The following is a 1153433-nucleotide window of genomic DNA, read 5'->3' on the forward strand; positions in this document are numbered from 1 at the left end:
GCCAACTTGTAGGAGCCCCCAGACAAGGCAATTTAGGATTCACTCTAAAAACATTCAAATCTTGAACTTAGAGATTATCTTCCCAGACATGACCGCTGAAGGCAGAAGATGTGAGTGTTCTATGAAGTAATGAAATGTCTTAAGTGACAGTGATGACCCTGGTAGCAGAATTTTGTAATAGGTTTTCCTCATTTTTATTCATTCATTCAGATTTTCTTGAACATCTGCACTGTCTGGCTCAGGGAAAAGTGCTGGGGACTAGTTTTTCTGGATTTTTATTTTTTCTTTTCTGGTTGTTTTGTTTTCTCATATTCAGTTTCCTAATCCTTACTTTACCAAAACAGAAGAGCTTCTTATCATCAGCTATTTCAGACAGAATCTAATTGGCCTGGACCAGAGTTTCTCCTCAGGTGCTCAGGGGGCCCTCGCCCTATAGGAAGCAGCTCCCAGCATCCACTTACTGAGGCCACTGCACACCCAGAGGCCCTGGGGCAGAGGCACTGCAGAACCCAGAGGCCTTGCTGTAGTCTTTGGGGTAGAGATAGGACGCCTGGGTGGCAAGTGTGGATGATTTTTCCCAAGACGGAGAGCACACGGGGAGCAGATAAGTCTGGGGAAGCAGCCTGTTGACTCAGCCAAGCAAGCTCATAAGGTGATCTACTTACAAAGAAATGTTAAACCACTAACATGATTATTTTAAACCCCGGGACGTACTCAGTTTTCCCATTCCACTCCTGCCAATCTTTGCCTTGTTTCCCTCACACTCCTCTTTCAGGAAATATCTAAATATTTCAGTTGTGCAGTGTCAAAGAGTTTTTCCATAGCTTCAGAAAAGAGGGTAACAAACGTGGAGACTTAAGCTTAAAATAAGCCAATTTACCTAGAGACAGATCCCAGAGTGCCACTGTGTTAAAACACAAGCCATACACTACAGTTCCCCCAGAGCAAAACCCTTCCTACAAAGCCAAACATCACATCTTTCTCCCATCTGCTAAGAACATCTTTAGTATCAGAGTAAGCACATTATAGATTCTATCAAAGGCAGATTCTAAAATGACTTACTAATAAGCAGTTTTCAACCAATAAAGCAGACAACAGAAACAGTGCTTCATCCCTTTGTGTTCAGTTAAAACACCCATGCAAAAACTAGAAGCATCTAGGCAGTACCTCTGAGCACAGGAGCTAAAACCTTATTTAGAAAGTACAGGATAGATGTCCATGGGAAAAAAAAAAAAATCAATGTTTTGAGCAACATAGGATAAGTAAAAATGGCCATAGGAGTTCTCGCTGTAGTGCAGCAGGGTAAGGATCCAGTGTTGACTCTAGCGGTCGGGTGGCTGCTGAGGCGTGGGTTTGATCCTCAGCCTGGCTCCTGGGTTAAGGATATGGTGTTGTCACAGCTGTGGCTCAGATTCAATCCCTATCCAGGGAACTTCCATATGCTTTGGGTGCAGCCAAAAAAAAAAAAAAAAAAATTCCAATTCCCACACTGGAGTGGCAAAAATCTGAGAATGAAAAATGAAGTTGTATATGCCTCCAAATTCCTCATTAACATTTTCTTCATGTGTCTACGAAGTGGTACATGAGTCCAGACTCAATATTTTCTTCATGTAGCTCTTCTCAAATTGTACAACTTTGGGATCTTGTTTTGAGTTGCTCAAAAAAATTTTGTAAAGCAAAATGCTAAATTCCCTCTTTCCCTAACCCTCAATGGGAGCTTTAGATTCAGAACCTTAGGGGCTGAGAGGGAATCTGGAATGTTGTTACTAACCATCCTGTTAGTCTTTCCCAGCTCACTAATCCATGCTTTCATTAATTTTTAAACATAAGAGATGGTGAGGTGGAGGGGAGGAAAATCCTCTATTATGTAGAGATATTCCTTTTACAAATAATTTGACTTGGTAGAAATAAACTTGCCTTCCTGCTCTTAAGAAAAGCCAGATTTGTAAGCAAATGTAGAGGCCACGGTGCCCAGAGTCATGCTTAAGATGACTGTAAATGTTTTCTTCTAACCCAAAGCACAGCAGTTTTTATATTTAGACTGTAGGACACTTTGGAGGCTTATCCCCTGCTAGTCTAATTGCTTTTCTTCAGCTGCAAGTGGAAGACCAGCTCCAACAGAAGTGAACGTATTTGTCATAATTCTTCCTCAGATGCCAGGCCTTTCACACTTGTGATGCACAGAAAATGTACATATTTTAAGGGAATTCGCCATTTGGGGCTTTAATGTCAAAGAGATGGGTTCCGCAAGGTTCATCTGATTCCTCATAACAAGTATATTTTATAACCTTATGGTTCTAAATCCCATCCCAGCTCTAGGTTCTGAGCATCACATCAAAATCAAAGATAAAGGGGAACTTGGTTATTTCAAATTCATGACCAAAGTGCCCAAAGACCTGAAACTCCCTTTCACTTGAACATTTCACTGCATGAAGTGTCAGGTACCCAACCATCCTGTGACATAATCAGACTCTCAACATGGACCAATGGCCAGAAGCACACTTTTCATGGGCCCTTTTTGTTTGTCAGTTTCCTTCATAAAGCATTGTGATTTCACACTAAAACAGCTTTACTAGTCAGGTGTGCATAGACTTTAGGTTGAATTTATAGTAAATATTTTAAATCAGATGGTCTACTTAAGCAACATGAGTATAGCAGGATTTGGTGGCCGTGTAAATTCTCATGACTCCAAGTGATGGTTTTTGTGTTTCTCCTGCTGTGGTCTAGTGAGTGGAACTCTCTGAAGTCATAGCCATACAGCCACATAAGGTTAGAAAAAGCCAGATAAATGCAGGAGAATAAAATCAAGTTGTCAAAGTCCCAAGAACAGCTTTGACTTTTCAGGGACTCAAGCCAAATGAAAGCAAAGACAAAATGTCCCCATGGAGCCTGGGCCATTTGACTGTGGGCGGCGCAAAGGCCTCAGGCACTGCCACTCTCTTGGCATAGGCCCACAGCGAGTGGTTGCAGAAATGTGATTTTTCTGGGTTACTTCCACTTCCCATTGTTAGAAGAGTGTGGGAGGATGGGGTGGGCATGGGGTCTGCCCTCAGCACCTCCAGGTACGGATGTTCCATCTGCAAGCCTCATCTTGAGCAAAACACTCCTGTGGTTTACAGTTTCCTTTGGGTGCCAATGTTGTTGGGTTAAAGCACCTTTAATCTTCTGTTGTTATTTTAAAATAATGTATTTGTGAAGTGGATAAAAGAAACACTGGAAATAGGGTGCTTCTTATAAAAAGCTCAAGTATCAAACACACCAGCAAGGCCTGTGGTGAGTTTTTCTGGCTTTGTAAACAAGTCTGACAATGAATGAGAGCTAAATATATATAAGCAGTTAGTTGTCTATCTTTTATCATTTTTAACTCGGATCTGTATTTAACACTTATTTATTTGTTAGTTTTACATTAAGAAGAAATACACTTTGAACTTGGGCTAACATTGTAGGATATTTTTAAATTGTTTTCTACTTTTTTAAAACATGATTTCAACATTTTTGTAAACATAGACCATTTTTGAATAGCCTTTTTTTCTTTTCCAATAGACCACTTACCACTCATAGGTCTGTGGGCCTCTTTTTTTTTTTTTTTTTTACTGTATTCTTATAATAATAAATGTAAAATATTTGTAACAAACTGTGCCGTCTTGTTTAATCTTTCCATCGTGTTTATGCTTCTCTTCCTTTTCCATATAAATATTCTCTAAGCACAAGAAAAGGAAGGAGAGATTTCCATGGTAACTGGTCTCCTAGGGATGTAATGGTGCATAAAAAATTATTAGCTTTCAGTTTCTCTGTAATTAAGCTTATGAGTTCTGATGATAATGGGTGTGTATTGCTTATAGCCAATCACTGCTCCCTCTGTTTAGAAATCAAAACTGAAATGTAGTTCAAGTCCCATTTCTCTGTGTGGACTGGATATTTGCCAGGGTTTCTGCTGTTGTTGTTTCATAACAGGATTTGTTTAGACGGAACAAAAGGACTTAAGGGAGAAAGGTGGCTGAGAGGGATGTCTGGAAAGAGAAGCTGGAAGCTGCTACCACACGGCAGTTGCAAGCGTGCCTCTTTGCCTGGCTCATGGGTAGGGCCGAGCTGGTAATAGAGCCAAGATGCTGGATTTCTGTTGACCTTTGAGTCAGCAAATCCATAGCCTTTCTAAACAGCATGTCATTATTTACAGGTTCCCCTGTTTTAAACCAAGCCCTCTCCCCATCCCTGATCTTGGATTAGAAGAGTCAACTGCTCCCATCTCAAAAATGTATGTTTCCTGTCTGTAGGGCAGCTTCTTGGGACAGGCAAAGTGAATCCATACAACCCTCTTCCACCTTCCTGCCTCTGCAGCCCTCTCACTGACCAGAGCTGGATGTTTCTGTCCCATGGTGAATCCAATCACCATAGCTCTTAACCGCCTGAGATCGCCTCTACATCTCAGGCAGCCTTGATTTCCGACACAGCATCCCCAGGCAACCTGTGCTTCTACTGACTTCAGTTGACTTGGACCAGACACGTCCATTACCAAGGAAGGCTGGCTATTAGATTAAAGCCCCACTCCCCAGGATGGATGAACAGCATCTCTGAAATTCTCTCATGATATTTAAAGTCCTCTACTTCATTCTACATCCCCCCCCCCCACCGCCCCAGCTAGTGGTTTCTTCAGGTAGGGTAGTGATGTTGCTTGAAGAAAAAAAAAAAAAAACAGATGTAGGAAATAGTTCCTATTAACCAAAATCATTAATGATTGTCCTTCATTAAAAGCTGAGTCTAAATGAAGTGGATTTTTAACTCCCCAAATCTGCTGCGACTGGAATGACCAGCATACTTAGACCAAACTCATGACTGCAACTGAGTCAGGTGCTACTTCCAAAGGCATCTGCTCTCAAGATGAGCACCAAGCTTGGAGCTAGGAAACCCACATTCTCACCCCTGGTTGGACTCTCACTAGTTTGTAAACTTGAAAAAGCCACAGTGTTATCGAGGGCACCATAGTTTCCTCACCTATAAAACAGGCTGGAGAAAATAATTGCCTAGTTAAACATTTTTTTTTCTTCACATCAGTCATCCCTCCTTCCTAAAAGCATCCTGATTCCCTCCTCAGTATTTGGTGTGGTCCTGGTAGTGCCTTCCCACTATGGAAGCCAAAGGATTGATCCACCATCTTTCTGGTTTTACCCAGTTGGATCCTTTCTCCCAGGACTGAGTCTTGAAGGACAAGAAGGGACAGTGGGAGGGCACTGCTTCTAAGAAAATACTGCTGTTCCATTGCTCCGGCCCCTAGTGCACCCTCGGTTTCCTTCCATTCCCAAGCTTCATTCTCCTCTGGCCACCTCTTGACCTGAAGCCTCTTGATGACCTTCCAGCTAATCCCTTTTACACAGATATCTATTGAGCAATTCTGTTAGCTGCAGCCTAGGATCTCAGCTGATACGATGATCTCTAAGGTAAGGCCCCTTCTGGCTTTGAGATTCTGTGACCTCCCAAGTCTTCTTGGGGTCATTTGAGAATCCCTGAACACCAGTGCTTAGTAGGATGGGCTCTGTGCTTTTGATTTTACAGAACAGCTGTCAGAATTCAAGAGTGATGAGAAAAAGGAAAACTCCCTAAAAGTTCAGTCATCTAATGGGCTGATTATCCAAACTAAGCCTTTTAATGTCTCCCCAGCTCTGGACCTAGGTAATTCAAAATTATAAATGTTTCTTTTGCAGTCTCCCTGTGGTGATAGTGGCACCATAGGATAGTTAAATGATAAGGTCAATGGACTAGAACATTGTGAGAGGCTAATTGATCTATCACAGCAATATAAATGCCAAGATTTAATAGAAAAATAAATGTCACAGGAAGCTGAGGTATTGACAACCTTAGAAGCTATTCTCTTCTGGCCTCCTCCCATCTTTCATTAGGGCTTGGTCTTATTCCATATTCAGGAGAGTTGTTCCTTTTTTTGCAGACACACCTGACCAAATATTTCCTTCCGGATCTGGGTAAGTGCCAATGAATAATTTAAGCCTGTTGGGTTTTTATCCCAAGTTGCTTTTCCAAGTAGTCCCTAGAAGCCTTCCCTCTGCCCACAATCCTCTTGTCCCTGTGCCAAATGCCAAGGAATCAGTATGATGGATATGACATGGTAATAAAACATAGCAGGGCTGATGTTCCCATTGTGGCTCAGTGGAAATGAATCTGATTAGCATCCACAAGGACACAGGTTCCATCCCTGGCCTCGCTCAGTGGGTTAAGGATCTGGCATTGCCGTGATTTGGTTTTGCAGATGTGGCTGGAATCTGCTGTTGCTGTGGCTGTGGCATAGTCAGTGGCTACAGCTCCAATTGGACCCCTAGCCGGGGAACCCCCATATGCCATGGGTGCGGCCCTTAAAAAAAAAAAAAAAAGTGCATACCGGGATTGGAAGAAACATATATGTGCTCGGTGAAAATGAGTGCGGAAGTGGGAGGAATCCTTCAATGAAGCTCCTGCTGCAGCAGCCAAATATCCAGAACCAGGCCTTTTTTCTTCCACCTGTACACTTCACTAGTCTTCCAGTGACTATACACACAGAGACAAGACCATCTCAGCTATGGCTGAACCATTACTGTTAAATCCCAATCAAGTTAAGGGACAGGCAGCCATCTGCCCCTGCCAAGTGAACTCCTTAATTTCCTTTTGTATCAAACTAAATCCAGCCTCTCTTCTATGTCCCTCTGATGCATTTAGAAACCTAGAAGTGGGGAACCAGCAGGTTCACAAGACTATCTGGAGGTTCGCTCACTCTTCTCTCCCAAACCTTTTGGTTTGAAATCAGTCCTTTATCAGGATACCCTCCCAGTTTCTTACACCAAAGCAGATGTTCCCTGAAATTAATTATTAGTGTATATTAAAGTATATTCCTCAAGTACTAATTAGGGAAGAAAAGAAAAGCTATCTACAAAGTTAAACATAAAGTAAAAGAGAAAAATTATGAATAGAATCAAAATCTATTTATAAACAGCAGAGAAAGAGAGGAAACCAAATATCTAAACTTCACAAAACAGCTCATGGCAATGCCAGCTCCTTAACCTACTGAGCGAGGCCAGGGGTGTCCTCATGGATTCAGGTTCATTACTAGTCAGGTTCATTACTGCTGAGACACAATGGGAACACCTAGAATTTTATGTTTCTAAGATCGAACATAAAAGTCATGGCAGCAGTTTTCAGCTGAAAGCAATTTTGTTCCTAAGGGATATTTAACAGAGTCTGCAGATGTTTTTGGTTTGTCACAACTTTGTTACTGGCATCTAGTAGGTAGAGGCCAAGGTGCTGCTAACCATCGTGCAGTGCACAGGACAGACCTTCATGCTAAAGAACTCTCTGCCCCAATATGTGTTAATAGTGCCACAGGTATGACACCCTGAGTTATGAGGCTTCTGTGAATTTCCATTCAGGGGAAGTGGAAGACTTTCTCTAAGGGGACAAATTTTAAAGGAACAATGGAAGACAAAAAACGAAAAAATTCTTTTTAATTTCTTTCCCTAAATTGGCACGTTTGACATACTGCTTTATATAGAAAAATAAAGCCAAGAGTTGGTTTTTAATGAGATTCACCATTAAGAAATATAAGAATAATTATCTTAGAAATGAAAAAAATTGATTAAATAGCTACAAAACAGCAGCGATTAAAAAGGTAGTAAATGAATATTATGAACTCTTTGATAATAAACTTGAAAACAAAATTAAACTAAACATTAATTAATTTATTTATATATTTAGAAACAATAAAACTTGCCAAAACTTACTCAAGAAAAAAAAAAAGGCATTCAGATAGTTTTATAACCACTAAAGAATTGAAGTCAGTAGTTTAAAATCTGCTCACAGAATTTTAACCCAGAGAACCAAGAGGCTTATTTCATGCATAAACTTTTCCATACATGTTCATAGTAGCTTTTTTTGTTTGTTTTGGTTTGTTTTTTGTTAGTTTGGGGTTTTTTAATTATTATTTTACTATTTTAAGTGAGGCTGGAGGAAATTAATAATGATAGCTTTTAATTTGGTTCAGTTCACCAGAGGCTGTTAGAAAGTCAGAGATGAAGTTCCTAGGCTTAGGAAAGAGAAGTTAGAAGTATGTTAGCAAGATATGCTATTACATCTTTAAAACCATGTACTTTAAACCTTGCAAAATCAGAGAAGCATTTCAAATAATTTTAGGAGTTCCTGCTGTGGCTCAGCAGGTTAAAAACCTGACATAGTGTCTGTGAGGATGCAGGACTGATCCCCAGCCTGGCTCAGTGGGTTAAGGATCCAGCATTGCCACAAAGCTGCCACACAGATTGCAGATGCAGCTCAGATCCAGTGTTGCTGTGGCTGTGGCATAGGCCTCAGCAGCAGTTCCGGTTCAACTTCTAACCCAGGAACTTCCATATGCCACAGATGCCGCCATATAAATAAAAATAAAATAACTTTTAACCATGTGCAGTTAATTTGATAGCAGCTTTTTTCAAAACAGCCCCAAACTGGAAACTACCCAAATGTTCTTCAATAGAAAAATGTGTGGTATATCCACACTGCGAACTACTACTCAGCAATAAAAAAGGATTGAACTACTGACATACTCAACTTGAATGAACCTCAAGAAAATTATGCTGAGTGAAAAAAGTCAGTCTTCAAAGGATACACCCTGAATGATTTCATTTGTGTAGCATTCATTACATAACGTCACAGAGATGGAGAACAGATTAGTGACTGCCAGGAGCTAGAGGTAGAGAGAGAGGATGGGCATGGCTATAAAGGGAAAACATAAGGCAGCCTTGTGTTGATAGCAAAGTTCACTATTATAATTACAGTGGTGGTTACACAAGGCTACACGCTTGATAAAGTTGCACAGAGCTGCATGAACATGGGTATAGATGACTGGTGAAATCTGATAACTATGGACTTCACCAATGTTGAAATCATGGGGAAGGCTGGGGAAACATATTCATGATTTCCCTGTACATTTCCTGGTAACCTCTTGTAAATTTATAGTTATTTCAAAGTTAAAAAAATATATATATAAAAAATAAAAATCTTCTCAGAAAGACAATACCAAGCCTAGACATATAGGGTTTAGAGGGAATCCACCAAGCTTTCAAGGAACAGATAATTCCTTCTTAGAAACTCTTCCAGAGAGATAAATAAAAAAGAAAAGAGACTCTCCAATCCATTTAATGAACTACTATAACTTTGAAGACAAAGAGCAAAAAAAATACAAGAAAATAAAATTACAAGCTGATTTTCACCCTGAATATGGATGAACCTCTTCCAAAGTAAAGGCAAAAGCAGTGAATAAAATATTTAAAATATCGATTTTAAATTATATTTAAGAATTAAATAATGGTTTAATTTAATTAAAAATTTTTTTCATTCAAATTATCACATTAACAGAAAAAAGGAAAACGAACACATAAAATTTTACCAGTCAAAACCCCAGTAAGCTGGGGAGAAAAATGTACCTTCCTTAAAATTATAAAGGAACCTACAAAAGACTGATGAAATGTTAGAAACATTCCCTTTACAATCAGGGATAAAACAAGGGAACATCTATCACCATTTCAGTTCAGTCTTATACTGGATGTCCCAGCTAGTGCAGAAAGTCAAGAAAAAGAATACATAATGTCATAATTAGAAAGAAAAAATAAAATTGCTATTCATAGATGATATGATTGTTTACAGCATAAACCCAAAGTCTTATAATAAGAGAAGACAGCTAAATTCCTAGATATAAGATCAACATGAAAACAATCAACTACATTTCTTCACCAAAGAATGCATAAGAATGATGTTTTTAAAATGCTATTGCAATAGCAACAAAAACTGTAGAACAACAAGGAGTAAACTAATGAGAGATGTACAAGTCCTTTATGAAGAAAGTTTTCGTCAAAGAAGAACATTAAATAAATGGAGGGCTATGTCTTTGAATGGTAAGGAATACTCAGTATTGTAAAAATAAATAACTTTCTAAGTTGTCTACTACAATAAAGTGAAATTCATATTTAATATTCACTAGAGATCCTTATAGAAATTAGCAAGGTAATTCTAAATTTTTCTGAAAAAGTAAAGGGCCAAGAACAGTAAAGTTATTCCTAATGAAAAATCAAAGATTACAATAAAGGTGATTATATTCATTATATGGTGCAGGGAGGTTAGGTTATCCACTGGGGAAAAAATTATATGAAATCCCTACCTCATACTTTATGAACAAACTTTTTTTAATTTAAAAACTATCATTTGATCAAAAACTTACATGTAAAAAGAAAAACATTAAAAATTTTACAAGAAAGTATTGGAGATTATTTTTATAACTTTGGAGCAGGAAAATCCTCCTCAAATAAGATAAAAAATAAAATGCAAAAGGAAAAAAATTACTAAATTCACTTATATTAAGGTGAAACATGGAAGTTCCCATTGTGGCTCAGTGGTTAATGAATCTGACTAGGAACCATGAGGTTGTGGGTTCGATTCCTGGCTTCACTCAGTGGGTTAAGAATCCAGTGTTGCCATGAGCTGTGGTATAGGCTGCAGATACAGCTCGGATCCCGCATTGCTGTGACTCTGGCATAGGCCAGTGGCTACAGCTCTGATTAGACCCCTAGCCTGGGAACCTCCATATGCCACAGGTGTGGCCCTCGAAAAGGAAAAAAAATTAAAAAATAAAAAAATAAAGTGAACCATTTTAGTTCACCAAAGAACATCGTGAAAAGATAAAAAGACAAATTGTAAACTGTAAGACAATATTTATACTACATGTAGCTGACAAAGTAATAATGAACGTATATATATAAAAGATCCTATAGATCATAAAGGACAAAAACCTCCATGAAACTGGAACCCATTTCACAAGAGGAAAGATGAATGACTCATAAACATATGAAAAAGAAACTTGTCAGTAATCAGGGAAATGTAAAATGAAACTATAATTAATATAACTTTATACCTACAAGGTTGGCAAATTTTTAAAATGTAAGTAATCCCAAGCACAGGTCAGGTGAAGTTGTGGCGGATGGGGAATTACTTCTATAGTTACAGCATGTACCCAATGACTCGGCAATTCCTTTCCTAGGTACATGACTGAGAGAAATGCTTGTGCAGTTGTAGCAGGAGACATTTTAAAACAACATTTGTAATAGTATTGCTTGTAATAGGAAAAAAAAAAAAACACCTGAAATATTTCCTTCAAGAGGAAAACAGAAAATGAATTGTGATATATTCTAATAGTGACATACTATGCATCACCCAAAATTAACGAGCTGGGTCATTAGCATAAATATGAATGAATATCAAAAATAGAATTTTGGACATTTCTACAGAAGCCTAAGAGGCTTAGGATGTAGAAACCCAGGAAAATGTTACTCCCATCCTAAACAATGAGAAAAAAATTGAATCATCTACAAAATCTTAAATCTTTTAGACTATAAGAGAGCTGATGCCACAAGATAACCAAGTAAAGTAAATTTTGAGGAATCTTGATTTTATTAGGTAGGCACATTACTAATGATATTACTCAGACAAATATTACTTGAACAATATTACTCCATATTACTCAGACCAATATTACCTGAACAGTATTACTCAGAAACATACATATTACTCAGACCAATATTACTCAGACACATAGATACAAAATCTCTTCAACTATTAGGAAATCAAATACGCCAATATGTAGAAAGAAAAATAAAGCATGAGCAAAGATTGGTTCAACAATCAAAACAATAACCCTAATAAAAATGAACCATGTCAACAAACTAATAGAAAAATCCATATGATCATCTCATTGGATGTAGAAAAACATTTGACAAAATTTAATTGCTTCTGATTATATAAATTATTAAACACTAGGAATAGAAGGGAATTTCCTCAACTAAAAAAGGGCATCAATGAAAAATCTATAGCTATCATATTTAATGATTTTAAAATGAACACTTTTTCCCCTAAAATTCAGAACAAAGCCAAGATATCCTCTCCATTTTTATTCATCATTGCACTGGAGGTCCTAACAAGTATAATAATGGAAGGAAAAAAAGTACTAAAATCATTTTTATCTGCAACAACATGACCCTTCATGTAAAATATTCCAAGGAATTAAAAAAAAAAAACTACTAGAACACAATAAGTGAGTTTAGCAAGGTCACAGGATAAAGGTTCAACATACAAAATCAGTCTGAATTTATACACTGGCAACAAACAATTGAAAAATGAAATTTCACAAAACCATTTACAAAAGCATCAAAAAACATGCAATATTAAGGATACATTTAATAAAATATATGTAAGAACTGTACACTAAAAAGTTACTGCTGACAGAAATTAGTAGAGAGAGACATCCTACACATGGATTGAAAGACTCAGTTATTAAGATCTCAATTCTCCCCAGATGATCTGTAGATTTGATAAAATCCCAATCAAAATTTCAACAGACCACCTTCAGATATTGCTGAGTTGATTCTATAATTTATGTGTAAAGGTCAAATATTTTGAAAAAAAAAAAAGAGAAAGAATACTTACACCACCTAGTTTGCTACAGTAATCAAACAACATGGTATGTGCATAAAAGAGACATATAGATTGATGAAACCAAATTGTAATTCCAAAATAGATCTACATATAATTAACTGATTTCCCAACAGAGTGCAAGACTATTAAATACTTCTCTACCAAAAATGAACATTTACCATTAACTCTCACTATATAAAAATTAGCTCTAAGAGGATCACAAATCTAAATATAAAGGTAAAATTTTTAAAGTTCTAAAAGAAAACAGTGTAAAATCTTTGAGAATTTGAGTTATGCCATTTAAAAATTATTTGCCTAAAAAATCACAAACCATAAGGAGGAGAGATGAAGACGGTGGAGTAGGAGGGTATGGAATTCACCTCTTTCCACAAAGGAATCAGGAATACATCTACAAATGGAATAATCCTCACAGGACATCTACTGAACACTGGTAGAAGAACTCAAACACTTGAAAGGACTAGAAGGATCTCCACGTATCCAGGTAAGACAAAGAAGGGGAAAAAAAAAAAGAGGCAGAAGTGAGTCAGGACCTGCACCCCAGGAAGGGAGATGAAGGAAAGGAGAGGTTGCCTGCATTGGGGGGAGTCCCCTCACCAGCAAAGGAACCAGCTGAGACAGGAAAAGAGCTTCAGATGCTTAGAGAAAAGCACAACAGCCAGTCTGTAGCAGGCAGGACAGAATGAGACAAACAGAGATGATCTGTGCAACTGCCCTGCACACCCTAGTCTGAGATGTGCTTCACATGATATGGGCAGGGGCTGAGTGCTGGAGTGAGGCTTGGAGAACAGACCTGGGGATAGGATAGCTGTTGGCTCTATGAGACAGCCTGGAGGAGTGGGAGGGCAGAGCCCCTCACCAGGGAATAATCAGGAAGGAGGTCAGGCTGCCATGGAAGCTAAGCACCATTGTTAGATGGTGTGAGAGGGCCTTGGCCACCACTGCAGCCTCCTTCTCCATTCAGGCCCTGCCTCTGCAAGCTCTGGGGGAGGCTCCTGCCTCAGATGGACTGTGCCATCTTGTCACAGCCACACCCTCCTGCCCAAAGTAGGCCTTCAGGTACCTTGATTGCTTCTCCACTCCTCTCTCATTGGAAACTGCCTGCACTTGCCAGTGATCATGACCTGCTCCACCTCCCCCCACAAAATGATTGCCACTCTGTCACCCTGTGCACCTGCTACCTCAGTAGCAGTCACTGATGCGTTGCTCACACATGGGGGGGTTGCTGACGCACAGTAGAGGTGGGACTGTCACCACAGCTGAGCCCCAGTGGCACTGCACCTATGGAGGAAGAGCTGAAACCCCTCATCCTGGCTATGCAAATTGGGGATTTACTCCTCCACTGCCAGCCTTATAAGTTCAGCACTGACAGAATATACCAACAGATGAGTGCTTCTGCAGATTAAAGGTGTCTGGCTTTAGCAGCTGTGAGCTTTATGGGTGCAAACATGCAGGGGTTGGACAAGGCCAGAGTCTGAGTTGTCTCCATAGCTCCCGAAGTGGGCCCAGGTACACAAATACTGCAGCCCTGGGTCCTGACCTCAGTGTATCTTCTCTGATGGCCATATGAAAACAATGCCTGAGAGACACCACGGGCAATTACTAACATATCCATGGTTAAGGGGAGGCCAAGAGCAGTGCAAACAACAGTGAACTTTGTGAGGCCACACAATGAGTGAAAGGTGACATGACATAGCACTTTCGCAGGTGAACAGCTCCAGTGGTAAATACCCAGTGACTCCTCTCCCTGTGAGAGTGTTGTGATTCCTCCTACCTTGTGCCACAGACCAGAAACACAGCTCAGAAACAGATCTGGGGGTTTCTATTTCAACAACTAGATACTTCCCCTTACAGAGCTATGACAGCCACAGAGCAAATAAGAGGCCCCACTCAATATCTAATGCAGACTCTGGCCACCACAATATCAGTCACATCTCCTATCAAGGGGATAACAGCCAGCATACACCGAGGAAAGAAATGGCAGGCATCCAAGCTAAAAACAGCCCTCACACCAAAAAATTATTAAACCCAGTCAGGCTGCCTAAAGTCGTACTGAACTCATAGCCATCTCTAAACACAACCCTTGACACGACCTTGCCCCATGAAAGGGACACAACCCAGCTCCACCAATCAGGAGGCAGACATCAAAAGCAAGAGGAAACCTGCCGGGAAAACCCTGAAGCCTGCAGAAAAGAGACCATAAACATAGAAAGTCAGACAAAATGGGATGACAGAGAAATATAATTCAGACAAAGGAACAGGATAAAACACACACACACAAAAAAAACAACTAAATAAAGAAGAGATAGGCAATCTATCTGAAAAAGAATTCAGAGTAATGACAGTAAAGATGATCCAAGATCTCAGAAAAAGAATGGAAGTATAGATTGAGAAATTACAAGAAATGTTTAACAAAGAGCTAGAAGATTTAAAGAACAAAGATGAATAACACAATATTTGAAATGAAAAATAAACTAGAAGGAATCAATAGTAAGATATTTGAGGCAGAAGAGAGAATAAGTGAGGTGGCAGACTGGTGGAAATCATTGCCACAGAAAGGAATAAAGAAAAAAGAATGAAATGAATTGAGGACCATCTAGGAGACCTCAGGGACAACATTAAACGCATTGACATTTGCATCATAGGGGTCCCAGAAGGAGAAACGAGACAGAGCCAGAGAAAATATCTGAAGACATTATAGCCAAAACCATACTATCGGAAAGGAAACACTTGCTCAAGTTGAAGAAGTACAAATAATCTCATATAGAATAAACCAAAGGAGGAACACGCTAAGACACATACTAATCAAACTGACAATAATTAAAGACAAAGAAAAAATATTAAAAGCAACAAGGGAGAAGCAATAAATAATAAACAAGGGAACACCCATAAGGTTATCAGCTGATTTTTCAGCAGAAACTCTGCCACCCAGAAGTCAGTGGCAAAATACATTTAAAGTGATGAAGGTGTGGAACCTAGAACCAAGAATACTTTACCTGGCAAGGCTCTCATCCACATATGATGAGGAAAACAGAAGCTTTACATACAAGCAAAAGCTAAACAAATCAGCATCACAAAATCAACAAATGCTGTAGGAGTTTCTCTAGGTTGAAACAAGAAGGCCACAACTAAAAACAATAAAATTACAAATGAGAAAGCTCACCAGTAAAGGCAAACATATAGTAAAAGTAGGAAATCATCTACACACAAATATGGTATAAAAGCCAGCAATTGTGAGAAGAGGAAAATACAAATGCATGATACTCAAAATGTACTTGAAATTAAGAGGCCAGCAACTTAAAACAATTTTGCATATATACATTATGAAATATCAAAACCTCTCGGAAAACACATATCAAAAATGTACAACAGACACACGCATTAAAAAAAGAAAGAGCAGTGCAAACACACTAAAGATAGGCATCAAATGAAAAGAGACAAAAATAAAAGAGGAAGGGAAGGAAAAAGTCCAACAATAACAAATCCAAAACATTTAAGAAAATGTCAGTAAGTACATACATGTCAGTAATTACCTTGAATGTAAATGGATTATATTTTTCAACTGAAAGACATAGACTGGCTGAATGTATACAAAAATAAGACCCATATGTGTCCTGTCTACAAGAGAACCACTTCAAATCTAGGGACACATGCAGACTGAAATTGAGGGGATGGAAGAAAATATTCCATGTAAATAGAAATCAAAAGAAAGATGGGGAAGCAATACACATATCAGACAAAATAGACTTAAAAATAAAGAATGTTACAAGAAACAAAGAAGAACACTATCTAAAGATCAAGGGATCAATCCAAGAAGAAGATATAACAATTGTAAATAAAAATGCACCCAACAGAGGAGCATGAGGCAATTGCTAAAAACCATAGAAGAAGAAATCAACAAAAACACAGTAAGAGTGGAGGAATTTAACACCCCAAAATCAATGGATAGATCATCCAAACAGAAAATCAATAATGAAACACAGGCCTTAAATGACACATTAGACCAGATAGACTTAGTTGATATATATAGAACATTCCATCTGAAGGTAGCAGAATACACCTTCTTCTCAAGTGCACATGGAGCATTATCCAGGATAGATCACATTTTGGGCCAAAAATCAAGCCGTGGTAAATTTAAGAAAATTGAAATCATATCAAGCATTTTTTCAGACCATGATGCTGTGAGATTAGAAATCAGTTACGGGAGTTCCCGTCGTGGCGCAGTGGTTAACGAATCCGACTAGGAACCATGAGGTTGAGGGTTCTGTCCCTGCCCTTGCTCAGTGGGTTGACAATCCGGAGTTGCCGTGAGCTGTGGTGTAGGTTGCAGACGCGGCTCGGATCCTGCGTTGCTGTGGCTCTGGCATAGGCCGGTGGCTACAGCTCCGATTCGACCCCTAGCCTGGGAACCTCCACATGCCGTGGAAGCGGCCCAAAGAAATAGCAAAAAGACAAAAAAAAAAAAAAAGAAATCAGTTACAAGGAAAAAGTGCAAAAAACACAAACACATGGAGGCTAAACAATAACCTATGAAACAACAAATGGATCACTGAAGAAATCAAAGAGGAAATTTAAAAAAATAAGGGACAAATGAAAATGAAAATACAACAATTCAAAACCTATGGGACATAGCAAAAGCAGTGTCTAAGAGGAGTTTATAGCAATATAATTTCACCTCAGGAAACAAGAAAAATCCCCAATAAACAAACAGTATAACTTTACACCTAAAGCAACTAGAGAAAGAACAAAACCCAAAGTTAATAGAAGGAAAGAAATCCTAAAGATCAGAGCAGAAATAAATGAGATAGAGACAAAGAAAACAATAGAAAAGATCAATAAAACTAAAAACTATTCCTTTGAAAATATCAATAAAATTGATATAGCTTTAGCCAGACTCATCAAGAAAAAAAGGGAGAGTGCTCAGGTCAATAAAATTTGAAATGAAAAAGGAGAAATTACAACTGACACCACAGAAATACAAAGGATCATAAGAAACTACTATAAGCAACTATATGCCAATAAAATAGACAACCTAGAGGAAATGGACAGATTTTCGGAAAGGTACAATCTTCCAAGACTGAATCAGGAAGAAATAGAAAAGATGTTATATAATATAAAGATGTCATGTAATAGATCAATCACAAGTACTAAAATTGAAAATGTGGTTAAAAAAATTCCAACAAATAAAAGTCCATGACCTGATGGCTTCAGAGCTGAATTCTATCAAACATTTAAAGAAGAGTTAAAAACTATCCTTCTGAAACTCTTCCAAAAACTTGCAGAGGAAAGTATACTCCCAAGCTCATTCTGTGAGGCCACCATCACCCTGATACCAAAATCAGACAAAGAACCACAAAAAGAAAATTACAGGCAAATATCACTGATAAACATAGATGTAAAATCTTCAACAAAATATTAGCAAACCCAATCCAACTATAAAAAGGATCATACACAATGATCAAGTAGGATTTATCCCAGGGATGCAAGGATTCTTCAGTATTCACAAAGTAATCACTGTAATACACCAGATCAACAAATTGAAAAGATGCAAACTATTGCCTTTGGAATGGATAAGCAATGAAATCCTGTTGTATAGCACTGGGAACTGTATCTAGTCACTTATGATGGAGCATGATAGAGCATAATGTGAGAAAAAGAATGTGTATGTGTACGTGTGACTGGGTCACCTTGCTATATAGTAGAAAAGTGACACAACACTGTAAACCAGCTACAATGGAAAAAAAATCATTAAAAAAAAAAAAACAGAAGCCACTGATTATAAAAGGAAAAAATGAATTTGGTTATCAACAAAAATTTTAAACTTTTGTTCATTAAGATCTATTATTAAGAAAATATACAAGCAAGGAATTCCCATTGTGGTTCAGCAGGTTAGGAACCCTACTAGAATCCATGAGGATGTGGATTCAATCCCTGGCCTCACTCAGTGGGTGAAGGATCTGGCATTGCCATGAGCTATGGTGTAGGTCACAGACAGGGCTCAGTTCTGGCATTGCAATGGCTATGGCATAGGCCAGCAGCTAAAGCTCAGACTCCACACCAGCCCAGGAACATAAATTTGACAAATGAATTTGTGTATGAATTTGATAAATCTAATTGAATTTTACACCTACAATCTCTGAATTTGACTGTATATAAATTATAACTCAATAAAAAATTATGGAAGAAAAAAATAGAAGAAAAAAAGCCATATGATCATCTCAATAGATGCAGAAAAAGCCTTTGACAAAATTCAACCATTTATGATAAAAAACTCTCCAGAAAGTAGTCATAGAGGGAACCTATCTCAACATAATAAAGGCCATATATGACAAACCCACAGCTAACATCATTTTCAATGGCGAAAAGCTGAAAGGATTTCTGCTAAGATCAGGAACAAGACAAGAATGCCCACTCTCACCAATTTTATTCAACATAGATTTGGAAGTCCTAGCTATGGCAGTCAGAGAAGAAAAGGAAATAAAAGGAATCCAAATTGGAAAAGAAGAAGTAAAACTGTTACTGATGGAGATGACATGATTTATATATTGAAAACCCTACAGATGCTACCAGAAAAGTACCTGAGATCATTAATGAATTAGGTGAAGTTTCATATTACAAAATTAATACACATAATTCTCTTGCATTTCTATATACTAACAATGGAAGATCAGAAAGAGATCCCATTTACCATTGCATCATATAAAACAAAATACCTAGGAATAAATCTACCCAAATAGGCAAATCACCTTACTCTGAAAACTATAAGACAATGATGATAGCAATAAAAATGACACAAACAGATGAAAATACATACAATGTTCTTGGATTGGAAGAATCAGTCTTGTCAAAATGACTATACTACCACAAGCAATGTGCAAATTCAGTACAATCCCTATAAAATTACCAATGGTATTTTTCACAGAACTAGAAAACAAAATTTTTATTTTGTATGGAAACACAAAAGACCAGAATAGCTAAAGCAATTTTGAGAAAGAAAAACAGAGTTGAAGGAACGAGGTTCCTGGGCTTAAGACTATACTACAAAGCTACAGTCATCAAAACAGTTTGGGAGTTCCCACTGTGGCACAGTGGAAACGAATCCGACAAGGAACCATGAGGTTGAGGGTTTTATACCTGGCCTTTCTCAGTGGGTTAAGGATCTGGCATTGCTGTGGCCCTGGCATAGGCTGGCAGCTACAGCTCAATTAGACCCCTATCCTGGGAACCTCCATATGCCATGGGTGCAGCCCTAAAAGGACAAAAGAAAAAAAAAACAGTATGGTTTGGCATAAAACAGAAATATAGATCAATGGAACAGTATAGAAAGCCCAGAAATAAATCCTGCACCTCTGGTCAACTAATCTATGACAAAGGAGACAAGAATATACAATGGAGAAAAGAAAAAGACAGTCTCTTCAATTAGTGGTACTGGGAAATCTGGACAGCTACAAGTAAATAGTTAAACTAGAACATTCTCTAACACCATACACAAAAATAAACCCCAAATGGATTAACAGCATAAACACAAAACTGGATTATAAAACTCTTAGATATATGCAGAATACTCTTTGATATAAGTCACGGCAATATCCTTTTGGATCCACCTCCTAGAGTAATGAAAATAAAACCAAAAATAAACAAATGAGACCAATTTAAACTTAAAAGTTTTTGCACAGAAAAGGAAACCATAAACAAATGAAAAGACAACCCACAGAACGGGAGAAAAATCTTTGCAAACAAAGCAACTGACAAGGGATTAATCTCTAAATTATACAAACAATTTACAGAACTTTGTACTACAAAACCAAACAACCCAATTAAAAAATGCTCAGAAGATCTAACCAGACATTTCTCCAAAGAAGACAGACAGATGGCCAAAAGGCCAAAAGCTCATCAAAAGATATTAAATGTCATTAATTATAAAATAAATGCAAATTAAAGGTAAAATGAGGTATCACCACACACCAGTCTGAATGGCCATTATCAAAAAAGATTCAGAAACATGAATTCCTGCTGTGGTGCAATGTGATTGGCACATCTCTGCAGCACCAGGATGCAGGTTCAATCTCCTGCCTGGAGCAGTGGGTTAAGGGTTAAGCCAAATACCTGGCTGCAAAAGTCTTTATGCTAAATGAAAAAAATAAAGCACAACAGAAAAGGTTTCATGGTGAAGGACTGACATCACCAAGATAGTAACACAAGTTGTTCCTGATTTTCTCCCAACTCCTCCACCAAGAACCACTAACAACTGTTCATGGACCAAACATTATTGAGAAAATCTTAGAACACAGGGGTGAGGCTGAAGCACCCTCTGCACTACAGCAACCAAGACAGTGAATTTTGAAAATGGCATTTCTCCTCCCCAAGGCCAGTGCAGCACCAGGCTGAGGTTTCCCCTGAGCCTATGGGTTCCAGAGTGGGAAAAGAGAGACTTCCAGGGACACCTACCTCTCAGAGCATTGTGGGTTACTTCTAGGGAGCCCCCATTCCAGTCTTGCCCCATGGAACATGCAGGGGCATCTGCAAGGCTTGACTACTGAGAAGTTGATTTCAGAGGAGAAGGGGGAGGGCTTACAACAATCAGCACTATAAATGCTGCCAATAAAGTTCCTACCTGCAGTGTCCAAGTAGTAGTCCCAACCAGCTGCTTTGCTCATCAGCAGAGTCAAGATGGTGGCACAGTTTGACCAGAGAACTCAGTGGAGTACACGTCTGCCTGATTCGGGTCCTCACGTGAAAAGCCTTCCTGGCCCCTGAAACCTGTTCTTCCTCCACCAAGGCAGGAAGGCTGAGTGATAGCCCAGCTATTTATTGATGAGTAGAGCTCCCTGCCCCACCTGGCTAGAAGACTTGGAAGCTGCATATTCCAACAACACTCAGGCACAGAGTATGGCAGGCAGAGCTAATCTTTTGCAGAGTAAAACCAGTGGCTCTGTTTGGCTAGGAAACTTGGAAAACAGGTCAGCTTAAGTCAAGACCAAAAAGAACTTTACTGAAGAGTCTTATTAGAGAGCTTTTCTAGAGAATTCCCTTGCTTCACACAGGCCAGTGGGCTAATTTATAGCCTCACCCACTACTGAGTGTAGCTCCTGGCCCCTCCTGGCCAGAAAGCCTGATTGGGAATACCTGCAACACTTCTCAGAACAGGTCTTCCTGATCTTCCCAAGAAAGAGCTCTAATTCATGGCTCGGCCCACTGTTGAGTGTTGTTCCTGGCTCCTTCCAGCCAGAATGCCTGATTAGGAACACCTGGAAGGGGCATAGCTCAGCAACACTCAGGCACAGAGTATGGCAGACAGGGCTGGTCATCCACAGCACAAAACCAGTGGTACTGTTCAGCCAGGGAACTTGGGCATGGGTGAAGTTGAGTCAAGACTATAAACATAGAGCCTTTCCAGCCCTAGAGCTTGTTCTCTCACTGCACCCTGGCAGGAAAACTAATTCATAGCTTTGCCCATTGTTGAACATAGCCTTTGGTCCACTGGTCCAGGGAATCCAACCAGAGAACACAGGAAGATGCATAGCCCATCCAACAGCCTTCTGTACAGTGGCACTTGAACAGAGTGTAGCCCGTGACTTTGTCCTTCTGAAGACAAAACCAGTGGCTCCATGTGTGCAGGGAATTCATTGCATGGTCTTGCCTGTTATGGTCCTGAAATAATGAACCATGCACGTCTTAGGGCCTATCCTTCTGTCCTGGAAGGGCAGGAAAGCTTTCATAGTCTCACCTACTGCTGAATATAGTACCCAGTCTCAGGCATATGATAAGACTGACCAGAGAACTCAGGCACTGTGGAGCTCAGTTACAGCCTTGCTTGGGCAGAGTAACCAGGCCAGTAGTCCTATCAAACCATTCTAGGCTAGTTCACCCCACCCCACCTGACTCAACCTAGAAACTCAGGCAATGGCCTCTCCCCAAAATAGACCCTGATAGCAAGCCCCACCTTCCCAAGGACATTACCAGAAGATAGGTCTGGAAAACCAAACTGAGATGGTTGTGAAGAACTATTTCTGCTAGGGTGAACTTGGAGGTCTAGAAGAATAGATTGCTAATTCAAATGTGTAGCTCAATGTAAGGAATTATGTATACATGACACCAATAAATGAAACTAACAAAGCTCCAATAACTGACCCTAAAGAAATAGAGATCTCTGAACTGTTAGACAAAGTATTCAAAAAAAAATCCTCTTAAAGGAGTTTAGCCACTAGAGAAAACCGTGGAAACAAATTAACAGAAAAAGTTCAACAGAAAAATAGAAACCATAAAAACCTTCAGATATCCTAGAGCTCAAATATTCAATGACAGAATTAAAAAAAAACAAGGGTAAAAATAATCAACTCTTTTATAAATGAAGTAGGAGACATTACAATTAATACCACAGAAATACAAAGGAATGTAAGAGCCTACTATGAACAACTATATATGTCAATAACCTGGATAATCTAGAAGAAATGGAAAAATTCTTAGAAACATACAACCTAGCAAGAGAGAATCAAAAAGAAAAAATTTGGACAGACCAATTACTAGTAAGGAGACTGAATCGATTAAAAAAACTCTCAATGGAGAAAAGCCCAGGACTAGATGGCTCCCAGGTAAATTTTACTAAACACTTAAAGAATAATTAATGCCATTCCTTTTCAAACTCTTCCAAAAAATTAAAAATGACAGAATACTCCTAAACTTATAAGATCAGCATTACTTGAAACCAAAGCAAGAAAATGACACTACCAGAAAAGAAACCCACAGATCAATATTCCTGATGAATATAGATGCAACAATTGTCAAAAAAATCCTAGCAAACTGAATTCAGCAGCATATTAAAAGTATCATTCACCATGATCAGGTGGAATTTACCCCTAAAATTCAAGGATGTTTCAAAATATACAAATAAATCAATGTGATACCTTACATTAATAGAATGAAAGAAAAAAAATCATATGATCATATCAAAAGATGATGAAAAATTCATCTGACCAAATTCAGCATTTATTTATGATAAAGTCTGAAGTCAGGTGTAGAAGGAACATACATTAACATAATAGGCCATATATTTCAAGCCTACAGCTAACATCATACTCAATGGTGAAAGTTTAAAAGAATTTCCTTTAAGATGAGGAAAAAGACAAGGATGACCACTTTCACCACTCCTGTCATATACTAGAAGTCCTAGCCAGAACAACCAGACATGAAAAAAAGGTATCAGAATTGGAAAGTCAAACTGTCTCTATTTGCAGATGACACAATTTTATTTATAGGAAACCCCAAAGATTCCACCAAAAACTGTTAGATCTAATCAATAAATTCAGTCAATTTACAGGATACAAAATTAACATACAAGAATCAGTAATGTTTCTATATGCAAACAATGAATTATCTGAAAATGGATAGGAATCAATTTAACCAAAGAGGTGAAAGACTGCTACACTGAAAATTCTAGGACATTAATTTTAAAAAATAGAAAAAGAGGCAAATAAATGGAAAGTTATCCTATGTTCATGGATTGGAAGAATTAATGTTGTTAAAACGTCCATAATATCCAATGCCATTTATAGATTCAATGCAATCCCTATCAAAATTCCAATAGCAATTTCTAGGGGAGTAGAAAAAAATCTTAAAATGTATATGGGGTCACTTCTATACAGAAGAAATTGACAAAACAATGTAAATAAACTATAATAGAAAAATAAAAACTTAATAAAAATGTGTATGGAAACACAAAAGACCCCAAATAGCCAAAGCAAAATTGAAAAAGAAGAACAAACCAGGAGGCATTATATTTTCCGGTTTCAAACTATATTATAAAGCTTTACTAATAAAACGGTATGGTACTGGCATTAAAACAGACACACAGATCAATAGGACAGAATTGAAAGTCCAGAAACAAGTAAATGTATGTACAGTCAACTAGTACTGCCAATGGGGCAGCATTGCTCAACAGAGAAAAGAAAGTCTCTTCAATAAATGGTGCTGGGAAATTGAATATTCACATGTAAAATAATGAAACTACATCCCTATATTTCACCTCTCAAAAATTAACTTGAAATGGATTAAAGACTTAAATGTAAGACCATAAACCATGAAACTCCTGGAAGAAAACACAGGAACAAATGTATATAGGTCTTAGGAATAGGTCTTAGGAATGTTTTTTTGGATATGAGATATGACTGCTAAATTACAGGCAAGAAAATAAAAAATGAACAAGTTATTATACATCAAACTAAAAAGTTTCTGTACAACAAAAGAAATGATCAACAATATTAAAAGACAACCTATGGAATGCAAAAAGTAACTGCAAACCATATATCTGATAAGGGGGTTAATACTTAATTTATATGAAGAATGCATAAAACTCAATAGCAAAGTCACATCCTGAATAATCCAGTTTAAAAAATGGAGAAAGGGAGTTTCTGTCACAGCACAGCGGAAACGAATCTGACTAGGAACAATGAGGTTGTGGGTTCAATCCCTGGCCTCTCTCATTGGGTTAAGGATCTGGTGCTGATATGAGCTGTGGGGTAGGTCACAGACATGGTTTGGATCTGGTGTTGCTGTGGCTGTGGCATTAGCAGCTGCAGCTCTGATTAGACCCGCAACCTGGGAACTTCCATATGCCATGGGTGCAGCCCTAAAAAGACAAAAATTAAATAAAATAAAATATATTTAAAAAACAAAAATGGGGAAAGTACCAAACTGATTTTAAAAAAAAAGATATCAGACTTGTGGTTATCAGAGGTGGGAATTTGGGGGAGGTGATATTTGATGAATGTGGTCAAAAGTACAAATTTCCAGTTATAAGTACTAGGAATGTAATACACAACAGGATGACTAGAGCTAACACTGCTGTACATTATATATGAACATTGTTAAGAGACTAAATCCTAAGAGTTCTCATTAAAAGGAAAAAAACTTTTTATATCTATATGAGATTATGGATGTTAATTAAACTTATTACAGTAATTACTTCATTATATACATGAGTCAAATCATTATGTGGTATACCTTAAACTTATACAATCCTGTATATCAATTACATCTGAATAAAACAGGAAATTTTCTATGTGTACCCTAAACACACAATCACACACATTCCTCCAACACTCACACTCTCACAGTCACACACTCATTCACATAGGAGTGTGCATGAATAACACATCTCCATTGTGCCTGTGGACACCTCCAACCACACCTCCCCACACACCCCAGTTTCTTTCCCCCACTAGTCTCCTCTCCTCAAGGCAAGGTTTTTAAGTCAGGAACACAGGATTGAAATGGTGGGGAAGATAAAAATCCAAGAAACAGCCACCCCACACCATCTCATCCAGTTTCTCATGCAAGTGTCTTCCCTAAGAGGTGCTGCTGTGAAATGCTTTGCTCGGATATGTGACTGAGCTGAAGTGACAACATGACCCTTGGGAAGGGAATCACCAGCTCATAACCAGTCTTTCTAAGGCTCAATAACCTAAAATTGACACACAGTTCAGCTGAGTCCTGCCATGAATTCTCACTCCCTCTCCTTCAAAAGCATGCACCTAGTCCAGCAGCTGCCCCAAAACTTCCAGAGAAGACAGAACACCTGCCATCAGGTCACTGAACTCAGGGCAACCACCTCTGTGCAGGTAGCCTTACATGCAGGACCCCTGGTCTCCTAGATGCCTGTAGCAAGTCAGTGAACCAGAGGGGTAAAGAATTTATGAGAAGACAGACTATTTGGAGAGATGAAGAGAAAGCATTTTTCTCAGGTAGGTAGAAGGCTTGTTAAGGCTGATTACTCTAGGGAAAGACCAGGGAAGGGCAAATACGTTGACCTCACAGCTAAAAATTAGAGCTATGAACAGCAGCCGAGAAAACCCAACTGATTATGCTGCCTCTAAAGAAGAACCATCAAAGGAGAGATTAAATTAGAGCAGTGAATTTTAAATCATGGATGGGCTGTCTGTCTTTATCAGCTCACATCGCTAATGAAATCTGAATCTCCGTGGAAAGCAGGGAAGATAATACAGAAATAGAAAGAACATCAAGAGGAGACTGACTTGAGAAACGAGTGTCCAGGGAGAGCTGAGATGTTTAAAATTAATCAGTGAGCCTGCGGGAACTACCCCTGATCTTCTTTCTCCTCTTCCTGGAGCTGAGCCTGGCTGGCTGTGGGAGAGCCTGAGCCCTGAGGGGTAAATCTGGGGAAGAGGGATCACTGGAAGGAAAGAAAGGAATTAAAGAATGCGAAGAAAAATAACAGGGGCTGCTCTGGAGATTATTTTACACACAAGGGGGGTGGCCTCAGGCACAGTGGACAAGCCACTCAGTATAATGCCCTGGGTGCACATTGGGGGTCCATACACCCCATAGGGTCCCGGCGTTTAGGTGCTCTGGCTGTCAGCCTGGGTTTTGCCTGTGGAGGGTACACAATCATAACCTAGGTGGGGCTGTCTAGGCCCTGACTCTCAAGCAGGCTGGGCCAAGTCTCAGTGGGCTTCCCCTCCCTGCACATTAGAGAGTCAGAAGTGATCCCATTTGTACTGCAATAGAAGACACATCTGTCCTTGCCTCTGCAAGGAAAAGAGTGCTCAGTGGGGCTCAGCAAAGGTATAGCCCCAGAGAGTGGTTATTTATCCAGTTCCTGGGCATGAGCACAGCCATAGTCTCTCTCTAGAACTGGCTACAAGGGCCTTCTTGACATAACAGGAAAAAAAATCACACAAAGGAACAGAAGAGACTGGAAGAACTCCACCTGCCTTGCTCTGCTAAGCCATCTTTTCCACCTCCCAAGTAGGCCAGCTCTGGGCAAAATTGCTATGGGGAGGCGAGTGGGGTGGAGTGACAGGGTGCTCAGCCTTTCACTTTCTTGAACCCTTCCCCTGAGCTCTAGGAACCTGGTGCTCTGATTCTTTCTCCATCTTGGCAATGTCTTCTATTAGGGGAAGTTCTGCTATCATTTACTTCCATCTCAACATAAAAGGGAGCGTACACCATTCTCTGCCTCTCATTTCATCTTAAATCCTGCTCTATGACCATTACAGCCAGGGTATCGGTGTGATATTGGCCTTTGTGGAAGGGTGATAATTCTCCTTCAACATATGTTATGGGCTGAATTCTGTCCCTCCAAAATTCTTAAGTTGAAGTACAAACCCCCAGACCCTCCAAATGTGACTGTATGTGGATAAAATATTTTGAAAGAGACAATTACAATGAGATTATTATGTTGAACCCTAATCTAGTAAGACTGGTATCCTTATAGGAAGAGGAAATTTGAACAGAGATATGCATAAAGGGAGAATGCCACATGAACATGAAGAGGACTCAGAAGAAACCAACCTTGCCAATACTTTGGATCTCAGACTTTTAGCTTCCAGAACTCTGAGAAAATAAATTTCTGTTGTTCAAACATTTTGTCATGACTTAGCCCTAGCAGACTAATACAATATCAATTTTCCCCTTCTTCATTTTAGAAATAGACCTCCTTTAGTTTTAGCTGAACATTTGAGATACTACATTTCTCAACCTTCCCTGCAGCAAGGCTGAGCCATGTGACTAAGTTTTAAGCCTTGGGATGTGAGCAGAAGTGATATGGCAACATCTAGGTCCCGATGTTAGGGTGAAGGCTGCTTGCACCCCACTACCATTTATTTGACTGCTTCTTACTGGCAGGGAGATGACTACAAACAGAGCTGTTTCCTTCCTCAAAGAGATGGAAGACACAGCTAACTCTCCTCCAACACACTGACCACCCTCATCTATACCCAGGATTTGATAGAGAAATACACTGGTATCTATCCCTCTAGGGTATTTTGGGCCTTTTCTGTCTTGGCAGCTTAGCCTGCCTTTGGGCTAATATGGCTGTTCTCTCTCCAATACCAAGATCCTCCAGTTCCCAGGTTCCCTAGAAACACCTGCCTGTGAGAAGAACAGAGGCCACTAGTGCTGTGCTCAAAGTGGGGACTCTCAGAGATCAGCTGGATGGAGGCCCAGAGTCCCAGGATCTTAAAGGAACTGCAGTTGCTCTGGCTTCCCTTCCCACCTAAGGCAGGCACAGAAATCTCCTCATCTCTGTGGTCAGCCTCACAGTTCTCATCCAGTCTCTGTTAGAATGACTTCCTCAACAAAGACTGCACACCCCAGGAGGCCACCTTTAACATAGGTGTGGTCCGAGTGGGTGTGGGATCACACCAGTAGATGGATAGTCCATCCTTGATCTGAAATTAGCTTCCTATAAGCATGTCCTCTGCTCCTAGTCCTGGTCTCGAGATGAAATGGAATTAGCCTTTCAAGTACTAGAAGATTGGAGTGCTGACCACAGGGGTACACAAATGTCTCAATTCTCAGGGTCCTCAGTGTCATAGTAACTTAATCTATAGCATCAGTGACAAAAGAAATACCAGGAATTTCCATTTAATAGGTAATTACTCCCTACCACTTTATTAATTTATTTAAGTATATCCTGACAACTTAGTAGCTTGAAATAATATACATAAATTGAAAGAAAAAAGTCTTGATTTTGTTCTTAAATAACCACAATTACTTACTAATAGGATGTGCACCTGTTGGCCTCTATACAGCTTCTCAGACCTTGGAATCATAGCAGACTTAGCCACCTCTCATTTCCTGTTCCACAGTGATTTTTATTTAATATTTGCTTTTTATTGTAGCAACCACTCAAAATCCAGCTTCACAAAGACATATCATCAAATAGATTGTAATACGATCTAACATTGAAAATATAAGCTACATGGAGCTAGCAGTTCACATGATAGTTAACAGATGCTTCCCTCAAATTTTTAAAATGCCCTGTGGGATGCCTGTGAATTTCTGAGGTATCTTGGGGTGCCTCAGCACATTGTTTGGGAATCATAGGCCTCGTCATAAGTATACAGTTATTGAAAGTCTACCTGGGTTCAAATCTTGACTGTTTCCATGTCTATAAAATTTGTAAAATTATAGTGCCTCCCTCATACGAGTCCTGTGAAAATGAAATGAGATTATACATTTTTCAATGTCTGGCACAGGATCTAACAGAGGAGGTCTTTGCATTAGGTTTCTATTGTTACATAACAAAATACCTAACTTAGAGACTTTAAACAATACATGTTTATCATTTCACAATTTCCATCAGGAGACATGGCTTAGCTGGGTCCTTTGTACCAGGGGCATACCAGGCTACAATGCAGGTGTTGGCCAGGGCCACAGTGTCATCAGAGATTCAAATGGGGAAATAATCACTTCCAAGCTCCCTCAGGCTGGTGGCAGAATTCATGTTCTTGAAATCTGAGTCCCTGTTTTATTTATTTATTTATTTATTTATTTATTTATTTATTTATTTATTTATTTAATTTTATGTCTTTTTAGGGCTGCACCCATGGCATATGGAGGTTCCCAGGCTAGGGGTCAAATCGAAGCTACAGCTGCCAGCCTACAGCACAGCCACAGCAATGTCAGAACCAAGCCATGTCTGCGACATACACCACAGCTCACGGCAATGCCAGATCCTTAACCTGCTGAGCGAGGCCAGGGATGGAACTTGCCTTCTTGTGGATGCGAGTCAAATTTGTTTCCACTGAGCAGAAGTCCTGAAGTCCCTGTTTTATTACTGGCTATTGTCCAGGGGCTGCTTTCAGCTCTCTGTGGCTATCCATAGCTTCCTGTCATGTGACCCCCTTTACAGGTAGTTTATGTGACAACAGCTTGCTTCTTCAAGGCCAGTGGAAGAATTTATCTTTTCAGTATTTGAAGATGGAGTCTCACAATGAAACATAATCATGGGAGTGGCATTTTCCATGTGAAATAATCTCATCAAGAGAGTGACATGCCATAATTTTTGCATCACGAGATCTGCTCCACAGAAGAAAGCTACAGGTTCCACTCACAATCCCAGAAAGTGACTATAAAAGGGCATGACTCACTGAGGGTCACTTGAGGTTAGGTGTGCCACAGCTTTGAAAATAGTGTCATACCCCTTTCTCTTCTCCAGGCTAATTATTCCCAGGTGCATCAGCTGTAGCCTGTGTGGCTCTACCTTCTATAGTGACATCAAAAGATATTTGCCTTGGGAGGAAAAGTGGGGGGTAAGGGGAGGGGCTCAATGCTGCTCCGTTGTATAGGGGAGCTGGGTCCCATAAGACTGGAAAGTGGAGATACTTTCCATTTCCACTTAATTTTTCTCACCCTTCCACTCATTTACTCAACCATTTTTTTAATTGCATCATTTCTATGACTCAGATCATGGTCTGGTCCTGAAGGCAGACAAGGATTAAGGAAAATCCTCCTGGTCCAAGTACACAGGGTCCCATCCACCCACACTGGACACAGACCATCTCCCAGCACATTTCCCAGCCTGTGACTCTTTGAGGTCAGGGAATTGCCATGGAAAGAGCTGTGGTCATCCGTTTAATACATATGTGGTCAAGAGCAATTGACCCTGGGGAGAAAGAGAGAGAAGTGACAGAGGTGGGGGACCCAGAGGAAAGAGAACATGACTAGATCATGTAACTTGAGTGTTAGGGCTCCCTCCATGTGTGTTCCTGGAGTTCTCCAGAGCTGTTTCTTTATCTTAAGAGTATAGGGGTGGTCTGAGTCAGTGACTACTAAACTTTCCACCATTAAAAACCCCTTTTTTGTTATCCCGCCAACACACATATTTTGAAAAATAATGTCTATCCAAATCAGCTGCGCATATTTAAAAAATAGTCAGTTGGGGAGTTCCCGTTGTGGTACAGCAGAAATGAATCTGACGAGTATCCTTGAGGATATGGGTTCAATCCCTGGCCTTACTCAGTGGGTGGAGGATCTGCACTGCCATGAGCTGTGGTGTAGGTCGCAGATGCGGCTCAGATCCCATGTGGCTGTGGCTGTGACAGCTGTAACTCAGATTCGACCTCTAGCCTGGGAACTTCCATATGCTACAGGTGGCTCTAAAAAGCAAAAATAAATAGTCAATTGGTTTTCTCATGAAATCAGCAGTATTGTACCTGACTTTATATCATTCCAAACACTAAGAAACTAACGTTTTTGGCAGACCCGGACAGCCTGGGAGTATGCAAATGAGTGCAAGACCTTAGAAACTGAAAAATGTTCCTGGCACCGAATACTACTGCTGTGGCCCTCTGTGCATCCAGGTGCCCAGCCTACCCAATATCTCTTCAAAGTGATGTGTGAGCTACTAGATTATTGTGGAGATGATTTAGGTGGTACATCATGTTTATAGGTACATATTTATTTTAATATGCAATAATAAAAATTATAACTAGTACATCCAACCAGTGTGATACTATCTATTTAAAATAAATTAAATGAAAAGAATCACACAGAATATATAAGTACCAATCCAGGTGGTACATGGCTATGGTAACACTGAAGACCATATGCAAATGACTATCATTTGGGAAATCTTGGCTTCCCTCACCTCCAAAAACTAGTCATTCCACATTCTTTGATGCTGTATGAGTGCATTTCCTTTCCCAGTCCAACCCCCATATACCATCCCAGTTCCTCTTGGTTTCTACAAGAAAGGGGCTCTTAGATACACTCGGAAAATAGTTTTCAGAATAACTAAACTAACCAGCTCTTTGATTTCTATATTTTGAATTGCGGATTAGCTGTTTAATGAGAGCCCTAGATTTTTCATCCCTATAATTTGCTGTCAAACATCAGACTGCAAGGCACAACATGACAATGGTCAGAGTTGTCTTGTCTTGAGATTTTAAAAAATAATGATATTGTTCTCACTAAAGATCAGATGCAGAAGCATATCAGGAACTGTGTTGCTTGCTGCTTCCCCTGACCCTCCTCCGAGTGATACATTAGGATGCCTGCTTTAAAACTCTGTTTCTTTTTTCTTTTTATTTCCTAGCATTTTTCCTGGCAAGAAGTTGACAGTGAAAAATTGCAAACTAAGCCTAAAGCCTTGACACTGGAAATTACCAGGAAACTAAATGAGACTTCTGTCTGTCTATCTCAGGCATGGCCACAGAACCCCTCACCAGCTCAGCACTGTGGACAGAGCCATGGCACCCTTCCTTGATTTATTTGTGCTCACTATATTCCTTGGAAGCACATTTTTCAAAGGGAGGAAACTGGTATTTTTGTATCCATTATGGATGGGATACTTTCTCCCTATCTATAATAGTTTGGAAATGCTTTTAAGAAACCCAGATGGTGAGGTATGGAATAAATCATCCTTCTGGCCTTGGAGCTCCTGGAGAGAGGAAGAACGAACGAAGGCCTCACAGCAAGATCAGCAGAGCAACAGCAATATCTCATGAGTCTAGAAGGATAGTGCCACTCCACTGTCCTACTTGCCCCCATGAGGCAGGAGAGGGAAAGAGGGGCTGCCTAAGTCTCGTCATCTCAAACTCAGTTTCAGTGTGGGGAGTAACAACAGAAGGGAGATTGCCTTGTACAAAGGCAAATGCACTGAGAATGGCTTATAGGATGATCACAATTGACATCTGCTTATTACAAAGAAAATGTGTCCCTAGCTTGAGGAAAATAGAATGGTGGCAGGAAAGCAATCTGGCTTAGTTCTCTGAAAGATTTTGAAAAACTTATGGCTACAAGAGGACAGGTTGTAGGGAGAGGTGGGGATGGACTGGGATTTTGGGATTGGCATATGATCACTGAGGTATATGCAATGATTGACCAACGGGAGACCTGCTATACAACATAGAGAACTCTCCCTAATATCCTGTGATAATCTCTGTGGGAAAGAATCTGAAAGAAAATAGATATGTGTATATGTATAACTGAATCACTTAGTTGTACAGTAGAAATTATTATACCCTTGTAAATCAACTATATTTCAATAACATTTTTAAAAATGGGGGGAAAAAATCCCTTAGTCTTAGAATTGGTGACTGTACCTCTCAGCTTGCTCCAAATGGTCCTGTGGTTCTGGCTTAGTTATGAAGGACACTCCCCTTCACTGTCAAAATAATCCCATAAATTTTTATGACTCCCTTCCTTTCACCCTTCCAACCCTCCTTTGCTATCGGTGGGCCAGTGATCTAAAGGCATTGCTTCACTTTGTGGGCATGAAGGTAGGGTGATTCTTTGGATTTCTGTTAGTCAACACCATTGCCTTGTGGGTGCTTAAACAAGTCAGATTTTTGGGAGTATCCTGAGCTAGAACTGCTTTGGGGATGAATGAGGCAATGGACAGGATAGGTCCTTGAAATTTAACTCAAGTTGTACTTTTGTGAGATAGCCCAGTGGCTCTTATTATTTTAACTGGCATAAAAGAGCTTTAAATATATTCATAAGGTGAGTATATTTCCTAAAATTCCAACAGCATTACAAATTACCAGAATCCCAAGAAAAAAAAAGTGTTATCAACTATTTTTCTTCCACTTCCTCTATCTTCCCTCCTCCTAACTCTTACAGAATATTCCCACTAGGAGCTGTGGTGCTCTCATTAGTTTTTCAAAGTCTGTGAGTCTGTTTCTCTTCTGCGAATGAGTTCACTTGTATCCTTTTTTAGATTCCACATATAAGTGATATACGATGTTTGTCTTTCACTAACTTCTTAGTGAAAGATAATGATAATTTCTAAGTTCCTCCATGTTGCTGCAAATGGCATTATTTATTTTTTATTTTTTAATTTTTTTAATTTCAATTTTAATTTTTAATTGTTATTTCCCCAGCACAAATGGCATTATTTCTTTCATTTTGTGGATAAGTAACATTCCATTATATATATGTACCACATCTCCTCTATCCATTCCCCTGCCCATGGACATTTACGTTGCTTCCATGTCTTAGCTATAGTAAATAGTGTTGCATGTGTCTTTTCAAGTTATGATTTTCTCCAGATAAATGCCCAGGCATGGGATTGCTGGATCATATGGTAGTTCTATTTTTAGTTTTTTGAGGAAGCTCCATACTCTTTTTTGGTGCAATATAGTGGTTGCACCAAGTTATATTCTCGCCAATGGTATAAGAGGGTACCCATTTCTCCTCGTCCTCTCCAGCACTTATTTTGTAGACATTTTTGATGACAGCCATTCTGGCTGGAGTATGGTGGTACCTCATAGTAGTTCTGACTTGCATTTCTCTAGTAATTTTTGATGTTGAGCATCTTTTCATTTGTTTTTTGGCCATCTGTTTATCTTCTTTGGAGAAATGTCTATTTATATCTTCTGCCCATTTGTTGATTAGGTTGTTTTGTTTTTTGGATATTGAATTGCAGGAGGTATTTGTATTTTTTGGAGATGAGTCCCTTGTCATTTGCTTCATTTGCAAGTATTTTCTCCCTTTCTGTGGGTTGTCTTCTTAAAGACTAAGGGATTTTGCTCAACATTGCCTCCATAGCTATCACATTCAGAGCCCCTTTTTCACAACATATTAACTTTCTGATGTTGAACTTGTGCAAATTGAGATTTATTTAGGATGCATGCAATGCACTGGGGATGAGGGGGGCAGACTTATAGAAAGTACATCTTAAACACAATATAGGGAAAAGAAGAAAAAGAGCTATTGTTCACTGGAATTGAACTATATAGAAAGGTTTTGGCAATGTAATTCACAGCAGAAATGTGACTCTGCACAAATACTGAAATATTTCACTATAAAGTGCTTCCCTTCCTATATCATCAGTCCAAGTTCAGTCATCTTGGGCTACTTTTTCCAGTTGATTACAAAGGCAGTGGGCTACTCATAGGACTTGGTGAAGCTGGCTGGTGGGAATTGTAGAAGAGCAAAGCAGGCAAAGAGACTGGGATGGCACACGAGAAAAAAAGCTTTTCCAGCTGTGGGGCCATAAGTAAGCAATGACATTCCTCCAAATTTTAGTTATCTAATCTGTTTGTGGCAGGGAGCACAGCTCAAGCCTAAAACACACTCCCTGCAGGATTCAGGCATCAGCTCCAGTTGAAATTGTGTTTCTGGAGGATTCAGGCCCACCTGGGGATAATTAGAGGACTGGTGAGTCAATTTTCTAGGGGCTGTAGTTAGATAAATGATTCAGGAATCATGGTCAGTATGGGAGAATGGAGAGATTTCAGGCACACAGAGTCTATCAGATGATTCCCCAACTAACATAGTCCATCCAGAGGGGCCAGTTTACATGCCTTTGACTCTTTTTAAGAATACCAACACCAAGGCCAGTGTTATCAACCCCTGATACCAGACTAGGACACCGCAAGAAAGAAAATTACAGCCCAATATCCAAAATCTTCAGCAAAATATTGGCAAAACAAATTCAGCAATACTTTAAAAGAATTACTCGTCATGATCAAATGGATTTATTCCAAGGGATATAAGGATGGTTCAAAGCCACAAATGCATCAATGAGATTCACTATATTAACAAAATGAAATATAAAAATCATATGATGATCACAAGAGATTCAGAAAAAGCATTTGACCAAATTGCCCATTTATGATAAAGACTCTCAACAGAGTGGGTATAGAGGAAATGTACCTTAACATAATAAAAGCTAAATACAATAAACCCCTAGCTAACTACATACTTGAAGGTCAGAAGCTGAAAGCTTTTCCTTTAAGATCAAGAACAAGACAAGGAGGCCTACTCTTACCACTTTTACTCAGTGAAGTACTGAAATTCCTGGTCAGAAAAATTAGTCAAGAAAAATTTAAAAAAGGCATTCAAATCAGAACTGAAAAAATAAAACATCAGTATTTGTAGACAACACGATGTTATGTAGAGAGACATGTTATATATAGAAAACCCTAAAAACTTCACCAAAAAAAACTGTCAGAACTAATCGAAGAATTCAGTGAAGTTGTAGTATATAAAATAAATATACCAAAAAAAACCCTGTTGCATTCTTTTTTTTTTGGTCTTTTGACATTTCTTGGCCTGCTCCTGTGGCATATGAAGGTTCCCAGGCTAGGAGTTGAATCTACACCAGAGACACAGCAATATGGGATCCAAGCCACATCTGCAAACTACACCACAGCTCATGGCAATGCCGGATCCTTAACCCACTGAGCAAGGCCAGGGATCGAACCCACAACCTCATGGTTCCTAGTCAGTCAGATTTGTTAACCACGACAGGAACTCCAATCTGTTGCATTCGAACCCACAACCTCATGGTTCCTAGTCAGTCAGATTTGTTAACCACGACAGGAACTCCAATCTGTTGCATTCTTACACACTAATAACACACTATATGAAAGAGAAATGAAGAAAACAATTCCACTTATAACCACATCAAAAAGAATAAAATACCTGGAAATAAATTTAACCAAGGAGATGAAATACCTGTATGCCAAAAACCATAAAGCACTGATAAAAAAAATTGAAGAAGATATGAATAAATGGAAAGATTAACATACTCATGGATTATAAAAATTAATATATGAAAATTTCATACCAACCAAAGAAATCTAGAGATTCAATCCAGTCCTTATCAAAATCCTAGGCATTTTTCACAGAAACTCAACAAACAAACCTAAAATTTGTATGGAACCACAAAAGATTCTGAGTATCCAAAGCATCTTGAGAAAGAAGAACAAAGCTGAAGGTATCATGATCTCAGATTTCAAGTTACACTACAAAACTATAGTAATCAAAATGGTGTGGTATTGGGAAGTACAAGTTGCTGTACCAGAAAAAGGAGGAATGAGGCCCAGGCTGACAACAAGATAGTGTCCATTCCAGAAGGCTCAGGGATTTCTGCTTTTTCGAGGAGATGGATTAAGACTTCCTGGAGGTGAGGCAAGGTAGGGAGCACAAACCATGGCAGCCATTGCCATGTCTTCCTGTCAGTGGCTGCAGTGGTGCAGGAGGAGGCTTAAGGACAAGATGGCTGAGTAAAAGGACCTTGATCTCCCCTCTTCTCATGAGCACAGCAAAATCACAACTAAATACTGAACAACTATTGATTTAGAAAGATGGAAGCTACAAAAAAAAAAAAAAAAGGATATTCCACATCCAAAAGCCAAGAAGAAACCATGAGATGGTAGGTGGGGTGCACTCTTTATATAACCAAATCCCATATCACCAAATCCACAAACTGGAGAATAAGTATACTGAAGAGTTTCTCCCACAGGGGTGAGAGCTTTGAGCCCCATATCAGGCTGCCCAGCCTAGGGGGTCTGGCATCGGGAGAAGAAGCCCCAGAGCATTTGGCATTGAAGGCCAGCAGGGTTTGATTGTAGGTGCTCCAGAGGACTGAGAGAAACAGAATCTCCACTCTTAGAGAGCACACAAAAGGTCTCACATGGATTGGGACTCAAGGCAAAAGCAGTGACCCCCATAGAAGCCTGGGCCAGACCTACCTGCCAGTTCAGGAGGGTCTTCTGGGAAGGTGGGAGGGGGTGGCTGTAGCCCTCTCTGTTGTTATAAAAGCTTGTGGCAGACAGTGGGGACTTAGTTGAACCCTGGCTGGAGGCAGACATTTTTGGTCTTTGACGCTGAAACATGGCCCCACCCAACAGCCTGTAAACTGTAGTGCTGGAATGTCTCAGGCCAAACAACAAAAAGGGTAGGAACATAGCCCCACTCATCGGCAGACAGGCTGCCTAAAGACTTCCTGAGCCCACAGCCACCTCTAGACATGCCCCTTGACACAGCTCTGCCCACCAGAGGACCAAGAACAGCTCCACCCACCAATGGGCAGGCGTTAGCTCCTCCCACCAGGAAGCCTGCACAAGCCTCTAGACAAGCCTCACCCATCAGGGGACAGACACCAGAAGTAAGAAAACTATCATCCTGCAGTCTGAAGAAGAGTCTGAAAACGCAGGTCAGAACATACCCTGGGACTAGCTGGTAAATTAAAAAAAATCAATTATCAGTAAATTTAAGAAAATTGAAGCCATATCAAGCATCATTTCTGACCACAACATTATGAGATTAGAAATCAACTACAAGAAAAAAAATGCAAAAAAACACAAAAACATGGAAACTAAACAATATGTTACTAAACAACTGACAGATCACTGAAGAAATCAGAGGAAATAAAAAAATACCTAGAGACAAATGGCAATGAAAATGCAATGATCCAAAACCTGTAAGATGCATCAAAAACAGTTCTAAGAGGGAAGTTTATAGAAATACAGTCTCACCTCAGGAAACAAGAAAAATCCCATACAAACAACTTAACTTTATACTTAGAGCACCTAGAGAAAGAGGAACAAAACAATCCAAAGTTAACAGAAGTAAAGAAATTATAAAGATCAGAGCAGAAATAAATGAAACAGAGATGAGGAAAATAACAGAAAAGGTCAAGAAAACTAAAAGCTGTTCTTTGAAAAGATCAACAAAATTGATAAACCTGTATCCAGATTCATCAAGAAAAAAAGTAAGAAGGCCCAAATCAACAAAATTATAGATGAAAAATAAGTTATAATTGACACCACAGAAATACAAAGTACCATAAGAAACTATATGCCAATAAGATAGAGAACCTAGAAGAAATGGACAAATTCTAAGAATGCACACTCTTCCAAGACTGAATCAGAAAGAGATAGAAAATATGAACAGAGTAATTACAAGTACAGAAATTCAAACTGTGAATTAAAAAATCCCAATAAACAGAAATTCAGGACCAGATGGCTTCACAGCTGAATTCTATCAAACGTTTACAGAAAAGTTAACACCTATCCTTCTGAAACTCTTCCATAGAATTGAAGAGGAAGGAACACTTCCAAAATCACTCCATGAGGCCACTATCACTCTTATACCAAAAAAGGACAAGTATACTACAAATAAAAAGGAAATTACAGCCAATATCAATAATGAACATAGATACAAAAATCCTCAACAAAATATTAGTGAACTGAATCCAGCAATGTATTAAAAGGATCACACATTATGATCAAGTGGGATTTATCTCAAGGATGCAAGAATTTTTCAATAACTGCAAATCAATCAGAGTGATACACCACGTTAACAAATTAAAGAATAAAAACCATATGAGCATCTCAATAAATGCAAAAAAAAAGCTTTTAATAAAATTTAACACCCATTTTATTATAAAAAAACTCTCCAGAAAGTAGGCATAGAGGGAATCTATCTCAACATAATAAACCACCAATGGATATGGTCATATATGACATACTCACAGCTAACATCATTCTCAATGGTGAAAAGATGAAAGCATTTTTGCTAAGATCAGGAACAAGACAAGAATGTCCACTCTCACCCCCTTTACTCAATATAGTTTTGGAAATCCTAGCCATAGCCATCAGAAAATGAAAAGAAATAAAAGCAATCCAAAGTGGAAAAGAAGAAGTAAAACTGAAAACTGTTTGCAGATAATATGGTACTATATAGAGAGCATTCTAAAGATGATACCAGAAACCTATTAGAGCTCATCAATGAATTCAGGAAAATTGCAGGATATGAAATTAATACACAGAAATATGGTTCTAGATTATTTAAATCGTCACTTATATACACTAACAACAAAAGAACAGAAAGAGAAATTAAGGAAACAGTCTCATTTACTATCACATCAAAGAGAATAAAATACTGAGGAATAAACCCATCTAAAGAGGCAAAAGACCTGTACTCTGAAAACTATAAGATGTTGATGAAATAAATTGAAGATAACACGGATGGAAAGATAAAATGTTCTTGGATTGGAAGAATCAATATTGTCAAAATGACTATACTTCACAAGGCAATTTACGGATACAGTGCAATTTCTATGAAATTACCAATGACATTTTTCATAGAACTAGAACAAAAAATGTTTAAATTTGAATGGAAATATGAAAGACAAATGCTAGAGAGGGTGTGGAGAAAAAGGAACCCTCCTATACTGTTTGTGTGAATGTAAATTGACAAGCCACTATGGAAAAGAGTATGGAGGTTCCTTAAAAAATTAAAACTAGAACTACCATATAACCCAGCAATCCTACTCCTGAACATCTATCTGGAGAAAACCATAATTTGAAAAGATACATGTACCCCAATGTTCATTACAGCACTATTTACAATAGCCAGGACATGGAAGCAACCTAAGTGTCCTTTGACAGAAGAATAAAAAACATGTGGTATACATACACAATGGAATATTACTAAGCCATAAAAAATGAAGTAAGGCCATTGGCAGCAACATGATGGACCTAGAGATTATCATACTAAGCAAAGTTAAGTCAAACAGAGAAAAACTAATATCATGATATCATTTACATATGGAATCTATAAAAAAGATACAAATAAACTTATTTCCAAAGCAGAAAGAGACTTGCAAACATAAAAAACAAACTTATGTTTACCAAAGGAGAAAGTGGGATAGGAATAAATTAGGAGTTTGGGCCTAGCATATACACACTTCTATATATAAAATCGACAAACAACAAGGACCTACTGCATAGCACAGGACACCTATAAGGGAAGAGAATCTGAATTGCTGTGCTTTACATCTGATTTATAGTTGATATTGTAAATCAACTATACTTCAATAAAAATTAACTTAAATTTTAAAAACTCAGAAAAACAGCATGGTATTCTCATAAAAACAGACACACAGATCAATGGGACATAACAGAGAGCTTAGAAATAAACCTATGCATATATGGCCAATTAATTTATGATAAAGGAGCAAAGAATATATAATGAATAAAGAATGGTCTCTTCAATAATTGTTAACAGGGGAGTTCCCACTACGACACAGCGGGTTTGGTCCAACTACAGCAGCTTTGGTCCCTGTGGATGCCTGAGTTCAATCCCTAGCCCAGTGAAATGGGTTAAAGAATCTGATGTTGCTGCAGGTGCAACATAGGAAGCAGCTGCAGCTCAAATTCAGTCCCTGGCCTGGGAACTGCCATATGCCATGGGTGTTGCCATAAAAAATAAAAAATAAAATGTGAATAGGAGCCCGGGAGAGCCACATGCAAAAGAATAAAATTGAGATGCTATCTTATACCATACACAAAAATTAACTCAAAATGGATTAATGACTTGTATGAAGACCTGAAGCTATAAAGCTCCTAGAAGAAAACATAGGTGATAACCTCCCTGATATCAGTCTTGGTGATGATTTTTTAGATTTGACACCAAAGCAAAGGTAACAAAAGCCAAAATAAACAAGTGGAGATATATAAAACTAAAAAGCTTCTGTGAAGCAAAGGGAAACCATCGACAAAATAAAAAGGCAACCTACTGAACAGGATAAAATATTTGCAAATCATATTCTTGATAAAGGGTTAATATCCAAAATATATAAATAATTCATGCAACTGAAGAGCAAAAATAAAATAATAATTCAAATAAAAATGGGCAGATAATCTAAATAGGCATTTCTCCAAAGACAATATATAGAGGGCCAACAGGTACATGGAAAAGGGCTCAACATCACTAATCATCAATGAAATGCAAATAAAAACCATAGTGAGATACCACCTTACATCTGTCATATTGGCTATTAGCGAAAAGATAAGAAGTAACCAATGTTGGCAAGGATAGGAGAAAGGAAATTCTTGTGCACTCTTGGTAGGAATGTGAATTGCTGCAGCCACTATGGGGACAGCATGGATATTTCTCAAAAAATTAAAAATAGAACTTGTAGCAATTCCATTTTGGGGGTATTTATCCAAGGAATACAAAAACACTAACTCAAAAAGATGTATGCATCCCCATGTTCACTGCAGTATTACAATAGCCAAGAGATGGAAGTAACCTGTGTCCAAACAGTAGATCAATGAATAAAGAAAACGTGATATTTATAAATACTGGAGTGTTTGTCACCCATAAAAAAGAATGAAATATTGTCATTTGTGAGAATGTGGGTAGAAACTGACGGCATTATTCTAAGTGAAATATTTCGTATAGAGAAAGATAAATACCTGTGTAATCTTACATGCGGAAAGAGAGAGAGAGAGGGAAGGAAGGAAAGAGAAAGAAAAAAAAGAAAGAAAGAAAAGAAAGGACACACACAAAAAATGAGCTCATAGAGAACAGAAAGAAAAAAGAACCAAAACAATGAGCTCATAGAGAAAAGATTGGTGGTTGTCAGATGTGGGGGTGAGGGATAGGGTCTTGGTGAAACAGGTGAAGGAGGTCAAAAGATACAAACTTCCTGTGATGAAATTAAAAAGTCATGGGGATGTAACGTACAGCATAGAGACAATGGTTAGTAATACTTCGGACATATTTGAAAGTTGCTGAGAGTAAATCTTAAAAGCTCTCATCTCAATAAAAAAAAAAGTGGGGAGTTCCTTTTGTGGCTTATCGGGTTAAGAACCCAACACTGTGTCAGTGAGGATGTGGGTTCCATCCTTGACCATACTCAGAGGGTTAAGTTTCCAGCATTGCTGCAAGCTGCAGCATACGTCACAGAGGCAAGCTTGGATCCTGCGTTGCTGCGGCTGTGGTGTAGGCTGCCAGCTGCAGCTCCGATTTGTCCCCTAGCCTGGGAACCTCCATATGTCACTGGTGCGACTCTAAAAAAAAAAAAAAAATTGTCGCTATATATGGTGTCTGTCACATGTTAACTAGACTTGTTGTGGTGATCATTTTGCAATATATACTAATAGCAAATCATGTTGTACACCTGAAACTAATAAAAGTTATATGTCAATTATAGCTCAACAATAAAAACCAAAAACCTGTTTATTACTCACAGTAATAGTAGTCGGCACAGTAACATCTTGAACCTTTTCTCCAAACTCCGATTTCTACCGAGTGATAAGATTAGGTCAAGTGTTGCCTGCACATGCAGTGGTGTGCATTATAGGAATGGAGCCCTGAGATTAGCAAGCTTCATTCTCACTTAAGTGTTTCTGGAAAACCTGCCTATCCTCTTTTCCATAGAGAGGTTACCCTGGAATGTAAGCAAATCTGCTTCGAGGAGGGGAGGTGGATGCCTCCATCTTTATTAATCTGCAAAGTAAGAGACTTTGCTACCTTTCCAAGGCTGCTTGCTTACACAAATATCCTTTTTTTTTTTTTTTTTTGTCTTTTTGCTATTTCTTTGGGCCGCTCCCGCGGCATATGGAGGTTCCCAGGCTAGGGGTCAAATCGGAGCTGTAGCCACCGGCCTATGCCAGAGCCACAGCAACGCAGGATCCGAGCCGCGTCTGTAACCTACACCACAGCTCACGGCAACACCAGATCGTTAACCCACTGAGCAAGGGCAGGGACCGAACCCGCAACCTCATGGTTCCTAGTCGGATTCATTAACCACTGCGCCACGACGGGAACTCCCACAAATATTCTTGAAAACACATTTTAGATCAAACTGGCTGCTCTGCCTAGACATCTAGAAACTTGGGAAATTCGTGGATAATCATATCCTGATTGGTAAGATTATTGGCCAGGAAGAAAGAGTGCTATGGTGGAGGAGGAGATTTTCAAAAGGCAACTGAGATTGGAAAAGCACCTGAAGAAAGTGGAGAGGTAGCTGCCTTAGACCCAGAGAAGCCTTTTCCAGCATCAAGAGGCCAGCCAGCAGTCTTTTCAATAAGTGGTGCTGGGAAAACTGGACAGCTATGTAAAAGAATGATATTAGAACATTCTCTAACACCATACACAAAAACAAACTCAAAACAGATTAAAGACCTAAACATAAGCCTGGATACTATAAAACTCTTAGAGAAAAACATAGGCAGAACATCCTTTGAGAGAAACTGCAGCAATTTTTTTTTGATCCACCTCATAGAGTAATGAAAATAAAAACAAAAACAAATGGGATCTAATTAAACTTAAAAGCTTTTGCACAGCAAAGGAAACCATTAACAAAACAAAAAGACAACCCAAAAAAATGGGGAAAAAAATCTTTGCGAGTGAAGCAACTGACAAGGGATTAATATCCAAAATGTACAAACATCTCATACACTTTATATCCAAAAAAGCAAACATCTCAATTAAAAAACGGTCAGGGAGTTCCTGTCATGGAGCAGTAAGTTAAGAATCCAACGGCAGCGTCTTGAGTTACTGCAAAAGCATGGGTTTGATCCCCAGCTCAGCTCAGTGGGTCAAAGGATCAGGCATTGCCGCAGCTGTGGCCTAGGCTGCAGCTGCAGCTTCAGTTCAATCCCTGGCCCAAGAACTTTCCTATGCAGTGGATGTGGCCACAAAAATAAAATGGTCCGAAGATCTAAATAGACATTTTTCCAAAGAAGATAAAGAGCCAAAAAGCACATGAAAAGAAGTTCAACATCATTAATTATGAGAAAAAAATGAAAATCAAAACTACAATGAAGTATCACCTCATACCAGTCAGAATGGACATTACCAAAAACTCTACAAACAATAAGGACTAGAGACTGTGTGGAGAAAAAGGGACCCTCCTATACCCTTGGTGGGTAAGTAAGCTGGTGCAACTGCTATAGAGGTTCCTTAAAAGTAAGTATAGGACTTCTATATGATTCCGCAATCCCTCTCCTGGGCATATACCTGGAGAAAACCATACATGCATCCCAATGTTCATGGCAGCACTAATTACAATAACCAAGACATGGAAGTAACCTAAATGCCCACTGACAGAGGAAGGGCTACAGAAAATATGGTACATATATATACAATGGAATATTACTCAGCCATAAGAAAGAGTGAAATAATGCCATTTGCAGCAACATGGATGGACCTAGAAATTATACTAAGTGAAGTAAGTCATAGAGAGTAAGACAGCTATCATATGAAATCACATGATGTGGAATCTAATAAAAATTATACACTAGAACTCATAAAACAGAAACAGACTCAAAGATTTTGAAACCAAACTTATGGTTACCAGAGGGGAAATGGGGGGGGGGGGTAAATGAGGAATTAGGAGATTGGGATTGACATACACACACTTCTAGATATAAAAAAATAGGTAACAAGTTCCTACTATACAGCACAGGGAAATCTACTCAGTACTTTGTAATAGCCTATGTGGCAAAAGAATCTGAAAAGGAATGGATATATGTCTAACTTATTTACTTTGCCTGAAATTAACACAACTTTCTAAGTTAACTATATTCCAATAATTTTTTTTTCTTTATATGGCCACACCTGTGGTTTATGGAAGTTCCCAGGTCAAATCAAAGCTGCAGCTGTCAGCTGACACCACAGTCACAGCAAAACTGGATCTGAGTCGCATCTGCGACCTACACTGCAGCTTGTTGCAATGCCAGATCCTTAACCCACTGAGTGAGGGCAGGGATTGAGCCCCCATTTTCATGGAGACAGTGTCAGGTTCTTAACCAGCTGAATGACAATGGGAATGCTGAAAATGTTCTAAAGAATAAAAAATAAAATAAAAAGCAAAACGAACAAAAAAAATGGGAGTTTCTATTGTGGCTCAATGGTAACGAACCTGACTAGTATCCATGAGGATGAAGATTCAATCCCTGGCCTTGCTCAGTCGGTTAAGGATCCAGCGTTGCCATGAGTTGTGGTGTAGGTCACAGACATGGCTCAGATCTGGTGTTGCTATGGCTGTGGTCTAGGCTGGCAGCTACAGCTCGGATTAGACCCCTAGCCTGGGAACTTCCATATGCCACAGGTGTGGCCCTAAGAAGCATAAATAAGCAAATAAGTAAATAAAATAAAAAGAGCCCAGCCAAGGTTGCTGATCACGAATATGGTGCACTGAACTGTGCTCAGTGTGGGGCAGGAGCAGCGACCTCAGTCTGGAAGATGTAAAGCTGTGGGAGATGGCAGGGCAAGCACAATGGAAGCCAAGAGAGTTTGCAGCAAAAGCTAGAGGGATTGATGTGAAGGACCATGAGATCTAGACGATGTTTCCTAACTCTTCGTACCTATGGCACACGAGGGCAATAGTAACTGCCTGCACTTGGATGAAACTGACCAGGGGCTCTGGCTCCAGGAGGCTGAGGAGACTGGTGTTGCTACACACCTGTTGCTGCATCAGGACATGCTGGAAGAAAGCTCAGCACTAGAGAAGGAAACAAAGTCAGAGGGAGTTAATACACAGGGGAGATAGCGGAGGTTAACAGAAGGCTGAAGAGTCTGTATTAGAGGTGAGGGAGGGAGACAGCTAGCTGGAAGGACTCAAGGCTATAGTCAGAGAATCAGTACCTTAATAACACTGAGTCTTCTGGACCATATACAGAATATTTCTCCATTCACAAAGGATTCCCCATCGGGATACACATGGTGTTCCTCATTCTGTCTGCAAAGATGCCTGCTGGCCTGGTGATGCTCTGAACTATGCTTCTGTGTCCCTCTTAGTCTGCTCTCCCACACATCCTGGCTGGTCCACTCAGCCACACAAGACCACTAATGCAGCTCTGGGGGTAAGGGGCCCTGAGTTTCCAAATGTCTCTGGGTGACGTGGGTGTCCACCCTGGTGGATCTTGGAGTGGGGACACAGCAGGGCTCCCACCTGCTCCCACCAGCATCTACCTACTAATCATGCTCCTTTTTGGCTCCCATTCTCCATACAAGTTTGGAGTTGTAAAGCATTGTCCTTGCATTTCACACATTAAAAAAAAAAAAAAATTCTTGGTTACCTGTAGGGTCCAGGTCTTTGAAAGGTAAAAGTTTCTTTTTCTGCATTTCTGCAGTAATAACTCTTCTCTGAGGGAAAGACTCCCAGGTGGTCCAGCTAACTGTCTGAATGGGGGTAATAAATTAATTTATCTGAAGATTATTATCCAAAGATTGCCCCATATTCAGCAAATCGTCCAACTTGGCCTTTAAGCCCAGAATGGTTTCCTAGCTTATGAAATAACCAGGAGCCCAAGAAGCAGCATTGAGCCAAGAAGTGGAGTAAGAGGGTAGCCAAAGCCTGAACATTTACCTCCACATAAGAAAGCATATGATGTCACCATAAGACACAGATGTGGTAAATTAGAACGAAGAGAGTCAGAGGTTTATATACAACCTTACAGTTTTTAAAGGCCTTTCTCACATGGCATGCATTTGTATTATGGGATTACACTGGCATTACTTCAAGAGTTTCGATGTTCTGGAAAGAGTGCTGAGCCTGGGTTCTGCTCTTAGCTATGCCATTGATTAGTTACTAACAAGCAGAGAGTGGGGGTCCTGATCCTGACCCTAACCGTGGCAATGAACCATCCCTCTGCCAGGGGGCTGGCATGAAGGAGAGGTGAGTAGGAGTTGGGTCATGATCACCAGTGGCCTTGCAGTCTATTGAGATGTCCTTCAAGCTTCTTTAATCTGTGGATGTGACCAATTGGCCACAGCCTAGGCCTTTTCCAAGGCCTAAGTGTGAGGACCAGGAGCCTGATGAGTGAGATCCCCTAACTTCCTGCCCTCAGGGGACCATGTGATGGTGGTGTTCCCTGTCACCCACCACCCTGCTTGCCCTGGCCACATGCTGTGGTGAGAAGTGGAGGGATGGGGGAAGGAAGCAGGATTCTCTCCAACAGCCACAGGAAGAGTTCACCCAACATGAGTGCATTCAGATCTCACCCTCATGCTTCAGCTTTGGAAAGCGCCCATCCTGCCAGCCAACCGGCACATTCCAGGAACACAAGGGGGCCTGACATGGATGCGCTCAAAGGCTCTGAGCCCATAGAAAGACACACCGCCTGTCAGGCTGGGGAGCTGTCATCACGACCTGCTCCTGCAAGGGGGAGCAGAGCACGCCCCAGTGTCCAGCAGTGTCGTGGGAATCTCTTTGGGGCCACCTTCTCCAGGGCAGCTTTCGGGAATGCTGGCTAGAACCCTGGGCCCCAAAACAATGGTGTAAATAGAGGCTCTCTTGGGGGGGGACCTCACCACACCAATCAACAAATGCAGATTTGGGAAGACAACACAGGGGTCGCGGCAGCTCAGGGGCACACCTGGATGCGTGACCAGGCAGCCCCATTCCTTCAGGCCTTGCGCGGTCCCCAGAACCCCCGAATGTCAGCACTCCGGAGGCACGCTGCTGTCCAGTGTCAGCCAGGAAGGAGAGAGGAGTCTGTTCAACCCAGAGCAAAGAAACAGCTCAGCTCGCCCTGGCCATTGTCTTTCTTATTTTTAAAAACCTTTCCCCTACCTCTCAGAAGTCCCCAGGGATGCAGAAAAGCAAGTGTTGACTGCAGCTGTTCTTACTTGCCCCTTTTCAGTTTATTGGCTTTGAGTTAGATGCTTCTGCCTCCCCTTAGACACACATTTTAAAAGACTGTTGGATTTCTCTTTGTTGATTATATGGCTCTAAGGTGCTTTACCTACCTGAGAAGAATATATTCACATATGGATTTCCGGATAGGATTTGTCCTCTAACAGCACGGGGCCAGGATTTGGAGTGCCTCACCTTACTCTGCCTTCAAGGATATTCTTGCCCTCACTGATGGCCTGGGCTGGACAGCTACTGTAGAGGACTCCTTTGGAATTGCTGAGCTGTTTTAACTGGGTCTTCTTGCCCAAGGCGATCGTGACAACATTTAAGGAAGTTTGTTCTCCTCCTGATCCTTTGGTAAATGGTAATATAATCTCAGCCCAGAAAGGATTCAGGAGACTGGTGTGGCTATGAAATGCTACCTCGCCCAAGCAGCCAGAAGTTTGTAGCCTTTCTTTTCCAAAGTCAAGGTGCGCTGCCAGGAGAGGGAGACTCACCTGCATCCCTTGACAGGGGTGTGAAAGTTATGAGAACAGCTAGAAGGGGTTGATGGGCAGAGCTGTAAACAAGCCTTACTTTAAGGGGGAGATTGGAGGCTAAAGTTGCCCCCAAGACCCTGGGAGTCCTCCTGAGACCCTATCTCCAAAGTCCACAGGGATGGACATTGAAGATCTGCTCTCCAGCCCCCAAGAGGCCTGGTCTGAGATGGTGAACTCATCATCAGCCAGGAAGAAATAAGCAGCCAGTGGGGAGAGGGTTTTCACTTCTCACGAGCCAAACAGGGTTCAGGAAACACACAAGTCATCCAAAGCTCTCACCTGAACCAAGGACTTCCAGTGCTTCTACCTCAGGTTTTATAAACATTGCAGAAGAGGGAAGGACAGAGACTATGAAGAGTCAGAGCACTGAGGATACCAGGTTTTGGTAATTCATTTAGGGGAGATTAGGACTCAGGGAATTGGTCCTCAAAATGCTTGCAAAAGGTTCTGACTGCTTGAGCAATGAGATTGTATATGAATCTTCAGAGACTGAAGGAGATAAAAATTGGGGCCTGCAGAACAGCCTGCCTTCTTTGTACACCTGCCAGCACTGAACCTCAGGGGACTGCACTGATTTAGTTCTGGCCCCAAGTCTCCTCCAACAGCTTGATGGAAGGAGACTATACCACAGGTATGCTGTTAAGTTTCTGTGAGTGAGCACTTCTTGGAAAATATGGCAGCTGGCCAGGCCCCCAGCATTTTGCTGGGGTTAAGGGTCCCACTTTTGGTTTAGTTTCCCTTTGTGCCTCCTTTTCTTCCTCTCTCCACCTCCTTTTCCCTTGCAGTGTTGCTGTAGATGTGTAAGACTCAGCGGGTAGGGTCGGTTTGCAAGCAGCCTTCAGCAAGCTCATTTCTACACACAGACTCCAGGTGCTATCTCAGTGGCTCTGAGAAGGCCGCACAGCCACCAAGCAAGTGGCAGGTAGAGGTAACCCTTTGTGCTTTCCCAAACTCAAATAAAAATTAAAATTACTTACATAACCGAACATAACCTTAATAAATAATGCCTGTCACCTAACAAGTACTATCATCTTTCCCCAGATGTCCTGGGTTCCTTTAACCCACTGGATTCACCTAGAAGCAGACAGAAGGGTACAGAACATGCTTTGTAGCCTTTTTTCTTCCCCAGCAGCCTTTTTCCTTTCATTAGCTTTGAAGACCCAGCGACCTCAGTCCACACTGACTTTTCAGGGAAAATAAGGGGCCTCAGGGCATAGTACTGCTTAATTTTACTCATTGCATTGTCCTTAGGTTTCCATAAAGCATTTGCATGTGAAATAAATTGAATTAGCCATCTTCAGACCCCACTAGAATTTGTTGTCTTTCAGTTGCTTGCTATCCCCTCTTCCAGACTTGGGTCAGCCTAACTCTTTGGAGGATTGGAGATAACAAGAAACAAAACAAATTGGTGCTTTTTATTTGATGACTGGATATTATAGCCATTACTAATTCTAGCACTATTTTTTCCCCCTAGGACTAAACAAGGTCTGATCACCTTTATTTAGTAGCATAATTTATGGAGCCTTTATAATCAGTAGCATTATTTGTAAAGGTGGCATTTTCTAAGGAAATTGTTTGCATAATTTTGACTCATTCTGAGCCTGCAGTAGTCTGACAAGAGAACCTGAGAATTCCTGGAGAGTGGAAAGCACTGGTGGAGATGGCTTGCACCCAAATTTGGGACCAAGAGTTACAGGAATGATGTGTTTTTGCATGAGGTCCCAAGTGCAAAATGCACGCTGACCTCTGCACACTCTCATGCACTCTTCAGATCCCTGCCAGGGGTGGAGGCCACCCCAGAGACCAGGGCCATTTCTCTTCTCTGTAGTCCTGAGTCTATGTGGTTTTTGTTGTTATTGTTGTTGATGTTGGGGTTTTGTTTTCACTTTGTTGTTGTTGTTGTTGTTTTTACAAAATCACTTTTTTTTAATTAAAAATTTTTTTCATTAAAAAAATTTTTTTTTCCCACTGTACAGCAAGGGGGTCAGGTTATCCTTACATGTATACATTACAATTACATTTTTCCCCCAGCCTTTCTTCTGTTGCAACATGAGTATCTAGACAAAGTTCTCAATGCTATTCAGCAGGATCTCCTTGTAAATCTATTCTAAGTTGTGTCCGCTAAGCCCAAGCTCCCGATCCCTCCCACTCCCTCCCCCTCCCATCAGGCAGCCACAAGTCTCTTCTCCAAGTCCATGATTTTCTTTTCTAAGAAGATGTTCATTTGTGCTGGATATTAGATTCCAGTTATAAGTGATATCATATGGTATTTGTCTTTGTCTTTCTGGCTCATTTCACTCAGTATGGGAGTCTCTAGCTCCATCCATGTTTTCACTTTTTAATGCAATTTTCTGATTGTGTCAGGGTAAGAAGTACCTGATACAGGGATCATGATCACGAAGCATTACTCTTAACCCCACATTGCCACCTTCCTTGTACCTTTAAGATGTGTTTTCAAAAGCCCCAAGTGTGGTGGCTTAAACAGGACAGAAGCTCATTCTTCTCCCACAACTGTGTCCAGAATTAGGTGGATAAGAACTTGCATGAGGCCTTTAGTGAGAAAGTGGGGGGCCAGCTCAATCTACCTCATGCTTAGCCACTTGGAACTCCCGTTCCCTAGACTACCTCGTGGCTAAGGTGTCTGCCCCAGCTCCGGCTATCACGTGCACATTCCAGTCAGTCAGAAGGAAGGAAAGTGAGGATAAAGGCATGCTCTCCTCCTGTAAAGATGCTTTTCAGAAGTGCCAAACATCATTTCTGCTTCCGTCTTGTTGACTAGAACTTCGTCATATTTCCAGCACCCCTGGAAGCTTTGAGAGGTGGAAAATACAGTCTTTTTTTTTTTTTCCCCCCCTGGGAAATCCTATGCCTGGCTACAAAATGGAGTTTCTGTTATTACACAAGAAGGAGGAATGGATGCTTTTGAAAACAGCCAGCAGTGTCTGACACACAGCCCCTGTTCCATTTCTGTCAAGGCACATATTTTTATGTTACACATTAAATGATCTTTAATCTTATTTTGTGCTCAAATCCATCCTAGAGCTTGCCAACAGACTCCAAAACTTCAGACTACTTTGGATCAAAATCACCTGAAACTTTCTCCAGGAGCAACTTAGCATTTCCTACTAAAAAACTCACTGGCCTTTCTTAATCATGCAATTGCACTAGCATCCTAGTTCTTAACTCCTTGACACACACACACGGGATTCCAAATTCTTATTTTTCACTTCATCCAGAGAGAACTTTTAACCACAGATCTTGTCGATAGAACCCCTGTGGCTTTCTTCTGCAAACAGAAGGTGGTAATTTTCCAATATCTGGTTAAAGAAGAGACTGAGGGTCCTCCTCCAAAGAGGAGTCACTAGACCTGTGTGCCTTGGCGTCGTCCAGCTATCTAAAAACATCACCTTCCTACTTTTTAAGAGAAATCTCTTTTTAATCATGAAAGAAACATTATAGATAGAACATGGTGAAATGGGTGAAAGAAAAAATATGTGTTATACATCATTCATCTCACATAGGCACCATAGCCACTGGGGAAATTTCCTTCCAGCCTTTTTTCAAATGGACATAATTTTATAAAATATATACAAAACCTTTTTTTTTTTGGTCTTTTTTTGTGGGGGGGATGTGCTCGCATCCTATGGAAGTTCCCAGCCTAGGGGTCTAATCAGAGCGGCAGCTGCCAGCCTACACCACAGCCACAGAAATGCCAGATCTGAGTTTCGCCTGCCACCTACACCACAGCTCACGGGACTGCCGGGTCCTTAACCCACTGAGCGAGGCCAGGGATCAAACCCACATCCTCAAGGATACTAGTTGGGTTTGTTAAAGCTGAGGACTCCCTATATACATCTTTTTTTAATATATATACATCTTTATTTGACATTATTTCCTAACATTTTTCATATCCCTACCTTAGTTTTCAATATGCCCATTGTTTTCATAACTACACAGTGGAGGAGACATAGCATAACTTATATAACTGTTTCCTGTTGTGAGCCTGAGGGCAGCGCCCAGCTCTTCCTTTCCCTGAGATAATAAACAATAACAACTCTTATAAGGATTCATTTCATACTCAGAATCACAAGGATTCAGAATTTTATTTTTTAAATAGATATTTTTAACTAGTGTGTTTTTATTACACAAATAATACATTTGCATGTTTTTAAGAAAAGCTGACCTGAGAGCAGGGCATTAAACAATCCCTCTGCATGCCTGGCACTCACCCATCCACCAGTGCTATGCTTCTGTTGTTATTCTTCTGGTGACCTTCCAACATAATTTTAAACAGTATCTATGTGGCTTTAAATATTTACATCTAGGAGCTGGTAACTCCTGAATTTATATTGTCCTCTTGAGTGAGAATGCTACGTGCATCAAGGCCTAATGGATTCATTGTTATTTACTTTCTCCAGCTTTTTTCACATCCTCTGGCTCATACTCAACTCTGTCTCATTTCTGACGCCATTAATCTTCCGGATTCCTTACTTGTGTTTTTTGGAATACGGCCTCAAATAATTTTTTCAAATGAATGTATGGGGTCTGTTAAACGTTACAAGTGCTTCCAGGTTAAAAATGCACCCCCAACACCACGTGTGTGTGTGTGTGTGTGTGTGTGTGTGTGTGTGCGCGCGCGCGCGTGCGCGCATGATTGGTAATTCAGCTGGGCATAGATATCTAGGACTAAATTCCTTTTGTTTTGTTTTGTTTTTTGCTTTTTTCAGGCCCACACCCTTGGCATATGGGGTTCCCAGGCTAGGGGTTGAATTGGAGCTGTAGCTGCCAGCCTACACCACAGCTACAGCAATGCAGGATCCGAGCTACGTCTGTGACCTACACCACAGCTTACAGCAATGCTAGATCTTTAATCCACTGAGCGAAGCCAGGGATTGAACCCAAATTTTCATGGTTCCTAGTCAGATTCATTCCTACTGAGCTACTATGGGAACTCCAATTCCTTTTAAATTCCTTTTTCTTCAGGACTCTGAAGACAGGCTTTTAAAGATAGATCTCCCATTGGTTCTGAAAACTGTAATATGGCAACAGTCTGATTCTTTTTCCTGGAGATCCTGGGCACTCGCTCTATAGCAGGGTTTCTCAGCCTCAGCACTATTAACACGTTGGGCCTAGTAATTCCGAGTTGTGGGGTCTGTCCTGTACATTGTGGAGTGTTTAACAGCATCCTTGCCTTCAACCAACTGATGCAGTTATGGTCTAATAACTGTGACAACAGAAGTGGTTACAGAAGTGTTAGAGCACAGATGAGGGTTTAATCCGTGGTGACCATGGATGGAGAGGCAGGAGTTGTCAGGTGATATTTCAGCTGGGTCTGAAAGTTGATGAGGGAGTGAGTCAAGCAGAGGCAGGGGAGACCATGATCCTGGCAGGGTGGAGAGCAGCACAAATGCATGCTGGCCTGAAATTAAACATCACATCCAGGAGACTTGAACTGGAGTTGTGTGGTGGGGGCCTGAGGATGAGGAGGCAACACGATGAGGAGAAGAAGGCAGAGAGGGCAACTGCCCAGGAGGGTGTCACCTTCTAGGATAAAGAAATGTTCACTGGGACCTCTGATTGCAGATGACAGCAAAACCATCACTCCCTCTCCTCTTTCTCCCTACCCTATTTCCTTCCCTCCCTCCATCTCTCTTTTTTTTTTTTTTTGTCTTTTTGCTATTTCTTTGGGCTGCTCCCACGGCATATGGAGGTTCCCAGGCTAGGGGTCAAATTGGAGCTGTAGCCACCAGCCTATGCCAGAGCCATAGCAACGAGGGATCTGAGCCGTGTCTGTGACCTACACCACAGCTCATGGCAACGCCGGATCGTTAACCCACTGAGCAAGGGCAGGGACCGAACCCACAACCTCATGGTTCCTAGGTGGATTCATTAACCACTGCGCCACGACAGGAACTCCTCTCTCCATCTCTTGGCTCAGATTTCCTTGAAATTGTTGGTCCTCTAGTGATAGATCATTGGGGATTCATGATTTTATTTTTTTATTTTTTTGTCTTTCTGTCTTTTCTAGGGCCGCACCCGTGGCATGTGGAGGTTCCCAGGCTAGGGGTCTAATTAGAGCTATAGCCACCGGCCTACACCACAGCCATAGCAACACCAGATCTGAGCCACATCTGTGACCTATACCACAGCTCATGGCAATGCTGGATCCTTGACCCACTGAGTGAGGCCAGGGATCGAACCCGCAACCTCATGCTTCCTAGTTGGATTTGTTTGCACTGCGCCACGGTGGGAACTCCAGGATTCATGATTTTAGAATGAAACGGATGCCATTTTCCTCATAGCTCCAGCAAAATCTCAGGGAAGGGGGTGGAGGCAGGGTCTGGATGAGCCCTGCTGGGGTTGGCAGGGTCTCTGTGACCCAGTCAGCAGGGACAGGTAGCCTGGGGCAGACCTGAGTCACGTGCCTGCCCCATGAGCTGGGATGGGCATAGGAGATGTCAACAGCAAAAAGCACATTTCCTCTAGAGGAAACTCCTGAAGAGACTTTAGAGTAATGGTTGCTGGCAACAGTGTGGAGAGTGGCTGGAAGGGAGGGAAGAACAGCTAGAAAGATGGGTTGCAAAATCTTGCAAAGTCTGGGAACCAGCAGATAAGGGCCGTGGGCTAGTGGAGAAATGTCACACTGAAGAGGTGCTTAGGAAGAAGAGCAAGCCCAAGATGAGGGTTGCCTGAGTATGGGTGTGAAGACTGGAACCTTGAGGCTGACAGGATAACTTCTTTCTTTCCTTCTTTCTTTTTTCTTTCTTTCTTTCTTTTTTTTTTTTTTTGGTCTATTTTGCAGCATATTGAAGTTCCCAGACTAGGGATTGAATTGGAGCTACAGTTGCTGGCCTGAACCATAGCCATAGCAATGCGGGATCTGAGCCTCATCCGTGACCTACACCACAGCTCAGGAAAAAGCCAAATCCTTAACCCACTGAATGAGGCAGGGATCGAACCCACATCCTCAGGGATACCGGTCAGATTCATTTCTGCTATGCCACGAGCGGAACTCTGGCAGGTCAATTTCTGGTTTGGGAGAGCATGTCCCCTTGCAAAGTCCCAGCCGACAGACCTTTTCTTGTGCCCTGGAGAATTTGAGAGTTGAGAAGCTTCAGGGGCTGGGAGAAAACATGCCATAATACAAAGAGAAAAGGGTCTCAAAAGTGCTGGAGTATTTTCATTCCCCTTCTCACATTCCCTGCTTGACTAATATAAATGTAAATTTTTTTAGCAAGAGAAAGAGGGCAGGATGGGGGGTAGGGCTCTGACTAATTGAATCAGTGTGTATTAATTATGCCTTAGTGAAGATAATTCCACAATTCATTGCAGGCCTCACAATCAGTCTCCAAGCAGAAGGCAAGTGTAGAATATAATTTTTCATGATAATAATAATATCGATTAAAAAAGAAGAGTCCTCGGCACCACTCTTGCTAGAAATCTCATCGGGAGTAAAGTACTTGACAAACTCTCTGGTAGGGGTTGACAAACAGGCAGCCTCTGTGGTCAAACAGCACAGCCGTGCAGAGGCTGGCTCCAGGCCGGGCTAAGGGAAGTCCTTTAGTGCTCTAGGGCTGTCATAACTAAATACCGCAAACTGGGTGGCTTAAGCAACTAAATGTACTTTCTCACTGTTTTGGAGGCTAGAGGTGGAAGATTAAGGTGCTGGGCCATTTGGTTTCTGGTGAGAGCTGTCCTCCTGGCCTGTAGATGGCCATGTCCTTGCTGTGTCCTCACAGGGCCTTTCAGTGGTGAGCCTGTGGGGAAGGACAGCTCTGGGGTCTCTTCCTCTTATAGACACCAGTTCTTTTGGGTTTAATCTCCACCATTTGGCCTGATTTCACCTTTATTATCTCCTTACATCGTCAAGTACAGTAGTGTTGGGAGTTAGGCCTCCAACATATGAATTTTGCTGGGGACACAATTCAGTCTAGAACAGGAAGGCTCACATGGTACAAGAAATTTTCACTGGAGAGGCTACCTCATTTCTAGAATTTCTGAAAGAATTCTGAGCTGAAGAGAAGGAGATGGCTAGAAGTGGCTATAGCTAATATGGTACCTAGTGCTTTGCCATCCTGTTTCAAGGCTCCCTTGCTATTCCTTGTCCAGCCTCAGGGACTCAGAGAGCAGAGGTGGCCAGCATTTCCTTTAAGGCTCCCTATCACAACCAAAACCCAGGTCCAAAGCCTTGCACATTTATAATATAGTGAGGTGGAAACAGGGCCACAGAGAGCCAGACAACAACTTCATGGCAGCCAAGGCCTGCGGAATTGAGAAACGGAGGTTTTTCTAGGAACACATTCTTCAGTCTCTCTGGAGCTCAGGCTTCTCATCTATAAACTGAAGCTCATGATGCCAGTTTCACAGGGTGGTCAATACATTAGGTAAGATGGTGCATGTAAATAGCTGGCCTTTGCTAAGTCATGCTTTGGGTTGTCTGTTTTGGCATAATGGGGGCTATTCCAAGGTACTCTACCCTCCTTGACTAAAAAAATAAGCCTTGCTGCACAGGACAGACAGCCAATGTAGAGACTCTGTTAGTAGCTAATTTCACCTTTTCTAATTACACTCTCAAGTATCTGGGAAGTAGGATGGAACCATGAGACACATTGTGTGGTGGACATGGACCAAAATAGGAGCTTGTACCAAAACACCATTTCCATCTGATTTCATATCCTGACTGGTAAACCACAGTGGCATTTTAAGAGTCAAGACCAATAATTCCCTAAATGGCTGGACATGTTCCTCCCCCAGTGCAGCTACTATGGTGGCTGCCTGCAGGCCCCTGAGAGAAGGCTAAGAGGCAGATAGAAGATATTTTTGTGGTTTTATCATCAGGTCCTTCCTCAAGGTCACATCACACTCCTCCACTCATGGAGCATCAGATCTGCAAACCATCTCAGGCTTGGTTATTAGCTGAGGGGCCTTGACCTTCTGTGATAATTCAATCTCACTTCTCTTCTGAGATAGAGGTTTTTCTAGCTACACAGTTTCAGGAGTATCTTAGTGAGCTGCCCATCCATCTTAGTTCTAGGGACTCTGTGACCAGTCGGTCAACAACAGAGGTCCTTGAGGGTCAAACCATTCTGATAGACCATCTGGCCATTTGCCCTTGATGGAAACCAGGCCAACCTTGCTTCTGGCAAGTAACTGCTATTCCTTGGCCTCCCCATCCCAGGAGTCTAAATATCCGCAGTGGAACCAAGGAGGCTATTTCAACAGCACCATCTCCCACCTTCATTCCAGCCCTCTGAGGATAGCCACCTCTATATTTTTTGGTGTGAGTGGTCATAGCTCAGGTTATCTAGAAGCAGAATTGGCCAGGGTTTACTTGTGAAAATAATTTACTGGTTAGTGTTCTCAGGAAAAGGGAAGTGAAAGAATCAGTATAGAGCACAAGAAGAAAGCTAAGCAAGGAGGTCTTGGCTGGGCACTAATGTTAGCCTGGTTCCTAGTACTGAAGCCTTGCACAGATCTACCTGCACTTTGAAACAAAGGGAGCTGCCTTAGATACCCTGTGTCAGACAGTCTCTGGCCTCTGGCTGTTTAGGAGAGCAATGGGAGTGATGTAATGCCTAAGATGAATGGCTTCTGTTAGGTGGGAAGGAATTCCATGGAGAAGGCTATAGCCACCACTCAGAGCAGCTGGGTGATAGATGTTTCAGCCTCATGAAGTGGATCTGGCACCAGCGTTATCCACCATGCCTACCTTCCCTTTACCCATGCAGCGTGCAACACTGCGGTGAAGGACACCTCTGGATCCTTTAGAGCACATAGGGGAAAGTGAGCGAGTAGCACATGATAAAGTTACTCCAACATCTCTTCCTACATCCCTTCAAAGAGGTCTTTAAAATCCTTCTTCTACATTATCCCAAGGAATTTCTGGCATCTCACTTTTGCTTACTGCACTAAATGAAGGGAAGAGGAGGGAGTGTTCCAAACAGCAGAAACAATGACCGTACAAAGACTCAGACTCAGGGTAGAATATGGCAAGTTCAAGGACATGGAAGTTCAGTATGACCAGTTTCAAAAGAATGAGGGTGGGATGACCAGAGGCAAACTAGGAACATAAATGGAGGCCATGTGATATGGCGGCTGGAGGTAGAATAAAGGAGCTGCCTTTCATACGGCAGAAACAGAGGTGCATTCAAGGGTGCTGACTGTGGAAAGAGCATGATCACACTTGAGAAAATTTTACTCTGGCTATGTTTTAAGGCTAGCAGTGGACGGAAGGAGAGCAAGAATGATCAAGGAGCAAACACTTTGGAGGCTATTGCAGTCATCCACATGGCAGGTGATGGGATACTGGACTTAGGAGATAGCGGTGGTGATGGAGAGAGGGATTAGCTCCAAGAGATGGTTAGGATGGTGTTTTTCAAACTATGGGTGTTAACATAAACATACTGAGTGAGTCGTGACTAGGATTAAGCGAACTAGAACCAAATTACAAACTACCAGAGGAGGGAGTTCCCATTGTATCTCCACGGGTTACAAACCCAACTAGTATCCATGAGGATGCATGTTTGATCTCTGGCCTTGCTCAGTGTGGTAAGGATTTGGGTTTGCTGTGAGCTGTGGTGTAGGACCCAGAGGCAGCTGAGATCCTAAGTTGCTGTGGTGTAGGGAGGCAGCTACAGCTCTGATTTGATCCCTAGCCTAGGAGTTTCCATATTCTGTGGTACAGCCCCAAAACAAACAAACAAACAAACAAACAAACAACAAAACAAAAACAACCAACCAAACAAAAACTTTACCAGAGGAGTGTTTTACTTAGTTTTCCTGGGTATCTCCCATGTATACAGGAGGTATAAAAGTTATATAATCTTCTGGTTGTTTTCCCCCTGTAAAAATAAATAAACAAACAAACTACCAGAGGACTTTGCATCTAGGAAGGGTAAGTATTGCTTCACAAAAGGGTAGTTTCAGGTGTATGTGTGTGAAATTGTGTTGTATGGTATGCTGACCTGCCATAGAAAATGTATTTTTTCTTGCAGGTCATAAGAAAGGTTTGAGACAAATGTAGGAGCAAGACCTATTGAATTTGAGTCACCCCAACCCTCCCAAAGGAGGGTAGAAATCACTGCAGCCGGGATGGACGCTATTGGTGGAAGAGATGAGATAACCAATGTTTCTTTATCACATTAGGTGGACTAACAGAGGTTACAAACCCTTTGGGATGGAGGGTCGTTGGGATGCACAGCGCTCCCGAAAAGTGAGCCGGCTCCTCTGTGGCATTTCCTGCCCTTTGGAAAAGACATCAGCAGCCGCTGGCTATGAGCCAGCCTTCGAATCCAGGCCTGGACCCTGGTTCCCTCCCAGGAGCACCCCCTACTGTGATGCAGACCCTCCCACATGTCCGTCTCCGACTCTTCTAGGGAGGCGGTTGGTGGAGTCAGTGCTTCGACTTTGGCTTCATAACTCACAGCCTGTTCTTAGGGTGATAGATGGCCTCTGCGCGGCTGGCCATTGATCCGGGTCCTTGCAAAAGAGTCAAACAACGCTGGCCGCAACATTTACATCGCGCGCCGACGCGTGTCTGCCATGCTGCGCCAAGGCCCAAGGGACAGTGCCGGGCGACATCTGCGAGGCAACACACGGCTCAATTCCTCCTCTCTCGCCCCTTTGTAAATTGCCTTTGTCAGCTTCTCCTAGCAGAAGCTCCTCTCTTCATCAATCAGAACCAATGGCCTGTTGGAATGAAAAATTCTCCTTCCCAGCCCGCTGAAGAAAAGCGTTTCAGGCTGGGCACTCCTCTGGCCTCTCAGGCAGCCACCAATGTGCTGTTGCACTCAGGCTGGGCTGTCGAGACACACACACAAACACACACTCCACACACACACACACACACACACACACACACCCTACCTGCAGCTAACTACAGCCAGGCACTCATCTCCCATCTGATGGTTTTGATGCCTGAGAAAATTCAAATTCGGTCCCTTAATTGTAGGAGTCAGAACTGCCCGATTTCTAGTCGTAATAAAGACAATATCTGCTGATATGTGTTTAGCACATCAGGTATCCCTTAAGTCTTTTCATTAAATCTTCCTTTATGAAACACATGCTCAATACTTGCGCTCTGGAGGCAAGAGATTTCCAAGACAGTTTCACAGGGAATCTCTTGGAAAAGTTAGAGCATAAGGTTAGGAGAGGAGGTCCTGAGGCCAGTCCATCCAGGATTCAGTTCTGCTTGGCTGATACTACTTGCTAGCTGTATGGTGCGGGGCAAGCAAGTCACTTAGCCTGTTGTTTTTGTAAAAGGGGGATTCTATGGGTACCTTCCTCACAGGAGTGCTTTGAGGACTCAAAGAACTATACGACATCTTACAACACTGCCTGGAACATGATAAGTTCTATGTAAGGGACATCTAATACTTATTGTCATTATCATCACCACCACCACCGTCATCGTGAGGTTCATATCAATATTTCCCTAATTCTGTGAGAGAAGAAGATTAAGCATTATGGTGCCCAATTTTCAGACAGAGAAACTGAGCCTCAAAAACGTAAACGTGTTAAGTGACTAACTCACAGCCCTGCCATCAGCAAGGTGGTCCCAACTCCAAGCCTCATCTTTCCATCTCAGTTAGATAGGTCTATAGACTTAAGAAGCTCTTTTACTGGTTTTATGACAATACTAAGAAAGCATCCAGAGCTGATCGCTCCTCAAATGAGTTGACCAGCTTCCTCTGTGTACCATCTCCTCCTTGTGGCCAGGATCGAGCACCCACCACCCAAATGGGAACTCCCTGGGGGGTGTCGCCAAGGACATTGCTTCCAAAGGCTGCTGCCATCACTCACAGGGGAAAGGTGGGGGTCGGGGTAGGGTGGGGGGTGGTGTGGAAAGGCAGGGTCGCCATCCTGAGGACCACCACCATCATTCCGAGAGGCTTTCCTGGGCCACCTGGGAACAAGTGCGCCCTGGAAAAAGTAGTCATCCAGTAAGCTGTAAATCATTCTCCAAGTTGCTGGTGATTCACAAAGCTATAGGCATTTAACATCGGTCCTTGTCTTTCAGTGGCTGGCCAGCTGCCAGCACCACCTGAGTGTACAGCTCCAAATCAGGACATGCCACTCCACAGTTAGGGAGAGAAGTGGCCTGGATTCTGCCTTCTGTTCTGCTGGAGGTGGGAGCACAGCATGGAAGCAGGCAGGTCACTGATAGGGGGACTGCTGAATAAGGTCCATGCTGACACGAGGCTTCAGGCCTCCTCCTTCCCATGAGGGATTTGCTTCCAGCCCCCAAAGGTCACCTTGTCTGGACAGACAGCCCAGTCTTCCCATAGCACCCTCACCAAAGCCCCTCTTTCCACTTCCTTTCCTCTCTATACTCTCTCTGGCATAGTTCCATGCCTCCAACAGCCAGACTCAGCTTCCCAAGGGCTCTTTCGGGTTCTGGTGCTGACGTGATGGTGCCCCTCCCGATCCCATCCCCGGGCCCAGTGGGCTTCCTTCCTCCTCTAGGAAGTGGGAGACTTTCTTCCAGGGTGGTCCTGCCTCGGTGCACTGAACACTGATGGCCCACAGAGTTGGTTTCTGCTTGTGGTTTCTTATCTCTGCCGCTATTAGCCATCCATTTCCTTTCATGCCTGTCTCCTGAGTGACACAGCAAATCCATCTCCACTAGCCCACATCGGAGGCATTAGTGCCATTGATGGCCTACCCACAACAGCTGGAGGAAATACACGAGCCTCTTGTTAAGAGGTGGGGGATATTTATGTAAATAGAGAAGCTCAAAATTTTAACCTAGCAGAGGAGCGGATGCCAGTATTAGGAGTTGGAATGAAAACCCTTGTCTGTACTAACGACATGAATCTTTCTGCCTTTTATAAATTTTCTTCCTGAGAAATTCTGTACCATCTCATACTGCTAGAACCTTGAAGGTGCCAAAAGCAAAAGATCAGCAACCCCAATAAGAAAAAGGCATTTGCTGCAACTTACACTCACCGCTGGGACAGCCTTATTAAATCTGCTTGTTGTCCTGTGTGTGAAGGCTAAACCCAAAGAGGGCAGAGCATCCCTCATGAAACACTAATAACACTGAGACAAGGCTCAGGAGCTCATGTCTGAGCTCCTCAAGGTTAATGGAGGTGCCCCAAGATCCTCTGCTTGTTGTTGAAGACAAGGAGGTTGGGGTGCGTTGGGAAGACAGCGCTGTTTGTAATGTGAGCGCTTAGCTCTGCTGCATCTGCCTTCCTCTGCAGCTTTGCAGGTGGATTTGGTGGTGGCCGTAGTGAGCAGAGGCAGGGGCAGGTGAGAAATGTGCCCATGAGCACAGCTGTGCATTCATATACTCTGTAGAAGCTGCAAATGTGGCAAATGCCTGGGGATGTCTCCCTCAGCGCTGCAAAATCACCTCAGTCCTGGGGTCAGTAAAGACTGGATAAGCAGTGGCCTGTGGACTTGTACAGACTCAGAACTCTTGGGTCTAGGAATCTGAGAGCCCCTCTCCCGGATGCATTCAAATAACTGGTGCCTTGTGGAGCTAACGGCTAAACTTGCAGTATGTTTTATTGTCGTTGGCAGTAAACCCACAAAGGAACAACCCAGTTAAATTCTCCCAGGTTTACCTGTTTATTTTTGCCATCTTCACCACAATTCTCCTATTGGAATAAAATGTTCGTGCTTTAGATTTTATCACCCTTGGAGCTATCTCTGTTCTCTGGACCAAACCAAGCTGATTCTGGTTTTCTTGCAATGAGACAGAAGCCACAGGACACGGCGAGAAAGATATTGTCAGTGTGCTTTTCACACTCTTCATTCCCTGTTGGAGGCCCTATGATGTTCAGATAGAGTATCCACACTGCCCCCAGCTTCCCGCTCACAGTGGGATTCTTTACCTGTCTGATCAGGGACCCCAGGACTGGTGCTGCTTCTCCTGCTGTGCATGAACAGTGGGAGGGAGAGACCCTAGGGGTTGCCCACATCTTCAGCCAGCTCACTGCAGATCTGAGGCCACTCTGTTCTAAGGCAGGAGGTGGAAGGATATACCTTTGCTTGGCATCCTCAGGTCTCAATTATGGACCCAGGTCCATAAGCAGTGTCAGCTCTCTGAGCTCTGGGACAACTAAAGGCAGGTTTTCCCTTGTTCTTTAAGGGCAACATAAAAAGTAAGTACTTGTGATTTCTCTCCCAGAGGCACGGGGTAGGGGGTATTTATAAATGTTACCCGCTATCTACCCATGCTGTGCTGATCTCCCTCTTCTCAGGGAAGAAGGTGCACGTGACTCGGGGGAGAATTCCCAGAATATCATTCCCACCTGCTTCCCAGACGCAGCATCTTGGGTGTCAGATCCCTAGTTTCCCAGGTTTCGGGGATTGTCCTGAGAGCCCCATGGGACGTGACATAGTTGAGGGAGAGGTTTCTTGATACAACCAAGGCTTCTCAGGAGTTCCCATTTTGGCACAATGGAAACAAATCCGACTAGTATCCATGAGGATGCTCAATGGGTTAAGGATCCAGTGTTGCTGTGAGCTGTGAGGTAGATCACAGATGCGGCTCGGATCCTGCATTGCTGTGGCGGTGGTGTAGGCCAGCAGCTGTAGCTCTGATTCAACCCCTAGCCTGGGAGCTTCCACCTGCCACAGGTGCGGCCCTAAAAAAAGAAGAAAAAACAAAAAGGCTTCTCTTTCATCACACATCTGCCTCTAGAGGAAAGCCTTTCAGAGCCATACATGGAGCCACAAATCCAACTCTGTAGCTTCAGTATAAAACTGTGTTGAATTCTGCTATATGATGTTCAAGAGGTAGAGTCACTTTCTGCCTGAGACAGAAATGCTGCCCCTTTCTCATCCCCAGGTTTCTCCAAACAACAGCCTAAGCTCCTGATTTATAAACACGTTCACGTTCTCCATAGACCTTCCCTGGGTTATTTTTGGCCACTTGCTGAGGAACAGAAGCAAAATTACATTTTCAAACCAACTATTCGTTTATCAAGGCCGAGAAGATTTGTTAATCAGGTCAGACTTTTTCCCTTCTTGCTCAATACAGATCTGGCTTGTCCTGCTAATAGACAGTTACCCAATTAGCTGCTCTCTAATTGCAGCCTCCACATCCTTGAAAAATCCGACTTGTTGCATTGATCAGGTAACAGCTAAATTGGCATCCAGTCTCTTGCAGAACAGATTTCATCTGGCCTGCATTTGATTAAATGGCTTCACCAAAACCAGTGCCAGATGTAATTTTATCACTTTTCATAGCACCCTTAGGAGTTATCACAGTCCAACATGTAACAAGGGCCTAGCATGGGAAATTAAAGCTATTTGTCCACCCACCAGTCCTTGGAGACACCCAAATGTCAGATGGGGACAAATGTGTTCTAGAAACACCCCATTCTCCTGGTCCTTGCCTCCTTCAGAGAAGTTTCTAGAAGGGCAATTCTCAAGTCAAAAGGGCAGTTCCTTTACACATTTAATGATTTGTGGGTTGTAGAACAAAACAACAAAAAATTAGAATCTAAATATCAACAAAATATAACTATGGGAAAATACAGTGTTCCCTTTGTCAATTGATTTAATAAAAGGTAAATTTCATGAGAATTGGTGTGAGACAGTAATAATTTTATAGAAAACTTTAAGACAATTCTTATGTCCTCAAGTATTTATGTTGCTAAAATTTATTTAACAAATCTCTCATATTGTGAAAAAAATCTTAATTAAAATGAAACTATAGACTGTAATTCATTCATTCAGAGTAATCACTTACCCTGTCCTTAGGGATTACATAATGAAGCTAAGCTTTCTAATTACCAAGGGGGGAGGGGGGAAATCTGTTATCTGTGTCATTAGTTTTCACCTCAGCCTTGCAAAAGGAGAAAATGCAATTAATTCATTTGCAATAAGAATCCTGCAATTATAAGTAGAAAACCAAAATATATCCAATAATTTATAATGTAGAAGTGATGTGTGATGTAAATATAAATTATTTATAAGTGGATTACATGTTTTGCAACAGAGGAACAATGAATTCCTTGTCCAGTAAAATGCAAATAAGAAACCAGGTAACTCAGTGTCAGATGCCTTAGAAGCAGTGGGGGAAAGTGAGTATCAGGATTCCTGCCTTAACTCCACATGAACTCTCTAGGCAGCTATTATACAAATGGAGCTCAAACTCAAAACCCAAAATATGTGCTCAAATTTGTTGAACTATAAAATATCTTTTTTTTTGTCTTTTTGCCTTTTCTAGGGCTGCTCCCTCGGCATTTGGAGGTTCCCAGGCTAGGGGTCTAATCGGAGCCGTAGCCACCGGCCTACGCCAGAGCCACAGCAACACAGGATCCAAGTCACATCTGCGACCTACACCACAGCTCACAGCAATGCTGGATCCTTAACCCACCGAGCAAGGCCAGGGATCAAACCCGCAACCTCATGGTTCCTAGTCGGATTCACTAACCACTGCGCCAAAATGGGAACTCCTAAAATATCTTTTAAAGTATAAAAATTTTTGAAAATCTCCTTTCTCACCTGAGAGGAGAGAATAAAGTCTGTTAGGAAACAATGCTTTCCACTATCATTTAAATGGTATTAGAGTTGGATTCAGACAAAATTCCTTCACTTCCTTATCTGAAACCAGAAATAAGAACACACCCTTAATAAAGGGTTATTTACCAAAAAATTAGGTGATAATTTCCTTTCTATAAAGTCAGTACTATACAACATAGTGGAGGCAAATATAAGGGCAAGAAATAAAAGAAAACCTGCAAACGATAAATCGTGATCTTTCTAGATCTTCACCTTTCTAAATCAGTCATACTGCTCTGAAAATCACTGCCTTAAAACAATGGACATTGGTACCTAGAGCTTCACAGAACAGGAACCAAAGTGGAAAATGTTCAGACTGCTGGGGGCCAGTTTTCTGGCCATTTCCCAAAAACCAGAAACCTACCCTGTCTTGCTGGGTTAAGCAAGATCCAGCTTGTCATTTCCTAGGACACGGTGTGAAATACATTCTTGGGTAGAACTGTCTTTAATAAAATGCTCTAGGCGTTCCCAATAGACTCTGCTGGTCCTTCCTTTCCAGGCCCTTCATTCGCTATTGCCTTAACCCTCGTCCTGTCTTTCCTGTGACAAGGGGACCTGACTGAAGGTTGAGATCACTACAGCCAAACACCTCAGCTTTTTTCAAAAGACAAATTTGCAGGTTGACTTTTTAGCTACTGCTTTCTGAGAACAGAAGAGATCAGAATCCTTTTTGTCTGTGGAAACGGAAATCCCATCTCCGTTTTGCGTACTAGGTGGTGCTCTCTTTTGAGGGAGGAAGTTCTTGCCGAACTGTCCCCGGATGCCCAGATTGGCATATAACCTGGCAGCCCTGAAATGGAAACAACACTTTTTGTGCAGATGACACTGAGAAACAGTAATGGTGATTATTCGAGTGTTTCCTGCTAATCAAAAATCGGAGCCAGCTTTCCCTGGCTTTGTTCACAGCATGGAGTACATGTAGTAGGTGCCTAGGCCTCGCACATAGTAGGTGTTCAAAGAGTGTTATGTGAATAAGTCTACCATGTAGGCGAGTTGGGCTTTCATTTCCACTTCTGACAAGGGTCCCTCCGTGTCAGACCAGGGTACCTAGGAGCCAGGGGGGGGTTATGGACCCAGGCTAGTCTCCTCAAGAACATCTGGAAGAATCTATTCACTACAAGGTTCCAGTGTCCAGTGGGACTAAGGAATTTTGCTGTTTACATTCTTCCTCCTATGCCGGGACCTCTTCTTTTTTCTATCTGTGCTTCGCTCCAGTTTGCTTCCCCTCCCAGTCTCGGCTTGCTTAGTCTCCTTTCCTTTTAATGCAGCCAAAAATCATAGATGTCCAGAAAAGAAAGATTCATGATGTTTGTGTCACCCATACTTTTATTTTATCCATGCAGAAATCAAGGATCAGATAAATTACATGATTTGCTTGAAGCCACAGAGCTGGTAAGTAATATTTATGAACACTTGAGTATTTAGCATATGCCAGACACTGATGTAGAGCTATCTCTTTGGCTTTACAACAACCTGTGATGTAGGTACTTGTGGTGTGTCAGCCTGACGAGGCTACAATCAGCCATTATACAATCAAATGCTAATCTATGTTGCTATGAAGATTTAATTAAAGTCTATAATCATAGATTTAATTAAAGTCTATAATCAATTGGTTTTAAGTAAAGGGGATTGTCCTGGATAATCTGGGTGGGTTTAAAAGCAAAGACTTTCATGATCTGAGGAGGGTGAGGGTTGTTGGGGGAGGGGAAGAAATTTCACTGCTTTGGCTTGTGTCCTATGAATTCTGGAATTGCTTAGCAAGCCCCACAATTGTGTAAGGCCAATTTCATGTAAAAAATATATATATCTTACTGGTTTTGTGTCTCTGGTTGAACCTTGACTGCTACATCATTGTTATAATGTCCATTTTAAAGATGGGGAAATTGAGGAAGGAGAGAGTGCTTAACTTGCCCAAGGTCACACAGCTAAATAGCAGAGGCAGAATTCAAAGCTAAGTAAGCATCTTGATTCCAAATCCTGGGTCTTATTCACTGCTTCCTCTCCAGGCTACAAAGTAACACAGATATATTTTCTTGATCCTAACCCAGCAATCTTTCTCTACAAAATGTAGTTTATTAGTTGCATATTAGCAACAGTAAATTGCTGATGATTTTGAGCTGTTTTGTTAACTTTTCCCGATATAAACATAAGCCACTTTGTCTTCACCCACTGACTAGTTCATATTTGTGAGTTCTAACAGCCCATAAACAATTACTCACTAGCAGAAAGATCATTGGGTTGTCTTACATTCAATTTATTTTGAAACAAGAATAATTCTTGTAGTCATAAAGTTTATGATTATTACAAACTTGGTAGTTTCACCAAACATGCATAAAAATTCTAAAAATCAAATATTAGAGCATAGAAGTATTATCCATACCTGGAAAGAAAATTCACACAATTGTGAATTAGGGTTTCTTTTTTTCCTTTCTTCCTTCTTTCTTTCCTTCCCTCCTTCTTTCCTTCTTTTTTTGCCAATGTAAATCATTTGTTAAAATGAGATAATATATAAACATAAATAATAAATAGCTTTTGCTTTAGCCTTCTAGATAGATTATTTAAATTTTACAATTTTAGGTTAAAATAAGGACCCAAGACCAGCCAACTCTTTCAAGGAACTGGGTCCAAAATACAAAAAAAAAAGAAAAAGAAAAAAAATTAGGCTGTCTTAAAAAAGTAGAAATGATATGAATGTAGCTGGCTGTCATTTCCCTGAGGTATGCTCATTGTTTTTTTCCTTGTGACGATTTCAAATTTTTTTTCAAAGCATAGAGAAAGTAAGAGTTTAGATGATCATACAAATATGAACTGGTCAGTGGGTGAAAGCCCTCGCTCCCTTTGATGGTATAAAAGGGTGAGAAGTGAAGCACGTTGTAGGAGGATAGATCTGAAGGAAGCTTCTGAGTCCCAGCTCCACCCCAGAAGCCAAGGATAGTGGCTGCTTCGCCCTTCTTGTTCTACCGAAGGCAAGGGAGCTGGGCTTTCATCAGAGAGGGTAACACTTTGCCCCTGCAGTTTGAGGGGTTGGGGATCGAAGAGCACTGGCATCTGACTCCGGCTATTAAATTTAAAGGGCAAAATACAGCTGCTCTGCTAGTGGAAGGAGGGGTGAGGGGCAGCTAGAGAGGAAAAGCCTAACCCCAACCCCACAGCAGCTATCAGGGCTGAGGGGCCAGGCTGACCAAGGACCAACTGTGAGTTATGGGCAGAGGCAACTTTCTGCCCTGTTCAAGAGGGCCACCCAGAAGTGCAAAGTTCCCTTGGGATAAAGAAGCTGCAGGTGAACCACGGAGGTTTAAATCCTTAGAGTAAATCACCCAAGTCAAGGAGACTTCAAGGGACAGTGCGAGGCAAAGGGGTCGAGAAGGGAGGGTCTCTAGCCCCCATGAGAGAGGCGGCAATAACAGATGCAAAACCATGTGTCAGAGGGTGACACGCATAACAGTGCTGCACAGGTAAGACCTTTCCCTACCTGAGAGGAGGGTGGATAGAAAAGCCCTTTGAGCAAACAGAGAAGCTAGCCATGGCCCGATTCTGCATTCTCCTTGGAGCTGTTGGCCCAAGCCTGGTGTGGGGAAATGCCTCAATTTTAAATCAGATTCGTAGTTTTGATTACAGGGACTGGGCTTATAATTTCTATATTAAGACTGCACTGAAATTTAGAATACCTGGAGGATTTGAATAACATGAGAGTGAACAGGTAACTCATGTGATGCCTAGGTCCAGGGAAGGAGTTGGCCCTTGCATATCAATTGAAATGGAAACCAAAATTTAAAAAATTTAAATACAATGAGCCATTTCTATGAGACAAGTCTGTTCCATGTACCATTTACATGAGTTGTGATGTTTTCCTAAAGTTTGGCATCCTCAGTGCCCTAGAATTGGATGCCTCCTTCTCCAGTGAACATATCACTGTTTTATCTTCTTTGAGGGTTCTTTGCAGTCCTAGGTGTTGGAGCTGATTAACTGTTTCTTTCTTTGAAGCTACTCATTATCTTCTGAGTGACTCTGTTGACTGTCAACATGAAAAGAGAAAAATGCAAGCAAACAACTTATTTTCATCTATCCTTCGACTTCTGACAAATCCTTAGTCCACCCTAATTCCTCAGCTGTCATGCTTCTCTACCATTGCTACATTTTAAGCCTCTTAATTCCAAATATTATATTTGGTCACCAGTTCTGAAATCAGAGCTTCTCTGCTCTGCAGGAACTGGTACCACAGTGGATCTTAATGTATATATATATATTTTTTACTCTGTTCCATGAGGGGGTAAGAGTGTGGGAGACTTTTTTTTTTTTAATTGACACACATGTACCCACACATAGAGAGGGAGATTTTTATGGATTGGTATTTAAGCATAGAAGACTATAAAGGAAGAATGCTACTCCCTAAAGCTGTAACTCTAAATTAAATTTACGGTGGAAGTGCCTCAGACATCTGGATCTCATCTCCCTCAAAACGTGTTCTTCCATCTCCTTCCTTCTTTCTCACTCTTCCTTTTCTTCTCCCTCTAAAGCAGACCTCTGCCATCGTATGAGAGTTATGTGTCGTTCCCTTTCTTCTGTGGCAGGAACCCTTCTGCCCATCTCTTGTAATGATGCACTTCATTCACTAGGAAACTTCCACAGGATCACTTGCTGAGAAGGATGTGCTCCCTCTTTCTAACCCATGAAGGGAGATAATCGTCAAACGCGTGAACACAGGGAAACCTGCAGAGTGGCTGCTAAACTGGCAATGTTGGATCTTCAGTGCGTACTGTTTGAAACACCTTGTCTCCCTCACCCTCATGAAAGAATGAAAAAAAGGTAAAGCAAAACAAACCCCCAAGCCTAGAGAGAGCAAAATAGTTTTTTATTAACTCAAGCAGCAAAAGAAAGCCATTGTTTAGAGTTATATATTTGGGAAAGCCTCTCTGTATTTGTCCTGTGCCATCTACAAATATAACCAGCAGGATGGAATTTAGGTTAAATGGATAAGATGCAGCATCTAACGGAAGGGCTACAACATGTATGAAAAACGTGGATCCATTAGGAGATTACAGTTCTATTCTCTGCTTGTTTCGAGGAGATAACACAAAGGTGCAGATAAGAAACGCAGTGCCCCAAGCCATACACAGGTTTATACCCAATCATCCTTTCGGAATTCCACTCAATTCTCCCAAATTGCCTTCTTTCTAAGAAACATCGAGTCGCTGTTTACACAAGCTCCTTTCTCCTCTTGACATTTCCCTGTTGGCAATCACGGTCACAGAATATTACGTTTTCCTCCCTCTATTCTAGTCCAGGTCAGAGGCAGGATGGAAATCAGTGACAGGGTCATTCAGGGCAGAAATGTCTGACTGAGTTTCCTGTCTGACAGCAACCTGACAATACCTGTGACCCTAAAAACTGACTGTGGACTCTTGACCAGAGACCCTCATGTCCATTCATTTTGACTTTTCCCAGGTTTTTCAGTCTATGACCTGGATGACCATGAGGAGGTGCAAATCACTGCAAAGAAACCAAAACGAGCTGATTTTCATGTTGTCCATAGCCAGTCTGGAATCACCATAAAGATGGCATCTAGTATGAGAATTGAGCTTGTTACTATGAGGACACAGGCTCTACAAGTAAAGGGATGAAAGAGACTGGCAATGTCATGGGCAAGGCTGGAGCCAGAACCCAGATCACCAGAGCTTCCCACGCCTCTCTGGTGTAGCTCAGTGTGCCAGCTGGAGGTTTTGTGGACATACCACAGTCTCAAGAATCTCATGAGCAGGTGGTACCCTCATCCTATCTCTGGTAAGGTGGGAAATTGTCTAAAAAGAGACAATTGTGAGAGGAGGACGGCTTTGAGGATCCCAGCCTAAAAATTGGGGAGGGGGGTCTTCCTTTATCTTCCCTTAGGCTCCCCTGATGAGGGAACCAACCCAGCAATTCCCCTGTCAAGGTATGGCTGTCCACCCCACCCCCAAATACTCATTTTCTCTTAAGGTAAGTTTATTGAGGTAGAATTGCATATAGTAAAGTTCACTTCCACTCCCAGCCTGGCTGATTCTGATCTGGTCTTGTGTTCCTATAATTTTTGCCTTTTTCAGAACATCATTTTGTAGCTGACTCTTTTCACTTAACAGAATGCTTGTAAGATTCATCCATGCTATTGCATGGACCAGTATTTCATCCCTTCTTATTGCTGAGTGGTTTTCACTGAATGGCTGTCCCACAATTTGTTTATCCATTTACAACCGATGAACACTTTGGTTCTTTCCAGTGTGGGGAGATTATGATGAAAGCTGCCATGCAGGTCTTTTTGCTTTTTTTTTTTTTAATTTTCTTTTTGCTTTTTAGGTCTATGGAGGTTCCCAGGCTGGGGGTCAAATCAGAGCTATAGCCACTGGCCTATACCACAGCACGTGGGATCCAAGCTTCGTCTGCGACCTACACCAAAGCGCACACCACCACCAGATCCCCAACTCATTGAGTGAGGCTAGGGATCAAACCCACAACTTCAGAGATACAAGTCGGATCCGTTTCCACTGTGCCACAATGGGAACTCATCATGCAGGTCTTTCTGTGGACATGTATCTTTAGTTCTTTCTCTTGGGTAACAACTTAGGGGTAGAGTTGGTGAATCATATGGTAAGTGTATGTTAACTTTTTTTTTTTGGTCTTTTTGCCATTTCTTGGGCCACTCCCATGGCATATGGAGGTTCCCAGGCTAGGGGTTGAATCGGAGCTGTAGCCACTGGCCTACGCCACAGCCACAGCCACAGCAATGCGGGATCCGAGCCGCATCTGTGGCCTACACCACAGCTCATGGCAACACCAGATCCTTAACCCACTGAGCCAGGGATCGAACCCATAACCTTATGGTTCCTAGTCGGATTTGTTAACCACCGAGCCATGACGGGAACTCCAAGTGTATGTTAATTTTATCAGAACTTGCTAACAGGTTTCTGAAGTAGCTGTACCATTTTCATGCTCATCAGCAATGTAAGAGAGATCTGGTTATTTCAAAACTTTGTCAGAATATGACGTTGTCCTTTTAAGAATTTTTAAACATATTGATGGGTGGATAGTGGTTTCTCATCATTATGTGTATTTCCTTCTTGCTGATGGTGTTGAGCACATTTTCATGTGGTTTTGTTTTGTTTTGTTTTTTTGTTTTTGTTTTTGTTTTTTTTTTTGCCATCTATCCATATACCTCCTTTTGTGAAGTATCTGTTTAAATCTGTTGTGCCCTTTTTAGTAGGTTATTAATTTTGCTGTTGAAGTGTCACAGTTTTTTGGTTTTTTTTTTTTTTTGGAATCATTTAGAGATTCAGCTCCTGACAGAGAAGGCTGAAAAATGGTGTGAGGCAGGAGGAAGAGTGTGAAACAACTGGTTTCTGAGAGTCATAAGCCTACAGTTCTCGATGCTTCTGACACATCTTGGCCTTGGGGACCTTGGCCCTGGGGCTGAGCTTCCCCCTTGAGCCTCTGTCCTCAGAGCAGGGGTTCTGATACCTGCAGCCAGACATGCCCAATAGTGATCCTCTGGCCACTGGATCCTGGTGCTAAGGGGCCTGGGAAGCTTTTACATGTCCTTACCCTTCTATCAGATATGGGCTAGTGAGCTTTCCTTGGGGTTTTAACTTTTATTTGTGAATGCTGCCCACCTTGTGTATCATCCCGTCGTCCCAGGGAGCCAGCACTTGTGTTCTGAACATCACACATGTCAACAAGACCAAAGGATGTGCGTGTAACACTGAAAGTTGTCTGGAAGCCGAGACTCCACTATTTCACTGGTTTCACTGCATGTCTCTTTCAGTGTTTAATCCTCTAAAAAGTCAACTTTTTTTTTTTATATCTTTCTACAGTACTCACCCCCCAATGATACCCCTACCTCTCTTCTGAGGTAGAAGAAGAACAAATGACCTCCCTCCATCACCCAACCCATCCCAAAGACCCTTGCTGTCTCCCCCTCTCTCCTGATCATCTGCAATCTTTAGAAAGCGCTAATTATTTCTTAACATCCACCACTAACTCAAGTAATTAGAGGACTTTGAACGTCTTTTACCTCTTGGGCACGTTGAGAAGTTTGGGGTTTTTTTTTTTTTATGTTTTGTCTCACCTGTTTAAGGGCAAACTCCTTAAACGAAGAAGGAAGATGATGGTATATTACTCATTACTATAACCACCACACAGTGCCTTGCATATAATAAGCGCTCAATAATTGCTTGTTTACATTTATGCTTATTTTGTCTAGTCAAATTCTATGTTTAAAGATTCTTTTCCCCTTTTTTTGTGGTGGGGCATGGAGAATTCACCAGCAGGTGTGTGAGTGTGTGTGTGTGTGAGCTGGGGGGGAACAGGGGAATAAGAAGGAGGAGGATGACTAGGAGGTGGAGCATCATCTCTGCAGGGTTTTTTTTTGTTTGTTTGTTTTTTTGCCGCACCCTCAGCATATGGAGGTTCCCAGGTTAGGGGTCATATCGGAGCTACAGCTGCTGCCTATGTCACAGCCACAGCAACTCAGGATCCAAGCCACATCTGCAACCTACAACACAGCTGATGGCAACACCGGATCCTTAACCCACTGAGCGAGGCCAGGGATCGAACCTGCAACCTCATGGTTTCTAGTCGGATTCATTTCTGCCGCACTGCAATGGGAGCTCCCCATCACGACAGCTTTTTCCAGTTGAGGCAGTTTCCCTGGGGTGGATTCACTATTGTGCCCTCCCACAACTCATATGTTGAAGTCTTAATGCCACCCTGAGGGTATTAGGAGGTGGTACTGAGAGGCAGAGTCCTCATGAATGGGATGAGTGCTCTTATAAGAGACGCCACAGAGCTCCCTAGCCCCTCCCACCCGGTAAAGACACAGCAAGGAGTCAGCAGTCTGCAACCTGCACTGCAGAACCCCAGCCCCCTCACCATGCTGGTGCCACAATCCTGGACTCCCAGTTGTAAGCCACCCAGTTTGTAGTCATCGTTACATCAGCCTGAACAGACTGAAATAGGATCTTTTCTCTCCACTCAGGGACCTGGCTCCCACTCTGGTGGCCATGATGCAGATGTAGTCTTTGTCCATGGCACCCAGCATCACTTTTGCACACCAAGGCTGCTTGACTGCCAGGACCTGCCACTCTTGGCCTGAGCACTTTCTTTTCCTTTTGCTGCAGGCGCCTGAGCACCAGGAAGCAGCCCTCAACCAATGAAAGAAGGGGAGTTGATGGATCACTATCTAGCATCCTTGCTGCATTTGTCCCAAGGTGCAATGACTGACATGTGTTCTACACTGTCCCCCAGATCCCAGGCAAGGTTTCCCCACAGTGGCGATAAGCCTGATATTAGTGTCACACTTTATCAGCGTCTTTCCTCTCTCTGTCTCACTTTCTCACTTCCTACCTAGGCTCATAGTGTCAGCCATCAAATAACCCACTTGCATTTAAATTTATCTTGGGGTCAGCTTTTGGAAAAACCCACATCAAGACAATTTGCTCTGCATTCTTTTGGACATCTTCCCCTATATGTCTAAAAGACAAACAACATCCTTTTTAGAGAAAGCCCTGGCTGATACCAAGGGAACAGAAGAATGGATTCTGGCAGTTTGGTACCAGGCTCTTCTGAGTGGTCCACTCAGAGCCCTCTGGGCTGCCTCTCACTCAACAAGCTGCTGGTAGGTCTGGTTGTTTCTAAAATTCAGAGCTGAATAGAGTCACACTGAGGAGAATTCACTGGGTCTGGCATGACATGCTTCACACCAAGCCAGGCAGCTTCTGGTTCTCTGACATAAGTGGGTGTGAACAGATCACATCTAAATCAAATCAGCAATGACCTTCACCAAAGTGCAAACCACAGCAACAGTTTGCATACGCAAAATTCACCCAAGTACTTTCCTAAACCAAAGAGTCAGGAATATTTTATCTAACAAACTGGCAGGATGCTTTAAGAAAATTAGAAAAAGAGTCTTGCAGTAAGAGTCAGTCTAGGATCAGATCAAAGCTAGTCTGAAGAATCCACTTTATGAGCTCAGGCCACTTTTAATACAATGAAACTGACTCCTTTACTGGCCTATATCATGTTTGGATTCATAAAGCACCATGACCCTGCTTTGACATTATTTGTAGGTATAAAAACACGATGTTCTAAAAAGAATTATAAATGCTTCACTGAGCTTTAGGAGGACAGTCTTCTCTTAAAAATGGAAATCAATGTCTAGTGTAACATGTAGCACTCTTTGAAATAAACAGATTCTATAAAAGTGACAGAAGCTTGCCGGAAACAACAAGCTTGAGTGCACTCACTCCAGCCATTTCTATTATTCCTGACAATAGCTGACGCAGACTCTTAACAGGAGGGGTGAGAATGCTGGATCCACAGCACACTGAGAACCACATATGACACACTGCCACGTCGGGGTCAACAACTGTCCCCATCATTTGGCAGGGTTTCCTGTCAATGTCCAAAGTGCTGTCACTAAAGAATTATTGAGACTTTCTGGCCCACTGCGGCAAAGAACTTCCACCTCTCCTGGCCTGGTCTGGTCGAGTCTGAGAGTCTCTCAAAGTTGTCAAGTTCTACTAGTGTTCATCTCTGTGCCACGGATGTTTTTATTATCTTCTTTATTACCAGACTCTTCACTAATTTTCATAAAATTCTTAGCTTCTGAATATGGCATTGTTCAAGGCTCACTTGAGTACAGAATCTTTTTTACTTGATTTCTGAGTATATTCTACTCTCCACAACTGTGCTTGGCAATGCTGGCCACCAGTGACTCACAACCTGGATGGGCATCTCGCCACTGCACTGGGGGCAGGGCTCTGAGTCTGAGGGTCCTCCTGTCGCCGTCATGGGAGGGTCACTGATTACACATGCTTACTTTTAGGTGGCAGGTAAGGAGTATCCAGAGCTCATAAGACTTAAACAATGTACAGGAATATGAATTCCAGGACTAATTACAGTCCCAATTTGGATGGTTCAGAGAGATTCTTGGCCCCCCTGCATTTTCTGTGGGATTCTCTTTTAAAATGAAACTGTGAACATTGATATAAACAGCAGTGCTGACCAGTATATCTCTTCAGCTCAGGGCTTTGTTGGTCAGAGCTGAGTTCTCTTGAAAGGACACAGAGCTGTGCATTTGCGTTAAATTATTTTATGTCTCTGCTAACGTTTGGCTGGACGATGACGTTTGTTTTTCAAACAATTAAAGGTAGAGCAGAGGCAACAGATCTTGAGAGGAAAACAAAAAAGTTCCTAGGATAATGAAAATCAATTGAATAATGTTAATGTGGAAATGGCTTTCAGAAATGGTTAGAGCAGTTCATCATAATATGAGTCACAGATCTCCGAGGACATTAAGAAAATGTTACACATGTATTAGAGCACAGGGAGTCTTTTCTTGATCTTCTAATTTTAGATGCAGACGGCCTGTCATTTCTCTGAGATTTGTTTAAGGGCTCCTGTGCTCAAGATCCTGCTTAATGGTGAGGCTTAAGCTTCTTGAATGTGAGGAGCAGCCAGAAACCTTTCCCTGTGCTTGTTTGCTAGATTTCAGCAACAGGCCAAAGACCAGGCCAGAACCGTTTATCGTCTGGTATGAAAATCCCAGCCCGGTTCAGGGCTCCTGCTATCGATCGCCTCCTTCCTCTCCTGTATCAGCCACCCGTTCCTTGCAGCTGTCCTTTCCATTAACATTTACGATGCAGACACACTCCATGTGCTCCTTTCTTAAAATGTAAACGCCACCTTTCACCCCCCCCCCCTTTTTTTTTCACATTTGGATTTCTCACCCTTCCTGCCTTCAGCTCCTCCTTACCTCTGTTCGTCCCTCAACCCAAATGCAACTGGATGCGCGCTCCATGAACAACTGCTCTTACTCGGATCACAAATGCCCTTCTTGTTCTTGAATCCGATGAGCACCATTCGGTCTAAATCTCCCTTGAACCCTATCAACTTTTCAGGCTGTCGACCTCCTGGGGCTTTCACTAGGATGGGGTAGAAGTGATGGACAAGGAGGCAGCTCCCTGTGATGCTGAGAGGGACTATAAGCGGTGGCGTGTTAAGGAAGCGAGACCTAGGAGAGGATAGGGATACAGAGTCATGAGACACACATCACCCCCTTCACAATTCTGCCCACATGGATGCTAGAAATGTGATCCAGCACCCTGTGCTATTTGTTGCAGGAAGGAAGAGCCAGGACTGGCTTTGCAGCACTTTGTTTTTCCTCTTCAAGATTCACTCATTTGAGTAAGGATGACAGTTTCCAAGCAACATGCAAAAATAAGGGCATCATCCTTTTCTCTGCATTACTGGTTTGTTTATAATATGCTAAATGATAAGCAAACATTGTTTTCTGAATTTTAACTGTTGGAACTAGGCCGGTTAGCTGTCTTCCATGCATTGCTCTCCTCTTACCGTCAGTCACATGTCCTTCCTCTATATCACCCCACTGCCACTTCATGAGTTTCTATAAATAGCCATAGCTGCTTGATTTACAAACTACGCCTTCTCTCTTGTTAATGTATTTGTCTCCACCATGGTTCCGTATCTGGTTCTATCCAGGGAGCTTTCTGTAGTGTCAGGAAGGACGGTCATGAATTTGCATTCTTTACAGTTTGCTTTATTTCCTAGTCAGAGCTCTGGCACATAGACACACGAGGCCATAAACGCTGGTCTTCATGACCCCTTCTCCTTTCCGCCTAAGCTTTAGCTCACCACTTTGTGATTATGTCTTTTTCTGGGCAAAACCTCTTGATGAACAGCTCTCTCTGCTCAAAGGCCCTTTTTGCACACTGCAGTGCTTAATAAATATTTTGCTAGAATTGCAAAGCTCTCCCCACCTCTAGTAACTTTCACGCTTCTTTCTCGGGTCTGTCTTCTGAGGGTCCCTGAGCTCACCTGCGCGCGGGGCTGGAGCACAGCCTGCTGTGGACTGATGGTTCTACATGACCCTCTGTCACAGTGAGTGAAGACCCGTGTCCTATCTTCATCTAGGGCAGACATCTCAAGGCACTGCCTCTTTTCTATTATGGTAAAGGAAAATGGTTTTTACTCTGAGAAGAATGAAACATCCCAACATCTTTACACTGGTGTGTGAGGCCGTACTTCTGCCATCATCCTGCAAGCCTCCAACTCTTCTCGCCACTCTCCGCTCTCCAGCCATGGCTCCTGCTGTTCCTTAAACACTCCAGGTACATCGTCACGTTCACCAAGTCTGTGCCAACGTGACCCAAGACTCCACGACAAGTACACTTTGTGGCAGAGTTCCCGATGCCCTGAATTCTTGCATCACAGGAAATGATGTAATTTACTTATCTACTAAGTTCATTGCTCCCTGTCTGTCTCCCTCTCCCTCGCCATGAAGGCAGGGGTGTCTGCTTCTTCACGTCTCTTCACCCCAGGACTGAGAAAATGCCAGGCACCTGGTAGGTGCTCAAATTCTTCATTATTGTTAGCATAAATTAATGAAAGGGACCTTATAAAAAAAAGGGAAAATGTATTATAAATTATAAGCAAATTTCATATGCTTGTCTTTTCCTCATAAAATGTCATCAGCCCAATCTACCATCTTCATGCTTTTTCACAGCTCAGTGGCAAAGTGGCCCTTAGAAAAGGGATAAAAGAGGTTCAATTGCCAGAAACCATGATTTTGACAAAGATCATGGGGTGGGGTGGCTTTGGAAAGGAGGAGCTGGTGGTGCCCTGGATGAAAAATGGAGTGGGAGGGTACAATTTCAGGAGATGGTGATGAAAGAGGAAAGTACTGGCCTCACACCAGAGCTATGGAATGGCTGGATGGCGGGGAGGGACCAATTCAAAATAACCTCTGGGTTTCTCACTAGAAAGGATCCCAACAGAGAAGACTGCTGTTGCTACTACATTTCATTTGCACTGCGTTACTGTAATCATGCTCATACAGCCAGAGCAAGAAGCCAGGAGACCTTGTAAACTGCCTTGGTCTAGAGAACCACCAACCTCCAGGAAGAGGAGCTTTTCTTAAGAAAATCACAAATCAATGGTCTGTGAGTGTATCAAGGGCATGTGGCTGGTGACACTGTGATGCCTCCTGGAGATGACTATTAACGGTATTGACACGCACGCATCCTAGAGCTGTCCTCACCCCTTAGTGCTCTCCAGACTAGAACTTGCTCTTAACTTTCCAGAACCAGGAACAGGAACTTCATTGAGCCAATTCATCTGAAGCAGCTTGTGTGTGCCAGGCTGTGCTGGGTTGTGAAAGACATGGGAGGACAACAGACGCAGCAATGCCCTCAAGATGTTTCTCAGTGAGAAGACAGGTGTGCAACAGATAACCAATACAATTGCCATGAAAGACATTAATAAAAGGTCTTTGATATCACTTACACGTGATCTAATAAAGATGATACAGGAGTTCCCGTTGTGGCGCAGCAGAAAGGAATCCGACTAGGAGCCATGAGGTTGCAGGTTCAATCCCTGGCCTTGCTCAGTGGGTTAAGGATCTGGCGTCGTCGTGAGCTGTGGTGTAGGTTGCAGATGTGGCTTGGATCTGGTGTTGCTGTGGCTGTGATGTAGGCCAGCAGCTACAGCTCCGATTAGACCCCTAGCCTGGGAACCTCCATATGCTGCAGGTGGGGCCCTAATAAGACAAAAAGACAAAAAAAAAAAAAAAAAGATACAAAAGAACTTATTTATAAAAAGAAAAAGACACAGATTTCCAAACTTTATATTTTTGTTTGTTTGTTTTTTGGCTCTTTAGGGCCATGTCTGCAGCGTATGGAAGTTTCCAGGCCAGGGGTTGGATCCGAGTCATACTGCCACAGCCATAGCAACACAAGATCCGAGCCGCATGCGTGACCTACACCACAGCCCTCGGCAATGCTGGATCCCCAACCCACTGAGCAAGGCCAGGGATGAACCTGCATCCTCATGGATACTCGTGGGATTTGTTTCTGCTGCGCCACAGTGGGCACTCCTCAAAACCAATCTTAACAGTTACCATAGGTGAAACCAATGGGGGAGGGAAGAAGTGGGAGGGTGGGAATAACATATGCACACTACTGTATAAAATAGATGATTAACAAGAACCTACTGTACAGCACCGGAAATCTACTCAATGGTTTGTAATAACCTCTATGGGAAAAAAATGGACGTTATATATATGCCTGATTCACTTTGCAGTACACCTGAAATTAATACAACATTTTAAGTCAACTATACTCAATAAAATTAAATTAAAAAACTTTTAGGAATTTCCGTTGTGGCTCAGTGGTTAATGAATCCAACGAGGAACCATGAGGATGTGGGTTCGATCCCTGGCCTTGCTCAGTGGGTTAAGGATCTGGCATTGCCATGAGCTGTGGTGTAGGTCGCAGATGCGGCTCAGATCCCACGTTGCTGTGGCTGTGGTGTAGGCCGGCAGCTACAGCTCCAAATGGACCCCTACTTGGAACTTCCATATGCTGTTGTTGCAGTCCTAAAAAAAAAAAAAAAAAAATTTAAATGTCCTGTGGTGTGAGAATTGAGAGGTTGTTTCTATTTGGAAGAATCAAGGAAGCTTTTATAGAGGAGATGGAGGCTAAGCAGAAATGGGAGAACAGACAGGATTGCCAGGGGGCACCAAGAGTCCTTTCCTGGTGGAGGAGTCTGTATAGGAAGAGACACGGAGAAGCTGGGAAGGGAAATAATGGCAGGTTTTCCATTCAGTAGAATACACGGCACCCTTCTGGAGCCGTACAGGGAAATAAGGACAGAAATGAAAGTCATGGTCAAACTGGGGAGGACACTGACGTTTAGACTCAGGGATGAGCTTTGTTATAGCAGCAGTGACAAGTCACTGGATGTTTCTGAGCAGGCATTTAAGTGGATCAGAGGTAGTTTTCCCTTAAATGTGGAGAAAGGAAGACTAAAAGGAATCCACTGGGAAGGAGGCTTTGCAGTTCTGAACCATTCTTGGGGTCCAGCTACCGTGACAGAAGGCAAATGGACTCTTACAGAAGCCCAGGAGGCTGTTCCTCTGCTCCGGGCTCTGGGTCACAAGGTCCAGGCCCCTCTCGGGACTCCCCGAAAGCAGGTGGCCACAGAGATGAAGAAAGCCTGTCCAGGCCCTGGAGAAATCGCAGTCACGTATCAGAAATACACGGTTCTTAAATAGATTCTCTACCTCAAATTGTTTCTGCCAGCTTGCCAATTTCTTTTTCTGGTTCTACATTAAGTCAATTTTTTAAAAAAATACAACCTTTAAAAGGAAACATAATAGACATACTGAGTGAAAAATAAGCAGAAGGGAGCTATAAATCATATTTCTAAAAGTAGTAAGATGGAATAATCACATCCATTTGAAAATCTTGGTCACAAAGGCATCATCTAATGTCTGATTAGATAGTCCTCTTCAAGAAATAAATATAGATGATGACAATTTTGTTGCTCTTCTGTGTATGTCATCATAGGCCTGACTTCTTCAGAGGTTACAGGGCATGAACAGAAAAATTGCTCTAAAAATAATCCTCTGTCATTTTTCGATTTCCAAATAAAATTGGTTACTTGGCTCAGAAAGTACTGCACAAGAGATAAGTCATTTTTAAGAAACACTGAACTGCTACTAAATTTTTTCTTCATGTAGTAGACATTCTCACTTTAAAAATAAATATATATTTTACAAATTAAAGTATAGCAGGAGCATTTGTTCTACCCAAATTGACAAGAAAACATGTTTAAAGGAGCATGCCATCTGTTTCCCTGCCTTGTGTTGATATGCCCCGTTCCTTGGTATGTACCTACATGCCTTGATGTGCATCACTTATTAATAACAGACAGTGTGACAGATGCTCCCATTTCTGCTGCTTTTGAAAAAATTTAACAGATTGTATTTAGCTATTCTGTGATTATATTGTCTCATGTTGAACAACCAGAGTAGACTTATGCTGTTCCGTAAGTAGCCAAAGCTAAGCACCAGCTGTGTCTTTTACATCCCCCAGGGCACTGGCTATGGTGCCATATATATATATATATATATATATATATATATATATATATATATATTTGTCTTTTTGCCTTTTCTAGGGCTGCTCCCAAGGCATATGGAGGTTCCCAGGCGAGGGGTCTAATCTACACCAGAGCCACAGCAACGCGGGATCCAAGCTGTGTCTGCAACCTACACCACAGCTCACGGCAGTGTCAGATCCTTAACCCACTGAGCAAGGCCAGGGATCAAACCTGCAACCTCATGGTTCCTAGTCAGATTCGCTAATCACTGAGCCACGACGGGAACTCCGAGGTGCTATATTTTAAAACCAGGAAGGTTGTCTTAGTCAGTTTGAGCTGCTCTAACAGAATGCCATAGAGGAGGGCCTACAAACAAGAGAAATTTACTTCTCACAGTTCTGAGGCTAGAAAGTCTGAGATCAGGGCGCTGGAAGATTCAGTGTATGGTGAGAGCCAGTTTCCTGGTTCATAAACAGCCTCTTCCCACTGTGTCCTCACAGGGTGGAAGGGGGAAGAGAGTTCTGTGGGGTCCCTTTTATGAGGGCGCTCATCCACTCCTAAGAGCTCCAACCTCCCAACCTCAGCACCTCCCAAAACCCTTACCTCCATGTACCATCACAGTGGGATTAGCTTCAACATACAAATTTGGGGGAGATACAGCCATTCGATCTATAGGAAAGGGATAGCAGCTCTGTCTCTTCAACTTCTTTGTTCTCTCTTCTGTATCAGGCAAGACTTGCCTTAAAAAGCATCTTTATTTTTTAAATTCCCTATATACTTGATTAGGTAACACGTGTACAGAAGTACTACATTCTTTTTTTTTTGTCTTTTGTCTTTTTTAGGGCCACACCCATGGCATATGGAGGTTCCCAGGCTAGGGGTCAAATCAGAGCTGTAGCTGCTGGCCTACACCACAGCCACAGCAATTCAGGATCTGAGTCACATCTGCGACTTACACCGCAGCTCAGGGCAATGCCAGATCCTTAACCCACTGGGGTGAGGCCAGGAATGAACCTGCATCCTCATGGATCCTAGTTGGGTTTGTTAACCACTGAGCCATGACAGGAACTCCTAGAAATACTTCGTTCTTAATTAAAAATAAAACATTGTGTACATATGTGCATGTGTGCATACTCACACAGACACACACAGATACACCAGGATGCTGAGATTACAATTTCCCTTTAAAATGTTTAACTAAAATTCCCAGAACCATCCCAGTACTTGAGGTAAAATCCACTCTGAGTGTGCCTTTAAGCTGTCTCCACGGTTGTCTCAGTAACTCCACTCAATTCCACTCACAGACACCTTTGTCTTTTCATTGTACATCTTTTGAGGGTTTTCAATTTTTTGAAAAGCAATGCTAAAGAGCTCTATTGTTTGAATACAGTTACCAGGTAGAAGCACAGGATGTGTCTGTTGGGGAAAATTTATAGACCTGGTTTGACAACTCTGCCTCTTCACAACGTGTAGGAGGTATTTTATGTGTTGCTGGATTCAGGCTTATCATGCAGCTTTAATGCCTTTATTAGCTTACATCATGGGTTCTCTGTTTACAGGCAATCATAGTTTTATTTCCCTTTTACTATAAACACCGCTGATGAACATAATGCATCTTGCAGTTAAGTGTGACATGTCCCTGCTTCTCTCCCACCTTGTCTGACCTTTTATGCCATCACCGAATACCCTTCTGCTGTAGGACCTGGACAGCCCTTCCCATGGCATAAAAAATCTGATCAAAAGTGTCCTGGAGAAGATGGAAATATTGATGTTTAAGGAGAGGAAAAGAAGGAATAAAGAAGCACAGGCCATTCTGAAGTGTGGGTATTATTAGGAATATTATCTAAGAAACAATCGCAACCCAACAGACATGCCTCGAGACGACCGCACGACAAATGCTATTTACCGTTCTGGGCAGTGTCAGGAAGAGTCCAGAAACCCTGGCATGTGAAGGAAACAGAAGCTGCTGAGGAACCTTCCCTCCCTCCATCCAGGTGCAAAAAGAAATGGCTAAGGGAAAAGGAGGGAGAAAACTGGGTCTGCCCTGTGTCGTTCCTGGGAACAGAGATAGGGATTAGAGTGGGGAGCAAGAGATAGGATTAGAGTGAAGAGCAAGAGACTAATTTTAACCTTGTGATGTTAGGATGTAATTGGTACCTAAATTTGTCCTCTGGAGAAATGAACAGCCTTGGGAACTCCGTGGCACTGATATTTCTGTGGGGAACCACAGATGCTATTCTCTACTAAAGGATGAAGTTAGCCCAGTTCACTGGTTCTTGGAGCTGCCTGTACTTTAGAATCATTTGAAGAACCTTTTTAAACTGAAGATTCCTGACCTGACCCAGTTTACTAATCAGAATATCCAAGGAGACATCCTAAGTACATGTCTGTTATAAACTCCCCAGATGATCAGATGTGCAAGCAGCATTGGGACCTACGTGTAACAAATAACTTGAAGATGCCATTCCAAATCAAACTCCTACTCAAATATCCACAACAATACGATAGAGGTAACAATAATAAAACCTGTGTCATCAGATATCTGCTTTGCTTTCCTTGGTCCTGGATCAGCCGGGATCTCTCCAAAGGGTGCTAAACTGACAACTTGCACATATTCCCTTCCAAGCAACACTTATTTACACAAATATTCTATTTTTAATAATATGGATAGAGGCATACAATGAAACAGGAAGAAATTTTTAAGGAATTATGGGCTGTTAATCTATAGCTATATGAAAATTTATTTTCTTAAGGTGAGCATCTGGTCTCAATTCTCCCTGAGAATAGTGCAAGACAAAATGAGTTTGGTTTAGACACAAAGACAAGCACCTTTTCACTGAAAGCCATCACACCTGGAATATGTTACTGAAGGTACATGCATTCTTTCCAAGAACTTCTGAAAACTACGTGGGTTCCTATGGGCCCAAGAGGACTGAGTTCTGTCTGCAGGTCAGAGGCTCTTGCAGCCCTAAATTCTGTATTCATTTTTGGGCCCCCAATGCATCTGCAATTTCCACTGCTTTCTCAGGGGTGGCTTCAGTGGAGGAAGGTGTGTCTGCCTCTGGTGTCAGGGCTTGTTTGGTGGTGTGGTCCAGGGCTTGGCTTTACTTTTTACAAGAAACTTTATTTTCATTGTTTCTCTTTGAAACCATGGCACAGGAAAGGTGATAGGAGTTTTGTATTATTTTCTTTATTCTTTATTATCTAACTCCCCTTTCCTTCATGACAGAATTAAAATTTGATTGGCTCCAGGATGTATCCCTAATGCCTAGAACTTCTTTTGAATGAATAAATCAGAAAAATAATTTGACTGAAAGCTGAGAAATCAGCAGCTAACTTATGGGTGCCTTTTATTTTCTTTGCACCGATTTTACATGCTCTTGGTCCACCTGACCAAACACAAGTTCCCTTCTCCTCTGGGGAGGGATACCCTGGCCAGGGTACTCTCAGAGTGAGTTTGTGGTCTGCAAGCTGTACACGTTAGGGGGTGGTCACACGATGGATATCATTAGCCTCAACAAACTAAGTCACAGACCACAGAATATATCCTGCAGGAAGCTGGGGAGGGGTAGGGAAGCGTGGGTGGTGTCACAGTGTGGAAGGGCTATTCACTACCCAGAATATCTGGGTGCTCCAAGGGCGTGTCAAGGAGTCTCTGTGTCATGAAATCAGGGAACAGAAGATAGATGTATACTGAGCTGGTGACAATGCCAAGCGATTTCCCAGGTCAACCAATCAGAAGTCTTTTTATCTCCTTTTGTTTTCTCATTTACCTTTGTCAGTAACATTCTCTTTTTGGACACATCAATGTTGCAAATGAAAAATATTTTACTGCTTTTTCCTAAAGAAATTCCAATTCACTGAAGCTACCTTGGCCATTTCTAAGATTAGATCTGATAGAAAAGACCCTGTCTTGGAGTTCCTGTTGTGGCCCAGCAGTTAACAAACCCGAGTAACTTCCATGAATATACAGGTTTGATCCATGGCCTTGCACAGTAGGCTAAGGATCCAGCATTGCCGTGAGCTGTGGTGAAGGTCACAGATGTGGCTTGGATCCTACATTGCTGTGGCTCTGGTATAGGCTGACGGCTACAGCTCTGATTGGACCCTAGCCTGGGAACCTCCATATGCCACGGGTATGGCCAGAAAGGAAAAGAAAAGGAAAGGAAAGAAAAGACCCTGTCTCTTGTGAGAATCAGTGCAAGAGTGATCAAGGTGGTAGCCTGAGAACCAGGAGGGGGATGGTTTGGAGCTGCTATTTCACATGTAACCTGTTCTCCCTGGGATCTGCCAGCTGGCCTTGACTGTGCCAGATCATATTATTTTAGGATCCAACATTCTACAATTCACACTTAAGCAAGAGACAATGGAGTGAATGTCTTGTATTTTTTTTTTTTTAACCTAGCATTTCTTTTGCCACCCACCATCTGAACATGACAGACCAAATCTTCTGAAAAGTTTTCAACACCCACAGCCTGGCAACTCAGAATAGGGAAAAAAGCTCATGCACAATATACACTTTAAAAGTATTTTTAGTTTCTTCCATGAAGCGACATTTTATCTTACTCTTCTGAAAAACATTTAACTGTCAGCAATGGCTAATGTCTGCTTAGTTCTGCAATTTCTGCGAACAACGTGCTTAGTTCTTCAAGACAATGGACAGCTTCATCATAACTTGTTTGCCCAAGTTATAGCAGGCTCAGAGCAACTTGCTCTAGTTGTGAAACAATGGAAATTTACCAAGGGAAGTGGTAGAATCTGTTCTCCCAGAACAAAAAAAGAGTCTAAGTCCCAACTTGCAATAAGATACATTTCTATCTACCTGACATGATATATATGAGATACATCAGTGTTCTTGGGGGAAAAAATGGCAGATCTAAAGCAGGTAATTTGGGAGAATTTTTTTAAATGGATGGCTTGCAATGGTGTGGGCAGGGTATTGGCAATTGGTAAGGAAAAATTCCCAGGTCTAGCAGAGGTGCTGAGATGGAGACCGAAGGCTTCAGGACGATTCTGTAACCCCTACCCCTCAAATGCCTTAGATGGATGGAGAAGTAATAGAACCCTAGGAAGAGTAGCTGTATAAAAAGACCTTCCTAGTCCAGACCTTACTCTGCCCACCCTCTAATGTCAGAAGCCAGATGACAAAGGAGCCTGTTGATTTAGCCTCCTGGGGCACAGAGTAGGATGGAGAAGGGTAGACAATGGATTCCAGAGCAGATGGAAGATATGCAGTCAATGCGGATTTAGAGAGATAGAGGTGACCAACCAAATGCTCCCTAATTCATCTCTTTGTTGGTTCTTTCATTCATCAAACATGTATTTATTAAGCACCTTCTATTGGCTGCTAATCATCTTGGAAAACACAAGTGAAGAACGATAAACAGTTTCTTCTCTCAAAGGGCTCTTACTTGAACAGGGGGAAAAACACATAACCACATGGAATGTCATAAAACAAAAGCTCAGGGGAGAGTAGTCTATGGGCAGAGAGTCAGAGGAGGGGCAGTTACCCCTCTAAAGTGCCCTGGTTTAGATAAGTTATATGGTCACCCTACCAACAGCCCTACTCATTGGTAATCAGCCTTAGACATACTGGGGCAAAAACTATGGTGACGTTGAACAGCTAAGTAAGGAGGCAAAATGCCTAAATATGAGTCTAAATTTTACTTTGTTAAGTCCCAACAGAAATTGATCACCTGTTCAAATTAACAGTAATTCCACCCTACTGGATAAACCTGAACAATCTAATTATGAGGGTTAGTTTTATAATTCATTCTTAGATTACCAAACAGAGTAAAAATATCTTGGAGGGTGTTTTATTTTGCAGAATCATTACTGATTAAAATGTTTGGGGGCAGAAACATGCATAGTTACAAATTATTCAAACCACATAGGACTTTATAAAATTCTATCCATGAGAGGCATTCAATAAATAACCCAGAATTCATCTATTTCATGTCCATGCCCTTTGGTTTCAATGACATTCTCATTTTTCAAAACAATATTGAGTTACTCTGTATATGGAGTTTCAGAAAAGTTCTTCCCAGTTAATCAAAATTTACTCAATTTGTTGCACAATAGTTTTATTCCCTAGAGTCATCACTGACACTCCATATCTATGAACCTGACCAAAAAAATCCTTGAGGGAGAGTTTCAAAATGACAGTCCTCAACTTTGTGGTTTTTAACCAGAAGGATGTAAAGATCAACACATAAAAGAATCTTCTGCTTCTTGAAGTTAAATGAAATATAGGACATGTTCATTATCTAAGGATAATGGATATGAGAAATAAAAGAATGATTTAAAGCAAACTCACTTAAAATAGGGGCCAACATTTCATAGTAAATGATGAAAACAAAAATGTCTCCATAGGATTCAATCAAGTTAAAAGCTGTACAGATTTTGGTGTAATTTTCCAACAAAATTGTACTTTAGTAAATACCGCAATTAATTTGTGATGCATGCTTCACAGGATTGCTTAACAAAAAACATGTGAGGACCTCCTTAGTCTTCCCAGAGGATTCCCTAAACCCTTTCATGTCCCAATATTCACTTGGGTGCTTAGCTAATCGACCTGCAAGTCCTTTACCCTCTCAGTTGTCAACCAGTCTGATTCTGCCCAGGCTTCATTTATCAAAGTCTCAGAGTGTGCGACGTTGAGCAATTCTCTAACATTACTTCTATCAACCTCATAAATCCTGCATCTTTCACAAGATTTGCATGTTCACTTTGCAATCAATGTGCATTGCATTAAGAAGAGTACATTGTTAGATATTCCCAAAAGCCAATAATCCTGGCGTCCAAATAACAAAGACATTGATGTGATTGGTAGGAATGAACGCTAAATGAAGGAGAATGTTTGAATGGGGAATAACTTTATGACTGTTTGGCCCATTAGATAATATTTTTCTTTCAAGCCTCCCATGCCAATTGTGTAGCAGTAGGGCCTTAGATAATGAACTAAGGCCAGGACTCCCTGATATTTCAGCTTTGAGTCCTAACTCCATCTGCTTGTTCAATGGTCTTGAGCAAGTCACCTTATTTCAATGTCCTTCCAAGCCCAAGAATCTCAGATTCATTTTCTGGGATCCAAGAAGTTCAGCAGAAATGTTTTCATGTGCATGTTCTTAGGGATTTTGCTCAGATGTTTCCTCAGATTCTCAAGGGAATTCAAATCATCAATTGTGAAGCATCTCACATGATCGCTAAAGTTGCTTTCAGCACTCACATTCTCTGATTTCTGGTCTTCCCTGTATCAAATTATGTTTAGTGAATAAAAGCAGAGGATTGGATAAGGTCAGGTGAAAAAAAAAATCTGTGAACTCTTATCCATAATCAGTGCTGAAATGTATGTAGGAAATCCATTGTTTTAACTATCTACTTCCCGGCATCCTCATGAAACTTGTTTTGAGAAACTAAATGTAAGATTTTCAAGTTTGTTGTTTTCGAAGAGACAGAATGCTATGTAGAAGATTTAATGATGCATGTGCAAATTGTTAGATAAGAAATACTGGGCACTCAGAGGAGTCTATTTCTAAGGATTTGAAACATCACTAATAAATACCATCCTATATTAGCAATTAATTATGACCAGAATCATTGCAAACATCAGAACTAGAAAGAGAGAAAATGACACAGGATATCTGATATGAGCAGGGCAAATAGGTTTTCTGAAGTGGTCTTTAATATAGCTATTCCAAACCTTGACATCATCATAGCTATAACTTTATTAAATATTAAACGCTAAATTTACATTCAAAACTCTCAAGATGATCTCAATATGATATTCCTGCAACAGCAAATACAAGGGGGAGAAAGGAAACTGCTTTGATGATGTCCGTTCCACTTTTAAAGCTCTTTAGAATCTCCTTTATTGGACTCAAAAGATCTGAGTCTCTTTATTTATCTATTCATCTGGAATGGAGAAGCAATGAGATCCTGCTGTATAGCACTGGGAACTATATCTAGTCACTTGTGATGGAGCTTGATGGAAGATAATGTGAGAAAAAGAATGTATATGAGTATGTGTGACTGGGTTACTTTGTAGAAAACTGACGGAACACTGTAAATGAACTGTAAGGGAAAAATAAAATCTTAAAAAAAAAAAAAAGAAATGGAAGGAACTCAGGATGGGCACATTTGGTCTGAGGCTATTGCTCTAATATAAGCTTGAACTCATGAAATCTTAAATGACAATATTCAATAGTGGATGGGATAAGGCCCAGGAAAAAAGCTTATACATTTTTAGCAAATAGGGCCTATCCTTTTGTAGGTGGGTTGAGAAATTTATGGAAAAACTTCAAACAGGTTATAGGGACTGAATTAATTCAAATGTAATGAGAGACTGGAGCACAGAAATTGTTAAAGCTGTTTACTGATCTACTTTCTCCACCATGGAAAATTTTCGACTTTTAAAGGGCTCTAAGAGACCAGATATGTACGATTCCTTACAGATATGGAAAAGACGTATAAACAAAATGATTAAAACCTGTATAGGGAAACAAAAAAAGCTTACTAATTCAAGCGTATGCAAGAATTTAGATTCAAAGTGGATAGAAAGGAGTTCCCATTGGGGCTCAGTGATTAACAAACCCGACTAGCATCCATGAAGATGCGGGTTCAATCCCCGGCCTCCCTCAGGGTAAGTATCTGGCATTGCTGTCAGCTGTGGTGTGGTTCACAGATGTGGCTTGGATCTGGTGTTGTGGCTATGGTGTAGGCTGGTGGCTACAGCTCCAACTGGATCCCTAGCCTGGGAACCTCTATATGCCAATGGGTGCGGCCCTAAAGAAAAAGACAAAAAAGATCCCCCCTATCCCCCCAAAAAAAACCAAAGTGGATAGAAATATTGGATAACTGACAAAAAATTATGTTTTATTTCCAAACTTCCATTAGCTTATTCAAACTTCCATTAGCTTATTCAAATCGCAGATTTTCAAAAACTGCACCATGGTGAAAGTATATTAATACTTTCAGAAGAGATTTTCAGAAGAGATCTATACTGTTGGATTGTACGTTAGTGCAACAACTATGGAAAACAGTGTGGATGTTCCTAAAAAAACTAAAAATAGAATTACCATATGATCCGTCAATCCTACCCCTAGGCATATATCTGGACAAAACAATGATTCAAAGTGATACATGTACCCCTATGTGAACAGCAGCACTGTTCGCAATAGTCAAGACTGGGATACAACCTAAATGTCCATTGACAGATGAATGGGTTAAGAAAATCTACATATAGATAGATGGATCTATATATCTCATATGTGTATGTGTACACACACACACACACACACACAATGGAATAATACTCAGCCATAGAAAATGATGAATGCCATTTATAGCAACATGGATGCAACTAGAGATTCTCACACTAAGTGAATTAAGTCAGAAAGAGAAAGACAAATACCATATGATATCACTTATATGTGGAATCTAAAATACGGCACAAATGAACCTATCTACAGAAGAGAAACATACAGACATAGAAAATAGACGTGGTTGCCAAGGGGGAGGGGTTGGAGGAGGGATGGACTGCGAGTTTGCGGTTAGGAGACCCAAACTACTACATTTAGAATGGTAAACAAGAGGGTCCTACTGTATAGTACAGGGAACTATATTCAATCTCCAAAGATAAAGTGTAACGGAAAGGAATATTAAAAAAATGTGTAAATGTGTATAACTAAGTTGTTCTGCTGTACGGTATAAATTAGCACAACATTATAAGCCATCTATACTTTACTTTTAAAAAATTTTTAAAAAGAAATTTTTAGATTTTTAGGGCTACATAGTAGGGGACATTTTGGACATTTGTGGATATTTACTGTCCTAGCATTTATCTTCCTTTCTTTCTTATGGTTGCCCCTGTTTTTCATTGGACTACACCCCTTTCCCACTATGAGTCCACAGGTCTATGCAGTTTCATCCAAGGCTCCAGGGGTAGCCTTGTGGTCAAACACGTGACTTAGGTCTGATCAAATTAAACATTACTTCCTTCGGGTCACAGTGATGGGGAGAGTAATGGGTATGACCAAAGTGGTTGCAGTAATATTAAATCTCTGGGCTGCTGGGGAGGGTAAAGAAGGGTCTCAATCTAGACTCAAAAACAGGAGGGTGTGAGGATGCAGCTGCTGTAGTGACTTTGTCAAGCTCACCTTGAGGAGACTGAGGATGACACACTGCTGCCGTCTAAGCCCCAGATCTCACTCTGGTTTAGGCACAAAGTCCAGTTTGAATCATGAATTGCCTCTAATGATCATGTCTCTGAGGTCCCCTTTAGTCTCAAACAGTTTCTCAGTTTTCCTCTGACATTCCTGACCTTGAAACTGTTGAAGATGATAGAAGAGTTGTCTTTGGAGGAATTTCTCCATGTGGGTTTTTCTGGTGTTTCTTCATAGTTAGATTCAGGTTATGCATCTTTAGCAGGAATATCACAAAAGCTCTGAAGGCCTCCTACCAGGTGGCAAAGGATCTCAATTTGTGTAATTACTGATGATGTTTGTTCACCTTGACAACTTGGATAAGGTGGTATCTGTCAGATGTTTCCACTGCAGAGTTGTTTTGTTTTGTTTTTAATTTTTCCCATCTGCAATAAGTGTTTTATGGAGAAGCACTTTGAAATTTTGTGATCATACTATTTTTTTTGTCTTTTTGTCTTTTTTTTAGGGCCGCACCTGCAGCACATGGTGGTTCCCAGGCTAGGGGTCCAATTGGAGCTGTAGCCTCCAGCCTATGCCACAGCCACAGCAACGCCAGATCCGAGCTTCGTCTGCCACCTACACCATAGCTCATGGCAACACCGGATCCTTAACCCACTGAGCAAGGCCAGGGATCAAACCCACATCCTCACGGATGCTAGTCGGGTTGGCTAACTGCTGACCCATGACAGGAACTCCCGTACTATTTTTTTAAAATCAAACTTTCACTTATTTGTTTATTACTAGAATGGCTTCATAGTTCCCTATTTTGTTTAATGGATTATAGCCTTTCATGATCTTTATTTATTTTGATGCACAAACGGTCCCCAATTTGGGCAGTGGGAACCACTTCTAGCCAATTTTTGAGTCTTTGTGACTTGTCTCCATCATTCTCTGATCTCTTTCTTTTCTGACTTAAGGTATTTAAGGCTCATCTTGCCCTTTTCCTAGCTTTGTCCTGGAATCAGCCATTTCTCCAATAAGCCCTGGTTCCTTTTAGTAGAAGATGGTTTTTAGAGACCAAGATCTGGGTATGAGGATCACCACTACTCCTGGCATCACAGTGGACAGAGGTACACTGAAAGCCATGAATTCACACTGACATACCCAATTCCAGTCAACACCAAAGGCTTCACTCTGCTTTTCTCCCTTCTACACTGGTGACTCTAATGATAGCAAAAAGTCTGAATTCCATATCATTAGGCTACTTATTTGACAGTCACCACAGATGTAACCCATCTACCATCTCTGCCACCACCATGTACACCCCGCCCTCACCTCCCTGGGTCTGGCTCTCTACATGGGGCTGCCCCTGCACAGATGCCACCCTCACACAGAGTGGCTTTGCCTGTCTCTGGCAGCCACTCCACCACTGTTTGGGATCTGATTACCCTGCTGGGCTATTCTCTGTTGTTCATGAAGGGAAGAAAAGGTAAGCTTTAGGGTTTTTTCTTAAGTAATTTTTTTGTGATTAAAAAAAATAGCTTTGGTACTGGAAAATGAACCCTTCTTTTTGGTTGAGAAGAAGGAAAAAGAAGGACGTTTTAAGGATTTCCAGCCATGGTATGGTCCTCCTTTAAGCTTTTTATTGAGGATAATGGATGAAGGGATTATAAATGTCTTTAAAGAAGCAGGTCTCAGCAGAGTGAAAGTGCTTTTCTCCTTATTGGGTAAGAGAGACAAAAGGCCTGGGAAATGACTACCATTGGCCTAGCCTTGGGGTGCCCTGGCTTGGTTCATCAACTCCAGTTGCACCCCACAGTGGATAACTGTATGCAGACCTCAGAGGGCCTCCTGGCCCAAAGGTCTGGCCTCCTTGGCTATTCTGGCAACTTGACTCTCAAATATACCTTTTCTTTTGCTACAGAAAAGATCATTTCCTGGGAAGCTTCATAATTTATCTTCAAAGCTTTGAAAAAAAATGGGCCTTGTGTTCAGCACACTGCTTAATGGAACCCCCACTGTTTAGGAGAGGGGATTATTAGTGGATTTGAATATTATTCATGAATTCTGTGAAAATCTGGATGATCATTTTATCCTGGACTGTAATTATAGATAAACGAATGCACGAGTTTTTTTAATAACTCAGTGTGCTTATTTACACACACAGGAGGTGATGGAAGTTTGTATGCCTGTGCTGGGAGCTGTATCTTGGCAGAACTTAGCAAGATGAGCACGAGACCTCCTGACAACGCCACCTAGCAACTCATGGCTGGACCCCAGCCTGTGCGCCTGGCTCTTCACAGTGAGCAGAGCAGGTGAGGCCCATGGGCCTGCCCAGGAAGTAGCAATGACGGAGGAGGAGTTCATGCTCGGGCCATGGATATCCAGGAAAAACCCTCCTTTGAGAAAACATGCTTGCTTACTTTTTATGTTTCTGGAAAAGATTAGGGAAATTGTTGCTCCTGTGAAAGGTATCCTACCATTCTTTTTATTTTTTATTTTTTAATTTTTTTAATAATTTTTTGATTTTCCCACTGTACAGCAAGGGGGTCAGGTTATCCTTACATGTATACATTACAATTACATTTTTTCCCCCACCCTTTGTTCTGTTGCAACATGAGTATCTAGACAAAGTTCTCAATGCTATTCAGCAGGATCTCCTTGTAAATCTATTCTAAGTTGTGTCTGATAAGCCCAAGCTCCCGATCCCTCCCACTCCCTCCCCCTCCCATCAGGCAGCCACAAGTCTCTTCTCCAAGTCCATGATTTTCTTTTCTGAGGAGATGTTCATTTGTGCTGGATATTAGATTTCTGTTATAAGTGATATCATATGGTATTTGTCTTTGTCTTTCTGGCTGAGATTCTCTAGCTCCATCCATGTTGCTGCAAATGGCATTATGTCATTCTTTTTTATGGCTGAGTAGTATTCCATTGTGTATGTAGACCACATCTTCCGAATCCAGTCCTCTGTCGATGGACATTTGGGTTGTTTCCATGTCATGGCTATTGTGAATAGTGCTGCAATGAACATGCAGGTGCACCTGTCTCTTTTCAGTAGAGTTTTGTCCAGATAGATGCCCAAGAGTGGGATTGCGGGGTCATATGGAAGTTCTATGGATAGATTTCTAAGGTATCTCCAAACTGTTCTCCATAGTGGCTGTACCAGTTTACATTCCCACCAACAGTGTAGGAGGGTTCCCTTTTCTCCACACCCCCTCCAGCACTTGTTATTTGTGGATTTATTAATGATGGCCATTCTGACTGGTGTGAGGTGATATCTCATGGTAGTTTTGATTTGCATTTCTCTTATAACCAGCGATTGTTGAGCATTTTTTCATGTGTTTGTTGGCCATCTGTATATCTTCTTTGGAGAAATGTCTATTCAGGTCTTTTGCCCATTTTTCCATTGATTGATTAGCTTTTATGCTGTTGGGTTGTGTAAGTTGTTTATATATTCTAGAGATTAAGCCCTTGTCGGTTTTATCATTTGAAACTGTTTTCTCCCATTCTGTAAGTTGTCTTTTTTGTTTTCTTTTGGGTTTCCTTTGCTGTGCAAAAGCTTGTCAGTTTGATGAGGTCCCATGGGTCTATTTTTGCTCTAATTTCTATTGCTTTGGGAGACTGACCTGAGAAAATATTCATGAGGTTGATGTCAGAGAGTGTTTTGCCTATGTTTTCTTCTAGGAGTTTGATGGTGTCCTGTCGTATATGTAAGTCTTTGAGCCATTTGGAGTTTATTTGTGTGCATGGTGTGAGGGTGTGTTCTCGTTTCATTGCTTTGCATGCAGCTGTCCAGGTTTCCCAGCAATGCTTGCTGAATAGACTTTCTTTTTCCCATTTGATGTCCTTGCCTCCCTTGTCAAAGATGAATTGACCATAGGTGTCAGGCTTTATTTCTGGGTTTTCTATTCTGTTCCATTGGTCTGTCTGTCTGTTTTGATACCAGTACCACACTGTTTTGATGACTGTGGCTTTGTAGTATTTCTTGAAGTCTGGGAGAGTTCTGCCTCCTGCTTGGTTTTTGTTTCTGAGGATTGCTTGGGCGATTCTGGGTCTTTTGTGGTTCCATAGAAATGTTTGGATTGTTTGTTCTAGTTCTGTGAAAAATGTCATGGGTAATTTGATAGGGATTGCATTGAATCTGTAGATTGCTTTGGGTTCTACCATTCTTAAAAAGGTGAAATATGACTGTGATTGGATGAAACCATGGGATCTCCATTTCTGCCTTGAGTGAAATTCATTTTTTGAGTGAATTCTCTAAAGCATGGGAACATGTCGCACTTCATAAGGGTTTCCTCCCCGTAGTGCAGCAGAAGCTCCAAGGTGACAGGACAGGACTGCTCCTTGCAGTGCCTCTGGGCCCGAGGTCTAGGATGCTAAGGACAGTGGATGATTCCACCCGTAGTTTGAGGGCATTGGGATCATGACTGGGTATTTCTTGGCACTATAATAATAGAGAATTAAGGAAAATTGAAACCCTTTGGCCAGTCTTAGGACTCCAGAGAGGTAGAGAGTGTGTTGTATCATGATCAAGAACCAAAGTAAAAAGTGTCCTGAATAGCTGGTTAGTCAGTCCTAACAATGGCAGGCCCCCAAAGTGGAGGAAAAGAAAATAGCAATCTTATGATAGGACAGTGTGCATATAGGATAATATTCTAAACAAAAATTATTAACAAATTGTAAATAAAAATCTCTACACAAAAGACTTTGAGGATAAATAACGCTATGTTTACTGAATCTTTCACTTAAAGCACACACACACAGAGCATAATTCCAGGGTACTAATTTTGCTTTAGGAAATAATGTAGATCATACAAATACCTATGTGCTTTTCCTTTAGTTATAACCACAAGACATACATTTATAAAATTGTGTCACTTCCTTTCTTCCTTATTTTAGTTCACGGAAGTTTTACTCCATGTCTCTACCTGGCCTCCGTAACATAATAGCAAAGTGCTTCATATCGGTTTATTGACTGGCTCACCAATCCTGTACTTTATCATGTCCTGCACTTAGTAAACATTTCGCTTGCTTCCAATTTTGTTATGTTGAATACCTTCACTTCTATAACCCTTTGATCTTTTGGTTTAAATGCTTAAGGTAGATACTCTTCTTTCTGGGCGTCTTATTTTCTTAACCCACGAATGCAACTTTCTTGTCATCATCCCCTCAAGTCAAGGGCCACCTACTGTCCATGGGGCTTAAGAGCAATGTACTTGAGGGGTAGGAAGCAAAGAACTTCCATTCAGTCCAAACTACTGAAGGATATTAAGAAGGAAGGGGATTCTTTCTGAGCTAGGTATTGTCCAGGTCTCCAGAATGATCACAAAAACAAACAAACAAGACAACAAAACAACCCAGGAATCTTGCAGGGCTTAGGGAAGAGCTTATAAGCTTTGGGGAATGGAAGGAAAGGAAACACATGAAAAGTACAATGCATCCTGAGGAGGTGGTGCAAGATGGCCATATAGGAAGATCTGGAACTCACCTCCTCCATGCATATACCAAATCTATGACTGAAAAAGATCTGAAAATTACCACAGCAAATGAGAAAAAGGCCACAGGAATGGGTCAGAGAGGCCAAGACACAATCTCACTATGAACACCACCCCTGGCACAGTGACCACACTAGGGAGGGAATCACAAACCTGGAGCCTCTCTCTGAGAAGAAAAAGGTTCATAACTCACATCAGAAACATCAAATTTTGCACCTGACAGATGAGCCCCTAAAATATCTGACCATCAGTTCACATGTCCATGAAAACCAAAGGGCTGTGGCAAACTGAGGAATGCTTCTTAAAGCACTCATGCACAGCCTCACCCACCCCAGGGCCCAGGGCAGAAACAGTCATTTGAAAAATGACCAGACTTTATGTGAAAGAGATGTATTTGGTAATCTTTAAGTGTTAGGCAGAGGAGCAAGGGCCTATTGGGATAGTCTCTGGGGATGGAGGAGCTGGAAGGTACCAATTTGCACTCTCTCTCTGCCTTGCTAAAGGAAGCAGACACTATTTATTTTACCCTAGATCTTTACTTTTTTCTCAGCATGTTCCATCTTTATCTTCTGACCAACAGTCATAATCTTTGCATTCTCCTTTTGCATCTCCCAAAGAAGGGCTTTTACACCTGTTTGGTACCCCAGTTCTTACATCTGCTTCCCCAGTTTTGATGCTGCAGCCCAGGAGATGCCCCTTCATCACCAGGCTCTGGAGGTCAAGAGGTCATGCATTCCTGGGTCCAAGAGGACTGTAACGATCAGAAAGAGAGTTTTGGGAAGACTACCACCTCCAGGGTGCTACACAGGGTACTGCTTACTGAAACATACCTACAGCCTTTCTAGGAAAGAAGCCTATTTACTTGTCTTGGAACTTCAGCCTGAGGGGCAGGCTTCAGGTTTGGCACACATCCAGCGGCTGAGGGAAGAGCTCTCAGTGCCTCACTACAGCATGCAAGGACTTCTCAAAAAGGATCTTATGGATCACCTAAAGCCTTGATTTCTGTGACTGTCATCCAAGGGACACTCCATATCACCTGCTTTGGTGGCCAGCAGGGCTCATACTTGTGGTCTTACAGGACTGTGTATTTGCATACTTTTTTTTTCTTTTTATGGCCACACCTGTGACATATGGAAGTTCCCAGGCTAGGGGTCAAAATGGAGCTGCAACTGTGGTCTACTCCGCAGGATGGCATCATCAGATCCCAACCACATCTGCAACCTATATCACAGCTTATAGTAACACCAGATCTTTAACCCACTGGGCAAGGCCAGGGATCAAGCCCACATCCTCATGGATACCATGTCAAGTTCTTAACCCACTGAGCCACAATGGGAACTCTCTCTTTGCATACTTTAAAGTTGCTACCTGAGGGTCTGGCTTCCAATAACCCTGAATTTAGAGGATGAGATTCCTTCCACAACTTTTGGACACTGACAGGTCTTGGAATAAACCCTAAAAAATTGAGGCTATTAAAAAATAAAACAGGCTACTTAGACAAGCCCAAAGTTTCAAGGGACAACCAAGACCTAGGACAAGGTTGAACAATAAGGTTCATCTCCTATATGAGGACACTTCTTCAAGACTCGAAAAGGTGACTGTTTCATCTATTACATAGAAACAAACACATAGGGTCAAGCAAAATGAGAAAATAGTGGAATATTTTCCAATGAAAGAACACAATAAAAACCTCAGAAAAAATCTTGATGAAGGGAGATAAGTGATCTACCTTTCACAGTGAGAATTTTAACAAAAGACAGAAAATATATGAAAGTAACAAAGAGAAGTCACAGACCTGAAGAATAAAATAACTGAGCTGAAAAATACACTAGAGGGGTTCAATAAAAGACAAGATAAAACAAAATAAAGGATAAGTCAACTTGAAGGCAGGGCAATGAACTCACCCAATCAGAGCAACAAAAAATAAAAAGAATTTTAAAAAGTGAAGGTAGTTTAAGGCACTTATGGATCAATATCGAGCAGGTTGATATTCATATTACAGGGCTCCCAGAAGAAGAAAGGGATGGAAAACTTATCTGAAGAAATAATAGCTGAAAAGTTCCCTAACCTCAGGAAGGAAACTGATATCCAGATCCAGAAAGCCATAGAGTTCCAAATAAGATGAACCCAAAGAAATACAAGATATATTATAACTAAAATTTCAATAGAGATCTTAAAAGCTGCAAGAGGAAAGCAACTTGTTACATGCAGAGAGACCCAAACATTTAATACCAATCCTTCTCAAACACTTCCAAGAAAAGAAAGGAAGTATTTCCAAATGTATTTAATGAAGTCTGCATCATCCTTTTATCAAAAGCAGAAAAGGACACTACAAGAAAATTATAGACCAATATCCCTGATGAAGATAGAAACAAAAATTCTCAACAAAATATTAGTAAACCAAATTCAATAGTACATTTAAATAATCATACATTGTGATCAAGTGAGATTTATTCCAGGGATACAAGGAAGATTCAACATTCATAAATTAATCAACATGATACATCACATTAGCAAAATGAAGAATTAAAACCCACATAATTTTCTCAACAGATGCAAAAAAAAAGCATTTGACAAAACTTAATATCAATTTATGATAAAAACTCTCAACAAACTGGATAGAGAGGGAGTGTATCTAAGCATAATAAAGGCCATATATAACAAGCCCATGGGTACCATTATACTCAATGGTAAAAATCTGTAAGCTTTTTCTCTTGGAAGCAAGACAAGGATGCCCACTATCACCACTTTTATTCACCATAGTACTCAAAGTTCTAGTCAGAACAATTAGGCAGGAAAAGAAAATAAAAGGCATCCAAATGAGAAAGGAAAGAGTAAAATCATTATTTGCATATTACATGATAATATATAGAGAGAAAACCTCCAAGACGTCACCAAAAACACCCACAAAAAACAAAAAACAAAACCTGTTAGAACTAATTAATGAATACAGTAAGTTGCAGGACATAAAATTATGAAATTTGTTGTGTTTCTATACTATAATAACAAACTATCAGAAAGAGAAATTAAGACCATAATCTCATCTAGAATTGCAATTAAAAGAATAAAATACCTAGGAATAAACTTAACCAGGAAAGTGAAAGATCCTTACACTAAAAACTATGACAATGATGAAAATAACTGAATAAGACACAAATAAATGAAAAGTCATCCATGCTCATGAACAGTAAGAATTAATGTTTATTAAAATGTACCTACTACTCAAAGAAATGTAGAGATTCAATGCAATCCTTGTCAAAATTCCAGCGGCATTTTTTCATAGAAATAGAACAAGCCTAAAATATGTATAGAAACACAAAATACCCTGATAGCTAAAGCAAACTTAAGAAAGACGAGCAAAGGAGGCAGCATAATTCTTTCTAATCTCCAACTATATTACAAAGCTATGGTAATTTAAACTATATTGTACTGCCATTAAAAACTCAGAGATAGATCAATGGAACAGAAGAGATAAAGGAGCCATGAATACCCAATTGGGAAAGGACAGTCTTGTCAATAAAAGTTACTGGAACACTAGACAGCCATGTGCAAAACAATGAAACTAGACCATTACCCTGCACTATACACAAAAATCAAAATGGATTAAAGACTTCAGTGTAAGAACTGAAACCATGACACTCCTGGAATAAATTGTCAAGAATAAGCTCCTTGACTCAGTCTCGGCAATAATTTTTTTTTTTTTGATTTGACTCCAAAAGCAAAAATAAGCAAGTGGGACTGTATCAAACCAAAAATGCTCTGCACAGCAAAGGAAATTTTCAACAAAATAAAAAGAGAGCACACTGAATGGGGGAAAATATTTGCAAACCTTAGGAATCCCTATTACAAGGAAAAAAAAATTTTAAGTATGTATATGATGATGGATGTTAACTAGACTTATTGTGGTGATCATTTTTGCAATATATACAAATACTAAATCATTACATTGTGTAGCTGAAACTACACAACATGTAATTATACATATAACATACACATAATGTTATACGTCAATTATACCTCAATGTATTAAAAAATGTAACCCAAATGCTTAAAACATGATGATAACTTTGATGCTTACTATTAGAAACTTGGAGAAATTTTGAATAAATAGCACCCCACTTACCTTTCCCAAATTCAAAACAAATTGAGGAGTAAGACAAAAGAGTGGCAGACAGTGGCCAAAATAGCACCTCTGTTACTGATAGAGGTAAGATGGGAGGAGAGGAGGCTTATTTCTATGAGCAAATGCTTTTCTCCAGGGAAACCCCTAGGGTGTACGTTACTCTGAAAATATTTTTGCTGGGCCCTCGTTTATATAAATAATTATATGGAAAACATATTATACAACTCATGGACCCATGTGAGGTATTGTGATTTATCCACCAAGATTTAGAACCAATAATGAGAAAAGAAGATGTACGTACCTATTTGTTTATGATCCTATCAGGGCATTTGAAGATTTTTCGTACTATGGAGGCACCATTTCTTTCTGTCCAGGTTCGGGAACCACTTATTCATGTTCTTTACTGTCATACACAACATTCCTGGCTAATTTCATATCTCCTGCAGGGAGGAAGTGATAGCAATAGCGTTATTACTCATGGTGCCATGGCTTTCAGAACCTCTTTGTAGTGAAACGATAGAGGTCTTCTTGCCTCTGCCAAGTTCAGACTTCCATTTATTTGATGCTGTTACATTATTACTCTTGCTGCTGCTGTATCATTCAAAGTGTGGTCTGTGAATAGCAGCTTCCAGTGACTTCATTGAAGGTTGTTATCGTGCTTCACTGATCATGACGATATATTCAAGTCTTATCCAGAATAGGCAGGAAAATGTGAACAATAATTCATTTTCCAGATATGTTAAATGTACTCTGCTTTATTTCATGGCATAAATAGAACAATGTATCTTCCAGCTATATCCTCTCTTGAACTCCTTAGGCTGGAATGTGATCTCTCCATATGGACCACACCCGTGTCTTCCACATACCATCAGAGAGTAGTTTCTTTTACACAAGAAACCTGATTCCCTCATCCAGCAGTTTAAGACCATCCTGTGAGAGCATGATGTCACCAGAACTGAAGTCAGGAAAGGACACAGATGGGAAGGGCCCACTGGTGTAGCCAGACAATGGTCTCAGGTGTCCTCAGAAGAGATGGCACAGCCACCCTGGAGACCACCTGCTGGGGTGGGTGACTGCCCTAGGAGCCAGTGGTGGGCACAGAACAGGGTAAAGGACACCTGCTGGCCCCACCTTGAGTGTCACTGTGCCCACACTTCAGTAACACAGGCCCACACATGCAGCTTAAGCCAAGACTTGGACCTGCTCTGTTTGAGATGGGAGTGAGAAGTACTCCCAGTTGGCATGATTACAGGGGCCTAATCTTGCCCACTCATACAAAAGAAATACTCTGCCAGTTAGGGGGAAAGAGATCCTGGCCATTCCATCCGCCTGGAACAAGAACCAGGCCATGGGACCCCAGAAGGACCCCACAGACAAGAGCCTTGGAACCCCTGGGGCATCTCCTTGTATCCACTTGCATGGGAGACCGTGTGGGAGCACCCTGAGGGCAGACGCCGGGTCTGAGACCCACGCTGATCCCTGTCCAGGCAATCCTGGGCTCTGGAGGGGGACTTGGAACACCTTGAGGAAGGAATTCCATAGCGCAGGACTCCTGCTTGCTGCTAAGGACAGTGCCACCCTTCTCAACAGTCAATCTGGAATTAGCCTGATTGTGCTGCCATTACAACAGTGGGGTCAGAGTCAGTCTCAAACAAGGGCTTCCCTTGGAAAAGCAGAGGCAACCACTTACTTCCAAGAGAGGAAAAGAGCCTGAGGCCAGCAGGCCAGTTCATTCACTCTAATTCTAATCAGATTAAGCCAATATCCAGCAAGTGAGAGGGAGGGAGACTGGGAGTGTCTCAGCAGCATAGTTTCCACCCCATGGAAGGAAACACAGGGAGTAGGGAAGAAGTGTTCCCACCTGAGGCTTACTACACGCCTGACAGAACTCTTAAGTTTCCACGAGCTGACTCACTCAATCATCATAAAAAAAAAAAAAAAAAAAAAAAAACCAAACAGGAGTTCCCGTCGTGGCGCAGTGGTTAACGAATCCGACTAGGAACCATGAGGTTGTGGGTTCGGTTCCTGCCCTTGCTCAGTGGGTTAACGATCCGGCGTTGCCGTGAGCTGTGGTGTAGGTTGCAGAGGCGGCTCGGATCCCGCGTTGCTGTGGCTCTGGCGTAGGCCGGTGGCTACAGCTCCGATTCAACCCCTAGCCTGGGAACCTCCATATGCCGCAGAAGCGGCCCAAAGAAATAGCAAAACAAACAAACAAAAAAACAAAACTCAGGAAGGAAACACCACCAGTCTCTGTTGTACAGATGAGGCAAAAGACATATGGAGGTCAACTAAGCTGCTCCAGATTTCACAGCTGATACAGCTGTGGTTTTAGGATTTAAACTCAGCCAGTCTGCCTGATGAAGGAAAAAAGAAGTAAAGGAAGGAGAGGAGGGATGGAGGGAAGACGAAGGGAAGAAAAGAGTAAGAAAGGCTAATGTCTGTTACCTCTGGAGCAACTAGCAGGATGGAGGGTTTTCTCTTCTAACTTGGAGTGTATAAATATTGCCTCAGTTTCCCTCTTTCCAAGTTCAACAAAGTGCACATAACAACCCTAAATTTGTATTTCCATTTGAAAAGAAAAAAATCTTCTCCTTGGGTGCATCGATGCTTATCCTCATTTTTGCAGACATCTCTTATTTTAACAGGTCACCAGAGAATGCTGTTACTCAATGTACAAAACAAAACATTCTCTTCAACGTGATTTTTTTTTGTCTTTTGTCTTTTGTTGTTGTTGTTGCTATTTCTTGGGCCGCTCCCGCGGCATATGGAGGTTCCCAGGCTAGGGGTTGAATCGGAGCTGTAGCCACCGGCCTACGCCAGAGCCACAGCAACGCGGGATCCGAGCCGCCTCTGCAACCTACACCACAGCTCACGGCAACGCCGGATCGTTAACCCACTGAGCAAGGGCAGGGACCGAACCCGCAACCTCATGGTTCCTAGTCAGATTCGTTAACTACTGCGCCACGACGGGAACTCCGATTTTTTTTTTTTTTTTTAACCCAGCAGGGTCCCTACCTTGGGACCACGAAGCAATCACCGGCTCCAAGGGATGATTAATCAGTGTTATCACTAAAAAGCTCAAAATTTCATCCTGTACTTTCGTGATAATAAAGGGCCTGCTGCAAAACAAGCTGTCTGAAAAGCAAAGGCAGGCTTGCTCCTCCAGTCTAGAAGAAATGAAATGACCTTACCTCCATGCTCAGAACTGAAGAAAGATTGCTTCCCATGGGGACTTCTGCACACTTTCCAGGGAGGAACTACATGGAAATCAGGCCAGTGGTTAGAGGTAGAATTTTCTGCAGAGGGAGTCCAACCAGAAAAAGACAACTCATTTTTTTAAGGCACGAATTATGGGGGTCTCCCAGAATGTAGTGCAGCTCAACGTTTTTAGTGATGCGAACACAGCATTACAATGATGCAGTCTCTTACAGCCGCAGGGAGGGAAGCTTTTCTTGCTGCTGGACTGAACACTGGCACGTCCCACAGTGCACAGAGAGCCGATATAGTGAGGTGGAGCTGTGAGGAGGGACAGTTCTCAGTTTCCCCAACTCCCTCTCCTGCGCCGCACTCTCTCTGTGCCTGGATTCAAGGGTGAATCTTCCGGCCAGCTGATCAGAGTTGACAAGTTAGGCAAAACCTATTTACGATCCTTGACTCTGGCAGACCCATAGGATTTTAGGAGGGCCTCTAAAAACGAGTCAGGTAGTGGAGGTTGAAATCAAAATAATTTTCCTGGGGCCATGGCCCTTTTTTGAGGAAAAGGAACTGTATATACATATGAGCCTTTTTTGGGGTCAATATGGTAAAATGTTAATAGTTCTTAAATTATCAAATCCACTGCAGATAAATGCTGAGTATATAGTGTTCTGCTATATGTTCTAATTTCTCAGGTATTTTTGAAATGTTATTAAAATTTCTTAAACTCTTGACATTTGAATTTCAAAATTCCTAGAAGTTTGACATGTGCTCTGCATGTGTGTCAAACACCTACCGGAAAATTCCTCTGGTGGCTGGAAGCCTAAGAACCACTGACTTTGCTTATTTTCTGTCTCATTCTAGTTTCCTGCTCTGCCACTCTGTTCTCTTTCTCTTTCCACCTCACCCCAAGCCTTTTATAACTTAAAAATGACCTCAAATGGAAGCATCAAAACAGGAATTTACAAGCAAGTCTTGATCTGCTTACTCGTCATTATTTTCCCACTTTGTTCACTGGCATCTGAGATCTAAGCACAAAGCAGGTTTGGAGGTAAATACGTATTTCTGATCTAACCGTAGCTGCTGCCCTGACTCGCCAGAGGAAGAAGATTAAACTGGGCAAGAAAGCAGAAGCATAGTTTTTAGCATAGTCAAAAGACCTCATTCAAGTACCAGCTCCAACATTTTCTGGTTGTACAATTATGGGCAAGCCACTGCCTCCTAGGTCAGGTAACAAACTGGTTGTTAATTTTTCATTGATTCTAAGTACAAAGCAATCTATGAATAGAAAAGCACCTTCTGTCAGGTGGCTTGGATGAGGCTCTCCCAGCCTCCTGTGGGATCAGTTACCGGAGATGATGAGGCCATGGGTATTCATTAACCAAAAAGGCGTAGCTATCTGGGACAGAGACTAATTAGGACAGAACAAGAGCATGTAGAGTGGATTTAGGGTGAGGAACAGTAGGGATTTGACTTTTATCCCCATTCAATCACAATCTACTTTTTACCCAGGCCTTACCAGTGTGAAAAGCAGCAGGCTTCCTTTGACCACATTATTGTTCTTGCTTATTTAGAGACAGGGATAATGGCCACTGGAACTGTGCATACTATAGGGACTGATGGGAGAAAAATGGCGGAGGTAGATTTCTCTCTGAGGTGGATTGGAAAGTAACAAACTTCTGCACCTGCTGAGATCATTTTTTTGGTTTCAGGTAGGAGAATAAGTCAATTTAATATGTTGATACTCCTCACCTTAGCCTCTTTGGGCTTATTCTCTTTGATCATTAACAAGATAATTACCAACTTCTGAGTATTTTTCGGTCCAAATGTTTAGTGTTTTTATCTCCACTAAAAGAGTGTTATAAAGGCTACTGAACTTGCAGTTTAGCCTGCAAGGACTATTGGTACAGTAGATGAAATTGCATTTATACTTACCTTGAGTGTTGACTCACCTACGCAGGAAGCAATAGAACAAAGCAGGTAAGAGCACTGGATTAGAATCCTGACTCCCCTGCTTACTAGCTACATGATCCTTGGCAGCTACTTAACATTTGATGCCTTTTAGAGATTAAGTCTAAACTGCACAACATTGTAAATCAACTATACTTCAATTTTTTAAAAAGTCTACACCTAGGAGTTCCCCACTGTGGGGCAGCGGAAATGAATCCAATTAGGAACCATGAGGTTGCAGGTTTGATCCCTAGCCTCACTCAGTGGGTTAAGGATACGGCGTTACTGTAAGCTGTGGTGTAGGTTGCAGATGCAGCTCGAATCGGTCATTGCTGTGGCTGTGGCCGGCAGCTGTAGCTCCCATTAGATCCCTAGTCTGAGAACCTCCATATGCCACGGGTGCGGCCCTAAAAAGAAAAGAAAAGAAAAAAAAAAGTCTACGCCTAAAAATGGTTACGATTAACACAAACTCATCATGTGTGTGCGTGTGTGTAATGCATATAAAACCATGTATTAAATTCCTGGTCAATAGTATGCACCTGATAAATGTTAGCCTGTTTACTGTCCGAAAACATCTTTCTGCATCTCTTCTGTTCTTTATAATCTGTTTTGTTTTTGTTTTTTTTTTTAACTAAAAAACTCACTCAAATTCTCTGCAGTAATGGCTTGTGTGTTACTATAAAGAATGCCCATTTTGGTGGGAGGAGCAGATAGTGATGGAAAGTAAGGAGCTGTGTCTGCTTCCACTTTCTAGGGTTCCACCAGTCATGAGGCTCAGCTTCCTTCCCTCCACTGCCGCTGGCTTCCTCCGCAATCCACTCTCGCATATCTTCTCCCACTCGGTTTCTAGTTGCTCTCACTTTCTGCTTCCCTGTCACTTCAGCAAGATCGTCGCTACTTACAACTTTAATATCACCCCTTACACAAGCTTTTTGCCGCAGCTCCCATTTCCTACTGGCAATTCCCTCCTTCCCAAAATGTTAAGTGAGCAAACCTGGTTGTCCTGCCTTACCTTTAGCACCTGGCCACTGATCAGCCTCTGAATGGATGGGCCTTGGGCCCGGTGCCCCCATGAGTCAAATCAGCTACGGCTGGGCCACATGGGATTTTTTGACCTGCAGTATCCCATTCCTTTACCAGGGGCAACAGGTGGTGGGAGAGAATTCATGGGTTTCTTGCGTTTCTCATGTCTTCTGATCAAGAGGGATTGACAGTTTTGTTCTGTACTGCCTTTTCAGAGTCTATATAGAAAAATCATATAAGACAGATACATTACCCTTCCATCCTGCCCCCCAGATCAAGGACAAATTTGTTTCTTAACCAAGATAACATTTAATGTCTTTCTCTGGGGCAAAGGTTAAGCAGGCTTGCCATCAGCCCCTTTACAAGACTGGTGTTTCCTAAGCTCGAAGTTTCTCATCTGTGACACAAACTCATCGTGTGTGTGTGACACAAACTCACTTGTCCACCTGGGCCAAGCTCTGCACTCTCCACGAGGGACGTGAGGGCAAAGGGAATTGAGGTGATTATGCAGCTCATGCTACCCATTGTACTGTGAGAAATAAAACTCTTTGTCTCTAAGGGGTCTCATATATTCTCCCAGAATATATGAAATGTGGTAGCTTATAAGCACGGTAAAATTTCAGACTCCTTGCAGTTCTGGACAATGAGAAGGGATGTTTCAAGTAGAACAGCCATGGCAGGGACCATCTAATGCAGCCTTCTATTCTGCTTCCTCTTTATAAAGTTTCACCTACATAAGGATTAAATAAGCTCTAGGCGCTTCTCCAGGGCCTTATGCTGGGAAGAAAATGGCACTATACAGAAATGGGGGGGGGGATAAGAAGACAAAGGATTGTGCAGCATTTCTGCCTTCCCTGAGTGAGCCTTGGCATGCCCAGATTTGGCACCTCCATATGCTATGGCACTACTGCCAAGTCAGGCACAGGTGGTCCTGACACTACGATGCATCAGCAGAGCACGTGGTGTACTTGCTGCCCAGTGTGCTTTCACACTTGGGTCATTTGGCTTCTGTGAGAGTCCCAACATAGAAAATTTGACAGTGGTGCTTATTCCTTGTCCAGCCCTCAGTAAGACAGTTTTCAGGGTATGCTAGCTATCAAAACGTATGCGATGTTTTGTACCAGAGGTTGCTTAGCCAGCAGGAAAGCAATGACTCAGAATTGCCTGCTTCATGTTCCACTGTCTGGGTAAAATCACAATGGATGCTTATGTGTAAATGCCTTAGAGCACAGGGAGTAAGAGGGACAGGTAATAATATAGCTCAGGAAATAAGGTGAAATACTTTTAAGTTTTGCTTCTCTTCACCATGCCCAGCCCCATCTCAGCAAAGTTCCTTCCAACTTCCCTGGCTGGGAAACATCCTATCTAGGCAGTGGGGGTGGGGGCGGGGTGTGTGTGTGTGTCATAGGGCATATAGCCTCCTAGGAGATCATCAACCTATAAATACAGCCATGTAGCTAGAGATCATGTGGGCATGAGGGTGGTTGCTGGTAGCTAGTCACCCTGGGGGCCTGACACTTGTTATCCTTTCTCTCTGCTCTGGTTGTTTCTAGCTTGGATAACCACAGAAAAGCCCTTGGAGCCAGGCATTCCCCAGGCCAAGATAAACCCTTTCCCACTGAGTGAATCAAGCTGCTTCAGGAAAAACGTGTAAGAGTCTCTGCACTCGAGGGGACACTCCAGGAGGTCAGGCAGTTTGGTGGATTTACAGCTGTGCTAGAGGGGGCACTTGATAAACACTGGTTAAACAGCAGCTCAGGACATGCTGTTAATTTGATGCAAGTGTTGTTTCAGCAGATTCAGGCAGAATGCCAGGCCGAGGTGTCTAACATATTGTTTTTGTAAGATCACTGGTTTTTATTTAAAAAATTTCAACATCTTCTTTCAGATGCTATTTTCTCATTTAGATGTGGGCCATGACCACAGTGCTCACTTGTGATTCCTCATCCCATCTAGGCTAGAGCTTGCTTTCCAGACAATGTTGATTCAGTAAGCCCCCCTTCTTATCCTTATCTGCCTTAAATGTGAATTTAAACTAAAACAAAAACTGATATTCTGCAGCGGCACCAAACCTAGTTTACTGCAACCCTAAGGCTGAAGGACCCTTGGTCCAGATCAAGAGGAGGAATCATTTGTGGAGGCCAAAGGCCAATCAGCAGGATGGTATGTAGTGAAGTCCCTTATAATAGTTGTAACACGTGGGAGTCTTTTAACAAGAAAATGGGAATAAAACCGACAAACAGAACTAGGGTACAGCTTAAATACCTGAAAAGAACTTGATGAAACAGCTTGGGGACAAGTTTTCCACCCTGGAATGACTGCAATTACGAGGGCAAATGTCTATGGCGTCTGAAGGAAGAAATCCAGAGACTTTGGAAAAGGGCAGGGCTGGTTGCTTTTATAGACAGGTGCCTGCATTAGCGAGGTCTGAGTGGGTGAATAGACAAGAGGATGCCACACACTTCTCAGACCAGATATAATTTAAGACTCTCAAATGATCAGGGAAAGGTAGGAAGCAGTCATCAGATCATAAAGGTGACTAAGAAACTCCACTAAGTAGGAAATTAGAACTTTGGTCAGCAATATACCACTGTAGGCAAAAATGTCTCTCCATAACAACTTAGCAAAATAATACAAGGAAAAACTTCTTGAGAATTTTAAAATACCCCTCTTTGCCCCATTTTTAAAACTCAGACTGCATTTCAAACAACTTAACTATTAACGTTGATCAGATAGGTTGTTCCTACCCAGGAAGGTGGCATGAACTACACAGAACCCTCAGGCTCACAGAACTATAGGACTCAATTTTGTCATTCATTATGAAGATTAGCTAAAAAAGTCCAACACAATGTCTAATGTTTAGCCCTTCATAAATGGTAATTATTCTTATAATGTAAAAATGCATTTTTCTCAGTGAATCTTATTAAGAATTGCTATTTCATAATCAAGAGAGTTCATGGTGGTCTGCAGCATTTCTTCCTGATAGTAATGGCTAAGAGGTAGTATCTTTCAAAACAACAAAACAAGATAAAGACCTACCTTATCTAATATTCACTAAAAAAAACTGCATGTTGACTATAAACTAAGAATACAGAATAGATGGAATTCCCTTTGTTGCTCAGCACTAATGAACCTAACTAGTATCCATGAAGATGCAGGTTCGATGACCGGCTTTGCTCAGTGGGTTAAGGACTCAACATTGCCGTGAGCTGTGGTTTAGGTTGCAGACTTGCCTTGGATCCCGCGTTGCTGTGGCTGTGGTGTAAGCCTAGCAGCTACAGCTCTGATTCACCCCTAGCCTGGTAACTTCCATATGCCAAGGGTGAGGCCCTAAAAAGATACACACAAAAAAAGAATACAGAATAAATTGCCACACCCAGGCATGTAGCCTTTTAGTAAAACTGACATTAATTAAATTTTAATGATTTTGATTTAATAAAGTTCCCAGGTCAAATTCTTTCCTCAGAGGTGATTAAGATACTTTTAACATTTTTATCTGAAACGTTCATCAATCCTAAAAGGCATTGATAGCATCAAACAATGATAGAAAGCAACCATATTTGACTATGATTTGCACATCAACAAAGAACATTTTTTTTTTCAAACTTTTACCTATGCACAAATGGTAGTTCTGAACCTTTAGATTCGTGGCTTTCTAGAGGAAGCAGAGGGATTAAGTGATTTGTCAAGGTCATGTTACTTCAAATATAATTTTTGAGAGGGGGGAAAAAGTAGACACCAAGAAATTACAAAAATAAGGTTGACAGTGATCATCAAATTCTAGGTAAGATTAACAAATGGCATATGAGCAGTTAGAAAAGGGGGTAGTATGGTTTCACTAAGAAGCATTTTCAGCTAACTTCATTTGCTTTCTTGATTTAATATACCAGCAGATTAGGCTACTTCCTCAGTAAAATCTACTTGTCAGCTAAACAGGACAAAATTTTTACAGTGTCCTTTTAGTAAACACGAAGAAACATATATAAGTGATCGGTAGTTGCTTCAACAACTGCACCCAAAGTACTGACTGAAAGTCAGGGTCACCTAAAGGGCAGTCTGCAGTGGCATTCTGAAAAGGGTCACATTTTATCTTATTGTATTCAGTATTTATCAGCAACTTGGACAAAGCCACTAAATATCAAAGGCATGCTTCATTAAAATTGGGACTGACATAGGCTGAGGAAGGATCAGAATTCATATGGACCCTTATAAGTTAAATTTAGGAAGGATGAATGCAGTCCTTCAATTAGGTTAAGAAGAAATTGTATAATTACTGGGAATGGATCTGGCTTACCAGCAAGTTTAGCAAGAACAATGTGATATGCTTACCTAATAATGATGGTAGTAAGAATAATAAAATCAACATATACTAGTCATAACAGTCATATGAGAATCACTTTGATGTTGAGAATAATGCCTCTGGACCCTGCTCTAGTGAGACCACAGAAGAACTGTGTTTAGTTCTAACATATTTTAAGTGAGGGATTAAAAGTAGCCAATTCCAGGCTGATCTCGAATAGATAGCATGCAAGATCTGAGAAAAGCGTGAAGCCTGAGGGAAGATATGAAGAAGTGGCCGTACAGAAGAGACAGAACCTTTCTGTCTAGCTTCACATATGTCCTATTTATAGGAACATCTGGGTGATACTCTTCTAACAAGGAAATCTTACCCATGCAGGAATGCTGAGTGGCTCTAACTCTGGAAGTCCATCAACCACTTCTGTATAACTGGGGTCTCTTCTAAAGTCCTCCTGCTTAGATCACAGTTAAAGGGCTGTATAATCATGTGTTCAGGAGCCTATCCCAGATTTCCTTAATAGCTGTGTTCTTTGCTATTAACATTAAATCCTCCGGGGGGGGTATATTTATAGAAGTGATACGACTACACAATTAAATATTAGAAATGACCACTGAGTACATCCTGTTTATTGTTTATGATTTACACAAAAAAAGATGAATTGCGGTTGTAGAACAATAAACCAATCATTACATTTAGACCCGGGCTTTTTCAAAAACTTGCATTCCATTTTAACAGTTTACATATATTTAACAGCTTATATATATAAATTCAGATCACAAATAATCTTAAGAGTTAGTCCACGTAGAGATAAACAATTAAGAAACACAAAAGAAAACCACATAGATCTATCTTTAAATATCAGCATTCATATTACAAGAGAGAAAATGTTTAAAAAAATAAAATAATTAGGTCAAGTCACTTAACATATAATAGAGAAATAAGAGAAATAATATTTGTATTAATATTTATACTACTAATTTACCTTCATATATTCTTTACTTTTTTGAAAGGATCCAAGATGTGATCAAACAATATTCTGGTCTCTTAACTTGTCAGCCTCAGCTTGCATTAGTTTGTTACAATGAAAATTCTAAAACTTCAATTTTTCTTTTAAAAGATTTTTTAAGCCAACTCTTATTCAACTTTTCTCCTTCATAGCAGCTGTTTATAGATAGTAGGGAGCTGAGAATGAAGGACAGAAACAGATGGAAAGCAAAAAGTACAACAGCTATCTTAAGTTCAGCTCTCAACACTGCTGGTTGAATTTGGAACCAAAACTTAACAACTGGCAGATAACAGCTAAATCTTAACAGGCAAAGAAGAAATATTTTCTTTGGGACAGCTGCTATCTAGGAGAACAAAACCAATGTCCCTTTATACTGCCTAAATATAATGTGTGGCTTATTACAGAGAAATGTGTAGCACTGTCAGTTTAACCAGTAAAGTGTCACAACTGATCAATAGTACTTAAAGGAAACAAACAACAACAAAAATCACACGAGTCACATTTTTCCACAATATACACATGAAAATTAATTGTAATCTGATTTGACTCCTTGACACTAACTGATCATCAATGAAATACAGTATGGAAAGATCACAAAGTAGAAAACAAGCAAAGATTAGTTTATACAACAGTGACTATATACATCAGAAGGAAAACATGCTACCTAATGCAACATTAAGGCCTGAATGTAAGCATTTCTAAAGTCACAGAAGCCCCAAAGAACCCCAAAATTACAAAGTCACCACATAACATGCATGCAATGTTCAATTCTGCTTTACCCATAAAAGGATACACAGTATTTTGCTGTAAATACCAGACACATTTACAATATATGCAAAAATTAGAATGCAAGTGTTATGTTCCTTATATTTAAGACTCAAATGTGCCAACAGTGAAAATCCACTTTTAAGAAAGGAGAAAAGAGATGGAATATAAATACTCAGAGAAATTACACAAATAAAAAGTTATTTTGCACTTGGGAAGCCATATAAATATTCCTTTTCTGTGTCCAAGCTAAATGATGCACATACTACTTGGATGGATGTTCACTCACTATGTGCTTTACTTTTTACTTGCTCAAATGTGGCACTCTAACACCCATCATTCTCTGGTGCTGACTGATACCCAATAACACCTGCAAGTTAAATATTATGTTCATGTAGACACACACTTGCCTATGGGGTGTGATCACCTAAATGGAAAGCTGTTAAGTTTTAGTTTGGTGATATAATTACAAAGATGATCCTATGGGTCAAATTTCCCATGTTAAAAAAAAAAAAGGAAGCTGATTTTCTCACTTTTGTAAAAGCTTGTGAACACAACTCTTTCAGAGGGTAAATCTGAGGTCAACATCTTCTTTTCTCTTTTACAGAAAATAAGGAAGGAACTGTTATATATTCAGTTCTGTTCACAAAGTCACTAGGCAATTATACAATCTACTTTTTCACCCATGGCTTAATTTCAAAATACTTATTTTTTACTTTAGTTCCATAGTGAATAATTTTACCAAAATATATGAGTGTAAAGAAACAAATGCTGATAAAATAATGTGAATAATCCTTGTTCAGCAATACTTTAAAATAAAAAACTGTAACACAGATTTAGATGTGTTGTAAAAAGGTGTGGCCAAATCTGTCTCATATCCCATCAATTTTATGCTTTACACAATTTAGTACGATTAATCTTCCAGTTTTTTAAGGTATCAGGTTTTACTTTGGGATACAACAGGAAGAGTGTTTTAAAACACTTTATGCTTGTTTTCAGACTTTCCAAAATACTTCAAAGTTACCTTTACCTATATCTAGTATTTATTATACAAATGTGCCATGAGTGTTTTGGACCTTCAAGTATAATTTTATCCAAGTAGAAAGGATTTCATAAGGCCATCTAATTCACCTCACTATACCAAGCACTGAGCACACGACATTGTTCATATGCTTTGTTAAACTTACTTTTAAGCACATCCACCAATTAAAATATAACAATTTATTTTACTACCTAACCGTTTCCTAGGGATTACATTTAAGGTTTTAAAATTTTATGATGCTCTAGCCGGAAGTTTTGTTTGGCATTCTAAAAAGCCCTAATTTCAAAGATGGAAGAGTAGATAGCTTCTTATAAAACCACTCAGTATTATGAACTAAGAGGTTTTGATGAAGCAAAAGCAAAGGGACCAATGAAAAAGCATGCTTTAGAATTCTTTTTTATTTCCAACAAAATCAAATTTGGCTACTGTTGTGATCACAGTCTTCACATTTGATGCAAATAGATAGGAAAGCTTACTTAGAATCACTTAGTGGCAGAACTTCAGAACAAAACAATGTGTGCCACACAGAGGATTATTTCTTCTGGAGAAAGTTAGTTGATAAGCTTGACTTTACAATTACTAACATATTAAACTAAAGAAAATGGATGCACTGCTCAACATTCAGCTTGAAAATGTTTAGTACTTTCTGCAAACCTAAATTTAGTTTAGAAAGGTTAATATTCTTTCTAAACTATGGCATAGACTATATATAGCATTTTTAATATATTTATATATAATTATTTGCACATCAGATTTAGAAGGAATTGGCAGATTTACTGATAGACTGATCTCATTCAAGTGTTAGGGTTTAGGGGGCTTCTGCAGTACTGTCATTTGAAGGTGGGGCATCATGATCAGGCTCAGAGGAAGCAGCTGCAGGTGTTTCAATCACAGCAGGTGGAAAATGACGGCGGCACACAGGGCACGTCCCTGACTAGAGGGAGAAAAAAACAAGGTCATAGCCAAAGGAAAAGTCTTAACTACTATAAAATATCTTAAGAAAGAAAAAACAGTATCATTATCCCACAAACAAGTCAAATAACTTAAAAAAAAAAAACCAAAAAACTTCTAACCCACACAATATAGAGAGGCAAAATTCTGATGCTATTTCCTCTTCATCCCAATCAGATTGTAATTTCTTTGAAGTAAACTGTGTCTCCTAATCATGTTTATGTCTTTCACGTTACTCATCTTTCATTTAGTGAGTATTAAATGAGAGTCTACTAAACTCTCCACTTGGTACTGGTGCTACGGGGGTGAGAGCATGGAGTCACAAGGCATGTCCTCCCTTGAGCTGAATTATTTTATGTAATCTACAATGCACAGGACTAGAGAAATCAGAGATCTAATTAATTCACACATTTATTACATCAAATCATGCCCCTAGATTCTTCCTCATTTAAGGCTCACTTTGGTTTAGCACAGATATGTCAAAGCAGGGGCACCATAGACCTTCTTTATAAGCTATATAATTCCTTTTCAAAAAGATATGGAGAGTTAGCTGCCTTCTAAATTATAAAATAAATTGCGGGAAGGTGGAACAGGGAAAGCAGTTAGACTGGGAGCACATTATTTTAGAACCAATGGAAAATTATTAGAAATATGTCATCTGGCAATGATACCCAGATATATACCCTCACAATCTGATATTTTCCCCAAAGAGATCTATCTGATAGAAAGCAGGTTAAAGAAATCAAGTTGTTGAAGGTGACAAAGATTTGTATCTTGGGAACCTTCTCCCCAGGAGAAAGGCTTCATAATACGCTGTTTCCTGAGGGGAGAGAGACTAAAGAGATTATTACCTTGGGTTAAAGCAAAAACAATGATAATTCAAGATTGTACAACATATATGATATCTACAATTCAAGAATTTAACTCAGCAAACACTTACTGTGCACTTGCCATAGAGATGAGGCTATAAAACTACATTTTAGAGTCAAATAGATGAGTGCTGTTTCAATCAACCACACAGTGGCTATATAACTTTAGATCAGTAACAATTATTCGAAAATGAGAGTAAGGATACCAATACGTCCCAGAATTACTGTTAGGATTAAATGGGAAAATACATATGAACCAACAACTGTTGCATGAAATAGAACAGACAAACAAAACACTAGCTCCTTTTTCAGGCTCTGATACTATTTTGTGAGTTTTAAAAAAGGGGATATTAAGAATAGAAAAGGTGGAATTTAAGTTGGACCTACCTAAACCACCTGCTATAACAATAAGGGAAAGACCACACCAGGCTAAGCAAACATGAGTGAATGTACAGAGGAGTAAGTCTGAAGATCGCAGACCATCTTGAAAACCTAGACAGAAACTTTAGATTTTATAAAGAAATGGTGAACAATGCTGCATTGGATTTTAGAGACAGTAACTAGAGTTCTGACAAAGATGAAGTATGAGTAGAAGGGGAGAAACAGAAAAGAAAGATAAAGGAAAGAAAAGAAGAGAGGAGGGAAGAAAGAACCACATCCGTAAGTAAATAAGCTGGCAAAGTGCTTTGTGAAATTCCACTGAACTGCATGTAAACATCCTTAATGCAAAAACAGAGTCTACAGAGATGATTTAAGTAAAACTTTTTCTTAAGTAATTCCAATATATTTAAAGATTATTGGGTAAACATTCAAAAACAGTATATAAAAATTTGTAATAGGAAGTATTGGACAGGTTATTAAGTATTTCTCATATACATTTTTAGATACCAATTCTTATTAGCAGAGTATCTATAATAATGTTATAGTCCTCTGAGTAGTCCCATAGGCTTCTTTACTTAAGGTATTTGAAATCATCAAATTTCAGAGCTAGTTAAAAGATCTAATTCACTTTATCCTAAAATCATTTGCCTATATTGTTTTATACACAATGTTAGTAAGGTAAAATAGTTTGATATTACCATTAATCTGTAGTCATTAAAAGATAACCAATTTTAAACAATGAGTTAAAAAGTACTACAAGTAAGTAGCTACATAAAATAGGCTTAAAAGACAATACTATCATCATCAACTTAAAGGAGAAGCTATTAAAATATTAATTTTTAAAAAGAAATCTGCAACTTACCTTCTGTAGCCAAATTGAGACACAAGGTTTGTGAAAGAAATGGTGACAAGGTAACTCTGTCGCTATATCGTCCTTAATATACTCGCTGCAACAGATTGGACAGCATTGCTCCTGACCAATAGCTGAAAACAAATAATGTGACTTATTAATCCTATAAAGTTCAAGTTTAACAAAACAGCAACATGGATGGAACTAGAGAATCGCATACTGAGTGAAATGAGCCAGAAAGGCAAATACCATATGATATCACTTATAACTGGAATCTAATATCAGCACAAATGAACATCTCCTCAGAAAAGAAAATCATGGACTTGGAGAAGAGACTTGTGGCTGCCTGATGGGAGGGGGAGGGAGTGGGAGGGATCGGGAGCTTGGGCTTATCAGACATAACTTAGATTTACAAGGAGATCCTGCTGAATAGCATTGAGAACTTTGTCTAGATACTCATGTTGCAACAGAAGAAAGGCTGGGGAAAAAAATGTAATTGTAATGTATACATGTAAGGATAACTCGATCCCCTTGCTTTACAGCGGGAAAATTAAAAAAAAAAATTATAAAAAAAAAATTGAAAATCAACATATTAACTCGTAGATGATAATTATGAAGGACAAAAGAACCACATTGATCAATTAATTGGCAAACATGTTAAGACATGACATGCTTAAGACATGACAACTTGAAATTTAACAAACATTGCTTTTGTAGAAAAGTTGACTGGAGAACATTTGTCCCAGCCTATCACTTGATAAATTAAAAAATTCTACCAGGTAAAAGTTTGTCAAAACTAGGCTTTGTAGAAAATCTAATGAAAGTTTCTGACAGCATTTTATCTTCTAGATGCACTGACAATATACTTGAATAAGCAATGTGTCATTCAACATCAGATATCAGCTTTGCCCTCACCAGTGTGATCTTCAAGAACAAGGGTCTCTGGGAGACCATCGATGCTCTCTTTACTGGCTGGTGGGTTGGCTACCTCAACATCCACTGCAAGAGACTCTAAATGTGCAAGGGCAGTCTGAAAAGGAAGTCACATTTCTTTGTTAGAAAACATGTTTTAAAGCAATAACAGAAAACTATTTTTAAAGGTAGCTTCCAAAATTACATCCACCATTATTCTCTTTCCCATTGGTTTCTTCTGCTTCAGTCCCTGTCTTTTTTGCCTCCTTTCAAAAGGAACCATCATCACCACTAACAAATCACAATAAAATAAAATATACCAAAAAAGTTCTATTTTTCCACAAGTACAACAAAAATCTATCTTGTTTCAATAACTATGTACTTTGCCCATTACACTTTTATTTTCAGAAGAATGGTTCTCTCTTCCAACTTACAAGTTTCTATGTGAGATAAATAATTTGAAAGAAAGTAAACAGTTCAGATAGGTTCGACTCATGAAAGATAAAATGTGGCCAAAGTTAGGAGATGCTCAAGGTAGGAAGGCAAATAATGAATTCCTGAGTGGCTGTATCTGCTCCCAGTACAGAGTGAGTACACCCACATTATTAGCTCCCTAGTACAGGCACACCTCGTTTTACTGTACTTTGTAGATACTGCTTTTTTTAAACAAACAAACAAACAAATTGAAGGTTTCTGGCAACCTTGTACTGAACAAATCTATCAATACCATTTTTTTTTCAAATAGCATTTGTTCACTTTGTTTCAGTAATTCTCACAATCATAACAAGAGGCAAAGAAGATATTTTATAATGATAATAAATTCATCAAGAAGCTATAACAGGAATTCCCGTTGTGGCGCAGTGGTTAACGAATCCGACTAGGAACCATGAGGTTGCAGGTTCGGTCCCTGCCCTTGCTCAGTGGGTTAACGATCCGGCGTTGCCATGAGCTGTGGTGTAGGTTGCAGATGCGGCTCGGATCCCGAGTTGCTGTGGCTCTGGCGTAGGCCGGTGGCTACAGCTCCGATTCAACCCCTAGCCTGGGAACCTCCATATGCCGCGGGAGCGGCCCAAGAAATAGCAACAACAACAACAACAGCAACGACAAAGACAAAAAAAAGACAAAAAAAAAAGAAGCTATAACAATCATAAATAAATATCTACCATCCACCCAATATCACAGCAGTTAAGTATAGTAAGCAAAAAAAAAACTGATCTAACGTGACATTAGACAACAATACTGTAATATAGTAGTGTGTTAACCACTTTACTAAGTATAAAGGTTAAAGAACAAGAGTATTAAAAATAACTATACTACAGGGGAGTTTAATATCTCACTTTCACTAACAGATCATCTAGGCAGAAAACAAAAAGGAAACAATAGATGTGAACTATACTTTAGGTAAAGTGGACCTAACAGACACATATAGAATATTCTGTACATAACATCAGCAGCATATACATTTCTTCCGGAATGCACATGGAACACTCTCTAGGTTAGATCATGTGATGTATCATAAAACAAGTCTTAGCACATTTGAGAAGACTCAAATCACATCAACTATCTTTTCTGACCAAAATGGCAAGAAATGAGAAGTCAACAACAGGAAGAAAACCAGAAAATTCACATATATGTGGAAATAAACAACACATTCCTGAACAACCAATGGGTCAAAGAAGAAATCAATAGATAACGTTGAAAGAAACAAAAATGGAAATACAACATGCCAAAACTTATAGGATGAAGCAAAAGATGTTTCAAGAGGGAAGTTTATAGCAAAAACCACCTACATTAAGGAAAAAGAAATATCTCAAACAACTTAACACCTCTAGGAACTAAAAAAGGGAACAAACTAAGCTGACAGTTATCAGAAGGAAGGAACAAAGATCAGAGCAGAAATAAATGTAGAGAACAGAAAATAAGAAAACAACAACTAGGAGCTATTTTTTTTTAAATGAAATTGACAAACTTTTAGTTAGACTAAGATAAAAGACTCAAAATCATAAGTGAAAGAGACATTACACAGAAGTACAAAGCATCATAGGAGACTATCATGAATAATTAGCTATACAACAACAAATATCAAAAGAAATGGGTAAATTCCTAGAAACACAAAACCTACCAAGAATTAATCATGAAGAAACAGAAAATCTGTGTAGACCAATAAAAGTAGGGAGAATGAATCAGTAATCAAAAATTTCCCAGAAAAGAAAAGTCCAGGATCAGATGGTTTCCCTGTGAAATTCTACCAAAGAACTGATCTCAATCCTTTCTCAAACTCTTTCAAAAAACTGTGGAGGAGGGAATATTCCCAAACTTGTTTTATGAGGACAGCATTACTCTGATACAAAAGCCAGTTCAGGACACAACAGGAATACATTGTTTTACTGAGTTTTACTTTATTGTGTTTCACAGGCAATATATTATCTACAAATTCAAGGTCTGTGGCAACCCTGTATTATCAGATGATGGTTAGATTTTTTAGCAATATAGGATTTAAAAATTAAATATTTTTTAGCAATATACAATTAAAAATTAAATATTTTTTTTAGCAATATAGCAATTAAAAATTAAATAAGTACACCATTTTTCTAGACATAATGCTATTGTCTACTTAATAGACTATAGTATAAACATAATTTTTATATGTACTAGGGAACAAAAAAATTGTTAACTTGCTTTATTGTGATATTTATTTTATTGCTGTGGTCTCGAGCCAAACCCACATTATCTCAGAGGTATGCCTGTATAAGAAAAGAAAACTATAGACCAACAAAATAGTAACAAACCACATTTAACAGCACAAAACAGGATCAATCATACACTGTGATCAAGTGAGATTTATCCCTGGGATGCAAGGATGGTTCAGCACACATGAGTTGATAAATGACACACCACATTTATAAAATGAAAAGATAGAAAGCATATGATCACCTCAATAGATGCAAAAATAAACCCAAGCTGCCTTTGACAAAATACAGCATACTTCCATGATAAAAAGAAAAAAAATCTTTTAACAAATTGGGTATAGGAGAAACACACCTCAAAATTATAAAGGCACATATATACCGCATGTTCAAAGATTAGAAGAATTAGTATATTAAAATGTCCATACTACCTAATCTATAGATTTAATGCAATCTCCATCAAACTTCCTATAGCGTATTTCACGGAAAGAGATAAAAACATCTTAAAATTTGTATGGAACCACTAAAGATCCTGATCCTGAATAGACAAAGCAAGGAACAAAGCTGAAGGCATCATATATCCTGATTTCAAACTATACCACAAAACTATAGTAATTTTAAAAATATGGTACTGGCATAAACACAGACACACATTCCAATGGAACAGAATCAAGAGCCCAGAAATAAGTCCTGGCAAACATGAACAACTAATATTTTGACAAAAGAGCCAGGAATACTCAATGAAGAAAGGATAACCTCTCCAATAAGTGGCACTGTGAAAACTGAATAATCAGATGCAGAAGGATAATCACATGCATCAAAGTGAAGCTCCTACCTTACATCACTCACAAAAATTAACTTGAAATGGAATAAAGACTTACACCTAAGACCTGAAACTATAAAACTCACAGAAGAAAATACTGAGCAAAAGTTCCTTGACACTGGTCTTGGCAATGATTTTCGGATATGACAACAAAAGCATAAGCAATGAAAGCAGAAGTAATTAAGTGGACTACATTAAATGCAAAAGCTTTTGCATAGGAAAAGAAAGAATCAACCTAAAAATGAAAAGCCAAGCTACAAAATGAAAGAAAATATTTACAAATCGTGTATCTGATAAGGGGTCAACATTCAAAATATATAAGGAACTTAATAGCTAAAAAACAAATACTAAAAAATGGGCAGAGTAACAAATAGACATTTGCCCAAAGAAGACATAGAAAAGGCCAAGAGACACATTAAAAGATGCTTGATAACACTAATCATCAGGGAAATCCAGATCAAATCACAATGAGATACCACCTCACACATGTTAGAATGTCTATGACAAAAAGGCGAGAAATAAAATTGTTGGCCAAGCTGCGTAGATAAGGGAGCTCTCATGCACTGTTAGTGGGAATGTAAATTGATGCAGCTACTACAGGAAACTATAGAAAATTGCCTCAAAATTAAAAACAGAAATACCATATGATCCAACAACTCCACTTCTTGGTAGTTACCTAAAGGAAATGAAATTAGGATCTTGAAGAGATATCTGAACTGCATTTTTACTGCAATATTATTTACAATAGCCAAAATATGGAAACAATCCACTAGTGAATGGATAATGAAGACGTCACACAAACACAAAGGAATATTACTCAGCCAGGAAATGAAGGAAATCCTGCCATGTGTGACAACATGGATGAACCTTGAGGGCATTATGCTAAGTGAAATAACTCAGAGAAACACAAATATCATATAATATAACTTATACTGTGGAATCTATAAAAGATGAACTTCGTCACATAAACAGAGAATAGAATGATGGTTGTCAGGGACTGAGGGCTGGGGAAAATGGGCAGTTACTTGTCAAAGGGCACAAACTTCCAGGTATAAGTCCTGGGGATCTAAGGTAGCATGCAATTATAGACAACAGTATTATATTATTTACTTGAAAGTTGCTAAAAAAAATCTTAAGTGTTCACACAAGAAAGAAATGGTAATGATGTGAGATGATGGAGGTAAACAATCCTACTGTGATAATCATGTCACAATACATAAGTGTATCAATCACTTAAACTTATATGATGCTACATGCCAATTATATTTCAATAAAGCTTGAAAAAACAGGGCATATAAACACAATGGAGTATTATTCAGCCTTGAAAAAGGAAATTCTGATACATGCTGCAACAAAGATGAACACTGAAGGCACTATGTTAAGTGAAATAAGCCAGATAAATACTGTATACCTTATATCAGGTACCTAAAGTAGTAAACTCATTAGAAAGTAGAAAGATGGTTGCCACAGGATAAGGAAAGAAGGGATTATAGTTTGTTTTTTTTTTATGATTCACTTAATGCCATCTGACTATATACTTAAAATGGTTAGAATGGTAAATTTTATATCATGTGTCTTTCACCACAATATGAAATAAACTAGGTTTCCTAGGTAGGAATAGGATTCTACCTGTTAATATCATGTTCTCTTAGACAGCAAACATAATCTTTTGCATGTTCCTCAAGATCTAGCCTAGATATTTTAGCAATAAATTGTGTTTCCAAGAAGGATTTGAGATGATCTACATTATAGGATAGGGCCAAGGTGAAAGCAAGGTCAGGACTGAAAAAAGAGTAATAAGCAAAAAAGGTTCATTAAAAGAGTTATAATAAACATAGTTAATAACACTGGGTACTAAATTGGACTTTGGATTTGGAGACAGATACTGCAACAAGAAAAAGTGTGCCAGTAATTGAATTATTATTACCTCTTAGCTCCAAAACTGCCCTTCATTTCTGTTTTGTGAAAATAGATCTGGGCCTTTTAAATATTTTTCCTTTGTCAGCTACCATGATCTTTGGCTTCACCAGTAGAAGGTGGTGGAGAGACATCACAGGAGGAAAGGACTTTGCTTCTTAGTTCTAGTGGACTTGCTGGGCAGGCCTCACCCCTGTGAAAGGGTTCTCTACTGTGGGCTTCTGTAACACAGATGACTTCTCCTGCACCAGGTTTTTCCAGTCTGGTTGGCTTATCCCCTCCCTGACAGATTTTGTAGCAGAAAAGCTATGGCAGCTAAAAAAGGTAGGATGACTGAGGACACAGACTCTAGAGAAATGCAGATCTGGGTTATATCACTAACTGAAGAATCCTAACCAGGTGAGATTTCTTGCTGAAGGCAGGGGAAATATGGAAGAAGGACACTCTCAATTACAGACTGTGACCAAATACAGAAACAAGGACTAGTAGCTTTGAATATTTTCTATTTGCTTGGTATATGTATTTGTTTATTTGTATCTATTAATCATTTTCTTTTTTTTTCTATCCTTCCCATTTTTATTTAGTACAGCAGTCAACTTTATAATTTAATTTTTAAATAAGAGAATATTCAGTATGACTGACTTAATTTGTAATTGTAATTAATATAGCCAGCAATGGATACAATGACTCTCAGGACTATTCATCCATTCATTCTGTGGAAAGGGTGAAAACTTCATTTTTAAGAATAGCTGCATCTTTTATGGGGGGGGGGGGTGTGTGTGTCATACCTGCTGCATGTTAAAGTTCCCCAGGCCAGGGATCAAACCCACGCCAGAGCAGTGAGAATGCCAGGTCCTTAACCTGGTATGCCACCAGGGAACTCCAAAAGTAGCTGCATTGTATTAGTTAGAAATATAGCCGTATTGTTAGATGCGAGTTCAAATCTGTGTAGAAAGGTGTACACAGAATCCAAGTAGTCAAAGATGACTGTTCCAATTATCAACTATTGTTCTTCAGATCTAAAGTGACTATTTTTGTAAGCTCTGTGAAAATGGATTTGGGCCATCTAAATATTTTCCCTTCTAAAAGCTGTCAAGTTATTCAGCTTTGTTCATCAAGGATGCTCAAGAGACAGTGCAGAAGGAAAAGGGCTTTGCTTCTGATCCTGGTGAGAAGGCCTGACAGGTTTCTTCAGCATGCTCTCTCCAGCACCAGACTCCAGCAACGTGTACAGCTTCTGCAGCTTCTAGATGCTGTACTCCATGTGGCCAGCAGCACCCAGTTACCACTAGCTTCCCCCAGCACCCACCTTAGACAGTTCGTTAGCAGAGGATTTCCAATTAGACATCTCCCTATGAATAGCTTTCCCCAGCACCCTACAGGGCTGATTTCCAGCAAGTTCTGCCAGCCCAGTACCACAATGACTTCTCTGCTATTAAGAGAGCCAAAGCCATCTCCATCAAGGTATGGATCCTAGAGTGGGGACTCTTCCTTAGGTGATCCTGGGTGATGGCTGTTCCTTAGATGTGTTTTTCTATATTCTTTAGAATAATCTTTGTTATTAAACAAGCCCTTTTTACTCTAATCCCATTACAGCTAATAATTTTTTATACTAAACTTTCCCACCAGGAGATAGGAAATGGAATGAAAGAGCCTGTAATTTGTTCCTTCTTTCTCATAAATAACTATATTTAGAATCTCCTCCAATTTTCTATGTACTTCTCAAGATGGACTCTGCAAGTACTTATCTGTGCTACATATAAACAAAAAAGAAGGTAAAACACTTTGCTGCACACCTGAAACTAACACAACATTGTAAATTAAGTATACCAAAAAAACCTAAAGTTACAAAAAAGAGAAGGGGTATGATTTATATAAGAAGTTCCATTTTAGGAGGTTATTCCAGGCTAACTATGCTTTAATACATGTTTGGGTCAATAGGTTCATTTTTCCTTTCTTATGATTATCTGCATATTTGCAGTACTACTGAAAACCTGAAATTTCAATATACGTAAAAATAATTTATTGCCTTGGTATTAACATATATTTAAGGTTGATCTGGCAACAGGTCCAAGCAACAAGAGCAAGAGAGACCATTTTATAGCCACTGCTCTGAAAATCTATAAAAATGTGTCCATACCTTAGTGCAATATATTCATCTTTTTTTTTTTTTTTTTTTTTTTTTGCTTGGGCCGCTCCCGCGGCATATGGAGGTTCCCAGGTTAGGGGTCTAATCGGAGCTGTAGCTGCCGGCCTACGCCAGAGCCACAGCAACGCAGGATCCAAGCCGCGTCTGCAGCCTACACCACAGCTCACGGCAACGCCAGATCCTTAACCCACCGAGCAAGGGCAGGAACCGAACCCGCAACCTCATGGTTCCTAGTCGGATTCGTTAACCACTGCGCCACGACGGGAACTCCTCTTTTTTTATCTTTTTTTTTTGGCTTTGTGCAATATAGTCAAATGTGAGTCCAAGTGTCAGAAAGACAACTAAATGGCCTAAAGAGCCCAAATGGAATACATCTAGGTTTAAACACAGACCTAGCATAAGCCTTTGTCAGTACAAAATTTAGTTTCTAAAGAATAAAACAGAATTGAGTTTCTAAGGACTGAAGACTTAAAACAAATGACTTAATAATGATTTTTTTTTTTTTTTCTTTTTAGAGTCATACCTGCAGCATATGGAGGTTCCCAGGCTAGGCGTCAAATTGGAACTACAGCTGCCATCCTACACCACAGCTTACAGCAACACTGGATACTTAACTCACTGAGCAAGGCCAGGGACTGAACCTGTGTCCTCATGGATGCTATGCAGATTTGTTAATCACTGAGCCCCACGATGGGAACTCCCTTAATAATGATTTTGAATGACCAATGAATCCAAACTTGCTACCTGATTAACACTTGGTTGACTGCTAATTTGAATGTATCTTTGAATACAGCCATTTACTGAAGGCTTACCATGGCACCAGGTTTTCTGCTGAGTGCTTTAATGCAATCTCACAATAACCCTTGAGGTAAATTTTGTTATTCCCATTCTATAGATGAGGACCTGAACCTTAAAGAAGGTTAAGTAAATTATCCAAAGTCACAGAGCCTAAAAGAATCAGTCTAACCCAAAAGTCCAGGAGCTTATTTTATGTACTACCTTCCTAAGGCCTACAGCCTAGTGTATATGAGGTACTCTGTAAATATGTTAACAGTTTCCCAGGGGTCAGGGGCATGGAGAGTCTTGAGAGTCTCAATTTCAATTAACTTTCTTATGTAATCTTTCCTCAAAGAAATCTGCCTGAGAACTCCCCTTCTGTCAAAGTATCATGCTGGCTCTCTGTTTCCACATTCCTTTTTACGCTAACCTTTTTCCACCTTTATAAATAAAAGCCTACTTCTCACCCATTCATACAGGGCAATCTGAAATACTGGGGTCAAAATGAACTATAACAACTGAATAACAATTCTTTGCAGATGGTTTCCAATTCTCTACTTTCAAAACAACAACAAAAAAAAACACCCCACCAAACTGCAGGAGGCTCTAAATAATTTGTTAAGTTTTTGTGATTTTTGGTAAATATCTCAGAAGAATTCAATGACAATGCTATGACAAACTCCTCCCATTCCTACCAATTTACTTATTTTGAGTAAGATTTTTCAAGCTTACATTCATAAAGGTGAAAACCAGAAATAAACTTGAGGCTGAACTGTATCTCATTAGAGGAATGAATCAAATGCACTCATAATGTAATTAGGGAAGGGAAAAACCCTCTATCTCATCAAGAGATGCATTTCCAGTAAAGCTTTAAATTATATTCAAATAATTATTTATCAAAATTTATAAGTTTGTTTTTGATGAAAAGACCCTACAAACAATTTTAACTCAATTTAAACCAATTTCATTACATTTAAATTCCTGAACATATTTCTACTGCAAAGAGGTAAATAATACTACTTATTACTTATTACAAAGAGTAAATAATATTTCTTAAGAATGCCAAAAAATGTAGATGTCAATGAGAAGATATGCAAAGGAGTACTTTTTTTTTCTTCCAAATTTCTTCAGGAGTAAGTAAAAAGTTTTAATATCACTTTTAAAACAGTTAAAGCTCTTAAATATTTTGTCCTGTTCCCACTCAAATCTGAGGCAAATGTTTGCTGTCAATATACTCACTAATATCCATTACCTGAAAAGAAAGATCAGCCTGGTATTGGAAAAATAATAGAAATGAAAACTATTGCCAAACAGAGATTGGACTGCTTGAGGAAAAAACATTTCAAAGCACTCAGTTTGTCCTACTGTGTTTGCTTCATGTAAAGAATGTTAGTGTTAAATTACTATTATTATTATTATTTGCTTTTTAGGGCCACACCCATGGAACATGGAGGTTCCCAGACTAGGAGTCTAATCGGAGCTACAGCTGCCAGCCTATGCCACAGCCACAGCAACGCCAGATCCGAGCCGTGTCTATGACCTACAAAACAGCTCACAGCAACACCAGATCCTTAACCCACTGAGCAAGGCCAGGGATCGAACTTGCAAAGTCATGGTTCCTAGTTGGATTTGTTTCCACTGTGCCAGGATGGGAACTCCCAAGAATGTTAGTGTTAAATTTAAAAGGAAAAATCCTAAATTATAACTTATTTTCCGCTTCATTTTTCAAAATGATTAAGTGCATGCTGGACCTAGAAAAAAATAAAGATTTCTAGAGTGATAGGAAGAACTATAGTGATTCTCTAGGAATGAAATAGGTCTCAATCAAATACAAATAAAATAAAGCTAAGCACTAAATCTGAGAAAGCTGTTATGCTGTGGGGAGGGGAGACACTTAACATCATTAATCTGAAAGAGAAGGACAGATGGGTAAGAACCACTGGGTTCCCTGAGGGCAGAAGCCAACAATGTGGGGACTCCAAGTTCCCTGACATACTATGCTCTTTCTCGCTTCTGGTTTTTGTCCACTCTTCTAGCTCCTTTACTTAGCACGACTTTTCATGACCAATCTCTCTGGCTCTTCTTTCACATTTCCCATTAGTAACAGATAATAAAACTTGAAACCAGACTCTAATATTGATGTATTCCATGTGGTCAGTTAAAATTTATATAACTCAAGGAAGTTAGTGATCCTTAATCTTCATATTTTCTACTTCTGATGCAGGTTATCATGCTGTGCCACTTGTTTCATGTGTCAGAATCTGGCAAGACAAATTATATGAACTGAGAAAAATCCTAATGCATTATCCTATCTCATGATGTTCTAACTTTTCTTCTACTACAAAGTATTTCTTTTTCACCCACTTCTGTCAATGAAATGTAACTGACATACAGCACTGTGTAAGTTTAAGGTATGTGGCATAATTTATACCATGAAATGATTACCCCAAAAAGTTTAGCGAGCACCCATCATTTCAATATAGGTACAAAAAAGAAATAGAAAAAAATTATTTCCTTGTGATGAGAATCCTTGGAGGTTATTCACTTAACAATTTTTATATATAAAATACATCAGTATAAATTTTATTTTATCATGTTATATAAGTTATATCCCCAGTACTTATTTATCTTATTACTGGAAGTCTATGCCTTTTCATTGCTTTCTTTTTTTTGTCTGTTTAGGGCTGCACCTGTGGCATGTGGAGGTTCCCAGGCTAGGGGTCCAATTGGAGCTACAGTTGCAGGCCTACGCCACAGCCACAGCAAATGCAGGATCTGAGCCATGTCTGCGACCCACACCATAGCACCCGGCAACACCAGACCCTTAACCCACTGAACGAGGGCAGGGATTGAACCTGCGTCCTCATGGATGCTAAACAGATTTATTTCCGCTGAGCCACGATGGGAACTCCCTGATTGCTTGCATCCAATTCTCCCTTCACCTCAATCCCACCTCCAGCAAACACAAATATGATCACTTTTCCCGAGTTTGTTTTTGAAGTATAATTGATCTACAATACTATATTAGCTCCTCTTACACTACGTAATGATTAGATATTTCTGTACATTTCAAAATGAATACCATGATACATAGTACTTCTGCTACGGTCATTTTGAGGAAAATGTACGCTATAATGCAAAACTGAGAGCAATCATTTCCATGGAAGATTACAAAGCAGAGCTAACTTGTTGTGTGTACATGTGCATGCGTGTGTATGTGTAGATATATAGGTATGTCCCCCTCAATTTACTTATTACCTTATTTATGAATCTAAACTGGACCTTCTAAACTCATAAAATGCCAAATCAATGTGCTATTATAGTGTTCCTGAAAGTTCTCTCACTTTTGTTTTCTCACTTTTGATTCACTCACAGTTTTATCATTGCTTGACTTTGGAAATCACTAGAAATAGTGATTTATATAAATAAAGATTTCTTATAACAAAATCCACCAGTGCACTGGAAGTTACCAAATGCGAAATGCTTGGGATTTTGACCATAGGCAAATACAATTATGAACAAGCTTTTGTGTCTTGGTCAAATAAAGCAAAGAAAGCAAGACAAACAGGCACTGAATGTGCCACATTTATTTACCGTGTATGTGTGTGGGAATGGGGGGGGGTAAATTTTCTAAATGCATCAAGAGAGATTTAGAAGCCATAAGAACCAAAAACGAAAAGTCATTTGTAGTGTATCTTTGGAGCTTTAATTTCATTTAACTAATATACTTGTACACGTGTGTGTAAAAAATATTCAATTTCATAGACCTGTATAATTCAAAATGTATTTTATAAATATAAGTAAAATAAACACTTTATATTCTGTAGTAAGAGCTGGAAATTTTTTTTTTTTTTTGTCGTTTTGTCTTTTTAGGGCCACACCCGTGGCATATGGAGGTTCCCAGGCTAGGGGTCTAATCAGAGCTGTAGCCACTGGCTTACACCACAGCCACAGCAACATGGGATCCGAGTCGCGTCTGCAACCTACACCACAGCTCACAGCAATGCCAGATCCTTAACCCACTGAGCGAGGCCAGGAATCGAACCCAAAACCTCACGGTTCCTAGTTGTATTTGTTTACCAGTGAGCCACATCGGGAACTCCTGGAAAATATTTTAAGTTTAGGCGAATTTATAGGATGTCAAGTATAATTTATATACATGCTGAATCACTACTCAGTAGATGTTATTAAATTGATAAGAAAGTTATTCACCTTTTCTTAAAAACAGTTAAAAAACCTTTGATTTTTAACACTTTGCATCCCACCAACTTATATATGGGTACCAGAGTCACTAACATACCTCCATAGCCTGTGCTAAGCGTTCTTCTAGTGCCATGTAAGTCAGGAACTGAGGATCCACATAAGAAATAGCTTCAGCAACTCCTAGTCCATCTGCAAAGCCGTCAAACAGGCTGGAAAAAAAATACAACCGTGATTTGGGAAAACTTTATAGTGAAGACATAATTAATTATACTAGCAAACTAACAAGGTAATAAACATACTACAAGCAGAGAACCTAGACTATTTTAATATAAATCTTATGGGGTGAGGGACAGGAAAAACCCAAGAGACAGGTTAAATGCAAAGCATAAAGAATTAAGACACTGGTCCCACTCCTAATAGGCTGCCACATTCGCTGCACAAAAGTTTGTAAGAAAACTCTCTACATTTCTAGTTCTAGCTCTGGGAACTGTTTATGGCTAGGATAAAGGTAGTACTTTCCTAATTCCTTCTCATGTCTTTCCTCTTTATTTCAGTTTCCAATTTAAATATAAGTGAGAACATCATAAAAAAAGAAAAGAATTATTGCATTTAATTCTATCACTGGTCAGAGACTCTTTTTCTTCTCTTACCTTGAATTACTTAATTACTTGGGGCTTAAAAATATTTTACTTTCCTCAAGTTTTTCTCATTAATCTTCCTTCCGTCCTTCTAAGAACTTAAACCTCCTCCCTTATTTTCAGGTTGAAAAAGATTTAGCTCCTACCTGCTCATTTTTATTACAATTTTTTTTTTCTCAAGGGCTGTAAGCCCCTTGAAGGAACACGTAATGTCTAAATCTGGTCCTCATCTCCTTCCTCCATTCCTACATATACACCGTTACTCCTTTTCCCTCTAGTCCTGGAAATACTGAGTATTTCAAAATTGGGAAGCCGTTTAAGTGCATCCTCAGTCGCCTTTTTTCTAAATCTTGTTCTCCTGGCAATTACATTCAAGTCCGTCCCTTCAATTATCCTTTCTGCAGATAATTCGTAAATGTCTACCTAATTCTAAATTACCTTCTGAGTTCTTGATCTACATTTTTAGTTTTCTGTGAGGCACTTTACTTCATGAATTCCTTCCACCTCAAATCCAAGTTCTCCAAAACTGAGCTTATTTTGTCTAAAGACTTCTGCTAACTTCCATAGTCCTGTCAGAAACTGTATACCATAGTCAGAAACATCTACAATTATACATGCTAGCTTAAAATAGTTTTTTCTTTTTTTTTTTGTCTTTTGTCTTTTTGTTGTTGTTGTTGTTGCTATTTCTTGGGCCGCTCCCGCGGCATATGGAGGTTCCCAGGCTAGGGGTTGAATCGGAGCTGTAGCCACCGGCCTACGCCAGAGCCACAGCAACGCGGCATCCAAGCCGTGTCTGTAACCTACACCACAGCTCACGGCAACGCCGGATCGTTAACCCACTGAGCAAGGCCAGGGACCGAACCTGCAACCTCATGGTTCCTAGTCGGATTCGTTAACCACTGCGCCACGACGGGAACTCCTTAAAATAGTTTTGATATCAACCTCTGTGCCACCATTAAGATTACAAATCTTTCGCCAAGAGATACAGAAGTATTTTTATGAATAATATATTAAGGCACAGTAATATCTAGAAATCAGCAGACATTACATGGTACAAAGGAAAAGACATTTTCAAACAATCGGATTTTAGAATTAGAATGAAAACTAACATTACTGAATCCAACCTCCCTTGCGACACCAGAACTCCTTCATCTAGCAGGGAGATGTGTGGGTAAAGAGGAAGAACCTTGGAGCCAGTCAAACAGGAATTTAACTCATAGTTAACAATGTGAAAAGTTTAACTGTTAGTCTGTTTCTTTATCTATACAACAAATTAAATGAGTAGACACACAGGTGCCTTGCCCAAAGATGGCACCAGAGAAGGCATTCAAGAAACAGTAGAACCATTTCCTCCATGTGGAAAATACACTGCTTTCCTGCTTTCTAAGCAGGTATGTATAGTATATAAGAACCCTATTAAAAGTTCAAAGCTTATGTGACGTGCTCTAGTTCTGCCTATTGAAGCAACACAAACCACGTCCACTTTCCCTTTGCAGAAAATGCCTTCAAATGATTAGAGTCAACTATCCCCCAATAAGTCTTCTCTTTTCTAGGCTAAACAAATCTAGACACCCAAAGCATGATATCTGGTTGTAATGTGGTAACTGCAGAATAATCAGCTAATATTAAAAACTCTAGTATCATTCATTTGGTGAACACCATGGTAATTATTTTTTCAGACATTAATCACCAAGAACACCAAAACTGGTGGATGGAACTGTGAGAGGAAAATGGTTATCTGCCCACTGAATGTTTATTAATAACAAAGGTAAAAAAATGGCAACCATACAGTGATGAAATCTGAAAGAAAATACCTTTACCAAGTGATAAGAATATCATCTGTAATGGCACCATTAGACACCGTGTGCTTTCTGAGATGAACTGAGAAAAATAAAACATTCCTGTTACAGTGTTTCTGCTCAAAATGTGTTAAATCTAAGTATGACATTGGACAAAACCAACCTAAGGGACTTTCTATGAAATAAACAGCCTGTACTTTTAAAAAATGTCAAAGTTATGAAAGACAAAAAAAGACTGAGGAAATGTTCCAGATTAAAAGAAACAGGTTAACTAAGTGCAATGAGTGTTCTTGGATTGGCCCAGAGAAAAATTTCTCTAATGACATTACTGAGACAATTATAGACATCTGAACAGGTCTAGATTAGATAACAGTACTGTATCAGTGTTAATTTCTTGATTTTGACAATTTTTTGTGTTATATAAAAAAATCTTTATTTTTATGAAATTCATTCGAGGCTATTTATGAGTAAAGAAGCATCATGGCTGCATTTACTAATCATAAATGCATCAGAAAAAATATCAAAAATATTAAAAAAGGAAAGAAGGAATGCTAACAGGAATGTGGTAAATGTTAACATTTAGGGGATCTGATTGAAAGATATATGAGAATTTCTTGTACTATTTTTGCCACTTTTCTGTAAGACTGAAATAATTTCCAAAGAGTTAAAAAATTCTATTATTAAACCATGGTTATATCCACAAAGACTTAATTTCTCAGTCTTATTAGGTTAATTGTTATAACCCCAACTTCTAACCAATAGAAAAGTTGTTTTCAAAGAAATGATGCACCTGGGATGGGTCTAAATCCAAAAACCCATGTTTTTTCATCAACTCCTATTACTTGAATCTATGAAATATTCTCTGGCTATTTTACATTTCTGCAACTTAATCAAAATAAACTTTTGCTAGAGGACTTTTTCCATTTTCTTTTAAGTTAAAATAAATAACAAAAAAACTTTAATTTTTTTCCTACCAGTGGCAGTATTTTTTTTAAATGTGTCAAAATTTGTGTTAGAGAATTTCTGCTCTTTGCCATGGCTTTTTCTTTTAGTTGTCAAAATGACATGCTATTTCAATATGAAAATCAAACCATATTTTTACCTTATCAACATTTAGCTACCACTACATAAAGTGAATAGAGGACCACATAAGCAAAGAATGAGGTGTTGCCATATGTAGACAAAATTCAGAATATTTTGTCTTAAAATCAATGCTAAATTGTTTTCCATATTAATGAAAAACTATTTTGAAGCTTCCCAAATTTACGGACAATCAACAATGTCTCAAAAATATTAATAAAAGAGCCATATCTTGAACTGATTAATAAATTCAGCAAAGTAGCAGGATATAAGATGAACATTCAGAAGTCAGTTGCATTTCTGTATACCAGCCATGAAATATTAGAAAAGGAATACAAAAATACGATACCTTTTAAAATTGCACCTCACAAAATCAAATACCTCGGAATACACCTGACCAAGGAGGTAAAGGACCTATATGCCGAGAACTATAAAACTTTCATCAAAGAAATCAAAGAAGAGGTAAAGAAATGGAAAGATAGTCCATGTTCCTGGATTGGAAAAATCAATATTGTAAAAATGGCCATCCTACCCAAAGCAATCTACAGATTCAATGCAATCCCTATCAAATTACCCATGACATTTTTCACAGAACTAGAACAAACAATCCAAACATTTCTATGGAACCACAAAAGACCCAGAATCGCCAAAGCAATCCTCAGAAACAAAAACCAAGCAGGAGGCAGAACTCTCCCAGACTTCAAGAAATACTACAAAGCCACAGTCATCAAAACAGTGTGGTACTGGTATCAAAACAGACAGACAGACCAATGGAACAGAATAGAGAACCCAGAAATAAAGCCTGACACCTATGGTCAATTCATCTTTGACAAGGGAGGCAAGAACATCAAATGGGAAAAAGAAAGTCTATTCAGCAAGCATTGCTGGGAAACCTGGACAGCGGCATGCAAAGCAATCAGACGAGAACACACCCTCACACCATGCACACAAATAAACTCCAAATGGCTGAAAGACTTACATATACGACAGGTCACCATCAAACTCCTAGAAGAAAACATAGGCAAAACACTCTCTGACATCAACCTCATGAATATTTTCTCAGGTCAGTCTCCCAAAGCAATAGAAATTAGAGCAAAAATAGACCCATGGGACCTCATCAAACTGACAAGCTTTTGCACAGCAAAGGAAACCCAAAAGAAAACAAAAAGACAACTTACAGAATGGGAGAAAACAGTTTCAAATGATGCAACGGACAAGGGCTTAATCTCTAGAATATATAAACAACTTATACAACCCAACAGCAAAAAAGCCAATCAACCAATGGAAAAATGGGCAAAAGACCTGAATAGACATTTCTCCAAAGAAGATATACAGATGGCCAACAAACACATGAAAAAATGCTCAACATCGCTGGTTATAAGAGAAATGCAAATCAAAACTACCATGAGATATCACCTCACACCAGTCAGAATGGCCATCATTAATAAATCCACAAATAACAAGTGCTGGAGGGGCTGTGGAGAAAAGGGAACCCTCCTACACTGTTGGTGGGAATGTGGACTGGTACAGCCACTATGGAGAACAGTTTGGAGATACCTTAGAAATCTATCCATAGAACTTCCATATGACCCCGCAATCCCACTCTTGGGCATCTATCCAGGACAAAACTCTACTGAAAAGAGACACGTGCACCCGCATGTTCATTGCAGCACTCTTCACAATAGCCAAGACATGGAAACAACCCAAATGTCCATCGACAGATGAGTGGATTCGGAAGAGGTGGTCTATATACACAATGGAATACTACTCAGCCATAAAAAAGAATGACATAATGCCATTTGCAGCAACATGGATGGAGCTAGAGAATCTCATCCTGAGTGAAATGAGCCAGAAAGACAAAGACAAATACCATATGATATCACTTATAACTGGAATCTAATATCCAGCACAAATGAACATCTCCTCAGAAAAGAAAATCATGGACTTGGAGAAGAGACTTGTGGCTGCCTGATGGGAGGGGGAGGGAGTGGGAGGGATCGGGAGCTTGGGCTTATCAGACACAACTTAGAATAGATTGACAAGGAGATCCTGCTGAATAGCATTGAGAACTTTGTCTAGATACTCATGTTGCAACAGAAGAAAGGGTGGGGGAAAAAATGTAATTGTAATGTATACATGTAAGGATAACCTGACCCCCTTGCTGTACAGTGGGAAAATAAAAAAAAAAAAAAAGAGCCATATCCAGAAAGATTATCAATGTATTAAAACCTAAAATAAAGGGTTTTTTTTTGTCTTTTTAGGGCCACGTCCACAGCCTATGGAAGTTCCCAGGCTAGGGGTTGAATCGGAGCTGCAGCTGCCAGCCTACACCACAGCCACAGCAATGCCAGATCTGAGTCACGTCTGGAACCTACACAACAGCTCAAGGCAACACCAGATCCTTAACCCACTGAGCAATACCAGGGATCGAAACCACATCCTCATGGATACTAGTCAGGTTTGTTATCAGCTGAGCCACGATGGGAACTCCTAAAATAAAAGTTTTAAAATTTAACTTAAAATTTATTCAATAAAGACCTCAATTTTTCCTTCAAATTTTTATGTGAAACTTTTGAAAGTTATTTAGAAATATATGTCAAAAATCTTTAAAAATATCATGTGCCTCAGTAATGTTATCTCTTATTAATTTGACCTAAAGAAATAACTTGAAGTACAGATCAAATCTTGGGGGATGGGAAGTTAACTGTATTATTTCAATGACAAAATAGTCAACTAAATTTTAGTGTGATAGTAGGATGGATCATCTATATAATGGAGCTATAATAATTATATTTATAAAATTTTGAAAATGTGCAAAAGAACAAAATTCCTCATATGAAACCATAATTGCCTCCCAAAATGCACAGATGATGCTAAACAGACAACTGTGTCATCTGCTGAGCACTGTGAGGAATGACTGCACAATGTCATCAGGGAAAACATCAGAAGTAACAGGGGTTCAGTAAGAAGGGAATGGGCAGACATAAGAACGGGAAGAAAAGAAGGGGGGTGTCAAGATAAAGACTAAGACTGGCTGAGTTTCTGTAATGTTTGGGAAGAAAGAAAATAGGTTTTAGAGAGTGAGAATGTTTAAGATGGAATTACTAATTGCTTGTGTGGCTGTGATGAAACCCCTTTTACTTCTACAATACGGTCAGTAAAAGTCTGCTCTGAACATACTGTTTTTTCCTCCCCTGGGGAGGAAGAATAGGAAATAGTAAGGAGGATTTTGTTTTTTCCTTCATGCTGCTGCACGTGAAGCATATGGAAGTTCCTGGACTAGGGGCTGACTAGGAAAGCAGCTGCTGGGCTACACCAGAGCCACAGCTATGCAGGATCTGAGCTGTATTTGCGACCTACACTGCATCTCGTAGCAATACTGGATCCTTAACCCACTGCACCAGGGATCAAAACCGCATCCTCAGAGACACTATGTTGGGGTTCTTAATCTGCTGAGCCACAGCAGGAACTCTATGTAAGGAGGATTTCATGGAGATGTTGAGTTTTTGTGTCTAGAACAATTTGGAGAAGTACAAAGAAGTAGCTCTCCAGACTCAGAAAAACTGAAGACACAAAGGAGGCATTAAAAACCTAAGTTCTAGAAACCTGCAGATTTATCAGGGGATATGAATGAGTTTTTCTTACCTTTATTTTTGCAAATTTTCTGTAATGGAATTTTTTTTTTTGTAATTGAATTTTAACTGGGAAAATAAGACAAATTCTTAAAAATATGTCTACGCAGAGATGGAAACAAGGATAGTAATAAGCCATATTTTTTCCCAGAAAAAGTTAACAAAAAGGAATCAGTTGGAACATTCTCTTTACATTTTAATAATCAACGGCTTCCAAAAAGTTATACTGCACACTTGGTTTATCTACATTTATAAACCAGAAGAGTTAAATCTTGATCATTATATCACAAACTATAACAATTCTATAATCTATTTAACTTATGTCACTCTTATTGGAAGATCACTATTCTTTGTCAGAGTAAAGTAAATTTAATACATCCAACATCTCTGGGAAGGTACAATTATATTTTCCATAAAGAGAAGGAAAACTATAGTCTTACGACTCTTCTCATTCAATCACGTTTTGAAAGTCTTTAATACTCAACTTTTTTTTTAATGGATCAGAGTAAGTGCTGCATTTAGCATAGAAAACTAAATTTTAAAGTCTGAAACCTCAAACATAAGTGTATAAACTAGGTGAGCAAGCTAACTAGGTCAAGCAAGCTAACAGTCAAAGAAGGAAGAACTCATTGACTAAAGTAAATAAGAAGTTCATGTAGGAAGTGACACCTGAAATGAACTGTGAAGGAAAGGAAGACTAACAGATGGGAAAATTGGAATACTTCTCAGCTATCAGAGATTGTTTTCTACATTTAGAATCATGAACAGAGTCTACTCAATGATTAAGTAAGCAAGGGTAACACTGTGCTACATACCTCCAGTCCACATCTAAGTCTTCACTCACACTGGAGTCATCCTCAAGGTTATTGTTACCATCCAACATGAAAGCTTCTGGCTGTGCAAATTCATTGGCAGGCTCATTTCCTTCATCACTGCTGCTTTCATTGACCTCATTGTACTGTAACCAAGGAATTTCTCCCTCTTCCAAGGATGTCTGTTCTCTAATACAAATATTTAATGGAAAGAAAAATATTATTTTAAAACATTGTAAGAACTTTCCTTAAAGAGTTATTTTTAGTGCAAATAGATTGTTCATCCTTTGAGTTCTAAATTCTTGGTACTTATATGATTCTAAAAAATGTTTCTTTAAATGTAAAATTATTTAAAAGGGAAGCAAATTTGTTACAGGGTCATATGTATATAGAAATAGCTCCTAATTACATGAGAATCTATTTATTTGATACACTTATTTATGGTTCTGTATTTTCTCCTTTTAAGGAGAAAAATAAGAAAAACTCATCCTAGACAATTAGAATTTATTTATTTTTTTATTTTAGGACTACACCCATGGCATATAGAAGTTCCCAGGCTAGGGGTCGAATTGGAACTGCAGCTGCTGGCCTACACCACAGCTATGGCAATGCCAGATATGAGCTATGTCTGTGACTTACACCACAGCTCATGGCAGTGCCAAATTGTTAACCCACTGAGTGAGCACAGGGATCAAACTTGTGTCCTCTTGGATACTAGTCGGGTTTGCTTCTGCTGAGCCACAACTGGAACTCAAATTTGAATTTTTAAGCCCTGATCTTGAGTAGTTTCCCTTCACAACTGAAATAAAATCCCAAGTTGCTCAATCAGGCCTACAAATCTACATGATACATGCTTTCTTCGGACCTCTTCTCCAAATGTTCCTATGTTCCTCCTCACTCTCCCCTCCATTTACTCCTACTATTCCTTCTACTCTTGGAGCACATGGAGATCTTTCCACTTTGGGGCTATTTCTTCTACCTGAAGTTACTTTCACTAGACTTTTGCATAGCCACTCCCTCCTTGGTTTTCAGGTCAGACTAAATGTCACTTCTTTCAGGGAAGCCTGTCTTGACCACCCATTTCAAATAACTCACTAGTCACTGGCTACCATAATTACTCAGCTTATTTTCATTACAAAATATTTTTAAATTATCATTTTCTTATTTGCCTTATTGTTAGTCATACTGTCACTAGAAAATAAGCTTACAGAATCAGGGACAGAGAAATCAATGGCACAGATAAAGAAAACAAGAAAGAGATGCAAGAAGCATTTCAAAACAATAGGGAAAAGGATCACGTAATAAATGATGTTGGGACAACTGGGTATCCACCTGGAGGGAGGGAAGGAGGTTAAATCTCTATCATTATTTATACTTAAATAAATCCCAAGTCTACTTTTCAAAAAAAATGCATGTGCACCTCCCAAAACCACTAAAACAAAAGTACTAAAAAATCATGAGAGAAAATTTTACAAATATCCCAGTGTCATTCTAAGCATGATGCAAAACCTTAAGGCCATAGGTAAATAAACTGTTAAATTTCACAACATACATATTAAAGAAAACACTCATGCAAAAGACACAACACCAAAAACTGGAAAACAAACACTAAAGAGAAAAATTTTAAATTATAATGTATAAGATCAAAAAGGTATTTCAAGGCTGCAATGACTGAATAAAAGGTACTTTTTGAATTTATATTAAGAAAACTATAATAGAAAACTACATCACTCCACGGGATTTTCTTACTCATTTTATTTAACAGAAAATATTTGTTAGTATATCAGAAGCAGGATAAAATTAGAGCATAGTCTTGGTGAAATTTAATGTTAGTTTGGATTTTAAGATGAGAAATAATGTTATATAACAATTTACAACTTTCAACTTGAACAGCTCTATTCATTCTAATAATGTACATTTAACTTCAGGAGTAAAAATGTTTATGAAAGAGATATAGACAATGCCCAAAATAAGAATCAACACATTTTACAAAAAAAAAAAAAAAAAAGGAGTTCCTATCATGGCGCAGTGGTTAACGAATCCGACTAGGAACCATGAGGTTGCGGGTTCGATCCCTGCCCTTTCTCAGTGGGTTAACGATCCGGCATTGCTGTGAGCTGTGGTGTAGGTTGCAGACTCGGCTTGGATCCTGCGTTGCTGTGGCTCTGGCGTAGGCTGGCAGCTACAGCTCCGATTCGACCCCTAGCCTGGGAACCTCCATATGCTGCGGGAGCGGCCCAAAGAAATAGCAAAAAGACAAAAAAAAAAAAAAAGAATTAAAAGAAAAAGATTTTAAAAATAAATAAATAAATAAATAAATAAAAAAGTAAGATAAGAAAACGTGCTTATTTTGTTCCATTTTTAATGTCTAATATGTAAAGATACTGGATGTTTTCCTTTTGTGCATAAAAATTAGGTCCATTGAAAAATTAAGCCCCAAATGGCTTTAAAAAACAAAATAAAAATAAAAGTTTCTTAGCAGCAGATCCCTCTTCACACCTTTATGAGAGTGTTACATTTCAAGTCCCCTTCAAGAAGACTGAACTCAAAGCCTCTGGACAAGATAAGAATTACCAGACCCTTATCACCACCCCACAGATCTCACTGTAGTGCCCCTTCCCCCACCCTGAGCTACTGGCTTATCCCTTCCTACTCCCTACTAGGAAAGGAATGTTGCCCCACTCTTCACCCAACCTCTACAGGGGCAATAAGAACATGGCAGGCACAACATCAGGGGACTCTCTGGGGAACTTCCCCCCATAACCTGTCCCTCACGCAAATAAGGTATCCTGCCTAAGCCCAATTAGGGAATCAAAATGCCCTACCTGCAGACCAATCAACGCCCTCATGCACACACAGTGGGCCAGGGCAAGAAGAATCAGTGGGCCTGGGGTGGGAGAAATCATGTCCCCACTCAGGTATGTAGTATGGGGATATAAGGGAAATCCAACTGTAAAGCAGGGCCAGTTCCTACTCACAGGGTGTCCGCACTCTCTGAGAATGTACTTTCACTTTAATAAACATGCTGTAACGTGCCTGCAGTTTCAATTCTTTGCTGTTGTGGGCAGGACCAGGGCAGGGACTGATGAAACAGCATAACCAGAACTTGTGGTGCTGTGCAGTAACCCTTGTGGTGACTCATTTTGTCTCCTCCTAGACTGGGAAACTGGGAAGGGCATATACAATGTTGTCTCTAATCACTGTAGCCTCATTCCCTATAGCAAGTTCTCGACACATAATAGGTGCTCTCTATGTGCTGCAAATGTAGTAATAAAACCTTGAAAAATAATCTTTTAAAAGTCAAGTAATTTAGACATTAAGTCTGGAACAGTCCTTGGAAATGTCTGTAATTCTAATATATGCCTACAAGAAGTACATTTTTTTCCTATTATATAGCTATCAAAATAACTGTTACTTCAGATACTTAATATAAAACAAATATACCAGTGAAAATGCTGTAGTATATGAAATAAAATTAATTTATCAGTTCTTTAATTCAAAAAAGAAGAAAACTAAAATAAATCATGCTGAAGCTAAATAGTTTATAACATCATTATAAACAATTCTTGGCTACATATTTTGCTTAAACATTTGATTCTGTCTTTCATGACTCACTATAACAGAAACAAAAAAATAAGGCTACATGGCACATGCTTTCAATATGTTACATAAAGTTTATTTACCATTTAACCCCAAATTTGTCAGGCTACAAGAGCGGCACTGTGCTTGGCCAGAGATTACTTTTGACAAAAGTAATCTTAATCTTAAAAAAAAAAGATTCATAATAGGATGAAAAATATCTTTCATTTTTGTGTAGCTAACAGGAGAAACAAATATTCCCATGGGAATGTAAGTATATAATGTTTTAATTTAAATGTTTAAAAAACTTTGAAAATCTTTCAGTAGTATCTTCTTTCTCCCTACACATGTACACATATGCACATACCACTCACACACACCATATGTAATACATTCACAAAAATTTACAGTGTCAATGCCCTTTCTTCATTTTGGTAATTCAAAAATTGACAAAATGCCATTACATCATTAAACAGTAATTTATGAGGCTTAAAATGTCATATTATCTAATCAAGTCTCCAAAGGGTCAATTCTAAAAAAAATATCTAGTAGATGGAAAATGTGGAAGCTCTACTACCACTACTACCAATGTCATAGGTATTTCACCTGGAAAGGGAAATTGCCTATCTGCCCTTTCCTTTTGAGCAATTTCAGCACAGTCTGGAGGAAATGAATGCTGCTGCTGTAACAGGAAGCCAAAAATGCCCCATCATCTATCCCCGCAGTCTACTTCCAATGGAAAATCTTGCAATACCACCAGCATCATATTTTCTTGATTACAGGCTATGCTGTTACTTCAAAGCCTCAGATAAAGAGACTGTTACTCTCTATATGGTCTATGCTTCATGATTAAAGATCTCTATTCCTCAATAACAGACACTAAATTTAATAATATTACTGGAAAAACAATATTAAATTTACCAAGACATATTAATAATCTAATACTGAATATTTTAAAGAAATTTTCATTAAAATTTTAAAATATGCTATTATATAATCATGCATCATAGAATTTCCTAAGACATAAAGAAAATGAAAGGCAGACAAATCAAATTAAATCCCTGAAAACACTAACTACTCTGATTTTACAAATCTGAGCTGCTTTCTTAATAAATCAGCAATTCAAGTATCTATTATTAACAGCACAGAATATTAAATCTTCAGGTTAACACCAATATTTTAAAGGGCTGATGCTTTCGTAAAATAATACAGCTATTTATTACAAGAAATTTATTTTATAAAATTTTGGAGAGCATTCCTAGTTAAATGGTTTTTTTTTTTTTTTGGTCTTTTTGTCTTTTTGCCTTTTCTAGGGCCACTCCCATGGCATATGGAGGTTCCCAGGCTAGAGGTCTAATCGCAACTATAGCTGGCACCCAATGCCAGAGCCACAGCAATGCGGGATCCGAGCCGCATCTGTGGCCTACACCACACCTCATGGCAATGCCAGATCCTCAACCCACTGAGCAAGGCCAGGGATTGAACCCACAACCTCATGGTTCGTCGGATTCGTTAGCCACTGAGCCATGATGGGAACTCCGTTAAATGGTATTTAAATCTATTTCCATTAACTGTTTTTACAAAATTACTATTTCTGACATTGCCAATTGTGTAACTAAGTCTCTGATAAAATGATATACAGTTCCATATGAGATCAGTGATCATAATAGTATAACTCTAGATATGAGAAAACGCAATAAGAGGGAATAATTTCTTGGACCATAACAGCCTAGTAAGACAGGTGGTTCAGAGACCTGTGGCTACTGTTAATAAGGCCTACTCCAGTAAGAGCATATTGAGTGGCCTGTCAACAAAATCTTCGCCAGACTTGGGAATAAGCATTCCTGGCACTGTGGGACAAAATGGACAAAAAATGCCTCCGAAAACGCAGTCAAATTTATGACCATGGGGGAGCCCTGTAAACTGGAGATTAACATTCTTAGTTAAATGGTATTTAACTGGTTTTCATTTTATAACTCAAGACACACATACATTTACGTAGATGCTAAGCTTTAGGTATAAATTCTTTTTTTTGGGGGGGGGGGGCTTTTAGGACCACACCTGCAGCATGTGGAAGTTCCCAGGCTAGGGGATGAAACAAAGCTGTAGCCTGCCAGCCTACACCACAGCCACAGCAACACCAGATCCAAGCCACGCCTGCGACCTATACCACAGCTCACGGCAATGCCAGATCCTTAACCCACTGAGTGAGGCAGGGATCAAACCTGCATCCTCAGGGATACTAGTCAGGTTTGTTAACTGCTAAGCCACAATGGGAACTCCATAAACTCATTTTTAATAATTCTAATTGTATAGCATATGCTTAACATTTCAAATCCCTATCTTGAAGAGGTAAAGTATGAAGGAAAGTAAATGAAATTTGAATCAAGAGTTGAAAAACAAAAAGGAATTACAGTTTACAAAATCAATAGTACCCTGTTCCATATCATGCAGTTGGAAAGATGGAATTCCAGCATGTAAGTTGAAGAATTGTTTTTTTATTCTAGTAAATTTAGTGTTGATTAGTGGAAAAAAATTATTAAATTTTCACTAAAAATTGAGTATTTACATAAAATGTTTATAAAGTCAATACAGCTGTAAAAGCCTACAGAAAAAAATACACAAGTGTGATGATGCTTAACTTGAAATTCCAAAAGACATCTCAAAAGTACACTAAATACTGTCCAGCAATTACTGTATACTCAGTATTGTCCAGCTCTCTGAAAGTCCATTTTCCACCTTTTTTTTTTTTTTTAACTTCTTATCCTCTCCATCTCTCAGCATCTAGTAACAACGAGAATACTCAAGTCACTGGAGAAACATCTACCTGTTATCTTCCCACTTGTTACAATGGAAGAGTCTCTGCCCCTACACACCCTCTCCCTGAGCTCTGATCCAAACCCTTCTCATCTTCTCAAGAGCTTCATTCTGTCCTATCAGTTATCATAGTTATCAGTTACTCTCTTCTTGAACATTCTATAAGCAAACATTCACGCTTCCAGTTTTTTAGGGGTTAGGACAACACTTTTCTTGGCCTCAAATCCACCTGTCTTTTCACTTTCAATTTTTCTGTATACTAATGCTTTAAGTGTGTCTTTTGCAAACAGCATTTAACTTAAAAAAAATCCAACTGATTTCAAGCTTTGCCTTTCACAAGCAAAGATTAAGCAATTTATATTTATTACAGGACTTGTTCCTATATCCTTCTATTTTCATTTTTATTTTTCCTCCCTTTTTATCTTTTCTTTTTTCCTTCCTTTCTTGTTATTTGGATTGACTTTAAATTATTTTTCCATATCTTAAATTCTTTTTTTATTCTTCTACAGGTTTGCAATACACATTTATTTATTCTTATAGTGACTATCCTTAAAATTTTACCATACGAATTTAACTTATGTCGAAAATTAACTTTCAGCTATCTCTGAAGCAACACATTTCAACTCTGATCTTTCCCTTGTCAACTTAAATACTACTGCTGTCCAATGTTTTAGTTTTGTCCCCCTCACCATTTGACTTTTACTATTTAACAATTTATCAGTTTTATTACTTCGAGGTATCAATGCAAGTAACTGGTGACCTTCAAAGCATGTAAGTTAAATATGCAATTGCCTCCTGCCATCCACAGTGCACGTCTAATGGACACTTAAAACTTCCAAAAGGTGTTCCTACTTCATAGTTCTCTTTCCAGACTTCTTCACCTTGGTCAATGACATTAACATATACCCAATGCTCAAACCAAAAACACCCAGTCACAATCGACTGATTTCTCCCTTCTCTCACATCCAATCCATCCTAATATTTATAACTCAAAAATATTCTCAAAGCTGTTTACTTTTTAAAATTCTCACTACGGTTCCTTCACAGTCTAACCTACTCTCCATCCTCTTTTTTACTTTAGTCGCTTTCCAATTCAATCTCCATAAAGTAGTAAGAGTGATTTTTAAAAAATGTGTGTCAAATCAGTTCATTCTTCACTTAAAATCTCACTGGTCTCTGAATAAATTCCAAATACTGTATGCCCTGCATAGTCTGGTTCCTGCCCACCTCATCTTATATTACTCTTCCTTTCACTCATCTGCTTCAGCCCAACTACCTTCATACATGCCAAGCCCTTTCCTCTTCAGTATCTCTGTTCTGGTCTTACCTTTTGCCTAGAAACTTCCTCTCCACTATTCATTCTCATCTTTTAGATCTTAGCTCAAAAGTCAATTCTTAAGAGGGGAAGTCCTCCTTGACCATTCTAATTAATGTAAGCCCCTATCAGTTACTTTATCACATTAGTGTTTTATTCCTTTCACAGTAATTATCACAGTTTGTAATTTACCATATTTGTTTCTTATTAATTATCTGCCTCTCTAGCCATAATGTAAACATCATGGGGGATTTTTACTTGTCTTATTCATTGATATAATCCCAGGATCCAGTACAATGCTTGGCACATTCTATATGCTCAGTAAATATCTGGTGCATGAATAGTTACTACCACAAATTACATACGAAAAATGTAGTAATAGTACATAGCACTAGTACTAGTACTAGTAATAGCACTAGTAATAGTAATTAAAGGTGATCAAATATAAAATTACGAAGAGAAAAAAAATGCCTCCTCCGCTTAACCACTGTCAAAAACAATTACATCTGTAAATTTTTTTCTTTACAGATTTCCTAAGATGTTTTATTCTCTGATTTTCTTATAGAAACTAATCTCAAGCTATAAATTTATACCTTTTGAAAAGTAAAAATTTTAATGGTAGTCCAAGCTGAAATAGTTTTTTCCCTAAGAAAACATATTCACCAAATTAGATCCCATGAGAGACTAAGCTAAAACTAACCATTTATCATAGGAAAAAAACCCTTAATTATTGAAGTAATACAACAAAACACCAAGCCTAGAAGGCTTCACAAGCAAATATAAACACCCTTTGAAGGAATAAATAGCTATTTAAACACCAAAGGATACAAAAAAAAAGTTCATTATCTTTTGGAAAAGCAAGTATCAAACTTATCAAGACAAAAAACCAAAATAAAGCCAAAATACAACTAGACACTACTAGAGACAATTCACATTTAGGTCTCAATATAAAAGTCCTATGCAAAATATAAGCAAACACAATCTAGCAGCTCATTAAAACAATAAACCATGACTACATGGGCGGGGAGCTGAGAAGATGCAGGGACTCAAAAAAAAAGGGCCTTGCCTGATAGCAAAAAAAACCTGAAGGCAGGTTCCTAACCAAGGAAGGGAGCTCACCTGAACGGTACAAGCCGAAGGTGGGCTTCTGGTCAGGATGAAAGCCTGCCAGCACGGTACAAGCCGAGGACAGGCCTTAGGTTACACAGCTCTCACTTTGATGTTGATGGTGAAGAATTGGGGCTTTCCTGGGAAAACAATTTCCATGTTTGCGCTGGAGAGCATGGACTATTTCTCGGGTGACCTAGTCTTTCCTGCTGTTTTATTTGTTATTCAGTTTTCCTCAGTCTTTCCTGATTATTTACTTATTATTCTTATTTTCCATTCTTATTTTCCTGTGATTTGTGACTTAGCAAAGTTACAACAATAACGTAACAAAAATTTCATCCTGAAGGACTTTTCCCCTATTTAAATCTAACTTAGTTAAACATAGTGTCTATCTATTAACTGGTTATATAGTAAATTTTAGAGTTAGGATCTTAATGAGGTTCATAAACGTTAGACATATATTATCCAAAAAACCTAGCTATGAGTTTTGTCCTTGATTTTAAAAGCTTTTAAGTGATAGCTAGTTTAGTTAAGTTGGTTTATATCTACTTACACTATCTCCCTGCCATAATGCTTTGAAGATAAGCACCAGTCTACAAACAAGGTTTGTAAATGTCAAATTCTTGTGTCTATGGCCTCTTCAAAGTACTAAGTTTAGTTAAGATAAAGATCTTAAAACAGGATGCATAGCTGCTATACCATGTAATAGTTAACCAATGTACTTTTAACACTGTAATGTAATCTGTAGTGAAAAACTGTCTATATAATCAACCACTGTTGCCAATAAAGTTTGAGCAGTCCAGCACCCTGAAAGAAGGGACAAAGAGGCTGTGTCCGTATGTACATTCACCGACGCCATGTCCCTCTCCAATCGGGAAAAAGTGTACACTCCCTGGCCGCCGGAGCTGGCCTCTGGCATACATGATCATGTTTTTTATTATTATTTTTTTAAAGGTTTTATTATAGTTGATTTACAATGTTCTCTCAATTTCTGCTATACAGCAAAGTGACCCAGTCATACATATATAAATATATATATACATTCTTTTTCTCACATTATCCTCCATCATGTTCCATCCCAAGTGACTAGATATATATAGTTCCCTGTGCTATACAGCAGGATCTCATTGCTTGTCCACTCCAAATGCAATAGTTTGCATCTACTAACCCCAAACTTCCAGTCCATTCCACTCCATCCCCTTTGACAAGCGCAAGTCTATTCTCCATGTCCATAAGTTTGTTTTTTTTTTCTGTAAATAGGTTCATATATTAGATTCCAGATATAAATGATATCATACAGTATTTGTCTTTCTCTTTCTGACTTACTTTACCTAGCATGAGAGTCTCTAGTTCCATCCATGTTGCTTCAAATGGCATTATTTTGAGTTTACTATAACAACTAAGGGTAGGTGAATATTAGGAAATCTAGTTAACAGAATAATTTCTCATGATCATAAGGCCAAAAGCAAAAAATTATGTCATTTCCATTGATGCTAACAAGACTTTAATAAAATTCAACAAACATTCTTGCTAGAAACCTATAAAATACAAACAGGGGAATATTTCCTTGGTGTGATTTAAAAAACTGTGTGTAGTGGGAGTTCCCATTGTGGCTTGGCAGCCTATGAACCCAACTAGCATTTGTGAGGATGCAGTTTCAATCCCTGGCCTCACTCAGTGGGTTAAGGATCCAGTACTGCCATGAAGTATGGTGTAGGCTGTGCTACAGCTCTGATTTGACCCCTAGTCTGGAATTTTCCATATGCTCCACCTGCGCTCTAAAAAGAAAAACAAAACTATATATATATATATATATATATATATATATATATATATTCAAGTGCTATGTATTGAAATAAACCTAAAAACTAGAAATCATTCTTACCAGGGAAATACTAGTGGAGAAAGGGTTGAAACTATGGCCAACAGGTTATTTCCAGCCTGCCACTTGTTTTTAATAAATAAATTCTGTTGGAAGAGAACTGCACCCACTTATTTACTTCTTGTCCATGGCTACTTTTACACTACGACAGAACTTAGTAGCTCCAAATGACACACAAAGACAAAGTCAAAAATATTCACTACCTGGCCCTTTGATAACCCCTGCACTAGAGTATTCCCATTAAAGCTAGAAAAGACAAAGATACTTTATCATCAACCACTAATTTCTGAAGCTGTCATCCAATGTAATTAGACAGAAATACTGAAACTTCAACTTTTGCAACTGCTCCCATTTCCATGAATAAATCACTGATTTCCCTCTGAGGGTATCCCTTCTCCCTTGCCATTATCTCCACTAAATAGAAATGGCAGTTATGATTATACCTAACTTATAACTCATACCTAACTCAACCAAAATTAACTTTTAAATGCCCAAGTTTTCTTTAATAAAGCAAAGTGGAAACACACTGTATCTCAATATAAGACACTATAACAAACACCCTTCTAAGACAATACAACACACCAAAAGCATAACCAATAAATCAGCAGGATCTACTTGTCCTACACAGGGCTTATAAATGCAATTAGTACCATATCCAACACATAAACATAGTGTGTAACACTCTTGTGCAATAAACGTAAAAATAACAAATCTTACTGCGGACATACCCTTCCTGAAGAGATAGTTCTTGGTTTTCTTCTTCAGGACCACTGCTATCACTTTGTAGTTCAGGTTCATTTTCATCTTTTCCTGGCAGAGTCTCCCAGCTTTCATCACTGGAGGACTGATCTTTTTCTGTACCAGAAAATCGATGAGGCAAAGAAGCAGACCATTCTCCATCACTGCATTCTGAACTGCAAATTTAGAACAGAAATAAACTGTCATGACATGTACATTTATCCCCTGGAGTTAATCAGGCATCATGGTAAAGAATGGACTATTAATACTCTACATGCTGTATCACATGCCAATTCAATTTTTAATATATTTTAAAAATACATAGATAACTTTTTCAAATGAATGCAGCATACGGCAAGTTATATAACAATTTATTATTTTCTTTATTAAAGTAACTAATTCCATGGTGGTTAGACATAGGTTCTTTGTATTACAGACATGTTTCTAAATAAAATTTAAGTAATTTATTTGGTAATCACAAATTAAACACTATATGGAATAAATAAGATTTATTATTCATCTGTCCTAATCAAAACAATCTTCTAATTACATATTGACAACTGGTAACATACTGTCTATAAATAAATTTTCACTATTACCATGATTAAAAAGTTAACTTTTTCCCTTCCTTTTACAAAAAGCACTTCACAATGGAGAGAGATTCAAATTTACAAAAAGCAGCACTGACAAATCTTTACTGAAATCTTTTAGTAAGACTGTGAATACAAAATAAATTTCAATTCAAGATCCTATTTAGATAAGGAACAAAAAAGCATGATAAAGGGGTTAAAAAAACCTCAGAGAAATTACTTTTAGTTATACACACTGAACTTTGGTTAATTTGGTTATATTGAACAACTCACAAAACATTAATCATCTTACATTACCAAAAACTAAAATATTACTTATCAATGTTGAAAATAAATCTTGAATATTCTTTCTAACCACATCAATCATTCTGGTGGTTAAGAATTCCCTTAAAGATTACCCTTTGTGGGAGTTCCCGCTGTGGCACAGTAGAAATGAACCTGACTAGAAACCAGGCTTCAATCCCTGGCCTCACTCAGTGGGGTAAGGATCCAGTGTTGCCGTGAGCTGTGGTGTATGTCACAGATACAGCTCGGATCTGGTGTTGCTGTGGCTGTGGCGTAAGTCAGCAGCTGTAGCTCCAATTGGACCCCTAGCCTGGGAATCTCCACATGTGTGGCCCTAAAAAGCAAAAAAAAGATTACCCTTTGTGCACTGACTTTTTAAGAAACCAAAAATTTACAAATTTTAATTTATGTTTTTGAAAGGAAGTGATAATTGGTAAGACATTATTTTTTCTTTATGATATTTTATTAATATCTAGACTAGTTAGTGAGTCCCTCCTTTATAGGCAAATGAACCCAAGAGATTCACATATAGTTAATAAAAAGCAGCACTAATCTCAGTTCTGAGAAGTTAGAAGAAGTAAAAAAATAAAATCAGCTTCCAATTTTCAGTAAATGATAGGCAACAGGGCCAAAATAACCTGGAGAAGGAAGAGAATACAGCCCTGGCCTAGCAAATAAAAGATGTTCCTTCACTGGGTATGAGTCAAAATTACTTACATTTTGTAAAATTTTCTGTGACACAAAGAATAATCTAAGAACAAGTAAATCATTTCCAGATTTCTATCAGTGTCAAAATCTAACACAGAAAATTGGAGATTACAGAGCTAAGTTTCCTTGACTATGAATTCTCAAATTCATTACTAAATTACCAACTCCAATTTTGATGTCTTTAACAAGTAGAGTATGATTTCTGTATTTGCAGCACTTTTAACATACTTAACCAAGAGCAAACTTTAGTTTTTAAACATTTCACTCACAGAGTATGATCCTATCCAGAGAGGTAACATATGAAACTTCTGAACCTTTCTAGACTGATGAAATAATTGGTGGAATATCTCCAAATTTCAACATACGAAGGATGTCTATAATCACAAGCCAATATATTTAAGAAGCTCATGTCAAGAACTGGCAAACTATAGCTTTTCAGACAAATCTGGTCCTGCTGCCTGTTTTTTTTATGGTATGTGAGCTAAAATGAATTTTTACATGCTTACCTCTGATTTTTGCTTCTTAGCAAAACTAAAATATTCATTATCTGGTCCTTTAAGAAAAAGTGTGCAGACCCCTGGCCTACATCATTATTATTCATTATACATAACATTTACCTCCACTTAGGTAACTTTTAAATATATATCCCCAGTCCTGACCACCATACTAGGTTCTCATAATCACTAACATCCCATTAAACATTTTAGGTTTTATCCCTCTTTTTCAAAAGTTATATATTTTATAACACAAATCATTTGCCTTATAAGTCCCTTTCCTGATTTTCTGTCTGCTAATGGTATATTACCCTGCCCTGAAGTTGGAAAGCATCTATCTTTGACTCTTCACAAACCCATCACATTTAAGTTCTTTCTTACTTTCCATTTTTTTCTGTAAAATGACTCTTGTATCTTACCTTCTTTTTTTCTCCATTTCCCCTAAAAAGCCTTGGTTCAAGTACTTCTCTCCAAACCTAGAACTAGACAGTCAATTCTTACTTGGTGTCCCTAAATTTAATGTCAACTTAACTCAAAAAACATATTCTGAATGTCATTATCACTTCAATTCATACCAAATAGTGCATTTATAATATTATTCCAAAGATCTTTAATAGTTCTTCTCCACTAAACAAGCCATTTGCCTAATGCCCTCATAATTTTGCTCCAGTTGTACATTAACACTGTGTTTTAAGGTACAGTAGTGGAGAACCACGGTTTTGGAGTCAGTTGGCCTGAATTTGAATCCACCAGTTATTAACTGTCAAAAAATTACTTAATCTCTCTATGCCTTTACTACCTCACATATCAGGTGAATATAATAGCATTTAATAGCTCATTGAGTTCATGTGAAAAGTAAACAATACATAGAAACCATTCTAACAGCACTTGGTAAATAATAAGCCATCAACAACTAAGAGCAAATTTTTTTTTTAAACAACATTTTTTTTTTTCGCTCAAATACACTCTAGTTTCTCTTAAGCAACATTCATAAAATTTCAAATTTGATATGCTAGGTCTATTTTTTTCTGATTTGCATTAAAATAATAATATAATGATAAAAATGAAAAACACTTGTCTGTGCCACTTTAAAAAATCTCGGCCTATAGGAAAAAAAGTATAAACATTGAATAGCACTTATGACTTACTACAACCTAATCCCAGTTACAAGTACATTCTTAATCCACTCTTCTCTTATGAAATGGTCTATTCCAAATACTTTTCCCTAATTATGAATTTTCATCACAACTATTCTTCCCACCATCAAGAATGTCTCCACAATCACTTCACCTTTTTTTTTTCCAAGACCAGATCAGTTATTCAAGATTTCCTTCTATAACGCTGCTTCTTTTTGTTTTTCAATTAATTCATGGCCTAGCCTTCTTATTTGTTTAAGCTAACTCACCAAAGTACAGCTCCTTCTTTAACACTGCATTTAAAGGTATTTTTCTTAAGTGAAAAATCACTTTGTTTGGCCAGAAAAGCATCCAAGGAAATGCACCTGAAATGTGAAGTATTTATAAGCTTTTGGAAGTTAACTAAGACTGTGATATCAACTGATTTAGATAGAAAACTTTTAGTGATATCAGTTTATTTAAAAGGGCCAACAATTAATTCTTTAAAGTATTATTCCTCAGAAATTAATACACATTTGTGATATGTGATAGAAAGTAATTTCCTATAATATTTTATTCTGAACATCACCATCCATGACAAATTTCAAACTTAATCTCTGTTACTAATTTGTAGCTCTAAAAGTCCAAACTGGCTCAGAGGACAAGTCAGAGGAAACTCTGTAACTGTAAGTGAGATTTTTTTTACTATGAAAAACAAAAAAAAACTTTTTTTTTTTTTTTAAACTGAAGAAACAAAGTTCTATATCTAACATCAGGCAAAAGCTTCATCTATGACATATGACAGCCTTTTTCACCCCGGTGGTGGAACACCATGGCAAGCTTTGACGTCTGACAGAGTTGGGTTAGAATTCGTTCTGTACTTACTAGCACAAGCCTGGGCAATGAACCTTCCTGAGCTCACTTTTCCTCATCTGTAAAATGAGGATATTAATATTTTACTTTTCAGGTCTACAATGATGTTTAAATGAATACCACAGATAAAATGTTTAGCATGATTTTTGGAAAATGGTAAACATTTAATAAAGGTAGTATTTATTTCTTTGACTATATAAGCTGTCTGCTTAGAAATTTCCATTAGATTTCCTACCAGCACACACCACCATTTCTCTCTTTTCTCTACCAAAGAAAATCTACTCAATGTCCTCTGGTTTGTCTTATAAAATAGCAATATTAGTCTCTTAGTCACCCAACTGCTTTATACCAGAGGTTAACAAACTATAGCCAGGCCCATGACCCAAATCTGGACTCTTGCCTATTTTTCAATGGCCTAGAAGAAAAGGATGTGTGTGTATAAATATATATATATAATTTTAAAATGGTATATAGATACCTACATAATATCCTAAAATTTGCCTCTTGGTCCACAAAGCTTATAATACTTACTATGAGGTCAACATTTTAAAAAAAAGTTTGCATACTTGAGAGAAGACAGGGCATAGAAGCAACCAATATAGGTCAAAGGAAGAGAAACCATGCAGCAGAAAAGGGGGAGCAAACAGCTTGATGGCAGCAGTGAAGCAAAGAAAATGGGTACTGAGAAAAAGTCAACTGGCTATGGAAGTCAGGAAGTCACTGTTTTTTTTGTTTTTTTGTTTGTAATTTTTTGTATTTTCTAGGCTGCAAATTTGGAAACAAGACACAAGGGTTTGCTAAAATATTAGAGCATGTGCTTAAAGATCTTTGTTTTGGCTGCTTATAGATATTTTATTTGTTGGGAGTCAGCGAAATCATAGGAGCGCTTTTCTGGTGGTTTTTAACTAATATAATAAAAGAGGAAAGGAGCTTAATTATATGTATATTTTGTCTTCCTAATAAGGCTGGTGAACACCAAGGTAACAGAGATCATTATTATTTGCATTTACAGAGTACCTGGAATAAAATTTGACCCTAGGGAGAATTTCAATGAATTCTTTTTGAATATATAAATTGAAATCAAACTAAATAACTAATAGTCCTTTTATTCTCCCAAAGTCATCAACAACAACAAAATTATCCTGACATACTTTTCTTAGGTGAGATTTCTTTTAACCTTTTAAGCAAGGTTAAGACCTGGGGACAGAAGAACTCTAAAAGAAAGCTCAGGTGCTAGAAAAAAATGTTCAGGAGATGGCACACCTCTCTTTAGAACAATTAGACCCAAGCTTAAAATGCGCTAGCATGGCTGAAACGTTCTTTTAAACTCACAATCTTGTCCTCAAACAGTTATTAAAGTTCTCAGGGTATATTTCAAAAGAGCAGAGCATTAACCTTCGCTCTTTGGTCTAATTCCAAGTCTGGTAATTATATGCTGCCTATTAAAATTCCCCTTGCAGTTCTAATTTAATAAGGTAGTGCACATCTCCTATCAAACAGCTCAGAGCAATGCTACCAGCTGCAATGCTTATCCCATAGAGTGTAAGGTTTCAGATGTGACTAAGTGATCATTTAGAATTTTTTAGGGAAGAAATGGGTCATGTAATCATTAAAATACTTTTCCACTTATAAAAGAATATATAAACTATACCTTTTTTAAAAAGTGGACCAAAATTCCTAGACCTAAAAATGTCATAGTAAATTTTACTTTATATTCTTGATAAGAACATTCTATTTGCAGATATTATAATACAAATATGTCAAGAAAGCTTTTCAAGTATATCATCTTTAAGTCTTATAAAGCAGAGACAATGCAAAAATAACCTCACAGACTCAAAGCAGAAGCTATTTAAACTTTCCCTCTCAAGGTACCAGTGGTACAGTCACTGTGTTTCCCAGCTTTCCAATCTGCAAATATCAGAACTGAGTAGGGCCGCAGCAAATCATTAGGAAGATGAACAAGTGACAAAATGAAACTAAATAGGAGTGTACAGCTACTAAATTTCACCCTTTATCTAGCACCATATTAAAAGGCATTCCTGGGAACTGGGATCCTCTGCAGAGAGTAAGCGTAAAGGAACTGGAAACAGGAGCACAGAAATACCATCACTCCTCAAGACTGTACAAACAAACTATTGAAATGAGGTCTTAAAACGTATCTGAAGGCTTATAGTTGCAAATGGAAGTGGAATCTTAGGTAGAATCAATATCCTTGAAAATTTACTCTGTGATAACAGCTTTAAAAAACAAACAATAAGTGTTTCTGGAATTTCAGTGTGTTTTAAAGAATATTCCAACACTAGCTCCATCGTTAAAGCACACCCAAACTACAGGTTCTATTAGTCAATCTATTTCTAAAAAGTTGAAAGAAAAAAAGCTCCTATTGATTTTAAGGGTTTTTCTCACCTGTATATTTTATTTATTTAAAAAAATCTGTCATTGTTCAGAATACTTACATCACTTGAGGAAAAAACTTATAAATAAATACACTAAGAAAATACTCTATAACCCCTGAAAATTCAGAACCATTCTAGGCAAAGAAAACACTTCAACTATTAACAACAACAAAATCAATTTAAAAACAAAGAACGGGGGCAGTTCCCATGGTGGCTCAGCGGAAATGAATCTGACTAGCATCCACGAAGATGCAGGCTTGAACCCTGGCCTCACTCAGTGGGTTAAGGATCCAGTGTTGCTGTGCACTGTGGTGTAGGTTGCAGACGTGGCTCGGATCTGACATTGCTGTGGCGTAGGCCAGTGGCTATAGCTCTTATTAGACCCCTAGCCTGGGAACGTCCATATGCCACGGGGGCAGCCCTAAAAAGCAAAAAAGTAAAAACCAAGAGCTGGAGTTCCCTTTGTGGCTCAGCATTAGTGAACCCAACTAGTATCTATGAGGACGTAGGTTCGATTCCTGGCCTTGCTCAGTGGGTTAAGGATCTGGGGTTGCTGTCAGTTGCAGTGTAGGTCACAGATGTGGCTCAGATCTGGCACTGCTGTGGCTGTGGTGTAGGCTGGCAGCCACAGCTCCAATTCAGCCCCTAGTCTGGGAACCTCCATATGCTATGGATGCAGCTCTAAGAAAAAAATAAAATTAAATAAATAAATAAATAAATAAATAAATAAATAAAACAAGAGCCAAGAAAACTACCTTTTTTCTTGAGATTGTCAAACAATGTAAAGATTTCATTAACTTCACTAGATGACATTATACCCGACTATAAAAAGCAAATGAAAGTTTTTAATTTTTTATCAATGTGTCTATAATGAGAGGGCAGAAACTAAATTTTCTTCAAAAACCAAAAACGTGGTAAAAAATGAAAAAAACTTTATACTTTCAAAAAGATATCTAAGACTATTAAGTTGTTTTTAATAGTAGTCTAGAGGTATAGTGTGGTTCACAATCTAATTCAAAAATCTTAGGGTTGAATATATTTTGGAACTTAGATTTATCCTTAAGATTTAGAAATACTACTTAACAATTCCCAGTAGGTCTAAGCCAGCACCCGGAAATCAAACACTTTCATATTTCTGCCACAAAATGTATGAATACTTGAAAAAAGGCCTCATTTTAGTTTAGCTCTAGATCTGCCATCAAGGAAGTTAATATTAGGTCAGGTTTTGCTATCAATTTCTGTTTTAAGAACTCTGTGGATTTTGGATAAAAGACTAGATCTAAACTGAAAAAGTAGAAATAAGCTAGAAAAAAGTTCTTAACTAACTTTACTCTTAGCTTAAACAAGAGCAGGTTACATAAACAGTCTGCTAACACTTGAAGTTTACAAACTTTGAAATAGCAGGAAAAATTATACTTCAATTGTTTCTAAAGTTACTTGTAACAAAAGCTTAGTTCATATGTCCAAATAAAAAGATTTTATTAATTTTATGATATGAAATAAAATATATAAAATGCACTGATATTCCAAAGGCTAAATGTCTTCCCCTGTAGTACCTTGTAGTTAAAAAAATAAAAATCATTTCTGTAAGTTAATAAAATCTTGAAAGTGCACTGTAATTGAGCAGGGCAAGGGTTACAACCAGCTTAAAAGGTTAGGTCAAAGTCTAGACTCTGGGGTAATGAAAATTCAAGCAATCGAAGAAATTCTCAATTTTTCTGTTCTTTCTGTTGTCTTAAAGTATGGGGGGAACGACAGGAATCCATATAAGAGAAATCAAAATGTTTAGTATAAAGAAAAAGCTGTATGTTCTCTTGAAAACAGTAAATTATAGTGGTGAAGAATGTAGAGCCTGGAGTTAGGCAGCAAGTAGATATTCAAATTCCCCCTTTACTTTTTTCTAGCTTTGTGACCTTAGGAAGTTGTAAATAATCTTGTGCCTCAGTTTCTTCATCTACAAATAGGGAAAATAATAGAATCTACTGCATAAAGTTGTTAGTAAAAATTAAATGCTAAATAAAAATAAGTAAAAAAAATAAACAGTGATAGGAAGAGCAACAGAAAGAATAGAGAAACAGGAGATATTAATAAATATTGGCAAAGTTAATGCAATACTATTGATCAAAATTTTCTATGACCTTAATCACTTTTTAAACCCAGACTGGCTTAATATAGGAATTAAAAAAAAAATGTTTACCTCACATACCATTAACTGAAATACCATGAACTGAAATAGTATCTCTACCCTTTTGTAATAATTGTTACCTGAACTTATAATTTCTATAAATTCCTGAAATACCTCAAAGTTTCTGTGCAAAACTAACCAGTAGTTTACATGTACAGTTGGCCCTCAGTAAATAAGACCATTTGATAAGCCAAAATATCTAATTTCTGACCATGTCAGAGAGTCCATCCATCAAACATCATAATTCTAGAAATAAATCACTTTGCTCACTACACAATCCCACAAAATACTACATAAAACCTTACCTATCTTCATCTTTGTCATATAGTTGGTAGTAATCTCCACAGCCATTCCAAAATGTGTTATCCACAACTTCTTGCCTTCCTGCTGAGGCTCCATTTTCTGGTGTTATTTGGTTATTTTCAGTTTCTCTCTGTGTAACTCTTGAGAAAGGCAGATCCAAGAACATACAGTCATGCTCTCCATCATAGTCATCACATTTTATTAAGAGGTCATCTGAGCCATTTTCCTCAACCTCCAAAGCCTCTCTCCACCTCTGGACACTTCTTTGTTTAGCCTCATGCCTACCAAAACCTGTTTCTTGGTCCACCTGGCTTGAACTTATAACTTTCCTAACTTTGGGCCTCACTACCTGTTCAGGAGAACTTCCCTGGTTTTTGTTCTTATCACTGGTATTTTGTTCACTGCAAATATGCCTGGGAGCACAGGCTGAACCTTCAGTTGAATTTTCTCTTTGTCTCTCCTGGCTAGTATTTTCTTGTTGTTTCTTTCTAACAACTTCATCTTCAGAAGAGGATCTCTGAAATTCCTGATTGTTCTGATCAACAAACTCGGTATCACCAGTAGAACTTTTCACTAAAGGTGGTGAATCTAACTCTTCAAACTCATTCTTTAATTCACAGTTAAAAGAGGGAAGTGGTGGTGAAACACCAGTGTATGCCTCTACCTCTCCATTTTCCAACTCAAATATTGAATTGCCCAGTGCTTCCTGATATCTATCACCTTCCATAACTTCTGCAGAAAGCTGAAGATGGTCATTATCCTCTCCATGTCTGCCATCTGGATCAAAAGAGTCAGTATGAACCAATGTAATTCCATTTTGGACACTTGAAGCATTACAAGCTCCTGGAGTATAATCTCCCTCAGCGTGATTGTGAAGATCTGTACTGCTTCCTAAGGTCTCCCTGCCTTCCTCGCTATGATGTACTGCAGCAAAGGACGGACTGCTCTCAATGTTTTGATTCAATGCTGTATCACAAATGGGAATATCTGCTTCACTTTTTTCAAATAAAGGGTCACTGGGCGAAGAAGAATGAACTTGATCCAATGGACTGGAACCTTCATAGAGAACAAAAGAAAACATATGTAGAGGAATTAATTTAGATAGATTTAATAACAATTCTTAAGAAGAAACTGTATCAATTATTACCTATTTGAGAATATGAGTAAATTTCTCTGACAGGTGCTTCTAGACTCCCTAATTTAACTGGGAGGGCAGAATGGTCATCCTATGAGTTCATTCATACAATTTAGTAGCCTCTTGACATACTGTCCCTCAGATGTCTTCTGTAGGTTTTTAACCATTCTAAAACCTAAAACAATCTCTAAAAGACATTTAAAAGGGAGGCTAATGAGACACTACACAGTGAGAGACCAAAGTGAAGTCAAAGAGTAACCTCCCAGTTGTTGGAGAGTACAATTCATACTTAAATTCTTTTACTACACACAGCTTTTTAAGGTGCTTATAACAGCTATAAGAACAGGTTACAGATCTAGCAGAAATAAGATTCTATTGAGTTTTATGTCATTTCAGAAAATTATCTCTGTATCTAGATACATAATATTAGATTTCTATGCACAAAATGAACTGCTGTAATATACCTATGAAAATGAGTTAATTTTAGCTACCTCACAACTATGACTGAAAAACAACAAAAAATACAATGGTGTTTCTGACACAGTTTGTCAGAATTCTGAGAGAAAAGTAAAATTGTATCTACTCTAAAAATTATTTTAAGCACGACTATCTTTACCATCACTAATGTAATAATTTCAAAAATGAAGACATTGAGAATAGCTGGAACAAAAATTTATGAATTATAAAAACTGAAGGGAAGTCTTGTCATATTGCAAAAGGCCTTCTTTAACATAATGACCTTGGCTAATAATTCAGATTCTTGTACATAAATGACAGTAAAAATAATCTAGAATTATCAACTTTGCTCAGGAAAGAGGAAGATTATATTCCAGTCCAAAAAACATGTAATTATAGCACATGGATATGTGCAACATACTTTTTTGAACCAATGAACAATTAAGAAATTTTAATTGAATAATTAAACGCTGCTTGACATCTGTATTTTATATGATTCTTAAAAAAAATCAAATCAACCAAGTTAAATTATTTAGTTACAAATAAAACAACAAAAAAGCCATTTAAATGTAATATGCAGGGGAAAATATACTCAGTTCACATTAACAATTTTTTTTGATTCAAAGATGAAGATTTCCTCTGGCTGAAGGATGTGACAATATAATCACTGCCATGCCTAAGTAGTTATAATGATTGGCCATATTCTATTTTCTTTAAGTTTATATACTATTAACATTAAATTCAATAAAAATTTAAAAACAGAACTTCTTAATAGGAAATGTATAGCATTTATACTCAGCTACATATAAAACTGACTCAGTATTTCAAATATTATATGACCAATTCTTAACATGCTTATTAAAAATAATTCGTGTTACATACCTGAGGAATTTTCTTTTGGAACATCATCTAGTTCCAACACTTCATAGTCATCACCAGCCCGACCTAAGCTCCTTTCATGCCTGGTCATACATGGTTTAAAACTGACATATGCATGTCTTCTGCCATATCTCCTGCCTGTGATTGTCTGATATCCTCCTGCTGATTTGGGCCAGGCAGCCTTGCTGGATTCTTGATCCATTGCTGGAAAACAGAGTTAAAAATAAAAGGGGCACAGCCTCTTTTATTCTGACCTTTTATTCTGATATTTGGGGTAATGTTTCAATGTGTATCTATTATTTGCCAAAGAATAAGCTACTGAACATCAAGTGCACCTTACTAGCACTACACAAACTTACTTGAAAAGTAAATATGAAATACATTAGGAGAATTATGTGACCTCTTTACCCCCCAAAAATATATCTTTTAAAGTTTGGTACCTTAAAGGTATTTCAGAATTTTTATAATGTAACCTACCAAAAATTTTTTTCACATGCCAAATTTCTATACTGTAAAAGCTCCTTAAGAATTGGAGAATGATCCTCCAAATTATCTAAGTACCTTACATATAAGAGCTCAATACAAATTCATTAAGTGAATTACTCACACAGGTATGTTGAACTAAATTACATTGAAAAGTAATTTCTTTAATGGTACCTATACTATCATAAAGAACCAAGTGGACCACAATTAAACAACCTGCCAAAATTAGGGCCAAGGAAAATTCTCTGAAAGAAAACAGTGATGAGCCAAGTCAAACACATGCTACCCCACTTCTCAAAACTACCAATGGTATACATAAGGTGAGAAAATCCATTAACAGCTGAACAACCTGAATACTAAGTACTGATTCTGAAGGGATATACAGTAGCGAACAGTAGCATCTTTAAGTAGCACATTGTCATATAATATATGTAGACCCAAGTGAATAAGCAAATGAATAGTATACATATATAATAATCATGTATATCCCATGTGTGTATGTATATCATATATGTATAGATCATATACATGATAATATATCATGTATATCACATGTGTATGTATTATTATACATGTATACTACACATTTGCTTATTCAATTGGGTCTACATATATATGAAGGAACCAAAAATATTTTCTCACAGAATATGGGACAGTCAATAAATGAACTAGTTATGTATTTTTTGTTTTGTGACATTGAAATAGGAAATCTAATTGTTTCTAAGCACAAAGAAAAACAAATATGTATTTATAATATATAATACCAAGTACTGCACTGTTACATGATTGATTCATAAACTTTATGAGGTGAATACTGCATTTTTTTAAATATCAAAAAATTAGGGTTAAAATTAATTAAGTAACTTGTCCAGTAACCTAAACACCAAAAGAATAGTTTCCAAAGTGGAAAGCAAAATAGATGCCAAGGGAGTGTGAAAAGAAAATATAAGAATTTCTATTTATACTCATTTTTGTATCAATATTAGAAATTAAGCTTTATAAATATTCAATATATGGATTAAAACTGGCCCTAAGTAATACCATGGTCATATATCACATATGGTACTCAAGAAATCTGGAGGAAAAAATAGGAAGTCCACAATGTTAGAGGAACTGACAGCAACATCATGCTTACCTGCCGGCTCTTTTTCAGTATACTGTGACATATATGGCAGTTTTTGTGTGCCCAGTTCAGTGGAATTATGGATGTGATTTACTTTTTACTCACACAATGGATAAGCTGCAAAAGATTCCTACAAAGAAACCATGGATTAGACAAAATATTAATAATACAAGGGCAAAACAAAAAAGGCAAAAGTAATACTTCTCTCTCCTAACCCGTAACATAGAAAAATACAACTGGATCTGACAAGTTCAGCTCTTTATTAACTCATTACACAGAAAAATACAACTGGATCTTACAAGTCAAACCAAAGAACCTTAAAACTATCAAGATGGCTGCTTGAAAACAGATTTATATCTCTTCTTGAAAAATCTTTCTTTAATACATTTTATCCTTAAGACCGACAATGATAACAACACACATATAATTTATAAGTAAAAAAGCAAATATATTGGGAAAAGTGTTAATTAGGGTAAGTGACCAAACTGTTTGGGGGTCTACCACATACTATGCCATCTTTTCTTCTCCACCAAAACACTTTAGCCTGGCATTGTTAAAAGAAGTTAACCCGGGAGTTCCCGTCGTCACTCAGTGGTTAACAAATCCCACCAGGAACCATGAGGTTGTGGGTTCGATTCCTGGCCTTGCTCAGTGGGTTGAGGATCCGACATTGCCATGGGCTGTGCTGTAGGTCGCAGATGTGGCTGGGATCCCGTGTTGCTATGGCTTTGGCATAGGCCGGCAGCTACAGTTCCGATTAGGCCCCTAGCCTGGGAACCTCCATATGCCGCAAGAGTGGCCCAAGAAAGGTCAAAAAAGACAAAAAAAAAAGGTTAACTCTAATAATATAAACTTCATTTAAAAAATAAATAATGGCTTATGATGATTAATAAATTAATGTGTGTAAAAATATTATACTTATTCTTTACAATAATCAATTGATCACTGAGATATCTTAATCTCAAAGAACCTACTCTAAATACGAAAAATTTACCACGTAAATATAAAAATATTTTCATCTGTTTTGAAATTAACCCATTTATTAACTATTTTATTTTATTTTGTTTTCTGTCTTTTTGTCATTTCTTGGGCTGTTCCCACGGCATATGGAGGTTCCCAGGCTAGGGGTCTAATCAGAGCCGTAGCCACCAGCCTATGCCAGAACCACAGCAATGCGGGATCCGGGCCGCGTCTGCAACCTACATTACAGCTCACAGCAACGCTGGATCCTTAACGCACTGAGCAAGGCCAGGGACCGAACCCGCAACCTCATGATTCCTAGTCAGATTCATTAACCACTGAGCCACGATGGGAACTTCCCTATTAACTATTTTAAAAGTTGTAACCTGTGCTTTTTTAAAGTTTGGCAAGGGCTTAGTTTTTTTATATAAATATTTTATTTACTTAAACACTTGAGCTATTGCTAGCTGCCTATTACCAATTCAAATTTGTTTGAAGATGATAGTTCTACAAATGAGTTTAACTGTATATTATTTATTCACCACATATAGCTACATATAGCTATATATAAACATATGTAAAAGTACACACACATTCTCCCACATAATTTATAAATTCAGCAATAGGTTATGATCTGCTAATATGTCTGAATCAGCACAGATTGTCAGCAATCGCTAAAGGATAAAGAAACATCAAAAAAATAATCTTAGCATACTGGCAAAAATAGAAGCTCTGATTAAAACTGTTTTAATAATGACAAAAATTATCTGCAGTAACTTGAATCCTCACAGATTCATAGTACAATACAAGGCAGACTTAAAGGATGACCATGGATTTAAGTTCACAAGTATTTTACCCAATGCCCTTTATTTGAAATAAGGCAATATTCCAGGCACTATTTTCAGTGCTGAAGATTTAACAATGAGCAAAATAAACAAATGCTCCTCCCCTCCTAAAACTGCAGTATGGGATACAGACACTAAAGAAAACAAGTAATAAATAAATGTTACACAATACATACTATGGAACAAAATAAAGCAGATAATAAATTGAGCCTGGGGGTATGCAGTTTAAAACAGTGTGGTTAGGGAAGGCCTCAATGAGGAGTTGTTTGAGCAAACACCTGTGTGAGAGGGCGCCACATGTAAACTTAGGGAACGAACATTCTAAGTAGAATAAACTGAAGATCTTGAAGTGAGAATTTCCAGCAGTTACCATAGCAAGAAGTGAGGGATGGAATGAGTAAGAGAGAGAAAGCAACAGAAAAGGTCAGAAAATTAATTAGGGAAGGGCGAATAGGGGGAACAGATCACAAGGGCCTTTTATAGGATAATATAAGAAATGTAGGTTTTATTTTGAGTAGATGGAAAACCATCAAATAGTTCTGAGAAGAGACATTATCTAACTTCTTATGAGAAAGTACATTCGACCAAGTTTTCTGATATAGGTTATGAAAGAAGGTAAAGACTTAAAGTTGACTCTAAATTTTACAGCCTGGGCAACTGGAGAAACAGAGTTGCCATTAACTGACGTACAAAAATTTGTGGAAGAAGCAGGTTTAGAGAAAGTTATCTTGAGTTTAGTTTTGGATATATTAAATCTGAGATATTGATTATATATTCAAGTAGAAATGTTAAACAGGAGGCTGGAGTTGACTGGAGAATTCTGAACTATCAGCATAATTTGGGAGCTATCAGAATATAGACAATGTTCAAAACCTGCAAAAGTTTAAGTGGAAGGAAAGTAGTTCAAGGGCTAAGCCCTGAGATGAGACAACATTAAGAGGCCAGAGGAAAAGCACCAGAAAAACTAACCAGTGAGAGAGAAGCTGGAGAGAGAAAAGAAAAATCCAGGAGGGTGGATGTCAAATGAAAGTGCTGTTAAGAGTATAGAAATGACGAAGACCACCCAGTTTCTTTCTTTCTTTTTTTTAAAAAACTTTTTCATTGAAAGATATTTTCAAACAGAAAATAAAGATTTTTTCAGAAAGAGTCTACGTAGTGGTCAGAAGGACAATGGAAGAGTGTGATCTGTGAAAAAAGAGATTTGCCAAGGGAATGGGTAACCCAGACTCTGTCCTCTTCATGGAAAACCTGCTTCCAGAGAATTCAGACCCAAACCTGCATGGAACGACCTTGCATGGAGTCTAGAAGACTCTGTGGTCCTCCCACAGCAATGCACAGACACCTGTGTTCTTTACAACTGTCAGGCTGCACGTACCTGTCAGAGGATGGAACAGGCAGTTCCTTGGCAGAAACCAAACCCAGGTCACCAATTCACCCTGTTTCTTAATCACACTTTTCTTTAATGTGCATTCACTTCCTTCTTAAAGATTCTTTTTGGAGCCCTCCAACACCCTGGTCTAAATTCAGTCTACTTATTTTCAAGACCCAAATACTTCTGTGCTATCTTTTGATGGATTGTACTTCTGCGTTAGGTACCCTGAGTTAAAATTCACACTTTCCTTTAGTTTGTTTATTCTATTGTTTTTTATTTATTTTTATTTTATTATTTTTAATTTATTTTATTCTACTTTATGTATTTATATGTACTGTTATATTTTATCTTTTTTTAGTTATTTATATTTATTTTATTGTCTTACTTATTTTTATTTAATGTTTTGTTTATTTATCACCGGGTATTTTTCTTTACTACAAGATCCTCAAGTAATTGTTTCTGGAATTTTACATAAGGAGGTAAACAGTGACTCCTTGCATGTCATACTATTTTCATTTTTCCTTCATACTCTGGATATAGTTCAAGATAAAATCATTTTTTTTCCAAACTCTAAAAGACACTGTTTTCTCAGCATTCCATGCTGCTGTTAAGAAACTGTCCTGCCAATTTCTCATTCTTTTGTAAGTAAACCAGTTTTTCTCCCTGGAATTCTTAGGATTTTTACTTAACAAATGGTATTTTGTAATTTTACAAGGACTTCCTTAGGCCATTTATAAAACTTCTACTGCAACAGCTCTAGCTGGACTGCTTTAATTTAAAGGCTCATTTCAGACTGTCTCAGAGATGTCCTTTTTTTTGTCTTTCCTATTTTCTCCGTGTTTGGCCCGCAAAGTTTAATCCTTTGTCTCAAAGTTTCTTTCTTATTTTCAATCTATGAAATGGCAGATTTCATCTACTTTTAGTTCCAGCCTTCCATTATTCTCTATAATAATCTTTTTAATTTCTTGCATTTTCTTGTTCCCTGAATCTTCTTCTATTACTAGTAATATTTTCAATAGTGGTTCTTGTCTTATGAATAAAATGTAGACTAGAATCTCTCTGTAGATACCAATGACCTCTACTTCATCGGAGTCCAGCTATAGTTAAGTATGTATGACAGTGTTACTCATTCCTATCTCTGAAGTATAAAAAAGAAACAAACCAGAACATGGAGGAGAAAGGATGAATAATAAAGATCATAGCTGCGTCTCAAGATTAAAATACATTAATTCATTAGTGCCAAATTCATATCTAAAATTTATTGGGAAAATTGGTTTCTGAGTTTTCCCTAAAGAAACACTTCCTTTGCTAAATTAGTCTCTTGCTCCTTATACTATTCATCTAATAAATAACCCATGATTCCTCTCTGTGACAATTATTCATTTCAAATGCTTTGGAGTTTTCACACACTTCTTCCTGATTGTAAAAAACGAAAACAACATTCCCCCCCTCCCCAAATTAAAGCAAACAAACAAACAAAAAACCTATACAAATGTGCTGCTTAGAATTAAAAGAATTAATCAGGGAAGTATCAATCCTAGATGTTCCAATTATTAACCTAGAAGTTATCATTTTATCATTTGAACTAGGCTGGTATGCCAGCATCTCTAGACAGACAATGGAAACCACCCAAAGAACTGGAAGACTGACTTAAAAGACAAAGACCTTGCTTGAAATGCATTGTATCTATCAAATGCACCTTGTCTATACATTGTCTAACATAATACACAAACAATTGTGAACAAAGGGATGAATGAATGACTGAATGAATGACAAATCTGTGCTCCCTTCTCTAATGGAAATACAGAAATATAATGAAAAGAGAGACTAAGCACTGGGAATACTTAGATTCAAACTACAGCTCTTATACTTAACCATATATTAAACGAAAGTTAGTGGTAAGAGAAGCAATTCAGAAAACTCAAAATCTGAATAGTAATACAGCAAAAGACTTAAGCAAACATAATAATGAATGTTCATATATCTAAATAAACATAATATACACTGAAGTTGGTACATACTAAGCCTATACCTTGAACTGTCTTCAGAATTATATTTCTCCAACACCACTGAGTAGTAGTCAACTCATAACCCAGAATGTATAATACTTTAAAATTACACAATTAATTATTATTTTTGCAATGTACCCTACTCACTTCAGTAACATCATCATACCTCTGTTAGAATAATGTGGTGGTTTTACAGTATTCCACAAATTCTTTGATACTTCACCCTTCAAAAAGCAGATCCCAATTTGTACCCTTTAAGTGTGGGCTATACTTAGTGACTTGTTTCTAATGAAGACAATGTGACAGAAATGACAGTGTGTGATGTACAAGATTCAGGCACAGAACACACTGTGGCTTCCACTTTACTCTCTCTTGGCTTACTCTCTCTAGAAGAAGCCAGCTGCTACACCGTACGATCTCTCAAGTAGTCCTAAGAAAAGGTCCACTTGATGAGGAACTGGAAGTTTCTGCCAAGACCCAGAAGGAACTGAGGTCTCTGGCAATAGCCTTGTGAATGAACCTCCTAGGAAGCAGATCCTTCAGCTCCAGTCAAAGCTTCAGATGACTATTCCCAGCCTACACATTGATTGCAAATCATGAGACCTTAAGCCAAAACCACACAGCCTGCATGCTCGAATTTCTGACCCACAGAAACTATGAGATAATAAATGTTCTGAGCTGCTGGTCTATTGCTGCATAACAATTATCCTGCACTAGGTAAAAAATACAAGCAATTCAAATTACATGTATTTGGATTCTGAATTTTCTTATACTTCCATCTATCATCAGAACAAAGACTTGCTATTATCATTTCCTGAAAGTACATTTCCTCCCTTTAAAAAATCTGCTTATTCTCAACATGGAAACTGCCATGTTGGAAATGACGGTATCAAAATGAATTACACTGGTCTTCTGCTTGATGATATCAGAGCTGGGCTTAGCACCTACACTCTACCTATCACCTAGAAGATAATCATTGAAATAGATACTTATTGAATAGCTACTGCATCAGGAAAACTTTTAAAATTTAATTCTAAGTTATTTAAGTGAAGTTTTAAGCAAAGGGAGAGAGAAATCATTTAAACTTTCAGAAAAAGAGTTGCAATTAAAAGCTTGGCTCTATACCCCTGTGACCCATTTGCTGGGATCCAAAAATAACTCATTTAAAAAATAAAAATAAAAACATAAATTATATAAAACATTATATTAGTTTCAGGTGTACAACATGATTCAATATTTATACATACTGCAAAATGATGACAATAAGTCTAGAAGGCATCTGTCACTACACATAATTATAAAATTTTTTCCTAGGAAAAAGAACTTTTAAAATCCACTCTCTTTCAAATATGGTGCTATTAACCATTGTCACGATGCTGCGCATTACATTCTCACGACTTATAACTGGAAGTGTGTACCTTTAAACTCCCTTAACCCATTTTGTCTGCTCCCAACCCCCTTACCTCCTCTGGCAACCACCAACTGGTTCTCCATACATATGAGCTTGTTTTTGTTTTGTTTTTTTAATATTTCACATTTAAGTGAGATTCCACGGCATTTGTCTTTCTCTGACTTATTTCACTTAGCATAATGCCCTCAAGGTCCACCCACATTGTCACAAAAGCAAGATTTTGTTCTTTTTCATGACTGAATAATAGTCCATTGTGTGGACTGGAATTTTTGTCCATTTATCCATTGATGGGCACTTCGGATGTTTCCCACAACTTGGCTGTTGTAAATAATGCTACAATGAATATGGGAGTGATTACATATTTTCAAAGTTAGTGTTTTCATTTTCTTCAAATACATATGTAGAAGTGGAATTTCTGAATCAGATGATAGTTTTTTTTTTTTTTGAGAAACCTCCATATTGTTTTCCATAGTGGTTGCACAAATTTACATTTCCACTAATAATGTACAAGGGTTCCTTATTCTCTACATCCTCACCAACTCTTGCTATTTCTTGTCTTTTTGATAACACCCATTCTCACAGAAATGAGTTGATAACTCACTGTGGTTTTGATTTGTATTTCCCTGACAATTGATGTTATCTGACATTTTTTTCATGTGTCTGTTGACCATCTGTGTGTCTTCTTTGGAAAAATATCTATTCATATCCTCGGTTCATTTTCTAATTGAACTGATTGGGTTTTCTTGCTACTGAGTTGTTTAAGTTATTTATATTTTGGATATTAACCCTTTCTCAGATATATGACTTAAAATATTTTCTCCCATTCAATAAAGTACCTAGAAATAACCTACTTTTAAAGTGTCTTTTATAGAAATAATTGAGGGGGGGTGAAAAATGTGTGAAGTATGTGGTGATCAATCTAACTAGTCTTCTGGTGATGATCACTTTGTCATGAACAAAGATGCTGAATCATAAAGTTGGACACCTGAAACTTAAATAATGATAAATCAAAAAACAAAATAAAAGTTCAGAAACAAATACAATTTGATCCAACTATTTGAAGGAAGTCTTGATTACTCTTCCAAGCACTCTGGAATATTTATTTTATAGTCTCTCATATTTAGCTTTACATATATGCACCAAAAATGTTTCTTCAAATTCCTCTTAAAATAAGATGTGGTATATATACACAATGGAATATTACTCAGCCATAAAAAGAACAAAATAATGCCATTTGCAGCAACATGGATGGAACTGGAGACTCATACCAAGTGAAGTAAGTCAGAAAAAGGAAGACAAATACCATACGATACCACTTACATCTGGCATCTAATATATGGAAAGAATCTAATATATGCAAAAAAGTATCTCATGGACTTGCAGAACAAATTTGTGGTTGCCAAGGAGGAGGGGGAAGGGAGTGGAATGGACTGGGAGTCTGGAGTTAACAGATGAAAACTACTGCATTTGGAGTGGTTAAGCAATGAGATCCTGCTGTATAGCACAGGGAATTATATCCAGTCACTTGTGATGGAACAGGATGGAAGATAATGTGAGGAAAAGAATGTATGTACATATGTATGACTGCATCACTTCGCTGTACAGCTGAAATTGACAGAACACTGTAAAACAACTATAATGGAAAAAATAAAAATTGTTAAAAAACAAAAACAAAATTCCTCTTAAACTTTTCTAATTATCTAGCCTACATTTCCCTTTAGTAAAGTAATTTAGTCACATGAAAACTTTTTAATGATTATCACATTTCAGCTAAGAAATTCAGAAATAAAAACGTCATGATAAAGTAAGTTTACATCTTGAAAAAACTATGTTTCCAAATTCTGTCCTGGTGAAACCTCTGTCTCACCAAGTGTTTATAAATTTCTCATTCTGTTTTTTAAAAAAGTTGAAAAATACTGTTTTTTTTTAGAAGACTATCAACAGAAATCTTTGAATAAAGAATTAAATGAGCATATACCTAATACCCAACACACTAGAACAATAAAATGTTCTGTGGTTAACTGATAGTATTACTGGCTAATGGGGGAAAATTAAAGAGGAGTCAAAGGAAAACTGAGATGAAAGAATAAAATATCCAATCCATTAAAAAAACATATGAAGAACATTCCTCAAGTTTACCTCTCTAGGAAGATCTCTAATTCAGATGTCACAAATAAGGACCCTGCTCAACCTAACTTCCTTTGAGATGGAAAAGTTAAATCAGCTCAGAATAAATAATAATAGTAACAATAATAATAATAATAATAAAGCTGCAGAGAACTACCATAACATTGTAAATCAACTATACTCCAATCTTTTAAAAAAGCTTCAAAGATTTACTTTAGTGTCAATGAGCCAGGTAAAGAAAAAACAAGGGTACAGGAAACAAGGAAAACAGAAAATTCAATGTTATGCATACCAAAAGGTAGCAAATTTCACCTGACGATTAAAAAAAAAATCATAAAATGTGCTGAGTTAATACCTGTGATACATACTTAGATGCGTGCTATTATCAAAAAAAAAAAAAAAAAAGGGAACATATGTGAATGGGGGTTGGGGAGATACAGAAACAAGCATGGCAAAATGTGGATGCAAGATGATATATACATGAGGGTTCCTTACAGTCTACAGAAATTTGTAAATTTTGGAGATAAAAACTTTAAAATTATTTTCTTTTCTACACTAATTTGTGGAAAAACTGTTTACATATAATAAAATATAAAACTTTTAGGCATACAAAATAATGCAATGAATTTTTACATATGTATATATCTGAATAAATACTCCCTAGGTCTGGAATTCCTGTTGTGGCTCAGCAGTTACCAACCCAACTAATATCCATGAGGATGCAAGTTCGATCCTTGGCCTTGCTCAGTAGGTTAAGGATCTGGCTTTGCTGCGAGCTGTGGTGTAAACTGCAGACACAGCTCAGATTCTGGACTGCTGTGGCATAAACCAGCAGCTGCTGTGTTAGAGCCCTAGCCTGGGAACTTCCCATATGCTGCAGGCACAACCTACAAAGCAAAAAAACAAAACAAAACAAAACAAAACCCTTCCTAGATCAAGATACAAAACCTGTACCATCTGTTCAAAGGGTTCTCTCTTGCTCCTTCCAAGTCAATGACTCCTCTCAAGCAAAACGCAGCCATTCTCTTGACCTCTATCATACCAGTTTAGTTTTTCCTATTTTAAACTCTATACCAGTGGAATCACACATCATAAACCCCTGTGTCTGTCTATTTTGCTCAACACAATATGTTTCCAGGATTCATTTATGTTGTCATAAACATCCTTGTACTTTTTAAAAAAATCTTTTGTGGACACATATGACCTGGAATTACTGAGTCAGAGTATAGAGCTGTATTTAGCTATAACAGATACCAACAGTTGTGTAAAGTGGCTGAAACAACTTACATTCCCACCAGCAATATATAAGAGTATCTGTTGTTTCATATCCTTGGCAACATTTGATAATGTTTCATATCCTTGGCAACATTTGATATTGTCAGTCTCTAATCTCAGCCATTCTGGGAGGGGTGTGATGGTGTCTCATTGTGACATTTCTCTGATGAGTAATAATGTAGAGCACCTTTACCTGTGGGCATTGGCCTTTTGGATATCTTCTTTTATGAAGAAACTGCTTACTTTTTTGCATACACTAAAAACTGTGTTGTTTGCCTTTTTCTTTTGAATTTTAAGAGATACTTATAGTTTCTGGATACAAGTCTTTCACCAGATTAACTTTATGTGAGTATATGTCTATAACTTGCTTTTTCTCTTGAATGATGTCTTCATGAATAGAAATTCATAATTTACTGTAGTGTAATGTAACAATTTTATGTTCTATTTGAGAAATTTTGTGATCTTAAGGCAATGAAGATATTCTCCTAGGTTTTCTTTTAGAAGCTTGATAATTCTAGCTTTTGCATTCGGATCTATGACCCAACTCAACTGAACTTTTGAATATAGTATCAGGTAAAAATCAAGTACCTCCTCTAGCCCAAGTATCTAATATCCAACTTAGTGAGCACAATTTACTAAAAATAAATGGTTTTTTTCTTACCTTCAGTAAAGCTTTTGTCATAAACTAAAAACTGTATTTGTGAAAGTCTATTTCTAGACATTTATATTCTTCGATTGGTCTTTCTGTATACCTCGTACTAATACAACATTGTTTTAATTACTGTAACTTTATAGCAAATCTTGAGACATTAACATCTTGATATGAATTTTGGAACCCATTTTATAAAAATTATAAAATACTGGGATTTAAAATGAAATTGTATTAAATCTATAGTTCAACTTAGGGGAAACTGATTTTTTTGGGGGGGAGTTTAGGCCACATCCACAGCATATGGAGGTTCCCAGGCTAGGGGTTGAATCGGAGCCACAGCTGCCAGTGGACGCCACAGCCACAGCAGCATCAGATCCAAGCTGCGTCTGTGACCTATACCACAGCTCACAGCAACCTGGATCCTTAACACACTGAGGGAGGACAGGGATCAAACCTGTGTCCTCATGGATGCTAGTCGGATTCCTTAACCACTGAGCCACAATGGGAACTCCGAAACTGACATTTTAACAATACCAAGTTTCCTACCATATAAGGATAGAATATTTCTCCACTTACTTAAGTAATTTAAAAATGTCTCTCAGCACAGTTTTATAATTTTCAGTGTAGAAGTTATACGTAAGCTTTTATTAGATTTCTTACTCAGGTATTTTACATATTTTGATTCTATTCTAAATGTACTTTTCTAATTTTATTTTAGTTTTTGGTTTCTAGTACACAACTTAAAATCTTTGCATTTTTTCCTTGTATCCAGTCATTTTGCAAAATTCACTTATTCTAAAACTTTGCTGGTAAACACATTTTTAAGACTTTTTTCTTTCCAATTTTTAATTTTTTTTTTAGACTTGAAGGCACTGGTTAGGATTCTGATACAACACTGAATAGAAAGAAGGATACTGGACATGACACAGGTTTTTCACTGAGAAATGATGTTAGCTATAGGATTTTTTGTTGGAATTCTTTAAAAAATTAAAGATGTTTCCTTCTATTCTCAGTCTGATGAGGATTTTTAACATAATAAATGTTGAATGTTGTCAAATGATTTGTCTATCTTCAGAGATGATCCTATGATTTTCACACATTGTTCTATAAAGTGATGGGTTACACTGATTAACTGTAAAACATTAAACTAAATTTGTATTCCTGGAGTAAATCTGTGATATCTTTTTTTACATTATCACTGGATTATTTCTGTTTCTGTATTTGTGCTCATGAGAAATACTGGCCTATATTTACACCTTCTTTGTCATGTTCTTGTCAGATTTTCCTACCAAGATTATGCTAAAACCATAAAATGTTCTGGGATATGTTTTCTTTTTAATTCTCAGAACAGTCTGGGTAAAATTAGCATTATATCTTACTTAAATGTTTGAGAAATATACCAGTGAAACCATTTGGGCCAGGAGTTTTCTTTGTGGAAGTTTTTGATAAACTGACTTTAACAGATACTGGACAATGTAGATTTTCCATTTCCTCACATGTCAGTTTTGATAAGCTGTATTTTTCAAGAATTATGACCTTTAATTCAAGTTATAAAATGTACTAACATAAAGTTGTTCTTAATTCCCCTTAATTAACAATTTAATATTTATCAAATTTATAGTTATGCCTCCCATTTTCATTCCTAATTTGGCAGTTTTGTGTTTTCCCTGTTTTTTTCCTTCATCAGTCATTATAGGTTTATTATTTTTAAAGAGTCCTCTCAACAAACTGACTATGAAATTTTTCTATGGAGTTCCCGTCGTGGCTCAGTGGTTAATGAATCCAACTAGGAACCATGAGGTTGCAGGTTCGATCCCTGACCTTGCTCAGTGGGTTAAGGATCCGGTGTTGCCGTGAGCTGTGGTGTAGGTTGCAGAAGCGGCTCGGATCCTGCATTGCTGTGGCTCTGGTCTAGGCCAGCGGCTATAGCTCAGATTAGACCCCTAATCTGGGAATCTCCATATGGGAGCAGCCTAAGAAATGGCAAAAAGACAAACAAAAACAAAAACAAAAAACAACAACAAAAAAAACTTTTCTATTTCAACGAATTCTACTTGATGTTTCTATTTCCTTCTTCCAACTCTCCTTGGATGTGATTTGTAGCTCCCTTCAGTTAGGAGCTTACACCACTGATTTTGAACTTTACTTCCTTACTGATATATGCATATAGGCATACCTTGGAGATACTGTGGATTCAGTTTTAAACTACCAGAATAAAGAAAATAATACAAAAAAAGTCACAAAAATTTTTATGGTTTCCCAGTGCATAGAAAAGTTATGTTTTTGCTATACTGTAGACTATTAAGCATGCAACAGCTTGTGTTTAAAAAAACATGGCCACAACTTAATTATAAAGTATTTTCAAAGGAGGCAAGAATATACAATGGAGAAAAGGCAAACCCTTCAATAAGCAGTGCTGGGAAAACTGAACAGCTAAAAATAATAAAATTAGAATACTTTCTAACACCACACACAAAAATAAACTCAAAATGGATTAAAGACCTAAATATAAGACTGGAGACTATAAAACTCTTACAGGAAAACATAGGCCAAACACTTTCTGACATAAAACCACAGCAATATCTTCTCAGAGCTACCTCCTAGAGTAATGACAATAAAAACAAAAATAAACAAATGGAACCTAATTAAATTTAAAAGCTTTTGTACAGCAAAGGAAATCCTAAACAAAATGAAAAGGCAACCCACAGATTAGGAGAAAATACTTGTAAATGAAGCAACTGACAAGGGATTAATCTCCAAAATATATAAACAAACACCTCCTGTAGCTCAATACTAAAAAAAAACCAAACAAACCCATCAAAAAATGGACAAAAGATCTAAATAAGACGATTCTCCAAAGAAGACATACAAATGGCCAAAAAAACACATGAAAGAATGTTTGACATCACTAATTATTAGAAAAATTCAAATCAAAACTACTGTGAGGTACCACCAAATACCAGCCAGAATGGCTCCCATCAAAAAGTCAACAATAAATGCCGGAGAGGTGTGGAAAAAAGGGAACCCTATTACCCTGTCAGTGGGAATGTAAATTGGTGCAACCACTGTGGAAAACAATACGGCAATTCCTCAAAAAACCAAAAATAGAACTACCATAACATCCAGCAATCCCACTCCTGGGTATCTATCCAGAGAAAACCATGACTTGAGAAGATACGTGTACTCCAACCTTCACTGCAGCACTATATGCAACAGCCAAGACATGGAAGCAACCTAAATGTCCACTGACAGAGGAGTGGATAAAGAAGATATGGTACATATACACAATGGACTATTACTCAACCATAAAAAGGAAATACTGGCATTTGTAGCAACATGGACTTGGAAATTATCATACCTAGTGAAGTTAGTCAGACAGTGAGACACCAACATCATATGCTATTACTTATATGTGGAATCTAAAAAAAGGATACAATGAACTTCTTTACAGAACAGATAATGACTCACAGACCTTGAAAACTTATAGTTTCCAAAGGAGACAGGGTGGGCTGGGGGAGGGATGGGCTGGAAGTATGGGATGGAAATGCTGTAAAACTGGGTTGTGACGACTGCTGTACAACTATAAATGTAATAAAATTCATTCAGTTAAAAAATATATTTTATTGCCAGAAAATACTATCAGTAAGCAAATGCTTTTGGACAAAAGGCACCAATAAACTTGCTCACTGCAAGGCTGCCACAAACTTCAATTTGGAGAGTTCCTATTGTGGCTCAGTGGAAACAAACCCATCTAATATCCATGAGGATGCGGGTTTGATCCCTGAACACACTCAGTGGGTTGAGGATTCCACATTGCTGTGGCTGTGGTGTAGGCCAGCAGCTGCAGCTCCAATTCAATCCTTTGCCAGGGAACTTCCATATGTCACAGGTACAGTCCTAAAAAAGGCAAAACAAGCAAACAAACAAAAACCCTTCAAATTATTTTTTTTAAAGCTGTATCTACAAAATCCAATAAAGCGAAGCACAACAAAAAAATGCAGTATGTCCATATAAAGCAATAAAGTTCTCTCAAAGCACTGCTTCAGTTGCACTTAATAAGCTCTGAGTTAATACTTCTATTGTTACTCAGATCAAAATATCTTCTGATTTACATTGTGACTTCACTTTGATTCATGGACTATTTACAAATATCCTGATTAACTTTGAAAACATTTGAAACCTTTCTAGTTGGTTTTTCTTTTTTTTCTTTTTTAATTGCTGCACCCACAGCATATGGAGGCTCCATGGCCATGAATTAAATTCTAACTGCAGCAACACCAGCTCCTTTAATCCACTGCACCCAGCCGGGGATCAAACCTGCACCCCACAGCAACCGAGGCTGCTGCAATTGGATTCCTAACCCACTGCACCACAGTGGGAACTCCTTTCTAGCTATTTTTCTGTTACTGAGTTGTAACTAATTCCACATTGGTCAGAAAACATGCACTGTATAATTTCAATCCTGTGAAACTTGCTACATCTTTAAAAATCAGAATATTTTGGCAAATGTTTCATGCGCACTTAAAAAAAAAGTACGGTCTTAAGTTTATATAAAATGTTCTACAAATATCAATCATATCAAGATGATTAATTGTGTCAAATTTTCTATTCCCTTACTGATATTTTTATATAATTGTTCTATCAATTATTTTAAATTTACACTTAAAATCTCCAGATATAAATTCATATCTATCTTTACTATGAGCTCATATATTCAGAAATGATATCACATAAAATACACTTAGCATTATTATGTCTTCTTGATGAACTGACATACTTATTATAATCTTTTCCTATTCATATTTTATAATACTTCTTGCATTAAGTCTACTTGGTACAATATTGATATGGGCATATCAGCTTTCTTTTGATGAGTGTTTGCAAATAATACTTAGTCTTCTTAGTTTCATATTATGTATGCCTATAAGGTGTTTTCTTTAAATAAATGCCTTTAAAAATTTTATCATGCAAACACTCATCAAAAGAAAGATAGAGAGGCAGTATTAATATCAGATAAAGTACAGTGCAAAAGAAGAAATACTTCCAGAGATAAAAAAGGGTATTACATAATGATAAAGGGGTCAATTCACCAAGAAGACATCACAATCCTAAACATTTATGCACCAAACAACAGAGTTCGAAATACATGAAGCAAAAATAAAACATAATCAATGATATCCCAATTAGGCTTAATTTTAAAAATTTTAAAATAATTATAACAAAAAGGAGAAACAGACAAATCCACAATTGTACTTGGAGACTTCAACTCTTCTCACAGTGACCAACAAAATAAGTAGACAAAAGCTCAGTGAGGAAATAGAAAACCTAACAAGCATCATCAATCAACTTGATGGGACAATTACAGAATTTTAATATAAATAATTTAGTATTTAATGTACAATATAGAAATTATAGAATATTCTACCCCTAAGCAGTATAATATACATTATTCTGAATTACACATGGAGCATTTGTCATAAAACTTCAAAAAATTCAAACAAAATTAGGTAAAAGTCTATTATCCATCTATAACAAAATTAAGTATGGAAACCAATTATAGAGATAGGCAAAAATCACAAAATATTTGGAAATTAAACAATACACTTCTAAACCCATGGATTAAAGTGAAAGTCATATTAAAAATTCAGAAAACATCAATATAATAAAACTTTTGAGACCATAAAAAGTAGTGCTAATAAGGCAAAGAAGATCTCAATAGCTTAAGCTTGCATCTTAAAAAATCATAATAGCAGATTTAAATCCAAAGCACACAAGAAGAAATAGTAGCAAAGAGCACAAACCAATAGAATTAAAAATATTTTTTTAAGTAATAAAGTAAAAAGGTGGGTCTTTGGAAAAAAATAACAAAATTGATAAACCTGGAAACATACAAAAGACAAAAGAGGGAACACATTGCCAGGATCAGGAATGAAAGGAAAGACATAACTACAGATGCTACAGACATTAAAAGGACAATAAAGAAACAACCTTATGGCAATCAATAGATCTAAGAGACAAATTCCTTGAAAGACACAAAACTACTAAGGCTCACATAGTAGGTTACTCATATAGTCAAAGACTGAAAGTTTCCGAGAAAAAAAAATTAGATGACCCTAATGATCTGATACCTATTAATTAAATTTAATAAATTTAAAATCTTTAATCAAAGAAAACCAGGCGCATCTATTGCATTTGGAGTGGATAAGCAATGAGATCCTATATAGCACAGGGAACTATATCTAGTCACTTATGATGGAACATGATGGAGGATAATGTGAGAAAAAGAATGTACGTGTGTGTGTGTGTGTGTGTGTGTGTGTGTGTGTGTGAGAGAGAGAGAGAGAGAGAGAGAGATTGGGTCACTTTGCTGTACAGTAGAAACTGACAGATCACTGTAAACCAACTATAATGGAAAAAATAAAAATCATCAAAAAAATAAAACTAGACACAGACGGGTTAGCGTGCAAACTCCGACAAATATTTATGAAATAAATACCAATCCCATTCAATTTTTTTTCAGAAAATATAAGAGGCACTTTAAACCTATGAGGCCAGCATTATCCTTATACAAAAAAAAAATTCCATATAACAAGGCATCCTTCATGGACACAGGTTTACACAAAAAACTACTCAACAAAATATTAGCACATCTAATTCACCAATTTATGAAAATGATAACATATCACAACCAAGGAGGTGCATCTACAGAATAAACAACTGATTCAACATCTAAAAATAAATTAATGTGATTCATCTTATTAACATGCCAAAGATAAACCATATGATCATCTTAATAAATACATTTAAAACATTTGACCACACTCAATGTCCACTCATGATAAAAAAAAAAACTCTCAGCAATCTAAGAACCAAACAGGGACATCTTTAACTTGATAAAGGGCTTTATACTTAATAATGAATGACTGAAAGCTTTCCTCTTAAGATCAGGAACTAGACAAGGATATCCATTCTCACCACTCTTATTCAACATCATACTGGAGGTCCTAACCAGTGCAATAAGGGAAAAAAGAGGTGGGAAGTGCTTACACACAAACTGAAAACAAAAGAAACAGAACTGTTCTACATTCACAATGACATAACTATCTACATGAGGAAACTCAAAATAATCTACAAAAAAAAGTTTTAGAAAAAGTGAATTTAGCAAGGTTTCCAGATTCAAGGTCAGTATACAAAAATCAACTGTATTTCTACAACTGTCAGTGAACACTTGGACACTGAAATTGAGGAAAATTATTTACAATAGTACAAGAAGTGATGAAATACTTAGACATAAACCTAATAAAATATGAGCAAAAACATCTGTATGTTCAAACTACATAAAGCTAATGAAAGAAAACAAAGAAGATCTTTGATTAAGAGCAAACAAATGGAGCTATCCTGTGTTCATTGATTGGAAGGCATAATATTAAGATAGCCATTCTTCCTAAATTGATCAATTCAGACAATATTATCTAAATTAACAACCACCCTCCAGTACTTTTTGTAGAAACCAACGAATCACTTCTAAAAAATTTTATGGAAAAGCAAAGGAACTAGAATAGCCAGAATGGTTTTGGAAAAGAATGAAGTTGAAGAGCTTATATTACCTGATTTTAAGACTTATTATTAAGCAACAACAGTCATGACAAATGTGGCACTGGCAAAATGACAGATACAAAGACCACGGTGATAATCCAGAAACTGACTGACATACCTGGTCAACTGATTTTTGACTAAGTTAATTCACTGGGGAAAAGGAAAATATTCCCCCAAAATGGTACTAGAACTGGGAAAATACACCTTGACTCTATCTCACACCATATACAAAAATTAACTCAATATGGATGAGTTAATATAAAACATAAAAGTTCAAAAACTATAAAATTTATAGAATATGAGGAAATACGCACAATTTTATACTGACCAACTTAGAACATAGAAACACAAATCATAAAAGGAAAAAATGATTAAATTTAATCAAAATTAAAAGTTCTTCCGTTTTAAAAAGTTAATAAAAGGTAAGCTTTAGACAGCACTGTGTGTATATGTATCTATGTGGGTCAAAGAACTTGTACAAAAAAATATATTAAGAATTCCTCCAGCTCAACAAGACAAACAACTCAATGTTTTAAAATGGGCAAAAGATTTGAACACATTCTTCACAAACGACTTCATAAACGACTCATAAACACATGAACGAATTCTCAGCATCATTAATCATCACATAAGTGCAAATGTAAAATACAGTGTAATATTACTACACATCCACTATAAGGGCTTCCCAAATGTCGATGAGGATGTATAGCAACTGGAACTGTAAAATGGGAAACAGACTGGCAGGTTCTTATAATTAAACACTCATTTATAATACAACTCAACAAATCTATTTCTAAGTATTTACCAAAAGAAATGAAAACATATATTTACACAAAAAATCATGAATGAATGTCCCTTCATAACAGCTTTATTAGTAACAATCCCAAACTGGAAACAATCCAAATATTCATCAATAGGTGAAATGGTGAATAACTGTGGTAAATCAATATCATAAAATACTACTCACTAATAAAAAGTCATGAATCAACTAAACACACAAACACATGGACTATCCTCAAAACACCGTACTGGAAGAATAAAACCTGGATACAAGAGAATACATACTACATAATTCCATTTATATAAAATATTAGAAAATGGAACTCATTAATAGTGAAAAAGAACAAACTTTCCCAGAGCTGAGGGTGAAAATGTGACTTACTGCTAAAGGGCAGAAGTGAAATTTGGGGGATGACAGAAACATTCTGTATCATGATTGTGGTGGTGATACATGGGCATATATACGTTTGTGAAAACAAACTGAGCTGTACATTTTAAATATACACACCTTATTGTAGGTAAATTATCCTCAAAAAAGTTGATTCTCTAAAAAAGCACTCTCGTGGGAAAATATTAACCAGAGAATGCTGGTGATGCCTTTATACACCCACTCGAAAAAATGTCAAAAACATCTTACAAAACTCAATGCCCATTTATGGTTTTTTAAAATATCATCAGAATTAAAAAACAACAATAAAATCATCTTGAAAAGCTAACAATACAAGAAAACAAATTTAACCTGCTATATTCTCCACTTATCAGAAAAGCTTTGGCAAATACCATAATTGATGTTAAAACACCAGAAGCAATCCCCTTAAAGTCAGGAACAACACAAAGCTTTTAGTCATCATTGCTATTATTTAACATTATATAGGATGTATCACAGCCAAAGCCATGAGGAGAGCACACAGTGATAAAATTTAAAGGAAAGCCACAAATGGGGAGTATGTTCAGATAATCAATTCAATAAAGTGATTAGATATATGATAAACAGAAAAAAATTGAAAAGCTTTCCTATAACGGGAAGGGGAAAAAAAGAAAAAAATGTTAAAGTTTCCATCTACCAGAGCAATCAAAACATAAAATAGCTAGGAATACTAAGAAGGAATGTCATACATATGAGGAAAAAAACTATAAAACTTTCCCTAAGCAAGATAGGAATACCATACATACATATATTTGAAGGAAGAGATGCAGTATCACAAAGATCAATTTGTTCCGTATTAATCTAAAATTTCAATATAACCTCATTCAAAATATCTAAAGATTTTTAAATTTAATTTACAAGTTGAGGCTAAAGTTCATTTGGAACAGAAATGCATAAGTGTCAAGAATAATTCTGAAAAGAATAATAAGGAGGGAGAAATGGTTATCAAAATTTAAGATATTTAAACTAGCAATTCCATTTCTGGGAATCTATGCTACAGAAATAATCACATAGAGGAAGTTTCCTGAACAGCTGACTCTTAGGATGAAGGAAAAACTAGAAGGGGAAGTGGGAATTGCACTTTTTACCTTACATTTTCCACAATGAAGTTTTAAAATTTAAGATTTAAAGCTTGTAATTAAAAACTAATCAATAAATGTAAAGGTTAGCTGCAAATAAAGCATTATTTTTGATAGGAAAAAGAAACTAATATAAATGTCTTCCAGTAAGGAAATGGTTAAATAAACCATGGCCCATTTAAACTACTGAAATATCATTTAACTTAAAGTATCAGGGAGACTTTTACATACAAGTGAAGATGTCCAAGATACATAATTTAGTGAAAAAACCAAGAGATATACTAATTTATTTGGTATACCCCCACCAACCCCAACCCCAACTTTCCATGAATGCATATGTGTTTAAAAGTGCACTCAGAAAAATATAAAGTAAATTGTTAGCTCTAGATACTGGAACGATACTAGGGATGAAAGGATATATTCATATTTTACCTAATACACCTTCCTCTGTATTGTTGAATTTTACATATAGTTTGCATGTATGTAATTAATTTTTTAAGGTTATTTCATATAAAATTATAAATTTCAGAAGACAAAAACTGGAAAAAAGTTAAAGCGTTTTATAAAAATCTTTTAAACGTTTATCTTCATGTTTATTTACGTACTCTGCAAATAATCTACAATCTTCAGCAGAGGTGACTGCCATTTTAAAGAAATTAAACATACCAAATAGTTCATGATAAAAAATATATTAAGCCTTTAAAAAAAATCATCAGCTTCCCAGAACCAGTAGGCTCAAAGCAATATCTATACGTTTGCTTTAAAAAAAAAAAAAAAAAAGACTGGAGAGCTAGGTCTCCTAAACAGATTCTTCCTCCCAGCAAAGACTACCTCCTCCTCTTTTCTTCAACTCGGTCTGAGGCTTTCAACTCACCATTTTGAATGTGCGCAAAATCATTAACGAATGATTAGGGAAGCCGAAAATGAAGGTGCATCTGCGAGAGGCGTGCTCTGATCTGACAGCACTAACGGGGAGAAGCACTAATAGAATGGAGCTAATATCGGGAGAAGAATGACTGCTACGGTCTGGACAGGGCGTCTGCGTGCCCGAGCCTCGGTGACAATCGAGAAAAATGCAAATACAGTCAACAGAGCGACGGCAACGGAAGGTTTTTCAGGGGAGAAAGGCTGCAGGCCTGTGGCGTAAGACGTATATCAGCTCTACACCGGGGTGATTGGAAATGGGCATAGGGGGAGGGGTAGAGGTGTAGGTAGGGGACACACTCTTCTTAAACGGTCTCCAGTGTGGGGAGAAAGGCAGCGGGGTCCTTGCCCGAGCCACCAAGGACAGCAGAAGAGGCAGCAAGAAAAAGCGGCCTGTGGAGACTCCGATACCATTCGATGCCATCGCTGGAGGCAGCAGGCGCGGAGGCCACCGACAAGAGCGTAGCCCCAGGTTCGGGCTGGACAGGACCCAGGAGGCGAAGAAGGCCTCTCACAGCCATCAACCCCACCCACCATGGCCGGCGCAGCGGACCAGGGACAGGCCCCGCTCCTGGAGAGCAGAAATTAAGAAATGGAGGAGGTGACGGCAGCAATTTCCTCGCCTTGACCCTCATATTCCCAATATCAGAACAAGCCACATTAAAAAAAAAAAAAAAAATCCCCTCACCGAACTGTGCAGCGGCTCCAGAGCGAGAACAGCGCTCGATCCTCCACCCGCCACCACCGCCTTCTTCTCCGCCTCCGACTCCTCCCCCGCAGAACGCGCAGCGGCTGGCGGCGGCGACAGCGGCGGCGGCGGCGGCGGCGGCGGCGGCGGAAGCAGAGGCAGCGGCGGCGCGCCCCGCCCCTTGCGCCGCGGAGGAGGCAAAGGAGGCGGCAACGCAAACCCCGCCCCCAGTCAGAGTCGACCAATAGGCTTAAAGGACCTCTTGGGGAACAATCCACATATCCAATCCGAACCTGAGGAGTGGGCTTACGTCAATGGTTGGGACGTGGCAGAAAAAGGGAGAAATATTTGGACTGTTTCTACACCCCGATCCCCAGTTCTCACTCGAGGGGACCTCACGGATTGGCCAGAGAGCGGAAGGACGGAGCTGCACTCCATCCCCCAAACCCTCGCCTAGCCCCGCCTCCTTTCCCTGCAGCACTGCGACGTTTAGGAGGGGGCGGGGCATCATGCTGGGGCTGGAACAGCACGGCCTTTTGTGGTTTGGGCTGGGAGAAAAAGGCGGGGTCTCAGGGAAAGGGAAGGGGATGTGGGGAATTGAAAAGACTGACGCAGCTAGACCTTCAGAAATTGCAATTGCAATAACCGAGATGGAGGCATTAAAGTCAATCCTAATTTGACTGGAAATCTAACAAGATTAGGGTTTCCTGTCATAAAGTTCAATCCATCGCATTTCAGATGTGGGTGGGTCAAGAAAAAAAAACGGCAGGTAGAACAAGGACAGGGCTTCCTCTCTGCCCATCTTGACTGCGCACTGGATAGAGCCTTGTCCACTCCCACCCCGCAGTCAGATCCTGGCCCCCTCATTTCTTATTTCTTGGGGCGGGATATAGAGGTCGTCTGCGTTTCCTTTTCATAGCCATGGCCTGACCAGAGACTTCAGTTTGCATCTTGGGGCTGGTGCGTAGTCAAGCGGGGAAGTAACAACTCCCATCACAAGCAACCAAAATAATACAACAGCTGAAGTCCCTGGACACCTTGCTTAATTTAAACGCGGATAACGGTTTAGTCAGTCATGTCACTGATGCTGGTTTCTTTGTTTTACACGTCTTCTTTTTTCATCCTGAACATGTCCCCTTTTCTGATTACAGTCCCTCTCTTCTCCCACCTTATTCCCCGACCCCCTTCACCCCCATCCCACACACTCGCCCAATGCCAGAGATGTATTTATCTCATCCCCTTGCCAAGGCTTAAGAGCCCCACTTCTTGTGCTGGCCCTAGCAACTGCAAAATCTCCTGCCAGTGAGTGGACACTAATTTTTTTGTTGTTGTTGTTGATGAAAACAAATTATCGAAAATTTACTTTTACTATAGAAACTTAGACTATGAGAATTTGCTAGACGTTATGTGGAACCAAATCTCTTAGCCCACTCCTGAGAGGTAAGGTACATTTCTTACCAAGAAACCATTTCCCACTTGATACTTCTCTAACATGTTGCTGTAGAAGTTGTGGCTCTTTCTCCATCCAGTTCTCCCCCTCTTTGAAAGAGAACTGATACTTCGATCATTTCCTTTTAGAATGTTGCATATTGATCCGGTTGTATACATTAAGGTGTTTGTTGGGGCAGGGGTTCCCAAATTAGTTTCTTTCATGCCATACCATACCTGTGCATAAGACTCGGAGGATTATTTTTTTTCTTTTTTCTTTTCTTCTTCTTTTTTTTATTTTTATTTTCCCAATGTACAGCAAGGGGGTCAGGTTATCCTTACATGTATACATTACAATTACATTTTCCCCCACCCTTTCTTCTGTTGCAACATGAGTATCTAGACAAAGTTCTCAATGCTATTCAGCAGGATCTCCTTGTAAATCTATTCTAAGTTGTGTCTGATAAGCCCAAGCTCCCGATCCCTCCCACTCCCTCCCCCTCCCATCAGGCAGCCACAAGTCTCTTCTCCAAGTCCATGATTTTCTTTTCTGAGGAGATGTTCATTTGTGCTGGATATTAGATTCCAGTTATGAGTGATATCATATGGTATTTGTCTTTGTCTTTCTGGCTCATTTCACTCAGTATGAGAGTCTCTAGCTCCATCCATGTTGCTGCAAATGGCATTATGTCATTCTTTTTTATGGCTAAGTAGTATTCCATTGTGTATGTAGACCACTTCTTCCAAATCCAATCATCTGTCAATGGACATTTGGGTTGTTTCCATGTCCTGGCTATTGTGAATAGTGCTGCAATGAACATGCAGGTGCACGTGTCTCTTTAAGGAGAGTTTTGTCCGGATAGATGCCCAAGAATGGGATTGCGGGGTCATATGGAAGTTCTATGGATAGATTTCTAAGGTATCTCCAAACTGTTCTCCATAGTGGCTGTACCAGTTTACATTCCCACCAACAGTGTAGGAGGGTTCCCTTTTCTCCACACCCCCTCCAGCACTTGTTATTTGTGGATTTATTAATGATGGCCATTCTGACTGGTGTGAGGTGATATCTCATGGTAGTTTTGATTTGCATTTCTCTTATAACCAGCGATGTTGAGCATTTTTTCATGTGTTTGTTGGCCATCTGTATATCTTCTTTGGAGAAATGTCTATTCAGGTCTTTTGCCCATTTTTCCATTGATTGATTGGCTTTTTTGCTGTTGGGTTGTATAAGTTGTTTATATATTCTAGAGATTAAGCCCTTGTCGGTTGCATCATTTGAAACTATTTTCTCCCATTCTGTAAGTTGTCTTTTTGTTTTCTTTTGGGTTTCCTTTGCTGTGCAAAAGCTCGTCAGTTTGATGAGGTCCCATGGGTCTATTTTTGCTCTAATTTCTATTGCTTTGGGAGACTGACCTGAGAAAATATTCATGAGGTTGATGTCAGAGAGTGTTTTGCCTATGTTTTCTTCTAGGAGTTTGATGGTGTCCTGTCGTATATTTAAGTCTTTCAGCCATTTGGAGTTTATTTGTGTGCATGGTGTGAGGGTGTGTTCTCGTCTGATTGCTTTGCATGCCGCTGTCCAGGTTTCCCAGCAATGCTTGCTGAATAGACTTTCTTTTTCCCATTTGATGTTCTTGCCTCCCTTGTCAAAGATGAATTGACCATAGGTGTCAGGCTTTATTTCTGGGTTCTCTATTCTGTTCCATTGGTCTGTCTGTCTGTTTTGATACCAGTACCACACTGTTTTGATGACTGTGGCTTTGTAGTATTTCTTGAAGTCTGGGAGAGTTCTGCCTCCTGCTTGGTTTTTGTTTCTGAGGATTGCTTTGGCGATTCTGGGTCTTTTGTGGTTCCATAGAAATGTTTGGATTGTTTGTTCTAGTTCTGTGAAAAATGTCATGGGTAATTTGATAGGGATTGCATTGAATCTGTAGATTGCTTTGGGTAGGATGGCCATTTTTACAATATTGATTTTTCCAATCCAGGAACTTGGACTATCTTTCCATTTCTTTACATCTTCTTTGATTTCTTTGATGAAAGTTTTATAGTTCTCGGCATATAGGTCCTTTACCTCCTTGGTCAGGTGTATTCCGAGGTATTTGATTTTGTGAGGTGCAATTTTAAAAGGTATCGTATTTTTGTATTCCTTTTCTAATATTTCATGGCTGGTATACAGAAATGCAACTGACTTCTGAATATTCATCTTATATCCTGCTACTTTGCTGAATTTATGAATCAGTTCAAGGAGTTTTGGGGTTGAGTCCTTAGGGTTTCCTATGTATAGTATCATGTCATCTGCATACAGTGACAGTTTGATCTCTTCTCTTCCTATATGGATGCCTTTTACTTCTTCTGTTTGTCTAATTGCTGTGGCTAGGACTTCCAAAACTATGTTGAAGAGCAGTGGTGAGAGTGGGCATCCCTGTCTTGTTCCAGATTGGAGTGAGAAGGCTTTCAGTTTTTCTCCATTGAGGATTATATTTGCTGTGGTTTCTCATAAATGGCTTTGATTATATTCAGGAATGTCCCCTCTATACCCACTTTGGCGAGGGTCTTGATCATGAATGGATGTTGGACTTTGTCCAATGCTTTTTCTGCATCTATTGAGATGATCATATGATTTTTGACTTTTTTTTTGTTAACGTGGGGTATGATGCTGATTGATTTGCGTATGTTGAACCATCCTTGTGAACCTGGGATGAACCCAACCTGGTCATGGTGTATAATTTTTTTGGTATGTTGTTGGATTTGGTTGGCTAAGATTTTGTTGAGAATGTTTGCATCTATATTCATCAATGATATTGGGCGATAGTTTTCTTTTTTGGTGGTATCTCTGTCTGGTTTTGGAATGAGGGTGATGGTGGCATCATAGAATGTCTTTGGGAGTATTCCTTCTTCTTCAACCTTTTGAAAGAGTTTCAGGAGGATGGGCACCAATTCCTCTTTCTATGTTTGATAGAATTCACCTGTGAAGCCATCTGGTCCTGGACTTTTTTTTTTTGGTCTCTTTTAGGGCCACACCCACGGCATATGGAAGTTCCCAGGCTGGGGTCGAATTGGAGCTGCAGGTGCATGCCTACACCACAGCCACATCAATGCTAGATCCGAGCCTCATCTGGGTCCTACATCACAGCTCACAGCAACGAGAGATCCTTAAACCACTGAGCAAGGCCAGGAATTGAATCTGCGTCCTCATGGATAATAGTCTGGTTCGTTACCACTGAGCCCTAATGGGAACTTCCCATTGTTTTCTTTAAATAAGTGCTTTTCTTTCAATTTCTTTAAAAGGAAAATTTTATAAGTTACTATGAATAGGAAACCTGTATCACCTCACCTAAGTTGAAAGAAACTGAAAGTAAACTTCAGTGAATATAAATCAATGTTTTTAAATTCTGGGGCTAGAGACTATATTTTCTGCTAAAGTCTCTGAGCCTAAAACCCACTCCCTATGAAAGGGAAGTTACCAAGCATTAGAAGCATATTTTAAAAGCAAGAAGGCAAATGGCATTTTTATCATGATGTAATCAAAGGAGAGATAAATAGAACCAAAATAGGAATCACTCACTCACTATGTGAGTCATTGTTTTTAATCCCAACTAGTCATCCAAGGCACAAGGAGTGATTTATGTTACTCTTTGAGAAACACTCTTGTGGAGGCTTATAACGTATATTCTAGAATCGAAATTATTTTTGTTGTTGTTGTTGCTATTTCTTGGGACGCTCCCGCGGCATATGGAGGTTCCCAGGGGTTGAATCGGAGCTGTAGCCACCCACCTACGCCAGAGCCACAGCAACGCGGGATCCGAGCCGCGTCTGCAACCTACACCACAGCTCACGGCAACGCCGGATCGTTAACCCACTGAGCAAGGGCAGGGACTGAACCCGCAACCTCATGGTTCCTAGTCGGATTCGTTAACCACTGCGCCACGACGGGAACTCCTAAAATCGAAATTCTATACTCTCAAACTAGCTCCTGCATTTATGCTGAGTACCTCCAAATAATCTCTATTTACCTCTCTGGCTTCACTTTCCAATTTAAATATGTGGAAGGTAATAACAGTTACTCACAAGCTGTTGTACTATAATCTAAATAACATAATAAATGTGAACCATATACCTAGCAAGTAGAAGTACTAAATACATTTGACTTATGTACTGTATTATTATATGTATATAGAGTTAAATAATATGTATTAATGACATATGCATTATTGTTGATTTTAGAGGAGGAAAGCACTCCCTAAGTCAATAAGTTGAAGGTATCACAGGATGAAAGGCAGTACTTCTGAAAGAGTAATTCCCGTACCAACAGCATCAGCATTACTTGGGAATTTTTTTTAAACACAAATTTTGGAGTTCCCCAGTGGCTTAACGGGTTAAGGGCCTGACATTACCACTGTTGTGACTCAGGTCGCTGCTGTGGGATGGTTTTGATACCTGGCCCTGGAACTTCCACATGCCACAGGCACAGACAAAAAAAAAAAAAAAAAAGCAAATTCTCAGGTAGGTCCAACCTCAGACCTGAATTGAAAAGCTCTAGATATGGAGCCCAGCAATCAGTATTTTAGCAAGACTTCAAGGTGATTCTGATGCATGCAAAGTTTAAGGACCACAGATGTAGCAGAAGGAAAACTGTTCCTTCTCAGGAGTGAGAGGACCTGAATTGAAATTATAGTCTTAGAGTGACAGCAGCAAAAATGGAGGTATAAACACCTCAGAAAATTCTTTTCTCCATAAAAGCCACAAGAAAATTGGCAAAATTGTCAAAGTCATCTTTTTCAGAACTCTGGAAATCAATGAAGGGCTTGCAGCAACCCAGGAAGCATTTATTCAAGAAAACAGTTGCATCTTAGTAATAGGAGCAAGTTTTGTGATGTTTTGACTTGCCCTAACCCAGTCCCCTCATCTCCAAATCTGCTGTAGCATGGAAAAACAACAGTCCACAATTATGGTGAAAAGAAACAACCTGGCAGATACTGGATGAGGCAGAATGAGGCTGGAACTCGTTTAAAGCCTGATTCCAAGAGAGTAGTCTTCTTTTGAGCTATCTGGTTGTTCCCTAGAAGACCTCATTTGTAAGGCTCTCTTGATTTGATTTGATTCAGAGGCAACTCAGTGCTTTCCTGGGGAAAAACTTTCCCACCAAAAGCATGTGTCAAAAACAATGAGAGGGAATTGATTAACTTTGCTGTGCCTTAGGCAGTGAAAACATCTTGAAACAGACAATAAGTTAACCAGAGAGCTTAAAAGGAAAAGCTGGAGAATGTCTGTAGGAACTCTGTAAATTTCCAACACATTAATGAGAATCCAGAAACCCACACACATGCCCAAGGCTGTGCTAAGCAGTATGTAAGCACAGGAAAGATCTGAGAAAGCTCTAAACATTCACCTAAAGCTGACCTTGAGTCTTTGCATAAGCAAGAAGTGAACACTAAGGGAGAATTGTCAACTGCCTGGTTTGGTGTTGAAGCGCTGCCCAACACACACACACACACACACACACACACACACACACACACACACGCATATATACTCTCAACAAAGTCTGGGAGACATAATGATTCCAGGCATTTAGGGAATATCTGTCGTATCATTAGCTGAGCACTAAGCTAACCAAACAGTCTTCAAATGGCTACTCATGATTGTTGATGAACAAATTAATCAGTTGATCTAAGAAAGAATTTTATTCAAGCCAAATTGAGGATTATGACCTGGGAACAGCATCTCAGGAAGCTCTGAGAACTGTTCTACCCATTAGAAGTCAAGGCATAGTTGTATAGGTTTTTGGAGACAGAAGGCTATACATTAAATGATGTATTATTGACAGTTTACACAATCTAGATCTAAGCTTCATCATGGCCCCTTACAAGATCAAGAAGCAATGTTATCTTTAAGGAGTTGTCTTTTTGATGCTAGGAGAATATTGCTGTTTATGATTTAGGAGGTGTTTTTGCTGATAGGGAAGTTTGGTTGATGTATAATGCAGATACACAACACACAGTAGAAGGGAAAGGGGAGGTAGAGAAAATGGTAGAGAAAATTTTTGTGTGGTTAAATTTTTCTTGTCTTGCCATAAAATATGAATTTTGTTTCATATCACAAAGAAAAGAGACTTTATGAAATAGTGCAGAAAAGTCACTGAACAAACAAAACAACAACAAATAGCAATAAACAAAAAACTGGGAAAGAGGAAGAATTTGATTCCCAGGGTTTCAACATGATATCCTCTTAACTCTCTCTCTCTCTCTCTTTTTATTTATTTATTTATTTTTTTTTTTTTTCTAGGGCTGCACCCGCAGCATATGGAGGTTCCCAGGCTAGGGGTCCAATCGGAGCTGTGGCCACTGGCCTACGCCACAGCTACAGCAACGCCAGATCCAAGTCGAGTCTGTGACCTACACCACAGCTCATGGCAACGCCGGATCCTTAGCCCACTGAGAGAGGCCAGGGATAGAACCCGAAACCTTATGGTTCCTAGTTGAATTCGTTAACCACTGAGCCACAGCAGGAATTCCCTCTTAATGCTCTTATTTTAAACAAAACCAAGCATTGGTTTCTTAAAAAGATCAACAAAGTTAACAAACCTTTAGCTAGACTGAACAAGATAAAGTGAGAGAAGACTCAAATCACTTAAATAGGAATTACTACAACTTTATAGAAATAAAACATTATTATAAAGGAGAACTGAGAACATTTATATGCTAACAGGTTAGAAAAACTAGAAAAAAATGGACAAATTTTTAGAAAGACGCAAAACACAAAAAATGACTCCAGATTCTAGAAATAGAAAATCTATCTTTAGCCTTGTCGTTTATGAACAGAATGACCTTAAGTTGGTCATTTAATTTCTTTGGGGCTTAGCTTCTTGAGCTGGAAAACAAAAATTATAAAATTATACCTATGTCATTGGACTTAAACGAGGTTATAAATACAGAGAGGTTATATTAGTTAAGGTAACTCTAGCCATTGTAATAAATAAACCCCTCAGGTCTCACTAGCACAACACAGATTAGAAGGACAAATAGGAATCTCTGCTTCAAATTCAGGGACCTGAGCTCTATCATCTTCAATATATGGCTTTCATTACAAGACTGAGCACCAATATCCAGTCAATAGAATGGAGAGATCCTGCAGGAAAAGAATGTGAAAGATTTATGAGGTTTTTATTGACTTCGCATGGACAGGGCTTAGTCATTAATGATCATATTCTGCCAGGAGAGCACCTTGAACCATGGAGATTTGGTTTTAGGCTATGTTGGAAGTAATCTATTTTGGTTTAATCCTTACTATTAGGATGTAGTCTTTATTCCTAGATTGTGGTTCTAATTCTTGGAGTATCACCCTACTGGGGTCTCAAATGAAAACCTGGGATATTTACCAAGATCCTAGATTCTGCTTAGCTCTTTATAATCTCATTTGTTATTTTCTGCTTTGTTTCTCAGAGTCTTGCTCTTTGCATATATCATTTATTTTTTATTTAAAGAAATTATTACGATTGATTAACAATGTTCTGTCCACTTCTGTTGTACAGCAAAGTGACCCAGTCATACAAATATATATATATATATATATATGTATATATATATATATATATATGTATATATATATATACACACATTCTTTTTCTCATATTATCCTCCATCATGTTCCATTACAAGTGATTAGACATATATCTTTTAAGAGCCAGCCAGCAACTTGAAGGGAATTTACTTGAAGTTTTGAGGTTTCTTCTTTGAAGTTCCTGCCTCTTGAAGAATTTTTACACTTGAGTCCAGCCATTTTGGCAACTTTATACTAAAGAATGCCACTTTCTGCTGTAACTTTAGTCCTTGGTGCCACAATTGGGTAAATGTTCTCAGGGAAAAATCCAGGATGAGTGAGAAACTTCCCATATGTTTCAGTTCTCTCAAGAATCATGGGTTCTCAAGTCCTACCTGCACTCCTTCCTCTTCAATGCCTTAAAACATTGTTTTATTTATTTATTTTTCACCATTTTTTTATAGTTACTTGCAGTGAGAGGTTTAGTATGATGGAAGTTTATTAATTGTGGTTAAAATCAAAAGACCACCAGATGGTTGTTTTAAAGTTTGAACAAGGAAATGCATTTTTAGTCTACAATCACGGTTCTTTATCAATAAAACTGCTTCTAAATCTTAAACTTCTGATATTTTTTCTTCCATATATTCTTAGAAGTCATTAACCATATCCAGAGTTCTTTCCTAGATTTCATCATCATCTTTTTTAATTCTTTGCTTTCTAAATTCCATGCCTCTTTTTTAATTTAAGAAAAATTTATTATAGTCATTTTACAATGTTTCTCCAATTTTTGCTGTACAGCAAAGTGACCCAGCCACCCATACACACCCATTCTTTTTTTTCCCTAACCCAAGAGACCAGACACAGTTCACTGTGCTGTACAGCAGAACCCCATTACCCATTTGATCTAAATGTAACATTTTGCACCTACAAACCTCCAAATCATCATTAGTGCCCCTCTTTCTCCCCTCCACCCATGGCAAACACAAGTCTGCCCTCCATGTCTGAAACCTGCTTCTGTTTGTAGATAGATCATTTGTGCCATATTTTAGATTCCACATATAACTGATATCATATGGTATTTGTCTTTCTCTTTCTGCCTTACTTCACTTACTATGACAGGCACTAGTTCCATCCATGTTGCTGCAAATGGCATTATTTTGTCCATTTTTATGGCTGAATAGTATTCCATTGTTTATATGTGCCACATCATCTTAATCCATTCATCCGTCGATGGACATATGGGTTGTTTCCATGTCTTGGCTATTGTCAATGGTGCTGCAATGAACTTAAGGGTGCATATATTTTTTGGACTGAAGTTTTGTCCAGATATATGCCTGGGAGTGGGATTGCTGGACCATATGGTAGTTCTATATCTAGTTTTCTGAGGTACCTCTCTACTGTTTTCCATAGTGGTTGTACCAATTTACATTCCCACCAACAATGATGGAGGGTTCCCTTTTCTCCATGTCTTCTCCAGCATTTGTTGTTGACTATTCTGACAGGTGTGAGGTGGTACCTCATAGTAGTTTTGATTTGCATTTTTCTGATAACTGGTGATGTTGAGAATTTTTCATGTGCCTGCTGGCCATCTGTGTGTCTTCTTTGGAGAAATGTCTATTTAGGTCTCTTTTGCCCATTTTTCGATTGGATGGTTTTTGTTGCTGTTGAGTTATATGAGTTGTTTGTATATTTTAGAGATTAAAGCCTTATTGGTTGAATCATTTGCAAAGATTTTCTCCCATTGTTTAGGTTGTCTTTTCTTTTTTTTTTTTTTTGAAGGTTTCCTTTGCTGTGCAGAAGCTTTTGAGTTTAATTAGGTCCCATTGGTTTATTTTTGTCTTTATTGTCATCATTCTAGGAGGTGGATCAACAAATGTTGCCATGATTTATGTCAAAAAACATTCTGCCTAAGTTTTCATCTAGGAGTTTTATAGCATATGGCCTTACATTTAAGTCTTTAATCCCTTTTTGTTCCCCCCAGGCTAGGGGGACAAATTGGAGCTGCAGCAACTGGCCTATACCACAGCCACAGCCACAGCCACAGGGGATCCAAGCCATGTCTGTGACCTATACCACATCTCAGAGCAATGCTGGATCCTTAACCCACTGAGGGAGGCCAGGGATTGAACCTGCAACCTCATGGTTACTAGTTGGATTCGTTTCCACTGCACCACAATGGGATAGAGAATGTTCTAATTTCATTCTTTACCTGCAGCTGTCCAGTTTTCCCAGTACCACATACTGAAGAGACTATCTTTCCTCTACTGTATGTTCTTGCCTCCTTTGTAATAGATTAGTTGATCATAGGTGCTTGGGTTTATTTCTAGGCTTTTTATCCTGTTCCATTGATCTATATTTTTGTTTTTGTGACAGTACCATAGTGTTTTGATGACTGTATCTTTGTAGTAGAGTCTGAAGTCAGGGAGCCTGATTGCTCCAGCTCCATTTTTCTTTTTAAGAATTGCTTTGGCTATTTGGGATCTTTTGTGTTTCCATATACATTTAAGGAATTTTTGTCCTCGTTCTGTGAAAAATGCCATTGGTAATTCTATAGGGATTGTGTCAAATCTATAGACTACATTGAGTTGTATGCTTATTTTGACAGTATTGATTCTTCCAGTCCAAGAGCATGGTATGTCTTTCCATCTGTTTGCATCAACTTTGATTTCTTTCATTAGAATCTTATAGTTATCAGAGTACAGGTCTTTTGTCTATTTAGGTAGGTTTATTCCTAGGTATTTTATTCTTTTTGATGTGATGGTAAAAGGGATTGTTTCCCTAATTTCTCTTTCTGATCTATCGTTGTTAGTATATAGAAATGCAATCAATTTCTGTGTATTAATTTTGTATCCTGCAACTTTATTAAATTCATCGATGAGCTCTAACAGTTTTTAGTAGTGCCTTTAGGATTTTCTAGGTATAGTATCGTCATCTACAGACATTGATAGTTTTACTTCTTTTCCAATATGGATTACTTTTATTTATTTTTCTTCTCTGATTGCCATGGCTAGGACTTCCAAAACTAGGCTGATGGAGTTCCCGTCGTGGCGCAGTGGTTAACGAATCCAACTAGGAACCATGAGGTTGCCGGTTCGATCCCTGCCCTTGCTCAGTGGGTTAACGATCCGGCATTGCTGTGAGCTGTGGTGTAGGTTGCAGACGCGGCTCGGATCCTGCGTTGCTGTGGCTCTGGCGTAGGCCGGTGGCTACAGCTCCGATTAGACCCCTAGCCTGGGAACCTCCATATGCCATGGGAGCGGCCCAAGAAATAGCAAAAAGACAAAAAAAAAAAAAAAAAAAACTAGGCCGAATAACATTAGTGAAAGTAGACATCCTTGTCCTGTTTCTGGTATTAGTGGAAATGCTTTCAGTTTTTCACTCTTGAGAATGATGTTAGCTCTGGGTTTTTCATAAATGCCTTTTATTATATTGAGGTAGCTCCTGTCTATGCCCACTCTCTGGAGAGTGTTTATCAGGAATGGTTATTGAATTTTTTCAAAAGCTTTTTCTGCATTTATTGAGATGATCATATGTTTTTTTCTTTTTCTTTTTCTTTTTTTTGGCTGCACCCATGGCATATGGAGATTCCCAGGCTAGGGGTCTAATTGAAGCTGTTGCCACTGGCCTATGCCAGAGCCACAGCAACAACAGATCTGAGCCACATCTGCGACCTACACCACACCTCATGGAAATGCCGGATCCTTAACCCACTGAGCAAGATCAGGGATCAAACCCGAAACATCATGGTTACTAGTCAGATTCGTTTCCGCTGTGCCACGACGGGAACTCCTGGTTTTTATTTTTCAGTTTATTAATGTGGTGCATCACATTGATAGATATGTGGATATTTAAGAATCCTTGAATCCCTGGGATATATCCTACTTGATCATGGCATATGATCTTTTTAATATAGATCTGGATGCAGTTTGCTAATATTTTGCTGGCGATTTTTGCATCTATGTTCATCAGTGACATTGGTTTGTAATTTCCTTTTTTTGTGTGGTATCTTTGTCTGATTTTGTTATCAGGGTGATGGTGCCTTCATAGAATGAGCTTGGTAGTGTTCCTTTCTCTGCAATTATTTGGAAGAGTTTCAAAAGAAGAGGTGTTAAATCTTCTCTGAATGTTTGACAGGATTCAGCTGTGAAGATATCAGGTTAGTTCCTGGACTTTTGTTTTTTGGAAATCTTTAAATCACATTTTCAATTTCAGTGCTTGTGATTGGTCTATCCATATTTTTAATTTCTTCCTGGTTCAGTTTTGGTATGTTGTGCCTTTGTAAGAATCTGTCCATTTCTTCTGGGTTGTTCATCATATTGGCATAGAGTTGCTCATAGTAGTCTCTAATGATCTTTTGTATTTCTATGGTGTCAGTTGTAACCTCTCCTATTTCATTTCTAATTTTATTGATTTGAACCCTCTCCTTTTTTTCTTGATGAGTCTGGCTAAAGTTTTATCAATTTTGTTGATCTTTTCAAAGAACAAACTTTTGGTTTCATTGTTCTTCTCTATTGTTTTCTTTTTTCTTTTTTTTTTTTTTTTTGGTCTTTTTGCCTTTTCTAGGGCCTCTCCCGAGGCATATGGAGGTTCCAAGGCTAGGGGTCGAATTGGAGCTGTAGCCACCGACCTACACCAGAGCCACAGCAACGCGGGATCTGAGCTGCATCTGCAACCTACACCACAGTTCATGGCAACACTGGATCCTTAACCCACTGTGCAAGGCCAGGGATCAAACCTGCAACCTCATGGTTCCTAGTTGGATTTGTTAACCACTACGCCACGATGGGAACTCCTGTTTTCTTTATTTCTATGTTATTAATTTCTGCTCTAATATTTATGATTTCTTTCCTTCTACTACTTTTGGGCTTTGTCTGTTCTTCCTTCTCTAGATGTTTATGGTGTAAGTTTAGGTTGTTCATTTGAGTTTTTCTTATTTCCTGAGATATGATTGTCTTGTTATAAACTTCCCTCTCAGAACTGATTTTGCCATGTCCCATAGGTTTTTGCATTGTTTTATCATCTTCATTTTTATTTGTCTCTAAGTGTCTTTTAATCTCCTCTTTAATTTCTTTAGTGATCCATTGGTTTGTTAACATATTGTTTAGCTTCCAGGAGTTTGTGTTTTTTGCTCTTTTATTCCTGTAGTTGATTCCTAGTCTCATAACATTGTGGTCAGAGAAAATGCTTGAAATAATTTCAATATTTAAAAATTTACCAAGGCTTGACCTGTGGCACAAGGTGGGATCTATCCAAGTGCACTTGAGAAGAAAGTATATACTGCTGCTTTGGGGAGAAAAGTTCTATAGATATCAGTTAAGTTTATTTGGTCTAGCGTGTCATTTAAGGCCTACGTTTCCTTGTGGATTTTCTGTCTGGATGATTTGTCCATTGCTGTAAGTCAGTCTCCCACTATTAATGCGTTACTATCAATTTCTCCTTTTATAGCTGTTAGTAGTTGCCTTATATAATATGGTGCTCTAATGTTGGGTGAATATATATTTACATTTATTATATCTTTGATTGATCCTTTGATCATTGTGTAATGTCCTTCCTTGTATCTTGTAACCTTCTTTATTTTAAAATCTACTTTGTCCAGGAGTTCCCATCGTGGCTCAGTGGTTAACAAATCCAACTAGGAACCATGAGGTTGCAGGTTTGATCCCTGGCCTTGCTCAGTGGGTTAAGGATCCAGTGTTGCCATGAACTGTGGTGTAGGTTGCAGATGCAGCTCAGATCCCGCGTTGCTGTGGCTCTGGTGTAGGTCGGTGGCTACAGCTCCGATTAGACCCCTAGCCTGTGAACCTACATATGCCATGGGATCGGCCCAAGGAATGGCAAAAAAAAAAAAAAGACAAAAAAAATAGAATCTATTTTGTCTGATATGAGTATTGCTAATTCTGCTTTTCTATAATATACATTTTTGTGTAATATTTTCTTCCATCCCCTCAGTTTAAGTCTGTAAGTGTCCCTAGATCTGAAGTGGGATCTCTTGTAAACAGCATATAATGGGTCTTATTTTTGTATCCATTCAGCTAATCTGTGTCTATTAGTTGGAGCATTTAATCCATTTACATTCAGTGTAATTATGGATAAGTATGAAATTATTGTCATTTTATAATTTGTTATCTTGGGTCTTTTTTTTCCCTTCCTCTTTTGTTTTCTTCTCTTGTGATTTGCTGAGCATCTTAATGTTATGTTTGGCTTGCTTTTTCTTTTTTATGTGTGTGTCCGTTATAGTTTTTTGATTTGTGGTTCCCATTATATTTTGATATAACCACCTATATATGTGCAGAATTGTTTCTGGCTTCTGGTCTCTTAATTTCAAATACATTTTAAACGCAAAGTGGATTAAAGAACTAGATATAAGACCAGATAATCTAAAACTCTAAGAGGAAAACATAGGCCAAACACTTTTCCAACATAAACAAGAGCAACATCTCAGATCTGCCTCTTAGAGTAATGACGGTAAAAACAAAAATAAACAAATGGGACCTAATCAAACTTCAAAGTTTCTGCACAGCAAAGGAAACCCTAAACAACACAAAAAGACAACCCACAGAATGGGAGAAAATCTTTGCAAGCGAATCAACTGACAAGGGATTAATCTTCAAAATTTATAAACACCTTCTGCAGCTCCATACCAAAAAAAAAATATATATATATATAATAAAAATATATATATATATATATATATATAAATGGGCAGAAGATCTAAACAGACAGTTCTCCAAAGAAGACATATGGATGGCCAAAAAACATATGAAAAGGTGTTCAACATCACTCATTATTATAGAAATGCAAATCAAAACCACTCTGAGGTACCACCTTACACCAGCCAGAATGGCCATCATCCAAAAGTCTACAAACAATACGTGCTGGAGAGGGTGTGGAGAAAAAGGAACCCTAGTACACTGTTGGTGGGGTTGTAAATTGGTGCAACCACTGTGGAAAGCAGTATGGAGAGTCCTCAGAAAACTAAACATAGAACTACCATTTGACCCAGCAATCCCACTCCTAGGCATCTATCCAGAGAAAACCATGACTCGCAAAGACACATGTACTCTAATGTTCATTGCAGCACTATTTACAATAGCCAAGACATGGAAACAACCTAAATGTCCATTGACAGAGGAGTGGATCCGGAAGATGTGGTACCTATACACAATGGAATATTACTCAGCCATTAAAAGGCATGAAATACCAGCATTTTAAACCAACGTGGATGGACCTAGAATTATCATGCTAAGTGAAGTCAGCCATACAATGAGACACCAACATCAAATGCTTTCACTGACATGTGCAATCTGAAAAAAAGACACAATGAACTTCTTTACGGAACAGATAATGACTCACAGACTTTGAAAAACTTACAGTTTCCAAAGAAGATAGTTTGGGGGTTGGGGGGATGTGCTGGGGTTGTGGGATGGAAATCCTATAAAATTGGATTGTGATGGTCATTGTACAACTATAAATGTAATAAATTCATTGAGCAATTAAAAAAAATAAAAAAAAATTCTGCATTTGCCCTCTCCTTTTCTCATGCTTGCTAGTTTTGATATCATATTTGTCAGTGAATGATTTCCTACTTTTATATTATCTTTGCCTTTAACACTGAGATTTTTCTTTTTAACATTCTTGTTTCTAATTGTGGCTTTTCCTTTTCTGCTTAGAGAAGTTCCTTTAGCAGCTGTAGAGCTGGTTTGGAGATGCTGAATTCTCTTAGGTTTTACTTGTCTGAGAGCTTTTGATCTCGTCATTGAATTTGAATGAGAGCTTTGCTGGGTAGAGAACTCTTGGTTCTAGATTCCTCCTCTTCAATCACCTCAAATATATCTTGCCACACCCTTCTGGCCTGTAGAATTTCTACTAAAAAATCACCTGTTATCCTTATGGGGGTTCCTTGTATGTGATTTGTTGCTTTTCCCTTGTGGCTTTTAATATTTTCTCTTTGTATTTAATTTTTGTCAGTTTAATTAGTATGTGTCTTGCTATGCTTCTCCTTAGGTTTATCCTGTATGGGATTCTCTGTGCTTCCTCAACTTGAGTGACTGTTTCCTTACCCATACAGGGAAATTTTTGACTATAATCTCTTCAAATACTTTCTCTGGCCCTTACTCTTTCTCTTCTCCTCCTGGAATCCTGAAGATGCAAATGTTGTTACATTTAAGGTTGTCCCACAGGCCTCTTAGACTCTCCTCAGTTCTTTTCATTCTTTTTCCTTTACTCTTTTCTGTGGCAGTGATTTCCATCATTCTGTCTTGCACCTCACTTACTTGTTTCTCTGCCTCTGTTAACCTGCTATTTGCTCATTCTAGTGTATTTTTCATTTCAGATATTGTGCTATTCATCTTGCTCTTTAAACCCTCTTGATCTTTGTTAAACATTTCTTTTAACATCTCAGTCTGTGTCTCCATTCTTTTTTCAAGATATAGATCATCTTTACTATCATCACTCTGGATTTTTTTTTTCAGGTAGATTGCCTATCTCCTCATCATTTAGTGGTTTCTGTGTGTTTTGTCTGTTCCTTTTTCTGAAAGCTATTTCTTTGTCATATCATAATGTCTACCTTTCTGTTTATTGTCCCCTTGAGAGTAGGTATGTAGATTGATCAGCAGGTGCCTAGTCCTGTAATTTCTCAGGGGTGGTAGCAGTTCACATGTACCCAGAGAATGTGTTGGGAGCAGCCGGGTGGCTGCTAGGGATGGGGTCTGTGAAGCAGGTGGCAGTGATTCACAGTTCACAGGTTTGCTTTTGTAGCATTTGGGGGCAGCAGTGGCTCCTGAGAGCTCTCCTACTACCAGATACCTTTCAGGACTATTTCCTATAGCTTGCAATGTCAGTTACTCCTGCAGCCCCTCTCCCCCCACCTTTGCTGGGAAAGCTCTAGGAACTGCTCTCTGTAGCTGCAGGGGCAGGTGTCCACATTCTGCAGTCATTTCCCTTGCTTTGGCTACTCTAGAGATCTGTCTCTGCCCCAAGGGCAGAGACTGCTCCCAAACTGTTGCTAAAAGGCTTTCTCTGTAGCTGCATAACATGTACTTCTGGCAGTCCCTCCGCCAGCCTGGATGCTGGTCAGAACGCTCTCTGTAGTGGCTGTGGATCTGAATGTGGACTAATGGGCCTCCCATAGCTCCCTTGGCATGGAACGTGTGCCACTGGTGTGGGCCCCGTAGCTTCTGCTTTTCTCTACCAGGGAGTGTGCACTGTGGCCCTCTCTTGGCTGTTTTTGGCATAGATTAAGTGCCGCTAGCAAGAGTCCCTGCAGAACAACTGGGTGGAGCCACAGAGCTTATGCTTTTCCAGGACAGGCAGTCTGTGGCTCCAGCAGGGGATGGGTATCAGCATCTCTTCTGGTGTGGGACAGTCACCACTAGCATGAGCTCCTGCCCAGCCACTGGGCAGAGCTTCAGAGCTTGTGCTTTTCCTAAATAGGCAGTTTGTGGCTCCAATGCCTCTCTTTTCCAATTTAATAGTGACTACCTTGAGGCTATCAGGTTTGAGTGGGAAGTCATACTCATAAACTGATTTTTTCCCATAAAGATTAGTTTTAATTGGCCTGCATTGATCAAAACTTCCCCCAGTCTTTTATCTCACAGTTTATGGTCTAGTAGAAGTCTACTATTCCAGTAATTTGTAGCTGTAGTCCCAAACTTCTGGAATTTCTCTGTTTCTATTTGCAAACAACCATTTCTTGCCTGAGCTCATCTCTTTCATCTTACACTTTAATAAGCCATCATTATGGACAATGCACACCCCTAGAATTCTGTTTTCAAAGCTTTATAGATTCCACAGGCACCATATCTGCCTCCCAAATTACCACAACCATATCTGATTTTTAACTAGATTCTTTGAGACCGCATAGCATGCGTCTTAATTTTTCTAGCATTTACTATCACTTATGTTACCATCCACTGACCATCTGATAAGCCAGTGCCATGTATTTACAATATTTTGTTATATCTTGTATTAAATAAGCAACACTGTATAATGTAACAGATTAAGCTAAAATTTCATGGAGTAACTCAATTGGTGGCTATTTTCTGAAGACCTAAGGTTCACCTAGCAGTGGGAGAGAAAGGGAATGGGGGAGAGTTACTTTATATTGTAATTTAATCCCTGATCCTGGCAGAATCTAAGCCATCTACAACCATATGTTCCAAATTTGTTTTGAGATTCCTCTTCAAGTAGTTTAAAAGAACTTTGACCAGCTGAGTCGTGGTTGAGGGAAAAGGAGCATAAAACAGGTAGTTAAAAAAAAGAGAGATTATAAACATCTACCAATTATAGTCTGTTACATAATTTATTCTATAGTTTATTCTATAGTTCATCAGCATCACCTAGGAACTTGTTAAAAATGCAAAATTTCAAACTGTATCCCAGACTTACTGAATCAGAAACATTGGGAATGGGGCTTAGCATTCTGTATTTAATGAGCCCTCAAGATAATTTGAATATAGGCTAGGATTTGAGAACCATCCCGTTTCAGAATATCAATATTAGTTTGAGAATTGGATACAATGACGTAAGACGGTTTCTCTTCTTTCCTAGAAAGACTAACTTAAGTTACATGGTAAGTACTTTTGTGTGAATATTTAAGCATCAGAAGAAGAGAGTGTGAGTTGGACTGTGACAGATAATATTGACTGGCTTCTTCAGCTTTTCTTACAACCTCCTAAGATATCTGGAAACTAGAAAGTTAAAAGCTCATCTTAGATTTTCTTGCTGTTAAAGTTCCAGATGTGATTGAGGGTTTGCCAATTAGATGCACTCATGTGAGATTTTGTCAGGTGAAAGGAAATACCATAAGGCAATTCTACCCTTCTACTCTTTGGGTTATTTCTTCTGCAAGCCCAGGTTGGAAGAATTGGAATTATCTCTAGCAGCTATGCCCGAGATCCTGGTGTCTGCTCTCAAGTTCTGTGGCAGTCCAGAATTAGATGAGACATCCACTTTGTTGGTGTGTATTGTGGTGGAGAGGATGCAATTTTGGAGCTGGGAACTGCAGGGATTCTTTCATTGAAATGCCAGCATATGATACTCTGTCTTTCTGTTCATGGCAAGTGCAGAAGTTCCTTTTGGTGGCTTCACTTTCGGTGTGATTTTGTGGCTAGTCCTTGGATGCCCAAATCAGAGCCTATTTCATCAATCCTTCTTTCCAGCCATTTTATATCATATATGAATTTTACTAGAGTAGATTAAGTTTTCTGAAACTGTTTCTAAATGATATAATAGGTGACCTGTATTTTTTTTCCTCTGGAAGCTTTTAACATACTTTCCTTATGTTTTGTGTTCTAAACTTTTACAAAAATTTGTTCTAAATTTTGGGTCTATTTTGATTCATGTGCTAGGCACAAGGTAAGCCTTTTATATATGAAGAGTTAATTCTGAGCACAGGGATTTTTTTATATTATTAACATTAATAATTTATTCCCCTCTCTTTTCTTTACTCTCTCTCTCTCTAGATATCTTTCATTCTTTGTTCTCATCCTTCCATTCCCTCAAATTTTCTCCAACTTTCTAAGAGTTTGTAAACAATAATTCCCTCTATTGAGTTAATTTTTCAGCCACATATTTTTTATTTCTATGAGTTCTTCCTTTTTTATGCCATACTGCTCTTAGTTTTTAGATGTGATCTTTTTTTTGAAACTTCCCAAATATTCATCCCCTACTGCCAACAGCTTTATTGAATTATGATTGACAAATAAAAGTTATATATTTAAGGTAAACAATCTGATGTTGTGCTATTCATATACATTGTGAAATAATTACAATTAAGCTAATTAAAATTTTAATCACATCATAGTTAATTTTGTGTGTGTATGTGTGTGTGAACACTTGAAATATGCTCTCTTAGCAAGTTTAAAGTATGCAGTACATTAACTATAGTCACCCATGCTGTATATCATGCCTCCTGAACTTGCTTATATTATAACCAAAAAGTTTGCACCTATGACCAAAGTGTTGTCCCACCCTAGTAGCCACCCACCATCCAATTTTGTTACTATGAGCTGACTTTTTGAAATCCAGAAGTAATTGAGGTCACACAGTATTTGTCTTTCTGTTTCTAGTTTAGTTCACTTAGAATAATGTCCTCCAGGTTAACATAGACAAATGGTAGAATTTCCATTTTTTAAAGGAATAATAAAAATATTCCACAGGTAGATATATCTATCTATTACATTTTTCATGGGAACTCATTCACTATGCTTTTACTTTCCCCTGTGGGAGAATTTGTTGGTTAAAGGAATCTTAGCATTGATCTGTGCTGCTTTGTGGGAGAGGTGTTATGGGTAAAGTGAAACCATTCTTAGCTTCTTCCATAATATATTCTCAGATTTTTTTTGTTCCAGTGGTGTGCTGAAGCATCCGGACTGGATTCCTGGACACCCACAGAGGTGCTCTTATCTCTGGGTGGTTATCAGAATCAATGTTCTGTGGGTGAATGATGATGATAGAAAACTATTCTGCCATCTTGCTTATCCTAAAGATTCTAACTAACATTTGTTTTTATCTTTTATTTTTTTTTATTTTTAATTTTTTTTTTTTGTCTTTTTGCTACTTCTTTGGGCCTCGCCCACAGCCTATGGAGGTTCCCAGGCTAGGGGTCGAATTGGAGCTGTAGCCACCGGCCTACGGCAGAGCCACAGCAACGCGGGATCCGAGCCGCATCTGCAACCTACACCACAGCTCACGGCAATGCCGGATCGTTAACCCACTGAGCAAGGGCAGGGACCGAACCCTCAACCTCATGGTTCCTAGTCGGGTTTGTTAACCACTGCGCCACGATGGGAACTCCAATATCTTTTATTTTTTAAAGTTTCCTTCTGTTATGTTTTCTTCAGTGTTATTTATAGGATTTTTTTTTTTCTTTTCAGTCTGCATCCATGGCATGTGGAAGTTCCCAGACTAGGGGTTGAATCAGACCTACAGCTGCCAGCCTACACCACAGACACAGCAAATCAAGATCCAAGCCACATCTGTGACCTACACCACAGCTCACAGCAATCCCTGATCCTTAAGCCACTGATCAAGGTCAGGGATCAAACTCGCATCCTCATGGATCCTAGTAAGGTTCATTAACTGCTGAGTCATGATGGGAATTCCTATTTATAGGATTTTTAAATCTCAATATTCCTCTTTCTTTTATTGCAAGCTTTCTTTACATATATAATAACCTTTTGTTTGTGTTCTGATTTGAAAATAATAACTTTGTAACTTTTGTGAATACTAGTTGGGGGGGCTTGTTGATAGTCTTTTTATTTGTCTTTAAGGGAAGGTAGCTTTTTTGCTGAGATAACTGTAAATACTAAATGCCAAAATTTTGCTCCAGAGCCATTCAGTTTCTTCAGGGGAATGAAAGCACATTTAACTTTTCTATCTTGAAGATAGGTAAGTTTTATTTTCCTGCATGGGATTTCATACAGAGCTACACTGTGCAATATAGTAGTCATTAGCCACATGTGGCTACTGAGCACATGACATGTAGCTAGTCTCAAGATGCCTATGTATATAAAATACTTACCAGATTGTAAAGAAGTGGTACAAAAAAAAACCATTAAAATGTTTATACTGATCACATGTTGAAATATTATTTCAGATACATTGGGTTAAATATATCAAAAATTATTTCACTTTTTTAACTTTTTAATTTGGCTACTATAATATTTTAAATTATATATGTAAAAATCAAAGTGTATTTCTATTTCTTAGCACTTATATAAAGTTTTCAATGATCTTTTTTCATTCTGTATCTTACTTCTGCTTTTAATAGTACTAATATCTAGCTTGCTGAATACCAAGTATCACTGAGGTTCTTTTTCAGTTTGCTAATTTCCAACATCAGCTATAACTCCTTCCATGTATTCTTAAGATTTATCTTTTTCTCTGCCTGGCTCCATCAGTAAACATTCTTCCATTTTATTTCTGTTTTCTAGGAAGTAATTGAAATCTTTCATGTCTTGATGTCCTTCTTTCTACTTTTATAATTTAGGGTTTCCACTTATAAATTTCTTTAATATTATTTTCCTGTAGATTCCAGAGGAAGACGACATAACATGCTGTTTTGAAAATACTCTTTGAAAAATAGATTATTCAATCTTAAAAGACATTCTTTGGATCATATATCCAGTTATATCTTCAGCATGGCCTGGGACAACACTAAAAACAGTAAGGGGTTTCTAATGAATCCATACCTGTCATAGAAAGAGACTATATATTTGAACGAAAAGTGATAAATTCTGTTTCCTTATGATGGAGACTGTATCCATTATAGTTTTAAGTAAACAAAAGTAGTTAATTAAAGGGGTAAAGTAAAGTATTGAAAAAGATACTGGGGTGCAAAACCATTCAAAATCTATGGGATGCTGCAAAAGCAGTGCGTATAGGGAAATGCATAGCAATACAACTCAAAAAAAAAAAAAAAGAATCTCAAATCAACAACTTAACCCACCACCTAAATGAATTAGAAAAATAAGAACAAACAAAACCTAAAGCCAGCAGAAGGAAGGAAATCATAAAGGTCAGAGAGAAAATCAATAAAATAGAGATTCAAAAAAACAATAGAAAAAAATCAATAAAACCAAGAGCTGTTTTTTTGAAAATGTAAACAAAATTGACAAACCTTTGGCCAGACTCATCAATAAGAGGAGAGAAAGAACCAAAATAAACCAAATAAGATGGGGGGCAAAGCAAGATGGTAGAGGAATAAGAGGTCATGCTCACCTTCTCCCACAAACGCATCAAAAAAACACATCTACATGTAAAACAACTTGCACAGAAAATCAACTGAATGCTGAGAGAAGAACTTAAACCTCCAAAAAGGGCAAGAAACTCTTGACAACACTGGGTAGAACATACGAAAAAAAGAGAGAGAGAAAAGGAATCAGGATGGGACTAGCATTCCTGAGAGGGAGCTGTGAAGGAGAAAAGGAACCCACATGCTGGGAAGCCACCTAACTGACAAAAAGATAAGCCAAGTTTGAGGGACCTCAAAGCAGCAGGACTGAGAACAACAAAGCAGAGTGAGAGCTGCACAGATCATCTGAACCATCAGCCTGGACACCACAGCTTGAGATGTTCAAGTAGGGGCTGGGTGATGAGACTCAGGCTCTGTAGGTCAGTCTCGGGGAGAGGACTGGAGTTGGTGGTGTAGGGACAGCCAAGGGGCTTAGGAGCAGTGCGCCACAGGTGGGGGAGTGGTGTACCACTGGCTGAGGGGAATGCCATGGCAGAGGGAACCCAGGAGAAGGTCCGAACCTGCAGGAGAGGCAAGGTGCCATTGTTGGGGAGGGCAAGAGGAGGAGGGGCAGACCACTATAGGAAACTCCCTGCACCAGAGCATGTGCATGCCCATGGGCTCTCAGAGGGTGGGGCAGCTCTGGTGCAGGCTTCCACCAGCAAGAAGCCTCTTGCTTGTTTAGGGGAGACTAGGCACTTCTTGTGCAGGCTACAAGTGGCTAGGCACCTCTTAGATGGGCTAAGCACAACATGGTGCCTCTTGCACAATCCTTAGGTGGCAGGGACAGACTGTGGCAGTTGTCTCAGAGGCCAGAGGGGGGCGTGGCTTTCCACCACTGGGGGCCTGTGAGTGGGCTCCACCTGCAACCCCAGTCACCTCAGGGGATGGCAAAAAAGAAAAAAGAGGGCACTGCAACCAAGCACCATATGCTATTGCTCTCACTCCCCTGGGAGCACACCTGCCCTGCAGCTGCCACTGCCAAATGCTCTGGGTGGCACCCAGACACTTGGTCACTGTCCCTTCCCAAGACCTTACAACTAGGAGCAGCTGGTGCAGCACCTGCGTGGGCTAAGTGGGACAGGGTGCTTCTTGTGTGGTCTGCAGGTGGCAGGGGCAAACCACTGCAGTTATCTCTGATTCCAGAGTGGGCATGGCCCACTGCCACTGGAGATACCTGAACAAAAATCACTTGCAGTCCCAACCATCTCAGAGGGCATCATAGGGAAGGACATTGCAATGTAACGCAATCTGTTGTTGCTCTCGCTCCACTAGGAGCACACCCACCCTGCTGCTGCCACTGCCAAAAGCTCTGGGCAGTGCTCAGATGTTTGATCACTGTCCCTTCCCAGGAACCTGCAACTAGGAGCACCTTGTGCGGCACCTCCTGTGGGGGCTAAGCAAGATGAGGTGCTCCTTGCATGGTCTAAAGGAGGCAGGGGCAAACTACCACATTTATCTCTGGCTCCAGAGGTGAAGGTGGCTGATCACTAGGGATCTGTGAACAGACACCACTTTCAGCCCCATTCACCTTAAGGGCACCACAGAGGAGGGCATCGTGACCGAACACCACCTGTTGGTGGTGTTCTCGCTCCCCTGAGAACATACCCACCCCTTGCTGCCGCTACTGAATGCTCCAGACAGTACCTACACGCCTGATCTCTGTCAATTCTCAGGATCCTGCAACTACGAGTAGCCTGTACAGCACCTCCTATGTCCACTAAGTGAGACGGATTGCTTCAGGCAAGGTCTACAGGTGATGAGAGCAAACCACCATAGTTACCACTGACTGCAGAGGTAGTCGTGGCCCTTTACCACTAGGGGTTCTTGAACAGGCACCACCTGCAGTTCCAATCACCTCAGAGGAGGGTATTGCAATCAAACACAAGCTGTTGTTGCTCTCACTCCCCTGGGAACTCACTCACCCTGCTGCTGCTACTGCCAAATGTTCTGGTGACCTTGTAGATTTGCCTAGAGCTCATTACCATTTCTCAGGGCCCTGAAACTAGGAGTAGCCTGTGCCACCTTCCTGCAGGTCCTTGCTGCTGTTGAGAACCCAATGAACAGGCACTGACTGCTGGCCCTACCCACTGCCTCCTTCTCCCTGAAAACACACTGAACATCCTGGGGATAACAGCCTGCTCACACCAAAGAAAGAGACAGCAAATATTCAAACTCCCACACCAAAAACAAATAGTAACTCCCCCAAAAAACAAAAGGGTACTCTTGCATAGAAGTAGCCTTACAAGACTACAGGTTGGCTTCCCCAAACTTACATAAAAAGAAAAACACAAGCAAGATGAAGAAGCTCAGAAACCATTCCCAGTTAAAGCAATAGGAGAATTCACTGAAAGCAATCAACAATGAAACAGACCTCTGCAGCCTGAAAGATATTGAGTTCAAAAGGGAGATAGTGAAAATACTGAAGGAATTAAGAGAGGATATGAACAGTAATGCAGATTCCTTTAGAAAGGAACTAGAAAATATAAGGAAAAGCCAAGAAAAACTATAAAATTCATTTGCAGAGATACAAACTGAGCTAGAGGCAATAAAGAGTAGAATGAATAATGCAGAGGAACGAATTAGTGACATAGAAGACAGAATAATGGAAATCAACCAATCAGGACAGCAGACAGAAAACCAAATGAAAAAACATGAAAGAAATATAAGAGACCTATGAAATAATATAAAGTGGGCCAATCTATGCATAATACGAATTCCAGAAGTAGAAGATAAAGAAAGGGGGATTGAAAATATATTTGAAAAAATTATGGCTAAAAACTTTCCAAATCGAAAGGATACAGATATCAAGATACAGGAAGCACAGAGGGCCCCAAACAAGTTGAATCTAAGAAGTCCCACATGAAGACATATTATAATAAAAATGGAAAAAGTTAAGGATAAAGAGAGGATTCTAAAGGCAGCAAGAGAAAAGCAAAGCATTAATTATAAGGGAACCCCAATAAAGCTATCACGATTTCTCTACAGAAACACTACAGGCCAGAAGGGAGTTGTAAAATATATTTAAAGTGCTGAAAGGAAAAAATTTGCAACCTAGAATACTCTATCCAGCAAGAATATCATTTAAAATAGAAGGAGAAATAAAGAATTTCTCCAACAAACAAAAGCTGAAAGAGTACAGCAACACTCAAATACTCATTCTAAAAGAAATGCTGAAAGGGCTTCTTTAAACTACAAAAAAAGTAAGAATTAGGATGGAGGAAACCACAATTGGAAAGCAATCACTTAAACAAGCCAGGATACAGATCAAACATGAAGATGTTAAAAAAAAAAGACACCAAAATCATACAATGTGGGGAAGGAAAGTAAGAAAATATAGATTCTTTTTTTATTTTAATGATGTTTTTGAGCCTATACAACTTTCAGGCTAAAGCAAGCAGATATAGGAAGGGGTTAACATACTTAAAAAGTAGGGCAATCACAAATCAAAACTGAAAATTACATTCAAAAAAACTGAAAAGTACTCAAGCATAAAATAAATGAAAACCATCCAACCAAAAAAAGAAAAGAAGAAAAGAGAAACAGAATCAACTGGAAATCAAGGCTTTAAATGGCAATAAATACATATCCATCAGTAATCACCTTAAATGTCAATGGACTGAATGCTCCAATCAAAAGACACAGAGAGGCAGAGTGGATAAAAAAAGCAAAAATCTTCAATCTTCTGTCTATAAGAAACTCACCTTAGAGCAAAAGACACTTATAGATTGAAAATGAGGGGATGGGAAAAGATATTTCATGCCAATGGACAAGACAGGAAAGGAGAAATTGCAATACTCATATCAGACAAAACAGACTTTAAAACAAAGTCCATAAAGAAAGACAAGGAAGGACACTATTTACTGGTTAAAGGATCCATTAAAGAAGAGGATATTACAGTCATCAATATATATGGCCCTAATATAGGAGCACCCAGATACATACAACAAATACTAACAGACATAAAAGGAGAAATTGATGGGAATACAATCATAATAGGAGACTTCAACACCCCACTCACATCAATGGACAGGACCTCTAGACAGAAAATCAATAAGGCAAAAGAGATCCTAAAGGACAGAATAGAAAAATCAGACTTAATCAACATTGTTAGGACATTACATCAAAAAAAATCAGAATATACATTCTTCTCAAGTGCACACGGAATATTCTCAAGAATTGATTACATACAGGGGCACAAAACTAAGCTCGGCAAATTTAAGAGTAAGAAAAATCCACACAGAATTGGGTAAGAAGGGAAGGGAGCTGATCTGGTAGGGACCTTCATATCTGGGAGGGGACACAAAAAAGGAGGGGGATCCTCCCTGGAAAAGGAGCAGTTTGAGCTACATATTAAGCTCTCCAGCCCTGGGATAAAATACCTAGAAGATAGATGCCCTTAGCTGTTTTGAAAACTAGTGAAATTAGCAGGAGGGCTGTAAGAAACCTAGTCTCTTCTTATGCAAAGTAGATAAACACTTGCTTATTCCCAAAATAAAGTAGAGGAAGCAGATTTAAAGTGCCCAGGACTCTGGCCATCTTCCTGTGACTGCCCCAGTGTGCACCCCACCCTAAGCCAAGCTCCTACTCTGGGCACACTTGCTCTGTGGCACACTAGGGCAAGGCTGACAGAGCTGAGGGGAGTGAGGACCTGTAAGGCACAGTACAAGCTTGGACCCAGAATGGCATCTGAATGGGACAAGGGCAGCCATTGCTTCTGCCTATGCAGGCAGCAGATTAGCAGCAGTCCAGGAGTCTGACACAGCCTGCACTCCATCCCACAATGAGCACCTGCTATGGATGCTCTTGCTTCAGAATTGCTTCCCTCTGGGCCAAAGGTGTTGGTGCTATGATGGGGGAGAGCATATTCTTAGCAGTAACAGAGTCAGCTTGGACTCAACACTAAAGGATTCTGCTCTGGCAACCTAGGACCCAACCCTGCCTCACAAAGTTGGTGGGTGGTGTTGGCGACTGAGCAGAGGAGAAGCCCCAGTTCATACCAGCTTTGGCTCTAGCTCCTCCAGTTCCAGCCCCACATTATACCAAGGTTCTAGGGTGCTAGCACACCCTGGAGGAAGTCATAACTCATGCTTACACCAGAACCAACTCTCTGGGTATACTAAAACTATATAGGGATGCACTCACATAAGAATTCCCCTTCAAGACTGCAGTAAGTAGTTGCTTCACCTAATTTCATACAAATAGAGAAACTTCAGCAAAATGAGCAGACAGAGGTATTTCAATGAAAGAGCAAGAGAAAAGCTCTGAAAGAACAACTAATGAAACACAAACAAATAATTTACCAGATAAAGAATTCAAAGTATTAGTATAAGAATACCAAGTGAATTAAGGAAAGATGAGATGAACACTGTGAAAAATTTAAGAAGGAACTAGAAAATATTAAAAAGAACCAGTCATAACTGAAGAATACAATAACTGAAGAATACAATAACTGAAATAAAAAGCACACTAGAAGACTGTGCACACAAACAGCAGAGTGGGTGATAAAGAAAAATGAAAGCGTGATCTGGAAGACACAATAATGGAAATTATACACTCAGAACTGCTAAAAGAAAAACAAAAAATAAGAAAAGTTTAAAGAGACATCCAGGACAATATCAAGGATACAAATATTTGTATTTATAGAGGTCCCCAGGGGCAAAGAAAGAAAAGGATGTAGATGATAGTGGAATCAAGGTGGCAGAGGAGTAAGATGTGATGCTCACCTTCTCCCACAAACACACCAAAAAAAATCTACATGAAGAATGATTCACTCAGAACACCTACTGAATGCTGGCAGAAGACCTTAAACCTCCAAAAAGAGGAAGAAACCCTCCACATAACTGGGAAAAGAAAAGGAAAAAGAGAGAGAGAGAGAAAGGAATCAAGATGGGACTAGCACTCCTGAGAGGGAGCTGAGAAAGAGGAAAGGAACCCACACCCTGGGAAGCCATCTAACTGACAAGGAGATCACCTGAGATGGAGGTACCCCAAATTACATAGAAAAGACTAGACTGAGGAGGTCTGAGAAGAGAGAGGGCTTCAAAAACCATTGGTACCACCATCCCCAGAAACCAGAGCCAGAAAAGGTTTGGGCAGGGACTGGGCACTGAGACTCAGGCTCCAGAGATCAGTTCCAGGGAAAGGACTAGGTTTGACAGTGTGGAGACAGTCTGAGAGAGCTAGGGAGCAGTGCACCAAGGCCTGGGGAGCCAAGCACCACAGCCAAAGGAAGCTGGAGGAGGTCTGGGGCCTCAGGAGAAGCAAGGCACCATTGTTGGGGAAGGCAAGAGGAGCAGGGCCGGACTGCCATAGGAATGCCTTTCTCTGCACACACATGGACTCTTGGAGGGTGGGGCCACAAGAGGTGAGGTGCCACTTGTGCAGGCTACAGGCAATGGCCCCTCTTGCACTGGCTATGGATGGTGGCACCTCTCTTGTGGGCTAAGTGGGACAGGGTGCTTCTTGCATGGTCTACAGGCAGTGGGGGCAAAGTACCACAGTTATCTCTGACTCCAGAAGTGGGTGTGGCCTGCCACCAGCAGGGGTCCATGAACAGGCACCACCTGCAGCCCCAGTCACATCAGAGGTTGGCATAGAGGAGAGACATTGCAACTGAGCACCACCCATTGTTGCTTTCACTCCCCTGGGAATGTACACACCCTGCTACTACCACTGCCAAATGCACTGGGTGCTGCCTAAACCTGCCTGAGACTCATTGCCAGGTTCCAGGGCCCTGCCACTAGGAGCAGCATGCACCACCTTCCCGTGGGTCCTTGCTACTATCAAGGCTCAGCATCAAGGTACTGGGTACTAGCCCTTCCCATTTCCTCCATCTCCCCGAAACCACATGCAGCACACTATCAAGGGGATAAGAGCCTGCTCCCACTGAGGAAAGAGACAGCAAGCATCCAAACTCTCACGCTAAAAAAAAAAAAAAAATAGTAAGCCCTCACAAAATACACAGGGACATTCTTGCATTTAAATAGCCATCCAAGACTACAGTAGCTGGGTTCCCTAAATTCACAGAATAAGAAATATATAAGCAAAATGAGGAACCTCAGGAAGCATTCCCAGTTAAAAGAATAGGAAATGTCACCTGAAGGAGCAAACAATGAAAGAGACCTCTGAAGTCAGACATCGAGTTCAAAAAAGAGAGAGTGAAAACACTGAAGGAATTAAGGGAAAATATGAAGGAATTAAGAGTGGATATGAACAGTAATGCAGAATACTTAAGAAAGGAACTGGAAAATGTAAGTAGGAGCCAAGAAAAATTAGAAAATTCATTTTCAAAGACACAAGCTGAGTTAAAGACATTTAAAACCAGAATGAATAATGCAAGGGAATGAATTAGTGACATAGAAGATAGAATAATGGAAGTCACCCAATCAGGACAGCAGACAGAAAACCAAAGGAAAAAACATGAAAATGATATGACACCTATGAGGTAATATAAAACAGGCCAATCTGCACATAATAGGGATTCCAGAAGGAGAAGAAAAAGAAAAGTAGGTTGAAAATATATTTGATGAAATTATATCTGAAAACTTTCCAACTCTAAAGGAAACAGACATCAAGGTATAGGAAGCACAGAGGGACCCAAACAAGTTGAATCCAAAAAGCCCCACACCAAGACATATTATAATAAAAGTGGCAGGGAGAGAGGACAAGATGGCGGAGGAGTAGGGGGACACGCTCGCCCTCTCCCACAAACACAACAAAAAAAAGCACATCTACAGAATAAATGACTCGCACAGAACAGCAACCAATCACGGGCAGAGGAACCTAAACTCCAATAACGGCAAGAAGTTCGTGACATCACGGGGCAGAACGGGAGAAAAGAGAAGAGTGAGAGAAGGTGAATCCGAGCGGGACGGGCGCTCCCGAAAGGGAACTGCGGAGGAGAAAGGGTTCCCGCACCCTGGAAAGTCATCTACACGGGGGAAAGATCAAACGAACCGGAGGAATCTCCAGATGCAGAGAAGAGTGTAGCAGTAAGTTGGAATACGGAAAAGCCGATCAAGAACCGAACAGACCATCTGAACTATGGGCACAGTCACCAAAAATTGAGACGCCTGGGTGGGGGCTGGGCACCGAGACCTAGGCTCCAGAGGTTAGTCCCCGGGCTGGGGGGGGGGGGGGACAGAGCGGAAACTGCTTGGGAGGTCTAGAAACCATTTGACTGGGCAGAGACTGCCTGGGAGACTAGAAAACAAAGCTGTCACAGAGGAAGGGAGCAATACTCTAGGGGCAGGGAAGTGGAAAGCCACATCAGAGGGAACCTGGGAGAAGAGCCTGGTCTGCACCCTTGCTGGGGAGGGGAGAGAAGAAGGGGTGGGTCCCCATAGAATACCCCCCACGCCACAGCAAGCTTACAGGCCCGCTAGCTAGCTGAAAGCTGTGCTTCCCAGTGCATCCCCTCCCCCCACCCCCACCACCCCCTATGCTCTCACCGAACCTGGGGCTGCCTGCCATCCAGGAGGGCTGGCCTCAACAATTGCCTGAAGCCTACCACCACAGGGGCTGTCCCTGCACAGGCCTGCTTGCCCTTCGGAGGGGCTACACTTCCGCAGAGTAGCACCAAACACCACCAGCCCCCGAGAAAAGGCCTGCAGCCCAGAAAAGCTAGAACAAGTCTAGCCAGGCAGTGAATAGATCTGCCTAATTCCCGGATGGTTTTCCTGAGTCGGGCTGCCCCAGGGAGGAGCCTCTTGGATTTCCAGCTGCCCTGCTACCCGCCCAAGCCCCCAAGGGGTGCCAAGACCTAGTGGACCAGCTACATAAGACTGCCAGCTCCAGGCAGGACCCCCTGCAGCCCAGAAAAGCTTCAACAAGCTTGGCCGAGCTGGGAAAAGATCTCAGACGGTCTTTCTGAGTTGGGCTGCCCTGGGGAGGAGCCTCCTGGGTTTCCAGTGGCCCTGCTACCTGCCCAAGCCCCCAGGGGGTGCCGAGACCTAGTTGACCAGCTGCATAGGACTGCCAGCTCCAGGCAGGACCCCCTGCAGCCCAGAAAAGCTGCAACAAGCTTGGAGAGCCAGGAAAAGATCTCAGACGGTCTTTCTGAGTCGGGCTGCCCTGGGGAGGAGCCTCTTGGGTTTCCAGTGGCCCTGCTACCCGCCCAAGCCCCCAGGGGGTGCCCCACTCCCGCAGAATAGCTCCTCAGCACCACCAGCCTCCTGGAAGAGCCCCTGCAGCCCAGAAAAGTTGCAACAAGCTTGGCCAGACTGTGAAAAGATCCGCCTACATTCTCAGGCCGTCCTTCTGAGTTGGGCTGCCCTTGGGAAGAGCCTCTTAGGTTCTCAGTGACCCAGATAGCTGCTCCAGCCCCCAGGGGGCGCTGCACTCCTGAGGAACAGCTGCCCAACACCGCCAACCCCCTGCAAGAACCCCACAGCCTAAAAACACCAGAGCAAGCTCTGCATGACCAAGTGAAATCTGCTACCATCGTGGTGGGGACCTCCCAGTCCTGTCTGCCCTCAGGAAGCCCTCCTTTGCTTCAAAGAAACACTGTTAGCCCCATCAACACTCCAGAAAAGCCACACTGCCTCAAAAAAGACTGAACAACAACGCCAGCCCTCAGGAAATATTCCACGGCAGTGACAAGGCAAACACTGCCCGATAATGGAGAGTACAACTCCCTCAGGAGAAAGAAAACAACAAGCAAGATGGAGAAGCTGAGAAACCACCCCCAGTCAAACCAACAGGAGAACTCACTTAAAATAGTCAACAATGAAACAGATCTCTGCAGTCTGACAGACCTGGAGTTCAAAAGAGAAATAGTGAAAATACTGAAGGAATGAAGAGAAGATATGAACAGTAATGCAGATACCCTCAGAAAGGAACTAGAAAATATAAGGAGGAGCCAAGAAAAACTAGAACATTCATTTGCAGAGATGCAAACTGAACTAAGGGCAGTAAAAACCAGAATAAATAATGCAGAAGAACGAATCAGTGATATGGAAGATAGAATAATGGAAATCACTCAACCTGGTCAACAGAATCAAAAAACCGGAAAGCAATATAAGAGACCTATGGGATAATATAAACTGGGCCAATCTACGCATAAAAGGAATCCCAGAAGGAGCAGAAAAAGATAAGGGGATGGAAAATATATTTGAAGAAATTATCGCTGGAAACTTCCCAAATCTAAAGGATACTGGGTTCAAGATACAAGAAGCACAGAGGGCCCCAATCAAACTGAACCCAAATAGACCCACAGCAAGACACATCATAATAAAAGTGGCAAAAGTTAGTGATAAAGAGAGGATCCTAAAGGCAGCAAGAGAAAAACAGAATGTTACCTACAAGGGAACCCCCATAAGAATATCAGCTGACTTCTCTACAGAAACACTACAGGCCAGGAGGGAATGGCAAGAGATATTTAAAGTGCTCAAAGGAAAAAATATGCAACCTAGAATACTCTATCCAGCAAGAATATCATTTAAAATAGAAGGGGAAATAAAAATGTTTTCCAACAAACAAAAACTTAAAGAATACTGCAACACAAAACCCAGGTTAAAGGAAATATTGAAAGGGCTTCTCTAAACCAAAAGGAAAGGAAGGAAAGGGAAGAAAAAAGAAAAGAAAAAAAAAGAAGAAGAGGAAGAACTAGGACTGAGGAAACCACAATCAGAGAGCAGTCACTCAAATAAGCCAGCATACAGATTTAATCATGAACATGCTTCAAACAAAATAAAATTAAAAAGAAAAAAATAAAAAAGAGTCATCAAAACCATAAAATGTGGGCAAGGGATGTTAGGAAGTAAATAACCCTTTTTATTTGCTTGTATGTTTCTCTTCTTAATTTTAATATAGTAATGAAGTGTTTGAACTTACAGGACCATCAGGCTAAAACACACAATTATGGGAAGGGGTTAGCATACTTAAAAAACAGGGCAACCACAAGCCAAAACCAAATAGTGCATTTGCAAAAAAAAAAAAAAAAAAAAAAAAAAAAAAACCAAACAAAACAAAAAAAACTACACTCAAGCAGATAATAACAGGAGACCATCCAACCAAAAAAAAAAAAAAAAAGGAAGAATGGAGAACCATAGAATCAACTGGAACATGAGGTTCAAATGGTAATAAATAATCATCTATCAATTATCACCTTAAATGTCAATGGACTGAATGCCCCAATCAAAAGACACAGAGTGGCTGAGTGGATAAAAAGGCAAAAACCTTCAATATGCTGCCTACAAGAAACTCGCCTTAGGACAAAAGATACATATAGATTGAAAGGGAAAGGGTGGGGAAAAATATTTCACGCCAATAGACATGACAGAAAAGCAGGAGTCGCAACGCTCATATCAGACAAAATAGACTTTAAAACAAAAGACATAAAGAAAGACAAAGAAGGACACTACTTAATGATTAAGGGATCCATCCAAGGAGAGGATGTTACTGTCGTCAACACATATGCCCCAAATACAGGAGCACCCAGATACATACAACAAATATTAACAGACATAAAGGGAGATATTGATGAGAGTACAATCATAGTAGGAGACCTTAATACCCCCCTCACATCAATGGACAGATCCTCTAGACAGAAAACCAATAAAGCAACAGAGATCCTACAGGAAACAATAGAAAAGTTAGACTTAACTGATATCTTCAGGACACTACATCCAAAAAAAGCAGAATACACATTCTTCTCAAATGCTCATGGAACATTCTCAAGAATCAACCACATATTGGGACACAAAGCGAATCTCAATAAATTTAGGAGCATAGAAATTATCTCAAGTATCTTCTCTGACCACAATGCCATGAAATTAGAAACCAACCATGGGAAAAGGAAAGAGAAAAAACCTACTACATGGAGACTAAACAACATGCTACTAAAAAACCAATGGGTCAATGAGGAAATCAAGAAGGAAATTAAAAACTACCTTGAAACAAATGGTAATGAAGACACAACCGCTCAAAATCTATGGGATGCTGCGAAAGCGGTGCTCAGAGGGAAATTTATAGCAATACAGGCCTTTCTCAAAAAAGAAGAAAGATCCCAAATGGACAACTTAACCCTCCACCTAAATGAATTAGAAAAAGAAGAACAAAAAAGGCCTAAAGTCAGCAGAAGGAAGGAAATTATAAAGCTCAAAGAAGAAATCAATAAAATAGAGACTCAAAAAAACAATAGAGAAAATTAATAAAACCAAGAGCTGGTTCTTTGAAAAGGTAAACAAAATTGACAAACCCCTGGCCAGACTCACTAAGAAGAGGAGAGAAAGAACCCAAATAACCAACATTATAAATGAAAAAGGAGAAATCACAACGGATACAGCAGAAATACAAAAAACCATAAGAGAATACTATGAACAACTATATGGCAACAAGTTTGACAATCTGGAAGAAATGGACAATTTTGTAGAATCTTACAGCCTGACAAAACTGAATCAAGTAGAAACAGACCAACTGAACAGACCGATCACAAGAAATGAAATTGAAGAGCTCATAAAATCACTCCCTACAAATAAAAGTCCAGGACCAGATGGCTTCACAGGTGAATTCTATCAAACATAGAAAGAGGAATTGGTGCCCATCCTCCTTAAACTCTTTCAAAAGGTTGAAGAAGAAGGAATACTCCCAAAGACATTCTATGATGCCACCATCACCCTCATTCCAAAACCAGACAGAGATACCACCAAAAAAGAAAACTATCGCCCAATATCATTGATGAATATAGATGCAAACATTCTCAACAAAATCTTAGCCAACCAAATCCAACAACATACCAAAAAAATTATACACCATGACCAGGTTGGGTTCATCCCAGGTTCACAAGGATGGTTCAACATACACAAATCAATCAGCATCATACCCCACGTTAACAAAAAAAAAGTCAAAAATCATATGATCATCTCAATAGATGCAGAAAAAGCATTGGACAAAGTCCAACATCCATTCATGATCAAGACCCTCGCCAAAGTGGGTATAGAGGGAACATTCCTGAATATAATCAAAGCCATTTATGAGAAACCACAGCAAACATAATCCTCAATGGGGAAAAACGGAAAGCCTTCTCACTCCAATCTGGAACAAGACAGGGATGCCCACTCTCACCACTGCTCTTCAACATAGTTTTGGAAGTCCTAGCCACAGCAATTAGACAAACAAAAGAAGTAAAAGGCATCCATATAGGAAGAGAAGAGATCAAACTGTCACTGTATGCAGATGACATGATACTATACATAGGAAACCCTAAGGACTCAACCCCAAAACTCCTTGAACTGATTCATAAATTCAGCAAAGTAGCAGGATATAAGATGAACATTCAGAAGTCAGTTGCATTTCTGTATACCAGCCATGAAATATTAGAAAAGGAATACAAAAATACGATACCTTTTAAAATTGCACCTCACAAAATCAAATACCTTGGAATACACCTGACCAAGGAGGTAAAGGACCTATATGCCGAGAACTATAAAACTTTCATCAAAGAAATCAAAGAAGATGTAAAGAAATGGAAAGATAGTCCATGTTCCTGGATTGGAAAAATCAATATTGCAAAAATGGCCATCCTACCCAAAGCAATCTACAGATTCAATGCAATCCCTATCAAATTACCCATGACATTTTTCACAGAACTAGAACAAACAATCCAAACATTTCTATGGAACCACAAAAGACCCAGAATCGCCCAAGCAATCCTCAGAAACAAAAACCAAGCAGGAGGCATAACTCTCCCAGACTTCAAGAAATACTACAAAGCCACGGTCATCAAAACAGTGTGGTACTGGTATCAAAACAGACAGACAGACCAATGGAACAGAATAGAGAACCCAGAAATAAAGCCTGACACCTATGGTCAATTCATCTTTGACAAGGGAGGCAAGAACATCAAATGGGAAAAAGAAAGTCTATTCAGCAAGCATTGCTGGGAAACCTGGACAGCGGCATGCAAAGCAATCAGACGAGAACACACCCTCACACCATGCACACAAATAAACTCCAAATGGCTCAAAGACTTACATATACGACAGGACACCATCAAACTCCTAGAAGAAAACATAGGCAAAACACTCTCTGACATCAACCTCATGAATATTTTCTCAGGTCAGTCTCCCAAAGCAATAGAAATTAGAGCAAAAATAGACCCATGGGACCTCATCAAACTGACAAGCTTTTGCACAGCAAAGGAAACCCAAAAGAAAACAAAAAGACAACTTACAGAATGGGAGAAAATAGTTTCAAATGATGCAACCGACAAGGGCTTAATCTCTAGAATATATAAACAACTTATACAACCCAGCAGCAAAAAAGCCAATCAACCAATGGAAAAATGGGCAAAAGACCTGAATAGACATTTCTCCATAGAAGATATACAGATGGCCAACAAGCACTTGAAACAATGCTCAACATCGCTGATTATAAGAGAAATGCAAATCAAAACTACCATGAGATATCACCTCACACCAGTCAGAATGGCCATCATTAATAAATCCACAAATAACAAGTGGTGGAGGGGCTGTGGAGAAAAGGGAACCCTCCTGCACTGTTGGTGGGAATGTAAACTGGTACAGCCACTATGGAGAACAGTTTGGAGATACCTTAGAAATCTATCCATAGAACTTCCATATGACCCCACAATCCCACTCTTGGGCATCTATCCGGACAAAACTCTACTGAAAAGAGACACGTGCACCTGCATGTTCATTGCAGCCAGGACATGGAAACAACCCAAATGTCCATCGACAGAGGATTGGATTTGGAAGAAGTGGTCTATATACACAATGGAATACTACTCAGCCATAAAAAAGAATGACATAATGCCATTTGCAGCAACATGGATGGAGCTAGAGACTCTCATCCTGAGTGAAATGAGCCAGAAAGACAAAGACAAATACCATATGATATCACTCATAACTGGAATCTAATATCCAGCACAAATGAACATCTCCTTAGAAAAGAAAATCATGGACTTGGAGAAGAGACTTGTGGCTGCCTGATGAGAGGGGGAGGGAGTGGGAGGGATCGGGAGCTTGGGCTTATCAGACACAACTTAGAATAGATTTACAAGGAGATCCTGCTGAATAGCATTGAGAACTTTGTCTAGATACTCATGTTGCAACAGAAGAAAGGGTGGGGGAAAAATATAATTGTAATGTATACATGTAAGGATAACCTGACCCCCTTGCTGTACAGTGGGAAAATAAAAAAAAATTTTAAAAAAGAAGAAAAAAAAAAAAAGAAAGCATCTTACACCAAATTTGATTACCTGGGGTTTCTTTTTTTTTTTTTTTGGCTGCTCCCATGGCATGTAGAAGTTCCTTGGCTAGGGATCAAACCTGTGCTACAGTAGTGACGATGCTGGATCCTTGACTGCCTGCACCATAAGAGAACTCCTGATTTTCTGTGTCATAAATACAAGTTTTTTATTCCTAGAAATACATATTTCTACAGGTAGTCTATACGTTTGATCACATGCATCTATAAACCCTATGATGGCAAGATATATGTTTTTTTTCTCCACTGTATCTTGGCATTCAGCAAAGTACACATGAACATATACATGTACGCACACACACATACACCCACATACAGTGAATTGAAAACTTGCATCATTTGGGCAACCCTGATTCTATCTCCAGGCAAAGACTGACCTTTACCTCTTCAAGTGCTGACTTTGCTTTTGAGAAGTAGTTTTATGTAGAATTTTGAATGACACTTCAAAAAAAAATATGGTGCTATATGTTTTGCTAAATTACTTCAATCCAGTCTTTTCAGCCATTAACAAACCTTTAAAAGTCAATGCTGCCTGGAGTTTATACTGCCAAACGTTTTGAAATGTTGACTTAGAGGTGAGAAGAAGTAGCCAGAAATTGCTTTTGTAGAATACCCCCTAATTTTGTTTTGAAGAAAGACTAAGTGTAGATGAGGACACTAAGAAAGAGAGATATTTTGGATTGCAGGGCCATCATTATGCAGATAATATTCAGCTTTATTCAGCCATACATCTCCCTTTTCTCTAGCCCAGATGGTGAAATGACTCATCTATTCCACCGGCCAGCAAAACAACGGAGACAGAAGCAGAGCTGTTATAATCCAGATAAAAATGGACAATGTTTCAGAAGTAAGGGGAAAATATTTCTAGGCAACGATGATGGTACATTGATCGTACGTGTTAATACTTTACATTCCTTTTCAGATTCACAGCTTGAGTTTCATATTGCTTCCAGGATTCCTGAGGAGGAATAGTTCTGGACCAGGAATTCTTTTTTAATCTTTGTCGTGTATGTTAAGTTGCAAATATTTTTGAGCATCAAATTACTTACTTTAGTAATTTCTCTTTGTGAAACCTAAACATCAATCTTTAAATGTGTGAATTTAAAATTAGTTTCCTTGAAAATCATCTTGCAATTTTTTTGTGTAGCATATTCTAGGTAAGGATTTGCTTAGGACGAATGTATAAATTCCTTTAATGAATAACTGGGAAGAATGGCTACTGGATAGAATGAGGTAGGTAAATATGGGGTCTGAAAGACAAAAATGAATGGAATAGAATGAAGAAAGTTTTGAAGGCTTGCCTCTGTGGTTGTCATTATGGGAGGTTATGCTGAGTCCCTGTATAGGAGCTTTTAGATATGTTATAGAAAATCATGAATCTTCCTTCCTTCCCCAAAGAGCTGCAGAAATAATTGATCTCTAGGAAATCAGACTTGTCTTTCACTAAGTAGAAGCTTAGTTTTTAATTCCAGAGAGAATGGAAATAATTAGGTAAGATTTGTTCCTAGCTGTTAGTGGCGTAACTGTGTTCTGAATCTAAATTCCTACTCCATTTGCTCCCAATGCCATTGACCTAAGCTTCCTAACTACAGTTGCTATTGGTATTCCTCAATCCTAAAGTATTTGATAGTTGCCTATGCCCCATGACATTGGGTAAAGTCTTTCCCCTGCACACTCAGGGACAGCTCTACACAGCCGAGCCTACTTTCCTGTTGTTATCCAGGGAGGGCTATTTTTATGTTCCATGCTAGCCAAACTAAACTTATTCATAAAATATACAATTTATTATCATTCCACTACCACCTAGCTGACACTACTATTACTCAGAATACCTTTTTCTACTGCAGTAGGCGTCTCTTATTTTGCCTGCCTAACATACATTTCTCCTTCTTCTGGTGATAATATCTAGATTTCCCATTGGGGAATAACCTCCTCTTATTGCCTACAATCTTCATGGGTCCATAAACCAAGGTGTTCATCCAGACTCTGGCTAAGGAGTGGATACATTACTTAGGCTAATCCAGTCCGAATCTTTCTCTCCCTGGAGTTTCAATCTTGAGTAGCATAAGAATAAAACATAGTTGTAGCTATTCATCAAGATAGTAGTGTCTAAACATGGAATATTTCTCTCTGACACAAACTAATAAGTTACATCACATTAATGATCCCAAACATTGGTGTATTATTTGTTGAAATATATTAAGAAAAAAGGGGAAAAAAAGAGAGTAGTATCTATTAAAAAGACTGTCAATCATCTCCACTTTCTAGATATCCAGAGCTGCTCTGTTTCACACCCATCCCAACACACAATTATTCAGCTCTCTGTAATTCTATAAGCTAAACCTTTATCCACCTAATAAATTCTCTATATGCTTAAGTTAGAGACAATCTCTATTGTTTGTAAACAAAGAATACTGATGGCCTCTGTGGTGGTGGACAGAAGAATATCTGCCCCAAAGATGTTCACAACCTAATCTCCAGAATCTGTGAATATATTATGCTACATGGCAAGGGGGAATTAGGATTGCATATAAAATTAATATTGCCAATCAGCTGATTTTAAGATAAAGAGATTATTCCAGGTGGCCCAATGTAATCACACAGTATTAAATGGGGAAGAGGAAGGCAAAAGAATTAGAAAAAGAGAGAAGACATCTTGAGAAACACATGACATGCCATTGCTGGCTTTAAAGAGCAAAAAGGACCATGAACCAATGAATGTGAGCAGATTTGAGAAGGTGGAAAAAGTGACAAAATAGAGTCTTCCCTAAAGCCTCTAGAAAAATATGGCTTTGCTGATGTCTTCGTTTTAGACCTATTTCATATTTTGACCATCAAAACTAAGATATAAATCTATGTTGTTTTAGGCCACTAATTTTACAGTAATTTGTTACAGTAACAATAGGAAACTAATATAGAGCAATAAAATATCACTGTGTAAATCCTATTTATCCTTCACAGGAAATAGCACTTTCTCCATGAAGGCTTTTATTTTTAATTATTTTTTAGCTGTGAAGTATTTCAAACGTGTATAAAAATCTGGAGAAATTTATCCTGAATATACATGTTTTCTGCTCAGTTTTGCTATAAAATCTTCAATTCTAAAAAATAAATAAAATATAACAAAGTCCCTTGAGTGCAGTTTTCTTAATCTCATTTCCCTCCAAACTTCCCTAGATATATCTCTTAACCTGAATATATCATTCCTGTGTATACATTACATAATTTTATTTATGTATAAAGAATATGTACTTTTCTTTTTCACATTTTCACACTTACACAAACCTGTATAAATCATTCAATGACTTCTATTCACTGAAAATTGTATTTTTGGCCTTTATATATGATGAAATATATAAGCCTAACATATTTAATTTTGGTAGCAAGTAGTACATATACTAACTAGCAATAACAAACCCTCTCAAAACTGAGCAGCTTGGAGTTCCCATTGTGGCACAGTGGACTTAGAACCTGACATAGTGTTCATGCAGGTTCGATCCCTGGCCTCTTTCAGTGAGTTAGGGATCTGGCATCGCCACAAGCTGCAGTGTAAATCACAGATGCAGCTCAGATCTGGTGTTGCTGTGGCTGTGGTGTAGTCTGGCAGCTGCAGCTCTGATTCAGCCTGTAACCCAGGAACTTCCATATGCCACAGGTACAGCCCTAAAAAGGAAAATAAACAAAACAAAATCCACAGTAGCTTAATGCATATTGGACACCACAAAGGCAGCACTGCTGGCAGGGGAGTTATACATATATCAGGATACTCTTAGGTCAGGCCCAGACTTGATGATATATAGCTACATGAAGAGGTACCCTGATTCTGCTCCCGCTTTCTCACTCGCATGATTGCTATCATATTGGCCAACACAATGACAATTTTGGGCTGATATTAGTTGGATTTCTAGGCCAGACATCAGGAAAATCTATTTACACTCTCTCTCTCACATACACACACACACTCAAACACGCACACACACATGTACACACACACTTAGGGAAGAACATCTAATTTCAAAGGCTGCTTGAGCCACATTCACCTCTGTTCTAGGAAGAGCTCATTTGTAGGTTTCAGTTGATCCGGCCATCTACCACATAGTGGTGGATGTTGAAATCCAGCTTGTGATATGAGCCATCTCCAATTCTTTTTTTTTTTTCTTTAGTAAACTGTGGTTTCTCACTTTGTTTACAGAATTTGATTTGGCTTCTAATATTGTATATTTGGTGACTTAGTTTAAGATCAAGTATAGAAATCCCCAGATAGATCAGCATGTGCAAGTAGGCTCAAGGAGAGACCGATGATCAATTTCTAGAAGTCCTGTGACGTTGATTAAGTGTAAACTGCCCAGGAGATAGCAAGAGATATCAAAATGTGAGTTTATTAAATTAAGCTGAAAAACAATTGTTATGGAAAGTAGAAGACCCACAGTCAGAATGAACAGTTTTTCTCTCATAATTAAGGTCATGTGATTAAAAAGTTACCTCACAAAATCAAATACCTTGGAATACACCTGACCAAGGAGGTAAAGGACCTATATGCCGAGAACTATAAAACTTTCATCAAAGAAATCAAAGAAGATGTAAAGAAATGGAAAGATAGTCCATGTTCCTGGATTGGAAAAATCAATATTGCAAAAATGGCCATCCTACCCAAAGCAATCTACAGATTCAATGCAATCCCTATCAAATTACCCATGACATTTTTCACAGAACTAGAACAAACAATCCAAACATTTCTATGGAACCACAAAAGACCCAGAATCGCCCAAGCAATCCTCAGAAACAAAAACCAAGCAGGAGGCATAACTCTCCCAGACTTCAAGAAATACTACAAAGCCACGGTCATCAAAACAGTGTGGTACTGGTATCAAAACAGACAGACAGACCAATGGAACAGAATAGAGAACCCAGAAATAAAGCCTGACACCTATGGTCAATTCATCTTTGACAAGGGAGGCAAGAACATCAAATGGGAAAAAGAAAGTCTATTCAGCAAGCATTGCTGGGAAACCTGGACAGCGGCATGCAAAGCAATCAGACGAGAACACACCCTCACACCATGCACACAAATAAACTCCAAATGGCTCAAAGACTTACATATACGACAGGACACCATCAAACTCCTAGAAGAAAACATAGGCAAAACACTCTCTGACATCAACCTCATGAATATTTTCTCAGGTCAGTCTCCCAAAGCAATAGAAATTAGAGCAAAAATAGACCCATGGGACCTCATCAAACTGACAAGCTTTTGCACAGCAAAGGAAACCCAAAAGAAAACAAAAAGACAACTTACAGAATGGGAGAAAATAGTTTCAAATGATGCAACCGACAAGGGCTTAATCTCTAGAATATATAAACAACTTATACAACCCAGCAGCAAAAAAGCCAATCAACCAATGGAAAAATGGGCAAAAGACCTGAATAGACATTTCTCCATAGAAGATATACAGATGGCCAACAAGCACTTGAAACAATGCTCAACAATCGCTGATTATAAGAGAAATGCAAATCAAAACTACCATGAGATATCACCTCACACCAGTCAGAATGGCCATCATTAATAAATCCACAAATAACAAGTGGTGGAGGGGCTGTGGAGAAAAGGGAACCCTCCTGCACTGTTGGTGGGAATGTAAACTGGTACAGCCACTATGGAGAACAGTTTGGAGATACCTTAGAAATCTATCCATAGAACTTCCATATGACCCCGCAATCCCACTCTTGGGCATCTATCTGGACAAAACTCTACTGAAAAGAGACACGTGCACCCGCATGTTCATTGCAGCACTATTCACAATAGCCAGGACATGGAAACAACCCAAATGTCCATCGACAGAGGATTGGATTTGGAAGAAGTGGTCTATATACACAATGGAATACTACTCAGCCATAAAAAAGAATGACATAATGCCATTTGCAGCAACATGGATGGAGCTAGAGAATCTCATCCTGAGTGAAATGAGCCAGAAAGACAAAGACAAATACCATATGATATCACTCATAACTGGAATCTAATATCCAGCACAAATGAACATCTCCTTAGAAAAGAAAATCATGGACTTGGAGAAGAGACTTGTGGCTGCCTGATGGGAGGGGGAGGGGGAGGGAGTGGGAGGGATCGGGAGCTTGGGCTTATCAGACACAACTTAGAATAGATTTACAAGGAGATCCTGCTGAATAGCATTGAGAACTTTGTCTAGATACTCATGTTGCAACAGAAGAAAGGGTGGGGGAAAAATATAATTGTAATGTATACATGTAAGGATAACCTGACCCCCTTGCTGTACAGTGGGAAAATAAAAAAATAAAAAAATAAATAAATAAAAGATAAAACTATAACATTTCTAGAAAAAAAAAGTTACCTGAACATAAACATTTTAACAACAAGCATTAGAGAAGTCAAATATTTCTTATATGAGGGGTGATGTGTCCAAATCTCCATGGACATAATCTTTCTCTAGGCACCAGGGTATTTAAAATATAATGCCTAGGAATTCCCTTGTGGCCAAAAATAAATAATGAAATAAACAAAACAAAACATGATGCCTAAAACTCCCTCTCACTAAGAACCAGTTGGAATTGATACTTCCAATGTTATCCTTGATAACTCTCCTTTCTATGTCCTGGGAAAGATCCCAAACTATGCTGCATGACTCTTCTTTGCTGGGTTTCCTTGGCTAACGTGACAGGTATGTATACGAACATCATCTGTACTTTAAAGTTCTGAAGGCACGGAAAGTTATCTCTTTTGCAGGAGAATTTTCCCATCAAAGATAGGGTAGTTATGCTCAGTTTACTGTTTGTCTCACAAGGCATTCTATTTCCTTTACTTCTAATTACTTGAGGGCCACCTCTATATATAGTTCTCAATACACACCACATCTAGCTTCCAACAAGCACAACACTTACAATTTGTTGCTATATGGAGAACAACGTGTAAGAAACTAATAGATAATAGCTATGGAAATTTATACTATGAAATGCAATAGACAGGTGCAAAAATGTTACGTTTCCAGGTTAAATGAATTATAAAAGATATATCCATAAAATAATCAAAGCAGAAATTTTTTCTTACTCTAGATGGCATGCAGTCTTTTTGGATCATTCATTATGTTTTCTGTAACTTAACTGATTTTTAATATTTGATGCACTTTTAGCTTAGTAACTGTATAATGGTGACCAACATCAGATAAGGATACATTTGTTTCTAGACTAATTAATATCCTAAAGCCCTTTTGTGAAGATCAGAGCACACGTGAGTGAAAGGTCCAAATGTTAACAATACCAAAGGAGGAGTTCCCATAGTGGCACAGCAGAAATGAATTGGACTAGTGACCATGACATTGAGGTTCCATCCCTGGCCTCGCTCAGTGGGTTGGGGTTCTGGTGTTGCTGTGGGCTGTGGTGTAGCTCACGGATGCATCTTGGATCCTGTGTTGCTGTAGCTGTGGCGAAGGCTAGCAGCTGTGGCTTCAATTCAACCCCTGGCCTGGTAACCTCCATATGCTGTGGATGTAGCCCTAAAAAGCAAAAAAAAAAAAAAAAAAAAAAAAAAAAGAAAAAAAAAGAAAAAAAGAAAAAAGGAATTTTTTATCAGCTAAAAACTGTTCAGATGCTTTTTTTTCTTTTCTTAAACTTTTCATGTATGAGGTAGTGATAAATCTCAACTGTTTTTCAATTAAGCGTAGTTTAAAATTATGAAATGCCATTAACTCATTTGCAATCTTATGTTTTGACAGTTGGCAAAGTTCACTTCCTTTCTCACATGGCCCTTATTATAGAGCCTTTTTTAAAAAAGTGCACAATAACTTAGGTGTATGCAATAGCTGGTCTGCTGGAAGGGTTCTGGAAAGGAATATACCATTCCATCTTGGCTTCGGCTCATATAGTCTAATATCCTGACTTCATTCCTAGGCAAAGTATGGATGAGCCTCACCACCTCTCTACTCCCATCTACTAAAGTTTTTTGTGACTTTTTCCCCTTCAGTTTTACCCCTTAGGGCTTGTCTTGACCTGATTTTATTTTTAAGGTATAATAACATTAGAAATGCAAGAAGAAATGGGAAGAAACACACTAAAAAGAGAAAAATTTAATATACCTGTTTCAATCCACGACAGATAAAATGGACAACAAATAGTAAGAATATAGAAGACCTAAAAACATAACCAATAAGAGAGACCTTATAGGTATCTTAAATTGTGTATCCAAGCAGTAGAGACTGTATCTATATTTAGATACTCAAGGAACATTCATTAAAAAATTGACTGTATTTTAGCACACATACCTGTACATCTCAATAAAATCTAAAGAATAAAAATAATAAAATAGACCTTCCTAAATGTAAGGCAATCAAATTGGAAATTACTAACAAAGTTTTTAAAGACCTTTCAACATGCAAATTTTCAATAATTATACTTTATTAAACAACTCTTAAGTCAAAGGAAAATAGACTTAAGACTGCAGATTTCTCTTACTCCACAATAGTTAAAACATGTAAGCGCTTCTTGAAATTAAACAGGGAAAAACTTACTCCAGCTTTAAGTTGTTGATATGTGCTAGAGAAGACCAGCTGTTTTTACTAAGTAAGCAATGCTCAATGTGTTTTTTCTTCCTCATATTTTTAGCTGGGTTGCTCCATGTGTAATTTTTTAAATGTTTATAAAATATGACATTAACAAAAGTGGTTCAATTATTGTCTTACTTTACATCTGAATGCAAGAAAAAATAAAATCAATCACCAACAAATATACATATGTGTATGTATATATATATAGAGAGAGAACACACACACACACACGTATATATGAGAGAGAGAGCAAGCAAGCAGCGGGAGGTGGTATCATGTCCTTAGAAATAAGTACAGTCATTGAAATTCTATAATTCTGTTCTTTGACTTCTACCTGCTTTTGTCTCTTACTCTTTTCCTGAGAACCCAAAATATGTGGGTAAATCTAGAGTAGAACAAGAAGGCAAATAGCATAAACTTTTGCTGCTTGCAGAAGGAAGCAAAAGCTGCTCTGCCTTGAAGAAATAAACTTCTAACTTTTCTTTTTCCTTCTCATTTTGTCCCCAAATAGTTCCTCAAAAAAGAATTATTTTCTCTTTTCCCCTCTGTGTTTTTGGTTCCTAAAACCAAGATGGCAAAATAGGCATGATTCTGTGTAATATTGCTGTTCCTGGATTAGAAGCAGGATTTGGGTACAGTATGGCCAGGGATTGGCTGCCTGAATTAATTATGATTTGTAGTTGGGTGAACATGAGTTTGGTGAGAGAGGAGCACATACTGAAAACTGGTTTAGGGCCTACATGGTGCCCTATGAAGACCAAGGTGGGGCTCAAGACATTGGGTGGTTTTGCTGGTCAGTAACTGATTTTTCCTTATGAGCCCCATTTTCATTTCACATGGTCCTCATGGGACTGGCTGCACCTTAAACTCTAGAAGTGGGCATGTGACAAATCAGTGGTTCGCAAATCAGAAGAGTGATTGTTGAGCCTCAATACATGACCTAGCCAGGACCATGAAAATTAGATCTGAAATTTTTGGCATAATACATAAAAAGACTCTCTCTTCCCTGGAGCTGCTCTTCTGGACATTCATCATGTTTTTAGCCCAGTACTTCTGAACAAAATTCCCAAGTTTCACATCATTTCTATTTTATGAAGTCTGCCTCACCAAAGTAGAACACAGAAAACCCAGGCTCTTTAGCAGTGAGGAAACAGGCATGTGACCTATATGCCTTCATCAATCAATGTCATGTGAAACTTTTGACTGTGACATCAACAACTCAAGGAAGAAAACTCTGGGGGCCCTATTTGATAGGTGAGGATAAGAACTAAGATGTATGGCTTCTGAGGGTGGTAGTGGTTGCATGGTTGAGTTTCTAGACTTGAAGGGGCCTATTACCATTAGAATCTGAGCTTTGGCACCTGTGTAAACAAATCACCCAGTGTTGGTGCCAGCAGCAACAACAGCTCTTTTTGGAAGCTTGGCTGTAGGTGTGGTTCTTCAGGCTTTACAATTCTGTAGCCTACAAAGTAGTCTTTTAATAAACTTACTTTCTCTTTAATCCTCAGAGTCAGTCTGTGGTTATAAGTAAGAACTTGGACTATAATGTAAAACTGGTAGATATAAACTTGGAAATTTCAAGGACCCTGACATGAAGATAAAGTTGAAAATAAAAGAAAGGCTGGCTGAGAGATCAAGAATTAGAAAGTGTTTGAGAATTGATGACTACCTGGATCCAGGCTTGCCTGGATTTAACATGAATAGCTATGTAAGCCAATAAATAAATTCCTTTTTTTTGGACAAATCATTTTGGATTGGATTATGTGTCATTAAAATTGAAGGCATTCTGATTAATATAGGTTCTTGATTAATATCTCTCTATAACCATATCTATATTTATGGCAGGAGTGTCAAAATTTTGTGGGTGTTTTTATTTATATATATATATGTCCTTTTTTATATTCTTATCTATTATAGTTTATTAAAGGATATTAAATATAATTCCCTGTGCTATACAGTAGGACCTTGCTGTTTATCCATTCCATATATAATAGTTCGCATCTGCAATCCTAAACTCCTAATTTATCCCTATCCTACCCTCTTTCCCCTTTGGTAACCATAAGTTCATTTTCTATGTCCATGAGTCTGTTTCTGTTTTGTAGATAGGTTCATTAGTGTTATATTTTATATTCTACATATAAGTGATGTCATATGATATTTGTCTTTCTCTTTCTTACTTTCCTTATCATGAGAATCTCTAGTTTCATCCATGTCACTGTAAAAAGCAATATTTCATTCTTTTTTATGGCTGAGTAATATTCCATTGTATATATCTGCCACATCTTCTGTACCTATCCATTTGTCAATGAACATTTAGGTTGCTTCCATGTTTTGGCTATTGTAAACAGTATTGATACTATCATAGGAGTGCATGTATCTTTTCGAATTAGAGTTTTCTCCAGATATATGCCTAGAAGTGGAATTGCTGGATCATATGGCAACTCTATTTTTAGTTTTTAAAGGAAATCCCCTAATGTTTTCCATAGTGGTTGCACCAGTTTACATTCCCACCAGCAGTGCAGGAAGGGAATCTTTTTTAATTTGTAGGTGTTTTAAAACCACCATAGGGCCATAGCTGGTCAGTGACAGAGTTGGGATTCAAACCTAGGAAGTCTAAATCATACTTACTATGTCAAAGGAGGTTTGTTAATCAGAATATTAAATCTGCCAAAAATTACCGACATTAAAACTGATATTAAATGATGAGTTTTAATTTTTCTTTTTAGCAGCAGAACCCTTTAAACAAATATTTTTAAGTAAAGAATATTTATGTTTAATATGTAGTATTGGTGAAAAAAAATAAAGTAAAAAGCAATATGTGCACTATGGACCCATTTTTTGTTAAAAAACAAGCAATCCCATCCATATATGAAAAAAATACATAGGAAAACACATGAAGATATTAATGGCCTGGTGGACTTGCAGGTGATTTTAATTTTTTAATTTTAATTTTTTGCTTATCTGCATGTATTGAGATTACCTTTGTGTGGAGAAAACGAAGGCCTTTTTTCATAAGTTTAAACTTTCTGAGATGACTTCCCCTATACTGAAACGCTGATCTCATTATTTCAGAATATGTTGACAACTTTTTTTGTGCTGAATCAAATTAATTTTTCAAAGTTATCAGTAAACTGAGAGAAATAGTCAGTGATGTCTGGAAAATTATGCATTTGGCATATATTTAACTGCATGCTGACACTCAGGGGTATTTCAGTCCTGAACTGTACTTAGAATTCTTGGTTCTTGCCTTTTATTCTATCGAATAGAAACTCCCAAACTGCTTCATAAGCACTAGCTAAGGAATATTTGTTCAATACTCAAACATGGCATTTGAGTAGGCACCATGGCTTTTAGATCCAAATAGATAATTTATTTGATACAAAGACCTCATCTCCTCTCTCATCAGCACCTTTTACAATCTCACTGAGATAGATGTTCCAGCCTAGTCATTGGATCTGTTCTGGTTCAGTGGTGGACAAAATTAACCTATATGCAGATAGCATCCTTCTACATTTGCATGAAGAAGAGAAAATCGTTACCGGTCCTTTATTAGCACCACTAAAGATTTTGCCTTTCTGATTAAAAAATGTAGCTGAAACAGACTGAGAGACTCAAACTGTATTTGGTTCTCCCCTCCAAAACATTCCATCAGCATTTGATAAATTGAAAGACAACTGTAATGAGAAAAATCACGGCGTGTTGGAGGTGTAAGGATCTTAGAGATGAGATGGACTTGTTTTGCTGGTAAAGAAGCAGATACTGCAAAGCTTGTGACCTGTTAGGGTTAGAAGTACAAAGTGGGGTGACCTGACTAGAAACTAGCTGTCCTAACTTTGGGGCAGTTCTGGTCCAATCATACCATACTACATGCTATGAGAGAGCTTTCTAAAATTTACAAATGAGCTGGAAACCTCTGGCATTTCCAGGCACAATTTCTTTTTCTTAAGGGAACATGGAATTATTAGGGCATGACCATCATTTTTCAGCAAAGCATCAGGTCACCAGGTCCTTTTCTGAAAAAGAGTCTGTATATCTGGAGTGTGGGCATGTGAATATATCTGTGCACCTCCTACAGTGAAGCTATAATTGAATTTCTCATTGAGGTCACAGTTTTACCTTGTGGAAAATAGTAAAAAGGGTCAGGATATACCCTTCTTTATGTGTGGGACCCCCATAGAGACTTGGATTTAGAACTACAGAAAAACACTTTCCGTCAAATATTCCCCATTTGCCAACAAAGAGATCTTAGCTCTGGGCCGCAGGACAACTCCGACAGATGAAGATTTACACTGTCAGGCAAAGAACTGGAAGCAGTCAACTACTAATTAGGAATTCGGAGGAAATGAAGAGATTATGAAATGCTCTGTCTGCTGGTATCCTGTTAATTCTTTCTCATTGCAATAAAAATAAATTTAACTCAAAAAGGAGGTAATTCCAAGTTTAGGAGATTTCTACAGAAACTTTATTATAGCATTCTATGTTAAAAAGCTGCTTTGTTTTAGACTATTCTCTTCTCAGTCCTGTGATATTAGCACAGATGAGGACGATGAGGTACAGAGAAATGAGGCAGTTTCTGGCTGCGATTCTGGCTCTGCACAGGGAACTGTCCCTCAGGGTCTTAATCATTAATGATGCAGCTGTAGGTATCTTATAGACAAACAATCAGTTCAGAAGAACATGAAGATTAAACAACACAAAGTGTTCTCTTAAAGGCAAAAATCCCATGACCTAGATAGTCAAAATATTATGCTCACAGAGATAGAGATCTTCTTCTGCTAAATATGCTGAGAGTGGCTTCTTTTGACTCTGGGTTTTGGACATGAATTTGTAACTCTAGGAGACTATTCTATTCTCTCAACTGAGAGAATGAGAAGTCTAACAAAATGAAAATATTTATTTTAAAAGTTGCATCTCCAGAGGGAATAAATGCTTTCAGACCACTCATTGTGTCATTGGGGTATAATAGTTGAAAGCAACTGGATTTTGACATGCCCTTATGGTCGATAGATTTTAAAAGTTACACTAGTAAAAATGAAAGTCTTCCACCTATGGTGAAGTATACTTTAAGGTCCTGCTGCAAAATCTTTTATAGCATCTGGAGAGTTCACAGACTGTCAATCTGAAAAGCTGTCCAGACAAGCTTCCCACACATCAAGGTGACCTAAAGCAGAATGTTGTGTTGACAATGACCTGCAGACTGAGACATGCATTTACTATTAAAAGCATTCAATAGTTTCACTTTTATTCATTCAAATTATTCACAGATCCAGTTATTCTAGGTTTAGTTTAATTTCATTCAATATGTATAATTTGCATAGCTGATTTAGCAAAATAATTACCTTTTTTCTGATAAAATTCCTTATATAATATTTGTTCTTCCATTCAATAGTCACAACAGATATTTATTAAGTTAGACATTGAGCTGATCACTGTTTGTGAATTTTGTTTTTTATCTCTTTATCTATCTATCTATGCATACACTCTTCCCTCCATCTTGAAATATCCTTACCCTCTTTCTTTTCTAGCTAATTCCTCCTTCTCCTGCAGAATCATGTCTTCTGAAAAGACTTTCTTAGTCCACAAAATTACTCAGATGCCAATACATTTATTTATTCCTTGGTGAGACTAGGTGATCTTCACTTGGGAAGAATATGCCATGTGAAAACAGAAGAATTGGTTTGTAATGGGCACACAGAGGAAGCCATGCCTGCAGGGGAGATGAAGGAGGAGAGAGACAGAGAAGAAAAACCAGGAGAGAAGGCAAGGGACCACTGTTCCCAGGCATAGAGCATAGTGAACCCTGTTCACTGCTCCAAAGAAGTAAGCTAAGAAATGAAAACCATCACTGGTTTATATTTGCATTTGTTTAGATGCACACAGAGTAACACTGAAATGATTTATAAAAATCTAACAACAGTGGTTACTTACAGAGGAGAGTGGGCTCTGGGGAGATGAGGAATATGGATGAAAGGTTGACTTCCACATTTTGTGTATCTTCTAAAGTTATCAAGTTTTGAATTATTTTAATGTAATACATATTTAATAAATTAAATGAACATTAATTAGACTAATTGTAACTCACTAATGTTTCACATAAAATTAGCAAAATATACAAACTTCTAAAATTTTGATATGAAATTAAAATTGAGGAGTTCCTGTGGTGGCTCAGCAGTTAACAAACCTGGCTAGCACTCATGAGGACACGGGTTTGATCCCTGGCATCACTTAGTGGGTTAAGGATCTGGCATTGCCATGAGCTGTGGTGTGGGTCGCAGACATGGCTTGGATCCAGCATTGCTGTGGCTCTGGCTTAGGCAGGCATCTACAGCTCTGATTGAACTCCTAGCCTGGGAACCTCCATATGCCACGAGTGTGACCCTAAAAGATTAAAACTGAGTTTAATGTGTTAAATGATCTAATCAACACTTGCATGAAATTTGTACAATAAATCCTTAGTAAAAATCATTTTTGTGTTTGTTAATTAGACTGCATTGGAAAACAGAGGATGTTTTCCAATCCATTTGGATTAGGAATCAAAATATACTAAAATAGCAGAAGGCACTTTCTTGTTTCCACAAAGCTTCTGGACTCTTTATTTTAAAGTAGGTCAAGTGCACCAGAAATACAAGATTTACGTATACCTATTTAGGGATCAAATCTTTACGTTCATCATAGAGGCTATCTAAGAATGAAGAACGTTAATAAAGACAACTTTCCATTGGGGAAATGAAGTAATGAAAATGATAGAGTTATTTCACTTTCCCAGGAATATTTGCCAGAGTGTTAGTGTCCAAAATATTCCATCAGATAGGCTAGGATTTTGTTTCTTGTTTCATATGTGCTATATTATATCATTATGGATTCTTAGTGAGGCCTATAGAGAGACTTTTTAATGTATTGGTTGTGTATGATAATTTCTGTGTAGTAAAGATTTCAAAATGTTTTTATGCCATTTGCTGTAATAACTTTCACTTTCTGTCTTAAACCTGTGTGGGGTTTTGGGATGACACCTAACCTGTCAGATCCTCCTTTCTGGGCTTATTCGTAGCTAAACAAGTAGTTGTTTTTCACTGACTTAAGTTAATCATCTTGAAATAAATTCCAATTTATTTTTAGTTTTTAATTAAAATTCAGAGTTAGGAAATTTTCTGAAGTTCAGTAAAAATGATAGTATCTATTATTTTCAAGAAGTATATAAAATACTTGCTCATGTGCCAACTTTTCTAAAACTTCCAAAAGAATTTTCCAAGAACCTAATCATTTTTAACTTTTTAAAAATAAGATTTTTCCCCCCAATGGTTAAATTTCACACTTTTACCTAAGAGGAATTCTTGGGATGTGTATTATATTTCAATTTAGTAACTCCAAAGTGTGACAGAAGGACATACTTCATCATTACAGCATTTTTGTGAAGATTAATAGGTATGTATGTGTCCTTAATGGGAAAAAATGTCAAAAGCCAAACATTTGACTCATTCTTTATTTTAAGCACAATTATAACATTATAATCTACATTTTATTAACCGTAAGAGAAAATAAGCTGATCTTCATCATTTTTCTTTTTAGTATAAAGTCCCAATCAAATTAATTTTTCTACTATTTATACTTAAAATTTCTCTCCCCAATTAGGACACTTAAGACAGGCTAGGCTATCTTGAACAGCAAACTAATCCTGAAATCTGTATGACTTTACACAGCAAAGGATTATTTCCTGTTCAATAAATGCTAATTCAAGAATGATACTGTCCAATATGGTGTGACTCAGGGATCAGGCAGCTTCTTTTTGGTTCTGCCACTTCAACATGTGGCCTTAACTGTGTGGTAGAAGCACCTTCCACTCCAGTTACCCAGTGGCCAGAATTAGCTGCATGGCCACAGTCAACTGTAAGAAAAGTTGTAAAATGCTATTTTTCTTTGTGTTCAGGAGCAGAAAATGAAATCGACTAGGAACACACAAAGCATTGCCTTTGCCACAGTTTTAAGTGTTAACCCTTTGAAAATACTTTTTCTAGTACCAAATATCCTTGGAAAAGAAGAACTTTTATGACCGAAACCATATTAGAGCTGTTACTCATCTCTGATACCTTCTGTTCATGATGGAAATATTTTAACCAACCATGCAGTCACATACAACTGACCGTCCAGTCATGGGATTTGTGAACATCCTTGGTGTATTACTGCTTTCAAGATTTAATGTCATAATTTGTTTTATTTTAATTGGATATTGCAAGAGAGGCAAGACTGGAGATATAAGAGTATATTAGTTTTTAGTATTGCCAAGCGGTGACTTTAGTGTATCTTTTAAAAATATTACCATCAAAAATGATTTGCATGCCTCTGATAATAAATATGGACTTAAAAGTTTTACCGCAGTAAGCATTCGATGGAGTTGGGCACCTACATTGACAAGAATGAAATTATATCTAATAAAAATACTCTATAAACCTCACAGAGATAAATGAGGTATTTTCATAACTTAAAATTCCCTCTCATCTGGGAGAATTTTTAATCTAAAATAAGAACCAAAATTTCCTCAAATTTTATAGTTTCAGGCTATTCTGAATTTTACCAGAATGAATAATTTTTAAACAAAATTATCCCTACCAAACTTTAAAGTATAGTCAAAGAAGGTTGAAATATTTGCTCTTGGTTTGTTTATTAATGTGAAGACATCCTGGGTACAAAAGAGAATCAATAGCTATATATCTAACGTACCTAGACTTTACCATGGCACACCGGGCACTTGGAATGGATAATATAGCTGTCATGGGAGGTTTGTGGGTTGATCTACTGGGTACAACATAAGAGTTATATATGGTAGCTGGCCTGGCAGGTCTGAGCATTGGTACAAAATTTATGAGTTCCAGCTTGGCTCCCAGACACTTTATAGTCTCAAGACTATAAGTAACAGGTGAAATCCTGAAAGGTAACTTTATTGTTGGAAGTGATGCAAACGTAGTTTAGCCAAAATGATAGGTAGATGGATAGATAGATAGATAGATAGATAGATAGATAGATAGATAGATGGATAGATAGATAGATGAACAAAGAAGCAAGAAAACAAAGCTTTAAAAAATTCCACAAAAGGAGATTTTTTATCTCACATTGCTATTAACAACATTGATGGAAAAAGCTAACCATGAATGAGAAATATGGAAAAAAGCATATTTTGAGTTTTTAGCTCCCACTGACTCAGAAATAGCCCAAAAATAAAGATTTTTGTTTATTAATTCTAGCCAGCAGGTTTAGATGCAAAGTCATAACTGTGGACCAGGGAACTCAAAGGAATTTTTGCAAGAAAGAGGAATAGAACTCAGAGAAAGTAGCTTTCTGTAAGCTGTTCTTCCTGGTCTCAAAACATGGGACAGAAGATATTTTTGCAATGCACTAAAATATAAGCTAGAGAAATCATAAGTCCAATGTTCAGAACAGCCAAGAGAGCCAGCCATGGAATACCATGTGGCTAATACCACTCATGGGACCAAAATGGGTTAAGGCTTCCTGTGGCCAGCGTAGCCCTAAAGTCAAGATGGGCATTATGATAAGAGAGATTGAGGATAAGTCTGGAAGAGTCCTTAAACTTAAGGCAAGTCCTGGACTTTCTAGCTGGTGATCCAAGGTTGAGGTCCTTTTGAAGATCAGGCACCTACAGGAGATATTCCAGTTGTTTATTATTTAATGTATATATATACATGTAATTATATGTATATAATTCCCATGTAAAATGAGATTAACAGTTAAGACTGTACCTATAGTAGACATATTCATTATTTTCATAAACATCCTAGGGAACATTTGGGATATGTAGATATCTGATAAATACAACCATATACCTAAGCTGACAGTTCAGTAAAATTTTTTATTATTTACCTGTCTTTTCCAAAATTATGAATTAAATAACTCTTTGAGATACTATAAAAACTGTAATACCTACTTGACCCATATAGAGCCATTTGATAATCTAGGGTCCTGATAATATTCCATGGTCAAGGATTGTTCCATAATTAACACCCTTAGAGAGATAGGTCCCTCAGTGGCTTCTGAGCAGGGGTCAGGTGTGGCTTTGACATCTGGAGATTGTTGTACCTGCGAAGAATGGTTTTGGCTGATCAAAAATGTGGTGAATAGGGTAACTGCCACCAGACAAAAACCCTTTGGAAGGAATGTATTCAGCCATTCACTCTTCCTTTTACCCATTCAATAATATCTACTGAATGCCTACATAGTCCAGGCTTGTTCAGATGATTACAACCTGGGATGCTAAGTGATCAGTGTAAAGCAAATGGGGCAGGTAGTTTGAAGGAATGAAAAAAGTTAGGATTCAACTGTTGAGAAAACCAGATAAGTTTTGAGAAATCAAGCAAGCAAGGATGGTGAGGTGGAAAGGGTTTTGTAACCAAGGAGCCTTCTCAAGAAAGGGCTCTGAGGGCTTATCTGCCATGACTCCTTCGGTGAACTTTTTCATCCCAGCAGAACTGGCCACTCCCAACTTTATTCTCTGTTGTACCTGTAACAACTTTCAGTAGAGATGCCTTTAATATTGTTGCTTTATTTTGTTTATTTTTCCCCTCAAAACTCTGTCTTATTTATCTTTGAATCATTATCACTGAGTGTAGTATGTTTATGATTTTACAGATTAATTATCTGTGCCAGTGGTTGATGTTGGACTAGTTGTTGTCTGGACTTTGAGGGTGTATCAGCTGTGAAAGCAGCAGATAAAATTAGGCTCTCTCCACACAAATAAAAAATTACTAGGATACATTTTTTTCTATGCCATAGTACTTTATACAGTGCTCTGCAAGGACATAGTTTTTGCTCAGTAAATACAGTTACTTCATACTTAGACAAACTAAGCCAAGTACCAAGCTTGCTTTACTTGGCAGCTGATGGTCACTCTTCAAAGTGGATGTTGGGCCAGGATTTTCAGACCATGGATGTGGGGTTCCCACTTTTGCAGGCCGGTCCCTCTGCTCTTGTCTCCATTACTACTGTCCCTAGGGTATCTATTCATGTAGGAGCTAGGCTGTGAATCTTCTCACATGAAAGCACATCCATTCTCTTTAGGAGAGTACATCCCACCTCATGGAATACTATGCTGTCAACAGGGATGTTTGAAGTCCAGGTAGGGTAACTGGGACCAAGATCCAGCCTAGAGTCCCTCATGTATCCTGAGTTTGTGACCCTGTAGCAACTTCCCTTCTCAGATTGATCCCACTGCCTTGGATCATGAAGCTGCACCATCATCCATGCCTTTTTCTCTATCTGCTTACCCTAATCTAGCTTCCTGCAAGACGACTTCCTGCCCAGGATGACTTCTTCCACAGAACCACCCTAATTCTCTCAGTCTAAAGTGATTTCTCATGTAGTTGTCACACTTTCTTAACAGTAACTGAATGAAACGCTAAACAAAGAGGGGAATTAGCTTAACTACTTGAGAAGTTCAAGAGTAGCTTAGTTTGACAGGCTAATGATAGCACGAGGACTCAATCTCTTTTCTTTTTTTCTTTTGTCTTTTTAGGGCCACATTCCTGGCATATGGAAGTTCCAAGCTAGGGGTTGAATGTGAGCTACAGCTGTTGGCCTATACCAAAGCCACAGCAACACGGGATCTGAGCTGCGTCTGTGACCTCCACCACAGCTCATGGCAATGCTTGATCCTTAACCCACTGAGCAAGGCCAGGGATTGAACCTGCATCCTCATGAATACTAGTCAGGTTCCTTACCACTGAGCCATGATGGGAATTTCTCAATCTCTCTTAATCTTCGCCCCCTCCTACTTATCTCTTTCTTTCTCTCTTCCCTTACCCTATCTACCCTTTCCCTCATCCCCTTGCTTTCCTCTGCCTTGGCTTAATTCTTAAACAAACTCTTCATTCATGGTGTCAAAATGTTACTGGGAGCTTAATGACTACATCCAACAAGTTGAATTCTAACAGGAAGAGAAGACCTATTTTTTTCCATGAGCCTACCAAAAGTTTTCAAAATATATCTCACTGGCCTAACTTGAGCCATGTGCCCAACAGTGAACCAATCATTGGAGCCATGAGATTAGAATCCACTGACTGGCCAATCTCAGGTCACTACTTATCCCTGGAGATCAGCCAGCTCAGTTGTGGAGAATAGCTATATAGAGTGTGGAAAAGGGATGGTTCCTCAAATCTATACTAGACACACTCTCACCTGAAGGAGGGGGAAAAAAAAAAAGGCCCCCCCCCCAAATAAAAGTATCCTTGTCAAATTGTAATCTGTACAGGTGAAAATGCCAACTACCTAGGTATGTTCTCCTGTGTTAATTCCTTATGTGAGAATGAATTATTTAAGATAAAAATATCAGAGAAGTGACATTAACATTTCAATTGTTTTTCATACTTCAGGCTTCTCCATGATGTGTTTTCCCTTAGGATTCTATTTAGATCCCCACTAACCAATCCTTATGAGGAACTGAGTAATTTATCAATCTATAAAATCTATACCAATTATAAAAATATTGAATTAATTAATTTTTGCCCCATTATTTTTGATCAAATATTTTCATCACAATAGAAATTTAAAATTTATGAAAAAAGAACAAAGTACATTTTGAGGAGCACATACCTCACTTCTGCTTTTGCTTATTCTTTCTTGGGAAACAGAAAATATTTCTAAAGAGGAACATCTTAACACATCTGGTGTGATTTTCTAGTTATCCAGTTTAAGCCAAAAAAAGAAGTGGTATCATCTGTTTTTATTTTATACGTTTTGAAACATGAGTCTCTGAAAGCCATTTTCTAACATATGTCAATTTAACACTTGCCAGTTCCTAACTGATAGCCAGAAACAGCCACACTGGCAGCCCCCTGCAAGAGTGTCAAGGTATTTTCCTATTACAATTGTCTTCACTTTGGAGTTGTCAGTAATATTTTTATTCTAGGGTAGCATATTTCCTTAACTTGAAGGAGATATGTGAGTTGAAGCATAGAGCAGGAGGAATAAATGGGATGATGTATTTACAGTAATGTAGGGGTAAGGCAGAGAAAGTTTTCAAAAAGAAGTATTAGATAAGAAAGTCCATGTTATAGGTCACAGATTAAATAGCTTCCAGCAAAGCATGCTTCACTATACCACATCTTAATTTCTCCTGTTATTCAATCTCATGAATGTTTGCAACCAGAATTAAGATGTATTAATCATATCTAAAGGTACCCAACCATATCCAAAGCTTCTCTTACATTTCTTGTCCTTTTTAATCCTTTGATGGAATTTAAAATGCATCAGTGAGTTTCCATTTCTGTTTGGGAATTCATAACAGAATAATATTTTGACATTTATTTTGAAAGAGGGGGCCTAAGGGCCAGTCCTAGGAGAAATCAATATTTTTACCTGCCCCAAGATAATTTGGTGTTGAATTTAGCAGTTCAGTAATTTCCAGACCTAGCAATTCAAGGGCCTCCATATGATTAGTGTCATTTGTTCTCTCTAATACATTCTCCCCACCCCCATGACATTATTGAAAGAAGAGGAATCACTGTGAGCACATCAAAGTCAAGGCTATCTCCATGTTATTATTGCTGTATCATCGATGTCAATGAGTGTATCAGTCTTCTGAAATTCTCAGACCCACATTTGCTCTTAGAGTCCTCAAATTTGGGTATCTTGAATAGTCTTACAGAAATTAGAAAAACCAACAAATTGACTTTTAATTTTTTAGTTATTTTATTTTTAATTATAGTTTTGAGTCAATTTCTGCTATATACTGTAGTGACCCAGTTATATATATACACACATATATATACACACACACACACACAACACATATATATATACACACACACACACATATATACACACACAACACACATATATACAACGATTATATATATATACACATACACACATATATACACATATATACACATACACACATATATACATATATATACACACACAGATATATATACACATATATATACACACACACACAACACATATATATATATATAAAGATTATATATATATTCTTTTTCTCATATTTTCATTGTGTTCCACCCCAAGAGATTAGATAAAGTTCCCTGTGCTGTAAGTAGGACCTCATTGCTTATCCATTCTAAATGTAATAGTTCATATCTACCAATCCCAAACTCCCTATCCAACCCTCTTCCTCCCAACTGCCCCTTGGCAACCAAAAGTCTGTTCTCCATGTCTGCGAGTCTGTTTCTGTTTTATAGATAGGATAATTTCTGCCATATTTTAGATTCCACATATAAGTGGTATCATATGGGGAATTTGCCTTTTTCTTTCTGACTTACTTCACTTAAGTATGAGAATCTCCAGTTGCATGCATGTTGCTGCAAATGCATTATATCATTCTTTTTTTATGAGTAGTATTCCATTGAATATATGTATTAAATCTTAATCGATTCATCCATCAATGGACATTTAGGTTGTTTATTTGTTCTTTTTCTTTCTTTTTTTCTTTTTCTTTTTTCTTTTTTTTTTTTTTTGTCTTTTTAGGCTCGCACCCTTGGCATATGGAGTTTCCCAGGCTAAGGGTTGAATCAGAGTTGTAGCCACTGGCCTACACCACAGCCACAACAACATGGGATCCAAGCCATGTCTGTGACCTACACTATAGCTCACGGCAATGCCAGATCCTCAACCCACTGAGTGAAGCCAAGGATTGACCCTGCATCCTCATGCATACAAGTCAGATTCATTTCTGCTGAGCAAAGATGAGAACACCCAATGAGGTTGTTTTTATGTCTTGGCTATTTTTAAAAGTGCTGCAATGAACACAGGGGTGCAGGTATCTTTTTGTTTGAAAGTTTTGTCTGAATATATGCTCAGGAGTGGGACTGCTGGATCATATGGTAGCTCTATATTTAGTTTTCTGAGGTATCTCCATACTGTTTTCCATAGTCGTTGTACCAATTTATATTCCCACCAATGGTGTAGGAGGGTTCCCTTTTCTCCACATCCTCTCCAGCATTTGTAATTTGTTGACTTATTAATGATGGCCATTCTGAGCAGTGTGAGGTGGTACCTCATTGTAGTTTTGATTTGCATTTGTCTAATAATTAGTGATGCCGAGCATTTTTTCATGTGCGTGTTGGTCATCCATATGTCTTCTTTGGAGAAATGTCTCTTTAGGTCTTACGTCCATCTTTTTTGTTGTTGAATTATATGAACTGTTTGTATATTTTGGAGAATAGGCCCATGTCAGTGCATAATTTGCAAAGATTATCTCTCATTCTCTGGGTTGTCTTTTCATTTTTTAATGGTCTCCTTTGCTGTGCAAAAGCTTTTGAGTTTAATTAGGTCCCATTGGTTTATTTTTACTCAAGGAAACCTACAGATTCAGTGCAATCCCTATCAAATTACCAATGACATTCTTCACAGAAATAGGACAAAATATTTTAAAACATGTATGGAAACACAAAAGATCCCAAATAGCCAATGCAGCATTGAAAAAGAAAAATAGAAATGGAGGAATCAGGCTCTCCGACTTTAGACTATACTACAAAGCTACAGTCATCAAAACAGTATGGTACTGGCATTAAAACCAAAAACGTAGATCAATGGAACAGGATAAAAAGCCCAGAAGTCAACCCAAGACCCTAAGGGCAACTAATCTATGAGAGAGGAGTCAATAACATACAGTGGAAGAAAGATAGTCTCTTCAATAAGTAGTGCTGGAAAAACTAGACAGCTACATGTAAAAGAATGAAATTAGAACATTTTCTAACTTTACACACAAAAGTAAACTCAAAATGGATTAAAGACCTAAATGTAAGGCCAGAGACTATAAAAATCCTAGAGGAAAACATGGGCAGAATGCACTCTGACATAAATCACAGCAAAATCTTATTTGATCCACCTCCTAGAATAATGATGATAAAAATAAAATGACTTTAATAAAGAAAGGAGAAGGACTTCCACAGGAAAACTTTAATGGTGGTTCTCCAAATAAATCTGGGAACTCAGATGTACTCTACTCCAAATGTCTTTTATGGTAGTGACCACTCAAAAATGCTTCAGTGACTATAGTGGTTTTGAACATAAGTGTGGGAGTTTTGGAAAGAGGAATAACTCTGGTGACTAATGATCTGGAGTTGAATTACTAGATATACTCCTTACAAAGTTACTTAACCTCTACTTCCTTCAAAATAGGCAGAATAATGTTACCATCCAAAGCTGTCGTAATAAACTGAGGATAATAATTTAAAAGATTTTGGCCAAGTGCCCGGTATTTGTGCTCATTCACTAAGTGGTAGTTATTATGATCCTTATTATAATCACTACTGATATCAGCTGTTCTGATATTACATAGCACAGAATATATGTGCTATATTTAATCCAAACCTTTACAGCTTAGTAAGTAAAAGCAAAACTGTACCCAGTGCTACACTGGCCACTGTTGCAGAATGATAAATTCTGTTCCTTTTGCTGTCATATTTTTAGCAGTGGGACCTAGCAAGGTCCAGATTTCAGGCACAGCTAATAGACGATGGCCATGATAAAGGCCATGCCACAAGGTCTGTGTGGTAGACCCAGATATCATTAATGGTAGTGAGAGAGGAGACATGCTTAGTATTCCAAACTGTTTCTATGTTGGAATGATATATTTTGACATATTATCCTACAGATACAAATGAATATTTGTATTTTGTGTATAGACATCTGAGAATGAACAGAGAAGTCTCAGGTTAATTTTTTTTTTGTGTCTTTTTGTCTTTTTAGGGCCACACCCATGACATATGGAAGTTCCTAGTCCAGGGGTCTATCGGAGCTATAGCCACGGCCTACACCACAACCACAGCAACACCAGATCTGAGCTGCTTCTGCACCTACACCATAGCTCAGGGCAATGCCAGATCCTTAACACACTGAGTGATGCCAGGAATTAAACCAGTGACTTCATGCTTCCTAGTAGATTAGTTGCCACTGCACCATGACTGATGGGAACTTCGTCAGGTTAATTCTTTTTTTTTTTTTGGTCTTTTGTTGTTGTTGTTGCTATTTCTTGGGCCGCTCCCGCGGCATATGGAGGTTCCCAGGCTAGGGGTTGAATCGGAGCTGTAGCCACCGGCCTATGCCAGAGCCACAGCAACGCGGGATCCGAGCCGCGTCTGCAACCTACACCACAGCTCACGGCAACGCCGGATCGTTAACCCACTGAGCAAGGGCAGGGACCGAACCCGCAACCTCATGGTTCCTAGTCGGATTCGTTAACCACTGCGCCACGACGGGAACTCCTAGGTTAATTCTTAATGTGATGCAAAAGCAGATTTCCAAGAGAGCCCTCTCTGCCTCTCTCTCTTCATTTCTTCTTTCTTTGTTAAGATGTACTAGGCATGGTCTAAAGAAAGAATATTTACAGTTGACTGGATAATAGATAAAAATAATTACATTTTTTTCCCATTTTGACCTATTCTGGAAAAAGCAAAAGTCATTCTGTGAAAAGTTAAGTGCTTTAAAAATACACTGACTCTTGATTTACTAGAGAGATACCATGAGTTATGTCCTTAAAACTTTTTGACACATGAAAACATTAAATACAAATAATTCCAATTTCAACTTTAGAGTTTATTTACTGAAGTATTTTTTTAAAAAATAGTTGCCATAATATTCCTTAACAAAATGGACAATGTTCAAAATGCAAAGGCTCCATATTAAATGGGTTGACAAAAGTTATTTACTGGAAATTGCTTAACAGTATGAACTAAAAGTAAGGGTGAAAGGTGTAGTTCTACCCAACCATGTGGCTCATGCTATTCCAGCAATAGTTTATCTCCAGATATTGGTTAAAGTGACAAATTATGTGCTTAGGAGTTTATGTACTTTTAGAGAGGAAAAAAAGGTTTACATATGCTATGTCATATGACCAGGTAAAGCATTTAAATGCAATCTACATATAGGCATAATTCCAGTCAACATCTTTTAATAGCTGTATCACTTATTTATAAACAATACATATTGATTTCTCTGAAATATAAGAATTCTCTTTTGAGACTCATTTTTGGAATCATACATTCTCATAAAAATGACCTCTGTACAACACCAATTAGATGTACAAAATCTGGGAGGCAGGCCCCTGAAAACTGCCAGAGAAAAGTCACAGTAATTTTGGATGTTGCTTAATAAATTTTGAGATAGTTTGCGGAGTTCCCATCTTGGCACAGCAGAAATGAATCTGACTAGGAACCATGAGGTTGCAGGTTCAATCCCTGGCCTCACTCAGTGGATTAAGGATCTGGCATTACCGTGAGCTGTGCTGTAGGTCACAGACGTGGCTCGGATCTGACATTGCTGTGGCTCTGGTATAGGCCGGCAGCTGTAGCTCCAATTAGACCCCTAGCCTGGGAACCTCCATATGACACTGGTGTGGCCCTAAAAAGACAAAAGACAAAAAAAAAAAGAAAAAGAAAAAGAAAAAAGATAATTTGCTTTCTTGAAAGAATTGAAAGCAATAATGATCTGATTCATTTTTTGCATGATTCATATCCTATTAAAGGTAATTATAATACATTATCCACTCAAATTACTTAACAATGGTCCATCAATATTTTCTTAAAAGAAAAACTAAAATAAACTTTTATTAAACTTTTGACTAAAATGAACTTTTATTTAACTACAGATTTAACTGAATGTTATAGAGGTAGATATGATACCATGGCTAATAGAAATAAACAAGACTAAATTCAAATTATAATTTTTACTGACCTCCAGCAATACCATTCATAACCCAACATTTTCCGCACTGTTCCAATCAAATATTCTATCTTCATCAATTTCATTTGCTTTCTCACCTGGAAACTATTATCGTCTTGTTTATCCAGGCTTGTTTCTCTTCCCTACCCTTCTTCCTTTCCCAGTTACCCACTGCTGTATAAAAAACTTTCCAAAAACTTGTTAGCTTAAAACAACCATCTCTGATTCAAAGAAATGGAAGGATGCCCCATTCTCTTGGACCAGAAGAATTAGTATTGTTAAAATAATCATACTAGCCATTAAATCTACAGATTTAATGGGATCCCTATCAAATTACCCATGATGTTTTTCACAGACCTAAACAAATAATCCTAAAATGTTGATGGACCCACAAAAGACCCAGAATTGCCAAAGCAATGTAATGGTAAAGAACAAACTTGCAGGTATAACTCTCCCAAATTTCAGACAATTCTACAAAGCTATAGTAATCAAAGCAGGGTGGCACTGCCACTAAAATAGATATATAGATCAATAGAATAGAATAGAGACCCCAGAAATACTCTCTGATATAAACTCTAGCAATATTTTCTTTGATCATTATCCCAAGGCAAAGAAACAAAACAGAAATAAACAAATAAGCCCTAATCTAACATAAAAGCTTTTGCATAACAAAGGAAACCATAAACAAAATGAAAAGGCGACCTACAAACGGGAGCAAATATTTGCAAATGAGGCAGATGATAAGGGGTTAATTTCCAAAATATGCAAACACCTCAAATAACTATTTTTTATTAATATTTTATTAACTGCTCCCAAATCTATAATTTGGGTAGGACCCAGCAGTGTCAGCAGTTCTCTCCTCCACATGAGGTAAACTGGTATGGTTCAAGACGGTTTAGTAACATTGAATGAGAGAGTGCCTCTGGCAAGTGGCAGCTTAGCTGGGCTGTTATTTGGAGGCCTCTGTTCCTCAGTGCATTTCTTTGCAGGGCTCCTTGGCTTTCACCATAGCACAAAAGCTGAGTAACAAAAAGGAATGTTCCAAGAAGTCCAGGAGGAAGTTGCAAGGGTATTTATGAACTAGCCTCATTAGTACCAGAATGCCACCTTTGCCACATTGATCGACAAAGGCACTAAGAGTGTTGAGATTCAGGAGAGGAAGAAGTCTCTTCATGGAAGGAGTAGCAAAGATTTTAGACATTTTTAATTAACCATGTCCTGTCTGTATCCAAGTTCTGCTGAATCTACTATCAAGACATCTCTTGAATTCATTCCTCAGGCTTTGCTTCCCCAAATTTTCTTGTGCAGAGCAGAGAAAACTGTGTTGGTAATACCAAAGCATCCTGCAAAGAGATGATGAACGACCCTTGCAGTGACGTTTTCAATAGTCTTCAAAAAGCCACAAAGGCAACTTTAAGCAAGTTGAGACCCTGGGAAAGGTTAAAAGGAAAGTTCCTCACTATGGTCATTGTAATATTTTTTTCTTACAATCATCTTGAAAATCATTCACTAAATTCTCTCTTCTGCTCTGTGGAGAGATTTTCAATGACTATATATGGATATTTATAAGCAAAAAGTAAAGACATATTTGCCGATACCTTGGATTTCTTTTTAAAAAGATCTGGGCCAACCACCACAAGTTATCTTACCCCATCTAAAAAGTAACATAAAATTAATGCTGATTCATTTATGGTCAATGTACTACAGATGAATTTGATTTTTTTATGTGCTATAGGTTTTCCCACTGTGTAAGCAAATGTAGATGAGAGTCTCATGCCCATTTTATAAGATGTAGTGTATTATTTTTACTGTTTAAATTATTATAGCTATAATTTATTGTTGAAACTTTGTTTTATGGCATATTAACTTAAAAGCTTATTTGTTTTTGTGTCTCTTATTTAGGACTATGACTCTCAACTGAGACACTAGTATTACAAGGGAAAGTGATCTGTGTTACCACAGAACCCTATATGGCGTGGTTTCCAGGAAAGCATTGTGAACATAAACAAGGGCTGTCTGTACTGTTCTAAGAAGTAGAAACAATACAATTCAGCATTTTAAGGGACATTGAAATTCACCCTGTAACCAACCACTGTATCTGGGTAGAAAATGAATAAGGATTCTAATGAAACTTGGGGAAAAGCACTAAATGGGATTTAATATAGTCTCCTTTATATTTCCATAGGATGATAATTGTTCTCCTCAATCCTGTGACAAAAGAAATTGGAATGGACAGGAAGGCAAGGAAAATTTGTCTCTAAATTAATTTTCAATAAATTATTGGCAAACTTCATCAAGACCAGTTTAAGGAGATTGATCAAGATGGCAGAATAGGAAGATAGGAACTCAACTCCATGCATGAACACAACAAAAATATATCTACTTATGGAACAATTCTCACTGAAATCTAAATGGAAACTAGCAGAAAGAGTCATGTACAAACAAGGCAATAAGAAAGATCCACACAGAATAGGGTAGGAAGGGAAGAAAAGTGATTAAGTTAGGACCTGTGCCCCTAGGAGGGGACTCAAAAGAGGACTCAGAAGACACAGGGGGATATCTATGCCGCAGTTCAGGCCAAATATTGGGCAACACATTTCTGGGGTCCAACTCAGGAAAGATGATCCCTCTTGGTATGTTAGAAGGCTGCTGGGACTGATAAGAGGGCTGTAAAGCCTGGAATCCATACCTGAGGAGCACACTACACTGGCTTGCCCTAAAGGCAAAATAGAGAGGGCAGATTGAGGGCTGCCCCAGTGGCTGCTGAGTTTCCTAAAACAGCCCCAGCATGTGCTCTAGTCCGAGCCAAGCAAATGCTCTAGCCCAGTTTACTTCATATCACAGCTCAGCACTGGACCTATGGCTGAAAAAACCAAGAAGAGTGTGGCCATGAGATGCAGAGGTGACTTGGACCTGGGAAGTGTCTGAAGGGGCTGAGGGCAGCCACTGCTGGTGCTTAGATAGGGAGTGGTCCTAATCTCTAATGGAGGCTTAACCACCACAGATGAGGCCCCATACATGCCTAAGATTGGCTGCATGCACTGCATCACAGATCCACAAAAGGGTATAGTGGCAGAGGTTCAAAGTGATGATCAATTGTGAGGGACAAAGGAGACTTAGGCCTGAAGCTGTGTTTGAACAGAGTAGGGGCAGCTACTGCCGGCACTCGCACTGGTGGGATATTGGAGATGGTTTCGATCTCTTTCTGTGGCTGGCCCACCATAACCCTTGCCCCTTATTAAGCCAAGAGCTTGCATGGACCCTTCTTGCTCTAACAATGCTCCCCTCGGGGGCAAGAGTGCTGCTCTTAGGAGAGAGGAAAGCATACATTTAAAAGGAACAGAGCCAATTTGGAAGTGATCCTCAGGGCTTCTACTTCAGCAACTTGGGATCATATTCCAGCCCTGATATGGCAGTGATTGCCACTGAGCAGTGGGGAAACCTTGCTTAACATTTGGCTCTGGCCCTAACCCATCTGTAGCTCCAAATTCTACCAAGGTGACATTTATCAGCAAACTCTGAGGAAAGACAAGACTTATTGTCAAGTGAAATCCAGGTCCCCCACCAAAGACATTAGGAAATGAGAGTATAAGGCTATTCCCACACAAGGACACCCCTTCAAGACCACAGTGGGTAACTGTTTCACCTAAATTCATAGAGACAGAAAAACGAGAAGACAGAGCAACCAGTCTCAAATGAAAGAGCAAGAGAAAACCCCTGAAAAAATGATGAAACAGAAACACACTATTTACTATTTAAACAATTCAAAGTGTTAGTATTAAGAATGCTAAGTGAATTACAGAAAAGATAGATGAACACAGTGAGAATTTCACTGAGGAACTAGAAAATATAAAGAAGCATCATCAAGAACTAAAGAAAAACACATCAGAAGTTGTTAATAACAGACTGATACAGAAGAATGCATAAGTGATCTGGAAGACAGAATAATGGAAATTACCCATCAGAATGGTAGGAAAAAATTTTTTAAAAAATTAGAATAGTTTAATGAGAATGAGATTCCTGGGATAAAAGCACATGTAAACATTTGCATTATGGTGGTCCTAGAAGAAGAGAGAGGTGATCAAACATTGTATTGATTAAATTATGACTGAAAACCTCTTAAATCTGAAGAATGACATATATATCCAGGTATAGGAAGCACACAGGGTTCCAAACAAGATGAACACAAACAGACTTGGACCAAACTATGTCATAATTAAAACTGCAAAAGTTAAAGAAAATTCTAAAGATAGCAAGAGAAATACAAAGAATCATATATAAGGAATGCTCCTTAAGGCTATCAGCTGATTTTTCTGCAGAAATTTTGTAGGCCAGTAGGGAGTGAGATGATATATTCAAAGTCCTAAAGAAAAAAAATATAATCAAGGATACTCTATCCAGCAAGATTATCATTGAGAATTAAAAAAGGACAAAGAGGAGTTTCCATCATGGCTCAGCATTAACAAACCCAACTAGTATCCATGAGGATGCAGGTTCCATCCCTGGCCTCACTCAGTGGGTTAAGGATCTGATGTTGCTGTGAGCTTTGGTGTAGGTCACAGACTCAGCTTGGGTCCCATGTTGCTGTGGCTGTGGCATGGGCCACAGGCTACAGCTCCAGGTAGACTGTTAGCAAGGGAACTTTCATATGCCACAGCTGCATCCCTAAAAAGCCAAAAAAAAAAAGAAAAAAGAAAAAAAAAAGAGGAGGTAGGTACTAAATATATCGTAAAAAAAGATTATCAATACTAAACATACTGTAAAAGCAATGTTAAAAGGTCTTCTCTAAGTGGAAAAGAATCACTATAAAGAGAAGTAAGAATCCATAAGAAAAGGAAATTACCACCAGGAAAGACAAATAGATAGTAAGGGCTAGGATCAACCACTGTTTAAGCTAGTATGAAGATTAAAAGACAAAATTATAAAAGCAAATACAACTATAATAAATAGTTAAGGGATAAACATGAAGGTGTAAAATATGACATCAAAAACACAAAATGTTGGGGGAGGAGAGTTAAAAATGTAGATCTTTTGGAGTGTGTTTGAACTTAAATGAATACCAGTTTAAAAAGAGTAGATATAATTATAGGTCAATATCTATGAACTGCATCATCATCGCAAATCAAAAACCTAAACTAGAAACACGAAAACTAGAAAAAAAAGAACACAAGCATACCACTAATTAAAATCATCAAGCTGCAAGAGAAGAAATTAAAAGAAAAAGAAAAGAACAGTGAAGAAATACAAAAACAACTTGAAAATAAGTAATGCAATGGCAATAAGTCTCTCAATAATCACTTTAAACATTAATGGACTAAATGTTCCAATCAGAAGTCATATGGTGGCTGACTGGATAAAAAAAAAATCTATATTCTGCCTACAAGAGACTCACTTCAGAGCTAGGAGATAGGAAAAAATGCAAACAGAAAGGTAAGAAAGATGGGGTAGCAATGCAGAAAAAAAGACTTTTTAAAAAAGTCCATAACAAAGGACAAAGAAAGCATTATTAATGACAAAGGGATCAGTACAATAAGAGGATTTTATACTTGTTAACATACATGTGCCCAATGCAGGAGCAACAATATATAAAAGGGAGAAATTACTAATAGCACAATGGTAGCAGGGGATGTTAACAATCTATTACATCAAAGGACAGATCATCCAGAAATAAAATCAGTAAGGCAACAGAGGTATTAATTAATGCAATAGATCAGTTGGGCTTAATAAATATATATAGGACATTACATTCACAAACAGTAGAATACACATTCTTACCAAGCGCATATGTAATGTTCTCCAGAAGGGATCACATGCAAGGCCACAATACTAGTCTCAATAAATTTGAGGCTAAAAATTATATCAGGTATTTTTCTGACCAAAACAGTATGAAACCAGATATAAATTACAGGAAGAAAAATGAAAAAAAGCACAATCACATAGGACTAAAAAACATGCTACTAAGAAACAAAAGGGTCAATGAAGAAATAAAAAAGAAAGTCAGAAAATACCTTGGAAAAAATGAGAAAGACCCGTAACTTTCTAAACTCTATGGGACAAAGCAAAAGAAGAGGGAAGTTTAAAAAGATAGAGATATACCTCAAGAAACAAGAAAAGTCTCAACCTAATCTACTATCTAATGGAATTAGAAAAAAAAGAAAAAACAAATCCAAAAGTCAGCAGGAAGAAGGAAATAATAAAGATTAGAGAGGAAATCAATAAAATGGAGACAATAAAATAAAATAAGATAAAATTCAATTAAATTAAAAATCAATGAAACCAAGAGCAGGTTTTATTTGAAAAGATAAGCAAAACTGATAAGTTTTTAGCCAAGCTCATCAGGACTAAGAAAAGTGGACCCAAATAAACAAAATCAGAATTGAAAGAGGAGAAATAACAAGTGATATCATACAAATATCAAATAATAATAGGAGAATATTATGAAAAGTTATATGCCAGCAAGTTGGGTAACACAGAAGTAAACTTCTAGAAACACAGTCTTCCAAGATTGAATCAAGAAGAAACAGAAATGTGAAATCTGAATAGACTAATCATTAGTAAGGAAATTGAAAAAAAAAAGAACCTCCTAGCCAACAAAATCCAGAACGGAAGAGGATGAAATAATCCCAAATTCACTCTACAAGGCCATGATTGCCCTGAAGCAAAGACACTAAAAAAATAAAAGAAAGAAATAAAGAAATGAAAGGAAGGAAGGAAGGAAGGAAGGAAGAAAGAAAGAAAGAAAGAAAGAAAGAAAAAAAGAAAGAAAGAAAGAAAGAAAGAAAGAAAGAAAGAAAGAAAGAAAGAAAGAAAGAAAAAGAAAGAAAAAAGAAAAAAGAAAAGAAAAGAAAAGAAATTACAGGCCAGTATTTTTGATGAATATGGATGCAAAAATCCTCCATAAAATGTTAGCAAACAGAATTCAACAATAAATTAAAAGCCTCAGATACCATGATCAAGTGGGATTTATTCCAGAGACACAAGGATGTTTTAATATTTGCAAATCAATCTATGTGATACACCACACTAACAAAAGGAAAGATAAAAATCACCTGATCATCTCAATAGACGTAGAAAAAGCTTTTGACAAAATTCAACATTTATTCATGATAAAAATTGCGATCAAGGTTGGTAAGGAGGAAATGTATCTTAACAAAGGCCATTTATGAAAAATCCACAGTTAACATAATACTCAATGGAGAAAAGCTGAAAGCCCTTTATCTAAAATCAGAAACAAGATAAGGATGCCCATTCATGCCACTTCTATTTAACATAGTATTTGAAGAACTATCCACAGAAATCATAGAAGAAAAAGAAATAAAAGTCATCCAGATTTGAGAGGAAGTAGTACAACTATCACTATTTACAGACAACATAATAGTATATATAGTAAACCTTCAAGTCTCCACCAAAAAACTACTAAAACTGATACATGAGTTTACTAAAGTCACAAGATACAGTATCAATATACAGGAATCTACTGATTTTTCTATACACTAATAATGAACTATCAGAAAGAGAATACAAGAAAACAATGCCATTTATTTTTTGTTTGTTTGTTTCATTTCCCAAAAACACTGTTATTTTTTTTCTACCGTACAGCATAGTGACCCAGTTACACATACATGTATACATTCTTTTTTCTCACATTATTATGCTCCATCATAAGTGACTAGACATAGTTCCCAGTGCTACACAGCAGGATCTCATTGATAATCCACTCCAAAGGCAATAGTTTGCATCTATTAACCCCAAGCTCCCAATCCATCTCACTCCCTCCCCTCTCCTTGGCAACCACAAGTCTATTCTCCAAGTCCATGATTTTCTCTTATGTGTAAAGGTTCATTTGTGCCATATGTTAGATTCCAGATATAAGTGATATCACATGGTATTTAACTTTGGGATTGTCCATGGTGGTAGCTCATGGTAGTTTTGATTTGCATTTCTCTAATATTCAGGGATATTGAGCATTTTTTCATGTGCTTGTTAGCCATATATATCTTCCTTAGAGAAATGTCCATTCAGGTCTTTTACCCATTTTACCATTGGGTTGTTGGCTTTTTTGCTGTTGAGTTGTATAAATTTGTATATTTTAGAGATTAAGCCCTTTTCAGTTGCATCATTTGAAACTATTTTCTCCCATTCTGCAAGTTGTCTTTTTGTTTTCTTTTTGGTTTCCTTTGCTGTGCAAAAGCTTGTCAGTTTGATTAGATCCCAATAGTTTATTTTTGCTTTTATTTCTGTTGCTTTGGGAGGTTCACAACCTTACATTTGTAAGGTTGATGTCACTTAAAATCACATCAAAAATTAGATGCAACTAGAGATTATCACACTATGTGAAGTAAGTCAAAAAGAGAAAGACAAATATCATGTGAAATCACACTTATATGTGGAATCTAAAATATGACACACATGAACATATCTATATAACAGAAACAGACTCACAGACATAGAGAACAGACTTGTGGTTGCTGAGGGGGAGGGGGAGGGAGAGGGATGGACTGGGAATCTGGGGTTAGTAAATTCAGACCACTACATTTAGAATGGATAAAAAACAAGGTGCTACTGTATAGCACAGGGAACTAGATCCAATATTCCAGAACAGACCATGGTGGAAAAGAATATAAAAAGAATGTATGCATATGTATAAGTGAGTCACTTTACTGCACAGCACAAATTGGGATAATATTGTAAATCAACTATATTTTAATAAAAGCATTTAATAAATAAATAAAATCACATCAAAAATAATAAAATGCCTAGGAATAAACTTATGCAAGGAGGTAAAAGACTTATACACTAAAAACTACAAAACACTGTGATGGAAACTGAAGATGAATACAAAAAAATAGAAAGATATCCTGTGTCCTTGGATTGAAAGAACAAATATTGTTAAAATATACATACTACACAAAGCGATTTACCAATTTGATCCAATCCCTGTCAAGATACACATGACTTTTTAAACAAAACCAGAACAAATAATCCTAAAATTTATACGGAATCACAAGAGACCAAAATTTCCAAGGTCATCTTGAGAAAAAAGGTCAAAATTGGAGGTATTACACACCCTGAATTCAGACTATAATACAAAGCTCTCCTAATCAAAAAAGCACAATACTAGCATAAAAACAGACATAGAGATCAATGGGACAGAACAAAGAGGCCAAAAATACATCCATGCACCTATGGTCAATTAATCTATGTCAATGGGGAAATGACATTCTCTCCAATAAATGGTGCTGGGAAAACTTGACACCTATATGTAAAAAAATAGAAATTAGAACATTTTATCACACCTTATACAAAAATAAATTCAAAATAGATTAATCTAAATATAGGACTTAAAATCATAAAACTCCTAGGAAATAACATAGGCAGAAAACTCTTTGACATAAATTGCAGTAATTTGTTTTTGGATTGGTCTCCCGAGGCAGTATAAACAAAAGCAAAAATAAACAAACAGGGCCTCATTAAAAGCTTTTGCAAAGGAAAAGAAACCACTGACAAAACAAAAGATAATCTATTGAATGGGAGCAAGGATTTCCAAATGATACAATCAATAAGGGGTTAATATCTAATATATATATGACAAAAAAAATCCTGCTTTTAAAAATGGGCAGAAAACCTCACAAGTCATTTTTTTTTTCCAAAGGAGATTGACTAATAGCTAAAAGCGCATGAAAAGATGTTCAACATCACTAATTATTAGAGATGTGTAAATCAAAACCATATTAAGATGTCAGCTCGCACCTGTTAGAATGGCTGTTATCAAAATGGGTACAGGGAGTTCCTGTTGTGTCTCAGGGGTAACAAACCTGACTGGGACCCATGAGGATAAGGGTTTGATCCTTGGTCTCACTCAGTGGGTTAAGATCTGGCATTGCTGTGAGATGTGGTATAGGTTGCAGATGCAGCTTGGATACTGCATTGCTGTGGCTGTGGTGCAGGCCGCTAGCTTGCTCTAACTAGACCCCAGCCTGGGAACTTCCATATGCTGTGGATGTGGCCCTAAAAAGCAAAAAAATAAGTGTACAAATAACAAATGTTGGGGAAGATGTTGTGAAAAGGGAACCCTCTACACTCTTGGTACAAAAGTAAATTGGTGCAGCCACCACTGTAAAAAACTATGGAGGTTCCTCAAAACTATCATATGATACGGCAATCCCACTCTTGGATAATATTTGAAAAAAAAAAACCTGTTATTTGAAAAGTTACATGCACCTCAAGGTCCATAGAAGCATTACTTACAATAGCTAAGATATGGAAGCAACCCATGTGCCCATCAACATATGAATAGATAAAGAATTATAGTATATGTAGATATAACAGAATATTACTCAGGCATAAACAGAACAAAATTTTGCCATTTGCAACAACACGGATGGACCTAAACAGTACAAGACTTAGTGAAATAAGTCAAGTAGAAAATGGCAAATACTTTACGTACATTGTTATTTATGTGTGGAATCTAAAAAAATAAAGCAAATGGTTGTATAAAACAATACAGAAACAAAATCACAAATACAGAGAGAAAACTAGTGGTTACCATTTTGGAAAAGGATGTGGGATGGGCAAGATATGGGTATGGGATTAAGAGATACAAATTACCAAAGTGGGTATAGAGGGAACACACTTTAACAGAATAAAAGCCATTTATGATACCACACCTAGAAAATCCTAAAGATGCTACTATAAAACTGTTAGAGCTCATCAAAGAATTTGGTAGAGTTGCAGCATACAGAATTATTACATAGAAATCAACCGCATTTCTATACACTAACAATGAAAGATCAGAAAATTTGGGAAACAATCCTATTTACCATTGAATCAAAAATAATAAAATACCTAGGAATAAACCTACTTAAAAGACCTGTACTTAAAAGACCTGTATTCTGAAAACTATAATACGCTGATGAAAAAATCAAAGATGACACAAACAAATGGAAAGATATACCATGCTCTTGGATTGGAGGAATCAATGTTATCAAAAAGACCATACCACCCAAAGCAAGCTATGAATTCAATGTAATCCCTATCAAATGAAAATGGCATTTTTTACAGAACAGAATATTTTAGTTTGTTTGGAAGCAAAAAAGATGCAGAAGCCATTCTGAAGAAAAAAAAAAAAAAAGGAGCTGGAGGAATCAGGCTCCCTGACTTCAGGCTATACTACAAAGCTACAGTCATCAAAACCATATGGCACAAAGACAGAAACATAAATCAGTGGAACAGGATAGAAAGCCCAGACTTAAACCCATGCACCTACAGTCAACTAATTTATGACAAAGGAGGTAAGAATATACAATGGAGAAAAGACAGAACCTTTAATAAGTGGTGTTGGGAAAACTGGACAGCTACATGTAAAAGAGTGATATTAGAACACTTCCTGACACCATACACAAAAATAAACTCAAAATGGATTAAATACTTAAACATAAGACTGGATACTATAAAACTCTTAGAGGAAGACACGGGCCAAACACTCTCTGACATAAACCATATCTTCTCAGATCCACCTCCTAGTGTAATGACAATAAAAACAAAAACATGAATTCCCATCATGGCTCAGTGGTTAATGAATCTGACTAGGAACCATGAGGTTGTGGGTTCAATCCCTGGCCTCACTCAATGGGTTAAGGGTCTGGTGTTGCTGTGAGCTGTGGTGTAGATCACAAATGTGGCTCAGATCCTGCATTGCTATGGCTCTGGTGTAGGCTAGCAGCTACAGCTCCAATTAGACCACCTAGCCTGGGATCCTCCATATGCTGTGGGTGAGGCCCTAGAAAAGACGAAACAAACAAACAAACAAAAAACAAATGGGACCTGGTTCAACTTAAAAGCTCTTGCACAGCAAAGGAAACCTTAAGCAAAATGAAAAAATAACCCACAGAATGGAAGAAAATATTTGCAAATGAAATGACTGAGAAGGGATTAATCTCCAAAATTTATAAACACCTCCTACAGCTCAATTCAAAATAAATAAATAAATTAAATAAACAGGTGACGATCTAAAGAGACAATTCTCCAAAAAAGACATACAGATGGCCAAAAAACACATGAAAAGATGCTTAGCATCACTAATTACTAGAGAAATGCAAATCAAAACCACTATGAGGTACCACATTACACTAGCCAGAATGGGCCTCATAAAAAGGTCTACAAACAGTAAATGCTGGAGAGAGTGTGGAGAAAAGAGAACCCTCTTATACTGTTGGTGGAAATGTAAAATGGTGCAACCACTATAGAAAACATTATGGAGGTTCCTCAAAGAACTAAAAATAAAGCTATCATTTGATCCAGTAATCCCACTCCTGGGCATCTATCCAGAGATAACCATGACTTGAAAAGATGCATGTACTCCAATGTTCACTGCAGCACTATATACAATAGTCAAGACATGGAAGCAACCTAAATGTCCATTGACAGAAGAGTGAATAAAGAAGAGTGGCTCATATACACAATGGAATATTACTCAGCCATAAAAATGAATGAAATATTGGCATTTTTAGCAACATGGATGGACCTAGAAATCATCATGCTAAGTGAAGTTAGTCAGAGAGTGAGAAACAAATGTCATATGCTATCACTTATATGTGGAATCTAAAAAAAGATACAATGAACTTTTTTGTAGAACAGAAACTTACTCATAGACTTTGAAAAACTTATGCTTACCAAAGGAGACAGGTGGTGGGGAGTGGGGAGGGAAGGTCTGTAACATTGGGATGGAAATGTTACAAAACTTGGTTGTGATTATGGTTGTATGACTATAAATATAATAAAATTAATTGAGTTAAAAAAATAAAAGCCATTTATGACAAACTCATAGCCAATATAATACTCAATGGAGAAAAGCTGAAAGCCTTCCTGCTAAATTCTGGAACAAGACAAGGGTGCCAACTCTCACCACTTTTATTCAACATAGTATTGAAAGTCCTAGCCATAGCAATCAGACAAACAAAATAAAAGGTATCCAAATTGGAAAAGAAGAGGTAAAATTGTCACTCTATATAGATGACATGATACTATACATAGAAAAACCCTAAAGACTCCACACAAAAACTACTTAAACTGATCAAAAAATTCAGCAAAGTAGCAGGATAAAAGATTAATATTTGGAAATTGGTTTCATTTCATTTTCTAATGAACTATTAGAAAAGGATCACAAAAACATAATCCCTTTTAAAATCGCAGTCTTAAAAATTTAAATACCTAGGAATAAACTGGCCAAGGAGTTGAAAGACTATATACTGAGAGCTACAAACCAATATTAATCAAGGAAATTAAAGTGGATTCAAAGAAATGGAAAGATATTCCATACTCCTGGATTGGAAAAATTAATATCATTCAAATGGCCACACTACCCAATCTACAGATGCAATGCAATCCCTATCAAATTATGTATGACATTTTTCACAGAACTAGAACAAATGATCCAAAAATTTATATGGAACCACAAAAGACCCATAATTGGAAGCAATCCAGAGGAACAAAAACAAAGCAGGTGGCATAACTCTCCCAGACTTCAGACAATATTACAAAGCTACAGTAATCAGTGTGGTACTGGTATCAAAACAGACACACAGACCAATGGAACAGACTAGAGAATCCAGAAATAAACCAAGACACTCATTGTCAATTAATCTTCAACAAAATAGGCAAGAATATAAAATGGGAAAAAGTCTCTTCAGTACGTCATGCTGGGAAAACTGGACAGCTGGATGTAAATCAATGAAACAAGAATATATCCTCACACCAGGCACAAAAAGAACCTCAAAATGACTTAAAGACTTAAATGTAAGACAATACCCCATAAAACTCCTAGAAGAGAACATAGGTTAACGTTCTTTGATATCAACCTTACAAGTGTTTTCTTAGGCCAGTCTCCCAAGGCAACAGAAATAAAAATAAAAATAAACCAATGGGCCCTAAAAAACTTACAAGCTTTTGCACAGCAAAGGAAACGATACACCCAATAACAATGCAATGGGAGAAAATCATTGCAAATGATGCAATTGACAAGGGCTTAATTTCTAAAACATAGGAACAGGAGCTCCCGTTGTGGCATAGTGGAAACGAGTCTCACTAGGAACCATGAAGCTGCAGGTTCAATCCCTGGCCTTGCTCATTGGGTTAAGTATCTGGCATTGCCGTGAGCTGTGGTGTAGGTGTCAGATGTGGCTGGGATCTGGCGTTGCTGTGGCTGTGGCACAGGCCAGCAGCAACAGCTCTGATTCGACTCCCTAACCTGGGAATCTCCATATGCCACAGTTGTGGCCCTATAAAGACCAAAAAAAAAGATAAAAAATAAAATAAAATACAGGAACAGCTCATATAACTCAACAGCAAAAAAACAAACAACCTAATTTAAAAATGGGTAGAAGACCTAAATAGGCATTTCTCAAAATAAGACACATGGATGGCCAATATGCACATGAAAAAATGCTCAACATCATTTTTAGAGAAATGCAAATCAAAACTGCAATGAGGTACCACTTCACACCAGTCAGAATGGCTATCATTAATAAGTTTATAAATAACAAATACTGGAGAGGGTGTGGAGAAAAGGGAACCCTCCCACACGGTTGAAGAGAAAGTAAATTGGTAAAACCATTATGGAAAACAATATGGAGGTACCTCAGAAAACTAAATATAGAACTACCATATGATCCAGCAATCCCACTCCTGGACATATTATCTGGAAAAAACTTTCATTCAAAAAGATACATGCACACCAATATTCACTGCAGCACTATTCACAATAGCCAAAACATGGAAACAACCTAAAGATCCACTGGCAGATGAATGGACTAAGAAGATGTGGTGCATGTACACAATAGAATAGTACTCAGCCATAAAAAAGAACAAAATAATGCCATTTGCAGCAACATGGATGAAACTAGAGATTCTCATACTAAGTGAAGTCAGAAATAGACAAATACCATATGATATCACTTACATGTGGAATCTAAAATATGGCAAAAATGAACCCATCTACAGAAAAGAAACAGGCTCACAGACATGGAGAACAGACTTGTGATTGCCAAGGGGGAGGGAGTGAGGTGGACTGGGAGTTTGGGTTTAGTAGATGCAAACTATTGCATTTGGAGCGAATAAGCAAAGAGTGTATAGCACAGGGAACTATATCCAATCACTTGTGGTGTACATTATGGCCAATAATGTGAGAAAATAATATATCTATATATGTATAACTAGGTCATTTTGCTGTATAGAAATTGACAGAACATTGTAAATCAACTATCATAAAAAAATTTAATAAAGGATAAAATCTTTGAGCTCACAAATCTGTCTTCATTGCTAAATACTCTCAACAGAGACTGTATTTATCAAAGTATTTATCATTATTGTTAAACACTTTATCATTACTATTAAATACTCAGTATTAAAGATGCAATAGACAAAAAAGAGATACTAAATAAACACATAAGCAACAAGTATATAATGTACAACATAGGGAAATATAACCATTATTTTGTAATAACTGTAAATGGAGTATAATCTATAAAAATATTGAATAATTATGCTATACATCTATAATATTCTAAATCAACTATACTTCACTAAAATAGATAAGTACTACTGATGTTATGTACAAATGATAAATATACTTAACACTGCTCTATGTTATATATGAAAGCTTTTAAGAGAATAAAACCCAAGAGTTACAACACAAGGAAAAATATATTTTTCTTTAATTTTATATTTATGTAAGATGATGAATGTTCATCTAACTTACTGTGATAATCATTTCATTATGTATGTAAATAAACTTATTATGCCATCACCTGAAACTTATACAGTGCTATATGTCAATTTTATCTCAGTAAAACTGGAAGGAAAAAAGACCAATATTCCAAAACAATAGAATAATGTTATTTAGGCAAATGAGCTTTGACAAGTATTTCCAACCTGATTTGGGTAAACAACTTTTTAGAGTGATCAATTAATATCTAACTATTCTAGTGTTTTAGCCAGTAAAACATAGCTACTTATGTTACTTAGAATTTTATTTATGTTTGGGTACATTCCCCCCCCCCTTTTTTTTTTTTTTTGGCTTTTTGTCTTTTTAGGGACACACTGATGGAACATGGAGGTTTCCAGGCTAGGAGTCCAAATGGAACTGTAGCTGCCGGCCTACACCAGAGCCACAGCAACATTAGATCTGAGCCATGTGTGCTGCCTACACTACAGCTCACAGCAATGCCCGATCCTTAACCCACTGAGCGAGGCCAGGGATGGAAGCCACATCCTCATGGATGCTAGTCGGGTTCATCAGCCACTGAGCCAGGACGAGAACTCCATGTTTGGGTACATTTTCAAATCTAAAAATTTAAAACTGTTAAACATTCACATGTATTTCTTATGCTGTGTTTACAATGCAATACTAAATAAAAACATAACTAAACTATATTTTCCAAATTTTTATAATAATTAGAAAATGATTATAAATAATTAATTTCATTGGCAAATCTCAGAGTATATCTAACTGACAAATTTGGTCTACAGTTAATTCTAACTTAGCATACCATAACCAGGAGTGGGGAAATGCATCTCACATTCTTCTAAACCTCAGCCACAGTTGAATAACTGACATCCATATACTTTTCAAGCAAGTGAGTATTCTTTAAAAGCAATTTTTTTAAAGGATAGAAAAATGTTATCTCTTTTGCACAAGCATCTTTTCCTCTGTTGATTTTCGTATTTCCCCCCTTTGTTTGCAAATTTCCAAGGCTGGGGAACAAAGTTGGCATTTATATCCTGAAGTTTTCCCTGGATCAGATCAAAAGGCATGTGAATTCTATATTTTGAGGAATAAAAGAATACAGAGGATAGTCAATATCAGGCAAAGATATGTAGAAGGGTATCAAAATGTCAGCTTTCTTTCTCATGAAGTATAAATGAGTCACTAAAATATTCCTCACTTTACTTCAGGTTAACTGGGGTTTACTTTATGGAAAGCTAAAAGTAAAAACACTTCCTGCAAATTAATTTTCTTGGTGAAGACTGATAATGTGCAAGAAGTAGATCTTGCCATTTGATTCAGGGTCCCAGAGAACTATGGCCATGATTTTTTTTCTACTTAGTGTATAATTTAACATGATAATTTGTAAATGAAGGCCTTAAATTTATTACATTAAATTGGCAGGTACTAGGTGTGGAAGAGAATAAAGTTTGAGATGGAGGAATCTGGTTAGCTGAACTGTATCTGTTGTCCAGTACAATAAAATAATACAATGATACAATAATAACTTCTTCATCCAATAATAATTTCAATGATACAATAAAAATTTCTTTTTCTTGGCTTTTTCTTGATTGGGCTAGGGTAACTGGAAGACGAGTGGCTATGATAATCAAGCAGATAACAGGAAAAATGCTTGGAAAAAAATTTCCAAAGGTATTACAGGGCTCTGGAAACATGATTTTAATAGCCTGTGTGGCTCTAGAGGCAAAAAGATGTTACTACTTTTCAAAAAGAAAAAACAAAATGAATATTCTAGTTCTTAGAAGAAAGTGCTAGAAGTAATCATTAAAAGAAAACCCCCCAAAAACCCATAACCCACTTTTCTACTTTCTATCAATATTGCCCCCTAAATATAAAAATAAGAGTATTATAAAAGTAACTATAACTGTGAAGCTATTAAGGATAGCTGAACTGACACATCAGAATGTTTTTCTTATTTCTCTAAAAATAAAACTTGAGAGAGTTCCCATTGTGGTGCAGTGGAAATGAACCCACCTAGTATCCATGAGGACTCAGGTTTGATCCCTGGCCTTGCCATGAGCTGTGGTGTAGATTGCAGATGCATGTTGGATCACGCATTTCTGTGACTGTGGCATAGGCTGGAAGCTATAGCTCCAAATTGACCCCTAGCCTGTGAACTTCCAAATGCTGTGGGTGTGACCCTAAAAAAGCAAAAAATAAGAATAAATAAATAAATAAAACTTGAATATTGAAGTAAAACATTTTCTTTAAATAATGACATATTTTAAGTATGTTAATAGTACCCATGTATTTGCTACCCAACTTTATCAAATCTCAATATTTCCCTATTTGTTTTAGATTTTTAAATTGATGGAGTGAGACATTTGAAGGTTCCTGTGTCTCCATTTCCACCTTCCCAAAATAACATGATCTTGATCTTGATTTTTATCATTTCCCAGAAATTCTTCATAATTTTATAAATAACTATCCACAAATAACTTCTTGTTTGTCATGTTTCTAAACTTTACATAAATTGTTAAATAATGTAACACCACAAAAACCAATCTATCCATTCACCTACCAATAGAATATTCAGGTCATTTCCAAATTTATGCTTTTATAAAAGATGTTGCTTCTATGATATTTATCTAGAAGTGAGATTTCTGTGTGCTAGGTGAGCATCTTGAAGCTTATTTGATATTGACAAGTTGTCCTAGAAAATAATGACCAATTTACATTCTACGAGGAGTCTATAGGAGTTCCATTTTCTACATACTACCACAAAACTCAGAGTTAACAGATTTTAAACTTTCATCAGTGGCACAGGTGACTTTCTATAGTTTTAATTTTTTTTCTTTAATAACAGTGAATTTAAACTTTTCCTACATTTATTGGTCACTGGGCTTTCTATACTAGAAATTGGCTGTCATTTTTATACAGGATTATATGTTTTTAAAAAACTTATCTGTAAAAAGAATATATGTATTTGTCTATCTGTTGCAAATACCTTAGTTCAGGGCTTGTCTTTTCTTCTTTGTGTTATCTTTGATACAAAGATATTACTATGGGGAAACTGATCTCTTTTTGTTTTGTGCTTTTAGGGTCTTATTTAGAAAATTGTTCCCTCACATGGGATTTAAAAAAACTTCTACATTTTCTTCTTACAGTTTCAAAATTATGGTTGAAAATATTTAGGCTCTTAGTTGTCCTAGAATTTATTTTTTGCTCATGTGAGATGAAATTTTAATTTTATTTAGATTAATGTTTTCCCACTAAATTCTCTTTTCTCTGATTCTTGGGATGTTGCTATGGATTTTTTTTTTTTTTTACATTGTACTTCTATTTTGTTCCCTTGGTCAAATAAGGCAAGTTACTCCCATATTTTTCTTCCTCAAATTGATTATTTTAAGTCTATTATATACAGATTTAGCATTAGATTGTTAACTTATAGAAAAAATTATCTTGGTATTTCTATTGGAATTAAATGTCATATGTGAATGAATCTGCAGAAACACATTTTTATGTTATTTAGTCTTTCCATCCATGAACATAGTATATCCCTTCATTTTTTGGACTTTTTAATGCTGTTTAATAATGCTTGATAGTTTTCTGTATAAAGGCTTTTCACATATTCTGTTAGAGTTATTCCTGAGTACTTTATATTTTTTGTACATATTCTAAATGGGATTATCTCATAAATATTATGTTTTTCAATTGTTTATTGTGAGTACATATATAATAATGTTATTGGGTTTTGTATGCTCATCTTGAGAAGAAAGCTTTTAAGGCTAACTTAAAATATTTACTAGCACAAGTTTTTATTAAATAATAAATTTGGTATTCATTCTAATTCAGCTAAAATAATGGTTTTATGGAGATGAGTTAATAATCACATGCACTGGCATGCTAAAACATTATAGACCTTTTGTTTTAAGATCATTAAATTATATTGGACCCAGTTTGTTAAGACTTAATGACCCCATCTAGTGGCCAGTTGAAATTGTAAGTGAATTAGAAAATACACATATAGATCTTATTGGATAGCTATTTTTGTTTAAAGAATTATGGTAGCAACAATATATTTCTTGGAAATGTCAAGAAACAGCAATGATTAAGTTGACAATCAAAATTAATTATGTTTGAGGGTTGTGTTACTGATTTCAAGATCAGAATGAGGTATTCTTACAGAGAAAATTATGTAAAACCTCCCATGCTGGAGCCAAATTACATACTGGAGATTTAATTTTCAGAATTGTCATTCAGGGAGTTATCATAGGTCATGTTCACATAATATTTTAAAAATAACATAACCAACAGCTGGCTGGAGTCAATGCCTATGACCTTTATAATAACATGATACTCAGAGTCTAACCCATTAGAGGACTATTTCACAATTAAATACCCTTTAAAATGAGGCCTAGTTTTATATTTCACTAGTTAAAATTTTTACTTTGTGTAGCAAATAACAAAATTTTATGCATAATTGCACCCAATTTCAGAAAACGTTGGAACAACTTGCTAATCACTAAAAAAAGTATTTTTAACTTTAAAATGAATTCAAGATGTATTTAAAATGTAAATGTACACAATAAGATTTTTATTTTATTTTATTTATCTTTCTTTTTAGGGCTGCACCCACGGCATACGGAGGTTCCCAGGATAGGGTTCAAATAGGAGATACGGCTGCCGGCCGATGCCACAGCCACTGCAACTCAGGATCCAAGCCATGTCTGTGACCTACACCATACTTCACGGCAATGCTGGATCTCTAAACCACTGGGCGAGGCCAGGGATCGAACCCACATCCTCATGGATACTAGTCAGAGTAGTTTCAGCTGCACCACAGTGGGAACTCCCACAAAAAGATTTTAAAAATGGGAGATTAAAATACTTGCAAAAGTTATTTGTGAAGTGGGGAAGACCTATCTAATGATAGAATCTATAAGGGTAAAAAATTAAAATATTTTATAAAACAATAAAAAATTAAATTAAAACAACACTGTCATATCTTTGCTAAAGTTTAAAAAATGATTAAGGGTAAAAAATTAAAATATTTTATAAAACAATAAAAAATTAAATTAAAACAACACTGTCATATCTTTGCTAAAGTTTAAAAAACGATAATTCCCTGTGTTACGCTAAAGGCGAAGACGTCGTAAATAGGCTTTCTTGTATTGCTAGTGGAGAGTATATTTAAAATAAATGTTCTTAAGGAAAACTTGGCAATGCTATCAAAAGCCTTAAAATATCTTTAGCCTTTGCCCCAGAAATTACACTACTCAGAATAATTATAGGCATGTAACAGAGCAAAGATTGTAAGAATATCCTTCATAGCACCATTTAAAATATTTTAAAATTATAAAAAAGTAATTGTCCATCAGTAGGTGAATTGGGAAATTAATTAGAGGATATATTTACAGTAGAATTTTATATTACTATTACCCTAATGTTATAGAGTAATATTTGAAAAGATTTAAAATATTTTTACATATTTAATTATGTAATTAAGTAGAAAGATATTCTCAGAACAGTATTAAATGACGAGCAGAGAATTACATGTTACTTTTTGTTTTTACAAAATTTGTTTTTGTTCTTATGCAAAAAAACAAAATTTAAGCACTCAGCAGGGGTTATTTTCTGAATTGTGATGTGTCCTCCAAAGGTATACGTTGAAACCTTTAACTTCCAATGCAGTATTTGAAGACGAGATCTTTGGGAGGTAATTAAATTTAGATTAGGTCATAAGGTAGGCCTTCATGATGGGTTAGTGCCTTTATAAGAAGAGACATCAGAAAGTTTGCTTTCTCTCTCTCTCTCTACTATGTGAGGACTTAAACAGAAGGCAGTTATCCACAAGCCAGGAAGAGAGGTCTCACCAGGAACCAAATTGGCCAGCACCTCGATCTGGAACTTCTAGTCTCCAGAACTATGAGAAAATACATTTCTGTTGTTTAAGTCCCCCAATCTTTGATATACTGTTCTGGCAGCCTGAGCAGACTAAATCACACAAGGCGAGAAGGTTTCTTTTTTCTTCCTTTTTTGGCTTATCTGTATTTCTATATTTTATCCAAAAAATATACTATATAATATTAAAAGATAGTATAAATTTTACTAAACAGTATTAGGATACTTTCAGTGCATACAAATGATTCAGTAAGAAATTCATCATTAGTAAAATCAGTTATTCAAACATTGTGATTACCTTGGCATATCTTCATTAATTCTCTCCATACACTAATTATTTGGCCTACAATTAGACTTAACAGAACATATTAAATCCTTCTTATCCATGAATGTCAAAGATTGATAAGGTGTCTAAATATACTACCGAAAGACATACTTGTTTTTCTCCCAACTACAGTTATTATTTGGAAACAATGACCATTTTAATCATTATATTTCCAATTAGAGTAATTAGCATTCTCCCTTAGACACACATGCCTAATAATGGTAGAAATAAATATTTTCTTGCATTATGAGACATCTTCTAATTACCTTACCTATCTAGCCTATTTCCCTTTTCTGCCATCAAATTTCTAAGCAACAGTTTACTCCTTCTTCTTTTGTTATAATTATATCTAACCGTAAACCAGAAATGAGGTCATAAGTTCCTCCATGGCAATATGTGATATCTCATTCTTATACACACACAATTTTTTTTTATCAGTTTTATCTTCATCACCTCAATATTCCGTGTTAACACTGGGTATGCTGGTGAGGGGAGGAATGGAGGAAACAAGGCCCATGTTTCATGAATGGCAAGTTGTCTTTGTGGCAGCAAAGGGTTTGAACAATCCTGGGCTTTGAGGAATGTGAAGAGAGCTGAAAAGTATTTAGTAGCAGGAAATTTATCCAAACGCACAGAAATCCACAATAAGAGTAAATAGAACACTCAAAATAACTAAGCCTGTATTGCACATTCATCACTTGAGCTACCTGCCATGTCTGAGCACTTTCTGGACATTATGATAATTCCCCACATTGCATGTCTCACCTTCCCAAAGAGGAAGCCAGGAAACCTGTATTCCCAGATTCCCTGCATTAGGGGGCAGGCACGACCCAGCTTCTTCTAATCAGGCTATCCTTGGGAGACAGATCTGAAGGGAACCCTGGGAGGCAGGTATTCCTAGGAATACTGCTCTTTTGTCAAGCCAGGTGGTGGAAGGATCCAGTTCTTGGGGGGCAGGGACCGGCAGTGTTTCTGGAATCTAGTCCTGAGCATCATAAGTGACATGAGCTAGTATCAGTGGTATTTCTGCTTAGGAAAGAGTGGTTGGCTATTGCTCATGGATGTTCAGATTTATTGTTGGATCATCAGACCCTACCAGTTCCGTAAACTACCTAATATCCTCTCACCAATTGCTTTTCTGCTCAAATTTGCAAAGGTGGATTCTCCAGGCTACAGTTAAGCACTTTGCCCAATATATTATCCCAGTTGTAACACTCTTTCCCTTTTCAAAGCAAAACAAAACAAAGCCCAACCCTAGTAAAAATTTTCTGCTAATGTTTAATTATCACAAAGACAAACTCTATTTATAGATACCAATAAGAAAGTTTTACATGTAAATCAATGCTATTTATCTATTTACAGACCTTTAGTAAAAAAAAAAAAGCAAAAACAAACAAACAAACAAAAACCTCTGGCCAAAACACTTCTCTCTCTCACTGCAGTGATCAGCAGAATTCATTCTTCCTGTTTCCTTGGTTTCACAAGTAATACAAGAAATCAAACAGAACTTGTAATGTTGACAACTTCTTCATTAACAAATGTTTGATCTCTGCAAACCTCTATTCATTTATTGGGTGCTTAATCACTTATTTCCCTGTTATGCAAACATCCTGAAATTCTATTTCACATTGCATGCAATATTGACTATCACACGAAATACCTAGGGAGCAGCCCATGAATATTCTCAATGTAAACATAAAGGCCAGCAGGTGAATATTTTTATTAGGAGCAATGTGTATCCAGAGTGAAGGAAGGAAAGAATAGAGAGAGACTGAACTAAAATACCTTCCTGAGTGAAAGGGCTATAATTAGGCCACTGCCCTCTGGGACAATAGATGAGTTTCAGAATCAAGTGGCTGAAACTGGAATTACCTTTCCAGCTTTACTGAGATACGTTTGACTGAAAATGTTATGCACATTTAAGGTGTTCAACATGATGATTTGATATAAGTTTATGTTGCCAAACCGGACTTAAACAAGATTTTAGGTGCTCAATAAGCATTTCATCATATGCTACAGCGATTATATTTCAAATATAACTTCCATTTTCTGCTTCATGGGATAGATAGTGTACCATCTAAACATTTATATTTTGTGAAGGTTATTTTTTGCTAAAATTTATTGGATATTTAGTACAAGCCAGAATCAAGACTTTGCATCCCATAACTCATTTATTTCTCCTGACAGCACAAGGCAGATACTGTTAACCCTATTTTAGGGATACAGTGATTCCCGGACTGGTTAATCCTCCAAGGTGATACAGCTACTAAATGACATTAGTACGTCTGCCCCCAGATCTGTTAGACACCAAAACTCCCTAGGCTGAATTACAAAGGCTATGCAGCAACATGGAAATAGTGCTTATGGTTTTATATTACATGCCCCTCCCAAAAAAGAATAGGAAATTGTATACACAGTATGATGCAACTATGAAACGTCATACACATACGGACAAAAGCCTGGAAAGGAGCACATGTCACGTGCCACTCATTTTTTTTTTCTTTTTTATGACTGCATCTGTGGCATATGGACGTTCTCAGGCTAGGGGTCAAATATGAGCTGCAGCTGCTAGACTACACCACAGCCAAGGCCACAGCCACAGCAACCCCAGATCTGAGCAGCATCTGCAACCTGTGCCGCAATTTGTGGTAAAGCCAGATCATTAACCCTCTGAGAGAGGCCAGGAAACAAATCCTCATGGACACTATGTTAGGTTTTTAACATGAGCCAAAATGGGAACTCCAGCCCGCTCATTTGTGTCCAAGAAACCAAGAGAATGAGGAGACAGTCTTTAAAAGCAAACAAGATGAAAGAATGACTGAATGAGTGTGTGCATGTGTGCATGTAACACACAAATGGTTAAGGAAAAAAGGGAACTTGCACTCCATTCCTAAACACGTAGAAAATACACAGACTTAGGACTCACAGACTCTATGCAGTTGAGTACTGGGGTTATTGTTTTTCCCCGTATTTTTTTTCCAAATGTTTTTGAAAGCTGCTACATTGTTTTTAAAATAAAGAGATAAGAACAAGGCATACACAGAAGCAGAAAGGTTCAGGCTTTCAGCCCCTGAGAAGTGCTGAGCTTGTAAAGGCTGAGGAAACCAAGGTCAGTCCCACCCCACTGCCTCCAGGGCAACTGCTAGGCTCTGCTTAAAGCTGAAGCCAAGTTTGGATGGAGAGTCCATAAGGTCACTGAGCAAACAGATTTAAAAGGTCACAGTGTCTTGCTGACAGAGACCAGCAGAAAGGTAAACATCCCCTCATTCCAGGAAGAGAAATATGTTACCCTAGGATCCTACGGATGGATACTTCTATGACTGTTACGAAATTCGTGGTTATTTTTTTAAATCGGTGACTTTTCAGTCTCTGAACCTGTGGGGTTAAGGTCACCATGCCTCGCCAGCTAACAGACTTAACCTCTGGTACCACCGCACTGTAACAGGAGCAGCAGCTTGTGCCCTCTTACTCCCTGAAGGGTAAACAATGGAGAGAGAGAAATCAGATGAGATGCAATTGGAGAAGAGAGGAATGAAGGATCAAAGGCGGCTCCCCGAAGGAGCTGTGCCTGAAGTTAGGCCATGAAAAATAATGCGAATACTTGGAGAAAGGGTAGAAAGCTCTTCTAAGTTGACAGAGAATAAACAGAGCACAAAGACCTAGAGAAAAGGAAGTTCAAGGCTAGCATTTCTCTGAAGTTTCATCTATCTTTGATAATCATAATTATTTTTAATTTCTCAAAAACTGGGATGGGGAGTTCCCCTTGTGGCACAGCAGAAATGAATCCAACTAGTATTTGATCCCTGGCCTCATTCGGTGGGGATCCGGTATTGTCGTGAGCTGTGGTGTAGGTCGCAGATGTGGCTTGGATCCCAAGGTGCTGTGGCTGTGGTGTAGGCTGGCAGCAGTATTTCTGATTTGACCCCAGCTGGTAACTTCCATGTACTGCAACTGTGGCCCTCAAAAGCAAAAAACAAACAAACAAACCCAAAAAAACCAGGATGACATGTTAGATACCATATAATCAGTTACAGACAGGTGATCCTTCAGTTCCAGTAGCTAATATTCTTCAGTAAACATTTAAGGTTTATTTGGAAGAACAGATAAAAGCCTTTAAGTACGTGCATTATATGTAACAGGGTAAAGATTTTGACTTATGCTTTGAGAAAGGAAAACCTCAGTATCACACAGTGGTCTATAATAGTTTGGCCTGGTAGGAACAGGAATATTGAGACAAACTGGATTATAGTCATCAACAGTCTAATAATCATGTCCAAGATGGACCAGGACTGAAGCATAATCACCCACAAGGGGGAGTGGCGGCTCACCTCTCAGATGGTCTCAAGGCTCCCTGCTTTCCAGTATTTACACCCTGTGTAGTTCCTTTCCACATTAACCAGGGTCGGTCTGTGTGACCTACAGAATACAGCAGAGGTAAAGGTATGCCACTCCTGAGATGACGTTACAGAAGACACTGGCTTCTGCCGGTCTCTCTTGCGCTCTTGGAACACTTATTCTGGGAAAAACCAGCTCACATATCATGAGCAGTTCTGTGAAGAGACCCATATGGTGAAGAACTGAAATCTCCTGCAAATAGCCACATGAATAACCTTGGAAACAATCCTGCAGGCTTGGATGGCAGCTTGACTTTGCAGAGATCTCATGAGAGACCTAAGTCAGAAAGACAAAGCTAAACTACTCCTGGATTCGCAGACCTCAGAAACTGTGATAATAAATGGCTGCTGTTTGAAGGTGCCAGACTTGGGGGTAATTTGTAACTTACATCAAGAGAATGGTGGACACTGTGGGTTCCCATGGGGGGTACATTCATAAGAAATCATCTAAGACAGGAATAAGCAAGGTCACACAGCAGAGCCATAATTTAGGAGTTGGTAAGAGCAATGAGGAAGCAGCAGGGCTGGTGATTCTGATTCTATAACCTCAACAAACACCTGTTAAACAAATGAGCTCATGTGCCCAACTTCTCTCCCCGAATCTTTTCACAAAGATCTGGATCTTCTACCAGATTTTAATGTGTCACTCACTTTTCTGCTGTTTCAGAGTCATGATTACAAACAAAAAGTTGTGTGACCTCAGAGATTCTTACTCTTGAATGTCTGGACTTTGCTGTGGCACCTTTGGGAGAAGGGACGTCAGTGACTTGTGCTCTTGGGGAGCACTCAAAAATGAATCCTGACTACTTTATCTGAATACCATGGGCTGTGGCAAATCTAGAGGTCCTCACTGTTGGTTCTGGAGTTCCTCTGGGGCCTCCGATCTCCTCTTCATGCCTAATATTTAGACTAGCTGACATTTTAAGTAGCTTTGTTACTAACCCTTTGCTAAACATTTCATATGAATTTTGTTATTTAATCATTATGACCATCTTGTTACCTAGATACTAGTATAATTCTCATTTTAGAGATAAGGAAACTGAGGCAATGAAAGTTTATATTGTAAGTGTCCAGGTCCACGCAGTTCTTAATTGACAGAGTTAAAGCCTGGATCTGATCAGTCTGATTACAATGCCCATACTATAAACTACCCTCCTATAAATGCCTGGAAGAGGATTTTTGCCACTTGTAGACTTGCCACATCTAGACAATCAGCCCATTGTGGGGAATATTTGATTTTTCACACAGAACCCCTCATTCTTTCTAATTGATTATAGGATAGCCAAGCTAAGCATCCAAAATTCAGATTTTCCAAATTCCCAGCGTAAAGCATTCTACTAAAAGAGAATGGTAGGTACTTCATTTTAAAAACATAAGTGGGAAGAAAAATGGCTTTCTTATCAATCTTCAAGTTTCCTTCACCTCATCTAAAATTATAGACTTTGCTGCACCTCTTCAGGCTCTCTCCCACTGCTCTTGGCTTTATGATGGAATGCTTTAATTTGCTCCACATATAATATCCTTGCACTACTGTTTTCTGTAATTTATACCACATGCTGTCCACTTTCTTGTACTATTTTATTCGGTAAAGCACTTTGGATACCAGTTTATATGAAAGATGTTATTTGAAATGAAGTTGTATTGCAAGCTACATTATTGTAATTTCCTTCTTGCTTTCATCCTACTTCATCTTATACTGTTGCCTGATGTTTGATGCAGTGCTAAAATTTAAATGAAAAGAGTGTTTGGAATTGATGCACATATATTACTTATTTAATCTGCTGTCAGAGCAATCTACTGTTGACTCCTCAGTTTTCAGTATCTTCCAAGGTCTGCTCTGACATCCATCTTGCTTGTCTCATGAAGAAAATATGCGCTCAGTACATTGTTATAAGTTAAGTGTAAGTAGGCAAGTTGTTTTAGTTTTGAGGTAATATGCCACAGGGTACAACTAAATGACACTGCACAAGTTATGGGTAGTAGAAAAGTTTGTCAGATTTCAATTATTCAAGGAGTAATTGCCTTGGTGCTTTGTTTCTGTTCTTTTTCCATTCTGTCATTTCACCATTTATTCATTCCAATGCTTTACTGTAGTACTTTTAGAAGTTAAAAAGGAGAAAAAATTGAATGGGTCACTTGAATGACTTTTTGGCAGACCTTGATAAAGATACAACAGAAGAAAAGATTGCTTTGAAGACAAGGGTAAATCTGGTGCCTAAAATTTGCATGTTCTCTGTATTTGTGATTCTCTCTGGATTTTAATAGACATGTGAATCATATTTCAGGTCCTGAATGAATGTTGCCTAACTTGATTTTGCTAGAAAGGCTATATTGATACTGAATAATAATAAAGGTGACAATAATGTTACTATCATTTTTAAGAAAACACATTCTAACGTGTTTTTAGCCAGAAGGGATACGCTAACAGTGTAGACAGAACATAAGATAGTTCTGGGTTATCCTTTTTCTCTTCCCCTTGCTCTGATTTCTGAGTGTTTAAGCCCATCCTGTGGCTTAAGGCTTATGGGCACCACTGTACTCTGATTCTCAGAGCTGTTTGTGGTCATTTTCTGGCAGTGGATATTTATATGTTATGCCCCAAACCAGAGCATGCTCTCCGAGGGTAGAGAAAGGTTTTGTTTCATTTTTTATTCTTCCCACCACATGTGGAAAGGAAGTGTCAGGAAGTAATTTAATAATTAGATTTTTACTTAATTTTTTATTCTAAATATTATGGATTTTACCAGTTGACATGTAAATAACAATCTTTGAAGGGAGGGAAGATAGAACTGGAAGAGATCTTAGAGAGCATCTAACCCACCCCCAGATTTCATGGCTTGTGGATCTTTTTTTTTAGCCCCTGCTACCCCCCACCCCCAGCATATAGAAGTTCCCAGGCTAGGAGTCCTATCAGAGCTACAGTTGCTGGGCTATGCCACAGCAATGCCAGATCTGGACAGCATCTGTGACCTACACCACAGCTCAAGGCAATGTCAGATCCTCGGCCCATTGAGCGAGGCAGGAATTGAACCCACGTCCTCATGGATACTAACTGGGTTGTTTCCACTGCACCACAAAGGGAACTCCACTCCCTGAGTGGAGACCTGGATCTAACATTTATTGTCAGCAGGATCCTGGGCAGACCATATACCAACTCTGAATTTAAATTTACTCTTTTTAAAAATAGAAACATTTACTTTACACAGTTGCTATGAACATTGAGATGATGGATACAAAAGTGCTTTGTAAAATTTTAACTATTCTATCAATGTTAGATCAGGAAATTGGTGCTTAGAGAAAGTAAGGGACAGTGTTATTTTTTTCAGTTTTTGGCAGAACCAGGTTTCTTTAGGTGGTGTAATGTTATGAAATGAGAGCTGAATTTGGAGTCTGACGGAAGGTACATTTCAAGCAGATCATAGTACTACTTGGAATATACCCAGAATATCCTTGCCTCTTTGGTTAGTACTAATTAAAAATGCAACAATTAAAGTTGAGAGTTTTGAAAAATAAAACTGACTTGAAGATTCTGTCACTCCTCAGCTGAGCTTGTTGGTGATATGGAGAATGGGGATAAGATCAGTTCTAAGACAGTACACAAAGCTTTGTGTCCGTCAAGGGGATAATGCATGTGAAAGTATTTTGTAAACAGTAAGGAGCTATGTAAATGTCATTCTTATGGTCTCCTGCTTCCTCCATGTAACTTTTTATTGCATTTCTCACATCAGGAAGAAGAAAAATAATTCTCATGCAAATTTCACATTAAGTCACTGGAATAGCTCAGTATGACATTTTGAAGGAAATAACATTGATTGATTGTTTTCAGCAGGATGAACCCATTACATCTTCCTTTTATGATACCCATTTCATTTTTCAAAAATTCTTTATCTTTTCTTATTTTTCTCCCAAAGACCATTACTGCATATTTGTTATTGTTTTTTTATCCTGCTCCTGCTATTAATCATTATGCTTGTGTGTTTCCTGTCATTTTTACCATATATTCTTTTTTTTTTTCCCTACTACCTGAATAACTCTCCCTCCCATACCCACCAGGCTTTTGAAGTCCTACAAATAAGGGCTCTGAATTAAGGCAATTTTTTTTTCAGGAATTCTTCAGTTACCCTTTTGGGAAATGGTTGAGATTCTAACCTTGTGTTTCTCTTTAAGAGAATTACTATAAAAGAAAACTGTCCCGAATCATAACTCTTCCTACTTCCCAATTTATGGAGCTCCTTCTGCATAAGAAAAGAATCCATACAGAAAGAATCACAAATAAACACCTAATAAAAGAAATTCTGCTCCCATTAAAACACAAGAATACCAGATGGTGGAGTTTAAGTATTATTCAACTACTGTTTATCCTACCCAGTGCTCATTTTAAATTCAACATTTTTTTGAGAATTATTCATGGAGCCATGGTTGTATTTCATGCAGATAACAAGCTTAGTTTGGAGTGAATTACCAGAATGCACCCATAATTTCCATACTTCCTTGGTTATTGTTAATTTGGATTGCAACTATTAGTTAAAGTTGAGAGGCTTTCGAAAGCAAATCGACATCAAGCTATCACGGACAATAATTTGTTCAGCAATCTGCGGGGAGGGCAAATCATTAAATTTTACAGGGTGGAGGAACTCACCAAAGAATGTGATGTTCCATCTGCCAAAGCTAAAAACACAACTGTTTGATGAGTGTGTTTCTTTCTCTGTAGCAGCCTACCCACTGAGCAGGCAATTATTCTTGCTTTTATCTAATGGCTGTGGCGTAACTTTTAAGTGAATGTAAAATGCAATTCCATCTTCCAACACCTCTTCAAGTGAATGGATAAAAGATCAAAAGAGCTGTTGGTAACACAGTACCGCTCCCTATGCAACGTCAGAAGGCCTTTTGAGTTATCACTAGGACACACATTATAGCAAATGTAGATTACTGAGCTCCTCCCAACTCTGGTTCCCACCACATATTTGTATTTTATTCACATTGTATTAGGGAAAATAACAAGCTTTCCTGCTCTTAGTTATTAAAAAAAATATGAGAACTTTTCAAAGAACAACATCCATTTTGATGCTAAAAGCTAATGATTTGACAGCTTAAATAATTTTCACCCCATGTTTAAAATTAATCTTTGAACAAAAAAAAGTTAAAATCAATATGATATCCTCAAAGCCTGAATAAACTTTTGCATGTAAAAACAGACAGAAAAGTCTCCTGATTTTATTGTTGAATTTTCCAAATTTTGAGGGAAACTGAAGTTAAGGGAATTTTGCTTATAATTATCCCTACAAGGCATCATTACGGATCTCTTTTGCTGAGTACTTACTATGTGCCAAAATTCGACACTGGGAGCTTCACTTCCAGGACTTCATTCATTCCCTACAATGACTCTTCAAGAAATTTCCATTTCACAGATGAGGAAACTGAGCCTCAGAGAGGTTAGTAAATACAGAGCTAAAATTTCAACTTTATGCTGTTCAACTTCAGGGCTCATGTTTTATCTACTGCAACATACTTCCTCCTTGAACAGAGTAAGTGTGAAATTATATACTGAAGTTAAGCTTTATATTTTAAAAATGATATCACAGAGAGGAAAGCAAAATTTATTTTTCAAAACACCTAAAAAAGTTTACCTTGGGTGCATCTTTATACCCACCCCACTCCTGTAGTTTGTAAACTCACCCAGGTCTAATCTGCAGCCCTTTGTAGGGCACGTGTAAATACTAAAATATTCCTATGAGAGTTCCCGTCGTGGCTCATTGGAAATGAACCTGACTAGCATCCATAAAGATGCAGGTTTGATCCCTGGCCACTCTCAGTGAGTTAAGGATTTGGCATTGCAGTGAGCTGTGGTGTAGGTCACAGATGTGGCATGAATCTGGCGTTGCTGTGGCTGTGGTGTAGTCTGGTGGCTACAGTTCCAATTATAACCTTAGCTTGGGAACCTCCATATCCTGCAGGTGTGGCACTGAAAAGATAAAAAAACAAATATTCCTATGAAAAAGCAAGTATTTATGCCTTCATTGGATGGCTCCTTACATTCATGTGATTCTCTATAAGCATAAAGATCTTCATTTGTTAGGGTAATAATTATAGCACCTATATCATGTTGTGGAATAATTCTCCATGAGTGTCCTGTATTTCTAGGTGTTCTGAAAGCACAGGCACAGACTGCCTTTGTTCTGGACTACTTGTTCAAGGTTGCCTGCATAGTAAATACTCCTGAAAGACAGTTGATAGTGTCTCCCTCTGGGGCAAAGAGTGTCATACTTACTGTCCATTTAAAAATATTTAGGTTCCCTAAATTCAGGGCTCCTCTTCCTTAGTGCAACCTGCTGTGTGTGCACATATCACGTGACCTTTTTCAGGCTGTCCTGAGGAAACTGGGGCTTGGGGAACCGGCCCACGAAAATGCTGGTGCTCTGGTTATTGTTATCTCTGTGGGTAATAAGGCTCTCCATTTCTGACCCAAGAGCCTCATGTCTTCTGCCAGCATCTACAAAAAATATGGTATGCTATTTTGTTAACTTCCAAGTAGGGTGAAACCTCAAAACTCTTGACATCTCATAAAGCTGTGATAATTAAACAAGATAATCTCTGTAGCTGTTTAGTGACTTGCACGTAAGCTCTAAATACATATTGGCTACTATCAGTAACCATATAATTGAATCAGAAAAAAATACATAATTGTTTCACTAATATAAGTATTTTGGTATTTTATATACATTAACTCCAAATTGCTTTTTTTGGTGTGAAAAATCATCGAATACTAATATTCCTTTGTATATGCTGCCGTTATTGCAATTGGGATTCCTGGAGACTCAAATCAATTCTTCAGGAGTTCCCACTGTGGCACAGTGGGTTAAGAATCTGACTGCAGCAGCTTGGGGCACTGCAGAGGTGCAGTTCAATTCCTGGCCTGGCACAGTGGCTTAAAGGATCCAACACTGCTGCACCTGCATCTTGGATTCAATCCCTGGCCTGGGAACTTCCATATGCCATGGGTGCAGCATAAAAAAAAAAAAATTCAATTTTACAAAGATAGGATTTCTTGCCTCTTATGGCTGGGCAGTTGGTATAGAAATAATTTGGAGGCATACTTTGCAATGTAACTTGAATATAGATTTTGAAATGCTAAAATTGAATGTTGGAAAATTAATAAACCAATTCTACAACAAGTGGCATTCAATAGTTTGCCAAGGTTTAATGATTCAGAAACCCCAAAGCCCATGGCACTTTATGAACTTAATCTAAGGAACACTGGAAGCATGATTTTTAATCTATCTATGAACCATATAACTTATTGATACAAAAATGAGGTAAGAAATACAAATGATAATGCAGCTCTGAAAACTATGGCATCTGTCTGGAATTCCTTCTGTTTCTCTTCACATGTTACCTTTTTAGGTTAGCCCTGCCCTCGAATTATTGAAAAGAAAAGGGTTTTTGATCTTAATGGCAAGTTGTTTGATTCCTTAATCCTTTTTGAGGGGATGCTTTTGTTTCATATGCTCTGCTTTTAGCATGTTTAAGGTTCTCTAGCTTAGGGATTTTCATATTTTCACAATACCTTCTGGCTTTTGGTGTTACTGGTAGAGTTCTCCTATGTATGCAGTACATTTGCTTTTCTTCAAATATGAGTTGCTTAGTGCATGAAATTTAAGAAGAAATGCAACATTTGAATTAATTTCAAAGTATCTTCATGTAAATACATACTTATTAATTATGAAGGGAAAAGTAATACATTTGTGGTGAAGAAATAAGGCAGACACAGCCTTAACCAAGATTAACCTCAGCGATAACAAGCCATGCCCATTATCAGGTACCCCCTGATATGATACAGGGAAAATGGGCACATTACTTCTGTGATGTTGTTTCTAATAAGGCATAATCTCAGTGTAAGCAATGAGAAAACATTAAATAAACCCAAACTGAGGAACATTCTACAAAGTAATTGACCAGTACTCTTCAAAAGCCTCAAGGTAATGAAAGACAACAAAGGACAAAAGATTGGAGGAGACTAAGCAGACATGCCAAACAAAATGCAATCTTGAATTAGAATGAACCTGGAACATCAAAGAAATGACATTAGTAGAAAAACTAATATAATCTGACACCAGAAAATCTGTCATTTAATAGCATTGTACCAATGGTAATTTTTTACTTTAGAGATCAATACTCCTTATTTCTTTGGTTAAGTAAGGTGTTAACAGTAAGCCATGCTGGATGAAATGTGAACTTTGTACTATTTTTCAACTCTAAGCCTAAAATTATCTTAACAGAAAAAAGATTTTTTGAAAAAAATAAAAAGTGAACTATTTATTAATCATTGTTATAAAACCCCGGTTTTATTTCCCATGCTAGGATATAAAGTTAAAAGGTGAAAGAATAAAGCAGATTACTCTATAAGCAACAATAATTATGTAATATCATGGAGACACAGGATAAAGTGAGGTCACTGATGAAAGACATTCATTAAATGGCATCCACCTTGCTTGGATCACTTTTAACATGTGGGTGGGTGGATAGGCATAGTCTGTCTCCCAAAATAGATTTTAAGACCTTCTACTTTTTATTTTTCTACTGTCTAGTTCATAGTTTTATACATAATAGTTGTGCAATGGAGGTTTGTTTTGATTGCTGAGTATAACCCAGTGCTTTCTCCTGGCTCAGAACTCGAGCACTCTTTTTTCTGGGTGCTGAATATCTGCTCTATAGACTTTGCAGTTATAGATTCAACATAAATTCTGAGCTAACAATTTTTCTATGTGAACTCAGGAAAGGACACTTTTTTCTTTTAATTTTATTTCATAGTTTCAGCATTATCAGAACATACACTCAGAGAAGATTGTATGACATATTTTCTTTAACTAGTGACAAGAATAATGTTCTTTTTCTACTACTCAATTATGCGAATGTTCATGTCAATGAATTAAGGGTTGAAAGAGATGGATGAAATTTTATGTTTATAGCAATATTTTTGAAAGGCTGGGAAAAGATGCAAATTATTCTGATGTTCATACAAAGGAATTCTTATTCTGCTACCATCTTCTCCTTTAGATGTAGTTTTTCCTTGAAACCCCCAATAGTTTTTCATTGTTCTCAACAGAAGTTATTTTTTTCAAGTATGTTTTGTTCATGTCGCTATAACATAAATGGACAAAAACATGTACTCTCTGACTCTAGGATCACATAGAATTGAAACTTTTAGGCATCCCACTAGATTCATCAGTCTCCTTTTCTGAGACTATATATAAAATATATCCTGTATTGAAATATCACTTATACATAAAATTCCATCATTGAAATTTCATCCCATGGTTGCTTCCTATTCAAATGCAGCCAAAACTATAAAAAGTTAATTATTAAATCCCTTCTAACATAATAGCTGGATGAAAGTCAATTTGAATAGAAGTGCACACACAAAAAAAGAGGGGACAACAGGAAACAAACAGAAAATGGGGAGGCTATATTAAAGGGGTATGAGAATTTTAACACCTGAGATGACATTTTGGCTTTTCCATTCATCAGTTGGCTAACTTTAAATATATTATTCCCTCTCTTTTAGTTCATTTCTTTCATTAGTTAAAGTGGGAATAATTAGCTCACCTCCCTGGAATGTTGTCAGATTTAAATGAATTAAGAAATGTGAAAACAACTAGTATAGCACCTGAACTGGAATAGGCACTGGAGGATCTCTTTCTCTCTCTCTCTCTCTTTTTTAACCGAAGACAGGGGTTCCTGTTGTGGCTCAGCAGTTATGAACACGACTAGTATCCATGAGGTTGTAGGTTCGATCCCAGGCCTCCCTTGGTGGGTTAAGGATCTGGTGTTGCCGTGAGCTGTGGTGTAGGTTGAAGATGCAGCTCCAATCCAGCATTGCTGTGGCTGTGGCATAGGCCGGCAGCTGTAGCTCCGATTCGACCCCTAGCCTAGGAACCTCCATATGCTGTGGGTGTGGCCCTAAAAAGAAAAAAAAAAAGAAAAAAAAACCCGGAAGACAAACTTTGTCCTCTCCACAATTATGACTGTAGGACCAAATTTTACTTAATTCAGAGATGTCAACACTATCCACAGAGGTTTAAAGACAGGAGACATTCCTCAAGCCCATTGATTCACATGTTTGTGGCTTAGAGAACAAGCTCAGGATGTACAGCCAGCTATTGTTCTGCCTGTGCAAAAGGCACAAAAGCAGGTGTGCTCTCCTTTCCGCCAAGTTTCCAACAGTTCCCTAGACTTTTTGGACCTGGGAGGCAGTCATGTGGATGAAGGGAAGATGTTGCCAGCGCTAGAAGCAAGTCTCTATGAAGGCTAGGGCTGAAGAAGAGCCTCAGGTGTCACTAATGATGCCCTCAATTGCAGAGGCTGGGCAAGGTGAAGCTCCAGGGTGTTCCAGAAGCCATACAAATTTATGGGGAGCAGAGCCTCATTTCCAGAGAATCTGAGGGAGCTAACTGGCCTTTTACTTGGACCTGATAGAGGTTATCTGTAACAGCTGTGTCTGACTTCTAATCACCTCTTCCTTGACCTGGAAAGGTATAACTCAAGTTCTCTTTGTCATGCCTCAGGATGAACACTGTGAAGATCCATCTCTGTGTTGAGAAAAATCTTTGAATGGCACTTTATGACAGCAATGGAAGGAAGCTTTTCTTGCAAGCTACTTTTAGAATCCAGTGGTACTCTTTTTCAGTAAAAGAGAATTTAAGACAACAACAAAAAGTAATGCTTATTTTTCCCTGAGACTTTTCATTGAGGCTTACTTTATTCGTCTATGTTTATATATTTACTTCATTTTTTGTCTCTTATGTAAACAACGCTAACCAATATGCACTTTGGTCATGATCTGTATGTTCTGTTCTTTGGGGGGGAGGATCTCTTTTAATGAGTATCATGTGTGAATAATCTGAAACAATAACTGCCAATTTGAAGAAGCCATCAGAGAAAACCGATAAACCCCAGGTATCTTCCATTTGTCTTCTCTGACAGTTGTTCTCTGTGCTCATCAGATATATCTGTGTTTCAAAGTCTGCTAGCAATGTATACAATCAATGTTATTACTCTTTAGTATATTATATTGACCCAAACAGCATCACCCAGTTTGATGATTGACCTTATTTACTGGGTACTAACACAAAATTACTTTTTCCTGAGATTTTGGAAATTACAAAAGATGAATTTTTAGGAAGTGGTCTCCAAGCTCAAAGAGTTCATCAACTATGGGTAGAAGTGTGATACCTAGTAAAGAATTTATTTTCAAAAATCAAGTTTTATCAATTAGAGAGTATTCAAAAATATGAATTGTGGACTGCTGGTGAAACTGTCAGCTAGAGAGAAATTTAGTACAATGAGTTTTTTAAAATATACATCCTCTTTTTTTCTGGAAATTCTACCTCTAGGAATTAAAATAACTTCCAGGAATTGAAATTCTGTCTCCATTGAAATAAATAAATGTGCACCGAAATTCACATACAAGGTTATTCATTACAGCATTATTTATAAAAACAGACCATGGAAAATATTAGATAAATCTGGCAATGAGTTGTTGTATATCTATTTGAACAGTATGAAGCCATTAAAATTATAATGACAATAATATTTAATGACGAGGGAAATATTTATAAAATATTAATTGTAAAAAATCAGGTTACAAAACACACAGTGTATTCGCAAATTTGTAAAATGTATATACATGCATACATAGATAAATAAAAAGAAAATCTGGAGTATATACCCAAACTTTTATGATTATTTTTGAGTGGTGTGATTAACATTCTATATTTGTATCTGTATTTTTCAAAGTTTCAGTAAAAATGTGTATGCTTGTAATTGAAAAAGTGGTCATAAAAATTTTAAAAGTGTTTTGCTTTTTGAAGGTGATTACAACAGAAATTTTAAGTGTTTTGGCTATGTTTGGGTTATTTTTTTTTAATTAAAGAATACTGATTTACAATGTTGTGCCAATTTCTGCTGTACAGCAAAGTGATTGTCATATATACATATATATATATATACACACATATACAAATATATACATATTCTATTTTTAAATGTTATTCTCCATTGTGGTCTACCCCAGAAGACTGGATATAGTTCCCTGTGCTCTACTGGAAGAACTTGTTGTTTATCCATGTTTGGATTATTATGTAAAAAGCTGCATATGATGACTACTTGGAACCATCTCTATGCCTTATCGGCTTCTAAACAGGTTCTTCTATACAAATATATTTCACATATTTGTTTACATATAGGGAATATTTTCCCCAAAGAAAATAGAAATCCAAATAATGTATAAATGTATCTTGGTGCATACTCTCTAGAAATCTCTCTGCTACAAGTTGCAAAGAATACAAAATGAATGAGAAACAGCCGAGCTATTAGGGCTTGCAGAGCTTAGCTCACTTGTCCAAGGTCACCCATCTATAAAGAGGCAGAGTCTAGAATTTACAAATGAGACATGTCAGGAGGCCAGAATCCTTAAGGCCTATTGATGACTTTTGTACTTTGTCATGTGCCTCCACTCACCAAGTGGTCTTCTCAGTTTGACCAGTCTGGAGACACACAGAAATGTGCTGACCATCACCAATCCAGCTCTCTTATCCTCGTAATTACTGTTCACTGAGCTCCACCACTGCTTCCACCCATGCCTCATTCTCCTTTCATTTTTATTTTTATTAAGGCTCATCATATACAACATCTAAAGACTCCAATAGTTGACAAGGTTTGCTATGAAACACTCCTTTTCAACTTTTTGTCTTCCCTGAATTAATCACTTTCATCTCTTTTAGTTCATTTTATTGTCATTTAGGCTCATGACTCCCAGTTACCCAGAGTGACATGAGCAGTAGCATTCTTGCTACTTCTTTTCTCAGTTTCTAGCATTGTTCTGACTTCTTACTACAGAAATGAAACTACAAATCTCTTTTCCTCCCTCCCTTTTCCCCTTTCCACATATGTATGGTTTTCTCATTCCCTATTCTTATAGTAGATTTATATTGTAATTTTGGTTAAATTAATATTGCATATTCATATGGAAGTTCTATTTTTAGCTGAGACATGTAGTAAACTATGAGCACTATTCCTTTCCTGCACAACTATTTTCCCTAAAGTTAAAATTGTTTCCATTTGTTTCATTTTTTTATGCTTTTAATCACTATTTGACCTCTCACTCTTCAAGAGTTGTCGAAATTTTCTCTCAAGAGTCTTCTTGAAAACTCTTCTGTTGAGTTTATTTTCTTTTTTTCTGTCTTTGTTTTTGTTTTTGCACCTGCAGCTTATGGAGTTTCCCAGGCCAGGGGCTGAACTGGAGCTACAATTGCCGGCCTATGCCAAAGCCACAGCAACATTAGATCCAAGCCTGAGACCTACACCTTAGTTCACGGCAACGCCGGATCCTCAACCCACTGAGAGAGGCCAGGGATCAAACCTGCAACCTCTTGGTTCCTAGTCAGATTCATTTCTGCTGCTCCATGATGGGAACTCCAAGTTTTCATTTTTTGATATAATATTTTTCATTTGTAAAAACTCTACTATAGTATCCTGTTTTTGTTTTGGGGTGTATGATCTCTCATCTCTCTGAAGATATTAATTCTGTTTTGTTCTCATTTTCAGGTTTTTTTTTTCTTCTGCATGGTCTCTTGCCTCCAAATTGCTTTATATCTATTTGTTTTTATCTCTGTCTTCCAAATTATATAATGGTTTCCAATGTCTGATAACCCTTAATCATCTTATCATATTTTATGGTGTTTCTGTCTTCACATATATTTTAATACTTTATATATAATTATATATGCATATATACTATTGTCTTCTCATATTTGACATATATTGTCTTTTCATATTTTGCAGTTTTGTAAAAATCTCACTGGTCTCTTTGAGTGCATTAGTGGGCCTTAAGATTGAATCTCATTTAGGTAGATCAGGTTGGGCTATTTACTCAAGAAATTTCTGATTTCAGCATCTTTGGAACTTCCTCTTGAGTTTGTATTATTTTCTAGAGACCTTTAATTTCTTCTCTGGATGATGAAGGCCTGGCTACCAGTATATGGGGAGCTGAGTAGGAGAAAATGGCTAAATTAACTTGATCATTTGATTTTCAATATAATACTCATACCTTCCATTTTTCCTTTTTGCTCCCAGACCAGAGACCTTCTGTCTCACACACTTCAGAAAATAAACTTCCAGCCCTCAGTAAATATAACTAAGATCAACTCAGAAATCTTATAAAAGATCAGAATTTGTCCAAGCATGACTGTCTATATTCTCGTTACATTTTTGGGAGAAGTGTGGTTTAGAATTCTTACAAACAAATAACAGTTTAATTTAAAAAACATATAAATATAGCACATCAAATATACCCATCAATTGTAAAGGCTTATATTCCAAACATATGATATACAAGCAGCCAACTTTACATTAGATGGAAATCAGGATATATATTGCAGCCCTTGCTTTCTCAATTCTTGACTGTGAAGATTCCATCCTTTCAAAAGAAGAGTGTGACATGCCACTCAAAAGCAGAACCGTCTAGGTAATCCTATTAAATTGTCTGCATATGCAATGTGCTCCTGCTCATGTCACTCTGGGTAACTGGGAATGCCTTTTAAGACTACCTCTCTGAGATCAAGGTGAATTTTAAGTGTAAAAATAAACATGTGTTTTTGATACTAAAATAAAATTTAATCCATAGCATTTTTCTATAGTAGCCAGGTCCCTAAAACATTTTGTTCAACAGAACCTACCTCGCTAGGGTCCTATTTAAAGACATCAAAGAGCTGAAGAAAAAACATTTCTTTTCAACCATAGTAATGGGACTTCTTTCATGTTTTGAAATATCTTAATTTTCATTTGAGTTTGAATATTGTTTTCTTTCTGATGACATCTGACATTTGAACAGGTTTTGTTAATAAAATTTAGGCCACATTCCATTGACAAATTGGGCATTATTAGTTCCATCAATCAGGCTTTCTAACATTTTTTCCAATAAATTAAGCTTTGGAGCTTTGAAAAATATGAGACAATCAAATTACTGTTATTTGAAATAGATACAGTGTGTCATACTGCAGTTTGGTTTATAATGGGAGCTCATTACCATACTCATTACTGTGAATTATGGGAGTTTCCTGGCTGGCCTTCATTAACCATCTGGCTTTAAACATTGATTTGTGGTTACTATGTTATTTTTAGAAAAGAGCACCTGAACATCCACTGAAAACATTTGTTTCATCTTGTTCTACATATTTTTAAAGGCCATGAATCTCGCTGTTGTGAAAATCTCACACATTCTTTTTTTTTCTTTTTTGGCTTTTTAGGGCTGCACCCATAGCATATGGAAGTTCCCAGGCTAGGGTCAAATCAGAGCTATAGCTGCAGGCCTATGCCACAGCCACAGCATTGTCAGATCTGAGCCAGATCTGTGATCTACACCATAGTTCAGGGCAACTCCGGATCCTCAATCCACTGAGTGAGGCCATGGATTGAATCTGCATCCTCATGGATACTAGTCAGGTTCATTACCACTGAGCCAAGATGGGAACTCCAAAAATCTCATACATTCTGGTATATCTTTATCTTTGACTTACATATTCATGTATTATTTATCCAAAGAAAATGTAGGTGGAAGATGAATCTAATTCTATATATTTTCATTCCAATGTAGTAGAAAATTTTATATACTTGAAAGTATATAAGGACTTTGATGTTAGATTATTTTAAAAAAAGGATACTAAAAACAGTCATTCATTAATTTAGTCAACATAGATCTACTGAGCAATTTTTAGAGAATAGAGACTGCTCCAGGTGCAGGAGATATTGCAGATGCAACAAAAATAGCAAGGGCCCCATGTGGTTGGATAGCAAACAAAGGAAAGAATCAACAATCAAAATAAGAGTATGAAGGAGATTAATTGGATTTTATAATAGAGAGAAATTAGGGAAGGAAGGCTACTTTAGAAAAAGTAGGATGATATGAGCATTAAGACCATGTGAACAACCAGTAGAAGAAACTTCTTGATAGGTGAGGCAATGAATTCAAAGGACCTTAGTCTATAAACAGCTTTATGTGGCATGACACAGAAAAGAGGCCTCTAACTCTAGAGTATGGGTAGTGCAAGCAGATTTTGATAGGGGATGCGATTGGAAGTGCTGGCAGGAACCAGATCTTACAGGATCGTGGTAAGGAGTGCAGATTTAATTTTCATTGTGATTTATATCTTAATGATATGGCTCTGATATAGAAAAATGACTCCAGGAAGGCAAGAGTTAAATGAAGACTACTCAGAAGGCTACTGTAGTAGCCAAATGATAGATAATGATGATCTAGATCAGGGTAATGACATGAGATGGAAAGCAATAGAAGGGAGTGAGGTTTTGGAGATGGAACCAACATGGCATACTGATGCACTGCATGTGAATAATCAGAGAGCAAAGATGACTTCTAGAATATGAAGACTAAACAAATGAATGGATAGAGGTACCATTTACTGAGATACATAATTCTGACAGAGAAATAGATTGTGCAAGAGAAGTTCATTTTTTGATAAGATAGTCTATCAGACTTTAAAATATAAACAGCAAACAGGAAGTTGAATATGCATCTTGAGGGATATAAATGAGTCAAGACAGACCAAGATCATCCAGGGGAAGAAGACGACCCAGAATACCTACTTACAGGAAGGGAAACAGAAAGCATAAATAGTTAGAATTACAGGGAACTTGTTAATCAGAAGACAAAAGCCTGAGAGAGCAAAAAGCGGATGCTGCGGTGCCCAGAAATTTATGACTATAAGCAGCAGCAACCACTCTCAAGCCTGCAGAACATATGGAAAAGGCCCTTAACCAGACACTATGAGCTAGGAGTAAGGGCCTTACAGAGTTAGTATTTGGGCCTCTGGGAAGAAATTCCATGCAGCTGGTGCTTGAACTTCTGAGGAGGGACATGACCAACTGTGTTCTCCCAGGGCTCAGGAGGTATAGAACAGTTGGTAAGAGGAAAACAGTTGATTTAAAATGTTGTGATAGGGAGTTTCCGTCGTGGCGCAGTGGTTAATGAGTCCAACTAGGAACCATGAGGTTGTGGGTTCCATCTCTGGCCTTGCTCACTGGGTTAAGGATCCGGCTTGCCAGGAGCTGTGGTATAGGTCGAAGATGTGACTTGGATCCGGCCTTGCTGTGGCTCTGGCGTAGGCTGGCAACTACCGCTCTGATTGGACCCCTAGCCTGGGAACCTCCATATGCCTCAGGAGCTGCTCTAAAAAAGGCAAAAAGACAAACAAAATAAAATAAAATAAAATAAAATGTGATAACATGCTGTACAACAAAGTGATTTAGCTATACATGTATACAATCTATTCTTTTTCAGATTCTTTTTCCACACAGACCATCACAAACACTGAGCAGAATTCCCTGTGCTATATACATCAAGGCCCCACTAGCCAGTCATTCCACATACACAGTGTGTATATGCCAACCTCTAACCCACAGACCATCAGCCCACACCTGTCCCCTTTGGTAATCATAACTTTGTTTTCAAAATCTGTGAGTCTGTTTCTATTCTGCAAATAAGTTCATTTGTATCCCTTTTCAAGAATCCACATATAGGATATGATATGATGTTTGTCTTTCACTGTCTGAGAAACTTCACTCAGTATGATAATCTCTAGGTCCATTACAGTAACTACATCCATGTTGCTGTAAATGCCATTATTTCATTCATTTTTATGGCTGAGTAATATTCTATTACATATATGTACCACATCTTCTTTATCTATTTCTCTGTTGATGGACATTTAGGTTGCTTCTCTGTCTTGGCTATTGTAAATAGTGCTGCAATGAACATTGGGTGCATGTATCTTTTCCAATTATGGTTTTCTCTGGATATATGCCCAGGAGTGGGATTGCTGGATCATATGAAAATTCTATATTTAGTATTTTAAGGAACTTGTATACTGTTTTCCATTGTGGTTGTGCCAATTTTACAATCCCATCAACAATGTAAGAGGATTTCCTTTCCTCCATACCCACTCCAGGATTTAGTGTTTTTAGACTTTGACGATGGCCTTGCTGACTGGTGTAAGGCGGTACCTCATAGTAGCTTTGATTTGCATTTTTCTAATAATTAGTGATGTTGAGCATATTTTCATGCATTTTTTTGGCCATCTGTATGTCTTCTTTAGAGAAATGTCTATTTAGATCTTCTGCCCATTTTTTGAATGGGTTGCTTTTTTGTTTGTTGCATGAATTGTTTGTATATTTTGGAAATTAATTCCTTCTCAGTCACTTCATTTGCAAATATTTTCCCTCATTCTGTAGGTTGTCTTTTCATTTTATTGATGTGCAAAAACTTTTAAGTTTAATTAGGTCCTATTTGTTTATTTTTGATTTTATTTTCATGACTCTAGGAGATGGATCTGAGGAGGTATTTCTGTGGTTTATATCTGAGAGTGTTCATCCTGTTATCCTCTAAGAGAATTTGGCCTTATATTTAGGTCTTTAATCCATTCTGAATATATTTTTGTCTATGGTGTTAGAGAGTGTTCTAATTTCATTCTTTTACATGTAGCTGTCTGATTTTCCCAGCACCACTTATCAAAGAGGCTGTCTTTTCTCCATTGTATATTCTTATCTCCTTCAATCTCTAGGTCACAGATTATTTGACCATAGGTGCATGGGTTTATTTCTAGGCTGTCTATCCTGTTCCACTGATATATATTTATTTTTGTGCCAGTATCATACTGTTTTTATGACTGTAGCTTTGTAGTATAGCCTGAAGTCAGGGAGCCTGATTCCTCCAGCTCCATTTTTCTTTCTCAGAATTGCTTTGGCTGTTTGTGATCTTTTATGTTTCCATACAGATTTAAAACATTTTTGTTCTAGTTCTGTGAAAAATGCCATTGGTAAAATTTGATAGGGATTGTGTTGAATCTGTAGATTGAGTTGGATAGTATACTTGTTTTGACAATAATGATTCTTCCAATTCAAAAGCATGGATATCTTTCCATCTGTTGGTGTATCTTTCCATCTGTGTTGTCTTTGGTTTCTTTCATCAGTGTCTTACAGTTTTCAGACTACAGGTCTTCGATCTCTTTAGGTAAATTTATTCATAAGTATTTTATTCTTTTTGATGCAATGGTAAATGAGTTTTTCCCTAATCCCTCTTTCTGATCTTTCATTGTTAGTATATATAAATGCAATAGATTTCTGTGTATTAATTTTACATTCTGCACCTTTACCGAATTCATTGATGATCTCTAACAGTTTTCTGGTAGCATATTCAGGATTTTCTATGTATAGTATCATGCCATCTGAAGTCATAGTTTCACTTCTTCCTTTCCAATTTCAATTCCTTTTATTTCTTTTTATTCTGTGATTGACAAGGCTAGGGCTTCTAAAACTAAGCTGAATAAAAGGGGAAAGAGTCTTGTCTTATTCCTGATCTTAGTGGGAATTCTTTCAGCTTTTCATCATTGAAAATGATGTTAGCTGTAGGTTTGTCATACATGGCCTTTATTATGTTGAGGTAGCTTCCCCTCTATGCCCACTTTCTAGAGGGTTGTTTTTTTTTTTTTTTAACTCAAATGGGTATTGGATTTTGCCAAAAGCTTTTTCTTCATGTATTAAGATGATCACATGGTTTTCATATTTCAATTTGTTAATGTAGTATGTCACACTGATTTGCAGATATTGAAAAAAATCCTTGCATCTGCAGGATAAATCCCACTTGGTCATGGTGTATGATCCTTTTAATGTATTACTGGATTTGGTCTGCTAGTATTTTGTTGAGGATTTTTGCATCTATGTTCTCAGTAATATTGGCCTGTAATTTTCTTTTTTTGGTGGTATTTTTGTCTGGTTTTGGTATCAAGGTGATAGTAGCCTCACAGAATCAGTTTGGGAGTGTTCCTTTCTCTGTGATTTTTTGGGGAAGAGTTTCAGAAGGATAGATGTTAACTCTTCTCTAAATGTTTGATAGAATTCACCTGTGAATCCATATGGTCCTGGAATTTGTTTGTTGGAAGTTTTTTTAATCATGGTTTCAATCTCAGTACTTGTGACGGTCCATTCATGTTTCTTATTTCTCCCTGGTTTAGTCTTGGAAAATTGCACCTTTCTCAGAAAGGTCCATTTATTCTAGGTTGTCTATTTTATTGGCATACAGTTGCTTGCAATAGTCTCTTATGATCCTCTGTATTTCTGTTATGTCCATTGTAACTTGTCCTTTTCAATTTCTAATTTTATTGACTTGAACCCTCTCCCTGTTTTTATGAGTCTGGCTGAGGATTTATTAATTTTGTTGATGTTTTCAAAGAACCAGCTTTTAGTTTCATTGATCTTTTCTATAGTTTTCTTCATTTCAATTTCATTTGTTTCTTCTGTGATCTTTATGATTTCTTTCCTTCTATTCACTTTGGGGTTGGTTTGTTCTTTTTTCTCTAGTTGTTTTAGGTATAAAGCTAGATTGCTTATTGAGATTCTTCTTGTTGCCTGAGGTAGAACTATATTGCTATAAGCTTCCCTCTTAGAAATGCTTTTAATGTGTCCAATAGGTTTGGGATCATTGTGTATTCACTGTCATTTGTCTCTAGGTATTTATTTTCTCTATGATGTCTTCAGTGATCCACTGGTTGTTTAATAGCATATTATTTAGTCTTCACATGTTTGTATTTTTTGCAGGTCTTTTCCCTTGTAATTGATTTCTATTCTTTTAGCATTGTCATTGGAAAAGATGCTTGATATGATTTCAATTTTCTTAAACTTACAGAGGCTTGATTTGTGGCCCAGAATGTGATCTGTCCTAGAGAATGTTCCATGCGTGCTTGAGAAGAATATCCATTCCATTGCTTTTGGATGGAATGTTCTATAAATATCTATTAGGTCCATCTGGTCTAAAGCATTATTTAAGGCTTGTGTTTCCATGTTGGTTTTATTCCTTCCTTCCTTTTTTTTCCAGCTGCGTCTGCAGCATATGGAAGTCCCTGAGCTAGGGACTGAATCAAAGATGCAGCTAAGACCTGCACCACAGCCACAGCAACGCTAGATCTGAGCCATATTTACGAACTTCACAGCAGCTTACGGCAATGCGGGATCCTTAACCCACTGAGGCCAGGGGTCAAACCCACATCCTCACAGAGGCAATGGCAGATCATTAAGCCACTGAGCCACAAAGGGAACTCCTCGTTGATTTTTGCCTTGATGATCTGTCCATTGCTGTAAGTTAAAGTCCTCCACTATTATTGTGTTATTGTCAATTTGTTCTTTTATGGTAGCAGTTGCTTTATATATTAAGGTGCTCCTATGTTGGGTACATATATGTTTACAATTGCTATATCTTCTTGGATTGATCCTTTGATCATTATGTAATGACCTTCTTTGTCTCTTGTAACCATCTTTATTTTAAAGTCTATTTTGTCTGATATTAGTACTTCTATTCCAATTTTCTTTTGATTTCTGTTTGCGTGGAATATATTTTTTCCATCCTCTCACTTTCAGTTTGTATGTGTCCCTGGAACTGAAGTGGGTCTCTTGCAGATAGCATATATGTGGGTCTTGTATCCATTCAGCCAGTTTATGTACATTTACATGTAAGGTAATTATTGATATGTTCTTATTGCCATTTTATTGTTTTGGATTTATTTTTGTTGATTTTTTTCTTCCCTTCTTTTGTTCTTTTCTTTTGTGGTTTGATGACTAGCTTTAGTTGTGTTTAGAATGTTTTTTATTATTTTTTTGTATATATACAAGATTGTTTTAAGTTCCTGGTCTCTTAATTGCCAATGCATCTCCAGAATCCTGCATTTGTGCCCGCCTCACGATTGCTGGTTTTGCTATCATATTTGTGTGTGGATGAATTCCTACCTTTACTTTAATGTTTGCCTTTACTGGTGAGCCTTCTCATTTGTGGTTTTCTTGTTTCTATTTGAGGGGTTTTCTCTTTTCCTTAGAGAAGTTCTTTTAGTATTTATTGTAAAACTGGTTTGGTGGTGCTGAATTCTCTTAGTTTTTGCTCATCTATAAAGCTTTTGAGTTTTCCTTCTAAATGTGAATGAGAGAGCCTTTCTGGGTATAGTATTCTTGGTTGAAGGTTGTTTTCCTTTCATCCCTTTACGTATACCATGTCACTCCCTTCCGGCCTGCAGAGTTTCTGCTAAAAAAAATCAGCTGATATCCTTATGGGGGCTCAATTGCATGTTATTTGCTGCCTTTCCCTAGCAGCTTTCAATTTTTCCTCTCTGTCTTTAATTTTGGTTAGTTCAATTAGTACATGTCTCAGGGTATTCCTTTTTTGGGTTTATTCTATATGGCATTCATTATTCTTCCTGGACTTGAGTGAATGATTCCTTTCCCAAGTTAGGGAAATTTTCATCAATTCTCTCTTCAAATATTTTCTCTGGCCTTTCTCTCTTCTCCTTCTGGGACCCTATAATGTGAATGTCAGTGTGTTTAAAATGGTCCCAGAGTTCTCTTAGACTGTTCTCATTTGTTTTTATTCTTTTTTTCTTTATTCTGTTCCATATCAGTTATTTCCACCAGTCTGTCTTCTACCATGGTTGTCCATTCTTCTGCCTCCTGTATTCTGCTATTAGTTCCTTAAATGAATTTCTTATTTTGTTATTGTGTTTTTCATCTCTGCTTGTTTAATCTTTAAATCTTCTATGTATTTGTTAAAAATTTCTTGTAATTCATCAATCTTTACCTCCATTTTTTTTTCTAATCTTGGATTTTCTTTACTATCATTACTCTAAAGTATTTTTCATGTAAGTTGCTTATCTCCACTTCACTTACCTGTTTTTCTGGGCTTTTGTCTTGTTCCTTTATCTGTCTCATATTTCTTTTACTTTTATTTTGTCTAGCTTTTTGTGCAGTCTCCTTTTTGCACACTATAGGGTTATAGCCTCTCTTGCTTCTGACACCTGCCCTCTTGTGGGTAAAGCTGATACAAGGGCTTGTGCAGGCTTCCTGATGTGAAGGACTGGTGCCTGCCCACTGGTAGGTAGCGCTCTGGTGGGTAGGGCTTTGTCTCTGGGTATGATTAGAGGTGATTCTGTGCCTATAAGGACTTTAGGCAGCCTGTTTGCTAATGAGTGGGGTTGTGTTTCTATCTTTTGTTGTTTGACCTGGGGATTCTCAGCCTTAATGGGTGGGGCCAGATTTTTCCAAAATGGAAACCTCCAGGGGAGCTCACAGTGATGATTATTCTCTGAGAATGTCCTTCATATCCCCACAGCAAGCCAGCCAAAGCCACCCCATGCTTTCCTAGGAGACTCTCCAAAACCTGCAGGTAGTTCTGATGCAGGTTTTTATGGAGTCCCTCCTTTGCCCTGGGACCCAGTGCATGTGAAACCCTGTATGCACAACTCTAAGAGTGGCATTTCTGTTTCCCCCAGTACTGTGAAATTCCTGCACTCAAGCCCCACTGGCCTTCAATGCCAAATGCTCCAGGAGTTCCTCCTCCCAGTGCCAGATTCCCAGACTTGGAAACCTTATGCAGGGCTCAGAATCCTCATTCTTGTTGGAGAGCCCTACAATATATAGTTATTTTTTCAGTCTATGGGCTGCCCTCCTGACAGATATGGGATTGCTTATATTGCCAAAGTGTTCCTCCTGCCATCTAGGTGTGGCTTTTATTTGTCTTTGGGTGTAGGATATCTTTTTTTGATAGCTTCCAATCTATTTTGCTGATGGCTGTTCAGAAGTTAGTTGTAATTTTGGTGTATTTTGTGATAGGAGGTGAGCTTGAGTTCTTCTACTCTGCCAACTTGTCTCTAATCTCTAATTCTTTCAAAAATATATGGCACCTAGACGTTTGGTTTAAGAAGGAGTAATTTGCCCTAAGACTTGAAAAATAAGCAGAAAAGACATCTATGTGAAAATCAGTAAGACATTACAGACATAAGTGTTAGCAAGTACAAAGGCCTTGAGCCTCCAAATGAGCTTGGCCAACCTGGAGGAGAGAAAGGCTAGGATGAATGGTGGGAGGTGGCAGAATATCTGTACTCTTGTGTATCTACTTTATTTCATTTAACAAAGTATCTTGGAAATTGGTTCATACCAGAAACTTCCTCTTTTTTACTGTCTGCTTGATATTCTATGTAAAAGAATTTATTTAAGCATTCTACTGTTGTCAGATGTTTAGACTGTCTACATTCTTTTATTCTTACAAATAGAATTCAGTTTGTTTTGTAAGTTTTTGTAATGAATACAGATAGTTCTCAACTTACAATTATTCAGTTTTACTATGGTGCTAACACAATACACATTTATAAAACTATACTTTAAATTTTGAATTTTGATCTTTTCCCAGGTTAGCAACATGTAGTAGGATTCTCTCTTGTGATGCTGGGCAGTGACATCAAGCCACCATCCCAGTCAGCCAGATCATGAGGGTAAACATGTGATACACTCAGAACCATTCTATACCTATACAACCATTATTTTTCACCTTCCCAGTATAGTATTCACTAAACTACATGAGATATTCAACAGTTTATTATAAAATAGTCTTTGTGTTAAATGATTTTGCCCAACTGCAGGCTAATGTAAATGTTCTGAGCACAATTAAGTTAGGCTAGGTTAAGCTATGATGTTCAGTAGTTTAAGTGTATTAAAAACATTTTCAATCTATAATATTTTTATTTTATGATGGGTTTAGTGGGAGGTAAATCAAAGATCTGTATCATCATACATATGATTTTATACATTAAGGTGATTATATCTGTATGAAATGTCCTAGAGATATTTGTGCAGTACTAATTTTCCTAAAATCATATCACATTTTGGTAGATATTTCCAAGTAGACTTCCAAAGAATTTTACCGGTTTTGATTCCCAACAACAATAGTGCCTTCACCCTCATCTATCCAATGAACCATAAAACATCTGGGTTTTACTTGACCTGCCGCATGAAAATGGTAACTCTGTGTGGTTTTGTCTTATTTGCTTTAATGGAGAAATCTAGTTTATTTTCATGTGTTTAAAAGCCATTGGCTTTCTGGGTGTATATGAACTCATGTTTTTTGCCCTTTTCCATAAAATTGCTAAGTTTATTTCTGTAATGAGCTTATTTTTGGTTGTCTTATCCAGCAAATCCATAGGGCCAGTGATTACATTCATGAAGGAGCATGTAGGAAGGAGCAATGAAGATCCTCGTCCTCCCACACCCCAAAGGAGATTATTAGTTTTGCTACCAGTTTAGAAGTTATAGTGGAAATTTTGGTTTCTTCCCTGTACTCTGGGCTGGGAAGCTGAAACAGAATATTTTTAGTGCAGGGGAAACCAAGATTCAGTCTCTTTATTTTGTCCTTACTCCAGGTCTTAAATACCTGGCACAGAGCTGAGAAACATCCCCCTCTTATAAGGTATTCAGAAGAAATCCAAGTAACCATAGTCAGAGATGTCTTCCTAGTTCCATGTATTTCTTCTCTTCAACACAAACTGTAAATGTTCTTGTACTTGTGGCAGGATGAGCATGTGATTCTATTTCTATAATGCATTCCATGTAGTTATAGCCATGAGTAACAGAATACAGATGTGTTTAATCAGGAGAACCAAGAATAATATACTGTATTACAGTACCTGTTTCAAAATTCTCCTGCATCCTTTCCCTACCCTGGCAATGTTTACTCTTCCATTCAAACATACATACACAATTTTGTATATACAGTGGAGCCTATGCTTGCCATGATTTTAAAACAATTACCAGAGCTGTTTTTCCTCACTGCAAATGATTAAATTAAGAAAGATTAAATGAATATAAAATCAAAAATTCGGAGTGCATAATTCTGGAAACCACATAATCACACATATAGAATATTTTTCCATAACAGAGACCATCCCCCCTGCCCACTGATGTCATTATAAATAAGTAGAATAATCTCATGTTTACCTAAATCCATTCTCATTTTCTTAGACCATAGATAGTATAAGTTCTATCATATAAACTTGTACGGAGACTCTGAATGGGGGTGGAAAGAGTCTTTATAGAAAGGTAAAAAAGTCATCTCCAGGGATTTCAAAAGTTTTCTTTAGAAATACGTTAAATAATTCAAGGGTTTCTGCAAAAACAGAGTCATTGTCTGAAATTGAGAGGAATTATAAATGTTACTTATGATAGAATTAACTCATACAAGCTCCATTTTACTTCTTGCCCATGTCTTACCTTTAATGTTTCTCTTTGAGCTAGGTGAGCAGTGATTTTCTTGGCTGTTTCTTCACTAAGAGATTTGCCCTTCTTTCCAAATCTTGATATGAAGTTTCTTTTCTATTAAGAGAAGTCCAGAAAAAAGCATGCATCGTCAAAGGATTCTAAGTTCTGAGATACTAATAAAATATTGTTTAATCTCAGAACTCCCCCAAGCCAGTGCTGAACCATGTTTTTCTACTTCTATCTAGGCCATGGCTATCATTCCCTCTTTCATTCATCTTTTGGATCATTTGTTCATTGATTTATATCTGTTCTTTCACCAATTGTTGAGTATACTTTGACTTTCAGGCATAGGATTAGGCATGGACACTCACAAAATTGAACGAGACACAGCCTGTCACGTATTTCATTTATAGAAGAGACACGAAGGTGAATAAGTGTAACATAAGTGCTTTATTCCGTATAAACTTCAAACCAGCCCTGTAAGTGAGTGCTATTTTCTAAATGTTCATATACTTCCAAAACTCAAATATGGAGGTTCTAATGCCAAAGTATTAGGTTGTTTGGCCTTTGGGAAGTGGTTATGAGGGCGAGGCCATCATAAACGAGATTAGTCCTCTTCTAAAACAGGCTCCAGAGAGCCCCTTAGCTTCTTCCTCCAAGTGGGAATAGAGGGAGAACCTGGGACTGAAGAGGGTCCTCACCTAGCCACACTGGCGACATGATCTTAGTCAGCATCCAGAACTGTGTGATATAAATTTCTGTTGTTTATATAAGCCTTCGATCTTTTATTTTTTTGTAGCAGCCTGAACAGACTAAGACAGTTAAGTAGGACATAGGTTGTTATTTTCACTTTATAGGTAAAGAAATGGGATGTACATGTGCATGATGGTTAAGTAAATTAGCCAGGGCCCTATAAATAGAAAGTGTAAGACCAAGACAGAAATTCAATTATATAATTCCAAGTCTCCATTCTTCTCATTGCCATGCTACATGGTGCTGATGTTCTTCCTTGAGAAACTTCTGGAGGAAGCACTGCTGATGTGATCACTTTACTGACACTTGCCATCTGTATCATTAAACATGAAATGTCCATAAACTGAAAAATTCACTAAATAGACTAATATGTTATTCCCTTTATTTGTTAATAACAGAAAGACAAGCTTATACTTATGCCCCAAAGTTTCCCATATGGAGTTCCTGCTGTGGTGCAATGGGATTGGTAGTATCTCTGCATCAGCAGGCTTGATTCCTGGTCAGGTGCAGTGCAGTGGGTTAAGGATCCAGCATTGCCACAGTTGTGGCATAGGTCACAGCTTCAGCTCAGATTCGATCCCTGGCCTGGGAAATCCACATGCCTTGGGGTGGCCAAAAAGAAAAAAAATGTTTCTCATAGCTATGCTTTAGCAATAGCAAACTTCAAAATCTAATTAAGCTCCATGCATGCAGGAACCAGACTCATCTCACAAAGCCAACTAACACATATCTTTCCAGTGATGTTATCTACACCTCATATTTTCCTTTTCTGCAAAAAGCCAAATTATCATGGTGTTCCCTGCAGAGTCAAATTTTAATACATAGCAAGACATGTTGTGATAAGCTTGAGAAAGAGATAAAGCTAGATGTGTATCACTGGTATAATATAAGCTGATGGACTACTTAGGGATAATTTATTCAAAGGCAAAATTTAAACATGAATAGTGGAGAAGCCAGGCCTGGACTTAGAAAACACACACACATAGTTACAGTAATTGTAAACAAATAACATCAGGTTTGTATAGGACTTCACCCCTTCTCCTGTAGCTTTTTTTTTTTTTTAATTAAATTTTACTTCATCAAGGAAATAATTTTTTTTTTCTTTTTGTGGCCACACCATGGCATATGGAAGTTCCCAGGGCCAGGGATCAAACCCGCATCTCTGTAGACACCCAAGCCATTGCAGTCAGTTTATTAACCCACTACTCCATGGCAGGAAAGCCTTTCCTATACCTTCTGATCTCTTTATATCTGATATATGATACGACCCAAAACTGTTCAAAAAGAGGCTTTCACATCCTGGATGTCATGGGTCAATCACCCGGGCTAGACCAATAAGACTCAATTGGGGGAATTTTATTGGGCCCATAAGGAAAAAATAAGCTCCTTTTTCTCTCATCGTCTCCCTTTCCCTCCTTCCCTTCCTTCCTTCTTTCTTTTCTTGCTTGGTTGGGAACTGGGAGGAAGTAAGTCTCCATAGAGCTTATAAAGGGCACAACACAGAAAGCCTACCTGAGAGTTAAGCCAGTACAAAGAAAATCTAGTTAAAGAAATGGAAGTATACTGAATCCTAATATTATTATCTCAAACCTGGACCCAACCAAGCCCAAAGTGAGAGCTAACTCTGTATTACTCAGGTAATTAAATCAACATATTCCTTTTGACTTTCTCTCCCCTCTAACTACCCCCTTGCTGGTTCTCTCTCACTTTCATCTTACACTAGTTTGATGTGGGTTTCTGTCACATGTTAATAAAAGTTCTAATTCAGGAAAACAGCAAGCAACCTCTCTTCCCAGCGATTCTGTATCTCTTTGATAAATTAGAGATTACTAGGAACAGTACCATTTAGCCCCGTAAATCCTTAGCTGTGCAGTCCACAGGATCAAGTCTTGCCCCTTTTCTTGATGTTTAGTGAACAAGTGAAATAGGTTTTGGAGAAAACATAGCCTAGAATGATTTAAAGTTTTATTTTTTTCTATATTGAAGTACAGTTGATTTATAATATTGTGTTATTTTCAGGTATACAGCATAGAGAGTCAGGGTTTTTTTGTAGATGATATTCTATTATAGATTATTATAGGATATTGAATATAATTCCCTGTGCTATACAGCAAATTCTTGTTGCTTATCTTTTTTATGTATAGTACTTGGTATCTGTTAATCTCATACTCCTAATTTGCCCTGCCACCTCTCCCCTTCGGTAACCATAAATTTGTTCTCTGTCTGTGGTCCACATACAGAGATTCATTTGTATCATTTTTTAGATTCTACATATAAGTGATATCACATATTATCTTTCCCTGTCTGATATAAAATTTTACTTCTTAATGAAAAGTCAATTCTATTTTGAAATCCTGAGACAAGAAACAGTTAAATGCTTACAAGTTAATGGCATTTTCCATTGCTGTAGTAAAATGCAATCTTTTATTTTAAAGATCACAGCCACTTAAAATGATCCGATAAACATGGTACACTGAGTCCATCATAATGCTCTAGTCTTTTTTTGTATTTTTCTTTAATTCTGCCAGTTTCCCCTGAATAAACACTTTGTTTCAGTGAGATTCCACAGGCACAGTGGTTTCACATAGTTTCCAAAAGTAAAAGGTCTCTAGAGCCCTACCTCTGAATCCCCAAGGTAGATATTGTGACTCAATTGGCTTTTCTTTTTGTCTTTATTCCTTCTTTATACAACAACCATGACAACAACAGAATTTCTGAGGCACAGCAGACTTTGTACACACAGATTAGCAAGACATACTCTGTACTGTGGCAGAGAGGGTAAGAAAGTCAATTGTTAGAGTGCTTTTGTTTTCTTTACTCTAAAAATCTCCATCATATTTTCACACTTTTATTTGAAAATTCCTAGGCCCCCAAATTATAACTTGAGTTTTGAGTAAACAGTTTGAACTGGAAACTAGTTTGTAAGGCAAATATGTTGACGTGTCTGGGTTTGGTAACATATAAACACAAATCTCTTACATGACCCTGAAGAGTGGGCTAGGGTTTAAAATAAAACATGAAAACAACTTTAATACTCTTAAGAGAAAGTCAATGTGTAGCCCATGGCAAATGCTAAAAGAGGTCGTAAGGAAACCAACACTTGTTATGCACAGATGTGTACTTTTATAATAAGTTTCTTAGTTAATCCTCAGTTAACAACCCTATGAGGTTGGCACTATTAGCCCTCAGGATCTGTTCTGCTCTCTCCCCCAGGTAGGCCCCATCCTCCAAGGCAGTTGTAAAGGCTAGAAGAGATGTCTGGGGAAGCCTGGGTAATCCAAACCTCCACAACCAGGTACCAGAAGAGTGAGCACTTGCCACTTCCCAGGTCAGGATTCTAGTTTTGGGGGTTTCCTTCCAAGCAGCAGTGTGATTAGACAAGGCGGCAAAGTGCAGATGTGCAATGGCCTGATTTATTACTTACCTCTGACTCTCACCAAAGTCAGCTCCAAGAAGCAGCAGGTTGTCAGGGCCAGATGCTCTGCCAGTGCTCAGGCACAAGGTAACCCTTTCCTGCATAATCACATTCTTCGTTTTGACATAAACTTTGTCTGTAACCTAATCCCCTTTCAAACTCCCTCCTAGATAATTCTTAAGGTAACATGAGCTCAATTATAAGGAATGATTTTCTTTGTAATATTACTGTGTTTAAGCAAGGATCCTATTGTCAAGGCAACCTGAGGTATGGCATAATGGTGTTTTTTTTTGACCAAGACCTTTAATTTCTCTCTGGCTGGTATCACACCCCATCCTGAGATTTCTCACTCTGTGGTTACAAGAATGAAAATCACGCCACTGTTATGCCAATTTCTCATTTTGTCTGTCTCTTCCTGTGTTCTGGTGGATCTACACAGCTCTTACCCTTTATTAGATTAACTCGTGCTATTTCTACTAGTTAACCCTAGTTACCCTCCTATACTACAGATGACTCCTCTGAGCGCTCTCAATAGTTCTTCTTTTACAAATGAAGACAACAAGGTTCAGAGAAGTTAATTATATCAATAGTAACACAAGAGCAAAGATTTGAATTCATAACTGTTTTATTTCAAAGCCCATACACTTTACCTATACTCTATGGCTCCTCTCATGATTGCTTCATTTGTGATTGGTTTAGAAAATAAAATACTAACAGAATGGACTTTTTGGATTATTTAACATCAGTTATGGCCTATGGCTCATTATCCTGCTGTTGAACATTTTCAACCACATATAAATAAAATGTATATGTATACAATTATAATATTTTTCATTATTATTAGTTCACTTACAGACACCCTATAATTGATTTGTTTTTGCCCTAGATTTTTAGTAAGAATCAATCATTTCAGATAGCCTTGCAATCTTTAAGAAAATTATGCTGCTTTTACATAAAGATCCTGTAAAAGGATATTCTCCAGAGGAGAAAAATCAAATAATAAATAAAATATAAGGTTAACTCTCCTTTCCTCAAAATAACTTCTTTCCTTGGTTGGGATTGTATGATCTTATTAGTATTGGTATGTATAAATATAACTATTGATGAAGTTCCTATGGCACTCTTCTAAGTGGCTAATAATTATACTCAGCACTGGAAGTTGAAAATATTTCCAAGGTTATGTAAATTTTGAAGTTTTGCTTGTGGTTCATTTTTTTTTTTTTGCAATGTTCTTACTTGCTGGACAGGATTTTATTTTAATTGACAGGTTTTAGGACAATATAATCCCATAAGTAATTTTATTTTGGACCATAAAATAGAAGGTATCCTTGAGATTTTTTCTCTTCAATCAAAGTTATTGATTGCTAAATTGCTTCTTTTCAAGTTTCTAAAAGTCATATTTTGTATCCATGTTAGTTATTGTCAATAACTACCACTGCCTTGTTTTACTTCTCTGTTACACATTTAGCCAGGTTAATCTGTTAACAAGCCAAATTATGAAAGGACTTTGAGATAGTCATTCACTTATACAAATGATTTGAGCAGCTACTGTGGGTTGGCCACTGTGCTAGACACTGAGGATGAACTATCAGGCAAGACAGAGTCTCTGCCCCATGGACTCTGGGTGGGAAGACAGAGAGTAAGCTAGTAAGCAAATATCTCGTCCACTGCATCTCATCTTGGGATTCTAGAGGAGAACTTGAGAAGCCAAAGCCAGTGAAAATAAAGACAGAGCAGGAATCTAGACCATCCAGGTCTGATTGGTTCATGATGCAAAAATATTCCCTTTGCCACATATTCCTGAATCTTGGCCATAGCACTTTTGCTGTATCACCTGAATAACATTGTTTACTTTGCTGTCCTCAAGAGAGAGGCAAACTTGGCCCTGGTAAGGTCACAAAGCAGGCAAAATTGGCTCTATTTATTTATCCCCTCATTCCAATAAACATGTATTCGCTCTGTTAGATCCTTTTTTAAAAACTATACTTGATTTATATATTATAATATAGAATATAATTTCAGGTGTAAAATGCAGCGATTCAATATTTTTATATATTATGCTTCATTTAAAGTTATTATAAATAAAATATTATCTTCATTTCTTGTGTTATACAGCATATACTTGTAGTTTTAAAATTTTATTCACAGTAGTTTCTACCTCTCAATCCCCTACTCCTATCTTGCCACTCTCCCAGCCCTTTTCCCACTGGTAACCATGAGTTTGTTCTCTACATCTGTGAGTCTGTTTCTGTTTTGTTATAGTCATTCTTTTTTTATATTTCTTAGATTTTAAACATAAATGATGACAACAGTATTTGTCTGTCTTTGTCTGACTTATTTCACTAAGCATAAGATCCTCCAGGTCCACCCATGTTTTTGCAAGTGGCTAAATATCATCATTTTTAATGGCTGAGTAATATTCCACTGCATATACATACACACATACATATATATTCCATTGCATGTATGTACATATATATATATACACATACATATATATCATATATACACATACATATATACACACACACATATATTTCATTGCATGTGCACACACACACGTACCACACACATATACCACATAGTCTTTACCCATTCATCTTTTCTTTTTTTTTGCCACCCCAAGGCATATGGAGTTCCTGGGCCAGGGATTAGATCTGAGCCACAGTTGTGACCTATACTGCAGTTGCAGCAACAATGGATCTTTTAAGCTACTGTGCCAGGCCAGGGATTAAACCTGCATCCTGGCACTGCAGAGATGCTGCCAATCCCATTGTACTACAGCGGGAACTCCTATCTATTCATCTTTAGATGGACAGTTAGGTTGCTTCCATATATTGGCCAGTGTAACTAAGGCTGCTATGAACATTGGGGTACATGTATCTTTTTGAATTACGGTTTTCATTTGCATTGGCTATATACCCAGTGTAGAACTACAGGATGATATGGTAGTTCTATTTTTTTTTAGTTAAAGTGCAGTTGATTTACAATGTTCCCTCAATTTCTGCTATTCAGCAAAGTGACATAGCCACACATACACAATTTTTGATGTCTGAGGAACCCCTATACTGTTTTTCATAAGGGCTTCACTTTAAATATATCATGCCACTCCCTTCTGGCCTGCAAAGTTTCTGTAGAAACATCAGCTGATAGTTTCATAGGGGTTCCCTTGTATGTGACTTTGTTTTTCTTTTGCTATCTTTAAAATTCTAAATTTGGCCATTTTAATTATGGTATGTCTTGATGTGGATCTCTTTGGGTTCATCTTATTTGTCACTCTTGGTCCTTTATTTCTCTGGAAATCTGTTTCCTTTTTCAGCTTCAGGAAGCTTCAGCCACAATTTCATCAAATACTTTTCAACACTTTCTTTTTTCTCTTTTCTCCTTCTGGGACCGTATAATGTGAATGTTGGTATCCCTGATGTTGTCCTAAAGGTCCCTTAAACTATACATATTTTTAAAAATTTTTCTTTTTCCTATTCTGACTGCATGACTTCCATTATTCTCTCTCCAGACTGCTTATGTGCTCTTTTGCATCACTTAGTCTACTGTTAATGCCTTCTAGTGTATTTTTTATTTCAGTTATTTCATTTTCCAGCTCTGATTGATTCTTTTGTGTACCTTACAGTTCCTTGTTAAAATTCTTATTGTATTCATCTATTATTTTCCCAAGTTCAGTTAGCATTTTAATTAGTAATGTTTCGAACTCCTTACGTGGTAATTATTTATCTCTGTTTCATGAGGGTTTTTTTTTTAAGTTTTTTTTCCTTGTTCTCTCATTTGGAGCAAATTCCTTTGTCATATCATTTTGTTTAATTTTTTATCTCTCTATGAAATTAGGTGATACAGGAGCATCCTTGTGTGGGAGCATCCTTATGGCATCTGCGTGTGCTTAGTGGCTTTGGTGGCAGAGCTGGATCTGAAGTGGGCACAGATCACATCCTTCCCCAGAGGGTGCTCTGGCAGCTACCACTTTCGTGGGAAGTAGAGCTGGAGACGAAGGGGCTAAAGACAGGCCAGGTGTGACCTAGGGCTTCTATGCTCAATGGCAATCACCATCCTCTTGGGGGTGGGATAGAGAGCAAAAACACCGAGATTTGAGTCTGAGTGGTTCTGTTCCTTCTAAATGTGTGCTTTTCATGCCAGCACCTGGTGATAAACAGCACCTGAACAAGAGGGTCTTCAGTGAGTGCCTAATGTGAGCCTCGTGTACACTGAGATGGTTTCAACCGGCTAGTCAGAGCCCCAGTCAGTTTCCAATCCATTGTCTCTGTGCACTTTTGCAATAGCTTTCCTTGCTCTATTCAAAGATAGGGACAGATCTGGTTGACTTCACTTCCTTCTGTGTGTACATGCCTGTCCCACCTCAAGCAATGCCACCTTCACCCAAGTAAGGATAAGTGGCGGACCAAGAGGAGTTTAAACTTGTGCCCAGTAAGCGTCAGGATATGCATTGGGAGAGTCCTGGCATGCCAGTAAGAGCCTTGGGTAGATCCCAGTTCACCACCTCCATGTGCATGCTGGAAATACTCCTGTTCAGATGTAGGGCTAGGTCCAAGTTGGCTCCATCCCCACCAAGTGCACGATCACCTTGGCAACAGCATCTTCCATTCTACTGGAGAGATGTGCTGGAACAAGAGGGGCTGGAGCAGGCACCAAGTGCAGGCTGGGTGAATGCTGGGGCAGTCACAGGAAATCAGCCAAAGCCCCAGACTGTTTTCAATCTGCTTCCTCCATCTTGTTTTGAGAATAACCAGGTTGTACATTTAGCGTGTGTGTGTGTGTGTGTGTGTGTGTGTGTGTGTGTGTGTGCGTGTGCGCGCATGCGTGTGTGGGCACATGCACATGCATCACATACCACATTCTTCCAAAATGGAATTTCAGTTCCTTATAGCCCTCTGGTAAATTCCATTGGTTTTCCAGTTAAGGTGACTGGTATTCCCAGTGTTGGACCCCAGAGCTGAGGTGCCCAGTCTCTGACTTGGACCTCTCTCTCCTTGGGGAGGTTCCCTGGACCCATGATATTCCCCTTCTCTTCTGTGTCCTCTGCTAGGGGTGTGGGATCCCAACGTAATCACTTTTTTTCCTATCTGACTCTGTCGATCTTTCCTTTACCGTCTTGGTTGTAGAACAGCCTTTCTGTCAGTCTCTGGTTTGTTTTCAGCAAGAGTTGTTCCACATATAGATGGATTTTTGATGTGTTCCCAGGTGGAAGAGGAGCTCAGCATCCTCCTACACCACCACCTTGATCTCCATGCCATTCTGTTAGATCCTTTTGGAAGGCCAGAGTTGTAAACGTTAGAAATAGATGGAGAAGGCCTTCTGCCTCTGAGCAAGATGTGATAGGCCAATACCCTCACTTGAACACACAGAAAATATTGCAAAAGTCATTTTTGAAATATCAGGGAGCTATGAAAGAAATGAAGGCTAAATGAATTAAACTTTTAGAAAGAGAAAGAACAATTCTGAGATGACCTCATGGTTGTCAGCTATTTTTCTCTTGGGGCATTTGTCAGTTGGGGAATGTACTGATGCTTGGACTTGACCCTCGTGGAGGGACTCTGCTAGAAAAAAAATTAAGGCGTTTATAATCTTGTGGATCACTAGAAATTTCAGCGGTCTCAAATACATGCCTGGTTTCTCCCCACTGTATTGAAAAATCTTCCCCAATCTCACGGTACTCAGAAACAGAGTTTCATTAGGAAGAGGTCTGTCTCCAGCACATGGCCAGTCACCCTCTGAGGACATTTGTCAAATCTTGAAGTTGCATGGTACAGGAAGCCAAAAAGTAAGCTTGAAACTTCTGAAGGGCAGAAATATATCTCCTGCAGGCTTTCAGTAATGAAGAGACAAAGAACCTCCATGCCTGGGATAGTCATATACAAGGAAAGTGATTATACCAGAAGTAAACTGGGGTACTAAAACAATACCCCAGTCTAATTTCTGATTGGATGTCAATGATTAGGCCTCATTTTCTGCCTAATAGGGTATATTAGTTTTCTTGGACTGCCATTGCAAAATATTGAGGACTGGGTGGCTCAAACAACAAAAATTTATTTGTCACAGAATCAAATGAATTCTTAACTGGTTGACTTTATACAGGGGTTAATTACCTCTGGAACACATCCCTCCCTCTGTCTCTCTCAGCACTAACTTTAAAAAAATTTTTTTATTAAAGTATGTTGATTTACAATGTTGTCAGCACTAACTTTTAATTGCTTTTAATCGCCTTCAGTTTGTGATGAAATAATGGGAGAATAACTAGGGGAAGACTGGGAATTCTGGTACCCTGCCTCATCTTTTATGTAGGTGAAGGAGAGTTATTCAAGCAATTACTAAGCCAGTTCAGAAGCCTTCTCTTTTCACCTACCATGGCTTACATTTTGCCATCTTTGCTACAAGAACATGTGATTACCATAAGCCATATGTGCTGATTATCTTGGTATAACTCTATTTAAATTTGTACATTTTAATTTAAGTTGCTAATGTTACTTAGCCTTGTTTCTTCCACATAGGCCAAAGAATTAGAACTGAATTTGAATTCTGACTCCTGCTTACCGACTTCAGGCAGATCTTTCTGAGCATTGGTTTTTCTATTTGTGAAGTTGGAATAATAATAACTATATATAATAAAACCTAAGCCACAGTGCCAGTTACTGGTAACATTCAGTGAATCTTTGCTTAATCCATTTTTAAAAATTTAATCTTCCTTCCGTAGTCAGTAACAACTCATTTTCTATCACTATTTTTGAAAATAACACAGAACAGTGTTTCCTAAGCTCATTTGTTTCAGTCAAGGTTTGCGATCACAAGCAACAGAAACTAATGCTGGCTGATTTAACCAGGAAATTATTTAATCAAAGGACATTAGAGAGATCATAAAATCTCCAGGAAAGCTTGAGAACCAGGCTTGGAGGCCACAAAATCTGGGAAAATGCTCCAAGCTAAACCCCAGAACCATCTGGAGCCACACCACTGTGGCTGCAGTAGGCACAGGCAGTTTCTCTGATCCTGGAGCCTTTATGATGCTCTAGACCACACAGCTGTATTCTCTGCACATGGCCTTGCTAGGACTGAGTCCCTGCAGACTCTGATTCTAAATGTCATCAGCTTCTGAATTATGTCTAGGGCAGGCTCATCAGATTGGACAAGCTTATGTCTCGTGTCTGTGCACTGATGATGGGGTTGAAGAGAAAAATATCTCTCAGGTGTTTTCTTCTGCAAGGGGGAATTGAATCTGGTTTATTCCATGGCAGTCCCCCACAGTGAGAAATGGGTTCAGGCTCTGGTCAGTCAGAAAAATGACAAATGTGTACAACAGAATCTGAGGAGATGCAGTAAGTGTTGCACAAGAAAATGAGGGTATGTCACATGAGCAGATAAATTGGCCAGATGCTCTTCCCCCAACCCTATCCTCATTCCTTACCTTGACCTTACAAAGACCTCATTCCTTAGGTGACTTCTCCCTCTCTCACTGAAGACAGCATAGAAATGTTAGCAAGAGGTCAGAGCATTTGGCTAAGGATAATCTTGAATCCTCTCTAATTTATTAAGGGAATGAGGGAAATGAATTCTAAAGTTTGGTATGTATTATTATTAACAAATAGAGTTGCCTACTGTTGATTTTGATACATAATGACTCATGACACCATGACGAAAGCATGGCCAAATAGTTTCAGAAAAATCCTTCTGCTCAAAATGTGTAGGTTTAGAACTTGCTGTATGAACAACATTAATGCTAAGACCCCAATGGGTTTTTCAGTGTCTTCTTTCCTTTTTACTTTCTATTGAGAACACCAGGTTATGCTATTACTATTATTACTTTGTTGTGGTGTCCACTTAAGCTTCCAGTATCTCTCCATGTAATCTGCAATCAATTCTAAATAATTACAACTTTAAATACAACTTTGTCACCAGCCAACATTAATTGCTGCTTTCCTCAATTACAATGCTTCCCTAACGATTATGTTCATAGGGTAGTTAATGTACAGTGCTTTCAGTTTCAGCGATTATGTCAATTACAGATCATTTTGTGGTGTCTGGTAGTGCTGATTTGTGAGTTGTACTATCACCTTATTGAGCTTTTATCCTGTTAATGACCCTGCTGCCACAATCTTCACATCATTCAATATAAATTTGCTGTGGCTCCATGTCTTACCAATGGAGCTGTGTGAGTGTGTGTGTCTTTAGAAAAAGAAAATCTACTGTTTTGTTAATAGCCCAAGTGTGTTTTACTCAGTGATCAAGCTCAAGGTATTGCCAGAGACTAACTGGTGCCTTTAATGCCTCGGGGGAAATGCCACTGTACTGTACTTGCCATTGGCCCTCGCCTCTAGACAGATAAAGACATTTATCTAAATGTGGCACAGAGGTCCCTTGAGTGATCGTCTCTCCAGTCTGGCCCAGTTTCATCTGTTTTTGACTTATATCCCCTGATACAGTTTAAATTCTTCCTTCTTATTGGAATGGGTCTTGGTATCTCATTTTGAGCCCCCATTACCAGTCTCTTTCTTCCTCAGGACTCTGCCTTGGGTTGTGGATGAAATGGACAGCAAGTAGAGCATCTCCACTACTGTCCTGGGATGCCCTTGAACTCTGCCTGTCCATTCTCATTACCCCTGGGGGGAAAGACACACATCAAGATATCTCTCATTCCATTGATAGTGTTAGTCTGGAGAAATGCGAAATGCATCACCCTCGTCTTTTCTCATCTTTCTTCTGAGAGTGTTTCCAAAGTATAAGAAATAAAGAAAAGGGAGTCAACAGGAGAAAAGAAAATGAAAATTGCTTGGATAATCCTTAGGCTACATATTTCAAGTTCCGAATAAACAAAGGATGACCTAGATACATATTTATAAACATTAACTTGTTTCACTTGTTTTAAAAAATTTTGAATTTATTATATTTCCATATGTCAGGCACAGTGCTAGGCTGGCTATATTTGCATATGCAACATAATACAATGTAATGTATTGCAATGTAATCTATTGTATACAATATTATTAATAGTGTATAAACACACATATAATGTATAATTTACTTCTTACACTAACACTATGGCACAAGGGTTATGGGAAGTAATAATTAAGTGGTTTGAGGCAATTTGTCTGTTTTTGTCTGAAAAACCGGTCACTAATTTGTATTTGACATTTGTATCTGAATTACTACTATAAGTTTTATTCTTCGAGATCCCCTAAAGGAATTAAATAATGTTAGGTGACCTACGAGAATAGCAGTTCTGCTTCTAGTAGCAGAAAATCAGGCTAGAATCCTCCGAAGATTTGCCAGCAAAATTAGCGGCAGAGGGTATAAAAGCAGCAACTAATTCTGGTAGAAAATGAACATAAGGAAAGGCACTAATCTTATTAGCAGCTATGTCATTAGTCAAAATCACAAGAATGTAGGAAGGAAGCTTTGAAGGCTACTTTATTTTAGAGTCCCTGCTTCTCTTTTTTCAAGACCAATGGCAGGCTGCAGGATAATGGTGGCAAATGAAATTAACCAAGGTGGAAAAAAAAAGTGTTGTATGATTGTCCTGTCATATAATGCTGCAAGAACTGGACATGGCTGAAGAAGGACTTCAGGCATACACAGCAATGACCGCCAAGATGCCACAAGCCATTGTCACTGTGTTCAAAGTACACTGAAAGCTTTGCAAGAACAGTCCTTCTGCACAGGGTTAGCCTGAGTAGATGGGCTAATCGGATTCAGATATGAAGGACATGCACCAAGTCCAGGCATTCCTCAGAGAAGACAGTCTGCCTTCGGCTGGCCTAGCCCACAGTTCAGAGGCCATGAGGATGAACCACAGACCAGGGAGATGTGTTCTGTTCACTGACCTCTCTCCACAGAGACTATAGATTTCAGCACATGGCCCAGTAGGTGGGGTGGGGTGGGTACTTCATCTATCCTTTAGTTCAGTGTAAGGTTATAAGTCAATAAAAACCTTACATTTGATGAGAAATCCACTTTTCTATAAGGAAAAGAACTAAAAAGCATATAAGAAAAAGATGATCTCACATTTTACAGGTATGGTAGACCTAATCTTAGACTATGGCTAAATGCTCAAACTTGTTTACACTGAATTCTTCCTTTGATATGAATTAACCTGAATTTTTTTCCAAGCTTTCAGGGTTTCTGGTCCCTCACCTGTAATTCTCCCAGTCTCCCTCTAATATTAACTCTCAAATTTTGTAACTTATCAAGTCAGTGGCAAAATAATCACTCTGTAACTTATCAACTACTAGAACAGTTAAAACACATAAGACACAAGTGTTTATGTGAAGTCTTACGTGGACATTAAAAAAATGGGACTTCTGAGTCGCTGAATATCATGGCATTAACTTAATATCCAACTGGATAAAATCTCTGGTGATGTGACACAGGACCAAATTAAAAATATAATTCCTTTCCCATTTTCACATTCATTGTTAAATTGATAAAATAGTCATTTTTTAAAAAAACCACATGGTTGTTGATTTTTCCTAAATACAATTAAGGAACTCAGAGTATTAATATAGTAATTCAGGCTGAATGACAATACAGTCTCGTGTGATGACTTTTAAAGAAAATTATGGGAAAGGCAGAGGTAGTTCTGGGAGGTGAGCAAACCCTTATTGTTTGGCCAAAAGGCATACTGTTTCAAGGTTCATAGGATTCACTGGCAAAATAATCACTCTGTATTTAGTTAAGTAAGAATTAGAGAGTTTATTGAATTAACAAAAGACTACAGTATACAATTAAGAAAGAATAGTAAAAGATAGAGATTCATACATCACCAAATTGAGGAAACACCTACATCCACATGTAGGTGCTGGGAAGTCCCATGAACAGCAATCTGGAGTCCCAATAGGAAAAAGGGTCCCAGATGGTGTGTCTACCCTGCAGGTGAGACTTCAGTTTGCTGCTGGATGGAGTCTAGCTTTTAGCACCAGGCTGCAGGCTGATAACAATCAGCATACGTCAAAATCTGCAGCTCTGGTTATTGTCAGAAATGCCTTAATCTTGGAATGTTCCTTGATCCTGGGGGGCTAGCCAGGTCCTCAAGGCTCAGCGAGGACTTACTGCCTATTTAATTTAATGATTTACAACCTTTTCTGGCGGCACCCTTGCTGGCCTGCATGTGGTTCATCAGTTTGGCATGTCTCCAGCCTTAGGCTCATTGACTGATTAGAGAGAGGCCTAAAGTTGCCTCTGAAACTTGAGTAAGACTACATTACCAGTTTCCCCAACACCTATTGAGCACTGTGCTTGGCACTAGAGAGCTCAAAAATGTCGTTTCTTCTCCCTCCTCTGTGTTGTCTAGATCACTCTGAGAAATCATGGGCTAAATCCAGAATTCTCCTTAAGGCTGCCCTGCTGGGGTGAAGTTTGCCTGTGTTTCAAGCTGAAGGGTGGAGACTAGGCTCTCATTTTGGCCTGTTGTTGGCCTCATCTGTATCTGTCCCACCTCCACTCCTATTTTTTATTTTTATTTTAAAATAGTACTTTGGTGCTTGCTTCGGCAGCACATATACTAAAATTGGAATGATACAGAGAAGATTAGCACGGCCCCTGCGCAAGGATGACACGCAAATTCGTGAAGCGTTCCATATTTTTAACAGGATAGAAAGCTCAGAATTAAACCCACGCACCTACAGCCAACTAATCTATGACAAAGGAGGCAAGAATATACAATGGAGAAAGGACAGCTTGTTCAATAAGTGGTGCTGGGAAAACTGGACAGCCACATGGAAAAGAATGAAATTACAACACTCCCTAACACCATACACAAAAATAAACTCCAAATGGATTAAATACCTAGATATAAGACCAGACACTATCAAACTCCTAGAGGAAAACATAGGCCAAACACTCTCTGACATAAACGACAGCAACATCTTCTCAGACCCACCTCTCAGAGTACTGACAATAAAAAGAAAAATAAACAAATGGGACCTAATCAAACTTCAAAGTTTCTGCACAGCAAAGGAAACCCTAAACAACACAAAAAGGCAACCCACAGAATGGGAGAAAATCTTTGCAAGTGAATCAACTGACAAGGGATTCATCTCCAAAATTTATAAACACCTTCTGCAGCTCCATACCAAAAAAAAAACAAGCCTATCAAAAAATGGGCAGAAGATCTAAACAGACAGTTCTCCAAAGAAGACATACGGATGGCCAAGAAACATATGAAAAGATGTTCAATGTCACTCATTATTAGAGAGATGCAAATCAAAACCACTCAGAGGTACCACCTTACACCAGCCAGAATGGCCATCATCCAAAAGTCTACAAACAGTAAGTGCTGGAGAGGGTGTGGAGAAAAAGGAACCCTCGTACACTGTTGGGGGGATTGTAAATTGGTGCAACCCACTGTGGAAAGCAGTATGGAGAGTCCTCAGAAAACTAAACATAGAACTACCATGTGATCCAGCAATCCCACTTCTGGGCATCTATCCAGAGAAAACCATGACTCGCAAAGACACATGTACTCTAATGTTCATTGCAGCACTATTTGCAATAGCCAAGACATGGAAACAACCTAAATGTCCATCGACAGAGGAGTGGATCCGGAAGATGTGGTACCTATACACAATGGAATATTACTCAGCCATTAAAAGGCATGAAATACCAGCATTTTAAACAACGTGGATGGACCTAGAAATTATCATGCTAAGTGAAGTCAGCCATACAATGAGACACCAACATCAAATGCTTTCACTGACATGTGGAATCTGAAAAAAGGACAGATGGAACTTCTTTGCAGAACAGATGCTGACTCACAGACATTGAAAAACTTATGGTCTCCGGAGGAGACAGTTTGGGGAGTGGGGGGATGTGCCTGGGCTGTGGGATGGAAATCCTGTGAGATCAGATTGTTACGATCATTATACAACTACAGATGTGATAAATTCATTTGAGTAATTAAAAAAATGGAAAAAAAAGTAGTACTTTGATTTTCTTTTTGGAAGCCATTCTTTCATGACAGTCTATGGGATTTAAGTGGCTGTTGCCAGGATGGACTCATGCTTGGCAAACCAGGAAATTCATACACAGTGATTCTCACTGCAGGCTACCTGGAACTCATCTACCGTTGAACTTATTGGTGATCTTATAAATTCCATCTTTTAAAAGTCCAAAGAATTCTAGCCTCTTTTTAATTTTATTTTATTTTATTTATTTATTTCTGCTTTTTAGGGCTGTACCCGAGGCATATGGAAGTTCTCAGGCTAGGGGTTTAATTGGAGCTACAGTTGCTGGCCTACACCACAGCCACAGCAACGCCAGATCCAAGCCTCGTCTGTGACCTACACCACAGCTCCTGGCAATGCGGGATCCTTAACCCACTGAGGGAGGCCAGCCTCGTAGTTCATGGTTGGATTCGTTTCTGCTACTCCGTAACAGGAACTCCTCTAGTCTCTTATTTTAAAGCAGAGTCCTTTGCTTTCAACACAGGCAAATTCCATTTGTTTGGCCACAGTGCCACTAAGGTCATGGCATTTTTTGTGGACAATGACAGTTCCATACTTGTCTACTATTTTGATTTTCTGAGCTCTGCTCAAGATAAGACACTATTGATTTCGAAGGTCAAAAAGGCTAATTCTTAGAAAAGAATACCAAGAAATGTGCAGTTAGGGCAGAGCTGGTAGTAAGTCAGTGGAATGTAGGAACAACCTTTTTTTTCTCCCTCTAGGTAAGGGCATTGAGCTTTTCCTAGGAGAAAGAAGAGAAGAAAGCTTTTTCACCTATAAAGCCCACAACAGTGCTGTGAAATAGAAATCAGAGGCTGTTGTCATTGCGTACACCATAATCACTGAAGGAGAAAAAGAACCCTGAGTGACAGACAAATATCTTTCTAGAGGTTTTGACTTTTTCTTAAAGAGAGGTAGTATAGATAGAGGTTAAGGTCACAGACTCTGAGGTCCAATTGCTGGATCCAAATCCCACCCAGGTCACTTAGTAACTGTGTTATCCTGAGAAAGTTACTCAACTTCTCTGTGCCTTACTTTCTTCGTCTATAACGGGGAGATTAAAGCTATCACAGAGGGTTTTTGTTTGTTTTTTGTTTTAAGGAATTAGTATATGCAAAATGCTTATGACAGTGCCAGGCATATAGTAAATGCTGTTTTTATTCCTGCCAGATAGTACTGTATCATCTTGTTATCGTTTGCTCTTTATTTTCACAAATTTCAGGATCACTTCACAGCTCTTAGATCTATATCTCCATCTCACTTTTTCTCACCCAACATTATTTCCAAAGTGGTGCTTCCATTTATGAGTCTAAACTCAAGCCTATTGGAGAATCTCAAGCATTCCTCCCAACGTGCTGGATCAAAGAGGAGTAACTACCAGATTCTAGCCAAGGCCAAAACAGACACATGTTCCATGGCAGCCAACAGTTGTGTGACTCTGGGAATGTCCCTGTACTTCTCTTGTATGTAAAATGGGTAAACTTATTCCTGCTGAGTTTGCAAGACTGATGCTGGAGTCAGTTCCAAGCCTTTACAGGTAGTCTTCCTGGTATGGGGCTGCAGAAGTCCCTAAACTATGAGCTCCTGTATGTGAGTGAGGGCCATACCTCCTGTTCACCACTGTAACCCCAGCTCCCACCAGTTGGTACTGAAATACATATTTGTTGAATAGATGAATAAGTGGTTTAGTGATAAGAGCAGTTTCAACTGTAGGGATGACAATTGCCCAACTGCCTTAATAAGGCAGTTGCTCACAGGGATTATTATTCCCCAATATCCATTTCAGTGGGTAAAAAATTATACCATATCAGTTTCTGGGTCTCTAAAATTGCTAATTCTAGTTACTAAACTGTCCTAAGTTAAAGATACAGTTTATATGTTTATAATAAAGCTTTCTTTTTAATTTTAGTCTGGCAGGCTTTTTTAATGTCACGGGTTAGTACTGCATGAAAGCATGTGCTTTTTATTTCTTTCTTTTCAAAAAATTAATTAAAAAGTAGAAAATATTAAAATTGCTTGCATAGCATTCAGTAACAAACCATGAAATCTTTTGAGGGGCATCCTATAAGTGTTTTTATAATAGTTCTTTTCTTACAGTCACATTGAGAAAAACACATTGTCTTTACATGTTACATTTTCTTTGTTTTTTGTATTTTGGTAAATTTAGAACAACCTTTGACAATGCTGACCATACGTTATATTTATAAAGCTAGACCGAGGCTTCATTAATCGCTGTACCATGAATTTACATTAAGTTTTGGAAATCTTACAGACTTGTATAACATTTAGTTTTTTAGTAACTTGCTAGAAGGAAGATCTTGAATAATTTGTTAGTTAAGACATCAGGGTAAACATATTCAGCTTAGAAATAGTTGCTACAATCTCTCAGAACAAAGCCTTCTTCCCCATCATGTTTATTGTGCTCTACCCCTAGGGCACAATCTGAGAACCAGGCAACTTAAGAGTGGAATTAGAAAAGGTTGTGGCAGCAAAAAGACCAAAAAAAATAAAAATAAAAAAATAAAATAAAATAAAATAAAAAGGAGTTCCCGTCATGGCGCAGTGGTTAACGAATCCGACTAGGAACCATGAGGTTGCGGGTTCGATCCCTGCCCTTGCTCAGTGGGTTAACGATCCGGCGTTGCCGTGAGCTGTGGTGTAGGTTGCAGACACGGCTCGGATCCCGCGTTGCTGTGGCCCTGGTGTAGGCCGGTGGCTACAGCTCCGATTGGATCCCTAGCCTGGGAATCTCCATATGCCGCGGGAGCAGCCCAAGACCAAGAAATAGCAAAAAGACCAAAAAAAAAAAAAAAATAGAAAAGGTTGTGGCAAAAAACTGCGCTTTCAGATGGGTATTCATTTTTTTTTTTTAGCATTAAGTTTTAATGTCAGATATTTGCTAACCTTGCTTAATTTCTGTCACTCTTAAAAGTAAATCCAGTTTTATTCAGAATAGGAGCTGATGCAACTGGAGGATAGATTTTCTTGGTAAATGACAGAGGAGTTATACGGCTGCTGGCATTGATTACTTGCTATTATTTGCAGAGGAATTTTGCCTTTAAAGGAGCTCATAGCATGAGAGAAGCCATCTCATATGCAGTAGCTTGTTATAAATTAATTTGGCCTTGGGACAAAAAAAAATTTTGGAGAACTTCTGTTTAAAATCAAGGCTTCTGGCTTATTAAGTAACTTGTTTCATAAGACTCAGAGCATCTCAAATTCAGTTTGGTTTCATGAAATCCAGAGAAAGATTCTGTTTACTGTAAATTTCTGCCTAAATATAATGCCACTAACCAAGCAAAGAACTGTAAAATGCTCTCATGGGGGTCACTGTGAATAGTGAACACCATAAATACAACAAAGCTGTGCACCTCATTCAAACAGTGAGAAAATATTAAATGCAAACTCATTGCTTCTGGTCTCTGTGAAACATGCAAGAAAAGGCAAGAACCAGAACAGCTGATGTTATGTAGCCAGTTTGATTTGCCACTTATTGTATCACTATAAAAGTCCAATGTACGAAAAACATAAAAGGATTATTTATTCATTTATTTGACAGTTATTTCACTCTTACCATAAGAAGAAGTATTAAAGAAAAGGCATGAATACAAGAATATGACCCAACACCTACCTCCAAGGATACATAGCAATTGGCATAGAGAAATCATGTAAAAAGAATAAACAGTATGTTAGTTCAAAAACCTGAGGTATCAGATCACCAACCCTCTCTTCTCCCCTTTTTACATACGGTTCAAGTGGCACAAGCCATTGCAGGTATGGGCAGTGCTTCCAAATACATCCTGGGGCTCTTCAAGTTCAGGACAGTTTACCCAGGCCTCCCTCCACAGTGTGCCTGCCATGCTAGAGTCCTCCATGGCCTTCCCAGGAGGAGCTCAAGTGCCTTCTAAAAAATTGGTCTTCACATTCTATGAAGCCACCATCACCCTAATACCAAAACCAGACAAAGATACCACCAAAAAAGAAAATTGCTGGCTAATATCTTTGATGAATATAGATACAAAAATTCTCAACAAAATTTTAGCCGACTGAATCCAACAACACAGCAAATAGATCATACATCACGACCAAGTGGAATTCATCCCAAGTTCCACAAGGATGGTTCAACATACACAAATCAATGTCATATATCACATTAACAAAAGTCAAAAATCACATGATCTTCTCACAGATATAGAAAAAGCATTTGACAAATTCAACATCCATTTATGATTAAAAAAAAACTTATACCAAAGAAGGTATAGAGAGAACATATCTCAACATAACAAAAGCCATTTCTGATAAACCCACAGTCAATATAATTCTCAATGGAGAAAAGCTGAAAGCCTTCCCACTAAAATCTGGAATAAGACAAGGATGCCCACTCTCACCATTTTTATTCACCATAGTATTGGAAGTCCTAGTCACAGTAATCAGGAATACGAAAGAAATAAAACATATCCAAATTGGAAGAGAAGAGATAAAATTTTCACTATATGCAGATGACATGATACTATATATAGAAAACACTAAGGACTCCACATAAAAACTGCTTGATCAGATGAATTCAGGAAAGTAGCAGGATACAAGATTAACATTCAGAAATTCATTGCATTTCTGTATACTACCAATGAAATTTTAGAAAAGGAATATAAAAATACAATACCTTTTAAAACCACACCAAAAAAGTATTTAGGACTAAAACTGACCAAAGAGGTGAAAGACTTACATGCAAAGAACTACAAAATATTAGTTGAGGAAATTAAAAAGGATTCAAAGAAATAGAAATATATTCCATGCTCTTTGATTGGGAGAATTAACATTGTTAAAATGGCTACACTACCCAAAGCGATCACAGATTTAATGCAATCCCTATAAAATTACCCATAGCTTTTTCACATAACTGGAACAATCAATCCAAAAATTGACATGGAACCATAAAAGACCCAGAATTGCCAAAGCAATCCTGAGGGGAAAAAAAAACAAAAAGTAGGAAGTGTAACTACCTCAGACTTCAGACAATACTGCAAAACTACATTAATCAAAATGGTATAGTACTGGTACAAAAACAGACCTACAGATTAATGGAACAGATTAAAGAGCCCAGAAATAAACCCAGACACCTTTGCCTAATTAATCTTTGACAAAGGAGTCAAGAATATAAAATGGGAAAAAGACAGTCTCTTCAGCAAGTGGTGATGGGAAAACTGGGCAGCTGCATGTAAGTCAATGAAATGAGAATCCATCCTGATACCATGTACGAAAATAAACTCAAAATGGCTTAAAGTCTTAAATACAGGACATGATAGCACAAAATTCCTAGAAGAAAACATAGGCAAAACACTCTCTGACATCAACCAAACAAATGTTTTCTTAGGTCAATCTCCCAAGGCAATAGAAATAAAAACTAAAATAAATAAATGGGACCTAATCTAACTTACAAACTTTTGCGCAGCAAAGGAAATCATAATAAAAACCAAGAAGACAACTTACATAATGGGAAAAAATAGTTGTAAAGGATGCAACTGACAAGGGTTTATCTCCAAAATATACAAACAACTCATACAATTCAACAACAACAAAAAACAACCCAATTGAAAAATGGGCAGATTATCTTTATCTTTTTTTTCATTGTTATTTCTCCATACAATTATTTTTTCCTACTGTACAGCATGGCGACTCAGTTACACATACATGTGTACATTGTTTTTTCTCACATTATTATGCTCCATCATAAGTGACTAGACATAGTTCCCAGTGCTACACAGCAAGATCTCATTGCTAATCCATCCCAAAGGCAATAGTTTGCATCTATTAATCCAAAGCTCACAATCCACCCTACTCCCTCCCACTCCCCTTTGGCAACCACAAGTCTATTCTCCAAGTCCATGATTTTATTTTCTGTGGAAAGGTTCCTTTGTGCCATATATTAGATTCCAGATATAAGTGATATCATATGGTATTTGTATTTCTCTTTCTGACTGACTTCACTCAGGATGAGAGTCACTAGTTCCATCCATGTTGCTGCAAATGGCATTATTTTGTTCTTTTTTATGGCTGAGTATTATTCCATTGTGTATATATACCACATCTTCCAAATCCAATCGTCTGTTGATAGACATTTGGGTTGTTTCCACGTCTTGCCTATTGTGAATAGTGCTGCAATGAACATGCGGGCACATGTGTCTTTTTTAAGGAAAGTTTTCTCTGGATATATGCCCAAGAGTAGAACTGCTGGGTCCTATGGTAGTTCTATGTATATTTTTCTAAGGTATCTCCAAACTGTTTTCCATAGTGGTTGTACCAATTGACAGTCCTACCAACAGTGCAGGAGGGTTCCCTTTTCTCCACAACCCCTCCAACATTTGTTATTTGTGAACTTATTGATGATCTAAATAGACATTTTTCCAAAGAAGACATACAGATGGTCAGTAGGCACATGAAAAGTTGCTCAACATCATTAATTATCAGAGAAATGCAAATCATTTACAATGCAATACCACCTCACACCATTCAGAATGGCTATCCTTAAGTCTACAAATAAAAAATACTGGAGAGGGTATGGAGAAGAGGGGACCCTCCTACATTGTTGGTGGAAATGTAAATTGGTACAATGGAAAACAGTATGGAGTTACCTCAGAAAACAAACAAACAAAAAGAATTATCATTATATCCAGCAATCTCACTCCTGGTCAAATATCCCGATAAAACTTTCGTTAAAAAAGATACATGCACCTCAATGTTCATAGGAGCACCTTTCACAATAGCCAAGACATGGAAATAATGTAAATGTACAGTAAGAAATGAATGGATTAAGAAGATGAAGTTTATACACACAATGAAATACTACTCAGCCATAAAAAGAAGGAAATAATGCCATCCACAGCAACTTGGATGCAACTAGAGATTTTTCATACTAAGTGAAGTAAGTCAGAAAGAGAAAGACAAATACCATATGATATCACTTACATGTGGAATCTAAATTATAGAACAAATGATCCTATCTACAAAACAGAAACAGATCATGGACATGGAGAGCAGACTTGTTTTTGCCTATGGCGAAGGAGGAAAGAAGGGGATGGCAGGGAGTTCAGGGTTGGTAGATGCAAACCATTATATTTAGAATGAACATACAACAAGTCCTGTACGGCACAGGGAGCTATATCCAATCTTCTGAGATAGACCATGAAGGAAAAGAATATGAAAAGAGAATACACACACACACACACACACACACACACACACACAACAGAGTCACTTTGATATACAACAGAAATTGGCATCACACTGTAAATCAACTACAGTTTAATTTAAAAAAAGAAAAATTGAAACAAAATAAAAAAATACTCTTCAGCCTCCAAGAAGCTGAAATCCTAGCTGGCAGAAATCCTAGCTGTGGCCTCCAGCTTTGGCCATACTCCTAGTCACAGGCTTCTGACTCCTGTTCACTAAGCCACAGTTTATGAACCATATCACCTTGCTTCTTGCTTCCCTTTCTGGTCCTGGCTGGGTCTGGCAAAGAGTCTACACTGTGTTCTTTATCACTGTTCCAGAGTCCACGGCATGTCTGTTCCCTCAGCTGTCTTGATGCAGCGTTCAAAAGGGGATGGGAAGGGCCTGGCTTGGGCCTCAGACAAGAGGGTGACCCCATCTTCACTGTTTACAGAAGGTATGAGAGATCTCGGACAAACTAGTTAATGGTCCCAGACTCTCAGAATTCTACCCCAACATGGATAATAGTTTTTTAACTTCCTCTGATTGATATAAGGATTAAATGAGGTAAAATGCTCAGCATGGACAAGTTAGCATTTTCTTCTCTTTCAGATCCTCACTTTAATTAACCAATCGCCACACTTGTGTACCTAAACAATTTGCCAGCTCATCTCCAGAACACTCATTTACTACATTTGTCAGCCAAGCTTCCCAGGCCCTCCATGGAGATTCCCAGGTCCCTTGCCTACTGCCAGTCAGAGAAGAGGTCAATTGCCATTACCAATGGACAATGCAGTGTCCATGAAAGAAGTGGTTCTCACAGACAACTCATGCATCACTTTTTGAGCACAATTATCAATGATTCAAATGAAGGGATGATGACTATAAGAATGAAAGGCTTAGCTAAGTCCAAGCGCTGTTATTCCTCAAGATCCTGCTGGAAAAGGTTAAGCAGAGAGAAGAGACTGGCTTTATTTCCTTTAGGTCCCTATCCTATTCCTCACACCTGGGAGCAAGCCTAGCACTGTGCTTGAAGTCTGTCAGAAATGCTAGGGCCAGACTGCCTGGGTTCAAATCCTGATTCTGCTACTTACTAGCTAATGACCTTAGAGTGAATTATTTAACATCACACTTCAGTTTCTTCCTCATAGGTTTATTTTGAGGGTCACTGAATGGAGATCTGTGAGTGGCTTAGAAAAGTGCCTGGGAAATAGTAGACACTATGTAAGTGTTTTTAAAATAGAACACATTTAAAGTACTAGGTACTGAAGTCATGTCCCCAAATTTTAAAGAGTGCAGGCATGCACTAGAGCTTTCCTTTTGCCCTACTTGTACCTGGATAAGCTCTACTGAAGCCACATGCAAAAATTCTGCAGGTTGCTGCTCTTGCAATGACTGCTCAAAACTGGCCTGATTTAGAAATACAACTTCAATATGTGCTGCCCAAGCCTCTGCTCAGATCCCTTCTGCCATGCTACTTTCCTTGACCTTTATTTGAGCTTTTTCTTGTTTCCTGAGGTGGGCTTGTATTGCTATAAACTTTCCTCTTAGAATGGCTTTTGCTGAATCCCATAGGTTTTGGAGTGTTGTATCTTTGTTGTCATTTGCTGCTAGGTATTTTTTAATTTCCCCTTTGATTTCTTCAGGGATCCATTGGTTGTTTGGCAGCATGTTGTTTAGTCTCCAAGTGTTTGTGCTTTTTACACATTTTTTCTTGTTGTTGATTTCCAGTCGTATAGTGTTGTGGTCGGAAAAGATGCTTGATATGATTTCAATTTTCTTAAAAGTTACCGAGGTTAGATTTGTAGCCCAGGATGTGATCAATCTTAGAGAATGTTCCATGTGCACTTGAGAAGAATGTGTATTCTGTTGCTTTTGGATGGAATGTCCTATAAATATCTATGAAGTCCATCTAGTTTAATGCATCGTTCAGGGCCTGTGTTTCTTTATTGAGTTTCTGTCTGGTTGATCTGTCCATTGCTGTAAGTGGGGTGTTAAAGTCCTCCACTATGATTGTGTTATTGTCGAGTTCTCCTTTTAATGTTGTTAGCAGTTGCCTTATATATTGTGGGGAATCTGTGTTGAGTGTGTAGATATTTAAAATTGTTATATCTTCTTATTGGATTGATCCTTTGATCATTATGTAATGTCCTTCTTTGTCCCTTAAAATATTCTTCATTTTAAAGTCTATTTTGTCTGATATGAGTATTGCTACTCCAGCTTTTTTTTGATCCCCGTTTGCATGAAATATTGTCTTCCATCCTCTCACTTTCAATTTGTATGTGTCCCTAGAAGTGAAGTGGGTCTCTTGAAGACAGCATATATATGGGTCTTGTTTTTGTATCCATTCAGCCAGTCTATGTCTTTTGGTTGGGGCGTTTAGTCCATTCACATTTAAGGTAATTATTGATATGTATGTTCTTATTGCCATTTTATTAATTGCTTTGGATTTGTTTTTGTTGCTCTTTTTTCTTCCCTTCTTCTCTTGTTCTCTCCTCTTCTGGTTTGATGACTATCTTTAGTGTAGTATTTGAGTTGATTTTTCTTTGTTTGTGTATCAGTTGTAGATTTTTGGTTTGCAGTTTTTCTGAAGTTTTGATATAAAAGTCTATATGTATATGAGATTGTTTTAAGTTGTTGGTCTCTTAATTGTAAGTTTATCTCCAGTGTCCTGCATTTGTACCCACCTCTTCTCATGATTTCTGATTTTGGTGGTATAATTGTGCATGGATGATTTCGTATCTTTACTGTATATACACCTTTACTGGTGAGTCTTTTCATCTGTGGTATTTTTGTTTCTGGTTGCAGCCTTTTCTTTTCTGCCTAGAGAAGTTCCTTAGTATTTGTTGTAAGGCTGGTTTAGTGTTGCTGAATTCTCTCAGCTTTTGCTTATCTGTGAAGCTTTTGATTTCTTCTTCAAATTTGAATGAGAGCCTTGCTGGGTAGAGTAATCTTGGTTGGAGGTTTTTTCCTTTCATCATGTTAACTATATCATGCCACTCCCTTCTGGCCTGCAGAGTTTCTGCTGAAAAATCTGCCAATAACCTTATTGGGTTTCTCTTGTATGTTACTTGTTTCTTTTCTCTAGCTGCTTTCAAGATTTTCTCTTTGTCTTTAATTTTGGTCAGTTTGATTAATAGGTTTATTTTATATGGTACTCCTTGTGCTTCCTGGATTTGAGTGAGTGGTTCCATTCCCATATTAGGGAATTTTTCAGCTATTATCTCTTGGAATATTTTTTCTGTCTCCTTCTCTCTCTCTTCTCCTTCTGGCACCCCTATAATACGGATGTTGGTGCGTTTTACGTTGTCCCAGAGTTCTCTGAGACTCTCTTCATTTGTTTTCAATCTTTTTTCTCTTTTCTGTTCTGCATTCGTAATTTCCACTAATCTGTCCTCTACCTCGCTCATGCGTTCTTCTGCCTCCTGTATTCTGCTGTTAGCTGCTTCTAGTGAATTTTTTATTTCAGTTATTGTATTTTGCATTCTCTTCTTGCTTAAGTTTGATATCTTGTATCTCTTTGGTCGGTGTTTACTGTAAGTTATCCATCTTTGCTTCCAGTTTATTTCCAATGTCTTGCATCATCTTCAGCATCAACAGTCTAAAGTCTTTTTCCTGGATGCTGAGAATCTCCTCATTGCTTAGCTGTTTTTCCAGGGTTTTTCCTTTCTCCCTCATCTGAATTATAGTTCTCTGTCTTTTCATTTTTATAGGTGTTTGGTGTGGTGACCTTTTTACAGATACAAGAGTTGTAGCCTCTCTTAACTTCTGGTGTCTGCCCCCCTTGTGGCTGAAGTCAGTATGGGGGCTTGTTGTAGGCTTCCTGATGGGAGGGGCTGATGTCTGCCCCCTGGTAGGAGGAGCAGATTCTAATCCCTCTGGTGGGTGGGTCTTAGTCTCTGGATGGGATTAGAGACAGCTGTGTGCCTGAGGGGTCTTAAGGTAGTCTGTTTACTGATGGGCAGGGCTGTGATCCCACCTGGATTGTTGTTTGCCCTGGGGCTTGTCTGTGCTGACTGATGGGTGGGGCCAGACTTTCCCAAAATGGCCACCTCCGGAGAAAGACACCCTGCTGAATATTCCCAAGAGAGCTTTGCTTTCAATGTCCTTCCCTCACAATAAGCCACATTCACCCCTGTTTTCCCAGGATGGCCTCTAAGAACTGCAGTCAGGTTTGACTGAGATTCCTATGGAGACTTTGCTTTGCCTTGGGACCCAGTGCACGTGAAAGTCTGTGTGCACCTTTAACAATGGGGTCTTCACTTCCCCCAGCCCCGTGGAGCTCCTGTGCAGAAGCCCCACTGGCCTTCAATGCCAGATGCTCCAGAGGCTTTTTCTCCCAGTGCCAGATCCCTACACATGAGAGTTTGATGTGTGGCTCAGAACTCTCACTCCTGTAGGTGAATCTCTGTGAACAAGTTAGTTTCCAGTCTGTGGGGCTTCCCACCGGGAAGGTATGGGGTTGTTTATATCACGAAATCACTCCTCCTACCTCTTGATGTGGCCTCCAATTTGTCTTCTGGAGTAGGATATCTTTTTTAAGGTTTCTGGCCCATTTGGGTGATGATTGCTCAGCCTTTAGTTGTGAATTTTGTTGTTTTTAGGAGAGAAGTTGAGCTCCAGTCCTTCTATTCCACCATCTTAATCCCATCTCCCTCTACTTTCCTAGACCTTTAAAACAGGATAGCCTTCTCCAGTTTAGTTTACCTTCTCTCTTAAGTTCCTTTAACTTAATATACTGATGGAACACTCAACATGTGCCTGGCACTCGTCATGGTACTGAGCAACACTAATGAACAAGACATACATGGACTAGGTTGTCCAGGAACTTTCAGTTTTGAAAATGATAATTATATTTTTTTGTAACTATGCCTAAACACCTGGTTTTCACTTAAATAGACAGATGATAAACCTGGTAGACTCAAGGAGCAGTTAACAGAGAGTCAGAACAGGACTTTGTTTGTAACAAGACTGTGTTTTCCTGGATAAGGGACTTGCAGCATGCAGAGGTTCCCAGGCCAGGGATCAAACTCAATCACACCATAAGCAGTGAGAATGCCAACTGCTTAATGGCCAGGCAACCAGGGAACTCCAGTGTTGGCTGCCTTTTAAGTGAAGGGGCAAGAATCCCAAAATAAGAAATAATCACTGTAACATCTCTGAAAGAAACATGAAAGTTTCCAGATCAGTTTAATAGGTACTTTTAAGATATTATAACTAACTTTTTAGATTTTTGTCTCATCTTATAACTATAATAATGAAGAAAGGGTTATGGTGGCACTAGGTAAAGGATGGAATTAACATTGTATCTTTTAAAACTGCTGATATGAAATTTTAGCTTCTCCATAAATTTTTGGTGATAATATCTTTTCTTCTTGAGTGAGGTAAATATACACTCATCCAAAGGTGACTACACAGGGGGTGAAATTATCCACAAAACTTAGCTCAATATGAGACTTAAGTAATGACTTCCATGGGCGATTAGGTTTATGAATCTAGGTTCTCTGCAAATTTTACCTACCTGTATTTACAGCTTGATTTGTATGTATTAAATGACTGATGATTAAGAGAAAAGAATATGTTGTACAATATATATTTCTATGATTTTTAAAAAAGCAGCCAAATACCACTACAGTAAATTATATTGAATGCAAAATGCCAAGGAAAATATAAGTTCAATTTTTCCTTCTATCAATTATCAAATTTGGGGTTATACCTATACAGACTTTTAAGATCCTAAAAGATGATTCATTAAAAACTTGCCATTTGCCATACTACCCAAAGCAATCTACAGATTCAATGCAATCCCTATCAAATTACCCACGACATTTTTCACAGAACTAGAACAAACAATCCAAACATTTCTATGGAACCACAAAAGACCCAGAATCGCCAAAGCAATCCTCAGAAACAAAAACCAAGCAGGAGGCAGAACTCTCCCAGACTTCAAGAAATACTACAAAGCCACAGTCATCAAAACAGTGTGGTACTGGTATCAAAACAGACAGACAGACCAATGGAACAGAAGAGAGGACCCAGAAATAAACCCTGACACCTATGGTCAATTCATCTTTGACAAGGGAAGCAAGAACATCAAATGGGAAAAAGAAAGTCTATTCAGCAAGCATTGCTGGGAAACCTGGACAGCGGCATGCAAAGCAATCAGACGAGAACACACCCTCACACCATGCACACAAATAAACTCCAAATGGATGAAAGACTTAAATATACGACAGGACACCATCAAACTCCTAGAAGAAAACATAGGCAAAACACTCTGACATCAACCTCATGAATATTTTCTCAGGTCAGTCTCCCAAAGCAATAGAAATTAGAGCGAAAATAGACCCACGGGACCTCATCAAACTGACAAGCTTTTGCACAGCAAAGGAAACCCAAAAGAAAACAAAAAGACAACTTACAGAATGGGAGGAAGATAGTTCAAATGATGCAACTGACAAGGGCCTAATCTCTAGAATATATAAACAACTTATACAACCCAACAGCAAAAAAGCCAATCAATCAATGGAAAAATGGGCAAAGGACCTGAAGAGACATTTCTCCAAAGAAGATATACAGATGGCCAACAAACACATGAAAAAATGCTCAACAATCGCTGGTTATAAGAGAAATGCAAATCAAAACTACCGTGAGATACCACCTCACACCAGTCAGAATGGCCATCATTAATAAATCCACAAATAACAAGTGCTGGAGGGGCTGTGGAGAAAAGGGAACCCTCCTGCACTGTTGGTGGGAATGTAAACTGGTACAGCCACTATGGAGAACAGTTTGGAGATACCTTAGAAATCTATCCATAGAACTTCCATAGGACCCCGCAATCCCACTCTTGGGCATCTATCTGGACAAAACTCTACTTAAAAGAGACACATGCACCCGCATGTTCATTGCAGCACTATTCACAATAGCCAGGACATGGAAACAACCCAAATGTCCATCGACAGAGGATTGGATTCAGAAGATGTGGTCTACATACACAATGGAATACTACTCAGCCATAAAAAAGAATGACATAATGCCATTTGCAGCAACATGGATGGAACTAGAGAATCTCATACTGAGTGAAATGAGCCAGAAAGACAAAGACAAATACAATATGATATAACTTATAACTGGAATCTAATATCCAGCACAAATGAACATCTCCTCAGAAAAGAAAATCATGGACTTGGAGAAAAGACTTGTGGCTGCCTGATGGGAGGGGGAGGGAGAGGGAGGGATCGGGAGCTTGGGCTTATCAGATACAACTTAGAATAGATTTACAAGGAGATCCTGCTGAGTAGCATTGAGAACTTTGTCTAGATACTCATGTTGCAACAGAAGAAAGGGTGGGGAAAAAAATATAATTGTAATGTATACATGTAAGGATAACTCGATCCCCTTGCTTTACAGTGGGAAAATAATAAAAACAAAAAAACAAAAAACAAACAAACAAACAAAAAAAACTTGCCATGTGTAGAAGCCTAGAGAAAATAAGTGACCTTCTCAAGGTTACTCCATGATTTAACAGGAGCTGGCATTCTCGTCTTTTCCTTCGGTCAATTAATTCCCCAAATTTTGCACTCTGTGTATGGTGCAAATGGAAACAGATCATACCTGCTACCCATTTTTTTTATAAAGATTCTCACTTTAGAAAGCTCATACCTTACATCCATAACTTATGAATGTTTATTTTAGCCGTTTTCTTAGCACGTTGCTTATTGTTAAGCTAAATCTTTCATTTCTTCTTATAATCTAAACATTTTTTACCTTTGAGTTCCCCCTTTCTCCTTCTTCTTTTTCTCTTTCTGTGTCTTATATAAAGTTTACCTTCATGCACTTTACTTATAATCTCACTAGACTTGGTCTAAGTGTCAGTGCCGCCCTAGACAAGCTCTGTAGCAACTCCATTTGGGATTCTTAGAAGGATTTTACTTTCAATTTTGAAAGCTGTACATGTGCATTTATATCTGGTATTTCTTATTTCAATTATTTTTGAGCTGCTATCAAAGATTTAATGTTGACTTTGTAAACTTTATCTCTCTCATCTGACACTTTGAAGACAAATTCCTTCATCCAGGATCATCCTAGGGAACCACACTATTAAGTCCTGGATGGAATGCTAGATATTACTTGACAGATTTGTTTGCTAGTGGTAGCCCTTTTGAGGGCATAAGGGGAGATAAACACATAAAATGACTGAGGAGAAAGTAATTAAATTTTTGATGCTACTTAGGCAAGGAAAGTTGTTACATTAAGCTTGTGCAGGTGGTTAAGGATTAGCTTCTCTCATTCCAAGCTGGTAAAGTACACTTTCCCAGAAATACCAGAGAGAGAATCACCTTTCTTCACCTCTGCTTTCAAAGGGAAATGAAGTCATTTTCCACATCTATGTGAACCTATAGATTTTTAATGTCTCAGTTCCCAATATAAGCTAATTGCTCCAAAAAAATTAATCCCTGAGACTCCTGAGTTAATATTATGCTACTAGAATAGTCAATGTGAAAAACTGATGGGGAGGAGTTCTACTTTTGGCTATGTCAGACTAGATTATATCAGACCAACCCTCCCATTGATGAAAATTATGAAAGCTGGATAAGGAAAATGTTTGAAGCCTTCTAAGAGTCTCTAAGGACTTTCTTGTGCTTAAGGGGCTATAATTCTAAAGAGAAGGGAAGCATAAAGAGAGTCTGACATTTGGCAGAACATTTCTTCTGAGCCATTTGCTGATATATAAACAATGGGTGAAAAGAAGAAAAACCAAGCAGAGCTTTTGGCATGCTCACAAGGCTGTGAGATAAAATTTGGGGCTTAAGACCTATCAGAGAGGAAGCCTGATAAAACTCTAATTTCAATGATCCCCCATGAAATCTTAAATTTTATGGCAAATAAGAAATATACCTGCCCTCACAAAAACTGAACCTAAGATTTGAGTCATCTCAATCCCCAATTAGATTAAAATGATCTGCCTTCTAACCTAATTGCCTAACAGAAGCTGAAGTATGTTCTCTCCAGGAGGAAGATGACATCATCTAGAATCTCAAATTATCTCTATAATCTTTCAAAAACAAGGTCTGGAATTTAATTTTAAAATTACCAGGAAAAAAAAATAGAAGAAAATCTTTGTGAACTTAGGTTAGGCACAGATTTTTAAGCTATGATATCAAAAGTAAAATCCATCAAAGAACAAATTGTTATATTAGACTTCCTCAAAATTGAGGCTTCCTTCTCTATGAAAGACACTTTTAGGAAAATAAAAAGAGAAATTATAAAATGTGGGGAAGTATTTTTAAATCACGTTTCTGACAAAGGACCTATATCCAGAATATATAAAAAATCTCTAAATTCAAGAATAAGAAAACAAATTATTTAATTAAAAATGGGCAAAAGACTGTCGTACAGCAGAAAATGATGGAGCATTATAACATTTTTTTTAAATGGACAAAAGATTTGAAAGGAGACTTTACTAAAGACAATATACAGATGATAACTGCTCAATATCCTTAGTCATTAGAAAACATAAGTTAAAATCACAGTGAGATACCACCCACTCCTATAATGGCAAAAATAAGAGACAAAACCAAAGACTTGCAGGGAAGTACCCGAAGCTGCTGGTATTCATATAATGCTGGTTGGAATGTAAAATGGTACAGATACATGGGGAAATAAAAGGTTATCTATTTCTTATAAGATTAAACATCCCTTTAAGACCTAGCAATCCTATTCTTACGCATTTATTTTCTCAAGTCAAATCAAATTTATGTTCACGCAAAACCTATTTGGCTTTATTTGTAATAACCAAAAACTAGAAACAACCCAAATACCCTTCAACCTGAGAGTACTTGAACAAACTACAGTACAAAGGAATACTCTCCAGTAACAGAAAAGAACAATGACAGAGCACTGCTGACTCTTGAATGCACTATGCTAAGTTAAAGAAGCCAGTCTCAAAAGGCTACATGCTGTGTGATTATAGGACAATCTGGAAAAGGCAAAACTATAGGGATAGAAAATAGAAAACAGATCAGTCGAAATGAAGGAAGGGATTGACCATAAAGGGCAGGGGGTAATTTTGGGGGATGGTGGAACTGAGCTAAATTTAGATATGGTGGTGATTACATGACTGTGTTAAAATTATCAGAACAGATTTAACACTTCTGGGATCATGGAGGAGGCATAATTTTCACTAATTAAAATTTAAAACTGACCTTTATGCATAAAAGGAATATAAGAAAATTCTAAAAGGTGAAGAGAAACAAGTAGACCTCTTAGGGACCTTGGGTCCCAAGGAACACCAACAGTAGAATGTGATTAAGTTATTTATACATAATGTAATACTTAGAGCAACCACTAAAAATAAATACTTAGGGACACACTAAAAAACAAATCAAATCAAAATGAAGTTCTAAAGAATGCTGAAGAAACTCACGAGAGAAAAGAGTATACAAAGAGAAAACAAAAAATAAAAACAAACTTAACTTCTAATATATCAATGAACACATTAAATACAAATGGTCTAGATATACCCATTAAAGCAGAGATTATCAAAGTGGATTAAAACATGACTCATTAAATGCTATTTAGAAGAAATCAACTTCAAATGTGGTAATACAGGTAGGTTGAAATTAAAAGGCTGAAAGATATACCAGGCAAACATTTATCAAAAGAAAGAAGTTATGTTAATATCAGATAAAGCAGACTTCAGAGCAAAGAATATTAACAGAGACAGAGAGGGATATTAAATAATGTTTAAAAGGTCAATCCACCAAGAAGATACAGCAGTCCTATATTTTAAGGAAAAACATTTCACCACAGAGGACTTGTAGATATCATATGGGCACATAAAATGATTCAACATTATTAGCCATTAGGGAAATTCAAATTAGAATTACAATGAGATATTATTAAATACCTAATAGAATGACTAAAAAAATATTGGCAATATTAGTGTTGGTTAGAGTACAGAGAAATTTGGAGTTCCTGTTGTGACTCAGTGGGTTAACAACCTGATTAGCATTCATGTGGACACGGGTTTTATACCCGGCCTCACTCAGTGGGTTAAGGATTTAGCATTGCCACAAGCTGTGGCAGAGATCATGGATGTGGCTCGGATCTGGTATTGCTGTGGCTGTGGGGTGGGCCAGCAGCTGCAACTCCAATTTGACTCCTAGGCTGGGAACTTCCATATGCCATGCCTGTGACCCTAAAAAATGAAGAGAGAAACTGGATTATTCATGCATTGCTGGTGTGAACACTGAATGGTACAATCACTCTGGAAAACAGTTTGGCAGAGAGAGAATGAAGCAAAAGGAATAACTGAAAAGAAAATGACCATTAATTTTCCAAAACTTATGAAAGATATGAAGAAACAGAGTCAGCAGATGCTATAAAAAAGGAGGCTAAATGCAAAGCAAAGAACATAGAGGCTCATCATTGTAAGACTGTTGAAAATCAAAGATAGAATGAAAATTTCAAAAACAGCCAGGGAAAAAAGACATGATGAAAGGAGCAACAAAGATTATAACCCGATGTAGCAATAGAAATAATGAAAATTAAAGGACAGTGGAATGATATCACCAAAAGTAGATGGAAGAGAGCCATGCAAAAATAACAATGATGGAGTTCCCTTGTGGCCTAGAGGTTAAAGATCTTGCATTGTCACTGCTGTGGCTTAGGTGTGATCTCTGGCCCAGGAACTTCCACATGCCATGGGTGGTGAGCATCACACTTCTTAATGGTAAGAAAGCTGAATTAACAATGTTAACATCAGACAAAATAGACTTTAAGAACTATTACTAGAGACAAGGAAGATATTTTATAAAATAAAATACTTTATATATAAAAGATTTCAGGATTTAACAACTATATAATTATATGCACACCTAATAAGAGAGGCACATAATATGTGAAGCATATATTCTGAAAGAAAAAAATGGATGATTCAACTATTATAATGAAAATATCAATATCTAACCTATAACAACTATTAATTTACATGCACTCATTATCATAGCTTTGAAATTTACAAAGCAAAAATTAACAGACATGAAAGGAGAAAGAGAAAACCCACAATCACAGAGGGAGATTTTAATCATTTCTCAGTAATAGATTGAAAAAGCATACAAAATTAGCTAGGATATAGATAATTTAACAATATGATTTACAAAATGAAATTCACTGATATACTAGAAAACTCTACCTAAAACTTCACAATATAAATTATATTCTAGTGCTTTGGAATTATTTACAAACTGAGCTACACTAGGTCATAAAAAAGGTCTCCACAAATATCAAAGGACATAATAGTGAAAGAACATATTCTCTGACCACATATTAAAGTAAAATTAAGGTAAACATATAAAAATAGGAAATCACCAAATGCTCAGAGTTTTAAAGTATATTTAAATATAACCCACTGGTTAAGAGGCAATCACAATAAAAATTAGAAAATATTTTGGACTGAGGTATAATAAAGTAGAACATATCAAATCTTGTAGAATGCAGCTAAAGCTTATGTTAAAGGGGAAATTTATAACTTTTGGTGCATATATTTCAAAGAAGAAAAAGCTGAAATCAATGATCTAATTATTTGCCTCAAGAGGTAAAGAGAAAGAAAATACCAAGAGAACCCCAAAAAGTAGAAGGGAAGAATAATATATACAAGTGTAAAATAATGGAATAGCAACAAATACAGTAATGAGAATAAATGAATATAAAAGCTGGTTCTTTTAAAAGGTTAATAAGAAAGATAAGCCCCTGGCAAGAATGATGAGAGAGAGAGCAGAGAGAGAGAGGGAAAGAATTTCTAATATCAATTATAGAAATGGTGCTATCATTATAAATTCATTTGTTTGCAAACACATAGCTGAATAGTAGTAACAACTTTTTGCTAACAAGCTAAAAAAAAATTAAATAAAATAAGCAGGTTTATAGAAAAACATAACTTTTCAAAAAATGATGTAAGAAGAAATAGAATATATGAGTATTCATATAACTAATTTATCATATTTTTATTTAAAAACTGTCCCATAAAAAACCTCCAGACCCAGATGTCACCACTAATGAATTCTTCTAAACGTTAAAGGATAAAATAATATTAATATTATACAAACAGTTTCAGAAAACAGAAAACAGTCATCTTATTTTTTGAGGACAGCATGATCTTGAGAGAAAAGTCCAATAAGAACATTATGAAAGGGAAAAATTACAGTCAATCTTTCATGAACATAGATGCAAAATAATCCTTAAAAAAATGCTGGCAAACCAAATCCAATGATATACAAAAGAGCCATACAACATGAATAACAATGCAAGTTTGGTTTAGTTATACAAGAAATAATCAGTATAACTCACTGCATTAAAGAGGAAAAAATGATATATCTCAATGGATGAATTAGAAACATTTGATGGAATGTAATACCCATTCATAATAAAAACCCTTAACAAAATAGGAATAGAAGAAAATTACCTTAATTTGACAAAGTCTACCTACCAAAAAAGCCTACAGCTAGCATCATACTAGGTAGTGAAAACGAAAAGCATTCCCCTGAGGTTGGGAATGAGACTAGGACATTTGCTACCTATGTTTTTATTCAACATTGTCTTAAAGGATTAGAAAAGAAGCTGTCATTATTCACAGCCAATATAAATGTACAATGAAAACCCAAAAGAATCTGGATATACTATGAGAACTAAGTGATTAGAGAAGCTTCTTGATACTAGAGGATTAAAAAAAAGACCCATTTTTTATTTCTACATACAAGCAGCAAGCAATTAGAAAATAAAATTTTCAAGAATATTTAATGTAGGATAAAATTCAAATAACTAAAAGCAAATCTAAAAAAATCTAAAGATATATGAACCAAACTTCTACACACACACACACACACACACACACACACACACACACACACACAATCATTCAGAGAAAATAAATATGGTATAAATAAAAGGATATATCACAGTCAAGCACGGAAAGCTAAAATATTATAAAGATTTAAATGTGCTCTATCTCATCTACACATCAATGCGACCCCAAACAAAATCCATTTTGTGTGTGTGTGTGATTCTTCTTTTTTTTCAATAGCCATGCCCATGGCATATGGAAGTTCCTGGATCAGGGATTTAATCCAAGCTGCAGCTGTGGCAAAAGCAGATCCTTTAACCACTGTGCTACAGTGTGAACTCCTGAGTGATTTTTTTTTTTTTTGAGGGGTGAAAACTGACAAGCACATTCTAAAATATAAGCAGCCCAGGAAAGCCAGGACAATTTTGAGGAAGGCCAAAACTGGAGGACTTCATGAGCCAATGACAGAACAGTAATTAGGGCAGTGTGATATTGGTGAAAGGGTAGACAGATAAATGAAACAAAACATAGTTCAGAACCCAACCCTGGTTTATCACAAATTTATAATGTGGAGAGATGAGGGGAAATACTCTTGTCAATAAATAGTAGTGAGTCACTGGATAACTTGGAAAAAAATGAGCCTATACCTCTACATCACACTTACAAATAATAAACTCAAGATGGCTTGTTGGAAGGTAAAATAATAACGTTTTGGATTGATAATATAGAAAAATACCTTTATGCCATTGAGGGAGGCAAAAACTTCTAAACTATATATATATAGTTTTGTATGAACCTCATGGTAACTACAAACCAAAAATCTAGAATAGATACACACACACCAAAAAGAAAGGAATCCAAATGTAGCACTAAAGATAGTTATCAAATCACAAAGAAAGAGAAAGAAGAAGAAAAAAAGACCTACAAAGACAACCCCAAAACAATAAGCAAATGGCAATAAGAATTTTGAATGTGAATGCTCCAATCAAAAGCCATAGATACAAAATAAGACCTATATATAGGGTGGCTACAAAAGACTCACTTTGGATATCCGTCAGGTTCATAACCCCCTGAGCCACAATGGGAACTTCTATTTTAATAAATTTCATGATGACAGATGACTAGAATTGTGATCATTTTGTAATATATAAAGATACTGAATCACTCACTACATTGCACACCTGAAACTAAAATATATTTTTACGTCACTTATACTCTGTTAAAAAAATGAAAAAAATGTGGTAAATCAATATTCTTATCATTTAGTCAGGTACTAGACTGCCACAATAAAGTATCAACAATTGGGTGGCTTAAAACAAAAAAAAATTTACTGTCTCATGGTTCTAGGGGCTAGAAATCTTCAGGGAGGGTGTTGGCAGAGCCATGCTCTCTGCTGGCTCTAGGGCAGAATCCTGCCCTGCCTCTCCTAGTGTCTGGTGTTTGCTGGCAATCCTTGGTGTTCACTGGCTTCTTAGATGTACCACTCCAATCACATGGCCACCTTCTCCCTGTGTGTCTTTACCTTGTGTGTGTCTGTCTTTGTGTCCAAATGTTCCCTTTTTATAAGAGCACTTGTCATCTAGATTAGGTCTCATCCTAATGACCTTCTTTGAACATGAGTGCCTTTGTAAAGACCCTATTTCCAAATAAGATCCCATTCTGAAGTACCAGGAGTTAGGACTTCAACAGCATTTTTTGGGGGGGACAATTCAACATCTAACAAGTGGCCACTAACAAAGTTTGTTTTTTTTTTTCACCTGAAACACATTACATTGCAAGTTCTGCATTTGTTAGAAACTATATATATATAGTTGCTCCCCAACCCTATACTCATCACTCTAGCCGGCTTTCCAGTTATCTACTTTGCTTATCTCTACATTGGCTTAATACTCTGCTGTACAATATCCCTGTACCAGCAGCATCAGTATCATCTAGAAGATTGCTAGCAATGGAAATCCTAACTCTCATCTCAGACCTCTTAAATCAGAATCTGTGTTTTAAAAGATGCCCAGGGATTTACATGAACTGTACTGAAGAATAATTCCCAGGAGAACAGTGGACATCTAAAACTAAAGTAAGAAATTGCCTCTTCTCTTAAACCTTACTTGACCCTGGGGAAGGCTCTCTAGATGTTCTCTGTGCTGCCTTTTTGCTTTCGTGTCATCTGCTCCCCTGACTTGTTCTGACTGTGTGGATGGTTCTCTGTTAGTGTCATCTAGTTTGACTCATAACTTGGTATCTATCCTCCTCATGAGTCCTTTCTAAGTCTCTCTCCTTTTCTGGATACCACATTTTACTTAAAGTCTGTGGATGCTGCCTAAGCACCAGCATGCTATAAATAATTATAAGTGCCACTGCACCTGCAGTATGAAGAGTTATAACAAAGCAAGTCAAAGACTATCAAACAGATGTATTATTGTATCCTCAAACGACACCAGAATGTTGGTTTCATTAGTTTCACAATGTGTATGATAACTCTTTCCCCCGTTACTAATATAATTCAGAAACCTAAAAACAGAAGCTGCCCACCAGCTGGGAAAGTGTGTGATGTAAAGCAAAATCAAAATATTATGATATTGAAGTTATAAAAGTATGTATGTAATTATGCTGGCTCTATTTTGCACTGGATTCTCTCTGAGGAAGAAAATGAAATTGCATCCCTTTGAGAAAAAAGTAAAATTTCATTTATACAGGATATCATTTGTAGTAGAAGTTCAGTTAGATGAAAATAAAAGTGACTGCAGAAAAGCAATCAATAAGCCATAGGAGATATGTCATTTTTATTCTATGTGTAAATTCTAGTTCACTAATAAGAGGAAAAAAGGAATATTAAATTTATTATACTTCATCATTATTTAAGTAAAGTGTTACTATAAAATCTTAGGGTAAGTTCTCAACTTTTCTTTTTTGGAAAATTAGTTTGCATCTTGATTGGTGCTTATTTCACTAAGATAAGATTTTACTACTTGCCTCTGATAAAGATTTTTTTCCTATTGTTATTAACATATGGATCTTTATGTCTCATAGCGCTAGATTTTATTTAAACTAGGAAAACTTACTATCCATTTTCCCCTATTTTTAAGTACAAAGCCAAATAATGTTGTACACTTAAAGGTATGTTGCCACTACCTTATGCAATCACATGAAATTGTTTAGCTTTATCTTTAAAAATCTATATCTGATTCCTTTCTCAAGTCAATTTTATTTTAATCTGAGCAATATTTAAAATGTAGTTATTTTCCTGAAACCTGATCATTAATAGCTCTTATCGATGACATCCAGTTAGATTGAGATATTGAGATTCCAGTCTAAAACATTCAACAACAAATATCGTCTTTTTAAATATATATTATGTGCCATGCTCTTCTATTAAATGTGTTTTTGGCTAGGCATTCTAGAAAGAAAACATTTATGACCAGGAAAGTGCATGCACTGAAAGACAGAACAGGCTGGACAGAGACTGACATTTCACACCGAGAAAGGCAAAGATCGACACAGACAAGATAAAACTGGTGCTCAGTGCTTCTTGTTTCTGCTAGGAAATCACTTGTATGACTCTAGGCACTTAATTAACCTCCCTGGACCTCATTTTCTCTCTATACTGGTAGGCTTCTAATTATTGAAGAAAGGTGCTTTTGATATGAAATATGGAAACGAGCTAAATAGAAACAATTTTTAAAAATACTTTCCTATTCAATAGTCATTAAACAAACCGTTTGAACACCTACCTATTTCCAGGGAATGCCTCCAAATTTAGGAGCTAACTTACAATCTAAGGAATATATCATATACCTGGAACCAAGGGCAGTGTGGAGCAGGAGAAAAATCCTGTGATGTGCAGTTGGAAGGACCAGGCTTAACTCTTATTACCTGGGTCAACCTGGGTATATCACTAAACTCTTCCATCCTGGTTTTCTCATCTGAAAAATTGAAACAATATTCTTATCTGCTTGGAAAACAGAACTGTAAATCGAAAGTGCTATACAAATATTAGTTGTTATTTTTATTAATTTATAAAACTTACAATGTACAAAAGTACGTTGCCAAACTGTCAACTCAAAGAATGACTGTAGTGCTTTAACCCTTATCATAGAGTTAAAATGGAACAGGATGGAAAGTAGGAATTAGTGTAAATAACGTTGCACATAAAATAAAAATATGGAAATCCGTAACTGTAAATTATTTTCTCAACTCCAACATAGAATTTTCTAAAAATATACGCAATCACTCACCTCTTAACTATAAAGCCCTTCAGATGAAAGGTTCTCTGTGAATTCAGAGTAACAGTGTTGACAAGGTTTTATCATCAACTCTCAATCCACAGACAGGGTGATCAGCCCATGAATAAGATCTGTTCTCTTTGATAGATGCAATTATTTTGCATGAATATTGCTTCGACAGGAGTCAGGATCTATCTGCTTCTTGCACAGGGAGAGATAAGCTCCTCCATCCAGAGAGATCTGCTATATTTTATAAATGTCCCCTTACTGACTCTGGCTGGATCTGGAAGAATACCCTCCTAGAGGAGGCAGAGTTAAAGTGAGATGGAAAGAAGACATGGAGAAGCACTGAAGGTATGTCCCAAGTGAGAGAGGTCAGAGGAATTACCAGTCCATGGGTTATGATGGAATGGTGCCCTTGGGCAAATCTCAACACCCCTCTACTCCTTGGCTTCTTTCTATGGTAAAATGTTGGTAACAGTGGTCTCCAAGAGTAATTCAGAGGAGTAAATGGAAAGACAGGTAGGCACTGAGCGCAGTGCTTTCTACACACCACATGCCCTACAGGGTAACTATTCTTTGTCATCCTCATCCTCATCCTCACCATCATTTTCATTACATTATTCCGTCTTCCTTCAGATACCTTGGGGCTGTCACTTTCCGAAACTCTGGAGTTAAAGCTGTGCCTGTAGCCATTTTTTCGTTGTTGCTTCCAGGCTGATGACTTTAATATTTTTGTTTGTTTGTTTTTAATGATTTTTATTTTATCCATTATAGGTGGTTTACAGTGTTATGTCAATTTCTACTGCATAGCAAAGTGATCCAGTCTCTCTCTCTCTCTCTCTCACACACACATTCTTTTTCTCACATCATCTTCCATCATGCTCCATCACAAGAGACTAGATATAGTTCCCAGTGCTATACAGCAGGATCTCATTGCTCATCCATTCCAAATGCAATAGTTTGTATCTATTAACCCCAGACTTTAATTAATATTTTAAATTTCTCAAAGACAGTCTCATGTTATTTGTTATCTACTGAGTTTATCAGGCTCTCTAAGCTTTCCCCCTCTGTCATAGGGAAACATGTGGTCATTTGTTTTCTCTCCCATCTATTAAAAAATGTTCCCAACATTTGTGACTCTGTTTCCCCTGTTATGTATCTGTTACATGATTTTAATCTTATTCCTCCTTCTCAGTCTTATCACTTTACCATGAATGGAATTTCTACCTTTGGCAACCAGTTTGTATCTTCTTAATCTGAAATTCTTTTGGAATCATTATTCAATCAGCCCCTGATTTTTCTGTAGGACATTTAAAGCCAAAAAAGCACAGCTTTTGTTCTTTGATTTGAACATTTAGAAAAGCATATTTCTCGTAAAAGCTAGTGATGTAATAAAATATTTGCAGTTTAAGTAATATTTGTCTATCTAATCCTCCTATATGCTAATACTTGAGAAGTGATCAATAATATTTCCATCAAACTCCTGGAAGAGAACATAGGCAAAACATTCTCTGACATCAACCTTACAAATGTTTTCTAAGGTCAGTCTCCTGAAGCAACAGAAATAAGAGCAAAAATAAACCAATGGGACCTAATCAAACTGAAAAGCTTTTGCACAGCAAAGGAAACCCAAAAGAAAACAAAAAGACAACTTACAGAATGGGAGGAAGATAGTTCAAATGATGCAACTGACAAGGGCCTAATCTCTAAAATATACAAACAACTTATACAACTCAACAACAAAAAAGCCAATCAACCCAATGGAAAAATGGGCAAAGGACCTGAATAGACATTTCTCCAAGGAAGATATACAGACGGTCAACAAGCACTTGAAACAATGCTCAACATCACTGATTATAAGAGAAATGCAAATCAAAACTACCATGAGATACCACCTCACACCAGTCAGAATGGCCATCATTAATAAGTCCACAAATAACAAGTGCTGGAGGGGGTGTGGAGAAAAGGGAACTCTCTTGCATTGTTGGTGGGAATGTAAGCTGGCACAACCATTACTGAGAACAGTATGGAGGTACCTTAGAAAATTATACATAGAACTACCATATGACCCAGCAATCCCACTCTTGGGCATATAACCAGACAAAACTCTACTTAAAAAAGACACATGCACCCACATGTTCACTGCAGCACTATTCACAATAGCCAAGACATGGAATCAACCCAAATGTCCACTGTTAGATGATTAGATCAGGAAGATGTGGTATATATACACAATGGAATACTACTCAGCCATAAAAAAGAACAAAATAATGCCATTTGCAGCAACATGGATGGAACTAGAGACTCTCATCCTGAGTGAAGTCAAGTCAGAAAGAGAAATACAAATACCATATGATATCACTTATATCTGGAATCTAATATATGGCACAAAGGAACCTTTCCACAGAAAAGAAAATCATGGACTTGGAGAATAGACTTGTGGTTGCCAAAGGGGAGTGGGAGGGAGTAGGGTGGATTGTGAGCTTTGGATTAATAGATGCAAACTATTGCCTTTGGGATGGATTAGCAATGGGATCCTTCTGTGTAGCACTGGGAACTCTGTCTAGTCAATTATGATGGAACACGTAATGTAAGAAAAAAGAATGTATACATGTATGTGTAACTGGGTCACCATGCTGTGCAGTAGAAAAAATATATATATCAAGAAATAAAAAAAATTTTCAGGTGGATTAGAAAAAAAATTTAAAAATAATACTATTTCCATTATTAATATCTCATTAATATAGAAAATTGGCTATGTTTGCTTTATCTTTTTTTTTGTCTTTTTGTCTTTTTTTTTTGTTGTTGTTGTTGTTGTTGCTATTTCTTGGGCCGCTCCCGCGGCATATGGAGATTCCCAGGCTAGGGGTCGAATCGGAGCTGTAGCCACCGGCCTACGCCAGAGCCACAGCAACGCGGGATCCGAGCCGCATCTGCAACCTACACCACAGCTCACGGCAACGCCGGATCATTAACCCACTGAGCAAGGGCAGGGACCGAACTCGCAACCTCATGGTTCCTAGTCGGATTCGTTAACCACTGCGCCACGACGGGAACTCCTATGTTTGCTTTATCTTTGTCTCCCTCCTAGAGCAAGCAACATGTTTTTGAGTGAATAAATAAGTGAAGGATTTTTATGCAGGAAAAGGATTTCAGTGGTTACAAACCTGTTTATGGTAGAGAATTTATGAAAAAATAAAGCTATATCAAAGAAAAAAATCTAAGCAAGAGAAGTAGAGATTAATCTTCATATAGTTATGAATTAAACACCAATACCTTATCTGAAAGCATGAATACTGTTTACTGCAGGTAAGATTCATGTAACAAACAATGGTATTCATTCTGCTACAGAATTCTGTAGTTCAAATGCTAAAAAAGAAAATCCAGGCACCATCATTTTCCTTCCAGAATCTTTTACTTATACAATATTTAGACATAACTTCCTGAAAACAGTAAAATTAAATGATATGCAAAGAAGGATACAGTACTAGATTGCTAAGGAAAGACATCCCATTGAGAAAGTATTTGTGAGGATCTTGGTTATATTTTGAAGGGAAATTTTAAAATTACATTGTACAGGTGAATGATAGCTATCACAAGAATAATGAGTCACTGAGAAATATGAGCTAAAGACAGGGAATTACTGGAGTTATTTACCAAAATCAGTATCACTTACACAGCCTTAACAATTAAAATAATCCAGGATGTGTTTACCAGGTTATGAATGGTAAGGATTCTGTCACTAAAAGTATTTTTAGTGTAATGATGCTACTAGTAGAATAATATTATGAAAAATTAGAAGATAGCATAGTTTCCAAGATACTATTTTCTCCTATCACTATGAAGGAGATACATATTAAATCGTATTATAGGGAGCTCCTGCTGTGGCTCAGCAGGTTAAGAACCTCACGTAGTGTCCATGAGGATATGGGTTCAATCCCTGGCATTGCTCAATGGGTTAAAGATCCAGCGTTTCTGCAAGCTGCAGAGTAGGTCACAGATGCAGCTTGGATCCAGTGTTGCCGTGGCTGTGGCACAGGCTGCGGCATAGGCTGGCAGCAGCTGCAGCTCCAATCTGACCCCTAGCCCATGAACGTCCATAAGCTGCAGGTGTGGCTATAAAAAGCTGAAATAAAAAATCATCAAGAAAGAGGACAAGATGGCGGAGGAGTAGGGGGACACTCTTGCCCTCTCCCACAAACACAACAAAAAAAAGCACATCTACAGAATAAATGACTCGCACAGAACAGTAACCAATCGCTGGCAGAGGAACCTAAACTCCAATAACTGCAAGAAGTTTGTGACATTACGGGGCAGAACGGGAGAAAAGAGGAGAGTGAGAGAAGGTGAATCCGAGCGGGATGGGCGCTCCCGAAAGGGAACTGCAGAGGAGAAAGGGATCCCGCACCCTGGAAAGTCACCTACACGGGGGAAAGATCAAACGAACTGGAGGAATCTCCAGATGCAGAGAAGAGTGTAGCAGTAAGTTGGAGTACGGAAAAGCCGATCAAGAACCGAAGGGACCATCTGAACTACGGGCACAGTCACCAAAAATTGAGATGCCTGGGTGGGGGCTGGGCACCGAGGCCTAGGCTCCAGAAGTTAGCCCCCGGCTGGGGGGGCAGGGCGGAGCGGAAACTGCTTGGGAGGTCTAGAGACCATTTGACGGGGAAGAGACTGCCTGGGAGACTAGAAAACAAAGCTGTCGCAGAGGAAGGGAGCAATACTCTAGGGGTGGGGAAGTGGAAAGCCACATCAGAGGGAACCTGGGAGAAGAGCCTGGTCTGCGCCCTTGCTGGGGAGGGGAGAGAAGAAGGGGTGGGTCCCCATAGAATACCCCCCACGCCACAGCAAGCTTACAGGCCCGCTAGCTAGCTGAAAGCTGTGCTTCCCAGTGCATCCCCTCCCCCCACCCCCGCCACCCCCTATGCTCTCCTGAACCTGGGGCTGCCTGCCATCCGGGAGGGCTGGCCTCAACAACTGCCTGAAGCCTAACACCGCAGGGGCTGTCCCTGCACAGGCCTGCTTGCCCTTCGGAGGGGCTACACTTCCGCAGAGTAGCACCAAACACCACCAGCCCCCGAAAAAAGGCCTGCAGCCCAGAAAAGCTAGAACAAGCCTAGCCAGGCAGTGAATAGATGTGCCTAATTCCCGGATGGTTTTTCTCAGTCCGGCTGCCACGAGGAGGAGCCTCTTGGGTTTCCAGTGGCCCTGCTACCCGCCCAAGCCCCCACGGGGTGCCCTAGTGGATCAGCTGCATAGGACTGCCAGCTCCAGGCAGGACCCCCTGAAGCCCAGAAAAGCTGCAACAAGCTTGGCCAGACTGTGAAAAGATCCGCCTACATTCTCAGGCCATCCTTCTGAGTTGGGCTGCCCTAGGGAAGAGCCTCTTAGGTTCTCAGTGACCCAGATAGCTGCTCCAGCCCCCAGGGGGCGCTGCACTCCTGAGGAACAGCTGCCCAACACCGCCAACCCCCTGCAAGAACCCCACAGCCTAAAAACACCAGAGCAAGCTCTGCATGACCAAGTGAAATCTGCTACCATCATGGTGGGGACCTCCCAGTCCTGTCTGCCCTCAGGAAGCCCTCCTTTGCTTCAAAGAAACCCTGTTAGCCCCATCAACACTCCAGAAAAGCCACACTGCCCCAAAAAACTGAACAACAACGCCAGCCCTCAGGAAATATTCCTCGGCAGTGACAAGGCAAACACTGCCCGATAACGGAGAGTACAACTCCCTCAGGAGAAAGAAAACAACAAGCAAGATGAAGAAGCTGAGAAACCATCCCCAGTCAAACCAACAGGACAACTCACCTAAAACAGTCAACAATGAAACAGATCTCTGCAGTCTGACAGACCTGGAGTTCAAAAGAGAAATAGTGAAAATACTGAAGGAATGAAGAGAAGATATGAACAGTAATGCAGATACCCTCAGAAAGGAACTAGAAAATATAAGGAGGAGCCAAGAAAAACTAGAACATTCATTGGCAGAGATGCAAACGGAACTAAGGGCAGTAAAAAGCAGAATGAATAATGCAGAAGAGCAAATCAGTGATATGGAAGATAGAATAATGGAAATCACTCAACCTGGTCAACAGAATCAAAAAACTGGAAAGCAATATAAGAGACCTATGGGATAATATAAAGTGGGCCAATCTACGCATAATAGGAATTCCAGGAGTAGAAAAAGATAAGGGGATGGAAAATATATTTGAAGAAATTATCACTGGAAACTTCCCAAATCTGAAGGATACTGGGTTCAAGATACAAGAAGCACAGAGGGCCCCAATCAAACTGAACCCAAAGAGACCCACAGCAAGACACATCATAATAAAAGTGGCAAAAGTTAGTGATAAAGAGAGGATCCTAAAGGCAGCAAGAGAAAAACAGAATGTTACCTACAAGGGAAGCCCCATAAGAATATCAGCTGACTTCTCTACAGAAACACTACAGGCCAGGAGGGAATGGCAAGAGATATTTAAAGTGCTCAAAGGAAAAAATATGCAACCTAGAATACTCTATCCAGCAAGAATATCATTTAAAATAGAAGGGGAAATAAAAATGTTTTCCAACAAACAAAAACTTAAAGAATACTGCAACACAAAACCCAGGTTAAAGGAAATATTGAAAGGGCTTCTCTAAACCAAAAGGAAAGGAAGGAAAGGGAAGAAAAAAGAAAAGAAAAAAAAAAGAAGAAGAGGAAGAACTAGGACTGAGGAAACCGCAATCAGAGAGCAGTCACTCAAATAAGCCAGCATACAGATTTAATCATGAACATGCTTCAAACAAAATAAAATTAAAAAGAAAAAAATAAAAAAGAGTCATCAAAACCATAAAATGTGGGCAAGGGATGTTAGGAAGTAAATAACCTTTTTTGTTTGCTTGTACGTTTCTCTTCTTAATTTTAATATAGTAATGAAGTGTTTGAACTTACAGGACCATCAGGCTAAAACACACAATTATGGGAAGGGGTTAGCATACTTAAAAAACAGGGCAACCACAAGCCAAAACCAAATAGTGCATTTGCAAAAACAAACAAACAAACAAACAAACAAACAAACAAACAAACAAACAAAACTACACTCAAGCAGATAATAACAGGAGACCATCCAACCAAAAAAAAAAAAAAGGAAGAATGGAGAACCATAGAATCAACTGGAACACGAGGTTCAAATGGTAATAAATAATCATCTATCAATTATCACCTTAAATGTCAATGGACTGAATGCCCCAATCAAAAGACACAGAGTGGCTGAGTGGAGAAAGAGGCAAAAACCTTCAATATGCTGCCTACAAGAAACTCACCTTAGGACAAAAGATACATATAGATTGAAAGGGAAAGGGTGGGGAAAAATATTTCACGCCAATAGACATGACAGAAAAGCAGGAGTCGCAACGCTCATATCAGACAAAATAGACTTTAAAACAAAAGACATAAAGAAAGACAAAGAAGGACACTACTTAATGATTAAGGGATCCATCCAAGGAGAGGATGTTACTGTCGTCAACATATATGCCCCAAATACAGGAGCACCCAGATACATACAACAAATATTAACAGACATAAAGGGAGATATTGATGAGAGTACAATCATAGTAGGAGACCTTAATACCCCCCTCACATCAATGGACAGATCCTCTAGACAGAAAACCAATAAAGCAACAGAGATCCTACAGGAAACAATAGAAAAGTTAGACTTCATTGATATCTTCAGGACACTACATCCAAAAAAAGCAGAATACACATTCTTCTCAAATGCTCATGGAACATTCTCAAGAATCAACCACATATTGGGACACAAAGCGAATCTCAATAAATTTAGGAGCATAGAAATTATCTCAAGTATCTTCTCTGACCACAATGCCATGAAATTAGAAACCAACCATGGGAAAAGGAAAGAGAAAAAACCTACTACATGGAGACTAAACAACATGCTACTAAAAAACCAATGGGTCAATGAGGAACTCAAGAAGGAAATTAAAAACTACCTTGAAACAAATGATAATGAAGACACAACCGCTCAAAATCTATGGGATGCTGCGAAAGCGGTGCTCAGAGGGAAATTTATAGCAATACAGGCCTTTCTCAAAAAAGAAGAAAGATCCCAAATTGACAACTCCACCTAAATGAATTAGAAAAAGAACAAAAAAGGCCTAAAGTCAGCAGAAGGAAGGAAATTATAAAGCTCAAAGAAGAAATCAATAAAATAGAGACTCAAAAAAACAATAGAGAAAATTAATAAAACCAAGAGCTGGTTCTTTGAAAAGGTAAACAAAATTGACAAACCCCTGGCCAGACTCACTAAGAAGAGGAGAGAAAGAACCCAAATAACCAACATTATAAATGAAAAAGGAGAAATCACAACGGATACAGCAGAAATACAAAAAACCATAAGAGAATACTATGAACAACTATATGGCAACAAGTTTGACAATCTGGAAGAAATGGACAATTTTCTAGAATCATACAGCCTGCCAAAACTGAATCAAGTAGAAACAGACCAACTGAACAGACCAATCACTAGAAATGAAATTGAAGAGGTCATAAAATCACTCCCTACAAATAAAAGTCCAGGACCAGATGGCTTCACAGGTGAATTCTATCAAACATAGAAAGAGGAATTGGTGCCCATCCTCCTTAAACTCTTTCAAAAGGTTGAAGAAGAAGGAATACTCCCAAAGACATTCTATGATGCCACCATCACCCTCATTCCAAAACCAGACAGAGATACCACCAAAAAAGAAAACTATCGCCCAATATCATTGATGAATATAGATGCAAACATTCTCAACAAAATCTTAGCCAACCAAATCCAACAACATACCAAAAAAATTATACACCATGACCAGGTTGGGTTCATCCCAGGTTCACAAGGATAGTTCAACATACGCAAATCAATCAGCATCATACCCCACGTTAACAAATAAAAAGTCAAAAATCATATGATCATCTCAATAGACGCAGAAAAAGCATTGGACAAAGTCCAACATCCATTCATGATCAAGACCCTCGCCAAAGTGGGTATAGAGGGAACATTCCTGAATATAATCAAAGCCATTTATGAGAAACCCACAGCAAATATAATCCTCAATGGGGAAAAACGGAAAGCCTTCTCACTCCAATCTGGAACAAGACAGGGATGCCCACTCTCACCACTGCTCTTCAACAGAGTTTTGGAAGTCCCAGCCACAGCAATTAGACAAACAAAAGAAATAAAAGGCATCCATATAGGAAGAGAAGAGATCAAACTGTCACTGTATGCAGATGACATGATACTATACATAGAAAACCCTAAAGACTCAACCCCAAAACTACTTGAACTGATTCATAAATTCAGCAAAGTAGCAGGATATAAGATGAACATTCAGAAGTCAGTTGCATTTCTGTATACCAGCAATGAAATATTAGAAAAGGAATACAAAAATACGATACCTTTTAAAATTGCACCTCACAAAATCAAATACCTCGGAATACACCTGACCAAGGAGGTAAAGGACCTATATGCCGAGAACTATAAAACTTTCATCAAAGAAATCAAAGAAGATGTAAAGAAATGGAAAGATAGTCCATGTTCCTGGATTGGAAAAATCAATATTGCAAAAATGGCCATCCTACCCAAAGCAATCTACAGATTCAATGCAATCCCTATCAAATTACCCATGACATTTTTCACAGAACTAGAACAAACAATCCAAACATTTCTATGGAACCACAAAAGACCCAGAATCGCCCAAGCAATCCTCAGAAACAAAAACCAAGCAGGAGGCAGAACTCTCCCAGACTTCAAGAAATACTACAAAGCCACAGTCATCAAAACAGTGTGGTACTGGTATCAAAACAGACAGACAGACCAATGGAACAGAACAGAGAACCCAGAAATAAAGCCTGACACCTATGGTCAATTCATCTTTGACAAGGGAGGCAAGAACATCAAATGGGAAAAAGAAAGTCTATTCAGCAAGCATTGCTGGGAAACCTGGACAGCTGCATGCAAAGCAATCAGATGAGAACACACCCTCACACCATGCACACAAATAAACTCCAAATGGATGAAAGACTTAAATATACGACAGGACACCATCAAACTCCTAGAAGAAAACATAGGCAAAACACTCTCTGACATCAACCTCATGAATATTTTCTCAGGTCAGTCTCCCAAAGCAATAGAAATTAGAGCAAAAATAAACCCATGGGACCTCATCAAACTGAAAAGCTTTTGCACAGCAAAGGAAACCCAAAAGAAAACAAAAAGACAACTTACAGAATGGGAGAAAATAGTTTCAAATGATGCAACCGACAAGGGCTTAATCTCTAGAATATATAAACAACTTATACAACCCAACAGCAAAAAAAACCAATCAATCCATGGAAAAATGGGCAAAAGACCTGAATAGATATTTCTCCAAAGAAGATATACAGATGGCCAACAAACACATGAAAAAATGCTCAACATCGCTGATTATAAGAGAAATGCAAATCAAAACTACCGTGAGATACCACCTCACACCAGTCAGAATGGCCATCATTAATAAATCCACAAATAACAAGTGCTGGAGGGGCTGTGGAGAAAAGGGAACCCTCCTGCACTGCTGGTGGGAATGTAAACTGGTACAGCCACTATGGAGAACAGTTTGGAGATACCTTAGAAATCTATACATAGAACTTCCATATGACCCCACAATCCCACTCTTGGGCATCTATCCGGACAAAACTCTACTTAAAAGAGACACATGCACCCGCATGTTCATTGCAGCACTATTCACAATAGCCAAGACATGGAAACAACCCAAATGTCCATCGACAGAGGATTGGATTCGGAAGATGTGGTCTATGTACACAATGGAATACTACTCAGCCATAAAGAATGACATAAGGCCATTTGCAGCAACATGGATGGAGCTAGAGACTCTCATCCTGAGTGAAATGAGCCAGAAAGACAAAGACAAATACCATGTGATATCACTTATAACTGGCATCTAATATCCAGCACAAATGAACATCTCCTTAGAAAAGAAAATCATGGACTTGGAGAAGAGACTTGTGGCTGCCTGATGGGAGGGGGAGGGAGTGGGAGGGATCAGGAGCTTGGGCTTATCAGACACAACTTAGAATAGATTTACAAGGAGATCCTGCTGAATAGCATTGAGAACTTTGTCTAGATACTCATGTTGCAACAGAAGAAAGGCTGGGGGAAAAATGTAATTGTAATGTATACATGTAAGGATAACCTGACCCCCTTGCTGTACAGTGGGAAAATAAAAAAAAAAAAGAAAAAAAAGAAAAAAAATGGTCATATTACTGTTAAAACTTTCCAGAAAGAATCATGGAATACAGAAAATTGAAGCAAAAGGGTTACATACATCCAAAAAGGTAAGAAAGAGAGGACACAATCCACTCAGCCAATAATAAAAATACGTTAACATTTGCTTAGAGCCTGTCATATGATGAAAATTGAGAGACCATCACAAAAATCCCATGAGGTAGGAGATGTTAGTGTGTCCATTTTACAGATGGGGAAACTGAGGCATAGAGATGTACTGTAACTTACTCCATCTGTCATGCTTAATGACAGATAAGCAATTTGATCTCTGGCAACCTGCACTCAGAACAGTCTCTTGCTTTTTTTTTTTAAGGGCCACACCCATGGCATATGGAAGTACCCAGGCTAGGGGTTGAATTGGAGCTACAGCTGCCAGCCTACTCCACAGCCACAGCAAAGCCAGATCCAAGCCATGTCTGCAATCTACACCATAGCTCATGGCAATGCCGGATCCCTGATCCACTGAGCAAGGCCAGGGATCAAATCCACATCCTCATGGATACTAGTCAGATTCGTTTCCGATGCACCACGCTGGGAACTCCAGAACCCACACTCTTATATTTTACATAATACTGTTTTCCGGAGAACAAAATCCCCAACAACTACTCATTCTGAAAAAGATAAATGTTTAGACCTTGGTGCACAACATGAAGCATTTTCCATGACATACTCAATTTAATGACAATTTAGTTAACAGCATTAGCGATTCTATTTTAAGAAATCCCAGTTCACATTAATTAGATTTGGTTTTTCAATTTGTCATTGTTGAATGTCTCCAGTCTGGGGTCACACTATGACTACTATGTACAGCAGTAATGAATGTTCAGACCACCTGGAAGAACCAGTATGTGGGGAAATTTCCAAACCTTGCCTAGAAGGAGTCTCCCTACTTTGTGTAGGACCCAGTGGCGCCAGATGACAACTATCCTGCCGGGCTTCCAAATAGGGCCAAATCTCCACTGAGATCAGGAAACTATGCTATTACTGTGCCTTAGCTGACTCAATTTCGCTTAAATAATTTAAAACAGTTATTATCTGGCACAATAGGAAGTCCAAAATAGGGTCACTCCAGGGTTAAATTCAGTGGCTCAACTCTATCATGCAGAATCCAGATTCTTCCCATTTTGTCACTCTGCCATTCACAGTGAATTAGATTTGTCTTGTCGTACAACAGGAGTTATAGCCAGCCTGATAAGATGAAGTGGAAACCACCTTTTCTAGACCTTTTCTCATGTTTTATTACTAGGTCACATGTCAACCCCAGGCCAATAACGGCAAAGGCAGTGGAGATGCTATGACTGACAGAAGCCCTATAACTGAGGAAAGGATCCCTCTTTTTAGTCACTTGAAAGAAAGATGGAGACCCAAACATATTGCTCTGCCTGCAAGGAATGGAGAAAGGATTAGGAATGGGCCACCACAGTGTGCACTGTAGGAGGATCGACTGCTCATTTTGTGACTGTTCACCTTTACGTTAAAAAGGGAAAAAAAGCACCTTCAATCCAAAATATATACTCATAGTACTGTCCATCATTCCAGTTATAGGAAGGTTCATTGCTACTTTCTGCACTCACAGATATTTTTCATATCCCTTGATATAATCTAACTTTAACTTTGTAGGAAAAATATTATGCAAATAAGACACAAACAGAGAAAGCAAAAGCATGATGCACTAAACCTTCAGTAGTTGAAGAGGGAGAAAAGAAACTGAAATCACTTATAGATAGATCAAACAACTCCTTAATGGACTGTCTTCCTTTCCCACGAAAGTTCAAATTGTTATCCCAGATGGGGCAGGGGAATGGTGGGAAAAGCACAGAGAATTTGGGATTTCCAGTACTTCAGCCCTGGACTGCGTTTTTCTAGTGTGCTCTTCACTGACCCTCTCCATTAATTTCCCTCTCTCCATTGGTAAAATAGGGATAATAAAAATCTACTACAAGGTTTATCATGAAGCTCAAGTGAGATATTGTCTATAAAAACATTTCATCAGTTAGAAATACTTTCAGCTACAAGTTCTAGAAAATTAAAATTCTAATACTTTAAACAAAGAGAATTTTTTTTTTCTTATAACAAGACATCTGCAGGTAGGTAGTAGCTCCATGACATCATCCGTGTCTCTCAGGGTCTTTTTATCTTTCCACTCCAACTTCCCTAGCAAAGGTGCGATAACTGCTTCACAGTCATAGACTGGCTGCTGGATTTCTAGATATTCCTAAAATATGCACAAGAAAAAAGGGGAAAGTATGTGTGAGTTTTGTTCCATTCTACTCAGAATGCTCTCAGCAGACTTTCACTTACATTTTATAGTTTCTAGAACTAAATGACATGTCTGCATCTACCTGCCAGGGAGGCTAAACAAGTATTTGGCTTTTCAGCCTCTAGAGGAGGAGAGAGCTGGGGAGAGAAGGAGGTTGGATAAAATAATCAGCAGTGCCTGCTGGGAGCATTTTATAAAGTGCTAACTCTGGGTAAATGTTGATTCCTAGTGTTTTAGTTGAAAGTTTCTTGAAAGTAAATCAGTCACTCAATAGATGGTAGACAGAATTAGTAGAATATATAACAAGTGAAAGTTAAAATGCTAGCTTATTTAGAGGGATGTCTAATTTCTACTATAACACTATGGTAAACCACTAGGTCATAACTGTTATCTTTCTCACAGGAAAGCGTGTCCAAAACAGGCCTCCAAGTGAAATGCCACAAAAAGCAAGGATTAATTGGGCACCATTTCCTACTCTTGTCATCATGTTTTACAAGCAGATGAAATAATTTGTGCCCTTTCTCAGCCCCTTTTTAATATTTGTCAGTAGAATGGAATGTCAAAAAGGACTTATAGGGCCTAAAATGTTTAGAAATTTAAATAGTACGCAACAGTACCATGACCTTTTCAATATGCTGGATTTTCAATTGTTCAGCCATTCCTCTTGTTCTCTTCCCTGACTCTTCTTTATGAGAGGAAAAGGTGAATTAGCACCTTAAGTAAGGAGTATTCATGGGAACAAAACAGCACATCATTAAAACAATTCAGAGGCAATCCTGCACTGCTTCAGAGTGGCAGGGGAACAAAAGAGGGTAACTTTACCAACTATGACAAGGCTAGGGAAATGCTTGTAGAACCTTGCCTTTCCAATTTTCCCCTTATGTGTTCTGTAGGTCCCCAGGTCTGCATATAAATGTCTATTCCTAATCAATATGTGACCCTGCCTATTTCAAGAATAAAAACTATGAAAACCCCCAAAGAGATTGCTGTTCTGCTTCTCTGAAGGGAAATAGTTGTTTTAGTGTCATTATGGCTCCATGAGATTTCTTGGAAGAAGCCTTCTAGGGATGGCCAAGCCCTTCCTCCTGGTGTCCCTGGCACTCTGAATGTATTCCCATGTAGAAATTACCACATGGTGTTGTAAGTCTATTCACCCACTTGGTCTCCCAGGTAGGTGTAAATTACATGCTAGAACACAGGAGGAATTCGCAAAATGTTGGCGTAATAAATGCTACCCTGTGCCAAGGAGCAGGCTAGGTCTGTAGCCAAGAGGTCTTCTCACCTGCTAGTCAGAGGTTCTCCATCTCTGAAGAGACTTGAGGAAATGGCAGGCATGTTGGATATGTGACAGCCTTCTCCACAATCCCCAAGTTTTATCCCAAAGCTGATTTGGGTACAGCTCTCCCTATACTATAGAATTGGACTACCTAAGAATTTCGCAGATGCAAGCAGCTATCAAGCCTCTCTGCTACTTTTTTACAGGGAAAGAGAAGGTAGGTATTATTTTTAGATACTACTGGTAATTTCGCAAATTAAAATAAAATTTAAAAACCCAGATCTCATACTTGTATTTTTATACTTCTTTTTTGCTTCATTCCCCAGAGGTGGGTAGCTCCAGAAACTGATAGCCAAGGGTGATTAGGCAGAGCCAATCTCAAAAAACATGTGTTTCCGCAGACATGCTAGACAGGTGTCTGAGCAGAGCAGGTGCTGGCATGTGGGATTACATACAGAAGGGGGGAACCACTATTTTTCTAGATTTGTTTAAAAAATGGAGGGAGGGGAAAACTGTAGCACATGTAACAGTGAATGATAAAGCAAATTATATTGGTTAAGGGAGAGGCCTCTGGAGGGAAGGATGAAAGTTCCATACCAGGGCTGCCACTGTCTAGTTATGTGGCCTTGGTTAGTTAACTTCTCTAATCTTCTCTAATCCTTTGTTTCCATCTCTGTAGAATGGGGATGATAACAGTACCTACATCATGTGGAGCTGTCAGGAGAATGAGAGGTGATGTACAGGGCTCGGCTACTGCTAAGTTCTCAATGAGCATTAGCTGTGAATATGAGCTCTTACTATGTGACAGTGGCCAGCCACTGCTCTTCAAGGAGGCTGAACATATAGACTAGAGAGAGTGCAAGAGTCAGGAGACCTGAGCTTAGACTCAGCTCTGTGACAAACCACAGACTTCATGCTAGACAGTTCATATGGCTTCAGTTTTCTCATCTAATAAATGAGAAATGTTTGGATGAATCACTTCCTACTTGACTGTTATAGGGACTCCAGATTCTACCAACCAGTATAAGAGAATCTTAAGACTTAGTTCCGAGTGTCTTCTATGAGATTGGATGTGGCAAAGATCCATTTCCTGGGAGCATCCTTTGACAGATACAGGCTTTAAGCCTGTAGGAGGCCCATGCTCACAAAAAAGGAATGCACATTTCCAAAGCATAACTATGGCCAACCCACAAATGAGCAAAGGACACACTGAGAACAACTGTCCTAACTGCCCCCAACCTCTCCACAGCTCTGAAAGCCACTTTTTTGGGTTCATGGATCCAGTTCCAAGGTGGGGGATGGGTTCTTGCACAATACCAAGAAACTCTTGGACACAAGCAGGGTATCCGAGAATTCAACTCAATTCTGACGCTACCCAGAGATAGCATCAGATTCCGCAGGTTAAGGGCTCAGTCCTACAAAATGCGTCCCCACAACGGCATCCCCAACTACAGACACCTTCCATAAGTCCAGGTTGTCATCTGTACTGATCAAAAAGCTATAGATTAGAAGTTCCCTTCACTCCTCTCTCAGATTTGATAATTTGTTAGTGAGGCTCACAGAACTCAGGGAAACACACTTAAATCTATCAGTTTACTAAAGGATATGGTAAAGGATACAGATGAACATCCAAATGGAAGAGATGCATAGGTCAAGGTACATTGGGAGAGCTATAGAGCTTCTATGCCCTCTCTGAGCCCACGTGTTTACCAACATGGAAGCTTCTCAGAACTCAGTCTATTGGTTTTTATGGAGTCATGATCGATTAAATTATCATGATTGATTAAATTATTGGTCACTGGCAACTGATTCAACCTCCAGCTCCTCTCCCATCCCAGAAGGTTAGGGGTGGGACTGAAAGTTCCAAACCTCTAATCATAGTTGGTTTTCAGCCACTAATCTTAGGACATCTTCAGGACCATGGTATCCTAAAAGTCACCTCATTCATATAACAAAAGACACCTTTGTTGTTCCCTCTCAACTCTTAGGAAGCCCCAAGGGTTTTAGGAGCTCTGGGCCAGAAATTGGAAGGAAAACCAAATATATACATTTCTTATTATAAATTACAATGATCACAGCCACCTAAGTCCTCCCAGCCTCAAATGCCTATTTTCCTTGGTTACTGTCAGGTCATAACCAGGACACCTTTCTCATTACACTTCGCTGTCTAGGTTTTGTTCTAATAATGCTTTATTTGTCTCCCTGCTCTAATCTCCCGTTCTTCCCCATCAAACTCTTTCCTTCAACCCTTTACAACTCCTTTTCCATGGCTCCAAATCCTCAACCTTCCTTCAGTCTCTTCACCTGCAAAGACATTTGGCTATTGCCCTATAAAACCACTGGTCCTACAATCTTCATGAATGGAGGCGGCTTTTTCTCTTCCACATCCTGTGTAGCTCAGCACTGGAAAGTAAAGTCTGCAGCCCACTACTTCTGCCTCTAGTTTCTTACAAATGAAAACTCCTTTCTCTCTGAAGCTCGTGACAGGCTCTCTCTGAAGACACAATCCCCATCTTTGGCTTCTCCTCACTCATTAACTGGTGACTTTGGCAACCAGCTCACTGTCTCCCTCTCTACTCCAATTCCTTCCACTATTCTGTGGAATTCAAAGGTGCATGTGGCTTGCCTGCCCAGCATACCGCCTTTAAGGTCCATAACTGCTGCTGCCCAAATATCTCCTCTCTAGCTGAATCACTCAGTTTCATTTTCATATCTTGTACCTTGTCATGCCCTGAAATTTTGCCACTTTCCAAATCTATAATTACAACTCCTATGCTTCAGTCACAACTCCTTATTTTTTAAGATTGACCATTCACTTACTTCCTCTATAATTAATAATCTACTGTATCAAAACAGCCAGTAGCTTAATGCATCTGCTTTCTGTTTACTCATGTGCCTCCTCTTGCTTGACCTCCCTTCTAATTAAGCTTAGATATCATGGTCCATAATTTTGTAGCCACTTGAAAAAATCTAATCCCCCCCATAATTCACTATCTGATTTTTGCATCTATGCTTGAACTGCTGAGAAAGTTGTAGAAAAAGAAATTATATAACCTGGCAAACTGATGTTGGTGTCAACCCATGCTTTCTATTAACCAGGATAGACAAGGTTATGCTGTGACAACAAACAAAATGAAACAAGATGAAGCAAAGCAAAACATAAGCAATCAATGTCCAATATCAATGGCTTGATATGAGGTTATTTCTTGCCTATGCGGCAGTCCCAGAATGGGATTCTGCTCATCTCTGTTATTCAAGGATTCATGGGGAGGGAGGCTACATTTGAGTTTGTGCCTCCTAGGTCATTGCAGCAAGGGGGAAGGAGGCTTCATGAAAAACACATTAGCTTTGAAAGGCTTCTGCTCATCTTCTATTGGCCAAAGAAACTCAGGTAGCTGGAGAAGTGCAATCTTACCATGTGCCTGGAAGGTGAAGAACCAGGAAGGAGCAGAACCAAATACGAGTATTTATGAACAGCCAGTGACTGCCCAATCATCAATTTCAGCCTCTCCTAGCATCCCTAGTATTTTCCCAGTTAGCTTCCTCTCTTCAAGGCAGTGATTTCAAACTTCCTTTACCCTATTCAGCCTCTGACTCTGCTTTATTCTTGTGCTTCCACAGGTATATAGATTTGAGAGAGATGAGACTGGTCCTAGGACGGTGGATGCAGGAATCCAACATCTACAGTTTCTTCATTTGTAACACCGAGGTAGTAACATCTGTCAAGCTTACTTTAAGACTAAGGATGTACAAGAATTAACTGAGTATATATTTGAAAGCACTTTGAAAAGTTAAACACTGTATTTTATAATTGTAAGTCAGTATTACTATGATTGATTTCAGAATATATAACATGCAAAGATGGAAAATGAGGATATCAGTATTGCTAATATGGTTTAAGTTCCACATGGCCCGACCTTTTTATTATTATATTTTGTCTATTCATTGATATATTCACAATGCACACAGTGTCCAACACATAATGGGAATTCAGTAAATATTATTGGATGAATAAGTTTTTATAAAATATGTGGTCTGATTTACATGAAAGCATCACTACTGTAGGGTGCTAAGTACTTTGATCTAAGTTCATATACTATGAACTATTACCCAGTTCTGTATACAATTGAATAGTTTCTTGTTTATTCAACATGAAATTAGGACTGTGGGTTGGGAAATGTAGGGGGCTGATTATCTCAAAGAAATAAGATCAAAATCCTATCTAATGGCATTTTAAAAGAAAAGTTTTGCTTGCTGAATTTTCCATATTCTAAATGCTGTTCAAATTCATGAGTTTTGTATATTCAAAATAAAATGTTGTCACTATCATAAATTTAAAATGCATTATTTAACATATGTGGCAAATGTTTGCCAAAAATGTTTTCATTATATATTAGACAAGGCGAATACATCACTTGAAGTACAGCATGATAATTTAACAGGAAATATTCACAATTGATCTTTTTGTAATAAACTGGATGTAACTCAATATTTACTCAGCAAATTATCAGTCATTTTTTAGTTTATATAAAGTAGTTCTTGTCTTCATTTTTTAAAGTTACATTTTATAACAGTAGTATACATGAATAGATATGAAGTTATTATTTGATTTCTCTTTGAAATGCACCCCTTGCTAATATCCTCAAAAACAACTATTTTCCAGTTCTTAATCTTTGCAAACATTTATAACTATGGGCAATTTTTTTCAAGTTGCAAAATTCAAAAAAGCAAGTCCATTTATTTAGCCTTCTATTCAAAACTTTTCTTCATATATTATGGTTCTTTCTCAGAATAGAAATTTGAATGATGTTTAAAGTGGCCACCATAAAGTAATAGCCTTCCTGAAAAGTGCCATCCAGCAGGGAGAGTCCCAGAGCTCCTCGGAACTGAAGAAGCAGAGCCTCGTGCCTCACTATGACCCCAGGTCACAGATATCAAGTATCTAGGGTTTACGGTTTTATAAAATCCCCAAAGGCTCAGGGTTCCCCCACATCCACATTCTTGCACAGAGATCACTGGGACACTCCATTACACCTGCTGAGGGCAGCAGTAATAATCTCTCTTGAGCTAACTCTCCTTGTCAAAGGCACCTATCTTAATGTCTCCTACTGTTAAGTACCTTTAAACCTTAGGCAATATCTTGCTACACTGCTAAGAAGTGAAACAAACTAAACTGCTAATGAACATGATGTGCTTCCCTTCAACAATTCAAAACATGTTTGAGCATTTATTATGTATAAGTGAAGCACTAGGCCCTGGGTGTCCATGAAAGAGCTAGAAAAAGATTCTCTCTTTAAGGATTTCTACCTGTAGAATTTGACAATATATAATACAGATTTTTTAAATCTAGCTAAACTTAACTGAAATTTAATGAGAAGGTATTTACAGGCCAATCATGGTCCTGAGCTCTGTGTATACACAAGTGAATAAAATTCCTTCCATGCCATAAAGGAACTCATGGTACCATAGGCAGAACTTACAAACTGGTGCCTGCAAGCCTTACCCTTGCCTATAGATCCTTTTTGTTTTCTATTGGCAGAGTGTTTAAGCAAATTTGAGACTAAACACAAAATTGTGAGATTTCATATAAACATCTAACTTTCCAGTTTCTACAGAAAAATCATAAGATCTGACACCATGAGCCCCACATTCCTGGAACACTGACCTGACACTGAGGGGCAGCCTTCTCATTTGATCAGGGTGTCAGTTTGACAGTTTTCCACAGTCTTCACCTCTTTCTTCCTATTGCTAAGGTTGAGTCTTAGTGGTCTTTTATCAATGAGTTTGAAAAAATACTAGAGAAACATTTGTGTACATATGTCTACATCAAAAGTGGGAAATGAAAGGGCCAAGGGATCGCAGTTTAAGAAATGGAGGAGAGCATTTTCTGTTAAAGAAATAAAAAGAACCTGATATATTTCACATGCAACTAGTAGGCCTGCATCACTCATTTAATTCATGGGATTCACCCTTTTAAGGATTTGAAATTGGGGTCCGATGTTTCAGAGGATGTCAGTGTAAAATGCAAGATAGGAGGAAGAGAGAGAAGAACATATATGGAGGTATGGGATATACAAAGAGAAAGAGTGATAACTGGCAAATCTGGAAGGGCTTCAATAAGAAGATGGCATTTGGGTAGGGTAGGAAAGGTCAATCTGAAAGGGCTTCCATAAGAAGATGGCATTTGGGTAGGGTAGGAAAGGTCACTCAGAGAGAAGTGCCATCTTAAACCAAGTTCTGAAGGTGGGAGAGCATTTAGTGAATATTAATGAAAAAAGTGGAGGGCAGGGATGAATGGGTGATAACACGAAGGTTGTAAGCTCTGATACATAAAGTGTAACATTTTATATGGGCTTCGGGAAGACTAATATGAGTATCTCTACCTCATCCTTTTGGTGGCTCCTTCTTATGGCCATCATAGACCTTTATCATTATGCTTTTCAAGGCCTGAATAAGGCTAAAATGTAGCACCACTTCATTTTGGATGGTGCCAGTATACCTTGCAGAATCATCTCAAAATCCAGCCCAAGTTGTGTCTTTATTGGCCAAATGATCATAGGGAATCCCCTCAAGGACTCTATATGGGGTCAAGGGAGAAGCAAAAAAGCAGGAGCAGGTGTCATGAGAATCTGAGCAAAGTGCTCACATAGCTTTTCTGTCTTCAAGGCTTGCTTGAGCATGACCTCATTTACTCTACTTGCACTTGACTGTGGAGTGATGCTTCCCAGGCCCATGATAAGCAGATCAGGTTGCATGGTTGCTGGTTGTTCTGCAATTCGGTCTTCACTTGGTCCAGTTTTACTCCAAGAGTAATTCCTCAAAAGAATTACCTATCGGAGAGGGCATGCTTTGCTCTAAAACCCCAAAGGTTGCACTGTAATTCTTTTATCTGGATTTGTCAGAGGCTTAATACAGCATTTCCATGCATAGCATGTGGCCTTTATGAATTGATACAGAGAAGAAAGCATTTTCCAGATCAATAGTAGCATACTTGGTGCCAAAGGATGTGTTAATTGGCTCCATAAAAGATATCACATTTGAGGTAGATGTTGTAATTGGTGTCACAACCTGATTAAGTTTATGGTAATCTATTGTTTTTCTCCAAAATTCATCTCTCATCTGCACAAGACAAATAGAGGAGATTTATTGGAATGAGATAAGAATCACCACCTCTGTATCTTTCAAGCCTTTGGTGACAATATTAATCTCTGAAAGTTCCTCAGGGTTATGGAACTATTATTCATTTCCTACTTCGGTAGAAAGTGGACAGTTCTAGGGGCTTCTTCTTAGCCCTTCATATCATAATAACCCTCTGTTAGAGAGTCAGGAGGTGAAGAGTTCTATCAGTTGCCAAGTATATTTTTGGAAACTGGAGAAATAACACAAGGCTAGGTTTACAGATCTTCTCGGCCCTCTGGGAAAAGAACTCAAGCCAAATTCCATTTCTTATCTGGCATTTCTAAATCCCCATACTAACTGGTGGAACCTAAAATTTTTGTGGTCATTTCAGAGCCAGTGTCGAAAATTCTGGAAATGTGTGGGTATTTTCCTTTCCTCAAAGTACATAACTGTCCTGATAAATGGATGCATTTCCTTTGTGGGAAAGATAGAAGGAAATTTTATAGTAAATTCATATTAAAATCTCATTGGGTCCATCCTCAAAGCTCCCAGCCTTCCCCTCTTTTAAAGAACTCTACTAACTAGCTTATATCTAAGGGCTGTTAAGTCCATGAGTCTCTACTATAGGTACTTAAGTCAGACATCTGTCCAGTAGATTTTTTCTTTTCATTTTATAAATGAACTAAGGCATTAGTATCCTGACAATCCATTTCAGTCCCAGGAACCCTGTGATCAAAAATCACTGCCAAAGATCTTTGTGGATAAAAATCCTTCAGATAAGGACTCTGGCCTGTTGTCTAGTATGGTAATCTTGATTATCTTGTCTCTCTGGTGGCTGAGTGTTGTCATTTGGCTTCTGCAACTCCTGGTAGCTCTTCTGTTATTATTACAATCTCACGCCTAATCTGAAAAGGGATGGACACCACTGAGATTCTCAAGGATGCTAGTGCTTCTTTCACTAACATACTTTTTTTTTTCTGTCTTTTTTAGGGCCGTACCCACAGCAAATGGAAGTTCCCAGGCTAGGGGTTGAATCAGAGCTACAGCTGTGAGACTACACCACAGCCACAGCAACTCAGGATCTGAGCCACCTCTGTGACCTACATACACCACAACTCATGGCAACGCCAGATCCTTAACCCACTGAGCAAAGTCAGGGATCGAACCCAAATCCTCATGGATACTAGTTGGGTTCGTTAACCACTGAGCCACAGTTGGAACTCCTTCCACTAATATCCTCTTCAGTATCTTCTTGATGGGATTGTCTTCTGGACATAGTACGGGATAGATGAGCCAGTTATATAGTTGCCATGCCAACAGCTAATCCTTCAAATTACTTCTTGTATCAATTTCATTTAATAAAGACCAATGTTGGGTCTTAGTTTTAGTCAGCCACTCAAACAAACTCTTTATAGGGCTGTTCCCAGTCACTCAAACAGTGAACTAGAGTCTACAGTAATTGCATCCATATTAACAAACTTGCCTATACCCCAAATCACATTTCTTCTTCTCTTGTCTAAAACCATTCCATTCCATTCCCAGTAATGTTTTCCAGGTTTCTCATATCCTCCCAGGATCTTTGGGCTCTGTTTCTCGTTATAAGTCCAGGAGCAATAAGTAGTAAAGGTGGGCCGTAAAGAAAATCTGTGTGCCTGCGAAAGGTAGACTTTCAAGATCTTTAAGCTAGGGAAGGCTAATCTCAAAAAGGGAAGAAGGGCAGCTCAGTAAGATTTAGCAGTTGGTGACTCTCAGAGTCACTGGAATCCAATGTTCTGTTCCTGTGTTTGCCCTTTCTCCATCAATGCTCAAACTTTTACATAAGACACCTGGCAAGCATGTGGGTTGTCACTGTGCAACCTACAGAATAAAGAAATTTTATACATTAGCCATATGGCTATAAGAGATATTTTTAGGGCAGTCTTAGAACTCTCTGGTCCTCTGTGTCTTGAGTTGAGAATTTGAAGTTCTAACCTTTGATTTAGAAGCACCCAGCCCATACCATAATCCTTATTCCCTCTAAAAATCCTACTGTAGCAGTTAAGAGTCCCTCAAAGGGTTTTCTGCAATACGTATTTCATTCCAGAAAACTGTGGATAATTATTTTGCCACTGCTTTCTGTGGACTATGGGTATCCCATTTTTCATTGGCAATGAAGTCTTAACTACTTTCTAATCTAAGGAGGTCAGATAACTAATCCCAGATTCCTGTCTTTGAATTTCTAAATCCGGGAACCACTTCAAGAACCAACCACTGTTTTATCAGTCAAGATTTTACCAGGAAAGCACTTATCTCTTTACATCATAGCAGGAATGGATGATTAAATACAAAGGGAATTACAAACTTATAAAATCATTAGGGGGGCTGGGGCAATTAAGGTTCATGGAAACATACTTCTGGCCTTGCGAAAATTTGGAAATCCTAGAATGGCAGTAAGTGGTATTACAGCTACTTAAAGTGCCAAGGTAGATAACTCACAAAAATTCACCCAGAAGCATCTGTAAACATCACGCCTACTACCAAGCCAGACATCTACCAGTCACTGTTGGGGAAGAATAATAGCTGTCCTCTCTTCTGCCTTCCAAATTTTGTTCAAGATGCCTTTTATTGGCAGAATCTAAAGGAGACCATGAGGGAGTTTAAGCACTGTATTTTCCAGACTTCCAGACACTATAATATAGGGAAGAGTTTGGATCAGTAGAGATCACCCTAATAATAAACAGTCAATATTTGACACAGTATATAACCATCAGCTTCTGAAAAATATTTAAAATGTCCCAACAAAAATTAATATATGAACATTCAACTGTGTCCAGTTGCCTTTCCAATAAGTAGAAGATTACCACTTCCCATGACATGTTTCTTCTTTTTCCTCACTTTTCTGAACCAGTTATTTCAAGCCTTTAAGATGAGACTAAGTAGGTAAGATGTAGATAGAGAAGGATTCAAGGATCATGGGCTGTGACTAGGGAGGGAACTTTTATGGGGGTGGGGATTGGAGAGAAAAGCTCAAGAGTAGCAGCACTGTGACAGCTTTGGATGGAGGGGGAAATGACTTTGAGAAGCATTTAGTGAATTAAATGTTCATTTCATGGGTGCTTGAGAAACACAAAGGATTTCAGTTATTTTGAGATGCCTTCGGTTGCTGCATTTTGTTAGTATGACTGTTTACAGCAGAGATTCTCCAAGTGTGGTCCACAGATCCCTGAGGGTCCCTAAGAGCCTCTCAGGGGTTCTGTGGGGTTAATATTATTTTTGTAATAATAATTTCTATAGACATTCAAAAGCAATGGTGGGTAAAACTGCTGGCAATTCAGCAAGAATCAAAGCAGGGCACCAAGCCGTACTAGTCTGAGTCAGTACGGTATGTACTTCACTATCATGCACTCACATTATGAAAATAAAATTTAAATGCCACTTTCACTTAATAATGTCCTTGATGAAGTAGTAAAAATTAGCATTTTATTAAATATTAATCCTTGAGTATACATCATTTTAATATTCTGTGTGACAAAGAGGCAAGTACATCTGTAAATTGCTTCTGCTGCATACAGAAGTATGATGCTGTCTCAAGGAAAAACATTTCTGTCATTGAGTTGTGAACTGAACTAGTCAGTGTTTTACATAGAACATCATTTTTACCTGAAAGAATGACTGACAAACCATTATTATTCAGACTTGGGTATTTGGCAGACATGATCTTCAAAATGAACAAAATGAGGCTGTCACTTCAAGAAAAATAATTCACACTATATGTCACTGATGATAAAAATCCAAGCTTTTAAATAAAAATTAACATTCTGGAAAACTTTTATCTAAACCATAAGCTTGACAGCTTTCCAATATGCTAAGACTTTTCTAAGGAGACTGGTGGTGATATTAAGTAATGTGACATTTTTTATTGGACAATGAAATGTGTCAACATTTGGGGGATCTGCCTAATTCAGTGAGCCAATATTTTCCCAATGATCAACAAATACTGCTATAAAATCATACCAGGGTTAAAGGTCCCACCAAAGGACAAGACAGACCAGTAGACTTTCATTACAAACTACCAAGAATTCACTGATATGGTTTCACATGTCATGGTGCAACTCACCTTGAACTACTGCTTGTTGAGTTTTGGTGTGTTATCAAAGATGAAAATCCGCTACCATTTGAAAAGGCTATTAAAATATTTCTTTCTTTTTCAACTGTATATCTATGTTAGGCTGGATGTTCTCAGCGCATTTTTACAAAAGCAACATATTTCAACATATACAGAAGGAAATGTAAGACCAGATGTTTTCTATTAACGAGCATGTGAAAGATATTTGCAAGTGTAAAATAATGTCCTTACTCTAATTTTAATTTGATTTTGAAAAATATAGATGATTTTTATTAAAATGTTATTTATTGGTAATAAATGCAATAAGTTTAATCATTTTTAAATCACTTAATAATTATTTTTAAAATGCCTCAATTTTATTTTCAAATACAATAAATAATGGTAGATAAAACTCACATAAACAAAAGATTCCTGGAGTCCTCAAGATGTTTTTAGTATAAAGGAGTTCTGAGACTAAAAAGTTGAAGAATTACTGGTTCACAGGCATACCACTTTAAGGCCAAGTCAAATGGATTATAGCATTAGATACATTACCTGAAATACTGAGATGCATTTTTTTTTGGCTGTGCCTGCAGCACATGTGGAAGTTCTCAGGCCGGGTGTTGAACACATGCTATGACTATGATCAGAGCCACAGCAGTGAGAACTCTGGATCCTTAACCCACTGAGCCACACAGGAACTCCCTGAGATGCATATATATATATATACATATAAGTACTTTCCTTATATTAATGGGTACTGCATACATTTATTGGTTAACAAAATCTAGTATATCTTAAAAAGTACCATGGCTTCTTTTATGAAAAATACATTGAGTCACGTTATATATACAAATTAATTCAGAAATATATAAATATTATAGCAGAGTGGAAAAGTTCTTGACCTTGGAGCCAAATATAAACTTAAATCCCAGTTCAGTCACTGCTTTATTGTATTATCTTTTACTTCTTCATTCTAATTTCCTTACTATAAAAGAGATAATAATACAGACTTCATGGGATTTATTACATTTAAGCAGAATTATGTTTATGATATTATTTAGAATACAGGCTAAATTGCTACAAGAGCGAGGTAAAAAAAAATTATAGCAGTTCAAACAAGGTAATTTATCTCTATCTCTGCTAAAAGTCTAGTTGGTGTGAAATAACCAGATATTTCTGGTGACACACAGAGAGTCAGGAGCCCCGGTAACTTTCATTGTGTTACTTCTTCATTCCCTGGGTTCTGAGTCTACATGCATGGCCAAACTAAATCCATGGACACATTTGCATGCCATCCAATAAATAAAGGGCAAGAGAGAAATAATCCAGGACAAGAAAATTTTACTTATTTAAGTAATGCAGAAATTGAACTTCACTGCCCACATTCTTACTAAAAGAACTTAGTCACATGGCCTCTGACCTGTAAGTAGCTGAGAAATAGCCTCAAGGTGGAAAACCATGTGCTGGTGTGAAAGGTCATTACTGTTGAAGGAGAGAATACACTGAGAAGCCAGCTATCAGCTTGCTGAAGCCAATGTTTATCAAATACCTTGTAGAATACCTGCTAATTCAGAGGTGCTCAGCAATTGATGTCTATTTTTATTCCAAGAGTAATGCTATAAACAAGTGTATGCTTTGTCAAATAACTTAAAAGGTTTACAGGAAGGTCCCTTAGAGAGCTTTTCATCAAAGTCAGATTTTTAAGAGAAGGCAAAGTTTGGCACAAATATACCATTCTTAATTTAATATGAAGGTTCATGGCCTCAGGGTACACTTCTTCCACTCTCCTGCAATGACTGAAAATTTTCCCAAGGGTCTAATTTCTTTGAATACCCTGGGTGTAAATAATTCATAGTTATTATGGGCTCTTACAATCTTAAGATAAATGCATTAATTTACTATCTCCCATCTCACTCCTCTCCCTCTTTTCCTGTATTCTTATGAAAATCCAGAAGAATTTATATGGAAAAGCAAGAATTTCCCAGCTGGGTAGAAGAAGAGAGGAAACTAAGCAAGAAAGGCCAGAAACCTCTTTATAAGTTCAAGGCAGGTACCTGCTAGAACAAATGAGTTGTATAATAGCTGAGTTTCGTGGGAAAGGGGGAGACTGTGTGGTTCTGAGCCAGGGCTCATCCTTGAGAAGACTTGTTAGTGAAGCTATAAGAACATTAGGTTCAAATGGCCAACTGCTCCCTGAAAAGATGTTCGTCACTAATCATCAGGGAAATGAAAATCAAAGCCACAATGAAATATCACCTCACACCTGTCAGAATGGCAATTATAAAAAGAACAAATGGCAAATATCGTTGAGGGAAGTGGAGAAAAGAGAGCCCTTGTGCAGTGTTGATGGAAATGCAAATTGCTGCAGCCACTATGGAAAACAATATGAAGGTTCCTCAAAAAATAAAAAATAGAACTACCATATGATCTAGCATTTCCCACTTCTGAGTATTTATCCAAAGAAATACTGAAAACAGTAATTCAAAAAGATATATGCGCCCCTATGTTCACTGCAGCATTATTTGAAAAAGTCAAGATATGGAAACAACCTGAGTATCAATCACGGATGTATGGATAAAGAAGATGTGGTAGTCATATACAATGGATTATTATTCAGCCATTAAAGAGAGAGAAATCTTGTCATTTGCAACAACACAGATGAACCTTGAGGGCATTATGCTAAGTGAAATAAGCAAGACAAAGACAGACACCATATGATCTCATTTATATGTGGGATGTAAAAAACAAAACAAATGAAAAAACAACTCACAGATACAGAGAACAGACTTGTGGTTGTCAGAGGGCTGCGGGGATTGGAGGGTGGGCAAAATGGGTGAAGAGGGTCAAGAAGTACAAACTTCCAGTTATAAAATAAATAAATTATGAGAATGCAATGTACAATGTGGTAACTACAGCCCAAAACACTATAGTGCATATTTTAAAATTGTGAAGAGAGTAAATTTTAAAAGTTCTCATCATAAGAAAAACATTTTTTTAACTTCATCTGGGGATAGATGATAACTAGACTTACAGTGGCGGCCATTTAGCATTACTGTGGTGGTCATATTAGTTCATGAAACTAATATAATGTTATATGTCAATGATACCTCGATTTAAATTAGGGTATTAGGTGCTCCTGAGGGGTGAGAAGGCAACAAAAGAGGGCAGCAAAGGTGCTGATATCAAAATAGCTATTTCACAATTTTTCCTTCAGGGACACCCATACTTCAGAGGCTTTGCTGCAGCTGCATTTAGCTAGAGACAAATAAGGTATATTAAAGCTCCTAAGGCTTCAAGCTTTTAAAAGAGCTTTCCAATTGCTGAGTTTTCCCGCTATTTAATTAAGGCAAGCAAGACAGCTATAAATTCAACAATTTTGTGTCTGAGATTAATCTCCTCAGAAGTTAACCCTTGCCTTCACAGGTAACTGAAAAGTGAACACAAGACATTCAACAATCTCTAAATTAAATCTTCCCGCTTGGTGGCCTAGAACAAAACATGGCTCCTGGAATTTAACATTTTCAACAGTTGGTGCCAGAGCCAGATTAAACTGTGGCCAGTGAGGACACTAACAAGAGCTGCAACCTGTAATGGGTGGTAAAGCATTAGTAAGGATATAACCAAATAGGTAAACACGACTTTGTTTTTAAGCAGAATTTCTTTCAGGAAGATTATTCCGCTACTAGAGGGGATGATCTGAATATGTTATGCAGAGTTGTTTAAGTCAAAGAGTTTGCTTGAAATTCTTTCTGACTTCATTTAAACTGAGACTTCAAAAGCTGAGAATAAAACAGTAAGTTATAGAGGTCCAGCTATGCCTACATTCCAAAATAAAGCACTAAACCAGCATGCTAAGAAGGTTGACCAATTTTGCAGGCTTCAGCAAACATTTGAGGATATAAACAGGTTTGGGTGGAAAATGTAGGGGAGGGGAGTGCTCTGGGGAGAAGGCTTTTGGAGTACTACAGCTAGCCCATCTTTGGGAATGTCGGAGTGGTAGGGTGTGCCACTCCTTTGCCTCAAGAAGAAGGGCTTTAGGAAAACTACTTAAAAAGTCTGACTTATGTCCCTGAAGTCTGTAGGGAACAGAGACTGGAAAAGTTTAATGATGAGAGCTTGTGGCTGGCTTGCTGCTGCCAAGCAGTTAAGCAGGTTCTGAGCAGCAGCAGGTGGTAAGAGTTATAAGGGGCACTCTAGAAACTATTAGGTTAGCTCACCACACTTCCAGAGGTTTGGCTGGTGAAGCGACGGTGACCCCAAGGGGATTCAGGTAGATTCTTATTACATAGCAAAATCAAGGTTGCCATGGTGTCAGCTTCTCATGTGTCTCTCCCACAGGATAGGGTGGAGGTGACACCAAATATGAAGGCAATGTGGGTAGTGGCCACTCTGATAGTAAGGAGCCAACTCTGAATTAAAGCCAAGCAGTGTTACAGCCCTACACAGAAGCCTACATTTGTACCCTAAAGAGGGAGGGGAGAAGTGGATGGAAAGCCCTGTGCTCAGATGAAATCAAGGAGATAGATGGTCAGTGATCTCATGGAAGCTTCTCACAAGATAGGAGGACAGATGCAAAAGAATGTTGGGCAGCTCTTCTCAAGGCTGCTTATTTCCCCCTGTTCTGAGAATCACAGGGTGTTCAGCTAAGACTTGGTTAAGATGGTGATGGAGCCTGGCCTGTGTGGCCTAGGTGGAGAGCAAGGCTATCAGTGTGCTGAGGGGAAGCTGTCCCCCAAGTGGGCCTTGGTATGACAGAGAAAAGAAGGATGCTTTGGGAAGTGCTTTGGATTTTTCCTGAAAAGACAGCCTGAAAGATGGATGGGATTCCCAACAGTGGGGATCAAGTACTTGCAACTGACCAGAGACTGGGGCAGGAATCACGAGATGTTAGTGGAGAGAGATTCAACTTCAAATTATATGAAATGCAGACGGAAACTCCAAGTGGGTAGGTATCTGAAAAATATTCAGAAGCACCCAATAGGGAAAAAGTCAGCCTTGAACATGCACCAAGCTCAGAGAGTGCCCAATGCCTTATCACAATAGTACCACTAGCACAGACCTCTATTGTCTAGGATTTCTGTCTAACCTCACCCCAGGGCAGAAGTCAGAGTCCAGCTAATAGAAATGGTTTTCTCTGAAATAAGGGCAAGTCAGAGAATACAGGTTGATCGTGCATCCATTTTACCAGTACAGGCATTCAGCTGGAAGTAGTGCAATTCAGAGGATAGGAGAAGCTTTCCATTTGATTGAAGTTTGCAATTTTGACTATTACACTAGAATGAACATTTTAATTATTGATATTGTGCTTTGACTAGAATTTCTAGGAGGACTTCTAAAACATTATCTACAAGTGAACATAAAAGCCATGATTTCATCCACTGACAGGGAAAAGACTAGCCCACAGAAAAGATTTAAGGGATCTTGAGAAAAAGAATAATGTTGTTTTTTCTTTGTATCTTACTGGGTTCTACTTTTTTAGCATCAAGGTGGTATCTGAGAGCGTGCTTGAGTAACAGCAGATGGGGAGAAATGGAATTTAATGCAAGGTATGTCCTTTTGCTGAGTGGGGTATGCAAGTTTGGGCTGGAGCTGAATTGCCTAGGGAAACTGAGGAAGGACTGAGGCTGCCCCATCCCTCCTTTTGCAACTTCCTCCCCAATAGCCTCCAAATACCTATTAAAATAATGTTTAAGAGATACAGATTTGAAGGTATGCCAAATTATTAGTCTGTTAGTTGAAGCATGTAAACTGGTCCAAACTTGGACCAAGATTTTTCTTCCTAGCTAGTCTGAGATCAGGTGGCAGTAATGAAGTGGAAAAGACTTGGAATAAGAAGAAGTGGAGCACGTCCTTTTCCAGACCTTGCTTCCTCTATGAACAATTTACCTGAGCTTTCAAAAACTCATCAGAGAATAGTACTTTCTTCCTTGGTAGGTCACAGCTCCAGTACAAAGATGGTTTATGTTTTATTAGTAGGACACACAGTATCCAGGAAGTTTCACTGCTTTTGAAAATATGAAAAAACTTTTACATACAATTGCAAGTTTCATTTGAAGATATGGTTAACTTGCTTTCAAAAGACATTTTTTTAAAACAAAGAGAACAATTTGTAATAATTAGGCATCTTTAATGGTTCTTAGTTCTGGAAAAACTTGTACCTAGATAAACATTGGTGAGTGTTTTCTTGGCTGAATGAGAACCTAGGTACTAGGCCATGAAAAATAGTGCTTAAGAGTTTCAAAAGATCTTGTCATTGTCCTAGTGACCATTCAGAATGTTTTTTTCTTCATTCCGTATGGCCAATATAACTATTCAGCCTTTCTTTTCTAAAAGGCAATACAAATACATCTCAAATCAAATGGAAGCTAAATGTTGACACTTAGATTTAATAGAATAATGGAACTAAAAAGAGACTTAAGTCATTTGTTGGATTCCTCCAAGCAAATTTCCCAGACCAGGAATTTTCATTTATTTTTGTGATATTCCACATTTAATTGAGGTAATCCCAAGGGGACTTTTAAAATACAAAAACTTAATTAACTTTAAAGTGATATGCCTTAACATACTCTTAGTGGGATAATCTGGTATAATAACATAAAGCAAATAGTGAAGGATCTACATGCCAAAAGGTTGAGTCTTAGTGTCTGAAACCTGTCAAAGTTGTCTACCTATAGTTTCCAGAAATGGAGAGCCAAGAGGTTCCCTCAACAGCCCTTTGCAGTAATTTATTACATGCCTATTGGAAAAGTAGATAATTCCCAAGGTAGATAATTTGTCTAGTGTCCAAAGTACTACCTGAGGGAAAATTTGTATTCCATACAAACACAAGGGGATAAACAGGATTTTGTTTAGGATAGAATTTACTCAGGGCAATCATCATATCCTTATTGAGGATGAAGGGGCATGATGGTGATGGTTGGACAGAGGGCAGGCAGAAGGATCCCCATCTACTTGTGTTCAAAGAGAACAGTTTTGAATGTGAGACAGTCTAGGACCCGAGACCTGGGACCCTTTACTAAAGCACTTAAACCTGGACAAACATCTCCTTGAGCAACAGAATATAAAGAAACTATAAGGTACTAGGAGTTCCTGTTGTGGCTCAGCAGAAATGAATCTGACTAGCATCCATGAGGATGCAGGTTTGATCCCTGGCCTTGCTCAGTGGGTTAAGGATCCAGTACTGCCATGAGCTGTGTGGGTCGCGGATGAGGCTCGGATCTTGTGCCGCTGTGGCTGTGGTGTAGGTCAGCAGCTGTAGCTCCAATTTGATCCCTAGCCTGGGAATCCCCCTATGGTATTTGTGTGGCCCTAAAAACAAAAAGACCAAAAAAAAAATTATAAGGGACTAAAAATTACTGCAAATATGTGCAGCCACTGTTGGGGCAAATTATGAGCAATAAGGTACAAACCATAGACCAGTTGCTACTTCTGAGGTGCCAGGAGCAAAACCAGGGTAACGTACATGATCCCGGCACACAGCATCACCAAGGGGGTGTGTAGACCACCTAAGCCACCCATAAGGCCCAATCCACAGATCTGCCCCTAAACTCACCCCATTTCAGGAAGTAGTCAGCTCCCCTCAAGGGTGAGCAGGGGAATCAGTTACTTGTTTTTCACTTTCTCATGATGCAATAGCAAGCCCTAATAAAGTATTGCTTGAATTCCTCATCTGGGCTCCTATCAATTTCTATTGATTAAAGAGTCCAAGGACCTGAGTCCAAACACACAACATCCACTCAAAACTTATACACTACGACCAAAGGGAAACTCAAAGAGACTTCCTAGTGAAGTCAAATATTGCTCACATTTTTCTTTCAAAAGTGACCACAACGTTAATTTAAACATGACTGTTTCTGTGTAAACATTATTTTCAGGCTTTGAATACTTGGGTAATTGTTTCTAGATCTGGATTCACGTGGATGGCTCTGGATCTCTTCCTACCTAGAAATAACTACAAAGATAAGAACAAAGAGTCACCCAAACCTCTACCCAAGTACAGACTGTTCCTCCTTGCCACTGGAGGGCATTTGTAACCCATCTCATCACTTATCAACATATTCACAGTCTTTGCATGGTATCAGCCATGTATTATTTCTCCAGGAATACTCTGAGTTTCCCTTCTGAACCCTCACTGGATTTTTACACTCTGTTCCCTGTACCAAACCTTCTCCAAACTGCATTTTTCTGACTTCTGCAAGAAATTCAAACCTACTAATCTTATGATTTGGGGTGCTTTTTTTTAAAGATTTGTGGGATCTGAGGAAAGAATCACATTTTACACATCAGTGGCATCCTACTGTCTGCACAACACCTCCTCTACCCGTTTCCTTCTTCTTTCTCAGATTCTCTTCTAGTCGTCATTTGCTGCCTCCCAAAGCCTGTGTTCCTGCCATGTGACATTCTCCATCCTGCATAGAGCCCAGGGTGAGTTGCAGAATCCTTCAGACCTGTTTTGACTTCTTATTCTCCATGCCCCTTTCTGTGTTAACACAGCCTCTGTTTTCCTTGTCACATCCACTGCATGCTGTTTCAGGCAAACTGTCAAAGTGCCCTAGAGACTCTGATAGAAAACTCTCAGGACTGAGGCTGGGCCAATTAGCCATTCTCTCCCAGTATGTGAACCAGCAGAAGTTGATTCCTCCAGAGGGCTGTACCCCAAGAAACTGCCTATTAGATGCCCTCATTCCTCTCCTTTCTAAAGCCTTCCCCCTTCAATTCTCTCAGCTATACCATTTCTTTTTTACTTAAATCATAGAGCTCTAACCAAAGGATCCTAAGTGATACCAAAATAGTGTCTACTTTCTTGCCTCAACTGCCTTGAAAAAGCATTTTTCCCGGAATTCTGACAAATTCTTTTCATCTCATTATATAAATATCAGGAAAATTCTCATAGTTCTCAAACTTGGCAGGTTTTTTTTATTATTATTTTTAAGAGAAGTAAGAGAAGGAGAAAAAAAAAATCCGTCAACTATTACTTATCTATCATTTATGGTCTTTCCATGGGGAGAGGGGAAGGAGTTAAAGTTGATACACAAACTACAGCAAAGGTACTTACAGCTGCCCACAAAGGCTTTAGTGCTTGTCTGAGGTGGGCTGATATGTGCAACTGAGATATCTTCTAAAGGCATAATTCTCTGAATGACAGAAAGATTTCCCTGGAAATTAAATAGTGCTTTGAATGTAATTGTTCCTCTTTATTTGAAGACTCAGACTGTCGGTACTCATTATGCCGTATAACCTTCCTTTTAGTCATGTGATTAATCAGAACAACTTAATTGTACCTTCTCAGCTAGGAAAAAGCATTGTTAATATGTTAACTATTTTATTGTCCTAGATTTCTCTCTACAGAACCAGATTTCTGAGTAGAAATTATCAATCAACAAAATTGTGTTCAAAGAAAATATTATGCAACTCTCATCAAATGCTCATCCACTGTTTCTTACAAAAGTTATAAAACTAAAGGCAGGTTTTCATTTGGTCTTGCATAAAAAAATACACAGAGAAAAATAGCAGTATTCCAAAATTTTGGTCTGGCAAGTATCATCAAGGAAATATTTATTTCCAAGGAAAGGAAATGTTTAGGAAATAATATATACATATATTACATATATTTTTTTTTTAACGGCTGCACCTGTGGCATGTGGAAGTTCCCAGGCTAGGGGTCCAAGTGGAGCTACAGCTGCCTGCCTACACCACAGCCACAGCAACGTGGGATCTGAGCTACATCTGTGACCCACACCACAGCTCATGGCGATGCCAGATCCTTAACCCACTGAGAGAGGCCAGGGATCGAACCCACATCCTCATGGTTCCTAGTTGGGTTTGTTAACCACTAAGCCACAAAGTGAACTCCTAGGAAATAAATATTTATCTAGGAGATGTGGTTAGATATAAATGAAGGGACAATAGTTACCACATGGAACAAGTTATTTGTGTTTTCACATAAGGGAAAAGGCATACCGTGAAGAAAAATTATTATATAAAGAATGATGTACTCAATAAAAATGGAAATTGGCTTGAATTATACATCATGTTGGTCTAATATTGTGATTGATTATCTTGACTGTGACAGAACTGAGTCTTGTAGACTTAAGGCATTCTAAAGCAGCCTATAGGTTGCCATGGAAACTCCCTAAAATGTATGCCTACACTATTTGGGGGCATTTTCATTGTACTAACTGAAAAGTGCCTGATAAAAAAAATCTGTTCAGTCAGTAGCTTACCAGAGTAGTTTTGTATTGGACCTCAGAAGAAAAGATAATTATTAGTAAGAATGTATATGTTACTTTGCATTTTTTTCAAACTAAGACACTCGATTTGGCCTTCTTTACAAAATTTATGATGTAGGTCATAAATTACCTTCATGAAGAGGTCATCATGATTGTCCTTTATATTTAGCTAAGAAAACATAGAGACCATAAAACTGTGTGGCTAGAAAGCATGTTCAGGGCAGGGTCCTTACGTAAGGCTATAGTTAAGTCATCAGGAATAAATCATCCTGCATTTTATTCTGAGAAATCTCTAATTTATTCATAACATCCTAATTGAAAAGAATTTTCCTTACTTACCCAGTCTATATCTATCCAAGCAAGATTTAAACACATTTGTTAACAATAATAATAATGAACAATAGGATTTTCATGTACTCAGCACTGTATGTGTGCTAAATACTCTGCTAAACACTTTTACCACATTGTGTTACTTTTCCTCTTACCCAGTTCTGTGGAAGTGGGTATTGCCATTTATAGAAGAAGAATCAGTCTCAGAGAGAGTAATTAACTTGCCCAAGTTCACTAAGTGACCAAAGCAGAATTTGAAACCCGGTATTTCTGGTTCCTAAGCCTACTGAGTGCTGAAGGATTTTGCTGCACTTTCTATTGTCATGTTATTTTGGCATCCAATATGCATTTGTTTTACATAGCACTATGATAAGCCTCATGTATATAACATGCTTTTGGAGTAACAGTGGGCTGAAAAACAAAAATGCTGGGGTTAGAGAGCCTTGGGTTCAAACTCAGCAACCAGTTTGTAGCTTCTGCTCTCTTATCATGGGAAGAATTTCATGAAATCAAACAACAAGGTTAACCTCATGGCTTAGCGTAGGGACACAGAATAGGTGGTCAAACTATTCTGCCTAAATCTCACAGAGAAGAGTTGTTCTCATCCAATCCAGTCCCATCACTTCAAGTAGTTAGCCTACCCAACATGCAAAGGAATATTCACTGTTGAGTTTATGTGCTCAACCAGGCTGACCAAAGTCTCCCTGCTGGGCACAGTCCTGATGCTATTGATATTATATTCAGCAGCACAGACAAAGCTCTAGCTCTTCTAGGGCTATTTTTCTGCTAAAATCCTCCAAGGGCTCTATCTTGATTACAAGATAATATTCATATCACTTATCAGGGAACGATTAGCCATTCTTGACTAGGCCGCTGGAATGGAGACATTTACCATATAGCCTGAGAACATGCAGGCAATGGGAGGCCTGGAATGTTGGAAAGGTGGGTAGGACATGAGGGAGCCAGACAAAGTCCAGAGCCTAAAAGGCCAGGCAGGGCTGTGGACTGGACTTGAGGAAGTGTGATCCCTGCAAGTTCTCTGTAAGTCTTCTCTGTCTCTTGCCTTCCTCCCCACATCCCTGTCAGCTCCACATGGATGGACAGAATTGTGGTACCCTCATCTTGTACCCCTATTACCTGACCCAGGCCTGCATGTAGTAAGAGTTTAACAAAAATTCCAACACAGTGGCCCTAGTTATCTGTGCAAATTTCAATTTCAAAATCCAGTGTTTTTCATCTAAAAATGAGGTCATACAGATTCTTGTAATATAAAATATGGTCCAGAGACACCCAGCCTTGGCTATCCTTTGTTTAAAATGAAGAATCCCAGGTCTCACCCAAAGGAACTGACTCAAGAGTCTGCATTTTAACAAGATCCGCAGGTGATATATATGCACATTAATGTCTGAGATGTGCCAGCCCAGATCATTTTTATAACTGATTATAATTTTAAGACAAAATATAAGCAACTCTGTAACATTACACTCTGGTTGTGCCCACTGTTTTCATAAATATCAGGGGACAAATATAAGGCCAGGGCCTCTATAACCTGCAACTGGATAGACTCCAAAATCCCGTAAACCTCCTTGGAAATATTGGCACCCAAGAGGGAAGGACTTTATAGCTCCTGACAAAGTTAGGAGGCTGTAGACAAAACATATTGCATTTGTCAACCTGGAAACATTAAAGAAAGTTTGTTCTTTTGTGCAATCATTTAGCAATAAGGTAAGGCTTGCCAGCTAGATTTATTGGGATATTGGATTTTATGTTTCTTGTATCGAATAATATTTTTTACATTGTTTATGTCTAAATAAATCTGTCTTCTATTTTACATCGCCCTGTTGTATTGCTGCTTACAGATAAAGGGTTCAGGCAGCATAATTTTCTCTGCCCTTGGGACATGCAGCCATACATTAAAACCCAGTCACATGGTGACTATAGCAGAGAATTTCAATGTACTCTGAGAAGTTGCACAGGAATAGTGAAGGAATAAAGACCAATGAGAAGATGTTTCTGATCTTGTCTATCTAGTCTGTGCCTGGCAGACACTGATTATCAGCAAAATTCAAACCCAAAGATGATAATTTCAAAGTGAAATATAAAAGCCCTAAAAACCCCTTAGAGTCCCTGCAACAGCTGTTTTGTGACACCCATGGCTGTATGCCCATCAATACCTATGTGATTTCGATTATTTATTTATTTATTTTTTGCTATGCATACTAGAATTGAACCAGTAAGCAATAGTGAACACTAAAAAAATATGGTCAGATTAGAGCTTTGGAATAGCTTAAAATTTTGCAAAGGAAATCATGACTATTGTGAGGCAAATTAATGTAGACCCTTCTTGTGTTTATAAAAGAAATAGAAATGCGCTCTCATTTTGAGCAGGCAGAATAAAATGTGTCCATTTGTGTTATAGTCTTTATCTGTTAGTCTGCTTTATGATTTGATTTCATGTTTTCATTGTTCCAAAGCAATTTTCCAGATTGAATCTCAAAAGGATTATAAACCACAAAAGTCATTTTAAATTCTACACGGAGTTAATATACCTACTGCAATTCTGTGCATTTGTCTTTTAAATTTTATTAAAAATTTGTTGACACTTTTCCTTTCACTTGTTTCTTACAATCCATTTTGTGAAAAAATCTGTCAAACACTGATGCCTATCTTATTTGATATGTTTTAAAATATGCCAGCCAATCAGCATAATTTCAAATGTCAAATATGCTAGAGTTTTATATTTTTTTCTGTACTAAAATTCTACCCCAAATTGAAATCATTGGTGATGCAACAGAAATAAATAAAAGTGTAACTTCAGAAAACAATCACTGGAGGTTGCTGGTTTTTTGTTTTTTGTTTTTTTTCTTCCTCTCTCCTAAGTCTCCATCTGACAAAAGGATGGTTGTGTCTTTCTCTTCTACTCTAAGATGGAGCTACTGCCGACAGCACTGGGAGAATTTAACGTATCAGGTCTTCCTGAGCACCTCTGAAAGACAATCTGTTTGAAGTGAAAGGGAGAAAACCAAGGAGTAATGAATCTTCCATCTGGAGAAATAAGAGCAGGTGTAATAGCAGATCTAGGATATTTAGGCAAGTTGACTATGAAGGGCATTAATTTTTTAATTAGAAATTTAGCCTTTTCAAAATGAAATGAGTAACCAGTATTTCCCTCAATTATTCTCTTCTCCCTAATTCAAGCACAGGAACTCACAAATCAATTATTCTCCTATTCATAATTCTTACTGTTTGTCTGAGATCCCAGTGGAAGAGCACAGGTCAGAGATAACCTGGGCGATTTAACCATGTCTAAGAGGTAGGTGGGCTTTCCAGAAGAAAAAGAGGAGTTTCATGGGAACAGTTTCATTGGGAACAGACAAAAAAATAGAAGATTAATGGGAAGGACTTCACCCCACAGCAGTCAGAAGTCAGGGATACACACACTTTTAAAGATCAATTTTACGTGAAATAGTGCATGTGCTCCATCAAGCTTGTCCTCTTGCCTTTCTAGCACCACTCTTCATCCCTTTCTTGTCTTGTTTACCCCAAAGCTTGAGGAGGAGAAAGCCCCAGAGAGTATGGGATAGCCCTGTCTCAGAACAGAAGGGCACAGAAATGGGTGCAAGGCATTCTTCTCCCCTTCATTGAAGCTGACATTGGAGGATGGTGAGGAATGAAACAGACTGTTGGCTGTAAGTTCAAAGTAGCAACAAGCTCTGTTTTTGTAGTGACCAAAAATCCACGTAGCCAGTGTCAGAGGCAAAGGAGGCCCATAGAGCCTCTGTCTTGTTTTTGAGCTACATATTTAGGTTTCTCTTGAGGTATGCCTGTGGGATTTTGTTGTTGTTGTTGTTTTATTTTGTTTTTCTTTGGTTTGGTTTTTTTGTGGGCCACATACACGGCATATAGAAGTTCCCAGTCTAGGGGTCAAATTGGAGCTGCAGCTGTCAGCCTACACCATAGCCACAGCAACACCAGATCCAAGCCTCATCTATGACCTACATCAAAGCTCACAGAAACACAGGATCCCTAACCTACTGAGTGGGGCCAGGGATCAAACCCACATGCCCATGGATCCTAGCAGGGTTTGCTACCATACAACAGGAACTCTGATGTAAGCTTGTTAATACAGAGATACAGTAAATTAGACAGATATTCAACCTGCGTTCTGAAGTTCTCAAAGCCAATATCTTACACGAGGAATAGGTGGGCTAGTCCACTAAAGATTCTGTTATACTCTATTACCCTTTGAAAAAACCTATTAGGAATAGTGTTATTTTGTGATTTTTATTGGCTTTACTCAGCCTCTAGCTCAAAAAGAGAACAAGTGGCCCCAGGTATAATACAGACACCTGATTACTGATATAATATCTACATAATACTGCTGTGAGAGTCAGAGTTGGTGTATAAATAATTCATGCATAAAACAAAAATTTCTCATAGAGTAAAATACATTTGTGTTCTGCTCTCCTGCCTCTCCTTCTTTTTAATTTTCAAAAAGCATGTTTGGATAGATTACTGCAGTCCATGTAAGAGGGTACACTTCCCTGATCTTGGGAGCAAGCAGCCATCAATTTCCAAATTGATACTCCAGCTGCCTGACACATGCCAGAAGTGTGCTTTCATCCTTTCTTGGAATAGATGATTCCAATTTTTCCAGCCTCTCTGATGGCCATTTTTCACACCAGTGCTACTAATAGTACTCAGACAATTCTCAACAGATTGCACAACTGGAATGGCAGTGTTTGGGATATGATTACCCAATAAGTGTTTTTCGTTTGATAAAGACTATCAAATAGTCAAAAGGTAGAGCTTATGTTGTACTTTGAATCTGTATCTACTAATAAACACATTGTTTTTGTCAGATACTAATCCAGGGACAGGACATAACCCATGCTTTCTTAATAAAAAAAAAAAAGTTAAAATTAAGGCACTTGTAAGAGTAACATTTTTTGCTAAGTTTTCACAATCTAATAACATTTTTCTAAAACAATGAGCAGGGAGTCAAAATCTTGAACTCACTACTCACTTCCTTATATTCTCACACTATTCCACACATGTTTACAACTTAAATTTGCCTTTTCTCCACAGGGCAGAACTAAGGGCACTCCTTTGCACATCCCTGGTGTGGACGGTAAGTGGACCAAATGCGAAGATCTGTAAGGAGCAGGCAACTGCCTCCCAGTTGCTTATGCCTCACTCTCCCATTCTCCACTGTCCAGCTGCCTGTGTGAAGGCTGGCACTTGCCAACATCACTTGCCTTTCTGTGCAAGTGGAGAGACAATGAAAAAAAGTTGTTCACCTACAGCTAGACACTCAGGAGAGCATATGGTTGGTGTCTCCTGCCTAGTTAGGGGACCTGAGCTCACTCTGCTTGGAAGGCAGACTTCAAGAGGGAGCCAGTTTATTTAATGTAGGAAAGTCATTCTTCACCAATTAATAGTGGTCTCATTTTGTTAAATATTTGAGAACAAGTGCGTAAACTTTTTCCGGGAAGCAGAATCAAGTACTACAGAGTTTCCACAGTAGAAACCATATAAATAGACATCAATTTGATTGTTAAACTCCCAAAGGCACTGTCATGCTCAGCCTTTTCCAAGGCTAGATGGCTCTCAAAAAATGTATCTTGGCATAGGTAGTATTTTAGAGCCAGGATGGAAAGGAACTTATAGCTTATCTGGCCCTATCTACTTATTTTACATTTGAAGAAAATAAAGTCCACAGAGGATATATATATATATATGTAGATGATTAAATAAGATAATTCATGTAGATTGCTTGCCACATTGACTAACATGTGTTCAACAAATATTAGGTATTATTATATTGGTCTGGAGTTTGCTCTCTCTTTAAATATATAGCCTTAAGAATATTCACTATGGGCCTTATTACTATTATTTCATTCTCTTATATGGATATATCATGATTTTTAAAGTGGTTCTCAACTAATGGGCATTTAGGTTATTTCGGATGTTTTAAATTTCAAAACATAGGTCATGAACATCCTTAGAGACATATCCCCCACAACCTTGCTTGCACTGGATATAATCAATGCAATAAATTGATTGTAATAAGTCATTTAAATATTTTTCAATCCAAAAGATTAAAAAAAGATAATTTGGTGTTGTTTTAATCTGCATTTATGTCATTATTATTGAGATAGAACCCCTTTCCATGTACTTCCAAAAATGTGCCTTTTCTGTGTATTTCATATCATATCATTTGCTTATTTTTCTATGGGGTGTCCATTTGTTATTGACTTGTAGAAGCAATTTATTTATTCAACAAATACCGAGTGCCTTTATATGTCAGATGTCCTTGCACTGAGGATGCAACAGGGAGAAATTTTCTGGCCACCATTTACTGAACATTTACTATAAACCAAAGTCAACAATAAGTGATTCTCACAAAAATCAGTGAGCTCAGTACTGTTGCTATTCTCACTGGGTTGTTACACTGAGAGGTGGAGAATCCCATAACTTGACCAGTGTCATGTAGCTTGTAAATGGCAGAGCCAGAGCTTCTGCACAGACTTAGCTAACTCTCTTTATGATCCTAGGAACTCTGAATGAAGATAGACCCAGACTTAACCAGAGGGATGGTGGCCTGAAAGAAAAGGTTCTCCACAGCAAGGACTTAGTTTGAAAATAATGCTGAGAAAAACTATGGAGTAATGATGAGGATAGTTCAATTAAGAACATTAACGCATTATCAACAAATGTCATAAACATTTCCTCCAAGTTCTGTTGCTTGAGAGTTTTTGGGGAATTTTTGGAATATTTTTGGTACAGATAGAAATTTAAAAATCACAACTTATTTGTCAGATATTTTCCTTTATGGTTTCTTGATTTTGTTTCTTAGAAAGGCATCTCACAAGGTCATGTTTTTAAAAAGTTATCTAATTTCATTTTAATACTTTATGACTTTGTTTTCTATGCTTAGCTATTTAAATTTTTTTTGTTTTGTTTTTGTCATTTTAGGGCCACACTCACAGCATATGGAGGTTCCCAGGCCAGGAGTCAAATCATAGCTGTAGCCACCGGCCTACACCACAGGCACAGCCACATCAGATCCGAGCCACATCTGCAACCTACACCACAGCTCATGGCAATACTGGATCCTTAGCCCACTGAGCGAGGCCAGGGATCAAACTGCATCCTTATGGATGCTAGTCAGATTCGTTTCCTCTAAGCCACAATGGGAACTCCTATGCTTAGATATTTAAATCACATGGTATTTATTTGGGAGCTGACTCTAGATAATCCAAATAAACCTTTTTTTTTCTAAGTAGAAATGAGTCCCAGCTCATTCATGGCCTTTATTATTTGTAGTCACTAAATAATGTGCTCCTTAAAAGATTTTAAGTTGAGAGAAGGGCATTGATAAAAAGTCTACCGCAAAGGATTTTGATATTTCACTTGCTTTTGAGATGATTTTAATGTGTCTTTCTGTAGTTGGGCACATTAGTAAGTACATGTGGAAAGTCTAGTGATCAGCAACAAATTAATTTCTTCCTGGGCCAGTTTGTCGCAAGAGCAAGAATTTGTACTTTGGAATTAGGTAACTCGAGTTGAAACCCTAGATACAGGCCAAATGACTCTTAGCAATTATTTAACCTTTATGAAACTCAATCTCCCTGCCTGGAAAAATGGAGTAGAAGATATCTATCTTATAAGGTAAAGATAATTAAGATAATGTGGTGGGGGGAACTCAGCTCAGTACTTGGCCAAAAACAGGTCCGTAATTAATATTAATTTTGGTTATGTTTATGATATTTATTGTCATATTACATATGATTCATAAATATTGGTTTCCTAATCCCCCCAGATATTTTTGTCTATTAGATAAGGACATCAACTATTACACACTTAATCAAATAAATGGTTTCATACATACAATTCTAATTTAAGCGATGAAAAAAATCAATAAGAACTTAAAAGCTCAGGTGCTGTAAACAATTAGCCTGGTTGACACATATGTAACAAATGTAAGGGAGGAACCCATTAAAACAGAAGCATCAGCTATGCTGTAAAAAAAGAAACAAAGACCTTATGAAAATAAAATACCTTCCAAATCACATTATTAATTTCTGAAGTAACTTCCAGAGGTTCATACAAAAGCTAGATGCAAATAAGCTACAGCATTCAATTGACTGTAGATAATGGCAAGAGGCTAGATAATTTGTCAACTAAATGGATATAATTATAGTAGATTTAAATGGAAATGGTAGGGTTTCCTCTTTCACCCAGGGAGCAGATTTACTCTCCCACATGAAACAACCAAAAGGGACAAAATATATGTAAGGACAAGACACTGGATGTAAGGCAACAAAGGACAGTAATCATTGACAGATGGGAAGCAAATAGGTGAGCTCTACAATTGCCTCAACTTACTGCTGTGAGAGTGTTTCCAGGATGTGGCATAGGAAGAGGAAACCCAGTTAGATTACAATAGTACCTAGAGTTGAAGAGATGGAGCTGGGTGTCCAGAGATATCAAGGTGATCAGTGATCATGGACAGTGCACCAGAGAGGGGAAAGCCACACAGCATGAAAATTCCAGAGATCTGGAAAGAGTCTGCCTCAGTTGAGGTTTGAACAGAGCATAAGCGCATAAAACTATCTGAGTTATAAGAAAGAAACATTCAAAAAGATTAGAGGTAGTAGAGTCTGGCACTCACTCAGGGCTGAGAATACTGTCTGTTCTTACCAGCCAGACTGGAAAAACCTCAGGATTCATGGAGAACCAAACACAATGCACAGAAAAATCTTGCCTCAGTAGTGGAGAAATAGCCCTAGACTGAACTTAATCTAGTTCTAACAAATCTTAAGAGCAAGATGAGATCAAATCATTTTGAAATAACTACATTCTGGAGTAAAGTTCAAATGTACTTGTAGGCATACAAAAAATATCCAACATTCTAAAAGATAAAATTCAAAAGATCTGGTGTATTTACAAAATTAGTAGCATGCAAAAAAAAAAAAAAGAAAGAAAGAAAGAAAGAAAAAGAAAAAGAAAAATACTACCCATAATAAGGAGAAAAATCAATCTACTATACTGACATAGAACTGACACATATTTAGAATTAGTAGATAAGGATATTAAAACAGGTATAACTGCATTCCATATGTTCACAAAATTAAGATATAAAAAGACCCAAATTAAATTTCTAGAGATTATAACTACAATGAATAAGATGGAAAATACACCAATGGGTGTATTGAAGAAGAAAAGATCAGTGAACTTAAATACAGAGCAGTAGATATTATCCAAAATGAAACCCACAGAAAGGATAATTTGAAAAAAGGAAAAAATAAGCAGAGTATCTGTGAGCTATGGAACAACTTCAAGCCAACTGATATATGTGTAATTGGAGTCCTGAAGGTGAGGGAGACAGGACAAAAATATTTGAGGAAATAAAGATTGGAAATTTTCTAAACTTGATGAAAACTATAAATCCATAGACCCAAGTTCAATGGACCTCAGATTTAAGAAACATGAAGAAAATGACACCAAGGTACATCATAACTGATTTGCTCAAAACCGATGATAAAGAGAACATGTTAAAAGCTGTCAAAGAAAGAAGGTACATTATGTAGAGTAGAACAAAGATAAAGATGAGTTTTCAGTAGAAATGAGAAGACAGTGGAGCAACATATTTAAAGTACTGACAGAAAAAAAAATCAACCTAGAATTCTATACACAGTAGATATATCTTTCAAAAACAAAGACAAAATAATATCATTTTCATACAAGCAAAAGCTAAAAGTATTCACCAAAAGATGTACCCTGTAAGAAATTTCAAAGATAGTGTTCAAGCAGAAATAAAACGATAAGAGATGTAAATAAAGATGTACAGAAAGGAATGAAGAATACCAGAAATGGTAATTAAATGGGTAAATATGTAATTTATTTCCTTATTATTTAAATCTCTCTAAAAGATATGTGAGTGCTTAAACAAAAATAATTACAATGTAGTGTATAGTTTATAACACATGATAAGTAAAATGTATGACAACCACAGCATAAAGACTAGAACAGAAGAAATGGAAATACACTGCTTAAAGGTTCTCATACTATAAGTGAAGTGTTATGATGACAAATGGCAATAGACTGTGACAAGTTAAAAATGTGTACTATAAACCATAAGGCAACCACTAAAATAAAAGAGTTATAGCTAATAACTAACTAAGGAGATAAAGTGAAATCATAAAAATTTAAATAATTCATAATGAGGCAGAAAAAAAGAAGAAAGAAAATGAAGAGATGGGAAAAATAGAAAACAGAGCAAGATGATGTATGTAAATCTAATCATATCAATAATTACATTAAGTGCAAATGATCTAAATAGTCTGCTTAAAAGGCAAAGATTTTTGGACCCAAATAAGTGCTGCCTAACAAGAAACTTACTTTAAATATAAAGACCACACATGAATTAAATTTAAAAGGATGTAAAAAGATACACCAAGATTAAAACTATATAAAGGAAAGTTGGAATAATTACTGTCTACTATTCTACACTATATTACTACCAAGCGAAGTAGATTTCAGAGAGCCAAAATACTACCTGGAGTAAGAAGATCGCTTTGTAATAATAAGGGGATCAATTTATTGAGATGACATAAGAATCCTAAACATTAATGAACTTAATGACAGAGCATCAAAACACAGGAAGCGAAAACTGACAGAACTTCTAGATAAAATAGAAAAATCAATACTTATAGTAGATATTTCAATACCCCTTTCTCAGTAATCAATGGAACAAGATGACAAAGTTTAGCAAGCATCCAAAAGATCTGAAGACTGTATTAACCAACCTGACCTGCTTGACATTTTAGAAGAGTCAAAAACAAATTCAAGTGCACACAGCATACCTAGAGCATATTCTGAGCCATAAGTCTCAATATATAAAGTTTGAAAGGATTCAAGCCATACAAATATGAGAGAATATTTCTGGAAACTGCCCAAATATTTGAAAATTGAACACTTCTAATTAACGTATGGGCCAAAGAAGAAATCAAAAGGGAAATAAGGAAGAATTTTGAACTGAATGAGGAAGAAAAAAATACATTTTCATCTTTGCAATGCCACTTATGGAGAAATTATACTACTAATCATCTATATTAGAAAAGAGGAAATGTAAGGTGATGGTTATTAACTAGATATGATTGTTTCACAACGTATACAAATATCAAATCAATATGCTGTACACCTGAAACTAATACAATGTTATATGTGAATTACACCTCAATTAAGCTGTTAAAATATAAATAAAGGAATGATAAAGAGACAAAAAAAGTTATAAATTCAAGGATCAGTGTATGGGGTAAGCTATTTATATAGTCTGGATTAGGAAACAAAATGTATTTATTAATGCGTCAGATTGCCTCCAGTGTCTAAGTAATTTTCTAATAGGAAGTTAGGTGTATAGGGTTGAATGTTATCTTTTTCTAATCATCAGGGTGCCATTCAGTGACTCTTTAGAAAACCAGCTATAATTGCAGTAATGCACTAATTGCACAGAGCAGAGCCAGTGTCTCCCTTGGGAACTCAGCACAGTTCTCAAGACTCAGAGCATCCAATGCTCAGCTAGAGGTCTCAGCAGCATCAGAGGGAGTGACATGAAATCTTCTATGTCCTGTTCTACGGAGAACCTGTCCCAACTCAAAAATAGCACCAATTACCCAGGTTTTCCATCTGTGCCCTGGGCCATCTCTAATCCTGCCCATCAGGCAGAACTAGCGATAGTGAGGGAGTTGGCAACAGCTGTTCTCATTGCTCAACTTCTACTGAGCACTTGTTTTGTCCAAGTGGCTGTGCTCAAAGCTCAGGGTGCAGCCTGTTTGAGTAGATGCAGGACCACAGGTGATAGTTTCTGCTGTTGCTTCTGATGCAGAACATATGCTTTATCCCAGTTGGCTCTGGGTACTTTGTGAGCCTTCTATTAGCCAGGACTTTCTCAAGGTTAAAATATGGAAATAAGTACTAAGCCTATCTCCTTATCTCAATACATCTAATCCATTAAACTTGACTTTTTGGCTGTGTGTGTGTGCACTTTAGATATCATCTCCTAAGTTTTTTCATAAGTCAGACATTGTTTGAAAAACCTCATGTGGATTAACATATGTTAGTTTTACTGTCCTCATTTAAAGATGAAGAAACTGAGGCATAGAGGGGCTAAGTAACTTGTCCAACTTTTCAGAGTTTGTAAGAAATGATGGAGACAGGATTTAAAACCAGGCATTACAACTCATGAACCCACACTCAGTCGATCATAAGACTAATGAAACTGAACAAGGGTGAGAATATGATTGGCTGGGAGCCAATCTACTTTGCCAAGTGAAAAACACTGTTTTATGGTCACAGACTTCTTAAAATGTTTGCTTACTGGTGACAAGCAGTATCAAGTGAAAGAGAGAATGGCTCATTGTAAAGCCTTTCTGATGACTTGAAAAACAGCCCCCAGCTCAGTGAGTGCCAGGAGTCCCATTTCACTGAAAGGGCCAGAGTTGTCCTTCCTCTGGTCTCTGCCAAAGTTCACCCCTGTGAGGAGGAGGCTGCAGAGTCAGTAGGAAAGGCAGGCACTGGAGCACCAGACAGTGGAGAATTGCTACCCATTCCCCTAGGCTGTCAGAAAGAAAAGAATAGGGCTGAGCCTTGTTCTCTGAGATTCAAAGAGAGAAAGACATAGGAATCAGATTTCAAAGTATGATAAGGAAGCACTAGAAGGAAACACTCCACTATTTCAACGGCAGGTATCTCTAGTTGGTGGTATTAGCATTATTATGACCTTTATAGGTCTATATTTTCCATAATTTTACTAAAAACCTACAGTTAATGTTATAATTAATGATAGAAAAACATAATCAAGGCAGAGTTACCAAAGGATAAAATAGGCTAGAAATATCAACAGCAGGACTAAGGAAACACATGTACACACAAGCAGTTAACTAGGAGGGATGAAGTTTGAATGGGTCCCATTGGAGGTAATGAAATTTCTTTCACAGGAGATAATCAAGCAAAAGTCAAAGACCTGTGATGGAATATTGTAATGAAGATTACAGCATCCGTTGGGCAGTCAAGCTAGGACTCTACTGCTCAGAATATGGTCCATGAACTGGCAGCAGAGTCATGTGCTAGGGGCTTTGTTAGAAATGTAGCATTTCTGGTTCCAACTCCAAGTCACAGGAATCACCAGAGAAGTATTTCAATGTTTGGGCTGGCACAAATCTGGGCACTCCTTATGCAGTAGTGCTAGATGAAGGACCATGTTTGGGAAGCCCTGGGCTAGATGACCTTCAAAGCCCTCCCATGCTGGGGACTCTAGAATCTCAGCTTTCCAGCCCCATGTGACCATACTCTAAGAGCCAGGTACTTCCTCCTACCACAGATGTCAGGATTCAGCCATCCCAGCCCGCTTGTGCATTCTCTGCTCTTGGGGATAGTTTACAGCTTTGATCCTTACCATACAGGATATCCAGCCTCCACTCTCATCACAGCATTGAGTGTCTTTTCCACCTGCTCTACCTCTGTCTTTGCTAGACCCCCATCCATGGGTCCATTGATGGCCTTTGCAGGTTTAGTTTGCTTCAATTCTACCTTAAGTCAATCCTGTTGTAGTGAGAGTGACAGCTACAATCTTAGCCCCAAGGTCTGAAGGGAAGACATATTTAGTTAAGCATCTCACCCAGCTCATAACACTGGAGAGGGTCAGCCTACTGCTCATCAGGGATCTTAGGGGACCTATGAATATCTGTATTGCTCCCCCTCAAAGTGGAGTAAGTGCTACTACCCTTCCTTCTCTCATACTGGTCCATAAGACTGTTATTGTGTCTGGTCCCAAGTTTTGATTGACTCCTCTTTCTGGCACATCCCAGACTCTCTTGAGAACCCAAAGGAAATGAACCAGTCATATTTAAGCACCTATACTATGCTGGAAACTTGGTTATCATATTTAATCACAGTTTCAATTTCAGTTCTTGTGATGGGTCCATTCATCTTTTCTATTTCATCTTGGTTTAGTCTTGGAAGATTGTACTTTTCTAAGAATTTGTCCATTTCTTCTAGGTTTTCCATTTTATTGGCATATAGTTGCATATAGTAGTCTCTTATGATCCTTTGTATTTCTGTGATGTCCGTTGTTACTTCTCCTTTTTCACTTCTAATTTTATTGATTTGAGTCCTCTCTCTTTTTTGCTTGATAAGTCTGTCTAGGAGTTTATCAATTTTGTTGATCTTTTCAAATAACCAGCTTTTTGTTTCATTGATCTTTTCTATGCTTTTCTTTGTTTCTATTTCTTTGATTTCTGCTCTGATCTTTATGATTTCTTTCCTTCTACTAACTTTAGGTCTTGTCTGTTCTTCTCTCTTAAGCTGCTTGAGATGTAAAGTTAGCTTGTTTATTTGAGCTTTTTCTTGTTTCCTGAGGTGGGCTTGTATTGCTATAAACTTTCCTCTTAGAACAGCTTTTACTGCATCCCATAGGTTTTGGAGTGTTGTATCTTCGTTGTCATTTGCTTCTAGGTATTCTTTATTTCCTTTTTGATTTCTTCAGGGATCCATTGGTTGTTTAGTAGCATGTTGTTTAGTCTCCACGTGTCTGTGTTTTTTGCAGATTTTTTCTTGTTGATTTCTAGTCATATAGCATTGTGGTTGGAAAAGATGCTTGATATGATTTCAATTTTCTTAAAGTTACTGAGGTTGGATTTGTAGCCCAGGATGTGATCAATCTTAGAGAATGTTCCATGTGCACTTGAGAAGAATGTGTATTCTGTTGCTTTTGGATGAAATGTCCTATAAATATCTATGAAGTCCATCTGGTTTAATGCATCATTCAGGGCCTGTGTTTCCTTATTGATTTTCTGTCTGGTTGATCTATCCATTGCTGTAAGTGGGGTGTTAAAGTCCTCCACTATGTTTGTGTTATTGTCCTTTTAAGGTTAACAGTTGCCTTATATATTGTGGTGAACCTATGTTGGGTGCGTAGATATTTAAAATTGCTATATCTTCTTCTTGTATTGATCCTTTGATCATTATGTAATGACCTTCTTTGTCCCTTAAAATATTCTTCATTTTAAAATCTATTTTGTCTGATATGAGTATTGCTACTCCAGCTTTCTTTTGATCCCCGTTTGCATGAAATATTGTCTTCCATCCTCTCACTTTCAATTTGTATGTGTCCCTAGAAGTGAAGTAGGTCGGTTATCACATTTAATATTTATCCTCACATTAAGAGGACATTATTAATGGCTCCATTTTGCAGATGACAAAAATGAAGGCCTAGAAAGATTAAGGAACATACTGAATGTTTTACAACACATAAGAAACAGAGATTTCAGCCCTGAGATGCCTAATTCCAATTTCTATGTTCATCCCACTGTCTCATAAAGCATCATAAATTCCTTGCTGGCAGCTAGGTATCTGGAGGAACTGCCAAGTTCCAGCTTCACGGAATTGAAGAATCCTGTGTAACAAGATATAAACATTTATGTCTGCCCAAATTCTAAGGCTGGGGGATTATGAAGGACAAAGCCATCTGGTGGGGCCACGGGGTCACTCATCAGAGCACAGGTTTCAGAAGCTGCAAAGCATGACAGGATGACTCTTGTGGAAGAGAAGGTAGAATGGCTAGGGCCCAGAAAGCTGGCAGGTGGTCACACCCTCCATGGAGTTTGTCATCAATCCCTCCTACTGAAGTGGAAACTCTAAGAAGACAGAAATTATGTATATCATGTTCAATGATATATCTATAGCACTTAGAACAATAACTAAAACATAATAGGTGCTCAATAAATGAATAGATGTGATTGCCCTCTGCCCCATGACTCAGCAAATATTCAGTAAGACTACAAAAAATATGATATACTCGGTATGATTGGACTTCTTATGAAAGTTGATGAGGGATGAATGTTGTACCTCGGTTAGACCTGTGATTTCTTGAGGACTATACTGTATACATGGATTCAGGAGTAGAGACAGAGAACAAAAATAAACCTGGAAATGAATAGTAGTTGTCATACATCCTTGATAATCTCCAGTTGTGAGCATGGAGATTGCAGGAAGTTTATCTAAATCTCAGAGGGTAGAAAAACCCTCTAGTGACTCTTGGAGGAGCCTGAAGAGACAAATGTTGCAGATAAGAACTATGTTCCTAATTTTTAAATACCAACCAACAGCCCTGTCCCACATGCTTACTGGACCAAGGCCAAGAGTTTCCAATATGGGGACTCAAACTGTTTTATCTTAGGCACTAGGTCTCAGTTTCTTTGCTGTCCTTTCATAATTTAGTCCAGTTACTGCCTAACTCCAGTTCATAGGGCCTTGTATTCAAATCCATGTTGCTCCCTAGTGACCTACAATGTCTTGACCCCAAAGAATTCAGGACCAAGACATGAACCCTCATTCTTCTCTGGCTACTATCTTGGGCTCTAGTGGCCCTGACTGATGGTTTATTTGCCTCATCTTTTGCTGTCCATGGCCTGATTACAAAGCACCCTTTGGGCTCAAGAGCACAGGCTACAGACATCTCTGTCATCTATCTTCATATCATATCATAATCATTAGTGCATCATGCCTGCCTTCCACCAGGACTGTGAGTGCCCCAAGGTTGGTACTTTCTTTTCCTATTCTTCATACTTCCTATTCATACACACAGCATGTGCTCAATAAACATGGCTGGCCAAAGGGACATTTGACCACTCTCATTTTTAAAGTGGTTTTCACACAACTTGACTCCAGGTAAGGGGATTTGGCAGGGAGGGTAGAAGCTTTAAATTTCCTTAGTTATGCCTCTGTATCATTTTTATGGATTTGAGTTTTTTCCTATACCAAAGATTCCACTTTCACTTAAATTCAATGAGTTCTTAGTAAAAAAAACAAGGCACATAGAGACACATTCCAGAGATGACTAGAAACACAGTCCATGACTTTGAAAAAGGAAAGAAAAATCATTATCTATTTTTTTTCTTCTTACATCTTATACAGTAAGTACACAGTGATGACGAGGAATAGCAATGCTAATGAGATTAGGTGTAAATGATTAACTATTATAGGCCATTATTATGGTTCCTATAATTTGCATGATTTTACTGCTGATGTCTAGTAATTAAAAGATTCAAACTAGATCTCAACTATAAAGCAGTGGATATGAAGGGGAAAAATCACATAGAGAAAAGTAGTAAAGAGCGACTTGGTGTTAAAATGATGGTGGGTCTCTGAACAGGTGTGTTTGCTGAGGAGCTATGCAAAACTTATATGTGGGTAGGTATGGGATTCCAGAAAGAGTGCCAAAGTGACAGAGGGTCTTAGTGATAATAAATTGTAGAAAAAACTGAACACTGCTCTTCCCACTACAGGGACAGAGTAGGAGGTCCCTATCTTCAACCTGCAAATCCTCATCCTCCATCTTTTGCCATCATGTGACCCCCTTGAAATGCTCTCATTCCAATTCCTTTTTTCCTTCTTGAATTCCTCCTTCCTCCATCCCATTTCCTGCTGTCCTTTCTCCTTTTTCTCATCCTTGAAATACAGCTATTCTCCATGCTGTTCTTTTCTGCCCTACTCTCTTTCCTTTCTGTACCTTCCCTCAGAGACCTTTTTCACTATCAAGGGGTCAACTACCACATCTAAGCTGTTAACTCCCAAATCTTTATTTCCTCTCCTAGCTCCTCTTTCCAGGCAAGAGCAAGCACCTCCTACCTGATTTCATACTTCATTTCCAAGCATTGTGTCATTTAAAGCTCAGGATGCTTCAAATTGAACTCTGCCCAAACTAGCTCCTTTTTGCAAAGTCCCCCTTTTTAAGTGAGGCATTACTATTCCCTAATTTCCACCTGTCCTTCACCCTCCATATCTAATCAGTCCTCAAGTAAAATGCCCTTGATCTTCACAATGCTCTCATCTAGCCCACATATCGATGCACATTTGCCACTGCCAGATTTCAGGACCTTATCATTATCTGGACCATTAAAATAGTCTCCTGCTTATTCTTCCTCCCCTTAATCTCATACTTCCTTTTTCCATCCTAAAATTTATTGTCAATTAACTTTTTTTCCAAATGCTGCTGGGATTCACCTCCTTACTCAAACATCTTAGGGCTCCTCATTATCCACTGACTAAAGAACAACTCACCCAATCATTGACTGAACAAATATTTATTGAGTACCTATTATGTGCCAGGTACTTGGACAGTGTTGGGGAATCAGAAGTGAGGAAATAGAAAAGATTCCTGTTTTTATGGCTCTTGCTTTCTAGTGAGACGATAGCCAATAAACAAGTAAGCAAATGGGCGATACAATTTAGTGCTATGAAGGAAATGAAATGTGGTAAAAGGTAGAGAGTAAGTTACTGGGTAAAAAATGAATTGCTTTAACAAAGCAGTCAAGGTAGACCTTTTGTAAGAAATGACTTTGACTGAAGACCTAAATAAGGAGTAGGACTTGATCTCCTGAAGATTTGGGAAGAGCAATCTAAGTAGAGAGAACAGCAAGTGCAAAGGCCCTGAGGAGGGACGGGAATTATTTGTCATTCTTGGCCCCCTACCATATTGACCCAAGTTAGCTCTTCAGTCTAATCTCATGTAACTTGTCCACACAATACTCAGGGTCTGGCCAAATTATTTATCTTATTTTCCTCTACACATGACTTTGCATTCCCATCCCATGTTTTTCTCCATTTTTCCCCTTTCACATGGAAAGCTCTCTTCTTCCCTATCTATGACTATTTAAAGCCAGAAAATCCTGGTGCAGAAGCCACCTCTTCTGTGGAAGCACCACAGATCATTCACTGAAAAAATCTACCTTTTTTGTCGTTGAAATCTGATTGCACATGGTGGAACCTCTCATGCCTTACTTGCCATACCCAGATATGTTCTATAAGGGGCTGCATTCCCAGAAAAGGCATTATAATTTGAAATATATAAGCCAAATAAGAACTATCTCATGGAGACAGCATCATGATGATCATTATAAACTCAGTCAAGGACCTGATTACTGGTATATAAAACAAAAAATTTAAGGAACTCTAATAAATCCATATTCTATCTTGGAGCTATTAAAACTTTATTTTAAAATCCCCAATAATATATACCCAAATTTTCCACTACATAAAACATAAAGACAGAGCCGATCTGGTCGAGTCAGGGAAAGGAGATCCAGCAATCTCCCTACTCAGCTTCTTTGCCCTCTGAAAGGAAGAGATCCCCCATCTCCATCCTTCACCTCTACCCACTGAGCCCCTGAGACCTCTGCAGGACCCTAGGGCTTCTGGAACATGATGCAGTAACACACACTCTTACATCACATAAAACTATGTAAGTCAATTTAATTAACCTCATATTTTAAAATATTTTTAGAAGAACTCTAGCAGAGGCTTTGAGGTCATTGCTATAGGGCTTATGGGAAAGAACTACCAGAATATTTACAGGACACGGGTGTTCCTGTTGTGGTTGAGTGAAAACCAACCCCATTAGTATCCATGAGGACTTAGGCTTGATCCCTGGCCTCCTTCAGTGGGTTAAGGATCTGGCATTTCTGTGAGCTGCAGTGTAGGTCACAGACGCAGCTCAGATCTGGCATTGCTGTGGCTGAAGTGTAGGCCAACAGATGCAGCTTAGATTTGACCCCTAGCCTGGGAACTTCCATATGCCACAGATACAGCCCTAAAAACAAACAAAATAAAAGAATATTTATAACACAGAGTTTCTGGGGCCTATCTTTATCCACCTTTGTTTAGAAAATTCCTCCTTTGAGTCTCAAATTTGGTGTCATTTATTCCTGGAAACTTCCCCTAACCCCAAGCTTGGGTTAAATCCCTCTGCTATGGGTTTGTGCATCACCCCACACTTTCCTAATCACAGCTCCCTATTGTGATTGATTGTTACACTATAACTGTAACAGTGACCTTATCCAGTGTTTTGTGAGCTCCATGTGAGCAGCAACTGTACCTACCATGTTCACACCGGAAGTCCCAGTGCCACCAAAGCATTTTAAAGATAGGGGCTCTGGTATCTGTTGAATGGATATATGAATGGGTGAAAAAGGCCAAGAAGTCATTCAGGACAGAGAAGACAAGGAATGAGCCAGAGCCCACCTGCTGGTACTCTGATGCCATGTACACAGTGACCAACCTACTGCCATGCTAAAAGGAGTGTTGTTGAGTGCCTTGTATTATATCCCTGAATACTTATTTTTCTTTCCTTCCAAATCATAAGCTTACTGGGGGGCTCCAACCACAGTTTATAGCTATAATCCTTCAAAGAACATGCTGTCAAGTATTCATCTCTTTTTCTTTTAACAGTCCCTTTTAGCAAGTACTCCTGGAACCCCTTTCATCCAGATGCTGTCAATGCCCTGACCACACTCCCAGCTCCAAGGTGGGTCCTAATTGCTTTGAGCCCATCAGCATATTCTGCCCCTAGCAGCCCACAGTAATTGGCTCAAGAAGAGGCACATAACTCAGTCAGAGTCAATGAGCTGTCAGCAGCTCTTAGCTGGAGATCCTAGGAAGGAAGAGCTTAGCAGAGAGGTTATAATTATAAAACTTACCTCCAGACTGCGTTGGAATCCTGGTTGCCTGGCCATCTAGCTGAAAAATCTTGAGAATTGTACTTAAACTCTTTATGTCTCAGTTTCTTCATGTGTAAAATACATATGATGAGATTTTATATAGTATATATTTGCCCCTCTATCTATAACTCTATCCCTATTGCTTAGAAAGGCACCTGAGATGGATATTAATAGCCTTGATTGTAGCTGAATTGTTTACAATGTATATATATACATCAAATCATAGTGTTTACATCTTAAATATATACAAGAAGAAAAAGAAAAAAAAGCAAAGAAAGGCACCTAACACAGATCGATAGTTAGTAGCTGCTGTTGTTTCCATTGTTGCGTCTTTGTTATTACTCCATAGGTTATGGTGGTATATAGATATAAGGCTTTGGGCTGTAACCATCAAACCAAGTAGTCTGCTACTCTGTGCTAGTTTTACCTGTGCTGTATCATTTAACCTTCATTATGACCTCTAAGATAGGCGTCTATGATAGGTTTATCCCCTTTGTATGGATGTACAAATGAGGCTTAGAGGGATCAAGTGACTACCCAATGTCTAGATCCAGTTAGGGGTAGGTTTGAACCCTCCATATTCTGACAAAAATGCCTGTGTTTTTTTCTACCACACTTTTTACCTCTCCCCAAGGGAGGAAGAATAGATTGGGTTCCAAAAGACAAGTGCCCCATATTTAGGTACTGGAAAAAAAGATGGAGTGAAATTCAGCCCTTCCTGATTTTGATATCCCTTTAGCATCATGTAAAAAGACCCACTCTCAGGGACAAATGCTACTTTAGCAACCAAATGTTTAGAAAATCAATAATCTAATTTTTAAAAGCGGGATTAATTCCATACTTAACATTTTTAGGCTGTCAATCTCATTTTCTCAGAGCTACTCTAACCTGGCTAAGCATTAAAAATAGAAAAGATCATGAAATTGGTGTGCAGAAGGCTTTTTTTTTTTTTTCCTTTCTGTTTCTCTCTCTTACTTTTTAACCCCAGGCTCTAGATGGGGGGCAACCCTAATTAGGAAATCATTTCCTTTCAATTAACTGTAGATGGCCACAGTCATACCACAGGCTATAATCCACAGCTCAATGTATGTACTTTGGGCCAAAATTTTATGTTGGCAAAGATTACTGTAGTGAATTGTGATTGCCCTGTTTTTAGCAGTTATTTTCCTCCTGCTCTCTGTTGACTTAATCTTTTGTGAATCCACTTATAAACTGTTAGCAAGAAATTTTAATTGTGAAGAAAATAATATGAATTCTCAGTTACTTCCTGACACCTACTCTGCACATGCAGTTCTCCACATGGTGAAGAAGGGCCCTCACTTGAGCTCAAAGCTCTCACCCACACAGAGGCTTGAAGGCTGTTAGTGATAAGAAGGACGTTTGTGACAGTTCTAATCCTTCCATGAAAGATCTCCAGGATTTCTGCTACTACTGCTTTGTAAGTCACTCTGCCTATCATCACCTGTGGAATGTCTTTTTTTTTTTTTTTTGTATTTTTAGGGCCACATCCATGGCATATAGAAGTTCCCAGGCTAGGGATCAAATAGGAATTGCAGCTGCCAGCCTGCACCACATACACAGCAACATGGGATCCAAGCAGTCTGTGACCTACACCACAGCTCAAGGCAACGCAAGATCCTTAACCCATTGAGTGAGAATAGGGCTTGAACCCGCATCTTCATGGATACTAGGTGGGTTTGTTACCACTGAGCCACATGGGAACTCCATCATTTTTGCAAAAGCATAAGTTGCAAAATACTCATTTATTGCTAGTATAAGGTCTTTACCCCATGATGTCCTTGGTGAAGAAAAGATTAAAGTTGCTTTCTGTTGGAGACCACGGAACAGCTGAACTTTGCAGAAGACAAACATCTATGGATGCAGAGTTCTAAAGTACAGAGTGTCCTTCAAGGACAAGATAGAGGACTTATGCATTAACCATGTTATTCTATAAACAGCTACACTATGTCCTAAGGATACCTTCCTTTGATATCACTAAGATATTATTGCCTATGCCTGTTCCTGCCCACTAATCTTGTCACCTTCCTTAATCCCACTAATAATAATCTCATCACCTTCCTTAATAAAAGTCATGTGGGCTAAAGCCTAGGTGCCTTTGTTCTGCAGAACAGAGTGCCTCCTGGTCCCCCACTTTCTTGTCTTGTGTGCTTTGTTATACTGTGCTGTCCTCTTCCAGAATTCCCCGCTGCCCTACAGCGCCAGACATGGCAGCTTTCTAAAATACAAATATCATGAATAAAAACATAGAGATAATTTTTAAAGTAATAACTTATAAAAAGGATTATTGAGAGGTGCAACTTTTCAAGAATGTATACATATTTCTTTCAGTACACTTTTTCTAATTATATTTGTTGCTAATTTTATCTATGTAGTTTGAAAAAAATCAATTTTGCATAAAAAGGCAACAGGAGAGGAAGAAACTTGTTTCTGAAATTGCTTTGGGGAATTTATTTGGAGGTAAATTGGATAATACTTTTAGTAACTAGTTACTGCATACTTTTTTGCCATAATCAGAATTCTTACCTACTCCAGTGTAAACCAGTGAAGGTTTACCACACAGGGTTTGTGGAAATAGAAGCTTGTTGGAGAGAGTTCATGGGACACTATATACCATTTTCTCACATAGAGTTGAGTTCAAAGAATGTCACTTCATATGATGCCTACGGAAGAGGGAGCCCTGAGGAATGGCAGGCCTTCTCCCTTCTTTGAAGCTTATCCCTTGGGGTTTGCACAGTGGATGAATGAAGAATCGTGTTTAGGATGAAACAAACAAAACATACCACAAACAAAAAGTGCTATGGTTTTGAGCATAATGTTGGTTCACTGAAAGTTTGTTGTGCAAACTGTACAGAAAGGTTTGGGGCAGTACATCAGAAAAGGCAACCAAAGGTCAATTTGCTAAGTCATGCTCCCTGTGCTCTGTGAGAGTCCCTTATCAGGCCAACTCCTCTCTCTGTCATATACCTTGCAGGTCCACATCTCTGTAACCTGAGCCCTCCATGTCACCCAAGTAAAGGAGCAGGTGGGAGAGCCAGATGTCCTGCTGTACTGGCCAGTGGGTTGGTGGATCCTTCATGGCCTGCCCTGACTTCCTTCATCTTCCACTCTGGAAGAATTGAGTGTGTCTGTAGACCAAGGATAGAGGGTGGGAATACAGCAGCGTGGTTTATCACCTCCCTCAGCCAGGCAAATGTTACCAAGAATCCCTAAAACTATTCTCAGTTCTTTACCTTAGATTTCAATAGTATAATCTACTGGACAGAGTCCAAAGTGTGGTGAGTACCTCTAGTCTAGCTAGCCTGTCCCTGTGCCTCATCTTTCAGCACAAGGACACATTTCTAGCCTTTTGGGGAGCTGCACATGTCTGACCAAGCAACTGTGGGCAGATTCCCCATGGAGCCCCTCCTTTAGGTTCTTTAACCCCTTCTCCACCGCATCCCAAGAGTCTAACTCTTCTCCTCTCCTATTGCATTTTTTTCTTTTTTTGGGGGGAGGGGGTATGGTCCAGTCTTTTTCAACACCAAGAAGAGGGGAGAGGGGATCCACAGGGTCCAGAGCCCAGAAGGGGAGTGGGTCATCAAGTGGTCCAATGTATGACTGAAATATGTTTCTAAAAAAATCTTATTTTTCACACTATGAAGGTTACCCAGGCTTTTTTTTTTTTTTTTGTCAGCCACCCCCAGGCTGTTTTAGCCCAACCAACTGTATATATCTCTACATGTCCAATTAACAGTGACCATCTTTGCATCTTTCAGCTGCTGTCCTGTAAGTGTTTCTATCTATTTTCATTTATAACTGTCCCATTTTTTTTGCCTGTGTCTTTTATCCCTTCTAATAGATTTCACACTCCTAAAAGAAAAGGGCTGCATCTTCTATTTCATTTTAATTCCCTAAATTCTCTACAAACAGTGCTTAATGGACGCTCTTAACTGCCTGATATCCCTTAACAAATAGCTTTGATTTTGCTGGTGTCCTGGGCTTTTCATAGGAAGCTTGTCATGTGAAGGTGCCCCTTTTGACCTTCAACGGAGCTCTAAATCCTAGTCAGCTGCATGTTTTCCTTTCACCATAAAATTGCTGCCAAGGAATTGTGGCTCAACACAGACTCAGGAATCAGACCTCAAGTTTGACCCCCCTGTCAATACTGAAGACAAGGGTGGCTGCAAGTCACACCCTGGACATTGGTTTTCTTGCTCTGGGGAAATTGTGTGTAATGAATAGTTCTGCTGACACAGATTCAACCACTCTCTTCCTCTGAGAAGAGAATAGTTTGCCTGACAGACTCACAATGAAATTCTTTTTGTCCCTTTCTTATATTCTAAAAAATAAAAACAAGGCCATCCACAGAATAATGACATCAAAATAACACTAGGCTTGTGAATGAGCATAATGAATGCAGAGAAAATTGTGGGTAATTAAGGCTGAAACATTGTCCCTGTCTTTCTAGGCACAATGCCTTTCCAAACTGCTTTCTTCCTCTTCCATCCTGCCCAGGTTTTTTGAGGACATTGAGGCATTTGGTCATTTTCACCTTTGTTATGATTTTTCCTTGTTATTTGTTGAGGAGTTTGTTATTTGTTCTTTTAGTGTTAAGACGCCTTTCATGTAGTGGGATTTTCAAGGAGGATGCGAATGATCCAATGAAGGATGGTTCAAAAGCTGCTAAATTGACAAATAATGATGACTTTGGGTGAGCCAGTAAACAAAGAGGGCAAAAATTAAGCCCAGGGTCTAGGGAAAATAGGCATTTAATGCTTGGTACAGAAACCTGAGGTCATTCGATAAGGCAGTAAGAAACCCACCATGGGTTATGGTCAGTGTCAAATGATGAAGACTACAGTTCAGGATACAAATGGCATCATGTTTGATGATGGGGATATTGGATTAGATGCTTTTATGTTGACTGATTATACTCTGTGACCAAAGCAATAAATCATGGACTTTACTGGTATCAGATAAATAAGGTCTAGAAAAGCCGGAGATAGCATTCCTTTAACCCTGACTTGGTCTTCAGATCAGGCTCTTGAGCTTCACTGGCTGTTAATCCAGTGAAAAGTGATGGATACCCAAAGTTTTAATTTTCTTATATGTTTAGAAAAGCACTGACTTCTCTTTACATCTCAATTCCAAATTCTCCTCTTTATTTCAGTGTAATTAGTTCTCCCTTGCTTATGTACAACCTTAAGAGAAAAATCCATATATATTTATAAGAATCAGTTCCCCGAGAAAGGAGGAAATTCAGACTTACTCTGTTATTCCAAGCCAAAGAGAAGGAGGTCTTTTATACAGTAACCTTGAATCTACTTCAAACCTCACTGCTCTTTTTTCCCCTATGTATGCAATATTCCTCGATCTACTTTGAATTAATTTTTGTTCCCATGCCCTTACCTGCTTTGACATAAAGACCTATGCCTTTGATTTCTTTTGATGCCCCTAATGTTTGAAATCCTGCTGAGAATCTTTACAACTTAATAAACAGAGAAGTGTGATGTATTTACCTTGTACCTGTAGATACTAGGGTCTGTCTCAAAAAGAAAATTAATTCATCTCTAAGGTTCAGGGATTTCCAGCTGCTTCAAAGTCATGCACTCATACGCACTGATGTGAATATATATACACACATACACATAGGGCTTAAGAAATGGAGTGCCTTGAGCACTGCTGCAGCTGGGATCAGGAACTAGTGAAAACACAGCTGGGAATTTTTTCAATGCATAATGGACTCTACTCCAAGCTTCAACCATCACACTGCTTGTTTTAAATTACTAATTCAGCTTCTAGGAACATGCAAATTCCTACTGGGGCTAGTGGGAAAAGAAGAAGCTACAATCTTGCCAAGGTCTAGAGGGCATGAGCCACCTTCTCCTGAGGGATGAGTTAAAGCAAAGAGTCAGGCATTTTCTTCATTTGTCCTATACTCAATACCTGGCAGCAGCTAAAGTCAATACCAAAGTATGAAAGTAAAGCAGGGGATAAAGTACAGTGGCCCTCCATATCTTTAGGCTCCACCTCTTTGGAGTCAACTGAGAATTGAAAATACTAAAAAAAAAAAAAAAAAAAAAATTCTAGGGAATTCCAAAGAGCATTGCATTGTATTAGATAGTTATCTAACAATGATTTAAAGTACATAGATGAATGTACATAGGATATATGCAAACACTACGCCATTTTATAAAGAGAACATGAGAACTGACAGATTTTGGTATCTGAGGGGGTCCTGGAAACAATCCCCCAAGGGCCACTGTAAAGATGGGCAAAAGGAATTTAGTTTTGATTATTTGTTATTAAAGACATTTCTAATCTTTTCTGCTGCATTTCCATTGCAAAAAAAAAAAAAAAAAAACAGTCAACCAAGAAAGGACAATTAAGAGTTCCCACTGTGATGCAATGGGATCAGTGGCATCTCTGCAGCACCAGGATGCAGGTTCAATCCCTGGCCTGGCACAGTGGGTTAAAGGATCCAGCATTGTCACAGCTGCAGTATAGGTGGCAACTGAAGCTCAGATCTGATCCCTGGCCAGGGAACTCCATGCCGCAGGACAGTCAAAAAAGAAGAAAAGAAAAGAAAAGACAATTAAGTTAGTTTGAAAAATTCCCTATCAAGGAAACAGAAATGACAGTGAAAAAACATAATGAGAGCTAAGTAAATCCCATGCTTAAATTGAAGTACCAACTCCAAGGCTTTTGAACTATCTTAGAAAAGCAAGATATTCTCAGCATAGGAAAGGACTCATCCACGAAATGTTCTTCTCCTACCTAATACATCAGGTTTAATTTTAAAGGTAGATATCAGAAGGGTTTATAAATGTTAATTTTTGCTCTGAGCACTATGGCTTTTATCTGTCCAGGTTCCTCTCCTTTTCTGGCCATGTCTAGAGTCATTGGCCAGGCACACACTTACCACCTTTTTAGGGAACAACAGCCAAACTGGGCAGGGTATACGTGTATATAAACGTAAAATTCAAGTGTTATTGTCAGCACTAAAGTTTGAAAGCCTGAGAAACTGGCTCCATGCCCTGTCATGACTTGCAATTGGTCTGCTGATGCATAAACTTTGGTTGGGGAAAAAGGCCCTCTGACAATAATTCCAAACGTTAATTTTAAGTGCTCTCCTATAGATTTATTTAACTTCCAAAAATGCCATGCTTCAAATTAATGGTCCATTCGTTTGAACAGAATGGATGCAGAAATGGTGTGAGGATGATATTCCAGCTATTGGCTCAGAGACAAGGCTCCTGATTACTAGGTTACCCTGGGAAAGGGAGAAGAGTGTACACATAAGTCTCCACCAACATTCTACCCCCAGAAGCAGAAACTCTCCAATGGGGAAAATGGAGTCTTTTTTTTTTTTTTTTTGCTTTTTAGGGCTGCGTCTGTGGCATATGGAAGTTCTCAGTCTAGGGGTGGAATCGGAGCTACAGCTGCTGGCCAAAGACACAGCCACAGCAACGCAGGACCCGAGCTGCATCTACGAACTACATCACAGCTCACAGCAATGCCAGGCCCCTGACCCACTGAGCAAGGCCAGGCATCAAACTCACATCCTCGTGGACATTAGTTGGATTCATTTCCACTGAGCCGCAATGGGAACTCCCAGAAAATGGAGTCAAACACCGGTTCAAGTGATACAGGGAATTCAGAATAGCTTCTAAGAAATATCTTGCTTTATATTTCAAATACACTTGCTCTTCCACACAGAGGAAAAATGTGCCTTAATTTCATCATAAAATATCCTTATCCCATATTCATCTGCATGGTTTCCAAAGCCAATGACTTAGCTGTGAAAAGATCCTTCATTTCAGGCCTCTTTAAAAGGAGTATAATCTTAATGTGCCTAATACCAGCTTCTGTGATGAACTGTTTGAAGGTAGTGTCCTCACGGTATGAGGTGTGATGAGTATGGGGATAATGCTACTTGTTTACTCCTCCAGAATCATATCTGCATTTCTGTCCATGCATCATTTGAAGACCTCGGGGATACACACTCAAGCCCTATAATCTCCTAAAGAAATGCCTCAATTGTGGTGATGGCTTTCTGAGTGTACATTTATCTCCCAACCCATCAAATTATATCCATAAATATACCTTGATAAAATGATTTTTACAAAAAGACCTGGCTTTGCTTTGTTATCAAGCATGAGAATTTCTCTCAAAGTTCATGCCAAGAAAAATTCTGTTTCCTAAAGCACTAGTTTCCTTTTAGCGACTGAAAGTTTGAATTCTACCATCCCAACCCTTTCTACTTAGGATTCCTTAATTATTATTATGGGGTTTTTGATGAATTTAATTTTTTGAGGGAAGGGATAACCTGATTAATTAATTTTAGTAGCATTTTACAAACCAATCTTCACAGTAAAATGACTTGGAGTAACTGAAAGCCTCCCTTTGTCCCAGATGATTCAGTCAGAATCTCTGAGGGTTGGATCTATCCAGAAGCTGCCCAGGTGATTCTGATGTTCTGTGAGGCCTGTGGACCAGTGAGCTAACTAAACAGGTAAAATTGCAGCAGCAGAGTAGAAACTGCCTAATGACATTGTTATTTCCATTCGCTGGGTGATTAGTAAAGACAATAAGAGCTAGTAGGCTTTGTATTAACAGTCATAAATTTGAAATGACATTGGAGGTGAAGAGCTGCTCTCTCTATCTCTTTCCCTTTTTCCCTCTCCCTCTCTCTCCTGGAGTGCTAGAAAAGAAGGTTCATGCAGTACTTTTCTACAAAACAAAAAAAATTCCAAGAAAACTTGACCAAAGACCTAATATTACCCTGGGCTTTCCTGAGGTGAAATTCTGTCCTTTTTTCACCCTTCCACTCAGTAGAATTCATTAAAGGCAAGGATCATGTCTTCACAGCGCTGTATGCTCAGTGTCCTACATGTTGTCAGGAATGTCGTTGGTACTTAGCAAATGTTAAAGGAAAGAAGGAATTAAGCTTAAGATTGTTTCAGTTACCCAGGAATATACTGAACATGCCATAACTGTTTTGTCATTTTATGTTATGAAAGTAATTGCTCTTTTAAAAAAATAACCTAAATAAATATCCTGTGAGACATGCATCAAAGTATATACGGAATAAAGACAGGACCAGTGACTGTGTTGTTGCATATTCCATCCTGCCTGATATATATTCATCTATTTTATGTCCTTCTTCTCTCATTGATGTTCATTTCTGTAGACAAAAAGTAAATCAGTGTGGAGGGAAGATTTCAGAAAGAGAAAAAGAAGGAGCTAGAAACCAATGTGGGAAAAGAAAGGACAAAAGGAGAGGGATAAGGAGAAAGGAACAAAAGTACAAAAAAAGGATTAGTTCGATACATGCATTTATAGTTAAAAAGTTGAAAATAACATTCATAACATTTTTCTACAGGAACCGATCCTTCAGATGGAGATCGGGGGTAGGGGAAAGGGAGAGTGTAGAAAAGGTGCTGTGACCTGCAGAAAGTTTGTCCAAACCTGCTGTATGGACAGTAGATCACATAAAGCCAGTTCCACCAGCACCCTTTCCATTATAGCTCCGCAGCGCATCCCATTTCCAGTAATTCAGGATAAGTTCAATGAGGTTTTTGTTTTGTTTTGTTTTGTTTTGCTTGTCTTTTTAGGGCTGCACCCATGGCATATAGAAGTTCCCCACTCGCGGTCCAATTGGAGCTACAGCCACAGCCACAGCAACTTAGGATCCGAGCTTCATCTGCAACCCACACTGCAGCCCATGGCGACGCCAGACCCCTAACCCACCGAGTGAGGCCAGGGATCAAACCCCCATCCCCATGGACTCCAGTCAAGTTCATTAACCACGATGAGAACTCCTGAGTACTTAATATTTGCAAGACATGGTGCCTATGTGAATATGAGGTACATGTCAAGATGATTTCAACAGGAATCCTGTCTTTAGGCATCTTGCGTCTGTATCTTTAACTATAATTTAAAATAGAAAGTAACATTTGCCATAAAAAGGTACAGATACTATGGAATTTTATAAAAGGAATATATCCCACACTAATTCTCATTAGCAGCCCTTCTGATATTTTCTTTTCAAAATATTATTTCTAAATGTCTTAACTTCCTAGAATCAATCTCTTGTGCCTAAAAAGAAATACTCATTATTCTGAAGTACTGACTCCAAGTTATAACCAAAGTACCTCCTAATTCTTGAATTCTACATCCTTATCATTAAACAGTGAAGTTTGCAGATACGCATGTCATAGTGCTAGACTGTCAAATACACACAGCCCTTTAAGGAGTGGAAAACCTCAGTAGGACATCAAATATAGGAACATAAATATGCACTGTATGATGGACCAACCCTAATTATTTAAGGGATTATTTAAGGGAAGGACTGACACAGACATCTTTAGAGATTCTTCCATTATTGGGACCAATCAATTGGGTTATAATAAGGAGGGTTTAGAGCCAGGCTTGACACCAAAGAAAATCTCCTAAAAGAGTTGGGGTTTTAGTCGATGCAAAGGGTAGAAGAAAGCTAACTTTAAAGTGCCAGAGTACCCCTGCTAAATCTAAGATCTGAAGGCTCATGTTTGGAAAGGATGGGAGAGATGGAAAACTTTTTAGTACCTAGATTGAAATAACATCTGATATATTTACAGAATGTATAATTTTGTCATCTTATGATTAATGATGAATTTGGAAAGGGCTTCTCCTCAGTGCTTCTTAGAAATGCACTAAGAGAAACTTGGGAGATGAATGGAATTGATTATTTTGACAGCAACCATCTCCTCTCATATTCTGAGGAAACAGACCTCTGTGGCCAGTCCAATAGGAAACACAGATTCTGAAGTGGAAAAGGCCAGGACATAGGTCTTAAACTTGTCAGGTTCGGTGCTTTGGGATTTGTTTGCTCTTTATTTTCAAGTGAACTTTTTTTTTTTTTTTCAAAATAAAAAGTAATTCTGTTCCAGTGAAACAGTGGCCTTGGGGTTGATGGATCCCATTTCAGGCCATGCAGTCAGGGAGCAAGATCGTGCTTGAGGTACATGCAGTGGTAAAGGCAGGGCTGCCTCAGCTCAGCCCCTCTCTGAGAGTCCCTGGGCTTAGGTAGAACTAGAGGTAAACATGCTGGATGGATGGGAGAGTAGGTAGGGACCCTGAGTTTTCTTCTCTGGGTTTATCCTTTGCCAGATGGCCAACTCTATCCTGACCTGGGCTAAGATAGTGGGGAAAGGCTTCAGAGATGTAAGCAGATGTGTGCAGATGATCAGAGCACCTTGCCAAGGACTTAAGACTGATATGGTTAAGTGGGGGCAGGGGAGACCCTGGCAAGCTATCATTAAGGAGAAGAGAAATGTGGTCTAGGAGGGGAGCATTGGCAGCAGGAACCTTTATGAAGCAGACTGCTAAGGCAGAGTGTGCAAATCCTCTGCACTGCTGCTGTGAAACTGGCTGAGCTGGCTCCTAGCACTTCATATTGTCCATGTCATTGTCAATTTGGTAAACTAGGCAGCGACTGCAGCCACCATTTCAGGAGCCTCATAAAGTGAAACTGCATTAGAATTTCAGCAGTGTTAAGAGAAATTGAAGGTTTCACCAAAATAAAACCCTGTAACTATAGATATGGAGCTCTATCTTCCCGGAAAGTGGCTTTATAGCATATAAAACCAACCTTCCTTTCTGCAATTAAATCAGAACAAGATGAATGTGTCTCATTCCTTGACATAATGGCCTTGAAGCATCATAACGGAAACACTCTAATAAAAGTTTATCTCAAATACTGACCAAACCTTTGCACTGGCTGCAGTGAGAATGGTGAGCAACAGCCCCAAGCATTCAGCCTTATCGAAAAAGAAACTTCTATGTCAAAACTTGGCGATGAAGAAATTGGGATGAATTGTGTGAACTGTGAGGATGAGAAAAACACAATTACAACTGGACTGAACCCCTCACCTCACAATTTCAGAGAAGTTTCCCATCTCCCTTTCCTCAAAGAGCCGTGTGTATGGCTGTATTTCTCACACTGGAACTGAGTTCTTTAAAATTAAATCCCATTTTAATCTCAAGAAAGGAAAAGAAAAATCTTTGAGCAGCCATAAAGAAAATCCTAAGACATGTGCAGAGAGAAAAGCATTCCTAAGAAATGCTCCTCTCAGCACTAATACAACGCCTTCAACACAGATGGAAATCCGAATGGCATTTCTTTCTCATGGTTTTCCATTATCACAGTCATCATGATGTTTCCAAGCTTTACCTACCATAATGACTGCATTCCACAAACTTCAGGCTCAATTCAAATATATATTCCACTTCCCAACTCCGTTCCCTCCACAGGTAACTAGTGATTGACTGATCCCTGTTTCAGTCGGTGCAGTCACAAGACGGTGATGGAGATACAGAAATGATAATCGAGCCACTTTAATCTTAAAGGAAGCTATGAAACTGAGATTCCCTAGGTAATCGTTTTCACATCCACAAAGATTATTTAACATCTTTTGCTTTATTTACCAAGGGACTGAGTTGACACTGAAATTTAGCAGACAAAAATGGACTTTGAGCACTAAATGTGTTTCCTGTGTGTTGTTCACCTTTGCTTGGAAATACCACCACGTACTAGTGCCGGAATCTGACCAGAGTGCTGGGAAAAGTCATGTCTGTTTAAACAACATTCACTGTTCTTGGATTTCAGAAACTCCTTCAGTTGTAGTATGTCAATGGCATGGACTTTCTTGTAAGTTTGTTTGAGTGGGTATCAGTTTGAGTCTGTCTCACAAGCTGCTGGGTAGGCGGCTGTGGGTAAGTTCTACACCTCTCAACAACACAGTTGTTTCATTTGTAAAAAGGCAGCTACTTTATAAGTGTACTGGGAGGGGAAATTCAAATAAGGGTTAAAAATAGCAGGTCTGGTATCTGGTTAGTGCTCCATAAATAGGAGGTGTCAGTAGTAATGTTATCATTCAATTTCTCAGGCCAAGGGTGTATAAATTTAGGCAGAATAGGTGAAGGCTAAAATATTTACTGTGTCCTCAAGTTTGTTTTGCTTGTTCCATTTTCTGGCAATGAAAGGGCATCAGTGAGGCTTTCGAGAAAGTGAATCCAATGTTTGTTGTTTTTTTTTTTCCCCTGTATTCAACTGGTGCCCTCTTTGTTTAGCCATGAACACACTGCCACAATGAATAATGGAAATTCTATAGTGTTTCCACTCAACTTCTGCCTCTTGGCAGCCAGGACCAAAATCACCCTGCAGCTGTCATTGACAACAGGGCTCCCCAGCCAGTCATTTGCAGCCACCCTGCTGTGAGGGGCAGCTGCTCAAGAGTATTTCAAGCAGGAAAAGTGACAGAGCCAGATGCTAAGAGGAATCCCTTGGTAAAGACAGGGCATTAGAAAAACAGTAAGCCATGCCCCGCCCCCCCCAACCCCACAAGGATGGGGACTCCTGCTTCCAACCCATGCCAGCAACTAAGCATATGATCTTCCTGAGATCTTATTAATTACAACAAAGACCCAGATAATTTACAGTGCTTGGAGACCTACAAAATTAGGAAGAAACCAGTGAAGCAACCATGATCAAGTTTCAGGGAAAGATGATCTCTTATGACAATCCTTTAAGCCTTTTTTATAGGAGTTCAACATTTTTTTTAATTTTAAAAAAATTTTTTTGTCTTTTGTCTTTTTAGGGCCACATCCAAGGCATGTGGAGGTTCCCAGGCTAGGGGTCAAATCAGAGCTATAGCTGCTGGCCTATGCCACAGCCACAGCAATGCAGGATCCAACCATGCCTGCAACCTCCACCACAGTTCATGGCAATGCTGGATCCTTAACCCACTGAGCAAGGCTAGGGATCCGACCCGAGTCCTCATGGATACTAGCTGGGTTCGTTAACCACTGAGCCACAATGGGAACTCCAAGTTCAGCATTTTTAAGTGCAATTATATAAGTGGTAATAACTTGAACTTACATATATAATACACAATCTCTCCTTAAAAAAACCTCCAAATTCAATAACCTATCTGGAAAATCTGAGATATTAGGGTTTTCCTAGAATTCTTCCTCCACCTGAATGGGAAAGATGTTCAGAAAAGATGTTCAGAAGGATCTCCCACTGGTTGTTTGAGAAATTCTACTTTCTTGGACTGTCAAGGTATATCTAAATTTATCTGAATTAATAAAAATTAAATAGGATTCTATTACCAAACATCCAGAGCTTTTAGTATGTTGATGTACCCTGTGTATAGTGTTTCCCAAATATGTATGATCATATTTGAGAAAGAGACTTAAGAGAGAGGAAAGTGAAGCAACTGCAGGAACATGTTTTCTCTGCAATACACTTTGTGAAAAGCACTCCAGACTATAAGCATCTTGAGAACAGGGCCATTTGATTTTTCTTTATTATTCCTAGACCCCTAGTATAAAGCCTGGAATGGAACAGGTATTCAATAAATTCATTCACTGAATGAATTAATGAATGCTAAAGCAATTCTTCTAATTTATTGATAAATTCTTATGCAGCAAAGAGGAGAAAACTGTCTCTAGTTGGGTCAGATGAATGGTTTCTAAATGTGTCACTTGATGAAAGGCACACTTTTCTTTTCTTTTCTTTTCTTTTCTTTTCTTTTCTTTTATTTGTCTTTTGTCTTTTTAGAGCCACACCCACAGCATATGGAGGTTCCCAGGCTAGGGGTCTAATCAGAGCTGCTGCTAATGACCTACGCCAGAGCCACAGCAACGCCAGATCCAAGCTGCGTCTGTGACCTACACCACAACTCACGGCAATACCGGATCCTTAACCCACTGAGAGAGGCCAGGGATCAAACACGCAACCTAACCTCATGGTTCCTAGTTGGATTCGTTTCCACTGCGCCACAATGGGAACTCCCACAATCAATTCTATAGTAAACTTTAGAATAATTCAGAAAATAACAAAAGAAACATATGTCAGGGAACAAAAACAGTGAGTCACATATCCAGTAGAACAAATTATTTTAATAAGGAAATTCAATCAACGATGCTTTTGCTAATGAGTTCTGTAGGACATTGTGCTCTATTTGCTTCTGCACTGGTGATGGGAAAGAATGACCTAAAGCCCATGGCCACCTATCTCCTTATTTGTCTGGTCTTATTTCACTTGCAACATAGAATAAAGAATGTGAGGCAGTTCCACAAGTGTGACTGCTAACAATCCCTAGTGAAAGGATGCTGGCGAGAAGAGAAGAAACAGTATGAAGAAAGAACATTTATTCATCTGAACCTTCTCTTTGTAGCCCAGACACACAACAGGGCACATATCCCACACCTGACTATTGCTGCCCTGTCTCCAGCCCATCCCTGATTCACACTGCTTTGTGAAGACCATCTGGACCACTGCTTACAGGCAGTGTGGATAATGAGGGCCCTATTGAGTGCTGCAGACATGATAAGGACCCCACATCAGCTGCCAGGATGCGTTGCCAAGCCTAGCACCTGCTTCCCAAAGAGCCTGACAGGGATACCACAGAGGAGAGCTAAGGACCTGTTCAGACCTGGCAGGGCAATTAATACAAGGAGATACAATATTTCACCTATCAGACAGGAAAAGTTCAAATAGTTTGACAACCCCCTGTGAAGACTTTCCTAAAATCTGATATTAGTTATTCTGAGAAGACTAGGTTGATCAAGAATTTTGGGTAGACTGGTAAATTATCAGCATTTTCTAGTGAAGGCAAGGAAGGTATTATTGTCTAAAGTAAAATAATTAACTTGCAATTCTTCAGTGTACAAAAATACTTTTTAAATCTCCAGCAGAATATCTATAATCAAGCAAAGTCTCCTTTTCCTATGCCAGCAGCTGCTGCATTTTAAATGCTTTCCTAGGAATTCTAGGTTGCCAAAAAATACAATTACTTTTCAGTTACTTCAGAAAACTTTTAAACAAACTGTTGGAAAATGTCAGAATCCGAAATAAGAATCTGCAAAGAAACTTGTTTCAATCACATTCATTTTGGCTGTGAGGTGCAAGCTTGGTGATTCCATCTTGATAGATTGTGTTTCATTTGCCTTGTAAGCACCGTGTAATTTATGTCTACGGTTGAATTCTATCACTGGAAATCTGAGCTCTGCGAGATTTGCTGTTGGGCTGCTTTCTGTGTAAGTAAGGCCTATGATCTGTCTTCTGGTTGAACCTAGTGTTCTCTTAGATCAGCTGCACAGAGAACAGTCAACTCTCCAAATTGGTCTCATATAACTACAGTGTTACAGTAGGCATTGAGGACTTCTAGAAAAACTTTACCATTTCTGAAATGGCTGTAACCTTCTATTTTCTATGACTATTTTAAAACTAGAAGACCACTGTCCCTAATAAAACAGAGGGCTGAAAAACAAACAAACAAGCAAACAAACAAAAAAACAAAACAAAAAACAAAGGGCTGTGCTTAATCAAACTGACCCAGGGCCTTAGCTGAAGTCTGGAAAGGAGAGGAAAACTCAGATTGATTGAGTGCCTACCATATGCTATTAACACTACTTCAAATAATCATGTATATGATCTTATTTAATACTCAAAAATCCCTCCAAGATCGAAATCATTCTCCTCATTTGCCAAGATGGGACGCTCAGATACTAAGACATTCATTCATGTGACCTAAGCCCAACGATCCATGTATTATGTGGCATAGTCAGAATTTGAACCCCAATCTGTCTAAATCTGAAGTCCAGGCTCTTTCCATCAAGTGACCACAAAAGATGACATGAATTTGGTCAGTCCATTAAGATGGTATTTGAGATGTTCTTGAGCTATTCTGTCTAACGGGAAAGTTTTCACAACAGTTTACCAATGTTTCTTATTCTGCAGGCCTCTCATTGTAAACCAGGCAAGGGGAGAAAGTGTATAGCACTGATCTTGTGCCCGTGACTCTAGTACACATATACACCTTGCAGTACAGGAACTTAGGCAGCCTCCACAGGAGATGCTGAAGAAGAGAATTACACTGGCATTGGGAAAATACAGCCCACTTCGGTAAGGCCCATCTTCATCTTCCACGCTACAGCACACTGAAATGGGATGAATTTCTCTCGGCCCTGTTGTGAAAGGAGCCTCACCCATCCTATTTAGCAACCAAGGGTACAGAATGCTACATCTCATTATCAAAGGAAAGCAAACATGGGTTACAAAGGGAGAAAATGTCCTGTCTCTTTGGAGCCATGGAGGTCGATGGCATGCACAGTCTTCAACAAGTCCAAGCCATACTGACCGAAGCTGAAGCTCACATCAGCCTCAGGCTGGGGCTTCCTGCCAGAGGAGAGACATGCAACATCTTAGCAGAAAGTGAAAAGGATAGAGTGATTCATTAACTCACACGGTATCTCACAAGTAACTGCCACTACGCTCTACCTGGAACCTTAGGTGATCCTGTTTAGTATAAAACATAGCATATTCTGCCTTTTCAAGAGCATCTGGGCTACGAAACTATTCATATATGACATCTACTGTATGACACATGTCAGTAATTTAAGAAACAACAGCAGAACACCATTAAAGGATATTCATGAATATAATCAAAGTTATACAAATCTGAATATACACTTTAATTGCAACTATGTAAAATGCATTCTCAGGCTGAAGAACACACAGCAAATACAAAATCGAAAGTAACTTTTGTTGGCATCCAGGATTATAGCTGATTTCTTTTTATTTTCACAATTTTCTTTAATATTGGTTTTTATATTGATTTTATAACTTAAAGGAAAGAAAAAATAGGAAAATAGTTAAGTTAGACACTAGGGTTAACTTGTCTGAGCTGTATTTTTTTGTGGGTCTCTGATCCTTCATTGTAGGTTTTTTTTTTAATCCTAATTTTAATGAGGAACTTATATTCTTTGAGCACTGAAACTCAAGTCATTTGTGATAAGAGTTGAGATGGTGTGGCAATAAGTCTATAAAGGAGAGAAAAATCTAGCATCTGAAAGAAGCACCTACTAAATCCTGATGTCCAATTGTTTTATCTCAAACTCTAGTTACCAAAGATAGGAAGGGGAGAAAGGAAAGAAAATAGGTCCTATAATCAAGAATTAGAAAATAGGATTCTGCATTGACATAAATTCATTTTTGTCCAAACGAATTTATTATACGAGACATGATTTTAGAAATCATCACAGTCTGCCCAAAATTTCCTACAATGTATTATTTCACAGATCTTGTGTATGTTAGTTGCACTATTTAAACATTTGAATATTATGCTGATATTATTGGCAAATACATGTTGATAAACTATTGTACTGAAATATTGAGACCATCAATGTCACAGTGAAACTACTTTCCTTCCTTTACCACCATCTCTTCAGCTTCTGTTACAGACACGGGATCATCCTTGAGGAGACTAGGCTGATATCCAATTTCATTCAGGTTGTAGAGGGGATTTTTTGTTTGTTTGTTTGGTGTTGGGTTTTGTGTGTGTGTGTGTATGGGGGGGTGTATATGTTTGTGGTCACTGTCAAGCAAAAGTCTTAATGTACTGAGTCTCATTTATACATTCTGCATTTAAAAAGAATTAAATACATTGTCACCACCATCTCATTTGACCAGTTTCTCATGATGAATTTGTAACATTTTCTGATTACCAAACACCTTTAATCATTACATAAATAATTTCCAATTGAGTAGGTCTTCAGGTATTTGTACAGACTTGTAATATTTTTTCTTCTTTAGGCAGGCAAAAAGTTTTACACTACCACTGAAAAGCAATCTGGAGTTCCACTTTACCACATCTAGAAAGAATTTAGTCTCAAACAGTGGTTAAAAAATTAAAGAATAAATAAAATACACAAAATGAGAAGCACTTCTATGAGTAATTTCACACACGCTGCTAAGTACTGCAGAGTATTGCCAAGACTACCTTTTAATCTCTATGGGAACCGTAACAGCTGTAAACTCGTATTTGCTGTCAAATGTCTTTTGCAGGGTAATTAGAAAAGATAGGGGGTAAGAAATCCTTCCAAGTTACCTTACTTTATTTATTATCTGATTTAATTATTATTACCACTTTATATCTGCTGGTAGCTCAAAATGTGCATATTTCACCAGCCCCAGGCAAAATTATGAAGCAAGAGCCATGAGGTTTTGGTGTTTTCCCCATTCTGTTTTCTAGGTTGCCACCTACATTCTCTCCCAGCAAGTTTTTCACCCCCCTGAATCCAGCTCCTGGTCTCTGTCCAAAACACTTTTTAACAATTCTAAGGATACAGTCTCAGCAAATTGTAAACCAGTGTGATCTACTGACCCACACTCATGGATCACTGTGTTACATCTCTTACCTTGGGCCTGAAAGAGTAAAGCTAAGCTGTGTTGAAATCGAATGTATTGAAGTGGTTTCTCTCCTGCTGCAGTGGGGCTGTACTTCTAGATCTTTAGGAGTCTCCAGGTGTGCTCCAGCTTTTCTTCCTATAGAGTTCCACAGACATGCTGTGCAGGATTCCTCTGCCCTCCCTTTTGTCACTCTGGGCAAAAACCCAAACTACCTGATAGTTTCCCAACTTTGATGCTATCTTCCTAGTGCTGGAAACACACTCCTAGTTTTAAACCCTTTAGAATATTTAAGAAATAGTAATTCCTGCTGTTAACTATGTAAAGGTAGGGTGGGTAAGGTGGGAGATAGTTTCAGTGGTGTACTTAGGCTTGAAAGCTGATGTTCAGGAATGTTGTGAGCCAACTGACATAACCTTGACAGCTTAGAATCAACCACAGATAGGACTACTTATACCGTGAATGAGTAAACTTATGCCAATTAGCTGTCCCCCTCCTCCTCTGCCTCCAGTTGCTGTGGGAAGAGCCAGGACTGGCATGAATAATTAGCAGTGGTTGAATTTTCCCACTGTAAGTTCTGTGTGTCCAGCTCTCCTGTATGTATATTCATCACTCTTATATCTTCTTCCCTGGTGCATGTGAGGTACTCACTAAATACGTGTTAAATAAACGAACAAATGAATGAGTTATAGACAGAAGAGATTTTTTTACAAAAAAAAAATTTGTTCTGGTCTTTACCAAAATGTCAAAAAAAAAAAAAAAAAGGTCTATGCCTATTTCCTCCTTGCCCTCTTTTTGCCCATTTAGAAGTTTCAACAGTAATCGCTACCTAGCCTACTCATTCTGTGACTTTTATTTCTGGAACTGGAGTTCAGTCAATTCATATTCATTACCTTACCCATTTATTTCTGTCATATAGGTTCATGAATATCCTACAGAATATATTCTTTAAAAGTTAGAAAGAAAGAATGAAAGAATACTAACTTTTTAGTCCATCAGGACTGCTATAACAAATTACCATAGATTGAGTACTTACAAGCAACAAAAATAGATGTCTCATAGCTTTGGAAACTAGGCAATAAACAATCAAGGCACCAGCAGATTCAGCGTCTTAAGAAAACCTGCTTCCTGTTTATACACTGACATCTTCTCACTGTGTCCTCACACAGCAAAACAGGCAGAGAACTCTCTGGGGTCTCTTTTATAAGGACACTAATTCCATTCATGAAGGTCTCATACCCAGGACATGAGAACCTCCCAAAGGCCCCATATCCTAAAACCGTGACACTGGGGATTAGGTTTCAACATATGTAATTGGGGGGAACCAAACATTCACTCTATTAACATTAACTTTACAGCAAACTGGGCTTCCAGTCCCAGTTGAGCCACATGTTATCAGTGACCTCAGGGGAATATCTAACCTCTAGTTTTTTTAGTGGTTTCACATCTAAGTAAAAATATTATTAGTGCTATACCTACTTCAATGAGATCATGAGGATGAAAGTAGGTGACACAAGCATTTTTTCCAACCGCAACAGTATGAAATTAGAAATAAATTATAGGAAGAAAAATAGGAAAAACACAAACCCATGGAGACTAAACATTCTGCTAAAAAGTCAAAGGGTCAATTAAACAGGAACTAAGAAAATACCCCAAGAGAGATGAAAATAAAAACACTAATTAACAAAATCTATGGGATGTAGCAAAAACAGTTCTAAGAGGAAAGTTTATAGTGAAATAGGCCCTCCTCAATAAATAAGAAAAATCTCAAATAAGCACCTGGACTACCACCTAAAGGAACTAGAAAAAGAACAAACAAAGCTCAAAGTCAGCATAAGGAAAACAATAAAGATCAGAGTGGAAGTAAATAAAAATAGAGACCAAAAAAATAATAGAAAGGTCAATGAAACTGAGGTGGCTTTTCAAAAACATAAACAAAATTGTTAAGCTTGAAAAAAAGAGAGGACTCAAATAAATAAAATAAGAAGTGAAAGAGGAGAAATAACAACCAATATCACAACGATACTAACAATCTTAACACTATGAATAGTCACATGCAAAAACATTAGACAACCTAGAAGAAATAGATGAATTTCTAGAAACATACAATATTCCAAGAGTAAGTCAGAAGGAAAGAGATAATATGAACAGTCCAAAGACAAGTAGTGAAAATGAATTTGTAATAAAAAAACAAAATTTACAGCAAGCAAGAGTCCAGTACTGAACAGCATCACAGAGGAATTCTGCCAAACATATAAAGAAGAGCTAATGGCTATCCTTCTCAAATTACTCCACAATACTGAAGAGTAGGGAACACCTCCAAATTCATTCTACAAGGCAAACATTACCCTGATACCAAAACAAGACAAAGACACCACAAAAAAGAAAATTATAGGCCAATATTTCTGAAAATAGAGAAGTGAAATATTAACAAACTGAATTCAACAATATATAAAAATGATCACACATCCTTAATAAGTGAGATTTACTCCAGGGATGCAAGGATGCTTCAAAATTTACAAATCAAAAATCAATGTGATACACCACATGAACAAAAGTAAGGGTATAAATTACATGGATCATCTCAACAGATACAGAAAAAGTCAACATCCATTCATCATAAAAATTCACATCAAAGCTGGCACACAGGGAACATATCTCAACATAATAAATTTATGACAAACTTAAAGCAAACATCACACTCAATGGTGAACACTGAAAATCAGAAACAAGACAAGGATGCCCACTCTTGCCACTTCTATTTAATATATTGTTGGAAATATTGCTATCCACACCAATAAGATACGAAAAAGAAATAAAAGACATTCAAATTGGAAGGGAAGAAGTAAAACTGTCACTATTTGCAGATAACATGATACTATATATAGAATAACTTCAAGTCTCCATCAAATAACTATAAGAGGAGTTCCCATTGTGGTGTAGCAGAAATGAATCTTATTGGGAACCATGAGGTTGCAGCTTCAATCCCTGGTCTCTCTCAGTGGGTTAAGGATACGGCATAGCTATGAGCTGTGGCATATGTCGCTGATGCAACTCAGACCCTGTGTGGCTGTGGCTGTGGTGTAGGCCAGAAGCTGTAGTTCTGATTTGACCCCTAGCCTGAGAACATCCATATGCCTCGGGGGTTGTGGCCCTAAAAAAACAAAAAAAACCTATTAGAAATAATACGTGATTTCAGTAAGGTTTCAGGACACAAGATTATTATATAGAAACTCATTGTTTTCTCTACACTAATAATAATCTGGAGTTCCCGTCGTGGCGCAGTGGTTAACGAATCCGACTAAGAACCATGGGGTTGCGGGTTCTATCCCTGGCCTTGCTCAGTGGGTTAAGGATCCGGCATTGCTGTGAGCTGTGGTGTAGGTCGCAGACACGGCTCGGATCCTGCGTTGCTGTGGCTCTGGTGTAGGCTGGTGGCTACAGCTCCAATTCGACCCCTAGCCTGGGAACCTCCATATGCTGCACAAGCAGCCCAGGAAATGGCAAAAAGACAAAATAATAATAATAATAATAATAATAATAATAATCAGAAAGACAAAAAGAAAACTGCTCTAAAAGAATAAAATACCTTGGAATAAACTTAATCAAGGAGCTGAAAGACCTATACTCTGAAAACTATAAAACACTGATGAAAGAAACTGAAGGGGATTCAAAGAAGCAGAAAGATATCCTGTGTTCATGGCTTGGAAGAATTAATATTAATAAAATGGCCATACCACCCAAAGTGATTTACAAATTTAATGCAATCCCTATCAAATTACCCATGACATATTTCACAAAATTAGAACAAGTAATCCTAAAGTTTAAACAGAACCACAAAAGACACTGAATAGCCAAAGCAATATTGAGAAAAAAAGAACAAAGCTGGAAGTATCACGTTCTCTGGCTTCAGATTATACCACAAAGTTACATTGATCAAAACAATATAAGGCTGATACAAAAACAGACACATTGATCAATGGACAGAATGGAGAGGCTAAAAATAAACCCACACCCTGTCAATTAATCTATGACAAGAGAGGCAAGAATATACAATGGAGAAAAGGCAGTCTCTTTAGTAAATGGTACTGGAAAAACTGGCCAGCCACATGTAAAAGAATGAAATTAGAACATTTTTTCATACAATATACAAAAACAAACTCAAAATCAATTAATGACCTAAATTTAAGACTGGAAGCCATTAAACTCCTAGCAGAAAACATAGGCAGAACACTCTGAGATATAAAACATAGCAATATTCTTTTGATCTTTCTGCTAAGGCAAAGGAAACAAAAGCAAACAAACAAATGGGAACTAATTAAACTTAAAAGCTTTTGCACAGCAAAGGCTCAGTATCAAAGAAAATTCCAAACAAACTGATGAAAAAAACGACAGAAGACCTGAATAGACATTTATCCACAGAAGATATACAGATGGCCAACAGGCAAATGAAAAAATGCTCAATATCACTAATCATTAGAGAAAGGAAAATTAAAACACAGTGAGGTATCTCATACCTCTCAGAATATCTATCATTAAAATGTGTACAAATAACAACTGTTGGCAAGGATGTAGACAAAAGGAACATGAGTACATTGTTGGTAGGAAAGTAAATTGGTGCAGCCAGTATGAAAGACAAATTATCCTCAAAAAAATTAAAAATAGAACTTCCATATGATCCAGCAATTCACTCCTGGGTATATTAACTGAAGAAAACAAAAATGCTTATTCAAAAAGGTACACGCACCCCAATGTTCAGAGCAATGTTATTTACAATAGCTAAGATATGGAAGCAACCTGAGGGCCCATCCATGGATAAATGGTTAAAGATGTAGTATATATACATTACATTTATATATATGTCAGTTCGATAGCAGGATGAATAGGAGATTTAAGGGCACAATGACAAACTGTGATAGAAATGCTCAAAGATAGAGAGGCCCCCTCAGAACCATTTTGCTAAGCCCTGACACAGGTGCTTACCCAGGGCCTGGTCCTAATGATGTTCTGAAATATCCTCAGCTTCACTAGGTGATAGGAGGAGCAGAGGCCCATGAACTACTATCCCTGTCTGCTGTTAGGACTGTCCTTCTACCTACTTGCTCCCTGAAGGGAGAGGGGACATGGGAGAAGAAAACTACTTGATTGGTTGATGCTTCTTATGAGGACTTACCAAGAAGGTGAGTGGACAGGGATGGGTTTCCATCCCCTGCTTTTCTTATCCTCCCTCCCAACAGGCCTCATCAGGGACCTTGGACTATACTTTCCATGCTGTGCACATGGGGAATTGATTCTGAATTCTGTAAATATCCCTGGGCCGGAAACAGCCTGCCAGGGTTCCAGTCTTGTCTCTGCTCCTGCGAGGTGGGTGATGTTGTATGTTATTACACTTCTTAGTTCCTTTATCTGCGAAATGGGAATAATAACAAGATCCACACCTTCAAAGTGTTATGAGAATTAAATGAGATAATCCATATAGTACGAACTTTTCTCAGAGCCTGGCCTGGTATATGGGAAACTCTCAAAAGTTATTCCCAGAGTTCCTGTTGTGGCTCAGTGGGTTAAGGACCTGATGTAGTCTCTGTGAGGATGCAGGTTAAAGTCCAGTGTTGCCACAGGCTGTGGTCTAGGTCACCTGCAGCCACAGCTCCGATTCTACCCCTGGGCCAGGAACTTCCCTATGCCATAGGTATAGCTACATAAAGGAAAAGAAAAAATGTTATTCTCTCAGTGCCCATCTATATAGGGGGCAGTGAGGGGAAGTGATGACTCTATGATGTTGTTTCATTGCTATGGTTACATTTCCAAATACTAAAATATTCTTTTAGCTAACTAAACTTATACATTATTTATTCACTCATTTTAAACACATCTCTGAAATTAGAATGTTCAAATTTATGATTAAATATTTTTCTAGGCCTAATGCTAGTTGAAGTGGAGATCCTGTGTGGCTTCTCAGCCTTCTTAAGCGTTAGTTTGTTTATCGTCAATAACAAGTAAGAGTTTAAAACCTGACAAGAGTTCCCATCGTGGCTCAGCAGTAATGAACCCAACTAGCATTCATGAGGTTGTGGGTTCAATCCTCGGCCTCGCTTAGTGGGTTGGGGATTCGGCACTGCTATAAACTGTGGTGTAGGTCACAGATGCTGCTCGAATCCCATGTTGCTGTGGCTGTGGTGTAGGCTGGCAGCTGCAGCTCCAATTCAACCTCTAGCCTTGGAGCTTTCATATGCCAAAGGTGCAGCCCTGAAAAGACAAAAAAAAAATTAAAACCTGAGCTTCTAAGAGCTAGTTCCAGAAATTAGGTTTCAGTATGTCATCAGTTCTCCCAGAAAAAAATGCCAGAAATGAACATCAAACAATAGTTATATCTAGCATGTTTAATTGCTTACATTTCTCTTTTTTCATACAGATAAAATTCCCACTCTTCCTACTTATCAGTGTTTCAGAAGCAATTTTAATTTTAATAAGGATAATTGAACAATACCTTAAATTTTGGTTCTATTTTCCCTTCCTTCATGCTCTTCTGCATTTTGACTTTTTGGTATTCTATTCTATTCTATTCTATTCTATTCTATTCTATTCTATTCTATTCTATTCTATTCTATTCTATTCTATAATTTTACTTTTAGGGCCACGCCTGGGGCATATGGAAGTTTCCAGGCTAGGGGTAGAATCAGAGCTATAGCTGCACCACAGCCACAGCAACGCCAGATCTGAGCCCTGTCTATGACCTATTCCACAGCTCAAGACAACCCTAGATCCTTAACCCACTGAGCCAGGCCAGGGATTGAACCCACATCCTCATGGATACTAGTCAGGTTAGTTAACTGCTGAGCCACAATGGGAACTCCTGAATTCTTCAACAATTTTTCAGGTAGAGGATCCTATTTGTGGAAGTATGACTCCAGACAAATCTTTCCTTTAGACAGGCTGGTGCTGGAAGAATTCCTGTGCTATCCCCTCTCCCATATTCTCCGTATATAATAACAGGACCATGTAATGGTTCCTATTAAAGCTTTAAACCACCAAGAGCAGCCTTCTGCATTCATTCTTCACATGCAATCCTACACCTTCATAATAGGCCATCAGGTCATATAAGTGGGGAGAATCGCAGGAAAAATATCTTCTCACTGCATAATGCATGGTCTTCCCAGAGTTCAGCGACATGTGTCATTAATTTGATATTCTAGCATATACAACCAAAAACAAAATTTTTAAAGTTATATACTGTGACTCTTGCCAAACTGTACCTTCTGAGTAGATGTGGCCCAAAATATATTTTAAAGGTAATTTTAATAATCATCCCCATTTCCGCTAAGTTTCTGAATTTCTTCTAGCCCTATAGATATTCAATGCGCTGTTTGAAGGTCAAAGATTATTCATCCATGAATATTATAGCATCTCAATTAAAAACACTGGGTCTACTCATCAAGTGTCAACCAAAAATAATCTGCATGTGTTATTTCCTGTAAATTAAACTCAATTTTTAAAATAAGAAAAAAAATTCCCAGAGCAATTAAGCTAGGAGCTCTTGGTGGTAGGGCCTGGATATGTGTTTTTTTGTTGTTGTTGTTTGTCTTTTTAGAGCTATACCACGGCATATGGAGGTTCCCAGGCTAGGGGCTGAATTGGAGCTACAGCTGCCAAGCCACAGCACAGCCGCAGCAACGCCAGATCCTGACCTGCATCTGCAACCTATACCACAGCTCACGGCAACACTGGATCCTTAACCCACAGAGCAAGGCCAGGGATTGAACCTGCGTCCTCACGCATACTAGTCAGATTCATTTGCACTGAGCCATGAATAGGAACTTCATTGTTGTTTTTTTTTTGCTTTTTGTTTTATTCCCCAAACTATGAAGGTGATTCTAATGTGCAGCCAAGGAGGATAAACAATTACCCTCTAATACAGGACAATCAAAGGTAGTTTAGTTGCAGAATTTGGGCACTCCTTTAATATCTGGGCATATCTCTGTCTCCTAGCACTGAACTCCTGCCCTCAACCTCTAATCATACACTATAGAGGCTTCGATAATGCCATCCTTTCCCTTTGAAGCTGGTTGTGATCCCTCCATTTCTTTCCACTTAAACTTTTGAGAATCTTTATTAAGTATGTATTTTTGAAGGGTATTTATTTATTTATTTTTCCTTTCAGGGTTACACCGAAGGTATATGGGAGTTATCAGGCTAGGGGTCAAATCAGAACTGCAGCTGTTGGCCTACACCACAGCCACAGAAACGCAAGATCTGAGCCACGTCTGTGACTCACACTACTTCAATGCTGGATCCTTTAACCACTGAGCGAGGCCGGGGATCGAACTTGCATTCCCATGGATACTAGCTGGGTTCGTTACCACCAAGCCACAATGGGAACTCCACTGAAGGGTATTTTTGAAGTTTTCAGGACCTCAGAATCTCTTCTCTCACTCCCCCCACCCCCCAGAATGGATATTTGCTTTACTGTGAGATTAAAAAATGCATAAAACCTTGAGCTCACTCTGTTCCTTTAATCAGAGCAAAATCATTATTTTTCACTGCAGTACAGTGAGTTTAAATCTGCCCTTTTCCTTCCCTTGCTCCCACATTGTTTTGTTAGCCCAAAAGCACTTCTCCCTGACACACTTAAGACTAAGAAGGAACTGTGAGTCTCACACAGGAAGAAGTGAACATGTTTACCACAGGCCACAAAAAGCTTAACTGGCAGTTTTCTGGGCCAACCCAGAAGCCAGAAGTGTGGCTTGCACTGGGAATGACAGAAGAGCTTGCATCTTTTCCCTCTAAATGCTACTGGCAGAATGTGTTTCTGAAAGATGACACTGATCATCTCATGCCCTTAATGAAAATTTTCCAGTATCTTTTCATTGCAGGATCAAGTGCAGTCTCCACAATCCATTAAACAGCCTTATTCCTCAGGCTCGGAGGTGCAAGTTCTAGCCTCCTTTTCCAGTACTTACCAGTACTACTCACGGTTCCCCAAGCGTATTCTTCTCTTCCCACCCCACTCTCTTCCCTGTGCTTTATTCCTAGAAAATCCTCTCTACCATTCAACCACATTTTGACATGACTTTTTTCTTTCCTAAAACTGTACAACTGTTCCTACTAGAATAAATGTGGGCTTGGACTCAAGCAGATCCACTTTAAAAATTCCATGACCTTCAGGAACTTCTTACTTTTTTAGCTATAAAAAAAAAAAGCAGTGATAATAATACTCCTGGGAGAGGATGGCTGTAAGAATTATATGAGATCATATGTGAGTGCATTTAGATGATCAATACATATTTCCCTTCCCTTTACCACTCAGATAGCATTGCTCTCTACTGTGGGTTTTTGAAAGCATGTCTTACTGTTTCTGTGAGAGCATAGGGTCCTTGAAAGCAAGGGCCTTTTCTTAAATTCATTTGAATATTCTCTAACACTAAGAGTGCCTGGCATATAGAAAGCCCTCTGTAAATATATCTGATGGTTGAATAAATAAATAAATAAACGAATTTTTTGACCCTTCGTTGGGTAAAAGATAATGGCATGAAGAGAAATGTGAAGGAAAGTGCCAACCAATCTAAAATAGGAAGATTTCACAAGATGTTATAATGATTAGCATTAATGATAATTATAGAAAATGCATTAAGTAACTTATCCAGTCATATCCTAGCCTATTTAGGCTTCCTGGGCATGGACGTGAGGTTTTCAACTTTACAAAGAATTATTGAGCTTATGTTACACACCAAAAGGGACCCAGAATCATACAAAAATAAATTCATTGACATTTGATGTCCTTACACTTGCAATGTTAAGAATAAAATAGACTCTTACAGTTTCCTATTTAAAACTTCTCTTTAATAAACTGCCCACTACTGTGTAGTCCAGATGGCTGTTTGGTACATCAATGTTAAAGAATGCTTTAACTTCCATTAAAATAGGGTAGACACACACAAAAGGGATGTTTTATGGACAGTCCAGGCAGGAAGAGTGTCTTTTTCACAATAGAGACAAAAAAAAACCCATATTTTTTAAAAAAGATTCTGTATATAGAAAGGTTATTGCTTCATTAGGAGGATAGCTGTATGACAAAGAATGATGCCAGAGAGTTTCTATTCCTTAGGAGACTTCTTCATCCTCTCTCAAGAGAGAAAGAAAAGAGACTAGATGTGATACTTTTGAATGCTTACTGCTAACACTGCTAAAAAAGCACTCATAGTCTTATTAGATGACACAGGAACAGAATCCGTTTTATATTGCAAGGTCGGAATGAGCCACTTATTGAAGATCCATCAAGACTTGCAGGTAAATTGAGACTCTTGACAGACGACCTTGAAACAAAGCGGTGCAATGTGATATTTCTCTACCACCAGAAAGAAAAGACATTTTTGACAGCTGAGAAATGGTGACCAGATCTTGAAGTCATTTTTTTTCCTCTTAAAAGAATTTGAAATATAAAACTTAGCACAGGGGTCACATCTTTGCTAAAGCTCCTCAAGAGTTTAAGGTAATATCAAGATCACACAGATAAACATTGACTTCCAATAATTAAGTTTTTAAGGAAAAATAAGTGATCTGATTCAGTGAGAATTAAATTTAGAGCATAGTTTAACAAGTGCCTCACAATTTTACAAGGACAGATATTTATTCAGTTGGATCTTCATTGCCACAAGTAATAATGATGAAAAAATACAGAAGTAAAGGCCTGATAATACTAGCCTGGTGGTTATTTCTCCAGTTAGTACTCTTTTAGGGAATAAATATGACCAAAATTAAACAATGCCACATTTTATCAGCACCTGTAAGAATTTTTAAAATCTGGATTATTCTTTCATGTTTTATAAACCCATTTTAAAAGAGGGAAAATCACTTTTCATATTAATGATTGATATGGATAATCAGTGGCAGATGACTTTTTCTAAAGTAGGCTACAAATAAAGCAGAAAGGAAAACTAAAGGGAAACAAAAGAAGGAAATTCTGGTATTTATCATTCTCCTCAAGATACAAAATATTTAGTAAGGATCAAGTTATAAACAGTCATGTCACTGTTATTCTCATCTACCAAATATGACAATGTTAGAGATTTTCTTCCAGTTTCTTGCTAACATAAGTCTGGCTATGAAATATAAATGAAAAAAAATATCTTAAAATTATTTACCATCTTATTGGAAGAAAGCCTTTGCTGACACTATTTTTGAAATGGATACCCTCTTTGCAGCATAAGCTATGTTTTTAAATTTTCCCTTATGATGTGTAAGCGTAACAGACTTAGTGAAGAGAATACAAAATAGGAATTTGTCTTTTAATATATGCCCTTTTTATATTTTTCAATCACATAGATGATATGAAGCCATACTCTTTCCCTAATCAATAAAATTAAAGGTGGAAGGATTTTCAAAAAAATGTTCTCCCCAGAACTGATCAAAATGTATTAGTATTTATTTCACCCTAATTATCCTGAATCAACACCTTTGCCTAGAAGTTTTTATCCTCTTTTTTTTCCTTTTAATCTTCCAGGTACTAATTGCTTCGGCATTGTAAAGAATGTGAATATTGTCATGACAACTAAGAGGAAACTTTGCCACCAGAAGTTATTCAACATACAATGAAATACTTACTGTTGGCTTTCTAATGTTGACTGAGATTATAAAAAGGTGCTTTGTGCCTCCCACCTCAATCTAGATCAAAGTATTTTGGACTAATTTGTCTGCTTACATCAAGAAAAAAAGTGCTTTTAATTTTTGTGTGGGCTTAGTTGAATATATTTTATAGTAATGGTACATGGAAGGGAAGAATATTTCAAACCTAATTACTTTTCCTGGATGAGGAAGGTAGTGAAAATTCAGTGGGAGAAGCATGTAGCCTGTCTTAAAGAACATGTAACTTCAAAAACACAAGCAGACCTAAACAAATACGGTCAAGGCTAAAAACTATAGGGTCTAGGTTTGTACTCTTGGGTGACAGAACTATAAAGCACAGCATGCAGGGGATAACTATAAAAATAGTGGTTGTTTCTGAGGGACAGAATAGATGATTTTGAGATAATTCAAATGGAGAGGCTTTTGATGTGACCTGTGAGGCAGTGACATGGGTGCTAGCCTTATAATAATTCACTAAGCTGTACATTTATCTAGCTCTCTATATTTGTGTTTTATTTTACAATAAGAAGTTAAAAATTTTTAAGGCTATGTAGCTGAAAGCTATTGACAATCTGGGAGCGGTTTCTTGGACTTTAAGCAATGCTTTTCTTTTTTTAATTTTTAAATTTTTCATTTTTTTATGATTTTTATTTTTTCCATTATAGTTGATTTAGAATGTTCTGTCCATTTCTACTGTACTGCAAATGGACCCAGTTATACATATATACATACATTCTTTTTCTCACATAAATGCTTGTCCCTTTGCATGTCTCACAACTACACAGAAAGAGTTAGAGATCAAAGAGACAGATCAAGAAGAACTGTCAAAAAAAGGGGAAAAAATACTTGAGAATAAAATTATAATTTAGAATTGCCTTTAAATAATTACTAGATTATTTGGTGTAATCATGATTTTTTTCCAGAGATCTACATGCTGAAGTATCTATAAATGAAATGATATAACATCTGAGAGTTGCCACAAAAATAATCTAGTGGAGGATGAGATAGGAAAAAAGTGGGGTTATAGGTAAAACCAGAGTGTTCATATGTTGATGACTGTCAGAGCTGTAATTAGTACATGGGAGATGATTATAAAATGCTCTCTACTTTTGTATGTTTGAACACTTCCATAATAAAATTGTTTTAAAAGTAAAATAAATTCTAAGGTACACAGTAAGAATATACATATTTTATAAAATGCCTTTGGACACTAGAGTCTTTATGGGATTTGCAGCACTCCAAATAATTTCACGTACCTAAATACAATCATTTGTAAAAATTCTAATAGAACTCAGAGATAAGCCCTTCATTTGGGACTAGTTCAATTACAAATTAACGCTTTAAAATAATTACAATCAAACTGTTCTATAACTGAGTTGAGACAAATCTAGGTATATGACTAGGTAGGGAAGTTTGCTCTTCCTGGCATTCAGAGAGCTTCTGCATTATCTCTAAACCACAGCGAGAAAGCAGACTGTGCAAAATCAAAATGGGGCAGAGAACTGAATTTATTCCTCACATATCTCTGAGGGGAAAGTACTACAGGACAATGATGATTTTGAGAGAAGGACTGCGATTTTTCCTTTTTTTTTTCCCCTCAAAGATATCATACCTGTTCTCCGGAAAGCAGTTTGTTTTCTCTTACATATTGTCACTTATTCAAAGTAAAATGTTAAAGCTATAAATAAATTTGCTATAACTCCCAATCTTATATTCTTCCCATTAAACTTTTATTCTTTCTTGAGCTAACAACTTCTCAGTGTGAGAAAAAAATATCTTCTCCTGGATCAAAATAGTACTTATAACCAGCTTCTTTAGCTGCTTTCCTAATTACTGCCATCTTCTCTACAGATCAGTGTCCTCCAAAAGACAGAAAAACAATTCACTGACTTCAGTTTTCAGAAACAGAAAACTTTTCAGATGAAAAAGCCCTTTTCTTAAAGTGTCTTTCCCAGACCTACAAGACAAATAAACGAGTCCCAGCAAATGAACAAAAACCCAACCCTCTTTATCTGGAAATAATTTTGAACTTATACAAAAGATGCATCAGGAAATATAACTATTTAATTAAGCCAAATTCACCTATTGTCAATCCTTTACTCTACTACTTTATTTTTGCTTTCCATCTGTCTACCTATCTATTATCTATCACATATAAATACATATAAAATATTTTCCTGTCAATAACTTGAGAGTAATATGCATATATCACGTTCTTTATCCCTAAATACTTCAGTGTATGTTTCATGATATTAGGGATATTCTTTTACATAAATAACCACAATATAGCTTTCAACTTCAGTAAAGATACAATGAAACAATACTTATACCTAGTCCACCATCCATATGTCAGTTTTACCCATTAACAAAATGACATCTTTATAGAATTTTCCCCTCCCTCTAGAACAGGATCCAGCCTAGGACCAAGCAAGTATTGCTTTTACTTAGCGTTTCATTGGAGTATTCCCACAGGCTTTCTTTGTCTTTCATGTTATTCATATTTTGGAAGTATATAAAAATATACAGTGGTATTCCTATTTAGGGTTGTCTGCTATTTCCTCTCATTTAATTCATGTTATTGGCCAGAATATCACACAAATTCACGTTTGCCTCTATACTCAGCACTTGTCCTTTTCATGGTATCATGTCTGGAAGTGTATGACATCAATTTGCCCTTTACCGGTGATGTTAATTTTGTTTATATGGTAAAGGTGTTACACTATTGGTTCACTACATAGTTACTATCTTCCCCCTTGTAATTAATAAGCAACCTGTGGGGATTGCTTGAAGACCAGGCAAATATACTGCTCCCCATCAAAATTACCCCTTTATTCAGCATCTATTTGTGACTCCTGCTTGAACCAATCTTGGCAGAATAGTATTTCTCTGGCTCCAGCTCTCCCACTACATTTGCCACTCTACACACAGCCTTCTCCTGTAAAGAGCCCTCCTTACCCCCTGTCGATTAATTTACCTATTATCGGCATGGACACATGGATTCCTATCTTATAATTGGTTTATAATTTATTACTGTACCCAGGTATTTTCACACTCAAATGGTCACAGATTTGGACAGTGTCATTCCTTTCAAACTGGCCTCTGTTATTTTTAAAATCATTTCCTTTATTTCTGATAAAATGGTATAGGCTCATCTTGTATCTGTTCTGCCCCAGTTTTGTAATCAGCCATTTCTCTAAGGAGGCTTGGTTCCTTTATGTAGGGGAATATTGGACACCAAAATAAGCATGCTAAGTGTGCTCATTTTGACTGGGGTCTCTTTATTTTTATGTGGCCAGAGCTAGGAAACACATAAGTATGCATAAAATCATATACACATATGTATACATATATCTATATGTGAATATACATATATGCATATACACATGCACTTAGATATGCCTACCTGTACATAGTTTAGAAATCATGAATTCACATTCATGTCTCCAATACCAATTCATCACCCCTGAATTATTTCTTGTCTCTCTCAGCTTTACATGTGTGGGTCCCTTCTTTCATAGTGAGGACTCTGGCTCTCATCGACATCAATATACTTATTATCTTGCTTAGCTCCATAATATATCTAAAATGGTTCCAAACCCCAATACCTGAAAGCAGATTAAGTTTGGATCTGTACAACAGCAAATTAGGAACAGTGGTGACCAATGCAGCAGACATATACTTGCTCAAGACTCTAAACCTAAAGCCTGAACAAACATCATTGAAACAGAGACTCAATTTCTTTGCAGGGGAAACAACCTGGAGTGGTGAAAAGTTTGTATAGGTTTTCGAGTCAGATATCTGCATATTTGTCAAGTACCTTTTGCCATTCCGCCAAACCACTTTTCCATGTTTGGAGAATCTGCCACTACATGTATAAGTCTAATGGGAATCAGGACCTAGACTCCCATGATGGAAGAACAAATAAAGCTGGTTCACTGCTACTGACTGAATCTTGGGTGTCCACCAAATTCATGTGTTGAAGCCCTAGCCCCCATGTAATTGTATTTGGAGACAGGGTCTTTAGAAGATAGTAAAGGTTAAATGAAGTCATAAAGTAGGGCTCAAATCTAATAGGACTAGTGTCCTTATAAGAAGAGGAAGAGAGGGGGAAGGAGAGATGGGGAGAGCGAGGGAGAAAAGAAGGAGGAGAGAGAAAGGAAGATGTGGAGGGCAAGGAATCTCTGCTGCTACACAAAGACGAGCTCACATGCAGACATTCTGAGATACAGTCCATCTGTAAGCCAGGAAGAGATGTTCCACAGAACCTGACTTGACTGAACCTTGATCTTGGACTTACAGCTTCCAGAGCTATAAGTAAGAATCTGTTGTTTTAAGCCATGCAGCCTGTGGTATTTGGCTTTTTGCTTTTTTGGGTGGGGGGCACACCCTTGGCACATGGAGGTTCCTAGGCTAGAGGTCAAATTGGAGCTGTGGCCGCTGGCCTATGCCACAGCCACAGTAACACATGATCCAAGCTGTGTATGCGACCAACACCATAGCTCACAGCAAGACTGGATCCTTAACCCACTGAGTGAAGCCAGGGGTTGAACCTGTGTCCTCATGGATAGTAGTCCGATTCATTTCCACTGAGCCATGACAGGAACTCCCAGCCTGTGGTATTTTGTTATGCAGCTGAGCTGACTAATACACTCACCTGGACCCAGGCAGATGCTCTCCATCCTCAGATGCTCTTATTCTAGAGCTAAGAAAGTAGGGAAGTTACAGATGCAGAGAGCTCATGCTGATAGTGGTAGCAGTAACAGTTATAGAATCCTAAACAGATCCTTCTAGCATTTAAAAATGTATTACATATATTACACACAAATATAACTTTACATAAATGCATAAATGGTAATCATATATATGCAGTGTATCTTTTTAGTTATTTTTTTTTCCTTTGCCCTTTTTTTGCTTGATGCCATCAACCCTCATCCTCCACCCTACTCCCTCCTCACCTCAGCCAATCACTTCTGGTATAAATACTTTTCTGAATATTGCTTTTTCATACTCAGCAATTTCTTATGGAAATCTATCCAAGGTATCATGGAGAGCTTTATTCATCATAATTAGTATCTGTATTATATTCATGTAATTTTTCTATAATTTATTTAATCATTATCCTTGATGGCCGTTCACTGTCTCTATTTCTTTGTCTATTATGGACAAGTGGCATGACTTGGACTAAGATTCTGACCACCTAGCCTCCCTTTTGTTCCTCTGCTCAGTTTTGAGCCTGGTTCTCCAGCATAATATACCTTTTTTAAAGGAAACGCATGTACACACACACACATACAATTTCTAGAAGGATACACATAGATGTTGTGCGGTCTCTGATATCCTTTCAATTAATTATTCTCCTGCTTTATGTTAACCAGAATCAGAACTACTCTTTGCAACCCAGAACCCTAACTAGTACCATGGTTCCCATCTCAGCTTTTACAATTATTAACTGTGTGCCCTCTCTGAGCCCTTTCTTTTCTGTAGAGTTATAAGAATCTGGAAAATACATGCAATGTGATTGGCACAGTGCTTGACATACAGTAGGTTCCCAATGTATGGTTACAAGAGTCATCATTAATAATAGTAGTTACTGATAATAGTTAAAGGACTTGGATGAGGATCAGTGGAAGACACGGAAGAAGGCGAGGAACCAAACAGGCCCAGGCTCAAGACTTCACCAGTCCTTTAATGAGAAAGTTTGGGGTTATTGGCAGAACTATGTAGTATTTGTATGCTAATTACCTACTTATGATCCCATATACTCATTCTCCAGTGTGGATTTAGGTATTCTTATTTTGCCCCTTCCACTGGCATCACAAAGTTTGGCATTACAAGAATCCCTTGTGATAGTAACATGAATACTGAAAGGAGTAAAACAGTAGATACATCTGATAACAGGTCTGGTTTGGCCCAGAATGAGTAAAGCAAGGAGGTATCTCTGCCTACCCCAAAGCCTATCCTTTGCAAGTGCTACATGCTGAATTACCATTTGACACACTCCAAAAATGTGTACATCCCCTTGCATTTGTCTTTACCAGAGAAGGGTATGGTCACAGCAGCTATTCCAATGAAAGGGATGTCTACATTTAGATGTTGATATTTTAAGTGGGTCATGAAATTAAATTTCCCTTCAGTAGGGAGCATCTGTTGACAGACAGTGCATGGCAGAGCTGTGAGTGAGTGTGGTAGGAAAGGGAAGAGGCCTTCTGTCTTTTAGATGCATATTCATGGGGAGATTCATAAAGTTCTTTGAGAAAAGTTTCATTTATATATTTGATTCTTGATAATTAAAGCAACTGACTGAAAGGGAACCATTAGCTTCACAGTTTTGTTTGTAATTTAGTACTGCTAACACATGGCAACTAATGTGTTTACTGTATTGCTCAGCATTTATTTTCTCTTTTTACTTTAGAATCATGAGTTAAATTTATTTTCATTGAAAATAATTCATCTCACTTTTTTTAACCAAATAATGGCTTCCCTTTATTAAATGTTCAGTCTTTTTCTTTAATATATTTGATATTTACCATTAACTGTCCTTACAGTTTTTTATTAAATTTTTTTCAGTTTTAAACTAGTATATACTGTTACAGTAATTCATGCTCATGGATAACAACTCAAAGTATATGAATGTATATACATTAAAAAGCACAAATACACTCTCACAACAGTCTCACTGCTAAGGGTAGTCACTGTTCACAATGTCTTGTATATCCTTCCAGGAATAATTATATTTATACACATATTTTCCTTTTAAAAAAGGATACACATATGATATCATTGTATAAATAGAACTATTTTTTCACTTAGTAGCTGACTTGAACATCTTTCTTTATCCTGAGTGTGTATGTCTTATCTGTCTATCCATCCTAAGTATGTGATTTCTGTAAAGATATTTAAATATATTTGTGTGTAAATGCTATTTTAATAGCTGATTAGTATTACACTGTATTTGATGTATTATAATTTTTAGGCTTAATTTTATTAACATTTAAGATATATTGAGGTTTTTTTTTTTTTTTGGCTAGATTACTTACAACAAAATGATTGACATAAGAAATTGTCCATCCTATTATGGGGTAATGGACTTCCACTGACCAGAGGAAAGACTTGAAATTCACCAGTATCCAACCCATGCCAGCCTCTGTCTCTACAGCAGTTCATATTCTGCTTCTCTATCAGTGTTCTACAAACTAGTTAACTAAAACAGTAACCTTCCTAGAAATACTACTTCTGTCAGTAAAATATATTTAATCTTTCATTCTGTATGAGAACTTGATAAGATTGAGGAAAACTGATTATATCAATGGCTAATTATACAATTTTTTTTCTTTTTTGGTTGTCCCATGGCATATGGAGTTCCCAAGCCAAAAATCAGATCCAAGCTGCAGTTGTAACCTATGCTACAGCTACAACAATGCCAGGTGCTTTAACCCAATCTGTCGGGCCAGGGATGGAACCCGTGTCCTGGCACTACAGAAATACCACCGATCCTGTTGCACCACAGTGGGAACTCCAACAATTTTCTTTCTGATGACAGTGAGTGCTTACCAGGAACGCCATGGATCAGCAAGATCTCAGCTTGCGTACTGTGTGATTCTCAGAAGAAATGCAATAATAGCAGCAAGATGATTAAAGTGAAAAAGACAATTCAAAAAATCTCCTACCAAATGCACCAAATACCTCTCGCTTATTTAATTCATTTTTGTAGAGCTGCTTGTTGTTGTTGCTTTTGAGTTTATATCATTTTTTTGAATTGAAATTGACTTATCTATTAATGGATATATTTCTCTTTTTTGGTTGACATTCTCCATTTTGTGGTACCTACCAACACTAAGCTAATAGTGACTATAAACAATTTTATCTTTAAGTTACTGAGTTTTCTTCTCTTTCATTTCCTTAATGCCCTCAATTTCATCAAGTTCTGAAGCTTTGAGACCACAACTTTCTAAGCCACATAACAGACCACATACAGACCAAGGGATAGAGTGTTGGGTAAGGGATCCTTTACACTGCAGCCCTAAGAGGCTTGGTCACAAGAAGCCAAACAAACAAGGGAAAAAAAAGAAAACAGATGACTCCATTCATGAGTTCAGGTGAAAGAGCCCTCATGCTCATCCCGGGTTGATAGGAACCTTCTTTTGCTCTTTGACCTTCTGACTGTTTCCATCAGTCCTGCTTCACTGGAGAATGGTCTGTACTAGAATTCACTATAGCCAAGAAAGAATATTTTGTCATTTTGTTATTAAATATTGTCGTTCTAAGAAGGTGATGAACTCTTCAAGAGCAAAGACAATAGTTTTTGTCTCTCTGGGAGAGCTCAGCACAAAGTTGAGCACGGCACAATTGGTTGGTAATTCTTCATTAACCTGGCTTGACATTATTTGACAAGTTCCATCCTTATTGTTAGTAACTCAAAAGTGTACAAGACTGCTAAAAGGTATAAATGAAAAGAAAAAAATTCCTCCTTCCTGGCTATCACCAAGGACAACATTGCTTGGAAAGGATTAAAATGTTTTATATCTCTACCAACCATTTTCCCAAGAAGCAAAGCCAAGCCTGCAATGCTGATTAACATTGTTAATGTTCTTCTGTAGGCGGACAGGCAACTCAGAGGCTTGTTTCTCACCTTCCCCCTCTTCCTTAGATAGAATGACTTAACTCCTCTCATTTTCAGAGAGAGAGAGAGTGGGCTGGAGGGTAGGGGAAGGGGAAGAGAGAGACTGAAACTTATTCACAGTTACACAGACTCCACTTGGTATACATATATCCTACAGGAATTTAGAAAGCAGTGGACCTTATAACAACAATACAAATACTCTTTGCTTAACCCCATCTACCATATCAGAATAAATAAGGAACCAGGAACCGAGAAGAGACTTGATGCTGTAGGCTATTCAAAGGCCTTCTTACCGAAGCCAGTGAAGTTTCAGTATCAGAAATAGCTGCTGCTTCTAGATCTCACTGACTAGAGGAAAAATAAAATACCACGACACACCTGGCAGATTATCGTTTTTCAGTTCAGTTGTTTCTTTATACTTCACCACACACTTAGTTGCCTAAGAGACCCTGTTTCTCTAAAGAATTTAATTGCCAGACCTTACCTCCAGCCAGATTTCTCAGATAATGACTGTGTGTTTCTTAATTTGTTGGCCCTTTGACAGAAAGTAAATGATGGGATGACTTGTGGTTACAACTAAATCTGGTAACACATACTTATCCATAGCAACAAGGAGTGAGCACTGGTCCAGGAGTCAATAACTTTTAGCCCAATTCCTTCCTGAATGTTGGCGAGAACCTCATCTTTGGGCCCTATTTCCTTACATGTAAATGAGCAGGTTGAACTAGATGATTTAAAGAATCCCTCCCACTGTTCATGTTCTGTGCTACCATCCAGGAGAGAAGACCGTATGACAGAGAGATGTGCAACTGAAAACCAGAAGACAAGGCTTGAGGTCCCCACCTTGCCTTGCAACAACTCATTAAACCTTTCTGAGCTTTGGCTTCTTTTGTCGGTAAGAGCCATTCCAGTTCTAAAGTCTATGATTTTTATGACACTGCTTATTGAGTCTGAAAATATCACAAACATAAGGTCTCAGAAATTACCTTGTAAGATTTTCGTACTACACAGATTGTATCACATAAACAACCCAATTTGATAATCAACCACCAGCATTTATTGTGCAAGCAAATAGTTTATCTGCACAACCGTGCAGAGATGCAAGGCTGCATATTTTGCAAATATCATTCAGTAGTGATGGTCTTACTTGCCTTATCTTAACTGAATTTTAGATCACTTAATATCTAGCACTAATTACCACCATGATGTCTGGCTTTCACAAGGTTAAACACTGCATCAAGTTGCTAAGCTTTTGTATTTTTAACTCTCTGGATTGTCTGCTTTCTACAGAATGGTGCCACTGGCAAACAGCCAAACAAGCACAGACTGGCACCTTCACACAATTGGATTTTGGAAAACTGCATTCTGAGGTGCTTCTGTAGTCTGTTTTCTGTAGTGGGTTCCACTTTATGGTTTGACCAAGTCATCTCCTCCCTTCCCTAGGAAATAAAGTGTCATTTTTGGACCGGTTTGATTATGGCTGGCTGTTGCCTGAGCTATGAGAATGAACTGAGGAAAGAACGGCCATAATCATGGCTATCAGACGCAAAGGAAGCCTGCTTTGCTCTGGGGTGCTGACTTTGTGCTCATCATTTTCCAGTCTGTCTTATTGGCTTTCCTCTGAAAGAGAAACAGAAGTGCTGGCTGCCAAAGATGGTTTGGATCTTTATCTTGCAGTTGCCAAAGTCAAAGAGGGAGGAAAAAATATGGGAAATGACATTTATTGAGCACCTACTGTGTTGCCAGACACTGCTTAACTCATTCAATACAATACTCATGAAATGACATCAGACACAAAGGAATCCAGGTGCCCAGTGTGGTCAAGAAGCTGTCTCCAACTCCCAGTTCTGCTTTTACCTGTTTGACAGTTTTCACATAGGCTTTCTTCATTCACTAGCAAGATGACATCAGAGACTCCATCCCCATATCCTCCTGGCTGAGGAAGACCAGAGATGGAAGACCTCTCTTTCCCATGCCTGTATAGCAATCCCAAGAAATATTCAGATTGGGACATATTCCTTATGTCACACGTTCATTACTGAACCAATTCCCTGACCCTAAACTCCACCTGGGTTTGGCCAGTGTGTTCAAGAGTCAGGATGGCAGAGGGCAAACAACCCCAGTGTGGAGTAGGGGAAAAGTTGGGGTTTTTTTGTTTGTTTGTTTGTTTAAAAAAAAAAAAAGAAGAAGAAGAGGGGTAGCTATCCTTGCTGGAGAGATGAAACTTTTGTCTGTCCAAATGGCTACCTCCATCCACTGCAATGAGCTATTTAAGAATAATGTTAGTTTGAGTTGTCAGTCTGAATGTTTTCTCTCTCCCACTGTAGTGCAGGAGAAATGAATCCAACTAGGATCCATGAGGATGTGGGTTAAATCCCTGGCCTCACTCAGTAGGTAGGGGATCTGGCACTGCTGTGAGCTATGGTATAGGTCACAGATGTGGCTCAAATCCTGTGTTGCTGTGGCTGTGGCATAGGCCAGCAGCTGTACCTCCAATTCAACTCCAAGCCTGGGAATTTCCATGTATTGCAATGGATGCCCTAAAAAGCAAAAAAAAAAAAAAAGAAGAAGAGGCAAAAAAGGGAAAGTTAAGGACAGTTTACCACATCTAAATGGATATATATATTAGCATACATTTATCAGACAAGCTACATAAATTTGTCTTTTTTCCTCTCTTTCTCTCCCCCCCCCACCCTGTTTTTTTTTTTTTGGCTGACTCCAAAGCATGTGGAAGTCCCCAGGCAAGGGATCAAACCTGTGCCACAGAAGTGACTCAAGCCACTGCAGTGATAACAGCAGAAATTTAACCTGCTGCACCACAAGAGAACTCCTGTCTCTTTTCATCTTTTGATGACTCTTGTGCAGAAATGGCAGTTAGCTTTCTCTTGGATATGTATGCAGTCATCTAGATTTAAAGGCATATGGTCTATCTTGGATCGCTTACAGATTGCAAGATGGCTCTGAAGCCAAACTTGCTGCTTATTTCATGCCCTGCACATTTAATTACTGCTTGATGTGAATGAAGCGTTTTATCTGAAGATATGCACTGCTGAAATTTTAGCTGGGTTGAGTCATAAAACAGTTTTCAACAGATTGAGGCAATCTTAGAGGGAAGTTTGTGAAGAAAGTTGGCTTGAACTATCTCACCATAAGTAATAAATGTTTTGAGTCAGTTTGAATATTGCTGGATAAGAAGACAAATACAAGTGTTCCTACTTTAGCATTCTTCTAGATAATTCTACAAACCGAGATTCTTTTATTGGGGTTAATCAATATTGGTAAATGGTTAATCAGTATTGGTAAATGGTTAATTATGATACAAGGTAGTTGTGAAAGAGAGCTAAGGCATTTTCCCGAGTCACTCGTTTCTTTTGGGGGGTTATTCTTTAGTTTGGTACAAACTACTTTCTCTGCAGCACAACTTTTCTTAGTTCCACCTCTGGCTGTGTTTCCATGATTTCTTGTCAGTTAAACCATTCCTCTAGTTGGTCATCTCAGATAGTACTAGCCTGGGGCTAGTAGGGATGGAGTAATACCTGAGGAGTCTGCAGAGTCTGGTATTTCAGCAAAGAGCTCATGAGTTTAGGTTGTTCTAGCTAATAGGTTGTTCTTCCAATTTCTAATTATGTAAACATAAAAAAATAGCTAGGCTTAAGATGAGGATTGATAAAAAGAGGCTAGTGAACTGCCAGCATGGTATCTGGTACATCCTCTTCATCTAAAGTGGCTGCCATATTATCATTCCAAGACTGCTGTCCATGCACATTCTTCACACTGGAACACTTGAGTCATGGTGGGAGTATAGCTATTAGCCACTTCTGGCTCTTGCATATGTGCTCTGAACTGTCCTCTGCTTTTCCTTTCTATACTCCCTTTCCTTTGTGCCAAATAATTTAGACAATACACACACAAAAATGTTGTTTTGTCTTTTTAGGGCCACACCCATGGCATAAGGAGGTTCCAAGGCTAGGAGTTGAAACAGAGCTGTAGCCACTGGCCTACGCCACAGCCACAGCAACGTGGGATCCAAGCTGTATCTGTGACCTACGTCACAGCTCACAGCAACATTGGATCCTTAACCCACTAAGCGAGGCCAGGGATCAAACCTGTGTACTCATGGATACTAGTCAGATTCATTTCTACTGAGCCACGACGGGAACTCCCCCTAATTTTTTTTTCCTTTTAAGTCAAATTCTGATCCTAAGAAACAGAATGGAGAAAGCAATTTTACTGATTCTATAAGCTCCTCCAAAGCCTGGAATGTTCTCTCCCCTCTATTAGTCTTCGCATAGGCCGTTCCTTCATCAGAACACTTTCCTTCTTGTTTTTGTTTCATAAGCGTTCTTAACATCAAAGCTTTAGTTTAGATTTCTCTCTCCCCTAGAAAGCCTTACCTGATCCCTAATCTTGCATCTTCTAGGTTTGTGATGTCTCCAAGCATGTTAGACCTGCAGTGCTGTCTGGTGCCTGGCTCAGACAGAGACTTGAATTCCAGGAAGGACAGAGATCATGTTTGCCTCACTCATCTCTATCGATCATTGCACCCTGAGCAGCTAGCACAGTGCCTGGCCGAGAGCAGGCACTCAATAAATGTTCTTCCTTGGAAACCCATGTCCGTGCCTTTTCTAGAAGGCTTTGAAAATCATTTACTCTTTCGTATCTCCTCAGTTATCTGTATCCTGGGGCAGCAATTTGTCACAAAACTCAGAGGTTTGGCAGTGACACCCAAGTTTAGTTAATGTTGGAATCAAGTTCCCAAAAAACACACACATTGTATCACTTATTGGGTTGTGGAATGCATCTCACTTTTAGCAAAGGAGTGCAGTGCTTGGGTTACCATGTCTGCTCTGATATCTTCTACTGTGTGACCCTGAGCAAGTCACTTAAGATCTTCATGTCTCAGTTTTCTTACCTTGACAATGGAGCTGATAACAGTTTCCACCTCAAACCGTGAAAAGAGAATATGTGTGTCTATGTGCATGTGGGGGTAGGGGAGGAAGGAGGCGGGGGGAAGAGAGTTGGGGTAAAGAGAGACATAAAGTACTTAGTACAGTCCCTGGCACGCAGTATATTCTCAAGAATGCTAACCATGATGATTAATGATTCCATTCTTCCATGTTTCTAAATCATCATGGTATTAATATATCCACTAACAAGAATGTGAGAATAAAGCACTATGACAAAGGGAGAGGAGAGGTACAAGATGATGTTCAACCGGACCGTTATTAGGGAAGCTAATTCACTTTAGAAAAACAAATGTTGAGATGTTATTTTAAAATATATATTAAAATGTTATTTTAAAAGAGCAACAGGAAGGAAGAAGTAGAATTGTTGCTTGCCGGAAGGCTTTCTGCAAACCTTTCTATTTTCCATTTCTGTCACCTGTTCAGGTTGCCCTTTTGCCATCCTCTTAACAGGCAAAATGTTCAGGGGTGGCTATGTTGCACCATGCACCAAGGGGACTGATATGAGCTGATTCAATGAGCCTACCGTCTACTCTTTGTGTTTGACTATTTAAATCAATGTGCTATACAATATCTGTGTATGCTTGGTGGCCTCTTAGCCCCATTAGAAAACTGTGTGAGCAAGGGCAGGAGGCAGGGAGATGGTTCCGGGAATCAGCAACTAATTTGCAAGCCTGAGGAGTATGCATGAAAGGCAGCAGTAAAAGTCAGTCATCAGCTCTGATATTTATAGTGAGAGGGAGGAAAGAAAGAAGAGAAAGCCATGAAATGTTATTAGAAAGTCAGGAAAATAGAGCTACTCAATATTACTCATACCTTACTACCTGTTCTTCATTTTTTTTAAGGAGTTTTTATGTATAATGTATGTGTGGGGTCTTAAGAAATAGAAACAAGAAACTTCCTCCCCCTGATCAATGGTATATAATAAATTACTATATCTCATTTCAAGAAATTGAAATGAACTAACCACAAATGCAGGAAGATGAAACCTAAAAAAGCAATATGAGGCTTCCTTTTCTCCCTTAATTTTTTTTTGTTAGAAATTGAAGAATCATGTTGAATTTCAAATAATCTGCCTAGTCCAAATACCAAACTGCTGCATATTTTGCACAGTGAGGTGTGTTTTAAAAACATTTTATAAAATACATGTTCTATAGTGAGAAAACCAATGGGAGAAAAAAAAATAATTCTCACATGGTATTAGAAGAATATCTAGTGACTTGCAAATAGGGAACAATATAATATTGTGTGAACAGCAAGCATTTATTTTATTGTCAATACCCACAAATAAATAAATAGCAATAATAGGGAGTATCAGATGCTTTGAAAACTGTTAGAACTACTGAATTGGCACAGAACTAGGGAGTTTTAACATGCCCGGATGAACTGCCACTATTGTAAGTGCAGAATTATCTTGACTCATCTCTTGTTTTTGTAATTTTGATTTATTATTATCCTGGGGAGATTAGACCTTGGTGCTTGGAATTCTAATTGAACCTCCACACTTGGAGATTGCTCCTTTATACTACCTAGCAACTAGGGGGAGAATATGCTCAAATATATGTATTTGAGTAAAAAAAAAAAAGTAACCTTTAACTGTTTTCTCCGTTCTTTGAAAAGCATTCATTATAGCACTGAAACGACTCCTTAGGTTAGAATTAGGACCCTTTGGGAAGGTTTATAAAAGATTTCACCTTGGAGAGGCCACTGGGTTTCCAGGGCAATGAGTTAACCAAACCAGTAGTAATCACAGAATATTAGGGTCTGAAATGAAACCAGCTCTGTCCACCCTTATTTTTGAATGTGAGAAAACTGGCATCTCAGAGGTTAATAGCCTTGCTCAGGCCACACACATCAAGGTAAGGCTGGTCCTAGAATGGCACCTCCTGACCTCATCTAGCATGATTCCTAGAATTCTGTGGTTCTCGGCACTTCCTCCAATGTCTGGCACAAAGTGGGCTCACAATAAATGTGTATCAATTCACTGAATGGCCTGAGAGTCTTAATAATTAAAAATATTATTTTAAATTAGTTAAAAACACTGAACAAATCTGCTTTTTAGAGAGACTAGTCAATTGCAATCAGACCACTGTGAACAAGAATACTATAAAAAGGAGGAAAACATTTAACTATAGCCTGTAGTAACAAGCTGAAACATCCTATGATGGGGAGGTGCTGGAAAAGCTAGTTGCTTGTGACTATCTATATCAGAAGCACTAGAATATCCTTGTCGAGGATGGATAAAAAGATGGCATGAAATTCCTTTGCTTTCTGCTGCTATTCAAACAGCAGGCAGGAGTTCCTGCCATGGCACAGTGGAAACAAATCCAACTAGGGGTACCATGAGGTTGTGGGCTCAATCCTTGGCCTCGCTCAGTGGGTTAAGGATACAGTGTTGCTGTGAGCTGTGGTGCAGGTCACAGATGCAGCTCGGATCCTGCACTGCTGTGGCTGTGGTATAGGCTGGCAGCTGTAGCTCTAATTCTACCTCTAGCCTGGGAACCTCCATGTGCCACATATGCGGCCCTAGAAAGCCAAAAAACAAAAAGAAAACCACTGATTGGTTCTTCTAGAGAAAACAGGCTGAAATTTTGACATGAGAAGGTCTTGAGATAACCATAGTAGAGAATGACCCCTGGGGGAAGAGCATCCCATTTTGATACTGAGTTAGAATATAACTATTCTGAGTATTTTTATTTTTAAAAAATGGAAATTTTGCTTAATTTCCATTTATCATGTTCTATGTCTACCAACCCTGCAAAGCAGAGGCATGATTGATCTTAAAATGTCAATCTCTCACCTAAGAAGAGGAAGAAAAGATTTATTTAAAGAATAAAATGTCATAGGGATTCTTAGGAGAAAAGCTCCTGGGTTTGGATTTTCTTTGACAGCCAGGCTTCCAAGTGAGTAATTTTCCCACTCTATACATTTTTTTTTTTTTGGTCTTTTTGCCTTTTCTAGGGTCGTTCCCATGGCATATGGAGGTTCCTAGGCAAGGGGTCTAATCAGAGCTGTAGCCACCGGCCTACACCAGAGCCACAGCAACGCGGGATCCGAGCCGCATCTGCGACCTACACCACAGCTCACAGCAACGCCGGATCGTTAACCCACTGAGCAAGGGCAGGGATCGAACCAGCAACCTCATGGTTCCTAGTTGGATTCGTTAGCCACTGTGCCACGAAGGGAACTCCCCTCTCTATACATCTTGAATGAATGAATGAATGAAGATATCCAGACTGACAAATGCTTTCATGTTTTAGGGTCCTTTGGGCAGTTAATCTACCTGGTTGCTGACTTTCAGTTAAGAGTTCTTGGTACTAAGGGAAACTCCTCAGAACTTTGGGGAGATGATAAAATTCTCCTCCTGGATACACTCATCCCAATGAAAATGCATCCACTAGGCTGGGGTTGGGGATAAAATAGCAGGGATTTAATGTCTTGGTTTAGTCTTAGGGGATCAGGGAGGCAAGTGAAACCCACGATCTGGAGAGCTCACCTGAGTAAAATTTAAAGTATGAGCGGGTACAAAAAGTATGAATGGAGTCATTAGAGCCTGAGGAATTCTCTGTGTCTATATGCAGTCTTCACATTGAAGGTTTAATATACACATTATGGTGTATTTCCAGCACCTACAACAGTGCCTGCCTGGCACAGAGTAGGTATTTGATAATCATTTGTTAAAATATTTCAGAGTTAAAATTAGAGGAAATCTCCCACTGGTTTAGATGCAGATAGAAATTTATATTATTTATGAAAATGTATTCATTGTTTTAATGACTTTTCAGTTAAAAAAAAAACAAACAAAACAAAAAAGGAGTTTAGAGACACCTTGGATATTATCTAAATTGGCCTCCTGTTTCAGAAATAATCTTAGTTAAATCACCCTGGATTAATGAATCCTATTTCTAAAGATATTTAGATGCAGAATGGCTATATATAAAGTCCAGTGTCTGACTGGCATAGTGGTTTTGTTTGTATAAAGATAATTCTTGCTTTCCAAGTATTCTGTATTTTCCAGACAGTGGGCAAGACTGGTGGCAGCTGTAATCATTGCTCTGAACTAGCTGGAAAGACCTCTAGTCATGTGACAACCTGGAAAACTAGGTCCTTCTCCTCATCCTTACAGTCATTACAGAGGAGCAAAAGGCAGAAGGGAGAACCACCGCCACTGCAGAAAAAAGGACAAGGAAGAACCACTGTAAAGAGAGGAATCCATGGTCCACGCTCACTCTGATGGAATCTAAGGAATGAGTCAGTCTCTCAACGGACCACGAGGCTGCCAGGAATGAGAAAAACTCCTTTGTCCTCCTAAGGATGGGGAGAGACAGAGGGCATAGGTGAAAGCTCTCTTGCAGTTAGCTATATGGAAACCTTTGAGAGAGCACAGCCCCCCAAAAGTGGGGAAAAGGTGAAGCAGCCTACAATGGCCCGAATATTTCATTTTCAACAAAATATACATGTTTAAATCCTAATTCCTCAAAGGTGATGGTAAAGGAGATGGGGCCTTTGGGAGGTGCATAGGGCATGGGGGTGGAGCTCTCACGAGTGGGAGTCATGCTCTCATGAGACTCCAGAGAGCTCCCCCGGCCCCTCCACCACATAGTGACACAGTGAGAAGTGTGTATCCGGGAAGATGGCCCACTGGCACCTTGATCTCGGATTTCTGGCCTCCAAATGTGTGAGCAATAGGTTTCTGCTGTTTATAAGCTACCTAGTCTATATTTAGGCAGCCGGATGGACTAGGACAGGGCCCAACTAAGAATGTTCCTAGTTAACTCTGTAAAGAATAAATCTACCAGGAAACTACCTATTCCTAGTTTCTAGATAATGCAAGGTTCATTCATTTATTTATTCATTCAATAAACAGAGCACCTCAGGCCAATATTATAGATTGGCCTGGTAAATATCTCTGCTCTCTGGCAGAGACTCTGGCAAGAAACTTACACGTGATTTTGGACTATTCTTCTAAATGATTTCTGTCGGGTACATAGTCACATGCTTATAGTCAAACATACCAAGGACAAAGGGAATGTTCTCAAAATAAAATCACCCTTCAAAAATCATTTAAAAGGCCTGGAAAATTTTAAATTGAAGAGATTGCTTAGCATGAAGTCAAGGTCTGAATGTACCAGAACCGCTCTATCTTAGCAAATTTACTCCCTGAGGGTAGCATAATATATATGAAACTGCAAATACACAGGCCTTTGGTTCCCCATTGGCTCTAGGGTAATATTCTAATTTATTTGGAATATGCCAAGGAAACAGTTCACCCTTTCATTTATATCTCATTTTCTGTTTTTGAATTTTTAATAAGTTTTATTGATTCTTGCTGACCATTTTTCTATGACACACTGAGAAAAGTAAATTAAGTGTTTTAGAATTTTCTCTCTGAACACCCTCCATAAAATTTGATGATAATGCTTTTCCTCTGTATAGTTCTTGGATGCTATTTTCCCCTCTTTGTGTCAATGACTTGCCATTGGAAAAAAAGGTTCCCACCCATTGCTTACTTGGTGTCTATATGGCTATGCATGAAGATATGGGCTTTATCCACAAAGTGCTATCAGCAGACTGTTGGAGATGTATGAATTAATTACTGTAGAAGCAATGTAATGCTATTACTAGGTACCAGAGAGTTAAATCCAGGATCCAAGGCAAGACCTATAAGCAAAAGTGGTTGGGATTTGTATCTGAAGCATGGTGGTATACTAAGCCATAAAAGGGAGGGTTAGATGGAGAGACAGAGAAAACCTCCCCACAGCACGTGGTAGTTTCTCCTTAGGAGAGCCTTGTGCCTCATTGTGCCTGTCAAGTAGGCTAATGTGCCTGTAAATTTCCTCTGACAGAAAACACATCACAGCAGCAGCACCAGAAAACAACACAACCAAACTGTGGAAGACTGAAAGCCCAGTGCTTTCAAGGGTGATCAGAATATAGCAGAGGAAAAGAAAAAAAAAAAAAGAAAGAAAAAAGAAAAACAAGGCAATGAAAATAAACAAAGGCTAGGAAGAAATGAGATCACTTTCTAAGAAAGAGAATTTATCATTTATAGGCCAAAGGAAATGCTTCTCCCACAGCCAATTTTTTATATTTTATTTGGCTTTCTCAGTTCAAGGTCAAAAATGTCAGAGAGCAAAAGGAATATGACTCAAGATTTAAGAGTCGTCTTGACTAGCTTTGTAACTGCATAAATATTAAATATGTAGAAATAATAGTAAGCACATATCTCCACATCTCCACACGTTGCTTTAATTTTTAATGTAATCTTTTATCCATCTTTTCCTCAGCTAGCTATAGGTCTGTGATTTGCATAGCTAGAATGATCCGGTGCCATCAATTTAGTAATAAAGTTACTCATTGAACAGAAGAGGCTTCTAAAAGATTACACAAAGCTGCAGGAGAGAAGTGAATGGAAATGAAATTTTATGTTTCGAGTAAACAGGAAATTTATTTTAGAGCATATTTTCCCATTATAAATTTAATATGGCTACTTTAAAATAAATTTGGAACAGAAGAGGGGAGGAAAGCACCTATATTTTCATCATCCTAACTTAGAGTTTTATATTCCGGTCTTTACCTATGCATATATATTTTAAACACAGATGTAATCACAGTTCTGTGTATGTCCATAATTTTGCACCCAGATTTTTTCTCTTATTAATATGGTCTTCTTAACTATAACTTTATGACTGTAAAGTAATAATAAAAAATAGGCCTATAATTTACTGACTCACCAAATTTCTGGTGGCTAGCATCAGCAGAGTAGTTAAGCACCTGGCATTGAGGCCAGATGAATCAATACTAGCTCTGCTACCTAACTTTGAGGATTTGGACAGATTAGTAAAGGCTGTGTCTCAGTTTCCTCATCTATAAAATGGGGATGCTGATAGTGCCTCTACTACAATGGTCTTACGAGAGTTAAATGAAATCTATGGAAAGCACTTAGTCTGGCCCTGTCATAGAGTGAGTACTAAAACTAAAACTAAGTGTTATTAAAAACAAAGAAGTCAAATACACTATACTGGGTTAAAAAAGAAAAAAAAAGCTTGGGTTCTACAAAACTGAGTTTCCTAGACATTGCTATCACCCCAGAAATTGTCATGTGCCTTTTTCCAGTAACAACTGCTCACCTCCACCACAAACCAGATTTTGATAATTAACACTTCCTTGCTCTGCCTTATACTTTAATGGTAACTATGCCTCCCTAAAAATATCACTTATTTTTGCCTGTAATTGAATTTGATATAAATGGAATCATATAAACACACACACAATATCACTGTATTTAGGAAGCATGCAATCTAACAGGCTTAGTTACGGTGTGATGAAAAAAGCTTTGGAGATGGAGCCAGAGAACTTGGCTTCTAGTCTAGTCTCCAGGAGATCTTGGGCAAATCTTTCTGCTTCTCTGGGACTTCCATGTAAAATATCTGGATGTGCTAAGTATCTTTGAAGCTTCAGAAAACTAAACTGTTAAGCCCTTCCTATTTGAGTATTGTGTTGGCCTATGAGAAATCAGTGCCAAAGAAAATCCAGAGGAAGGCCTGGGGTCTGATGGAAATAAGCCTCCTCTTCTGAAAATTCATGCCAGTAATAGCGTCAACAAACAGAGGGCTATAGCAAAATGAAAATGAAGATCCACATCACGAATAATTTTCACATCTCTGATATGTGTACATTTAGATATATCATTGGGCTTAATGTGCATATAGAATTTTGTCCCCAGGATAAATCATAGCTATTGAGTTGAATGTTAGGAGTTTGGAGGTCAAATAAATAATCACATCATATAGGTTTTCCTGGACAGAGTCATTTTTGAACATTTTAACCCATTCTCTCTGTATAAGTATTTGTATTTCCCCAAATACTGCCTGGGGGAAATACTACAGATTGGTTCATGCGGTGTCCATTCTACTCTTCTCTTATGGTGGCTTTTATAATGCAGACACTGGAAGCTTAAAACATTACCTAGACTCCTTTGACTTAGTGCTGTGGAAATAAATTAGGCCTATCAATTTGATATACTCATGCAAGATCTAGAAAACTTAAGAGAAGTTGAGGCATTCTCCTGACCACTTCTGACTGTATCTCTTAGAATTAAAGTCATGGAAGCATTTTCTAGGGCAGTGTTCCGTGGCTCATTATTCAGCCTCCTGGAAGACAATAAGCAGTTGTGGCAGCTGTGAGAGCAGTAAGCTTTGGACTCTATCTTCTATCACAGGGTTATGTTAATGAACCCAGCATTCCAGTCATCCTCAGCAGTAATAGCTTCACTGATAGGTCAACCCTGAGTTGTGCTGGAATTACTCATCCTTAGAGGCCTAGTCGGTTAACTCACTTCTCCAATCCTGATACGGCATGTGGTAAGCACCCTCTTATGAAATACCTTCCTGTTTAAAATACTTAGAATTGTTTCTATTTGTTCACACTGAACTCTGACTGATATACATGATATAGATACTGTTTTGGAAAATCAATTCACTGTAACACAAGGTTTAAAGTATTACAACTCCACAGAATGCGAAACAAACAGAGGAGGGGTGTTTAAACCAGGGAAAACAAGCTATACCATTTAGTAGCTATGCGTCCTAAAAGTAGTCAACCTCTCTGTATCTAAGTTCCCTTTCATATATATATAAATATAAATATATATAATTTATATTATACATATATTTTATATTATATATATTAGTGTACTGACATCTATTTTGTATATATATGACATACATATACTTACTTATGAAGTAGATATCAGAGTTGTGAGAATGAAATGAGGCAACACAAGCAAAGTATCTAGGTGCCTAGAACCTAGCATTGAATGGTCGCTGACTGTATAGTGTCGATTTATTTCTATCCCCATATTGAACATCCTTTAGTGCTTAAGGTGATTGGTAAAATAACTGGGAGTGAAATTCTCTTTAAAGGACTTTCAAAAAAACACACAGAGATTTGGCATTGATTCAGAAAGACAACAGGAATAGTTGTAAACGCAGCTCAAGAGCAAACAGACTTCTATTATGAGTACTATTAATTCAGCCCAAATGGTGGCTCAGGGCCCAGATAATTTGTTGATTAACTCAACAAATATTTATTAAGCCTCAACATTGCTAGACACTACTTTACTCATTAAGATATAGAGATCAATCAAAAGGTCCCTGACTTCGAGGAGTTTGCATTCCATTGGGAGAGACAGACCTAAAATAAGTCAATAAATAATTTCAAATCATGAGAAGGACTATGAAAAAAAAAAAAAAGGCATTCTTCCTTTAGCTCTCCTTCCCTTACCTTCTCAGAAGTTTATTATGTTACTTGATTCATCCCCTCTCAGCTTCCTTCCCCGGGAAGAAAGGCACAGGGAGGTTGAAATTGTGCCAACGTTGTCAGTCTTAGGCAGGTGAGTGGTTTCAGGATCTGTGAAGAGTCTGGGGCCTGTTACTGCTTCGTGGATGCCAGCAGTAAACAGAAGATGCCTGGATTAGAGACAAAGGAGTATGTCAAAACAGCACTGGCATGATGTTGGCACCAGTTTCCCATGCCCCCTAAATCTTATGAGGTCTAAGTGGGTGCCGCATATACAGTGGTTTTCAGACAACCAAGGAATAGTGAACTTGAGGAATTTACTGCAAGCTTCCTCTTTGTTTGGGAGAAGATAGTATTTGGTTGCTCGTTGCAAATCCAACCCAGAGAAATAATCCAAGTAAAGAGTAGTCTGGGCTCTGCATTCTTGCATACCCCGAAATAACACGTAGAGATGCCCAGGGCCCTTGACAGAGAGCTTTTCAAACAGGTAGAGGAGAGGAAATAATTGAACTCTCCATCCTTTATTGGTTTATGCAATCATAATTATAACATTTTCTAAGGTTCTTAGAACTTTGTCTCTACTCACTTCCAAACTTTCACACCAGATATGATGTATTTAGGCAACTGAATATCTCAGAAAGACTAAGAAGGTGACAGAGGAAAAGACAGATTTTCCAATTATTACCAGATATAACTTGAGGCTTTTATATGGATATCCTGCTTCTCATCTCCAGAAGCCTGGCTCTAGACTGCACATTTTCCAGAAACCTCACCTCAGGCTCTTTTCCTATTCAAGATGAAATTGAGTGCTCATTTTAACAAATCTCCACTTGCAAAAATATACTTACATGGGCAGGAAAAAGGGAAGAGTTTGATACACTCTCAGCCCTGAGCACTCCTTGTATGGTCATGGCTCGTGAGTCCTGGTAGAAAGGGCCCTTCGTGGATCATCCTCAGAGTCCACCTTCCTTGGGCTCTAAAGCCAGAGGGAGAAAAGTGTAGACCCACTCCATGACAAATCAGTGCTGTGCAATTATCTCTGTGGACTCCACTCTCCACTCCCCATAGTGACTATTCCAAGTGTTCTCTATCCTCCTCACCCCTTCATGGAACCCATCCTTCCCTTTCCCAGAGCAAATGGAAAACATCTGGGGAATGCTCTCCTAACGTCATTTGTAACCTCTTGTAATGCTAGAGCAAATGCTGAAAAACAGCTATTATCATCCCAATGCGGTATGTTAGAAAATGGAGTTTTGGAGATGTTATGTAACTCTCCCCAGATCACAAAAGCTGTGTGACCCTGGGGAAGGAATCAGAAGAAATCCTTATGACACAGGACCTTCCCTCATGTAGGCTTCTAGAAATGGGAAAATAAAATTTCCCTGTTTTTTTTTTTTTTTTCCCCAGTGTTCCTATAAGAAGCTCTAGCCTCCTAAGCCACAGAAATGGATTCACTATAGATAATGTTTACTTTCAGTTTTTCTAGATGCATTTTCTCATACCATAAGGATTAGATCTGTAGCTGTTCGTTTCCCTAATGACAGAGCTAAGAGCCAAAGGTTTAATAAAACCTCTCTTATCTTCCCCAAAGCAAAAAATTATATCCTGGGAAAGGCACCTAGATTAGTTCTAAAGGTGCTGAAAAGACTGGAGTGTTATCTTTCCAGTTATTTAAATTTCAACTAGGGATGAGGCCCTGGAACTTGAAGACATCTGGAGTAAGAAGGAGGCCTTTCAGGAGAGGAGAGAGACACCTGGCTCCTTTACCTTTATAAGCAGAAAAAAAATCATCTTTCCTTGTCCTTCATCTACAGAGTATGTGGCCGCTCATGTAAGAAAACTCCCATTGGCTTTTATCACTTCATCCCAGGGGTAAGGCCTAGGATCAGCTGGGAGAGGGGAGCCTACAGTTTGGACTTAGTATGGGATAATAAGAACTCTGGGGAATTCCTGTTGTGGCTCAATGGAAACGAATCTGACCAGCATCCATGAGGACGCAGGTTTGATCCCTGGCCTCGCTCAGTAGGATAAGGATCCGGTGTTGCTGTGAGCTGTGGGTTGCAGAGACGGCTCGGATCTGGCACTGCTGTGGCTTGGTGCAGGCCGGTGGCTACAGTTCTGCTTCGACCCCTAGGCTGGGAACCTCCAAATGCTGCGGGTGTAGCCTTAACACAGACAAAAAAAAAAAAAAAGAAAAAAAAAGAAAAGAAAAGAAAAAGAAAGAAATCTGCCTCTGATCCAACACCTTATGTGCTCATTCAGGATAAACTGAATAATGATGAAGATTAAAAACCCACCATTAGACAGTGGAGAGATAAGAACTAGACAGACTACGAGATAAGTAGCTATAAAAAAAAAGTACCTGGTAATATTAGAAGAGATAGAGAGATGGTGTTTGAGTTTCCTTCTGTGGAATGAATAGGAGTTTGCTGGTGGACATAGCCCTGTCTGCTAGGCCCATCAGAAAGAAGTTAAGTTGGAGAGCATAACTAGAGGGAAGATTGTGTATGAAAATGAGATGAGACAAATCTGGATAGAAAGGCAGAGGTCAGACTCCTGGGGAAATATCCCAAAAAACCCAAAGATACTAATTTGAAAAGATACAGGAACTCCAATGTTTGTAGCAGCGTTGTTTACAATAGCCAAGACATGGAAGCAACTGAAGTGTCCATCAACAGATAAATGGATAAAGATGATGTGGAAATATATATATACACAATGGAATACTACCCAGCCATAAAAGAGCAAAATTTTGCCATTTGCAGCAACATGGATGGACTTGGACGGTATTATGCTAAGTGAAATAAGTCAGAGAAAACCAAATACTATATGATATCATCTATATGTGGAGTCTAAAAACCACAACAAACTAGTAAATAAAACAAAAAAGCAGCAGACTCACAAATACAGAGAAGAAACTAGTGGTTCAAAGTAGTGGGGGTGGGGCAGCCTAGGAGTGATGGAGTGGGAGGTACAAACTACTGGGTATAAATAGGCTCAAGGATGGGAGTTCCTGTCGTGGTGCAGCGGAAAAGAATCCAACTAGGAACCATGAGGTTGCAATTCGATCCCTTGCCTCGCTGAGTGGGTTAAGGATCCAGCGTTGCCATGAGCTGTGTTGTAGGTCACAGACGCAGCTCGGATCTGGCGTTGCTGTGGCTGTGGTGTAGGCTGGCAGCTATAGCTCTGATTAGACCCCTAGCCTGGGAACCTCCATATGCCATGGGTGTGGCCCTAAAAGGACAAAAGACAAAAAAAAAAAAAAATAGGCTCAAGGATATACTCTGCAACATGGAGACTATAGCCAATATTTTATAATATAGCCAACATTTTATAAATGGAAAGTAACCATTAAAAATTGTATAAAATTTTTGAAAAAAAAATAAAGAAAGAAAGGCAGAGGTCAAATTGAAGGAATTTAGGATCCATACCAATGTAATTTAGTATGAAACCTGAAGGTGCTGGGAAACTACAGATGATTTTAGGCAAGAATATGTGATTGAAATTACTAAAATTTCACAAACGGGATATTGGAAAAGTGGTGACAATAAGGCAAGATAAGAGACCTAATAAGAGATAGACTAGAAGATAAAGGGAGGCCATGAGGGAAAAGGATAGGGAGGAGGCTTTTTTGGTCTCAGAGGAAGGGGGACATGTGCCTTTCCAGAGTAATTCTTTCCACCAGAGCTCTTGATCACCATCAGTGCACCTTCTCTACCTCCTCCATCTTTTACTTAACTCTTCTTTTTCCTGTGTCCTCAATCTCTCTCCACTTCATTCCTACAGCCTTTGCTTGCCCCAGTATGTCAAAGACTTTCTTCTCCTCACTCCTATTTTTCTGCAGTATTTTCCCCTGAATTATATTGGCTTTATTCACCATTCAGAAGATCCTACCCTTCTAAGTAATAAGTGGCTGAGCAGCCCCTAAGTATCAGTGTGGAGGCTAACGGACCACAAGGATCACTACTGAAGGTCCTAGACTGGCTTGACATACTTCGAGAGATTCAGCCATTAAGATGATCATAGGCTCAACTGGATTCAGACAATTTACTACTTACACAGCAAAAACAATACCAGCATGGTGTCACCTGCCCACATCTCTAGCCCTATTGAACAACATTGATCTGCAGGAACCCAATGAGAATGATGATTTGCTACTGAGAAGCCATCTAAACTATAGCCAGGCAGTTTGTAGACTTTCACAGAAGCTTGCAGCTGTATGTGAAGGAAGATGAAGTTATATGGGAAGTCCTGTGTTCAGTTAAAATAGTGAAATGAATGAGAAATGATTTTTGCCAGTTTTCTTGGCAGCTCCTCAGAAGAAGCTTATCTCCTCCTGGTTGAGGAGGAACTTTAAGGTTTCCATCGAGACTCTGGTCAGACTCGCCTATGTAAAGCCATGTAAAGTCATGTGGCAGCAGAGCTGTGCCTAAGTAACTCCATCCCTGACCTTTCATGTATCCAAGAAAGAATTATTTTCAGGAGTTTAGGCCACCCAATTAAATGACCAAATTAACTGTTCTGATTAACTGCAGGTGCTTGGACCGGATATTTTCTATTCGTCTTAGGCTGCCTCAGATGAGAGTGACCATGACTCTGACTCCAAGGAGAATGATCAGACTAATGTGAAGGATAAATTGCAAACAGGCTCTCAGCCAGAGCCAAGCAGCTAAGTACCTCTCAGGTGCTACTTTCTCTATTAGGAGATAGATTGGGCCACCTTTCCTGATTCAATAATCCAAGTGCAGCAATAGGTGATGGTATTGGAATATATTTTACCTTGATTGGCCTGCAGGAGGTCGGGAACAATATGATTGTCTAAAACCATTTGTATTACAGAGTTCAGACTGGTTTTTGTCAGGCAAGTACAGGTCTGATGTCCACAGAAGAAGATCCTTACTAGGGGCATAAACTGTACTGGGAATGTTTAATATCATTTGATGGGGTGAGTCAATTTTATGTTCTTTTTGATAGACAAACCCCTTGGTTACAGCTAAATTATTCCTGCAAAGCAGGCAGGAGTGCATCTGAGGAGAACAATCTGGCTATCACAGCCAACCAGCCTATCCCTTATAGTACAAACTGCTCCAGGTAAACTAGATTCTGCTAATAGGTTTATTATTTCAACAACAGCATTTTGCTGACATGGGGGTCAAGGTCTGATTTTTCAGTGTCCAAGGCAACATCTATTAAATCTTTGGCAGTAGGGTCAGCAGGGAGTTATAGATTCAGTAATCAATCAAATTCGGAGCAGTCACTATGGTCTGGGGAAAGTATACAAGGGAATTTTTTTTTCTTAGCTGGTAAATAGAGAACACATGAAATTGACAATAGTATCAGGCTGGGGGAACAATATTAATGTTCAGAAAATTAAGCTTGTTCTGTCATCATGGGTGGATGTCATCCATCTGAAAATTCAACAGTCCTTAGTTTAGGATCTAAGGACTAAGGATCTATGTCCTAAGATCGAGGGATTTAGGATCCAAGTTAAGAATGGATATTTGGTTACCTGAGATACCAGGTCTGGTGTCCTAGAGATGAGAGACAAAAGAAGTTTATGAGTCTTCCCCCAACTCCTGACCTCTTGGGGTTTAGAGTGCTCCTTTTCTACTAGCTGTGACATTGCTTTCCTTCCACAGCTACATGATTGGTATGACTAGTCTCTGTGGCAATCACTTCATTCCTTTTTCCAATCCTATAATTTCTAGTCCATGCCATTTGCTTGGATTTCTCTCTCAGTGACTTTTCCCTTGTATAGCCTGTATCATCCTAGAACTTATCCCACCCACGAAGTGTGGCCCTTGCCAGAATCACTACAGAGCTGTCATTTCACACTCCTGATTATTATCTGACACTCTCTAGATCAAAGAAATCTTACTAAGGGGTATAAAATACTTGCTACTTCCTACTCATCAGACACAATCAGCATAATGTTGTCATATGAACAACCAAAATGAACCAGTGTGATATTTTATGGAATGTCAAGATGATCAGCATTTCGATAGGTTATATTAAGAAGAACTGATGTGTCCCTGAGGCAATGCTGTGGATGTGTGCTTGTTATTGGGGCAAACAAATACGAATCCATACTGGATCTGTTTCTTTTACTGTAATCTTTGTATTCTATTGCTTTTGCTACAAGAATGTTGCCTATAGCCTGAAATATACAGACTAGCCCATTCTCAAGGCTCTTACCTTTAAAGGTATAACACTTTTCAATTTACTTAGAGATAAAAAGTTGTAGAATAGAGAATACCATTTGTTTTGTTGAAAGTTTACAGGAACATGGTGACCTGACCTATGCAGACAACTAAAAGAACAAACAATTCCAACACCAAGAAGTTTGCCACAACCGAGAACACCTCCCTTACATAAAAGAAGCCTGAATTCTAACTTGAGAAAGATGTTTTTTTGGGACACTAGTCTACCATCTTTCCAGTCTTCTGGCTTTCCAAATAAAGTTGCTATCCCTTGCTCTAATAACTCAGTTCTGGATTTATTGACCTATCAAGTGGTGAGAGTATGAGTCTGGACTCCGTACCAAACAGTTGGTCCTGTTAAGTAACAGCTAGCTGCTTCTGGTGGACTTCATAAATAAGTTTAGAGAAGACAGATATCAAATGCCAGGTGCTGTGTTGATTTGTTCCAGTAAACTACACCTGGGGACAGCAGCCACAATTTTTTTTTTTTTTTTGGTCTTTTTGCTATTTCTTAGGCCGCTCCCACGGCATATGGAGATTCCCAGGCTAGGGGTCTAATCGGAGCTGTAGCCACTGGCCTATGCCAGAGCCACAGCAACGCGGGATCCGAGCCGCATCTGTGACGTACACCACAGCTCACGGCAACGCCGGATCGTTAACCCACTGAGCAAGGCCAGGGATCGAACCTGCAACCTCATGGTTCCCAGTTGGATTCGTTAACCACTGTGCCACGACGGGAACTCCAGCAGCCACAATTATAATTACCACATGATTAAGTTTATAATGGTCCACAGTAACTCCGCAAGATTTACTTCTGCACTGGCCAAACTGGTGAGTCAAATGAAAATGTAATAAGCATCAGCGCCCCTGCTTTTTACAAGTCTTTTGTGGTTACACTGTAACAGAGGAAAAACAAATCTGACTCCATACTGGATCTGTTTCTTTCACATTAACATTTGTCTTCTATTGCTATTGCTATAAATTAGCCAGGAAAGGAATGTTGCCTATAGCTTAAAGTATACATAATGGCCCTCCTCTAGAAACACTCTGTCAGGTTAGAACTTAAAATACTTTTGTTTAGCTCACAGGAAACATCCTGACCAGGTCCACCCTTAAATGGCTGCAGGAAAAAAGAAATTAACACATCTTCTCCAGAGTCTGATTGGAACAAGGAAATGCTTGCAACATATTGCCTTTTAAAATTTTACTTCCTCACCTCCCTCTCTTTGTTCTGTAAAAGAAACCAACATCTGAAGCCAGGTAAGATGGTTCTTCTCCAGAGTCTGATTGGAACAAGGAAATGCTTGCAACATATTGCCTTTTAAAATTTTACTTCCTCACCTCCCTCTCTTTGTTCTGTAAAAGAAACCAACATCTGAAGCCAGGCAAGATGGTTCTTAGGGATAACAGTCCACTATCCTCTTGGTCTGCCAGCTTTCTGAATAAAGTCTCTATTCCTTGTCCTAACACTTCATCTCTTGATTTACTGCCCTGTTGTGTGGTGAGCACTGTGAGTTTAGGTGTGGTAACAAAGTTGATTTATTATCTTGGAAGAGCATGAAAGTTCCAGGAGTACCCACAAAGGTCTTCCTACCATAATGGTCCTTATCTCATGGAAAAGAAAACCAAAGTGGGAATATGATCAATTCTAGAACTGAGAAAATAACCACACAGTTGGTATGTGGTTCAAGTGAACAACAACCAGTTATGAGCTGGACACAACTTAAAACTTCATCTATACTGACCAAGATAAACTCCAGCTTTGGCTAAAGTGCCACAGTGTTGTTTTGTGCCCCCAGGAATTGCCCCTATCAGATCAATGTCTAGTGTTCCTCAAAATATCTCCATATTTCCTTTTTCCAATGTACTGCCACTCTAGTAGATGGCATCACCTTTCTTTGGGACAGGCTTGAGGGAACATTTGTAACATGCGTTATAGCAATGGTGCAAGATCATTTCTAAAATGTACATGAACTTCAATCAAGGAGTTCCGGGTCTGTGAACTCATATAAGTCTAAAAACTAAGTGAGAGTCCATTGTGGTGACTCACATCAGATTTTAGCTACCTGATTTAGAACTTTTACTTTTAATAAATATCAAGCAGTACTCCATGAGGTTGCCTATATATTTTGCCCACAGGACATCTTTGTGGGCCAAAGCAGTACGATTGCCTGTACACACCTGTTGCCCTTTAATAAGGCAGATGGACTACATTATCTTTGGTGGTTAAGTGTTGCTTGGCTTCTGCTACTCTGGGATCCTGTTATCCCTACTGATATCAGTGAGTCTACCTCAATAGTGGTATCCTTTATAGTCATATATGGCCTACAGAGGTGAATGTCCACAGAGATTTTCGAAGATGCCTGTCTTCTTCTCGCTAATGTATTTCTCAATTCTTTAGTGCAGGGAGTGTCTTTGCATGGAACACATTTGGGGGAAGGGTATGCATATTACATATAATTCCAAGAGAATACTTCCCTAGGCTTTTTGATTTCCTGTTCCATATTATGTCAGGGAAACTCTGGCATTTCAACCTCACAAACTCTTGGCAATCAATTAGTCCAAGTTTCCATCAATCAAGTAAGCTATTAGAACCACCTCTAGCTGCATGAGCTAACACATAATTAACACCATAACAATAAATTTGGCTCACTGTAGTAGTATATTCTATCCACCATGGTCTAACAGGTTTAGAATCTACACCTACACATGTTTGCCAGGTTTCTGCCTATATGTTAGCAAAGTCTTGAAATTATTTTAGTCTGTAATTACATCTTCCTCCATCATAGGGTGTACCTATACACCAGGAGCATGCTGGAATTTGGTCCTCATTGTGGGTATACTGGTAGGCCAGGTTGATTACTGTGGATTTTTTTTTTTTTTTTTTTGCCTTTTAGGGCTGCACCCACAGCATATGGAGGTTTCCAGACTAGGGGTTGAAACGGAGCTACAGCTTCTGGCCTACACCACAGACACAGCAAAGCCAGATCTGAGTCCTGTCTGTTACCTACACCATAGTTCACAGCAACGCTGGATCCTTAACCCACTGAGCGAGGACAGGGATCGAACCTGCAACCTCATAGTTCCTAGTCGGATTTGTTTCTGCTGCGCCATGACAGGAACTCCTATCATGGATTTTAAGGAGAATGCAAATTTTCTCTTAAGGCATCTGCCCCAGGTGAGTTTTCAAGCAGAGGAAGCCTACCTCAGAAACTAGAGGGCAAGCTACTTCCATTAGTAAGAGAGGCTCAGATTGAATTGGGGGGTTCTAGATTGTCAGTTTCACCTGGGTTTAATCCATCCCAAGTTTGGGGATTCTATCATTTAACAGGTCCCTAGCTTTTACAGGAGAAACTTAGCATATCTGTCAATTCAACAGAAGTTGTAATTCGGTAATTTTGTGTTTGATTTTCAGCAATATCACTTCATTGCCAGTCAATAAGAGCGTCCTTTAAAATGGTTCCTTTAAAATGTGCTTATCGTTTCTCTTTGTAAGCATTCAAAGGAACTCAAAAGAACCACTCTCACACCATAGTCTTTATAGTCACCTTACAGCCTTAAGAGGCCACTGTAGCTGCCATTTGGGGCTTTAAGGCACTTGGTACTTCATCACAATCAGCTACAGGTTAACTGGGATGCCTTCTGCAGCATGAATTACCAGTGTCTTATATCCCTTCGGCAAGGAATTCAGTACTAAACTCAAACCCAAAGACCCAATCAAAGCAAACTCCTAATTGTGTCTTTTTAAGTCTATCTCTTGGGACTACAGGTAAACTTAATAAAAAGAATTATTAACTAAAACAGGGTTTTGGAGTAATGAGATTCACTAGTGAGAAGAGACCCCTCGAGAATACAGAAATAGCAGGTATAAGGAGCTAATTTTACAATAGCCATTAGGCTGGGAGATAGCCTTCTCAAGGAGCTTCCCCAAACCTTCCCACGGCAAAGATACAGACCGTCCTGGAGAGGGCACAGCCTGGCTCACTGAATAGCAGAGAAGTCACTATGGTGCCACACCTGCAGAACTTGTTGAAAATTGACTGCCTGGAACTTGCTACACATTTTGCCTCTAAGGTGCTAGAAAGCTATTCATTGAGGTAGTGTCTCTCTCCAGGGCCTTTACCATAAAAATCACTAGAGCTGGGGACATGGAAGGAAATCGCTGGTCCCTGAGCACTATAGGAGCTTGGCACTGGAAAAAAGTCAGATATGCTGCTGCAAGAGCCTGCCTACCAACACCACGTAGCAAAACACCCTTCTTCCTGTAATGTCTCTTCAGTATCCTCTCCTATCAAAGCTCCAGCCCCTGCTGGCAAAGGAAAACTTACTTTCAAAGGCCCAGATCCATTTTCACAGTACAGTGAAAAAGGGTGAATTTGGAATTGAGGAAATAAATCAATAACCGGCACAAGCATCACTTCTCAAGCTCCCCTCACAGATTTTGTAGCCAGATTTCTACACCTGTCTGGAGGGTCCTTCTGCAGGCTCCTTTCCCTCAGGTTTCACCAGAAGTTGCGAACAGCAATGGAGTAAAAGATTAGTCAGAACAGAATTCGCAGCCCCGTTCTCTTTCTCCTCACCGAGTTTCCGTCCAAGACACGCCAGGCCCGGGACATCAAGGACAGGAAAACTGGGCAGCGAAAAGGAAGTGGGGAGAAAACTCAGCAGAACCCGGACTGCACGGTCTCACCGCCTCTCGGGGCCGCAACTCCGGCTACACTCCCTCCCAGGTCACAAAAGCCGTCTGAGGTCTTCCCATCGCAGGGGCTCCGGGAGGCCGTCGCCGGGCGGGCCGGCGGGCGGCGCGTTGTGATTGGGCGCCAGGGAGCCCGCCCCCTCATCCCGGCGCGTCGGGAGGGGGCGGGGCCCGCTGCCTGCTCAGCTATCGGGCTGCGGGCGCCTACTGACCCAGCGGCCACTGCACCGCCGCTGTCTCCTGCTTGTGGCGGGCGGTGCAGGAGCACCGAGTGGCGCTGGAGAACCGGCGTTTCCTTTCGCAGCTGCCGCCGCCATCTACGCGTTTGCGGAGCGGGAGGGAGGGAGGGGACTCGCGGCTGCAGCTGGAGCGGGCTTCTCTCCGGGGACGGTCCTCCCGTTGCTCTCCTTTTCCTCCTCCGCGCGCCGCCGCCGCCGCCCGCCCCCTGCGCCCTCCCGGCGCAGCCCGGGTCCGAGAAGGGAGAAGAAGGGTCGGCGGGGGGCGGGAGGAGCTGGCTGGTGGACGCGCGCTTGGAGGAAACTCTTGCCCGACCCGTGAGTCCCCGCTCCCGGGGTGCACGCCGGCCTGGTCTCAGCGGCGGCGGCGGCGGCGGCGGCAGCAGGAAGGGGCTCAGTCCCGGGAGGCGGGGGCTGTACCGCGGGGGCGGGCCCGGCTGTCCCGGCGCTAAGTTGTGCGGCCCGACTCTTCCCGACCTGATTTCCTTCCCCACGGTTCCTTGGACCCAGCTCCGCGCCACCGACCCCAGAGCCTCCAAGCCTGCACCTCCTGGGTGAAGAGGACACGCCTGCCCTAATCGAGAAAACTTTTCCTGCCGACTTGGTCGGGGCGACGGTGGCAGGAAGTCCAGACAGCGACCTTTTCTCTGCCTGCCCTGCGCGCCCTGCCGGGTGCCGGCGCTGAGGTCGAGATTAAGTTTTAGCGGGCCCCTTCCGGGCTGCAGGCAGGTCCCGCCTCGGGAGCAACGCCCGGCCCCCGGGAGGGCGGCAGGCCGGGGCGAAGGCCAAGGGCGCGTGGTGGCGCCGGAGATAAGGTGCGGACCGCGTCTGGGACCCGCATCCACAGCCTAGAGCACGGGGAGAACGAGCCTGGGAGCAGAGAGCCTCCGGCGGCCGCTTCCAGGAGTCCACGGTGTCTGCCTCCTCCTCCTCCTAGTGAGGACAGTGCCCTGGCCTTGAGTCTATCGAGGAAAAATGAAGTTGAGCCGCCAGTTCACCGTGTTTGGCAGCGCAATCTTCTGTGTGGTCATCTTTTCGCTCTACCTGATGCTGGACCGGGGTCACTTAGACTACCCCAAGAGCCCGCGCCGCGAGGGCTCCTTTCCCCAGGTAAGCACCGGGAGCGAGGGCTCGGGGCTCCGAGAGAGTAGGCATGGGGGCCCGTAGTTACCCACTGCTACGAGACCTCTCTCTCCCGCCGGGGCTCCGCGCCCCGGCTAGGCGAGGCCGAACTGGAGGAGGCATGAATCCTTCTCCAACCCCTGCTCCGCAGCATTCGGACGGCGGTGACCGCGATCCCGGAGCCACCCCCTCCCGGGCGCGCGGAGTTAACAAAGTACTAGGCAGCATGCGGTGGCCGGATCGTGCTCATAGGAAATGGCCGTGTTCCTGTACGCGTACCCAGGCCTGTTGGGGTGGTCACCTGCTGGCGGGTGAACTCGCGCGGCGTGAGGCGCTCCCTTGCAGGCGCAGCGCTTGCTGACAGCTCACGGGCTATGGTAGCCCCTCGGCACACACAGGGTTAAGCTGCACTGATAACCTTCGCTCACCCAGTCAAGGAAATGGATCAGACAGACCCCATCTGGGTGTTTCATTTATTTGTTTATCCCCGCTGTCTCTTGAGAAATAAAAGTTTATTTCGTGTTACAGACCTCTTAGATGTGAATCTGTAGGGTTGATTTTAGTGTCGTCATTCTTCAGCTATTACATCGTGTTTGTTTGGAGCAGAAGAGGGAGCCTAGTGAGGAAGCGCTTGTTATACTCTGGCCGGAAGCTGTGGGGCGCTCAGTCCTGAGCCCAGCGGTCAAATTGTCAAAGGAGTTGGGAAAACGACCCATCTTAAGTCTTTTATTTAAAGTTACTAAAAATAAGCAAACAGGGATGATCGGTTCTATTTGGGGGGCTATCGCGCCGCGTGTGTTTCAAGTTGTTTTCCGGTGACCTGTACGCTCCATAGATTTTAGTAATACTAGGTATTGTGTAGTATCTTCTGTAATGAATGAACGTGAAGAACTCAAAATCCTGAGAAGCTTATCTGTCAATTACTTGGCTCAAGGGTAGAGAAACCTAGGACGTGAACAAGTTGGTGTTTTGTTTTTGTGTGTGTGTGCGATTGTTTAAATGACCAAAGAATAGTCTTGCCTTTTGTTCTTGTCCTATGCTAGGACAAGAGGCTTGAGTTTAATGAAATTAGACTAGTGATTTTACCTCAGTTATTATGAAAGTGAAAAAAGACCCCCCTTTGTGGATGGTATCATCAGTACAGAGCAGGAGAACGATACTACAAATCTGGGTGTGAACAGATGTATTAAAAAATTTAAAAGCATTTGGTTTGGGGTAGTATTATAGAGAAAATATAGTGAGATTAGCACTATGGGATATCTTTAAATCTTGAGTTTAGAGTTTGTCCAGTGCTTGTTGATGAGATTGGATTAAACAGTTAAAAAAAAAAAAAGGGTAAACCTTCTGAAGTCAGAGCACAGGAGGAGTTCCGAGCCTTGTTTTATATGTTGTATAATTTGGGGGCTTACTGTATTATGATTTTTCTCTCCCAGTAAACCCATCTTTAGAATTTTCTCCATTACAGGAAAAAAAAATCATAAAAACTGATAGATTTTACCTAAAACGTTATCTGGAGTAATGTCCTTTGGCTTTGGCTTGATGATCACTTGGAAATGATTTATGCAAACATCTGGGGCTGAGGTTCTCTGGCAACCTTGACATTTTACTGTTTCTGAAGAAGTAAGTGAATCATTGGGTTACTGGGAAGTTTTAGACAAAGTTAATTACAGCATTTTAATATCCAGGCCTAGTCTTCATCAAGGGGCTAAAGTTCTGCTTAGAGAATAAAGCGTTTAATAGAAAGTGACAGTGACTGCTGGGAGAGAAGGCCCTGTGTGTATTCTGTTTTGTGTGCAAGGGGAAAGAGGGTTTGGAATTGGAGCTTTTTATACCTAAGTTTGTCTTTCTCAGATTTTCATTACTGGATTTTGGGTGCAAGAAGTCACCTTTGTTTTTTTTGTTTTTTTTTGTTTTGTCTTTTTGCTATTTCTTTGGGCCGCTCCCACGGCATATGGAGGTTCCCAGGCTAGGGGTTGAATCGGAGCTGTAGCCACTGGCCTACGCCAGAGCCACAGCAACGCGGGATCCGAGCCGTGTCTGCGACCTACACCACAGCTCAGGGCAACGCCGGATCGTTAACCCACTGAGCAAGGGCAGGGACCGAACCCGCAACCTCATGGTTCCTAGTCGGATTCGTTAACCACTGCGCCATGACGGGAACTCCCACCTTTGTTGATTTAGTTTTGGCGAACCACTGAAGCCCCAAACAGGTGGACCAGATAAATGTCTGTAAGCCTGACTCATCTGTGCTTGATACCTGCCTATGTGTCTTAGTCTTACATGATAAACTCCATTCACAAAACCACCACTCAGTAGGTCAGGAAACAGGCACATAGAGATTAACTTGCCTAAGGTCACACAGCTAAAAGCTGAGACTTGAACAGGCAGCCTTTAGAGTCTAAGCTCTTAGCCACTATGCCCAACTGCCCCTTAGTAATCCTTTGCATCCTGTTAGAGGCCCCGACTTGTCTGTGTATAAGATAGAGTTGTTGTGTGGCTCCTTAGCTTATGAATTTTTTTTTAAGGAAACGAAGGCTTCCTAATGAATGTGCTTGTGTGTGCATGTGTGTGCACCTTAAAAAAAATAAATAAATGTTTGATTTTGAGATAATTATAGGTTCACGTGCAAGTATAAGAAATAATCCACAAAGATCACGTGGATCCTTTACTAGTTTCCCCCAGTGGTAACATCTTGCAGAACTGTACTGTGGATTGTATATTGATACATTCAAGATACAGAACATTTTCATCACCACAAGGACCCCTTACACTGATTGCCCTTTTAGAGCTGCAAGTGCTTCTTTCTGTCCCCATCCCTTCCTAGCCCTTGGCAACTACTTAGCTGTTCTCAATTTCTATAATTTTGTCATTTTGAGAATGCCAAATGAAATAATACAGTGTACAACTTTTGGGGATTAGCTTTTTTCACTCCCTAAATCTCTGGAGAGGCATCCAGGTTGTTACATGTTTGTTCCTTCTTCTTATTTTTTTTGTTGTTGTTTTGTTCCTTATTGTTGCTGAGTAGTAGTCCATAGATAGAGCAGTTTGTTTTAACCATTCACCCATTAAAGGACATCTGGGTTGTTTCTAGTTTGGGGCAGTTTATTATGAATAAAGCTCCTATGAACATTATAAACATTCCCATTCAGGTTTTTTTGTGTGAATATAAATCCTCATTTTCCCATGAAAAAATGCCCAGGAGTACAGTTACTGGGTCATATGGTGCAGGCATACCTCAAAGATATTGCGGGTTCAGTTCCAGACCACCAAATGTACTCCTTTTTATGAAACATTTAATGCTTGAGATTTATACCTCTCCCAGAATGTCTTCCAAGTCACGTTAGAGCTAAACATTGTAATGAAAACCATTATGCAGTATAGCATCACAGCATTTGAGTTGATTTTTTTTTTTTTTTACTACTTCTAACTCCTATGTCAACCTTAATCTGATGAGAACACCAAAACTTGGCAAAACTAGGTTGTACTATATTATATTCCTTTGATGAGTTTGGGTATTGATTTCCTTAACTTTAATAGAGCCAAGCTAGTCAGTTACTATAAATCATTTTTGGTGTCTAGTAGAATGATTTCTTTGGAAGGGAATTGATTTCCTCTGAATTGTCCATTTTAGTGTCTTGCAGATAATATGAAAACTTCAGTAAGGTATCTGGTCCATCTTGTGAGCAAGATATGTTTTAAAACTGTCCTCGGTTGAGAGCAATCTATCCACTGTTAATTCTGGCTTTCATTCTTTCTCCCTCCTCCCACAAGTCTGTGTTTTCCACCGCTTGGCCAGACTCTAGGGTGGAAATGGGCCCAGCTCCGGGTGCTCCAGTTTTTCCCACCCTGAAGCAGCAGCTGGCCTCTGAGAAGGTCCTTTGGAAGGCTTTCCCCTGTGCTTCTGGGAAGAATTCCTTTGAGATCTCGAGATAACAGGTGGCCTTGTCTGTTTTAGCTTGTATGTATATTTCAGGGTTAATAAATCTCAGCTAGAAAAATTAATAAAAATTTGACTCCGAATGAGAGGCTGGCCAGGACCTCATGCCCTAAAGATCCTTTGAGGTAATATTATAAGAATTTGACCAGATGTAAAGGAGAAACATTGTTAGGGTCTTTCTGAAATTCTTCATCACTTCCTACAAGCAGATTTTACAAGTTACTTACTATCTAGATTGTGTGTAATAGGATGTGTTATTAATGTCTTGTGTTTGGATCTGGAGAATGAGTGAGTCAGGTTTTGTATAACAAATGATCTTTAAGTCACTAGTATAGTATATGATCATAGGGATTAATATTAATCCTTGAAAGTTCAGAGAATGAGAGTGATGGCAAATGTGAAAGTGAAGTTCAGATTTTATCTTTGTGCCCAGATAATATTTATCAAGTGAGAATAAGTGAATGTCTTTAAGTATTTGATTGAAAGACATTGGTGGGTGGGGACTTTTATGCCTTTTTTTTTTTTCAGCTTTTACTGTGAAAATATAATACACACATAAAAATATGTAAAACACTTTACACCTCTAATACTTTTTCCCAAGAGTTCAGTATCATATATGTTTAATAGAAGTTGGTGTAAACTCCCTGGTTGTTTTTCCTTGCTTTCAGAAATCTGTGACTGATAAGAATGATAAATAGAAAAACATGATCTTTCCCACTTCTCACACCCCAGTGCACTCTATTTATAACCTTTAGCACTTGTTACTAGGGTTTCTGCAGGTGTATAGAAGAAGGTTTCATTTTGGGGGGTTATACTGTTTGAGATTTGGGACTTTGGGGATGTGATGAAACTTTGACCTTGACCCATGCTGGCAACCAAGGATTTAGAAGGAGTGAGTGCAAAAATGGAAAGCCCCTGAAGAGGCTGGTTTCTTCCACCCTCTCCTGAGTCCAGCAGTCTTCCAGGACTCCTCCTGCCATGTATGTATCACTAAGACTCAAATGTTTTCCTATACACCAAAGGGGGCATAACACTTATGACTGAATCTGGTCTGAAGGCTTAAGTTTATTATTTTTTTAATTGACTTGAATGTGTTGTTCCCAGATCAGCACTGCTATCATGGCCTAAACAACTCCTTTTGCTTGGAAGATGTTGCAATCCTCTTTATCTGAAAAGGATTTTCTCTGTGACTCATTAATTAGCATTAAAGGCTATCTGGGCTGTGAGTGAAACACTGACTGAAATTACCGCTTTTATTTTTTTGTTGTTGTTTTTATTTTGAGTCAGCTATCGATTTGGGTGAGAACTGTTAAAATGTTGGCCTTTTCAACAGGCTGGACTAAATGTTGAGATTTTCCTAGGAGTGGTTCAGTAGCTGCTGCTGATTCCCTGCTTCACTCTTAGTTTTTTGAGCCCAACGATCTTACTTTTCCTTTGTTTCTCACTCGGAGATCTTTAAAAAAAATGGGAGGCTATTCAACAGCTGGGATATAGCCTTTGGTTGTTGGGTTGTAAAGGCCTTAGTGCATTTTTGGCGCCTTCTGTCTTGGTGGGCAACTTCCTGGTAGCATCAGCTTTTATGGTACATGCAGAACTAAAGAGAAGAGAGGGAACTCTAAAGGGAGGATTTTGCTTCTTTTTTGTAGTTGTGATTAGCAGGTTGATCAGAAGAGGAAGTAGACCATTTTAGCTAAAACCGGTTTCTGTTTCAGTTATAAGTTTTATTCCAAAGCTTCCATTTTTTAAGGCTGAAACAATGTCTCAGGTTTGAGGGTAAATTGCACTGAAATGGAGTTCAGATCTAGGGCTTGAATTTTGCTAACTTTACCTTGTGATGGGGAGGAGGTAAATCATTTGCTTTGAATAAACTCAGTCTCTTGGGGTTAAACCGCAGCTTTTCTATTAGACATTGTGTTTAAGGTAATGTTATTCATACATTTATGCAGACCTGCACATAGTGGGTATCCAGTAAATATTTTATGTTAAATTTATAAATTCAACATATTATATCTAAAGAAGAGATCAACCTTGAAGCACACTAGTTTGAACCTGTGCATACTCTACCTTTGGCTGCCTCACAGACTCTTTGCTCTTGACGTTTGGGGCTGGATTCTTTGGTGTAGGGGGCTGTCCTGTGCATTGTGGCATGTTTAACAGCATCCCTGGTCTCTATCTAATATATGCCAGAAAGACCTTTCCCTGACTTGTAGCAATCAAAAATGTCTCTAGACATTGCTAAATATCTTCCAGGGGAAGAATCAACCCAGTTGAAAACCGCCTTGGCTGTAGTCTAGCCAAAGGCCTATTTTTTATACCCTTGGTTAGCAGTTTGCATTTTAGAAAGTGATCGAACAGCTTAAGTCTAATACTCAAAGGGATAACTAGCATTTTTTTTCTTTTGATGATTGAAATGTATCCTTTCTCTAGCTGCTCAAAATTCACTTACATTTTTAGGGTTCCCATTGCAATATGTTACAGAAAACACAAGTGTAGATTTTGTTCATTTGGAAGCTAAAAATGGAAGGTTGCTATAATGACATTAATTTTTTTAAAAATGGATATAGTTATTATTCTGAGAAAAGCATATGGTCAGGTTAAAGTAAATAGATTGTCTTTTACTTTCCACAAGATGAATTAGAGATTAGCAGTAGTCTGGATTTATTCCCCTTGCCCTTTTAGCATTGAAAGGTAAGATATATTGAGTAGTAATAAAGTAGCATAAGAGGCATGTGTAAAAATAATTCGAGATGCTTGAAATTTTCTCAGACAAGCGTTTTACTTTCTTCAGTGTATTACTTGTTTTATTTCTGTTAATTCGGATGATTCTGGTTACTGTATTTTGTATTCCTTCTTGAGGTTAGAAAGAGCAGGGAAAGAAACTGGAAAATAAAGTGGATGGAGATTTCCTTCCTGTTTGTTTTATTTTGTTCTAAATAGCCTTTTTTAAGAAAGGGGGAAGAGGTGAGGGTAGAAAAAGAATGAAGTTGTGGGCAAATAGTCTCATTCCATCCCTTTTGAACCAAGGCCTTTGGTCTTGAACTCTGCTGAAGTCAGCCAACTGTGGGCCCAGTCTTGCCTGCCACCTGTTTTTGTAGGGCCACAAGCTGAGAATGGTTCCTTTTTTTTTTTTTTTTTTAATGGCTTCACACACCATTATGGTATATGGTATATGGAAGTTCCCAAGCCAGGCATCGAACCAGCACCTTCATAGTGACCCAAGCCACTGCATTCGAATTCTTAACCAACTGTGCCACCGTGGGAACTGCAAGAATGATTCTTACATTTTTATTTTATTATTATTATTATTATTATTTTGTCTTCTTAGGGCCACACCCGCGGCATATGGACATTCCCAAGCTATGGGTCTAATCAGAGCGATAGCCGCATCACATCCACAACAATGCCAGATCTGAGCCACATCTGCACCCTACACCATGGCAATGCTGGATCCTTAACCCACTGATCAAGGCCCGGGATCAAACCTGTGTCCTCAGGGATGCTAGTCAGGTTCATTTCTGCCGAGTCACGATGGGAACTCCCTCTTACGTTTTTAAATGAGGAAGTATTTCATGACGTTGACACACTTATTCCTCTGCAAGTTGAATCATCTCTGGCTGCTTTTGTTTTATAGGGGCAGAATTCAGTAGTTATGTAAGGAATGGTGTGGCTCACAAAGCCCAAGCTACTTACTGTCTGGCCCTTTGCAGAAAAAGTTTGCCAACCCCTGTTTTAAACTTTATTGTTAATGTTAGAGGCAAATAGTATGGTTAGATCTGTTGAAGCAGAGGTTAATTAAAAACAAACAAAATTCTCATAAGCTGGTTATTAGATAAGCATTACTCAAACTAAACTTAGTGTTTTGAGAGTGTAGTTGGAAACTCGTGGTATCTATGTGTTTCATAGATTCCCAAGCACCTTAGGGAACTTCTAGGCTAGAGCATGGACGTGCTTGAGATGTTGAATTTGTTTTCCCTTCTATCACCTGAAGATTTCGCACTCCAAGACCACTCTGGGACAAAGGGGTTCTGAGACATGAACTACGCAAAATTGATCCAGTCTGGAAATTGGGTTTGCTGAAATTGATCCAGTCTGTATCTTGGGTTTGCTGAAATTCACAGATGGGTGAAATTTAGGGCCTATTTAACTGCTTAGTACTGTGGAAAGAGAATATGGGTTTAAGTATCTTCATAGAGCATAGATTTAGACTAGAATTTGGCAGACCTCTCTGGGCCCCTGAGGGCTGCTCAGCTTGGAGGCAAAGAACTAACTACCAGGATGTCTGAAGGGGTGCTGAGATACTCTTCTTATCCAGGAGTCATTAATTCCTGCTAATGTTGATCCTTCTTCATGCTTCTTAGCAATTATATGTGACTTTCATCATTCCTCGTGGCACAGGCCACCATTGTATTTGTGTCCTCACAGGTTTTATTGTCATCCTCAAAGTTGCAGCACACTTAGTCTGAACAAAATGAGTGTAATGCAGCTCACTGAGTGGTGGTGCAACGTTTAAGTGGTTTTTTTTTTTTTTAAGTTTTATTGAAGTATAGTTAATTTACATGTTGTGATATTTACTGCTGTACAACAGAGTGACTCAATCATACATATACACATATCCATTATCTTTCAGATTCTTTTCCCACGTACATTATCACAGACTACTGGGTAGAGTTCTCTGCTGTATAGCAGGTCCCATTGGCCAATCATTCCATATACCACAGGGTGCATATGCCAGTCCTAAACCCATGATTCATCCCGCCCACCCCCCCATCCTGTCCCCTTTGATAACCATAAGTTTTTCAAAGTCTGTGAGTCTGTTTCTGTTCTGCAGATAAGTTCATTTGTATCCTTTTTTTTTTTAGATTCCTCATATAGGTGATATAATATGTTTGTCTTTCAGTGTTGTGTTTTTTTTTTTTTTAATTATTTACATTTGTTCATTTTTTTGTACTTAAATGGATTTCCACATTGGCTTCCTTTGCAAGTAGTCACCTTCAGAAATCCAGAGAAATTAAATACTTTTTGCAAAGGGAGAGCAGAGCCCAAATGGGACCTGATCCTACCACCCCATTGTCCTAAATCAGGAGTCTGGAGAACTAGGGAACTTGCAGATGGTTTTTTTTTTTTTTTTTGGCTGTTGTTTTTCTTTTTCAGTTAAATGTGTTTCTTCCAGGACTGATGATACTTTTTTTTGTAATGGCAAGCTCTTCCTCTTCAGGGTGAGGCTGTACTTTGGGACTACAGAAGTACTCTGTAGCATTTACTCTCTTCTTTTAGCACAGGTATGGAGGATTGTGGAATTTATAGATACTCGCCTTCATGATAACATTTTTACCTGTGAAGCATAGAGAGTGGAAGCCTAAGAGTATGAATCCTTCTCAGAATTATTTTCTACAGTAGAAAATCCTGAATTTGGAGTTCCCGTTATGGCTTAGTGGAAACGAATCTGACTAGTATCCATAAGGACACAGGCTCAATCCTTGGCCTCACTCAAATGGGTTAAGGATCTGGCGTTGCCATGAGCTGTGGTGTAGGTTGCAGATGTGGCTCAGATCTGGCAAGGCTGTGGATGTGGCTGGCAGCTGTAGCTCCAATTCCACCCCTAGTCTGGGAGCCTCTATATGCTGCAGATGTGGCCCTAAAAAGACAAAAAAAAAAAAAATTCCTGAGTTTGTGTTTTTAGAATCCAGTAAGGTAGTCATTCTCTTAACAGTCATCAGTTCCCCTTTTAAAAGTCATAATAGGAAAAAGTCAGACAGAATTTTTGGAGTTGGGAGGGCCTTTCCAGGTTAGGTAATTTTTCAGATAAGGACACGGACATGTACACAGAACCTCAGCTGTTTTTGCCCCAGGTCCCATAACTAGTCATAACATAATCAGAATATGCTTATTAGCCTATAATTCAGTGACATTTCTGTTGTACTACAACCAGCATGTATTCGATGACTCACTGCATGTTAGGTACTATGGAAATTGTGATAGACATACTAGATATGTTGCTTTGATAGAGCTTCTTAGTTATTTGATGAGACACAACTGCCATTTGTGAGAAAATTAGAGACAATTGTTACTTAATTATTCCTTGAAAGAGTTAATTTTAAAAAGCTAGAACAGTGCCCGATACATAGCAAATGCTCAATCAATGCTAGTTATTAGTAATGAACAGAGATTTATGAAGTACCTATTATGTACTAGGCACTGTTGTAGATTCTGGGGGTATAGGAACTAAGAATAAAACAAGAGTCCATGATTTTTTATATACTTTTAATATGAGGGCAAAGGACTTAAAGAGAATTCTAAGTTCATATAATGGTCTAGATCAAATTGATCAAAGAACATGGGACAGAAGCTTGGATTTTCTTTTTTTTTAATTATTGGATGAATTTTATTACATTTATAGTTGTACAGCGATCATCAAAACCAAATTTTATAGCATTTCCATCCCAAACCCCGCCCCCACCTGTCTCGTTTGGAAACTGTATGTTTTTCAAAGTCTGTGAGTCAGTATCTGTTCTGCAAAGAAGTTCGTTCTGTCCTTTTTTTAGATTCCACATGTAAGTGATAGCATTTGATGTTGGTGTCTCGTTGTCTGACTGACTTAGCATGACAATTTGTAGGTCCATCCAGGTTGCTGCAAATGCCGTTATTTCTTTCCTTTTAATGACTGGGTGTTATTCCGTTGTATGTATGTACCATATCTTCTTTATCCACTCCTCTGTCGATGGGCGTTTAGGTTGTTTCCATGTCTTGGCTATTGTATATAGTGAACATTGTAGTACATGCGTCTTTTTGAGTCATGGTTTTCTCTGGATAGATGCCCAGGAGTGATATTGCTAGATCAAATGGTAATTCTCTTTTTAGTTTTCTGAGGAATCTCCATAGAGTTTTCCACAGTGGTTGCACAATTTACATTCCCACCAACAGCGTAATAGGTTTCCCTTTTCTCCACACCCTCGCCAGCACTTATCGTTTGTAGACTTTTTGATGATGGCCATTCTGGCTGGTATAAGGTGATGCATTGCAGTGGTTTTGACTTGCATTTCTCTAATAATGAGTGATGTTGACCATCTTTTCATGTGCATCTTGGTCATCTGTATGTCTCCTTTGGAGAATTGTCTGTTTCAATCTTCGGCCCATTTTGTGATGGGGGTGTTTGGTTTTTTTGATATTGAGCTGTATGAGGTGTTTATAAATTTTGGAGATTAATCCCTCGTCAATCGTTTCATTTGCAAATATTTTCTCCCATTCAGTGGGTTGTCTTTTTGTGTTGTTTAGGGTTTCCTTTACTGTGCAGAAACTTGTAAGTTTCATTAGGTCCCATTTGTTTATTTTTGTTTTTATTGTCATTACTCTAGGAGGTGGATCTGAGAAGATGTTGCTGTGGTTTATGTCGGAGAATATTTGGCCTGTGTTTTCCTCTAAGAGTTTTTTGTTGTTGTTGTTGTTGTTGTCTTTTTTGTTGTTGTTGTTGCTATTTCCCGGGCCGCCCCCGCGGCATATGGAGGCCCCCAGGCCAGGGGTGGAATGGGAGCTGTAGCCATCGGCCCACGCCAGAGCCACAGCAACGCGGGATCCGAGCCGCGTCTGCAACCTACACCCCAGCTCACGGCAACGCCGGATCGTTAACCCACTGAGCAAGGGCAGGGACCGAACCCGCAACCTCATGATTCCTAGTCGGATTCATTAACCACTGCGCCACGACGGGAACTCCTCCTCTAAGAGTTTTATAATATCTGGCCTTAAATTTAGGTCTTTAATTTGTTTTGAGTTTAGTTTTGTGTATGGTGTTAGGAAGTGTTCTAATTTCATTCTTTTATGTGAAGCTAGGCTTTTCTGATTGGGTAGAATTTTGAAAGGAGAAAGAACACTCCTAGTGTGAAGTACAGTGCTTCCACAGGCTTGGAGTCATGAAGGAGCCTGGCACCATGAGAAGAGGTGAGGAGATTGGTTTGATTTATAATCTTGTAAAGAGGATTTGGGAAAACATAGTAAATAGTTTGAGATCAGATTGTGAGGTGCCCTGAGAGCCAGTGTGCGGAATTATGAGTTAGATGGTATTGAACCATTCAAAGTTACTGAACGTGTCAAGAAGCTGCTTGAGAAAAGCAGCGTTGGAGAATTAGTTTCATAGAAAATTTTAGACCTGGAAGAAAACTAAGAGAATATTCAATCTAGATTATTCTGGTAGCAGTGTGTAGGAAGACTCAGAAGCAGGAAGGCAGCTGAGAATCTGTTTGAGGTAATACAGACATAAGGCAGTAAATCCCTGTACCATTATTGAATTGGCTAGAAACAAGAACAAGAGGAAAAATTGAGAGAAATTTTTGTAAAAAGAAGCAACCGAGCTTTCTTACAAATTTGATAAAGGGTAATGACAGGAGGCTTGAGTCAAAAAATTTGATCCATATTTTCCCTTTGGGGTGTTGGAGACTGCTTGTACTATTTGCAGAAGGGCATAGTTTGAAGGATAAGCTGGTTTGGGAAGCCAAGTTCAGTTTCATTTTTGATGAGGTGGATGTGAGTGGAAATAGCCAAGTGGGCTGGAGTGCCAGAGAAATTAGGAATAGAGATGCTGATCTGGTATCATCGGCACAGCCCAGAATGACTGAGCTCACTTAGGGCCTTGCTTTGTGAGGGGAGCACAGAGAGCCAAGTAACATTTCTTACAGCCAAAGAGTTACGCTTCTTAGATTGAGATGACTGTGTAGCAGATGTTAATAAAATGAAGCAGCTTGTACTCAAATTGTCAGAAACCAGCTCATTGATCAGCATACCTAAGAAAAGATAAGGCCATCATAGGGAAGAATTTCAAAGAAGCATTCAGAAACTAAAAAAAGGCCCATCTCATCTTTTACCCAAATTACAGGGCTAAGTTATTTTTTCTAGGTTATAAGAACAAAAATAGATTACTGTGTGTGTGTGTGTGTGCTTGCATGTGGTGTGTATGTTGCAGGGAGGGAAGGGAAAGGGAGGAAGAGAGAGATATTAAAAGACCAAAAGGCAACACTCTAAATAGGGCCCTCAAAGTTCAAGGTTGTTCTGAAGATGAAACAAGTTTCTGAGAATACCCCCAAACTGCCTCTTGTTTATAGTAAAGAAGAACCTCTCCCATTTGCTTTGGTGGCTGATTAGATATTCCTGTGACTTTTTTTTTTTTCTTCTTTTAAACCAGTAATTGTGTAAAAGAAAGAAAAATTGTATACCCCTAAGAAATTTGGATCTTTAACTCATCTTTGGTAGCTGATGGTATAATATATTTAGAATTTTTCTATTTTATATTCTTATATGTTACAATGTGCCTTACTATTGCATTTGTTGCTTCTGTGGTATTTACAGAATATCCCATCTTGCCCTTGTAAATGAGTTGGTTCAGCCCAATTTTTATTGTCGCTAGGAAAGGATCTATAAAACTTCAGAATATTTGGTGCTTGTAAAGAAAAGTAAGAAAATTCAGAATTTATAATTATTCAGATGGGGCTTGCCTGAACACCTTTCTCTTGTTAGTAAGGAAGAGAGGGGCTTATTCCAGAAATGATTAGTATAAATAAGATTGAAGGCAGGCTGATTACCTACTTAATACAATCCTGCCTTCAGAGGTTCCCCAGAACTATTTCTGTATGAAAAACCATCTTAGACAAGCCAATTGCATTTATTTTAATAGGCTAACACTGTTTAGGTTGATTTGCTTTTTCCATTATTGACAGTGACTCTCTTTTTACATTAAAATTGTGTTTCTCAAAATTACTTGTGTAAAATTATAATGTGTCAATGGAACTTTTATCAGCAGATCCTAAAATACAATATATGTCATTCCTTCATGGAGAATGAGTTTAGGTAGTATAAATGGATTCTGCATAATGACCCTTGTGTGCAAAGACAAGCATATATCAAAAAATATAAGACAGATTAACAACATAGACCAGCATTCTTTGCTCAGATGAATACATGACAGCATGACCCCACTTCCCTGAGAATTGTTGCAGTTTGAAAATGCATTCCATGGACTTTTTATGCATGTTCTTTTTTTTTTTTTTTTTTGGTCTTTTTCCCATTTCTTGGGCCGCTCCCGCAGCATATGGAGGTTCCCAGGCTAGGGGTCGAATTGGAGCCATAGCCGCTGGCCTATGCCAGAGCCACAGCAACACAGGATGCAAGCCACGTCTGCGACCTACACCACAGCTCACAGCAACGCCGGATGGTTAACCCATTGAGCAAGGGCAGGGACCGAACCCACAACCTCATGGCTCCTAGTCAGATTCGTTAACCACTGCACCACGACGGGAATTCCATGTTCTTTCTTTTTAAAGGCCACACCTGTGGCATATGGAAGTTCCCAGGCCAGGGGTTGAATCGGAGCTGTAGCTGCTGGCCTGTGCCACAGCCACAGCAACGCAGGATCTGAGCCATGTCTGTTACCTCCACCACAGCTCACGGAAATGCAAGATCCTTAACCCACTGAGTGAGGCCAGGGATTGAACCTGTATCCTTATGGATGCTAGTTGGATTCTTAACCCGCTGAACCACAATGGAAAATCCTTTGTTATGTATGTTCTTGAGTGGGATACAGTGTTGACATACTATCTCAGAATGCTAGGCTTGAGAATAGACATTCCATTAAAAGTATGAAATATGTTTTAGAGGAAAATTAGTGTGGTTTTAGAAAAAGTTGCAATAAATATGAAGAAAAGTAATATTCCGTAGAACAGTTTGCAAAGGGCTGAATTACAGAAAGAATTCTTTTAGTCAACACGTAATTTGCTTAGTGCCACTTAATTACAGTTATTAAATATATTTGAAGGTAATAAAACTGCAGTGTATGAAAATATTTTAGAATCTAAACATTTTGGGTACTTACAGGCCCTTGTTCTATTAATCATTTTTAAAAAGATAGCCGTTCTGTAGAATTTCGCTTAATACAGTAACTTGGTGCCTAAAATGATGCCTCAACAGGAAGGTGGTTTCTGTGCTGCTGCATTGGGCTGGTGTGGGTGGGGGCACTACAGTTCTAATCTAAATAAACATGTGGAAACCCACAGGGTGGAAGGAAAGCTGTGTTTTGGAGCCTGCAGAAAGCACCAGCAACTGGAGTCCCACCCTCACTTGTGGAGGTGATGAGAGGATGGGGATTACGCAGATGGGGAAAACCAGTAGGGCCTGTTGTTATTCTGGCTCAAGCCTGGGACCCTCTGTGGTGATTCCAGCTGCTACAAAGAGGGTGTGCACTTGCAACCATGAGTCTTTGGGGTCCCCTGCTGGAAGCAAGGGATGGGGAACTTGGTGTCCCAGCTCTTCCCTTCACCGTCACTTGGCACTCTTTTCATATACCTACGTCTGAGCAACCTCTTTTACTATCACTCCGTGGCAGGTGTGAGATTTATGAATGATGATTTCCAGGGCAAAGAGTGCCTTATTCCTGTGTTTTGGCAAGGTATTACTTAAGCATTCTTTGTGCTCACATGGTGAGGACATTTATTTCTTTGAATGGACAAGCGGAAGGAAGCAAAAAGACAATACCTTGGAGAAGATTCAAGGAGGATAAGCTCCAGATCTGGGCAGTACCACTGAAAGGTTTTTTTGTAACTGTGGTTTGTGGTTTTAGATAGAGAAGTAGGGTAACATACGCAACTGTGGCCACAGCCTTGGTTCACACTATCTCTGGCTTTAGCACTGTGTATCTTAAGAGGTGGAATGGTCACTTAGATAGCTTGTCATTTCATCAAACCAAAACGCTTTCTTATAAAGTGCCTGAGAGCTGACTAAATAGTGGGATTTTTCTATATAGTTGAATAGCAGCTGACTGACTAGGAACTACATAATACTGGTAACACCCCTGCTGGAAATACAGACTCTCTTTTTACCAAATCTCTGTTCCTATATTTAGCTTTAATGCAGTGGTTCTTAACTGAGGATATATGAGAATGGCCTGGTGAGTCTTTTTATGATGAATAAAAGGCAGATCTGTGCACTCTCTCTAGGTAATCCCTTTCGTTCCCACTGCTTTAAATTCATATTGGTACGAACCACTCAGGTTTATATATTCTCCTGACTTTCAGACTTGCATATCTGTGTGACATTGACATGCAATAGTTGACCTATCTAATAGCTTCAGAATGGAACCTTTTGCCCCTCACTCTGCTCCTTCGCCAGTATTTCTTGTTTTCCTAAAATGCCACCTGCCATCCTGCCAATTTCTCAGCAAAAAAGAAGAGGCCATTTTCCTTCTTTTCTTGCCCCACCCTCCCCTTCCCAGTTCCTCAGTCCAGTCAAATGGTTTCGTATTCCTCCACCTCTGCTGCTTTGGTCTTAGCTACCATGGTGTTTACCTGGCAATCTGAAGTATAACCTCTTACTCAACTTGCTTCACCATAGCTCCAGAATGGCTTTAAAACACTTTTTGTTCATTGACCCTAAAATTATCCAGGATGAAGATGTGGATGTTTCTTTTCCTGGAAAATATTTTTAAATTTAAATGAACTGAGTCTTATTTGACTAAAATCAGGATGTTGGCAGGCCTGCTTTCCTTTTGGAGGCATAGCTGTCTTCGTATCTCCTCTGGCTCTGACTCTTGCAATCTCCTTCTTTTCCATTATAAGGTTCCAGGTGATTGTGTTGGGACTACCTGAATAGGCTAGGACAATCTCCACATCTCTAAAACCTTAAGTTAATCACAACAGCAAAGTCCCGTTTGCCATGAAAAGTAACAGAGTCACAGGTTTCAGGGATTAGGATATGGACATCACTGGCAGCCCATTATTCTGCCTAGCATATAAGACTTTTTTTAGGGCCACACCTATGGCATATGGAGATGCCCAGGCTAGGGGTCGAATTGGAACTGTAGCCACTGGCCTACACCACAGCCACAGCAACCCCAGATCTGAGCTGTGTCTTTGACCTACACCACACCTCACCACAGTGCTGGATCTTTAACCCACTGAGTGAGACCAGCGATGGAACCTGCGTCCTTGTGAATACTAGTCAGATTCATTTCCACTGAGGCATGATGGAAACTCTGATATCACACATTCTTTAAACTGATTTGCATATGCAAACGAATTTAATGATCACAACCATCTTGTGGGTTTGGTATTATTAGTTATCCCTGTTTTACAGATGAGGAAACTGAGGCACAGAGAATTATGTAACTTGTCCAAGGTTATACAGCCATTAATAGTGGAGCCATATGTTTCCATAAGTTGAGGCTTTGGTTGCAGATGCAGCTTGGATCTGGTATTGCTGTGGCTGCAAGGTAGGCCCCAGCTGCAGCTCCGATTCAACTCCTAACCCCAGAACCTCCATAGGCTACAGGGGCGGCCATTAAAAGAAAAAAGAGTGGAGCCATAATTCAAATTGGGCTTGGCTTTATTGTTTATCTTATTTTATTTTCCAGCTTTATTAAGATATAATTTCTGTATAACGTTTAATAAGTTTAAGATGTACAAGTGATGATTTGATACATGTATCTGTTAAAAAATGATTACCATTGTAGCTCCAGCGGCGCAATTGGTTAGCGCATGGTACTTATAAAAAATGATTATGATAATAATATTAGTCAACACATCCATCATCTCACATAAATTACCATTTCTGTTTTGTGGTGAAACAAGTAGATAAATAGGTAGTATATATAGATAGATAGATAGTATATAGATAGAATCATTAACTATAATCATCATGCTATACATTAGATCCCCAGAATTTATTCATATTATAACTGAGAGTTTGTACCATTTGATTAATATCTCTCCATTTTCCCCTCTGCACAGCCCCTGGTAACTACCATTCTACTCTCTGTTTCTATAATTTTTTTAGATTCCACATATAAGTGATATCACACAGTGTATGTCTTTGACTTATTTCACTTAGCATGATGTTCTCAAGGCCCAGCTGTATTGTCACAGACAGAGGATGTGCTTCTTTTTTTATGGCTAAATAGTGTGTGAGAGAGTGTGTGTGTATGCATACATACCATGCTTTCCTTATTCATCTATTGATGGACACTTAGTGTTGATACCATGGTTGTTGTGAATAATGTTGCAATGAACGCGGGAGTGCAGATATTTCTTTGAGATCCTGTTTTCCTTTCCTTTTGGTATATACCCAGAAGTGGGATGGCTGAATCATGTGACAGTTCTATTTTTACTTTTTTGAGAAACTTCTATTCTGTTTTTCATAGAGGCTGCACCAGTTTATATTCTACCCATAGTACACAAGGGTTCTCTTTTCCCTACACCCTCACCAACACTTGGTATCTCTTGTCTTTTTGATGACAACTGTTCTACCCATAATGAGGTGATATCTCATTGCAGGTTTGATTTGCATTTCTCTGATGATTAGTGATGCAAGCACCTTTTCATGTATCTGTTGGCTGACTGTATATCGTCCTTGGAAAAATTTCTGTTCCTCTGCCCATTTTTTAATCAGATTATTATTATTATTATTGCTATTAAGTTATATGAGCACCTTGTATATTGGGTATTAACCCCTTATTAGGTATATGTTTGAAAATCTTTTATCCTATAGGTTCCTTTTTCAATTTGTTGATGATTTCTTTTGCTATGCAGAAATCTTACAGTTCAGTGTAGTCCCACTCACTAATTCTTGTAGCTTCTTCTTCTTTTTTTTTCTTTTGTGCTTTTTAGGGTTGCATCCTTGGCATATAGAAGTTCTGAGCCACATCTTGGACCTACACCATAGCTCATGGCAACGATGGATCTCCAAGCCACTGAGCAAAGCCAGGGATCAAACCCACATCCTCATGGATGCTAGTTAGATTCATTTCTACTGCACCACAATAGGAACTCCAGTAATTTTTACTTTTGTTGCTTGAGATTTTGGTGTCATATCCAAAAAATTGTTATCCAAATCACTGTCAACATTTTCCTTATGTTTTCTTTCTCTGGAGGTTTTACTGTTTCAGGTTTTTTTGTTTGTTTGTTTGTTTGTTTTCTGTCTTTTTAGGGCTGCATTTGTGGCACATGGATATTCCCTGGCTAGGGGTCAGATTGGAGCTACATTTGCCAGCCTACACCACAACCACACCAGTGCCAGATCTGAGCTGGGTCTGTGACCTATACCACAGTTCTCAACAATGCCAGATCCTCAATCCACTGAGTGAGGCCAGGGATCGAACCCACATTTTCTTGGACACTATTTGGGTTTGATCCACAACAGTAACTCCAACAGTTTCAGTTCTTAACTTTAAATTTTGGATACATTTCAGTGGTATAAGAGAGATCTAATTCCATTCTTCTGCATGTGGTTTTCCAATATTCTCAGCACTATTTATGAAAGAGAGTATCTTTTCTCTGTTGAGTATTTTTGGTTCCTTTGTCAAATATTAGTTGACAAACATAGATGAGGATTTATTTCTAAGCTCTTGATTCTGTTCCATTGACATATGTGTCAGTTTTTATGCCATTACCATAGTATTTTGATTTCTGTAACTTTGTAGTACAGTTAAAATCAAGAAGTGTGATGCCTCCATCTTTATTTTTCTTTCTTTCTTTCTTTTTTTTTTAATCTTTTTTTTTTTTTCCCACTGTACAGCAAGGGGGTCAGGCTATTCCCCCAGCCTTTCTTCTGTTGCAACATGAGTATCTAGACAAAGTTCTCAATGCTATTCAGCAGGATCTCCTTGTAAATCTATTCTAAGTTGTGTCTGATAAGCCCAAACTCCCGATCCCTCCCACTCCCTCCCCCTCCCATCAGGCAGCCACAAGTCTCTTCTCCAAGTCCATGATTTTCTTTTCTAAGGAGATGTTCATTTGTGCTGGATATTAGATTCCAATTATAAGTGATATCATATGGTATTTGTCTTTGTCTTTCTGGCTCATTTCACTCAGGATGAGATTCTCTAGCTCCATCCATGTTGCTGCAAATGGCATTATGTCATTCCTTTTTATGGCTGAGTAGTATTCCATTGTGTATATATACCACATTTTCCAAATCCAGTCATCTGTCGATGGACATTTGGGTTGTTTCCATGTCTTGGCTATTGTGAATAGTGCTGCAATGAACATGCGGGTGCACGTGTCTCTTTTCAGTAGAGTTTTGTCCGGATAGATGCCCAAGAGTGGGATTGCGGGGTCATATGGAAGTTCTATGGATAGATTTCTAAGGTATCTCCAAACTGTTCTCCATAGTGACTGTACCAGTTTACATTCCCACCAACAGTGTAGGAGGGTTCCCTTTTCTCCACGCCCCCTCCAGCACTTGTTATTTGTGGATTTATTAATGATGGCCATTCTGACTGGTGTGAGGTGGTATCTCATGGTAGTTTTGATTTGCATTTCTCTTATAATCAACGATGTTGAGCATTTTTTCATGTGTTTGTTGGCCATCTGTATATCTTCTTTGGAGAAATGTCTCTTCAGGTCTTTTGCCCATTTTTCCATTGATTGATTGGCTTTTTTGCTGTTGGGTTGTATAAGTTGTTTATATATTCTAGAGATTAGGCCCTTGTCAGTTGCATCATTTGAAACTATTTTCTCCCATTCTGTAAGTTGTCTTTTTGTTTTCTTTTGGGTTTCCTTTGCTGTGCAAAAGCTTTTCAGTTTGATGAGGTCCCATGGGTCTATTTTTGCTCTAATTTCTATTGCTTTGGGAGACTGACCTGAGAAAATATTCATGAGGTTGATGTCAGAGAGTGTTTTGCCTATGTTTTCTTCTAGGAGTTTGATGGTGTCCTGTCGTATATTTAAGTCTTTCAGCCCTTTTGAGTTTATTTTTGTGCATGGTGTGAGGGTGTATTATTTTTCTTTCTTAAGATTGCTTTAGCTTTTTGAAGTATTTTTTCATTCTATACAAACTTTGACTGTTTTTTCTATTTTTGTTAAAATGCCATTGGAATTTTGATAGGGATTGCGCTGAATTTTGATAGGAATGGGATTGGGTAATATGGACATTTTAACAATATTCTTTTGAGTCATGAGCAAAGGATATCTTTCCATCTTGTTTCTGCTCTAATCTTTATTAATTCTTTCCTTCAACTAACTTTGGACTTATCTTGTTCTTCCTTCTCTATCTAGTTCCTTGAGGTGTAAGATTATGTTGTTTATTTGATATTTCTCTTTTTCTTAATGTCAGCATTTATCATTGTAAACTTCTCTTTAAGAACTGCTTTTGGAGTTTGTGTCATAGCACAGTGGAAACCAATCAGACTAGGAACCATAAGGTTGCAGATTCGATCCCTGGCCTCACTCAGTGGGTTAAGGATCCAGCATTGCCATGAGCTATGGTGTAGTTTGCAGATAAGGCTCGGATCTGGCATTGCTGTCACTGTGGTGTAGGCCGGCAGTTGTAGCTCCAATTAGACCCCTAGCCTGGGAACATCCATATGCTGCAAGTGTGGCCCTAAAAAGCAGGAAAAAAAAAGAACTGCTTTTGCATCATTTACTAGGTTTTGGTATGCTGTGTTTCCATTTTCATTTATATAAAGATATTTTTTTGTTTTCCCTTTTGCTTTCTTCTCTGACACATTAGCTATTCAGGGGTATGTTGTATAATTTCCACATATTTATGATTTTCCAGCATTCCTCCTGTTAGTTCATTTCTAGTTTGATTCCATTCTGATGGAAAAAATACATCATATGCTTTCAGTCTTCTTAAATTTGCTAAACTTGCTTTGTGACCTATATGGTCTATTCTGGAGACTGTTCCATGTGTACTTGAAAAGAATGTGTATTCTGCTACTATTAGATAAAATATTCTCTGTATGTCCATTAGGTATATTTGTTCTAAAGTCCAACAATTCCTTGTTGATTTTCTGTCTGTATGATCTCTTTGTTGAAAGTGGGGTATTGAAGTCCCACACTATTATTCTATTGTCTGTTTCTCCCTTCAGTTCTGTTAATAATCACTTAATATATTTAGGTGCTCCCATGTTGGGCACATATATATTTAAGATTATTATATGTTTTTCATTAATTGACCCCTTTGTCAATATATAATGGCTTTTTTTGTTTCTTTTTATCATCTATGGCTTAGAATCTATTTTGTTTGATAGAAATATGTTTATCCCTGTTCAGTTTTGGTTTCCATTTGCACTGAATATCTTTTTCCACCCCTTTACTTTAAATTTGTGTGTGTCCTTAAAGCTGAAGTGAGTATTTTGTAGGCAGTGTATAGTTAAGTCTTGATGTTTTTCCACCCAACCACTCTGTCTTTTGTTTGGATAATTCAGTCCGTTTATATTTAGAGTATTTTGTAGGCAGTATATAGTTAAGTCTTGATATTTATCCACCCAACCACTCTGTCTTTTGTTTGGATAATTCAGTCCATTTATATTTAGAGTAATTACTAATTGGTAAGAAGTTTCTAATATCTTGTCTGGCTGTTTTGTAGTTCCCTTGTTCTTTCTTCCTCTCTTGATGCCTTCCTTTGTGATAGATGACTTGATTCTCTTCTCTTTATCTTCTCTGAGTCTTCTGTAGCATTTTGCCTTGTGGGTACCATGAGACTTACGTAAAATATTTTATAGGTGTTTCCATTGTGGTGCAGCAGAAATGAATCTGACTAGTATCCATGAGGGTGTAAGTTCAATCTCTGGCCTTGCTCAGTGGGTCAGGGATCTGGCGTTGCCTTGAGCTGTGGTGTAGGTCACAGATACAGCTCAGATCCTGCATTGCTGTGGCTGTGGCATAGGCTGGCTGTTGTAGGTCCGATTTGACCCCTAGCCTGGGAATTTCCCTATGCCACAGGTGCAGCCCTGAAAAAAAGCAAAAAAAAAATTTTTTTTTAAATAGTTTTAACAGTCTATTTTAACCATGATAACGACTTAACTTCTGTCACATAGAAAACTTTATTCTTTTACTTCCCACTTCGTTTTTGACATCACAGTTTACCTCTTTTTATATCGTATATCCATTAACAAATTATTAACAAATTATTGTAGCTATAGTTATTTTAATGTTCTTGGTCTTTAACTTTTTTAGTAGAGTAAAATGTTAATACTCCATTCCCCCATATTATAGTATTAGAGTATTCTGAATTTGACTATGTACTTACCTTTAGCTGTGTGTTTTGTATATTCCATTTTTTCATGTTACTACTTTGTATTAATTTCAGCTTGAAGACTTTTTTTTCAGCATTTCTTGTAAAACAGTTGCTGTGGTGATGAATTCCTTAGTTTTTGTTTGTTTGTTTGTTTTTGCCTGGGAAAGTGTTTATTTCTTCTTCATTTCTATTTTGCCCACTAAAGTATCCTTGGTTGGCAGTTTTCTTGTTTTAGCACTTTGAATATGTCATCCCACTCACTTTTGCCCTGTAAGATTTTTGCTTAGAAATCTGCTAGTAGACTAATGGGAGTTCCCTTGTACATTACAAGCTTTTTTTTTTTTTTTCCTCTCCAGCTTTTAAGATTTTTCTTTGTCTTTGATTTTTGTCAGTTTTGTTACACTGTGTCTTGGAGATGATCTCTTGAAGTTGATTTGGTATGGTTACATAGAGCTTCATGAACCTGCTATTCAAATCTCTCTTCAGTTAGGGGAAATTCTTAGCCATTTCATTAAAGAAGTTTTCTGCACACTTCTCTTTCTCAAACGCCAATAATTTGCCAATTGGTTCCTTTGTTTGTAGTATCCTACAGAACATGTAGGCTTTTTAAAAAATTCTTTTTTCATTCCTTTTTCTTTTTTCTCCTCTGATTGGATGATTTCAAACGATGTCTTTGAGCTCACTTGTTCTTTCCTCCACTTAGTCAAGTCTGATGTTAAAGATCTCTGCTGATCACTGTATTCTTCAGCTCAACAGTTTCTGTTGGGTTCTTTTTTAAATTATTTATTTATTTATTTATTTTGCCATATCTACAGCTAGCAGAAGTTTCTGGGCCAGGGATCAAACCTGCATGACAGCAGTAACCAGAGTAACTGGTAGTGACAACTCTAGATCTTCAACTTGCTGAGCAATCAGGAAACTCCAGTTTGGTTCTTACTTAGGTTTTCCATCTCTTTGTTGAACTTATCGTTTTTTTTCTTACACTGTTTTTCTGATATTGCTAAATGGCTTATCCGTGTTCCATTGTAACTCCTTGAGTGTTTTTTGGACAATTGTTTTGAATTATTTGTTGGGCAATTCCCACATCTTCATTTCTTTAGGACCAGTTACTAGAGCTTTACTGTATTCCTTTGGTGGAGTCATGTTTCCCTGATTCTTGTAGTCTAGTAAAGGTGTCTATATTTGAGGCGGTGACCTCTTTCAAACTTTATGGACTGACTTCAGTAAGGGGAGCCTTTCATATGTGGGTGGGGGCATGCTGGAACATCCTGTGCCCCAGGTCCAGTGGTACAAGGCTTCAGGTGCAGGGATGTGTGGCTGTATTAGTTTTTTGGGGGGAAGGGGGACAGTGTGATATCTCTTTGGCTTAGGCCACTGAAGTCCTCAGTATTAATATGTATGGTCTTTGGTAAGTACTGAAGGGTGTTTACAGTGGCTACAGTGGCTGTTTGAGTCCTCCTTGGCTCTGCTAAGTTTGCTGGCTAGGTATCAGAGCAGATAGCTATGATGGCCAGACCTGGTAGTATATACACATTTGGTTGTAGGAGCCAGCTGCAGAGTTCAGTGTAGTGGTGGCGATGGTTGCAGTATTCATGTAGTTGGCACTGAAAGGCAGGCAGCAAGGTTGGAGCCAAATAGGAGTGTACTGGTAGTTGCAGGGGCCCTGATTGTCAATGTGTACTGTTGTGATTATTCACTCTCACTATGGACATGGAGGCTGGTGACAGGGGAAGGCTGGGGACATGCACAGCAGGAGGGTCTAGCTGTAGGTGGGTACAGTTGTACCTCCCAGTGACAGAAGACAGGACCTCATCCTGACATACAAGCAGCTTTAGGGGACCTAACTGTAGGCATGTTTTCCCATGGCTGCACAGGTTCTTCTTAGGCATGCACAGGTGCTGGTGATATACATCAGATTGGTGGCAGCTTGCAAGTGTACAGCTGCAGTGGCTCCCATGGCAGTGGAAATCCAAGCTGGAATCTTGCACATGAGCTCCCACAGAGACCTGGAGTGGCTTCCATTGTTGTCATTGGGGTCCAGAGGTGGGTAGGTGGGGACAAAGTGGGAAGGGACACATGTGGCTGAGGTCAGTGAATGTGAATACATGTGGGGTAAAAACTGATGAAATCTGCAGTGGTTATGTGACTACTATGCTGACTGTTGGTTTCTTCAGTGATGAATGCTCTTCCTCCTCATGCATGACTGCTATTGGTAGCTGCTGCTTTTCTTCCTTGTTCCAAGCAGTCCTTGTGCCTCTTTTAGTGTTGCTCCCACTTTTCGAGTTTCCCAGCAAGGGAAGAAGTCTGGAACTAGAACCCAGATTACTGACTTGCCAAATGCTTTATTCTTGGCTGCATGCTCTTAGATATTTGACTGAAATGCATGAAGTCACAGCCATAGATCCTAGACCTGGCTGATCACCAGAGTCACCTGTGGAGCATAAACATTACAATTTCTGGGGCCCTACTGCTGAATGGATCCTGGTGATCTATAATTTCGAGCAGCCTTTCTGGTGAGTCTGATGGTTACTGTTAGGGCTAGCGCACCCAAACTGCTAAACTAAGGGCACTTCAAGTCTAGAAAAATCATGATGTGCTGGAGTGATATGCTGAATCTAACAAAATTAGATATAAAGGGTTAAAAAAACATAAATGAAAGGGGATGTAGATCTGAAGTTTCAGATACATGCACACATATGGGGTAAAGTTTTATTTCTTTTGTTTCTTTTGAATGCTTGGTGGTTACATTATACATGGCATAGTACTGTTTCCTCTAGAGTTCTCTTAGTTGAAAACTTGCTTTGGGTGAATGAAGATCTTATATCACTACTATGATAGAAAGGATTCTAGAATCATCTCAGGGTTCTTTTTCCAGACTCCCTCCATCCCCATCAGTTGAAAATCATAGCCCATTGATCCGTGGTTATTGAAGATAGTGAGACTTGAAAACTTCGATTGGACTGTACAGATCCATAATCTTTGCCCCAGGAAAGAAACCACATGTTTTACTCTACTCACTTGGACATAATTCTCACCCTGGGTCTGAACAGGGGTCAGTTTTCTGTCATTTCCCAAACAGTCCATGAAGATCACCCCACTACTTAAGACTTCTGACTCTTTTACCTACTTTGGAGGTTACAGTGAAGATTTTTTTCTGGATTTCCTTTCTTTAAAAATTGCTATTTTTATTTGTATTATTTTGGGTGTAGGTTTATGCATCAAAAAATGACATTTAATACTTCCTTGTCTTAGAAAAATATTACACACTGTTTTTCTCTCCTCCCCCCCCCCAATGAATATTTACAGTCCTCTTGTGTGCCAGACATTGTGCTAGGCATCAGGGTGCAATGGTGAGTAACATAGCTATGGTGCTGGTTCTGAATATAATGATTCATTTAGTGATGAAGATAGGGAAGCAGTACATGAATAAAATAGGTGTAAGTGCTGTGAAAGAAACAAACAAACAAAAAAATAAGCTGATGTAGAGTATTACATGAGGAGGCCTATTTTAGATAGGCTGTCTTGGGAAGAGTATGCAGAGTTTTGAAGCATCGTGTAAAGAGAAAACATGTACCAAAGTCTTGAGCTGAGGTGAGGAGAGGCTGGTGTAGAACTGAGATAAGATCAGAGTGAAGCTGAACTGGATGGGAGAAAGAGAGGTGGGGGTGGAGATAGATGTGTACAGCCTTATTGAGTCGAGTGTGAGGTGTTTTTTTTGTTTGTTTGTTTTGTTTTGTTTAAGTATGATAAGAAACTAGCACCGGATTGTAATAAAGATAATTACATCCTAGAGGGCGTGGTTAAAGGCTATGAATGTGGGAAATAAGTTAAAAGGCTGCCTTACCAGGCTAGGGGAGATTGTTGGTGGCTTGGACCAGTAGGGAGCAATTGAGAAGGAACGAGGCAAACTGATTCAGCAAGTATTTTGGAAGTAGGATGAAAGAGCTTGCAGATAGGTGGAGATGTGTGAGCAGGGTGAGGAAGGAGGAAGTATCAGTTATGTCACCAAGATTTTGAAAGTGGCCAACGAGGTGGAGATTAAAGCTGCTTTGTAAAGACCTGAGATAACTTTTTTGGGAATGTAATCTTTTGGACTTAAGTTTGAAACCCAGGTTGAGAAGTCAGGTAATCATTTGAATATAGGGGTCTGTTTTTTGGACAAGAGGTTTCAATTGAAGGTAAAACTATGGGAGACATCAGTACAGAAAATGAAATCGAAACCAAGGAATGGATGAGATGATTTCAGGCAGTGTAGAGAAGCCAGAGGTCTCAGGAGGTCACCTTGAGGGCTACTCCATCATTTAGATACTGGAAAGAGGAGGAGGAGGCTCATAAGCAGTTGGCAGAAGGAAAAACAAGAGCATGTTGTGTTGGAGCGAGTAGAGAAAATGTTTCTAGGAGGAAGGAGTGGTCCACTGTGCCATATGATCCTCGAGATGTTAAGTGTGTATAGTGTTTGCTTATCAGGCTTGATAGCATGGTAGCCTCTGGGGACTTTTCAGGGACTCTTGGTGGAGTAGTGTGCAGATGCTAATTGGAATGGGAAGAGAAGGAAATAGGAGTTTGTAAGGAAGGGGGAATATTTAAACTATTGATAATCTCTATGTCCATGAGTGGGTGGGGCTTCAAAGGGAATAGTGAGGCTAAGGGAGTTTGATTTCTTTTTTATTTATTTATTTATTTTTGTCTTTTGTTGTTGTTGTTGTTGTTGCTATTTCTTGGGCCGCTCCCGCACGGCATATGGAGGTTCCCAGGCTAGGGGTTGAATCGGAGCTGTAGCCACGGGCCTACACCAGAGCCACAGCAATGCGGGATCTGAGCCGCGTCTGCAACCTACACCACAGCTCAGGGCAACGCCGGATCTGCAACCTACACCACAGCTCAGGGCAACGCCGGATCGTTAACCCACTGAGCAAGGGCAGGGACCGAACCGGCAACCTCATGGTTCCTAGTCGGATTCGTTAACCACTGCGCCACGACGGGAACTCCTGATTTCTTTTTTAGATAGGATATAATGTCAAGTTGAACCATGAGAAATTGGCAACATTTGACTCTTTTGAGGTTATGAGAATGGCAATTTCATATAGTTGGACCCTATATGTCATTATACTGTTGAAGATTAGTTGCTTTTAGAAGGGAAATTTGATGATACAGCGTTGAGAGAGTTTAACCAAAAGAATATACTGCCTTTGAGCTTTTGAGAGAAATGAGTATGGAGCTTACCAGTGGAGTGCTGGCCTTTGAAGCAGAGAGAGGGGAGGGCACATTTTTTCCTGGTATCAGGAAGGAAGAATGATGTATAAATTAAGTTTTTGAATTTAGCAGTAGATGTACATGGATTGGTTTTTGTTCATAGGGCTGTGTGGGTACAGATTCCAGTTTGCTTGTAGTAGGCTCTAAATTTTATTTCTTGAAGTCTTTGCTATCAGTGATTTTTTTTTTCTCAGTTTTTTCTCTTTCACCAAAAGCATAGTAAATCAAATGTCTTGACCTCCTTCCCCACTCCTTGACAGTGCAACACTGTGGCCTCTCTCTGGAACTGATTAGCAAATCAAAGAATAAAATGGTTTTCTCACAAGTGATTTTCTTGCCCTACAGAAAATTGTCTTTTTCGATATTACCATCAGCATCCTTTGACTTGTCAGCATAATTGAAACATTATCTGTGATTTCTTTTACTTTAATGCAGACTACAAGTGCATCTTTTTAAGGTCATATCACTCTTCTGTGTCATGTGTGCAGAATTTGCTTTGGAGGTGTGTGTATTTCATGAATTTCAGCTGTTTGGCGGGAGGCTTTATTCCATTGCATAAGAAAGTTTAAAAAATGATTTTCATTAGACCCTTATGCTAACATATCCCTAGGCCACAATTTTCTCTGTGGACTTATTAACTCAGTACAGAATTCCAGGTACTGATCATTAATTGTATCTTTAAAACTACAGTGAGATTGAAAGTCATCTTTAGTGCCTGCAGGATCCTTTTTCATGAAACATCCATTGCCTGTAATGTTTATCTTGAACTGTACTCTCATCCAAGGGTTATGGGACCAGGGCCATGGTGAGAATATTCCTAAAGAGAGCCCTCTTCTTTCACGACACATTCTTGTTAAGCTTTAGGCAATTCTGCTATATGCACGCATCTAGGATTATCTTTTCCTGAAAGTATAAAAGATCTGGCCTCCACATTAGAGAATCCACAGTGGGCACAATAGAGAAACAAGGGCACCCAGGTATTAATTTATAGTATGTGGCATCTTTAAAAGGTCTGGGGTGGTGGTATTTTAGACAAAACTAAGGTTTTATTTTATGGAGGTTGTGGCTTTACTGTAGGCAAAACAAGTCAACATGTTCTCATTCTGCTTGGAATCAGAGGAACTTGATTTACTGTTGTCACCTGCTGCGGTAGAAATTGCAAGCATCACTGAAGTAGGCTTGTGTCTTTAGTATTGGAAATATTCAGCAGAATTCGTCAGAAGTGATTTCAAAAGCCGCTGTCTGTGGTATTGTGATAATGAGTGAAGAAAAGTTTTTCCCTAATTTCAGACAGCCTTTGATAGCATGTTTGTTTAGGAAAATATATGCAGATTAGTTAGCTGTGTACCTGACTCTCAAATATTTTCAGCTTCTTTGGGTGACCTTTGGGCTATGCCAGGGGTTTCCCTTTGGCCTTTCCACTGAGAACCAGTGAACCAATATCAGTGTGTGCCTATGAAGAAACATTTGTTGTATAATACCAATTAACTGCTTGACCTGCAGTCTGCATGGTTCAACTGGCTTCTCTTTGGACCTTGGACAAGTGTTGCACTGATCCATCACATTTACTTTGCTTTGCCATTTAGTCAAGGACAGATCCTTATTCTCTCCTGATTTTCTCTAGGGGAATTGGGGCTTGTCTTGCAGGATGAGTTCATTGCTAAGACCTTGCACTTCATGCTTCTCTATACACTGATGAACAGGCTTCCCCCTAGAGGCGACAGGTGCCCTCAAGGAACACTGTTCCAACCTGTAGGAGGCTCTTTCTGTCCCATGTGTCTTAAGTAGAGAGGCCTAAGAGCATCTTCCAGGTCTGAGGAGGGGCATGGCCATTTTGTGTTCCTTGTCTCTCTAAGGTCAAGGCTTTGGGTATTCATCTGTAGTGTCATCTATCCCCCTCACCTCCCAAGGTGATTTCCTACTGGTTTGCTTCTCATTTTGGCTACTTTTTTCTTATTCTAAAATGTCTCCTCTAGTCCCTTCTCACTTCTGTCACATAGTTGCCGAAGTGGCCTTCTCTTGGTCGACAGCACTCTGTTGGTTCTCCCTTCCCCTTGTTGAGCTGGCCAGTGCCTGGGAGTAGAGCCCTTCTTTCTCTTGGCCTCCCCATTAGAGAATCCACAACCACTCACAACAGACAAAGGAAGAGTGAAAATACCCATAAACCCATTTTTACCATCTTGATCCTGGCCTTCCATATGCATTATTTTTCAAAAGGGGATCATATCCTTTATGCTGTTTTTATTTTTTCATACATACTATTTAAAAATTGCTTTTCTTCACCATATCCCTTTGAAGTACTTTCCTATATATTTCCCTTTTTAAAAATTGTATTTCTGAATTTTCAGTGACTACAAACTGTTTCATGATATTCAGCGTACCATTTGACCAATCCTTTGCTTTTCGACATTTAGGTAGTTTTTTCCTCCTTTTTTCTTTCCCTTCCTCCTTTCTATCTTCCTGTTGTTCACTGGTAATAGAATTTTTTGTTTCTTAATCTCCACAATTGTTGGTTTACTATGCATACAGTTATTTTATTAAGCTTTAATGTATGCTTTTTTGAGGTCAAGGGGTAGGCTGTTGCTACTGCTGTGCCACAGATGATAGTGTCGCCTGCATGTTCAGACAGGGACCCATATCTAATGCACATCTCTCTTTCTAATATGTGTCACTATGCCTGGAACAGCAGGTGTTCGCTAAAGAACTGTTGTTGAATTGAAGAGGGCCATGTGACAAATGTATAAGTACTTTGTACTTGGGGCCCAGGATATAGGCGTGAACAAGACCAAGGTTGTCATTGCTCTCCTAAGTTTAGGTGTTGCTCTATATAGCAAGGTTTATACTTAGAGACGGCAAGCCTGATCAGTTAAAAAAAAAAAAAACAAACCCTAAAAGTCACACAGTATAGTAGAAGCAATCTAAATGACTTACAGTGTGGTTGCTTGGGGGATGTTCAGGCCAATCTTGTTTCATAAAATTGCTTATTAAGACCTGACTAGTTGACTTTTCTATTGATAGTTCTTATTTAGGTTCACTAGTGTTACTGATGGAATGATCTTTTTCAGAGGCTTACTTTTTTGCTCTTATGGATAAATGGAATCAATTATGGTTAAATTTAAAATTTCTTACCTGAATATACTATGGGGTTGTACTTCGTGATTTTAGATTCTCAAATAACTTATATTCAGGGCTAGGTTTGGCGTAATAGGAAATATATCCCCAGATACTTCTGGTCTTTCTGTTGCACATTTTAAAATGTGCTTAAACAAAGATTGCAGCCATGGAAAAAATCTTCTGCTGTAAGTTGGGATTTTAACCCTGCCAGCTATTCATGCTTTCTGTGATCCCACTTATAAAAATGGAAAGTGAAGAGTGACTGCCTGCCTTCTTAGGCAGACACATAGTTAAAAAATGTTGTGTTTCTCAGCAGAACTGTATTAGAATTTCATATTACTGCTTTTTTCTATTTTATTGTAGGGCCAGCTCTCATTGTTGCAAGAAAAAATCGACCATTTGGAACGTTTGCTAGCTGAGAATAATGAGATCATCTCAAATATTAAAGACTCGGTCATCAATTTGAGTGAGTCTGTGGAGGATGGTCCAAAAAACTCACAAGGGAATTTCAGCCAAGGTTTTGGTTCACCTCTTCTGTCATCAAAACAGTTGTCTCTCACAGTCGACCCTGAAGACTGTTTGTTTGCTTCACAGAGTGGAAGTCAGAGGTCAGATGTGCAGGTAATATTTACATTCATTAATAATCACTGGGCTTTGCTTTGTTTCTTTTGTTTTGTTTTGTTTTTTGGGGTTTTGTTTGTTTTTTAGATTTAATCTGGTATCTGTTCTCAGTTGCTAAATTCTCTGGATTCTAATTTCTATTTTTGTAGAGTGATTTGATTAGTCACATGATCAATAATATTCTTTATAGTGATAAAATTCCATATTTCTGCATATCTCTTAATTTTTCTCATTTTATACTTTGTGACTATGGTCTTTTCTGTCTGCTCTTAGGTCGTCTTTTTTGTAATAGTTGAAGGCCTTTAGAGGTTCAAATTTGACTAAAGAGATTTATTTATTTTTTAACCTTCCTTTAGAGAGTATAAGAAAAGCCCTACTCTTACTGTAGGGCTTACTCTTATTGTGCATCTGGTATCATTATAGGTTCCGCACTGTGTAAGGTTAGATTCTTTTTACTGAATATCCCTTTGTGAGAGGGAGGGGAAATGTTCTAGACCTGTGCTGTCCCGTATGAAGGCCACTGTCTGCCTGTGGTGAATGAGCACTTCAAATATGGCTAGTTTGAGTTGAGATGTGCTCTGATATACACACAAAGTATTGAACATTTAGTATGAGAAAAGAATGTAAACTCTCTAGCTCATTTTTATATTACATGTTGAGATGGTAATATTTTAACTATTTGTGGTTAAATAAAAGAGATCATTGAAATTAATTTCACCTGTTCTATTTTACTAGAAAATTTTAAATTATGTATTGGGCCCTTGTAATATTTCTCTTGGATAGTGCTGTTCTAGTGGAGGTAAAAACAAACAAAGGACTTCCTGTGTGTTTCTTTCTTTTTTTTTTTTTTTTTTTTTTGCTTTTTAGGGCTGCACCTGCAGCATATGGAGCGTCCCTGGCTAGGGGTAGAATCAGAGCTGTAGCTGCCAGCCCCTGATCTGCGACCACAGCCACAGCAATGCCAGATCCTTAAACCACTGAGCAAGGCCATGGATCGAACCTTTGTCCTCATGAATGCTAGTCAGATTTGTTTCCGCTGAACCACAACGGGAAGTCCAACTTCTGTGTTTCTTAAACTGCAGGTGTGTCACTCATATTTGCTCTGTTCTGCTAATTAGTGGAGAGATGTGTTTAAGGTTGGACCTTAGAACAGAAACTGGAACTGGGAAGTAGAACCCTAAAGAGTGAATATTTTAAAGTTGGACAAAAGGAGTTGGCTCTGGCCTTGCTTCAGAGCCATTTTTACTAACTCTTGGGGACAGAGAACATGATATGATCTCCAAGCCATGGCTCACAGGCCCAGCCGGAAGCTGGGGACGGTGAAGCTGGCTGGGCTGAGCGCCTCCAGTCTCATCTGCTAGTGCGTAGTCAGGTACAGATAGGATCAAGATCCTGTGTTTGCAGGAATATCTATTTCTGTGAGGCTCGGCTTTGTTTAGGTTTTAATTAAGTACCTTTTAAAGGGAAATGATAAAAATCTTTTTTTTTTTTTTTTTTTGCTCTAAATCTGGGTTGAACAGAAAGGAGTTGGAGGGCAACCATGGAAGTTGAGAGCTGCAGGGCCAGAGAAAGACCTGGAAAGAATATTAGAGACTGTTCATACTTCCTTTTGTCCAGTGGTTCCCGAGGATTTGTCCTCATCCTTGACAGCATTTTATTTAAATCATAAATTTCCAAGTGAAAGATATGTGATTGTCTTAAAATACTTTGTATTCAGGTTTATACTTATCTTTAAAAAATTTGTAACTGATTTACATAGTAATTAGGATGTATCATAAATTTTTATAATTTAAATTTTACTGAAGGAGAATTGTGTTCTTTGTCACACTTAGTATTATAGAGAGTGTGAAAATAAGTTTGTGGATTTGTTTGGTTTTGTTTCTTTGTAGTATTTTTCCTTTGTGTCCAAGTAGATTATAGTACATTGGAATCTTAGAAAACACTTAATACTTAAAAGCTGAATCTTTGTTTAAATTCTTCCATTTTAAACCTTTCGAGCCTGTTATAGTTTTATTTTTAGAATAAAAATACACATGCTGAGTTAAAGAATAGCTGTAGATCCATTTCCTTTCAGATATAGATTTTAAAGTATAGAAGATTGATTATAAAATAAAGACAAAGTAAAAAATCATTTTCAGGAGCTCCCGACATGGCTCAGTGGTTAATGAATCTGACTAACATCCATGAGGACACAGGTTTGATCCCTGGCCTTCCTCAGTGGGTTAAGGATCTGGCGTTGCTGTGAGCTGTGGTGTAGGTTGCAGACATGGCTCGGGTCCTGCGTTGCTGTGGCTCTGGTGTAGGCCGGCAGCTATAGCTCTGATTTGACCCCTACCCTGGCTCCATATGCTGCGGGTGTGACCCTAAAAAGCGAAAAAAAAAAAAAATCATTTTCAGTACTGTGTTTAAAAATGTTGAATATTTGATCATAATAAATATTTTTTGTTTGCTGTTCCTAGCATTTTCTATTAAACTGTGTTGGAAGGAAAGCAGGAGGAAAGGAATTGAATGAAATTAGAAGCAGGAGGGGGAGGGGATTATTTATCAGGTTAATTATGTAATTTCTGCCTTAAACTCTTTAATCTCTACAGAAATAGGTCTGTCTTTTAAAATGTATCCACAGAGTACTGCCGTGAGTAGTTTCAACTAAGTATTTCCAACATTAACTTTAAATTAGGGTTGTACATGATTAAACTTACTTTTTTTTGTTTGTCTTTTATATTTTTAGATGTTAGATGTGTACAGTCTAATTCCTTTTGACAATCCAGATGGTGGAGTTTGGAAGCAAGGATTTGACATTACTTACAGAGCTGATGAATGGGACACTAAACCCCTTCAAGTCTTTGTGGTGCCTCATTCTCATAACGACCCAGGTAAAATTTGCACTTCAGAAATCTGGAAGTTAAGCCCTTGTAGGCACAGAGTATTTTAATGAGGCTCTGGTATAACTCACTTCTCAAATTTTTGAGACATCATTCTCTTTCTTTTAACAGTAAAATACTTCTTTCATATGTACTGAGCTTTCATTTTATCAATTTATGGGGCCTTCAAGGATAGTATTTGTGCAGGATGAAATAGGAAGCAACACAAGGAGGTCTTAGCTTTGAGAGATGAAAAGCTACATGCGTTTAAGGTACTGATAGTTCATTTTAGTTACTTTTTAGTGTGTGGGAGAATTCTCTCATGTCCTTTAACTTTCTGTTAGAAAATGTAGTGTGCTCCTGGGAAAGTTTCAGTCTTTAAAATGTAGAAACATTATAAAGTGGTTAAGAGCCTTAGTGTCAAGCAGACATGAGTGTGAGTCCCAGTTTTTGTGTTAAGGCAACTTTCGGCCAGTGACTTAATCTGAGAGGAAGTCTTTTCCTACGTAGAATCAGGATAAAGTATTTCCTTCATAGGCTGAAATATAAAAGGCATGTTGCAGGGTCCCAGAGTAACTACGTTCGTTATCATTAGTGGTATTGTTCTTTCATTTGACGAAATCTGTTATTTATTGAAGCAAGAGATGTTTCCCCCACGGTAAAAGGGAAATTGCTAAAATGCTGTTGGGAAGTAAGAGTCCATGTTTGTCCTTGTTACTGTGAGTACACAGGTGCAGTCAATGCCTAGTGATTTAAGTTGCAGGGTTTTTGGGGAATGTACTTCCCTAAGGCTCCTTTTGAAGGATTTACTTAGGCTTCTGTTTCTTCTTTTTCTCAATTTCACTATTATTATCAGAGGCTCCATATTCATTTAGTACTTTGAAGGTTTTTCTTTACTCCCAACATTCAATTTTGTCATACTTACATTTTTCCCCACTAGTTTATTGTTATGCATTTCTGCTTCTAAGATAATGGAACTTGTTACTTTATGTCTGGACATAAGATTTGGGGAAGTTTTGCACGTGCACACATGTGTTTGTGTGCATGTGTGTGTGTATGTGGCTGCTTTTGGAAGATAGAGCTTGGATGCTGAAATATTTAGATTTCCATTATACTTTCCACTGTTTGTATGCACAGAGGTATAATATATCTAAAATCAATATTGTTCTGGAAATTCGTGATGAGCAGTTACCACATACCAACTTCTGACTTGATTTCTCTGTCTTTGGTCTTAATATCTTTATCTTTTCCTATCCTACAAATCCTTTGCCTCTTATATGTTTTATATCATCTTTCTTCTTCTTCCTTTTTTTTTTTCTGTCATTTTGTCTTTTTGTCTTTTATGTGGCTGCACCTGCGGCGTAGGCATAGGGGGTTCCCAGACTAGGGATCTAGTTGGAGCTGCAGCTGCCGGCCTACGCCAGAGCCACAGCAACACCAGATCCAAGCTGCGTCTGCCACCTACACCACAGCTCATGGCAACGCCAGATCCTCAACCCACTGAGCGAGGCCAGGGATCGAACCCGCAACCTCGTGGTTCCTAGTCGGATTCCTTTCCACTGCGCCACAATGGGAATTCCTCATCTTTCTTCTTGATCTTACCCTTTGCCTTCAAATCAAAACTCAGGGATGGCTGGGCATTGTGGAACGACTGCAGAGATTTGGAGCCAGGCAGAACTAGTCAGACCTCCTGGTGTCCTTGGGCATGTTTATTTGTGTATCTATAAAATAGATGTCATATAAGTAAAGTAGCAGTTTTAGCAAGAATTAGTTATAAAGTAAGTAAAAAGGTGATGGAAATCACATCTAATCAAAATTCCCTTTGCTGTTTATCCACTTGAGCACCAGATTAAATAGTACACTTGCATTTAGTGGAGGCATATGAGAAACACATTATCTTTATATCTGGACTCAGTGAGGTCAGCTGCTCATACTTCCTACATGAGACTGCCTGTAGGACTGCAGAACTTTTTTTTTTTTCCCATAAATCTCATTTACTCTGAAATATTCCCTCCTTGGGTGCTATAGTGGCAGAGTATTATAGTTTTTAAATCGTTCTCGCCTTCTCTTTTCTCTGCCAATCACATATAGCTCTTATCACTTAATTTAAGGGTGTGCAATGTGATTTCATTGTATACCATTCCTAAGCTTATAAATACACTTAAAAGTGTGTTTTACAAGAGCTCCTAATGTGAACCCTTTTTGATTTTTTGCAGACCTTTATTATCTTTTCCCCTTTTCTGCCATCCTCAATTTCCACTGCTCTCATTTCTTTTTATTCTCTACCATGGGCACTTAACTGAAATAATATAATTTGTAGCTTACCAGGCAGTATGCCAAACGTTTTATAAACATCTAATGCTCACAGTAACGTTTGAAAGTTAGTGCCACTGTTCATGGTGAAGGTGTTCCCATCTTTCTAGGGTTACCCAGGTAGTAAGTGGCACCAGAATACTTCCCTGTTAGTTTACCTGCATCTCGCTCCCAAGTAAACTCAAGGGACAGAGAACGTGTGTCTCTTGTTACACTCAGTCCTCATTGCCTGGCCCAACACTTGGCATATAGCAGTCGCTAAGTATTGTGGTCTCTGCACGCAGGTGGAAAAAGAATTGTCCAGATTCAAAGCAAGGTATAGAAAAGACAAGTTTATTGAGGGAAGAGACACTATTAACGCAGTGGGCCGACTCCTCATAGTCACGAAGCGCCGACCCTGGGCACATGGTCATGTCTGTTTTTAAAGCCCAGAGACAAAGGAGTTGAGGAGACGTCTTGCTTTGCTCCTCTTGACCTCCTGGTTGGTTGGGGAAGGATGGGGTCTTCGGATACACTTGCTGGTTGGTTGGGGGCATATATTGTCCCTGCAGGAACAGGGTAAGGAGTGGGCCACATACCTTTCCTAGCAGGGGGCAGAAAGGAGTAGGCCAAGTTGCTGGGGCGGGGAGGTCCTTAGGAACATGGTAATAATTCCAGTGAGATGGGTGGGATGACAAGGGTCTGGTAATTCTTATCTTGTCTGGCGGCTTTTTGAGTTTTATCTCTCTGAAGAGACCCTTGAAGTCCCACACTAAGTGCACATAATTACAGCCTTCCCTAACCTGCCTCCATGCCCCTCCACAGCTTTCTCGAACTGCACGTACGTATACATTCACAGACACACGCACACACATTCATACTTGGATATAGGCACAAATGGAAACTTTTGCCTGATCTCCTCCCTAGAACGTAAGCTTAGTGAGGGCTCGAACTTTGTCTTACTAACCACCAGGTGACTAATAGCTGGAATAATAACCAGCACGTACACAGACTCATTCAGTGACATGAGTTAATGAACAAAGGCATCTTTCTCTGCAGCCTCAGGAGGAACAGTTGACTTATTCCTTAGCCTATACTCTCCTCTAACTTCCTTTCTTCCCTTTCTTCCTGTTGTCTTCTTATTTCTAGTCCTTTGAAAAAAAAGACCTTATTTAAAGTGCACTTTGTAATTTTAAATGCCAATATCAGACTGTATTAAGCTCTCCAAGGCAGGGATTGCCGCTGCCTTGTAGACTTGGCATTGAGGTTCCTGTTGCAGTAATATGTTGTTCTGTGAGAAGACATTCCTAATAACTGTTCCTGATGGTAATAAATGAATCTGTCTGTTGGTATCCTAGCAACCCCAGTTGAATCTTTTTGTCTTAGTGAAAGATGTTAATGACCCTTACCCTCAGGCCCTTCTCCGCTTGAGTCAAAAATAATGGTCAGAAATAGACCTTTTAAAACTAAAGCGATTTTTGCCATCAAGCAAAATGCTGGCGAAAAGAGTCTACTGACTTTCCTTAATAATTTTCACTGTTCCTTGAGAAAAGTAGAACTAAGATAAACTAAATTATTCTGGGAAAAATGGAAATCGTTTGGATGATGAAAAACCTCTCTTTCAGTGGAGGAAAAGAGATAAGTATGTGCACATACATTCCAAGTTACACTGCGACTCTGGGATGGGAAATCTTGGTATAATACTCCTAAATGAATGTGTAATTAGGCAATTTACTTTCTAAATGAGATTTGTGAGATTTGTTTGCCTTTTCTCCAGCAACAATTTAAAACCAACTTTAGTTCAGTACTTTGTTTGATCAGTGCACTTTTGTTTATTGAGGATGAAAATATTTGAAATAAATTTTTAAAAGATTCCTACAGCTAGTCACCTAACTTTATGTTGCTGCATTTTTGTGCATGAAGATTTTTTTCTTTCGGAGTCAAATTGGAGATATATATTTCAAATTATGTTTGTATTTTAATAAAATATCTCAATATGTCTTCTAGTCCGAAAGGACGTATAACAATTGTCATACAGTATGTTGTATGTATGGTTTACATGAGCTGAAACAAAGTTGGAAAGGAATTGTTAAGTAAATGCTGATAACTTTGTACTGTTACGCTTTTGAAAAGTTTTGAATCATAGACCATGAAATTAAATGTTAGTTGATTGATATGTGTTCATGTTGTATTTAATAAGCTGATTAAAACACAATTACAGCCCCTTTGTATCTACAATCTTAATTCTTTGCTTCCCACTAGTTAAACTGCTGAAATATTTAGTTAATTTTCCTTCAAAGAAATCCCAGTGTGTAGAGAGAAGATAAGGTATACTAAATGGAAAATTGGACAGCATATTGTGAGTTAAGCAATTTGTAAAATGAACATTAGAAAATAATCCCCTATGTGGTATGACTCCAAAGCAGAAGAAAGACCTAGGCCCAAGAGTCACACTGGAAAATTATTTTCTTTTGGGCATTTGCAGTTCTTTTGCAGAACTTTTATTGACTCAAATGAGTGATTAGGATTTTTCAGTCTTTTTTCTTTGAAAAATAACAGATTTTTTTTTTACTTAATATTGTATGGTAATTAGAAATGAGTTTATATGTCCTTTTTCTTAAAAAGTTTGTGAAGAAGAACGTGTGAGAAAATCACAGTGTAATGTTACATCAAAGCGTGTCTCTTCAAGTATTATTATGCACAGTCAGAAGAAAACAGTTCTGGTCTGCCGTGGTTGGGTGATGCCCCGGTAGGTGAAAGGCAGTGGAGACAGAACTCTGGCTGCCAAACGAACCTGTGCAGTGGAATGAGAGGCAGGAGAGGGAATGGTTGGTATGTTGAGATAGTCTGGGGAGTACTATTTTCAGTTTAGCTATTTTAAGATAAAGTGAGTTTTTGGTTTTGGCTACTGCGTTGCGAAATTTGAGTTTTTGGAACTAAGATAGTGTGATAAACAGATCGGCATTCATTGCCTGTTTTGCTTCAGGGTCTTGGATGTGTGTCTTCTCACCTAACCTTTCCTGCAAGCCTGAAAAGTGGTAAATTAAACCCCATTTACCAGGTGAGGGCAGTGAGGCTAGAGTAAGTATAGTAATTTCTCATGGTCAGTCAGTTATAAATTGGTGGGGATGGTGTTTGGAGCTTTGGTTTGGCTGATTCTACAATCCATGTTTTTTCCATTGCCTAAATTACCGCTTAAGATACTTTATTTAGTTCAACTGATGCTAGTATTTCTTGTTTTGTGGGCATTCACTAATTTAACACATTTATCTGAACTTTGGGTTGTTAGTACGGTTGCCAGATTGAGCTGGGAAAAAAAAAACAATACAGACTGCTCAGTTAGATTTAAAATTTGTATAAGCAGTGAATAACTTTTTGCATGTATTGCAAATGTCATATGAGACACTAATACTAATCATTTATTATTTATCTGAAGTTCGCATTTAACTTGGTGTCCTGTTTTTTACTTGGCAATCTTAATTGTCAAAATTTTGGCATTTAAGAGTTAAAATACTTACATGGCTCTTTAAGGTTGTCTTTTTAAGAGGTCACTAGAACTGGTGTGTTGAAGTTCCTTTTTAGAAGAGAAAAAAAAATCTCATTGTTTGGGCTCTGATTAGACCATATTCTTCAGGAGCACAAAGGTCAGGTAGTGCCTAAGAGATGTAGGTGATCATTAAACATCTCCTGATTTCCTTATTTTGGTTCCTTTTGTCTGTCTTTAATCCTGGGTGCTTCAGAGCTCAGCAGTTCCCTGGTTAGACACATAATTGCTGGTACTATGGGAATTTACTATGTTCTAGGCACCGTTCTAGGTACTTATTTATATTAAGTCCATCACTCCTGTCAGCAACTGTGTGGAAAAATCATGCTTTAACCCTCAATTCACAGCTGGGAAAACTGAGGCAGAAGAGCGGATAAGTAATATGTCTATTGCAGGGCTGAGTTTGAACCCACGCCATCTGGTTCTGGCATCAAGACTTGTAACCGTTACTTAATATTGCTTCTTGCAGACAATATTTCTGAAACCACAGGAGAGCTTCTGGCCAGAGTCTTAAGTTTTTCCAAGCCCAATGTCATCTACTTTAGTATTATTAATTGCATAAGACATTTTATTAACTATCTTGCAAAAGTAGATACCTCACCGCACTGTTTCCTGTCCTTTTTTCTTCTGTCCTTATTGAAATGGATGTCTTTGTCCTTAAGTACTGCATTAGTACATGCAATGGTGAGTCGTTTTCCTCATTGCTACATATTTTACAATTAGGAAGTGATTTAGAAGCAGTATTTTCCAGCATTTAAAATGGTTTCTTCTAGAAACTTTAATAATTTGCCCAGTATCTGCTTAATCATAAGGCTAAGTAGATTCCTCATATATCCTAAGAGTAACACCTCAAAGAAAGTCACTTTTTGTTCTTTCTTTCTTTCTTTTTTTTTTTTTTAAACTTGTAATGGTATCTATCATATTGTAGAACACTCTCCATTATTTCAAGCAACTAAGCTCTATTTGGGGAAGACTTACTACACATGAAGTGTCCTCATTCAGTGTGAGTAGATGCTCATAGATGAAATTTTTAGCAAGGGAGGGAAGTGACTTTAGCAGAATATATTTTGGAGGTTGATGTCATAATTGCAGATGTCAGGTACAAGGTGTGAGGATCTTTTAAAGGGCATTTAGAAGAGCAATACAGTAAGGGGGCATATTTGGCCAGTACACATAAGCAGCTGCAGGGTGAACAAAACCACAGCTGTCCTAATAGACATGCAAATAAGTTCTTGTGGTATGGGATTGAATTTCCAGTGACAGCATCTTACATGGGTTCAAAAAATCCTGTCTCTCAAACAACTTAATGGAAGTGAAGCTGATATGCTTTAAAAACTATTAGATGACTGAATCACCTGGAAAAAAGATTGGATTGGGTTATTTTGGAAACCTGAATTCAAAAGCCTGTAGGAATCAGTAGGTTTGTAAGTATCCAAAGTCTCAGCTTCATCTTGATACTCCCTCTCCTCTCTTTTGGAAACTTAAGTCGGTTACTAAATTCTCTTCATTTTGCCTCCTGAGCTTCTTACTTCCCTCTGTTTCCACTATGATCCATTACCATTTTTTAGCAGAATTATTGCACTGGCCTCATTTCCTGTTTTTCTTCTACTTTACCTTGTTAGTTTCTCCTTTATACTCACAATACAGAAAACCTTAACTTCCTTCCTCCTAAGCTTTTGGTAAGAAGCAAGTTTTGTTTAGAAGGTTTTCAGTGATCTGACCCCCCCCCCAACCCTTTCAGTTTTTCTCACCATTTCTTCGATCGTGTAGGTTGTAGGACAGCCATTCCCAGCTGCCTTCTGGTCCCTGAAATTGACACACAATTTCATAGTTTAGTGTCTTTTCCGTATGCTCTAACTTCTCTTTGGAACTACCACCTTTTTCCTCTAACCAGATGATGTCTAATCTCAGAATCTCTCTCTTCTGTCCTTCTGGTAGGAATTTATCATTTCTTTATTCCCATGGCATTTGGTGCACATTTTCACTGTAGAATCTGTTTTCATTTAGCTTAGCTTTATTATTTTGCACTTATTAGATGCTTGGTTTGTGTTTGAATGAATAAACCAGAACAGAACTTTAATTGAAACTCACAGTTTTTCAGGGAAGAAAAATAAGCTTACTTTATAATAGAAATGTTGGAATTAAAATTAATCAGCATGTTAGTTATGGTAATATCAATTAAAATTGTGTGACCTCTTCAGTGTAATATCAGAGATATATATGACTTTTAGGGCCAAACCCTCGGCATATGGAAGTTCCCAGGCTAGGGATCGAATCAGGGCTACAGCTGCCAGCCTACACCTCAGCCACAGCAACACCAGATCCAAGCCACATCTGTCACCTATACTACACCTCATGTTGACGCCAGATCCTTTACCCACTGAGCGAGGCCAGGGATCAAACCTGTGTCCTCATGGTCTAGTCAGATTTGTTTCTGCTGAGCTATGACGGTAACTCCCTGGGTGTTGCAGTCATATATTGAAGGGTTTGATAAGTGATGGAAAGAACTTGTTGATCATTTGTTGATAGACAACAATTTGATTACTAAAATGAAGGAGCTTTCTTTTCTAATGAACTCTATATGTATTTATTTTTAAATTTGAGAATATTGTATTATAATGGAAATAACTGGAATCTTAAGTTGTATTTTTTCTTTTTTCTTTGTCTTTTTGTCTTTTTAGAGCCAAACCTGCGACATAAGGAGGTATCCAGGCTAGGGGTCTAATCAGAGCTGTTGCTGCTGGCCTATGCCAGAGCCACAGCAATGCCAGATCCAAGCCGAGTCTGTGAACTACACCTCAGCTCACAGCAACGCCAGATCCTCAACCCACTGAGCGAGGCCAGGGATTGAACCCACAACCTCATGGTTCCTAGTCGGATTCATTTCCATTGCGCCACGACGGGAACTCCTTAAGTTGTATTTTTTCAATGTTTGTTATCTGGATATAATGATTTTTGACTCAGAATCTTTTTATGTTTGCTTAACAATTGGTACCTATTTAACTTTTGAGTGGAATTAATGTACTCATTAAGAAATCATTATTGTAGCAGTTAAAACCATAAGAGTGTAACAATGATTTGAGGCCCATGTCTTCTTCTGGAGGTGTGTTTTAAATCATCTTAGGGCTGACAGAGCCTTTTAAAATATAAAATAGAACCTTAGAGATATCATTCAAAGATTATTAGGTTAATATCAGAATAGACATGGAACATAATAGACCTAATAGTTTATGGTATCTTTGACCTTTGGTTTCAGTTCTAGTTGAAGTAATAAATTTGCATTTAGATTCTACATGGCTTTTTTCCCCCAGTCCTTTTGGTTATACACTTTATTTCTCTCTCAGACACTTACTGAACCCTTCCTGTTGTAGACTTGGTTCCAAGTGCTAGATTCATGAGACTTGACTGGCTTGAATGTTAGGTTGTAGCATGTATCTAGATTTGCTTCTAAAAGTTGCAGGACCTGGGGCAAAATACACAGAGGCCCTCAGACACTATGTCTAAATATTTAAAAGTTATAAGTCAAACTAATACATTGCTAGATCAGATCCTTTCCTATAGCCTTGAGAAATAGCTCAGCGACCTAGAAGGCCAAGTGTGGGTTTAAATTGCTTGGTCTCCAGATCCCCACCAAAATGTGCTGGTGGAGGAGAGGGGGGAGCCAGCCTCGGGCAGTCCAGCCTCTCTCCTTCCAGACCCTGTTAACCCATGAAGGTCCTTCTTGCAGACAGGCTAGCAGTCTTCCCACACTCCTGCAAACTGCATCCCCTTGGCTATTGCCCAGGCTAGGGAGGTTACCAGCTGCAAATTCAACTGCCCTGAATGGGAAGGTCTTACAAAAGGTCCTGGGAGGCTCTAGAAGCTGGCCTGGGGATGTTCACATAGATTTCTGGGTCCCAGGGACTCTTAAGAGCAGGGCAGAGCAGGTGCTGAGTGGGCAAGTTCTTTGCCCTGTGGATTTATCATGTGGAAAGGGCTATGGTCAGAGATGGAATGGGGAGATTCCTCTTGAGTCCAGTGCTCAGGGTAGTGTGCTCTTGCCCAGGTCCTAAGGGTGGTACTGTATGTCCTTGAACCTAATAAAACTAGGTATTCCTTAAGAGAATCAGATCTCCATAAAGTCTGTGCATGTCGAAACTAGATTGGGTCCAAAATTTAAAAAATAAATTGCGTTTTGTCACTGAACAGTTACTAGGGGTGTAATTGTTCATGCACATTAACAATAAGCAGTAGAGTTTTCAGTTTTATTAGTTTTATATTTTAGAACTTAAAAAATATTTGGATAAAATAGTCATAGCAAATTTGTAATTGTTACAGCTGTATACAATTTCTAATTGTGTACACTTTGTTTTTACTATTTCCCCATTTATTTAAAATAGTGATTAGCTGTTTTATGGGTGATAGTGTTGTTAGAGTGAGAAAGAATAAATTGAAAGGTATTATTAATGCTGTTCTAGCCCTGGTTCAGTTTCCAAGTGAATTCAAGGGAAAGAAAAAGACTGTGAATTGACCACTTAAGTAAGTCAGTTTGCGACTGAATGTCCTAAGATTATTAAATCTAGAGGTAGGAATATAATTTTATGTCACAAAAATTCATACCATACAACTTTTTATAAAATATTACCTTTGTGATTGGTCTCATGTTAATATACAATTGGAGTTTTACAGTAATTTAGAAAAAGAAAGAGCCAATTCAATGTAAAAGGGAATACTTGATTAGTCTATTGTATAAGAGCAATAAAAGCTAATTTACTGTTATATTACTCAATATTGAAAGCTGCAAGAGGCTATCTTTCAGTTCATTCTTCATTAATTGTGCTATATTGTAGTGATATTAGTATCTATTATAGATGAGTTTTATGGAAGGCTTTTAACTTGACATCTCTGAGCTTGTATTTTGGCTCACGTAAATATCTTTGACATATTTTCTGCATGATCGTTGAAGGGCAAATGAAGTGTTGAAGGCAGAATGGATTAATCAGTCACTGTGATTCCTCTGTGCAAACTCTGGTGATAAACGATTCTTTGAAATGGCCTGAGTTCATAACAAAGTATATCTGATGAAGATAAGTAATTGTACTTTAAAAAATTCTTACTTATTAATCTTCATAAAGATTTTTTCTTCTAAATTTGCCTTTTAATATTTAATTTTCTGTTTTATTATTTAATTTTGGAGGCATTTCACTATTCTTTGTTTGTTTCTTGAGTTATTAACCAAATAATTAGGGACTAAATTTGACCTTTATTAAAATTTAGGTAGAAGATACATATGATGTCTTAGGGACAATAATTCTAATAGAGCCGTTTAATAATTTACATGGCCCTTATTGCATATATACAGTAACATGTTAACAAAACTAGATGTTTTATGTGTGTATATATATATGTGTGTGTGTGTGTGTGTGTGTGTGTGTGTGTGTGTGTGTGTGAGAGATTCTTAGCTCAGTCTTGTAATACAGAGGTAGATGTACCTTAAGTATCACGATGATACTTGGCAGATTGTCTCTACATTGCCATCTTTACTTTTTGCATAGTAATAACACTTATTTTTTTCTAGTATGATATTAGTTTGCTAGGGCTGTCTTAAAATACCATAGATGATGTGGCTTAAACAACAGAAAATTATTGCCTCGTGGTTCAGGAGGCTTAAAGTCCAAAATCAAAGTGTCTGCAGAGTTTGTTTCTTCTGAGGGCCTCTTGTCTTGGCTTGTAGATAACCATTTTTTTTCCTGTGTCTTCACATGGTTTTTCCCTCTGTGTGTGTGTGTGCCCTCACTGCCTCTTCTTGTCTTCTTCTTCCTTCTTTCTTTTCTTTCTTTCTTTTTTTTTTTTTTTTTTGGTGCTTTTTAGGGCTGCACCCATGGCACATGGAGGTTCTGAGGCTAGGGGTCAAATCGGAGCTATAACTGCTGGCCTGCGCCACAGCCCCGGCAATGTGGGATGTGAACCTCATCTTCGACCTGTACCACAGCTCATGGCAACGCCCGATCCTTAGCCCACTGAGCGAGGCCAGAAACTGAATCTGTATCCTCAGGGATCCTGATTGGGTTTGTTAGCCACTGAGCCACAACAAGAACTCCCTCACTGCCTCTTCTTATAAGGACATGCATGGTACCTCGGAGATATTGCAAATTTTTTGGTTTCCCAGTGCATACAAAAAGTTGTTTACACTATACTCTATTCAAAGTGTGAGATAACATGATGTCTAAAAAACCCCCAATATATACACCTTAATTAAAAGATACTTGATTACTAAAAAGTGCTAACCATCATCTGTATCTTCAGCTAGTCATAAGCTTTTTGCTGGAGGAGGGTCTTCCCTTGATGTTGATGGCTGCTAACTGATCAGGATAGTAGTTGTTGAAGGTTGGGATGGCTGTGTCCGTTTCTTACAATAAGACAGTAGTGAAGTTTGGTGCCTCAGTTGACCCTGCCTTTTATGAATGATTTCTCTGTAGCATGCAACGCTGTTAGATAGCATTTTGCCCACAGTAAGAGTTCTTTTAAAATTGCCGCCAATCCTCTCAAACTGTCACATTGCTGCTTTGTCAACTATATTTACGTAATATTTTAAATCCTTCGTTGTTATTTCAACAAGCTCCACAACATCTTCATCAGGACTAGATTTCATTTTAAGAAACCACTTTGCTCATTCGTTAGTTTTATCAGATTGCAGCAATTCAGTCACATCTTCAGGCTCCACTTGTCATTCTAGTACTCTTACTCTTTCCATCACGTGGGTAGCGACTTCTTTTGCTGTAGTTTTAAAACCGTCGAAGTTATCCATGAAGGTTGGGACCAGTGTCTTCTGAGCTGTAATGTTGATCATTTTTCTTCTCATGTATCACAGATGTTCTTAATGGCATCTAGAATGTGAATCCTTTCCAGAAGGTTTTCAATTGACTTTGCCCAGACCTATCAGAGAAATCACTGTCTCTGGCAGCTATAGTCTCATGAAAAGTATTTCTTAAAGAATAAGACTTAAACATTGAAATAACTACTTGGTTCATGAGCTGCAGAATGAATGTTGTGTGAGCTGTCATGAAACCGACCGACACGAATCTTTTTGTACATCTCCATCAGAGCTCCTTGGTAACCATGTGACTGTTGCCAATGAGCAGCACTATTTTTTTTTTCTTTTTTTGTTCTTCAGGGCCGCACCTGAGGCACATGGAGGTTGCCAGGCTAGCTGTTGAATCAGAACAGTACTATTTTGAAAGCAATGTTTTTTGTTTTTTGCTTTTTTTCTGAGTAGTTTTCAATAGTGGGCTTAAAATTTTCAGTGAACAGGAAGTTCCCGTTGTGGCTTCAGCGAAAATGAATCTGACTAATATCCATGAAGTTGCAGGTTCAATCCCTGGCCTGGCTCAGTGGGTTAAGGATCCATGAGCCGTGGTATAGGTCGCAGATGCGGCTTAGATCCCGAGTTGCTGTGGCTATGGCTGGTGGCTACAGCTCCGATTTGACCCCTAGCCCGGGAAGTTCCATATGCCGTGGGTGCTGCCATAAAAAGCAAAATAAATAAATACAAATTCAATAAACTGTTGTAAACAGATGTACTATCATCTAGGCTTTGTAGTTCCATTTATAGAGCACAGGCACAGTAGATTTAACATAATTCTTAAGGGCCTTAGAATTTTCCAAATGTTAAATGAGCATGGGCTGCACCTTCAAGTCGCCATCTGCATTACCACTAACAAGACAGATAGCCTGTCCTTTGAGGCCTTGAGGGTGGGCACTGATGTCTTTCTTTCTAGCTAAGAAAGTCCTAGATGGCATCTTCTTTCAATAGAATGCTGTTTCGTCTATGTTGAAAATCTCTTGTTTAGTGCAGCCGCCTTCATTAATGATCTTAGCTAGATTTTTCTGGATAACCTGCTGCAGCTCTATATCAGCACTTTCTGCTTCACTTTGCACTTTGTTGTCATGGAGATGGCTTCTTTAACCTCATAAACCAGCCTCTGCTAGCATCAAATTTTCTTCTTTATCTTACCTCTTTTAGTCTTCGTAGGATTGAAGAGAGTTAGGGCCTTGCTGTGGATTGGGCTTTGATTTAAGGGAAGGTTGTGGCTGATTTGATCTTTCATCCAAACCACTCAAACTTTCTCCATATCAGCAATAAGGCTGTTTCGCTTATCATTCATGTGTTCACTGGAGTAGCAGTTTTCATTTCTTGCAGGAACTTTTCCTTTGCATTTACAACCTGGCCAACTGTTCTAGTCCAAGAAGCCAGGCTGTTGGCCTATCTCAACTTTCAACATATCTTCCTCACTAAGTGTAATTATTTCTAGCTTTTGATTAAAAGTGAGAGACATTTTACTCATTTTCATTTGAGCACTTATAGGTCATTTGAACACTTGTAGGGTTATTGATTGGCCTAATTTTAACAGTGTTATGTTTCAGGGAATAGGGAGGCTGGAGGAGAGGGACAGATGGGGAATGGCTGTGGAGCAGTCAGAACACTGATTAAGTTCACTGTCTTAGGTGGGTGTAGTTCATGGCACCCCAAAACAATTGCAGTAGTAACATCAACAATCACTGATAACACATCAACAAAACAAAAATAATAATAATTAACATTTTTGAAGTATTATGAGAATTACCAAAATGTGACAGAGACACAAAGTGAGCAAATGCTGTTGAAAAAATGGTGCCGATGGATTTGTTTGATGGAGGGTTGCCACAGACTTTATGTTTGTAAAAAACACAGTTATCTATGAAGCAAAATAAAGCCAAGTGCAATAAAATGACTTACATCTGTATTAGGTTAGGGCCCTTTCTCATGACGTCACTCTACCTGAATTATCTCTTTAAAGACCTTATCTCCAAATAAAGTCCCATTCTGAGGTATTGGGTGTAGATCTTCTCAATATATGAATTTCAAGGGGACGCAGTTCAGCCCATAAAAGGAGCATAGAATGAATTCTGTGCAAATGGAAATATTGGGTAACCAGTATGTTTAAGATGTGGAGCAATTTCTTTAAAATATTAAATCATGTTTGGAATATCTTTTATTTTCCCTTGGACTTGGTTTGATTGTGGATAAGTGGAAGGGGGAGTTAAGACTGATGATGATTGTGATAATAACAATAGTAGCAGCAGCTATTATTTATCAAATGCTATATTATATCCTGGGCTCAGGTCTAAGCACTTGATAGTTTTTGTCTCTTGGGGTGCTGTGTGGTCAGCAGGGAGTTAACAGCCTCTCCGTTGAAGAATGGGTTGAATTTTCTTTGCTCGTCCCTGGGAATCCAGATACGGATCCTGGCCTCAGCGCTCTGGGACAGGGGTCCAGGTTTATACCTTTGTGAATGTTTCACTGCAAGCCTGACTTTGAGTTTCAAGGTTCGTAGGATTCACTGGCAAAATAACCACTCTGCACTCAGATAAGCAAGAATTAGAGAATTTGTAGAATTAACAAAAGACTACAGTATTCTAATTGAGACAGAGTAGTAAGAGATATTCATACATCACTGAATTGGGGAAACACCTACATTCAGATCCAGGCAGCACTGGGAAGTCCCAAGAACAGCAATCTGGAGTCCCAACTGGGAGAAGGGATCCCACATGGTGTGTCCACCCTGTGAGTGAGACTTCAGTTTCCTGCTCAAAGGAGTCCAGCTTTTTCAGCACCAAGCTGCAGGCTGGTAACAGTCAGCCTACGTGCAAATATGTAGCTCTGGTTATTGTCAAAAATGCCTTGGTCTTAACTCATAAATCTTGGTATGTTCTTTGATCTCTTGGGGTTGGCCAGGCCCTCAAGGCTCAATGAATCTTCTTTGTGGCTTACTCCCTATATAATCTAATGATTTACAGTGTCTGCTGATGGCACCCCTATTGGCCTGTAGGTGGTTCAGCAGTTTGGCACATAGCCAGCCTTATGGTCTTTGACCAATTAGAGGCCCGTTGTCCTCTCTGAAGCCAGAACGAGACTGCTTTGTATAGTTTCTCCAACAGTGAAGCAAGTTGGGATTCTTTGCAAACCACTCTTTCATGAGATATCGTTGAGTTTTCTGTAGGTGGTTTTTTACTTAAATGTGGAAATGTTGAATTATTCCACTATCATTCTTTGTGGACAAACCAGTTTAAAAGTGCCGCAAATCAAGAAAGTCCAGTAGAGAATGTTTTACACCATATTCCTGCTTGGCTCATAGCTTCATACCTGTTACTTTGTAGGTGCTCAGGAAATAACTGTAGAATGAATTCATTTCATTTAAAGCAAAGGGGAGAAATACAGTCACAGTGGCAGTGCCCTTTCGAAGGTCGTATTTGTACTGTCAAAATAGTTTACTGCCATCTTCCAGCCTTAGCAGGTTTTTGTTATGTTTTGCCAACAAGTACAGTATACATTGAATATTCACTTAATCGCAAACAGACAAAAGAAACAGCCGGTTAGGCCCCTTGTATTTTAGACATCCTACTTGTTTGAGGCTTGGAAACAACAGAAGAGTAGTTTAGTCCATCTGTATAGAAACTCTCCTTGCTGTAAGATATCACAGTTAACAGGTTATTCACTGCAGGGTACATCTTGCTGTCACCTAAGTAGGTTGAATTGGCTGTGTATGTTTTGCCTCAGCCACTCATTATGTTGCTTTATTACTCTGCCAAATGGGGCTATATTTGTAACTATGGGTCCTCTTAAAAATGTTTCTTTATAGTCAAATTGCAAATGTCTTTAAAGTCCGCAGTAATAGGAAAAGTCAAAAAACTAAGTTGTCACCATAAGTTTTTTTTTTTAAACTTTACATAGATGTGTACACATTTGCTGTTTGATTATTGTCAGTTTGTGCTTCAAAAAATGGAATAATGAGCAGCCTTTGGGAACTCATGCCTATTTTTGGCAGAACTCTTTTTCTCGGTATTCATAATAGTGCTGTAATTACCTGCATATTGCTCTGCTGCTGGCTTTTCAATATAGTTTGTACTTGTGATTTTCCTTTTCTTAGTTTTACTTAATGGATAAGAAATTTTAAATGTGGCATGAGAGGATAACATTTTGATTCCATATTATGAGAATATTACCACCAACTTGTGAACACTGTTCAGATTTTTTAAATTAAGAAATTCCCTAAAATAGAGATAAATTATAAGTAATTGAATTAGATACTGTAATTGTTAAGTATGAATGAATGCTTTTTGGTTTTCTCATCTTTCTCATGAATATCTGAACTTGTACGGTTTTCAGAGTATTTTTATCACTTTATTGTTGGTGACTTTTTGAGTCTCATGTCCATTCACATGGAACTTCATTAATTGAAAACGTTTGCTAAATTTTTAAATATGTCTTTATATGAATGAAACATCTAAGGTTATCCAAAGGTAATATAATGGAATGTGACTGAGTTTAAATCAGACATGTGAATCAGATCTTTGTGATATATTTGTGTCTTAATTTAGGTTGGTTGAAGACTTTTGATGACTACTTTAGAGAGAAGACACAGTATATTTTTAATAACATGGTCATCAAGTTGAAAGAAGACCCACGGAGGAAATTTATGTGGTCTGAGATCTCCTACCTTTCAAAGTGGTGGGAAACTATAGATATACAGAAGAAGGATGCTGTGAAAAGGTTTGTTTTAAAACTTTTTTTTTTAATTTAGTAATACCAAACATTAATTGTATGTTGAAACAAATGTTTAGATTTTTAAAAGGTGACAATTCTTAGCTTTATATCTGAAACTTAAAATATTTTCTCACATCCTTTTTATCCTTGATTTTGGTTCATCTCTGAAAAAGTGACTTGAAACTTTTCCATTGAAATCCTTATGTTCCAGCTTTGTCCTAGAAGTGGAATTACTAGGTGTAAGAGGCTTAATAACTTAAAGATTTTTTTGAAGCTTGTAATCAAAGTGATCTCTAGAAAGGTGATTTCAGTGTACTCTTCAATCTTCCATATGGAAATAGACCATTTTTTCTTCATCTTTATTAAATTGGCTAAAGCTTTTACTATTTTTGTTGGGTTTTGTACCTCTTCTCACCCAAAAAAACTATTTATATTTTACTGGTATTTACTCCTGACCTTTCTGCTTTTATCTTTCTGATGATTCCTTGTGCCTGTTTTTACTGATGCTCTGTAGGACGGTTGATGTATTTTAACAAGGAGCATTCCCTGGCTCCCCGTTTGCTTTTAGCACTATCCTAACTGGCTTTCACACATTTGTATGTTATTTTTTCATTATTGTGGTTTTTCCTAAATGTTTTGTAACCTGTACTTATTGTTTTTGTTTTGACTTGAGTATGTTAGAAAAATTCTCAAATTCTGAGTGTGATTTTTTTTTTTCCCAGTTATACTTTAGGTGTTAAAAGATGGTTTTAATATCTTGGGATCGGAGAGTATAAAATGTATAATTTTCAATCTTTGGAGTTTTTTTGAGATTTTATAACTAAGTTTACAAAGAAACAGTGACACCGATCCTTATGATTCTAAACTTTTGCCATATATCTAGGTATGTGTAACTTATAAATAAATTTTCCATTTTATTTTTTTCAGCTTATGGTTTTTGCTCTAATTACTGTTCTTATTCCATTTATTTTAAAATTCTGTTATCTAGTTATCTAGAGTCTCTAGTCTCTCTCTTGTATTTACATTATAGTTTTAATTTTTTCTCATGTTTCCTGTATTTTTATGAGATTTTTCTCAAGGTTTTTTCCCTTTCCACCTCAGGTTCAGTTCTCTGTGGTATGGATCCGATTCTTTTCTGGCTTTAAATGCTTGGTTTTAACTTCGTTTTTAATTACCGTTCATTCTGTTTTTTTGTTTTTGTTTTTTTATATCCTTGTCTATAAGTCCATGTATTTTCCCTTCTTTTATTCATCCATGAGCAGTAATATGTGACCACACCTGGAATTTGTTTCAAAACAAAGTGTAACTTGACTGGAATCCCTTCCTTTTCTGACCACTTCGTTTCCCATTCTGTTCAACTGATTTCCTTTTAGCAAGTGGTCTCTCACACATGGAAGTCAGATCCTTCACTATCCAGCCCCAGGTCAGACCAGTCAGCTTTGATCTGAGCTCATCTAATCAACATATTACTTCCCAGGTTTTTGAACCTTCAGGGAGTTAAGCAAGGATGGGAAGATGGAAGGAAGGGAAGCAGAATGGAGGGAAGCTTGCAGGTCCTCCCTCACAGCCCTGGTGCATTCACAGGACTCTCCCTGTCTTGTGTCATGGTCCCTGTCATGTCTAGAGCATGGCCTCTCGTTTTTTCCATTCCTTTGTTAAGCCTGGGCTTTTAGCCTGTCCTCAATTCTGTGTACCCAGGACAGACCCCCCAGTGCATTTCCCCTTCAGAGTCAGTCAGTGTTGCTTGCAACCAAGAAAGCTGGCTGATATATTTCTGTTCAGATCTGAAGAGCTGGATTCCAGGAAAAAAAAAAACAAAATTTAATATATATATAGATTTGCTCCCACTATTTAAAGTTCTGATCTTGTGTTAAGTAGCCTTACTGATGGAAATTTTTTTTTTTTTTTTTGACTACTAGCATAATGCTTATGCAATGGCTTGTTTTTCCCTTTTTGGAGATGAGTGTGTGGATTAAATGTCTGTATCTAAATTTGCAAGCTAGCTGTTGCAAAGAAGAACCTGTTAATTCTAGCAGAGTTCTGTGTAAGCTTTCATTGTCCCTGAAGAATACCAATTGATTGTGGGATCTAAACAGAAACATAACTCAAATGATCCCCATAATCTATGCTAGCAATGACTTGTTTAATTCTTCCCCCCTGTGGCAGCAGTATTCAGCTCTAGAAGCTTTCAAAAATGAAAATCTAGTTAACTAAAGGGAGATCCATGCAAACAACATCTAGTTTTTTTTATTCCGTGTGACTCAAAGCGATTAAATCAAATATAACCATGGTTCCTACTTGTAACACATATCCAGTGGATTTAAAAGAAACTGCTTTCTGTTTTAATCAGCACATTTTCTGTCTTTGCTTGTTTTATTTTGAAAATGACTGGTATGTTTAACATTCTTTTTACTTTTTAGGCTTCCTATTTGAATTTTTTTTTTTTTTTGGCTAAATGCAATTACGTACTGCATGACGTTTCTAACATCAAATATGAACCTGTATTCAGGGTCAAGCAGCTGAAACATTAGCTTTAGCATTTTCTTTGACTAGCACGCAGCACATCACATGTTTTTCCTCTCTGGAACATTGAAAGAGTTTTTATATTGCCTCTGCTATTTCTGTTGAGACCAGCGTTCAATTGAGAAGCCCACTGAGTTGTTTGAATCTTGAACAGTTTATGTATTCTCCAGAATACTGACAAACTTCTCTATGTGGACCTTTTTGTATGAAATAGGCTCTAAATGTTTAGAAGGGGAAGGTCCCATTAGATAAATTGTGTCTTCACCATATCCCTGGGTTCATTGCTTTGCAAAAATGCAAAGTCTTTATCTCATCTTTCTACCATTCTTTTTTCCTAGGTTTTATGGTTAAACGAACCTTCTACCCTGTCTTTAAATTCTCTCTGATTATTGAAATCAGTGGAGTCTTTGAGGTTTCTTTCTTAAATAATACAAATCCAAACTTATATTTTGCAAACTTATATCCATTTTGCATCTTGAGTTCCCTAGGAAAAAGTACCTTTACAGTTCTTATACTGCATTATACATTTTATACAGGTCAGATTTTATAGTATGTAACCAAAGTCTGCTATAAAATTGCAGAGCAATGAGAAATTACAGTGTGTCTTGTGATATTCAGAGTAAACTACAAGTTTGAATTGAGTTTAGAGCCTAAAGATACTTAGCTTTTCATCAAAGGAATCAAAGCAGTATATGAGTATCTAAAATAACTTTGGTTCTAATAGTTGAAGCCGTGTTGTACATTTATTTTAGAAAGTATATATTTCATCCCCTCCTGCTCCAATCCTAGTTTATCTGGAGTCAGGTGGTTTCACTCTGCTTTCACCTCTCTTTCCTCAGCTGCTGGCTTCTGTCTGCGTCAGTTATGGGTGTAGCCAAGAGGACTTCTCAGCCACTCCATCCATTGGATACATTCTCAGTTCTCCAGGAGGATTTCATTGCTTGACAATGACCATTCCATTCTCAAAATTCTTTCTTTTTTTTTGTCTTCTGCGACCTGGAAAGTTCTTTCTCTCCTGATTTGAGTCCTGCATTGCTGAACATTCCTTTCTCATCACCTCTTGACTTCCTCCTCTGCTCCTCCTAAAAGTCCCAAGTCTTACCTGGGCAATAGCACTCTTGTTTCTCCTCTTAATTTTGCGTGCCTTTCCACACTGGTATTTTAACTTCCAGATGTGTGGGCTGCTTCCAGATCTAAAGCTCTACCCGCGATTTCTTTCTTCTTCCTTAGTTTAGGGTAACAGTAACAGCTAAAACCTTCTGAGTTCTTACTCTGTTGCAAAGCAAGAGGCATGTTCTGAACACTTAGATGGGTCCTATAATATTTCTGGACCCTTCATTATCCTCATTCTACTGTTATAGGAAATTGGGGCAGGGATGGTAAAGATTGTGTTCCTAAGTTTCCCCCAGCTAGCAAGTCAGGACCAGAACCAGAACCAGAACCAGGGCTCTTGCTGTTGTGTGCTCTGCCTTTCCATCTGCCATTTCTGCCATCCAGTCCAACCCCAAGCCTGTCACTTCTCCCTTTTTAGTATCTGCACTCAGACCCTTGCTTTATCCCCATTACTCCTGTTTCCTGCTCTGTTGAAAATCTCCAGTGGTCTTCCTGTTTCAAACTGTGCCACTTCCAGGTGTGCTGCCTTTCCCCAGCAGACTTAGGTTTCTAATCCATGAGTCTGCCCTCCTTTCTTCCTGGCTTTAAAATGCTTCAGTGACAGTTTAGTGTCAAAAGGTACAGCCCAGCTTCCTTTGCCTGGCACCTTGTTGGTTTTGCTCCCTGACTCCTCCCTCCTTGTCCAGCCTTACTTCCTGCCTCACACTGCACTCTTAGCCATGCTGAACTATGTGGGTGTCCTCAGTCACAGGTTGTTTTCTGCTTCTTAGGAATTTGCCCATGAGTTTGGCTAAGAACCTTTTTTTTTCCTTTTGTATATTGGATAATCTCAATCCTACCTATTTTTCAAAGCTTGACTGAAAGATTACCTCATTGCCAAAGCCTTTCCTTATTTTCTCTATTGTCTATTCAACAAATATTTACTGCGCTAGACTCTAGGCATAAGCAAATGAGTGAGACTGACCTGATCACAGCCCTCAGGGCAGAGCAGGGAAGACCGTGTAATTAACACGGTATCATGATAAAGTGTTTCCTTGTAAGGTAGCAGGAAGGGGGTCATGGAAGGCCTCCTGAAGCAGGTGGCACTCAAGCTGAAACCTCAAAAGCTAGTCAGGTATGAAGTGGGTGGTAGAGGGTGGGGAAGGAATTCCAGATTGTGAGAGGAGAATTGTGATTATAGACCAGGAACTAGCAAGAACATGGCATGTTCAGACACCTGAAAGAAGTTTATAAGGTTGCAACAGTGAGGGGGAGGGTGTGCTTGCAAAAGCTGAGTAACATGCGGTCGTCAGGAGATGCAGATTAAAACTATTACAAGATACTATCCCAAAGCCCTTTTAAAATGGCTGAAATTAGAAAGACTGACAACACTAAGGCTTGAAAAGAGTGTTTAACACCTGGAACTCACATACACTACTAGCGGGATGTAAAATGAGACGTCTACTTTCTGAAAGACTGCCAGAGTTTTCCAACGTTAAACATACATCATGTCACCTCGGTGTTCCCTCCTAGGAATTTATCCAAGAGAAATAAAAACATGTTCTCCAAAAGATTTGTTTAGACACTTTCATTGCAGAGTCCCCATAATGACTTCAAAATGGAAACAGTTCAGAGGTCTGTCAACAAGATAACGGATTAAAATTTTGTGCCATATTTAAACAAGGAGTACTACTCTGCAATGAAAAATACTGAACTACACTGAATTATGGATGAATCTAACAAACATGTTGGTAAAAGCATCCTGACACCAGAGGGTATTGTATGATTCCATTTTATGAAGTCTAAGAGTAGCTAAACTAACTATTGTGATAGAAATCACAAAGGAAGAATATCTTTCTTGGGGAAGAGGGTAAGGTAGGAATTGATTGGACAGAAGCTTAAGGGAGCTCTTCGAGTTGATGGAAGTAGCCTATTATGTTGGGTAGTAATGACAGGAGTACAAACAGTTGTCAGAACACAGCAAACTGGACAAGTGTATTATGTGTTGTGATACCTCAATTAAGAATACTTTAAAAAATACAGTATAGCCATAAACGTAATACTACATGTCTATTGATTAACATGGAAGGGTGTTCATTGTATATAGTACTAAGTAAAATAAGTTGGATAAAAACTATGCCTGCCATAACTCTTTATGCATTTATAGCAAGACACTAAGAGTGGATTTTAAAATTTTATGCTTCAACCTCATGTATTTTCTGATGTATTTGAATGAACATTTTATTAATTTTATCTTTTAAAAATGGGAAGATGAAGTAATATTTACTAGACAGTGAAATATTTAAATTATACCTTATTAAAACTTTACAGAAACTATTAAGCCATCTGAGAAATTTTCTTAAATTTTCATGACTATTTTATGCTTAGCTTTGTTTCCTTTCAGTGCTTCAGAGTAATCAGGATAGAATAGCATTTATAATTTAGAAAAACTTCTCATTTGATTCATAATTTAATGTAAACTCAAATATGTAAAGTATACACAGTGAAAGGTAAGGTACTAACTACTCCTGTGTCCCATCATCTAGCTCTTCTCACAGAAGGTAGCTACTGTGACCAGATACTTATCTAATTTATAGATTTACAGAAAAAGATATGCACGACAGAGTTCCCGTCGTGGCGCAGTGGTTAACGAATCCGACCAGGAACCATGAGGTTGCAGGTTCAGTCCCTGCCCTTGCTCAGTGGGTTAACCATCCAGCGTTGCCCTGAGCTGTGGTGTAGGTCGCAGACGAGGCTCGGATCCCGCGTTGCTGTGGCTCTGGCGTAGGCTGTTGGCTACAGCTCCGATTAGACCCCTAACCTGGGGACCTCCATATGCCATGGGAGCGGCCCAAGAAATGGCAAAAAGACAAAAAAAAAAAAAAACAGATATGCACATGTCCATATGTGCAATGACACATTCATATAAATGATAGCATGCCATGCACATTGTGGGTTTTTTTGAACGAGTCTTTTTTTATTGTGATAAAATGTATGTAATATGAAATTTATCATTTTTACAATTTTATGTGTAACTTTCAGTGGCATTAAATACATCCACATTGTCATGCAACCATAACCATCAGCCACCTCCAGAACTTTTTGATCATCCCAAACTGAAATGCTGTATCTGTTAAATGATAACACTCCATCCTCCTTCACTTCTGCACTGGCAGCCAGCATTCTGCTTCCTGTCTCTATAAATTTGACTATGCTAGGTACTTATAAGTGGAATCATACGTTTTGTTTTTTTAATGTCTGGCTTACTTAACGTAATGTCTTCAAGGTTTATCCATGTTGAAGCATGTGTCAATTTCCTTCCTTTTCAAGGCTGAATAATATTACATTAAATGAATATATTATGTTTTGTTTATCCATTTATCCATCAGTGGACATTTGGATTTTTTCTACCTTTTGGCTCTTGTTAAAAATGCTGGAGTTCCTATTGTGGCTCATCAGAAACAAACCCAATTAGTAGCCATGAAGATGCAGGTTCAACCCCTGGCCTGGCTCAGTGGGTTAAGGATCTGGCATTGCTGTGAGCTATAGCTTGGATCCTGCATTACTGTGGCAGTGGCATAGAGCTCCAGTTCAACCCCTAGCCTGGAAACTTCCATATGGCATCAGTGTGGCCCTTTAAAAAAAAAAAAAAAAATGCTGTTATTGGAGTTCCCACTGTGGCTCAGAAGGTTAGGGACATGATGTTTTCTCTATGAGGATGCATGTTCAATCCCTGGCCTTGCTCAGTGGGTTAAGGATTCAGTGTTGCTGCGAGCTGCAGTGTAGGCCACAGATGTAGCTTGTATCCGGTGTTGCCATGGTGTAGGCCCCAGTTGAAGCTCCAGTTCGACCTCTGACCCCAGGGACTTCCATATGCTGCAGGTGCAACCACAAAACAAGGAAAAAAAAAATGCTGCTCCAACTGTGGGTGTATCAATATCAATTCACGTCCTTCCTTTCACTTCTTTTGTGTATATTCCCAGAAGGGGGATTGCTGGATCGTATAAAAGTTTTATATTTAATTTTTTGCAGAAGTCCTGTACTGTTTTCCACAGCAGCATATCATGTTACATGGCCATCAGCAGTACTCAGGGTTTCCACCTTCCCCACATCTGTATCAATATCTATTTCCTTTTTTTTTTTTTTTAATAATAGTCATCCTAACAAGTTTTGTAAACCATTCTTTTTAAACTTAATATATCTTGGGGAACCTTTCAGGAGAGAGGAATAGCTATCTTTTTAAAGGCTGTATCAAAGTCTCTTTTATAAATGGGCCCTAATTTATTTAACTTCACCCAGTTGATGACCCTATAGGTCTATTTGTCAGTCCATCGAGTGCATCGTCATCTTTAGTGTTTAGAGTCTTCCCTCAATCTCCTCAGGGGATTGGTTCTAGAACCTGCCCCACATACCAAAATCCTTAGATGCTTAAGTCCCTTCTATAAATTGGAGTAGTATTCACATATAACCTACACACATTCTCCTGTATACTTGAAATCATCTCAAGATTAATTATAATATTCAGTACAATGTAAGTGCTATCTAAATAGTTGTAAATACAATGTAAATAGTTGCTAATATGCAGGACATTCAAGTTTTGCTTTTTGGAACTTCATGGAATTTTTTTTTTCTTTTTTAAATTTTCCGTCAGAAGCTGGTTGAGTTGGTGGATGCAGAGGCTGCAGTTATGGTGGGCCGACTGTTCGATGCTTTTGTTTCTTTTTATACTTTTGTATATTTTCTGACTTCATTTTAATGAACAAGGATAAAAGTATATATGCATTCTAAAATTTGGTGGTTTTTGCCAGCCGTAAGTAACGATACCTCTTTCCAAACATCCTTGACATCATAGTATGTTCTACAATTTTGGGGTCTCATTGAAGTTTTAATTTGCATTTCCTTATGAGTGAGGTTAAACTTTTCAGGAGCTAGTTATTTTTGAAATATCTGCTTCATACCTTTTTTTTTTTTTTGCTTTTCTTTGGGATTATTGGTAACCTTTTCTAATAGGAACACGATTTATGTGGTGAACAAAACAGATGGGATTTCAGCCCTCATGAGCTTACAGTCTGTTGAAAGACAGTAAACATGCAAATGGGTTATACATTTTGTGATCATTGCTGTGAAAGAAAAGTTTTGGCTTTTATGAAAGCTAGTAATTTAAGTGGGTTTTGGGTGGAGTGTGGTGGCCAGAGAAGGCTCCTGAGGGATCTGTTAAGAGCCACTGAGGCCAATATTGGGAGGGAAGAAACATTTCAGGCAGAGAGTATGGACTGAAAACTCAGAGAAGGGATATGGCTGAAGTGATGAAGGAATGAGGAGAGGTGACTAATTGGCCATCTGTAACTCATATGCTCCCTAAAGACAGGTGTCCACAACATCCAGAAGTATACAATGAGTTACTATGTGAGGGGTTTAAAAACAAATCTTATTTGCACCCTCTTATTAGATACTCCGCATGAAAGGCATATAAATCAAATAATCTAATGAGCAAAAGTTTTTAGGCTATTAGTTGATTCATTGAGAGCCTGCATCTTTCTGAATTTTCCATTTAACTAGTTCTTTATTTAAGAATGAATCCCTGTGCATCATCTTATATTATTTCATATTTCCCCAGATGTGTGATTACAAAGTCAACTCATTTTCTCATGTGAAATTAATTTGCGATTCTTTGAAGCTCACTAAATGATGCATTGTTTGCTACTAAGTTATCTGTAACAGTTTTCCCATTAGGGAGAAAAGCTTCTCGAGTCTGTCCTTCTGTGTGTGACCAAATTCCAAATGTGTGCTGTATCTACATAGGGGAAAAAGTGACTCTCAGATAAAGTGATTTGTAGCTTCTTGTGCTTGGCAAGTAAATTCATAAATGTAAATGTTGAATCTGGGGCAACGTAAGCCGTGGCAGATATGCTCAGCTTCATTTTGATCAGTGTTTTCTTAAGTTTTTTATATCAAATTCTCAAAGCATTGAAATAGTAGAAACAGAAGTCCATGGTGGCTTACAAGTTAACCATTTATAAAAGTAAAACGGGTATTATTTGTGAAAGTTAGTATCTGATTTCCTTTTTTTTTTATTTTCTGCATATATATATATTCTTTCTGTCTTTTCATTTGTTTCTAGATCTCTAGTTTATTAGGAAATATTAGGAAGAGCATACGTACAAAAAATTGCCAGAAACCGGAGTCTCTCCTGGCAGGAATTAAGCAATAGAGCCTATGAGGTGGGCACATCTTTTTTGATTTGTACTCCCTTGAAAATGGCAGAGAAATAGCTCAGTTCATGCTTGTTGAGCACTAAGTGAACAGAAATACTTGGAAGCACCTGTTTTTGTTTTTAGGAACTTTTTCAGGGAGTTTATTTTCCTCATTAGTTGATTTTTTAAAAAAATTATGAAGGTGTTGAATGTGCAGTTTGCAATCTGTCTTAGTTTTATTTTGTGTTAACAATGGCAATTTTAAATACAGTTTTTTGTTTTTGGTAGGCTAACGTAGCTTGCCTGCTATTGCTTGTAAATACTTTTTCTAAGTATTTCCTGGAGTGTTGTTTCTGTAGGGTTGTCAGTCCTGCATTTTGTACCTGTCACTAAATGGTGATGATGTTGCCGCTCTTCTCAGTCATTAGGTCAGCATTTTCTTCACATTTATTTGGACTTTGGTTTTTTTGTCATTAGTCAGATACTTGTTAAGTACTTATCACACATGCTGTAGAAATCAGGGGTATAAACAGCAAATTTGCACATGTGTGCCTTTTTTGTGTGGGCATTTTTTTTTTTTTTTAGTTTAACTGGTCGAGTGGCATGTGTTTTTGCCTAACAGAGTGAATATTTTATATCAAACCCAGCCTTTCTGCCTATAAGACTGTCTGGTTTATAATCTGAATTTTCCCATTCATATGTATAGACTAGGGAAAACAGGCAGTTCGGTGAAATAGGCATACCACCAACCTGATTGTCTGGCCAGGGGTCCGGTCATTGTGATGTTACTTCGTATTTTAAATCATGTCATCTCTTTTCTTCCATTTTTTCTGCCTAACGAAAGAAAGAAACTCTGCAGAGCAAAACTAAAATCTGTTTTCTTTCTGTCCTTTTATTGTGACATCATTGATGCCTCTTGTAACCTTTTCATGACATTTTTCTTAACCTGTATGAGCCATTTCAGGTATTAGTTCTTTGGCTTCCATGACATGATATCTTGGCTTTCTTATGAGTTTGTTTTAAATCATTCTGACTGAAGATTAAAAAATAAAAATAAAAACTATAATCCACCTTCTCCACTAATTTAACAGCTATTTTAATGATATAAATATTTTAAAAATTTATTTCTCAGCTTTGTATTCTGACCCACTGATGTGCCTCTTTCTGAGTAAGTCACAGTTGCGTGGTAGCTTTTAAAATATAAAAACACTGGAGTTCTCGTTGTGGCTCAGTGGTTAACGAATCAGACTAGGAACCATGAGGTCGCGGGTTTGATCCCTGGCCTTGCTCAGTGGATTAAGGATCCGGCATTGCCCTGCGCTGAGGTGTGGGTTGCAGATGCAGCTCAGATATGGCATTGCTGTTGCTGTGGCTCTGGCGTAGGCCAGCGGCTACAGCTCTTATTAGACCCCTGGCCTGGGAACCTCCATATGCTGTGGATTCGGCCTTAGAAAAGACAAAAAAAAAATTACATATATATATATATATAGAGAGAGAGAGAGAGAGACAGACAGACAGACAGACAGACAGACATGTTTTACAAAGGGGAAGTACAGGTTGCTCCTTATTACTCTTTTCTAGAATGTTTCAGGCTATAGTCATAGATTTATTCTTTTTATCTTTAACGTTTCTTATCAGCTCAACTTCCCTTATATTTTTCTTCTGCTTGATGCTTATCTCTCCTTTTGACTGTTTTCTCCAGACTTCCCATCTTTGTTTCCTTTCTGTTTCAGTCTTCCAAAACTTAATTTTTACATTGGCCTTTTTTCCTAAACTTACTTCTCTTTTTCAGCTCCTTTTGGCTGCCTGTCACATCAGATAGGCCTATCCAAATTTATATTCATTACTGCAAAATGAGTCTCTTCTCAACTGAACTCCACTCTCTGTGTATTAGCACCCACCCCCCATTAGCCACTTGGAATCGAAACCTCAAGTCTTGTGTGCTTTGATCCTTTCTTCTATGTCAGGCATTTCCTAATTCCCACTGATGCTCTTTCATCAAACCTCTCCTCTCTCTCCTTGTTCCTTCTTCCTACCACAAACATATTTGTCACTTCATACCCAGATTACTCACACTCCTTTCTCTTTCTTTTTATCTTTTTTCTTTTTGTCTTTTGTCCTTTTAGAGCCGCTCCAACGGCATATGGAAGTTCCCAGGCTAGGGGCTGAATTGGAGCTGCAGCTGCCAGCCTACATCACAGCCACAGCAACACCAGATTCAAGCCGCGTCTGCCACCTACAACATAGCTCACAGCACCTCCAGATCTGAGCCGCATCTGCGACCTACACCACAGCTCACAGCAACACCAGATCTTTAACCCACAGACTGAGGCCAGGGATCAAACCCGCATCCTCATGGATACTAGTTGGGTTCATTACCACTGAGCCACAATGTTCCCAAACTCACAATATCTTTTTATTGTATACAAGGAAATCTTTCATTTTTAGAAATTGTGTCCATTATCCATTCTGTCATTGGTTCTGTGGTCATGCATATGTTTGAAAAAATTAGATGTTTTTATAATGCTGTGGCTTCTATTATATACCTTATAGGAAAATATTTATTCTTTATGTCTCTGATCTGCTTCAGTTAAATCTGGCTTTTTACTTGGCTGTTAGCTATAGGCATTCACTTTATCCTTCTTAAAACTGCTTTTCCTTCTGAAATTTTACACCATTTTCAGAACCTCCTTGACACTTAAGATGCTTGCTTAAGCTCTTGACATTTATACTTCCACAGGTAGTTGTTCAAAATTTTTCCCATTAAATTTGATTTTTTATTTTTTAACGTATTTTTTTTAATTCTATTGAAATATAGTTAATTTATGATGTATTAGTTTCAGGTGTCCAGCAAAGTGAATCGCTCATACATATATATATTCATTCTGTTTTCCCATACAGGTTATTACCAACTATTGAGTAGAATTCCCTGTGCTATACAATAGGTTCTTGTTAATTATCTATTTTATACAGTAGTGTGTATGTGTTATTCCCATTCTCCTAATTGCTCCTTCCCTTCTGTGGTTTCTTCCACGGTTTTTAACAGTTGATGATTTTTTTTCTTTCCCTAAGGAAGCTATCTTCTCGTAGCAATTCAGTCTTCTGGGGCTGTGGATCTACCCAGTGGACAGCTGATAATAGTGTTTGAGGTCCTCACTCAGTAATGAAAGATATGTTTATCGCCTCCATTATATCTGACTCTGAATCAGGGTGCTTTATAATATTTTCCATGTTCCCAGAAGCATGTGGTATTTACCGGCTTTGCCATTATTATCATTCCTTTTGTACTTGGCATGATTAACTTCTCAGTGTCAGAAATACTAAAGTGCTGATGTTTTGCCATAGATGTAATGAAAAAAAATACTGTGCTTAAAATGACAGCCCTCCAATAAACACTTATCAAGCATATACTCTGAGTAAAGCACTTTGCTAGGTGCTTGGCAAGATCCAAAAATAAATCAGACCTAGTTCTTGGCTTTGGGGATTTCGAAGTTGTGTGGGAGATTACACGTTTATGAAATAGAACTTTTGGAGTGGTCTGCATAGCTCTCCCTGGGGCGAGGGGGGTGATCACCTCAGATACTTTGCTAAGGATGCTTTATCACCAGGGTTCCAATGTTGAAATCCATTCACTGGTTTAAACAGCTTTTTTTTTTTTTTTTTAACAACTAATGTAAATACTGATTACATTTATTTTTTATTTATTTGTGTTTTTGTTTATTTGTCTTTTTAAGGTCACACACCCCTCCCCCCCTTAGCATATGGAGGTTCCCAGGCTAGGGGTCAAATGGAAGCGGTAGCCACCAGCCTGCACCCCAGCCACAACAATGTGGGATCTGAGCAGCGACTGCAACCTGCACCACAGCTCACCACAATGCCAAATCCTTAACGCACAGAGCGAGGTCAGGGATCGAACCTGTGTCCTCATGGGTACTAGTCAAATTCATTTCTGCTGAGCCACAATAGGAACTCCAATACTGATTACATTTAAAAACTGTCCTTAATGTTCATAATGTCTTACTTTTTGATTTGCTTTAAATTTTATTATACATGTTAATGTAAATACTTATGTTATTTTCTCCCTAGTTTACTAGAAAATGGTCAGTTTGAAATTGTGACAGGTGGCTGGGTTATGCCTGATGAAGCTGGTACACATTATTTTGCCTTAATTGACCAACTAATTGAAGGACATCAGTGGCTGGAAAAAAATCTAGGTATGTATTGATATCTTTCCCCTTCATTTGGACTACCTTGGATGGATAATTTTGGGGAAAGAGATAAGGCTCCTTTATTTTGTTTTAGTTACTAGTTTTCCTAGTAGTGATTATTATTGAATAGTTTATTTTTCACTAATTGATGATGTTTCTTGGATCATAAACTCAGTTACATATATAAAATATGGTACTTTTAGGGTCATCCAACTTGTTTCATTTATTATTTTATCTATTAATTTTGGATTTTTTTTTTTCAAAAAAATCCTACTGAGATTTTAATTACGTATTTGTTAAGACTCTTTATCATGTGAGACATATCCTAATTAACTAGATTAAGCAGAGAAAAAAGAAGGAAAGAAAAATATTATTTTTGTCATTGAGAATTCCAGAGATAAGGTAGCCTCAGGTAAGGTTGGATCTGGGGAACTTAGGTTGGATCTGGGGGACTTAGATTATATTGTCTGGGTATCGTCTCTTGACTCTGCTTGTTTTTGTATAGCTTAAGTCTTCTCCTGGTGCATAAGATGGCCATAGGCAACCAGGACTCTGATCTTCCTGATCTAACGATTAGGTGAAAGGGTTTTCTTTAATATCTTGCCTAATTGGGCCCACATTGGGTTAGGTGCTTATCTCTAAGCTGAAATCACCGAGGCCTGGTTAGTCTGATAGAAATGGTCCTTGAGGGTTAGCCTCACCTGAACCATGTGAATGGGTCCTCTACCAGGAAGGATGCTGTTACCACAGGAGTGAGGAAGGGAATTCTGAACGATAAAATCAGATGTTCATACAACTCATAAGAAATTGTGACTAATGGAAATCTTTATGATACCTAATATTTGCATTCTGCAACATGGTTTGTAATCGTTTTCAAATATTTCATCTCTCAATACAACTTTGTAGTTTTCTCTGAAGTATACATGTTTTATTGAAATTATTTGTAGATATTTTATTATTTTAAAACTTTTTTCTTTTGTCCTTTGAGGGCCGCATCTGCGGCACATGGAGGTGCCCACCTGCGGCATATGGAGGTCCCCAGGCTAGGGGTCAAATCGGAGCTGTAGCCACTGCCCTATGCCAGAGCCACAGCAACGCAGGATCTAAGCCATGTCTGCAACCTACACCACAGTTCACGGCAACGCCGGATCCTTATCCCACTGAGTGAGGCCAAGGATCAAAACCGCAACCTGATGGTTCCTAGTTGGATTTGTTAGCCACTGAGCCACGATGGGAACTCCTTTTTTAGAACATTTTGTTGTTAGGGATAAAATCCCCACCAACACCATTAATATTTTCTTTTTTTTTTTTTTGTCTTAGAATAATTTCAAACTTAAAAGTTGTAAGAATACCATACAGCACTCCCATAAAGCCCCCAACCAGATTCACCAATTATTATTTTGACACATTTCTTTACTTTTCTTCTCCTTCTATATAGTTCTTGTTGTGAGTGTTATTAGAGTAAGATACCATGTCTGTGCAGAAAAGAGTTAACATGGCAGGTCTGAAACTTGAAACTGTTTTCCTTACAAAGGTCTTGTTTGCAATGTTAGCCTTGGCGGATGTCTGAGAACTTGGATTTCTTTTCTTTTTTCTTCTCTACTCTTCTCTCCTTTCTTTTTTTTTTCTTTTTTTTTTTTTTTTTTCATTTTAGGGCCCCACCTGTGGCATATGGAAATTCCCAGGCTAGGGGTTGAATAGCAGCTATAGCTGCCAGCCATAGCCACAACCACAGCAATGTGGGATCCAAGCCACATCTGTGACCTACACCACAGATCACAGCAAGGCTGCATCCCTAGCCCACTGAGCATGGCCAGGGATCGAACCCATATCCTCATAGATACTAGTTAGGTTTGCAACCTGCTGAGCCACAAGAGGAACTCCCAGATTTCTTAAATGATGAGTGACTCTCTATGTTTAAGCCGTTTGTTAAAACATTGTAGTTTATGCTAAACACTTGTTTTCTTCTGGGAGTTTAGAATGATATTATTTATTAGACACTGGGTACCCACATGACCAGCCCCCCAGTAAAAACTTTGGACACACTGTGTCTCTAATGAGCTTCCTTTGTTGACAGCATTTCAGGTGTTGTCACTGTTTATTGGTGGACATTAACTCATCATTGGGTGATTCCACAGGGAAGCTTGTGCCTGGTTTCCTGTGGACTCTGCCCCACATGCCTTTTCTTTTTGTTGACTCTACTTTCAGTCTTTCACTGCAAGTCATAGCTGTGAGTATGACTGTATGTCTAGCGCTGCAAGTTTTCTTGTCACTCAACCTAGGGATGGACTTGGGGACCCCCTACTCAGTGCCACTTTTCTTAAATACTTACGTTCTGAGCCAAAAATATGCACTTTATAAACCTCAGTTTTTTACGGATTTTTTTTTTATGTTTAGCTTTTATGGATGTGTAATTTACATGCAGTGCAACATATAAATCTTAACTGTGGAATTTGAGCTTTGACAAATATATATACCCATTTAACCACCTTTTCATCTCCAGAAAATTCCCTCATCCTCCCAACTCTCCTTTGCATCCAACTCCTCTGATTGCTGTCAGTGCCAATTATTTTTGCTTATTTAAGGACTTCAGATATATGGACTCACTCTTTTGGATCCAACTTCTTTTGATCAGCATAGATTTCTTTCTTACAGCTGTGTTGTTTCACATACCATAGTGTACAGTTCAGTTGTTTTTAGTTTTAGTTCACAAAGTTGCGCAACTATGACTACCATCTATTTTTAGAACTTTTTCAATATTTCAAAAAGTAGTGTCTTACTCATTAACAGTCACACCCCTTTCTGACTCCTCCCTTCCCTTTGCCAGGCCCAAATGACCACTAATCTATATATACTTAGTAGATTATATATATAAAATACATAGTAGATTTTATATATTTACCTATGAAATTGACTGTTCTATACATTTCACATTGATGGAATAATACCATACGGCCTTTTGGGGCTGGCGTCTTATACATGGCATAATGTTTTCAAGGTTTATCCATGTAGTATCAGTGCTTTATTCCTTTTTATGGCTGCATAATATCCTATTGTATGGATATGCTGTATTTCTTTATACTTTGTCCATCTTTGGCTGATGTAGACATTTTTAGGTTGTTCTTCCTGTAGCTAGTATGAATTATGCTGCTATGCACATTTTTGTATGTTTTTGTGAGGACAAAAGTTTTTTATTTCTTTGAGGTGTATATCTAGGAGTAGAATTGCAGGGTCCTATGATAAATGTAGTTTAGCGTTTTAAGGAGCTGCCTAATTATTTTCCAAAATGGCTGCATCATTCTACTTTCCCACCTGCAATGCAATGAGGGTTCAAATTTCTCAACATTTCACCATTTGTTACCGCCTTTTTTTATTTTAGCCATACTAGTATATATGAAATGCTGTCTCATTGGGGTTTTGATTTGCATTTCCCTGAAGACTAATCTGTTAAGCACCTTTTCACGTGTATATTGGCTATTTGTATATTTTCTTTAGAGAAATGTCTATTCATGTCATTTGCTTACTTTTAAAATTGGGTTCTTTGTCCTTTCATTGTTGATTTGTAAGAGTTCTTCATAAATTTTTGATACAAGTTTCTTGTCAGAGAATGATTTGCATTTCTTTTTCCCCATTCTGCGGGTTGTCTTTTCATTTTCTTGAATGTATCCTTTGATGCACAGAAATTTCAGTTTTGGTGAAGTCCACTATATCTGTTTTTTCTATTGTCCACTTGTATTTTTTGATGTCATAGCTAAGAAATCATTGTCTAACCCAAGGTTATAGAGATGTGCTAATGTGTTTTTCTTCCCTAGGCGTTTTATGGTTTTAGCCATTACATTTAGATAATGACCACTTTTGGAAAATATGAAGTTTCTTGTAACTTCGACTGCATCTTATAAATTAGTGTTCTTACTGTTGTTTTCTAAACAGTTTAGAACCACATGTTTTGGAGACTTTCATTTTTACATTTGATTATGAGATGCTTTTTTAAATTGTTTAATCTTTGGTTGTTCCTTTCTCCTTTCATGAACTTTATTATGTAAATTTGACCATTAGGAACTTTTTTTTAAGTTTGAATTTTTAAGGTTTTCTTTTGCCTTAAAATATCCATCTTTTTTTTTTTTTGTCTTTTGTTGTTGTTGTTGTTGTTGCTATTTCTTGGGCCACTCCCGCGGCATATGGAGCTTCCCAGGCTAGGGGTTGAATCGGAGCTGTAGTCACCGGCCTACGCCAGAGCCACAGCAACACAGGATGCGAGCCGCGTCTGCGAGCCGCGTCTGCAACCTACACCACAGCTCACGGCCAACGCCGGATGGTTAACCCACTGAGCAAGGGCAGGGATCGAACCTGCAACCTCATGGTTCCTAGTCTGATTCGTTAACCACTGCGCCACGACGGGAACTCCAAAATATCCATCTTTTAACTGTTCTCTAACTCCTCTTAAACTTTAAAATTAAATGTACTGGAAATAATCCAATTTTATTAATTATATTATTCAGATTATTCTGATTTTTAAATCTGTTAGATTTGCCAAAAACTGACTGGTGTGTTTTATTCTTTTTAATGATCGTTTCCTGTAATTTTCTTGTTTTTATCTTTATATGTTTTGACAGTCTTATTCTTACATGAAAATGTAAAATCTTTCCTGGATTTTTTTTTTTTTTTTTTTTGGCACGCATGCCCTTTTATAAAATTTTGGATTGTTCTTATACTGCATTTTTCCCTAATTTTGTCACTTACACCTTTTAAAAGAATATTTGCTAATACCAAGGAAAATCCTAGCAGGATAGTGGGTTCCTTATTCTCTCCCTAATTTTACCTCTTTTCCTATCAGTTTTAAAGATGTAGTTGACATTCTCTCTTTCCTATGTTATTACTTCTCAAGATTCCTTAACCCTTACAGTTAGGTGGCTATTCCTATGTGTCAAATGATTTTGATATGGAAAAGATGACCATTGATGCTAAAATCTCAAGACATCATTGTAATCTTTCATGTTGATTTTTACTCTTATTTGTAAGTTTCTTTTACCCTTGTCATTTGGGGCAACACATACTCCTTTTTATTACATAACTTAATTTTCATTTAATTTGAAATTTCTAAAGAGTTGCCTGATAATATTTGGGAAGAATTGTTGTATATCCTGTATAGTTGGCCCTCTCTTTTCACTAACTCTCTGATGATTCAACTAACCCTGGATGGAAAATGATTGAAAAAAAAATTCTTTGAAGTTCCAAACTTGAACTTACCATGCCTGCCAACTACTTCCATAGTATTTACATTGTATTTACAACTGTTTACATAGCATTTACATTGTATTGGTATTATAAATAATCTGGAGATGATTTAAATTATAGGCATATCCGGTTTTACTATGCTTCACAGAGATCACTCTTTTTACAAATTGGGCATTTTTCACAATCCTGTGTTGAACAAGTCTATTGTTATCATTCTTCCAATACCATTTGTTTTCTTGCTATCTCTGTGTCAACATTTTGGTAATTCTCGCCATGTTTCAAACTTTTTCATTGTTGTTATATTTGTTATGGTGATCTGGGGTCCTTGATCTTTGTTACTGTTGCAGAAAGGTTAGGATTTACTGAAGGTTCAGATGACAGTAATTTTTAGCAATAAAGTCTTTTTGTTTTTCTTCCAGTTTTATTGAAATGTAATTGCTCCGTAGCACTGTATAAATTTAAGGTATACAGCATAATGATTTGACTTAACATATATCATGAAAAGATTATCTCAGTAAATTTCGTGAACATCTGTTACAGAGATAGAAAATTAAAGAAACAAATTTTTTTTTCTTGTCCTGAGAATTCTTAGGATTTACCCTCTTGAGCAACACTCCTATAGATCATACAGCCATGTTCATTACATTTATCCCGTTGTGCATGACATTCCTAGTACTAATTTATCTTATAACTGGAAGTTAGTACCTTTTGACCACCTTCCTCCAGTTCCCTCTCCCCCAGCCCCCACCTCTGGTAACCATAGATCTGATCCCTTTTCCTATGAGTTTGTCTTGTTTTTAAAGTATAACTGACTTACAACAGTATGTTAATTCCTGTTTTTCAGTGTAGAAATTCAGTGTTTATGTACATTTCAAGTTGCTCACCATGATAAGTCTAGGTTAGGTATGTCATCATGCAAAGATATTACATACTTAGTGACTGTATTCCCCATGCTGTACATTTCAACCCATAACTCACTTCTTTTGCCCCTGGAAGTTTGTACCTCTTAATCTTCCTCACTTATGTCTTTCCCTCTCCCAGCCTCCTCCCTTCTAACCACCCATTTGTTCTCCGTGTCTGTAACTGTTTCTATTTTGTTACATTTGTTCATTTGTTTTGGTTTTTTACATCCAACATGTAACTGAAATCATGCAGTATTTATCTTTCTCTGTCTGACTTATTTCATCAGCAGAATGCTCTCAAGGTCCATCAATACCGTTGTATCAAGATTTCATTCTTTTTGTTTTGTTTTGTTGTCTTTTTAGGGCCACACCTGCAGCATATGGAGGTTCCCAGGCTAGGGTAAAGTTTAATTGGAGCTGTACCTGCTAGCCTACACCACAGCCACAGCAACAGCAACGCGAAATCTGAGCCGCGTCTGCGACCTACACCTTAGCTCACAGCAACGCTGGATTCTTAACCCACTGAGCAGGGCCAAGGATCGAACCCACGTCCTCATGGCTCATAGTCGGGTTCGTTAACCACCGAGCCACGACGGGAACTCCAGGATTTCATTCTTTTATATGCCTGAGTAGAACTGCACTGTGTGTACATGTATATACATAAATATATAATGTGTGTGTGTGAATGTGTGTATACACACATTCACACACACACAAAAGTTGCTTTTTTTCCTCCCATCTAGAATCCAACCGAGAATCATATCTTGCATCTAGTTGTCATGTCTCCTTAGTCTCCTTAACCTGAAACAGTTCCTTAGCCTTTCTCTGAGCTTTTTGACCTTGATAAATTTGAGGAGTACAGACCTCTGTTATATAAAGTCTCTCAATTTGAGTTCACTGCAGTGAACATGTGGGTGCATGTATCTTGGACGGCAGCGACTGGGTCCTCTTTGCTTCTCTAGCTCTGCCAAGTACAGTAGCTTCCTATACCTCTGAAATGCCAGGGTGCGTATTTCAGGTCCACCTGATTAAGTTGCAGGGTGATTCACCCTGCCTGGGAAGACAGGGCAGTGGTTAAGACCCTCCTCCCAGGGACTCCTGCTGGCAGTGCTCGCTAAGGGTAACGCTGGGCAGCACCTTTATCTTGGACACCAGGAGACCAAAGAACTCTGACGGGTCTGACTGTGTTGTAATTTTCTATCTCCTTTAACAGTTCTTTAAAAATAACACTTATTTTCTTTATCAACAGGAGTGAAACCTCGTTCTGGTTGGGCTATTGATCCTTTTGGACATTCACCAACAATGACTTACCTTCTAAAACGTGCTGGATTTTCTCACATGCTTATCCAGAGAGTCCATTATGCAATTAAAAAACATTTTTCATTGCATAAAACGCTGGAGTTTTTTTGGAGACAGAATTGGGGTATGTAGGGTTTGACGAAAGTTGAAGATCTCCCTTGACCTGGGTGTTAATTCACACGCATATGAACTCATGCTGTTAGGGACTTTATTCAGTGTCAGTCTTGAAAATCAGGTTACCTAAAGTCACATGTAATTATTTTGTCAGTGTATTTGTGTCAAGAGTCTTTTAAACAGTGATGAAGATATTTATATGTAGAACATGGGAGTTCTTTTTTTTAAGCCTAAAGGAAGTAAGTAAAGAAACTAGTCTTGCATTGCTTCTGTTTTAAAAAGTACCTGTTTTATGACTAAGTTGAACATGCATCAGACTGATATCTAGTCACATATTTCTTATTTGGCCAGTGTTTCTTCCTTCTGTCTCTCCTGTCTCTGCAGCTAGTAAGAACAGCCCTCCTATCACCTCTATCACTTCTTTTCACACTCTCTGCGGGCACCCAGGTGTTCAAGGACTAACTTCTGCAGCTCTGTTTTGTGGGGGAGATGACAAGATTTAGGCTTTCTGAGAGGCCTTTGCCTTTCTGAACCTCCATGTAATTCAGAACACCTTGTTCACATATTTATTTTTATTTTTTGAGTCCTTCTTATGGGCTCTTCATGGTTTTATGCACTCTTTCATTAAATCGTTAGTTTTCCTTTGAATTAGGTTCTATTATCATCCCTTTTAAATGGTGATGGAACAGAGGCTTAGCTATGTGAAGTGAAGTCATATACCAAAAATCACACAGGTAGAAGGTAGAGAGCCAAGATGTGAATCCAGTTCTGTGCAGTTCCAAAGCCCAGACCTGTAACCCCTAGCATATGTTGCCATCCTAGTATTAAGTCCTCAGTAAGGTTTCATCTGACCAAAAGGGTTTCATTGCTAAAATGGTATTTAGAAATTCCTGTTACATCATACTTGCTTCTCTGTGATATCTAGACCCTCCTTAAGTGTTTCAGAAAAATCATTTGTAAATCTAGACAGTATCTTTCTTATGTATATTCTTGTTTTTTCAGTAAGGAAACATATTAGCTGTATAACTTTTATCCTTGAAAATTAAACCTGTAGGGAAGCCAAAAACTTGTAGGGAGTTACGTCCTATATAGTGTGATCAGATGCAGGGAGTATGTTAATTTCTAAAAAATGGATTATTAATTCAAAGAGGCTCTACTTAAACTATTTTTTTACATTCAAATTGCCCATAAATATCAATCAGTAAGAAATTACTGAGTACTTTTATGTACTTAATACCATGCTAAGAGGAAAGAGAGAAAACATCCTTGTTTATGAGAAAATTATAGTCTAATTTGGTAAAAGACAAACAGCACTAAATGCAGCAGATAAACTGAAATGTGTAAATGAGCTGCTAAATAGTATGGAGTGAAGAGAGGTAGCAGGGTGTGGAATATGTCCTTGATCTGTAAGAGAAAGAAGGAGGGAATTGTCATCAGCTCTGGGACTATGACCACTCGGTGCAAATAGCAAGTATGAGTGGCCAGCATCCATGGTGTGCCAATCATGAGTATGATTCAGTGAAACAACTTCCAGCACAGAAATACGTGGATTGTAATATTATTAAAAGTTGGGAACGAACTGGTAATTAATTTAAATAGAGGCTGAGATAAAACTGGACTATTTTAAGACTTACTCGATAGATTTGGACATGTTGCTTTCAAATTATATTTTGGAATTAAGTTGAGCTTCTTTGTGTGTTCTGTTTCTTAATGAAGCAGTTGTTTTCAGTTTTTTAAATGTGCATTTTGCCTTTTGTTTTTACTTCCTATCTGTTTTTACTATAAAAGCAACACATACCCATTGCCGAGAATTAGAAATCCATATGTAAAAGGAACATGATATTTCAGGTCATGATCATAAAATAATTACTTTTAATTCTTTGTGAAGTCCTCCAATTGCACTTGGTGGGACGCTTCTGACCTCTCAAGAGCAGTGTTATCAACATATACCAGCACTGAAAGTTCAATGGAAGGCAATTCCACAGAGTTCTTATTATGGCTCAGTGGTAATGAACCCTACTAGTATCCATGAGGATATGGGTTCAATCCTTGGCCCTGCTCAGTGGGTTGAGCTGGGCGTTGCTGTGAGCTGGAATGTAGGTCACAGATGTGGTTTGGATCCTGCCTTGTGTCTGTGGTATAGGCCAGCAGGTTCATTCGTAAAAAAAACAAAACAAAACGAAAACAACTCTCCATCAGGAACATTTGCGCATTTTCTGTGTTTCTTTGTTTGCTTTGATTCTTCTTTTTGCTTTTGAAGATTACATTTACCTTTCCTCTGCCCCCTTGGTGAAATGTCATGTTGGCAGTTTATTGGTGAATATCATGCAGACCCCACAAACTCTCCTGGGTTCACCTCTTTCTTGTGACTACAAGACCAGGATTTTCACAGCCCCCACCCCTTCTTCCTTTATTTGTTGACTTCCCCCTTTTTCTCCCTTCCTCTCTTCTCATTCAGCCTCTGAAGCTCATGATCTCTCTCAGCGTGTCTTGTTACCTGAGGTAGGAACAAACGTAGCAGGAGCTGGTAGCCAGGGATGGGCATAGCCATAACTTTGGATGAGCCGGTTATAACTTTTGCTTCTCAGTTTATATCCTTCCAGGTCAGCAGATGCTGCTTTATGATGGAGCCTTTCTGTCTTGGCTACTTTTAGATAGAAGGGGTAGATAGAGACTAAGATGTGATTATCTTCCTTCTGGCTGGTGGTCATGAAATACTGCTGGTATTAAAGTTAAAAAAGAGATTGTTGATTTAGGGTAGGGCTTGCATTATATGTGTATAAAGTACTGGCATTTTCAACGGTTTTGGGAAAACAAAATTTATAAACACAGGTTTGTCTGTTGGCTCTTTATTTTAGATCTGGGATCTGGCACAGATATTTTTTGCCACATGATGCCTTTCTACAGCTATGACATCCCTCACACTTGTGGACCTGACCCTAAAATATGCTGCCAGTTTGATTTTAAAAGGCTTCCTGGAGGCAGATATGGTTGTCCCTGGGGAGTCCCCCCAGAAACAATTTATCCTGGAAATGTCCAAAACAGGTATGAAAATATGCATTTTGTAAAGACAGCATCTTGAACCAGCAAGGGTTAATGGCTGATTGCTGAAGAGTTGAATAAATGGGCGTTAGTATCCAACATTACCCTTGTTCAAGGTATTCATTCAAACTAGATCTAAAGCAATTTAAAAAGGCCTTGACTATGATGTTATGACTTAATGGAAAATGAACAATAGTAGATCAATGTACAATGGATAACCTATAATATGCTGTTATTACCGTTTCCTTTGCTCTCATTATGAAAGCCTTCTACTGTGTTTGATTGATTTCATATATTTTTGTTGATTATAAAACTTATGGCTTCTATAGTAGAAATTGGTAAGAAAAGCAACTCAACTGCAAAAACACATTTATTGAAATGGAACACATAAAGAGTGTAATTATCTGTTCCCTTAATAACAATTTCAATAACAATGAATGCTGCCCACCTCTGATGAATGCGTATCTTTGCATTTTCTGATGTTTTCGACTTAAAGAAAACTTTTATTAGGAATGTTATACTTAAAATTTTTTAAACAAAAATCAAAGGAACGAGTCTTTTTGAGTGTATGTGTGTGCAGATGGTTTGCCCATCTCATTAAACCAAGTAATCTGTACTTCTAATTTTGGTACTTTTAAAGTTTAATTTCTTCACTTTAATGGTATGTAATTCATTAAAATAAAGCATTGTGTTGTATAAACCACTCAGCTCTGCTAGAAAAATAATACAGCCTATTAAAATAAGATCGTTGTGCCATGTTCATTTATTTAAAAAAAAAAAAAAAAGCTTTTGAAAAAGTACATGTGAGTATAAAGGTGAGGTTGGGTCTCTTTGTCTTGAGTCCCTGTGGCCATAAAGAAAATATTCCAGTGTGGGCCTCTGACTGTGGCAGACACAGAAATATTTCAGCTTGGCAGCCTTCTTGAAGCCATGAATCCTTTGTATCAAAATCTGGCTTTCATAGTATTTTGAAAAACTTCCAAGAATAGGGATCAACCTGCTTCATTTTCTTGGTTTTTAGAGCAGTCAGGCTCAATAAAAGAGCCTGAACAGTCTGCTTTCTAGTGTCCTTAGGCATAAGAGAATAAATAACCCAGTATATTATGTAGCAGTAGGTATAGTGAAAAGGAAGTAGTTGTGGGGTTGGAGTGGTGGTGGGGTGGAGTCCTTCTCTGTCTACTGGGGAAAACAGCTCTTTGTCCCTGGATGGTATTTACCCTTATCCACTCAGCTCAGAGGGTCAGGGATAGGAGACTTCTTGAAGGGTAGCCTAATGCTTTAGTTGGGGAATCCCAGTGCACCTCTAGATAATGTGAAGCTCTTCATTTTCTCTGTTGGGTGTTGCTGAGAGTACCTGGGAACTGTATTGTGGGAACTGTATTTTGCTGTGTCATACAGCCCTTCAAAGATTACCCTCCTGGAATATACCTTGTGCTTGGTAAGTTCCAGTGATGCTGAAAGTGGTTTCCAGGCACTTGGGATTTGTGGATGAATGAATCTATATAATATTCATAGAGATTTTTTCTTTTAACTTCTTACAAGTCTTGAAGTCTTAACTCTGCTTGTTACTTCCCACGCAGACACCGCCTTCCTTTGGATGTGTGACAAACAAAGATCAAACGTGGGCATTCCAGCTTAATGACACTTGATTTTTTTAAATACCCTAAAGAAAATGAAATTTAACTGTGAAGTACAGGTGATATATTCAGTATGTTCAGGTCAACAGGTTTCTCTATTTTGCAGAGAAAGAAATTCTGTTCTTCAGCAAGTTCCACTTTGGGTCTAGTACCATGTCTTTTATACATGACAGTGTCGGATGACTTGATGATTCAGGTTTTTTTGGTTGTTGTTGTTCTAGTTAAGTTGCCCTTTATTACCTGTTTGAATAAGTGAAAAACAAATTCTTTAAACGTGATGTTGGCCAAGGCATTCATCCTTAATTTACCGTATATTTAGTGAGTGTTCACTACCTGCCAGGTGGAGTAGGTTGGTCCCTTGGCTTTCCCAACATTGACACTTTTTGAGCAGGAGCTTGGGAGGTAGGATAGGTGCTAAATAGAAAAGGCATGTCATTAGTGTTTGCGATTTCTTTCTTCATATGTCTTTTACACATGTACACACAAAATGTTGTGTACCTAGTGGTAAATCTTGGAGTATATTTAAATGATCACATACCCTTTTATCATGCTGGGTGCCTGGGGGATCTCACTGTATGCCCACTCATAAGTCTATCTTATATTTGTGATTTTTATATATTTTTTTTCTGGTTTTATATATTTTTCTAAGTGCTTAATCTCACTGTGTGTGTCTTTTTTAACTGTAAGCAATAATCTAAAGTTGTTTTGGGAAGATATAGAATATTAGCAAATGACTAGAAAAAATTAAGTACTATATTGAATGCTAATCTCAGAAAACTCAGTATTATATTTTATGTAAGAATATTATGGTTATATTTTATTCACCGTTATTAAATTGTTGTTAATTTAATATTTGCAAAGCAGTTTCAGAGACTATTAATATCAAAAGATCATATGAAGTACTAAACATAGTTAAATGTTTTATAACTTCTATAAAATATATCTTTCCATCATTGATGTTCATTCAGTTTTTTCCATACATTTTTATATCATGAATTAGAGTTTACTTCTGATAATCATTGAAGAGAAAAATGAAATAGTTTGTAAACAGTGTATCTGTCATTTATCACTTTTTTTTTTTTTTAAGCTTTGGTGTTACACATATGGAGAGCTTCTCTGGGTTCATCTGCTTTTTAAAATTCACTTTCAGAAGGTCTTCTTCTCAGTTTGTGTTCCCAGACTTCCTCTAATGATGCCCCAATTCTGCATCTCCCAAAGGGTTTTGTGCAGAATAGGAGAATATGAAATATAAAAGCACATCAGCACATTATGTTTAGCTGACCTTTCGAGTCATGGGTTAGGGCCTAGAGAGATAAAAACCAAAATAGCTCATTCAACTCCTAAGCTCTATCTGTTGATCATTATTAAAAAGGACACTGTGACAGATAACGCAGGTTATTGATGGAAGGTGTTAAATGAGCTCATTTTCTTCCTTTAGAGAAGGAAATATGGTTCTGTAATTGGTTTCATTCATAATACCTTTCTATATCTAATTAGGCAATTGTTGATTAGAGAAAGTGATATTAAGTCAAAGAAAACTTCACAGTTCATATAGTTGAAAAATCCATACTATCTTCTTGGACTAAGCCATTTTACAACTCAGACACTCTGGGAGCCAAACTTGGTGGCTGGCCTTGAGGACAGCATTGATAGCTCCAATAATTGCATGCCGAAGTTGGTACATGACTTCATTTTGCTGAGGATAATACGTTGGAATAGTAATGATGTTTTCCCTCTGATAAGAATTTATAGGAGTTTGTGTCGTGGCTCAATGGAAATGAGTCTGACAAGCATCCATGAGGATGCATATTTGATTCCTGGCCTTGCTCAGTGGGTTAAGGATCTGGCGTTGCCATGAGCTGTGGTGGTGTAGGTCACAGATGAGGCTCAGATCCGGTGTTGCTGTGGCTGTGGCATAGTCCAGTAGCTGCAGCACCAATTCGACCCCTAGCCCGGGAATCTTCATATGCTTCGGGGTGGGCCCCAAAAAGACCAAAAAAAAAATTTATAAATATTTTTTTCCTTTTTGGCCACCCCACAGCATATGGAGTTCCTGGGCCAGTGGTCAGATCCAAGCTGTAGTTAACGACCTAAGCCACACTTGCGGCAATGCCAGATCTTCAATCCTACTGTGTCGGGCCAGGGATTGAACCTGTGACCCAACATTCTCAAGACACCATTGATCCCATTGCGCCACGGAAGGAACTCCAAGAATTTATGACTATTTTAAATGGATAATGAAAATTAGTATGGTAGTTTAAAAAATCTGCTTCATAAAACATGCTAAGCTAGAATATAGGTAACATATATTTTACTATAACACGGTTTTTATAATGAGTTGCCCATTGTTCTTTTCTTAGTAGTATTCCTGTTTTCCTTTTTTCTTTTGTAGGGCTGAGATGCTTCTAGATCAATACCGAAAGAAGTCAAAACTTTTCCGTACCACAGTTGTCCTGGCTCCACTAGGAGATGATTTCCGCTACTGTGAACGCACAGAATGGGATCATCAGTTCAAGAATTACCAGCTGCTTTTTGATTATATGAATTCTCATCCTCAATACAATGTTAAGGTAATGAGAAAATACTTTATTATGATACTGTATTTGAAGTTGAGCCTTCATTATTAAACAAGGCTAAAACACAATAGCCTTAGTTTCTTTGTCTCACATCCCAGTTTTCCTCGAATGTGTAGTTCTTCTACAAAGGAATTCACGAAGAGGAAAATTACCTTATCTTGCAGTTTCATTTCTAAAGTTGTCCCTTCATACCATTCACTGGGGATGAAAGAGGCATTACTGTATGTGATTGAAGACATGCACCTACTAAGTTGTGATGTTCCTTTGCCACCGATGCCCTCTTTTCCTACCAGCACTAAGAGTTTATTGTTTCTCTCTTACAATTGCATCCTGTGATTTAGTAGTGGGACTGGCAGATGCAGATGCACCTGTCAGGAATGTTCCAAAGAAATGTCTTGTATCCAGAGACTATACTAGCATTTTTCCTAGATAAGAAGGCTTCTAAAATTAATCATTTGTCTGTCGTTCACTCTTTTTTCCCCTGTGGAAAATTTAAAATTGACCCTAAAGTTCTGAGAATAACATAAATCACCCTCCTACCCCACTCCCTCTTCCCATATCTGTGACTCAGCTGCTATATCCATCAGCTCACGGTCACCTCACTCCTCTGGAATTACTTTGGAGCAAATCTCAGAGGTTGCATATTTTTGTCTATAGCTGTTTCAGTATGTATCTCTAAATGAGAAGGACTCTATATAAAAATATGACCATAATACCATTATCACATCTAAAAAAATAGCAGTAATTTAATAATATCATACATCCAAATAGAATCAAATATTCCTCAGCTCCTAAAAGCATTTTTTTATTCTCTTTTTAGGGCCACACCTGGAATACATATGGACATTCCCAGGCTAGGGGTCAAATCAGAGCTGTAGCCATTGGCCTGTGCTACAGCCATAGCAATGCCAGATCGAAGTCACGTCGATGACCTGCACCACAGCTTATGACAATGCCCGCTCCTTAACCCACTGAGCAAGGCCAGATATTGAACCTGCGTCCTCATGAATACTCGTCAGGTTCATTTCCGCTGAGCCACCAACAGGAACTCCAGCATTTTTTTTTTAAGCAAATGCTTTGTATAAGTCAGGATTCAAACAAGAGTCCTATGTTGGACTCTATATGAGAAAATTATCCAGCATGTTTATTTCATTCACTATGAGCCTTTAAGATAGTAAAAATCTGTGAAAATACTATAGCAAGGAAGCGGTATTGCTATGTAGGAAAGCTGATAATGTGCTGCATTTTATTTTATGAGGTGAGAATTCAAGTTTATTAAGTAAACAAATGATATAAAATAAATACACTTAAATAAAACATCAAGTTTATTCAAGATACGGACAGCTGAATTTCCACCGTATCATGAACTCTGAGCATCAGGCCTTTGTTTGAATCATCCTTGTAATCTCCTCAAAGATGAAGTGCATCCGTGGACATTTGATTAGAGGAGTGCTTATGGATGTGGGTATCTTATTTCTAAAATATATTTTTTTGGAGTTCCCATCGTGGCGCAGTGGTTAACGAATCCAACTAGGAGCCATGGGGTTGTGGGTTCGATCCCTGGCCTTGCTCAGTCGGTTGGGGATCTGGTGTTGCCGTGAGCTGTGGTGTAGGTCACGAATGCAGCTTGGATCCTGTGTTGCTGTGGCTGTGGCATAGGCAGGCCAGTGGCTACAGATCCTATTGGACCCCTAGCCTGGGAACCTCCATGTGCCTCAGAAGCGGCCCTAGAAAAGGCAAAAAGCCAAAAAAAATTAAAAATAAAAAATAAAAATAAATAAAAAGATAAATAAAATATATTTTTGGGGGGAATGGTTTTGAGGTCTGCAAAAGGATCCACAGCATGACTTTGAAGAACATATCCTGATTTTAGTATTTTACCTTTTTCTACCTTTTCCCACTAGAACAATGTTTAACTTAAAAAGTTGATAAATCATATACATAGAAGTACGGAAACCATTAAATATACAGAGAATATTTTCATGTTTTAAAACCCCCATGCCACCGCTATCCAGATCAAGATGTAGAACATTTATAGGCCCTAGAAGCACCCCTCAGAGGTCCTCCAGGTCACTACCAATTCCTGCAGAAGTAAACACCATCATTTCTATCACTGTGATAAGTATTGCCTGTTTTTGAATGTTATGAGAAGGAAATCTTAAATACGTGTTTTTATGTCTGGCTCTTTTTCTCCACATTATGTTTTTGAGATTCATCCATTCACTCCTACACATTGCATGTAGTGTAGTTTATTAATTTTTAATAATGTATAGTATGTCTAATAGCTATTTGATAAATATGCCACAATTTATCAACTCTGTTGTCAATAGGCTTGTGAGTTGTTTCAGTTTTTTCTGTTACAAATAAAGCTGCTTTGAACCTTTTGTGTGTGTTTTGGTATAACATGTATGAGTTTATGTGGGTGTAAAACAGGGTGGAATTTTGAGGTCATTGGGAGTGCACATGTTCAAGTTCAGTAGATTGCCAAACAAGATTCCAAAATAGATGCACTGGATATTGCCTTGTGTGACAGTTGCAATTGCTCTACTTCCTTATTCAGACTTTGTATTGTGAGGGGTTTTTTTTTTTTGTTTTTTTTTTTTAATCCTGTTTGATAGATATGATGGTTTTATTTTGGATTTCTGGTAGTTAATGAAGTTGAGTCTCTTTTCATGTTTATTGGCGTTTGGGTATCCTCTTTTGTGAAGCGTCTATTTAAGTCTTTCGATGATTTTTTTTTTCATTAAATTGGATTATCTGTCTCTTTCTTAACCATTTATAATTCTCTTACGTATTTTGGATTGAATCTTTTTTCAGACAAAAGTTATACACTTGTTATCTTCCAGTATGTAGCCTCTGTTTTCTCTCTCATGTTAATCTCTTGATGAACAGAAATTCCTAATTTTAACTAAACCTAGTACAGCAGCAGTGTCCTTTATGATTAGTGCTTCTTACGTTTTGTTGAAGGAATCTTTTGTTTACCCCATGGTCATGAAAACAGATTTCTTATGAAGCTGTCCTCTTGAAGTTTTATTGTTTTACCTTCAGTGTTTGTGTCTGTAGTATATTTGGAATAGATTGTTGTGAATTGCATTAGGGAGATTGAGGTACTTTCCACCCATGTGCATATCTGGTACCATTTGTTGAAAAGACCGTAATTTAGCCCGCTGTGCTACAGTGTCATCTTTGTCATTAATCACGAGTGAGACAAATATATCTGTGAGTCTGTGTATAAACTTTCTATTCACTTTTGTCTGTTTAGCTGATCTCATACTGTCTTAATTACTACAGATTTGTAATAGATCTTACTATCTGATAGTATAAGTCTTCTAGTTTTGTTCTCCTCAATGTCACATTGGGTATTCTTAGTTCTCTGTAGTTCTGTGTAAGCTTAGCATCAATAATGAAATCCCACATTGAGATTTTGGTTGGGATTGCATTGAATTTATGGATCAATTTGAGTACAGTTAAATTCTTTTTTTTTTTTTTTGAGTATAGTTAAATTCTATGCAAATATTAGGCCATCTAATCCACAAACATGGTATATTTCATGTGTAAAAAATGCGGTTGACTTTTGCATTTTAAGTTTGTGTCCAGTAACCTTGATGCATTTCCTGTCTTTCCAGGATTTTTGTCCTTCAAGTCCTGGCTGCTTTGAGTGCCCTTAGATGTCTTCAAACATTGTTTTTCTCTTTATAGTTTATCTAGTTATATCTGTTCTCTATGGGATGTTTAAAGTTACTTAATCAAGCTGAAAGTGTAAGTTTATTATTACTTTCTTTTAATGAAAGGATAAACAAAAGTAAGCAATTGAATTTAGGTGGCTGAAAAATTGACGTTGGGACTAGCCCAGACAGCCAGTTTGATCATCGCTTGCTTAACAATTTACGGAACTTTTCCGAAGTGTTGTTCTGTCAGAGGAGTTTAAGATTGTGTTTAAGATTAAGGTTTTGTTTAAGATTTATTTTGTTTCCTCTTTAATACAAAAACCACTTAAGTATTTTTGTCTGGTTATTTTTTTAGGTGTTCCAGATACTTTATTTGAGCTACCAAGAGACTATAGAAAAATTCAAATGCTTTTTTAAAAGTTCTCTAGCATAAATAGAGGATATTTCAATCCTTTGAGATTGAATTAAGTTTGTGAGAAAGCCCACTTTCTCACTTACATTTAACTTTGTTCTAGGATGTTGCCAAGAGGGAAATATTTTCGTCATAGCTAATACCAAAAATTAACTGAAATATTTTTAAAGAGTGTACTCTGTTGTTGATATTAATGCTGTAGCATGCCATAGTTCCCTAAAATTTGAAACTGAATGTAACTTTTGTTATCCGATAGAAATCTCTTATTATATAGGGAAAGTGAGACTCAAAAATAATTACATCAATGAATATTTTGCCACTGTTGTTATGTTTACTTCCCTGAGTTCATCTCTGTCTATTGGGTATGAAGTTAATGCTGTTATTTCCTCATATTTGTGAGCCCCATTTCTTCTATGTTCACACACACACATATTCTGCTTCCTAGTAATTATATTCTGCTTCCTTGTAATGAGATTGGGGAGTAGTATTTAATGTTAGCTAAAATGTATTGAGAAATTATGATTCGCTATTAACTTTTTTAAGTGCTCCATTTTAAAAAAGTGTTTCCAGTTTTATGAAGATGTAATTGACATGTATCATTGTATATGTTAAGGTGAACAGCACAATGATTTGACCTTACATATTTTGTGGAATGATTACTGTAATATGTTTAGTTAGCATCCATCATCTGATAGAGATACAATTAAAAAAGAAAAAAGTTTTCCTTGGGATGTGAACGTTAGCAATTTTCCTGCATATCCTGTCGAGGTGTTACCTATGATCATCATACTGTACATTGCATTCCTAGTACTTACTTATGATTGGAAGTTTATGCCTTTTGTCCATCTGCCTTCAGTTCCTTCCCCCCTCCCCCACCCTCCACCTCTGGTAACCACAGATCTGCTCTCTTTTCTGAGGTGGTTGTTTTTTTCATTAGATTTCTCATGTACGCTCATATAGTATTTATCATTCTCTTTCTGACTGAGCTACGTAAAGCAGCACAATGCTCTCAAGTAAAGTGTTTTCTTTAACCATTATTTAATTCTCTGAACATTTTCTGGTAGGTACTAGAGTTATTCCCATTATATACAGGGAAATTGAGGTAGAGATAAACTTGCCCAAGAAACACTGTGGTTAGTGAAGCCAAGATAAGTGTAGATAATACAGTTGAAAACTGCTTTTCTTTAATGTAAGCATAAGGATTTAGAAATAATCATCCTCTCTGCTGTTACAAAACTTATTATATCATGTTAGATTAGAATAACTTATATTCGTCTTACTAATGTCATTGTTGTGTTTCTGGTTGATATTTTTGCCTTTGCGTTAGAGGAATAATAGTAAACTTACACCATTATTTGCCAGTCTTGTTTCTAAGTATTTTACTTAAAACCTATTAGCGGTAACACAGAGAACCCAGAGACTTTATGTAATACACTCAAAACCACATGTTAGAAAAGCAGTAGAGATAAAATTCAAGCCTGCCTCATCTGGCTCCAGCTTCTGTGCTGTTCTCAATAATTGCTAGAGTGCTACTAACTATTTTTGATGACTTTAATTATTTTTCTGCCTCATTGAATCAAAATGACTCAGTATCTGTGTGTGTGCATGTGTGTATGTGTGTATAAGGTCAGAAACAACAAAATTAACGTCTTATTGAAAGGAACACAGTCCCTGTTTCATTAACTGTTTTACTTCTAGCAACCATGCCTTTTAATATCTATTTACAAGGTCTGGTAAAACATTTGTTTTTTCCTTTGATTTATAGAATAGTTTGGACTCATGAAGATGGATTTATATACTAGTAATCTGAGTCATGAGTCAGAAAAATCTTTTCATTTGAGCAGCCAGCCTTGCATTCTTATCCCTCTTTGTGTTTTATTTCTATTCAGTGTTACCTACCGGTAGAGAAAATCTGATTTTTTAATGACTTGCTGTTCTTTAAGCCTCTCTCTTCTCCACTATAAAAACACAAACTGTGGAGAAGGGGAGGCCAGGGGAGGGTCTGTGCTTATGATCTATGAAAATAACTTAATAGCTAACAAAATTGTTCTTCTCGACTTCTGGAACATTTTGTTCAAAATCCATGTCTTTTATTTTTGCAGCTTCCCCATTTTTCATTCATCTCTTGATTATTCCATATCCTGATCCTTGCACACCTGAAGATTTTAGAGATAATGTCAGGAGTTTTCAGATCCACACATTGGTAGCTCTAAACAGCTCTTCTTCTAACGGCTTAGGTATACAAGTTTTCTTAGTTTAATTTGGAACTTGATGCAAGTAAAAGAAAGTCACAGAATGTTTTTCCCCTGCATTTGAGTAATCTGAGCTATATAGTCATCTTAACTTGGAATCACATCTTTAATACCTATTAGTAACTTTTCCTTTCAGTGCTAGAACTAATTATGGAAGAGGTGAATGTGTGATTAAGTGAAGTGTAACTTTTTCTTTTTTCTTTTAACTAGATACAGTTTGGGACTTTATCGGATTATTTTGATGCACTGGATAAAGAAGATGCAGCCAATAGAAAGAACAGCCAATCAATGTTCCCTGTCCTAAGTGGAGATTTTTTCACTTATGCTGACCGAGATGATCATTACTGGAGTGGCTATTTTACATCCAGACCCTTTTACAAACGAATGGATAGGATATTGGAATCCCATTTAAGGTGCATTTACTTTTATTTTATTTTTTGTCTTTTTGCCTTTTCTAGGGCCACTCCTGCGGCATATGGAGATTCCCAGGCTAGGGGTCTAATCAGAGCCATAGCCACCGGCCTACGCCAGAGTCACAGCAGTGCGGGATCTGAGCCTTGTCTGCAGCCCACACCACAGCCCACAGCAACACTGGATCCCTACCTAACCCACTGAGCAAGGCCAGGGATCAAACCCACAACCTCATGGTTCCTAGTCAGACTCAACCACTGAGCCACGATGGAAACTCCAAGGTGCATTTACTTTTAGACAGCTACATTTATTTATTCACTTCTTTTATGTTATCATAGCTTTTTGTAGAGTGTTCCATAATACACAGTATTTATGTGTTTAGGTTGCATTTAATGTAATTGTGAAATTTTAATGCAATCAGAGATATATCTCCAAACCATAATCTGATTACTACAAGGGTTTTTGTTCTGGAAGTTTATGTAATTAGATTTTCAGGGAGTTGTATACAGTATTTTATATTTTTCTAATTAACCACCTCTTCTATTTGCATACCATAAGAATATTCATTGTCATCATGGCGTGTCTGCAGGTCAGTTATCTATCAGGCTAAATTGATGGAAACAGGAGCGGGGGTCAGAAGGAAAAAATAGGGTTTCTCAGCAGCCAAAGTGTGCGCCTCAAAGTGCAAACTCTAAAACTAATGTCTTTTATAGATGGGAGAAATTTAGAGGCTCCATCTCTGTTCTTATTTATTTGAAACATATTTCTATAGATATGATTTTCTGCTTAGAAGAAGAAAATTTGAAAGAGATGAAAACTGATGGAAGCCGTGTGATTGGGTGAAAAAGTAAACTGATATAGAGAAGACAGAAAAGTCAATAGCAAGACATAAAAATACTCTAAACCTGCATTGTCCAGTTCTTTTCAATCCCTGCCCAATAGAACTTTATACAGGGATAGAAATACTCTTTTTCTGCACTGTTTAGGCAGTATGTGAGCCATTAGCTACATGTAACTCCAGAGCACTTAAGTTTTATTCAATATTAATTCATTTTAATGTACACAGTCACATGTGGCCATTGGCTGTCAGAGTGGAAAGTACAGTTCTAAGTAACTGAGGCTCATTGTTTTTTGATGAAGAAAAACCACCCCAGGGGGATCCTGAGGCTTTTCCTATGTGTATGTAGCCCAGGAGAGTAATTCATTTTCATGACAAATTCATGTTCAATATAGTTTAAAAATGTGAATTCATTATGATTAATTTTCGTAATGAATCTTGTATTAAAAATAAGTTATACCTCCCTTTCTTCTGTGTACTTGTGGATATTGAGTATATATTGGGCATCCTGTTTATAAAAATCACTAATTTTTTTAAGAGCTATACTTTGGTATAGTAGCCTGTGTTTTTATTATTTTTGCTGTTGTCCTACTGTTTGTACAAATTAACAGTAATTGTTATTTAAAAATCCTAAACTTTGACTGTTCTTTGGATATTTATAAATGTATCAGATTATTACATATTATTATATTTATTACAAAGTAGTATTTATACATTATAGATATTCTGCATTTTAACCCAGTAGAATATTAGTTATCTATTTTGTTATTATGATAACAACAGAGTAAGTACTAAATACTGTAGAAATTCCTTTGACCTAATGCATGATTTTTAAGTGTGAAGTATTTTTTGATTTGCAAAGAGTCTTAAATATTGATTCAATCTTAATTTATTGTACTTTTTAAAGCTATTACTTAAATATATTACAGCTGGTATTTTATTTTGAAAATTTTGCTGCTTTATTTTATTTAAAAATTCTTTTTCTTTTATGGCCTCACTTTTATGGAACTTCCTGGGCCAGGGATTAAATCCAAGCCTCAGCTGTGGCAATGCCAGTTCCTTTACAACCCACTCACTGGGCCAGCTATTGAACCTGCGCCTCCACAGTGACCAGAGCCACTGCATTCAGATACTTAACTCACTGCACCACAGTGAGAACTCCTGCTGCTTTAAACAAAGAAAAATAAACCACATAATAATTTGAATTTTAAAGTGTAATTAGGGAGTTCCTATTGTGGCTCAGCAGGTTAAGACCCCAACTGGTGTCCATGAGGATATGCAGGTTCAATCCCTGGCCTAACTTAGTTGGATAAGGATACAGCATTACTGCAAGCTGTGATGTAAGTCACAGGTATGGCTGGGATCCCGCATTGCCGTGGCTGTGGCATAGGCTGCAGCTCCACTTCGACCCCTCGCCTAGGAATTTCCATATGCTACAGGTGGGGCCCTAAAAAAGAAAAATACATACATACATACATACATACATAAAATGTAATTAATTTATTTGTAAATAAGTTTATCGTCTGGTGTTATTTCATCCTAAACTCATTTGTAAAAAATACATATATAATAGAAGAGCATAAAGAGGAAAATATTCTTAAAATCCACTTTTTAACATTTTGGAACATCTATATGTATATATATACTCTTTCCAAAACCAGGAATATTTACTCTGGATGTATATGCATTTATATATCTATACACACACTTTCCTTAAATCCAATATAATGCTTCTCATGCCATGAATTTCAGAAGGTTTATAATTTTAAAAAGTGGAAATTTTTTAGTATCTTTTAATTATTTCAACAATTCAAAGGAATTCTTTTTTTTAAACATTTGAGTCTCTCCTTTTTTACTGATATCTTAATATATTTTCTTGCTGCCTTGATTTCTCTCCACCATATTAGCATGTTTGTCATGGAGAACTTTCTTATACTTTTTACTCCATCAAGCCTGTCAAAGAACTGTTAAGAAACCTATCTTGGACCATATCCTCAGATGAAAAAAATTAAAGATGAAAATGATAAACTCCCATATTCTTGCTCAAAACTCTTATCCTTTAAAATAAGTGAGAAAAGATGGCGTATGATGTATCATCTTTCAGCTTATATTGTTAATTCTTTATAGCTGTATGTCACCCATCATTCAACTTTTAGACCAACGCTTGTCCCTGAGCTGTCCTGCCGTCGTGTCCCACCTCTTCTTTACTGTGACTCTCCCACTCATGTAACCATGCATCTTCCTACCACCTCTCCTTTTAACGTACATATGCGAGAGGAAATGGCTTTCTGGTGATGAAGTTTGTGATACATGTTGACACTGCTCAGGAGAAAGAGCAGAAACCCTTATCCAGGTCTTACTGCTTTGAGATTTTTCACGATGTTGTATGTAAATGAACATATCTTGCTGCCAACACATACTGGCTTCACTCCCTTACGTCACTGAGCCATCGTGTTCTTTGGAAATTGAGAGTTTAGATGTGTTAGGTGAATACCTTAGTGGTTTTATAGAAATGTTTTCTTTTAGTATCATCTTTCCTGTAAATTGATCATACTGAAATTATGGAATTAAAAAAAATTTTTTGAAAAGGTATCAGTGCCACATATTTTAGACTGGAAACTAAAATGTTGGTTTTGAAATAAAAATTAATGACTCTTTTGTGCAATTAGGGCTGCTGAAGTTCTTTACTATTTCGCCCTGAAACAAGCTCAGCAATACAAGATAAGTAAATTTCTTTCATCATCCCTTTACGTGGCGCTGACAGAAGCCAGAAGGAATTTGGGACTATTTCAACATCATGATGCTATCACAGGAACTGCGAAGGACTGGGTGGTTGTGGACTATGGTACCAGGTAATGTAATTATTGAAAAGTGATCTTAAAATCTTTAAAAATTTTGGGTTATAAGCTCTTATCTTGTGACATTTTTTTTAATTGTAATACTGAATGTTTATTAATGTAAAGCAGACTGAATCAGACCAACTACAAAGATACATGTGTTACACCAAGTAAACATTTTCGGTCATGCTGATAGCCCAAAATACTTATCTTTTGATGAAGCTTTTAATAATGATAGCCTTTAAAAATATTACTATAGGAAAACCACGAATTTTCAAAGCTATTAATTTTTCAAGAATCTGTTGAGAAAGTTCTGGCTGTCTCAACTTCTCATTGTAGTGCATTTTTGTAAAGGAGTAGTAAAACATTATTATAGAGCTGATCCCACTTTTTCCCAAGCATAAGGTGGTAATTGGGGTTACCATCGAGACCAAGGATTTGGTATCAAATAAATCATAGTTGTAATGCAGGGAGATAAAGAGTTCCACTCCATTATAGTGCCATTTAATTTCATCCTGCTTCATATTCATTTGCTCTCAGATACCTCATTTTCTGAGGGGGACATTGACCAAGAAAGAATAAGCCTAGAAGCATAGCTAGGAGGTAAAAGAACCTAGAAACCTTGTCTACTGTGAATGGTGCAAGGAATTGGGATGAAAAGGGATGGGCTGGGTGTTGATATCAAAGCCATCTGCAGCTGGTAGATGATCAGTCAGAGGAAGGAAGGAATAACATTCAGCTATTTTCATGTTGCAGATCAGAAACAGTGAGCACAGGCTTTGTCTTGAAATAGCAAAGGGTTTTATAAACAGTACTTCCCAATAATGGAAAGACTTAATGGGATTTCCATCATGATGCTGAAGTTGAGGCTACAGTACCTTAGGGTCAGTGCAAAGGAGATTCTGACCCTGGGGAGGAGTTCTGCCTATTGTTCCATTGTAGTTCAGATTGGTATTTCTTCCAGATCATGCTTTGCTAATATTTTAGTCATTAAAATATGCTTTGATTTTCTTACAGATTTAAAAAGTGAATCTCTTTTCTATAGACATTGTCATATGTGAAGTGTCCAGAGCACATGAAGCCAACATTAAAAATAATTGATCTGCAATTGATATTACTGATTATAATAAATGCCCGTTAAATTTTTAGTTGTAATATTTTGACTGCCTTTCAAGAAACTTGAGGAAAAATATTCTTGAGGTTTCATTAGTTGACTTGAGTCTTTAAAAATGCTTTTTATGGCAAATATATTTGGCATCTGTCTGTTGAGGTAGAGCCAGGCTTAAAGTGGAAAACACTCATTGGATGATGATAATGTTATTTCTCCCACAATAAGCATTTTTGAAAGTAAGGTCAGATACTCTACTCTTCTTTTTCACCTGCTTCTGTCTTCTTGTTTTATTGAGAGTTTAAAAGTGAAGCTGCTGAGAATTGGACCAGAGCAGAGCTCCTAAGAAGAAATGGGAGGAGTCATACCCTTGCATGTATAGCCTACTTGCCCTCTCTCTGGGTTCCATATTGAAAGAGATTGGGGTACAGGTCATTGAATTTTTGCTATAGAACTTTTTTTGTCTCATAACCTCTCTGCAGAAGCCCTGCCATTAGTTTCTCCATGTTTCTGTTGCTTTTAGTTTATAAAAGCATCCCTAGGCAAAATTGCATCTTAGAGAAAAAAGACACACTAATTCTCAAATTGTACTTTACATTTGCTAATTTGCTTTGTGAGCACTTCATACGTATATTGAAAAGTCATAAACAATTATCCAGTCACTAGCACAGACATTTTAAGTAGGAAATTTCAGAACACAGAGAATTATATAAAGAGGCAGCTAGTATTGAGTGTCGTTTTGTTATTGGATTGTTGACTACTGTCTCTTCAGATGTTGGCAGAAATGTCCCTATAAACAAGTGTGTAAGTTAGGGGTTGCTTTTGGCTGCTAGTAATAGCAGCTCAAAATGGAATAAATCCCATCCTTATTTTTATGCCATGTGAAGGAAGTTTGCAGGTCACTGGGTCAGGTCTAACAGCTCTAGGATGCCAGCAGGACTCCAAGTCCTTTTAGCTTTCTCTTCTGCCATCTGAGGGTGACTTAGAGTCTTGCTTTCAACAGTAGATTGAATGTTTATGTAACTGTAAATCGGAGAGCAGACATGCATCATGGCATATTTGGAGGTTAATTTTAATTCATGGCTTAAAAAATGAACTAGACTGGGCACTGTTTACATGGATATTCAGCTTGAAAATGGATATTGGGGCTTTGTGAAAAAGGAATGGTAACAAGGTCACTTATGGAAAGATTAAGAATTCTGCCAGCTCCTAAATTACAATGAAGGAAGAGAAAAAAATGAACAAAGGGCGAGCTTGAGGCTCCTTACACTTAATCAAACTATTGAATGACAGACATGATAACATCTCCTTTAAATGGCAATAATGGTAAGAAGCTAGACAGCTGTGATTCCTAAGTGATATTTCCTGAACTGTTTCATAACAGGGCAAGGACCTGTTATAAAATTAGAGGTGCTGAGAAATCCCACATTGATGGAATGTTGAAACATATGCAATTTTGTTTTACCCAGTTTTCTCCAAACTTATTTACTATTTAGCTTTGTTTTGTTTCCAACAAACAGTTTTATACATCCTAAGAACTTGTTGGAAAAAAGCTGTACTAGTCTTTAGCGCTCATCTCATAAGAAGACTACGTGTGTGCCTTTGGGAAGCGAACATTGATTCGTGGCATTCACTCAGTTTAATTAGAAATCTGTAATACACTCTAATGTATGTAAGTTTTTAGCTGATGGAGAACATGACTTTTATTCTGCAGGTTCAGATGGCCTCATAAAGATAGCCATGTAGATAATAAAAATAAACTTAGATTGAGGAACTTGTTCTCATAACTGAATTGTGTTCAATTCATATACGTGGTCTGGTAAGAACACTTATCACTATCTAATAAAATATTTGAATAAACTGAGAAATTTAGTTGGATGAAGGTCTCAATTTAGATCCATAATATTTTCATACTATTGTTACAGATTTATTATGTAAATGTATTTAATAACTTATTGATCATAATTGTTCTGTCTTTGAAGTTAACCATAATGTTATGCCAAGTTATTTCTAAAAAAAAAAGTTATTTTAAATTCCTTTGCAAAATATTTTTGTTTTTGTGTGCCAACAAAAATGTTTTTAACGCATAGATCCAAAATTGCTTCCTCTGTTGGGGAAAATAATGTAATCACTCTCTAAACATAATAAATTCATTCTGATAGTTGATTGACAACAAGATAGAGGAAGTTTCTCTACAAAGTTCTCCAGTATGAATTTACTTAGAGATGCCTGCTTTGTAAAGCTTTAAAGAAACAAGATTGAACTTGAAAAAAAAGACAAGTTTTTTCCCCGCTATGTGTAGTGCTTTAGCAATAGCTGGTGATGTACAAGGTTATATTCCAGAAATGATCCTGAATCAGTTGATTCATAGGCATCTCTTTGGTTCCTCAGATATAAGTACACAATTTGGATACAGTTAACAGTTTCAACAACAAAGAAAAATAACAAGGATAAAGACAGATCTGTGAAAAGCTTTCTTTTTTTTCTAGTTCTTTAGAACAAGAACATGAAACTAAATTTAACAAAACACCTATTTGAATTCTTTAGAATTTTAAATCCTTTGAAGTGTGTATACTGATTGTATTTTCTTTTGAATGAGAGTTAATCTCACGTCTTCTTTTGTCATCATTTCAATGCTTGTTAAAATCTTTTTCTAAAGTAAAGTATCAAATCATCGCTTTTTGGTAGAATGCCTTAAAGCTGGCTGTCTTATTATTTGGTAAGGAATATAAGGTAATCATTCTGGCTATTCTTATTTTTTGGTGTGATATTCATAGAAAGTATAAGTAGTTTGAATAAGTTTTATGTATTTGTGGTATGTCCAAAAAGTTTTCTATTTTAAATGAATCTTTACCAGTGATGCCTTTTGATTCACTTTTTTCCCTAAGTACTTCATTCTGGGTTTTAAAAAAAAGCCAATTTGTTATAGGTTTATTATAGGTTCTACTTTGCGTACAGGATGAAGGTGATGATGGGTTTGGACGTAATTAAAGAAACTGAAAATATAGTATACAGGTTTTTAAATTACTTCTCAGATGAATAAAATTTTTGGTTCACAGACTCTTTCATTCATTAATGAATTTAAAGAAGATAATTGGACATTCTGCATTGCTGCTTATTTTGAAGGACAAACACTTGTACGACTCTTACTCTTTTGATACCTTCCTAGAAATGGTTAGTTGATATCTTTAATTTTCATAATAACAATGTGTGATTCTGTTGTTCTTGGATTGGAAAAGGGGTGAGAAGCTTAATGAAGAGATACTTTGAAATATAATTATTTATTTGTACATTATTTGAAAGAATTGGTATCACTTTATGTAAACTACCTGTATGGTATTCTTTCCCATAATGTGTATGATTTAACTTCTGGTGTTTATTTTATTCTGACTAAATCTAAGCCTGAAAAATAAAATAATTTTATTTCAGGGTATATGAAACATACAGGCTTTTTTTTTTTTTTGTCTTTTTGGGCCCTCACCCATGGCATATGGAGGTTCCCAGGCTAGGGGTTGAATAGGAGCTGTAGCCACTTGCCTACAGCACAGCCACAGCAATGCCAGATCCAAGCCATACCTGCGCCCTACACCACAGCTCAGAGCAGAGCCATATCCTTGACCCCCCGTGTGAGGCCAGGGATTGAACCTGCGTCCTCATGGGTACTAGTCAGATTCGTTTCCGCTGAGCCATAATGGGAATTCCCATATAATATGGTTTTAGAACACTTCAGATGATATTGCAAGGTAACTGGACATTAAAATTAGTTATTTTACTTAGCTTTAACTAGAAGTTGCTTGATATTTGAACTTCTGTAAATCCTTAATCTCTTGCTGGTAAACTTCAATTTAAATGATCTTACATTGTCTTCTAGTTTTAGGATGAGTCCAAGGAGTGCCCTGAGCAATCCTGATATGTGTGTTAACAGTAGAGCAGTGATTGAATAATTAAGAGACTGTTAGCCTCAACTTCTGCACCTGATTGTATGGGCCTTGAAAAAGTTACTTAACTAAGTCTGTGAGCCCTCATTTATTCATCTGTAAAATAGAGTGAGAATATGTGCCTTGGCTTATTAGGATTAGACAGACCAGTAAAACAGATGATGCTCTGCAAGGAAGAACATGCTATTCTATAGCAAGGAAGAGTAGTTGAAAAAGACGGTTGATCACACCCCTCTTTGCTCTTTACTTGGCAACTCATATATTTAAAAACTTTCTATTTATGATTAGAATTTACTGTGAATGACAGGCTTCGAAATTTTACATGTAATTTGGATTTACACATGTGGAATCAGAGATACAGCTTCAGTATCTCATATACTGATTGATGCTTGTAATCAAATCATAATTATATATTTTCATATTAAAGTAAAAAATGCAATAAACATATGTACATTTCTTAAGGATATGAAACATATGACACAAAAGTAAAATAGTAAAGCTTTTTGCGGAATTGTCTCTCGATCTCGGATTTATTTGGTTCCTAATTGGAACTACTTATTATGGACTGTAGTCCCTGTAACAGTGTTATACTTGAAGTCTAAATACACCAAACACATGCACATATACAAGATTTATTTATTTTGAACTTTGATGCATTTTATGTAGCTGCAATGAGGATTTTTTTTCCTATTGTTCCCTTTTTCTGTTTTTTAAAGTATTATTACGTAGCTAATTTTGAAACTTAAGTTTTCAAAGTAAAATAAACATTTCTGTTCATTTTTATAGGATTTGAAACAAAGAACACAAAGTTCTCTGCCACAAAAAAATGTAATAAGTCTGAGTGCGGAGCCAAGGTAAATAGCATAATTTCTCATAAATTTTTAGCACTTCTCTCACTTGACTTTTTGGGTTCTCATGATTTGGTTCTGGACCTAGCATATATTTTAAGGCAGTATTTCATTTAATCACCTTATTAGTTTAAAAAAAATTGTTTTGAAGAAATGGATTTTTTCCCATGACTGCATCATGTTCAGTGCTAATAGCTAACACAGCACTGGGTACATTGATAGCTGAATAAACTATTATAATGATATCTTACAAATTACTGATGTGGAATGGTAAATATGTAGGTTTATTATAAAAAAGAACCTTATATTTGTAATGTTGATTTTTTTTTTTTTAGAGTATGTTCTTTCTTGATTAACTTTTTGCCTACTTGCCTTGTTTTCATTAATCTCTGATCCTGTATCTTTAAATGAAAGGAGAAATTTAAATACTATTAAAAGATAAGGGTTCCTACTGTAAATCATTTACTAGACAACCGGTTGTTGTGCTTGTTAAACTGCCTCATGTTTGCATTGTTGATTTATGTTAAGGTAAATGGGAAAGGTGTTCTCTTGACCTAAAAATGGGGCAATTAATAGATGCTGGCTCTGATTTACAAAGAAACGTTTTATGTTTTTATTGGCAATTCTTTAACCAAGTTATCTGTGTTTCATGACCAAATACCAGTCAGTACCCAGTGTACCCAGATAAACAGTGTGTTTTTATAACATAACTTTTTACTATCTACATTAAAAAAATTTGGTATCACCTCTTAGAAATTATAGGATAACAGAGTAATTGTAAAGTGTAATTAATGATTTCAATTAGTTACACTTTCTTAAAATTATTTTCAAATAAGTGGGATCAAAATACTACAGAAATTTTACAATTGCTAGTAAAGTTGAGATTTTGGTTAAACATAGGCTAGAGCCTTAGCCGACTACACTTCTTCAGTATGTAGAATTTAAAGCATATATATATAGCTCATGCTTTAGAACTAGAAAGTAAGTATATTTCGATAATTCTAAAATACCACTAAAGAAACCCTGCATTTCTTTTGCCCAGAAAAAAAGAAGGGATTAATTTGAAAAGAAAGTTTAAGTTCTGTCTTGCTGAAGGCTTAAGAGCTTTCATACTGCCGGGCCCCTGTTAGGATGAAAGAAAAATGATACTAAAAGGAAAATCAGTTATTAACTTAGAAAACATTTTCTTTGTGTTATAATTAATAATATTTTGATGAATTTTGGATTAGATGGCTGTTCTTAATATATTGTGTCCCGACTGAACTGTGCTGTCAGTAAGTCTATTTGGCATGATCCTCTTATCTATTACTTCCTTTTTTCTTCTATTTTGGAGAGGGAAGATTCTTTTTTGCTGACTGTAAGAATGACTTAACATTTGCTCTAAGTAATTCATGCTCCCTCCCCATCCCTTTAGTCTTCCTGTGGGTGCATGTTAGGATGGGTGGGATGCGGTAGGGATAGTGCCATAATGAGTCAGAGAAAAAGTCGTGTTCTGTGGTTTCTCTACTTCCTAAACTGTCCTTGCCTTAGCCAGCAGTAAGTGATAATTCAGCCTTATTTATGCTGGAGGAAGAAACTTAGGAGACAGAGGTCTATTAATTAAGGACAAATAAATTTTTAAGCTTTAATATTGAAAAGTTTTAAAGATAAACACAAACAGAACTTTTAAGTCTATTAGTAAAACAATCACTTTTTTGTTTTCCTTTTAAACTGTTCATATGCAAATCATGTTCTTCATTATAATATTATTATCTTAAAGTTCTTTTTTACCAAATCTCCATGCTGCTGTTTCCTTAGGTGCATTGGCAATACTTGGGATTGTCAGATTCCTATTTTTGTCTTTATTATCCTATTTGTACTTTAGAACCTCATGAATAAAACTACTTATACTTCTGGTTTTTAAATCTTTTTTTTTACTTATTAGCCACAAACTATCTGAATTATTGATCTTTCAGTAAAATCAGTGAAGAATGGATAACTGATGGTGGCCTTTAAAATGGAAGGATCTGATGGTTATATTTTACAAGTACCGAAAGTTAAATAATCCGTCTGTGCGTCTCAGTATTTGCATTGACAGATTCAAAAGAGTGGCCGTGAATCAGTCTTCTAGTCTTCATGAGTCTTCTGTGATGTTCTAAGGCTTAGCTTTATCTTGATTATAAGCATAATTATTTAAACAACATATTATTAATCTAAATAAAACATGCATTCTCAGCACAGAGATGTCTAGGAAAATAAGAATTGGTTCTTGGGGGAGGGTTTGAAACAAACTTATTCTTTGTAATATGCAAAGCATAGATATAGTACATAATAGTACATAAATATACATTTTATATGTAATATTAAAATTATGTGGAGGAATGATTAGGAAAAAAGGTCTAAAAAGAGTCTTTAAGGAGGTTATAAGGAAACAAGTCTAAACCTATAGAGTTTAAGTAATACATGTAAATGAATTTGATCATGCTCTTGGCAGAGTTAGTTATAGCTATAACGTGACATGATTTAGTTTGTGAGTATTTAAAAATTAGTCCATAATTTGCTGAAATTGACAAAGTTCATGTCAGTATACCTAATTTAGTTGGCGAGGTTATGTGAGCTGTATAGTGTATACATTCATAGTCTGTATAGAGAGCAGATGGAATTAAGAGTTAAAAGTTAGTTCACCCTCAGCAAGTCATACATAGCCTTAAATAACCTTAAATATACAAAACTGTTTCTCTTTCCCTCTCCACTCACAATTGCCTAAGGAAACCCATTGTAAGGACATTTAAAACAACCTCACGATTAGAGACTTGGAAGACACTGAGGATGCAAGGTGAAAGTCTGAGACAGGTGGAGAGATTCTAGTCTTCCTTTAGTATTCCATCTGTTCAGGCAGGACAGGAGTAAATGTTGCCACAGAACCCATCTGCAAGCCACCTGGTTTGACAGGGTATCAAGGAACTTTTTTTTAAAGGTGGATAATTCTAAATGCCACCAAGTATGTAGTTCAAATAACATCAAGATGGCTTCTGTAAATCTGAAAGTTCATTTTTCAAGTAGATATATTTTTAGTTTGAGAGGAAATTATTCAAACCACTGCTGCAAATGTACCTTTAAATGCTCTTAATTTTTAGCAGGGTATTTATTGGTAAGGAATTCTGTATCTCTTTTAGCCCAAAAAAGAAGGGATTAACTTGAAAAGAAACCCACTAACCATGTGGAGACACAAAGGAAGTCAGTATTTTCTAAGCGTGGGTGACTTAAGAGTATCATCCAGATATAAAAAGACAGAATTCCAGAAAAGGCACTCGATATCCCTATTGCTGTTTACTTGTCAGATGGCCTGCGTGCCCCTCTAAATTAATTTTCTTTTGAATTCTAATGTTGATTAAAAGCATCATTTTCCTTTTAACTGTGTAGGTTCTGAAACTGCAGCACCCACTTTGACTTCTGTCTTTTTTTATCCTTATGTGTCATCAGTTGGAGAGTCTTTGGGATTTTAGCTTTACTCATCTCTGACATCCATCCTCTCCTCTTGTCCTATTTTTGGTTTTAAGCCATCCTTTATGTTTTGTTTGAACTACTGCAGTGGCTTCTTGCCCTTAGGCCTTCCCCTGTGCCTGTAATTTATTAACCACAATTTATGTGGTCACCTAACTAATATACCCAAAGCAGAACTCTGACAGTGTTGTGTAGGTAGAAATCATAAGGCTTCTCAAGACCTAGACTCAGAAGTCTAAGGTCATTTTCTTGGTATTTTAATAGTCAAGCAAGGCACTAAGGCTATCCAGGGCTTAAAGAGAGAATTATTCTCTATTACTTGATGTGAGAAGCAGAAAGAATAATGACAGTCATTTTTGGAGACTCTCTACCACAGTTCATTACTGGCCACCAAAGTCCACATACTTTCCATGTATAAAATAAGGTAAACTTAACCTCCTCCCAAGATGTCTAAAGTCTTAGGATCCTGGCCCCAATTTTTCCTCTAAATCAGGTCCAGCATGGCTCAGTCATATGGCTGGGAAATGACATTGACTTACTTCTGCCAGTATAATTATTTGAAGTTAATCCTACTCACCCGTAAACTGCTTCAGTGTAGGACCTATTTCTTTCATTTATGTCCACTCTTATGCCTATAGTACCATATTCAACATAGTAAGAGTTTAATAAAGATTTGTTGAAATACATGTAATCCTTGACTAAAGAGAATATTAAACTTTAGACACCAGATATATGGTTCACATTTTGTGTGAAAATGTGGTATCTTAGTATGTGTTCTCCCCAATTGGTTTTTTCATCTAATATTTAGAAGTTAAGTGACAGAAAACTTTCCAATCCACTAAATACATAAAAATAAACAGTAATTCAATAGTTTTAACTCTGCTCAGCATTTAGATAGCTGCTCTTTTGAGATTTTAGAATTTCACACCATGGGACTTAAAAAATTTAGGATTGCATTTCAGCATCATTGCATTCTTATAGAATTAACTTTGTTGGGATTGCATTCTTGGGGCTTCTTCAGAATGAGGAAGTTCAAAAGATACTCTCAAATACTTGAACGAATTGACCTCATCAGATCATAAGTCTGAATTTATACTCATTACTGGACTTGAAGGATGCATTCTTAAATTCTCCTCTGAGATGCTTTTCTGTTTAAGTATTAATTGCTTGTGGAAGGTATTTGTGTGTTTTCATCTATGCTTCCATGTTCCCTCTGAGTGGTGTTTCACTAACTTTGATGTTGTTGTGGCCCTAAAAAGCAAAAAAAAAAAAAAAGTGAATTGACCAGTTCTCTGATATCCAGAAACATTTTTCAGCCTGTTTGTAATCTGGGATATTTTTAAAGAGGATGGTTTACCCTGAAGACTAAGTGAGAGATAGTAGTATATTATTTAAACAACCAAAAGCTTCTCAGGGTATTAAAGGTACCTTCTACATGATACCTTAGTTAATTTTATGTTAAAACTTCATCTTGTGGTTGGAACTAGTTTTGGAGCAGTCATATCTGGCTAGCAACATAAAATAATCTTACCTGCAGTTTGCCATTCTAAATCGATAATTCGAAGGCTTGCTTTTGGCTAACTTTTCAGGAAGACAGGAAGACTTTTGGGAGGGTTCTATTCCACCTTTCCCACACTGTTCTCCCCACCCTTAATATTTCTCATTATTGTATCAGAAATGATAAGTATTAATTCCTGAAATGCTGCTTCACCCTTACATTGACTTAAATGAAATAACATCTATTATATGTTTTTTTTAAAATGTCGACACATCCATTTTATATGATGGCTGAGTAGGAACCCTGAGACTGACTCTCTCAATTTCGTATTAAAACTCATGAAAACACAGAAGATGATGAACAGTGAGAGGAGCACCAAAACCTTGGTTTGACAGTCAACCTATTGCCACAGTGTAAAATACCCACAACCTGCAAAGCTGATCGAACCAGACTAAAAAATGCAGTTACTCACTGACCAGTGATAAACAGTTAGAAATAAAAATAACATGCATGTCTCTAAAAGCAGGTATGGAGATTAATTCCTTTGCCTTTTCATAGTGTTTACCCTCAAGGATTTGAAATTCTGGTGCTTTACCAATGAGAAAAAGGGGCAAATGTTTTTCTACAAGGAGAATACTACTTTTTATAGCTACACAGGTAGTTATTCTTTTCGTCCGCTTTCCTTAAGATCTCTATTAAAAAGTCTTCATTTTTTTTAATTGAGCAACCAGATCAACTGATGCTCTCCTTTCCTTTTCTGTGCAAATGGCACTGTGGCCTTGCTGCTCGGAGACTACTTGCTAGCAGGCCGGCACACTTCTCTCCCTCCAGTATTTCGGTTGAGTTGTCTGGTTACACGAATCAATTACTTATTCCCAAATCAATTGTTCTTGTGATGTTTCTCTCATCATTTGATTTTTATTAAACTGATGAATTATGCAAAAATATATTTTTTAATATAAAGTTGAGTAATTTGGTAATTTTCAGTAAAGGTGAATCACTGGTAAACACTGAAGAGATGCCTACAAAATATTTGGGAAGAAATTACAAAGATGTAGAAGCAGTCTGTACTCAGATTGCTTAATATTTTTAAACATTTAAGTTCTCGGTCTACTTTAGAAAAACTAAGCTAGGAACCAACTAATTTATCATCTCTATGGTTATGCCGAAAATATGACACAGGATGCCAGGTAGTGGTCCTATAATCCAAGCAGAAGTTTTGCCCTTACATTTGTAGTTGGCGTGTGATACACATTTGTATGTTTTACAGTAAAGTATTTAAAAAATACACACACACACGTGTGTGTGTGTTTGCATGCGCACGTGCGTGTTTATATATCTTAAAGATGTTCTACTTAAATTTTTACTTTCAAATCAACTTGAACTCTTCCAGTTAACAGATCTATTGCCAGCCTTAATCATACTGATGAGGGCTTTCACTGTGTCTGTTTTACAACCAATTTGGAAACTGAAAGACATAAAATAAGTGGGAGCAAGTATGGAACTAATGGTAGAGCATTGACCTAGGGAAGTATCCACTCAAGGAAATTGCTCTTGGTGGTGGCATGGGCCAGAAAAGCACCTGGTATTCTTTATTAAAGAAAAAAGCCCTCCCTTTGTGCAGAACAGCAGATCTGGTATGGAAGACTGAATGCTGTAGATAGACCCAGCCCCCTTGCATAGCAGCCTTTTAGGAACTTGCAGTCAGGCTGCATCTATGCATATGACCTTATTTTTCACTCACTCTTTTCCCCATTACTGCATCCTTACAGCCTTCAGACAGTATTAACAAACTGCTTATTTCCTTTATTTCTAGTTGTCCATGTCCCATGCTAAAATACTAGCTCCATAAGGGCAGGGAACTTGTTTGCTTTTGAATTCCCTAGCAAATACCTGGCACACTGTAGGTGTTCAACAAATCTTTATCAACTTAGGAAAAAAAAATTGTTTTTTTAACTCTTTGGAAGTCTCCAAAATTTTAAGAGTCATGATCTCTAAGAAAAATGAAACAGAAAGTGGAAAGCGAAATTACAAGATGCTATGGAAAGGTACAGGTGTGAGATGAGGAAAGATTGTTAGGAGGACAATAACAATATCTTCATTAGCGACACTTAGGGGTGAAGCTGACATTGGGAAAGAATGCATCAGTGACATGAAAATGAAAAGCTTTTCAAGAATGCAAGGGAAAGGAGGACCAGTGGAAACAGTGAGAAAGAAGATGATAGGTATGGAGGACAAAGCTCAACAAAAAGAATTACGGATGTTCTTTAGGAAAAGGTGTAGCAGAGGCAATGATCAAACGTATAATGACAAGTTTTCTGAGCTGAGAAGGCCTGGCTTTATAGATGAAAAGGCCTAAGTTCTTGGTAATAGAAATGAAAAGACAGTCACCCCTAGTACATCTTGGTAACTTTCTTCAATTAAAAGGAAAAGGACATTGAAAAGTGCCCAGGCAGAAAGACCGATATTATATAATATGGAACAAAAGCCAGACAGACTTAGGTTTCTTCTCTGTAACAAGAAGTCTATGGAGTTTTGAAATCATTTTATACTCAAAGTTATCTTTCATATGTGGATGCAACAAAAAGACGTTTTCAAATAGGAAAACACTTAGAAAGCGTACTGCAGGTACTCTTTTCTTCTTCTAAAAAGGAAAATTTTTAAATGTTCTTGATAAAGTCACTTCACCTGACTGATATACGAATCAAAATTAAGGCACTGGAAATAATTAGACATAGTGGAAATCCAAATCTTATTGTGAATTCGATTTCCAAATTGAAAGAATTTCCTATCTAATTGTGTGTGTGTGTGTGTGAGTGTGTGTATCTTTTTAGGGCTGTACCTGCAGCATGTGGAAGTTCCCAGGCTAGGGGTCCAGTCAGAGCTGTTATGTGCTGGCCTACACCACAGCTCACAGCAACACTGGATCTTAACTCACTGAGCGAGGCCAGAGATTGAACCCATGTCCTCATGGTTACCAGTTGGGTTCATTACCACTGAGCCGCAATGGGAACTCCCCTGTCTAGTTTTGGCAGAACTTTTATAATGTAAAATGTGATTTACTCACAGTAGTATTGATCTGTAGTTTCAGATTGTGTGAACATCTGAAACAGGTAGAGAGGCAGGAAATGATAGGAGATCTTAAAAAATAATTGTTTTCCCTCAGAAAGATTTAAAAGATAGAAGCTTCTGGGGAGGGTGCTGCTTCCTTCTCATTGCCTTTGTTTATTGTCGGTATACTGTTGACCCTTCAAATACACATTTGTGTTGAAAAGTCTGGAGTTCCAGGCCCACACGCCCACAGGCCATGTAGCTTGCTCCGTTGCAAAGGCCCACTCACACCTTCATCTCAGTGTGTTTAAAACCAAACCCCTCCCCGCCCCCGAATCTTTTCTGTGATCCCAAGCTCTTTGATAACATTTTAGATTGTCGTCCAGTTTCCCAGGCCAGAAACCTGGACCTCTGCTTTAAAGTAATCATATATTCTTGTTTTTCATTAGTGGCCCCCTTTTCTCTCAAAAGTATATTTGTTTGGACAATAAGTTGTAGAAGTATTCTGATTATCTTTGTTTCTTCTTTCACTTTGAAGTTGCATCCAAACACCAAGTCTTTTTGTTCTGTTTTTAAAATACATCTCAGTTTTGCCCACTTTTATTCAATGCCAACATTCTACTTCAAGCTGCAGCTCCCTTCCCCTGGGTGGTGGTGACAACCCTATGGGTGTCCCCACTTCATATGTTTGTTGGAGGAATTAAATAAGCTTTTGTTTATGAATTTAATTGCGTAGGATCTAGCACTTAGTAGGCACCCAACACATATTAGCAATGAGGTTGTAACATCCCTGCTCAAAACCTTCCTCTCCCCATTTCCCCTAAGGATAAAGTCCTGGAGTCTTTAACTTGGCTGTGTACCTGCATTTTGGCTTCTCTCTCATTATCTTTCACATCGCCCTGTCCTGTGTGCTCCAGCCTTTCTGCAGCTGTCAGGTTTTTTGACTTGCCACATTCTGTCTAACTTACAGATCTTTGCTGCCTAGAAAAAAACAAAAAACCAAAAAACTGCCTTCTGCCCTACACCCAAACACATACACATAAACACACACACACACACACACACACACACACACACACACACACAGCTGGCCCAATTCCTGATTATTTTTTAGGAATAAAATAAAAATTACATCCTCTGGAGTCTTTCCTGATATCCTTGAGTCAGGCCTAGATGTCACTGTTGTATGCTTACATGGGAGTATGTGTTTACTCACTGTTGCTGCACTTACCACATGTACAATGTTCTTCCGAAGACAGTTGCTATGAACCTCATGAAGGTGTGGTCTGAGTCTTGTTCATCATTCTAACATGGCATCCAGCAGTCTTTCAGGAACATCACCTAAGAATATGTGCAGGAGCATTTGAATTGGGCATTGCACTGGAAGAAATAATCATATATGGAGATGAAGGGAGCTATGGATAGGGATGTGTCTCTTGGCTTTATTGTGTGAAGAGATCCTTAAAAGTTCATCAGCAATAACCATCAGTGAATCGGTTGAAGATTCTATGTTCATAAAATTCTTTATGAAGTTTTAAATGATGCCGAGTAACCATTTGTGTTTGTAATAAAAATAGCATGGGATTGGTAAACGCTGAGGTTTTAGCTGATGTTTTTATGAAATCTGCCTTCCAAGTCTCATGCAGGAAAAGAAGATGGCTTGTTTGAATTTTAAAAGTTGTGATTAGTTGAGTGAAATAAAGAAGATGTGCTTGGCTCAGAGGAGGTGTTTGCTGAATTGATAACTAAAAATTGAAATGGAGAGGGTGACAGTTATGAGAAAGAAGTTAAATTCAATATTTGATAGGCAGTTTAGGACTTGTTTAAAAATAAGCAGCCCTTTAAGGAAAAGCATGTCTACAGTGATGAATCTTTATGAGAAATTTTTTGCTTTAGAATAATCATCTTGCTTTCAGTGTTTTTCTTTTAGGATTAAGTTTTTGGTACTTGTTGGCTTCCCTGTGTTACCCAGTACTATTTCCTGTGTGTTTAGTACTTCACTTCAAATTGTATTCAGCGGCATGTAACAAAAACCTTATTAAATTGGCTTCATAAGAAAGCAGTTATTTTTTTGTCATGTACAAGTTTTGAGTAAGTAGTCTAGGACTCGTGATAGGTCTCACAGGGTCATTAAAGTACCAGACCCCTTTTACCTTTCAACTCTCTGCCATCCTGAGCCCTTGGCTGCTCTCAGTCTCAAAATTGTACCTGCTTCTCCAGACATGGCATCTCTATTCCTACAGATGAGGAGCAAAGGATGAAAGCTAATTAGAGTCTGCCAATTTTTATTAAATTTCTGATATAATAACTTTCTAGAAAGCTCTATTTATTGAATTCTCGTTACATTGTGTTGGCCAGAACTATGTCACATGGCCATCCCAAGCATGGGGAACCAAGTTTTTTGTTTGTTTGTTTCAATTTTTTTTTAAAGCTAGGATTGTTTTCATCCTAAGTAAAATTGGGTTTCTTTCTGTAAAGCAGATCATGAGAATAGCTATTGGGTAAGCAACTAGCAGCATCTATTCATTAAGTTCATTAACTAAACCCAGGGCGGCTACCGTGTTTTCTCATCACTGGCTACTCTTTCCTGCCCCCTTTGGCTCAGAGTGGAGTTACATTCCATATTATTCTAGAAAGAGATCTGGGCTGAATAAATCAGTTCTCAATACCAGAAGCTTGTTTAAAACTTGTCCTCAAGACTTCCATATCAGTTAGATAAAACAATCATATCAAAACCTTCTAACTATTAAAGATACAGAGATTTTCTGTTTATTCCAAAACCAAGACATTATTGGATATTATAAAATTAAGAATTGGGAGAGAGATAAAGTAATATCTCATAAAATAAGAGGATGTATGTCCTACTGGGATTCAGAGTTTTCACATATTAAGAAGATAGAGTATTTTTAAACATTGACTGTTTCTTAGTGACCTGTTTAAGACCACGTTAAAATATACTTGTTCCTTGGTTCAGTCAGTCAGCCATTGGATGCCAGATTTATTTGGCATGCCTGCCCTGTGTAGAACTGTGCTGGAATGTATACATTTCTTTCTCCTTTCATTGCTTGGTTCTTTCTCGCACAGAATCTGCATGCAGATTCTACAAGCAGTCTGTGACTCAGATTGCTGTAAAGCTTCTAAACACAAGTCCTTAATCCTCTACCTGAAATTTTCAGGACTAGCTATTTATTTGTGAATTCTGAATTTTTAAAACCTTAGGAATGTAATAGCATACTGCATAATCCCTCAGAGTCCGGGGTCCCAAGACTCATCAAATGCTTTAACTTTTCTGAATATGCAGTTCAAGAGGAATAAATATATATAGCTTCATGTTAGTTCAGTTTAGCTTTTGCCACCAAGTGAATTTTGAAAACTCTTGTCAACCTGTAGATAAGTGGTCTAGAAGAATTATGAAAGTGTTTAACATAACCAGCAAGTATCCCCCAAGGCACAGAATGGCAGAAAACATCATGATTCTTCTCACTGGCATTGGATTATGGGCATGTTTGAGTGGCTTACCTCTTCCTCTCTGTTGGATTCTCAATCCTTTCAAAAGTTTCTTGGAAAATATCCATCTCTAAAGAAGTCTTTGCACATCTCTGCTAACCCTCCACCTTTCTGTACCACATTCCTGAACCACCAAAGTATTTAGCTGTTGACTTTTTCCTTTGAAAGAGTCTCTACTTCTTGTTCTAGCTTCTTGATTACACTCCAAGCTTCCTCATTATCAAAATTAAAAAAAAAAAATTCTTATTCCATTCTTACACCTCCTGAAATAAGTTTTACAGTTCTTTGATTAACTAGTTTAATGTTAATGACAGACTGCTTTAAATAATATAATTGTATATTAATAGTATATACTTTCTTACTGTCATTTAGTTCGTTTGCAGACAATGTTTATCGGTAGGCTACTATCAATCTCACATATTGATTTTTTAAAGTGATTCACAGTGTGGAATTTGTCTCAGTGCTTTCAGGGCATGGTATCTTAAATCATTCTTTTAATCAGTTTTACATAAACTTGAAAAGTTCACGTTCTTCCCAGGCCTTTATAATTAGTCTACTATGATTTTTTGTTCCTAAATCCAGTATTATTTTAGATCTACTAGATGTAGATTTTATGTGTGAAAGTGGTTGAACAGACTGCATTTTAAATGATAGTTTTAAGTTTCATTTGTTTAAAAGCAGTGGCAAAGTAGTTATGTGTTCAGAGAACACCTGCTCAATTGCCTGGTTAGTCCATGTTTTAATTGCCTTTTTATTGTTTTACACTTTAAATCAGACTTTCTTAACTAGCTGTGTGTTTCTACTTTATCGTTGTCAGATTATTATAGAGTGAATTAAATTTACATAGGGTGGTTTCGTTGTGTGGTTTGTCTAATGAACTTTAAGTGATTTTGTGCATTGCTTGCAATATCTTACAATTACACTATCAAAGACCATAATCAGGAAAATGCAGAAGATGGGAAGGAATATGTGGCGCTATATGTAAGATTACGATGTTATTTTGATACTTACGAAGGCAGAGTTAGCATGGAGACTACCACTTATAATACGGAAAGGGCTATGATCATTTCCAGTTAAGATATTGGGAAACAAGTAACCTTGTAGAATCTAAGAAAAAATATGTAAAGGAGATGAAATTGTGTCAAAGAAGAGCTGGCATTAGTCTTGGTGTTCTGCCAGATAATGAAATTTTGAATGATTCTGTTCTGTTATTGCTTGTAGCACCAAAGCTTTCCCCCCTTAGTCAGAGTTAGATAATGCATTGCAGAAGTGTTAAAAGAAAGTAAATATCTGAAATATGCGTGATTTCTTGAAGTGCTTTATATTGGGTTTGGGAGAATTGATGATTGTATGAGAGAGAGCGATTCCTTAGTCGCTTATTTTATCTGGTTTTGTGCACACTTTGTCCTCTGTCCTCTTTCTCTCATCTTTTCCTCCCAGTGTCCATCATGTCTTCTGAAATTGTAACACAAAGCTCCTTAACTCAGCAGTTCAGAGCACAGACTGAAGTGATGTGGCATATTTCAAAGTCTTCCATTCTTCTGAACCAGATTTTTTTTCCTTCTAAATGCAGATTAATAAACCGTGCACTACAAGAGGAACAAGGAAAAGGATTTTAGTGAAGGTATCCTGATCCTGAAAAAGTCAGGGAGGGCTTCAAGCCCATCTTGGACTTCAGAACACTTCACAACTTTGTGGTAAAAGAAACATTTTAAATAGAGTCTTTGGACTTATTTATGTCATCCTTATTTGGAGAGTAGCTTTATTTTAATTTTTTAGGCAAGAAAACTAAATGTGAAATTGGGGTACTTTTTGAACTAAAACATACTTGGGTCTTAGATTTTGTTATTTTGTAGGTGCTTAACATATACTCAGTGCTATAGGTAGTTGGATGGCTTGTTTGCTTTTCTTCGAAACGTTCTTTATTCCTTGTGACATCCTGTTCGCCTTCACTGTGAGTGTGTTTTTTTTTTCCTAGTGTTTTGTATCTTCTTCAGTCGGTTCACTAGATTGTAGTTTCTTTCTCAGAACCGATATTGTGTAAAAGTGTTTTGAAAATAGAGAGTGCTTTGTGTTTTTGTTGTTTTCATAACTTTACCTCTTACATGATAGCTCACGAGCATGGTGGGATGTAGCACCAATAAAAAGTTGTTGTTTTCTCTTCATCCGAAAACCTCACATAAGATAGATTTCAGTTGTCAACAAAGATAACATAAAGTGAATACAAACGTATCTGCCATTTTTGTCTTTTAGCCACAAAACAACCTTATTTTACCACATTAACTTTTAAGATCTTTTTATTTCTGAAAGTCAGTGTGTTTACGTACTGTGTTCCTCCAAAGTTACGGTGTTATAGTCATTGGAGAAGTGAAATTTTCTTCTAGCAGATGAAAATTACATTTTGATTGAACACCATTCCTTAAGCAGTCAGCCATAAATATAATGTCTTTTGCTGTCTTTTTAGAAAATGGCTACAGATGTGATTTCTGAATTGACAAGAAAATAGAACATCTTAATGTTTTAGGTAAAACAGATGGTATTTTTGTTTTAGGCAAAGCTCTCAGAGTGAAAGCAACTTAATTGGTGACAAGACTCTTGAGGTCACCCAAATTATGTACAATTTCTGTGTCTATTTCTTTTTAATTGCTTTAGTATCACAGGTTTTAAAATAGTTGGAGGCAAATATTTATCCTTTTCATTGACTTGCTGTTTTCTGTTATGCAGTGGATATAGTTGCAAAATTTTTCAACCTTACTTTGTTTAAAAAAGTTATATAAGTACAGGTTGATTCTACTTTGGTTATAGTTTTATTTATGCTTCTAGAAATGCTTTTTTGAGTGTGAGAAAGCCCTGAAATATGTAGTTGTACTTTTGAGGGTTAACACTCTAATTTATATTATTAAGTTGGATTTGCAGCTATGAATTCTAATAACATTTATGATACTAACTCTTGTTTCCATGCTGTTGAGCTTTGGGCACATCTTGCTGTCAGATGCCTGGAAAGAGCAAGTATTGTGAAGGGAGCCAGGGACTGAGCATCAGAGGGCTTATTCTGATTCCACCTTTGTCACTAACCAGCTTCATTTTTTTGGAAACATTGGTTCCATTTGCAATATGTCTTGAGAGAGAGGAGACTAAAATAGTTAATTCCCCGGGTTGCATGCTATTAAACATTTACTTTTCTGTTAAAACACGAATCACTTATAGAGCATTCATTTGAGTAAACACTGCAAAAGGAAGTTTTGGGGTGGAAAACTTGACTCTGGAAAATAACCAAGTGTGTTCAGTAACTGGGACATAGAATAAGGAAACTGTTTTCCAAAATATCACTAATATTGCAAAGTGAAGACCTGTTATATAAGCAGTTCCCTTCCCACTACCTCTTAGAAAAAGTAAAAATGTACTGAAAGATAGCTTGTGTTGTCATCTGAGCTGCTTAGAGAAGTACCCTTCACTTCATCACCTGGAAAAAAAAAAAAAACAACCTGAACCCCAGTCCTGACTCTATAAGCAGTTGGGGGTTTTCAGAGTAAAGCTCTTTGCTAGGATGGAGGTGGAACACTCTGATGAAGCAGTGTTCAGAAAGTCTTGCGGAGATGAAACTCGGCAGGGGGGGATTCTGTGCTTCTAGCACATACACCCCCAGTTCTTTTACGCACTGGAGAAAAGCAGGTGCACCTACCCAATCTCCAAGATGCCTTAGAGCCTGACTACTTGAGTTTGATCCTGGCTCTGCCATTTAAATGGCTGTGAACCATGAGCTGGATACCAGACCACCCTACACATCTGTAAAATGGGCATGATTTTAGGACTTCATAAGTTGATTGTGAAGCTGAAGGAAGTTAGTAAAGCACATACTGCATGCTAGGCACTGTCCTCAAGGCTCATTAAGTGCTAGCTTTTTGGTATTATTGTTGTTATTGTTTTTGTTATTGCTATTAACATTTGAAAAACTCAGTTTTTTTACCTGCCAAGTCAAATTTACTTTGAGTTAAAAGTAACAAAAATATTCCTTTAAGATATAATTTTATTTTTGATTTACTGCTTGGCCTATTAGTGTTAGAAACAAACATAATTCTCTACACTAGGTAATATCTTCTAACATAGAGCTTTCTAGAATATTTACTTAATCATTGCATACTAAAAAAAAATTGTGTGCTTTTTATTTAAACTGAGAACTCTTATTAGTAATAGTTTATGGAGTTCTTGGATTTAGCAAGGAATTTTCAGAAGTCAAATACTCTAGTTGACAGCAGCAGTTTTAGGCTCTACTATCATCTCAATGTTTCAAGAAGGATGTCTTTACAATAGAATTGGTCACCCATGTAGTATACTTGTTTACTTTCCTTTTGAATCTTGTCCTTGGGCAAATGACTCTCCATGTGATGATAGATTCTTAATATTTTTGTCCATGAATTTTAATGTATTTCTCCTAAATGCAGGAAAGATGGTGAAATAAATTTTCATATGTTAGGAAGTTCAGGTAACATTCATGCACTGCTCTATTCAAATACAATCCTAACTTTTATTGCTGAGATGCAAGAATGTTTTGTTCCTTAGTGTTGCATTTTTTTCTTCTTAAATGAGGCCAAATAATGTATGTCACTTCATCAACTAGAAGCTTCCAGAAAATGTCATTTTTTACTTTTCCCCTCACAAATGTAAATTCCAGTATCTGGTCTTGGAAGATAAGTAAGATTGTTACTGTATAGTTTCTAGAAAGATTTTTATGGGAAAATAGTCAAACGTTTGCCTATTTAAGAAGGCCTACATCATGGGAATAGAAAGGTTTTTAAACTGGGAAACCTTGGAACTTATATGAAAAATGTTGTGCATATGTGCATTTCTTTGGTGAATGGCATCTATATGAGGTCTTCAAAGATTAGAAAATAAGTAGAATTTTGAAAGGTTAAGAGTAACCATCTTTGTCCGTCTAAAGGACTGTCCGTCATTTGCTTTTTACAAAGTACAGGTCTGGAGAGTTTTCTCCTTTGCTTTTTCCTTATTGCTAGCTCTGGGTACTTGCATGGGGACAGTGGGAGGTGGGGCACTCCTTGGATGAGAAAGTCAGAGGGAGTAGCCCATGGGAGAGCAGATCAGAGAGTGAGACACATGTCGCTTCAGTCTTTCTTGGGCCCAGTTCCAAGGACCCTAAGCTCTTCTCGTTGCTCTTTGTCTGCCCACACCCCTGCCCCCTTTCCCAGCACTCAATACTTTCTTTTCTGTGTCTTTGTGATATGAAACTGGCACTTAACCCTCATATTCAGGAGGAATAGTCGGATCTGGCATATAAGTCTTCTACTGCTGCTAGAACAAATTACCACGAACCTAGTCTCTTGAAACACACACACACACACACACACACACACACACGCACAGATGCAAACGTATTAGCTTACAGTTTTGGAGGTCAGAAGGCCAAAATCAGTTGCTGGGGTTAACAAAGTATTGGCAGTGCTCGTTCCTTCTAGAGGCTCTGAGAGGAGAATCTGTTGCATCTTCTAGAGGTCACCTGCTTGGCTTGTGGCCCCTTCCAAACATAATCCACCCTCTTGCTTCTCTTGCTTGTCACATGGCCACCTTCTCTCTTGGATTTCCCATTCTCTCTCTTATAAGGACTTTTGAGATCATATTGGGCCCACTTGGATAATCCAGGAAATCTCCTGATCCTAAGACCCTTAATCACATCTAGAAAGTTTCTTTTGCTATATAAGGTAACATATTTATAGGTTCTGGGGACTAGAATGTGGACATTATTCTGCCTGCCATACCTGGAAACCTAATTTTTGTATTTATGATGGACACATGGATTCTGAATTTGGGATAATTAATATAAAAACATCAGGATAAATATATGTAGATGTCTCTCAGTTACTTCAAAGTCAAGAAGTCTAATCTTGAAATATTACCTTCATCTTGGGGTAATGGGGGTACCTCTTCCCACTACCTATCCTTGGGTGTTCAGACTTGGTTAGTGGCACCACTGTATCTCTGCCACACTAACTGAAAACCAGGAATTGCATACTTTTCCTTCTGGTTTATGCAGCCTTCCAGAAGGAATCCAAAAAATCCTGTAGAGGAGGATTCCTACCTCTTTCTCAGACTTGCTCTTTTTGTATTTCTATCTCTTCTGGAATTTAGATTTCCACCTTTCCTGCATGGGCTATTGTAGCTATTTTCTTGGTCTTCCTCCTTTGAATCTTGACTCCTTTGAATCTTGACTCCTTAAATCCTTTCTCTATCTGGCAACTAGAAGTATCTATTAAAAATGAACCTGACCATGTTAAACCTTCCAGTCACTCCTTATAACCTATGTAATACGGTCTAAGCAATTTGTAATGACTTAAAGACGCCCTTCTCTTCTCTGTGACTTGAAACTTAATCTCCCCTTTTAGCTCCATATATTGGCATTTTAGACATGCACTTTAGATGTGGATTCTAGTGATATTTAATGGCCTGTATGTTGAACATCCTTTATGTGTGTGTGTGTATATGTGTGTGTGTGTGTGTATATGTGTGTGTGTGTATATATATATATATATATTTGAGTATATATGTATTTTTATATATGCATATATATATTTGTGTGTGTCTGTGCCTTTATTCTTATGGTCCCTTGACCTAGAGCATACGTCCCTACTTTCTTTTACCTGGTATCTCTCCCTGCCCTTTTAAAAAGTTACGTGTTTTTGTTGTTGTATTTTTCTTATTGTTTTTAAAATGTATATATACTTTTTGTAGAATAATGTTTTACATCCAGATGTCTAAAAAGTAGCTGCAGAATGTTCTCCAATAATCCCAGAATCTAGAGGAATTATCTGTATTAACAGTTTAACTTCTCTTCTGCTTCATCTTCTCTGTTATTAAATAACCTGCTGAGTTCTTAATTTCAAATATTGATGTTCTAGAATTTCACGCAGTCAGTTTTTAACATATTCAGTTTCTATAGGGAATTCGTTATCTTTTCATCTGCTGTATTCATGTATTCCACTTTCCTTGGACATGCTGATTATTTTGTTAAAGTTTTATCGGTAAACTCCAGTATCCAGATCACATGTAGTTCTAATTCTTCTGTCTTTTTCTTTTTGTTGTTTAATCATGTGTCTCTGTCTTTGGGGCTATCTCAGAATTTATATTACATGATAGACATTGTATATAAAATGTTTATAGGTTCTAGAAAGTATCTTCTAGAGTATTCACTCTTACTCCAGTCAAGGGCTATGCTGTGTTGAGGCTAATTCACTCAAGATCTTGTTCATCTAGTTCATTAAGTTTTCAGCTAATAGCCTGATATATTCTGTAGTGTAATCCCCTGTGGGTTCTAAAATCTCATGAGCTGTTTCTGCTCTATTTTTCCGAAGCTTTCTGTTTAGATTGTAAGCTCCTTTTCCATGCAGCTCCTAGTATTCAGCACATGTACTGGTGAGAAAGCCAAGTGTGTACTTGAAGCCTAAATCCCTACCAAATGCTTTTTACCTTCTTTGCTCCAACAGTGATGCTTCTCTAGGCTTTGTACTGGACTTTGCAAGGCATTCAGCCTTTCTGGGGTGAAAATGACTAGAGAAGGCAGCCCTCCTCTCTGAAGTTTTTTTCTCTCCTCAGCAATTCTCTGTTGCCTTCGAGCAGATAATTACTATATTTATCTGGTTTTTCTAGTTGGCTCATAGATGTGAGAGCTCTTGTGTGTTGTCTACCACTCCATCTCTTCTGGAAATGGAAGCACCATTTACTTTGAACTATAATTTGGGGAAAGAAAAATACTCATTTTTTCCACTAGAGTGTTTCCATTGTTTTGTAAGAGTACTTTACATGTTTCCTGAATTTGATTTCCTTTTTCTTTTAATGCTTTAATCATGTTTTTTAAGACAGAAAATGTTCTAAGCTTTTTTGCTATCACATCTACCTGCCTGTTACTTTGCTGTGTTTTTCTGTTATGGTTAGAAAGAATTTTTGTACCATACATTTTATATTTATTTTTCCTAGTGATTTATATCATTTTTTCTGTCTTTAAATTGTTTAATTCATTAAACCCATTCTAAAAGAAATACTGAAAGGGCTTCTCTAAATTAAAAAAAAAAAAAAAGAAGAAGAAGAAGAAGAAGAAGAAATAGGATGGAGGAAACCATAATTGGAAAGCAGTCGCTTAAGTAAGCCAACATACAAATCTAAAAGTGGGGGAAAAAATGCTGTAAAAGTGATGATAAACACAAGGAACAGCAAAAAGACAAATATGAAGATGTTAAAAAAAAGCACTTCAAAATCATAGAATGTGGGAATGAAAGTAAGAAAATATAGACTCTTTTTTTTCTTAATAATGTGTTTGAGCCTGTATGACTATCAGGCTGAAGCAAGCAGATACAGGAAGAGTTTAACAGACTTAAAAAACAGGGCAACCACAAATCAAAACCAAACATTACACTCACAAAAACTAAAAAGAAAAGTACTCAGGCATAAAATAAATGGAAATCATTCCACCAAAAAAGAAAGGAGGAAAGGAGAAATATAGAATCAACTAGAAAACAAAGTTTAAAATGGCAGTAAATGCATACCTGTAAATTACCTTAAATATCAATGGACTGAATGCACCAATCAAAAGATGCAGAGTGGCAGATTGGATAAAAAACCCTACAATATACTGTCTATAAGAGTCTCATTTTAGGGCAAAGGACACATAAAGATTGAAAGTAAGGGGATGGGAAAAGATATTTCATGCCAATGGACAAGACAGGAAAGCAGGAGTTACAATACTCATATCAGACCAAATAGACTTTAAAATGAAGACCATAAAGAAAGACAAAGAAGGACACTATTTAATGATAAAAGATCCATTCAAGAAGAGGATATTACAATCTACAATATCTACGCCCCTAATATAGGGGCTCCCAGATGCATACAACAAATACTAACAGATATGAAAGGAAAAATTAATGGGAATACAATAATAGTAGGAGACTGTAACACTCCACTCACATCAATCAACAGATCCTCTAGATAGAAAATTAATAAGGTAACAGAGATCCTACATGACACAATAGAAAAAAATTAGATTTAATTGACATTTTCAGGACATTACATGCAAAAAAATAAGAATATACCTTCTCAAGTGCACATGGAATATTCTCAAGTATTGATCACATACTGGGGCACAAAGCTAATCTCAGCAAATTTTAGAGTATAGAAATTATTTCAGGTATCTTCTCTGACCACAATGGAATCAACCACAGGCAAAGAAATGAGAAAAAGCCACTATATGGAGACTAAATAACATGCTACTAAAAAACCAGTGGGTCAGTGAGGAAATCAAGAAGGAAATTAAAAAATACCTGGAGACAACTGATAATGAAGATACAATTCAAAAGCAATGGGATGCCACAAAAGCAGTGCATAGTGGGAAATTCATAGCAATACAGGCCTTCCTCAAAAAAGAAGAAAAAATCTCAAGTCAACAACGTAACCCACCACCTAAATGAATTAGAAAAAGAACAAACAAAACTTAAAGTCAGCAAAAGGAAGGAAATCATAAAGATCAGAGAGGAAATCAATAAAATAGAGGTTCAAAAAACAATAGAGAAAAATCAATAAAACCAAGAGCTGGTTTTTTGAAAAGGTAAACAAAATTGACAAACTACTGGCCAAGAGGAGACGAAAAAACCCAAATAAACAAAATAAGAAATGAAAAAGGAGAAATCACAACAGATACTGCAGAAATACAAAAAAACATAAGAGAATGCCATGAACAAATGTATGCCAACAGATTTGACAGCCTAGAAGAAATGGACAACTTTCTAGAGACTTACACTCTGCCAAAACTGAATTAAGAAGAAATAGATCAACTGAACAGACTGATCACTAGAAATGAAATTGAATATGTCATAAAAACACTCCCTACAAATAAAAGTCTGGGACCAGATGGCTTCACAGGTGAATTCTACTAAATATACAAAGAGTAACCTATACCCATTGCCTTAAACTTTTTCAAAAGGTTAAAGAAGAAGAAACACTCCCAAAGACATTCTATGATGCCACCATCACCTAATACCAAAACCAAAGACACAAAAAAGAAAACCATAGGTCAATATCTTGGATGAATGTAGATGCAAAAATTCTCAACAGAATTTTAGCCAACTGAATGCAACAACATATAAGAAAGGTCATATACCACGACCAAGTAGGATTCATCCTATGTTCACAAGGATGATTCAACATACGCAAATCAGTCAACATCATACAGCATATTAATAAGAAATGTCAAAAACCATGTGATCATCTCAGTAGATGCAGAAAAATCATTTGACGAAATCCAACATCCATTCATGATAACAGTTCTTACCAAAGTAGGTTTAGAGGGAAAATACCTTAGCATAATAAAAGCCATTTATGACAGACCCACAGCCAATATAATACTCACTGGAGAAAAGCTGAAAGCCTTCCCACTAAAATCTGGAACAAGACAAGTATTCCCACTCTCACCACTGTTATTCAACATAGTATTGGAAGTCCTAGCCACACCAGTCAGACAAACAAAAGAAACAAAAGGTATCCAAACTGGAAAATGAAGCGGTAAAATTGTCACTGTATGCAGATGACAAGATACTATTTATAGAAAACCCTAAGGACTCAACCCCAAAACTACTTGAACTGATAAACAAATTCAGCAAAGTAGCAGGATATAAGATTAACATTTAGAAATCAGTTGTATTTCTGTATACTAACAATGAAATATTAGAAAAAGAATACAAAAATACAGTACCTTATAAAATTGTACCCAAAAAAATCAAATACCTAGTAATAGACCTGACCAAGGAGGTGAAAGACTTATATGCTGACAACTATAAAACATTAATCAAGGAAATTAAAGAGGAATCAAAAGAAATGGAAAGATATTCCATGCTTCTGGTTTAGAAAAATTATTAATATTGTAAAAATGGCCATACTACCCAAGGCAATCTATGGATTCAGTGCAATCCCTATCAAATTACCCATGACATTTTTCACAGAACTAGGCCAAACAATCCAAAAATTTATATGGAACCAAAAAAGACCTAGAATTGCTAAAGCAATCCTGAGGAACAAAAACCAAGCAGGAAGCTTAACTCTCCTAGACTTTAGGCAATATTACAAAACCACAGTAATCAGGACAGTGTGGTACTGCTACCAACAGACCAATGGACATCCAAAAAAATCCAAATATACATTGTTCTCAAGTGTACATGGAACATTCTCAAGGATCAATCACATACTTGGGCACAAAGCTAACCTCAATAAATTTAAGAGTATAGAAATTATTTCAAGTATAATAGATAAGAGAACCCAGAAATAAACCCAGGCACCTACAGTCAATTAACCTTCGACAAAGGAGGCAAGAATATAAAATAGGTAAAAGACAATCTTTGCAACAAGTAGTGCTGGAAAAACTGGACAGCAGCATGTAAATCAGTGAAACTGGCACACACTGTCACATGATGCACAAAAATAAACTCCAAATGGCTTAAGGACTTAAACATAAGACAAGACACCCTCAAACTCCAAGAAGAGAACATAGGCAAAACATTCTCTGACATCAACCTTGCAAATGTTTTCTCAGTTCAGTCTCCCAAGGCAACAGCAATAAAAGCAAAAATAAACCAATGGGACCTAATCAAACTGACAAGCTTTTGCGCAGCAAAGGAAAGCATTAAACAACAAAAAAAGACAACTTACAGAATGGGAGAAAATAGTTTCAAACGATGTAACTGACAAACAACTTACGCAGCTTAACTGGCAAAAAAGCCAACAACCCAATGGAAAAATGGGCAGAAGACCTGAATAGACATTTCTCCAAAGAAGATATACAGATGGGTAACAAGCACATGAAAAAATGCTCAACATCGCTGATATTAGAGGAATGCAAATCAAAACTACTGTGAGGTACCACCTCACACCAGTCAGAATGACCATTATTAATAAGTCCATAAATAGCAAGTACTAGAGAGAGTGTAGAGAAAAGGGAACCCTTCTGCACTGTTGGTGAGAATGTCAGTTGGTTACAGTATGGAGGTACTGTAGAAAACTATATATAGAACTACCATATGCCCCAGCAATCCCACTCTGGGCATATATTGGGACAAAACTTGCCTTGAAAAAGACATATGCACCTGTATGTTCATTACAGCACTGTTCACAATAGCCAAGACATGGAACCAACCTAAATGTCCATCGACAGATGATTGGATTAAGAAGCTGTGGTATATATACACAATAGAATACTACTCAGCAATAAAAGAACAAAATAATGCCATTTACAGCAACATGGATGGAACTAGAGACTCTCATACTGAGTGAAGTAAGTCAGAAAGAGAAAGACAAATACCACATGATATCACTTATACCTGGAATCTAACACATGGCACAAATAATCTTTCCACAGAAAAGAAAACCATGGATGTGGAGAACAGACTTGTGGTTGCCCAGGAGGAGGGGGAGGGAGTGGGATGGAATGGCAATCTGGGCTTAATAGATGCAAACTATTGGCTTTGGAATGGATAAGCAATGAGATCTTGCCGTATAACACTGGGAACTATATCTAGTCACTTATGATGGAGCATGATAATGTGAGAAAAAGGAATGCATGTGTATGTGTGACTGGGTCACCCTGCTGTACAGTAGAAAATTGACAGAACACTGTAAACCAGTTATAATGAAAAAAAATAAAATAAAGCACATGACAGATCACAGAATCCTCCTTTCAAAAATAAATAGTTTAATAATTCATTTAGAATCAATGTTTTCGTATTGTTTTAATGCTTCTGTTTAACCACTTGTCTTGCCCATTTTTTTATTGCAGATATGTCATAGGATGGTTTTGCTCCCTTTCTCCCAATTAGAAGATTTCAATGGGATATTGGTTTGCAGTGTTTAAGATTCATGAATTAATTTGGGGAGATTTGTTGTCTTTTCATTGTTTTAGTTTTCTCACCTAGGAAAATATGTCTCTCCATTTATTTTTATGGTCCTCAGTAAAGTTCTATTTCTATATGTATGTTTTGCTCATTTTATGTAAAAATAATTTCTGTTTTGAAGGCTCTCCCGATTCTTTTTTTTTTTTTTTGTCTTTTTAGGCCGCACCCGCGCCATATGGAGGTTCCCAGGCTAAAGGTCTAATTGGAGCTACAGCTGCCGGCCCATGCCAGAGCCACAGCAACGTCAAATCAGAGCTGTGTCTGCGACCTACACCACAGCTCATGGCAATACAGGATCCTTAACCGACTGAGTGGGGCCAGGGATTGAACTCTCAACCTCATGATTCTTAATCAGATTCGTTTCTGCTGCACCACGGCAGGAACTCCCTGATTAATTCTTAATCATCCTAACTGTGTAGTTTTGTGTGTCACAGGACACTCTGTACATACTTTTGTCTTATTACCTACTCTGTTATATTGAACTTGATAGTTTCTGTCTCTCTCCCCGCCTAGATTATAGGTACTTTGAAGGAGGGAGTATATAGTTGCAGTCATAAGTTTACAACTGCACGTACGTACCAGGAGGATTCCTTTTCTCTTTCCTTTTTTCCCCCTTGCCTTTTAATTTAGCCACGTCTTGTGGTTACTTTATAGTGTATATATTCTATGCACCTGTTCGTTTATCTTCATCCTCCCCCCATGTGATCCTAACTCTTTTGTTTCAACATATCTGTCTTATAACATGTTGTTTTTGTTAATTTCTTTCATTTTGATTTATATTTGCCTTACATTAAAAACGACATATGGGACCACTCAGTGACCCAGGTTAAGTAAAACATTCATTTTATTCCATCATCCCTGTGATTCATGTACCAGGGTCCCTGATCAGGATGCCGGGAGGGTCTTGTAAGGAAAAGGAGAGATTTAATTGCTGCTGAGATTCTCCTTTGTGCCAGATCTGAGCTCTGTGATTTTCTAAACATTTTATCATGTAACCCTAACCACAGTCTTATCTCCTAGTTTTATAGATAAGGACATTAAAGCTTAGAGAAATGAAATAACTTGTCTAAAGCCTCTCAGATTCTGTGTGCCATGATGGGTTTTTGAACGTGAATGTATCTGTCTTCAGCACCCAGGAATCACAGAACTTAACTGTGATTTTTGAAGACCTACTATATTTCAAAAAGGCTTCCTTTGGTTCCCGTTGTGGCTCAACAGGTTAAGAACCCAACAAGTATTAGTATCCATGATGATACAGGTTCGATTCCTGGCCTCGTTCAGTGGGTTAAAGGACCCGGCATTGCCATGAGCTGTGGTGTAGGTCACAGACATAACTCAGATCTGGTGTGGCTGTGGCTGTAGCGTAGGCCAGCAACTGCAGCTCTGATTAGACCCCTAGCCTGGGAACCTCCATATGCCGTGGATGTGGCCCTAAAAAACAAAGGGGGAAAAAAAGGCTTCCTTTGTGGTAAATATCTTGATTTTTTTTCCCTGATGGCTAATATGGTAATCATTGTGTTTTAAACCTAAAAAACTAGGTGGACTATGTCAAAAGGACTTCATGTCTAGAAATTACAATTTTTGTAAACATATAAAGCAATGTATTTTCATACTCAGGATACTATATAAAGGTTTATACAGTAAATCTTAAATTATGTGCCACTAAGGAGGCCACTTAGAAGGACTTTATCTTGTTGAAGTTATTTTTTAAATATTCTGTCATTGATCAAGAATCAGACAAATTGAGCTCTAATCTTTGCTTTTGTTCTTAACTTTCTCTGTGATCTTAGATCTGTCATTTCCCCATCTTTGCAAAGGGATTAATTACATAGTTTATCAACCTTGAGAGCATTTTTTGAGGAACCAAAGTAATCTAAATGAAACTAAATTGATAAAACCATGAAGTTCCACACTAGTAGGTATTATTTACAAATGATAAATTCTCCTACAGAAATTTTTGTGCGTTATTAATTTATTAGCTCTTATGGATGTTATTCCATACCAGATACAATACTAAGCACATGAAGTTACAATTACTTTTCATATAAACTGTTGTTTCCTTAATTGGTTTTAAACTGTACTTACAGGGGATTTGAAAATATTTTTAATCTTTATCTTCCTTACGGAGTAAAAATGTACATAGTATTTAAAATGTTTTTGAATATTGTTTTTGTTTATCTTATGCAGTGAGGTCACAAGATAAACTCTTTAGTATATATTACAAGATTTTTTTCTATTTCAGTGCTCCAGCTTAGAAATTTCATTTCACAGATAGAGTGTACTGAAATGTAAATAGGTTTCTATGTTCATCCTGAGTGTCCTGAAGTGAGATGAGAAGGTCTGTGGGGATCTCTGGCATCAGTGAAGATAAAATTCTTCTCAAGTGAATTTGGAACTAAGGGGATCTCCACAGAAGACCCCACTTGTCAAAAAGGTCACTATAACCTTAGCTTATGAGTAGAATGGTTAAGATGGTTAAGAGGACAGTTAGAGGGCTTAAGGCTGCGTTCCAAGCCTGTTGTGGCCCTTTTAGTTGAGTGTGTCTTAGCAACATACTTCACCTCCCTGAACCTCAGTTCCCTTGTCTGCCCATGGGAGGGATGGAAGGCTGTGCCTGGTGGGTTGTCCAGGCTGCCTGAGGACTGGCCCGGCGTGCAGGAAGCACTCTGTAAGTGATAACTCCAGCCTCACTCTGACCAGAGGGCTTATTTCTTTCCTTCTGCCCTTTGTCTAGTCCTACACAGAAACCCACATGGTCCTGGTCTTTTTTTAGAGTCGACATTGAGTCGATTTGCCTCAAGAGAGGCCTCCGGGTGCCACAGTTGTCTTTCTTAACATGACATGAATCATTTCTACAAAAAGGGTGAAGGCATTCCAAAGAGACTCCCCCTTATTAGACTCTTCAAGGGCAGATCCCCATTTACTCTAGAATTTTAGTTCTTCATACAATGACATACATTATATGTCATTTTCCTCCATTCCTTTTTCTCTCAGCCAAAGTAGATCATAATCTGCTCTCTCATTTGATTGACAGGTAACATATGAGTGCTTTGTCTTCATGAGGTGAAGGTTGTTCCTTGTAGGTAGCGAGTTGAGATAATTGCCTGTAACCCAAGTTGCGGGGGCTTAGTGTCATGATGAGAACTAGGAGACTGGATGTGCCTCGGTGACAGACGATAGATAGGAAGCTAATGCAGATATAGGGGAAATTGGGAAAAAATGGTTCTGAGCTTCATACAGTTACTTCCAAAGTAAAATAGAAATTACCTATCCCCATTATCACCACTCTTACCCCTTTCTTTTGTTGGTGTGGATGAAATATTAATTTTTCTAAGTGAATGTGATGTTATAATATGGAGACTGTTGTTTCCATTGACAGTCTTAGAAATACTCATGTTTGGAGATACTGATAGTATAACAAGTGTTTTACTACTCAACACAATCATGACAAGGACTCTTTAATTTATGATAGCGTACTTATTTCCCAAGGAAATGTAATTCATGTATGACCATCCTCTCTGTGTAATCTTCTTGAAATGTACATAGATAGGAATTTGTGTGTCAAATAAATGTGCTCTGCGATGCTCTTGAAGAACATGCTGTGAATCTCTAATTATGTTAAAGAATTATTTTCTTAGTGCAGCATTATACTCATTATATACTCTACACATTTAGTTTTTGAATAGATTCCTGGCATGATAATTACATAATCATTCAGTACAGTAGCAACATCATTACGGTCAAATACTAATTAGCTACTAAAATGAAACAAGACAGAACCTAGTTCACAGCTTATTATAAAAAAACTATTTAATATTGTACAAAATGAAATGTATGGTTAAAATGATTATTTCCTTTAAATGTGAGTCATTTTCTTCTCCATCGAAAAGAATCAGTGTTCTGAATGCTTGCTGCCTAATTTATTGCTCAAACACATGTTACGTTTTCTTATCAGAGCCTTTATGACTCGTTCTGGGTAATGGAGCATCAGAGAACTTGCTCTGGGAGTCCTGGGTTCCATATCTAGGTCTGCCTCAGGGCTTCTGCAGAACGAGGAGAGCAGCCTAAGTCTGTAAACTAAATCTTTCTAGAATTCTTCACATACTAGCTCTATGCCTCTGGACACATAGGGTTCAGTAATAAGTCACTCATTTCTTGGATGGTGGTTTGAACATCTTTGGTGCCTGGTTTTCTTCCCCAGCACACTTTAGGAATATGGTACAGTCCAGTTGGTAACAGTGAATTCTGGCATTTGTGATTCTCCAGGTGTGTTTGTGGTAGGAGAACAGTCAGGCAAAATATAAATTCTGGCAGAAGGCAGTGGGAGGGTGCACTTAGGTTGACAGATTCCCTCAGGTAAGTGTTAAGCACCCCTCTCATTGGGGCAGTGCTCTCATTGTCCTGGAGATAAAATAGGGTTTTGTTTATTACGTCAAGGCTTCAGTGCCCTTTGTAAATATGTTTTTGACAGCATGATTCAGCTGCTCTTGTATACATATGGAATCTCAGTTAACGATGTAAGTTAGATCTTACAATCCTGAGGTGTACTGTAAGTCAAGAGGAGCTAGAGACATTCTTATTACACAATTGTTTCAATCATAAGTGCTTTTTCTGATAAACATTTTACAAGTCAAACAGTTTATTATACACACACACACACACGTGTGTGTGTGTGTGTGTGTGTATTTGCTTTTTAGGACAGCACTCGTGGCCTATGGAAGTTTCCTGGCTAGGTTTGAAATTGGAGCTACAGTGGCCAGCCTATGCCACAGCCACAGCAACGCAGGATTCAAGCCATGTCTGCAACCTACACCACAGCTCACAGCAATGCCAGATCCTTAATCCACTGAGCGGGGCCAGGGATTGAACCCGCATCCTCATGAATACTAGTTGGGCTCATAACCTCTGAGCTACTACAAGGAACTTCCTAAGTTAAATGTTTTATAAATTTTATGCTACATCCTTTTTCCTTTCCTTTGTGCTTTCCTGTTGTCCTTCACTTTAGTTTTGGCCACTATATTAATTTTATTTTCTAACAAACCATTTGCAATGCAGTTGAAATATACAGCACACACATAGGATAAGAGAACACTGTCAGGTTTTCTGACGCATTAAATGAACAATGCTAGCTTGCTTCTACCATGTCTGATAGAGCTTCTATGGGTGAGAGGGAGAGGCGGTTGTTATCTGACTGTTAAGTTCTGTGTTCCTGAAGTTACAAAATTGTAGAGGAAAGCAAAATATTTCAGATCATGAAAATATCCACTAACGATCCAGTTAGCCGTATCACTAGTTAAATATCCTCTTTGAAATACTGTTTATTTTGGTGAAAATAATGTGATGCAAATTGATTATAAAGTAAAATCATAAATCTTATAAAGAATACATATTTCATGAAATCTGTGACATGATAATCTAGAATATTTCTACTCACAAGCAAAGCCGTGAAGCAGTGGGGAACCAGCAGAGTTATGCTACTGAAAAAACTAGGGATGTTAGTGGCTTCAACTGAGAATTATTCCAATGTCAAAGAATTGAGAGAAGATTTTGAAAAATGATGAGTTAAGTCCTTAAATATTTTTTACAAATGTAATTATGTTTAAAATCATCCTGTAAGAAGTAAATGTTACATGAAGGATTTCATAATGGGCTAATATAAAATATTGGAAAAAACTTTGCCAAAAACTCCAGTTCATTCTAGGAATTGTACACAATTGCAAATGTTACCTAAGCTTATTTTAATAATCTTTATTTTCCTTTTCTAGCTAAGTTCCAATCAAATTTTTTTCACCATTATTTACTATAAAATTTTAAGCCCCTATTTTAAGCGGATTCACTTTAAAGGATCTTTTTTCTAGAACCAATGCTCCTGGATCATATGGGCCCCTGTGTATTAAAAACATGTGTGAATTATGTGATTCTTTATGTGTAGCCATACATTTCACTATGTTTTAGTGATTTAAAATGAATGTCAGAATTTTAATTGAAAGTAATTTTGAATAAAATACAAACAGTTTATGTATTTTCTTATTCTGTGAGATTAGGTAGAGATCAGGATATTAGTTGTATAGGGCTGATTATTTTAGAAAGTCTAATAAAACCATATGAATACAAGTCATTTTCTGGGACATAGAAAAATCTTAGGAGTTCCTGTGTGGCGCAGTGGAAACAAATCCGACTAGTATCCATGAGGGTGTGGGTTCAATCCCTGACCTCACTCAATGGGTTAAGGATCCAGCATTGCCATGAGCTGTGGTGTAGGTTGCAGATGCAACTCGGATCCCATGTTGCTGTGGCTGTGGTATAGGCCAGCAGGTAGGGCTCCAATTGGACCCCTAGCCTGGGAACCTCCATATGCCATGAGTGTGGCCCTAAAAAGCAAGAAAAAAAAAAAAACTTAATTATAGTTCTGTTACTGTCTTCCATTCGTGTAACATTTATTCTTAAAAAATGAATCATTATTTCAGTACCGTTTGTACAGTGTGCTCTTTGTTGTAATGAAATTGCCTGTTGGAAAAGTTTTACCAGAATGTCTCTTACAATTCTTCTTCGTGTGTTGGCTTTATGACTATCTATGAGCTGAAATATTTACAAATCATGTGAAAAAAATACAAATATTTTGAGACCCCTATAGTAAAGCGGCTGTTTTTGCAGGTATCTTGTGGTCTCTAATCCTTCAGAACAAGACCGAAACGCAGTAGTCTCAGTCTATGTGAGTTCCCCCAAAGCTCAAGTGTTCTCTGCTTCAGGAAAGCCTGTGGAAATTCAAATGAGTGCAGTGTGGGATACAGCAAGTGCTATTTCACAGACAGCCTATGAGGTATGTCTTCTCCAGAGAACTTAAAGAAGCATCATGAAGAAAGCATAGCAAATATATAGTTTACATACATATAAATCTGGAAAATATATATACACACCTCTGAGAGCTATCAAATTGTTGTATGTGAAATGGTTAAAATTATAAATACAAGAGAGTTTGACTGGCTAGTTCAGTGATACTAAAGGAAAATAGATCTTGTGTTTCCCAAAATATTGATATCTTTGTTAGTATATGTATTGTATGTTTCTTCTAGTACGTTGTTAGTATGTATACTTTTGTAAGTGTATGCATTGTAACTTTTTCCTGGAGTAATGAAATAATCATTTCTCATAAAATTTTGAATTTTTTTTGATCTAACTCAATTTAATGACAGTTATAAATATTGAAATGGAGATAAATACTATCCTTCTAAATAACTTTGGATCCTTTCAAATTTTCATTGCAAAGCTGACATTTATATACCATGAAAGACTTTCTAAAATAAGGAAGATGCTTTTCTGAGCTATAATTAGGGGAAAAAACTAGGCTCATGTAATAGACATTTTTTGGGGGAAAATGTCCTAAAATAAGAGCATTAAACTGAACCCCTCCCCGCCCCATGTCACTGGAAAGATTGAACTTTTAGAGATTGGAGTATAATTTAAATCATAGTTTGGGAAACACAGCCGTAAGCTAGGAACTCTAAAAGAGAATTTAAAAAGCCTTTACTGGCTACTTTTATAAATCGGTAATCCTTCAAGGAAAGAAGAAAAATATAACAAAAGTTTTGGTCGGATTTTACAGGAAACATCCTATCAAGCAGGAATTATGTTTCTGGGTGTATGTATCCTCCATGGCTTGTTCAGTGCCTGCTGGACCCCAGGCATTTGATGGCCGGTATTGACTGAACTAATGTGCTAAACATTTATATTGTTACATTTACCATTTTTATTTTTAATGTACTGAAAATACCATAGCATTATGAAAAGATTCTTAATATTGGGAAAAATCATTGTTCACAGTAAGCCTAACCTTCATGGAGAATTCCCCCCCTCAGCATCCATTAAGAGCATTGTAGGACAATTGAGGATGGTTGCATAATGCATTGTGTTGGACGAAAACATTAATGCCTTTGATAGTCTTACTCACTTGAAGCTATTAGATTTCCTGGATAAAGAGAGATGTGAGTACTCCACCCATAATTTATCAGTGTGTTTATAGAATAGTATTATATATAATACTAATGAGAGTTTTACTTTTAATGAGAGTTTCCTGGAGTTCCCATTGTGGCTCAGCGGAAGTGAATCTGACTAGTATCCATGAGGACACAGGTTCGATCCCTGGCCTTGCTCAGTGGGTTAAGGATCAGGCATTGCCATAAGCGTGGTATAGGTCACAGACATGGCTGGGATTTGGTGTTGCTGTGGCTATGGCTGTAGTATAGGCCAGCGGCTGCAACTCTCATTCTACCCCTAGTCTGGGACCCTCCAAATGCTGCAGGTGCGGCCCTGGAAAGACAAAAAAATAAATAAACAAAAGAAATTTTTAAAAGAAATAAAATGATAGTTTCTGTTTTTACTAGAAGTATAAATGGCTTCCTTTCAGTAGATTACATTTCTCTTTAACAAATTCTCTCCTTTATGTTGTAAAGATCTCTTTTCTAGCACAGATACCACCAATGGGACTAAAAGTGTATAAAATTTTGGAAACAGCAAGTTCAAATCCACATTTAGCCAAATATGTCCTATATAATGGCAATGTTGTGAATAAAGGCATTTTCAACATGAATATAAAAAGTGCTCAAGAAGATATAACTCTAGAGAACTCTTTTATTAAGCTGCGGTTTGGTCAGTTTGGGCTTATGGAGGTATGTTCTGAATATTTCTGAAATTTATAGAAGGCTTGTCACTTTTATGTACTGAAAATACCATAGCTTTATGAAAAGTACAGAAAGTTTGGAGAGTACTGGTCTGAATCTCTTAATTTCTATCTTTCTTTCTTACTTGGCAAGGTATGTTTTTTGTTCCTCTTATAAAGGTTTTAAAGCCTAAGATAAAGTATAAAATTTTAGGTAGTTCTTCAAGAACTGTGAATATTAGAGGCTGAATGTTAGCATTTTAAAATCTATCATGAGGTAATTTTTTTTGTCTTATGTAGTTTTATTTTCTCATTGAAGTAGAGTTGATTTACAGTGTCGTGCCAATTTCTGCTGTGCAACAAAGTGACTCAGTCATATGTATATTTGTGATGTATTTTTTTTAAATCTACATATACATGGAACTAGATGCAACTCATTAATATCTTAATAGTGAGTTACCTTAAACTTTTTTCCCCCTTAGGAGATGATAAATAAAGAAGACGGTAAAAGTCATGTAGTAAAAGTGCAGTTTTCATGGTATGGAACCACAAATAAAAAGGACAAGAGTGGTGCTTACCTCTTCTTACCCGATGGGGAAGCCAGGGTAAGTACTATGAACTAAGCAGTGAATAAGCATTTATTGAAAGAATAACAAAGAGAAAAACAAATGCATCTCACTACATTGTCACCTCTTAGGAAGAGATGTGTCGGCTCTGCTATTACCTATCATTATTGACACTTAGCAATTTTTAGTTGAATGCTAGATGAACACAAAATTTCTAGGAATTGGAATTCAGTTGGGATGCTACAATGGACAAGTGCTCTGTGTGGAAAGAAGCTAGATTTGATTTAGGATTAGGGTGCTGTTGTGTTGCCTTGTACTTATGCAACATGGCATATCCATAGACACGGAATGTCTAGCCACATGGGAAAAAAATAGATTGCCCACTGAGCCATTTTTCTCCTTAACTTTTAGCACATTAAGAAACAAACCAGGAATTCCCCTTGTGGCTCAGCAGGTTAAGAATCTAACTAGTATCCATGAGGATGCAGATCCAATCTCCGGCCTTGCTCAGGAACAGGTGGCAGATGCTGCCCAGACCCCGCGTTGCTGTGGCTGTGCTGTAGGCCAGCAGCTGAAGCTCCAATTCGACCCTTAGTCTGGGAACTTCCATTTGCCATGGGTGCAGCCCTAAAAAGGAAAAAAAAAAAAAACAACCTAACCAAAAATTTTCCTACTCTTGATTATAAATGGTAGTATATACAAATCATGGCATATTTAATGTAGAAAACTGAAGGAAACAATAAAATGTGCCAACTATTCCACAAGCCCATGAAAACCTCTGCCAACATTTTGATGTATTTTTATTGTCTTTTATTCTATATGCCTTTCCTTTTTTCCCCATTTTCACATTTTGTCTTCCTACATGAACATATTTTATTTTTCATTATGACAGTGCTCATAATCTGATATGTTCTTTGAAAACACAGTTTTAATATTCCCTGTTGTGTTTAAAAACTTTTGCCTATAAGATGGATAAGGTCCGAGAGTCTGATGAACAACATGGTAACTATAGTTGGTAGCACTGTATTGTATAATTGAAATTCACTAAGAGAGTAGAACTTAAAGGTTCTCCCATTTAAAAAGCGTATGTATGCACATACGTGGGGAAGACAAGAATTTCCTGTTGTTGCCTATGTACATTTTCTCCAGGTACTTTACTGTAACATTGTAATAAGCTTTCTCTATAGCATTCTTTTTATACAGGGCTGATTATTTCTTGAGAATAACTTTCTAGGAGAGTCACTTTGTGTCAGTGGATGAAGCCTTTTTAGGCTTTTGACATAGGCATGCTAGTTACCTACCTTCTAGGGAGATGACATACATATTCACACTCACCAGCATTTTTTCTTTTGAAAGTAGCTCTGTAATGTACCACTCTAAGTCCTGAAAACTAGCCATATTAAATGCTTTGCCTATAATAATAAGTGAAAAATATTTTACTGTTAATAATGTTGTGATTATTAGGAAGGTTGAACTTCTTATATACCTTTATTTATCTTTCATATTTCTTTTGTGAGTTTTCTATTTAAGTTCTTTAATCATTTTTCTATCCATAATGACTTGCAGATCTGTAAGTATTCTTTATATATGGTAAAGTGAATCCTTTTTCATATTTACTGCAAAGCATTCCCTCAGTGTGTTTAGTATGTTCTTTATTTGATTTTTCTGTTAGAGTAGCTTTTAATTTTTATGTCAATTTTATATTTTTTTCTTCAGAGAGTCTCCCTTTGCTTATACACTTATGTAGACTTTGTCCACTTTAAGATAAATTAAGTAGTCTCCACATTTTGTTGTCTAGAGAACTGTCTCCTGAAAAAGTTACTTTTGTTCTACAATGTAGAAAAACTTGCTAATCAAAATCAAATATAGATTTTAAGGGATTGTGTAGGATCCTAGTTTTTTGTTGTTTTAGTTTTTTTAAATCAGTGAGAAATTAAAGATAAACTACAGCTCATAGTAGGCATTTCGGGATGGGCAGTGGATCCTAAAGATCAGCTATATCAGTGTTTTCTCACTTAACAGCTTTTGTTGTCAGACAGGCATTTTGTTTTGATTGACTTTTCCTACACTTAAAAAAAAAATTGCTGTGCTGTAAAATATTATACATGGACAATTATAATCACTAATTTATTTAAAATTACTTTATCTTTAAGTAGCTCTAATAATAGATAGAAGGATAAAGAGAATCATATGTTTACAAAGAAGAAATAAAAGAACATCAGGGAGAGACAGCTGAATGTATCAGTAAGAGGCAGGAGCCCAGACCTCATGACCCTAGGTTTCATCTCCATTACTTTCTAGCTATGCGGCAATTAGGTACAAGAACTTTGTTAACTATTAAGCATTATGTTAATTTCAGAATATTTTTCTCTAGCCAAAGAGGTAAATGTGGAAGAAAATTACACAGTTCTGTAAACCTTGCGCTGTGTTGCAGGCCTAGCTCTCTAAGGGGTGTAATACTTAAAGTTCTTTGTAAGTGCTTTAAATTTTGTTTCTATGTCATATATGTTATGTGTTCTATTCCCATATTTTCTGCCATCTAGATTCTGACTAGTGAAAACTAAACCAGTGGTTGCCCTGGTTTGTCCAAGTTGGTAAATTTGCTTTATATCCAGCGAGTTCTTTGAAGTAAAAGGGCAGTGTGGTTTATAGAGAAGTAAACCTGATTGTGATTAAACTGTGTTTCTGAATCCTGCTTCCTTTGTGCTCAGATGACTCCCTGTGGTCATCCGAGCCACCTGACCCAATACCTGCACTGTGGGGGCCATGGTTATAATAAATGTTTGCCTGGGGAAATGTCACTGCTACAGAACAATTGTTCTTTCTAATAAATAACATATGGACAGTACAGAAAGATTTTCATTAGAAATTGTTGTAGCCAGGAAAAATGTTTGTAGGCCATTTAGGCCAATCAAGTTGTAAACATTTTTATTTTCTATTTTTAGCAATTTTGTCTAATGAAAAACCTTATGCAATTTTTATAGCATGTGCATATTCTGGTACCCTGTAAGGTTTGGTTTTCACTTAAAATTACAAATATCAGGTATTTGCCAGTTTTGAAACTATAATAAGCATTTCTTGGATTTTTCTGAAAAAATGTGATTTTTCTCCTCAGCCTTACGTTTATACAACACCGCCTTTTGTCATAGTGCAACATGGAAGGTTTTATTCAGACGTGACTTGCTTTTTTGAACATGTTACTCACAGAGTTCGACTGTATAACGTACATGGTAAGAAAACAGAAATGCAGTTGTAAAACAAACTTATACTGATTCATGAATTACTGTTTTTCTAGTGTCAATTCTAAAAATTTAGGAACTGGGTTTTTGAAATGACATAATCATCTGTCTAAACGACGTCATGCTTATCGTATGATTTAAAATGTGGTGTTTACCCTTTGATAATCAAAAATAGTAAAACGTTTAACTCCCTGCTTATACATGTTCTTTTCCTCTGTGTATCTTCTTTTTCTTATCTCAATATTTGCCTTAAGTCATGAGTTCATTTCACACATCTAAAAACAATATAGTGGGGGGTTTTTTTGGTAAATTGGAAATTATATCAAATTCAAAACAAAAAATATTGGACAATTGTTAATTGCTTTTAGGATAGTTTTGAAGCAGCTTCTTTATTAATCAAGTAATAAGAAATAGGCCTCTGATCTCCTTAGAAACCAAACTCTGGGCAGTGGCACTGGTCCTTCCATAGGGTTTGGGTGGAGCTACAAAGTCTCAGAATTGTACAGTTATGTTGGTTGATTTTGAATACACTGTTTAGAATGGGATACGTTTCCAGTCACAATTTTCATTTTAATCATAGTAACCAGGCCATTTACCGTCGTATCAACTCCCTTAGGAAAGGACCTCATAAAAGTGCCACTTTAAAAATTTTGTTCCTGTTAATTCTAAAAAATTAGAAAAGGAAATTATTATTTCCCTGAATATTTGGACTGGTAGATAATAAAGCACTTCAAAACCAAGGATAAAATGCATGGGCAGTCACTGTTTAATTTTTAGGTCTTGTGGGTGGGAAGCAAAGGGTACTATGTTCAGGGAGTTTCTTGGCTAAGATTTCAGTGTCTAAATTTGTGCTTTTATGTCACTTTTTTCTTTATTAAACTTTAAATCTCATCAGTGTTTGCCTTTGGTTTGAATTCAGATGTGGACAGACCTTCTCGTGTGACTTCTTAGGTAGTAATGTCCTATGTTTTCAGGGTCACTCATGGTTCATGTGTTAAGAAGTAAAAGGTCTTCTGGAAGCTGGAAAAATCATCACACTAGATACTAACTTTGTGTCCTAAATGTGACTTCTGCAATTGTCTGCAGTGACTTTGCTGCCTGTAAGAAGTTCTGTAGTTCTGAAATAATCTTTTATTGGTTCCCCAAAACCTGACAAGTCAAAAACAATATTTTTGGCCATCGCTTTGTGCTCTTGCGTAAGCTGTTGTTTAACATTTCTGAGGGCTTTAAAATTCTATTTTCAGCTATGGCCAAAGGTTTCATTTTATGGGTAGAAAATAGCATAGTCACACAGAAGATGTACTTATCTATCTTTAAATTTGCTTAAAACTATTGTTTTTGAATGGAAAAGTTCTTCCTTGAGGGCGGCATGGTACATGCATCCTTTGAAACAGACCTGCATCATCAAGCTTGATTTGCCATTGATTTTCATCAGTTATATTTAGGGATAGGCTATGTCCCAGAGTTTAAGCTGAAGCAACACATCAGAAAATTCCAAATTCTCAACAAATGAATTTGCTTAGTTGCTTTGGCTCTTGTTGAATTGCATCTGTCCATTAATGCAGCTTCTGAGTTTTCTGTGGTTGTCCAGGGGATCTGGGTCTCATAGCAAAGGGCAGTTTCTGTAAATTAGAGGGCTCTCTACTGCTTCTGTGGCTGTAGCTGAGCTTGCCATCATGTTTCATTGGCCAATTTGGAAATTAATAGGCTCTGACTTGGCCTGTTTGCTTATTTCAGCAAACACACACTCATCAGAGCTAAAGGCTTGTCTTCTTTCCTCTCCCTCTCCCCTGTCCCCCATGGAGCAGTCAGAAATGCCCAGTGTTAACCAGTAGTCCTGGAGCAGGAGCAGAGGCCACCAAGATTTAATTGACCCCCAGCTCTCCAGGATGGCAGTGCTAGCTCTGAGGAGTCACTGAAGGAATAGAGGTTGTTTTGAACAGGCACTTAAGAGTATTAGCGTGACAAAAGTCATAATAAAAAATAAGTATGCAGACCTAGATTGCCTCTGGATGTCTCGGTGGGTGGAATAAACTTGAGCTGAATCTTTTTTTCCTGATATTAGACTTTTGCCGCTTGAAAGCAGAAAGCTTCAGAAGTTTGTGGGGAAATGACAGATAAATAAGTTAGACATAATGTGAAATTAACTTCAAGTGCTTCTGCAGTTGAGTTTTACTGCTCTTGCTTGGATTGAACCTGAAACCAGCATATGTAACTACTCACAGTGACATACCCATCTTTCTTTTTGCTCTGTCAAGCCCCAAGCATTTTTTTTTTTCCAGCTTGACTGTAGTTGGTGAAAGATGGAGCTATTAGATCACCTGAAAGGTTTTCTTCCAAACTGTATACCTTCTCATGTTAGTATTAGAGCCCCTCAACATCTCTTTCTCCTGGGGGTGGGGGCGGAGTTCAGTTTTGGAGATGGAGTCTTTTCTTGGTAGCCTTTGTGACCCATTTCCATCTATCCTTTTCTTTCATATACCATTATGTCAGGGCACAGGTTGTCTGGATCCTGGCTTAGTGGATTTTAATTAAATCACTAATCCAGACCTGTGACAGCGATGTGAAATCTTCAGGGTGTTTGACTCTCTAGGCTTTCAAACTACCTGAAAAGGGTTTGATTATGCAGTGCTAAAGTATCTGTACTAAGAAATACATGACAGCTTTTTTAAACCTTGGCCTCATGTAAACCAGGCTTCTGTGTGACTGATCAAAATGTGTAGACAGGCTGGCTTTTCATCTTAGGTGCTATGAAAACTTTAGCCATCTTCCATGCTTTTGTAGATTGGCTTTGGTTTAAAATTTCTTAAGATAACAAAAATAACCATTCTTGAATTGACTTATTAAACTAGTTTTTGACACAGGCTAATTTATGCCCCCTTTAAACTGACCAGATGCAGTTTATTTGAATGTAATGTATTCAGTGAGTTATTGAATGCGTATTAATGAGTAGAGCCTGTCGTTAGCACCAAATTCATGATCTAGAAGTAAATGGGGGTTGAGGAGAGGGAGTCCATTAATATCTTATGATTACATGTATTTATATTAGTTTACTAAACCAGTTAATCATACAAAAGATTTTACTATCTCTAAGCAAAAAGGGTAAAGAAACCAAATGTGTTCATGGTATGGATTGTCTTTACTGAGTATCTGTTTATATTAAACCTTTCAAATTCAGTTTATTTGAAACATTCTCTGAAAAACCTAAGGTAATACAAACCTGACAAAATATATTTAAATAATTCAGTCTCTTTTTTTAGTTACTCTCTGATTCTTTTTTTTTTCCAACGTAACTTTTGCCCAGATTAAGCTGCAACAGAAAACAAAATCAAGAACAAAAATCAACTAACACTTTTCAAATTACCTAAACTATGTTGTCATTATCGATTTTGAAATCAACTGAGTTGGAAGAGCTGACTTCTTGTTTTTTTCTGAGTTTGGTGTTTAATTTTAATTTCTCTATTTGTGTTCTGTCCAGAGTCTAGAAATAATGGTGCAGTTTAAAGTCTCTCTAATAACATCATTTAAGCTCTTAAAAACAGTGTTTTTATTTTCATTATTGTTCAGACATTAAATTCAAAAGATTTCTAGAAATATTAAATTAGATGAAATCTTGTGTTCAGTAGCTTTAAAAGCTCCAAAAGTTAAAAGCAGTTTCAGAGAATTCTAATGAAACATCATGCTTTTTTGCTTTATATCAGGTTAAGTAAGAAATCCATTTTATGGTCACCATAATTTAATGCAATGCCCTTTTAGAACTATTATGTGATTACTAAAAGATTATTTAGTTTTTAGAAAATAACATTTTTCTGGAGGAAAAGGTAGAAGATATGGAGATTAATTTTTCTTATAATGTAATCATCTTTCATTAAATCGAAGCCTTAAATGTTACCAAATAGGCTACTTTAGCTTTTATCCTTAATCTTGGATTAGAAGATAAAATATGATGCAAGCAGAAACCCCTGTACCTACTTGTGTTATAGTAATTTGGTGTTTTACCATCACAAAGAATACATATCTTGAAGGGATGTTCGAATCCGTAAGTGACATTCACTAGCTATAGTTTCATTAGTTTTCAGAGTTGTAATTATCAGACTTTGCTGCCCTAGTTTTCTGACATCAACTCCTACTTTGAAGAATCAGGTTGCTATTGGTTCCCAACATGTCATGTACATTTTCACTGGCACAAGGTTCAGGTTCCAGATCTGTTATAATACGTACCTTCAAGTTTTTTTTCCCTCCCCTTCAGGATATTGTTCTCGTAGGCAGGTGTTTGTGAGTGCGTGAGTGAGTGGAGGATAACTGTGTAAACCATGTTTCAGCCCTTAGGAAAAATAGCTTCAATGCAATACTTTTGCCTGTTTTCCACCAACGTATTATAAATGTACTGTATGTAATGGATCTTACCAAAAGAAAGTAGAGAGTAGCCTGGGGGTAAAATGTAATGAACTGCCATCAGAAAATATGGAAGAAAAGACTTTCCTTGGGTTGAAATGACTGATAATTCCTTGCATGGGCATATTAGCAATCAGAAAGAGTTTGCTTATTTTTTTTTCTGTTTGGAATATATAATCTAAATGGATTCACAACATGACCCATGACTTTTCGAGAGTCAAAATGAACTTTATCCTGTTAAACGTAGAAGAGAACCGCATTTGGGATTAGGGATCCGAATTCTTTTTCACCTCTAAGCAAACTTAGAGTGACCTTGAGTTTGTTCTTTAACTTCTTAGGAATTCAGTTTCTTAAACTGTAGGTCAATTAAGTCTCACCATCAAAGAGTCTTCACGAATCTTAATATCACATCAAGTCTCTTTGGTGCTTGACTCCCTGCTTCTAAATTCATCTTCTAAGCATGTTTGAATCTGGGGCCCCCATCCCTGGAGTCCTCCCACTTGTAAACAAAGTCTCAGAGCTTCGCAGAAGTTGTTTTAATTTCCATAAAAAGATTCATAAGGATATTAAAATGGTTTGCAATCAATCTCTCATTTTTCCCAGGACTACGTTCAGTATTTAGTTTGATTTAAGAGTGAAAAGCATTAAGTAAGTTATGGCTAGGCAGACTTAGGTAATTAAAACATTTTGGGAATATCATAATATGCAATTGACTGCTGAGAATTTTTTTTCCTGTTAATTGGAACTTTTAAAAAATGAAATAAGTAGCTTACGTTGAATCTGATTATTCCCTACAGGCATGAAAGGGAAGGTTATTTTAAGGGACTGTAAGCACATTCTGGTTACACATATTCAGAACTCAGAGGTTATCTTGGGGGCTGTTTGACAGCAGCTGCTACATTGAAGGCATAGCTTCTTAGCAGGAAGTATCATCCCCCACAAGTATGTGCTATACTAAACTCAAATGAAGGGCACTGCGATGAGAAATACAGGGAAAGTGTGATGGTTAAAAACTCAGACTCCTGACTCAGCCCGTGTGCATTTCATTCCCAACTCCCATCCCAGCTCTGCTGCTTACCAGATATTTGATCTTGTGCAGGTTATTACCTACCTGGGCTTGGCTTCATCATCCTGAGAATGGTGACATTAATTGTCTTCCTCATAGGAGTGTTGGAAGATTAACTGAATTAATAGACATAAAGCCTGATTCATACTAAGTGTTGTATCTCCTTAAGGAGATGAGCAGGCCAAATGAGTTAAATAGTAAGTGTTAACAGGAGAGGGTGGTCATGGAGAGTTAGGGGAGCTGGGGAAGATTTGATAAAGGAGGTGAGCTTGTGAGATGCTAGATCTTGGAGAAATGTCTTGAATGAGCAGAAAGGAGGGAAAGAATATCACAGAGTGTGAAGGGGGGTTGGTTAGAGCAGATTCCCTTGTTCCTGTAAGCATTTAAAAAATCTGTGTCCATTACATATTTATAAGTTGATATCTAATTTTTCTTTAAATACTTAAATATTTGCAAAAGATGTTATTTTGGTATATTGTAAATATTGACATTTTAAAATATGCATACCCAATGGGTGACAGTTTGGTACTAAATCATGAATTTTTAAAAAACCTGAACAGGTCAAATTTTATATCATTATTTTCTCCTGAAATTCCTATTTCCATTCTATTTCCCCCACCAAATTTTATCTCAGTGTAATATTTTGTGCTTGAGAATCTAATTATTGGTCAGTCTTTCAGTATTCTTCTTCTTAAAGAAATATACATAAATTATATATGTAATATATAATATATATTATGTCATGATATTATATATAAATTATATAATATGCGTGTATATATATACATACACATGTGTATATATGTTTTAGAATTCTGACATTCTAAAACTCAAAAAGTGTTAAATTTCTTCTGGATTAAGTTACAAAAAATAGTAATAGTATATAGGTGATCAAAACATATAATTGATCTATAAATATTACCATTTTGATCATTTGTTGTATAAAATTTAATAAAAACATTTTTCTTACTAAGATGAATTGTACCCTTTGTATTCTAAATGTTTATATATCCACTGCTGAATGTTTCTTATTGCTAGAATGAGATAGGTTTCAGCATCAATTTTATTTTTACTTTTCTTATAAATATAAGGCAAAGGAATACTGCTAATGTAAATATGTAGGTGGGAATAGGAGTTTAGTTATGGGAATGTCGTTTAATTCCCTGAATTCCTTCTGAGTTATATTCCATAAATCAGAGGGATCTATTGCCAAACATCAATAATAAAATAAAATAAAAATAAAAACATTTATTTTTAATGATCTACTGCCTGACAACTTTATTAGGTAACCTTCAATTTTGTTGGAAGCCAACAATTGGAAACAGTGTGTTTTACAAAAATACTTATTCCCCAGTCATTTAAGTTCAATCAGACACATGTACTTCATACTGTTTTTGCTCAGCCCCACCCAAGTTAAGGTGGATGAGAGGCAAGCTGCGTTTTGTTTTGTTTTGTGTTTTGGTAAATTGGCAGAAAGAATAGCCTGTGGTTTAAAAAAAGAGAAAAGGAAAAGAAAAGAAAGAACCACATGCCTCTGTGGCAAGTCTGTTTCATGCAGCAAATTAGCTAGAGAAGTATCATATGAAGTCTGATCTTCCTGTTAAAAGGCACTTTAGAAAAGAGCTTGTTGGGGAGAACTGGAAGTAGGCGATCTCAGAGTGACTGTCAGTGTGGACGGTGTACAGACAGACCATCAGAATTACTCCAGCATTCTTCCCTCCCTGTGCTAGACCAGCCCAAGTCTCAGTTATGGGTCATGAGGTGTTTATTCACCTCCCAGGGGGAGGCGGGGGTTTGTTAGACTGCCTCTGTTCGAGATTGAAGAGAATGTTACTTACTGATGTTAAATTCCTCCAAGACAGGGCTTCTAAAAAACCTGTTGTTCTTTAAAATCAGTGTTTTTTGTTTTTTTTTTTTAATGATTTTTATTTTTTGCATTATAGCTGGTTTACACTGTTCTGTCAGTTTTCTACTATACAGCAAAGTGACCCAGTCACACACACATATATACATTCTTTTTCTCACATTATCCTCCATCATGCTCCATCATAAGTGACTAGATATAGTTCCCAGTGTTATACAGCAGGATCTCATTGCTTATCCATTCCAAAGGCAATAGTTTGCATCTATTAACCCCAGATTCCCAGTCCATCCCACTCCCTCCCCCTCCCTAAAATCAGTGTTTATTAGGGGGAAAAAAGACAGCTTCCCAGTTTGTGTGTGTGTGTGTGTATATATTTTTCAGTTATTAGGCTTTTTTCGCATGTATCATACTCATTTGGTATAATCTTTAACCAAAATGTGCAATCTGTGTGAGGAAAATGCTATACCATTCCTATTATACATTTACTTTTGTGTGATTGTGAGAATTATTGAAATGAAAAGCATAAGGCATGTAAACTAGGGCCTAGCTTGGGATAAGTTGGTCACTAAGTAGCAGCAGTTATTTATCTAGTGCTTTATAAATAAAGCCCAGTGGTACATCATCATTTTCTTAAATTTGAGTCTTAGAATGAAATTTACATTCATGAAAGCAGATGTTAAAATTTTCACTTGTGGAAAAATAATCAATGTGAACATTTACAGACCTGGAAATCAGCAAGTACCTCAGAGGATAAATTAGATGTTGTCATGGATGATGAGTTGGGTTAGTCAACGTGGAGAAAAAGGTCATCCGGGTGTGGGAATTGCTACTGTTTCTATTCTTGGTACTTTCAGATAGAAGTACAGTTTTTAAAAAATATAGTCATGGTAGTATTTGCCTCGTAGAAACATCCTCTCGTGAGAATTGTCATTTTAAGTGTGTGTGTTGAACGAAGCCGTGTGTGTTAATAATGGTAAGTGTCAACACCCAGTTGAGTTGGGGAAGTTTACGAAAACAGTATCACAAAGTAAATACACAGTGAGAACATTGTTTTTATATTTTTGAGGATTTAAATACAAAACAGAATACCTCCAAAATTGAAGGGGAGATATTCAAAATTAGAAGCCCTGGTTTTTCATGACAGCTCCTGTTGTCCTGCTTCTGCTATGACGGGAGGGTTTGGTCTCTCTGTTCAGACACAGATTTGAGGAACAGCAGATTGATAGCGAGGCTCCATTTTTTTGCCCCAGAGCCCACTTTTAGGGACAGTCACTGAAGACCTTGCTTTAAACCTTGGATGGATTTTTTGAGGATTCGTTTTATAGGATTTCCTATTTATGTCAAATTTCATTTAAACTTTGTCTAAACACCTTAGCTTAAGAGTTTAAACACCTCACCTGGAGTGCTCAGCATCACTTTTCATTCTCCGGAGTGGATGTAGGCCAGTTGTTTTTCCCTTTTGATCTGAAGATTTAACCTAAGCACACGTTGAGTGCCGCTAATCAAATCGAGGATTCTTGCTGGAGTGTGAGTGAGGCTCTCTTTTGTTCTTTCTCCCAAGCCACTGACTCTCACTCCACTGCCTCTCACTCCTGTAACTATTTCAGAGTGGTGAGATGGGGTCTGACTTATCAGGTATAGCCTTGGAAACGTATGCTTTGTATTTCAGAATTGCTAGAATAAAGGTGATCTAGACAAATGGAGAGGGCTGAATTAGGCTGTTCCAGATAGATCTGATAGTGACCTGACATGAAGAACGTAGACTGTGCAAGGGACCTGTGCCTACGATTCTCCAGAGGCTTCTCTCGCTGCTCAGAGTCATGACCCCCGGCTTTCTATCTTCATGACTCAGTCATTTACACCATCCTAGATGCTTCCTCCTTCTCTTCTTCCAGGCACAGAGGACGCATTGGAGACTCCCTCCAGATTTTCTCTCCACACTCAAAGGAGTATGTTTCATTTCTTGGTTTCCTCAAGCCCAGTGTTGAGCAACAGAGTCAAGAGGGCAATGCCCTCCGACCCTGACTTCTTGCCTACTTCGTTTCATTTTCTCCCTGTATTTTATATATAAAATACAAACTCTGTATGTGTGTGTGTGCCTGTACATACACAGTCTTTTGACAAAAAATTCACACATCACGGATATAGTGTAAAATCTCTCTGGAATCTGACTGGCCGCTGTCCACACTCAAGAGATGAATACAGGTTATCTGTGTGTGTCTCTCTCTCCTCCTCACTCTCTCTCACTCTAACCTCCCCCCCCACACACACACACCCCTAAGATTGTGTTTCTGTCTGTATTCAGCATAAAGGCTTTCATACTCTCCAAATGCTCTGTTTGCTTTTTTTTTTTAATCAGATCTTTCTCTGCCAGCATGGAGAGGTATCTCATTCCTTTTATTTGCTACATGGCATTTCATAACATGGATGTACCTGCTTTTATTATTCATGAGCCGTTGATGGACGTCTAGTGTGGTTCCCCAGTTGTTTACTCTTTTCACCAGTGTGCTGTAAACACTCTTGTGCTCATGATTCGTGTTTATTTTAGGTAGATAAGTGAGATAAGTAGGGTCGTGTCTTTAATATTTAATATATTGGTTTCTAAAGTGACATTTTAAGAGAGACTTTTGGACTGTTTTAAAGAAGTATTGGGTCTTGACAAGACTTGTCCCTTAATTTTATTTCACTCAGTTAAGTAGTTCTTGCAGCATATCAGATCCCAGATCAGTGCCCTCTTTGTTTAAAATTAGTCTGGAGGTCTCCTCTCTACTTAGAGTTACTACAAAGCCTTTCCCAAATCCTGGTCCCAAAGTAATTGCAACATTTTCTAGTAGATGGTCTGCCACTGAGACATGATGGTTAAGAGGTTTTGGTCCTGATGCTGCTAGGTCTTGTGATCTGGGGCAGGGCAGAGGTAAGTTCCTCCTAGGTTTAGGGTCAGGATTGAATGAGTTGTTATATGTAAAGCCTATATTAAGCATAAGATACATAGTAAACACGTGGTAATTGTTGGCTGTTCTCATTGCCCATATAGCTGACCCCCTTCACTCAGCAAACACTGACTTTTACCTATTATGCTCTGGAAGTATAAGGATAAATAAGACATAGAACCTGTCCTTGAGCTGACTTCTGACATGCATGTGTTTGCTCAAAATGAAGTACTTGCTCCTCATCTTTCCATCTCTCTGAACCTTATCTGTGGCCCAGTCTGCTTTCTTCCATGCCAGCTCGCCACGCATGAGAAGGGGCAGCCTTTCACATCATCGCTCATTGTGTTTAACAGTGATTCAGCACCTACCACGTGCCTACATTGTTGTTAAAAACTGAAATGCTGGAGTTCCCGTTGTGGCGCAGTGGTTAACGAATCCGACTAGGAACCATGAGGTTGCGGGTTTGGTCCCTGCCCTCGCTCAGTGGGTTAACGATCCGCCGTTGCCCTGAGCTGTGGTGTAGGTTGCAGACGCGGCTCGGATCCCGCGTTGCTGTGGCTCTGGCGTAGGCCGGTGGCTACAGCTCCGATTCGACCCCTAGCCTGGGAACCTCCATATGCCGCGGGAGCAGCCCAAGAAATAGCAACAACAACAACAACAACAACAAAAAAGAGACAAAAGACAAAAAAAAAAAACTGAAATGCAAAGATAGTATGTGAGACAGTCAGTGTCTCTGAGAAGCTCATAGGCTCTAGGAAAGAAAATAAAGAGCTCCAGGGTTTTAAAAGACTCCTTTGGCTTCTTTGTGGATTGGCTTGATTTTACTTTGCATTTTCTGTGTTACTAAGGATCAATAATCTCCATCCTCTCTTCTCAAGGGTGCAAAATGTGAGCTACCAGCAAAAGAGCCCTTCTTTCTTTTTTTTTTTTGCTTTTTTTTTTTTAAGGGCCATACCCTCAGCATATGGAGGTTCTCAGGCTAGAGGTCCAATTATAGCTGTAGCTGCCGGCCTATACCACAAACCATAGCAACAGGGGATCCGAGCCACATCTGCGACCTACGCCACAGCTCACGGCAACGCTGGATCCTTAGTCCACTGAGCAAGGCCAGAGATTGAACCTACATCTTCATGGATCCTAGTCAGGTTCATTAACCCCTGAGCCACGAAGGGAGCTCTGGGCTCTTATTTCTCTTTGTCGAATCCCAGGAATGGCATCATAATGCCTCCCTCTACCCTGTGAATGGCTCTTACAAAGTCAGAGATATTTCCTTTCCCAGGATTGAGGAAAAACCAGAGGAGCTGAGAAAGCCCTGGCCATGTATGCTTAGGTAGAACCGTGTTAGTAAAAGTAATATAGTGCAGAGATCCAGCGGATACTGGCGCCCCCAGATTTGCACCCCTGCTTCCTGGGGAGTTCTCCCCTCAGTTCCTTGAGCTCCTTTGGGACTGGCACATCTAAAGAATTCCTCGCACAGAAGAGGAAATGTTAGCAGTCGTCTTTCTTCCTCACACATATTCTTTCTTTAAAAATAATAATTTCTTTCTTTGAGAACTTAGGGATCCCTCCTTGCTTTTATTACCATTACAGGTTTCATTTGGTTTGTTCATAATAAGTATATTAAGTCTGATCTTATTTTTAAAGTCTGTCCTGGCACAGAATTTAAATTAATACCTTGCTGAATGGTGAATGGATGTGGAGGCTTCTTTTAAAGGAGCTCTAAGCATTTGTTGCCCCAACAGGATCTGCACATAATGCTGAGCTTGAGAAAGATGATTTTCTCAACAGAAATAATTTATAATTGCTAGAGGTAATATGAAATTATTAATTTTTCTTGAAGCATATTTTTTGTCAATGTTTGCCAGAGATATATGACTTGAAATTAATGATGCCCTCCTTTGTGAAGATTTTTATTTCATTTCATGTATGTTGTTGACCCCTGAGAGAATATCTAACCTAGAGAGGAGAAAATATAAAGCAGCACTGAGACCCGTGCAATGCTGCCAATAAATTAGAGTTACTTGCCATCTGCTGTTCTCCCTAACACTGCATTAGTACTGGCATCCCTAGTGCTACAGTCTCTGTTTTGAGCATCCTTGGGTTCATTTGTAGAAGCTTGTCTATTAAAATTTCATATACAATTCATTTGGTTTTAGAAAAATGTACTGGTTCATGTAAGTATACTGGAAGGAAAGTTTGCATTTAAAGTAATGTGTTTCCGGAGCTCCTGTTGTGGCTCAGCTGTAACGAACCTGACTAGGTCCATGAGGATGTGAGTTCGATCCCCGGCCTTACTCAGAGGGTTAGGAACCCTACGTGGCCGTGAGCTGTGGTGTAGGTTGCAGACGTGGCTCAGATCCCAAGTTGCCATGGCTGTGATGTAGGGTGGCTAGCTGTAGCTCCGATTTGACCCCTAGCCTGGAAACTTCCATATGCCATGAGTGCGGCCTTAAAAAAAAAAAAATCATAAATAAATAATAAAGTTACGCGTTTCGTAGTTCAAAGAAGATAGTATTGTTCTATCATCAGTGTATGTGCTTGCTTTTTTTTTTTTTTAACTTCCCCAAAGTAAAGATATTTGGAACAGCTCTCTTGGCAGGTTCTTCTGGTAAGTCTCAGAAGGAAATATACATGCGTATGTAACTAACAAAGGTCAGTGGTTCAGACTGTGGCTATAAAGCAGGAAAAAAAAATGGAATGGCACTTTCCTTCCCCTCCCCATGGTGATCGTACTCATCATAGTAAGAATCTGAAGTTGCCTCTCATTAAGGTTGTTGAGTTGGAAGAGCAGCATCTACCAGGCAAGAGTTTCTCCCAGCATTCTGAAAATTCTGTTGATGGAAGCTGCAGCCCCTTTAATATTGTCACCGTATTGTTATGTTGTACAGTTTCCAGTGTACTTTTCACATAAACCGGTAGTGCCTGGACCAGCTCCATTTACATTTTTTCCACACATCCCATAGATCCAAACTTCTTTTCTATTTGTGGGTCACTTTGTGTAAGCTCTGGGGATTCTTCTTGGCTCCTGGCAAAAGTCTTCCTTACTCTTTCCCCCTCCCCATTTTTCTGTACATAGTGCTCTTTTGTCTAAAGAGTTTGTTGGTTGAGTGACAGAGTGTGTGTGAGGAGGTAGAGGGGGATAATGAATAACAACTGTGGCTAAGTGTCCAGGGTTCTTGGCACTTTAAAAAGCTTCAGCTGTATGAAATTGGATATGGCCAATCTTTTTTCTTTACTGCTTTCCTAGTTGCTTTCTTTCGTAGAAGATCCTACATTATCTTTTATACTCACTCAGTTGGTACTAATAGTGTTGGGTTTCTTCCTGATTCCTTTCTCCCCCTCTGAAATAGACCCAGGGCTTCACTGAGGACCTGAAGATATAGTTAGGGTAGCATAACAGATAAAAACTAGTTAATACTTCAGGCTTATCCCCCAAAATTAAAACGTTTGATACATCTGGGACTTTTTAAAGCTGTCCTCTGCTCTATATAGTGAAGGGCAAAATGGAATCACTCCATAACAGGGTTCCTAAGAGATCCCAAACTCAATTAAAATTGATTTAAGTTCCAGGGAGCTCTCCAGATTATACTCTACAAATACTAATATGGTAATATTAGTTACAGCCATAAATTATCTCATTGGATCTCCTATCTCCTTTCCTCAATATAGATCTTGGGCTGTGATACACTGTCTCTTGAACCAACAAAGTATAAATTTCACTGCTCCTAATTTCCAGTGTGTGAGGTGAGACTGGTGAAGACATAGGCTCGAATGGCTCTGTTGAGGAATGGCAATGCAGATGAGAGGTGGACTGGCCTGTAGTGGGGCTGGCCTTTTCTCATTAATGTCCTCTTTCCCCTCTAGAACTCATTGTAGCATCATGTACCTCTTATGTTTCAGCTACATGTATCTTATTCCAGCCTCCTTATCCTTCTGTTGAGTTATATATGCCCCTGACAAATGTTTTCTACCATCTGATTTAAAAAAAAAAAAAAAAAAAAAAGATGGAGTTCCCACTGTGGCGCAGCGGAAACGAATCTGACAAGTAACCATGAGGTTGCAAGTTTGATCCTTGGCCTTGCTCATTGGGTTAAGGATCCTGCCTTGCTGTGGCTGTGATGTAGGCTGGCAGCTGTAGCTCCAGTGAGATCCCTAGCCTGGGAACTTCATATGCCGAGGATGCAGCCCTAAAAAGCAAAAAAAAAAAAAAAAAAAAGATGAATTGTGTCAGTATTTGGCATACGAGAGGTGGTAAAGATAGGGAGTAGGAAATAGGACAGTACATATAACTTTGGAAGGAGTTCTGTATAGTTTATTTAGGAAAAGTGGGGCAATTCATTTTTATTAAGATATGTATTCTTTTAAATTTAGGAATAGAAGGACAGTCTGTGGAAGTTTCCAATGTTGTGGACATCCGTAAAGAACGTAACCATGAGATTGCGATGAGAATTTCTTCTAGCATAAACAGCCAAAACAGATTTTATACTGACCTCAATGGATACCAGGTAATTTTCCGTTAAAATGTTTAAGGAGTGGGTGTAGTAGGTAACATTAATATATGAAAATAGGCCAGTTAATTTTGGAGCCTTTGAAAAAATATGCTTAAGGTTACAAATTATTTCTAAAATAAAAGTAAATTTTAGCAAATGCTTGGGAGTTCCCTTGTGACACATCTGGTTAAGGATCTGGTGTTGTCACTGCAGCTGCCCAGGTCACTGCTGTGGTGCAGATTCGATCCCTAGCCCAGGAATTTCACATGCCACGGGTATAGCCAAAAACAAAAACAAAAAACACTTGAAAGTTAGGTGTTCAACCAGATTTCCAAGGTTAGAACAAATATTCACAAGATGATTTTAAAGAACATCTATTTGTAAGGATTTTTTTTTTTTCCCAAAGGAAGACTTGGTGATCAATATGCATGTTAAATACCTTGATCCCAAAATATATGTGAATTTATCTAATTGAAAGGAAATATTAATTAAGAATTGATGCACTATATTCTTTTTCCTCATAAGAAATTGATCAATGCATATTTAGTTTATTCCATGTATATTTTAAATGTATGATTTAATAATGGCTCTTTTAAATTTCAGAAAAGCTCTTCTCTACTGATGTATGCATGTGTGTACATTTATACATGCACATGGATGTGTACATAGATAGAGATATACAAATAAAAACATTTATCTATTTAGACATATGAGTAGGTATGTATTTCGTCAAGATTTTCTTTTAATAGCTTGAAATAGTAATGGGAAAATTGATCCATAAGAAATTTTCAGATTGCCATTTCTCTAATTTACTAGAGCTCTTTTGATTGTTACTGAAATCTCTGGATTCAGAGTATATATGAATAGCAACGTATCTTTGAAATAATACTATTAAAAACATGGTGGTGTTTTTGAGACATTAGCGTCTTAGAAATTTCTGGCTATGAATAGAAATAATTTCACAAATGCTGTTACTTTGATTTTCAACTGGGATGAGTGGAAGGGATTGTGATGATTTTCTCTTCTACAATTTCCTGCAAAAGTTAAATTTAAACCTTCGCAAAGCATAAAAATTGCAGTATACATTTTGAATTAACATGTTAATTCTACTACAGCTGTTTGGTTTTCAGATGAAGCCCTGGCTTTATGGTGATTCATTTTCCTTGTGTACAAAAGCAAAGCTTTTCTTAAAATCTTACAGAAGCAATAATTTGTGTGTGTGGGTGTATACATGAATGAAAAAAACTTAGAAGTGAATAAAAATGTGAATTTTCTTTGCAAAGATCAAGCATTTGAATAAATAGGAAAATATTATTTTTAAGTCTACGAACTAAATATTTCTTCTTTTTAAAAATAAGCCATTTTTTTAATTGTTATTTCCCCAATACAATTTTTTTTTCTACTGTACAGCATGGTGACCCAGTTACACATACATGTACACATTCTGTTTTCGTACATTATCATACCTTGGAAAGAGTAGTTCCTTGGGCCAAACTAGAAATCTAGACCTACAGGTGGGAAGTGAAGGTAACAGTTGTGACAATTTTAAATGTCCTTTTTTTAAGTATACGACTTCCTTGAAGAAGGAAGATCAGGATTGGAAAGGATAAGTTTCTTTCAAGCTAGCTTTCCTGTCCTCTTTTTTTTTTTTTTTAAATATTTTACAGTTGTTTTTTTCACTAGTTTATTAATTTCCTAAGGCTATGATATGAATTATCATAAACTGGGTAGCTTAAAACAACAGAAATTTACTTTCTCACTGTCTGGACACTAGGCCTCCAAAATCAAGGTGTGGGCAGGCTCCCCTCCCTCCATCAGCCCTGGGAAAGTGTAACCTTACTCTTCTAGCCTCTGGTGGTTGCAGGCGGTCCTTGGCACTCCTTGCCTTGCAGACATATCACTCGCATCTCTGCCTCTGCTGCTGCATGGTCTTCTCCTTTATGCCTCTGTGTGTGTCTCTCTGTGTCCAATTCTCCATTTCTTGTAAGGACACCATTCTTTAGATTAGAGCCTGCCCTAATCTGGTATAACTGATGATATCTGCAGAGACCATATGTCGAAATAAAAGCACATTCATGGGATCTGGGTGAACATGAATTTTGGGGGGGATGCTATGCAGAACCAGTAAGTTCAACAGCAGACTGCAGGGTTGTTATGCAGATTAAAAATCTTACTTATGAACTACCCTATACTGTGCCTGGCGTTCATGGGTCCTCAGTACAAGTTAACTCTTATGTGTGCCTTGCACTTCCCCTTTTTTGGGTTTCATGTCAGACTTCCATGAATATAAAAGAATAGATGGCCCATTTTTGTGGGGTGTGAGTAAGATTTCTGATAACAGTCTCTGATATCTCCTCCTGAGGTTGGAGTGAGTCTGCTGGACCCAGACTAGCTTAGTGCATTGTTGGTCTCTCTCAAAAAATAAAGTTAGAGTCATCTTACATGCATTCAGATACTCGACCAAGAAAAATTGGAATTTGGAACTATCTACATTGAACTAAACAAGAAGAGTAAGCATTGAATAGTTTTTGAATATAAATAAGCATTTAATTATTATAATGTAATATGTTAGAGGATTTGATGGGAGGTCTTTGGTATTTAAGAATTACAAGAGATATTTCTTGAAAAGGGACAGCTATTATGCTTAGCATTCATTACAAAAGCAGTATGTTAGATTTAGATGAGAAATGAATACTTAATACCTTTGTAATTTATTTTATGCAAATATTGGAGAACTGGAAGACTTTTGTTAAGGATTTTTGTTCTGAATTTAAATAGTAATGCCTGTTTAAAAAATCTGGACAAGTTCTACCTTTCTCACTTAAACATTGTTTTCCAAGATGCTCAGGATTTTTCTTAATATTGTTTTGAAGAATGTTTTAGTTTTTAAGCTAGCTGTTTCACTGAACAAGAAAGGTGCTTTTTTTCTCTGAAAGAAAAGCCATCTGTAGTCAATACTAATTTTTTTAAGTACATGTGTAAATATCACTTGATTTTTTTTTTTTTTTCGTAATGAGAATTGTTTGGTCTTACAGATTCAACCCAGAATGACAATGAGCAAATTGCCTCTTCAAGCAAATGTCTATCCGATGACTACAATGGCATATATCCAGGATGCCCAGTATCGCCTGACCCTGCTCGCTGCTCAGTCCTTAGGTGTTTCAAGTTTGAAAAGTGGTGTGTATTGTTTAGATTATTTTTTTGCTCTTAGAAGTTTCAGTTTCAAGCGTATAATCTTTCTGTGAGTCATATGTATTAAATTATCATCTCCAGTCACAAGCTTTCTTCTTTTAAGAACTAGACTGTTAGTTAATTTTGAGCTTTGTGAGGCCAGCAGAAAAGAATAAATTTCCTCAATCTTCAAAGGAAGATTGAAGGGCCTAAAACTACCTGAAACTGATTACTTTTAAAGATAATTTCCGTCTTCTGATAGCCCAATTGTTTTGCCAAAGTCTCTGTTATTGTTGTGACTGAATAGAGAGCGAAATTCTGACTCAGATTAAAATAAGTTTAGATAATTTAGAGTTTAGATAGCTTAACCAAGTTTGCAAAGGTGGAATGTTGCAGTTCAGCCTTAGGTCCTTCTCTGAATCACATCCTTCTAGGACACTGCTACCTGAAAAAAGAAAGGCAGTACAGACAGTACAGGTCTGGGGGTAACAAGGTGACAGACAGGACTTTAAGGATTCCACAAAAGAGAATGAAGTGGAGAGAAGGGGAAAATAGACAGTAGACACTGACTTTTGTAAAACTTTCTATTGGGAGATTTTTGTCCTTCATAATACATGTTCTTTTTTTTTTGTCTTTTGTCTTTTTAGGGCCACACCCACCGCATATGAAAGTTCCCCGGCTAGGGGTTTAATCGAAGCTGTTGCCACCAGCCTACACCACAGCCACAGAAACGCGGGATCCAAGCCACTTCTTCAACCTACACCACAGCTCATAGCAACGCCAGATTCTTAACCCACTGAGCGAGGCCAGGGATCGAACCCACAACCTCATGGTTCCTAGTCGGATTCATTTCCAATGCACCACGACAAGAACTCCATAATACATATTCTTAATTATCATTTACGTGTCAGTTGTTCTTCTCTCATTACCTACTAAGAGTTGCTAAGACAAGTGTGTTAAGGAGCCAGGCAGATAATAAATGTGTGTGGATGCCTGGTATATTCATTTTGTATTAGGCATGTACATACATTCTGAACTTCCACACACAGAAAACCTTACTATTTCTCATGTTTCTTTGTGGCCTTCACTAAGCAAAATCAGGAGGTCGTACCAGACATGAGTACACTTATAAAAATAATAACAGCCTCACGTGGGGATCCAGTAGGGGTACTGGGATTTGAACACATTGCAAAGCACATCCCCCATGTACAGTAGAGTGGCCACTGCTTAGTGTGAGTTCATTGTGGCTTTGGAGACAGGGACCCAGTACTGCCAAAATTTTCTGTTTTTGAAGAGAAGCCCAGAAGTCTAGAATTTTACATGAAGTTGCCCATTCTGTCACTGTTGACATAATTTTTTTTTAAATCAAGACATAAAACCGCCTTGTGTCAGAGGTGACTCCTGAGCTACCCATTTTTAAACCCTGCCTTAAATTCTCAAAACTGGGCTCTCACTGGTGGACTAGACCATAGGATTCAAGCAGCTATGAACCAAACAGTGTTGTCTCACTTCCCTGATAAAAGACACTGGTATCAATGCCCAGATACCCTGGTATTGGCAGAGCTTTGGACCTAAAAACAGTTTGGGTACAGGCCAGGAGACAGTAGTGTCACATAGTGTGTAGACGAATGTTTGGAGGCAGAGAAGAGTTGAAATGGCCAAAAGATTGAAATACTCATTTGATGACGTGAGCGAGCTGTAGCTGGGCGTGAGGGCAGCTACCCCCAGTGCCTGAGGAACATGTTCTAAACGGTTGTCTTATAAAGTATGAAGCGAGTAAAAATGAAAATTCTAGCCATTGCTGATAGTTTTATGTTCTGGATCCCTAAACTGAGAAGAAAAACCTAAGCAGAGTAGGTTTGACTATGTAAGTGCAATAGTTACTAAAATCTTTTATGTGCCCTTTTTATGCCAAATGATTGCTCAATATAATGGCAAATATGAATGAATGGGTGGGTGAATATATATGTTTAAGCACATATAATTTTAGATTTGATATAATCTTTTTTCTTTTTTTTTCCTTTTTTTATTAAAGTATAGTTGATTTACAGTGTTGTGTCAATTTCTGCTGATATATGTATGTATATATATGTGTATGTATGTATACATATGATATATATGTATATGTATATATATATATTCTTCGTCTCATGTTATCTTCTGTTATGCTCTATCCCAAGAGATTGAATATAGTTCCTTGTTCCGTACAGTAGGACCTTATTGTTTATCCATTCGAAATGCAATAGTTTGCATTCTACTAATCCCAAACTCCCAGTCCATCTCACTCCCTCCTTCTCCCCCTTGGCAACCACAAGGCTGCTCTTCATGTCCGTGAATCTCTTTCTGTTTTGTAGATAGGTTCGTCTGTGTCATCTAAAACAGTATATTGAAGTTCCCGTTGTGGCCCAGTGGTTAACGAATCTGACTAGGAGCTGTGAGGTTGAGGGTTCGATCCCCGGCCTCACTCAGTGGGTTAAGTATCTGGCTTTGCCGTGAGCTGTGGTGTAGGTCGCAGACGCAGCAGCTCGGATCCTGAGTTGCTGTGACTCTGGCGTAGGCCAGTGGCTGTAGCTCCGTTTAGTCCCCTAGCCTGTGAACCTCCATATGCCCTGGGAGCAGCCCTAGAAAAGGCAAAAAGACAAAAAATAAAATAAAATATGGTATAATCTTAAACGTATAAATATGTCCCTGGGTGTTTTTTTTTTTTTCTCCAGTTTCTTTTAGTGTGTAATTTTGTAACCTAAACATTAGCTTTTACAGCTTAAAGGAGAGGAGTTGTAGAATTATTGCACAGCAAACAAAGGAACCAAGTCTGACAACTTTTTGAGCTGTAGGAGGGAGGACAGTAGGGATGTTTCTAACCTAGTGTCAGGGAGGGAAGGGGGGTCATGCTCTCTCCAAATCTTAGGGCTTCATGTATCACCACTCATCAAATAACCTAAAATTTTACTTCAGATCCTTTTTAGATCCTTTCCTTCTGTATTTGCCTTATTACTCCATGTGCAATATACCTTTTTTTAAGGAACCTCATAAACAGTTTAAAATGTCAAAGGCTGCCACTAAAAGTTTTGGAGGCTTTAATTTACCCTTTCTTTTTTTTTTTAATTTTTTATTGTAGTTGATTTACAATGCTCTGTAATATCTGCTGCACAGCAGTGACCCAGGTGTATATACATACACTTGTGTGTGTGTGCGTATACATACATAGCATATATATATATATATACACACACACATATATATATATTCTTTTTTTCACATTATCCTCCATCACAGGGAACTATATTTAATCACCTATGATGGAACATGATGGAGGATAATTTACCCTTTTGATTCATTTTTTAAGTTTCACTTTAATTTTGAACTCTTCTGTCCCATTTTTAAATTTCTTCTTTAATTAGACACTGATGAAGAAAAGGAGAAAGACAGTCCTGTTTTATGAATTTGTACTAGCTGCTTTGAGCTATTATCAAGAGGAAGCACGTAGTGTGTATATGCCAATCCCAAACCCCCAGTCCATCCCTCCCCCTGCCCCCACCTGTCTCCTTTGGTAATCATAAGTTTGTTTTCAAAGTGTGGGAGTCAATTTCTGTTTTGCAAATAAGTTCATTTGTATACATTTTAAGATTCTATATATAAGTGATATCGTATGATGTTTGTCTTTCACTGTCTAACTTCACTTAGTGTGATAATCTCTGGGTTCACTCTGGTATATAGAATGACTGGCCAACAGGGACCTGCTGTGTAGCACAGGGAACTCTACCCAATATTCTGTGATAATCTACCTGCGAAAAGAATCCGTAAAAGAATGGATGTGTGTACATGTGTAACTGAATCACCTGGTTGTACAGCAGAAATTATCACAATATTGAAAATCAACTATACTTCAATAAAACTTTAAAAAATTGAAAGAAAAAAACAAAAGCCTATGCATGGTACTGTTGTTGTATAGATCTGTCACCCTGACTGGAGGAGAAACTTATGTTGAGATCCTGCCTTATATTTAACTGATTCTTAGTGACTAAGCCTGGCCTGTTTGATTGTTTGGTAGGTCAGATTGAAGTTATCATGGATCGAAGACTCATGCAAGATGATAATCGTGGCCTTGAGCAAGGTGTCCACGATAACAAGATTACAGCTAATTTATTTCGAATACTGCTAGAAAAAAGAAGTGTCGTGAACATGGTAGGACAAAAAAACTCTCATGTTCTGATATTTCTTGCTCTTTGTCATCCAAAATTATGGCTTTGTACTTTCTTTATTTTTTGCACTTTTCGCTACTGAGATATCTTTATAATAGTCTTAGCCTGTAATCACAAGAAAGAGAACTTCACGTACATTTATCATGTAAGATTTGCATTTATGCCATGTTATGTTTTATTTCTGCTTCTTATGTAGATATAAAATAATGTTAAGGAATCAGTTTGGGTGAAATCCTCTGAAGTTATTTTGGAAGAAATAGGAGTTGATTTTAAAGAACAGAGCTTGGTCACATACTTAGGAGATTAAGTTTGCTTAGTAAAATTTACTGGAAACCTTAGAGTACTCATTTTTGTCTTAGATTCATCTGTTCAAAGTGGATTTACTTGTCTGTCATCTTGTTCCATTTTCATTCCTCAAAGCAAAAATCCAGCATTCCATGTTAGTCTGGCAAAAGTGAGAACCCACCTGATAGTGTTCTTCAGACAGTGAAAAAGTTACCCTCAGAGCCTTCTATATACTGTTTGACTACCCACTTCAGATGGTCCTTGACATGCCCCCTTTTCTCCTACTCTGCTGTCCTTCTTTCTGCACTGACCATTTCAAATCTTTTCTGTTCTTTTCAGCAGTGGCCTTGCCATCTACTTTGTAGAGAGAACAGCTGTTTGATGGGACTCTCTCTTCTGGATGCCAAGCATCTGTTCCTCTCTCCTTCTTCCCTCATGTTACAAAGGGGATGTTTCCCTTCCTTTCATCATAGGCCAGTCCCTCCACTTGTCCCTGGCACCAACCCCAGACTCCCTCCAGAGGATAACTGGTATTAGCCACCCTTCCGCCTTCCCTGCCTCTGCCCCTTTCTCTTGGCTTTTAAACACTCTTCATTTTCTTCCATTAAAAATAAAAACAAAAAAGCAGCTGTCACTCATGCTTGCATTTTCATTTCCCCTCCACTGCTATCCCATCTTCTCTACTCCACTGAGCCAGAGTTGACGAGCTGAGTTTGTATCTTCACCTCCGTCTCACACTCAGTTCCTTTCAGTCGGGATTTAGCTTCCAACATACACTCTTGCCGGCGTCACTAGATCCAGTGGATGTTTTCCATCATCATCTTACTTCCCCGTTCAGCAGCATTTGACACTGACCATTGTCATGTCTTAAAATACTGCCCAGCCAGGGCTTCCATGCTGTCTGCTTGCTTGGTTTTCCTCCTACCTCTAGGGCAGTTTGCTCTGCTAGCTCTTTATTCGGCCATTAAATACTAGAGCCCCCAAGGCTCAACCCCAGGCCTTTTCCTTTTCTCCTTTTATTCTTCCTCTGCATCAGATGGAACCCACAAATACATTTCCCCCCTACCCCCAGCTTTGGTCTCACCTCTTAGCTCCAGATCCATCTATGTAGTTGTTTCCTGGCATTTCTTCCTCCATTTCTAAGGGCATCTCAGCTTGATATATCCAAAGTCACTCTCATGATCTCCCTTCCCCCCACACCTGGCCCTTCTCCAGTGCCCCCCCTCCCGCCTTGATAACTGGCCACCACCTTCCATCCAGTGGCAGACACCTAGAGGTCATCTCTGATAAAAGTTTCTCCCTTACTTGCTTCACCAGTCATCACCAATGCTTGGCTATCTCATTGCTTAAATATTTCAAATCTATCAACTTGCTTACATCACCAGTTCTAATCTGAACTAGCATCATGTGTTTCTTGGAGGTAGCCTATGCACATCCACGCCACCCTCTCCTTTCTGCCCTAACTGTTCTTAACTTAGTAAAAAGTGGGTTTTGTTTTTTCAAAACCAAATCTGACCTCACTGTGCTCTGCTTAACCCCTCTCCATCTTCTCATCATTCTCAGTATAAAAGCTAGATCCTGGGAATTTCCATCATGGCGCAGCGAAAATGAATCCAACTAGGAACCATGAGGTTGCGGGTTCGATCCCTGGCCTTGCTCAGTGGGTTAAGGATCTGGCATTGCTATGAGCTGTGGTGTAGGTCGCAAATGCAGCTCAGATCTGACGTTGCTGTGACTGTGGCGAAGGCTGGCAGCTACAGCTCCAATTGGACCCCTAGCCTGGGAACCTCCATATGCCATGGGTGCAGCCCTAAAAAGTCAAAAGACAAAAAAAAAAAAAAAGCCAGATCCTTAGCACAGCCTGCAAAGCTCCTTCCTCATAGCATGGGCCCCGCCCATCCCCATTCCTTATCCAGCATGGCTCTCCCTGTTTCTGCTCTGGGACAGCTTATTTCCTTTCCATCATAAGCCCCCCACATGCTATCCTCACAGCATCTTTGCACATACCTTTTCAGTCTCTCTGCCCAGGGACTCTCAGTCAGAGCCCACTTCATCAACTGCATCAGTCTGACCAGGTCACATCCCCTCCTGTGCTCCCCCAGAACCAGGCATCTCTCCTTCGTGTGTGTGTGATTATATGATCATTGTCTTTCTCCTCCTGTGGACCATATACTCCCTGGGAGTAAGGGCTGTGTCTCTGTCTGCTTCTAGTATGTTCCTAGCAGAACAAATACACAGTGTATGTTGTATGAATGAATACACACATGCACAAATGAATGAACTGTGATAGTACATTGCACACTGTATTTACCACAGTTACTGCTCACTGCCTTGTCACCAGATGCATGTTCTATAACCCCTCTTAGGTTCTAGGGACTTGTCTATTTCATTTTCATGTGCTCCACAGGGCCTCCTGGCCTGTGGTAGACATTCTGTAAATAAAATACTAGTTGATTGAATGAAATAGCAGTAGCTAATTAAGGCAAAGAATTCATCCAGTGTTTAGACTCTTTTAGGAAAAAGATTTTTAATACCCATTTTAGATGTCAAGATTTATACCAGTTCTTGGGACTCATGGTTTAAATCAATTACTGACAAGATAGCTTAGCTTTAGGACTAAAACTGCATACAAAACTTATTGTCTGAGTGCTGGCAGTTACTATCTTTTACTCCTCCTGAAATGTTTCTGGCTTTTATGATTTTTCTCTCTATATAGACACTAATTTACAAGACTTCTCTTAACTATGGCAATAAGAATTTTCATGTCAGATCTATAAAGCTTTCACTTAGAAGTTAAATAATGTGTTTATTCTCATTCAAAACTCTTTGGATAGTAATTGATTTAAATTTGACTCAGAGTTTTTTAATCTTGGGTTGGTTTAATTTTTTTTTTGCTCAACTGTAGATTCTTGAGCTTCAATCAAGAGTTTCTTTTTAAAAAATGAACTAGAGAAGAAAAAATAAGTTTTAATTTTTAGTGAAATTGATTAAAAAGACATTGGATTAATAAGTGTTACATATTATATATCACTTAAATTTTCTAGAAATTATTTTTATTTTCAGGTCAGGCTAATGACTAAAAACATCAATGGTAGAAACTGAGATGAGGAAACACTCCTTGGAAAGGAAGGCATTTTAGTAGGAACCCTTGAGCCTGCTCACGCCCGACGGGAATAATCCGGGATAACTGAATGGAAATGCATCCTGTTTTCAAGCATTGTGCAGAGGGGCAGTGAGAACAAGACTGGGATGATAAATATTTGCTGGAAGTCTAGATGCCCAGTAGAGGACTGTGGCTGTGGAGGTTGACTGTGGTCCACGGCAACAGTGCTCAGAGGGCAGCAGAAGTGGAAAATAGGAATTATCTCATCAGCATTGACCTTTGAGGATTTATGACTTTGACCCTTGCTTCCTCCTGCCTTCCTGTTGTTGACTGCTGAAGTAAAGAGGTCGTTGAACTAGGAATGACAGCACAGTTAACAGTGTTCAAATGTTACAACGGTGTCGTTTTTCCTCTGGATACCAGTTCTTTACATATACAGAGAGGAAGTAGGGAGAGACCGGATGAACAACCCAAATGCTGACAGAGCTCAGGGAAGCGATGGCCTGAGGGAGGGTGGTCAGGTTTAAGGGCAGAGGCTTAAATCAGGGGATCAGGGAGTCTGTGGTGAGCACGAGGATGGACACATACCCACTTCAGAGCCACAACTCGGCTTCACGTGATTGTTTCCACGTGGGAATGCGGGAGTCCAGTGTGACTTCAGTTTCCAGTTTTGGGGGTAAAAAACCAGTTATCTGTTTGGGGGAGTTTTTGTTATTATTGATGTTTTTGATGATTTTAATGTGAAATTGCTTTTTTTTTTTTTTTGAGAGGTAGCTGAAAAACCAATAACTTTTGAATACCATGCAAAACTACCAAAACATATCTAAATAGGCAAATTCGGCCCACATGTTGCCAGGTTTCAGCTCTGTGCTAGATTGTATTGATATCTAAATCTCTAAATCTCATAAGTCTATATATTTTCATTCATTCTCTCACCTTCTCCCGCTTTTTTCTTTTTACCCTATCCTTCCCCCTACAGTAATATTCTCCCTTATTTATATTGCATTGCTTGTTAACTTAATAATTTATAAATCAGTTAATCATCAACAGACATTTATCAAGTTCTCACCAGGTGTCAGGTCATCCTGAGTAAACAAAGGTGACTGAAAAAAATGATCTCTTACTATCTTAATAAGTTAGCAACTTTTGATGTAGAAGAAATGGAAACTTTTGATGTTTAAGGATCAGATAATTCGTGTGGGCTTAATGAAGGGCACCGAGGAGCCTGGTGGGAAGTTCTGACTTATAATATAAGGGCTGAAACCCAGTGGAGAAGACCTCAGCATGATGTGGTTTGGATTAGAAGGTACTTAGAAACGCTGGTTCAGTTCAAGCAGGCTGCGAGGAAAAAGCCAAACTTGTACAGTGAGCAACCCTCCAACCTACAAGAAGCCAAATAATGTTTATAATAATATATTCATTACTATAAGGCTGAAGAATTCATTTATAGCTCAAACGTTTAAGATTTCCTATAGCAAATATGTTTTATAGTCTTTGGATTTATCATCAGAGTTATAGTTAAAAGATTACCTTTCTAGGAGATTAATCAAAATAGTGATGGTTGCACAGTTAAATATCATGTTGAGCTGCCTGTTGCTATAAACGTGTTAAAGTGTGTGAATGATACACTTTCCCTAAGACTCTGTCTCACCTGGCCTGGCCAGTGTCGATAGGTTACTGGCTCACAGAGCTCTTCTGGCACCAGACCACAACTCTTCCACTAAGTTCTCTTCCTTATCTTGCTTAGGAGGCAATAAATATGGCACAGTTCTTGAGTGCTCAAGGTGCTTTCATTCATGGCATAGTATCCTTTGACAAGACTTTAGCATGTTTTTAAGTCTGCATCTTTTTTCCAGTCCAAAATTAGTTAAAGGGTGAGGCTCATACTTCTGATTCCAGAGGGAGCTCTGATTTATTTCCCTAAAAGATTGGGAGGATGTCTGGGGTGGCAGTTTCTAGCACAGGTCAGCAGAGCAGTGTGGGACTGACCATGTGACAGTTACCTGGGAGCTTTTAACTTTACCTTCCCAGGGTCCCACTTCTGGATACTCTGGTTCAGCAGATCTGAGCTTGGGTTCAGGGATCTGTGTTTTATGAAAGCTTTCCAAGCCATTCTGATATATGGTCAATCTGGGGGAAGCACTGAGGGTCAGGAGAACTGAGTTGGAAAAATGGTAAATATGCCCATTAGTACTTCTAAGGTATAGATAATCTGCCCGGAAGTAACCTGCCTCTTCTCTGAAGTGTCCAGGGATTCCTCTGCAGCACAAAACAATGCCAGAGAGCTTTTTCTGAATGTTCCTTGACCTAGAATGGACTTAATGCCTCCTGAATCTGATAAGGCAGGTGTTTTCCTTTCTATAAGCATCTTTTATCTTTTATTAGTTAAAAGTGATTTTGTTGGCAATCCTGACCTAGATTATGAAGTCCTTTGATCTTTGAGTACATTGAAAGCATCTTGTTGAAAATGTTCTTACTCTGTTCATGTTACAAGCTGCATTAAATTTCAATATTGTTGAAGAATATTATTGTGTATGCTTATTTACTCTTTCCTTTTAAAAAGGAAATGGAATGGATACTTTTTTTAACAACTCTTTTCATACCCAATATTTTTTGTCAGTATCTTAATAGTGTAGTGTGCCTCTGTTGCCTTTAAAAAAAATTTGTTTTTCTCTTTCTCTCCATGGTCTGAATTATAATGACATACAGTTTGCTGCTGGCACTCTTTGCTAACACCCTCACTTCAATGCTAATCTGACATTCTGAATTTTAAGCTCTATATCTTCTATAAATTTTGTCTTTTCTCACAGATAAGTAGCCAAGCCTTTTATTTGAGCCCTCTGTTTTAAAAAGGATGCAAAATCAGAAGATATCAGTGAAAAAAGTCATTTCCAAAACTGAGATACAAAATTAAATTTTCTCCAGTCGTTGTTGGTGATCAGACCTTTCTACGTGAATTATGCTTTCTTCTTAGTGCTTTTCTGTGTCTGCTTTTACACCTTAGGTATTACTGGTTAAGGTTCTACTTAGTCATTGATTTAATTAATTGTATATGTTATCTCCATATGTATATCCCCAGTCTTGGTAGACTTACTTAATATTTGAAAATGTGTGATAGCTGTTCTTTCACACATGTACTAGTTCCTATTTTTAGAATAAAGTGAAGCAACTGATAATGATTTTACCAAATTTAAAGAAAGCAGATGATCAGGATATGCTACCTGTGTTATTTTCAGACCTTATTTATCCTGAGGGTTTTTTTTTAATCCTATTATTGGATATTATTTATAGAACACAGCTTTGGATCAATATGTAACAGTCTAATCAAGTGTATAAGTGAATCCGTGAGAATATAATGGATAAAACCTGAGGAAAAGGGATAACATTTGATAATGTATGTGGTATTTGTTTTTTTGGGGGGTTTTTTGGGGTTTTTTTTTGTCTTTTTTGCTATTTCTTGGGCCGCTCCCGCGGCATATGGAGGTTCCCAGGCTAGGGGTCGAATCGGAGCTGTAGCCACCGGCCTACGCCAGAGCCACAGCAACGCAGGATCCGAGCCGCGTCTGCAACCTACACCACAGCTCACGGCAACGCCGGATCGTTAACCCACTGAGCAAGGGCAGGGACTGAACCCGCAACCTCATGGTTCCTAGTTGGATTCGTTAACCACTGCGCCACGACGGGAACTCTGTATGTGGTATTTGAATGTCCCAACCCATCTACTTTGAGAGTTCTGTGGTAGATTGAGACAAAATTTCCATAAAAGTTGTACCCTGTCTTACAATGTTTGTGGAGAATGTCGTCAGGATGTTTAGTTTTAAAGCAATGGGAAAGACCTATTTCTACACATGAGCATTAAGTCGATATTGTTTTCTTGTATCGTTTAGAACTGCATGTGGTAATCCACTGTGCATTTATAAAATAGAATGAAACTAGAGTACGCATATATTTTTGTATTTCTTTCCTCATTAAGCCCTGTCTGGTCATTCAATTAACATGATAAGAACTGTAAATACATAACTCTTAAGCAATTTTGTTTTTCTTACTAGGAAGAAGAAAAGAAGTCGGTCAGTTATCCTTCCCTCCTTAGCCACATAACTTCTTCTTTCCTGAATCATCCTGTCTTTCCAATGACAGAAAAGGTCCCTGTGCCCACCCTTCAGCTGCTGGGTGAATTCTCTCCATTAATGTCATCTTTGCCATGTGACATTCATCTGGTTAATCTGAGGACTATACAGTCAAAGGTATATCTCAAAATATATCTATAAAAAATGACTTTTTATACTATACGTCGTGTAGGGGGTGGGAAGAAAAAAGAAATGCTATAGGTTTTACTGTGCTTTGAGGAATAATTAAGAGGACATCCCCTTTAGGCAACATCATTATACTTTTCATTTGACTGTTGCTGTGTAGTTTAGAGCATGTCCGAAGACTAATTTATTTTATTCTCCGAAAAGTTTTGTATGGTGAGCAGGTCAGGGAATATCAGCTTCTTTTTACAGATAAGGAAGCTGAAACTGGCCTCAGGTCACATAATTAGTGGGTGAGAAAACCAGGCCTTAAGATCAGCTGTACTGGCAGTTTTCTTTTGTTTTTTCTTGTTAGCCAGTGTTTCGCAGGAGTTAGAGAAATAGAAAGCATAATGTTTAATTATTTCTGTACCAGAGGCTTTGTACATTCATATCTTTTCTCCTAGAAATACAAATGTCCTAAAAAAAAAAAAAAACCTCAAATCTTTTCAGTAAAAAACCAACTCTTCAGGAGAAATATAAAGGTATATTAGAGGAAGAAGAGCCAAGGGAAGTTTTTATTAGGTGTGGATTTTTAATTACATTGAATTGCTTGAATTTACCTATTTGCCTGCTTTTAAAATCTGAGGCTACTTTGAAAAGAATAAAAGATTAGACATTTGTCTTCATTTTTATATGTTGCAGAGCTATGTTGATATTGTGAATTGACATACACTTAGTTGGAAGTAGTAAGTGGTTATGGATTCTATGGGAAGTATCTTTTAATAAACAGTCTAAGTGTGAAAAGAAGATAGAGTAGAAAAAAATGTTTAGCTTAAGAACAAAGAACTGAAGCGCGCCAGAAAAGGAAGAATCAGTGCCTACAAATTTGGATATTTAGGGCTTTAAAACTCTATGTCCAAGATGAAGAACTTATGTCTGACTATGTAGGAAAATTCATATGACTAGTAATAATGAATACAAGTGATTGTTAGAGGCCTGTGTTTGTATCTCAGTGTCAAAAGGCCTTGTTTGCTCACAGGATTTATTTCATGCCTGCTAGGTGTCAGTTACTCCTAAAGACACTAGGGGTACAGTCATGGACTAAACAGACAAGAGCCCCTGCTCTTCCGGAGCTGTGATTCTTGTGGGAGGAGAAAAAATAATGAAAGATGAAAAAATAAGGGAACGATATGTTAGTGATAGGTGTTATTATGAAAGGGAAAAAGGAGGGAAGGGCAATTCTAGAAGGTGATTTGAATAGGGTGTTTGGAGAAGGCCTTGCAGAAAAGGTGATAAGGCAGTAAATATCTGAAGAAGGTCAGGGAATAAAAGACTTGTCTGGATTTCTGGGGGTAAAGTGGTCAGGAAGCATGACAGACAAGGAGATACTGTATTGGTCAGAATGGAAGCTTGCTGAGACCTGGGCTTTTTTTTTTTTTTTTTTTTTTTTTTTTTTTTTTTTTTTTTGATGCTTTGCTTTATCCCTCTGCCCAGAAAAGAGCCCGCACCTAGTAGGGGCTTGGTAATAATTTGTTGACAAGTGATGCTTTTGAGTGTTCTAAGATTCTGCTATGGTCTTTTGCGGGTCTCCTTTAACCCACAAAAGAGTACACTAGAGATGGATGGACTCTCTCAGGAAACCTGTCATTAACTCGTGGACTAAAGAGAATGAAAGGATAGAGTGGAGGGTACCAAAGGTTCTGAGCCTCAGGCTGCCACCACCAGGCCTGGACAGGATGGTAAAGAGTGTAAACCAGCTGAAGGACCTTTGCTATACCTTAGCTTCATTTCTAGATGATTCTTTCCCATGGTGGTTTTCTGAAAGCAGCCCCAGCTGACTCTGGAATCAGTGAGTGTAGGGTTTTACCCTCTACAATCCAAGAACACAATCTGCTTGTGTTCCAGATGACCTCTTTTTTTGGTTAGCTGGTCCTTTCATTCTTCCTTCTACTGGCTCTCTTCCTGTCATATAAATCTAATCACTTTCTGGATGAAAAATCCTGTTGCCTACTGAACTGGTTCAGACTCAGGGGCAGTCAGGCCCTCTGCAGTCTGGCCTCCATTGGCTGTGGCCACCTGGCTTCCCATTGCCCTTCTCACCTGTGAACAGGTGGAACACCTTCACTCCCTGTCAGCTGCATGACTGCGGGCTCAGCTCCCATTTATGAGATGAGCCTGATATCACACGCCTGCTTCAGGTCTAGTGTGAGAAACATGAAATAAGACTGTTAGAGCCCTTTGAAAACAGAAGTGCTTTGTAGATACACACTGCTGTCCTGATAATGCTTACGGTACATGCGACCTCAGGTGCAAACTAGGGTTTTAGCAGAGACGATAGAAAGCAATTTAACAATTTGATCAGGAAGAATAAAGATTGAAGTGCCTAACCAGAGGCATAGGTTAATGCCTAACCACATGAGCAGAATGAAATATTTAGGGTTGTGTTGCATTTTTCTATCAGTTGGTACCAGTTTTGTGTTAGTCTTTGACTATTAGCACATATTTCCTTTTTTTCTTGTTTTTTCTTGTTTGTTTTTTTTTAAGTTTCTCAATGAATTTTATTACATTTATAGTTGTACAGTGATCATCACAACCCAGTTTTATAGCATTTCCATCCCAAAACATTATACATTCTCTCTGGACTTTTTTGGGGGCCATATCCACTGCATACAGAAGTTCCTGGGCCAGGGATCAAACCCACACCACGACAGCAGCAATGCTGGACACTTAACCAGCTGTACCACAAGACAACTCCTTGTTAACACTTATTTCTAACAGTTGTTTGAAAACTTAGGGGATTCTTTAAAAATTGCTCTCTATCCCCTAACCTCTGATAATAGGAAAGTAATGCTTTTTTGTTTGTTTGTTTTTTGTTTGGCTTTTTAGGGCCATACTCGAGGCATATGGAGATTCCCAGGCTAGGAGTCAAATTAGAGCTGTAGCCGCCGGCCTACACCACAGCTCATGGCAACACTGGATCCTCAAGCCACTGTGCGATGCCAGGGATTGAACTTGCGTTCCCATGGTTAATAATCATATTCATTTCCACTGAGCCACAACGGGAACTCAAGGAAAATAAGCCTTGAAGGAAGTCTGATAGAGACATTGACTGAAAGAAAGCTTGGTACTTAAAAGGAGTGAAGTATAATTCCATGGTTACACTCAAAGAAAGACAAAAATAACTCAGTAATTTTGAAAAACCTCTCCTCATGATTCTAGAAATATTGCTGAGTTTTCTCCACTTATTAAATTGGAATGAAGAGTAAAGGCTAGAGAGATTAAATGATTAAAATAAAACTACCCAGCAGTAAATGGTAGAATCGGAACCCACACCCAGGTCTTCCAAATCTGGGTGCTGCACAGGGCCTCAGAGGAATAGGATTTGACTTTTTAAGACTTACTAAATCTGTTCCTCGGAATCCAATTTTTCAGAAATTGTTCTATATTGGTAGATGAGGTTTTTTTGGGTTTTTTTGTTTTGTTTTGTTTTTTGCTTTTTGTTTTTGACCACAGCATGGAGTGGCTTGATATAGGATCTCAGTTCCCAGACCAAGGATTAAATCTGGGCCGAAGCAGTGAAAGCACCAAATCCTAACCACCAGGGAACTCCCCATGAGTTTGTTTTTATATAAGCATCTCTTGCTTTTCTACTTTATAGATTTTTTTTTTTTCTGGAAAAAACTAATTAAATGTCATATATTTGTACTCAGATGAAGCGGGGAACAGATATCTCTTAAAACCTTACCTCACAGCATGTACAGCCCAGCATGCTCCAGCCACTGCCTAGGAATTTAACTTTCACATCCTAAATGCTTGGCCTCCAGCTCTCATCTCTTTATTACCCTCTTTTCTTGCACTATCAACAGCTCGAGATAAAAAAAAAAAGAAACTTCTATAAAGGTTTGAAACTAGGAAGCAGGAGTACCACTCAAGTGCACTAAACAGGAAAACCATGTCATCCGGAAAGGGTAATGATTAAGGGAGAAGAGAGCCTTGGTAGAGAGGATGCTGGGAGAATCTCATGAGAGGATGGATGATAGTCAGAGTTCTGTAGGCTAGAATGAAAGGTTCAGCCTGGAATGCTGATATTCCAGGGGCGAGGCAGAACTGTTCAGCTAGGCTTCATGGAACCATTCTGCCTTGGCTTTTTGAACAATGATGCGTAGTTCAGCTTGCTTTGCAGATTATTTCCACTGCATGAATTTCATGCTCAGACATTATTTTAATTATTTATTCATAGATCTCTCGCTATATATGTAAACATATGTAAACATTTTATGTTTATATAACATTATATATATATATATATATGAAACATTTAACTCTTTATTCTCCGTGAAATTTATTTTGACTTGGTTAACAATTTCCTACAACTTGTAAACCAGTCATTTCAACATCAGCACCACTTATTGAACATTTTCTCTCCCAACTTGTTTACAGCACCCCCTCCTTTTCTTATAAGAGGCCATTTAAGGTTTTCACTTTATTTTGCCTTTCTTATAAGAATTGATTGGTGCTTTATTGATCACCCTAGCTTCTGGAAAGGTAAAAATTATGGGGGGGGGGAAATGTCCTTGGTTATACATATCTGAGAACAAGCATTTACCTTCCCCTTTCTTTCTGTCATGCTATCTTGTTGATTAAAACAGGATAACTGTTATTGACGTTTTTAATGAGTACACTGCAAAAGGAATTTCTACTGGTTATTTCCTATCTCAGGACTTGGAATGAGATTCGCTAACCCTCCCAGCTGCCAGAGTGCACTGAAATATGATTGGTGTTTGCCGTTTTCCAAGAATCTGAGAGAGGTGGAGGAATTTTCCCACCAAGTGTTTAGCCATGCCTTAGTCTACATACAGCTTACACATCCTCTGAGAAGGGTGGGGTCACATTCTTGGAGAATTTGGTCAACGTTATGACCCCTCTCTTCCTCAGCAAACAATGTGTGCACGTACACCCTTGACCACAGTCTCTGGGAGGTACGGTTTCATGAACCTCACTTTACTAGTGAGCAAGTCCCGTTTCTTTGGTGTGAGACAGGAGTAGCTCAGCTCCCCATTTGCAGATTTCTCATCCACCTCAGGAGAGGAGCATTTGCCTCTTCCTTGTCTTAGGAGAGACTATCAACATGTGTCTAATTTTCAGAATGGCTTTAAATCCTGTTTCAAAATGGGGTGAGTGGATGAATGGGAAGGTTGTGGATGGCTAGAAATGATCATTTCTATATGTTACTTTCTGACTAGGTTTTGATAACTCATGGTTTTAGCTCTGTTGAAAGATTGATTAAATGCTCCCTTTTCCCGGAGTTCCCATCGTGTTGCAGGGGAAACAAATCTGACTAGGAACCATGAGATGGCAGATTTGATCCCTGGACTTGCTCAGTGGGTTAAGGATCTGGTCTGGCCATGAGCTCTGGTGTAGGTCACAGACGAGGCTCGCAGGCTCACATCTGGCGTTGCTGTAACTGTGGTATAGGCCGGCAGCTGGAGGTCCGATTCAGCCCTTAGCCTGGGAACCTCCATATGCCACACGTGCAGCCCTAAAAAGACAAAAAAATTAAACATTAATAAGTAAATACTCCCTTTTTCCAGCCTCAAGTCAGAGAGGTGCTCTCCTTTCATTCATAGCCTTTGTTGCAATAAGTCAAAAGTGATTTCTTCTTTCCTCTCCGAGCTAGGTGTCTCTGAGCACTAATCTGCAGCTAGAGCGGAAGTGGGAGACTGTAGCTGTCAAAGTACAGGCTTAGGAGCCAGACCTCCTGGGTTTGGGTGCATTCCCTCCACTCGCTGGCCCGGTGTCTTTGAGCAAGTCACTTCATTCTCCAAGTCTCAGTTTTCCTCGCTGGTGACAAGGCAGTGGTAATAGCACGCACCTTAGAGATTCTCTGAGTGGATTAAATGAGGTGATGTTTGTAAAGCATTAAGAGCAGCATCTGGCAGGTAGTATGCACTAAGTGCTTGACAAATAAAGGTTCTCAACGGTGATCCTTCAGTCATGAGCTGTCGTTACTAATAATCAAGTAAAAACGTTGGCACTTTTTTATAAATTGGAGAAGGTTGAAGTTTACTGCCAGAGTAGATCTGGATGTCATTTTGACTTGTATTGCTTATACAGTTGATTACTAATTCCTCAGATTTTTTCAAAACAGTGTACCTGAAATTGTCGCCATGTCAGGCATTACTCTGCGTGCTTTCCATGGGCCTTACACACCTCTCACTACAACACTCTGAAAGTAGGCACCATTTGTCCCCCAACTTACACAAGAGGAAGCTAGCTGATCTAGGGATGGTGGGTAACTTTTCCAGGTCATGCAGCCAGTAGTTGGTGGTGCTGGGAGGCCCACCCCAGCAAGTCTGACTCCAGATCCCCGTGCAGAACCTCGTTCTGCCTCTTGCATGGGAAGAGAAGGAGAGTGATAGTGCTGAAAAGGTGAGGGAATATACCGCCTATTTTCCTCTTCTCTACACAGTAGTAATGGGACACCCATAGAAGGAAACACCCACCCTTGGTGGGGAAAGATCACCAAGGGCCCTTGCAGAGACATAAGTGAGAGTTGGTACTTGAGTATGAAAGGGAGTGCTTTGTGAAGGGGATGTTCCCAAACCTTTAAATACAGCAATGCACCTTGTGTACCCCCTCACCTACTTCAAAGGTTGTTGCAAGACAAAATGAGTTAATCCATGAAAAGCGTTCTGCCCGGGTCTGGCACACAGCATGTGTTGAGTCCAAGTACGTTGCAGTTACTGGTACTGCCGTGGTGGTTGGCCCTGATGCTCAAAGGGGCGCTTCGTGAGTCTAACCTAGTTCCCTGAATTTTCACAGGTTAAGCAATGTACCCAGTCACTTAGCTGGTTTGAGGTGGAACCAAACCTTGCTTCCAATCTGGTTTTCTCTAAGGCTGATGGCTTTATTTTATAAGTTAGATTACTTTCCCCCTTTTCCCCCAGTTACTGGAAAAATTTCACAGGCCCACCGCTTCGTCTAGGAGCCAGATAGTGGTTTAAATAAGTTCCCTGAAATAGGTTCTACAGTGGATTTTCCTGGTGTAACTTTGGAACATCCAAGCAGGGATTCAGCCCCAACTGTGATCTGAACTGTTTTACAATGACACTTAATTTGAAACTCACCCAGTACAGTGCTTGGTGCAATTTCACAATTTGTAAGTTTTCTTCCCCACCCTCCCCTACTCTTTTGAGGTCTGGTTGTTACTAACATATTAATGAATATAAAAAGAGGTCTTTCAAAATTTGTTTACTGTCCTAGAGCATATATTGTAACTACTGGAAGGTATCTGTTTTCCTGCATACATATGCAAGTTAAATTCACAGTTTTCCTACTTTGAAAAACAGTTTTCTTAGAAATAAAATGCCTAGCCAGACTTGGAGACTGAAAAACTGCTGCTTTGCCTCAGGTATTTTTTTGCTTGAAAACTGATACTTTCATGAATATTTGATTTTTTAAAAATTACACAAGATGATTGCCATTTCAGTTGGTGTTTTATTCTTATGAAAAGTGATGCAATTTTAATTTTTAGAGAAAGTAAAACTTTTTCCCCATCAGTGAAAATTAATTTTTCTAACTTTAATCTCTACTTTTGCACTGCTTGTTTAAATCTTTTATTGAATTCAATGGCAAAATTCTGAAAATGTTTCCCTTCCTACTTTTTTTCTCACCTTCAATCTGCTGAAGGCCTTACATATTCATATTCCAAGAATAATTGTGTTGCAGGAATTTTAGGAATGCCTGCTTATCAGTGGTTTTTTAAAGAATGGTCTAGTGAGTTAAAATGGCCAAATGCTGGAAGTTGCTGGGTTAAAGATGTGTCTTTGCCTTAGCTGTGGCATAGGTTCCGTCCCTGGCCGGGAATTTACACATGTGCAGGTGCCTTCCCCCGCCCCCCCAAAAAATGGCCAAATGCTTTAGGTTAATAGTGATAAGTGCTTTGGGAGTAAATTAAGAGATCATCTAATCTGTGAATTTGAATCAAGACTCTGTTATAATTTTGATATATAATTTGCAGCTTTCCTGATTCCTTAGCTACAGAGTTATGATGTCCATAAAGGAAATTCATGAACGAGAAGTTAAATGAGAATATTATTTAATTTGTAACTATTATGAAAATAATCACAATTTATTTGATAGATGATGTTGATAGAAATAATAGTATACTGAGGGCTTCCTATGCTTCAGACCCTGGGCTAAGTCCCCTTATACTGTTTCATTTCCTCTCTTTTTTATGGTAAAGGAAAACTGTTTTGCTGAAATCAGCAGTCGGTAAATTGCAGAACTAGGATACAGATCTTAGGCTGTGTGACTCCCAGCCCAGATTTTGAACTACTCATTTCTACAGCTTCTGTACTGACACATTCTGTCCTATAAACTGGGCTACCGTACATAGTATTTTCCAAGGCTTAACCCACACCGTAATGCCGTGAAGGCGGTAGACGTGCGTTGGCTCCATTTTACAAATGAGGAGATTGATGCTTAGGAAGAATAAGGGACTGTCCAAGGTTTCATAATTGGCGCAAATATCATCCTTCTGGAGATCTCGTGTATGGAATAAATAAAGGGTTTTCTTATGTGCTGTTTTCATGCTATTTTGGGACTGTGCAATTGTTCAAAATTTCATTAGGAATCTTTATCATATGATTTCAACTCGCTATGTGTATCATGTGGTCCTGTGATGAGTCAGAATTCCTTAAATGACTTTCTTCTCTCCCTTTAAACAAAATCTTAGCAAAATACCAGTGTAAAATGTCATAAAACAGGTTATTGCAGCCAAGAATCTGAGATGAGGACAGTTTTAAGTGTTTCATTAACATTAAAGTCAAATCAGCAGTGGGAATGCTGGCAGCTACTCAGAAAAGATATCTCTATAGCACATTAAAAATGCTATGCCCTAGTGAGGATGATCAAGAACCCAGGATAATTCATATCCGTGGCCACAGAAAAGAAAAAGGGACCAATTCTGTTCGTGGTCTCACTACAAAGCAGCATGTGCATAACTGCATTTCTTAACTTTTCCAAGGATTGTTCATATATTTTGTTCATTATAACCATCTTCCCAGCTTAGGAAATATAAAATATATTAAATAATTGTAATTTTTAATATCTAAGGACTTGAACTATTCATGACATTGTTACGTAAATGAATGTAAGACATTTTACTGCAGGAAACTGTATGCTGAGTCCTGTAGCTGACTTGTCATATTTAGTGATTTCCTTCTTGCCTGCGCAAGAAGAATAGCTTCTGTAATGTGAATTTAAATGATACATCAAACTAGTAAATGTGGTTGGCTTAGCAAGTGATAAGCATAACTAATTCAATTTAAGTGTCTCTTATTTAAAAATAATGAACCAACACATTAAAGATTAAAAATGTTAATGCAATTAGCAAAAATTAGAATTCAATAAAGAAACATGTTTCAGTTTTAAGTTGGGTGATTCATCACATCATTCAGTGAACAGATAAGGACCATATTCAGGTATACTCTATTCAACTGATGGGTTTATTAAAAATAAATAAATAAAACAGTATAGGATATGTAGACAAAAGGAAACCCAAGTGCTTAGGAACCATGGAAGAAACCAAAGCCTGAGTGACTTAACAAGGACTCTTAGAACATAATATCACCTGACTCCTTGAGGGGAGGGAGGATCGCAGGGGATGGTCACAGTGAGTGTGGACCCTGAATGGCCATGGGTTTGCCTGAATTCACTTTTAAATAAAGTGGGCATTTGTAGCTTGGGGGTCGCTCACATCACAGGTATGCGGTCGAGTCAGTTGACAATCTGCTCATTTGCAGGTGGACGGCAAGCATTCCAACGAGGCAGCCTTGATCCTCCACAGGAGGGGCTTTGACTGCCACTTCTCCAACAGAGACACAGGGCTGCTTTGTTCCACTACCCAGGGAAAGGTGAGCAGAAGGCTTGTTTTTGCTTGCCGGGTTAGCACGCTTTGAAATCCTTGCTTTCTGTGCATACTCCTGACACTGAGATGTTCCTTGCCTCTTCATTGACTTGTCTCCCTCAACTTCAGATGAGCTCAAGTTTCCCTTTCTCAAATCTCAGTCTCTTCTCCTTGTCAGTGTGAAAATCCATAGGCAAACGTACGCATTTGAGGACAGTCCCTCATCTCATCAGTTCTCAGTTCTTCCATGTTCAGTCTGCAAAGCATCTTCTTCTCACTCCACCCCCCGTATCCATCTCTCTCAGACATGCTCTTGTGTGATCTAGTTCAGCAGAGGCAACCACAAGCCCTGCAGGGGCTAAGGCTAGTTTTATAGTAAAAAACCCAAGGCAGCTTTACTTAGCTCCAGCTCGTTGTTTCCCCAGGGGGAAGACTCGGGGCTAGATCTTCTGATTAAGCAAGATTTGTACAAGTCCATACTTTGCAAATCAAACAGTTCCTTGGGTTGACCACTGCTTGCTGGCTGTGCATTTCCAGTTTATCTTCAAGTTGGTCTTGCTGACAGTTCTCATCAAGCCTCTCCTAGGGAGGAAGTGAACCTCCAGTCTTACGCCTCTGGCACTGAGCAGCCTGTAACTCAGAGAAGACAGTTGGGTCGATTCTAGCACACAGACAGTTCTGCTCCACCAAGTCAGCTCAGATGACCCAGCTCTTCTCCAAAACCTCATAGACCAGACTCAAGAGATTCATTTCCAGGCCTACGAAATTAGTATGTGCATAAGATCCAAAAAGAAAAGAAAAGAAGGTAGGGGAGACCTAAATCTGCTTGAATAGATAAGCTTCTCCATTTCTTTTGCCTCACTCTGCCTGTGGTTGGTGCTAAGAAAGCACTGTTGCCTTTGTTATTTGTTTCATTGTATTTGCACTCTACCTTATTATCGATGTGAGAATATTGGGTTGGGAACATGTGTATTCAGACATTAAGACGTTGAGTCTTAAGAAGCTTATACAATCTGGAGAGACATACTAAAATTACCTGCCAGGGGTAAGGGTAGTATTTTCCAAAGAGCCTCCCTCCCCACTCCCCACTTCCCCCCGCCCCCACAAAGGACTCATGGCCTTGCTGGGCCTTCCCTGTGGTGCCCTGTGTCCTATCTCCCAACCCTTCCTGCACAGGGAGAATGGTGGAAAAGCACCACTGTTAGGTGTTAAGTATTGTCTGAAAGAGGACATGGATGTGTTTAAAGCTTCTTGGTCCATAGATGTCCCTTCTTTTATTGAACAAGCGGCCCCTGCACATGGTATGTGCTCACACAACCGAAATGGAATGCACAGGACGCCTCCCTCTCCTGTTTCCAGTTTCATAGGTCTCCCTTCAGGGATAGTCTTCATGTCAGGAATGTACAGCTGTATTTAGTTTCCCTCCTCTTCCCTCTTTTTTTTTTTTATTAAAAGGGAAAGGCCAACATGCCATTTCACTTTTTCTCATGCTGAATATATAGATGCACTGCTAATCTTTAAAGTTGCTCTAAACATGCGATTTTTTTTTTATCATTTACTTTTTAGATACTGGTACAGAAACTTTTTAACAAGTTTACTGTTGTAAGTCTCACACCTTCGTCATTATCCTTGATGCACTCACCTCCAGACGCCCGAAATTTAAGTGAGATCAGCTTGAGTCCCATGGAAATCAGCACATTCCGAATCCAGTTGAGGTGAAACCTGGCTTTCCGATTTGGATTGGCAAGCATTGGCTTTTACACGCTTCTTGGTTTGACGTGCAATAAAGAAGCACATTACTTTAGCTTCTGGCTACTGTGAGGACAAGAATCCTGTGATTTTTTTTTTTTTTTTTTAACCAGTGCGGTAAGGGAAGAAAAAAACAAAAAGCCATGCTGTAAACTAGTTCTTTTTTTTAAGTTCCTTCCATGAACTATCAACATCAGTATGAATTGATGAAACAAATGAAGAAATGTCTAAAGACAGCCTCTCAACAGATCGTATCTCAGGTTAAATGCTAACTAATTATATCTGTGTTGGGGGTTGTGAAGAGATTGCTGTAAGTATTCGTGTTGCCGACCCTTCATTACTTTTACAAAAAGACCCATTTTTACCAAAATGGAATAAAAAGTTGGTGGGTAATAGCTAATGGCCAAAATGGTTGCAATCATTCATACATGTTAGAAAAATGTTATATGTTGTAATATATGGAAAAGTGCAATCCATCAACCCTTATAATATACATCAGTGATTTTACATGTTTTTCTACCACTCGTACCACTTAACCCCTCCCTTCCTATCCTTTGTAAGTATTTCCAGAATTAGCAGATTTTAAATCATTCAATAGTAGAAAAAGAGGCATATTTTCATTACTTGACAACTTGGGATAGGTGCAATTTATTCCATTGTTGCTAAAATAGAAGAAGCAATTTCATAGGTACCATAACCTCTCTTAGGTACCACAAGGTGTCTTTTTACATGGCTCATTTGAATACAGATGTTCCAAGAAGGGGTTTTCTATTTAAAAATTACCATATCAAAATAAATGTGCCTTATTTTTTTTATAAGTCTTGTTAAATCTTTTGGTGTCCGTATTACTGTTTAGGGAGTGGGCGAGGTTGGGGGGAAGGGGAGGGTGGGTACTTTCTATGACACATAAATTGTATAAGTTTTGCCTGACAACGCTGGCCACATTCTGATCTGTTTCATTAAATTTGTGGTGATGTTACTTTAAACATTTTGACTCTTTGAATGTACTGAGATGTCAGAAAACAAAACAAGGAAGAAAAATATCATTGACTAAAATATGCTGCTGCCAAGGAGACTGCAACTTGAAGCAAGGATTTTGTAAATGCAGAATCCACATACTGTTTCCCTTTCACAGAAGTTAACCATTTTGAAGAGAATGCTTTAAACTAGACCCTGTTTGGAATCCCACTTATATGTAGCTCATCATAATTTATCTTATTAAAGAATGTGTTTGTTCAGTGAATTCCAAACTTTTGTGTGTGCTAACCTCAAAGCGAAGTTCTAAACCTATGTGCCATTACAGTACTTTTGATAAAATTTATTTGGGATCATTGTTAACTTGACATTTAAAATAAAAGCACCATTAGCCACACTTAGAATATTCAGTTTTAGCTTAGAAAGGATTCTTGACTACATATACTTCTGAAAGTTCTCTTTGTGGTAACTCATAGATCAAGTAATATCTGATTTTAAACTTCCACTTTACCTCCTACCATTCCAGTTTCTTCATATAGAAATAAAACATAATTTCTGTTTTATCATGTCGTCTGATTATCACCTGGATTTTCAGTCAAGATGCAGCTCCTAAGATTATTGTTATGTTAAATTCATAATTGTCTCTCGCCTTTAATTATTAAGGATATAATACTAGTGTTGGGAAAGATTACAAGGGAGTAATTTCATGCAATAAACATGTACTGTAAGTTTCCTTCCTCGTTTTGGAGGGATAAACAACTTTTTTAAAAGTTTCCTTTCTGTGGACATCTACAGATGTTAGGATTACCAGAAGCAAATCCCAGGAATAAGATCGGTATTTTCGTTGCATCTTAAATATCAAACCTTCCTTTAGGAGTACACTGTGTTCTGTGATTTAAGTGGGTGTGCTTAATTGTTCTGCAGTTTCTGATCAATTGAAATTAAAAAAAAAAAAATCTTGATGCAATAACAGTGGTTTTGCCACTTCTGGTTGTTTGCGGTGGATCTGTCCCATGTTCAGTCCGGATCTTCTTCACTGTGTTGCCACCTGCTGCTCACAGGTGAAGCTGAAATTCTCTCAACCAGTGAGTTTCTGCTTCTTATTTTTAGAATAAATCATCAGGGAAATGAAGAGAGAATGCTTTTGCTCTGGGTTGTGGTCAAGAGCTGATTGAATAATTTAGTGTCCCTGGCACACACTAAAAATCGTGTACTTCAGTTGTGATCTCAGTGGCATATTTGTTTGCTTAGGTTTTACTATGTTCATTATTGAAGATACTGCATTGACCAAGTAGTTCATTCCTTTCTCACTTTTTTTTTTTTTTTAATTTGGGGTTATAACTGCAGTGTTTGAGAACTCAGCATCCTTGTTTTCTACAAATACTGACTGAAACAAAACACTGTAAAATGTGTTGTAAAACATTGTAATTACCTTCCCCATGTCTTTGTTGTATTTGTGCTGAAATGTTTCACATTCCTTTGTCTGGATGAAAAACTTTGCTTTCATTTTGATTATGTTGCTTACCTTGAAATCAATAGGTTTTGATATTTTCTCTTGGAAGATTTTATATCTTTTTGGGAATATGTAATATAAGATATCTAATAAAAGATAAATCTTATCATGTGCACGGTCCTCTAGAGTAGTTCTTCAGTCCTATTTTGTACATAAGATATAGTAAAACATTTTAAGGGGTAGGGTGAGGTAGTGAGGGCTTGTTCTTTTTTTCTGTCCTGTATGAATTGCTCCTTCTTCAGGCCAACTCTAGTTAGAAAAGGGGGTTTTAAAGAGCAAATGACTGACAGGACAGGGTTGGCAGTGAGTTTCACGCCTGGATTTGGGGTCACCTTTGAGGTTGGAGTCTAGGAACCTTCCTGTAATGCCATGCCTGTGGGACCTTCTGAACCAATTAGGAGAGGTAGATTCTAGTCAGATTCCATATCTTCCAGGACAGAGATGAGAATGAGCTACGACATGAAGCTGAGAGTGTTCACCTGAGCCGATATGAAAGGTAAGGTTTGTTGGAAGAGTGGGGAGTGGGGTCTGGAGACTGTCTGCCAGCCCACTGGCCCAGCCCAGCACACAGCTTAGAGCTTCTACTTATTTATTACTTAGTTAGTCTTTTTTAGGGCCACATCCCTGACCCATGGAGGTTTCCAGGCTAGGAGTCCAATCAGAGCTGTAGCTGCGGGCCTATACCACAGGCACAGCAACACAAGATCCGAGCTGTGTCTGTGACCTACACCGCAGCTCAGAGCAACACCAGATCCTTAACCCACTGAGCAAGGCCAGGGACCAAACCCGTGTCCTCGTGGATACCAGTCAGGTTCATTAACCACTGAGCCATGACGGGAACTCCACAACTGAATGCTTTTAGAGGCATTCCTCCAGAGCCAGGAAGGTGGTGGGGACGGGGCGGGGGGGGATCAATATCTCAGAGGTACGATTGGGTTAGCCTGGCATGCTGACTAGGAAGTTTGGACTTATTTTGGGCAACTTACAAAGTAAAGAGGTTAATCCATATGTAATATGGATATACCAAGCTATAAACACCTAGAGACCTATTAATAAAAATACTAATTTTATTATCAGTGGAGATTGTTTTTGGCTTTATAATATTTGATTGTCAACATGTCAAAATCACTTGAATATTAAAACTAGTAAAAGAGTTCCCTCGTGGCTCAGTGGGTTAAGGACCTGGCATTATCACTGTTGTGGCTTCGGTTATAGCTGTGGCTCAGATTTGATCCCTGACCTGGGAACTTCCACATGCCATGAGTGCAGAAAGAAAAAAAAAAAAAACGTTTTCAGGGTGCTTATGAGTAGATGTGATATATGTGCCCATATATCCTATATAGAGAACAGCTGAAGAGAAATTATAATGGACAAGACTCCTTCAGTGTCCACCGGCCTAAGCAAAAATAGGTAATTTATTGTTCCCAGTAACTAGGGAGCAAGGGTAGACAGAGAGCACTTCAAATACAGCTGGAACCAGCTCTTAGGTGATGTCATCCAGGATGTCTTTTCTCTTGTTTTGTTTGCCTCTGAGCTGTTCTCATTCTCAGGCAAGGACAGCGCATTCGATGGGAAGTGGCTGCCCGTGGACCCGGACTTGCATCCAGCCAGCTTATTGACCCCAGTGGAAAGAGTACCTTTTCCAGATTGTCAGCAGATATCCTGGGATTGACTGGTACATATGATCATGATGGTGGCTAAGGGTAAAGTGAATCATGGACAAATTGGGTGTAAAACCATGCTCCCCTCACCCCCTACCCTGTAGAAAATGGGATCCTTCAACCAGAGAAAATGGAGATGGATACTAGCAAAATACAGTGGAAATATATTGCCGGGAAGAAACAAATGTGCAAATTTAAAGAAAGCGGAGAGCACACTTATCTTCAGATTCAGGAAAGTTCCATAGAAGTGGTAGACTTGGGATAGTTCCATAAAGATACATTTGACTTCAGCAGGTGGAGGCAATATGCATGTTCTCCATGAAAAGACCAGAAAGAGGAAAGACATGGTAACAGCAAGACTAAAGAACTAGAAATAGTTCCTTCTGTTTGGAGCAGCACTGGCCAATAAAATTTTCTGTGATGATGACAAGGTTCTTTCTACATGTGTTGTCCCTTATGGGAGCCTCTAGCCACATGTGGCTCAAATATATGAAGTGCGGCTAGTGCAGCTAAGGAACTCAATAGCTTATCCTAGTTGAATTAAATAGGCACGTGAATCTACAGAATTAATAGTGGCCTGCAACATGCAATATGTAGGAAATACAACTAAAAATGCAAGTTTCAAGGAGTTCCCATCATGGCTCAGTGGAAACGAATCTGACTAGCATCCATGAGGACACAGGATCAATCCCTAGACTCGCTCAAAGGGTTAAGGATCCGGTATTGCCGTGAGCTGTGGTGTAGGTTGCAGATGTGGCTCAGATCTAGTATTGCTGTGGCTATGGTGTAGGCCAGTGGCTACAGCTCCAATTAGACCCCTCGCCTGGGAACCTCAATATGCTGTGGGTACAGCCCTAAAAAGACCAAAGGGAAAAAAAAAATTCAAGTTTTGGGCACATTGTGCTACAATCCTGCTATTGAGTGTGTTCCTCAAACCAGAAGCATTGGCCTTACCTGGAAATGTGTTAGGAATGCAGAATCTCAGGCCCCTCCCCAGATCTGCTGAATCACCATCTACATTTCAGCAAGATCCCCAGAGGATTAACATGCGCAGGAAAGCACCAGACTAGAACATTTTTCAAGAAGTAAATTCTCTCATGCCTGTTAGAATGGCTCTTAACAAAAAGAAAAGAAATACGTACTAGCAAGGACATGGAGAAAAGGGAAACTTCCTACATCCTTAGGATTATTCTTCTTCAGGGCTTTGCATTTATTCCCTCTGCTTCAAGTATTCTTTCAAGCCTTTGGGTTCTGCTTTCAGGTCTTCCAGTGGCAGGCTCCTTGTTATTCTGACTTGGTTCATTGTCACCTCAAGAATCTCCCTGGACCGGCCAATTTATACCATACCCACTTACACATCTTCACTGAGTATTTTACCTTGCTTCTTAGCAGAGCCAAGTGTGAAATGATGTCAGTTTGCCCTCCCCACTGGAACATACGTGCCCCTGATGTCAGGAAACCCAGTTATTTGTTCAGCCTTGTCTCCCCACACTTGAAACAGCAGAGGTTCAGAAAATATGTGTTCAATAAATTGATGAAAATGTTTATCACTGTTAAATGCTGAGAAACAAAAATTGCAATTTTCAAACTAGAAGGCTGCAAGGTTCCTTACATTTGAATTGTATTTGTCTGTTGATGTTATTTTCATGCTCAGAAACCCTCAGGAAGGTCCCATTACCAGAAATTAAAGATGTTTCCAGCTGCATTCCTAATTTCCCTAAAGGATGTGACCTCCTTGTGAAAGAAGATATTGTAGTTGCTTATCAACCCACCACTGTCCCCGCCCTGTCTTCTTTCCTAATGAAATCCTGATTTTATTCATATACCAGACAATCATGAGCCTCAGGAGGCGAACTGTGATTGGTCTAAATTAGTCATGATGATTTCCTTCTCTAGGCTTGATGACTGATTTAGGAATTGACTCGTGACACAGTTTTGGTCAGTGAGCTGTCATGGGAGGTTGGTTAAGGGCTTCTGGAAGTGCATTCCGCCTTCTTCAAAAGGGGAGAGCTTCTCATCCTCTTGTGACAGTGTTCAAAGGCAGCTTTGTGTAAATGCTGGTGCTGGAGCTGCTGCAGCCATTTTGCAACCCTACAGAGACAAGCCTGAGGACAAAAGTCAACTGGATGAGCAAATAAAAAATGAGTAGAACTTGGATCCCTGATGATGCTGAGCAAAAAAAAAAAAGCTGCTAAATAAACCAACTCCAACTTTCTCGTTCTGTGAAATAATGTCACTTGAGTATTTAAGCCACTTCAAGTTTAGCATTACATTACAAAGAGCTGAAGGATTTTAAAGTGTTGCTCTTCACCATTGCCATGGCACCATGCTCTCTTGTTTAGAGTGCGTGCGTGTATACTTGCCTGACCAAACCTTGGTTGTAAAGTCAGTTTCTCAGAATACAGCCTCTTACTTTGTCCCTGTTGCTCCCATGACCTTACCCATTTGCTCAAAATGTTGAATAAAACTGTTCTTGATTAATGGTATTGTGTGGAGATTTTTTTTTTTTTAAACATCAGATGAGAAAAAGGATTTTTAAAAATTCAAAATGAAGCCAAGATATGGGTGCTAGCAAAATGCCTTAAGATTGCAGGGTTCCTCCAGCATATGCACTCAGAGAGTGTGTCAGCCTAAATGTGGAATTGGATGTGGCTCCTGTGTAGTAAGGTGACCCTTGCAAATTGTAAGCTCAGTCTGCAGGCCTGGGCAAAGAGGACCAAAGGGCTGGAATGGGAGCAATGAGTTGGTGGGGGCTAGCTTCTTTGAAGTATGTCAGCTAACTCTTTAAATATTTTAAGAGTTTTTCCAAATAGAATTAAGTAAATTTCTGAATCTGCAAACCAGGCAAAGGAAGGAAATTGTAACAGTGCTATTTTAAAGGGCGTATTTTAAGGGCCTTGCATGGAGCCTAGTGTTCTTGGCTTCCATGCTCTATGTAGCTTTCCAATTTTTTATTCATAAGCTTAGCCTTAGGGCTCATTTTCCAGTCCCAAATCTAAATGGCAATGCTAGCAACAAGATGTGTCTCTGGAGTATGGGTGTGTGAAACTCTTACTAAACCAAATGGAGCCTTCATTGGTTGGCTTTCAGAGCAAGATCTGAAGTTTCAGGGAGGCCTTTGTTTTGATCCCAAGCTCCTTTCTGGAGCAGAAGATCAGAGCACGTGCCTTTCTTGGGATGGATGTCCTTACTACATGCAGGATTGAAATCATTTAGGGCTGGCTGTATGGAATTGAGTTTTAAAAAAGGAAAAAAAAAAAGCTATTTGACTTGTGTGCTTATTTTGTCTTTCTAAATGGATTTTTAGTTTGTTGTTTTTTGGGTTTGGTTCTGTTTTGTTTTTTGGTTTTGCTTTTTAGGGCCGTACCTGTGGCACGTGGAAGTTCCCAGGCTGGGGGTCAAATCATAGATGCAGCTGCCAGCCTACACCACAGCAACAAGCAAAGCAGGATCCTAGCCATGTCTGCAACCTACACTGCAGCTCACAGCAACACTGGATCCTTAGCCCACTGAGCAGGTCCAGGGATCGAACCCACATCCTCATGGATACTAGTCTAATTTGTTACCGCTGAGCCATAATAGGAACTCCCTTTAAATGGCTTTTTAGAGTGCAGTTAATAAGATTGCTTGAAGTTTAAATCCACTTTCTTCAGAAAAATCTACAAATGTATCCTCATTGAATTTGTGTTCCCTTTAACAGAGCCTGAAGAAAATGATTTTAGATTTTGCGTTTTTGATAAACATTAATGGAATTTGTCTTTGGGGTAGGGTACCTGTGCTGGGCATGGGGTGGGGGGTGATTGTAAAAAAATCTTGTCCTGCTATAAAGGGAAGAAATCCTGCATGGAGTTAGGGTGCTGTAAGATAAGAGGGCCATGTTGACATCAGTGGCACAAACGCTAGATGCTCCGAACACAGAAAAGGGAGACTCTGCTTCCATCTGGAGTGATGAAGGGAGGAGGAGAGGAGGTGGGAAGACGAGCGGAGCCTGGAAGGATATAAGCATATCACCAACTAGATGGGGGAGAGGAGCTTGTCATGACACCAACAGCACAAAAACAGGAAAGCTCATGCTGGGTAGAAGCTTTGTGACGGGAAAGCTTTGGAAGTTATACTGGAAATATTTTTGTATAATTTAAAGGCTCCCATAATCTGTATCTTGACTTTGGACTCTGCAGAAGAAAACGGAGATGAGGTAGTAGGAACAGTAGTACTGATTGGTAAATATGTTAAAAAGGTGAAAAGAAAGAAGGCTGTGTGTAGTTTTCAGGAAACCTTAATAATTGCCAGTGAGATCATGAAGAAAAGAATGCATGTATCCCTGAATTTGTGGGGGTTTTTTCATTGCAACCATGTGATAATTGATTAAGGCAATTATGAGATGTAAATTTCTTATGGATGAGACTGTTGACTCCGGAGCTCTGTGGTGGTTTTATTATTAGTGAAATAGTGACTTCTCATCTAAGCTTGGACAGAACGGTTTAACAGGGTCCTGAAGTAACTGTCTCCGTTCACTAGTCCAGACTAGTCCACAGTCAGTCTACTTCAGTCGGTCTTCCTTAATTTTTCCACTCTGAACTCTAGAATGTTTGCCACCTAGATAAGTCGTCAGAGAATTAATTCGACACATTATTAAAATACTTTTACCTTTTAAATGATCTCGTTTTAAAAGTTAGTGGAACCTTGTGGTAATGCCATCTCTCCGATCTTTGTCATTGAAGTGTGGTAATAAGGAGGTTTTCTAATTCAGTGAAAACTACATCAGATGAAAGACTAGCCCACCTTATCCTGAATCCCAGCCTGTTTGCCTGGTGAGAGAGGAGTGAGATTTCAACGAAGTCGTAGCCCCAATTCTTGCAGCTTTATCAAGTTTGGGGAGAATGGAGTCCCTTGGATTACAACATTTCAAATTAGAAGGGAATGCAAAGGGCAGGTGGCACGAGGAGAAGTGATTGGTCTCTGGAACCGTGCACCTGGCTGGCTTCATTAAAATATCTAGAAATAAACAATGAAAATGAAACCTCAATATTTAAAAAGAAAACTACCTATTTAAGCACCTGATCTCACAGAGCCAGGAGGCTGTAGGAGTTCCAAACTTGCCAGGGTTCCAAATAGAAGGCAAACTGTCTGTCTCAGGGCTGAAGTCTGGTAATGCCATCTGTGAGACTGTGACAATCAGGTACCCGATAATGTCCATAAAGCAGTGGGGGCTCAGGGCGTCAGGCAGATAGTGTCAGGGGGCGAGGGAAAAGAAAGAATAATTGCATGGTGATTCCTTTTTCTCTTCCTTTTTTAGAAGGCATGGCCAGAAGGAAAATATGATGATGATAATAACTGCCAACATTTATTAGGTGTCATGTGCCAGGCACTCTTAGGTATGTCTTATAGCCACCCTATAAAGGCATTATTATTATTACTATACCCATTTTACAGAAAAGGAAAGGGGAGTTTAACGAGATTGAATTCCAATCTTGGTCTTTTGGGGGTCTGAGGACTACAGTCCACAGGCCAAACCTAGCCTACTGTCTGTTTGTGTAAATAGAGCTTTACTGGAACACAGTGATAATCACTTGTTCCATACTTTCCGTGGCTGCTTTATGGCTACAAAGGCAGAGTTGAGTAGTTGTGGCAGATCCTATATGACCTACAAATCTGAAAATATTTGCTAATGGTTCCTTAGGGAAAAAAAATGTAGACTTTTTTATCTCTGTTGAGTCCACATAATGGGGAACCCCTAGAATTTTCACTTCAGGGAATATTATGGTTATAAAAGAATGGAAAGTGTGGTAGCAGTAGTGGAAAGAGCACTCGACTGGGAGCCTGGATATCTAGATTCTTGTCTTCACTTCTGCAAAAAGTAGCTGTGGGACCTTGGAAAAGTCACTCCACCTCCTAAGAAATATTTTTTCCTGATCTGTGTATTCAAGCCACACTGCCAAGTTTCCGAATCAAAGGGTTTCCTAAACACTTTTTCTGGTTTGCAGAAAGCTATTTTAACTGATCAAATAAAATGCATTTTTACCAGTTCTCCATGGCAACGCTCACAGCTCTTGCCAAATAACCTTTTGAAGTCCTATTTCTGCATATTTGGGGCATGGCACCTTTGGGTAGAAAGATGTTTGAGAGTGGGAATAGAATTATCTGTTTAGTGCAATTTGGGTTTTTTTTTTTTTTTTGGTGTGTGTATGTGTGTGTATGTGAACATCAGTGTTTCCTTCCCATGAAACCACCTAAGTCCGAGGCTTTCTGTAGGAAGATTGAAGCCTTGATGTGAAGAATAATATATAAAAAAAAAAAAAAATCCCAAAAGGATTATGTGAAAACTATTGAGCTTCAAGCTGCAGGTCAGCATGGACACTCCTACACGTTGTAGTTTTCAGATCAGTGCAGGGACTCGTGAAACAGGAGTCTTTCATGGAAGGACTAAGACAAGAAATCTCTTTAAATCTCAAGAAATCTTATGCTTTGGCCATCTGTGGTTAAAAATTAGTCCTGTTGTAGCTTTGCCCTGAATGATTAAGAGAAAAGGATTTCTTAGGAGAAAATACAGGCTGCCTTGTAAGAAATGTCTGAATTGTCATCTTACCCAAAGAGGATTTGATGAGAAGACTGGTGACGGGAGCTATATCTTGTTCCAATACTGCATCATGGTGGTTTAAAGCAAGACATGTGTTTGTTCGGTGATCCTATCTATTTAGAGTAGGAAGATTTGGAGTGGGAGCAGGAAGGAGATAATTTGATGTATATCTTTGAAATCAACTTCAGTCAAGTTTGAGTCTGAGCGAAGCTGTATGCATATTTTAGGAATAGCAAGACATCAGATCTTGATGCCCACCATTTGGGAATGAACTTCCACTTGGCTAATATCAGCTATGGTCTGTTGGGTATCAAGGTGGAAAATCACTGCACAGACTGAGCCTGATCTCTTTGATACAGGCATTTGTAGTGGGTTGGATGGAGGATCCCAGGAGATTTGCCTGTGTCCTAATCCCTGGAACCTGCTAATGTCACCTAAAGTGTGAAAAGGGCCTTTGCAGATGTAATTAAATTAAAGATCTTAAGATGAGGCAGATTACCTGCATGGATCCTAATCTAATGCAGATATCTTTATAAGAGACAGACTGGAAAACACAGTAAGGAGGATGCACAAGATCACAGACCCAGAGAGTAAATTATGCAGCCCAAGTCAAGGAACACTGACAGCTACCAGAAGCTGGAAGAATCATCTGGAAGAGTCACAGGAGGGTCCTTCTTTGGATCCTCTGAAGAGAGAGGGACCCTGCTGACAGCTTGCATTCAGACTTTTGGGCTCCAGGACCGTGAGAGAATGCATTTCTCTTTTTTCATGGGTTGTTTTGTTGTTGTTGTTTGTTTGTTTGTTTTAATAGCCACACTCGAGTCCTATGGAAATTCCCGGGCCAGGAGTTGAATCTGAGCCTCAGCTGCAACCTACAACCTATGCTGCAGCTGTGGCAATGCCAGATCCTTTAACCCACCGCACCAGGCCAGAAATGGAACCCACATTTCTGCAGTGATCTGAGCCACTGCAGAGACAACACTGGGTCTTTAACCTGCTGTGCCACAGTGGGCATACTAATTTCTATTGTTTTAAAGCACCCAGTTGTAGTCGTTTGTTATAGAAGGCTTGGGAAACTAATGCGGCACTCCAAGTACATCTCTCCCATCCATCCCGCAGCCTGTGTGGAGAAGGAGAAGCACGCAGGGCTTCCCACCTCCCCCTTGGGATCCTGTCAGAGAATGAAGGGCTGCGGGATTATGCTAATTTGTGGCAGACACTTTGCCAAAATGAGAGAAGCACAAAACTAGACAGGAGCCCCTCCCATATTGATTCCTTCTGTGGGATTATTATCCACCAGCAGTTTAGAATAGGCTTGAAATAAGCACTGGAAAATGCTTTTAGAGATTTGCCACCATTTACCACAGAAAGTTACTCATCTAGTTCCAATCAATCTGAGTAAACTCTTCTCACGATGAAATGGTTGGATGCTTGTCAATAATGGAGCTATGAATAATTTTCTCTTCCTGGGAACTTCTAATTTTTAGAGCACTTATAATATGCAGATCAATTTGTACCCTCTTGTCTCATGATAACTCTGTGAAGCAGGTCAGGTAGGTATGATGATAGATCTTTCAAAGCTGTACATCTTCAAGCTGGAAAACTAATGAAGGACCCTTGATTGAAAGATAATTTTTCTGGATCTGAGGCCCTGCTCATTGACTTAATTTTGGGGGATTGACTGGACCCAACACAGACTTAATAAATTGACAATGTATTTACCTGGATGTGTCCTTGAATAAGACCAGGATAGGAGAAGGTTTAAAGAAGAAAAGTAGAAATTTGCCTTACCACACAATGAAACATACAGATATAACATCTCATACAGAATATAATAAGGACTGCAATTCATATTGTTGGTAAGAAGGTAGAATATTCAATGAATAACATGGTTTGTATTTGGAGAAAAATAAAATTGTATATCAACCTCAAACACACATAAAAATTATTGGCAGTTTTAAAAATTGCAAAAATTAAGACTATACATATAGTATAAAAATACAGGAGACTATTTGAATCATTTTGGATTGCAGAAGATATTTCTATGCATGGTAAGATTTTGAGAGCTGTAAAAAAAAAAGTTAGACAAATTTGATTATTAAAATTAAAAGTGATATGGCCAAAGAGGCAAAGAGGTCAGAAATAGAATTAAAAGAAAAATAACATATGGGGTAAATATTTGCAATATATGTGTTATTAATATATTCAGTAGTTTTGGGGCAACAACTATGGCCCGGACACTGTAGCTCGTGCTGGGAACAAAACATTGAATAGGTAAGTATAGAACAGACCTTGTGAAACTTTTGGTTTAGTGAATAAGGAACCACATTCAACAATTTCAAGTGTAATGAGTATTATAAAGGTCATATCTGGATGCCATGGGAAAGGATATTTTGGGTGAGTATTGACAGACCTGAGTTAATATTTCTAATGTATAAAGAACTCAGGGAAGTCAATAAGAAAAAATTAACATAGAAAAATTGACAGTGGATATATACTGGAAATTCCCAAATGGAGAAATATGGTTCACCAATAAATATATGAAAACATGTTTATCCTCATGCAAACCAAAATGAGTACAGTGCTTTATCAGATTATCAAAGAACAAAATGAGTTACTATAAAAACTGCTAATAATGGGCTGTAGAGAGTTGGGAACACTCACAAACTTTGGTAGGAGTGAAAGATGTAGAAATTCTGGTGATGCATATATCAACATTAACAGTTTAAAAATGTGTCCCTCTTTTCAGAGTGTTGTGAACTGAATGTTTGTATCTCCCCTTAAATTTGTATCTTAGGCCCTAATCCCCAATCTGACGGTATTTGGGTCTTTGAGAGCTAATTAGTGCCCTTGTAAACAGATATCAGAAAGCTTGCTTTCTCTTCCTCCAAAGGCCACACACTAAGGAAAGGCCATGTGCGGATACAGCATCTCGTAGAGTGTTATGCAGCAGTTGATAGGGTGACTTCTTACATATAGACATGGAACTATGTCTTAAGATATTTTGCTAAGTGAGAATTACAGCTCAGTATGTATAGCATGACCCATTTATGTAAATAATATGTATAAAAAGAGTTATATGCAATCATTTATTACATGCTATAGTATGCTAAGTACTGTGCTAAGTATTTAAGATAATTTACATCACTTACTTCATTTATTCCCTGTAACATTCACATGTGATTAGGTAGTATTGTTATCCCCATTTTACAGATAAATGATTGAGGTCCAGGAGGTTAATTTGCCTAATCACACAGCTAATAAGTGGTAAAGCTAGAATGTGAATCTACACTCTGAATTGTTACACTCTGGATAAATATTCAAAAAGAACAAACATCAACATCTAGATTAGGAGTAGGAATAGGAATAGAACTATTAGGGCCTTTGATATCTTGGTATTGTTTATTGTGTTTACTGGCAATATGTTGTTAAAAATTGAAAGGTTCTCCTATTTTGGAAGAAAAAGCACAAAAGAGTTAATTCCATGACCTTTGCCTGCCTCTAAGATGATGTTTACATTGGGTAAATTGTTGATACTGCCACATTAATGCAACATACATTGAAATCTGTCATTTAGGATCACTTCTTAATCAATTACTTCATTTGTTATTAGAAAACCAATTCAGTTCTAAGTGAAAGAAATATTTAACATCAATTATTTTTTCTAGAAAACTTGCAAGACAAGGAAAACTCTAAACTGTCAAATCTTGGATTAATCATGGATTCCTTGTTTGCATTATTCAATTGGACACAATTTCCATGCTAAGTCCTTTGACAAGCATAGTTGTGACTTGGTGCAAATAGGTTTACACTGAAAGTGAATTTAATTAAATATCTGGAGTTAAATCTTAGCCCTGCCCTTTCAATAGCTAGGTCATTAAATAACATTATTTACCCTTTTGATATTTTCTTGATATTTAAAATAGGGATGGTTGTCCCTAATTTTTAGGTTTACATACATTAAATTCGCTAAAATACCCAGCACATTGCCAACCACTTAGCTAGTATTTAATAAATATTGTCCATATCTACAGCTTAAATTGTATCTCTATACAACTGTATAATTGGAATTGTATGGAGATACAATGTAAGCTCTAAGTAGCAAGTTAAATTGGTCAACTCAGATTTTTCTGTCCTCAGCTACACTAGACCAGAAGGAAGGTGGTTTTTTTCTCCCACTCACTAGCACAATCCGGGAACAGCACCATCCAGACTGGATGTTCATCACTATGGTAACAACCATGGTCTCCCTGCTTCCTGCTCAGTGTTTATTCTCCCATTCTTTTCCTTTCCTCAGAGCCACACTCAGCTTTGTGGCTCCCACTCAGATGTCCTTTTGAAAAGAATAGACAAACTATAGCAAATAGAATTCAGACATATCTCTTTTTCCCTCAAAGTAAGATGCCATCATGGTCCAATTTTTTTTTTAAAGGAATCTAACTAAATATTGTACTTCCATTCTTATAGCAACGCAAGATTCCCATGTTTGATGGAAACACAAAGGAGGCAAGACTTTTGATACTCAGCCCTCATGGATTTGCTCTTTAAAGCCTTAACCTAGGAGCGTTCCTACTGAAGTGACTGCAAGACCAAAGACACAGATAGAGAAATTGAGTCAGTGAATCTGAAGGGTTGCCTGGCTTTGCTGAAAGAGAAGGTTGACACAGGTGAGGAATGGGAAATAAGCTGGAGCGCTACATCAGGGTCAAGTTGTAAAAGAATGGATACTACTAATCTCACTGGTTTCCTAGGAAAAGTCATCTGTCATTGTACCACATTCCTCTGTAACAATCTGTAGAGTCCTTTATTCCTTAGGTTTCTGTGATTCTTGCTTATATAAGGGATGCCAATGTGGAGAAACTCAACAATACTTGGTCTTAACTAGTTTACCATCTAGGGTCCTAGATGCAGTGGTTCATCTTACATGAAACTTTTCTTAGGTCATAATTTCCAAAAGAAAGATAGATTTTTTTTTTTACAGGAATAATATTCTTGGCAAACATTAAACTTACTTTTTTTTTTAGGGCCACACTCGAGGCATATGGGAGTTCCCAGGCTAGGGTTCTAACTGGCGGCAGCTGACAGTTTATGCCACACCACAAGCCACAGCAATGCCAGATCCTGAGCAGCATCTGCAACCTACACTATAGCTCATGGCAACTCTGGATCCTTTAACACACTGAGCAAGGCCAGGGATTGAACCCGAGTCTTCATGAATACTTGTTGGATTCATTACCGCTGAGCCATGACAGGAAATCCTAAACTGACATTTTTGCATTCCCAGAAATCATGTTGCTGTGTGGCTGTACATTTAACAAGTCAATGGACTTCATCATTTCTTGGGAGATTGGTACAGAGAAGTCATTTCTTGTCCGTGAGTAGAAAACCATATTTTAAAAAATTCCCAGTGACTCTGCAGTATTAAAATTCAAGCTTTGAGGTGGGGGGTGGGGGAGGAAGATTGTTTAAATTTGTTAGAATTCCTTTTAATAAATCAATTGCAAAACCTCTGGGAATCTGGATCACTGAATTTTATCTTAAGCCATAGTGTGGAGGGTACTGGTATATGCTCTAAGGGACACTTTCACCTAAGAGGAACAGGGAAAGCCCTTCCTTTTGTTTCTGTTCTTTTTTTTTTTTTTTTTTTTTTTTTTTTTTAGGGCTTCACACTCATATGAAATTCCCAGGCTAGGGGCCAAATCGGAGCTGCAGCCACCAACCTATGCTATAGCCACAGCAATGCAGGATCCAAATCACATTCACAACTTACACCACAGCTCACAGCAATGCTAGATCCTTAACCCACTGGGTGAGGCCAGGGATCAGACCTGAAACCTCATAGATATTAGTCAGGTTCATTACCACTGAGCTATGACCTTGGTTTTGTTGAGAGGAGGTGGCTGAGAGGAGAAAGGGGAAAAAAATACAGGTCACCAGACATGAACATTCCAGCTGTCTGGTTCCCTTGAGGTTGTACTTTGTTGGAGTATACGGTGGAAACACTTTCCAGAACAGTGGCTTATCCTAGCATATATTTCAAAGCATCCTCACAGTTGGCAAGATACTGCACCTAACACGGTGCCAGACAGGATTTTAGAAGTGGCTGAGGAAGGTGTCAAGAGGGATGAGCTGTAGATACCATCCCATTTCTTCATATTTTACCATGTGCCATGTACCTGGCAGGGAAGGGAAATAAAAAAAGTGATGGACCAAAGGAAGCCTAGGATGAGAAAGGAGATGTCACATGTGTCACATGTGTCACAAAAGATGTCACTCTTACAACTCGAGTTATGACCAGTGGAGGGTGACATATGGCTTTTGAATGAACCAGGGGAAAGCATGTTTCCAGTGATAAGGTTCTGGGAGAAATGACTTGATACCAAAACTTACGCATGACTGCTTTATATTAGGAAGTCGATTTCCTCCATTATATAGGAGGTACATGTGGTCCCAAAGCAGAGACCAGTCATCCTGCCACAAATGTCACCCCCTTCTTATTTAAGGGTTGACTGAGAAATGCTTATTCCACATCAGTAGATTGTTCTCGTTTCATTTTCCTCAAGAAAAGGAAGGCAGGCTTTCAGTCCAGAAACAATTTCTCTTAAAAGACACAATTGCTGTGAAACAGTTGCTGTTATCAGAGTCCCCTTTAGTTCCATTCTTATGTTTTCCTAAATGCAGTGCAGATTTTTTTTTTCTTGTATCTCCAACAGATTTTCAGTCTTTCCTACTTCTCCATCTCTTCTGTGGCATAGTCTCTCCTTTCCAGAATTATCCTACAACCTGATTTCACCCACCTATGGAAATGTTTATGTGTTCCTCTATGTCACCATTACAATGAAAAACCAGGACTTTTAAAGAACAATCATAAAGTAACTTAAAAAATTTTTTTTTCTTCTCCTTCAACTGCTGTAGCAAACTCACTCCAAGGGCTGGTTCTTTTCTGTCTCCAGATAAAATTGAGATTAGGTACCACTGACTTTCCTGGTCACACTTAAAAAAGAAAAGTATCATTTAATCTGCAGAGTAGTCTCAATTCAATCATCTGCATTTCCTGTCAAAACTCCAATTTTTTTTTTGTCTTTTTGCCATTTCTTGGGCCGCTCCCATGGCATATGGAGGTTCCCAGGTTAGGGGTCCAATCGGAGCTGTAGCCACCGGCCTGCACCAGAGCCACAGCAACGCAGGATCTGAGCCGCGTCTGCAACCTACACCACAGTTCATGGCAATGCCAGATCGTTAACTCACTAAGCAAGGGCAGGGATCGAACCCGCATCCTCATGGTTCCTAGTCGGATTCGTTAACCACTGCGCCACAACAGGTACTCCAAAACTCCAAATTTTATTCAAAGTTACAGTTTCTCCTTTCCTGCAGTTTTGGCCTGTCGGAGCCCAAAATGAGCTGGTGACCAGGGTGTGATTGGCTTCATTGTTCTGCCAGCTCTTCTCTGTCCTACTCTCCAACCCCTTGATAAGGTAAGAGGAAGGGAGGAGAGGCAAGGGGTTGGGGGAAGTTCTTTATTGACTGAGATCAATCAATAGTAGACATTTAAAGTTGACTTTGTCATGGACATTTCCCTGGTTTTTCTGGGAACCCTCCCCATTGCTGGTAATCTCTCACCTACCTTCCCCCTGATGCGGGCACAAGGATTTACCAATCACTGGCTTCCTCTCACAGTTCCTGGGTATTTTGTGGTGCATCTCCATCTTTTTTTTTTTCTTTATTTTTATTGACTAGAGAATATAGCATGGTTGAAAACAGAGCATAAAAGAATATAAACAAAGAGTATAAATGAAAAATTGGGGGCAGGGGTTGGTGGAAGGATTTTTAAAATGACTTTTGTGAAAAAATCATATATATATATATATATATATATATATATTCCTTGTTTTTATATTATTTTCTGTTACAGTCTATACTGGATATACTGGATATAGTTCCTGTGCTGTACAGTAGAATCATATTTTTTATCCATTGTAATAGTTTGCATCTACTAACCCCAAGCTCCCATCACCATCTCCTTTTTTTTTTTTTAAGGGCCACACCTGCAGCATATGGAAATTCCTAGACTAGGAGTCACATCAAAGCTGCCACTACCAGCCTGCACCACAGCCACAGCAATGCCAGATCTGAGCCACATCTGCAACCTACACCACAGCTCATAGCAATGCCAGATCCCTAACCTATTGAGCGGGGCCAGGGATCGAACCCACAACCTCAAGGATACTAGTCAGGTTCATTATTGCTAAGCCATGACGTTAACTCCCCCCACCCCATCTCCATCTTTGAATTCAATATCTTCCCAAAACACAGCCTTTTTTTTTTTTTTTTTTTTTTCCCCTATGGCCACCTGGTAGGCATCAAGCCTTGGCCATATAGTTAACTTTTAGATTTCTCAGGCACAAGTTTACATAGTAGTCTGGCATCAGAGCTCACAATGCAGATGCTTGTGGTTGACTTTAAGCCCCCTCACTAGATCAGGAGGAAGCAACATCGGTCTGTCTCCCAGTTACGGTTGGGGTGGGCAGAAGAGGATTAAATCTTAGCATACTGACAAATATCTCTAAAGAAATTTTTTCTCTAATTGCTATTTTTCATTTCAAGCATTTCATGCCCTTCTTTTGAGAAAGGCAGAACTGGATGTGGACCATGTGTGTTACCAGCCTTGCAGAGGTAGTCTTGTACGTTATTTCAGCATCTGGGAGTAGTTTCCACCTATTGTCTAAGAGCTTCAGCCTAAACTTAGACTCAGCTCCATTTAGGCCCAGAGAGTACAACTCTTCTGTTGTACTCAGTTTGAGCCTGATCTCTACAGTGGGGTTTGGGGGTAGTGTGTATGTAACTCTGAGCACTCTTGCTAACCTCTGTCTCCTTATACCTGGGACTTCCTCTTCTCCTTTTCCACCTGATAAGGGCCTCCTCCTTCTGTGAAGTCAACCCAAGAGCACCTGTTTTATACCATGTTTCATTGTGTGATTCTGACTCTTTCCCAATTTTTTATTTATTTGGTCGATATCTCTCCAGCCTCAAATCTAAGGATCGTTAACTTTTGTTCTTAGTTTCCATTTCATTCAAGGCTCCTATAAAAAGGTAAGGGCTATATTTCTTAAAAAGAAAGGTTTAGGAAGTTTTTCCGGTATCCTGGGCTCTTTGCCTACAGATTCCTACTTGCCTCAAGGGAACTCTGTCTGCTTGTAGGGACAGGAAAGTCGCTGTTGCTTGTTGGCCACATAAGCATGGCATCAAGGATAGAAGGGAATCTGGTTGTGAATGCTTTTTGCTTGTGTGTGCTTATTTTGTTCCACTTCTTTACTTGCAGAAGACAGACAAAAACAAACTTTTTAAAAAATGACTTTGGTAAGACAATGCAAAGCAAGCATGACCCTTTTTTTCTGACTCAATCTTTTTGGAGTACTTTATTTACTGTTGAAATGAAAATAATAGAAATAGATTAGAATGATGTTAATACGGATCTAGGAAGATGTTAAAATCAACACACTGTAGTCATTTTTATCAGTGATTTATTTGGCTACATGATAAGGTTTACAAATGCTTTCGACTTCCCATTAGATCTTAAAAAGAATGTTTCTTGTTCACATTAGACTAATATACTTTGAAAAACAACTTGAATTTAAGAAGCTAAATATTTAGAAAAATTTTGATTAGATTGCATATTAAAGAGGGCTTATATATTCACCATTAGTTATTCCCAATCTAATAGTGCCAATGAGGAAACTCTGAACAGCTGCCATCTAGAATTCTAAAATATCACTCGTTGTTAAATGTGCAACATAAGCACCATAGCTCAACAAAATGAAGTGCAATTTTCTCTTCAGTCAGAGAAAAGAGCAAGTTCAAGATTAGTTATGCATTAAACAGTCCATTTGGGGAGGCTAATTAGAGAGAGAAGACCTTGAAATAGAAGTCATCAGAAAAAGCTAGCAGATGAGTCTTTTTAGAGACTTAATTTGTCCTTTGTCACACAAAAAAAGAACACCTGTGAAAAGTGCACGTTGCCCTCATCCAAAGTCAGGTTATGATGTTCAGAAGGTTTTCTGTTTCTGGAGAAAAAGAGCAATGACGGTTTGTGAGATTGTCTTTAGGGACACTGGAGGCTTTCAAGTACCATGTTTCCAAATCAGTAGAGCAGGTGTGCCAATTAAGCACCAAAAAAATAGACATAGAAACAAGAATCTGGATTGTTCTTTTTTTCCCCAGGACTTTATAAGGACTGAAAACGAGTAGAACATACCGTAAGACAGACTGGCACACTTTTAACGGGAAACCTAGCACGTGAAAAAAAAAGTATCTGAATTCTATCCCATGTAAATACACTCAGATTAGAATAATTCTCACTCCAACCAAGTAACAATGCCCCTGGAAGCTGGCCCAGTTTAATATCACGTGTTATTTTTTTGTAGCATTTTCATCAAGAACAAGACAGGAGTGATTCTGTGTAAGTTGTATTCACACTAGTATTGTGCATATTTCTAGAAATTTTAGATTTTTTTTTTCTCAACAAATTTATTTCACATTAGCAGTATCCAGAAGGTTTCTCAATATTGTCTCATAAAAGGGTAAAACAGTACCATGGAGAAGGGTAAGAATGTGGATTATCCATTATGAGGAATGTCTACCAGCATTAGTGATCGGTCTCTGAGCAGATCACTAATGCTGTTCCAGGCCTGTCTTGGTAAGAAATGGACAAAACGCCCTGGAGAAGAGACCTTAATCATAAATTAAGTGTTTTTCTGAAGAGTTGGCAGCCCAGACCTGAAGCAAGAGAGACCATAATTTCAATGCTTAAATTTTATCTGTGTCAGAAACTCTGTGATGATCTATTAAAATCTAAAGCCATATACCTCTCTTCAGAGCAACTGTTTTTACTGAGAAAAAGCTAGATCTTCATATGCAAGTAACAAGGCTAAGGAAGTTCACTTGTCATGAATACCTAAAATAAGGCTTGATAAATGGTTGAATTTGCCCACTCCTCTGAACTTGGCACTGGCAGTGCTTGAAGGCTAAGAAAGTTGCTTTGGGGTCATACTATTTGCCTCTCTTTCACCCTCATCTAAAGTCTTCCTTATCTTTTTAGGGGAGGTATCTTGGGCCCCAAAGGGAAAAATATCCTCTTGATCTGGGTAAGTTACTGCAAGTGTATGCCTCTTGAAAAATTCTCTGTATCTCTACAGTCTATAACTTCATCATTGTGAACCACCTCATTCATATTTAATTCCCATAACAAGGGATGATATTCAAAACATTTAACAATCAATACAATACCTTCATGGACGATGCAAATGACATCCTAGACTAGGGCTGGAGCAGGGATCTGTCCTGCCGGCACCTCTGTGCTTTAGTTGGAGGAATATAGAGGAGTGTGAGGTGGGAACCATGGGGAACCCTATAGAGGCTTGGGCAGTGATTATTTATCAAGCTGTACTGAACAATTTTCATGTTTTGACTGTACCTCTGAACCAGTGCCTGTTGCCTTGTTAGAAGCCCAGCTCATAACACTATGAGGAAGAGATTACAGGTTCTATTTTATTGTTGAGAAAACTGAGACTCAAACAGTTAAGTAGTTTGGCTATTGTGGCTTTACTAGAATGAGACAGGGAGGAGAAGGAACCTGGAGGACTGCCAGGCTTGGAAGATGCCTGAGTGCAGGCTCTTTTCCCTTGTGCAGACTTATGCATTGTCTCTGTTAGCGGGGGCCCGCATCTACCTAGCTCCTCCGCATCTAGTCTGATGTTAAACCAAGGTTAGATATAACCTCTGACCCTTCTTTATCCTGTGAGGTTGGCCTGGCTGGAAAGGCTGCAATGAATTGAGCATCTGCAGAGGAAAGGTTCTTGCTGCCCTGCCCCCCACCTCAAGCAGCTGCAGGAGAACATGGCTATATTCAGGCTGTAAGATCATTGTCAATGACTGTTTCTGAATACGAGATTCAAGCTTGAGGGATCATCTTTTGTGAGGTTGCTTTGGGAACAGGACTACACTTCTTCTAAATGTTTTTGGCTTTTCTCCTGCTTTCTCATTGAAAATTGGTAAAGCATACAAAGGAAATGAATTTTCCTTTTTTCTTTCTTAAATTCCTCAACATTTAAGAAATTTCACTGTTGCCTGTAAAGTTAGTTTTATTTGATCAAGTTAAACTTTTATTTTTTTTTTCAAAAGGGAGCTAATTATCCCAGCACAATGTATTGAATATTCATTTTTCCCTATTAAGGTGTGATACTATATTTATCTTATACTAAATTATTGTATATACTAGCATTGGCTTCTTGTCTCTTTGTTTTGTCCTGATGATTTACTTATCATGTAATACTATTTTGTTTATTTAAACAAGAATCATAGAGCTACTGTAAAAGTATTGCTATCAATGCTTGAATTATTACTTATTTTAAACAACTAGAAGATTATTTACTAAAGCATATATGTACATAATTTATTTATGCATGGTTCATTACCAATGCTTTAGAATATTTATTGTTAACTATAGGCAAAATGTTGTGCAACAGAGCTCTAGAACATTTTCATCTTGCATAACTGAAATTTTATACCCATTAATTAGCAACTGCTCATTTCCTCCCCCCAACCTCAGCCACTGGCAGCAACCATTCTATTCTTTGCTGTTATACATTTGACTATTTTAGCTATTTTGTATAAGTGGAATTATGCAATGTTTGTCTTTTCATGACTGAATTGTATCACTTACTATAATATCCTCAACGTTGATCTATGTTGTTGTATATGGTAGGATTTCCTTTTATTTTTTTAGGCTGAATAATAGTCCATTGGAGATATATATATATATATATATACCACTGTTTAAAATTCATTTATTCACCCTTGGGTATTTACATTGTTTCCACATTTGACTAATGTGAATCATGCTACAATGAATATGAAAGTGCTGATGTCTCTTTTACATCCTTATTTCAATTCTTTTGGATAAATATCCAGAGGTAGAATTGCTTGTCATTTGATAGTTATATACTTAGTTTTTTTGTGGAACCACCATACTGTTTTCCATAGTAGCTGTACCATTTTGCATTTCTACCAACACTTTACATGGGTTCTGATTTATCCATATCATCATGAAAAAATATCATATCTTTATTTTTATATTAGTCATCCTAATGGGTGTGAGGTAATATCTTGTGGTTTCGATTTGCACTTTCATGATGGTTAGTGATGTTGAGTACCTTTTTATATACCTGTTGGTCATTTATATATCTTTTTTGGAGAAATGTCATTCAAGACTTTTGCCTATCTTTAAAATAAAGTTATTAGGGTTTTGTGTGTGTGTGTGTGTGTGTGTGTGTGTGTGTGTGTTTGGTGGAGGTGGGGTTTCTATTGAGTTGTTTGTCTTTCTTATGTATTTTGGAGATTAACACTTTATCAGATATATGGTTTACAAATATTTTCTCCTATTCCATAAGTTACCTTTTTACTCTATTGTTTTCTCTGTTATGCAAAGCTGTTTAGTTTAATGTAGTCTTACTTGTCTATTTTTGTGTTCGTTGCCTGTGCTTTTGATACTATATCTATTAAATAACTGCCAAGACCAATGTCATAAAGTTTTTCTCCTGTATTGTCTCCTAGAAGTTTTATAGTTTCAGCTCTTATGTTTAAATTTTAATCCATTTTGAGTTAATTTTTGTGTGTAGTGTATAGTAGGGTATACTTTGACTACTTTGCATGTGGAAATCCGGTTTTCCCACCATTCATTGAAGGCACCATCCTTTTCCTACTATATATTCTTGATACTCTTGTTTAGGCTTTAGTGACCATATATGTGTGGGTTTAGTTCTGGGATCGATATTTTTTTCTTTTGTTCTATATATTTGTCTTTTTTTCCAGTGCCAACATTGTTTTGATTGTTGTAACTGTGTAATATATTTTGAAATTAGGACACATGATACTTCCAGCTTTATTCTCCTTTATCAAGATTGTTTTGGCTGTTCACAGTCTTTTGTGGTTTCATAAAAATTTTATAATAGGCTTTCCTATTTCTGTAAAACATGCCATTGAGCAGGCAAATCGTACATCATCATTTCATTATGGCTGGTTTCTGAAGGTTTATCCTGTTCTTTTTTGGAGGGGATGGGGTTGGGGAATACATTTCCTCATTTCTTATTTTCCTTTACCCTCTCTGTTGGTGTCTATGCATTACATAAAACAGCCACTTCTCCCAGAGTACATGGACTGACCTTGTACAGGAGGAGACCCTCCAGTGTGTCCAGTCAGCGATTCTGGGGCCTCTCAAAGCTTTGTTCTAGTCCACCCTGTTTTCTTTGTTCCTAGTAGGCCCCAGGCACCTAGAGTATGCCAGGTCATTTCAGTACAGGTGAGACAAGTGAGAAACCACTTCCTTGGGCAGCACTAGGAAAACTTTGGCCATTAGATGTATGATTCAGTTATTTTCCTCCTTGGGAGAAGCTAGAAGCTGGGGTTTATTGCCTGCTTGCTATGTGCTGAGCTGGAGGGAAGAGCTGCCCTAAATGCCTGCACACCTGTTCCAACCACTTTGTTCTCTGTAACACCAAGGAATAGCAAATGCCAGGCCCTGTCAAATGAGACAGGCAAGATTCAAACCAGTAATTTGGGTAGCACTCAGGAAAGCTAGGACACTAGGTGGGTAGTCTGACTCCTTTGCTTCTTAGAAAGAAACCTGGAGCTGTGGCATTCCCCCTGACCATATGGCCCTGTACCAGGGATGGGGGTTATGGTGAGAGGGAGATTCTTTGTTTTTCCTATTGGTTTTGGTGGCACTGGATTTGTACACGCCCAGGACATAGGAACTTCTGGTTTCTGGATTTTCCACAAAGGGTGCTAAGCCATGTGTTGCTGTTGGATCAGTGTGTCTGCGGGGAGAAGGACAGTTCAGAGCCTCCTATTCCACTTTCTTGCTGACATCAAGGAGCCCCTGCCTATACTTCTAACTTATCCCTGGAACCATTCGGGGTCCTACTTTCAGTTTTCATCATTCAAAACAATAGAAGTTGGGATTTTAAGCTCTCTGCTGTCTCCCAATCCCAACCCTGATAATACATTGTATATGCTCATATAAAATGATACCTGATGAGGTTCATTGTCAAAGTGATGGAATTTCAGGGACAGAATGATTTCCAGTTAACAGTATGATGTTAGTAATTCATAGACTTAGCTTCAGCCTCAGGAGCTAAGTCCAGTCACTCGTCCTCTTTCAGTGATGCTGTAACTTAGTTCAAAAGAACTGTTTGGCAAGTAGAGCTGCCAGCTGCTTTCTCACTGCTCCTTAGATGAGGGAGGCCCATTCCCTTGACTTACTCTCTGAGCATAATGTGCTCCCAGCACCTGTCAGGACTGATTGCTCACACAAGAAAAGGACTCACCTTAAATCAATTTAAGCATGAAATGAAACTCAGGCAACTAAAAAGTCCATGCAAAGTTGAAGCAGAAGGTCACACCAAGCCATGTCACCAAGATTGACTTTCTCTCTCTTTTTCTTTGTCCTCATCTCTCAGCTCTGTTCTTCCATGTTGGCATCATTCTTAGGTAAATCCTTGCCACATAGGGGTCCTTAACTGTTCCTGCTCTGTGTCTTCCTGGATCTCAAGCCTGCTGGCCTTCGGATGAGAATTCACATCATTGGTTCTCCTGGTTCTTCGGTTTGCCAACTCACCCTGTAGGTCTTGAGACTTGTCAGCCTTCATAATAGCACAGCCATTATTCACTCTCCCTCCTTCTGTTTCCCCCTCCCCCTGCCACTTTCTCTCCATGAATATACATTCTTTTGGTTTTGTTTCTTTGGGGAGTGATGACTATACATCAGGAAAAAACAGTGTAAATCCTCTACACTCTCCATTTCTCTTCTCTAAGCTTCCACATTCCTTTTATTGCTGTGTGTTCTATCTCTACTTGCAGCTTCTACTTTCTGTCCCTGAAATATGTCTATTTCAGGGCAGTCTGTTCCAGAGCTCATCCATATCCTTTCCTTTGAAGTCCCTCCTGGTCTTATCCTTGGAGAACTAGACATCACCCAGTTCAGGGCACTGGAATTTCCTTATTCACTCATTCTCTTTCCATATAGACTTCAACTTCCCTACCTTTAAGAGAGAAAGGGCACTTTCTTTTCTGAGCACTTGCTATATACAGAATATTATGTTATATGTTTTATGGAGTATAGATAGGAGATAGTTGGTTTGTCTCACAAATAGAGCAAAAGTCAAACAATCATAGTCTTCTTCTCTGCTCTTCTAACCTGGCTTTCTTATTCATCTCCAGAAGGCAATTCATAATATTTCTTAAAGCCATATTTTGTCCCCGCACTGCTATTAGGAAGGTAATTATGTTCTGTGACCAGGTGCAATAAACCCAGAGTGATAACCGAAAAGAGCAGTGAAATTGGCTTGAGTAGCAAATTAGAGGTAAGATATGCCAGAGTTGGACTCTTACGGTGGTTAGAGCCTGCTGAAGTGGTCAAGACCAGAGATGGCACTGTTGTGCCTGATGGAGGAGTGATGTCAATTATAGATGTAGCAGTAAGATGTAACCACTGTGTCTGGTTCACCTTGCAGAAGCCAATCTGTCTTATTATAATGATCACAAGTTCCAAGGGTAGATCTGGTTCTACCATTGACCTAACCTAAGCCCACTTCTTTTTTCTGGGTTTGTTCTTTCCACTGTAATTTGAAGATGATGAACATTCAAGGCTGGCTTCCTGGTTGTACTTGGTCTACGCAGTCCCTCATTAGCCCATGCTTAAATGGCTCTACACCTGAGTTGGTGCTTTGTTGTCACTGACTTGAAATTCTTAATGATTTTTGAATAAGGGGCATTTTCATTTGTACTGGGCCCTGCAAATTATGCAGCTGGTCCTGTGGGCCAGGTCATTGGTTCCACAGGATTCCTAGGGTTTTACTATGGAATAAGGAATCCAAAGTCCTATTACTTTGGGGGAAAAATGGGTTAACAAAATCAATAGATTACCGTGTTTAAAAAAATCTCAAAGTCTTTAGTATGTCAATATGCTTTGTAGTTTTCTAGGAAGAGAATGTCAAAGTCATTCTCTAAACTTATTTGACTATAAAGCCCCTGATTTTATTCAAGAAGTATCTGGTGTAAAAAATATTACATGGACTATGTTTTGGGGCATGTTGTTCTCACTGTTTGCTTAGGTGTCTGTGAACTCTAGCAACCTTAATTTTTAAATTATAATGAGTCCATGAGAGTGGAGGTGGGGAGTGGGAAGTAAAGTTCAATTAAAGAGTGAGGATAATGCTATTCTATGACCGAGGGCTCTGTTGCAAGGAAGAGGTAGTCTGTTCTAGTCTCAAGGAAACCACATAGACCTACTGCTTTCCTCCTCTGAATCTTCACTTATGTTGTTTTGTCTACTTAAAGTAGACAATTAATGACCTGTTATACCTCAATCTAGTAAATTATTGTTTTGTTTCCCTTTTCAAAATTTATTTTTGCATTTCTACCTTTATATTTCCCAGCTTCACCCTCATGTAAGACACATTGTCGAAAACGCACCATCGTTATAGTCTCCTAATTCACCTCCCAGCTCCTGCCCATTCTCCGCATGGTACTCCAACTTGACTTCTCTTTTGGAAATGCAAATTGACTCCATGCCACTGCCCACCTTACAACTCTTCAAAGTTCCTGCTATAATTAGGAGAAGATCAGTTTCCTTCCCATGACTACTGCTTTGCCAGACCTGAACCCCACCTACTTCTCCAGCTCCTCCTCAAGCTGACCTGCCTAATGCTCCCATCTTCTGACCATGGTGACTTTTTGAGTCCTTCTTGATAATCCCAGATTCTTTTTCTTTTTAGGAACTTTTCCCTTAATGCTCACAGAATCTTGATCATTCTAGCCCCTGCTTTTCAAATGGTGAGTTCTTCATGCCTCAGGTTTCCACTAAAAATCATCTCTGTAGAAAGACCTTCCCTACCCACTTTGCCAAAGTAGGTACCCTACCCCACCACCTACCCTGGTTAGTACTATCAGTGCATTCTGCTCATTAAATTCTTAGTGCCCATAACAAGCTATAATTAATTAATTAGTTTACTTGCTCATTGTCTCATTAATCGCTAGACTGCAGATACTTTGAGGGCAGGGATTATGTCCCTCTTATATCTCTAGTTCTTAGCACATGCCTGGCATGTGGTAGCTGATCACTAAACACTTTTTGAATGGATGACTGAATTGCTAAAGGTTTGGATCTCGTGCTAGCTCCCTATCCATGGTGTCTTTTTTCCAACCAGAAATAATGTCTCCTTTGTCTGAATTCCTGTCACTCTTTATCTGGACTCCTTTCATCGTTCCTGTCTTTGCCTCTTAGCATTGTTTGTGGGTGTATTGCATCCTCCTAGTTCCTCAAGTTTCTGGAGCACTGTCTTCATGATCTTTTTACACTCCTGCTGTGTCTGGCACAGAATAGGTGCTTGATAAATTCTGATTGATTTGATTTGAATAATTGAAAGAGCTTTCAACAACAGGCAACAACAGCAATAACAAAAAATGTTAGGTTTATTTAAACATAAAACCACAATAAGCACTGGACCCCTTGCCAAAAATCGGCATGTTTCCCAGCCATTCTCGAGGTCTTGGAGAACGGCCTAAACACCAATATCCACTGATCCAAATCGGCCCCATTAAATACTCCCTGGGCCTGTGAGATGGATGGCATGTAAGCTGAGTCTTGACAGGTAGGGAGAAAAGATCGCCTGCCTCCAGGTGCTCCTGGCCCTGCTATGGAAACTTGCGAGGAGGAAACTCTGCTGTGATCAGAAGGACTGAACGGGACTTCTTTTTCTGGGCCTTTTAGAAGTTTCTTCTGATTAAAGAAAAAGCCTGGATATATGTGCATACATATGGTGGGACGGCACTGAACACTTGGGGGAAAAGAAAAGTGTCTATCTTGGCCAGGACATTTAAATGTGAATGACTATTAGCACTCTTAGTTCATTTTGTTTTATCTGTAAAACATAATGGTACATACCTCACAGCATTGTTATATTAATTATATGTCTTAACTTTACATATGTACAGTAGCTGGTAAATACGTGTTAAGTTCCTTTCCCTCTTCCCTCCCACTCCAGGTGAGAGCTCTACCTGTGACCCCTAGGATGGGCCAGTTCTGGGTACATGGCTACACTTTGTGAAATGGGAAAATTTGACTGATGTATGTGTGTAGTGTGTGTACATATGGCCCATGGACATGCATGTGTCATATAAAGGGAAGCATATATTTGCTATGCATTTTGATGTAGTAAGTGAACAATAAAATGATGTATAACTCGCATCTGAAACTTTTGGACCCAGAAGAAAATGTCATTGAAATCTTGATCTTATTGTATAGGGTGATGACTTTCTGGGCTAATGTTAGTCTGTAGGAAAAAAAGTTCTACACCTTGATGGGACAAACAAAAGTGAAATTTTCTTACTCAAGGCAGAAATTAGAATGGATTTAATCTGAGGCAGACTTTGAGCAAAAAAAAAAAAAAATTAGAATTTCTTGTTCAAAGACTGCTCAGTAGGAATTCCCTGGTTAAGGATCCAATATGGTCTGCCGTGGCTCTGGTTACTGCTATGGCATGGGTTTGATCTCTAGGCCAAAATGTCCTCATGCCATGAGTGTGGCCAAAAATATTTTTTTAAAATAAAAAATAAAATAAAACAGCTGAAAGACTGCTTGGTAGCCAGAGTGAGGGATTTCCAATGGTAGATCTGAAAGCCTTTTCAGGTCAGTCTCAATTATTTATAAATGAGCATAAGAAGTGAATGACTAAATGATGACTCATATTAATTTTCTAGGGCTTCCATTAAGTGCCATAGACTGGGTGGCTTGAAAATAGAAATTTATTGTCTCACAGTTCTGGAGGCTAAAAGTTCAAAAGCAAGATATTGGCATGTTGAAGACTGGTTCTCTGATGACTGTGAAGGAAGGATCTGTTCCAGGTTTTCCTCCTTGACTTGGAGATGGCTGTCTTCTCCCTGTGTTTTCACATCAACCTCCTGTCTCTAAATTTTCCCTTTAATGAGGACACCAGTCATAGTGGATTAGGGCCCAACTTATATCCTCGTTTTAACTTGCTTAGCTCTGTGAAGATCCTTTCTCCAAATACCATTACATTCTGAGCTACTGGGGTTAGACTTCAACATATGAATTTGAGATGGGGCTGGTGGGTATAATTCAACTGAATTTCATAACAGTTCTCAAACTTGCAAGTGTCTGCTAGATGCCATGCTGCTAGCTCAGCAAAAGAGGGACCAAAAGATATTGTATTTTGTGTCTTTGACAATCAGTTTTGGATGCAGGTAGGGAAAACATTACTTGGACACAGAATGTTGCCAGTAGGAGCTCACTGGAGGTTCAGGAAGTACTGGAAGCAGAAAGGTTTGTTGCTTCTTATAAATGTAATGTGACAAGTTCACCCATGGACCAAATGAAGTAAATGCATGGAGGGCCAAATGCATGGAGTCATGCTATTGCTAGAAAATTATCCTCACTATAACTTGACTTCAGTTTTCAGGGCATGTAGCTTCTGGAGCATCACCTGTGTGCCATTTGTATCCTACTCTCTACCCCATGGTATTTTCTCTGTTCTTTCATTACACATGGGCAGGAGATCTAAAAAGAAAAATAAAACTAAAGCGAACAAACAGACGAACATAAGACCCTCGGAAGCCTGTGTATGTCCAGGAGTAATAGATAGAATATGAAGCAAATCTCTCACAGTAAGAGCTGTCATTTAAAATAGATGTCTTTAAGGTTTTGTCTGTTAAAGTAGCATGTGGATTCTGTAAGCATGGTGTCTTTTCGCATCCATTTTCTAACTGTAAGATGTATAAAATAATACACACATTGGTTTTGTTGTTAACAAATCTTATTTTAAAAAGACAATATGGAAGGGAGTTCCCGTTGTGGCTCAGTGGAAATGAATCCATGAGAACACAGGTTCTGTCCCTGGCCTTGCTCAGTGGGTTAAAGGATTTGGCATTGCCTGGGCTGTGGTGTAGGTTGGCAACTGCAGCTCTGATTCAGCCCCTAGCCTGGGAACTTCCATATGCTGCAGGTGCGGCCCTAAAAAGCAAAAAAATAAAAATGAAAAAAAAAAATTAAAGGAGTTCCCATATCATGGCTCAGCGGTTAATGAACCCGACTGGGATCCATGAGGATGCGGGTTTGATCCCTGGCCTTGCTCAGTGGGTTAAGGATCTGGCATTGCTATGAGCTGTGGTGTAGGTCGCAGATGCAGCTCAGATCCCACGTTGCTGTGGCTGTGGCATAGGCCGGTGGCTACAGCTTCAATTCGACCCCTAGCCTGGGAACCTCCATATGTCATGGGTGTGGCCCTAAAGTAGGGGAAAAAAAAAATTTAAAGGACAGTATGGAAAAGGGAGATTCATAAGTAGAAATGACCATCTGCCCTGATATTCAATACTCTAAAAGCAAACTCAGCAAAATGGTAGGGAACTAATGCAACAAGTTCCACAATGTTAATATTATAGAGAACCCTCTGCAGCTATTCGTTCCTTTTCTCCTCTATCCCATTAACAATTGCTTTTGTGCATGGCGAGGTAGCACTAGGGCCCTTTGTGACATGAGGCCATTTATTAGGTGAAACAGTAGATTTTCATTTGAATGGAGACACTCTGAGTCCTTGAATGAAGACACAGGCTGGTGATGGGAAGAGCACATTTTCCACCTGCAGCACTAAAGATGGCTGGGTGTTGATTCAACAGGATGTCAGAATGTCTTTGGTGAAGGGTTTTAGTCCTTACTTTTAGCACTGAGCGGGTCACTTCATATAAAGCCAGGACAGAGCCCTTTAAAATCTTCCCTGGAGGAAGTTCCCTTGTGGTGCAGTGGGATAAGGATCTGGTGTTTCCTCTGCAGCTGTGGTACAAGCCACAGCGTGATGTGGGTTTGATCCCTGGCCCTCGGGAATTTCCACATGCCATAGGCGCATCCAAGAAAAAAATCTTTCCTGGAGCTTAACAAATGGATTTGAACATGCTTATATAAATGGCTGCATAAATATTTTTCTTTGGCCATTTCAAAGCCTGCTAATCAGAAAGGCTCTTTGAAAACAGTGTTTTTATCTGTACCTCAAATTTGTCCATACCCATTAGCTGCTCAATTAGGCGAAACAAACTTTTAGTTGCATGCCAGGGGCTTAATTTAATTTGCTTGGGATAAGCAGTTGGCCATAACTGTGAAACTCTATGTTTTTTTTAGAAATTAAACCAGAATAGTGAAGCAACAATTCTTAAAATCTAGTGTGGAAACTGAAGTAGACCATAGTTCGTATTGCATGGAAATTCAAAGCAATTTAGTGAACAATATGCAGGTATGTTAGTCATATTCTCCCCATCTTGTTCGCTTTCCAGTTAATGCTGGTTTTGGTTTTGGCTTCCCTCCCTGCCACTCTTCTCCTGTGCGTTCTGAAACAGAACAACTCAAGTGACATCAGTTCAGGAAGATAAAAGAAGCTTTTTGTTTGACTGTGGCCAGGTGGGTGTTCAGTTCAAGCAAGAAAAGAGCCAAATAAAAGCTGTCCTTATACACCCTTAGCTTAATGTAATTTTCTTGCACTCAAAGTGTAACTTCTAGTAAATTACTTTTCAGTCATCATATAATGTACTTGAGCGCTTCTAGATAGTGAGACCCATTTAGCCTAAATGCAAAAAAGAAAAAAAAAATCCACTTTGCAAGAAACTGTTCCTTAGTTTTTAATCATTTAAGGTAATATCTAAGATACATAATTCTTATAAAAAAGGAAAGTTAGAAGGTTGAGTCTTTGTGGCATTCAAGTAAGTATATTTATGTATGAAGTGCCTCCTGGAAAAACAGGGGAGTCCACTGCAAAGCCTGCTTTCGTTGTGTGTCACTGACATGCGTACTATGAGGAGAGGCAGAAAGAGCAATGGGTGAGGCCCCAGAGGTCCTGCTCGGATACTGATTAAAGCTGCTTGACTTCAGACAAGTCACTCGACCATGTTATCTCAGTTTCCCAGGGTGGGAAAAGTTGAAAAAAAGACTACCTATCTTATAGAGTCCACAGGGTTGTTTTTATCAAAAGAGAAAAAGACAAAAGTGATGGATGTATTTCAGGGTCCACATAAGAGTTGGAAGATGGACAAAGAAACAGAAGTAGGTTCAGAGAAATTATGGAAGAGCCAAGCGGCCGAATGCATTGACTAAACTGAGGAGGTTGAGCTCAAAGAAAAGCACCAGTGAGTCTGGGTCCAGAGATGCTGGCAGAATGGACAAGACTCTGTTGCAGTGGCGGGGGCGGGGGGTGGTCACTTGAGGGAGATGGGGTTAGTTTCCACCCTTGACTCTCTTTGCAGTTGTGGCCTTTCTGCTGACTATCCCTCCTCTGCAATCGGTGACAGTGGAAAGAATCCTTGTGGGCCCAGGGCCAGGGCGGGAATCAGTGTGAATAACAAGAGCATTGTGTTGATGACTGCCTCCCCTGCCAAGCCTGGTAAATGGGAACATCCCATGCAGTGGCTGAGAGTGATGAGGCGATAATTGAAGAGACAGAATAAAAGTCACAGACCACCACCGGGTGTTCAGTGCCCAAAGCGTCTCAGCATGCTGGATTCATCCAGCAAAAAAAAGGAGGCGAGGGAGGCGGTTGGCTGAGGATCTCTCATGTGTAGATTTACTTGCTTAATTGCCATGGAGGGAGCGAGGCTGCTCACAGGTGAGTTGCCAAAGTGAATAAACGTGAGTTATGTTAAGAAATTAACAAGAGATGAATTTCAGTCCACTTTCTGGAAAATGCAGTCTGGTGATAAGATCCACTGGACTGTGAAATAGCCTTTCAGTGAAAGGGGAGGGAGTGCCATCATTTAAGATATTTAAAACAGGACTAGCTAAAGCATCTGCTAGAATCTTATCCAGAAAGGAAAAATCCAGACCTGGCAAGAGATGAGCTAGCTGATGTCTGCGAGCTCTCACACCTCTCATTTGTGATGTTGAAAAGTTGTGGTCAAATCCCTGAACATTTTCACAAGCACATTTAAGACTGCGAGGCGTGTGACTCATTAGTCCTTCCAGTAATCTCTAGGATTCTGAGCCAGCTGTGGAATTTCAAGCAGATGTGGCAAAACAGCCAAAACCACCTCTCAGATTCATAGCCTCTTTATCTCTCATGCTAGTTCTATCCTTGGAATCTGAGCATATTTCTAAAGGGCAATTTAGGTGGTGGTAGAGATGAAAAAAAATTAAAAAGGGAAAAGAAAAATCTGTTTAAGAGAGAGAGCTTCCAGCTTCCCAGTTTATATTAAGGAGTGAAGAACTGCAAATGCCCAGGTTTAAGTACTATACATGATGCCTCGATCTGACCATTCCAGGATGGTGCCCAGCTCAGAACAATTGTCAGCTGTTCAATACACATTTGAGTATTAGACCCAGCACACTGATAATTCCAGACCATCTTCCCTCAGCTGTCTAATATGTTTCTGGTCCATCCCTTGGCTATTTGCTAGCAGAATAAAAATATATCCTTGATACGACTGCCATTTGGGAAGAAATGCACCTGGAAGAACTGGCAGAAGAGAAGGGATGGGAGTGCTCCCTTGATAAGTCATAAGGACCATCTGTCAGCTCTGAGTCTCTGAGTCTCTGAGCTAGGCTGATTGGGAAAATGACAGGTGCAGATCAAAGTTGAAAACATACATTTTGAATGAATTTGTCAAAACTTTGCCTTCCTTAATTTCCACAACAAACTAAGCCAGTAACTTTAACTCATCCTCCTAGAGTGGCAGTTCCATTGTGTGTCACTGACACACATGCTGTGTGGAGAAGCAGGAGGAACCAGGGAGGGGGCCTCGGAAGCTCAGAGTATGAGTCCTGCTCTGAGACTGAAATGAACTCTTTGACTTCAGGCAAGTTGCTTAACCATAATTGTCTCAGTTTCCTGGTGAAAGGTGAAATTAATAATACCTATCTTTTATATGCAGCCTATGAGGTTGCTTTTATTAAAGGAGAAAAAATGGAAGCAATTAATATATTTATTCTGAAAGAAAAGCATTTAGATTAGAAATATTTGTCCTATCAAAGCCTACTCCTCTATTCATTTAGTAACTGGAGCTTATCCTCTTTTAATTAAATTCCAGCAATTCTTCATTTTCCATCCTGTATTGTCTTAGTTTGAGTTGTTATAACAAAAATATCACAGTCTGGGAATTCCCATCATGGTGCACTGGATTAAGATTCTGACTCTGGCAGCTAGGGTCACTGAGGAGACATGGGTTTGATCCCTGGCCAGACACTGTGGGTTGAAGGATCTAGCATTGTCTCAGCTGCTGTGGCTTGGGAACTTCCATATACTGAGGGTGCAGCCACAAAAAAAAAGTAAATAAAATACCATCGACTGGATGGCTTGAACAACAGAAATTTATTTCTTGTAGTCTGGAGACTCTAAGTCCAAAATCAAGATGTTGGCAGATTCAGTTCCTGGCAAGAGCCCTCCTCCTGGTTTGTAGATGGATGCCTTCCTGCATATCTCAGGAAGAGAAGCATTTAGTGGAGAGAAAGCTTTTCTCTTGTGTCTCTTACTTTGAAGGCACTAATCTTAATGAGGGCTCCACCTTCATAATTTAATCACCTCCCAAAGGGTCCACCTCCAAATATCGTCACACTGGGGATTAGAGCTTCAGCATAGAACTTTTAAAGAGACATACATTCAGTCCATAGCAAATACAATCAATTTTCTCCTCTCTACTAGATCGTCCTTAGATCTCTACTAGATCTAGTACAAATACTCTTAATACTGTACTGCCCATCTTAAAAAAAAAAAAAAAACTCAAAGAGAAAAACATTCATTTTGAAGGAATTTGTCAAAACTTTGCCTTCCTTAATTTCCACAACATACTAAGCCAGTAACTTCCTCCAAATCCCATGTCTTCCTCCACATTCTGCCTGCTTTCTTTCACTGCCCATTTTGATGACAGAACACTCCAGTAGAGTTGTCTCTACTCTGCCTCTATGTGCTCATCTTTGAATCTCTTTTTAACTCATTCCCTTGTGTTTTGTCCTCACCACTCCTTTGAAACCATTCTGGCCAAGTCCCCAGTCCCTTCCCAATTGCCAACTCTGACCACCTTATGGCTCTCCTCTTTTGTGAATTCTCAGCAGCATCTGATACAAATGTTCTCCTCTCATTTCTTAAAACACTCCTCACTTGGCTTCTAGGCTAGCGCAATTTTCTGATATTCATTCTACATCCTCAACTACTTCTCAGCCTTCTCTGCTGGTTTCACCTCTTTTCTGACCACTCTTTGGGGAAGAACATGGGACTCATGTCTCCGACCTCTGTCTTATCTATGTCCTTAGATGATTCTATCTAGTTTCATGTCTTTAAATATTATGTGTGTCCTCCTCTGAACTCCAGACTCCAAGGAGCCTTGTTGGAATCTCCACCGTCCAATAAATTTCTCAAACTTAGCATGTACAATAAGTCTATTCAGTTGTTCAGGTCAAAATTACAGGAGCCACCTTTTAATCTTTTGTTGATTTCATATCCTAGATCTTATCCATCAGCAAGTCCTGTCCATTCTTCAAATTATTCCTCAAATCCAGTGACGCCTCAATTTCAAGGCTGCTATCCTATTGTATCACCGTCATTTGTCGCTGGGACTAGCACAAAATCCTCCTCATGAATCTTCTTGCTTCTGCCTGAGATGGCCCCAAATCCAGTCTCCACACAGCAGCCTCAATGGTATTTTTTTTTTTTTGTCTTTGTTGTTGTTGTTGTTGTTGCTATTTCTTGGGCTGCTCCCGCGGCATATGGAGATTCCCAGGCTAGGGGTCGAATCGGAGCTGTAGCCACCGGCCTACGCCAGAGCCACAGCACCGCGGGATCCGAGCCGCATCTGCAACCTACACCACAGCTCACGGCAACGCCGGATCGTTAACCCACTGAGCAAGGGCAGGGACCGAACCCGCAACCTCATGGTTCCTAGTCGGATTCGTTCACCACTGCGCCACTACGGGAACTCCTCAATGGTATTTTTAAAACCTAAGTCAGATTCTGTCACTTCTCCTTCACAATCCTCCAATATGTTCTTATCACACCTAGGATAAAATCCAAATTTTTATCATTGCCAACAAGTCCCATATAATTTGGCTTCTACCTTTGTCTCTAATCTAATTTTCTATTTCTGTCCCCATGACATATTCTGTTCTGGTCATGTGAGCTTTCTCAGCTGCCATGAACATGCCAGGCTTATTTCCTCCTTGGGATCCTTGCAATTACTCTTTCCACTGTCTGAAGGGTCTTTTCCAGATCTCTGATAAAGTTTGCATGATCTTTCCCTGACCATCAACCGAAAATGGTCCTTGCCCCCACTGCTCTTTTACCGCAGTCCCTCAATCTGATTATATTTTCCTCAGAGCATTTATTCATATCTGAAGGTACCTCTTTTATTGTTTGTTTTTACTTACTTTTCTCTATCTTTCCAAATAAATGTAAATTCCCAATAGGCAAGGAGTTTTAAAGTTTACTGTTGGATCTTCAGTACCTAGATTAAGCCTAGCCTATAATAGGTGCTCTGCTATAGTCTGAATGTTTGTATTTCCCTCAAATCCAGATGTTGATATTCTAAACCCCAAAGTATTAATAGGTGGGGACTTAGGGAGATGATTAGGTGAGGAGGGTGGAGTCCTCATAAATGGAATTAGTGCTTTTTTTTTTTTAAGGGCCACACTCGAAACACAAGGAAGTTCCCAGGCTTGGGGTTGAATCAGAGCTGCAGTTGCTGGCAAATAGCCACAGCCACAGCAACACCAGATCCAACCCACATCCTTGCCCTATGCTGCAGCTTGCAGCAACCCTGGATCCTCAACCCACTGAGTGAAGCCAGATATCGAACTCACATCCTCATGGATACTAGCTGGGTTCTTAACCTGCTGAGCCACAACAGGAACTCCAGAGTTAGTACTCCTATTAAAAAGATACCACAGAGCTCCCTCAACCCTTCCACCATGTGAAAACAGAACTAGAATATGAAAACTGTGAACCAGGGACAGGGCTTTCACCAGAATGTGATCATGCCAACACCTTGGTCTTGGTTTTCTCAGCCTCCAGAACTATGAGAAATAAATTTCTATTGTTTATAAGCTACACAGTTTGTGGTATTTTGTTATAGCAGCTTAATAGATTAGACATACTACATAGTGATTTTTGTTTTGCATCTTATCAATTCACCACACCTTTTAAATTTGCTTTCAAAATTGCTTTTTTATGTTTACATTTTGATGCATAAGGAGACCAGAAGATGTCTGCTGTATTCACTAACTCCAACATGCTATTCTTTTTTTTTTTAAGTATAATAATTTTTATGTCCTTATAGCTGGTTTACAGTGTTCTGTCAACTTTCTACTGTACATCATGGTGACCCAGTTACACATACATGTATACATTTTTTTTCTCACATTATCATGCTCCATCATAAGTGACCAGACGTAGTTCTCAGTACACAGTACACAGCAGGATCTCATTGCTAATCCATTCCAAAGGCAATATTCTGCATCTGTTAATCCCAAGCACCCCATCCATCCCACTCTCCTGCCCCCTCTCCCTTGGCAACCACAAGTCTATTCTCCTACTCTTTATTCTCCTAGTGATGTTGAGTAGCAGTGTATGTTTAGTGACTGATTCTATCTTTTTTTTCCCTCTCCCTAATGAGTCCTAAATATGTTAGTGTATCATAGATCGCAAGGGAAATTAACCACTTAGATGTGCTTTGGAATTGGCTCTTGAAACTAGAAAAAAACAAAACCAAAAAAAAATGAAAAAACAGGTTCTTTTTTTGGTCAACTTGCTGAAACACAAATTCATCGATATGAGGACTGTGATTTGAAGCAATTAGATCTGAGAATGAAGGAGAGTGAACTAGCAGAAGAGTTAGCCAGGTCAGGGCTGGTTCCAGCACATCAAAGATAACAGAACTGATAGCCTTGTGCACAGACCGATATGATACTTCATGGCAGAGCCAAGAGACTGGATGGCTGGAAGGTGGGAGGCTACTGATGGCCAATAACAAGGCGAGGGAGGTGATGATAGGGCTGAGCCATAAGAGTAGACAGTTATCCACAGGAGAAAGCATGATAGTAAAGGAGAGACAAACTTCCACTCAGGAAGTCTCTCAGATAATTCTTTGTGCAGCACTAGCCACACTCTTCATTTAACTTCATTGATTACTTAGGAATTTATTAAGTGCCTATATCTGCCTAGCTTTCTGATAGGAAGCTAAAAGATCCAATCTACAGCCTCAGAGTGATCACGGTCTTGTGTGTTATTTGTCCTTAATAAACCTATAAATTAATAAGTCTTTGTTAAGCCAAATAAACTTGATTTTGGAAAGATACAGGTGATGAAAAGTGGTTGAGGTCTGAGGACTCAAGGAAGGTTGAACAGAACAAAGGAAGACTTGAGGATGGACAATCCTTCTTTGAAAGTAAAGAATTGTCATATCTTTTCATTATCATATCAGTATTTATCCAAGGCATCAGTGTAACTGGTATTTCACTATAAAAATTTTTTTTTTCCTTTTTCTCTTTGGCTCACATCAACACAGGAACATGCATGAGGAAATAGGAAATCAGAAGTCAGGCACATCATTTTCCAGAGTGTCTGAAAATTTTTATATAGGGGATTTTGAATGTGGGCAAATGTTGATCAATGCTGTTCTTATCTTCTCTGCTCTTCTTTTTTTCCTGGGACTCCATGGAGAAGTTTGCATGACATACTGTTTGACGTAAAATCAGCATGTGCCCCAAGTAAATCAACAACAGCTGTTTTAAACAGCAGATTGTATCCCAAAATATCATCATGAACCAGGGGAGGAATTGCTTGGATGCTCGTGTTTTCAGATGCACTGATGGAGCCCAGCATCTGGACTCTCTGGCCATGGGTAGACCGATTTCAAGTTGGCTGAGAGATGATAGCCCATTTAACAGAGCAATGACCTTTAGGGGAAATTTCAGTGTCATCTCAGGGGTAGAGGTGCAGGCAAAAATGTGGCCCATTTGCAGTCAATGGAATCACGTTTCTGTGCTTAAAGCTTTGACTCAGAATCGTTGGGATTTCTTTAAATGAGCCAGAAAAGCAGTTCAAATCCAATTTGTCCTATTGAAAAACACTGACAGTAGTGTTCTAAAATGTATTCAGTGGCTTTCTCCCTCCAAGAATTCATCATATAATAAGGTGGGCTGATTATCTTCTCTGGTATCCCTAAGAAAATTTCTGTTCTCTGACCTATAGACTGTTTTAAGCTCAGGACAGAACAAGCCACACCTTCAGTCTCTTGTGTTGCCTCCTATTGGTTGGGATTCCTCTGGCAATGCCTGTGGCACTGCCCTGTGCTTTATGTCAGACCTCAGGGGAGGGGCTGGGCATTTCCCCTTTACAACCTAGCACTGCTTCCTTGAGCACTATGTTCCCCTTCCACAGGGCTCCCTAATGCAGGCCTTACCTGCTGAAACTGTTCCATTGAACTGCAGGACAACAGCTTCGATGGCAGGTGGCATAGGCATAGCTCAGGAGCTTCAGAGTGGACCCCACTGACCCAGGCAGGAGACCCTTCCCTGGGATCCTCTCTTTTCTGTTATTTTTTAGGCTTGCTGAGGGGCATCACTATTTTAAGTGCCTGAAGCTGCACTTATTCTCTTGTCTAATGGCTCCCTCCCTGCACAGGAAGCCTTGCCCACTGGGCACAATAAGTCCTATGCCACTCATACACATCAGGATCGCTACTTTCAAAAAACAGCAAGAGTTGGCAGGATATAGAGAAATCGGAACCCTTGTGCACTGTTGGCGGCAATGTCAGATGGTGCAGTTCTGTGGAAAATAGTAAGGTCACTCCTCAAAAAGTTAAAAATGGAATCATTCTGTGATCCAATAATTCCACTTCTGGGTAGATATACCCGAGAGAATTGATAGCAATGTCTTGAAGAGATACCCGGACACCCATGTTCATTGTAGCATTAGTCACAGTAGCCCAAAAGTGGAAGCAACCCAAGTGCCCATCAATGAATGAATGGCTAAACAAAACGTGGGGTATCTGTACAATGGAATAGTACTCTGCCTTGAAGAGGAAGACAATTCTGACATGTGCTACAGCCTAGATGATGATTGAGGACATTAGCAAAGTGAAACAAGCCAGTCCCATAAAGGAAAAATATTTTTTGATTCTACTTATTTGAAGTACTTAGAGAAGTCAAATCTGTAGAGACAGAAAGTAGAATGGTGGTTGCCAGGGGCTGAGAGGTGGGGGGAAATACAGAGCTGTTGAATGAGTATAAAGTTTAAGTTTGACAGGTGAATGGAGTTCTGGAGATTAGTTGTACAACAGTGTGAATGAGCTTAACACTGTTGAACTGACCCCTTAAAATGGTTAAGATGGTAAATTTTATTTATTATTTATTTATTTATTGCTTTTTAGGGCTGCACCTGTGGCGTATGGAAGTTACCAGGCTAGGGGTCTAATCAGAGCTGCCGCTGCTGACCTATGTCACAGCCACAGCAATGCAGGATTAAAGCTGTGTCTTTGACCTGCACCACAGCTCATGGCAACACCTGATCTTTGACCCACTGAGCAAGGCCATGGATCAAACCCGCATCCTCATGGATATTAGTTGGTTTCATTACTACTGAGTCACAACAGGAACTCCCTAGATGGTAAATTTTATATTACATATTTTACCATGACTGGAAATAAATAAATAAATAAATATATATATATATATATATATTTTTTTTTTTTTGGTAAAATGTGCCTGTAACCAGTCTCAGGATCTCAAGAAACTGCTGGGCTTGACCTTGTGGCCCAGATTCTCGGTGACATCACACCTGCCAACTTTGGATTGGCCGTAGCTAGTCCATCTCTCCCATGTGTACTTCCAGACTGAGGGTAGTCCCTCCCTAAGCCCCCACACCCAGCCATTGACAGGACTTTGGTCCCCCTGCTATTCTGGGGCAGGGGTTTGAACGTATCTCCATTGGCTATATATTCCCTAGAGGAGTTACTCAAAGACATCAGTCTGTCACTTATATCAAAGTCTTGCCTGGTGCAAGTAGAAATGTGACTTCAGCAAGTTCACTGTTCCAGCTAGTGTTCTCCCACTGTTTTGGTGCCCTTTCTTTGGAGTGCTCGGTGGGATACTTGAAACACTCACTGGTCCCAGATGTCTCTTGCCACACAGAAGACTGATCTGAAAAACAAAATAACTTATTTATTATAGGATATTTACTGCTAAAAAGATAGGAAAAAACCTCACAAATGTCAGTGCCTCTAGAATGCCTTCCAGATAGGTCCAAATCATACCTACCCTCTAAGGCACACAGCTCAAATGCCAGATGATCCTCTGAGTCAGAAGTGATCAATAGCTTCGTCTTTTGAATTCCCAAAGCATTTTATCTGATACTCTCTTAGGACATTTATACTTTTTATCCTAGATTATGGTTATTGATGCCTATCTGTCTTCCATGTAGACCCTGTCCAGTATAGGCTACTGTACTGTGAAATCTCCCACAATGCCTATGTAGGAAGGATGCTTAATGTGTATTTGCTGAATAGAAAATAGAGAACTCTCTGAAAGGGTTATGCTAACTCTTGAAAAAAAAAATTTGAAAACGGCAAAATTACTAGACCTGGAGCTCCTGATTGGTGCAGATTATCTTTGGACAGTGGTTGTGGGCTCTTTCTGGTTCTTCCCAGATCAGGCTCCCTGGGCAGCTGTGACTTGCCGGAAGCCTGACTCCAAGTGTGAAGTTGTTAATGAGACAAATGCAGAGTGATTTTGACCACTCACCCAAGCCACCACGGAATCTAATTAACAAGTGTGGTCTTGACCAACATGTGAGAATGAGAGTTCACATGCATGCTAACATTGCCAGGGAGACCTTTGGAAGGAGAAAGGAGTCTCATCGTGTGGCAAAAATGGTTATTTCATGGAGAGAAGCCGCCTGGTAGTTTTAATCAAGCCCAGGGAGAAATATCTGTTTGGCCTGGGATATCCAGGCTTAACTCTTTCAAGTGAATAACAAAGGCCTCTTCAGCTTTCAAAACGCATTTCTTCTGTCTGCTGCTCTCTTCTTCTTAACTCATGCTGAAGGTCAGAGGAAGGACAGACTATAAGTGAGGTTAAAAATAAATGTATTACCAATGCTGCTACTTTTCCCTTGAAAATTAATTTCTTTTCAGAATCCTCTTCACAGAAGAACTTAGAACACAAAATAAAATCAGTCCAAACAGCATCCAAGTTGCTCTTTCTCTGGGAAAGTGATCTTGACAAAACCTTCCTGGGACATTCCACTGGGCAAAGCACTCTTGCTTGTCTCTCCTCATAATCAGCTCCCCTGATTATGCTCAGGTTATGCTCCCCTGACCTCCTGGAACCAGCTACCTTCCCCTGTCCTTTCTCCTAGATCCTAAAGTTACTTTTCAGCGCTTACCAAAAACAATGGATATGGAAACCACATTGACTTTTACCTTCTGGTTTTCAGTCTTTACTGTGGAATCTTGAACAGCCAAGGAGTATGTGGATGAATCCCCAAAACTGACACCTCATGACCCCCTTCTGTGTAGTATGTATATTCCCCCTTTATTAGCTAAATAGATGTGCAAAATTTCTGTTATTATTCGATATTTATTTGGGTGCCAACAGTAATCAAGGTGCAAAACATACAATTAGGTCATATTTCTGCCCACAGGGACGTGCATGGTGAATGTAGAACAAAATGATCAGTGAAGAAATGCAGTGCTTAGTGGTTGAGAGCAAGGACCTGGGCCCATTCTGGTTTCCTTTCCCCAGAAGAACTGGGCAGAAGCCTTCTTCCTTCCTCATGGATCTCCTCCAGTCCCCACCCCAGCAGCCCAGTCCTTCTTTCCTCCCACATCTGATATGTTTGTGGACCTGAGGACTGGTTCTGGTTCTTCTGAATTCCTGAGCCGTATGTTTAAATCTTTTGTTCTAAAAGGTGCTTGGGTTTTTCTCCCAGAGATGCTGACCCAAATGCTACTGTTAAGTGCTCCCCATTTTGGAGGTGGAAACAGTGATATTCAGAGAGCAATGTCACCTGAGTATAAGAAAATGATTTTATGGGAGTTTCCGTTGTGGCTCAGTGGTAACAAACCTGACTAGTATCCATGAAGATGAGGGTTTGATCTCTGGCCTCATTCAGTGGGTTAAGGATCTGGCATTGCCATGAGCTATGGTGTAGATTGCAGACACGGCTCAGATCTGATGTTGCTGTGGCTGTGGCGTAGGTCGGAGGCTATAGCTCCAATCGACCTCTAGCCTGGGAACTTACATGTGCCAAAAAAAAAAAAAAAAAGAAAGAAAGAAAGAAAGGAAGGGAGGGAGGAAGGAAGGAAGAAAATGACTGCATGACAGTCACAGAATGGGTAAGAATGCTCTGGTATATCCCTTGATCTAACTGGTGAGGACTTGACTTTTATGAAAATATAGAGTTCTTGGGCCAGATTTATGTGGCAACTTCTATTTCCCCCTTTTAAATCCCTCCCCTCCCCTGATAATTTGACCTGATTCTTGAAAGTGAGACAGTAATTCTGGGACACTATTCTTTATTTTGTCTTTCCAGTCACATTTACTGAGCATCTGCTATGTGCACATCAGGTTCTCTAGTAGCGCACACACACACACACACACACACACACACACACACACACACACACACACACACACACACACACACACACACACATATATATATATACTACATGTTATGGAGGCTAAGTCCCATGATCTGCTGGAGACCCAGGAAAGCCAGAGGTATAAATTCTAGTCTGGGTCCAGAGGTGTGAAATCCAGCATGGTCTCTGGTGTTAAGTCCCCGTCTGTGAAGACTGATGTTTCAGCTCACGCGATCAGGCAGTGAGAGTGAATGCAACTTTCTTCTGCCTTGTTGTTCTGTTGGGACGCTCAGTGGGTTGACTGATTCCCAGCCACTTTGCGGAAGCCAATCTGCTTTGCTCAGTCCATCAATTAAAGTGCTAATCTATTCTGGAGATAACCTTTGCAGATAAACTCAAAAAGTAACATTTCACCAGATATTTGGGCATCTTGAGGCCCAGTCAAGTTGACACATGAAATTAACTAGCCCCACAGCTCTCTGTGCTGGGTACAAAGAATAAGAGCTAGGTCTTATCCTCAATGTGCAAAACTGATAAAATATTATCTCTTCTTTACTGAGAGCTTGCAATGGTCCTTTGTCATCCAGTTCTTGTTTTCTCCTTCACCTCTGCTTTTACCTGTTCTCACGAGGCCTGATGAGCTGCTTAGAGTTCCCTGGATGAGCTGTACTCTCCTAGGCCTCTGAGACTCAGCACAAGGTATTTCTTCTGAAGGGAATGGTCGCCCTGCATTTGTGTCTCTACTGTATGCTAATCCTTCACATCTGAGCTTAAGAGCTACCTCCTCTATAAAGCCTGCCTTAATTTCTTCAGTCAAGTTCAAATGCTCCAGAGTTCCTGTTGTGGCTCAGCCAGTTAAGAACCCAACTAGTATTCATGAAGAAGAGGGTTCGATCCCTGGCCTCACTCAGTGGGTTAAGGATCTGGTGATGCCATGGACTGTAGCGTAGGCTGAGGATGCAGCTTAGGTCCAGTGCTGCTGTGGCTGTGGCTGTGGTGTAGGCTGGCAGCTGCAGTTCTGATTCAACCCCAGCCCAGGAACTTCCAAATGCTTCAGGTACGGCCCTAAAAAGAAAAGGAAAAAAAAAAATTCTAATGTTCCTTCTCCAACACTCTCATAACTCTTTGTATACAATTTCACAAGCTTGCTAAGAAATGTCTCACCCCCAAACTCTAAGTTCTTTAAAGGCAGAGACCACGTATTTTTATTTTTCTAGCCCTGTTACCTTCCCCAGTGGTAGATGCTCAACACATATTTATGATTGAAAAAATAAATAATTGATTATAGAAAATGATTAATGCCCTAAGAGGGATAATGGTAAGTGGAAGCTGTCATTTATTGAGTGCTTTTTCTATGTCAAACATTGGAATGTGCCTTTTCTATTCATCATCTCCTTGTTTCCTATGATGCAGATGAGGAAACTGAGGGTGAGATGTTAATTAATTGCCTGACATGACATGGCTCAAAGTGATGGCATGAAATTTGGACGCAGGCCTGTCTGGCTGCTCTTAGCTGCCACATGGTGTTGTCCTCATTGAGACCGAGCTGACCCAGGAAAGTGAGCCTGTAATTTAGGATGTTACAGCTCTTTTGAAAAGCAGCAATCAAACCCATGTGTATTATTCTAAATGTATTGCCCATTATTTCCGAGTCTGACCTATAACCTCAGATGATGGTTTTGGAGGAAACAAAACCTTAGAGTTGAACAAGCCCAGAGAAGGCAGAGAGACTTCTGAAGTTAGGTCACTGCATAATGCACAGTGTTTAATTGATGCCTGATCAAATTCAAATCTCATTTAAATGTGGAAATTAAAGTTCTCTACAGTGAACTCTGAGGGATTTTTGTCAACATGAGATAACTCTCTTCCAAGATAATGACTAAATTTAATCTCACGTAAGCCTGATAACAGGCAATTCTCCTGACAGCCATGGAGCTCCTGGGCTGATGTGTGAGTGGTGAAGGGCTGAGCCATCTACAGAAGTCCCAAAGTGTGGAATCAGGGGGAAGTGGTGGCAGAGAACAGGACAGTTCCAGAAAAAAAGACTAGGCCTCAGAGCAAGGGCAGCTCTGTCAAAAGCATGTGCAAAGATGGTATTTGAAGTCTCACAGGCATTTTTGAATTATGCATTTTGCTTTTTTTAAATACATTTTGAAAAAAAAAAGATGCTTATGTTCTTTTTCAGCAATAGTGCCTCTGGAATTGGTTTTTCCTCCTCGGGACGAGATAAACAATATTCTTCCCTTACCTCATACCCTTGTTTAGAAACACTTGAGCCAAAATAGCTGTTGTCCATGATGGAGTGGGTGCAGAGAAATTTGCTAGAGACTGAATTCCTAGACTCTTACACACTGATTTAAAAAAAAAAATTTGAACCTTCTTATTTGGACTCTGCTAGAACTTGACTTTGATTGGATTTTCTTTCTTTTTCTTCCTTGTCCACCACTGATCAGGATTTGCAAGTCCCATGAGGACCCTGCCTCTTGCTCCCTGGGGCATATGTAGGGTGGGACCTCTTGTAGGCCACTGATGGGCAGGCCTGTGTGGGTCCTTGATGGGTGTTGCTGTGTGGTGTTGATGAGGATTGCTGTCTTGCTATTGTTCAGGACTTTTACCTGTGAGGGTCCTAGCTTTACACAGAGTCACATTGCAAAGCCTTGTTTCGAATTTCTGCAACTCCTCTCTCAAGCAGGCCTGGCCCTCCAAGGACACTCAAGATGAAGCAATCAGGCAGAGTTCTTTTGGTCATTTCTGGTGGTTTCAATCATTTGTGGTCCACCCCTGCATCTACAGGAGGCTCATGGTTCTGTCATTCCTTCCTGCCATTGATGCGGGCAGGATAAAAGCCCATTGGCTGCCAAGGTAGGGCCCCAGAACTGATCCACTCTTGGGGTTACAGGAAAGATGCTGTAATTATGGGTCAGAAGCCACCGTCATTTGCGTTGTAGACTCCTTCACTGAGGGGAGGATTACACAGAAATAGACAGCAGCGTTATCCAGATGGTCATGGCTCGCCAGACTTTTGTTGGCCCACCATGATCACCTTTCTCTGACCTTTGGAAATTACACAGTGCTGCATTCTCTTGACTCAGACTATGGAGAATAAACGCGGGTGGCTGAGAACCCATGCCCTGACATGTGCATTGTTACTATTTTATTATTTTCTTTCCTTCTCATCAATCATGCATTCCAAGAGTGTGCTAAGGAGCTCATGACATTGAGGGACACAGGGTTAACACAGACTTGATGATTGAGAACAAGAGAGAGGAATCTAAAATGACTGTAGAATTGTGTGCAACCGTCTGAAGGGTTGTAGGAGGAGCCTTGAGGGCTGTGGTAGGCAGCCAAGAAAGGCTGCAAGAAAAATAACTAAAGCTGGGTCTTAGAAAATGTGCCAGATTTGAGTAGGGGGGAGGGAAAGACACTCTAGGAGCCAGGAACAAAGAGGACACTGCAGGAAATTTTGATTCAGTGTTCAAGAGAAGTGGTACAAATCCAAGCCTCAGAAAGACAGGCTATGAACATCTTTAATTATGCACTGAGCTCCTGAGAGCACCCCAAGTTCAAGGCTAATCAACCATGACTATCTCACGTCACGGATCCACCAGGTGACCCCTCAAGGTCACCATGCAGCCATGGTGCCAGAACGCTGGGGTGCATCTGTGCAGCCATAGGCTCAAAGCTTGTCTCTCTTAATCACGTGACACTTGCTCACCCCTCATAACCCCTTTGAAGCATGCCAGACACAGGTGTGCTTTTGTTTTGATTGCAAACTCTCCATGAGCTGAGCGGCTGGTGGGACTTTTTGAATTGTGAGGCTGCTGTTGCTTCTGCAGCTGCTCAAATCTTTCAAAGAGCTAAACCCTGAGCTGAAGGGGGAGGGGAGGCTTTGACTTAAGAGCTTTAGTAGGAGGTGCCTTTTCCACCGCTGCTCCCCCCACTTTGGAAGCCGAGGGTTCTGGCCTCTTTCAGGGAAGATCGTGAGCTTCCTCCTGGTCACCGATGGCCCTGCCGTGCCAAGCACTGACAGGAGGTCTCGGCTGCTTTCAGCTGAGCATTAGGCCTAATGGGTTTGGCAGGATTTAAAATAATCAAAACAAAGCAGGTTAAAAGGTTCGGTGGGGGAGGGATGTGGTGACTGCCTAAGCTCAGATCACAGGATATGCCCTGCAGCCCGAGCCGGAACAGCTCCAAGGCCTGATGCCAAGGGTCTGAGCTGAATAGAAATCTGGAGTGGCTTTATAAGAGAAATTAGTCTGTGATTAGAGCTGAAAAGAGTCACTAGTCTTAACTTGTATTTTAGCGCTCCGAGGATAAAATATCCTGTGTGGACTAAATTCCTCCCTCTGGCTCAGGCGGTCTTTGAAAGGAAGGAATGCTTATCAAGGAGGTTTGGTGGAGCAAAAATGAGGCAGGTGGGGAATGGCTGTGCTTCTGAGAGAGCCGTGGGTGGACGTGCTTCAGGCTTTATTCGGGGGAGGAGAAATTCTTTCCATACTGATTTCAGTCCAGAGGTCAAATACCCAGAACAAGTATAAGGAAAGCCAGAACTTTCACCAGGTGAGGTATTAAGTTTTGTTTGGGGTGGGGGGGGTGCACTTGCAGCACATGGAGGTTCCCAGGCTAGGGGTCGAATAGGAGCTGTAGCTGCCTGCCACAGGCATAGGCACACCAACACCAGATCTGAGACTTGTCTGAGACCTACACCACATCAAATGGCAAGCTGGATCCTTAACCCACTGAGTGAGGCCAGGGATGGAACCTGCGTCCTCAAGGATACTAATCGGGCTTGTTAATCACTGAGCCATGATGGGAACTCCAGGTGTTGAGTCTTTGATGAAACTGGAAGAGTGTGTAAACTATCTTCTTAAAAAAATTTTTTTTTGAAGTCTTTTTATTTTGAGATAATTTTAGACTCATAGAAGAGTTGGGAAAACCGTAGAGGGAATTCCTACCCATCCACTTCTCCTAGTGATAACATCTCACCTAACCATAGCACAGTTATCAAACCTAAGGCATTGACCTCGGTGCAGTGCTATGAATTTAACTACAGACTTGATTCAGATTTCATCCATTTTTCTACTAGCGTCATTTTTCTGTTCCAGGGTTCCAGCTCAGGATCCCACCTTGTATTCAGTCATCACATCTCCCTTGGTCTTCAGTCTTTGACACGTCTTTGTTCTTTCCTTGTCTTCCATGATCTGATGCTACTGTAGAGAACTGGTCAGAGATTTTGTTGAAGGCTCCTCAGTTTGTTGCACTGATGTGTTCTCAAGTTTAGAATGACATAATACATTTTTGGTAGGCACACTGTGTGGGAGTGATGTGCTCTTCTTAGGGATCACATTAGGGGCACATATGTCAGTGTGTTTTAAATTTTTAAGCTTTTGATACAATTTTTAAGCTTGTTTTCTGTTTGCACTTATTACAGAATAGTGGCTATATTCCCCATGCTGTGCAATATGTCCTTGAGCCGATAGTGCATTTCTAAAGAAAGAACAGGCAGGCCTTTGACGCGGTGGAGAGGCAGCAAGTTGCCCATCATCTTTTCTTCTGGCAGGAGGATTGCATTCCAGCCACACTAGCACACTCAAGCCTGTAGCTTTTAGGTGTGACTGACTGCCCATTGTAGTGAAGTGGGCTTGCTTCTTTGTCCCTGACCCTGGACACACTAGCACACTCAAGCCTGTAGCTTTTAGGTGCGACTGACTGCCCATTGTAGTGAAGTGGGCTTGCTTCTTTGTCCCTGACCCCAGGGAAACTTCATTGGAGCCCCAAGAGGTAACATTTTGAGAACAGCCAGGGAGAGACGCAGCCGTCAACAGCAATCCATGGTTTTGCATTCACTTCTGCCAGGGCCCCCCTCCTTCTTCCTGGGGGGCCTTTGTCTTCTAGTTCCATGGGCTTCTGGCAAAGACAGAGTGTTGAAAAGATTCTTTCAGAGCCAGCAAGAGGATCTAGTTCTGAAATAGGCCAGGCACTGGTCAGATCAGGCAGTGGACAAGCTCCCATCCAAGCATGGCTTTGCTTAGGCCTGGCCCTGAAGCTCGGATTGGACTCTGCCCTTACTTGGCCAAGGGTCTTCCTCAAAGCTCTTTTTCATGCACAGAAACTAAGCAGAATGGTGGACTGATGCTATGAAAATGGGCTATTTCTTGAAACTCAAGGGAAGGCTAGGCTTGGGCCCAGGGCTGGCTGGGCCCAGCACTTGGAAAACATCCCCAAAGCAACACAATTTATTTCTCTTTCCTCTTTCACTCTGGGATTTGACAGGCCCTGGCTCCCCACTTGTCACTGTGTACCTGCTTTATTTTTTTCTCTCTGCACCAACTTCTGCTGTTTCTTCCAGCACATGGCAGAAGATGCCACCTCTTAGCTCCTAATTTTACAAAGCCCTCAGCTCAGGCAAGCAGCTCAGCTGGTCCTCTCAGTGCAAATTCCAAAGTCACAGGGGAAAAAAAAAAAAAAAAAACCTGATTAGTTGAGATTAAGTCACAGCGGGTTAAAAGTGTTCAGGGGGAACATTACGGCGATTGCCTGTTCTGATCCTATAGATACACCTTGCAGTCTGGATCTAAAGCAGCTCCAAGGCTATGGACATAGGGCAGCAGGGGGAGGGAGGAGAATAGTGGGTGGTAGTAGAGAGAAGGTCATAGAATTTTAACATGGCTGTCTGGACCCACATTCATTAGGGCTCAGAGATGTGTGTGTGTGTGTGTGTGTGTGTGTGTGGTCTTATGGTTGGACAGGGACCTCCCTAAGTGTCTACCACATCAGATATGAATAACCAGAGAGAGGAAAATTGGACACACCCTTTAATCTAGAAATGTCTTTTTTTGAAGGTACCTCCCTGCTGTGTACTTCAGCAAAGTTCCTCATTAACATGGCTCTGCTCTGAAGCTGGAGATTTCATCCCCAGATTATCTAATCATCCTCTGTCTTCCCAGAGTAGATAAACTGATATATGCTGGGGAGGCTTTTGTGAATTTACATTTCCTTTAATATGCATTGGGCGCAGATGGTTACCAGGTTGTCTCCGATCCATAAGTCTTCTTTCATCAAGGGCTGATCAAAATTTAGTGTGAGCAGGTTTAAAGGGACAGGCTTTTAGGCTTGGAAATGTGCATATAAATAAAAATGTTGCTGTAGTGGCTCCATTGTTAATGAAAGAAAAATGATCCATGTCCTCTTCTGGGATAACGGAGTCTCTGAATATATTTATTCCAAGATTTAGGTGCTGGGGGAACTGGCCACAAATCACAGAGCAACCATTAATGAGCCTCTGTCCCTACCTGTTAAGCTTATTAACTGCCTGTTACCTACAGTTCTATATCCCACCTGGGGAAACAAAATGGATGCTTCAGCAATGCAATGGCTGCAAAATACAGAAGTTAATCAAAAGCACAGGGGGCGTCTGGAAATGCAATCAGAAGACATGTGCTGGCTGAGATTACTGGGACACTGGGAAGTTGCTAGGAGGAAGGTTCTGATGCTGTCTGATCTGAGATTTAGCTAATTAAATTCACCTGTCCTTAGTCCATGTCTTCTTGGCTCAAGCCCAGGACATGAAAGGCACAGTCCCTGCCCTCAAGGAACCTGCATGCTAATTGGGTGAGCAAGATGCACTGCTCTGAGTCAGGCAGATTCTGATGGAAAGCAGGCTCAGGGCAGTTATGCCGAGGCTATATGAATAAGTGCTAAAGCAATCAAAATAAGAGAGTGGAAAGAGCCTTTAGCAGGGAGAGAGAGGAGATCTTGGCTTTTGCTCTCGTTCTGCCATACGTCAGGGGCTGTGCTACTCATTCTCTTGCAGTCTCCATTTTCACATTGATAAAATAAAAGAGCTTGAACTTGGTCACTGCTAAAAAGTATTCAAGAGATGCATGTCTGTGTAGCCATGGGACAGAAGGAGGGACAGAAAACTGCTCAGAGGAAGGGAGCCTTGATTTGAGCATCAAGTATAGGATTCAATTCATGGAGAAGAAGGCAGAAGCCACTCTTAGCAGGGGCCCTTTTATGCATCAGACTTAGAGGTGGGTGTATGTCTGCAGAGGGGGTGTTCTACCTTGTGGGGATGGGAGTGGAGGAAAGAGGGGAGTGGATACAGATTACAGGCAAAGAGATGGGTAGACTCATTTAGGGGAATAGGCAATGCGGAGATCAACACTCGAATCTATAGCTATGTTCTCTCACCCAAATAGTTCAGGAATCTTCCCGGTGGCTTTCCCACTTTAAGGCAAGCTTCTTCCTACTAAAAGCAATAGCAGTCTTTTTAATGTAATTTGAAGGTAAAGATAAATACTGAAAACCGAAAAGCTTGGCTCTATGATTAATTAAAGGAATCATCTCAAATTTAGAAAATTGCTTAAATAAAAAAACCCACAAAATTGCACCAGTATGCCTCCATATGTTAATTATGGCTATTTTTCCTTGTTTTTCTGCTGCCGCTACAGCCATGTCCCATCTATCACTTGGTTCCAGGCGTCATGATCAATTGACTGTACCATAAACAACATGGTGTACATGTGGCAAATGATAACATCATTTAACTCGACACAGGATTAAAAAAAAAAAATTCCCTCTTTTTTATCCCTGCAGTTCCTCAGAAGAGAAAAAAGGACAGCCTTGAATTAATTCCTCACTTACCGAGTCAAGCAAGCATTTTTTTTGTGGCTTCTACCCAGGTAGAGAAGCAGGGCCCAGCAGCCCCACCACCGAACAAGGCACATGAGGATGGACACTCACAAAGAATCTGTCTGCACCCGGGTACATAGAACAGTACCCAACACATGAAGGCACTGAATTTTCTGTATGTTAACCAAACCACCACTCCTAATTTTGGTTTTTCTGAAAGGGGGTAAATTTCATAGAGGATTAACATTCATCATCAGAAGAGTGTTTTTACCCTCAGGAGAGTATTAAATCTCGTGGTGCTGCCTGAAAGTAAATACAGAAAATCTTTTAATGACCTCTACTTGGCAACACCCAGCTCCCCATGGAATTAACGGATGCTCTTCCACTTCTTCTCTAACACAGGGTGACTGGAGCTGATGGCCACTGAACGCATGTGGCTCATCGCCCAGTCAGCAGGGGGACTGTATTCGGCTGTCTCGGTGAGTTCTGTGCCTGTGTGTGTACCATGAACCAACTGCATTTCTTTCCAAATCCCTTCAGTCCTGTTGCCCTTCAGATTGTCCTTGCAGAATTTCCTTAAATATTCCATAAACTGATGACATAGGTAAGGAAATCTTTTTTTTTTTTTCCTCCTATGAAAAATAAATTGAATGCTCAGGAGGAACTCAATAAAGTCAAGTGCTTAAAAAGTCTGTAAAATTAGTGGGTGAGACACCTGCAAATGATTGAAAAGAAGTAAACATTCAGAAGAAATGCACTTTCAACTATGAAGAAACTAAACCTGGAAATAATTGGTGATGTACAGCTTGTACGAATGTGCTTGATGCAAGAAAGACAACGTGGAACTCCAACTGGCGAACACCCACTCAGAGAAAGTACACACCATTTTAAGAGAAAAGAAGTATTTAAGCCATGGATGTACAATTTTTGAAAATGGTTTGTTGCTTTCATCAATGTCTTACAATTAACCAGTTATCTATTCTTCCTGCTTGGTAGGTAGCAGAAGAGTAGTTTTACTAAAATAATGATAATAATAATAACTTCAAAAAGAATGAAGGCCACACAAAATCAGCAGTCTGTCTTTGCAGTGAAAGCACAATGATTGGTGGTCACACCCTTGGAGCCTGTGTCAGCCTGGGAGCTCAGCCAAGCCACCCAAGTGAAATGCGACCTGGGCCAGCATGCCTCTCATGGAAGGAGATGTCTTCGGTAGCAAATTCGTCCTTCAATCAGCTTGTTTGTCATACATATCTCTTGTGCTCTCTTTTCCTTGACTCTTCTTCCTTCGCTCCCTTTTTCTTCCTTCCATCGTTCGTTCGTTCGTTTGTTCGTTCGTTCGTTCTTTCCTTTCCTTACTTCCTTCCTCCTTCTTTCTTTCTTTCTTTCTTTCTTTCTTTCTTTCTTTCTTTCTTTCTTTCTTTCTTTCTTTCTTTCTTTCTTTCTTTCTTTCTTTCTTTCTTTCTCTCTCTCTCTCTCTCTCTCTCTCTCTCTCTCCACCCCCCATCCCTTTCTTTTTCTTTCTTTCAATGGCCACACCTGTAGCATATGGAAGTTCCCAAGCTGAGGAGCAAATTGCACGTCCACACCTCCACAGAGACCTGAGCTGCTGCAGTTGGATTCTTAATCCACTGTGCCACAGGAGCAACTCCTCTTTTTCTTTTTTTCTGCAATGTTTTACAAAATGTTTTATTTTGAGAAATTTCCAACTTTTAGTAAGATGCAAGTATAATGTAATTAACTTCTTTCTACTCGTTACCTAGATTTCACCAGTGTTAACAATTTTCAGTCTTTTTTTCTCTTTATGTTTGCAGCACGCCCATGTGCACATGTCTCCTCCACGCCTCCTCTTCCATTAGTCTTGCCAAATGATTTGAGGCAAGGCTTTTACCCCATATGACTTTTACCCCTATATGTTCCTATGTGTGTCTCTTAAAAACAAGAATAGGCCTTTACAAACCTGCCACGTAATGATCAGATTCAGGAAACTTAACATTGATATAATAATATTCTCTAATATACAGTTCATGTTTAGATCTCAACTCAATAATATTTCTTATACATATCATTTTTTTTTTCTTGATCCAGGATCCAGTCTAGGAATATTCATTGTACTCTTTGCTCTCTTTTAATCTAGAATTGTTCCTCAGCCTTTAGTGGTCCTTCACAGTACTAGCATTTGGAAGGGTTCTCAGCCAGCTGTTTTGTAAAAGTCCCACTGGTTTGTGTTTGTCTGACTCTTTCCTCACATTACTTTCAGGTTTTGCAACTTTGGCAGGAATACAACACAAGTAATATTGTGTCCATCGTGATGCATCATATCAGGAGGTATGCAGTGTTTGTTTGTCTCTTTATTGGTGGATGTTAGCTAAGATTGTGTGGTTATGAGACATCCACTTGTAAAGTTACCATTTTCTTCTTTGTAATTAATATTTGGAAACTATATAAATATCCTGTTTTCCATCAAACTTTTACCCAATTGTGTTATCATCCTTTGGTAATTCTTATTTGAGTCAGCTATTACTCCAATGATTGCTAAGTGTCATCCCCATTTCTCTCTACCTCCTTACTTCCAAGTGGAGAAATCCAAGTATTTGCTAGAAATTGGAGGTAGGCAAGGGGAAAAAACAGCATGTATTCCATCCCTAACCCTCCTTTGGCTGGTGAAGCAAAAATAGATTCCTTAATCTATGCAGTTTGCCCATGATTCCTAGGGCTGTTAGATTCCTGGATGGCCTTCCCTCCTCCTTCTTCATGCCAGTGCCTACAATTTCTCAATGCTTTTAACACCTTTGCTCCCCACCCCTCTTGCTTCTGCCATTTCCTGAGTCCAGCCTCAAAACATAGCAGCTCAGTCATTTTCTGCTGAGTCCACTACTTTTGTTGAAAGATTGATACATTTAGGTTGATACAGGGTCTGTGTGTGTGTTGGGGAGTGGTAGTTGTGAAAGCAGATTGTCATGGGGGTAAAAGGGGGGAGGGATAAGAAGCCTCCCAGAGGTTTGTTCCCTGAGTGAAGTATCTTTAAAAACATAGATGTCTAGTATTACAAAGGTTAATCTCCTGATAGCTTGGCTCTTTTTATTTCCTTATTATGTTATTGGAGTGTCTTTCTATTTCCCAAGCTTGAGATGCTTCTTTTGCTTTATTTAATGCCTGCATGTACTAGTGCTTAACTTGGTTTGTCTCATTTACATCTTGCAGTCACCATATGTCATAGGTACTATTGTTAGAGTCTCCATTTGCATATGAGGAACCTGAGGCTTAGAGACGTTGGCCTAAGATCATATAGCAGATAACCAAGGCAGTCTATTTCCAGGAGCCATCACTTGGGCGCCATGTTTCTGAAAAGTCAGAAAAAGTAGGTGGCATAAACTTTATGCTCATGCACACAGGTGTGGTATTACTTTCTGGGCCTCCAACTAGAGTTGACTGATTAAATTTTGAACAAAATTATGCTTTCCAATGTAGTAATCTTGGTGACGTGGTTTCCCCTGACAAGTGGCACCTCGTCTCAAGTCATGTCTGATTCTCATGAGAAATAATGATGGCTACACTGACAGATGGCAGATGGGCAGCCAGAAAGGAATCAACAGAGGGTCCTAAATGGCTCACTCAGGGCAACTGCAGTGGACACCCTGACATATGTAGCCCTGGAGATGGCAGCTTAGAACCGGAAAGATGTGCAGTTGCTGACAAAACTTAAACATGAGGAAAATCATGCATTGTATTTCAACTATCTTTTGACAAAAAAAAAAAAAATTGTGCCTCTTCCCTTACTCTAATAAGATCAGTGTAAGCTGGTCTGAGGAAAGTTACTTCATCTCAGCTGCAAAATGAGGAAGCGGAATTCAATGATCTCTGAAAGGCCTCCTCTAGTTTCATGAATCTAAACCTGTGTTGTTATTGTAATCATCTAGTTCTAGAATATCAATAACTTCATTGTTTCTGTGACACATAAACATGACCTACACTGAAGTTAATCCTGATGTTCAAACCACAGTCAAATTCTTTAAGACAGTGCTCTCCTAATTGGTTCCGGAGCAGGCACTTTTGGTGAATAAATTCTCCCAAGACGAGGAAGAACTCTGAGACCATTACCATGTTCAGAAGACAAAGGCATCATCTCATGAAAATGTTAATGGGCAGCATTAATTGGAAGCAGAGGTCAGGCTGGGAGTTCCCTGTAGGTCCCTGTAGGAGAGGACTCTGGCACAGACAGAGCTCATCTTTCTAGGGCTGGGCAAGGAGTGCTGTAATCCCCTCAGATGCCCTGATTCTCTCTTCCTTGCCTTTTGCACCGTGTCTACATTTGTTCTTAGCTTCTCCCTCCTCTCCTTTCCCCAATCTTCCCGCTAGGGGTGTGTGCCTCATCCCTGCTAGCCATTTCTTTGAGAGGTCAATTCACAACACAAAAAGAGAAACAATAAACATCCTAGTTTAATTTTAGCTCCACCTTTGTTTTTATTTCTTTTGCTCCCCCTTGAAACGTGTGCTATCCTACTGTATTTCACTTATTTGTGTTAGCTGCCTCACATACTTGCCAGAACAAGAGGGATTCAAACAAGAAGAAGCATGAACAATTTGTCCAATTGTGAGAAGCAAGCCACATGTTTTTCTATTATCCATCATGACTGTCCACACTTACACAGGATATACTATTTGCTAGACACTGTCCTACCACTACATACATATCAACTCACCTAATTCTCCAACCTCTCTGAGAGTTAAGCACATTTTTACCCTCCCCGCAACCTTTTGAAGGGGGAGAAACTGAAAACATAGAGTAATTATGAAGCCTTTGCAAAGCCACATATTTAAGGAGAGGTAGAACCAGGACCTGAAATCCTACACTCTGTGTCCCCACTCCAGGCCTTTGACCACCATGTGACGTTGCCTCTCTCGGGGACACTGTCATGGGTGTGATGAGTGAAAACTTAGGAACACACCCATCGGTTCTCAGTGAACTGGAATCAGCTATTCTGGAGACTGACTGTACACAGCTACTCTTCAGGAACTAGGCTATACATCGATTTAAATGCAACCCAATCAATTTCCTAAACTGCAGGAGATCCTCCTAGAGATTCCAGCTGTAACACGGATTATCAGTTTTGATTTTGCAAAAGACCTTTCTAAAATGTCTGTTGGTGTCTTCTGGTCATTTTAAACACTGATAAGAAATGTGCTTCTGGAGTTCCTGTCATGGCTCAGTGGTTAACAAATCCGAATAGGAACCATGAGGTTTTGGGTTCGATTCCTGGCCTTGTTCAGTGGGTTAAGGATCCCACATTGCCATGAGCTATGGTGAGGGTTGAAGACTCCAGCTGGGATCTGTTGTGGCTGTGGCTGTGCCGTAGGCTGGCAGCTGTAGCTCTGATTAGACCCCTAGCCTGGGAACCTCCAAATGCTGCAGGTGCGGCCCTTAAAAAAAAAAAAAGAAAATAAAGAAATGTGCTTCCCTCTCTCACCCTCTCTTGGGCATTTTAGACATCTCATTTTCCTCTTCTTTATCACCTATGGCTGTCCCTTGTCACAGCTTCAGCTATTTGTATCTGAGAGAAAGTAGCTCATTTGCTTCTAAAGTAGTGCCATCTGAGACTGCTTCAACCTGAAGCTCATTTGGCTCTTTTGCCAGAGAGCAAAGCCCACTTGGCTCAGAGGCTGTGGGTGGCAGGCAGTTGTGGCGTCCTGTGTCTCTCCGAGGACTGCTGTTGGAGTTTCCTTGCGATGTCTGTCGACTGAAGAAAATCTGTACAGCCTAAAAATTGTGAGTGGAGTTTTATTCGAGGATCTTACTGAGGACTGTAGCCCAGGAGACAGCCTCTCATAGCTCTGAGGAACTACTCCAAAGAGGTAAGGGAGGAGCCGTGGTATATAAGAATTTTTTTGCCAAATAAAAAAAAAGCAAAAAAGCCTATGTAGTTGAAATGCAAAAGATGACAGCTAACCATCAAGAACAGAGATCTTGGGAGTTCCCGCTGGGGCTCAGCAGTAATGAACCTGACCATTATCCATGAGCATGCAGGTTCGATCCCTGGCTCTGCTCAGCGGGTTAAGGATCTGATGTTGCCATTGCTGTGGTGTAAGCCGGCAGCTTGTAGTTCTCATTCGACCCATAGACTGGGAACTTCCATATGCCACGGGTGAGGGCCCTAAAAAGCAAAAAAAAAAAAAAAAAAAATAATAAGAACAGAGGTCTTCGGTTAATGATCTTAGTGCTTTTCAATGTATAGGAAAACGTGAGCATCTGGGCTCATTGAAATTATTCCTTAGATATGCATCTCAACTATCTAGACCCAGTATCCAAAGCACAGAATGCTTCCTGTTTTTCTCCTTCCTGAATTCCTCTCAGTGCACACCTGGTGCTAATGGCCTAATCTTTGTAAACCTGGGATGGTGTGCAACATTCTGTTTCCCCGGAATGGCAGGGAACATTACCTGTCCACGTGTACCTTCCGCTTCAAAGCTGACCTGTGTGCTTCTGTGCTAGCCCCGATCATCATGTCCGTCAGCCTTGGTTAGGGCAATGTCGGAAAGACACTTTGACTTTTATATTTTTGGATATATTCCTGACTTAGCTTAAAACCCTAGCAGATTCCAGGTTGAATGGCAATCTCTCGAGACCAGGCAGGTCTAATCCGGATTTGGGCAACCTGGAGAAGAGCTGAGGCACTGTGGGTAGCTCAGATATCCCTTTATGGGGTTCATAAGAGGAGGCAGCTGCACAGAAGGCCCTGCCCACCTTTTATACTAGTACAGAACAAAGCCTGCAACCTGCCAAAGTGTTACTCTATTGTGCATGCACACATGCTATCGTTACCTAATAGTTGCTGCGTCATTCCTCACTGGAGCAACATGGAGGCCAGGCAGAAGGAACCTGAGTTACTCCATTTTCCCCACACAGGTCCTCTGATCTTCTGAAAGAATGTAGAAGAAAGAGATGCAAATTTCCTTTGAAATTCAATCATTGGGAGTCCCAGTTGTGGCTTGGAGGTAATGAACCCAACTGGTATCCATGAGGATGCTGGTTTGATCCCTGGCCTTGCCCAGTGGGTTAAGGATCTTGTGGTGCTGTGGCTGTGGCATAGGGCTGGCAGCTGCAGCTCTGATTCAACCCCTAGCCTGGGAGCTTCCATATGCTGTGTGTTCGGCCCTTAAAAAAAAAAAAAAAAAGACAACAACAACCAAAGAAATTCAATCATTGGCTTGGAATTCTCCTCAGCCCCAGCCAGCAGAACCAGCAGTGGTTCTGAGTTGTTTTTCACTTGAGCTCCCAGTGCATTTTACCTAGGGATGATGGAGAAAAAAGGAAGCACATATAAATGTTGCATTAGTTATATGCTGTTTGCTTGTGCAGCAGGCTAAGTTTGTTGTCGCTTAAATCTTAACCTAGTTACAGCTTTATGAGACAGGGGCCTCTGAGTTTGGCGGAAGCGTACGTCTTGTTTGGAAATCATTAAAAGTCCACTTCAAATTTTCTTTCTTTAATGATATCCCAATAGTGTGGGATCCTTTCAAGCATGATTGTTTTGAGGGGCTGCACTGCTTGAATTGTCCCTGACCATGTTCTCCGAGGGACAGTTTCTTGGGACACAGCAATGGCTCAGTGACTTCCATTCAGCTGACTCCTTTTTGTCAGGTTGGGACACACTCCTTATATACATGGTTGTGTGTGTGGTGATCTGGAGGAGGCTCTTGTTTATATTTTGTACCTTTCCCACCTTAGTCAGGATAACTATTCCAGTTTTCCCTGCTCCTAATTTTTGCCAGTTGTCCCAGTACAATTATGAACAACGCACCTTTCCCTCTGAAAATTGTCCCCATTTGTATGGTAAATTATATGGCTATACTATTTCTAGGGAACCCAGAGTAGATGTCATCTAGGGGACATCCTCTGTGATATAGTGGAAGAATTAGGTTTAGAACTAAAAGTTCAGAGTTCCTGATGTGGCTCAGCGGTTAATGAATCTGACTAGCACCCATGAGGAAGCAGGTTCGATCCCTGGCCTCGCTCAGTGGGTTAAAGGATCCGGCATTGCTGTGAACCGTGGTGTAGGTTGCAGATGCGGCTTGGATCTGGCGTGGCTGTGGCGTCAGTTGGCAGCTACAGCTCCGAGTCAGCCCTTAGCCTGGGAACCTCCATATGCCATGGGTGCAGCCCTTAAAAAAAAAAAAACAACTAAAAATCTTCTATATCCTGGATTTTGGCTGAGTGATGGAAAAGCAATTTAAAACCCCTGAGCCTCAGTTTCCCCATTCAGAGACTAGAAATAACATCTCACAGAGTTTTTATGAGAATTAACTGGGTCGAAACATGCTTAAATGAAAAATATCCAGATGTGTTCATGAAACCCACCAGGGACTTACAACGTTTGTTTAAGGATAAAGCCTCTTCACCTGAGGTGAGGGTAGGGCTGGATTGTACCTAGCTGCAGTTTAACCAAATTCCTGTGTTGGAAATAGGGCAGAGAATTAAGTGAGGAACAGAGCTAGAGGGCAAAGGAGGAAATGAATTACAAGTAACTCCGGTACAAGACACAGGAATCTGATTTTAAATGTGGCATGGAAAATTTCCACTCAGGGGTACGTAGTAATTGCACCCGGCTCCTCCAGGCCATGTTGGAGGTTTCTCAGTGTATTGCATGTACTGAGGCTTTTGCTGCTTTTCTATGCTCCAGCCCCTCTCTTGTGTTCTTTTGAAGCAAACTCAGCTTCCTCCGAAAACCTGGCCTTTCTCTGGAAAGGCTTGTGAATTCTCTGGGACTAAAGTCTACAATAACAGAAGAAAATTAATCCCCTCCCCCTGAAAGAAAGTGGCAGATTGCCATGTTGGCGAGGCCAGGAGGAAAGTTGGCCCAGACACAACCATTCTGAGGCAGTGGGTTTCATCTTGTTAAACATGAATTACAGTAAAGTGACGAATAGCATGTATCTGCAAGATGTGGAGGTCTAGCACAAAAGGTTCTGTTTTTCCTCTATCACCCATTCACTAGTTGGAGTGAAGACAACTACAGGAGAAGTTAACACATTTAACGTGGTTTCACTTAGCAGTTGGCATCATCAATGCAGTACAGATTAATTACCAGAAATATTAACTGTGTTTCTACCATTCAAATGAACCCACTGTTTTGGCATGTTTTTATTTGGTCATATTTCTACAATTTTGTATCTCCTTCCCCCCCTTTTGCTCATATTATGTTATGATTTCATCATGTTAAAATTCCACTGGATGAATTTTTGTGAAACTTACATAATTATCCTCCAAATGTTAGATGTCCTTTGTTTCAGATTTGGGAAATATTATCAATCTTTGCCTGCATTTGGGACTATGTCTTTAGTATGAAAATTAAGGAAGAGGGTCAAAGACATGAAACTTACAAGGTTATTTATGCATATTAAAAGACTGAAAGGGAGTTCCCATCGTGGCTCAGTGGTAATGAACCCGACTTGTATCTGTGAGGTTTCAGATTCTATCCCTGGCCTTGCTCAGTGGGTAAAAGAATCCGGCACTGCTGTGAGTTGTGGTGTAGGTTGCAGATGAGGCTCGGATCCTGCATTGCTATGGCAGTGGCATAGGTTGGCAGCTGCAGCTCTGACTTGACCCCTAGCCTGGGAACTTACAAAAGCTGCGGATGCAGCCCTAAAAAGCAACAAACAAACAACAAAAAACAAACTGAGAGAAATTCCTCTATAGTCAAGTGGTTAGGATTCTGAGCTTTCATTGTTGGGGCCCAGGCCCAGCATTTCAATTCCTGGTCTGGGAACTGAGATTCCCACATCAAGCCTCTGCACTCTATAGCAACAAAACAAAACAAAACTGAGAAGCTATTAAAAAAATATTATCTGTTTGCAACAAACTTGGTGTTACTTCTTTTCATAATCATTTTAATAACAGGTAGTAAGCACTTCCTAGGTATAATCATCACAGTTAATCCTTCTATCATTCTGTAGCATACGCTGGTCTAGCCAGTATATGAATGAATCTGGATTTTTCAATATAAAAATGCTGGTTTCTCCTATACTCTGTATTGTTGGTATAGGCTTACTCTATTACTCCCGTGATTTTTCAAGGCCTGATGTTTTTCTGGGAGTCTTGATAGTTCCTTCTCTTGCTCATCATTGTCTCAAATTATTTTAAAAGCCAGGCTGGCAGCAGGAAGGGAGAAGGGTAGAAATTTCTTCCTTACAAACACCTTAAGGAGTCTCAGGTGGGCTACACTTCTGCTATCTGCAGCATATTTCTACACAAATTGATTTTTATATTCGGTTAGCTTCTTTAGATGAGCATTGTAAAATTGGGCAGAAATACTGGAAAGAATTTCCACAGTAAGGGTTTAGAATCTGTGATCAGGAGTTCCCGTCATGGCGCAGCAGAAATGAATCTGACTAGGAACCATGGGGTTGTAGGTTTGATCCCTGGCCTCGCTCAGTGGGTTCAGAATCCAGCGTTGCCGTGAACTGTGGTGTAGGTCGCAGATGCAGCTCGGATCTGGCGTTGCTGTGGCTGTGGTGTAGGCTGGCAGCTGTAGCTCCCATTAGACACCTAGCCTGGGAGCCTCCATAAGCCGTGGGTGCAGCCCTGAAAAGACAAAAGACAAAAAAAAAAAGAATCCATGATCACTTTGTGCCTCTTTGAGGTAAAAGCTCAGGCAGGTCCAGAATAATAGCTCCCACTTCTGTGGCTCTCTCAGAACTTGTCCTTGGCAGAGAGAAACCTCTTCCTTGCAATAGAGGATAGTCCTCCAAACTGTCTTTCTCCTCCTCTGGTGAATGTAAAAGCACCTAGTCAGAAGAGAAGCCTCCCCCAGAGCCAAGTTCAATCCTCAGATCTGATCGTGAAGGCACACCTGATAGCAAGAAGCCATCAGATCCCATGGCCTGTGCCATTACCTAGCAGTGCATGGCCGGTGGGGGTGACTGCCAACTCCTCCGGAAAATGTAACATTCAGGTTTTTAGTCTGTCACATGATGAGAGAACAGTGCTAGTGATAGTTTTCTTTTTTCTTTTTTTGTCTTTTTGCCTTTCCTAGGGCTGCTCCTGTGGCATATGGAGGTTCCTAGGGGCGCCCTAGGGGTTGAATCGGAGCTGTAGCCACCAGCCTATGCCAGAGTCACAGCAATGTGGGATCCGAGCCACGTCTGTGACCTACACCACAGCTCACAGCAACACAGATCCTTAACCCACTGAACAAGGCCAGGGATTGAACCTGCAACCTTGTCATTCCTAGTCAGATTTGTTAACCACTGAGCCACGACGGGCTCCAGCACAGTGCTAGTTTTGACCTCAGACAATTTTTGGTAACACTGGATGTATTTAAGTGTTGATTTTAGTGATTTCTGCACCATCAATAGCATTTTCCCCAACAATGTGAGTTTTTCTTGTCCTGCCTTAAACATCCTCAGTGTCTTCAGTCATCATTCTGATAGAGTGGTTGGCAGACTTTTCTCTCTGGTTAGCTTTCCTCCACATCCTCATCAAGTTTGTTGGTCTTATCTGGAATATTTACAGTTAGCCAACATTTTTCTTGAAATACTGTCTGCATTAACATGATATTTCATGTGTCCTTTAGCATGGCTAGCCCACATTTTGAAAGTTCAACATATTCAGGTATGAGAAGAATATTACTGAGAGAGTCCAGAAGTTAAATTGTCCCCCTATCTCACCCCTGGCACATTATACTATTGCTTGTAATAAATCTGTGGTCTGCTATGGTCTTGAGAGTTACTGCCAAGACAACCTCAACCTGCTTTATTCTGAACTTGTGGATTTGCCTTTTTTTTTTCTTTTTTCTATTTACCTCATTCCACAGAACTTTACATCTGTTTTATTTTAACTGCATCTAGTTTAAGTCTAAGGAAGGTCTTATTGATATTATACAATGTCCCTCTTAGAAGGTGCTTAAAAAAATACCTGTTAACAAAATGCTTAATATGGGCTTTTTAAATAATTAGGTGACCATGGAGTCTTTCTGCTATTATTACAAGTAGCTTTAATTCTTCTCATCCTTTTCTTTTCCTTTTTACTTTATTTTAAATTCTTTCTGAAGTTGTTAGTGTAGAAACCTATTTCTCTTTCATCTCCTTACTTGCATTAATGAAATGCCAGAATTTGTCTCTAATGGTCTTAGTGCTACATTTTAAAGGAAAGGAAAAAGAAGAAAGTTAAGCATGCATTGCCCTCCTTAATAATGCATGTTTTCTGTTCTCTGGATAGTTTATTATTTAGAAAGTGTGGACTCTGGTATCTTTCCTATAGCAAACAGAAACAACATAGGGCAAATCAGAATGATTAGTATGCAAGGGGCTGATTCTGGGATGTTCACTATAGCTTGTCCTTTCAATGTGTCTTCTTTTGACATCTTCACCCTGGGTATCCTGGCAACAGAGTACTTCACAAAAACAAAAGTCCCATAGACACTGTTTGCTGAATTCCATCAGAATAATAAAAAGGCTGTTTTATTGAAGCATTTTCTGAAGACGGTAATTTAGAAAAATAGCAAGACGGCAGCTAAAAGTACTGGACTCAAAAGTGACTGACACTGAAGGAAACCCCGGTCCAAGGATGGAGTCTTTGGGTCATATAATTTCTCAGCCATTTGTGGGAAGACAGGAGAGTGAAAAGGAGATGATTTATGGGCAAAAATGGGAAGTAAACCAACATGAGTGCACTGCAGTGAGAAATCCCTTAAAGGGCCTATTTATATAATGGGGCACACATGTCTCCCTGCAAGCGAGAGATGTGTCCTTGCTGCTGGTAAAGAGACCTCTTCCAGCTGCACATGCAGCCTCTTTCTCCCCAGTGCTCCATTTGCTCTGGGGAGTGGCAAGCTGGGTACTCAATGCGGAACACTAACTCTTTCTAGGCCTTTGGGGATCCAGTAACTTTTGTAGGACATTTGGAGGTTCTCAGCCATTTAGTGCAGTGATAAGGCTGTCATTGGTCCCCTTTGGGCCTTAACATAAGGTTAATTAAAGCACCTCCCTCAGACTCTTTAGGCACTGAGGAGAGGAGGGCACAGCAGTTAAAGCATGGTTAACATAAAATTTCCTATTTTTTTTTAGACTGGTCCTAATAATTCCATGTCTCCTTTGTGACCACAGGGCTTACTACGCTGGTACAGGGATTGTCTTCTTTCTCTTCCTGAGGGCAAAAGTTAGGAAATATTATCTTACTGCAAGGCTGGTGTCTTTGTTGGAAAGAACTCAAGACTCACAGGGAGAACTTGAGGGACTAGTTCCTCAAAGAATTGGAATCCAAGCAGCTTATGTACTAACTAGCATGGATGCATTTTGATGGGGCATCAGCCCAAGAAGCCCTTTCCCTTTTATTTTATTTTTTGTCTTTTTAGGGTCAAGCCTGAAGCATATGGAGGTTCCCAGGCTAGGGGTCACATCAGAGCTGTAATTGCTGGCCTATGCCACAACCACAGCAACGCAGGATCCTTAACCCACTAAGCGAGGCCAGGGATTGAACGCCATGGATACTAGTCAGATTCATTTCCACTGAGCCACAGCAGGAGCTCCCAAGAAGCCCTTTCTGGTGCCTTCCCTCTCACCACCCTCCTTCCGCAACTCTGAGGGGTTGCTGCTGCTGAACATACCATATGATCAGACTTCCACCCCAACCCCCATTCAGGCCACGGGTGATGGGATCAGGATCAGGCCCCTGACCCCATCTTTCTATTCATAGTCTCTCACCTGGGAGTTTGGACATAACATTCAGCAATACTTGCTGGCGTAACTGGTTTTTGAACTTAGGACATTTACACCCAGAGGGCTAACTTCTGTGGGCAAAGACAGAAATGACATCGCCAGAAAGCAAAACTAGATGGGAGAACACGAAGAGAGAGAGAGAAGCTGTCTTGATTCTTGGTGGTTTTCTAGTTTCTAGTTCCAGTTTCTTTGGGGGTTTGCTCTGCTCGTTTCTCTCAGATTCTCTGCAAGACCTACACAAAAGACCCTGTTTGGCCTAAACTAATGTGAATGGGCTTCACTTAATTATAATTAAAAAAAAAATCCTTGATCAAGACAAGCTGACCAAAGAAAGATACAAAACTGGAATCCAGGACTACTGATCCCAGGCAAATATTTGATCTCATTACTGCTCCTTTGGCCTGTTAGCGCAACTCTAGACTCCAAAGGCAGAACCTCATTTCTGGCACCTCTGCTGTGTCCTAGTGGGGCCAAGACCCTTCATGGTCCTACCTTCCAGCTTGGTTCCCAGATGGGATGATCAGCTGAGGCCCAGGGCTCATCCTTGTGCAGGCTGGAATGGGAATCAGTGCCACAGCCCTTCCACAAGCCCATCTGAACAGATGTCTGAAAATCCCTTGAACTCCTGTATTCCTCTTTCACCTCAAGGTCAGTTTCTGGGAGCCTCTATCCAAGAGGCCTCAGCTGATGAAGTGATGCCTTCTACCCTTTTGAAAGGGTCACTCAACAATCACTGGAGGGGAAGGATGCCAGACAGGCCCTCACCTACTGCTTTAAGATGCCAGCTCTTGTTTTGTTACTGTGTTCCCTTAGGATAAGGGCAAGCTGACATTCTGAGCAAGGCTAATTGTTGGGGGCAGGAGGGAAACAGGAACAAAACTGGGCTTCTGATTGTGTCAACAGTGTTTCTGTAGCTGCTGCTGCGGGAGGCCCCCTCTCTCCAGGGCAAGGCAGACTGCATGCTTTGGGCATGAATAAAAGCCATGTAGTGATCCAGGTTTGATGTCCTCACAGAAGAGCTTCCTGCATAATTTATGGTTTTAGAATGGGCAGTCATATATTTCTGGGGAAAAAAATAACGCTCACATATCCTTGCGAAGCACAGAATAGAATTAATGGGATAAATAGTACTTGAAAAGCTCCTGACCATTCCCATACTAATCAGAAAAAAGTCTAAATGATGCTGATTATACTTTAAATGATTTCTTTGGGGCCTAATTTGGCAAGCTAGTATTCAGGGACTGGTTGCAGTCTCTTACAGGGCATGAAACCTGGTTGAAAGGAACCACTCTTGTTCTTTTGTAACCATTGTCACAGTGACAATTTTCTTCATTCTGAAGGATGAGACAAATTCTGTTCACAGAAAGCAACGTGTTGCTAGGGAGAGCCAGGACACATCAACATCGAAAAAGGCTGGAGTGGGAGATCCTGTTGTGGCTCAGTGATTAAATCCAACTAGCATCCATGAGGACACAGATTCGATCCCTGGCCTCGCTCAGTGTGTTAAGGATCCAGCATAGCCATGAGCTGTGGTGTAGGTCACAGACATGACATGGATCCTGTGTTGCTGTGGTGTAGGACCGCAGCTGCAGATCCGATTCAACCCCTAGCATGGGAATCTCCATATGCCTTGGGTGCAGCCATAAAAAGAAGGAAAAAAAAAAAAAAAAAAAGAGAGCTGAAGTCTTTGAAATTATTGTCCTGGGAGTTTCCATTGTGGCTCAGGTTAAGGACTCAAATTTGTCTCTGTGAGGATGTGGGTTAGATCCCTGGCCTCACTCAGGGGGTTAAGGAACCGGTGTTGCCACATAAGCTGTGGTGTAAATAGCAGATGCAGCTTGGATCCGGTGTTGCTGTGGCTGCAATGTAGGCCTCAACTGCAGCTCCAACTCAGCTCCTAGCCCTGGAACTTCCATGTGCCAGAGGTGCAACCATAAAAAAGAGGAAGAGGAAGAAGAAAGAAATGAAAGTCTTTTTCCTTATCTATGCGTTAGCTTCCTGGCCTCCCCTTCAGCATATACACAGGTACATACAAGCACATATTCATACCACAACAGTAGTGCCTTTGCTAAAATACATTTTCACAGTAATGTGATGTTAGGATGAGAAGGGACTATGCTAGTCATCTATTGTTGCATTACAAATTACGGCAAAACTTAGCAGCTAAAAAGAACAAACATTTATTATCTCACAGTGTGTGGGTCAGGAAAATGGCATGGCTTGGGGACCTCTGGCTCATGATGTCTCAAAAATCTGTAATCAAGGTGTCAGCCAAGGCTCTCAAGGCTCTGCTGGGGGGAAGATCTGATCCTAAGCTCACATATAAAGCTGTTGGCAGGTCCCAGGTGCTCACTGGCTACTGGCCAGAGACATTAGTTCCTTCTACAAGGACTCCAGAGATATTCACAGTAGGGCAGCTGCTTCCCCCAGAGTCAGTGAGCAAGTAACCGAGAGGTCAAGAAAGGGAGAGAAGACACCCAAGTTGGAAGCCCCCTGATCTTGAAAGGACTTCCCATCACCTCCATTGCATCCTCTCCTCTAAAAGGGGGTCTCTAAATCCAGCTGCTGGTCAAGGGGAAGGAGATCCATGAGATCCTCACTTCTGAGGCAGCTCTTTCCTTTCCACTTTTAGATTTTCCTTGGGGTGAACCATAAAACTTATGTTCCTATAGTGGTCATGTTTGGTTTGTGACTCCTCTGCTTCCCTTTGCTCCCTGGCACTGGCATTATGCCTTTCCATCAAAGGCTCCCTCTTCCCCATCCTAAGTCCTGTTTTCAGGTGGGCATCGGACTCAGCCCCGAACAATGTGAACTTTGTGTCTTCTTGGTTTACAGAGATTGGTTATAGTCCTTGACGTGATCCAATGTCTATCCCATGAGTGCTGTTTTTACCAGTCCTGTGAACCTTCTCCCTTCTCCCCTCTCTATCCCTGCACCATCAATGTGTTTTCAAGGGCCAGTCATGATAAGTCTTTTGAGGACCACTCTTGGGCTGCCCCAGATACATTGCCCCAATCATAGGGAACTAGAGATGCCCCAACATTTATATTATGCCATCTTTTTTGTTTTTGACCAGGTTTTTTTTTTCTTAATCTTTATTGAGGGAGTTCCTGTTGTGACTCAGCAGTTAACGAACCCAACTAGTATCCATGAGGATTCGGGTTCGATCCCTGGCCTCACTCAATAGGTTAAGGATCCGGTGTTGTTGTGAGGTGTGGTGTATGTCGCAGACACGGCTCAGATGTGGCTGTGGCATAGGCTGGCAGCCTCAGCTCCAATTGGACCCCTAGCCTGTGAACTTGCATATGCCATGGGTGCAACCCTAAAAAAAAAAAAAAAAGCAACAAAAATCTTAATTGAGATATAATTCACATATTATATACTTTATTTAAATTCAATGGTTTTTTTAGTGTGTATACAGATATGTGCAATCATCTTCACAGTCGTTTTTGGAACATTTTCATCACCTCAGAGAGAAACCCCGTGCCCTCCAGACACCCCAGTCCCCACCCCACCCTAAGAAATTGCTAATCCACTTTCTGTGTCAATAAGTTTTCCTATTCTGGACATTTTGTATAAATTGGGTCATACGCAGTATGTTGTGATCAGCTTCTTTCATTCCACATAATGCTTTCAGGGTTGTGGCATTTACTAGTGCTTTATTCTTCTCTGGGATCAAATAATAGTCCATTGTATGAATACATCACATTTTGTTTATTCATTCATCAGCTGATAGGCATTTGGGTTGTTTTCCCCTTTTGGCTATAATGAATAATGCTGTTATGAACGTCTAAGTCTGCTTTTTTGTTTGACATATATTTTGATTTCTCTTGAGTATATGCCTTGGAACAGAATTGTCTGGGTCATAGATAACCTTTAACTGTTTGAGGAACTGCTAGACCGTTTTCCAAAGTGACTGCACACCATTTTATATTCCCTTCATTAGTGTATGAGGGTTATAATGTCTCTACCTTTTCACCAACACTTATCTTTTTTTTTTTTTTTTTTTGATTCTAGCCATTCTCGTGGGAGTGAATGTATCTTGGTATGGTTTCAATTTACATTCCCTTGATGAGTAAAGATGTGGAATTTTTTTTTTCATGTGTTTTTTCATAAGTTTATTTGAGTATCTTCCTTGGCTAAATGTCTATTCATACCCTTTGTTTTTTTAATTGGGTTCACCCACCCTAATGACCAGGAGTTTTTGGTGGGAGAACATGAAAGTCCAGCTACATTCCCTTAGGTTGAGCTAACTTGAGTTTACTTTCTAGAATTCCTCTGAAGAATCAGGTAGAAGTCAGCACTCTGTGAGTTTTTTGCCTTCTTCCTTTTCCTGTCAGACTCCTCTGGTAGAAGGAAGTAGCTTGTCTTGAAAATTGGCTGCCTTCGCTGCCTCTATGCACATGTCATTCCTCCACTGCCTTCATTTAATTGAGTCTGAGCTGGCTCGTGACTACTTTGTCCAGCAGGATACAATAGAAGTGATGTTGTCTATTTTTGGACCTAGATTTAAGATCTTAAGCAGTTTCCACATTCTCTTGAGTAATTATGTAAGAAGTTAAAGTGGTGGTGGTAATCTTATCTAGCATTTCAAAGTTTTTCAGACCAATCCAGTTTTATGCTACTCTAAAACATTTTTTCTCTTCAAATTATGGTTTCTCATTGTAGAAAATCTTGAGAGTGCAAAAACAAAACAAACAAGCAAAAACCAGGAGGAAGAGGTGAATAGGCAGAGCACAGGGCATCGTTAGGGTAGTGGAAATACTCTGTATATCATACCATGTTTTACTGATGGAAACATGTTATTATAATTTATCTAAAGACATTGAACGTACAACACCAAGAGTGAACGGGTCGGCTTTGGATGATTATAGTGTGTTAATGTAGGATCATCAGTGGTAACAAATGTATCACTTTGATGAGGAATATTGCTACTGGGGGAAGCTATGCATGTTTGGGCCAGGGGTTATATGGGAACTCTCTGTATCTTCCTTTCAATTTTGTTATGAACCTAAACCTTCCACTGAAAAGTAAAGTCTTAAAAAAGCATAAATAATAAAAATTCCTGGTAATATACTACTTACTGATAAGCACTGCTACCATTTTGATATATACCCTTGCAGTTTTGCCTGTGCTAATAAATCCTTGTCAAGCCATCATTTGTCTACCAATCAATTTATCTTTATGTATTTTTTTCAAAATGTTTTGCTTGATTTATATGTACTTTTCCAAACTCTGTCAAATTTCTGACCAGGGTTATTATTCTCCTGGTTTTGGAGCCTAAGACACTCTGACAAAGTGTTAGAAGGTTTCTGAGTTCAAGAGGTATAAATTAAGAAAGAAAGCATGGAAGAGGGAATTGTAAGAGGGGAGAGGGAAGAAGAGTCATAATTTCCCTCTTAGGTGAGATAAAAATCGCTCTTAGCAAACTCAGTATTTCTACATTTTAATTCTCAAAACTGAGGTTTTTCATCTTCAAAGGACTCAATTTTGTTAAGGGAATGGAATGGGTGAGATATAGAAGAACCTCTCCACATGAAAGCACTTACTCAGCAGATGCCCCATTTTCTAAAACACTTAGTCTAAATAAATAGACAACCAACATCTATCTGCAAGTTTTAGATGGTGAAACTTTAAGATAATGAGTTCTGCTTCAGGTAGCACAGGGTGAAATAAAATCACAGAGGATGATTCTCAGACATTGACTGCAAGGCCTGGGGGTTAATTGCATGGATGGAGATGGAGGTGGCAGAGTAGAACAGGTCAGAATGCATTGACTGATGTGGCTGCAGGATGCCTGGCTAGAGGTCTGTGGAGGAGAATGGCTAGTCAATCAGCAACATGTCCTAAGTGAAGCCTATGAATCATCTGTAGCTCCAGAGTTACACAAAGTGAAACACTAGATAAATCATCTGTTCTATTAGGATGAGGAGGGCATGAGCACAACCAGAGAAAAGGGATACAGTGACAAGAGCAAACTATGCAGCTAGGAAGAATCCACAGAAAATTGACTCTAAACACATCTGCAGTAGAAATCTATGTAGACTCTAGGCCACCTTCTTGCAACAGAATAAATAGCTAGCAAATGAGTTAAAGGTAAAGAATCATTTGGAAACGCAGTGGCTACCTTCTTTCTCATGAATATTAAAAATGTTATTTGTTACATCCAAGCTTGGAAGAGTGGAGGCATGGGGCTCTCAGTGAAGCATCCGCTTTCCTTATGTGCTCTCTTCTGGCATGAGAAGGCTGTTGCAGGATGCTGTTGGAGGTTTGCTTGTTGAAGCTTGCCAACACACCCTACATGGCCATGTCGGCTTGATGGCAGAGTCATATTTTATAGGTTCTACAACTTATTATGTCCAAGTTTCCTGCCATTAATCATCCAAGCCTGCCATCTTCACATTTATAAAATATAATCTAATGATTTACATCCACTGAAACAAACCCCTTCTCTTGGCTGGTGTAGTGTTGGAGAAGGAATGTATATTTCTGGCAAGCTATCTATTCAAATGCAATTCCACCAAGAAAGAATAACCATCTCAATTCTATTATCAACTCTTTTTGACAGCATTTTTGGAAATCTGTGGTGGTTGGAGCATTGGTTAAAAAGACCTTTGACTTTATTAGGTAGCAACAATTGACCTTGCTTGGCTTCCCAAAATGAATTAAGGCCAATAACTGGTTGACAAACTAGGTATTGAGACAAATTCCCTGACCACGTGGTTTACCTCAAATAACGTTAGCATTGGGACAAAACAAGGTTGAAACATCTTACATGTAAAGGTAACAGATGCATGTTAGAAAATAAGAAAATGAAGTTGTATATCAAGTGTAAGTCTCTTTCTATAGAGTAAATTTCAATAACAAATATTAGAGCTTGTTGATTCTGGAGTTTCTGTCATGGTGCAGGGGAAACAAATCTGACTAGGAACCCTGAGGTTGCAGATTCGATCCCTGGCCTTGCTCAGTGGGTTAAGGATCCAGCATTGCCGTGAGCTGTGGTGTAGGCTGTGGCTCGGATCCCACGTTGCTGTGGCTGTGATGTGGGCCGGCAGCAACAGCTCTGATTAGACTCCTAGGCTCCTAGCCTGGGAACCTCCACATGCTGTGGTTGCGGCCTTAAAAGGAACAAACAAACAAAAAAAACCAAACTTGTTGATTCTAAGTTCAGGTAATAAAATGTTATATGGTTCTTCATTTTTGATGCATATTCATTTAAATACTAAATGTCTGGTATGGTACATCAATTAAGTTAGTGTTAGCAAGGATTGTAAAGTCCTAAATACGGTTGTGGTGTTGGAGATGAAGACAGGAGAGGTCTGAAGGGCATTTCTAATAGCGAATCCCCAGGGAAGTGATTCTATAGTAGAGGAGAAAGAAGAAGTTGGGTAATGGTGAGATCTTCCTCTGGGTAGACATCATTAACTGAGTCCTAGAAATTCTTGATTCAAGGTGTCTGCATGACATACGGAAAATGAAAAATGAACTACTTAACACAGTTAGTCTCAGTAAATTAAGATTTCTGTCTGAAGATGTCCCCTGTCCTCCACAGACAAGCCAGGAGTGAGCCTTGCAGGCCAGAGTTGGCATGAAATCTCAGTACCCGTTTCCGGCATTGCCTATATCTGACATGTGTTTAAGGTAGATTTAAGACAGCATCTGAGGGAGAGCCTATCGAAAAGCCAGGAGAATGGCCTACAGCAATGTACGACTCTCATTCTGAAAAATTCCATTGGAGGAAAAAAATCACTGTTTTTGAAGACCAACTTGATTTAGGACTCTGGGTGCCTACTCCTGTTCAACGGGGGGCACTTTCCATCTCTGTCATTGGGGATCCTTTTTTCTCTTGGGACTGAAGCAAAGCCTGGGGTGGAGGATGGGCTTACAGAATGCCTGCCAAAAAAAAAAAAAAAAAGTCTCTAATTTTAAGTCTGCTCTGTTGACAGCTAGCATCATTCCCATCCAAAACCTCAGTGTCTCCTGACATCTGGTAGCCCTGTTTCCACATCACATGGAATGTGGGGCAGCTTTAATGAAGCCAAGACTGTCTGTGCTTAGGGTCCCACTCCTCAGGTTGCCAAGGACTCATGTCATTCTGAGGTCTCTGTGCCTAAATGCAACACCACGGAGGAAGACCAGGTAGTTGTCCCATTTCTCTAGGCGCCTGCATCTCTCTCTCATCCTCCCAGTCCATGGGAATTGCCTGCTGCCTCTGCTACTTCTCCAAGCCCCTCTGCTTCTTCTGTCAGCCCTCTTCTCAGTGGGTTTAGGGTTAAGGAAACACAAAGCAGAAAATCTAACGGGCTTCCTGTTTTGTACTCTGTCGTGTACCTGCCCTAAGGCAGTGAGTCTCAGAGCTGGCTACCTGCTTTGATGAGGAAAGAAAAAGGGAAAAGCACTGAGAGGAAATCTACTTAAATTAATACCTTAACACATGATGTGGCTGCATCAGTCATGAACCTGAAGGGACTAGGCAGGGAGGGACATTCTAGGTTTTAATGCTAACACTGTAAAAAGCCTGGTAAGCCTACAGATTGCAGGCTTGGAGAACTTAAGTGGGATATGGAGCCTGAAATAGTCCCTTCAGCTGGGGTGGAAGTTTTCTAGCTTTCACGTCTCTTCACAGGATGTTCAGGGCTCCGTGGAAATAGGGGAAGAGGAAGCAGTGTGAATTTTTCTTTCTGTATTTCCTTTTGAAAAAGCTCGCAGAGTAGAGGTTTACCCTCAAAAGGAAGTTGGGTTTTCCCTACTTTCTGCAGATTGATTGATCTGCCCTTGCTTTTCTGCTTCCTGGGATGTCCTGCCCCTCCCAAGCTCTGGACTCAATGTCCTCCTCACCCAGGGCAAGGGAGAGTTGGAAGGCTTGGGTGGGCAGAAGTGAAATATTAGTTGATCCACTGCTGGGCTGGACTCAGTTATTGATTAACTCACAGAGCAGTGAAGACACATCTGATGGTGCTCTTTCAAACTAAATCAGTATTCCAGACACTGAAAGGGAAACTAGGTTTGAGGGAATTGCAAAGACAGGCTGAGAAAAGATCAAACCACAGAAGGTCAGGTACCACCAAGAGGTTTCTGGCAGAAGGAGGTAGACTTTTTATTGAAGAACGTAGGCAGCTGGGGAAAGGCATCAAAGGAGATTATCTATTTACAACTCCCTCATTCTGATGTGGCCTGCATCTTTGAGTCTGCCCAGAAAAGATCAGGAGGAAAGAGAGCTGAGAGTGGGAAGAAAGTGGTGGCTCAGGAGGCACTGAGAAATGTCATGGTTGTCGGATGAAGGGAGGAACACAGCAGAACTGTGCATACCACTCTGATATGGATGTCACTCTGGGTGGACTGGGAGGGGGCAGAGGTGTGGGGGGGGACATCTTTCAGGTGACAAGGGCTAGTAGCATGCCTGTGGGCTGGGCAAGGTGTCTGGGTATGGCCCAGCGCTGGATGGGTGAGTGTGGAGCAAGGTGCAGGCAGACTGGAGCACTGCCATGACTAAGACCACAGTAGCAGACACAGCCAATCCTGGATGGATAGAATTTCCTCACCAGGCCTCCGTTTGCTCAACCATAAAACAATACCCATGCAGTTGTGAGTGTTAAATAAGACCAAGTGTTTGTTTGCTCATTTATTTATCCATCTATTTTTTTTCTGGGTAGTGAGAGTATAAGTGCAAAAGTGGTCTTGGCCTCCATGGAAGACACAGACAGTGAACAAGCAAGCATAGCAATCTAAGAGTGTGAGGCCCTGAGCAGTGGTAGAAGGAAAACAAAGCAAGATGAGCAGATGGAGTGATGGAAGATGCAGCTTTGGATAGGGTGTTGGGGAAGGCTTCTTGATGAGGGGCATTTAAATAGACTCCAATGAGTGGTGTGAGCAAGCCAGGTTGCTCTCAAGAGGAAGAGTATTCTATTGTAGGGGAATAGCGTGGAAGACCCTGAGATTGGAACATGCATGCCCTGCTTGGGGAATGACTAGAAGCTGGTGATAAAAAGTCATGAGAAATGAGGTTAGAGAAGTAGCCAGATCATGTAGGGTGGGGATTAGGACAGTATTTTAAGTGTAATGGCAAACCCTAAGGTACATAGGGTGTTTAATTAAAACACAAATGGAGCACTATGGGGCACTATGGGAAGTCAGGCCCTGTGCTTGCCTCCTCACACAACCCTATGATGACCCAAGAGATTTATTTGTTACCAACCCTTTCAAATTGGGCCCCAACAAAGGTTTTCCTGCCTGGTATTACTCAAGCCAATTGATCAAGACTGAGTTCAGAAGCAAAGGAAAGTTCTCTTTGATCAAAGAATGGAGAGGCCCAGGCTCAGGTGCTAGGTTTCACTCTCCCCAACAGGCCATTGACTGGGTGGGGGTGGAGTTCTTTCCCATAGGTAAGCGCAGTCCCCTTACTCACTGTGCACTACAAACTAAAGTGCCAGGCACAGCGTCTCTGCACTCAGCCGGCTGCTGCCACCATCTTGAAAAGCAGGATGCAAGGCCTCTGCTCTCAGCACCCTTTGAAACTTGAACAAAGGAAAAGGAAAAAAACAAAACAAAAAGTTAAACCTCATTACCCAGATTCTCTTTTTATTTCCTGAGAATTGTTAATGGGCTTTGCTGGTAACAAACCCCTCTGTTTTTGACGTGCTCCTCATTCTTGAGGTGTGCTGAGGGGTGAGTTTTGGCTTCTGTAACTTCTTCCTACTGATTTGGGGCATCATGGTGGAAGAGGATAACTTGACCCCAGCTGCCTTTTGATGAATTTAATGGTCACCAGGCCTCAGCTCTGTTTGCCTCTCTGAGCAATCCCCATTTGTCTCACCTTTTGGAGACAAATGACACCAGATAATTTAAGATACACGGTCCAAATACTAATAAGAGAATAATAGCCATGTGGCAACGTTTTCTTGAAAAAGAACGTATCCAGGTCTTTTGCCTGTAGACACAAATGTGCCCTGATATTGAGGCTCACTTCCTATGTTGGAGTGACTCAAATAGATCATGTCTGTGTTTCCTATACAGTCATGCTCCAGGGGTCTCATCTGCATGGGTAGCAGAGTGGCAGGATTCAGCATAAGTTTACTTTTTTTATGGTAAATACTGGGTTGTCTAAAAGCACACCTTGAACCTGAATTAACTTTTAGGAGGATAGCTGCTCTGTTTCCTTAGATCATAGTAAAGCCTGAACCTGGTGTGGACTACATATAGTGATCAGCTGACCAAATGCTAACTTTTTAGCCTTCTTTAGCAGGGTTGTAGTAGCTGCTACTTAAGAGTAGGCAAGGAGCCATCCCGCAGCAGTTGCTCTAATTGTTGAGAGAAATAAGAAACCACCTGATTAAGGAGTCCCACCAGTTTTTGAGCTAATATGCCAAGGGTGATTCCCCTTCTCTCCTGAAGGTCAAAGGCTAAACCTGGGAAGGCCAGGGTAGGGATCTGAAGTAATTGCTTTTTCAATTCTTTTTCTTTCTTTTTTTTTGGGGGGGGGCGGTCTTCCTATGGTCACACCTGCGGCATATGGAGGTTCCTAGGCTAGGGGTCAAAACAGAGCTGTAGCTGCTGGCCTATGCTATAGCCACAATGCCACATCTGAGTTGTGTCTTCAACCTACACCACAGCTCACGGCAACGCTGGATCCTTTAACCCAATGAGTGAGGCCAGGGATTGAACCTGCATCCTCATGGGTACTGGTCAGATGCATTTCTGCTGAGCCACGATAGGAACTCCAGCTTTTTCAATTCTTGAAAGATTCCTGCACATTCTGAAATCCATTAAAAGGATCATAATCCTTTCTTTTTGACTTTTCACATAAAGGCCTAGCTATTAGACCACAGTTGGGGATCTAAATGCAGCAAAACCCGGCCACCACCAGGAAACCCTTAAGCCATCTTCTAGTTTTAGGAGGGGTGAGGCTGCAAATAGCTTCTTTCCATTCCTGGGGTAGCATTCTCTGGCCTCCTGTGAGAACGAAGCCTTAGTAGGTCACGCTAGGTTGTGGCACTTGAGCCTTTTTCTTGGATACCTTGCATCCTTATATGTCATGTGGTTCAGGGTAGTTATAGCCTGGTGTCCTTGGTGCCAATAAAATGAGACTGAGTTCAGACGCACAGGAAACTTTCATTCTTTGATTAAAGACTGGAGAGGTGTAAGCTCTGCTCAGAACACCTGCTCTGGCAATAGGCCACGGGCAGGGCTGCTTTATAGCGATCAGCTGGGAGCAGTTGGGGCCGATCCCTTCAGGTCTCTGGCTCTCCACACTCCAAGCGCGGTGCCGGCGCCCAGGCCTCCATCTTGCATCTCAGTGTGAGCCCGGCGCTTGCGCACACAGCTTGCCTGCTATGCTGAGGGGTGGGTGCAGCCGCTTGCCACGAGGAGCTCTGGTCTGAAGCCCCCGGTGCGAGGTCTCTGCTCAGACCACCCTGTGAGCAAATGAAACTCGACCAAGCACGAAGGAAAGAAAGGTTAGACTCCATTTTATTTACCCAGATTCTATTTTTATTTCCTGGAATTTGTTAATGGGGTTTGCCGGTGAGATATCCATTTGGAGATGGCATGATTGAAGTGTCATAGGCAGTTACATCAAAGCGCTCATAGTTTTTCTTTGTGTAGATGAAAAGATTAGAGTTTTGAAGAGTTGCAAGACAAACAGAACTTTGACTTATCTTTCATAATATTTTCTTTGCTCCCAGTTATTTGTTTTTTCTCATAGGAAGTATCCTAAAAGTCAAGAGGCATCAAAATAATGATTTTTTTTTTTTTTAGCCTAAGTGGGTAATATTTACATACAAATATTTTATAGTATATAAAATTACATGACTACCCATGATTTTTTGATTAATCATTATTTAAGGTATTAATTCATATAAACACTAAGCGAGTGCATCTGTGAAACAGGTGCCAGGCTACATTTTGGACCCAAAAGTTTAATAAGTCAAAGTTCTTTGTCCCAATGAATTTATAATTCACTGGGAAAGACAACTACACATAATTACAACACAGTTGGATCAATTCTGTGCTGGAAGGAAGCCCATGCTCTTGTAGGAGTGTTTGAAAAGGGGAGCCCAATCCTGAGTGGGGGGAATTGTCAAAGAAGGCTTTGGAGGGGTGCTACCTGAGTTAAAAGCTAAAGATAAAGAGAGGGGGTCAGAAATGGCATTCCTGCTGAGGGACTAGTATGTTTACAGGTGCAAGGCTGTTAGAGGTCCTGGAATATTTTGGGAGATGTAGACAGAACAGTTAGGGCCAATCCTGCATGGAGATCCTTAATGGGCTCCATGTGGGTAACTATACAAGCATAAACTCTGTCATTCAGTGCTCAGATTTCTCCACATGTTTACCTCCTTTTTCCTCTAATAGCTTTCTCCCTGCCATTCAGGATTATCCTCATTGCTCCGTACTTATTCCAACCTGTAAGCTTTTTGTTTTTTTCCATAAAGTTTCCAATCCATAATATCTTTCCTAGTCTCTTACGGTATTTGAACTTTTTCCCACGTTTCATTGTCTGTTTCAACTACTGCCTCTTCCAGGAAGACTAACTCTCTTGACAGTGATCTCTTCTGGGTTCTGAATTGATTTTGTACTTCACAACAATATGCTTAAGAATCTACTCCATTATCTTTTATTTATTTCAAGTGTTAAGTTTGCATTTCCAGTTCATTTGTGAACTTGGTAATGGTAGGTACCTCTTTATGACTTTAACGTGTGTATCTCAGCCTAGGGCATGATGGGCACTTGCAGTCAGTATTCTAATTTGATACATCTTGGCTGGCAGACACTTTGTTTTCAAGGGCACTGCTATATGCTGATTGTGTTTTAGAGTCCCTAGCCTCTTGTACGTAGGAAGTAGAATGATCATATTTCATTTCTTCTACACAGACTTATCCTGTGACCTGGGGATATTAAAAAGAATCAACTAGATCTCTATGTATCATATATACATCACTGAAACAAAATATCGACAAATAGAGGCTTGCAGAATGCTATGGCACAATGCCATTTATGTAACTTTTAAGTGTGTATACATACTGTATACATTTTAATGGGTTATGTGTGCATGTTCAAGTATAAAAAATGGATTGGAAGAGTATCCCCATGCAATTCATGCTAGTGGGTGTCTCTCCATTGGGGGACGATGGTCAAAGAAGATTGTAGTGTGGCCTATTTTTGTTTTATAAAATAAAAAATCCAAAGCATGGAAGATAAAATATTTTCAGTGGACCATGCTATTTTTCTATCAGTTGGGGATTTTTTGTTGTTGTTGTATTATTTCTTATATTTTTCCTTATTCGAAATTTTTTCTCCAATGCCTAAACACACTTGCACCCATAGAACCTGCTTGTGTGTTCAAGAGCAGGAACATTTAGGACAAAAGGAGACAGGTGGAGAGAGCTTGGACAGCTCAATTACTGTGAGCAGAAAACTTTTCTTGTAAAATATTCAAGACTCTGCTCTTGTGCTATTATAGCTCCTTGTAGAGTAGGAGACAATTCTAGCAGAAATAAATTCTGTGGCCTTTGCATGGTCTTTTGGTTTACTGTAGGCTTCATGAGATAATGTAGGTACTGCCCTGGAGGACTTCAGCTAACTCTGTAAATGAACCGAAGCTTCCTCTCTGCCTTTTCCGAACTGTATGATTTCAGGTGAGGTTAATGGGCATTAGTTACACCAGTAGGTGGACTATATGGGGCCTGAATTTTAATGCCTGAGTCCCTGCCATTCTAAGGTCGATACTGACACGGGAGAGTTACAAATAGGTAGACGGTGTCAAGGGGTTGGTCATTAACATTCTCATAATAGTAGGGAGGGGGCAGGTTGAGGGAGTCAGCAGTGATCTAGAGCCAGGGGGACCTGAGGACATGACCAGCTTACAAGGTCTGAATTGCTCTCACTTAAACTCACATCAGTCAAAAACTTTAAATGAACAAATTGAGCTGATTCAACAAGATTGTGTGACCTTACAGCCAGGTTCAGCCTGAGGAGATAATAAAAAGACAATTGATTCCAAAAAGGAGGGCCCAGTTGTTTTATTACTAACTCACAGAGGGAAGCTTCTTAGAAATCCAAGTCTGCCTATGCTCCTAAGAATAGGTCTTGAGGACATTTAAACAATCCTTTGAAATTATGCATTTAAAATTGTGTACAGGGGAGTTCCCATCATGGCTCAGTGGTTAACGAATCCGATTAGGAAACATGAGGTTGTGGGTTCGATCCCTGGCCTTGCTCAGTGAGTTAAGGATCCAACGTTGGCGTGAGCTGTGGTGTAGGTCACAGACATGGCTCGGATCCTGCGTTGCCGTGGCTCTGGCATAGGCCGGCAGCTATAGGTCCGATTGGATCCCTAGCCTGGGAACCTCCATATGCCATGGGTGTGGCCCTAGAAAATACAAAAAAAAAAAAAAGTGTGCATGTGTATGAACTCATGAGTACACGTACATGTATACACATAAACATAGACACAAACGTGATTCATGCACATATATCATAATACATGAATATATGCTTATTTATTTATTTTGTCTTTTTAGGGCCACACCCACAGCATATGGAGGTTCCTAGGCAGGGGTCGAATCAGAGCTGTAGCTTCCAGCCTATGCCACAGCCCAGTAACATAAGATCTGAGCCACTTCTGCAACCTATACCACAGCTCACAGCAACACCAAATCCTTAACCCATTGAATGAGGCCAGGGATCAAACCCACAACCTCATGGTTCCTAGTCAGATTTGTTTTTGCTGCGCCACGATGGGAATTCCAATATATGTTATATTTATGATAGATTATGTGTATTTAGATCCAATAAATCAGTACCTATGATCAATAAATATATGGCGAGGTGAGTTGAGTGAGCATCACGAATAGAGGGAAAAAAAAAACTTAGTACTATTTGGGAGTTCCTGTCATGGCCCAGTGGGTTAAGAATCCAACTAGTATCCATGAGGATGCCGGTTTGATCCCTGGTCTCGATTAGTGAGTTAAAGGATCCAGCACTGCTATGAGCTACAGTGTAGGTCATAGACGTGGCTGGGATCTCAGCTCTGACTTGACCCCTAGCCTGGAAACTTCCATAGGCCACAGATGCAACCCTAAAAAAGACAAAAAAAAGGTAATATTTTACTCTTACGTTGCCTTCTTTTTTTTTTTTCCAATGCCTATGCTCGGGATGAAGGGACTGCACAGCAATGTCCAGATCCTTTAACCCACTGCACCAGGCCAGAGTCAAACTTGCACCTCTACAGTGACTTGAGCTGTTGCAGTTGGATTCTTAACCATCTGTGCCACAGCAGAAACTCTTACATTTCTTACTCTTGATAGAGATTGGTTTACCTTCCTGAACAAAACTGAAGTTTCAGGACACATAGTAACAACTGGGACAGTAGGCATTTGGGGAGTTGAGGGTAAAAGATAGGGAATGACAAATCTCCCACCTCTGGGAGGGTCCCAGGTCTGTAGCAAGTTCCTTCCTCTCCTACGGGCTGAGGTGTGGTGGTTGTTCTCAGTGTAAGGAGCAGCCACTGTGTGCCAGGCACTTGACAAAGATCTTCTCATGTAACCCTTACCACAAGACCTACAAGGTACCAGTATCCTCATTTTCAGAACAAAAAGCTTAAAGAATTTTGCTCAGAGATGTAACTGGTAAGTGACAGAGCTGGAGTTTTAATCTGGGTCTGGCTGACTCCCTTGCCTGCTGATGAGGATGCTTCTGGTTATACTCAGCAGCAGATGGAAGGACTGTCTCTCTAGTGCAAGCCTGAGGGACAGTTTGGGTTGCAGTTAGAAGTAGATACCCCACAGATGGCTCCCCCAGCAGTTGTGAGGACCATGGAAAACTCATTGGCCATCAAAAATGTTCCCAGGAGTTCCCGTCGTGGCGCAGTGGTTAACAAATCCGACTAGGAACCATGAGGTTGTGGGTTCAGTCCCTGCCCTTGCTCAGTGGGTTAACGATCCGGCGTTGCCGTGAGCTGTGGTGTAGGTTGCAGACGCGGCTCGGATCCCGCGTTGCTGTGGCTCTGGCGTAGGCCGGTGGCTACAGCTCCGATTGGACCCCTAGCCTGGGAACCTCCATATGCCGCAGGAGTGGCCCAAGAAATAGCAACAACAACAACAACAACAAAAAGACAAAAGACAAAAAAAAAATGTTCCCAAACTCAGAGTTCCTGTGGTGGCTCAGCGGAAGTGAATCTGACTGGTATCCATGGAAGATGCAGGTTCAATCCCTGGCCTTACTCAGTGGGTTAAGGATCTGGTGTTGTGGTGAGCTGTGGTGTAGGTCACAGTCACAGCTCAGATCCCATATTGCTGTGGCTTGTGGCGTGGGCCAGCGGCTACAGCTCTGATTCGGCCCCTAGTCTGGGAACCTCTATATGCCACAAGTGCGGCCCTGAAAAGACCAAAAAAAAAAAAAAAAAAGATATTCCCTAACTACGCAACAGAGGTCAACAGAGAGCTTCAGGGTGTCACCTCTGCATGAAGCAGAAGGCAGGATAATTTGGGGAAAGAGCGTGGCCCTTGGAGCCAGTTGAATTTATGATCAAATTCCAGACCTGCCTCTTAATAGTTTTGCAGTCTTGGGAAGGTGACTTCACCTCACCTTCAGCCGTTTCTGAAGCTCTAGAAGGATGTCAGTTGTGCCTGCCTTGCGGAGTTCATACTGGAGAGAAGCAGCACACAAGGTAGATCCTAAACTGCGGGCAGCAATTATTGTTAAGAACATAAATTATTAAAATGTGTTGGATACTGGACCTAAACAGAAAAAAAATGTACAGTGGTCTGGGTAGAGGGGCAAACTAGTCAGACCTAGTGTGAATACATGACACCCAGGTTAGCAGCACCGAGGTTCCCTGTGGCGATGGCCTCCCCTTTGCTGATGATCTGGGTGATAAGGCTCCAGCACGCATCCTGCCCTGCCTGTATTTTGTAGGGTTGATCCACAGGACCCGGCATGGTGCTCTAATAGACTTTTGCAGGGCAGCTGGAGGGATCCTGCTCTCCTTCTGGGGAATAGCCAATCTTTGGACAGTTCTCCATTTTAGTCCATTTTCTAGTGTGTCCTGAAGGTACCCGCTCCCTTGTAGGCTGGCATCTTTTTTTTTTTTTTTCTGATGAATTTTATATTTATAGTTGTACAACCATCATCAGAACTTAATTTTACAACATTTCCATCCCAAACCCCCAGTCTGCTCCTCCCTCTGCCTACCTGTCCCCTTTTGTTATGTTGCCATCTTTTAAGGAGTGAGTTTTCTCCTTGAGTGAATGGGTTCTCTTTGAGAATTTTCATTCCAGAGGGTAGCTCATAACATACATTATTGATATGAATAGACTTAGGGGAGAAAAGCAGAAATGATCAACTTTAATAGCTAACATATACTTAACACTTACATTGTGTCAGGCCCTGTTTTAAGTGCTTTACATGTATTAGTCTTTAAATAATTTAATTCTCACAATAACACAGTTAGGTTGATACTAGAGTTATCTTAGTTTATAGTTGAAATAGACACAGAGTATTTAGGTATGTTGTTCAGAGTCATAGTTCTTAAATTGCAGAGCTGGGATTTAAACTCTGGCAGTCTAGCTCCAAAGGTCTTGCACAGTTGGAGGCAATAACTGGTATCTTCAGCCCTGCAGGCTTCATATCATGGTGATAGAGTTGTGTACAAAGCAAAACGGCAGCTAGCAGAAAGAGTCCCTCTAACTGGGCAGCTCAGAGGCTTTGCTACTCAGAGTTAAAGACATGCTTCTCAGGATTGTGTCACTGGCATTTAATTTTAGAACAGTTACGTAGCAGCAGGGATTCTAACTCGTATTTACTGAAATCAAATTAAATGTCTGCTCATTTTGTTATCTTGGAAATGTACTTTACCTTAATAATACGCTAAGTAGATGCAATGTCATGGCAAGTTCACAAGCCTTGAACATTGGCCAGCTTTTGTGAGGTGTTTAATTTATATGTTCTCCAACTTCTTTTATGTTCTACATGTTGCTTATTTTCCTTTCACAAATCTGCCATGCTTGTAACAGAGGGCGTATTTTTGGTTTGAATGGATAGGTAGCCTAAGACGTTCTACGCCCTAGGAGTTCTGAAACGTTCAAATCCTTTCCAGCTAGAAAAAAAAAAAAAAAAAACAAGTAACAAGGTAATAAGTACTCGGGGGAACACAGAGATAATAAATTCCATGCTGCTTGTTCTCATTTATAGCTAGACCTAGGGATTTGTAATGCTGAACTCTTTTCTATGGCACAGAGAATGACTGGGTTCAGGATTTCCATCCTTAATTGCTGAGGCCATTGGTCTAGCCATTTCTACCAAACGGATAAGGAGGCTTATGGTTCAGATGACATAATATTATACTGAGCCATATAGTTGTCATCAGCAGTACATCTAGGAAATTGCATGAGTTTGGATTACACCATCTGATACCAGGCAAATCTGAATCCATGGAGCTTCATTCACTTGAATTCCACATCATGAACTTAGGATCACTCGACCTGCCCATTGCGGAGAAGACCTTGCTAAATGTGTGGACAAGTCGAAGGCTTGGGCAAAATGGTGATGTTGGTGTTGAACCTTCCCAACTAGTATGTCCTTTTCCTGCCATGATGATGCCACCTCTCTCTCTGGTGAATCATGTGTATGCCACCATCTTCCTCCTCCATCAAATTTGGGACTTGTGAAATAATTTGATAAAATCACTTGTGGTAATAAGAGATTCACCGATTAATTTTATTTATTTATTTATTTACACTATATCTGGGACATTTTCATGTTAATAGAACTAAAGTCTTTATCCAAAGGAATAAATGCCTTCTAGAAGTAAGAAATTGGCCAAGCAAATATAGTTTTGAAATTGAACATTTCTTTCTGGTGCCTATAAACATATAAAAGCCACTTTTATTGCATACTTGAAGGGTTGATTTTGCGTATTAAATATTCAGTTGTTGAGAAAAATAAACTGTGTGCCAGGTCTTTTTGTTAACTTCTAAAAGCAAATGATGAGAGTAATTATAAATGGTTCTTAACTACAGTATATTAATATGATCTGATTATACAGGTGCTTATAAAAACTAGTAAAATTATTTTACATGCAAACAATATTAAAATAAACACTCCTGTAATCTGAATTTTGCACTACTCTAGAGAATAATAATAAAGATATAAAGGGCTGTATAGGTCAGCGTTTCCCAAGCGTGGTCTCTGTACCAACAGCATCAGCATTACCTGAGAACTTAATCGAAATGCATGTTCTTAGGCTTCACCTGAGAACTGCCACACCCAAAACCCTGTGTTTTAACAAACTCTCTTGGTAATTTTGATATACTCTAAAGTTTGAAAACCAAGGTTGTAGATGATTATGTCGGACTCACCCTAATTCACAGATGAATAAATTGAAGCCCAGAAAGATTGAGACTGAGCAAAGGTGGTGATTTTTAGCAGGTTCTTTTTACTATCCTAAGATAAGTCCGTCTGGCAAATCAGTTTGAATGAGTGAGGTTTGGTGAAGCATCTTTGATTGACAGGACAGTCAAAGCACTCCTTGATTGTGTGACTTTACCAATGTAAGGCCCAGGGGTGAGACTTGAACAACTTCAATCTCTTGGAGCCTCTCAGGGATCAGGCTGTTCCATATTCACTCTCTTTAAAAAGATCAGCATTCATTTTCCTTTAAAGTTGGGGTTAGTCTGCCTGAGTTGCATACTAATAAGATGAATGAATTCATTACCAAAAGCTAGATTAAGTTTTGCAGCTGTTCCGCCTGGGGACCTAGTAGAAAAAGGGGCCAGCACAACCGAAAATCCTTTACTGATCAAGGCAGTCTTAAAATGCAATCTTATGTGGTAAGTAGCATTCAGAAATACTGAAATGAAGTGAAAAATTAAAATGACTTTTTGCCTAAATATGTGGGGAATGGGGAAATCCTGGGGAGCCACATATATCAGGGCTGTGGAATGCAAATGCTGTCTTTTCAGCTGGTGTACCTCACGGGAAATGCCACTTGTGGATGTAGGAATGAGAATTCACATTCAAGATTTCAAGTGGCTGTGTAAATTTTAGGACAAATACTGATATTTGTGACTTTAGCAACCTTATTTATCTATTAATCTCTAAGTCACAACCTCTAAACTAGGCAGTATCTAGGTACTGGTTTATTCTAAGCTGTTCTCTTCAGTATAGGAATGCCAACATGTGCATTCATTCATTTCTTCCTTCGTAAATGTAGTCATTTATCCTCTCAATATTTTAAAACTATCTGTGATGTGCCAGGACTATTCTGGGATTGTTTTTCTCTCATTTCTTGCCTTTTATTCTTGATTGAATGAATCATTTTTTTACCTTGTTTTTCCCTGTACTCAATTTGGAAGTCGCTCGTTCTGTTTCTTTCTTTTGGTGGTTACTCTAGAAATTTTACCAAATATACTTAAATTGTTGAAGTTAATCAAAACCTTGACCCTCGTCCCAGTAGTACAAGTTCTTTCAGAGTTTAATTCTACTTATCCCCTTTTGACTTTCGTCACTGGCTGTATTTGTAAGTCTACTTAAAAACAATTGACATTATTATTACTGTTTTGTACAATGTTGATTAATATTTCGCTTTATTCCATCCTGCTTTTCAGATCTTACATCACATCTAGAATTAATTTCCTTTAGCCTGAAAAGTGTCCTTTAGATTATCTTTTAGTAAGAGTATGCTAGTGATGAACTCTTAGAGTTATAAATGTCTATTTTTATTTCAGTTTCTTTTTAATGGAAGTATAATGGACTTAGAAAGTTACATTAGTGTGTTTTACATCACAGTGATTCATTATTTTTATACATTACAAAATGATGAACACAATAAGCCTAGTTACTCTAGTCTTGAGAGATATTCCACAAGGTAGTAGACATTTAGTTGGCAGGTTTTTTATTTTTGTATTTTGAAGCCTTTATTCCACTATTAGCAGGACTCCACTGATGTGTTGAGCAATCAGCTGTCTAACTTTTCCTTTGCATATGACCTGGCTCCTACCCACCCCATCCCCGGGGAAATTTTTTTTTTCTTCTTGTTCACTTTCAGCAATTTTAATATAGTTTCCTTTTTTGGAATTTATTTTATTTGGGATGCTCTAGATTTCTTAAACCTCTGGATTGCTGTCTCTGATTAGTTCCTGGAGTTTTTTTCAGATATAAGCATACTTCATTTCATTGTGCTTTGCCTTATTGTACTTTGCAGGTATTCCATTTTTTTTTTACAAACCGAAGATTTGCAGCAACCCTACATTGATCAAGTTTATCAGAGCCATTTTTTTTCCAACAGCGTTTGCTCACTTTTTGTTTGTATGATAAATTTTGATAATTCTTGCAACATTTCAGACTCTTTCATTATTATTTATTTATTTATTTTTGGTCTTTTTGTCTTTTTTAAGGCTGCACCCAAGGCATATGGAGTTTCCTAGGCCTGTAGTTGCCAACCTATGCCACAGCCACACCAGATCTGAGCTGCATCTGCAACCTACACCACAGCCAATGGCAACTCCAGATCCTTAACACACTGAGCAAGGCCAGGGATCAAACCTGCATCCTCTTGGATGCTAGTGAAATTCTTTTCCACTGAGCCTAGGTGGGAACTGCTCTTTCTTTATTACATTTGTTATGATGGTCTGTGATCAGTGATCTTTGATGTTATTACTATGACTCACTGAAGGCTCAGATGATGATTAGCTTTTTTTAAGCAATAAAGTGATTTTATTTTATGTACATTGTTTTTTTTTAAGACATACTGCTGTTGCACACTTAATAGATTACAATATAATGTAAACATAACTCTTGGAAGCACTGGGAAACCACAAAATTTGTCACTCACTTTATTGCAGTATTTGCTTTATTGTATTGGTCTAGAACTGAAGCCATATCTCTAAGGTCTGCCTGTATCAGCTTTTCAAATATTGCCCTAACCCATGCTGTCTCTTATCTCATTTACTTTTTCAGTATTTATGCCTTGTGTTTTCCCCACCCCGTACTCTCTCTTCTGCATTGTTTGTCTCTTATTTTCTCTTGATGCTAAATTCAGGATCATTTATCCTGTCTTATTTTCCTAATACATAGTAAGCATTAAGTGAAATTTTGCTGAGTGAAATGAACTTAAAAAAGATTCTCAGGATATGAAAATAATTTTCTGTAAGATATAAAACATGAAAAACCTAATCTGTTACAATCCTTTCATTTTATATTGCAGAACCCTAGACCTGTAGGTTAAATGACTTGGCCAAGTCCACAGAACTAGGTAGTAGCATATCTGGCCCTAGCACTCAGATCCAACTCCGAGTCCATTGTTCTTTCCACTTCACTGTACAATTTCTCATTCTAACCCAAGATATTACAATATAGGTAATGAGGATTTACGTTGTTGTTTACAAAATAACCTGTTCCTCTATTAGTGACCAGTGAAAAATAGGGAATTTGGAAATAATGTAGGGAAGGTCAGTGCAAGGTTCAAGAAAGGTTTTGATAGCTTTCAGTAAGATGACTAGTGGAGTGGAAAACACTCAGGTAAATAAAACATTTTCTCATTCGCTAGTTTGGCAAAATCCACCCAGAAGCATAATGGGAAAAATTGTAGATCACAATGAAGTCTTGTCTATACCAAAGTGATGGACAATGTTTACAGAATGGTAAGGACTTAAACGAATGCCTGAGTAGTTAGTCCAAAGGTGTGAGCCCTTTATCACCATTCTAAGAACAGTTGTCTGCTGAAAATAGACTCTTCTACATGAGCAAGAACACAGCTGAAATTAGTTAAACAAGGTCTGTGACTGCAATCTGTGGTAAGATGTAAGTTATGGGGGAAAGTGGAAATGCGGAGAAAATACAAGATAAACTCAAATACCTGCAACAAACTATATGTGTGTGGTGGTAGTGACACGACGGGGGGACAAGGTAAAAATTAGTTTTTATCAGTTATTTAGAAAAACTGCAATAGTATTTAAATATAAATAAATCAATGTAATAATCTAAAAGACTTTATGAACATTTGGTAAATTAAGCAAGGTTCCTAGTGTGCAGTGTTGAGAGATGCCATATTTTGTATCTTTTTGCTTCTGGCTATTGGAACACGTATTTGAAAATTAGATTTACTCATATACTTGCTCATTTCTGCCCAATTATGTTAGGTCCCAATACAAAATATTGGGATGATTAAAAAAAATAAAGTATATTAACTCCATGTGCTCGCTTTCTCATCCTTCTCCCCATTCCTAGATTTGAGGCAATGATTACTTACCTCTGCCTGTTCAGTTCCTTCCAGTTACCCTGTATAGTACATTGCTTCTCAACACAATGCATACCTATATGATGATAGGAAAGGAGAGAAACAATAATTTCATGTTCTTCTCCCTTCCATAATTTTTATCCTTCTCCCTGTCTGGAAAACTCACTACTTCCAAGCCTCAGAGTATCAGGACTCTAAGATCAGCTTTCCGGAGAGGAGGAGCAACTTCTACTTGTACAGCCAAGAAGAATGACTGATGGCCTGCATCTGTGGGAAAGGGGGGCAGCCTCTAAGTCTACCCCACAAACTACAGATACCCTGGCCATGTGCTTCCTGCCTTTAACCTTAAGGTGGTAATGCAAAGGATCTAGACCAGTATGTTCCCTCCTTCCCTTCATTCCAGTAAAGAATGTCATTATAGGAGTTCCCGTCATGGCGCAGTGGTTAACGAATCCGACTAGGAACCATGAGGTTGCGGATTTGATCCCTGGCCTTGCTCAGTGGGTTAAGGATCCGGCATTGCCGTGAGCTGTAGTGTAGGTTGCAGACGCGGCTCGTATCCCGTGTTGCTGTGGCTCTGGTGTAGACTGGCAGCTACAGGTCCGATTAGACCCCTAGCCTGGGAACCTCCATATGCCTCGGGAGCGGCCCAAGAAATAGCAGAAAAAGACACACACACACAAAAAGAATGTCATTATATTACAAAACGATAAGATCTGACACATTCTCTGAAGACCATCTCTTTTCAGGCAGCCATCTGAATTAAAGCCATCTGTCAGCTTCTCTTGCTGATTAGTCGTATCTCTGAGAAACCAATTGTAGTATCTACTAATCCTTAAAGGCCATGAAATATTATTGATCAGAAATTGGAAAGGATGACATTTCGTTGCACACAGTCTGCATCTTCACGATGTAAAATGAAATAAAGCATTGACAATTTAATTTTTATCAGCATAGAAAGCCAAGCAAGGACCCTTATCCTTCAATGCATATTTTTTTTCTGCCTCCTTTTCCTTTGTTTCAGTTACTTGGTTGGAATTTAATCTATTTTGTGTCCTGAAACTAATTAGGGTAAATTTTCTTGGTCCTGCTTTTTTCTTCTTTGCTTGTCATAATTGATGTGCACGAAGAGGTGATTATTCACCCAAACAATTCAATCTTAACCTTTTTCTAAATCTCAAGTTTAATCCAAGGAGAGTTTTAAAATTAGCAGCATAGGAAGTGTACTGGTTCATCTGTCAGACATCCTAGCATATAGATTCTAGACTTGAAATTGGGGTAGGTTGTTTGACATGAGTTACTTTGTTATATATAATTTAAAGATAATAGTAACTTTTTTATTGAACTGTAGTTGGTTTGCAATATTAGTTTCAGGTGTACAACATAGTAATTTAATATTTTTATAGATTGTACTCCATTTTAAATTATTACAAAATAATGGCTCTAGACCTCTATGCTACAGAATATATCCTTGTTGTTTATTTTATACATCATTAATGTGACTCTTAATCTTCTACTCCATCTCACCCCTCCTTCCTGTCTTCTACCCACTAGTAACCACTAGTTTGTTCTCTATATACGTAAGTTCATTTGCTTTTTGTTATATACATTTATTTTTCACATTCCACATATAAGTGATAACTCTGAGTATTTGCCTCTCTCATTTATTTCACTAAGCATATTACTCTTTAGGTCCATCCATTTTTTTTGCAACTGGCCAAATTTCATGGCTAATATTCTATTGTGTATACATACTATATCTTCTTTATCTACTCGGATGTTGAGGAGCATTTAGGTTGCTTCCATATCTTGGCTATTGTAAATGATGCTGCTAATAGCGAGGTGTATGTCTTTCCAAATTAGTTTTTGTTTCCTTCAGATATATCCCCAACAGTGGAAACTGCTGTATCAAATGGTAGTTATTTTACTAATTAATTTATTTTTTGCTGTGCCCATGGCAGGCAGCATCTCCCAGTCTAGGGATTGAACCCAAACCATAGCAGTGACAACACTGGATCCTTAACTGCAAGGCCATCAGGGAATTCCCTATTTTTAGTTTTTTGAAGAAACACCATACTGCTTTCCATGGTGATGGCATCAATTTACATTCCCAACAATAGTGTACTAGAGTTCTCATTCTCTATATCTTTTCTAACATTTATTATTTGTAGATTATTTGATGATAGCCATTCTGACAGGTGTGAGATGATATATCGTTGCGATTTTGATTTGCATTTCTCTGATGATTAGTGATGTCAAGAATTTTCTCATGTGCCTGGTGACCGTCTGTATATCTTTTGGAAAAGTGTCTGTTCAGGTATTTTGCCTATTTTTTAAATTGGTTTCTTCGTTTTTTGATGTTGCGTCCCATGAGCTATTTATATATTTTGGGCATTAACCCCTGATTGGTCTTATCATTTGCAACTATTTTCTTTCAGTCAGTACTTGTCTTTTATGTTGACAGTTTCCTTTGTTGTGCAAAAGCTTTTTATATTTAATTAGGTCCCATTTGTTTATGTATGCTTTTCTTTTGCCTTAGGAGACAGATTCAAAAAATATTGCTACCATTTATGTCAAAAAGTTTTCTGCCTATGTTCTCTTCTAGGAATTTTATGGTTTCAGATCTGACATTCAGGTCTTTAATCCATTTTGAGGTTTTTTTTTTTTCTTTCTTTAAGATGTGAGGAAAGGTTCTAATTTCATTCTTTTACATGTAGCTGTTTGCTTTTCCCAGCACCACGTATTGAAGAAACTGTCTTTTCTCCATTTTATATTCTTGCTTCCCTCATTATAGATTAACTGACTACAAGTGCATGGGTTAATTTCTGGGGTCTCTATTCTGTTTCATTGATCTATGCATCTGTTTTAAAGCCAGAAATATCTTTTTAAAACCACTAATAAAGTTGCTTACAAAAGATGACATATAGTCATTAATTCATTCATTCGCTTATTTACACACCCATCTCTTCATCTATCCAACCAACAATCCATCCTTTTAGGAAATATTTGTCTAACACATGCCAGGAAGTAGGAATGAAGCAGCAAACAAGACAGAAAATGTCTGGCCTCATAAAGCTTAATGTCTCTTACGGAAAAAGAAATAGATTATAGATAATTAAGCTATTTAGTATGTCAGATAACTGTAGGTGCTATGGAAAAAATTTTGGTAGGGAAGGGGTTAGGGAGTTGTGGTTTTAAATTGAATGAGCAGGGGTCTTCACAGAGAAGGTGATACTTGAGCAAAGACCTAAAGGCAGTGAGGGGGTGAGCCATGCAGATATCTGGGGGCAAAGATTTAACTAAGAAAATAGTAGGTATAAAATTCCTGAGGCAGGAATGTGCCTGTCATATTCAGGAAAAGGCCAGGAAGCCAGCATGCCTGGAGTGTCTTGAGAAAGGGCAGAGTAGTGGAAAATAAGATCAGAGAGATAGTGGAAGGACAGATAATGAACATAGGGTCCTGCTGGCCACTAAAAGTACTTTGGCTTTTATTCTGGATGAACTGGAAATCATGAAAGATTTGGGGCAGATGAGTAACATGATCTAATTTAGCTTTTGGATTCTGTGTTGAAAAGAAGTTGGATTGGGATGGAGTGTGTGCAAGAGTACAGGCAGAAGCAGAGACTAGTCTGGGCCAGGGTAGTAGCAGTAAGGTGGTGGGAAGTGGTAAATTCTGATGTATTTTGAACATAGAGTCAGGTAGATTGGGTATTTAGAAAGGAAATAGAAATTAGGGATGTTGAGAGGACTTGGCCAGAGGAGATGGAACAATGAAGCTGTTCTATGCTGAGATGGTAGGATGGGACCAACTAGGAAAGAAGCCATTTTGATGGGGAAGATGAGGTGAGTGCTTGACTGATGAGTTTGAGGTGCACCACTGAGTCTTTGGAGGGAGAAAGGTTCTTTGGAGGGAGAAAGGAGGTGATGGGCAGAGATGACTGAATGGTCATCTAGGATCTCAATGTTCTTCCTCTTTGCAGGGGGCATGAACAGTCATGAGGACAGATAATCACAATAGAAGGCAGACTAGCAGGCTGCAGGAAGAGTGCCATTTCTACCCAGAACTTTCTTTCCCTTGGTATAGAAATAAGTGGTTCTCTACATAGTTCAAACTTTTAATTGCTTACTCAGCCTTCAGACTAGACACAATCAATTTCACACCTCATCTGATTACAACCCCTTCCTGACACCATTAATGATAAGACTGGAGGAGACTTCTATTGCCCTGCACACACCTGCCAACCACACTTTGATGTGATTATATATTTCTTGGAAAAAAGTTTCAAGTGAGATCAAATATTTTAACTGATATCTCAGACCTTCACCTTTTCATTCTATACATTTTTGCCCAATCTTTTTGCCTGAAGCTGAAAACTGTGCAGATGGAGATAGGTCTTCACCACCATGCTAGCACAGACGAGAAGTCATATGGCCACCACACATAATTATCAGTGATTCGATAAACAGTCCCATGAGTTTTCAGAACAATGTCTTTCTAAGATTGGTTTTAAATGACATTAGGAGTATCAGGAATAATTTTTAAGGCAATTTAAAATCAGTGTCTAAGACTGAATGAATATCAGTAAGAAAATAATTGTGCTGGGGTGGATGATTTTAGGTGTTTCTTTCAATGTTTTTATTATTTTAAAAATACTTGGGAAAGATCCATTGTCATAGTTCTATACTGGATTAATTGAGTGTGGTTAAACATTTTATTTTATTTTATTTTTTATTATTTATTTTATTTTTCGTCTTTTTTTTTGCCTTTTCTAGGGCCACTCCCATGGCATGTGGAGGTTCCAAGGATAGGGGTCTTAATCGGAGCTGTAGCTGCTGGCCTACGCCAGAGCCACAGCAACACAGGATCTGAGCCGAGTCTGCAACCTACACCACAGCTCAAGCTATGCTGGATCCTTAACCCACTAAGCAAGGCCCGGGATTGAACCCGCAACCTCGTGGTTCCTAGTCAGATTTGATTCCACTCCACCACGATGGGAACTCCTAGGGACCCTTTCTGAGAGAGTTTCAGCTCCCTATCCCTCCCACTCCCTTCCTCTCCCCCTTGGCAACCACAAGTCTATTCAAAAGTCCATGATTTTCTTTTCTGTGGAAACGTTCATTTGTGCTGTACATTGGATACCAGATATGAGTGATATCATATAGTATTTGTCTTTCTCTTTCTGACTTACTTCACTCAGGATGAGAGTCTCTAGTTCCATCCATGTTGCTGCAAATGGCATTATTTCATTCTTTTTTATGGCTGAGTAGTATTCCATTGTGTATATGTACCACATCTTCCTAATCCAATCATCTTTTAATGAACATTTGAGTTGTTTCCATATCTTGGCTATTGTGACTAGAGCTGCAATGAACATGCGGGTGCATGTGTTTTTTAGGGAAAGTTTTTTCCGGATATATGCCCAAGAGTGGGATTGCTGGGGCATATGGTAGTTCTATGTATAGATTTCTAAGGTACCTCCATACTCTTCTCCATAGTGGCTGTACCAGCTTACATTCCCACCAACAGTGCAGGAGGCTTCCCTTTTCTCCACAACCCTTCCACCATTTGTTATTTATGGACTTATTAATGATGGCCATTCTGACTGGTGTGAGGTGGTACCTCATAGTAGTTTGATTTGCATTTCTCTAATAATCAGGGATGTTGAGCATTTTTTCATGTGCTTGTTGGCCATCTGTACATCTTCCTTGGAGAAATGTCTAGTCCAGTCTTTTGCCCATTTCTCCATTGGGTTGTTGGCTTTTTTGCTGTTGAGTTGTGTAAGTTGTTTGTATATTCTAGAGATTAAGCCCTTGTCAGTTGCATCCTTTGAAACTATTTTCTCCCATTCTGTAAGCTGTCTTTTTGTTTTCTTTTTGGTTTCCTTTGCTGTGCAAAAGCTTGTCAGTTTGATTAGGTCCCATTTGTTTATTTTTGCTTTTATTTCTGTTGCCTTGGGAGACTGACCTGAGAAAACATTTGTAAGGTTGATATCAGAGAATGTTTTGCCCAGGTTCTCTTCTAGGAGTTTGAGGGTGTCTTGTCTTATATTAAACGTGTTCTAGTTTCATTGATTTGCATGCAGCTGTCCAGGTTTCCCAGAAATTCTTGCTGAATAGACTGTCTTCTTCCCATTTTATGTTCTTGCCTCCTTTGTCAAAGATTAATTGACCATAGGTGTCTGGGTTTATTTCTGGGTTCTCTATTCTGTTCCCTTGGTCTGTATGTCTGTTTTGGTACCAGTACCAAACTGTTTTGATGACTGTGGCTTTGTAATATTGCCTGAAGTCTGGAAGAGTTATGCCTCCTGCTTGGTTTTTGTTTCTCAGGATTGTTGGCGATTCTAGGTTTTTTGTGGTTCCATATAAATTTTTGGATTGTTTGTTCTAGTTCTGTGAAAAATGTCATGGGTAATTTAATAGGGATTTCATAAAGTCTGTGGATTGCTTTGAATAGTATGGCCATTTTTACAATATTAATTTTTCCAACCCAGGAGCATGGAATATCTTTCCATTTCTTTACATCTTTGTTAATTTCCTTGATTAATGTTTTATAGTTCTTGGCATATAGGTCCTTTGCCTCCTTGGTCAGGTGTATTCCCAGATATTTGATTTTTTGTGGTACAATTTTAAAGGTATTGTGTTTTTGTATTCCTTTTCTAAAGTTTCATTATTAGTTTACAGAAATGATACTGATTTCTGAATGTTAATCTTATATCTTGATACTTTTCTGAATTTGTTGATCAGTTCAAATAGTTTTTGGGTTGAGTCCTTAGGGTTTTCTATGTATAGTATCATGTCATCTGCATACAGTGACAGTTTTATCTCTTCTCTTCCTATTTGGATGCCTTTTATTTCTTTTGTTTGTCTGATTGCCTGGCTAGGACTTCCAATACCATGTCAAATAGCAGTGGTGAGAGTAGGCATCCCTGTCTTAATCCAGATTTTAGTGGAAAGGCTTTCTATTTTTCTCCATTGAGTATTATATTTGCTGTGGGTTTGTCATAAATTCTTTGATTATGTTAAGAATGTTCCCTCTAGACCCACTTTGGTGAGAATTTTTATTATAAATGGATGTTGGACTTTGTCAAATGCTTTTTCTGCATCTATTGAGGCGATCATATCGTTTTCGACTTTTCTTTGTTAATGTGGTGTATGACATTGATTGATTTGCATATGTTGAACCGTCCTTGTGAACCTGGGATGAATCCCACCTGGTCATGGTGTATGATCTTTTTGATATGTTGTTGGATTTGGTTGGCTAAAATTTTGTTGAGAATTTTTGCATCTATTTTGTCAAAAATATTGGCCTATAGTTTTCTTTTTTGGTGGTATCTTTGGTTTTGGAATGAGGGTGATGGTATCTTCATAGAATGTCTTTGGGAGTGTTCCTTCTTCAACATTTTGAAAAAGTTTAAGGAGGATGGGCACCAGTTTCTCTTTGTAAAACAATCGATTTTTAAAAATATCTTTGTTTTGAACTACCTTGCAAAGCTAGAATAACATGTGTTTATGCTACATGCTGATTTTTTTTTTCTTTTTTCTTTTTAGGGCCCCAGCCATGGCATATGGAAGTTCACAGGCTAAGGGTAGAATTGGAGCTGTAGCTGCTGGCTGATGCCATAGACACAGCAATGCCAGATCTGAGCTGCTTCTGTGACCTACACTACAGCTCACAGCAACAGCTGGATCCTTAACCCACCGCTCAAGGCCAGGGATCGAATCTGCAACCTCATGATTCCTAGTCAGATTCGTTAACCACTGAGCCCCACCGGGAACTCCTAAGATAGGAGTTTGAAGCTACAAGATTCCCCAGATTATGGAGTATAGCTGAGAGAATGAAGTTAGTAAAGATGGAAGCCAAGATGAGAAATGAGTACAAGTGGGGTGGATGAGACAGGGAGAGTGGGTAAGGTAGAGAGATTGAGTAGGCTTTACATTGTTTAAGTCCTGTTTTCTTGGGAACAGTACTCCCATCAAACCTGGAACAGTACTGTCATCTTTTCCGTGCTTTGATTTTGTGATACAGTAAATCATCTTAAAAAAATACAATTAATTTTTTAAATTATGTTTTTGAATAAACTAAAATTTATGTTTTCTTTTAATTTTGTTATTTTTGACCAAATAATATGGATTAATATAGGGTAATTCATATTTCTTCTGGAAGTCACAGTCCATGCTTCCAACATAGGAGAGAGTGATTATGCATGTGACTAGAGATTTCTGTGTTGATAATTTCTTTTATCTTCTCCCTCCCTCCCTGCCTATTGCCTTCTAACTTTCCTTCTGGCTCTCATTCTCTCTTTTTCTCTATCTGCAATTGAACATAACAGGGTGAAATTGGATGAAGAAGGGGAATGGTAATTAACTGAGTTAAAATCACATTTAGTGGAATTACTATTTAATGTCGAATGTCCAATTTAAGTGGGGATTTAATGTAGTAAAAACAGTTGGGAAAGAAAGAGAGCTAATGTTAAGTTGTGCCTTTTACATCTTTTAACATGTGAAAGACACTTTATATCTGCTGCCTTGTCTAGTATTTATAAGGGGCTTATAAAATAAACGTTTGAATTATATTCTTTGTGACCTAGCTTAAGCAGAAAGAAAATGATGTGTTAGCTCCCATAATTGTCTAGGTCCAGGATTAGAACTGTTTCTAGGAGGGGCTTGATTCAGTGCTTAAGTGTGTTGATCAGGATCCATTTCTGGGTCAGGACTGTTGTGTTGCATGACTCCTGCTACGTAGAAAACTGAGTGAGCCACATCGCGCTTCCTGACGCTGTGTGGCCGCTCCTGCTCTTTCCCCCCTCCCCCTCATACTTCCATTATTCTTAGGCTTGCTTGGTGGACCCTGGAATTTGAGGCTCATATTATGCCAGCAGTATTAAAAGAGAGGGTCTGTTTCCATGAGGGTACAAACAGAAATTGTAGAATTGAGTTTTAGTGATTCTATGTAGTTGTGAAAACTGTTCAGGATCATAGATCCTTGGCAGTAAATACTGGCTCTGCCTCTTAGTGGCTGTGTGACTTCAAGTATGTCCATGACTTCTCTGAATCTCAGAGATTGCCTGCTAAAATTTGATGCCATGATTTACTATCTGAAAAATGAAATTTATATAACCTGATTTGTTTACTATGTTTTCAGAGATCTTAAACTTTGGTTCAGGTTCTGCAATATACTTAAATCAGGAAATTTAGTGCCTTAACTCTTACGCTTAACTCAGATGCACTCTACGTTTTTCATCCTCAAATTGCCTTTGAGGCTTGATTTTAGCGGCAGCCAGAAGACAGTCTTAATGAAATGGAAAGGTTATGGTCGCCCAACTTCTGCCTGAAAAACATCCATCTGATGTTTTCTTTCTAAGTAGAAAAAAGCTTTTACTAATTCATTTTGAACTTCTCCTTTCATCAAAAATCCTGAAATATTTGTATATAGTCTCATGAAATTGTTCTAATATGAATTTCTGTTGTGCACAATTTTAATTTGAAAGGATCACTGACTTTTCTTTCACAGATTTTTAACTTCCTAAAGGGTATGTAAATACTAACCATGTATTAAAAACCAAAGTCATATTTATCCTATATGAAATTACATACATACAAAGATAGTAACTATCTCCCTGCCCCTCTAACCTCTCTAATCTTTACCTCCTGCCAGTAAACATTTGAACCTGTCCTAGCCTGTCCTGGGATGTCTTTGATGTTCACAGTCTGTCTGGCAAGTATCACAATGTGGGGTAATACTCCTTTTGATAGGACTATCACAAATAGATATTTAGCACAAACACATGATCTTGGAATGCACTTCTGGAAAATCAGAGGCAGTTCAGACTTTGTCGTTTTAAATTACGTTTGAACTGAATTTGGGCTGTGTGAACACATGCTTATCAGCAAGACGGAAATATCTTTTTTTTTTTGTCTTTTTGTTGTTGTTGTTGTTGTTGTTGTTGCCATTTCCTGGGCCGCTCCCACGGCATATGGAGGTTCCCAGGCTAGGGGTTGAATCAGAGCTGTAGCCATCGGCCTATGCCAGAGCCACAGCAACGTGGGATCCGAGCCGCGTCTGCAACCTACACCACAGCTCATGGCCAACGCCGGATCGTCAACCCACTGAGCAAGGGCAGGGACCGAACCCGCAACCTCATGGTTCCTAGTCGGATTCGTTAACTACTGCGCCACGACGGGAACTCCAAGACGGAAATATCTTAAACATGCTGTGAAACTGAAAACTTGCAGACCTTTTATGTAACTCAGAGGTTAAGACTGTGCCCACTAAGGTTTCCCAGTGCATAAACCCTTCAGGGGGTCCAGTCCTATGACCTTGCAGAGTTAGTTTTCCCTTTTCAGAAGTTTCATGTTCTTAAGATAATAGGGGTAAAAGAAGAGGATCTCTGGGGGCATTCTCCCTCCCTTCTGATAAAGAACTACATCCTTTCCTTTGTCACACACTTTGAAACTGTGCACATTCCATGGGGGGTAACACAAGTGGCTTCTTATGAGAAACATCATGTTCTTAAGGCTTGGTGGAGATGTAAGAATTGTCCCCAAATATTTGATGAGGTGTTGGGTGAAGAGGGCTCTCAGGGACTGAGCTGGAGGTAGAACTGATGAATGGCTTATGTTATAGGAGGACCGTATTGAGACTCAATTTAAAGAGGTTCCTAAGAACTGTTACTACTCAACCAAAGAACAGGTTTCCCTTTCAAGAAAGGCCTGTATGATATTATTCATGTTGAAGAGTAGGGGCAAGAGGTTTAGTCTTATGGGCTCTCAGAATGTCCTAAAAAGGAAAGAGTCAAAATAATGTCTTGGTCCTGTTGGACACACTAGTATTCTGAGTTGTCAAAACCTAGTTTACCTAGTTCACAGTCACAGAATTACCTCCACACATGTTTTTTTTGTGTGTTTGTTTGTTTTCCAAAGAGAGGAGTGGAAAAAAAAAATAGGGCATAGTGGATATGCAGGACGGAAATATAAATGAACAGAATGGGCTGGGTGGGCACTCTGGTGAAATCACACCAAACTGTTTCCAAGTGCATGCACTTAGAGCTGCCCTTTGTTTTGTGAGAATTGAGAGCTAATGTGGCCAAATCTGTGGAATTTTCAAGGAAAGCAGGAAAGTGATTTTTTGCATGTGAAATGTCTTGATTTTCCTAACTATTGGCAACTGAAAACATGTAAAAGACACTGCAGAATTAAGAGGGGTGGAGGTTCAGATAAAATTGGTCAGCACATCAAATTTGGCTCTTAAACCACATTCCTGTGACATCTGGGTGCATTTTGCAACATATGACCTAAAACAGGTCAGGATGTTAACACAGAGCATGGTCCCCACAATAAGAAGGACTTTGCTAATCAATATTTATTCTGCAGTTTATGGAGGATTGAATGTCCATTGCATGGGAGCTGGGCAGAGATGGAGTTAAAGTTGGGAAGGAGAAAAATTTACTTACTTTTCATTTATACAGTTAGAGCAGCCTTTATAGAGAAGGTAGATGTATATACATTCTTTAAAAATAAATTAAGAGAAAGCTTGACCGAGAGCTTGTAAAAATTAGGGAAAAAAAACCCCATGAAAATGGTCATCATTTGATGTACCATATTGGCCCTTTTAGTTGAAAGAAGGTATGAGTCTCTTCACTGAGCACCTAATGGTAAGCAGAATTCCAGAGACAGCATCCAGGCATCAGTTTTGAAAGTTGCTTAAAACCTAGCAGAATCAGGGCTCCCTTAATGTGACAGTGCAAAGCCTTCCTCTCCTGATACAGCACCTTCTGAGTTTTCTGAGCAGGGGACACCCATAACAGGATCCAGACCTCTATTAAATCAAAAGGCCTCAAAAATTGCCACCACTAAAAATTTGACAGCACCCATTAAATTAAAGCAATGCCTAGTCACCATTTTTAGGTTAAAGTGTTATTAAATAGATTCTTCACTCTTACTTCCTCTGGATGTTTCTTTCACACAAATTTCATCTCACATGTATAATTCATTCCACTTTAATTTCCTCCATTATGTCAAAACTTTTCAAATGTTTGTGTCTTAGTTTTCTCTTTTTAATTTCTCCCATTCCTTCCCTATTACCACAATATTTCTTTTACTTCAGACATTGCTCCCATTTGGCATTAGTCTTTTAAAATATAAGCATGAGAGCCTTCTATCTGAGGAGAGAATGATCTACATGCAAATGTCTTCTCATATTTTGATTTCTTTATAAGACTGTAAAAGAAGAAAGAAGATAATCAAATTTTATATTGTTTTCCCACTCCCCCCATCACAGTGCAAATCCACTTCCCATCTGTACAAGCCTGCCTCTCCCTTAGTTTTTTCCAGGCTCAGTCAATAGCAACCATCATGTATTAAGTCACCCAAGATAAAATCACCTGAAACTGACACCTCTTCCTTATTTGCAAGTCCTAAGTATCTCTAGGTACTTCATTTGATGCACTCTCTGGCATATCTCAGATCCACCCCCAACTCTGCTGCCACTGACACAGTTTAAAGATCCTAATTATCTTTCACCCAGACTATTTTAGTTGCCTCCTACTTCTGTTCTTGACTCCTTTTTTTTTTTTTTTGCCATTTCTTGGACTGCTCCCTCAGCATATGGAGGTTCCCAGGCTAGGGGTTGAATTGGAGCTGCAGCCACCAGTCTACGCCAGAGCCACAGCAACACGGGATCTGAGTCTCATCTGCAACCCACACCACGGCTCACGGCAACGCTGGATCCTTAACCCACTGAGCAAGGCCAGGCATCGAACCTGAAACCTCATGGTTCCTAGTCAGATTCGTTAACCAGTGCCACGAGGGGAACTCTGATTCCTTTATGTTTTTAAAAAGTATTTTTTATATCCTCCTATCAACTGTTCAGTATTTATCATGTTGAGCAAAACTGATGATCAGCACCCTAACAGATTTTATTGTTTAGTAGTGTGGGGGGGGGTTGTGAATCAAAGGATTAAAAAAAAAAATGTAAGCACAGAATCTCAGCTGACAATGTAATTTTCCCAAAGGCAAATGTCTTCACAGTGCTTAAAATCTTTCAGTATTTTCTCATTTCTTGTAGGATAAAAAACCCAAACCTGGTGAGGCCTGCCAGGTCCTCCACACGCCAGTCCCTAAGGGTCTTTTCAATTCTTTCCCTCATCACTAGCAGCTCTTCTTTCCCCAATATCACAATTGGCTGCTTTTACCTAGGCGTTCCCCTGTGTTTACATGTTCCTTTTCTTCCACTCCTCTCATCTAGGACCCTGTCCTCTCTGCTAGGCTAAAACTGATGAATTTTCCCAGACTCAACTCAAATGTCAAGTCTGTTTTTGGAAAACATCCTTGCCACCCCTCACATGTGACTTGACTTGATCCACCTTTGCGTCCCCCTGCATCTTATTTAGACTTGCGTCTCACCCTTACACCTGCTTCATCACCTCTTCCTGTTCATAGGGGCATCATACCTACTAGATTAGAAATTCTTTGAGGTCAAGGACTTTGTTTCATTCCTCATCTCTGCATCCTCAAGGCCAGCTCCTAAGGCGAGCCCATGGTAAAATAATGCATTGCAAATGAATACGTGAATGAGTAAACATGGAATTACCAAGATATGTTGAGTGCTTGGTTAGCAGCTGTTCTGAATATTTTATGTTTTTAATCCAGTTAGCAATCCAAAAGGAAGGTACTATTATTTTTCTCCCTTTATAGGTGGGATCATCAAGATAAAGACAGTTTGACTAATTAGCCCAAGTTAAAAGGCATGGAGCTTGAACGGTGAATACAAACAAATGATTGAGAGAATAAATGACTGAATGGATGAGTTCAGAAAGTTTAAAATAACTTCCTGGCATTCAGTGGTCCTTACTTTGTCACCAGGGAGGACACGATTTGTAGCTGGGACAGCACTGACTCAAACTGACTAGAAATTGGGGCCAGGCATTTGGTTTTATTTCATCTATGAGAAGGAGATCATGATGTACCTGCCATAGGTTTACAGTGAGGATTCAGTGAGATAGATAATGCAGGTAAAGTGCTTAACACATTACTGAGCATGTGGTAGGTGCTAAATAAGCAATAGCTTTTGCTCTTGTCTTTAATTGCAATAGGAATTCTTGCTTTTTCTCTTTTTTCTTAACCGTCAAAACATTGCAGAACATTTTTTCTTGCTTTGTTCTTTTTTAGGGACCCACCTGCTGTACATAGAGATATGGAGTTTGCCTGGCTAGGGGTCAATTTTCTCATTGACCCATTGTTTTTTTTTTTAGTAGCGTGTTGTTTAGTATTCATGTAGTTAGTTTTTTCTCTTTCTTTTCCTGTGGTCAATTTATAGTTTCATGCCATTGTGGTCAGAGAAAATATTTGAAATTATTATTATTATTTTTTGTCTTTTGTTCTTTTTTAGGGCCGCACCCACGGCATATGGAGGTTCCCAGGCTAGGGGTCTAATCAGAGCTGTAGCCAGAGCTACAGCAACACCAGATCTGAGCCACGTCTGGGACCTACACCACAGCTCATGGCAACGCCCAATCCTTAACCCACTGAGCGAGGCCAGGGATCGAACCCTAAACCTTGTGGTTCCTAGTTGGATTCGTTTCCCCTGCACCACGACAGGAACTCCTGAAATAATTTCTATACTCTTAAATTGTTGAGGGTAGCTTTGTGCCCCAGTATGTGATCAATCCTTGAGAATGTTCCATGTGCACTTGGGAAGAATGTATGTTCTGATTTTTTTGGATGTAATGTCCTGAAAATGTCAATTAAGTGTAACTTTTTTACTGTGTCATTTAGGATCTCTGTTGCCTTATTGATTTTCTGTCTAGAGGATCTGTTGATTGATGTGAGTGGAGTGTTACAGTCTCCTACTATTATTGTATTCTCATCAATTTCCCCTTTTATGTCTATTAGTATTTGTATGTATCTGGATGCTCCTATGTTAAGGGCATAGATATTGATGATTATAATATCCTCTTCTTGAATGGACCCTTTTATCATTAAATAGTGTCCTTCTTTGTCTTTCTTTATGGCCTTCATTTTAAAGTCTATTTTGTCCAATATGAGTATTGCCAACTCCTGCTTTCCTGTCTTGTCCATTGGCATGAAATATCTTTTCCCATCCCCTCACTTTCAATTTATATGTGTCCTTTGCCCTAAGGTGAGTCTCTTAAAGACAGCATATTGTAGGGATTTGCTTTTTTACCCAATCTGCCACTCTGTCTTTGGATTGGAGCATTCAGTCCACTGACACTTAAGGTAATTATTGATAAATATGTGTTTATTGCTATTTTAAACCTTGTTTTCCAGTTGATTCTGTTTCTCCTTTGTTCCTTTTTTTTTTTTTTGGTTGGATGATTTCCTTTTATTTGATGCTTGCTTCCTCTTATTCTTAGTTTTTGTGGTTGTATTGTTTGGTTTTGATTTGTGGTTGCCCTGTTTTTTAAGTATGTTAACCCCTTCCTATATCTGCTTGCTGTAGCCTGATTGTCATATAGGCTGAAACACATTAAAAAAACACAAAGAGTCTAGATTTTCTTACTTTCCTTCCCCATATGCTGTGATTTTGAAGTCCTTTTTAAACATCTTCATGTTTGTCCCTTTGCTGTTCCTTGTGTGTTTATCGTCACTTTTACAGTAGGGTTCCCCCCTTTTAGATCTGTATACTGGCTTATTTAAGTGATTGCTTTCCAGTTGTGATTTCCTCCATCCTATTGCTTCTTCTTTTTTATTTAGAGGAGACCTTTCAGTATTTCTTTTAGAATGGGTTTAGTATTGCTGTATTCTTTTAGCTTTTGTTTGTTGGAGAAATTCTTTATTTCCCCTTCTATTTTAAATGATATCCTTGCTGGGTAGAGTATGCTAGGCTGCAAATTTTTCCCTTTTAGAACTTTGAATATATCTTGCCACTCTCTTCTAGCCTGTAGTGTTTCTGCAGAGAAATCAACTGATAGCTTTATGGGTGTTCCCTTATAATTAATGCTTTGTGTTTCTCTTGCTGCCGATTGAATCCTCTCTTTAACTTTTGCCATTTTTATTATAATGTGTCTTGGTGTAGGCCTGTTTGGGTTCAACTTGTTTGGGGCTATCTGTGCTTCCTGTATCTTGATATCAGTATGTTTTAGATTTGGAAAGTTTTCAGACATAATTTATTCAAATAGATTTTCAATCCCTTTTCTTTTTTTTCTCCTTCTGGAATTCCTATTATGTGGAGATTGCTTCTCCTGTGGGCCCAGACCCCTCCCTGGGTTCCCTCAGCTGTGGACTTCCACTCCCTAGCTGGTGGCATACCACTCCCTAGCCCCTCAGGCTGTCTCCACATAGCCAACCCTAGTCTTTTCCCCGGAACTGACCTCCAGAGCCAGAGTCTCAGGGTCTAGCCTCCACCGGAGCATCTCAGGCTGTGGTGTCCAGGTTGGTGGTGCAGATGATCTCTGTGGTTCTCACTCTGCTTTGCCCTCCTCAGTCCAGCTGCTGCACTTTTCTTGGTGACTTTGAGGTCCCTCCATCTTGCTTGATCTCCCTGTTGGTTAGGTGGCTTCCTGGGGTGTGGGTTCCTTTTCTCTTTCACAGCTCCCTTTCATGAATGCTAGTCCCATCCTGATTCTTTTTTTTCCCCTCTCTCTCTTTTTTCTTTTCTTCTACCCCATTATGTCAAGGGTTTCTTGCCCTTTTGGTGGGGTTTAAGTTCTCTGCCAGTGTACAGTAGATGTTCTGTGCAAATTATTCTGCACGTAAATGTATTTTTTTTTTCCATTTTTTCATTTTTTGTCTTTTTGCCATTTCTTGGGCCGCTCCCACGGCATATGGAGGTTCCCGGGCTAGGGGTCTAATCGGAGCTGTGGCCGCCAGCCTACACCAGAGCCACAGCAACGCAGGATCCGAGCCATGTCTGCAACCTATACCACAGCTCACGGCAACGCCGGATCATTAACCCACTGAGCAAGGGCAGGGATGGAACCGGCAACCTCATGGTTCCTAGTCGGATTCGTTAACCACTGCGCCACGATGGGAACTCCAAATGTATTTTTTTGATGTGTTTGTGGGAGAAGTTGAGTGCGACATCTTACTCCTCCACCAATTTGATCCTTCTCTGCAGGCTAGGGGTCAAGTTAGAGCTGCAGCTGCTGGCCTGGCAACAGCAATGCAGGATCAGAGCTGTGTCTGCAACCCACACCACAGCTCATGGCAGCGCCGGATACTTAACCCACTGAATGAGGTCAGGGATCAAACCCAGATCCTCATGGATTCTAGTCAGGTTGGTTACAGCTGAGCCACAATGGGACCTCCTACAGAAAGTTTTAAAGAGACAAAAGAGGACAGAAAACAGTAATGCAAACTTTCACATACTTAACATTTAGAGAAAACAAATTAAAAAAGTCTGAATCTTTTTTACAGATAAAATCATAACAGGTATTGTTGAAACCTCTTTCTTTGCCTCCCTTCCCAGAGATAAGGGCTGTACTGATATTTGAGCTCATTCTTTCTATTCAATATTTTTTATAATTTTATTATACATATTTATGTAAAAGCAATGTATACAGTTTTGTATGCTAATAAAATTTGCATATTTGTAGTATGTTATGTGTACTTATTTGCAACTTATTCATTTAACATTGCAATACTGAAATTTAAATATTTGGGTACATACGTAACTTATTTATTCATTCCATTCTGTGGATATATTACCAATTCATCATATGAATATACATTCATAAATATATATTGATTTAGAAAATTTTTTTGGCTGTTAAAAACAAAGCTCATTGAATATCCTAATACATACCCTATTTTGTACATGTAAAAGAGTTTATTTTTATCCCTCCTCAAGTAGGGTTTGGGGAGAAAATTAAGCCATACTCTTCTAAAACATCTACCATATGTAATGAGTTAATTTTCTCCATGAATCTAGAAAGGAATTAGCTATGGTCCTATGAGAATTGAGAAAACGGTTTCTCACAAAAATGCAGTCTCAGTTCCTGAGAAAGTTTTCACATAGCAAACTCTTCTGTGTATCTTTCCTTCATGTGTCTCTTATAAGGAAACTTGTCATTGGATTTAGAGCCCACTGGGATAATCCAGGCTGATCTCATCTCAGTGTCCTTAGCTTAATTGCATTTGCAAAGACTTTCTCCAAAAAGGTAGTTTCTCTAGTTCTGGGAGTCAGGTTATGGATGTATCTTTCTGAGGGTCTGCTATTCAACCCACTATAGGCCTCATGCTTGGTTTAATGCTCCACTGTTTCTATCTTTAAATTCTTGGTAATTTTATCATTGAACCTTTGTTTTCTAAGTGAAGTCTGACAAGACAATGGAGCAGGCACATGTGCAAAAGTAATACGTGCACCATCTGTATCCACTGTTTGCTATGACCCCATTAACTTACAGTTTTCACAATGCCATGAGCCCAAACTTAGAGTGTACCCATGATATGTGGGAGCTCAGTGAGCCTTGGAGCAAATATAAGCTAAGTCTGTAGGGTCTTTGACTTGAGTAGTGAGCCACTGACATCCTTGAGAGCTACACTTTCCATTTAAATAAGAATGTGCCTTTAATGTAGAAATAAGGCAAGTGATTCTGCATATGAGTAAAACACTTTTATATTTGCATTTAAAACTGGAATTGTATAATATAAAGATGAATGGAAAATTTCATGCAAATAATTTTAATTTTTCATTTTTCATTACCTAGAATGACATTAAGTAGCAAATAAAATGTCATAACAAGTCAAGAGAGAGTGTAGAAAAAAGAAAGAGGCTTTATATTTTAGTACCTTTAATGCCAATTTTATCTCTGAGTTTTGAACAAGGGCACCTGCAATTTCATTTTGCCCTGTAAATTATTTAATTGGTCCTGGATCTGTCTGTAAACAATCATGATGGTTTCTGAGTCGTTTGCATAGAACCCTAGTGTCATCCATAGCTTCCTGGACATCTGTTATGACAAAATATTCCAGGTTCATCTTGGACATTATCGTCCCAGACTTGAAGTCGTACATTTCTCTAAGAAGCTCTGGATCCTGTTAATTGAGATTGATGTTTTAAAACCACAATCTGGGCTGATTGTTACCATGTGGTTGTTGTTTCTAGATCCTGTCAGCAGGAAATACCAGGAAATAGGGTTCTTTTCTTTTTTTCTTTTTTTTTCCTTATTGAAGAAAGAGATATTTTTTTATTCTTATTGAAGAGAAGTATACACAAAATATAAGCATAACTACATGAGAAATTTTCTCAACCCCTTGGATCAAGAACTAGTATTACCAGCACACAGAAGCCCCCACTTACCCATTTCCAGTCATCTTTCCCTCTCTCACTTTTAATATCAGAAATTAATTTTGCTTGCTTTTGAACTTTATATAATTAGTTATACATTAAATTGTTTTTGTCTTGCTACTTTTGTGTAACATTGTGTGTATGAGGTTTATCCATATAATTACTAGTAGTTGAAGTTTATTCATTTTTTACTATTTTATTATTCTTTGACAATACTAAAATGTCTATGTACTCTATCATTAAGGAATATGCATAGTGTTTCCAGTCTTTAGCTCTCACAAGTAGTGTTGTTGAGAACATTCTTGTACTATTAGTGACCTCATGTACCATTTCTGTTGGAAATGTAATTACAGGTGTGGTTATTGGATATGTTGATCTTTCAGCTTTAGTAGGTACTACTTACAGCTGTGAGAGGACCAGATCTCCAGATATTTTCTAATACTTAGTACATTTTAGCCATTGTACTGGGGTTATAATGATAACACATTGTGGGTAATAATTTATACTTGGTGAAGATGAATAAAAGGGTATCTTTTTATGTGTTTATTATATATTTGGGTATCTTCTTTTGTGAAATTCTTCTGTTTCTCTCTCTTTTTCTTTTTTGTTTGTGAAAGTCTTTGTATATTCTCGATATTAGTCCTTTGTTGGACTGATCTATGTATGTATACATGTATGTGTCTATCTAAAATATCTTTTCCTGTTCTTTCTTGGTGTTGTCTTCATTATCTTAATGAATTCTTTAGTAGCAGTATTTAAAATTTTTTTTTTTTTTGTCTTTTTAGGGCCACACCCACGGCATATGGAGGTTTTCAGGCTAGGGGTCTAATTGAACCTGTAGGTGCTGGCTTACCCCACAGCTACAGCAACACGGGATCCCAGCTGTGTCTGTGACCTACACCCCAACTCATGGCAATGCTGGATCCTTAACCCACTGAGCGAGGCCAGGGATGGAACCCGCAACTTCATGGTTCCTAGTCAGATTCTTTTCTGCTGTGTCATGACAGGAACTCCTTTAATTTCAGTGTAGTCACATTATATCATTTTTTTCTCTAGGATTAACGTCTTTTGTATTCTATTTTAGGAAATCTTTGATTACTTATAAATCATGAATATATATTTTTTCATTTCCTTGAAAACTTTTATTTTGTGTGTTTTTTTTCGGGCCATACTCAACGGCATATGGAAGTTCCCAGGCTAGGGGTCAAATTGGAACTACAGCTGCCGGCCTACACCACAGACACAGCAACATGGGATCCAAGCCAAGTCTGCGACCTGCACCACAGCTCACGGCAACACGGGATCCTTAACCACTGAGTGAGGCCAGGGGTCAAACCTGCAACCTCATGTTTCCTAGTTGGATTTGTTTCTGCTGAGCCATGACCGGAATTCCTGTTTCCTTGAAAACTTTTTGTTTATTTTCTGATTTATGTCTGCAATCCATCTGAAATCATTTTTGTGTGTTAAGGTAGGAGATAGGGTTATAAATTCTTATTTTAGTATAGATTAACCAACTTAGCACACCTTTTTGAAAGCTAATTCTTTCTCCTTGCACTACAGTGTCATCTTCTTCAGAAATCATGTGACTCAACGTGTGCCGACTACTTATTGACTTTATTGTAGTCTACTAGTTGGTTTGTTGTATAGATTCTTATAATTGTTTCTGATATCTTTGAGTCCCCCAGTGCTCATATTCTTCAAGGTTGCTTTTGCATTATAGGTTTTTTGCATTTTTTTATGCATTTTAGAATTTGTATGAAATGTAGAATTTTAGAAGCCTGTTTATTTGTGCAACTTTTTGGGATTTTATTTGGAAGTGCATTGGATCTACAGGTTAATTTTGAGATAATTAACAAATACACAATATTGAACTTGATAAAACCTGCACATCATAAATCCCTCCATTTGTTCAGAATTTTAATTTGTTAGCATTATTCACATATTGTATTGTAGAGGTCACCTATATTTTCGTTACATAGAATTCTATGCATTTGATATATTTCAATGCCAGTGTAAAATTCGTCTGCTGTTACATACTAAGTCTAATGGTCAAGCAGTTCCTGAGGTGTGCTTGCCATGTTTCCACAAATTTGATCAGTAAAGGAACAAGGTACAATGGATGTAGATGATTTATTATTCATGGCATAACATATTTATATTAATTCCCTTAGTCTCCCTGCTTACATTCCATGCGAGTGATGCAGAGTGGGCCTGGGAAACGCTGCCCACATAAGTCTGTGTCGCAGTTGAGCAACACTGAGTATTAGAAACACCTAATTTTGTGGCTCAGCGGTAATGAACTTGACTAATATCCATGAGGATGCAGGTTTGATCCCTGGCCTTGCTCAGCGGGTTAAAGATTCCAAGTTGCTGTGGCTATAGTGTAGGCCAGCAACCACAGCTGCAATTTGACTCCTAGCCTGGGAAATTCCATATATTGTGGGTGCAGCCCTAAAAAACAACAACAACAACAAAAAAAAAAACAGAAAAGAAAAAAAGAAACACTGAATCTTAAAAGAATACTTCCCATTCTCCCTCAAGAGAGACAGATTAGGTTTACTATCCAGGAATGTAAGCTCTAGAGAGAGAAGTCTCTAAATCTCTCCAGAACAATACATTATCTCCTGCTTCCAAGGCTTTTGCTATTCAAACTTGCCTCCTTGCAAGAAAGCCGGGATTGGAGTTCCCAATGTAGCTCAGTGTTTAATGGACCCAAGTAGCATCCATGAGGATGCCGGTCTTATCCCTGGCCTGGCTCAGTGAGTTAAGGATCCAGTGTTTCTGTGAGCTGAGGTGTGGTTCGCAGATGCAGCTGGGATCCCGTGTTGCTGTGACTGTGGTGCAGGCTGGCGGCTACAGCTCAGATTGGACCCCTGGCCTGGGAACCTCCATATGCCATGGGTGTGGCCCTAAAAAGCCAAAAAAAAAAAAAAAAAAGGTCCGGACTGGGCATAAATGAAAATATTAAATATTCATGGCAGATTTTCTTCCCACCTATATAAATTCACTTCAGAAATCTTGATTGTTTTTGTATTTTCAGTTAACCAATTGACTTTCTATATATACAATCGTTCTTCAGTGAATATGGCAGTTTTAGTTTTCCATTGCCAGTCTTTAATCTGTGGATATCATCTTCTTGCCTCACTCCATTGCTTGGAACCACCAATCAGGACAAAACATTGAGTCTCCTGGCTTATTTCCTACTTCAGGGAGAAAGTGTTCATTATGTATAACATTAAAGTATTTACTATTCCTCATCTCTGGAAGTATTTATATAACATTGGTATTAGTTCTTTAAATATTTGAAATAATTCACCCAGGAGTTCATCCTGACTTTAGGGTATTTTGTGTGTGGGAGGGTTTAAATAATGAATTCAGTTGCTTTAATAGATACAATTCTATTTAGGATTTCTCTCTCTTTTTTTTTTTTCCAGTTTTTATCCATTCTTGATTTCAAGGAAATGTATTCATTTTGTCTAAATTTAAAAATTCATTGAATTTTGAACTTTACTGTGTTCTATTTTCTTTGGGGTTGATTTGCTTTATTTCAGGTAGCTTCTTAAACTGAAAAATCAGATTGTTGATTTTTTTCCCCTAACCTTTTCTTTTCTAGTATATCTTCAAGATGTTACCTTTTCTTTTGAGTACTGTTTTAGTTGCATCCTACAAGTGTTGGTAAGAATGTGAAGAAAAGGGAACACTCATACACTGTTGGTGGGAATGTAAATTGGAACATCCATTGTGGAAAATAGAATGGAGATTCTGCAAAAAAACAAAAAAAAAAACAAAGAAAGGAAATAGAACTACCATATGATACAGCAATTCCACCCCTGGATATTCATCTGAAGAAAATGAAAACACTTGTTAGAGGAGATCTTTGCACCACTGTGTTCATTGCAGCATTATCTACAATAGCCAGGATATGGAAGCAACCTAAATGCCCATATATATATGATCCAGGCATTAAAAAAAAGAATGAAATCTTGCCATTTGTGAAAACATGGATGGACCTAGAGTATACTATGCTAACTAAAATAAATCTGACAGAGAAAGGCAAATACTATATGATTTCATTTATATGTGGAATCTTAAAAACAACAAATGAACAAATATAAGTCAGAAACAGAGTTACTGATACAGAGAACTAAAAGGTGGTTGTCACAGGGGTGGGAAAGGAAGAGAGTAAAGAAATAGGTGAGGGAGATTAAAAGGTAAAAACTTACAGTTTCAAAATAAATGAGTTACAGGTATGAAACATACAGTGTGGGAAATATAGTCAATAACTAATATTTGGTTACACGTCATAACTAGACTTATGTTGGTAATCATTCTGAAATGTATAGAACTATCCTATCACTAGGTTGTGTAGTTGGGAAATATGGTCAATAATTATGTAATTTTTGTATGGTGACACATCATAACTAGACTTATTTTGGTAATCATTTTGAAATGTGTAGAAATATCTGATCACTAAGTTGTGTAACAGGGACTTAGTGTTATATATAGGTCAATTAAACTCAGAAAAAGAGATCACATTTGTGGCTACAGGCGGTAGGGGTGGGGTGGAGAGGAGGGATTGGATGAAGGCAGTCCAAATGTACAAACTTGCAGTTATAAGATAATTAAGTGCTAGGGATGTAATGTACAACATGATAAATATAATTACAGCTGCCATATGTTATAAATCAAAGGTATTAAGAGCAAGTCCTAAGCATTCTCATCACAAGGAAAAAATAGATTTTCTTCTATGTCTTTAACGTTGTATGTGTATGGAATGATGGATGTTCACTAAACTTCTTGTGATCAGCATCTCTTGATGTACATTAGTCCAATCACTATGCTGTATGCTTTAAACTTACACTGTATTGTATGTCAATTATATCTCAATGAAACTAGAAGTGAAAAAAAAAAAAGCATTTGGGGACTACTATTGTACCAGAATATGGAAGACCATATTTTTCTATTTTTTTAATATGTCTCCTAATTTTGTTTGGATGATGGATAATGTTATATTGATTAATATATGATACATTTTTATCTTCTTTTGAAGAGTTCAGCAGGCAAGCGAGCTTTTAGGTAATCCTGATTCTGAGGATTGTGTTAAGCTTTTATAGTGTATCTAGGAGCACTTTTATTCTAGAGCTGCTATAGTCCTACATCTAAGGAATGACAGGTCTTGGATCTTTCCTGAATGTCCTGGATGTGTAACTGGTCTCTCCATTTTAACTGGCCAGATTTCAAATACTTCCAAGATCTGGGATCTAAGAATTATTAACCTCGCTGCTTCCTGGCAGTTGTTTTTTACCCACTGGAAATCTGACCCAGTACATGCATATATTGATATGCAGCCAAAGACTCAAGAGGACTCCTCTTTAGATAACTGGAGATAGTTCTACACAGAGCTTCCTTTCTGCCCCACACATTCCACTACATTGGTTTCCACAAACCCTTTTCTATTTCCTTAACTCAGTGGGATGACCATGCTGGCTTGGGTTCCCACTTTCTGCATCACAGTTTGACAGGTGCCCTTAGGTAGAAAGTTAGTGGTATTGCACAGCTCACCTCATTTTGTTTTGCCTCTTTTAAGGATCACAGATTGAGGCTATTTCTTCTTCGGTATCTGCATATAATTACTTCATATATTTTGCTCAGTTAACTAGTTGTATATGGAGAGAGGCAAATCTGATGTCAGTTTCTGTGTCATGGCTGGAAGCAGAAGCACTAGCCAGTATAATTAAAAGTTAACTAAGAGTTTTTCCTTGAGTTGGGGAGAGAAATTCTGGTGTATTTGCTAAGGATACTTGGAATATATTCCAAATTTGATAACAAAAATGTATCATTTTACATGACATAAAGGTCAAACTCCTTAATAATGATTCTCTGCCTGTAAATCTTAAACAATGCATGAAAAAGACTTCTTCTCAGTGAATGACCATCAAAACTTTTATTTTTCCTTTACAGATGGCCAGTTGTTAGCACTGGAATGGATATTGATTGAACTCTTTCCCTTAGAAAATTATCAAAGAATTGACAAAACTAGAACCATGTTAAAAATATGTATGTACAGCCCAAAAGAGCAGATGGAATAAATAAGAGGGATTGAGAAATAATTTTAAAAATCCTTAGTGAATGTTTTTCTCATGCCTCAGGATTGCCAATCATAGTCTCTAAATCACAGTAATATTGAACTTAAAATAAAGTCTGGTTTGCATATCTTTTCTATCTGATATGACACACTGTAGTTAACATGCCATTTACAAAAACAAACATACTATTAAATAAATTGAATTAGTCATCCCGACAGCATTTACCTATTTCCTCAAAAACTGAAGGGGAGTCAAAGATGTAAAATGATAGCCTGGGTTTTTCTGGATCGTTACAGACCAGTCACCCCAGACCCATACTCTTAACTTCTCTACTGTATCAGTTAGAAGAATATCAGTGTTAACTCAGAATTGGATCAACAATGTGTTCTTGATTATCTAGTTGATGGCTATTGAATGTTTCGCTTTTTTTCAATATTTTCCCTCCTGTTCTGGCAAGGGCTTCCTATCATATGCAGGGTAAGGATGAAAGATCTTATTAAATTGATAAAATGTTGATAATTGTTGAGTATCAGATAGTTTCCTATCTTCCTGAGTATCAGCCCTTGTGTCATCCTCTCTTCCCTTTGCCTCCTGCAGCAGCTTCAAAGATTTTTCTTTCTCCACTGAGACCTTTTTGTCGCCTTTCACTTAGAAAATTCTAATCATCTTTGTCTCCATGTGTCTCTGATGGCAATTCCTGTTCTCTTATCTCTTCCTCTTTGACTTAGTCATTTGAACAGTAGAATCTGCTTCACCACGAACTCCTTGCCTATTCTCAGGGACCATCCCCTTTTAGCATTTTCTGTGTAGACTCATGGCTTGGAGCCATTTAAAAAGCCATTTGCTGGAACACTCAGATCCCACAGTTCTCACTGGATCAAACTTCAGTGCTGTCTGGTTTCCTTATGTCTGATCTGTCTTCGGGGTATTACTGAGGAAAATACTGCATTCTCAGCCTCTTCTAGTTGTAACTAGATCCTCATAGCTGTTTGGCAGCCTATTTATTCATCCTAATTGATTGGCAACTGCAGATACTGACCCTGCTACACTTTCTCTTATTCCCAGAAGATGACTTATCTCTCACTTTAAAGATACCAAGATAAATGAACACTTCCTCTAGCTTCCCTTTTTCTTGGTAAAAATTTCTCTGTATTGTTTTCCATTTTCTGTTCTCTCCACATGTCTGGATAATGACCCTTCTTATTAAAAAAAAAACCAAAACTCTCCATAAAAGGCTCAAATCTTTGCAATCTTCAAAATCCCCTCTTTCTAAACCAAACACTGTCTCAAGACATTACTCTAGCTGTATCTTTGCTTCTTGAAAGGCTAGCACATACTTAGCATGTCTGTTTTCTCAGCACCTAGTCATTCCTTCACCTTCCAGTCACCTGACGGGCTCTCAGTCGTGAAGTCTAATAATCCATGATTGCTATTTGTTGTTTTTATTTTGTTGCTATTCAGTTTCACTTTGAAAATTTTTTCCTTCTTCCTCCTTTATTTTTTTTAATTAAATTTTTTTTTTTTTTTTTTTGCCTGTGTCTTCCTGATCTCATGAAGGAATTAGCCATGACTGAGATGAACACTGAGTAGCCAGAACAAGGCCAAGATGAAAAAGGCTGATTGTATTCATGACTGACTGGGACAGAATGCAGGCTCTTACAAAGTCTAGAAGACCACCCACTAAGGCAAATGACGAATCTAGAGGACATGAAGGAAGGATCATAATTGGAGTTGTGGAGCCAGTAATTTAGAGCTGGGAAGACAAGATTACAGCAAAAGCAACTGGAATTGATAAGGGAACATGAGATTGGGAGAGATAGTCCTGAGTGACATTGCACATTGGCTGGTGTTTGGGGATTACCCTTGTGAGCTGGCAGGAGCATGAAGCAAGGGTAAGTCAATCTGGTTTTAAGGCTATAGATGGATCAACCACATGGCTTTCCTGAGACTCTGTCATAGGCAGAGTTCAGACAGCCTCTATGTTTTCTTGGTGGAATTCCTTCATGTGGCCTATTGTATTCTTAAAATAAGCACTTGTTCCCAAATAAGTCCTTTGGCGCCTTATAATTACTCAAGTATTGGTCCTACAAGAAGTCAAAATTTTCTGTCATTGTCTAATCTAGTTCTCCTCTTTTGGTTGAATGGGCTGAATAGGTGTCTGTATATTATTTAAAAGACAGCCAGGAGAGGCTGAGGACCAGGTTAAGGGTAAATTGCAGAGAGTTCGTGATGTTATAAGCTCAGATGGCTCTCTCCATTAGCATTCAATGGAGGTTGCTGTATGAATGGAGGAGACTCACCAGGGAAGGTTATCATCCACTAGTGACTTGGGCAGTGGTGGGAGAACTGGAGGGATTGGATTAGATGGCTAATTGAGCTCAGTATGGGATTTTATTCTACAACACTTGCTTATGTTCTTAGTTTCTCAAAGCATGTAGCTAGAAGTGGGGGCCTGACTCCCTTCCTCCATAGATACATAAAATCTGGCCTCTAGCTCATTGATAGAACTAGCATTCACTGATTAGGAATGTACAGAGGTGTGATTGCTTTGTCCTTTTTACCCGTGGCAGCATTTAAGTAGAGAGATGTGTTTCTGCGTATGTGTGTGTCATGATTTTTTTCAACTTTTTGCTGGCATTTTTCTACATTATTTTCAAGTTCTTTGATAGCAATAACTATGACTTTCTCATTCAGGTAAGAGTTACAGTAGCTTAGACAATGGTGACTTTGGTGTTCCATTGACTAGTCATTCTGCATGTGGAGTCTGTGTGTGACTGTGCTATAATTTGACGAGAGGTAAAGAAAAGACATTACTCCCAAATCGAGCACACCGATGCACCTCCATTGTTGAATTTTCAGTCTTTGCCTCTTTCTTTTCTTAGTAATACTATTGTCACCCATTATGTTGCTCTGCTACACACCACACAAAATAATTAAATGATTGTTTCATTGCCCTCTGTTGTCCAATGGTCCCATTGGACTATTTTATGTACTTGTATTAATTGTAGTCATTGCTGGTAGTGCTACAGGTTCTCCTATTCCCTTTGCTTTTCTGTTGCCCTGTATTAATTTGATTACCCAAGGTGGCTTTGTTGAGAGTGCTATATACAATAAGGTATATTATTAGCAGTAGTTTTAAAAATCATTTGCAAGCAAATTGCTATGTCAGTGCCCCATAATAATGTTGACTACTTCTGTTCTTCTCAAAGCCCTTTTTTATTCCTTCAGAAATAAGTCACACTCTTAAGAACTTTTGCTCTAAACTAAAATGTGAGCCACTAAGCATCCTAATGGAACCCCCTCCAGGGTAATAACATTGTTCCTGTCATAAGGGGCCTATACATTTAACAGTCATAAGAAAAGGACCCATACTTCATCTCAAAGTTGTGCTATAGTCTTTTTAAGTCTGTCCCTCAGTATAGAAGAACTCAAGCTTGTTTTTGAACTGGGAAGGGCACTTTCAAGGACATTTTCTTTCCCCCTTAATCCCTGCCTGAGCTGTCTATGTCAGTTATGCTATTCTGACTCTTAGTTTATTGCTTTCATTTGTCCATTCTTGCTCTCTTAGTCCCTTTAAAACTTCTATCCTTTAAATCGCACAGTTCTGCTTCAAGCCTCCTACTCTTCTACCCCTATGATTGTATCAGAAAACTTTGAAGTGGAATTTTCCTTCCTAGGACGGTCTTTGGGTATAAGCACAGAAAGTGTTTGAATCATGGTAATTGTATAAAGCAGGGATAAGGTAGATTAAATTTCCTTTAGCACTGCTGTTGGGGCTGGCTCCTCAAGAACCACTGAGGTGGGGGGACAGCACCTTCTTTCCTCAGGTCAGGAGCCCATATCAGGTCAAATACACTTCTTCAGCTTTGGGGACTAGAAACCAAGAGAATTTTAATTTGCCTCAAGATGGCTAACAGTTTGTGCCTAGTGGGAAACTTGAAGTGGTGACACTTTTGTAATGATCTGATCCTGCCTTGAATTACTTTCTAATAATAACTCACATTTATTGAACTCCTACTATGATCCAGGTCCATGTGAAAGTGTTTTTTATATATAGCAGTAGTGAATTTGAGTCTGTAACTAAAGTATGCAAACATATCCTATTTCTTTTTTTACTGAGATTCAAGTCACATACCACAAAAATCATCCTTTTAAAATGTTCAATTTGGTGGTTTTTAGTATATTCGCAAAGTTGTGCCACTATCATCACTGTTTAATTCCAGAAAATTTCTTCATCCCCCAAAGAAATCTGATGCCCATTAGCAGTCTGCCCAATTTCCTCTCCTCCCCAGACTCTGGCATCCACTATCTAATTTCTATCTCTGTGGATTTGCCTATTTGAGGCATTCCATATAAGTTGATCATACAACATAACAAATGCTGTGTCTGGCTTCCTTCATGTAGTATAATGTTCATCCATGTCATAGCATGAATCACTACTTCATTCCTTTTTATGGCCAAATAATATTCCATTGTATAGATAAAGCACATTGAATTCATTCATTAGTTTTTGAACATTTGGATTGTTTCCCCTTTTTGGCCATCATGGATAATGCTGCTATAAAAATTTGTGTACAATTTTTTGAACATCATGTACATATGCTTTCATTTCTCTTGGGTGAAATGGAATTTCCGGGCCATATGGTAACTATGATTTAACTTTTCAAGGAACTGCCAAACTGTTTTCTAAAGCAGCCGCACCATTTACTTTCCTATCAGCAATATATGAAGGTTCCAATTTCTCCACAGTCTCAACAGCACTTTATTATCTTTTATGTTACAACCATTCTAATGGATGTGAAGTATGGTTTCCTATTGTGGTTATGTCTGCCTCTTACTGTCTACGAGTCCACTTACTTTCTATTGTAAGTTTCACCTACCAGGCTTAAACTGAGGGATTTTGGGTGTTTTCTACCTGAAGTCATGTCAAGATCCTAGGAGACTTACCCAGTACTGGGATGTTGGTGGGACAGGAACTCAGCTATCTGGGCCCTGAGTAATGCTCTCTGGGCCCTAAGTCAGCCAGCAGCTTAGTCCACATGGCCAGTATGTACACAGTTTGGTCTACTCTTGGACATAGACTCCTTTTGTGACATGCCTTAGGGCTCCATCCACATAGGAGTCTCATGCAGCCGTATGTTACTTCGTTCTTTTTTTTTTGTTTTTGTTTTTTTCGTGTTACTTCGTTTTGATTTGTCCCTAGTGTGGAGTTGGGCCAGAGTCCACCTTCCTCGCATCCGTAGGAGCTATTTTTCCTTTAATCCCTAGGGAATGTAGCCTGAGGGAAATCTTTTTCCTTTCATGTTTCTCCCACCCACAAAATATTTCTTTCCCCCATCCTCAACTCTGGGGATTCAGATTGTGGAAACAGAAGCCATGAAAACAAAGGTTTTACCAGGGGAAAAAGTAGAAGTTTTCTCCCACATTATTTATTTCCTCCTAGGCAATATGCAAAGAGCTTGCTTCCTGCTTATTTGGGGGAAAACTACATATTTGAGGGTAGAATAGGCTCTCATTTGGCTTCTTTTATGTAGTAACACATAGGTACCCACCTAACCCCTAGAAGGAGGTGGGCAGACAACTCTAAGTTACTATCTCAAAATGTTACCTAGTCACATATGCATTTTATAATTAAACACAAACTTAGGAGTAGGGATTATTACTCCCATTTTCAGATGGGGAAACTGAGGCTCTGAGAGATTAAGGAGCATATTAGGCAGATAATAATTATTGGTTGAGATAATTGAACTTACAGAGGATTATACAGTTGATAAGTAATAAAACTGGGAATTACATTCTAAAACTTAAGCTCTCCACTTGGCCTCACGATTTAAAATTTGACCTTATTTGAGAGTTTGACTCCAAATGACTGCTTGAAATCTAACACTGAATTTTCTCTCTCAATTCCCCAGACAGTATTATTTCTTCTTTTCATATTGGGAAAAAAAGGTGATCAGTTGCATTATAAACATGAATCTGAGGTCTTTTGCATGCTCTGCAAATTAGGAAAACTTTTAAATTCATGTATGTGTAGATGCCATGGAATCTGGATTTTTTTCTTTTTTAAATCTCCTCAGAACAAACTGCTCCAGTGGGTTGATTTGCAGCAAGCTGAATTGGAGCCAGTGTTAGGAGGGATTGAGAATGGCAGGAGCACTTGTGTTGTTTTGAGGAGACTGGCCTTCCTGGTCACTGGAGTTTGGGATGTTTGATTTCTCTGGGCCATTTATCATTTTCTGTCCTTCCAATAGCTGTGGCTGAGTGGGCTGAGTCCCATTGCACTTGGCTTAGAAACCACACTCTCTTGTCAGTGTTAATCTTTCCTGCAAAGAGGCTGGGTCATGTCAGCAAGCAGGTGAATTTGCCTTTTGCAGCTGATGTCTTCTCTTCCGTTACTTTTATTTCATATAGTCCCAGAGGCCCCACTCTGCCTGTGTTTCCTTCATCGTCAAAATGTGCTTTTCAAAGTGCTACCATCAGTCATCCACACCTTTTATCAGTTCACCTGAATTTACCAGGAGCATGTTTGTATTTTGAGAAGCTTTTTCTCCAATGGCAGGAAAAAAAATATTTGTTTTCATTAACAAAATTTTAACTTCAGTGGCTCCCACTAGCTTATGTGTTGATTTTTCTAAAAGCAAGGTTTATGTTGGATATGACAGTGAATGCTAACATTTACTGAAAACTTAATTCCAAGCCAGGCAAGAACTAATGCTTTGTATGTATTATTTCATTTGGTAAACATAATAATAGCCTTTACATGTAGGTATTATTATTATTACTATTATTATTATTATTATTATTTATCACAGACTTCCCAGCCTCCAGAAATGTGAGAAATAAATGTCTGTGATTTAAGCCACTACATCTATGTATTTTGTCAAAGCCGCCTCAGCTAAGACAGTGTCCCACCCTAAAATACAACCAGCCCCAAACTCTTATCTTCCCCAGAAAACATGGAGGATTATATTCTTTGGGGCTTGAAAGCTTTGTATTCCAAGAGTTCAGATTCCTATGTGCTTGTGTGTTTGAGTGTGTATTTATATTAGAGGCCATCATGTCTTTCACCATTGCCAGCCAGTAAGCTACTCTTTTAGCAGGGATTAATTTTTGAACCAGTGCTAAAGAAATGCAATGCAGATAGACTCACCTTCTGGGGCAAGAGAAGGTAGAGGTGAGGGAGTGTGAGGAGCAGGGGAGAGTGGCTCTACAGGAGGCTCCCTTCTCCCCTGTTAACTTGTCTATTGAGACAGATAGTTGCAAGAGTTCTAAGACCTGCCAGGAATGACAACTCTGTTGATGTGTTGGGAAGAAGGCTCACCTGCCCTGCAGTGAGGAAAGTAGCATCAGTCATTAGGACTGTGGTTTATGCCTAAAGAGAGACACAGTTTGGGAAAAGGCAGCCTAGGTACTATTGTGTTACCAATGTTTCCTTGTTTTGACATCTTCTTTTCACCCCACAAATAGACTTCGTTCTTCATCCTTAAGAAAAATTCTTCGTAAGGCTATAGATTTATTTCCTTTTTCCAAACTTTCTGAGAATCTGTATCCTCCTCCCACTTCTCTTTGGTCTTCTCATCCCTTTACAATTGGGCTTCTGCCTTCACCATCCTGTTGCCAAAACTCGGCCTTTGTCTGCTGTTGCCGAATAGAAGCATAGAGACAGAATTTAGCTTTATTGCTCAGCCAGGCAGAGGGATCTACAACAGGCTAATGCCTTAAAGACTGCCCCCCCACCCCCTGCACCATGGAAGAGATTACGAGGTGGTTTTTTACAGTTTGGGGAGTTAGAAAATACGGCCTGTAGATAAGGATTAGGAAAGAGGCAAGCTTGTATTATCTTTCAAAACTGGTGTTTTGTGACCCCAGGACTGTTTTGGTTGTCCCCCTTCCCAGAATGAAGAGTTTGGGGGTTTAGCTCTGCCGAAAGGCTCAAAGACATTGTCATGTATGTTCCTTGAGGAGGAACCAGGACCCTGCCCCAAGGCTTTGCTATTGTCTCTTAACTGCTCCTCTGTGGTCTCCACATCCCCTCCCTTCCCTGATTAGCAGCTGCCCTTTGAAACTCAGGGAAGGTCATGGAGGCTGAAGCTTCTTCCCTAGAAACAAGAAAGACACAGAAAGACTTGTGTGCCCAGGAGCCTCACAGGGCTCTGCTCAGTTATAATCCCCCTAAGACTTATTTCACTGAGAACACTAAGAAACACAGTGCAAGGAAACTGTCAGTTGTCATGTCCAAAGGACATCTTTCTGCCTCCTGCTACTAAACCATCTGTAGCCCTTGGCTCTGAAGATTGTGTCTCCCTCTGAAATTCTCTCCCACCTAGGTGCTATTGTAGCACTCTTTTCCCTTCTCCTCTTTTGTTCAATACCTTCAGATATTTTTCATTCTATGTTCCAGTTCTCTAAGGGCTCCTGTAACAAAGTCCCACACACTGGGGGCTCGAACAACAGAAATTTATTGTCTTTACAGTTCCGGAGGCTGGAAGTCTTAAATCAAGGTGTCCCAGAGTAGGTTCCTCCTGAGGGCTCTGAGAGGAAAGTCTGTTTTCCTTGGTTTCTAGATAATTGCTTTTAGTCTTTTTTTATTTTTTTGCTTTTTAGGGGTGCATCTGTGGCATATGGAGGTTCCCAGGCTAGGGGTCAAATAGAGCTACAGCTGCCGGCCTACACCACAGCCACAGCAACACCATAGCTCACAGCAATGCCGGATCCTTAACCCACTGAGTGAGGCCAGGTATCGAACCTGCAACCTCATGGTTCCTATTCAGATTCATTTCTGCTGCGCCATGATGAGAACTCCTACTTTGAGTCTTTGCACATTGCCTTCTCTGCACATTTCTTTCTCTGTGTCCAAATTCTTTTTTTATAAGGACCTCAGTCAGATTGGATTAGGACCCACCCTAAAGACCCCATTTTAACTTGATTACCTCTGTAAGGCCCCAGTCTCCACAACAGGTTCCCTTTCTGTGGGCACTGGCAATTTGGACTACAGCATAACATCTTTGGGTGTGACATAATTCAACCTATGACATTCAACAAACTTGTTTGGTTTCTGCAATTCACCTGACATTGACTCTGGAGTAGGTAGTTGGGATGTAAGATGACCCAGTGCCAACCTTCAGAGGAACTCAGAGTTGAGTGGGGAGACAAACCCAGTCCTTGGTTGTGTCTTAGACCTGACAAGATGGAGAGTTAACACAGTTCCCTGGAAGGCTCCAAGCCCAACCCTGTAGATTCCTGAGATTGAAAGCAAATGATGACAAGAAAGCCTGCAAGAGGGAGTGTGCTTGTGACAGAAAGTATAGGAAATGAAAGTACAAGTGACACAGTCAGGAAGCATCTCATTGTGCAGTTTTCTGTCACACTGCCTGGAATAGCTAACGGGTGCGTTTTCCCCCACCATAATGTGATAGGAAAACATCACAACACCAGCCCCGGTTGGTCAGTAAAAGGGACTAAGGAATAAGAGCAACCTAGGAGAAGGGTGGGCTTAGGAGCAGGTAACCATAGATGCAAGTCGACTGGCCCGCTTTCAGGCATTTCTTCTTTTACCTCCTCACACTTTGAGCTCTAAGCAGTTATTGCTGAAAGATAAAAGCTTTCAGAGAAGAGCAGTGCTCGAGCCTGAGGAATGGATTGATGTCCTCAGGCACAGGATCAAATCCAGAAAACAGTGAGGACTGAAAACCCAGGCTGTGAATATATTGCCAATCAAGATAGCTGATACCTCCAGTAGAAGAAAATCACAGGCCAAGTAATCAAATAGTGAGGAGAAAAAAAAAAAGAGAGAGAGAGATAAAACAACCTATTGGAAGAAGAATGGGTGGAACAGAAAGATCAAGAATTTAAAATACATGTAATGATTACCTTTAAGGAGATAAGATACTGTAATATGAAGCAGGAATGAGCATGTCTACTTATAGAGGGAAGCTGGGTGTGCATCATTACAGGAAGGGAGAATTTAAATATGATAGGTATAACTATAGAATGCCATAGGATAGGAGGAAACCACCAATTTGGTTCTCACCAGAAGAAAATAATTAAGTGGCAAAAGTAGAAAATAAAAATTCTTTCATCGTGAAAATGTTTATGTAAAATAGAAGCTCACATTTTTGTAAACCAAGACAATATATTTTATAAGAATATAGGCAGATATACAAACATTTATTAAACACATTGTGACCACCTATTGGGCTGTTGATCAGAATGAAAATAGGGGTTCAGGAAAGAGGTAGGAGTTCCCATCGTGGCTCAGTAGTAATGAGCCTGACTAGCATCCATGAGGATGCAGGTTCAATTGCTGGCCTTGCTCACTGGCTTACAGATCTGGTGTTGCCACGAGGGTGGTGAAGTTCATAGATGAGGCTCAGATCCCACATTGTAGTGAGCCATGGCATAGGCTGGCAGCTGAAGCTCCAATTTGACCCCTGCCTGGGAACTTCCGTATGCCATGGGTGCAGCCCTAAAAAGACCAAAAAAAAAATATATGTATGTATATATATATATTATCCATGAGGAAAGAGGTAAAAGAATAAGATAAAAAGAACTCAACTCTCCACATTGGAACAGAAAATATTTATTTCTCCCTCTCTGAAAAACCTTCTTAGGTGTCTGCCCTAATTCTTTTTCCTCTTAATAGTGCTAAAATATTGGCATTCTGATCATTGACTCTTTTCTCGTGTTACTTGGTAAGCATTTCACTATGCCTAGGACATTAACAATAACCTATTGTCAAATGAGCATCTCTACCTTGCTCCTGTTTCCTCATCTCTGCTCCTATAATTCCAACTGTTGGCTCGATTCCTCCACCCTAAGCCCTTAAGGGCAATGAACACAGCTCCAAGTAAGTGCTTGACACTTGCAGAGAACATGGTCTACTGAAATGGTGGCCAAATATTTCTTTTGGTTTTCATTTTTCTCAAGTTGTCTACAGCTTCGCTGGTATGGTACCTGAGGTGAAATGATTGAGGGAGAAGGTACAATACCGACAGAAGTCAGACATTCTCCATTTTCTGGTTTTCCTAACAACTGGCCCTGACATTTCCTAGTGCCCCCAAATGGGGTAGAGGCTGAACTGCTGGGAATTTTCCTTTAGGGCTTTGTGGCGGTGTCCTCAAATGTCCAGATTGTCTTAGGACTGATTTACTGTGACATGTTTGGCACAATATTCTTGAGTGTATATGAATGCAAACACTTGGAACTGGAGTAAATGTTAGCTGTCAAAGAATTTTGTGCTTATCAAGCTCGTCAGAACCTTAGGATGTCCAAGTGAAATTTCAGGGAAGGGATTCTAGCTTGCCCACTTCACTTCAACCAGAGAAGCTTTGGTTAAAAGCAGAGCGCCTGAGAGCCAGATACTGTTCCAGACCCACCATGTATGGCTGTGTGAGCTTGGGCAAGTTTGTTTTTTTCTCTTCTTTCCTTTTTTTTTTTTTTTTTTTTTTTTTGCTATTTAGGGCTGCATCTGCGGCATATGGAAGTTCCCAGGCTAGGGGTCAAAGTGGAGCTACAGCTGATAGTCTATGCCACAGCCACAGTAACTCCAGATCCCAGCCACATCTGCAATCTACACCACAGCTCACAGCAACAAGGATCCCTGACTCACTGAGTGAGGCCAGGGATTGAACCTGAGTCCTCATGGATATTAGTTGGATTTGTTTCTGCTGTGCCACAACAGAAATGCCCTTGGGCAAGTTTCTTAATTTCTCTTTTCTTTAGTTTCTTTGTCTGCAAAATGAAATTTATAACCAGACCTGGCTCATAAGATTTAGTGAGAATTAAGATGTGTGAAATACACATGAAACATTTAGAACTGAGATGTCTGCAGAGAATATGCTTCTTGAACCCTTACTGTTATTATTATGATTTATTTCAGATAATGGGACTTGGTTAAGATTTGATGTGAAAATGGGACTTTTCAAAACATTTTAGAACTTACACTTTCCAGTTCTTTCTTTAATTTCACAAATGATGCTATGACTCACTCATAATCACACAATTAGTAGTAGAATGAGAATAAGATCTTGAGGGCCCTGACTTTGACTGGAGAGCTCTGTTCTCCCATTCCCCAACCTTTATCAGGTTTGGACATCCTAGTTCCTTTACTGTGTTAATCATTACTCTGTAGGTCACAAGTGGCAGAAAACTATTCAAGCAGATTAAGAATTTATCTAGCTTGAGTCATCCTTGTATCCAGATCTGCTAATGCATATCTCCTTAGTTTAGCAACTCCTGCTGCCTTCCCAGGGAAAGATCTTTCCTCCTAATTGTGGTATAAAGACAACTCATTGTCATGCTCTTATTGGTCCGTTGTGTGCTGTGTGTGCATATTTTTGAGCCAAGAATTGTAGCCAAGGGGCCCTAATGCTCTGCATGGCCAAGAATGGTCCAAGAGCCCAATCCCGGAGATGCAGCGTAGCTAGTTCTCAGCACCTCTTAGAGTGGTTTTGAGTGTAAGACACATTGCTCCCAAAGGAAAACTGAGAAAAGAAGAATGATTACTGGGATCGCAAACAACACAAGTCCTCCTTATTTCCAAAAACTGCCTTAACCTCAGATGAACCAAATACCTCAGAGTAAACAGTCATATAACCTGAAAGAGCTGGGCCATTTCAGTGTATGGGCCCAACAGTGCACAGTTGCTTAAATCCAATTCACCCTCATGTTTTTCTCCCCTTGGTGGCTGCCTGATCTTTCCTGTCCTCATGGCTGCTGATCTCTTCTGTTCTCTCAACCAGCAACCAACAATTGCGATTATTAGGAAGGTACTTTTCTAAATGAGCATCCACACTTGAAAATGGACCAGGCAGATATGGGATGTAACATTTTAGGGCATTTTACACTGCCAACAATCCCTTCCCCATTCCCACCCCTTAACCCCCCGGAGTCTCTCAGTACTTAGTTCTAATTCGACTTTGGGTACTCGTACCTTTGAGATCCTCTGGGAAGAGAGGTTTTCTCCCGTGGCGGCTAAGTGGGGTGAGCTGTGAAGATACTAGGGCCCAGTGTCCTCAGGCTGTCTTTTCCAGTCCTGGTATAATTCTAGCTAGGATATTAGCATCTAAGTCCCTAAATAACACAACCGCATTCTTGGAAATGACACCACTCCCCTCTGGGCTCTCACCACAATTAAGATGACTTGAAGCACTCCAGCTACAGTTTAGAAATTCAGGGAAAGAGGAGCAGAGATTTCCCTTCAAGAGTTCTCATTTGTAGAATTTTCTTTGCCTGCTCTGATTGCCAAGCCCCAGTGAGAAAAACCTTGTTTTTTTATTATAGTGATTTTCTGATGCTAATATATGACCGTCAATGTTGTTTGCAACCTATTTAAATTAAACATTATTTTGTTCCAACTCCTTGAAGAGTCTGTATCACCGCAAAAGCACAATTTCACAAATCTAATAAACAGTTAAATACATGCCTTTGCACACTGATACCTTTTGAAATCTCTGTATTTCTATACAATTGCAAAGATAGCTGTTTGTACTTATTTGTGCATGAGTAATTCCTCTAGTTTCCTTGGAAGTAAAGCCAAAGGCAGACACTGGCTCCTTCTCTGCACATCTCGATGTGTACACAGGGATCTATAAATATGAATGCTCTTACTTTCAGAGTTTGAAAATAAAACAACCAAATATTATTTGAATGAAACTGGTCTTGCTTTTCATTCACACCAGCCTTCTGGAAAACAGGCTAATAAAACCACTGTAACAGTCACACATTTCTTGGAAACATCAGTATAATTAGCCCTTTCAAGAAGAGAACAAAACTGTATTGGAAATCTCAATTTGAAATACAGTGAAGCTAAACACATATTTAAAGTGATGCAGTTTTAGGGGGGCTGGGGGGCTTGTTTGTTTTCTTCTCTTGCTTTGATTTCCTGGCAACAGATTTTTTTATGCCTTTGTTCCCACTTCAGTGATCATAATAGTCTTGGCATACATTTTGCCAGGTAGGTGAAAAGCCTCTTCTCTGAATATTTCTTGTTCTTTTGGAGGATATTCTTAGAAATAACCAAACCAGTAATTTGCTTCAAGGGCTTCTTCTGGAAAGTCAGGAGTCCTTCCTCAGTCAGGCTGCAGACAAACATTTCTTTCTCTTCTTCTCCTATTCCCAAGACACTTGGTGACCTTGAATCACTCTTCTTCCTATTTGCAATCTCTTCCCATTCAAAAAGAGATTTTGTAGGGTAGGGCTTTCAGAGGAAAAAGAGATCTTTGAGAAATCTGAGAAGGCTTGTTGAGGAGCCACCTTGAAAGATTTGAACCAAAACTCTTACCTTCTCTGGAAAGTGTCTTTTAAGCTTTGTCTATGGAATGAAAATTTTTGTCCCCAGTGAAAAGACGTCCTTTGAGCAGGATGGGGCAACTATTTGTGTGTTGGGGGTCTTCTCAAGAGAGGAGACCTAGAAGAACAAATAACATAAGCATAATAAATAGAGGTGGTAAGAGCTGGATTTCCAGGTGACTGCCCCTTTGTTGTGAGGGTAGCCCTTGGGATGAGAGCGAAAACACTTCACTTTGTACCCGACTTAATGACTACCCTGAGGGAAGAGTTGTTCTGGCTGGTTGTACTAAATTTCTCTTGCCTCCTGATCTGCACCTCTGCATGAAAGAAGCTAGCAGTAAGGATCCTAAATAATACTCCTGCCTCATTTCATCATCACAATACCAGTACTAAAATACACCTGCTGCTACTGATATTTCATTTTTATCTGTTATCTTCGTTTCCTAATGAAGAATCATAAGTTATGGACATTAAAGAGGAAAGACAAACCAGTGGGAACATTCGCACTTGAATTTGATTTACAGGAAACCATTTATTTAAAGTTCCCTTTGTTATTTTTCTCAAAAATGTGAATGGGTTGCAAAATTTAAAATGAAACATTACGTTTGAAATGTGTTGAGACACAGGGTACCATCAATGGTAATTATCTTTCTTCTGGCAATGGTAACAGGTGTCAGTAAGTCACCTTTCCCGATTGGTACCTTCTGAGGCATTTATGATAAAGTTTGAAATAATTTACCATGTTTTACCAGGCCTTTAGCTAGCATTGGGCACTGCTGAACTCTTAACCTCTTCTTTGTTCTCACATTCTAGTTACTCTGGCTCCTCTTTCAGTACCTGGGGTCCATCCTGCTTCCTCCTGCTTCTGTGAGTCCACATGTGCCATTTCCTTAGCCTGGACACTCTTTGCCCTCCTGTCCATCTGATAAATCTTTCTTCAAATGTCAACCAAAACTTCACGTCCTTTCCTGGACCACAAACGATGTTGGTTCACTTGTTATTTATGCCCTTAATATTCTGTCCAACTTTTGATCCTCTTCCTGTAATATTTTATTATCTTTCTTTGTCATTGGAATACAGTTTCATCAATGTAGGCACTATATATATATATATATATATATATATATATATATATATATATACACACACACACGTATGTACATATATATATACACACATATACATACATACATACATATATGTATATATATATTTTTTTCTTCTTCACTCAGTGCTAGACTTGACACGTAATAGTCAATAGTCAATAAATGTTTATTGGTTTGGAGTTCCCATCATGGCTCAGTGGTAACAAACGTGATGTATCTGTGAGGATGTGGGTTTGATCCCTGGCCTTGCTCAGTGGGTTAAGGATCAGGTGTTGTTGTAGGTTGTTGATGAGACTCAGAACTGGCATTGCTGTGGCTGTGGTGAAGGCTGGCAGCTGCAGCTCCAATTGGACCTGTAGCCTAGGAACTTACACATGTCACAGGTACAGCCCCAAAAAGACAAAAAAAAAAAAGAAAAAGAAAAGTTATTGGACAAAGACATGCCTGTGACAGGATAAGGTATTTATGTAAAACATTTAGAAAAAAACAAACACTTTTTCTGTTTCCTTTTTTAACAAAAGTGTACACATAAGATTCTATATCATTTATGTGAGAGAGTTAGGAGACAAGAAAAGCTTCTTGAGTAAGTCTGACAGGGCTCCAGTTTTCCCTCAGTCCCTGCCCGCCAAAGCAAAGAATTGAAATGGTGGGGCGTTGCAGACAAATTTATTAAAGCAAAAGTACCTTTCCAGAGAGAGCAGTCCACACCATGAGAGGGACTCCTCCCCCCTTTACAATTGAATTTTTATATCCCCATGCTGCAGACCGGGAGTGGGGACCTGATTTTTCCTGCCCCAGGCCACTGAGCCTGCGTAAGCAAGGTCTTTGTATGGGGCATATTTGATCTGATTGGTCTCAGGCAGGATAACTTATTTGCATGGGGGACAGGTTATAGGGAAATTCCCTGGAGAATCCCTTGATGTTAGCTCTGCTCGGCCCTGTGGGTTGCTCAAGGTGGGGAAGGGGCATTACAATGAGACCTGTGGGACGATGATAAGGGTCTGGTAATTCTTGTCTTGGCCAGAGGCTTTGCGTTAATCTCCTTGAAGGGGATTGAAGTGTAACATAACAGATTAAAATCCATGGTGTCATTTTTATTATAATTGGCTCAGAGTAGGCTGCATTTTCATAAGTATGTCCTTAAGAAGCATCCTGATTGCTTATGGCACTTCCTATTACTTCTAAGACCATCCCTCTAAGCCTAACAATAAAATATTTCAAGAGCAGGCCAGCAGGCTTTGGCTTCACATTGGTTCTCTCCCCACCCCCGCCACAAATGGGGAGTGGGGTTTTATTGCATTTTTTGAACATTCTTATTATAGTTGATTTACAGTGTTGTGTCCATTTCTGCTGTATAGCATAGTGATCCAGTCATACACATACATACTTTCTTTTCCTCATACTGTCTTCCATCATGTTCGACCCCCAAGAAATTGGATATAGTCCCCTGTGTTGTACAGTAAGATCTCATTGCTTATCCATTCTAAATGTAATAGTTGGCATCTACCAACCCCAGGCTCCCAGTCCATTCCACTCCCTCCCCCCTACCTCCAAGCACAAGTCGATTCTCCATGTCCATGGGTCTGTTTCTGTACAGCAACATGGATATAACTACAGATTCTCATACTAAGTAAGTCAGAAGGAGAAAAATAAAAAGATACTCATTCTTTAATCTGGTCTATGTTGGAAACCATGATCTTATTGCCCTATTGTCCCTGCTTCCTCCAATCTCCAGGATATTCAGTTAGATCTGGATAGAATGGTCCAGAAGTTTTGACTGGCTGGACAGTGAACCTTAGACTGAGCAAAAAATTCTTGGTCTCCTCTATTTGACTATAATGACTCCATACTCCCATAAAATACAGAATGTAAGCTAGTTAAACTTCACTAAATACCATGCATCAACTCTTAGGCCACAGGAAGGCTGGTACCAAGTGTTTAAAACCTAATAGTAGGGTCAGCCAGGCTACTGGCTTTACTCAGACCTCTTCATCAACAATAGCTCGCTCTTCATCCGGTGGACTTGGGCTAGGTGATTGGACTTCCCTTTTGCTGGGTAATGGTCATCCCAGCTGCAAAAGAATTGATTTTACTCTTGATTTAACCTTAATGCTTCCTTAGGTCTTTGCTCCACACTCAGTTCCATCAGAGCTTTTCATTATTAATACAGTTTTATTTTGAATCATTAAGCTGTGTTGTAATCAGCACTTAAAAATTATTTTATCGATGTTTTGAAGCATGTGAGTAGTCTATATATGTCTTAAATCTCCACAGATGGTGGTCATACTGAATCAAATGACATTTTTAAATGGAAATTTATACCTTTGAAAATTTACATAGGCAATAATAAGTGATCAAGTTAAGGATAAGCATTATAATAACTTGTTTGGATGATGCAACAGTTACAGAAATAGAAAACATTCCTTTTCATCCCTACCCCCTGCCCCTTCTTCTCCATCCAAGCTTATTTTAGTATTATTAACTTTATAGAAAGGGTGAAATCTAGAACCAGTTTATGATAACTTCATTATCTTTGCAGCATTCATTGAACTTGCTCAGAGAAATTAGAATCTTTTTGGTCTAAGGAAATACACTTTCAGACAAGCATTAGTTGACCAGCAAAGCATTCATTAGTAATAAAACTGATCTACATGTAATAAAACGTGGAACAAAAATTTCTTATTCTCTAGTCTATTCCTGTTATGGTCATTGGGGCCTTCAGATTGACTGAACTGTCACATGGAGCCATATTGTTTCTTAATCCTGAACACTGATCAAGCATCGAGTGTACACCAAGCACTGTCCTAGGTCTTGGAAGGTTACAGTGTGCATAGGCACATTCCTTGTCCCAGGAGCTCATTGCTTATTGTCTACTCAAGGCACTTGAGTAATCCTTGTGTGAGCCCAGGTCATGAGAATGTGAAATGAGGTCACGAAAGGCAGGGGCCTGAGAGTTTCTGGCAGCACCTCCCTGGGTTACTATAAAGGACATTATCGCATTTTAAGAGATGAAAAAATGTTGGTTTATGATTGGAAACACAAGTGTAGGGACTATGTCCAAGTGATTGCATAAAGTTGGCAGTGGCAGCTTTGGCTTTTGCTTCACATCTCCTCTTGTTTCCAGTTCAGTGCAGACTGTCTGAATTAGCTCATGTCACTGTAGTTTTAGCTGGGTAATTACTTTCCCCTCTTTTTTTTCCTCATTTTAATCATGGCAGAGGAAGGACCAAGTGCAAGGAGAGTTCCTTAGCATAAGAAGACTGATTTCAAATAGAAAATTAAGATTTTAAAGAAAGGAAGATACTTTTTTTTTTTTTTGGTCTTATTAGGGCCTCACCCATGGCATATGGAAGTTCCCTGGCTAGGGTTTGAATTGAAGCTGTAGCTACCGGCCTATGCCACAGCCATAGCAACATGGGATCTGAGTTGAGTCTGTAACCTACACCACAGCTCAAGGCAACACTGGATTCTTAACCCACTGAGTGAGGACAGGGATCAAACTGGCATCCTTATGGATGTGTATTCGGGTTAGTTCCTGCTGAGTCACAGTGGGAACTCTAGGGAGATGATTTTTTGACTTATGAAAAATTCAAGTTGTGCAAAGCCTTCTGGAATTAAACATTTGTATAAATTTGGCCGTGTCTAGATTTATTTATTTACATACTGCCTTTTTATAGAAATGATTTCAAGCAGACTGAAATGTTACATGAAATACCCACAAGATAACATAGGTGAAGGTGGGATAAAAAATAAAAAGATGAGTGACCATAAAGTGGTTTTAGAATAAGTTCAAAGACACTTGCTATGGAGACACCACATATCTACATAAGGTGGACAGTACTTGTCTCCATGATTCCTGACACCAAGTTAGCACAGAATAAATGATAATTGACTTAGAAAAAAGAACTTATGTATAATTATCACTTATTTCTGATTTACTGAATTGAGTTGTATGAATTGGTCCTCCTTAGGGATAACTAAGTTGACAGATTATTTTTTATTTTCTTTCAAACTGTTCAGGAGATGGTAAACTCCTTGGGACAGCAGCTTGTTTTTCTTTATAACTCTGGCATCTGACAGTGTGTATAGCATATACTGAGTACTAAATCAGCACTAGTTGATTGGCTGAGTAAACGAGGGAATTAGGAAATGTGAATCAGGTGATGTGACAACTTGGAGCAAGGGTTGTTTTGTTTAGATTTTTGATGTTTTTGTTTAGATTGTGATTAAGCAATATTCTTGGACTCCATCATATTTTAATTTACAGTATCATGCCTGGAATAAAGGCAGACTAGAAAATTGAAGGAAAAAATAATCCTAGATATTACTTGGCAGTTAATATATACTGTTTACTCTTTTAAAATAAAAAATTAGGAGTTCCCATCATAGCTCAGTGGTTAACGAATCCAGCTGGGAACCATGAGGTTGCAGGTTCAGTCCCTGGCCTCACTCGGTGGGTTAAGGATCCGGTGTTGCCATGAGCTGTGGCGTAGGCTGGCAGCTACAGCTCTGATTAGACCCCTAGCCTGGGAACCTCCATATGCTTCGGGAGCAGCCCAAGAAATGGCAAAAAGACAAAAAAAAATTAATGCATGAAAATAGCATTTTAATATCTCTTACTTAAGAAAGCCTTATAGAGCTAATATACAATAACCATTTTTTTTTGTTTTTTGTCTTTTTAGGACCACGCCCATAGCATATGGAAGTTCTCAGGCTAGGGACTGAATCAGAGCTGCAGCTGCCGGCCTACACCACAGCCACAGCAAAGCTGGATCCTTAACCAAACGAGTGAGACCAGGGATTGAACCCTCATCCTCATGCATACTAGTCAGGTTCGTTATTACTGAACCACAATGGGAACTCCTACATAACTAATTTTTTAAAGAGGCTCTTAAAAGCCACTTTCACATTTCCTAGAATGTAGAGGTAGAAGGAACCTTCCAGAATGCCTCATTATTTCCCTTTTGTACCCTTATTCTGCTGATGAAGAGATAAAAGTGATAGTTGACATTTCTTGCTCAAGTTTATGCCACATGTTGATGGCAGAGTCAGGGTGGGGGCTCTGAGTAATTGTGGATTTGCAACTGAAGAGTTTTTCCATTTGATCAAACCATAGCTGGACCACCATTCCTTTATATCACTTTTGTTAAGTGATAAGGTTGTCTCAGTAAATGGAACTGAATAAAACATTAGGAATTGCATGAGGTGATACTGGAAATGTAAGGGTCTGTGTAATTGTGTTTGGCAAATTTTAACAGTGGTAATATATCAAGATTTTAATTTGCTTGGTGATGTATCTGTTCACCCATAAGGTAGGTCTGGCTTGAGGTTTATATGATTTACTATTGCTGGTGATCACTTCAATTCTATTCCTGATGTATTTACAGAAATTCAGAAACAGGTGTTTGTGATTTAGCAATGTCTCCAGCATCTAATTTGGTATGCAAGTTAGGAGGTCATGTATCATATTTATGGGAACTCCATTACATTCATAATAGGGTGAATATTCTCCCTGGGCAACATCTTAAAGTTTATCAGGAAAATTATTGTATAAATTTCCCTGATAATAAATTATTTGTATTCTTGGCCCTGTATGTGAAAGTTTGTAATTTCAAATTTAACTTTCTTTTCCCCCCCTTGTTCTTTCTGAGTCATCTTGCTTTTTGAGAAGGAAAACATTGAATAGCTTTTTCTTTTTAAATTTTCAGCTTTGTCTTCTAGCACCCCAGTGGTGGGAGATAACGATTTAAGTGTTTGGAAGCCAAGTTAAGTGAAAATCTTCTTGGCACCTCGGGAGAGAGGCCAATAGGACACCGAGTGAAGCCTAAATAATGCTGCAGGATGTTGGGATAAAGAGCTGGTTTAGTCTCCTGGGTTTGTAGACATTGTTTTTTGCTTCAGGGCTGTGAACAAGATGCTAAAATACATTGCTGATCCCTTGCCTCTGGGAGCTACATCAGGGCTTAAACTTGATTGAAGCACCCAACACCTGGAAATATTTTTATCCTCTTTACTCCAGGCTGGATTTGAACTGCTGACTTGGAGGCGAAATGTTCTACAGCCCAAATCCAATCCATGGAGCCAATTAAGCTCCTTCCTCATACATTTCTTTGTGCTCTGTTTTGAAAAGAGATTTTTAAATGATCTTAAGGAAAAATAGGATGTTGTTTCTACGGTTACCATTGATGGAAATATTGATGTGATGTAGTTTGTCTAGAGTTTTTCTCTTTTGTTAAAATAAAAAGCGTAAATTAGCCTGTGTATGTAAACCAAAAACAAACAGGTAGGCCAAAATCAAAAGAGGCGATCATTTGGTTATACATTTTTGCACAAAAGAAACAGATAAATTTTCTCAAAAGATGTGGCAGCCGTGCTATTCATAAATGTGTGTTCAACAGATAGTCTAGTTGCCTAACTTGTAGCTGGAGGACATGCTGGTTCTTTCACATCATTTACCCATTCGCTGAGTTTTTGAGTAGACAGTGAGACTGTATTTCAAACCCGAGGATTGCTTGCCATAAACATGGCTTGTGTCTCCCTGACAAATGTTTTATTATCCCTTCTGTCTGGATTACTACTTTGTTCAGTCAGTTGTGTGTCTTTGTAGAGTTCATAAGTTTCAATGCTGGTTCTCAGAATATTTTTTAAACACTTCAGTTAAAATAGCTCTTCAAAAATCAACTAGTATTTTCTATATTTCTTTATGAGTGAAGATGATAAACTGGACACAGTTCTGTGACTTCTGTGCACTGGAATATAATAATTTATGTCTGTATAGCATTTCTCTTTCATGCATACCAATGCACAAGTTACAGTCACTTGGTTACATGGGTAAAGCATTCATTCATTCATTCTTTCGTTTGCATTTATTTGTTCATATATTTATTGAGTACTGATAGGTCAGGCATTGAGCTAGGTTCCAGGTATAAGAAATATGAAAAACACCATCCTTGTCTTCTAGAAGCTTCTAGATGGTCCCTTCTTATGGGAGCTAAAGTGATTTAATACTGTAAATTGTCTATACAAAGTGTAGATGGGGAGCAGGGACAGGTTGCTAAAGCTGGATTGGATGAACAGGAAAATATTTCAAAAAGAAGAAGAATTTAGAGTAAGATATGAAAAGAAAAATGTTTTTCACACAGATTGAGGGAGGATATTGACACTAGAGTACTATGACCATGGTTTTATAGATGAGGAAACTAAGATTAAAAGACTTTTCAAGGTCATGAGGATGGTAGATGAGATTTCAGGTACTTGGACTGAGATGTATCATTCTGTTGCCATTGCACCCCACTACACCAATCAACACTTCATAGACTTTTCAAATCTTCATAATTCTATAAAGCAAGAGGTATATATGATTACCTTTTTTTTGGGGGGGGGGGAGGTTGAGGGCTGCACCTGCAGTATGTAAAAATTCCCGAGCTAGGGATTGAACCCTAGCCACTGCAATGACAATGCCAGATCCTTAACCTGCTGCATCATATGGGAACTCCAAGGTCATCTTGCTTGAGCATGAGAAGGCATTTAAAATCTTGGGGAAAGAGAGAGGAGTTCCCGTCATGGCTCAGTGGTTAACATATCGGACCAGGAACCATGAGGTTGCGGGTTCGATCCCTGGCCTTGCTCAGTGGGTTAAAGATCCGGCATTGCTGTGAGCTGTGGTGTAGGTCACAGGTGCCACTCAGATCCCACATTGCTGTGGCTGTGGTGTAGGCCGGCAGCTACAGCTCCGATTAGACCCCTAGCCTGGGAACCTCCATATGCTGCAGGAGCGGCCCTAGAAAATGCCAAAAAAAAAAAAAAAAAAAAAAAAAAATTCTGGGGAGAGAGATAGAAATCTAACTTATATTTGTAATTTTTATTTTGCTTGATATTTTTACTGATATGTAAGCCATATATAATGAAGTATAAATCTTAAGTGTATGCCTTGATAGATTTTTACAAAGCGGACATACCCATAATCAAGAACTAGAGTTCTACAAACTCCTCCGTAGTCTTCCTCATGTCAATTCTTAGTTATAGTACAACCTGTAAATTAACTACCATTCTGTCATCCATACAAATAAATTAGTTTAACAGGTTTTTGTGTTTTGTAAAAGTGGGATCATATATGTGGTCTTTTGTCTGGTTTTTTTTTTTCTCAACATATGTCTGTGAGATTCAACTAAGTTACAACATGTAGTAGGAATTTTATTTATTTATTTATTATTATTTTGAATGGCTGCACCCATGGCATATGGAAGTTTGCTGGCCAGGGACTGAATCCAAGCCAGAACCAAGACCTACGCCACAGCTACGGCAATGCTTAATTCTTTGATGCACTGTACTGACCGAAAAGCCACTGCAGTTGGATTCTTAACACACTGTGCCACAGCAGGAACTCAGAGTAGGAATTTTATTTATTGTTGTTCTATGATATGTCATTGTAGGAATATAGACATTTATTTATTCTCTAGGATATGAACATTTGAATTATTTCCAGTTTAGGTCTGTTATGAATAATTCTTTGAAGAACATTTCCTGCATGTCTTTGGTGTGCACGTGTGCACATTTCTGTTAGGTATACCACTAGGAGAAGAATTTCCGATTCTAATTACCAGCTTTAGTAATTACGGTCACATGGTTTTCAATCCAGTTCAGTTTTTCCATATCTTTTACTATTGGCTAATAATTGTCTTATATCATGTTTAGTTAGTCTTTGCTTGCTCCAAGGTCATGAATATATTCTTTCTATATATTTTTTAGAATTGTTGTTTTATCTCTCACATTTAGGTCCACAACCTGTCTGGAATAGATTTTTATGTATTGTATGTAATGAGGTGAAGTTGCTTTTTTCTCCATCTATATGTGCAATTTAACTGGTGCTGTCTATTGAAAAGTCCAGCTTTTCCCTACTGTGTTAACAGTAGCACTTTTGTCAAATATCAGAAGATCACGTAAATGTCATTCTAATTCTAGTTTCTCCATTCTGTTTCACTGATATCTAATTGTCTATCCATGTGCCAAAACAATGATCCCTTAATTACTGAAGATTTTAATGTCTTAATTTCTGGTGCTGTAAAGCTTCTCGTTTTGTTGTTCTTTAAGACAGTCTTTCCTATTTTTGGCTTTTGCCATTTCCACAAATAAAGCTGGAATTTTAATTGGGATTTTACTGAACCAGTTTGAGAAGAAATGAAGTTTTATAATAATTAGTATTCTAGTCCATAAATGTGGTATATTCTTCTATGAATTTAAGTGTTCTTAAATTTCTTTCACTACATTTTTGACTTTTCTGTATGGAAATTTTATACATTTTTTTTCCTCCAATTTATTTCTAGGCATTTGAGGTTTTTTTATGCTACTGTGAAAGTTCTGATTTAAAAAAAAACCTTCCCAATTAGATACTTCTATTATATACACACACATATATAATTTATTGATTCTTAATATTGAGAAACACTGTTACATGTATTTATTTGTTGGCTATAGTTTAAGAAGTTTACAATGCACATAATTAAAACATCTGTGAATAAGAACAGGTTTCTTTCTTTCTGCTATAGACTGAATGTTTGTATTTCCCCCCTCCACATTCATACATTGAAACCTAACCTTAATGTGATGGTATTAGGATGAGGAGCCTTTGAGAGGTTATTAGATCATGGGGGCAGGCTTTCATGAATGGCATTAGAGCCCTGTCATGGACTTCTAGCCTCCAGAACTGTGAGAAATAAATTTTTGCTGCTTAGAATCCACCCAGTCCTTGGGTTTCTGTTATAGCAGCCCTAAAAGACTAAGACGCTTTGCAAGACACATGTTTTTTTTTTTTTTTTCCTATTGCACTTCCTAGCACCTTCAGTAAATGATAAATTGTCAAGAATAACTGACATCCTTGTTTTGCTTCTGATTTTAGGCAGATAGAAAGTTTTTAATATGTCACTATGGAAACCTCCATTAAATATGAGTTTATTGTAGAATTTTTCCGTAATCTCTATCAGATTAAAGATGCTCCCTTCTGTTCCTGGCTTGCTAAGAGTAGAGTATCTATTCGGTAGATAAATCATCCCTTCTCCGTCTGGGAGGAGCAGGTAAAAGTCAGCAACAAATTCTGGAAATGTTATCCCAATATAGCTCCATCCTGGCCAGTGGCACACAGAAGAATAGAGAATTTACCCATAATGAAGAAGCTGAAGGAAAGGAGAGAGAGGGCTAAGTAAGTATTAAACAAGGGAACTTCTTTTCTTCTTCTCCCCTGAGATGTCTTTCTCCTACCATCAGCCTCACAACTGGTCTGACTCCTCTCAACATTCCCGTACCTTTTTTTCCCACCTTAATTTCCACTGTAGATTGCAGTTCATATAGACCCTGGATAAGTCGAATAGAGAAGCATTCTGCTAGCCATTTTACTGTCCCTTTTAGCTGAGAAATATCTTCTAATTTTCTGTGTGGGTGACTGGTGACCACTGCAGCTGATGCTACTGACCTTACATTCAGGGCAGCAAGATAAACTCTTGTGTGTCACAGCTCCCCTCTGGAACTTTATGTCCCAACCCCTCACATTTTCTAGTAACAGCTGTGCTGTTGGAGTCTCAGTGATTAACAAAGTATCAAACCATTCCCCTGGAACCTTCTAGAATTGCCTCTCATGGGACAGCTGATGGATCTCTACTTCACAGATGGTTTATCAGTACATCCTGTAATAACTTGCTCTTCTGTCTCCATTCTCCTGGGTACATTTTAGGGGGGAAAAAATCTTCAGGTCATATGATAGGTGTTTCATCTTTGTTAAGACAAGCACCTGGTAATGAATCTTTATAATATTAGCTGCATGCTGAACCAGCCTATCCCTGGGTTCACTTTGAGAGTCTATAACTCCACATTTGCTTCAGCTTTCTTATGAAAGCTTGAGATTATTTATTTTCTCTCTGTATATTCTTGGCATATTTCTGCCTAGAGGAAGAGCAAAATCAATAAGTTCTACGGTTTTATTAAGTTTCTTAAAGAGCAGGATATCTGATCTGTTGGCTGGAGTTGGTTAATCACTATCCTATATGAATCTATCTTTGGACGGTGGTTTTTCCCACATGTTTTTCATTTGACATTATTAATAGTGTTGTAGGACTTGAAAACCTTATTTAAAAAAATAATTGTTGCTCCCGGCCACATATGAATGCCTCTTGATATAGCCCAGAGCAGCCAAAGGAAAAGAACATTTTCCTATGGACATATTCTTCTGTTTTTTTGTTTTTATCCTGCCACATACTATCATTCAGTCTCTTATGTTTCTTCCTATGGGTCTAATTATGGCTGTCTTAGCTACCACTTAGCCCATACCAATTTGCAATAAAATTCAAGTGAAATCACATGACATTCAATTTCACTCTAATATGGATAATTCTGTACACAAGGCTTGGGATAAAATGAAGCAGACTTTCCCTAGATTATTGAGTTGCACTGGGGGAAATCAGCCAGCAACTCGAACAAACCCTTTGACCTTTGATGGATTCTGAGTGCTGCCTGGAATCCTCCTCTATGCAGCTAGTCAGCTACTTTTCCCTCTTGAATCCATAGGTATTCCAGACTTGCCTCAGATTCCTTTCTCTGTTCCATTTATTCTTGATCTCAGCACATAAGTTTGCCTTCTTATTCATTCAGAAAAACAAGAAATAACTCACACCACAACCCCAGACCACCTATACAGTATATTTCCACCAGGACCCATGCTTTCACAGTCTTTCGCATTTCCCAATGCCGAAGTCTCATTCACCTAGCCAACTACCTGCCTTGGAGTTTGTCTTTTATTTTTTTATTTTTTATTTCTTTGCTTTTTAGGTTTGCACCTGTGGAATATGGAAGTTCCCAGGCTAGGGGTTAAATCGGAGCTACAGCTGCCAGCCTATAGCACAGCCACTGAAATGCAGGATTCGAGCCAAGTCTGTGAACTGCACCAGAGCTCATGGCAACATAGGATCCTTAACCCACTGAGCAAGGCCGGGGATCCAACCCGCATCCTCATGGATACTAGTCAGATTTGTTTTTTCTGAGCCGTAGTGGGAACTCCCTGGAGTTTGTCTTCTGACTTGTCAGAGACCTTGGGCCATCGGCCATCTACTTTACTTTAAATTCTGTTTGCACCCTTCAAATATAAACATGTTCTACAAAATAAAATAAAATAAATAAAAAATTGACCCCACAGCACCCTCTAGCTACTGTTGTATATCTCTTTTCCTTTGTAGCCACCCTTCTTGAAGAGCCATTTACATTCCCCATTTCCCTTCCTCACTGGTCATTTGCTGCTCATCTGACAACAGTTTGTCTTCTGTCCCCAAAACAGCAATGAAATTATTTCAACCAATTACATTTATGTTATTAAATCAGGTGGATATATTTCTTCTTTAATTATTTTACAATGTTAATAGCTTCCTCTTTCTTAAACCTTTCTTCCTTTGACTATCATAACAGTTTTCTTCTCTGGTTTTCCTATTATATCTCTGGACATTACCTCCAGTCTCCCTTTTCTTCTGATCTCTCCAAAATTACAACATTCCCAAAGGCTTGTTCCCAAGTGTGGGCATGTTTCTCCACACTGACTTCACAACCACTCATATGGCTGACTCATAACTATAAATATACAGCTTATTCCTCTCTGCAGAGTTTCAGACTCATATTCATTTGAATATCTCTTAGTCACCAAAATGCAATATGCCCCAAACCAGTCTTACTGTCCTTGTTCCTAAGTAGGCTGCTTCTGTACTTATCTTTAAAAATCTTCAAAGACCCAGAAGAAAATCTAAGTCATTCCTGAATTTTCCTTCCTAGTCAGTGCATCTTGGCATGTTTTATCTCCTCAACATAGTATAAATCTCTTCATTCTCATTTTTACTGCTTTATTTCACCTAATTGCCTATATAGATTTTGTTTTGTTTTGTTTTGCTTATTAGGGCTGCACCTGCAGCATATGGAGGTTCCCAGGCTAGGAGTCAAATCAGAGCTGTAACCACTGGCCTATACCACTGCAACACAGGATCCGAGCTGTGTCTTCCACCTACAAAGCTCGTGGCTATGCTGGATCCTTAATCTGCTGATCAAGGCCGGGGATCGAACCTGTGTCCTCATGGATGCTAGTCAGAATCGTTAACCATTGAGCCATGATGGGAACTCCCACCTATATAGCTTTCATTCTTCTGTCTGACCCCACCAAACCTAATAGAATTATCATTATTAGAATGATACTTCTAAAACATAGATCCAAGTTAATTTTGCCAAAACTTATCTATAGATTTGATACAAGACAAAAAAAGTTATAGCTTTTTAAAAATAGATTTGAGGAGTTCCTGCTGTGGTGCAGTGTTAAGGATGTGATGTTGCTGCAGCTGTGGCATAGGTTGCAGCTACAGCTAGGATTTGATCACTGGCCTGTGAACTTCCATATGCTGTAGGTGTGGCTAAAAAAGAAAAATAAATAAATGAATAAAAATAGATTTGAGGAGTTCCTATTGTGGCTCAGCAGTAACAAATCTGACTAATATCCATGAGGACGTGGGTTCAGTTCTTGGCCCTGTTCAGTGGGTTAAGGATCTGGCATTGCCATGAGCTGCGGTGTAGGTCCCAGAGGTGGCTTGGATCCTGAGTTGCTGTGGCTGTGGTGTAGGCGGGCAGCTGTAGCTTCGATTTGGCCCCTAGCTTGGGAAATTCCATATGCCACAAGTGAGGCCCTAAAAAGACAAAAAAAAAAAAAAATTAAAAGGTGATACTAATGTACCTATAGAATAGCAAATAGCAAAGAGCTAAGAAAGACCAAGCTATTTATGGAGAAGTTTAGTGTGGAAATACTTGCTTTATTGATACCAAGCTTTACTTGAAAGCCATAATTAAGGCATTGTGTTACTGCCTCAAAAATAGACAAACCAACCAATGATACCTAATAGAAAACCCAGGAAGACTCACTCATGAATGGAAGTCTGATTCTTTGACAAAGGGCTATTTCTTAGGGCAAAACAGGGAAAACAGAAACTACTCAATATACTAAGTAGGAAGTATTTAAAACAGGAAAATAGAGTTACATAAATTATTGAAGGGCTCAAAGGACAGAGGGTTGGGACACCAGGGTGCATTAGCTTTAGAGTTCACTGCTGCAGTCATCCAGAGAGTCAGAATTATTTGGCTGCTACCCAAGCCAGCAGATGTTGGGACACTCCTTCAGCATCTCCAAAATGCAGCCCCAAGACAGGATAAGAACTTCAAAGTCCACATCTGGCTCCTAAAAGTCTTCCTACCTACTCAGATCTGTATCTCCTCTGTCCATGTTGTTCAGAATGAATTGTTTCTACCTTCCTACTGTTTTCAAATTTTCATAAGTGCATTTCTCTGACAGCATCCAAACTACATCTCAAACCTTGCTGGGAAGGAAGTTTGGAAAATTCAGTCCTTAGGTTTCTTTCTTTTGTACTACAGGGGAAAATCAATGGGTGCCATGGGCTCCAGAAAACATCTAGCTTGGGGAGCATTGAAGATCAATGGAGAAAAAAAGAACTGTTCAATAAATAGTGCTGGGACAACTGGATATCCATGCCAAAAACTGAAATTGAGTTCTTGCCTCATGCTACACACGAGTCAGCTTAAAGAGATAAAGACTTTTGTGAAAAGAAAACAACAGGAAGAAGTATAGAATAATATTTTTCTAGTTTTAAGGTGGGAAGGTTTTTGTTAAACAAGGTACGAAAAAGTTTGGAGTTCCTACAGTGGTGCCGTAGTTAAAAATCTGACTGCAGTGGCTCAGCTCCGTGCAGAAGTGCGACTTCAATTTCCCGCCATGTGCAGTGGGTGTAAAGGGTCTGGTATTGCCACAGTTGCAGCACAGGTCACAGCTGTGGTTGGGATTCAGTCCTTGGCCTGGGAATTTCCTATGGGTGTGGCCATAAAAAAAATCTTCTAGGAGTTCCCTTTGTGGCACAGTGGAAACAAATCTGACTAGTATCCATGAGGATGCAGTTAGATCCCTGGCCTCACTTAGTGGGTTAAGGATCTGGCATGGTAGGTTGCAGATGTGGCTGGGATCCCACATGGTTGTGGCTGTGGCTGTGGTAAGCAGCTGTAACTCCTAGCCCGAGAACTTCCATATGCTGTGGGTGTGGCCCTAAAAAGACCAAATAAATAAATAAATAAATAAAAAGGTTCTAACCATAAAATAAATTATTGATTATATTAAATGAATAACTTCTGTTGATTCAAAATACTATAAAGGAAATGAAAAGACAACCAAATAGTAGAATGTATTTATCATTCATATAACCAACAAATATCAATACTCAGAATATAAAAAAATTTTTTACAAATCAGTGAAAACACACACACAAATAAAATGGAAAAATGAGCAAATGACATTTAAATACATAGCAAGTAACCATAAAAAGGTGTTTAATCTCTAACAATCAGCGAAATAAAAATTATAATGAAATTGAAATATTTTACTTGTTATATTGGTTTATAGTAAGTAAATAATGTCATCCTGACCTCTCCTTCGTATTCACTCCATCTTTGCATGCTTTCTTTCCTAAATAGAGCCTAAATCTTTTTTCTTTTTCTTTTTACTTCCACTGTCATTGTGCTTTAGTTCACTAAGTATTAGAGATGATATGGAATATAGGAATTCTTTTTTTTTTCAATTATAGTTGATTCACAATATTGTGCCAACTTCTGCTATATAGCAAAGTGACCTAGTCATACATATATATATACATTCTCTTTCTTATAGTACCTTCCATCGTGGTCTATCCCAAGAGGCTGGATATAGTTCCCTGTGCTCTACAGTAGAATTTCATTGCTTATCCATTCTTTTTTTTTTTTTCTTTTGCTTTTTAGGCCTTCACTTGCAGCATATGTAGGTTCTACAGCCACAGCAACACAGGATCCACGCCATGTCCGCCACCTACAGCACAGGTCACGGCAACACCAGATCCTTAACCTACTGATCGAGGCCAGGGATCGAGCCCTCAACATCATGGTTACTAGTCAGATTCGTTTCCACTGTTGCACCACAATGGGAACTTCCATTGCTTACCCCTTCTAAATGTAATAGTTTGCATCTACTAATCTCAAATTCCCAGTCCTTTACACTCCCTCTCCCCTCCCCTTGGCAACCACAAGTCTGTCCTCTATGTCTGTGAGTCTAGTTCTGTTTTATAGTTTCATTCGTGTTATATTTTGGATTCCCCATATAAGTGATATTATGTGGTATATGTCTTTCTGACTTACTTCACTTCGTATGAGAAGTTCTGATTGCATCCATGTTGCCATAAATGGCATATTTTTGTTCTTTTTTATGGCTGAATGTGTGTGTGTGTGTGTATATATATATATATATATATATATATATATATATGGACATGTTCGTTGATGGACATTTAGGTTGTTTCTATGTCTTGGCTATTGTGAATAGTGCTGCTATGAACATATAGGTGCATGTATCTTTCAATTTATGTGTCTTTTACCCTAAGGTGAGTCTCTTGTAGACATCACGTTGTAGGCTATTTTTTTATTTTTAAAATTTTTATTTTTTAATTAATTAATTAATTTAGGTTTTTTGGGCCATACCTGCAGCATATGGAGGTTCCCAGTCTAGGGGTGGAATCGCAGCTACAGCTGCCTGGCCTATGCCACAGCCACAGCAATGTGGGATCCAAGCTGCATCTGCAACCTATATCACAGCTCATGGCAATGCTGGATCCTTAACTCACTGAATGATGCCAGGGATCAAACCGCATCCTCATGGATACTAGACTTGGTTTCCTCTGAGCCACATGGGAACTCCATTTTTTTTTATTCCAATCTGCCACTCTATGTGTTTTGATTGTGGCATTCAGTCCATTGACATTTAAGGTAATTATTGATAAATATGTATTCTTTGCTGTTTTAAACCTTGTTTTCCATTTGAGTCAATGTTTCTCCCCTGTTTCTTCCTTTTTCTTTATTTGGTTGGATGATTTCCTTTTATGCTTTGTGCTTTTCTTTTTGGTTTTTGTGAATGTATTGCTTGGTTTTGATTTGTGTCTGCCCCATTTTTCAAGTATGTTAATACCTTTCTATATCTGCTTGCTTTAGCCTGATAGTCATATAGGCTCAAATACATTCTTAAAAAAAAGTCTAGATTTTCTTATTCTCCTTCCCCATATTTTATGATTGTGATATTCTTTTTTTTCATCTTTATGTTTATCCTTTTGCTATTCCTTGTATTTATCATTGCTTTCACAAATAGATTTGTTTTACTTTTTGATCTGAAAACTGGCTTATTTAAGTGATCATTTTCTAATTGTGATTTCTTCCATCCTATTACTTCTTATCTCTTTCCTATTTAGAGGAGAGTTTTCAGTATTTCTTTTAGAAAGAGTTTAGTATTGCTATATTCTTTTGGTTTTTGTTTGAGAAATTCCTTATTTCTCATATTTTAAATGATAATCTTGCTGGGTAGAGTATTCTAGGCTGCAAAAATTTCCCTTTTAGAACTTTGAATGTATCTTGCCACTCTTTTCTGGCCTGTAGTGTTTCTGTAGAACTTTTTTTTTTTTAATTAGAGTACAGTTGATTTACAGTGTTGTGTCAATTTCTGCTGTATAGCAAAGTGACTCAGTCATACATGTATATTCATTTTTTTACTCATATTGTCTTCCATCATGTTCTATCACAAGTGATTGGATATAGTTCCTTCTGCTGTAGAGCAGGACCTCATTGCTTATCCATTTTAAATGTAATAGTTTGCATCTACTAACCCCAAACTCTCAGTCATTCTCACTGCTTCTCTCCTTGGCAACCACAAGTTTGTTCTCCACGTCCATGAGTTTGTTTTTTCTTTTTTTTTTTTCTGTAGATAGATTCATTTGTGCCATATATTAGATTCAAGATATTAGCAATATCATATGGTATTTGTCTTTCTCTTTCTGACTTACTTCACTTAGTATGAGAGTCTCTAGTTCCATCCATGTTGTTGCAAATGACATTATTTTGTTCTTTTTTATGGCTGAGTAGTATTCCATTGTGTATATATACCACTGTGTGGCTCTCTTTCTGCATTGTTCTCCTCAGACCAGCTGCTCTGCTTTTCTGCAAGGCTTTGAATCTCCCCCTCTCTACCCCAGTATCTCCCTGTCAGTTAGGTGGTCTCCCAATGTGCTGATTCCTTTCCTCTTACACAACTTCCTTCCCAGAGTGCTGATCCTATCCTGATATCTTTTTTTTTCTCTTCCCTTCTCCCCCCTACCCCCACTCACCTTTTGTTCTACCCAGTTATGTGGAGGATTTCTTGCCCTTTTTGGAAGTTTGAGGTCTTCTGTAAGCATTCGGTAGCTGTTCTATGTGAATTGTTCTATAGATGGGTTTTTTTGAGGTGTTTGTGGGAGAAGGTGAGCACCACATCCTATTCCTCTGCCATCTCGATCCCACTCTCAGAAATTCTTATATAATGACCTTGGAAGTTTTCTTTGGAAAGCAAGTTGGGGAGTTTCTGTCATGGTTCAGCAGAAACAAATCTGTCTAGCATCCATGAGTAGGCAGGTTTGATCCATGGCCTTGCTCAGTGGGTTCAGTATCCCATGTTGCCATGAGCTGTAGTATAGGTCACAGATGTGACTCAGATCTTATGTTTCTGTGGCTTGTGGTGTAGGCCAGCAGCTATAGCTCTGATTCCACCCTTTGCCTGGGAACCTCCATATACCATGGGTGCAGCCCTAAAAAGACAAAAAAAAAATCGAGATTATCTTGAAGATATGAACATGGAAATACCCTATAACCAAATAATTCATACTTAATATATACCCAGAAGAATTTTTGTAATGTGCCCAGAAGACTGGCTCCTGGCAAATTATTCATGATAGCCAAGAGCTAGAATTTTTAAAATCCTTTGTCAAGAGAGTTGATATATAAATTGTACTACATTTACACAATGGAATGTTTGGTATACAGCAATGAAAATGAATAAGCTCCAGCTGTACTCTGTCATGTAAGAATCTTAGATATCTAGTGTTGAGTAAAAGAGAAGTTCTAAAAGATCCTAACCAGCGTGACACCATTAAAATAATGCTGAAACACACAAATTAAGCAACATTTTTAGACATTAAAATTTAATAAATCTATTTGTAAAAAGCAAAGACAAACAAAATGCAGAATAGTGCTTTATTTCTGGTTTATTAGAAGAGAAATACATAGATGCAAATTATTCATAATGTGTTCATTGGACAGTAGATTTGACAGCATTGTATATGTTATTACACTTTACAACATAAATATATACTAATAAATTATATGTCATACATGGTATTAAAATTTAAAGAGAAATTATCTGTATTCTAAGAGGTTTAACTTGTTTTAAGAGTAAGTCTATCTTTTAGTATTTGTTTTATTTATTTTTATTTTTTGTCTTTTTTTGTCTTTTGAGGGCTGCCCCCGCGGCATATGCAGGTTCCCAGGCTAGGGGTCTAATCAGAGCTGATGCCGCTGGCCTACACCAGAGCCACAGCAACATCAGATCTGAGTCACATCTGTGACCTACACCACAGCTCATGGCAATGCCAGATCCTTAACCGACTGAACGAGGCCAGGGATTGAACCTGAACTCATGGTTCCTAGTCAGATTCGTTTCTGGTGCGCCACAACAGGAACTCCGTGTTTGTTTTATTTTTAATATTTAACACATACATCATGATGTTAAAAGAAAAATACTGTTTCCTTGTGCTGTTATCTATCTGTATTACACATATGGCCACCCAGTTGCTAAAAATACCTTTTTTACCTAAGTGCCAGAATGACTTAGCAACCACCAAAACAAAAAGCAGTGTATTGAAGCAAATAAATCAGGAAAAAAAAAAATCTGATTTACTAAACTGGAGGAAATGTAACATTCATTGAAAAGCACCTGAGGATTTTCTGTGCTAACATCCAGCAGGGGAAATAAACCTGTGAAAATGACAAAGTAGAGTCAGGATCAATTATTATAGGGTTTTGGATTTCTTTAGAAATCTTAGTATGGTTCACTGTTGGAGGTAGTGGCGAAAACAGCAAAACGAAATAAAAGAGGAAATTGTTCAATTGTCTTTTTTAATCCTTCACTTTGTCCCTATTCCTTTTTGGACAAGTTTCCAGCGTCTTTGCTGTACACATGGGCCCTTCCTTTTAGGGTCTCTGATTTCTCTGCCTGCCCACGCTCACTTCCTGTCACATTCCTGGCCTCCACCTGCTCGCAGCCTTCTCAGAAAGCAAACTCAGCTTCCTGTGGATCCCCGAATAGGTCCATGCTTCTGTGCCTTTGCCAGTTCTGTTTGTTCTTCCTGGAGATTCCCATCTTTTCCGCCTTTCCCAGTGACCTCTCACTAGGATGTCTCTTCTGAACCTGTAATGTAAAGGCTCTCAGAGTCCCTTATTGCATATGTTCTCATGGTTGTTAATCACATTCCCATAGAAGTTAATTTTTCTATCTTCCCTATTAGACTTTAAGCTCTTTGGGATCAAATGTTATAACTTTAAAAAAATTACACAACTGCTTTCCAGTGCTTATCATAGGTGATTGTCATTAGTGTTGACTGAATCAGTGTATTTGGGGAAAGTACTATTTTGAGCTCAAACTCCTTCACTGCCTTAACCTTTCCTCTACCTTCTTCCCTAGGGCTGGAGTGCTCCTTCCACTCGCCTCACCTAGTTAATTCTTTATTTGCTTCCTCAAGAACCTTCTTTGCTATCTGGGTAGATGATTTTCTTCCATATGTGGTCTTGTGTAGCACTATTATCAGTTGTGCATTTATGTCCATTTGTATCATTCCTTGAATAATGTTTGCTTCTCCAATTAGACTGTAAGCTTCATGAGTAGGGACTAGGTCTGCTTTTATTCTTTATTGCACTTCCACCATATGGCTTAGGAGTAGACTCTAAATAAATATTTGCTGGCCGACTGACTAAATGAATGAACCCCAGACACTTCCAGAATTCAGGATACAAGAATGGACTGGTCGAGGGTGCACAGCCCAGCTTTTATCGGAGTGCATGTATGAGGGTGACATTGCCTGTTCAGAGAAGGTTTTCACGGCCACCTGCAGGAGAGGTGAAAATGGGGACCACAGCATGGTGTTTGTTTCAGTTACTGCTCTTCCTTCCTGGCCCATGGACTTGGGTCCGAGTCTCAGGGAGAGAAGGTTTACAGGCACAGGGTGAAGGGCTTCTTTCCAAAAGAGAAACTCAGATGTATCAGATATACTGCTTTGTGCCTGGTTGTCATAGTCACACAAGTTGGGGAAAAGCAGGGAATTCTCCTGCTCCCACAGAATCCAGTTTGCTGCTTTGTGTGCAGGATGACTGAATGAGGATGAACTTGAGTAGTCTCTCTTTGACTTTAGGTTGTAGTGCAAACAGCCTGGCACTGCTCTCAGGTAGTTTTGGGGGTCAGGCATCAAACACAGAGAGGAACTCTGAGAAGAAAAAAAAAAAAAAACCACGTGCATGCCCATGAGACAGCCTGTGGCAGAAATAACTAAGATTCTGGAACCCTATGAACCCTGTCTTGTGCAAAGGGAGTATATAGCAGTGGAACTGGAAGCTTTTAAAATTTTTTTATTTTGGTCCCTTTATATCCATAGGTTGCTGAGGTCTGTGAAAGTCAGGATGTGTCATCATAGTTCTTTGTGTTTCAAGTTAAGAACTTGCTTCTGAATTACTTGAAATTTTACCATAGGTATAATCTCTAGCCTCTTTTTTTTTTGGCTGCACCTGCAGCATGAGGAAGTTCTTGGGCCAGGGATCGAACAGCTGTGACCCAAGACACTGCATTGACAACACTGGATCCTTAACCTGCTGCACCACAGGAGAACTCCTCTAGTGTTAATTTTTAGTGATATGTTTTACTGGCAAATTTACATAGTTTATAGTTTCACGTATAAAAAGGACCCTTTAGTTTGACCATCTGGAAATAGTACAGATTATTAATGTTAATTATTTCTCTTCAATATTCTATTTTTGTGATCTCAGTTTTCAGCCTTTGGTGATACATATGACCATCATTAATATTTCATGTTACATGAGATGGCCTCTAGGTCTTCATTAAGTGAGCTTGTGTTGCCAAATGAATATGTTAATGTAAAAGGGCAAAGGCATTTTTTGCCTCAAAGTTTTTATCTTAATTGATAATATTTTCTATATTTTCTTCACATTCAACCTACTTTTATTCTTAAGCCATTACTCTGGAAGCTATCCTTATAATCTGTAAGAAAATTGACATCTGTGGACTTCCTTTTATATGATAACTTCAATTCAGGTTTCAGCAACAATTCCTAGATCCTTTAAACAAAGGTATTTTACTAGACGCAGGAGAGGTAACCCGAACAGGTGGGAAGGCACCACCCTGCAGGTAAGGAGAGCTTGGATCTGTTTCTGGATATTCCACTGATTCCCTGGGCCTCGAATACACTGAAGGTAATGAACAGAACATTAGTAAGCAAGACCAGTACTTGGTTGTGGTGGGTAGGTGGGGGCAGACATTGCTATAACAGCATGCACACACAGACACACACAGAGGTGCATGTGAAGGGTGGGAAAGGCTTGATGCATATCAGGTGGTGAAGGAGGCTGTGTCCCAGACCTTGAGAATTTCTTCAGGGCTAAGTAGTTTAAGCAAGACTTTTTTTTTTTTTTTTTTAACTTTTTTTCCCTTTCCTTCTCTTCCTCCCTCTTTTCCTCCTTCCCTTCCTTTGCCTTCTTTCCTTCCTCCCTTCCTTTCTTCTTTTCTTCCTTCCTTTTCTTTTTTTCTTAAGGTATAGTTGATTTACAGTGTTGTGCCAATTTCTTGTGTAGCCAAGTGACCCAGTTTATTTATATATATATATATATATATACACACACACACACATATACATAGATATATATTCTGTTTTTCATATTACCTTCCATCATGTTCTATTCCAAGAGATTGGACATAGTTCCCTTTGCTATATAGTAGGACCTCACTGCTCATCCATTCTACATATAATGGTTGTTACCTTCTCATCGAATTTCTACCTGCAGAAAAAATAGCTTGTTCAGCCTAATTCTTCACATCTCTTCCCTCTTTCTCCATTACTGACCTGTTTTCCTCATTTGGCATCCCTTTATTTTATTTTATTTTTATTTTTATTTATTTATTTATTTGGTCTTTTTGCCTTTTCTAGGGCTGCTTCTGGGGCATATGGAGATTCCCAGGCTAGGGGTCTAATCAGAGCCATAGCCACCAGCCTACGCCAGAGCCACAGCAACGGGGGATCTGAGCCAAGTCTGCAACCTACACCACAGCTCACGGCAACGCCAGATCGTTAACCCACTGAGCAAGGCCAGGGATCGAACCCGCAACCTCATGGTTCCTAGTCAGATTCGTTAACCACTGCGCCACGACAGGAACTCCTATTTTTTTTTTTAATCTTTTTGTACTTTTAGGGCCACAACTGTGGCACTTGGAGGTTTCCAGACTAGGGGTCTAATGTGAGCTGTAGCTGCTGGCCTATGCCTTAACCACAGCAACGCCAATTGAGCTGCATTTGCGACCTACACCACAGCTCATGGCAATGCCAGATTCTTAACCCATTGAGCAAGGCCAGAGATCGAAGCCACAACCTCATGCTTCCTAGTCAGATTCTTTTCCACTGGGGGAACTCCCTCCTTTGGCATCTCTTTAATAGCATCCTTTCTGCTCCTTGGCTTTCCAGCTACAACTTGGACTTCTCTCTTCTCACATATATGAACTATGTATGCAGCCTCAGGTAGTTTGGATAATATTTGTCCTGGTTCCATACACAAGGGTCCTTGTGACTACCTGAAGTAGCTTCTTGTTAGTTCTGTCAGGCCATCAGGCTTGCTGCCTACCTTCTGAAAATTTCATTTAGCCACAGCAAACTCTCATTTCCTGGTCCTTTCCTGAGTCTGACAGTCTAGAATTTCAGGTAGATGCATGTTAATGTTTCTTAACATGCAAGTTCCCATGGGGAACTCATGGGGGACTCTAGTCCCCTAATTGAACAAGAGTAGTATTCCCTCTCTTCTAGGTCAGCACACTGCTCTACCAGGGATTGGGGGACTTATTTATACATGTTTCTGAAGATAAACATCAATTTTTTATAGTTCACATTCCTTAAACCATGCTCAAGAAGGGATATTTTTCTTCTTACCCGCCCTGATTTTCAGAAACTCTGAGCCCTTGTCATTGTTCTGTAAAGTATTGGGTTTTGCATATTTTGTCTTGGATATGAAGGCATCAGCAAAGTCTCACAGTTGGTTCCAGTTAAATTATGTTAACTTGAAACTTCTCTCTGATGGGAGATCTATTGGTACTTTATTTTTATCGGTTTCTTTATTTCTCTTTCTATAATCTAATGTTTCCTTACAACAAATGAAAACATGATGTAAATGCTGTTTTGTAACCAGCTTGGGTTTTTACATGGATATCATTTCATTCCAACAATTTCCATAGTATTTTGCTGATTGTTTCCATATTTGCTTATCACATTTTTCATTGTTGATCATTTAAATACTGGTACATTTCAGAATCTATATTCAGACCTGTAATTTGCATATCCAGCAAGCAGTGTATTATAGTTTGATCATTTAGATTATTCATATTACATAACTCCTGTGTTTGACTTCTCATCAAAAAGTTCCAAGTTATTTTATTGGCTTCAACTGCTTTGGTGCCTCCACTTTAAAATGAAAAACTGGGATTCTTTCCTGGTCTTGGTCATTCCCCAAGAGAAGAGCCCATAAAGAATTAAAATTGTCCATGGATTCTTAAATTCTGACCTGCCTCATGGGGATCAGAATGATAATTCAGTTTTCCTAGTAGTCATCAGTTTCTCATTTTAGAAACATGGCGTATAAAAATAAATCTTTGCGCATAGGTGGCAAACCAATTATATTAGTTTCCCAGGGCTATTGTAGCAGAAGACTGCAGATTTGGTGGCTTTAAACAACAGAAATTTATTCTCTGATAATTCTGGAGGCTAGATGTCCAAAATCAATGTGTTAGTATGGTTGGTTCCTACTGGAGTCTCTGAGGAAGAATCTGTTCCATGCCTCTGTCCTAGCTTCTGGTTGTTACTAGCAATCCTGGGCACTTCTTGTCTTATAGGTTTAATATTCCAGTCTCTGCCTCAGTTTCCACACAGCCTTCTCCCCTATTCATTTCTGTGTCTCAATTTCCCTCTCCTTATAAGGACACCAGTCAAATTGGATTTGGAGTTCAACCTAACCCACTATGATTTCATCTTCACTTGACCATATCTTCAAAACTCCTATTTCTAAATAAGATGACATTCACATGTCTTGACACAAATTTGGGGGGTGAAGGCAGTGTTAAACCCTGGATGCCAATCAACCAACAAACTTTCATTTGGCTTCTCTTGTTGAGGGTTGGGAGGAAAGGTGAGGAGGATTTTATTTCTCCCAGGTTTTAATGGATATCACCTGTAAAAAGTAGAAGCAAGCATTCCTACCAAGGCTCATTGGAAACAAGTCTGACCTGTAACCATGAGGACTTGGGTTCGATCCGTGGCCTCATTCAGTGGGTTAGGGATCTGCCATTGCCATGAGCTGTGGTATAGGTCGCAGACATGGCTCAGACCTGGCGTGGCTGTGGTGTGGGGCCAGCAGCTACAGCTCCAATTCAACCCCAGCCTGGGAATTTCCATATGCCAAAAAAAAAAAAAAAAGTAGAAGACTTGGATGCAAGCCACAGAATATCTGAAGAACATTTTTTTCTTATTCTTTCTTTCTTTTTTTTTTTTTTGTATGTGACAAGAAGTCTAGAGACAGATGGTGCAGAACATGTACTGCGGTTCACATGCCAAATGGGAGCCAGTGCTCCTTGTCTTCCTGCTCTGTCACCTTAGTGTGTGGATTTTGACCTTAGACTTTCTGCCTCATGGTCACAAGATGACTACTCCTCTTCAGCATCATATTTGGGCAAAAGGTATATGCCAACTGATGGCTCCTTTTTACAGAGATTTCCTAGAGGTCCCATCCAGTGCCTTACACTTAGATCTTATTATTTAGAGAAAACTTACATGTTAAGGAGGAAGGACAATTTTTTATTTTTTTTTAACAAGACAAATGATTTCGCTAGAACAAATGAAGTTGCTGTCAGCAAGGAAAGAGGGAAAAAAGATATTGTAAGAGCAAACTAGTATTGTCTGCGGCATCTACCACAGTTTATCAGACCCAGGACTCTGGTCCTCAGGGAGGAAGGGGGGTTGTTTAAAGTGGCCAGTCAGTGTCTGTGTGTTGGTGCAGGCACATGCTATAGAGCCAAGGACTGACCTTTTCTGATCCTGGCCAGAAATGCTTTTATCTATGATCAAACAAAATCTCATTTCATAAGCTTCTTTATGAGGCTTGTGTTTAGTGAATATATATCAAATATAGCTCAGAACTATAAAATACTGTTTGCATAGTGTTCTAGTAACTGTACATTTTATAGTTGATTTAGCCAGTCCCTTATTATTGGACATTAACGTTCTGATAAAATTGTAGTCAATTTTCTTTCATATAGTTTTCTAATTAGGGGACTTTAAAAGTTTCCCACAGTTCTATAAGAATTTAGTTATTGCGTAAAGCTGAGATATTTAGAGAGCCTGATTAAGACTTATGTTGACCTGGGTTGTTCTATGCGGGGTGTAATGGCATGTGGGTTTTTGTTTTTTGTTTTTTTTTTGTCTTTTTAGGGAGGTATATGGAAATTCCCACAGTAGGGGCTGAATCAGAGCTGCAGCTGCCAGCCTACGCCACAGCCATAGCAATGCGGGATCCAAGCCATATCTGCGACCTACACTGCAGCTCAGGGCAACCCTGGATCCTTAACCCACTGAGTGAAGCCAGGGATTGAACCCGCATCCTCATGGATACTAGTTGGATTTGTTACAGCTGAGCCATGATGGGAACTCCTGGCATGTGATTTTAACTAGGCCAAGAAGTGATGACACAAGGTCAATTGACAGATCTGTGTTATCATATTAAAGGGGAGAGAATATTCAATAATTTTTCCTTTGCAATTTTCCTTTTTTTTTGGTCCCTATGTGCTTGATTTTGGGGGAATCCCCCTTCCTCTTTGTTACCATTTAATTTACGTCTAAAGTTAGCCCAAAGGTGGTCTTGTTAATGCTTTGGACAGATTTTTAAAAATGTGTCTTGGCCACTGGCTGCGTTTTGACTCTACCTCTCTTCACCTCGCTTTGATTCTGACACAACCATCTGACCACATACATCAGACATGGGCTCTGGCCTCCAGCAGATGCTTGGCTTTCCTGTATCTCCTTTTGCTTTGTTTCTGGGCCTGTCTGCTAGGGGCTTCTAAGGGAGGAGGAAGCCCAGCATTACACCTTTTCCCAGACTGTATGCAGCATACTAATGCTTGCTCCCCGGGCGTTGGTAATTGCAGATATGGACTGTTTATGTCAGGGATGAAAGTGCGTGAACAGCTGCAGCTGCCAGGCAAAGATAATGCCGGAATGAGAATGTGAAAGTAGTTTTTTCAGGCCTTATGTATTAACTTTGCTTGTTTCTCTTCTTTTTTTTCTTTCCTTTTTCATTCAATCTTTCTACCCCAGGGTTCCCAGCATCTCTCTCAAGACTTTCATCTGTTTTGTTACAGTAACTGAGTTGGCTGTTCTGGAAGGAATAGTGGTCCTCACAGGAGGGAAAGGTGAAGGGACGGTGGGGCTTGGAGGTAGGGGTAGCAATAAGAAGGCCATGCAGCATACTGATGCAAAGAGTTTTATCATGCATGAGAGCACCTCACTGTATGACCAATTAGAGTGCTTCTAAGGTAATAATTCAGTTCAGGGTTCTAATTCTTAGCTGGCATGTTAAAGTGAATACTGCAAGGCTAGCGATGTTAGAATGCTCACCTTACATTTTAATACTAGATAGTCCCACCTCCCTCTGGGAATTAAAACGAATGATGTATTTCACACACAGCAAGTCATTCTACATCTTCCTTCTCTGCACAGTTGGAATCCAGCTCGTTTTTGCACCCCTGGCTTCCCCGTATCATAGTCTTGCTTTGCCATTCCTCTTCCTCCCTTATTTTGCTGGAGTACAAGTGGCTATTTGTTCCTCTCTGTGCCTTGCAGCCCAGCACTGAGACAGATAATTCACCCCTCCTCCCCTTACTGACAGACACAGACATCACTCCAAGAGTGAGGACAGAAATCAGCAGGATGCCCTCTGCCCGAGCCTGACCTGGGTCCACACAGGGGGCCAGGTGGGGGCTGCTTTGATAAGCTCCTGGAGGCACTGCATGGGTGGACCAGCCATTGGTGCCTCCAGTGTGTGTGCTCCTTCATGACCTGGCCCTTTGACACCACCATTTGTTGTCATCGATTTTCTGGTGCTCAGAAGGCTGGTGGAATCTACGGGCAGTTTCTTAAATTTTAGAGGAGGAAAGCCTGCATGCTAAACCTTTGGGAACCTGCCAGTCTCTCTTCTGGCTGGAAAGAGTCTCATCTGGGACTAAGTAAGTGCTCGATCGTTGGTTCTACTTAATCAACACATATTTATTAACAAGATGCTTGGAGTCAGACATGATGTTAGGCAGAACAAGTCATAAAAGATGAATGGGACCCACACCCTTTCCTTCTGGGAGCTCAAAGCCTAGTAAGCGTTGTAGTAACTCATGTTTCTGAATAGCCTGAAGATCTAATAAGACACAACAGTTTTATAATACCTTGGGCTTTGGGTAAGCTGAATTATAGCAGATTCATTCTGACGGGGACAGGATCTGGGAAGTTTTAGAAGGTGATGAAATGTGAACAGAACCAACAAGAAAGTGTGTCATTATAACAGAGTGTGTTTATGGGCACATGGTAGGGAGTGGGATAGATATGAGAAAGGGTATTCCATATGGGAAATGAAGGACAAAGACTGTTGTGGTTTGAGTAGGGTTGAATTCTATAGGTGTTGTCTTAGTCAACTTGCAGTGCCAAAAAAATGTCATAATGGGGGCTTAAACAACAGAAATTAATTCTCTCACAGTTCCGGGGGCTAGAAGTACAAATTAAGGTGCCATCATGATTAGGTTCTGGTGAGAGCTTTCTTCATAGCTTGCAGACAACTGCCTTCTGTGTCCTCACGGGGTGGGGGTGGGGAGAGGGTCGAGAATGAGAACAAGAGAGAACGAGCTTGGAGTTATACAACTGTGACCTGGGGTACCACTCTGCTCTCTCTTTTGTCAACTCCTTTGGGTCTCCGTTAGCACATTTGCAAAATGTGACAATGGCACTGGGTAATTTTAAAGGCAATGTAGTCCTTCTTTTTCTCCTCAGTTCCTTCCATTCCTTCTTCTTTCCCTCTTATCTTCCCTCCTTTCCTTTCCTTCTTCCTTCGTTTTTTCAAAAAATATTTGTGAAACACCTCCACAACTTCTGCTGGATATTAGGAGGTCAGTATTGTGCTTGTATAGCATTGCCATGCTAAACTTCTTGCTTATCCTTGCTAGAACAGTACAGTGTAGGTGAGCTTGTAGAAAGGACACAAAAGTTGTGCTATCTTGTCTGCTCCTGTATAGCTAATGTATAAAGTTCTCCAGACCCTTTCCCTCCATTGTCCACACCTCTGTCCCTCAGTTTTGGTTTTGCTGGGCTTCTAACTGGGCAGAGTTCTGTTCTAGCTCATAAAGAAAAGGCAAGAGTGTCTTTTCCTGTACATATCGAGATTGTAGATCGGAAGACACAGGATCCCTTGTGATAAGCCTGCATGTGCACAAAGAATACTCGACTTCTGTATCTGCAAACTGCGAGAAATAAACCATCACCTATTAATTATATGATGGCAATTTATGCTGATAATTATATTAAGAAAATAGAGACTTTATGGGTCAAATGATTAACATTAAAATAAGGAAGTACTTCCTATGGGCCTACTAGTGAGATCTGCTAGAGTTAAATCTAGTAGTGGCTGGTGCCTTAGTCCCTTCTTTCTTCCCACAATGCTTATCTTCTAGATACTTAAGTTTCCTGTAGCTGATGTTTCTAGGAAGTCATGTTCCTAAGAATTTGAGTTTTTGGCAGATTAGAAATTTTTCTGATCTGCCAAGAAGAGGTGACTATGCTGATTATGACCACTTTTCCTAAAATGGATAGTACTAAGTAAACCAGTGCCATTTTACCCACTTCATTTAGACAAAGTGATCTCAGTTACCAGGAAGGCTTCGATGATTCCAGGGGACTTTTCAGACCATTTTTGGCAAACAAAATCGGGAGCACATCCTCACAAATCCATGATGGCACATCTCTCAGGCTTTTTGTTTCCGGCACTGCCCACTTGCTCTAAGTTGCCTCTAAAGGGATTGGCAGCTATCAGTGGCCTCTCTGTCCAGATCCTTCTCGTGGGGAAGGGTGACTCCAAATAGAGTTGGGTTTTACTGTCATCAGTTGCTGAAAGCTCATGATTGGCTGGAGACTGTCAGTTACCTACACCCAAGTCTGTTTTGGCACGGCTACAGTCTTCTGGTTTTGGATCACTTCTCCCTGCCTGAGGTTATTATGCCCCAGCTCCTCATTACCCAGAGGAAAGCTCTTTCTGGCTTGCTTTACTTTATATGCACTCTTTCATGGCTATTTTAAACACATAATTACCAGGGAAGAATAGGTGGCTTTGAGGTATAATGTTAGTATCAACACCTGGCTCTCACAGTAATGGGACAATCTCTACCATGCAGAATTAAAGGTTCTTTTTTGATGATATGGGTTCATCTGGTTTATTTCGGTAGTCATTTGAAATTTTACACACACACACACATGTCTTTCCAGGAGACTACAACAATGATAATTTTTAATGAAACAGAAACTTGCACTGCATTTTAGTGACTGTACGAATCATTGCACAAAATCGTCTACCAGATAGTTTTTGTTCATACAGAATCTGATTATTTTTAATAATGATAATAACAATGATAATATTTACTGAGCATTTGCTGTATGCTGGACACATTTCTTAGCATTTTAAATGTGTTCGCTCCTTCAAAAACATAATCAAGCTAAAATTCTATCCGATGTGTGTTCCTTGAATTCAGATAATTATCAATATCATACTTTCTTGGAAACTCTTTTTTTTTTTTTTTGTCTTTTTGCCATTTCTTGGGTCGCTCCCGTGGCATATGGAGGGTCCCAGGCTAGGGGTTGAATCGGAGCTGTAGCCGCCAGCCTACGCCAGAGACACAGCAACATGAATCCGAGCGCCGCGTCTGCAACCTACACCACAGCTCATGGCAACGCTGGATCCTTAACCCACTGAGCAAGGCCAGGGATCGAACCCGTAACCTCATGGTTCCTAGTCAGATTCGTTAACCACTGAGCCACGACGGGAACTCCAGGAAACTCATATTTATTAGGTTGTTTATGCTAGTTTCTTTTTCTCTTTTTTCAAAGCATTGGGAAGTATGTTGAGCAGAAAGAGTCTCCTAAGGTGCCCACACAGCATGTGGTCCTCTCCCTCTCTGAGAGCAGCAGCTGCTCTTTGTTTATATCCCTTGTCACTCTTGCAAACTGACCTGTGTGTCTCCTCTCCTTTGTACCTCTTTATCTTCATGAACACTGCATGTTCTGGTACAAATATCCTGCTAAAATTTGGCTTAGCAAATTTGGATAAGTCTCTTGCTTTGTTCCCTGGTCTCACCTCACCATTGTCCTTGAGGTTTTCAACCTGGATGATGTAGAAGGTATAAACTTCTGGGTCAGCCTACACAGGATTTGGTGTGTGGATAAGCCTTCCCATAATTCCAGTACTCTCAACCTCTTCTTCCACTTCCTACGATGGCTGTGGATCCTCTATGGTTGAAATTATGGAAAGACTGTGAGGAAAAGGGATTTGACATACATGTTCTATATGTTCTGATGGATGTGGTCATGTGTTGGCCTCAGCACCATGTGGGGCATGACTGGAGTTTTTGGAGACCTTTCCTGCCCTGTCACAAAGATACACTCTCCTGCAGTTCACCTTGATAAAGTAAGTAAATTCTTCAGGCAAGTCACTCCTTATTCCTTCCTCAGCCTCTAACCACGTAGTAATGCGCTTCCAGCTTCTCTCTGCTAGGAGTCCTTTGACCCCTCTAAGTGGCCTTCGGAACTTAGGATAGCCTCACATGAACTTGTCCCTTTGCATGGACCACTCCTGGTCCAGGGAAATCACATACATTCTTTGGTCTACAAAAATGAAGACTGACCTCTTTCTCTTCCACCTGCAGAATGGCTGGCTGCCTACAGTAACTTCCCTTTAGATTTCTCAGGAGTGATTGATACTTCAGGTCTCTTTGTCCCCAATCTCCAGGAGACTGGGATCAGATTTTGGCTTAGGTTAGGGGACGACATCCTTAAAGCCCATTTTGCTGTTTTTGAGCAAGAGAAATGTATATTCCATTCCGAATTCTCTCTAACCACTCTTCAAAATTCCTTTCTGTTCCTTGTAATATTTCCACTCTTTCTCAGCCTCTCAAAGTCCTTTTGAGGTGGCTTTCAGCTAAATCCCCAAACTGGTTGTCAGCTACCTTTGGAAAGTCCTGCTTTTGTTTTCTCACAGTTCACTTTGTCATGTAAATGAGGTTGATCCCAAGTCTTATGGCCACAGTCAAAACTGCATTATGGTAGTTCTATTTGAACATTCTGTTTTACCTACAGCCAAATAATATCGGCAAAAGTTATGAATAATTAATTCACAGATACAATCATATAAAAAGCTAACACACATATTAAAAGATGCTTAACATAATTTTGAAATCTTGGAAATGTAATTTGGAGCGATCAGATATCATGTTTATTTTATTGGTGGAATGTAAATGATTGATAACAGCTGGTATTAGTAGCATGTAGGGAAATGATACCTTGTTGGTAGAGTATACATAGGGATAATCTTTTCTGTAGAGCAAAATTTCCGTGAAGGTAAGAAATATCTTTGAAGGAGTTCCCCTTGTGGCTCAGTGGAAACGAATCTGACCAGTTTCCATGAAGACGGTAGGTTCAATCCCCAGCCTTGCTCAGTGGGTTAAGGATCCAGCACTGCTGTGAGCTCTGGTGTATGTCACAGATGCGGCCTGGATCTGGCGTGGCTGTGGCTGTGGCGAGCAGCAGCAGCTCTGATATGAGCCCTAGCCTGGGAACCTCTACATGTTGCAGGTGCATTTCTTTTTTTTTTTTTTGGTCTTTTCTTGGGCTGCTCCTGCGGCATATGGAGGTTCCCAGGCTAGGGGTTGAATCGGAGCTGTAGCCACCCACCTACGCCAGAGCCACAGCAACACAGGATCCAAGCCATGTTTGCGACCTACACCACAGCTCATGGCAACGCCGGATCCTTAACCCACTGAGCAAGGCCAGGGATCGAACCCGCAACCTCATGGTTCCTAGTCGGATTTGTTAACCACTGAGCCATGACAGGAACTCCTGCAGGTGCATTTCAATACCTCACTTTGTAACCCAGAAAAATACTTGTCCATGTACTTAAAAGGCTGGCCAAAACATTGTTTGCAGTATTGCTTGTGAGAACAGAACTAGAGACGACCGATCAATGGCCGAAGAGTTAAACTGGCAAATCTCCCCTGAAGTAATTGGTGTAATATTAGTGGAAGTAATGTGGGTCACACTTTCAGGTTATGGTTTGTAACAAGTACATGTACCTTCTCCATGCTCTGCCACTCACTGGATGAATATAATCAGAAGACCATAGGAGAGAGTCAGCAACTAGATGGGAAGAGCTTAGATTCCTGAATGGAGGAAAGCTACCTGTCAATCTGCATCACTCTCATTGGACAAGTTGACTTTCTGGGATTTATTTGTTAAAGTAGCTATTGTTACCCTAGAACAAATGATCTGTAGCAGCTAAAAAGGAGTAAGTAGATTAGTGATTAGTATATTTTGACCTAATTATATCTCAAAGAATATTAAATGAAGAAAGCATATGATATCATATAAATTAATTTTTTTTCCTTTTTAGGATTGCACTGTGGCATATGGAATTTCCCAGGCTACGGGTTGAATCAGAGCTGCAGCTGCTGGCCTACACCACAGCCACAGCAATTCGAGATCTGAGCCAAGTCTGCATCCTACACTGCAGGTCATGGCAGCACCTGATCCTTTAACCCACTGAGTGGCCAGGGATCAAACCCACATCCTCATGGATACTAGTCGGGTTCATTACTGCTGTGCCACAATGGGAACTCCTAAATTAGATTTATATATGGATATGTATATATAAACACATAGAAAAGGTTGTAGAGAGTAAACACCAAACTAATAATAGTGGACACATCCAAAGAGGCATGCAGGATTAAGTATTGTGGTAACTGGAGAATTTTGCTTTGTATTATTGAAATTTTTATGAGGAGAATATTTCGTGTATTACTTGTGTAATTAAAAATTATAAAAGAAATTGAATTGGCTCCCTAGGCAATTGCTTGGCTCAAACTGCTCCTTTTTGTTTCTGTCCTCATTTATGTGAGGAAAATACATACAAGCTTTTCATCTTGCCCTGCTCCAATATCCTATAATCAGTAGAGATTATTGGGAGTAATTCCCAAATTATGATTTTTGACATAGTTATGAGGAAGCTTATCAAGAATTAGAAAAAGGCCACGGAATACTCTAAAATAACTTGAGAAGAAAAATACTAACCAATCAGTTATGACAGCAAAAATAAATATAGTCAGGTTTAGAAATATTTTGATGGGACTGTAACAGAGCACCCTCGAATCCGTAAAATGCCTTTTGAAGAAAACTGGATTCACTCAGCTGTCGTGACATCACCCTTTGTCAAGTTGTGATGACTAAACTTCTCATTTTGAATTCAGTATGACAACACCTTGGCGATAATGCGAGCACGTTTCCTCTCTGCACCGCTTTTGGCTTCTAGTGAGTCACTGGGGTATGTCTTCTAAGAGATGAAGGATATCGAAAGTGTTCAGTCATGACCCAGAAGACAGCAGTTACAAGATGCCTCTTCTCCTCCTCTACCACCCTGCCTTATTACCACTCTGCTTTCTATTCCTTGCTTCCTTCAGGCCTGCTCTGCCGGCTGAGTCATTGACACATTTACACAACTGTAATTGGTGCCTCTTTGTATACCCCTTGGGTTACCAAGTCAACTGCCTCTTCTTATGCCCTTTGAGGAAAACTATCAGCGACTCTATTAGAAGGCTTTGTGGCTTAGACTAAACTGGTCGTTCTCCTCAAACTTCTTCCTAAGGTGTCATCTTCAGATCCTACCTTAGGCCCTCTCACCTCTTCTCTAGAGGGAGGTTGCGGTGCAGGTTTTAAGACTCACTCCTTTCTTCTCCTCCTTTTCATTTCATGCTCCTAAACTGGGTTGGATTTGACTTTATACTCCCCAGTTCTTTTTCCATTCAGGGTTTCCTACGCTAGTTTGTTCTGTAGTTCCTGGTACAGCATGAAGTAATACTCAGATAAAATAGAAATAGTGATGTGTCAGTGTGCTAACAGGAACAACATAATGTTCCTTTCCTTCCCTGGTATCTCATTTCTTATATTCTGCAGGTGTTGATCAATGTCGCAAAATACCAACCAGGTAGGATTTTAAGCTGGGAGTTTCAGAATAAAATGCCGAGCCTTGTGCTTCATAGAAGGAAATAGTTCAATCTGGAAATGATGAGGTTGTTGAGGGTGGGGCAGCTCAAGAGTGAGTTAGGAGCTAGGGAAGCCAAGGGAAGACAATTGCATGCACAAGATCCCTGTGCCAAGGAGCTTCTCCCATCAAGAACTACAGCCTTGGAGTTCCCATTGTGGCTCAGCAGGTTAAAAACCTGACATAGGGTTTATGAGAATGCAGGTTCAACCCCTGGCCTCACTCAGTGGGTCAGTGATCCATCGTGGCTATGGCTGTGGCTTAGGCCAGCAGTTGCAGCTCCAATTCAGCCTAGCCGGGGAAACTCCATGTGTCACAGGGGTGGCCATAAAAAGGAAAAAAAAAAGTGAGCTTAGCTTCCATTTGAATCTTATACATTAAAACTAATATTAGGTTAAAAGAAAAGTTGCAAGAAAAGTCTAAATCCCACCTCACTGAGTACATGACCGCTTTCTAGTGCAAAGAAGATTTGTGGACTGAGCAACCAGAGTGATGGAGGGATCCAGCATAAATAAGAAGATGAATGGTTGTTTTTTTCTCTAAGTCAGACTCTCCCTGTGGGATGAGGTGTCTTTGCTCCACTCTCCAAGGCTCTGATGACCTCATCCACATTCTGCCAACAATTTGCTCCTGCTATCTCCAGCCTGAGGCTTACATGGATCCTGATGTGACCAGCACAAAGGTTCCCCATCTTATTCGCTCCTTCATCCACCATTCTGTGGGTAGCTTGTGGGAGCCTCATCACATGATGGAGAGATATCCTTCACTTGTTTCCTCCCTCCTGCTTTTCCTCTCTAAGTAGAAACTCTTCATCCCTCCCTCCACATACAAGGCTTCTTGTTTCCTAGAGCTCCTTCTGAACCATTGGCAGATTTGATACTGATTCTTACCATTTGAATGCTTCAGGTGACTTTACCATTGTCTTCCATTGCCTCTGCTTGTTTCCTTTTCCTAAGTAATTTAATGTTCAGTTCTTTCTCTTTTGCCATTTTGGGATTCAAATTAATGACCCATAATCTCATCCTCCTTGACTCAGTTGAATACTGATTTTGTCCCTATCTCTATCTGTGCAAAAATTTCATCCACCCAGGCTCAGCTCAAAAACTATCCCCTTATCATAGCTTTTCTTGATCCCTGCAACAGCAAGTACAATTTACCTTTTTTTTTTTTTCCTGGATGACCATATTCCTTTATTGGTACCATTTTATGTATTTAAATTTTTTAAATTTTAAAAAGTTGTGACATTTAAGGGTAAGAACTGTGCTTTACTCATTTATATTTCTGTCAACCCTCTTCCAGCACCTCCTTTTGCACTGGGCATGCAGAGCGTACTTAATGTTAAACTGAAGACTGAATGAGGACACCAGCCTTCTATCCTTTCCTTTTATAGTGCTGTAAACTACAATTCCTGAACCTCAAGAATTCCATGGATCACTTCCACAATGCCACTTCTAATAATATTCAATAATATTTTAAAGTATGTCTTGGATGTTGAGCCCTGTTCTAAGCATTGTTGAATAAGTATTCTAACTGGCCCAGAATGAAATTTCTTGTCCATTCCTAGGGCTGGGGGAGGACCAGTCAGCACACTTGAATCATGTGGCTTGACCAAGATTATAAAATCAGGAAAGATTAGTCTCTAATGTAAAGAGCATATTTATACTCCCTTTCCCACTTCTTCCTTACCTCTATCTTGTAGCCCTCCTCTAGAGTAGGCTAAGTTGCAATTCTGAATAAATCCTATTTTGTTTGAAATCCTTCAGTAGCTTTCAACATGAAGTTCAAGGGCCCACTTTAGCATTTAAAGCTTTTCTGAGCTTCCTGTTTCTGAAGCATCATCTTCTTGCACTAAGCCACATGCATGCCCACCCTTTAATCATGACAACCTTCTTTGAGTTCTCAAACCTGGCATGCTATCTTGAGCATCTGTAATTTTTTCACTTCCTTTTTTTTTATTTCTAAATGGCTGCTTTTCTTCATTTTAACATGGTTTCTTAGTCAGCTCAGGCTGTCATAACAAAATACCATAGACTGAGTGGCTTAAACAGTAGACATTTAGTTCTCACAGTTCTGAAAGCTGCACAGTCCAAGATCAAGGTGCTGACAGGTTCATTTCTCATTAAGAGCTTTCTCCCTGGCTTGTAGACATCAGCCATCTCACTCTGTGTTCACATGACCTCTTCTTTGTGTCTAGTTAGAAAGAAAAGAGGGAGGAATAGAGGGAGGGAGAGAACTCTGGTCTCCCTTCCTCTTCCTATAGGGACACTAATCCCCTATTATAGGGGCTCTTCCCTCATACCTCAAGTAAACCTAATTACTTCCAGAAAGCCTCACTTCCTAATACCTGCACACTAGGGATTAGGGTTTCAACATATGAATTTTGAGGGAACATAAACATTCAGTCCCTAACAACTATAAACTCCTTTTTACCCTTTAAACTCAGCTTGGGGGATCATATATCCTGGGAATCCCTCTTGATGTCCCTGTTTTATCTAAATTCTCTTCTCCGTTCTTATAGCATTATTTAGTTTGCTCTATTAGAGTACTTAACACACCTTCTATAATTATTTTTTTTTTAATTTATTTTTTTCATTCACAGCATAGCCCAAGATTTGACTTAGAGAAGGAACGTGGTAGCTCTAAAGGATTTAACTCTCAGTGCTTTTTCAGGACCCTCGATTAAGTCCAAAATAAATAACTGCTTTATTTATTACTTATTTCAGTTTTAGAAGTGTTTATAGTGGAAAAACTTATTGATTCTAGAATTTTGTGAAACTTTTCATTTCTATTTGTACGAATACTCTATTTCTAGTTGGATGATTATTAACAGTTGATGTTGCTCTTGAAGCACTTAAAATGGGATAATTATTAATTTTTCATTTGCTTTTCTCTCTCATTCTATTATGAGAGAAGTCCCAGAGGTAGAGTCCACATCCTATTTATTATTGCACAGCCAATGCCTGGCACACAAAATGTGCTCAGTGCATGCTTATTGAATGAATACTAAATACACATTGTTTTTCCAACTAATGGCTCACCTCCTTGTAAAAGTACCAAAATCAACTCTCCTTTTCTCCATAGTCTTTAGGTCCCACATTTCTGGATCTTTTAAGAATATCTGCTTATATGGCTTCCCCCTTCTTTTGTAAATAGGACAAGGGGACAGACACTAAGAAGGGGATGTATTGTCTGCGTGTGTTGCCTTCACACCTTTGAATTCTAAAGGGATGGCAGGGGCAGCTAACAGAGAGCAGAGAGGAGGCATCTGGAATCCCATGTGGCACATTTATGTCACCTGCATGTCAATCAGATGCAAGTGAAGACTAAGCAGTTCCAGCACGGGAACCTCTGAAAATCAAGGTAAGACAGTCCATCCCTTGCTTGAAACTGTGGGCAATATCACTGAGAGAAATACTTTGTGGCTCCGCTGTTGAGTGTGAGGTGGTGATGTGGGCAAATGAAGGGGTGCCAGAGTATGAATCACAAGGTCAGTCTGCAGCTTAGAAGTGTGCAACTTCTAAGACCTAAGAGCCTTGGTTTCCCCATCTCTGGTGTGAGATAGTCATAGTATCCTCTTTACTGCATAAAATTGTTTCTAAGATCAAATGAAATAAGGGCTCTAAGATCCAACTGCAAATGGTTAACAAGTTTACCCATGTTTGTGTGTAGGGGGTCATTTTATAGAGGAGATGATAATTTCTCATCAGTTCTCTGGCAGCTAACCTGCTCTGCATGATACATCTCTGGTACAGCCGTGCATACACGACATGCTTTTTACTATGTGTATGTATTTAGAAGTAGAGTCACCTAGAGGTAACCACCAATGCAGGATATGATACTGCAAGTCAGCAATGTCCTGCTTCCTCAAGAAATCCCAAAACACGTCATTGTGTTTTCCTAGTTTCAACTACTGAGATGTTCGTAATTAACTTAGTCTCGTTAGCAGTCAGGGAAAAGGCATTGATTTTTCACTTTTTGGAGACACAGAGTCTTTTGAACTATTGAGAAGGAAGAATCCCTAAAGGGCAAGAGGAACCCAAACTTAATACATGCAAACTGCAATTCATTTAAAGCCACCCTAGCAGTTTACAAAGACTTAGGTGACAGCCCAGGTTTAAATATTTAGTCATTTGGTTATTTGGCATTCTGCCACTTAAACATACAGATGATTGATTTCATTTTTAAATCACTAGACCACATCATCCTGATGTTTTGGCATTTTGCCCAAGGCCTCAGCATGTGCTTTTAAAGAGAGCTCTCTATTGCCGTCTCATGGTGAATGAGTGAATGGCTGGGATTAGGAGACAAAACTGGCTACCACCACTAAGCAGGTAATGAATGTGTGTGGGCCTCAGTTTTCTCTTTTATAAATTACAAGTTGAATTTAGTTATAAAATTCTGTAACTTTAGAGCTGTCTACTTGGCAAAGAAAATGCTCAGGATTCTGTAATTTTGCATAAAGCCATGCATTTTGACTTCTGTGCAGTTTTCGTTTTGACTTCTAGTACTCCCTGAGTCACAGGTTCAAGTAATTTATAAGGATTTCATGTCATCCTTATGAATTAATACACCCTTATACTCTTCCTGTCCCAGGGCTTGGAAACAACTTCTTTTTTTGAATACAGTGAGGTCATTCTTCGTGAGGATAATTAAAAGCTTTTGCCATCAACAAACAAAACAGGTTTTAATCAAAAAGTTGAATGTGGAGATTCCTCCTCTGAAATTGAATAAATCAGGTACAAACCAGAATGCAGATATGGAAGATCAAAGTGGAAATTACCTCTGCTGCTCCCTTGAAGAGCAAATTGTTTTATTGACTTTTCTTCAATGTATTCTTTTTCTGCCTTGTAGGGGTTTTTCTTATTTGCATTTTTTTTAAAAAAAATGGAATTTGATGATCTGTCAGGAAGGAGACAAAGACCTTTGACTAACACAGCCTCTGTCTTGCTAGAGGCAGAGCTAACTTTGATATTGTACTTTTTAATTACAGTGGAGAGTTCTGTGGCCTCCCGAGTAAAAGCTAGCTACTGCTTTTCCTCTCACAAAGCAAGCAAGGGTGTAGTCAAGAAAACAAGGGCACTGCAGTTGTCCTGAAAATAGGAGCCTGAGATGCCTAGAGCAGGAGGAGATCCTTGGGCAATGTCTGATCCTCTGCAGACTTCAGCCTTATGGGGACTGGAAGAGATGTGGGGAAGCCCCTCCCAAGAATTTTCAAGGGACACATAGGGCCTGGACAAGCCTCACTTTACAACTTAATCAACCAAGGCGATATGAGCAACAATGCTTTGCCTGGTAGTTATGTAAGATGAAAGGAGTCTCAAAGTCGAATGAAACTGTATTATTCAGATGCTTTCATTTACTCTAAAGACATCCTACTATATAGGTTATGCATGAATTTCTTCGATTTTCAGGAGTAAAGCACAGTAACCAAAAGTCATCAATGTTTTATAAACTGTGACTAATCTCTATGTATAGTCTCACAGTCTCTCTCTTTTCCTGTTCAGATTTTTTTGTATTGGCTGATATTTGGCTGCTGCTCTTCAGTACTATCATTATTATTTTTAAGATCACTTGAGACCCTGGCATGCCGTGGGGTTTAGGATTGATAGGGTTATTAGGGAAGCCTGCTCTCCCAAACTTTTAGATTGCTTTGAAATATTTTGCTGGAAAATGGCAACAAATAAATCTGAAGCAAGCTCTGCCTTCCAGAAGCAGCAGCATGGTGTGTTTCCAGGGTCCTGTTGGCTTTCACTGAGCTGTTGCCACCCAAAAATAGTGGTGGGCTCATAAATGTTTAGCAAATCATGATAATGAACGTGGCCAGGACAAACATAGCCAGTGTGTGTTTTTTTAATCATGCCTCATTTAGTACAAAGATGACTCTTGGATGTTTTGGCAAATTAATTTGTATTGCACTTCAGAGAAGGGAGAAAGCAGCTGGGCTCTAGCCCACAGAGCTGCACTGGCTGTATCTGTTAATAAAGTTGCTGCTGCCACCGCCTCCTGTGGAAGCACAAATGGAACGTAAGGCACAGGGAATTCTCTGCCGCTTCCCTCCAGGGTTTTAGTTGACTCCATGTCAGTCCTTCTCTAGTGGTTCCAAGAATTCCCACTGTGCTTCGTCAGCAACTTTAATGCAGCAACCGAGCAACCATTTCCAAATGAATCATCCTCTACCATTTATGAATCAGTCACAATGCCACCTTCTTTGAAATCTGGTTAAGTTCTGCCGGATATTTGTACAATTCAAATGTAAGTCCTCCCTCCTCACTGATGGATATTTTGTGTAATCTGTCATGAAAAGTCTTACGTGGCCTAGGTCTTTGCTAGGTACTGATTTAAAGACAGTGGTCTAAGAGAAATCCACATAGGAAAACATTTCCAAGTTTAGTTTCTCGTCGAGGAAAACATCAGATGGCAAGTGGAAGGAGGAGAGGTATTAGGGACATAAACACATTGGAAATCTTCCCCAAAGTTTGTCATTCTCTGCAGGAGTGGCTGCTCTTACCCCAAGCCTCTTTATCACTGAATCTCATCTTCCAACTGAATTATACCCCAACAGCTAGCACACATGAGCCACCAGGTTTTCCTTTCTTTCTCTAAACTGCTTCCCCCTACCCCTTTTTTTTCCATTGCCCTTCAATCTTTTGAAAAAAATAAAAATGTGTATATCTAAAACATTTTTGTTGAATTATAGTTGATTTACAGTGTTGTGTTCAATATTGCATTTCTGGTGTAGAGCAAAGTGATTCAGTTTTATATATATGTGTGCATTTGTGTATATATATATAGTGTGTGTGTGTGTATATATATTCTTTTTCATATTCTTTTCCATTATGGCTTAATATAGGATATTGAATGTAATTCCCAGTGCTACACAATAGGATCTAGTTGTTTATCCATTTTATATATGGTAGTTTTCGTATCTGCTCATCTCCCAAAACAGGAGAATATTTATTTTTGATGAAAACCCTCTTTGCTTTGATATTTTTTTTTTCCTGTTCTGCTTCTTAACTATTGCTGGAATTCTGCAGGAGCCATCCTTGCTGTTGTGTTTAGAGGGCAGAGGAATGAGAGAAACCACATGGGCAGAGCCAGAACTTTCTTTAGCAGAAGAGAAGGAAGCCTGGCTGAGAATACACATATTTTAATAATTTTTTAATGGCTGTAGTCTTGTTTCTGGGTATCCATGACCTCTTTTTAACAATACATAAGAAAATCATACTGTTTTCTGCCTTTCAGAGTTACTCTGGGGCACCAGGAGTGGCTGAGGCCTGGGTTAGTTTCAAGTATTTTGTAATGAAAATATGTCTCCTGAAACCTCCAAGACTTGATTGGAGCTAAGAAAAAGACTTAGGAAGAATAAAGGCTTTTTATATCATTTAACACTAAAATGTAATGTTTAAATATTCTGATTGATGAATAGCTCTATGACAGTCTTCCTATGTAAGGGTTGAGCATTTTAATTGATTTATGCTTTAAGCCTCTGAGTTTGGTTATTTGGTTGGTAAATAGTTTCAGGGACTCTAGTCATTGGAAAGGCTGATAAGCAAGTGTTTGGTGGTATAATCCCTTCTAGTAGCCTTTGTAGGGGTGATGATGATGATGATAGTTAATATTTATGAAGTTAATTTGTGCCACACTACATGTGTTCCAGAACTTTACATGTATTAATTTAATTTTCATAATGACCTCATTAGTAGGAACTTCTATTATTTCCATTTTTTTGGTATAAAGAAACAGGCAGAGAAGTTAAGTAACTGATGAAGTGGGCTTAGTGCCAAGATGCTTGTATTGACTGAGCACGACCAGTGCCTAGCTGTGTAGCCTTTAATAAACAGCCAAGTAGAACTTACCCCAGGGCTGTCTTTGGTGGGCTGTCAGCCAGTTTGCCACCTCTGCTCGACATTTATCTCTATTAGAAACACAGATTGGAACGCTGCCACTGGCTTCTGATGTCAGATAATGTGCCATCCAGCTACACATTAATAAATAAGGATAGGAGATAGAATCACAGCTTTTGGCCTATCTGTAACAGACAGACTATGGACCTTAGGGCACCTAGTTTCTGAACAAATTAAAGGCATTTCTATAAAACTGTGATTAGCAGTTTTCAAATCTGAGCATCTGCTACTTTGTGCCTAATACCGTGCTAGGTAGACATCATATAAAACATAAAAGAAGGAGAAAAATTCTGTTAGCAATTTTAGAGCCACCTATGTATGCTTTTATAGGGTAAACATGACAATACACCAGCAGTAACAGTACATGAGTACATTTGAGTAAAGCCTGTGCTGTTCAGATAATGAGTTTTAGGGGAGCTTTGTATTGCATAAAGGAGACTGGACCTACCCGGGGAGCACATGGCTGTCAACAGCTCCGTCATACGTGAGCCCTGGGAAGTCTAAAATGCCGCTCCACATTTGGCATCTTCAAAGATTTGAAATAACAGCACAGCAGTCAGCACTGAGTCACAAACTGACCAGTGATATTTTTCTACATTGATTTTGGATTCACAGATAGGCAGATGAATGTTAGAATCAGTACTGAATGGTAAAGCATGAGCTCTAGAAGTGTCTTTGCTTCTTTGATGGAAGGCTTGGATCATTGTTCTTCATTGGTCCTGAAATGTCTAGTGACATGGCAAGGTCTAAAGTTCTAATCCCACCATTCATTCAGTGCATAAATATAAGCGGGTACTATGTGAACATTCTCTGCTAGCTTTCTGAGATGTTTCAAATTTAGGAGGGTAAAGCATAGAACTTAATGTCAGGACATCTGAGTTATAATCCTGACTGTCTCCTTAATTTATATTGAGGCAGAATGAGAGTCAATGTACTTACCTTGGCTTCGGCTCCACACTGTGAATGAGAAAGTTGGTATCATCTGTTGTCCATTAGCTGCTTCAGTGTGGATTCTTTCTCAGTGTTGGCTGGGGATATTCCAGAACAGTGGTTATCAACCAAGGGCATTTTCCTCCTCTCTTCCCAGAGGATATTTTGGTCATGTCTGAGGAATGTGTTTGCTACTGGCAGAAGCCACGCATGTTGCTAAACATTCAGCGATGCATGAGATAGCTCTCTTGATAGAATTATGTGGCCCTAAAGGCCAATAGCACTCAGGTTGAGAAACCCTGCCATGGGAGATGCGAGTAAGCCTGAGCTGATGGGGCTCCTGGCCTCTAACCCCCTAACACCAAAGTACAACTATTTTAATTTCCTGAAAGCGGCAGACATATATTTGATAGGCACTAAACAAATGTGCCAACTTTGATTTTATTTTCTGTAATTGAGCTGAAGTTGTATGTTAATTCTCCCACTCTGGTTCTCATTTGATTCAGAGTTTGCACTAAGGTATTTCAAGATTCTGCTCCTTTCTTTTCTTGCCTTGAGTTCTGAATCTACCTCTGGGGCTTGAAAACCATCCTGGCATTGAGAGGAAGTGAATGTTTAGTTCACTGCCACCTTTGAGCCTACATTCGTGTCTGCAGTGATGTACCCCTCTTTGCTAGTCTTCAGGCATCGGGGCTATTTAAAGATTAAAATATAATTGACTTACAATATTGTGTTAGTTTCAGGTGTACAGCATAGTGATTCAGTATTTTTGCAGATTACATTCCATTATAGGTTGCAACAAGACAAGGAGTATAATTCCCTGAGATATATAGTATATTCTTGTTGCTTATCTGTTTTACATATAGTAGTTTGTGTCTTTTCATCCCATACTCTTACTTTGTCCTTCTCCCCTTTGGTAACTACAAGTTTGTTTTCAGTATCTCTTGTTGACTGTTTCTGTTTTGCATATACTTTCATTTGCATGATTTTGAAAATGCCCCATGCAAGTGATAACATATAGCATTTGTCTTTCTCTATCTGATTTATTTCACTAAGCATAATCTCTAGGTCCATCCATGTTGCTGCAAATGGCAGCATTTCAAGATTTAATTTGCTTAGAGTCATTCATAGCAAAACCAAGGGGAAGGTACAGAGATTTCCCTACACCTCCTGTGCTTATACATGGATAGCCTCTGCTATTATCAACATCCCCCTTCAGAGTGGAACATTTATTACAATTTGTAAACCTATGTTGACAAAGCCTAATTACCCAATGTCTGTAGTTTACCTTAGGGCTCACTCTTGGTGTTGTGTATTTTGGGGGTTTGAATAAATGCATAGTGACATGTATCCATTATTATAGTATTATACAGAGTATTTTCACTGCCCTCAAAATCCTCTGTGCTCCATCTATTCATCCTTCCCTGCCCCACCCCAGCCTCTGGCAAGCATGGATCTTTTCATTGTCTCTCCAGAATGTCATATAAGTTGGGTAAATATAGTATGCAACCTTTTCACATGGGCTTCTTTCACTTAGTAATATGCAGTTAAGATGATTCTATGTTTTTTTCATGACTTGATTGCTCATTTTTTTTTTTTTAGTACTGAATAATATTCCATTGACTGGATGTGCTACAGTTTATCTACTCAATCACTGAAGGATATCTTGATTACTTCCAAGTGGTGGCACTTATGAATAAAGCTGCCATATATATCTGCATGGAAGTTTTTGTGTGGACATCAGTTTTCAACTCTAGTCATCAATTTTATCTTTGTTGCACTTGTCTTTGGCCTGCCATAACCACCTGGGCCTCACCACATCCACATCTAATCTCAAGTGTAATCATACATCTGGTTCACTACCTCAGCCACTTGTGTTCCCATTTGGGAGTCACTGGAAATTTTCATATTTGATCCCTAAGCCCTCGGGGCTGTTGGAACCACAGGGTAGGGCTCTCTCAGACCCTCTCTACTCACGCCTGACGTGCTAGAATTTCTATTCACAGTTGTAGAACCATGCTGGGGAGGGAAGTTCTCTGTAAGATTCTCTGCCACCCCTCATGGGGGTCTGAGAAGGGGGTACATTTCTCTCTGGCTCTAAGAACCCCCAATCCTATCTAGATTTCCTTTGCAAAGACTCACCAGCAACTCACTCTCCTGCTTTCCCCTTGACTATCCTTTCTTCCTCTGAGCTGGTTGAAATTTTTCTCTTCTTAAGGGTGGAAAATGTCTTCTACATAATCTGGCATTTTTTCTAGCCTTACTGTAGATAGTATGAAATTAATGCTCTTATTTTTATCAAAACTGTCATTCCAGTAAATGCTTTATTCTTTTAAAATCCTTACTCTTGAAATAGAAAAACTATCTTTTAAGCTATTAACTCTGCCATGAATTTCAAAATGCTAAATATAAGAATTGACTTCTTTGTAACGGGCAGCATCTGCCCTCCTCTAATGATATGAAATGTCACTGACTCAATGGGTAGTTGGTTTCGGGATTAATAGTTATAATTTCAGTGTGCTTTTAAACTGTGCTCCACTGCTTAAAAAAAAGAAGAGCAGTAAAGAAAGAAGAAAGGGAAGAAGGAAGGAACGTGTAAAGAAGGGTTGAAAAGCCCTGAGCTAGATGGCCTCTCTTCTTATTCTTTAATCATAAAGTGATCTGAATGTGTGAAAAGCCTGAATCTCTTATCCATGCCTCTTACTCTCCTTCCTTGATGTATATTTTCTTCCTTGAAGTGACCATGGGAAGAATGCTCTTTGGAGTTTTCATAAAGAAGCGAGGAGATCCACAAAGAATTTTTCCCTTTAAACTCATTGTTGGAGTTCCCTTCTGGTACAGCAGGTTAAGGATCTGGCATTGTCACTGCAGTGGTTGGGATCACTGGCCTGGGAAGTTTCACATGCTGTGGGTGTGGCTGAAAAACAAGACCAAAAAACAAAACAAAACAAACCCCTCACTGTCAACAAGGAAACAGGATTGGATAATGGATATATTTTACATAGGTGTTTATCTAAACACCATCCATAAATTATTCTAACCCACAGTACCAGAGTATTTGCTTCTGAACACCCAGAAGTATTCAAAGAGATAGCAAAAAATGTGAAAAATAATGTTATTTCTCATTACATTAGGGATTGGGGAATCGTTTCATTCGCTCTCTTTTTCTCTGAACTTCATTATTTAGATGTCATCCATCTATCCATGCATCCATCTGTCATCTTTAGAATAGGTGGTAATTTCTGCCTATTTTTAGACTAAAAAGTAAATCCCTAATGGTAGGGCAAGGTTTTTATTTGAAAGGCATTGTGTCATTCATTCATTAAAAGAATATTTATTGAATGTACATTCTGTGGATAAACGCCTTGACCTAGTGTAGTGCCTAGAAACCTAGATCCTAGTCTTGCCTAGATTATTAACATGATATGAATCTGAAAAAAGCCACTTAATCTTTATATGGCTCACTTACTTTATCTTTAAAATTGATGGCTGTTTCTATGGTTCTTTTTGTTTTGTTTTGTTTTCTGAACTTAAGCCTTTATTTATTTATTTTATTTATTTATTTTTTATTTTTTGTCTTTTTGACTTTCTCTAGGGCCACACCTGTGGCATACAGAGGTTCTCAGGCTAGGGGTCTAATTGGAGCTGTAGCCACTGGCCTACGCTATAACCGAAGCAACACAGGATCCAAGCTGCGTCTGTGACCTACACCACAGCTCATGGCAACGCCGGATCCTTAACCCACTGAGTGAGGCCAGGGATCAGACCCGCAACCTCATGATTCCTAGTCAGATTCCTTAACCACTGAGCCACAATGGAAACTCCCCTTAAGCTTTTATTTATTTATGTTGCATCACCAATTTTTTCAATTTTAGGTAGTAATTTACTTGTGAAAAAAATATAAAACTCTAGCATATTCGACATTTGAAATTAGGCTGATTTGCTGGTATATTTTACTTTTTAAAGTTTTATTGAAATATAAATATGGTTGATTTACAAGTTTATGATATAATTTCTGCTGTACAACAAAGTGATTCAGTCATACATATACACATAACCATTCTCTTAATGGTTTAAAAATATGTATTTATTTCTCCCACTGCTCATCCCTGGCATATGCAACTCTTTTAGAATCTAATGTGTAACTCCTATGTTTAATGATTTAAAATGTCTTTGGTTAAATTCTCAAACAGTTCTATTTTACCAATGTTACCTTACTTAGCAATCATTATCTGATAAACTGCACACAGCAAATGATTACTTATCTGATATGTGTAAGCCATTGGCAAACCAAGAACTAAAATCCATTTTGACTACAAATAAACTTTCTGTATTTCAGATAAAGCCTAAACTATAATATGTAAATTTTTATTCAAAGTTATCAGACAGTTAAGATACTTTAACTGAAGACAAAGTAAAACCAATCTTATTCTTCCTTTCCTTTCTGTTTAATTCCCTGAGTTTGGGCAAAATTTAATCAATGGAGGGTCATGTTGAAAAGCTAACACATTTATCTGGTGGGTCAGGCTTCTGATTAAAGAAGGAACATTGAACTTTTAGTCAGGACAACATTCTGGGAAATGAGCTATTTGGTCATGTTATTTCTGCTGTTGGAGTCATTTATTATGAAATTCATTCATGTAAAAGAAGGTGTAGGTAATTAGACTTCAGCTTAAAGCCTTGCTATCTGGTAGGCGCTAACATTTTAATTCAAGGGGACTTTTGAAAGGGCACGTTTTATGGGGGTTATTATAGGGTCTTGACGTACTATTGCTAAACAAACCTTCATGGCATGCTTCCAAAATGCTTTCCCGGAAGTTCTCTACCCATATTAATGCCCATATTTCTACCTCTTCTTAAAAAATGGACTCTCTTGTTATTGATGTTGAGTGATAATTCTCTGGGTTCACATGTTCACATTGACTTTTGAATTAGAGTAGCTTATAACTCTGCAAACTGCTGAATGCATAACTCATGCTTCCTAAAGTTCTGGTTAAGGTCAGACTTGCATTGTAGTCTCTAGATGGAATATGCGCCCGTGTGTGCTTGTACACCCATGGACGAGAGGCAGAAATAGTACAAGAGGGGTGCAATACAAATCTTGCTATAGATCTTGTTCTTTTCCTTCCCACGGTCTGATAGATTTATCATAATTCTGATCCCAATGCCGACTCTACAATGGGTAATTACGGAATCCTGGGTAAAGCATTCACTTATCCTCTTTTTATTTGCTGAAGTATTTGATGAAGACTGCAATGGGCTCTAAAGCTGTTTCTGTTGCTGTTAGTCAACATGTATTAAAAGCCTATCCTATTGCATTTTCTGAAAACATAAATAAACCAGGATTTTCATCCTTTAAAAATTCACAAGGCTTTAAGATGAATAAATAAAAGTGACTCTATTGTAAGCCACAATCATCTGAATTTTCATTTATAGAAAATATTACAGTGTTTCTGTTACTATAGATTAAATATTACCCAGAGTTACACCTAGATACTTATCATCTAGCTCTTATGTAGGTGAGGAATATGATGCTCAGCTAGATCACTTAAATGCTTCTGTTTGTATTACAGATTCTATTCCTAAGGAGAGCTCTTAGTGTCCCAGTATTTAAGGTGAACCATCAAGAATCATCTTTTGCACTAATAAGATCTAATATGTAGAAGAATTTTTTTTTTTTTCTTTTTAGGGCTGTACTCACGGCACATGGAGCTTCCAAGGATAGGGGTCTAATCAGAGCTACAGCTGCCAGCCTACGCCACAGCCACAGCCATGCCAGATCCGAACCATGTCTGCAACCTACACTACAGCTCATGGCAATGCCAGATCCTTAACCCACTGAGTGAGGCCAGGGATCAAACCCGCAACCTCATGGTTCCTAGTTGGATTTGTTTCTGCTGTGCCATGACCGCAACTCCTGCAATTGTTTCTTCTTCCTAAATGTTCATTTATTCATAAAAACACAGACAAGGGTTGATGAATTATTTAAAGCTTATCAGGATCTGTTTAATAAAGAGAGGCAGTTGGAGCTACATATTTTCAGTTGTGCAAAAGGAAGTTAAATAAGGGATGGAGATAATCATGGCCTCTATGGACACTGGCTTGCAATTCAGGTGAGACTGCTTCCCAGTGAGGTTTACGCAGCAAGATAAATTCAGCGGCTGATTGTCTTAGCCTTTCATGCAGAGACCTGTCACAGTGCAATGTATCAGGGCTGTATCAAAGCACCACTACCCCCATAGGTCAAAATATCCTAATACCTTGTATTTATATAGCACCTGGCTCCAGGGACCTCACAGTGCCGACACACAACATTACCCCTTGATTACTTTTCACAAGCCCCTGCAGCAGATGGGTGACTGCTGTGCAAATCTGACTATAGCTGCATGTTCTGAGAGTGGAAACAGAATGGTACTTGGAAACCCAGCAACAAGTTTAAACTTTAAATGCAATGCTACATGGTGAATTAAAGTCAAGGAGGCTTATGCTAGCCACTAGAAAGGGCTTTGTTTCCAGAACTCCATTAGGTTCAAGGATAGAGTAGTTATGGCTGGTAATATTAAAAAAAAAATGATTAGGCATTATGGATTGTTATTAAGAAATAAGAGACTGGTTATCAAGAAAAAGACTGTCTGGCTCATTGGTTCAGTCTAACCATCATCTGTTTCCAGTGTGTCAGTGGCTCATCAATGCACAAAAAACTATGCTTATTTAAATCTATATCATGCCATAGCTCTACTTGTGAGAGAAAACTATAGCAGAGGCAGGAGAAATTTGTGGCCCAGGAAGCATCACACACGTCCAAGCTATCCGGGAACTGGCAGCCTTCCCAGCCCAACAATTTAGCACATTTATTGGGGGTAATGGAATACACTGCTATATCAACAGGATGGCATTCAGTCTTTCTCAACGTATTTTCTGGATGTGAGTATCAGTGTTTTCACTGACTGTGCTATGAAGTATATGGGGACCTCAAGGCCCAGAAAAACAGGTGACCATGATTTCCACATAAGAGTAATCTTCTCAGTATAGACATTTATTTATAACTAAAAAATGGTTGGACCCTCCTACCTGCCCCTCCTACGGTTGTCTTTCTGGTATAGGAGCTAAGGGCAATGATTCCTTCTCTTCTGTCATTAGCTTGGCCTGTTATTTATAGGTAGAATGATAATCATCTTATTTTCAAATGTAAGGAAATCTAACAAAAACTTCAAATCTACAAAACCTTCAAAGCCCAATTAGGATATCTCTTACCATATTGAAAAACTTGCAAATGTATTGTCATCACCAAGAGAATGAAGTAAAGGAAATCAATTAATAGCTATGGATTATCATGACAAGCGTGGGGACATTTTAGTTCCTTTTCTTCCACACTCAGAATGAATTAATGTGTAATGGATCCAAGACCACTGTAGACCTCGACTGTTGTTATTCTTGCCTCGTGCTCGGTGCTTTAGTGGAACCCCCTTCTAGTCTTCTGATTACTTCACTCCCCACAGATAGAAGAGTGCACTGGGGACCAAGGGGACATGTCCACTTAAAACCCACTCTCCCCTTATGGTATACATTCTAGGTACCCATAACCTGGTATCACTTGGCCCCAAATCCACTTCCAATGATTTTGTGTGCCTTTTTACAAGGCTTCTCTGAGTCTGAGGACAAGGGGCAGTTGTTTTAGGGGTGCATGGATGGGGCTTGGTTTACTGGGTTGCGTGTCCCAGGTATGCTTGGGAGTTCCATTACCATGTGGTTATGAGTGGAAGTGAGAATGGGGTGTGGGTGTCCTGTAAGCTGGGGGCCTCTGTCTTTAGTGTTGCCCTGCATCTTGCAAATACTAGGTGTGGGTGTGGGTCTGTGTAGTGAAATCACAGTCACCACTCCCACTTCTACCAGTACATCCCCATAGTGAATGTTACCCTTCAGCTATAAAAAATAAATTTTTACTTTTCCTTGAATTGCCATAAAGCACTGGCCCTGTTCCTTTTTGTTAAAACCCAAAATCCAACGTTAGATTACATCTTACATTACGGTCTTCTCAAATCTTTGTAGGGACAAAAAAATGCCAAAGGCAGCACATATATACTCAATCATAAAAGTAATTTTGTAAATGATGGTCTGCAGGTATGCATGAGGCAGTTAGATAAGATGCCAATGGGCACGGTTTTTGTGCTCTGGGTTGCAGTTAGGTCCAGGGATGTTTTCATGTGTGTATAAATGATTGCCCTGGCCTACTTTATTCCTTGTTTCTTGGAAATAATTTTGAAATCCCTTGTTTTCCATCAATGATTTCTTTTCTTTCTGTATGACAGGCGTGAGCCTGGCAAGGCCCAGTATGAGCAAGACTTCGAGATAAGTAGGAAGAGTAGCTGTTGTGGGATTAGAGGATTGAGTGTAGTTTCAGAGAAGCTGGATAGGTCTGTTTTCTTCTTGGTCTAATACCTCTTCTAGTCTATGGCTCATGCCTTAGTAAGGGGAGGGAGACAGCCAAGGGATAAGAAATTCAGGATGCTGAGAAATTGAGAGAAGGGAATGAGAGTCAGTGAAGAGGTGAAAGGCACCGAAGTAAGATCTCAAGAAAATTTGGTCTTTTATAAACTTTTAATTAAGGAGACTTTTGAAAAATCATTATATAAACTTAAAAAATAAATAATAAAAATAACTTCTGTTTTTGGAAAGTTAAAAAAAAGGAGGCTTTTGGCAAAATCAGCACCTGCTTATAAATTTTATCAAAGGCATTTACAATCACTTCTTAAGGTGAATCCCCTAAAGTGAGATTGAATGTGTCAGAACATAGTGATTTTTTTTCTCAGGTTCTGTTCCATTCTAAGTTATTGCAGTTCCCTCTACTATACATTTTTTTATTTATTCAAATATAGTAGTATGTATCTTTTGTTTATTTATTCAAGTATAGTAGTATATATCTGTTAATTCCAAGTTCCAACTGTTTCCTCCTCTACTCTTGCTCCTTTGGTAACCATAAGTTTGTTTTCTATGTCTGTGAGTCTACTTCTGTTGTGTAGATAAGTTCATTTGTATTACTTTTTTAGATTCCACATGTGCGATGATATTTTCTTTCTCTTCTGATTGACTTCATTCTGTATGATAATCTCTAGGTCCATCCTTGTTACTGCAAATGACATTATTTTATTCTTTTTTATGGCAAACACACACTACATATTTTGTATCCATTTATCTGTCAGTGGACATTTAGGTTGCTTCCTATCTTGGCTATTATAAATAGTTTTATCTGGGTATACAGCCAGGAATGGGATTGCTGGATCATATGGTAAACATATTTTTAGGTTTTAAAGGAACCTCCATACTGTTCTCCATAGTGGCTGCACCAATTTACATTCCTATCAACAATGTAGGAAGGTTCCCTTTTTTCCACATCCTCTCTAGCATTATCATTTGTAGACTTTTTGATGATGGTCATTTCTAACTGTTGTAAGGTGATAGTGTATTGTAGTTTTGATTTGCATTTCTCTAATACTTAGTGATGCTGAGCATGTTTTCATGTGCCTTTTGGCCGTCTGTATATCTTCTTTGGAGAAATGTGTATTCAGATCTTCCACCAATTTTTTGATTGGGTTTTTTTTTTTGATACTGAGCAGTATGAGTTGTTTGTATATTTTGTATAGTAATCCCTTGTTAGTCGCTTCATTTTCAAATATTTTCTTCCAGTCTGCAGTTTGTCTTTTCATTCTGTTTATGATTTCCTTTGCTGTGAGAAAGTTTTTACCTTTAATTATGTTCCATTTATTTATTTTTCTTTTTGTTTCCACTACTCTAAGAGATGGATTCCCACCCCCAAATTATTGCTACAATTTATGTCAAAGAGTGTCCTGCCTGTTTTCCTCTAGGAGTTTTATGATTTCTGGTCTTCCATTTAGGTCTTTAATCCATTTTGAGTTAATTTTTGTATATGATGTTAGAGTATGTTCTATTTCATTCTTTTACATGTAGCTGTCCATTTTTCCCAGGACCAGTTATTGAAGAAATTGTCTTTTCTCCATTGTATATTCTTGCCTCATTTGTTGTAGCTTAATTGACTGTAAGTGTTTGGATTTGTTTTTGGATTTTGTATCCTGTTCCATTGATCTACGTGTCAGGTTTTTTTTGGTGTTGTTTTTTTGTTTTGGCCATGACATGTAGAAGTTCCTGTGCCAAGGATCTAACCCATGCCACAGCAGTGACCCCAGCTTCTGCAGTGATAATGCTGAATCCTTAACCCACTATGCCACAAGGGAACTCCTCCTTGTGTATTTTTTTTGTGCCAGTACCATACTGTTTTGATTACTGCAGCTGTGTAGTATAGTCTGAAAACAAGAAGTGTGATTCCTCCAGTTCCATTCTTTCTCAAGATTGTTTTGGCTATTTGGTTTTTTTGGTGTGTGTTTCCATACAAACTTTAAAATTTCTTGTTCCAGTATGCAGAAAATAACATTGGTAATTTGATAGGGATTGCATTGAATCTGTAGATTGCCTTAGCACCAAAAAGAATAAAATACTAAGGAATAAAATTAACCAAGGGGTGAGATCTATACATTGAAGATCTCAAAACATTGATGAAAAAAATTAGGACACAAAGAAGTGGAAAGACAGCCTATGTTCATAGTTTGAACGATTTCATATTGTTAAAATGTCCATGCTACCCAAAGTGATCTATCTAGAGCTTCAATGCAATCTCTATCAAAATTCCAACAGCATTTTTTTACATGAATAGAAAAAAATAATTTTATAACTTATATGGAAACACAGTCCCCAAATAACTAAAGCAATCTTGGGAAAGAACAGAGGTCGAGGCATTAAAAACAAACATATAGACTAATGGAGCAGAATAGAGAGTACAGAAATAAACTCATGCATATACAGTCAATTGATCTTCAGTAATCTTGCCAAGAATATATTATGGGGAAAGGAATGTCTCTTCAAAAATTCGTCTTGGGAAAACTGAATATTCGCATGAGAATAAATTGGACACCTATCTTACACTATACATAAAAATCTAAGTGAAAATGGATTAAAGACTTAAAAATAAGAACTTAAACTGTAAATTCCCAGCAGAAAACATAGGGGAAAACTTCATTACATCAATTATTTCTTGGATTTAACACTAAAAGTACAAGCATCAAGTGCAAAAATAGACAAGCAGGATTATCTCAAGCTGAAATGCTTCTGCATAGCAAAGGAAATAGTGAACAGAATGAAAAGACAGCTTGTGAAGTGGGAGAAAATATTTGTCAACCATATATCTGATAAAGGGCTAATACCTAAAATGCATAAGGAAGTCCTACAACTCAAAAACTAAAAAATAAGTAATCTGATTCGAAAATGGACAAAGGACTTAGACATTTCTCCCAAGAATACCTATACACGGCCAATAGTTATATGAGAAGATGCTCAACATCATTGATCATCAGGAAAACACATATCAAAACAATGAGGTGTCACTTCACAGTTAGCAAATTAGGATAACTATTACTGAAAAATGAAAAGCCAGCCAGTGTTGGTGAGGATGTAAAGAAATTTGAACCCTTGTACACTATTGATGGGAATGTAAAGGGGTGCTGCCACAGTGGAAAACTGAATGGAAGTTCTTCAAAAAACCAAAAATAGGACTACTGTATGATCTATCAATCCTACTCCTGAGCATATATTGAAATTAGGATCTCAAAGTAGTATCAACAGACCATGATTATTTTTTTTTTTTGCAAAATTATTTGCAGTAGTCAAGATATAGAAACTGTCTAAATATCTGTTGATGGATAAACTGATAGAGAAAATGTAGTGTGAAGATACAATTCTGTATTATTCAGCCTTACAAAAAAGAGGAAATCCTACTCTATGCGACAACATGGATGAATTTGGAGGACATTAGATTTAGGACAAACTTTGCATGATTCCACTTATAAGAGATATCTATAATAGTCAAACTTGTAGAAACAATGTAGAATTGTTCTTGCCAAGTGCTGAAAGGAGGGGAAATGGGGAGTAATTCTTCACTGGATATAAATTTTATTTTTTCAGTCAAATAAGTTCTAGAGATCCACTCTACAAAATTATGTCTATAGTTGACAGTGTACACTTACTGTGCACTTAAGAATTTATTAAGAAGGTAGTTCATAAGTGTTTTCACCACAGTAACAAAGAAAGAAAAGTTTACTTACGAACAAGAAGTACATTTCATTATCTGGGCAAAAATAGCTGTAAAGGACATTATTGGGACAAGTGGCAAATCTCGAATACAGACGGATTTATATAATAATGTACCAAAATTAGTTTTCCTGATTTTGATAATCGTATGGTGATTCTGTAAGGGAATGTCCTTGTTCTTAGAAAATATATATTGAAGTATTTTGGGGGTTAACAGTCCATGATGTCTGCAATTTCCTTGTTTTTTTTTTGCCTTTTTTTTCTTTTTAGGGCTGCACCTGCAGCATATGGAGGTTTCCAGGCTAGGGATTGAATCAGAGCTACAGCTACCAGCCTACGCCACAGCCACAGCCACGTGGGGTCTGAGCCGCATCTGTGATATACACCACAGCTCATGGCAATGCCAGATCCTTAACCTGCTGAGCGAGGCCAGGGATTGAACCTACAACCTCATGGTTCCAAGTCAGATTAGTTTCCACTGTGCCATGACAGGAACTCCTGCAATTTCCTTTTAAATAGCAAATAATCCAGGAAAAAACTATGTCTGAGGATGTATGAACATAGAGAAAGATAGACATAAAAATCATAAATAAGGTAAAAAGTTAACACTTGTTGAATCTGGGTGAAAGTTATATTAGAGTTCTTTATATCATTTATGCAATCAACGCATTTTTGAAGTTATCTAAATTGAAAAGCTAAATAAAAAGAGATATTTCTTAAAAAAAGAGGAAATGACTTTGCCATTCTCTATCATTAGTAGCTTGGAAAGTAAGCAAGGAGTGGATTCTTGGGGTGCTGGAACATAATTGATGAAATATAGTCAGAGTTCAGTCAGCTGAGTGTACTCATTTGGAATTTAGAGTAAAATGTTTTGGTTAAAACACTTAGGAACGTATCGTTTGCTGAGTTGACTTATCTAAATCTATACCCAACGTTTGGCTTATAGTTAATAAGGTTAAAATGCTAGCACTCCTCATTGCAGCATTCTGAAAGGTAGGAGTCTGAAGCTGCAGGACGTGGGAGGATTGGAATAGATTTATTCTGTGCAAACTCTCAGGCACCCCTGATGCTATCCTCTGGGAGGACATGGAGGGCACTGTCTTTACTCAAGCACTAAGAGATCATTGGTAAGGAGCACACCACCATCCCAAAACCTCTGGATTTCCTGTCCTCAGTAGCCCAGATATAGGGAAATTTCAGTGAAATTGGGTGTTTGATCTCAATGAGAATAATATCATAAGGAGTTGTAGAGAACAGGTGGTGATGCAATTACTACAATAAAATCATGTTTAAAATGTTATTAGAGGATTTCTGACCTGCAGGAATTTCTGGCAGTAGCTCCTTAGAGATGAAATAGATGGGGAGTAAAGTGCTCCTTGAAAGACATGGGCAAAACAGCTTTTAGTTTGGCTGGGAAGGAATCAAATTTGTATTACCTTAAGTGGGATTTATCCATTTCCTAAGCCAGTACACAGCTCCAGATCCCCTTGCGTTAAGGAGAGGTAAGGTTTTTTGAGGAATGACAATGTAACAAACCCATAAGCATTCTCCAACTGCCCCCAAAGCCATTTATCAGAGTAACTGTGCATGGGAGAGAATGGAAACCAACTTTCTTGGGATTTCTTGAGTTTTTTCTCTGAACTTAAAATGATCTCTAGAAACCAAAAATAACACCATAGTTCACAAGTCATTGTAGGACCTTGCAGAGTTCAAGTTGTGGCATCCTGGATAGTGTCTGCCTAAAGATGTATCCGATAAGAACATGAACGCATACTCAGATTATTTTTCCAGTTGTGAAAACGCATATAGTATGCTTAGTAATTGCAGATGATGCTTCCGTATTTGTTCAAGCACAAGCTCAGTTCATAGATTTATCTGTATAGTATGTCAGCACCAGAAAGAATAGTTTGGCTGCTGCCTTGCTATCCTACTCAAGATGGCCTGAAATAAATTCATGAACAGACATGCACCTGAGCAGAACTCTTCATGAACAGCTGGTTGTATATTTTGTGTGGAAAGTAGCCTAAAATACAGATTCGTGCAGCAGCTAGAGGACTGGCTGACTCGTCAGGGACTTGGAAATAACAGTGATGAAAAAGTGGTGGTAAGTATGGCTGAAAGAGGTACATGAATAGGTCTCTCAGAATGGGTACACCATGCAAAGGTTCCCATGTTCCATGTAGTGCCCATCAAAGGACATCCAATGAAGAGATGAAAAAGATGTTCTTTCTTATGGATGCCATTTTTCCTCCCAGCCACCTACTTCTATTCCAGTGAGTCCAAGTATGAAGTATCTAGAGTAGCAGAGAAAGAAGCTATACATGGGTTCAAACTTAGAGTTTTCACTCTAGTTGGCTACTGCCATTCCTCTCTGTACAGACCACTACTAACATAGACCAACACTGAACTCCTTCCTGATAAGGCACCATTTTCAAGGGAGGGCCAACCAGCTACCTGGTGGCATGCTAGTCATATTTGATTAATCTCTAGATAGGGAGGGCATACTATAGTCCTTATGATTCATATTTTGGAAATGCTCAACCTACCTCCTTCACATACTCATGTATGTGAAGGAGTGTTTTCTTCATTCCCATAATAACCACATGACATCCCCTCTGGCCAGGGGCATATTTTACAGCAGAGTAAGTATGGAAACTCAGGCACATGCCCATGGTCTCAGCATGTGTTTTATCACTAGGAAGCACTTGGCTTAATAGAGTGCTGGGATGTCCTTCTGAAAGTTGGTTATGTTTCTAGCTGGGAAACATTTCGTGAGATTGAGGGGTTACATGATGGAATGTGATAGATATCATGAACAAATCTCTCTGGGCTAGTTTCTCATATATTAGTTTCTCTGTTAGCCAGAGTACATGGCTCCTGATGCTAAAATGTGAATATCAGAGTGACCCCTCTCATTCTTAAACTTAACAACACACTTGGGAAACATTTGCAGTTTTGGCATTGGTAGTTTTGCAGGATGTAGAGTCCTCCAAGAAGGGAGGAATCATTTTACTAAAAAGCAGTCATTTTTCTGCTGTACTAGGTACTCTGGTCATTTTGGGTTCCTTGTGGCAGAGAAGAGGGTCACTGTTTTATCTGGAGTGATTATCTCAATTACCAGGAAGAAATGTGATTTCTTCATCTCAGTGAGAGCAAAGAGTAACAGGGCACCCAAAGGGTTTAACAGAGAATTTATTACTTATGAGGGAGCAGTCTATTCTCAGTAGTTCTGGTCATTGGAAAATTGCAGGAACTCAATTAAAACAAGAACACTAAAGTCTTAGATTTTGTAGGAATAAAAGTTTGGGCCACACCGTTGTGTCTTTGTCTAGCTGACGTCTTGGCAGAGATCATAGAAATGTGGGGTAGGGCATAAGATTATTATGACTAGCTAAAGCAGTTATGATTTGTTCCATAATTAATGTTTTTTCCATCTTTTCCTCTTCTTTCTCGTATTATTGACACAAATGGTGATTATCATTTTAGGTTTCAGTGGGAATTGATTAAATTGACCTCAGCCTGTTCTAATGCATTAACTAATGAGATATTGTGTAACTTCTGTACTGGGGACACATTAAAAAAAAATTAAAAAAAAACTTCATTGAGGAATAATTGACAAGCGTTTGCATGTATATTTAAAGTCTCCAGTACAGTGATTCAGCGTACATACATATTGTGGAATGATTACTAAGTTCAAGGAAATTAACACAGCTATCTCCTCACATTATTAATTATTTTTTTGTGGTGAGAACGCTTAATATTTACCCTCAGCATCTTTCAAGTATACGCATATTAAGTATCACCATGCATATTACAATCTCAGAACTTATTCTTTCTGTAACTGAAAATTTATATTGTATGAATGACATTGCCCAATTTTCCCCTTCCACAACCCCTGACAACTATTGTTCCATTCTCTATTTCTGTGAAATTTCTTAAAAAAACAAACAAACAAAAAAAGAGACTCCACATACAGCTTATACCATGCAGTATTTGTCTTTCTCTGGCTTATTTCACTTAGCATATTGGTCTCCAGCTTCATCCATGCCATTGCAAATAGTAGGAGTTCTTATTTTTTTTGGCTGCACCTGCAGCATGCACCTGGGCTAGAGATCAAACACTCACCACAGGAGCGACCTTAACTGCAGCAGTGACAGTGAGAGATCCTTATCCCACTGAGCCGCCAGGGAACCCTCAGGATTTCCTTCTTTTTAAAGTCTGAATAATATTCCATTATTATGGAATTTTCCTTATCTATTCATCCATAAAAGGACATTTAAGTTGTTTCCATATCTTAGCTATTGTGACTAAGGCTGTAATGAACTTGTGTGTACAGATATCTCTTTAAGATACTTATTTCAATTCCTTTGGATGTAAAAACCAGAAGTGAGATTGCTAGTAGTTCTATGGTAGTTCTATTCTTAATTTTTTGAGGAACCATGCCACTTTCCATAATGGTTGGCACAGTTTTCATCTAGATAAAGGATACCAAAAGATACTGGAGGGTAAAATAGGTTGCCCATGCTAGATATCTTTTGATTCTACTCCAGATCTTCTTCATTCTCCATACCAGTCTGCCTTAGAAGCCTATCGATTCCAGTTAGGTTTGGCCATTGGGAGTCCCTGTAGGACTGCTTCTGTGTTCTTTGACTGAGAGGGCCTCTTTTATATTACTCTGTTCTTGAAGGTTCTGATAACCCCCTATCTCTTCCTGTTATTGCACCATCTTTTCAAATTCTTCTACAGTGACCAACAGCTTTGTAAATAGCCTTTTGACCTTCCTTGGCACATCCCCACATGAATGTGTTATTTGTTTCTTCTTGGGTCCCTGATTGATAAAGTTGCTTAATACCACAATACAGTAACAGATTAACCAAAATTCTAGTGTGCATTTACCTCCATTCATTTATATGTTTACATTATAGTGATAAACTTTTTCAGTCATCAGCAAATTAAATTTCATGTGGTAAAAGTTTAAGATCTGAAACATCATATCACACTTTTAACACACATTACTTTAATACGTTATATTTAGAAATACAACAATTTTAAGGGATAAAAAAATAAAGTCAGAAATATTTAAATAAGACTTGGCCAAAATGTTGAAGTAGTACCTGAAATGTGATTAGAATCTTGTACTTTTCTTAGAATATCCTCTATTTGATTTGTAGAAGAGGCTTCATATATTCATTGTTCCTCATTAGCAAGGCTTTTCCATAAATCATTTAGCTCAGTAATTGCTGTCTTTAAGAATATAGCACAATTTATATAGTCAGTCAATAGAGATGATTGACAAATTTCGAGAATTTTTGTTCTGTTTGTTTTGTTTGTTTTTTTAGCGCTATACCTGTGGCATATGCAAGTTTCCAGGATAGGGATCTAATCACAGTTATAGCTGCCAGCCTATGCCACAGCCAAAGCAATGCAGGATCTGAACTGTGTCTGTGAACTACACCACAGCTCATGGCAATGCTGAATCCTTAACCACTGAGCTAGGCTGGGGATTGAACCTGCATCCTCTTGCTTACTAGTCAGATTTTGTTACTGCTGAGCCACAATGGGAACTACAAATTTGGTGAATTTTAGATTGTAATTTTCTTTCATGTTATATACCGAATTTTTGAGGTTTGGGTTTTTTAGTGAATGAAAAACAGCTTTATAAGCTTTATTGAGATATGATTTATATACTGTAAAGCTCACATGTTTAGGGTATACCATTCAATGTTTTTTTTTTAAGTATAGATATACATAGAGAATTGTATATCTATCGCCTTAATTAACTTTAGAATTTTCAGGAGATCCCATCGTGGCACAGTGGAAATGAATCCGACTAGGAACCATGAGGTTGTGGGTTCAATCCCTGGTCTTGCTCAGTGGGTTAGGATCTGGCATTGCAATGAGCTGTGGTGTAGATCACAGATACAGCTCGGATCTGGCGTTGCTGTGGCTGTGGTGTAGGCCAGTGGCTACAGCTCTGATTAGACCCCAAGCCTGGTAACCTCCATATGCCACGGATGCAGCCCTAAAGAAAAAAATTTAGAATTTTCATTATCCCCCAAAGAAATCGTATACCGGTTAACATTCACTATTTTCACTCCCAAGCCACTTTTGCTCCCTCTAATTTTAGGCAGCCACTAATCTACTCTCTTTTTTTATAGACCTGTTAAGGTCTGGATATTGAACTTTATTGCTGTATGTTTAAGTTTTTTTTAAATTTGTGTTTACATTGATTTGCATCATTGTGCCCATTTATGATGTACAACAAAGTGACTCAAAGAAGTGTCAACACTCCAGTGTTTGTTGCAAAAATTATTTGCAGTAGCCAGGATATAGAAGCAATCTAAATGTCTGCTGATTGATGAACTGATAGAGAAAGTGTCATATGAGCATACAATGCAGTATTACACGGCCTTAAAAAAAGAGGAAATCCTGCTCTATGTGACAACATGGATGAATGTGGAGGACATTACATTTAGAACAAACCCACTGGCAACCACAGTCTGTTCTCCTTGTCCATGAGTCTGTTTTCTGTTTTGTAGATAGGTTCGTTTGTGTCATATTTTAGATTCTGCGTATAAGTGATATCGTGTGATATTTGTCTATATCTTTCTGACTGACTTCACTTAGAATCTCTAGTTCCATCCATGTAGCTGTGAATGGTATTATTTCATTGTTTTTTTATGGCTGAGTAGTATTCCACTGTATATATGTATCACATCTTCTTAATCCTCTCATCTGTTGATGAACATTTAGGTTGTTTCCAAGTCTTGGGTATTGTGAATATTGCTGCTGTGAACATAGGGGTACATATGAACTTTTGAATTATAGTTTTTTCCAGACAAATGCCCAGGAGTATGATTGCTGGATCATATGGTAATTCTACTTTTAGTTTTCTGAGGAATCTCTGTACTGTTTCCATAGAGGTTGTACCAACTTATATCCCACCTAGAGTGTTGGAGGGTTGCCTTTTCTCTGCACGCTTTGCAATATGTACTTAATGCTTTCTATACACTTAATACTCATGACAATGTTATTTAATATTCATTTACAATAGTATATTTCTTTAATAAATAAATGTTCATCCCCAGCAGGGTGAAAAGCTAGTTAAGTCTTTTCTGAATAGCCTACTTTCCCTGAATATCTTTGAATGGTCTAATATCTTTTAAATTTGTTTCTCTGGACATGCTGAATATGAAGCCAGGAGGCTGTGCTTTTATAAAGTGTCTTTTTTATCCTCAAAGTTTAGATTGCACAGCTGCAATCACTGTTGTTTTATAACCAGGAGCATACTTTTTTACTTAAGTTCCTTCTTGCTCACACAGAAGCCTTCTGTGACTTCACCATCAGCTCTGTAATTAAAGAATCAGGAAGCATGTCTTTGAAATGCAGAACTTTCTCTTCAGGTGGCCTGTTAGGACATCTTCAGATATTTATGTATGATGAGATTTATTGATGGAATCCCTTCTGTCTTTATAGACAGACTGAGAGCCTGATCAGGGTTATACAGCCACTGTTTTTTTTTTTTTTTTTGTCATCAAAGACGCTAGTGAATAAAGGCTGACAAACCCAAGTGAGCACCTGGAGGATATATGTTCTGGCGACTGACCCAAACCAAAGTCATTTGCAGCTTTGGGTGTTGACATCCAAGCCCAAGGAGGTTCAAAGCTGTCATAATTACATTAGCAATGTGATTTCTGATGTAGCTCAGATCACTTAATTATTGAACTTTTAGTCAGATCTTACTTCTGTTTTCAAATGAAAGAATATAAAATTAACCTTCTAGACCCTGTGAACTGGGCTACCAGATACAATTCCACATAGTAAAATCATGTATTGAATCCAACAAGAATGTGTGTGTGTGTACATATGGAGGGAAGGGAATATTATCACACTGAAATCATAACAGTCTGAGATGTTGGAAGAACACACAGGTTTTTTTTTTTTCCCCCCAATAGTCTTTGTACTGCCTCTTGCAATAAATAATCTTGCTGTGTCTCAAGGCAGCTGCCTAATATTGTTATGTTGCTACAGAGCCCTGCATAAAAAAATTGCTCATTCTTCTCACTTTTCACTTTCAGCTGTTAAATTGTATCTTAAATGAAAGGGAAAATGACAATTGCTAAGAAATGACATAGTCCTTTGACTTGTTTGTTTTCTTAGCCTAATGCCATCTTGTAGTTTGGCGACTGGTAGTGATAGAGATTGGAGGGCACAGAGAGGTGAAAAGACAAGAATTTCCATTCCTATTGGATTTTAAACACCATCAAGTGGGTAGTTATTAATACCTGGAGAAAACCTAATGACTCTGAGTATAGCAAGAGGGAAAAAGGGATATAGGAATCAACAAGAGGGAGAAGTTGGTTTTGTGGTTTTAACATTAGATCACAGAAGTTCTCAACTTGTTTACATCCATTAGACTTTTGGGAGTCTTTCTTATGAAATTTTGAAGGTATGAAAGGAATATTGCTACTCTTACACAGAATTGAAACCTATGATTCAAGTAATCAGGACAGAATTCCTTCTTATTTACATCTATTTCCATTTGCTTGGTTTGTCATTGTGATTTCTGCTAGCTACATGAATCGAGTAGGTTAGAAATAGGATGCACTTTTGTGTGAGAAATGAGAGTAAGGGTGAAGAGTGGAAGGAGATGCTTCCATGGTGGACAGTCTCTGGGAAAATTTTCTATTTCGCAGAGACATCTTTGTTTTGTGTTTTCTCCTCACGTTCATAGCTGTACACAGTAGAAATTTGTCAACAAGAGCTTGACTACATCTTCTCTGGAGATTTGGGGTTTCCTTGGAATATCAATGGTGTCAGGGGAATTGGTAGGGCTGACAGAGATTCCAGGGTAAGTTTCTATCAACAGACAAATTATGTAGGTGTACCAACAAATGTGGTTTAAAATATTGTCACAGAAAATGTCCCTGCTTAAAAGAGATGATGGTGAGTTAGTGAGTGACTTCTTTTGCCCACATGCCAGGAGCTGTCAGACAGTCCTAGTGGACAGGGAGCATGTTTAGTCCTCTGCGGTTTGCAATAAATTGCTGTGTGATGTCACTGCCCAGCAAACAAGAATGTTACCTGTGAATGAGTCAAGAATCGACACATCACTCAGCTCAGCCAAGTAAAACCTGTGATCTCTAGAGACTCATACATCCCAGACACAATTTCTTTCCCTGCTGTAAATCAGTCACTATGTGAAACTGTGTTAACTCTTCCAAGCTCCTAGAGTAATGTGGAAGTGTTAAGAGGGTATCATTACAGCTTAACAGAATGCCTGTCTTCTAGGGAATGAATATTTTTAAGGTAGGATTTGATTATTCTTTTGTAAAATAGAGAGTCAAGACTCCTCTGCTGTCCTTGACCTATTCTTTATACCTTATTTTTTACTCGCTCTTCTATTGATCCAACATTTATTGAGAGCCTATCTTGTCAAGCCACTGTGCTAGTCACAAGCTATATAAAGATGAATGTGACATAGATGAAACTCACCATTTATCCTTCCTGAATGCACAAGCACACACCTGCTTCTGTATCAAGAGTGCTTACTCTCTAATATGTGGATGGCTAATTCCTGAAGCAACCTGCAACATTGTGTGTGCGTACGTGTGTGTATACAGAGAAGACATAACTTTCATCACATTTTTCAAATGGGTGCAGGGAATAAGTTTTTAATAATTAAAATTACTGCTCTTGGTAATTTGAGTAGATATGGGGATGCATTTGATTAAATTGGCAGATTTTAGAGATCAGATTGCACCTACAAGCCAAAAGTTGACAAACTTTAGAACCAAAGTATTACGCCAAATGGTCATGCCACAGCCTCTAACTTGTACAGGGCAGAGAATCTTGTTTGCACATTTCATCAGGCATTTGGGACTTGGTATAAGAAGTGATTGCTCAACACATTACACTTACAAATACTGCAAAACAAAAGAATTTGATTCACTACTGGGCACTGATGTACTTTTTACAAATCTAGCTATTTTCATTGAATAACTTTACTTTGATTTTTTAGAAACTAGGATGTTCTCTGGAATATGGGAAAGTAGCTACATTTTATCACTTTAGGCATATTATTTTTTTAATCTATTTGAACTACTTAAAATGCTGTGCATAAATAATCAATGTAATTTGGAAGAACAATTAGCAAATTCCTAAATTGAGTGCTTTGCTTTTACAAAGAATGACAGTTGTTGACTTAGTAAAAGAGCTCACAACTTACAATATACTTTAAATTTCATTTTAGCACTTTATAGACATTATCATAAATTTCAAAACAACCCTGATAAGCACTATCTATATTAAAGGCATGAAACTTGATCCTTAATTACATAATTAGCTATGTGGGAATATCAGGTAAGCAAAGCAGATGTGTAAAAAGTCCTCTTGTTAGTAAAATCTAACATTTGATGAACATTTTGTCTAATACATTAAATATACGTGGCTTTAGCATGCACAAATCATGAGTTTTCAATATTTGTGTTTTCAATCTCTGATTAATAAAGTTGTCGTCAGTGTTCCTTTCTGAGGACATTTACCTCTTCCTCCTGTGTTCTGTTAGATCAAACTGTTACTAGAGGAGTTCCCAGTATGGGTCAGTGGCTTAAGGACCTAACATAATTTCTATGAGGAAGTGAGTTCAGTCCCAGTCCCTGCTCAATAGGTTAAAGATCTGGCATGGCCATAAGCTGTGGCAAAGTTCACAGATGCAGCTCAGATCTGGTGTTGCCATGGCTGTGATGTAGGCTTGCAACTGTAGCTCCAGTTTGGCTCCCCTAGATCAGGAATTTTCATGTGCCATAGGTGTGGCTGTTAAAAAAAAAAAAAAAAAGGAATGTTACTGGTTTCAACAGTTATGTAACACAGTTTTATAGAATAGATGGAAGTGTTAATTATAGTTTATAGGAAATAAGCTGTTAACAACTGACAGTCATTTGCCAAGTAAAGCCTACAATAGGTGCTTTACATGCACAAATGTGAACTTTTAAGAACAAGTCTTTGTGGTAGAAAATATTTCAGATGAAGAAGTTGGCATTCAGAAAGTTGTATAACTTGTCTAAAATTACTCAGTCCATGAGGCGTCCACCTGGGATTCCAATTTAAGTCTTCGTGATTTGAAAACTCATCACATTACCTATGACACTCTTCTAGGAGCAAATTTGGGGGAAATACTGTAAAGTTAACTGCTGTGATTCTCAATTTAGTTATTTACCCACTGGATCACGTGTTCTCTTGGAGACCAATAATAGAAAGGCAGTGCCAGCTGAAACTGATAGAAACTGACAAAAACATTGCCTATTGCTGATTTGTTTTCCCATTTGTTCCCAGAAAGTCAATTTAATGGCTGCACAAGCAGTATCCAAATGCGAAGCACTGTGTAGGGTCACTCAAAATGAATAGCTCTATTAGTTCTGACTGGAGATAAGCAGAATAAAGTTGCCAAGTGTCTCTGCTCCTGTTCTTTGTTTCTCAAAGTCATCCACCCAAAGTTATCAAAGCCTCAGTGAATTTCACCACTACCTCTAAGAGGATTGCTCTTTGCAGGAGGTGATGATGCTAAAGGATCTCTCGAATGACCTTCAATAATTTTCTGAGGTTTGACTGAGTCAGTAATTCCACATTTAAATCTCTGTGTGTCCTTTAGATGATTTAGTGATTGCATGTGTGTGTGTGTGTCTAGGTAGTATTAACAAACATAGACACATGCTGTATAACAAGAGCTAACATATCCAGAATGCCTCTGGATATGTTGTAACTATGAATCTCATCTTGATATTAAATCTGTAAATATTTTATCATCCCAATTTTATAAATGAAGAAACCGAGTTTCATCCCCTAGACCTGGGACAGTATTTAAGTCTACCGTGCTGTCTCAGACACTAAATGCATTGTGTGATGCAAACATGGATACACACATGTAATCACAACTATGGATGATGTCTGTGCCGGAACACCTGAGTTTACGTTTCAGGCTTTCATTAGAATTTCTTGTAGAGGGAGTTCCCATTGTGGCTCAGTGGGTTACAAATCTGACTAGATCTCTAAGAATGCGGATTTTTGATCCATGGCCTCTCTCAGTGGATTAAAGATCTGGCATTGCCATGAGTTGTGGTATAGGTTGCAGATGTGGCTTGGAACCTGAGCTGCTATGGTTGTGGTGTAGGCTGGCAGCTATAGCTCTTATTTAACACCTAGCCTGGGAACTTCCATATGCTTCAGGTGTGGCCCCAAAAACCCAAAAAAAAAAAAAAAGAATTTCTTACAGAGTAAGCAGTAGAACTATACAATAAAAGCAGTTTCTATTTCTTCAGTTAATTTTTATTTAACTAGTTTGTCTGAATTCATAATGGATTGGCCAAAAAATACCATTTTCAAATTACAGTGATTCATTTGACATAGAAAAATTGAAAAAGGGATGAATTATTTTAATTTAAAAAATTACCTGTCTTTGACAAGTCATATTTTTTAAGGGCAAGAAGAATGAGAAACATTTTTTGCCCTGTCGTTTCTGTGGCCACCACTGAAAGGTAATGGGACTTGTGTGACAGTTGCAGTGAGCTAATATTGTACTGCAGATGCTATGATAGAACCTATAATTACATTTTCTGCTTTTATTTCTTTAGAAAGGGAAATAGGGACAACTTTCATGTGTGAAATCAGGTAGCAGAGTGAGACTTTGTCCCAGAAATCTGAGCATAGAGAGAGAGAAAGCATTTGATATTGAGTGTTGGAAAGAAGGTTTTTAATTTTCACTTATACCCAGGGCAAGACTGAAGGGAAAAATCCTGAGCAAGAAAGGAAAAAGGTAGAGTTTAGTCTATAATGGACAAGGGAAGAAGTTTGTCATTTAATTTATTCATGTCATCAAAGAGACAAAGTGCCTGATTACATGAGTACATACCATTTATGTCCTTTACTCTTTTGGTTATTGTAGATAGATGTCTCTCTAATGCAAGCCCTGGATTCCTTGGGCTCAAATGGAGTGACAAGCCCAAGGGCATGAAGGGGTAAGACAGGAAACAATGTAGGGATAACTCAGGGAGAAGCTGGGAATAGAGTTCTTGAGCAGCCCATTGGCCTGTCTATTTTACTTTTGGGCTCCTGTGCTATTTCTGAATAGAGAAGGTTAGCACTCAACCCATGGGCTCTTTATTTAGCTAGTGACCCTGCTGGTTAACCCACCTTTAGTGGGTGGCTACTGTCTTCTATAGACTATTAATTTGACTGTTATTTCTTGATGTGAATATTAAAACAAAACAATACAACAGCAAAAATACCCTGCCCAGTTAATACCGGATTCTTTTGCAAGTATCTCTGTTTTTCAAAATAATCAATATTCAATTCCTATAGCTTAGGGTTGCATAGACATAAAAGAAAAAACATAGACATTGTTCTTAGGAATAATGCAATTATTACTGCCACATAGGAAATGCCAGGCACAGTACCTACAATATCATCTTACTCTTCACAACATTTATGAGATAGTCATTGTCAGATAATGTCACCTGGTGGTTAAGCATAAGATTTGGAGTTTGCTGTACAGTGTCTATTGGCAAGTGACAGCTTTTCTAAACCTCGGTTTCCTCATCTATAAAATGATGATAATTGTAGCTGCCTTGTAAGGACAGCCTGTGAAATATTTAGCACAATGCTTGGCACATTGGAAACTGTTCAGTGCCACTTTTTATTAGAAGTTCAGAAATGTTAAGCAATTTATTCAAGGTCACAAAGCAGAGGAGAGATTTATATCCAATTTTAGTTGGCTCAAAAATTCCTTTTTTTTTTTTTGCTGTACATAAATGTATTTTTTCCTTGTCTTTAAAAATAAGACTGTTTCTTTTAAACACCAAATTGGACATGCACAGTCATGTTTGGAGATAGAGGGATGTTTTCATTTGATCCAAGATTCCAGACCTAGACTAGATATCAGATAGTGTATTTGTCCCCCAATGCCAACCAAGGAAGGAAAGAAGCTGATGCCTTTAAGAGTTCAAATTTTAAGAACAAATCCTATCCTAGGGCACAAAGACTCGTTAAAAATCATTTAAAAAGAATAATCCTGAGCAGAGTCCTTTTAGCTAGGCGTAATCCTTAGGAGTATTAAGTTGCAAAGGACAGAAATCCACTTCTAACTACCTTGAGCAAAAAAAAAAAGGAGTTTGTTGGAAGGCTCTTGGGGTGGATAATGTGCTCATGTGTAGAGCTGAGTTGAGAGGGGGTAGTAATACTTGTGAAATAGTCATTGTCAGCTACAACCAGGTAGTATTAGTAAAATGATTCCAGAACTCCTTTGAGTCATTTCACATCACAACTTGAGTCTGTATTTTAACTTTATTACTATTATTATTTTCTTTTGCTTTTTAGGGCTGCACCTGCAGCATACGGAAATTCCCAGCCTAGGGTTCGAATCAGAGCTGCAGATGCCTGCCTGCACCATAGTCATAACAGTGCAGGGTCCGAGCTGCATCTGTGACCTATACCACAGCTCATGGCAACGCTGGATCTTTAATCCACTGAGCGAGGCCGGGGATCAAACCCAAATCCTCATGGATCCTAGTTGGTTGGGTTTGTTACTGCTAAGCCACCATGGGAAGTCCTTTATTATTATTTTTAAGTACAGGCTTTCAGAGAACATGGCTACTGATGCTTTTCAAGTTTCAAATCTTGCTGCTTTCATGGCCACACAGTCCAAATAGCTTTCTCGATTACCATTTCAAATCCCAGGGAAGCGCTCTGGTTGACCACACTGAGCCCCAAGAGTCAAGTGCTGCAGAAACATGACAGGACCCTTAAGAACCACTTCAAACTGGAGGAGGGGAAACTCTCTATAAAGGGAGGGTTTAGAGATAGACTTCTCTCCAGCTCCATCAAGAAGGTGGAAAAAGGAAGGCCATTCATTCTCAAAACAGTTTCACCAAAGTGTAAACTTAGAATTTGTAGGGGTCAAAAATGGGCATCGATGTTTAAGTTATTTGTTGGGTAAACTCTTTCAGGAAGACCTAAAACACCCTATTTATTATTCTTGAGCAGATTTTCCTAAAGGATCATCCATGTACATCTCATTTTGCAATCTCTTATTTTTCTAAATAGATAGTGGAATTATATAGGAAACTAGGATCTTTGGGGATATCTTTAACTTTTAAGTTTAATGATAGAAAGTCTTGTTAAATTCTTTTAAAACATGCTGCTGAGATTTCAAAGCCCAAGCTGTATCAATCCATTAACATAGTTCTTGAGAGTTTTCTGCTTATTTGAAAGCACTCACATGCATATGACCCTTGATTTTCTCTTTTTCTCTTTTCATTTAATTCCTATCACTAATTATCTCCATTCTGGAGGTACAAACTGATGTCTTTCAAAACCTCATTTTATTCCAAATCTGCTGTATTTTTAAATATAAATGAGCTTTCTCCTAAAGAAAGAAATAAAGTTTTTATGTGGTTCTTCTCTTTCCATTTTCCTCTTAGATGTAGGTGTTTCCTAAAAAGTGTCTGTTCTCATCCTTTTTCCTCACTCCTTTGGTAAATGTATTCACTCCCATAGTTCCAACTATTAGCTGTGTATTGGATGAATATAGACCTGTGTAAAAACCAAGTCTATAACTCTACCTTACCTTTTCCTTTCATATCATTTTTAACAGCATCTACAACAAGCCTCTCAACATCTACAACTGAAAATGTGCAAGATAGAACACATTACCCTCCTCTAAAATCTATTTCCTCTCAGGACTTTAAGTTAATGACTCTGCTAATTGCTCTGTCATTGAGACTAGAGCCAGATTCTCAGTGTCTCTTCCCTCAACCTACCAGCCCAGTCAATATCCAACTTTTATCAGTTCTGCTTCCTCTTCCCTTAGTTCTCAGGACCCCTACCCCAGTTCAGGTCCTCATCTTCTCTTGTGTGGACCTTATACTTACAGAAAATTTATCTAAGTAATACAGAAAGTTCTTACATCCTTCACTCATCTTCCCTAACGTTGACATCTTTCCTAACCATGGCATATTTGTGGAAATTAACATTGGTATAATATTATTAACTAAACTCTAGTCCTTATATGAATTTAACCAGTCATCTCATGCATGTCCTTGATCTGTTCCAGGGTCCACATTGCATTTAGTTGTCATGAATCCTTAATTTTCAATAATCTGTGACACTTCCTTATCTTTAATAACCTTTGCACTTTTGAAGAGTCTGAGCCAATTATTTCATAGAATGTCCCTTCATTTGGGTTTGTCACACTTTTTTCATGATTATATTGAAGGTATCCATTGTAGTTTGGGCTGTACTTTTGCCCTTTAATTACCCTTTAAATCACTTATTTCTGGCTTTTTTTTTTCTACTTCCTCTATCATGTGGCTTATGAAGTTATCCATCTAAAGTACATATTTATCCATTACTCTATTCCCACACCAAAGTACTTCTAAGGATTGCCTATCATCTATTAGATAGAGTCCACATTTGTTAGCCTAGCATTCAAGGCCATGCATGGTATTATCCCAAACCATGTTTCAGACTATTCATGGCTCTGGTCATCCTGAAGGGAGATCCAATTTACCTTTCCATTTTCTGTGCTGGGTCTGTGGTTCCAAGTCTCCTCCTCCTCATGCCTACCCTATTAGTCCCATTTTACAGACAAGGAAATAAGAGCTCAGAGAGATTAATAAACTTGCCCAGAGTTAACAACTAGACTTCATATTTAAACTCGGATTGCTTTTCCTCCAGAATTCAAGGAATTTGGCCTCTACGCTGTACTCTAAGCTCCTTTAGCAAAAATTTGGGTCTTATTCATTTTAAATTTTCTCACAAGCACAGTACAGTGCCTTGTACCTAATGTGGCTCTGATATATGTTAGCTGAATGGATGGAGCTGTAAATACTGAATTGAAGATAAAAAATACATTATTGTGATTGCAAAGGTTGGCGAGAATCAGAAGTTGCTTATATCAGCATTATACTCTGAAAATTTATTGTAATGTGTTTTACACAACAGTTATATTATTGTGTATTATACAACTCCAAAGAGGAGTCTATACCTAGCACTTTCTCTAATCAACTTTGGAATTTAAATTATTTTCAAAAGGCCGTGGGTTTACTTAATCTACCTTTGAGCTAAATTATACTCACTCCCAACATAGACTTCAGTATATAACTGGCAGCCTGGTAACTAACAGAAAATCTGCCGTGTTGGGAAGTGTGAGAGGAGAGGGAGAATTGAAATGACCTTTCAGAGAAAGTTCTCTAACCTCTGTCTTTAGGCAGGGAGAGAGGGAGCTGCTAGAGAGAAAAGGCTGGAAGGGAGGGGATCTCGATGGCCCTACAGGGAAGTGGCCCTTTAACCTTCCCCTTGTATGCTGGCTTGTGTTGAAATGTAGTTTCTGGGTTCCTGGCCTCAGGCCAGCAGGGACTGTGAACATAGCATGTATGTGCAGCTCCTCAGCTGCTGGAAGGCACCCAGCAATTTTCATCTGTCTTTTAATTTTCCTTCAGAGGGTGCATAATATATTTTTGGAGTTGGTTAATTCTCAAAACCTCTGGGTGCTATTTAAAAAGTGGCATTTAAGTGCTCTGCCTCTGCTTTTAAAAGTGCACTGCATTCTCATTTTCAAACTTTTTTAGGTACCAAAGTCTTAGGGCATTATAAATTCTGCTCTCACTATGGCACTTTGAGTACTAATTTGCCCCCCCTCAACCCTGCCAGATCAACAGGGTGTTGACATTGAGTGAGAGAATGGGTTGTAAAATACACTTTACATCTATTCTGTAAGTCACGTATTTGCTTTTGCTTTATTTTTTTCCCAAGGAGAAACTCATTTGAAAGTCTTTTGGTAATGACATTTTTAATTGACCAAAATAAAATTTTCAAAAGTTCTCCTCTCCAATGGGATAAAGATTATATATCCCTATTTAAGTAAGATTTGGTTTTGCATTTCTGGGAGAAAACTACTTTTCTTTTTTACTTCATCATTGTGAATTTTAGAAGCATGGACTATTTTTATTGATAAAATGGGTGAGGTATGTTCGCATTCAGTCTAAATATCATCAAACTCATTGATGAACGTGGAGTTCCTGTTGTGGCTCAGTGAGTTAAAAACTTGACTAGTATTCATGAGGGTGTGGGTTCAATCCTTAGCCTCGCTCAGGGGATTAAGGTTGCTGCATTGCCCTGGCTGTGGTATAGGATGGCAGCTTCAGCCCCAATCGACCCCTGGCCTGGGAACTTCCATATGCTGCATGTGCAGCTGTTAAAAACAAACAAACAAACAAAAGGTGAACTACAGTTGATGACTCAGTTATGGGGGCTACCTCCCTCCAGGAATTGTGAAACAAAGATGAATGTGTTTCAGATTTTGTCTCTTGGAAATTTAACATTAAACTAGATCGAATACCATTCAATAATTCTTTACTGATTTTTTCCTCACAAATATCTGTCAATGTTTTTATCTCATGGCTGCTTTGGGGGTTCACGTTATCATTTCCTCATCATTGCACTCCGTCATAGCCTCCCATTTGCTCTTATGCGTCTATCCTAACTCATTCTCAAATTCTTTTTCCATACTCCAGCCTCCTCTTCCTAACAAAATGCCATTCTAATCCATGGCACACCACTGCTTAAATCCCTCCCAAGGGATCCCACTGTTCTAAGGACAGCAACATCAGCTTTTTTTCCCCTCCAGCTTTATTGAGGTATGATTGAAAAGTAAACATTATATCTCTATATATTCAAGGTGTAAAATATGATGTTTTAATATACGTACGCATTATGAAATGCTCCCCCCGATCAAGCTAATTATCTTATTTATCTTTTTTTTCATAGTGAGAACATGTTACTAGAAGAGTAAGATCTCCTCTCTTAGCAAATCTCAAGTGTATAATTCATTATGACCTATATGCTGTACACTAGATCTCCAGAACTTATTCATTTCATAACTGAAAGTTTGTACCAATATCCTCCTATCTCCTGCAGTCTCCAGCCCCTCATAATGACTCGTATGTTTCTATGAGTTTGACATTTTTAGATTTCACATGCAAATGAAATCATACAGTATATATCTGTCTTTGTTTGGCTTATTTCACTTAGCATAATGTCCTCTAGGTTTGTTCATGTAATTGTGAATGGCAGAATTTTCTTTTTTTATGGCTGAATTGTTGCATATATATCATATCTATAATATATAGACCACATTTTCTTCATTGTCCATCCATTAATGAACACAAAAGTTGTTTCCGTATCTTGGCTATTATGAGTAATACCATAAGAACATGTGAATCCATTTATCTCTTCAAGATACTGATTTCATTTTCTTTGTATATATACCTACAAGTGAGATTGCTGAATCATATGGTAGTTATATTCTTAATTTTTTTTTCTTTTTTCTTGTTAGAGCTGCACCTGCATTATATAGAAGTTCCTAGGCTAGGGACTGAATCAGAGCTGCAGCTAAAGCCTACATTACAGCCATATCAGTGCCAGATCCGAGCCGCATCTGCGACCTATACTGCAGCTCATGGCAACTCCAGATCCTTAACCCACAGAGCAAGGCCAAGGATCAAACCTGTATTCTCGTGGATACTAGTTGGGTTCTTAATCTGCTGAGCCACAACAGGAGCTTCATATTCTTAATTTTTAAAGGAAACTATTTTTTCATAGTGGCTGTATCAATTTACAGTCCCCCCAGGAGTGTTCCAGTTTTTCCACATCCTGACCAAAATTTGTTAATTTTTCACTTTTTGATAATAGCCACCCTATCAGGTATGAGGAGATACCTCATTATGGTTTCGATTTCCATTTCTCTGATTATTAGTGATCTTGAGTACCTTTCCTCTTGGCCATTTGTATGCTTCTTCTTCTTTATTTATGCATTCATTCATTTTTAACAACTGAAGTGTAGTTGATTTACAATGTTGTATTAATTTCAATTGTACCCCAAAATGATTTAGCCATATATATGTATGTGTGTATATACATTTTCGATTCTTTCCATTATACATTTTTATAAGATACTGAATATAGTTCCCTGTGTTATACAGTAGGTCCTTGTTGTTTATCTGTTTTATATACAGTAGTGTGTATCTATTAATCCTAAACTTCTAATTTATCCTTCTCTCCTTTGCTTTCCTTTTTGGTAGCCGTAGTTTGTTTTCTGTATCTGTGACTCTATTTCTGTTTTGTAAATAAGTTCATTTGTATCACTTTTTTTTTAGATTCCACTTTGCCCATTTCAAAGTTGGATTTTTGTTGTTGTTGTTGTTTGCTATTGAGTTGAATGAGTTTCTTACATATTTTGGCTATTAGCCCTCTACTGAATATATAGTTTGCAAATATTTTCTCCCATTCCACAGGTTGCCTCTTCATTGTGCTGATAGTTTACTTTGCTGTGCAGAACAATTGTTTATTTTTGTTTTTGTTACCTGTACTTTTGGTGTCATATTCAAAAAATCATTGCCAATATGAGTCAGGAAGCTTTTCCCCTGTGACTTCTTCTAGGAATTTTTCAGTTTTAATTCATATGTTTAAGTCTTTACTTTGAATTAATTTTTGTGTATAGTGTAAGATAAAGGTTCGATTTCATTCTTTTGCATGTGGATATCCAGTTTTCCTAACACCATTTACTGAAGAGACTATCCTTTTCCCATTGACACAACTAACAATGATATTCAATGTTCATGGCTTGGAAGAATTAATATTATTAAAATATCCATATGATCCAATGCTATTTGCAGATTCAATAAATTTCCTATCAAAATTCCAGTGGCAGTTTTCAGAGAAACAGAAAAGTAATCCTAAAATTTGAATGGCGATGAGGTACTCTAAATAGTATGGAATAACCTCAATAAGGAGACGGAGGTAGAAAATTACATTTAGTCAGTTTGGTTAAATTATAAAGGCTAAACTCAGCTACATTTGGAATCATAAGAATTTTTTTGAAAATGCTGCTTCTAGGGCTCTCCCTCTGAAATTCTGATGCAGTTGTTCTAAAGGACAGCGTGGGTATCAGGATTTCCATAGTTCCCCAGATATATAAAATGTGTGACCAAGGTAGAAAACTATCATTCTAGAATATATAAAACTAATTGAAAAAAATTTTAAATTATAAGTTGGGATCACATGCTGGAAGAGATTACATAGAAGACTCTGAAAATTGGGCTTTGTTCTATGAATGGGAGAGTTTGTTAAGTATTCTTTAATCAAATGGGTTTGGTTTCAATCTTGGCTCTGCCATGTGTTGTGTGCCCTTGGGTTTCTGATTCTGCCTAGAGGGCAAGATTTCCTCAGTGCCTAAATCAAAACTTTAATAATAAATGTTGCCCCTCATGTATATACAAAAGTGATCCTTCTGAGCCTTTAATCATGGAACCTGAACTCTGAGTTTATTTTCTCAGTATTGCAATTCCTAAATTTGTGCTGTTCTAGCTTACATTCCTTGCTTGGTAGCCTTATGACCATCATACATTGGTATGAGATAGTTACCTGGGCTTCGAGGTGTCCTGGGTAGTTGTCATGGGTACAGGTATCTAGGCTGTGTTGAGGAGAGTCTACACTGGTGCACTACCACCTAAACTAATCATATAAAGTTATGTTGCCCTGTGTTAGGGAAGGACAGTGGCAGTATTCGACTAATAAAGCATGAACATACCCATACTCAATATAAGTAAAGACCCTACATTGTAATACATAACTTTAACTTTGTGTTTAAACCAATATTATTAGTTAGACTCAAGTAGAAGAGACCAGGATAATGTATGTAAAATAATGAAATCATATGATGCATACTCAAATGGCATGAAGAGAGATTCTAATAACAATGGCCACAGTTGCTAAAAAAAATGAGAAGAGATGAGGGTTGGTGTCAATGAAGGAAGTTTCACAAAGGCAGTACAACCCAAAGACCCAGTGAGAAGATAAAATTTATTCAAATGTAAGGGGGTTAGAAGAGTTAATATATTTTACTGTGGAAACAACTGTTCTATTTTTCTTCTTATTTGCTTCCTTAAAAGGATCCAGCCCATTCTAGAAGAATGTGCTTCACTGCACATACCCCACCAACAGGGACAGAATGCAAATATCTTCCCTTACCTCAGGGGAGTGTTTGAAAACACTCTCTTGGAAAGGAAACCAATTTATTTGGTTGCTAATTATTTTGGCTCTGGTTTTAATAAGCCTTCTACTGTAAAAGATAAAGAGAATAGTAAGGCTTTTTACCCCTCTTTTTTTGGTAAAGTTATTTAAAGGCTGTGGACAAGTACCATGTAGTAGTTAAGATTATGGATTGTGGTGCCAGATTATTTGTGTTTGTATCCCTGCTTATCGTGTGACCTTGAGAAAATGTATTATGCGTATTCTCTCTGTGCCCTAGAGTCCTCATCCATAAAACGAGAATAATAATAGTACCTTTTCTTAAATGGTCGTAATGAGGTTACTATTATTGTTGTTGTTATTATTTGTTGTCATATTATGTTTGGCCTGGAACCCTGAGAATGGATGGGGAGTGGATGGTATAGACAGTTGGGATCACAGTCTTCTAAATGATTCCTGGGTAATTGCCTAGGAAATTGTGTGTATGTATGCATGTGTGAATGTGTGCATACATGTGTGTGCTGGGGAAGGAGAGCTGGAAATGAGGCAAAGTCCTGCCTGGATAGTCTGTTGAGCACGCTAGAGAAGGACTCTATCAAGAACACTGTTTTGGTACCCAAGCAATTGGATTTCTCCCCTGCAGCCAGCTGCCTTGTCTGTGTCTAATGAAGAATCTACTCTGCCTGTACCCAGGACCCAGCCAGTTGATTCTGCAACCACTGAGAGAAGAAATAGTACACATCTGCTATTTTTACATGTGTTTTCTCTACCAATTGGGAGTGCAGCAGAAGTATAGGCCATTGATAGCACAGGAATTTGGTTTATCTCCAAATTAGTGTGGACAACTATCAAGTCTGCAAACCACACACAAAATCCGCTAGAACACCTTCTCTAAAAGGGGGGCCTGGGCACCACAGAGTCAGTATTGGGGGAATTCCTCTAAACCTGTATATCTAGGGTCCCTGAATCAGATGTCTAAGTCTGAGATCCCCAACCTAGAATATTATTTAATGCCATCTCCTGTTACGAAGGGCTGAGACTTAAAATCATAGAAGGACCCCTTTTTAAAGAACTGCTTGTTCTGTGGAAGGAGCCCCTCAGACAAGTGTTCTGGGGCAGTGCCACCCAGTGTGATCCTTGACCACAGCATTAGTGCTACTTGGGAGCTCATGAGACAAGCAGAATCTCAGGTTCCCTTCCAGATCTGCTGGATCAGAATCTCCCTCAACAAGGTCCCAGGAGACTTAGGTGTGCATTAGAGTTTGAGCAGCTCTGGTGCCGTGGACTTAAATGAGTCACACACCTTTTCTGGGTCCCTTGAGTCACAAAACACTGTGAAAGACTTTGGTTTATCATCTCCCAAAGTTCAAGGAAGTTCAGAGTTTCCTGGGAAAGCAGAGGTAATGTTAATAAGCATGGCAAGTACAGCTAAACCTCTTCTTTGAATTAGCCACTGAAGAAATATCCAAAGAAATTCATGCAAATCTTCATTTGGGTACTTTTTAACCCTCAGAGCTCTTGAAGGGAGAAAGTGCCTCTGGAATGCAGCATTGCCCTTAGATCCTTCAGACACGGAGATCAAAGGTGAGAGTCATCAAAATGTTTGTGGGCTCAAAAGCAAAAAGACATCAGTTCTGAAATACAAGAGTTGTGCTGAGGTGGTTTTTGTCCCTTTGTGTGTCCTTATGAGGAAGAGTGCTTCTTGAGCCTTTGAACCCTAGAGTCCTGCCAGTTTGAGTGGAAGAGGTGGCATTTTCCTTTAAGCGGCAGGTTGCCTTCTGTTCAGATCCTCAAGCATCAAGGTCAGGTCCCGTTTAGAATAACTGAATGTTAATTGACTTGCTGGGAATTAACGTGTATTATCTTGTTTATACCAGTGTTCTGCTGGCAGTTTGTAAATCATTCTCTGGAGGGCTCTGACATGGATTTGAAGTTTATTTCTGTTTTATAGGAATAGGGTTAATCTCTAGCTATGCTAGAGGGTTAGAGAAATTAGATAGGATGAGGCGGTGGGGGCAGGGGACCTCTCCCTTGCACACTCCTGTATCATGAATGATCACCACAATTGGCAGGGATTGTGGAGACTATGTTTACCTCCAGGTAAGAAGCAGACTGGCTCTATAATTAGGTTAACACTTTCCTGGGAGACTTTATTTTGCTCTTTACCTTTTCCAAATGGATATAGGCTCCTGCTTGCTTGAACATTCCCTTGGCAGCTAACCAACACACACAATGCACACGCACACACGCATGCGTGCAGAGGCACAGACTGGCTGGCACACTCATAAAGACCATGCAAGGTGACCCCAGTGATTTGTATGGCTACCCCTTGCCATGGTCCATTTCTCAATGAGTTGGGCAGTCTTCCAAATACTCAGCAGCTCTCTATGCAGTAATCACTTTGACTTCATTGAAACCCCAAGCAAGAGGTGTACAGTTCCCCTACATAATGCTCTATTTTTGGTTTACATTAACTGTAATCCCACTGTTGCTTATTTCTCTTGCTGCCGACCAAGTAATTTTGGGGGAGTCACTGGGCTTCAGTTTCCTTATGTATACAATTAAGTAACTTACCTTTTAGCTACAGCCTTGGTTTTATGCCTTTTTCCTTGGTTTCAGGGAATAAAACGGTTGCCAGCTCCCAGGCTACTCATCTTAGACCTGAAGCCTGAAACTGCAGTGCTGTAGTGAAAACTGTAGTGGCCTTAGAGGGTTAGTTTAGAATTCTGGATCTGCCTCTGTCTTACTGTTCATCTGACCTTAGGCAAATCTCTTGGATCTTCAATTTCGTCATCAGAAAAATGGGGATGAATATTCTGTCTTTCTTACCCTGCGGGGCTATGATGAGAGTGTGCTGATCAGTACAGAGGCTGATAAATTGCTAGGTTTTTCTGATCCGTCCTTTTAGTGAGGGAGGTGCCATCAAGCTGGTCCTAGTCCCTGAGTGTTCTGAGTTAGCCACCCTTGCAGGGCAGAATTCTATAGGGATACCATTCCTGGGCGACCCTCAGTACCATCCAAGCAGTTTTTAGGGGAAAGAATCAGACATATAAAATGGACGTGAAGGTAGTTTTGAGAACCAGTGATGTGAAGGCAAGGAAATCTTACCATTCTCTTGATCTTCAATCCTGATAATCTCTGTATATGCAAGGATGTCCCTTCTCACATTTGATGCCTGAGGTACAGTGCAGACAAGGATGGAGTCTGTAGGGGACTGTCCTGCTGTTGTCTTATTAAGCTTGACAAATATAGCTTCTAGTCTTGATTCTTAATTTTCTTGCCGATATGATAAATAGAAATCATCTGTGACACAACTGTTGGAAATGAACTTCCTAAGAGCTATACATCTTTTGGGAACTCTTTCAACTTGAACTATATTTAACGTCTCTAAACCCTCTTTAAAGCACTAACTGGGGCACTGCAATATTTGGGGTTGATAAAGGAAGAGGAGGTAGAGAGGAACAGCATCAATCTGTTTCTACTTAGACCATTTTGCTACCTGTTAGAGTTGGTTTTGGAACTGACACCAGTTAGTTAAATTCTGTGCCTAAGGAATAGCTTTGGGATGAGAACCTGGAGTTTATGCATATGGCTTCACAAGCCACAAAGTCTTAGGCTTAGTCCTTCCCTTCACTCTTCCTCTGATCCAGATATACCTGTCTGGAAATGAACTCAGCAACATAGTTCAGAGCTTCGGTCCCAGGCTGTTACTATTAAGGACTTCGGAGGAGGGGGAGGGATAGAGAGAAAAAATAACCCTATCCAGAACCTATGATTCAAAATTAAAGAGGCAAAACAAAATTCTCAGGAGGTGAGTGTTTTATTTGTCTTAATTCGTTTCACTTTAATTTGTCAGTGAAATGAGATAAGAACATCTGTCTCCTGCTCAATAGGAGCCATGTTCTTTCAGGTAAGAATGATAATGTGGGGGGAATACATTTCTGCAGACTTGCCCTAATCTATTTCTGGGGTAATGGACTTGCACAGTGGCCTCAAGTGCAGCTGTTAATAGCTTCTTACATCTTCCAGCAGAAAAGCACTAGAGCTGTTTTTTCAGATATATGTTCACTTTGAGGAAAAGAACAACAGACCTTCTGTGAGAGAGAGAGAGAAAGAAAAAAAAAGGGCTCTTTAATCTAGCTGAAAGGTGGAAAATACCTCAGTGCATGCTCCTTCTGGTATAAACAACAGTGTTAGGAAAAAGGCTTCTTTTCTCCATACCAAGAAACATTTAGGACCCAGAACCTAGATTCCATCTCTTCTGTACTTCCCTGGTTACTTTACCCCAATGAACTTTGGACTCCAGGGGGAAAGTCTAAAAATACTAGAGCCTATTTTTTCAAAAGCAAGTAACAAAGATGGAAGGGGCTTGCTTTTGCCTTAGGGAAAAAAGGGATATAAAATCTTAATGTTTTCATTTTTAAACTCTACACCAAAGCCAGACCTTGGAATATGGTTATTTTTATTTTTAATAGGCAATGTAGAGACAAGGTAGCACACATTCAAATGGCTCAAAAGGAAATGAAAGGTTATTCTCCCTTCCAACCCAGCCCGCCAGCACTCCAGTTCCTCTTGCTATGGCTACCTCTGATGCAAGTTTCTTATGGCTCCTTCCAGAGATAATATTCTTTGCATAATGAAACATTGAAGTATATGTGTGTGTGTGTGTATTTATGTGTTCATGCATGGGCACCCTCTCTGAGTTCTCTTTTAACCTAAATAGTTGCATCCTATACACATTCTCTTGCCTCTTGCTTTTTTTTTTTTAAATTAAAAATTGTCTTAAGGACCATTTCATATTAGGACATAGAGACCAATCTTATTTTAACAGCTCTATAGAAGCTCAATGAGGTATGTATCATAATTTAATGAACCAGCTTCCTTTTGGTGGGAACTTAAGCTCTTTTGATTCCTTTGCCCTTACAACGTTGGAATGAATATTTTCCACATACCTTACAATGTGAAATATTTTGGAATCTTGAACTGCCATGATGTAAATTTCTTCTTACATCTTTCCTCTTCTGTGGTTGCAAGTTTCTCCCAAACTCAGCAGAAAACTTCAGCATACTTAATTATATTTTATTTTTGAAATATTAACTGTATGCCAGTGTATAGTGCTGATTTCTGGATGTGGGATTTCTCTCTGGTTTAGTTTAGATGTTACCAATCTAGTCAGGGAAGACAAAAGTTCGATCAATGTTTTCACGCTGCTACTAGATCAGTTATTGAGTAAATATGACCCTTTTTGCTCCAGTGGTAAGGTCACAAAAGTCACCTTAACATCCCGAGGAAATCAATTCCAACAATGGTCTAGGAATAGCCTCTGACTCAGGGATTTCTGGATGCATAGAATTTCTGCCTCTACATTGATAAGGTCATACATATGTATGTACCAGAACACAGAGTTCCCTGGGGCTTTGGTTTTCAACTCTGAATGAATAGAAACTGGAACACATTTGAAATGAGATTGAAGGCTGTGGGAATAGTGGAGCTTTGTATTTTTATTTTTTAAATAGATAGCATGTTTTGGAGATGGATAAATAAGGATCTAGCCATGTAGGGATAGTGATATAATCTTTCCAGCCATCAGATGCAGGGCCATGCAAAGATACCAAGGTTGTCTTTTAAAGCTGGAAGCTTCCTACCTCAAGACTTAATTGCTAGAGAAGATCTGTTCTCTGACTGATAAAGGAAAAGGAATAAGATATTGGGGAGGAGAGCAGGCAGTACCAAGGTAGTGAAAGAGCAGGTTAAAGGTTAGAAGAGACCTGTACTTTAGTTTAAGCACTGCATGATGTTAATTAGGACAAGGTCAGAAAGCCCCGGTCAAACCTAAGTATTAAAAAGGGAATGTATTTGGAGTTCCCTGTCATGGTGCAGTGGAAACGAATCTGACTAGGAACCATGAGGTTTCAGGTTTGATCCCTGGCCTCGCTCAGTGGGTTAAGGATCATCTGGCGTTGCCATGAACTGTGGTGTAGTTCATAGATGCGGCTCGGATCCTGCGTTGCTGTGGCTGTGGCATAGGCCAGGAGCTGTAGCTCTGATTAGACCTCTAGCCTGGGAATCTCCATATGCTGCAGGTGCGGCCCTCAAAAAAAAAAAAAAAGAAAGAAAAAAAGAAATATATTTCTTCTACAGGATTGCTTTGATTCAGGGGTTTAAGAAGCATCAGTACACCCAGTCTCTTTTTCCTCTTCAGGCTTTTGTCTACTCTGTGTTGACTTTATTCCCAGGGTTTCAAATGGTGGCATATTGGCTGCCAACAGATCCTGAACTGACTCTTCCTAGGCTCAAGACTAGCAAATAGAAAAGCTCTGGAAGGGCAAGTATCTAAAATCAGAGTACATTTATTTTTTATTTTTTTTTTAGTTTTAGTTTTTTGTCTTTTGCATTTTTAGGGCCGCATATGGAAGTTCCCGGGCTAGGGGTCTAATCGGAGCTACAGCTGCTGGCCTATGCCACAGCCACAGCAACGCCAGATCAGAGCCACATCTGTGACCTACACCACAGCTCATGGCAATACCAGATCCTTAACCCACTGAGTGAGGCCAGGGATCAAATCAACAACTTCATGGTTCTTAGTTGGATTTGTTTCTGCTGTGCCACGATGGGAACTCCCAGAGTACTTTTATTAAATAAATGGGGACATGAGTACTTGGTGCTCCCAAACTCAAAATATCTACAACAGCCTCTCATTGACATCTGGCTTTGGCTCACCTAACTTCATATTGTTGTGGCAGCTGTCAGCAGCCCAAGGCTGGAGTGTATCAGCTCTGGTGGCAGCCCTATGGCCAGTGTACCAGCTCTAGCAGCTCTTTCACCTGGTGAGAAACCAAGCAAGCACTTGGAGAGTTGGAGAACTCAGGTTTATCATGCTGGTGGGCTCAGAGGAGATGGCTCTCTGGAGTCTGAGTCCCAAAGAGGGGTTTCACAAGGCTTTTATGGGCTAGTTCTTCTGGATCCATGCTTGGCAGACCAGAGTGAGAACTGGCAAAGTAATAGATGCGGAAACAAGTTTACAGAAGCAGATGTGTAGGGGAGGGGTGGTTGGGGCAGTTGGCTAGACTTTGCAGTTGGCTAGACCCATCATGGCTGGGGTCTCTCCTTTCTACCTTTTTATCAGGGCATTTTCTCCTAGAATATTGTCTTACTTCCTTATTGGTAAAAACTAGTTGAACTTGATCATCTTTGTGATCTCTCCTCCAGTTCTAAATAATTTTTCTTTTTTCTTTGAATCCTTTGCTTTTTTACGTTTACTGAGCATTTAACCTCAACAAGTATTTTCCTAGTTCCAATCTTGACTGTACTTTAATATGTCTATGAAACACATATGTACCTAAAAACAAAAGTATAATATGTACAATCTAAATAATAAGCTAGGTATGAAGAGCAACCTGAACCCAGAAGAGGGAGCAATCAATTCACTTGAGGCCATAACATCTGAATCTAGTTTGAAGCTTGACCAGTCTTTGCCAAATCTGTAATGCCAGACTAGCAGGTAGGATACATGCAATGAAAGTGTGGAGCTGGAATTACTTAAAAGGGGAAAAGTACAGTGGCAAATTTACAAAGATTTATGTATCGACTTATTTTCCTTCTGATTGTCCCCAAAGAAAGTAAGGACAATATAGAGATAAATCAGAAGGTATTGACCAAATAATTAAAGAGTGGACAAGCATGATTTCTGAGCAAGTATCATGGAAGTGAGTTAGGAAATGAATGCTGGCAAATAATTTCACAATAATTTTAATAAAACATTGTCAAGAAAACAAATATAACTTCAGTAAACGAAATGTAACCACACCACTGTCATCACCGTCAGAACAGCAGAGTGACTTATGGTACATAACCCAGTGAAGTCAGAAATCAGTTAACAATGGAGATTGGATTTTTCCTCTAAAATCTCAGAACATAGAAGAGTCTCTCTTGTGATGGATTATGTGTTCATACTTGAAGTCAGAGGAATGAATTAGAAGACTTCTTAAAGCCCTCAGGTCCTCACATTCTAATATTTTGCTTTACCTCCATGGTTGTTCTGTGAAGTGACTTTACCCCAAATGAAGAATTGCTGCTGCATAGTGGTTGATGCTTATTAGAGACAAATGTGCTGGTCCAGGAAACTATATTAAACAGTGTAAAGGAAATGCCATTTTCTAAATGGGAGGAGGGGGAATAACAACCAAAATTATATTGAGAATTAATTATATATTATATTGAAATTATATTCAAATTTATAAAAATATTTATATTCTCTTCAAGCATATTCTTCTTGAGAACAATAAAAGGCCTCACAGAGTCAATCATTGTAAAAGCAGGAACTGCTAGAATAGGAGGGGGTTAATCAGGGATGAAAGATTGAGTTTTCCTACTCTACTTTCCCTTTCTAATCCAGTTCTTTTCTAAAGCAAATCCTTCAGAGACTAAATGTATTCATTCTCTAGGAGAGTTAATTACAGTCTTATTTAGAAATAAGAGAGTACCTTACTTTACCCTTTAAAGTTCCTTCCAGGACTATTGTGATTCTACTAAAATGCTTTAGGCATTAAATAGAGTCAGAAAACTGAATATGCATTCTTGGCTCCAAGAGAAAAAGGAAAAAAAATGTTTCAGAAACAAGAAAAAGAAAAAAAGAGTCTTCCCATTCAATGTTTACTTTCACAGGAATACAAATATTTGGCATTGTTGTGATTTTCGCACTGAAGATGAATGTCAGTTTGCTGCAAAGATGTGAATTAATTCTTGAAGTAAAGTTTAATAGTCAAAATTTCAAACACATATTAGGAAGAATATGCTGTGCTGGGCACTGTGGAGAGTATTGAAGACATAGCCCCCATCTCAGGAGGCCTCTAGACTAATGGGAGCTAAGATTTAGACTGAATAAAAGGTACTACTTAAAAGTTAAGAATTATGTTTTATTTGGTAGCCAAAACTGAGGATTTAAGCTTGTGACATAGCATCTCAGATAGCCCTGTGAAACTACTCTGAAGAGGTAAGGGACAAGTTAAGATATACAGATGTTTTTGCAATAAAGACCAGGTAGTCAGAACTTCAAATGATTACTGTTAATTAAAGAAAAGCACATGTCTCAAGTTAAGGAATTTAGCCCTTTTCTATGTATGGGAAGATGCAAGAGTGTGGACTCAGTGAAATCATTCCTTTGATATGAACTTAAGCATCTGGGACCCCGTATTCTTTGCCTTCTCATCCTGAGTCTCCTCAGGGTGCTCCATTGGGAGTAGATGTAGCAGATGACTGCTAAATGGGAGCTGGGGGGTGGGGTAGCATCCTGCCTCCCACATCCCTCCTGAGTTCCTTCAGGGCTCACCCTTGGCGGAGCTGTAATGTATGGCTTGATGGCTGCAACATGTTTTATTTACTGACAGGGTAGGCAGCATTTTTTTTTCATTAATAAGACTTAGACTGATGCAGGCATAATAGGCTAAGAGACATTGAAACAAGTGCAAGTGCAGATTTTCTAGCAAGAAAGGGGGCAAGGGGAGAATGTCAACATGGAAGAAAAAGCATAAGCAAAGGGATAGAGATAGGACAGTATAAGGGATAACACCTTGACTGGAACAAATAAATTCTCCATGGAGTGGGAATGCCTTACCATGAATTTCATTCGTAGTGAGAGAGAGGTAGAGAAAAAGCTATGTAGAAATCTCTGTCGTATATTTAAGTCTTTCAGCCACTTTGAGTTTATTTTTGTGCATGGTGAGGGTGTGTTCTCGTTTCATTGCTTTGCATGCAGCTGTCCAGGTTTCCCAGCAATGCTTGCTGAATAGACTTTCTTTTTCCCATTTGATGTTCTTGCCTCCCTTGTCAAAGATGAATTGACCATAGGTGTCAGGGTTTATTTCCGGGTTCTCTATTCTGTTCCATTGGTCTGTCTGTCTGTTTTGATACCAGTACCACACTGTTTTGATGACTGTGGCTTTGGAGTATTTCTTGAAGTCTGGGAGAGTTCTGCCTCCTGCTTGGTTTTTGTTTCTGAGGATTGCTTGGGCGATTCTGGGTCTTTTGTGGTTCCATAGAAATGTTTGGATTGTTTGTTCTAGTTCTGTGAAAAATGTCATGGGTAATTTGATAGGGATTGCATTGAATCTGTAGATTGCTTTGGGTAGTATGGCCATTTTTACAATATTGATTTTTCCAATCCAGGAACATGGACTATCTTTCCATTTCTTTACATCTTCTTTGATTTCTTTGATGAAAGTTTTATAGTTCTCGGCATATAGGTCCTTTACCTCCTTGGTCAGGTGTATTCCGAGGTATTTGATTTTGTGAGGTGCAATTTTAAAAGGTATCGTATTTTTGTATTCCTTTTCTAATATTTCATTGCTGGTATACAGAAATGCAACTGACTTCTGAATATTCATCTTATATCCTGCTACTTTGCTGAATTTATGAATCAGTTCAAGTAGTTTTGGGGTTGAGTCCTTAGGGTTTTCTATGTATAGTATCATGTCATCTGCATACAGTGACAGTTTGATCTCTTCTCTTCCTATATGGATGCCTTTTATTTCTTTGGTTTGTCTAATTGCTGTGGCTGGGACTTCCAAAACTCTGTTGAAGAGCAGTGGTGAGAATGGGCATCCCTGTCTTGTTCCAGATTTGAGTGAGAAGGCTTTCAGTTTTTCCCCATTGAGGATTATATTTGCTGTGGGTTTCTCATAAATGGCTTTGATTATATTCAGGAATGTTCCCTCTAAACCCACTTTGGCGAAGGTCTTGATCATGAATGGATGTTGGACTTTGTCCAATGCTTTTTCTGCGTCTATTGAGATGATCATATGATTTTTGACTTTTCTTTTGTTAATGTGGTGTATGATGCTGATTGATTTGTGTATGTTGAACCATCCTTGTGAACCTGGGATGAACCCCACCTGGTCATGGTGTATAATTTTTTTGATATGTTGTTGGATTCGGTTGGCTAAGATTTTGTTGAGAATTTTTGCATCTATATTCATCAATGATATTGGGTGATAGTTTTCTTTTTTGGTGGTATCTCTGTCTGGTTTTGGAATGAGGGTGATGGTGGCATCATAGAATGTCTTTGGGAGTATTCCTTCTTCTTCAACCTTTTGAAAGAGTTTCAGGAGGATGGGCACCAATTCCTCTTTCTATGTTTGATAGAATTCACCTGTGAAGCCATCTGGTCCTGGACTTTTATTTGTAGGGAGTGATTTTATGAGCTCTTCAATTTCATTTCTAGTGATCGGTCTGTTCAGTTGGTCTGTTTCTACTTGATTCAGTTTTGGCAGGCTGTAAGATTCTAGAAAATTTTCCATTTCTTCCAGATGTTCAAACTTGTTGCCGTATAGTTGTTCATAGTATTCTCTTATGGTTTTTTGTATTTCTGCTGTATCCGTTGCGATTTCTCCTTTTTCATTTCTAATTTTGTTTATTTGGGTTCTTTCTCTCCTCTTTGTAGTGAGTCTGGCCAGGGGTTTGTCAATTTTGTTTACCTTTTCAAAGAACCAGCTCTTGGTTTTATTAATTTTCTCTATTGTTTTTTGAGTCTCTATTTTATGGATTTCTTCTTTGATCTTTATAATTTCCTTCCTTCTGCTGACTTTAGGACTTTTTTGTTCTTCTTTTTCTAATTCATTTAGGTGGAGGGTTAAGTTGTCAATTTGGGATCTTTCTTAAATATACGACAGGACACCATCAAACTCCTAGAAGAAAACATAGGCAAAACACTCTCTGACATCAACATCATGAATATTTTCTCAGGTCAGTCTCCCAAAGCAATAGAAATTAGAGCAAAAATAAACCCATGGGACCTCATCAAACTGAAAAGCTTTTGCACAGCAAAGGAAACCAAAAAGAAAACAAAAAGACAACTTACAGAATGGGAGAAAATAGTTTCAAATGATGCAACTGACAAGGGCTTAATCTCTAGAATATATAAACAACTTATACAACCCAACAGCAAAAAAGCCAATCAACCAATGGAAAAATGGGCAAAAGACCTGAATAGACATTTCTCCAAAGAAGATATACAGATGGCCAACAAACACATGAAAAAATGCTCAACATCGCTGGTTATAAGAGAAATGCAAATCAAAACTACCATGAGATACCACCTCACACCAGTCAGAATGACCATCATTAATAAATCCACAAATAACAAGTGCTGGAGGGGGCGTGGAGAAAAGGGAACCCTCCTACACTGTTGGTGGGAATGTCAACTGGTACAGCCACTATGGAGAACAGTTTGGAGATACCTTAGAAATCTATACATAGAACTTCCATAGGACCCCGCAATCCCACTCTTGGGCATCTATCCGGACAAAACTCTACTTAAAAGAGACACGTGCACCCGCATGTTCATTGCAGCACTATTCACAATAGCCAGGACATGGAAACAACCCAAATGTCCATCGACAGAGGATTGGATTCGGAAGAGGTGGTATATATACACAATGGAATACTTCTCAGCCATAAAAAAGAATGACATAATGCCATTTGCAGCAACATGGATGGAGCTAGAGAATCTCATCCTGAGTGAAATGAGCCAGAAAGACAAAGACAAATACCATGTGATATCACTTATAACTGGAATCTAATATCCAGCACAAATGAACATCTCCTTAGAAAAGAAAATCATGGACTTGGAGAAGAGACTTGTGGCTGCCTGATGGGAGGGGGAGGGAGTGGGAGGGATCAGGAGCTTGGGCTTATCAGACACAACTTAGAATAGATCTACAAGGAGATCCTGCTGAATAGCATTGAGAACTTTGTCTAGATACTCATGTTGCAACAGAAGAAAGGGTAGGGGAAAAATGTAATTGTAATGTATACATGTAAGGATAACCTGACCCCCTTGCTGTACAGTGGGAAAATAAAAAAAAAAAAACAAAAAACAAAGGACTCATTAACAATACCTAGAATGAATAAAATGATATCAATGCAAATCTTTATATATTAAATGGACAATAAAGGAGTATTTAAAGTAAAAAAAAAAAAGAAATCTCTGGCATATCTTTGGGAAAGGAGACCGACCCCTTGCGAATCATCGACAGCCCTTTGTGCTGAGCCTCTTCTGTTAGACCATTAGGCTGTATTTCAGTAGAAGGGGAACAGGGCTGGATATTCACTATGTCAATAATGTGGAGATTGAGAATCTGTCAATTGCTGATATGTTATGCATCATTATTGAGGCACCAGCTAAATAGTACGCTGATAATGATATTTCCCTAAAATTTTCCAAGTCTTACCACTGTCGCAGTAAAAGCAAAGAACTAAGAGTCATCAGACTTGTTTTTAAGTCTGAAATTTGTCATATATTACAGTATATTTAGAGTATGGAAAATCTACCACTGATTTCCAATTTATTCATTTATAAAATGGGAACAATAATACAGTGGCTCATAGGGTTGCTCTAAGGCTTAAAAGAATTTATATATATAAGAGATCTTTGTGCAGAGGCATACAGAACCAAAGTATATTTTATTACCAAGCTAACTGGAATTATATTTTAATCAAATACATTGCAATAATACATTGTAGACTCGTATAGGTCAAGATGTTTACAACCAGATTCCACAGATTTCTTTACGTGGCTTATTGCAGCTTGACATGAAAACGAATACAATTTTGAAAAGCAAACTAGTCACTGATTTTTTTAAAATTGGAAGAAAAATTCAAAAAATACATATGTGTGTAACTTGGTTTTATATATAATTTAAAAATCAGTGATATTTTAAAGTGGATGACTTCTACAGTTTAAAACCCCTATATCTCTTCACTTGGTAATATTATATAGTTTTGATCTGAATGAAAATGTATAATAATGGAGGAGAAAAATATGTTGCCTTTTCATTGGGAGAAATTGAACATATTAATCTAGTGAATCCAAAAGGACAGCACAGGTTCCAAGACAGCTGGTAAAGCAGAGCAGTTAAGGAAGATGAGACTGCAGACTGCAGAAAACACTCATTTGTGACCCCAGGTGGATTTTGGTTAAAGGCGTACTGGGGATCATGAAGTTGCACGCTGCAAACCTCACTCCTGGTTGCTTTCATCACAGGCTCCTTCCCAAGGTTATTGATTCTTGAATGACAACAAGACTCAGGAAAACAAAGTAATTATTAAGAATAAATCAGCTTTACTATAGGATGGAGAAGATGGTTTAGAGAGAAGTTTGGGAAGGTTAGTACAGCTTAAAAGGATCTGATTTTAAAAAGAGAAGACATTAAGTTTTGTTTTAAATAAAGTTGTTCTCAGCCTAGCTGCTTTGGAACTTCTTGTGTACCTGTAAATTCCCTTGTAATCTCCCACTGACCTGATTGTTTCTTGATTGAAGCAACTTAGCCTCACTAACACAAGCATGTTTTTGGAACCCTGATGCTCCACTGAGAGTGACTTTGAGAATTTTCCTTTCTGTGCTACATTGAGGGTACTTAGGCTTTACCAAATGTGCATACCTTGGGCTATCATTGCAAATTCTAAAATTTGTAGAAGGTGAGTATATCTCAAATGCCACTCTTGGGGAGACAAGGCAATATGCACAAATAGATTCCCTCCCCTCTGCTAGATAACAGTAGAGGCACAGTGACAATATTAACCACTGGATGCAAGATTTTTCTCAGTTGAGTTTACAAATGACCAACATTCATTATTCAACTAACCCTGAGTTTCTGTTTGGTCTGGCAAACTAAGTGCTCTATTGAGCACATAATCTTGCCTGGAATATGCAAGGCAATATGTAATCACACCTAGGCAGTAAGAATGCCTCTGACTGGACTGAGCAGAATGAAAAGCAGGGAGGAATCTCTTAAGACTTTGAGCTTTTAACTTTTAAGAGCAAGAAAATTTCATTTTGATGTTCAGTTCCTTTGGACTTGAATGTTTTGGGACTTAAACTTGCAAGGAAATTTAATCTCTGATCTTTTCTCTCTGAGAATTTGATAATAGGAAGGGGTTTATATTCAATTTTGGTGCATCTCTGTGTTGGCTTTTTATTATTGGAGTGTCTTCATGTTGTCATTTAATCTCATTGCAGGATTTATGATGTGCTATTTTGGGTAATGTTGTTGTATGTAACTTGAGAACCAATATAGAGAAGAGGACGAGTTTTATTTTCATTCTTGAGTACAGAGTGGAATTGATTTAATTAATGCTTCTTTCTGACCAATTTCAGACTATTTCAGGGCCAAATGTAAACTGTCTACAAGTTGAACCAGGATACTATACAAAAGAGCATCAGTGGTCTTAGGAGAATGGTCTTTTGAAGGTGGGAGCAGGGCTCTGCCCTGCCAGCTTGCTCTTCTCTGAAAGGGAAGGTCTCACCCCCCCCCACCCCCCAACCCTGTTGGTCACAGGCAGTGATTAAGCTCAACAGTTGAGAGAATGAAAACCCGGAGAATGTTAGTAGCAGACACTTCTTCCATGAGGAGGAAAGCCAAATAGTGTTATTATTCTTCTTCTTTACTCATCCCACCCCACAATAGGGAAGGAAGAATTCTTTATATATTTTGACACAAGTCCTTTGTCTTATATGTGATTTGCATATGTTTTCTTTCAGTCTATCTTTCCATTCTCTTAACAGAGACTATCATGGCAAAAATTTTAACATTGTTAATTCAATTTTTTTCCTTTATGGATCATACTTTAGTATAATGTCTATGGGCTCTTAACCAAACTCTAAGTCATGAATATGCTTCCTGTTTTCTTCTAAAAGTTTTATAATTTTATTTTTATGTTTAGATCTGTAATCTATTTTGAATGTTTTTGTATAAAATGAGATGTTTAAGTCACATTTTCCTCATGCACAGTGATATACAGTTGCTCCTATACCATTTGCTGAAAAGACTATCATTTATCCATTAAATATTTTGTATCTTTGTCAAAAATCAAGTTGCCATGTTTGTGTGGAAGTACTTATGGACTTTCTCTTCCATTCCATTGATTTGTGTGCTATCCCTTGGTCACTCTATCAAAACTATACTATCTTTTTTAAGTGTTAAATTTACTTCGTTTTCAAAATTGTTGTAGCTATTCTATTTTCTTTGCCCTTTCACATAGGTTTTGTAATCAATTTGTTCATATATACAAAACAGTATTGTCAGACTTTTTATTAAAATTGCTTTAAATCTATAGATCAGTTTGGGGATTTTTGTCATCTTTGTTATGTTGAATCATCTAATCCCAGATTACGGTATGTCTGTTTAAGCTGTCTTTTATTTCTTTTATCAGTATTTTTAAGATTTCAGTATAAAGCTTGTGTACATGTTCTGTTAGGTTAATAGTAACTCTGTTGTAACTATAAATCATATTGTTTTTAATTTTTTCTAAATGTATATAGTTAGTATATATGATTGATATTTGTGTGCTGATCTTTTATCCTGTGATTCTGTTAGGAACTGTCTTATATATGCCCTGGGATTTTCGACATAGGTCGTAGTCCTTGAGTAGGGGAATTTTTATTTCTTCCTTTCCTCTTCATATTCTTATTTCTTTTTCATTTAAGCAGAGCTTTTCACAGGCTCACAAGGCTTACATTACAAAATTGGACTTTGAGGCCTTCTGAGATGGTGAGACCTTGGTCAACTCCATAGTTTGGAATGCTAAACATTCATACCTTCAGAGTAAAAGCTAACTGCAAACAGTCTTGTCCTCTTGGAGTGGAGACTTGTTTTGAATCCTTCTATTCTTTGAAAGTATTAAGGTTCTCTTAACTTACTAGTGCCACTAGTCTTATGCCAGAGGAAAAATTAATTTCTCCTTTAAAAAAAAGCATAACCCTAGACCTCAAATTATTTTTGTGCATATAATGGGAAACATTCAACAGAAAATAACCGAACATACAAGAGAAGAAGAGGTTAATAATATACTATAACCTAAGTGATAAGTAGAAGCGTATGTAATACAAATAATGCAAAAATCAGAGACTTTAAAATAACTCTATTCAGTGAATTCAAGGAAATAAGTTAAGGGGAGGAATTTTGAAAGACTAGAGAAATAAAAGGCAATAAATTACAGAACTTCTATAACTGAAGAAAATACAACATGTAAGTTGAGGAATTTAGGGATGAGTTAAAAACATTCAGAGTTGAATGGACAATGATGAATTGGACAGCATTTCAGAAGGATGTGTCCAAAACGAAGCATGCAGAGATAGAAAGAGGGAAAATAGAGAAATTAGTATGAAAGAAATGGGAATGTGTGAAGAATTTTAATACAAGTTTTTACTTTCTGGGTCTCTAAAAGAAGTGAGAATGGGGGAGGAACAACAATACAAGAATTCCTTGGAATTTCTATAAAAGATGAAAGACACCAAGCCACAGATTCAAAACACTATGAACACTAAGACATGTCATAGCATACTAAAACTAATGCTCAAAGTAATAGAAAAGTAAAAGCCTAAAAGCAGCCAGAGGAAAAAAAAGAGTTTATTTATTAAGATACAACAATCAGATATGTCAGCTAACTTCAACAAAAATAATGGAAACCAGAAAAAAAGAAACATATCTTCAAAAGAGTTAAAAAAATTGAAAACTTAGAATTAAAAATCCAATAATTATTTTTAAAAAGTGCATAAACAAAGACATTTACATTCAAACAAAAACAGAGTGTTTATTAACACTGAATAAACCATTAAAAGGAGGGTTTATGGAACCTGAAACTCATTAACTTTGGGTCTCTCTTTACAAGAAGGAATTCAAATTTGAGTACAAAGTTGTTAAATGTAAATATTTATTAGAACAAAAAACCCAAAGAGATGATTTTAAAGCCAAAACTCCCACACATATCCCCAAATCCAAATTACATATTTTAATTAAATAACTCCTAAGCATACAGATAATCCTTCTTTTGAATATTTCTGTGTTGCTTTGTTGGGCCAATTTTACCCACTGTTTCATTCAGATCACTAGATAGTAACACAAAAATATGCATCAAATACTCTAAAATATGATCTTTACCCCTGAAATTTGTAAAACATCACATACAAATAAACTTGAGGTTTATAGAACTACTGTGTGCTTATATTTCACAAAGATTCTGATATATTCTATTTCACACAACTCACATCAAGAAAGAAAAATGTATATATTTATTTATAATGCTCCATTATTGAATATATTCCTTAGAAATTTTTGTTTTTATTAATTATCATTTAGAATCTAATCTCCCTTTTATAATTTTGCATGTCTGATAAATCAGAGAATTCCCACCTTCTGTCTTACTGACTCTGTACTTTCAATGTCTCCCTTTCTTTTCCTTTTTAAATTTTTTCTCACATAATCATATTCTTAATGCTGCATTTATTTTGCTTTTTAAAATTAAAATATAGTTGATGTACTGTATCATGTTAGTTTCAGGTATACTACATAGTGATTTGACATTTGCATGCATAATAAAAATGATTACCACAATAAGTCAATAAGTTTAGTAACCACTTGTCCCCGTGCAAAGTTATTATAGTATTATTAACCATATTCCTTTTGATGTAATATTACATCCCTGTGAGTTATTTGTACTTGGAGGCTTGTACCTATTAATCTTTTTCAAATATTTTGCCCCCCTTACTCTCTCTCCATTGGCAACCATCCATTTCTATTCTGTATCTATGACTCTGTTTCATTTTTGTTTTGCTTTGTGTTTTAGATTCTACATTTAAGTGAAATCATAGAGTGTCTTTTTCATCTGACTTTTTTTTTTTTTGGTCTTTTTAGGGCAGTACTCACAGCATATGGAGGTTCCCAGGATAGGGGTTTAATTGGAGCTGTTGTGGCTGGCCTACACCACATTCACAGCAATACCAAATCCAAGCAGCATCTGTGACCTACGCCACAGCTCACAGCAATGCCGGATTGTTAAACCACTGAGTGAGACCAGGGATTGAACCTGCATCTTCATGGATGCTAGTTGCATTCCTTTCCATTGAGCCACAGTGGGAACTCCTGACTTATTTTACTTAGCATAATATGCTCTAGATTCATCCATGTTGCAAAAGTCAAGATTTACAATTCCACCAGCAGTGCATGCAAATTCTCTTTTCTCCACATCCTCAACAACACCAGCTATTCGTTGTCTTTTTAATAATAGCCGTTCTGACACATGTGAGGTAATATCATTACAGTTTTGATTTTCATTTTCCTGATGATTGAAAAAGTTGAGCATCTTTTTATGTATCTGTTGGCCATCAGGATGTCTGGATGTCTTCTTTGGAAAAATGTCTATTTAGATCTCAGCCCATTTTTTAATCAGGGTTTTTTTTTTTTGATGTTGAGTTGTATGAGTTCTTTGTATATTTTTGACATTAATTGCTTAGAATAGATCAATTGCAAACGTATTCTCCCATTCAGTAGGTGGCTTTTTCTTTTCATTGATAATTTCCTTCACTTTGTAAAAGCTTTTTAGTTTGATATAGTCCCATTTGTTATTTTTGCTTTTGTTTCCCTTGCCTGAGGAGACAGATTTAAAAAAAAAAATTGCTAAAAACAATGTCAAAGAACTTACTGTATAAGTTTTCTTCTAGGAGTTTTCTGGTATCAGGTCTTAATTTTTTTTTTTTTTGGTAGGGCCGCACCCATGGCATATGGAAGTTCCCAGGCTAGGGGTCCAATCAGAGCTGCAGCTGCTGGCCTACACCACAGCCACAGCAATGCCAGATCTGTGCCATGTCTGCAACCTACACCACAGCTCATGGCAACACTGGATCTTTAACCCACTGAGAAGGCCAGGAGTTGAACCTGTGTCCTCATGGATACTAGTCAGGTTCACTTCCGCTGAGCTATGACAGGAACTACCAGGTCTTAAATTTTTTCCTTAATCCATTTTGAGTTTATTTTTGTATAGGAGAAAGTAGTCCAGACTGATTATTTTCCATGTAATTGTCCAGTTTTCCCAAACCATTTATTGAAGAGATTGTCTTTTCTCCATTGTGTGTTCTTACTTCCTTTGCCATGGATAAGTTGACCATATTATTGTGCATTTATTTCTGGACTCTATTCTGCTCCAGTGATTTCTGCCAATACCATATGGCTTTTATTACTATAGTTTTGTAGCTTAGCTAGAAATCGGGGATACCTCCAAGTATGTTCTTTTTCCTCAGGATTGCTTTCACTATTTGAGGCCATTTTTTTTATCCCATACAAATTTTGGAATTATTTGTTCTAGCTCTGTGAAAAATGTTATTGGGGTTACATTAAATCTGTACATTGCCTTAAGTAGTATGGTCATTTTCACAATACTCAATATTCAATCTACCGTCATATTATATCTTTCTATTTGTGTCATTTCTAACTTCTTTCATCAATGTCTTATAGTTTTCAGAGTATAAATCTTTGTTTTTTTTACCTCTTTAGTTAGATTTATTACTGGATACTTTATTCTTTTTGATGCAGTTTTTGTTGTTTTGTTTTGTTTTTGCCATAGTGGCTTGATGTGGGATCTCAGTTCCCAGACCAGAGATTGAACGTGGACCACAGCAGTGAAAGCAGAGTCCTAACCACTGAACTACCAGGGAACTTCCCTGATGCAATTTTAAATAGAATTGTTTTCTTCATTTCTCTGACAGTTCATTATTAGTATGTGGAAATATAAGATTTCTGTATATTAATATAAGATTCCTATATATTAATTTTTTGTCATGCAACTTTATTGAAATCATTTATTCTACTAGTTTTTTTTGTGGTGTCTTTAGGATTTTTCTATGTATATATTCTATATATACAGTATCATGTCATCAGCAAACAGTGACGATTATACTTCTTCCTTTCCAGTTTGGATTCTTTTTATTTCTTTTACTTGTCTGATTACTGTGGCTGGCTGGGACTTCAATACAATGTTGAATAAAAGTGGTAATAATAGGAATCCTTGTCTTGTTCCTGTGCTTTCACCTTTTCACTGTTGAATATGATGTTAGATGTGGGCTTAACATTTATGGCCTTTGTTTTGTTGAGATATGTTCCCTCAATACCCTCTCAAAGCTATAAAGATACATCCAATTAATATTACTATATGAAGCAGTGAAATTAAGTCAACTATCATTCAAATATGTATACAATTAAAATACATAACAAGAATAGCATTTAAGTCAAGAGAGAAGAAACAGAGGTGCTGTTGTAAGGTTCTGAAAGTGTCACGGAAAAAGAATGAGAGTAGCAAAGAATATTAGACTTTGGTAAGTATAGAAGGCATGTTTAAACTAGTGAAATCACTGCCAGAAGAGTAAAGGAGTGTAGAACTACTGAGTTAATAGAAAAATGTAATACTAAAAGATAAGCAATCCAAAATGACCCAAGAAAGGAGAGAAAAATAAGCAGAATGTAGGCAAGAAAAATAGAAAACATTTAATAAGACAGATTTATTTATTTTTGTTTGTTTTAATTCTACTTTTTATTATTCAACATTTTATACATAATAAATGCAAAGTTTCTACTTCCACAGTAAGGAAAATAGATCTTCACAGAGGCTCAGAAGGAGCCTAGCCCCATGTTTACTTATTTATTTTTTTATTACTCAATAAATTTTATTACATTTATAGTTGTGTATATGAATTTTGAAGATTAATCCCTTGTCAGTCATTTCATTTGAAAATATTTTCTCCCATTCTGTAGGTTCTCTTTTCATTTTGTTTAGGGTTTCCTTTGATGTGCAGAAACTTTTGTTTCATTAAGTCCATGTGTTTATTTTTTTTTTATTGTCATTACTCTAGGAGGTGGATCTGAGAAGATGTTGCTGCTGTTTATGTCAGAGAGTGTTTGGCTTATGTTTTCCTCTAAGAATTTTATAGTATCTGGACTTACATCTAGGTCTCTAATTGATTTTGAGTTTCTTTTTGTGTATGGTGTTCGGAAGTGATCTAATTTCATTCTTTTACGTGTGGCTGTCCAGTTTTCCCAGCACCACTTACTGAAACGGCTGCCTTTTCTCCATTGAATATTCTTGCCTTCTTTGTCATAGATTAATTGACTGTAGGTGTGTGGGTTTAATTCTGGGCTTTCTATCCTGTTCCACTGATCTATATTTCTGTCTTTGTGCCAGTACCATATGGTTTTGATGACTGTTGCTTTGTAGTAGAGTCAGGGAGCCTGATTGCCCCAGCTCCATTTTTCTTTCTCAGAATGGGTTTGGCTATTCTGGGTCTTTTGTGCTTCCAAACAAGCTTTAAAATATTTTGTTCGAGTCCTGTGAAAAATGTCCTTGGTTATTTGATAGGGATTGCACTGAATCAGTAGATTGCCTTGGGTAGTATAGTCATTTTGATAATACTGACTCTTCCAGTCCAAGAGCATGGTATGTCTTTCCATCTGTTTGTGTCATCTTTGATTTTTTTCATCAGCATTGTATAGTTTTCAGAGTACAGCTCTTTTGTCTCTTTAGGTAGGTTTATTCCTGAGTGTTTAATTCTTTTCAATGAGATGGTAAATGGGATTGTTTCCCTAATTTCTCTTTCTGATCTTTCATTGTCAGTATATAGAAAAGCAGTCAATTTCCGTGAATTTATTTTGTATCCTGTGACCTTACCAAATTCACTGATGAGCTCTAACAGTTTTCTGGTAGAGTCTTTCAGATTCTCTAGGTATAGTATCATGTAATCTGCATGATAAGTGACAGTTTTACTTCTTCCTTTCCAATAGGGATTCCTTTTATTTCTTTTTCTTCTCTGATTGCCATGGCTAGGACTTCCAAAACTATGTTGAATAGTAGTAGCCAGAGTGGACATCCTTATCTTGTTCCTGATATCAGTGGGAATTCTGTCAGCTTTTCACCATTGAGAATGATGATAGCTCTGGGTTTGTCATATATGGCCTTTATTATCTTGAGGTAGGTTCCCTCTATGCCCACTTTTTTTTAAATTTATTTATTTGTATTACTCAAATGAATTTATCACATCTGTAGTTATATAATGATCATCACAATCCAATTTCACAGGATTTCCATCCCACAGCCCAAGCACATCCCCCCACCCCCAAACTGTCTACTCTGGAGACCATAAGTTTTTCAATGTCTGTGAGTCAGCATCTGTTCTGCAAAGAAGTTCCATCTGTCCTTTTTTCAGATTCCACATGTCAGTGAAAGCATTTGATGCTGGTGTCTCATTGTATGGCTGACTTCACTTAGCATGATAATTTCTAGGTCCATCCATGTTGCTAAACATGCTGGTATTTCGTTCCTTTTAATGGCTGGGTAATATTCCATTGTGTATAGGTACCACATCTTCTGGATCCCCTCCTCTGTCGATGGACACTGAGGTTGTTCCATGTCTTGGCTATTGAAAAGAGTGTTGCAGTGAACATCAGAGTACATATGTCTTTTTGAGTCATGGTTTTCTCTGGGTAGATGCCCAGGAGTGGGATTGCTGGATCACATGGTAGTTCTATGTTTAGTTTTCTGAGGACTCTCCATACTGCTTTCCACAGTGGTTGCACCAATTTACAATCCCCCCACCAGTGTACTAGGGTTCCTTTTTCTCCACACCCTCTCCAGGACTTACTGTTTGTAGACTTTTGGATGCTGGCCATTCTGGCTGGTGTAAGGTGGTACCTCATGGTGGTTTTGATTTGCATTTTTCTAATAATGAGTGATGCTGAACATCTTTTCATGTGTTTTTTGTCCGTCTGTATGTCTTATTTGGAGAAGTGTCTGTTTAGATCTTCTGCCCATTTTTTGATGGGGTTGTTTGGTTTTTTTTTTGGTATGGAGCTGCAGAAGGTGTTTATAAATTTTGGAGATGAATCCCTTGTCCATTGATTCACTTGCAAAGATTTTCTCCCATTCTGTGGGTTGTCTTTTCATGTTGTTTGGGGTTTCCTTTGCTGTGCAGAAACTTTTAAGTTTGATTATGTCCCATTTGTTTATTTTTGTTTTTATTGTCAATACTCTTTTTTTTTTCTTTGTCTTTTTGCTATTTCTTGGGCTGCTGTTGCGGCTTATGGAGGTTCCCAGGCTAGGGGTCCAATCGGAGCTGTAGTCTCCGGCCTACGCCAGAGCCACAGCAACTCGAGATCCGAGCCGCGTCTGCAACCTACACCACAGCTCACAGCAACACCGGATCGTTAACCCACTGAGCAAGTGCAGGGACCGAACCCACAACCTCATGGTTCTTAGTCGGATTCGCTAACCGTTGTGCCACGAATGGGAACTCCCCATTTTGAGTTTATTTTTGTGTGTGGTGTTAGGGAGTGTCCTAATTTCATTCTTTTCCATGTGGCTGTCCAGTTTTCCCAGCACCACTTATTGAACAAGCTGTCCTTTCTCCATTGTATATTCTTGCCTCCTTTGTCATGGATTAGTTGCCTGTAGGTGCATGGGTTGAATTCTGGAATGCCCACTTTCTGAAGGTTTTTTTTTTTTTATCGGAAATGGGTGTTGGATTTTTGTCAAAGGCTTTTCGGCATCTATTGAGAGGATCGTATGGTTTTTATTCTTCAGGTTGTTAATGTGGTGTATCACACTGATGGATTTGCGGATATTGAAGAACCCTTGCATCCCTGGGACAAATCCCACTTGATCATGATGTACAATCCTTTTAATGTACTGTTGGATGTGGTTTGCTAGTATTTTGTTGAGGATTTTTGCATCTACATTCATCAGTGAAATTGGCCTGTAATTTTCTTTTTTTGTGGTATCTTTGCCTGCTTTTAGTATCAGGGTGATGTTGGCCTCATAGAATGAGTTTGGGAGTGCTCCTTCCTCTGCAATTTTTTGGAATTGTTTCAGAGGGATAGGCATTAGCTCTTCTCTAAGTGTTTGATAGAATTCTTCTGTGAAGCTGTCTGGTTCTGGACTTTTGTTTGTTGGAAGTTTTTTAAGCACAGCTTCAATTTCAGTCCTTGTGATTAGTCTGTTCATCTTTTCTGCTTCATCTTGGTTTAGTCTTGGAAGATTGTACTTTTCTATGAATTTGTCCATTTCTGGGTTTTCCATTTTATAGGCATATAGTTGCATGTAGTAGTCTTTTATTATCCTTTGTAGTTCTGTGGTGTCTGTTGTTACTTCCCTTTTTTCATTCTTAATTTTTCTGATTTGACTCCTCTTTTTTTCTTGAGAAGTTTGGCTGAGGGTTTATGAATTTTGTTGATCTTTTCAAAGAACCAGCTTTTCGTTTCATTGATCTTTTTAATGCTTTTCTTCATTTCTATTTCATTGTTTTCTGTGCTGATCTTTATGATTTCTTTCCTTCTGCTAACTTTAGGTCTTTTCTGTTCTTCTCTCTCTAGGTGCTTTAGATGTAAAGTTAAGTTTTTTATTTGTGCCTTTTCTTGTTTCCTGAGATAGGCTTGTACTGCTCTAAACTTCCCTCTTAGAACTGCTTTTGCTGAATCCCATAGGTTTTGGAGTGTCTTACCTTGTTGTCATTAGCTTCTAGGTTTTTTTTTTTAATTTCCTCTTTGATTTCTTCAGTGATGCATTGGTTGTTTAGTAGCATGTTGTTTAGTCTCCACGTGTTTGAGTTTTTTGCATTTTTTCTTGTTATTGATTTCCAGTCGTATAGCATTGTGGTCGGAAAAGATGCTTGATGTAATTTCAATTTTCTTGAAGTTACCATGACCTGATTTGTAGCCCAAAATGTGATCAATCTTAGAGAATGTTCCATGTGCACTTGAAAATAATGTAGATTCTGCTGCTTTTGATGTAATGTCCTATAAACATCTATGAAGTCCATCTGGTCTAATGCTTCCTTCAGGGCATGTGTTTCCTTGTTGCTTTTCTGTCTGGATGATCTATACATTGCTGTAAGTGGGGTGTTAAAGTCCCCCACTATTATTGTGTTATTGACAATTTCTCCTTTTAAAGTTGTTGCCAGTTACCTTATATATTGTGGTGATCCTATGTTGGGTGCATAGATATTTAAAACTGTTATATCTTCTTGGATTAATCCTTTGATCATTATGTAGTGTTATTCCTTGTCCCTTAAAATTTTCTTCATTTTAAGGTCAATTTTGTCTGATATGAGTATTACTACTCCAGCTTTCTTTTGATTCCCATTGGCATGGAATATTTTCTTCTATCCTCTCACCTTCAATTTGTATGTGTCCCTAGAAGTGAAGTGGGTCTTTTGAAGATAGCATATATATACTTCTTGTTTTTGTATCCATTCATCCAGTTCATCCAGTCTATGTCTTTGGTCAGGACATTTAGTCCATTTACATTTTAGATTTTTGATTTGCAGTTGCCCTGAAGTTTTGATATAGGAGTCTATATAAATACCAGATTGTTTTAAGTTGTTGGTCTCTTAATTGCAGGTACATCTCCAGTGTCCTGCATTTGTACCATCCTCTTCTCATGATTTCCGATTTTGATAGCATAATTGTGTGTGGATGATTTCATATCTTTACTGCATATATGCCTTTACTGGTGAGCCTTATTATTTGTGGTATTTTTGTTTCTAAGTGTGGCCTTTTCTTTTCTTCCTGGAGAAGTTCCTTTAGTATTTGTTGTAAAGCTGGTTTAGTGTTGCTGAATTCGCTTAGCTTTTGCTTATCTATAAAGCTTTTAATTTCTCCTTCGTATCTGAATGAGAGCCTTGCTGGGTAAAGTAGTCTTTACTGGAGGTTGTAATTTTGTTATTTTTATGACAGAAGTTGAGCTCCAGTCATTCTATTCTGCCATTCAATAAGACATATTTAATTGGAAATATATGAGTCATGATATTAATTGTAAATGAACTATCTGACACCATCAGAAAATAAAGATTGTGAGACTAGATTAAGAGACAAGTATATGCTGCTTACAAGCGATGCACAGAAAATAGAGGATATAGAATATTTGAAAACAGAGGGTAAAAATATATAATACAGATGCGAACAAGAAAGCTGATTTTGTTAGATTAATATAAAATAAAGGCAAGAAATATTATTAAAGACAATTTATTATTTTATAATGATATAATAATTTCATTAGTAAGGGGTAGTAATTCTAAATGTGTATGTTTTGTACAGTAAATCTTGATGAAACTAAAGGGAGAAATTTTCAAATCACATTCTCAGCAGCATATTTTATCATACCTTTCTTCTACTATATATTTAAAAAACAACTACAATCTCAAAAAAGGAAAAAGAAAAAAAATGAGGAAAAATGGGGGGGAAGGGGAAAGTATGTCTTGCCAACTCAGTTTATAAAGCTAGAAAATCTCGATATCAACTCCTGACAGGGACATTAAAAGAAAAATTATAGGTCAACCTCACCCATAAACATGGAAGTAAAACTTTTTACATGACATTTTATCAAGTCACATCAAGAAATACTTAAAAATTACAATATTCCATGACTAAGTTGGCTTTGTTTTAGGAAGGAAAAGTTGATAGAATATATGAAAGCCAATCAGTGTAAATTATCAAAGTAACAGAATAAAAAAGAAAATGCGTATATAATCTAAAGAGATGTAAAAAACATTTGTGGAAAAATATACATTCATTATGGAAAAACGTAGAAACTGATGACTAGAAGAGACCTCCCTTAACTCTGATAAAAAAAAATTTTAATGATTAGCTTTAATGATAATGAATCCTTCTGAAATCAGTATCAAGACAAGGAGATTCAATAGAGTTCTTTCTATTCAAAGTCATTGTGAAGATTAAAATAAGTAAATTAAGCCATGGATGCATAAATAAAATGGTATGAAAAAATAAAAATACAATTTATTGTTTCTAGTTAATGGCTGCATTTCTACATAAAATTTAAAAACTACTTACCAAGTTCCAAAACACACTTGTTAGTATTTTGATTATGACTACATTAATTCTTTAAATCAGTTTAGAAAAAATCAGAAGCTTTACTCTACTGAGTATTTCAACCTATGAAATGTTTTATCTATCCATTTATTTAGATCATATTTTATTCTGTTAATTCTCATTTTACATATTTTGAAAAAATAATTTTAGATGTAAATATTTTCTTGGTGAATTTATTATTATGATATCTTTTTTGATATCCGTAATAATGCTTTCTCTTAATAGTCTAATTTCTCAGATATTAATCTAGCTATATCAGTTTTCCTTTGCTTAGTATTTTTAGGGTCTTTCTACTTTATTTCAAGTTTTTTGTTTCTTTATGTTTTAGATGTCTTGTAATAGGATAGACTTGTAATTTTCTTTATGTAGTCTGATCATATTTTTCTTACAATTGAAGCACTTAGTTCATTTATATGTAATATAATAGGTCTTTATTTAAATTGAAATGTACCATTTTTAATAGTGCATTCTATTTGCCTGTCTTGTTTTGTATATGTTTCCTTTCTCTTTTTCTCTAGCTTTTTGAGACATGATTGACCTATAACATTGTGTAAGTTTAAATTGTACATTATGATTTGATATATGTATATGTTGAAAAATGATTATCATAATAATGTAAATGTAACATTGCAAATCATATATCTGATAAAGGGCGTAATATCTAAAATACACAGAGAACTTATACAACTTAATATAAACAAAATAGTCTGATTAGAAAATTGGCAGAGGACCTGAACGGATAGTTTTCCAAAGAAGACACACAAATAGCCAACAGGTGCATAAAAAGTGTTCAATATCAGTAATCATCAGGAAAATTCACACCAAGACCACAATGAGCTATAAACTCACATCTGTTAAATGGCTACTGTCAAAAAGACAAGGAATAAATACAGGAGAGGATGTGGAGGAAAGAGAACCCTTGTGCACTGTTGATAGGAATGTCATTGGTATGGCCACTATGAAAAAGGGTATGGAGGTTCCTCAAAAAATTAAAACTGGAACTATCATACGATCCAGGAACTCCACTCTGGGTATTTATCTGAAGAAAAGGAAAACATCAACTCAAAAAAATACAGGCAACCCATGTTCATTTCAGCATAATTTATAATATAATAATATATAATAAATATAATATTTATAATAGCCAAGATGTGGAATCAACCTAATGTCCAATGTCTATTGATAGATGAATGGATAAAGGAGATGTGGTGCGTGCATATACACACACACACACACACGCACACACACACACATACATATACATATATAAACACAAAAAACTCAGTGGAACATTGTTCATCTGTAAATAAGAATGACATCTTTCCATTTGTGACAACCTGGATGGACATTGAGGGAATTATGTTAAGTGAAATAAGTTAGAGAAAGACAAATATCATATGACCTTACTTAACATGTGGAATCTAAAACAAAAACAACAACAAAAAAATGAACTCATAGATAACAAAATACAGATTAGTGGTCGCCAGTTTTATGGGAGGGTGGATGAGGGGAGTTGGTGAAATGGATAAAGGTGATCACAGGTACAAACTCCCAATTAAAAAGTTTGTGGAGTTCCCGTCATGGCGCAGTGGTTAACGAATCCGACTAGGAACCATGAGGTTGCGGATTCGATCCCTGCCCTTGCTCAGTGGGTTAACGATCCAGCGTTGCCGTGAGCTGTGGTGTAGGTTGCAGACGTGGCTCAGATCCCGTGTTGCTGTGGCTCTGGCGTAGGCCAGTGGCTACAGCTCCAATTGGACCCCTAGCCTGGGAACCTCCATATGCTGCAAGAGCAGCCCAAAGAAATAGCAAAAAGACAAAAATAAATAAATAAATAAATAAATAAAAATTTAAAAAAAGTTTGTGATATAATGCGAAGCATGGTGACTATAGCTAATAATACTGCATCACGTATTTGAAAGTTATTAAAAGAGTAGATCTTGATCCAATCATCTATCAGTGGACATTTGGGTTGATTCCATGTCTTGGCTATTGTGAATAGTGCTGCAGTGAACATGCGGGTTCATGTGTCTTTTTTAAGTAGAGTTTTGTCTGGATATACACCCAAGAGTGGGATTGCTGGGTCATATGGTAGTTCTAATTTTCTAAGGTACCTCCATACTGTTCTCTGTAGTGGTTGTACCAGTTTACATTCCCACCAACAGTGCAGGAGGGTTCCCTTTTCTCCACACCCTCTCCAGCATTTGTTATTTGTGGACTTATTAATGATGGCCATTCTGACTGGTGTGAGGTGGTATCTCCTGGTAGTTTTGATTTGCATTTCTCTAATAATCAGTGATGTTGAGCATTGTTTCATGTGCTTGTTGGCCATCTGTATATCTTCCTTGGAGAAATGTCTCTTCAGGGCCTTTGCCCATCTTTCATTTGAGTTGTATAAGTTGTTTGTATATTTTAGAGATTAGTCCCTTGTCCGTTGCATCATTTGAAACTATATTCTCCCATTCTGTAAGCTGCCTTTTTGTTTTCTTTTTGGTTTCCTTTGCTGTGCAAAAACTTGTAAGTTTGATTAGGTCCCATTGGTTTATGTTTGCTTTTATTTCTGTTGCTTTGTGAGACTGACCTGAGAAAACATTTGTAAGGTTGATGTCAGAGACTGTTTTGCCTATATTCTCTTCTAGGAGTTTGGTGGTGTCTTGTCTTATATTTAAGTCTTTAAGCCATTTTGAGTTTATTTTGGTGCATGGTGTGAGGATATGTTCTAGTTTCACTGATTTGCATGCAGCTGTCTAGGTTTCCCATCTATACTTGCTGAAAAAACTGTCTTTTTCCCATTTTATATTCTTGCCTCCTTTGTCAAAGATTAATTGAAGATGTGGTATATATACACAATGGAAAACTACTCAGCCATAAAAAAGAACAAAATAATGCCATTTGCAGCAACATGGATGGAACTAGAGACTCTCATTCTGAGTGAAGTAAGTCAGAAAGAGAAAGACAAATACCATATGATATCACTATATCTGGAATCTAATATATGGCACAAAGGAACCTTTCCACAGAAGAGAAAATCATGGTCTTGGAGAATAGACTTGTGGTTGCCAAGGGGGAGGGGAAGGGAGTGGGATGGATTAGGAGCTTGGGGTTAACAGATGCAGAATGTTGACTTCGGGATGGATTAGCAGTGGGATCTGGCAGTGTAGAACTGGGAACTCTGTCTAGTCATTTATGATGGAACATGTAATGTGAGAAAGAAGAATGTATACATGTATGTGTAACTGGGTAACCATGCTGTGCAGTATAAAAAACATATATATAAAGAAATAAAAATTTAAAAAAAGAGTAGATCTTAAAAGTTCTCCTCGTAAGAAAAGAAATTTTTGTAACTATATATCATAATGAATGTTAACTAGATCCATTATGGTGACATTTTGCAATATATACAAGTGTAGAGTCATTACATTGTACACCAAAAACATACAACGTTATATGTCAATTATTCCTCAATTTAAAAAAAAGAGTAGATGAGGGCATAAGCATGCACAGAGGGGAAAGACCATGTGAAAACATCAGGAGGAGATGGCCATCTACAAGCCAAGGAGAGAGGCTTTAGAAGGAACTGTCACTGCCAACACCTTGATCTTAGTCTTCTATCCTGCAGAACTGTGTCAAAACAAATATCTGTTGCTTAAGAAAAAACAAAAACCAGCACAACTACTTTTTCCTTAAGGTAGCTATCAGACTACTGAATGAATTTAAAGCTATGTCACAGCTTACATATTGTTAGTGTTAATTCCAGCCATCTAACCAGAAAATAATGTAGCCCTTAGTGCTAGTGCAATTAAAATTCTGATCCAGGAGTAGTATGCCTGTTGAGAGACTGAGAGACAATAAATTCAGTTCAGGGACTGTTTTTGCATGTAAAATGACCCCTCGGCATTGACCCTGAAATGAAATCAAGTTGAAAATTGATTGGAAACAATTAGTTGGGATAGTTATAACCTATTTATTCATGACTTTATAGTTACTAAGAAATTAGAGGTTGTTTCTCCCATCACTATATCTCTAATATGACAAATCCCTGTAAATGTTCTAGGACTAAGTAGGGAAGCACCAAAATAGGATGCAGGTGATGTGGTTCATCATGTGTCGGTGTTAGTTTTCTGTGCCTTACATCTTATCCCCAGTCCTCATCTGCAGAATATAATTATGCAAAGAATCTTGGCACAAAAAATGACTCTGGAGGTTCTGGGAGGACATTTGGCTCTTTCCATTGATTTGAGATTCCTAGTGAAATCACCTTACCAACCTGGCCATGAAAGTCCGTGGGTGAGTGGATAAGATGGTGGTCAAAGAGATGTTGTGAGCACGAAAGAAAATAACGGAGGAATGCTTAGCCTTTGGTTCACTTGCAGCTTGTAAGAAAAGGCAAAACCTGTGACAAAGACGGTTTTAAAAAGAAGCTTAGATTACTCATTAGAAACTAAAATCAGTCAGGTTTCAGAATGCTAAGGGAACTCAAGTATTTTGAAATTGGTAGATTTGTGGAAATTTTATAGTGTTGCAGATCAGAATGTCTTGCTTGTCTTTGCATCAGATACACCTGAAATGTAGGAAACATTCAATAAATCTTGTGGAAAGGGAAAGGCAGGGGAGGGGACCATTTGTTTGTAAGTTTGCATAAAAATTCCTCAAACTAGCTAAAAGGGTATTTAAAATAAAGATCAGATTGGAGGTAAAGTAAAATCTTTATTTGTCATCTTTGGGATGTATGTTTGGAAATGCACCTTTTCTGAGCAAAGGTCAGAAGGGTATCAGTGAATGTGTATGTACTGGAAATGTTAAATCTTTGAGAGCAAATATAATTAATTTATAGCCATAAGAGTCTGGTTAATGTGCTACCATGATTTATAATATAAGTGGAAGTCATCAGTGACTGGCCTGGAAAGTGGTAGTTTAAAAAGGAAGTTTACAATTCCCATTGGGTGTTGCTATATAAAATTTTGTCCTTATCTACATTCCCACAGATAGAAAGTATCTTCACATTTTTCAGTTGTTAGGTTTTCTGGAAATGGAACCGAATCTGGCAACATAGTAATACTATACCATTTTCATGAGGCTTACCCAAAGCGTTGGTACATGTATAGTTATGAGTGTTGTTCTGAAAAACTGAAATCATTGTTAACGGGCTGTTAATAATTAAACAATTATTTTTAATAATTGTTAATTATTAAATTCACTGAGTAGATTGTTGGTTAATGAAGCTGGTAAATTCACAGAAAAATGTTATGCACTCCTTTTTCTTTTAGGTCTTAAAAACATGCTTCCTAGAGTACACATTCCCCTTAAATAGGCTCCCTAATTCATGGGAATAAAATGAAAAAACATTTAAAAATTCCTCAAAGAACATTTGTTCTCAAAGAAACTTTGGCATTTCCAGTCATATACGCATTCACTGATGTACTTCTGCTCTTTGCTCAGAAAAGAAACATTTCCAGACATCTATTCCACAGATGACAAAGCCTTTAGGATATGATGATGCCCAAACAAGAAAAAATAAATTACAAGCAGACAATAAACATATATTCCTGATTCTAGCTCTTTTTTGTTTAGAAAATTGTATTTACATTTACTAGAATCATATAATGACTCATTTAATTTACATGACTGGCTCCTTACCTCTTTCAAAATAGATTTGACTGAAGGATTTGATCACTATGACAGCCATGATCCACCTGCATCTCTGTGGCTACCTGTCATGCACTGTGTAGACAGAGATGACTTGCCATATGATGATAGTTTATTAGATATTAGATGGCTAGTTTGAGGAGAAATTTATGGTCTCAGAGTTCCTTTTGGCCTGTTAAAGGTCAGGAGTTGTCACTGCTGTGGCTTGGGTCACTGCTGTGGCAATGGGTTTAATCCTTAGCCCAGGAACTTTCGCTTGCCATGCAAAAAAATGTATGATCCCACTATTATGAAGCTATAGGAATGAAATGAGGCAGAGGAATGTTACATGAACCATTAATTTATTTGCTAATGTTATCTCCATATTTGAGCATAATCCCTGACATAGTTGAAATAAAGGACAATTTAATAAGAAACGTATAAATAAAAAAAGGATGGAAGAGGTTTAGCTGACATTAGACTTTCAGCTGAGAATGCAAGATGTAGTCTTCATGGAATTTGATATCTTGTAAAAAACAGGTAAGTGAAAGACATCCTGATTCCAGCTGTTGATTTGAGTTTGGTAAAGGGCAGTATTTATAAGTTCAGGGAGACTAACAAGCCTCACTCCAGATGATTTGTTCATCATTCATTTCCTGACTCCAAAACCAAAGGCGATGAGGTCTGGGATGTGGAGAAGGATATTGGCAACATCAAGGTAGAGTCCCAAGTTTTTAAAAACCCAATTATTTTATCATTTTTAAGTGTATACTTTTAAAACCCAGGTATTGTAGCAATATATAGTAACATGAAGAAAAGTGTACATCTCATAAACATACAGTTCCATGAGTGTTCACTAACTGACCATGTAGGAAGAACTACCTCAGTAGAGCGTTAGCTCCATGCTGCCCAGAACCGCGTAGGGATATGGCAGTGAGTGCGCTCCTGCACGGACCTTCTCTGCACTCCCTCACACCAAATCCCCCATTGGTCTGCTAAACTGATATACCCATTTCAGTATAAACATGTCACATTTCCAGCATCCTTCTCACTGTATTGGGTTATTTGCTTTTGAGCGTCAATATTTGACCCTATTGATTAAAGTTTGTACCCAGAAAGAGAAAGAAAGCATTACTAGCAAGCACTCCAAGAAATCCTTTTTGTGCACCATTCTAGTCATTATTTATCCCTCTCCATCAAGGAAGCCACTGTCATAATTTCTAACATCCTAAAGCAGTTTTGCCTGTATTTATACATTATAAGAATGAAATCATACAATATGCGCTCTTTTGTGTCTGCCTTTATCTATTTATTTTTTGCTTATTATATTTGGGGGAATTTATTCATGTTATATACCACAGTTCATTTTTATTTATGTATAGTAACCCATTATTTTTATATAATACATTTTATAGATCCATTCTATTTGGCTTATTTCTAGCTTTTGTCAATTACAAATAGCATTGCTGTAAACATTATTGTGGTCTTTTGGTGCACATTTCTGTTGGGTGTGTAGCTAGGAGTGGAATTATTGGATCATAGTCTGTATTTATTTATTTTTCTAGATGCTGTCAAATATCTTTCCAAGGGGTTTATAGGTCACCAGTTGTTGAAAAGGAATCTTCTTCAGCTTATAGTTTAGGCAAGTGGAGACCCAGATGAAGGCTGCACAGTAAGACTTGTTAAATGTCTTTAGGGTCCTTAGGAATTCATGTGTCAAAGCCCATTATCAGATGGGGAAGTACTGTTAGGAGGTACAGCTCAACTGAGAAACGCTGTGAAACTCTGACAAATAATATGAGGAAACAGCATCCTGAATCTCAGATGAGTGATAATGGCACAAGCTGCAGAGGGAATTGCCTGTGGTCAGCATCTTGGCCTAATTAGGTATGTGGTATATTAAGTGACTCTAGCTATTGTGCAGACTTGGGCCCACACCTTAACTGGGGACCTCAGAGAGTTAATTTCCCGGCCATCCCTGCATGGCTCTTTGTGACTGGGGGCAACTCACTAACCATCACCTTAAATGCACCAGGTCCTTTCACATCTGTGAGTCCAAATACCCCCATTCTCTGAGAAAGATGCAGGTTTCTCTCCATGTCAGTCTAAGACTTTGTTCCCCATATCCTTCCCACTATATTGACTGTGAGAACATCCATTCCCTTTTAGTCAAAAAACCCACTTGGTAGTTTGGCCTGGTTAGTTTATAGCCTAAGAAATTATACAGTTTTTCTTAAAATGTGAGTTGTTTAATCTCATCCATGTTATAGTGTGAAAATGTTTCAATGAGTTTAATTTTGAAATCCGTAGACAAGGGAAATAGAAACTTTATACTTTGATGTTTTACTCCATACAAAGTTTTGTCGATTTCAGGGTGAGTAAACTGAGTCTGAGATAGTCAGGTGATGAGAGGTCCACACCTTCTTCAAATTAAGGAAGGATGCACTCTTCATGGAGAGCAGCAGGTTGATGGCGTATACTGTATTCCTGCAGGCTCCCTCTCGTCTCTCTGCTCTGTCCTTGGCATAAGAGGAAAGGCCAGTATACTCCATGTCTCACATATATGGCTCTTTCCCACAACAGGCTTTGTATAAAAAATTTTTCCCTCATCAGTAGGAAAGTTGGGGTGCAAATGTCATCTCATTTAGTCTTGTGTCAAACTGAGTATCCCCCTAGTGGGAAAGTGGCATTTAAGAAATGAAGGAGGAGTTCCTGCCATGGCGCGGCAGAAATAAATCTGACTAGGAACCATGGGGTTGCAGATTTGATCCCTGGCCTCACTCAGTGGGTTAAGGATCCAGCGTTGCTGCAAGCTGTGGTGTAGATCGAAGACGCAGCTTGGATCCTGTGTTGCTGTGGCACTGGCGTAAGCCAATGGCTATAGCTCTGATTCAACCCCTAGCCTGGGAGCCTCCATACGCCGCAGGTATAGCCCTAAAAAGACAAAAAAAAAAAAAAAAAAGAAAGAAAAAGTAAAAAAGAAAAGATAGAAAGAAATGAAGGAGAATGGTAGTTGGGAGATTCAAATGACTCATTTGAACAGTCTAACCAATGATTAATATATAGGCTTTGGCATCAGGAAGCCCTTGGTTTTAATTAGTGTTAATCCTGGCTCTACCAGTTACTACTTGAATAAATTGAGTAATTTGTTTAACTAGATGAGTAACTATAGTAACATGTTTAACTAGTTGAGTAACCATGTATTTGCCCTCTGAATTTCCTTTCCTTGCCTGAGAGAAGTCAGCGTATTGTGCATCAAGTAATTATGCTAAATAGTACATCCAGATGGGTGATGGCGTGGTCTGCCCTAGATGCACTTGTGGGAGGTGCACAGCCTGAGGAATGTTAAAAAAAATAATAATATGTACTGAAGGTTGGATTATAACTTATTACCACTATGCACCATCAATTCTGGAAAATTTCAATAATAAAGTACTCCACCCTGCCAGATAACCCACTGTCATCATTTCTGCCTGTGTATACCACTGAGTAATTAGAAGATATTAATCTCTCTTACAAAAGAGAGATTAATATGTGTACATATTTTCTTGAATGTCCAAAAGAGATTGGATGTTAAGACAGTCTCAGCCCTAGTTTTTCGGCTCTGTTTGGGTGTATAAAAATTAAAAGTAAAGTGTATAGAGGACCTCATTTCTTTTATGTGAAGATACACACCACAGCTGCAGATTAATTCTTGAGCTTCAGTCTGTTAAAATCTCCATAGCATAATTTAATGGACAAAATAAATTCAATTTAAAATTATCTCTTGACAAAACAATCTGATGTCATTAATTACAATATCCCAAGTCTTTCTTCCCAAAGAATAACATTGTTCATCTTCAGTATTCTGGAGGACACAGGGATTTGTATACTCTCAGAGAAATAACTCAATTAGCTCAAAAAAAGTATTCACTATTAAACAATTAAAATAAGTATTTTCTGAAGGTAACTTTGTGTCTTCCTTCTTGATTGTGATTCAAAGGCATAATTAGCTGTGAGAGGAAACAATGCAGTTATCACTCAGAAGAGCTCTCACATTAATCTTTTATTAGATGAAAATATGCTTTCTTTTTTTTTTTTTCTTGTTTTTCACCCTGCAGACAGAGTGTATTCAAATAGACCTTAATGCCTAACTTTCCTTCCTTTAATTTTCATGGATCTAGATTGGGATTGATGTTCATACTTTTTCTTCTCTTAAGAAATTTTATCTTTTACTGTCAATTTTATTGGCAAGTCCATTGTACCTACATCAATTCTACAGCACAGCTAGAATGCTTTCTCCCACTTTGGTTGCATGGGCAATCAGCTGCGTAAAGAGTGAAAATCCTAATTCCAAATGAAAAATCAAAAGTAATTCACAATTTTTTGGTGCTGTCTTCTTTTTCCTCTAGGCACTGAAACACTGGTATCATTCCTGCCCTGTGCTGATATAACATTATGTTTTCTAAACCTAAGTAGCTATCTGGAGTTTTACTTGAAGACACAGGTGTTAGAATTTACTTTTCTTATAAATTCTAGACAGACAAGAATATAAAATAAAAATGATTTAAAATCTCCAATGAACACTTGATTGTGAGAAATGAGAACCTCCAAGTTTTGAGCAAACATAGCTCTTTTGATAGTTCCCATTCATTTTATTTATTTATTTTGTCTTTTTGCCATTTCTTGGGCTGCTCTCACAGCTTATGGAGGTTCCCAGGCTAGGGGTAGAATTGGAGCCATAGCTGCCGGCCTACGCCAGAGCCACAGTAACGCAGGATCCAAGCCGCGTCTGCAACCTACGCCACAGCTCACGGCAACGCCAGATCCTTAACCCACTGAGCAAGGCCAGGGATCGAACCCGAATCCTCATGGTTCCTAGTCAGATTCGTTAACCACTGAGTCACGACGGGAACTCCCGTTCCTATTCATTTTATCAGAGATTATTTTTACTTTCCATCACTTAGCCATTGGGCCATTTGAGCCAAAAGTTATCTATTTCTCTAGCATGATCCCCTTGAAAGAAAAAAAAATCCCCAATTTGACACCAATCTCATTTCTTCAATGATAATTTTAGTGACTTCAGTGCATTCTCAGGTGCATGCATTAGGGGCTGCAGACCCTCTTTGCCTGCCCTATTCAGCTAGCTAAATGCCTATTAGATTTTAGTTAAGCCATACCACTAGAGGAGTGAAAATCAGAACTGGCTTTCCTATTGTCAGCTAGTCTCACACATTCATTTCAGAATGAAAATTTGATACCACTTTCCCATTATTCCAATTTTTGTTTTTCTCTATTTCTAGAGTAGAAATTGATTTTTACCTTTGGAGTATACTATCATAGAAGGAATAAAACACTTTGAATCAAGAGTTTTTATTTGCAGCTTTCAAATATTATTTAATGGTACAAACTGTTTTAGAAGTCTACAACCAGACTAAATCTTATGCATATATTTGAAACAAAAGCTGAGGTTTCCATAATATATCTCCCCCTAAAGTTTCTGGTAAGGATATAAGCAGTAAAATGAGATAACTTTGACTTTCTGTTTTATCTTTATCTTATTTTTAAGAAAGAATGGAAGAGGTGGAGCCAGTCATCAAATAAATGATAGCTTCTCAGATGGAGAGCCTTAATGCTTGTCTTCCTAGATGTTACTGCTGTGTGGATAAAATAGAAAATATGGTACTGCTCCTATTCTGATGATGTAGGTACCACAACCTACATCTAGGATGCCTATGACAGTAGTAAAAACATAAGTATTTACTCTTGACTGTTCCCTACAAAACTCATATGGAGGCATACTGCATGCTTGCTGCATCAAGCTAGAAAAAGAGGAAAGGACATGGAGAATCGTGTATGCAATGGTTTGAGGTTCAGATTTGGCAGTGGGAAATACCACTTCCCTTCATAGTGCATTGGCTTAAAAGGCATAAACAACTAAACCTAACTGTAGGGGAAACTGGATACATATTCTAATTGTGAAAGGAAGAAGAAAAGCTTGATTTTTAAACTAGCTATTAATTGCTCTGGAGCATGAGGTAATTTTGAAAACTTCATGTAGACAAGAAATGGTAGAAGGAAAGAGTAGAAGCCAGGAGTCCAGTTAGATGACTGTTAAAGTAGTACAGCCAGAAAATGATGGTGCCTGGGACTAGAGAGAGGAAAGTGTTGAGAAACTCTTGGGCTCAGGATATATTTTTAAGATAGAGTCAAGAGGCTTGGTGATAGATTAGGTACAAGATCATGAGAAAAGAGAAAAATCAAAGATTATTATCGAGGTTTGGGCATTAGCAAGTAGACAAAGGATAGTGCCAGTTCCTGAAATGAGAGAGACATGGGGAGATTTTTGGTTCAGGGGTGAGAAATCAAGTATTCTGTTTTAAAGCTTGCTATCAGAGGGAGTTCCCTTTGTGGCTCAGTGGTTAACGAACCCAACTGAGGATGCAGGTTTGATTCCTGGCCTCGCACAGTGGGTTAAGGATCCAGTATTGCTGTGAGCTGTGGTGTAGGTCACATACATGGCTAAGATGTGGTGTTGCTTTGGCTGTGACATAGACTGGCAGCTGCAGCTCCAATTTGACGCCTCGCCTGGGAACCTCCATATGCCATGAATATGGCCCTAAAAAGCAAAAAAAAAAAACCCTTCCTATCAGATATTAAATATCCAGAAGGTAGTTGTGTAAATGAATCTGAAACTAAGAGGAGTAAGTGATGGTAATAGACAAGTGGAGGTCATGACTGTATACAGCAAACTGGATGAGCTTATTTCGGTAGGAAATAACCATTTTAGAATTGAGTTAGGGGTCTCATTAAGAGAATGATCAAGTCAACATTACGAGAAGTTCCATATGAATTTTATATTTCTGAAGCTGAAGAGTTTTTCAAGAAGAAAAATGTGTTCACTTTGTCAAAAATTATTGTACTGGGGGAGACGGGATTAAGATGGTGGAATAGAAGGACTGGAGCTCAACTTCTCTCATAAAAATAACAAAATTACAACCAAATGCTGAGCAACCTTCAACCAAATAGACTGGAAACTTTCAAAAAGATGTTTTACTCCAGAAGACAAAGAGGAGGCCATATCAAGAGGTAGGAAGGGTGATTACATGATGTAAACAACCCCATACCTCCTGGATGGAAGCCCCACAGACTGGAAAGTAACTGTATCACAGAGACTCACCTACAGGAGTGAGAGTTCTGAGCCCCACATCAAGTCCCCACACCTGGGGATCTGGCATTGGGAGAAAGAGCCCCCAGATCATCTGGCATTGAAGGCCAGGGAGCTTGTGTGCAGGAGCTCCACAAGACTGGGGGAAACAGAGACCCCCATTCTTGAAAGGCGCATACAGACTTTCACAAGCACTGGGTCCCAGGACAAAGCAAAGTCTCCATAGGAATCTGGATCTGACCTGACTACAGTTCCTGGAGGATCTCCTGGGAAAACAGGGGGTGACTGTGGGTTGTTCTGGGGGAAGGACATTGGATGCAAATCTCTTGGTAATATTCATCAGCATGCATTTCTCTGGAGGTGGCCATTTTGGGAAAATCTGGCCCCACCCATCAGCACCGAGAAGCCCCAGGCCAAATAATAATCCAGGTGGGATCACAGCCCCACCCATCAGTAAACAGGCTGCCTAGAGACCTGCCAGGCACACAGTCCTCTAATCCCATCCAGAGACAAAGCTCTACCTACCAGTGAGCAGGCACCAGTCCCTCCCATTGGAAAGCATACAGCAAACCCCCATACCAACTTCAGCCACAAGGAGGGTGGACACCAGAAGTAAGAGAGCCTATGACTATTTTCTGCAAAAAGTTCACCACACCAAAAACCTATAAAAATGAAAAGAGAGAGAACTATAACTTAGATAAGAAAAAAACAAAACAAAAACAGAAAAATAGTTAACTGATCAGGAGATTATCAGCCTCCAGGAAAAAAGACTTTAGACTGTTGATGCTAAAGATGATGCAAGACACTGGAAATAAGCTGGAGACAAAGATTGATAATTTACAGGAAACATTGAGCAAAGAAATACAAGATTTAAAACTTAAGCAAGCAGAGATGCAAAATACAATAGTTGAATTAAAAAAAAATTCATTAGAAGTAGCCAACAGCAGAATATAGCGGGCAGAAGAAAGAATAAGCAAGGTGGAGGACAGACTAGTAGAAATCACTGATGCAGAACAGAAAAGAGAAAAAAGATTGAAAAGAAATGATGAGTGTCTCAGAGGACTCTGGGACAACATTAAATGCAGCCCTTTCAGTAAGTGGTGCTGGTAAAACTGGACAGCCACATGTAAAAGAATGAAATTAGATCACTTCCTAACACCATACACAAAAATAAACTCAAAATCAATTAGAGACCTAGATATAAGATCAGATACTATAAAACTCTTAGAGCAAAACATAAGCCAAAACTCAGAGAATTTTAAAAGTAGGATGTATTATAGCATGTTTATATGTTATTAGAAGTGCTCTTGGCCACAACAGTAGGAATTTTGATGTGGGAGGAAGAGGGAACACATTTCTTGAGTAGGTGAGAGAGTGTGATCCAGTGCACATTTTAAAAAATTGACCTTTCAAAATTGGCATGGACAGGACAAAAATTGAAATAGTATGTCACCACCGTCTGTGGATATATAGATCCCTATTGGCTCATAGATGTGATGCTGGGAAAATAAGTCTTTTTTCCTTGATTGTGTCCTTTTTGAATTAAATAAGAAATGAAGTCAACAGCAAAGAGTGAGGAGGAATGGTTACATATTTGAGAAGAAAAAAAGTTCCCTGTATATGAAGCGATGTATGGAGCTACATAAGTGTGCTCCAAGTACTGAGTTCTTTGTGACGTTGTTGCTAAAAACCTGTACCCTCTCCTTTAGTTACTAGAGATTTGGGACAGATGAATAGAATGGATGGACTTTTGAAGGCTCTTTTGGACTGAAGATTGTATTATCCAGTTTTTCTCTTTTTGTACCAACTCTTGCCTTCTGCAACAATTCAACAAGGATTTATTGCATTCCATTATCTGAAGACATAATTTCTGCCCTCAAGGTGTTGACAGTCCTATTCATTCCATCCGTGGAGGTAAGATACTTTTTAGGACTACTATGTCAGAGTTTTAAAAAATACTGAAGAAAGATTGGCACCTGCTATGACCTGAATATGTCCTTCAAAATTTATATGTTGACATCCTAGTGCTCAACATGGTGGTATTAGGAGGTGCATCCTTGAGGAGGTGATTTCCGATTTCCATGTGCTCACCAAGTAGGTTGCTGAAGCATGTCCAGCTACTCTAGCAGACAATAGCCCTCAGGTTCCCCGGGCTATCCCCTTGTGCAGGTTTAAAGTGGAGTGTTTTCACTGAAACACCTCCTCATGAACAGCTGTCCTTGGAACCCTAAAAAGTAAGTTTTTGGTAAGTTGCTCATGGTGGATTTTCACCCTACTAAGAAACCACAGCAACTTCTCTGTCATCAGTGAGCCATAGATGTGTCTTCTCTAATGAAGTCTGGATCTTAGCTCTGGGGCAGCTGCTTTGGGTACCCAATCTCAGCCTGAAGACTGTTCCTTAAATGGACTATTGCTCTGTTCTTTAGTATCCTTATGCTTTTCATTAGCCATTCCTTCCTTATCCCAACATGCTACTATGGTAAATTCTTCATTTTAAACTTTTCCCATTTGAACTATTATGTAATTCCTCTCTACTGATTGGACACTAACTGATAGAATTATCTCGGTTTTACAAACTAAGTTGATGTCAGGAAGCAGTATAAATTTGCACAAGATCATGTAGCTAGTAAGTGAAGTACTGGGATGTGAATCCAAGCTGTATGGCTCTGGAGCCTGTGCACCTAGCCATTAAGATAGACTACCTCCTATACATAAATATTAGCAATGAGATCCTGCTGTGTAACACTGGAAACTATGTCTAGTCACTTATGATGGAGCATGATAATATGAGAAAAAAGAATGTATACATTTACGTGTAACTGGGTTGCCATGCTGTACAGTAGAAAATTGGCAGAACACTGTAAACCAGCTATAATGGAAAAAAATAAAAAGCATTATGTAAAAAACATGAATATAATGAATATGTTATATGAAGTAACCAATTGAGGGATATTAAGCACTTTTTTATTCTTAATTTGGGGGTGATATCTAAACCATTATGTATACATGATAGAACACCAGATTGCATAGATTTCTTTTTATAATTCAAGAGATGTGAAGAATAGCCAGCTGGACAGAACTGAAGATATAACCCAGAATACAAGTCAGAAAGGTGAATAGATGGAAAATACACAGTTTTTTTTTTTTTTTTTTGCTTTTTGCTTTTTAGGGCCACACTTGCAGCATATAGAAGTTTCTAGGCTAAGGTCGAATTGGAGCTTTAGCTGCTGGCCTACACTACAGCTCACAGCAATGCTGGATCCCACTGAGCAAGACCAGGGATTGAACCTGCATCCTCATGGATACTAGTAGGATTTGTTTCCACTGCATCACAATGGGGACGCCTTCATAGCTTTCTATCACATACCATATTCAGAACTGCTCACTTGCTATGATTCTGTGTTTTCAATGAAAAGTTATTAAGTCATTTAAAATCTTAGATATCAAGCTCCCATTCATGTTAATTTCTCCATGTGAGTCATCTCTGTTTTTATTATGTAAATAAATGTTTTATGGAAAAATTTTCTGTGCATGTATTGCCCAGTTATACAGATAGCATGTAACTTTTCAAATGTTTTCTCAAAGGATACTTAGGATTAATTATATAATAAATTCACCAATGGTAAAAATCTTAAAACATAGACAATGTGTTATTTGTGACTTTTGGATACCTTATTATTATTCTGCATTTACTAGTATGAGGGAAAATGCTAAATATTTAAAGGAATCTGAATGACAGATTAAAAACTCAGATTAATTAGGGGTGATTGTTACAGAGAAAAAGAGAGAGGGAGGAAGGGAGAGAGAGAGAGAGAGGATAATCCCTGTATTTTAGGAACAAATAGTCTTGATTTCATCCTCAACCTTTCTGAACTTGTTTATTTGAAAAGGTCAAAACTCCATGATAATTTGAGCCTTCTCTGTTTCCTAAAATACATTGCTCTTGGGAGTTCCCTTTGTGGCTCAGCGGTAACAAACCCAACTAATATCCATGAGAATGAGGGTTCGATCCCTCGCCTTGCTCAGTGGGTTAAGGATCTGGCATTGCCGCAAGCTGTGGTGTAGGGGACAGATGTGGTCCCTATGTATCTGGTATTGCTGTGGCTGTGGCTGTGGCCGGGGCCAGCAGCTGTAGCTCTGATTCGACTGCTAGCCTGGAACCTCCATATGCCTCAAGTCCGGCCCTAAAAAGCAAAAAAAAAAAAAAAAAAAAAAAAAAAAAGCAAAAAAAAATCTCTCTTTATGTTTGGTTTCTCCAGAACACTAAAGAAATATTATGCTTAATATTAAGAAATATCAAGTTAATTATCTCTCTCAGTTCTCAGTTTCAATAATCACCACCACCACTCCTCAAAAAAGCAACATACACACATAAAAGAATCATGTTGCATTCCTGTAGTTTGTAGCTTTGTGTACCTCCTAGGGAAACTTACATTTTTTTTTTTTTCAACTAAAGCAAAAATAATTCACTGGTTCAAAGAGGAATGGTTGAATTCTGAACTTGACCCCAGAAGAGTATGCAGGAGCAAGCAGTGTTCCCACCTGACGGACAAGCACACACTGCATCTTCCAGTGTGTACCATGGATTTGCAATTCATTGTTGTTAGCATCATTACATTTCCAGTGTGACAGCTTTAGTTTTCTGAAAGGATTTAATTGGTTAAAAAGAAACTCTGTCCATTTCCAAGGAGCAGGGTACCTGTTTTGTTCTTTCTCTCAGAGGGGAAGGAAGAAAGTCAAAGCAGGAGTGCTCATGGAAACATGTGAGGCCCCTGTAGAGTGGAGAGGCCCCCTTTCGACCTTTTCATCAGTTTTTTTTTAATTCCTCAACAGAAAGATTCCACAAAGGCAAAGGGGAAGCTTACATGAAGCAGACCTGAGTTCCTGCTATTACTTATGTGCAACATCAGAAAGAGAATTCCATGGTAAGTGTGGACTGTCTCTAAGGTAGCATTTTTGGATATAGCTTAAAGGTTTCTTGGTGGTTGCATTTATTTTTTACTGAATGTGAATGTGTATATTCTCAGCATATGTTTATATACACGTATAAAGTGTGTATGTACACATTAGTTCATGCTTCCATAAACACAAGATGACTGAGGTGCTGCTTCAGTCATGGGTTACCTATATGTTGGTTATTTTGATTTTTTTTTTCTTAACTATACCCAAAGGATATAACTTTTATCCATTTTACCATGAATAAATCCATGTTAGTGATGTGAGGGATTTTTTTTTTCCATTTTGTCTTCTTTCAGTTAATTTTAACTTCATTATTAAGATGAATTGTAATGATGTTTAAAACCCCAGAGGCAAACTGGCTTCATTTGATTTCTTCTGGTAGATGAAAAAACAAAACAACAACAAAAAAAACTGTTAGCAGTTCCAATCTTCTGTGAAATGTGTCCTTTGCTTTGTGCTTACATTTTTAATGTGCCTTTCAAAGTAGAATTGATTTGGTGCTTTCTTTTAAAATATAAAACAATAAATATTTTATAAGGGAAGGGCTTTTTAAAATTTTTTTTTGTTTTGGGGTATAAGCAAACTGAAATAGCAAAAATATTCTCACTCTATCAACCAGTTGAAAGCAAACAATACTGTTTTTAATTAGTTTGAGCTTCCAAAAAATGTTTACCTCTAGATGCAACTTGTTATTCATATGCTATCTCAGGAGGAAAGTTTTGTTTTGGAACACCATGAAATCTGTCCTTGGCTCAGGCCTTCTGTTCTTCCAAACAAAAAGAAGAGATGCAAGTAGCAAATACTATCTGGAATTCACTCAAATAGACATATTATAGAGGCATCATGTCATGATTTCTGGTGGAATTTCAGGTGCCTTCTTGAAAAAAAAAAAAAGACACACTTTCATGCATCATGCAGCTTTTTGTAGTATAAACTTTGTTTGCCATGACAATGGTGGCCACTTTTTGCCACGCTCCCTGTTCAGGCCTTGGGAATAAGAACAGAATTATCCGGATTTTACTCCATGTTTTACATAGCACTTGTCCTCTTCCATTCGTTTATGTAACAGATATTTATTGAGCACCTTCTCTGTACCCTGTGCTATAGGAGATTAAAAACATGAATTAAGCACAGACCCTGTCCTCAATGAACTTCAGGTCTAATGGGAAAGATGGACAAGTGCATATTGTTTATATTCACGAAAGATGAAGAAGGAGGAGAAAAAGGAGGAGGAGAGGTAGAAGTACTTGCAGTGTTAAAGGAATGTAAGAGTATTGTAGGATCTCCTGGGGGGAGAACTTAAAGATAGCTTTTTCTCTGCAGATGGCATCAGATACTGCATGGGGTGACTTTAGGCTTGGAAGTCGTTTTCCCGTGATAAGAGTTTAAGTTCACCTGAATTACAGGAAACAGAGGCATTTTTCGTGGCTACTGCTTCTTCATTTTTTTCTCCCATTGCAGCAATGACTTTTGTGAACTAAAGGGGCCCCTCACACACCCTTTTGGTAACAATCCTGCCTTGCCAGCCTAACTATTAGCAAATTGTTCTTGCTAGATCAATGGGCAAGCTTTCAAGTCTAATAGGAATGAAAAAAAGTATTCAAAGCTGAGATATTTTTAGTTTTTCAGAGAGATTGATTTTCTCTAATACTCTCAATTACCTGAAAAAACTTCTTTTAAATTTCACCTAACCTTTCAGGTTTGAGGCTCACCATATGAAGGAATGTTTTCCTGGAAAGCTCTTCTTCTCCAGGTAATTTCTAGTCATTTTTCTTTGTTGGGAACTCATTCATGCTTTCTTAGTAAATGTAGCATCCTGATGTTATGTTTTTTTTTTTTTTTCCCGCTTTTTGTTTTTGTGGGTTTTTTTTTGCTTTTTAGTACTGCACTCTCGGCATATGGAGGTTCCCATGCTAGGGGTCCAATCAGAGCTGCAGCTCCCAGCCACAGCCACATCAATGCAGGAACTGAGCCACATCTGCACCCTACACCACAGCTCAGGGCAACGCCAGATCCTTAACCCACTGAGCCAGGCCAGGGATCAAACCTGCAACCTCATGGTTCCTAGTTGGATTCGTTTCCACTACACCATGACAGGAACTTTATCAGCTTTTGCTATATTAAAAAAAAAAAAAAAAAAAGGTGTAACCCAAATGCTTCACACCACAAATATGCATCATGTATCATGATTCTGTAGGCTGGCTAGATGTTTTGGAACATAATAGATCTAAAATGTCCTCACTCTGATGTGTGGGAACTTAGCTGGGGAGGCTGTGATGGCTGGGATCTCTTCATGTGCTTCCTCATTATTTGGAGGCAGTCTGGGTCCCAGTAGCATGCAAGAAAGGGCAAGCTCCCATGCACACTTGATGTTTCTGCTTTAGTCATATTAGCTAGTGTCCCACTAATTAAATCAAGACATAAGACCATGCCCAGATTCAATAGTTGGAGTAAAAGACTACCTCTCTTGAGAAGAGAGAGGGCAAAGTCACATTGCAAAAGACCATTCATATAGGAACAAATATAAGGCTGTTACCACTCCACCAATTTACCCCGAGAGGTGCGCAGGAGGTAGGCTTACAAGAGAAAGATGTTAGGAGAGAGACATTCTGTAGCAGACCTTACAGGGCTCCTGGTATAGATAGACTTCCCTTAAGCTCACCTCCACTGCAAGTTTCATCATCCTGCAGTTCATTACCCTTTGAAGGTTTTAGAAACTATCCTGGATTTGATGTTGACAGAGGCACTTATGGCCAAGAGGGAGGCTCCAAAGCAAAAGTCAAGCTTATTATAGAAAAAAATGTCACTGGATAAGATGAATAGGCAGAAGTTGATTTTATTCTGATTCTATTGCCAGCAGTAGGACAGAGAACCCAGAGCAAATCTGGATACTTAGCTTCACTGAAACAAAAGGCAGAGGGTTTTAAACCCTGGGGGTAAGCTAGTAGGAAAATATTGGAGGACATTAGAGAGCAGATGGATCCATGGAGTTTGTTAAGCACATTTAGTCATTCCTGAGGTTGCAATTTTTTTTTTTTTCTTTTGTGATGAGGCCACCTGTGTTTGCTAATTGGCATCCATGGAAATTCGACTGCTACCTTCCACAGAAACTGGGAGATTGGGGCACTTTATCCTTCAGTGTTTACATTTCAAAATGATTGCTAGATCCTTGAGAAAAAACATTTCCTGGGTTGTAAAACTGGCAAGAGGCTGGGAGGAGATTTACATACAATTCAAAGGGACAGAGAAAGGATTTACAGTGATAAGGTTTCTAAAATACAAGTTCCAAGAAAAGGGAAGTAAGGGGCCTCCAGTCAGGAAGAAGCCCTTCTAAGTTTAGTCAGGCTGAGAGGATGCTTGAGACCACCTTGATCAAGCTGTCCAGAAGCAAAGCACCCTGTTTTTCACCTCTGCACAGGGCTGCCTTAACTAAACATGTTCCTCACATGACTGTCAGAGCAGAAAATATTTTAACCTGTTTAACATTTGAATAACTGTAGAAAAAAATTTTAAGGATTTTTATGGAAAATATCTTTCAATGTGTATTTGTCTCCTCTGTTACTCTGCATGGTCCATATCTCTCACTTGAATATTTCTGGGTCCCTAACATGGGTCTCTGATACACGGACCCAGGCAGCTGAAATGCATTCTATAGAAGAGGAAAATGAGGTTTAGAGACTTTAGATGATTGGCTTATGTGCTAGAGATCTGCATAACAAAGAAGAGATTTTGACCAAAGTGTGTTTGACTCCAATGCCTTGGCTCCAAGAACTTCTCCAACAGGCTACTTACTCTTAGCTTAAAACTTGGCCCCAGGTTACTTTGAAGGATGCCCAAACTCTGTCATAAATATTCTTTTTTTTTTCATAAATATTATTTAACTGCCTACTTATTTCTTATTTTCCCCACAGTCTGGCATTCATCCTTCTGAAACATTTACCCTTCTGTCAGCTGGTCCTCTGGCCTATTAAAACCAGATCCCAGGTAAGGTCCCGATGTCTACCTTGCAAAGGTATTGGATGGGGTATCCTTTTGACTGGGAAATGAAACGTTGATGTCCTGTGAAGGAAAATTTAATCCCCAGTATGGTGGACAAGGAAAGCATTGTTTTTGTTTGTTTCCTTTCTTTTTGTGTTTAAACTAGTAGGGTGTGGAGGACAGGGGAGAAGTGCCCTATCCACAGTGCCTGAGGACAGCTTAGCAACCCAGGAGTGTGTAGAAAGAAACTGGCTTAGCTCGTATAGGAAGTTCTGTAGGAAACATTCATGGGCTCTGAGAAGTTGCATTTCTATCAATGGGAGATTTTCGTTTTTTTTAACTTTTTTGAAGTGTGGAGATTTAATTTTCTCAAGAGTAAAAGTTTAACGAGTACTGTTTTCTTTTAGTTGAAGTTGATGTCTCATCCAGCCTTAATGTTGCTAGTAGCAGGGCTATTCTTAAAACCATTCCTAAAAAAGAATCAGCTACCTCACCAGAAACTGCCGCAGCATTCCCCGACTCTTCAGAAATTCCATTTCATGCCATTCTTATTTGGAACATACTTTGCAATTAACAGTGTTCTAGTTCCTGTGAATTGTGGGAAGAATGAATAGTGGGAGTTCCCATTGTGGCTCAGCAGTAACAAACCCGATTAGTACCCCTGAGGGTGGACATTTGATCCCTGGCCTCGCTCAGTGGGTTAAGGATCTGGCATTACCTTGAGCTATGGTGTAGGTCACAGATGCGCCTCGGATCCCGAGTTGCTGTGGCTGTGGCTGTTGCTGTGGTGTAGGCCGGCAGCTATAGCTCCAACTTGACCCCTAGCTTGGGAACTTACAGGTGCCCAAAGTGTGGCCCTAAAAAGCAAAAAAAAAAAAAAAAAAGGAACATGGATCTAAATATCACACTTGTTTGTTTCAAAAAATGATAAAGCCAAGACTTAGATTGATAGTTGGATAGGGAAGAAAATAGGATATTTTGCCCCTCCTTTGATGCCCCCATATTTTATTTCTGAAATAAATAACCCATAAATAATAGGCCTAGGCCTAGTAAAAGGATAATAAAATGATTTAGTTTTATAAATGGTGATAGGTAGGAAGCACTATAGAACTGGTGACTTTCTTCTAAAGTTTTGGTTAAGCCATTGGAGGCTTTGCTGTCCAGAAGGTAGGGATGTTGGCTCTGCCCTAATTATCTCAAATAGCAAGTCTGTTTGGCCCCCAGGAAGGCGGCCAGATAACGAATGTGGACATTACTTTTCTCAGCTCAAATTGAGAAAAAAAAAAAAAAAACACTTTACAGAGCTTTGAGGAAGGCAGATACCAGCGGCCTCTTTTATGGTGGGTGTGAACACAAATCAAAGACTCCAGCAGAAAACATCCTCCACCTGGCGACTTCCAGGATTTAAAAAAGAAAAAAAGCAAAAAAAAAAAAAAAAAAACCACAAGAGTTCCCCAATTGTGTAGATTCTGGTTACAATGAACTACAAATCATTCCATAGCTTTCCTTTGGGAACTTCATAAGACAGAGAAGTAGCTCAGAAGATGCTATTTTTAGAGTGTCAGATAGGTTTATCTCATGCAGCATCTAGGCCGTGATAAGAAGATTGTGATTAGCAATGCTCCAGAGAAGAAAAAAGAAACATTCACTCTCCTTTGGATATTTTAGAGCTCAAGTTCTGCCTCTTGCAAGCTGCCGAATCCTTTTGCAGTGGCCTCTATGGGGGTATCACCAGGCAAAGGGAAATGAGACTGGCACTCATAAGTCATTATTTCTGAAAAATGTCTGTTCACGTAATCCCTCCTTTCTGGACACCATATCTCAGACTCACAGCACTGCATGGCAGGTGGCGCCCGCAGTAAGGTGTTAACGCTTGGACAGCAGACTTGCTTCATATCTGATTACTTTATAACAATGAGTTGTAGGAAACTGTGTCCAATATGAATTAACTCTGCTTAGGGGTATGTGGAGGTCCAGGAAATTGGTATGAAATCGTGCTCTAGAAAACCCCAGCTGCACAGGCTGAGGCTAAGTTTGTGACTTGAACAGCAATTATCATTCTTACCAAGTTAGGAGAGCCTCTCTAAACCCCCAACTAAATTTTTGATTGTTATGGACTCTCATAACAATAGGATTGGAAGCGTCATTGAAGAGCTAAACATTTAACCTGCCAACACATCTGTTTTATATTAGCTGCTAACACTTTTCCCCACCATACACAACCCATCTGAGTAACAGACATACCAGTGTGTGTGTATAAAATGTATATTTGATACGCTTTAATTTAAAAAATAAAAATAAAAATAAAAATATGCACTTTCACTGCTGTTGTTGTTGTTCCCATTGGCAAGCAGCTAAGATCACGGGGTAACAAAAGCCCTAGCAAACTATTCAGTCCACTGTGATGTAGGTTTCAGGCATCACTGGGACAATGTCTGAGTTTCTCTGACCCTTTATTTCTCAAAGAAGTGATTTCATTCTGATTCCTCCTGGGTCAAGCTGGGATGCCTTACACTGATGACTTGGAGAACTTCTTCCTTCATAACAATATAAATAATGGGTTCAACATTGTAATCAGGTCAGTAAACTGCATGTTTTACTGATACTACTCGTCAAATAGTTACACACTAGGTAAGGGGGAGTGAGGAAATCCGTTTTTACTAACTAAAAATGCTATTTGACAATACAGAGAAAAAAACCATTATAATAATCTGGTTTTCATTGGCCTTGATGGCATACAGTTTAATATGTATGTCTTTTGCATTAATAGGCAAAGATATTTACCTGTTGGGCAAACAAGGAAGCCTTCATTCTCTGAAGAAAGGATTAGAGGAACAGTCTAAATGAATGAGATGTAACCAGATATCTGAGACAGCACACCTTCTTATCTAATATAATATTTAGCCAGAGAAAGGATATTATTTTATAAGAGTAACCTTATAAGATAGAGGCCACCTGATTCATCATGATCCAAACCTTTATTTTCTATCAAAGTAGGTCCCTTTGGGAAAGATATACTTAGAAAATCATGCTTTGTATCCCTATGCAGACTTTTTAGTGACAAAGTTAATTTTACCTCTGAGACTTAAATTGTGAATATGTTTTTAGATATAGTCATTTTCTAAATGTGCTGGATTTAGCATGGCTGAGGTAATGTGATTATCTCAAAGAAATAGACTTTTGTCTTGCAAAGCATTCTTTTCGGGTTGATGACTTTCAAATATCTTTAATTACTTCAAGGACTCTATACACACTCCTTTTTTTTTTTTTTTCCCACATTTTTCTCCCATATAGGTTATTACAGAATATTGAGTAGAGTTCCCTGTGCTATATAGAAGATCCCTGTTGACCATCCCTTCCATATACAATTATACATACTCCCTTTTGGATAACCTTTTATTTCCCTACCCAGATGCTTATTTGTACTTATAACCATTTGACAGACTTTTCTTCATTTCTTAAAAATAAGGACCTCTCTTCTTACCCTGCGTTTCTTCATCTGTTCTCTTAAATCCACTTCCTTCCTCATCCATACAGACGTCCCATTTACTAACATTTCTTTCTCCTACATGATTAATATATCTTTGATACTGGCTCATTTTCCTTACTTTTTAAGAGAGCTGAGTGTATTCCATTCTAAAACTACCTAACTTGACACTGTATTTCCCTGACATTGCGTTTTCCCACTGTTTCTTCTGACACATCTCCTGTAAATTTCTTCCTCTATCTTTATTCCTCTTTTTCTATATTATTAACTGTATCCTTTTCTCTCATTTACCTTTTACTCCTCAATTCACTGTGATTCACTTTTAGCCTCCCACACTTTGTAAACTGCTCTTGAAGCTTATGAACTAATATCTCATTGCCAATTCCAGGGAACATTTTCCAATTTGCAGCTTCCATGTTTCTCTTATGCATGTTGACTTGTTCTATGTGCTTGGTGTTGGTAACACCATCTTTTCCTAGTTACCTTCCTCTGTCTGTGACCATTTATGTTCCTCCTAACCCTTCAAGTGTGGTGAACAGCCGACTTCTGACTTTTGCCCAATATTCTTATTTTACACATCATTCTTTAGTGGTATCATCTAGCTCCAGTCCTTTCCTCCATCACTCCCAGTGCATATCTTTGGGACACACTTTTCTTTTTTTTTTTTTTATAATTTTTTTTTATTTTCCCACTGTACAGCAAGGGGACATGTATACATTACAATTACATTTTTTCCCCCAGCCTTTCTTCTGTTGCAACATGAGTATCTAGACAAAGTTCTCAATGCTATTCAGCAGGATCTCCTTGTAGATCTATTCTAAGTTGTGTCTGATAAGTCCAAGCTCCCGATCCCTCCCATTCCCTCCCCCTCCCATCAGGCAGCCACAAGTCTCTTCTCCAAGTCCATGATTTTCTTTTCTGAGGAGATATTCATTTGTGCTGGATATTAGCTTCCAGTTATAAGTGATATCATATGGTATTTGTCTTTGTCTTTCTGGCTCATTTCACTCAGTATGAGATTCTCTAATTCCATCCATGTTGCTGCAAATGGCATTATGTCATTCTTTTTTATGGCTGAGTAGTATTCCATTGTGGGACACACTTTAAGTTTCTGTAGATAAGCTTGCTGGACATTTGAGACATTGAGATGTCCCAAACACTCCTTAAACTCAGTATGCCCCAAATTAAATGTATCAGTTCCCCCAGTTATAATTTAGACTCATTCTATCATCAGTATTTTTTTTTTTAGAAATTCAGAAGTACCAAAATTTATAAAGAATAAGTTAGCAATTGCTGCTATATATGAGTGATAGATACTTTTTAGGTCCAGGTTCAGGGACAGATCAATGTTATCCCTGTTCCCAGCTTTATGTAAGAAGACTAGATCTGGTTTCCTACTATATTCAGAGAAGCCCCTTAACTCCTGACTTTAGATAGGTGTGAAACCTCAGCCTTTAATTAAAGAATATCTTATCTTGTACCTCCTTTGTCCTAGCCTTCTTGTATCACTTCCCTCAAGTGTCACCCCAAACTTCATGAATAACAATCTAGCTCCTGTAGTTTTTATGAAATTCAACATAGTTACTCAGAATTCTATTGTATCTGAAGTGTATGGGTATGAAGAATTGATGGAGAAGGGAGGGGAGGTATTCTTGTATCTGCTTTGCTTGAATTGCCAATTTACATGGAAATGCCAGTAGGCATTTATTGAACCACTGAGTTCCAGACAAACTCTCCCTGCCCCTACTGTGTGGTCATCATCATCCTACATTCTTATGGTAACAGAATTAATTTTTATTTAGTAATCAGATTAGTAACTGGCATGAAGTAGCCCAGAGGCATGAAGAACAAAAATTGACTAACAACAACCATGACTTTGAAATATTGGCTAATTCATTAATTTCACCTGTTAAAATCACCTTTATTTAAGGATTCAATAAAATGAACCCATTTTAGTATGGAGTTCAATAAGTTTTGAACTCATTGGCTCACCATCCTATTCAAAATAAGGAATATTTTACCATACCCAAAATTTCCCTCATGCTCTACTGATCTCATCTTAACTTGACTATATTTGCAAAGACCTTATTTCTAATTAAGGTCATGTTCTGATGCACTGAGGTTAAGACTTAAACATATCTTTCACCATCACTCTCCTTTTCCTGAGAATATTCCTTATGAAAAATAATCCCTGTTCAGTGACAGGACTGTTCAAGCAGATTCAGGAATCACAAGTAAATTTTATGAACAGGAAGTTCAAGTTCCCCTGTCACTTCTCTCAAAAAACATTTATGGTTTCTGGGCCGTTTCCTTCAACAATTAACAGAACTCAATATATAACTTCTAAGCAAGAGTGAATCATCGCTACACTAAACCTTCTTAGAGGTGGTCGTGAGGAAAAGTTAAGAGAAATCTTCCCAGTTGGCAGAGTTGCAAGCCATGCATTTGTGTGTTTGTGCTGTGTGAATAAAGAATTGAGCTAAAGGGTGGATATCCATGGACTTACGGGCCATGGTGAATAGTCTGGTTATCCAGAGATGTTGAAAAATCAAGATTTAGCAACCAGAAACAAAGACTTTTGAGGGAGAGACACACTGGATAGACTTATGGGAGTGGGCGCAAAGACTGAGAATCAGCGCGTCTCATGTCCCACCAGCATCTACCTCACAGGAGTCACTAAATATCAGCTGCGTAAGATGACTCAACCCATGGACACTAGCCAGTCTTTCTCCTTGGTTATCCTAGTACTTACACAGTGGGCCTATGAACAGAGTAGCGATAATGGCAGGAATAGAGGCTGCCTGTTGCTAGGGCTGATAATTTCTGACTACCTTCTTGCTAGCAGAGATCAGCACTAAGCCCTTGATTTGATATCATTCCTCAGAAAGACCAGGTATCAGAGTTCCTGTCATGGTCCAGTGGAAACGAATCCGACTAGGAACCATGAGGTTGCGAGTTCGATCCCTGGCCTCGTTCAGTGGGTTAAGGATCCGGCGTTGCTGTGAGCTGTGGTGTAGATCACAGATGCAGTTCGGATCTGTTGTTGCTGTGGCTCTGGCGTAGGCCGGAGCTGTAGCTCCGATTAGACACCTAGCCTGGGAACCTCCATGCCCTAAAAAGGACAAAAGACAAAACAAAACAAAACAAAAAAAAAAGAAAGACCAGGTATTCACTTAGGGGCAGGTTGCTTATATCAGACCATTCAACCCTGGAATTGTCAATCCATGTCTCATTTTTCATATATGGGTTTCCTTTATCTGCAGTGCCTCTGTGAACACTATTCTTTGAGGGCTTTGAATGCTTGATTTACCAACATCAGATCTGTGTAACTTTGGTTCAGATACTTTTTCTCATATGAGAGGTATGACTAAGGATAAATGACTACCTATGTGATCCTCTCTTACCGCCTTGTGTACGTTATGCTTATTAAACTTATTAAGAGCTCAGTTAAGGTACCAACTTGAGAATCACACTCTACAAGGTTTAGGATCTGTTCTCAAGGATGCAGTTTATGCATTGAACTAATGACAAATAGTTTTTCTATGTGCTCAGTAGCTGAACTGTGTGGATTTGGAAATTATGTGTAGACGTAGGATTGACTGTCTCACTGTCTCTTCCAGTGATTCAATTTATGGAATTCGTTTCTCATATATGCAATCTTAGGATCTGCTAGATTAACAGTTCTCCTCAGGGCTGGTAAAGTAATGCTTTGACCAAGGGATATAATAATGGATCCACTGAGCCTGAAATTATGACTTCCACTTGGATATTTTGGTATCCTTGAGCTATTGAATTAGTAAAGAAAGGAATTACCTACCATGCTGGTTGGGGAATTCATCCTTATTTCAGTAAGCTTTATCATCATATTCCAGTGAAGATCTAGGATTATCCCTACACAAGTGAGGGTGGAAAGTAGGTCTAAAACCCAGGGAACTCACGAAGTCATCTTTTGATACCTTTAAACTCAGTGATTATCACACACTGAAAATAATAGCAACCATAGCCCAAGGGTAAAACACTTGAGGACTCTGAAACCTCAGGATTAAAGGTCTGGGTTACCCTGACAGGCAAGCAAATTAGATCTATTGCTGATCAGATCAAGTGTTAAGAGTATGACAACCCAGAATGAGTAATGCAATAGTTAAATAATTGCCCATGTCCCCTTGTTTTGTGCTCTGATTTTTGAGTGAGCATAGGCTAAAACTCTTAGAAATTGATGAAACCTATAGAGATTCAGACTAATGGGATTTACTTTCTCTTCATCCTTATCCTTTTTCCTCCCCATCATTCTTGTTTTGTTCCTTTTTGTGACCTTTTAGGTTCTGTGCTAGTCTGTATCCAACGTCCCCTCCTTATATCTTGTTTGGGATATTATTTGGAAAGTATTCTGAATCTCTGTAAGTTTTTTTAACTTATGAAATATGTAAGGCATATAGAAAAGCGTAGAGAATAATATTACAAACATCCATTATACCCAGCAACTCTATGTTGCAGATGCCATTAAAGCCACTTCTTTTCTTTCTTTTTTAATTTTTATGGCCACACCCATGGCATTATGGACATTCCCTGGTCCACGGATTGAATCCAAGCCACAGCTGCAATCTATCAGAGCTGCAGCAATGCCAGATCCTTTAAACCCACTGCTCTGGGCCCAGGATCGTATCAATGCCTCCGCATTTATCTAAGCTGCTGTAGTCAGGCTCTTAACCCACTGTGCCACAGTGGGAACTCCAAAGCCATTTAAATGCTTTGAGAACCACTGTGCTCTCCTCAGAGATAACTACCATGCTGAAACTAGTTTATATATTTCCATATGTATGTATTCATAAGTAGTATATAGCTTTATGTGTTTAAAAATTAAATTATATCACATGGTATATATTTTTCTCCATAATTTATTTTTATTCAACATGTTTTGAGATACATTGTTGATTAGCCTGGATTTTTTTTTTGCCTTTTTTTTCTAGAGGTAGGTAGGGTGCTGTGGGGTTTTCTTGATAATTAGCTTAATTGTCAATTTTCTAATATCAGTAACTCTTTATATAATTCTAGAATGTTTCATTCTTACTAGCAGAACTCCTTGTAATTCTGGAACAAAAGCAACTCACTTTATTCCAGCCTAAGACATGCATCAGAGAATGCAGGGCTGCTGTAAAAGGATGACTTGTTTTATTTCTTATAAAGTATTGTGGTGCTGGGGTTCAGGAGAATTCTCCTCGATTTCAGCTTTGCAAGAAAATAAATTCTAGGTTGAGACCCAGAAAATTTTACAGAGGTTATTGACTCTTACCCAATTGTTTGCCAATAATTATTGACTATAAATTAGTTCTGTCTGCTTTTGTTGTCTTTTTCCAAGAGAATTTCCCATTCTTACTGCTAGCAAATATGTTATAAAGGAAAGCAAAAAAAAAAAAAAAAGATGAACAAGACTTCATTGGGTAACTAGGAAATAATTCTCAAATTCTTACAGAGAGCTAGCTCAGTAACTGAAAAGGATCAATAAACCCACAACTAACATCAAACAACAGCACCTCTCTTAAACCTAACAACTATACCGTGGAGCTACTGTGCTATATACTTTCTTTATTCTTAGAAAAAATTTATCTTCAGAGTTTTAGTAGAAAATTGACAGAACACTGTAAACCAGCTATAATGGAAAAAAATTTAATCGTTATATATTAAAAAAAAGTCCAATAAAGTCCTTATAAAACACTTACTCTCCAAAAATTCAGAGTTCATGTCAATCTCTGAAGTTTTAGTATTTCCATGCAAGAGAATCCTCTAGACCTGCTTTCATGATCTTTATTAGTCTTCCAAAGAGGTCTCTGTATTGGGGGCCTCAGAGCAAGTGGTAGCTAGTAATTTTACCTCTCTAGTTTATAGCCCATTGCCCTTCTAATAAAAATGGTCAGGCACTGTCAGATACACTTAGTTCTATCCAGTCACATAGCAGTGAACAATATATTCAGGACAAATTCAGATGTAAACAAAAGTGGTATAAAAGTAACTAATAGGGTTTTATGAAGCTCTGCTTGTTTACTCTGGCACAAATGATGATAAGAAAAACAATCTGAACTGTGAATGAATCGCACCATTGTCAATGCCATATAAAGACTCTGTTCATTTTGTGTTTGTTGTGTAGGTGTCGGATATCCTATATTTTTTAGTTCATAGATCTCCAGATTAAGAGTAGTTGCTTCCAATGATTTGCCTTTGGACATGATATAAATCATGAGATCCTTTCTATATTGGCTTTTTTCACTTGGTAATATGTGTATAAGTTTCTTCCATGTCTGTTTATGGCTTGATAGCTTATTTCTTTTTTTTTTTTATAACTGAATAATATCCATTGTTTGGCTGCAACACAATTTATTTATCTACCTACCCACTGAAGGACATCTTGGTTGTTGTCAAGTTTTGGCAATTACATATGAACTGCTATAAACATCTATGGACAGGTTTTTGTGGACATAAATTTTCAATTCCTTTGGACAAATACCAAAAAGCATAATTGTAGGATATTATTCTAAGGGATATATATAGTTTTGTTAGAAACCACCTAACTGTCTCCCAAATGCTGCACCATCTTGCATTCTCATCAGCAGTGAGAGTTCCTATTGCTGTAAATCCTCACCAAAATTTGGGCTGTCCAGTGTTCTGGGTTTTGGACATTCTAGTAGGTATATAGTAATACCTCATTGTTTTAATGTGCATTTCCCTGATGACGTACAATATGGAGCATCTTTCACACTTGTATGTCATCTGTATATCCTTTTTTTAGCTACATTTTTATTTCAAAAGGAATCTTCATATTTTAAAACAATTGATATAGGCATATTTAAAACTACTGAGCTAGATAACACCACTAAGATATTAGAGTTGGACTATGCCCACAGTTCAGTTACTTAATTCGAAAGAAAGGTGCTAGCGTTAGAGACTGAGACCAACACTTGGTTTGGGGACAGTTGATCATGTCCCTGAGACATGCTACATATTTTCATACAGCACTGGTTGGCTGCAGGCTTACTGTTACTCCCTCCTATGAGGGAGTCTCTTGGTCGTATGGAGGAAAGTGATAAAAATCCTGCCAGTATAATAGTGCAAGGACAACCTGAAGATCATTACTATACACATAAGAAATGCTTGTTTGCCACAGAAAAATTTCACTCTGAAGTTGCTAAAGGGACTATCAGTGATGTACAGGGTCTGAAGGGCCTACTCTTGCCCCTAAGAGTTGAATGTTAAAAGCTCAAATCCTTGCAATGTTGCTAGTAGAAGGGGAGGAGCAGAAAATGCACATAAAGTCTGAAGAAGGAAAAAGACTAGGAAGGAGCAGAGATGCATCCCAGCTGCGATTGAATTTAATGAGCTGAAATGTGATTTGACCAAAAAAGTAAAGAAAATGTTACATCAACCTCTGAACTCTTAAGATTTTAGTATCATCTAGGAGCATTGTGTAGAGTAATATTTTCAAAATGTTAACTTACATTCCTTCTCCTTTTCAAGCAGATAATAGCCTATAGACTATGTAGAGCAGAAAGCCCATCAATTTAAGTCTCTTTCTGAATTATATGTTCAAAAATCCTTGGTCTTTAAGGTAACATGGACAAAAATATTCTCAATAACTACGCTAGAGAACCGAAATTTAAGGAAAGTGGGTCTTCTCCTAGAGCTTTAAAAATTAATTTCCAGTTGAAGGGAAGAAATATCTAGAAGCAACTGTTGAGATAAGAGACCTGGGTGGGTCCCACATGGGTGCCCTGGTAGTCGTTAGTGCTGGTTGTCCCATATGTCTGGTTATACGCAGTCTCTAATTCTACTCAATATATTGCCCCTACTTTAGGAAACACAGTAGTATTACATTTATCAGTTCTCTTCAGATTGGATATGGCCATATGACTTACAGTAAAAAATGCAATATGGCAAAGGAAAATTTAAGAGAAACAGTATGACTCGCCACCTTCCCTTCCCATTGGGGTGGTTTTCGTGAGAACATGTGTTGAGGTGAAGTCTGAGTCCCTCAGGGAGTACCAGGCACAAAGCTTCCCTGACAAGCTGCACTGGACACAGTGATTGAGAAGTTGACTTCTGTTGTGTAAAGCAGTTGAGGCTTTGAAGATGTGTGTGTGTGTGCATGTGATTTCAGCAGGCCTTCAAAATAGACCCCTCAGTTGCTATCTGAACTCTAGCTGGTGGAATGCTCAGGATCTGAGTTCACATTTCCTGGATTGGAATCTCAGCTCTGCCACTGACTAACTGCGGTCTTGAACAAATTGTTTGTTTTTCAGTACTTTAGTTTCCTCATTTGTAAATTAGAAGCAAAATTAATATTCTGCACAGTGTTATTGAGGATTAAATAAATGAATATTGGTAAAATGTTAAGGATAGTTTCTATCACACAGGTAACATGTAAATGTTAGGTTCTCCTCTCCTCTGCTCTGCTCTGCTCTTCTCTCCTCTTCTCTTTTCTCTCTCTCTCTCTCTTTTTTTTTTTTTTTTTAGGGAAAAAATGACCATTCATTTTATTTTTTTTTCTTTTTTAAAAAATTGAATATAGTTGATTTACAATGTATCAGGTACACAGCAAAGACATTCAGTTGTACATGTTTATAATAAATATCCACTTTCTTTTAGATTATTTCCCATTTTTTTATTCAACGAATTTATCTCATCTGTAGTTGTATAATGATCATCACAATCCAATTTCACAGGATTTCTATCCCATAACCCAAGCACATCCCCCCACCCCCCAAACTGTCTCCTCTGGAGACCATAAGTTTTTCAATGTCTGTGAATCAGCATCTGTTCTGCAAAGAAGTTCAGTCTGTCCTTTTTTCAGATTCCACATGTCAGTGAAAGCATTTGATGCTGGTGTCTCATTGTATGGCTGACTTTGCTTAGCATGATAATTTCTAGGTCCATCCATGTTGCTAAAAATGCTGGTATTTCGTTCCTTTTAATGGCTGGGTAATATTCCATTGTGTATAGGTACCACATCTTCTGGATCCCCTCCTCTGTCGATGGACACTGAGGTTGTTCCATGTCTTGGCTATTGAAAAGAGTGTTGCAATGAACATCAGAGTACATATGTCTTTTTGAGTCATGGTTTTCTCTGGGTAGATGCCCAGGAGTGGGATTGCTGGATCACATGGTAGTTCTATGTTTAGTTTTCTGAGGCATCTCCATACTGCTTTCCACAGTGGTTGCACCAATTTACAATCCCCCCACCAGTGTACTAGGGTTCCTTTTTCTCCACACCCTCTCCAGGACTTATTGTTTGTAGACTTTTGGATGCTGGCCATTCTGGCTGGTGTAAAGTGGTACCTCATGGTGGTTTTGATTTGCATTTTTCTAATAATGAGTGATGCTGTACATCTTTTCATGTGTTTTTTGTCCGTTTGTATGTCTTCTTTGGAGAAGTGTCTGTTTAGATCTTCTGCCCATTTTTTGATGGGGTTGTTTGGTTTTTTTTTTTTTTGGTGTGGAGCTGCAGAAGGTGTTTATAAATTTGGGAGATGAATCCCTTGTCCATTGATTCACTTGCAAAGATTTTCTCCCATTCTGTGGGTTGTCTTTTCATGTTGTTTGGGGTTTCCTTTGCTGTGCAGAAACTTTTAAGTTTGATTATGTCCCATTTGTTTATTTTTGTTTTTATTGTCAATACTCTAAGAGGTGGATCTGAGAAGATGTTGCTGTCGTTTATGTCAGAGAGTGCTTGGCCTATGTTTTCCTCTAAGAGTTTTATAGTGTCTGGTCTTATATCTAGGTCTTTAATCCATTTGGAGTTTATTTTTGTGTATGGTGTTAGGGAGTGTTGTAATTTCATTCTTTTCCATGTGGCTGCCCAGTTTTCCCAGCACTACTTATTGAACAAGCTGTCTTTTCTCCATTGTATATTCTTTTTTTACTCTCTCTCCCTCCCTCCCTCCCCCACTTTTCTTCTCATGCCATTTCTAAGAGATAATCCGTGACAAAGAAATGAACAAAATATTAACCTCCAAGGATTTTAAATAGTAGCTTAATTCATTTGAAGTTTTTTAAAACGTATCAAATTAGAATGTTAATGAGAATAATAGAATACCTCCTTTCATCATAACTACTTAACTGTATTTATTGCATTTATGTGCTTGCCCTTGCGAGATAACTAGACATTTAATATTACCTGACTTCCCAGTAACCAGCTTCATGCAAGAATTTCCCTCTCTAATCACACTCTTGCTTTCCTCTCTTCCCCAGGCGGTGGGGTGGGAGGAGGTGGGGGTGAGGTGGGCACCAAACATTCGAGAAGAGAGCTAACTAATTAACTTTTAAACTTGGTTTCATCTTCTTCCCCACAGTGGATCTAGAAGCCTCCCTAAGCTACCTGGGTGAGTGCTGCAGATTTGAAAGCAATCTTTTAATATATTCACTTGATTTTAAAGACAGAAACCTCCCTGGAACATTTAACCACAGGTACCCACTTTTGCTTTTCTGAGTGGCTGCTCCCTGAACTTCTCTGAAGCTGCTGTTAGAGGTGGTTAGGATATATTTCCAAAGATTCAAGTTATGTGCTGGACTATTAAGTCTTTGAGGTCCCAGAAAAACCACAAAGGATTGCTGGTGTCAGGACTGAGGGAGAAACAAGCTTTGAAATATAGGAGAAGATAAAAAAGCAAAGCCTCTGCAGGTATGTCTTCCCAATCAGATAAAAATACAAACCAAATGGACAATAAAGGCAGGCTTTGCAAAGCTCTTGCCTGTGGGGTGGAAAAGTTGGGGAGGGGAGGGTCAGCGAAAGGGGGATAAAAACCCTCCTGGTGCATTTAAACCTAAAACCCGATGTTTAATTATAGCATTACCACAAAATTTTTTCAAGTCCATGTTGGTGACCAAAAAGGGACACAGGTGGACATTTTAGAGAACCCTAGATATAGAAGCTTTGTTCTCTGTTTAGAAAGTCTCTCAAAACCCTTGGTTCTAAATCACAGGTTTCATCTACATGGCTCATCAGAAGATCACAAATTTCACTTTTTCCTCCAGAATGCTGGATGAGAACATTCAACCAGAAATAAGGTCACTGGTAAAGTGATTCAGGGCTTATTGGATTCTTAAGGTTGTTTTCCAGGGATATTTATAAGAGAAATGTAATTTTTGGAAAGAAAAATATGTTGTGAATTGATGACAGTTCTTTCTGGCCCCAGATCTTTATTAAGGCAAAAGCATTGCAGCCACACAGAAGAATCTGAGTCTCAGCTTTAACTTTTTTCACATAAAAATGCACCAACCTCAGTATTCTGTAGAAAGACCTAGAGTTTTTAATGCCTTTGGTTTTGTGGTTTCCTGATTTACATGGGGCTTTGTGCATAAATATGCAGCTCCCCACTTCCTGAATGAAAATAGGCTTTCCTATTTTATGGGCCTGCATACATTGTACTGAATTTCTCCACAAAGGACAAAATTTATGTTGAAGGCTGATCCAAGGGAAATTGACCTGAAAAGATTTCTCCAAAAGTAGCAGAAGTGCCTACTTTAATCGTAGATCCTGGTGGATGAGCTGAGTAAATAAGTTCATAAGACATATATTAATGACAATAATATGAACACTTTTATTAAAAATCAATCAAATTAGGAAATTATAGATCACAGAGAGCGCTATCCATTTATCATGACTTTTTATGTAGAATTTTCTGTTTACCACCACTGAAAAATTAGTCATGATTCAGGATATCTTCAAAAACATACTTAAGGAGACAACCCCTAAATGTTCCATAGTCTCAGCCTTGCTTTCTAAGTATGGTTATCTTAAACACAGATCTTTCTCAACAGAGTCAGTTAAGAACAAATATGACTTCATTTTGCCCTACTTCATGTTTTGTCTCTGGTCTTATTACAACCCCTTTGCTCTTGGTGAAAATTTTATATCGTCCTTCCTTTCCTTTCATCATCCTTCCTACCTTCTTTGCCCTCTTCCTCCTCCTCCCCTTCCTCCTCCACTTCCTTCTCTAATGCTGCTGTAGAGGAGCTGCTAACGTAGTAAAATTCCAGACTAAGAAACTTCTATCATTTTAAGTCTCCTTGTGGACTTGTGATAGAGCTGCAGTGATAAGGAGGCTATTAGAGTTGATTGATTCATCAAACAAGAGCTGTGGGCAAATATCTGAAATGAGTAGTGTTGGGAAACATAAAGCACACCTTCTCCATCCAGAGAATTTACAAAACTGTAGGTTGTAAAGGCAGGTAGGAGTTTGGGTTAATTTTTCAAAATCCTTCTCGACTTTGTCACTTAGAAAGAGATACCTCATCCAAACACACCCCACAAAGAAGGAGAGTTTAAGGGTTTCAATTTCTGTTTTTTGTCTATTTGAAATTACTTTGTTTCTGAACAAAAATTATCTTTCAGCAAATGGGAATTTCTATTAAATTCACTCTATTCATAATGCATTCAAAATCTAATATATAATTTTCCTAAACCATTTTGGGAGAAATATTGAAAACCACACATGATGATATGAAAATAGCATTTGAATGAAAACATCGCTGTGGAAAACTGGTATGAGTATGACATTTCTCATTTGACTAGAGTTAACCATAGATGCTGTTAAGCTGGGTCTACATAGTGCAACCAGAGTGACAGTTTTAAAGTCGGTTGGATTTCATGGGTTTGTTTTGTTTTGTTTTTAACCAAGTTTGTTTTTTAAGCAAATTGACTGGTTAAAGGGTCAGGGTGGTTGTATGGTTCATGTAAAACAACTCTAGACCTATAGTGAGATTTGGACACATGATCCTTACAATGACTCCGTATAACTTTGATGGCACTTTTGATTTCCCTTTACTTTGAGGTTGTTTGTGTTTTTCATGAACTCTGTATTGATGAAGCAACTCAAAATATATTTGCCATATAGTTTTCCTAACCAACTTACTTTTCCAACACATTATTTTTCTTTCATCTGCTTAAGGAATTATATTGTTTTTAAGGCTAAATTCTTCATCCTGACATTCAAGGCTTTATGGAACTATCTCTGATAAATGTCTGGGGAGGGAGTTAGGTACTAAGCACTCATTCTTGTGCCTTGTCTGCCTTTTCTTGTGTGGCAGAGGCTACAAGCCTCAGAACTACATTTTCAGACCACTTTTTCTCCTTTGTTTTGGATAGATTGGCTTTTTACCTAGTAGTCAAACTTATGTAAGATTTAGAAAGAAGAAGAGAGGCAGAAGTTTTCTGGTACTTTTTCTGACACCAGACCATGGGCTTATAGAAATGAGTTTTCTAACAATCTCTGTTTTCTTCTGCTATTCACCTACCACAGGTGTGTGGAGACACTATCAAGTGTTACCGGTTTTCTGCCAGTTGTAAACTTCTGGACATGAGTTTCTGACTCTGTCCAGGCCTTTACATGATTTGTAAGTTCTTCTGTACAATATATTCCTTTCTGTTTTAAATACACAGAATGGCTTATGGTTTTCTAACTGAACCCTGACTATGTAATATAAACCCTCATTTGATAAAGATGCCTGAAACCAAAGGCAAAACATAGACCTACTCTGTGCTTCAGTGGACCCTCTTGTCTCTCCATATCTTTACCCATTCAAATTCATCTGAATCTGCCTCCATGCAACATTTCCCCCTACTGAGCTCCCATTAAATCCATATTTCTTAACTCTTTCAGTGGTAGTAGCCTATAGAGAACAATTTTTGAACCTCAGTTTTAATCCTCTTCTGTATTGTTCTTTTTATAAAATCATGTTTTTCTTTTTAGTATCCCCCTTTACATTGTAAGCTCCAAGAGAACAAGTCTACTTTTAAATGTTTTTTCTTTTGGTTCCTTGACAGGGGCAACACAGTGTGACATGCATAGTGGAATTACAGAAAAAAAAAGAAAAAAGAAAAAAAAAATCTGTGCTTTTGTTTTGTAAACGTGAAAGTTATATATGCTTATTGTACACACATATATAAAGCAGGTAACAGATAATATTCTTAATTTTCTAATTCAGAAGTCACCACTGATAATCATTTTATTCATGAATATTTAAGAATAACATACTAAGACTAGGAGAAAGTTTTATATAACATTTTTTTCCACTAACATCATAAAGCAAATATTTTGCCATCTTTAAAACTTTCACATGAGCATTGAGATGGTTTTACAGCACTTTATTGTACACATGTGCTGTTATTTATTTAACAGTTCCTCTCGCTGAATATTTAGGTTGTTTCTCCTTTTTTTACTATAAATAATGCTGCAGTAAAAATAATTACACGTAAATCTTAGCATCACAAAAAAATTCTCAGCGTATTATTTCCTTAAGATGGAAGATATTAGGAATTATCTATTAAAAATAAATATTATTGTAAGTGATTTGCAGAGAGCTGTGAGATGGCAGAGGAGAAAGCAAAGAATTCATTGATAAGGAGGCTGTCTTCAGTAAATAATAAGTGACTGAATGAATGAGAAAAATAATCCTGTTGCAAATCCATTTCACATATAGCACGTAAATAAAATAGTTGACTGCTGTATTTAGAAATGTACTTTATATCAACATATGTCATTTATACCTACATAGCTTTACTTTGTCCTGCATTTGCTCTTGATTTTGAAGCTTCTCTTGCATGAAAAGTTCATCAAATCTAGTACATATTAGAACTAACAATTAAAGAATCCAATCAAGGACATTATTTTACCACTAGTTTTAACTAAAGAACAAACCACTTAATTAAGCTCAGTGAAATCCATACTGAGGGGGGTACTGAGGGGCTTTGCAAGACAAGCAGGTGGCACTTTGGTATTGCGGTCTGGCTGAGTTGAGCAGATTGCCTAGAGGAAAAGTAGGAAGGGGAGCCCCATGGAATGCTGATGTGGCCAATGCAAATGCACTGGGCTAACACAGAATTATTTTGAGGCTTAACCATTTGAGGGGCCTGCTCTCTGGACTATACCCCAGATGAGCAATATGAACAATAATTGAGCAACTTCTCAATTGAGAGATTTGCAGTGGGTAAACAAAGCTAGCTATTTCCAAGTTAGCCTCTGGGCTGTCAGTTCCTCTGGGCATTGAACATATCAGACACCAATAGTTTCTTTTCATCGTATTAGTCCTATGAAAAATGGAAAACTGCATCAAATACCAATATATTATGGGGGGAAATAAAGGTCAGGTTTTACATAATAAAGGAAATCATTTTGTTGTGCTGACAATCCCTAGAACTCCAGTGGTCAGGATGTTCAGAGACAGTTACATGATGGAAAACATTAGAGCGAGAAGCTTCTTCACATTTACAACGACTCTGATGAGCAAGATTTCCTTCAAAAAGTATTCCAGAAGGAGATCCTGAAAGAAGCCAAACACAGCACAAAATAGTGTTGGTTTAGACAGTGAAGTAAGGGAATTTGTAGGCAGCCTTCTCTTTTGTTTGGCATGAGTGATTAATAGCCGATTCTGCCCAGAATTTGTCATCTCACATGCTGGGCTCCTGGCACCCTGATGTATGTGCAGCCAACACAACTCTTACTTTGGCACTGGATCTTGACAGAAACAGTACTCGAGACAGAGCATATGTTCTATATTGATGCACTGTTCTAGGTGACCTAGGAGTAAAGAAATGGTAGCTCTTCCAAATATGCCTTAACAATGGGCCATGAATGAGAAGTTCACTCTTGAAGACAATAATAAGAGATATTTTTAAAAACCACTTAATATGAATCTGGCACTTTTTTTAAGTACTTTGCATATATTAACTCATTTAGTCCTCACAACAACCACAAGAGAGAGGCACTGTTAATCGCCTACAAATGAGGAAACTAATGGATAGAGATAGAACTCAAGGACTCTTCCCAAGTCACAGAGCTGAGTTTGTAAGATGTGGCACAATGCTCTTTTCCTTAGAATCCCTCTGATGGCTTCTAGTGCATATGTCAACTAACTTTACCGATCTGGCCTCAACCATCTTCTCTGTCTCATCCCCTCTTACTATATAGGACATTCTCTCTGTTCAAAGCACTCAGATAATTTGCCATTTCCAAAATTTGCTTTGTCTTACCCGATCCACAGCTATCTGACGTACTCCTTCGCTGTTTGGCACATTTCAACTTCAAAGTTCAACTGAAATATCTCCTATTTCTAAGGTCATCATAGATGTCTCCTTTGCAGGAGAACATAATTATTCTCTCCTCTGTTCTCCGTAGCCTTTCTTCCTTGCCCTGATTAGCACTTATCATGTTATATTACCTGTCATTTTGCATATCTTCTTCTTTCAAGTGGTATTCCTTCAGAAAAGGAGCAGGAACAATGTGCCACTCATTTTTAAAGATCCCTCATCTGTAGCAGAATGCATGATATCAAATATATACTTTATAGGCTTATGCTGAATTAATAATGGCAGATAACTAGTTAGCAACATAAATGACTACGAAACACCAGAAGAGTGGAAACATCAGACAAATCAGGAATAAATGATGCTCATTTACCTAAATTTAAAGGTAATATCTATGACACACACACACACACACACACACAGTGTATATTCTAACTAATTAGATCAGAATATATATATGTGTGTGTATATATATATGTATGTATGTATATATATATATCTGGGGTTGATAAACTGCTAGTATATCCAAGATTGGACCTGAGCCATTCTTTCCATAAAGCAAGCCCCTGATTTTTGCTTAACTTTTACCTTCACCTTTTGCTGATGCCTTCAGCAATAATCACTATCCTGCTGGTATAGTCATTTTCCATACTGATCACTGGACAGAAGACCAGAGGAATAGCTGCTGGTGAGGGCTCAGCACTCAATCCTTACCCTTCTTTCCCTCACTGGCCTCTGCTTCCCTGTGCAGTTTACTTCATCCTTCCATGAATATTCATGGGCCCCATTCTTTGGGTTTGGTACAGAGAGTGAGCAAAAAAGACAAAGCTCCTTCCCTCATGGGGTCTGGGGAGTGAGCATTGGAAAATGGACAGGTAGCCACTATTTTGAGGTCTTGACTTCTCCACCTCCACTCTACTGATTCTATTCTTGGTGAGATCAATTGCCAAGAGTAGGAACTTTAGTTGTGATAAGTGTGAAGGTGTTAGGAGAGGGTTTAATCTGGCTAGTGTAGCAGGTGAAATGGGAGGGAACACTGTGAGGGAGGTCTACCTAACAAGGAGAAAATTGAGAGAAATTCAGCCAGAATGTAGCCCTACTTTCTTCTAAATGGAAATACTCATCACTGTGAGAATAGAGACAGAATGCAAGAAAGAAAAATACAGTAACAGACAGCATTTATCTATTTAAGCATTTTGCATATATTAACTCATAAAACGCTATTAGATAAAACACTATTAGATAATACAGTATTATTCCTATTTTACAGGTGAGAAAACTGAGGTGCAAAGTGACATAAATGAATGAATAAGGATGGTGGTATTTAACAAAGAACAGAGTCCTTATTCTAAATCATTAAATGGTATTGTCTCTTGACAAAATACTTCTTTAAGGAAAAACAGATATGAATTATCTTAATATATTACAGGAAAATCAAGGACATTTTATATCCCTTGAAAAGTGGTTCAGCTAAATTGAGTTATCACGAGTTGATTGTCTGGTATACGGCTTATTGAAGAATTTCAGTTTTGTTTCCTCTCTCATGTCTCTTGCTCTGCTGATATGCCTTGTAGGAAAGAGAACAAAGGAGGAAAACTAATTGCACCATTTCATAGAGACCTAATCACTCAATACTCTTTCATGTCCTGCTCAGCAAATTTTAAAAACTGATACTATATATGAAAAACAATTTTCTGTAGAAATTTTGTAGAATTTATTAATAGAATTCTGGATAGTCACTCTTGTGAACTCTGAGAAAGGAGTTGGTGAAACTGAAGACTGTTCTTCCGTGGGACACAGGCACTGAGGTTGGGACATAGCAACTGTGGTAGGGAGCTGGGGAGAGTTCCAAAAGCTCCAAGAACATGGGCATTTACTATAAGATAAATAAAACTACTGAGAAAAATCGGTCTTGATGGTTTAGAGAAAGGTTCAACACACTTTTTTTGGTAAAGGGCCATATGAGGAGTTCATTGGTGGCTTGGTGGGTTAATGATCCCACTGCTGTGGCATGGGTTCAACCCCTAGCTTGGGGACTTCCACATGCCCTGGGAAAGGGAGGATAAAAAGGGGCCATGTGATACATATTTTAAGGTTCTGAGACACATAGTCTCAGCTCATGGAAACAACTACTCAACTCTGCTACAGTAGCGCCCATGCAACTGAGAAAATGCCTAAATTGAAGGAGAGTGGCTCTGTTCCAGTAAAACTTTATTAAAACATATAGTGGAGCAGATTTAGCCTGCAGGGCACAGTTTGTGGGGCCATAGTGAACAATACATTTACCACTAAAGAATATAATTTGTCTCCCCACCATTGTGTTCTCTGAAACAGTACAAAATAAAAAGGTATTTATTGGTCAGGGCTCAGAGAACTTCTCTGGTTGGAATTCTGAGAAGTTCTACTTTGAGGAAAGATATCAAGACAGATGCTAGAAGTAAATATAAAGATGAAGAAAAATGGCATGAAGCCTAAGAAGAGGTATTAGGAAGCCAATAAGGAAGCACCTTTTTCCTTTGAGGACTCCGGGCCCAGGACCCTGACTGTCAGTTGTAGGAGATGAGGAAGATGCATAGCCATGGCCTCAAGATCTAAAGCCTGAGAACCTGACACCATCATGCTTAGAGGGAGAGAAATCAAGGCCATGGATGGAGCCTTCACTGCTAGATGTGGTACCACCCCAAGTTTGTCTCAGGATCAAAGGGAAATAGGATAGAGGCCAGGAACATTTCTGAAGCTGCCTATTTGGTAAAATATGAGCTAGCATAATTAACTACCTTAGAAAACACATTATGTAGACTCATGGGTTTCTATTTTTTTTTATACTTTATCTTTCACTTTTAAATGTTTTCTCATTTTTTTAAGGATTATTTTGGAAAAACATCAAGTTTCATCTTCCCTAGACATCTTTCCCTAATTTCCTCTCTGTCAGCTACCACTGCCTGCATTTCAGGCCTTTGGGTTTCTAGCCTTGATTATTGGTGATTATTATGACTCATAGCTGGTCTTGCTGCCTCTGGCCACAGCCTCAAATGACCTCCTCCACTCTGTAATCTATCTAATATGTGAAATCTGACCATGTCGCTTGTTATTTTAAGACCCTTCAGTGGCTCCCCACTATGTACAGAAAGAAGCTCAAAGTTGTTAAAGCAAAAGAGAGGGACCTTACTATTTTGCCCTTGTCTGCTTCCCCAGAATTCTTTTGCCACTTACTACTTTGAACTTTCTGCATGAACACCATCAAATGGTTTTCAGTTTCATGCCATGATGAGCTATTTCTTGCCTCTGTATCTTTGGTCATGCCAAGATTCTCAGTCCATGACCCCTTTTCTTGACTCCCATCCATTCTTTAACCCTCAGATTCTGTCACTTTCTCACAATTTGTGGACATTTCTCTCACGGTGTTAAAATATTCTGTTTCCTTACCTTCACCTGGACTGGACTGTGGGCAGGACATAGATTTCGTGTCTGTGGCATAGGGCCTGGCCTATACTATATATATTTTTCAACTCAACCACAAATGAGTAAATATCTGTGATAACTAGGTGAACAGAAAATTCTCAGGGATGAGGTTTAAAATAGGGAAAGAGGAAAGAAGTAAAAACTCGTGGCAAAATAGAACTTGCATACTCTTTGCTTTCAATTTAGGCTAGGGGTCAAACCAGAACTATAGCTGCTGGCCTATACCACAGCCACAGCAATGCGGGATCTGAACTGCGCCTGCAACCTACACCACAGCTTCCAGCAACGCCGGATCCCCAGTCCTCTGAGAGAGGCCAGAGATTGAACCCGCATCTTTATGGATACCAGTCAGATTCATTTCCGCTGCACCACAGTGGGAACTCCAAGGAAAAAAACAGCATTTAATATGAGTTTGTATACTACAGTCTAAGGAGATTTTGTATGCGTCCTGAGCGATATAGGTACTCATAGGAATGTATCTCTAATTTTTCCCCATCTTAGTTAATGGTGTTAACTTTTAATGATAACCTCTGCCCTTGGGTCTGCAGAAATTCAAAACAGTTTGGGTATTTTGACGTGCAGGGAAAAAAAATGGACACTTCAAAAAAAATTTTTTTGACCACACCCATGGCATGTGGAAGTTCCTGGGTCGGGGATCAAACCTGAGCCACAACAGTGACCAGAGGTGATGCATCGACAACACTGGATCCTTAACCTGCTGTGCCAGAAGAGCACGCCTGTACACATTAAAAAAAAAAAAAAAAAAAAAAAATCCTTAAGCTTTCTCTGCTTATCTTTAGCACTTATCTGTGGCTTTTGCAATGCTAGCATTACCGTAGTGATAAATAGGGGGTGATGCTATCCATAAAGTTTCCTGCATAGTTCAATAAAAATACCAGTAATGACTATTTTTTATTGGTTATGCCTGGCACCATGCTAAACATTTCACATACATTATTCCAATTAATTACAGTACCTCTATGTTACAAATCAGAAATGTGAGGCCCAAGGCCACCCACTGACAGAGCCAGGATTCTGACACCAGTAACTATGCTCTTTATTACCACACTACGCATTTGCTCTAATTTATTAATTCCTTTAGGTTTTTCTCTTTCAAGTAGCTTTAGTCAATACAGGCACTGTGGGTTCTGCGCATATGCTGGAAATAGCATGGTCTGTTAATTCTAACCCTCCACTGACTGTATCAGGCAGTTCCTAGTTTTAAGCTCGGGCTCAAAGTGTAGACTCTTTTATGAGATTTCTGGCAGAAGCAGGTGAAAGGAAAAATTCAAAACCATTTCCTTTGTTGGGAGAGACACATCAAGTAGTTGGGAGGGAGTGGGGCTGTTCCATTCAGCCCTCAGTCTAGTCTCTTGGAGAGCAGCACTGAAGTCTCTCCCATAATTGCCTGCCTGGAAGGTGGAAAATGGGATAAGTGATGTCACCGCAAATGCAGACATGCTGAACCCAATATTGCACATCAGTGAAATGGCTCAGGGATTAGCTAGGCATCCTCAACCCATTTTCACATTTAGTTTTCCTTCAAAGGAGAACTATATAAAATATACAACAATAACCCATGGCTTATTTTAAAGTGCTTTCTTCTGACAGCCCTTAGTAGCACATGATTAGAGTTAAAAACTGAGAAACTAATCCTTCTTCAGCTGCTGACCTTCAGTGTGAAATGCAGTCAGGTAACCTACTCCAGGGCTGACCAAGGCACAGGTATTTATTAAGTATCTATGAACAGTCCAGCATGAATTTTTATGCTTTGGGTATCAAAAGAGTATTGAAAGCTAGGTTTCAGCTTACCCTGAGCACCACACAAGTCAAAATAATGAATTTCAGTGGTTAAATGACTGGTATAAACTACGGCAGTTGGGATGACAAATAAATGAATGACAGCTGGACTGGTCAAGCATAGTGAGCAATTGCTCTGACTGCCCACAATCTCCTTGTTTTTCCTCTAATAACATGGTACATATTTTGCTCTGAGAAGTCATGCATCCCCACTCTAAGTCCGCTTAGTTTGGGTGATGACTAAGACAGGAATGGGAGCATGACTGACTATAGCCAGTGAGATTTTAAAAATATTCCTGTATTGCCTGTGGCTGAAAGGAGACTTACACATGGACTTTTCAGTTAGCTGAAACAAGAAATTTCTTTTTTCTTAAGCCAGTTTGCTTTGGCTTGTTTGCTACTTGCAACCAAAAGATTGCTAATGGGTTTTCTGCTTCTAGATAGGGTAGAGTAGACTTCTGCTTCTCAGAAGGATACAGTAGAAGCTGACAGGGTAATGTTCCCACTGCAACAACTGGAAACCAACAGATAAATTGCAAACTTCATATTTCTGAATGCATGGGGGAAATGTAGAAGTAACAGAGATGAGATAAACCCTAAATCTTGAGAGGTGAGAAGCTGACTACCTCTAGTCATTTTTCAACCTGAGTCATCTTGCCAATTTTGAGCATGACCTGAGGAGCAGGCTCGCTGATGAAGCAGAACTCTGCTGGGAGTAAGAGTGACCACCTAAGCTTTTAGCAGTTACAGGGGGCTGATATGGCAATTTGGAAGCTTGAAGAGACTCAAATACTTATTGTTACCAGATAGGTTCTAGAGATGCAGGGGAGCTAAGCTAAAAGCTTCTAAAATGCAGAGTAAATTATCTAGAGTTTCTTGGTGCTTAGGAACTAAGATCTGCCAGTGAGAGAGCTTGCATCAAGAAAATTTACTTAGGGTCTAGAGATTGACTGAAACTTACAGAGAGCAGAGATGGAAACCAGTACTGTTCTGGGGCTCAGGAAATATTTCTGACAGGGATATACATGTCCCTGACAGAATATATAAATATATATATTTGTCTATTTTTTTAGGGCTGCACCCATGGTATATGGAGGTTCCCAGACTAGCCACAACCACAGCAACACAGCTACACCACAGCTTACAGAAATACCAGATCCTTAACCCACTGAACGGGGCCAAGGATAGAACCTGTGCCCTCATGGATGCTAGTCAGATTCATTTCTGCTGAGCCATGATGGGAATTCCTGTCAGGGTTATATTAAAAAATCTAGGAGATTTAGGCTCTTGGACCAGTGAAAATCAGGAATGGACTTAATATTATAAATATTGCAATCTAGTTTTGTTCCTAATGAATTTCTAAATGGGTTAAGATGATTGTATTTTGCTATATTTGCATAATTATGAAGAAAACACTATGGTGAACGATAAAATAATCTGGACCCTCTTTTTTTTTTTTAATTGAAGTATAGTTGATTCACAATATTGTGTTAGTTTCAGGTTATAGCAAGGTGATTCAGTTATATATTTCCTTAGATTATTTTCCATTATAGGTTATTATAAGATATTGAAGATAGTTCCCTGTGTTATACAGTAAACTCTTGTTGCTTATCTATTTTATGTACAGCAGTTTTTATCTTTCAGTCCCTTAATCCCAATTTATCCCCCCCATTTCCCTTAGGTAACCATAAGTTTGTTTTCTATACTTGTAAAACTGTTCTTTATTTTGTATATAGATTCATTTGTATTATATTCAGATTCTAAAAATAAGTGATATCATATAATATTTGTTTTTCTCTGATTTACTTCACTTATTATAATAATCTCTGGGTCTATTTATGTTGCTGCAAATGGCAACGTTTCATTTTTTATTGGTTAGTAATATTCCATTGTAAATATTATTCCATTGTAATATTCCATGGTAATATTCCATTGTAAATATACATACATACATATGTATGTATGTAAATATACATACATACAATATACATTGTAAATTCCATTGTAATATTCCATTGTAAATATACATACATGCATACACATACACAAGATTGCTTTGGTAATTCTGGGTCTTTGTGGTTCCATATAAATTTTAGTATTATTTATTCTAGTTCTGTGGAAATACATTATGTGTTTTTTTGATAGGGATCACATTAAATGTGTGGTTGCTCTGGGGGTAGTATGACCATTTTAAGAATAATTCTTCCAATGCAAAAGCATGACCTATCTTTCTCTGTCCTTGAATTACCTTTATTTTTCTTTATCAGTTTTTTATAGCTTTCAGTGAATAGGTCTTTTAACTCCTAGGTTAAGTCTATTCATAGTTTTTTAATGAGATTTTAAACTGGGTTTTTTTTTTTTTTTTGGCTTGCTCCTTCTGATCTTTTATCATTTGTGTGAAGAAATGCAACATGTTTGTGTATATTAATCTTATATCCTTGAGGAATTCATTTATTAGTTATAATAAATTTTGTGTTGAGTCTTCTGTGACAGTGTATCGCGTCACTGCAATTAATGACAGTTTTACCTCTCTCTTCCAACTTGGGTACATTATTATTATTTTTTTTTTTTGGTCTTTTTGCTACTTCTTGGGCCGCTCTTGCAGCATATGGAGATTCCCAGGCTAGGGGTCCAATCGGAGCTGTAGCCACCGGCCTACGCCAGAGCCACAGCAATGTGGGATCTGAGCCGCGTCTGCAACCTACACCACAGCTCACGGCAACACTGGATCATTAACCCACTGAGCAAGGGCAGGGATCGAACCTGCAACCTCATGGTTCCTAGTCGGATTCGTTAACCACTGCGCCACGACAGGAACTCCAAGTACATTATTTTTTTAATTGTCTGACTGCTATGGCTAGGACTTCCAATGCTGTGTTGAAATAGAAGTGGTGAGAATGGGAATCCTTGTCTTTTTCCTGAATTTAGCAGGAAGGCTTTTAGATTTTTACCATTGAGTATTATGTTGGCTATGGGTTTGTCATTATGTTTGTCTCAACATAATGGGTTTTTATTATGTTGAGATATGTTCCCTCTATATTCAGTTTGGTGAGAGTTTTTTTTTTTATCATGAATGGATGCTGGATTTTATCAAATGCTTTTTCTGTATTTATTGAGATAATCATATGGTTTTGTCTTTTCTTTTGTTAATATATTTTACCACATTGATTGATCTGTGTATTTTGAACCATCTACTATTCTTCTATTCATTATATCTGGCATACAATTAAAAATTAATAGACCCATGAAGAGACCAGGTAATATGACCAGTGATTAATAGAAGAGGCAGAATATACATGTCAGTCCTCTGGTGATCGAGGTAACAGAATTATATTTTAAATAACTACAAATAAAATATTAAATAATTCAGAGAAAAGGACAAAATAGATAAAGTATATATTGAACAATCAAATAATGATTCTAGGAGTTGCCATTGTGGCTCAGTGAGTTAAGAATCAGACTAGTATCTATTAGGATGTAGGTTCAATCCCTGGCCTTGCTTAGTGAGTTAAGGATCCAGTGTTGCTGTGAGCTGTGGTGTAGGTCGCAGACATGGCTCAGATCTTTTGTTTCTGTGGCTTTGGTGTAGCTCTGATTCCCATACCTAGCCTGGGAACTTCCATATACCACAGGTGCGGCCCCAAAAAGACAAATAATAAGAATAATAATAATGTTGACTCTAGAACTAAACAGCAGCAACAACAAAATAAACTTGAAATTATCTGAATAAAATAAAAGACAAAATTAGTTCAAAGCAGGTCAATAGAAAACCTCCAGATTAATACACAGAGGAAAAGAAATGGAAAGAAAAGAATAGAGGGCAAAAGACATATGAAATGTACTTAAACATGTATAGTATATACCAAATGTATAAAAGGAGTCCTAAAAGGAGAACATAGAATGGTAAGCAGTAGTATTTAGTAAGATAGTGATTAACACTTTTCATAATTAAAAAAATTTATCAACCCAAAGATTCAAGAATTTAGCAATTCCAAAGTAGGAAAAATAATTATGGACATATACAAGTAACCTGATAAAAGAAAATAAAACAAAATTTATAAAAACTAACAAAAAATTCTTACAAACATTCAGAGAAAGAAGTCATTACTTTCAAAGAAAATAAAATGAGAATGTTAACTGACTTCTTTAGAAACACAATGGAATCCAGAAAGCAATGGAACCATATAATGAATGAAAATAACTGCCAAACTAGAATTATGCTTTCTGCAAGGATATCCTTCAGAATATCATGAGTGTTTTCAGACAAAGACTGAGAAAACTTTTTTCAGTAACCCAGCAGTTAAACTTTCTGCCTGATAAAATTTTTTTTATCACAAAAAGAAACAGAAATATAGGAGGGGATAAAAAAATAGAAAGGATAAAAGATAAGGATATGATAAATATATTGATATATGAATATATCAATTTTTGTTATATATGAATATTGAATATGGATTTTCATTTATATGTAGAACTGATATTGTAACAACAATAAAAATGAGTTTAAATGTCCTGAGATAATAACAGTACTACAAAGTGGTAAATATAATAAACTGAACTGAACTATGTAATTCAAGAGTATGTTTTGTAATATGTATGGTTACTGATATATATATATGACTAACCCCAAAAAGTAAAAAATGGAAGAAAAGTGAACAAGGAAAAATGGAAAATGAATAAGAAGATGGTAAATACTAACCTATTATTAGAAATTACTTTAAGTATAAATGGACTGAATATTCCAATACAAATCTAAGATAGAATGAATAAAAATTAAAAACTCTTTTTTGCTGCTGGCCAGAGACACACATTACATTCAAAATTTTAGAACTGAAATTAGAAAAATATTTTACCTTACAAACACCAACCAAAAGAAAATAGCTGTACTGAGAAACAACATGAGTAGCAAGAAGCAAGAGTATTTTATAATAAGAAGGTTCATCCAACAGACACATATCCCAATCTTAAATTTACATGCACTTAATGTTATAGTTACAAAATAAATGAAGCAAAAATAAACACACAAAACAGAATTGAAATGACATGCAGAAAATTCCCATCATTAAAGCTGATTTAACAAGCAGACAAATCTCAGTTATAGTATAGAAGATCTGTGCAATATAAATAGAACAGTGAAATCAGCTCTCATAAAGCTCAAATCATTTTCATGTTTACATGCCAAAATTTGTTATATGCTGAGTCAAAAAGAAAGCCTCAAAAATTTCAAATAATTAAAATTATTCAGTTTCTTCTATGACCACATTGAGATTTAGCCAGAAACCACAACCAAAAACATGCGGAAAATCCCAGTTCAGTGAACTTAATAAACTTTTTAATAGCCTATGGATAAAAAGCATTCAAAATGGAAAATGGAAAATATTTTATATTGAATAACAAAGAATATTAGTGTATCAAAACTTTTAGAATAAATTTAAATCAGTGCTTGACAGGAAAATTCTTAGTGGTAAATGTATTTAAAGAAAATAGGAAAGATTAAAATATTTTCACCTTTAATTTCAAGAAGCTAAAGAAAAGAGCAAATCAGTACTATGGAAAAAAGAATAAATTATGCAGTAAGAGCAGAAACTACTGATAGAAAAAATCTTACACAGGAGAAAATCAAAGACAAATTTTTTTCAAGATTGCTGAAATTGACAGCGATTCCTGGTTACCTAGCAGTTACGGATCCAGCATTGTCACTGCTGTGGCTCAACTTTGATCCCTGGCTCAGGAACTTCCAAGTGCTCCAGGTGTGGCAAAAATTACCACAATTGATAAACTTCTAGCCATCAAACATGATTAAGGAAGGAAAGAGGGACAGGAAAGAGAGATATACAGATTTTATTTTATAAATGAAAATGTTATGAACTAAAGCAAAATATTAAAAAACTTTATTAAAATGGGCAATACTTTTAAAAATGCCATGCCAGTGCTAACAGAAGTAGAAATAGAAAATCTGGATAATCTTATTCCGCTAATGGAATGGAAATTGGTATTAAAAAAATCACTTTCAATTAGGTATATGGCTTCACCAGTGAACTACTCTACTCACTCAAACCCACCCAATAGTGAAGCCCAGTATTTGGTCTTTCCTCATTGCTGAACAAAGCCTGTAGCCTTGCCACCCAATTAGAGAGGATAGCCTGCCACCGCATCAGATCAGGGATCCCAGAGCAAAACATCATGTGACTGCATAGCAGTCCTCAACCCCACTCAAATGTGAGACATAGTTGGGAGCCCCGTCCACACAGAAAGCCTGGCTGGTGACCTTGCCCAACAGTGGAGCACAGCGAACAGCCTACCTGAGAGTGAAGTCTAGCCTGTTCCTTTCTTCCCAACTTCAGGCATAGTCTATGGTCCCACCTAAATGCAGACAGGGCACAACTAGCAACACCATTGCCTGGGAGCAAGGTCTGAAGTCCTACCAGACTGGGAGTGGTTGTGGAACACAGCCTACAGCCCTGCTCAATCGTGGAATCCAAATAGTGGTACTGCCCTGCTAGGGAACATAAACGTGTTATCCAGCCTGGTTAGAGGTGATTGCACAGTGCAATTAGGTGAGTTGCTGACTTCATCTAACCACAGAAGATAGTTAGCAACCTGACTGAGAAGGGAGCCCTCCCCCTCTATGCCAAGTGTTTCCACTTGAATGTGGATCCCAGCTAAATGGGGATCTAATAAAGTATAATATGGTGATAATGTATTATTTATTTGAAAGTTGGTAAGAGATTAGATCTTAGAAGTTCTCACCACAAAATATACATTTATAAAATCATCTGCTGTATAGCTAAACTTATACAATGTTAAACATCAATTCTATCTAGGTAAAGCTAGAAAGAAAGTAATAGAAAAAAATTATATGATCCTTCTATATAAACTACATTCTGATTAAGATATTAAAAGAAATCCTGGAGTTCCCATTGTGGCTCAATGCTAATTAACCCACCTAGTATCCAAGAGGACATGGGTTCGATCCCTGGCCCTGCTCAGTGGGTTAAGGATCTGGTGTTTCCATGAGCTTCAGTGTAGGTCACAGACGTGGCTTGGATCTGGCATTGCTATGGCTGTGATGTAGGCCAGCATCTACAGCTCCAATTTGACCCCTAGTCTGGGAACTTCCATATGGTGCTGGTGCGGCCTTAAAAAGAAGGAATTCTAACTCATTCATCATAGAGATCCTCAGGCAAGAACTACTTCTTGATTTGGATCTTGAATCATTAATAAGAAGGGGAATGCCTATTTCCTGAGCTACTAGGATTGTCAGCTGGGAATGTTGCAGATGGAATTTCTGCGCTGGATTCAGGGTCCTACAAGAAGATGGCTAATGGGGCTTCTAACTCCCTGAGCCCATGATTCATGTTTTTTAATAACAAATTACAGTTTATTGATTCCCTCTTATGCCCCAACTTTAAGAAAATTTTCACTTCAAAGAAGTATAAAAGTTATCTATCTATTTCGTGGTTGTTGCCCCAAATATACATGGTAAGAGACTTTTAAAAAAATAATCTATTTATATATGTGCTTAACATATGGACTGTAGTATCTCCCACTGTTGATTTATCCAAACAATGAAACAGCATAAAAGTAATATAGGGCAATCCTTAATATTATGATTTTGGGCATTAACCTACCAGTGTTTGAGTCCTTGCTCTGTTTTGCATTAGTTATCTAAGCTATCTAATTCTCAAATTTTTTTGCCTTAGTTATTTTTTATGATTTTTATTTTTTCCGTTATAGTTGATTTACAGTGTTCTGTCAATTTCTACTGTACAGCAAAGTGACATATATATATATATATATATATATATGTACACACACTCTTTTTCTCACATTATCCTCCATCATGTTCCATCACAAGTGAAGTGATGGTCTTGCTGTATAGCACTTCCCTGTGCTATACAGCAAGACCTCATTGCCTTAGTTATTCTATAAGGGAGCTCTGGGCCCTGGTGAACTCTATTACCTACAGCTTCTTCCAAATCGACTCTCTCTGAAAAAAGCCCTCAATTATTTTCTTATCTGTAAAATGAGAATGCTAAAAGTAACATGCTCATTGAATATTCATGAAAATTAAAAGAGAAAATTCATGTAACCTTTTAATGTAGTGGCCAACACATACATATTATGTGCTCAGTAAATATTAACTTATTTAATAATCATTATTCCCATTCTCTTTCCTATAAACAACAAAAGAAACATAATTATTGCCATCTCAGAAGTACTGAGGATTTATTTGGTCCTTGTAACCACTACTTTTTGGCAAATACTTTCTTCTTCATTCTTACATATGGTAAATTGAAGGTCACTTTATCTTGCTGGCCTTCTTACCTAGACCAACTCCAAGGCTGTTCTAAAGCACAGTGAGAACGACCACAGTAGCCAAGTTCCTCTTCCACTTAAATCTAGATTTTTAACAAATCAGGACAAAATTGAAAAATTGTTAATTAAATTTATTCTTTTTCTTTGGTGGCTACAGGTATAAAAGCATGATTTTATTTGGGGGAAAAAAAAAAAAACAGGCTTCCCAAGTGGATGGCAAATCCCTATGGTAGGGTTTAATGGAGGCCCGTTTCTCTGTGGCCCAAGACAGTCCCCAACCCAATAAGGAAGCAGATGTACACTTGATACCATGTAGAGGAATCTGATCTTCTTTAATGGATCTTGGTGCATGTTTATTTTCTCTAAATAGTTTCACTTTATGCATCACGTTTGTTATGATTTATGTGTCCGGCATTGATCCTAAAATGGGAAATATGTTGCCTTAAATTTAATCCAAGATATAAATACCTACCAGCCACTAATTTCTTTGAACCACTTTTTATTTGTTTATTTGTTTGGGTGGTTGGTTTTTTAGGGCTGCACCTGCAGCATATGGAAGTTCCCAGGCTAGAGGTCAAATTGAAGCTGCAGCTGCCAGCCTACACCAAAGCAATGCAGGATCCTTAACCCACTGAGTGAGTTCAGGGATCACACCCTCATCCTTATGGATACTAGTCAGGTTTGTTACCGCTGAGCCAGGATGGGAACTCCTGAACCGCTTTTAATCTATTAATGGTCCATGTGGGCTGACAGTAAATAGAGTGCCCTCAAGGGATTGAAAATAGTACAATCTCTGAAGGAAATATTTATCATTTAATTTCATCCAGCGTCAGCCTTTGTATTGGCTAGAACAGTACTTCATAAAGTTTTGGGGACTTTTAAAAATTCACATTTCTATGTCCCATGATACATACTGAATCAGATGGAGGTAAGGAGTGGGGTGGCCAGGTCTCAGTACTGGCATTTGTGTAAATTCCCATGTGATCTTTTGTGCACTCAAATTTGACCATCTCTGTTTTAGGGTGACCCACTGTCTGCCAGTGAGCCCACTGTTGAGCATAGCCATGGAGAGAGGAGGTATCGTGCAGGACGGCTGGGAGCAGGCTCGAGTTTACATTCTACCTGCTTGTGTGGGCAAAGTCCCATTTAGGGGCTGTCCTCGAGCAATCACTCTTCACTTGTTGCCTGTGCTCTCCATATTTGTAGCTCCCAGTGTGGCTCACTGCAGCTGCCAGCTCCTTCATCATTTTAATATTTTTTCCGAACTCTCTGCCCACTGATGATATTTTTTTCTTCCAAACTATTTAATTTATTAATGCTTCCCTGAAGAATGCAGCAGTTGTTATTTGCTGTACCGAGGAAAACACACACACACACACCGGTGTCACCAGCTACTGTATTAGAGATATGATTAATCAATCCTTATTTTTGCTATCCTATTAGAAAGCCTGATGTTCATGTATGTTAAAAAAGTAAGATGCTACTATCATCTCCCCCCTTTCAATTATGCTTGCCAGTGAAGCTGACATTTGCCTAGCAATTTTTCAGTGGCAGCTATGGGATGGATGCTACTCCCAGGTCTAGTTCTACTCTTTGTTTTTGTCTGCCCACATTTAGCCCTCAGTTGCCCACAGCATAGCACTCTGAATCTTCAATCTTAGTTCTAAGTCTTTCTTTGAAGGCCCTGGGAGAGCGACCCTTAGTGTCATCTCCATCTTTCTCTCCAGTTTCTTTCCTTTATGTCTTCCTGCTCTCAGACAAAAGCTTTCACTTTGTCTCCCTTTTTTAGGAGGTCACCCTAAAATAATGGACTGAAGCATGCTTTGGGGGAGGTCACTTTAGCTGTGATGAGTCTGGCCTTGGGAGTAAGCACAGGCTTTACATACTGACCCAAGGGGATGCCAAACCTTTGGCATGGTCACTTTATCTTGCCAGCTAACTGCCAGGTCACTCCTGCAGCCAGAGAAACTTGGTGGGCTCTCTGGAAAGTCTTCTCAGACCTGCTAGAATCTGCAGAGTACCTCTTCAGTGCCTCAGATGTGGAGAACATTCAAATGGGGAGCCTTTATTCTCCTGGCTTGTTAGGCTGTGCAATAGCTAACAAGTCGCACATATCAGCAGCCCGCACCAGCTAACAATAAGTGGCCTGGCTCAATGGAAAGTCCAAGGGCAAATAGTAAGCGCCTTGATTCATGCAGGCTTTACAGATTTAGAGAAAGAGCAACGTTATAAGCTAGAAGGTTGCAAGCAGGTTTCACTTTGCACACAGACAGCATTTTTAAGTGGACAAATCTTTTTTCATTACATAGCTTTTCAAAAGAAGAATCAAAAGCACATGCAGAGTAATGGATCTTTTCAGAGTGTGTATGTGTGAAAGAGACAAAGAACAATGAAAACTGCATTTCTCTCTTTGGCCAGATCAAGGATATCAGTCTTTCCCTAATGCTGTGTGGCCAGGGCAGCAGTATTCTGTGCAGTCGCTCCCTACCCTTACCCTCCCAGGACAAGCTAGGGCTGCACATCAACTGTGTGACATTGATGATTTGGGGAGATAATTAACATCCTAAGCAGTGTTTGCGTATGGGCAGTACCATAGCTTACTCATTTCTATCCGATAACTTCAAGTAGGAATCTGAAAAGCTTTTAATTTTTCCAATATCATCCTTACAACATTTAAGAAACATGTTTGCTACTTATATCATGGGCTCTTTGATCTGTTCCCTGACATGAAATTTTTTCCCTAAGTATATCACATTTGAAGAGATCGCAATGGTTCAGGTGAAGTTCCAAGGCTGAACCGGGTATGCGTTTTATATTTAGTTATTTTCACTTATTTCTGAGGCTTATTTATAGCATTTTGAGTATAATTGTTTTTGCTCATCTCATTAAAAAATTCTCTATGTACACATGCACATGAAGGTCCGACCTGCTGGCTGTTTCCATTATAGCCACAAGCACACAAGTAATCAAAAACCATATCTCCCCTTTTCATTGTCCCTTGCCCTTCAGCCTATTTTAGGCCCTGGAGGACAGAGATATCATTGAGAGTGTTTCCAGGGAGAGCAGATTTAGGATGGTTACTGGGAGAGATGAAGTGAACACATAAAATGGAACAACAAAGTGTCCAATTGCCAGGTGAGAGGTGTGGGGGCGAGAGGAGGCCTGCTCTCAGGAGAACTGCAGAGAAGAAATGGAGACAAAAGTTAAAAATGGGAAATGACCAGAGGTAGGAACTGGAATAAATCTACCAAGCTATTGACCAGATGTGGACCTGCTTTTCAGAAGCAGATAGCTTTAAACTGTGCTGAAAGTCAGGGAGAGAAATATATGCTTCTTCCAAGCATATTTTGCTGGCCATCACCAGAAAAAAAGATGTATGCACACAAAAAAAGTCAATAAGACGAAGACATAGGCCTGATAGCCTCAGAGAAAATATCTGGGGATTGTCAAGAGCTGGTAAATGATTACCATTTGAAAATAGCTACCTATCAGGGAAACATATCAAACAAAACAATAACTCTCATATGTAATACTCTGCAGCACCTTCAGGTGTGACAACTACTGCCATGTCCCAAACCCTTTTAAAAGCATCAGCATCCTTCCTTGAATCCGCAGAAACTCTGACTCATCTTTCTAAGTGCTATGGACAGAATGTTCATGTCATCCCCCAAATTGATATGTTGAGATCCTATCTTCCATTGTGGTGGTAAGAAGAGGTGTGCCTTTGAGAGGTTATTAAATCCAGAGAGTAGATCCTCATGAATGGGATTAGTGCTTTTATAAGAAGAGACATAAGAAAGCTTGCTTCCTTTCTGTTTTCTCTGCCAAGTAAGGATACAGTGAGGAGAAGGCTGTCTTCAGTTGGGAACCAGGCTCTCACTGGGCAACAGATATATTGGCATCTTGATCTTGGACTTTCCAGTCTCCATAATGTGAGAAATAGATGTCTGCTGTTTAAGTCACCCAGGCTATGGTAACTTGTTGTAACAGCCAGAAATGACTAAGACACCGAGATAAACAAGTTATCAGCAGTTGTCTCTAGGCCCACAAGAGAATCTCTTCAAATGATGAACAAGCTAGAGGGCCTTGATTGGCAAGCAGGCTGAGAGCAACTCTCTTCTGTACTAATCAGAAGGCTGGAAATCCCTGGGGGAGAGCTCCCCCATCATGCACACTGCATATCAGAGATGGGACCAATCACATTACGGTAGAGAACCATAATATTCTTAGAGAACCATATCCTTTTTGTGTATACCTTAGCAATCTGTAGAGAAGCCTCCATAAATATATTGGATCCAGGGTTAATGCTTCAGGTTCTCAACATATTTTCCATTGCTACTGGAAAACAAAAAGATCTTTGTTTTTCTAACTAGCATCCAAACCATCTTCTTTTTACTCCATAGCTGTGACCCAGTGCCTCTTCTTCTTATGCAGCCACCACAGCTACCACTTTCTTTAACCTCTTGAATCTGTTTTTCATCCTCATAACTATATTGAAACATCTCTCTGGAAAATCACCAGAAGAGTCCTCCATCTTATACAGTTCTCTATAACTGTGCTATTTGACTCTTTGGCATCTGCTGCTTTTATAAACTTCTTAGTGGTTTCTCTGACAATACTTTCTGGACACGTCTATTTCTCTTATTATTTTTTTTCTGTTCCTTATTCTCCGTTATTGTTTTTGTTTTCTTCTCCTTCCCTGATCCTTGAAGTTGGTGGTTCTTTAAGAGTTCTGATCATTCCCTTTGTTTTTCTCGCTTTGAAATTTTCTCTTTGACCAAAGTCATTTATTTCTGTATCAGTAGCATCACTTTGAAATTGGAAATCAGCAGCAGCAATTTTATTCTATAGTATAGGTCTAATAGTTCCAGAGTAATAAATGTGTCCGTTTACCTTAATTCTTATTGTAATTCTTAATTCACATCTTTCTCCTTAAATTTTCTTCCCTCTTCCAACTATTTCACTTTCCATATTTCTAGGACTGTCATGTTGGACATGTCCCTGTCTTATGTTCCTTCTAGCCTTTCTGTTTTTCACTCTTGCCTCCCCCCCCCACCTTTTTTTTTGGCTTTTTAGGGCCACACCTCAGCATATGAAGGTTCCCAAGCTAGGGGTTGAATGAGAACTATAGCTGCTGGCCTACACCCCAGCCATGGCAATGGAAGATCCAAGCTGAGTCTGTGACCTACACCACAGCTCACAACAGTGACAGATCCTTAACCCACTGATTGAGGCCAGGAGTCAAACCTGCATCCTCATGGATCCTAGTCAGATTGTTTCATTGTTCCATGACACGAACTCCAACTCCTGCCACTTTTTTGATGGGTCCCTGGAACTTGTCCATCCCATTTTATTCCTATTCTCAGGGTTTCACTCCTTTCTGCCTATAGATTTTTGCCAACCCAGTTCTGAACATGTCGTTGGAGACCATATGTGTGAAATGAGGGGTAGCATGAAAGCTGACCACCCTGACCCTTACCTCTGCTTTGCCCATCCTTTCCCCTCCATATTTCCCTAAAACTATCTTTGGGTTGAGCCTTCCAAGATGCTATCAGCAAGGCAGCCCTTGAATCTAATGTGGCTGACCTGGTTCCAAACCACAGTAAGAAAAATATTAATTTACATATGTGGGAAATAGGGAGCACTGGGAGGGATATGAACTTGGGGATGGCTTCGGACTCTGTGAGGCTTTTAGGGCAAGACTCAACCTTTCTGTACTTTAATTTCCAATCTGTAGAATGGGAATTTTTAAAATGTATTTTTTAAATTTGAAGTATAATTGATTTACAACATTGTATTAGTTTCAGGTGTACAGAAAAAGTATTCAGTGTGTATACATATATATACACACATATTCAGATTATTTTCTATTATAGAATATTATTCTCTGTGTTATATGGTAAATCCTTTTTTATCAAATTTTATTGGAGTATAGTTTACTTACAATAATGTATTAGTTTCAGGGGTACGGCAAAGTGAATCAGTTATACATGTATCACTTCCTTTTCATATTCTCTTCCCTTAAAGGTTATGTTTATTTTATGTATAGCACTTTGTTAATCTCATATCCCTAATTTATCCCTACTCCCCATCCCTTTCTCCTTTGGTAACCATAATTTTGTTTTCTATGTCGGTCTTTTTCAATTTCATATATAGATCTGTTTGTAGTTTTTTTAATTCTACCACTTAGAAGTGATATCATATAAATTTGTCTTTCTCTGATTTAATTCACTTAGTATGATATTTTCTAGGCCTATTCATGTTGTTGCAAATGGCATTATTTCATTCTTTTTTATGGCTGAGTAATATTTCATTACACACACACACACACACACACACTTCTTTTTAAACCAGTCTTCTGGTCTTCTGTTGATGGGCACTTGGATTGTTTCCATGTCTTAGCTATTATAAATGGTGCTACTGTGTACGTTGAGGTGCATGCATCTTTTTGAATTAGAGTTTTCTCTCTTCTGGATATGCACCCAGGATGGATTGGTGGGTTATGTGGTAGGTACAGTTTCAGTTTTTTAAGGAACTTTTCCACTGTTTTCTACAGTGGCTGCACCAATTTACATTCCCACCAACAGTTTAGGAGGGTTCCCTTTTTTCCACACCCTCTCCAGCATTTATTATTTGTGGTCTTTTTGATGATGACCAGTGTGAAGGCATACTCATTGTGGTTTTGGTTTGCATTTCTCTAATTGTCTGGTCCCTCTGTGTGATTTCTCTCAATTCTTGCCCACATGCAGCAAGGATTTGGAGGTGTGGGCAGTCTGGCAGGGGGACTATTCTGGCTGGGAAATGTGGAGATCACAATCGAACTCAAATGGTAGTAGTGTATAGCAAATTTTATCTATGCCCTCAGAGAGAGAGCAGGCCACCCTGGAATACAGACTGACTCTGGTCACAGCAGGGTCTTTCCTTATATCCCCATACAGTGAATGTAGTTGGGGACCTGAATTTTCCTGCCCTGAGCCCCACTCATTTTCCTGTCCCAGCCCTGCTGCACCATCTATAAGGGCAGTGTTGTTTGATCTCTGTATGAGGGTGCATTTTGATCCTCTGGTTGTTTTCAGGCTGGATACCTTATTAGCATGAGGAACAGGTTATATAGAGGCAAGGTAAGGAATGGGTGACATTTCTTCCCTAACAGGGAGTGAGCAGCCCAGGTTGCTCAAGGTGGGGGAAGGGGTATTACAATGAAACCTGGTCAGTGGCTTTTGGGTTTGATCTCCTTGAAGGGGACTTGAAGCCTATAACATGATAATTGGCAATATTGAGCAACTTTTCATGTGTGTGTTGGCCATCTGGTGTCTTCTTTGGACATTGTCTGTTTAGGTCTTCTACCCTAAAATGGGCATATTAATGCATGACTCCATGGAGTTATGGTAAGAATTGACCAAGATGGCCTTAGTGTTTCCCTCAACTTGACTAGAGTTTGGGCAGGCTTCTTTCTGCCCCTTGGCCCTTGACCTCACCCCAGATATCCTATGATCCTTGCCCCCCATTCCACCTCTTAAAAACTCTACCACCCTTTGATTCATTGGAGATAAGTTGAGATTGAGTTATGAAGAAAAAAGTGGAAGTCCTGACTATTATAATCCTTCCAGGAATACATAGACAGAATAGAATATGTTCAGAGAATTCTTGATTTTCTTTGTCCAACAAAAGAAAAACTCAGGGGTAAAGGAGAGAATGGGTCTTACACAAAACTTTGAGTTATTCAAAACTCTGGCAATGCATCATAAGCCATGGGGTGGGCACTAAACTAAAAGCACCAAGATTAATAATTTTCTGAGCCGAAGTACCTGAAGAAGTCAGAGGCCTCAGAAACCTGCTGAAGGGCACTGAGAATAGATCCATTTTATAAAATTCTTTTAAAAGGCTACTAGTCCACACCCTTTTGTGCTTTGGATTATTCCCAGTGTTTACTGTAGAAAGGGAGAGATTAGAGATGAAATATATAGTCATAGTTAATATCTCACCTCCCTTCCATCATACCAAAAACAAACAAACCCAAACATGCCTTACCTACCAACTTAGCTATTTCCATTTTCATCTATTCTTAATTTGGGACTGGAGCTGTGGTCAGCAGGGGTTCAGTAAATGATTTTCCTCACAATAGCACTGCTGCTCTCTGCCTCACTGCTTTTTTCCTTGAGGGCAGAGATGTCTAGGAATCTCATCCTGGCACTGTCTTCCTTGGTTGTTGGCTTTCTTCGACTCCCCTCTTCTCCCTGACAGGAAATAGGAGGACCTAGGTGATACTTTTTCCCCAGCTACGGCTACCATAGCAATGAATATTCACTGGGGTAAGATAAGCCTTGTTACCAGGCTGTAGAGTCTTCCTTCAAAATATTTGATGGATTAATTCCCAGAAACCTGCTTGCTCTGAGATAAGGAGTGTGTGAGAGAGTGGTAGAGGAGTGTGGGGGTGCAGATGGTGGTGGCCATTTCTCATTCAGTCACAACTATTGGCTGAAAATTATCATTACAAACATACATGTCACACTATTCAGGGCTACAGAATGCCTGGGAGAGAACTGATCTAGAATGAGGGTATGTATGATAAACAATAGGTATCGGCAGGAGAGAGAGGCAGCACTGGGCTCCCCCTGACCCCAGAGTCAGGGTATCTCTCTTTTTTACCCTCTTTGTCATAGTCAAGTTCAAAGAGATTTAGCACACAGGGACACCAGGCTGTCAGCTGAATCTTCACTTAGACTTGAGCTTCCTGCCTGAATCTCTTTATGTTTCTCTATGGTAAACCAGACTGGGCAATACCAACAGTGACGATTTGAAAATTGTCTGTTTACCTTTAATTTATTCTGCCTTACTTTGTCCATAGGTGCATCTGTTTTTGTCAGAGCAGGCCCCAGATGAGCTGGATGCTCCTCTTGCTACTTTAAGCTTTCGGTTTCTAAGAGCCAGCTCACTCCTCTGTCCTCCTTCCTCCCCTCTCAGAATACATGCACACATGGAATCCTCTGTCAGCTCCTAAACATTTTTATATTTAGAGTTATTAACCTTAGTATCCTGTTGCTAAACATATAGCTCCTCTGTTATGAAGCCTATGACTGGGCAATAGCCTTCTTTGTATTTGACTGAAGTACGTGATTAAGTTCTTGGTAGTGAAAAGTAAGAAAATGTGTTGTATAGAAATCATGGGAAGTCTCTTTCTTCCCTTCCACTTTTCTGATACTGATGCTTAAAATGTGACTGTGATAGCTGGAACTCCAGCAGCCTTTTTGGAGTATGATGATGAAGGCTACATCCTAGCAATCACAGAAAGAGTCTATGTCTCTGGTAGACATGGAGCTATTACTCTAGTCTGGTCCTGGACTCTTTCATACTTTTTTTTTTTTTCTTGTGTGTATGACAAATAAACTCTTATTAGCTATTTCATCTCCAGTTGGAATATTTTTAAATCTTATTTTAACTACAATATGTGAGCATGTGCTAACATGCTGGGTTTACTTTTCTCCTGTTGTTATTCTATTCTCCTGTTGTTAAATTTCTGTGACAACTCCTAACATCTTTATGTATCTTCCTCTATTTTAAATTTTCCCTTAAATAAACTTTAGTGGAAATCACTGTTCCAGGAACTATGCCAGGCTACTGGAAAACAATGGTTAATCTATAATACTTCATGCTGTGAGGCATTCACCTGAACCCCATTCCAAAGAAGTACAGGAGAATGACATCGGGTGAATGTCACTACCGCCCAAATCAGCTTTGCTCTTGGCATATAGAAAGAGTAGGCCTGTCTCTGGCCTTGAAAAAAAAAATGTAGTATAATAGAAAAGGAGAACAGAAAGGCTTAAAATAATGAATGTTTATAGGCATCCAGGGAGAATGAAATTAGTGTTTCTTTTCTTTTCAGGCTTATTGTTGAAAAATTAATAATCTTCTGGAGGTCTGCTATTAAAATAGAATTAGCAGTGACCTCATAGAGAGCCCTAAAACTTATAAATTGTGTTCCCTCTTGCCTTCACTGGTTGGGTGCAATCCAAAGTGCGTCGATTATGAATGGTCTAACTTTTGCCAAACAGCTTTTCTTTTCTCTAATTTTTGCAGTTGCTTTAAAAAAAAAAAAAACGAAAAAAAAAACCAAAAAGCAAATATACTTTCAGTCCTTGAGCCCTATTAGAGGCTTCTAAAAGCATCACTGAAAATATGAAGGGGGGGAATTATACTTTTTTTAAACTTTCTCTAATCTAGGGTTTTTGAGCTTAGTTTTAGGGGCCAACAAGTACAGTAAAGCAAGGCATTCTTTATTTTTTTAAAGTATTGTTGATTTATAATATTATGTTAGCTTTAGGTAGACATCAAAGTGATTCAGTTATATATATATATATATATATATATATATCTGCAATATATGTATATTTTTCAGATTCTTTCCATTATAAGCTATTACAAAATATTGAATTTAGTTCCCTTTCCTCAACAGTAAATCATTATTGCTTGTCTCTTTCATGTACAGTAATTTGTATCCATTAATCTCATACTCCCAATTTATCCCTACCCCCTACCCTTTCCCCTTCAATAACCATAAATTTGTTTTGTATTTTTTTCAGTCTGTTTCTGTTTTGTAAATAAGTTCGTTTGTATCCTTTTATTAGATTCCATGTATAAGTGATGTTTTATGATACTTGTCTTGGTCTGACTTCACTCATTATGATAATCTCTAGGATCCTTCTACATTGCTGCACATGGCAAATTTCATTCTTTTTCATGGCTGAGTAGTATTATATAAATGTATACCACATCTTCTTTATCCATTCATCTGTAGATGGACACTTAGGATGCTTCCATGTTTGAAGCCAAGCATTCTTTTTTTTTGAGTAAATATTTAGGATTTATTAATTTTGCATTACTAAAATTTTGTATCCTTTGATATATACTTCCTCATTCCCTCTCCCTCCAGTTCTTAGTAATAATCATTCTATACTCTATGTGTTTGACTATTTTATTCTTATCTTTTAATTATTTTTATTTTTTCCATTATAACTGGTTTACAGTGTTCTGTCAGTTTTCTACTGCACAGCAAAATGACCCTGTCACATATATATTTATACATTCTTTTTCTCACATTATCCTCCATCATGCTCCATCACAAGTGACCAGACATAGTTCCCAGTGCTACACAGCAGCAGGATCTCATTGCTTATTCATTCCAAAGGCAATAGTTTGCATCTATTAACCTGAGATTCCCAGTCCATCCCACTCCTACCCCTTCCCCTTTGGCAATCACAAGTCTCTTCTCCAAGTCCATGAGTTATTTTTCTGTAGAAAGGCTCATTTGTACTGTATATTAGATTCCAGATATAAGCGATATCATATGGTATTTGTCTTTCTCTTTCTGACTTACTTCACTTAGTATGAGAGTCTCTAGTTCCATACATGTTGCTGCAGATGGAATTATTTTGTTCTTTTTACGGCTGAATAGTATTCCATTGTGTATATTTACCACGTCTCCTTAATCCATTCATGTGTTGATGGATATTTAGGTTGTTTCCATGTCTTCACTATTGTGAGTAGTGCTGCAATCAACATAGGGATGCGTGTCTCTTTTTTAAGGAAAATTTTGTTGAGATATATGCCAAAGAGTGGGATTTCTGGGTCATATGGTGGTTCTATATTCAGTTTTCTGAGGTACCTCCCTACTGTTTTCCATACCAAGCATTCTTGATACTTATCAATAGGTGCTGAGTGCTGAGCCTATGAATGTTAGTATGATACTGATTTGTTCTTCTTCCTCTTCTTCAACTGGTCTGCTACTTTGATCAAGTACGTACTGTGTGCTTGGTACCACGTGCATTATGGCTTCATATAAATGATTTCTCTTAGTCTTCTGTGAGGCCACATAACCATTGTCTTACAGATGTGGAAATCAAAGCTTAAAGAGATGATATTTTAGGTCACGCAGCCTGCAAACAGTGTAGCTAGGACTGATTCCTGAACTTTGTTTTCAACCTTGACATTGCAGTTTATAAAATGCCAAGAGCTCACAAGCATATAGAAAGATAAGAATCTTACCAGGTCAGAGAATTATTGTTTCAGGGGAAGACTCCCTCTCTACCTTCTTCCTTCTGTCATACAGATCTGGGAAGTTATGAGGTTGTAGAGGGATGAAACTGGAGAAGTTAATTTCAACTTGGAATATGAGAGGTCATTTCTTTGAGTTGACCTTGGCCCAGGCCATGCTGTGAGTCCATGGTGGGCTATGCTTTATGATCAATGTAGCACCTAATATTATGCCGCTGACCACCCTCTGCCTCCTGGATGCTTGAAGGTAATTTTCATTACCTTAGAAAAGCAGGGACCATTACTACAAGGAGGAGTGGGAGGTAGGTCCTGTCCTGTTGTGATTCTTTCTCTCCTTTCCTCGGAAGCTGAGAAAGTGTCTCCTGTCTTCAGCTCTCATGCCTCGGATCTAGCTGAGAGGATAACCCCTCTGAATGGAGGCCATGCTAATAGGTAGCTTTTATTGCTGTGGAAGACTGTCTGGGTCAGGGATCAGGCTGCTCATACTCACAAGTAAATACAGAAAAGTAATAGCATTTGTGTTTGCTCTTTTCTCTGTCAGGAATGTTCTCCCCTTCTTATAATTCAGCTCTCAGTGCAAATGTTACTTCTTCATCCAGCATTCCTCACCTCATTAAGATTGGGTAGTCAATCTTAAACATCCCCCTACAATATCATCCCACTGTGTTTAATTTCCTTCAGAGAAAGCATTTTTATTCTCTGAAAACAGTAGTTACAATCAGTCTCTATAATGATATATAACTAGTTATAGTGATATTACACATGGTATGTAATAATATACCTAGTTATCACTGGTTATAGTCTCCTTAAGGACAGGGGTCTTTTGTTCAACACTCTATGCTCAGCTTCTAGAATTAGTGCCTGATATACAGAGGGTGGTTATTAAATGTTGGTTAGATGGATGAATGATATTTTCTTTGAGCAGGACTAGCAAAACAGTCTGTAAAATGCAACTAGAGCTGACAAAACTTGTGCATAGTTTAAGTACACATTTCCCTTTACAGTAAATTTCAGAAAGTGGGGGGATTCATTCTTTCAACTGACCGTACATGTGTTATATAGTGTGGCCAGCCAACTTTCTTCCAACAGTTCTAAGAGAGGGATTGTGCCTTTCATCCACCCTTGCCCCATTCTGCCAGAGGAAAATGATAAATTCTTTTCGACCTAGCTGCTCTGTTTTCTACAATGTCTTGTACTTTCTTTGTGTCATTTTGTGTGTATGCATGTGCATGCAAGGGTGTGGTGCCATCTAACACACCCTCTATGTTACATAATGCTTTCATATCTGCCCTCCTGTTGAATGAATCCATTGGGAGAATGCTTATGGCATGGGCCAGATACTGGTCACAGTGGGCCAGGAACATGGCCACATAACTCCCTACTGGAACACTTTCTTATCAGACACCACTCAGTCAAGAGGGGAAGTCACTCTCCAGATTTCAAAACAGGAAGGCAAAAAGTAAGATAAACTTCCTTTTGCAACCCAGAATGAAGTTCTTTGCATAAGCTAGTGCCATTTCCCACCTGTGTCCACCTCTAGTTCTCCCAGGGGATATAACCCATGAAGAAACATAGGCATTTTAGGCTCCCAATTGATTAACCCTACAAACCATTCATTATTCATTGCAGACCCGTGGTACTCGGCTTCAGTGCTACATGCCATAGGGGATACAGATGGCATGAACTTGCACTCTAGGGTTCCATGTTCGGGGGAGGGGGGGAGGGATATGAGTCTTTAACACAATGTAATTAAGGATAAGTTAGTTTTCAGGACAATATTGTATTGTTATTGCATCATTTCAGGTTCGTAAATCTTGTGTCCAAAAAAAGATTGTAAATTATAGGGATGGTGTGATTACTTCTACATTTTTAGTGACAGTGCCTTGTACAGCCTTGGATACGAAATAGACCCTCGGGGGGGGAAATGGTTGTTTGAATGTTAGGCAGCCCTACAGAAGTTGGTCTAGGCTGCTTTTTTATTAATTGAAAGGAATGATAAGTGGGGCAGAATTTCTGTTCTCATCCTAGGGCACATTTCAGGAAAAGAGTCACAGGAGCCATCTCTAGAAGTGCCACTGAATAGCTGAGGGAGATTGGCTTTAAGTTGACCCAGAAAGTCTCAGGGTGTCTCCAGAAAAGGTGAAGCTGTATAACTATTCAAGTCATGTCTGGGAGACCAAGTAGCACTTTGACACTTGGTGTCCTGGGCTCTCCAACTAGTTACACTCTTGCCAAACTCTCAGGAGCCCCAGCTCTGTTGGAGACCTGGAAACTGCATGGCCTCAGTGTCATTGTCTGCCTGCTTTTGTTGGTATGCCTGCTCTTTCAGTGAGTTCAAGTTTGCCCTTCTTTTGTTCAATTCATTTCTCTGACCAACTTCCCTGAACGTCATTCAAATGCCATGTGTGTGTTTTTGAAACTTGGCCTAAAATTCATGGGAGAGCCTTGGGAAACTTTTAGGTTTCAGGTTGTACAGAGGTCACATTGCTTTGAGTTTCAGGTTGCAATTGATGTTTTTAAAAGACTAAAAGCAGGACTCCAGCTGCACCTTCTGAGTTTTACCAGATGTGTTAGCAGAAAAGCACGAAAGAGAGACAGATTGGAATCATATCTCAGTATTTCAATGGATTTAGTGTACTTGGACTCTGATATTTCATAGGTGGTTGTTACTGTTCATCACAATAAACTAAAAATATAAGAGAGAAATAAAAAAGCACTAGTGGGAGCTTGGACTTATCAGACACAACTGAGAATAGATTTACAAGGAGATCCTGCTGAATAGCATTGAGAACTTTGTCTAGATACTCATGTTGCAACAGAAGAAAGGCTGGGGGAAAAATGTAATTGTAATGTATACATGTAAGGATAACCTGACCCCCTTGCTGTACAGTGGGGGAAAAAAAAAAAAAGCACTAGTGAAAATGATGGATCTTGCATTCCTAGTACTCCTAACCTAAGAACTTGGGAAGTTCAAGATTCTCACAGTCTCTGCTTTGGGCTGTCCTTCCTGCTATGGCTTTTGTAAGGTCCCCTAGTTTCTGTAGACTTCTGTACCCTTATCTGTCTAAAGGAAGGAAAGAACCAAACCTGTATTCCCAGAGCCTTAGGTTTTTGCGTAAATGACTCAGCAGAGAGATATTTTGGAAGTTCACATTGTGGCAAATCTCAGTGACAGAAGTAAGAAACACCTCAAGAGGTCTCACACCATTTTTCCCCCCAAAGCAGTTCTGCAACCAGCTACTCAAAAAGACAAGTTATTTACTCTTTGATTTTGAAAATATTTCTTGAAAATTATATTTTTTTAGAGAAACTTTATTTCCCACTATCTCTTATTGTGCATTGAGGCATATGTGGGACAACATGGGCTAAAAGCTAAGAGAAGTGGATGGAATGAGCTTCCCTGAGTGATCATTCTAGCCAGAGCCTCTTTGGTGTGCACTTGGGGGTTCCTCTTCCATATTGTCCTTGGGATCTGCTTCTCTGATATGTCCAACCATGATTTGGCCCCTAAGTCCAGAGTTGTCTCTGAGGTATTATTCATTTGCTACGAGAGATGTCACATGGATGAGAGAATATAAAAAGTTTAAGAGGAAAAGCGTTTTCCCTTTAAAACAGAGAAAGCTAGTGAGTATGGCACTCATGTTTGCAATCAAACCTTTTTCCTTACCATTTTAGGTCCCTCTTGTTCACAGTAAGGTCGTGCTTTTAGTTATACCATCTATACTTCATAATGAACCGCCAGACCTTGAAGCCAAGCCATGTCGAGTTGAAAGTACTTTAAGCTCCTCATTCATCTAAAACCTCATCTCAACACAGAACTTTGATTTTCCCTGAAGCTTCTCAAATTGACTTCTTTCACAGGGGGAAAAAAAGAAAAAACCTTTACAGGCAGTAAGTTCTTTGGACTCCCCTATTTTTATTTCCAAACTGGCATATTGCCATTTCCTCTGTCATATGCATTGTGGCCTTATTGTATTCCTTGCCATTTGATCTCCTCAAGTACCCCGGCCTCATTAGCCTCTTCCCTGACATTGAGAGGCTTTGCCTTATGCTGAATATAAAATGCCACATTCCAGTTCTATGAAAAATTAGAGAGCTTCAGATTTTATCTGGTTTTCTCATTGTATTAAAATATACAAGAACATACTGTCGATAGCTAAGGTACAAAAAATGATCAAATCTACATTTGTTAAAGACCAAATTTAAGCCGGCTCTTAAATTCCTCCATTAACTTTATACTTTGTAGTTTATGCATCTTATCTCAGTTTTCCTTTCTTGGGACTCTGACATTCCATCCATCAAAAGAATATATGCCCTCTATGTTTAAGTGACTTCATTTATTAAGTGGATAAATTAATAGTACCTCCTTTCTTGGGTTGTTCGTGGATTAAAACAGATACCACATGTTCTGTATTCAGAACAGTACCTGACGTATGGGTACTGCTCCAAGACATTGTTGTTACTACTGTTGTCATAATTATTAGGTATGCTATTGAAATGATATTTAGCTCCAGATATCAGATGTTAAAAATGTTGAGATCATTTATGACAGAGTAGGACTTTCTAAACGTGTGTCTATGTGATACTGAGGCCCTCATGACAATTCCTGCTGGCATCTTGGACTAGTCACTATCCTGGGTATTAGTTTGCCCTCCATAATTAATAACAATTCTGTCTTATCTTTTTTTTTAATGTCATGCCTCACACATGTGTTCTTGCTTAGTCTAATTACATTGTATTACCCTAAAAGTGCCTACTTTTTTATTGGCAACTTTCACTGCTAGAACAGCCGTTTTCCAAGTTTTGTTTGTATCACAGGGTCAGAAGAAGGCTGGGGTTGTTTAGATCCTCTCTGCCATCAGGTTGATGCCAATTCAGTCAACTCAAACAGATGAGTCACTCTTTTAAAGTGCCTCCAGGGAAGGGCACTGCACATCACACTTTGTAATTTACGTCAAAATACTGAATAAAATTTTTGTTTCACAAATATTTTCAAGTCTTGTTAGCTTTGCTATTCTTTGCTCTAAGAAGATTTCTTTTAAGACACTTAAAACAATTTCTCTAAGGAGTATCCTGTGCTTTCTTTGGTCTTTAAATGATATCCTCACTGATTTTTCCTTAGAGCTTATACTATCTGTAATACTCAAATGACAGAAAACCAGTTCAAACCTAAGAGATGTAGTATATAATGTAACCAAGAAGAACAGAACTAGGGTGGCTTCAGATGCTATTTAAGCCATGAGTCATCCAGTATCACCAGCATCACATCCTCCGTGTCATTTCTCTACTCTCCTCCTTCTGGTGCCATTCTCCTCCAGTGTTTCTCATTATATCCATAAGATGCTCCAACTGTTCTTCACTTTATTCTCAAATTGCAACTAGAGGGAAAGAGAGAAGCTCAGTAAAACAAATTAGGTATTTACAAACATCAAGTATAGAAGTGTGATAGGGAATTAATGATAGGGTGAGTGCTTTAGATAGGGTAAGTAATAACTTTTGGAAGGTTTTTTTTAAAGTAAGGACTCAGTAAGAAAACAAGACATGAAAACTTCCTGAGAAAGATTGTTCAAAGAAGAATAAACAGACGAAAGTGTGCTGAGACAAATATGGGCTTGACATATTCTAGGGTCAGAAAGAAGGCTGGTTGGGCTAGAACTGTAATTCAGGAAGTTTGGGAGATGATAAGGTCAGAGTGGTAGGATTACATTTTGTGGATCCTTGCAGACTCACCAAAAGGAGTTCTGCTTTTTATTTTGTGGTAAAATAAAGCCACTGGAATGTTTTCAGCCGGGGATGAACTGATTTGAATTAGCTTTCACAAGCTAAATTTGGCTGCTCTGAGGAAGATGGACTATAATGGATGTATTAATTTGGTTCCCCCATGCTCCCCAAAGTAGAGACTGAGGCAAGAATGTGCACATAGCACATGCGGAAGATGATCGCAGGGAGCCTGAGCAAGAGACCAAAGGAAAAGAAATAGCTATATAAACCAGTAGCCAGTTATAGCTGTATAACACCAGTTCAGGTTCCACAAATAGCCACCTCATTTTTAACCAGCTCTGATTAGGTTACTTGCTGTTCTCTGCTCCAGCCACTCACTTAGGGAAATGCTCTGATTGAATGTGACCTTGGACACACACCTAACTCTAGAGTCAGCAGCCAAGCCTTTCCCAGATCATGGGAGCTTAAGTGGGGGAGGAGTGGTGGCCCAGAGGGGAGTTGAGGCACAATTACCAGAAAAGTGAGGAATGGATAATAGATGCCATACATAATAGATCATCTTCACAGTTATCTTCCTTGAAATCTTTAGAAGGTTGTGTCCAAAAACAATAGTATCTCGGTCTTTTTTTTTTTTCATTTTTAAAGTATAGTTGACTTACAGTGTTTCTTCAGTTTCTGTTATATAGCACAGTGACCCAGTCATACACAGCTCCCTGTGCTATAAAGTTAGAATTTCTTTATTTCATTCTTCTTTGATATTGAATGATGAGCTTTTGATTTTATTGTACTTAAATAATTCAGATGAAAAAGCACAGATGCACAGCACTGATGGTAGAAAAATGTTGAAAATTGGAAACCTGATAGAAAGTTTTAAGAAGATACTCTGCAGGATTTGATTAGGTGGCATTATTATAGTAATTTTTGCTGAGCAATCGGTTATAGGCAGGACATTTATTTAGCATTTTATGGATCTACGAAAGGAGTCTTATCTCCTTTCATAGTTAAAGAAGTGGAAGAAACACATTAAATATTTCATATCTCTCAGTTAATTTGGATCTGAATATATCATAAAATAATCTTTGAATTAATTTCAATTTCAGATATCTTTCAAAGAACCTACCTCTTATTCTCAAAAAAACAAAACAAAACAAAACAAAACAAAACAAAAACTATGCTTGGAGAATACAGGAAAAATTTTGATACTGGAGGGCCTGACACTGCAGTTGAAGATAAAAGAATGACACATCTGTGTGTATGTGTTTGGGGATTGCTAACAAAGTAGGGCTCAGGAGACATGTGCCTGAATTTCCACATAGCAGAGGGCCATCAAACACAGAGAAAGAACTCAAGCCAGGAAGCATTTAAAAGGATCCTACTAAAAGATAAAAAAAGGGAGACCCCAGACTGTGAAAGGTAATATTGTTAAAGGTACGTGGAAGCATTCCCAATAAAAGGGAAAAAAGAAACAAGAAATAAGGATGCTCCTGTAGAGAGGAATAATATTGCACATGTAACTCAAAGGTCAGATGGCTGAGCTACATCCACTTTTGTGGAGTGGTGAGAAGGGAAGGAGAAGAAACCATTTGCATTTGGACTAGTGCCTGCAGCCTCTACTGCAGGGGTAACCCCCCACCCCACCCCCGAGACCAATTGATGTTTTTGTGTATATGTCGGGGGGGGGGGCTGATTTCCTAAAGATTATTTTCTTTATCCTAGCCTTTTCTGCTACTTCCTTTGGTGCCACTATTCAAGTATAAAAAATTGACATGTTATTGTTGAAGGACATGCTTTCCTTCCTGGGGTATCTAAAATTTCCCACTTCCTCTCTGATGGCCCTAAAGAATTTTACACCCCCCGGCTTGGAAGCTGTTTCTCCTAAAAAAGGCTGTGAAACTGCGGGTGGGTTTGACAATATAATTTGTTTTTCTATATAATTCTCACTCTGTGGAGGCCTGTTTAGTATGATCCATTTTTTTTTTTCTGGCCCCTGATCTTCAATACAGTCTCCAAATTGAAGCCTAAGCCTAAAGATGTGATAGAGGAACAATGAAGATAGATACAAAACACAGCTGAGACTCTCATTGCAGGGCAAAACCAAACAAACCACACAAAACCCTGCATCGATTTTATATTTGTTGAGGTAAAAAAAACTAGTTGCTATGACAGGTGAGTCCTGAGATCTCTGTAATTTAACAAAGTAAAACATTTTTCTTGCTCATGTCATGCCTGTTCTGGTCAGGATGTGAGTGAGTGGGTGGGTGGAGAGGTCAAGTCAGAGGTGATTCTGTTCCACAGGACTATTAGATGCTAGCTTCCTTGCTTGCTTCTTGTGCCTCTCTCTTCTGGGACTGCTGAGTCATCTCCATTGAGCTGGCAGATGAGAAAAGAGACCTTAGATCCTATCTGGGGGAGAGGTGGGTTGGGAGGGCCATCAGCTGGTCCTCAAAGTGATGCAGGTCACTCCCACTCACATTAGCCAGAACTCAATGCACATGACCATATCCAAGTGCAAAAAAAGTGTAGTACCACTATTCTCCCAAGGGGGCCACTAGTGAGCTCTGCCACAGTGTGTTTGGCTACTGCTGGATTACTGTCCCTTAAACCATCCTTCAACTGGTGGGCCAGGGAGGACTAGTTCTAGATCAGAAGAGCCAGTTGTGGAATTTTTAAAGCTGATTGTTAAATACGGCCATTATTAAAAACTATATAAACCTACTATTTTAAAATGTTGAAACCCACTCTTTAAAAGTTCAGCACTACTTTAAAATTAAAGATAAATACTGAAAACTCATCATTTTTAAAATTAAGTTACACCTTTTTTTCTTAACTCTATTTTTGAGGTTACTTATGTCTAAAGTGTCCATGTGGCAGAATCATTCTAGAACAGTTTGCTACTGTATATCTCTCCCCAAACTCACATTCATTGACTTTACATTGGTAGCTTCAAATCAGCCAGCACAGGAATATGTGCAGTCTGGCAGTAGGTAAATGTACAAATCAGGGGGTGAGTCATTGTTTGGTTGATTGTCTAGACTTAAGAAAGTGACTGGGAAAATGTTAATAGTTCAGATTAAATTTAAAAGTATAATATACACAAAGCCCTTACCTAGTGGATAGGATAGCCCCCAACTTGAGGAAATATTCTTCCAGGATTAAACAGAATTCTCTAATTTAGCAAATAAGTTGTTGGCATCATTGATGAAAGAGTGAAGTTTGAAATATGGTAGGGCTGAAGCCAAAAGAGGTTTTGGTTTAGTGAATCAAATTTGTATAGTGATGAGAAATAGTTTAAAAGTAGAACACATATCAAATATAGTGGAAATAAATTCATTAGTGGATTGGGATGCTATTCTAATTGTCACATCATAGTTAAATTGAAACTTAAGTTGCTCAAATATACAATAATTCAAATTTTTATTAAATTGTAGTTGGTTTAAAATATTGTATTAGTTTTAGGTGTACAGCAAAGTGATTCAATTATATATATGTATTTTTAGATTACTTTCCATTGTAGGTCATTACAAGGTGTAGAATACAGTTTTCTATACTGTACAGTAAATTTTTATTGCTTATCTATTTTATGTATAATACTTGGTATCTGTTAATCTTATATTCCTTTTGATCCCTCTGTTGTCCCTTTCCTCTCTGGTAACCATAAGTTTGTTTTCTCTGTGAGCCTGTTGCTGTTTTATGTATAAATTCATTTGTATTATTATTTTTTAATAATGTTTTTTTTTTTTTCCATTACAGCTGATTTACAGTGTTCTGTCAATTTTCTGCTGCACAGCAAGGTGACCCAGTCATACATACATGTATACATTCTTTTTTCTCACATTATCATGCTCTGTCACAAGTGACCAGACATATTTCCCAGTGCTATACAGCAGGATCCCATTGTTTACCCATTCCAAAGGCTAAAGTTTGCATCTATTAACCTCAAATTCCCAGTCCCTCCTACTTCCTCCCTCTCCCTCTTGGCAACCACAAGTCTGTTTTCCATGTCCATGATTTTCTTTTCTGAGAAATGGTTCATTTGTGCTGTATATTAGATTCCAGATATAAGCAATATCATATTTGTCTTTCTCTTTATGACTTACTTCACTCAGTATGAGAGTTTCTAGTTCCATCCATGTGGCTAAAAATGGCATTATTTTGTTCTTTTTTTATAGCTGAGTAGTATTCCATTGTGTATATATAACACATCTTCTTAATCCAATCATCTGTCAATGGACATTTAGGTTGTTTCCATGTCTTGGCTATTGTGAATAGTGTTGCAATGAACATGTGGGTGCATGTGTTTTTTTTTTAACTAGAATTTTGTCTGGATATATGCCCAAGAGTAGGATTACTGAAGTCATGTGGTAGTTCTATATATAGTTTTCTAATGTACTTCCATACTGTTTTCCATAGTGGTCGTGCCAATTTATATTCCCACCAACAGTGCAGGAGGGTTCCCTTTTCTCCACACCCTCTCCAGCATTTGTAATTCATGGACTTATTAATGATGGTCATTCTGACTGGCGTGAGGTGGTACCTCACAGCAGTTTTGATTTGCGTTTCTCTAATAATCAGTGATGTTGAACATTTTTTCATGTTCTTGTTGGCCATCTGTATATCTTTGGAGAAATATCTATTCAGGTCTTTTGCCCATTTTTCAATTGGATCATTGGCCTTTTTGCTGTTGAGTTGAATAAATTGTATATTTTAGAGATTAACCCTTGTCAGTTGCATCCTTTGAAACTATTTTCTCCCATTCTGTAAGTCGTCTTTTTGTTTTTTTAATGGTTTCCTTTGCTATGCAAAATCTTGTCTGTTTGATTCAGTCCTACTGGTTTATTTTTGCTTTTATTTCTTTTGCCTTGGGAGACTGACCTGAGAAAATGTATTTTCTTTTTTTACATTCCTCATATGATATTTATCTTTGTATGGCTTACTTTACTAACTGTAATATTCTCTGGGGCCATCCATGTTGTTGCAAGTAGCATTATTTCATTCTTTCTGATGGCTACTATTCCGGTATGTGTGTGTGTGTGTGTGTATGTATCTGTGCATGCATGTGTAGATGTGTTGCATTAGATCATGGAGAGCTAGCCGTCATAACAAAAACTCCAAAATAGTATAAGTTCTGTTCACATAACAGTATTTGGCAGGTGAACAAGATGGAGAAAGAGCTCTCCTTTATGTCATTACCTAGGACTCACAGTGACTGAAGTTCTGTAAAACATATGATTTTGAAGTTTCCTGGGAAATTGAATTCATAGTACCCAGCTAGAAAGTGGAAAGAACTCCACCACTCAGAGGTTTGATCAGGTCTGGGTTGGACATAATATCTCATTTGCTTTTTTTTTTTTTTGTCTTTTCTAGGGTCGCATCCACGGCATATGGAGGTTCCCAGGCTGGGGTCTAATCGGAGTTGTAGCCGCCGGTCTATGCCACAGCCACAGCAACACCAGATCTGAGCTGCATCTGCAACCTACACCACAGCTCATGGCAACACTGGATCCTTAACCCACTGAGCGAGGCCAGGGGTTGAACCCACAACCTCATGGTGCCTAGTCGGATTCGTTTCCTCTGTGCCACAGTGGGAACTCCAGAATTGTTTTTTTACCATCGGGCAGAACTAATTCATAGGGCCACCTAACTGCTTGGAGTAGGGGGTATGAGAAACAAAGTCTGGGTCTGGAAAGCCAGTTTCCAGAGATAATTCCACATTCCTGAAGTTAAGACATACAATTCTGGCCAAGAGCTACCTGTCTCTGCCAAAGCCTATGCCACTGGTCCCCAACTACACTTTACACTCATGTTCCCACACCAGTTGCTTTTTCCATTAAGTCTTAAATGGTGACCCCATCCAGCTCAAAGTCTAGAATTCTCTGCATTGTGTACTGTGTTCTCTGTTAGGTTTTCAAAGCCCTCATGGTCCAGCAACCCAGAATCTTTTTTTTTTTTTGTCTTTTTAGGGCTGCACCTGAGGCATATGGAGGTTCAGAGGCTCAGAGTCCAATCAGAGCTGAAGCCACTGAGCTATGCCACAGCACATGGAACCCAAGCCATGTCTGCAACCTACACCACAGCTCATGGTAACGCCGGATCCTTAACCTACTGAGCAAGGCCAGGGATCGAACCTATGTCAAGAATGCTAGTTGGGTTTATTAACTGCTGAGCCACGACGGAAACTCCACAATCCTCCGTTGAGACTCAGTGGTTAATGAATCTGACTAGGAACCATGAGGTTGCGTGTTTGATCCCTGGCCTTGCTCAGTGGGTTTGGGATCCGGCATTGCCGTGAGCTATGGTGTAGGTTGCAGATGCAGCTCAGATCCTGCATTGCTGTGGCTCTGGCGTAGGCCAACAGCTACAGCTCCGATTCGACCCCTAGCCTGGGAACCCCCATGTGCCTTGGGAGCAGCCTAGGAAATAGCAAGAAGACAAAAAAAATAAAAATAAAAAATAAAAGATAATTCCTCTCCTGTGGGAAATGTTGGGGTAATCCATTTTGCCCTCCATTCCAGATTATAAAACTTCTTAACCATGATTCTGATAATACTGATGGCTGATAGCCCTCGGTTGTCTTCTTCAAAGTCAGACACCTTCCCAGGCCTAGTGACTGACCTACGTGGGAGTAAAAAGCGCAGATTCATCAACCCATCTCAGAACAATACTGAAGGGACATCTCATCTTTAGGTTTCCTCCCTGGGTAGCTGAAGCTTTCAGTAAGACTATGGATGGGAAGCTACATCTTCAACTTCTCAGTCCTACTCTTTAACTTTTCTTCACAGGTGTTATTTCCAGGAACATGCTTTAGTAAGCCTCCTTGTGCTGATCTCTCTCAGAGTCTGTTTCCTGAAGAAGTCAATTGGTAACATTCCCCCAAAGCAGAATTAGGGTCTAATTAAAGAACTTGTTTCACTGCTAGGAAGAGGGACCTCAGGAGACCCACCCTGTCGAGTTACTTCATTGCTATGGATTAATGTCTGTGGTGTTTCTCATTCTTCCCTTTTCTGAATGGAACTGTGTATGGCTGTTATCCTTTTCCCATTGATCCACTGTAGAACGGGTTGTCTTTGATAGGGATGAGGGAGAGTGTGACCATAGAAAAGTGGTTTCTTGGGGTTTTCTTTGGGTAAGTGAAACAGTCCTGCATCCAGATTGTGGTTGTAGTTACATAAATCTATACATGTGATGACATTTCACAAATCTAAAATAGTCTAACCTTTATTTTATTTCATTAAAAAATGTGAAAACTTCTGAAATATGAATAAGGTCTGTAGTTTAATTAATAGATTTATACCAAAGACAACTTCCTTGTTTTGATCATTTTTCTGTAGTTATATAAAATGTTATTTGAGGAAGCTGGTTAAAGGGTACATAGGAGCTCTGTACTATTTTTACAAATTCTGTGAAGGTTTAAAATGATATCAGAATCAAAAGATTTTTTTTGAAAAGTTTCTTTACTCGTTGCCTTTTTTTTTTTTTTTTCCTTTTAGGGCTACACACACAGCATACAGAAGTTCCCAGGCTAGGTGTCGAATCTCAGAGCTGTCGCTGCTAGCCTACACCACAGCTCACAGCAATGCCAGATCCCTGACCTACTGATAGAGGCCAGGGGTCAACGCATCCTTCTGGATACTAGTCGGATTCATTTCTGCTAAGCCATGACAGGAACTCCCTACTCATTGCTTTTAAACTCAGACTCGTGGTAAATATAAATTTAAAAATTATATATATATAAAGCTTTTAAAGAGAGTGAGAGAAGTCATTTTCCACACTCTTAGCTGCTGTCAAAGGAGATGTGGAATGATGTATGAGAAGCTGCCATTGGCTGCCTCTATAGCCATCATCACGATTGGTCAGTAATTCACTGCTTATCAAACACTATACTTGCTTCCTGTCCCTCAGCCAATGGGGCTCTATCATGTTTGATCCCCAGGCCTCCCATGTGCTAGGCTTCCTATCTCTGAACTTTCCAGAAGCCACAGCCTTTGGGAACCTTGGGAATGAGAGATAGGTTTAGGAGAGAAACCAATCCTGTTCCCAACGTTACTTTGGGAAGTAGAAAATGGCCACATAAAAGGATTTGACAATCTCAGGGTATCATGTGAAATAACTATAAATGGGTAGATAAGGAAATAAACATGGAAAAATGTGTTAAAGGTGTGAGGAGGAGATAGGAGGGAAGGCATAATTTTAACCAAACTAGCTTTAGTGGTTAAACAAGGCTAGTTTGGTTGTGTGGGGGATTTAAGATGATGGAAAAATTTTTGGCATCCCTCCTATCAATAGGTTGGGTCTCTTTCTTAGCCCCTTCAAATAGTTGGTTTGTGACTGCTTTGGCCAGTGTGGTACAATGGAAGTGATGCTTTGCCAGCTCCGGGTTAGCCTTTAAGAGGGCTGTTCCCTTGAAGTTCTGAGCACCCTTGTAAGAAATTCTAATACCCTGTGGCAGTGTAAAGTGGGTGAGTGTAGTTCACCTTTCTAGATGCCCCTGCCAAGGTGCCATTCATGTGATTGAAGCTGTCTTAGACCTGAATATTAATCCACTTATCAGCTGAATACCTAGTGTCCCGGTTAACACTTGAGCTGGGCTCTGCCTAAGTTCCTGACTCACGAAAGTGTTAGATGAGTTTAATCAGGGCATAAAAGACACAAAATAATTGATTTTTTTTAACAGAGTTAGATATTGTAATACTGTGAGAAAACCTGGGGAAGTCTGGAAAGGATGGTTAAAGGATCAGAAAAGTCACTACCTAGGAAACTTGAAGGGGAAAAAGTCTTAGTTCATTCAGGCTCCTATAACAAAATCCCACAGAATGGGTGCTTACAAAAACAGATGTTTATTTCCCATAGTTCTGGAAGCTGGGAATTCCAGGGTCATGATACTAGCATGGTTCCGTTCTGGCAAGGGCCCTCTTCCTGATTCATAGCCAGGGTCTTCTTGCTCTGCCCTCAAATGGCAAGGGATTTCTCTAGGCTTCTTTATAATGGCCCTAAATGACCTAATGGGAGCCCTCATGACCTCATCACCTCCCAAAGACCTGGCCTCCTAATACCAACAACTTTGGGGTCTACAATTTCACCACATCAATTTAAGGACAAATAAGATGGTGGAAAGTAGACAGAAACATTGAGACCATAACACATAAGGTTCTTGCTTCTGCAACTGGAATAGGCTATAATCGCTGGTGGCCCCAGGACAGGCAGTTGGAAAGGAAAGCTAGATGTAAAGCAGGGACAAATGGAATTCATAAGGACAAGCTGGAACTCATATTAGTCTCTCCCTACCTCTAACCTTGATCATGGGGAATATCTGCTGGAAGATCTGAGGCTCCTTGCTGCAGAGTTGTCCATGTACCTGGAAAAAAAAAATGAAAGAGATTTGAAGGAGCTGAAGGGCTACAGTCCCAAGTTGCTGCCACCTAATGCAATTAGGTGACCCATCAAAGCAGCAGCAGACGGCATGGGTTTTAGAGAGTCCTTTGGAGATTAACAGCTACTTCTATACCCCATCTCTGTACCTTATGCAAATTCTTGGGAGACCTGAGAGACAGCCCTAGTGTAACTAAAATATCAGTTTTATATTTGAGTTTTCTACCTACTATTTAGGGGCTTAACCATCAACAGAATAGGGCTATGTGGGCCTCTTAGAGGGACTGTATGACTTGGGAACTACCACAGCAACATACATTTTAGAATTTAATAAATGGGAAACAAAGACAAGGGAAATTAGTTGGTAGCTCTTGATATTTTAACAAGCCAGAAGTATGAATGGAAATGAAAACTAGGATCCTTGGCTCTGAGTCTATCTCCCCCCTCTCTACCAAGTTGAAGAAATAGCATTTTCATTAATCTCATTGTGTCTTATTTCCTAGATCCTTCAGAAGCTCAGAATTATTTAAATGGCATTTTTTTTTTCTCCTCAGAGGAAGGTCTATTGCATTACGTATTTCCTTCCTGGCAGGACTGAAAGTTGCGTCATTAGCCGATTTCACCATTTTCATTTCTCCTCAGAAGACTTGCTGGCTTGGAACTTAAGCATGTGTTCAGTGGAGACCAAACCCTGTGATTCAGGTTAAATGTGACATAATTCCATAAATCCTCAGCCTCTTCACACCAAAGCAGCATTATCAAATATGGAATGTTTTTCTTGGCTTTCTAGGATTCAGTGTGACCTCAGAAGTGTGACACTTCATGTTTCTTTCGAGGGCAAACACGAGCTTTCCTCTCTTGTTGTTTTCATGTCTAATGAATGTGTTTTTCTTGAGAGGCTTTGATGTCAAGTTATTTCTCACCCAGAGCTACACTTTAATGTGTTATCTGTAGAGTGCAACTACCAGAGTTTTACTGTGTCATTAAATTAGGTAGGCGTGGGAGCTGCTGCAGCAAAGGAAGGCTGGAATCTTTTCATTTTACTATTAAAGTGTCCCTATTGGAAGAGGAAATGGACTGTTTTTAATGTTTATTTGGTATGTGGTCTTATGAAGAAAGGAGATGGGAAAGTTTTCCATTTGCATTGCGCCATATACTATACAAAGGTGATTACAGTTAATTTTGGCCTTTGTGAGAACACAGCTACTAGGGCTCATTCTCTCTAAAGAGGTCGGGTTGCACAGAAAACAAGAGAAATTACTGGTTTCAGAATAGGGGGAAAATAGCAACATCAAGAAAGACAACTCCTCCCCTTTTTTCTTAATGCTTCAGGGGAGGACTCCAGCACCGTTCTTACATTATTCCTAGGGCCAGTAGTGGGACTGAAACAGGCTTTCAGTTCTAGGGATTTCTGAGCTCCTACAGGTTAATGAGCACGTAGACTAATAGCTCTATTGAGAATTCAATTTAGAGTTTTATGTAAGGTAATATCCACTTCTGTGGGAATTTTTTTTTTAATCTATACATAGGGTTTGACTTTTAGGATTAAAACAAAGTCATCTGTTAGATAATTTCTTCTGAAATATCTTGCCCAAACTCAAAGAGCAGCCAAGTCCAACCCAACCTTATAATGCTAATCATCATCATTAACACCTTCATTTTTCTTTCAGTTCAGAGCATCTTATTCTTTAGAGCAAACATCAGTGGATCTGAGTCTATGCACAGGAGTATCATAAATGCTAAGAGAAATGCTACTCTGCATTAACGAATGCATTGCATTAAAGACAGCAAGTAGTCTCTTGGCAATAGAAATGTTACTGGATATCATTATATTTAGATTTAGCTTTTGTGACCTTTAGAGGCTAGCTAATGTGGAGGATGAAAGAAAGACATATCTCATTGTGCAGACAATGCACAGTGTAAGACAGGTTGCAAAAAGCTATTGCTTTCATCACATAAATCTCTTTGCCTCAGAGAGGTTGGAAAAATCTTAGTGATTCATGGGCACAAACTTTAATTTACTATTTTTCCTGGGTGCCACTGAGGGATGGTAGGAAGGAGAAACCTTATTACAAGGGGCACTGTTCCTCTGTTGGAAAAAATATGTGAAGAGAGGATTCAAGGTTTGCTATATCACCATGTATTTGCTTGTTATCAAGAAGACTAAATAAAATCTTTGTACATAATTGCTTGAGAAAAAGTCTTGTAGCATCATTCATTTGCTGTTGTACTGCACAGACTCACTGAGATTGTAGGCTGGTGTTTTGAATGGTTACATTCTCTGTTATGTCAGGATAAACTGAAGAAAATCATTTTCATGGGTATATCATTTTATGAGAACCCATTTTTCTGAAATGTCTCTTGAAGTAAATGAAATGAGTTTGAGAATCTAGTGAGTGACAAAATAAGCAGAGACATATCATGTATCCTCCTTTTTATTTTGGGGTTTGTCATGATTCTGGGTGCAGGGGGGAGTTTCAAAATGTGAAAACTAGGTAGAAAAGAACCACCTCCTTGGGCCATAATCTCGCCCTTGTTTGCAGTGTGCTGGAAAAGACCTGAGGCATCCAGACTGTAGTTTTGTTTCTGATGATGCCCTATGGTCCCATTTCTCAGTGCTATGGTGCAGCCGCCTTATTATTATTCTGCCCAGTTATCTTTAGGGTGCAGCATAAGTAATCTCTGGCAAAGACCAGACCCAAAGCACAAACACTGTAACATCTCACTCAACACTTGAGACGGCAGTGTCAGACATTCAGAGCCATGGGGAGTTCCTTGGAAAGTGATTTCTCAGTGTTCACAGCACTGCTGCAAGTCCCTCCACCTGCCATTAATAAGGTGTCCCTGGCACTGCCTCACAGATCACAAGGCCCTTCCTAAAGAGAGGATCTTGGAATTCCCATCGTGGCTCAGTGGAAACAAATCTGACTAACATCCATAAGGATGCAGGTTCTCTCCCTGGCCCTGCTCAGCATTGCCATGTGCTCTGTGTAGGTCACAGATGCAGCTTGGATCTGCCCTTGCTGTGGTTGTGGCCAAGGCTGGCAACTGTAGCTCCAGTTCGACCCCCAGCCTGGGAACTTCCATATGCCTAAAAAGCAACAACAACAACAACAAAAAATTTATGCACATTTGCCATTTCCTGCTTCCATTTCCTTGAATATGATTACATTGTCCTATATCCATAGGCATTGTATTTGTATGACAGGACAGTGTGTTAAAAATAATAATTTTTGTTTGATTTTCCAAAGTTTTTTCCAAGTGAGTAGACAGCATCTTTAGTATTTTCCCACTTCAGGCTGTTTTCGTAGAGCCCACAGAAGAAGTCACCTCACATCAGAGGTTGTCATGGTCCCTTTTATATTGGGGCATAAGTTCTTCAAAGGAAGGATGGCTGTGTCTCAAAGGGAAGAAGGAGAAAATTGAGCCTCTCAGGAGAAACTGGTGTAGACCTCCTGGGTGCCACAACAGGGCAAATGATGTTTGCAAAGCCCTAGGGAATGGAGGGCTATAATAAAGACTGCAGGAGAACTCAGAATTGGATTTAAATATATTTTCTAAGAATGTATGTAATATTTCCTACATGATAGTTTGTAGGATGATTCAAGCCTCTCATTTTTCACATGTCCTAGCAGTTATGTGATACTCTGCATGAGAGCTGGCCTAAGTCCTTCTGCTAGATTGTAAGCTGCAAGGCTGTGCTAATAGTAACCCTCTGTCTCAGCCTCACTTGTACCCTTTTATCTTTTACTTTGCTGACCCTCTGCAGTTAGATATCTGCTTTGACTTACCGTCTCGCTTTCAGGCTCTGCCACTAGGGAAACTGGAGGGAGATGGAAGACTGGAAAAGGAAGAAGGCATTCTTACCATCCTGCTTGCTTCCTGCTTATGTTCTTATCCATGTTACCATAAGAACAGTTCTGCCTCTCAGCTGTGGCGGTCATTCTCGTAGGAGCCCCTGATTCACATTTGCAGTTTTCTGACTCCTGGAACCAGTGACATTGTGTCTTCAGAGACTCAGCTCCAGTGAGCCAGACTTGCCTCTGCAGAGTAAGGTGATCAACCTCACGCACCCTTCCTCTGAGCTGACCCACTAGCCCCTGTTAGCTGACTCTCCTTAGAGGTCTGAATGGCAATCTGTGGATCCCCATCTTCAAAATTCTAAGTTTTAAAAATTCTAAACTTTTCCCTCTGATCCTTCATTTCTAGGGGCAGAATATGTATGCTACTATGTTTATGATACTCAAGCATGTATTTTATTAAGCTTTTTCACTTCTTCAAAAGCTGGTTAACTATTCTATACATTCTGTGTACAATACTCTCTCTGGTAAAGTAACCGTATGGTTTCTGTCTCCTGACAGGACCCTGGCAGGTACAAAGGGAATTTTTCTTACATTCACCACTCTGGCCCCTTCTTGTCTAGAAAGGTGTCTTGAATTTGGTTTATTTTAAAAGTGTGCCATGGTTTGGTTTATTTATTTATTTATTTATTTTTTAATTCAAAAAAATTATTTTTTATTTTCCCACTGTACAGCAAGGGGATCAAGTTGTCCTTACATGTATACATTACAATTACATTTTTTCCCCCACCCTTTGTTCTGTTGCAACATGAGTATCTGGACAAAGTTCTCAATGCTACTCAGCAGGTTTATTTTTTTATGATTTTTATTTTGTCCATTATAGTTGGTTTACAGTGTTCTGTCAATTTCTACTGTACAACAAAGTAACCCAGACACACACACACACATATGTATATTCTTTTTCTCACATTGTCCTCCATCATGTTCCATCACAAGTGACCAGATATAGTTCCCAGTGCTATACAGCAGGATCTCATTGCTTATCTACTCCAAATGCAATCCAGACTCCCAGCCAATAGTTTGCATCTATTAAGCCCAGACTGCCATTCCATCCCACTCCCTCCCCCTCCCTCTTGGCAACCACAAGTCTCTTCTCCAAGTCCATGAGTTATTTTTCTGTGGAAAGGCTCATTTGTGCCATATATTAGATTCCAGATATAAGTGATATCATATGGTGTTTGTCTTTCTCTTTCTGACTTACTTCACTTAGTATGAAAGTCTCTAGTTCCATCCATGTTGCTTCAAATGGCATTATTTTATTCTTTTTTATGGCTGGGAAGTATTCCATTGTGTATATGTACCACCTCCCCTTAATCCATTCATGTGTTGATGGATATTTAGGTTGTTTCCATGTCTTGGCTATTGTGAATAGTGCCGCAATGAACATGTGGGTGCATGTATCTTTTTCAAGTAAAGTTTTGTCCCTGTATGTGCCCAAGAGTGGGATTTCTGGGTCATATGGTAGTTCTATATTTAGTTTTCTGAGGTACCTCTATACTGTTTTCCATAGTGGTTGCACCAATTTACATTCCCACCAACACTGTAGGAGGGTACCCTTTTCTCCACACCCCTTGATTTGGTTTTAATTGCTGACACTGTATATCAAGAGGTTTACCTTTAAAGCAGAATGGTAAAGACCAGGAGCTTTGATATTTGACTGAGGTCAATTCAAATCTCCGTTCTTCCACTTAGTAGCTGTATTTTTTAAAGGAAGCATTTCATCCTTCTAATCCTTAATTTTCTCATCTGTGAAGTGGACATAATAAAGTATCCGCCTCATGGTGTTGTAAACATCAGATGAGTTATTGAAGGCAAAACTCTGAAGAACTAGTAAATGTTAAGGAAATTATATTATTGGTTAAAAAAAAAAAAGAGGTGAAATTCAGAAGAGAAGTGCGTTCACATAGTACTAGCCTTGGAGGAAGGTGAAAGAAGGGAATAAATGGGACAAAGTTAGGAAAACAAAAGAGAGAGCTGTGTGTGTGTGTGTTGGGGTGGGGGGAGGGAAGATAGGTGGTAATGTAGGGAGGAAAATGAGTAAATGTGTGAAGGTGCCTGAACTTATTTTTAGCAAAATAAGTCATCCTATAATGAGGGTTCTATATTGTGCTTATATTGTCCTTTGCCCACTTTAAAAACCATGACAAGTCACAATGATGTTTAGTTTATTCAGCTTAAGATTTCTGTATTTCTGAATATCAAAATTTCTTCATGTTTAACTGCTTATGTTAGAAACCTTTCTAAAGGAGATTACCTATTTCATTACTGTCTTTCATTCTTTTTACTGATTTAAACTTTAGTAGGGAAATGTTACTTCATCCCTTGATAGCATGTCAAATGTTTCTTCTTATCTCTTCCTGAAACTGCTCCCTTTTTTTCCCATTGAATTTAAGAGTTCATGTCGTTAGACATGGATCTTGCAACAATTCTGTCACATCCTTAAATTGTGCTGTGAAGGCATAAAATTCTCATTTACTCAAGCTGATGTTTGGTATCATCTCAGTTCTGTGGAATGACAGCCAGCAATTTGGGTACAGGTTCGCAAACCAATAACTGGGCTGAGCTCATGTCAGATGATCTTTCTCCTGGTACATTTCCTAGTATTTGTATGTTACGCTGGATGCCAGGTATAAATTAGTCTCTGCCCATGCAGAGCATGGTGGTAAGTTTGACAACAGCACTTCATGTTTTCAGAGCAGGTCTCATATGGACCAAACCACCTAGTACATGCTGTCTTTGACAAATAAGTCAGTAAGGATAATGCTAACAAATAGGTCAGTAAGGGTAAGTTTACCTGTAACACTTGCTCTGGTTTTTAAAAAAAGCCACTGAGCTTGCTGTAACAGATACATGCATGCCGTTAATACTGGTAATATGAATATTGTATAGATTTGCTTGTCCCTACACTGAGTGGTTCCAGATGGCTGTGATGTATAAGAACAAGGTCAATAGTGAGAACAGACGCAAAAAAACTTTGAAATAAAACCCAACTCCTATTTATTTGGGTAATATATATGGATCTATGTATGTATATATACATACACATGGTGGATATAAAAATATATATGTGTATATCACACACATTTCCTTCACTTTTTTCTGTTGTTGTTGTTTAAGTGTTCATGGTCTCCTTTCACCTTATTTGCTCATCAAGCCTTTCTCTCTATTGTAGTCTGTTGTCCTCTAGAGGAAAGGGAAGAAAAGAGTATGCCGACTGCTATGGGTCCTGAGAAACTCAAACCAGAAATGGGGCTTCCTCTTACCTGTAGTGTTAGACCCTGTATAAGGACAGGGAGTACCAGAAGTGTGTGTGTGTATGTGTGTGAAAAAACAGAGAAAGAAATTTAATATTTAATGGTCAACTACTAAGACTGTTAGAGGCACCAGAGCAACAAGAGATGGGTATCAGGATGGACAGAACCAGTAAAGATACAAGAACCAGGAGATTAAAAACAGTGAGCTAAAGACAGTCTGGCTAAATGTGTGACTCTTCATGACTTTGGCTGATCATTTATGTGCAAAGAATAAGTTTGTGTTAATGGACATGAACAATTTAAAGAACCTAGGGGGACAGAGCAGGGTGCATTTGCCAATCTGCCTTTTTCCCAAAGAAGAACCCCAGATTCTCTTTCCCTACAATTTTCTATTTATAGTCTGCTATATATTAGAGATCTGGGTGATGAAATTGTTATACTGCTGTTCACATTAAAGATAAGACAGTTGTGAATGAAATTATGTTTCCAGAAGTGTCTGGGATTTAGCCCACGAATGGTTTGATGCATACAGAAGTCATTATGGCATGTTCTTTCAGGAGAGCAAGTACTTTCAGATATGTAAGTGTCATATACGAAAAGAGTAAATTATTATATATAATTATTAAATATGTTTCTTATACAGTCTAAGGGGTGTGAAGAATTATGAAGCTTTTACAATAAAAGTAAAGTATAATTTCACAATTACTTGGAAATTTTACATTCAAGAAGTTGTAAAATAATGATAATGAGATATTTCATTAGGAAGAATATATATAACTACATTAAGAAAAAAGTACATTTAAAATAGTAACCTTTATTAAGAATTTTATGGAATTCCTGTCATGGCTTAGTGGTAACAAACCCACCTATTGTACACGTAGTATACATGAAGATGCAGGATCAATCCCTGGCCTCGCTCAGTGGGTTAAGGATCCGGCATTGCCGTGAGCTGTGGTGTAGGTCACAGACATGGCTTGGATCCTGTGTTGCTGTGGCTGCAGCATAGGCCAGCAGCTGCAGCTCCAATTTGACCCCTAACTGGGGAACTTCCATACGCCAGGAGTGTGGCACTTCGAAAAAAAGTGAGAAAAAATAAGAATTTTATTTACAAATTACAGCAAACATGTAAATAAATATTTAATTAGAATTAAGTAAAAATATTATAAATACACTATAAGAGCTCTGTACTGAGAAATGGGTAAAATTCAATATGTAAATTAAAAAATACCAGTATTTGAACCCAAAATTCTTCTGATATCTTACTTAAGCCTACCCATTTTAGGTGATACTAATTGAACTAACATTGATTCAAATGACACTTTATTCCTACCCAATATTCATTAACCTTTTCTCTCCTGCTTTGTAGAACAGAGATATTGTTTGAAAGAGCAATATGCTGTTAACAAGCGATGAAATCCTGATAGATCTAAACTAGTCATGGGGGTTATTTCCTTCACTTTCTCAGGGTTTGTTTGAACTAGGAATATCTTATTATTGCTGACCCAGCTAAGGAAGAAATAAGGTAAGCCTGCTGGAGGAGTTCACTTAGTGAAGAATTTCGCTGTTCTCATTAAAGGGACAAAAGGTGTTTGTGACATTCTTTCTCTATTATTTTTTCTTGGATATGGGCATGATGCCTGGTGATGTGATAGCCATCTTGACAGAAAGCGGGAAAGACTGAGAGGCTGCCAGAGATACTGGGCTTCAAATCTGTATTCGTTTCTTAAAGCTGCAGCAATAAATTTACTACAAACTGGGTGGCTTGCTACAACAGCAATTTATTCTCTCACAATTCTAAAGGGCACGAGTCTGAAATTAATGTGTCAGCAGAGCCATGTTTCCACTAAAGGCTTTAAGAGGTATCCTTCCTTCCACTTCTGGGAGCTCTGAGCAATCTTTAACCTTCCTTAGGTTGCACATGCATCTCTCTAATCTCCACCTCCATCCCCATATCACCACTAGTGCTTGATGCTCTAGCCTTCTGTTCTCCTGTTGGGTATTGTGGAAGCATGTGTTGGTATCAAGGTACCATGAGATCAAAGAAGCTGAAATGCTGAGCTAACACCTAGGGGACAATTGCTCAGAAATTTGTCTGCAGAGAATTTAGCATAAAGAGGCTGCATGAAAATTGCAGGGTTGTTTTATTTTTTTTATCATGGAAAACCTAATCTGTCTTGATTCACACACTATGTTTGATGGGTAAAGAAGGTGGAGAAGCTCTAAATATTTATGTGTTAATATTCTTCTCACATGCATCTTCCCATTTAATCATCAAAACAACCCTGCAGGTAGGTACTACTTTTATAGCTGCTTGATAGACAGGGAGACAATGGCTCAAAGAAGTGAAGCTGCACAAGGGCCATCAGCTACTAAGGTGGCAGAGGAGGGTCTTAAACTCAGGTCAGAGTCCATACACCAGGATTTCACACCCCATTGCCTCCGACAGTGTTCATTCACTCACCAGGTGGGGCACTGAACTTGGTCTCCACCAACATCTCAATCTTCCTAAGTCTGGTTAGTAGCAGTTTTGTTCATCCCAAATGATCATATTCCTAATTTAACTGATTTTATGGAACTTTTCTGCTGGTTAAGATGATGTAAGAAAACTAATTTAAAGAGCAATCAACCTGTAGTTAACAACGCTGTATTATACACTGGAAAAAATGGTAAAAGAGTAGATCTCATGTTAAACGTCCTTGCTCCAATAAAAACCAAAAAACAAGATGAATTGACTTTCTTGCCAATGTAAAGAGATATTCAAATGCACATGTGCATATTATCATAGTCCAACTTCTCTGTCAAGTACCAAATAGACACAACATTTATTCCAATTGTTTATACTATATATTATTTTTATTTCGAGAATGACCTTGTGTGACCGCCTTATTCATGGATTAAATACATTCCAGTAGTGTACACATAACTAATCTATGGAAGGCATGTAAAATGAGATTAGTTCATGCAAAGTGGAGCGCATTTCATTTCAGTTCCCCTTCCAAGCTGATTGGTTTAGCAGAAATTTTCATTTGTCCAAACTATTCCAGTGATCTATTCTGCTGACTTCTCTCTCTGTTGCCTTTAGAAGTAGTTACGTTTCCATTCAAACTACTCCAACTCCTGTAGTAACCGCACTTCACAAAGCTTTATGTAACATCAAGTTCTTGTCCTGGAAATAAAAGTCTGGTTACATTCCTTGTGAATGCCTTCCTTCTTCTGGGTGGAATTGAAACTTTTCTGTTTTATCAGTTCAGATAACCACCAGGTCACACAGAGGCCACAAAGGAATCAACAGAAATGCTTGCTGCTCAACACTTTGCTGGCTTCAGCCACTGCCTTTAGAAAGTCAATAGAATGTATTTTCCTGACATAAGCTACCTACTTTTTAAATTTCCCTATGCCTTTCATACTCAAGAAGCTGTGATTCAAAAACCAAATGAAATTTCCCTGTTTGTTAAAAGTCTACTCCAGATATTTTCAGTGACTATTTTGTCTTTTCTAAAGTGTATGGATTTCAGATACAGATAGATAGGATTCTAGTCCATGACCTCTGGTCTCTCAACTTGCTATTGCTTTTAATAAAAATTAGAGCAGTTGGCTCTGTAGCAGTCAGATTTGATTGTAGTTCCTGATAAAGTAAGCCTTTATCCATTTAAATCCTACTTTAAAGGACATCAGGACAACCAACCTGAATTTTTCAAAACTATTAATGTTCTGAATGTTCTTACAAAGTAAGAAAAAGAAACATGTTCCAAATTTTTCTGACATAGTATTAAAGTTGTACTTCAATATAAAGCCTTGAGTGGTACTTGAAGACATCTGATTGAATGCTTACTGGCTTAGGAGTGCTGAGCATGAAATTAAAAGTCAGCAGAAAGTAACAATGATGACTACCTACTACTAAAGGAAATTTAAGTGGCCTTACCCTACAGCCCTGCACCAACCTTTTCCTAGTTGTGCATTTCCACAGATATGGATTCAGCTTTATTCCTTCGTTAAGTAAAATAAGTAAGGATGATGGCGGTCAGTTGCCTCTAAAAAGGTAAAAGATTCCTTCCAAATCCATATGATACCATGTCTATGTCCTAGTTTTACCTATGCTACCGTAGAAAAGACCTAAAACCGAGTGTGGAATATTTTGGTCCTAGAAGCCTAGCAAAAATGACTTGTACATACTTCATAACAAAAGTTATGTACTTATCTCATCAATAGGTTATAATATTGGTGTTGCTTATCATCTCAAAGATCCCAAAGAGTCATGTTTATAAGAAAGACAATAAATCATATGATATCTGCCATTCACAAAAATAAAATTATACTTAATATAATGTTAGCAAGGGCTCTTAATAGGGAATTTTTTAAAATTCAGACTTTGATATATGTTTTGGTACGTGATTGCTGGATAAAAACTATTCCAACACAGTTATTTAAAGCAAAAACAAATGGAATAGGAGAAAGTATTTGTAAACCTTGTATCTGATGAGGGGTTAATATCCAAAATATGTAAGGTACTCGTGTAACTAGATAGCAAGAAAACAAAAACTGTAATACCTGTGAACTATTATTCAGCAATAGAAAACAGTGAGATGCTATCACTTGACACAACATGGATGAACCTAGAGGACATTATATTAAGTGAAATAAGCCAGACACAGAAAGACATTGTGTGATGTCACTTATATGTAGAATCTAAAAAAAAAAAATTGAGTTTGTAGCAGCAGAGAGTAGAATGGTGGTTACAGGGGTTTCAGGGTGGAAGAAATGGGAAGAGGTTGGTCAAAGGGTACAGAGTTTCAAATATGCAGTACGAATAAGTTCTGGAGATCCAATGTATAACATAGTGACTATAAATAATACTGCATTAAATAATTCAACTTTTCTAAGAGAGTAGATCTTTTTTTTAAAAAAATTGAGGTGTTATTGATTTACATTGCTGTATTTTAGGTATATAACAAAGTAATTTTTATTACATATATATATAAAGAGTTTAATATTTTTTCAGATTATTTTCCATTATAGGTCATGACAGGATATTGAATATAATTCCTTATGCTATACAGTAAATCCTTTTTGCTTGTCTATTTTATATATAGTAGTTTATATCTGTTAGTTCTATACTCCTAATCCCCCTCTCCCCTCTGGTAACCATTAATTTGTTTTCTACATCTGTGAGTCTGTTTCTCTTTTGTATATAGAGTCATTTGTGTTATTCAATTTTATTGCTTTTTAGGGTCACACCTGCAGCATATGAAAGTTCCCAGGCTAGGGGTCAAATCACTCCTATATTTACCAGTGTAGGCCACAGCCACAGCAGCAATGGGGGATCTGAGCCATGTCTGTGACCTACAGCACAGCTCATAGCAATGCCAGTGCCTTAATCCTTGTGTGAGGCCAGGAACTGAATCCACATTCTCACAGTTACTCATCAGGTTCATTACAGCTGAGCCACAATGGGAACTCCTCATGTTATTTTTTAGATTCCACATATAAGTGATATAAAATATTTGTCTTTATCTGACTTATTTTACTAAGTATAATATTCTCTAGGTCCATCCATGTTGCTGCAAATTGTATTATTTCAGTCATTTTTATGGTGGAGTAATATTCCATATATATATATACACACACACACACACATACACACACACACACAGACTATATTATATATATCATATATATATATATATAATTTCTTCTTAAGCTAGTCATCTATTGATGAGCATTTAGATTGTTTCCATGTCTTAGTTGAAAATAGTGCTGCTACGAACACTGGGGTGCATGTATCCATTTGAATTAGAGTTTTCATCTTTTCCAGATATATGCCTGGGACTGGGATTGCTGGATCATATGGTAATTCAAGTTTTAGTGTTTTAAGGAGCCTCCATACTATTTCCCATTGTGATTGCACCCATTTATATTCCCACCAATAGTGTAGGAGGGTTGCTTTTTCTCCACGCCCTCTCCAGCATTTACTGTTTGTAGGTTTTTTAATAATAGCCATTCTTACTTATGTGAGGTGATACCTCATTGTGGTTTTGATTTACATTTCTCTAATTACTGATGTTGAACATCTTTTCATTTGCTTATTGGCCATCTGTATGTCTTCTTTGGATAAATATCTATTTAGGTCTTCTGCCAATTTTTTGATTGGGTTGTTGGATTTTTTGATATTGAACTGTATGAGCTATTTTCATATTTTGGATATTAATCCCTTGTCAGCTGCATCATTTGCAAATAATTTCTCCCATTCCATAGGTTGTTTGTTCATTTTGTTTATGGTTTCCTGTACTGTGCTAAAGCTTTTCCATTTGACTAGGTCCCATTTGTTTATTTCTCCTTTTATTTCTTTTGCCTAGAGTAACTGATCTAAGAAAATATTTCTACAATTTATGTCCAGGAATGTTTTGATTTTCTTCTCTTCTAGGAGTTTGTGATATCAGGCCTTGTATTTAGGACTTTAAACCAACTGGAGTTTACTTTTGGATAGGATGTGAAGGAGTATTCTAATTTCATTGATTTATGTGTAGCTGTCCAGCTTTCCCACTAGCACTTGTTGAAGAGACTGTCTTTTCTCTATCATATATTCTTGCCTCCTGTGTCATAGATTAGTTGATATAGGTGTTTGGGTTTATTTCTGGGATCTCTGTTCTATTCCACTGATTTCTATGTCTAATTTTGTACCAATACCACATTGTTTTGATTACTGTATCTATGTTGTACAGTCTTAGGTCTGTTGTGAGTCTTAGGCATCAAGCTTTGTTCTTTTTTCTCAGAATCACGTTGGGTCTTTGTGATTCCATATAAATTTTAGAGGTTATTTGTTTTAGTTCTTTCTGGGTCATTGTGATTCCATATAAATTTTAGGGGTTATTTGTTTTAGTTCTGTGAAAGATAGAATGGGTATTTTGATAATGAATGCATTAACTCTGTGGATTGTTTTAGATAGTATGACCTTTTTAACAAAATTAATTCTTCCTATCCAAGAGTGTAGGATAGCTTTCCATTTCTTTGAATCCTCTTTAGCAGTGTTTTATAGTTTTCAGCTTATAGATCTTAAGAATTCTTGGTTAAGTTTATTTATTCCTAGGATTTTTTTGAACATTGTTTTATTTTATTGAAGTATAGTTGATTTACAATGTTATGTTAATTTCTGCTGTACAGCAAGATGATTCAGTTATACATACGTGTGTGTGTATATATATATGAAATACTCTTTTTAAAAATATTCCTTTCAATTATCATTTATTATAGGATATTAAATATAGTTCTCTGTGTTGATTATCCCTTTCATGTATATTAGCTTACAACTGCTAGCCCCAAATCCCTATCCTGGTTCCCTCCCCCTTGGCAACCACAAGATTATTCTCTATGTCTGTGAGTCTGCCTTTGTTTTTTAGAAAGGGTCTTTTGCGTCATTTTTTTTTTTTTTAGATTCCACATGTAAGTAATATTATATGGTATTTGTCTTTCTCTTTATGACTTAATTCACTTAGGATGATAATATCTAGGTCCACCTATGTTGCTGAAAATGGCATTATTTCTTTCTTTTTGGCTTAGTGGTATTCCATTGTGTATAACTACCACATCGTTTTTATCCATTCATTTACCAATGTATGTTTAGGTTGTCTTGGCTATTGTGAATAGAGCTGCAATGAACACAAGGGTGCGTGTATCTTTTTGGATGAAAGGTTTGTCTGGCTATATCCCCAGGAGTGGGATTGCTGGATCATATGGTAACTTTATCCTTAGTTTTCTGAGGAATCTCCGTGCTGCTCTCCATGATGGCTGCACCAGTTTACATTCCCACCAACAGTGTAAAAGTATTCCCTTTTCTTCACAACCTTAAGAGAATAGACCTTAATTTTTCTCATCAAAGGAGCTGGGGAAAGCAGAGAACCATGTGAGATGATGTATATGTTAGTTATCTTGATTGTGATAATTATTTCACTATGTATACACATGTTAAAACATCCTTCAATATATACAATTTTCTCAATTATACTTCAATAGAACTCAGAAAAGTAAAAATAGTAGTTCCCATTGTGGCTCCGTGGTTAAGGACCTGACATTGTCTCTGTGAGCATGCAAGTTTGATCCCTGGCCTTGATCAGTGGATTAAGGATCTGGTGTTGCCACAAGCTGCAGTGTAAGTCATAGATGAGCCTTGGATATGGTGTTGTCATGGCTGTGGCATAGGCCACAGCTGCAGCTCCGATTTGAACCCTGGCCTGGGAACTTCCACATGCCACAGGCACAGCATTCATTATCAAAATACCCATTCTATCTTTCACAGAACTAAAACAAATAACCCCTAAAATTTATATGGAATCACAATGACCCAGAAAGAACTAAAACAAACAAAAAAGAAAAAAACAAACAAATAAAGTTATTTCCTCATGAATCTTTAATTGTACAACATTATGTCTGGTATATTTGCCTCTGTCCTCTATGGTATGAGTTGGCCCAAATGAGGCTGATAGATGCTGTTCTAAGTGGCTTATTCACATGATAAACAAATCTTTTATTGCTGTCACATGGTAGCTCAGCCAGGGCTGTTGCCTAGAAGCCTAGATTCTTGCTCACATGAACCTGTCTGCAGTGCTGCTTGGGCTTTCTCAGAGCATGGAGACTGAGTTCTAAGAAGGAGAAAGCAGTCTTAGACGCACTAGTCTTCCTAAAGACGCAGCCTCAACTCAGGCGCAACATCATTTCTGCTTATATTTTAACTGTCAAAGCAGTCCCAAGCCAGCTAAAGCTCAAGTGGGTGAGGACATAGACTGCATTTGATCAGAGAGTGGCTTGCATGTGTAGGAAAGGAATAAATTGATACTAGCCATCTTTGCATACAAGCCCCCACATTGTAATTAAGAGGACAACAGATTCGAAAGTAGGAATGAGTGACATTAGACGTTTTATTTCTAGTCAGCATAGTCCACTGTATTCATTTCAGGAGATTTTATTTTATTTTGTCTTTTTGCCATTTCTTGGGCCGCTCCCGCGGCATATGGAGGTTCCCAGGCTAGGGGTCGAATTGGAGCTGTAGCTGCCAGCCTACTCCAGAGCCACAGCAAGGCAGGATCCGAGCCGTGTCTGCAGCCTACACCACAGCTCACGGCAACGCCAGATTGTTAACCCACTGAGCAAGGCCAGGGATCGAACCCACAACCTCATGGTTCCTAGTTGGATTCATTAACCACTGCGCCACGATGGGAACTCCCTCATTTCAGGAGATTTTAGAAACTCCTTTTCAAATGTTGACCTAATCGGTTTTTCCTTTGTAAATGTTCAAACGTTTATTTGAAATACAGAGAAGACTGATGTCCATCACAAAAGTCTATCAGACACAGAAGGGGTACTTGAAACCACAGCATAGCTCTTGATTATACTTTCTGATTTGATAGTGCTAAGCAATACCTTAAAATCTGACTAGCTTTCTGGATTGTTATATTTTTCAATAGGACTTTAACTAATATTGGGTGCTTTTTTTGGGCTAGAGATTGAAAAAGACTATTTAGAAATCACGATATAAAATAATGACACAGGAAACACAAAATAGCTGAGTTTGCTCGATTTTAACTCAGGATACAAGAATAAATGCCTGTATCCGCAAAAGTAATGTTTTTGCCTAATTCCTTTAGAGAATTGCATCTGAGAGGATGGTTTCTCTCTAGGCAAGACTAAAATAACCATTTTGTGGTGAGGCTACTGCTCTCAGTGTCAACTTGGGTATTTCAAGCTCAATGTAATATGGTTAGTAGTCTTGAGAGCGTCATATCAGAGTTTTTCAACCTTGGCAGTATTGACATTTTAGGCTGGATTATTTTTGCTATAGGAGTTTGTTCAGTGCATTGTAGGATGATTAGCAGCATGTCTGGCCTCTCTCCACTAGATGCCAATAGTTTCTCACCAGTCGTGAAACCTAAAATGCCTCGACATCGCCAAATGTTCCCTGGGGTAAAATTGCCTCCTTTTAAGAACCACTGGGTTTAATAAATTTATAATTAGAAAAAATACATTTCCCTGAGGCAACTTGCCTTATCTCAGTAGTGTTCTTCTGTCATCCCTTTCATAATTGGAGGTATCTTCATGACCTAGATTTGTCTTCCATTTAAATGAAAAAAGAAAAAAAGCCTTCTTCGATTTAAAATTTGAATTGGTATTTCAAGAAATATAGATGGATGTGTTTGATTATTTTTTATGCATTTTATCCCAGTGCTATTTTCAGATGTCCCCAATAAATGACTTTCTAATTTAAGAATGTTAAGAAGTGAATGTATAAAACAGAAGATATAAGCCAGACTTCATGTATTGTAGTACTGGAAAGAACCTTCACTATCGCCTATCATAGACTCTATGTGACAGTAGAGCTAGAAGGTCTTTATATAGCATGTTGTTCAAACTTCTTATTTACAAATTAAAAAATCAAGACTTAGAAAGATCATTTGACTGAGCACATCTTCAGCCTTCACCGCAGACAGAATCAAAAGTAGAAGCCAAAATCTCTGTTTTGAGCCCAGCTCTCTTTTCAGCTTCCCATGGTTCTTTTCAACAGAGCCCTCCCTTCTTATCTTCATGGTGCAATAGTTTTGCATAAACACATGCTGCAGTATTTTTAGACAGGACCCTATAGCACCGTGGGTGTAATACTGAAAAGCTGCAGGAAGGGAAGTGCTAGCAAGGAATGCTTATTTAAGGAAATTTCATGTCTTTGGAGTCTGTTGTGATGAGGTTTAACTGTACTAATAAACACTTGGCTGTATATTTCTACTCCCAGTGTTTGGCTCTAGCTATATCTACACATGAAACTATCTCTTCCTCTGCAGTCCCATTCCCCATAGTCCTGAGAGAGTATTTGACATCGACACCATGCTCTTGGACGTATAATTTACCTATGTATTTAAGAACCAGGCAAATCTGGTTCCAAAGTTATTCCCTAGGGTGACATTCACACTGTAGCTTGAATATATTTTGACTGCTTTCCTGGTGAAACCAGGCCTGAGGAACAAGATCAAAGGATGGGCTAGCAGAAGCCTGGCTTGCAGTAATGGAGAGAAAAGGCTTCCCTGGAGAAGTCTCAGAGCCAGAACTTTCTCTTCCAAGGGTTTCTACTTTATACATCTCTCCCAAACTGCTCTGTCCGTGTGCTGCCTTTTTGCTTTCCCTGGTGCCAAAAAAAATCTCTTCTTTCAGTTTAGCCAATCCATTTTGCATTTGTCCTTTAAACATTAGGATAGTCTTCTTGACACCCCTTTCTTTAGAGGTGATTTACTGACCCTAGCGAGTACCTCAGAATGGGTAAGTTCTAAAGAAAGGTAAGATGTAATCATCTCACTAGAGATAGGGAAATAGAGGCACAAAAAATTAAGGCTGTGTTTGAAGACTCAAATGCCTTAAGCAATAATGCTGATATTTTGGTGCTTTCCACTTGACCTTACCCTTCCAATACTTCTTAATGCATGATCCTTTCGATGAACTAGAGAGGAGTTAAATATTCAGCATCTTACCTGCTGAAAAAGAGAAATCTGAGATGTGGGAGTCAAGTAAATATTTATAATGTGAAAGGAAGGAGTAGGTATTCTTTACTATCTCTCACTCTCTTCTCTTCAAATGGTATTTTTTAAAATAACTTTTTTTTTTGTCTTTTGAGGGCCTCACATGCAACATATGGAGGTTCCCAGGCTAGGGGTCGAATTGGAGCTACAGCTGCCAGCCTGCACCACAGCCACAGTAACTCAGGATCTGAGCTGCATCTGCCACTTACACCACAGCTCACAGCAACACTGGAGCCTCAATCCACTAAGTGAGGCCAGGAATCGAACCTACATCCTCATGGACACTAGTCAGGCTTGTTAACCACTGAGCCACAATGGGAACTCCATAAAATAACATATTTTAAAAATAGGAAGATTAAATGAAACTATCATTGTTATTCTGGAACTTGATTCAAAAGTATTGGTCAGGGTCAGTGCTCTAGCAGAAAGAGTGGTATTCGTGAATTTTTACCAAGGCCGTTCCCGAAATGCGGCAAGCGAACCACTTCAAATTCTTTTGGATACAGGGAAGGGACATATGCATTGATGGGTAGATGAATGGATAAGTGTATAGATAAACAGATGAAACATAGATAAACAGAAAACTTAGGATTCCTACTGCATCACTAAGTATATAAATCCAGCCTTTGACTGGTTGAAACATTCTTCTGAGGCTATACATTCCTTTTCTTATTCATGTCATATCTTTGGTACATATCCTCCTCCCTCCTCCCCCTAAATGCAATCAATATCTATTTCTACTTGGCAAGGGATGAAGACTTTGAGTTTCTGAACTCTTTCCTTACGACACCAAAAGAACAATGCTGAACTCTGAAGAGGAGCAAAGGAAGATCATAAAAAAAGAGGAAGGATACAGGTTTCTCTATTTTAATCACTGGAAATTTATAGGGAGTCAAAGCACTTAGGTCCTTAAAATTGTTTTATGATGACAAAAATTTTGAATGGATAATAAAGTATCTTACTGATATACTAATGTTGCTGCTCTTATTCTCACTTGGTATCTATTATGCTCATTTTGACTGATAATTTATTGATTTGAATATATACATTTTATATATATATATATATATATATGCCTCCATATCCACATATATATGGATATTAAGACCTGTGTTTGTATATATAAACCCAAATCATAAAAACTTTTTCTAGTAACTTTGAAGAGTCAGTAGTTTATACTCTCGGTAAAAGACGTCTGTATGATTGGTACCAAGAGGTTCCCGAACATTGGTTCTCTACGTGCTACTTCCATTTTTCATTTTCTCTGCTCTTAAGACTAGTTCTTTTTGGGTCATTTAGAATAATATGCTCTATTTTTTAACAGTTTTCATAAGAAAAAAATTGTTATTAGTTGTCAGAATGCAACAAAATTGTTTGTCTTCCGAAATGATGGGGAAGACATTTTTAAAGATTAATATACATATTTATCATAGCTTTATATGTAAAGAAAAAAATGGGAGCAATGAATACTCCAACACAATAGATTAAGTTATGGTTTCATCCAAACATCTTAAACAGTAGATTAAGTTATGTTACAGGGTCACTATACCATGAAAAGGCAGGTCTTCAAAGATTCATTAACTGAGTTCCCACTGTGGCTCAGCGGAAACAAATCTGACTAGGATCCATGAAGATTCAGTTTCGATCCCTGGCCTCGGTCAGTGGATTAAATATCTGTCATTGCTGTGAGCTGTGGTATAGGTCACAGATATGGCTCAGATCTGGCATTGCTGTGGCTGTGGTGTAGGGCAGCAGCTACAGCTTCAATTCAACCCCTGGCCTTGAAACCTCCAAATGCCATGGGAGCAGCCTTAAAAAGACAAAAATTCATTAACTGAGAAATGGTATATGTTGACCCCTCAGGTGAAGAAGGGTATGTGCATAATTATTCTCTACCCTTGTGGAAAAGAGTTTCACATGGGACAAGGGCACTACAGGTCCCCTTACTGGGGGGTGAAGTTTAGGGTATGGCCAAAGAAAAAAGATAGTAATTCTCGTATCTGCATAGAAGGTTTCCTTGAACCTTCGCTTGCACTTAGCCCTCTTGTCTCCCTAGATTCTCTCTCTTAAAAGTTCATGGTGAGTGTGGGGGCAAGGAGAAAAGGAACAAGAAGCAAGTTAGCGTAATCTTAAACTGGAAGACTGACATAGTCCCTTGTTGCCTCTCAGATATGGTCACATTTCATGGAAATTGGGTTCTACAAAGGAAGTTTAAAGTTAAAGCCTCATTGTAATTACAAGAATAGCTGCTTTGAGGTTTTGGGAGTTTATGGTCCCTGCTGTCTCTCAATCTCTTGCATGATATATTTTTACATAAAATAGTTCAGTCTACCAAACAGCATGCACAATACATAAGAAATGAATCAATGATGTGATGAATATAACAAAACATTAAGAATGGTTTTTTTGAAATGGAGAAAGCATGGGTGACTTTTATTATTTTTCTTGAAGCTTTTCTGTGTTTTTAATAATGATTTTTTAATCAGAACAATTATGTGTGTGCAGGCTTTTACACCCAAACATATATGCCCAAGGAATAAAAAAATAAAGGTGGAGTATATTTCAAATTTTGTAGGTGGAAGTTTCAAGGCAAGATCAAAAAGCATAGTTCAAATATGTTCATTGCTTATCCAATAAAATAACACACTGTGATTCTGTTCGCATATTAGTGTAGATCAGTGTTCATCTGGTCATAATTCTATGCAGAGGGTCTATATCCTTAGAATTTCTACACAAAGCAAAGCTCATTGCTTAGGGTCTGCCCAAGAGTATACCATTCCTTACAAAGGTTATTTGGTTCCTGCTCAAGATGAAAAGAGCAGCTCACTGAGCAAAGATAAAGATCTATTTGCTTGGGTCAGTTCTCTCAAGGCCAATGATACAGCAACTGGAAGCCAAAATGGCAAGAGAGCCAACATTTCTCCCAGTTCCTCATCTTGGTGAAGCCAAATCAGGTTTTTGTTTTGTTTTGTTTTTTCAGTTTGATTTGGAGGGGCATAGCCCCAAGAGGTGGCAGCCACACACAATGAGTGCAGATTGGGCTGGCTCATTGTGGGTGACAGATAATTGTCCCTGCAGGGTCTGGAGGGGTTTTCAGCCAGATTCTTAAAGTGTGTGGCTTTCCATCTCTAAACTCCTACCCATTAACTCTGTCTTTCCTTTCTTCAGGGGGATCTCAGTTGAGCTTCCAACATCATTTTCCACAAATCCTAACGCTCTTAGTGTATAAATGAAGAGCTGAGAACTGAGGGAAAGAAAAGAATGAGGAGAATTGGACCTTTATATGTCTCACCCCTGAAAATACGTGGTCTATTCCCAGAAAAGTATATCTACTAGTGCCAGATATTTCATTTTGCTGTTGAGAAATCCTGGGGATTCTAAGATGTCTCCATAACAGTGATGTGTCTGAAGCATCTCTGGGAGTTTGGAAAGCTGAGGGTGTTGCTTTACACATTCAGACCCCACCCTCACCAGGACCCTTTGAAGCATCACTGATCTGAAGATGGTCTTTTTGTCTCAGTCATTACTGAAGCTAATGCCAGCTATAAAAGCAGCCCCAGGAGGCACATTTTGTGAACCAAGGAGACATTTAATTTAGTGAGAATCTGTGGATGGTTATGTGACTTAAATTCTAGACTTTGTAGTGGCAAAGCCCATTGGAGTAGGCAGAATTCTGAGATGGGCCCCAAGATTCCAGACTCCCTGGTGTACATGCCTTGGGTAATTCTCTCCCCCAAGTATGCGTAGAAACTGTGATAACACTGGGATATCATTCCATGATGAGATTATGAATCATTGGCTTTGAGATAATCAAAAAGGAATTATCTGGATGGGACTGACTTAATCAAGTTAGCCCTAAAAGGTCCTAGGCCCTTTCTGAGAAGGAATTTCAGCATTGGAGTATGAGAGCGCCTAAAGTGGGCAAGGACTCAAGAGCAGCCTCTAATAACTTAGAGTAATTCCCATCTAATGATCAGCAAGAAAATGAGGACTTAGTCCCAGAGTTTCAAGGGACTGAATTCTGCCAACAGCCTGAATGACTTGGGACGAGGCCCCATGCATCACATGAGACCCCAGGACTAGTTGATTCCTTTTTTTTTTGTAACCTGGTAAGACCTGACTAACTCATATCTGGACTCCTGACTGGTGAAAACTGTGAGATGATACATTTATATTGTTTTAAGCTGCTTGTTTTTTGGTAACTTACTACAGATCAATGGAAAACCAATAAGCACCTCAAAGTTCATTTAGCTTATGATGTAAAAACCAAACTGATAACTTCCAAGGAGGTTATTGTACAGCTTCTCCTTACCTTCAGGTCAAGGAACTCATTCTCTTTCTAAGCAGCTCATTCAACTGTTGGAACACTCTTAATTATGAGGCATTATGGTCATTTTCATATTGAGTTAAAACCTACTCTGTAATATTCATTCATTGATCTTGAATCTATATATCTGGAGTGTCATTTTAAAAATCCCCAATTCTTCAATCATATATTAGTCTTTCAATTATTTGAAGATTGCTCTCTTGGTATAACTGAATTTAACATATTCTGTTTAAAAATCCAAACTCCTGGATTACCCTTATCAGATATTTTTCTAGCTGTTTCATCAACTCATGAACTTAAATTTCTCAGACACTTAAAACATGAGAACTGGAACATTGCCCAAGCTGTGGTCTTCTAAGTACAGATCCCATGCTTTCATTAGCTCTCTAATTTGGGTATAGTGCAGCTAATTAAGGATGTGATCAGCATTTAAGTTAGGTGCTCTAGGACACAGACCATGACCTAGAGTTTCACTTGTAGAATATTTGGCAGAGGGAGTATGGAGAAGTGCTCCCAGAGACAACAGGAGCAAGGCACTGAGGGAAGCAGAGGAAATGTGGAAGTGAGATGCAGGTGCAGCAGAGGCCTCAGACTGACCCTCAGTGAGCTCGGGGACTCTGATGACTTTGCAGAATGGGCCTAAATTGAGGCCAAGAGGACTGGGCCTTTATACCTTGACAACAACCAGTCATTGGCTGGAGCTGACACCCAGGGAGGAGGTACATGCCGCTACCTTCAACTAAGGCTAGTTTCCAGGGAGGGAGTAATCCAGGGCCTCTTGGCTGCCAACAATCCCAGTGACTAAGGAAGGAGTGTCTCAGGGTGTGTGGGTGGCATCCAGCAAGAATCTTTACCATCCACTTATTGTGCTACTGAGATCCATTTGCTTTGTATAAATATTTCATCCCATCAGATAACTGCCCTTCCAAGGTTCTGTTTGCTTCACTTCCTGGAGAACTAAAGAGAGGAAGTTGAATGGCATAAACTACAGCCTCCTGCCGCTGATGTTCATCTCAGGATACAATTTATACTCATTTTTTTTTTGTCCTATATGGCTCAATTTAGATTTTCCGCACCCTCAGCTAGCATCTCTGCTGGCCTGTGTTGAAAATTTGATAAAATGACTCGAACCTTCATTTTTGAAAGTTAGGAGCCCTTATTAATCAGCCATGCCTTTTTAAGGACATGTTTGTTGCAGTTGTCTATTTACTGATCAAATAGGGCAGGGAGTAAAGAGATGCTCCAGTGAATCCTTTGGATGTCTGGGTGTTCTTCCCTTCCCCAACTGTGAAACAGCTAATGTAGTTCACCCTTATGATTAGGGTCAGTTCACCCTGACAGGATGTTAACTCTTCCTTACCTATTTGTCTCTTGACAAGAGGTACCTGAAATAATCAGGTGGCAGACATAGCTTACAGTTGAACTTGACTCTTTCGTTCTTTTGTTTGTTTGTTTGTTTGCTTTTTAGGGCTGCACCTGCGGCATATGGAAGTTCCCAGGCTAGAGGTTGAATCGGTGCTTCAGCTGCCGCCCTGTACCACAGCCACAGCAATTCAGGATTTGACCGCCTCTGTGACCTACGACCTATACCACAGCTCACAGCAACACCAGATCCTTAACCCACTGAGCAAAGTCAGGGATCGAACCCACATATTCATGGATACTAGTCAGGTTCATTACTGCTGAGCCATAATGGTAACTTCCTGAACTTGACTCTTTCTATGTCTCATGGTAAAAGTATTTCCTCTTGGGACCTAGGATCTGAGGCACAGAGTCTAGAATTGTTGGGGAAAATGCAAAAACCTTCCAAATAAGTCACAGAGAATAACGCTAAGTAGGACTATTACTTTTATCTCTCGGTTCCTGAACCTATGAATTTCGCATATTGAGGACACAGTACTTATTTATTTATTTATTTTGTCTTTTGTCTTTCTAGGGCCGCACCCGTGGCATATGGAGGTTTCCAGGCTAGGGGGTCTAATCAAAGCTGTTGCCACCAGCCTACACCAGAGCCACAGCAATGCCAGATCCAAACTGTGTGTGCAAACTACACCATAGTTCATGGCAACACCAGATCCTTAACCGGTGTTAAGCAAGGCCAGGGATCAAACCCACAACCTCATGGTTCCTGGTCAGATTTGTTTCCACTGTGCCACGATGGGAACTCCAAGAACACAGTACTTTATTACAGCAGCTGATTTACAGCATACATTCTGTTCTGATTCTGTGGGCAGCTTCTGAAGCCTCCTTCAGTGAATCAAAACTCTCTAAATCCTCAGATTACCTAGTAGCTAAGACTCTGTGGATGGAAAAGGCAACTCTGCACCCCAAATATGTGTGAATTAGTCAAGACGAAGTGCTGGATCTTCAAGAGATTCCATCAGAATTGAAAGAGGTACAATGCAATGAACTTGCCACCGGTGACAGGCTTCTTGAGGAGTAGTGTGATATCAGGGACAGCATAAGTCTTTGTTTTTGGCAGATTGTACCTCTGACGGTGGAAACTAGACTGGCCTTTGTGAGTGGGAGTTCTGTGCATAGCCTACATTCCTGCCACCACTGTGGCTATATTCACATACCTATGGTGTAGGCACTGGAGTAACTGGTTAATGAAGGCAGGTAAAAATCAACTAGCTGTGTAATTCAGTCTAGCTCCTTGGTCAGCCTCTTCCATAGTAGATAAACCCTCGTGGTTACTAACATGCAATATGAAGGTTTTTACCTTTGTGCCTGTTTCCATTGGTATATTCACAGCTTCTTTTCAGATTTCCTTGTTCCAGTCTTTCAGTCTTTCTCCGTCCAGTCCCAAAATTGGTAAACCAAGCCACTTGCCACTGTCAGTGAGTTAATATATATTATTATATTAGGCTATTTTTCTTTCTATATAAAGTGGCTCACCAAGCTCACTATTTGAAGCCTTGCCCCCATTTAGATGATTTCTTCTCACTACTATCTTTAGCAACATACCACAGTATGGCAGTAGTACAAAAGCAATTCATTTTTGGCTTGTACCAACATATGCAGCTAACCTATTCATGAATCAATCTTAAATAAATTATCGCCTCCTCTCTATGCTGGTCACAAGGACTCCTATGCAGCCCTGTGCGGAGAGGAATAGAGAAAGTACACTAGTGGTAGATGTCATAGGGGTTTGTAATATCTGCATATGCAGCTAACTTCTGCCTTCTGGCCTTGTTCATTCCAGTTTTCAAATGTGCTTCTTCCATCTTATGATGGATCACTGTGGCTCACCCAAATGTATGACTTGGAAGAAATCAGCTCATGATGGTCAGTCTGACTGCATGGTCACTTGTGTCTCATGATGTTGCTCACTTCTCCCAAGACGAGCTAATGTGCCAAAAACTATTTGTCACATGGTGAGACCCTGGCATAGCCTTTCTCCAGACCCCAAGGTTTTGTGTTGTGATTCCGTTGCTGGGGCTTGTCATGATGTCAAAGGGCATTTTCTATCATAGATGCCTCAAATTCCACTGGATCTACAAAGTTGCATAAGCAAGGTAGCAGGGCTACTTGCCACACAGCCAAGACATACGTCAGAAGCCTGTCCTGACCTGGACCCTAAAATTGGCAGCCATCTGTATCTCTCAAAAGTGGCCAGAGAATGTAAGAGTGAAAGGCACTGACTCCAGAAACTAAAGAGGCCAACCAGTAAAGAGAGTCTTTAAATACAGTTATTTGTCTTTTACTTTGGATGGTGAAGGACTGGTATGTCCCTTCCTACTGAATCCCTAAAAAGTGAAGTGATTTGATAGGACTGAAACTCTGTTGGTTTATATCCTACCATCTGGAGTACATGCGTTCTTACCAAGGCCTTCAAAGTTTGTCACTTCTTACTCATCCAGTTTGATTAATGTGATGTCATAGATACATGAACCAATGTAATTTGCTCCTGTCTGTCCAAGTAGTGTATACCCCTGAGAATGATGCTGTGCAGAAGGAAAGAATAGGCAAGGGCAAGACTGTAAGCATGTAACTTTACAAATCTAACATGAATGCAAACTTTTTTAGATTCTCCTTCCTGATTGTGGTGGAAAATAACTCATTTGACATATTACTGGTCATATACCAGCTACCTGAAGCCAGGCTGATTTGCTCTACTAAAGACAGCACAATTGGTACAGCACAGCTACTGAGGTTACGACTTGGGTGGATTCTGCATGGTCTGCTCTTATCCTCCAGGGTATTTCTTATGTAGGTTAAACTGATAAAGTAAGTGGATATATGATGTGGCTATCACCCAGGCTATCCTATAAGCCATTAAGAGTGATATGAATGTTTTCCACTCACCTAATATGCACTGTTGTTTTCAACATAACTATATTGGTTGGGGATGTGAGGTGGGGGGTTGTTTTGGAGGCTTCCAATTAGCCTTCCTCCATGCTAGCTCTCATCCTACAGGCTAGGGAAAAAATACAGCAAACACTCAACTACCAAGCATGCCATTATACATTCAGGGGCTTGAGAAATGACCCCAGAAAGGGTTTATAGATTTACTTTACCCACTGTGAGCTGACCCAACCCAAGACTTCATTTATTTCCTTACCCCATAATACCCACTGCAACAGGAGGGCTATAATGACACTTAGTCCCCAGGTATAAGTGTCAGCCCTATACCTGTTAAGGCTGTATCAAACATTTTCTTTCACTAAGGTACTACCTTAGTTCAGGCTCCTCTAGAAAAATACCATAAACTGGGTGGCTTATACACAAGGACATTTTTTGGTTTTTTTTGTTTGTTTGTTTGTTTGTTTTTTACGGTTTTGGAGGCTAGATGCCTGAGATCAGGATGCTAGTATGGTTCAATTTTGGTGAGCCCCCTCATCCAGGATGCAGGTGGCTGCCTTTTCATTGTCTTTTTACCTGGTAGAGAGCAGAGAGAAGGAGCAAGAGCCCTGGGAACCCTTATAATGCACTTACCACTCATAAGGACTCTACCTTTACGATATCATCTCATTCTAATTACCTTCCCATCTCCTAATACCATCCCATCGGGGGATTAGGTATCAGAAATTTAATTTGGGGCGAACACTAACATTCAGTCCATAGCAAGTATGGTTAGCAAAGTACACGGCCCCTGAATCATTTGGGGAAGAATTTGGTAAATCATAGTCATTACTGTGGTATTGCATAGTCTTTTTCTTCTTGGGAACTGATCTTCTTATTCACCCAGTGGGTTCTGGGTCTAAAACTGGCCTGACATCCAGAATTTGGGCCAAGGATCATGAATTTTCATTGAGGTGATGGCCTTCAACTTCCTCATCTTCCCGTTCTCTTTTCTTTTGAATATATAGATTAAATAAGCTTATTGGCTACCACCTGTTTTGCTCCTAGCACCTCCACATTCCATACACCTAGGTGTCAGGTTACCCTGGATGCCCTCCGAGCATGCCCCACTTTTAAATAATTGTGTCTACCTTGCTAATAATGGATAAGCATCATCACCTGAATTCTATTATTTTGCAATCATACTTTATGCTTATTGCTATCAAGGAGTAACCACTTTTCATATCATCAGCTCTGAACCCCAGGAGAAAGATACAAATGCCTTCATCAATGATTTCCATTCCTTATTGATTTTATAAACAGGCTGCATTTGGGATATATTTTTAAGGTATAACCAAAGGGACTTATGAGTTATATGTGGGAAATGAGAAAAAGAGATAAATAATGATGACTACTAGATTTTTGGCTCAAACAATGAGATTAAGTTGTAACTATTTATCACCCACATTGAAAACTGCAAGAGTAACCAGCATGTGGAAGGGGAAACTGGAGAAACATGGAAACTTGTATAGGTGAAATTTTATTTATTTATTTAGTCTTTTGTCTTTTGGGGGCCACACCCACAATATATGGAGGTTCCCAGGCCAGGGGTTGAATTGGAGTTGTAACTGCTGGCCCACACCACAGCCATAGCAACTCGGGATCCAAGCCGCATCTGGGACCTACACCACAGCTCATGGCAATGCTGGATCCTTAACCCACTGAGCGGTGCCAGTGATCGAACCCATGTCCTCATGAATATTAGTCAGGTTCGTTAACCAATGAGTCACGACAGGAACTCCGGTGAAATTTATTTTTTGATTTGAAGGTAAGACTTTGCATTTGTAACCCTGCTACATTTTCAGCAGCTTATTTTTGGTCTGACTGGTTAGCCTGACATTAGGCTAACCAGGAATAGGCTAATTAGGAAAATAATCATCTGTCTCCAATTGGAGCTTACTTACCAGAGACTGACTCAGAATCAAACCACCGTCTGGAGTGGTAAAACATGAGGCAAAGGAACAAGTCAGGATGCTTGGCACTCTTCCATTTCTTCTTATTTCTCAATATTCCATATGGCTCTGTTTCTTGGGCTGCTGGAAGCAGCTGCCTTTCAGGATTTAACATCTGCATGGGGAATCATTTTGAGAAGGAGATGGAGAAGGTACCACCCTTGCCATTATAAATCATGGATTTTCAAGGAAATTAGATAAGACACATCCCTGAAGAGCACACTCAACTAAAAATGGCTCTAATATCATTCAGGGCTAGAAAATCTGATCTCTGCTTGACTCATTAATGGAGTAGATGGTTCCTCTTACTGCACTGCTACAGCTTCCCTGAAAGAATTAACCATCAGATTGAAATGCTAGTTTGTCAGCAAGCTTTCCTCACACTCTGATTATGGGGGAGACTGAGCCAGCTGCCTCATTAAAAGCCTGGCTTTTAGACAGAGCAGATTATGTCAGAGAGCAGGAAATAGTTACACCACTTTATAAATGGGAAAATGAGGGAGTGAGAGGAAGTTTTGATTTTTCTAAATTCTTATTGAAAAATGCCAAAACTGTAAAAGAGGGTTACTGGCCAGTTGTGGGACCAGTAACAGGGAAATTTGCCTGGTGTCACAGAAAAATATAGCAAATAGATTGACTCTGGCAGCACCTGTGTTCATTGGCATGCTGATAAAATGATTACAATCAGATTGAACGTTAAGATCCTACAGGCAGAGGCAGTTTTTAATGGTCCAGCTCTCCACCTCTGAAAGATTCATTTCAGCCCATTTATAAAGGATTACATGGGAAAGAGCCTGGAAGCCCTTCCAGCTTCCCTCAGCCTTTCCTCAGATAAATGTTGAAGCAACTTTCAAATTCTCTTCAAGATATACTGATTTCATTTATTTGGTTTTTTGTTTAAGTTTTCTTTTCTGGTGTACTAGAGAACTGAGTCTCAAATTTCTCTGACACTTTGAGTTCTCCTACATTTAGTGGTTTCTTGCATCAGATGGTGATACTTTCTAATTTAGAAAAATTTTAAATGGAAAGAACCTCTCCAAAGCTGTCAAACTCAGACCCTTAAATTATCTGAGATGGTTAGTCAAAAAGTGCCATTCTCAGAGGATAAAGACCTCAGTCAATTAATACATTTTGAGGAGGAAATATAGATGGTAGCTAAACACTGGGAGTTGGGCAATTAGGATTAGGAGAAATTTTTCCTCATTATGTGCAGTGCTATTTACTTTATATACATTTTAAAAATCCTATATTAAATAATTAAAGAGCAACTGAGAAGCAGTTAGGTCAAGAGATATATCAGCAGAAGTGGTTTATTCTTTGGAAGTTGTGGTAGAGAGAATAGTAGTTGCCCAAAGATGTCCTCATCCCCATCTCCATCTGTGAATATATTACTTTCCATGATGAAAGGAACATTGCAGGTATAGTTGAAGTTGAGGACTTTGAGATGGGGAGATTATCCTGGATTATCTGCATGGATCCAATTTAAACACATGAGTCCTTAACATGGAAACCTTTCTGCCTGGATCAGAAAGAGCTGTGACAATAGAGGAAGGGTCAGAGAGATGTTATTTTGCTAGTTTTAAAGAGCAAAGAATAAGGCTAGGACCAGGGAACGCAAGTAACCTCTAAAACCTGACAAAGGCAAGAAAATGGTTTCTCCCCTAGAGTTTCCAGAAAGGAACCCAGTTTTTCAGACACTGGTGAGACCTTGTTGGATTGCTAACTTCTAGAACTGTAAGGTTATAAATGTGTACTGTTTAAGCTACTGGATTTGTGGCAGATTGTTAGAATAGCAATAAAAAAATGAATACAAAAGGATTAATCTTTAATTAGTTTTACTATAACTGAAAATCTCTCATATGTACAAATATTCTATTTTCATTGAGGTAAAATACATTCTTGTGCAGGTGGCCATGGAGAAACCATTTACTTAAAATTTTTTTAAAATTTATGTTTTGTTGTATTTCTGATTCTAGAATAATTTCTACTCAATATAGAAATTCTTGAAAATAAAATATAAATTAAAGAAAATATAATGACTTAAAACTTCAACATTCTTTGTCACTACTATCATCATTTTGTTATAATCCTATTTAAACTCTTTCCAAGTATGTGAGTATATATATATGTACATATACAAGTCCATTTGTATATGTACAAATTTTGTACTTTTATTTAAAATTTTATACATTTTTATATGTATGTATATGTGCATGTTTTATATGTGTATGAATATGAACATATATGCACATACAGAATAATTGGGATTTATATGTATGTATATGTGTGTGTGTGTATAAATAAAAAAACCTAATTAGAATCTTTTCTCTGCTGCAGGAATGATAAATCCAATTAATTATAAAGCTTCTGTTTTCTTGAGCCTCTTAAAGGATTTGTGAAGGCACTTGCACACGATCTATATAGTTACCAAGCTAGAAACTTGGCAGTCATCCTAGACATCTCTTTTCACTCTCATTCCTCATTTCCCATCCACTATCAACCTCTGCCAGTGTTATTGGTTTAAAACATTAAATCTGTCCATTTCTTTCCTTAACTATTACTACTACCCTTATCTAAGCCACCATCATAGTCTGCCTGGACTGTAGTATTAGCCTCATGTATTATCTCATTCTGGCTCTCAAAAGCATGTCTTCACATGCATCTAGAGTGATATTTATAAAATACATATTAAATATAATCACGAGTGAAATATTTCAATGATTTTCCATTGATCTTAGGAGCTGACCAAAATATCCTCATTTTGACCAAAAGTGATTTGCATCATGTGCCTTCTTCCTACTTTTCCATGTTTTCTTGTGTAGATGAATGCTTTGGGGAAAATTTAAAGAAGGCTCAAAATTTTGTTCTCAATCCCCTCAATAGTGTGAGGAGAAATGCAAGAAAAGATTCCTATGAATTAATTTTGAGGATATTTTTGCCATAAATACTCCTGATGAAAATTGAGTTTCATATGGTTTGTATTTCTTCTTTTAAACTAAATATTATATGGTATTTTTTTCTATGTCATTAGAAATATCTTCAGATTTAGGAGAGGAGAGTAGGATAGACTTTGTAGGTGGTATGGTCCAAAGGATCCCCCATATGAGAGAGTAAATAATGAGATCTATAGATCTTGTCAAAACAAACCCCAGGATTCTGCAGTTGCTGGGGTTCATGTAAGCATTTCACCTACTGTTCCATGAAATTGTCTCCTCTGCATGCCTCAATAAAGTGAAGGAAAATAAGCTGATGTTCATTTAGAGCTGGTCCCATGCCAAGCATTGTGACGTTTACAGACTATCTGAAGTACATAGGAAAAGTCAGGAAGCCCTGGTTTCAGTCATCCTGCAAAAGAGAAAGAGGAGTCCTCATTCAGGCATTCCTCTGAACAGAAAAAGTCATGGGGAAGTCAAGGAACTAGGGGAAGATTACTAGGGCAAACGTCCACATTCCACCCAGAAAACTCGGTGCCTGTCTGCTTTGGAAACAGATAGAATGAGAAGCAAATGATGATGAACAAAGAACAAATTGCTCGGCATCATATACTGATGGTTTTCAGCTCATTGGCTAAAAACACATTAATGTGGTAGGTATGACCCTTATTATTTTCATGTATTAATTGGTTTATGCCATCTTGTTCAGAAAGATTTTAAAGTAGACTATAGGCTGTGTAAAATACAATGAGATAACATTTATTGGAAGTAGGTGAAAAATTAAAAAGGAAAGTTTCAGAGGTCACAAATTATAATGAAGAACAAAGTAGGGAAAACTGATGCCTTAGGATAGTTATAGATTCTTAAGCACCAATTCTGCTAATGTATCATCTGCAGGTGGTGATGATTTAAGCCCTAATAAAGATAGAGTAGTAGGGCTTAGCCAGTAGATAACATTTCTGTGTTTTGGGAAACTCCCAGGTAGACAGGTTCCCATTCTGTTTTCTCCTCAAGAATCTCCCACCATCTCTTTTAAATATTCATCATACTCATGGTTACCTGTGTAGTGTCTATTTTTAGTGTTTAACTATAAGCTCCATAAAAACTTTATATGGAAGTTTTAGTACTGTTTTCTATCACCTAACACAGAGACTAGCATTTAGTAAAGTTAATGAATATTAGATCAAGGCAAAAGAAACTAGAGAGAAACATGGAGAGAGTTAAAATTGATTCACTCAGAACAGAGGAAAAAATTTCTTTCTTAAAATGCCACCTCGTAGAGGTATAATATGCAGTCATATAGATGGTGTCATGATATGTTTAAATAATCTTCTATTGTTGGGCATCTTGTTTTTTTCCAATAGCACTCTGCTGAACATCCTCATCACAAATCTTTACCACTGTCATACTTAGACTGGATTTCTAAAGTGAAATCATTGTTTTTTGAAGGATGTGAACTATTAGAAGCGAAGTATTTCCTGTTCTCCAAGGAGTAACTAACTTATAGTACTGTTCTAGCTGGATGTTTGTACCCCTCTGTCTTTTGCCATTTAGTATCCACGCTGAGGAATCATTTTAAACTTGTGACTTCTCAGGAACTATTGCATATTTTAAAAGGCACTGTGCACTAACTCTCCCCAGTTTTGTGCCCACCAGCATGACACAAATGTAGTAGGCAGAATGACACCCCTAAGATATCCATGTCCTAATCCCCAAAAATCTGTGACTACATTATATTGCATGGCAAGGGGGAGTTAAGGTTATGGATGGAATTAACATTGATAATTAGCTGACTTCAAAATGAAAGAGATCATCCTAGATATTTAGGTGAGCCTGATATAATCACAAAGGCCCTTAAATGTGGAAGAGAGATGCAGAAGAGTCCTTTGCCAGAGCCAAAGCAATGGGATATAAGAAAGACTCAAGTGGCCATTACTGGCTTTGAAGATAGAAGGGGACCAGGAGCCAAGAAATGCAAGCAGGCTCTCAAAGCTGTAAAAAAAAGAAAAAAAGAAAAGAAAAGAAAATGGATTCTCCTTTAGAGTCTCTAGAAGGAACCAGCCCTGCCAACACCTTGATTTTATCCCAGTGAGATCCATGTTGAATCCCAACTTTGAGAACTGTAAGATAGTAAATCTGTGTTGGTTTAAGCCACCAAGTTTGTGGTAATTTATTAAAACAGCCGTGGGAAGCCAACAGTACACTCTTAAGCTTCCAAGAGCATGCTCTGCCTAGCCTCACTTTTGCACTCTTTATCTAGGAAAATAACACTTTTCCTATTCCAGCAGCAAGTGCTTAGCCAGCTGTCCATGCTGCTTTATCTTCTGCTTTACGGTTGTACCCCTTGAGACATGAGATAAAAATAAGTACAGAGGAATGAGATTGTCAAGTCTAAGCTCAAAACTCCAGTTTGAAATTTACATTCTTTGATGTCTGATCAGCAGATCAGAATACTGACAAACACCAGCTCTTAGACATACCCTTACTTTTTTGGCTCTTGTCCTGAATTCTGCCTCTTTTGATAGATGCTAATCAGCAACATTCTCCAAAGGAGAGAACAGTCTATCAGCACAACTTCTTAACCTATTTCAGAAGCTTGGTCCTTCTTCCTCACAGATCCCTAAGTGAAAAATCCTTACACAGTTTAAGTACAAGCAGCATACTTGGGTATGGCAGATGATCTTAAACAAGGTGATTACTTAGCCAATGTTTATTGCATCCTCTCTGTCAACAATTCCCAAAGAGGAGATCAGTCTCTGTGTGAGTCTCACTGGGAAATAGATAATTGTTCTGTGGGACTCTTGTTGCAAATCCCTGTGAACGCTACCATCAGTCATGGGCAGCAGCTGCAGTGTAGGAATTTAACAAATGCACACATGGTCCTTGCCTAAGAGTAACGCTCATAACTTCAGCAGCATAGGAGCACTAAGCATGTCAAGGGAAACCACATGGTATTTTGCAAAAGAGAAACTGATTCTCTAAATGCAGCCCCATAGAGAGAGAACTATACAAGTATTTTAATAGTGGAAACAGTATTTGAATAAATGAGACTAAAATCACAACATAATAGAACTAGAGAGGGCCTTAGACATCATCCAGTTCTATTCTTCACATCAAGAATGAGGAAACCAGGGGTAAGAAATACTAAGGTTCATGGCCAGAATCTTACATGAGGCAATCATGGAGGTCAAATTAAAGCTTCTCAAAATTTAGGACAACGTTTTTGTTGATACATGATGCTATCTCTTCTAGAGAATGATAATGGCACTGTATAATTTGGCAATAAAACTTCACATATTTTTATGAAACATGTTGTTTCTTCATAGTAACATATCCTGTTAAATGACTAAAAAAAATGCAGTAGAGCCTGAGTGAATTCTGCAGCACTTATTGTAAGACCCAGAGGAGAATTGTAAAAAGCAGACAGACGTGATTTGTCTGCATGAGTGGAATCATGCATGATTATAGCTTTTCTTCAAATAACAATTAAGGTAAAATAATGAGTCATATGCTTAAAGAAAGATTTCTCTTCTCTTACATTAAAATATAAATCATCACTGTTAATAATAAAACATCAACTGAAGAAAGCATAAAATTTTTGTTTCCAAAGCAACAGAATGACCAATAACTTTATCCCTAGTGCTTATATTTGCTTTGTGTGTGTGTGCAATGAGAAAAATAAGCCAAGACAAAAACAGAACAGGCTGTCCTGGAACATCTAAAACAAATCAGTGCAGCCATACATCTCCAAGTTGACTGTGAAAATCCCTCACAATAGATTCCTTCATTGATCCTGAATAAGGACTCTGATGGTCTCTGACTGGAGGCAGTAAAAATTAAAAACTACGAGGAATGAAGAAAAGAACTTTACAATGTACACTATATTCCTGTAAATTAAATTTGAGAAAATTGGCTACTGAGTGTTCCTGTGATTTTATTGATATGCACATTAGAAAACTTCATCTTCTTTAGGTATACTATATAGACCTGGTAAAATGGAACACTAGTGGTAGTTTCCATAAAGCTGGGTAGCAAATATTCAGGAATATTAACTCTTATTATGCCACTTTATTTTAATGAGAAAATAAATTTTAGGCTCCACATAATTCTAAATTATACTGCTTTATTCTGAGTACATAACTTGTTTTAGGTTTGGTGAACATTTGTACTAAGAGGAGTGCCATGGTCCAGTGTAAATAGTCTGTTCAGAAAGCTTTGTCTGTATCATTGTAGAAGCCCAAAGAATTTTTGTCCACTTTGCCTTACTCTGGATAATTTTTATAATCAAAAGTCTCCAGGATGGCAATATTCTTGCCCCTTTCTCTCTTTGAATAACAGAATTTTTAGCCCTACCCAGTGGAATAATTATCTGCAATTGGAATTTGTAGAGCCCATTTGTTAAGAGATTATGTGCTGAATTCCTTGGTTTGGAAATAAGCCAGTTTAAAACTTGATGCAGTAGAGAATTGTTCCCTTTTAGTTGGTCAGCCTAAAATCTATTTTCTTTTGTCTGGATCCATGGGGACAACAGGCTATTACTTTCTTCCAAATCACTTTAATTCTCTCTAGATAAAAATAGGCAATTGTATTTGCATTAATTTAATTAATACAGCTACATAAAAACTCTTATTGCCTGGTAAAAAGTAGAAGATTAATTGCAAGGAAAACAAATCCTATTGAAAGCCTAAGATATTTCTATCCAGAACTCAATATCATTTTTCTTTTTATTCTTAATGATTCAATAACGCAATTATATCCCCATCACATTGTTTGCTATAGTTGGTGAAATGTGCATGGGCGCATGTATGTTATGTGTGCACTTGAAGGAATGTGTATGTCTGGGTATCTGTACATGCTTGCAAACCTAGTAAGCATTACTCTAAGTTGAAACATGAACTAGAGAACATGGTAGTTGTTTTAAAAATCAGTCCTGGGGATTTGGAATCTCACTAATTTAACCCTTAGAAGGGGGACCAGGAGAGCTCAAATTTGATTGCAAGTAGCTTTGTAAGCTAGTAATTTGTTCTCTTCTATTTCCAGAAACTGTGTAATTTTTTTTTTCACAGTTCTTTCAACATCCTGGTGAGGCTGCTGTTGTTTTCCATCTCATATAGGAAACAAACTAAATATGGAATGCCTGAGGGGTGCAATTATGTTAAAGAAAAAGGAGGTGGGAAACGATGGCTGAAGATCTCTATGCTGGAAAGTCTTGGCAGTGCCAGGTTGAGTTCTAATTCTGGGCGCATTGGAGGCCTACTTGGCAAGGACCTGTCTTTATGGTGCCAGCCATCACAGGAAAGCAAAGAGTGAAAGGAGAAAGTGGACAGGTTCTTCTTGGGCATATCCACTCACTTCTTTGATTCTTTTTTTGGCTGGATCTGTTTGCTTGGCTCAACATTTTGTTTTTTATTTTGGCATCAATGACTTGTTTCTTAGGGATCTTCAGAAGATTATTCTAAATTTAACAATGTAGTCTAAGATTTTTCGCTAAGTTTAGTAGAAAATACTCAAAATGTCCATAAAAAAATATGGGCAAAAAATATTCTTCAGCCATAGGAAAGAGAAAGCAGATTCTCCTGACGTATATTTATAGTCACTAAATACATTTCTTGCCATGCTGTCCTCAGAGTCATAGGTTATAGGTGATAATCACCGCAAAAGTAGAAAATATTCTACACCGTCTTTACTGGGATAGCATTAAAGTAGGAAGAGTGGAAGGAAAATATCAAAAAAACACTAATGACAAGTAATCCAAGAGACCACACTATAATAAAAGTAAGTAATAAAATCACAGCATTCTGAATTTACAACATGGTGGTCTAAATAATAGGAATAAGTTTCCCACTAAAAAATCTAAAAGAGCTGAGTGTAATATAAAAACACTAATAAAGACAGTTTAGATAGTCATACTAATTTCAGAAAAAATAGCCTATAATAAAAAAAGTCATTAATAGAGATAAAGCATGTCACTTCATAATGATAAAAGAGTTAATTTACCGAGAACATGTAACACTTTAAATTTTTTATAAACTTAGTAAAGCTGTTTCATATTTTTAAACCCCAAAGTGACAGAATTTTAAGAGAAATTATTCAAGAGAAATATTCAAGTCCACATTTATCTGAGGATATTGTTAACACACCTCTCATAGAAACTGAAAAATCAAGCAGAAAAAAATAAATATGTAAGAATTTAGAAAATATTTTCTTTTTTCTTTTTCTTTTCTTTTTTTTTTTGTCTTTTTAGGCCCACACCCACAGCATATGGAGGTTCCCAGGCTAAGGGTCGAATTGGAGTTACAGCTGTCAGCCTACACCATAGCAATGCAGAATCCAAGCCTCTTCTGTGACCTACACCACAACTGACAACACCACCAGATCCTTAACCCACTGAGCAAGGCCAGGGATTAAACCTGGTCCTCATGGATGCTAGCCAGATTCATTTCCAGTGAGCCACGACAGGAACTCCAGAAATTTTCAACAGCCTAACAAATAAGCTTGAAATAATAAGCATATAAGGATATTTCCACCCAAGAAAAGCAGAGGCCTCACGGAGAAAAATGTAAAAATTAGTCACTTACTGGGGTCTGTCATTTACTGACTTTATGCTCTTTGGGGTATTTTTTTTTAACCTCTGACTCTCAATTTCCTCAACTTTAAAATGATACTAATAGAGTTATCTTGTAAGGCCATTGTGAGAATTGCATTAAGCAAAGTATGTCAAGCACCTGGAAGGTACAAACTGTTCAGGAAATGTTGTCTGTGTGTTGTCCTAATATTGACTTTGCCTGAGTTTCAAAGAAGAGAGCCTTCATAAAGCTGTCTTAATATTTCAAAGATTTATAAAATACGCTTATATTCAGTTTTCCCTAATTTTTATGGCTTTATGTAATTTTAAGTATTTTTCTGCTTCTTTACTGTACTCTGCAATCCAATATTTAATATCAAATATTTAATTCTGAAAAATTCTACTCTGGTGCTTCAGTCATTGTAATTTTCCCTTTCTCAACTTTCTGCAGTCATATTCTGTTTTTTGAGCGTGATAATGCCAGTTGCTGATGATTTTTAAGTGTACTAAAGTTTTTAGAGTAGTTCTCAGGTTCAGAAGGAGTCATTTTATTCAGAGGTCACACATTCTTCCCCACATAGATTCTCAGTTTTTACAAATTCCCACAGTCGCCAAATCGCATCCATGGAGTTTGTCCAAAGGCTGTCACTTTTCAGAAATATTCATAGCAATTATTTAAAAGTGTGTCATTTTGTTTGTTTCTTTTCTTATTTGTTTGCACTATATATATGTAAGTTAGCCGTAATGCAAACTCCTAGGAAGGCCCACAGGTTAGACTTCACCCACAATCCTTTGCAAGCATGAAATATGGTCAGTGCTCAATAAATGTGTGTTTGTTTATAAAGAAATAACCAGACACTTAGCAGATTAGAGAAAGGTTGAGACAGCAGAAAGTGAGAGCAGTGAATGGAGGAGGAGAGACTGAAATAGACTTCAAAGCCTGAATGTTTTGGAAAACCCTGCAAGTACAGTAACTTGTAAAGAGCTTGACGGTGTGAGATTGCTCACAGTTCATTGATGAGATAGAGAGTATATACAATACAAACCAGAGCAGCAAGCAGGCTGATTTAATTTTTTGTTAGCAGTGGCACAGACCATAAAATATTTATGTTCATATTCTAAATATGTATGCCTGGAATAAATAAATAATTTACTATTCAGGCTATAAATTATTTACTAAGTTATTCTAAATATATATACTATTTGCATTTTGCAGAAAGTAAAACAGGTAGACTGATGGTCTTATAGGGTCCTCAAAGAAAAAAAATCAAGACTTAAGCTACAGTCGGAAGTTTTCTATGAAAGAGAAAGAAAAAAGAAGACATCCCTATTACATTATCTTTCCTGTGGAAAATATCAATTTGATATGATATCCCCAGTGCCCAACCATGAATTATCTGGATGTTTTTTAAAATTTCTGAGCTGGACTTCTGGATTAGAAAATGTGCCATCATTAAAAAAAAATTTTTTTTTTAATTCATTAAGGCTTGCTGGAATGAGCAAGATATTGTCCTATTTGGGTTGGGTACTCCAAAAAAAAAAAAATGTGGCTATTTGGATAACTCTTTCTTTGGAATCACTCTGCCAAAGATTTCAAGTCCCTAGCAATGACTTGGACAAAAGCTGCTTCTTGAATAAACTTGCTTTCTTCTCAAGCACATTATTTGTTGACTGGACACACAGTTGAGACTCCTTCCCTTGGCAAGCAGACCTCTGAGTCAGAGCCGTCTGGGGACACATCTGTTCCCAAGACTGAGCCTGGAATCCTGCCTTCCTGCCTCCCACACACAAGGCCTGAATGCACCCTCCGCGTGGCCTGTGGGAGTTCAGTCTGTGGTGATTGAAGGAGAGGACTGCTGCTGTGTGGAGTTCTCATCTCAGTCCTGGAGACAAAGTATGGACATGAATTTAGCAACTGATGATTCCTCCTTATCTGCCCAGAGGACTCACTTCATACTGCATACTAAAAAGGACATGGGCTCTAGAGGCCTCCCTATTTTTTTCTGGGTCATCTGGGGCAAGTTAACCTCTATGTGCCTCTGTTTGCTGAGCTCTAAAATGGTGATAATCACATTACTTACCTCATGGGCTTGTTATGAAGACTGTGCGAGTTAAGTCACACAAAATACTTGAATAATGCCTTCCACAGCGTAAGTGTGCAATGAGTGTTTGTTATTATTATTATTGTTATCATTGGTACATATTCATTTTCTCCATTAAAGTTTGAGCTTTTTGAAGAAATCAGTTTCCCATATCTTAATAACCAGCAGGATATTGACCATGTCATATAATCAATAAGTAGCTATTAAATGCATGAATAGGTGGGTATATATGTATAAATGGATTAGCACATGAACCAATGTAGTGAGATGCGTACTTCAGCACCGTGTCAATCCTGTATAATTAAAATATTTTTTGGCCCAACATTGATTGGAAATGGTAAAGATAGTGCTCTGATTTGCCTGTGCTCTAAGTTAGAAATATGTAAAAATGGCTCCGTTGTGAAGGAGAATCTCTTGAACTTCTTCTTAACCTTCTTATAGTACATTTTTGAGTCTCCCTTATAAGCTTCCTACCAGTGAATTTTTGGATGATGGCGTGGTGGACAGTTGTCCTTACCACACTCCAGGAACTCTGGAGTCACTGTGGTTTCCTAGTCCTTGAGTGGATTATAGTAACACTGCTACCAGGAAATCCTCTGAGAACCTGGAATCTGAGGAGAGTAGGGCTGTTAGAACTTGTGGCAGTCAACGAAGGGAAGCATTGACAATATGTCCCTCTGGACTCTCCATAGATGACCCAAGGCCAAACCTAAGCTTCACTTAATCCATCTGTCAGCCTTTAAATGGGCAGGTGAGGTGTTGCCTGGACTATGGCTGGCTGAAACACCTATGTTACCGGGTGTGGGCCGTTATGGCAGGGGAGAAGGTAGCCTGTCTTATTAATAGCAGCAACATCTTCACCTTGACCATAAAAGGGGAGAATGGAAGCCACCAATAAAGAATTTGTCCTGTTAAGACTCAAAAGAGAGGCTTTCTAGTTCTGCTCATTTCTATATTTATAAGGAGGTGGGGGTACAGAGAGTAACATTTATATACAGTTTTGATTTAGCCCTAAAAATCATTCTTGGCACTCACTCTCATTCCTTCCTTGATATCCATTCTACCCAAGCCTTGCCAAGTCAGTGTCATGTATGTCACCATCAGACTATCCAAAAGGGAAAGAGTAATGGATGGAATAAAGGAGAATGAAACTCAGGGTGGGATGTGGCAGGGACCTCTGCTGTAGACAACAGTTGCTTACAAAGCTATGTTAGTATTTTGATAAAAATGACTACCATATCGAAATACCCTTGTTTCTAATAAGAATTTACATGTTTTGGTACATATTCATTAATAGAGATAATGCTTTATATCATTAAGTTATTTGCTATCCATTTAGAGTTCAAAGTTATACAGCTTTTTCCACCTCTTTCTTTTTTGTTTTTCTCTTAAAAAATCATCTGACCTGTAAAAGTTAAATGTTAATAATTGCTTTTCTTTAATATAGTGAATGATTTTTATTTTCTTTTTTCGTGTGCTTTTGTGGACTTTCTAAATATTATACAAAGAACTTCCATCACTTTAGTCATCAGAAAAAACTGTTAAAGTAATAATGGGATTGCAAAAGAAAAGCTCACAATACTTCCTTTCAGGCCCTCCTCTGGCTTTCTTCCATGAAAATATTTTCTCTCTGCATGTGAGTCATAAGAAATTGCTCAATGCTTTGTTATTCTTATTTTCCGTTAAGTCTCTTTTACATGGCTTCACCTCATTTGTCACCCTGCCTTTACTCTTGTAATAAGACATTTTGTGGAAGGGAAAATGAAGATGCTGTTTGTCACTGAAGAGGTATGAAATACTTCTTCCAACTTTATGGCATTGATTATTCCTCTTTCCACTCTTTTGCACCTCTTTACCCTCCCCCATATGCTCAGTTAACATTTGGTGGCCAAGCATGGAGCTAAATGAGGAAAGCCAAGCATCTTCTCCCACCTTCCCCACCTTTGGAGCCATCTCTAGTCTGTGATACTCAGTTTCTCCCTCACCCAATAGATGGGAACCCCTTCTCAAGCTCCCAGAGCAAGACAGACCTGGTTTTATCAGGTTTGCGTTTAGATCATGGCAACCAATTTTCTGGCTCTTAGGTTTATTTCTTAACAATTCAAAAGATAGCAAAGATGCCTTTTCCATCCATCTTACATTTTCTGTTTCCATTGCTGACTCAGTGTCCAGGCTGAGAGTTACTTAGAGAGTATTGCTGCCACAGTGAGCTACTTCTCCACTTTCTCTACCCTTTAGTCTTTGGGAATTGATCCTTGGCTTTCCTGGACCTGGTACCTCACTCCATGGAGCATCTGGGTGTGGTTGAGGCTTCGCTGGATCTCAGTTTCTTTTGTTTCTCCCATCCTTTCTTCCTCTTTACCTTTTAGAAATAGAATGTTGCCACATCCTCGCTCTTTGAAAAGTATTTGCAGTGAGATTGCTCGAAAGAGATTTCACAGCCAGTTTCCTAGGAAGGCAAGGGAGAACAGCTGCATAGAATGGGAAAAGCTATGTGTATTAGAAACCCAGACATCTCACCTTGCAATTCTCACCAAGGGAAGACTCTCCTGATTCTGTTTAAGCAATGCTTCCTCCTACCAGGCCTGGAATGATCAATGAAGAGTCATCTACTCTTCTCTCTGCTGGAACTCCTTCCCCTCACGCACCTTCTTGGCTCATTTCTACCTCTCCTTCATGATTCAGCTCAAACACCTATCTTCTTTGGAATTAAATATTTTTCCTGCCTTAATGCCAATGAATATCTTGCCCCATGGCCCACTCCTCTTTGGCCAGATAACCAACCTCTCAACACCCACACTGCTCTCTTTGCCATGGTATGGTCCTCACTCTTTTGGGAGCACATTTGGGGAAAGCCTTGTATCTTCCTTTTCTTTTTATCCTCGACACCTCACATGTACTTCAAGCACAGTAGCCTCTCAGTATTTGTTGAATGGATAAAACGTTGTGGCTCTGGTTCTTCTGTTGCAGTATTACAGACAGAGAACCCAGGGTAGGGGAAAGGCCACATTGTGTTGCAGAAATTCCTCCCTATGATTCAAATGGCTGGTGATATCTTTTCCTGGTTGGGAACACAAGGTGCCCATAGAGTCAGGTTTTCCAGAAAAAGAGTCCCCATCTAGCCTCTGGGACTCTATAGCAAGGTTTCCATCCTGGAAGGGGCTGAAATGTACAAATGTGCTCTTCATCTCCATTTGCTAGCCCTTAGCCATGGGATGCAACTGTCATTTTGGTCGTCTTTGTGATTCTTCATCTCTAGTGCTGGCAAGAGAAGGGTGAGTAAGAAAAAAATCTTTGATGTTCCAGGGCAGCTTAGTAGTCACTCCCAGCTTTGGAAATCCAGAGACCATCCCAGCGCTGCCTGTGCAGCGGCATAGCTCCAAGTGTTTTAGTCTGAAAACAGCTCAGTCTCTGTGAGTTAACACATGCACTTTGCACACCCTCTTTTATCAAGCCCTGGGGAGACTATGTCCCAGAATAAGAATGCCGGAACTGAACAGGGTCCCTGAGATTATAATCTTGTTTTTCAAAACAATGTAACAGTCATGGAAATGCAATGATTTGCTCAAGGTCACACAGCATTTAGTAATAAAAATGGGAGTAGAGCTAGAAGCCAGATTTCTTGCCCACTGTCTAGTGCTTGTTCTGAACCCACTGGACTGAACTTTATAGCCTGGAGGAGGGGTCATGATTGAAAGTAGAGTGAGGATAAAAGAGTAACCTCTTAGCCAAGTCAAGTGGGGAGGATCCCACAAACACTAGTAGGTGGCTTAGGCAGCTATGGAACCTCTCCGGAGCTTAGTTTCCTTATCTTTAAAGCGAGAATGACAATAGCCACCCTACCAGCTGTTTGGAAGATTAGGTGACATCATGTTAGCACAGTGCCTGGCAAGGAGCCTGGGCTTAGGGACTCAGTGAACAGGTCTGCTATTATCAAGGAGCATGTTGCCCAGCTCTACCCCCATCCCAGCTCCAGACAGCTTCCCAGGGGGCAGTCAGTGCCACAACCTGCTGGCTGCTAAGCAGTAGCTCAGGACACATTTGTGAAGGGATTGAGAGCAAATCTAATGTGTGTGGAAAAATACCAAATTCCCTTAAAGCCTAATTATTTGCACTGTTTATTAATAGCCCTGCTCCTCCTTCTCTCCCTCAACAACAAATTGGGATCTGACTGGGGGTGTTGCTCTGGGAAGGAAGGGTCTCAAGTGCGTTTCTGCAGGGGGTACCTCATGCATTATGCATCCTGGCATCCACAGGGGGGCTGGAGGGCTGCCCACTCTCAGCTTCCCTTTGTATCTCCCATCATCACCCATAAAAGCCTTCATTATGATTCGGGTCCCTTTATTTTACGTGTAAATAAAATCTGACAAAATTGTAAGTAAATCCTTTAGTGGTTAAAGCTGATAGAAGAGGGCAAGAATTAATTTTATGCATGAAGAATCTCATTAAGTAGCTTCACGGAAATAAAAGGAACTGACATCAATGTTCGGCGGGGTGCAGAGTTCCCCGGTGCGCGGGTTCCACAGCCTGGCCGGGGGAGGCAGCGTGCTCCTGCTGCAACTGGTGGCACAGCACTGAAGAGCCACACCTTTGGGAAAAGGCTTGAGTTTGGGTTTCAGAGGCAGGCAAAGCCCAGCCCCAAGGCTCCTCCACTCTGGCTGTCTCCTGAGCAGAGTTACCCAAAGAAGGGTCTTGCAGGACACTGTGGGTTCCTGAGAAAATTACATTCCTCAATCAGCCCTAGATCCTCTTCTGTAGGACTGCCCAGTGCTAATTTTAACCCCTGGGCTACTCTCAGTTGAGGATGAAGGATGGGTGCAGACACAGGGTCCCATTAGAAGCAGGATTCATCTCCTGGAGACGTAAAAGGTACAATAGGCTCAAGTGAGACCCAAGCTTCAGTGATGGATTCCATATTTGTTGTTTGTTTGTTTGTTTCACCTGCACCTGCAGCATGCAAAAGTTCCTTGGCCAGGGATCGAACTCAAGCCGCAGAGGTAACCTGAGCCACAACAGTAACAAGGCTGGATTCTTAACCACTAGACCACTAGGGGACTCCCCTTATCAGTTCCTGATTGATTGATATTATGTGTTTTTCATTGCATTTTTTTCCTCATTTTGATCTGTGTTGTGTCAGATCAATGATCCATTTGAGTGGGTTTGTTTCCCCTCCTGGAAAAGAAGCTGTTGGCATAAAGACAAAGTAATCTGTCCAGTCTCTCTCTTCCCACCAACTTTCTCCTTTGAGCCATTGTATGTTCCAGCCTATGCTATTCATCAACACATGATGAGTTTGCTCTAAATGTAAAATAACTCATTTTGGGTTTTTTTGTTTGTTTTGTTTTGTTTTTGTTTTTGTTTTTTTGCCATTTCTTGGGCCACTCCCATGGCACATGGAGGTTCCGAGGCTAGGGGTCCAATCGGAGCTGTAGCCACCAGCCTACACCACAGCCACAGCAATGTGGGCATCTGGGACCTACATCACAGCTCATGGCAACGCCGGATCCTTAACCCACTGAGCAAGGCCATGAATCGAACCTGCAACCTCATGGTTCCTAGTCGGATTCGTTAACCACTGAGCCACAATGGGAACTCCTAGTTATTTGTGATTTTGGTATACAAAGACCATTTCATGCTTGAGTTGCTTATTGTTGATACTTTTCATTGGTTGACTATGTATGGAAATACAATAAATGTTATTATTTATTTATTTATTTTGTATCCACAGTATGAGGAAGTTCCCAGTCAGGAACCTGCGCCACAGCAACAACCTGAGCCACTGCAGTGAAAATGCTGGATCTGTTGTGCCACAGGCAAACTTCACAATAGATTCTAAACACATAGTGAAAACATGCAGAAAAGATAAGGTTTTAAGAAACGATTTTATCTTCTTCTTTTATTTTCCAATGTGGCTGAGTGTCTTGTAAGGAATAGACAACCAGAAACAATAGGCACTGTATTAGATATCATAGAAAACAGGTATAACAACAATAATAAAAATGAGGAAAGAGCAACCCTTCAGTAATAGCCCTTTATTGGTGTTCAGCTGTTTCAGAGAAATTCCACTTGTAAATCCCTAAAACATACTGAGAAGACACTGAACACACTAATATTTGCCTGTGTGCTTGGGCTTCAAAGGGCAGAAATAGTATTAGAATAATAGTCAGAAGGGTGTTGAATTCAGAAGCAGCAGGAAGTTCAAACTGAGTTCAGATCCCAACTCCCTCTCTTAGCAAGTCGGAGACCTTGTGAAAGTAGATAATCTTTCTGTGCATCAGTCTCCTTAGAGTTTCTTCGAGGATTGTGGAAAGCTATGCAGTGCCTGTTCTACCATAGGCTTTCCATAAATGACAGCTCTTACAAGTTTTTAAGGAGCTGAGATTGGATGTGTAAGGTGAGCCAGATTGTAATCTCTGAGTCTTTTCCAACCGTTTGCATCTGATTCCTTCATCTCACTGAATATCTTCTGTTCCATATGTCATGCCTTCACTCTGATGAAAGTACCAAAATGATTAGAATAAAGAGCAAATACATTTTTGAAATGTCAGCCCCAGAACATTGTTTGGATATGGTTTCCATGTTCCGTTCCAAATTGTTTTCAAAGAATTCAATTTTCTTTCTTAACTATGCTTGCTGATCAAGGCACCTGCTTCATTGGTTGGAAGTACCCTTGGCTTTAAAAAACTCTATCTTCATCATAAGCCCCCATTTAATTGTCTTGCTCTCAGTTGCTGAGTTTGCGTTTTGTTTTGGCTGTGAGGGGAAAAAAAAGGTAATGTTTTAGCTATTAATACCTCATTTAAAATGAAAAAAATAATCTAAAATCTGTGATGCCTACAATTTGTTAGAGAAGTGTCCATTTGTGATTAAGTGAAGAGAGTTTTGCTTGGTAATAAGATCATGATATGTTTGTGCGTTGTTTGCTGCTCTTTATATTTGAATGCAGACCTAACCTTACCTATTTCTTCCTAGATTCTTTTTCATGCTTGTCCACCTCATCAAACCATTATTTGACAAAGATGAAAGAAACCCCATGGTTTTCCAAACTAGCTGCACAGCCCACCTTTTGTGAGACATTAAAATATGTAGAATCTTGGAACTCACCACCCCCCCCATATCCAGTATAGGTTGGAAAGATCTTAAATTATGTGTAAATGTCCCATGAGCTTATATTTGGGGAGCATTAATCTAGTCCAAACCCCACATCTCATAGTTAGGGCTCTTAAGGGACAGAGGAGTTAAAACAACTATCAAGGTCACAGAGTTGGATATTGGCAGAACAGGCTTCTGACTACCAGGCCATTCTGAATCCAATGCTTCAATACGGCTCCTGAGAATAATTGGTGGCAGTGCTATTATCTCTTTGTGATTTTTTTAAAATGATTTCCTTAACATGTGACTGAAAATTTAGACTCTGTAATGCTTATCTAAATCATAGAAAAGAATATTGCGATATCAAAATGGCCAAATTCTCATGACACAGTGGAAGATGCCTCCAAAAGAATCCGAAAGATTCTGGCGAGAAAATGAACAAGACAGGAAATTTCAGTTCTGCTTTCTCTTCAGTTCCTTAAATGCACCTCACTTACTTGACTGACACACTGAACCTTGCCATGACCAACCAAGGTGTCTTTGCTTATTTAATAAGCACACAGCTCACTCCTACATTGATGGCCCCAATACCATGGAACTTGTGCTGTAAGTGGCCAACCTATAATGTGGGTGGTTTAGTTGAAAGGAGGAACCAGGATGCCCTCTCATGAATCTTTGAGAAGCCAGATTGTAGCAGTTGATGGAATCCGGCCACTCTTACCACTTCTTTTTCCATTTCTGCCTTCTCTTCTTCCATGCAGACTGGTTCTGGGAGAAGCAGATGGGATAGGGGTAAGTGCCATAAGTTGTCCAGTACCTGTGGAGAGTTAGGGCTGATGGCAGTTCTTGACCTGTCCTCATACTCTCTTTATGCCCCATGAGTGGGCAGCAGCAAACTCCTGTACTGTGCTCCTCTCCAGTTAGTCTTAGCTCTCCTTTTTCATGACAATGGCAGAAACTAATTCCTGTTATATTTTCAAAGTTTGAATAGCTTGAGTTTCCTTGAAGAAATTTAATGTGAAGACAGTTTATATATTAAGGCCTTATTAAATTCTTAGCCTCAATTTCCTCATGGGCAAAATGTGAGAAGTTAGCTATTAGCAGAGTGTTTGATCACCAGTACAAGTCAATAATAATAAAATAATAACTACCAAGGGTTCCTTATTACTCTTAATTAATCACTCCTAACATACTAACAATTTGATACAGAAGTGTTTTTCTTGTGAAAGATTCCAAATCCCTCTACCATATTCAAAAAACAAATATGCTCAGACTGCAGAATTAGCAGCTTTTTAATCTGTGTTCCCAAAGCATCCTGTATTAGAAGAGAATATTTCTTCCATGCTTTCATCATAATATATTATAATTAGTTGTTTTTAGGTCCTTTGTTTACCAGATTTTGAGCTCCTCAAGGGTAAATGCCGTGATTTATTCATTTCTGCATCCTTGAGGGTCTAATATAATGCCTTGCACCCAGTACCTGTTCAGAAAATCCTTGTTGAGTGAATGAAGAAAGTAAAGGGCTCAGGCTCAAGAAGATGCTAGATAATCCTGGCAACCAACACAAGGCTCCCAGTTTAAAAATCACAAGTAGTCCGGCTTTGAGTTTCAGTATTCCAAGTTACAAAGGAATGATAATCAGTTTTGTCTTCCTCCTGCCTCCCTCATAACTCATGCTGCTGTGGGTTAGAAACCTTGGCAGGGATAAGGCAAAAAGCCATTCTGTCAAACTTGGCAACTTGCTATAAATTTGAAAAACAGGTCTACTCAGTTTAAAAAAAAAATGAAGCAATCTGGGCTTTCTCTTCTTTACTCTTCATTGGAGTCAGATAGTTGCAACATTATTTTCAGGCTTCATTTTACTCCCTTCTGTTTTAAGAGAAGAGGGAAATCAGCTTTGACGAGGACTTATATTAAGCTGGTGCTCTACGTTTCCATGGCCATTTGCTATGCAGGAAATTGTACACACACACACACACACACACACACACAAACACAGCCTTTGTAAAAGTCAGACACACTGCACTGGATTTTTGGTTTAATAGTGACTCTTAAGAAGGCACATATAACCTACATATTTATTGAATAAATATTTGTTCTGATTCCAGAAAATTAGGCCAAGATTTTCCTCTATAGTTACTTTTGGAGATAAAGCACCAGGTAAGCAGGAAAAGCTTCCTGGTCTCTAGAGCTTTAGCTGGTATTTAATTCTGCTTTGCCAACATGAAGTCAGCAGATATAGCAAAGCAGACTCCTAGAATCTATCAGGAGTCACATCTCAGGGCCTTAGCAGTTAGGAGTGGGCGGCAATAGATATGAGAAGAAAAAAAAAAAGCAAACTTCGCCCTCTGTACCACACAGCTCCACCCCAAGCGCATTTATGCTCATTTGCTGACTCAGTAACTGACCTCAAATAAAGCCTGCCCATTTTGATTTGCTCCTTTCTCTTAATGATTTCCAAAAGGTAACAGGAGAATTGCAAATAAAGGAATAAATGAAGAAAAGAAGGTACACCCTAAGTAGTTTTTAAACAATTCATCTGGAAAGCTTATGCACAGCTGCCTGTGTGTCTGAAGGCCATTACCAGTTCCTGGAAGGATAATATCCCCACTTCCTAGTCACTGCATTTATCTTCTCTGCTTGGTGAGAGAAAACCATTCTGCTTTGCCTTGCAGGAGATCGGGGACCAATTTTCATCTCACCTGCTTTCATCCTAGCTCATACCACCACCTAGTAGGGCACTGGGCATGTAGTGTTCAGTAAATATTTGTATACTTTACTCAGTGGTGCTATTTTCCTGTGTACTAATCAAAACAAGACAAAGTCACTTGAGTCTGAGATATCTATAGTAGGGTCTATTTATAAACAAGTGGCTAGGAGGATTCTAGGCATCTTTAGTAGAATGGAGTACCATAACAGGTCAGAGCCGTCTTTTCACATTAGGTGTGACTCTTTCTAACCCCCAAGTCATTACCCTTTCTCTAATGTTTACCATTCCCTGATGACTACTTGTAAGGCTTTGTAAAGAGTAGAGTGACTCATCAGGTTCAAGTCCTGACACTATGTGACCTCAGAAAAATAACTTAACTTGGTTGGACATTTATTTCTTTATTCATATAACAGGAAGGTTGAAATAGATCATCTTTGAGACTAGAACAGCTGAGGTTTTCTCTGGGTACCAACACCACTCTGTCGACAGGTCCTCCCTGGAGCCCTGTCCTTACAAAAGTTGGGAGGCCACACTTTGGCTCACAAAATGAATGTCTGAGTTGAATATGATGTCTCTTGTCTAGGTGGAAGGATGAGTTTGCACACTGAGTGCTGTGTGTATAATGTCTCTTGTCTTGTCTAGGTGGAAGGATGAGTTTGCACACTGAGTGCTGTGTGTATACCACCTATATTCTGACTCTTATTAGCTGTGTGGCCATGGACAAGTTACTGAACTGGTTTTCTCACCTATAAATGAGGATAAAATTAGTGCCTACTTCATAAAATTATAGTGAGAATTAAATATAGTACAAAGCACATAGAATAGTGACTGGAATATGGTATATCCTCAGTAAGTGTATATGCTTAGTAAGTGGTACCTGTTGCTATTTTGCTGCTGTTAATATTACATTTCAGTTATATATACAGTAAGATCTCTTTCATCTCTGATAATTTTTATAAGTCAATACTTACACTTGATGAAAAGTATTCCATCAACCTAATGGTATGCATTGAAATACTTGATTTGGGGTAGTCTGTTACCTGTCATTAGTGGTTTGACACTAGGGGTCGGGAGCAATCATTCTTCAAGGAGGCCGAAAGTAGATTAATTCTATTTCTAGGTCAAGTGGACTGCTGAGTAATACTACATGCAGATGGGGTTCATTCTTCTTTCTACTTTTCATTCATTAATTCATTAAATATATAATTAGTCAATAGCTACCATTTGCCAGACACTGTTGTAGACACTGGAGATACAATGATAGTTAAAACAGAAAAGATCCCTGTTCTCAAACAGCTTAATTCTGATAGGGGCAACAGGCAAAGAAACTGTGAAAAAAAAAAAGAAAAAACCAGTGTCAGATTGTGATTGGTGCTCTGATGATAATACCAGTCATGCAATAGAGGATGCTATAGACTGGATGCTCAGGAAAGACATCTGAAAGAACAAATGTTTGAGCTGAATGCTGGTTTCTGAGTAGGAATCAGCCACTAGACGATATGAGGAAAATTGTTCCAGTTCCTAGGAACAGCTTATGCAAAGGCCCTCGTGTGTGAGCTTGGTATAATCAAGAAACAGAAAGAGGCCCAGTGTGATTAGAGTAGAGTTAGCACAGAGAAGAATGATAAGGGCCGAGATGGGGGAGTAAAGTGGGGTCTGATGGTTTAGGGCATCAAAAGTCCTGGTAAGAAAGTTAGATTTTATTCCAAATATTTTGATAAGCCATTTTATTTTATTTATTTACTTATTTATTTTGTCTTTTTTTTTTTTTGCTGTTTCTTGGGCCGCTCTTGTGGCTTATGAAGGTTCCCAGGCTAGAGGTCAAATCGGAGCTGTAGCCTCCAGCCTATGCCAGAACCACAGCAACGTGGGATCCGAGCCGCGTCTACAACCTACACCACAGCTCATGGCAACGCCGGATCGCTAACCCACTGAGCAAGGCCAGGGATCGAACCCGCAACCTCATGGTTCCTAGTCAGATTCGTTAACCACTGCACCATGACGGGAACTCCTGATAAGCCATTTTAATGTTGGAAACAAGGAAGTGCTCTCTCATTTCTTTGTGGCATGTGGATGCTAGTGGACAAAAGTGAAATCAGCCTAACCAGTTGCCCCTAATCTGGCGAAGATCTGAAGGGGCTTAGAAGCTTAAAGAGAATAGATACATTTGGGGTATGTATCAGAGGTGGAGGTGAAAAGACTGGCTTCTGAACGTGTTTAACATACATAACATAAATGTCATGTTAAAAATGACATTTGTCCCATACCTGGAAACTTCCTTGAGGCCCCACACCCACTATTTCTGCAAGTATTTTCCATAGTCTGTAAGTATTCTTCTTTGTGTTCTGGAAGTCTGAATGTGCTGATAAAACTTTTTAAGTGTTTGTCTTGGAACAAAGTTTCTCCCATGCTACTCACACACTGAGAAACAGAATCAATAGGCACCACCAAAATAAATGTCATTACTTGGTCTCTTGGAGACATCACTGTGATTTTTATTATTCCTCTACAAGAAATTACTTAAAGTTCACAGCAAGTGATTAAATGCCCATTAAAATGCTCACTTGTTAGCAAAGGAAAATGGATGAACCCAGATTCTTAAACCAAAGAGGCCTCACAAATTGCAGCATTCTCCCCCCTTGGCTGACCCCAAGTATGTGGGCTTCCCGCTTCCCACCTTCCTTTAGAGCATTAGAGATTACATTAATCAATTTGCAATGACTAACTTCCTCAAAAGAGACTTTAATCCTAATACTGCTAACAGTGTTTTTGTCCCTGCTAGTTTGCTCTTAAGGTACACTCTCAGGTATTCCTGCCTTTCTCCAGGAGGGGAGAGCTCAAGCCCCCTTGCCTCCCATTCAAAGGGATGATGCACCTGTTATTGACCTTTCTTACCTGGTCACCTTCACAACTACCTATAGACATGTTTCCCCAACCTCGTTTGACTTTCATTGTGGGCAAAGTTTGCTTGTTCATTTGTAAAATATAGAATATATAATTTGAATTTTCTAGAATTGTGTAGTCATACAATATTTACTACTCTATAACTGAGTTCTTTTACTCAGCATAGTTATTTCAGATTTATCCATTTGTGTATTAGTAGATCTTTTTATTGCTGAGTAGTGGTTCAGTGTGTGTGGGTGTGTGCACGTTTCTGTGTGTGTTCCTGTGTTTCACAAGTCATTTATTCACCATTTTATGGGCCTTTGGGTTATTTCTTGTTTTGGGCTATTACAAATAAAGATTCTATGAATATTTGTGTACAAGTTTTTATGTGCACATATGCTTTTATTTATCTTGAGTAAATATCCAGGAATGGAATGTCTGTGTCATATTGTACAGGTATGTTTAACTTCTTAAGAGACTGAAAAATATTTTCCAAAATAGTTGTACCATTTACCATCAGCAGTGTATAAAAGTTCCAGTTGCCCCATGTCATCCCAAATGCTCAATATGACCAAAATTTGGTATAATCAGGCTGTCCCAGCTCTGGTAATACATATTTACAGTTCATGATCCAGTGGAAAAGAGAGAACAAAAATATCCTTTCCAAAACCATATATGAAATATTGGGAAATAATTCTACCAGTGTCAGTCAGGGTCCTATAATATTCTTGACCAAGAGAGGAGAAATACTATAATAGAAATTTCCATCATGGCTGCAGAAAATGGGGATGGAAAAGTGCTCCAAATCTTGGAAGGGTTATTACCAGTGGGAAAAGGATAAGGAATCTGGGTGAACAAAACACCAGATGTTTTAGTATTACCTTGAGGTTAAGGAGTTTGAGGGAAATACCAAAATCAGTATTCAATAAAGTTTATGAGTAATATGCAAAGTGGATAGTATAAACCTGGCTTTCTATGTCCACAAGATTAAGGTAAGATGGGGAGTGGTAGTTGTCAAGATAAAAGACCTGAAGTGTGTATTATTGGTTGCAACCAATAAGAACCTTGTGTGCCAACCCAGAAGTGCTCAGTAGGAGGTAATAAATGATCCCAGGAATAATTCTCTGAGCCAAGGGAAAAACCAATACAGTGGCTTTTTAGTATTATCCTAATGGCTTGAAAATGCCTGCTGGGAGTTCATAATTGATCACTTAACTGATGACTCTTCGTTGTGATTATAAGAGTCTATCAGTGGAGCATTTATATAACATGGAAAATAATAAGTTCAGGAAGTATTTTATTACCCCCAAACTAAAGCAGCCCTAATCCTGACCTTCAGAAAGGTTCTATATGTCATTTCTGTGTATTCCATTTTTTTTTAAGTCTGATGCTCCTTCAAGAATGTACTTAACTCATGGGGATATATTGAATATTTAGGTCCCTCAGCACAATTGATGGTTCCAGTGATTCGGGTGGTATTCAGATAGAAATGTGGATTGTCATTTTGAGGTACAGTTTGTCTTGTGCTCCTGGAAGTCTGATCTTTCTTTGTATTTTTATCTTCACTGTGGAGATGACTTTTTTTTTTTTGGTTATGTTGGAGTGAGGGTGTTGTGATTTTATTTTATTTTTATTTATTATTATAGTTGATTTACAATGTTCTGTCAATTTCTGCTGTACAGCAAAGTGACCCAATATGTATATATCACACACACCCATAAATATATACACACACATTCTTTTCCTCATATTATCCTCCATCATGTTCCATCACAAGTGACTAGATATGCAGCAAGATCTCATTTATTATCCACTGCAAATGCCATTGCCATAGTTTGCATCTATTAACCTCAAACTCCCAGTCCACTCCCCTCCTTCGCCCTCCTTCTTGTCAACCATGAGTCTGTTCTCCACGTCCCTGAGTTTGTTTCTTTTCTGTAGATAGGTTTATCTGTGCCATATATTAGATTCCAGATATAAGTGATGTCATATGCTATTTATCATTCTTTTCCTGACTGACTTCACTTAGTATGAGCAACATCCATGTTGCTGCAAATGGCATTATTTCATTCTTTTTATGGCTGAATAGTATTCCATTGTGCATATGTACCACATCTTCTTAATCCATTCATCTGTCCTTGGACATTTAGGTTGTTCTGGAGATTATATTTTTAATGTTGGTATAAACGATACTCTATCATTACAGTCTGGTGATGCCTTATAGCAATAAAGAAATTGCATGATTGGTATGGGATATTGATGCCTTTCAATTGCTGCTGAACTTAAACCAGTTACATTGTTTCCATCATTTATGAGATTTAAGTATTATTCATGAAACATGAAATTATTGCTATCATGAGGAAGTATTTCCTTGAGAGGTAATGGGGATATTTGAATTCTGAAACAAAGGTAGGAGGATCATTTAACTTGCAATGTTTCAGATGTGTTGGCTTGGCCCTGAAATGTTTATTCTTTAGCTCTAACTTATCCACCAGATTTCTATCCCACTAAGTTGTTACAAGAGACTTGTGAACTGGTTAAAGTTTTGTCTACAGATTTAAGTACTTCTCCTACATTCTCCCAAGTATAAACACCCCTTAAAACCGGGCTCATGGGCCTTGGTTTTCATTGGTAATTCTTTCATTCCAAAATTCCAATGCCAGTGTTCTAAAATTTGACTAAAACACTCTTCAGTTCTAGGTGCTAGGTGGCATGGCTATATCAAGACCAAGGGACTAAAAAGATGAAGACATTTTATTTTATTTTATCTAAGCTAACTTCCTTGACTGATTCAGTCATATTCTTTGCACAAAAACAGAGTGACTTCTTTGCTTGAATTGCCCTTATTAAGAAAAGTAAGTTAGGTCAGAAACAGAATGCTCAGCAAATGGGTTTCCTGAAGGAAATCTCTACAACTGCAGTTACCAGGAGGCTTCTGAAAATCTCAACAATTCCTGTGAGAGCTCACAGAAAAAAAAATGGTACTTCTAAATAAATGCATCCCAGGAATATAAGTGAGTAATTAAAGTAGGTACCTTGGGACTTGAATTTTCTCAGCAGACACCATCCAGTAGATATTAGACAATTTTCATATAAAAGTTGAACATAGCTCTGATCCCTTTCTTTCATATATTTCATTAAATAATTGAGAGGTTCTTGCTATCTTTGCGATATGATGACTCAGCTAAATATTTGCTGAAGATATTTGTGCTGAAAACTGGATACAACTAGGGTAGTCGAAAAGAGGTGTTTTTTTTGTTTTTGTTTTTTTGTTGTTTTTTAAAGCTGTTCTCCTATAGTCTAGGAGTTAAAGACAAGATAAAAACATAGATTAACAAGGAACAGAGCTAGGGAGTTCCTGTTGTGGCCCAGTGGTAAGAAGTTGTCTAGTATCCATGTGATGCTGTTCGATCCGTGGCCCCGCTTAGTGTGTTAAAGGATCCGGCATAGCGGTGAGCTGTGGCGTAAGTCACAAAAGGAGCTTGGATTTGTCATTGCTGTGGTTCTGGCATAGGCTGGCAGCTGCAGCTCCAATTTGACCCCTAGCCTGGGAATTTCCATATGCCTTTGGTGCGGTCCTAAGTTAAATAAAAATAAAATAAGGAACAGAGCTATAGTAGTGTGATGGTAAGAGCGCGGTTTAAGACATCTGGATGGGTCTTCATACTGTGCTGGTTTTTTGTGGGTGGCTTTGAGCAAATCAGGTCGCTCGCTGTACTGCAAATTCCTTATATATACAATTATGATGCTATGCTAGCCTTGTGGTATTAGTTTCCTCATGTTATATTTCTGAAGGCAGAGATGATGCAAAGGGAGGTTCTTTTACATTTTTGTTCTCATTTCATTTCTTACATGAATTACCAATAGCATCCTATATTTTGGGAGCTGATCCTCAGCCAATTAGCTCCTATTCTGATATTCTCCAAATGACATTACTGATACATGTGATAGTCACTGTTTATTGCCTAGGCTGACACATTTTGAATCTTCTCCGTTTCCATCTTTATTATAGTCTGGGAAACCATATCCTCTTGTTCAGCCTCCTCCATAGCCAAAAGATGGTTAAGTTATCCAACTCTGATTAGAGAAATGTTACCAAAAGTTTAGTGGAATTACCTGGGGAAGTTTTTATTTCCTTCTGTGTTTCTCTCTCCCCTCTTATTGTTGCTGAAACAATCTCATGGTAATACCCAAAGCTGAGGCAAGCATCTGGTCTGGTTTCATGCTGAGCCACTGAACTTCCTAGTAGCCACCTACTTCCAGACTTCCTGTTGCATTAAATAAACCAATAAAAAATTCACCTAATCTTAGAGTGCTAAAAATTGGGTTTTATATTTCTTGTGTATTAACTTCCTAATGGATATAACACACTATGAAGTAATATATGCATATAAAACTTCATTATTCGAGGATAATTGGTGCTGAAAAAGGCCGCTTGAGGTGAAACCATATATAGCAAGGACATCAAGATCATAGTGAATAGGGACAAAATGTTTAATTGGGATTTAATCTTGGAAAATGAAACTAAAATTGATGAAAATAATTTAATTAATACTTAACATTTCGGTTATAATTATAACTTCAGGCAGTAATACCATTGTGATTTTTAAACAGCTTTATAGAGGTATAATTGACATGTCACAAAATTTGCCCATTATGAATGTACAATTAGACAAATTTTGGTAAATTTACACTACTCTATAATTATCACCACAATCCTATTTTAGAACATTTCTCTCACCCTAAAAATTCCCTCATGCATGTTTTTAGTCATTTTCCCCTCCTATCCCCAGCCCTAAACAATCGCTAATAAGCTTTCTATATCTATAGATTGGCCTTTTTTAGAAAGTTCATATAGGTGGAATCATACTATATGCAGTCTTTTGTATATGGCTTCTTTCGTTTAGCATAGTCTTTTGAGGCATATTCATGTTGTTGCATGAATTAGTAAGTTGATCTTTTGCTGAATAGAAATCCATTGTTTGGATACACTACATTTTATTTATCTATTCACCAATTCATAGGCATTTGGATTGTTTTCATTTTTGAGTTATTATGAAAAGTGTTGCTATGAACATTAGTGAACAAATCTTGATGTGAACATAGGTTTTCATTTCTCTTGAGTAAACACTTAGAAGCGAAATTGCTGGATCACATGGTAAGTATACATTAAAAAACTGCCTACCTGTTTGCATCGTGGCTGTACCAATTTGCATTTCCACCAGCAGTGGATGAAATATTCTGTTTTCTGCACATATGCCCTGAGTGCTTATGATTGTCTTTTTCTTTATGACCATTCTGTGAGTGTATAGTAATGTCTCATTGTGGCTTTAATTTTTATTCCCCAGATATCTAAACTTGTTGAGAAACTTTTCATGTGATTATTGTCCATTTGTATGTAAATGTTTCCCCCTTTAAAACTGACTTTTTTGGTGTTATTGAGCTGTAAGAGATCTTTGTACATTTATACAACAGGTACAACATTTATCAGATATGTGATTTAAAAATATTTTCTCCTGTTCTGTGGCTAGCCTTTTTATTTTCTTAGTGGTGTCTTCTGCAGTATCTATGTTTTTTTAAATGTTCAATTTATCAGTATTTTCTTTTATAACTTACAGTTAGTGTCATATTTGCCTAACCTAAATTCAAAAGATTTTCTCCAATATTTTGTTCTAAAAGACATACATAGTTTCAGCTTTTTCTCTTACATCTATGATCCATTTTGAGCTTACCTTTGTGTGTTGTGTGAAATAACGGCAAGTTTTTTTTAAAAAAAATATGGATATTCAGTTGTTTCAGCAGTTTTATGAAAATACAGTTCTTTTTCATTGAATTTGGCACCTTTGTCAAAAATAAATTATTCACAATATAAGGATATACTTCTGAAGTCTAGATGCTGTTTCATTGATGTAAATGTCTGTTCTAATGCCACCACTACCTGAAGTCAGATGGCATATCCTTAAAAACTGAATTATTCAAAATTATTTCATTTAGTATAGGTTTTTTGCATTCCCATATAAATTTTAAGACCAGATTGTTAATTTCTACGAGAAAGCCTGCTAGGATTTTAATAGAGACAGCATTGGATTATAGATGAATTTGGGGAGAATTATTATCTTAAAAATATTTGGTCTTCCTGATCTCTAATATGGAATGTCTCTTAATTTTTATAAATCTTTAAAATTTTCTCTTAGCAATATTTTATAGTTTTCATTGTATGATTTTTGTGCTTGTTTGTTAAAAGCATTAGTAAGCCTCTAAATTCTTTCAATTTTTTTGAATGTAATTATCTTGACCGAACTTTTTAATTTTTCTTTTCTAGTATGTAGAAATGCAGTATGCACTGACCTTATGCTATTCTTAAATTTTGTTATTGGCTCTACTAGGTTTGGGGTGTAATCTTTATGGAGTATTATGCAACTGGGATCATACTGTTTGTGATTAAAGGCAGTTTTACTTCTTCATTTTCAAAATATATGCCTCCAATGCATTACATGATCTGTCCTCTTAAAACCTCCCCTGTGTCATTTCCGTCCACTCTACTCTTCATTCAATACTTTCTGACCTCACAGACCTTTCTTTCCATAAAGCTCATCCCCTCTCATTTCTGTCTTAGGGCATTTACACATGTTATTTCTTTTTCCTGCAACATTCTTCACCCAAATAGTTCTTGGCTGCCTCCTTTTATCATTTTCATCCTTCATATCTCAAGTTAACAATCATCACTTCAAAGTGAACTTCCCTGGCCATCCTGAGAAAGCATCCCACCACTCTATTCTGTATCACTCTGTAGACTATTTTATTCAGAACATATACAACCCCAAAATAATCTTATTACATGTTTATTTTGCCTCCCGACTCTCAACTCGGATGTAATTTCCTTAAATGTAGTGACCTTGCCACCACTGCTCAATCCAGTGCTTAGATTAGTGCCTGATTCATAGGAGGTCTACTTTTATTCTTTCTTTTTACTGTATGATTGATAAAAGAAAGAAAGAAAAATATAAATCATGCAAAGAAGAAGCATTCAAGAGAGTGACTTTCATACTTTAGTTATTGCCATAAAATGGACTGGAAATTATCACAGGGATTAACTATTCTAAAGGGATAGAAAGGGCATTAAATAGATGTAACCTAAGATATTTTGATTATGTGTTGGAGCTTTGAAACATTATAGGATATAATATCTCAGTGCACTCGTGCCTGGTCCTGGGGACTCTGTCACATCTTGGAAATAGAGGGAGGAATATTCAATTATATCTGTGCAGATTCTTTTTGTGAGTTATTTTGAGAATTAAGAGTGCAAGCTCTCAATCTGGACATTTCTGTAAAACCCAGATCAAGTGATGATCTATGGGCCTGTGGCTTGACCTTCGTTCTGACCTGTGTTCCCATCATTTCCTGGCTGCTCAGCCTAAAGCTCAGATCATGTATTACCATCATGGGATGAGATGCTACAGGGCTAATGGTGCTGACACAGAGCCATGGGGACCACTCTGGCACACCGTAGTATCCACCCTCCGACCTGCCAGATTATTTACTAGTTTCCTTGGTGTCATTGTCTTGACAAGCAACTCGGGGAATTCAGTGCATTTTTCCCCTTCAGCTAGATGCTGCTGGAATATTTGACTCTCTGGATGTGTCAGGCAGGCTCTGTAATTAAATGGCTCAGCATTTCTGTTTGTCAGGGTGATATAAAATAAGAGGAAAAAAATGTTTGCTTTGTGAAGCCCTGCCATAAAACCTTCAGGAAGGATTATACATCATCGGGCCTTTGGCTCCCAAAGGAAAATGTTCTGAAAGACAAAACATCTTTAGTGTCAATTTTCAACCAGGAGAAAATTGAATGAAATGAAGTTTGACATATGGAACAGTTTTCATAAGTTGTTTCAAATGTGAGGCACAGAAAGGTCACTTTGAGGATATGGTGGAAGATCAGCTGAGATGCTTCTAATAACTTGAATAAAGCCCAGAGCTGACTTAACGTTTCTGTGTTCACAGGCCATGCCATGGAACACACTCAGTTAAAGAAGAACAGGACCCCTTAATCTTTAGTGGTTACAGTTTGTACTTGTGGCTTTTTTTTTTTTTTGTCTTCTTGCCATTTCTTGTGCCACTCCCACAGCACATGGAGGCTCCCAGGCTAGGGGTCTAATCGGACCTGTAGCTGCCAGCCTACACCAGAGCCACAGCAGTGTGGGGTCTGAGCCTTGTCTGTAACCTACACCACAGCTCATGGCAATGCCGGATCCTTAACCCACTGAGCAAGGCCAGGGATCGAACCCGCAACCTCATGGTTCCTAGTCAGATTCGTAAACCACTGAGCCATGACAGGAACTCCCACTGTAGCTTATGATTGCTACTATAGAGAGGGAGACTGGAACTAGCTTGGAAAACACTTAAGAACATGTTTCAACCTTCATTTACCTAAGCTATGACTTGAAAACCACCCTTTTACCAAATACTTCCAACTACAAAATAAGTTTTTTAAAATTCCCCCTTACCAGTAATTTTCATATATATAGCTAAAAACTTAATGAAATATGACTACCACAATTATCTCTTCCAGTCATATTAGAATTCAGCTTATAAAATTAACACTAATATGATATGAAACATAGTTACTGTACAAATCCAATCATTGTAAGAATAGTGTATTTCTCAGAAACTTTGGTCAGATATATTTTTGGGGGTAGTGATAAATCAATATGATTAAGATCCAATCCCATAAAGTATCCACGGTTGGCTAAACTCAGTTCTAGCTTCAATATACAGCATAGAAGAGTTATTTCAGATTCATTTTTTAAAGAAACTAGGATTTTCCAAGCCTTGTACCATGCCTTTCTTTGTGCAGTTGTGGATCAAAGGAATACACCCTTTTCCTCTTTGCCTCCTCCCCCATTCTTAATCCCCAGTTTCCTTAAACACACCATAATACGTAGATTCTTTTTTACTGTCCTGTAGATCTTGGAAAGTTAAATGAAAAGAGATGTCAGACCCAGAATAATAGGTCTCACAACCTCAGCAAAAGCAAAAAATGAATGAATCAGTCTTTGGAGAGGGATGGATGGCTAGCAGCTGGAAAGGCAAAATTTCTTCTAATATGTTGGACATAAGAAAATAAAAGGGAGCTTTTCATTTTGTATTTATGAACATGTGTCACTATCCCCTCCCCTAATGTCTGAGCCATTGTAGTAAGTACAGTAGTGGACTGTGCTTCCTTCTTCAGTTGATAGCATGTCATCATGAGATTCATAGAGGATAATTGGTCCTCCAGGTGAGAACAGCCTACCTTCATGAGTAGCAGCAAGGAGCATACAAAGATGTAGAAGTAGATTGACTCCTTATTTGGATTCCCTGCACCCTTTTCCAAGGAGCTTTTCCTGTAGTGTCTAGGGCGTTTCTGTATGAGAGCTTCTGTTGTGTTTCAGCCTCCCACATGACCCAAATGCTAAACTTTAGTGGATTTAAGGACCAAGCCCTTTAGTATTAGTCATGCTGGTCAACTTTAGCTGAAAAAGAGAAAGCACACATTTTGCTCAATATGGCACAAGGTACATCCATTAATAGATTTCTGGTAGAGAGAACCAGAGCACTTCCTACATGTTTCTCTCCTAAAAAGTTTTTTTTCCCTTTGATGGAGTCTACATTCTGCAAGGAATGTGCATAGAGTGGAGAGTAAGGGAAGGGACCACCTGTCTGCAGGCCGTCCAAGTTGTTATCATGGAAAGGATGTCACAACTATATCACAGCCCATGGTGTACTCCTTAAGAGAAATCAGGTTGTTGAACACCAGCTTTATTATGTCTATAAAGACTGAATGGCAGTGATAGGATTTGAAGCCAGGTTTGTGTAGATTAGTTCTAGTTGTACATGAGGACTGCAGGGCTGAGATCCTTTGAAATTGCCTTGCAATTTTTCCAGGAAATTTTATTTGTCCTTGTAGCTTCTGTGGTTAAAAAAAAAATCTGATCAGCAGCTAATCATTTATATAGGCAATTTTGTTCCACATTCTCAGAGCTCTAAACAGTTTTTTTTTTCCCCTATGAACCCACCATTTAAAAAAAATGTAGGAAATTAATTTAAAAAACAAACAAAAAAAAACACTCCCGTCTTAAATTTTGCTTTGGGAATTTATATAGTCCAAACTATTTATTTTGTTGTTTTTTAATAACAATTTTATGATATATAATTCACATACAATGGAATCTACCCCTTAAAAATGTACAAGTCCAGGGTTTTTAGTATATTCACAGAGTTGTTGCAACCATCACCACTATCTAATTCCAGAGCTTTGTCGTCATCCTCCAAAGAAATCCCATACCCATTAGCAGTCTCTCCCCATCCACTTTACCCCCAGACCTGGCAACTACTAATGTACCTCCCCCTCACTTCTGGATGTTTTAATATAAATTTCAATTTCTCCACATCCTCACCAACATATTTATTCTTCATCTTATTAATACTGGTGATACTAATGGTTATGAAGAGGATCTCATTGTGGTTTCAATGTGCATTTCCCTAATGACTAATGATTTTGGGGATTTTAATTGAGGCATAATTTATGTACAATATTATATGAGTTTCAAGTGTGTAACACTTGTGATTCATGATTTTTAAAGGATATGCTCCATTTATAGTTACAAAATATTGGCTATATTCCCTACATTGTATGATAGATTCTTGTGATTTATTGATTTTATACACAGTTGTTTTTACCTCTTAATTCCATACCCCTACCTTGCCCATCTGCTTTTCCTCTCCCCACTAGTAACCACTAGTTTTTTTCTCTATGAGTCTCTTTCTTTAAAAAAAGAAAAAATCACTGGTTTTATATTTTAGATTTCATATGTAAGTGATATCATGTAGTTATTAGCCTTTCTCTGAATTATTTTGCTTAGCATAATGCCCTCCAAGTCAATCCATGTTGTTGGAAATGGCAAAAATTTTCATTCTTTTTTATGGCTGAGTAGTATTCCAATGTGTGTGTGGGGGGGGGGGACATCTTCTTTATCTGTTCATCTATTGATGGACAGCTAGGTTGCTTCCATATCTTGGTAATTGTAAATAATACTGTTCTGAACACTGAGGTACAATTCTGAGCATCTTTTCATGTGCTTATTAGATGTTCGTATATCTCTTTTGGTGTTTTATCTATGAAACCATTGCTTAATCCAAACCACAAAAATTTACATTTATATTTTCTTCTAGAAGTTTTTATAGTTGTCATTCTTCCACTTGTGTCTATGATTCGTTTTGAATTAATTTCTGTATGAGGTAAGAATGTAACTTTCTTCCTTTTTTTCTCTCTGCTTCCTTCCTCCCTCCCTTCCTCTCTTCCTTCTTACACTTATAGCCATATACCCTTCTGAGCTGATATACTAGAGAAAATAGCACTCAATTCAAATGCAATGGAGCAGTAGAGGAAGTCACTTTTATATTTGAGGTTATTGTTTCAGTCAGGAATCTTTGGTTGCAAGTGGCAAAATACTACATTTGCTTAAACAAAAGAGATCTGCATTGGCTTATACAATTGAACTACAGAAAAAGTGGGAGACATCTGGCCATTGAGACATCTGGGACTAGGACTTCAGATACAGTTATGATTCTGTTTCTACATTGTGGCTTTTAAAATCTTTAGCTCCTCTAAGACAAAACATGACTTTCTGCTACTCTTGGCTCACTTCTTTTTAGCTCCCCACTGGGAAGAAATGAGCACTTCTCTAGCAACTACAATTGAAAATTTTCCCAGAGAGCATCCCAATTCGGCTAATATTATAACATATTGTTTGCTAACCATTCTGTCCAGAAACATGTTGCTCTAACTTGCTTCATGGTCATATCCCTGTGCCCAAGGGGTAAAGGCTGTTATCAGATGGAGAGAAGTAATGATGGGTAGTTGAAGTAAAGAACTGATGATTTCTAAAGGAGACTGAAATCAAGGGCCACGTAAAAATAAGCAAAGGAGAACAAAAATCTTCTTGTCCCCTGAATCCTTTGTATGCTTCTGTAACATCCCAGGAACCTCAGCTCATCATGGGATACTGGAAAAACTCCTGCTTCTTGCAATTCCCATCATCCCTTGTATATAACCTATCAAATCCCAGTTCCCTTGAGGTTACATTATGCTGCAGGATAGCTGATTTCCTTGCCTATATAATTGTAAGGGGGGTAATAAAAAATCTGAACCTATCTTAACTCTTTCTCTCATTTTAATTTTTCAAATATTGGTTCATTAGAAAGGAAGTTAACAAATTTCAATGCTGCCTAGTTACCAAGAGCCATTCAGCTACTTGTTTTAGAAATAAGTGAGATCAAATTTCACATAATCGGTCTTCAGCAAATATTAGAATGAGAAAGAGCTTTAAAATGCTTGGGGAATTCTGAAGTATTTTCTCTATTGTTTCCAAAGAATTATTAGCATTTGTATCTGTCAGGAATCCTCCAAACTGAACAAGACCCACCAGCCTTTTCTGGGACGGGAGAGCTGGGACTCTTTGCTTGTGTGGGAGCAATATTTAAGTAAGAAAAAAAAAAAGAACATTGAAACTACTTTTACTAATGATGTGACAAACATAGCAAGTAGTTACATGCTAATTCAGGCTCTCACCTTTAATTAGGACCTGGGGAAGCTGAGTTCTGCTGTCTTCAATCTTTGGAAATAAGCACTCATGATCAAAGAGCTACCCTCTTTAAATAATTTAAATAGGTATCCATTTTAATTAAAGTCGATATTGAATATTGGATAGGAAGATGACTGATTCTTCTTTATTTTTTAACCTTTAGATTTGGTGGCTGGCTCTTGATTGAATAGGGTCCTTGTACAGAAGGCAAAAGCATCTGGCTTAGTCCCTCTTCAGGGCTGGAGATCAAGCACACAGTTGGCTGGAGGCCTTCTGTGATCCTAACACCTCCCTGGGATAGAGCAGGTGGGAGGAAGCCTCTTTCAGAGGCTCCTGGTGGGTTACCATACAGGTCTCAACAGCTGCCTGAAGACAAACCAGTCTGGTTCTGCTCTTCTGAGAGGAAAATATATGTCTCCCTGGCCCAACACAAGGGTGGTTTGGAATGCAGCAAAGCATTTGATGAATCATTAGCCATATCCTCAAAATTTCACAAAAAGTTCCCTGCTGAAAAGAGAAGGTATTCAACCTGTACAGGGACCTGAATGTAGCCCACGGATACCATCATAAGCAGTAAGCCTTCATTCTTCTGCCTTTTAAAGGTGAGTAAATATGCTCACAAGGAGTCTGTCAAAGAACCGTTAGGCTGTAAGATTTCCACTGTCCCCAAATTCTTCAGTAGTTCCCTCTTGCTTTCTGCTTCATTATATCATTTTCCCTTTTCCTCTTAGCTATCTTATACCTTTTCCTTTTCTCCCAGATCCCCAGGCCAGTAGAATACAGAATATATCAGTAAGTCAATTCACAATCACATTCAAAAGACAGAGGGGCGGGGGGGGGGGGGAAGAATCATGAAAAGCATGGAGCAAATTTCATTTAATAATATTCCTTGTTTCCTTGTGCCTACTGGCTTCCTCCTAGGTTGCTGAGGGGAAAACGCCAAGCTCCTTTTCTTCATCAACCTCCCCTTCCTCCTCCTCCTCTTTAAATATTTACAAATCCTGGAGTTCCTGTCCTGGCTCAGTGGTTAACAAATCCAACTAGGAACCATGAGGTTGTGGGTTCGATCCCTGGCCTCGCTCAGTGGGTTAAGGATCTGGCATTGCCGTGAGCTGTGGTGTAGGTCACAGACTCGGTTCGAATCCCGCATTGCTGTGGCTCTGGTGTAGGCCAGCGGCTATAGCTCTGATTGGACCCCTAGCCTGGGAACCTCCATATGCAGTGGGAGTGGCTCAAGAAATGGCAAAAAGACTAAATAAATAAGTAAATATTTACAAATCCTGATTGAACTCACCAGTCCAAGGTGATCCATTTAGCTCACATTCCACTGAAGTGGAAAGGATAGATTAAATTTCACTGCTACTCATTTTAAAGATGGTCTCCATTAATCAATGAAAATATCCATAAAAACCTATAAAAATCAATCTAGGATAATATCCTTCTATATGCTTATGAAAACCCAGCAGAATACTGTGGCCCAGCTCCTCTGGTCATTCTCTTTGGGCTCCCATTCATGGATCAGATTTGTCTTGTCCCTTTTATACTCTGACTATTCACCATCCCGTGGGAATCTATGGATCACACTCCTTTGCTCTGATGAACTTTTGGCCCATCACCACCATTTTCACTTTTGGAGCCTTGCTTGAGATGGGCTTTGAAAATTATCTTCTGGCTTCATGCACTGCACAACATATGGGCAAGAGTCACTATATCTTTCAGTCACAGGTTCCAAATCCAGGTAGCTTTCTTCACTTCCCTACTTGGCTTTTACTACCATAGAAGGAGGATCTTATACAAAGGGGGTGGAGACCATGTAAACAATAGTTTGTGAAAGGAAAATAAAAATAAACTGAAGCTAAGACTTCCAGGCAGTAGTAGTTTAGGTCACGCATGGAAAAATGGATGGGGCAGGCAGAGGCAGGGGATGGCCTACATGGTGAGTAGGAGCCAAGAAGTTTTAAGAATGGCAGTAATTTAGGGCAGCTCTCATCCTACTGAATGAATCAGAGGGTAGGTGAGCTTAATCTTATGGAGGAGAGAACTATAAAGAAGATGATGGAAGAATTCTCAAAGCGGAAGTGTTTGACATCAGAAACATTAAAAAAAAAAAGATTTTTAAGGCATCCAAGTTGAGATACAGTTGAGATACAGTTTGATGGGGCTTGTGTTTTTCCCAACACCAACAAAGACCAAACCAAGATGTTATTGAACAAAGAACTCAAACATGCCTGAGCATAGGGTGATGAGTCTCAAAACATTCTCTTTTGAAACAAGCCCAAGGCACTTGATAACTCTGGGTGCAAAGTTTGTGCTGAGATAAAAGTAAGGTTTGTTTTAACAGTGGCATTGGGTCTGAAATGAAACTCAGCTGCCGTAAAAATTCAACATCAGTTGCACACAAACATACTCCATGACCTTGCATTAATATAAGCTTTTCAAAGGACTGGATTACTATAAGTTGAGCAAGAATCAGGCTCTTTTCAAAATGCTAATATCAGATAGGAATCAAGATTGCCATGTTTCTGCTGGAGCTCAGGAAAACAGTGATACTAGAAATAAATGGGCCATTGGCTGCCAGTGCCGGAAACTCAGGTTCATCCTCTCTATTGCCCCAGTGACATTCATAAAAAAAACTAAGAGCAAAGTCAAAAGTAAAGAGCAAGTCAGACCTGTCTGTAGGAGGTGCAGAGTAAGTGTCTGCTAACATGATCCCACCCCCAAAAACACTGGCAATGCTGGCACATTTGTACTGCCAGGGAAGGATTCATCCCGTGAGGGAGAAGGACTGACTTGTACAGAATCTTATCTCCTGTTCTTGGGGGAACATTAAGAAATAAAAGATGACTGTTCTTCCCTGACTGTCCCCACAGCTAGTTGAGCTTTTTATGTCGTAAACCACTTTGTCTCTTCTTTATTTTCCTTGCTACTTCCCTCTCCCACATTTCGTGACTGTCTCTGTTAAACTTCAAAAGAGAAGAATAGATACCATCCTCTGTAGGAGAGTACTGCCCAATAGATAAAATGATCAGTTATTTGGCTAAAAGGGTTTTCTCTAATCTCTTCAATGGAGAAGGTTCGGAGGACGTCATGGTCTGCTATGTTGTACACTTTGCAGCGTGACCCTTTACTACTTGCTCTCTGGGGTTGGATCAGCCTTGGCTAGGTGTTGCAGTCCAGCCCAAAATCTCTTGCACAGAGATTCTGAGCTGAATCCAACATGTCAAATGTTCTTAATCTCTCTTGCATTCTCTTAACACGCAAGCATTGTCTTCTTTCGGCCTTTAAGGAAAATGTTGAAGACAGGACCAAATGATGGGTGATAGCCATCGTAAGTGGCCTGGGGAGCAGTGAGATACTCCCTTGTGAGTACCTCACCCCACGACACAGGAAAGCCAAAGTTTCCATGTGGGTATCAGAACCTGGTTATGTATAACATGAACAAACTTCTATCTGCTCTGCAAGCTGCAGGACTCTGATTTCCTCTTAAAATACATGGTTTTGATCATAGTTTTAAGTAATAATGTTCTTTGGTGATAATAATGTGATAGCACAAAGGCCTGTGTCCTTGACTAAAGCAGAGAATTTGAGTACTGACAATGCTCACCTTTGGGAAGATTCAGCTGTCATTTGCATGTTAACAGTTTCAAAGAACTGGCCACAGTTGTCCCCAGCTCTGTTACAGCACACACACCACAGGCATTCATTGCCTCTGACAGGAGTTAGAACTAGTAGAATGTCTTCAAGACACTGCTGTCACAATGATGTCACAGTGCTTTAGACCTTTCGCTTGTTTATTAGCTTGTGTATATATAGCATTAGATGCTTCATTTCCCTATTTCCTCTGTTTTGCAATAAACTATCACGGCAGGGATGGCCTTTTTTTTTTTTTTTTTTTTTGCTGCATTGCCCTGAGGCTAATAAGCATTGGCATATCTGATGAATATGATGAGATAACTGTGTCAAATGCTACAAGAGAAAACCTGGTACATGTATATTAGCAAAGAAGCCAGAAGCTCCCATGTGAGAGTGTGTGTGTGTGTGTGTGTGTGTGTGTGTGTGTGTGTGTGTGAGAGAGAGAGAGACAGAGAGAGAGAGACAGAGAGACACAGAGAGAGGGAGAGAAAATAAAAAAAATCTGTGGGATGTATCCTGCAGCAGATATTTACTGAGCCAATGTGCCAGGTGCTAGGAATAAATGAGCAGGAAAAAAAAGTGACTATCGATGGCATTATAGAGCTTACCATCTAATTAAAAAGAAAGAATTAATAGCAAAGAAATGATAGGCAGCATCAATTGGAAAGGAAATATAGTGTGCTGGAGAATGAGCAAATCTTAGGTTAAATATCAATAATGAAGTGAATTTGGTTAGAGGTTTTGGAAAGAGAAGTTAAAACTATGTACTCAAGTATATGTAGGAATATTGTACATATTTTCATAAAAGAATCTATTGATTCAGTAGGATTAAATGAAATTGATGGCTTGATCATCAAGATATTTAGATATTAAGTCAAAAGTGTGCCAATGGTACTGAACTTATAATCACAAAAGTATAAGAATCACTGGATATATACAGTGATGGCACTGTATGGCCTCCATGTGCCTTGTATGGCATTAACTTAACTAGGTAAATGTTAAAGACCTCATACTGCCTTGTCTGCTCTACTGGTCAGCCTTGTAGACTCTTCTGATTGAGGGATTCCTAACATTGAGAGGTGGCAGAAGTCATTCTCCAGGTGGTGTATTGAATGAGTTGGGGCAGCCTAATTTTTCAGTTGCTCTTTTGATCCTTTGCCTCACCAAAAAGGGCTGAGTCAGCACTCTAAGGGGCAGGAGAGGAATGGATATATATATATTAGAGAGCCAAAACCTTGGTAAAAGAGCCATTGAGCAGAAAGAGCAGAAAAAGGTTAATAACTCCAGCACCTTTTTAAAATGATATACATACATGATTTTGGACTGAGTAGAACTGAGGTGGCAGTTCCCTCTCTCTCAGTAATATGACGTGCCATCCTTAGTTAAATCAGGCTGCTTTAACAAAATACCATAGGCTAGTAGCTGAAACAAGAGACATTTATTCCTCACAGTTCTGAAGGCTGGGAAGTCCAAGGTCAAAGTACCAGCTGACTCACTTCCCAATTAGAACTTGTTTCGTGACTTGCATCCAACTGCTTTCTAGCTGAGTCCTCACATAATGGTAAGAGACGGAGAGCTCTGGTCTTTCTTCCTCTTTCTATGAGGACCCTAATCCCACCCTGTTGGCCCCACACTCATGGCCTCTTTTAAACCTTATTAACTCCCAGAGATCCTATCTCCAAATCGACTTCAACATGTGAATTTTGGGGGACACAAGATTCAGTCCATAACAACTGCTTTAAATACTCTTTTTTTCCATGACCTAACATGGAGATACTCTGACAGCATAATTATTTCTATATCTGTATCTAGAAAAGACTGTTGCCCCAATACTGCATTTTCTCTCTTTTAGTAACAGTGGAATACCTAATATTTAGAGGTGAGTTGTTGAGTTTCCACACCTCTTGTGATTTTTCTGGATGGTTTTCTCTTACTGATTTCTAGTTAATTCTGTTTGGGCCTAAGCACACTTTGAATAATTTCAATTCTTTAAATTTGATGAGATCTGTTTTATTTTATTTTTAAGGGCCACACCCACAGCATATGGAAATTCACAAGCTAGGAATTGAATCAGAGCTACTACACCTGCCAGCCTACTCCACAGGTACAACAACACGGGACTGGAGCCACATCTGCAACCTACACCAGAGCTCATGGCAACACCAGATCCTTAACCCACTGAGCAAGGCCAGGGATTGAACCCACATCCTCATGGATTCTAGTTGGGTTCGTTACTGCTGAGCCATGAAAGGAACTCCTGAGGTTCGTTTTACAGTGCAGAACATGGTCAATTTTATGTTCAATGCACATTTGAAAGAATATGTATTCTGCTTTAATTAGGTGGAATGTTCTAGAAATGTCAGGTAAAGTTGATTGTTAGCATTCTTCAGATTTACTATATCCTTACTGGTTTTATATCTACCTGCTTTAGCAATTGCTGAAAGAGAAATATTGAAGTATTCAACTGTAGTTCTGGATGTGTCTCTTTCTCCTTTCAGTTTCATCAGATTTTGCCTCATATATTTTGTAGCTGTGTTATTAGGTATATGAATATTCAGTTTCCCTCCAAGTATTGGCTCCTTTGTCATCATTTAATATATCTCTATTCTCTGGGTACCATTGTTTTCTCTGCTGCTATTAATACAGCTACTTCAGTTTTCTTTAGGTTTTTATTTACATGGTATATCTTTTTTCTGTTTTTGTTTTTTAACGTATTATTTATAACTGAGGTTGATTTACCACGGATAGTATGTAATTGTTATTGCTTTTTTTAATCCACTGTAAAATCTAACATTGGTGTTTTTAGACAATTTAATATAATAATTGATATATTTGGGTTAAAGACTACTCTCCACCTAGCTTTTTTAATTCATTAGCAGTTATTCTTTGTTCTTTTTCCTTCTTTTCCTGCCTTATTTTTAATTTTTAAAGTGTTCCTATTTTTTTTTTTATTGCCATACCTGCAGTATATGGAAGTTCCCAGGCCGTAAGTTGAATAGGAACTGCAGCTGTGCCTATGCCATAGCCATGGCAGCATGGGGTCTAAGCTACATCTGTGATGATGCTGCAACTTGCAGGCATGCCAGATCCTTAACCCACTGAGCCAGACCAGTGATTTTACCTGCATCCTCACAGAGACAACATCATGTCCTTAACCCAATGAGCCACAATGGGAACTCCATAAAATTTTCCTATTTTATCACCACTATTATATTTTTGTTTATACCCCTTTTTAATATTTCGGTGGTTGCCATAGAATTTATAATATAAATCAAAGAATTTATCACCATTCCACAATATTTAAAGGCCCTTACAATAGCATATTCTCAATTCTTTCCTTTAATTTTCTGTGCTGTTATTGTCATGTATTTTATTTTTACACATATTATGAACACACAACATACTATTATATTTTTCTTTCAGTCATTTCTCTGTTATGGCCAATTAAAAAATAAGACTAAAGAGGAGTTCCCAATGTGGTACAGTGGAAAGCAATGTGACTAGTATCCATGAGGATGTAGGTTTGATCCCTGGTATTGCTCACTGGGTCAGGGATCTGGTATTGCTGTGAGCTGTAGTGTAGGTCCCAGCCATGGCTTGCATCCTCTGTTGCTGTGGCTGTGGCATAGGCTGGCAGCTGCAGCTTTGATTTGACCCCTAGCCTGGGAACTTCCATATGCTGCAGGTATGGCCCTAAAAAGAAAAAAAAAGACAAAATAATTTTTATATTTAACTACATTTATTGTGTTTCCAGGGTGCTTTATTTCTTTGCACAGAGCTCAGTTTTATTCAAGTTCCACCTGGAGAACTTCTTTTACATGTCTTTTAGTGTTGATTTTCTTTCCATTACTTCTATAAACATCTTTGCTTATGAAAGATGTTTTCACATGGTAATTCAGATGTAGAATTCTAATCTGACAGGGTTTTTTTTTTTTTCATTTTATCCCTTAAAAAAAAAAAAAGCCACTCCATTTCCTTCTATTTTGAGTAGTTTCTCATTGTAATCCTGTAATTCTTGTGCATTTTTTCCCTTCAGTATATATCTTTTATCTCTGGTCATTTTGAAGATTTTCTCTGTCTTTGGTTACTAACAGCTTGAATATGCGTAGGTGGTTTTGTTTGTTTGCCTGCTTCCTTACTTTTTAGTTTATTGTTGCGTTTATCCTGCTTGTGCTTTCTCACCTGGACTTTTCGGATCTGTCATTTTTCGTAGGTCATTAATTTCAGAAACTTTTCAGCCAGAAAATTCTGAGTATTTCTTTAAACATTTCCTATGTTCTGTTCTCTTTTTTCATTTTGTTTCAGTTTGAGTAATTTATACTGACTCATCTTCAAGTTCACTGTTCCTTTCCTTAGCTATATTGAATCTACTGATGAACCAATTGAAGCTATTCTTTGTGACTTTTGCTTTTTATATTTAGCAGTTCTAGTTTTTGTATTCTCTGCTGAATTACTGGCCTGATCTGACATGTTGTTCACCTTTCCTCTAGAGGTTTCACTATATTGATGAGATTCATTTTAAATTCTATATTAGTTATCTCCAACTTCTATAACATATCTGAATCTTGTTCTGTTGGTTGCTTTGCCTCTTGACAGTTGGTTGTTTTTATTTGTTTTGTATGCCTCATAATTTTTTATTGCGGTATGGAGCTGGCCATCTTGTGTAGAACAGTAGAGTCTGAGATAAAGAATGTTTGGGGCTGGAAATAGACACATCTCCCTTTCTGCTAGGTTTAGTGTGGTATGAGTGTGTCTTTGTGTAGTGGGAGTGGTTAAGTATTTATTGCTATGAGTTTAACTGGATTTTGAAGTTGTTGTTGCAATCATTCTCAGTATAAGATGGGCTTCAGATCATCTAGGATTACTTTCTATTTTGCATGTGGGCTTTTATTCATTGTCTGCTCCACCTTCACTTTTAAGTCTTCCCTCTGTGCTGTGTCTCAAAAATGACCTTTCTTCATGTTCTTGCCCCTCTTCAAGCAATAGACCACTGTTACTTGTTATTCAGTGCTTGTTAGTCTAGGGTCAGGGGTGACTTTTTCTGTCATTTTGTTTAAGTCTCAATCTTTAGGCACAGTGTTCCTGAGTCTTGAGGGTGGGTCTTTCTCAATGAATCTACCCTACTCTCAGCTGTAGGTTGAGGTTAGCAAGTATTTCTACCCCTCTTTCTACTGTTAAAAAGTCTTGTTTTTTTCCCTCCCCTCAGGATCACTGGGTTTTTATCTGTGTTCTAAGGGCATCAGGTTTTGTTTCCCTTTTATTTCATACAAGATACAGGAAAGAATGATTTGTGCTTTCCCTTCCAGTGCCATTGCTGCTCCAGACCTGCATCACAAAGAACATGTTTTTAGGATTCTTCTTGGTCTTTTTTTTTTTTTTGTAGGCATCTGATTTTTTTGCAGAAAAGCCTGTAATGACTGCAGGTTCTCCTTTGTTTGTGTCCAAGGGTTCAATCCTTCTGACAGCCCAAAGTTGGCCTTTAGCAGTTCATTAAAACATTAAGTTGAATTCTTAACTGTGACAGCATCTATCCCAGGTAAGCAAGTGCTCATGCCTTAACTCTTCTTGGATGTACTGTTCTTAAATTTCAGGATACTTAGTAATCATCTGTTCTCTTCTGGGTTCAAGAATAGTTATTAGGATTTCCCATTCTGGTGCAGCAGAAATGAATCCACCTCGGAACCATGAGGTTGCAGGTTTGATCCCTGGCCTTGCTCAGTGGGTTAAGGATCTGGTGTTGCTGTGAGCTGTTCTGTAGAAAACAGATGTGGCTCAAATCTGGTGTTGCAGTGGCTGTGGCATAGGCCAGCAGTTGTAGCTCTGATTAGACCCCTAGTCTGGGAACCACCATATGCTGGGGGTGCAGCCCTAAAAAGCAAAAAAAAAAAATGGTTATGAGTATTCAGATTATTTAGCATTTATGCCACTGCTGTTGCTGTTATTGTTTCAAGTGCAGGAGCAATGCTCTTTTTAGCATTCTACATCCTGAGAGGAAACTGAAAGCCCTGGAATACACAGTATTTAGCTGGGCATGGACCAGTTGGAATCAAGACTCCATTTCCTGGCCTCTCTTATGACTGGATCTGGCTAATTATATGTACATATGTACAACTTTCAGTTTATATTCTTAAAATGGGAGAGAGCATACTCTTCTCCTTCCTGTTACTTGTTCTGCTGATTGAAATGCAGTCATGATATCTGGAACTGATGCAACCATGTTGCACAATGAAGTGATTTTAGGAAGAAAGGCCACCTCTAGTAGTATAGCAATATAGAAGAAGCCTTACACAAGCACTGAGTTACCTACACAAATATTTACCTGAGAGGAAAAAAAAGCAAAATCACTTCTAACTTGTCTAATTTACTGAATATTCTCTTTCATTTCTGAAACCAATTCTATTTTATACATTTCATAGGCATTCATATCAGTGATGAACAATTGGCATCAAGATGAGGCATATTTCCAGGTACCAGTCTGCTTTTTGGTGTATCTGATGCAGTAGACTTTTCTCCCTCTCCATCCCCGTAACTTTAGCACCCAACACCTAGCTCAAAGGCTCAATAAATACTCAAAATTGAAAAATGCAGGCACACCATCTGACTGTGACTTCTCCAGACTATAAATCTGTTCTGCTATTTTTGTTATATTCTTTTAAATAATCACGATTTTTGAGCATTTCTTCACCTGCACCATTTAACCCCAACTTCAGTCAGAGGTGCATAATTAACAGAATTAATTTTTTTTTCTTTCCTAGTGGTTTTTGTTTTCTTAGAGATGTAAGGAGAGCTGAAAAGCCAAGAACATGTCTATAGGGGAGAGGAAAATAAGAATCAGGGAACTGAAAAAGTCATAACTGAAAAAAGGGCCTCTGCTAACTAAGAAGTGCCTCCAGGTCCTCTCCTGGGATAATGCTTTAACTCTTTGATTCTGTTTGAGTGTTGGGCCGTAAAAGTGTTCTGTGAAGAAATGGCTCCTTTTTTTCCCATAAGGCTACTATCTTCCAGTTATTTATATATCCCATGTGGAAAAGGAAAACAGTCAGACAGTTCCGCAATCTGTCATTGAACCACAGAGCTAATGCTTGAAGCCCTTACAAGATGTAGCCACATGTGGCCTGAGAGCATTGGTGCCATCCTGGGTAAACTCTACATTCCTCAAGACCAGAATCTATGCCATCTGTTTAAATTTCAAATGTCATACCATAAAGAACATAATATGTGAGATATTTCTTACATTTACAGCTGCTGTTACTGCGAAAATACCAGAAACTAACAACTTGAGGTATTTCGCTGCAGTTGAAGGAAACTGTACTGAGAAAAATGTCTCTCATGTAAGAAGCAAAGAAAAGGCATGTTTCTCTTGTCTCTGTGTTATTAGAACTTGTCTGCCCTCCTCAGCACATCAGCACTAATGATGCTGAAGTACGTAAAACATAATTGCCTTGAGTCATTCTCTACCACAGAGAAGGTAAGATTAATAAAGAACATTTTTTATAATTTTTCAACCAATTTATGTAATGGAACTCATAATAAATAACCACATTTAACACAAGCATTCATCAAAGCCAATTTACACATCAGTTTGTTCACTATGTGTTAAACCAACCATTTATAAGAACAAGTTGGTTTCTTTTTATGTCCTCTTTTCTCTCTCTTAAAGTAAAAATTATTGTTAGATATGGTAATTATTTTGGCTTTTATAGAAGCAACATTGATAGTGATATGTGTTGACTTCTCAGCTGTTGCTACATGATATATAATTTTTCACAGTATGTTGCTTCTGTCTGGACTAAGAGGAAATTATTGTTTTAAAAATATAAAGCCATTATTGATAGTCTGTTCTTCTCTCAGCAACTTGTCATCTCTTATAATGAACACAGTTCCCTAGAAGAAAGGCTAAGGATTTCCATGGACTGTCACTTAATTATTTACAGAAAAGACAGGTGCAGTCTAGTAAATGAAATTCACAAATTATATCCAAGCATCTTATTAAAACCATTTTCAAGTTAGCCTGTTTCCAATCTTTAGCCAACCTTGTCATCTATTCTTTTTTTAATCGAAGTATAGTTGACTTATAATATTGTTTTAGTTTCAGTTATATGGCACAGTGATTCAGTTTTTTGGCAGGCTATATTCCATTTTAGGTTATTATAAGATATTGGATATAATTCCCTGTGCTATAGGTAAAACCTTGTTATTTATCTGTTTTGTGTATAGTAATTTGTTTCTATTAATCCAATACCCCTAGTTTGCCCCTCCACCCTTCCTTCTTCCCTTTGGTAACCATAAGTTTGTATTGTTTGTGAGTCTGTTTCTGTCTTGTATATTGATTCATTTGTATTATTGTTTAGATTCCATATATAAGTGATATCATATAGTATATATCTTTCTCTGTCTTATTTCACTAAACATACTATTCTCTAGGCCTGTTCATATTGCTGCAAATGACTGAATAATATTTCATTGAATGTATATATCACATCTTCTTAAGCCAGTCATCTGTTGATGAGTACTTGGGTTGCTTCTGTATCTTGACAATTGTAAATAGTGCTGCTGTAAACATTGGGGTGCATGAATCTTTTTGAATTAGTGACTTTGTCTTTTCTAGATATATACCTGGGAGTGGAATTGCTGGATCATATGGTACCTCTTTTTAGTTTTTTAAGGAGACTCCATGCTATTTAATGCAGTGCCTGCACTGATTTACTTTCCCACCAGCAGTGTATGAGGGTTTCCTTTTCTCACACCCTCCCCAAACCTCATGGACCTTTTGATAATAGCCATTCTGAAAAAAGTGTGAAGTGATATCTCATTCTAGTTTTGATTCGTATTTCTCTGATAATTAGCAATGTTGAGCATCTTTTCATGTGTCTGTTGGCCATTTGTATTTCTTCTTTGGAAAAATGTTCAAGTCTCTTGCCTCTTTTTTTTCTTAATTTTATCAATTTTTTAAATTGAAGTGCAGTTGATTTACATGTTTTTTTATATAATGATTTTTATTTTTTTCCATTATAGCTGGTTTACAGTGTTCTGTCAGTTTTCTATTGTACAGCATGGTGACCCAGTTACCCATACATGTATACATTCTTTTTTCTCACATTATCTGCTCCATCATAAGTGACTAGACGTAGTTCCCAGTGCTACACAGCAGGATCTCACTGCTAATCCATTCCAAAGGCAATAGTCTGCATCTATTAACCCCAAGCTCCCCATCCATCGCACTTCCTCCCCCTCCCCCCTGGCAACCACAAGTCTATTCTCCAAGTGCATAATTTTCTTTTTGGTGTGAAAGTTCCTTTATGCTGTATATTAGATACCAGATATAAGTGATATGTGTGGTATTTGTCTTTCTCTTTCTGTCTTACTTCGCTCAGTATGAGAGTCTCTAGTTCCATCCATGTTGCTGCAAATGGCATTATTTTGTTCTTTTTTATGGCTGAGTAGTGTTCCATTGCGTGTGTGTGTATGTGTGTGTGTGTGTGTGTGTGTGTGTGTGTGTGTATCTCACATCTTCCTAATCCAATCATCTGTTGATAGACATTTAGGTTGTTTACATGTCTTGGCTATTGTGAGTAGTGCTGCAATGAACATGTGGGTGCATGTGATTTACAATGTTGTGACAATTTCTGCTGTATAGCAAAGTGACCCAGTAATACATATATATACGTTCTTTTTCTCATAGTGTCTTCTGCTATGTTCTATCCCAAGACATGAGATATAACTTCGTGCTATACAGTAGGACCTCATTGCATATCTATTCTAAATGTAATAGTTTGAATCCACTAACCCCAAGTTCCCAGTCCACTCCACTTCCTTCTCCCTCCCCTTGGCAACCACAGGTCTGTTCTCTATATCTATGAGTCAGTTTCTGTTTCATAGATAGTTCTTTGTGCCATATTTTAGATTCCACATATAAGTGATATCATATGGTATTTGTCTTTCTCTTGCCTGTTTTTTTGATTGGATTTTTTAAAATATTGAATTGTATGAGCTGTTTATTTTTTATATTAACCCCTTGTCATCTGTGACATCATTTACAAATATTTTCTTCCATTCTCTAGGTTGTTTTTTGGTAATGGTTTTGTTGATGGTTTCCTTCACTGTGCAAAAAAGCTTTTAAGTTTGTCTCCTTTGTTTATTTTCGCTTTTTTTAACTTTTCCCTTTTTAACCTATCCACTACTGCTATGGTAAGATAGCTGCCACTCATGTGTATTCTAGAAAATGCTGCTATAACACAGTCATTAACAAATCTCTGTAGAAAAAGAAAATGGATCTTATATTGACACTCAAAAGTTGCAGTCAGAATTGTTGCTAATGTATGTAGCAAAATTTTACAAGACAAGGGCCATAAATGGTTGGTGATTCCCACTGTGATAGGATGAATAATGCCCCCTTATGATACCCATATCCTAATTCATATCCAAAAGCCTATGAATATGTTACCTTACATGGCAAAAGGGAATTGGAAGATGAAGTTACATTAAGGTTCTTGAGATGGGAAGATTATCCAGGTGGATCCAATATAATCACATGGGGTCTTTATGAGAAGGAGGCAAGAGATTCAGAGTTTTTAAAAGTGTAGATACGCTTATAAAAGGAGAGGTGGACAGTATGCAGGGTCATGAGTCAAGAAAACAGATTTCTCCTGGAGGCTCCATAAAGAAATGGAGTCCTGCTCATAACTCATTCCTTGCCCCCTAAGACTGTGGACTTCTGATTTCCAGACATATAATAAATCTGCTTTATTTTAAGCCACCACTTATGTTGTAATTTGTTACAGCAGCAGTAAGACACTAGTAGATCTGTGAAACCAGAATAAGCACTTTTCCTTGTAGAACACAGAGATGTCTCTTTAAGAGAAGTGATGAAACTAGAAATACGAGAGATTTAAATTAGTAGAAAATTATTTGAAAATGCAAAGACAACTTTGCATAATCAAGCTGTCATGTCAGTTTTTCTTTAATTCGTGTTCTTCAGTAGAAAATATTTTTCAAGAACACACATATAACACAAAAGAATATCCATCTGCAAAAGCAACCATGTTTATACCTGCATTCCTCTTTTACATTTTTGAACAAGGACCATGTATCTTTGTTCAGATGTGTGAAATATGCCTATTATGTCATTCAACCAGATAGATACTTATGGGGGGGTTATACATGATACTTGGGATCAAAGCCCCTACTCGAAGAACATATTTGACAAGGTTTCTGGGAATTGGTACTGTCATTATAAAAATGGCAGCCATAATGAGGGTAATATGTGATTGAACTCACTTTCCTTTTACATTTTGTTCTCCAAACTTAGAAATTTATTTTATTATTTTAGTGATTTTTATTTTTTCCACTATAGTTGATTTACAGTGTTCTGTTAATTTCTACTGTATGGCAAAGTGACCCAGTCATATATATAGATATGTATATATCTATATCTATATGACTTTATATATAAATAAAGTCTTTTCCTCACATTATCCTCCATCATGTTCCTCCACAAGTGATTGGATACAGTTCTCTGTGCTATACAGAGGATCTCATTGTTTATCCACTCCAAATGAATAGTTTGCATCTTTTAACCCCAGATTCCCATTCCATCCCACTCCCTCCCCCTCCCCCTCAGCAACCACAAATATATTCTCCAAGTTCATGAGTTTCTTTTCTGTGGAAAGATTTATTTGTGCCATATATTGAATTCCAGATATAAGTGATATCATGTGGTATTTGTCTTTCTCTTTCTGACTTCACTTAGTATGAGAGTCTCTAGTTCCATCCATGTTGCTGCAAATGGCATTATTTTGTTCTTTTTTATGGCTGAGTAATATTCCATTATGTATATATACCACCTCTTCTTAATCCATTCATCTGTTGACGGACATTTAGGTTGTTTCCATGCCTTGGCTATTGTGAATAGTGCTACAATGAACTTATAAGTACATGTGTCTTTTTCAAGGGAAGTTTTGTCTGGATATACATCCAAGAGTGGGATTGCTGGGTCATATGATAGTTCTATATTTAGTTTTCTGAGGTTTGGAAATTTATACCATGAGTGTAATGCCTGAATATTCAATAAGGCATCTCTGAATGACTGTGCTTTCCTAAGAAATAAAATTCTCGTCCTTAAGAAACTGAATATAATAAATTGTACTCTAATTTTCAGCCTGAATATGCCTTATAATGTCAAGTTTTACCTGTTTCTTATTACTCTGGATCTCACAGTATGAGCTACAATTTATTTATTGTCTTCCTTGCTAAGATTTTCATGTATGTTAGTCTTCCTTTCCTCCAAAGAGGAAATGTTCTTCAAAGACACAAACCATATGTCCTGAGTCCTTAAGAAGCCTCTATAAATGTATGATCAATTAAAAGTAGACTCCGTTTCATTTAAACCAAAGCTGTATCTGTGTTTTTGTCTGGGATACGTCTTAATCATCCTTTCAGCCTAATGATATAGAGACTAAGTCACTGAAGCAAGTATCTTCAGGATTAAGCATCACATAGGCTCTTTTTCTTCTGGATTTATGTTAATTATTTTGACTTTTATCTCTCAAGAAAAGGATTTTACTGTATTAAACAATAACTAATTCTAAAAATAAGTCTTATTCTCCCTTGAAAAGGAATGAGTGTATATTGTTCTTCTTAATCCTTATTTCATTATTATTATGACAAAAAAATGACATGTTGATTTCTAACAGCTTTCTAACACAATGGCTTCTGATCTTGAGTCATGGACTCTACAAGTTATGTGAAAGGGTTGCAGAATGATTTTAAGAGATGCCCAGAACAGCTGTAGATTTGAGGCTGCGAGCAGAAATAATGGCTGGCATCATAGAGCCCATAGTTTTTCTTGCGCCTTGCTCCAGACAGAATAATAGAGGCCACTTCACAGTCCATGAGCCCTGATGCCACATACCAGTTATCTTGGTTAAGTTTGGTAGAGAGACATATGCTTAATGAGATTGTAAAGCTTATAAAATGTGGAACTATGTCTGGTCACTTATGATGGAGCTTGATAATGTGGGAAAAAAGAATGTCTACATGTATGTGTAACTGGATCATCATGCTGTACAGTAGGAAAAAAAAATTCCCACCAAACATAAATAAATAAATAAAATGTGGTCATTTCAGAATGTGTCCAGATACTGAAAAGGCCATATCTGTGCATCCACATGGCTACATTAAAGAAATTCAAAATGATTCCTTAATCTCTCTTAAAATATGCTATTATTTCACATTCCATAGATATTCCCCAATGAACAGTGGTTATAGTCATGGAGGTGGTTGTTTGGGGACACAGCAAGAATGTAAGCTATCTATTTCATTGACCATGAATAAATAAATGCATAAGCAAATAATAAAATAGGAGCAAAGGCTGTGTGGTTCTGGTGATGTCAGCTATAATAGTGGCTTCAGTGTGGCAGAAGCACCAGCATTCTGGTTGTCTCTAGTACAGTATGGACATGAGTGTGTCCTGAGCTCTGCAAAGATTCTGTGAACTGTATACATCCTTTAATTAATCTCATTCTGCTTAATCTAGCAGTTTCCATGATCTACCATGAAGAATCCTAAATAACATACCATTTAATCCAACAGGAAAAAAAAAAAAAGCTTACACAGCACAAAGAAAGGGAGGACAACTACAAGAATTAAACTTTTTTTGACAGTTGATTTTCTTCTGAGCATGGCCATTAATCCTGCTGTCAGCAGTAATAAAAATACTTCCTGAGGAAGGTGTAAAGCTGAATTCCTGTAATACTGAGCAGTGGTGACATGCAAATGAGAAAACCCTTCAGAGCATCTCACCTGCTATTTGTTAATGTTGCTCCAAACCTGTTTCAAAACTTGTGTAAAATAAGCTTTAAAAAATAACTACAGAAAATATGCTTAATCTTTTTGGGAGACAACGAGGTCACAGAAAATCTAAAATATTTTTATTGACTGACTTTAAAAAAAAATGTTTATGGGCAAGAGGATAGATTTTTGTAAACAAAATAATGGGACATGAAGAAGAGAAAAGTTTTCCTTAAGTCCCTCTGTCTCAACACCATTGAGAATAATAAAATGATGTATTTCCCACAGGTATTGCTTTATCCCCTTCAGATTGACTTCCGCTTTGCTAAAATTCCCTTTAGCAGTCTCTTTGCCAGGCACTTCTCAGATTTCTCTGTGCTGTGCAGGGTACCGTTCATATCGGCAATAGACCCTGTCAGGCTCAGTAACTCGGGCCACCCTCAAGTGGTTTGAGTTTCACTGCCAGCCAACCGTGGCTTCATTGCTGCTCCTTCATACCATCCCCAGAGATAATGCCACTTATGCAGAGGCCTTGTCAGGCCATGTCCATTTCCCTCACTATACGCACTGTATCCTTCTCCCAGAATCAGTCTGAGCTCATTACTACTGATCTGAAAGCCATCTCAAAATTGTCATGCAGCTGTCCGCCCTCTCCTCAGGTCCTGTGATTCTCCCCATTATACTCTTAGGTCATTGCAGTGGGACACTGGGCCCTGAAACATCTTAGATCTTCTTGATTTTCATCATCCAGTGAATCAGTCCAGATCAACATATTAAACAGTGTTCTTCCCTTGTAAGTGCAGGTTCAAAACAAATTCCCCAGTTGTCCTTTCTTACCAGATAGCTACCGCTAGGATCTTTCTTTCTAGATACTCTAGAGCCACTACTGAATTATGTGCACACTCCCAATCCAAGTTTGGCTATCCTTCCCCATATTCAGTGACACTGATGTTTGGTTAAAAAACAAAAACAAAAGCAAACAAACAAACCAAAAAAAAAAAAAAACCCCTAAGTTGTATATTCTGTGGAAGTGGAAGCAGGAACACAAACAAAATAATCCTGACTTTGTCCTTGTCATGTACCTCTACAAAGGGAAATCTTTCAATGTCTCTAGACCTGCTCTATGCTATCATTCATGTATTTTTTTCAATTGAAGTATAATTGATTTACAATGTTGTATTAGTTTCAGGTGTAGCACACAGTGATTCATTTATATATTTTTTTTTCATATACATATTTTTTCTCAGTTTCTTTTCCCATATAGGTTATTACAAAATACTCTGTGCTATACAGTAGGCCCTTGTTGGTTATCTTTTTTATATATAGTAGTGTGTGTATATGTTAACCCCAAACTCCTAATTTATCCCTACCCTTCCCCTTTGATAACCATAAGTTTGTTTTTAATGTCTGTGAGTCTGTTTCTGTGAGTGTGTTTCTCAATGTCTGTGAGATAGATTCATTTGTATCTTTGTTTTATATTCACATATGAGTGATATCATATGATATTTGTCCTTGTCTGGCTTACTAGAATGGGTGTGATAATCCCTAGGTCCATCCATGTTGCTGAAAATGGTATTATTTCATTATTTTTTATGACTGGGTAATATTCTATTGTATATATGTGCCACATCTTTATCCACTTATCTGTTAATGGATGTTTAGGTTGCTTCCAAGTCTTGGCTATTGTAAATAGTATTGATATGAATATTGGGATGCATATATCTTTTTAAATTACAGTTTTCCCTGGATATATGCCCATGGGTGGGATTGATGGATCATATGATTACTCTATTTTTAGCTTTTTAAGGAAACTTTGTACTGTTTTCTGTAATGGCTTCACCAATGTATATTCCGACCAACAGTGTAGGAGGGTTCCTGTTTTTCCATACCCTTTCCAGCATTTATTATTTGTGGACTTTTAGATGATGACCATTCTGACTGGTGTGAGGTGATAACTCATTGAAGTTTGATTTAAATTTCTCTAATAATTAGCAGCGTCGAGCATCTTTTCATGTACATGTTGGCCATTGTATGTCTTTTTTGGAGGAATATATTTTTACAGGTGCTGCCCATTTTCTAAATTGGGTGATTGTTTCTCTTTATACTGAGCTGTAATGAGCTGTTTGTATATTTTGGAAATTAATCCCTTGTTGGTCACATCATTTGCAAATATTTTCTCACATTCTATAGGTTGTCATTTTGTTTTGTTCATGGTTTCCTTTGTTTTACAAAAGCTTTTAAGTTTGATTAGGTCCCATTTGTTTATTTTTGCCTTTGTTTCCATTGCTCTAAGAGATGAATCCCTTAAAAACGTTCCTGCAGTTTATATCAAAAAATGTCCTCCCTGAAGTTCCTGCTGTGAAGCAGTGGGTTAAGAATCTGATTGTAGCAGCTCTGGTTACTTCAGAGGCACAGGTTCAATCCCAGCCTGGCACAGTGGGTTAAAGGATCTGGTGTTAACATAGCTGCAGTTTAGGTTGAAGCTAAACTTGCTTCAGTCCCTGCTGGCCCAGGAACTTCCATATGCCATGGGTGCAGTCATTAAAAAAAAAAAAAAAATTGTCCTGCCTATGTTGTCCTCTAGGAGTTTTATGGTTTCTGGTCTTACATTTAGGTCTTTAACCCATTTCGAGTTTATTTTTGTGTATGGTGTAAGAATATTTCTTTTTTTTTTTTTGTCTCTTCTAGGGCTACACCCACGGCATATGGAGGTTCCCAGGCTAGGGGTCCAGTCGGAGCTGTAGCTACTGGCCTATGCCAGAGCCACAGCAATGCCAGATCTGAGCCATGTGTGCAACCCACACCACAGCTCACAGCAACACTGGATCCCCATCCCACTGAGCAAGGCTAGGGATGGAACCCGCAACATCATGGTTCCTAGTCGGCTTCATTAACCACTGAGCCACGACAGGAACTCCTGTAAGAAAATGTTCTAATTCCATCTTTTATGTATAGCTGTCCAGTTTTCCCAGCACCACTTATTGAAGAGACTTTTTTTCTCCATTGTGTATTCTTGCCTCCTTTGTAAGGATTAATTGGCCATTGGTGTATGGGTGTATTTCTGGGCTTTCTCTCCTATTCCACTGATCTATATGTCTGTTTTTGTGCCAATACCATAATGGTTTTATGACCGTAGCTTTGTAGTATAGTCTGAAGTCAGGGATCCTGATTCCTCCAGCTCTGTTTTTCTTTCTCAAGATTTCTTTGACTCTTCAGGGTCTTTTATGTTTCCATATACATAAATTTTTAAAAAATTATGTTCTAGTTCTGTGAAAGATGTCACAGACAATTTGATAGGGACTGCATTAAATCTGTAGATTACCTTGTGTCATATAGTCATTTTAACAATATTTGTTCTTCCAATCCAAGTACAAGGTATATCCTTCCATCTGTTTGTGTCTTCAGTTTCTTTCATCAGCATCTTATAAGTTTTGGAGTACAGGTCTTTTGCCTCCTTACGTGGGCAGGTATTCCTAGATACTTTATTGTTTTTGATGAGATATTTAAATGTTGAGTATTATATTTAGAACAGTTTCCCTCTTATCTGTCAACTCTCACTCATTCTGCCTCAAGACAGCATAGATGAGTGGAAAATGCATAATTTGGTATTAGGCAGATTTAAGATCAAATTCTGGCTGTTCTATCTATAAAATGTGCAATATTGAGCCAATATTTTAACTTCTTAAGCTAGTTTTCCTATATATAAGAGCAGAAGTGACATGTCATGATTCAACTGACATTTCAACATGAGAATTAAAATTTAAATGAGATATTGAACATATTACCTACCACATTATCATAATATGCTCACATAAATAATGTATTATTTTTCTGTATTAATAATCATATTTACTCTCCTGGAGCTGGTGTATTTCACCTAGGTAATAGAAGCCTGGGAACATAGAGTTAATCATGAAAAACAGATAAAACACACATCCTGCTTAGTACATCAATGGGCAGGAAAAGCCAAGTTAGCAAATTCTTGTACTTTCAGGTTGTATATATTCCAGAATCCAAATTAATTAGGTTTATTTTAAATCTAGGCACGCAGAATGCCTGGGTTACAAGAAATGAACAACTTAAAATTGGTAAATAGTATAGTGGCATTTATTAGAACAAAAACTTCCAAGAATTAGAAAAATCTTCTACATTCTTAGACACACTTAGAGCTATGTGGCATTTCTTTGGGGAAAATCACTGTTTCACTGTTTATCAGATCAGTTGGTTTTCTGCTGTATTCTTTTGTTTGCTCAATTATTTTGGTCTACCCCTAAGTACAATTGGATTGTTCCTTTTTTATCTATAATCATTAGCATACAGAAAATTTACTCTTCATTTCACCTCCTACTTCCAGCCTTTTTCTTAAAAGCATTTTGTGTCAAAAACCCCTTTCTGCCTTAGTATCTGGGATCCTCATGTCACAGCAAAAAAAAAAAAAAAAAAAGGCACACTGTATGTTCCTTCTGTTGGGTGTAAATGAGACTGATGCATTCTGGAAACTACCTGTCCAAAGCAACTGTAGTTTGACTAATGGATGTGAACAGTGATGTCAATCTTATTCTCTTCTTTGAAGATGCTCAGTGGCAAAACAATGGTTCATTTTTCCAGGTAACCCATGTTGTAAAATGCAGTAGTCTAAATACAACTTGACATGGATACAGCATTCTTTTCTTTTAGCTTCAAGCACTCCAAGCCCTGGGAGGAATAAGTTCATAAATTTGGAATATCAATATTTACTTTAAAATTTTTGATTTCTGGAGTTCCCGTTGTGTCTCAGTGGTTAACGAACCTGACTAGTATATTTTTATTTGTATTTTTTTGTCTTTTGTCTTCTTTTAGGGCTACACTGGCGGCATATGGAGGTCCCAGGCTGGGGGTCTAATCAGAGCTGTTGCTGCTGTCCTATGCCAGAGCTACAGCAATGCCAGATCCAAGCCAAATCTGCAACCTACACCACAGCTCACGACAGTGCCAGATCCTTAACCCACTGAGCAAGGCCTGGGATCTGGCACTGCCGTGAGCTGTGGTGTAAGTTACAGATGTGGCTCAAATCCAGCATTGCTGTGGCTGTGGTGTAAGCTCCAATTTGACCCCAAGCCTGGGAACCTCCATATGCTGCAGGTGTGGCCCTATAAAGAAAAAAAAATTATTTGTAATGTATACATAATGAGGTAATCAAACCACTTCCTGACGCAGACATGATTCACTTATTTGGCCTAGCAAAGTGCATCAAAATGCCCTCCAGAGCTGCCAGCACTAGAAGAGTGTTCCTCTCTCTGCATACTGTTCATCACTTGCTGGGCCCTGGAGGCTCCACCAGGCTACCCCCAGGGATTTATTCCATGACTGGCTTGGCTTGTTCTAGCTTATGAGTTTACTTTGTAAAAATATTTTGTTTGCTTAAGTGTTGTGGTCAGTAAATGTTTTACATGCCTCCAATCCAGACTCATTATCACAACCCAGCTTCTAGTATTGTTTGGGAACAGAATGCTTACTTGCTTTCCTGGCCTGATGCACTGTTTTTTTGTTTTTGTTTTTGTTTTAAATTAGATTAGTTGCCAAAATATAAAAACAGATTATTGTACATTTAAGAAAAGCAATAATTCTCACCACTTTAAAAAAAAAAATCAGGAATGTTGCTTCATGTAAAGGGCATATATTCTCCAGTTTCTTGAGTCTTTATGATCCCATTGTTTCCCTAGAAAAGTGGGTGAGTTTCAGTTGCCATTCATCACTAAACTGTCACTGGTGTTTTCCTTAGAGTCCAGCAATACGTCTCTGCACATGCCTCTATCCAAGGTAGAAACTGAAAAGACAGACAGGAAAAGCTGAAGAGAAATGGGCATTATTTCGTCACGGAAGTAAGCGTATATTGGATGACTCACTCATTTGCATCAGTGCTCATTCACTAACAACATTTCAGTTTGTAATCCCAGTTTTAAATCCTTCAGGATTTAGGAACACCAGACCTACCTCATTAATCCATCACTTTCTCCATATACAGAAGATTACAGGTGTTGCTTGAGGTTGCTTCCTAACTACATCTTTTACCTCTTGTTGCAGTGTCACAAAGTATCAACTTCCACTTAAACAGCTCTTTCAGAACTTGAATCTAAATAATACAATAATGTTTGTACTACTAGGGAAGCAGAGGCATATTATGGAGCTAATTACTCTTAAAATCATCTACCATCTCACTAACTTGATGCACATGTATAAATTGGTTTTCTTTAGTTGCAAACAATATAGACAAAGCCTGAGTAATTTAACTAGAAGGGAATTTATCAGAAGGGTGTGAGATGGTACCATAATTATTAAAAGGACTGAAGGGAACCACGTCTGGCAGAGTGGGAACAGGTACAGCTCAGGAGTGCTGGATGGCAGGAGTGAGTAATAGTTTTATCAATATGCTGTGGATGACAAGTAACAAGGTTGTGATTTTTATGCTTCTGTCCATTAACTCAAGATTCAAAGTTGAGATGTTCAGATGGCCTAAAGTGAATGACACTTATCTCTAGAGGAGGTCAGTGTTCCCTGACTGACAATTACACCAAAACAGTGGAGTAAAGGTAACTTTCAAAAGTAAATCTACATGCATATGACCAAAAGAAGAAGAAATGGTTGCCAAAAACACAAGAAAAGCCCACTATAAGATTTGCTCACTGTAATCTAACAGATAATGTCTAATGTCTTTAAATTTTGCAGTGTTTTGATATAAAGAAAAATGAATCACTTTATGTTTTTGACACATTCTATACTCTATACTTAATTTGTATTCCCAGTTTAATATTTTTCTTCTTTAAAAGTCCCCCAAATTGAATAAGCTTTACAGCTCTCATACCTAGATCTCTTCTGAAAGAATTAAAATATTTCATTCTGAGTGCAGTTTCTTAAATCAAGGAGACATTAGGCTAGATATAAGGTAATCCTACTTGGAATCTGAATCAAACCTTTTTTTTCTCTTCCCATCATCTTTTACCTTCTCTGCCACCTGCTATCCCTCTTTTTCTTTTCTTTCTTTCTTTTTTTTTTAAAGAAACAGAGATAAAGGGAAGAGATCATCACAAGACAGAGTAGATTCGGAAAGCAAAGATGAAGTCCATGTTGGAGGCAAAGAATTTGGGAAGATAATAAAAACAATTTTGAGATATATTTGGTAATGATAAGTTAAGCCTCTAGCAAATTTTGATGTTTAAATTAAATTCATACATTACAGTTTGCTGTGTTCCATGTTTGAAACATAAAGATGGCAGATTGGTGGTGGGTAGGCAGCCCACGGGGATTGTGGTAGAAAGAGGGCTGGAGAGAGAAAGGTGAGGTTGTGCTCAAGGTGCAAAATAAGAAGGCAACTTCATTGGGAAGTCCTTTACCCAGCCCACAACCCACATTAGTTTGATCTTGTAATTAATTCTTCCTTGCCTCTCCCATCTCCCAGGGAGAGAACTTGCCTAAGGCGACAGCCACTCCCTGGCTCCCTGATCCAGGCAGTTCCCTCTTCCCACACCTTTCCTCCTCACTCCCCATCTCCCAGCACAAACAACTGAAACTTTGTTTAGGGATCTCTTGAGCTCACCCTAACAGGCCCAGGCTACACAGTGAATTATTTCCAGCCCCTACAGAATCTGTTCACTGCAGTCCAGCAGATAACTTCTGATGTCTTTAAATTCTGTAGTGTTTTGATATAAGGAAAAATAAGATGACTCATTCTGTGCTCTTGGCAGATTCTCTACAGACAACCTTCATGGATATGAAGGCCTATATGGTCAGCCTGATCTCTTTCATAGGTTATGAGGCCCTTGGGTGTCTACCAAAGGGTCAGTCTTGGTATTTTCATACTAGAGAAAATTTTAAGTAATAAATCTCTTGGACTGTGGGCAGAATTAGAAAGTCTCCTTAAACCGCCACAAGGTAAAGCAATAGAACTAAGTGTTAAAATATTTTTGAGAGTTTTCCCCCAGTGTGAATGGCCCTCTTAACTGTCACTCTCAGCTAGATAAAACCTACTTATCTAGGTGGCCTTGGGATAGAACACTCATTTTCCTCTCAGGATTTTCTGGGATAACTAAGGATGGCCATATTCTTATTTTGATCTGTTGCTTCAGCTACCCATAGATTGTCAGAAGCTGAAACGATTGCTTGGCAGACAGCTGCCAGGGACCATTCATAGCTCAGGAGATTTAAAACTGATATCAGAGGATATCTAGAGCTTGTGAGCTGCAGACCTGTTACAAAGACTTGTTAAAAGCAGAGGAATTATTTATGCTGGAGGGAAAAATTACAATAGGAACACATAGGGATTTGAGCTAACGAATTCAAAACTAAGTTGAATTTCATATATTCTAGGAACCCCTATTTCTTAATATAATCCCAAAGCCTTAAAAAAAACCCCAGTAAACTGGAAATATGCAGTTTACATATCATATCCATATAATAAATTATAAATATGTCTGCATATTTCATATGAGTAATTATATTCATATAATTATTAGTTTCAACGTCTAAATTTGCTAGAGGCTTAACTTGTAATTACTAAATATATCTCAGAGTCGCATTGTGGCTTAGCGGGTTAAGAACTCAACTAGTCTCCATGAGGATGCAGGGTCAATGTCTGGCCTCACTCAGTAGGGTAAGGATCTGGCACTGCCACAAGCTGCAGTGTAGGCTGCAGATGCAGCTTGGATCCAGCATTGCTTTGCCTGTGACGTAGGCCAGCAGCTGCAGCTCTCGTTCCACTCCTAGCTTGGAAATTCCCATATGCCACAAGTGCAGCCCTAAAAAGATATATCTCCATATATACATTATTTTTCATTCTCTACTATCTTCCCAAATTTTTGTGATGACCACTTCCCCTTATCTCTGTTTGTTAAGGTGAAAAAAGAAGGGCAGAAAGTGGCAGAGAAGGTGAAAATGAAGGGATGAGAAAAAATGATGCAGATTCTAAATAGGATTTACCTAGTGTCTATCTTAATGGCCCCTTGATTTAAGAAATTGCACTCTGGGAGTTCCCATCATGGCTCAGTGGAGACAAATCTGGCTAGTATCCATGAGGACACAGGTTCGATCCCTGGCCTTGCTCAGTGGGTTAAGAATCTGTTGTTGCCAAGAGCTGTGGTATAGGTCGCAGACGTGGCTCAGATTTGGCATTGCTGTGGCTGTGGCGTAGGTCAGCAGCTGCAGCTCCCATTTGACCTCTAGCCTGGGAACCTCCATATGCCACGGGTATGGCCCTAAAGAAAAAAAAAAAAAACAGAAAAAAAAGAAATTGCACTCTGAATGAAGTGTTTTAATTCTTTCAGGAGATATCTAGGTTTGTGAGCTCTAAAGCTTTTTAGACTTGGAGGAATTTGTATGAATAATAACATAAAACTGAGAATATAAATTTAGTTTCAAAAGTAAATACCTAGTTGACTTCTATTTCCCATTTATATGGAGAGGAACCAAAAAGATTCTTCTAAATCGTGTTAAGAACACCACCACCAACAAAATGGATGAAGTAAATGTCATTTTCTAAGGGGATAATGAAGACTAGTAGATGTAATAAAGCTTTGATGAACTGAATTCCAGAGGAGAACAAGTGCTGCCCAGTTGAACAGAATATGATGGCACCTTGTCTACCTGAGGGATGGTTCTTGGTCTGAATATGGTTTAATGGAGACATGGGCCTGCTGAAGATAAAGAGACACTTCAGGCGCAAAACAAAAACAGCTGAGTTTAGATGATAATGGGATGGTAGGAGATACTTAAAAGAATCCAGATAAAAAATAGATTGCTCAGTCAAATAAATACTTCTAAGAAATCAGCGATGGAGAAGGAGCCGATAAACAGAGAAAAATCATGTTCTTGTGTTACATAGATCCCAGGGTGCTGCCAAAGTTGAATCCAAAAGTGAAACAAAAATATCTTAAACTCAACCTTCTTGCAGCTCAAATATGGGCAAGGTTAAAGAAGGCAGTGGTGACACAGAAAAACTGATGCAGGAGCTAATCAAGATAACTAAAGCCATGCTAGAGCACCAGTCCAGTTTGACTCTTAGATACATTCTGAATGCCAGTGCCTTCCCCTTAACTGCCAAACAGAGCACTGGCTTGCATTCTCTGGTACACTTTTATGTTGCTATTTTATACACAATATTCAGAATATAATAAAACATTATGATATGTGACATAGCAGGAAAATATGCTCGCTACCAAGAGAAAAAAAAAATCAATATAAATAGATTTAGAAATTTCCCAGATACTAGAATTAGCAGTTTCAGAACTTAACAAAACTGTGAGAAATATGGTAAGAAACTTATAAGAAAAGATGAATAAAATGAGGAAAGAGGTGAACTATTTGGGGAAAAAGTGGGAATTCTAAAATAAAAAAGAATCAAACTCCTAAAAGAGAAATTCGCAATATCTGAAAACAAAACTTCTTTGTTTGGGCATGAAAGCAAGTTGGATAGTGCAGAAGAAAGACTTGGTAAACTCAAAGATGCATTAATGGAAAATTTCCAGCTGAAGGACACAGTGAAAAAAAAGCTGAAAAAAAATAAATAGAGCATATGCAACTTCTGGGAATTTTAGAGATACTATGTGTATATTTGGAGACCCAAAAGGAGAAAAAAGAAAGTATGAGGCAGAAAACTCATAATGGCCAAGATGTTTTAAAAATTTAACAACAACAACAAAAAATCAGTCCACAGATTGCAAAGCTTAACAAATACCAAGTAACATGCTCCAAGTAGAATAAAGAAAACCATCCCTAGACATATCATAGTCAGGTTGCTAAAAGCCACAGAGAAAGAGACAAATTCAAAGCATTTGGGGGAAAAGACCCATTATATACATATACAAAGATATAACTATAAGAGTAATAGTTGACTTCTCATTGGAAGCACTACAAGTCCAAAGATAGTGGAATAAACTGATTCATCCAAATATTAGTGAAGACATGCAGCAAACAGAATCCTTATCTATATCTATTACTGGGGTAGCTGTAAATGATACTCCAATCTTCAAGTTTTTCATGTACAGTTCAGCTTTTATTTATCAATGACCTAGACAGTATGATACTAGTTGTCTACCTGGATAAATGAAAATATTTGTCCACAAAATGCCTTGCATGACAATTTCTATTGCCAAAATTGAAAGCCATGATCAATAGGGGAATGGGTAAAACAAAGCAAAACAAAAAACACAACTTTGATATAATCATATAACATGTAGAGCAGAAACATGCAAAACTGACTGATTCATCTAAGAAACTCCCACCTAGGCCAGCTGAACCCAGATGACTTTCAGCTACACACACATGATAAGTAAGTATTTATTTATTTTAGGGCTGCACCCATGGCATACAGAGGTTCCCAGGCTAGGGGTCGAATCAGAGCTGTAGCCTGGCCTATGCCACAGCCACAGAAATGCCAAATCTGAGCCGCATCTGTGACCTACGCCACAGCTCATGGCAATGCCGGATCCTTAAACCACTGAGCGAGGCCAGGGATGGAACCTATGACCTCATGGATACTAGTTAGATTCATTTCCGCTGGGCCACAACACGAACTCTGATAAATGAGTTGTTTTAAGGACTTTATGCAACATTATTGTAGCATTAAACAATGCTACAGTAAACTCAGTAACTTGTGCCCATCTTCCTGTTAGACCCATAATTCACTTGGTTGTTATTTTGCAAACAGTCATGAAGTTGTAGGTATTCTTCTAATTATGAACATTTGTTTCACTAACATCCAATTTATGCCCTGCTGTTCCATTTCGACGTCTTTCTGCACACAAGGTAACTTGTTTCAGTGCCAAATTATGGTGTAATCTGTTTGAAGACATTTACACTAGCAATGCCGCTTACACAGAGCCAAGGATTCACACACGTGAAGAGAGGTTGGTGAACAGTTTGTGCACCCACAGGCACCGACTACCACGTCACAACTGTTGCTTGGCCAATGGCCACCGTAAAGTACCATCAATTATAGGAAACATTCCAATCCCAAGATGTTAAAATGTAAAATAAATATGCTTCTTAGAGTCAATGGAAAATGGTACATCTCCAGTCGCCACATTCACAACCTAAACTGCTGTTGCTGGAGTTGGAACGCTGGGTTTCTCTTTCTGGAAAAGATTTGTTCTTTTCAAAAGACCTGATTTTAAGAAAGGCCTTAGACCTAGACTTCTCTCTCTTTTTCATTCCTCTTTTTGTTGAATATCTTTCAGCTCCTACTATATATTCTTTCTCCTTCAGGGTTGAGATGGCCTCTAGCTTTGGATGATTTTGCTCTGTAGTTGTAAATTGAGGGATTTGGAATCAGTTTCTGGTGCACATTGCTACCCACAGGTGCAGGCAAGCAGAGCTCTTACTCTGGGCTCCATGAGTAAATACTGCTGGGGTTCACTGGCCAACATCTCTACAGGGCAAGGAGCTAACTGGGTTAAAGAGACATGTGCACCTAAAGCCCAGGCCTCTTCCCCAACTACACCATGCTTCAAGAACTGGGAGGGTGGCCCAGGTAGTTGATGTCTTCATCTCTTGGTCTGAGGAGTGGACAAGGGATGTCTGTTTACAAGGGTATGGATAGAGTTTGCTGATGTGGCTGACAAAGTGTATGTACATTAGGCCTCTTGCAGTGAGGGTCATGGATGGTGGAAAGAGAAGAGGGCGGGTGAGAGGCTCACAGCCTACTTTCCCTGCCCCACTAGGTTCCAGCCTGGAAGTCTCTGCTAATTCTCAATTTGAGTCTGGCCTTCTAGATCATTGTAAAGGTGTAGGTTTCAAACCAAAAGGATAATAAAAATAAAAAACAAATTAAAATTTTAAAAATTATATTTATTAGCTTGATTTGTATCATTTGAACATTAGTGTGGATGGCATATGAGCCTCTACTTGTTTTTCTCCAAAATCCCACAAATATTAGATTCAGGCACACAGATTAAGAATATTGAAGGACCCATAACTAGTGGAATCAACAATTTATTCACATCCACTCAATGTATGAAAAAATTAGCTTTTAAAATATTTTATAATAACCGATCATCTGTTCTCCCCTAACCCGTATTCAGTCAGATGGCAAAATATGGAAGCTTTAGAATTTCTATGTGAAGGTGGATGACTTAGCTCTTTAGGCAGTGTTGACAGATATATGCTTGATCACTCTCCTTCCATTCCTTTTCAATAATAATAAATAACAACTGATATTTTTGAGAACTCTGTGTCAAGTGTTGTGTGAGGATTTTCATGTATACTTTTAATCCTCTAACAAAATGAGGTGGGTATTGTTAGTAGTACAACTTAAGGAATGAAATTAAGATACAAACTTGTCCAAATATGCACAGCTCAAAGGTAGAGAAACCAGAAATAAAAACCAAGGTAGACTGGATTCAGAATTCATATTCTTTATTGCAGTGCTGATCTGCTTCTCTCAGGTGGTTTCTGCAGGCACTGTTTCTTGGGACATTATATTAGCATCCTTTCTGAAACCCTCTCAGCCTACAGGCACTTCTCCACCCCGAGCCTCCCCGCACAGGCCACATCCCTTGCAGATACTGCAATAGCCACAGATACTGTGCCCTACTGGATGAAAAGGATGAGGAGTTTTCCTACAGGCTTGTGTCCTTCCTGCCTAAGCCAGGGCAGCTTGCCCTGATGCTCCCAGATCTTTCTATACCCCTCCCAGATGTTTACGTCAGGACACATCCCCAGGGAGGAGACAAGGACACATGTATTGCAACTCACTTCATATCAGTGCATCTCTTTTTCCAACTTTTCCAGGGTTCACTGATATGATGTCTACTTCATTTCTCTATCAATAAGAGGCATCCCCTTTCTCCTTCATATGCTTATTCACCACCTCTTCTCTTTTAAAAGAATACATTTTTCAATTGTGGTAGAATACACAAAGCATCAAACTTAACATCTTTTTTTTTTTTTTTTTTGGCTGTGCCTAGGGCATTAAGAAGTTCCCAGGCCACAGATGGAACCCTAGCCACAGCAGTGACAAGGCCAAATCCTTAACCACTAGGCCACCAGGGAACTCCCTCTGAAGCATTTTTAAGTCTACCTTTCAGGAATGTTAAGTATATTCACATTAGTGTTCAACAAGTCTCAGGAGTTTTTTCATCTTACAAAACTAAAACTCTATGCATGTTAAACAACAGCTCCCCATTTCAGTGCCCCCTCTGGCCCTGCTAACCACCATTCTGCTTTCTGTTTCTATGAACCCAGTTACTTTTTTACCTCATATAAGTGGAATCGTATACTAATTGTCTTCTTGTTTCACTTAGCTTAACATCCTCCAGGTTGATCTATGTTACAACATATGACAGAATTCCCTTCCTTTTTTAAAAATGCTGACTAATAGTTCATTGTATGCATAAACCACAGTTTATTCATTCATCCGTCAGTGGACACTTGGGCCGCTTTTGCCTTTTGGCCATTGTGAATAATGCTTGTATAAACGTGAGTGTTCCCTTTTCCCTTTGAGTACTATAATATTCAAATGATGATAAAGGAACTTGATATGTGGGGGGGGGTGAGATAAAATCCACAATCTCTGTTAGTTGAATACTTTCAAAATTTTATGCTTGTTACATCCTATAGCCCATCTCCTTAGTGCTTTGATCTCAGAACTCTTCAGAGCTTTGATCTCAGAGACCCAGGAATAAGTTGTCAAACAAATCCACTCAGTTTTCTAGGATATTAATGCATACATGAGGAAGAATGGTATCTGTCGATTCTCTCCACAGAGGAGTATAATTTTAACATTAAAAACACACAAGTCAATAGAAGAACTAATTACATTTGATGCTGGAGACATTGTTTTATACTGCTTCTTACAGCAGGAAATAATTGGGAATTCAACCCTGAACAATCCTATCTCTTGAAAATATTGTTCGAGGAAAGCTACTGCCAAATCCAATCAAACCTATTTTCCTTGCCATTGATATGGAAGCTACAAAGTGAATGGAAGCCACTGAAACACCTACATGCATGAACTGTAAGAGCTCCACTGGGCCCCTATTTCAATTTCCACATCTCTGCTTGTTTTGAAGCAATCATTGCCATTGACATGTCGAATATATTCTTTTCTTACTGAGAAAAAAAACACCCAGGCTGCTGTATCAGCTTCACGGTAAAAATAAAGTGGCCAAACTCTCTTTTCCGAAGAGAGCAACAAGAAGGGTATCCTTCGGTAGCATAAAGTTATATGTATTTTGATTTATAATTCATCCTTTTCCAACAAAATTTTAACATAGCTAAATTAATTTTAAGTTTTCATTTTTTTAATTTCACTTTTAACAAGTTGGTTTCAGGGTTTCCATAAATTTCTGAATGTTTACAATAGACAGATACTTAGACTTGAGGTTACCGAGGGGGGAGGGAGCAGGATGGACTGGGAATTTGGGGTTAATAGATGCAGACTGTTGCCTCTGGAATGGATAAGCAATGAGATCCTGCTGTATAGCACTGGGAACTATATCTAGTCACTTATGATGGAGCATGGATAATGTGAGAAAAAAGAACGTATACATGTATGTGTGACTGGGTCACCTTGCTGTACAGTAGAAAATTGACAGAACACTGTAAATCGGCTATAATGGAAAAAAAATTAAAATCATTAAAGTAAAAACATATTTTCAGTTTATACAAAAAAAAAATCATCCACATCTAGAAAATCAATCATTTAGATGTCAACTGGCTTCTGTGGGATAACTGCTTTGCATTACCACTCTCTCTTCCAAGATGGTGTTTGAATATATGGAAGAGAGGGGTATGGCCTGTGTAAGCAGTAGAAAGAAGATTCCATCCTTAAATTGTCCCAGTGTCTTCTGGATCCTGTCTGCCCTCTACTGTAGGATGGATGAACTGGTGTGCTTTCTATACTAATGTGCCTTAATGTCGATCTAATCCCTTCTGCTAATTTGGGCTCAGTGTGCTAACACAAGACATGGCATCCCATCCCATGCCTTGATTTCAGGTGTCATTGGAAGTGGATGCAACCAATACCTCTCCCTTTAACTCACTGACTTATCCGTACCCTGGTAGTGCAGGAGTTAATGCTACAGATATGATGTATGCAGGCTCCTTATCTATCTGGGTATTTATAATCACCCTCATCCCTTGAGAGAAGGGGTGAGTGTCTCAAGCACCTGTAAGTCTATCCCTTCCAGTTCTCTTATTCTCCATGCAGTCTCTGCTTGGAATGGTGTTGGGCCTGGTCTTCCTCAAGCTGCTCCTTTCCTCTCTTCTAGGGCTTTAAGTCTCATGACCTAGTGATCATGTTGAGCATGTACACTTTGGAAAGAACTATATGTGTCCTCCAGCCTCTAGCCATTGCTTTTAATTTGGATGCTTTTGATTAGAGAGCCACATGAAAAAGTAGAGCTAGAGATGAATAGGATTCAATATATTTATATGATATCAAAAATATGCCATTTCTGGAGTTCCTGTCATGGCTCAGTGGTTAACGAACCTGCCTAGTATCCATGAGGTCATGGGTTCGATCCCTGGCCCCATTCAGTGCGTTAAGTATCCAGCATTGCCATGAGCTGTAGTGTAGGTCACAGATGCAGCTTGGATCCCAAGTTGCTGTGGCTGTGGCCCAGGCCAGCAGCTACAACTCTAATTCAACCCCCTAGCCAGGGAACCGCCATATGCCATGGATGCAGCCCTAAAAAGACCAAGTACCAAAAAACAAAAAAAAAATGCTATTTCTTATAATTTCTAAAAAAATTAATTTTCTAAAGGCTTTAGTATGATCAAAAATAATTTATATATATAAGGGAAACATATAACAGACTCTGTTAATGAACCTGAAGCCAGGTAGTTTGTGAAGTTCATTAGATAACCAGGATGATTGCTTTTTCTCACAGCATTTTCCCCACCCCTGTCCTGACCCCAGTATTATAAATACTGGCTTTGATGTAAGTTATAATGGGGCTAAACTACCTTTTATTTTTCATTTTTTATGCATGATATGCAAGCCTTTTGAGTTTATAATTGTAACGTGAAGCAGAGAGCAGCTGGTAAACTCCATGAAAGCAGGCTTAGCATTATAACCACAGCACAACAGTTCATAGCATGTAAAGAAACTCACTACAAAAAAGCTTCTCTAAAAATAAGCTTTTTATTTTTAAATAAATATCTTAAGCATACTTCATTCATCCATTCAGTTATTCCAGAAACACATGTTGAGAGCTTGCTATGGACTAGACACTGTTTTATGATCTGAGCAATACATAATTTAGTAAAAATATAAAACCTTTGCTCTTAAGAGATTTAGTCTCATTCTGCTCATCATCCTGTGACTGTTGCCATTTCCAATCTTAACTAAACATGCTGATATAATTACAGACTCACTGTAGAACAGTGCTTAAGAACACAGGCTCGAGAGTCAGATAAGTCAGGTTCAAAAAGGCCTACTTACTAGCTGTCCAACTTTAAACAAGTTCATTGGCCTCTCTAAGCCTCAGTTCCTCATATATAAGAAGACAATATTACATAAACCCAGAGTTTCACAAAATTAATAATTAAATGAGAACATTAGCACAGTATTTAGCCCAGAATAGGGCATATGGTTTCAATACACATTGGCTTTTATCATCATCATCATCATCACCAAGTCCACTTGCTTGCCTACTGTTTTCTTCTTTAAAATTGTTGCCACTTTATTCATTTATCCAGAGTAAGCTCAAGGCAAGTGAACAGGAAATATAATAAGTATTAGGATCATAGCAAAAGGTAAGAAAATAACTAGACTTCCTCTGTAAATACGTACTTCACTTCCCAAATGGCATTGTGCTACTTGTAGAGGAATAAAGAAGTCTGTATCTACAACCTTGGCATTAATATTCCATTTCACTTTTCAGTAGTATGTTTGTAATAAAGCCATCAGTGCTCTTGTGAAGTAAGGTAGTGCTAAAAATTCTGTGTATTATATTGATGTAGAATTGCTACAGACATAAGAATAGGACCTTGGAAAGCTGAGTTAAGATTCTAAGCTTGGGAGTTCCTGTTGCTGCTCGGCAGAAACAAACCCAGCTAGTATCCATGACGATGTGGGTTCTATCCCTGGCTTTGCTCAGTGGATTAAGGATCCCATGTTGTCATGAACTGTGGTGTAGGTTGCAGATGTGGCTCAGATCTAGCACTGCTGTAGCTGTGGTGTTTAAGACCCCACAGAACCCCATCCTTTGTTTACATGATATTTTAGGACATTATTTAACTTTTTTTTTTTTTTTTTTTTGCTTTTAGGGCCGCACTTGCGGCACATGGAAGTTCCCAGGCTAGGAGTCAAATTGGAGCTACAGCTACCAGCCTACACCACAGCCACCGCAACAGCAATGCAGGATCCGAACTGCATCTGTGACCTACACCACAGCTCACGGCAATGCTGGATCTTTAACCCACTGAGGGAGGTCAGGAATCAAACCTGCGTCCTCATGGAACTTGGGTTTGTTAATCACTGAGCCACGAAGGGAATTCCCCCCATTATTTAACTTCTAAAAGCTTCTGTTTCCTCATGATTCAACAGAAATAATTGTACCTACATCATAGTTTTGTCGTATTGAATTAACTAATGAATATCTCATGTTGAGCGTGGTGAACTGCAAATGCTGTTTTCTCATCTGTAAAATGAGAGCATTAGATTATTAATTCTAAGATCTCTTCTAGGACTAACATCTAATGAGCTGTTTCATTCCTCTTGTCATCCCCCTATTCTCATGAGCAAGGGCTCTGTATTGACTACAAGGGTTCTAATTGGCTTTCAAGTTCTTCAAAGGACTTCAAACATTTATTATTTTGTAATAAAGAATAATTAAGTTTTAGTTTTCATTCTTCTCCCTAAACCAGGTATGAGGAATGACTGACAATTGTTTAACCTAACTGAAAGAATTTCTAAGCATTACATTTTTCTTTCTTTGGCTTTTGGCTGAACTGGACTTACCAGGATGCTACCTTTTGTCAGTCTTCCTGAGAATTTAGCATTTACTCAAATTCAGTTTTCCTATAAAATGGATGTCCTTAAAAAGGACCTTGAAAGGAAATAGTCAAAGCCTCATTGGATTTCTAATAGGATGACTATGTATTTTAAGAGTCACACTGAGGATCCTAAAATGTTTAACCTCTGTCTTATTCATTAGTTCATAAAAGAGAAACCTGCCTTTTCCAAAATAGAGTCAACTTGGGAAATTTTACTAGAAAGTTGGCTATCACAAAGATCTTCCAACTAAAAAATGCTTTGGAAATGCATTTCTTTTTGTTTATTTTTGGCTTTCCAATGAAGCAGGAATATAAAAAAAAAAAAAGCAAGCACTAGGTATTATGTAAATAGGTCCCTTAGCTAGGATGATTGGAGGAAAAAGTGAGCTTGAATAACATTAAAGCCAAATTATCCTTGAAATCTGTGTCACTATGAAAAATGCATGTAGCTCAAAAGTAACCAAATCATCAACAAAATTTGCAAAACTATATAAATATATGAATTTACATTATAGAAGATGATAATTTAAAATGAGTTTTGCTCTAAGTTTCCAAACACATACTGCATGTCTAGAAAATGGCTAGAATTAGTACAAGGAGCCTTACAAACGTTTTAAGTCTCAAGTGACCAGCCTAAGGCTGAGAAGCACAGTATGGGCTGAATTTATTACTAGACATGTCTTTTTCTATATGGGCATTGGGAAAACAGGTTTTCATGACTTTCTATCATTGTTTATATTGAGCCCACAGGAAAGATGATAAGTATCATTGATTAATCACACACAAAACAAATAGGGCTGCTCTTGTTCATGTTGCCATTTCAGCAAATGGAGATGTAAAGAGGAATATAGAGGCTTCATGAGACCTGTGATATTTTGAGAGTCACAGCTGACCAAAAGTGAGAGCTAAATGTGTGAGCAACTGGTCACAAAATTTGAGCAGGACAAAATTTGAAAGGAACCCAAAAGCAATCACTAAAAAATTAACTTTGAATTGGGGAGGTCAAGTATAATGAAAATATAGAACTGTCATTTGCAACCAGGAATGATTTTGTCCCCCAGGGTACTTTGTCAGGACTCCTAGGGGATGACCGATGGGGCTGCTATTGCCCTCTAGTGGCTAGAGACCAGAGGTGCTGTTCCACAATTAAAATGCACAAATGCCCACCTCCCCTCCACACTGAATAACTATGCAGCCCAAAATATTGAAAGTGCTACTTTGTTAAAACCCTGCTATAGACACTTGTGCTTTGTTAAAACCCTGCTATAGACACTTGTGGTATGAACTCAGTGGGATGGTTGTAATGGTATAAGGGAAGAAGGAGTTTTAAGCAACACAAGAATTTGGAGATAATACACTCTTTCTTTGGATTTTTTCAAAACAAATATAGATGATATTGTGTTAATTTCAGGTATATAGCAAAGTTATTCAGTTATATATATTTTTCAGATTATTTCCCCTTATAGCTTATTACAAGATATTGAACATAGTTACCTATGCTATACAGTAAATCCTTGGTGTTTAGCTATTTTATGCATAGTAGTTTGTATCTGTTAATTCCAGACTCCTAATTTAATCCCTCCTCCTTCCCTTTTCTGTTTGGTAACCACAAGTTTGTTTTCTCTGCCTGCATGTCTGTTTTTGATTTGTAAATAGATTAATTTGTATTATATTTTTAGATTCCACATAAAAGTTATATAATATTTGTCTTTCTCTACTTACTTCCCTAAGTGTATTATTATCTAGGTCCATCCATGTTGCTGAAAATGGCAGTACTCTTTTTTTATTACTGAGTAATATTCCATTATATATTTCCTTATATCTATCTATCGCTCATCATTTCCTGTTAAAGCCAATCTTCCGTTGATAGACACGTGAGTTGTTTCCCTGTCTTAGCTATTATGTAAATAGTGCTATGAACATTGGAGTGCAGCTGTCTTTTCAAATTAGACTTTTTATCTTTTCTGGATATATACCCAGAAATAGGATTTCTATGATCATATGGTCACTCAATTTTAAGTTTTTAAAGAAACCTCCACACTGTTTTCCATAGTGGCTATACCAATTTACATTACCAACAACAGTGTAGGAATGTTCTCTTTTCTTCACACCCCCTCCAGCAATTTTTTTTTCATTTTTTAAAAAATTTTATTGAGGTATAGTTGATTTACAGTGTTTTGATAATTTGTGCTGTACAACAAAATGATTCAGTTATACGTGTACACATATCTATTGACTTTCAGATTCTTTTCCCACATAGATTATCACAGAATATTGGGTAGAGTTCTCTGTGCTACACAGCAGGTCCGCATTGACCAGTCATTTATTATTTGTAGAATTTTTGATTATGGCCATTCTGACAGGTGAGATGATACTTCAGTGTAGTTTTGACTTGCATTTCCCAAATAATTAGTAATGTTGAGCATCTTATCATGTATCTGTTGACCATCTGTATGTCCTCCTTGGAGAAATGTCTATTTAGGTCTTCTGCCCATTTTTTTGATTGGGTCGTTTTTTTGGATATTGAGTTATATAAGCTAATTGTATATTTTTAGTTGTTAACCCCTTGTCAGTCATATGGTATATTATTTCTTAGATCTTGTATGTTCCTTTTATTTTTTTACTTTCATTTGTCTGTCTGCTGTTCTGATTGGATGATTTCCATCATCCTATCTTCACGATCACTTATATTTTCTTCTGTATTATTTAGTCTCTATTCATTGCCTCTAGATTTTTATCTCAGTAATTGAATTGTTTAATTTTTACTGGTTTCCTCTTTATAGTTTCTATTTCCTTGTTACAATGATCTGCCTTTCTCTAAATGATCTTCCTTAATTTCTTTAGCATTTTTTATAAATTCCTTTTTGAACACAGGGTCTAGAAGACTGGTGAGATCTGTTTCATTATTTGTTCAGGGAAGCTCCCTTGTTCTTTTAAACGGGGGTAGTTTCTCTGCTTTTTCATTTTACTTCAGTTTCTTTGTCTCTGTGAGTTTAGGAAAAACATCTATCTACTGTGGTCTTGAAGGGATGTTTATGTGGGATCATCTCTGGGTAGACTGAGTCCAGTATTTTGGATGCAAGGGCTGGTTTGGTATGTGTACCAGCCATGTCTTTCCTCAGAATGTGCTAGCCATTATTCCTTTGATAGGAGATATGATTGGTGTTGTGGTGTCCAGAGCCTGTACTGGGAGTGAGGTGGGACCTCCTCTACTCTGTGGCTGTTACTGTCCTATCAGGCAGGAGTGGGGTCTGCTCCCCAGCTGTTGAAGTAGAAGCCTTAAGGGTAGCGTTTAGTCAGGCTCTACTGCCCTTGAAGGCATGCTCTGACCCAGAGGAGATAACCACTGAAGCAAATGAGGCCCACATGGCCTGTGAACCTCTATGCCACTTGTGGCAGATGTCCACAACTCTACCTAGAATCAGTCTCAGGGTTGTGTCCCCCTCTCTCTCGTGTTCATCCCAGACCTAGTGATAGGCTGTGGTATGCAGTAGACTGGGGCTTGGGGCCAGGGTGCTGTGACTAAAGGAATGGAGGTGGCTCTGCTGCTAAGACCAGGATTTGTCCACCCCAGTTCTGGCTCCAGGCTGTAGTGTGGAGTGGGCAGAGCTGGAGCACTCCCACTGGGGAATGATCAGCTGCATACTCCCACCCAGGGCTGTCTACCTGAGACTCAGCATCCAGCAGCTATGTGTTTCTGTGGTGCCACCCAAGGCATGCACCAGTACTTTCTGCTGCAGCTGCCTTTCTCTCCTGTGCCTGCTGACAGTGGTCTCCCTGCTTCCCCATGGACCACACCCTAGTCTGTTTCCGTGCAGCTAGATTGAGTCTTCTCCCTGGGTCTGTCTGCCTGAGATTCAGTGCTTAGCCACTACCTGTGCTTGGGGTGCCACTGGTGCATATCCTGACATTGTCCACCCCGTCTGATTAGTCGTCTCCATGTGTGTGCTGAACATGGTCTCCAGGTTGGCCAGGATCATACCCCAGATGGTCTGTCTCTGCACAGCTAGACTGATCCTCTGCCCTGATCTTGTGCCAGGTTGTGGTATGGAGCAAAGGGGCTGGGGTATTCACTCCTTTGGGTTGGGAAGTGTGGTGAGGCACTAGTCTCTCTCTTTCCTGCATGTGCATACCCTTCAGAATAAAGTATAGACTTCTCCATCCACCCTTAAACCATCCCAGGAGATTTCCCAGCAGGCAAGTGTACTTCCCAGGATGAGGATCTGCCCATGTGGACCTTATCTCCCTTAAAGGTTCCTCCACGGGAACCAGCCCCATCCTGATCCTTTTTAATTTTTTCTCTCCTACCCAGTTTCGTGAAGGTCTTTCTTTCAGCTTTGGTTGTATAGGAGATCTTCTGCCAATTTCCAAGTGGTGTTTGGTGAGAATTCTTCCCCATGTAGATTTTTGATGTGTTTGTGTGGGAAGGAGAGCTCCACATCCTCCCACTCCTCCATCCTGATCCCCATCACCTTTGAATTTTCGATGTGATAAAAATTTTGTAATTAGAAAGGTTATTCAAAATCAACAAGTAGGCAGTTATATGTCTCAGAGAAGACGTTTATTGGAAAGAAAAGAAGAATCAGTTACTTGAATTGTAATCACTAAACACTACTATATAGTTTCTGAAACTGTTTCTGTGAATAACTTGTTAAATTATCACCTCTAAACATCCCTTTCTCCCAAATACCCACTCAATAATGTCAAAATAAAGATATCTGTTTTGGGTATTTTCTTCCTTAAGCCTTTTTGTCATGCCCCGCAAACCCTGTGGATCTTTTTTGCTTTTTTAAACTGCACTAAAATAAATGTTTGTTTTTATATTTCTGTTACTCAGAATTTACTATTTGTCTTTTCTCCTTCGTCTTCTAATATATGTCTTTTAATTTCTAATATCCTAGTGAAAGTAGCTAAAACTCCTATAAATATTTCATTCTCAATACGCTAGAAGGTATATGAGGTAGTTTGTGTGATAAAGAACTTAGTTTTGTGGTTGCTAGGAAAAGTCCTTTAGAGAATTTATAATAAAGGAATATATGAAGATCTGGATTTGTTCTCTTAAAATACAAGTCAGCACAGAGGAGTTCCTGTTGTGGTGCAGCAGAAATGAATCCGACTAGGAACCATGAGGTTGCAGGTTCAATCCCTGGCCTCGCTCAGTGGGTTAAGGATCTGGCATTGCTGTGAGCTATGGTGTAGGTCACAGATGCAGCTCGGGTCCTGCGTTGCTGTGGCTGTGGTGTAGGCTGGCAGCTATAGCTTCAGTTGGACCCCTAGCATGGGAACCTCCATATGCTGCAGGTGCAGCCCTAAAAAAAGCAAAAAAAAAAAAAAATCACAGAATATACAGTAGCACAGAAACAAGGTTTAGATAGACAAACTCTGACCTGAGATAGGTTAACAATAATAATAATAATAATAATAATAATAATAATAATGATAGTAGACTCACTTAAAGATGAATAAGAGTTGTAAGAGCTGTAAAGGATAAATAGTGGCATACCTGCCTCATTCTCCTTCCTTCTTCTTCTCCTCACTTAAAGTGGGGAGAACCGGGAAAATAAATGACTCAGGCTGAAGAACACAAGAGGAACTAAAAAAATCCATCTGGTGTCCAACCCACCTGAGACTCACAGAAATTTTAGTGACTGTTGAGGCAAGATTAATAAATGATGAAGAGCACCAGCTGAATTTGTGTTAAGTACTTCTTGAAAAAATTAAGGATTAATTATAAAGATAAATTGTCATAAAAGTTTCTTTTTAAGCTGTTTACATTAACTTAAAAAGGAAAGCTTACATAAAAAACAGAAGAGAGGGCCTAAAATGCAAAGAAAACCATGAGAGAGGTGTGTTGCCAAATTTTTACAAATTTTAAAGAATAACAAGAATAAAAAATTTTAGAGAATAATTTAAAAATAAAGGTATTTATCTATCTAGTTGATTAGTAAGAATCATTATATCTTTACTCATATTTATGTATTCTTAAATTTATATATTATTCATGTATTTATGCAAGTGTAAATGTATATTCTTTTTTAGCCCTTTTCCAAACCTCTACCACTGTGAATGAAAAAAGATCTTTTAAAAAAGATATGAATCCATAAGGAGAACATATAAAAACACATTGGAAATACTAAAAAACTTGTGGAAGTAGGAAAGCAAGTGAAAAAAATGGGAACAGAATAAGCAAAATAGGAAAAAAAACAACTAAGTTTGCAGTTTGGAAGTTTTAAGGCAGACTAGTCCTTGCCTCAGAATAGCAGAATAGTTCTGAAATTGAAGGCATGTGGTTTCCAAAATGATTTTTTTTAATCTTATACGAATTTTTTAAAATTCTTATAAGTAGCAGTTATATCAGGATTTTTAAAAATTCTTTTAAGAAGCCATGGGATCTCTATAGAGTCCCTTTCTCACAACTTATAGCCCAGTGGTTCCCTTTCTCTACAACCAAGAAGAAAGATTGTTACTTTAAAAGGCAATTAGGGTTTGATAACACTGAAAGTAGTATGGATAGAAGGATGGTAGAAAATCAAGACCTCCATGGGCAGAAGAGAGGGACTTCAAGGGGGAGAGTCAATAGTTGAAGGAGGGAGATTTCGGATGGGATTAGATTCAGAGAAAATGGACTTTCTAGGGGAGATACTTCCTGTTACAAGTAAGGAAAGCAAAGATTGATGAAGGTATTTGGAAGGTGCATTAGGAGATATTATTTCTGAGAACATATATATTCTCTGGATGAGGAGACAAGGATGAGTCAGAAGTTTTGGGAGAAGCAACGTAAGTTTGAATCACTTCTGTTGGGAAGCAAAAGGGGAACACCCTTGAGTCCTCCTATTTTTCTGCCCTATGTTATTGTCATCTTAAAGAATGATACTGCAAATTCACATAAAGTCGTTCACAAACTTGTGGCCTATGTGTCAAATTTAACTCAAAAGTATGTGATTTTTTTTTTTTTTAGAAAAATCAGTTGCCAACATTTTGAAATTTATCAACTTTTATTTTTAAAAAGATGGAGGGCTTCTTTTTAAAAGGCTGGATGCCCCCAACACCACTGGACGCACACTGCAGTGCAGCCAAGTGGTGGGAAGTTTCTTTGGGTAGACTATGTATTCTTTTGCCCCATCACTAATTTATGTTATGTTACCTTTCTGACCTGGAAGTCATTTGAGTTTGACATCCCAATAAAGTTTTTGTCTCTTGAATATCACCAAGTCACCTGTGCAAAAGTGAGCTTTTTAGAAAACGAGTGTAAGGTATCATAAGAACCACACTCCATTACTCTAACCCATGGATTGAGAGTATCAGAAAAAGTGAAGGGTCAATTTTAAAATGATCCCTGACTTGATGAATCCCTCCAGTAAGTGCAAATACCTTCTAGGACCATACAAATCCATTCTTACCACCTTATCTGCCAAAGCAAACTCACTGTCACTCAGAAAACTCCTTTGGTATCTGTTAAAGATGAATTCACCCTGAGATGACTGGCCTGTCCAGATTTGTCTATATAGAGTAATTTATCAAATTCGTGCTTCTGACATATGGTTTGATTTAGCATAGATTGACTATGAAATACAAATTCAAAAAGAGGCCTTACTTCTTTTATTTGTATAACAGTTGTTATAGGAGCATCAGTTGATGTTCACTCCTTTTATTTTTGACTCATTAATAATTTGCAGTTCATTTCCATCTAACAGTCCAATGAGTGTCAATACTCCAAGAATCATCAAGTATGTGTAAGATCACAAGATAGGAGTCAACCAGGAAAAGCTCAAGCCATATTCTTAAAAATATTTAACTAGCAAAATGCTTCACTCAAATATTAAGGGCTAACTGTTAATTTGGGACTAGATAGGACTCTTAAAGAGCCTGCATTAGGATAACAACTCCTTTCTAAGAAATGGCTTACAGTTAATTAAGAATTTTTTTCCTAACTTGTAACTATCTTGGTTTCTTGCATGCAATGAATTTCTGGCTTATGGACCTTGGTTTTGAGGGGTCATTTTCTTTTCTGATGAAATTACTTCAGTCCTAGGAGGAAGCTCATAGGGTTTGGTTTGCTTGTGCAGTTTCTCTTCTCTTCTCTTCATAATTTCTCTGAGGTGCTTTTTCTCCTCTAACTCTTTATTTTTACGTTCTTCGGCCTCACATATTGCATCTTCATTTTGTCGGATCTTTAGCTCTTCCTGCCACTGTTACAGAGAGAAAGTGTCATTTATATATGATTTTCCATGAAAAGATATATCAATTTAGCTTCTCAAAATGTAGATTCTTATATCCAATTATTTTCTTGGTTTTTCTCAGATATTCTTCAGGAATTTATAATCTACCATACTAGAAAACTATATAAGCCATTTATAGAAAGTGTACAAGACCCACAAAAACTAAATTCCCTCTTAGCATTTTTAATAATAATGAACCAATAATAATAGAGTTCGAATTTCTATATACCAAAGGAATTTCGTTTTCCCATAAATATTGGTCTTGACATGACTGTGTGGAAGCCAAAAATGAAAAAGCAAGCCAAAGCAAAACAAAAGAAAAATATATTAAAATGAACGGCAAAAAAGGAGGATAGTAATTGTTACCTGAGAGGCTGGAAATGAAGTTACTGGGAACTCCAAAAAAATAAAATAAAAGTCCTTTTGATATTTCAAAAAAAAATGAAATTAATAGGAAGACAAAGGCTGACGTGCAAGAGACCAGTACAAATATTTCGTAGGAATTCATCTCAATTGAACATGTTAATTCATAACAATAATAGTATTCTCTGGAGGCAAGAGTGCTGGGAATAAGTAGTTGGAAGTAATGAGGGCAAATCCAGCAAACATAATCATGAGGACCCCTTTCTCCCCACTTCTAATATCTCTACTGAGGGACATGGCAAAAAAGGAAGAAAAAATCACCTCTTCAGGCCAGGTAAAAAGTTCAGGGCAGAATGACCTCTAGCATGAAATATTAAAAATTTCTAAAGATACAACCTGCATTGTTCATTTTGTCACCCTTAGCCCGTGCACTTCCCAAGGACTAGACAATTCTTAAAAACCTACCAATTAACTTGTAAATTACTACATACCAGTGCTGTGAATCATGACTGTTATTTGTCATCTGGAATATACAGATACTCATAGCAGACCTAAACTTCAGCATCCACAACACATCACTCAGTTTTCCAAAGGCAAATATATATTTTTAATGTCGACGTACTCAGATTAAATATTAAATAAAAAATCATAATAAAAAATCATGATTTTTAAATTTCCAGTTAAACTCTACAGAGATATGAAATGAGAGAGTTACCTGCATTTATCTTTAGACTGTTTTTACACACAGTTATTATTCACCTAAGTTTCATTTCTCAGAGGCCATTTTTACATCAAATATCTGGAAAATTGAGGAAGAACATTCCAGCACAGGCTGAAATTCATGCCTTGCCTTAGTCTACAAATTCCATGATACCTATCTATGACATATAATTTTCTCTCATATAATAAATAATACCACTTGTTTGACAAAACTACCAATTTTATGATATAGCATAAAAGTAGTAGTTCGTATAGTAAAGGACGGGATCTATAAACAAAGACAACTAATGTACCCTGTATGAGAGATCTCAGTGTACCTCATGACTTTGTATAAAAAATCAAGAGAGGATGAATTCTTAAGAACTCCCAGTAAAACAGAATTCTTTGGTTTCCTAAACCACAAGTATAAAAGCAGTAATTGGGTATCATATTGCTCATGACCACGAGGCATCTGTTTTGTTTTTTCCTCCTTTGTGGAAACTTGGCATGGCTAGAATTCACCATAACGTTATGAACCTTCTTTTTGTTAACCCCTCCCCGAAATGTAAACTTTTCTTGCCCAATTTTTTTCTCTGTTGACTATGACAGATTCCATTTGGACAATGAATTGTCTTTTCTTTTATTTCCCATTATTACCATCAATTGTGGCAGCTGGGAGGATGCAAATATGCTTGAAGTTGATGGGAAAGAGAAGCACAACACGGCTTCAGTCAGCCCATTCACTCAGGGATTCAGTCATCACTCTACGGAATACGAGGCAGTGTACAAGGCACCTTAATATCAGCTGAACAATTAGTTATCTGCCCTATTCCTTGCCTTTTCAGGGACACTTGATAAAACTCAATTGACTTATTCTTAGCATAACAAATTAAAGCTGTAACTGGGTGGTTTTGGTTTTTGTCAATGCTACAGATTCTTCCTTCCTTCCCCCATTAAGGTTAGGAAATTATAAACCAAGAAATTGAGCATCTATGAAGAATTGGAAAGAAAAGTGGATCTGGAGTCCAGAGATCTGGTTTTGTGTGTAGACTCAGTCATTTACTAACTTTAAAACCTTGGGCAATTAACTGAATTGTAAACCTACATTCTTCTTATTGGTAAATGCTTTACAGAGTTGTAAGGATTAGCTTAACTATTTAAGAGTATTTTGTAAAGTAAGATGTAAGTACAAAGCACTCTAGCTATAGGCTATCTCAGAGGAAATGGTATACACGTGAATACTTTCAAAATGTGATAGTAAGAGAGATTTCCAAAAACCTTCCCAAATCAGTACTACCAAACTACTAATTATTTGGTTAGGCTAGTCATAGATCAAACAATCTGGATCCTATCTTTTTTCAAACATACTTTCAGAAAGGATTCCTTTACCCATCGATATAACCAGACTGATGGCAGTGACCTCTTAGAGAAAGGAAAAGATAATGGTTTTTTTGTTTGTTTTGTTTTGTTTTGTTTTTAAGATAATGGTTTTTTAGGAGCCATTTCCTAGCCTCCTCTCTCTCATTCAAAACAACATCCTCTGTGTCTTTAGGCTGATGTGTTTAATCACAAAATGATTAGTCTTTCAAATCTTTCAAGGGTAAAGAATAAGTCAAAAGGTTTTTGTTTTATTAAAACTACCCTATACATGTTGATAAACACTGGCCACCCGCTATATTTTGTAATCTAGTCTAGATAATTTAGTTGCAGTGAATAGTAAAATGTAGTTGCTGCCACTTAGGAACCATTAGGAATTTTTGATAATGCCCTATACATATGATATATTGGTTTAACATAAATTTTATTAGTGAATAAAATAACAATAGTATAGCTCTCATTTTGTGATTCCAGGATATTATTCAGATTCCAACCCCAATACTGTGGCCACTGCCAGAGCGGCCTAAATATTAACTATGTGATAAATAACTACTTAATGGAATCAATAAATGAAATAATCACTTATCCTTTCTCAAAACATCACTAATTAAAGGGAACATAAAAATTTAATCATGGGAATATAAACACAATCTGATAATGCTGAACTGGTGATAAAATTAATATAAAATATTCTTCATGTTATTGAATCTACACTACATTCAAAGAAAAAAAACAAAAAATAAGTGCTCTCTCCTACCTCCAACTCTTAAAAAGAAGTCATGAAATGATTTGGCAAGAAATCACTGAGTAAATACAGCTCAATGGATTAAAATATGTTAAGTAAATGGCCTTGTATTGCCACTGCTTGTTTAACTCATACCAAGAACAAAATCATTGACTAAATATAGCTCAGTGGATTAAAATATGTTTAAGTAAATGGTCTTTATTGCCACTGTTTAACTCATACCAAGTACAAAATGATTAAAGTCTTGCTAATATTTCGGGGGTAAAGAATGGTCACTGAAAATTGAATCAAAAGGTTTTTGTTCTATTATTAAAACTACACTGCAAAAGAAATCAGTGTTACATGTTCAGTATAAGATTTTTGCCACAAAAAATTACTAATTCAGGAAACAGGATAAGGCTAATATTTTACATATGACAGAAAGCCAAATTTTGTGTAACCCAATAAAGGCGCTGAGGTATATAGATAATATAGTGAGATATAATTCAGTTTGGCAAATCTCAATCATGGCTCTACTTTTGAGTTCCATGTATTAATGTTTCCATCTCAGAACGACACTTTCGGACTCAAAATGCCTTCAAAGAACAAAACTTTTGCTGCTAGTTTAAGATAGTCAGTCTTACGTGATGGTCAATGATTCCTGCCAACTCTTTATCCACCTTGGTGAAAAAATCTGGATATGGAAACAAGGGACGTTCTGGCAAAGAAGAGTGTTTCCTTTAAAAGAGCACAAGAACAGATCCAACATTAGGTAGAGATATTCTTCCTCCCCAGAATATATAGATTTGCAAATCATTGTTATTAAGCATTTTGATTCTATATTGTTAATGTGAAAAACTTACTCTGTGTAGACGACTACATATTAGCTTTCAGTTTCTGTGAGTCATTTTGAGTTACTAAAACTGACATTTTTGAGGGAAGGGCATGACATATAGAATGAGAACTATAAAATAATACAAAGGTGATCTTCTAGAAGATATAGCTATTACAGCTGGTCAGCAGCAAATGAGATGCTAGGATATGAAAGGCTAGAGGAAGCTTGAAGTATACTGCCACACACAGCCCCAGGACCCTGAAAGGTGTGCTGGAATTCTAAGCCTAAGAATTTGATCTAAGATGTACTAAAAAAAAATGCTATGAATTCAATACTTCTTTCAAGTCTTTATATTACTAAGGGTGGAACTGTGGCAGACAGTTTAGCAATAGTTCAATGGAAGTGTTAGTAGTACAAACCGGGGCCCTAAACTAATGGAGATTTAGTATTAAATTGCCCAAAGATGATTACATTTTATAGTTATTATAAAGAAATGATTATGAGTGTACAAATATGTTATGCAACAAAACGGTGGTAGAGAATATGGTTTTGAAGGAAAGACAGCAGGTTTAAAGGAGAAGCTCTTAGGAAAGAGCCTAAGGATAGATATAGCTGGGGAGAATTTCCATATTCAAAAAAAACCTAATCAGTTTTTAATGCATAATGTCTAATACACATTTTTTCAAGCTGCTTCCTATACCCTATTTGACATCCTATGCTTCTTATATCACTAGGTCTTCTTGCTTGATGCCTCACTAAACACTTCCCAAATCCTTCCATTTAGCTTCATCTCCACGATCATTTTTCTAATTCCAAACCATTACCTCTTACCTGGACTAAGGCCTCCTTCTTTATAACCCCTGCATCCACCATGCCTTACCTGTTTTCTCATCTCTATAGTGTAGCCAAAAAAATTTTTTTTTCAAAATACAAATTGGATCATGTCAATCCCCTACTTCAAACTCTTCAATAATTCTCCCTTAACTTTAGGATTAAGATTATATATGTTGTTTAGGAAGCATGACGTCGACTGTGCATTTCTTTTAAGTGGCTTTCATGGCTTCTCCACACTGACTTCTCTCTCCCTTCTTGGCCCAGGTCTATACATTGCTAACACATGGAGTTTCTTGCAGTTGCCATAATGTGCCTTGCTCCACCTGACTACTATTTGTTTGCACATGCTGTCGCCCCTTTCTCCAATGTCCTCTCCCTCCCCCTCTCTATATGTAGAGATGGTTAATGCCTACTTATCCTTTAGTTTCTCAGTTCAAGCCCACTACCATAGCTCTCAATCTACCATGGGCCTTTCCTTCATCACACTTACCTCAGTTGTAACTACATTTATGTGTACCTGTATGAGTTTTGTCTTCCTGACTAGAATATGAGCTGAATGATGGTAGAGACTTGTATTTGTTTGCTTATCCTTGTCTCTGCAGTACCCAACACAGGGCCACTAGACAGTGAATGAATGTTTGTATGTTTGGGGAATTATTGGGTGAATAACTGAAAGCTGTGATATTCTTTAATCCCCTTTATATTCCAGGCCATCAATAAGAGTCTATAACCCCACATGCTTATGTCACTAGAGCAGTGTCTAATATAGCACAAGGATGACAATCTCAGGAGATAAGCCATAGAGTGGAGCTAAGAGCAGGGATTCAAAGGAAAACAACTCAAGTGACAAGTGACCAGGGAAAATATATGGCGCCCTCTCCTAACCTATAAGATTCATAAGTTTTGTGGGGCAGAAGAGCAATGAACTTCCCACTGTATGTAGAATAGGAGCCCTAGCCCTTCTTTTAAAATATTAAAGGAAAATATGATTCTAGAATGCTGGGGAATTAGAGAACAGCTGGGGGCCAAGACCTGGGTTAATTATATTCATTCAACAAAATTTGGGCACTTCTGATCTTCAAAAAATCGTGCTAAATGCTGTGAAAAGATAAATGCGATAGAACTTTATTTATTTATTTATTTATTTTTGTTTTTGTTTTTTGCCTTTTCTAGGGCCGCACCCTCGGCATATGGAGGTTCCCAGGCTAGGGGTCTAATTGAAGCTGTAGCCACCAGCCTCTGCCTCAGCCACAGCAACTCCAGATCCGAGCCACATCTGTGAACTACACCACAGCTCACAGCAACGCCAGATCCTTAACCCACTGAGCAAGGCCAGGGATCGAACCAGCAACTTCATGGTTCCTCGTCAGATTCGTTAACCACTGAGCCACGACGGGAACTCCCAATAGAACTTTTAATTTAGTTAAAGGTTAAAGGTGTTCAAGCAAGGTACCTCAAATTCCTTCTTGAATTATAAAAGTTTAAAGAAATGTATAATAATATAAATAATATTAGCAAGCCTTTAAAATGGGAACATTAGATGGATATGATTGTGCATCTTGGATTTCTAGTTATCTCAATTGAATAATTTGTACTAGAATAGTACATAAATAACTATAATATGAGACAATACAACATAGGACAATGTGAGATATAAAAGAGTTAAATATTCAATGACATAGACAGATAAATGTAGTAAGATTGTTAAGAAACAGGTTCTGGACTCTGATCTCTTAATCAAAGTTTTATCCTACCAGTTAGTATTATTTAATCAAACTGTTCCACAGTGTCTCTATTTTTAATACAAAGAAAAATGCTTTCCTTTTTATGTTTTTATGAATACTAAAATAGGATAAAAGAGAGTTCCCTGGTGGCCTAGTGTTGTCACTGCTGTGCTGTGGGTTCAGTCCCTGTCCTGGGGACTTCCACATTCTGTGAGCATGGCCAAAAAAAGGAGGGGATAAGACATAAAGCATGCTTGATGGAGTGAATACTACACCAATTTCAGCCATACTATCCTTCCTTGTCATTATCATTATTTAAAAATCCAGAGGAATAAACCATGGCTTTTTGGTGGTTCTGAAATAGAAGAAAAGAAAAAATTAAGAGAGAATGGAATGGAAGACAAAACAATTAAGATGAGGCTTAAATGAGGTATTCAATTCTAATGTTTGGAATTAAATGGGAAATAGAGAAAAAACTTTCTGGAAAGAAGATGTATTACAATCCTAGGTCTGCCTTAACAAATTATGACAAATTGGTAGGCTGTAAAAAAAAAAAAAAAAAAAACAAAACAGAAATCCAGAGTTCCTATTGTGGCTCAGCAGAAACGAATCTGAGTAGTATCCTTGAGGATGCAGGCTCCCTGGCCTCGCTCAGCGGGTTAACAATCCAACATTCCTGTGAGCTGTGGTATAGGTTGCAGATGTGGCTCGGATCTGGTGTTGCTATGGCTGTTGTTAGGCCAGCAGCTACAGTTCTGATTTGACCCCTAGCCTGGGAACCTCCATATGAGCTGGGCGCAGCCCTAAAAAGACAAACAAACAAAAAACCGAAATCCATTATCTCATTGTACTAAAGTCCTCAATCAAGGTGGTGGCAGGGATAGTTCCTCTGAAGGCTCAGGGGAGCATGAAGTCCAGGCCTCTTTTCATTCCTAGTGGCTTTCAGAAATCCTTAGCACTTCTTGGCTCATAGACACATTGCTCCTGTCTCTGTCTCTGTGTTCACATGCCTTCTCCTTCTGTGTCTCTATATATCTTCTTCTTTTCTGTCTCACATAAGGACACAAGAACACTGTGCACTTAAGGCTCATATAAGACCAAGAGAGCTTTAACTTTTCCTAAAGCTAAAGCTGGACTAAAGCTTCAACAGGCTTCTTCCTGACTCTAGGCCCCTGATCTCCCTTTTCCTAGAGCATTTATTTAGAAAACCTGCAGTTATAAATTAGTTCTCTTCTTCAGCCTTTTTACAGTTTTTTGAATCCAGAAACATCTTTCTCCAGAACCTGAGAGCCATCAAGATAGTGCTCCTCTCTTCCAGTCTCTGTGGGAGAGTAGGGCTCTGACTCAGGTGACAGGAAACACAGATGACCTCATTACACTGGCCAGCCTCTCCTCTAACATCTCCCAGTAATTTTCCACTAGCTCACTGCAGCATCAAAAAATCCTCCTGTTGTTTGTTTCAGGGGAGTTAAATTGTATCTCTCTCCCCTACTGCAAGACTTGAAGTCTTCTCTGCCTATTTAATTTGTCCAGTGTAATTCCTCTTTGATATGACCTAATTCAAGATGATATCATCTTGAAATCCTTATCTTAGTTACCTACATAAAGTCACATTGACAAGTACAGGGGCCTAGAACTTGGACATATCTTTTGGAGGACACAATTCTACCTACTACAGATGACAAAGCAGGAGCAAAAATTCAGATGAAGAAAACAAAGGACTCGTGTAGAGAGAAGTATATAGACTGAGAATAATGGGACATTGAGAACATTTAGGTGAAAGTAGGTGACTCATTTATTCACGCATTCATCATTTACTGAAGACGGAATGTTATTACAAGGACAGAGAAGAAAAAGATTTTTTTTTCTTTTAACTTAGATACTGCAGTCCAGAAATTCAAAGTTTACCTGGGAGGGAGACATGTAAACAGATATTTACAGTATACTAGACAAACTAATGTAAAATAGTAAAATAGGATTCTGTGGAGGGCAAAGGTGGAAGGTGGCATCAATTAACTTAGTCCTAACTTAGAGTGAGCGAAAGAGTATTTTCTGAATGAGTTATGCATGGTTGTTCCAATAGGATGATTATGGATTGAAAAAAAGATGCCTTTGAGTTATGTTCAGTTTTTAAAAAATATATCAGGGATGAGACAGGTACAGAGATATTTACAAAAAGACAAAAAACCCAAACACCAAAAAAATGGAAAAATACCATTATTAATACAGAGTTATGGTTTGTCATGTCCCCAAGCTCTTCTGAGGACATAAAGTATGGAATGAGCATCCCTTTAGAACACACACCCCAGGACCATGTGGATACCTGTGCATCCAGCCTCTTTAATCCTGCATTTCACACTCTGATCCAATCTACTCAGCAGGTAAAATACCACTTTTATCTCTGGCAGACTGTAATAATCCTTGCAATTACCAAACAAGGGGAAGACGCTGTATTATTTAAACAAATCATAGAACTAGACAAACCACTGCAAACCTTGTTAGAAATTGAATGACTTGACTCCTTATCTCACTTTTTTCTTAGAGAAATTGAACACCTATGAACTCAATAGTCAGCATTTTCTCTAGTATACTTTTCATTTTTGAGGTTCAGTATGGATCTATGATCCTCAGAAATGTCCTAGACATATGACCTTTCACTGATTCCAAACTTAACTTGTTCCAAATAATTATATACTTTTTCCCTTTGGGAAATTTTAAAATTTCATTATTTGGTTACTAGAATACTCTCTTTAACCAACTTCCTCCCTCAAAGACTTTAGTTCCACCCAAGATTTTTATTTTTATTCCAGCTTTATTGGGATATAATTGACATAAAACATTGTATAAGTTTAAGGTGTACAGCATTATAATTTATTTTTGTTTTTTTATGGCCACACCCACAGCATGTGGAAGTCTATTTCTCTTTCATAAATAAGTTCATTTGTGTCATTTAGATTCTACATATAATATGATATTTGTCTCTTTCTGTCTGGATGACTTCACTTTGTATAATCTCTAGGTCCATCCATGTTGCTGCAAATGGCATTATGTCATTCTTTTTTATGGCCAACCAATATTCCATTATATACATATGCACTATATATTATATATATATACACACACACACACACACATACATACACACACACCATATCTTCTTTATTCATCTCCCGATGGACACTTAGGTTGCATCCATATCTTGGCTACTATAAACAATGCTGCTATGAACACTGGGATGCATGTATCTTTTCAAATTATGGTTTTCTCCACATATACACCCAGGAATGGGATTGTAGGATCATATGGTAGTTCTATTTTTAAGTTTACCAGGAACCTCCATATTGTTCTCCATAGTAGCTATACCAATTTGCATTCCTATCATCAGTATAGGAGGGTTCCTTTTTCTCCACACCCTCTTCAGCATTTATTGTTTGTAGAATTTTTAATGGTGGCCATTCGGATCAGTGTACCTCACTGTAGTTTTGATTTGCATTTCTCTAATAATAAGTGATGTTGAGCATTTTTTCATGTACTTTTTGGCTGTCTACATGTCTTGTTTGGAGAAATATCTTTTTAGATCTTCTGACTACTTCTTGATAGGACTGTTTATTTGTTTGATATTGAGCTGTATGAGCTGTTTGTGTATTTTGGAGATCAATCCCGTCAGTTTAATCATTTGCAATTATTTTCTCCCATTCTATAGGATGCCCTTTTGTTTTGTTTATGGTTTTCTATGCTGTGGAAAAGCTTTTAAGTTTAATTAGGTCCCACTTGTTTATTTCTATTTCTCTAGGATATGGATCCAAAAAGATATTTCTGAGATTTATATCAAAGAATGTTCTACCTATGTTTTCCTTGAGATTTTTATCATAGCTGGTCTTCCATTTAGGTCTTTAATCCATTTTGAGTTTGTTTTTCTGTGTGGTTTTAGAGGATATTCTAATTTCATTCTTTTACATGGAGCACTCCAGGTTTCCCAGGACCATTTATTAAAGAGACTGTCTTTTCTCCATTGTATATTCTTGCCTTCTTTGTTGTATATTAATTGGCCACTGGTGCATGGATGTTTTTCTGGGCTTTCTCTCCTGTTCTACTGATCTATGTGTCTGTTTTTGTTTCACTACCATACTATTTTTATGACTGTAACCTAGTAGTATAGTCTGAAGTCAGAGGGCCTGATTGCTCCAGCTCCATTCTTCTTTCTTAAGATTGCTTTGGCTATTTGGGGTATTTTGTGTTTCCATACAAATTTAAAAATTTTTTATTCAAGTTCCTTGAAAAATGCCCTTGGCAATTGATAGGGATTGTACTGAATCTGTAGATTGCCTTGGATAGTTAAATCATTTTGCCAACACTGATTCTTTCAATTCAAGAACACATTTTATCTTTCCATCTGTTTGTCATCTTTGATTTCTTTCAACAGCATCTTACAGTTTTCAGAGTATAGGTTTTGCCTCCTTAGGTTTATTCTTAGATATTTTATTCTTCTTAATGTGATGGTAAATTAAGTTCTTAATTTCTCTTTCTGATATTTTATTAGTGTATAGAAATGTGACAGGTTTCTGGAGTTCCCATTGTAGCAGTTAGTGAACTCAACTAGCATCCATCAGGATGCGGGTTTGATTGCTAGCCTTGCTCAGTGGGTTAAGGATCCACCGTTACCATGAGCTGTGGCATAGGTTGCAGACGCAGCTAGGATCTGGCATTTCCATGGCTCTGGAGTAGACCAGTGTCTACAGTTCTGATTGGACCCCTAGCCTGGGAACCTCCATGTGCCACAGGTGTGGCCCTAAACAACAACAGCAGCAAAAAAAAAGTGCAACAGATTTCTATTTATTAATTTTGTATCCTGCGAATTTACCACATTCATTGATGAGTTCTAATAGTTTTCTGGTACTGTCTTAGGATTTCTCTGTATATTATCATGTCATCTGCAAACAGTAACAGGTTTTTTTCCTTTCATTTCTTTTTCTTCTCTGATTGCTCTGGATAGAACGTCCAATTCTATGTTGAATAAAAGTGGCAAGAGTGTACACTCTTGTCTTGTTCCTGATCAAAGAGGAAATATATTCAGCATTTCACCATTGAGTATGATGTTAGCTGTGGGTTTGTCATGTATGAGCTTTAATATGTTGAGGTATGCTCCCTCTTTGCCCATTTTTAGAAGAGTTTGTATCAAAATGGATGTTTAAATTTGTCAAAAGATTTTTCAGTATCTATTGAGATGATCATATGGTTTCTGTTCTTAATTTGTTAATGTGGTACATCACATTGACTTGCAGATACAGATAAATCCTGAATCTCTGGGATAAATCCCATTTAATCATGGTCCTGATTCTTTTAATGTATTGTTGGATTCAGTTTGCATATATATATATGGATTTTTGCATCTGTGAATGTCAATGATATTGGCCTTTAAATTTTTTTTTTTTTTTTTGGTAATAACTGTGGTTTTAGTATCAGGGTGATGCTGGCTTCATAGAATGAGTTTAGAAGTGTTCCTTCTTCTGAAGTTTTTAAATAGTATGGTAAAGATAGGTATTAACTCTTCTCTAAATGTTTGGCCGAATTCACCTATGAAGCCATCTGGTCCTAGATTTTATTTATTTTATTATTACTGATTCAATTTCATTAAAGGTAATTGGTCTGTTTGTATTCTGTAATTTTACCTTGTGCAGTCTTGGGAGATTGTACCTAAGTGTCTGTCAAGATTGTCCATTTTGTTGGCCCACAGTTGTTCATAGCAGGCTTTTATCATCTTTTGTCTATTTGGGGTGTTGACTGTAGCCTTTTTCATTTCTGATTTTATTTATTTTGGCCCTCTCCCTTTTTTTCTTGATGAGTTTGGTTAAAAGTTTACGAATTTTACCTTTTCAAAGAACCAGCTTTTAGCTTCATTAATTTTCTCTATTTTTTAAGTCCCTACTTCATTTATTTCTTATCTAGTCTTTATGATTGCTTTCCTTCTACTACCCTAGGCTTTCTTTGTTCTTTTCTCTAGTTCATTTAGGTATAAAGTTGTTTGTTTGAGGTTTTTCTTGTTTCCTGGGGTAGGCTTGTATTGCTATGAACTTTCCTCTTAGAATTGCTTTTGCGTTGCCCCATAGGTTTTAAATTATCATGTTTTCATTTTCACTTGTTCCTAGACATTTGATTTCCTCTTTGATTTCTTCAGTGATCCATTGATTGTTTAGTAGCATATTGTTTAGCCTCCATGTATTTGTGTTTTTTGAAGTTTTTTTCTTATAATTGATTTCTTTTCTCATAGTGTCATGGTCAGAAAAGATGCTTGATATCATTTTAAACTTCTTAAATTTACTGAGGCTTATTTTGTGGCCTAGCATGTAATCTACCTGCATTTGAAAAGAATGTGTATTCTGCTGCTTTATGATTATATATATATATATATATAAAATCAATTAAGTTCATCTGCTATAATGTGTCCCTATGCCTATGTCTCCTTATTGATTTTATTTCCAGATAATCTGTCCATTTATCTAAGTGGGGTGTCAAAGTGCTGTGCTATTACCATATTAGTATTGATTTCTCCCTTTATATGTGTGAATATTTGCTTTATGTATTTAGGTGCTCCTTTGTTGGGCAGTGCATGTATGTTTAGAATTGTTGTATGTTCTTCATAGACTGACCCCTTGATTACAATGTAGTGTCCTTCTTTGTCTCTTGTAACAAACTTTTATTTTAAGGTCTATTTTGCCTGGTATAATTACTGCTACCCCAGTTTTCTTTTGATTACCATTTGCATGGAATACAATTTTCCTTTGCCTCTCTTTCAGTCTGTGTGTGCCATGAAATGAGTCTTGTGTCCACAGAATATATACAGGGCTTATTTTATAACCATTCAGCCTCTATATGTCTTTCAATTAGAGCATTTAGTCCATCTCCATTTAAGGTAATTATTGTTATGTATGTTCATATTATAATTTTTTTATTGTTTTGGGGTTCTTTTTTTAGGTCTTCTTTTTCCTTTTTTTTCTTACATTGTGATTTTCTTTTGTCTGAAATATGCCACTTGGTAGGTCAGGTTAGTCTAGAGGCTAGAGCAGGCTTGTGGAAGGCAAAGCCAGGGCCCAGGGGATTCTGGTGCCTGTCCCCTGATGGGTGGATCTGGATCCTGGGCCCTATGGTAGGCAGGGCCATGTCCAGAGGTGACAGTGAGCTTCCAAGGTCTTAAGGATGCCTGTCTGCTGATGGTTAGGAGTGTTCCACCAAGTGAGTTTCTTGGCCTGAAATGTTCCAGCACTGTGGGTTGGGGCGAGGTATTGGTGCTAATGAACCAGCAGAAGAATCCTACAATGGTGTCCACTAGCACTAGTGTCCACAGGGTAGAAAGTTCTCCCAAGAATGGCTGCTGCCAGTACCCCTATGTCCCCAGGGGGAGCTACATTTGCTTCCTGCCTCTCCAGGAGACACTCCAAGACCAGCATATTGGTCTGACCCAGGCTCCTATCAAATTACTATTTTTACCCTGGGTCCTTGAGTGTGTGAGATTTTGTGTGTGCCCTTTAAGAGTGAAGTCTCCATTTCCTCTACTCCTGTGGGAGTCACCAAAATCAAGCCCCCTAGCCTTCAATGCCAAATGCCCTGGGGGTTAATTTTCCAGTAAATGACTCACAGGCTAGGGAACCCAACTTGGGGCTCAGAACTCTCACTCCTATGGGAGAATCTCTGCTATGTAATTATTCTCTAGTTTGTTGGTCTCCCAACTCATAAGTATGGGCCTTGGTTATTGCAAGTCCACCCCTCTTATCCATCTCGTTATGATTTTATATCTTTAGTTGCTAAAAAAAAAAAAAACTCTTCTGGTAGGTTCCAGTATTTTTAATTGATGGTTGTTGTAAATAGTTGTGATTTTGGTGTGTTCATGAGAGGAGGTAAGCTCAGGTTCTTCCTACTCTGCCGTCTTGGCCTGATTCTTTTTTATTATGCTGTTGAATTTGGTTTGCTAGTATTTTGTTGATAATTTTTCTATCTATACTCATCAGGATAAATAGCCTGTACTTTTCTTTTTTTGTAGTATCCTTATCTATCTTTGGTATCAAGGCAATGCTGGCATCATAAAATGAGTTTGAGTGTGTTCTCTCCTTTTCAGTCTTTTAGAAGAGTCTGATAGGAATAGAATTAATTATCTAAATTTTGGTAGAATTAACATGTGAAGTCATTTGGTCTTGGGATTTTCTTTGTTGGGAATTATTGATTTTTTGATTACCAGTTCATCACCTTGTTATTGGTATTAAATTTTTATATTCATGATTCATTCTTAGTAGGTTTAATGGTTCTAGGAATTTATCTGTTTCCTCTAGTTTATCTAATTTTTTTGTATATAATAATGCATAGAAGTCTTTTGTGACTTTGTATTTCTGTATTTCTTGTAAATGTCTTATTTATTTGAATCTCATTTTTTTCTTGGGAAGTCTAGAGAAAGATTTGTCAATTTTGTTTATCTTTTTTAAAAGAGCAGCTCTTAGTTTCATGGATTTTTTATACTGCTTTCTAGTCATTATTTCATTTATTTCCACTCTGATCTTTGTTATTTTCTTGCTTCTTCTCATTCTGGGTTTTTGCTGTTGTTCTCTTCTTTTCTAGTTCCTTGAGGTATAAAGTTAGTTTATTTGAGAATTTTTTTCCTTAATGTACATGTTTATAACTTTATGTTTATAAATTTTTGTATGTTGTGCTTCCATTTTCATTTGTTTCAAGGCACTTTTAAAATTTCTAATTTGATATTTTCTTTGACCCATTGGTTGTTCAGGTTACAAATATTTGTAAATTTCTAGTTTTTTTCTTGTTATTGATTTATAGTTTTATAACAATTTGTGTGGGAAAGTTACTTCATAGTTCAGTGCTCTTAAATTTGCTAATTTTTTTTTTGTGGCCTAACATATTCTCCCTCCTAAAGAAGGTTCCATATGCACTTGAGAAAAATGTGTATTCTGCTGCTGTTGGGTGTATAATTTTATATATTATATAATTAAATTTTAATATATATAAATCTATATATATAAAATTATAATAAGATCAATGTTTCTTTTTCTGTTTCTGCCAGGATGTTTATTCCATTGTTAAAATTAAGGTATTGAAGTTTCCTATTATTATATTGTCGATTTTCTCCTTGAGATCTGTTAGTATTCGCTTAATATATTTTGGTGATCCAATGTTGGGTGCATGTGTATTTACAACAGTTATATCCTCTTAATGAACTGACTCTTATGTCATTATACAAAAACTTGCTTTGTCTCTTGTTACAGTTTTTGACTTAAAAGTCTATTTTTTCAAATATTATTATAGGTACCCTTCTTCTTTTTTATTTCATTCCATGAGAATATTTTAGTCCATGAGAATATCGTTTTCTATTCCTTTGAGTTTTTGTATGTCCTTAGAACTGAAGTGAGTCTTTTCTAGGCAGCATGTATTTGGGGTCTTTTTTTTTTTTTTTAATCCACTCAACTATATCTTTCCATAGGAGAATTTAGTACATTTACATTTAAAGCAGTTATTGTTGGGTAAGTATATACTAATGCCATCTTTTGTTGTTCTCAACTATTTTGTAGTATCTTTGTTTCTTTCCAACTCTCTTGCTCTCTTCCTTTGTGAATCTGTGATTTTTGTATTGGTATGCTTTGATTCAGTTCTTTTTATCTTTTGTGTATCTGTGGTAGGTTTTTACTTTGTGGTTATTATGAGGCTTGCATTAATTATCTTGTTAGTATATAACAGTCTATTTTAAGCTATAACAACCTAACTTAGTTCACATACAAAATTAGATCTTAAACAGAACTGTCCATTAATGCTTCTGTAACACTTGGCCCAATTTCATTTTAATCCAGTAATTTTAGGAAACATGGACCATTCTGGAAACTAAAAGTTTCATATCTTTAGAGACATATTAAATCTTAACTTTCACACTTATAACCCCACATGGTCGTATTTAATCTGTCATACATCTTTAAAACAGAAACTTAAAAATAAATAATTTTCTGGGCATATAAGTACATTATTATCTCAAGTAATGTTGATTTTCCATTTGAGAAGGGTGATTTGTTTAAGTAGCATATCGTATATAAGTGCACTTGAAACATTTTTAATTTCTTTCACTATAATTAGCTTGTCCAAATCACAGAGCCTCAAGATCATAATTTCCTACAAGGGACAAGATTTAAAGCACAGACATTTACAAGCAACTTGTCCAAAGTTGTTTTTTTAAAAAGCTAACACCAAATAAATCTCCTTGTCTACTTTTGAAAATTTGGTAAAGAGTTTGTTCTCACCTTAAATATTAGCATTACCATTACCTGGCCCCACATTAAAAATATCTGGAATCTATGTAATTGCTATTGTTTTGTAGTTCCTGCATTTTAAAATATACTATGGATATGGTCCACTCAGCAAGAGTTAAAAAACTGTTCTGCTCTCATCCCTCCAATATCTGCAGCCTAAGCAGTGATCCTATTTCTTGCCGGCATGAAGAACTGCCAGTCAAGGAAGGCTCAAGGGTCCCTAGGCCTCTGCCATTCCCAATGATCTCGTCTGTCTTAGACATCAGCGTCTACAGTTTCAGTCTCATTTTTCCTCGTCAGCCAGACTATCGATCTAGTGGTTCTCATATACACTGCATGCCGGAAAGGTGTCACTTTCACATTGAATACAGCTTACAGAGCAACTGAGGAACTCAAAGTCAAGGCTTTTTGCATTTTAATTCCTTTTCAGTCCATTGAGTTAAAATCTCCATGACATGTTCACTGAAGTAATTCTTCCCGCATTTCTAGCTACAAAATGTTGCAGTCATATGCCAAGGAGGGTCCTCTGCTACCCTAGCATTGGGGATGCATCTTCTACTGCAACTTGTCTACAGTCTCTAAATCAATTTAGTCATTCGAGTCTGGAGGCTTTCCATTACCTTCATTTTAGACACATTATCTGTGTGGTTATCACAATAGGATTGGGATGTGATTGACTGAAAGATGTCAGAAGACATAGTAGAAGGATATTATGTTTAAGGGCAGCTTATAGAACCTTATGGAGATGGTTTCACAAAGCAGGACAAAACATAACATGCCCAAGGCAGAGGTATGATTCCAGGAACAGCTCTAAAACAAATCTGGAAGGATGGATAAGAGTTAGTGCAATGTTATTGAGAATATGGTTTCCTATAACTTAACTGAGTACATGTATCAAACAGTCCTTTCAGGGACACAGATTGGATGGAGAACAAGTGATAACTTTAGTTTTGAACATGTTGAATTTAAGTGTCTTCTTAATTGGAACCTGCTAGGCCTGCTGCATCACTGTCATCCTGGGAATACTCCTAGTCTCTGCTGTTGGGGCCGGTATTTTCTGAACCCGCTGTTTTCTGTTTCTTTTTCTTTATTTATTCCTTTACTTGGGGAAAGACTCTAAAGAAGACATGATGAAAAGAAGGTAAAAAATTTGAAAATGGGAGTTCCCGTTGTGGCACAGTGGAAATGAATCCGACTAGAAACCATGAGGATGCAGGTTTGATCCCTGGCCTTCCTCAGTGGGTTAAGAATCTGGCATTGCTGTGAGCTGTGGTGTAGGTTGCAGACATGGCTTGGATCTGGCGTGGCTGTGGCTGGCAGCTGTAGCTCCGATTAGACCCCTAGCCTGGGAACCTCCATGTGCCGCAGGTATGGCCCTAAAAAGCAAAAAAAAAAAAAAATTTCAATTTCTTTTTTTTTAATCTACCTTCACATTTAATAAATTTAGGCAGGAATATATTCATATATCATTCATATGTCATTTGTTATCTGGACAATTCCCAAATTGAAGAACAGCATAGATTCAGATAAGTTTTTATATGAAATCTTATCTATTTTCCAAATATAAACCAATTTTTTTTATTTGTATAATGATTTTTATTTTTTTCCATTATAGCTGGTTTATAGTGTTCTGTCAATTTTCTACTGTACAGCATGGTGACCCAGTTACACATAGATGCATACATTCTTTTTTTCTCATATCACCCAAATATATTTTAATATCAGTAGATACTTAAGATTCTAGAGTGGCTATAATTGTCCCTCAGTGCACTGAGATGATTGCTCCACTGCCTTCTTGTTTCTGATGCTGGCTTTTGTGATATCTTATTCCATCCTGATTCAAGGCATTGCATAGCCTGTTAATTCTCTCTAGAGCTATATTATTTATTGCTAATTTTCTTAGTAGACAAATGCTGGACTCACAATTAACAGAACGAATGCTTATTTCTTGCTCACATTAAGTCTGATACAGTTCATTAGGAGTTTTCCATCTGGTGACCCAGGAATTCAGGTTCTTTTTTCTTGCAATGCCACCATTTCAATATGTGGCTTCTAAGTTCACTTTGACAGAGGAAGAAAGACGGGAGGAAAGATACTAATTTTCAATTGCTTTGGCTCAGAGGTGTCATGTCACTTTGCTCATGGTACCTGACAAAAAAATGTATGATTCTAACCCATGGTTTCCAAACTTCCACCATAATGACATTTGGATTAGATATTACCTTCCAGTGTGTGTGTTGGGGGGGATGGGGCGGGGTCCTGTGCCTTGTAGGATATTGAGCAATATATCTGGCTTTTGCCCACTAGGTGGCAATAACACCCCCAACTTGTGACAACCAAAAGTGTCTGTTAATATGGCAGGGGTATCCAGGGAAGCAAAGTCACTCCTGGGTAAGAACTACTACTCATCTAACTGCAAGGCAGTCTTCTTGGGGGGGGGGGGATGACAAAATTGACACAACACTGTAAACCAGCTATAACAGCAAAAATGAAAATTATTTAAAAAGCACATGACATGTTTTGTGATCACTAATGGTTCTGTCACAGCAAGTTTTCAGTTTCCTTTTTGTTAGTTCAATTTTCACAATGAAGTGTGTGGTCGACAGATTTCCAGGATGGCCCCTAGTAGTCCCACTTCCTATTACCCATGCCCTGTGTATGTCTCTCTTCTTGAGTATGGGGTAGCCCAATGATCTGCTTCTAACCCATAGAATATGACAAAGGTAATGGGATAACATTTCCATGATTAGGTATGACTTCTGTCTTGTTAGCATACTCTATTTTTTACCTTCTTGGCATTTATGATTTGGTAAATCAAGGTGCCATATTGGAGAGGTCTACTAGGCCAGTGACTAAGGATGATCTATGTCCAAAAGCCAGCAAATTGTTGAGACAGTCTAGTCTAATAACCTACAAGGAATTAAATCCTGCCTAATTTGTGAGTAATCTTGGAAATGGAGTCTTCCCCAATTTCCCCTCAGATAGGACCTTAGTCCTGGCCAACACCGACTGCAGCCTTGTGAGAGACTCTGAAACAGCAAACCCAGCTGTTATGCCTGGATTCCTAACTCAATGAAACTGTGAGATGATAAGTGTATATTTATTTTTTAGTTATTACATGTCTTAGCCATTTATTACAAACTGCCTTATGGTAGGTCTTTTTAACTTTATTTTTGGAGCACTCTTTGGGCCCCTTAAATGTATAAATACAGGTTTACTTCTAATATTTAAAAAAAAAATCACTGATAAATAACTCCCCTTTGTTGTCATTGCTCTCCCCTCCACACTCATAATTCTCTTCTTTCAAATGCTAAATCTATCGAATTGTGCCTCTAATTTTATCTTCTTGTTCCCATTTTTCTCTTCTTTGTCTTTATCATACTTTCTGAGAGATCTCTTCAACATTATCTTCTAAACCTTCTGTTGAATTTTTAGCTTCCACTATTTTTAATTTCTGAGAACTCTCTCATTCTATTCTTTTTTTATAGCCTCCATTTTTCATAGATGACAAAATTTTCATTTATTTCTCAGAATACAATTATTATAGATTTTTTAAACTTTTCCTCTATCTTTTGCACTGTTCAGTTTTCTCTGAGTGACTTTTACATTTTATTTATTTGGCGCCCTATTAGAGTCTTTTTTTTTTTCTTTTGGTTTATCTTATAGCTCTATTTATATTTTAACAGCTTTATTGAGGTAAAATTATCAATCACATAATAAGCTGCATATGTTTATAATAATTTGACACATTATGACATATACATACACACCCCCACCCATGGAACCACCATTATATTCTAGAAAATTAACATAACCATCACTCCCCAAATTTTCTCCCCCATTTTCTCAATTATTCATGTTTAAAAGCAAAACAGTAAAAAAGCAAAAGAAACCTTGGGTGGGTTATTGGGCTTATTGATTAACAGCCCTCATCGTGGGGTTACTGAGTAATGATTATATTATTCATATATTACTGTATAAAAAATTACCCCTAAATTCACAGCTTAAAACAAATATTCATCATTTCAGCTTTTCTGGGTCAGGAATTTGGGCCTGCCTTTTGGCTCAGAGTCTCTCTGAAAAGGCTGAAATCAAGATTTTGGCAGAGGCTGCAGCTACCTCAAAGCAATACTGGGGGAAGATTCAATTTCAGGCTGATTCATGTGATGGCTGATGAACTTCAGTCCTTAGTGGCTTTTGGTTTCTTGCCACTCAAGCTTCTTGATGGGACAGCATGGCAGTTGACTTCTCTCTGAGTGATTTAGTGAGAGAGTGAGAGTCTCCAAGACAGAAGCTATTGTCTTTTTGTAACCTCATTTTGGAAATGGCATCCCCTCACTTCTGCCATATTCTATGCATTAGAAGAGAATCACTTAGTGCAGCCCATAATCAAAAAAGACAGTACACGTGGGCCTGCATATCAAGCATCATGGATCACTGGAGGCTTGCTTAGGGGCTGTTTAGCACAGGAGTTAAGCCATTTTCTTGAGGAACCCCCAAATATCAATATTTATACGGCTTTTCTCGTATATAAGACAGAGACAGTGGACAATCTCCTACCTGTGGTGTGTCACTCTGGCTTCCTGGGACAGGAGAGAAAGGGGGAAAGTGGAAGCAACAGACATGAACAATAAAGGCTCTGAATTTACCTGCTCCATGGGAAGACATTACTTTCATTCTAACATCCTTCCAATCTTTGAAGGCTTTTAAGCAGTGAAATAATATGCTCAGAATTCTGTTTCAAACGTAATACTCTGACAGTTGTGCAGATTGAATAAGAAATACTTAACAATGTGAGGCCATGTAAAGAGTTATTGAAAGAGAATGGTGACAGAGAATATCAAAGATTGGTAATGTTGTCTTACCAGAGGAGCAGTTGATTGCCAGAGCAACTATTACAGATTTGGGGGTGGGCTGATAGGGAATATAAGATACCATTTTGTTCCCCCCCCCCTTTTCTGCCTATTAATGACTCAACTGTTGCTGGTTAGAGAACATAATAGTATAGGACATTTAGGCTGGAGGCTAAACTATTGAAATGCCTAAATTATTAAGATTCCACCCATGTTTCATTCTGTAAGTTCTCAACTATGATTTCTTGACATGCTGGTATGTTTCCATTGTGAGGTATATTATAAATAATCTGTCATTAATAGTAGCTAAAGACCAAATTCTGGAAGTTATACTTTTAAAATACACTAATGCTAGGTTTGCAGTATCTTTATAGTAACACTCTCTCTTATCCATTATATGGTTTTGACTGGGATTTGATTAGTGGAACATGCTGAAAAGTGGAGCATAACCCAGAATCTACATGTATTATAAGGCCATCCTTAGTAACATAGGAGCCATTGGAACTGGATTTCAAAATGGAACTTAGGACCCACCAGAACCCTTCAAACAGAAACAGGGGGAAATGCTCACATGAAAGTAGACAGTCCTCATTTTGCAACAACTTGCTCCCAAGGTCTTTATGAATCATCAATATAAGCACTGATTTTTGTAGCACTTATAGGGCCACTTTCCCCATCCCTTATCAGCTCTCCTATACACACAGTTAGCTTCTGCAGGTAATAAAAAACAATTTAAAAACTGATTGACAGAAATTATACTGAATCTTACAAAGATTACTTACCTCAAATAAAATTATGTTGAGGAGGGAAGAAGAATCTTACAGATTCAAGAATGGCCCTGTTTTCCAGACAGAATAAGGATAATAGCATTGTTTAGAGATCTGAGATCCAGGTAGAATGGACAGGAAAATAATCTCTCACTTTCTGGCATGGCCACATTAGATAAAAACCTAGTGGAGACTGGGAACCATGCTAGCTAGGCACTATGGTTATCAGTGTACCACCAAGCTATAGATCTTGGTGAGGGTTTCCACCAGCATACAAATGAATAAAGCAGGACACAAGGACAATATGTAAACCCTGTCTGTTGGCAAATACCAATGCGAGATAGAACTTTCACTTGGGACCAAGATGGCGGAGGAGTAAGAGGTCACGCTCACCTTCTCCCAAAAACACATCAAAAAAACACATCTACATGTAAAATGACTCACACAGAACATCAACTGAATGCTGGCAGAACTAAAACCTTCAAAATGGGCAAGAAACTCTTGATGTAACTGGGCAGAACAAAAGAAAAAGAGAGAGACAGAGAAAAGGAAACAGGACAGGACTAGCATTCCCGAGAGGGAGCTGTGAAGGAGGAAAGGAACCCACATCCTGGGAAGCCACCTAACTGATGGAAAGATCAGCCAAGTAAGAGGGACCTCATAGTTGCTGAGAAAAGTGCAGCAGCTGGACTGAGAAAAGCAAAGCAGAATGAGAGCCGCACAGATCATCTGAACCACCAGGCCCAGTCACCACAGCCTGAGACACTTGGGCAGGGGCTGGGCGCTGAGACTTAGGCTCTGAAGGTCAGTCCCAGGGAGAGGACTGGGGATGGCTGTGTGGGGACAGCCCGAGGGGCTAAGGAGCAGTGTGCCATGGGTGGGGGTGTGGTATGCCACCAGCTGAGGAGGGGAATTCCATGGCAGAGGGAACCCAGGAGAAGGCCCAAACCTGCAAGAGAGGCAAGGCACCATTGTTGAGGAGGGCAAGAGGAGGAGGGGCGGACCGCCATAGGAAACTCCCTTCACCAGAGTGTGCGCATGCCTATGGGCGCTAAGAGGGCGGGGCGGCTCTGGTGCAGGCTGCAGTTGGAGAGAAGCCTCTTGCTCGTTTAGGGGAGACTGGGCGCTTCTTGTTCAGGCTACTGGTGGCCAGGCTATTGGTGTGGGCTAAGAGCATCAGGGGGCTAGTGCGACATGGTACCTCTTGCATGATCTACGGGTGGCAGAGACAGACTGCGGCAGTCACCTTGGAGGCCAGAGGGAGGCGTGGCTTGCAACCACTGGGGGCCTGTGAGTGGGCTCCACATGCAACCCCAGTCACCTCAGGAGTTGGCAGAAAAGAAAAAAAAGAGGGCACTGCAGCCAAGTACCATACACTATTGCTCTCACTCCCCTGGGAACACGCCTGCCCTGCAGCTGCCACTGCCAGACGCTCTGGGTGACCCCCAGGCACTTGGTCACTGTCCCTTCCCAAGACCCTACAACTAGGAGCAGCTGGTGCAGCACCTCCTGCGTGGGCTAAGTGGGACAGGGAGCTTCTTGCATGGTCTGTAGGTGGCGGGGGCAAACCTTTGCAGTTATCTCTGACTCCAGAGGTGGGTGTGGCCCACCACCACCAGGGATACCTGAAAAAAAATCACTGGCAGCCCCAGCCACCTCAGAGGGCACCACAGAGGACATTGTGACAGAACGCCACCTGTTGTTGCTCTCGCTCCCCTGGGAGCACACCTGCCTTGCTGCTGCCACTGCCAAACACTCTGGGCAGTTCCCAGACACCTGATCACTGCCCCTTCCCAGGAACCTGCAACTAGGAGCAGCTTGTGCAGCACTTCCAGTGGGGCTAAGCAGGACAAAGTGCTCCTTGCATGGGCTACAGGAAGCAGGGGCAAATCACATTTATCTCTGGCTCCAGAGGTGGGAGTGGCTCACCACCACTGGGGTCCGTGAACAAATACCACTTACAGCCCCATTCACTCAAGGGCACCACAGAGGAGGGCACTGTGACCAAACACCACCTGTTGGTGCTCCCACACCCCTGGGAACACACCCATCCCGCTGCTGCCACTGCCAAACGCTCCAGGATATACCTGCACGCCTGATCTCTGTCAGTTTCCAGGATCCTGCAACTAGGAACAGCCTTGCAGCATCTCCAATGTGGGCTAAGTGAGACAGGTTGCTTCATGCAAGGTCTACAAGTGGCAGGGGCAAACCACTGCAGTTACCACCGATTCCAGAGGTGGTCATGGCCTGCTACCACTAAGGCTTTCTGAACAGGCACCACCTGCGGTTCCAATCCACTCAGAGGAGAGCACTGCATTCCAACACAAGCTATTGTTGCTCTCACTCCCCTGGGAACTCACGCACCCTGCTGCTGCTACTGCCAAATGCTCTGGTTACCTTGTAGATCTGCCTAGAGCTCATTACCAATTGCCAGGGCCCTGCAACTAGGAGTAGCCTGTGCCACCTTCCTGCAGGTCCTTGCTGCTATTGAAAGCCCAACAACAAGACACTAACTGCTGGCTCTACCCATTGCCTCCTTCTCTCTGAAAACACACTGAACATCTTGGGGACAACAGCCTGCTCACACCAAAGAAAGAGACAACAAATATTCAAACTCCCACACCAAAGACAAATAGTAATTCCCCCCAAAATACAAAAGGGTACTCTTGCATAGAAGTAGCCTTACAAAACTATAGGTTGGCTTCCCCAAACTCATAGAAAAAGAAAAACACAAGCAAGATGAAAAAGCACAGAAACCATTCCCAGTTAAAGCAACAGGAGAATTCACCTAAAGCAATCAACAATGAAACAGACCTCTGCAGTCTGACAGACACTGAGTTCAAAAGGGAGATAGGGAAAATAATGAAGGAATTAAGAGAGGATATGAACAGTAATGCAGATTCCTTTAGAAAGGAACTAGAAAATATGAGGAGCCAAGGAAAACTAAAAAATTCATTTGCAGAGATACAAACTGAGCTAAAGCCAATAATGAGCAGAATGAATAATGAAGAGGAACAAATTAGTGACTTGGAAGACAGAATAATGGAAATCACACAATTAGAACAGCAGACAGAAAACCAAATGAAAAAAACATGAAAGCAATGTAAGAGACCTATGGGATAATATAAAGCAGGCCAATCTATGCATAATAGGAATTCCAGAAGGAGAAGGGAAAAAAAGGGGATTGAAAATATATTTGAAGAAATTATGGCTGAAAACTTTCCAAATCTAAAGGATGCTGGTATCGAGATACAGGAAGCACAGAGGGTTCTAAACAAGTTGAACGCAAACAGGCCCACACCAAAACATATAATAAAAATGGCAAAAGTTAAAGAGTGGATTCTAAAGGCAGCAAGAGAAAAGCAAACCATTAATTATAAGGGAACCCCCATGATGCTATCACAATATGCCAGAGAGTGGCAAGATATATTTAAAGTGCTGAAAGGAAAAAATTTACAACCTAGAATACTCTATCTAGCGAGAATATCATTTAAAATAGAAGGGGAAATAAAGAATTTATCCAACAAACAAAAGCTAAAAGAGTACAGAAATACTAAGCCCATTTTAAAAGAAATACTGAAAGGGATTCTCTAAATTAAAAAAAGAAAAGTAAGAAGAATTAGGATGGAGGAAACCATAATTGGAAAGGAATCACTTAAATAAGCTAGCATACAGATCAATACATGAGGATGTTAAAAAAAAGATATCAAAATCATACAATGTGAGCAAGGGAAATAAGAAAAAATAGATTCTTTTTTTAATTTTAATGATGTGCTTGAACCTATATGACCATCAGGCTAAAGCAAGCAGATATAGGAAAGGGTTAACATACTTAAAAAAACAGGGCAACCACAAATCAAAACTGAACATTACATTCACAAAAACCAAAAAGAAAATTACTCAAACATAAAACAAATGGAAACCATCCAACCAAAAAAAGAAAAGAGAAACAAAGAATCAACTGGAAAACAAGGTTTAAAATGACAATAAATACATATCTATCAATAAGCGTCTTAATGTCAATGGACTGAGTGCTCCAATCAAAAGACACAGAGGGGCAAATTGGATTAAAAAAGCAAAAACCTTCAATCTTCCGTCTACAAGAAACTCACCTTAGAGCAAAAGACATTTATAGATTGAAAATGAGGGGATGAGAAAAGATATTTAGCTGGAGTTGCAATACTCATAGCAGACAAAATAGACTTTAAAATGAAGGCCACAAAGAAACACAAGGAAGGACACTATTTAATGGTTAAAGAATCCATTGAAGAAGAAGATATTACAATCATCAATATATATGCCCCTAATATAGGAGCACCCAGATACCTCCAACAAATACTAATAGACATAAAAGGAGAAACTGATGGGAATACAATGATAGTAGGAGACTTTAACACCCCACTCACATCAAGGGACAGATCCTCTAGACAGAAAATCAATAAGGCAACAGAGATCCTAAATGTCACAATAGAAAAGTTAGACTTAATCAACATTTTCAGGACATTACATCCAAAAAATAACGAGAATATACATTCCTCTCAAGTGCATATGGAACATTCTCAAGAATTGATCACATACTGGGGCACAAAGCTAACCTCAACAAATTTAAGCGTATAGAAATTATTTCAAGTATCTTCTCTAACCACAATGGCATGAAACTAGAAATCAACCACAGGAAAAGAAATGAGAAAAAACTGACTACATGAAGACTAAACAACATGCTACTGAAAAAACCCAATAGGTCAATGAGGAAATCAAGATGGAAATTAAAAAATACCTGGAGACAAATGATAATGAAGACACAACCTCTCAAAATCTATGGGATGCTGCAAAAGCATGAAATTCATAGCAATACAGGCCTTCCTTGAAAAGGAAGAAAAATCTCCAATTGACAACCCATGACCTAAATAAATTAGAAAAAGAACAAACAACACCTAAAGTTAGCAGAAGGAAGGAAATCATAAAGATCAGAGAGGAAATCAATAAAATAGAGATTAAAAAAAATATAAAAAAATCAACAAAACCAAGAGCTGGTTCTTTGAAAAGGTAAACAAAATTGACAAACCTCTGGCTAGACTAACCAAGAAGAGGAGAGAAAAAACCCAAATAAACAAAATCACAAATGAAAAAGGGGAAGTCACAACAGATGTTACAGAAATACAAAAAACCATGAGAGAATACAATGAACAAATGTTAACAAATTTGACAACCTAGAAGAAACGGACAACTTTCTAGAGACATACAGCCTGCCAAAACTGAATCACGAAGAAATGGAACAACTGAACAGAACGATCACTAGAAATGAAATTGAGTATGTCATAAAAACACTCCCTATAAATAAAAGTCCAGGACCAGATGGCTTACAAGTGAATTCTACCAAACATACAAAGAAGAACTTATACCCATCCCCCTTAAACTTTTTCAAAAGGTTGAAGCAAAAGAACCATTCCCAAAGACATTCTGTTATACCACGATCACCCTAATTCCAAAACCAGACAAAGATACCACCGAAAAAGAAAACTATAGGTCAATATTTTTGATGAATACAGATGCAGAAATTCTCAACAAAATTTTAGCCAACTGAATGCAACAACATATAAAAAAGATCATACAACACGACCAAGTGGGATTCATCCCAACTTCACAAGGATGTTTCAACATATGCAAATCAATCAACATCATATGCCACATTAACAAAAGAAAAGTCAAAAACCACAGGAACATCTCAATAGATGCAGAGAAAGCATTTGACAAAGTCCAACATCCATTCATGATAAAAATTCTCACCAAAGTGGGTATAGAGGGAACATACCTTAACATAATAAAAGCCATTTATGACAAACCCACAGCAAATAGAATACTCAATGGAAAAAAGCTGAAAGCCTTCCCACTAAAATCTGGAACAAGACAAGGATGCCCACCCTCACCACTGCTATTCAACATAGTATTAGAAGTGCTAGCCACAGCAATCAGACACACAACAGAAACAAAAGGCATCCCAAGAGGAGGAGAAGAAGTAAAACTGTCACTGTATGCAGCTGACATGATACTATATATAGAAAACCCTAAGGACTCAACCCCCAAACTACTTGAACTGATCAACAAATTCAGCAAAGTAGCAGGATATAAAATTAACATTGGGAAATCAGTCGCATTTCTGTATACTAACAATGAGATATTAGAAAAGGAATACAAAAATACAATACCTTTTAAAACTGCACCCCCCCCAAAAAAAAAATCAAATACCTGGGAATATACCTGACCAAGGAGGTGAAAGATTTATATGCTAAGAATTATGAAACATTAATCAAGGAAATTAAAGAAGATGTCAAGAAATGGAAAGATATTCCAAGCTCCTGGGTTGGAAAAATTAATATTGTAAAAATGGCCATACTACCCAAAGCAGTCTACAAATTCAATGCAATCCCTATCACATTACCCATGATGTTTCTCACAGAACTAGAACAAGCCATCCAAAAATTCACATGGAACCACAAAAGACCCAGAATCACCGGAGCAACTCTGAGGAACAAAAACCAAGCAGGAGACATAGTTCTCCCAGACTTCAGGCAATATTAGAAAGCCACAGTCATAAAGACAGTGTGGTACTGGTACCAAAACAGACATTCAGACCAATGGAACAGAATAGAGAACCCAGAAATAAACCTAGACACCTATGGTCAATTAACCCTTGACAAAGAAGGCAAGAACATAAAATGGGAAAAAGAAAGTCTTTTCAGCAAGTATTGCTGGCAAACCTGGACAGCTGCATGCATGCAAATCAGTGAAACTAGAACACACCCTCATCCCATGCATGAAAATAAACTCAAAATGGCTCAAAGACTTAAAAATAAGATGAGACACCATCAAACTCCTAGAAGAGAACATAGGCAAAACATTCTCTGACATGAACCTTACAAATGTTTTCTCAGGTCAGTCTTCCAAAGCCATGGAAATAAAAGCAAAATAAACCAATGGGACCTAATCAAACTGACAAGCTTTTGCACAGCAAAGGAAAACAAAATAAAACAAAAAAACAGCTTAGAGAATGGGAGAAAATAGTTTCAAATGATGCAACTGACAAGGGCTTAATCTCTAAATTATACAAGAAAATTAGACAACTCAACAGAAAAAAAGCCTACAACCCAATTGAAAAATGGGCAGAAGACCTGATTAGACATTTCATGTGCCAAAGCACATGAAAAAAAATGCTCAACATCACTGATTATTAGAGAAATGCAAGTCAAAACTACCATGAGATACCACCTTACACCATTTAGAATGGCCATCATTAATAAGTCCATAAATAACAAATGCTGGAGACGGTGTGGAGAAAAGGGAACTCTCCTGCACTGTTGGTGGGAATGTCAATTGGTACGACCACTATGGAGAACAGTATAGAGGTACCTTGGAAAACTATACATAGAACTACCATATGACTCAGCAAACCCACTCTTGGGCATATATCCGGACAAAACTTCCCTTAGAAAAGACACATGCACCTGCATGTTCACTGTAGCACTATTCACAATAGCCAATACATGGAAACAAGACAAATGTCCATCAACAGACGATTGAATCAAGAAGACGTGGTATATGGAATACTACTCAGCCATAAAAAAGAACAAAATAATGCCATTTACAGAAACATGGATGGAACTAGAGATCCCATCCTGAGTGAAGTAAGTCAGAAAGAGAAAGACAAATACCATATGATATCACTTATATCTGGAAACTAGTATATGGCACAAATGAACCTTTCCACAGAAAAGAAAATCATGGACTTGGAGAATAGACTTGTGGTTGCTGAGGGGTAGAGGGAGGGAATGGGATGGGTTGGGAACTTGGGATTAACAGCCTTTGGAATAGATTAGCAGTGAAATCCTGCTGTGTAGCACTGGGAACTATGTCTAGTCACAATGGAACATGATAATGTAGAAAAGAGAATGTATACATGTATGTGTAGCTGGGTCACCATGCTTTTCAGTAGAAAATTGACAGAACATTGTAAACCACATATAATGGAAAAAAATAAAAATCATTATATATGAAAGAAATTAAAAAAAGAACCCTCTTTAATACATGGCAAGCAGAGGAGATTTCCAAACAAATCTCTAAATTATTGAAAGGTAAGACGAATGATACATTATCCCATAGATCCAAAAGAAAACAGACAAATTACCTTCTGAAGGAATCTGAAAGAAGGTACAGAAGACTACCTGGCAGTTAACAGAATATAAGATCTGATACTTATAAAATAAGACCTGAAATCAACTCCACCTACCAGTGTGCAGGCATCAGTCCCTCCCATCAAGAAGCCTACAGCAAGCCCTCATACCGACTTCAGCCACAGGGGGGCAGACATCAGAAGTAAGAGCGGCTACAACTCTATTATCTGTAAAAAGGTCACCACACCAAAAACCTATAAAAATGAAAAGACAGAGAACTATAACTCAGATGAAGGAGAAAGGAAAAACCCCAGAAAAAACAGCTAAGCGATGAGGAGATTCTTAGCCTCCAGGAAAAAGACTTTACACTGTTGATGCTGAAGATGATGCAAGACATTGGAAATAAACTGGAGGCAAAGATGGATACCTTACAGGAAACACTGAGCAAAGATATCAAACTTAAGCAAGAAGAGATGCAAAATACAATAACTGAAATAAAAAATTCACTAGAAGCAGCTAACAGCAGAATACAGGAGGCAGAAGAACAAATAAGCGAGGTGGAAGACAGATTAGTGGAAATGATGGATGCAGAACAGAAAAGAGAAAAAGATTGAAAACAAATGAAGAGAGTCTCAGAGAACTCTGGCACAACGTGAAACGCACCAACATCCATATTACAGGGGTGCCAGAAGGAGGAGAGAGAGAGAAGGAGACAGAAAAAATATTCCAATAGCCGAAAAATTCCCTAACATGGGGAAGGAATCACTCACTCAAATCCAGGAAGCACAACGAGTACCATATAAAATGAACACAAGAAGGAACACCCCGAGACACATATTAATCAAACTGACCAAAATTAAAAACAAAGAGAAAATCTTAAAAGCAGCTAGGGAAAAGAAACAAGTAAGATACAAGGGAACCCCAGTAAGGTTATCAGCAGGTTTTTCAGCAGAAATTCTGCAGGCCAGAAGGGAGTGGCATGATATACTTAACATGATGAAAGGAAAAAACCTCCAACCAAGATTACTTTATCCAGCAAGGCTCTCATTCAGATTTGAAGGAGAAATCAAAACCTTCACAGATAAACAAAAGCTGAGAGAATTCAGCAACACTAAACAAGCCTTACAAAAAATACTAAAGGAACTTCTCTAGGCAGAAAAGAACAAGAGAAGAAGGAAAGGAAAAAGAGCAACAAAAACAAATCCAAAGCAATTAATAAAATGGCAGTAAGAACATACATATCAATAATTACCTTAAATGTGAATGGACTAAACGTCCCAACCAAAAGACAGAGACTGGCTGAATGGATACAAAAACAAGACCCATATATATGCTGTCTTCAAGAGACCCACTTCACTTCTAGAGCCACATACAAATTGAAAGTGAGAGGATGGAAGAAAATATTTCATGCAAACGGGGATCAAAAGAAAGCTGGAGTAGCAATACTCACATCAGACAAAATAGACTTTAAAATGAAGAATATTTTCAGGGACAAAGAAGGACATTACATAATGATCAAAGGATCAATCCAAGAAGAAGATATAACAATTTTAAATATCTATGCACCCAACATAGGTTCACCACAATATATAAGGCAACTGCTAACAACCTTAAAAGGACAAATTGACAATAACACAATAATAGTGGGGGATTTTAACACCCCACTTACGGCAATGGACAGATCAACCAGACAGAAAATCAATAAGGAAACACAGGCCCTGAATGAAGCATTAAACCAGATGGACTTCATAGATATTTATAGAACATTCCATCCAAAAGCAACAGAATACACGTTCTTCTCAAGTGTGCTTGGAACATTCTCTAAGATTGATCACATCCTGGGCTACAAATCCAACCTCGGTAACTTTAAGAAAATTGAAATCACATCAAGCATCTTTTCCGACCACAACACTATACAACTGGAAATCAACAACAAGAAAAAAACACAAACACGTGGAGACTCAACAACATGCTACTAAACAACCAATGGATCCCTGAAGAAATCAAAGAGGAAATTAAAAAATACCTAGCAGCAAATGACAATGAAGATACAACACTCCAAAACATATGGGATGCATCAAAAGCCGTTCTAAGAGGAAAGTTTATAGCAATACAAGCCCATCTCAGGAAACAAGAAAAAGCTCAAATAAACAACCTAACTTTACATCTCAAGCAGCTCGAGAGAGAAGAACAGACAAGACCTAAAAGTAGTAGAAGGAAATAAATTATAACGATCAGAGCAGAAATCAATGAAATAGAAACAAAGAAAACTACAGAAAAGATCAATGAAACCAAAAGCTGGTTCTTTGAAAAGATCAGCAGACTTAAACCCCTAGCCAGACTTATCAAGCAAAAAAGAGAGAGGACTCAAATCAATAAAATTAGAAATGAAAAAGGAGAAGTAACAACGGACACCACAGAAATACAAAGGATCATAAGAGACTACTATATGCAACTATATGCCAATAAAACAGAAAACCTAGAAGAAATGGACAAATTCTTAGAAAACTACAATCTTCCAAGACTAAACCAAAATGAAATAGGAAAGATGAATGGACCAATCACAAGAACTGGAATTGAAACTGTGATTAAAAAACTTCCAACAAACAAAAGTCCAGCACCAGATGGCTTCACAGGCAAATTCTATCAAACATTTAGAGAAGAGCTAACACCTCTCCTTCTGAAACTATTTCAAAAAATTGCAGAGGAAGGGATACTCCCAAACTCATTCTATGAGGCCACCATCACCCTGATACCAAAACCAGACAAAGACTCCACAAAAAAAGAAAACTATAGGCCAATTTCACTGATGAACATCTATGCAAAAATCCTCAACAAAATACTAGCAAACTAAATCCAACAATACATTAAAAGGATTGTACATCATGATCAAGTGGGATTTATCCCAGGGATGCAAGGGTTCTTCAATATCCGCAAATCCATCAGTGTGATATACCACATGAACAAACTGAAGAATAAAAACCATATGATCCTCTCAATAAATGCGGAAAAAGCCTTTGACAAAATCCAACACCCATTTCTGATAAAACCCTTCAGAAAGTGGGCATAATGGGAACCTACCTCAACATGATACAGGCCATATATGACAAACCCACAGTGAACATCATTCTCAATGGTGAAAAGCTGAAAGAATTCCTGCTGAGATCAGGAACAAGACAAGGATGTCCTCTCTCACCACTAGTCTTCAACATAGTTCTGGAAGTCCTAGCCATGGCAATCAGAGAAGTAAAAGAAATAAAAGGAATCCAAATTGGAAAAGAAGAAATAAAACTATCACTATTTGCAGATGACATGATACTATACCTAGAGAATACTAAAGACTCTACCAGAAAACTGTTAGAGCTCATACACAAATTTGGCAAAGTCGCAGGATAAAAAATCAATACACAGAAATCGACAGGATTTCTATACACTAACCATGAAAGCGTAGAAAAAGAAATTAGGGAAGCAATCCCATTTACCATCACATTCAAAAGAATAAAATACCTAGGAGTAAACCAACCTAATGAGTCAAAAGACCTGTACTCTGAAAACTATAAGACACTGATGAAAGAAATCAAAGATGACAAATAGATGGAAAGATATACCATGCTCGTGGATTGGAAGAGTTAATATTATCAAAATGACTATACTACCTAAGGCAATCTACAGATTCAATGCAATCCCCATCAAATTACCACAGACATTTTTCACAGAACTCGAACAAAATATTTTAAAGTTTGTGTGGAAGCGCAACAGACCCAGAGTAGTCAAAGACATCCTGAAAAAGAAAAACGGAGCTGGAGGAATCAGGATCCCGGACTTACAAAGCAACAATCATCAAAACCACATGGTACTGGCACAAAGACAGACATATAGATCAGTGGAACGGGATGGAAAGCCCAGAATTAAATCCACGCACCTACAGCCAACTCATCTATGACAAAGGAGGCAAGGATATACAATGGAGAAAGGACAATAAGTGGTGCTGGGAAAACTGGACAGCCACATGGAAAAGAATGAAATTAGAACACTCCCTAACACCATACACAAAAATAAACTCCAAATGGATTAAAGACCTAGATATAAGACCAGACACTATCAAACTCTTTGAGGAAAACATAGGCCAAACCCTCTCTGACATAAATGACAGCAACATCTTCTCAGAGCCACCTCTTAGAGTATTGACAATAAAAACTAAAATAAACAAATGGGACCTAATCAAACTTAAAAGTTTTTGCACAGCAAAGGAAACCCTAAACAACACAAAAAGGCAACCCACAGAATGGGAGAAAATCTTTGCAAGTGAATCAACGGAAAAGGGACTAATCTCCAAAATTTATAAACACCTTCTGCAGCTCCATATCGAAGAAACAGACAACCCCATCAAAAAATTGGGCAGAAGATCTAAACTGACAGTTCTCCAAAGAAGACATACAGATGGCTGAGAAACATATGAAAAGATGTTCAACATCACTCATTATTAGAGAAATGGAAATCAAAACCACGATGAGGTACCACCTTACACCAACCAGAATGGCCATCTTCAAAAAGTCTACAAACAGTAAGTCCTGGATAGGGTGTGGGGAAAAAGGAACCCTAGTACACTACTGGGGGGATTATAAATTGGTGCAACCACTGTGGAAAGCAGTATGGAGATTCCTCAGAAAACTAAATATAGACCTATCATTTGATCCAGCAATCCCACTCCTGGGCATCTACCCAGAGAAAACCATGACTCAAAAAGACACATGTACTCCAGTGTTCATTGCAGCACTATTTGCAATAGCCAAGACATGGAAACAACCTAAATGTCCATCAACAGAGGAGTGGATCCAGAATATGTGGTACATATACACAATGGAATATTACTCAGCCATTAAAATGGATGAAATACCAGCATTTTTTGCAACACGGATGGACCTAGAAATTATCATGCTAAGTGAAGTCAGCCATACAATGAGACACCAACATCCAATGCCTTCACTGACATGTGGAATCTGAAAAAAGGACAGACTGAACTTCTTTGCAGAACAGATGCTGACTCACAGACATTGAAAAACTTATGGTCTCCAGAGAAGACAGTTTGGGGGGTGGGAGGATGTGCTTGTGTTACGGGATGGAAATCCTGTGAAATTAGATTGTTATGACCATTATACAACTACAGATGTGATAAATTCATTTGAGTAATAAAAAAATGAAACAAATATAAAAAAACAAAAAAATTAAATAAATATATGGATCTTAAAATACACATTGTCGTTTTATTGCTGTGAGCTTTGATGTAGATCACAAGCACAGCTCAGATCTGGCATTGCTGTGGCTGTGGCGTAGGCCAGAGGCTACAGCTCTGATTCAACCCCTAGCCTGGGAACCTTCATATGCCATGGGTGCAGCCCTAAATAGACACACACACACACACACACACACACACACACACACACGCAATAGAAGGATCCATTTTTTTGTGATTGCCTGTGCTTATTTTACTGTTTATAGTTTGTGGCAAGCAGGGAACCATCCCCCTTCTAACTGTTCCTTTTGCCTTTTTTCCCTCATCCCTCTGGCACTACCTAACCTTCCCAACAGATACCTTGCATTAAATAAGTTGATTATTCCTAATAATTAATAAAAAAGCTATTTTTCCTTAAAAAAAGGTGCTTCCCATTATTCCTAGGTCTACCCATCCCTGCTGCATAGTCAGATGTGTTCCTGGGATAGAGGCTCCCCTGTGTTCACCTAAACCCCCTGTATTGTCTCAGATACACGACTAGACCACATTTTCAGTTCTATTAGTTCTCATAAATGGAATAATGAATTATGTGATGAAACCTCCCTCTTGATTATCTTCACTCATACAAATGACTCACAGGACCTAGGGGAGGGTAAAACTACAAAATGCAGGAACCTAGGTGCTGAATGACCACCCGATAGGGCATCTAAGAAGGAAAACCATATCTGACTGTGATGGAACAAGAAGTAAAAACTGTATTAAGCCACTGCTGAGTCCGAATTTACCTGTTGGCAGAGCTAGAATTGCCCTATGACATTGTTTTCTCCTCTGCTTTCTTAGCATGCTGAATCTGTCTCTATTAGAGAAGCATGCAACACGTATGTTTTTTTTATTTCTGCATCTCTCTCTTCCTTAAACTTAAAACTTCTTGAGAACAAGGATACTCTCCTTTATTTCCAGACCGACAGTATATTTTCCTGAAGTTAAATACGTCTTAAAAATATGCCTTTTAGATGTTGCTTTTATGAATAAATCTTGTTATTTTATGATGTGTTTCAATGGCCCTAAAACTTTGATGGTTCCTTATCCCTTAAAAAGGTAAGTTGGGTGGGTTTGCAAGGGTCACCATTATCTGGCTATAGCAGTCAGATACGACTTCATCTTTCATGTCTTCCTCATTAAATACCTAAGTCTACCTGTTTTTAAAAATCCTCATAATTTTCTGCCTCAGTGAGTTTGTTTATATTGTTCTTTTCATATTTTTCCCATATTCAAAGTCTATTTCCTCCTTAGCCCTAACTTGTGACTTATTATTTATTAAACATTTCCTAATTTCTTTCACCATGAATTTTTCTCTCCCTTCTAGGAACTCTTATATCCTTTTACTCTAAAGAATTATAGTATTATTAATACTTAATATTATAAGTATTTATGAACAGCATTTATTGCATATATGGTATTTTTAAAAGCTCAATAATATATTTCCAAGTATTACTTCTTTCTCTAAATGTAAGAAATCTAATGATTATCTCTTTTTAGCTCAGCATTTTACATAAGGGAAAATTTGCTTATAAGAAAGTGCTACAACACTGAGAAAGGTTCCAGTGGCTATTTTTGTTTACTCTGGCTGAACAAAACAGCATGTTCTAGCAAAGCCAACTACCATAGTCCCTTATTCAGTTTAGATTGCTTTTTTTTTTTTTACATCTCACTTCTGAAGTAAAGCTGGCTACAGAATCTTGGCTTTAAGAAATAAGCTGGTACAACAATTAACAATTGTAGTAGAATAGCAATTGTCTATCTTGCCACAAAAATGTTATATATAATTAAAAGAAATATAAAAAATGTTAATTGAATTAATTTTATAGCATTTGCTTCATAAGGTAAAAAGGTAATCATTAGACATTAGGTGGGACACAACACATTTTGTATCACAGACAAGTGATAAAATTTTTGACTAGCTGGTTAAACTCCTTTCAGCTTCTTAGTTTCACCTCAGTGCCCTTCTCAATTTTAAACAGAACAACATGGTACACTTATTTGAAGCACCCATCCGGATTGCTTAAATTTCCTTGGGATTGATTTTGCAGTATTTGAAGCACAGGTAATAGCTGGTTCTGTGTGCACAAAGAAAAAACCTTGCATTGATTTAAAATGAACCAGGTCAGTGTAGATCAATTTAAGCCATGACCACCCATGAGGAGATGCAAATTAGGATTCTCCTACTGAGACTGCAAACAGATTCCATCAAATCTTCTTTGAGTAGATTCTGAAAATGTATCTTAAAAAGGACAGCTATAAAAATCTCAAGATTCCTGTGGCATTTTGAGTAAGAGGAAACAGAAGACAGGGCAAGGGATAAAAAGCTATTTCGACAAAGGAATGTTCCCCTCATGTTTTTATTTTCTGTATTAGTCAGTTTAGGAGGAAAGACACCACTGGAAGAACAAATAAAATGAGTAATGTAGTAATTACTTTTTTTTTCAACAGTGCTTATCAGTCATAATTTCTCCTGCAAATGTGATCAAGGGTAGTATTGAATTCCAAATACAGTGGAAAGCATTGTACCTGAATGCATGCATCTATTCTTTCCGATATGTGAAGTGCTTAAGAGACAGCTTTTTAGTGAAGTACCTGGAAAACCAAAAAGTAATAGCTAATCCATGAGGCTACTACAACAAAAACCAAAGCTGACTTTGAGGGTCAAATTACTATCACAAAGTGATTATGAGAAAATGCTGTGAGTTGTCAACAACTTCATCTTAGAAAGAGAAGGTGGGAAATGACTTTACAACTTCTTTTGATCCATTTCTCTGCAGCACAATGAGCTGCTCCCTATATTTCATTACCAAAGATAAGTATTCATTCTGAGGACCTCAGGAATAAGGTATCTGACTTTCTATCTCTACTGTGTAACTTAAAAACTATTATAAAATAAGGTGTTCATTCAGAGAAAAATCATTGGAAGAATGTTTTCAGTTTGAGTGGAACTAGAGATTACCCAAGGCAAGTACAGTGGCCCTGGCTCCTGCCTCTAACTAGCTGGGTGTCATACAGCCTCTCAAAGCTGCAGTTTCCTCATCTCAACCTCTCATTTGAGCCTCTATTTCCTTGTTTCAACTCACCAAGCCTTGGTTTCCTCATCTGAATTATTCATCATTGTCAGTCTGCTCAATTCTTCTACCATTTCATTTCATAACAATCTAAGCTTAGTTTTAATTCCATAAGCCAAGAAATAAAGGCCAATGTTATAAAACATAAACACCTTAAGCAGTGTGATATAGACTTAAAAACATGGAATATTACCAGGGCTAAAATTACATTACAAAATGATGGGGGAAAAAATCAGTTCACTAAGAATAAGAAACAATGCTGAATGCCTGAGAATACATGAAGTAAAAAATAATGGAACTGAAAGGAGAAATAGACAAATCCATAGTTTGGATCTCATATATCCATAATACTTAGATTCCTCAGCAGTTCTTTTTCAGCAATTATATAACAAGTAGACAGAAACTCAATAAGGATATTAAAGCCTGAAACAGCTCTATCAACCAACTTTATGTAATTAGTATGAGAGAACATTCCAACTAACAACAGCAGAGTAAGAATTATTTTCAAGTACATGTGGAACATTCTCCAAGACAGACAATATTATGAGCCAGAAATCCAACCAGAACACATTTAGAATGATAAAAATCATAAAAAAGTTTATTCTAAGAATATAAAAACCTTATATTAGAAAACAGTATCAACAATATCTGGAAAATCTCCAAATACTTGGAGTTAAACTATATACTGCTAAATAACCCATGAGTCAAAGAGGAAGTCACATGGGAAATTAGAAAATGTTTTAATTGAAAACAAAAAACCAAAATGTGTGGAATGCAGTTAAAGCAGTGCTTAGAGGGAAATGTATAACATTAAATGTTTAGGTTAGGAAGCAAAAAATGTCTCAAATTGATGATCTAATCTTCCACTTTAAGAAACTGATAAAAGAAAAGCAAATTAAATCTTAAGAGATAAAAGAAAGTATAATAAATACAGGCAAAACAGTAATGAAATTGAAAGTGGAAATAACACAAGTCTGAATGGAAAACAAATGTGTGTTCTTTGCAAAGATCAATAAAAATGATAAACCTCTAGCCAGACTCACCAAACAAAAATTAAAACAAAAATTGAAGATACAAATTGGTAACATCAGAATGAAAAGGGAAATATCACTGCAGATCCTACAAACATTAAAAAGATAATAAAATATGACAATTGAATGCCCATAAATTCAACAGCTTATATCCAACAGGCAAATTCTTTGAAAGGAAAGAACTATCAAAGTTCATTCAAGAAGAAATGAGGATAATATGATTACTAATATAAAGGAATTGATTTCATAAATTCCTTCCAAGAAAGAAAATAACAAGCTGAGTGAATTCACTCATTAATTCTCCCAAACCTTTAAGGAAGAAATAATGCCAGCTCTACAGGAACTCTTCATGAAAGTAACATTTGCCAAACAATATAACAATGCTATGGCAATGAGCCTGGATATGACCCTTCAACATATGTGGGGTGCCTTATTCCTTGATAGCCCCATAGCAACTGAACCCATGGAAGTCTCTACCATGCTGAGACTCAATCACTTCTTTTTATTGCTTTTACGGTTTTGATTTATGAATATGCATTTCCTGGTTTTTTGGTATAACTATAAATTTTTAATTTTTAAAAGCTATTTTTACATTCCTCCTATGTGTTTGAGCAGTTGAGAGAGATGGCATGCTCTGGGTCTTAAAACTTGACATTACTGTACTAGCTTGGTTAGAAGTCTTGTATATAAAATGCTCTAAATAAATATTCACTGAAGTGATTTGCATAAAGTTGCATCTAATGTGGAACACTACCGTTATATTCTACTGAGTTGTTTTTTCCTCTTAACATTTTGCCTCTAATCAAAATGAGTATCTCTGTGAGAGTAACAAAAATTAATTTAAGGGGATGATCTTCAGGCATCTTTGGGAAGACAAGACCTCTTGATGGCATTTGCAAAAACTGATTTAGGTACATTTCTTTTCCAGACTTGTTTTGTTTGTATACTTCCCTGTAACAAACATAGATATTAAAGACCATACTTTTTGCTACGGCCTTGGAAATAGCAACTTTCTCCTACTTTCAATGTATCAGTAGCACTTCTTGCTTCCTGATGCTAGGAGAGGTATAACTCTCTTTAGACTACATGAACTAACTCTTTATTTGCACTAAAGCTTCTATTCTCTGATCCATTAGCCAGCTGATGTCTCTTAAGGTCAAAAGGTGCAAAAAGCTTTGAAATACATAGCATTGAGTTTGATCTTAAAAATACAAAAAGCAGGATTTTAAAATCTTGGGAGTAAGTCCTGCTTTTTACCTAATATTAGTAAATTAAAAATATTACCAGCTCATGTCTACTGGCCATTGTCATTTTTAAAAAAGTAGCTGTGAAATAGGACTCCCAAATATTTTTCAAAGTACCTGCCTTGGTCTTTGATTTCTTAATGGTTTCTAAATACCATTTTCAACAGAAAAGAAACTAGGATTCTTTGAAGGAAGGGCTAATTTCAGAATTGGGGCAGGAAAGATCTAAGATGAGAGCATTTTGTTCCAGAAAGTATGGAAGCACTTTTAAAAAAAATTGGGACATATCAAAATAACATTGGAGGAGTTTCCGTCGTGGCTCAGTGGTTAACGAATCTGACTAGGAACCATGAGGTTGCGGGTTTGATCCCTGGCCTTGCTCAGGGATTAAGGATCTGGCATTGCCATGAGCTGTGGTGTAGACAGACACGGCTCGGATCTGGCGTTGTTATGGCTCTGGAGTAGGCTGGTGGCTACAGCTCCGATTAGACCCCTAGCCTGGGAACCTCCATATGCCTCGGGAGCGGCCCTAGAAAAGGCCAAAAAAAAAAAAAAAAGATTGGAGCCTAATCGAAGGAGCTCCTGTTGGCAATACATGGGAGCAAGTAAGTAAAGAGAATAACAAATTAAAACTAAAAAAAAAGAAAAATTGAAAAAAATAAGAATCAGTGAAGCCATAATGATATAAATAAGTAAATGAAGAATTAAATAAATAAATAAGTAAACAAAGAAGACAGAAGGCATTTTTGCAAGAATGCTGATTTGTAAATGTAGAAATGATAGAGGTAGAAAATCACAATTTTGTAACCACAGGAGTTATGCAAAAAAGATCAATGGATATTAAAATGGTAGTGTGTAAAGTTTTAAAGTTTTCATAGGAAATAAGACATTTTATATAGGATTAAAGTATTTTCCTATAAATTAATTAATTAATAATGGCATATAGAGTAACTCTACAGTAGAGAAATCTATTAGACTCTCTCTTAACCAGGAGGTGAAAATTAAAATCGCCAACAACTGAATACACTAATTTATAAACTAAACTAATCCTTGATGTGATACACTGAGAAGGGGCACATCTCAGCTATTCTTGCTGAAGATAAATAACCTGAATCTAATCATAAGGAAAAATTAAACTCAGGTTGAATTTGGTTTTTCTACAGTGTAATTTCCTGTAGTCTGTAAAGGTGTTAAGATAAAAGAAACAAAGAATGGTTCCAGATTAAATGAGACAAAGAGACATGACAATCAAATGCATTGTGTGATCTTGGACTAGATCCTGGCCTTTGAGGGAAAAAATAGCTATGAAAGAATTATCAAGACAATTGGAAAAATCTGAATATGAACTGTGCATTATAAAATAGTATCATATCAGTTTCAATTTCCTGATTTTGATAATTTGGTTTTATCACTATAGAAGAAAGTATTCTTATTTGGGGAAATACACTGAAGTATTTAGGAATAAAGGGAAATGATGTTTCAAATGCACTCTCAAATATTTTGTAAAAATATGTTTATGTGTGTGACACAAATACATCATGAGTGTGCATGTGTGTGAATAGACCGATGGATAGAAGAATAAATAGGGAATGAATGACAGGAAAAAATTCAGCAAAATGCTAATAATTTCTGATCCTGGGAAAGAGTATATGGGTACCCTTTGTACTCTTGCAAATTTCTTTCTTTCTTTCTTTCTTTTTTGGCTTTATTGTAGGGCTGCACCAGTGGCATATGGACGTTCCCAGGCTAGGGGTGCAATTGGAGCTGTAGGCGCCAGCCTATGCCAGAGCCACAGCAATGTGGGATCCGCGCCACATCTGTGACCTATACCACAGCTCTTGGCAATGCCGGATCCTTAATCCACTGAGCGAGGCCAGGGATCAAACCCACAACCTCATGGCTCCTAGTCAGATTCATTAACCACTGAGCCACAACGGGAACTCCGCAAATTTTCTTGTATTTAAAATTTTATCAAAACCAAAAGTTAACCTCCAAATACTTGCATTAGGATATTAAATATTTACTCCAAAAATATTACAAATAATTACTTTTGCTCAAATCATTTTTGAATACTTTTTAAGATTACTGTGCCACTTCACAGACACACACAAATGCTACTCTGCATAGCATAATCAAATGTTTATTAAATATCTTTTTTTCTTTCTCTTTTTTCTAGGGCTGCACCTGAGGCATATGGAATTTCCCAGGGCTAAGGGTCAAATTGGAGCCATAGCTGCCAGGCTACACCACAGCCATAGCAAGGTGGGATCCAGGCTGCATCTGTGGCCTACACTGTAGCTCACGGCAGTGCCAGATCCTTAACCCAATGAGCAAGGACAAGGATTGAACCCACATCCTCATGGATACTATTTGGGTTCTTAACCCACTGAGCCGCAACAGCAACTCCGTTTATAAGATATCTTAAATATTGTATGTCCCAAGCATGTTATTTTTGCCCATTTAGTTCTATCTTTTCACTTGATCTCATTCCAAACCATTTTGAAATGACAAAAGTCTTCCTGTTGCTGAGGTCAAACATGTAGGACTTACTCCTAAGACCTTTCCCCCACCTTTTCTGCATACTCAATTCATTAGTGTGTACTGTTAGTCCTACCTTGACAACACTCTTCTCCACTCCACTGCTCCTTCCCCTCTCCAGACCCAGTGCTGCATTCCACCTGCTCTCCATAGGTCCCTCCCACCTGATCTCCCCAGTCACTCTGGCCTTCCTTCTGCCCGTTATACAAGCCAGGCTGATCAGTTCTCACCTGAGGGCCTGGGTGCTTGTATCCGAAACAGTTATCCTCCAGCATTCACATGGTTGTCTCTTTCATCATCCAGACCTTAGCTCAAACATTACTGCCTCTGAGAGGCTGTTCCTGACCACCCTACATAAGGAAGGAAAATACAGTCTGCCTAATTTTTCAGGTCATTACTCGAACTTTCTTCATAAAACTTACCATACATTGAACTTATAACATAGCTATATTTATTCCTCCACCAAAAGAGCCATAGAGGAGGGACTTGCCTGTTCAGTCACTGTCAGCAAAGTACAACTATAAGTATTGAATATGCTCAATAAATATTTATCAAATGAGTGAAAAATGAAAAAAAGCGACATAAGAAATATAGCCTTGTTGTTTCTACTGAACAATGATATTTCACTACTTATTGCTTAAGTCAGGAACTTGGGACTCTACTGGTACTGAATGAAAACTAAAGGAGCCAGGGAGAGGAGAGCCAGGGAAAACCTTGCAAGGCTTGGAGAAAAGTAACCAAACTGAGTGTGGGATGTGGACTTACAATGCCAGTGTGTTCAAAATGCCATTAACTGGTATGTGTCTGCAAAGGGAAGAATGCCACAATGTAAATGGATACCTAGACACCTAGCCCTACTAGCGTATGAGATGACCTTTAAGCTCGAAAGGATTTATGTGTACCACAAAGCATCAGGCAGAAGATATACAATTGTCATATTTAAAACTATTGTTTTTATATAACAAGAGAAATCATTCCATATAAAAATAAATGAACAAAAGAGGAGTTCCCGTCGTGGCGCAGTGGTTAACGAATCCAATTAGGAACCATGAGGTTGCGGGTTCGGTCCCTGCCCTTGCTCAGTGGGTTAATGATCCGGCGTTGCCGTGAGCTGTGGTGTAGGTTGCAGACGCGGCTCGGATCCCACGTTGCTGTGGCTCTGGCGTAGGCTGGTGGCTACAGCTCCGATTCAACCCCTACCCTGGGAACCTCCATATGCCGAGGGAGTGGTCCAAGAAATAGCCAAAAAAAAAAAAAGACAAAAAAAAATGAACGAAAGAGAAAAGAGATCATGTGACTCACCATAGCATTTGGAAATACCTAGGAGTTAAACCTAAATAGACCTAACTGTATACTATATATTATGTACCTACTATAAAAATTCCTTGCCTCCAGATAACTAAATTCCAAGTGTTTGCCAAGGACCTTGAGATGATAAATCAAAAGCAGAGGATACTAATGCCTCTCTGGTAATGTTCACACAGGAAGCCAGTCAAAGCCTAGAACTGGCCTCCCTAAATCAATTCATCCGTAGAAACAGATGATTTTCCTGAAGAAAACTGAGGCTAACACATCACACCAAGAAAAGCGCTACCAAAAAGCCAAACATTGCAATGTAGAAGCAGAGTGAAAAGCTGTCTTTTCTTTCTCCAACTGCATTAGCACACTGTCAAATGAATATGCTAATAGACAAAGACAGGGAAAACCAGGTCAAGAAGATCAGCCTGCTTGGGAAGCTGTCTTGATAAAATATTACATCAGTGAGGCATCAAACTGGAAGTTCCTCAGAGCTTTCTATTTGTCACTAGGACCTCTACCTGACAAAGTTGTCACGTTCAACTTCTTAAACCATTCCATCAGTGTCGTCTGTGATTGGTGGTTAACATCATACAACAAGGCAGAATCCATGAAAAGGGAGTCTGGAGCCCAGTCCTTTTACCAGCCCTGCAGTCAGGCTGCCTACTATTTTAAATGGGTCCAGGGGTCTGAATGTACCAGAATATTATTTTCTTATCCCCCCTGGTATACCTCTAGTATTTAATGAAGACTTCAGTTTTAATTTGCTATTAAGACTATCATCTCAGTATTTTGGTATATAAATAAACATTTAAAATTTTGCTTTAGTAATCTGACAATTTCAAAAAATTAGCACACAACCACGAATTAGGAACTTGAACTAAATAAATAATAAAATGTGCCTAATCATTTATTATCTACAAATTCACTCACCATGGCATTAGTAATAAAATTAAAATATTTGGAAATTAACTAAATGACCAATGATAAAGAACTGATGAAATGAGCTATGACTCCTATGTGTAATACAGTACTCAATCTTATTTATTGGTTACACAAATAATAGTTCACTTATTGACTTATTCCCCCAATATATAATGAATATACCATGCATCAGTTTCTACTTTAGTAATGAATACAGCAAAGAACAAGGCAGAAAACTCTCTATTCACATGACATCTTCATTCTAGAAGGATTTGATAATTGAGGAAAAAAACTTCACATTATATAAATAACTGAAAAAAAGCATATTACAAAATTAGAGATACAAAATAATCTCAATTATGTAAAATGAAAACCTATCAATTTACTAAGTAAGTAGTGCTCTTTGAATAGTACTCAGGCTATCTATCTAGTATAGCATCCAGTCTAAGAAAAGCCAATAGCTCCCCTAACAGATTCCCACAATTTTATTACCTCAGTACTTCTAAGACAAAGCAGGTTATATCCGTGCGTGAAAATGGATCAGTCCAAGAAAATGGATCACTCATCATAGAAACCAACATTTTAAAAACAGATGCACAAAACCAGAATGCCAAGATACTGATTTAACATGAGTACTAATTTTGGAACATTATCTCTCCTTGTGCCCACACCACACAGAAAATCAGGTTTTTTAAAGTGTGCATATGAGCCAAAGATCAGAGCAAAGGAAAATAGATAAATGAGAACTGATTTTTCTCAGTGCTCACTTTTCTCTGCCTCCACTGCTGAATGGCCTCCTAAACTTACACATTTTTCTTTTTCCTTTTTTTAGTTGAAGTATAGTTGATGTACAATATTATATAAGTTACAGGTGTATGATATAGTACATCACAAATTTTAAAGATTATGCTCTTTCTTTGCATAGGAATATCACAAAGTGTTAAAAACAAAAGATAAAAAACTTCCATATTAGGTTGCTAGGGTTGCAGTAAAAATGTATTACATCTAAGTGGCTTCAACAATATAAGCTTAATGTGTCATAGTTTTGGAGGTTAGAAGACAAGATTAAGGTATCAGTGGGATTGTTTGCTTCTGAGGACTGTGAGGGAGAAAATGTTCCATGTTTTTCTCTAAGCTTTAGTAGTTATCTGGCAATTTTCAGCATTCCTTGGATTTAGTAGTGTTACCCTGATAGCTGCCTTTATCTTCACATGGTGTTTTCCCTGTGTATCTGCCCAAATTCTCCATTTTTATAAGAACATTAGCTATACTGGATTAAGGGCTCTCTCTACTCCAGTATGACCTCATCCTAATTAATTCCATCTGTAAAATCTTCATTTCTAAATAAATAAGGTTAAATTATGCAGTATCAAGGGTTAGGGCCCCAATGTATTAATATTGGGGAGGTACAACTTATAATAAGCCCATAAAAAATAATGAACCCATAACAAGTTACTTCCTTAAATAATTATTGCCTTAAATAAATGTATACATTTAAATACTAATGTAGAAAATAAAGGAATAATGAATGATACTACTTATGAGGAAAGATGTAATAATACCAAATGAAACATTAGTGAATCTTGAGTGATATATAAGAAACATAATATATCTCGTTCATAGGGGTGTAGTACTAGGAATATACAAGTTTGATTTGTCAGTCAGAAATCAAGCAAAGTCATTTACCAGTTTAGCAGAAAAAAGAAAACCATATGATTCTTTTGATACATGCATTAATATGTTTGATAAAACACAAAATCCTTTCATAATAAAAAGAAACATAGTAAACTAGAAATAAGAGGTACTTCTTAACTTGGTAAAGATGATTTTTTTTAAAACCTGCAGCTAGATAAGGTACTTGACTTGGATACAAGATGGTAGAGTAGAAGGAATTGAGCTCACCTCCTCTCACAAGCACACAGAAATTACAACTAACTGCTAAACAACCACCAATAAAAAATATGAGCCTACTAAAAAGATATTCTACATCCAAAGAACCCCAACAAGATGGTAGGAGGGGAAATTGTGATATAATCAAATCCCATACACCCCAGGTGGGAAGACCACAAATTGGAAAACAGTTGTATTGCAGAAGTTCTCCCCCAGGAGTGAGGTCTATGCCCCACATCAGTATTCCCAGCCTGGGGGTCTGGTATCAGGAGGAGGAGTCCCCAGAGCATTTTTCTTTGAAGGCCAGCATGGTTTGATTGCAGGAGCTCAAATGAAGTGGAGGAAAGAGAAAATCCATTCTTGGAGGACATATACAAGGTTTCACATACACTGGGACTACCACAATGCAGTGGCTCCATAGCAGCCTGAACCATACCTACCTGCTATTCTTGCAGGGCATCATGGAGAAGCCAGAGACAACTGTGGCTGTGAGAGAAAGGATACTGGTTCCAGAGGTACCAGGGAATATTCATTGACATGAGCTCTCCTGGAGGCCACCATTTTGGCACCAAGGCCTGGCCCCACCCCAAAGCCTGTAGATTCCAGTGCTGAGAGGCCATAAGCAAAGTCCCACCCATCAAATGTCAGGCTGCCTAGAAAATTCCTCATCCCACAGCCATCTCTGGACACACTTCTTAACATGACCCTGCCCATGGGGCCAGAACTCAACTCTAGCCACCAGGCATCAGCCCCTCCCAGCAGGAAGCCTGCACAAACCTCTAGATCAGTCTCACCCACCAGGGGGTCAGATACCAGAAGCAAGAAAATTATGATCCAGCAGCCTGCAGAACTGTGTCCACAAATGCAGGACATAATTTTCCCTAGGACCAGCTCTTCCATGCCCCCACAGGTGACAAAAGGGAATATACTTCTGGGACACACAGGATGTCCCCTGCAGAGGGCACTTCTTCAAGACCGAGAAACATAAAAAACCTTCTGCATACATAAAAACACAAATAGAAATTTAGACAAAATGAGACTACAAAGGAATATGTTGCAGATGAACAACTAAGTGATGTGGAGATGGGTAATCCATCCAAGAATGAGTAGAGTAATGATTGTAAATATGATCCAACAATTTGAGAAAAGAATGGATGCACCCAGCAAGAAGTAACAAGAAGGTTTTAACAAAGAGAAAATATAAAGAGCAACAAAATAGAGTTGAAGAATATAATAAGTAAAATGAAAAACACACTAGAAGGAATACATAGCAAAATGAATGAGGCAGAAGAACAGATAGGTGAACTGGAAGAATGATGGAAATCACTACTTCAGAATGGAATAAAGTAATAAATAAAAGGAAATAAGAACATTCTAAGAGACCTATCAGACAACAAAAACTGCACAAACATTCTCATCTTAGGGGTCCCAGAAGGAGAAGAGAGAGAGAAAGGAACTGAGAAAATATTTGAAGACATAATAGCTGAAAATTTCCTTAATATGTGAAAGGAAACAGTCACCCAAGTCCAGGAAATGCAGAACGTAACATACAGGATTAACCCTAGGAGGAACACACCAAAATACACAGTAATCAAACTGACAAAAATTAAAGATACAGAAAAAAGTATTAAAAGCAACAAGGGGAAAAAGAACAAATACAAGCAAATCCCCATAATATTAGCAGCTGATTTTTTTTTCAGCAGAAACTCTGCAAGCCAGAAGGTAATGGCATGATATATTTAATTATGAATATATATGAAAGGGAAAAACGACCAAGAATATTCTACCCAGCAAGGTGCTTATTCAGATTTGACAAAGAAATCAAAAGGTTCACAGATAAACAAAAGCTAAAAAAAGCACTACTAAACCAGGTTTACAATACATGCTAAAGGAACTTCTCTAGGTGGAAAAGGTCACATCTAGAAACAAGAAAACTATGAAATGGGAAAGCTTACTGGTAAAGGCAAATATTGTCAAGATGACTATAGTACCCAATACAGTCTGCAAATTCAATGCAATACCTATCAAATGACCAATGGCATTTTTCATAGAAATAAAACAAAAAAATAATTTATATGGAAATATAACAGACCTTGAATAGCCAAAGCAATCTTGAAAAAGAAAAACGGAGCTGGAGGAATCAGGCTCCCTGACTTCAGACTATGCTACAAAGCTACAGTCATCAAAACAGTATGATCCTGAAAAACATAAGAGACAACATATATCAATGGAACAGAATGGAAAGCCTAGAAATAAACCCAGACACTGACAGCCAATTAATCTATAACAAAGGAGGCATGAATATACAATGGAGAAAAGAGTCTCTTCAACAAGTGGTGCTAGGAAAACTGGACAGATACATGTAAAAGAATAAAATTAGAACATTCTCTAACACTATATACAAAACTCAAAATAGATTAAAGACCTAAACGTAAGACAAGAGTCTGCAAAACTCCTAGAGGAAAACATAGGTAGAACATTACGGCATAAAGTGCAGCAGTATCTTTTTTGGATCTATATCCTGCAGTAATAGAAATAAAAATAAAATAAGCAAATGGGACCTAATTAAATTTAAAAGTTTTTACACAGCAAAGGAAACCATAAACAAAACTAAAAGACAACCCACAGAATGGGAAAAAAATTGGCAAATAATGGCATTGACAAGGGATTAATCTCCAAGATATTCAAACAGCTCATATAGCTCAATGTCAAAAACAAACAACCCCATCAAAAAAATGGGCAGAAGATATAAACGTTTCTCCAAAGAAGACATACAGATGGTGAAAAAGCACATGAAAAGATCCTCAACATCACTAATTATTGAGAAATGCAAATCAAAACTAAAATGTGGTATCATCTCACACTGGTCAAAATGGCAATCATCAAAAATATTACAAACAGGAGACCCTGCTGTTGCTCAATGGGTAATATCTATGAGGATGTAGCTTTGATCCCTGGCCTTGCTCAGTGGGTTAAGAATCCAGTGTTGCTGCAAGTTGCATTGTAGGTCATAGAAGTGACCAGACCCGGTGTTGCTATGGCCTTTTGTAGCTCACCAGCTGTGGCTCTGACTGAACCCCTGGCCTGGGAATTTCCATATGCCATAAGTGAGGCCCTAAAAAGGCACACACACAAAAAAGTTTACACATAATAAATGCTGGCAAGTGTGTGGAGAAAAAGGAAACCTCCTAACTGTTGGTGGGAATGTAAACTCGTATAACCACTGTGGACAACAGTGTGAGGTTCTTGAAAAAACTAAAAATAGACCTACTGTATGATCCTAAAGTTTTACTCTTGGGTATACATTTGGAGAAAACTATAATTTGAGAAAAGATTCACCACAATGTTCATATCAGCACTATTTACAATAGCCAAGACATGGAAGCAGACTATGTGTCCATTCACAGATGAATGTATAAAGAAGATGTGGTACAAACACACACACACAATGGAATATTAATCAGCTATAAAAAAGAATGAGATAATGCCATTTGCAACAATATGGATAGAAACAGAGATTATCATGCTAAGTGAAGTAATTCAGACAGAGAAAGATAAGTATCATATGATATTACTATATGTGGAATCTTAAAAAATGATACAAATGAACTTATTTACACAATTGAAACTGACTCACAGATTAAGAAAACAAACTCATGGTTACCAAAGGGGAAATCTGGGAAGTGGAGGCATAAATTAGGAGGATGGGATTAATATACACACACATATATAAAATAGATAAGTAACAAGGACCTACTGTATAGCACAGGGAACTATACTTAACATTTTATAATAACTATAAGGGGAAAGAACCTGGAAAAAAATAGATATATATGTGTGTATAACTGAATCACTGCTGTATACCAAAAATTAACACAACATTGTAAATCAATAAAACTTTAATACAAAAAGGTTAAAAAAGATGTAAAATAAAACCTACAGCTAGCATCACACTTGATGGTGATTTATTGAAATATTTATCCATGGAACTGGGAATGATTCAGGGAATGCACACTATCATCACTTCTATTCAACTCTAAATTGGAAATCCTAGCCAGTGTATCAAGGAGAGACAAGTACATAAAAAGCCGTAAGTGCTGGGACAGAGGAAAGGAAAAAAAACTGTATTACTCTCAGTGACTTTTATATATAGTAGATAAGACAGCCATAGATAAATTTTAGACTTATTACCTATATTTAGCTAGCCTACTGTATATATAGTTAAGGTATAAAATATTGTCATTTCTTTATAACAACAAATTGCAAATGAAATTTTGAAAAGTTACCATTTAGAAATATCAAAAAACCAGATGTCTAGAAATAATGCTAACAAAGAATATTTAAGACTTCTATACTGAATGCTATCGTAAATTAAGGAACATCTCAGTAAATTCAGGAAAATACTATGCTTATTCTCAAATTTTATATTCAACATTCATAAACTGATGCTAAGATTTGTGTGAAAATTAAAAGGACCTGCAAAGCCTGAAGGCAGTCCTGAAATAAAAGAACAAATCTTTTAATCAAGATTTATTATACAGTTACAGTTAAGAGGATGATATTAAAGATACTGAAGTAGACTAATGGAACAAAACAGTCCAAAAGAAGATCTATCTATACATAGTTATTTATGACAAAGGTGACTCTGTAATGCAATGACGAAAGGCTTTTTCCTTTTTTCTATAATTAGGTTGGATCCACTGGATACCCAGAGAGAAAAATTTTGATACTTATGGCACCATTCACAATACCCACCCCTTTAAGACTGTAGTTTTAATAAGAATGACAGTTTCCAGGCAAGATGAAATAATGGGACTTTATGCTCCCGTCTGAAAAACTGTTTTAAAACGGGGGGGGGAAAAAAACCTCTATCTATAGACAGATAGATAGATAGACAGACAGACATTAAATTACAAAGGACAGCATTCCCTGAAGTTAGGAAACAAATGAGGTCCGACTGTCCTAACTTAGTGCCCAGGGAAACTATGGTGTAGGGAGAGAGACTCCATACAGAACTCAGTGGCTTCCTGAATTAAGGAGGTGGAGCTGGTTGTCCAAGAAGGCCAAAGTTGTCAGAGTTTTCAGGGCAAGATACCAGAAAAGGGAGAGCTTAATAGAGAGAGAATGATGGAGATCTCCAGAGGGCCCACTCAAGTGAGAACTGATCAGCATGCATCTGAGGGCACTGGGAAAAGAACTACTGGGAAAAAAAAAAATCAGGGAAAACAATCCCTGGTGCTCATACTGGACCAGAAATAGAAGAAAATCTCCTATTTCATGAGCATCAGATAGAGTACTTCGAAAGATTTTGCCTCACTAGTGACAAAATCAGCCCCAGGTGAAATGCAGCCCTGGTCTTGCCTAATAAAACTTAAAAGTGAGACCCAAAAGGATCAGACTCTAAGTGACTCAACTACGTACCAGAACAAAACTTGACAATGAGGTAAATTTACAAATTCTGGCATCAAATTAAAAAAAAAAATTATGAGGCATGTAAATAAGCAGGAAAATATATCCCAACATAAAGAGAAAATTCCATCAAAATTGATCCAATGACAGATGATAGAATTAGGAGAGAAAGATATTAAAACAGTTATTATAACTGTATTCCATATGTATGTTCCATATATTCAAGATGCTGGAGGAAAGACTTTAACATGTGGTTGCTGAAACTCAGCCTCTGTCCACTGGTGCCGCATAGAAATGTGGAGACAGTTTGGATGAAGGAGAATAAGGTAGCTCTTGCCACTTTACCAGGCAAAGGAGGCCACAGCAGGTTAATGCCATAACGACTGTGCCCTTCATTGGGAAGAATTGAGAGAAATTTTATAGTAAAAAGGAGAAAAGTGGATTTTCAGATAGAAATCAGGATTGAGGCAGACATGTTTCTTTGGGGGACTCTTAATCCTCAAAGCTGACATCAGGAGATCTCGGCATGATCGTGATGATTGTCTTCTGGGTTATTGTCTAGAATAACAGTACTTGCAAAAAGGGCATATTTTAAAATGCTGACTTTCAACAGGAAGAGAGTCTTCTGAGTGAGGGAGTCAGGCCCAGATGAAGAAGTTCTCATTAAAATGGTTACCTTCAGACAAATAAACAAAAGGCAAATTCATCAGAGATTAGAACGAAATAGGAAAGTTCCTAAAAAACATCATATGCTAATAATCTTTAACCCATGGGCAGTTGTGCTCAGGGTACCTAATCTTTAGCTTATGTGTGATTGTGTTTAAGGTACAATTGAGCCAGGAAGAAGGACAAGGAAGGACTCTAAGCTGTTCAGTTTTAAAGTATTATTCATTTCTAAAATAAGCATAAGGAATATAACTTTTCTCTTAGGTGTATAAGATGCCTACATCATTATGTATATCCCTTGAGAGGGAACCAGGATCCTGCCCCAAGGCTCTACTATTTTTTTCTTGACCCTTCCTCCCTTGTCTTTGCCTCTCCTTCCTTCCCTGATTAGCAACTGTTTGAACCTGTCCCTTGAAACTCAGGAAAGGTCATGGAGATCCACTTCCTAAAAACAAGAAATGGGGACATAGAAAGGCTTCTGTGCCTACAAGTCCCACAGGTCCCTGCTCAGTTACAATATGGCAGAGAAGCCTGAAATGCATAAAAATAAAGACTCAAATCAAGCTTCTACAGACAAAAGGTAAAATGACATGAAAAAGACAATTTCTGGGATTAATGGAAGAACATTTCAAAATAAAAGATTTGTAAACTTAAAGACCTATAAATAGAAACTGAAAATTGAAACAGATTAGAAAAAGCCAAAATGAACATAGAAAATATTCACATGTGTGACTCTGCATATTGTTAGAGTCTCTGAAGAAAAGGAAAAGGGGGGGGGCAAAAGAATGAAGAAATAATGGCCAAATTTTTGCCAAAATTATTGAAAACTACCAATCCAGAGATCCAATAAGCTCAACAAATCCTAAGCAAAGAAACATAAATAAATTTTCAACAAGGCATATTATTATAAAATTATTGTAGAGTACTGATAAAGACAAAATATTAAAAACAGAAAAATATACAGTATGTACAGAGAAACAAAAATAACAATGACAGCAGATTTTATCTATAATTATCAAGCATTAGCAAGACAGAAAATAATGCAAGAAAGAAGACAGTAGAATAATATTTTTAAAGTACTGAATCAAACAAACTGAAAAAAATGCAAATCTTAGCAACAGGGACATTTATACCCACAGAAAATATCTTTCAAAATTTAAAGCAAATAAAAAAATTTTTCAACCTTACAAAAATTTAAAGAATTCATGACCAGCAAGCTTGGATATTTTGCGCCACAAGAAACAAAAGGAAATTCTTCAGGTAAAAGAAAAAGGGTGCCGGATAGACCTCTGGATTACAGAGTACCTGTAAATGAAATGCAGAGTACCTGAAACTGTAGTTGCATGGGTAAAATTAAAATTTTATTACCTTCTTACTTAAATCATTAGCATATTCTATGCTTCCTTAATCCTACATGCATGGCGGAAACTGCAGCAAATAGTGATAGTATTTCTTTTACTATAAATTTACTATTTACAGTAAACATTATAAAATGTGTTGGGGGATTCATAGCCAATGTAGAAATAAAATTCATGAAAATAATTATCAGAGGCCAATAAATTTAGTGTTCTTGTACTAATACAGAGTGTTACAATAGCACTGATAAACTGAATGTGTTAAGCTAAAATGTATATACTATGACCCATGTAGCAACCACACAAATAACACAAGAAAGAGTAATAGGTGATAAGCCAAAAGAGTACATAAAGTCAACCATCAAAGTGTTTAATTCAGAAATAAGCACAAAAAGAAAAAAAAGAGAGCACAGAATAGACAGGACAGACAGGAGAAATAGAAAACAATAGAAAGATTGTGTCCCATTGGTTTATTTTTGCTTTTATTTCCATGGCTTTGGAAGACTGACCTGAGAAAACATTTGTAAGGTTCATGTCAGAGAATGTTTTGCCTATGTTCTCTTCTAGGAGTTTGATGGTGTCTCATCTTATTTTTAAGTCTTTAAGCCATTTTGAGTTTATTTTCATGCATGGGATGAGGGTGTGTTCTAGCTTCACTGATTTGCATGCAGCTGTCCAGGTTTGCCAGCAATACTTGCTGAAAAGACTTTCTTTTTCCCATTTTATGTTCTTGCCTTCTTTGTCAAGGGTTAATTGACCATAGGTGTCTAGGTTTATTTCTGGGTTCTCTATTCTGTTCCATTGGTCTGAATGTCTGTTTTGGTACCAGTACCACACTGTCTTTATGACTGTGGCTTTCTAATATTGCCTGAAGTCTGGGAGAACTATGTCTCCTGCTTGGTTTTTGTTCCTCAGAGTTGCTCCGGCGATTCTGGGTCTTTTGTGGTTCCATATAAATTTTTGGATGGTTTGTTCTAGTTCTGTGAGAAACGTCATGGGTAATGTGATAGGGATTGCATTGAATTTGTAGACTGCTTTGGGTAGTATGGCCATTTTTACAATATTAATTTTTCCAATCCAGGAGCATGGAATATCTTTCCATTTTTTGACACCTTCTTTAATTTTCTTGATTAATGTTTCATAATTCTTAGCATATAAATCTTTCACCTCCTTGGTCAGGTATATTCCCAGGTATTTGATTTTTTTTTGGGGGGGTGCAGTTTTAAAAGGTATTGTATTTTTGTATTCCTTTTCTAATATCTCATTGTTAGTATACAGAAATGCGACTGATTTCCCAATGTTAATTTTATATCCTGCTACTTTGCTGAATTTGTTGATCAGTTCAAGTAGTTTGGGGGTTGAGTCCTTAGGGTTTTCTATATATAGTATCATGTCAGCTGCATACAGTGACAGTTTTACTTCTTCTCCTCCTCTTGGGATGCCTTTTGTTTCTGTTGTGTGTCTGATTGCTGTGGCTAGGACTTCTAATACTATGTTGAATAGCAGTGGTGAGGGTGGGCATCCTTGTCTTGTTCCAGATTTTAGTGGGAAGGCTTTCAGCTTTCTTCCATTGAGTATTCTATTTGCTGTGGGTTTGTCATAAATGGCTTTTATTATGTTAAGGTATGTTCCCTCTATACCCACTTTGGTGAGAATTTTTATCATGAATGGATGTTGGACTTTGTCAAATGCTTTCTCTGCATCTATTGAGATGTTCCTGTGGTTTTTGACTTTTCTTTTGTTAATGTGGCATATGATGTTGATTGATTTGCATATGTTGAAACATCCCTGTGAACTTGGGATAAATCCCATCTGGTCATGGTGTATGATCTCTTTTTTTTTAATCATTTATTTATTTTTTCAACTGTACAGCATGGTGACCCAGTTACACACACATGTATACATTCTTTTTTCTCACATTAAGTGTTCCATCATAAGTGACTAGACAGAGTTCCCAGTGCTACACAGCAGGATCCCATTGCATCCATCCTGAAGGCTACATTTTACATATATTTACCCCAAGCTCCCAGTCCCTCCTCTTCCCCCTTGGCAACCACAAGTCTATTCTCCAAGTACATGATTTCCTTTTCTGTGGAAAGGTTCCTTTGTGCCGTTTATTAGATTCCAGATGTAAGTGATATCATGTGGTATTTGTCTTTCTCTTGCTGACTGACTTCACTCAGGATGAGAGTCTCTAGTTCCATTCATGTTGCTGCAAATGGCATTATTTTGTTCTTTTTTTATGGGTGAGTAGTATTCTATTGTGTATGTGTATGATCTTTTTTAGATGTTGTTGGATTCAGTTGGCTAAAATTTTTCTCAGGTCAGTCTCCCAAAGCAACAGAAATAAAAGCAAAAATAAACCAATAGGACCTAATCAAGCTGACAAGCTTTTGCACAGCAAAGGAAAACAAGAAACAAAAACACAGATTACAGAATGAGAGAAAATAGTTTCAAATGATGCAACTGACAAAGGCTTAATCTCTAAAATATACAAGCAACTTAGACAACTCAACAGGAAAAAAGCCAACAATCCAATGGAAAAAATGGGAAAAAGACCTGATTAGACATTTCTCCAAGGAAGATATACAGATGATCAACAAGCACATGAAAAAATGCTCAACATCCCTGATTATTAGAGAAATGCAAATCAAAAATATCATGAGATATCACCTCACACTAGTCAGAATGGCCATCATTAATAAGTCCACAAATAACAAATGCTGGAGAGGGTGTGGAGAAAAGGGAACCCTCCTGCACTGGTGTTGGGAATGCAAACTGGTACAACCACTATGGAGAGCAGAATGGAGATACCTTAGAAAACTATACATAGAACTACCATATGACCTAGCAATCCCACTCTTGGGCATATATCTGGACAAAACTTTTATTGAGAAAGACACATGCACCTGCATGTTTACTAGAGCACTATTCACAATAGCCAAGACATGGAAACAACCTAAATGTCCATTGACAGACGACAGGATTAAGAAGATGTGGTATATATACACAATGGAATACTACTCAGCCATAAAAAAGAACAAAATAATGCCATTTGCAGAAACATGGATGGAACTAGAGACTCATCCTGAGTGGAGTAAGTCAGAAAGAGGAAGACAAATACCATATGATATCACTTATACCTGGAATCTAATATACGGCACAAATGAACCTCTCCACAGAAAGGAAAATCATGGACTTGGAGAACAGACTTGTGGTTGCCAAGGGGAAGGGCGAAGTAGTGGGATGCATTGGGAGCTTGGGGTTAAGAGATGCAAACTCTCACTTTTGGAATGGATTAGTGATGATATCCTGCTGTGTAGCACAGAGGACTATGTCTAGTCACTTATGATGGAGCATGATAATGTGAGAAAAAACAATGTATACATGTGTGTGTAACTGGGTCACCATGCTGTACAGTAGAAAAAAAATATTGGGGAAATAACAATAAAAAATTAAAAAAAAAGAAAGATTGTATCATTAAACCAAATCATATCAGTAACTATATTCAACATATATGGTTTGAACATCCCAATTCAATGGTAAAGACTGACTGACTGGCTAAAAAATAGAGACTCAAGTACAAGCTGCTTACAAGAAACTCACGCCTAACCAAAACAGGTTAAAAGTAGGACAAAAAACCATATACCATGTAAACAATAATCATATAACATTAACCCAAAGAATGATGGAGTGGCTATATAAATGGCCCTTTGTGGAAGAAACCACAGAAAAGCTTCTTGTGGCCTGGCAGTGTGCTCATGAGTGATCATAACGTCTAGACAGAGGCCAGTGTGAGACAGGTGACAGCTGCGAGCCCATTAACCACATTTTTTCTTTCCTTCCTTTCATTACTCCATTTCTGTGGCTATAACTGCAGCAAGCAGTGATTGTGTTTTTTATCTTCTGTTATAACAAACATTATATTTGGACTATTGCTTATGAAGAGAATTCACCATTGATGGGACAAGATTCTCAGAACAGAAGTTCCAGAGGCCACTGTCTCCATGGCCACCTCTAGTCTGCCTGCACCCAATCCACTCTATGCAAAACAATTATTTATAATAGGATGCTGGCCTTTTACCAGGTTATTTCCTGTGTATAGTCTAACATTCACTCTTTCAACAACCTTACCTGGAGCAGAGAGAGGCTATTGTTATAGATTCTGCTGTAACTAAATTACTTTATCTTGTTGATTGTTAAGGCCTCATTAGCAGATTAAAAGATGCATGAAAGCAAGTTTCTTAGAAAAAAGGTGTTTTTATTTAGAAAATACAATTCAGGATGTGACCTTTTATTTGAAAGAATAAATGAGAATTTGAAATGACTAAAATTAAATTAGCTCTTGAGATAAAGAATTATTTTTCTCTTGAAATGCTGTTGAGTGTATAAATGTTTTCCTCTTAGGCACTATTTCATTTAATCCTTATGGGAAACATATAAAGCAGACAGAATTATTCTAATTTCATATTAAGAAACTGAGGCTCTGGGTAAATAGATCCATTGCTTAAATGCACATAGCCAGTAGATGATTAAACTGTAACTGAAGTTTTTCAATAACAATTAAAGTATCATTAATGCTATATTGCAGCTTCCTCATGACATATATTGCTAATGAATTTAACCTGAACAATTGACCCTTAAGTGAAAATTACTTGTAAAATTATAATCTCTTTAAATTTGAAGGAGAGTAATGAGAAAAATGTTGGCTTATTCGGTATTGATTTTCATGTCAGAACCAGGGTCTATATTTAACTATCAATTTGACTATTTTACTTTTCCAGACATGTTAACCTAACTGAGTTGCCATCCATTAAATTTAATCAAAAGCACTGGGGAAAACATTTTTCACTCTTGTAAAGACTGAAATCATGGTTCACTCGCTCACTATTTCAAATTTATTTTCTCCAGTGTGATATGTCTCCTCCTTTTTCAAAATAATATATTATAAAGTACTTTGAATTATAATTACTTGTATCCTTAAAGGAATCATTTTTCCAAGGAGTTCCATTTTTCCCTATCAATAAATCAGTTAGAATACTTGTTGAACATTTATTTTCAGATCAATGCAGAAAACATAGTGTAAAATATATTATCCCACTTCTCAATGGATTGATAAGCTATAGTTCAATATAACATAAAAGGAACTACTGGCTTAAAAAGGTACAGAAATAATGAAGAAAAATTAACTGAACAATGAGGAGGAATAATAAAAGGTTATAAAATTGTCAGTATACAAACCATATAAAACAACATATTTTAGGTCTAAGTTATAGAGCATGCTCTAAGTGCTATAAGCTTTCTGAGTTCAGAAAATTATGGGAGCTAGGATCCATCATGAACTCCAAAAATTTCTATTCAAAAGGACATTACACGAGTGACAGGTAAATGAGGGTATTTTACCCTTGGATGGAGAGATTCTTATTATCCTTGTATATCCATATCTTATATCCATAATATGTCAAGATGCCCTCTATTTCTCTACTTAGAATAAAGGGACTCCTCATAGGTAAATCATTCTCTCCTTAAGGTAAAATATTAGGCTAATAGTAGAGCACAGTCTGGTTTTGTTATCAAGATGAAAGACGATGACGTCTTAGATTTGGGAATAACAGTGGAGATGGACAAATATGTATGTATTCTTGTATATTCTGTAAGCGGAGCTCATAAGAGTGCTGCTGAATGGAATGCAGTGCTGAGGAGAAGACTTCGAGAGGAAAACCAACATTATTTATTTGTATTGCTTATTTGAGAAATGTGAGTTTCTTAGCTTTAAATAGCAAAGACCTTCCTTTGTTTATTTCTTCATTTTTCTACTTCCATTTAGTTTACAATTGCAAAGATTGTTAATTACTATTAGGAGTTAAGACCAGAGACAAACTTTTAAATATCTTGTAGCTAAGGAAGCTACAGAAAAGTCGGGATTTGGACTTTACTTACAAAGTGGAGAATAAAAAGGAAAAGACTCAATCAACAATCCATCTTTAGACTGAAATAATGTGAAAAAATAAAATTCATAAAGCCTAAAGTTTGGAGTTCCTGTCATGGTGCAGCAGAAACGAATCCAACTAGGAACCATGAGGTTGTGGGGTTGATCCCTTGTCTCACTCAGCGGGTTAAGGATTATTTAATTTTATTTTATTATTTATTTATTTGTTTATTTATTTTATTGCTTTTTAGGGCCACACTCGCGGCATATGGAGGTTCCCAGCCTAGAGGTCCAATCAGAGCTACAGCTGTTGGCCTACGTCAGAGCCACAGCAATGTGGGATCCGAGCCATGTCTGTGACCTACACCATAGCTCACGGCAACACCAGACCCCTAACCCACTACGCAAGGCCAAGGATCGAACCCGCAACCTCATGGTTCCTAGTTGGATTAGTTTCTGCTGCACCATGATGGGAACTCCCAAACAGGTTACTTTAAAACAAATATGAAGGATATTGTTTGGAAAGGAAAATTAGTAAAACAATTTAATTTTTTTAATGTATAAACTGTAAATAGAATAGGTGATAATACTTAAAATAGCCATCATTAATTATTTGGCAAGAACTATTCTAAATACTTAATCCTCTTGGTAATAACCTATTTTAAATATGTTCTTCAAAAAGATTAAAGAAAGATATTTTAAGTACTAAAAAACTTTTTAAAAAATCACTTAATTAATATGGTTTAAAAAGTAAGGAAAATAGGGAGTTCCCTGGTGGTGGTTAAGGATCTGGCATTATCACTGCTATGCTGCAGGTCACTGCTGTGGTGCGGGTTTGATCCCTAACCCAGGAACTTCCACATGCTATGGTAACAGCCAAAGGAAAAAAAAAAAAAATGAAAGAAAATAGTAAGAAAGGGAACCTTTTTGATTCCCCTAAAAAAGAAAAAGATGTTGGTTACTTAGTTTTTCTGGATCTTTATCATATACACGTTATTAAACATTTGTTTGGTTTTCTCCCCTTAATCTCTCTCAAGTAATTTAATCCCTAGACTAGCCAAAAGAACCTAGAAGTGTAGAGGAAAATTTCTTCCTCCTCAAAAATTGGCGAAGTGGATGGGTGCAGTTTTACTGGATGGACACTACTTGCCCAAAGGCTGCTGCAGTTAAGAGATCCTGGGACAACCGACAAAAACTGGCAGAGGTGGGAATTCTTATCATTTCAGTCTCCAGGATTTCCACCTGCAGGTATTTTGGAAACAAGAGAGGTTAAGAGTCCTTTTTCTCTTTTCTAAATTTATACTGGCCAAAGAAAATATTTGTAGGGCCAATTCCTGAACCAAGCAACTCTTGGGAAGTTTGGTAGAGTACTCTTGGTTTGTTGATCCTTTTTCTTCCAGAGATGGCTATTGTGTCATTTGTCATAAGAAGGAAATTCGATAGGCTAAGATGTGGGCACAGACTAAAAGCCTGTTGTCTGAGCCAGCCCCACAGACTGCTGAGTGGGCCTCAGCAAACCAGCGTGCTGTGGGTTAACATAACACAAAGCAAAAACTATTGCTAACGGTATCTGGGAAGCCATAGTCACACCACTGGTGGGTAAAGATGGATCATTTAAGGATCATTAAGACACTAACCACCTCAAAAAAAGCACCCACAAAAAGGAAACTTGGTCACAGGGTAGGTTAGATCACACCAGGTAACCCACCAACCTTAAGAAAATTTCTATGCAGTGAGGTACTCTTTAAAGCAATACACAGTCCCCAACCCCACAGCATAGCCCTGTTAGGTATTAGTTTGGCTCCAAGAAACCCAAGGCATACCTAAAACTGTTAATGTGCATACAAGAAAAAACAGGATGACATTTTTCCTTCTGTCTTGTTATATGTCCCGAGAACTTGGCTTTGGTTTGTTGACCAGTGAGAATATTCTCTCTGGTCTCCACCATCTGGAAGGTGCACATACCGGTGTGCATTTGGCCATCAGTTAAATAGACTGGGATGCTGAGATGTTTTTCTTTTTCCTTTTTTTTTTTTAGGGCTGCACCCATGGTATATGGAGGTTCCCAGGCTAGTGGTAAAGTAGGAGATGTAATTGCCAGCCTACACCACAGCCACAGCCACAGCCACATCAGATCCAAGCCACATCTGCAACCTACACCACAGCTCACAGCAATGCCAGATCCTTAACCCACTGAGCAAGGCCAGGGATCAAACCTGCGTCCTCAGGGATACCAGTTGGGTTCGTTACCACTGAACCACAATGGGAACTCCTGAGCTGAGTGTTCTTTGACTGTGGTAGCCCTCAGGGGAGTTTGTCATAAGGGACCCAGTCCATAAGGGGCCACTGTCATCTCAAACTTCATTGCTCTGCCTATCCAACAGAGGCCTTTACTTTCTTAGACTGCCACTGAGAGTGAACTTTCTGGATCTGTGAGGACTGCATCCTTTGGGGGGATGCTCCTTGTACCTTATTCATTTGAGTTGCTATTAAGATCCTACTTGTAAATAGCCAGATGATGAATCCTTTCAATTGGAAAAACCTCAAAACTGGCAAATTTTTAAAGAACTCTCATCCTAAACAATTGTACCTATTTTAAGTGGTATGCAGAAGCCTCAAATGGCTTTTAAAAAACAAAATAGCTTCTTTGAAGGAATTGTTGGGAAAGCCTATGAAAAATTAAAGATATAAAAGTCACCTAAAACAAAAGACTATAAGACTAATGCATCTCCTACTGCTCTACTTTATCCTCCTTTATTTAGGTACTCATTCTACCAATCCTCTGTCTGAATTGCATTACTCTGGACAAACTATTAAAGCATTACCTTTGATCCAGCAGTGCCACAACTCTGACTCACATTCAGTCCCCAGCAAGGGGACTTCCATATGCTCTGAAATACTGCCCCAAAGAAGAAAGGGGAATATCAAGATATAAGTCATAAAGGAGAATGCGGAGGAGGTGCATGCAGCCATGCATACATTTTATAGAAGTTTTCTGCTGGTCTCGTGAAGGTTCCTGCTAGTCACAGACATTAGTCATCATTGACGGATTTTGGTGTTTTTCTAGATATAAGGAGATGCAGGAACTGGGCTCATAAAATCCTCTGCTGAAAATATCTAACTATCCAAAGGCCTGTTCTTCCAGTTTTCCCAGAGCACAGAGGGTCTCACTCCTGGTCTCCACCCTGAGCTCCGCTCAGGGGGTGCTATGGGGCAGCAGCTGCAGTGGCTTATGTTTTACTCCATGTAAAGGCTGTTGGCAAGTGCCAAATTTCAATTCACAGTAACAAGTGATGTATATATATATACTATATATACATATATATATAGTGTATATATATACACTATATATACACATATATAGTGTATATATACACTATATATACACATATATAGTGTATATATATATACTATATATACATATATATATAGTGTATATATATATATAAATATAAAATATTAAATATAAGGGGATAAGATTTAAAATAGCTTCAAAATCTTTGGTAATTTTAAACTAGAGTTTTACTAAATCTAGTTTTACCTATTTTTGTCTTCCTATTACCAAAAAATTAAAGATATGTGGGCTTATTAGAAATATGTTTTATACCACATTGAAAGAAATTATGCTATGAGGAAATGTATGTTTTTAGAAATTATGATATGCATTTATAAGTTTTCCAGTCAAAAAATACTGATATAACAGCAATTTACAATTGCTTATGTCTTAGTTTTCACTGAAAATTAGTGTTTCTAAGGTTTAAGCATTCTAATTAATGTATGTAATTAAAATTACTAAAATTAATATAAAAAAGAATGGAAATGCATTTTGTTAAAGAAAATACTTTTGTCCTAAAATTAGGCTAAAAAAAGGGAAGATATACAAGGTTTATAGAAAAGGAACATTGAGAAAAGAGTTGTGCATGATTAAGGTGGCAAAGACTAGAATGAATTTAATTGAGTGAATGAATTTTAATATTAAAAGTAAACTAGTGAGAAGCTGGAATTTGATTTTCTCTGTTGAGGGGACAAAAGTTTTCTTGAACTACTGATCTGCCTCTACACATTAACAGAGTGTAAAAGTTTCTTTACCTTTTAACTAATCTGTTGTAACTTTCTATATTTGCCTTTGAAATTTTTTGACACTTTGGGTGGATAACTAAGTGTTGATTCACAGTGACCTAAGATCCTATTTGACCAAGTATTTTAAAAGCTCTTTGATATTTTTGACAAACTTCCCCCAAATCAAATTTTAAATGAAATGTTCTTTGACATGAAAATAACTTTGATGTTTTCCAGAGGGTGCCTAGAACACTTAAATTCCCTTGTCAACTGAATTGTATTTAGGTCTTTAACCCATGTCATCTTAAGGTTTTTGTCATTTACAGAAAGCTATTATTTTATTCTAATGGCTTTGCCACAATGCTTCATCTTCAAGAAGATTCACAGGACTTTTGATAAATAGAGGTCTCTGATAACTTTTAGATCATGCCACAGAACTGGGTAAAAAAATTACAGAACTCCGATGGAAAACCTAATGGCTTCATAAAACTGCTAAGAGAAGATCAAGATCAATAAGAATAAGTTACATAGGACTAGATGGATTGATGAATATGATTATGATTTTCATGGGTTTTTGTCTATCTGGCTTTTAATCTTTGTTTTCTAGATATAAAGAAACCTTTCCTCTTAAGCTAACTATGATTTTCAGCAATTTTATATACCTTTGTGAGCATAATTAACTTTTTCCTCCCACCTGATTCCTCTAGAATTTGGAAACTCTTAGTGTGTATTCTTATTTTCATGGCAGTATAGTTCACTGAGAATATGCTCTCCTTCTAACAGGACATAACTGGAAACACTGGTTATATTACCAAAGCTTTCCCTGGAATGTCATATTTGAGAATGTGCAAAGATAAAGATATATCCATACACTTTTCAGGAACTAAGATTAACTCTATGAAAGAGTTATAAAGTCCCTTGAAAGAACAGCCTGGTACCTTGCTCTTAGGGTTACCATGAGCCTTACAGGTGAGGAAGAGAAGTCACCTCCTGGAAGGAAACTCAGGATATTTTGAGGATCTCAGGGAGAGAGGAATTCACTCAAATCAATAGGTATTGGGTGAGTGTGATGGCACATTCTTGGTGTGACTTCCTGGCCTCAACAGGCATTTAAAAGTTCAATCTGGAGATTCCTTATAAAAGTTCCAGCAAAGTAGATTCATAAGAGTCTAAATGCTCAATTGCAATTATGCTGGACTTCTGTAAAATTTCAGGCCAAGTTAAAATGATACCTTAGGAGTTCCCGTCGTGGCGGAGTGGTTAACGAATCCGACTAAGAACCATGAGGTTGCGGGTTCGGTCCCTGCGCTTGCTCAGTGGGTTAACGATCCAGCGTTGCCATGAGCTGTGGTGTAGGTTGCAGACGCGGCTTGGATCCCGCGTTGCTGTGGCTCTGGCGTAGGCCAGTGGCTATAGCTCCAATTTGACCCCTAGCCTGGGAATCTCCATATGCCGTGGGAGCAGCCCAAGAAATAGCAAAAAAAGACAAATAAAAATAAAAATAAAATGATACCTTATTTTGCAACCCATATTAGTCTCAATTTGGCTACCTTTAGTAGAAATGAGGATGATTTCAGGGTGAAAAAAAGTTGTTTCATCAGAAACTTAATACACAATTATGGATATTAGATTATGTTCTGTTAGTTGTCTTTGAGTTTGTATTATTCTGTACACTGACTGGACTGGATCCTGAATTCTTCAAATTTCCTCAAATATTTGGCTAGACCTCTTGAAACTAACATTTCCAATTTGCCCCCCACTTCTGAAATGGAATCACTGAGAACAAAAGCTGCCCTTTTTCTGAAGGTCTGCAAACTGAAGCCAAACAATCTGAATAAAACTTTAGAAAGAACACAATAGCCCATGATTAGACAATCTTCATGCCCATTTCTGTATATGCCACTCAGAAAGCTTACCTGAACACTTAAAGACATCACCAGAAACATTTCAACCTGTAAAAGATGCTTTGACCCTTAATCTAGAAATCTCCCCTTAACAGCTCTCGAATCAGACACTGGGTTTATAATTTGTTCAAAACTTTAACCTTTGTTTTTCTTTTGTTTTCTTAGAACTTCCTTATTAAATACTTGATTTCTCACACAATATAGAACTTTGAGAGCCCAGCCCCATAACTTCTTTCTGAAATAAGATACAACCATTTAACTGAACTAAGTAACATATTCAAAGAGATAAGGAGTAATGTGTCAACTGAGATTCTTAGGCTGTGAGACTTATTCAGGAAATGTCAAAGATGGGACTTAAGGGAGCAGAATTTTCCACCCCAAAATGTGATTCATTCTTTGAAATATTATTTTGATCTGCCTATATTCTAAGAAACAGCAGGAAAAAAAAATCTGAAAAACAAGTAGGAATTACCCTTTTGTAAGAAATATTTACATTTGTAAAGAAAGTCTCCTTTATTGTACATGGAAAAGGAGGATGACCAAATCTCTAGAAATTCATCAATAGAAGGCAATGGCTTAAACCTGCATCACAGCTTTACCCTTGTTTACTGTGCTTTTGCTGATACCTCACATCATTGACTTTCCCAACCTCAATATCCTTCTTTGTCTTTAACTGAGATGCTATTTAAGGTAGGGGATTTGGTCATTTTGCTGAGTTACTCCGTTTTCTCCATATCTCCCACGTGTACACATTTTTATTTCTTGTCTGATTTTTTTTTTCTGTTAAAAAAGATGTGTGGTTACTAGAAAAGTATAAAATAAAATGCAAAAACAGACTGTTTTATTAAAGCATATTGAAAAAGAAAATAATCAAAATATTGAGAGAATTGAAAGAAAAAAATGCTAAAAAATGAAAACACATGGCAAAAAGTGGTGTTGGAAGTATTGATAAAAGATGAGACAGAAATTCCCATTTGTGGCTCAGCAGTAATGAACCCAACTAGTATCCATGAGGACATGGATTTGATCCCTGGCCTTGCTCAGTGAGTTAAGGATCCAGCATTGCCGTGAGCTGTGGTGTAGGTCACAGACATGACTCAGATCCCACATTGCTGTGGCTGTGGTGTAGGCCAGCAACTACAGCTCCAATTCCACCCCTAGCCTGGAAACTTCCATATGCCACAGGTGTAGCCCTAAAAAAGACAAAAACAAACAAACAAACAAAAGGATGAGACAGAATTCAAGGCAGTATATACCAGCCATACAGGCATAGCTTAACATATAAGAATTGTAGGTAGTGCTTTCTGAAGGCATGCAAGTTCTCTATAAAAAAGGAACTAACAACTCTCCCTGGTTAGATCCTTCCTGGCGTCTTCTAGCAATAAGCAAAAGCAGCCATGTTTGGAAGAACCAAGAAAAAAGTAAGAAAAAAAACATTTTCCACAAAATTGGCCAACATGGCAGAATAGCAAAACCCTGAGCTCACCTCCTCTAATGGGCACATCAAAATCACAGCCATTTGCAGAATAACCATCAATGGAAAAAAAAAAAAAAACAGAACGTACAAGAAAAGATTTACAGTGAAAGACACAAAGAAGGAAATATAATGAAATGGTTTGAAGGGGAAGACTTGCAATGTAGTCAAGTCCTATATCCCTGAGTGGGAGGCACACAAACTGGAAATAATTACAATGTAGAGAGTCTCCCGTAGAAATGACAGTCCTGAGCCCCATGTCTGCTTCCCCAGCCTGAAGGTACTGTACCAGGAAGATAAGACCCCAGAACATTTGGCATTGGAGGCCAAGAGAGCTTACTTTGAGGAGAGCCAGAGGTATGGAGAAATAGAGACTTCATTCTTAAAAGGTGCAACAAAATTTCACACACCCTGGAACACAGGATAGAAACAGTAATTTGATAGGATTCAGGGGGAATACAACCTGCTAATCTTGGAAAGTCTCCTAGAGATGCAGGAGGCAACTGACCCTCACCTTGTCAACACAGACATAGCAGGAGCCATTTTTGGGAACTACCACATGGACACTGGTATTTGTGGATGCCATTGTGGAATGCTTCCTCTAGCTTATTAGCATCAATACCGAGCCCCACCCTATAGCCTATAGGTGCCAGTGCTGGGATATGTCAGGCCAAGCAACTAACTATGCAGGAACTTGCCCCACCCATCAGCAGATAGACTTTTATTAGATTCCCTGAGCCCATAGCCACCTCTGTACATAGCTATGCCCACCAGAGGGCAGAAAAGCTAGTTCCACCCATCAGAGGGCAGACACGAGTCCCAAAACCCACTGGGCCTTTGCCCTGCCCTCCAGAACCTAGCTTATAGACTAGGTTCAACCACCAGGGGCAGAGAAATCCACAATTCTGTAACCTACAGACCTAGCCTGCCTAACAGCAGACCAGACCCTGCCCTGGGACAGATGGGCCCCAGCCCTGCCCACAAGGAGGCAACACTAGAGAGCATGCAACAGTGCTGTGGAACCTGATTCTGCTTACCAGTGAGCCAACACTAACCAAGGAACCCCTTGGGGTTCCGAAGTCAGCTACCTCTGACTCAGTCCCTCCAGTCAGCAGTAAGCAATCTCTACACAAGGCATGACCTAGCAACTAGTGGGATGGAGGGGTGAATGAATCTACCAGACCTCCCACAGAGTCATTCTGCCACAAGTGAAAGACCCACAGAGCCCTCACAGGGGGGAAGCCCCTAGAGAATATAGCTTAGGTGATGAGAGGAGAGTGTGCTGCTGGGATACATATGACATCTACAAAAGGTTACTTCTCCAAGGTTGGCAAGACCATATACCTAAAAATAAAATAAGCAACTTACACAAAATGAGGAGATAGAGGAACATGTTCTAAATAAAGAAGCAACATAAAACCCCAGTAAGGTACTGGCACAAAGGCAGACATATAGATCAGTGGAACGGGATAGAAAGCCCAGAATTAAACCCACGCACCTACAGCCAACTCGTCTATGACAAAGGAGGCAAGGATATACAATGGAGAAAGGACAGCTTGTTCAATAAGTGGTGCTGGGAGAACTGGACAGCCACATGGAAAAGAATGAAATGAGAATACTCCCTAACACCATACACAAATATAAACTCCAAATGGATTAAAGACCTAGATATAAGACCAGACACTATCAAACTCTTTGAGGAAAACATAGGCCAAACCCTCTCTGACATAAATGACAGCAACATCTTCTCAGAGCCACCTCCTAGAGTACTGACAATAAAAACAAAAATAAACAAATGGGACATAATCAAACTTAAAAGTTTCTGCACAGCAAAGGAAACCCTAAACAACACAAAAAGGCAACCCACAGAATGGGAGAAAATCTTTGCAAGTGAATCAACGGAAAAGGGACTAATCTCCAAAATTTATAAACACCTTCTGCAGCTCCATATCGAAGAAACAGACAACCCCATCAAAAAAATGGGCAGAAGATCTAAACTGACAGTTCTCCAAAGAAGACATACAGATGGCTGAGAAACACATGAAAAGATGTTCAAAATCACTCATTATTAGAGAAATGGAAATCAAAACCACGATGAGGTACTCACCTTACACCAACCAGAATGGCCATCTTCAAAAAGTCTACAAACAGTAAGTCCTGGATAGGGTTTGGGGAAAAAGGAACCCTAGTACACCTTTGGGGGCATTATAAATTGGTGCAACCACTGTGGAAAGCAGTATGGAGATTCCTCAGAAAACTAAATATAGACCTATCATTTGATCCAGCAATCCCACTCCTGGGCATCGATCCAGAGAAAACCATGACTCAAAAAGACACATGTACTCCATTGTTCATTGCAGCACTATTTTCAATAGCCAAGACATGGAAACAACCTAAATGTCCATCAACAGAGGAATGGATCAAGAAGATGTGGTACATATACACAATGGAATAATACTCAACCATTAAAATGAATGAAATACTGGCATTTTTAGCAACACGGATGGATCTAGAAATTATCATGCTAAGTGAAGTCAGCCATACAATGAGACACCAACATCCAATGCTTTCACTGACATGTGGAATCTGAAAAAAGGACAGACTGAACTTCTTTGCAGAACAGATACTGACTCACAGACATTGAATAGCTTATGGTTTCCAGAGGAGACAGTTTGGGGGGTGGGGGGATGTGCTTGGGCTGTGGGATGGAAATCCTGTGAAATTAGATTGTTATGACCATTATATAACTACAGATGTGATAAATTCATTTGAGTAATTAAAAAAAATAAATAAAACCCCAAAACAGAGGTAAGTGAAGTGGAGATAGCCAATCTACCCAAGATGGAGTTCAGAGTAGTGATCATAAAGATAATCTGAGAACTCAGGAGAAGAATGGAATTTAGAAAATATAAAGAACAAGTAAACAGAGATAAAGAATACAATAAATGAAAAGAGAAATTCACTAGAAGAAATAAACGGTAGATTAAATGTTATGGAGGAACAGATCCATGAGCTGGAAGACAATGTAGGGGAAATCACTGATGCTGCATAGAAAAAAAAAGAGAAAAGAAATGAGTACAGTTTAGGAGACCTCTGAGAAAACATCAAATACACTAATATATGCATTACATAGGTCCCAGAAGAAGAGAAATGAGAACATATTGAAAGACACAACTGCTAAAAATGTCCCTAGCCTGAAAAAAGAAAAAGAAATACATGTCCAGGAGGGCCAGAGAGTCCCATGTAAGATTAACCCAAACAGGAACACACTGAGACACATTATAATTAAAGTGATAAAATTTAAGATAAAGAAAAAATGTTAAAAGCAGCAAGGCTAAAAGTAATATAACATACAAGGAAACTCCTATAGGGCTATAAGCTGATTTTTTTTTAGCAGAAATTCTGTAGGCCAGTGGGAGTGGCATGATATATTTAAAGTGATGAAAGGAAAAAACCTACAAATAAAAATACTCTACCTAGAAAGACTCTTATTCAGATTTGATGGAGAGGTAAAAATCTTTATAGAAAAAACAAAAGCTAAAAGAGTTCAGCACCACCAGACCAGCTTTTCAACAAATGTAAAAATGACTTATCAGTGAAAAAGAAAAGGGCACAACTAGAAACTAAAAATTATTAAAAAAAAAAAAAAGCTTGTCTGTAATAGCAAATAGCAATAATGGAGCCCTCCTATACTGTTGGTGGGAATGTCAATTTGTATGACCACTATGGAAAACAGTATGGAAGTACCTCAGGAAACTAAACACAGAACTACCAGACAGCCCAGCAATCCCATTCTCAGGCATATATCCAGACAAAACTTTCCTTGAAAAAGACGCATGCACCCATATGTTCACTGCAGCACTACTCACAATAGCCAAGACATGCAAACAACATAAATGTCAATTGACAGACGACAGGATTAAGAAGATGTGGTATATGCACACAATGAAATACTACTCAGCCATAAAAAAAGACAAAACAATGCCATTTGCAGCAACATGGATGTAACTAGAGATTCTCATACTAAATGAAGAAAGTCAGAAAGAGAAAGGCAAGTACCATATGATATCACTTACATCTGGAATCTAATATATGGCACAAATGAACCATTCCACAGAAAAGAAAATCATGGACATGGAGAAGAGACTTGCGGCTGCAAGGGGGAGGGGGAGGAAGTGGGATGGACTGGGAGTCTGGGGTTAATAAATGCAAACTATTACATTTGGAGTGGATAAGCAATAAGATCCTGCTGTATAATACAGGGAACTATATCTAGTCACTTGTGATAGAACATGATGGAGGATAATTTGAGGAAAAGAATGTGTGTATGTGAGAGAGAGAGACTGGGTCATTTTGCTGTATGGTAGGAAACTGACAGAACACTGTAAACCAACTATAATGCAAAAAATAAAAATCATTATAAATAAAAAAACTTTAGAAGAAAGAACACTTCCAAATTCATTCTGTAAGGTGAATACCACTCTGATACCAAAACCAGACAAAGATACCATCAAAAAAAATTAGAGGCCAATATCACTGATGAACACAGATTCCAAAATTCTCAATAATACTAGGAATCCAAATTCAACAACACAGTAAAGGATCATACACCATGATCAAGTATCCCAGGGATAAATCATATGCAAAAGTCCTTAAAGAAATGCTAGCAAATCAAATCCAACAATACATTCAAAGGATTATGCAAGATTACCAAGTGAAATTTATCCTAAGGATGGAAGAATTTTATATTTGCAAATTAATCAACATGATACAACACACTACAAAAAGGAAGTATAAGAACCATATGACCATCTCAACAGATGCAGGAAAAGCTTTTGACAAAATTAAACCTCCACTTTGATTAAAAAAAAAACTCTTCCAAAAGAGAACACAGAGAGAATATAACTCAACATAATATAGGCCATATATTACAAACACACAGCTAATATCATGCTCAATGGTGAAAGCTAAAATTATTTCCTCTAAGATGAGGAATTAGACAAGGATGTCCACTCTTTCCATTTTTATTCAACATAGTATTGGAAGCCCTTGTCACAGCAATCAGAGGGGAAAAAGAAATAAAGGAAATCCAAGTTGGAAAGGAAGAATTAAAACTCTTTGCAGATGACATGACACTATACATGGAAAATACTTAAGATGCTACCAGGAAACTATTAGTACCCATCAATGATTTCAGGGAAGTTTCAGGTTACAAAATTTACATACAGACATACAGAAATCTGTTGAATTTTTATACACTAACAATGAACTATCAGAAATTAAGAAAGCAATCCCATTTAAAATCCCATCAAAAGAATAAAATACCTAGAAATACACCTACCTAAGGAGGAAAAGAACTGTACTCAGAAAACTTTAAGACAGTGATGAAAGAAGTTGAAGATGACATAAACAGATGGAAAGATAAACTATGTTCTCAGACTGGAAGAGTCAATATTGC

The 1153433-nt window shown here is 38.5% G+C and overlaps 2 protein-coding genes, 2 long non-coding RNA genes and 1 other non-coding gene across 9 annotated transcripts; 3 read left to right on the forward strand and 2 right to left on the reverse strand.

The window, feature by feature from the left end:
• Positions 1–97656: 97656 nt before the first annotated feature.
• On the reverse strand, positions 97657–112502 carry LOC125126214 (uncharacterized). Of its 2 annotated transcripts, XR_007134559.1 has the most exons (4): positions 109324–112502; positions 106358–106462; positions 103468–103606; positions 97657–97992 (listed from the first exon to the last, which is right to left on the reverse strand). It is a non-coding gene; the product is annotated as an uncharacterized LOC125126214 (long non-coding RNA). The 2 variants fall into 2 exon arrangements; XR_007134558.1 differs by lacking the exon at positions 109324–112502 and having other exon boundaries at positions 106358–108488.
• A 1727-nt stretch (positions 112503–114229) lies between these two features.
• Positions 114230–459640, reverse strand: PJA2 (praja ring finger ubiquitin ligase 2). Of its 4 annotated transcripts, XM_047778400.1 has the most exons (11): positions 459509–459640; positions 306211–306312; positions 165403–165520; positions 163788–163988; positions 161317–162370; positions 152356–152541; positions 140931–141116; positions 133064–133175; positions 120414–120528; positions 119511–119632; positions 114230–117381 (listed from the first exon to the last, which is right to left on the reverse strand). In XM_047778400.1, the coding sequence occupies exons 3-11, from the start codon at positions 165431–165433 to the stop codon at positions 117256–117258; spliced, it is 2133 nt and encodes a 710-aa protein (XP_047634356.1). In that variant the 5' UTR covers positions 165434–165520; positions 306211–306312; positions 459509–459640; the 3' UTR covers positions 114230–117255. The 4 variants fall into 4 exon arrangements, 3 of the variants coding, with proteins under 3 accessions (XP_047634356.1, XP_047634355.1, XP_047634358.1); XM_047778399.1 differs by lacking the exons at positions 306211–306312; positions 459509–459640 and adding an exon at positions 187536–187674; XR_007134560.1 differs by lacking the exons at positions 120414–120528; positions 306211–306312; positions 459509–459640 and adding an exon at positions 187536–187675 and having other exon boundaries at positions 117245–117381.
• Positions 321858–321964, forward strand: LOC125126632 (U6 spliceosomal RNA). The gene has a single exon (XR_007134727.1). It is a non-coding gene; the product is annotated as a U6 spliceosomal RNA (small nuclear RNA).
• An 11076-nt stretch (positions 459641–470716) lies between the features above and the next one.
• On the forward strand, positions 470717–648232 carry MAN2A1 (mannosidase alpha class 2A member 1). Its single transcript, XM_047778398.1, has 22 exons — positions 470717–471765; positions 503435–503692; positions 506421–506565; positions 523787–523958; positions 537848–537975; positions 545356–545529; positions 548378–548564; positions 552591–552768; positions 559317–559519; positions 563025–563207; positions 567360–567474; positions 569025–569092; positions 600218–600383; positions 602014–602229; positions 602702–602824; positions 605901–606015; positions 620651–620784; positions 623805–623946; positions 627992–628125; positions 635580–635774; positions 645569–645679; positions 647239–648232. The coding sequence occupies exons 1-22, from the start codon at positions 471631–471633 to the stop codon at positions 647389–647391; spliced, it is 3435 nt and encodes a 1144-aa protein (XP_047634354.1). The 5' UTR covers positions 470717–471630; the 3' UTR covers positions 647392–648232.
• Positions 648233–904089: 255857 nt separating this feature from the next.
• On the forward strand, positions 904090–908646 carry LOC125124349 (uncharacterized). Its single transcript, XR_007134281.1, has 3 exons — positions 904090–904178; positions 905912–905965; positions 908124–908646. It is a non-coding gene; the product is annotated as an uncharacterized LOC125124349 (long non-coding RNA).
• The last annotated feature ends 244787 nt before the right edge of the window (positions 908647–1153433 follow it).

The sequence above is a fragment of the Phacochoerus africanus genome, chromosome 4, assembly GCF_016906955.1.
Source record: "Phacochoerus africanus isolate WHEZ1 chromosome 4, ROS_Pafr_v1, whole genome shotgun sequence".
In the NCBI taxonomy this organism is placed as follows: domain Eukaryota; kingdom Metazoa; phylum Chordata; class Mammalia; order Artiodactyla; family Suidae; genus Phacochoerus; species Phacochoerus africanus.

Bases quoted from the DNA above. Each gene is read 5' to 3' on its own strand.
- PJA2 (XM_047778400.1), bottom strand. From the start codon at position 165,433: ATGTCACAGTATACTGAAAAAGAGCCGGCAG. The intron at 162,371-163,787 runs GTATGTAACACG...TTCTCTATGAAG, and splicing joins TCCAAAAGAAAATTCCTCAG to GTTCCAGTCCATTGGATCAA. The intron at 141,117-152,355 runs GTATGTCCGCAG...TATTTGTATTAG, and splicing joins GAACTATCTCTTCAGGAAGG to AGAACAGACATCCTTGGAAG.
- MAN2A1 (XM_047778398.1), top strand. From the start codon at position 471,631: ATGAAGTTGAGCCGCCAGTTCACCGTGTTTGGCAGCGCAATCTTCTGT. The intron at 548,565-552,590 runs GTATGAAAATAT...TTTCTTTTGTAG, and splicing joins CCTGGAAATGTCCAAAACAG to GGCTGAGATGCTTCTAGATC. The intron at 602,825-605,900 runs GTAAGTACTATG...TTTTCTCCTCAG, and splicing joins TACCCGATGGGGAAGCCAGG to CCTTACGTTTATACAACACC.